We start from the raw sequence: 1,135,190 nt of genomic DNA, 5'->3' as shown, positions 1-1,135,190 counted from the left end.
AAGTAAACAGAAAGTTGCACTTTAAAGGGGGTTATGCCATGATTGATGTAAAAAATGAAAATCAGACATCATATATATGTCATGTTCAAGAAACCAATTTGAAATGATTGGAGCTTTGTGACATGGTGCATTATCCTGCTGGAAGTAGCCATCAGAGGATGGATACATGTTCTCATTCTGTTTAAATTCGGACTCTACCATTTGAATGTCTCAACAGAAATCGAGACTCATCAGACCAGGCAACATTTTTCCAGTCTTCAACAGTCCAATTTTGGTGAGCTCGTGCAAATTATAGCCTCTTTTTCCTATTTGTAGTGGAGATGAGTGGTACCCGGTGGGGTCTTCTGCTGTTGTAGCCCATCCGCCTCAAGGTTGTGCATGTTGTGGCTTCACAAATGCTTTGCTGCATACCTCGGTTGTAACGAGTGGTTATTTCAGTCAACGTTGCTCTTCTATCAGCTTGAATCAGTCGGCCCATTCTCCTCTGACCTCTAGCATCCACAAGGCATTTTTGCCCACAGGACTGCCGCATACTGGATGTTTTTCCCTTTTCACACCATTCTTTGTAAACCCTAGAAATGGTTGTGTGTGAAAATCCCAGTAACTGAGCAGATTGTGAAATACTCAGACCGGCCCGTCTGGCACCAACAACCATGCCACGCTCAAAATTGCTTAAATCACCTTTCTTTCCCATTCTGACATTCAGTTTGGAGTTAAGGAGATTGTCTTGACCAGGACCACACCCCTAAATGCATTGAAGCAACTGCCATGTGATTGGTTGACTAGATAATTGCATTAATGAGAAATAGAACAGGTGTTCCTAATAATTCTTTAGGTGAGTGTATATATAGTACATGACATTACCTTATGAACAAAGCTAGAACCAGCCCAGTACCACACATGGATCCAGAGATCTCCACATTCACTGCTCCAATTGCTCTGCTAGAATATCTTCAGCTTGGCAGCTCAGGGGCGTGTCCTTTCTGCTGCAGCTCTCTCCCTGTAACTGCCCCAGCTTCTAACAGAACATATGGCTGGTGGCAGATGAAGATTTCAACTGAGCGCGTTCAACCAGCTCAGTGAGACGGACAAAAAAATATAGAAAAGAACAGACAGCAGGTGGCGCTATACAGATAGATTTTATTGAACAGCTCAGTGGCTGTGCAAAATTTTTTATTACATGTAATTACAAAAGTATTCCAATTCAGGAGCTGGTTTGAAAAAATGTAGAATATGTTTCATGACACAACCCCTTTAAGGCCCCTTTCACACAGGCGAGTATTCCGCGCGGATGCGATGCGTGAGTTGAACGCATTGCAGCCGCACTGAATACCGACCCATTCATTTCTATGGGGCTGTTCACATGAGCGGTGATTTTCACGCATCGCTTGTGCGTTGCGTGAAAATTGCAGCATGCTCTATATTGTGAGTTTTTCAAGCAACGCAGGCCCCATAGAAGTGAATGGGGTTGCGTGAAAATCGCAAGCATCCGCAAACAAGTGCGGATGCGGTGCGATTTTCACGCACGGTTGCTAGGAGACGATCGGGATGGAGACCCGATCTTTATTATTTTCCCTTATATCATGGTTATAAGGGAAAATAATAGCATTCTGAATACAGAATGCATAGTAAAATAGCGCTGGAGGGGTTAAAAATAAATTAAAAAAATTTAACTCACCTTAGTCCACTTGATCGCGATGCCCGGCATCTCCTTCTGTCTCCTTTACTGAACAGGACCTGTGGTGAGCATTTATTACAGGTCAAGGACCTGTGGTGACGTCACTCCGGTCATCACATGATCTTTTACCATGGTGATGGATCATGTGGTGACCGGAGTGACGTCACCACAGGTCCTGTTCAGTAAAGGAGACAGAAGGAGATGCCGGGCATCGCGATCAAGTGGACTAAGGTGAGTTAAATTATTTTTATTTATTTTTTTAACCCCTCCAGCGCTGTTTTACTATGCATTCTGTATTCAGAATGCTATTATTTTCCCTTATAACTATGTTATAAGGGGTAATAATACAATCTACAGAACACCTAACCCAAGCCCGAACTTCTGTGAAGAAGTTCGGGTTTGGGTACCAAACATGCGCGATTTTTCTCACGCGAGTGCAAAACGCATTACAATGTTTTGCACTCGCGCGGAAAAATCGTGGGTGTTCCCGTAACGCACCCGCACATTTTCCCGCAACGCCCGTGTGAAAGAGGCCTTAAATTGGACCAATTATTGGGAACAAATGTTCCTACGAATGGTCGTTTACTTTAATTGGCCTGTGTAAAGGTGCTGCTGATCACCCAATAAGTAAGCAAAAAACGCTTGTCAGGTGATTTCATCTTTCCTGCATCATCCAAAATCGTCATTTGTCAGCATCACGTCGCTCTGTGTAGACAGGGATATGCTACCAACAATATGCAAATGGAGGATGAATGATGAGAAGGCCGACCTTATGCTGATATACCGATGTAGTAGAGTTAACACTCATGATTTCTGAGATGTGTTATCTAAGGGCTCTTTCACACTTGCGTTCTTTTCTTCCGGCATAGAGTTCCGTCGTCGGGGCTCTATGACGGAAGAATCCTGATCAGGATTATCCTAATGCATTCTGAATGGAGAGAAATCCGTTCAGGATGCATCAGGATGTCTTCAGTTCCGGACCGGAACGTTTTTTGGCCGGAGAAAATACCGCAGCATGCTGCGCTTTTTGCTCGGCCAAAAATCCTGAACACTTGCCGCAAGGCCGGATCCGGAATTAATGCCCATTGAAAGGCATTGATCCGGATCCGGCCTTAAGCTAAACGTCGTTTCGACGCATTGCCAGATCCGACGTTTAGCTTTTTTTGAATGGTTACCATGGCTACCAGGACGCTAAAGTCCTGACAGCCATGGTAAAGTGTAGTGGGGAGCGGGAGAGCAGTGTACTTACCGTCCGTGCGGCTCCCCGGGCGCTCCAGAGTGACGTCAGGGCGCCTCACGCGCATGGATCACGTCATCCATGCGCATGGGGCGCTCTGATGTCATTCTGGAGCGCCCCGGGAGCCGCACGGACGGTAAGTACACTGCTCCCCCACTCCCCACTACTACTATGGCAGCCAGGACTTTAATAGCATCCTGGCTGCCATAGTAACACTGAACGCATTTTGAAGACGGATCCGTCTTCAAATGCTTTCAGTTCACTTGCGTTTTTCCGGATCCGGCGTGTAATTCCTGCAAATGGAGTACACGCCGGATCCGGACAACTCAAGTGTGAAAGAGGCCTAAACTAAGCAAACACCTTCAATTGCTTTTCAATGGCTTTTGTTTCAAGATAACGCGATAATTTAAGAAATTTGAGTTGAGTTTGAGTGCTAACCCTGCTACATCTGTATGGTCAGTCGGCACTTGTTTACTGCAGGCACCAGCCTGTTTAAAAGGACCCTTCGAGTACAGCCAAGCCATCAGTTCTTCTGGTGCAGCTTTGGAAGCTGAAATCAGAAGTGGATTATAAAAGGAGAGAAAGTATAAAGAACAGATACTGCTACTCCTTTTTTTTTATTCACTCCAGGTTTTGGCTTCCAAAATGGAAACCTGACCATGTGACCGTATCATTAGGCAACAAAAACTTCCATTAGATGTCCTCCTCTTCTGCTGTGGATACAAGGCAAGCTAATCCTCACAGTCTACAGCCAAACAAGGCGGTGAGCACAAGGCTGTGTGTCTTAAAGGCTGCAGTCAGCGGGGTTAGGAAAGTTCTACAGCTCCCTAATATACAGGTTTGCAGTCTGTGAATGTAAAGCATTCTCATTAACTAACAGCAAATATATAAAAAATGTAGAGAAACTGAACCTCAAGTGGTTGGGGTTACAGAAACAGTTGTCCTGCACTTTCACTTCTATAGGAATTACGGAAACAGTATATCTGCAACCCCAGCCACCTCTGGCCGCCCCAAACATAGGGTGTTCTGATCTCAGCCATGAATGATGTGAATACTCCTTCAAGGGAATGTCATCAGAAAATGACCTATTGTTTAAATCACGTTTTTATGTCAAGCATATTTCTAAAGAATTTTTTATGATGTCATTTAAAATTTTCCATGTCAATGTCTAATATCGTTTTTTGTGACAAATCAGCAATTCTGTTTTTTTTTTTTTTTTTTAATGCCGTTCACCATACAGGATAAATGACATGATAATTGCATAGTGCTGGTTGTTGCAGACACGGCGATACCAAGTATGTGGAGATTTTATTTTTGCATTGGGAAAAAAAAGTTGTTTTTTTTATTGGAATTTTTTTAATAAGTGTTTTTTTTTTACTTTTTTTTAACCATTTAAGAGTCTCACAAGGGCAGTACAATAGGCAATATTTTGATCACTTCTAAAATATAGTACACTATTGGGGTCATTTATTATCCAGAAATATGCCTATATTAAGCATATTTCTGGCGCAGATTGTGGTGCAACGGTTAGTTGCAACGCAATCTGCAACTTTTCCCCACTCAAGCCAGGTCTTAAGTGGGCGGGGAAGGAGACGGACCAGCTGGCCCATCTGATTCATCATTTTCTACTCCTGTTTTAGGCGTAAAAAATTGTCTAAATGTAGGCCATCTACGAAGCTGTCTTACATTTAGACCGACGCTGGATGCGCCGATGTTATGTGGAGGCCGACGCCTCTTCATAACTTTGGAGGATTCACCTCCAGATATAGGGGTTATTAAAGGGGTTGTCCGATTATGAAAAAATATATATAGCACTGAAAATTTGATGGGCAGCAATATATAACTAAGCTAAGCAAGTTTTATGCAAAAAAAAAATATATATTTCCTCATTTCCCTGGTTCTTTTCTGGCCCTTTGTTTACATGCAATAAAAGCAATCTCTGCCCCTCCCCCTGCTCTACTAAGGGAGCTAATACAAGTACTGCCCTGAGTGACATGTCTGCCTGCTGGGAGACTCAGCAGCATGTTGTATGTGTAGGACTACAAGTCCCAGCTGTATAATGACACTGCTAAGGGAGTGAATACAAGTGCTGCCCTGAGTGACATGTCTGCCTGCTGGGAGACTCTGCAGCATGTTGTATGTGTAGGACTACAAGTCCCAGCTGTATAATGACACTGCTAAGGGAGTGAATACAAGAGCTGCCCTGAGTGACATGTCTGCCTGCTGGGAGACTCTGCAGCATGTTGTATGTGTAGTACTACAAGTCCCAGCTGTACAATGACACTGCTAAGGGAGTGAATACAAGTACTGCCCTGAGTGACATGTCTGCCTGCTGGGAGACTCTGCAGCATGTTGTATGTGTAGAACTACAAGTCCCAGCTGTATAATGACACTGCTAAGGGAGTGAATACAAGAGCTGCCCTGAGTGACATGTCTGCCTGCTGGGAGACTCTGCAGCATGTTGTATGTGTAGGACTACAAGTCCCAGCTGTATAATGACACTGCTAAGGGAGTGAATACAAGAGCTGCCCTGAGTGACATGTCTGCCTGCTGGGAGACTCTGCAGCATGTTGTATGTGTAGGACTACAAGTCAAGTCCCAGCTGTATAATGACACTGCTAAGGGAGTGAATACAAGTGCTGCCCTGAGTGACATGTCTGCCTGCTGGGAGACTCAGCAGCATGTTGTATGTGTAGGACTACAAGTCCCAGCTGTACAATGACACTGCTAAGGGAGTGGATACAAGAGCTGCCCTGAGTGACATGTCTGCCTGCTGGGAGACTCAGCAGCATGTTGTATGTGTAGGACTACAAGTCCCAGCTGTACAATGACACTGCTAAGGGAGTGAATACAAGAGCTGCCCTGAGTGACATGTCTGCCTGCTGGGAGACTCAGCAGCATGTTGTATGTGTAGGACTACAAGTCCCAGCTGTATAATGACACTGCTAAGGGAGTGAATACAAGAGCTGCCCTGAGTGACATGTCTGCCTGCTGGGAGACTCAGCAGGATGTTGTATGTGTAGGACTACAAGTCCCAGCTGTATAATGACACTGCTAAGGGAGTGAATACAAGTACTGCCCTGAGTGACATGTCTGCCTGCTGGGAGACTCAGCAGCATGTTGTATGTGTAGGACTACAAGTCCCAGCTGTATAATGACACTGCTAAAGGAGTGAATACAAGAGCGGCCCTGAGTGCTGGGAGAATCAACAGCAACTTGTAAGTGTAGAACTACAAGTCCCACTTGTATAATGACACTGCTAATACACACAGGATTTCCCCCCTACCTTCTTGTGCAATGCTCTCTCTAGTCTGTCAGATCCTGTGCCCAGAATTGTCACTGCTGCAGCTAGCCAGTATGTGCAGCTGAAGGGGTTAAGAATCTTAGAAGAGAGAGCAGACGACAGTGAAGGGGGGCGTGGCCAGCACAGTGACTTGTTTACAGGCTTGTAAACGAACTTTATTAGAGCAGGGAGAGAAGCTGACATCACAGGTCATGTGACCCTCAGTGAAATCTGAGAAACGAGCCACTGGAGATGAAGTAAGTTAATTGGAAAGCTGTTACATTTGCCTAGTTAGGAACATAGAAAGAACAAAAAAACAACTCGGACAACCCCTTTAAATGACCCCCGATTTCTGTACAGTATTGTATTTTAATGTTAATGCTATACATTCACGAGCAGGCTGTGTCAGAGAGGCACAGCCTGCTGGGAAACACTGGAGGTAGGCCTTGGTCTTTCACTAGGCTCCTGCCTGCCTGCACTGACATCGGCACCCCACGATCCATGCCGATAGGCCAGCCGAAGGCCCCTTAGTGACCACCATAAAAAGGCATATGGATTTACCCATCACTCATCTCAGCCTTTCAAAGATGCAGGGTCCATCACTCATCTCAGCCTTTCAGAGGTGCAGGGCCCATCACTCATCTCAGCCTTTTAGAGGTGCAGGGCCCATCACTCATCTCAGCCTTTCAGAAATGCAGGGCCCATCACTCATCTCCGCCTTTCACAGGTGCAGGGCCCATCACTCATCTCAGCCTTTCAGAGGTGCAGGGCCCATCACTCATCTCAGCCTTTCACAGGTGCAGGGCCCATCACTCATCTCAGCCTTTCACAGGTGCAGGGCTCATCACTCATCTCAGCCTTTCAAAGACGCAGGGCCCATCACTCATCTCAACCTTTTAGAGGTGCAGGGCCCATCACTCATCTCAGCCTTTCAGAAATGCAGGGCCCATCACTCATCTCCGCCTTTCACAGGTGCAGGGCCCATCACTCATCTCAGCCTTTCACAGGTGCAGGGCCCATCACTCATCTCAGCCTTTCAGAGGTGCGCAGGGCCCATCACTCATCTCAGCCTTTCACAGGTGCAGGGCCATCACTCATCTCAGCCTTTCAGAGGTGCAGGGCCCATCACTCATCTCAGCCTTTCACAGGTGCAGGGCCCATCACTCATCTCAGCCTTTCAGAGGTGCAGGGCCCATCACTCATCTCAGCCTTTCACAGGTGCAGGGCCCATCACTCATCTCAGCCTTTCACAGGTGCAGGGACCATCACTCATCTCAGCCTTTCACAGGTGCAGGGCCCATCACTCATCTCAGCCTTTCAGAGGTGCAGGGCCCATCACTCATCTCAGCCTTTCACAGGTGCAGGGCCCATCACTCATCTCAGCCTTTCAGAGGTGCAGGGCCCATCACTCATCTTAGCCTTTCACAGGTGCAGGGCCCATCACTCATCTCCGCCTTTCACAGGTGCAGGGCCCATCACTCATCTCCGCCTTTCACAGGTGCAGGGCCCATCACTCATCTCAGCCTTTCAGAGGTGCAGGGCCCATCACTCATCTCAGCCTTTCAGAGGTGCAGGGCCCATCACTCATCTCAGCCTTTCACAGGTGCAGGGCCCATCACTAATCTCAGCCTTTCACAGGTGCAGGGCCCATCACTCATCTCTGCCTTTCACAGGTGCAGGGCCCATCACTCATCTCAGCCTTTCACAGGTGCAGGGCCCATCACTCATCTCAGCCTTTCACAGGTGCAGGGCCCATCACTCATCTCAGCCTTTCCCAGGTGCAGGGCCCATCACTCATCTCAGCCTTTCCCAGGTGCAGGGCCCATCACTCATCTCAGCCTTTCCCAGGTGCAGGGCCCATCACTCATCTCAGCCTTTCAGAGGTGCAGGGCCCATCACTCATCTCAGCCTTTCACAGGTGCAGGGCCCATCACTCATCTCTGCCTTTCACAGGTGCAGGGCCCATCACTAATCTCAGCCTTTCACAGGTGCAGGGCCCATCACTCATCTCTGCCTTTCACAGGTGCAGGGCCCATCACTCATCTCAGCCTTTCACAGGTGCAGGGCCCATCACTCATCTCAGCCTTTCACAGATGCAGGGCCCATCACTCATCTCAGCCTTTCCCAGGTGCAGGGCCCATCACTCATCTCAGCCTTTCAGAGGTGCAGGGCCCATCACTCATCTCAGCCTTTCAGAGGTGCAGGGCCCATCACTCATCTCAGCCTTTCAGAGGTGCAGGGCCCATCACTCATCTCAGCCTTTCACAGGTGCAGGGCCCATCACTAATCTCAGCCTTTCACAGGTGCAGGGCCCATCACTCATCTCTGCCTTTCACAGGTGCAGGGCCCATCACTCATCTCAGCCTTTCACAGGTGCAGGGCCCATCACTCATCTCAGCCTTTCCCAGGTGCAGGGCCCATCACTCATCTCAGCCTTTCCCAGGTGCAGGGCCCATCACTCATCTCTGCCTTTCACAGGTGCAGGGCCCATCACTCATCTCAGCCTTTCACAGGTGCAGGGCCCATCACTCATCTCAGCCTTTCCCAGGTGCAGGGCCCATCACTCATCTCAGCCTTTCCCAGGTGCAGGGCCCATCACTCATCTCAGCCTTTCCCAGGTGCAGGGCCCATCACTCATCTCAGCCTTTCAGAGGTGCAGGGCCCATCACTCATCTCAGCCTTTCAGAGGTGCAGGGCCCATCACTCAGCCCAGTCTTGCAGAGGTGCAGGGGACACCACTCAGTTCAGTAACTCAGAGGTGTGGGGCACATCATTCAACTCAGCCTTTCAGAGTTGCAGGGCCCATCACTCATCTCAGTCTTTCAGAGTTGCAGGGCCCATCACTCATCTCAGTCTTTCAGAGTTGCAGGGCCCATCACTCATCTCAGTCTTTCAGAGTTGCAGGGCACACCACTTAGATGCATTTCTGTAAATTTGGGAGGCAGGAGTGCTGCAAATTTATTAAGAGGTGCATGGCTCATGTGTAATAGATTTGGCACATTTTCATAGACATGTTAGACATGTGTCTCTTCTTTACGCCACATTTTGTTTGGAAGAAAATTGTGGCGCATGCCATTCATAAATCTGTTTAATTTTAGAACTTATCTTCTTAACCACACGCCTTTTATAGGCATTTTTAAAAACTGGGTGCAAAATTTATCTAAAATGCTTAAAGTAACTATTGTTTGCATGTATATTTCATATATCAATATTATAAGATAAGAAAATGTGTAACATACCTTATTACATAAAAGTTCTTCTTTCTCCTCCTCCTGCCTCCCATACCTATCATTCACTCTCAGTTCACTGGTGAAATCTGTATACTGCTGCCCATAGAAGTCTATTGAGTGGGAAGGGGGAGGAGTAGGAAGAAGCAGAGGCAGTGTGAGAGTCACAGACAAACAGAGACGCTGCAGCTTCCCACCCAGGAGTACTGCTGTATCCCCCATATTGCTACTGCTTCTGTGAGTGAGAGATAGGGGAGCAGAATCTCCTCCACACATTCTGGAGCGGAGCTTAGGGACAACTGACAATTAGAGATGGAGGCTGCAGATTTAAACTGGTAACCCCAGTAGCCCACAAATGGTCATGCTTGCTAGGTATGTTCAGTACAGCTGATGCCCTCTCGCTGCTATTCTCTGACCCATTTCATGAGTATTCATGGATCAGGCAAGTACCTGTCCTACACAGGACAATTATTACCTGAGTCCTTGTATATCCATCAGCAGTAACCTAACATAATGTCCTTATTAAGCTGAGTTCACACGGGCGAGATTTCCGCGTGGGTGCAATGCGTGAGGTGAACGCGTTGGACCCGCACTGAATCCTGACCCATTAATTTCTATGGGGTTGTGCACATGAGCGGTGATTTTCACGCATCACTTATGCGTTGCGTGAAAATCTCAGCATGCTGTATATAGTGCATTTATCACGCAACACAGGCCCCATACAAGTGAATAGGGCTGAGTGAAAATCACAAGCAAGTGCGGATGCGGTGCGATTTTCACGCATGGTTGCTAAGATGACAGTCTATTCACTGTATTATTTTCCCTTATAACATGGTTATAAGGGAAAATAATAGCATTCTTTAATACAGAATGCTTAGTAGAAGGTCGGCGTAGTTGCCGATCTCTTCTTACTTCTTTAATCATGAGCTGCTGGCTAAAGGACCTGTGGTGATGTCACATCACATGGTCCAATCACACGGTCCATCACCGTGGTGATGGACCATGTGATTTGACCATGTGATGATCTCAGTGACGTCACCATAGGTCCTTTGACAGGTCCTGAAGAAAGAACTGGAGACCGGCAGCTACACGATCAATTGGAGGAGGTGAGTTAATTTATTTAAATTTTTTAAACCTCAATTGACCTTCTACTAAGCATTCTGTATTAAAGAATGCTATTATTTTCCCTTAAACCATGTTATAAGGGAAAATAATTACATCTACACACCACCGAACCCAAACTTGAACTTCAGTGAAGAAGTTCGGGTCTGGGTACCACATTCAGGTTTTTATCACGCGCGTGCAAAACGCATTGCACCCGCGCGATAAAAACTGAACAACGGAACGCAATCAAAACTGACTGCAATTGCGTACCTACTCGCGCAGCCTTACTCTCTGTACAAGCAGTAATATAGTGCCACAGAAATTTCCTATGGCAGTCCATAGCCTGTGAAAGGTAAGAGCAGTGAATGTATCGCAATGTGTGGACAGGAATCAAAACCTCTTCTTCTGGCAACTTAAACGCAAGAAAGATCTCGAAGATCTGTATTAATGGGTTTGTCCAACTGATGACATTTTTTCCAAACAGGTTCAGATCGCTTTACCTTGTCTTTACTGATCCCCCGTGAATTTCTACTTCCTGGTTCCGCTCAAAATGTCAAATTTCCTTTGTGGTCAGATAGACCAGGACGCACAGGCTGAGGTGGGGGCTGGGATTGGTAAGGTGAGCAGGGGTGCACCTAGCCTTTCTGCTGCCTTAGGTGAAAATTTAAATGGCACAACAACCGCCCCCCCATGCTCAATTCTCAATCCAATCCTTTCCTCCCTTCTCTACTGTTAGAGAAATATGTGAATGGAGATTACATACAAGACTATGAAACATGCAGGGTAATACACCACATATCTCTTACACCAAGGGATGTGTCCTCTGATGTAGATGTTCTCTTTCCTCATCTTTCCATAAGACCACTTGATGACTTCTTTTAGCTGCATCTGGTCTCTGCAGAGTTTGTCACACAGACATTTGGGTTCTTTACCATCATCTTCATCCTGCTGCTACCTCTAATACTATGCCTGCTGTGCCCCTCAATGCTAACAAACACCACACAGATAGTCCCCCCCCCCCCCATAGTAATCGTGCTCCTAGACTGCCCCTTACAGTACCCTCAATATCAAGAATGCTCCCGAGTGTCCTGATTAATAGTACTAATAACTCCCCCATAAAGCCCCTAGTAGAAGTAAGGCTCTGCTATAGTACCACCAGCAGTAACAAGGAAGGACCCTTTATAAAGCACCCATTTAGAGCCCTCAGTGGTCATTAAGCCAATCTATAAAGGTGGCCATACACAGAAGATTAAAGTTGGCTGGAATGGCAGCCGGTTGCTTGAAAAACTAACGCGAATGAGCATTCGTGATTGACGACGGCAGACTCTTGTCTGCCGAAAATCGAATCCGCCGTTCATCAATCGAAACTGCATGTTGATGGCTTGATCGGTTGAATTCAACCGACCACTTGCCATTGTGCTCAAGCACCAGAGAGAGTGTTTTTTTATTAAAAACTGACTCCCTGGCTGGGCAGTTTAGTTGGTGGGATCATTCCCACAAACTATCTCATGGACGACTGATTGGCCACAATGCGGCCGATCATTATCTCAAATGTATGGACAGCTTAAAGAGGACCTTTCATGTTTTTTTTTTAGTTTAGATAAATACCTTTCCTTGTGGGTTACCCCCCTCTGATGCTGCCACCCTGCCTGTTTTTTTCAAATATCTCTCCTACGCCCCAAACACAGCGGAGAGCGAGAAGGTGATCTTTTTTCTCTCTCCCTGGCTGTGATGCTCTCCTCTGTGATTGGATCCAGGCAGAAGGAGGAGCCCATTGAGAAACCCTGGTGTCTCCTCCTCCCTGTACTGATGCTCAGTATTAACATACTGAGCGGGAAAACTGCAGGGGACATAGGAGAGATATTTGAAAAAAAAAAAAAAAAAAGGCAGGGTGGCAGCATCAGTGGGGGGTACACCACAAGGAAAGGTGTTTATCTAAACTAAAAAAAAAAAAACATGAAAGGTCCTCTGTAAGGCATACCTATAGTGGCCCCAGCGTTTATAAAGCCCCATGTAGTTATAATGACACCTGTCGCACCAGTAGGTATAAGTGCACCCCCCAGCAGTGCCCCCAGTATTATAATGCCCCTTGTAGTGGTAATATATATAATGCTCCCCCACCTCACCCGTAGTGCGCCTTGCAGTATAATGCCCCTCTGTAGTGGTAATATATATAATGCACCCCGCTCCCCCCCCATAGTGCTCTCAATAGTACCAGTATGTTAAAATACTCACCTGTGCCCCGCTATATGCCACTGTTCGCGATGCAGGCCACATACTGCATCAGGACACAGGCATTAGTGACCACGTTATCCCACCACCTGAGACCAGGCGCAGTTCACGCTGATGTCATTGAGACCTTCTGTACCTTTCTACTGCCTCATAGGCTTCAGGACTAGTGGCCTGCGGGGACTGGAGCCATAGGCATACGACAGACGCAGCCCTGAAGGTTAGTATCACTTATTTTATACCAAAACAGCCCTGTGCCTATAGTTTACTATGCGGCTAATGCAAGTGCTAAAGGGAAAAGCGTTGGGTTCCTGCCTAGCTGCTGGAGCGTATGTGCAACACAAACAAACCCCTTCTATGACATTGTTAGGCATGTCTGGGCTTATACTGTGTCAGTGAATGCCATAAATGCATCAAACACATCGGTGACATCTATTGCTATGGTTTTAGTGAGGGATGTAAGGGCTGTTTCAATAGAAGATTCAGAAAAGCATAGGTATTCTCAAATAATCTCACAGCATAATCCATAAAATGGAGTAAGGGTGGGTTCACATCACGTTTTAGGTCTCTGTTTGACGTATATGTTAAATAAAAAAAAGGATAGTCCGGTACGTATATGTTTTTTTTTTTTTTACAATGGAAGTCTATGTTGAATGGATGCCACTGTATAGCATCAGTCTGAGACACCCATTTAATGTATACGTTTTTTGTATACGTTAAACGGATGCGGAAAAATGTGATGTGAACCCACACTATTGTACTATATATGGTCTATAAACCTATCATAGATGGTCTTAAATGATACGGGCACACAGCCACTAAACCAGGCCCCCTTGGCACTTTTCTTGTGTGGGGCACCATTACATCTAGGCTAGGTTATATGGTCACACATTGCAGTCGAGGTGCAGTTAAGGGCTCATGGTGCCCTACTGTATTTTCAGTCCGCATTCAATCCACGTTTTTTTGCGGATTGGATGTGGACCCATTCATCTCAATGGGGCCGCAAAAGATGTGGATAGCACCCCCGTATTTTGTCTGCATCTGGAAGTCCAGCCTGCAGACCTGCAAAAAATAGAACATGTCCTATTCTTGTCCATTTAGCGGACAAGGATAGGACATTTCTGAAGGAGTAAAAAAATAAAAAGAAAAAAAATGGCGGCAGGCTCTTGGCCGGTATCCGTGGATAAAGTGGTGTGCAGGAGGCCTAAACCACATGCATTTGCCATGGCTGTGGTGTGTATGCGTTTATGTAAAATATTTCACCTTTAAAAACCACTGCAAAAACACAGGCATTTTTTCAATGTGGCTTTATCTGAACGTGAACTGCCACGAGTGAATATACAGCAGATTTTATTGTAGACATTTCTGCAAATTAAAATCAGATCCTTTCATCTGTATATGGCTTGCGGAAATCCATGTGCTTGCCTCCAGATGAACTGAGCTGACTTTCAGCTGCTGAAATTTCAGCATAAAATCTGCCACATGTGAAGGCACCCTTAGGCCTCTTTCACACGGGCGTCATGTTTTTGGCCCGGATAAGATGCGGGTGCATTGCGGGAAAATGCACGATTTTTCCGCGCGAGTGCAAAACATTGTAATGCGTTTTGCACGCGCTTGATAAAAAACTGAATGTGGTACCCAGACCCGAACTTCTTCACAGAAGTTCAGGTTTGGGTTCAAGGTTGTGTAGATTGTATTATTTTCCCTTATAACATGGTTATAAGGGAAAATAATAGCAGTCTTAATACAGAATGCTTAGTAAAATAGTGCTGGAGGGGTTCAAAAAAATAAAAATAAAATTTAACTCACCTTAATCCACTTGCTCGCGCAGCCAGCTTCTCTTCTGTCTTCTTCATTGCTGTGTACAGGAAAAGGACCTGTGGTGACGTCACTCCGGTCATCACATGATCTTTTACCATGGTGATGGATCATGTGATGGACCATGTGATGACCGGAGTGACGTCACCACAGGTCCTTTTCCTGTACACAGCAAAGAAGAAGACAGAAGAGAAGCCGGGCTGCGTGAGCAAGTGGATTAAGGTGAGTTAAAATTTATTTTTTAACCCCTCCAGCCCTATTGTACTAAGCATTATGTATTAAGAATGCTATTATTTTCCCTTATAACCATGTTATAAGGGAAAATAATAATGATCGGTTCTCCATCCCGATCGTCTCCTAGCAACCGTGCGTGAAAATCGCATCGCATCCGCACTTGCTTGCGATTTTCACTCAGCCCCATTCACTTCTATGGGGCCTGCGTTGCGTGATAAACGCACAAAGAGGAGCATGCTGCGATTTTCACGCAACGCACAAGTGATGCGTGAAAATCGACGCTCACGTGCACAGCCCCATAGAAATGAATGGGTCAGGATTCAGTGCGGATGCAATGCGTTCAACCCACGCAGAAAACTTGCCCATGTGAAAGGGGCCTTAGGGTCCATTCACACGTCCGTAGTGTATTGCGGATCCGCAATACACCCGGCCGGCACCCCCATAGAACTGCCTATTCTTGTTCACAATTGCAGACAAGAATAGAACATGTTCTATGTTTTTCGGGAGCCGCGGACCAGAAGATCGGGTCGTGCTCCGGAAATGCGGATAGCACACTGTGTGCTGTCCGCATCTCTTCCGGCCCTATAGAGAATGAATGGGTCCGGATTCGTTCCGCAACGTTGTGGAACGGATCTGGACCCATTCTACGGACGTGTGAATGGACCCTTACTGCTTGGGTCAGTATCTATACCTCCCAACTGTCCTGGATCCGGCAGGACTGTCCAGATTTCAGCGGCTGTTCCGCTTTCAACTGTCTCTGTGTTCTGAGGATGCAGATACAGTTGAATGCAATGGTAAAGCAGGGAGCCGTCAGCAACCTGCTTCATTACTCCCGCACGGTGAAGTGACGTCATCGCACCTGCTGGGCTGAGTAACAGAGTGCACAGGCTAGGGAATGATGTTCTACCTTTGTTCTCAGGTGCAGTCCAACACTGGAAACGCTGTTTGAATAGTGTCATTGATAACACCCAGATGGACCTTTATTGCAGACTGCTGCCAATTCATTGTTAAACTTCTAGCAGGAACAATAGAGGAATGGCACAATACAGAGATATATGGAAAAGAAATGTCCCAGAATTGTTATTACATGGGGAATGCAAATAATTGTTAAAACCCACGTCACATGTGACTGGTCTGCTTTAAGGGTATGATCACATGGGACATATTTCAGTGTCTGGGAGGTTCATCTAAATAACGTTTGCAGAAACCCATGCACGTTACATAAACAACCACATTCAAATGTATCTAGAGATCTTCAGCTGTGGAGATTCCTGCCGCCAATGTAAACATACCTCAAAAACTGGAATATACTGGGCTGATGAAAGCACTGGTCCAGTGCTGAAACGCGTAGTCTTCATGTTTTATACTTTATTGTGGCATGCACACCAATACAACAGTTGGCATCACGGCCACATTTTATGATCCGCTATCAGTTATCCTTACTGGAAGATGCATTTGGAAGTGCTCCCAGAAGGTTTTTTTCCCCCCCAAAACAGGAATATTAATGGTCGCTGACAAAAGGTTAGAATTTCCAACATAACGGACCTGTTATTTGTGGAAACCAGTGCAAAGCAACAGAAGTCTGTGAGCGTACACTGTACAGGATACTAGCGGTGAACAGAGAGGGGGCAGCAACCTCCGGCCCTCCAGCTGCTGTTAAACCTCAACAACCAGCATGCCACTTTGACTTCTATGAGTGTGCATGCTGGGAATTGTAGTCCCACAACAGCTGGTGTGTCGGGGTTTCTGAACCCTGTAATGCCTCAGACAGTAGCTCCCTGTACTTTCTGTTGCAGGAATGATCTTTGTGGCTTTGTGGATCATATAGAAATGCTCAGTTTGCTACCTACAAATACACAAAGAATAACCAGCGAGGACTCCTTTAGGGTCCATTCACACGTCCGTAAGTGTTCTGCGGATCCGCAAAACACGGACACTGGTAATGTGCATTCTGCAATTTGCGGACCGCACATCGCCGGCACTATAATAGAAAATGACTAATCTTGTCCGCAATTGCGGACAAGAAGAGGACATGTTCTATTATTTTGCAGAAACGGAAGCACGGATGGGGAATTGCGGATCCGCAAATGCGGATGCAGGCAGCACATTCCGGCCCCATTAAAAAAGAATGGGTCTGCACCCGTTCCGCAAAATTGCTGAACAGATGTGGACCAATTTTGTGGACGTGTGAATGGACCCTTACACTGACACATTTACTGCCTCTGCCTCCCTTGTACATTTTGGTTCCTGTGAAAAATAGGATGAGATTCACCTGTTCACCCAAAATATATAGGGAGCACAGAGCAAAAAATACAGCCAGATATAGAAGCCTTGGAGGATTATTTCTGGCTAAAAAATCTGCATGAGTTAGGGTTCATACACACGGCTGATGTGGGTTCATGGCGGTCTGCAAATTGCGGATGCGCAAAATACAGATGCCGGCCGAGAGACTGATTCTATTTATTTATTTTTGCACTCCTTCACAAATGTCCTATACTTGTCTGCAAAATGGACAAGAAAAGGACATGCTCCTTTTTTTGGGGGGCCGCGGAACGGACATACGGATGTGGACAGCACATGCTGTCTGCATCTTTTGCGGCCCCATTGAAGTGAATGGGTCCGCATTCAATCCGCAGAAAATGCGGATCAGATGTGGATGAAAACCATGGCTTAGTGCATGAGCCCTTGGATGTGGATTTCACCTTGAGCATTGCAAAGGGTGAACAGGATTTGCCGAATGCAAATTAAAACTGTTTTAGTCCAGTTTCGATGTACCCTTGAAGAGGTATTCTGGTTATAGAAAGTTATCCACTTTCAGATTGGTGGGGGTCCTTCCACTGGGACCCCCACTGATCACGGAAAGGGGGGACCCATACCCTGTGTTGCACCCCTGAAATGGAAGGAGCGGCTGGTCAGAAAAGTGCGCCGCTGCTCCATTTATTTCTATGGGAGCACTGCACTCGGCTATCTCCGGCGCTCCCATAAATGGAGCGGTGGTGCGCTTTTCCGACCAGCCGCTCTGTCCATTTCAGGGGGGCTCCACGAGGTATGGGGATCCCATTCTCTTAAGTGGTGGGGGTCCTTGCAGTAGGACCTCCACTGATCTCATAGTTATCACCTATTCCGTGGATAGGGGATAACTTGTTACAACTGGAATACACCTTTAAGTCCCCAAAACACTTTAAGTTAGTCAGCTGAAACTACCGATTTCAGTGGGCCTTCCTGACTTTCCCCACCCCCCAACAGATGAGGTTAGAGAAAAATGGATGGGGCAACTTGAATTTCAGTGCCTGATCCTTTTGATTTGGCATGAGATAAGCTTCTGCCAGCAGCTTTCTCCTCTCTTGCCACTGAATGTGTATGTGGGAGTCGGGAGGAATAGCTGTCGTCTGAACAAGCGCATGGGCACCTGTATACAGTTTGGAACACAATATGCCTATGAAAATACTGAAACAGACCCAAAGTTAATGCAGGGGTCCATTCACTGATGGCACACGGAGATCTTGAAAACAGCGAGGAACTGATATACAAATAATACTATAAAGAACTCTACACAAAGAAGACCCCTTCTCAGATACCAGTAAACAACGATGGCGAGTAGGATGTGCCCTTCACGGCTATCACCTTGCTTACAGTCTTTACAACTTCACCCTGAGCTTAGGAACATAAAATGTAGGTGCGCCTGCTGATGTGTGCCGAGTACAAAGTCCACACCTTAGAGGCGATGGAGAATAACACCTAGAGAAGGTTTATCCTGTGAGACCTGAAAGAACTTCATTAAACAAAACAACAAGACAACATACCTTAACGGAAAATACCCAAGAACAAAATACCTAAAATTCTAGCTAAACACACACACACACAACTGGGAGAGCAGTACTAGTGGGCAGCTGGTCAAACATTGCATTTGTCTGGTCTCACAAGATAATGACCTAAAGCCTGACAAAAGAGATTAGCCAACAGCGGTCATCCTGACTCTACTGTTATCATGTTCCACTGAGCGGAAAATGCATGTTCTTTCAGTGGAAGGGAAGATGAGCCGCTGCCAGGCAGCTCTGCCACCCTCAGGCGGGCATGATTTAGGCTGGGTTTCCACATTTAGGTTTTTGAATGCAGTTTTTAAGCCATAAGCAAATATGAATCATAATGGGAGAGTAAGAAAGAAAAATGGTGGTAGTCCAGCTTCTAAAAAGTTGTGCTTTATTTCATGCGGTAAAAAGTTCCATAAACAAAGCAGGCAAGCGGTCTACGCGTTTCGAACCTATAAATCTTAATCACGGTCCTTACTCGGTCATGACCACTTGCCTGTTTCGTTTATAGAACTTTTTTACCGCATGAAATAAAGCACAACTTTTTAGAAGCTGGACAACCACCATTTTCTTTCTGCAGTTCGAACAGCTGAGTCCAGGTTGTGTCCGTGCCTCCTGAGTTGTTTCAAATAATGGGAGAGTAAGTATAAGAAGTCCACAAAACGGACGAGAATAGGACATGTTCTATGTTTTTTGCAGGGGCCGCAGAATAGACACACGGTGTGCTGTCCACATTTTTTGTGGCCCCAATGAAATAAATGGGTCTGCGAACTGCAAAAAAGGTAGACGGGAGCCGGACCAAAATACGGTCATGTGAATGGGACCTAAAGAAAAGATACTGCCTGATGTTCTTTAATCCACTGGAGATTTTGACTCCAAAAACTGAACCAGAAAACCTGAACATGGAAATCCAGGATCCGTTCCTACGAAACCCCATTTACTGACTACAATCTAATATCTATAACCAAGCTTTACATAACAGGCACTACAATAACAATGAGAACTAAGGCTAGTATTACACTAGCAGATCAGGCAGGCGATTGTTGGGAGAGTAGCGTTCCTTCCTGGCAATCTCTTGCTCGTCATTGGAAGAGAACGCTGCTATTACATGGAGCGATCACTAATGCCATGGCTCATCCCCCATACAGATTTCGCTAGCTAAATAAACGAGCGCTAGCTCATTCATTGGGTAATCAGCGGCAGTATTATACTTGTCAGTGATGATCTGCACGATTATCTGCTAGTATAATACTAGCCCTAATGGCTCATTCACACGACCGCGGCGGGTTTTGCAATCCGAAAAATTGTGGATCCGCAAACCACGGATGCCAGCCCATGATATAAATGCCTATTGTTGTCCCCAAAACAGACAAGAATAGGACATGTTCTTTCTTTTTTTTTGTGGGGCCACGGAATAGAGCAACAGATGTGGACAGCACACAGAGTGCTGTCCGCATCTTTTGCGGCCCCATTGAAGTGAATGGGTCCACATCCCAGCTGCAAAAAATGTTGTGTGCATGAGCCCTAAAGCTGGTCATACACTCAAGATGTTTATCAGCTGAACCCAGTGACCAGCTTTTCTGTACATGGACCTTATGACTCTCCCGTGACAGCAGATCTTGGGGAAGATAAAATCCAGACACTTAGATTTTGACTGTCCGATCCATCAATCTTGGGAAGATAAGCCGCTGCTGAGACATTGTTCAGAGGGTCATAGGCATATGCGATGCTGTAAGATCGGGTTATTAAACCCATGGTCAGTCCCATGAAATGTGGCAGTAACGTGGATTCTAAAATAAGTCCACATTATGACCATCTGAATTAGTGCTTACTCCCCTCTCCCTACAGAGAACACATGCATGCAAATCAGTATTCGACCAACATCTAAAGCGAGTGGCCGGGATGCATCCACTTGGTAAATGGCCACACATGAATACCATTTTGCTTGTTTTCATCTAAATGTAAAAGTTCAAAACTTTGTTCTGCTTATTTTCTTATGGCTGATTCACACGCCCGTGGTCGGCCCGGCAAGCAGGGCCCATGTTTCTGCTGCATCTCCCGGACTGACTGCATTACAGTAATTTATGATACAGCAAGTTTATATGTGATCACGACTTTTTTGTACTGTACTGACATAATGATATGAATACAGTACAAAAGACTACCGATCACATATAAACTACTGTATCAAAAATTACTGTGATGCAGTCAGTTCAGGAGATCCGTCCAACACATGGGCTGTGCCTGCTGGGCCGACCGTGGTTGTGTGAATCAGCCCTTTCTAGATTTTCTACTGCGGTTGGATCTTTGTTTTTCCTGATCCAGAGCTTCAAATTAGGCTACTTTCACACTCGTGTTTGGTGCGGATCTGTACAGACGGATCCGTTCAGATAATACAACCGTCTGCATCCGTTCAGAACGGATCCGTTTGTATTATCTTTAACATTGCCAAAACGGATCCGTCTTGAACACCATTGAAAGTCAATGGAGGACGGATCCGTTTTCTATTGTGCCATAGAAAACGGATCCGTCCCCATTGACTTACATTCTGTGTCAGTTTGTGGCTCAGTTTCGTCAGACGCTGCTTTTGGTGTCCGCCTCCAAAGCGGAATGGAGACGGAACGGAGCCAAACTGATGCATTCTGAGCGGATCCTTTTCCATTCAGAATGCATTAGGGCAAAACTGATCCGTTTTGGACCGCTTGTGAGAGCCCTGAACGGATCTCGCAAACGGAAAGCCAAAATGCCAGTATGAAAGTAGACTAACCTGCACATTTCCATTTTCCGATATTTGCATACAAGCAGGGAAGGCTATAACCTAAAATAAACAACCAAGCGGTGTTCACCCATTATCCACTTGCCGCAACTGTAACGCCGAAAGGCGTCATCGCGGCGGCTCCCACAGGCTACGCTAACGCCGATTGGCGTCATATCGCGTGAGCCGAGATTTCCTGTGAACGCGCGCACACAGGCGCGCGCGCTCACAGGAACGGAAGGTAAGAGAGTGGATCTCCAGCCTGCCAGCGGCGATCGTTCGCTGGCAGGCTGGAGATGTGATTTTTTTTAACCCCTAACAGGTATATTAGACGCTGTTTTGATAACAGCGTCTAATATACCTGCTACCTGGTCCTCTGGTGGTCCCCTTTGTTTGGATCGACCACCAGAGGACACAGGTAGCTCAGTAATATGTTGCACCAAGCACCACTACACTACACTACACTACACCACCCCCCCCTGTCACTTATTAACCCCTTATTCACCCTTGATCACCCCTGATCACCCCATATAGACTCCCTGATCACCCCCCTGTCATTGATCACCCCCCTGTAAAGCTCCATTCAGATGTCCGCATGATTTTTACGGATCCACTGATAGATGGATCGGATCCGCAAAACGCATACGGACGTCTGAATGAAGCCTTACAGGGGCGTGATCAATGACTGTGGTGATCACCCCATATAGACTCCCTGATCACCCCCCTGTCATTGATCACCCCCCTGTAAAGCTCCATTCAGATGTCCGCATGATTTTTACGGATCCACTGATAGATGGATCGGATCCGCAAAACGCATACGGACGTCTGAATGGAGCCTTACAGGGGTGTGATCAATGACTGTGGTGATCACCCCATATAGACTCCCTGATCACCCCCGTCATTGATCACCCCCCTGTAAAGCTCCATTCAGATGTCCGCATGATTTTTACGGATCCACTGATAGATGGATCGGATCCGCAAAACGCATACGGACGTCTGAATGGAGCCTTACAGGGGCGTGATCAATGACTGTGGTGATCACCCCATATAGACTCCCTGATCACCCCCCTGTCATTGATTACCCCCCTGTCATTGATCACCCCCCTGTAAAGCTCCATTCAGACGTCCGCATGATTTTTACGGATCCACTGATAGATGGATCGGATCCGCAAAACACATACAGGCGTCTCCCTGGAGCCTTCCAGGGGGGTGATCACCCCATATAGACTCCCTGATCACCCCCTTGTCATTGATCACGCCCCCCTGTCAGGCTGCATTCAGATGTCCGTATGATTTTTACGGATCCACGGATACATGGATCGGATCCGCAAAACACATACGTCTGAATGAAACCTTATAGGGGGGTGATCAATGACAGGGGGGTGATCACCCCATATAGACTCCCTGATCACCCCCCTGTCATTGATCACCCCTCTGTAAGGCTCCATTCAGACATTTTTTTGGCCCAAGTTAGCGGAAATTATTATTTTTTTCTTACAAAGTCTCAAATTCCACTAACTTGTGTCAAAAAATAAAATCTCACATGAAGTCACCCTACCCCTCACGGAATCCAAATGCGTAAAAATTTTTAGACATTTATATTCCAGACTTCTTCTCACGCTTTAGGGCCCCTAGAATGCCAGGGCAGTATAAATACCCCACATGTGACCCCATTTCGGCATATTGAGTCCATGAAAGATTGAAATTTTTGTCCCAAGTTAGCGGAAAGGGAGACTTTGTGAGAAAAAAATAAATAAAATCAATTTCCGCTAACTTGTGCCAAAAAAAAAAAAATTCTATGAACTCGCCATGCCCCTCATTGAATACCTTGGGGTGTCTTCTTTCCAAAATGGGGTCACATGTGGGGTATTTATACTAGGGGTGCACCGAAATTTCGGCAGCCGAAAATATCGGCCGAAAATGCACCTAATCCACTTCGGCCGATATTGTTACATATCGGCCGAAAATATGGGGTGTGGGATTTGTCACCCACCATCTGCGGGCGGGCGCCGGGCGGGCGGTTTACTTTGTCACTGCATCTTAATTTTACCTTACAATCGTGAGGCTCCAGTAACTAACAACTCTGCAGGCAGAGCGGAGGGCGGCGTAACGTCACTTACTCACGTGACGCGCCTGCTCCGCCTCCTTCATTCATAAAGTGGGCGGAGCAGGTGCGTCACGTGAGTAAGTGACGTTACGCCGCCCTCCGCTCTGCCTGCAGAGTTGTTAGTTACTGGAGCCTCACGATTGTAAGGTAAAATTAAGATGTAGTGAGTGATTAGTCTGCTGTGAGCAGCAGGGCCGGGGCTGTTATGGGTAGGGGGATCGGTCTATGGCACTGCTATGGGGAGGGGGGATCTGTGCACTGCTATGGGGAGGGGGGATCTGTGCACTGTTATGGGGAAAGGGATCTGTGCACTGTTATGGGGAAAGGGATCTGTGCACTGTTATGGGGAAAGGGATCTGTGCACTGTTATGGGGAAAGGGATCTGTGCACTGTTATGGGGAAAGGGATCTGTGCACTGTTATGCCCATAACAGTGCACATATCCCCCCCTCCATAACAGAGCCACCCACAGATCCCCCTCTCCATAACAGCGCCACCCACAGATCCCCCTCTCCATAACAGTGCCACCCACAGATCCCCCTCTCCATAACAGCGCCACCCACAGATCCCCCTCTCCATAACAGCGCCACCCACAGATCCCCCTCTCCATAACAGCGCCACCCACAGATCCCCCTCTCCATAGCGCCACCCACAGATCCCCCTTTCCATAGCGCCACCCACAGATCCCCCTCTCCATAACAGCGCCACCCACAGATCCCCCTCTCCATAACAGCGCCACCCACAGATCCCCCTCTCCATAACAGCGCCACCCACAGATCCCCCTCTCCATAGCGCCACCCACAGATCCCCCTCTCCATAACAGCGCCACCCACAGATCCCCCTCTCCATAACAGCGCCACCCACAGATCCCCCTCTCCATAACAGCGCCACCCACAGATCCCCCTCTCCATAACAGCGCCACCCACAGATGAATTTCATTCATGAAAAAGAATTATTAATAAAATCATTAAAAAAAAAGTATTTTAAAAGTATTTGGGCAAAAAGGCAGTTTCGGTTTCGGTTTCGGTTTTCGGTCAAGGGCATCCTGAATTTTCGGTTTCGGTTTCGGACCAGAATTTTCATTTCGGTGCACCCCTAATTTATACTGCCCTGGCATTTTAGGGGCCCTAAAGCGTGAGAAGAAGTCTGGGATCCAAATGTCTAAAAATGCCCTCATAAAAGGAATGTGGGCCCCTTTGCGCATCTAGGCTGCAAAAAAGTGTCACACATCTGGTATCGCCGTACTCAGGAGAAGTTGGGCAATGTGTTTTAGGGTGTCATTTTACATATACCCATGCTGGGTGAGATAAATATCTTGGTCAAATGCCAACTTTGTATAAAAAAATGGGAAAAGTTGTCTTTTGCCGAGATATTTCTCTCACCCAGCATGAGTATATGTAAAAAGACACCCCAAAACACATTGCCCAACTTCTCCTGAATACGGCGATACCACATGTGTGACACTTTTTTGCAGCCAGGGTGGGCAAAGGGGCCCACATTCCAAAGAGCACCTTTCGGATTTCACAGGTCATTTACCTACTTACCACACATTAGGGCCCCTGGAAAATGCCAGGGCAGTATAACTACCCCACAAGTGACCCCATTTTGGAAAGAAGACACCCCAAGGTATTCCGTGAGGGGCATGGCGAGTTCCTAGAATTTTATATTTTTTGTCACAAGTTAGCGGAAAATGATGATTTTTTATTTATTTTTTTCTCCTTACAAAGTCTCATATTCCACTAACTTGTGACAAAAAAGAAAAACTTCCATGAACTCACTATGCCCATCACGAAATACCTGGGGGTGTCTTCTTTCCAAAATGGGGTCACTTGTGGGGTAGTTATACTGCCCTGGCATTCTAGGGGCCCAAATGTGTGGTAGTAAGTTTGAAATCAAAATGTGTAAAAAATGACCGGTGAAATCCGAAAGGTGCTCTTTGGAATATGGGCCCCTTTGCCCACCTAGGCTGCAAAAAAGTGTCACACATGTGGTATCTCCGTACTCAGGAGAAGTTGGGGAATGTGTTTTGGGGTGTCATTTTACATATACCCATGCTGGGTGAGAGAAATATCTTGGCAAAAGACAACTTTTCCCATTTTTTTATACAAAGTTGGCATTTGACCAAGATATTTATCTCACCCAGCATGGGTATATGTAAAATGACACCCCAAAACACATTCCCCAACTTCTCCTGAGTACGGTGATACCACATGTGTGGCACTTTTTTGCAGCCTAGGTGGGCAAAGGGGCCCACATTCCAAAGAGCACCTTTCGGATTTCACCGGTCATTTTTTACACATTTTGATTTCAAACTACTTACCACACATTTGGGCCCCTAGAATGCCAGGGCAGTATAACTACCCCACAAGTGACCCCATTTTGGAAAGAAGACACCCCAAGGTATTCGGTGATGGGCATAGTGAGTTCATAGAAGTTTTTATTTTTTGTCACAAGTTAGTGGAATATGAGACTTTGTAGGAAAAAAAAAATCATCATTTTCCACTAACTTGTGACAAAAAATAAAAAGTTCTATGAACTCACTATGCCCATCAGCGAATACCTTAGGGTGTCTACTTTCCGAAATGGGGTCATTTGTGGGGTGTTTGTACTGTCTGGCCATTGTAGAACCTCAGGAAACATGACAGGTGCTCAGAAAGTCAGAACTGCTTCAAAAAGCGGAAATTCACATTTTTGTACCATAGTTTGTAAACGCTATAACTTTTACCCAAACCATTTTTTTTTTTTACCCAAACATTTTTTTTTTATCAAAGACATGTAGAACAATAAATTTAGAGCAAAATTTATATATGGATGTCGTTTTTTTTTGCAAAATTTTACTACTGAAAGTGAAAAATGTCATTTTTTTGCAAAAAAAATCGTTAAATTTCGATTAATAACAAAAAAAGTAAAAATGTCAGCAGCAATGAAATACCACCAAATGAAAGCTCTATTAGTGAGAAGAAAAGGAGGTAAAATTCATTTGGGTGGTAAGTTGCATGACCGAGCAATAAACCGCTAAAGTTGTGGAGTGCCGATTTGTAAAAAAGGGCCTGGTCTTTAGGGGGGTATAAACCTGTGGTCCTTAAGTAGTTAAATCCCCTCCTCACTGCAGCATCAACAGTACTGCAGGTCCTACAGCAACGTTGTCACATCGCCGCTTCAGCCGTATATGTGTTATTGAGTGGCTGCTGTAGTCACATTTTTTTTAATACCATTCCCTGTTTGTATCCAAATATCACAAAATCCTGGAAATCCCTTTAAGGGATAATATGCTGGTTAACTGCAGCTGCTACTAGAAGAGCTCAATACATACAGTTTTATCATGTAGGAAAGTATGCAGCAGCAGGCTCATGATCGCCCTCTAGTGATAACTGCAGGCCGACAGAATTTCAACATTTAGCCCTATGTCTTTATAGAGGATTTGGAGGTCTGAATCTTAATAACCAAGCCTTCTACTGTTAGGCTCCATTCACACAACCATGATGCCGGGGGCCACAAACCGTGGGTCTGCCAAACACGGGCAGCGGACGTATGAACTCCGCATTGTGGTGCGGACCCATTGAAGTTAATGATCCAAAAGATGTGGCGAAAGATAGGACATGTTCTATCTTTTGCGGCACAGAGGCATGGACCCGGAAGCACATGGAAGGGCTCCGCAACACAGTCACAGCGGCACCATAGTCGTGGGAAAAAAGGGGGAAATTCACAAATCATGTTTTAACAGATATTTTTATAAGGGGTTGTTGTGTCAACGAGGCTTAATGGAGGAAAATATCTTGCCATATACGCCATACCTTCATCATGCTGTTTTAATAAAATGGAAATAAATTTCTCTGCCTTCTAAGATGTAACTTTCATTGTGTAAAAGTAAATGCAAGGGAACAGTTGCCATGATTTCTGCATGATTATTATTACTGAACATTGCAACCAATCTCAGGAAAGAAGAAGGCAGAAACGAGTTCAAATTCATCACGGACTCATCACTGTGAATCCATCAGCAGATTGCCATTTCCAACCATAGATCATTAACGCAGTATTCACCCAGAGGGGTCCAGGCCAGAAAACTTACTTCAAAATGCACTAATAATGCATATACTAAACAAACCATTTAAAGGAACACTAAAGTTGTAAGACAAGTGGCTGCAGCAGTAGGTCAAAAAGATAGGTAAACCCGACCCCTCAAAAGACCCCCATACACATTCAGGGCTCCAGACTAAAAAAAAATATAAAAAAATGTAGGAGCCAAATTTAAAATATACATATGATTTACATATAATACATACATATAATTACGGTATAATAAAAAATAAAAATAAAAAAAAACACACGTCTTACCTAGGGTTGTCACGATACCAAAATTTTTACTCGATCTCGATACCATAAAAAAGTATTGCGATACTCGATACCACGTGAAAAAAAACACACACCATAAAAAGCCACGTGCATTCCAGATTTTATGGAACGTCTGGACCATAATAGAACAGTCTGATCCTAATTTTTGTCGGGACAAGGTGACAAAAAAAGGGCAAATTGCACGTTTTTTTTTTTTTTTTTCTGTTACGGCATTCACTGCATAAGAGATATTTTTAAATATTTTAATAGTTCACACTTTTTTGGGCGTGGCGATATGTAATTTTTTTTATTGTTTATATATTTTATATGTAAAATTGGGCAAGGGGGTGATTTAAACTTAATTTTTTTTTTTTTTTTTACTTTTTATTTAATAAACTATTTCCCCCCTTAGGGGCTAGAACCTGGGATCATTCATCCCTTGTCCTATTCACCCTAATAGAGATCTATCAGGGTGAATAGGACTTCATACTCTCCCTGCTGCCCTGTGCTTTGTGCACACTGCAGCAGGGAGCCGACTATGGCAGCCAGGGCTTCAGTAGCGTCCTGGCTGCCATGGTAACCGGTCGGAGCCCCGGAACTGCCACTGCCACCAATGATTATAATACTTGGGGGTTTATAATACTGGGGTTGCAGCACCTGAGGGGTTAATAGCGGCGGCGGATCGCAGTGCGCAGTCATAGAGGCTGGGTGCCGGGTATGGGATATGGCCGGCTTCCGCAGGGAAGCCTACGTTTGTAATAAGCCTAAACGATATTCATTGGTGGTGCAGTGGCGACAGCCCCTCACCTCCTCCTCCCTATCAGTCCATTGGTGGCAGCGGCACAGGGGGGAGGGACTGTCTCCTTCTCCCCTGTGCTGTTGAGAAGAACATGGCATGCGCAGCGTGTCCCATGTTAGTTCCTCCTGTGTGAGAGGCAGAGCAGCGGAGGGTCTAGGCGCAAATGGCAACAAGACTACAAAGTCTTGTCACCATTTAGCAATTCTAAGTCGCATTGGCGACCATTTTGGTTGCCATCTGGAGCCCTGACATTATATTATTGTTGGTTCAACCAGCTAACAGTTTAAAGGGGTTTTCCAGGAAAAGATATTTATGACTTATCCTCATGATAGGTCATCAGTATTGATGAGCAAACTTATGTTTTCAAGTTCGGCAGCATAGACTTCTATTATGACGGAATGCCTCTTATAGGCTTCCATGGTGCATGCCGTCATAGAATTCAATATGGGATTCTTAGATAACCCGAACCTGTACTCCGAACTTGAGTGGAGTTGAACAAGTTTGCTCATCCCTAGTTATCAGTATCAGATCTGCAGGGGTGCGACACCCGGGACCTCCGCCAATCAGCTGTTAGAAGAGGCCTTGAGTGCCGTACCCTCTTTCTAGGCCAGTGACATCACTGTACATCAGTCACATGACCACTATATGATGTACGGCGCTGTTCTTGGAAAGCTGCTGGGAGCCTGCATTGATCACCGGAGCTTCCTGATCGGCGGGGATGCCGGGACTTGGACCTCCGGTGATGCGATAATGATGACCTATCCTGAGGATAACCCTTTTTAAAGGATTGTTCTCCCATATATATTGATGACCTATCCTCAGGACAGGTCATCAATACCTGATCAGCGGGGGTCCAACTTCCCTGCCAATCAGCTGTTTGAAGAGGAGGTGGTGCTCCTGTAAAAGAAGCTTACTGGTCATTACACTACATGTCATCTCCTGTGGAGCGGTGGCGTAGTGTAATTACAAGTACTCACTCCAATTGAATGGAGCGAGTACTTATTACACTGCACTTCCGAGACGAAGTGAGTGCCACCTCCTCTTCAAACAGCTGATTGGTGGGGGTGTCTGACCGCTGCCGATCAGATATTGATGACCTATTCTGACGATAGGTCATCCATATATATGGCAGGACAACCCCTTTAACATGTCTGTGGAGCTCTAGGCTCTTCCTTAACAGATGATGTTGGGGGAGAACAGGATCAGGCTCGTGAATTTTAATGGACGATCTCTTTGTTCAACAGAGGTAAATTTCCAGCAGACTTAGTCCTGTTTCATCTCTGAAAACACAGACGAATGGCCGAGCATGTACGGAGGAGTCCGGAGAGATAGCTGTACTCATATGAGCGTTTGGTCCAGAGCTACTGGAGGTGTATGGGCACCTTATGATGGAACAGATGAGAAGATTAACCCCTTTGTTCCCTGCAGTGTCAGGATCACAAAGAAAATGCAGCAGACTGACAGTGAGTGCAGCTATATTTCTTGCCTAGTTTTGGCTTTCACATCTAGGTTTAGTGCAATCACTAGAGGATATTTAGCTCTGTCAAACAAATTCTTCACAAATCCTAGAAATCACCCACAAACAGTCCTAGAGATGAGAAAAATAACATTCACACTTCATAGTCGAGGAACGGTAAATCTTTTCTTGTGGCAAAAAGGGCGGTTTTAGTTTTATTCTTCAAACAGTAGCGTTTCCTAGACCTAAGGTTTATGGATATTTTATTATAAATAATATATTATTATTTTAGCACTACTTCAATTTGACTTTTCTATAAACATCATTTGTATCAAGATTGCATTCTGATGTCAGAAACTGACAATCACACAGAGCTGAGTGGTGCTATAGACGCTACTTTTCTCTTCCTGTGGAAGAAGTTCCTGCTTATGTGTCAACCACTAATTAAATGAGGTGTTGCACTCCTCTCTTTAAAAAAAAAAAAAAAGAGGTTCTTCAGCAGCTGCAGAATAAAAAGAATTAACTCACCTCTAACTTCAGTGACATGTAAATGCACACAGCCTGGGAACTGATGCCTTTACATGTTCATGGAACTTTTTTCCTTTTTTGTTAAGAACCTTTTTTCATCAGCTTTTTTATTTATTTTTTTGGGCGCCAAAGGCACTGCCACTAGATCCTACATTCGTGCACCAGAGAGCGAAAGAGCATGGGTTAGGCTACTTTCACACTAGCGTTCGGGGTTCTGCTTCTGAGCCCGTTTGAAGGCTCTCATAAGCGGCCCCGAACGGATCCGTAGAGCCCCAATGCATTCTGAGTGGATGCGGATCCGCTCAGAATGCATCAGGATGGCTCCGTTTGGCCTCCGTTCCGCTCAGCAGGCGGACATCCGAACGCAGCTTGCAGCGTTCGGGTGTCCGCCTGGCCGTGCGGAGCCAAACGGATCCGTCCAGACTTACAATGTAAGTCAATGGGGACGGATCCGTTTGAAGTTGACACAATATGGTGCAATTTCAAACGGATCCGTCCCCCATTGTCTTTCAATGTAAAGTCTGGACGGATCCGTCTGACTAACTTTCACACTTAGAATTTTTTCTGAACTATAATGCAGACGGATCCGTTCTGAACGGATCCCAACGTTTGCATTATAGGAGCGGATCCGTCTGTGCAGACACCAGACGGATCCGTTCTGAACGCAAGTGTGAAAGTAGCCTAACTGATATAGTTTAAATAAATGTATTTTATTAACTCTATATTAGATAAAAATGCATGCAGAGAATAACCATTCAAATAAATAAATAAACCTCTAGGTCAGGGATCAGCAACCTCCGGCACTCCAGCTGTTGTGAAACTACAACTCCCAGCATGCTTCTTTCACTTCTGTGGGAGATTAGAGAACAGTCAAGCAAGTGTGCATGATGGGAGATGTAGTTTCACAACACCTGGAGTGTCGGAGGTTGCTGATCCCTGCTCTAGGTTAAAAAAAATTGAAAGTTAATGCAGTCTCTTTGTTGACCACTAGATGGCAGTCTTTAGAGCTTTCAGACATACTTTCTATGCAACACATGTAATTGCGTCTATTCTCCACCAGATGGTGATATTCTTCAAGAGGCATGTATTGTTGGTAAGTTTTCTCTAGGTGTCAAAAGTCATTGCATCTGTTCACCACCAGATGGTGTTGTTCCTCGGTAAGCACTGGCGTGGCGATAGCCGACTGTCAAATACTAAACTGATACACAGTATTTAAACATACTGGATTGAGCCATTGCATCTTACCACACTCATTTCCTTATAAATGAGCAAATAATATTTGGACTGAGATCGATGAACTTATATGAAATAGCAGGAGTCAGTTTGCTGTGATAAGATTTACCGACTCGTACTTACAATTGCAAATAATGTGCAACAACTAACAGACACTTAACCAGCAACACGTGCATACCGAGGAACAACACCATCTGGTGGTGAATAGATGCAATGACTTTTGACACCTAGAGAAAACTTACCAACAATACATGCCTCTTGAAGAATATCACCATCTGGTGGAGAATAGACGCGATTACATGTGTTGCATAGAAAGGATGTCTGAAAGCTCTAAAGACTGCCATCTAGTGGTCAACAAAGAGACTGCATTAACTTTCATATATTTTTTATTTTAAATTTTTTAACCTAGAGGTTTATTTATTTATTCGAATGGTTATTTTCTCTGCATTCATTTTTATCTAATATAGAGTTAATAAAATACATTTATTTAAACTATATCAGTTACCCGTGCTCTTTCGCTCTCTGGTGCACGAATAATGCGAGTGCCTGACTAGCATTTTACATTATATATTCTTTTTTCTTCTGATTGGGTGAAACAGATACGTCAAGAGCACCCAGATCTACCTTCACTAGCGGGTGAGCCTCCAAACACAATTATCTTTAGATGCTACATGCTAGCTACCACAAAATTATAAAACACCCAAACACAGCTTTTATTTGTAATGGCATTTGAAGACAGTCTCCTACCTTTTTTTGGTCTCTTGGCATTTTTTTAAATTGCAGCATGCTCTGGGTGTGGTGTTTTTTTCTAGAAATTATTCCATAGACTTCTCTATAGGAAAATAATGTCTGGGAAAAACACTTGTAAGACACTGTTTAGTGTGGAGTGAAGCGAGCTTCAGATGCTTTATCCGAAATCGCTTCGTTCAAAACTTCGGAATAATACTGTATGGAGATCCGTCTAGTACCTCGGAACCGAAGCAGAGTTTGGTGTCAAGTTTAAAAGTGGTTTTCCACTATACAAATCAACTACCGAACTTATTCAACAAAGTCACGCGCGACTTTGTGAGAATAACTTACTTTGGCTCATCAGAGCCCATACATTTAATAATGTACGGAGACGGATCTCCGTACAGTATTATTCCGAAGTTTTGAATAAAACGACTTTGGATGAAGCATCCGAAGCTCGCTTCACTCAATACTAACACTGTTAATAAATAATTCACCCCCCCAAAAAATGCATGAATTTTACATGTTAAAAAAATGGCAAGAAAAAAATTGTGGCAGCACTATACTACTACCGGTAATTTACAATAGGGGGGCAAATTATCCTATTTATCAAAGGTGCTTTCCATACTGATATAGGCTTTCCTAAGGACAGGCCATCAATATTGGATTGGCGAGGGGTCCGACACCTCCCCCCAGAACTAAACAACTTTGTCCATCTATTGTAGCACTGCTCTTTCATTTTAATGTGAACTGCATAGCAGTAAGTAGATGTCCACTACACAGTGGACAGAGCTACAGCTGATCGGCAAGGGTGAGGGGTATCCGGCCCCCACTGATGTAATACTATTGGCCTATCCAATATTACTGATTATTAGGATTGGCAAACTGCAGCTATGTTATGTCATCTAGTTTAATGAGGTGCAGTGTTGCAGTAAGTAAATGGAAAAGGTGAAAAGAAATATTTGTGCAGTATACTGCATGGGGAACACATTCTCCACATCTGTACACCCCTTATCAGCAGTTGTGCTGATCGTAATGCAATGTAGAAGGTACACAGTCGTCAATAGAAGTATCCATTTTATTTAAACAATGGCTACATCTTGGGTTTCATCCTCGGATTTTGTGGGGTGTGTAACTTCTTTACTTGTCACAGCTAATCGTTAAATAAAGATAATCTTACACAGGGTCCGCTGTTTATTCATGTGAGGATCCGGTTGGTCATTTTTTTCCCACACATTCAGAGTCCACCGTTCTGGGAAAGTTCATTTCATGCCAAGTGAGGCTGGCAGAGATTGATCAGTTCATGACTGGGTAAAGAGGTCTGTGGTTTACCCAATTGTATCTTGCCATGGTTTCGTTTTGGGCTTTCTGGGGGATACAGGCGTTTTCTCTCGTTGCTGCAAAGGATTTTGCGCAAAGGTCTGTCGCAGTGGTCCTGTAGAAGTAAAACATCACTTGTCACCAGACAGTTCAATAAGAAGGCAGCATGTTATAGAGCAGGCTAAGTTGAGCAGATTGATATATAGTTTTGTGGGGGGGCCACAAAGTGTAATTAACACATAAAAAATTCTGCTCTTTCTGAATTCAATTGTACATGGGAGCCAGAAAGGGAACCTGTCACCATGAAATGCAGTGCAATCTGCAGGCAGCTGATTTTAGAGCAGGGGAAGCTGAGCCGTTTGATATATACTGTATATAGATTTGTGGTAAAAAAAAAACAAACATTCAGTATAACTTGTATTTTATTCAATAAAATCTCTGTTCTTTCTGAGCTCACTATCCAACTGGCATATCGTATCAGTGACTGACAGCTATCTCTGTATACACACTTATACAGAGAAGGACACCACTAGGATACTGAGCTCAAAAAAAGCAGAGATGTAAATTACAAGTTTTGCTGAATCATTTCCCATAAAAGAATATATCAATCTACTCAGCACCTTCAGTTCTATAACATGCTGCCTACAGATTGCGTTAAATTTCATGGTGACAGGTTTAATGGAACCTGACAGCAGCACTATGCAGGTCAGTGCAGTGACAGACCCTTTGATTTCAGCAGTCTCTCACTGCTATCATGGCATTCAGTACTTTTTTAGTACTGACCTGCTAGAGAGATTATGATGTTGCTCACTGGCCATACCCCCTCCACCTCTAAACAATGACTGACGGGTTTCTTTCTTATGCGTAACAGGAAAGAAATCTGTTTATTATCGTCAGGAGGCAGGGAAAGCGGGCAGCATCGGATCCACATCTCTGACGCACGCTGTGGACTTTGGCAGGTCATTGCTGTATTGAATGCCATGATGGCAGTGACAAACCAATGAAATCAAGGGGTCTGTTACTGACTGAGAGCAGCATTGTGCTGCTGATAGGATTCCCTCACTGGACTAGATCTTAGTTCTGGCATAGACATACCACAATTATTAAGAGATATGTGCCTTTTAGTAATTAGGGACCATCTGATGCCAGTATAACACCAATCTTAATAAATGTCTATATATATATAAATCTGTGCTGCTTAAATCTGACTACGTTCCAGCTGTATGTGTAGTATTCACATTGTGCTTACCTTTCGCTGCAATGTCCAGATGATGTTTAATTTTGTGTTCCCTTTGCTCCAGATCCTGAGCTAGCTGTGCATTCTTCCACCCTGTAGGACACAAGTAATACGTTTATAGTGTCGGCTTTTTCTCAAGGTTAATCGACTTCCCAAGATACTGCTTTGTGTCTGTGTGTCTACAGAGGAAGTAGATTGTGGATCTCACTACAGCACTGCAGAATATGTTGGTGTTACATAGGTGATGGAAAACAAATACTATTTTCTGTACAGCGCCAAACCAAGTAATGGGCAGAAACCCAATAGATTAGCAAATATAGAGAAGGGCGGGATACCATATAAAACTGAATTTCATGACTGTGAAAGAGACCCGAGACATCAAGCAGACTATATACAGTGTCTGAATCTGTTCACTCACGGTTTCCATTACAACAGGAAACCACCACACAGTGCCGCATCCACTGGAGAGGACTTACAATTAAGTAAGAAAAGAGAACTGCATGCTGCACTATTGTTCCCACCAGATACGACAGAATCTGCATCAGAGCCTCTAGATGCAGATGTGAACAGCACCCAGGCAAAGCCAGCTGTGGCGGATTTTAGATTTTCTTACCCAAGTATCTCCAGACTTACAAACAAACCTCCCTCCACAAGGCGGTAGAAAAGCCAAAAGAAAACGGCAAGGTTATGATGTACTAACATTACACTTTCAATAGCCATAACCAGTGCTGTAAAGCAAGCAACACATATAAACGTAAAATCTAATTATATAACAAAATCACCATTTTTCAAGCTCTTTATAAAGCCTTCCTGTTGGGGGAGGACTGATGCATCATGCTTGATGTGTTCTGGTATCCTCAGCTTCTTTCGGACAGCTGGAATTCTTAAGAAAGCCACTTGGGCTATAGAGAAAAAGTTGGAAGTCACCCAATACGTGAAAACAGCCTATAGGACAAAAGCAGAAAAGTGTCTTTCTAAACCAAAATGGACTATAGACGGTAAGGTAATCCTAATCAATGGCCTGTAGTAAGACTACTTACAGTGGGGAAGTTGATGGTAAGAGGCAAAATAACCAGCGGCATAATACGAAACACGGTCTTCATGATTCTGAGGTTAGGGTTATTTACTCCAGACTCTGCTCCGAGCTAGACAACAAACAGGAATCAGATCATAAGAAGAAGTAACCCCAAATAATAACTAAGAAAAACAACATTTGTTACCTCCAGAACTGCCCACATGCTGGAAGTGACTACTAGAGGCAGGATATAATATGGGTCAGCCACAGTTAGGTCAGCAAACCACCAGAGACCACCTGTCTGCATGCTTGGAACAGGAAGATAGGACATCTGCCTTAGTGCCACGAAAAAGGAGATAAACACTGGAGCCTAGAGGAAAGAATAAAGATAATGTAACGACTAACAACAAATATATGCATATGGTTTTAAACAGGAATTTATCTGCATCTATATTTTTATAACAATGTGCATACAGGAAGTTATATACAACGAGAACCTGTCTTTGATACAAGTATCTAGTGACATTTCTAAAGCTGCCCATACACATTCAATAACTGACAGCCTTCTTTCCCAACTCCCTCATACACATACGGCTCAGCCGAACATGTAAGTGTATTCTATAGGGAGAGCAGATAAAGATACTGCCAGACACTTCTGACGGTGGATTATATCTCAGGAGAACAAAAGGATCAGCCGAAAATATTCATTTTGCCCGATTCTTGAGAAGGATCAGGCGAAATTAACATTTTTGGCTGAACCTTTTGTCCTCCTGGGAGATAAGGCGTTGCAAGAAGCTTCTCACAGGCAGTGGCTTACTCTGCTCTCTCCATAGAATACAAATGTATGTGTATGGGGAAGCTGGGAGGGAGTTGGGTGCTACCCACACGCATTAGAGCAGGCATCCTCAAACTGCGGCCCTCCAGCTGTTGCAAAACTACAATTCCCAGCATGCCCGAACAGCCTACAGGTATCAGCCTACAGCAGGGTATCGTGGGAGTTGTAGTTTTACAACAGCTGGAGGGCCGCAGTTTGAGGATGCCTGCATTAGAGTATCAAAAGACTTGTGTATGGCCAGTTTAAATCTCTTCATTGGGAAAATAAAGATTCTTGAAAGAAAAAGCTATAGCATGTTCTGGAGTAAAAAAAATAATAAAATAAAATCTGGCCACACCGTTATTAACTCAAAAATACTGTGGGCGGATTTATCTAAAACCTACCATATTTTTCACCCTATAAGACACACTGAAATGTCAGTGTGTCTTATGGGGCGAATACATTATAGAGACACTCATTAGTACAGGAGGACCGGAAAACGGTGAATGCAGCGCTCCCCTGGCTCTATACTCGCCACTTCCCGGTCCTCAGCCGCTCGCTGTGCTGTGACTGTGCAGAGCGTGAGGATGATGGCCACGCTGTGACCTCACGGTGTGCGTGTCAGGTCACAGCACAGCGCGTGGCAGGAAGAAGAAGAAGAGCACTGGACGGTGGCGGTGGGGTCCGGAGCAGGAGAGGTAAGGTCATTTTTATTTTAAATCTGATCTGAGCATGGGGGTCATTCACATGGAGGTCTGATTGGGGGACTTACTGAGGTCTGAATAGGGTCATTCACAAGGAGGTCTTATTGGGGGACTTATTAACATTGGGGGTCTGAGCTGAGGTCTCCTCCTGATGTTTAACACGCTGCCTGCAGATTAGACTGCAGTTTCATGTGACAGGTTCCCTTTAATCACCCTTGGCTAGTAAATCTGATTGCCAGGATCTTTCATTCCCACTCCTATAAGTCAAGCAAGAATATTACACCAGCCAGAGGGTAAAAAAAACTATTGTCGACAAAACAATGTCATTTGTCCAACACAACATACCTGTACTAGAGGCACCAAAAACCCACGGAGAGGGTTTACATCATGTTTCTTCTGATACAGCGTGAGGTCAGAGTACGTCTTGGAGACTGATGAGACAAAGAACAAAATGTTCATAAGTTACAATGTTAAACATTTATGAACCTATAGTTTCATATCAGGGACTGCTCTAACAAAGGATCTCTGAAAAATAAGAGATGGAATCTCACAGGGATCAGCAACCTTCTGGAATCCAGTCGTTCCGAAACTACAACTCCCTGAATCCTCCTTTCACTTCTATTGGAGTTACAAGTACAGGCAAGCAAATGTGCATGCTAGAAGTTGTAGTTTCACAGCAGCTGGGGTGCCGGAGGTCGCTGACCCCAGCACTAGACAATGAGTCCTTTTTCCTTGCAATAGTTTGTTAAATCCCTCCTTAGGCTCTTACATTCATATTTGTTGCCTGATTGCTTGGCCTCGTTCATTCGTGTCGTCAATGCTGTGATCTGTGGCATGTGGTTATTCAGTTTAGCTGCTTCTCTCTGTCCTTTGACAATTAGAGGAAAAACCATAATCCGTGCAAGAACGGTGCCTGTAAGAGAACAACACATGAAAGCAATTACAAGGAAGGGTACTGCCTGCTACAGTGAACAGAAATCAGATGGATGCTAGGTCATACGTAACCAGACTGTTACCTGTCACAATTGCTCCCCACCAAGGAAGGCCTACATTCACGTGCAATAATTCCAGAAAGTCCTGAACCAATCCAACAGGACTGTATCCTCCAAGCCCCAATTCACTCAAACTTTGCTCCACCTGACCCAGAGTTTCCGTAACTGTGGGTGCAACTTCAGCAACTGGTGGTGGTAGGATGGCTTCTGGGGCAGGGAGGGGAGGAGGGGGTGGTGGTAACTGTGCCTCTGAGACAACTGGGATCTAAACCAAAACATGGAAAATAAGATTACATACAATTGCTAAAGATGGGTATTTCCAGCTTGACTGCCATAAATGTCTGATTGGTGCAGATCCTAGACCTAGTGTTTTTACTGGATCCGGCAGGGCTCAGCAAAAACGCTTCCGTTACTGATAATACAACCATCTGCATCCGTTATGAACGAATCCGGTTGTATTATCTGTAACATTGCCAAGACCGTTTTTTATTGTGGCAGATTGCGTCAAAGAAAACGGATCGATCCCCATTGACTTGCATTGGGGGTAATGCCGTTTTGCTCCGCATCCCAGGACGGAAAGCAAAATACAACATGTTTCGGTTTGCTCTGCGGTCTGGGAACGCAACGGAATGCATTTTGGAGCATTACGTTCTGTTCAGCTTTGTCCCCTTTGACAATGAATAGGGACAAATCGGAAGCGTTTTTTCCCGGTATTGAGCCCCTATGATAGAACTCAATACCGGATAACTAGTGTGAAAGTACCCCAAGTGAAACTGCATCGGGACTACTGCTTTGGACGTGTGGGTGCACACAATTAGGTGTTTACTGCTTAGCATTAGTATATTTTCTATAGTGATATATTTTGTGTTTGCAGAGTTCTGTTGCATTGTGTTATCTGCTTCTATTTTCTGTCTGGACTAGATATTCACCTGACTGGCAGCTGTGGTCACGGTGCTTTGGTGGCGAGCATTTGTGAAGACCAGTAGTTGATGGGTCCCAGTGGCCCGTAACCTGTGCAGACGGGCTGTAGCTGGGCATCTGTGATACTGAGAGAACACAATACAACATCAAATATAATTTGCCATTAATCAGACTGCAAAAACATAAAATCAGCTATAGTAATTTTTTTTTTTACATGTGAGGTAATATGAGCACATTACATAGAAATATGTAGCCACTGTTCTATGAATGGCACCGAATACAAATCTATGGTACACATGCAGCTCACCGGAGGGCTCGAGCACCTGTCACCCTTCAGGTGGAACCTGTTGGAGGAACAGGGATTGGTTTTATTTGACCTCAAGTCACGCTGTAAGTGCAACTCAGGAAACGGAGACAACAATGAACGGTACATGGCCTGACGGTCTACAGCAGCCACCCTCAAACTGCGGCCCTCCAGCTGTTGTAAAACTACAACTCCCACAATGCCCTGCTGTAGGCTGATACCTGTAGGCTGTTCGGGCATGCTGGGAGTTGTAGTTTTGCAACAGCTGGAGGGCCGCAGTTTGAGGATGCCTGGTCTACAGGTTTAAGACGAACCATGCTTAAGGGCACCTGTACAATGAGATGTCGCTTCCGATCTTTTGCTACGGCTCCATGCTTTTCCCTTGTCACCGTTTTTAGAAACCACCTTTCAAATTATGTTGACCTCATTTATTTAACAGGGCTGCAATAACTGCACCCAACATATTTGGGAAGGGGAACTGAAGTCCAAAAGATGGGCAACTGAAATAGTGCAAGATAGAGCAACACCCATCAGCAAATTCCTTCTAGCTCTCCCAATTCTCCAGGTACCCTCCCAGGTTTTTACAATGTCACCTTATAAAATGTTTGAATTTTATTAGGAGCTACAACCCGTGCCTCCTGGTTTCGGCTGTCCGCGATCTGACACCTCCCACACTTGGGCTACAGTTTGAGGTGACCCACCCCTGCAGTACATAGGTTCCAGCTTTTTGCAGCCGCAAACAAATTTAAAGTGACCACCGAACTTAAGATAATTGGTGAATGAACAGAACACTTAAATGGCGACTTAAGGGGTCATTTATGAAGAAAGTTACGTCACTTTTTGGTGTATTTTCCCCACTCATGCCACTTTTCCAAGGTGGGGGAAAAGGGAGCATGGCGTGGGCGGGCAAGCCGGTCTTATTTACAGTTTTCTACTCCACTTTATGGCGTGGAAAATGGTCTTAAACTATGCCAGCAAGGGAGCTGGCATCGTTTAAACCATGTCTCTACATAACTTAGGCTACTTTCACACTTGCGGCAGTGTGATCCGGCGGGCAGTTCCGTCGTCGGATCCGTCTCACAAATGCGTTCCAAGAACGGATCCGTCATTCCGCTTGTCATGCGGACAGACGGATCAGTCTTGTATCATTCCGAATGCCGGATCCGGCACTAATACATTCCTATGGGGAAAAATGCCGGATCCAGCATTCCGGTAAGTCTTCAGTTTTTTTCGCCAGAGATAAAAGCGTAACATGCTACAGTTTTATCTTTTGCCTGATCAGTCAAAACGACTGAACTGAAGACATCCTGAACGGATTACTCTCCATTCAGAATGCATGGGGATAATCCTGATCAGTTATTTTCCGGTATTGAGCCCCTATGACGGAACTCTATGCCGGAAAAGAAAAACGCTAGTGTGAAAGTAGCCTTCTATGTATAAATCATCAGTCTTAATAAATGACCCCCTTACTTTTTACGTTTTCAGCTGCAGATCTGCTGATTCCTGGACTCTTCTTATGTCACTCAAAATGGCTGCACAGCTTTCCAGACTACGTGTTCACATTATGCATCAATTGTTCAAGACACTTCCTGCTTGGCGAGCCCTGCTCTTGGATGTGCACGTGAGCACAGTGTGCATCAGGTAGTCTGAGAAGTGTTGCGGTCATCTTAGATTGCAGAAGAGGAACCTGGGAATTGGCAGATCTGCAGCTAAAAAGGAGGTCTCCATGTAAGGGTACTTTCACACTTGCGTTTTTCTTTTTCGGCATAGAGTTCCATCCTAGGGGCTCAATACCGGAAAAGAACTGATCAGGCATATTCCCATGCATTCTGAATGGAGAGTAATCCGTACAGGATACATCAGGATGTCTTCAGTTCAGTCATTTTGACTGATCAGGATGGAGATAATACCGCAGCATGCTACGGTTTTATCTCCGGCCGAAAAAACTGAACACTTGCCTGATCCAGCATTTTTTCCCAAAGGAATGCATTAGTGCCGGATCCAGCATTCAAAATACCGGAATGCTGGATCCGTCCTTCCAGCCTGCGCATGTGCAGACCGGTAAAAATGTGAAAAAAGATACAAGACGGATCCGTCTGTCCGCATGACAAGCGGAGAGACGGATCCGTTCTTGCAATGCATGGCTTTCAGTCACATCCAGATCGGCGGATCCGGCGGGCCGTTCCGACGACGGAACTGCCCGCCAGATCACACTGCCGCAAGTGTAAAAGTAGCCTAAGTGTTCTGGTCATTCCCCAAATTTCTTGAACCAGAGCGTAGCTTTAACCACTTCCCTATCGCTGTACCACTATATACGTTGGTGGTAGGGTCTTTAACCCCTTCACGACCGCAATCTGTATATATACGTGATAGCTGCACATACCCCGTGCAGCTACCACGTGTATAGACGTCATGGCAGTTCTTTAATCCAAGCGCTGCAAAGCTTCTGCCCTTGCCCTGCTGCTGTCACAGACAGCATACAGTCTAGCAATGCCAGCAAGGGGCCAATCAGAGTGGCCCCTTGCCGGCAATCGATCCGATTGGTTAGTCTGTGCAGACTAACCAATCGGATCGCGGCAGTGTTAAAATGCCGGTTTCAGGCTTTGATCTGCGCTCTGCAGATCAGAGCCTGAAATAAAGTAATGTGTAATGAAGCCCCCCCATCTGTGCCCCCGATCTTTGCCCCCTTCCTGTGTGCCTCCAACCTCCCCACCCCTCCTTTGAGCCCTGCCTCCGATGCGATCCCCGCCCCCCCATCCATTTTTTGTATCCCTGATGCGGTCCGCATGATCAACCCCCAAAATGTGCCCCCTCCTGCTGGCCATGCCCCCTATCTGTGCCTCCTGCCCCCGATGCGGTCCCCCTGCTTTATTTGATGTCGGCGGCTCCATTCCTGAGCCGCCGACATCAGCAGCGAGTGTCAGCTGTATGCTGACACTCTGCTGTAACCCCTTAGATGCCGCGGTAGCGGCATCCATGGGGTTAATAGAGGGAGGGGGCTCCCTCTCTCAACCATCGGGGCTGCTGCGCTGTGATTGCAGCGCCCGATGGTTGCCATGGCAACGGGACGCTTTGCAAAAGCGCCCGGTGTTGCCATCTACAGGACATGATTTAATAGTATTGTACTTTGCAATGCAAAAGCATTGCAAAGTATAGTACAGCCATGAGCCCCACTGGATCTTCAAGATCCAAGTGGGACTTGATAAAAAAAATGTGAAAATAATAAAAGTAAAAATAAATAAATAAATATGTAATTTAAAAAAATAAATTGCCTTTTCCTATAAAAAATGAAAAAGAAAAAAAAAACTAGACATATTAGGTATCACCGCGTCCGTAACGACAGTCTTTATAAATATATCACATGATCGACCCCGTACGATAAACACCATAAAAAATAAAAACTGTCAAAAAAGCCATTTTTGTCACCTTACACCACAAAAAGTGCAACACCGAGCGATCAAAAAGGCGTATGTCCTACAAAATGGTACCAATAAAACCGTCACCTCATCCCGCAAAAAATGAGACCCTACATAAGAAAGTCGCTCAAAAAATAAAAAAACTATAGCTCTCAGAACACAGAGACACTAAAACATCATTTTTTTATTTCAAATATGCCATTATTGTGTTAAAGTGAAATAAATAAAAAAAAGTGTACATATTAGGTATTGGCGCGTCCGTAACAACATGCTTGATAAAAATATCACATGACCTAACCCCTCAGGTGAACACCGTAAAAAAGAAAAAAGAAAAACAGTGCCAAAAAGCAATTTTTTTCACCGTACATCACAAAAAGTGCAACACCAAGCGATCAAAAAGGCATATGCCCCCAAAAATAGTACCAATAAATCTGGCACCTTATCCCCCAGTTTCCAAAATAGGGTCACTTTTTGGGAGTTTCTACTGTAGGGGTGCATCAGGGGGGCTTTAAATGGGACATGGCATCTAAAACCAGTCCAGCAAAATCTGCCTTCCAAAAACCATACGGTGCTCCTTTTCTTTTGCGCCCTGCCGTGTGCCCGTACAGCAGTTTACGATCACATGTGGGGTGTTTCTGTAAACCGCAGAATCAGGGTAATAAATATTGAGTTTTGTTTGGCTATTAACCCTCGATGTGTTAAAGAAAAAAATTTAATAAAATTGAAAATCTGCCAAAAAAGTGAAATTTTGAAATTTATTCTCCATTTTCCTTTAATTCTTGTTGAACACCTAAAGGGTTAACAAAGTTTGTAAAATCAGTTTTGAGTAAATTGAGGGGTGTAGTTTCTACAATGGGGTCGTTTATGGGGGGTATCCACTATGTAGGCCCCACAAAGTGACTTCAGACCTGAACTGGTCCTTAAAAAGTGGGTTTTAGAAATTTTCTTAAAAATTTTAAGAATTGCTTCTAAACTTCTAAGCCTTCTAACGTCCCCAAAAAATAAAATGACATTTCCAAAATGATGCCAACATAAAGTAGACATATGGGAAATGTTAAGTAATAAATATTTTATGAGGTATCACTTTCTGTTTTAAAAGCAGAGAAATTGAAATTTTGAAAATTGCTAATTTTTCAAACTTTTTGGTAAATTTGGGATTTTTTCATAAATAAAGGTGAAATATATTGACTCAAATTTATGACTATCATGAAGTACAATGTGTCACGAGAAAACAATCTCAGAATGGCTTGGATAAATAAAAGTGTTCCAAAGCTATTACCACATAAAGTGACACATGTCAGTTTTATAAAATTTGACCTGGACACTGGGGCATCAATGACCCTTGGTCCTGAAAGGGTTAATAATGGTGTCTGCTCCAGAGTGGAGCGGGTGCCATAGCTGCCGGGTGCCTGCTGTAGCACACAGCAGAAATTCGGGGCTATGTCTGCAACTGGCGAATGCAGCCATTTAACCCCTCAGATGCTGTGGTCAAATGTGACCACGAGATCTGAAACGTAAAAACCTGGGAGCGCACACTTCCCTGGCAGGAATGCCTTTCTCTCGCTGAGACTGGGGAAGGCATTCGTAAGTAGTAATAGACCAGAGTCTGTATAAGGCTTCTAGGCCTATTACTGGTATATTCCAATGCAGGCCTGCAGATGGCAGCACTGCATTAGAATATACTGATTCTTGTTTCCTGCAATGGATAAAATTCCATGACTGAATGCATGTGGGGGGGCTAAAAAAGTAAAAAAAAAAAAAAAAAAATTTTTTAAAAAACATTCAAATCAACACTCCCCATTTCTCCAAAATTAAACTAAACAAGTAAAAAAAAAAAACAACAACTCCTAGTCATCACTGCATCCAAAAATGTTTATCCCATATGGTAAATTGTGTAACGGATAAAAAAAAAAATCTGAATGGCCAATTTGCCTTTTTTTTGTCTCTTTACCTCCCCAAAAAGATGAAATAAAAAGTGATCAAAAAGTTCTACATAGAGCAAAATTTGATTAAGAAAAACTACGGATCATCACAGGCAACTCTGTACACATAGCTATAATAAAAAAGTCATGGGGGTCAGAAGAATATGGCTATGAAAAAAAAATATATATAACTTTCTCCAGTTTTTTTTCCCAGTACTAAAACACAAGAAACACTATATACCGTATTTTTTGCCCATAAGACGCACCTAGGTTTTAGAGGTGGACAATAAGAAAAAAATATTTTTCATTAGACCTCAGATCAGACCAGAATCAGACCCCTAATGTTAATAAGACCTCCGCTCAGAGCCACAATCAGACCCCCAATGTTAATAAGACCTCCGCTCAGAGCCACAATCAGACCCCCAATGTTAATAAGACCTCCGCTCAGAGCCACAATCAGACCCCCAATGTTAATAAGACCTCCGCTCAGAGCCACAATCAGACCCCCAATGTTAATAAGACCTCAGCTCAGAGCCACAATCAGACCCCCAATGTTAATAAGACCTCAGCTCAGAGCCACAATCAGACCCCCAATGTTAATAAGACCTCAGAGCCACAATCAGACCCCTAATGTTAATAAGACCCTCAATCAGACCCCCAATGTTAACAAGAACTCAATAAGACCTCAGAACAGACCCACAATCAGACCTCAGCTCAGACCCCATAGTGAATGACCCCCAATCAGACTTCAGATAAGAGCCCCAATATAAATAAGACCCCCATTCAGACCTCAGATGAGACCCTCATGCCTCAGATCAGATTCCTATGTGTCAGATCAGCCCCCAGCCTCAGATCAAATAAATAAAAAATAAAAAAAAATCGACTAATCTCTCCTGCTCCGGGCGCCGCTTCTCACCTCCAGAGCTCTCTCTCCTCTTCCTGACGCACAGCACAGCCTACGGCCGAGGACCAGGAGGCGGGGAGTATAGAGCCCAGGGAGCGCTGTATTCACCACTTCCCATCCTCCAATACTAATGAGCGCTTCCACAATGGAAGCGCTCATTAGTATTTACCCAATAAAACGCAGGGGCATTCCCCCCCCCCCCACATCTTATGGGGTGAAGAATACGGTAAATGTGGTAACATGGTAATCATACTAACCTGGATAATGAAGGGCATGGGTCAGTTGTACTGCATAGTGAACGCTGTAAAAACAAAACCCATAAAACTGTGGCAGAAATAAGTTTTTCAATCCCACCACATTTGGAATTTTTTCCAGCTTCCCACTACATCATATGCAATAATAAATTGTGCTATTAGAAAGTACAACTTGTCCCGCATAACAAGCCCTCATGCAGCTATGTGAACGGAGCTATGAAAAAGTAATGGCTCCGGGAAGGCAGAGAGTGAAAAACTAGAATGCAAAAATGGAAAATTGCCGGTAATGAAGTGGTTAAATTTGTTTGTCCCTACACACAAATCACAAAGCTGGCTACATAGGATGAACATTGAAAGATATGCAATTCCCTAATATAGCCTCACAATTGGAGCAGGTCTTTTTCCATGTGGGAGAGATCTAACAATCAGGGATAGCCTGCAGTCAGCAGAACCCGATTTCCATCTGCCTATACTGCATCCTGGCCGTGCTGCGGACCGCAAAGCATGGGCACCGACCGTGTGCCCGTCATCTGCAAACCTATTCACTTAAATGGGGTCAGTGATCCGCACTACTTTTTTGTGGTGCAGAGGCACGGGCAGAAAACCCACAGAAGCCCTCCGTACTGCTTCCATGGACTTCCGATCTTCTGCCTCCGCTCCGCACCGTATCTTCCAGATTGCAAACCCATTCAATGTTTGTGGGCTGCAATACGGGCACGGACCTGCTGTGGTCGTGTGCATGAGGCTTTAGGGAATATTTATCTCCTGTGTATCGCTCGCTTCTTCTGCCAGTTGAAGCATTTAAACAACATGAAATTCTTTGAACAATTTGAAAACTGTAGCACTCCACGGAAACCCTAAGGCCAGGCACAGACGAGTGAGATCACTGTGTGTGAGAGTGATTTCCTGTTCTGACCTCTGCTCTTCTGATTGCATGGCATTATAATGAATTATGAAGCTGTGTGTCTATGCCCAATTGTAACTACTGAATTACACTGACGGCATTACGTCAGTGTAATTCAGTAGATTAGAGGTCTGGCAAGGACACGTGGCTTTATAAATCATTATAATGCCATGCAATCAGAAGAGCAGAGGTCAGAACAGGAAATCACTCTCACACACAGTGAGTTTCTCGCATTGATCTCACTCGTGTGTGTCAATGGGGCGGGGCTGAGCTGCAATACCAAGCACTGCCACTATACGATGTACGGCATTGTCCTTGAAAAGCTGCCAGGAGCATGCATCACTCGCCACAGCGGCTCCATTAAACAGCTGATCGGTGGGGATGCAGGGATATGGACAGGATAAGTCATCATTATCTTTTCCAGAATAGGTTCTACGATTTTTAAAATATGTAAATTACCTTGCTACCAGCAAGTAGGGCGGCTACTTGCTGGTAGCAGCCGCATCCTCCGACCCTAATGACGCCCCCTCCGCATTGTGATTGACAGGGCCAGGGAACGGAATCGTTCTCTGCTGGCCCTGCCTGTTAGCATTCAAAATCTGGCGCCTGCGTTGCGGCCGTACGTATCTTCAATCTGCGCAGGCGCACTGAGAGACGGCCACTCGCTCCTCAATGCGCCTGCGCCGGGTGTAGATGTGACGTCATTGGCGCAGGCGCATTGAGGATGGAGCGGCCGAGCGAGTGGCCGTCTCTCAGTGCGCCTGCGCAGATTGAAGATTCGTACGGCCGCAGCGCAGGCGCCAGATATTGAATGAAAACAGGCAGGGCCAGCAGAGAAGGATTCCGTTCCCTGGCCCTGTCAATCACAATGCGGAGGGGGCGTCATTAGGGTCGGAGGATGCGGCTGCTACCAGCAAGTAGCCGCCCTACTTGCTGGTAGCAAGGTAATTTACATATTTTAAAAATCGCTTTTTATGAAATTCTACTGTACAAAAATGATTATTTAAAGGGTTTCTGTCACCCTGCAAAACTGATTTTTTTTTTTTGGATAGTTAGATTGCTCATAGTGCGATATAGCAGAATATAATGCTCTTACTTACTTTCATGCGGCCGATTCTTTATAAAACGAACTTTTATAATATGTAAATGAGGGCTCTACCAGCAAGTAGGGCGTCTACTTGCTGGTAGCTGCTGCAGAAATCCGCCCCCTCGCCGTGTTGATTGACAGGGCCAGCCGTGATCTCCTCCTCCGGCCGGCCCTGTCAGTAATTCAAAAATCGCGCGCCTCGCGTCATTCGGCGCAGGCGCTCTGAGATGAGGAGGCTCGTATCCTCAGCACTCCCTCAGTGCGCCTGCGCCGATGACGTCTTCTCTTTCGGTGATGTCATCGGCGCAGGCGCACTGAGGGAGTGCTGAGGATACGAGCCTCCTCATCTCAGAGCGCCTGCGCCGAATGACGCGAGGCGCGCGATTTTTGAATTACTGACAGGGCCGGCCGGAGGAGGAGATCACGGCTGGCCCTGTCAATCAACACGGCGAGGGGGCGGATTTCTGCAGCAGCTACCAGCAAGTAGACGCCCTACTTGCTGGTAGAGCCCTCATTTACATATTATAAAAGTTCGTTTTATAAAGAATCGGCCGCATGAAAGTAAGTGATAAGATTATATTCTCCTATATCGCCCTATAAGGAATGTAACTATCCAAAAAAAAAAAAAATCAGTTTTGCAGGGTGACAGAAACCCTTTAACTTATGTATGCAGAGCTCGTAGTATAGGGATTATTAATAAACAACAAAAAAAAAAAAACGGTTTAGTGGGCTGACAGAAGCCCTTTAATGATCTGATCAGTGGGTACCCCACCGCTGGGAGGCCACCAGTCAGAAAAGGGTTTCTTATGCCATCATATAGATGGAAAGCAGGTTAAGCACGCACGTTGTGGCTCTGTTTATTTTCTATGGGAATACTGGAGATAGGTGAGCGCTGTACTGAGGAAGTCCCATACAGAATGAACAAAGCAGCAGTGTGCATGCTCACCCTACCTCGCTAATGCCAGAAGGACAAAGGACCTCAGCTGTCATGACTGCTTTGTGGTCCCAGCGGTCAGTTTCCCACTGATCAGATACTTGGGATAGGTGTCTCTTGGCACAACCCCTTTAGGGGATTTCACAGTGAGCAGTAATGTGTGAGTTTATAATTACGGTATACATAATCAGTTAACAGGGCACCAGGAAGCTGTAGGTTCATCTTAGCGGGCGGATGACCTGGTATCCACTGAACCCATTCATGATTGCCGCAACTCGCTAGGACAAGCCTGCAGCTCAGGTACAAGCTCCATGTTCTCACCATTCATTCTGAAACCACTCTCAGAGACATCTGTGGGGTCATTAATGAAACTGGTGTAAAGCAGAACTGGCTTAGTTGCCCATGGCAACCAGATTCCACCTTTCATTTTTTACAGCTCCTTTGTAAAGGAAAGGTGGGATCTGATTGGTTGCTATGGGCAACTAAGCCAGTTCTGCTTTACACCAGTTTGATTAATGAACCCATTGATTTTTAAATGTATATTATAGAGCAGGCATCCTCAACCTGCGGCCCTCCAGCTGTTGTAAAACTACAACTCCCACAATGCCCTGCTGTAGGCTGATACCTGTAGGCTGTTCGGGCATGCTGGGAGTTGTAGTTTTGCAACAGCTGGAGGGCCGGAGTTTGAGGATGCCTGTTATAGAGTGAGCGCACGTGCTGACAGTTTGTTACAAAGGAAAAATCATGGAAAGTTTGGGACCACTGGATGACATTTTATTTCTTCACATTAAAATCCACAGCTTAGGTGTTAAATCTAAAGGTCCCTTTACACGGGACGATATTACAGAAGATAGTCAAGAAGGAAGTGTTCCTTCCCAACAATTTGCTGATCACTAGCAGAGGAGACCGATGCATTTATATGCAGTGATCTCCTCCAGAGATGGGGAGGAGTGATCACTCCTGCCCATACTGACTTGTTTACACAGCACCATCTGCTGTCGGCAAACGATCATTTTTGAGTCTGCACAAACGATACAATTATCAGATGAATGAGCGAAATGCCGCCAGATCATCGCTATTACTATGAATGCTCGTTAGCGATGGTCGCATCGCGGGTGACGCTGGGAGGCTTGTTCCTGTCGCGGCCTGCTATTGGCTGCGGCCGTGCGGGCATCAGAAGCAAAGTGGGTGCCTGGGGAGCAGGTAAGTACAATCTCTGTGCCCTGGGAATTGTATGGAGCAAGCTGCTGTGGTGAGCCAGCGCCATACACGGTGGGTGCCGGTTGTATAATACAGCAGGCACTTGGCCGCAAAGACTGGGAATGACGATCACTCGTCAATTAACTCCTCAGATGCAGTGTTTAACAGCGATCACGGCATCTGTGAGAAATGACAGGGCTCTAATTAGTTACTATGATAGCCTGGAAACTGCTGGAGGTCCCCAGGCCTGCCATGGTAAGCATGAGGCACAGCTAATGCACACGACCAATGAATGTTTTGCGGTAAGTAAATTACAGATTCGGACATGCGGTCTGTAAATTGCGGACCAGCAGTGTGCATTCCGTATTTTGCGGAACAGAACAGCTGGCCCAGAATAGAACATGCTCTACATTATTTCCTGGGGCCACGGAACTACACTCTGTGCGCTGTCCGCATCTTTTACGGCCCTATTGAAATGAATGGGTCTGAATGATCCCTAACGCTGTGAAATCGTGTCAGAGGAGCGGAGGCCAGAACAGGATCTGCTGAGAGTTTATCACATTCAGCTCACTCATGTGTGTCTGGCCTTAAAGGGGTTGTCCAGAATTTTACAAGTGATGGCCTTTTCTCATGATAGGCCATCACTATCTGATCGGGGGTCTGACACCCTGCGCTGATCATAGTGATGGCTTATCCTGGGAGAGAACGTGTCACCTAAGCTGTACTGTCTGCTCCTGAGGGAGAGGACTATGTGTGCAAACAGCAGGGGACCGGCTCCATTACACTGGTCACATCATGGCTCCTATGTGAGACGGTGCATACAGTACACCAATGACATGCTGTACAGAAGGTAATGGCTGACACCCATCCACAGCACTGTACCCGCTCTGACCTTAAGAGACCTTCTGCCTCACACACGTCCTGACCCCGGAGCGGGGTCCCGCTGTATTAACACACCCAAATGAAACAACCCTGCCCCTAACCTGTCGCTCGGAAACCTCTGCAATCCGCCACACACTTTGTAACCTTCGACCCAACACTGCCCGGCATGCTGCTTCCATACTGAAGGCCGCCATGTTAGTCGTGACGTCATTGATTTGCGACGGAGGGCATGAAGGTGACGCGCAGGCGCAGTGCGGGGAAAGCGGAGTGGGGGACGTTCTGTGATGTGATGTGTGGCTGGAGCCACAATGTACGGGACTAGACAGTGATGAGGTTATCTGTATGTTAGAAGAGAAGTGAGAGCAGCAGGCGGGAAACCATTTTAGTGGGCATCAAGCTTCCTATGCTGAACTAAACAGAATGAAGATCAATTCAGTGACAGTGATCCTGATTCAGTGACAAACGGGGTGTAGGGGCCATTTTTGGCTGAATAAGGGCTCACGCACAGCCATTTACTTAAATGGGTCCGCAATCCTCAAGATATGGAGCGGAGGCACGGATTGGAAGCATTACAAAGCGCTTCCATGGGATTCAAGTCAATGGGTCCGCAAATGGCGTGCACACGGATGATACCTGTGCGTTGCGGGCCGCTATTTGTGGTCGGCAGCACGGGGCGCGCACGCTTCTATGCATGAGCTCTAAGTGGTATTTTCGAACAGCTTAATGATCTTTGGCCACTATAGGTTTGGTCCACACAGGAGAATGGTCACTACATGGGAAGCAAGCAGTTCTGAATTCTCATTAGTGTAATCATTCAGCTTTATCTGACTTGTAAAAGGGTTTCCTGGGGCTTGGATATTGATGGCTGCAGTGAGCCCGCTCCATAAGTGGCTGGTGCTGGCTGTATAATACAGCAGGCACCTGGCTGCAAAGACTGGGAATGGCGATCATGCCGTACCCTGTCATTTAACCCCTCAAAAGCCACATTCAGCAGCGATCCCGGCATCTGTGAGGTAAGGCAGAGGGATGCTACTCCCTCTGTCATCCGATTGGAGCCCCCACAGTGAAATCGTGGAACTCCGATTGGTTACCATGACAGCCAGAGGCATGCTGAGGCTTCCTGGTGCTGTCATAGTAACCTCCCAGCTGAGGGAGAGTTCACATCTCCGTTTCATTTTCGGTTCTTTTGATCCATCAGAAGAACTGAAAAAACAAAACAGAATTTTGGAAAAAAAACAAACAAACAAATTCTGTGCATTAGTTATGCACATTTTGCATCAGTTGTAAGGCTCATGCACCCGAGCACATGTGCCCTGTGCCCGTATTTTGCGGTGCACAGTCCTCAGGATACGGAGCTTCCATGGCATTTCGGTCCGTGCCTCCACACCACAAAAAAATAGAACTTCCTATTTTTTTGCTGTGCGGACCGTCTTTTGCGGATCGCAGACCCATTCAAGTCCATGGGTCCGTGTTGGGCAAAATACTCTCTTGCCTAACGTGTCCCTGACACATGATTTCGGTGATCAGCTTGAATTAAGTCTATCCGGTACCGGGAGAATGAATCAGATGAGCACTGAACACATGTCTGGTTCCAATCCATTCTGGTTTATTTCACAGTTGGCAAACAGTTATAATAGAGGGGGTTGAGCTTCCTTGACATCCAATCATATGTTAGCATTTGTTTGACCTATGGTATCGATCACACATGAGCTCTGCATTAACATAATAGATGACTCATAGTAACAGCATTTGACCAATCAGGTATATACACATAGACCAGCAGACACTTGAGCCAGATGACCTTATATGGTTAGAAGGCTGTTCAAACTTACAAACTAAGGAATGTATGTGTATCTCGAAACCGCACAGGAAGTTTCACACATTCCAAAAGGGGGAAGGGAGATTTTTGTAGTGCACTGACCAAATGTAATACATGTGGCTGAAAGGACAAAATGGAGTTACTTATAGCCCATCAATCCCCTCTAAGAACCTTATATATATACCTATTACTATATGGTTCTTTCTCTGCTCTCCCTTTGTTTGCTTGTAAGCCTTTAGGTATTCCATGTACCCTTCAGGAGTATAATCCTCAGGCTTTGTTGGGGTTGTGTTTGCCTCTTCTACCTCTACCGGAGTATAGAGGGATGTTGAGTGTACCCCTCTTTCGGCCACCTTTTGACATATGGCTAGAAGGGAGGGCACACACTGTAGACAACAGCAGAGACATACTATTGCAGCGACCACGGTGAGTACCACTCCTAAAACATATCTTATTTGACCAAAGTCAGGTATTCAGCCAAAAAGCCAGTCCCACCAACCTTGGTCAACATCTTGTTTTATATGTTTTCTCATCTCCTCTAATTGGCCTATTTTATCTTTTATTCCACGGGAGTGATCTAATAAATTGAAACAACACATCCCTGCGAACGCTGAGCATCCTACACCATGTTGGAACAATAAATAGTCAATAGTTGCCCTATTCTGCAAGATAGCCTTTTCATACGATTGTATATCCAGCAGCATAGCTTGCAGAATTGCACTAGTGACATTTATCTGTTTTACCATATAACAGGCAAGTTTTGATATTGTCCTGTGGTTATATATGGCCAAACCTGGTACTCCTATCATAGATACCCCTAAACTTATGTATTCTGCTCTAGAGAGGAGATTCACATTATAATCAGAATTTTCTGGTAACTGTAGAGAAGTGTCTCTCGTGTGTCGTGTCTGCATTGCTGGGAATAGTGGTATCATTGCTAATGTCAACCTGGCTATTGTACAGGGTCCCTCTGTAATATTGGCCAGTATGTATGTGTAACTAGTATTCCCACAGGCCAATACCCATCCTGCTGGTAGAGGTACATGTTTGTCTAGGGATGGTACTGTTTTTGTAATATTACATTGCATATTCTTTCCTGATACTATCTTTTTACAACTACCTAAATCTCTATCACAAATATTTGGTTTAGTCTTATTCTGCATTTTTGCTTGTATGCAGGCGGGCAATAGTGTCTCATCACAGGTGAAGTTATAACATATTTCTGCTGCTGTGACAAGACCTGTAATTATTTCTATCATATTACTTTGCAGAGTCTCATATGTAGGACAGTCATAACAAGCATGATAAGGATTTACATATCCATATTTAACATTATGATCCTCCAAGTCTGTGTCATTCCATTGGGAACGTAGTAGCTCCGTCCATACATCTACTGGGGTGGGGACTGCTACCAGACATGTCTCCAAAATGTTAGATGCCGATAAAGTGGTTCGGAGACAAAAGTCAGTTAAGTTCAGAGTTTTGGCCAGGTACAGCCATAAGTTCTCCTTTGTCTTGCATAGACTGTCTTCCCCTCTGCATTCTGTTTTCAGGTATATCTGTCTGTTCCACAGCCATGGGACAGTGAATAGGAGACACAAAACTGCAATTATCAAAGCACTACATTTCAGCCATCTCGAGGAATTTCCAGACTGCGTCATCTCGTTGGGGGTCAGGGCTGTCTGCCTCCGTTAGTACCCCTTCTGTATCTTCTTCGAGGTCAAGGCTGTCTGCCTCCGTTAGTACCTCTGGGCCTCGTTGGAGGTCAGGGCTATCTGCCCCCGTTAGTAACTCTCTTTTCTTCACCAACTTAATCCTTGTGGCGTGGATCCACGTGGGTGACTGTTCAGTGAGGACTGCTCTTCTGGTGATCGCGACTACCTCGGTGGGTGGTCCGTAGGTGAAGCTTCCTGGTTCCTTTCCCTTCTTTAAGATCTTGATCATCACCTGGTCGCCTATCCGGAATGGACGGGTTGATTCCTGTGAAAGAGAAGGAGACTTACAAGCAACTTATTTTTTCAGTTTTACCGAGGACCTTGATCAGATTATTACTCCTCTCTGATCAGGTCCAAGTCCCCTTCCTGCACTACCAGGGGGCGTCTTGCCCATGGTGTGGGGAAAGGCCTACCCATGAGTATCTCAATGCTGTTTATGTCCTACTCCGTGGAAATGTGCTATTAAGATGGAAGCACTGTATTGGGGAATGCATAACTTCCCCTCTTCGCAGACTAATCCTATCTCAGGATTTTTCTGCAATACTGAATAACACCAGTTTTACTGTTCCTGTTCAGTGACATACCACTGAAGATCAGTAAGCATTTGCAACATCTCAGGGGTTGAAGGTGCCAAACATGGCATCTCTCAATGGTTACACAAACCTGTGAGGTTGCATTTGGCCACTCATTTCGCCACCTTAACTGCCAGTGCATTGCCCTGTGAGACATGATCCTTACCATCTGCTGCCGTGAATCCTTTCCTCTGCCAGATCATACCATGGTCCCACACTACCCCATGTGTGTACCTACTCTCAGTATAAATGGTGACAGGTCTATCAATATGTAGAATACATGTCCTAGTGAGTGCAATGAGCTCAGCTGCCTGCTGTGTTGAGTGTGGATGTCCTTGAGTAGGCCTACAACATCATGAGTGGTGTGCAAAATGGTGTAATGTCACATTGTGAAAGAATTTGTCAACTCTTACCATCATAGCACAGGCTGCAAGAGAACACAGACATGCCGACATCCCTTGAACAGAGGTGGGCATTACCTTTGAGAAAAATACACAAGGACGCAACTTGCCTCCGTTTTCTTGTGTCAGTACACCCGCGATGGTTTTACAATTTTGGCGTGCAAACATGTGGAAGGGCATATTATAGTCAAGGAGGCCCAGCCCTGGACTCGACATGAGTAAACATTTCAGATAATCAAATGCATTGTACATTTCAGAAGACTATTTAATCAAATCTGGATTTTCTTCCAGAGTGGCTTGCCTCAAAACATTGTCATAATAGGAGCAATCAGGAATCCATTGTCTACCGTTTATCATACCAAGGAAAAATAACATTTCTTTCTTGGTGTGCGGGGCGACCAAACCCGCAATAGACTGGACTCTTTCTGCGCTGATTCTCCGTTCACCTTTTGTGAGGACAAAGCCCAAGTATTCAACCTGCATTTTACACCATTGCATTTTCTTAAGTGTCACTTTGTGACCACATCCTGACAACCATTGTAAACCATCCTGAATGCTGGCCTCCGCTGACATGCTACACAGTAACAAATCATCGACATATTGCAGCAGCACAGAACCTTGGGGGGGGGGGTACCATGGCTCTAACATCGCTTGGAGGACTATGCTGTACACTACAGGTGAATCAGCATATCCCTGGGGCATTTCTGCACCAGGTCAGTTGACGTCTGTCAAAGTAAAAAGCAAAAAGTAGTCTGGTTATCTTATCAACTGGGATAGAAAAGAATGAATTTTTCAGATCTATCACACTGAACCAAACAGCGTCTGCTGGAATGGCAGATAATAATTAAGTGACATCAGGTACAACAGGGGCTATAGGCACAATGACGTTGTTGATGGCCCCTAAATCCTGTACAAATCGGGTAGCACCATCTGCCTTTGTCACTGGATTCACGGGCGTGCTGTAGGGTGAAATCACCTCTTCCAGGATTCCCTTTTGTAGGAATTCTTCTATCACTGGCCTAAGTCCATCAAGTTTCTCTTTTGACAGCGGGTATTGTTTCTGGAACACTGAGATGACACCTGGTTTCACAGTAGCTTTGTAATGTGTGCAATCTATGAATCCTGTGTCATTTGAGGACCATAATGCAGGGTTAATGTTATTAAGTTCTGGGTGGTCCTGTATGTTTTCAAGAATCAGTGGCACTGGTGTAGAGATTGGAATGAGATCTGAGTGTACTCTTATGTCCTGATTCTTTGCTGATACCTGCAAGTCAAGCTTAATGAACAAATCTCTCCCTAATAGGCTGACTGGGCAATCTAGTATAATGCTAAATACATGATCCGTGATGTATTCCCTGTCCATGGTCTCGAGTAGTAGTGAGTCCGTTTTGAAAGTTTTTTTTTTATTTTTTCAAAACCCCTTTAATTCACATAGAAGGCTCACACTTCCTTCCTCCCACTCTGAGTCATCTAAGTCCACCCCTTTTAGTCGGACGCTGTGGTCCTTCTGTCTGCCATTAGTATCCCAGCTGTCCATAAGAACAGAGCTCTGATGTTAAGCACAACACTTAACATGTAACATGTAACTGCAAACATTGAAACGAACAGATTTGACAATACAGACATGAACACACAAAGGGCCCATAAAAACTTCTCATTGACTTCAATAAATAAAAATGTACAGCTTGATCAATGCTGTTGGTACCAATAAAAACCAAAAACTTCCAAGAAAAATAAAATAAAATTCTCAATGCGCATATTTAAAAACAAATATCGTACTCCATACGCATTCATGTACATTTTTCATGTACTCATTTTCATTAACAACTCATAACCACGCCCTTACACATAAAATATGAATTGCATTCACAGCTCTGCTACAAACATACAACTCAGAGCCACACCCATTCACATTCCACTGAATCATGTATCTTTCACCCAATCACACAATTTCTTTGTTACATTCCAAAATTTGCAGCACAGACAAACACAGCTTTCCTGGAAACAGATAGTCACACCACACCCAGAATTGCTGATGGTCTGTCGCTGTAAAACAATATACATGTTATAATCATACAGTCATTTTGTTAAAATTCAAATCATCTTATATGCCATGTAGTTTTAGTTTAGTGTTACACACATCGCCACTTATTCTATATAATTACCCTTCCAGCATTTCCTTTGCCTTGCGTCTCTTATTTCAGGAATGTTCAAACAGGGCAAGTAAAGCAATACATCACAGGACGTTCAACTGTCCCACATGTTCCTCAAACTTTTACTCATATCTGAATAAGGACTTAGAATGGGTGCAACCTTAGATTGATAGGATTGGACACTTCCAATTAGCATCATGGAAATAATCACTGCAGGCACATTTTAAACCATCAGAACATACAATTTGGAAAGATCTAATCCAATACTGGAGCCCTGTCTGGAAGATCTTATAGATAACACAGGTTAGTATCTTCACATTCTGCTGATGCATTACCAATTACCAGCCCCCCTCCCCACCGACACCCATATGGAATTCCTGAGCAGATGAGGGGGGGTATGAGATGGGAGGGAGTTCTCTCCGAGAACACATTTCAGACAGAACAGGAAAAGTTCCTGTGGAACTATTTGAATTTACAGCAGATGTAGTGGGGGAAGGGATGCCACATGGCAAACTTCTCTCTATAGGATTAAAAATCCTCCATCTTGAAATAAGAAATGCTACTCATTTCTCCAACTTACATGGACACTGTAAACAATAACTCAGTATGCACCAGCCTATTATTATCCTTCAACAACTTCTCTTTTCAATTATCAATACACTTATGCATTAACTATCCATCTTTTAGTGCTGTAATCTCTAATTCTAGGGCTATAAATCGTCACTATTTAAACACACACATATCATTAGGGCAACAAAACTTAACCAGTTCATTTCTGAACGTTTAACACAAGCCCTTTCTGATTGCAGACACTGGGGCACTTTTTTCCTTGCCATAACTTCCTGTCACTGCTCTGCTTTCTTACTCACCATAGCCCCCCTTCACTATCACAGGAGCTCTGATGTAACCAGTCTGTAAGCTTCTAACTTCACAGATTATTACAGCTTTTCATCCCTGTTGCCAGCCGGGCATAACATTCTGTTTCATATTTTAACTGTCAATTCTCACATCCTGCCAAATTGTCTACCCATGTGTTAACTAGGAAGTAATTTGTGAGACTAGACCGTGCAACATAAAGTTTACATGTTGGCAGTGATGGAAACAGAATGATTTCACAGTGGGATGTGACCGTACACTTACCACCCGGTCAACATCTCACACAGACAGATAATCTTAATACTTCTAAAATACTTATACTATATATACATAAGAGTTAATTCAAGCTTGTAACCTTCTGTTCCCAGAACAGATTTCTATTCATAGTGCACTTTTTATATCTCACGATACGGACTCCCTGAGCCTCTTACAATCAACATTTGCGTGTCCCGGACACCGCAATCCACCGAAATCATAAATAGATGGTTCGACTTACTTGATTGAGATTTTGGTCATTGCTCCAGGTCCAAGAGGAGGACAAGAATTGATGTCTTTCACTGTAGACCTGAAGAGGACCCTCCCAATCCCGGACGAGCCCCCAAAACTGTTGGGCAATATACTCTCTTGCCTAACGTGTCCCTGACACATGATTTCGGTGATCAGCTTGAATTAAGTCTATCCGGTACCGGGAGAATGAATCAGATGAACACTGAACACATGTCTAGTTCCAATCCATTTTGGTTTATTTCACAGTTGGCAAACAGTTATAATAGAGGGGGTTGAGCTTCCTTGACATCCAATCATATGTTAGCATTAGTATTCGACCTATGGTATGATCACACATGAGCTCTGCATTAACATAATAGATGACTCATAGTAACAGCATTTGACCAATCAGGTATATACACATAGGCCAGCAGACACTTGAGCCAGATGACCTTATATGGTTAGAAGGCTGTTCAAACTTACAAACTAAGGAATGTATGTGTATCTCGAAACCGCACAGGAAGTTTCACACATTCCAAAAGGGGGAAGGGAGAAGGGAGATTTTGTAGTGCACTGACCAAATGTAATACATGTGGCTGAAAGGACAAAATGGAGTTACTTATAGCCCATCAGTCCGCATCTGCAAATGGTGTGCACATGGACGGTGCCCCTGCTTTGCGGGCCGATATTGGCGGTCCACAGAATGGGCATGGGGCACACACGTTCGTGTGCATGAGCCCTTAGCCATTTCTGTCTGAGATCAGGTTTTTTTAGGATCTAAAAAAAAAACTGATGCAAAAAGTGCATAACGGATGCCCAGGATCTGTTTTTATTTTTACAGAATCCTGTTTTTATTTTCCTCTTCTTCTGATGGATCAGAAGAATGGAAAATAAAACGTTGATGTGTATCCAGCCTAAGGCTGTATTCACACGTCCGTGGAACACGGTCCGTGTGATACCGGCCTGGATTTCTTCAGAGTGCAGGAGCGCACGGCGTCATTGGTTGCTATGACGCCGTGCGCTTCCTGCTGCCGCCACAGTACAGTAATACACTGGTATGATCTATTAAATATACAGGATCTGCATATCTTTATGGACTTTATTTGATCAAGCACCTCTTTTCTTGGTCACTATTACGACTGCTCCGTAGTATCCATTTTGTTAATCTACTTTAAATGATTCAGTCAAATCTTGAGGGTCCCGCGCTAGCATTATACTGTGTACACACGCTTCATATAAAAGTGGATTGCCAGATATAGTAATAATTGTTGGGTATTGTTTTAATTGTACATTTCATTTGTATTTATTTGTATCATCAGTTTTCTTTTCTATATGTGTTGCTTAATTTGCAATACAATGGAGTATGTAAAAATCAGCAACACCTATAGAAAAGAAATATAAAAAAATATTGGATTACACTTACCAGTAATCGTTTTTTTTTTTTTAACCTATGACAGCAACCCTAGAGAGACCGCCTCCACCTCCTCAGGACAGAGAACAGGAACCAGAATCACCTTTTAAAGGAGGGATCATCCCCTCTATCTCCAGTTCTGTTTACTGTCCTAAGGGGCAGGAGGGAATCGGATCCGCTGGAAGATATAAAGGAAAGAGCTGCGGGGGCCCCGGCTATAAAAATTGTGTGTGGAGGGTAACCCCGTGCGGCGTAAGTCTCTAGGAGCCGCTGCAGAAGTCTGGGCTCCATTCTCTATCCTTACTCCTTCCGTCCTCCTTCCCTGTTCCTGGGAGGGTCTTGGCCTTCCTGGGTTACTGCAAACCTCTGTGGCCGTATTCCTATGTTCGGTTGCTGCCCCGCGCGATGATCTGCATGTACTTCCGGGTTGCGGCGGTGGAAGGAAGCTAACGCTGCGGACCGGAAGAGGAGGGATGCCGGCTAGCACGCGTCGAGGAGAAAAGTCCAGCCGGCACACTGCCATGCTGGGTGAAGAAGCGTGGCAGTTCCTCCATTCAGGCTGTTGGCTGTATGAAACATGGAGCAGGCTCAGCCCGCTGATCCCACTGAGACCACCAAGGATACATCGGTACCACGGTGGGGTAGGAGGGGGGGGTTATACCCCAGCATATATTATTTGTCTTAATGCTTATGGGGTCATTTTCTGTTGCCTAGGTTTCAAAGGAGTCTTCTAGGGGTGTATCAGCAAATTAATGGAAGAGGAAGCTCCATCTTTTATGGGCAGCATAAAACAGATGATACGTGATGAGGTCAGGGAGTCGGTTAGCGGTCTGAGAAAGCACCGTCCCAGTACTTCCACAGCTGCTGCAAAAGACTCCCCCTCTAGTAATAGTGATATACTTTCTGGACTGGAAGAAGAAGGAGAGTGGGGGTCAACAGACAAGTCTTCTGAGGACAAAACTGCAGGGAAACCACTTTTTCATTTGGAAAATACGAATTCCCTAGTAAAGGCGGTTCGGGTGACTATGGGGTTGGACGATCAGAGGCCACAGCATTCAGTCCAGGACTCTATGTCTGAAGGGTTAGCTCCCAAGAAGAGGAAGGTGTTTGATGTGCATAAGAACATTCAAGATGTGATTGCCAGAGAATGGAAAAGGCCGGATAGGAAGTTTTTCGTCCCTTCTTCGGTGAAGCGGAAGTATCTATTTGATGAGGATTTGTCTGCCCCCTGGGATAGGGCCCCAAAGCTTGATGCCCCAGTAGCAAAAATGTCCAAAAAGCCGCTTTGAGGACATGGGTTCAATCAAGGACCTGATTGATAGGAGAGCAGAGGTTTATTTAAAGAAAAATTGGAAAGCCTCTGCAGCGGCTTTCAAACCTGCTGCTGCCGCTACAGATCACTAAAAGTGTGGATGGGGGAGTTAGAGGCTCACATTAAAGGGGGTACCCCTAGGGAGCAATTACTGTCTTCCTTCTCTGTTATAAGTAATGCCTTGGATTTCTTAGCTGACTCTTCTGCGGATACCTTAAGATTTTCCACTAGGGCTTCTGCCTTATCCAACTCTGCCCGGCGGGCTATTTGAATGAAGAGCTGGAATGGGGATGCTAGTTCTTTGAGCATCCCTTATCAAGGAGAGTTTTTGTTTGAGCCTGTCCTTGACGACTTACTAGAAAAGGCCTCGGACAGAAAAAAGGGCTTCTCCTCTGTTAGTCAGGCACTCAGGAAGTCTTTCTGTCCCAGATTTAATAAGGGGAGCTTTAGGGGAAAAGAGAGAGCAAAACAATTTGCAGGTCCAAATAAAAAAAGTAAGGGGTTTCTCTTTTCCTTGTCAGACACCACAAAAGATCAGTCCCAATGACGCCAGAGCACCTGTCGGAGGTCGTCTGTCTCTTTTAGCAGATCAGTGGCAGAAGATCTCCAACAGCCCTTGGATACATTCTGTGATAAGGGAAAGCCTAAAATTAAAATTTCTGAGTTTTCCAGTAGGGAGATTTGTAATTACAGATTACCATTCAGATCCCGTAAAACAATCTGCCATCATCGCAGAAGTTTTTTCCCTGATAGAAAAAAGGGTGCTGGTAAGAGTCCCAGAGCAGGAATTGACAAAGGGGTTTTAGTCAACTCTTTTTCTGGTCAAAAAACCAAATGGCTCATTTCGGACTATAATAAACTAGAAGTGTTTGAACCAACACGAGAGATTTCGTATGGAGTCCATCAAGTAAGCAGTGAATAATTTCTTCCTGTTTTGCTATATGGCCACAGTAGACCTAAGGGATGCGTACTATCATGTCCTCATTCATCCCAGCCACCAGAGGTTCCTGAAGGTAGCAGTTCAGTTAGAAAGGTAGATTCTGCATCTTCAATTTCGAGCATTACCATTCGGCCTCGCTCAAGCTCCGAGGGTTTTCACAAAGATCATTTTGGAAATGATGGTCCACGTCAGGGACAAGGAGATCATCATTATACCTTACCTAGACGATTTTCTGCTAATGGCCGGTCAAGTCAGATTCTTCAGGGTCAGATTGCCTGGTTGAGAGAAGTTCTAGAGAAGCTGGGATGGGAGATAAACCTAGACAAATCCAGCTTATGCCCAGGCCAGAGATGCAGTTTCCTAGGAATGATTTTGGACTCCAGTTCCCAGAAGTGCCTGCTACCTTTGCAAAAAGCTTTACTAATCAGATCAAGAGTCCAGCTTCTTCTTTCGTCTCCGTCAGTCACTATAAGAGAGGCCATGTCGGTATTGGGTCTCATGACAGCCACTATTCCGGGGGTGGAATGGACCCAGTACCATTCAAGGCTTCTTCAGCTTCAGATCCTGCGAGATTGGGACAGGAGTTTCCTTGGGGTGGTGGATGGATTTAAAAAATCCACGGTAATAGTTATAGCTCCTTTTTGGCCGAGAAGGGTGTGGTTTTCCTGGCTCTGAAAGATGTCGATAGCAACACCATGGGTGCTTCCAGAATCTCAGGAGCTTCTGTCCCAGGGTCCATTTTTTCACCCAAAGGTTAAGAATCTGCACCTGACTGCCTGGTTATTGAGATGGCGATTTTAAAGAAAAGAGGTCTCTCCAAGGATGTAGTTAGCACTCTCTTGGCCTGTCGGATGGAGGTCACTTCTAAGATCTACCTTAGAGTTTGGAGAACCTTTTTCAGATTCGCCAAGAAACCTGTGGATGTCCTAGAAGCTCCTGACATCCCGCTAGTATTAGATTTCCTATAGGAGGGATGGAACAAAAACTTAGGCCCAGCACTTTAAAAGTCCAGATTTCAGCATTAAGTGCCTTATTTGAGTTTGTTAGTGGAACATCCTTGGATTAGAAGGTTTATAACAGCAGTGTCTAAATTGTCCCCGGTCTGTAAAAATAGAATCCCCCTTGGGATTTAAATTTGGTCCTCTCCTCTCTCACTTCAGACCCTTTCGAGCCTATTCATGAAATCTCCCCAAAGTTGCTCTCCCTAAAACTTGCTTTCCTTCTGGCCATTACTTCGTCTAGAAGAGTTAGTGAGATTTCTGCTCTTTCTATTGACCCTCCCTATTTGGTGATTCTGGAAGATCGAGTAGTGATTTCTCCTGATCCTTCTTTTTTACCAAAAGTCTCTTTATGGCTTCACCGTTCTCAGGAGATAGTGTTACCTTCCTTCTGTGCTTCCCCTGAAAATAAAAAGGAATCCAAGTACCACTGTCTAGACGTTAAAAGATGTATTTTGCAATATCTGCAGGTCACTCAGCCTTGGAGATCCTCTTCACGTCTGCTGATTTTGTTACAGGGAGCAAAGAAGGGATCTGCAGCCTCTTCTCACACTATTGCTAGGTGGATTAGACAGGCCATTTCCTTAGCCTACTCTTCTAAGGGGATTGATCCACCCTCAGAGTTTGGGGCTCACTCTACGAGATCAGTCTCCACGTCTAGGGCAGAGAGAGCTTCTGCCGCTATAGAGCAGATTTGTAAGGCAGCTACCTGGAGCTCTCCACATACGTTTTTAGGCACTATAGACTACAGTTACCTTCTAATGAAGGTCTTACCTTTGGTCGTAAAGTACTTCAGGCTGTGGTCCCAACCTAGACAAATTCTTGCCTATTCTCCAGGGGTGCTGTCATAGGTGATAAAGAAATATTGGATTACACTTACCGGTAATCAGTTTTCTTTGAACCTATGACAGCACCTGGTTAATTCCCAACCCAACATAAAATTTGTATAGAGATGTATATATACATATCTAGGGGGGATTTGCTCTGGTAGACAGGCTTGCCGACGCAGTATAGAGGTAATGACAACGTCTTTAACTTAAACAGTGACAACAAAAAAAGGCAGTTTCAGGGAAAAACAGTCACCTTGAGTCTGGTGTTTGTTCACACCAGGCTGTAGCACATAAGTCCTTGGGTGAAGCAGAAGTCCACATGCTTTTTCCCTAACGATATAGAAGGCCTTAGTCCCGGCCCAAACTACAGATGTATCATCGCTAGCGCTCCCATCAGAATCGTGTGAGCGCAGAGCGATATCCAATTCCTTTGCAAACCCGAAGCGCGTAAATAGACTATTGAAAAAATCGGGGTGCAATTTTGGTTTATGAACACCAGATTGCGCATGGAACAGCAGTCAGTATTGGTGATGGAGCCACTTCATCCCATTGCTATAGTGATTTTTAGGCCTCTTTCACATGGGCGTTGCGGGAAAATGTGCGGGTGCGTTCCAGGAACACCCGCGATTTTTCCGCCCGAGTGCAAAACATTGTAATGCGTTTTGCACTCGCGTGAGAAAAATCACGCATGTTTGGTACCCAAACCCGAACTTCTTCACAGAAGTTCAGGTTTGGGATCGGTGTTGTGTAGATTGTATTATTTTCCCTTATAACATGGTTAAGTCGACAGTAATTGGATCTCCTTAAGTCGACAGTGATTGGATCGTTGATACGATCAACCGCTGACGCTGGACACCAATCCTTTCCATTATGTGCACGGCAGGGTGATTATATGGCCAGTAATAGGGTTGATAGGACGCTGGGTCCTGGATTCCCACAGTTGCCCTTCTGGGGATTTCCGGGTATACAGTGGTCCAGACCTATATTGTAATCTGTAGATTCTCCATCACAGCTCATGTACCTGATGATATCCGATCATGTGACTTGGATCACGTGACTACTGTTGGGAGGCCGATACTTGTACATGGACATGCGCACACTGACCGGGAGACAGGCCTGGCCATCTTTGTTGTGGTCGCTAGTCAGTCTCTCTGCGCTCGAAGTATCGCGCGACTTTGATTTTTTTCGCGCATGCACAGAGACCGAATAGGGATGCCACTGAGATCGCGATGCTGGCTCTATACGGATCATCAGCTGACTGTGAGTTTTTTAATGTTTTGGGATCATGTGGACACATTTGCACTAATTAGGGGCAATTACAGTACACTGTAAACATTATGTATTTTTATTGGACACTTGTTATATGTACTGTACCCTGTAATTCTTGGGACACTATCTATGTATTTTGTTTATTAAGATGAATTATTGTATTGAGGACTTTTTATCTTTGTATGGATAAATTGCTTTGATTGTATTTTTAATTGATGCACCTTTATATTGTAAGCCTGTAACACATGTGCACATAGCTTGAGAAAGACAGCAACAAGCTGTTGAAACGTCGCTGCTGACACTGGGTGAATAAACTACACATTTTCTGCTGAAATCCGTGGTGTGCTGCTGGCCTTTTTTCATCTTTAAAAAAGAAATATATAAAAAAAAAATATATATTGCAAAATCCATGTGTGAGATTCTGCATTTAATAATTCATACTTCATAGAAATGTAAATATATAGTCCAAGTGTCTAGCAGCCTTAGGCTACTTTCACACTCATGTTTTGGGCGGATCCGTCATGGATCTGAAAAAACGGATCCGTTACAATAATACAACCGTCTGCATCCGTCATGAATGGATCTTTTTGTATTATCTGTAACATAGCCAAAACGAATCCGTCATGAACCCTATTGTAAGTCAAGGGGAGAGGGATCCGTTTTCTATTGTGCCAGATTGTATAAGAGAAAACGGATCCGTCCCCATTGACTTACATTGTGTGCCGTTTGGCTCAGTTTCGTCAAGCGGACAGCAAGACGCTGCAGTGTTTTGGTGTCCGCCTCCAGAGCGGAATGGAGACTGATCGGAGGCAAACTGATGCATTCTGAGCGGATCCCTTTCCATTCAGAATGTATTAGGGCAAAACTGATCCGTTTTGGACCGCTTGTGAGAGCCCTGAACGGATCTCACAAACAGAAAGCCAAAACGCCAGTGTGAAAGTAGCCTTATATAGCTTATTATAATAGACTTGTATGTATAGTTCCAATATCCAAATGATTTGAGCAGGCACCTTGTTCCGATCACCGCCCGCCGCACGACGATGATCGGAAATACACAGGGCATACAGGTACGCCCTGTGTTCTTAAGTATCAGGACATCAGGGTGTACCTGTACGCCCTGTGTCCGTAACGGGTTAAAGAAAAAGTTTTCCTAGAATAAAAACAAAAACCAAAAAATGATAAAATAAAAATTACATGAAAATAAAGCCCCAATAAACCAAAAAGCGCCAGCGGTGCCATGCAGGTAAAGCCACCAAAGGATACAGTATGTCTCTGTACAGAGCCGTGGAGGTCACTTACAAACAGATACAGTAAGTCATTTATTTACTGGGCAGTAGACAAAGGCAGTACTTTTAATGACTTGCACTATTTAATATACATATATATTTCTAATCTACAGTGATCCCAGGAGATTGTTAGCAAACAACACAGTAAACTACACAAGATATATATATATATTTATATATGTATATATTATATATACTGTAAGATGTATTATAACTGTGTTCACCCATAACAGCGCTCCACAGAGCAGCAGAGCAGCACTGAAGTGGTTAACAAGATTTCCACACACAGGACCACTGCATAAATCCTTCTATATTGGCTTGGCCTGAAATCTGACCTGTTCATACATTCTACATGGCTACCATACCAGTTAATGAACCAGGCAGCTCAGGATGATCAATACAGCAGCATCGAAGGATCATAGCAGCGCTGTATACAGTATATTGTTTGTCTATTTTTCCCTGCCTGTCAACTTTTGGGGTATTTTGGTATATTGAATACTGTGTAGTGACTATTCTTTTAAAATTCCAAGTGAGGATTATGGACTAACTGTACATTCATATATTTATGGATCTATTGCAATTCTGATTCATTACATCTAGAGTATTGGACTATATACCTGTATTTGTATACAACGCTCTATAATATATCTGTATGCACCGCCCCATTTTACATCTGTATACACCGCTTTATTATTTACAGTAAATGGCTACATTATTTTATTTAATGTTTGTCTCAAAAAACGTTACCGTGTTACAAGGAGCCATCAAAATGAATGGCTGTTCATGTTCCTCATAGCAGCGCTCAGTTTTCTTCATCTGCATGGAGGAGCGGCTTCCTAGTGGAGCCGAAGGTACTGTATGGCATATTGACGGTATGTCCCTTGCCATGTTGACGGTATGTTCGGCTTATTTATAAGGACCGGGCTGCAGGGTGTGTGGTCTCCTGATATAGCGATACCCGCATTTAGGCAAAAGGGGGCATAGATAGAAATATCACTACTGGGGATGATGAAATTAGATGTCAGGTATATAGCTATATACTGTATATCTAGTGTTCCATATAGGGTCAGTAGTGTATGGTATTTATTTATAGGGCGTCTCAGCCTAGCCTCTTATTAACAAATCACTGTTAGGGGAATAAAAAACGTGCACAAGGACAATCCATAAATTAAAAAGAAGACATGATGAACATGGTTCCTATAATGGTTGTTAGAAAACATGTGTTAAACCTTTTAAAAAACACTAATTTGACCCTGAAAATTTTAACTCATGACAAAAACACTAACAAAAATGGGGGTGTGGGCCCTACTCCTACAAGCTCTGTTACGCCTACTGTGGTCACGCCATTTCCATGCAGAATGTATGGCCAACGCACTATAATGTGAGTACTTTATCAGCATGATGGTGTGGCAAAGACAACACTACCTTTCATCTTTGCAAGTTATTTTAATAATAATTTTTAAAAAAATGAACTACACAATGACACAAAGAAATAAAGGACAAGGCCTGGTAACTTCAGCTGACATTAGCACATGTCTAACATCATCCACTTTAACCACCTCAGCCCCCAGTGCTTAAACACCCTGAAAGACCAGGCCACTTTTTACACTTCTGACCTACACTACTTTCACCGTTTATTGCTCGGTCATGCAACTTACCACCCAAATGAATTTTTCCTCCTTTTCTTCTCACTAATAGAGCTTTCATTTGGTGGTATTTCATTGCTGCTGACATTTTTACTTTTTTTGTTATTAATCGAAATTTAACGATTTTTTTGCAAAAAAATGACATTTTTCACTTTCAGTTGTAAAATTTTGCAAAAAAAACGACATCCATATAGAAATTTTGCTCTAAATTTATAGTTCTACATGTCTTTGATAAAAAAAAAATGTTTGGGTAAAAAAAAATGGTTTGGGTAAAAGTTATAGCGTTTACAAACTATGGTACAAAAATGTGAATTTCCGCTTTTTGAAGCAGCTCTGACTTTCTGATCACCTGTCATGTTTCCTGAGGTTCTACAATGCCCAGACAGTACAAACACCCCACAAATGACCCCATTTCTGAAAGTACACACCCTACGGTATTCGCTGATGGGCATAGTGAGTTCATAGAACTTTTTATTTTTTGTCACAAGTTAGCGGAAAATTATGATTTATTTATTTATTTATTTTTTTCTTACAAAGTCTCATATTCCACTAACTTGTGACAAAAAATAAAAAGTTCTATGAACTCACTATGCCCATCAGCGAATACCTTGGGGTCTCTTCTTTCCAAAATGGGGTCACTTGTGGGGTAGTTATACTGCCCTGGCATTCTAGGGGCCCAAATGTGTGGTAAGGAGTTTGAAATCAAATTCTGTAAAAAATGACCTGTGAAATCCGAAAGGTGCTCTTTGGAATATGGGCCCCTTTGCCCACCTAGGCTGCAAAAAAGTGTCACACATCTGGTATCTCCGTACTCAGGAGAAGGTGGGGAATGTGTTTTGGGGTGTCATTTTATATATACCCATGCTGGGTGAGAGAAATATCTTGGCAAAAGACAACTTTTCCCATTTTTTTATACAAAGTTGTCATTTGACCAAGATATTTATCTCACCCAGCATGGGTATATGTAAAAAGACACCCCAAAACACATTCCTCAACTTCTCCTGAGTACGGAGATACCAGATGTGTGACACTTTTTTGCAGCCTAGGTGGGCAAAGGGGCCCATATTCCAAAGAGCACCTTTCGGATTTCACTCCTCATTTTTTCCTGAATTTGATTTCAAACTCCTTACCACACATTTGGGCCCCTAGAATACCAGGGCAGTATAACTACCCCACAAGTGACCCCATTTTGGAAAGAAGACACCCCAAGGTATTCCGTGAGGGGCATGGCGAGTTCCTAGAATTTTTTATTTTTTGTCACAAGTTAGTGGAAAATGATGATTTTTTTTTAATTTTTTTTTTATTTTTTTTTTCATACAAAGTCTCATATTCCACAAACTTGTGACAAAAAATAAAAACTTCCATGAACTCACTATGCCCATCAGCGAATACCTTGGGGTCTCTTCTTTCCAAAATGGGGTCACTTGTGGGGTAGTTATACTGCCCTGGCATTCTAGGGGCCCAAATGTGTGGTAAGTAGGTAAATGACCTGTGAAATCCGAAAGGTGCTCTTTGGAATGTGGGCCCCTTTGCCCACCTAGGCTGCAAAAAAGTGTCACACATCTGGTATCTCTGTATTCAGGAGAAGTTGAGGAATGTGTTTTGGGGTGTCTTTTTACATATACCCATGCTGGGTGAGATAAATATCTTGGTCAAATGACAACTTTGTATAAAAAAATGGGAAAAGTTGTCTTTTGCCAAGATATTTCTCTCACCCAGCATGGGTATATGTAAAATGACACCCCAAAACACATTCCCCAACTTCTCCCGATTACGGAGATACCAGATGTGTGACACTTTTTTGCAGCCTAGGTGGGCAAAGGGGCCCATATTCAAAAGAGCACCTTTCGGATTTCACAGGTCATTTTTTACAGAATTTGATTTCAAACTCCTTACCACACATTTGGGCCCCTAGAATGCCAGGGCAGTATAACTACCCCACAAGTGACCCCATTTTGGAAAGAAGAGACCCCAAGGTATTCGCTGATGGGCATAGTGAGTTCATGGAACTTTTTATTTTTTGTCACAAGTTAGTGGAATATGAGACTTTGTATGAAAAAAAAATAAAAAAAAAAATAAGCATTTTCCACTAACTTGTGACAAAAAATAAAAAATTCTAGGAACTCGCCATGCCCCTCACGGAATACCTTGGGGTGTCTTCTTTCCAAAATGGGGTCACTTGTGGGGTAGTTATACTGCCCTGGCATTTTCCAGGGGCCCTAATGTGTGGTAAGTAGGTAAATGACCTGTGAAATCCTAAAGGTGCTCTTTGGAATATGGGCCCCTTTGCCCACCTAGGCTGCAAAAAAGTGTCACACATGTGGTATCGCCGTATTCAGGAGAAGTTGGGGAATGTGTTTTGGGGTGTCATTTTACATATACCCATGCTGGGTGAGAGAAATATCTTGGCAAAAGACAACTTTTCCCATTTTTTTATACAAAGTTGGCATTTGACCAAGATATTTCTCTCACCCAGCATGGGTATATGTAAAATGACACCCCAAAACACATTCCCCAACTTCTCCTGAGTACGGCGATACCAGATGTGTGACACTTTTTTGCAGCCTAGATGCGCAAAGGTGCCCAAATTCCTTTTAGGAGGGCATTTTTAGACATTTGGATACCAGACTTCTTCTCACGCTTTGGGGCCCCTAGAATGCCAGGGCAGTATAAATACCCCACATGTGACCCCATTTTGGAAAGAAGACACCCCAAGGTATTCAATGAGGGGCATGGCGAGTTCATAGAAATTTATTTTTTTTGGCACAAGTTAGCGGAAATTGATATTTTTAATTTTTTTCTCACAAAGTCTCCCGTTCCGCTAACTTGGGACAAAAATTTCAATCTTTCATTGACTCAATATGCCCCTCACGGAATACCTGGGGGTGTCTTCTTTCCGAAATGGGGTCACATGTGGGGTATTTATACTGCCCTGGCATTCTAGGGGCCCTAAAGCGTGAGAAGAAGTCTGGAATATAAATGTCTAAAAAATTTTACGCATTTGGATTCCGTGAGGGGTATGGTGAGTTCATGTGAGATTTTATTTTTTGACACAAGTTAGTGGAATATGAGACTTTGTAAGAAAAAAATTATAATAATTCCGCTAACTTGGGCCAAAAAAATGTCTGAATGGAGCCTTACAGAGGGGTGATCAATGACAGGGGGGTGATCAATGACAGGGGGGTGATCAATGACAGGGGGGGTGATCAATGACAGGGGGGTGATCAATGACAGGGGGGTGATCAATGACAGGGGGGGTGATCAATGACAGGGGGGGTGATAAATGACAGGGGGGGTGATAAATGACAGGGGGGGTGATAAATGACAGGGGGGGTGATCAATGACAGGGGGGGTGATCAATGACAGGGGGGTGATCAGGGAGTCTATATGGGGTGATCACCACAGTCATTGATCACGCCCCTGTAAGGCTTCATTCAGACGTCCGGATGCGTTTTGCGGATCCGATCCATCTATCAGTGGATCCGTAAAAATCATGCGGACGTCTGAATGGAGCTTTACAGGGGGGTAATCAATGACAGGGGGGTAATCAATGACAGGGGGGTGATCAGGGAGTCTATATGGGGTGATCACCACAGTCATTGATCACCCCCCTGTAAGGCTCCATTCAGACGTCCGGATGCGTTTTGCGGATCCGATCCATCTATCAGTGCATCCGTAAAAATCATGCGGACATCTGAATGGAGCTTTACAGGGGGTTGATCAATGACAGGGGGGTAATCAATGACAGGGGGGTGATCAGGGAGTCTATATGGGGTGATCACCACAGTCATTGATCATGCCCCTGTAAGGCTCCATTCAGACGTCCGGATGCGTTTTGCGGATCGGATCCATCTATCAGTGCATCCGTAAAAATCATGCGGACATCTGAATGGAGCTTTACAGGGGGGTGATCAGGGAGTCTATATGGGGTGATCACCACAGTCATTGATCATGCCCCTGTAAGGCTTCATTCAGACGTCCGGATGCGTTTTGCGGATCGGATCCATCTATCAGTGCATCCGTAAAAATCATGCGGACATCTGAATGGAGCTTTACAGGGGGGTGATCAGGGAGTCTATATGGGGTGATCACCACAGTCATTGATCATGCCCCTGTAAGGCTTCATTCAGACGTCCGGATGCGTTTTGCGGATCGGATCCATCTATCAGTGCATCCGTAAAAATCATGCGGACATCTGAATGGAGCTTTACAGGGGGGTGATCAGGGAGTCTATATGGGGTGATCACCACAGTCATTGATCACGCCCCTGTAAGGCTTCATTCAGACGTCCGGATGCGTTTTGCGGATCCGATCCATCTATCAGTGGATCCGTAAAAATCATGCGGACGTCTGAATGGAGCTTTACAGGGGGTTGATCAATGACAGGGGTGTAATCAATGACAGGGGGGTGATCAGGGAGTCTATATGGGGTGATAACCACAGTCATTGATCACGCCCCTGTAAGGCTTCATTCAGACGTCCGGATGCGTTTTGCGGATCCGATCCATCTATCAGTGGATCCGTAAAAATCATGCGGACATCTGAATGGAGCTTTACAGGGGGGTAATCAATGACAGGGGGGTGATCAATGACAGGGGGGTGATCAGGGAGTCTATATGGGGTGATCAGGGGTGATCAGGGGCTAATAAGGGGTTAATAAGTGACCGGGGGGGGGGGGTGTAGTGTAGTGTGGTGCTTGGTGCAACATATTACTGAGCTACCTGTGTCCTCTGGTGGTCGATCCAAACAAAGGGGACCACCAGAGGACCAGGTAGCAGGTATATTAGACGCTGTTATCAAAACAGCGTCTAATATACCTGTTAGGGGTTAAAAAAAACACATCTCCAGCCTGCCAGCGAACGATCGCCGCTGGCAGGCTGGAGATCAACTCTCTTACCTTCCGTTCCTGTGAGCGCGCGCGCCTGTGTGCGCGCGTTCACAGGAAATCTCGGCCATCGCGAGATGACGCATATATGCGTGACTCTGCGCAGGGCTGCCACCTCCGGAACGCGATCCTGCGTTAGGCGGTCCGGAGGTGGTTAAGAAACATGTTACTAATGACAGAAGCAGTGGACATTACTGTTAGCAATAAATAACACATTGCTTACCTCAGCGTGACACTTAGTCTTTCCTCAGGAGTACTGCAGCTCCTCATGGTCGTGTCCTGGAAGGTGAGGACAGTACGGAGAGACGACGAGATCAAAGGTTGACACTGACATCCGACAGAACGCAAAGAACTTCTCAGGATGCTGACAAAGATCAGTGTAGAAGGTATGGAAGTGTTTCCTGCACTGTTGGGGAAACAATGGGATGGACCCAAAATCTCCTCCTTCTTCTCGGTTCCTCGTCCAACAGAAGGGACTGCTGTCCCCATCGGCGAGAAATAAGCCAGTACAGTAGGAGCTCATCCTCAGAGTCATCTGCCATGGTTAAACCAAGACTCAAACTGCAAGAATATGATGTGAGCAAAGACAAGGAATCCAACGAAAACAAACAAAACTCAGTACCCTGGAAACACTGCAGAAAATGGCCACCAAACAGTCAGATGACCAGCATATATACCTGTATCCTGGGTGGGGATAGTAAAATCATACAATTATATATTTTTTTTTTGGCGGTCCGCAAAAAAGACGGATGACACAACGGACTTAATTTACGGAAAGACGGAACGGATGTAGAAGCACAAGGGTTCCGCGATTTGCGGACCACAAAACACATGGGATGTGAACCCAATCTTAACTTGTCCTTGTTTTGGAAAAATCCTATTGGCTCTTTGATGCGCACGATCTCATTGGTTTATTTTGCGACTTTTAATTAGTTGTGACTTTTGTTAATTCGTGCGACTTTTCAGTTAAAGTTTAATTTAATGTGCGCTTTTATAAAGTGGAGTTTTCTACACATTACAAAAAATACCCTGAAATGTATGCACATTTCACTATATCAACAGGCAAGCAAGTAAAGAAAGAAAAAAGGTTAGTGAATTTTCCAAATCATTCATACATTATTTGAACACAATAAACAGAGAATAGAGGGTTAAAGGCTAACATTGAATATATATATACCAATCATTACTTTTTGTATATTTTTTATAAATTATGATTTTATTAATTATTTTTAAGAATAAGTTACAGTTCCAAATAAGGAACAAAATAGAAAAATAAAAAAAGTATTTGCAAGCATATTGTAAGAGAGCCTAGAACAGCACTAACGTTTTCCAAACATCCGTATTCGTTCTGGGCATGGCATCCTTGTGCACGACTGTACATAACGTGATTACATCAATCCACTTGCTGGAGCCATGAAAACAGTGCCCAGCTTCACAGACGCCGGCGTACAATATGTTTCTTTCCAAAAAATGTAATGTGAAAAAAAAAAAACATTAGACAAAGTACAGTAGATGTTAGTGGTAACTATATTGGCAGTACCACTATAGCTACAGAGTGTACTATATATGCAGGGGATACTAAGCATAATATCTACAACGGTACTAGAGGGGACATTATGCCTAATGTGAGCAAGATAGGATGCTTTATAAAAACAAAGGGCACTTTAAAGGGTTTCTACCACTTCGTTTTCACCTAATTAGCTTTCAGACACTAGCGATCCGTTGTGTCTGCTCTACCTAACCATCCTAATATAACAGCTTATTGTCCTGCCGTTTCGCTAAAAAAAGAACATATAGATATGCTAATGAGCCTCTAGGTGCTATGGGGGCGTCATTAGCACCTAGAGGCTCGGTCTACCTTCACAAAATGCAGCCGCCCAGCGCGTCCCTCCAGCCCGCCCATCTCCTCCGGAATGCGATCCTCCCTGTGAGCCAGCAGACGAATTTCGCGCATGCGCCGTGCGCGTATGTATTCAGCGCATGCGCAGTGAATGTCTGACCGCTTTCTGCACAGACTTCTCCACTGCGCCTGTTCCTCGGAGCACTATGACGTCATCGGCGCAGGCGCAGTGGAGATGTCTGAGCAGGGAAACGGTCAGACATTCACTGCGCATGCGCCGAATACAGACGCGCACAGGGAGGATCGCATTCCGGAGGAGATGGGCGGGCTGGAGGGATGCGCTGGGCGGCGGCAGTTTGTGAAGGTAGACCGAGCCTCTAGGTGCTAATAACGCCCCCATAGCACCTAGAGGCTCATTAGCATATCTATATAAGTTCGTTTTTTAGCGAAACGGCAGGACAATAAGCTGTTATATTAGGATGGTTAGGTAGAGCAGACACTAGCGGATCGCTAGTATCTGAAAGCTAATTATGTGAAAACGAAGTGGTAGAAACCCTTTAAGGCAGTAATATTAAGACTAGAAGCACAACAGTTGGGGCTTATGGAGAGGCTTTATAACAAATTTTGCCCGAGTGGGCATTATTACTAATGCTTGCTCTATAGTGGGACTAATAACAACTTGAGGCAGTTTGTGGAGCTGGAACGCTACAGGGGGCACTCTGGCTCTTCATTAATATTTGAGATTATGTGGAGGCATTGTCACGGCTGTGTCACAGTCTCGTTGTTGTTTGCTGTGACATATTAGCCGTTCATGCTGGTTGCCTGGGTAAACGTGTTGTTTATGCTGCATGTGTGTTCTTTGCTCCTTTCTCCTGGTTCCTTCTCTGTCTGGTGCATGTGGGGTTAATGACCTGGCTGGGTGTGGTCACTAGGTGCTTATATTGCCTGTGGCTGGCAGCCTAGAGTTCAGTTGTCCTCCAGCTTCTGGTGGTGCTGGAGCTATGCTCCTGTCCTGGGTATTTTGTCTGCCCAGTCCTTGAGGGCCACCTTGTGGGACATACTGTCACGGTGCGGAGTGGGGGGAAACTCCCCACTGAACACCGAAGGTAACCAGGAATAGAAACTAGGCCTGGACACTTGGAAATGGGATCAACTAACCTTCTAAAGCATCCCTAGTCCTTGCCCTGCCTCCTATCCATATGAGCAAACCCAGATGGTAGGAGGGCTCATACACAGGAACCTCTGGCCCTACTAACCCTAAAGATCCCTGGTATAGTGACAGGACTGAGATGACCTGTTCTTCCAAGACACGGGTGAACAGGAGTCTCCCACCAGCCTAGATGCAATGAAAGGGGAAGACAAAACAAACTGTCATGTTCCAGAGCGGGTTCACCTAACGCCTAGAGCATTCCACAACAAAAGGAATCCCCATAACATGCACATATAAAGAGAAGACGGTGATAAGCAAAACTGAATCAGCAGGTAAAAACACAGTGGCAAATAATACCCACTGGAAAAAAGGGCACCGGGATCCAAGGCACTTGCCTGCCGCAACTACAGAAGGAAATCCAGCACAACAGTAACTGCCTGGACCCCATGTGGACAGGGTGCGTGGCGGCCACAGGCAGAGCTGATCACTGACTCGTTCCCCCTCCGGGGAACCCAGGAGCCCTCTCACTGAAGGCAAAGACAAACAGGGGGATGTCTAGCATCCATGCAGAACTATACACACAATAGACAGAACAAACATGGAACAACAACTAGACATACAACACCAACCCTGAACATAACCCACACCACACATAGAGTAGGGGAGAAGACATAGAGGAGACATTGATGTCCCACAAGGTGGCCCTCAAGGATTGGGCAGATGGAATACCCAGGAAAGGAGCATAGCTCCAGCACCACCAGAAGCGTGAGGACAACTCAACTCCAGACTGCCAGCCACAGGCAATATAAGCACCTAGTGACCACACCCAGCCAGGTCATTAACCCCACACCACTAGACAGAGAAGGAACCAGTAGAAAGGAGCAAAGAACACACATGCTGCATAAACAACACGTTGTCCCAGGCAACCAGCATGCAAGGCTAACGTGTCATGGCAAACAACAACAAGACCGTGACAGGCATTAATTTGACTACAATATGGAGTGTACAAATAATAATTTAGACATGCTTGAGGATTATAATAAATTACTATTAAATGAACTCAAGGTGTTAATTCTTTATATTGGTGGCGCTGTTGGGAGCACTTTGAGTTTGATTTGGCGCAGTAATTTCATCATTATATTGTAACTGTGCATTGGGGAGCCCTGCAGAAACAATATTTGGGGGACAGCAGGATGATGCAGTTCCAGTTCCTAAAAGAGGTTTTTGAATCTTAAACGTTTGTGCTTTTATTTTTGTTCCAAGAGAAGATACAACATCAGAAGAGACATTACTATATTAAAGAGGTTTTTTTCTTTTTTAGATGCAATTTAAGGCATGAAAACAAAGGGAAAGCTAAGCTCAAAGTGTTAAAAACGATATAAAAAGCACAAGATCCACCATCATACTGTTCAGTCTATTATGAGCAGCACATACCTGATAATCAGGGCAGTGTTCAGCCCATAATTACCCATCTTTTAAACCAGTGGCGTACACACAATCCATGGGGCCCGGTGCGAAACTGCTCCATGGGGCCCCCTCCCCTTGCCCCCCCCCCAACCTGCCTCCACCCCCCACTACCTCCCCTACCAGTGGTGTAACTATAGTGTTATGGGCCACAGTGCAAACATTTTTACAAAGAAGCGGCAGATTTTCTTACTAAGGGCTCTTTTCATGCGGCTAATCCGCTGCGTGAATGAGGGCCAAGCCCCATTCTGGACAGCAGAGACACGGAGCAGTAACATGATTGACTGTGATCTTTTTACTACAAAATCACGGGGACAACTTTATCTGACTGTGATTTTGTAGTAAAAAGATCACAGAGAGGCACGGAACATTATCAATCATGTTAATGCTCTGTGTCTCTGCTGTCTGGAACGGGGCTTGGCACTCTTTCACGCAGGGGATTACCCGCACGGGATCCGCTCGTGTGAAAGAGCCCTAAGCCCGATGCATGGCTACACTCACCCAGTCCTAATAAAATCTGGTCCTACCTCATCCAGGGTGTCGCTGGCATCGGCGTGATGTCCGCTGGATCCAGAACAAGGTCCCTGTGGTGAGGAAAAAAAGAATAATCACATACGGAAGGGATGGTGACTGCCCCTGTGAAATCACCAGCAGGGCGCACTGTGCTGACGTGTAAGACTGAGCCATGCCAATGTATAGCAGGGTAATCTAGGACATTTCCCCCTAAGTGCAACCACACAGTACTAATGCCCACCTTGTGGCCCCTCACAGTAGTTATGCCCACCTTTGTTCCTGTCACAGTAGTTATGCCCAGATATGTGCCCCCTAATAGTAGTTATGCCAAATATGTGTCCTTTTACAGTAGTTATGCCCCGATATGTGGCTCCCTCACAGCAGTAATGCCAGATTATGTGTCCCCTCACAGTAGTAATGCCCATTTATGTGCCCCCTCACAGTAGTAATGCCAAATATGTGCCCCTCACAGTACTAATGTCCAGAGTATATGTCCCCTCACAGTAGAAATGCCAGATTATGTGTCCCCTCACAGTAGTAATGCCCGATTATGTGCCCCCTCACAGTAGTAATGCCAGATTATGTGCCCCTCACAGTAGTAATGCCAGATTATGTGCCCCTCACAGTATATATGGCAGATTATGTGCCCCTTCACAGTATTTATGCCCAGTTATGTGCCCCCTCAAAGTAGATATGCCCAGATATGTGCCCCCTCAGAGTGGTTATGCCAGATTATGTGTCCCCCCACAGTAGTAATGCCAGATTATGTGCCCCTTCACAGTATTTATGCCCGGTTATGTGCCCCCTCAAAGTAGATATGCCCAGATATGTGCCCCCTCAATTATGTGTCCCCTCACGGTATTAATGCCAGATCATGTGCCCCTCACAGTAGTAATGCCAGAATATGTTGCCCTCACAGTAGTTATGGCAGATTATGTGCCCCTTCACAGTATTTATGCCCAGTTATGTGCCCCCTCAAAGTAGATATGCCCAGATATGTGCCCGCTCAGAGTGCTTATGCCAGATTATGTGCCCCTCACATTAGATATGCCCACATATGTGCCCCTCACAGTGGTTATGCCAGATTACGTGCCCACACAGTAGTTATGCCTTCATATGTGCCCCCTAATAGTTATGCCTTCATATGTGCCCCCTCAAAGTAGTTATGCCAGATTAGGTGCCCCCTCAAATTAGTTATCGAAGATTAGGTTCCCCTCAGTAGAGATGTCCACTTTTGTGCCCCCTCACTCTAGTTGTGCCCATTAAACACCCCCCTGCCCCCAGTCTGCAGCATTAGAAGAAAAAACCCCCCACATACTTACCTTCTTCCCTGATGACAGGAGGCAGATTCCCGAGCTTTCAGCTCTCCTCCCACAGCCAGCAGCGCGAAGTGGGGCCAGCAGGGGGAGCACCTGAGCTCTGAAGATCAGTGAAGCAGGGAGGAGAGAGGTTTCCCTGCTTCACTATGGAAACAGGACTGTCTGGCCGGGTGTGAGTGAGTGTGCGCCCCTCTCCCCCCCATATTATACATGTAATGGAGGCATGGAGTGCTCTGATGGGGCCTGAAATTGCCACTGTACTTCATGCTGGGCCCCATCAGAGCGCTCCATTACATGTGAGTACAGCAGGGCCCCTGCCAGCGGCCTGGGGGGGAGTCCACAGGCGGCCGGGCCCCCTGGAGTGTCGGGCCCGGTCGCAACTGCGACCCCTGTATGTACGCCAGTGTTTTAAACTATTTAAAGATTACAAACTGCCAATAAAGGAGCACTTTGTTATAGGAGTGTTCACAGTTGAGCAGACCTGTGAAAGGAAGCATACCTATCTGCTTTCTGGCGCTGGCTCCTTCTCTTACTGCACCCCCAAGATGTAATTCTCTGTTTTGACACTGCTGCAGCCTGCTCAACTGTGGCCAGCGATTTGTTGCAAAGGCGTTTACACAATTTTCCTGGTTTAATACTCTTGAACATATTGATAGATGCTTATCAAATATTTAGAAAAAGTTTACAAGAAATATTAATTTCAAAAAAAGTGGAAAATAATTTTATATTTGTCATATTTCTGAAAATAATGTTAATCACTTTATACTTTCCCACAGTAAGGCCTCATGCACACGGTCGTATTGCGGGCCGCAACCAGCGGGTCCGCAATATGTGGCCACCGGCCGTGTGCTCCCCGCATCACGGATGTGGACCCATTCACTTGAATGGGTCCGCAATCTAGAGATGCGGTGTGGAACAGAGGCACGGAAGCACTAGAGAGTGCTTCCGCAGGGTTTCTCTCCGTGCCTCCGCACCGCAAAAAAATTGAACTATTTTTTTACGGTGCAGACGGATCACGGACCCATTCAAGTTGAATGGGTCTCGATCCGTCCTGGCTGCCGCACGGATGTTGCCCGTGCATTGGGGTCCGCAAATTGCGGTCCCCAATGCACGGAACAACTGCACAATGGTCGTGTGCATGAGGGCTTATTCTATTAATAGATCTTCTAATTATCATCTAATTGTTAACCTACGATACAATAGAAGGCCAATATTTAATATTCCATGTATTAGACAAATCGAATTTGGACAATTACTGCTAGAAAATTTCCATTAAACATTTTGATTGAATATGGAAGTATTTCAAGAATTATGCTAAAGAATACATCATCTTATAGACCGACAAACAACACATGCTATTTCAGGGTAGAGTTGTTGCGATACCAAATTTTTGATTCGGTTTCGATACCATGAAAAAGTATTGCGATACTCGATACCATTCGATACCACGCGAAAAAAATAAACAAAAAAAGCCACGTGCATTCCTCATTTTTAAAAATGGCGAATCGCGCAGTTTTTATTTTATTTTTTCTGTTCCGGCATTCACCACCTAGATTTTTTTTTTATATTTTAATAGTTTGGACTTTTCTGACGTGGCGATGTAATATGTTTATTTATATATTTTATATGTGAAATTGGGAAAAGGGGGGTGATTTATACTTCATATTTTAGTGTTTTTTTTTTTTTCACTTTTTATTTAATAACTATTTCCCCCCTTAGGGGCTAGAACCTGGGATCTTTCATCCCTTTTCCTATTCACCCTGATAGATCTCTATCAGGGTGAATAGGACTCCACACTGTCCCTGCTGCTCTGTGCTTTGTGCACACAGCATCAGGGATGTTACCATGGCAACCAGGGCTTCTGTAGCGTCCTGGCTGCCATGGTAACCGATCGGAGCCCCAGGCTTACACAGCTGGGGCTCCGATCAGAAGCTGCCACTGCACCACCAATGAGGGGGAGTGGAGAGGTCCCTGTGGCCACTGCCACCAATGATTTTAATACTGGAGGGTTGAGAGGGGCCGGCGCACTGTGCCACCAATGATTTTAATGGGATGGGGGGATTGAGGGGGGGGGCACACTGCACCACCAATGATTTTACCCCTTTATACAGGAGGCGGGTACTAGCAGATCAGCGGCAGTTAACTGCCGCTGATCGCAGCTCCCTGTCAGGGGCAGGGTGCCGGCAATGCGATTCTGCTGCCGGCACCCGCCTCCTGTATGTGTTAAAGACTGACTACTGTATATGAGTCCAGACTTTCACTATTAGGCCACACAGAGCGGCGCCCAGCGATGTCTCAGCACTCACCATTTAGTCCTGGGCGCCGCTCCGTTCGCCCGCAGTGCCCCATTACTGTCTCCTCTCCTGCTCCACATGCTGCTGATTACTATCGGAGCGATGGGAGGAGACATCAGCTTCACTAGTGGGCGTTCCTTCTCCCTGGCTGTAGCGCTGTCCAATCGCAGCGCAGGGAAAAGGAACGCCCACTAGTGAAGCTGATGTCTCCTCCCATCGCTCCGATAGTAATCAGCAGCATTGGTGGCGCAGTGCGCCCGCCCCTCCTCCGCCCCTCTCTTCTCATTGCCGCCCCTCCTCCGCCCCTCTCTTCTCATTGCCGCCCCTCCTCCGCCCCTCTCTTCTCATTGCCGCCCCTCCTCCGCCCCTCTCTTCTCATTGCCGCCCCTCCTCCGCCCCTCTCTTCTCATTGCCGCCCCTCCTCCGCCCCTCTCTTCTCATTGCCGCCCCTCCTCCGCCCCTCTCTTCTCATTGGTGGCAGCGGCAGCAGCACAGGGGGAGGGAGGACAGCTTCCTTCTCCCCGTGCTGCTGAGAGAGAACATGAGCGCGCCGATAGCAGCGCGCTCATGTTCAGAGATACTAGACTGCGCAGAAGCGCAGCCCAGTATCGAAAAAACGGAAATCCCGGTATCGTATCGATACCGGGACAAAAGTATCGATTGGGTATCGAAATTTCGATACCCGCAACAACCCTATTTCAGGGCATTTCTTATTCACAGAAAATGTCTAACACTGTATTGCAGGTCAATTTCGCTTCAGCCAGCCAACTTTCTCAAGAATACTAAAACAAGTTGTTCTGGCTATAATCTTAGTACCACCACAACACAATCGGTTCCCTCGGACAAATGATGAATGCAAAGTAAAAGAACTTTTTTAAGTCAAAGTTTTCAAAATGTACTATCTTAAATAGATTGCACACACGTAGCTCTTGTACCACCAAGTGAAGTAGAAGTCCAAAAGTCCAAAAAGTCCAATAGAAGTCCTAAAATGTTTCAATGTGCAAATTTGTTGCTCATGATGCTTTTATTCTGCAAAATAGTCGTCTGGGACAAAAATTCCAAAACAGAGATTTTGTGAATTCTTTATTACTTGGTAATTATATGTTTTTGATATTTTTTATCGCTGTATAGATAACATGTATTTTTTTATTTTAAAAAATTTACATTTTCAAACCATAGAAGACAATGGCTACAGTCTGAAGTCCTAGATGATGACACCCTATTTAATGAGTCCTGTATTTTAGGCATGCGTTATACTTATTTATGCACATTTGCTATTTTATTTTTTTTAAGGAATTTGTTAGTTTTTTTTCACCATTTTTTTTTTATTGATAATTAATTTTTTGACCTCTAATAAAAACGGAACTTTTTCAGATTCAACCTTTTTCCGCCAAATAAAATCCTATAGAATGTTCCTCGGTGAAAAGATCTGGTGACTTCCCCTGTCATTGTCAGGCATATTGTCGAAATTTGTTTCTCAACAAAGATGAAGTAGATGGTTTAGGCTACAATCACACGACATGGGACTATTTACATGGCTGTTTTTTTTAATAGCCATAGAAATTCACAGTGAAGAAAAGCCCAGCAGGGTCATACCTAGGGGAGATTCTTGATGTGAGAGTGTCATCCAGTCTGGTAATAAACCTCTTCATTCCCTGACTACGGCAGAAAAGGGTTAATTATTTTTTTTAAATAAAAAAATAAAAGTAAAAAATCTATTTAAAAAGTTTTAAAAAAAAATTGTGAAAGAGTAACTAAACGTTTGAATACATTTTTGTTAACATGTCCCTAATGCCCTAATTGTATTTTTAATAGACTTTACCCTCCCCCCTTTCCCTGTGAGCTTAAAAATCTAATTTTCAGTACACCGCTGACTTCTCAGCGGTGTGCGGAGTATGGGCTGTACAGTATCAATTGGTCGGCAGCGCATGGAGTATGAGCAGGAGCACACATTGCTGCTCCTGCCCGTGCCCCCCGGAGGTTTACTAAATCCTAGCATAGCACATAGGTACTCTGTAACCATGTGCTATGTCAGGATTAGCTGAGTGAAGCGGGCTCCTGCTTCTGCCTGCTTTGCAGGACTCTTAGCTTAGCGAACCGGGCACAAAAGTTTAGTTACTTCATTATTATGGCATTAGGGACAAACGAACTAAAAGTTAACAAATTTATTCAAAAGTTTAATCACTCTTGAAATAATTAAAAGGGAAATAAATAAAATAAATAAACTTTATAGCTCTAGTTATTAGTTGTAGCAATAGTATAGCAAACTATGTATGTATATATATATATATATACAGACACACACACATTTTTCTTTCTTAAAAACAATAATATATTTATTTGTTTTATTAATAGCATAGAGGACTTTGTATGTATAAAATATACAAACGTGCATACATTTTTCTTTCCTTTTTCTTTCATAAAAAATATGCAAATGCAGGTATTTGTTTTAGCATAAAATATAGAAACACACACATTTTCATTTATTAAAAAAAAAAGTAAAAAAGGCAAAAATGTCCAAATTTACCCAAGATGAATACCTTAGGGGATCAACATAAAAAAGTCACTTTAAAAGAATTTCTAATGTTTTGGTACTGTACAACATCTGTACTGGCAGTATGGTGCCATAGAAGCAGCAATAGAAAAATAGGCCGCCAAAATCCGAAATGGCTCTAGTCCTTTGAAGTCTTGCGGTGAACCTAGCCAGTCCATAAATTACACAAATAGTGTACGTTTTCAAATTTCATAATTTTCTGTCTAGGGTGTCCTGTGAAAAATAATATCAAATGCATGTAGGGTGGCTTAGAAATTAAACAGTTATTTGCAGTTAGACCCATTTCTTAAACTGAAAAAATGGACTGGTAAGGAAGGAGGATCAACACTCTGGTTATAAAGTGGTTAATTTACTGATGGTGTCTTGTAGACACTCAGAATAACTGCATCTACATGGTATCTAATGAACTGATTGTTTCTGAAAGTGTCATTGATTTTCTTTTCTGAACATGCAAAAAAAGAAAAAAAAAAAGCATACTGAGGACCTCTTGTGGACTCCTTATGTTATTACATCCAGTTTTAACAATGCATTTATTTTTTATTTTTAGACTCAATTAATCTAGTTTTTTTTGGTCCCTATCCAAAATTAATTAGTCCTCCCTGATAAGATCCATACACAAGGAGATATCTCTGTTCCCTGTACATAGGTAATACCCATACATAGGAACACTTAGGGTCCATTCACACATCCGTGTGTGTTTTGCGGATCCGCGAATCCGCAAAACACGGACACCAGCAATGTGCGTTCCGCATTTTGCGGACCGCATATTGCTGGCATTATAATAGAATATGCCTAATCTTGTCCGCAATTTTGGACAAGAATAGGACATGTTATATTTTTTTCGGGAACGGAAATGCGGACCCGGAAGTGCAGGTCCACATTTCCGGAACCGGGCCGCACATCATGCGGCCCCATAGAAATGAATGGGTCCGCAATTCCGTTCTGCAAAATGCGGAACAGAATTGCGGACGTGTGAATGGGGCCTTATGTTCCCTTTTCAGCATTACCAGACCTATACAGACCTACGCCCTATACGATCCCCCGGGACGCCCTATAGTGTCCGGGATAGGATCTATTACCTCCAATTTGTCTAAGTATATAGATACTCAGCTCCAACCATTAGTGAAGGATATCAAATCCTACCTGAGGGATACAACCCAGGTTATACAAATTTTGGAAGGATTGAATATTGAGCCAGGTTGGATCATGGGGACTCTGGACATCCAATCCCTGTATACGGTCATAGACCACCAGCAGGGGTTGGAGGCAATTGAGCAACAATTGATCAAAAATGGTACATTCAAGGACCCCCAAATCCAACTTATATTGGAAGGGATCCAATATATTTTGGAGCACAATTATTTTTATTTTGAGGGGGAATACTTCTTGCAGAAATGTGGCACCGCCATGGGGACCAGGTTCGCCCCAAGTTATGCTAATTTATTTTTGGCAGAATGGGAACATACCACCATTGGGCCCAGACTTGGGGGGGATCTGGTCCTATGGCGGCGCTACATTGACGATATAATTTTTATCTGGAGGAAGGGAGAGACTGAATTATCTGAATTTTTGGAAACAATTAATAAGAATGATCGAAATCTGGTGTTCACACCTAATATTAAGGAAGAAACAGAGTTTCTAGATCTGCTAATTAAGAAAGTGGATGATCGCTATCTTTGTAGTACATATCAGAAACCGACGGCAAAGAATGGCTTCATCCTTTTTAGCAGTTGCCATCTACCACGGTGGTTACTGAATGTCCCCCTAGGTCAATTTCGGAGGTTAAAAAGGAACTGTACAGAAGAAGTTAGATTTGAGGAAGAAGCTGCTAAAATGAGACTTCAATTTTTAGAGAAGAAGTATCCAACCTCTATCTTGGATGAATCTCTAAATAAAGTGAGAACTCTGGAAAGAAAGTTATTTTTTGAAACAAAAGGGCCAATAGAGACATCTGAGGATCCCAAGATGGATATCAAAATGATTCTACCGTTTAGCAGTAATTATAAAAAGATCAAGAGTATTATAACTAAGCATTGGTATCACATATTGAGTGATAGGGTGATTGGCTCACAGTTACCCAATACACCAAAAATAATATATACAAAGGCCACGAATCTGAAACTTAAAATAGCCCCATCAGTGAAAGAGAAAAAATCTACATCCAATATGGGTTCCTTTCTGAATCTAAAGGGGTTTTTCAAATGTGGGAGGTGTATAGGATGTAAAATGAGCCTTCAAGAAAGAAAGACAGATACCGTACACTCAACACATAATTCTTTCACTTGGGAGATAAATGATTGTCTCACATGCAATACATCTGGAGTTATTTATCTACTACAGTGTCCGTGTAAACGCCAGTATATTGGTAGAACCAAAAGAACATTAAAGATTAGAATCAGTGAACACATCGCTAATATTAAAAAGGGTTATGCAAAACATTCTCTTTCGAAACACTATGATGAGGTACATAATAGGGACCCGTCTAAACTATTTTTTACAGCATTAGAGAAAGTCAATAGACATTGGAGAGGTGGGGACTATATAAAGAGGATGTCCAGAGCCGAATCTAAACACATCTATGAATTTGGCTGCCTATTACCGGCAGGCCTGAATTCGGATTTGGAGATTTTCGGCTTCTTATAGGGTGGAGGTCCCGTCTCCGATGGGGGGTCCCAGAGTTTACCATTTTTGGGTTCTGGGGCCTCCCCTCGGAGTGGGGACTCCCACCATAGTACGTCCGTTTTTGATCTTCCCATGCTGCTATCAGCTTCTCTATCAAATATATATATGATCTTGATCTATGGATCTCTCAGCCGATTATATATGGATAAATTTGTATGATTAGGCATTTATTTATATTTTTATAGTTTTAGGAATATTAATGTGTTTTTTATATATAATAAAATGTTATTTTAAATTATGAATGGGGTATATGGTAATCCCAATATGTTTTTAATTTGATTTATGATAAAACGCAATGAGGTTGCAATAAACCGCAGCATTACCGCATGGAAACCGCAATGGAGCATATTTGTCCAAAATCCGGATTTTCCGGAATACCGAATGGACTATAAAAGGTGGAGTGGGAGGTCTTGCGCTTTTACCACTGAGGAAGGGGTGTAGAACGCCCCGAAACGCGTCTGGTGACTGGAAGAAGCGCCCACCTAACCCACTGGATTCTGATGGAATACATTGCATGGCCATGCGATAAGGAATCTTATTAACACATTACCAGGACACAGGAGCTAAATACAGGTTCCAACAACGATCTACCATCCATACCAGCCAAATTTTCTGTTCCCGCGATACTGTGACGTCAGCGACTCGAGATCTGTGACGTGAGACGCCGAAGCGGCCGGCATCACTCGCTGCTCGTGGCAGGACGGCCCAGCGGTGAACAGTTTGGTGAATCTTGGGATAAGGTAGGAATCTGAATTGGGCACGCATTACCTGTAGCCCTGTGCGGGTATACCGGAACAATTGTGGAGAGACTGCTATATTGAGAGACATTTCTATGCACGTGGACACTTTAATCCGGAGCCATACGAATCTGTACCGGGACACTAAAGCTGCTATTTGCGGCCTGCGGTTTCATTTGTCACCATATAATCCTATGTGGTGCCAAGTGTGAATTGTGAATATTTATTACGCAAGGTTCACGCAATCATCACTCGTCAGTGTGATTTTATGTTGGTACCAATTATCATTTTATGTGATTTTATTGTATTTGAGTGTTGATACAAATTACCATTTATTAAATACCATTCATTCCACATGGTCCAGATATCGTGAGTGCTCACTCCTTTCTTCTTTTTATATTGTCTACAAATTTTTGGGTTCGGGCACCCAAGTTGTGAGTTTGCAGCACCTATCCATAATCACCTGAGTGTGAGCCAACCACCAATCTACTCTATACAGAACTGTAGTGGTATCGACCAGCATGAAATATGGTCTCATCTATGCATTGTCGTTTTTAATAGCCCTTTCCCTTTATATATGCCATTTGCTGCTCCATTAGGTTATTTAGAATACCTACCTACTTCACAATATTGAATACATATATTATTGTTTTTCTCTCCCATCCCCTTCTTATAAATATTTATTAGTAACAAGTTTTAGGCCATATATACTTATTTGTTGTACCTTTTAACTCCTATTTAGGTACTTTCAAAATGTTTTGTTAGTTTTGATTCTTTCTGCTCCCTGACCTGAGTTTTGCCAGCTTTTCCCATGTATTTCTGTTTGACACTGGTTTGTTTTATGAAACGGAGCTGAGAAAAAACACTGGGGGAGATTTATCAGGCCTTGCATACCTATACGCCAGTCTTGATCTCCCCGCACTGGCGTGAGATGTGCCTAATCTATTAAAGAGGATGATGCATCCTGATGTCTAGCCCTGTCAATCAAGTGGAGGAGGGAGTGTGCAGAGCGTAGGGGTGTTTCAAAAGCAAGCTCCAAGGACTCAACTCTGCCCCCTGGTGCTCCAATGTACTTATTTTCATATGAATAAAAATGCAGGTATCTTCGCAGGTATCTGTTTAACATACAGACACAAGAAAAGTATCATTTTAATAAGCATGATCAATCCTAGCAGGCAGTATGCCTGGTTTAATAGGATTGAACATGCTGACAGTGGCTGTTTAATTTTAACTTTGCTATGACAGACCAGGAGAGAGGGGGCTTTTCAGTCACTGGGAACAGCCTGCTTCTGGTAATTGACCCCTCAGATGCCATAGTCGTAAATTGACCAATGCATCTGAGGGATTAAATGTCTGTGGTCGGAGTTATCTCCAATCACAGGCACTTCCGTCAGGTGTCTGCTTTATAATATAGCAATCACCGGCTGGATTTGGGGCGTTTTCTGCTCCTGAGTGGGCACCATGTTTCAAACCCCTTCATGTTGCGAATAGGTTAATATTGGGTTGTCCAAGAATCGTGACTTGAATGGGAACCTAAATGATAGATAAATAAGTTACTTAATTATACATCTTTAACCTGCTGGATCAAATCCCATAAACCAAAAGGTGCCTCCATGTGAACCCCCATCGGCTGGTAAGAGAGAGAGGACGTGCTTGCCTTCACTTTCATTGCCTGTATTACCCTGTAATCTTTCCGTTGAACTTTGGCTTCTCAATTTCCATTAAACAGAGGCCTAGATTTACCATTGTGTCTGAGACTCCATATTGGTGCAAAATCCAACTCAATATTAGCCACTGTGATAATTATGTCGCATTGTTTATATGTCTAGTCTGTCTTAGGCCTCATGCACAGAACCGTATCCGTTTGGGTACTATGAACTGCGGATCTGCAAACCACGGATACAGACTGTGTGTATCCCAGTCTTTCCCATTCCTCACTGTTGTAGAAATGCTTATTCTTGTCCGCCATACGGTAGAGAAGCAAAAATATCCTATACTCACTGCCATCTTTCTGTATAGAATATATCACATAGTCTAGGGCCTAGACATTGTATTCCTGATAATATTCATGGTGTTATTAATAGTGCCATTATAGCTAGCAGAGTGCCATCTGTACACAATAGTGCCGGTACAGTGCTCCTGTACATATCAGTACTGGCATGTATTTTAATTTATCTTTATAGAGGATTGGAGCTCTGTTTTTTGAGAGCTTCATGTCCCCACTTTGTTCACAAAGCTGTAGAGCAAAATAATAAAATTCTGGCTGCCTACAGCCACCACTAGAGGGAGCAGACTTCATACAAATATATACAACTCCCATTGAACTCATTACTAGCTGCATACATCTATATCTAACAAGCTCCCTAATGGAAGATGCAGGCCTAACGAATTTTATCTTTAGACTCTGTTGCTGTCTGGCTGCCTTTTCTGAGAGGCAGAAGTGCAATGGTGGCAGGGAGTTTCGAGATTTATGGGGACGGCTCTTCGTGTACCCATGATAATAGTACTTGGAAGGCCACCACCCGGGCTTTTGAGTACAAATTTCAACAAGGAATTAAAGAAAAAAGTGGTGAGGTTCTGTTGTACCACTTTCTTTAGATCACATTCTTCTAGTAAAGTCTGATGCACATGAGTGTATTAACTCTCTGTATGACCTTCGTAATAGGCTTTTATTGGTGCCTTAAAGAAGCGCTATATACCTTTGATTTTATATAAAGTTATGCTCCATCAGATGGTGAATTATAGCACTGTACATAGCCTGTACACTGATGGCGTATATGTTGTTCCATATGTATGCTATAGGCTTAAGTGTGAGCCAAGGAAACCACTGCTGACACAGAATATGTGATCTAGTAGAAAGTAGTACATCTAAATAGTGTCAGACTCCTATGCTGATTAATTTGCTAAATATCTTTACTGTGGTCGAGGGTCTGTTTTTCTTACAGATCTCCATATCTGCACAGGCATAAAGTTAAAACATGACCTGTTGTCTACCGGCCGTCACCACTAGAGGGCATTTAGGAGTGAGACATTTCTAGGATATGTATATAGTACTCTCTCTAGTGGTGCCTGCGGACAGTCAGCATGTATGTATGTCCTGAATTTATGGCTATGAAGGAAATGCTGGAGATTCACTTTGAGGCTTTGTTCCCACATGCCGTAAATGGCAAATCCACAGCAGTGTCTGTACTGGAATCCACACACAAGTTGACATGCGGGGCATTATTTCGACAACAAAATCCATAGCAAAATCCTGTGCGATTGGTGCATATTTTGCCACTGCAGATTTCGGATATATTATCTTGCGGCAATACAGTAGAATCTACGGGTACTTTCACACTTGCGGCAGAGGATTCCGGCAGGCAGTTCCATCGCCGGAACTGCCTGGTGGATCCGGCAATCTGGACACAAACTGATGGCATTTGTCAGACGGATCCGGATGCGGATCCGTCTGACAAATGCATTAAAATACCGGATCCGTCTCTCCGTTGTCATCCGGAAAAACGGATCCGGTATTAATTTTTTTTGCATTTTTAAAGGTCTGCGAATGCGCAGACCGGAAAGCCGGATTCGTTTTGCCGGAACACTTAATGCCGGATCCGGCACCAATACACTTCAATGTAAATTATCCGGCTTTCCGGCAAGTGTTCAGTATTTTTGGCCGGAGAGAAAACTGCAGCATGCTGCTGTATTTTCTCCGTCCAAAAAACGTAAGAGGGACTGAACTGATGCATCCTGAACGGATTTCTCTCCATTCAGAATGCATTAGGATAAAACTAATCAGTCTTTTTCCGGTATTGAGCCCCTGTGATGGAACTCTAAGAAAAGAAAAACGCTAGTGTGAAAGTACCCTACCCCTCTTAGGACCTCTGTCTCTCTAAATAGTATTTGCTGTTTTACCCCGGATACAATATCTAACAGGAGAAAACACATTGGGCTTGAGTTCAGATATATGATATCCTTCTCGTATAGAGATTGGATGGTTACCGTACTGGTGGGCCATGTATTTAGAGTATATCAATATAATGTTATTTTTATATATCCAGGTCCCCATTTGTCACCCAACCTATACTTTCTAGGGCATCCCACTTTCCTCTACCTCTATTATCTGCCAGGCTAAGGCATCTTAGGGTTAGATCTGAAGACAGTGGGATTGCGCTTTTTTTAGGGCACCTATTCTGCTTTAGGTAGGGCTACTATCATTATCTATGCTGTCCATGGGATGCTCTCCCTATTTGTATCCCTTGCCTACGTATAGAAGGACCTATATCCAGGGGTGGGATTAAAGGTTCCCCACTCAACGGCGACACGCAGTGTCAAGACACATGTTTACATATATATATACACCATATATATACAACACACATACACATAAATACACTACATACACATACCACCCAACATTTAAAAAGCCTAAGGCCCCTTATACACAAGCGATTTTTCCGCGCTGGTGCAATGCGTGACGTGAGCACATAGCACCCGCACTGAATTCTGACCCGTTCATTTCAATGGGTCTGTTTTTTTCACGTATCAGTTCTGCGTTGCGTGAAAAATGCAGCATGTTCTATATTCTGCATTTTTTTCACACAGCCCTGGCCCCATAGAAGTAAATGGGGCTTCAGTGAAAAACGGATGCAATGCGTAAGCAATGCGTTTTTCACTGATGGTTGCTAGTAGATGTTGTTTGTAAACCTTCCGTTTTTTAAAAACGCATTGCACCCGCGCGGAAAAAAACTGAACGCAATCGCAGACAAAACTGACTGAACTTGCTTGCAAAATGGTGCGAGTTTCACTGAACGCATCCGGACCTAATCCGTCACGCTCGTGTGAAAGAGGCCTTAGGAGCTAAACTATGGAATGGAAGCGCTCATCTCCAGCTTCTGCCGCCAGAGCATCGGATCAGGATTCAGCCGGTAACACGGTTCTCTGATCCGGCTGTAATTTTAGCAACCGGATCTGGAGAACCTGAGGGAACCGGCTGAATCCCATGCCGCCTATATCTATCTTTAGCTACTGTTCGTGGTGCTACTCATTGTTTTACGGGGATTTTCTGGGATTTTAATATTGATGACCTGTCCTCAGCATAGGTCATCAATATCAAATTGATGGGGCTGCTGGGTGTCGGAGCCCCGCCGATTTGATAATCTGATCTGAGTCGTCATAAAGAAAGCCATACCCTTTATAGCTCAGAGGTGAATATACAATCTTTGCAGAAATAACATACATGGACCTAACGTAGCTGCCAAGACCCTGCAAGTAAAGGGGTATGTCGAAACCATAGGTTGTCTTTCCATGTGGCAAGTTCACTTCAGATCTGGCCGAAATCTGCAGTGAAAAATCACAGAACAAAAAAAAAAAAAACATTCCCTAAAATATAACCTGTATTAATGCATTAAAGGCGTTTTCCAGGATCTTGATATTGATGACCTATCAATATCAGATCGGCGGGGGTCTGACTCCCGGCACTCCCACCGATCAGATGGTTGAAGAGCAGGCTGTGCTCTGTGCGAGCGATGCCTTCCCTTGTTTGCTTACCTGCTCGCTGTCTACGTCCCAGCGGGGAGCAGGTGTAATTTCAGCTTAGCCGTCCTATTCACTTTAATGGGACGGCTCCTTCATATCAAGTGTATACCACAGAGTTGTCCCATAGAAGTGAATGGCTTGTAATTACACCTGCTCAGGGCCTTGTCAGCCACGTTAGGTGCATGTATGTTATATTTCTGGAAAAATGGTATATTCACATCTGAGTTGTAAAGGGTTTGGCTTTCATTTTTATAACAAAAAGACAAAAAAACATGAACGCTCTACTGATATTACTTTAACTGAGGCTAGCATATTAGCCCTGCCTATAGTGTTTCAAAAATGCAGGTTAGATCAGTTCTTTAATTTAGCAGGGTATAGCCTGTGTGTATATAGAGAAAGTTAAAAGTAAATCTACTTGGTTTACAGGTTTAATTTCCCATCCCCCACCAGGTAGTTACAGATATACTAGTCTGTCAGTAGAGGGCAGCAAAGCCTAAGCAATGAGGACTTGCATGATGTAATCAGCTTGTGAGTAAACTGATGCCACCTCATGGATTTATCATGAATTGCAACACCGTCAGAGAAAACTAAATCGTGTCCTGTAAAAACGTTAGTGTTAGGTGCTATCTACTATTATATGCAGAGCTTGTATTCTAGAGGATAGGACCTGGGTCATGTCACATGCTGCAACTCCCCGCATAGCCAGCACTGGAAGTATGGCAAGTACAGTGTCAACAAGCGTAAAACCCGATATATATACAGTAAAGGGGCTGCAAGCCAATTCAAACAACTGATTGGCAGGGCTTCAAAGAGTCAGACCCCCAACAGATCTAATATCGATTACCCCAGGATAGGCCATCAAGTTTAAAAATCCTCGATAACCCATGGTCATGTCAAGAGTGATATCATAGTGGTTGTCAAGGCAGCGGTCAGTTCTCAGGGGTTACCATGACAACAGTGATATGATAAAGGTTAAAGGGATATTCATATCTTCTAAAATAATGGCATATTGCTAGGATATTCCATCATTTTATAATAAGTGTGTGTGCGTAGGGAGAGGGGTCTTACCTCTGGGACCCCCACCATCCTGAGTATGAAGAGACATCAGTGTTTTTCCCTACACAGAAATGCCGTGGTCCTCCGCTGTGTAGGGAACAGCAATACAATACAATTGATTCAAGCAAATAGAGCAAGATGGAGTCCCCCCCCCCCCCCCAGCGGGATTCTCAGGATCAGAGATCAAACCCCCTTGATCGTAAAGTGATGAAATATCCTTCCACTTCCACCAAGATGGAAAGTGGTTACCGTGGTAACTGACTTTTCAGTCATCATCAGGGTGTTGATGACAGATTGGTTACCAAGGTAATTAATTGCTAACATCATAACGTTACCATGACAGCAGCACCATAACAACAATTCATATGACAACCATAGCTATCATGACAAAGAGGTCATTATAAGGGTTACCACGGCAACCCTAATATCAGAATTGGTAATATAACAGCACTAATTTCATAATAGCTTTCATGACAACTGTAACAATGTAATATTTGTCGAGGACACTGACCTCATTATGGTTACCATGTCAACAGTGAAATCTCATGGATGACCTAATATTAGTTGCCCTGACAAGCATAACTTTTTCAATAGTTGTCAAGATAACAATATGGTGGGGGATTTATTAAGGCTACTTTCACACCGACAGCACTGCGATCCGGCAGAGTCCAGCTGATTCTCTGTATATTTGCCTGATTGCGGCCTGATCTGCACTGGACCCCATTATAGTTAATAGGGCCGGTGGGCATTCTGGTTGCATCTGGCAGTGCCGGATCCGGAGAATTCCAGCAGACTGTTCCGGCAGAGAACAACCTGCCAGAATCTATGCCTCAGAGGTGAAACTAGCCTAAGACTGTCTTTTCTATGCTGGTCTTAAAGGGGTTATCTAATTCTAAAAATGACCCCCACAATACTTGGCCCGCTCGGCACCCGCGTCATTCCGGATCCCTGCACGGCCGCCACTGCATCTCCCTGTGGCGCGGATCAAAACACCAGGGTGCAGCCAGTAGCAGGCCGTGACGGTGACCAGCCTCCCTAGCATCATGGATGACGTCACTGGGCATTGTTGGGGGCCTAGAATTGGATAACCCCTTTAATATGTGTGCTGGGGTACAACACACAAAATGAATTAAGAGTTGTGTGTCTCTAAATACATTTAACACATCACTGGCTGTCCATGTGCCAAAAAATGGAATATATACAAGAAACGAGCTGGAGTTAATTAGCTTCATACTTTAGACTAGTGTTGAGCGAAGCGAGCTTCGGATACTAGATCTGAAGTCGCTCCGGCGAGGTGAAATTCATTATCTCCAAAGTCCCGCGAGACTTCGTTGAATAACTTCAGACGTTAATTATTCAACTTGAAAACAATTTTAAAATTGGGAACCGTAGTCGGCTTTGGTACCCTTCTCCTGCCACTTGTTCAAATAGTGAGAGAAGAGTAAAAGGGCAAAATGTACGTAAAATGGCTTGTAGGAAAAACTGCAACTTTGTTATGCCGGAAAAATGGCGCAAAGCTCCCCCATACTGCAGAGGGGATATGATAGAAACTTTTAAATACATAAAGGGAATCAACTCGGTAAAGGAGGAGAGAATATTTAAAAGAAGAAAAACTGCTACAAGAGGACATAGTTTTAAATTAGAGGGGCAAAGGTTTAAAAGTAATATCAGGAAGTATTACTTTACTGAGAGAGCAGTGGATGCATGGAATAGCCTTCCTGCAGAAGTGGTAGCTGCAAATACAGTGAAGGGGTTTAAGCATGCATGGGATAGGCACAAGGCCATCCTTCATATAAGATAGGGCCGGGGGCTATCCATAGTATTCAGTATATTGGGCAGACTAGATGGGCCAAATGGTTCTTATCTGCCGACACATTCTATGTTTCTATGTTCTTATCTGCCGACACATTCTATGTTTCTATGTTCTTATCTGCCGACACATTCTATGTTTCTATGTTCTTATCTGCCGACACATTCTATGTTTCTATATACTGTAAAGCAGATCAAAAACCTTGTAACCAATCTCAATAGCAATGTAATGGAGTACACTGCGAAACAAGTTTAAATGGAGTCTGGCATCTGAGAATTCACCAGGCGCAATGCCGTGCAGGGCTAGCTCAGCGGAATGATATATTTCACTTAGCAGATCCATTGCGTCATTCTGGGGGGGAAAATGTACTTTTAATCGTTTGCAAATGAGCAGTAAAGTGCACAGAGGGAGGCGGACTAAGCCACTCTGTGCACCCTTGTTCCTCCTGCTTTCTCCTCCTTGACAGGCCTGTGCCATGTTAAAAGTGAAAAAAACTTTCCTTGGAGTGTCCTTATTTTTCCACATGACTGAATATACAGTAAATGTGCACCTCTATACAATGTGTATTTAAAACGAAAGAAAAAAGACACGGATGGCACCTTCACATGCCATGCATTCATCTTGTTTCTCAGCATAATTATTACACTGTACACTTTTCTGATCTGAATGTATGAGCCCACTCAGCAGTGGGTCCCTACAATCAACATATATGTGTAAGGTACGCCTTACATGGAGCAGTGCTGTATAGCGGCAGTTATTGTTGTAGGGCCGTGCCTGTGGGCTGGTGGGGCCCAGTGCTAAAGGGGGCTTAGACTGTCAAAAGCAGTGTTGTTGGGTAGCTGGGTTGCGCCTCCTGCAGGTGTGGCGCTGCATCCGCAGTGTTTGGCAAGTGGTATGGCGCCACTCGATAAAGGCCACTGTGACGTGGTGAGTGGGCTTATGCATTTTGATAAAAAAGTATACTAAGAGGGTCATTTATCAAACAGAAATACGCCTTAATTAGGTGTATCTCTGGCGCAGATTGCGGCACAAAGGTCCTTTGCACCGCAATCTGCGACGTCTCCCTGCTCGTTCATCATTTTCTACGCCTGGTTTAGGTGTAGCAAATGGTCTAAATGTAAGACAGCAAGGAAGCGGCCTTACATTTAGAAGCTGCGGTGGATATGCTGAAGTTATGTGGAGGTCAGGCCCTCTTCATAGCGTCGGCGGATCCACCGCCAGGTATAGGGGTTGTTAAGACCGGTGTCTAAAACTCTGCTCTTAATAAATGTGCCCCTAAGTGCCTCGTGTACAGTTTATGAATTGTATTGAGAAGCAAAAGATCAGTGCATGGCATGTGGGTATGCGATCCATACTTTTTCTATATACAATGTGTATAACCCATATTGTAGATTCACATCTAATACAAGGTGGTGTACTTTGCTGGTGATTTCAACTTAGTGATCACATTTTATTTTTTACATAGACAGGTTTAAAATAACCCTTGTTTTTCTCGTATATCTCTAAAGTGGCACAGCTGACTTCACACTATGCAAATACCTGCTACGCAATGAAAAAATGCTGTTCTACATGTGGTTCTGGAGCATGTGTTTGTCAAGAGGACAGCACTTGTTTAATATAAAGGTGTATTTAGTTATAATTGTATATAGTATAACATCTGAAATATTGGTGTCCATAAATGGTCCATAATTTAAAACTCATGATTCCAGCTTTCTTTCACAGTGTAGAGCAATGGCATTATACTCACTTGTACAAAATATGATCCAGAATTCTACATACCCGTAATGCAATTCCTATAGAAGTTCCAAAATGAAGCTTCACTTATTAGGAAAAAAACATTTCCCCTATCCACCTCTCTCTCACGCAGGGACTTACTGAAAAATTAAAACAGACAGATGAATACCTCTCCAATCTTTCCTTAAATCCAAGACCAATATCCAAGACCTATAATACTTCCCCATATGCCCGGGCCCCTTACTTCCCGACACTCGCGTCGCTTCTGATTCTGGCATGGGTTTACTTATCTCAGACATTGGTCACCAATATCTGACCTATCCAGACCCCCGCCGATCAAGCCCAGTGCCGCACATTGTATAGTGGCTGTGTTTGGTATCGGGCTCAGCCCCATTCACTTGACCGTCACTCGGTCTAGGAAAATCTGAGAGAAGGCAACTTCTCTCACATGGAGTGTCGCTGCCTTCTCAAAACGCTTATTGGCGGGGGTCCTGAGTGTCAGACCCCCACTGATCAGATACTGATGACCCATTATAAAAATATATAAAAATCTAGGAAAACCTCTTTAATTTCTGTTGGACTTACGTAATGCTTAGGATATTTGATATTGGTGGCATATCCTAGTAATATGCCAACAATGTCTGAGGTGATACAACCCCTTGAAGGCCTAGTTCACACTTCAGTCAGTGATTTCCATAAGTGATTTTCAGCCAAAACAAGGTGCGGGTCCAAAACACAGAACAAGTGCAGATTGTTCCATTCTACCTTATCATTGGAGGCTCCATTCCTTGTTTTGGTTTAAAGATCACTGATGGAAATCACTGAAGTGTGGACTTGGCCTAACCTGTCTACCTCTCCTCCTATTGCCATCTCCATCATTTCCTCCTCTGAGTGCCACACAATGAATCAAAATGTAAACTGCTTACTCTAACCTATAAGACCCTCTCCAGATCTGCTCTACCCTGCATTTCTCCTCCATTTAGGAGAAACCACCCAACCGCCCTTTTCCCTATTCCTTATAGATTGTAAGGTCATTTGGGCAAGTCTTACCTAACTTATATATTCTGTAAATAATGTATTGTGTTAGTCTAATAAAACTGGTGGCGCTGTATAAATAATAATACTTGTAACATTCAAACTGTGATTTTTTTATTATTCATTTTTGATGATTTTATACTTAGAATAAATCCTACATAAGAATTTACCCAGATAAAGCCTGTAAATAAATGTAGTATTTGCAGTAAGAGCCAAAGCAAGAGTAAATTCCACCTTCAGCTTGCTTCTAGGAAGGAGGTAGCATTCTGAAACTTTTTGTAGGGGATTTCCACCCAGATCTGCAAAAATGGCCGCACATGATGTTGGAGGGATAGCTAAAGTTCATCAATAATGTTTTTTTTAAAATTATTATTACACTTTATATCTTGGCACTTTTTCTAGTCTCTTTTTTATGTTTTTTTTGTTTTTGCAAGATAACTAGATTGTGCCGTTTAGGTTGTCATGCTTTAAATAACTAATGACAGTAGATAAAGTGACGTAGTACGCCATGTTGCTCATCTGAACTCATTTTGATTCTAAATTAAAAAAATTAATGATAGTGGTTGTCGACCTCCCATTTTCACCCTCTTTCCAGCGCTGCAGCTCACCACTTCCTGTTTATTCCGGGGGTGGTACTATAACTTTGATTGACAGGCAAGAGGTTCTCTGGTGACATCATTGCGCCGCATGCTTTTACAAGCTTGTGCTCTCCATTGCCCAGGGGCTGTTCCACTGACTAAGGCCTCATGCACAGGACCGTATGTATTTTACGGACCGCAAAAAATGGATCCGCAAAAAATGCGGATGGCGTCCGTGTGCATTCAGTATTTTACGGAACAGCTGGCCCCTAATAGAACAGTACTATCCTTGTCCGTAATGCGGACAATAATAGGAAAAAAATTTTCAATTTTTTTGCGGAACGGAAATATGGACACACGGAAACTGAATGCACACGGAATAACTTCAGTTTTTTTTGCGGACCCATTGAAATAAATGATTCCGCATACAGTCCGAAAAAAAAACGGAACGGACACGAAAAGAAAATACGTTTGTGTGCATGAGCCCTAATGCAATGCAAAGCGGTGGCTGGGAGCTGCCGCGCGTGCGCGAATATGCACCCTCGTGTGATCCTAGCCATCAGAGCCATGAAAAGGTAGTTGACACTGTGCAAGTGCTGCCACTACTGCAGTATTGCGGCGGGGCTTGTAACCCCTGACATCACGCAGTAACCAATTAAAAAGAGCAAACAAGGAGAACAAGAGACAGAGCCAGTTTTGGTAAATACAAGCATTTGGTGAGTTGTTCATTTCACATGGATGCTCATGTGAAGGCCTTGCCCAAGTGGTGGAATGCAACATGTTATACCCTGCTCATACCTAGGGGTTACGACCACCATGCAATCCATGCTTGTACACTATTGGAAAAGGCCTCTCTGGTGGCCAGGACTACTGGGGGTGCGGTTTTTCCTATAGTGTGCAAGCACAGCCACCACTGCTGGACTGTAGTGCGGTCGTAACCATGGAAATGAGAAGTGTGTAATTTGATTGAAAAATGAGTCCAGCCAGAAAAGGAGGCAATATGTACAATCACAGTACATTAGTAAGTGGACTGAATTAACTTTCTATACAAGATAAATGCCATTTGCTGAAGTGAGACAACCCCTTTAAGGGGCAGGGCCACACACGGCAGCACAAAACCATGACGGCTTGTTGCCAGTGTCGTTTTTAAATCCTTCTCAGCCTTACATTTACCACTCCATAGCTGGTGGGTGACTGCTGTTTTACACAACAGACATTTGCTGGCAGTGTCCATGAAAGGAGACAACCCCCCATTATGGACATTTAACCCCTCAGATACTGTAGTCAATTGCGGCCATGACATCTGGGCATGGTTAGCTATATTAAAGGGGTTTTCTCACTTCAGCAAATGGCATTTATTATGTAGAGAAAGTTAATACAAGACACTTACTAATGTGTTGTAATTGTCCATATTGCTTCTTTGGTGGCTGGATTCATTCCATCACATTATACACTGCTCGTTTCCATGGTTATGACCACCCTGCAATCCAGCAGCGATGGTCGTGCTTGCAGACTTCAGGAGAAAGCAGTAGCCCATGTGCGGTACCACTAGAGGCCGGCCCTTTTTCCTATAGTACGCTAGCACGACCACCACTGATGGATTGCAGGGTGGTCATAACTATAGAAACGAGCAATGTATAATGTGATGGAAAAATGGAAAAATGAATCCAGCCAACAAAGGAAGCAATATGGACAATCACAATACATTAGTAAGTGCCTTGTATTAACTTTATCTACATGATAAATGCCACTTGCTGAAGTGAGACAACCCCTTAAACTAATTTCACTCCAGGTTTATCACTACCACTTTTTCAAAATGTCTAAAAAAAGATGCAAAGCTTCAGTGTTTGATCAGTGATTTCCGAGGAACAGCGGCCGGAGTTCATCGTATACGGTCTAACGGTGTATGGCAGTATCCGGTTATGTATACTGTAAACTCCGGAAGGTTGTTTCTCCGCCGGAACAGCCTGCCGGGTAGCTTTACCGCATGTGTGATAGTAGCCTTGGGTAACCAGTTATACAGTAGGTACAATAGCCCCAACAGAGACATTTGTCTTACATGGTTCTGTGGCCATCGTTATTTCTGTATGAGAAGGAACAGCTAAAGGAATGCATGTGTTTTAATAAACAGCGATTGTCATATATGTACAATTAATAGGAATATTAGTATAGACATCGTTAAGAAGACTACATTTGAGAAACATATACAGTCACCAGGTTTATGTATTTTCTGAATTTGAGAATATAATATATTTGGTGGTAAAATAACATGTTAAATATAACAGATACGTATTTACTAAGCATTTAGGTAAGGGAAGATCATCATTTACTGACTTAACATTTATATTTTTATAATACTTGAAGTATAAAATTATTTTTCGGTTTGGCTGGTGACGACCCATTAGTATAATACATGTGATATGTCTTTAGTTTCATGTCTTGTTCCCTTATTAACAGGTGTTTACTTCTTTCAGTTTCTAAAAGGTACGAAGATATTTTTCCTGAAACTAGATTGCAAATATGAAGTTTCTGCAGATGTTCATGTTTATCATTTCTATCTAATATCTATTATCTATCTATATATGTATTATCTATCATATACACTATATATCTAATATCTATCAATCTATTATCTATCTATCTCTCATCTATCTAATATCTATCTATGTATTATCTATCATATACACTGTCTGTCTATATCTATCTATCTATCTATCTATCTATCTATCTATCTATCTATCTATATCTATCTATCTATCTAATTATCTATCTATCTGTCTGTCTATCTATCTATGTATTATGTATCTATCTGTCTGTCTATCTATCTATCTATCTATCTATCTATCTATCTATCACCCATCTATCTAATATCTATCTATGTATTATCTATCATATACACTATCTGTCTATCTATCTATATCTATCTATCTAATTATCTATCTATTATCTATCTATCTATCATCTATTATCTATCTATCTATCTATCTATCTATCTATCTATCTATCTATCTAATGATCTATCTATCTATCTATCAATCAATCATTCTATCTATCTATCTATCTATCTATCTATCTATCTATCTATCTATCTGTCTGTCTATCTATCTATATATTATCTATCTATCTGTCTATCTATCTATCTCATATCTATATATCATATACTCTATCTATTTATCTATCTATCTATCTATCTATCTATCTATCTATCTATCTATCTATCTATCTATCTATCTATCTAATTATCTATCTATCTATCACCCATCTATCTAATATCTATCTATGTATTATCTATCATATACACTATCTGTCTATCTATCTATATCTATCTATCTATCTATCTATCTATCTATATCTATCTATCTATCTAATTATCTATCTATCTATCTATTATCTATCTATCTAATTATCTATCTATTATCTATCTATCTATTATCTAATTATCTATCTATCTATCTATCACCCATCTATCTAATATCTATCTATCTATCTATCTATCTATCTAATTATCTATCTATCTATCTATCTATCTATCTATCTATTATCTATCTATCTATATCTATTATCTATCTATTATCTATCTATCTATTATCTATCTATTATCTATCTATCTATCTAATTATCTATCTATCTATCTATCTATCTATCACCCATCTATCCAATATCTATCTATCTATCTATCTATCTATCTATCTATCTATCTATCTATCTCATTATCTATCTATCTATCTATCTATCTATCTATCTATCTATCTATCTATCTCCTATCTATCTATCATCTATCTACTATCTATCTATTATCTATCTATCTATCTATCTATCTATCTATCTATCACCCATCTATCTAATATCTATCTATGTATAATCTATCATATACACTATCTGTCTATCTATATCTATCTATCTAATTATCTATCTATCTATCTATCTATCTATCTAATATCTATTATCTATCTATCTAATTATCTATCTATCTGTCTGTCTATCTATCTATTATCTATCTATCTATTGTCTATCTATCTATCTATCTATCTATCTATCTCCTATCTATCTATTATCTATCTGTCTATCTAATTATCTATCTATCTTTCTATCTATCTATCTCATATCTATATATCATATACTCTATCTATCTATCTATCTATCTATCTATCTATCTATCTATCTATCACCCATCTATCTAATATCTATCTATGTATTATCTATCATATACACTATCTATCTATCTATCTATCTATCTATCTATCTATCTATCTATCTATCTATCATCTATCTATCTTACATGCCCGGATGCCCCTAATGTTGATGGATACACCCTTTTAATGGTTTCTTAAAAACTTTAAAATTAGGAAAGTAAATCTCCCAGAATCTCCAACTCAATCTTCTGAAGATTCGATTTAGACCTCTTTTACACATCTGAAACAAGATGGTCAGTGGTTCATCCATGAAGGATCCATGTGTCCGTTTGTTGCCCTCCGTGTGTAATCTGTGTTTCACTTACACTGCTAAGATGAAAATTAGTTTCCAGAGTATCTTCTACCAATGGTCCATGTTGTGGGAGTGGTTTTCATGGACCCATAGACTTCAATGGGCTTGTTTGGTCTACAACACAAACCAAAGTAGTGCATGTCTCCATGGTTTTTAGACGCTCAGTGGAAAATGGCTAATGTGTAAATAAACACATTAAAGTTAATGGGCATGTGTGCTGTCCATGGAGAACTGACATGAGAAAGAGGCCTTAGTTGGATCCATCATGGCAAAATACCTGGTCATATGCAATTAGCTGAATGAATTAAACCCATTCTGTTTGGTTATTTGGTTCATTAAGTAACTTAAAGGGGCAGGTATTTCTTCACATATCAGCAATTTTGTAATCTTACTGTATGTAATTCTGGCACATCTAAAGATGATCCAGGTTTATCACAGTGGCAGCTGATTCTGGACGATACATTTGGTGTATTTTAGACTGTTTAGTCTATTATTATTAGTTTCCTTACTTTGCACCTGAATTTGAGGCCAAAATATTGGCATCATTTTGGTTCACAGTTTGGGCAGTGTGGTTACTACAGGAGTTGGGAGCCCTATGAATTTCTTCCAAGCCTATTTTTGTAAAGTTCTTATTAGGCCCTGTTTAACTCCCCCTGGGGGCCTAAAGATAAAGTATTAAATCCCCGTTTCCCATTTTACAAATAAAAATACAAAAATTAAACATCATTGGTATGACCTCCTTTGGAAATACCCAAACTATTACATTACAAAAGTGTTTAACCCTTTCAGGGAACGCCATCACAGAACAAAATAAAATGTTTCAATCACTGTTTCTTGGTTGATTCACCTTCCAAAAAAAAAAAAAAAGTTAAAATGTGATCAAAAAGGCATGAGGTACATAACCCCGCTCCATAGATTGAAATATAAAAAAGTTCGGGTGTTTTTCCTTCCAAAGTTTTATATTTGTTTTTTTTAAAAACAATATAAATTTGGTGTCGCTGTAAGCATGTTTACCCCCAGAATAAAGGAATAAAGGTAATACAATATATGATTTTTACAGCACAGTGAATGCCATAAAAATGAAGCCTGAAACCAATGACACAATGGCATTTTTTACAATTCCACCCCATTAATGTTTTTTCCCGGTTTCCCACTACATTGTATGGAATATTAAATGGTGCCATTAGAAAGTACAACTTTTCCATAACAAAAGTCCTCATACAGCTCTGTGATTGAAAAAGTAAAAAAGTTATGGTTCTTAATTAAAAATTTTAATTCTTTATAGCAGGAGGTGTTAATGTGAATATCAAAAACATAGGGCTTATCTTTTCATAGCTTCCATTAATGTAAAATCTTAGATTTATTCCAGGGCACACAATTATGATATAAGAATCTATTAACATATGTGTAAAGTGTGTTTATGTGTGCACTTTCCTGTCCACACACATGGAACATCTTGATTTAAACAATGTCATCTATATGGTGCCCTTGAAAGGAATAAGCCATTGGTCCGCCATCTGAATTTTCTGGTTGGTTTTTTATGAGATGATTAAAAATTCTCCTTAGGCGTTGTGTCTATTTCAATACGGCAGTGGTGTATAGCTCACGGTCTGGAGGACTGTACATGGATAGTGCAGTCTAAATGCTCACTAAAACATCATCTTACTTAGTAAACTATTGTATAATAACTAATAAGAAAAAACTATACAAAAAGCTGTAATCTAATTTTAACGAAGAACTTCTTATTAAATCTCATGAAAAATAAGATAAAGATTTGGGGACTGTTTTGCAGTAGGGATTCTTAAGTAAATTGTCAAATAGGATTCTGTGAAGTTTTGGAAATAGAACAATGCAATTTATGTTTACGCACAGATTATACTATACCACCTCCTTTTTATGTAAAATATAGGCAAGAGATCCAACTGAAGGCCCAAAATGTCTGCACTTGGAAGCAGATTAGGTACATTTGACATGGAGATGTCCAAAGCTGTTTCAATATTGTCATATTGAAATTGTGTGTTTAATATAAATTTACTGTTATCAATTGAACTTTGGGTTTGGTGATTCCCCAGTGATTAGGTGTCACAGTTTCTGGAATTTCTAGTAATTCTCAACGCTTTGCAAGTTGATGGTGAGATATTAGTTGTCCCAGCACTAACCTAGAAACATTTGATCAATCAGATCTGTAAACAAGCAAGGACTGAATATACTATGTCCAAGTTAGGCTACTTTCACACTAGCGGCAGGCTGTTCCGGCGAGTAAACAGCGTGCCGGATCCGTGCTGCCGCTAGTGCATACATGCCACCGGAGGTCCGCTCCGGCCCCATTGACTATAATGCGGGCGGGCCGAAGTTCCCGCGACAGCACGGCAAACATGCAGAGAAGCAGCCGGAATAAAACAATGTCATGTGAAATAAGCCTAACAGGGGGAATCTCATACTTGTGGAAATATCTGCCGGTTTACCATGATATCCCCTCTTTCTGTGTTGCCAACAGTTTTTTTTAACTGTAAACTAGAGAGCAGGAAAATGGATGGGAGGGGATTCGGGGGGCCTTTTTTGATGTTGTTTAACTTCTTGGTTCGGGATAATAATAACTTAATAAAAAAACAATTGTATAATAAGAATTTGCAGCTATTTAATTTTGTCTGTATCTGCAGGTATAGTTATCTTAGTCTAACTTAGTGATACAAAATCCTAATTATTAATAGGTCTGTGAAGGTTCTCATTTATCCAGGTCATGGTATATCTGTAAAGAATAAATCAAGGCAACTGGACTTACTGTAGATTTCTTAAAAACGTTTCACTCGTTCTTCCAACGAGCTTTCTTAATTCTGAGTGACTGTACAAGAATTCTCTGGGAATAAATATGTAACTGAATCAACATCTAATTATTAATAGGGCTAATCAATCAGAATTACTATGGCAAATAACCACTAGTGTATTACATGACCCTTTACTGCATATTCCTAGTTTACAATTTACCTTGTACATTGCAGTGACATATATATATATATGCATTTTTCATTTATTAATTTTATTAATTTTATATTAAGAATATTTGCTCAGTTAATACATTTTCCGTCACTGTTCTAAATCATGGAAGTAACCCATCTCATGTGGCAGACACATTTTATTACTGTTTATTATTTTACAGCATTGCTGGATTTTCTGTATTCTGTATAGCTTTTCTCTCTTCTCAGCATTAAGGGTGTGTGCGGATTTCATTATTACTAGCCCTAAACTTCGCAGTATTCTAGTTCCTCTTTTATCTTGTTTTCTACATTCAGTGTTCTATATTGAAGAACTATGATTAGATTGTAGATTTCAATAACAGAATCAAAATGGATTAGAAACATCAATCTAATATTTGCTGTTTGTACCATTTCTTGATTCATGTTGAAATTTTATATAGTTTATATTTGTATGTACTTTCTTCAGCTTTATATAGTTACTCCAGCTAAGGCCAAATTAAATGTTAATACAGAAAAGCATATTTTATAAAATTACTTATATTTTTATTTCTTTACCACACAAGGATTGCACTAAAACAGCTATTTTTTCCTTTAAAGGGGTTTTCTGGGACTTAGTCCTAGTCATTAAGTCATTAATATCAGACCACTAGGGTCCAACACCTGGCAGCCCTACTGATCAGTCAAGGGCATCCATTGGCTCTGGAAACTATACAGTGGATGGCGTCAGAAGCAGAAGGCTCCATCCACTATGTAGTGTCCAGAGTAGGCTTCAGTATGCTGGCACCAGAAAATACATAGGGGATGAATCATTACATCCACCATATAGTTTCCAGTGCTGGTGGCTGCCCGAAACAGATGATTGGTGAGGGTGCTGGTTGTTGGATCCTCAAAATAGGTAATCAATATCTAATTATTGGAAAACCACCTGAACATCCCTGCCTACTGATCAGCCCAAACACAATTTACTTGGGCAGAAAATGACAATACTGCTTTGAAACTCTTTGGGCTGTGTAGTTGCAGAGGGGGCTGCTTCTGAGGGCTCTTTCTTAGGCTATAATTGAGCTAGAGCCATGGTTTTTATTTTGTTTTAAAGCCGACTTTCTAAGCTCCAACCAAAGATACAATCTTTAGAAATAGGTCCCAGTAAGATCTGCATAAAACCCTCTACCTCAATTGTAACCTAAGATATTAAATGGTAAAGGAGTCCTCTCCCCTTAGTACATTATTTATGGGTCGCAGAAAGCACTAAAAAAACAACTAAATGCAATAATTGATCTTTTCTATTCATCTCACCTACCAAAAATAGAACAAATAGTAATCAGAAATGGTACTAATTAGAGCGAATTTCCCATTAGTTCCTGGATCTATTTGGTAGAATCAGCGATCAGATGTGTTTGTCAAAATCAAAAGTGTCCCAATTGCCACGAAAAGCCATGTTAATGAGAAATTGGTACACATTTACTAATTCTGTACAAATTTAAGACAAGCAGTCTAAAGATGGGGCAAATTTATCACAGTGGCTTATGCTAGATGATAAATTTGGTGCATCACTGCATACTTTTCTCTAAGTTTCTACCACCTCTTGGCAGCTTAGGCCTCATTCACACTGCTGTGTCTGTGACAACATCTGTGACAAGATGGTCATTGTTTTATCTGTGACTGTGTCCGTGAAGGGTCCGTGTTTGGTCTATGTATCCATTTTGCCCTCTTTGTATTATCCATTTCCAATGTACACTGCTAAGCCGAAAGCAAGTCATTGAGAGCCGCTGGCAGAATATGAATGCCATCTGTGTTCTGTCAGTGGTTTTCATGGACCCATAGAGTTCAATGGACATCTTTGGTCTGCATCACAGACCAAAGTAGTGCATGTCTCCATTGTTTCCACTGACCCCCAGTGAGTGGAAAAACAAGGATGTGTGAATAATTACATTGAAATCAATGAATATGTGTGCTGTCTGTGGAGAACATGGATTCACTGACTTGTGAATGGGGCTTGTACCAAAACTTTTCGCGCACCTGAGGGGCAATTGTTGCATCTCAGGCCATGCCCCTTTCCCACTTGGCCACACCCAATTTCCACTAAGCCACACCTTTTGGTGAACTAGGTGTAGTGAATAGTATATATGCCAAATTGTGGCAAATTTTGATGCATTTTACAACAAGGTATATCGCAGAAAATATGGCATCGGGAGGAGTGAATGGAGTATTTATTATTGTTAACGTTTTGGCTGCATTTTGGTATTTTATGATGTATTATAAATTCTCTAATGTGGGAGTGAAGGGTTTCTTAGTAATGGAGCGATTTGATAATGAAATGTTTAATATAGTACACCAGTCGCTGTTGTGACTGTAGACACACAAGTTTCATAGGGCACAAGGGTTGAGGAAAGTGTACTCATTCATGCTGTGGAGTCTATTTTCTCTACTAGTAAAATGTAGACTTTCTGATGGAAATATACAGGTAAACTCAATGAAAAAGAGAAATATGTTTATTAGAGAAATAACTGCAGCTAATACTTGCAAAACACCATCATTTACATGAAAACAAATGCATCCTTGTCAGAATTTTTTACATTTGGAGACGTGTCTTGCTTGATCTGCAGCTGTTCCTTAATTTTGTACAGTAGGATACAGGAAAGAACGTTGTATTCACTTTACCTGGAGAGAAAACAAAATGGGAGATTGTTGAATATTATAATATTAAAGAGATTTTTAGCGTTAAGTCAGTGAAGGGGTTAAAATAATAAAATAAGTTTTATTTAACGGCTCAAACTCTTTACGTTTCAGTCCTTCCATCAAGGCTTTGTGTACCTGTAAATAAAATGTAACTGCTGCAGGCAATAACTAGTCTTGTTCTATATACTGCTGAGGCCAGTGATTGGCTGCAGCATTCATCATGTACGGTATAAAAAATGGAGTCATAGCTGCAGCGACAGGGAGGTTCTGCGTGGGAGTGCTGGAGAGGAGGGTGTTTGGACTGACAAGTATCACTTATTTTATTATTCTGACCTCTACTGCCATTTTGCAATTTTTTATTTAACTCAGGGAACCCCTTTAAGGGGTAAGGAGACAAAGAAGGAGACAAAGGGTAGGGTAAGTAGACAAAGAAGAAATACTCTTTAACATTCCACGGCTCTGGCATGTTGGAATCTGTGGAAATTAGGTACACTTAACAGATCATGTATTTAGCATTCTCTTGAAACAGAGAAAAGAATTGTGGGAAATGGCTCAGAGGGGTTAAAAAATAAATGAAGTGATACTCAAACCACTGATGCCCAACCACTCTTGTTCTAATGCTTACTGGGTTGACACTGGTCTCTGCTTCCTGGTCCTATTTTGATACACAGGAAATTCCTAGTCACCTGCTCTGCCAATCACTGGCCGCAGTGGTGGCCCGCCTCAGCCAGTTATTGATTAAGCAGTCATTTTCTGTGTGTCCAGATGGAACCAGTGGGGACTTGTTAAGCATTGAAACAGGAGTGCTCGGGATCAGTAAAGTATGCCTTTTTTTATCCACTCTGAGCCCGTTTCCACAACTTTTTCCATTCTTGACAACGCCTTTAATTCTGCAGAGATGCCTTTATTAGTGTCAATACATCAGTAATTGCATAGGTGTTCTATGGGTTTCCTTGAAACATGACATGTTGAGGATACATAAGGACTGGAATTGAGAAACATTGCAGTACTGGATAGTCTGCAAGGAATAATGAGACCTAAAGAACTTTTGTACAGATTTAGTAAAAGGGTCTGTCTTTTCTTTCTAGAAACAGCACCACTCATGTCCATGGGTTGTGTACCTTATTCCTGTTGCACAGAACAGATAAGCTGTAATATCTGATACAGCCCATAAATAGGAGTGGGGAGTTAGACCTTTTTTTGAATCCTGGATAATCACTATAGGGTACACAAAAATCCTGCCACTAACTACAAAATGAAGTGTGTTTAAAAACTTTTTGACTTGAACAGTCTCAAAAATTTCTCCTGCAATTCTGTAAGAACAAAGAAGAGTTTTTCTACCAATGCTATCTTTAGACATAGGCTAGGTTCACATCATGTTTCTGTCATCCGTTTAGCATATCTTGTGTAACACTTGTGTGAATTTGATATATCAAAGGTTTTATTGGTGGGGTTCTGAGTGCTGAGACCCCCTACCGAATGCCAGAACGAGGACAGAAAAGTACTCACATAGCTGCAGGAGACGGGCTCAATAGAACTCTATGAGCCCATCTCAATTCTGTCTCCTGCATGTGATCACCTCTCTCCTCATTCTAGCAATCGGTGGGGGTCTCAGCCATATAATGTCATAAGAGTGTCTTAAAGGAGTTGTCTGAGTTCAGATCTGAACCCGAACATATCCCATATATTCACCTCTCCGGCCCCTCTAATATGAGCATCGGAGCATTTCATCCCCCGATGCTCTCCCTTTCCCTGCACTGAATCACATAGGGCAAAGGCATTTTTTGGAGATCCGGCGACGTACCAGGCTTTCAATGGGGACTGCTAGGCGGAGACTTCCACCCAGTAGTGAGCCAGGTGACATAACCGGCATTAATGGGCAGGATTTAGCCGGCTACGGCAGCGCTAAAGCCCGCCGATCTGAGCCGGTGACGTCACCGGGAACACTGCTTGGCAGAAGCCTCCGCCTAGCAGTGTGCCATTGTAAACAAAGAAGCTCTGAACCCGGACAGCCCCTTTAAGTAGTAGAGAAGGAGAGCTTCCAGTTGTGGAAAGTATTGAATTTTAACAGATATGTACATAAAAAGGGGACCAGGATCTAATTTTCCTGGCATATGTAGGTTTCCAGCTCCAGTGTGAGTCTTGATATGTTAAGAAAAATATCGTGGACATATTTTCTGGGGAAACCCTTTTAATATTTTATGTAGCTAATGAATGTTTGATCTGGGGCATGCATCTCTTAATTTTCCGCTATACTATTTCATGATAAAGATGAAATGAAGAGTTCCATCTTATGGAAAAAGAAGGAAGTCAGCACTTTCAGAAGTATTTATTTGTCCTGGATAGCACTTTCTTACCTTGAATAAAGTTACAGTGACACCATAGACCAAACTCAGAAGAAACAAGGACATGAATGGTATTGAGATCTCCAATGGATTCTCTATGTCCTCTTCATGTTCCTCTACACTGATTTTGATTCCCATCGAGGCGCAGCCACCTAAATGAAAAACAGGAACCTTAACTAATGGACAACTATTCTTAGGACATGCTGAATGAACCAATATTCACAGTATTCTTTAACCTGCTACATCTGTGACCTGACATGGTATATTATACATTTATCAAGACCAGTGTTTTCATCGCCGGTCTTGAGTACCGCTGCGCAGCCAGAGGATGCGCCAGTTTTATGCAGAGTTGGAGGCCTGTCATAGATTTGGTGCATCTACCCGCTGACCATGTGACAAACTAAAATCTATGGCAGCTAGGATTCCTGTCTGGCGTGAATTCAGATAAATGTGCCACACACGCTTTTCTCGTTACCCCCCTTTTTCTCTGAAAAGTGGTGACAAAGGGGAAGAGTCACAAATTTCTCCACAAATATGGTGTCTACCAAAATTAGCATCTTTTTACACCACAGTAGTGGCATAAATACCATGATAACTGTCCACCCGATATTTATGCATTTATCTTATGCATTTAATATTTATCCAATTTATTTCTGTTATACAGTCTGTAAAACATTAAAAACTTGATATGATCTACGATATGTCCTACAAAGAATAAATATGTTGTTCTGTGTGAATTTCACTTCCCCAAAAAACTGAATAGTTTTAAGATTAAGCGAGAGCCACACCTAAGTCCACAAACATGTGACGTGCACCTGCAGATCAGTATTCGTCATCGTATCTGTGCTGTATGCAAAGATCCTGATTCCGAAATGGAACATCACATGATACTCAGAACGATACTGTACTTAATCTATTGGGATTATTGTAATGAGGTGAATGAGAGATCCTGCTGTGGAATAAAAAATATATCTCATTCAGAATTAATAAAGTGAGCCCTGTCTTGGGCCTTTTTTAAAAATTTGTATTTCCCTGGAAAACACTTTTTATCCTTTAAAGTCTGAGCCCATTTTTGTTTTTTCCTCCCCATATTCCAATAGCGATAACTTTTTAAATTTCCCATTCATATAGCCATAAGGGGCAAATTTTTTGTGGAATAAGTTGTATTTTAATGGCACCATTTAATTTACTTTGAATTGGAAAAACACAAAAAAATATTCTTTATGGGGTGAAATTGAAAAGAAAGCCACAATTCCAACAAGATTTTTTGTATTTTGATATTATGACATTCACTGTTTTCTAAAAGTGACATAACATTTATATTCTGCGGGTCAATACAATTACGGCAATATCAAATTTGTATTGTTTTTATTTTGTTTTACTACTTTTTAAAAATAAAAACCTTTGAAAAAAAATGCCATTTCTGACAGCCATAACTTTTAAAAATTTCTACAGAGCTATGTTAGGGCTTGTTTTTTTGTGTAATGAACTGTAGTTTTTATTGGTACAATTTTTACGTACAACTTTTTAATCACTATTTATATTTTTTACATTTATTAGTAAAATTGCAAAAGGGGGTGATTTAAATTTTGCTTCTTTTTTTTTCTTTTTATACAGTAGCCATTTAGAGGCTAGCCTAGAACCTGCAATCTTCTGATCCCTTGTCCTATACACCATAATAGGGAACTATTATTGTCTATGTTATTGTGATACTCTGCCTGCTAAACCATGCCTCGTGCACGGCTTAACAGGCGGTTAGCTATGACATCCCTGAGAACCTTCACCAGGCCCAGGTCTGTCATGGTAACCAATCGGAGCCATTTCAGTGCAAGGCAGAGGGAACACCCTACCTCGTCCAATCCCACAGATGCCATGATCAAGGGGTTAAATGATCGGGTTTGACATCATCGCCCATCCCAGTCATTGTGGCCGGGGACTGGCTGTATTATACCACCGGCACCTGTCATGTATGGAGCAGGCTCAGTGCAGCCTCATACATTCTGATAGGTACATCATTGTGGCTGACGGGTTAAGTCACAAAAATCCCCAGAGGGATCTATTATAATTAGGGTTGGAACATTTTTTATAACAGTATGTCTATGAATTTAACCTTTATTTTAGTTTATGCAAATACTATATTATTGTGCCTTTTTTTGTCTGATGAACATTAAAATATTTACTTTGGACTTTGAACGGTCACAAGAACAGGTGAAAAACGCAATATATTTTATGCATTTTATCTATATATGCTAAAGTTTAAGAAATTGTATGCTAAAATCAACAGTGGTTATGCAAGTGAACACATCTTCTGCACAAAAGTTTAGGATGGGCAACACCAGGGCAGCATGTCAGTTATCATTGTACTTTACCTGAGCATTTCTTAATTGTGTCCTCAGCAGTTTTCCCCGTTTTGGGGTCTGTCACATGACATTTCACACGAACGCCATTGTTCCACTCAGAACGACTAATGGTCACTTTACTATTCAAAGCAAAAAAGTCAGTCTGGGATTTTCCCAGTTCAAGTGTGTCTTGTGGGAACTTCCATTTTCTGGTCATTGATGTACCATTTCAGTGTGGCTTCCTGGGAGGTTAGATTATACACCTGGCAAGAGAGCTCTATTTCACCATTATTGTTTTCAGGGCAGGTTCCTTGCAAAAGGTGGACACTTGGTGCTTTTAGGAAAGTAGCACAACCTGAGGGATAGAAGAAATTCATGTATTTCTTGCTTTAAGAACAGCGTATTGAGCAACACTTTTACCCACATCTATAGAGTGTTGCTCCATTTCAGTGCACAGAGGCTGGACATCTCCCTAGAATGAAGCAGTAAGTGTCTCATGTACTGAGCTAGTAGCAGTGCTGCTACAGAAGAATATCGCCATGCCTATGGCATCTTATGGAGCACGCCACAATTATTTTCTGCTGGCTTCCTAGGGAATATGGCAGAAAAGGATTAATCAGAATCATATGCAAATGGCAATACAAACACTAAAGAGCCTATGCATTACTTTGTGTGCATCAAATATTTAGAATAGTTTTATCAAGTACCATTTTCTCCTATAATTTAATATGTAACCCTTCTTACCTTGAGGCTCCATTCACACGTCCGTGGTGTGTTGCGGACCCGCAAATTGCGGATCCGCAACACACCCGCCCGACACCCCTATAGAAATGCCTATTCTTGTCCTCAGCTGCGGACAAGAATAGGACATGTTCTATCTTTTTCAGAGCTGCGGAACGGAAGATTGGGGCCGCGCTCCGCAAATGCGGATGCGGACAGCACACTGTGTGCTGTCCGCATCCATTCCATCCCCATAGAAAATGAATGGGTCCGCACCCGTTCCGCAAAATTGCGGAACGGATGCAGACCCATTTGCGGACGTGTGAATGGAGCCTTAGGAATAAGTTTCTGAATGCTGGTGGAGTGATGGCTAACTTGGCACTGGTAGGTATTACTGTTCCAGTCGTCATTATTGATTGTGACTTGACTATGAAGATTATATGCTGGAGGTTGACCAGTTAGAGGGGTAATAAACTTCTTTACGCCATTTAATATCTCTCCATTAGTTGTGCTCCATTTGACAATCAAAGGTTGGGGTAAAAAATGTTTTACCAGACATGCTAACGAAGAGGAAGTGCTATCCATCTGTCCAACTGCAATCAGTGGGAAGACTTCTGGTGTAATTATCTCAGCTGCAAGACAAAAAATTGGTGATGAAATGCATTATGATAATGTTGCCAAAAATTACTACTGGAGTCTTCAGAGGAAAGCCAAGAATATAGTATAAAAAGAGAACATACAAACTCCCTTTTAGATGATGCCATGTTTGGATTTGAACACAGGATCCCAATGCTGAAAGGCACCAGTGCTAACTACTGAAAGATCAAGCTGCTAATACAGAGGATACATTTAATTTAAACATGTATTCTGATGAATGTAATGTACAACATATCTTTAGGACCCTACTGGCAATTGGGGGTAGGGCGCTGTTGTTGTGCTCAATGTAGAGTTCGATCTAAAACCGTGTCTTGTAGAGTAAAGAGGGAGCCATGGGAGGGTGCCCCTACCGTGGTGGATCCATGCAGGATAGTGGAATTCCTTCCTTGTAGTATTATGTTATCAGGTGGTGTGTTGCCGCTGTCCTTGGATGCTCGACTATGAATGAAGCTATTGTTTTGGGCTGTCATTGGCTCAAGGGGAATCATGTGATTCGGGTGTTGACAATCCCGTATTTATGAATGAGAATGGAGGGAGGGAGTTGTTTTGTATTGTATGCTCTGTTCATTTATGTTATTTTGTTATTTTATATCAGTATGTTTCGAGCCGGATAAGACTTTGAAACCTGTTGTCAGTTATTGCATTATGTGAACATCTAAAAGGAGAAAATAACATAGAAATATGTATATTAGTGGGCGGCCCTCAAAAGGGGTTGTGGCTCAATAAATACTGCACCTGTGGGGCATGACATCATCGCCCCTGACGAAGCTGGACTGTCGAAACCCGGGTCGGGTGGATCTGTGATGAAAAAGACTTGTTTTTATGACTGAGATTTTAGACCTTTTTGTAAGTAGAATAAAACCTGCTGATTGCGATAAATACCTGGTGGAACTTCACTATTTGTACTAATACTTCCCTCTAGGGTGCAGGTGTACGTGAGTGCACCTAGCCTCTGGTAACCGTTTGTGTGGCTACAAAGTGAAAACAACCTGAGTATTGGAGAAAAAAGAGGGTCTGGGATTGGAACTTTTGCACTCAGAAGGAAGCGATCAACAAACTTGTGGACATTTTAACTGTGAAGCGACCTTTACTCACGTCGCTTGGTGGATCTGCAGCGCCGATAAGTACACCAAAATTGGAGATCGTTTTTATATTGTTTATTTACCTTAAAACTGGCCACTGTGGCCACAAGAGAGAGGACAAGCAGGATTAACTTAAATATGTTGTCCCTCAATGGACATGTATTGTGATGTAATGAATATGTATTACGCATCTTCAAAACCCCCCCCCCCCCCTGAGCCCACCATTCCTCCTTTGAATAGAGAAGAGGAACATGATCAGTGCCACCTCATTCAAAGTGTATGGGACGGATAGAGTCTTGTTTCCATCAACTATAGATATTGAATGGAGGAGCAGGGTGCTTAGTGAGTGTCGGGGAATGGTAGACTCAGGACCACCATTCTAGTGATCAGGGCTTCCAATTGGCATTTTTCAGCAGCACAATGCTCACATCAAGTGTTTCACAAGAAAGTCTCCACCAGATTGCAACACTTCCTTGGCCTGCTTAGTTGCCAGATTTATCACCTATCAAGCATCTACAGACCCAACTGCAACATCTGTGAGCAAATATGCCGTAGGATACCATACGGGATCTGTATGTCTCCATGCTCATCTTGTATCCAGGCTAGAGGAGATATAACAGGTGCTAGAGCCTCCTTTCAATTGTACAGTTTCCCCAATAAACTTACCCTTTCGATCTAATATTGTAATCACTTACCTATATCATCATTGCACTACATTCCATTCCAACTCTTTCTTGGTGCGTTATTTTTCTTTTCAATTCGTTTTTTGGTGCATCCTCTGGCAGTCCATGCAACATAATATCAAACCTATGCCAGAAGTGAGCTGGTGTAGAGATGAGCTATATTTTACACCAGTATTCCAGCTTTATGTAGAAAGCCCAAGACCTTACCACAATGGAAGTTTTCTATAACAGCTATCAGATGTTCAGCATTAGAATTCCTTTTGTGGATTTTCCCAGTGGATTTCACCTTTTGCAATCCACAGCAGAATCTGCATGCAACATATGCAGCTTTTACAGCAGATTGGCCATGGAATTGCAACAAAATCTGCAACAGATTTTTTTCCATCGATTTTATCAGCTACAGCCAGCAGATTTGAAGTAGTTTTGAAAGATCTAGAATAAAGTGGCTTCTATCATTTAGATAGTGATAGCATATTGCTATTATATACCATCTACTGTATGTGAGATCAGTAGGTCACCCACCGCTGGAATCCCCTTTGATCAAGAGCATGAAGGTGCTTTTTTGCTTAGTAGAGAATTCTTTGGCGCTGATAGAAGTTTATATGACACAGCGTCACTCTAAGTCTGTGGCTAAACGTTGATTTTGACCATGACATCTGTTGCAGGACCAAAGATTGCTGTGTAGCAGTGCAGCCAGTATACTGACTGGGGTAGTAGGTTCACTTGCAAGCTTCTACAACCCCAACTTGTGAGTCATGCTGCCATACTATACAGTTCATTGGCTCCACTGATACACAGAAATCTTCGGTCACGGCAAGATCACCATGTAACCCCAGACTTAGAGTGCTGCTATGTCGGGTATCCCAGTTGCGCCCATTCAAGTGCATGGGGCTGAGCTGCAATACCAGATACAGCACACATAGCATTGGATAGCTATTCACAGTGCAATACATCGCCCAGCTTCAACAAAAATGAGTCCCAAAACATCTTCTAATATTCACCATACCTAATAGGATTAACCAGCTGCAACACCGTTAGTACACCGTCCAATATTCAAGTTAAGCTGAGTTCACGCTTCAGTTATTTGGTCAGTTATCTTCATCAGTTATTGTGAGCTTAAATCAGTAGTGAAGCTTAGAGATCAGGTATAATGGAAAGATTTGCACATGTTCTGTGTTTTAGGACCCAACCTGGTTTTGGCTCAAGTCACAATAACTAATGGAAATAACTGACCAAATAACTGAAGTGTGAACTTGGCCTGGTCTGATTCTAGGTCTCATCTGAGGTCTGATTGAGGGTCTTATTAACATTGGGAGTCTGATTAACATTGGTGGTCTGACCTGAGGTCTAATGAAAAATGTTTTTTCTTATTGTCCTGCTCTAAAACCTAGGTGTGTCTTATGGGCCAGTGCGTCTTATATGGCGAAAAATACTGCATTTCATGCCAGGCAGCTACTATATATTACTACCATAAGTTCGGAGTATACTATGAAGAGGTGGTCTTAATCCCTACCTCTAGGGCTAGAATCACACCTGCGTTTTTTGTTGCAGTTTTTTTTTGTTTACAGATAGATATTAATAATTCCTTTACACTTTTTTGCTCCACTATGGTAGAAATCGTGCCTGTGCTAACCATTTATATTCAGTAGATCAATTATCCAGCTCACCAGCTACCTGCTAGATACTGAATAGCTATTGTAGTTTTACTACCAGAGGTCAACATCATACCATGAAGAGACAGCATGAACCCTTAACACTAAAGTTAAAAGCAAGAGCAGAAATTTAATATTTAGATCAATTGCCTATATTTACTTTATCTACATGCCTGCTAGCTACTATATAATCTGTAGCATACATCCTATGGATTGTAGGGAGAGATGTCCCTAATTCTGACCAATAAAGCTAAACCAATAGCCAAATATCTGACCTGTGCTACTGTGCTACCCAAACTCACTAGCTACTATAGAATTACCATAATAGGTCCAATGGACCCTGGGATGAGCTGGCCATACTGTTATTCTTCATACTGTTATACCACTGCTTGCTTGTGCCATTTGTGTTACCATGAAAATGCATAGGTCTATCATAGGAGCTGTAGAAACAAACTATAGGGATTTTTTTTTATCTATGCCTATTACAAGTGCTTCATTTGTTCATTTTAGATGCACTGAGATAGTTAAAATAATTGGTTGCATCAAATCCTTTAAAATAATAATTTATAAAGATAACTCATTTTGTAATGTATTTCTTTTGCCTTTATTACTCCTATTTTCTGTTCTGGGTTGTGGTCACATGTCCATGCAGCTCTTTCTTATTTCTGATGATGTTATGTCCATGGACATGTCAAAACAGGATCAGTGACACACAGTGGCGAACATAGAGAAGTAAGGGCCCCATAGCTAGGATCAAACCAGGTCCCCCACACAGGACAGAAGGGTTTCTGCCTAAACCAATTTCAATGACCCTTGGGACTTTATTCCACTGCCTTATTTATTAAAAGTTGTTCCTTTAGAGGGTAGAGTCCTGACCAAGTTTTCACCTCCAATCGAAGAGGAGATAATCCCAATTAAGACTGGGCCCCCTCTTGCTTTGGGCTCCATAGCAGTCGCATGGTCTGCCGCTATGGTAGTTACGCCCCTGGTGATACTGAAGTGTCTATGTAACTAGCTGGGTGAGAGTTGCTGGGCATTGTTAGGGACGGTGATGGAACTTTAAAAACCTTGGCCATTATCTGAATCGGTCAGTGCTAATAATATTAGGTTGTAACTGTCTATCAATGATTACACCGATGAGTCAATTCAGTTAACGTATACAGTGATTTTTGCCAAGCAGTAGACAACCAGAAAGCAGTTAGTCATCTCAATTTATTGCATGGTTACAGGTTTACATGGTTGACTCTTACAAAGAAGCATATGACCCCAACTAGGAAAAGCATAGAAAAAAGTAGGTAAAATAGATGAAACAGATGACATCCAAAATAACATGCCTGTTGTACATATCCCAGTGCTATAATATCAATACTCATTCTATACTACATTTCTCAAAGCCCTAGATACTATATTTTAGGCCATACTTTATTAACACAAAGGCATAAGTACTCTTCATTTATTTTCTAAGGAGCATTATAGGGGCTATTCATAGTATTCAGTATATTGGGCAGACTAGATGGGCCAAATGGTTCTTATCTGCCAACACATTCTATGTTTCTATAAGTAATATCAGGAAGTATTACTTTACTGAGAAAGTAGTGGATGCATGGAATAGCCTCCCTGCAGAAGTGGTAGCTGCAAATACAGTGAAGGAGTTTAAGCATGCATGAGATAGGCATAAGGCCATCCTTCATATAAGATAGGGCCAGGGACTATTCATAGGATTCAGATATATTGGGCAGACTAGATGGGCCAATGGTTCTTATCTGCCGACACATTCTATGTTTCTATATATACAGCTATGACATATGTATGAAAAAGACAACTTTATAGCACAGAGAGATTTAGAATTCCTTAACAATTCGTGAAACACAATCATCCATTGGGCTCGACTGACAATTGCCCTATGGAAAGGGCTAAGGTATGTCTCTGTCTGTAGTCTGTCCTGGCAGATGGTCACCTTATACAGTAGATACTCTTGTAAATACTACTTAAGCTGATATTAAAATGTTCATAGTCACATAAAAAGTAATATATATGAATGACTACTTGGCCATTATGTGTTATTCTAGAGTTATATTTTCCTAATATAAGTTAATGGAGGCCAAAAAGAGGGATCTTATGTTCCATTACTTTATATGATAGGGAATTTGTTCATTGGCCAAATACTGGCAAAGCTTCAAAGGTTTTCAAAGGTTTACTCAGCTCTAGTGCAAGTAGATGTTAGAAAATGCAATAAAGTGCTGATAGGACAAGTGGCTCTTTGTGATGACATACAAGTACATAGAACTACACTAGTAAACTTTTTTAATTTTAGTGCATTACAGTCAGTTGTAGTCAGATATAACAAGACTGGGGATATGGGGTGGCAAAAGATGTTACACAGGCTGTGATTTGTGATGTGAAGCACATAAATCAGTTCTTATAGTCCTTGCATTTTTCCTTGTTCACTTCATCTTCACTTCCTTTACTGGATTTGCAAATATAGGTTTTATTGCTTTCCCAGTCTTCCTTACTGATGATCAGAATACTGAATATTACATTAGTTTGAAGTACTTTTGCTGTATATTCTATGCCAGTTATAGAATGTCTACCCTGCGACCATAAAACACTGACATAATCCTTGCTGGAACCTTTGATCATACAAACTAGACTTAATTGACTATTACTTTGAGCTTCGTCAATTTCCCTACGATGAGGACAGAATACATAGATTCCAGAGGGCTTCGCCAAATCAGTTTTATCTTGTGATCTTTCCCTCACTGTAAAATCCACAAAAAAAAAGAAATAATATTAAATTCATGGCCATGTTACATTTATTTGGTTCTACAATAGTTTACACATACAGGTGGATAGTTTTGAAGCACTCTGTTTTCATGATCCTACCTGTTACTTCTTTGCTGGTTTTAAAATTGGATGGTCCATGTTCCACTGTACAGGTAAAAGTTTCTTTCTTCAGGCTGGATTGGGGTATGGTCAGGAAGCTAATTGAGGAAAATCCATCACTGTATTGTATTGTCATCTCCTTCGAAGCAGTTGTTAAGGTTCCTGAATTCCATTGGATTTTTACTGGTCCAGGAACATAACCAGTAGCCAAACATCCAATGCTGATCATGTCAGAAGTCAAGCTTGTACAGGCAATTAAAGAGAACACACTTGGTTGCTTGACTGATTCTGAAATGTAACAAAAACATGACATGTTATAGGGTTTATCGTTTAAAGGTCTTTTGTATGAGCCAATGATTGAGAACGAACGTTAGTACGAGAATTTGTTTGGCCCATCTTCGGCCTGACTGTGGTCTGTCTCTGTTGGCTGATTGGATCTTTTATGTAGCTGTTTGTTGGCAGCATATCTCCCTGTGTGAACATGTGTGCTAACAATATGCAAACTGTATGGGGACAAACAGTCGTATTAATAATCTTTTGTCTCCAAAATGTTTGCATCTGCCCTTGAAAGCCCTTTAACAAGCATTAATGGTCTTGTTAGATCACTGCCCATTGTCCTTTATTGCCCCGCATCGGGCTATGTACAAGGACCTAAGAATAGGTCATCAATATCAGATTGGTGGGGGTCTGACACCTGGCACCCCCATGGATCAGCTCTGTTTAAAGGCCGTGGTGCTCCATTCAGCACTGTGGCCTCTTGCTATGCCAGTGACATGATGTTTATTAGTGACATGGACTGAGCTACAGTACAAACAGCTACTATACAATGTACAGTACTGTGCTTGGTATGCTGTAAGGGACGCCACAGCGTTCATCTGAGCACTGCAACTTTTTCAAATAGTTGCCTGGTAGTGCCAAGATTCTGACCCTCAGCAATCTGATTTTGATGACCTATCCTGAGGACAGGCCATCAAAATTGCACTCCAAAAAAAAACACTTTCACATACTCGCCTCATCCACATGTACACATATGGGCACTCCTTGTTAGAGGCAGCAGGACCTGAGGCACACAGTGTGGTGACGTCACAGGTCCTCGTGCTTCTGGTGAGGAGCGAATGTTTCCACAAATGCAAGTGGATGAGGACAGTATGTTTTTTTTTTGTGTATGTTGGCACTGACGGAAGTGGTCATTATTGGACATTAACCCTTTCAGGTCATCTGCCGTACATGGATGTTGTGTGTTTAAAGATAGTTCCTGCTCCGGAGCGAGTGCCATAGATAGTTGGTGCCTGCTGTTTCGGTCGTAGACATTTAACCTCTCAGATACCGTGGTCAAATGTGACCACGGCAGCTGAGCAGCCAGAAACATAGAAGCACACGCTTCATGGGCTTGAACACCTTTGCCCAGCAGAGATAAGTGAAGGCGTTCATTTAAAGTAAAGAGCCTGAGCCTGTATTAGGCCTCTTTCACACGGGCGTTGCGGGAAAATGTGCGGGTGCGTTACGGAAACACCCGCGATTTTTCCGCGCGAGTGCAAAACATTGTAATGCATTTTGCACTCGCGTGAGAAAAATCGCGCATGTTTGGTACCCAAACCTCTTCACAGAAGTTCGGGCTTGGGATCGGGGTTGTGTAGATTGCATTATTTTCTCTTATAACATGGTTATAAGCGAAAATAATAGCATTCTGAATACAGAATGCATAGTAAAATAGCGCTGGAGGGGTTAAAAAAATAATAATTTAACTCACCTTAGTCCACTTGATCGCGAAGTACGGCATCTCCTTCTGTCTCCTTTGCTGAACAGGACCTGTGGTGAGCATTCATTACAGGTAAAGGATCTTTGGTGACGTCACTCCGGTCATCACATGATCCATCACCATGGCAAAAGATCATGTGATGGATCATGTGATGACCGGAGTGACTTCACCACAGGTCCTTTACCTGTAATGAATGCGCACCACAGTTCCTGTTCAGCAAAGGAGACAGAAGGAGATGCTGTACTGCGCGATCAAGTGGACTAAGGTGAGTTAAATTATTATTATTTTTTTTTTAACCCCTCCAGCGCTATTTTACTATGCATTCTGTATTCAGAAGGCTATTATTTTCCCTTATAACCATGTTATAAGGGAAAATAATAATGATCGGGTCTCCATCCCGATCATCTCCTAGCAACCGTGCGTGAAAATCGCACCGCATCCGCACTTGCTTGCGGATGCTTGCGATTTTCACGCAACCCCATTCACTTCTATGGGGCCTGCGTTGCGTGAAAAACGCAGAATATAGAGCATGCTGCGATTTTCACGCAACGCATAAGTGATGCGTGAAAATCACCGCTCATCTGAACAGCCCCATAGAAATGAATGGGTCGTTATTCAGTGCGGGTGCAATGCGTTCAACTCACGCATCGCATCCGCGCGGAATACTCGCCCGTGTGAAAGGGGCCTTAGGCTTCCAGGCTCATTACTTGTATATTACAGTTCAGGCCAGCGGGTGGCAGTACAGCACCTATTTCTGTATAAGATAGTGGAGAAATTCCATTAGCCTATACAAATTGCAATCTGATGATTGCATGTTGTGGTCCACTTGGGGACCTAATAAAAAGTAAAAAAAAAAAATTGAATACTTAAACAATAAAAAAAATCAACATCATGGGCATCGCTGCGTTTGAAAATGCCTGTACTATTAAAATATAAAAAACTTATCCCATGTGGTGTAATGGGAAAAAAAATGGCTGATTCAAAGATTTTTTTTTTCAGTATTAAAAACGGAAGAAAAACTATACGTATATGGTATTGATGTAATTGTACTGACCTGGAGAATGAAAAGCAAAAGTCAAATTTACTGCATAGTAAACTCTGTAAAAACAAAACGCATAAAACTGTGGCGGAATTGTGCTTTTTCAAATTCCACCCCATTTGCAATTTTCTTCCTGTTTTCTGCTACATTGTATGCCATATTAAATGGTGACATTAGAAAGTACAACTTGTCCTGCAAAAAACAGGCCCTCATACAGCTATGTGAACGGAAAAAAAGTTATGGTTACATGAAGGAAAGGACTGAAAAAAGAAAATGCAAAAATGGAAAATCACTGCCTCAAAAAGGGGTTAATTATGGGAGCATATATACATGGGACACTAAGGGGAAATATCCTGCCTGGCTGGACAAAAAAAAGGTCACCACCTGGATTTAAATAAGCAAATAGGTAAGAGCCCCCCAGTTGGTCAGGTCGAGGTATAGCAACGTTATGTGCCCAAAGAATGAGGTCAGCTGACTACCTGAATATACTGAATGACCAGGTTATTCCATCAATGGATTTTATTCTTCCCTGATGGCATTGGCATATGCCAAGATGACAATGCCAGGATTCATCGGGCTCAAACTGAAAGAGCGGTTCCCAGAAGAAATAGACATAATTTAACACATGGATTGGCCACCACAAAGTCCAGATTTGAACCCCATTGAGAATCGGGATGTGCTGGTGAAGACTTTGTGGACTGGTCCAAATCTAATCCAATACGAGATCTTGGGGAAAAATGTTTGCAACGCTGGACAGAAATAAATGTTGTGACATTGCAGAAGCTTATGGAAATGATGTCACAGCGAATGCGTCTCATAATCAAAGCTAAAGGCGGTCCAATGAAATATTAAAGTGTGTGACCTTTTTTGGCCAGGCAGTGTATATACATGGGGCACTATGAGGAAACGTATACAGGGGGCACTACTAGGACATGTACACAAAGGTCTCTATGAGGACATATATACAGGGAGCATTATGGAGGATATTATATATACTGTGTCACTAAGGGGGCACTACAGAGGAGCATTATATATACTGAGGGCACTGTGGGGGGAGGACATAATATATACTGAGGGCACTGCAGGGGTTGGGTTTTAAAAAAAAGCCTATGAAATTCATCCAACGGCCATTAAAAACTGATGCAAAACAGATGCAAAATGGCTGTTAAAAATGGATACACAGTCAGAAAATAGACGCACATACTGGTCGTATGAATGTAGCCTAAAGGTTAGTGCAGTTGCACTTGGTTTCCTGTAAATTATCTGACTATCTAAGCAATATGACCTATTCCCGGAGCCTCACGCAATTATATTGTACATGACTCCAATATGTATTTGGAAACAACAATATGTTGCTGATTCAAAGTAACAAAGGAGTTAGTTAGCTATAATTGCCAGTGTCACCAGAGCTGCAGTTCATTTTAGTTGGCATACAATTACAGGCAACTGCATATCATACTTATCATATGTACTGGAATGCACAGCACCAGACCTGTCACATATGGTGGTCATGTTAGCACTTGTTGTGAAATTATGTACACCTTTGTCCTTGGGATGTGTCTGGGGTTTTGCTGCTCATCCTCATTCAAAAGAAGACCCTTTTTCAAATTCTGTACAACATGTTTAACTAGTAATGAGATAATTCGGTCTAGTGCACAAGATTATGTCATGATTTTCCATCTCCACAAGGTTTATTTCTAATTCTGTTATGTTATACGGAATAGGAAATATGACCACTCCAGTGCTTAGAGCCTAAATAATGTTCTCCAAAAGTCTGAAATAAGAATAAGTACAACAAATACTGTACTCTGTAATCCAAAAAAGATCCTTCTGGGCTACTAACAGTGGGAATACATATAGCAGTACATGTGCAAGTATCCACTCACCACCAGGTAGATAATTCCAGTGCACAGACTACTCGAATAGTCTTGCATTCTAATCTGGTTTCTGGTTTCCGAAAATCAGATTGGAATAAAAGACTATTAGAGAATTCCATGCACTAGATTTAACCACATGTTGGGTAGGGGTGGTGAGTAACCCACTGTGAATTTACTGTAATATTTATTCCTGGTGTTCCTCTTGTTGTTCCCCTGGGGATCATTTTGTTTCGTAAGTGATTGTAGACAATTTAAGGGATACTCTATTGTGTAGACATTGCTTTATGATCATCAGATTGTGGGTGTTGGACACCCAGCACACCCACTGATCAGTTATTGCAGCTGCTGTTGTAACAGACTATACCAGTGGTGGCGAACCTATGGCACGGGTGCCAGAGGCGGCACTCAGAGCCCTCTCTGTGGGCACCCACACCCTTGAAAATGTCTAAGCCGTATCAATATTCCTTAGACTCTTCCTGCCATTTATCAGCGCACTGCGCGCTATAAACAGCACAAGCAGCGCACTAAATGTAGGCAGGCTATTATAGCTAAATGATAGATATACTATACTGGACTGTAGTATTCTGGTTACATTGCGGTGTTGGCACTTTGCGATAAATATGTGGGTTTTGGGTTACAGTTTGGGCACTTGGTCTATAAAAGGTTCGCCATCACTGGACTATACAGTGGATGGAGCCAGAAGCAGAAGGCTTCGTCCACTGTGTATTGGCTGGGCTGATGTACTCCAGCTCAGCTTCCCATTCAAGGTAATGGGAGCAGAGCTGCAATACGCTGGTACCGGAAACTACACAGTGAACAGGGCCATCCATCCACTGTATCCTTTCCAGCACCAGCAGCTGTTCTCTGGGGGTATCAGATCCCCACAAATCTGAATTTGCTGACCTAATCTGAGGATAGGTCATCAATATCTAAGTCCCAGAAAGCGCCTTTAATATCAATAGCATTGATGGTGTCTATGCTAAATTGACAATGTCATCCAGTACAAATTGCCAATGATATACGATTCCCAGCATAGTACCAGACAGTGCTCAAAATTATTTTTATATAGATATAAATAGACTTTACATAATGTTTCCAAATAATAAAGCCATAAAATATCCTATGAACATTGCTATGCAATAGTTAAAGCTACATTATGCCCATACAGATGTACCAGCAATACCAGTGTCAGTATATTAGTGCCAGCCATAGCATTACCCATATAATAGTACCTACCATATCACAGGCCCTATAGTAGTGCCATTACCTATAGTTATCACCATTACCAATTGCCCTTGTCATACGTAGATGACTGTGCTGCACCTTAGATTAGGAGAGTGCTAGAGTGTATACAAGCTATCAGGGAGTGTATGTCGGTGGGTGCCCCACAAAAGCTAATTGCACTTCTCGAAAAACACACGTGACATTTAGCAGGCACACTGACACATAAACCCATAGGTTGTATGTTAAATACACCGACTGGTGACCTAAAGAAGTATCAAGATCTACTGCTCCTCACTCTGAGGGCATCTAGATCATGGTCCACTGTTAGGCCACCACCTATGTAGATAGTTCTGTACTATTTCTGTCTATAAACTTAGTAGTAGATTTATGAAGCACAATAGGCAATTTCAGTAGAGTTTGTGATAAATACTTTGTCTTGCATAGACTGGTGATGTCCCTTTACAGGTGAAACTCGAAAAATTAGAATATCGTGCAAAGTTAATTTATTTCAGTAATCCAACTTAAAGGGAACCTGTCACCTGCAAAACGCATATTAAACCGACCACAGTACCTTACAGTATCCCCCAGTGTGTTGCTAATCATATTTTTCTTTCCTCTTTGTGTTTCTTCATACTTGTTAAAAACGTTGTTTTAATGTCGGTTGGCGCTGTCTCTGAGTCAGGCTTGAAGTCAAGGGGGCAGCGGCCTCCTTGCTTCAAGTAAAGCTAAGCCTGCCCCTTACCCCCCCTCTCTACAATTAGATGGACATGCTGCCGGGATCGCGCTCTTCTAGAGCATGCGAGGTACGCTGCCTGTTACAGCGCGATCCTCACTCACCCGCCTAAATTTTGCTGACTGCGGATGCCCAGGACAGTTTGATTGCGCGCGCGCCCGGCCGTCACGCTGTAACAGGCAGCGTACCACGCATGCGCTAGAAGGGCGCGATCCCGGCAGCATGTCCATCTAATTGTAGAGAGGAGGGGTTAGGGGCGGGCTTAGCTTTACTTGAAGCAAGGAGGCCACTGCCCCCTTGACTTCAAGCCTGACTCGGAGACAGCGCCAACCGACATTAAAACAACGTTTTTAACAAGTATGAAGAAACACAAAGAGGAAAGAAAAATATGATTAGCAACACACTGGGGGATACTGTAAGGTACTGTGGTCGGTTTAATATGCGTCATTTTAAAAGGTGAAACTAACATATGTGATAGATTCATTACATACAAAGCGAGATATTTCAAGCCTTTATTTGGTATAATTTGGATGATTAGGGCTTATAGCTTATGAAACCCCAAAGTCACAATTTTAAGGTACCCTTTGCTCAGGGGGTATGGATTAATTAGATGACTACAGAGTGACAGTTTGAGCCTAGAATATTGAACCTTTTCACAAAATTCGAATTTTAAGCTGCATTAATGCAATTCCTTTTAATTTGCATTGCTGAAATAAATGGACTTTTGCACGATATTCGAATTTTTCGAGTTTCACCTGTAAATAGCTTTCCAAGCAGGCATCTGGGGAACATCTTACAGGCCGCTCTCCTCCTAGGCTGTATTGTGTAAAACAGAGACAAACTCAGTAGTGGACCAGGTTGCATGCAACCAAAGCTTTCGCCAGATGGTCCGTGACTATTGGAATGTAGCCACTAGTCCAAGAACAATCACTTTTTCCCAGAAATGCTGTTCTTAATAAATTACCCCCATTTTATTGTGAAATACTGTAATAGTGAATTACGCTGCAAACCTTTCATCATGCACAATATAGCACTGCTTACAAACCTTAGGGAGCTTAACATCTAGCATACAGAAGGAACTCTTGAAGGTTTGATGGAACCATTGAAGATATACTGGTAGAGACTATTATTTCTTGACACAAGAATATGAAGAAATACAGCTTCCATATGACGCGTTTTTGGTTATTACTAGGGATGAGCGAAATGACTTTGGATGAAACATCCAAAGTCGATTTGCATTAAACGTTCTAATACTGTACGGAGCAGGAGCCGAAGTTATTGCTTTGCGAAGTCTCACGAGACTTTGCGCAATAATTTCATAAATTAATTTGTACTGTAAAAAAACATTTCCCGAACTCTGGTTCGGTTCCAAATGGTACCTTGGAACCCAACCCGAGTTTGGGAAATGTTTTTTTTACAGTACAAATTAATTTATGAAGTTATTGCGTGAAGTCTCGCTCACCGGAGCCAATACATTCTAATACTGTACGAAGCTTTTGCTCCGTACAGTATTAGAACAAAGTTTTATGTGAATCGACTTCGGACGTTTCATCTGAAGTCAATTCGCTCATCCTTATTTATTACATACAGACCCTTACTCTTGTCATAACTAAGGATTTGTATGTAATGACCCGAAATGCATACAGTGTGTTGTCAGTGTGTATGGCTTTTTATCTTGTTTTATAAATAAACTAAGGATTTCTATGGAAGCTGGTTTTCTTCATATATTTGTGTCAAGATTAGTACATCCGATCCAGGTGTTATCTGTGCTTGTGGGAATTACCCACAAGTAAGCTGGACTTGTGCTTTATATTTAGACTATAATTTCTGGTACAGACAATGATTTCAGTAGTACTCTGTCTGTTCTGCACAAATACACCAATTCCACTGAACACTAGGCATGTTATACCAGGAAGGACAGAAGTGTGCTTGTAGTAGTAACACACTATAAGAAACATAGAAACATAGAATGTGTCGGCAGATAAGAACCATTTGGCCCATCTAGTCTGCCCAATATACTGAATACTATGAATAGCCCCTGGCCCTATCTTATATGAAGGATGGCCTTATGCCTATCCCATGCATGCTTAAACTCCTTCACTGTATTTGCAGCTACCACTTCTGCAGCAAGGCTATTCCATGCATCCACTACTCTCTCAGTAAAGTAATACTTCCTGATATTACTTATAGAAACATACGTACATTCAGTACATGACACTAAGCCCTGTGGTTCCTTGAGTCCTGATCAGGGCTTCCCTAGAACACGGGTACAAGACCTGGCTTTTATCAAAAAGAAGGCAAACCGATTTTATGCTGCACAAAGATGATTTACAAAGCCATAAACATATAGTAGCCAATCTATAGCACTGGACAAAAATTAGGAAATGCTTTACCCATCACTACACCAAGCTTCTTTAAAGGGGTTTACTAGGAGTTTTATACCGCTGACCAGGGCCATCTTTACCAAGGGGCAAAAGGGGCAGCTGCCCCGGGCCCAGTTGCTCCTGGGGGGCCCAAGGCAGCTGCCTCTTGAGCCCTGCTAGCTACTGCCCCGGGTGTCAAGCTGTCAGCTACACAGGGGGTGCTGCCATGCCATGCCTGCCGGCACTGAGTCCAGGCATCATGATCGTACTGTGTTAAAGTTGTGATCAGGACCTTAATGACATTATCACCGTGTGACCAGTAACCTAGCAATTACTGGTCACATGGCTATGAGGTCATCACAGGTCCTACCAGGAGTGTTGCAGAAGTTAACTGTGGAGCTTTTTTGTGTGAAGATTACATCAGAAAAAGGTGACAGGGGCTGTTATGTTAATATACTGTAAACTACTGTATAGTGGTGGGCTGTATACTGTGTGGGGGCCTGTATACTGTGGAGGGCTGTATACTGTGTGGTGGGCTGTATACTGTGTGGGGGCCTGTATACTGTGGGGGGGGGGGTGTATACTGTGTGGTTGGCTGTATACTGTGTGGTGGGCTGTATACTGTGTGGGGGCCTGTATACTGTGGAGGGCTGTATAGTGTGTGGTGGGCTGTATACTGTGGGGGGCCTGTATAGTGTGGGGGGCCTGTATAGTGTGGGGGAGGGCTGTATACTGTGTGGGGGCCTGTATACTGTGTGGGGGCCTGTATACTGTGGGGGGCTGTATACTGTGTGGTGGGCTGTATACTGTGTGGGGGCCTGTATACTGTGGGGGGGCTGTATACTGTGTGGTGGGCTGTATACTGTGTGGTGGGCTGTATACTGTGTGGGGGCCTGTATACTGTGGAGGGCTGTATACTGTGTGGTGGGCTGTATACTGTGTGGTGGGCTGTATACTGTGGGGGGCCTGTATAGTGTGGGGGGCCTGTATAGTGTGGGGGAGGGCTGTATACTGTGTGGGGGCCTGTATACTGTGTGGGGGCCTGTATACTGTGGGGGGCTGTATACTGTGTGGTGGGCTGTATACTGTGTGGTGGGCTGTATACTGTGTGGGGGCCTGTATACTGTGGGGGGGGGGGCTGTATACTGCGTGGTGGGCTGTATACTGTGTGGTGGGCTGTATACTGTGCGGGGGCCTGTATACTGTGTGGTCTGCTGTATACTGTGTGGGGGCCTGTATACTGTGTGGTGGGCTGTATACTGTGTGGGGGCCTGTATACTGTGTGGGGGCCTGCATACTGTGGGGGGGGGGGGCTGTATACTGTGTGGTGGGCTGTATACTGTGTGGTGGGCTGTATACTGTGTGGGGGCCTGTATACTGTGGGGGGGCTGTATACTGTGGGGGGCTGTATAGTGTGGGGGGCCTGTATACTGTGGGGGGGGGGGGCTGTATACTGTGTGGGGGCCTGTATACTGTGGGGGGGCTGTATATTGTGGGGGGCTGTATAGTGTGGCGGCCTGTATACTGTGGGGGGGGGCTGTATACTGTGTGGTGGGCTGTATACTGTGTGGGGGCCTGTATACTGTGGGGGGGCTGTATATTGTGTGGTGGGCTGTATACTGTGTGGTGGGCTGTATACTGTGTGGTGGGCTGTATACTGTGTGGGGGCCTGTATACTGTGGAGGGCTGTATACTGTGTGGTGGGCTTTATACTGTGTGGGGGCCTGTATACTGTGGAGGGCTGTATACTGTGTGGTGGGCTGTATACTGTGGGGGGCCTGTATAGTGTGGGGGGCCTGTATAGTGTGGGGGAGGGCTGTATACTGTTTGGGGGCCTGTATACTGTGTGGGGGCCTGTATACTGTGGGGGGCTGTATACTGTGTGGTGGGCTGTATACTGTGTGGTGGGCTGTATACTGTGTGGGGGCCTGTATACTGTGGGGGGCTGTATACTGTGTGGTGGGCTGTATACTGTGTGGTGGGCTGTATACTGTGTGGGGGCCTGTATACTGTGGAGGGCTGTATACTGTGTGGTGGGCTGTATACTGTGTTGTGGGCTGTATACTGTGGGGGGCCTGTATAGTGTGGGGGGCCTGTATAGTGTGGGGGAGGGCTGTATACTGTGTGGGGGCCTGTATACTGTGTGGGGGCCTGTATACTGTGGGGGGCTGTATACTGTGTGGTGGGCTGTATACTGTGTGGTGGGCTGTATACTGTGTGGGGGCCTGTATACTGTGGGGGGGGGGCTGTATACTGTGTGGTGGGATGTATACTGTGCGGGGGCCTGTATACTGTGTGGTGGGCTGTATACTGTGTGGGGGCCTGTATACTGTGTGGTGGGCTGTATACTGTGTGGGGGCCTGTATACTGTGTGGGGGCCTGTATACTGTGGGGGGGGGGGTTGTATACTGTGTGGTGGGCTGTATACTGTGTGGTGGGCTGTATACTGTGTGGGGGCCTGTATACTGTGGGGGGGCTGTATACTGTGGGGGGCTGTATAGTGTGGGGGGCCTGTATACTGTGGGGGGGGGCTGTATACTGTGTGGGGGCCTGTATACTGTAGGGGGGCTGTATACTGTGGGGGGCTGTATAGTGTGGGGGCCTGTATACTGTGTGGGGGGGCTGTATACTGTGTGGTGGGCTGTATACTGTGTGGGGGCCTGTATACTGTGGGGGGGCTGTATATTGTGTGGTGGGCTGTATACTGTGTGGTGGGCTGTATACTGGGGGGGCCCTGTATACTGTGGGGGGGGGCCTGTATAGTGTGGGGGGCTGTATAGTGTGGGGGGCTGTATAGTGTGGGGGCTGTATACTGTGTGGGGGCCTGTATACTGTGCGGGGGCCTGTATACTGTGTGGGGGCCTGTATAGTGTGGGGGGGGGCTGTATAGTGTGGGGGGCTATACTGCTGTACTGTATACTGTGGGGGTCTGTATACTGTATACTGTGGGTGCGGTATAGTGTGGAGTGCTATACTGCTGTACTGTATAGTGTGGGGGGCTGTATCGTGTATAGTTTGGGGTGCTGTATACAGTGAGGTGTTGTATACTGTGAGGTGCTGTTTACTGTGGGCTGCTATACTGCTCTACTATATACTGTGGGGTACTGTATAGTGTGGGGTGCTATACTGCTCTACTATATACTGTGGGGTACTGTATAGTGTGGGGTGCTAAACTGCATACTGTGTGGTGCTGTATACTATAGGGTGCTATAATGCATACTGTGGGGTGCTGGGGTGCACTGTAACACTAGGGTGAGCCGAGCACTGGTCTCCTTCCTGCAGTGCGGTGCCCACCTCCAGCCTGAGCCCAGCTGCCCAGAGCACTGATCCTGAGCCGCTGGAGTCTTCAGAACTGGAAGTATTTACAGTCATTCACTGTACTCTACCAGATGTGTGGATTTTTTGTGTGTGTGTTGTGGTGGAGGGCGTGATTGCCTGCTAAGGTGTGGGAAGGCGGGATCCAGGGGGCCCAAGTAAATTTTTCCAATCAATATTAAAGACGGCCCTGCCGCTGACTTTTCCTCAGTATCTGATCGGTGGTGGCCCGACACTCGGACCCCTGCTGATCAGCTGTTTGAGAAGACACTGTGAGCATCACAGCCTTCCCCCTGCTCACCAAGCACAGCACTGTACATTGTATAACAGCCGTTCTTGGCATCGCAGCTCAGCTCCGTTCACTTTAATGGGGCTAAGCTGCTCCTAGGCCATGTGACCAATGAACACATGACATGAACAAATGGCATATGGAAAGCTGCGAGAATGCCACGGTGCTACTGCAAGCACTGCTGCTTTCTGAAACAGATGATGATCGGGGTTCCTGGGTCTCGGACCTACACCGATCAGATACTGATGACTCCCAGTAAATCCAGTAAACCCCTATAAGGAAGCTATGGCATTAGTGGTCCTCTAAGAGTGGAAACATTTTTCAGTGATTCCCAAGCAATAATCAGACAAAGGTTTGTTCCACACCAAGTTTGTGGGCTACGAAGAAGTATATGTTTATACATTTTAAATGTATGCTATGACTTGCCAATTCAATGGGTCAAACTAATCCAAAATAAGTCAAGAATACTCAAAAATGCAAACTGCTGTGCTATTCAGTACTACAAAAACAATACCACTGCAGTAATGCAGTATATGCCTTTTTATTGGCTGATGTTGGGACACCTACCCATTACACCTACAAGAGCTTGGTCCCCCTTTTGGAGCTAAAATATTGTAGCTTCCACTCTTCTGGAAGACTTTCTACACGATTTTGGGGTGTGTCTGTAGGATTTTTTGCCCATTCATCTAGAAGACAATTTGTGGGCTCAACCCCAGACTTGACTATCAGACTGTCAGGGTGATTCATGACTCTAAAGGACACATTTCCACTGCTCCAGAGCCCAGTTGGCAGCATGCTTTACACCTCTCCTTCCGACGCTTGCTATTGTGCTTGGTCATCTAGGGCTAGCATGAAGCTGCTCGCTCATGGAGACCAATGCCATGTCTGGTTCACAGTGTTTGTGCTGATGGTAATGCTAGAGCAGGTTTGGACCCTGCAGTTATTGAGCCAGCAGAACATTGGTCACCTTTATGCACTATACAACTCTGTAACTTTACATGGTCTGCCACTTCATGATTGCTGAAGTTCCTAATGCTTCCACTTTGTAATAACACCATTCACATTTGTGGTGGAATAGCTAGGAGGGAAGAAACTTCACAAACTGACTTGTGGTAATGGTGGCATCTTATTGCAGTACCACAGTGAGAACCTTAGAATGACCCATTCATTTACAAATGTTAGTAACAGCAGACTGCATGGCAAGGCGATGGCTTTTATAGACCTGTGGCAATGGGACTGAATGGAATACCTGAATTCAGTGAATAAGAGGTGTGCGCCACAACTTTTTTCAATCTAGTCTATAACTAAGGGTGCCTTCACTTGACAGATTTTGTTCCAGAAAATTTCTGCAACTGAAAATAAGTGAAAATAAATGAAACAGATTTTCAGGTGGAGATATTTTCTGCAGCAAAATCTGGCCCATTTTTCATAGTTTCTTAGCCAAGTACCCACTATTCAAATACATTACATCCAAGTAACCAAAGCTATGATCATACGCTGTATAGCACATTAAAAACACAACATAAGGACAGTGCAAGTACCTGAACAGACATGGTGTCATACCTCCTTGCTGGAGAGCCTACTTTATAGATCAGGAGTAGGCAACCCCCGGCCATCCAGCTGTTGTGAAACTACAACTCCCAGCATACATACTTGCTCTGCTCTACTCTTCGCAAGAACTCTCATAAAAATGAATGGAGCATGCTGGTAATTGTAGTGTCACAACAGCTGGAGTGTCAAAGGTTGCTGACCCCTCTTATGGATGAATGGGATGGGGGAGATTTATCAAAATGGATATAAAGGAAAATTGGCTTAGTTGCCTATAGCAATTAATCAGATTCCACCGATCATTTTTCCAAGAAGCTCTGAAAAACGTAAGGTGGGATCTGATTGCTGCTATGGGCAACTAAGCCAGTTTTCCTTTACACCAGTTTGGATAATAGTTTTCTGCATCCTACACTAAAGCTGTATGGAGCTGAACTCATTGAACTTGGTTTTGTGTAGTAGCTCAAAGTTCCTATCTTTGGACTGCAGACTATGTGATGTAAAATACTTTTTGTGTTAAAAAAATATAGCAGCTATACCTTTACTAGCTAACCAGAAAAATATATGTGTAAGCTCTCAGAGCAGCTTCATCAGGGAGGTTCACAAAAGATAGGCACAGCATATAAGGATATTACAGACATTTGTTCATGAGATGATACATCATAAAAGATAAGTCAATAAAACTGAAGTTTTTGTTATGGATGGACAGGCAATTGGGGTTAAGATGTAGGGCTCATGCACACAACCGTATGTATTTTGCGGTCAGCAAAACACGGATCCACAAAAAATACAGATGACGTCCGTGTGCATTTTGTATTTTGCGGATCGGAACAGCTGCCCCTAATAGAACAGTACTATCCTTGTCTGTAATGCGGACATAAATAGGACATGTTCTATTTTTTTTTGCAGAACGGACATTCGGCCATACGGAAAAGGAATTCCCGTGGAGTACCTTCTGTTTTTTGCTTTTTTTGCGGACCCATTGAAATTCATGGTTCCTCATATAGTCTGCAAATGGAACGGACACAGTAAAAAAATATGTTCGTGTGCATGAGCCCTTAGTAGAAGATCAGGAGTCAGTGTGTCCATGTATAGGTGTTAAACTAAGTCTTGTGTCAATGACTGGAATTCAGTTATCAGTTCTTAAAATTACCTTTCAATATTAAGACTTTGAAGTCTTGTCATACTGTGGTCTGGTCCAGAGAAGTGCTCCACACAGGTCAATCCAGCTTCTTCTTTGTGTGCCTGTGTAAATTCTCCTGGGTTGTAGAGATTCTGCCTTTTTTCACACTAAAGGTATCAATGCTATGATACTTTTGCCGCTTTTAACACAAAAGTATTTAAAATCATAGATTTTTCTGGTTAACATGGAACTGTGCTATTTTTGCTGTACATTTGCACTGAAAAGAAGTAACTAGTAACTATATGAGCCCCATCTTGGTCTTGGATGCATGAAGCCATGTCTATTTTGTACAGGTGCTACCTCATAGGTTTGTTATAGACATAACCCATCAACATATGGTCAGTTTCTTTCATACAATATGCATTATTACAATACAATATACTTTTAAAGGCTATACAAATATAAGGGACGGGTGGAATGTATGTAAATTACTGAGTAAAAGGTCTTAATAGAAGAGCTCATGAGGTTGGTCCTACTTACATTTAAAATGTAATGGAGAAAAAAATGATTTTTAGCTAACATGGAACTGTGCTATCCTTGCTATACATTTTCACTGAAAAGAATTAACAACTATATGAACCCCATCTTGGCCTTGGATGCATGAAGCCATGTCTATTTTGTACAGGTGCTACCCCATAAGTTTGTTATAGACATAACCCATTAAAGTATGTTCAATCTTTCCCATAAAATATTCATTAATACAATTCAATACATACATAGATCAATATAAAACAGAAATATGAGATTTGTGTGTGCAAGATAACGGTGGAATGTATGTAATTCCCTGAGAAATAGGACTTAATAGAAAAGATCATGAGATTGGTTCTACTTACGTTTAAAGTGTAATGGAGACAATGTCAAAACACTCACACTATGAAAGTCAACATGATCTCAGAGTCCAGGGCTGCTTTTTCTTATGTGTCAACCTGTGAGTTGGTCCTACAAGAATGAGTAACTTGATACAAACACACTCAGAAACTGCATTTCCTGTTTTGTTTATTTGTTTGCACGTAAATACCCAGAAGATGTGGTTGTCCAAAGGGTGGCAAAAAGTATTCAACTGCTTGAACATGATAGCACACTAGACTATGCTATCATTCTGCACTAAAAGCATCTGATGTTCTCGTCTGGCTCAGGCTTCCTCTTAGGACTCATGCACACAAACATATTTTTGGTCCGCATCCGATCCGCATTTTTTGCAGGTCAGATGTGGACCCATTCACTTCAATGGGGCCACAAGAAGAGATGCAGACAGCACACCCGTATTTAAGTTCTGCGGCCCTACAAACAAATAGAACATGTTCTGTTCTTGGATAGGACACTTCTATAGAGGGCAGGACATTCCGTTCTGTTCTGCAGCGGATCTGCAATTTGTGGACCTCAAAAACGGCAATGGCTGTCTGCATGAGCCCTTAATCCCATCCATGCCTGTTTTTTTTTTGTAAAATACACATTAGTGATGAGGTAATTTTAGCTTCCAAACCATGATGAAATCCTGATGCAAAATACTGACCATGTGATAGATTCCTTCTGGATGATCAAACTTTTTTTTTCTGTTCTTCTGATGGATCAGAAGAATGGAAAATTAAATGGTGATGTCAACACGGCCAAACAGGGACACTAGTGGCCCCGTAACAGACTGGTGAGGGTAGCAACAGCATGAAGAGTCACAACAGTGGCCCTGTAACAGAGTTGGGAGGGTAGCAACAACATGAAGAAGCACAGTAGTGGCCCCAGAACAGAGTCGGGGGGGAGGGGCAGTAATAGCACAACATGGTGGCAGATCACAGTAGGGGCAGATGGCAGAAGAGGCAGCAGGCATGTGGCGTCAGGCGGGTGACCCCCGGACGTAGGCACACCAAAACGCGCGTGGGGGTACCGCCATCCCTGGCCACACGTACTTTATGGGTGAGTTAGTGATATCTTCATTTGGTGTTATTGGCCACTGGTACATACGTGTTTGAGTTACGATTTATATATAGATGTTGTATTATGGAAATTATGTATTCGGTGCCAGTGTCCCTGCTACTAGTTACAGCTGTATACAGCCCCATGTGTCCTGTGTAGGTCTTGGATGACGTAATTTCTGTCACCTCTCTTTATATCATGTGATTTTAGTGACCTTTAAATTTTTTGTGTAAAGAATATAGAATTATGTTATGTATTGGCTCAGTTTTTTGTTTTTTTTTGTGTGTAGGTTTTCTAGGGTGACAGCATCAGAATAGTGGCAGCAGCACTTGGGCAGAAGTAACATGCCATTCATCATAATGTTCTGGTGTGGCAGTACACTATAGTAAGATCATCACTGCCAGAATGATCAGACACCAACGTCTGGAAATCCTGGTTGATCGAGGCCTGATTAATCTTTATAAAGGTTAGTCCCTCAGCATTTTGTGTTGAAAGGCGAGCTCTCTTTGAGGTAACTATGCCACCCACTGCAGTAAACACCTGAAACGTCGCAATTGTATGCTGCTTAGCTAAATAAATACACCGGATTTTTTTGCAAAATGGAAGAGTGCTGCGGATTCCTTTAATTTGTGCTATACGAAAAAATTCATCTAGCCAGCAAAGGAGGCAATATGGACACTCACAATACATTAGTATGTGTCTTGAATTAACTTTCTCTACATGATAAATACCATTTGCTGATGTGAGACTACCACTTTAAGGCCTCTTTCACACGACCGTATGGCTTTTTCAGTATTTTGCGGTCCATTTTAAACGGATCCGTTGTTCCGTTTTTTGTTTCCGTTGTGTTTCCGTTTCCGTTCCGTTTTTCCGTATGGCATATACAGTATACAGTCATTTCATAGAAAAAATTGGGCTGGGCATAACATTTTCAATAGATGGTTCCGCAAAAAACGGAACGGATAGGGAAGACATACGGATGCATTTCCATATGCATTCCGTTTTTTTTGCGGACCCATAGACTTTAATGGAGCCACGGAACGTGATTTGCGTCCAAATATAGGACATGTTCTATCTTTCAACGGAAAAACGGAAATACGGAAACTAAATGCATACGGAGTACATTCAGTTTTTTTGGCGGAACCATTGAAATGAATGGTTCCGTATACGGACCGTATACGGACCGCAAAAAACGGCCCGCAAAACGGAAAAAAAAAACGGTCGTGTAAAAGAGGCCTAAGGCTGTATCAGACCTGCAGTTTTTACAGGCGATTGTCAAGAAGGAAGCATTCGCTGCAATCGCCTGCTTGTTAATGGAGGAGACTGGTTATATTACTTAACTCCTTTATTAATACATATAAAGACATATACATGAGCGATAAAATACACAGGACAAAAATAGGGACCCAAATACCTAGAGAAACAATGAGATAAAAATGCTATCCTCATACAAACATGCTCAAACAGATGCTTATACCACCATATATACGACAGCGTCACAATAGTAAGGTATAGCAAACATCAGCACCATGGTATATAAAGTGCCAAGTGCATATGAATAGTATGGAGCAAGTTGAAAGCTATACTAACCAGGTAAGGTCCCAGACACCGCGATGCACGTTTCGTATACCTTACAACTTGCTTTCATCCTCTTCCCATTTTTATCTCATTGTTTCTCTAGGTACCGTATATACTCGAGTATAAGACAAGTTTTTTGGCACATATTTTTTTGCTCAAAAAGCCCCCTCGTCTTATACTCGAGTCTAGGTCTGTATTATGGCAACTTACATTGCCATAATACAGACCATGACATGTTGGGGGCCGGAGAAGCTGTTACTTACCTTTACAGCTGCTCCGGTCAGCTCCCAGCACGTCCGCGCGGCACCTCTGTTTAAGCTCCCAGTGTAAATCTCGCGAGACACGCGGGCCGCGGGATTTACACTGGGAGCAGACCGCGAGATTTACACCGGCAGTAAGTACAGGCCCCTGCACAGCCTCCCCTCCCCCTGGACAGCCCCCCCCCCTCCCCCTGGACAGCCCCCCTCCCTGGCCAAGTATGAAGTAGGGAGGGGGGAACAAAAAAAATAAAATAAACAACCTGATAAATATAATTTTTTTTTAAATAAATGCCCAGTTGATGGGAGTCTGACTCCCTGTATTTAATGCAGAGTGTGTGTGTATATAATGCACACACTGTGCATTAAATACAGGGAGTCAGAGTCAGACTCCCATCAATCTGAGTCACCCTCTTGCAGATGTGTGTATATAATGTGTGCATTATATACACATACACTCTGCATTATAGCTGCATTTCCCACCCTAGTCTTATACTCGAGTCAATAATTTTTCCCATTTTTTGGGGGTAAAATTAGGGGCCTCGGCTTATATTCGGGTCGGCTTATACTCGAGTATATACGGTATTTGGGTCCCTATTTTTTTGTCCTGTGTATTTTATCGCTCATGTATATGTCATTATATGTATTAATAAAGGAGTTCATTATTTTCATACAACTTTTCTAGTCGTGCACATTTAATTGGCGAGGTTTACAGTATAGCATTGTGCATGGCACTTTAGCTTTATATAACTATATCTAATAGGTGTAGTGGTTATATTACTTGCAGCGATCTACAAAGTATGGGGAGGAGCGATGGCTAATGCCATCATTCATCCCCATACTGAATTATTGTTTGCCGGCAGCAGATCGTGATTACACAGCACAATCTGCCGCTGGCGAGCAATGATTTTTAAACTTGCTGAAAGATTCCAATTGTCAGATGAAGGAGCGCTTGCTTGTTCATTGAGTAATTTGAAGATCATCGCTAACAAGCATTCCTACGAATACTTGTCAGCAGTGAATAGGCTGGTGCAATGCCACCTTTAAAGGTGATTGTGGGAGACGTAACCAAGAGAGCAGGTGGCAAGGTTAGTTAGACAACTGTACAACAATGCAAGAATTCCTCCTTATGGAAAACTTGAATACATTCATCATTTTTGGTGCCTGTAAAAAAGAAAAAAAAGTTTAAAAAGAAGGTACCTGGATGTATTTCTGTGGAAAACAATATCAGATAGTTCAACCAGACATCGAGAACTTGGTTATCTTTACTTCAGTTGTGTAAATAAGATTCTTCAAATCGAGTTTATGATAATGTAATGTCAAACATCTCCAAAAAATGATCTCAGGGAGCAATCATGAATATATAAATAATAGTGGTAGGTTGTGGTGGCTCACTAGCAAGTAGTTAAGGTATGGTGCTGCAAGCTCATATAGAGGGAATCACCCCACCCTCTCTTAAAAGGCAAATGTAGTAATAGGAAAATGAGCGAGCACTCATACACTTGGCAACCAGATTGACATGTGCAGAAAATATTTATTAAATCCCCATAAAATACAAGTAATAAAATTTATAAGAACAATGTAGCAATAATATACAACATTACAGTCACATATATTGTGGTAGATATGATCGATACTATATTCGATAAAAGTATATTCGATAGAAATATTCGATAAATTGAAAGGTAGAAAATTCAATGTTGAAATATTCGATAAAATATTCGATACCACTCAATAGTGTCGATAAATTTAATAATATATATCACACAAAAAAAAACTTTAAGTATATGCTGTTATTTGGGAAAGAGGGGGTATTATCTTCTAGCGCTCTATCCCAATTTGGGAAACTGAATGTTACTGAAAATGTTGTAGGTATATTCACTAGGAGCGCAATATGTTCATAAAGTGTCCACAGGAATCCTGATAATGTGAAAAGTCTCTTATAGCATATCCTTTTAAGGTCGATATGAGCTTTGAATCGAAGAATAAAATCGATATTTGGCTTACCGTCTAGCGTCTGTTGTCTCCCTATTGCTTCAATGGAGCTTTAAATATTTGCCGGCTTATTCAGTCGCTCCATACAGCAAGCTGGTTTAAATTTCGCGGGAGTTCCAAAGATCGCGGGAGTTGCCACTCTGTTCCGCAATTTCCTTTGGTGCAGCTTTCGACGATAAGAATAGTTAATCCTTTACTGTAGAAATTTTCTTCTGTATGGCCATACAGTATTATCGGAGGCTTTTCAATGCAGGTACATCACTTGTTTCACCATACGCGTTACGGGTAGATTCACTCTCCCTTCCTCAGTGGTCAAGTGTCTGCCTGCTCTGCCTCCATTTTTATCCATTCCTTTAATTGCTTCCCAAATCTCTGACACCTGTTGTTCATACTACTCCCAGTTGGCCAGGGAATCCTCCCACATAGTCAGGGGATAATTCTATACAGCCTTGATTTATTTATTTTTTTCCTCTTGCAGTTTCCATGCTTTTTTTTGGGGACACATGCGTTTTTTGGCCCAGATGTCCCAATTGGTGTGATTGTGTGAAATATAAACTTGATATCTGATTGCTAACACTTATAAAATGACTTTTTATAATAAAATATTATTAAACTAATTTTCAAGATTAAAATATCAATATAAGAATGTAAAACAATAAATAATAGATGTGAGGAATCTTGAAAGTTTCATAGGAATCCTAGAGTTTGATACAATTATTCGGATTTGATAGAGAAAGAAGGGTGGGTATCTCAGAGCCAAGGACACGTCGCAGCGCCGATAAACGGCCTAGCATGCGACGTGCCGTCGGCCACGAGACACCCAACCTACATAAATCCCAAAATTTCCAACTCCGAATTAAGGCTTTTCGGTTGTAGAGATCGAAAGGCCTGTATAGAATTATCCCCTGAATATGTGGGAGGATTCCCTGGCCAACTGGGAGTAGCATGAACAACAGGTGTCCGAGATTTGGGAAGCAATTAAAGGAATGGATAAAAATGGAGGCAGAGCAGGCAGACACTTGACCACTGAGGAAGGGAGAGTGAATCTACCCGTAACGCGTATGGTGAAACAAGTGATGTACCTGCATTGAAAAGCCTCCGATAATACTGTATGGCCATACAGAAGAAAATCTCTACAGTAAAGGATTAACTATTCTTATCGTCGAAAGCTGCACCAAAGGAAATTGCGGAACAGAGTGGCAACTCCCGCAATCTTTGGAACTCCCGCGAAATTTAAACCAGCTTGCTGTATGGAGCGATTGAATAAGCCGGCAAATATTTAAAGCTCCATTGAAGCAATAGGGAGACAACAGACGCTACATGGTAAGCCAAATATCGATTTTATTCTTCGATTCAAAGCTCATATCGACCTTAAAAGGATATGCTATAAGAGACTTTTCACATTATCAGGATTCCTGTGGATACTTTATGAACATATTGCGCTCCTAGTGAATACACCTACAACATTTTCAGTGACATTCAGTTTCCCAAATTGGGATAGAGCGCTAGAAGATAATACCCCCTCTTTCCCAAATAACAGCATATACTTAAAGTTTTTTTTTGTGTGATATATATTATTAAATTTATCGACACTATTGAGTGGTATCGAATATTTTATCGAATATTTCAACATTGGATTTTCTACCTTTCAATTTATCGAATATTTCTATCGAATATACTTTTATCGAATATAGTATCGATCATATCTACCACAATATATGTGACTGTAATGTTGTATATTATTGCTACATTGTTCTTATAAATTTTATTACTTGTATTTTATGGGGATTTAATAAATATTTTCTGCACATGTCAATTTGGTTGCCAAGTGTATGAGTGCTCGCTCATTTTCCTATGAATATATAAATATATCTTGAAGGAGTTATATAGACAGTGGTTGTCAAGTTGCTCCACTATTGGAGCACTTGGCTGCATTAGAGTGCTGCATATCACATCTGAACGTGCCGCCCCCCTGGACCGATTGTTTCCCCGGTCTATAGGAATGCCGAGTGGTGTGGTGTGGCCTTAACAGTCACGGTGCTCCTACCTGGATACTGTCGCTCCCCAGGCCTTGGCTCCGAAGCAATAAATGGGATGAGTAATGGTGGAAATGGAGAATAAATCGAGTCCAGACCTTTATAAAGTTCAACAGCTTTACTTGCATCCACTTGTATCCATATTCAGGCTTTCTCTTGGTTCCAGCAGGCTTTGGCATAAACTGGCAGGCAACCTTGAGAGCTCTGCTTTCTCTCTCTGCTGTGCTAAACTTGGCTCTATTCTGGCAGCTGGACTTTTGGTCTGTTCTCTATCTGTGGAGTGGGGTGCCTTTGGCTGTTGACCCCCTTGCAATATTCTGCCTGTAAATCTGTAAGGAGTCATGGTGCTCTATGAGCTGCTTCCCTCTGGAGAGACTCCTGCTATAGCAGGCGGCCCGTCCCTAGCTGCCACATCATGGTACGTCTTTTCAGCTCCACTGTCTAGACTGGAATCAACTAGAACTGCAACCCCTCCCTTTGGTAGAAAACATGAATGGCCAACTTCTGCCCAAAAGGGAGAGAATGGAATGGTAAGTTCCATTCTATCTAAGGATCTCTTTCTGCCATATACACTGCCACCTGCTGGCAAACCAGGCACACTACATGAACATAACAGTTTCACAGCAATATTATTAATGCACATTGACAAAGGACCTGGAATAAATACACAGATGACATTGTGGTTAGCAGATAAAGACAGTAGCAGGGTGCAAGAATCGTAATACCACTCTGGGGTACTACACATGTGGGGTACTACACATCCAGCAAAGAACCACATGTGGGGTACTACACATCCAGCAAACTACACTCTGGGGTACTACACATGTGGGGTACTACACATCCAGCAAAGAAAAAGTGTAGGCCTGCACATATACATGTGCACACACACACACACTTAAAGGGACTCTGTCACCTCAAAAATCAGTTTCAAAATAAGCATACTGCCATGCGTCCATCCAGTTCTCTAATTCTGAGAAATGTTTTGTTTTTTAACATTTTTATGCAGATAAGGTTTTGCAAATAAGGCCGGGGCTGTAGCATTTGGTCCATGGTAGCGGAATCCATAACGGAATTCTTAGATAATCCGAACCCGAACCTTGTACGCCGAACTTGAAAACAGAAGTTTGCTCATCCCTAACTATTACATCTTGAATCTCAAATTATAATTAAGTAGTGTAATTTAACTGTGGCTTCCACCTTGATTTATAGATAAGTAATTCCATTAGGCCTTGATTTTCAAATTCGTGTGAATAAGCTGTGTAATGTAGCTGTTATTGGGGTTTCCACCTTGTTAAATTGATAAACAATTCCATTAAGCCTTGATTCTTAAATTAGGATGAATAAACTGTCTAATACTACAGGTACTGTTATTGGGGTGCCTACCTTGTTTCATAGATTCATACCTTGTTTCATGAATAATTAGTGTAATTTAACTGTTATTGGGGTTTCCACCTTGTTTTATAGATAAATAATTCCATTAGGCCTTGATTCTCAAATTAAGGCGAATAGGCTGTGTAATGTAGCTGTTATTGGGGTTTCCACCTTGTTAAACTGATAAGAAATAACATTAGGCATTGGTTCTCAAATTAGGGTGGATAAGCTGTCTATTTTTGCTGTTACTGGGGTGCCCACCTTGTTTATTAAATAAGCAATCCCATTATGCCTTGATTCTCAAATTAGCGGGAATAAGCTGTGTAATACTACTGTTATTAAGGTGTCCACATTGACTTTGAACAACTTATTTTACATATACAGTTCCTGTTACTGTACAGTATGTCCAACAGACAGGTGCCAAGGCCCTCTGAGGGAAAGGGCAGTGGCAAAAATGTTGCTGTAGCCAGCAGAAGTAGCAGCAGAAGAAGGAGTTGGGGGGTAGAAGCAGCTGCAGCAACAGGCCAGAGCTGCCACTGTCATCCAGCTGTCATGTTTTGACCAGCAACTCAGCTATCCTTGAATGGTTGACTTGGTCTTCAACATCATCTCAACTGACATCAGATACCCACAGCCAGGAGTCAGTTGATTCCTCTGACACCACACTTAGTTGACATGGCGAAGGAACAATCTTTGTGCCCTCTCCTGTCCTGAACCTGCCTCTTTCTTTTTCTGCTCCTTCCACTTGGGAAGTAATGTATGCTTCTGGCTCTGCTCCGTTTTTCTGCCAGCAGCTACTGCCCAACCCAGATTTGGAGGAGAACTCCGCAGCTTCCTCCTGTAGGTGTGCAAGTAGCAACGCTGAGAGTCTTGTGGGAGCAGATGTGAGGGGTCAGGGAAGCAGCCATGAGACTGGTGAGGATGACATAAGTGAGGAGCAGACAGTAGTGGATGATGATATAACTGATTGCACGTGGGAGCCGGGTGAATAGGGGGCTTCATCATCAGGGGTGATGGTGGCAGCTTGCCTGTGAGACAGCAGCAGCATGCGGCTGAGCCAGCAGGGTGCAAGCATGGCCGTGAGCCAGCAGGGTGGCATCAGTGTGAGACCTGGAGCCAAACGTGCCCGGATAACTCTGTCTGCTACTCAGGAGCCTACTTGTCAGGAAAGAACTAGCAGTGCATGGCAGTGGCAGGCAGTCACCACACAGTGGTGGGGGGAAAATGCCATACTTGCCGGAGTGGAAATTTTTCATCAAGCTGTCGGAGGACGTCAGTGTGGCCTTATGTAGGATCTGTGGCCAGAAGGTGAAGCGTGGCCAGAGTGCCAATGTTGCCAATCAACACATGGAGTGTCACCATAAAGTGGCCTGGGAAAACTGTGCCACTGACTGGCTATACTCTAGAGGGGCGTGACTAAGCAACTACCTGGTCTTCACCTGAGCCATTGGGGTAGTTGCCAGGTGCAACTCTGGAGCAGTCCCCGAATCAGTGGAAGCTAACCAGGGGGTCAAAGATATTGGTGGGAAGTCCAAAGTCAGGGCAGGCAGCGATCAAGAAAAGTCCATAAAAGAAGTCCAAGGTGAGAGGCAGACGGCAACAAGCAAAATCCGATAAATCCAAAAGCAGGGTGCGGTACACAGAAAAGCAGAACTCCAAAAACACCTTCACACTAGGAACTAGACAAGCTAGTGACCATGAATTGCTCAGGCATCTTCCTGGGGCAGGAAGTGCCTTTAAATACTTCCTGCAATCCAGCCAGGCTGGGGAGACAAAGGGCGTGTACGTGCTTCCTCACAAGGGAGGAGAGACACACCCATGCAAGCCCTAACAAACCAGATCAGGACTCAAGCAGGAAGTAAGCTCTTGCATGGAGCACAGATACAAGAGTTAAGCTACCTGCTGCCCACGCTTATCAGCACAGCGCATGGCAGCAGGAGGGAAAGAGGGAGCCTGGTTCCCATGCCCGCGGGGCTAACACCATGGCACTAATGTAGTGGTAGGGCCTGCACAGCAACCGCTGCATCTCCCAGCAGGTTGCCCCTATTCTACAGCAGTCAAGGTTCAACCACCTCAGCAGAAGGGAGCTGTGTTTTCTTCCTATTGTCTACTGGTCCTACTCCTTGTCATGCATTTCGCCAGGAATCAGTCACTGAGGCAATTGCAAAAAGACAACAGTATGCGTGCACTCATCCAGCGGCGCAGAAGCTGAACGTGCTGCTTGGCACGTTGCTGATTCTACAGTCCCTCCCTTTCCATGTGGTTAAATCTACCCATTTCAGAGAACTGATGGCTTGGGCAGAGCCAAAGTGAAGAGTCCCAAGCCGTCATTACTTCTCTAAAAAAATTGTACCATCCCTGCACACATATATTGAGCAGAAGGTGGGCCAGTCCTTGAGCCTGTCGGTGTCTGGTACAGTTCACGGCAATGCCATCGTGTGGAGCTGTAACTATGGTCAAGGACAATATATGTCCTTTACAGCCCACTGGGTAAATGTGGTTCCTGCCCAGGTACACCAGCAACTTAGCCAGGTGATGGAAATACTGCCTCCACAATCTCATGTTGTGATTCCGTTGCCAGTGTCCTTATCTGCCTCCTCGTCCTCCACCTTGTCCTGAGCCTCCACTGTAGGTACAGTTCTGAGTGGTCCTCCAGCATACCACCTATGCAGAGCACGGTGGTGTCACGGTGTTCTGCTCCTGGCCAGCCTGGGTGAACGGAGTCACATCGGAGATGAAATGCTTTGCATCGAATCCTGTCTGTCTCCTTGCCAACTGAAGATCGGAACCATGGTCACCAATGGGAAGAACATTTTATCAGTGCCGTGTCAAGGAGTGCTGACCCATGCGCCCTGCATGGTGCACGTCTTTAAAATGGTTGTAACCCGGTTCCTGAAGTCTTCCACCCAACTGCAAGACGTCTTGAAAATGGCCAGAAAACTGTGCATGCACTTCAACCACTGTTAAAGTGCAAAACCCACTCTCCTTGAGCTGCAAAGGCAAAATAGTGTTCCCCAACATCGCCTCATATGCGATGTTTCTACACGTTGGAACTCCACCCTCCAACTATATGAGCAGAGGAAGGCTGGGAATTATTTCTTGATGATGGTGGTGGTACTCCCTGTGTAACTTCTATGTTACCCAGTGTCACTTCATGTGTGATGCCTGCTGTTTACTCAGGCCCTTTGAGGACGCCACTTTATTTGTCAGTCCCCAAGACTACGGGATAAATGATGTAATTCTGCTCCTTCACATTCTGGAGCAGATGTTGATAAATCTGGCTGAAGAGGAGACCTGGACCCTACAGTCGTGGCCAGAAGTTTTGAGAATTAGATAAATATTGGAAATTGGAAAAGTTGCTGCTTAAGTTTTTATAATAGCAATTTGCATATACTCCAGAATGTTATGAAGAGTGATCAGATGAATTGCATAGTCCTTCTTTGCCATGAAAATTAACTTAATCCCAAAAAAAAACTTTCCACTGCATTTCATTGCTGTCATTAAAGGACCTGCTGAGATCATTTTAGTAATCATCTTGTTAACTCAGGTGAGAATGTTGACGAGCACAAGGCTGGAGATCATTATATCAGGCTGATTGGGTTAAAATGGCAGACTTAACATGTTAAAAGGAGGGTGATGCTTGAAATCATTGTTCTTCCATTGTTAACCATGGTGACCTGCAAAGAAACACGTGCAGCCATCATTGCGTTGCATAAAAATGGCTTCACAGGATATTGTGGCTACTAAGATTGCACCTCAATCAACAATTTATAGGATCATCAAGAACTTCAAGGAAAGAGGTTCAATTCTTGTTAAGAAGGCTTCAGGGCGTCCAAGAAAGTCAATCAAGCGCCAGGATCGTCTCCTAAAGAGGATTCAGCTGCGGGATCGGAGTGCCACCAGTGCAGAGCTTGCTCAGGAATGGCAGCAGGCAGGTGTGAGCGCATCTGCACGCACAGTGAGGCGAAGACTTTTGGAAGATGGCCTGGAGTCAAGAAGGCCAGCAAAGAAGCCACTTCTCTCCAAAAAAAACATCAGGGACAGATTGATCGTCTGCAGAAAGTATGGTGAATGGACTGCTGAGGACTGGGGCAAAGTCATATTCTCTGATGAAGCCTCTTTCCGATTGTTTGGGGCATCTGGAAAAAGGCTTGTCCGGAGAAGAAAAGGTGAGCGCTATCATCAGTCCTGTGTCATGCCAACAGTAAAGCATCCTGAGACCATTCATGTGTGGGGTTGCTTCTCATCCAAGGGAGTGGGCTCACTCACAATTTTGCCCAAAAACACAGCCATGAATAAATAATGGTACCAAAACACCCTCCAACAGCAACTTCTTCCAACAATCCAACAACAGTTTGGTGAAGAACAATGCATTTTCCAGCACGATGGAGCACCGTGCCATAAGGCAAAAGTGATAACTAAGTGGCTCGGGGACCAAAACGTTGACATTTTGGGTCCATGGCCTGGAAACTCCCCAGATCTTAATCCCATTGAGAACTTGTGGTCAATCCTCAAGAGGCGGGTGGACAAACAAAAACCCACTAATTCTGACAAACTCCAAGAAGTGATTATGAAAGAATGGGTTGCTATCAGTCAGGAATTGGCCCAGAAGTTGATTGAGAGCATGCCTGAAAAAGAAGGGCCAACAATGCAAATACTGACTCTTTGCATAAATGTCATGTAATTGTCGATAAAAGCCTTTGAAACGTATGAAGTGCGTGTAATTATATTTCACTACATCACAGAAACAACTGAAACAAAGATCTAAAAGCAGTTTAGCAGCAAACTTTGTGAAAACTAATATTTATGTCATTCTCAAAACTTTTGGCCACGACTGTACATTTCACGGCCTCCTGAGTCCTGTGGGGGCTGAACTGGCGGAGGAGGAGGAGGACATTAACGCACAGGAAATGTTTATCTGCACAAGTGACAGGAGAGGAGCAGGAGGAGCTGGAGGGCAATGAAGAAAATCAGACAGATGACCCCGGCAGACTATGGCAGTATGCAGTGGAGATGGAGGCAGGGAGTCCCTCCAAGTCCCTTGCGCCAATGGCCAGATGCATGCTGAGTTGCTTGTGTAGTGACAATTGCATTATCATCATTTGGCACAGGGATGACTACTGGCTCTCCACGATGTTAGACTCACGCTACCGGTCCAAAATGGGGGCCTTTTTTATACTTGCCAAGGGGATGATAAATTCAACTTCAAAGGACACACTATGTAGTCACTTGATCGCTGCCTATGTGCGCCATTGGCCATTCTCACAAAGGTATGACCGGGGGGCCTCTGCTCTCATCCTCCACTGCCATGACTGCTGGAGGGTGGGGGTGGGGTGGGGGCAGGAGCAGCACCAGCAGTGTCAGCAGTAATTTGAGTCTCCAGTCTCTGAACAGCACATTTCTTCACCCGCCAACTGAAGAAAACAGCCAGCAGCAGTACATGGAGCAGAACCTGAACCAGCAGGTGATGGTATACTTGCACTGCATCTTGTCAACCCAGATCCAAAATCTCCTGGACTACTGCACAGCCAAACTTGAATTGTGGCACAACTGGCTGAGTTTGACCTCAATAAGCTTTTCTGCCCAGCCAGTAGTGTGGCATCAGAGCGTGTATTTAGTGTGATGGATGGCATAGTTACCCCAAAGAGCACTTGCCTTTCAACACATTGTGTTGACTCCTCATGCTGTTGCCACCCTCCCCACTAGTTGACTGGGCCACTGTGTTAACTTCTCATGCTGTTGTCACGCTCACCACTCTGTGACTGGGCCACTGTGTTGACTCCTTATGCTGTTGCCACCCTCACCAGTCTGTTTTGGGGACAATAGTGTCCCTGTTTGGCCTTGTTGACATCACAGTTTATTTCACCGTTTTCCTGATCCATCAGAAGAACCGAAAAATGAAAAACAGAACAGATCCTGTATTTGGAGCATCTATAAGACCTCTATCACATGGTCAGTATTTTGAATCAGGATTTGATCATGATTTGGAAGCCAAAAGCAGGAGTGGGTCCAAAACACAGACGACATGCAATTATTCCCTTTACATGTCACCTGTGTTTTGGACCCACTCCTGTTTTTGCCTTACCAATATTCACCAAATACTGACGCAAAAAATACTGACCAAAAATGAGCATGTGATAGGGGCCATTAAAGTCCTGCATGCAGAACTTCTTTTCCATCTGAGTAAAACCGATGTCAGATGTAAATGGCCAAAACTCATGTAATTTGAGCATTAGGCCTCTATCACACAGTCAGTATTTTGCATCAGGATTTGATCATGAATTGGAAGCCAAAAGCAGGAATGGGTCCAAAACAGAGAAGACATGCAAACCTTTCCTTCACATGTCCTCTCTGTTTTGGTCCCACTACTGTGTTTGCCTTACCAATACTGATCAATTTCTGACCAAATACTGACAATGCGAAGGCGTATATTTAAAACGAGAGGATCCACGTTGAGTGAAAATTCCATTGCAGATTCTGTAATGTACTGGACATTTATATTTTATTAGTTAAACCTCTCCAAAATGTTACTGTTTCACTAGACCACCCCTATACTGTTCACACTACTTAAGAGAACCACTCCTCTTAAAGACAATTTTTCACTTTAACTTTGGTTAGTCAACTCAAAAAAGTTTATGTAGTTGTAACATACATTTCTTTATTTCATCAAATATAAAAAATGCAAAACTGGAATTCATTTTTATTATAAATCCACTGTACAGTATATAAGTTAGAGAATGATTATAAAACTGCCCCTAACTAAGTTTGTCTAAGTTATTCTCACTAACGAATTGTCCTATTACACACAAAATGAAAAAGTCTAAAACGAGCCCCAAACTATGATATACATAACAAGTCTCTTGCCACTCCATTAAAAGCCTTTTACACAGGGCAATTATTGGAAATGAATGTTCAAATGAACACACGTTATTGTAATGGTTTGTACGGTTCTATTCCATTACAAGTGGCAGCACACAAGAGGCGCTGCTGCCAACAAATGATAATTTTTATGTATATATAAAAGATAGTCAATGACAGACACACAAGTTATTGTACCCTGGTCGATTTCTTGCCAGCTCGATACAGGGCAATTATCAGGAAGGATCATTCTTACAAAAGACTGTTCGGGCTCAGTGTAAAAAGGCGGCCTTAAGTTTGTCTTGTTTTGGGAGTTTTGAACATCAGTTAGGTCTTCACTGTCTCACAGCATCCAGGACTGTTACAAAGTGCTCATTATTATGTGTGTCAAACTGGAGAATTCTGGATATGAACCATTTTACCTGTGAAAATAAATTTTTTACCATCAGAGAACAAATTGAGAAAGGGAATGTTTGTTCTACAGGAACACAGAAAATTTAAGAGGTTTTCCAGGATCCCCTTGTTTTTTTCTTAGCACCCCTAGCATTTTTTACCTAATACAACAATCATACTGACCTGGTTTCTGTGTCCTGGCTACATTTAGCTATCTTCCGCTCCCAGGTTTGTTTACATCCAGCCGGGTTGGGGTCACATCTGCCGCTGCCACCAATGACTGGCGCTAGTGGAGACCTGCCCCTTTGTTGCACATGATCCAGCAATGATGTGTCACTTTTGGGCCAGGGTGCAGGTCCAGTGTGGCGGGGACTAGGTGAGTATGATTCTTGTGTTAGGTCAAACATGCTAGAATGACTAGGCAAAAACCGAGAGGATCCTGGAAAACTTCCACCATTGGCCAGTTTTCACCTTCCTGACCAGGCCAATTTTTGCAAATCTGACATTTGTTACTTTATGTAGTAATTATTTTGGAACGCTTTTTACATATCAAACCCATTCTGGGATTGTTTTCTTGTGACACATTGTACTTCATGAAAGTGGTAAATTTGAGTTGATATATTTCACCTTTAAAAATTAAAATTTCTCTGCTTTTAAGACAGATAGTGATACCTCATAAAAAATTCATTACTTTACATTTCCCATATGTCTACTTTACATTGGCATCATTTTGTAAATGTAATTTTTTATTTTTTTTGGGATGTTAGATGGATTACAATTTTAGATGCAATTTTTCAAATTTGTAAGAAAATTTCAAAAACCCGCTTTACTTTGTGGGGGTTACATAATAAAAACCACCAATAAGTGACCCCATTTTAGAAACTACACCTCTCAAGTTATTCAAATATGATTTTACAACTTTGTTAACCCTTTAGGTGTTCCACAAGTATTAAAATAGGAAAATAGAGGAGAAATGTCAAAATTTTACTTCCTTTAAGGCAGCAAGGGTTAACAGCAAAACAAAACTTGATATTATTACCCTGATTCTGCAGTTTACAAAAACACCCCATTTATGGTCATAAAAAGCTGTATGGGCACAAGGCAGGGCACAGAAGGTAAGGAGCCACATATGGATTTTGGAGGGCAGATTTCACTGGGATAATTTTAAGTTGCTATGTTGCATTTCAAGACCCCCCTGACGCACCCCTACAGTAGAAACTTCCAAAAAGTGACCCTATTTTGAAAATACCCTGTTAAGGTCACAGTTTTATTAGTACTATTTTGTGGTACATATGATTTTTGATCGCTCGATATTATGCTTTTTGTGAGGCAAAGTAACAAAAAATGGCTGTTCTGGCACAGTTTTATTTTAATTTTTTTACGGCGTTCACTTGACAGGATAGATCATGTTTTGACTTTTATATTAGTCATATTTTTGGGTAAGTAGGCAATTTTTTTGATCGTTTAATATTACAAGCTGACCAAAAAATGGCTCTTTTGGCACAGTATTTATTTTATAATTTTTTAAAGGCATTTACGACATTAACCTGCTGGGGTAGGTCATGTGATATTTTTATAGAGCCGCTCATTACGGATGGAGCGATATCTAATATGTCTATTTTTATTGAATTTCTATTTTTATTTTTATTAAAAATGGCTTGATGAAGGGAAAGAGGCTTTATTTTTATTTTTATAAAGCACTTTTTTTCACATCTTATTTTTGTCCCAGTACAGGGATGTCAACATTTCAGGGTCTGATCCCTGTTTCAATATAGTACAATACATGCTGTATTGTACGACATTGAAACCGCCAGTTTCACGCTGACAGTGTGCCTGTGAGACCCAGCCAGGGGGCTGAGCCTCACAGGCTACCATACATGGGAAACCCTGAGGCCTTTGCAAGGCCAGGGATTGCCATGGCAGCCATCAGCCCCCTATCACCACAGCGCAGAGGGCCGATGGAGAGGCAGAGGGAGCCTCCTCCCTCTGTGATCCTCTTATAAGCTGCGGTCAGTGTTGATTGCAGAATATAAAGGGTTAATCTGTCGTATTGGCGTTTACAGTGATGCCGACGGATACAGCAGGGTCCTAACTATCGATCACATCCGGGCTCCTGCATTGATCGGGCACACACAGCTTTGGTGCTTGCCTGATAATCATTAAGTACTGGTACATGAATTTGCGGGAAGTCCCTTTCCACTGTGACTTAGTAGTACATCAAATGTCGGGAACTGGTTAAGGTGAACCCAGAATGTGCAATGTGATTTTGGAAATGAATTTTGTCAGTTAAGACTACTTTCACATCTGTGTGTTCGCTGTTTGGTTTTGAGATCTCAAAACCAAAGCAAAATGATTCCGTTATAATAATACAGCCGGCCGCATCCACTCAGAACAGATCTGGTTGTATTATTTCAAAAATGAAGAAACCGGAATCCGGAATGCATTCTGGTGCACTCCGTTTCGGTTTGTTCAGTTTTGTCCACATTGACAATGAATGAGGACAAAACTGAAGCGATGTGCTGCGATTTAGAGACCCTGTGTCGGATCTCAAAACGGGACAGCACAACACAGATGTGAAAGCAGCCTAAATGAATTGTGCTGTTAGCTTGGACAACCTGCGTCTTCAGAAAGTCTTCAGCATGAACATACTGCAGTGATACTGATCATAAGATGTACTGACCAACATGACGCAATAGGAATAATGGAGATACCTATACACAAAGAACATTTGACTGCAACGTTGTGTGAAATAAAGCTGAATTCCATAACCAGTCCGCCATGTTGATTGTTACAGTAGCGAAAGTGGGCACACCTACTAAAGTTACAAAATAACTCCAAAAAGCTAACGCATCAATGAGAACTTTTGTGGTGTTTGAACTCATTTACCCCTGCTCTTTAAGCCTGTATGTTATCTAGTAAGGTTTTAGATTACTACTAGAAGCAAAACTTCACTTACCTTTACAATTGTGATGGTTGCACTATAAAGGAAACTGATTAGAAATAAGGTGATAAATGTGACTGCTGTAGACCAGAGACTGTCATCATCATCCTCACTGCTACACTCCCACAATATGTACTCTGCAGAGAAAGAGATTACACACAATCATTATTAATTAAAGCAGAACCATTCGACTTTTACCGTCTACGTAACCAGGGAGCATTGTATTATGCAAAGAAGGTGTTTTTTTATTTTGTTGCTACATTGGTGTCCATGTAATCTATTGATCAAATGACCAGATTAAAACAACCTCTTCTTAAAAGACAGATGATATCACTGGGGTAAGATGCTGCCCACCGCATGTGTGTTTCTGGCTGCAGTTTTTCTCGTCTAAGGGTCCATTCACACGTCCACAAAATGGGTCCGGATCCGTTCTGCAACATTGCAGAACGGATCCGGACCCATTCCTTTTTTAATGGGGCTGCAAAAAATGTGGATGACACTTCCGTTCCGCAAAAAAATAGAACATGTCCTATTCTTGTCCGCAGACACAGACAAGAAAAGGCATTTCTATTTAAAGTGCCTGCCATGTGCGGTCCGCAAAATGCAGAACGCCCATGTCTCGTGTCCGTGTTTTGCAGACCATAAAACACTTGAGGACGTGTGAATGAGCCCTTAGGCCCCTTTCACGCGGGCGTCGCGGAAGAGGTCCGGATGCTTTGCGGGTGCATTGCAGGAAACCCGCACGAGTGCGCACGCAATTTCAGTCAGTTTTTCGGTTTTGCACGTGTGTCATAAAAAACTGAATGTGGTACCCAGACCCGAACCCGGACTTCTTCACTGAAGTTTAGGTTTGGGTTCGATGTTCTATAGATTTTATTATTTTCCAATATAACATGGTTATAATGGAAAATAATAGCATGCTTTAATATAGAATGCTTAGTAAAATGTCCCTTGAAGTTTAAAAAAAATGAAAAAAATTACTCACCTCATCCACTAGATCGAGCAGCCGTCATCGTCTTCTTTCTTCTTCTTGCAGGACCTGCAAAAGGACCTGCGCTGACGTGGTGAGCATGATGACGTCAGCGCAGGTCCTTTTGCAGGTCCTGCAAGAAGAAGAAAGAAGACGATAATGGCTGCTCGATCAAGTGGATGAGGTGAGTATTTTTTTATTTTTTTTTTAACTTCAGGGGACATTTTACTCAGCATTCTGTATTAAAGAATGCTATTATTTTCCATTATAACCATGTTTTAATGGAAAATAATAAAGTGATTGGACCTCATCCCTATTTAATAACATCATCTCCTTAGCAACCATCTATGAAAATCGCATAGCATCCGCACTTGCTTGCAGATGCTATGCGATTTTCACGGAGCCCCATTCACTTCTATGGGGCCTGCGCGCAGAACATGCTGCGATTTTCACGTAACGCACAAGTGATGCGTGAAAAACATCACTCATGTACATAGCCCCATTGAAATGAATAGGTCAGGAATCAGTGCGGGTTCAATGCATTTACGTCACGCCTTGCACCCGCACGGACAACTCGCCCGTGTGAAAGGGGCCTTAGTGTTGCACAGGAAGAAGATTCAGGATATAACATTTATGGCTTGTCCTGTGATGAGTGGGGACCTTGACCGATCAGCAGAATGTTACGGCCCTTTTTACATTCTACTGGTCAGTGAGGGACCAGATATCACCAATCATTCATACATGGCCTATCATAAAGATCTTGGAAAAGAGTTGAGTTATATGTGAACTTGGCCTGACCATTTAATCCATGCATGAATGTTGCCAACAGTAATAGGGCTGAACAGAATATTCAATAATTTATACAAAAATTAGTTCAAGGGTATGTCCACATGGGGTTTGCTTTGCAACAGAAAGACCACAGTAGATTTTGCTATGAAGCATGTCAAAATCTGCAGCAGATCTAAGTCCAATTAGTTGCTGTGGATTTGTCATAGATTTCACCCTGTGAATTCCCCTAATTTATGTTGATTTTTGATTGCATTCTGCATAGATTGTTTACACATTGCATGGATTTGAATTGCTTAAGGCTGGGGCTACATGGCTGTCTTGGCCACAACAGGCATCGTTCGAGCAGGGATCGCCGTGTAGCATTGCAGCCATGGAACTGAAAGGGGTCTTCGCAACTTGGGTCCTGTTGAGAACCCATTTCATGCCTGCACTGCTAAACGTAGAGGGGTGTCATGGCCAAGGTCGTCTTAGTCTAAATCTCATCCACTCTGCTCTGCCAGCTGAATATCTAAAGTGTATATGCTTTGTGTGGATGTACCCTAAGGCTTCATGCACAAGGCAGAGCCATATAAAATCAGAGACCCATCAGTGGACCCATACATTTCGACGGATGCTGTAGTATGGCTCCATACAACACATAATTTGTAAAGAGCTGTAAAATATGAACATATGCATCAGGTTTAATTCTAATATACCTGTTATGAGATCAGTATGGGCCTCATTTCTTTTATTTTATGAAGGGCAGAGAAGGTTTACCTATAAATTCAATGTAAGCAGCATTTTACATTTTTATAGTATTAGTATGTATAATAGTTTCTATATTGTTAGGTGACTTACAGATGTAGCAGAATTAACACACACACTTGGTGAGTTATCACATCTAGTTCATGTGTTATGACTGTTAACTCTGGTGCATCTGTATGTCATAACTTGTTAATTATAACCCATTCTATTACTTTTTTGAGCTATATGCTTTAGGGACATGTCCCATGGAATTTTTCCTCTTTGACACAGTGGGGGTTATCCATAGAAGAAGTTCCTAGAAATACTAATTGAAGTACTATTCTAAGTACTGCGGTCACAGATGCATGTATTAGTGTATTCAGTGCAGTACACTTGTGGTTGGGAGGTTGGACAAGGATATTCACACACAGTATTTTGTGAGTAGTCGCTAGATATTATACTGTTGTAAATGGGATTTCACAAAATATCATTTACTCAGTGCTGTTTACATTTGAACATGTCTTTGAAACCCAGTTTTCCATATGGTTAATTGTAGGAAAATGTCTTATAACTAATAAAAAAATAAAAATGAATGTACAGTATGTATCTCTTCCTTGCCTTCGAACTACTACTGCTAGATGTGTATGTAGTCTATGGCTAGGATGTAATGACATCACTAGGTCACCCACAATCTGCCCTTTATTTTGGGTAAAGTTAAAAGCGACTTCTCAAAAAATGTAACCTTGTTGGATTTTGTGCTTTCTTGCTCCTGCAATCATAGGGAAACATTGACATCTACACAAGTTGCTTGAGTGCAGTGATTTTGCCATGAATTGGAGGTCAAGCATGTGTCACTATGATGCCCTAGAGTCCATGCAAATTGTTTTATTTATATAGGTGTCATCATACCACCAAGATAAGCTTTATGAAGCTTTAGGTCTCCCCATATACCAAAAGTTGAAAGGGGTTATGATATGCATCACTGTGTGGGAATCCACCCACAGATTTGTCCACTGATTGCCTGGAACCAATCACAGTGATGGCATATTGGATAAGTGTACAGTACTTGTCACGTGTCTAGATATATCCCCAATGTCCAACAGTAGTACTCTGTCTATGGCTACATACACACGACCGATGTGTGTTTTGTGGTCCGCAAATTGCGGATCCGCAAAACACGGATGGCGTCCACGTGCGTTCCGCAGTTTGCGGAACGGCACGGACAGCCATTGATATAACTGCCTATTCTTGTCCGCAAAATGGACAAGAATAGGACAGGTTATATTTTTTTGGCGGGGCCACGGAACGGAGCAACGAATGCGGATAGCACACGGAGTGCTGTCCGCATCTTTTGCTGCCTCATTGAAAAACTGCCGCGCGGATGCGGACCAAAACAACGGCCGTGTGCATGAGGCCTATGTCAGATTTTGCAGATTCTTTTTCAGTTTCTAAACCTTTTCAGGTGTCAAGTCTGAATGAAACTAGGGATGAGAGTAACGAGCTTCGGATCCTAGATCCAAAGTCGTTTCGCTCAAAACTTCAGTTTAATGTTGTATGAAGATCCGTCTCTGTGCAGCATTAAAATGTATGGCCTCCGAAGAGGCGAGGTGAGTTATTCCTGAAGTCTCGCAAGACTTTAGTGAAGAACTTCGGGACTAGATTTTTCAACGGAAAAAAACATTTTAAAACTTGGTTCTGAAGTCGGCTTTGGTACCGAGGTACCAAGTACCGAAGTTATTCACCAAAGTCTTCTCTACATCGGAGTCGATACATTTTAATGCTGTTCAGAGATGGATCTCCGTAGAGCATTACACCAAAGTTTTGACCAAATCAACTTCTGATCTATGATGCGAAGCTCGGTTCTCTCAACACAAGTTGAAATCTTAAGCCAGGACCTCCAATGATAGCCAGAAAGAATGGCATGCGCAGTCTAAGCAACTTTGAAATCAATATCTGTACAATTTACCTATTTGAAGTTATGAGAATAGAACCTCTAAATTGGTCTGACCATTCAGTCAATTTAAGAACTCTGAATGTTGAAAGACAACTGGTATATGCTAAATTATTTTACATAAAGCTGGCCACCCATATTAGATAATTATTACAGATCCTCTTTCTGAGGCTTGCTCTACTAAGTGGCTTCTTATTAAGTGGAGTTAAAAAATAAGGAGTTTTAGAGCTGTGTGTGGTTTTGTGGGAGTGATTGCAGGTGGCTGAGTGTGGATTGCAGCAGAGATCATTGAAAGTTAAGTGTTTGTATTTTTGTACTTGCATTTAAAATCGTTTTTTTTTTTTTTTTTTTCTCTGCTTAATTAAGGCGAGTGCCTGGGGCAACCAGGTGCTATAAATTGAGCCACTTATACTCTTCAGAGCCTGCTCTTTCTGAGGCTTGCTCTACTAAGTGGCTTCTTATTAAGTGGAGTTAAAAAATAAGGAGTTCTAGAGCTGTGTGTGGTTTTGTGGGAGTGATTGCAGGTGGCTGAGTGTGGATTGCAGCAGAGATCATTGAAAGTTAAGTGTTTGTATTTTTGTACTTGCATTTAAAATCGTTTTTTTTTTTTTTTTTTCTCTGCTTAATTAAGGCGAGTGCCTGGGGCAACCAGGTGCTATAAATTGAGCCACTTATACTCTTCAGAGCCTGCTCTTTCTGAGGCTTGCTCTACTAAGTGGCTTCTTATTAAGTGGAGTTAAAAAATAAGGAGTTCTAGAGCTGTGTGTGGTTTTGTGGGAGTGATTGCAGGTGGCTGAGTGTGGATTGCAGCAGAGATCATTGAAAGTTAAGTGTTTGTATTTTTGTACTTGCATTTAAAATAGTTTTTTTTTTTTTTTCTCTGTTTAATTAAGGCGAGTGCCTGTGGCAACCAGGTGCTATAAATTGAGCCACTTATACTCTTCAGAGCCTGCTCTTTCTGAGGCTTGCTCTACTAAGTGGCTTCTTATTAAGTGGAGTTAAAAAATAAGGAGTTCTAGAGCTGTGTGTGGTTTTGTGGGAGTGATTGCAGGTGGCTGAGTGTGGATTGCAGCAGAGATCATTGAAAGTTAAGTGTTTGTATTTTTGTACTTGCATTTAAAATCGTTTTTTTTTTTTTTTTCTCTGCTTAATTAAGGCGAGTGCCTGGGGCAACCAGGTGCTATAAATTGAGCCACTTATACTCTTCAGAGCCTGCTCTTTCTGAGGCTTGCTCTACTAAGTGGCTTCTTATTAAGTGGAGTTAAAAAATAAGGAGTTCTAGAGCTGTGTGTGGTTTTGTGGGAGTGATTGCAGGTGGCTGAGTGTGGATTGCAGCAGAGATCATTGAAAGTTAAGTGTTTGTATTTTTGTACTTGCATTTAAAATCGTTTTTTTTTTTTTTTTTTTCTCTGCTTAATTAAGGCGAGTGCCTGTGGCAACCAGGTGCTATAAATTGAGCCACTTATACTCTTCAGAGCCTGCTCTTTCTGAGGCTTGCTCTACTAAGTGGCTTCTTATTAAGTGGAGTTAAAAAATAAGGAGTTCTAGAGCTGTGTGTGGTTTTGTGGGAGTGATTGCAGGTGGCTGAGTGTGGATTGCAGCAGAGATCATTGAAAGTTAAGTGTTTGTATTTTTGTACTTGCATTTAAAATCGTTTTTTTTTTTTTTCTCTGCTTAATTAAGGCGAGTGCCTGTGGCAACCAGGTGCTATAAATTGAGCCACTTATACTCTTCAGAGCCTGCTCTTTCTGAGGCTTGCTCTACTAAGTGGCTTCTTATTAAGTGGAGTTAAAAAATAAGGAGTTCTAGAGCTGTGTGTGGTTTTGTGGGAGTGATTGCAGGTGGCTGAGTGTGGATTGCAGCAGAGATCATTGAAAGTTAAGTGTTTGTATTTTTGTACTTGCATTTAAAATCGTTTTTTTTTTTTTTTTTCTCTGCTTAATTAAGGCGAGTGCCTGGGGCAACCAGGTGCTATAAATTGAGCCACTTATACTCTTCAGAGCCTGCTCTTTCTGAGGCTTGCTCTACTAAGTGGCTTCTTATTAAGTGGAGTTAAAAAATAAGGAGTTCTAGAGCTGTGTGTGGTTTTGTGGGAGTGATTGCAGGTGGCTGAGTGTGGATTGCAGCAGAGATCATTGAAAGTTAAGTGTTTGTATTTTTGTACTTGCATTTAAAATCGTTTTTTTTTTTTTTTTCTCTGCTTAATTAAGGCGAGTGCCTGGGGCAACCAGGTGCTATAAATTGAGCCACTTATACTCTTCAGAGCCTGCTCTTTCTGAGGCTTGCTCTACTAAGTGGCTTCTTATTAAGTGGAGTTAAAAAATAAGGAGTTCTAGAGCTGTGTGTGGTTTTGTGGGAGTGATTGCAGGTGGCTGAGTGTGGATTGCAGCAGAGATCATTGAAAGTTAAGTGTTTGTATTTTTGTACTTGCATTTAAAATCGTTTTTTTTTTTTTTTTCTCTGCTTAATTAAGGCGAGTGCCTGTGGCAACCAGGTGCTATAAATTGAGCCACTTATACTCTTCAGAGCCTGCTCTTTCTGAGGCTTGCTCTACTAAGTGGCTTCTTATTAAGTGGAGTTAAAAAATAAGGAGTTCTAGAGCTGTGTGTGGTTTTGTGGGAGTGATTGCAGGTGGCTGAGTGTGGATTGCAGCAGAGATCATTGAAAGTTAAGTGTTTGTATTTTTGTACTTGCATTTAAAATCGTTTTTTTTTTTTTTTTCTCTGCTTAATTAAGGCGAGTGCCTGGGGCAACCAGGTGCTATAAATTGAGCCACTTATACTCTTCAGAGCCTGCTCTTTCTGAGGCTTGCTCTACTAAGTGGCTTCTTATTAAGTGGAGTTAAAAAATAAGGAGTTCTAGAGCTGTGTGTGGTTTTGTGGGAGTGATTGCAGGTGGCTGAGTGTGGATTGCAGCAGAGATCATTGAAAGTTAAGTGTTTGTATTTTTGTACTTGCATTTAAAATCGTTTTTTTTTTTTTTTTTTTTTCTGCTTAATTAAGGCGAGTGCCTGTGGCAACCAGGTGCTATAAATTGAGCCACTTATACTCTTCAGAGCCTGCTCTTTCTGAGGCTTGCTCTACTAAGTGGCTTCTTATTAAGTGGAGTTAAAAAATAAGGAGTTCTAGAGCTGTGTGTGGTTTTGTGGGAGTGATTGCAGGTGGCTGAGTGTGGATTGCAGCAGAGATCATTGAAAGTTAAGTGTTTGTATTTTTGTACTTGCATTTAAAATCGTTTTTTTTTTTTTTTCTCTGCTTAATTAAGGCGAGTGCCTGTGGCAACCAGGTGCTATAAATTGAGCCACTTATACTCTTCAGAGCCTGCTCTTTCTGAGGCTTGCTCTACTAAGTGGCTTCTTATTAAGTGGAGTTAAAAAATAAGGAGTTCTAGAGCTGTGTGTGGTTTTGTGGGAGTGATTGCAGGTGGCTGAGTGTGGATTGCAGCAGAGATCATTGAAAGTTAAGTGTTTGTATTTTTGTACTTGCATTTAAAATCGTTTTTTTTTTTTTTTTTTCTCTGCTTAATTAAGGCGAGTGCCTGGGGCAACCAGGTGCTATAAATTGAGCCACTTATACTCTTCAGAGCCTGCTCTTTCTGAGGCTTGCTCTACTAAGTGGCTTCTTATTAAGTGGAGTTAAAAAATAAGGAGTTCTAGAGCTGTGTGTGGTTTTGTGGGAGTGATTGCAGGTGGCTGAGTGTGGATTGCAGCAGAGATCATTGAAAGTTAAGTGTTTGTATTTTTGTACTTGCATTTAAAATCGTTTTTTTTTTTTTTTTTCTCTGCTTAATTAAGGCGAGTGCCTGGGGCAACCAGGTGCTATAAATTGAGCCACTTATACTCTTCAGAGCCTGCTCTTTCTGAGGCTTGCTCTACTAAGTGGCTTCTTATTAAGTGGAGTTAAAAAATAAGGAGTTCTAGAGCTGTGTGTGGTTTTGTGGGAGTGATTGCAGGTGGCTGAGTGTGGATTGCAGCAGAGATCATTGAAAGTTAAGTGTTTGTATTTTTGTACTTGCATTTAAAATCGTTTTTTTTTTTTTTTCTCTGCTTAATTAAGGCGAGTGCCTGTGGCAACCAGGTGCTATAAATTGAGCCACTTATACTCTTCAGAGCCTGCTCTTTCTGAGGCTTGCTCTACTAAGTGGCTTCTTATTAAGTGGAGTTAAAAAATAAGGAGTTTAAGAAAAGGAGTTTGGAAACTAAGGTTGGATATAATTTCCTTGTGTGTTGTTGGCTTAATTTTACGTGGTCCTTCAACTACAGCAGACAGGGTCTAAATCTAAATCATTTATACTGTTTTACTTTTTTACTGTTGTAATCCCCATTTAGTATGTGTTGCACAATTTACAACGCAGTCCAGTGCACATCTTGCATGATGTATGCAGTCCTGGAACAGCCGTTCGAGGGTGTATATCTTTGTTCTAGATGTGAGCAAATTACCCGTTTGGAATTGCAGATCGAGTCTCTAAATGGGCAAGTTGCAACACTGAGAGGCATTGATAATTTGCAAAAGAGTTTGCTTCTCACCGAGCAAGCACTCTTTGGGGTAGATGAGGGGGAGGGTGACAGAGAGGAGGCTGAGGAAAGTGAGGTAGCTAGCTGGGTAAAAGTTAGAAAGCGGGGTAGAGGGAAGAGTGCCAGGGAGGCTAGCCCTGATCTGACACACCCCAACAAGTTTGCACGTTTGGCAGATGAGGGGGATGTCAGTCCGGGGACGGCACTGCTGCAGCCAGACACTTCCTCTGCCAGTCAGGGGAATGTCAGCTCCAGTAAGCAGGGAACCAGGAGAGCAGGGCAGGCCAGACAGGTGCTGGTAGTGGGAGACTCCATTATTAGGGGAACAGATAGGGAAATCTGTCACAAAGACCGTGATCGCCGAACAGTGTGCTGTCTTCCTGGCGCTAGAGTTCGACACATCGCGGATCGGGTTGACAGATTACTGGGAGGGGCTGGAGACGATCCAGCGGTCATGGTCCATATCGGAACCAATGACAAAGTTAGAGGTAGGTGGAGAGTCCTTAAAAATGATTTCAGGGATTTAGGTCAAAAGCTGAGGGCAAGGACCTCTAAGGTAGTATTTTCCGAAATACTGCCTGTACCACGAGCCACACAAGAAAGGCAATGGGAGATTAGGGAGATTAACAAGTGGCTCAAGAACTGGTGTAGGATGGAGGGGTTTGGGTTCCTGGAGAACTGGGCCGATTTTTCTATCGGCAACAGGCTCTATCGTAGGGACGGGCTGCACCTCAATGGGGAAGGGGCAGCTGTGCTGGGGAGAAAGATGGCTAGAAGGTTGGAGGAGTGTTTAAACTAGGGACTGGGGGGGAGGGTAATTACGTTATAGGAGGGGAAGATAGTGCAGATAGAGACCGGGGGCAAGGTAATAAGAATGGGGGAGGAATGGAAGGAGGGACTAGAACAATTCAGAAGGAAAGGTGTAGGGTAAAAAATATACATAAACCTCTCAAATGTATGTATACTAATGCCAGAAGCCTGACTAATAAAACTGGTGAACTGGAATTAGTGATGTGTGAGGAGGACTATGACATAGTGGGAATAACTGAGACATGGCTGGATGATAGCTATGACTGGGCAGTTAATGTACAAGGTTACAGTCTGTTTAGAAAGGATCGTCAAAACCGGAGAGGGGGAGGGGTCTGCCTTTATATAAAGTCCTGTCTAAAGCCCACAGTCCGAGAAGATATAAGTGAGGGACATGAACATGTGGAGTCACTATGGGTAGAGATACATGGAGCTAAAAACAACAATAAATTACTAATAGGAGTTTACTATAAACCACCTAATATACCAGAGTCCACAGAAAATCTACTACTAAACGAGATAGACGAGGCGGCAAATCATAATGAGGTGGTTATTATGGGGGACTTCAACTACCCAGATATAGACTGGGAAACTGAAACTTGTATATCTCATAAGGGAAACAGGTTCGTGGCTATAACCAAAGACAATTACCTCTCCCAACTGGTTCAGGACCCGACTAGAGGGACGGCCATACTGGACTTAGTATTAACCAATAGACCTGACAGAACAACAGACGTGCAGGTCGGGGGACACCTGGGAAATAGTGACCATAAAGTAATAACCTTCCAATTATCATTCAAAAGAGCGTTTCTACAGGGAGGAACAAAAATACCAAACTTCAAAAAAGCTAAATTTAGCCAACTAAGAGAGGCCATAGGCCAAACTAACTGGACAAAGTCCTCACAAATACAGACACAAAATGGGATATCTTTAAAAACATCCTAAAAACTCATTGTCAGAGGTACATACCGTATGGTAATAAAAGGTTAAGGAACAAAAAGAAACCAATGTGGATAAATAGAACTGTAAAGAAAGCAATAAATGACAAAAAGAAAGCATATAAAACACTAAAACAGGAGGGTTGCACGGAAGCACTGAAAAACTATAAGGAAAAAAATAGAACATGTAAAAAACAAATAAAAGCGGCCAAACTAGAGACCGAGAGATTAATTGCCAAAGAGAGTAAAACCAACCCTAAAATGTTCTTCAATTATATAAATGTTAAAAAGTATAAAGCTGAAGGTGTTGGCCCTTTAAAGAGTAATGAGGGGGGAGTCGCAGAGAGCGACGAGGAGAAAGCAAAGCTGTTAAATATTTTTTTCTCCAATGTATTCACTGAGGAAAATAAATTGTCAGATGACATGCAGAATGCAAAAATAAATTCCCCATTAAAAGTGTCCTGTCTGACCCAGGAAGAAGTACATCAGCGGCTTAAAAAGATTAAAATAGACAAATCGCCAGGACCGGATGGCATACACCCCCGTATCCTAAAGGAATTAAGTAATGTCATAGCCAGACCCTTATTTCTGATATTTGCAGACTCTATACTGACAGGGAATGTCCCACAGGATTGGCGCGTGGCATATGTGGTGCCAATATTCAAAAAGGGGCCAAAAACAGAGCCTGGAAACTATAGGCCGGTAAGTTTAACATCTGTTGTGGGTAAACTGTTTGAAGGTTTTCTGAGAGATGCTATATTAGAGCATCTCAACGGAAATAAGCAAATAACGCCATATCAGCATGGCTTCGTGAGGGATCGGTCATGTCAAACTAATTTAATCAGTTTCTATGAGGAGGTAAGTTCTAGACTTGACAGCGGCGAATCAATGGATGTCGTATATCTGGACTTCTCCAAAGCATTTGACACTGTACCGCATAAAAGGTTAGTATATAAAATGAGAATGCTCGGACTGGGAGAAAACGTCTGTATGTGGGTAAGTAACTGGCTGAGTGATAGAAAACAGAGGGTGGTTATTAACGGTACACATTCAGATTGGGTCACTGTCACTAGTGGGGTACCTCAGGGGTCAGTATTGGGCCCTATTCTCTTCAATATATTTATTAATGATCTTGTAGAAGGCTTGAATAGTAAAGTATCAATTTTCGCAGATGACACTAAACTGTGTAAAGTAATTTACACTGAAGAGGACAGTATACTACTACAGAGGGATCTGGATAGATTGGAGGCTTGGGCAGATAAGTGGCAGATGAGGTTTAACACTGATAAATGTAAGGTTATGCACATGGGAAGGAAAAATGCAAGTCACCCGTACATACTAAATGGTAAAACACTCGGTAACACTGACATGGAAAAGGATCTAGGAATTTTAATAAACAGCAAACTAAACAGCAAAAACCAGTGTCAGGCAGCTGCTGCCAAGGCCAACAAGATAATGGGTTGCATCAAAAGGGGCATAGATTCCCGTGATATGAACATAGTCCTACCACTTTACAAATCGCTAGTCAGACCACACATGGAGTACTGTGTACAGTTCTGGGCTCCTGTAAACAAGGCAGACATAGCAGAGCTAGAGAGGGTTCAGAGGAGGGCAACTAAAGTAATAACTGGAATGGGGCAACTACAGTACCCTGAAAGATTATCAAAATTAGGGTTATTCACTTTAGAAAAAAGACGACTGAGGGGAGATCTAATTAATATGTATAAATATATCAGGGGTCAGTACAGAGATCTATCCCATCAGCTATTTATCCCCAGGACTGTGACTGTGACGAGGGGACATCCTCTGCGTCTGGAGGAAAGAAGGTTTGTACACAAACATAGAAGAGGATTCTTTACGGTAAGAGCAGTGAGACTATGGAACTCTCTGCCTGAGGAGGTGGTGATGGTGAGTACAATAAAGGAATTCAAGAGGGGCCTGGATGTGTTTCTAGAGCGTAATAATATTACAGGCTATAGCTACTAGAGAGGGGTCGTTGATCCAGGGAGTTATTCTGATTGGAGTCGGGAAGAAATTTTTTATTCCCCTAAAGTGGAGAAAATTGGCTTCTACCTCACAGGGTTTTTTGCCTTCCTCTGGATCAACTTGCAGGATGACAGGCCGAACTGGATGGACAAATGTCTTTTTTCGGCCTTATGTACTATGTTACTATGTTACTATGTTAGATCTGCTGTGCATGGTGGTAGCTTGACTGCGCCCCAAGGTTTGCTGCCTAGGAGAACAAAGATCCAACATGGCAATCCTTTGTTACCCTCAGGGATAAGCTCTGGCACCCATATATCCCCTTCAGCTTACAGAAATAAACATGTATGCTACTTAACTAATCTGAGTGTGCATGTGGGGTGCGTCAATGTATATATTTTGACTTCTACAAAGCATTTGATCCGGTGCCACATAAAAGGTTAGTATATAAAATGAGAATGCTTGGACTTGGAGAAAATGTGTGTATGTGGGTAAGTAACTGGCTCAGTGATAGAAAACAGAGGGTGAGTATTACTTCTACATAATCAGATTTGGTCACTGTCACCATTGGGGTGAGACAATGGATCTCTCTGCCTGAGGAGGTGGTGATGGTAAACTCACTAAAAGAATTTAAGAGGGGCCTGGATGTATTTCTGTTGTGATCAGCTTTGCAGGATAACTGGCTTAACTGGATGGGCATATGTCTCTTTTGAACCTAACATGCTGTTACTATGTATATGGGATTGTAAGAGGTGATAACTGTCTAAAGAGCAAACATTTGGCTGACAACTATCTTATGTGTATAGCCAACAGTAGTCTATGGCTATAATTATTTTAGAAGAAAACTTTTTTGCCTAACTAGATGTCCGAACTTTTATTTGATCACAGAGATTGGATAACACATGGCTAGGGTATAGTAACAGAGACAAATTTATCATGTCTTGCGCTCCAGAATTCTGGCTCCACAAAGTCACAAAAAGGGTCTTTTGTGACTTTTTTGGGGTCACTTGTACACTGGATGAATTTCTTTAGCATTTTTACACCACTCATTCCAGTTTTGAAAAGTGTGTGGCATTGTTGGCATTGTTAGCTGTTATTTCATTTTATTCCAGATTTTTTTTTTTATTGTGACATCCAATGGGGTGGTGGCATAAAAAACTGGAGTAGTCTTTTTTTAGTCAAAAGTGTTCAATTCAAAGTTGCACCAATGTGCAGCATTTCATAAATTTGGGGAAAAGTACTCTAACACAGATTCCTGCAAAACTGACTTCAATTGTTCCCCTCATGATAAATTCCCCCCATTGTGTTGTATCTTCCTTTGTATTCCTTCTCTTGTGTTTTTGTTTTTCTATGTACAAAATACTAGAGTGCAAACAAAAACAATATTGGACAGAGAAGAAACATGCCATGTACCATTTAGCAGCCACAGGGACGTAGGATAGTGTATCAAGTGTGCAGAAGTGGATATGTAGGGATTGTGCACCAGGTGATGTTTCTCTGTTATGTTCTAATAATTATACTTATGATGAAATATGTATAATTTTATTAAAAAAATGAAAACAGTATATCTGGCTTTAGGAGCAAATTGTACCTGAGAGCAAGCAGGTTCAGCTTTGGTGGGTCTAGTAATATGAAACAATAATTGCAATACATATATGTATATAGATAAGGCAATACCAGTATTTAATTGCGTTAAGACACTATACAGGTGTAGATTGCATATGGTACTATTGTACTTATGTCACTCTTCTGTTCATTTGAGAGCTATGTCAATAATTACATTTGGTATTTTGGCACCCTGTAAAATCCCATATCCATGCATTACAAAAGGTCTCCATGTAGTCCTAGTCTTGATCAGTTTGTCCCAAAGACTACAGTTTTTGTCAGTTTTGCTTTTCATAACCCATTACTCTACTGGTGAATATTTAAATCCTTTGATTTTGCAAAGTACATTGCATTTGGGCATCAGAGTTGGCCATGGGCTTTTCACCTGTATTTCCAGGTATTCCTGATTCCTCCCAAACATATAAATAAGTGTCGTCCTATGAAATTGGCCCTAGTGTGTCTACATAGTTGAAAAGTTAGACTGGAGGAGCCATAGGGAACACACATTCTCTGTGCAGACCAAGCTAGTATTATTCACATAAAGGTTAAGAAATCTTAGGTCTTTCTCACAGAAGATTAGTATTTGCTTGAGAAGTCCAGATGACAAAACAGACATGTTTAGTTTAGTGGTATAATCTTAAACAAGAGTTTATTGAGATACAAGCACGCATGACATAACAGACAAAATCTAGTGTTCCACACACCAGACACACAAGAAGGGATATATGGTAGATATACATGACATACATTGGTTAGAAATCATGATGACTAATATTAGTACAATGCAGTTAGTGGTGATGGATGGATTGCTCTTTTTTGGCAGATGGATGGATTGCTCGCTATTGGCGCTTCATAACTAGGTCTTATGGAAATACAACTAAATGTCACTAACTGCATTGACCTAAGATCTTCATCATTTTTTAGTGCTGAAACATTAATGGTTGATGTTCCACACATCAAACGGATTGAAAACTGTGGTTAACAGATACTGACTAATATATGGGGTGGTCAAGACAATAAGCATTTGTGCCTACTTCAGGGTCTGGACAGGGAATAAAGCTCAAAAATCATTTACCCCTAGATTTCTTTATGTCTTTGGAAGTAATCTTGTTGTGAACAGCACTGCATGTAAACGTTGATCCTCTATTCCAGTCAGATTTCTCAATTGTGAGTGTACTATACATTAAGTAGGTATCTTCATCGTCTTGCAGGATAGGCTCAGTATTTTTGTAGTATTCTTCATCCTGTACTATACCATTCTTCAGCCACTGGGTGTACATCTCTTTAGGCTTGAACCCTTTGATGCAGCAGGTTATATCGACAAAGTCATGGGTAAGAAGTTCTTCTGCATGCGGTGAGAAGACATAAACTGATGGTTCCGTGGCTTCGACTAAGGAGGAACAGAGATAAAAGATATTATATGGCACATTTTAGAAATGTTATGATCTAAAGCCATCCATGCACATAAAGTAAGCACTGGCCAGAATGCTGCTGATATGCTGTTTCTAAAAAATGTTTGAATGATCCAACTATCAAAATGGCAGATCTAGGAGGAACTCTAAAAAATAAAAACCCACAGTGGCACAGGATCTAAAAATTAGTTTAATTTTATTAAGCAATCCCTCTTGATGGTAGTATTATGCTATTTATGCAGAAGTTAAAGATACAGGAAATTCAGGGAACTGGATGACATGAAAGAGGAAGTGAAATGGACAATTTGTCCAGGGCCAGCCTCATATTGCCTTATGTGGTCATTTTGTTGGCACCCTGCCTTATATAATGTACAATACTGTTGTGCCCAAATAGCAGTGCTATGAATTTATGAAGAGCTACTACTGGCATACACTGTAAAAATAATATACTGCAGTGTACCTACATAACATTGCCACTTGCCATCCAAAGTCTAAGGAATTATTAGATTATCATCCGATAACAGTACCATTAATAAAGCAATATAATAAGAGTAATTCATCATAATATTAATGGTAGTTATGAATGATAATATTAAGATTTGCAGTGGCTCCATGCCTTCAGTGTCAGGTGATCTGTGATGTTCCTTTCATCGGGGAAGAGGGGGAGCCTCATGCTCCACGTGCAGCCACACAGATTGCACAGACCTAAGGACAGCTGGTTAAAGCAGATGCTAAAAGTCTTAAGGGCCCTTTATATGGGCCGAGAATATGCCAGATAATCGCTAACAAGCATTCATAGGAATGCTCATTAGCGATTTTTTGGCAGTGTAAAGGTGCCGCTGATTACCCGATGAACAAGCAAAAGGGTTGTTCATCTTGTAATGGATCATTTGTGCAGGCACAAAAATCATCATTTTCCGGCAGCAGGTCGCACTGTGTAAACGTGCTCTGCTGCCGGCAAACAATAAGTCTGTTTGGGGACGAGCAATGACATTAGCAATCACTCCTCTCCATCCTGTGGAGATCGCTGCATGTAAATATAGGGGTCTCTTCCGCTGACCAGCAGGTGATTGTCGAGAAGAAACTGTTCCTTCCCGACAAACACCTGCTGTTCCATCTAAAGGGACCTTTATTGCTAGCCTAGAGTTACACAAACAAATACAATTACCTTCTGTATATTTGATGGTCTTTTCTATTGGAGAAGGAAGGTCACTGTTTTGGACAATGCAGGTGAACAGTTTTCCACTTGACCAATCAGATAAAGTTAGTTTCAGTGTTTTCTTGACAGAATACCGGCCAGAATAATCTCTTTCAGGTTCTGAAGTAAATTCTTGAGGTTTTTTGCCGTCCTCTCTGCTCCATTTGATTGTTAATGAATCTGGAGATTCTACTTGAGACACCTGACAGATAAGTTTTGGTTGCTTGGTGATTAAGATGTCTTTAGGGGAAGGAGGAAGGACAACGACCTTTGGAACAATACTTCCTGGAACTGTAAGTCAAATTTAAGAAGATATAATGGAGGGCTTAATTATTAATAATTATTGATTATATTGCAGCACAATATATCATTGTGTGAGCACCACATATGTTAAGCGTTTGACATTTGTCAAACAACTTTCTAGATGTGATTCACATCATCATCATTTTTATCATCATCATCATTGCAGTGTCATTGGTCATGATTAAGAAAGCTATTCTTACCTGGACACTTCTGTATAGTGTCTGCATTTCTGGTCTCACTTGCAGGATGATTCACTTTACATGTGTAGGAATCTCCAGCATTCCAGTCATCTTTTGGAACACTGACTTTGCTATGAATACCAAAGGTGCCATCATTCTCTTTGTAAGGGGTGCTGTTTGATGGGACAATAGATGTTGGCTCTCCGTTCAACAGCCATTGGATGTTTATATCTTTAGGAGTGTATCCACTTATGAGACATACCAGATCTACAGAACCATTTTCACCACAGGAAGCCTGCATGACTTCTACTTTAGGTGAACTTGTCTTAATGGAACATGCTAAAGAAATAAGACAAACATATACAGTATTATGAGCCATCTATATTTTTTAGTATGTCTTAGTATAAAGATAGAGTTTTCTTTTTAGGGTAGCCCAAAATAAAGAAATCTTTGACATTCTGGATTTCAGTTTGGCAGATCCTATGTTTTCCTGAGACATAAGAGGCAGAGGTGTATTGCAGTACCTTATCTTCCTCTCCATATGAAGTAAACATGGAGCCAATATAAGTATGTCTGCTTAAAGTTGAGTCAGATGTAATAGATGTTGGATGAAATGCATGGCTGGCTTAAAGTGGTCGCTTAGGATTAAAAAGCTTCTATTCTCCAAAAATTGTGCCATACCTGTCCACAAGTTATGCCTAGTAGTGTAATCCCATTCACTTCAGTGGAGCCAAGAAAAACCATGGTCAAGGATTGCTCTGTTTTTGGAAGAAGTGGTTCTATAAACCTTTACAACCCCTTTAAGTGTATAGTAGCTACTGTATGCTAACTCCAAGAGCTACTCTCACCAATAAAATATTTAACCTAGTTTAGTTTTAATTAGGGATGAGTGAATCGAGTTCTGATGAAACATCCAAAATCGATTTGCATAAAACTTCGTTCTAATACTGTACGGAGCAGGAGCTCCGTACAGTATTAGAATGTATTGGCTCAGATGAGCCGAAGTTATTGCTTCGCGAAGTCTCGCGAGACTTCGTGCAATAACTCAATCAATTAATTTGTACTGTAAAAAAACATTTCCCGAACTATGGTTTGGTTCCAAGTGGTACATTGGAACCGAACCCGAGTTCGGGAAATGTTTTTTTTACAGTACAAATTAAATTATAAAGTTATTGCGTGAAGCCTCGCGAGACTTCACAAAGCAATAACTTCGGCTCATCGGAGCCAATACATTCTAATACTGTATGGAGCTGTTCCTCCGTACAGTATTAGAACAAAGTTTTATGCGAAGCGACTTAGGATGTTTCATCCGAAGTCGATTCGCTCATCCCAAGTTTTAATGTAGAACCCCTTTAACTTACAGGAATTGTCCAAGATTATAAATTATGACTGGTTTCTTCTAAAAACATATCCACGGGGTATGTCTTTTATTGCAGCTCATCTTTACTGAAGTAAATTGGAGCTGCAATATCACATACAACCTCTGAACAGGTAGAACACTGTTTTGGAAGAAAACAGCAATGTTTTTCCTATCCTGGCGACCTATTTAATCATTAGAAAAGTGGTGATCTCACCTTCGATCTCTTTGGTGATCTTAACACCTGTTGGTTTGTGGTGAACATTACACTCATATTTCTTATCGCTTGTCCAGTCAGATGTTGGGATAGTCAGTAGATTGGCTGAGAGGTATGTGCCCTTATTTCCAAGGACACCTGGGAAGTTCCTAATTCCACTTGTAATAGAACCTGAATTCCACTGTACATCTACAGGAGTGGGCAAGTAACCAGTAGACAAACACCCAATGGTGACGGTATCAGTGGACAAAGAATTGCAGCAGGGCACCAGAGGGAAGACTGAAGGAGCGCTTTGTGTAGCTGTAAATGAAATATAAACACGTAACTTTTGTGGCAATAAGTACACAGAAAGTAAATGATTAGGATGTACATGACTTTTATCATATAACTTTTACGATTGTAGTAAATTGAAGTGATGCAAATTTATTTTTAGCAAAGTAAATACTTATTGAAAATTGGTGTTATAAACCATCAAAATCACCTGGATTCTTCTATCAAGTAGAATAGTTTTTACACAAAATAATACAGCATTTATTGGAAATTTTTTTGAGCTCCAACGTAAAATCTGTAACAGTGTCCTTATTACCAGGCATCATTAAAAGTATTAGTCTCCTCATATGGGGCTAATAGAACTTTTCGCCCCCCCTTAGGCTCCAAGGACTAGGTGCTACTGAAGTCTCTGCTCTCCCTATAGTTATGCCCCTGCTTTTGAGAGTTATAGTTAAGTTTATTTATAACAACCAACACCTTTGTTCAGTCTCTATAAAAATTCATATTGCTAGTGTGAAAAATATAATGAAGATTATGGGCTTGGCGTATTAGAAAACATCTTTTTATATTGATTTATATGTCAGTTTGAATTAAGAAATAGGGCATATAGTAGCTTTATGTAAAATTTCCTTAGTATGAGATAAGCCCAATCATTGTGGTATATGCAGGGGTGATGTGAGCAGAAGGCAGATACAAGATGGCTACCACTAGTGAGGGGAGGCGGAGAGAGGCGAGTGCTCTCCAGTATATTTGCTGTATTTTGTGTTAGGTTCTGGGTTTTTTCTAAGCATTTAATATTGATAACCTGTCCTCAGGATACGTTATCAGTATGTGATCAGTGCTACACCCGCCAAGCCGCTGTGAATGCTGTGGCCTCCTCACAGCTCCGCAAGCACAGCACCATCCATTGGTTAGTAGCTGTGCTTGATATCGTAGCTCAGCCCTATTCACTTGAATGGGACTAAGCTGTGTCTAGGCCGTGTGACTGATGAACATGACGTTACTGGCCTAGGACAAGCCTGCAGAGCTCCTCAAAGCACTGCAGCCTTTTCAAACAGCTGATCATCAAAAGGGTGCTGGGAGTCAGATCTCCACTAATCAGATGTTGCTGACCTATCCTGAGAATAATCATCAATATAAAACACTCGGACAAACTCTTTAACCTTATATGTAAGGTGGAGTCTTTAAAGATGGCGACCGTTCAGAAGCTAAGCAGGCACCATAGCAGCCAGGTGTCTGCCGTTTAACACAGCAGACACCCGGAGGCAAAGTCCATGATCGGTGATAACAAAGATCACAGATGGCAATTGCGACCACAGCATCTGAGAAGTCTTTTCCTGCGAATGCTGCCCTCCCAGGGCCCTAATAGCTTCCCTGTACCAAGATCAAGCGAGACATTCAGTTGCTATGGCTCCCTCAGACCTTCTGAAGTATGCCTGCCACAGCAATGTTCCTTTCAGGACTCCATAGAAACATAGTGAATCTCCATAGACTGCAATGGTAATTCATTGCAGTCTATGGGAGAAGCGATCAGACAATCACATGTTCAAATTCCTTAGGAGGACTTAAAACTAATGTAAAAGTTAAATTTAAAAAAAAAGTATATAATAATTTTAATCACCCTTTTTCCCACATATTAAAAACAAACAATAAAAAATAAAGATTATTGGCATCACTGCATCCTAAAATGGCCCAAATATTAAAATACGATATAAATGTATTTACTGTAACGTAAAAAAAAACGAAATGGCTGATTAACCGTTTTTTCATCGCTTCACCTCCCCAAATGGAATAAAAGTAATCAAAAAGTCATATGCACCCCGAAATGTGTATGATAAATTTAGGGCAACACAATGGACATGTTAAAGACAGAGCATGTCTTTATTAAAGGGGTTCTCCAGGCTACAGATATTCATGACCTATTGTCATGTGCAAAGTGGCCAGAGATTTGCAGCGGTGTAGCTTCCCTCAGCACAGCACATTGATTATAACTTCTATAAACTAGCTTTAATTATAGCACCAATCTATGCCATCTCCTCGCATGGCCTGCCAGAAGATGTGCCAAATTTATTATAAGGCCCACGGCTCATAATAAATGTGGCACATGTTACTCTAGCACATGTCTTATTAAGACTGACCTAAGAAATGCCATTCTTAATTTCTCTCTATAATGTTTTTATTCATGTTGTTTTTTTTGCTTTTTTTTATTTAGCCAGTGGCATTTTTTGTTTTAAATGCAGCATACTTTAGGTATGGCGTTTTTTTTAAAGAAACTTCTCTGAAGGATATGAAAAACGGCATAAAATACACAAAGTTCAAATATAACTAATTAAACAAAAAAAACAATTGAAACATTGAGTTTTTTTTGTAACCAAAACATGAACACTGAAGACAGCATGTGTGAAAAAGGTCTTAAGGTTTTCACAGGCTGTAACCATATAATGGGTCCCTTGACATTGAGTTAATCACAGGGTCTTGTTCCTGGGACCCCCAAATATATGCTGCTATCACAGGGGGGCAGTTTGCAGCTAACCTTCAAATGCAATTCATTTACACTTGATTTTTGCCATCTCTGTACTTTGGCTAATAGAGGGTCCTAAGTCGTAAACTCATTTATGGGTCAGGGTTAGCTGTTAACTTTACCTTTTGTTTTAAACTTACAAAAACTTTTTATTGGTGGGGGTCTGGATGCTGAGCACCCATCAGACGCTAGAGTGAAGAGAGAGAAACATTCACCCAGGGCAGTGATGGCTAACCTCCGGCATTCCAGCTGTGGTTAAACTACGACTCCCAGCATGCTCCATTCATTATTATGGAGTTCTGGAGTTCTGAGAAAAGCCATGCAAGTGTACATGTTGGGAGTCGTAGTTTTACCACAGCTGGAGTGCCGGAGGTTAGCCATCACATACATAGAGCATGCCCTCTCCTCGTTGCAGGAGATAGGCTCAATAGAAAGTCTATGAGCCCGTCTCAATTCCTTCTTCTGCAGTGACAAGACATAATTCCATATGAACAATCTGAGGTTTTACAAAACTGTGTTCACACACTACAGAATAAAATCACTGCCACAAGCTGCTGCCAAAGTGTCTAGTGGTGGCTTGTGTCCCTCCCCTGCTGAACATTCACATACGGCCATCAAAATAATAGTAGCACTTTAAAATGAAACTATACATTTTCCCTAATGCTCATTGTCTGGGGTTGCATTGCGTGTAGTCTTGCAATAACAGAATATTTTCAACACTACCTCTCTCCAAATTTATCTCGATATCCTTTTGCCTTGAAAAGCTGGATCCATTCCCCAATACCTGTGTCTATAGCAATGGGAATTTACTATTGTTGTATCATATAAAACCTCACATGTTTTTTTTCTTATGCATATTTTTGCTGCTACCAAAATGCAGCACCACCATGCCATGTGGCAGCACCCAAAGGTGGACCTTTCCTCATTTCTATTTCTCTGCCGCTGCACTACATTATCTACACCTGCTAATTTATGCAGCTTTGCAAAGCTAGCCATTTTGTCCAGTGCATCTGTCTGGGCTTACAGTAGATGAAATGCATTAACTCATCCCTGCTCTTTGATATAGCCTTGCAAAGCTAGACTTTTCCCCACAGCATCTCTGCCTAGGCCTGCAATATGTGGAATGTGCCCCAGCTATTTTATGTAGCTAGACCAGGCATCAGCAACCTTCGGCACTCCAGCTGCTGTAAAACTACAACTCCTAGCATGCAAACATGCTTGACTGTTCTTATAACTCCTATAAAAGTGAATGGAGCATTCTGGGAGTTGTAGTTTCAGAACACCTGAACCCTGAGCTATACATTTCCCTATAACATTGCTCAAGGTGTGCGGAGCTTGAAATGTACTCGTGTTTTTTCAGACAACCTTGCAAAGCTTTGGATATTGCTATTGTCCCTACTATCCAATTATCCAATTATCATAGGCAACAGTATAAAAATGTATATATGTTCTTACATGTATCTTACAAAGCTGACCATGTTCCCCATTTCCTCTCTCCAGGCTTGCAGAGCTTGATTTGTTCCCCTGCTTTTCCATGTACAGTAGCGTTTAAGTTATTTCCCCATTGTATTTTGTTTTATGTATACTGAATGGATTTTATGCTAGCTCTTTTTGTAGCCTTAGCTAACCTAAAGCTAAACCATTTCTCCATACATTTGTCTAGGTTTGTAATACATACAATTTGCATTCCTCCCTGCTATTCCAGGTAGCCTTACATAGCTGGATATTTCACCGCTACATTGCTCTATGCTTACAGAGTTAAAAATGAACCCTAGCTAGCTTTGCAATGCTGGCCATTTTCCCTGTTAGGCCTGGGCTACATTGCAAATTTTTGTAGCGCGGCTGATTGCCGCAGTCCACAAGATTGCATGCAACTGAATGCATTCATTTGGACTACAACTGTAGTTAATTAGTCAAAATAACTCAGTCGCTCTACAAATAGTCGCAGTGTAGCCCAGGCCTTACCTCTCTACAGGCTTGCAGTGATGAAATACACCCCGTCAAAACCTAGACATTCCCCCACTATATTCTCCTCGGTTAGCAGAACTTGAAATTACGCCCAGCTATTCAATGGAGCCTTGTGTAGCCTGGAAGTTTTCACAGTACCCCTGGTTATTGCTAATATTGCATGAAATGTACCCCCGGTAATTCAAGTAGCCTTCAAATGCCAGCTCTCTAGGCTTGCAGTGCTTGAAATGTAATACTGATCCTTAAAGAGGACCTTTCACTAGTTTAAAAACATGAGCTGTGCGCTATGATTGGCCAGCGCTGCAGCAAGGGACAACCCTAATACAAAAACTCCGCCCAGTACAACAGAGGGAGCTGCAGACACCGGAGCCTATACCGGGCGAACGGAGCGGCGCCCAGACATACTAGTAAGTGCAGGGGGACCCCTGGGCGCCGCTCTGCCCACTGATATAGTTAGTTTTTAGTTTTTAAACTAGTGAAAGGTCCTCTTTAAGGTAGTCTTTTAGAGCTAGTCATTTTGCCCACTACCTCTCTCCAAACCCGCAGTGCATAAAATGTACATTGCAGTGATAAAATACACCCCTGGTAAACTTGAACATTTTCCCACTATGTTCTCCTGGGTTAGCAGAACTTGAAATTCCACCCAGCTATTCAATTTAGCTTTGTAAAGCCTGGACATTTTCACAGTACTCCTGGTCATTGCTAACATTGCATGAAATATTCCCCACTTATTTCATGTAGCCTTAAAAAGCCAGCTCTGTAGGTTTCCAGTGGTTGAAATTTACCACTGATCTTTAAGGTTGCCTTGTAGAGCTGGGCCCACTACCTTTCTCCAAACCCACATTGTATAAAATGTATACCTACTCTTTCATACATGATTTAGTGCTAGCTCTACTTTCTAGCTCTGCTCTGTTAGCTCTTGACATAAGTACTACCGCTTTTAGAAGAATGAATGAAAATAGCGCTGTATCTCAAGCCTTTACATCTTATGTAGAGATACTCAGGGATACAGTACATATACCTACATATCCACACTAGCTAGGCTAGGTAGAGGTCCATGCTTACTGTCTGGGTTTAAATATTTATTTTTAACTCTGCTTTGCTAGCTCTGCTAGCTCTTGACATAGGTACTACCACTTTTGGAAGCTTTGCCATCCTATGTAGAGATACCTAGTGATACAGTATATATACATACATATCCAGACTGGCAAGGTTGGGTGGAGGTGCATGAGAAAAGGGTCCATGCTTGCTTGCTGGCTTGAAGGATTTAGTGCTAGCTCTGCTTTCTAGCTCTGATCTGCCAGCTCTTAACATAGGTACTACCATATTTGGAAGAATGAATGAAAACACCGCTGTATCTCAAGCATTGCCATCTTATGTAGAGATACTCAGGGATGCAGTACATATACTTACATATCCAGACTAGCAATGATGGGTGGAGGTACATGAGAAAATGATCCATGCTTGCTGGATTTAAGGATTTAGTTCTAGCTCTGCTCTGCTAGCTCTTGAGATACGTACTACCAGTTTTGGAAAACAGTGCTGTATCTCAAGCTTTGCCATCCTATGTAGAGATACTCGGGGATAAAGTACATATACCTACATACACAGACTAGCTAGGCTAGGTGGAGGTGCATGGAAAGAGGTCCATGCTTGCTGGCTGGGTTGAAGTATTTAATTTTGCCTCAGCTTTCCTAGCTTTGCTCTGCTAGCTCTTGACATAGGTACTACCACTTTTGGAAGAATGCATTAAAACAGTGCTGTATCTCATGCTTTGCCATCCTATGTAGAGGTATGCAGGGATACAGTACATATTAGGCATACATATCCAGACTAGCTAGGCTAGGTGGGGTGCATGGAAAGAGGTCCATGCTTGCTGGCTGGGCTGAAGTATTTAATTTTACCTCAGATTTCCTAGCTTTGCTCTGCTAGCTCTTGACATAGGTACTACCACTTTTGGAAGAATGCATTAAAACAGTGCTGTATCTCATGCTTTGCCATCCTATGTAGAGGTATGCAGGGATACAGTACATATTAGGCATACATATCCAGACTAGCTAGGCTAGGTGGGGTGCATGGAAAGAGGTCCATGCTTGCTGGCTGGGCTGAAGTATTTAATTTTACCTCTGCTTTCCTAGCTCTGCTCTGCTAGCTCTTGACATAGTTACTACCACTTTTGGAAGAATGCATAAAAACAATGCTGTATCTAAAGCCTTGCCATCCTGTGCAGAGATACCCTGGAATACAGTACATATACATGCAGTACATATCCAGACTAGCAAGGTGGGGTGGAGGTACATGAGAAAAGTGTCCATTCTTGATTGCTGGGTTGAAGGATTTAGTGCTAGCTCTGCTTTCTATCTCTGCTAGCTCTTGACATAGGTACTATCACTTTTGGAAGAATGCATAAAAACAATGCTGTATCTCAAGCATTGCCATCCTATGTAGAGATACCAAGGAATACAGTACATATACATACAGTACATATCCAGAATAGCAAGGATGGGAGGAGGTGCATGAACAGAGGTCCATGCTTGCTGGGTTGAAGTATTTAATGCTAGCTCTGCTTTCTAGCTTTGCTCTGCTACCTCTTGACATAGGTACTACCACTTTTGGAAGAATGCATGAAAACAGTGCTGTATCTCACGCTTTGCCTCCCTATGTAGAGATACTCAGAGATACAGTACATATACATACAGTACATATCCAGACTAGCAAGGTTGGGTGGAGGTGCAATAGAAAAGGGTCTATGCTTGCTTGCTGGGTTGAAGGATTTAGTGCTAGCTCTGCTCAGCTAGCTCTTACATAAGAGGAATAATGCTATGTGATACAAGGCAATATTTCCAGCTTTGTAATGAATGCTGCAGGTCTACGCTTGCAAGTCTATTAGGAAGTACAGGAATGTATGTAGCTCCTGAAAGCCTGGATACAGAGATGAAAGGATGGACAAGGTATATTTTAGCAACTCAAGTATATATATATAAGTACCACTATTTATGTGGTAGTACTAGGCAGAGGCATGCTTAGCTTTATCAGTGAAAGAGCAGGTGTAAAGTACATTTACCATGAGATGAAAGGTACTAGAAGAAATGCTCAGCTTTGTAAGGCTATATAGAAGAGCAAGTATAAATCAAGTTATTAAAGCCGGGAGAGAAGTTTGGGGAAATAACCGGCTCTGCTAGCAGAGTAGAGCTAGAAAGTAGAGCTAGCACTAAATCCTTCATACCAGTATACGTTGGACCCTTTTATCACGTACCTCCACCCATCCTTGCTAGTCTGGATATGTATGTATATGTACTGCATCCCTGAGTATCTGTACATAAGATGGCAAAGCTTGAGATACAGCACTGCTTTTATGCATTCTTCCAAAAGTGGTAGTACCTATGTCAAGAGCTAGCAAAGCAGAGCTTGTGCTAGACTTGCAAAGCTTTGCTTCTATGCTGTAATGCAGGGATCCCCAACCTGCAGCCCTCCAGCTGTTAAAAAACGACAAATTCCCAATGCCCTGATAGGTGTAGTCTGTCTGGGCATGATGGAAGTTGTAGTTTTGCAAAAACTGGAAGGCAATAGGTTGGGCATCCCTGCTTTAATGTAACAATAAAAAGCTTGATACCCTATCCTGAATATCACCCAGACTTACGAGAATCACTATTTATTCCAGGATCTCAAAGTAGCCTTTGAAAAGTAGAAACACCATTCTATGCTATCCTTTTATATTATCTCTTACCTCACAGCAGCCATTTGGTGTTCATATGACCCCCTTCTGCTAAAAGCCATGCAATTTCTTCTTAGGTAGTGTACTTCATTATTACACATTCAACAGTAAAACAATCTCAGTAATGGCCCTGATACAACTCTCCTTTTGTACAACCACATTGTCTAGACATATTTCCCAAAGTATACTAAGTACTGTAGTCACATTCTATACAAGTCATCAAAAAGTAAACCATAAATCAATGTAAAACTTAAGAGGAAGCAGAACAGTATCTGACCCTTGGAAATTACATTCTTTAATATGGCATTGCTGCATATACATTCATTCATACATACACATTTTAGGGCAACCAGAATTTCGGGATACTTACCTCAATTCATAATTTAGTTTATTTCTAACTGCACTGTTGTCCTTTAGTGGCATCTGGGTAAAAAAAAAAAAAGTAATGGTAGAACAAAGATTTCAGATATAATTGATCCACAGTAATCCAACCTCTAGGAATAATCATGCCTTTTCAAGTATAAAAATGCATAGGCTTGGAGACAATCTAGAATTAAATATGGAGGACTCAAAGAAGACTAAAAAGCTGAATAAACCAAACATATATCATACCTTATACAGAAATATTTATGGATGTTATGTAGTTTAGCTAAAGTTCCCACTTGTTACAGAATTTTCTGTAATTGGATGTGCAATGGGGCTTGCAGAAGTCCACATGCATGCTGTAGACACAACCCTAGTCACACAGTCTGCAAAAATGTCTGCAAGAAATTTGCCTTATGTAATCACATTTGCCTGATCTAATTGCACCGAAGAAGACCATTATATTTAAAATAAAATGCCACCTTCCTCCCACATATTCCCATTAGTAAATCTTGTGTCTTCTTCCCTGTCACATAGTCATGTTATTTGCTAGCACCCACTGTAAGTGAAGTAGGCAGAAAGATATTTTATAACTATTCTATCGTGGATGGCTTTGTGACAAGGAGTGTCACTCTGCTACATGTAAACATTATCATTATACACATCAAATATGTAAGAAAATGTCTACTTCAGTTTCCTATTACATATCTAGTCCTATGATGAAATCTTACCTCTACAGACAACTCACTGACAGCTGACTTGGTGCTTTGAATTTGCCAAGTCAAAGAAACTAAAGATATATTGAGGCCAGTAATGTAATATCCTGTTTAGTTTTGTGAGAAACGCAACTCATTTCTTGTAAGCAGCTCATTAGCCTACGTAGGCTGACTCAGGCTGGTCTAAAAATTTAGTAGCTATGTTTGACCATGGTTTTAAGGTCTGTGACTGGTGAAGTATATGAAACTGATAAAAATAGTCTAACACTTAGCACTTTCACAATTTCAATACTAAAACACACACACAAAAATATAAAATAAATGAAAGATTAAAATCTCCAATTATAAAAAAAGTAATTGTAAAAAGTTGTAAATAAAATCATAATATTATGAAGGATTTAGCTTTCCTGTAATGTTTTCCTTCAATTTGGTGACTCTATTCCTGTACTGTAGGCAATTGCATATAAATAAACCCCTTATAGGTGTTGTCTTAATCCCTTCAAAGGCCACCTTCTGGTCACTGATGACCAATGTGTTTGTAAGATGCTTATATGGCACTTACTAATATCATCCTTGTTGAAATTCTGGGAGGTTAGTGCAGGTGCAGTGTGTGTGTGTGTGAATAGAAAAGGCATCACATAGAGGTCTGGTCACATGATCCTCCATCAGTGGCCATCTTATGGACAGGAGCTCTGTGGGGATAGTACAAATGTCTTTGTAAACAAGGGAGCATACCTAAAAAGATATAGAAAATGTAGCAAATATTCAACAAAGGCTATATTAGTAAGTGCCATATAATCATCTTACACTTTGGTCAACAGTAACCAGAAGGTGGCCAACCCCTTTAAGGTTACATTCACATTTGACCATGAAAAAAGCATCCATGAAAAACTGACAGTGTGTCAGTTTTTCATGGATGCTTTTTTCATGGTCAAATGTGAATGTAACCTTAAAGGGGTTGGCCACCTTCTTCATCATTGTTCATAGCCATTTTCAAGCCATATTTGCATCCATTTTTCTAGACATCAGTCTGTTATTGGCTGTTGTAATGACCATCAAATCAGATGAATTCAATTGGCTTTTTTTTAAATCCCACACCCTGCAGTGCCTTCCATATACATAATGTCCCCTATAGTGCCCCTAGTATGATTAATGCTCCCAGTAGGGCTCCTTAATATTATTAATGCTTCCCTTAGTGGCCCCCAGTATCAATAATGCCTCCATTAGTGGCATCTAGCATTAATAATGCCTTATTAGCGGCCCTTAGAATTAATATTGCCTCCATCATCACGCTGGAAGCGCAGGTCCTTTCATGCTACAACAGTGAGGAGTCTGTACCCGTGTGTTCAAGTGGATGAGGTCAGTATTTTTTTAATTTAATCCATTAAAGGCCAATTGTACCCTTTTTACACCAGTTAGATGGGTGCACTCCTGTTTAAATGTCTGTTAAAAACGGTTCCATTGATTTTAAAGGGATCTGTCTGGCTGTGAAAACAGCCAAAATATTGGCTATTATATAATGTTTTTTTATGGCTGCTATTTGCTGGTCTTTATGAAAATGGACGTTTGAATTGCCCCATTGACTTGTATTTATTATAAATATGGTCATGTGTCAGCCATTATTTAAGCGCCCATCACACGGCCATTTTTCCCATTCACGTAAATGTAGCCTAAAATGGTTCTCTGGACTAAGGCTGAAGAAACCTATGGTTTCTTCAGCCCTGTGGAGGAAAGACAGTGTAGTTAATAATTACCTGTTCCTTGCTTTTGTAACAAGTGGGTTAGGGGAAGGGATACATGGACCAACATATTTATTATTATTATTATTATTATTTATTATTAAAGCGCCATTCATTCCATAGCGCTGTACAAATGAGAAGAGGTACACATACATAATACAGACAATTGCACTAATCATAAACAAGACTAGTTACAAACTGGTACAGAAGGAGAGAGGGCCCTGCCCGTGAGGGCTTACAATCTACATGGTATGGGAGAAGGACACAGTAGGTGTGGGTGAAGTTGGTCGTGGCGGTATAGAGGCAGCAGGGTCACTGGTTGTAGGCTTGTCTGAAGAGGTGGGTTTTCAGGTTTCTTTTGAAGGATTCCACTGTAGGTGAGAGTCTGATATGTTGGGGTAGCGAGTTCCAGAGTATGGGGGATGCACGGGAGAAATCTTGGAGTCGATTGTGTGAAGAGGCGATAAGAGGAGAGGAGAGAAGGAGGTCTTGTGAGGATCAGAGAGTGCGTGTGGGGGTGTATCGGGAAAGTAGCTCAGAGATGTAGGGAGGGGACAGGTTATGGATGGCCTTGTATGTATTTGTTAGTACTTTGAAGTGAATTCGCTGGGCAATGGGGAGCCAGTGAAGGGATTGGCAGAGGGGAGAGGCAGAGGAGTAATAGGGTGAGAGGTGGATTAGTCGGGCAGCAGAGTTGAGGATAGATTGGAGGGGTGCGAGAGTTCTAGATGGAAGACCACAGAGGAGAGTGTTGCAGTAGTCTAGGCGGGAGATGATGAGGGCATGTACAAGCATTTTCGCAGATTCAAAGTTAAGGAAAGCACGGATGCGGGAGATGTTTTTGAGTTGGAGGTGGCAGGTGGTGGAAAGGGTTTGGATGTGCGGTCTGAAGGAGAGGGCCGAATCCAAGGTCACTCCAAGGTAGCGGACTTGGTTGACCAGGAAGAATGTGCAGCTAATGATCTTGATAGATAGGTCTGTTGGGGGGGTTGAGCAAGATGGGGGAAAGATGATGAATTCTGTTTTATCCATGTTAAGTTTTAGAAAGCGAAAGGCGAAGAAGGATGATATGGAAGATAGACATTGTGGGATTCTTGATAGTAAGGGGGTGATGTCTGGACCAGAGAGGTAGATTTGTGTGTCGTCAGCGTAGGAGTGATACTGAAAGCCATGGGACTCTATGAGCTGTCCCAGGCCAAAAGTGTAGATAGAGAAGAGCAGGGGTCCTAGGACAGAGCCTTGCGGGACACCAACAGGGAAGGAATTAGACGAGGAGATGGTGCGGGATTGGGAGACGCTAAACGTCCGGTCTTTGAGGTATGATGTGATCCAGGAGAGGGCCAGGTCAGTGATGCCAAGAGATAAGAGAGTTTGCAACAGAAGGGAGTGGTCAACAGTGTCGAAGGCAGAGGACAGGTCAAGGAGAAGGAGGACAGAGTATTGTTTCTTGGTTTTGGCTGTCAGTAGGTCATTGGTGACTTTAATGAGGGCAGTCTCAGTCGAGTGGTACTTATTTACGTACTTATGTCAATTTTCAGGTCTGAGTAATGTGGAAATACACTGCCTGATTTTTGGGAAGATTATTGAGAACGACTGTTTCTGTGAACGCTTGTTCTTGACAATCTGCACATCTAAATGTGCCGCAGATCACCCAATGAACAAGCAAAGTGCTCAGTCAGCAAATGATAATGTAGTTCGTGCAGGCACATCAATCATCGTTTCTGGGCAGCAGATTGTGTGGTCTAAACAGCGATCTGCAGTCCAGAAACCATGATTCTGCATGGGGATGAGGGCCTTGTCCTCATACTGTGAAGGAGATTGCTGCATGTAAATGCACCGGTCACCATTACTGAACAAGCAGCTGACTGTCGGAAAGAAAGCATTCGGCTGTATCATTGTGCGGTGTAAACCCACCTTAAAAGGGTTCTCCAGGAACTTAGAAAATTTAAATACTTAAATAATACTTTATTCTAAATATATTCCCAAATACCTTTCATTAGTTTCAATGGCTCATTTTGTTTAGGGAGCAATCATTAGCAAAAACAAAATGGCAGCTGTCCTAATCACACAGCAGGACAAGGTACTTCACAACATTGAGATAGAGGAGGCTGAGACAGCTCTTTCCCACTTGTCAGGGATTATGATCAATACTTGTCTTGAGCGAGCATGCTCGGCCGAACTGGTGTTCGACTCAAGCATCGCGATGCTCGGCCGAATACCGTGTGTGCTTGAATCAGTGTATTTAAATCTAATTTAGCCTCTATTTCTGAAAAGTTTTTGCCGGGATTTGAACTCACAACCTTCTACATTAGAGGCAAGGACCTTAACCTCTCAGCTATAAAGCTGTAGGATAAACTGTGTCAGAAAAACCTCATAGTAGTTTGTCATGTACTAAGAATTCCTATACAACAGAAGTATTATTTTATATTTCACTGCAGCTTAACATGTAGCTGTATAGCATGGTGGTTAAGGTTTTTGGCTCTAATGTACAAGGTTGTGAGTTCAAATCCCAGCAGAAACTTTCCAGAAATAGAGGCTACATTTAATTTAAACATACAGTATATACAGGTCCTTTTCAAAAAATTTGCATATTGTGATAAAGTTCATTATTTTCTGTAATGTACTGATAAACATTAGACTTTCATATATTTTAGATTCATTACACACAACTGAAGTAGTTCAAGCCTTTTCTTTTTTTAATATTGATGATTTTGGCATACAGCTCATGAAAACCCAAAATTCCTATCTCAAAATATTAGCATATCATGAAAAGGTTCTCTAAACGAGCTATTAACCTAATCATCTGAATCAACTAATTAACTCTAAACACCTGCAAAAGATTCCTGAGGCTTTTAAAAACTCCCAGCCTGGTTCATTACTCAAAACCGCAATCATGGGTAAGACTGCCGACCTGACTGCTGTCCAGAAGGCCATCATTGACACCCTCAAGCAAGAGGGTAAGACACAGAAAGAAATTTCTGAACAAATAGGCTGTTCCCAGAGTGCTGTATCAAGGCACCTCAGTGGGAAGCCTGTGGGAAGGAAAAAGTGTGGCAGAAAACGCTGCACAACGAGAAGAGGTGACCGGACCCTGAGGAAGATTGTGGAGAAGGACCGATTCCAGACCTTGGGGGACCTGCGGAAGCAGTGGACTGAGTCTGGAGTAGAAACATCCAGAGCCACCGTGTACAGGCGTGTGCAGGAAATGGGCTACAGGTGCCGCATTCCCCAGGTCAAGCCACTTTTGAACCAGAAACAGCGTCAGAAGCGCCTGACCTGGGCTACAGAGAAGCAGCACTGGACTGTTGCTCAGTGGTCCAAAGTACTTTTTTCGGATGAAAGCAAATTTTGCATGTCATTCGGAAATCAAGGTGCCAGAGTCTGGAGGAAGACTGGGGAGAGGGAAATGCCAAAATGCCTGAAGTCCAGTGTCAAGTACCCACAGTCAGTGATGGTCTGCTGCTGGTGTTGGTCCACTGTGTTTTATCAAGGGCAGGGTCAATGCAGCTAGCTATCAGGAGATTTTGGAGCACTTCATGCTTCCATCTGCTGAAAAGCTTTATGGAGATGAAGATTTCATTTTTCAGCACGACCTGGCACCTGCTCACAGTGCCAAAACCACTGATAAATGGTTTACTGACCATGGTATTACTGTGCTCAATTGGCCTGCCAACTCTCCTGACCTGAACCCCATAGAGAATCTGTAGGATATTGGGAAGAGAAAGTTGAGAGACGCAAGACCCAACACTCTGGATGAGCTTAAGGCCGCTATCGAAGCATCCTGGGCCTCCATAACACCTCAGCAGTGCCACAGGCTGATTGCCTCCATGCCACGCCGCATTGAAGCAGTCATTTCTGCAAAAGGATTCCCGACCAAGTATTGAGTTCATAACTGAACTTAATTATTTGAAGGTTGACTTTTTTTGTATTAAAAACACTTTTCTTTTATTGGTCGGATGAAATATGCTAATTTTTTGAGATAGGAATTTTGGGTTTTCATGAGCTGTATGCCAAAATCATCAATATTAAAACAAGAAAAGGCTTGAACTACTTCAGTTGTGTGTAATGAATCTAAAATATATGAAAGTCTAATGTTTATCAGTACATTACAGAAAATAATGAACTTTATCACAATATGCTAATTTTTTGAAAAGGACCTGTATATATAAGTTGTTAACCATAATACACTGCTCAAAAAAATAAAGGGAACACAAAAATAACATCCTAGATCTGAATTAATTAAATATTCTTCTGAAATACTTTGTTCTTTACATAGTTGAAAGTGCTGACAACAAAATCACACAAAAATTTAAAAATGGAAATCAAATTTTCAACCCATGGAGGTCTGGATTTGGAGTCACCCTCAAAATTAAAGTGAAAAAAACACACTACAGGCTGATCCAACTTTGATGTAATGTCCTTAAAACAAGTCAAAATGAGGCTCAGTAGTGTGTGTGGCCTCCGCTTGCCTGTATGACCTCCCTACAACGCCTGTGAATGCACCTGATGAGGTGGCGGACGGTCTCCTGAGGGATCTCCTCCCAGACCTGGACTAAAGCATCTGCCAACTCCTGGACAGTCTGTGGTGCAACGTGACGTTGGTGGATAGAGCGAGACATGATGTCCCAGATGTGCTCAATTGGATTCAGGTCTGGGGAACAGGCGGGCCAGTCCATAGCATCAATGCCTTCATCTTGCAGGAACTGCTGACACAATCCAGCCACATGAGGTCTAGCATTGTCTTGAATTAGGAGGAACCCAGGGCCAACAGCACCAGCATATGGTCTCACAAGGGGTCTGAGGATCTCATCTCGGTACCTAATGGCAGTCAGGCTACCTCTGGCGAGCATATGGAGGGCTGTGCGTCCCTCCAAAGAAATGCCACCCCACACCATTACTGACCCAATGCCAAACCGGTCATGCTGGAGGATGTTGCAGGCAGCAGAACGTTCTCCACGGCGTCTCCAGACTCTGTCACGTCTGTCACATGTGCTCAGTGTGAACCTGCTTTCATCTGTGATGAGCACAGGGCGCCAGTGGCGAATTTGCCAATCTTGGTGTTCTCTGGCAAATGCCAAACGTCCTGCACGGTGTTGGGCTGTAAGCACAACCCCCACCTGTGGACGTCGGGCCCTCATGGAGTCTGTTTCTGACCGTTTGAGCAGACACATGCACATTTGTGGCCTGCTGGAGGTCATTTTGCAGGGCTCTGGCAGTGCTCCTCCTGTTCCTCCTTGCACAAAGGCGGAGGTAGCGGTCCTGCTGCTGAGTTCTTGCCCTCCTACGGCCTCCTCCGCGTCTCCCGATGTACTGGCCTGTCTCCTGGTAGCGCCTCCATGCTCTGGACACTACGCTGACAGACACAGCAAACCTTCTTGCCACAGCTCGCATTGATGTGCTATCCTGGATAAGCTGCACTACCTGAGCCACTTGTGTGGGTTGTAGACTCTGTCTCATGCTACCACTAGAGTGAAAGCACCGCCAGCATTCAAAAGTGACCAAAACATCAGCCAGGAAGCATAGGAACTGAGAAGTGGTCTGTGATCACCACCTGCAGAACCACTCCTTTATTGGGGGTGTCTTGCTAATTGCCTATAATTTCCACCTGTTGTCTATCCCATTTGCACAACAGCATGTGAAATTGATTGTCACTCAGTGTTGCTTCCTAAGTGGACAGTTTGATTTCACAGAATTGTGATTGACTTGGAGTTACATTGTGTTGTTTAAGTGTTCCCTTTATTTTTTTGAGCAGTGTATATTAACATATACTATTATATATTTACAAACCGGATTCCAAAAAAGTTGGGACACTAAACAAATTGTGAATAAAAACTGAATGCAATGATGTGGAGATGGCAAATGTCAATATTTTATTTGTAATAGAACGTAGATGACAGATCAAACGTTTAATCCGAGTAAATGTATCATTTTAAAGGAAAAATACGTTGATTCCAATTTTCACGGTGTCAACAAATCCCCAAAAAGTTGGGACAAGTAGCAATAAGAGGCTGGAAAAAGTAAATTTGAGCATAACGAAGAGCTGGAAGACCAATTAACACTAATTAGGTCAATTGGCAATATGATTGGGTATAAAAAGAGCTTCTCAGAGTGGCAGTGTTTCTCAGAAGCCAAGATGGGTAGAGGATCACCAGGCGTTTTCACTGGGCCAGGGATCATTTAAAATGGAGTGTGGCAAAATGGAAGACTGTTCTGTGGTCAGACGAGTCACAATTCGAAGTTCTTTTTGGAAATCTGGGACGCCATGTCATCTGGACCAAAGAGGACAAGGACAACCCAAGTTGTTATCAACGCTCAGTTCAGAAGCCTGCATCTCTGATGGTATGGGGTTGCATGAGTGCGTGTGGCATGGGCAGCTTGCATGTCTGGAAAGGCACCATCAATGCAGAAAAATGCAGAAGCCTGTATTAGACAACAATGGGAGAGCATTCCTATTTCTAAACTTGAGAAACTGGTCTCCTCGGTCCCCAGACGTCTGTTGAGTGTTGTAAGAAGAAGGGGAGATGCCACACAGTGGTGAAAATGGCCTTGTCCCAACTTTTTGGGGATTTGTTGACACCATGAAATTCTGATTCAACATATTATTCCCTTAAAATGGTACATTTTCTCAGTTTAAACTTTTGTTCCATGATTTATGTTCTATTCTGAAAAAAATATTAGAAGTTGGCACCTCCACATCATTGCATTCAGTTTTTATTCACGATTTGTATAGTGTCCCAACCTTTTTGGAATCCAGTTTGTAGAATATATACACTGCCTGTCCAAAATAAAAGTTGCCGCAAAAAAAAAAGGTCACACACTCTAATATTTTGTTTGGACCGCCTTTAGCTTTGATTATGGCATTGTCACGAGGGTATCAAGAGCCACGTCTGACTCCGTTATACCCGGGGTCAGGAAGTCGCAGCGGGTGGCTGCGCGCTCTATATCTAAAGATCACGGTGTTTCTTAGTTATTGTTTTCTGTGTTTGCCTTGCTGTCCTTTTTGTCTCTCTCAGGGATCCGTAGCTTCTCCTCCTCAGCTGTTTCTTGTCTGCCACTCCCTACCTCCTTATATTCTCCCCTCACACTTCTCTAGTTGCCAGTTATAGAGCTTCCTGCCTGGACATCTATACTGACCCACTGGAGTGGTTAATCCTGGTTGTTGTTCCTGTGTGCTACCCTCCGGATCCCTGTTTGGCTTATTGTTGTCTCCTGTTGTCGCCCACCTGGGAATATATGTGGAGTCTGTGTTGTCTGTCCTCCCCTTGGTGTTTTCCCTTAGAGTTAGTGGTGCGGACTAGTGTTCCCATCGCCCTGTTCACTACCTAGGGCTCAGCTCAGGGAAAGCCAGGGCTTTAGGCACGTGATCGGCGTACGGGTGAGGAACCCGTCTAGGGACGTCAGGGCAGCCAGGTGCCAGCCGCCAGGTGAGTCAGGGGTCACCATCTTCCCTCTCACTTGGGCAGGGCCTTCCTCGTTCCCTCCCTCTGTGTCACGTATGTGATAGCCACGCCGACCGTGATAGGCATGCATTCGCTGTGGCATTGTTTCGATAAGCTTCTGCAATTTCACAAGATTTTTTTCCATCCAGTGTTGCATTCATTTTTCACCAAGATCTTGCATTGATGATGGTAGAGTCTGACTGCTGCGCAAAGCCTTCTCCAGCACATCCCAAAGATTCTCACTGGGGTTAAGGTTTGGACTCTGTGGTGGCCAATCCATGTGTGAAAATGATGTCTTCTTCTCCCTGAACCACTCTTTCACAATTTGAGCCCGATGAATCCTGGCATTGTCATCTTGGAATATGCCCGTGCCATCAGGGAAGAAAAAATCCATTGATGGAATAACCTGGTCATTCAGTATGTTCAGGTAGTCAGCTGACCTCATTCTTGGAGCACATACTGTTGCTGAACCTAGACCTGACCAACTGCAGCAACCCCAGATCTTATCACTGCCCCCACAGGCTTGTACAGTAGGCACTAGGCATTATGGGTGCATCACTTAATCTGCCTCTCCTCTTACCCTGATGCGCTAATCACTCTGGAACAGGGTAAATCTTAACTCATTAGACCACATGACCTTCTTCCATTGCTCTAGAGTCCAATCTTTATGCTCCCTAGCAAATTGAAGCCTTTTTTTCTGGTTTGCCTCACTCATTAGTGATTTTCTTATGGCTACACAGCTGTTCAGTCTCAATCCCTTGAGTTCCCTTCGCATTGTGCATGTGGAATTGCTCTTACTTTCACTGTTAAACATAGCCCTGAGTTCTACTGTTGTTTTTCTTCGATTTGATTTCGCCAAATGTTTGAGTGTTTGCCGATCACGATCATTCAGGATTTTTTCCCCGCCACATTTCTTCCTCAAATACGATGGGTCCAAACTATCCTTCCAGTTTTTAGTAATGCGTTGGACAGTTCTTAACCCAATTTTAGTAGTTTCTGCAATCTCCTTTGATGTTTTCTCTGCTTGATGCATGCCAATGATTTGACCCTTCTCAAACAAACTAACATCTTTTCCACGACCACGAGATGTGTCTTTCGACATGGTTGTTTAAGAAATGAGAATCAACTTATTGCACCAGTTGGGATTAAATAACTTGTTGCCAGCTGAAACATAATCGCCCATGCAGTAATTATCCAATAGGAGGCTCATAACTATTTGTATAGTTAAATCCAGGTGCCGACTTTTTTTTGGGACAGGCAGTGTAATATATTACAATATATGTAAATATATTATGGCTAAAAATATCGTAGTAGTTTCCCACATATTATGCATTCATATACACTCACCTAAAGAATTATTAGGAACACCTGTTCTATTACTCATTAATGCAATTATCTGGTCAACCAATCACATGGCAGTTGCTTCAATGCATTTAGGGGTGTGGTCCTGGTCAAGACAATCTCCTGAACTCCAAACTGAATGTCAGAATGGGAATTTTGAGCGTAGCATGGTTGTTGGTGCCAGACGAGCCGGTCTGAGTATTTCACAATCTGCTCAGTTACTGGGATTTTCACGCACAACAATTTCTAGGGTTTACAAAGAATGGTGGGAAAAGGGAAAAACATTCAGTATGAGGCAGTCCTGTGGGCAAAAATGCCTTGTGGATGCTAGAGGTCAGAGGAGAATGGGCCGACTGATTCAAGCTGATAGAAGAGCAACGTTGACTGAAATAACCACTCGTTACAACCGAGGTATGCAGCAAAGCATTTGTGAAGCCACAACACGCACAACCTTGAGGCGGATGGGCTACAACAGCAGAAGACCCCACCGGGTACCACTCATCTCCACTACAAATAGGAAAAAGAGGCTACAATTTGCACAAGCTCATGCAAAATTGGACTGTTGAAGACTGGAAAAATGTTGCCTGGTCTGATGAGTCTCGATTTCTGTTGAGACATTCAAATGGTAGAGTCCGAATTTGGCGTAAACAGAATGAGAACATGTATCCATCCTCTGATGGCTACTTCCAGCAGGATAATGCACCATGTCACAAATCTCGAATCATTTCAAATTGGTTTCTTGAACATGACAATGAGTTCACTGTACTAAAATGACCCCCACAGTCACCAGATCTCAACCCAATAGAGCATCTTTGGGATGTGGTGGAATGGGAGCTTTGTGCCCTGGATGTGCATCCCTCAAATCTCCATCAACTGCAAGATGCTATCCTATCAATATGGGCCAACATTTCTAAAGAATGCTATCAGCACCTTGTGGAATCAATGCCACGTAAAATTAAGGCAGTTCTGAAGGCAAAAGGGGGTCCAACACCGTATTTGTATGGTGTTCCTAATAATACTTTAGGTGAGTGTATATCAGAAGTATGATTCTATCTATCTATCTATAGTGCCTTGCAAAAGTATTCACCCCCTTGACTTTTTTCATATTTTGGTACATTACAGCCTTAAGTTCAATGTTTTGTTAATCAGAATTTTATGTGATTGCTCAGAACATAATAGTGGTGAAGTGAAATGAGAAAAATATATAAATAAAACTATTGTTTAGAAATAGAAAAAAAAATGGCATGTGCGTATGTATTCACCTCCTTTGTTAGGAAGCCCATAAAAAGCTCTGGTGCCACCAATTACCTTCAGAAGTCACATAATTAGTGAAATGATGTCCACCTGTGTGCAATCTAAGTGTCACATGATCTGTCATTACATATACACACAGAGGCTGCATCACCTAAGGAAGAGGCATCACTAACCAAACAATGCCATGAAGACCAAGGAACTCTCCAAACAAGTAAGAGACAATGTTGTTAAAAAGTACAAGTCAGGGTTAGGTTATAAAAAATATCAAAATCTTTGATGATCCCCAGGAGCACCATCAAATCTATCATAGCCAAATGGAAAAAACATGGCACAACAGCAAACCTGCCAAGAGACGTCCGCCCACCAAAACTCACGGACCGGGCAAGGAGGGCATTAATCTGAGAGGCAGCACAGAGACCTAAGGTAACCCTGGAGGAGCTGCAGAGTTTCACAGCAGAGACTGGAGTAGCTGTACATAGGACGACAATAAGCCGTACGCTCCATAGAGTTGGGCATTATGGCAGAGTGGCCAGAAGAAAGCCATTACTTTCAGCTAAGAACAAAAAGGCACGTTGTGATTTTGCGAAAAGACATGTGGGAGACTCCCAAAATGTATAGAGGAAGGTGCTCCGGTCTGATGAGACTAAAGTTGAACTTTTCGGCCATCAAAGAAAACGCTATGTCTGGCGCAAACCCAACACATCACATGTCGGGCATATTTATATCTGCATATTAAGGTCTGGCAATATTAGAACCAAAATGGATTCACATTACCTTTAAGAGGCCAAACTCTCTGTTGGAATAAGCCAGAAAAGGTCAGGATAGTCACTGGCATGCAATGTATATTGTTTTAAAAGTTATTGCCAACAGATGTGGTATCTTAGAGAATATAATGGGTCTCACATAAACTGTCTTAATTACGGGGGTCATAAGAGGTTATTGCTTAAGACACTGGTATGCAGCGTTATTCCATATAATCACCAGTATAAAGTATATATTCACGTGTGATTGCATATAATTTTATATATTTTAACCAATGATATATATAATGTTTTTATATTCATATCCAGTTATTGATAATGTATCAATAAGAGTATATTCTGTAGAAGCATATAAGCTGGTTTTCTACTAAGAAGATCTTCTTTTAGAGAAGAGCTCAGTTATCTTAGACGGCAATTAATTAGTCATTTGGATGGCTAAGATACACAAACTGGGTAAAACTTTCTAAGGACTATTGTATTCTTATCTGCCCCATAAATTCAAGGATTAGGGAAACTTCTAATACCGCCAGTCGGTCTGAGCAAAGTGTCAGAAAGAGTACCTCCTTGGTTGATTTAATGGGAAAAGGTTAACAAAGTCATGAGAACAGGTTAGATATGTATGCATTTGGCATTCCTGAACATTTAAATTTCATATATGAAACAACAGTGCCATCAAGTGGTAGATGGGCAGAAGTTTCTAAGGAATGCCAATTAAATGACATCATCCCCATGATTAACATACGTCACACCAACCTTATCTAATTGGAAATCCCTAATCCAATAGGGGATGGGCATAGATAAGGATTAGAATATCTGATCCAGTTTTGGAGATCAGGGGATATTCATTCAGAACAATCACTTCACACGTCAGGAACGTACCACAGGACGTCACAGATCATAGAACATCTTCACCACTTCCAGTCCTAAGGAAAAGCTCCTTACACCCTAAGGAAGTCTTCCAGGGACACACCCGAGGCTCGCAGAAAGAAACTGACAGATCTAAATCTTGGAAAGCTGGATCCCTTCTAAAAGCTCTTTATCCCAAAGCCAGGGGTAATGTATAATTTATTTCATTTGCAGTAATTATAAATCGCTCCAATTGGCATATAGTTGAGACCTCATTATTAGTGGGTCAATAGTGTTAAAACAATAATTTTATGGGAAATTTTAATGAACGTGCACATCATTAGAATTCCTGTAATATTTCTATCAGAGTGGGATCTCTAATCGGATTTTATTATCCGTAGTTAGGCCAACAGGCGTATTTATAAGATGTCTCTTACTGCCATATTCTTTGATTGAGCATAAAGGACTTTCCACAGATACATTTTCTTTTTTTGTTGCATTAAAATGTTTTGATAACTAGTACACTAATCGGTAATAATTTGAGTAACATTGTATTGTACTTGGTGTAGTAAATTAAGTGAGCCCGGCGTAAACGGTGGAGCACCATATTGTGGTCAATTTTGATATTATCCTTGTATTAATTTGTATGCCATTTTTACTGTATGTATTTATATTTTATCTAATTAATTGCACCCTGTTTCATTAGCTGCACGAATTAACTTTAGATCTCATCAATAAAAGAACTGGCGTTTATATGTCCGCCAATTAAATTTTTAATTTTTAATTTTTCATATTTCATAAAAATATGAAATCATAATTTTCATGATTTCACATCCTATATGAAATAAATATTCGACATATTTTGGAGGCACTGCTGAGATTGATTGAGATATTTCAATTAGTGAAAATATTCCATAATCCTTATTGGCAAGTCAAATTGTTGTTGTTATTGATTATTGATCAGAATCATGAGTGTAACAGGCAGCGAACCAGGTAATAGCCAGGCTTTAGCAGATAGTCTATCTGACCCAGGAAAGATAATCTCTAAGGTTATCAAATATGTTTATTCCCGTTTGAAGTTAAATAAAAATATAGATGAATGGACTATTGAGCTGCAGGCAAGAGCCTATGAAGTACGTGGGGATATATGGAAGTTAGGTGGCATGGTTGATAGATACCTGACATATATGGATTTGGCAAATGATAATACCAAGAGGGACCAACACCTCATTGCCTCCTGTTTTGTATGCATTGTTGGCGGTCAGTACTCTTTCTAAAGATAGGTATGAGTCTATAATGGGTACAAAAATATATGTATCCAAGATGGAATCAGAACTAAAATCCGCAGAAGCGAAGATCAAAGACTTAGAGTACAACCTTAGTCACAGCCATGATGCATACCAAAAGGCAAAAAGTGATTTAGAGGATTTATATCTTCAGTATTCCAAAATTAAACAGACAGATGGATCAGCCCATAATATAGTCAATGCTGAAAGGGATCCATCTAACACTGTGAAATCTCCTGACCCTCCATTTCTTACTCCCCAATATCCAGACATATCATCACATGCTCTGAAAGCAGACCCCATCCAAGACACTCAGCAACCTGAAAGTGTTGGCATGATTACACAGGAGGCATTAACCCAATTGAGTCGGGCATTCCAAACTGTAACCGCCTTACTAGGTGCCGATAACACGGAAGCCCCTAGAAGTGTCTCTCCTCATATTCCCCTGGATAGACATGTTAGGGTTAGGGTTAAATCACCTGTGCAATATGAGTTTCATGAAAGTTGTGAAAGTGCATGTGAGTCTGACAGTGGTGTGGGGAAGCATGTGACTTATTCCTTGCCATAGGATCACAGGCGACCAACATATGCTGAGGTGGTTTCTAGGAAGAAAAATTCCCAATATTCAGATAAGGATCAGAGCTCCTCCAGCATAATTAAGTTTTTAAATACTACAGTATCCAAATTTTCCAAGAAAGTTCTTCTGAGATAGCCAATCACCTAGAACTGTATGAATCCACTATGGATTCTTTAAAATTGTACTCTGATGCTGACCGGATTAGATTCCTTCCATGGGCATTTGATGATAAATATCGTCATTACTTTACATCCTTTAAGGAGAGAGGAGTACAAGATTGGGCAAGTGTTTTGCATGAGGTTAAATTGGAATTCGGACCATACCGAACCACTACTGCTGCAAAACGGGACATATATAACCTTACGTGTAGATCCAATCAGAGTCCCCGTGAATTTCTCTCTGTCCTCAAAAATGCCTATGGGTTGGCATATAGATCCCCAAATTGGGAATCTGAAGAATGCAAACAGTTATTCTATGACGCTATGCCAACCCAGATCAAACTTAACTTAGCCAGAGATCTGGATATTGATGCCCCCTTGGATAGGTTGGTGACGGCTGCCACCACGCTGTATAATATCAGTGAGTGCCATGCAACAGGTGAGAGAAGGTTTAAAAAAATCCCCAGAGCAAAATATAGCTGAAGCTAAGATAAACCCTAGCTTGGGATTTGAAAGCCAGCCACGAAGGTTCCCTCAGTCTACAGAACCTGCTCAACAAGCCCAGCAACAACAGGTAGAACCGCCCAAACAGACCAAACCCCAAAATACTAATGGATCAGAGGGGAATAATTCAGGTAATGGGAAGTCTAATTACCTTCCCTATTACAATAGGGGTCCCCAGGGATATAGGCCCTATAACAATAGGGGTTACCAGGGTTATAGGCGTTAGAATAATAGGCCCAGACAACAGAGGGAAGATAGGCAGGAATCCTCAAATTCACCCAGGAGTAGGTCACCTACCAATAACCAGGGTGCCCAGCAAAACCAAAATATGCACAAACCAAACAGGTTTGATCAGCTGGCAGAACAAGTGACCCAGTTGAGTGACATTGTGAGAAAGTTGTCCCAGGTATCCCCAGGAAAACAGCCTGAACCTTTTTTAGGGGCAACTCCAGGTCCCAGCTCAACATCCTAAAGCAGATTGGGCCAGGTCAGAATGCAGGCCACTGTAAGGATATTAAGTTGATTGTGGTAGAATCTGATGTAATTCCTAATTCCATATTTCCTTGCAGTACCCCTGACCCTGAAATTAGGGCCAGGGGGGAAATGTCTAATATGTAATTTATCTTGCAGTCTAATGATGTCAATTCATATGACCAGATGTCTGTTCCAGTGTGTAATCCCATCGTTCCAGCATCTAGCCGTGAGCCAGCTGTGACTTGTGGTGTCACCCAGCTTGTCCCCAAGGGGGGGGGGGGCTAACGCTGCTCCTCCAGCTTGTCCTGGGAGACTCAGGAATGCAGAGGTCACGGAGCTGCAGAGAGGTCAACCTCTCAGACAGCAGATGGGTAAACATCCTAACTTTCTCTGTAATTTGTTCCAGGTGGATGGCCGATACTTTGTGGATATCTATCTCCAAAATGAACTTATCGGACCAATCAAAGGCTTAATAGACACTGGATCACAAGCCACCATTTTATCTTGCACTTATTTCCAACAAGTTTTGGATTTAACATCAAAGAAGCCACGATTAGGTCATTTAATGGCTCTTTGATAAGTGTAGGTGGAGATGCCTTACAGGTAAAAGGAACATCCTGGTTGACATTTAAGATTGGCAAGAAGACAATTAGACATCCCACATTGATTGTGGATCTTCCATATGATCGGATGATCATAGGAATCGATTTATTAAAAAGATTGAGTCCCATAGTTGATTTCATTAATGACGCAGTATGGACTCAGGTGAAGGCACCCATTGCCTATGAATACTCTTGCAACACACAAGCACAACGCAGTTGTCATGTGATTGAAGAGAAACCTAGCTCTATTGAAGTGCATATCAGGAACAAGCAAACACCGGAAGTCACAATCCTGAAGAACGGTAAGCCAGAGGAAGATGTCAATGGTGCCGCTTACATCATTACCATCAAGAGGGACAAAATCAAAAAGGTAACTCTGGATGATGATATATTAACCATTTTTCTTGAAAGGGGAAATCATGAAGTCGTGGACCTGACCAGGCACGTTCAATCAATGGTACGGATTGAAAAGATCAATGACAAGTTATTGATTCCCGTACAGGTAAACAATATAGCCCGGTCGAAATTTGCCAAGTTGGATTTGAAATCCGAAGCAAGTTACATAAGCCTAGGACTCTTAAAACAGGTCACCAATCCTAAAATGATTAAAAGTTTCTCTCCACAGGACCAATGGGTTCATGATCTGGATGGAGATTCCCAAAGTCATAATGTGGTTGCAAGATGCGTTTTGTCTATCTCCATAGGAAGTAAAACTACGGAGCACGTTTTCATCGTTATAAATGAACCACGGTATCAAATGTATATAGGTAATGACCTTCTGCACCGATTTGCTGTACAGATTGACCTGGTGAATAACACCTTATGGTCCAGATTGCCGGGAAACCCAGAGGGATTCCAGGATGTAGAACAAGCCTTACGATGGGGACAACAGATGCCCTATGCCGTAAGTATCATGGTTGCTGAGAAAGTTAAAATTCCTGAAGGATGCAAACCATTTCTTCTCCCCATTAATGTAAAGAAGGGACAGAAGCTGAAGGACGCAGACGCGTTGATCTGTTTATTCAACAGAATACAGCAACTCGGCCTAAAGGTAAAGCCTACTCCTCTGATAAATATCCATCAGGACCCGTTACATATGGTAATTCATAACATGGTTCCCCATAGCATATCCCTACAAAAGGACACCGTAATTGGTTTAGCTATGGATTCGGAATACTACACATTTGGATTCCAAAATGATGTTATTGGAATAATTCCTGATGAATACCTGACAGAGGAACAAACAGTGGAACAACATTTTTCCTCAACCCCTGAGGGGTTATTTAACATCCACTCTGTTTATCCTTTCAGCTATGAAAAAGGTACTGTCGGGGGGTAAAAATTCAATTAAGAATTATTAATTATGGTCATAAAAATAATTAACCATAAAAAAATTAAATTTATAAAATTTGTCATAAATTCTTAAAATCATGACCTGGTGAATTGTAGACACCCTACTTGATACAATTCACATCTGAGTCCGACTATTTCCTCAGATAAATAAGTTCTTTTGACGTGAGATGACGTTAATGATAAAATGTAGTTCTGCATTATACAATAATACACAGGTATTATAAAAATATGCAGATTTATTGGTTACAAGATTATAAACATATGTAAGTAAATAAACACAATGATACATGCAAATGAATATACATAGCGTTAATATAAAGCATTACAAGCTTAACAATACATGTGAGTGGAAATAACTTGTCACATTATAACCAAGCTATTATTAGGTTAGGATATCAAAGTAGGAACATAAGTTATATTCATTACTTCTGTTCAGAGAAAACCTCATGATATCAAGATGGGCATGTCTAATCATAGACATCAATATACACTCACCTAAAGAATTATTAGGAACACCATACTAATACGGTGTTGGACCCCCTTTTGCCTTCAGAACTGCCTTAATTCTACGTGGCATTGATTCAACAAGGTGCTGATAGCATTCTTTAGAAATGTTGGCCCATATTGATAGGATAGCATCTTGCAGTTGATGGAGATTTGAGGGATGCACATCCAGGGCACGAAGCTCCCGTTCCACCACATCCCAAAGATGCTCTATTGGGTTGAGATCTGGTGACTGTGGGGGCCATTTTAGTACAGTGAACTTATTGTCATGTTCAAGAAACCAATTTGAAATGATTCGAGCTTTGTCACATGGTGCATTATCCTGCTGGAAGTAGCAATCAGAGGATGGGTACATGGTGGTCATGAAGGGATGGACATGGTCAGAAACAATGCTCAGGTAGCCCGTGGCATTTAAACGATGCCCAATTGGCACTAAGGGGCCTAAAGTGTGCCCAGAAAACATCCCCCACACCATTACACCACCACCACCAGCCTGCACAGTGGTAACAAGGCATGATGGATACATGTTCTCATTCTGATTACGCCAAATTCGGACTCTACCATTTGAATGTCTCAACAGCAATCGAGACTCATCAGACCAGGCAACATTTTTACAGTCTTCAACAGTCCAATTTTGGTGAGCTCGTGCAAATTGTAGCCTCTTTTTCCTATTTGTAGTGGAGATGAGTGGTACCCGGTGGGGTCTTCTGCTGTTGTAGCCCATCCGCCTCAAGGTTGTGCGTGTTGTGGCTTCACAAATGCTTTGCTGCATACCTCGGTTGTAACGAGTGGTTATTTCAGTCAACGTTGCTCTTCTATCAGCTTTAATCAGTCGGCCCATTCTCCTCTGACCTCTAGCATCCACAAGGCATTTTTGCCCACAGGACTGCCGCATACTGGATGTTTTCCCCTTTTCACACCATTCTTTGTAAACCCTAGAAATGGTTGTGCGTGAAAATCCCAGTAACTGAGCAGATTGTGAAATACTCAGACTGGCCCGTCTGGCACCAACAACCATGCCACGCTCAAAATTGCTTAAATCACCTTTCTTTTCCATTCTGACATTCAGTTTGGAGTTCAGGAGATTGTCTTGACCAGGAGCACAACCCCTAAATGCATTGAAGCAACTGCCATGTGATTGGTTGACTAGATAATTGCATTAATGAGAAATAGAACAGGTGTTCCTAATAATTCTTTAGGTGAGTGTAGAATGCTAAATACATTCTGCCCCCCCTAACCAACTACACATCACATGGCTTCAAGATGGGCAAATCCATTCAAGGATATAACTTAGAAGAGACAACTGTATCCTTCCGCCCCATCCTGGACTATTTTCACATATATAACTTTGGTAAGACTATTAAGACAAATAACAGGGATCTAGGATCTTAAATGGAAAGGATTTGACGTCTTTCCTGTGGGAATCCATCACTTAGTTTGGCGAAGAATGTTCTATCAATATCAATATATATATATATATATATATATATATATATATATATAAAAGCAATCATTTAATGCTTTGCTAGATTATGAGTCTAGATTCTTCTGCAGGTAGAATGAAGCCTCACAATATCCTAAGACTACATCTCAATATGGAGATGATCAATTAATTTAATTATTTATTTATTCGCCAATCTAGATGGTATAATTTCACCCACACTATCTAATTAGTCTTAATAAAATGAAATATCATTTTCTGTGTCTCTTACCAAGTCCTAGTAGGAATCTCACTTCTGCTCCTAGGAAAGCTGGGTGGTCCATCATAGCGCATCTCATTATGGCTTTCATCTTGATAAACCCCTCTAGAGAGATCCACTTCTCTCTTTTGCTGTTTTAATCTCCAGCTCTCGCCTTTTTTTCTCTTGCTAGCTCCCCATGCTACTCCGCACACGAGTAATTATTTCCCCCCTTATCTAAGAATCATCCCCTTTAGATTAGGGATTCCCAATCAGGTAAGGTGGGTGTATTCGCATGCTAATAACATCATGACGTTGTATTAACTCCTAATATGGTATAGAACAAATAATGAAATAATATAATATTGTCCATCTGCCTCCAGATGGCACTGCGGTACTGTAGATGAACATAACAACTTTTAAGCATTAAAATTAAATATCTAATAATATGTTTTCATGACTTCGTTGACCTTTCTTACCATAAATCATTGAGGAAGGTCTTTTCCTGACACTTTTAATTACCTATATCCAGGACTTGTTGGAGTTGACTGTCTTTTCCTATCATTTTGAAATATAGGTTGACTTGATGAAAATTTTATATAGCGGCTTTGATGCTTGGCATCGGAACTTGTACATTTTATTTATCTACATCCATGAATAACTATTGTTTTGAAATCCAATTAACTTAAACTTACTTGTTTCTGTACCTTCTAAATGGTAAATACATGGTATAACATATATATAAATCGATACATTGTTACACATAGATAACACATTATATGAATTATTGATTAACATATGTTGTAAACTAAATATACCATGCAAAGATATATATAATATAATTATGAATATATAAATTGAACCTTATACAGCAGGTGTGTGATACGGACATGAGTCCTTATCAAGTAACCTTGTTCCCTCCAGACCAACATGTTTTAGGGAGTTGACTTACTCCTTAACAGATGGTCTCATATCTTTAGCACTAACTTTTAATACAATGTCCGTTTATGTTCACAATTATATTTTTTTTTATATAGACTGAACTTGCCATGAACTCATCTTGGCTTCCTCAGCCATATAATATAACTTTGGTTCAGGCTGATCTTATTCTTAAAGGCAATGAGATGAGCATTCATTTTGATTATAATGTCATTAGATAATATTGTATACGTATGAAAATGCCCAACAGTACATGCCACATCGAAGAGTCATCATTGGTTTTCAACCATGAGATCGATGAAAAAGAGTATGAATCATACCAGCAAGGAAAGGATAAGGTACGCTACACACAGAACGATTTAACTAGTGAGCTTGAAGAAGCTTACGAGTTAAGTCAGCCTGAGATTTTCCCAGAATTTCAGGAGTGGGTGGAAGAACAAGTCTCCATGGCTGACGCATGCTCCGACGAGTCGAAGCGTCAACGGCTAAAGGAGCTCTTCACAGAGTTCCAGGAGATGTTCGCCAAGGATTCTTATGACTGTGGGGAAACAGACCTACACGTTACAAGAATCCAGACAGATCCCAATGCACCCCCTGTTTTTGTCAAACAATACCGACTTCCGCTGGCGGCTTACGAGTCACTATCGGAAATCGTCAAGAACTTGGAGAAGAGGGGTATCATCCGTCCAGTACACAGTTCATTCAATCATCCGATTCTTGGAGTCCTCAAACCTAACGGTCAATTTCGTCTCTGCTCGGACCTAAGACAGTTGAACAAACGTGTTTATATGTCCGGATGGCCCGTGCCATATATTGACCAATGTTTGGCACAAATACAAGGATCCAAAATATTCACTGCCCTTGACTGTGCACAAGGATATTGGATGATTAAGGTGGATGACAAACGACAGTATGCGTGGACCCGACTGCCCTTTGGGTACATAAATGCGGGCCATGAGTTTGCAGTGTTCATGCATAAGGCAATGCCTGATGCCACTGAACGAGGTACCTTATCCTATGTGGATAACATCCTGATCAAAAGTACAACTTTTGAGGAACATATTCAGGAGTTGAGGCATGTACTAACCCAGCTGAGGAAAGCAGGTGTAAAACTTTCTTTGCAGAAGGCTCAATGGTGCCGGACCAAGGTTAATTTCCTAGGTCATGAAGTCACTGCGAATGGAATTAACCCACAGAAAAGGAAGGCGGAAGCAGTGATGAAGACAAAATCTCCTACAAATCTCAAGGAGTTGAGATCATTCCTGGGCATGATGAACTACTCACGTAAGTTCATAGATAATTATGCCGAAATTACAAAACCTCTTTTGCAGTTGCTAAAGAAAGGAGTAAAATGGGAATGGAGTGAGCGTCATGAGCAAGCTGTAACCAAGCTCAAGGCCAAACTTATCCAGGCTCCATGCCTTGCTTATCCAGAACGGGGAAAACCTTTCTTCGTGGAAACAGGTTTCACTGATAAAAGCATAAGTGTAGTTCTTTTCCAAAAACAGGAAAACCGAAACAAGATCATCGCCTATGCCAGCAAGTCCTTGTCACCGGTTGAGGTAAAATTCAGTGATTGTGAGAAATCATTATTGTCAACTGTGTGGGCTTTGCAATATTTTAGGAGTTTTATCCAAGGCGAAAGGATCATTGTGGAGACCGCACACCAGCCACTACAGTATTTGCAATGATCGTATAAGAGATGGAAACTTGTCAAACAGCAGGATAACAGCCTGGACAATGTCCTTAATGGGATGGCCATTGGAAATCAGGTACAAAAAAAATAATAAAAACCCAGTTGCTTAAGGATTAGCAGAACTCCATGACTGTACCAATACGGGACGTAAAAGTGAGTCAACGGAAAATGATTTTCTGGAGGAACAATCAACATCCCCATATAAATCGTATGAAGAGGAATACTGCAAATCGTTACCATGTGTGTACGTAGACGGCTGTTCCTTCAATGCCGATGAAGGATCCGAACGTACACTGGAGTCGTGTGGAATAATACATTCCTAGATGTATCCGTTGGATACAAAATTGGTTCCAAAAGCAGCCAGGTTGCAGAACTTACTGCTGTGTACAAAGCCGTACAAATGGCTATCGAATATGACGTTAAGGAGTTTGTAATCATCACAGATTCTGATTATATTCGTAACAGTTTTGTGGAGTACTTTCCTGGATGGAAAAGATCCGACATGATGAGAAGTAATAACAAGCCAGTAAAGCATGGTAAGATGTTTTGTAAAATGGATGAGATGGTTACCACCCACAGTCTTACCATTTTTTGGAAAAAGGTAAGAGGTCATTCAAAATATCCAGGTATGGATAAAGAGGGGAATGACCTAGCGGATTCCCTTGCCAAGCAAGCAGCCATTGACGGGGAAATCTTTGACGTTGATGATCTCATGGGAACTATCCAAGTGGATGCTATGACAAGGAGTCAGGCCCAAAAAGGAGCTGAAGCCAATGTGGCGCAGTGGAGCCAAGATTCCCCTGGTGAGGATCTCATTGCGAGCCAAAAGGGGGATCCAATTATTGGTCTTTTTCATAAGCACATTGAGGATCCACACAACTGTCCCATAACCACGGAAGACTGTGTGGGTACGGAGGAGTTACGAATTTTGATGAAAGGTAAGTCCCAATTCTCATTACAGGATGGATTGCTGATAAGAACCTCTAAGAACGGTATCACGCAATGGGTAGTACCTGCAGCATACCGAGGTCTGATGTTGCAACATGCACATGATGCCCCAACAGCTGGTCATCGAGGTGAGAAAATAACGTACGAGTTACTACGGGACTAGGCTTACTGGCCACATATGTTACAAGATGTGCGAACATATTGTCAGGGATGTCTAATCTGCCCTCAATTCCAGCCACAAGGACCCACTCATTGGGCACTGCTGATGAAAAGGGGGATGTCCATGCCATGGTCAGACATCCAAATTGACTTCATTGGGCCAGTAACAACCTCATCAAAAGGCAACAAGTATATGTTAACCGTAACTTGTCTGTTCACCAAATGGGTGGAATGTTTGCCTTGCAAAACATGCAGTTCAAGTGTATGTGCATCTCTGCTCATTAACCACGTATTTTCTAAATTTGGTCTTCCCCAGCGCATCGAATCCGATCGTGGAAGTCACTTCACCAGTGAGGTGATGACAAAGATGTGGGAAATCCTGGGGGTAAAGAGGAAGCTACACATAGCTTATCGACCAGCCTCTAGTGGTGGAGTAGAACGTTACAACCAGTCCATTGTGAACATCCTGAAAAAGTTTGTCAATGAATCTGGTAAGGACTGGGATGTCAAGTTGCCTTTTGGTGCTTATGGCCACCAGAGCCACCCCAAGCACAGCAACTAAGCTTTCTCCCTTCGAGATGATCACGGGAAGGAAGATGGTGTTACCCCAGCCTTTACTTTACAGGACAACAGACCATAACTTGATCAATGCTACAACATCGCATCAGTATGTGGAAAATTTACGCAAGCACCTTCAGTATGCTTTTGCGTTCGCCCAGAAGAATATAGAGAAAGCCGCAGTGAGTGCTAAGACATACTACGATCTAAAGACTACGCAGAAGGAGCATCAAATTTCCGATCGGGTGTATCTCTATAACTTCGCTCGGGATCAAGTGAAGGAGAGAAAATTCCTACCTTCCTGGAAAGGTCCCTATGTCATCACTGACAAATTATCTCCAGTGGTCTACAAGATCAAAATCCCTAAAGGGGATGAGTTTATTGAAAAATGGGTGCACATTAATCAGCTACGTGTTTGTCATCCTAGTGCACGACTTCGAGAGATTGAAGAAGCTGGATGAAAAGAGGTGAAGAGACTTTACGGTTCCAGCTAAAGACGGAAATAAGGATTGGTATCGTATGAACGGAAAAGTGTTATCTGTTATTCTACATCTTTAACTCATACTAACCCATCCTGATATACATTTCCTCTGTAACAAAATGTCTCCTAACTAACCTCTGAAACCAGAACTTACTCTGTCCAAGAAAAGAACTTATGCCAATCAGAGGTATATGGTATTAGTAACTCTTTTCTTGCAGGATAAAGTTGGAAAATGTATGTACTCATATGTGTCATACAATATTTTATAGGTGTAAGATGTCATCAAAGATGATTGCTATTATCTACGTCGTCCTGATCTTGGGGAAGGCGTTCCATGCTGAGCCGATTGCTGTGGAGAAGTTCATATTCACATTTTTCTGAGCCTTGTTGGTGCTGTACTTTCCCGTCCCTTGCAGATGCTTGAAAGAAGTCCTTTTCTTCCGGATCGCTTCTTCCCGACCAGCTGGACTTTTATGTACCTCCAACGAAGATGGATCTCTTTCCGTGACGCAGATCCTGGAACAAGCAAGGAAAACCCTAACCAGAGAACAGTTTTCTACAGACCAAAGCGATTCATTTTTTTGCAATCGTAGCCGCCATAATCTTTGTCGTAGTGGGCACTGTTATTACTACTGGTGTGACAGTTGCCGATTCCATCTCTATCAAGACATTGGAACTCGAAGTTGGTTCATTGAAAAGGAACCTATTAAACATTCATGTGGAGATGGAGAATCAAAACAAACCTTTATCGAACTTATATCCTGTTTTGCAGGATCTATGGGATGGTTGAGTTTGTTGACCATCCAAGTCATGCGTTAGATAAGGTTCTCCAGAAGAACTTTAGCCAAGCTCTGGTTGGAACACTATAAGCCAAGTCTACGCATCGAAGAAGACATATGAAAAGCCCTTTTGAACATTCCAAATACATTCACACTTTTTGGAATATTTTGGAATGAAGGGGGATTTGTCGGGCATATTTATATCTGCATATTAAGGTCTGGCAATATTAGAACCAAAATGGAGATTCACATTACCTTTAAGAGGCCAAACTCTCTGTTGGAATAAACCAGAAAAGGTGAGGATAGTCACTGGCATGCAATGTATATTGTTAAAAAGTTATTGCCAAGAGATGTGGTATCTTAGAGAATATAATGGGTCTCACATTAACTGTCTTAATGTAACGGTCGCGTACACACACACACACACACAGGGGGGAGAGAAGTGACCACTGCGCTCCACCCTTACCCCTGGCCCTGCCTACTTGCCTCGCGAGTCCTAATGACAGGGGACAACTGGACGGCAATCCCTAACTTGGAATAAGTGCAGGGATGACAGACAGACAAACAACAGGACGCGAACGGACCGAGTCAATACCAGGAAAGCTACAAAGTACAAATGGAGCAAGCAGAGAATTTTCAGGAGAAGCCGGGGTCATAAATACCAGGAGAGACGTGAAGTACCAAAGGAGTCAGCAGAGGAACGTCAGGAGGAGGTCGGGGTCAGAATACCAGGATAGCAGCAAAGTACACAAGGAGCAGGCAGAGGATCGTCAGGAATTCAGCAGGAGGTAAGTACGCCAGGAAAGACCAAATCACAGGTGGAACCTAAATTAACAGGCAACCTGTGGCCAGCAGGCTGCCTGTATTTATAGTGGGGAGTGAGGGTCATGTGACGTGGCCAGCGTCACATGACCGACAGACCAACCAGTCGAGCACCGAGTGATCAGCTCGGCGCTCAAGGCAGACTAGGAGCAGGGAGCCACCCAGCTAGTAAAGCCGCCGTGGGAATGAGGTCAAACACAGATCCTCATTCCCAAAGCTAAGCAACAGGTCTGCGGGTAATGGGGGACCAAGTGCACCTTCGGAACCCCGTTACACTTAACTACCGGGGTCATGAGAGGTTATTGCTTAAGACACTGGTATGCAGCGTTATTCCATATAATCACCAGTATAAAGTATATATTCACGTGTGATTGCATATAATTTTATTTATTTTAGCCAATGATATATATAATGTTTTTATATTCATATCCAGTTATTGATAATGTATCAATAAGAGTATATTCTGTAGAAGCATATAAGCTGGTTTTCTACTAAGAAGATCTTCTTTTAGAGAAGAGCTCAGTTATCTTAGATGGCAATTAATTAGTCATTTGGATGGCTAAGATACACAAACTGGGTAAAACTTTCTAAGGACTATTGTATTCTTATCTGCCCCATTAATTCAAGGATTAGGGAAACTTCTAATACCGCCAGTCGGTCTGAGCAAAGTGTCAGAAAGATTACCTCCTTGGTTGCTTTAATGGGAAAAGGTTAACAAAGTCATGAGAACAGGTTAGATATGTATGCATTTGGCATTCCTGAACATTTAAATTTCATATATGAAACAACAGTGCCATCAAGTGGTAGATGGGCAGAAGTTTCTAAGGAATGCCAATTAAATGACATCATCCCCATGATTAACATACGTCACACCCACTTTATCTGATTGGAAATCCCTAATCCAATAGGGGATGTGCATAGATAAGGATTAGAATATCTGATCCAGTTTTGGAGATCAGGGGATATTTATTCAGAACAATCACTTCACACGTCAGGAACGTACCACAGGACGTCACAGATCATAGAACATCTTCACCACTTCCAGTCCTAAGGAAAAGCTCCCTACACCCTAAGGAATTCTTCCAGGGACACACCCGAGGCTCGCAGAAAGAAACTGACAGATCTAAATCTTGGAAAGCTGGATCCCTTCTAAAAGCTCTTTATCCCAAAGCCAGGGGTAATGTATAATTTATTTCATTTGCATTAATATAGTTGAGACCTCATTATTAGTGGGTCAATAGTGTTAAAACAATAATTTTATGGAAAATTTTAATGAACGTGCACATCATTAGAATTCCTGTAATATTTCTATCAGAGTGGGATCTCTAATCGGATTTTATTATCCGTAGTTAGGCCAACGGGCGTATTTATAAGATGTCTCTTACTGCCATATTCTTTGATTGAGCATAAGGGATTTTCCACAGATTCATTTCTATAGTTTTTTTTTGCATTATAATGTTTTGATAACCAGTACACTAATCGGTAATAATTTGAGTAACATTGTATTGTACTTGGCGTAGTAAATTAAGTGAGCCCGGCGTAAACGGTGGAGCACCATATTGTGGTCAATTTTGATATTATCCTTGTATTAATTTGTATGCCATTTATACTGGATGTATTTATAATAAATTATATTTTATATAATTAATTTCACCCTGTTTCATTAGCTGCACGAATTAACTTTAGATCTCATCAATAAAAAAACTGTCGTTTATATGTCCGCCAATTACATTTTTCATTTTTCATATTTCATAAAAATATGAAATCATAATTTTTATGATTTCATATCTTATATGAAATAAATATTCGACACATATCACCCACAGAACACAGTGAAACATGGTAGGGGCAGCATCATGATGTTTTTCAGCAGCTGGGACTGGAAAACTGATCAGAGTTGAGGGAAAGATGGATGGTGCTAAATACAGGGATATTCATGAGCAAAACCTGTACCACTGTGCGTGATTTGAGGCTAGGACGGAGGTTCACCTTCCAGCAGGACAATGACCCTAAAAACACTGCTAAAGCAACACTTGAGTGGTTTAAGTGAAAACATGTAAATGTGTTGGAATGGCCTAGTCAAAGCCCATATCTCAATCCAATAGAAAATCTGTGGTCAAAATTAAAGATTGCTGTTCACAAGCACAAACCATCCAACTTGAAGTAGCTGGAGCAGTTCTGCAAGGAGGAATGGGCAAAAATCCCAGTGGTAAGATGTGGCAAGCTCATAGAGACTTCTATCCAAAGCGACTTGAAGCTGTGATTGCCGTAAAAGGTGGCTCTACAAAGTATTGACTTTAGGGGGGTGAATAGTTATGCACATTGACTTTATCAGTTATTTTGTCCTATTTTCTGTTTGCTTCACAATAAATAAATAAAAAACATCTTCAAAGTTGTGGGCATGTTCTGTATATTAAATGATGCAAATCCTCAAACAATACGAAAAATGTCAAGGGGGGTGAATAACTTTGCAAGGCACTGTATATACACTGTGACAGGGTGTCACAATGTTTTGCAGAGAAAGTGCTGGATGGTGTGTACATTGCACCAAGTTTCCGGCACTTCATGTGTTAAAAAGCTCCAGGAAGGTTTGGTTTTCTTTGTATCCAGAAGCTTCCTGGGAAAAAGAAAGCCAGTTTAGGGTCCTGGAGCCAGTCAGGGAAGAGTTGGGTGGGTTCCCTGACCACCCGGAGCCAGTCTGGGTTTTACATGCCTGGGGGACTGCTCACACAGATGTACTAATTAAGTCAGCAGCCCTGACCCAGGAGCTCTCTCTCTCTGGCAGTCTGTTTGAGAAGCTGCAAGACTAGGAGCTCTGAGAGCGGTTGGCTTCTCCACCTAACTACTGAACTGTAAGTTGCTCTGTTTTCCCCTTGAAAATGCTCTTTGTCTTTTGTGTTATGAGTTTAGCTAGGGCTGCCGAGTGAGATAGGCAGGAGCCAGACGGCTATGGTTGTTTTTGTTTGTTATTTTGAGCAACTTGCAAAATAAATTAGCAACAGTGTGACGCACAAGCTACAAAGGTGTCGATTGTTCCTGTTTCTGCCCAAAACAACCCCGCAGGAAGGTGTAACAGTTCACAACACTCACCTAGAGAATTATTAGGAACACCTGTTCTATTTCTCATTAATGCAATTATCTAGTCAACCAATCACATGGCAGTTGCTTCAATGCATTTAGGGGTGTGGTCCTGGTCAAGACAATCTCCTGAACTCCAAACTGAATGTCAGAATGGGAAAGAAAGGTGATTTAAGCAATTTTGAGCGTGGCATGGTTGTTGGTGCCAGACGGGCCGGTCTGAGTATTTCACAATCTGCTCAGTTACTGGGATTTTCACGCACAACCATTTCTAGGGTTTACAAAGAATGGTGTGAAAAGGGAAAAACATCCAGTATGCAGCAGTCCTGTGGGCAAAAATGCCTTGTGGATGCTAGAGGTCAGAGGAGAATGGGCCGACTGATACAAGCTGATAGAAGAGCAACGTTGACTGAAATAACCACTCGTTACAACCGAGGTATGCAGCAAAGCATTTGTGAAGCCACAACACGCACAACCTTGAGGCGGATGGGCTACCACAGCAGAAGACCCCACCGGGTACCACTCATCTCCACTACATATAGGAAAAAGAGGCTACAATTTGCATAAGCTCAACAAAATTGGACTGTTGAAGACTGGAAAAATGTTGCCTGGTCTGATGAGTCTCGATTTCTGTTGAGACATTCAAATGGTAGAGTCCGAATTTGGCGTAAACAGAATGAGAACATGTATCCATCCTGTGATGGCTACTTCCAGCAGGATAATGCACCATGTCACAAAGCTTGAATCATTTCAAATTGGTTTCTTGAACATCACAATGAGTTCACTGTACTAAAATGGCCCCCACAGTCACCAGATCTCAACCCAATAGAGCATCTTTGGGATGTGGTGGAACTGGAGCTTCGTGCCCTGGATGTGCATCCCTCAAATCTCCATCAACTGCAAGATGCTATCCTATCAATATGGGCCAACATTTCTAAAGAATGCTATCAGCACCTTGTTGAATCAATGCCACGTAGAATTAAGGCAGTTCTGAAGGCAAAAGGGGGTCCAACACCGTATTAGTATGGTGTTCCTAATAATTCTTTAGGTGAGTGTGTATATATATATATATATTTAAATTTTTATTTATTTTTTTACAATTATTAAAAAAAATATAAAATACATAAATTAAATTTCTGCTGGAACTTGAACTCACAGCCTTCAACATTAGAGCCAAGAACCTTAACCACTACGCCATACAGCTACATGTTAACCTGCATTGAAATATAAAATTATACTTCTACTGTATAGGAATACTTAGTACATGACAAACTACTATGAGGTTTTTCTGACACAGTTTATCATTCAGCTTTATAGCTGAGTGGTTAAGGTCCTTGCCTCTAATGTAGAAGGTTGTGAGTTAAAATCCCAGCAGAAACTTTTCAGTAATAGAGGCTAACTTAGATTTAAATACACTGGGTGTCCCCAAGCACTGACTCCATAAATGGACATAGCTATATATAGAGTCAGAGCAGGGACTCCTAAGCCGCGGACTCACACTGGGGAATTATTCTGCATAGACCTCAGTGGGACCCGGCACCCTTCCCTCTTCATAGCAGGGGGTGCCTGGTTTAATGCTCGAGTTCTCCCATAGACTTCCATTGAGCATCCCAAAGTTTTCTACTCGAGCACCAGAGCACTTTGGTGCTTGATCAACACTAATCAATAAGAAGATGATAAGAACGTTAGCTGATCTCTGTAGGAATGGAGTTCCTGAGTACAGAAGTACAGAAAGGATGGACTCAGTGTTGTGAAGTAACTTGTCCTGCTGAGTGATTAGGACCGGTTTTGTGTGCACTAATAGGACTGAGGCCATTTTATTTTCCCTGATGATTCCTCCCTAGACAAAATGAGCCATTATAACTAATGAAAGGTATTTGGGAATATATTTATAATAATAAATAATAATAATAATAGTAATATTTAAGTATTTTCATAATTCCCGGAGACCCCCTTTAACACCTGAAATCTAAGCTGCCTTGTAGTCTAGATGTACCAAATGATTAAAAGGCATGCATTGCTTAATAGATTAGATGCATTTCTCACCACCACTGTTAGCCCATCGGTTTGTGCCGGCGCTGCTGCCCCTACCTGCGGGCACGGGCATCGGGCTCCCTCTTTCCCTCCTGCTGCCATGCGCTGTGCTGACAAGCGCAGGCAGCAGGTAGCTTAACTGTTGAATCTGTGCGCTGTGCCAGAGTTTACTTCCTGCTGGAGACCTGAACTGTTTGTTGGGGCTTGCATGGGTGTCTCTCTCCTCACTTGTGAGGCAGCACATACACGCCTACCCCAGGAAGATGTCTGAGCAACTCATGGTCACTAGCTTGTCTAGTTCTATGTGTGAAGGTGTTTTTGTAGTTCTGCTTTGCTGTGTACCGGACCCTGCTTTGGAATTATCAGATTTTGCTTGTTTGCTGCCTGCCCTGACATTGGACTCGTGTGGTGATCTTGTTATGGAATATAATGGACACTTGATTGTCACTTACAAAATGGTGTCTGTCCGAGAGACAACCCTCAGTATGCATTCTATGATTGAAACTATTTTCAGCAAAAACTTGACTGTCAGGAATTCCTCCAAGTCTATCATTCATATGCCTTAAACTAATTTCCTGTTTACATTCCTTCTTGCTAAAAAACCAATCATGTGAGCCCACTCCTCCCACTTATATGGAGGGTATATAATGTGAATCCCCCACCTAATAAATTAGAGTTATGCTTTTACCTTATATAGAGTGTCAGTGTTATTTCTCTCGCCTTGCATGCATGTATCTTACTATCTAATTTAGAGCAGTGTATCAACCTACCTGACCATTGATCAAAACCAGAACATTTTGGCGACCAATGTGGAGCTCAAAGGTTGGACCCACCAGTTCCCATACCCCCGGAGATCAGACGTAGGAGAGGAGCACCAACGGACACACGATACCCGTGATATAGGTATATACGGGATAGAGGTAAGAAAAAACAGAGTAATCTTGCCTATACTGTGTCCCCTGGTATAGCCTCTTGTCATCTGTCTGAGGAAGGGGTGCGGTGGCAGTTGGGGTGCCTTTGAAGGCACGCAAGTAAGAACCCCACAGTAATTGATGCGATTTTGATAGACTGTGTTTTATGTGTTGTTTTGACGTCGTTATGACCTTGAGCACCTGTGTATAAACTACTGAGTTACAAAATAAGGAAGCCTACCTCATTTGCCTACATCGCGGTACATCCAGAGGCGTCTGTCTGGATAGTAGAAGGGGAGAAGGCGGTTAGAACTGGTCCAAAGGTGTACTACATGTCTGACTCAAAGAAGAACTCAGGTAGTTTAGGAACACAGGGTGCAAGCACAGGTTACGGACTAGATGGCTCCAGGAGTTACTACATTATGGGAAATTTTGAAAGTGTCCCGAAGGGATGCTGCTCACCGGAGCAGTACGTGGCGGAAAAGAGAGGGAAACGCTTCGTAAAGTGTTTACCCAGGTTGGAGAAACATTATGAGATGTGTAAAGGTGGCACTCTTTGTGTTGATACATGGAGAGCATTGTTAAATGAGAAGAAAGGTAAACTTACTGATGAAAAGATAGTACGTGCAGTGGAGGTGTGGCTTGACTGCAGCAAAGAATTTGAACGGACGGGGGGAGAACAGACATATAATGAAAAGACCGGAAGATAATACTGTATGCCCAGGCAGCCACCTTATAATAATGGTGTCATCAAGAAGAAGGGGGGGTGGACCTGTGCCGTATGTGGGCAACAGAATTCTCCCTCCCGTGTTACGTGCCTCGCATGTGGTGCTTCACGCCCACATAGCCACATTCCTGTAGCTCTCCGACACCTCCTACCCACAGCTCTGCATGAAACACCGTCATATTCCCAGCCGACGCCCACGGCTGGACTGTTAACCCCGGTAACCCAGATCCCTCCATCCTGCCTGTAAGCCCACAAGTTAAAGCACTCTATACCATGATGAATCCTGATGGCACATTCAGTCTGCCACCACAGGTTATTCAAGTTATGGTCGGGAAGAAGGAGGAGGAGGATGGGGAAGAGGATGATGGTAATGAGAACCCAGCAGAACCCCCCATGCATACAACTTCCCCTCTTCTGCAGATATGTGCACTCCTAAACGGCGGTCAGACTTGACCGAAGAGGAGCGGCGGATACAGTATGAGTTACATGAGATAAAAGAACAAATGAAGGGGCGTGGCCTGCTGCCGTCTGAGATGGCTGCTCAGTGAAAGAGCTCCTCACCACCATCCCTGATAACGCGTCTTAAAGCATCTTAGCTGAAGTGGAACAGAGACAAAGATACCCTCCCGAGCTCCCCTTCACCTCAGGGACATGATGACCAGGAAAAAATCGTCCCGCCCGGGTCTCAGAAGGCTGACTGACTTCTTCTCAACTCAGGAGCCGGAGGACGGCTTCCCGCCATTACGACATGCCGATGCATCGGAGCGCCGAGAAAAAGAAGACACCGCTACTCACTCTAACAGAGGAAGCGCTTCTCGTCCCTCACATGGATATGAGGTCCCAGGGGAAAGGGATGAACACTTACCTTCGCCGCACAGGTACAATCCCAGAAGCAGAGATCACAGGCATGACTCTGGGCAGGAGGAAGGGGCCGCCATGACACCTTCGTTTCCGGTGAGTGAAACTACAGCCGGCTCTGGCAAAGGCGGCACCCCCTCCCCAGATAAGGCCCAAACACCACCCTCAAACAAAACTACAAGCTCAGGGGCCACGTTATTACACCCTCTTCAGAACTTTATCTGTACTGATCAGGCAGTGTCAGAGAGCTCACTGAAAGCGATGATGACAGCGGTCCATCAATCTCTCACATCGCAGCTCCAACAGGTAGCTTCCATCATTACCTCTGCTGTAGACGACTTAGGTTCCAGGGTGAACCACATAGAATGCAAGATGGGGGAATTAACCAACTCCCATAATAACCTTATCGATGCACACTATTCCCTAGAAGATGAAGTGGCAGGGCTGAAAGCTAAGTTGGCGGATCTAGAAGACAGGAATAGACGCAACAACTTAAAATTCAGAGGGATCTCTGATTCGATTAGCTCAGCCAATTTACAACAGCATCTAGGAGAAATGCTTAAAATTGTGTTTCCAGATAAAGATCCTAATCTTCTTCTGATTGACAGAGCTCATCACCTGCCTAAACCGAAACATCTCCCAGTCTCAGTGCCCAAAGATGTTATTGCACGTTTTCACTTTTACTGCATAAAAGAAGAACTAGTTGCTTATATGAAGAAAAACCGCAACCTTCCAGCTCCCTTTCAGGACATTCAAATATTCGCCGATTTGTCGCAAGTGACACTACAAGCGAGAAAACAACTCTCCCCAATTACCAGAATCCTGAGAGATCTGCAGATTCCATATAAATGGGGATTCCCGATGAAGCTCCTGATTCACAAAGATGGGAAGACATATATCATCAAAAACCCAGAAGAGGGTGAAGCACTACTTAAAGCCTGGAATGTTGGTAGACCGACTTCGCCGACAACAGCAAAGAATAAATCTAATGCCCATATTACTCCAGATTGGTCCACAGTGGGAGATTGATTTTAATAGTACGGCCTAGTGCGGTCGTTGTTCCCTTTGACCATGTTGTTTCCTAGTATAGGGATGGAGGAATAGGGCCGGACTGTTTTCCCCCAGATCTCTCTGGTCCAGGTTTTTTCATAACCTCCTCCAGACCAGTCATAACAATTTCTAATTGTTTAACCCCAGTTTATTATTCAAGCTGAATTAACCCTAATATTGTATTCTCTTGTCACTTTTGTCTCCCCTTTTCTTTTCCTATGTCCTTTTAACTTTCTTTTTACAGATGGTCATACGACACTATCCCAATTTCCTACACAGACTAGAGATGTAAGATCTACACTATATATGCTACTTCAAGGTATTTTCATATTTGATGGCAGTTAAGGTATTATCTATTAATGCCAAGGGGCTCAACTCTCCATACAAGAGATCCTCGCTTTGGAAAGATGTTCGCTCCTCTCATACTGATATAGTTTGTGTTCAAGAAACACATTTTGTGAGTGGCAAACATCCAAATTTCTCTAATAAAGAGTTCTCTATGGTATTACTCGCTAATTCTACTAAAAAGAAAGCAGGAGTGGCTATTGCAATAAAAAACTCACTGGGCTTCCAAGCTGAAAAAGTGATTTGTGATGAAGGTGGGCGATATATTATCTTGGTAGGCCTGATTGGCCCAGTAGCAATGACCCTTGTCAATATCTATGCCCCCAACAAATCCCCAGTTAGATTTTTAAACAAAGTCCTGACAAAAACTCGTAATGTTCAAAAAGGATCTTTGATGATATGTGGAGACTTCAATATTGTCCCAAACAGGTCTATTGACTCCTCCAGCTCAAATAGAATATTGGCGCCCTCGTTGGGACGGTGGATACGAGAAAATCAGTTATATGATACGTTTCGATGTTTAAACGCGAACTCAAAGGAATATAGCTTCTACTCTGCTAGACATAGATCATTTTCCCGAATTGATCTATTTCTTTCAGACAGATCTCTTTTACCTAAGATTTCCAGCTCTTCAATAGGGAAAACACCTTGGTCAGATCATGCGCCCATCTCATGTTCTATTTCCCAAATCTTACCGATAAACACACAAAGAATGTGGAGAAACAATACTTTTCCTCTCCGTCATCCCACATATAATGCACGTACAAAGGCAGCTTTAATAGAGTATTTTTCCCTCAATAACACAAGTGATATTAGTAACTTTACTCTCTGGCAAGCTCATAAAGCGACTATTAGAGGGGAACTGATTAAACAGAGCTCTCATTTCAAAAAAACTAGGGAAGCTAAACTGACATCCCTCCTGGAAGATGAAGCCAGACTAGAAAAACAAATTAGATCAGATCCGTCCTTATTATTACATAAAAAATGAATGTCCCTAAGACATGAAATTCACTCTACTCTCCAAATAGATTATGACAGGCAGCTAACCTCTATGCGTCTGGCGTATTACAAGTCATACAATAAACCAAGTAGATTAATGGCGAGGAAGGTAAAACCACTGGCTCAAAAAATTAATATTCCTTTTATACTAGCCCCAGATAAGATATCTAAAATCACACATCCAAATAAAATAGCAGAAGCATTTAACCATTACTATTCGAAGCTATATAATCTTAACAAAGATGCCTCCACACACCAACCATCCGCAGGAAACATTGACGCTTTTCTTCAAAAAGTTAATTTGCCCTCTCTAAGCTCTGAACAACTAGCGGAACTAAACTCCCCAGTTTCCAATTCCGAAATAGAAACTATTATTAAATCTCTTAAAGCCAACAAATCACCCGGTCCGGATGGATTCTCCAACGAATACTATCAGATATTTTCCTCCATTCTGCAACCTCATCTAGTGAAACTTTTTAATGGAGTCTTACTTGGGGATCAATTTCCATCTGAAATGCTACAAGCCACCATTGTCACCATACCTAAACCAGGGAAAACACCAGACTCTCCTGCAAATTTACGCCCTATCTCACTTCTTAATTGTGACATTAAGCTATATGCCAAGCTACTTGCCCATAGACTTATGAAATTCTTGCCTATATTAATTCATAGTGATCAAGTAGGCTTTACAAAGGGCAGAGAGGCCCCAGATGGGACTAGGAGGATGCTGGGTTTATTGCAGAAAGCTGGGTTCATGGCGTCGCCTTCTCTGCTTCTTACTTTGGATGCAGAGAAGGCGTTCGACCGAATTCACTGGGGATTTGCATCAGCAGTTCTAGATAAATTTGGGTTTAATGGCTATATGAAAAATGCAATTTTAGCTCTCTATACTTCCCCCTCAGCTAGGGTATTGGTAAACGGGTCCTTGTCCTCCCCATTTTTAATTACAAATGGCACTCGCCAAGGTTGCCCCCTCTCACCTTTCCTATTCTTAATGGTTATGGAGCCCTTTGCAGAAATGATAAGGATATCAGACAAGATTCGGGGTATCCCAGCAGGTAATCGCCAACATAAAATAGGGCTGTTCGCAGATGACGTCATTCTCTCAATAACTGATCCCATTCCTTCCTTAAGGGCTGCTACTCAGATTATTAAAGAATTTGGAGATGTATTGTACTATAAGGTTAATGAGTCCAAGTCCCAAATATTAGCTATCAGGGTCCCTCCATCCTTGAAAGAGATCTTGGGAAAAGAATTCCCTTTTCAATGGGCAGAACACTCTATTACCTATTTGGGTGTCCAAATATGCTTTCCTCTCTCTAGACTATTTAAGAGTAACTATGATACACTGTACAAATCTCTTCAAACCGACTTGATCAGGTACTCCAAAATAGAATTGTCCTAGCTGGGGCGAGTAATAATATATAAAATGATGATTCTACCAAAGATTCTATATCTGTTTAGGACACTTCCTATTCCCATCCCTGCTTCAGTCATAGCTAAATTTAAGGCTCAAATGCTTTCCTTTATATGGAATAAAGGTCCCCATAGAATTGCAGCCTCTATACTTTATAATCACAGGTCTCATGGAGGCCTAGGTGTCCCTAATCTTCAGGGCTATTACAACTCCTTTATCTTCAAACAGCTAAAACTTTGGTTTAGTACAGAGCAATATCCAAGCTGGAAGCAGATAGAAATAGATCTTAACAAGGGTAAATCTCTCCGTTCACTTCTTTTATTTCATGCAATAGATAAGAAATTTCTGCTACCCACGGCACCGACAATGAAAGCTACTATTCAAACATGGAAACTAATGCTACAGAAGGCTGAGCCTACACTACCATTGAAAACCTTGCAGATCCCTATAGAGATCCTGCAATATTATATGCCAGACTTCTCGGTGAGCGGATGGCGGAAAGCTGGGTTACAGGTACTAAATGATTTCTATGCTGGAGATGCCATTAAGTCTTTTACAAGTCTGAAAAATTCATATAACCTACCGGACTTTTATGGCTACCAGTTCACTAGAATAACCCATTTTCTAGCTAAAGGGCCTAAAAGAGAAGTCAATATCCCAATAATTCTTCTCAATACCGTACCTGGCCCACAAGGAATTTCACAGGTGCCTACAAAGGCTATATATAAAATTGTGATAAAAGATGAGCATTTTACAAAAAAAGCACATTTACTAAATTGGGAAAGGGATCTCAAACTCTCTTTTCCTCTGGCTAAATGGCAGATTGCGATTAGAACTACGCATAAAGCCACAAGGAGCTCTAACCTGGTGGAAGGGTATTTAAAACTTCTAACACGTTGGTACTTCACCCCTGTCAAACTAGCCAGATTTTATCCTAACACTGAAAATACATGTTGGAGGTGCCAAGTGAGGCCTGGTAATTTGATTCATATATTCTGGGATTGTGATAGACTCCGTCCCTTCTGGGTAGAAATTAATAGATTAATAGAAGATGTCCTAGGACTAAATCTGATGTTATCCCCAGCTATGGCACTTCTATCATTGGATATCGACACAATCCCCCCACAATTTAGACCTTTAATGTGTCATATTTTATTAACGGCCAAATTATTGATTGCTAAGCATTGGAAATCGTCTAAGAGCCCTTCCATGAATGAACTAACAGAACGGATCTCCACAAATGTCATATTTGAACATTTATGGGCCCAAAGAACGAACAGGTTAAAATTTTTCTATACTTCTTGGTCCCCTTGGCTGGCTAAGTTCCCTATGCCTCAATAAACAATTTCCTTTACTAGCCTCTTGATTATTTCACTGGTGTAGCCTGATTTGGCTTAACTTATGTAGGAAACAATAGGTCCATAGATGTTTTTGCAACATTACCATCTCTCATTTTCTTTTCTTTTCCCTTTTCCTCCCCTCATGACTTACCTTATTGGTAACTTACTGAACTACTGTTATGGTTCCTTTCTTATTGTTACCCTAAGTTCTATGTTGGCAGCACCCGAGCGGGTGCCATAGGACTTTCTACATTAATAAATTTTTTTTGTCAATCTTCCAAAGTGGTGGCTGCGTCCACCAAATATCAAGCTTATATGTTTTGAGAACGTGTGAGTGGCTGCGTCCACAATATGTTTGCTGTCATATATTATTCATTTTTGATAATAAAAATTTCTTGAGACAAAAAAAAAAGAACAAATGAAGAATGTGGCAAGAGAACAGTCTAAATTTTTGAGATATGCAAATGAGACCATTTTATCTAAAGCAATACCTAGGGGACTACCTAGATATGTGTCATTCTCACCAAATCAGCTGTATTCAATTTTCAGTCAGTTGCCGGACCCCGAGACCCACCCCATGCAGTTTTACCGTAAATTAGATAAAATATACAAGACATATGGGTGTACATGGTCAGATCTACAAAATATAGTAGAGAACAAAACTGGAGAATACTCAGCCCTCATTATGGAGAAACTCAAGAAGCATTGTGTGCTTGTGTGCCCCGCACCATGCGTGTCTCTGTTGATCGGTGAATATAGAGTGAGAGACAGGGGTCCATAGCTGGAAGGGGGGAGTGACGTCATGGCATTGGTATGTGTGATAAGCGAGAACACTGTCTGCAAGGCCAAAGAGATAATTAAAAGAAGATTGTCGCATTCACACATGCAGGCAAGCAATACACTTGGACTGTGATTCCTCAGGGAGCACAGAATAGCTCCTCATGCTTTAGCCATGTCCTCCGTGCTCCAACCATGGCAGGCAGACAACCCGGAGGTCGAACTCCTACAATACGTGGATGACCTCCTCTTTTGTGCTCCAAGCTTTCAGGAATGTCTGGTCAGCTCAATCTCTCTCCTACAGTTCCTGGCCGAATCGGGCTGCAAAGTATCTTAAACCAAACTCCAATTGTGTTTACCCAAGGTAGTCTTTCTTGGCCACTGTATTGCCCAAGGTAGTAAACACTTGACAGATTCCAGGAAAAAGGTGGTTTCAAACATACGGATACCAGACACTCCACACCAATTGCAGACCTTCTTAGGCCTCATTTCCTACTGCCACCTGGATCCCCGATGCCTCAGTGCTGATGCAGCCCCTATATGACTGTATTCCCCCGGAATGCAACCTCTCCATCTCAGTTAACAAGGAAGGCTAATGAGTCCTTTGACAAGTTGAAGACAGCAATTGCAACCACTAAAGCCCTTGGAATTCCTAACTACAGCCTTCCCTTCAGGCTGTATGTCATGGAACGTCAAGGTCACGCTACTGGAGTTCTTACCCAAACTCATGGTGGACACAACAGACCGCTGGGCTACTACTCTAAGCGCCTTGACCCTGTAGCCAGAGCTGCCCCTTTCTGTGTCAGAGCTGTCCATGCTGCCAGCTCTCTTCTGGACGTAACATCTGACGTTGTGCTTGGGCAACCCCTCACTATTTTGGCTCCGCATGACATCTCTGCCATCCTTCAGCAGACACAACCCAAACACCTCACTGCACAACGCCACATCTGGCTGCAGTGTAGTCTGCTTCTGCCAGATAATGTCACCATTCAGAAATGTCACATCCTTAACCCTGCTGCACTCCTTCCTCTTCCAAGGGGGAAGTATACTAGAGATTCAGGAGAAGCTTCTGAAGATGTTATTGATCTTAATGCTGAAGAAGATCTTCAGGAATAAGAACTATGGACCTCAACTGACTCTTTACCAGGAACAGGATCATGATTGCATCACAATGATGGAAGCTGAAGTAGGGAAACCACCATCGGTCCAAGACACTTCTCTGATGAACCCTCATTGGATTCTCTTTGTGGACGGCTCAAGGTACGCCGATGACAAAGGGAAATTCCATACAGGCATGGCAGTCACTAGTGAGCATGACGTGCTAAGTGCAAGAGAATTGCGCCCAGACCAGTCAGCACAGGAGGCTGAACTCATTGCCCTTACTGAAGCCTGCCTCATGGCAAAAGATTCCACCGCTAATATCTACACAGATTCCAGATATACCTTTGGAGTGGTTCATGACTTTGGACTAATATGGAAAGCACGGGATTACATCACAGCCGCAGGAACCCCAATCAAAAATGCCTCAGCAGTAGCGGCCCTAATGGCAGCAGTACTCCTGCCCACTCAAGTAGCAGTGAATAAGGTAAAGGCCCATACACGAACTGACACTCCTGAGGCCAGAGGAAATGCCCTACCTGATCAAACAGCGAAGAGAGTAGCAATGGAAGAAGAAGGAGCCCAGACAGAACAGATCCTGACAGTACAAGAAGATCTGGAGCAAGAGGAAGTCACATGGGACCTACTGAAACAAATGCTGAAACAGGCCACTCCCAGGGAAAAGGAAACCTGGTTGAAAGAGTCAGCCCTCGAAGAACAATCCAGACTCTGGACACAGGGAAAGAGAGTATACCTACCCAGAACTCTCTATCCCCTAATAGCCGCAATAGTTCATGGGCCCACCCACCAATACAAAACCATCATGAAAGAGCTAATTGATAAAATATGGGTGGCCCCAGGGATCACCCCATCCCGGTGAGAAATACTCAAGCGTGTCTCATTTGCGCAGAGTGTAATCAAGGTAGAACTGAGCACACGCCCTGGAAATGTCTCCCAAAGGCCTTATATCCCTTTTCAGAGGATACAAATCAACCACATCCAGATGCCAATGTGCCAAGGGTTTGAATATGTGCTGGTAGTGATAGACTTGTTCTCTGGGTGGACAGAAGTCTACCCCGTCCAAAATCAGACAACTACTACTGCTAAAAAACTGATGCAGGAGCTTTTCTGTAGGTTCGGAGTACCTGAGGTCATTGAGAGTTATCAGGGCCCAGCATTCACTGCCAGATTAACCCAAGAAGTCTGGGAAATGGTAGGGTCGCACCTGGCGCATCACACCCCCTACAGGCCCCAAAGCAGCGGCAAAGTTGAAAAATTGAAGAGGGTGTTGAATTAAATTTTTTTGAAGATTACCAGGGAGACAGGGCTGGGTTTAGTGCTTGCCTATAGCACTCTTTTCAGTTAGGCACACACCAAGGCCTCCACACAAACTGACACCATACAAGATCCTATTTGGGACAGGGTCTAGAATGGGACAGTATTTCCTGTAGCAGTTGAAAATGCATTATGAATCTGTTGCCAAATATGTGATAGCTCTGAGTAAACAATTGTCTAACAAACATGCACAAGTTTTCTCTTCCATTCCAGATCCTAACTCCCTAGAAGGAAGCCACTCTCTGAAACCTGGAGAGTGGGTGGTGGTCAAGAAGCATATCAGAAGCACCCTCGAACCACGATACGAGGGACCTTACCAGGTGCTGCTGACCACCCCAACTTCTGTAAAACTCGAGGGGAGACCTAACTGGATCAACGCATCACACTGCAAAAGAATACGAGTGCCAGCTCCAGATATTGAGGAAACCATCGCTGAATCTGCATGATGCCTTTTGCAACAGTTATCGCTCTGCTACTTTTTGTCTACACCTACACAGTCACATATACACAGAATCTTCCAAAGACAGGAGGACAAGTGGCCATCACCCAACAAAAAGAGAAGGATGGCTACATATTGACCACTTTCTGGTTTAATTCCTCCAGCACTCACGTGGCTAACTTCAAATTCGATTACTGCAGTCTAGTATTGTGCCCAACGCCAGCATGGCAATGTAGCATGTATTAAACGGGCAGCCATAGATCTACATTGTCATGGTCTTACCTTCTTGCTGTTCTCCTTCGTTTGACATGTGCTGGCGGCCATCTTGGTTTCTGGGTTTCTTGTAGCCTCCCACCCTGCGGCTCCTCCTTCCCACTGGGAGGAGCTGGATGCCTAGCTCATATATATAGGAGGTCTGTGGCTTCAGTTCCTTGCTTGGTCCTCCTGTGTTCACATGCTTCTAGACTGCTGCTGCTTCTGGTTCCTGATCCTGGTTTCGTCCGACTACCCTGCTGGTTCCTGATCCTGGTTTCGTCCGACTACCCTGCTGGTTCCTGATCCTGGCTTCGTCTGACTACCCTGCTGGTTCCTGATCCTGGCTTCGTCTGACTACCCTTCTGGTTCCTGACCTCTGGCTTCGCAAAGACTCTGCTTCGGTTTCGCCTTCCGTTTGGACTTTTGCTTTACAGCTTTATTTTCAATAAAGCCTTCTTATTTTCACTTATCTCTTGTTGTACGTCTGGTTCATGGTTCCGTGACATTAGGACCAAGCCATGAATTCTGACGGTACAGGGCCATCCTCGCTACCCACGCTGGTTGCCAGACTTGATTAGCAGGATCACCTGTTGGGTCGGTTCGCTGTGGCGTTGCAAACCCTGCTTGAACGCACGGCTCATTTCGCTCCCGTTGCCGATGGGTCGGTTGTCGCTCCTGGGCCCGCTCCTACTGCCGCTCCGGTTGTTGCGCCAGAGTCTACCCCGACACCTGTTGTTGCACCTGCGGTGTTTCGGGGTATGACCGGTTCTGCCCCTCTTCCACAGCGCTTTGGGGGAGAGCCAACTCAGTGCCGAGGTTTCCTTAACCAGGTGGGCATTTATTTCGAGTTGCTGCCACATGCCTTTCCTACTGAGAGATCAAAGGTGTGCTTCTTGATCTCGCTGCTCTCGGACAAGGCCTTGGCCTGGGCCAGCCCTTTATGGGAGAACAACAATCCGGTGGTTGCCGAGTTTTCCGGTTTTGTTGCTTCTCTTCGGAAGGTATTCGATGTGCCGGCTCGTGCTGCCTCTGCTGCGAAGCTCCTTATGTCCATCAGACAGGGTTCACGATCCGTAGCTGAATACGCCATTGAGTTTCGTACCCTGGCAGCAGAGGTGGGCTGGAATAATGAGGCTCTGGTCGCTGCTTTCTCTCATGGTCTCTCGGATGCCTTGAAGGATGAGGTTGCAGCTAAGGACCTACCAGTGGAGCTCGAGTCTCTTATTTCTTTCCTGATTTTGATTGACACCAGACTCAGGGAGAGACCTTCCTTTAAGGAGAGCCTGCGGAGGTCTTCTAACAGATTGGCGCCTACGTTTGCTGTCCCACCCGTGCCTCCCTCTCCTCCCACGCCTCCTGGGGATGACTTGTCTGGGGGTGAACCCATGCAGCTGGGGTTTGCTCGCCTGTCCGAGGGGGAGAGGGTTCTCCGGAGACGCGAGGGCCGATGCATGTACTGTGGTCTCGGTGGGCATTTTCGGTTGGCATGTCCGAACCGTCCGGGAAAACGCTCGCACCTGAGATCCTGTCGGGGGCAGATCTTGGGTGGAGTCTCCTCGTCCCCGGTTCCGTGTTGACAAACCACTGATCACTGTTGTCCTCTCCTGGGTCGGGGGCTCGGTGACGACCCAGGCGTTGGTGGACTCTGGTGCTGGTGGTTTGTTCATTGATAGTGTGTTCGCTGCCGCCAATTCCATTCCTCTGCAGGCTCGAGGTTCCCCACTGGCTCTTGAGGCGATAGACGGCAGACCCCTTCTGCCGCCACACGTGACTCATGAGACCCTTCCAGTGGGGATAGCCATTGGTGCCGTTCACAGAGAGTCGGTCTGCCTCCAGGTTATTTCGTCTCCACACTACTCGGTGGTCTTGGGGTACCCCTGGCTCCAGAAGCATAATCCGACTTTCGATTGGAGATCGGCCGAGATCCTCTCGTGGTCACCGCAGTGTGGGGCTAGTTGCATCCATGGGTCTGTCAAGTTGCTGTGTACTTCCTCGGACTCTCTGTTGCCTCCTGAATACGAGGAGTACCGGGATGTATTCGATAAGGTGCGCGCGGTTGCCCTACCTCCGCACCGCCCATACGATTGTGCCATAGAGTTACAACCTGGTGCCGTTCCTCCTCGTGGCAAAGTCTATCCACTGTCGGTAGCGGAGAATGAGGCCATGGAGGAGTACGTGAGGGAGGCGCTTTCACGCGGACACATTCGCAAATCCTCGTCCCCGGCAGGGGCTGGATTTTTCTTTGTGAAAAAGAAGGGCGGTGAGTTGAGGCCTTGCATCGATTACAGGGGTCTCAATCGCATCACGATCAAGAACGCTTACCCGATACCCTTGATTTCCGAGCTGTTCGATCGCCTTAAAGGGGCCACGGTCTTTACCAAACTCGACCTGAGGGCGGCATATAACCTGGTAAGGATCAAGGCGGGCGATGAGTGGAAGACCGTGTTTAACACCAGGACCGGTCATTATGAATCCTTGGTTATGCCCTTTGGGTTGTGCAATGCGCCCGCAGTCTTTCAGGAATTCATCAACGATGTTTTCCGTGACCTGTTGCAGCAGTGTGTGGTGGTCTATTTGGATGACATCTTGGTATATTCTGAATCCATGGAGGCCCACATTCTGGATGTCAGACGAGTGTTGCAACGGTTACGAGAGAACAAGCTGTTCGGTAAGCTTGAGAAATGCGAATTTCACCGATCCCAGGTAACCTTCTTAGGTTACATCATTTCCGCTGAGGGGTTCTCCATGGATCCTGAGAAGGTTTCGGCTGTCTTACAGTGGCCCCAGCCCAGTGGTCTTCGTTCCCTGCAGCGCTTTTTGGGCTTCGCCAATTATTATCGGAAGTTCATCAGGGACTTTTCCATGCTAGCCAAGCCTCTCACGGATCTGACCAGGAAGGGCAGTAATTCCCAGGTCTGGCCGCTCGAGGCCATCCGAGCTTTTGAGGCTCTAAAGTCCGCCTTTGTGTCGGCTCCGATTCTGTCGCATCCCAACCCTGGGTTGCCCTTTGTCCTCGAGGTGGACGCGTCTGAGACGGGAGTAGGCGCCCTTCTGTCTCAGCGTAGAACACCAGAGGGTCCTCTGCTTCCTTGTGGGTTTTACTCCCGGAAACTGTCTTCCGCGGAGTGCAACTATCAGATTGGTGACAGGGAGTTATTGGCCATCGTGCAGGCCCTTAAAGAATGGAGGCACTTGCTCGAGGGTTCGGTGGTTCCGGTCCTCATCCTGACGGACCACAAGAATCTGACCTACCTTTCTGAGGCCAAGAGATTGACACCACGTCAGGCCAGATGGGCTCTGTTCTTGTCACGTTTTAATTACGTGGTCTCCTACCTACCCGGTTCCAAGAACATCAGGGCGGATGCCTTATCACGGCAGTACTCCGAGCTGTCCAGGGAGGAGTCGATTCCGACTTCGGTCATACCTCCGAATCAGATCTTGGCCGCCATTCGCACCAGCCTGACCTCTCCCCTGGGTGAGCAGATTTTGGCGGCTCAATCTGGTGCTCCCTCTGGGAGACCCAACGGCAGATGTTTTGTGCCTGAGGAGTTGCGCACTCGGTTGTTGCGAACCTACCATAACTCCAAGACCGCGGGGCATCCTGGAAAGAATCAGCTGTCCTGGGCTGTTTCACGTCTGTTCTGGTGGCCTTCCCTACGTTCCGACATCGCCGCATATGTAGCGGCATGCTCCGTTTGTGCCCAGAGTAAGTCCCCTCGGCACCTTTCGTTGGGCCTTCTGCAACCCATAGCCACCGGGGAGCGCCCATGGTCACACCTGGGGATGAATTTCATTGTGGACCTCCCTGCATCCCGAGGCCATACGGTCATTCTCATGATTGTGGATCGGTTTTCCAAAATGTGCCACTGTGTTCCTCTCAAGAAGTTACCCTCTGCACAAGAGTTGGCCACGATTTTTGCCAGGGAGGTCTTCCGGTTGCACGGTTTGCCCAAGGAGATTGTGTCGGATCGGGGGAGTCAGTTTGTGTCCAGGTTCTGGCGCGCCTTTTGCTCCCAGTTGGGGATTCATCTCTCCTTCTCCTCGGCCTACCACCCTCAGTCCAATGGGGCCGCAGAACGATCCAATCAGGCCTTGGAGCAATTCCTTCGTTGCTATGTCTCCGATCACCAAGACAATTGGGTTGACCTCCTGCCTTGGGCTGAGTTTGCCAGGAACACGGCGGTGAACTCTTCCTCTGGGACGTCTCCCTTCATGGCCAATTATGGGTTCCAACCTGTCGTGTTACCGGAGGTATTCTCTCCCCAGGATATTCCGGCTGTGGAGGATCACCTTTCCGTCCTACGTGCTTCTTGGGTACTGATCCAGAAGTCCCTTGAGGTCTCTGCGCAGCGCCAGAGACTACAGGCTGATCGCAGACGAGCGCCTGCTCCTTCCTACCAGGTCGGAGACCGTGTATGGTTGTCCACCCGCAACCTCAACCTTCGAGTGCCCACTCCCAAGCTGGCGCCTCGCTTTGTTGGTCCCTTCCGAGTGCTTCGCAGGGTAAACCCGGTAGCCTATGCCCTTGCGCTTCCTCCTGGCATGCGGATCTCCAACGTGTTTCATGTCTCCCTGTTGAAGCCACTGGTGTGTAATCGTTTCACTTCCTCGGTTCCTCGGCCTCGTCCGGTCCAAGTGGGTAATCGTGAGGAGTATGAGGTGAGCAATATCCTGGACTCACGCCTGGTCCGCGGTCGGGTGCAGTTTTTGGTCCATTGGCGTGGTTATGGTCCAGAGGAGCGTTCCTGGGTTCCCTCCGCAGATGTCCATGCTCCTGCCTTGCTCCGAGCCTTCCACGCACGCTTCCCTCAGAAACCGTTCTTTACTCCGCGGAGGAGGGGCCCTTGAGGGGGAGGTACTGTCATGGTCTTACCTTCTTGCTGTTCTCCTTCGTTTGACATGTGCTGGCGGCCATCTTGGTTTCTGGGTTTCTTGTAGCCTCCCACCCTGCGGCTCCTCCTTCCCACTGGGAGGAGCTGGATGCCTAGCTCATATATATAGGAGGTCTGTGGCTTCAGTTCCTTGCTTGGTCCTCCTGTGTTCACATGCTTCTAGACTGCTGCTGCTTCTGGTTCCTGATCCTGGTTTCGTCCGACTACCCTGCTGGTTCCTGATCCTGGTTTCGTCCGACTACCCTGCTGGTTCCTGATCCTGGCTTCGTCTGACTACCCTGCTGGTTCCTGATCCTGGCTTCGTCTGACTACCCTTCTGGTTCCTGACCTCTGGCTTCGCAAAGACTCTGCTTCGGTTTCGCCTTCCGTTTGGACTTTTGCTTTACAGCTTTATTTTCAATAAAGCCTTCTTATTTTCACTTATCTCTTGTTGTACGTCTGGTTCATGGTTCCGTGACATACATACATCTGTGTCACTGATAACCAGTATGGGGAACAGTGTAACTCCTGGGGAGCAGTTGGATGGAACATGGGTGACCCATGGGGATACAGATCTCAGAGTGCCCGAGACAAAAAAAAAAAAAAGGGTAAATCCTTGCTTACCCATATGACACTGTTTAAGAGTGGAAGATTCCACCCAAGTGAATAGACAGGCTCAAACATGCCACTTTCGCTCACAATAGAAAACCCCAGCCCCAATGACGCAGGGGCATACCTTATAGGCACCTGGATGGGGGTGGTAACTGCTGGGGACATGGGCATGTTCCACCTGAAAGACCTACATAATCTCACAAAGATAGAGAAGGGTCCGTCCAAACCCTACACTACCTCCCTTAGGCAGATGACAGCCATAGCAGACCCCATCTTTGAAAATACTATGGCCGCCGAGACACCAACCTGTGGTTAGAATGGATGAAATACAATGCTTACACACACAATAAGACGAACTGTTACATATGCGGGGGGGGGGCATGCCCACACCCAGGCACAGTGCCCTTGCATCTGCCTCTTGAGACTGAAAGCTGCTTCCTCAGCCTATACACCAACACTAGCGTGAATGACTCTGCCTGTAAAATGTGGAAGAGAAAATACCCCCTGGTAGTAAAACCCCCCAAACCAGGTGAAGGCATAACCATATACCCTGGTAACTACACCTGTTATTTCAACCCTGGCAGTCAGAGATTCTTGGGCAACTTCACAGAGGGGTACTGCTCATCCTACAGCAACCTGTCCACTGAAACACTGAATCAGAGGGTATCTTTGGGGGACATCTATTGGATCTGTGGAGACGGAAAAATAAGAACTAGGTTAGAAGGCAATTGGTCCGGTGAATGAGCCCTAGCGAAAACCATTATGCCCCTTCACATACTAGAAGATGACCCCACAGTTAGAGGGTATATAAAAAACCTATTTAGGGAGGTCAAAAGGGGAGGCTTCCCCACAGGGAAGCTTTGACCCACATGTGCATATAGACGCAATAGGAGTCCCAAGGGGGTCCCCAACGAGTTTAAGGCCAGAGATCAGGTGGCAGCTGGATTTGAATCCATACTCCCAATAGTGACAATCAACAAGAACATCGACTGGATAAACTACATATATTATAATCAGCAGAGATTTGTAAACTACACCCGTGATGCCCTAAAAGGAATTGCAGAACAGTTAGAGGCTACTTCTGCTGTGTCCTTTCAGAACAGGATCGCCTTAGATATGATCCTAGCTGAGACTGGGGGCGTTTGTAAAATGATTGGGTAAACTTGCTACACCTACTGTACATCCCAGATAACACTGGCCCCAAAGGGAAAGTAACTGAAGCAATAAACAAGCTTACTAACCTCTCAGAGGAATTAAAACGTAACTCAGGGATAACAGACCCATGGGATGAATACTTTGGATGGTTAAAAAATTGGAAATCCTTTCTCACCCAGATAGGTATGGTGATAGTCTTGATGCTAGATTTAATGTCAGTAATGTTATGTTGCATTGTACCCTGTGTCCGAAAAATATGTGACTTCAACTACTGAACAGCCCATCACGCTGCTATATGGTGAAGAAGAAATGGAAACCAAAATAATTCAAGTTCCCCCACCAATTACGATGTCGTACCGAGATAGGGAAAGATGAATCCCAGGGTACTATCATAAGTCCGATTTACCGGGAGTCCACCCAAAAGGGGTAGGTTGTCGTCACTGTGGGTGAAGAGGATTGCGCAGAGACTTAATCCTCTACAAGCTAGATGGTCCCTGTTCTTTGCCAGTTTTTTTCTTTACTTTCGTGCTGCAGATAAGAGCATCAAAGCAGATGCTCTCTCTCGAGATCCTTTGATTCTACTGACCAAGAGGAGGAGCCCCAACATATCATCGATCCTGCTAAAATCTTTGCCTGCTCTGTCAAGCTATCCGAGATTCCTTCTGGAAAGACCTTTGTTGCAGAGTCTTTCAGAAAGCAGGTCTTACTATGGGGCCATTCATCTAAAGTGGCTGGTCATGCCGGTCAGCAAAAGACCTTCAGATTCATTATGCAACGGTACTGATGGCCGTCCATGCAACAAGACATCCAAGAATTTGTCGCTGCTTGTCCATCCTGTGTGCTAAATAAGACTTGCAAACAATGTCCAGCTGGCCATCTGCTTCCTCTTCCTGAGGTTCCCTGGCAACAAATAGCTATTAACTTTATTACCTATCTACCCACTTCCTTTGGTTGTTCTATGATTTAGGTAGTGGTAGACCGCTTCTCTAAAATGGTGCATTTCGTTCCTCTGCCTGCACTCCCTTCTGCTCCCCAAATGGCTAAGAAATTTATCGAACACATTTTTTCCGTCTCCATGGATTTCCACTCCGTATTGTGTCCAATAGAGGCGTACAGTTCACGTCAAAATTCTGGAGAGCTCTCTGCAAGCTACTAAATGTACCAGTGGACTTGCAACGGACAAGTGGAGCATGTCAACCAAATTCTTACAAGTTTTTTGCGCCACTTCACTAATATTCATCACGACAACTATTGTTGTACAGCAATCATGTCAGCGAGTTTTCCAAGAAATCACAATTTTTTGTTGTTTATGGTCAACAACCTAATATCCCACTCCCGGTGTCTTTTACTTCTGGTATCCCTGCTGCAGATGCAACTTTAAGAGAGTTCTTTAAAAAAAACTGAACCATTCTCTTGATTCACCTTTTACTGCCAAGAGATATGAAAACCACCAGCATACATTTTTTTAAGGAAATTTCCTGTTTTTTTTTAGGGAAATGGGTTTTTTGTTTTAAACACGGTATGTGAAATATGTTAAAATACCTCATTACTAGGGATGAGCGAACCCGAACTGTATAGTTCGGGTTCGTACCGAATTTTGGGGCGTCCGTGTACGGACCCGAACCCGAACATTTTCGTAAAAGTCCGGGTTCGGGTTCGGTGTTCGGCGCTTTCTTGGCGCTTTTTGAAAGGCTGCAAAGCAGCCAATCAACAAGCGTCATACTACTTGCCCCAAGAGGCCATCACAGCCTTGCCTACTATTGGCATGGCTGTGATTGGCCAGTGCAGCATGTGACCCAGCCTCTATATAAGCTTGGGTCACGTAGCGCTGCACGTCACTCTGCTGATTCAAGCATAGGGAGAGGTTGCAGCTGCGACGTTAGGGCGAGATTAGGCAGTGATTAACTCCTCCAAAAGACTTAATTCTGTGATCGATCTGCAGCTGTGGATCATTGAAGTGCTAATATCGACTTGCTCACTTTTTTGAGGCTGCCCAGAGCGTTTTTAGATCACTTTTTTCTGGGGTGATCGGCGGCCATTTTGTGACTTGTGGTGCGCCAGCACAAGCTATCACCAAGTGTATTTAACCATCAATAGTGTGGTTATTTTGTGCTATATCCTACATCAGCTGCAGGCTGAGCCTGTGTCACCGAAGTGCATTTAACCATCAACAGTCTGGTTATTTTTTGGCCACATACTACATCAGCTGCAGGCTGAGCCTGTGTCACCGAAGTGCATTTAACCATCAACAGTCTGGTTATTTTTTGGCCATATACTACATCTGGTGCAGGCTGAGCCTGTGTCACCCAAGTGCATTTAACCATCAATAGTGTGGTTATTTTTTGGCCATATACTACATCAGGGGCAAGTTGAGCCTGTCACCTAGCGCCTAAAAAATAGACCTGACATTTCTATTCAACCAAATCTGTACTGTTTTAGCTGGTCAAGTTATTTGTAGTGACCGTAAAAGCACACTTTTTGTTCTGGGTTGAAAAACTATTCCCAAATTTGCCATTCTCAAAAGAACTAGTTTCTGGTATATGAGGCCTACTTGAAATCTATCCCAAAAAGGATATCTTACATTGAAGGTGCTGATAGTGTCATTCAGAAAAACCTAAGACACACGCTACCGTGCAGATAGAAGTCTGATTCTGTGATTAAACCTATACCTGTCACACAGCGCAAAAAAAAACAGGCCTGACATTTCTATTCAACCAAATCTGTACTGTTTTAGCTGGTCAAGTTATTTGTAGTGACCGTAAAGCACACTTTTTGTTCTGGGTGGAAAAACTATTCCCAAATTTGCCATTCTCAAAATAACTAGTTTCTGGTATATGAGGCCTACTTGAAATCTATCCCAAAAAGGATATCTTACATTGAAGGTGCTGATAGTGTCATTCAGAAAAACCTAAGACACACGCTACCGTGCAGATAGAAGTCTAATTCTGTGATTAAACCTATACCTGTCACACAGCGCAAAAAAAACCAGGCCTGACATTTCTATCCAACCAAATCTGTACTGTTTTAGCTGGTCAAGTTATTTGCAGTGACCGTAAAAGCACACTTTTTGTTCTGGGTTGAAAAACTATTCCCAAATTTGCCATTCTCAAAAGAACTAGTTTCTGGTATATGAGGCCTACTTGAAATCTATCCCAAAAAGGATATCTTACATTGAAGGTGCTGATAGTGTCATTCAGAAAAACCTAAGACACACGCTACTGTGCAGATAGAAGTCTGATTCCGTGATTAAACCTATACCTGTCACACAGCGCAAAAAAAAAACAGGCCTGACATTTCTATTCAACCAAATCTGTACTGTTTTAGCTGGTCAAGTTATTTGTAGTCACCGTAAAAGCACACTTTTTGTTCTGGGTTGAAAAACTATTCCCAAATTTGCCATTCTCAAAATTGTGGTGAACGGGAACAATGAGGAAAACATCTAATAAGGGACGCGGACGTGGTGGTGTTAGTGGACCCTCTGGTGCTGGGAGAGGACGTGGCCGTTCTGCCACAGCCACACGTCCTAGTGAACCAACTACCTCAGGTCCCAGTAGCCAGCAGAATTTACAGCGATATTTTGTGGGGCCCAATGCCGTTCTAAGGATGGTAAGGCCTGAGCAGGTACAGGCATTAGTCAATTGGGTGGCCGACAGTGGATCCAGCACGTTCACATTATCTCCCACCCAGTCTTCTGCAGAAAGCGCACAGATGGCGCATGAAAACCAAGCCCATCGGTCTGTCACATCACCCCCATGCATATCAGGGAAACTGTCTGAGCCTCAAGTTATGCAGCAGTTTCTTATGCTGTTTGAAGACTCTGCTGCCAGGGTTTCCCAAGGGCATCCACCTAGCCCTTCCCCAGGGGTGGAAGAGATAGAATGCACTAACGCACAACCACTTATTTTTCCTGATGATGAGGACATGGGAATACCACCTCAGCACGTCTCTGATGATGACGAAACACAGGTGCCAACTGCTGCGTCTTTCTGCAGTGTGCAGACTGAACAGGAGGTCAGGGATCAAGACTGGGTGGAAGACGATGCAGGGGACGATGAGGTCCTAGACCCCACATGGAATGAAGGTCGTGCCACTGACTTTCACAGTTCGGAGGAAGAGGCAGTGGTGAGACCGAGCCAACAGCGTAGCAAAAGAGGGAGCAGTGGGCAAAATCAGAACACCCGCCGCCAAGAGACTCCGCCTGCTACTGACCGCCGCCATCTGGGACCGAGCACCCCAAAGGCAGCTTCAAGGAGTTCCCTGGCATGGCACTTCTTCAAACAATGTGCTGACGACAAGACCCGAGTGGTTTGCACGCTGTGCCATCAGAGCCTGAAGCGAGGCATTAACGTTCTGAACCTTAGCACAACCTGCATGACCAGGCACCTGCATGCAAAGCATGAACTGCAGTGGAGTAAACACCTTAAAAACAAGGAAGTCACTCAGGCTCCCCCTGCTACCTCTTCTGCTGCTGCCGCCGCCTCGGCCTCTTCTGCTGCTGCTGCCGCCGCCTCGGCCTCTTCCTCCGCCTCTGGAGGAACGTTGGCACCTGCCGCCCAGCAAACATGGGATGTACCACCAACACCACCACCTGCGTCACCAAGCATCTCAACCATGTCACACGGCAGCGTTCAGCTCTCCATCTCACAAACATTTGAGAGAAAGCGTAAATTCCCACCTAGCCACCCTCGATCCCTGGCCCTGAATGCCAGCATTTCTAAACTACTGGCCTATGAAATGCTGTCATTTAGGCTGGTGGACACACACAGCTTCAAACAGCTCATGTCACTTGCTGTCCCACAGTATGTTGTTCCCAGCCGCCACTACTTCTCCAAGAGAGCCGTGCCTTCCCTGCACAAACAAGTGTCCGATAAAATCAAGTGTGCACTGCGCAACGCCATCTGTGGCAAGGTCCACCTAACCACAGATACGTGGACCAGTAAGCACGGCCAGGGACGCTATATCTCCCTAACTGCACACTGGGTAAATGTAGTGGCGGCTGGGCCCCAGGCGGAGAGCTGTTTGGCGCATGTCCTTCCGCCGCCAAGGATCGCAGGGCAACATTCTTTGCCTCCTGTCTCCTCCTCCTCCTACTCAGCTTCCTCCTCCTCTTCTTCCACCTGCTCATCCAGTCAGCCACACACCTTCACCACCAACTTCAGAACAGCCCAGGGTAAACGTCAGCAGGCCATTCTGAAACTCATATGTTTGGGGGACAGGCCCCACACCGCACAGGAGTTGTGGTGGGGTATAGAACAACAGACCGACGAGTGGTTGCTGCCGGTGAGCCTCAAGCCCGGCCTGGTGGTGTGCGATAATGGGCGAAATCTCGTTGCAGCTCTGGGACTAGCCGGTTTGACGCACATCCCTTGCCTGGCGCATGTGCTGAATTTGGTGGTGCAGAAGTTCATTCGCAACTACCCCGACATGTCAGAGCTGCTGCATAAAGTGCGGGCCATCTGTTAGCGCTTCCGGCGTTCACACCCTGCCGCTGCTCGCCTGTCTGCGCTACAGCGTAACTTCGGCCTTCCCGCTCACCGCCTCATATGCGACGTACCCACCAGGTGGAACTCCACCTTGCATATGCTGGACAGACTGTGCGAGCAGCAGCAGGCCATAGTGGAGTTTCAGCTGCAGCACGCACGGGTCAGTCGCACTGCGGTTCAGCCCCACTTCACCACCAATGACTGGGCCTCCATGCGAGACCTGTGTGCCCTGTTGCGTTGTTTTGAGTACTCCACCAACATGACCAGTGGCGATGACGCCGTTATCAGCGTTACAATACCACTTCTATGTCTCCTTGAGAAAACACTTAGGGCGATGATGGAAGAGGAGGTGGCCCAGGAGGTAGATGAGGAAGAGGGGTCATTTTTAGCACTTTCAGGCCAGTCTCTTCGAAGTGACTCAGAGGGAGGTTTTTTGCAACACCAGAGGCCAGGTACAAATGTGGCCAGACAGGGCCCACTACTGGAGGACGAGGATGAGGAGGAGGTGGAGGAGGATGAGGATGAAGCATGTTCACAGCGGGGTGGCACCCAAAGCAGCTCGGGCCCATCACTGGTGCGTGGCTGGGGGGAAACACAGGACGATGATACGCCTCCCACAGAGGACTGCTTGTCCTTACCTCTGGGCAGCCTGGCACACATGAGCGACTACATGCTGCAGTGCCTGCGCAACGACAGCAGAGTTGCCCACATTTTAACGTGTGCGGACTACTGGGTTGCCACCCTGCTGGATCCCCGGTACAAAGACAATGTGCCCACCTTACTTCCTACACTAGAGCGTGATAGGAAGATGCGCGAGTACAAGCGCACGTTGGTAGACGCGCTACTGAGAGCATTCCCAAATGTCACAGGGGAACCAGTGGAAGCCCAAGGCGAAAGCAGAGGAGGAGCAAGAGGTCGCCAACGCAGCTGTGTCACGCCCAGCTCCTCTGAGGGCAGGGTTAGCATGGCAGAGATGTGGAAAAGTTTTGTCACCACGCCACAGCTAACTGCACCACCACCTGATACGGAACGTGTTAGCAGGAGGCAACATTTCACTAACATGGTGGAACAGTACCTGTGCACACCCCTCCACGTACTGACTGATGGTTCGGCCCCATTCAACTTCTGGGTCTCCAAATTGTCCACGTGGCCAGAGCTAGCCTTTTATGCCTTGGAGGTGCTGGCCTGCCCGGCGGCCAGCGTTTTGTCTGAATGTGTATTCAGCACGGCAGGGGGCGTCATTAAAGACAAACGCAGCCGTCTGTCTACAGCCAATGTGGACAAGCTGACGTTCAAAAAAATGAACCAGGCATGGATCCCACAGGACCTGTCCATCCCTTGTGCAGATTAGATATTAACTACCTCCCCTTAACAATATATTATTCTACTCCAGGGCACTTCCTCATTCAATACTATTTTTAATTTCATTTTACCATTATATTGCGGGGCAACCCAAAGTTGAATGAACCTCTCCTCTGTCTGGGTGCCGGGGCCTAAATGTGTGACAGTGGCCTGTTCCAGTGGTGGGTGACGTGAAGCCTGATTCTCTGCTATGACATGAAGACTGATTCTGCGCTGACATAAGGCCAGATTCTCTGTTACGGGACCTCTCTCCTCTGCCTGGGTGCCTGGGCCTAAATATGTGACAGTGGCCTGTTCCAGTGGTGGGTGACGTGAAGCCTGATTCTCTGCTATGACATGAAGACTGATTCTGCGCTGACATAAGGCCAGATTCTCTGTTACGGGACCTCTCTCCTCTGCCTGGGTGCCTGGGCCTAAATGTGTGACAGTGGCCTGTTCCAGTGGTGGGTGACGTGAAGCCTGATTCTCTGCTATGACATGAAGACTGATTCTGCGCTGACATAAGGCCAGATTCTCTGTTACGGGACCTCTCTCCTCTGTCTGGGTGCCGGGGCCTAAATGTGTGACAGTGGCCTGTTCCAGTGGTGGGTGACGAGAAGCCTGATTCTCTGCTATGACATGAAGACAGATTCTGTGCTGACATAAGGCCAGATTCTCTGTTACGGGACCTCTCTCCTCTGCCTGAGTGCCTGGGCCTAAATGTGTGACAGTGGCCTGTTCCAGTGGTGGGTGACGTGAAGCCTGATTCTCTGCTATGACATGAAGACAGATTCTGTGCTGACATAAGGCCAGATTCTCTGTTACGGGACCTCTCTCCTCTGCCTGGGTGCCTGGGCCTAAATGTGTGACAGTGGCCTGTTCCAGTGGTGGGTGACGTGAAGCCTGATTCTCTGCTATGACATGAAGACTGATTCTGCGCTGACATAAGGCCAGATTCTCTGTTACAGGACCTCTCTCCTCTGTCTTGGTGCCGGGGCCTAAATGTGTGACAGTGGCCTGTTCCAGTGGTGGGTGACGTGAAGCCTGATTCTCTGCTATGACATGAAGACAGATTCTGTGCTGACATAAGGCCAGATTCTCTGTTACGGGACCTCTCTCCTCTGCCTGGGTGCCTGGGCCTAAATGTGTGACAGTGGCCTGTTCCAGTGGTGGGTGACGTGAAGCCTGATTCTCTGCTATGACATGAAGACTGATTCTGCGCTGACATCAGGCCAGATTCTCTGTTACGGGACCTCTCTCCTCTGCCTGGGTGCCTGGGCCTAAATGTGTGACAGTGGCCTGTTCCAGTGGTGGGTGACGTGAAGCCTGATTCTCTGCTATGACATGAAGACTGATTCTGCACTGACATAAGGCCAGATTCTCTGTTACGGGACCTCTCTCCTCTGTCTGGGTGCCGGGGCCTAAATGTGAGACAGTGGCCTGTTCCAGTGGTGGGTGACGTGAAGCCTGATTCTCTGCTATGACATGAAGACAGATTCTGTGCTGACATAATGCCAGATTCTCTGTTACGGGACCTCTCTCCTCTGTCTGGGTGCCGGGGCCTAAATATGTGACAGTGGCCTGTTCCAGTGGTGGGTGACGTGAAGCCTGATTCTCTGCTATGACATGAAGACTGATTCTGCGCTGACATGAAGCCAGATTCTCTGCTATGGCATGAAGAGACTGATTCTCTGCTGACATGAAGCCAGATTCTTTGCTATGGCATGAAGAGACTGATTCTCTGCTGACGTGAAGCTAGATTCTCTGCTATGGGACCTCTGTCCAATTGATATTGGTTCATTTTAATTTTTTTAATTTTTATTTTAATTCATTTCCCTATCCACATTTGTTTGCAGGGGATTTACCTACATGTTGCTGCCTTTTTCAGCCCTCTAGCTCTTTCCTGGGCTGTTTTACAGCCTTTTTAGTGCCCAAAAGTTCGGGTCCTTATTGACTTCAATGGGGTTCGGGTTCGGGACGAAGTTCGGTTCGGGTTCGGATCCCGAACATTTCCGGGAAGTTCAGCCGAACTTCTCGAACCCGAACATCCAGGTGTTCGCTCAACTCTACTCATTACTATAACACTTAAATGTAAGCACTATTACATGTATGCCAGTATCACCATAATAATTAATAAAGTAGTAGTTGGCCTCATAATAAATTACTAAAACTATCATGACATGTGTCATGTCACTAAACTCCATCTCTATTGTCTATACTATCGTGTGCATATGGACATAAAATTGTGTAAAATTGTTATTGGAAGATATGTATAATAAAATCCAACATGTACAATAAAGTCTTTCAAATGTTTTATATGGATTTAAATAAAGTAATATTTATGTGTGTAAATGATTTATAAATCATTTTGATAAAGTTACGTTTATTTCATTTATATTTATTAATAGGAAACCTGTACAATCATTTTTTTAAAATAAATAATATAAAAAATAATGAAAAGGAACATTTACAAATTTAAGAAACGGCTTGGGAAAAATGGTGGAGGCTGAAACTGGGGCCCCTAGTAGGACGGTTGGGAAGGGTGGAAAGATTGCAGAGAGGGGCCAGCTTGTGAAGAGGAGGGGCCAGGCTGGCCATATGGTTGCCCATATGGGCGAGGTTGTGGCCCATGATGTTCCCTAATTATAGAAAATTGTTGGGGCATCTGTGGAGCCTAGGGAATTTGGCAGGGGCTAGACATGTGGCCATGGGACTTTGTCTGTTGGATCATTTGATGGAGGGGCTGCCTCCAGAACGATACTGAGAGCCGCTTGGGTTCTCAGTACTCGTTCTGGAGGCAGGCTCCTCAAAAACGGCGCCAGACTCCGCGTAAACAAATCAAAATGATCCTCCTGCCGGGTTCGAAACAAATATTCCAAAACTTGGCTATTTATCCCAGCCTCGACAGGAGTCATTTGTCTGCGGCGGAGGCCTGGTAATGGCAAACTGGGGGGGAAGGCCACAGCGGAGGCTGGGGGCTCTGAGGTGGACGAAGTGCTGGGCCCTTCAGCATTGTCTTGTGTAGCTTGAGAGGCAGGAGCCTCCTCATCGCAAGTACTGGACTGCTGCGGACCACTCTGTTCAGCCTCCTCCTCAAGGTTGTCCTCCGTTCTGAAAAATGTAAACAAACATAACATGTACATTAATATATGAACACACCAATATGTCCTAAATAGGGATGAGCGAACCCGAACTGTATAGTTCGGGTTCGTACCGAATTTTGGGGTGTCCGTAACACGGACCCGAACCCGAACATTTTAGTAAAAGTCCGGGTTCGGGTTCGGTGTTCGGCGCTTTCTTGGCGCTTTTTGAAAGGCTGAAAAGCAGCCAATCAACAAGCGTCACACTACTTGCCCCAAGAGGCCATCACAGCCATGCCTACTATTGGCATGGCTGTGATTGGCCAGTGCAGTATGTGACCCAGCCTCTATATAAGCTTGGGTCACGTAGCGCTGCACGTCACTCTGCTGTTACAAGTGTAGGGAGAGGTTGCAGCTGCGACGTTAGGGCGAGATTAGGCAGTGATTAACTCCTCCAAAACACTTAAGACAGTGATCGATCTACAGCTGTGGATCATTGAACTGCTGCTATTCAATTGCTCACTGTTTTTAGGCTTCCCAGAGCGTTTTTCAGTCACTTTTTTCTGGGGTGATCGGCGGCCATTTTGTGGCTTGTGGTGCGCCAGCACAAGCTGCCACCAAGTCCATTTAACCATCAATAGTGTGGTTATTTTTTTGCTATATCCTACATCAGGGGCAAGCTGTCACCAAGTCCATTTAACCATCAATAGTGTGGTTATTTTTTGGCTATATCCTACATCAGGGGCAAGCTGCCACCAAGTCCATTTAACCATCAATAGTGTGGTTATTTTTTGGCTATATCCAATATCAGGGGCAAGCTGCCACCAAGTCCATTTAACCATCAATAGTGTGGTTATTTTTTGGCTATATCCTACATCAGGGGCTTGGCTGTGCTTGCTATTTTATTGAGGGGTGAAATACAATTGCCAAAATAGCAGTACCCTAAATCTGGTGTTTCAGCTGTGGCCAGCCAATTGTAATACTGTCTGCTGTCTGGCAAAGGATATATTTTTGTTCTGGGCTGAATTACAATTCCCAACTTAGCAATTTCCTAAATTAGTGGTTTCTGCTGTATCAGGCCTACTTTAAATCTATCCATAAAAGGGTATATTAGATTCAAGGTGCTGATAGGGTCATTCTCAATAACTTCACACACACGCTACTGTGCATATCCAAGTCTAATTCTGTCCGTAAACGTATACCTGTCACCCAGCGCCTAAATAATAGGCCTCAAATTTATATTCAGCTAAATCTGTGGTTATTGCTGTAGCTGGTCAAGTTATATTGTGTCCGTCAAAGCACAGTTTTTGTTCTGGGTTGAAATACAATTCCCAACCTAGCAATTTCCTAAATTAGTGGTTTCTGCTGTATCAGGCCTACTTTAAATCTATCCATAAAAGGGTATATTAGATTCAAGGTGCTGATAGGGTCATTCTCAATAACTTCACACACACGCTACTGTGCATATCCAAGTCTAATTCTGTCCGTAAACGTATACCTGTCACCCAGCGCCTATAATAATATTCAGCTAAATCTGTCATTACTGCTGTGCCTGTATTAGTGTAATACGGTACCTAAATAGATAGCCAGATAGTGTTAGGTGTCTGTAAAAAAAGGCCTGAATTTGAATTCAATACATTGGGCCAAATAATATTTTTCTTATTGTGGTGAACGGTAACAATGAGGAAAACATCTAGTAAGGGACGCGGACATGGTGGTGGTGGTGTTAGTGGACCCTCTGGTGCTGGGAGAGGACGTGGCCGTTCTGCCACAGCCACACGTCCTAGTGTACCAACTACCTCAGGTCCCAGTAGCTGCCAGAATTTACAGGGATATTTGGTGGGGCCCAATGCCGTTCTAAGGATGGTAAGGCCTGAGCAGGTACAGGCATTAGTCAACTGGGTGGCCGACAGTGGATCCAGCACGTTCACATTATCTCCCACCCAGTCTTCTGCAGAAAGCGCACAGATGGCGCATGAAAACCAAGCCCATCAGTCTGTCACATCACCCCCATGCATACCAGGGAAACTGTCTGAGCCTCAAGTTATGCAGCAGTCTCTTATGCTGTTTGAAGACTTTGCTGGCAGGGTTTCCCAAGGGCATCCACCTAGCCCTTCCCCAGTGGTGGAAGACATAGAATGCACTAACGCACAACCACTTATGTTTCCGGATGATGAGGACATGGGAATACCACCTGAGCACGTCTCTGATGATGATGAAACACAGGTGCCAACTGCTGCGTCTTTCTGCAGTGTGCAAACTGAACAGGAGGTCAGGGATGAAGACGATGCAGGGGACAATGAGGTCCTAGACCCCACATGGAATGAAGGTCGTGCCACTGACTTTCACAGTTCGGAGGAAGAGGCAGTGGTGAGACCGAGCCAACAGCATAGCAAAAGAGGGAGCAGTGGGCAAAAGCAGAACACCCGCCGCCAAGAGACTCCGCCTGCTACTGACCGCCGCCATCTGGGACCGAGCACCCCAAAGGCAGCTTCAAGGAGTTCCCTGGCATGGCACTTCTTCAAACAATGTGCTGACGACAAGACCCAAGTGGTTTGCACGCTGTGCCATCAGAGCCTGAAGCGAGGCATTAACGTTCTGAACCTTAGCACAACCTGCAAGACCAGGCACCTGTATGCAAAGCATGAACTGCAGTGGAGTAAACACTTTAAAAACAAGGAAGTCACTCAGGCTCCCCCTGCTACCTCTTCTGCTGCTGCCACCTCGGCCTCTTCTGCTGCTGCTGCCTCGGCCTCTTCCTCCGCCTCTGGAGGAACGTTGGCACCTGCCGCCCAGCAAACATGGGATGTACCACCAACACCACCACCTGCGTCACCAAGCATCTCAACCATGTCACACAGCAGCGTTCAGCTCTCCATCTCACAAACATTTGAAAGAAAGCGTAAATTCCCACCTAGCCACCCTCGATCCCTGGCCCTGAATGCCAGCATTTCTAAACTACTGGCCTATGAAATGCTGTCATTTAGGCTGGTGGACACAGACAGCTTCAAACAGCTCATGTCGCTTGCTCCCCCACAGTATGTTGTTCCCAGCCGGCACTACTTCTCCAAGAGAGCCGTGCCTTCCCTGCACAACCAAGTATCCGATAAAATCAAGTGTGCACTGCGCAACGCCATCTGTGGCAAGGTCCACCTAACCACAGATACGTGGACCAGTAAGCACGGCCAGGGACGCTATATCTCCCTAACTGCACACTGGGTAAATGTAGTGGCGGCTGGGCCCCAGGCGGAGAGCTGTTTGGTGCACGTCCTTCTGCCGCCAAGGATCGCAGGGCAACATTCTTTGCCTCCTGTCTCCTCCTCCTCCTACTCAGCTTCCTCCTCCTCTTCTTCCACCTGCTCATCTAGTCAGCCACACACCTTCACCACCAACTTCAGCACAGCCCGGGGTAAACGTCAGCAGGCCATTCTGAAACTCATATGTTTGGGGGACAGGCCCCACACCGCACAGGAGTTGTGGCGGGGTATAGAACAACAGACCGACGAGTGGTTGCTGCCGGTGAGCCTCAAGCCCGGCCTGGTGGTGTGCGATAATGGGCGAAATCTCGTTGCAGCTCTGGGACTAGCTGGTTTGACGCATATCCCTTGCCTGGCGCATGTGCTGAATTTGGTGATGCAGAAGTTCATTCGCAACTACCCCGACATGTCAGAGCTGCTGCATAAAGTGCGGGCCGTCTGTTCGCGCTTCCGGTGTTCACATCCTGCCGCTGCTCGCCTGTCTGCGCTACAGCGTAACTTCGGCCTTCCCGCTCACCGCCTCATATGCGACGTGCCCACCAGGTGGAACTCCACCTTGCACATGCTGGACAGACTGTGCGAGCAGCAGCAGGCCATAGTGGAGTTTCAGCTGCAGCACGCACGGGTCAGTCGCACTGCGGAACAGCACCACTTCACCACTAATGACTGGGCCTCCATGCGAGACCTGTGTGCCCTGTTGCGCTGTTTCGAGTACTCCACCAACATGGCCAGTGGCGATGACGCCGTTATCAGCGTTACAATACCACTTCTATGTCTCCTTGAGAAAACACTTAGGGCGATGATGGAAGAGGAGGTGGCCCAGGAGGAGGAGGAGGAGGAAGAGGGGTCATTTTTAGCACTTTCAGGCCAGACTCTTCGAAGTGACTCAGAGGGAGGTTTTTTGCAACAGCAGAGGCCAGGTACAAATGTGTCCAGACAGGGCCCACTACTGGAGGACGAGGAGGACGAGGATGAGAAGGAGGTGGAGGAGGATGAGGATGAAGCATGTTCACAGCGGGGTGGCACCCAACGCAGCTCGGGCCCATCACTGGTGCGTGGCTGGGGGGAAACTCAGGACGATGATGATACGCCTCCCACAGAGGACAGCTTGTCCTTACCTCTGGGCAGCCTGGCACACATGAGCGACTACATGCTGCAGTGCCTGCGCAACAACAGCAGAGTTGCCCACATTTTAATGTGTGCGGACTACTGGGTTGCCACCCTGCTGGATCCACGGTACAAAGACAATGTGCCCACCTTACTTCCTGCACTGGAGCGTGATAGGAAGATGCGCGAGTACAAGCGCACGTTGGTAGACGCGCTACTGGGAGCATTCCCAAATGTCACAGGGGAACAAGTGGAAGCCCAAGGCGAAGGCAGAGGAGGAGCAAGAGGTCGCCAACGCAGCTGTGTCACGGCCAGCTCCTCTGAGGGCAGGGTTAGCATGGCAGAGATGTGGAAAAGTTTTGTCACCACGCCACAGCAAACTGCACCACCACCTGATACGGAACGTGTTAGCAGGGGGCAACAGTTCACTAACATGGTGGAACAGTACGTGTGCACACCCCTCCACGTACTGACTGATGGTTCGGCCCCATTCAACTTCTGGGTCTCCAAATTGTCCACGAGGCCAGAGCTAGCCTTTTATGCCTTGGAGGTGCTGGCCTGCCCGGCGGCCAGCGTTTTGTCTGAATGTGTATTCAGCACGGCAGGGGGCGTCATTACAGACAAACGCAGCCGCCTGTCTACAGCCAATGTATCACGGTCGGCGTGGCTATCACATACGTGACACAGAGGGAGGGAACGAGGAAGGCCCTGCCCAAGTGAGAGGGAAGATGGTGACCCCTGACTCACCTGGCGGCTGGCACCTGGCTGCCCTGACGTCCCTAGACGGGTTCCTCACCCGTACGCCGATCACGTGCCTAAAGCCCTGGCTTTCCCTGAGCTGAGCCCTAGGTAGTGAACAGGGCGATGGGAACACTAGTCCGCACCACTAGCTCTAAGGGAAAACACCAAGGGGAGGACAGACAACACAGACTCAACAAATATTCCCAGGTGGGCAACAACAGGAGACAACAATAAGCCAAACAGGGATCCGGAGGGTAGCACACAGGAACAACAACCAGGATTAACCACTCCAGTGGGTCAGTATAGATGTCCAGGCAGGAAGCTCTATAACTGGCAACTAGAGAAGTGTGAGGGGAGAATATAAGGAGGTAGGGAGTGGCAGACAAGAAACAGCTGAGTAGGAGAAGCTACGGATCCCTGAGAGAGACAAAAAGGACAGCAAGGCAAACACAGAAAACAATAACTAAGAAACACCGTGATCTTTAGATATAGAGCGCGCAGCCACCCGCTGCGACTTCCTGACCCCGGGTATAACGGAGTCAGACGTGGCTCTTGATACCCTCGTGACAGTACCCCCCCTTTCACGAGGGGCCTCCGGACACTCAGGACCAGGTCTCTCCGGATGAGAGGCATGGAAAGTCTGAATTAACCTGTTGGCGTTTACCTCTGACGCTGGAACCCACATTCTTTCCTCGGGACCGTAACCCCTCCAATGCACAAGATACTGAAGAGAGCGGCGGACCCGACGAGAATCAACAATTCTGGCTATTTGAAACTCCAGATTACCATCCACAATAACAGGAGGAGGAGGCAGCGGCGATGGTTCTAGAGGTGGAACATACTTCTTGAGTAACGATTTATGGAAGACGTTATGGATCTTAAAAGTCTGAGGTAGCTCCAAGCGAAAAGCCACAGGGTTAATGACGGCTACTATTTTATAGGGACCAATGAACCTAGGACCCAGTTTCCAAGAAGAAACCTTCAACTTAATATTCCTAGTAGACAACCACACATAGTCATTCACTCCTAGGTCCGGACCTGGCGACCGTTTCTTATCGGCCATGCATTTATATTTACCACTCATCTTTTTCAAGTTAACTTGCACCTTCTGCCATACCGATGAAAGAGATGAAGAAAACCTTTCCTCTTCGGGAACCCCAGAAGACCCCCCCTCTTTGAAAGTACAAAATTGGGGATGAAAACCGTATGCACCAAGGAATGGTGACTTGCCAGTGGACTCCTGATAATGATTATTTATGGCAAACTCAGCTAACGGTAAATATGATGACCACAACTTTTGGTTTTCAGACACAAAACACCTTAAATATGTTTCTAGGTTTTGGTTGGTACGCTCAGTCTGTCCATTCGACTGAGGATGGAAAGCTGAGGAAAAGGACAAGTGAACCCCCAAACGGGAACAAAAAGCTTTCCAAAACTTAGAAATAAACTGGGTTCCCCGATCCGAAACCACATCGGAAGGGACCCCGTGAAGCTTCACGATTTCACAGATAAACACCTGAGCGAGAGTTTTAGCATTAGGAAGTGCGGGTAGCGCAATAAAGTGTACCATTTTGCTAAACCTGTCTACTACTACCAAGATAACTGTTTTACCCGCCGACAACGGTAAGTCAGTGATGAAATCCATTGACAGATGTGTCCATGGCCTATTGGGGATGAAAAGTGGCAATAAAGACCCTGCTGGACGTGTATGAGAGACTTTCGCGCGTGCACAAGTAGAACAAGTAGACACGAAATCCATTACATCCTGACGCAACCTTGGCCACCAAAAACGACGAGATAAAAGCTCCAAGGTTGCTTTACTACCCGGGTGTCCAGCAAGTGCCGAATTATGATGTTCTTTTAATAATTCAAGACGCAGGTTTAACGGTACAAACAATTTCTCTGAGGGGCAAGAGGCCGGGGCGTCCCCCTGAGCCTCTAACACCTTTCCCGCTAGAACAGAGTGTACAGCAGAGACAACCACTCCTCTTTGTAAAATAGGTACCGGATCACAAACATTACCCCCTCCAGGGAAGCTGCGAGATAATGCGTCTGCCTTGGTATTTTTTGCCCCAGGACGATAGGTGATTACAAAGTTAAATCTGGTAAAGAATAGCGACCACCTAGCTTGTCTAGGGGTGAGACGTTTAGCCGATTCTAGGTACAGAAGGTTCTTGTGATCCGTAATCACCGTGACGGGGTGGATTGCTCCCTCTAAGAAGTGACGCCACTCTTCAAGCGCCAGTTTAATCGCCAACAGTTCCCTATTTCCAATATCATAATTCTTCTCCGCAGAAGATAATTTTTTGGAAAAGAAAGCGCAAGGACGCCATTTGCCAGGAGACGGACCCTGAGACAATACAGCTCCCACTCCCACCTCTGACGCATCTACCTCGACAATAAAAGGCTGGGAGACATCAGGTTGAATTAGAACAGGTGCCGAGGTAAACCTCTCCTTTAGAGAGGAAAATGCATCTTTAGCGGCGTCAGACCATTTGGAAAAATCCGTCCCCTTCCTAGTCATGTCGGTAAAGGGTTTAACGATCACTGAATAATTTTTAATGAACTTTCTATAGAAATTAGCGAAACCCAAAAACCGTTGTAGGGCTTTAAGGTTCTCAGGAAGATCCCAATCTAAAATTGCCTGGACCTTCCCAGGATCCATGCGGAAACCTGAAGCAGATAATAGATATCCCAGGAACTGTAATTCCTGAACAGCGAAGACACATCTTTCAATTTTCGCATATAATTTATTCGTCCGTAGGACCTGCAGTACTTGCCTGACATGCACCTCATGTGTTTTCAGATCAGCCGAATAAATTAAGATATCATCTAGGTATATGACTACAAACCTGCCGATGAGATGACTAAAAATATCATTAACGAAATGTTGGAAGACAGCAGGGGCATTGGTCAGACCGAAAGGCATAACTAGATTTTCATAATGCCCCTCAGGGGTGTTAAAAGCTGTCTTCCACTCATCCCCTTCCCTGATATGAATCAGATTGTAGGCCCCCCTAAGATCAAGTTTGGAGAACCACTTAGCACCCGCAATCTGATTAAAAAGGTCAGGAATGAGAGGAAGAGGGTATGGGTCACGGATGGTTATCTGGTTTAACTCACGGAAATCTAAGCAAGGACGCAGGCCCCCATCTTTCTTTTTAACAAAGAAAAACCCTGCAGCCACGGGTGAAGAAGAGGGTCTGATGTGTCCCTTAGCCAGACTCTCGGAGATATAATCTTTCATGGCTTGTCTCTCGGGACCCGAAAGATTATACAACCTGGACTTGGGTAATTTTGCCCCGGGAATAAGGTTAACCGGGCAATCATAAGGACGATGAGGTGGTAGTTTCTGACAACCCTTTTCAGAAAAAACGTCCTCAAAGTCCGAAATAAATGTAGGTAGGGAAGCTATGGAGGCGATTAAGCAATTGTTATTTAAGCAATTCTCTCTGCAATGCTCACTCCACTCCAATATCTCCCTGGCCTGCCAATCCACCACTGGATTGTGCGCTACCAACCAGGGAAGACCCAATACCACCGGAGAGGGAAGACCCTCCAGAACGTAACATGAAAGACACTCATTATGGTGGTCCCCTACCCGAAGGTGTAAATTACGAACAATGTGGGTGAGGTTTCTCTGAGACAGAGGAGCAGAATCTATAGCGAATACGGGAATAGGTCTCTGCAGCGTACAGAGAGACAAACCCATAGTGCGGGCAAAATGGGCATCAATCAAGTTTACCCCTGCTCCACTGTCTAGAAAAACAGAAATAGACTCCGTCTTAACACCAAAAACAATGACCGCTGGTAACACAAATTGAGATGTTCGTATGGAGGAAACGTATACCCCCCGGCTGACATCCTCCGCACAGCCCGGGGTTAGTAGTTTTCCGATGGTCTTTTGTCTTTGAGAAAGGAGGGACAGACATTAATGAAATGACCCCTCCCCCCACAGAAAGAACAAGCCCCCCCCCTACGGCGAACCTCGGGAGGACGGACCTGACAAGAAGTTCCGCCTAGCTGCATAGGCTCATCTAAGTCAGTACAGGCTGACTGTTGCTTGGGAGAGGTAACCAATTGCTCCGGAATTTTCGATCTCTCCCTAAGACGTCTATCTATTCTGATAGAGAGGGACATAACAGCATCAAGGGAAAGGGGGGTCTCATACAGCGCCAGTGCATCCTTAACCCTTTCAGATAACCCAGAGCAGAACTGACTCCTGAGAGCCGGGTCGTTCCACTGAGTATCCGTAGCCCACCTACGGAACTCTGAGCAATATTCCTCTGCTGACCGATCTCCCTGTAGGAGTCTCCGTAACTTCGACTCAGCCAGGGCGACTCGGTCAGGGTCATCATATATGAGACCCAAAGCCCCAAAAAATCCCTCCACTGACCGAAGAGCCTGAGAACCAGGGGGTAACGAGAACGCCCAGGATTGCGGATCCCCCTGAAGCAGGGAAATGACAATCCCTACCCGCTGTTCTTCATGACCTGAGGAGTAAGGGCGCAACTTAAAATATAATTTGCAGGCCTCACGGAACGTCGCAAATTTGTCCCTTCCCCCAGAAAATCTGTCGGGAAGAGCAACCTTGGGTTCAGTGACAACCTGGTTACCCATAGCAACCGCTGGGGGTGTGGTCTGCTGCATTTGCTGCTGTTGTTGGAGAACAGACGCCTTCAATCCTGCCACCTCCAAAGACAGGCCTTGAAGCTGTTCTGCCAAGGCATCAATAGGATCCATATTGGATTCTAAGTAGAGAGAGAAAAAAAAAAAAACAACAAACAAAAAATAAAAAAAATAAATTATTTTTTTTTCTCAAAAAGTAAGGGCCAGTTATAATATCACGGTCGGCGTGGCTATCACATAGGTGACACAGAGGGAGGGAACGAGGAAGGCCCTGCCCAAGTGAGAGGGAAGATGGTGACCCCTGACTCACCTGGCGGCTGGCACCTGGCTGCCCTGACGTCCCTAGACGGGTTCCTCACCCGTACGCCGATCACGTGCCTAAAGCCCTGGCTTTCCCTGAGCTGAGCCCTAGGTAGTGAACAGGGCGATGGGAACACTAGTCCGCACCACTAGCTCTAAGGGAAAACACCAAGGGGAGGACAGACAACACAGACTCAACAAATATTCCCAGGTGGGCAACAACAGGAGACAACAATAAGCCAAACAGGGATCCGGAGGGTAGCACACAGGAACAACAACCAGGATTAACCACTCCAGTGGGTCAGTATAGATGTCCAGGCAGGAAGCTCTATAACTGGCAACTAGAGAAGTGTGAGGGGAGAATATAAGGAGGTAGGGAGTGGCAGACAAGAAACAGCTGAGGAGGAGAAGCTACGGATCCCTGAGAGAGACAAAAAGGACAGCAAGGCAAACACAGAAAACAATAACTAAGAAACACCGTGATCTTTAGATATAGAGCGCGCAGCCACCCGCTGCGACTTCCTGACCCCGGGTATAACGGAGTCAGACATGGCTCTTGATACCCTCGTGACACAATGTGGACAAGCTGACATTCATAAAAATGAACCAGGCTTGGATCCCAAAGGACCTGTCCATCCCTTGTGCAGATTAGACATTAACTACCTCCCCTTAACCATATATTATTGTACTCCAGGGCACTTCCTCATTCAATCCTATTTTTATTTTCATTTTACCATTATATTGCGGGGCAACCCAAAGTTGAATGAACCTCTCCTCTGTCTGGGTGCCGGGGCCTAAAAATATCTGACAGTGGCCTGTTCCAGTGGTGGGTGACATGAAGCCTGATTCTCTGCTATGACATGAAGACTGATTCTCTGCTGAGTCGCTGACATGAAGCCTGAATCTCTGTTATGGGACCTCTCTCCTCTGTCTGGGTGCCGGGGCCTAAATTATATGACAATGGACTGTTCCAATGTTGGGTGACGTGAAGCATGATTCTCTGCTATGACATGAAGACTGATTCTCTGCTGACATGAAGCCTGAATCTCTGTTATGGGACCTCTCTCCTCTGCCTGGGTGCCGGGCCTAAATATCTGACAATGGACTGTTCCAGTGGTGGGTGATGTGAAGCCTGATTCTCTGCTATGACATGAAGACTGATTCTCTGCTGACATGAAGCCAGATTTTCTGCTATGGGACCTCTCTCCTCTGCCTGGGTGCCTGGGCCTAAATATCTGACAATGGACTGTTCCAGTGGTGGGTGACGTGAAGCATGATTCTCTGCTATGACATGAAGACTGATTCTCTGCTGACATGAAGCCAGATTCTATGTTAAGGGACCTCTCTCCTCTGCCTGGGTGCCGGGGCCTAAATATCTGACAATGGACTGTTCCAGTGTTGGGTGACGTGAAGCCTGATTCTCTGCTATGACATGAAGACTGATTCTCTGCTGACATGAAGCCAGATTCTATGTTATGGAACTCTTTTTTATTACAAAAATACAAAACCTTGCAGACAGAACATCAAACAGAACAGCTTCTCAGCTGACCCAGCTTCACTCACACTCACACCCACACCCACACTCTATAAAAACTATATACAAATTATATACAAACGCTAAAAAGAAATTAAACTTACTTAGCCGGTTCAGCTGTAAAACCCAAACCAAAGAAAAACTTGACTACTCGTCAATAAAACGAAAACACAAAAAATACTATTCTTGCCTATAAAACAATAATAATAATAAAAATAAAACAAACACAAAAACAATATTTTTTTTTTTATATATATTTTTTTTATAATAATTTTTTTAATTTTTTTAATTTTTTTTACACAAAACAAGACAACCTTTTAACTTCCCTAATCTAGCCCTAACCCCCACTACCTACTCCATCACCCCTCACCCATCACCCAAGGCTGACCTCCGCCTCACGTCTCTTTCGTGTCCGCATAGTCCAGGCCAGCCCTACCTCCACCACCCACATCTAGCCCCTCGCCCCATGTCCGCATAGTCCAGGGCTAGATGCAGGCCTCCCCACTTCAAAACACACATAAAACACATAAAGGCACAAATTAAAGACCCCTTCCCTCACCCACCCAACCTACCTAGCCCCAACTCATCCTATCTTAATAAACAACATAACTACTTAACACACACTGCAAAATATACAAGGCCCAAGTTCGGTCTCTGTAAGCCTTTCTTCAAGGCTCAACATCCCACAAAACAAAAATCTACGGTGAAAGCATCAGCCCACCACCAGGAAACGTATGACTAGGCTAGGGTACGCTAAAAGCAAAGCCTCTCCAGAGGAGAGAGGCCCTACTGGTACCCAGTCTCTCATACTCCAAAGAACGCACCTTCACCAGGTCACCCAGAATGTTCCTACATACCACATCCACTGGGAGGACTTTCTGCTGCGTTGAAACTAAGCACCGTGCATTCCACGTGTAGAACCTAACCACTATACTAACTAAAAAACATGTGCACAGGTCCCTTCTACCAATGTATCTGAGCACTCCATAGGCCCACTCCGCGTAGGAGAGGCTGGCTAGCCTAGGCCAGCCAAAGGAAGCTCCCACCCGGTGGTATACCTCTGTATTAAAGAGACACTGAAGCAGGAGGTGGTCCATACTTTCCAGTATGGAGCCACACTCCTCCCGGGGACAACCCCTTTCATCAGAGTTCCTGTACTTCAAGTTGTCCCTCACATACAGCCTCCCGTGAAAGCAGCGCCAAGCCAAGTCCCAAAACTTCAAGGGGATCCTTGCAGAATTTAGCAACTGTAACCCCTTGTCTAGATCCCGGCTTGGGCAATCCCTGAGGGCCAGGGGCTTCTGGAAGTGGCACAACAAGACCCTCTCGTCAAGGGACCTCCTTGACAGAGTCCTGATCTCCCTCACCTCCAAACCCCACCGGCGGATCACCTTCAGAATCGGGGTGACGGAAGATATCCGTGAGGCGTACGTAAGTCCTTCACTTGCCCTCCTGTCTCCCATTCCTGGAAGAAAGGCCGAAACCACCCCCGGCAGGAGACTACCCACGGAGAAGCCCTCTCCATCCAGAGGTTCGCCAGATTCGCTTTAACAAAGGTGTTTACAAGAAACACCACGGGGTTGACCATAGTCTCCTCGTGCGGTAAGTCACTTCTCTCTTGATCAGGTTCAGTCTATTCCCCCATAAGAGCTGGAAGAACAGACTATAAACCCGAGTCCAGAGAGGCTCTGGCAAGATACACACGCTACCCAAATAGACAAGCAAAGGGAGTAAGTAAGCCTTGATCAGGTTTACCCTTTCCCTGAGGGTCAAAGACCAACCCTTCCACTGGTCGACCTTCTGAGCGGCGATCTTAAGCCTGTCGTCCCAATTTTGAGTGGGATAATCCCCATGGCCAAAATGGATGCCTAGGACTTTGGCTGACGACTTGGGCCCTTGGAGGGTGTCCGGGAGATCAAAAACTGGATCACCCCCTCCCAGCCAGAGACTCTCACACTTTTCCCGATTGATCATGGACCCGGATGCCTCCGAGTAGCGATCCACTTCAGACATCACGTACTCCGCCTCCCCTCTCGAGGATACGAAAATGGTGACATCGTCAGCGTACGCTACTACCTTCAGAGTGGCTTCCGACTTATCCCGACTCCCGCCAACGGTCCACGATCGATCCGCTTAAGAAAGTGATCAATCGCGAACACGTATAAAAGCGGGCTCAAAGGACAACCCTGGCGGACGCCAGACCCAACCTCAAAGGAGCAGCCAGACCAACCGTTCACAAGCGGGAAACTCTCTGCCCCTGCATACAAGATCTTTAACCCCTAAAGGACCCAGGACGTACCGGTACACCCTATTTCCCGAGTCCTTAAGGACCCAGGACGTACCGGTACGTCCTGACTTAAAATCTGTATTCCGGCGCCCCAGGGGTTAATCGGAACGGGATTTCGGCTGAAATCATTCAGCCGGCATCCCGTAACAATGCAGAGGGGGGTCATTTGACCCCCCCATATCGGCAATCGCAGCAAACCGCAGGTCAATTCAGACCTGCGGTTTGCTGCGCTTTTTGCAGTTTCTGATCCCCGCGGGCCCTGACCGCGGGGATCAGAAACTTTTGAGTGCCTAAAATCATTATTTTTCACCCCCCCCCTGCACGATTTTATGCCGGCGGGTGGTGTCGCAGGCGGTGGGGGCGTTGCGGGAGGCGGGCGGTGCGGCAGGCGGGATCGCGATCCCCCGCCCGCCTCCCCATGAACGATCGTTGGCTTCCGTACGGACCGCTGTATGGAAAAAGTTAACTGTCATCGGTCAGGGAGCTCCCTCCCTCTCCATCGGGGGGCTGCTGTGCCTTTGCAGCCCCCCGATGGAGAGGGAGAGAGCCCCCAGAGAGCCCCCCTCAGCCCTGTGCTCACCCTTCCCCGTCTGCGAAGTTCTGAGCAGACGGGGAAGGTTCCCATGGCAACAGGACGCCTGCTCAGGCGTCCTGCTGTCCATGGTGCTGAACAGATCTATGCTAAAAGCATAGATCTGTTCAGTGTAAGTAAAATACAGTACAGAACAATATATATTGTACTGTACTGTATTATACAGACATCAGACCCACTGGATCTTCAAGAACCAAGTGGGTCTGGGTCACAAAAATGTTAAAAAAAGTGAAAAAAGTTAAGATAAAAAAAAAAAACATTTATCACTGAATAAAAATTAAAAAATAAAATACACTACACATATTAGGTATCGCCGCGTCCGTAACGACCTGATCTATAAAACGGTCATGTTACTTTCCCCGCACGGTGAACGCCATAAAAATAAAAAAATAAAAACTATGAGAAAATTGAAATTTTGCCCACCTTACTTCGCAAAAAAGGTAATAAAAGTGATCAAAAAAGTTGCATGTACGCCAAAATAGTACCAATCAAACCGTCATCTCATCCCTCAAAAAATGAGACCCTACTCAAGATAATCGACCAAAAACTGAAAAAACTATGGCTCTTAGACTATGGAAACACTAAAACATGATTTTTTTTGTTTCAAAAATGAAATCATTGTGTAAAACTTACATAAATAAAAAAAAAGTATACATATTAGGTATCGCCGCATCCGTATCGACCGGCTCTATAAAAATATCACATGACCTAACCCCTCAGGTGACCACCGTAAAAAAATAAAAACAAAAACGCCATTTTTTGCCATCTTATGTCACAAAAAGTGTAAAGGCGAGCGATCAAAAAGTCATATGCACCCCAAAATAGTGCCAATCAAACCGTCATCTCATCCCGCAAAAAATGAGACCCTACTCAAGATAATCGCCCAAAAACTGAAAAAACTATGGCTCTTAGACTATGGAGACACTAAAACATTTTTTTGGTTTTAAAAATGAAGTTATTGTATAAAACTTACATAAATAAAAAAAATAGTATACATATTAGGTATCGCCGTGTCCGTGACAACCTGCTCTATGAAATTACCACATGATAAAACCTGTCAGATGAATGTTGTAAATAACAAAAAAAAAAAAGTGCCAAAAAAGCTATTTCTTGTTACCTTGCTGCACAAAAAGTGTAATATAGAGCAACCAAAAATCATATGTACCCTAAACTAGTACCAGCAAAACTGCCACCCTATCCTGTAGTTTCTAAAATGGAGTCACTTTTTTTGAGTTTCTACTCTAGGGGTGCATCAGGGGGGCTTCAAATGGGACATGGTGTCAAAAAACCAGTCCAGCAAAATCTGCCTTCCAAAAACCGTATGGCATTCCTTTCCTTCTGCGCCCTGCCGTGTGCCCGTACAGCGGTTTACGACCACATATGGGGTGTTTCTGTAAACTACAGAATAAGGGCCATAAATAATGAGTTTTGTTTGGCTGTTAACCCTTGCTTTGTAACTGGAAAAAAAATATTAAAATGGAAAATCTGCCAAAAATGTGAAATTTTGAAATTGTGTCTCTATTTTCCATTAAATCTTGTGCAATACCTAAAGGGTTAACAACGTTTGTAAAATCAGTTTTGAATAGCTTGAGGGGTGTAGTTTCTTAGATGGGGTCACTTTTATGGAATTTCTACTCTAGGGGTGCATCAGGGGGCTTCAAATGGGACATGGTGTCAAAAAACCAGTCCAGCAAAACCTGCCTTCCAAAAACCAAACCGCGCACCTTTCACTCTACGCCCTACTGTGTGGCCGTACAGTAGTTTACGGCCACATATGGGGTGTTTCTGTAAACAGCAGAGTCAGGGCAATAAAGATACAGTCTTGTTTGGCTGTTAACCCTTGCTTCGTTAGTGGAAAAAATGGGTTAAAATGAAAAATTAGACAAAAAAATGAAATTCTCAAATTTCCTCCCCATTTGCCAATAACTCTTGCGCAACACCTAAAGGGTTAACAATGTATGCAAAATCAGTTTTGAATACCTTGAGGGGTGTAGTTTCTTAGATGGGGTCATTTTTGGGTGGTTTCTATTTTGTAAGCCTCGCAAAGTGACTTCAGAGCTGTAGTGGTCCCTAAAAATTGAGTTTTTGTAAATTTCTGAAAAATTTCAAGATTTGCTTCTAAACTTCTAAGCCTTGTAACATCCCCAAAAAATAAAATATCATTCCCAAAACAATTCAAACATGAAGTAGACATATGGGGAATGTAAAGTCATCACAATTTTTTGGGGTGTTACTATGTATTACAGAAGTAGAGAAACTGAAACTTTGAAATTTGCAACTTTTTCCAAATTTTTGGTAAATTAGGTATTTTTTTTGTGCAAAAAAAATAATTTTTTTGACTTCATTTTACCAGTGTCATGAAGTACAATATATGACGAAAAAACAATCTCAGAACGGCCTGGATAAGTCAAAGCGTTTTAAAGTTATGAGCACTAAAGTGACACTGGTCAGATTTGCAAAAAATGGCCTGGTCCTTAAGGTGAAAATGAGCCCGGTCCTTAAGGGGTTAACCAATCGACAAACCCCCCCGGCAGGCCATACTTCAGAAAGACCGACCAGAGGTACTCATGGTTCACCCGATCAAACGCCTTTGCTTGATCTAAGGACAGCATGTACCCCCTCCAGTAGCCTGCTCTCCTCTGTTCCACTGCCTCTCGGACACCGAGTACAGCAATAAAAGTGCTGCGGCCTGGAACCGAGCAATGCTGAGCCACCGAAAGGAGCTGGGGTGCAAATTTCACCAGCCTATTAAAAAGTATCTTGGCCAAAATCTTTCTGTCCGTATTAAGAAGTGCTATGGGACGCCAGTTCTCAATACGGCTCGGATCCTTACCCTTTGATAGAAGGATCAGAGCTGACCTCCTCATTGACAGAGGCAGAGTGCCCGAGGATAAACACTCATTGAATACCTCAGTCAAGAGGGGACATAAAGAGTCCTTAAAGGTCTTATAAAACTCGGATGTTAAGCCATCCGGGCCTGGCGACTTCTTCAGAGCTAACCCTTCCACTGCCAGGATAACTTCCTCCTTCCTGATCTCTTCTACCAAACCGTCAAAAGAGAGGTGAGCTTCTGACACAGGGGTGACCCCAGCCAGGAAAGCCGACATCCTGTCCCGATCCAGATCCCTCTTCCCCAAGAGGCACGAGTAAAAGGATCTAACGACTTCCAGGATCCCTGATCTGGACCTGTTCAGAGACCCCGTACTATCGACCAGTCCTGTTATTAACTTACTCTTCACTGACATCTTACAATTTCTGTAGGGGTCGGGCGAGCGGTACCTCCCGAAGTCCCTCTCAAAAACTAAAGATGTGTGCCTATCATACTGGCACCTCTTGAGCAAAGATTTCACTCTGGAGATATCCTCGCGGCTACCACCAGTCGAGACCAGATGCTCGAGTTTCCTCCTCAGACCCTGATACAGGCGGTACCTGTCCAGGGACCTGAGGCTCGAGAGCCGGCGGAAGAACTTTGCAGCTCGATCTTTGAATATCTCCCACCACTCTGACTTAGTATCACAGAGATCCAGTAAAGGTACCTGACTCTGAAGGAAGTCCTCAAAGGATTGTCTCACCTCTGCTTCCTCCAAGACACCCGAATTCAGCTTCCAATAACCTCTTCCCATTTGGGGGGATTCTGAAATATTCAGAGAAAACATAATCAAACAGTGATCAGAGAATTCCACCTCCACAACCCTTAAGGGCGAAAAGGTAGCCTCCTCCTTCAAATAAAACCTATCTATTCTAGACCTGATCTGACTACCTCTATAGAAAGTGAAACCCCCGTGGCCTGGGGTATGCCTAATGTGGACATCTTCCAGACGAGCCTCACTAGCTACTCTGTTCAGAAAAATACTATTATAAGTCAGCTGGTTTCTGGTGCCACCCCTGTCTTGGGGCCTTGTGACAGTATTAAAGTCCCCACCAAAAACCACCTGCCTGCTTGTAAAAAGGAAAGGCTTAATCCTCATAAAGAGACATTTCCTGTCCCACCTGGACTGGGGCCCGTAGATATTGATCAGGCGCAGTTCCTGTCCCTTCATGAGGATATCCAAGATCAAACACCTCCCCATTTCTAATTCAATTACTCGTCGGCATTCTACCGGTGCGGTAAAAAGGACCGCCACTCCGCTATACGACTCAGCCGCAAGAGACCAGTAGGAGGGCCCACTACCTCTTGGCTTTATAAATCGCTGCCAAATCTGGCAGCCTGGTCTCTTGCAAAAACAAAGAGTCAGCAGAGCGGGTACCGCCATAAAGAGTAATTAAATTAGACGGCCTTCTTCCCATCCTTCTCCCCCCTCCCGGGGCTGCCTTCTAGAGCAGCACGACCTCTCTTGAGGGAGATAGTGGTATCCATCTCTGCCACCACCACCTCCCTCTGCGCACTACTCTTGGCTTTCTCAGTCTCAGGGCCCGGTTTTGCCACCCCTCCTGAGGACCTTGCATCCCCACCAGAGGGGGGCGCGGGGCCCCCTGAAGGCTCTCCCTCCTTTGCCCCCGGCCCCTTACCTTCAACCCCCTCCTCAGCAGAGGAGGCAGAGGTCTCATCCAAGATGAGGTACCGGTTGGAGAGCTCCAGAGGGGAGCCGGTTACACCTTCCCTGGCAATTTTGGTCGGGCTAGATCTTTTTTTAGTACGCCGTTTCCGTCTACTTTGGGACTCTGCCCCACTACCCTCTGCAGAACTTTCGTAGTGCGAGGACAGAGTCTCTTTCGCCCGATCCAGTCTCTCAATCTCCACCTCCAGCTCGCTGCCCCCTAGGGTCTCGGATTCAAGAGGGGCAGTCGGTTGGGAAGGAGCGGGCATCACCCCAGGATGGGGTTCTTTCCCCTCCCTCTCCGCCTGACGCCTCTCTCTCCGCCTCTGCCGGGACGGGTTGTTCTGGTTCCTCACTGACCCCTTAACTCCACTGCCTTTGCCAGCACCGGCCTCAGCCGAAGGGACCTCCCAGCCCGCTCCTGCATGAGCTCGGGCCGCATTGGCCTCAGAGAGAGGACAGCGACTGAAGGGGTGCCCTAGCTCCCCACACAGGTTGCATCTAATCTCCTCACAAGATGCAGCTAGATGACCTGTCCCCCCACACAACGCGCACTTCTGCACTTGGCAGCTGGCGCTGAAGTGTGTGGGGCTGCCACACTTGTGACAGAGCTTAGGCTGCCCCCTGTAGAAAACCAAGATCCTGTCTCGGCCAATAAAGGCAGATGATGGAATGTGGGAAACTGTACTGCCCAGATGCTTAAGCTTGATATTAAACGTCCAGGCACCCGACCAAATGCCAAACTCGTCCAGGTTTTTAGCTGGTATTCCCTGGACCTCTCCGTACCTACCCAGCCAGGTCATGATGTCAATACAAGAGAGCGACTCGTTACGGGTCAGCACGGTCACTCTCTTGACCTCACTCTGGCGGGTTATCGCTTTTGCAACGAAACCACGCCAGTCCGGCATGTTCTTCACCAGCTCATATCCGGACCAGAAGAGCTCAAGCCCCTCCGGCCGGACAAAGCTGATGTCAAACTCCTTGGAGCCAAAAGGATGGATCAAGGCAAAGATGTCGGTTGCCTTGAAACCCATCCCAAGCAGGAGCTCCACTACCCTCTTCCTAGTAGGGCAAGCTTCATCGCCACTCCACTTGAGACAGACCACATTCCGTCTGGCTCCAGGGCCGGTTGTGGGTGAAGACCAGGTGGTCTCGCCCCCGTTCTGTTCTTGGAAGGCCCGAACGCCATGTCTGTTGAACCAGAATGAACATCTCCACCTTCTTCCCCTCTACGGAAAAGGAACTCTCCCCCTTTTTGAGGGCCTCCAGCAGTCACCGCTGCAAGTCACCATTACCAGACCCTGAGAGTGAGGAAGCCAAAGAGGCCAGCCCCTCCCCCCCACGGCCGCAGCCACACTGGCATAACTTCTGCCAGGCGCCACGGACGCAGGAGGGGCAGCAGAACCGGCTCCCACCCCCCCACCTGTTACAACTGTCACGCCGGACCCCCCTGAGGGGGGCACACGGGGGGGCCCCGCCACTTTTACAGTGGATGGCCTCCCCCCCTCCCCCCCCACAGGATCCGGGACAATAGCCCCAACATTAAACATCTCAATACTTTTATCACTTTCACCCAGGGGACCCACCTCTGCGGTGGCCATCACTATTTCATTGTCCCCCCCCACACATACTGCTGGACCAGTGGGGATAATAGGAACCTCTGGTGCGATTGGCAGCACAGCCTAAGCCTCCACAGCTTTTGTGGCTGTATACTCGGCCTCATTGGCTGGCAGGTGTATTTGCGCGTCTGTTACAATCCTCCTCACCCTCCCTGTACCAGGGGAGGATTGAGGGGATGCAGCAGAGTCCACCGCCCTAAAAGCTTTATATGCTGTGGCCAGTTTTTTCCCAGACTTTTTGGCAGGTTTCATTGTTTTCCCTTTTCCTTTATTGTCCTGTCTGTTGTGTCTTGCTGGACTTTTCCTTCCTGATGCCTGCAGCCGGCTTGTGGCACCACTGCACCCAGCCACACACACTCCAGCCACCGGGATCCTGCTCCGCCCACCCTCGCCCACAGACATTCCTATGGGCGTGTCCACAGGTGCCCCCGCTGCCCCCAACATAGGCGCAGCGGAGCCACCAAGGGCAGGTAAAGCAGGGGACCCGATATCAACTGCAACAGGGGGGGCGATGGCATCCCCCCCATACCGCCGCACCTCCACTGTGCACTTACCCAGCGCTACCGTGGACGCGGCGGCAGGCGGGGACACCTGACGCTCGGCCACGCCCCCCAATCTCTGCCGAAACCTTCCTGTCTAGCTCCTCCCTCTCTTCGCCGTCCTCGCTACCGCAAGCGAGGACGGCGTTCGACGCCATCTTAGCTCCTTTCCTCTCCCCACTCCCACGCTCCGGTACCACTACAGAGACCGTGCTAGGAGGGTTAGTGGGTGCTGCGTCCCGAGTCGACTCTGCAGTCGGCCCGGAACACAGCTGGTGAGGCACATACACATATCTCACCTCTAGTGAAGTCTTCTTTGCCTTGTTATGATTTTTGCTTATTGCATCCTCCTCCAACAGATCGTCACCAAAAACAAACCCTTCTTCTCGGATTCTTGGGGATTCCAGGTGACGGATCTCCTCCATCAGCTGACCGCCCGGGTTGCTCTCGCTGTAGTCCTCCTCTGAACTCGCGGGGGGCAGATTCGTTTGCTGGCATCTCTGCCCCGCTGGCAGGCTTGCTTCCAGAGTCTGCTCCCCCAGGTCTTCCTCTGGCTCTTCCTCCCAGGACTGCCTTGCCTGGGCCATCTCAGAGAACCTTTCCTCATTCTTTAGCTTCTCTTGAAAGGGACCACTACCCTTCAGGATAACCATCCTTCTTGCTTCTTGTAGTTGTATCTCTTCTTTTAGGTTTTTAATCCTGGCCGAAATCTCTGGCCTCCTAATCTTGGAGGCTTTATTTGCCTTGACTCTTTCTAGTTTTAACTCATTCCTGAGTCTTTTTAGCAGTTTTCCAGCTTCTTCATACTCCCGGAGGTAGGCCGTGATACGGGAGCTGTATGTGGTGACTGCCTCCTGAGGCCTCATGTTGCTTCCACCGCTCCCAGCCTCCAGGAGCACTCCACTCGCCTCTCCACTCACCTCTTGGAGGGTTACTTGTCCACCCTCCCGGACTGGCTGGTGGTCTTCACAGCATCACCCCTGGGGGCCACAGGGGATGCTTCCACATGACCCCTGCTTGATCTTCTGACCCCCGGAGCGGAAGATGGAGCAGAGGCCGGTAACTCGCCTCCCCTACCTCCCGCCGGCCTACCCCGGGAAGCAGGATCCTGGGCCTTGCCTGAGCGCATAGCCCAGGCCCCTACCAGCTCCCTAGGGAGAGGCAGGGCTTGGGCTGGGGAGAAAGGTGGAAAACCTCCCCACAAGCCTGGTCCCTCCCAGGGGATTAAGGTGATGAAAAATCTCCCTGGGGCCTTAACGAGGTGGAAGTCTCCTGGAACTGTTGCACTCACACCTTCTACCTCAGCTGCAGGAAACAGACACGCCCATGCCTGAATCTCTGTTATGTGACCTCTCTCCTCTGCCTGGGTGCCGGGGCCTAAATATCTGACAATGGACTGTTACAGTGGTGGGTGACGTGAAGCCTGATTCTCTGCTATGACATGAAGACTGATTCTCTGCTGACCTGAAGCCAGATTCTCTGCTATGGGACCTCTCTCCAATTGATATTGGTTAATTTTTATTTATTTTATTTTTATTTTTATTCATTTCCCTATCCACATTTGTTTGCAGGGGATTTAACTACATTTTGCTGCCTTTTGCAGCCCTCTAGCCCTTTCCTGGGCTGTTTTACAGCCTTTTTAGTGCCGAAAAGTTCGGGTCCCCATTGACTTCAATGGGGTTCGGGACGAAGTTCGGGTCGGGTTCGGATCCCGAACCCGAACATTTCCGGGAAGTTTGGCCGAACTTCTCGAACCCGAACATCCAGGTGTTCGCTCAACTCTAGTCCTAAACAATTTTTTTATTATATTACTATCATCAGCAAAATACTTTTTTAACATAATACTAGTTTAACCCCTTCCCGACTGCAATCTGTATATATACGTGATAGCTGCACATGCCCCGTGCAGCTATCACGTCTATAAACGTCAAAACAGTTCTTTAATCCAAGCGCTGCAAAGCGCTTGGATTAAAGCTTCTGCCCCTGCCCTGCTGCTGTCACGGACAGCATACAGTGCAGTAATGCCGGCAAGGGACCAATCAGAGTGGCCCCTTGCCGACAATCGATCCGATTGGTTAGTCGGACTAAACAATCGGATCGCGGCAGTGGAAAAAATGCCGGTTACAGGCTCTGATCTGCGCTCTGCAGATCACAGCCTGAAATCAGGTAGTGTCTCTGTGGCCCCCAATCTGTGCCCCCCGATCTGCCTCCAACACCCTCCTGTCAGCGATTGCCCCTGATGCAGTAGTTCCCCCGCCCGATCCATATTCTTGTAGTCCCTCCCTGATGCGGTCCGCCCCATTCTGTCTCCCCGCCCCTCCTGCCCCAGCCTCCCTCACCCTCAATGTTAGCCGCCGTACCCCAATACCCCCCCTTCCCAGCGCTGCCCCCGATCCTGCGCCCCCGCTGTGTGTGATGGGGGCGGCTCCATTCCTGAGCCGCCGCCATCAGCAGCGAGTGTCAGCTCTATGCTGACACTCTGCTGTAACCCCATAGATGCCGCGGTTGCGGCATCCATGGGGTTAATAGAGGGAGGGAGCTCCCTCTCTCAACCATTGGGGCTGCAGCGCTGTGATAGCAGCGCCCGATAGTTGCCATGGCAACCGGACGCTTTGCAAAGGCGTCCGGTTGCCATGGCAAAGGCGCCCGGTGCACCACCTACAGGGCATCTAATAGTATTATACTTTGCAATGCAAGAGCATTGCAAAGTATAGTACAGCCATCAGCCCCATTGGATCTTAATGATCCAAGAGGGACTTGATAAAAAAAGAAAGAGAAAATAATAAAAATGAAAAATAAATAAATAAAAATGTAAATTAAAAAAAGAAATAGCCTTTTTCTATAAAAAATTAAATAAAATACACATATTAGGTATCACCGCGTCCGTAACGACCGTCTCTATAAATATATCACATGATAAACCCAGTCCGATAAACACCATTAAATAAAAAAAAAAAAACTGTGCCAAAAAGGTATTTTTGTCACCTTACATCACAAATAGTGCAACAGCAAGCGATAAAAAAGGCTTATGACCCCCAAAGTAGTAACAATCAAACGGTCACCTCATCCCGCAAAAAATGATACCCTATTTAAGACAATCGCCCCAAAAATATAAAAGCTATGGCTCTCAGACTATGGAGACACTAAAACATCATTTTTTTGGTTTCAGAAATGCTATTATTGTGTAAAACTTAAATAAATAAGAAAAAGTATACATATTAGGTATTGCCACGTCCGTAACGATCTTCTCTATAAAACTATCACATGACCTAACTCCTCAGATGAACGCTGTAAAAATAAATAAATGAAAGCTGTTCCAAAACAGCCAATTTTTTGGTCACCTTGCCCCATAAAGTGTAATAATGAATGATCAAAAAATCCTATGTACCCAAAAATGGTACCAATTAAAACCTCAACACTTTCTGCAAAAAACGAGCCCCTGCACAAGACGATCGGCAGAAAAATAAAAAACATATGGCGTTCCGAAAACCAATCCAGCAAAATCTGCCTTCCAAAAACCGTATGGCATTCCTTTCCTTCTGCGCCCTGCCGTGTGCCCGTACAGCAGTTTACGACCACATGTGGGGTGTTTCTGTAAACCGCGGAATCAGGGTAATAAATATTGAGTTTTGTTTGGCTGTTAACCCTCAATGTGTTAAAGAAAAAAATGCAATAAAATGGAAAATCTGCCAAAAAAGTGAAATTGTGAAATTTCATCTCCATTTTCCTTTAATTCTTGTGGAACACCTAAAGGGTTAAAAAAGTTTGTAAAATCAGTTTTGAGTAACTTGAGGGGTGTAGTTTCTACAATGGGGTCATTTATGGGGGTATCCACTATGTAGGCCCCACAAAGTGACTTCAGACCTGAACTGGTCCTTATAAAGTGATTTTTGGAAATTTTCTTAAAAATTTTAAGAATTGCTTCTAAACTTCTAAGCCTTCTAACGTCCTAAAAAAATAAAATGACATTTCCAAAATGATGCCAACATAAAGTAGACATATGGAAAATGTTAAGTAATAAATATTTTATTAGGTATGATTTTCTGTTTTAGAAGCAGAGAAATTGAAATTTGGAAAATTGTGAATTTTTCAAAATTTTGGGTGCATTTTGGATTTTTTCATAAATAAAGGTGAAATATATTGACTCAAATATATGACTATCATGAAGTACAATATGTCACGAGAAAACAATCTCAGAATGGCTTGGATAAGTAAAAGTGTTCCAAAGCTATTACCACATAAAGTGACGCATGTCAGATTTGTAAATTTTGACCTGGACCATCAATGACCCTTGGTCATGAAAGGGTTAAACATGACCGATCAACACTCCTGACGTGTACTTTATTTACTTCATGTATTACCCATGTAATAACATTTCTGGCACATCTATTGTTATGGCTATGGCCAGATGCTCTGGCACATCTATTGTTATGCCATTCCTTTATTAATTCTAAAATAGAAGTTATGAATGAATTGCTCTTAGCCTTCTGTTTTAAAGGGTACAGAGGGGTAGTTAACAAGTTGAGTGTGTGTACCTGCACACCTAAACATGGCTGCACTGATTGGATAGAATGAGTGAGTGCAGGTACACCCCGCCAACTTGTTAACACCCCTCTGTACCCTTATTATTGAAGTCTAATAGCAATTCAATTATAATTTCTAGCAGGAATAATAAAGGAACGCCACTACATAAAGAGTCATAAGAATAAATGCTCCTGTATTGTTATTACATAGGGAATACATAAAGCTATTTAAAAAGCCATGTCAGGAGTGGTGACAGGTCATGTTTAAACTAACCAACATATTACATATGTGGTCATGTAGCCACATTATGGAAATTAGAAGTGGCATAGCTGACCTTTGCAAATAACCCTATTCCACTTGTAATATTTTTCAAATACTTATGCAAATACAAGAAGGAATCGGATTGGTTGCTATCGTCAACTATGACATTTCTGATTTACACATTGGTACAAATTACATTACCCACATTGTAAACATACAGTGTGTATTTATCAACATGTAGTCGTCATTGTTTATAATGTACTTACGGACGCAGCTCTATTAATGGGCGCAGGAACATAAGTTGGTCCTTGAAACGATATGGCCTTTTTCGGGATGTCCCGGACCCACTGTGATTTTGAAGCTGGATTTCTTTCCGGAACTGGTCCCGGCAGCTCCTCCAGCGATTCTTTACTTCATCAACTTGTAATAAAAATACAACAAACAAACATTTACCAAACAATACAATCTTACAGAGGATAACGTATGCCATGTGCTATGCTAGGGAGGACAGCTAGGATCAAACATGTATAGATTGTCCATTTTACTTACCCAACATCTGCCGACTCTGGAGTTGACTATTCTCCCAAACGGTCGAAAAAAGATCCTTGGCAATTTTTTGCCATGCGTCCTCCTTCTTGGACCGGTCAAGGTATTCCCCCGACCTGCTGTTCCAAAGACATGGCCTCTGCTCTACCAGGATGATCATTTTCTCCACATCCATGGCTTTTGGGGCCTTTCACATTCTCAATTTAGCTCCTTAAGGGCAAGACAAATACTCCTACTCTTCTTTACCATGCAGTGCCTGCGGCCACACACTGAGAACTGAACTTCCTGGATTAAATCTCTTAACTGTTGCTAAGTTACTTGCATTTAAAACGTAACGCAGTGCATCAGGATGCAATGCTTTTTTTTACCCAGCCCTATTTATTTCTATGGGGCCTGCGTTGCGTGAAAAACGCTGAAAATAGAGCATGCTGCGATTTTCACGCAACACAGAAGTGATGCGTGAAAAACAACGCTCCTGTACACAGCCCTATTAAAATGAATGGGTCAGGATTCAGTGCAGGTGCAATGCGTTCACGTCGCGCATTGCACCCGCGCGGAATACTCGCTCGTGTGAAATGGGCCGCCTTTTGGGAGAGTCTGTCCGGGAAAATTAAGGAGGAACTGGCCGGACGGGATATTCCCTCTACACTGGACGACCTTATTTCCCTGGCCACCGGGATTGATCTGCGCTTCCAGGAGCGTGCTAAGGACTTAGCTGGTGAGAGTAGACCGTATCATCCAGCGTCTTCTTTCCAGCAGTCTTCAGTCCCTCAGCCTTCTACGTCTGCTGCTGCGCCAGAACCCTCGCAGGGTGATAGAGTCAGGCTGACTGAGCAAGAATGTGGTCACCGCCGTACAAGGGGGGGTTTGCTTCTATTGTGGTGGTGCTGGACATCTTCTCTGTTCCTGTCCTCTGAAGCCAGGAAAATTCCCAAGCCTAGGGTCTGTTCGGGAGGCGACCCTAGGTGAAGACAATTCCTCTCCTCCTCTGACTCTGCCGGAAACCTTGTCGTTAGGCGATGTTCGATTTACAGAGATGGCGCTTCTGGATTCCGGAGCAGCAGGGAACTTCCTGCCACAATGCCTAGTGGATCGTCATCAGATACCTGTTCGATACCTGCAGAGTCCTCTGGCAGTATCGTCCGTTGATTGAAAGGCTCTGTCTGAGTCCATACAGTTCATCACGGAACCTGTAAAATTACAGGTGCGAGCGTTTCATTCGGAAGAAATTTAGTTCCCGGTCTTCTCAAGTCTGTTTCATCCTCTCCTCCTGGGACTTCCATGGCTTCGTGTTCATGAACCTGTTCTTGACTGGAGGTCCAGAGAGGTGCTTTGTTGGGGACAGTCTTGCCTTGGAAAATGTCTTTCTACTGTTCAGCCTGCTCGGTTAACCCGGGTACCACCAAATCTTGAAGATCTGCCTGCAACGCCTATGCTGACGTCTTCGATAAGAAGGAGGCTGAGACATTACCTCGACAGAGGCCCTTTGATTGTCCTATTGACCTGGTTCCTGGTTCTTCACCTCCCCGTAGTCGTATTTATCCCCTGTCGCAAGCAGAGACACAAGTCATGTCTGAATATATTTAAAAAAATCTTGAGAGAGGATTTATCCAGAAATCATCTTCTACGGCTGGTGCTGGATTCTTTTTTGTGAAGAAAAAAATGGTTCTCTTCGGCCATGCATCTATTACCCTCTTCCCATTATTCCACAGTTGTTTGAGCGCCTCAGAGGAACTAAGATCTTCTCCAAATTAGATCTGCGTGGGGCCTACAACTTGATCCGAATTCGTCAAGGGGACGAGTGGAAGACCGCCTTTAACACCTGTGACGGTCCCTATGAATATCTGGTAAAGCAGCCGGCTGGCACTTGTTGTGTGCACGCCACACGGGAAAGGTGCGGACTCCAATGTTTAACATATAAGGTATCCCAGCAGCTGTGTCTTTAAAAATATATTCTTATATTCTAATATTTTCTCAGTATGTCCTACAATCAGCCAGGACGCATTTCTGCAAACATGCCTTTATCAACAGGTAATCTGTCAGGTAATGTGTTACCTGTTGATAAAGGCATCTTTGCCGAAACGCATCCTGGCTGATTGTAGGACATACTGAGAAAATATTACAATAAAAGAATATATCTTTAAAGACACAGCTGCTCGGATTCCTTATATGCACTATGAATATCTGGTGATGTCCTTTAGGCTAAGCAATGCCCCGGCGGTATTTCAAGAATTTGTCAATGATATCTTCAGAGACTTACTCTATTCCTGTGTTGTGGTCTATCTTAATGACATTCTAATCTTCAGACTTGGTCTCCCCCCCGGAAACAGGTCCGCCTGTTTCAAAAAAGGCTTAGAGAGAATAATCTGTACGCCAATTTTGAAAAATGTATCTTTGAACAATCCTCGCTTCCATTTCTGGGGTATATAATATCTGATACTGGCCTGCAGATTGACCCTGAGAGCCTGGCCTCATCCTTCTGGTTTAAAGGCAATTCAACATTTCCTGGGGTTCGCCAACTACTACCGCCAGTTTGTGCCGCACTTCTCTTCTTTGACAGCTCCCATCTCAGCCTTGACGCGCAAAGGGGCGAATCCCAAAAGTTGGACTCTGAGGCTGAATCAGCCTTTCAAGCCTTGAAGCAGGCCTTCTCTACGGCTCCAGTACTCCATCGTCCTTATGCCAGTAAGCAATTTTTTCTGGAGGTGGATGCATCCTCTATTGGAGCTGTGGCGGTGCTTTCACAAAAGTCTCCTGTCACGGACGTACTGAGGCATACGGACGTTCCCGCGACAGGTGGCAGGAGATCTGTGAGACTGGCAACATGTGGTTTGATATGACATGTTTTCCTTTTGGATCAAATGACGTCTGTGTTGTTTCTGGTGGTTGCCACACCTTCCTTCCCCAGGTGTGGCTGTTGTGGTCATTGTTCTCTATTTACTGTTGTTTCTCCCACTATGCTTTGCAGTTTTTATAGCTTCTGTTGGACTTGTGGTTAGCCTGTGTTTGGTTCTTGGTGGAGTTCCTGGTGCTACCAAAGATTCATTGAAGATAAGTGTTCCCTTTCCCTTTTGTATTTTGTTTATATATGTGTGTGTTGCTTTTCCCTGTTGTTTGTCATTAGTGTTGATCGTGAATATTCTAATTGCAAATTTTTATCGCAAATATCGGCACTTCAAGAATTCGCAAAGATATAGAATATAGTGCTATATATTCATAGGAAAGTTGCCAACTCCTTTACTATATGAGAAACTCCCCAGCAGCCATTTTCTGCAGTTTTTTTTTGCAGTTCTGAGAGAGAGAGAGAGAGAGCAGTGACATTGCTGTGCTCTGTGCTTTCATCTGGATCATATTCCTTATCTAATTACATTAGATAGATAGTTAGTTAGCTCATATATATAATACAGATAGTGGGAGATAGTCAGTGTAGGTTAGATAGTGATATAGTGTATCTGATAGGTTCCAGTGCAGGGTGTTAGGTAGTGTGATAGGAATTACTGTTTCTCTGCTGTCCATACATACATGCTACATATGGTGATGTCCCGAACTATTCGCCGTCGAACAGTTCTCGGCGAACATAGCTTGTTCGCGTTCGTCGCGGCGGGCGAACATATGCGATGTTCAGTCCGCCCCCTATACATCATCATTGAGTAAACTTTGACCCTGTACCTCACAGTCAGCAGACACATTCCAGCCAATCAACATACCCTCCCTCCCAGACCCTCCCACCTATTAAAAAGCAAGGACAGCATCCATCTTAGATTCATTCTGAAGCTGCAGTGTCACAAATTTGACTAAGTTGTAATCGCAATGCGATTAATACAGGTTATATTAATCGCATTGCGAATTTAAAATACAGCTGGGTTCCTAATGGTTGTATTGCTAGAATATAATGAAGATTGAGAATATAGTGCTACATTCGTTATATTCGTCAATTCTAGCAATACAACCATTAGGAACTCAGATCTAAGTTGTAATCTCAATGCGATTAATACAGGTTATATTAATCGCATTGCGAATTCAACTTACTGTAGAGCTGGGTTCCTAATGGTTGTATTGCTAGGATATAACGAAGATTGAGAATATAGTGCTACATTCGTTATATTCGTCAATTCTAGCAATACAACCATTAGGAACTCAGATCTAAGTTGTAATCGCAATGCGATTAATACAGGTTATATTAATCACATTGCGAATTCAACTTAGAGCTGGGTTCCTAATGGTTGTATTGCTAGGATATAACGAAGATTGAGAATATAGTGCTATATTCGTTATATTCGTCAATTCTAGCAATACAACCATTAGGAACTCAGATCTAAGTTGTAATCGCAATGCATTAATACAGGTTATATTAATCGCATTGCGAATTCAACTTAGAGCTGGGTTCCTAATGGTTGTATTGCTAGGATATAACGAAGATTGAGAATATAGTGCTATATTCGTTATATTTGTCATTTCTAGCAATACAACCATTAGGAACTCAGATCTAAGTTGTAATTGCAATGCGATTGATACAGGTTATATTAATCACATTGCGAATTCAACTTAGAGCTGGGTTCCTAATGGTTGTATTGCTAGAATATAACGAAGATTGAGAATATAGTGTTATATTCGTTATATTCGTCAATTCTAGCAATACAACCATTAGGAACTTAGCTCTAAGTTGAATTCGCAATGCGATTAATGCAGGTTATATTAATCACATTGCGAATTCAACTTACCACACTGTGCGTCAACAACGTAATTTTCCATGGGAGTTTTGCCATGGATCCCCCTCCGGCATGCCACAGTCCAGGTGTTAGTCCCCTTGAAACAACTTTTCCATCACTATTGTGGCCAGAAAGAGTCCCTGTGGGTTTTAAAATTCGCCTGTCTATTGAAGTCTATGGCGGTTCGCCCGTTCGCGAACATTCGCGGACGTTCGCGTTCGCCGTTCGCGAACGGAAAATTTTATGTTCGCGACATCTCTAGCTACATAGTGCTGTGATGTCACAACAATACTTAGTGCACCAATCAGTAATATCTACTCAGACCTGATAAAATGTGAAGTTGCATGTATTGCGCAAAAAATATGTGCATCATTAGTGACGATTTGCGCTATTATTGCGAATATTATGTGAAAATTCACAAAATATCTTGAAAACGAATATTGCCTATGCCGCTCATCACTATTTGTCATTAGGCCTGAGGGAGACTCCTGTTTGTCCTTCCCTTTGAAGGAACAGGTAGACACAGTCCTGACATTAGTTCCGGGGTCCTATAGGGCGAGATAGGATTCTAGGTATCTGGTGTATAAACCTGCCTACCTTTGGGGCCTGTTCATGCTAGTAGTCTGTCAGGACTGAAATAAGTTTTTTTTTTCAAGGAGGTGTCCATTTTCCTAGCCTAGTTTCCAGGCCTTATTCCAGTATCCCATTTTCCCTCCTATGCTCGGTGTGGTGTTTTCCTCCCACACACGAGCGTGACATCTCCCTCAGGTAAGATGACAACCTGTGGCTTCTTCGCTTCTTCTCCAGGGCCTTCTCCGCTCCTGAGCACAACTACTTGATTGGGGACAGAGAGTTTTTGGCCATCAAGATGGCATTGGAGGAATGGCGGTACCTTCTGTAGGGAGCCAGTCATCCTGTGGTGATCTATACTGACCACAGGAACCTCACCTATCTGCAGTCTGCACAGAGACTTAATCCTCGACAAGCTATATGGTCCCTGCAGTGGCGTGCCCGGGGGGTGGGAGCGCTCATTGCTGAAGCGCTGACGCACACATACTGCGGCGGGGCACGGGAGCGCATAGTTTCCTGCCTGCCCCGCCGCATATCACCACTATAAGGCTTCAGGCCTAGTAGGCCTGAGGCCTATGCGGTAGTGAAATCCCGGCGCAGGATGACTTCCTCGCGCGCGCCTGTGACGGGATGCAGCAGCACAGTGAGTATTTAGCTTTTCGTTTTTTATTTTTATTTTTTATGTGCCAACTTTGGGGGACACAGGAGGACATGTAAGGGAAAAATATTATGGTGGGATACTGTGTTTGTGTGGGGCCAATTATTATGGGAGGGATTATTACTATGTGGGGGGCAAATTATTATATGGGGCAATGTGGAGGAAACTACTGTGTGGGGCAAATTACTATATGGGGTAGTGGGGGCAGTGTGGAGGAAATTACTGTGTGTGGGCAGTGTGGGGGACACTACTGTATGGGGGCAGTGTGGGGGAAATTACTGTGTGGGGGCAGTGTGGGGGATACTACTGTATGGGGCAGTGTGGGGGATACTACTGTATGGGGGCAGTGTGGGGGAAATTACTATATGGGGCATTGTGGGCAAATTACTATATGGGGGCATTGTGGGCAAATTACTATATGGGAGCAGTGTGGGGCAAATTACTATATGGGGCAGTGTGGGGGAAATTACTGTGTGGGGGCAGTGTGGGGGAAATTACTATATGGGGGCAGTGTGGGGGAAATTACTGTGTGGAGGCAGTGTGGGGGAAATTGCTATATGGGGCAGTGTGGGGCAAATTACTGTGTGGGAGCAGTGTGGGGCATATTACTATATGGGGCAGTGTGGGGCAAATTACTGTGTGGGGGGCAGTGTGGGGCAAATTACTGTGTGGGGGCAGTGTGGGGCAAATTACTATATAGGGGAGTGTGGGGGAAATTACTGTATGGGGCAGCGTGGGGGAAATTACTGTATGGGGGCAGCGTGGGGGGCATTGCTATTGGGGAGGCACTGTAGGGGCAGTTCTATTATTTCTGGGGACACTATACAGGGATTATTGCCAGGAGCACAATATAGGGTGCTGTTATTATGGGGGCACTCTAGGGGACATTATAGCTGCTGTGGACACTATAGGTACATTTGGGGTGATTTATCAAACTGGTGTAAAGTAAAACTGGCTTAGTTGCCCATATCAGCCAATCAGATGCAACCTTTCATTTTTGACAGCTCTTTTGGAAATCCAGTTCTACTTTACACCAGTTTGATAAATGACCCCAATTATGTCTATTGGGGGTCATTATTTTTTCAGCAGTATAGTACCTGAGGCATTGGGGGGCACAACGGGCACAGTATTGGGGGTGGCAGCAGGATGACACTGTGGGGACACCAGGATGGGGAGGTTGATGGAAAAACTGAGAAATCAAATGTGTCTGTATTACAAACTCTGTAGCGACGAGATGCGGCTGAAAGAATTTGTCATGGCGGTCTAACGGAGGAGAAGAGGAAAGAGAAGGTCTGCATGACAGGAGATGTCTCTGGATGTAAGAGGTATGTGGTCAAGTATTGGGGGGGCGACAGAGAAAGGACCCGCCCCCGGTTCCAAACACCCTAGGCATGCCACTGGGTCCCTGTTCTTTGCCCGTTATGATTTTGTTCTTTACTTTCGTGCTGCAGATAAGAACATTAAAGCAGATGCTCTCTCGAGATCCTTTGATTCTACTGACCAGGAGGAGGAGCCCCAACATATTATCAATCCTGCTAAAATCTCTGCCTGCCCTGCTCTAGTGAAGACCAGTTAGTTGCTTAGTGACGCCCCTCCAGAGTATAGCCAGTCAGTGGTGCAGTGGGTCCATACCCGCTTGCATAACACCTGCAAACTAGACAAAGACTGGCATTGATAAATTGATACATTTTTGCCTATGACTCCAAGGCTGGTAATTACCGCTCCCTACATTGATATTAGTGGACAGATGCACACAACTAGGGCTAAGTTCACACTTCAGTTATTTGATCAGCTACTTGCATCAGTTATTGTGAGCCAAAACCAGGTTCGGGTCAAAAACACAGAACAGGTGCAAAACTTTCCATTATACCTGATCTCTGAGTAGGCTTCACTAATGGTTTTGGCTCACAAAAAGTGATGGAAATAACTGACCAAATAACTGAAGTGTGAACTTGGCCTAAGTTGTACTTGCCAACTCTCCCGGAAAAAGAGGAGATCTCTCAGACTCCCAGAACAGCTGGCAAATATCTTGCACAGCACATGGAGGGCTGCTTTCTCCCAGGGAACCTAAAGCTCAGACACCCTTTTCAGCGAGAAGGTGCCTGAAATACCAAAGGACCCCCAGCCATTGGAAGTAGGCACAGTGGCCTTTTAAGAAGCCAGTGGTGAGCGCTTGCATACCCTAAAGAGACACAGGCTGGAGCGCAAGGCAGAAGCATGGAGGCAGCAGCATGGTGAGTAATGCAGGTATCTTGCCTGCAGGTGAGAGCAGGGCAGAGGCAGACATAGACAGCTGACCTAATAGTACCCCCCATTATGCTCCATATTCTTTAGGCCAGCTCTAAGCAGACACTTCTTTACAAGAAGAGAAGCATCAAAGTTAATTTCGGGTAGAGAGTCTACTCTCTTCTCATCAGGAACTTTTTCACTTCACTCAGGCCTCCTTAGGACTAACTGGAGGCTTCTTTTTCTCGGCAGTGGGATCCAGAAATCTTGAAAGGGCATTGGCTTTAATATTAATCTGTCTCGAGTTGGGGAAGATGATTAGCAAATGGGCCCAGGGAACAAATCGACGAAGAAGTGACAGAGATTTTGCTGCCTTATCAAAAACATCAACACCATGGCAGTAAGCTACTGGTACTTCTTGCGGGTGTAGAGATAATGATGGAAGATGAACAGACTGAACTGAAATTAGACACTTGATGTGACTATCTAGTTCCCAGCGAAGAATGTGACTAGAACTCCAATCCAGAACAGAATTATGCTTACTGAGCCATGTCATCCCCAACAGTAGAGCATTACATGACTTTAGTAGCATGTGTAGATAAACCTTCTAAGAGTGAGATATACCCACTTGCAGATCCAAGGGGGGCACAGTGGCAAATTGTATGGACTTGGACAGTCTTTGCATCTACAGGTGTCACTAACACATGTCTCTCAAGTAATCGAACTGGTATTAGGTACTGATCCACCACAACCTCCACAGGATAGAGGATAGCTTTAGGAGGACTGGGGGCCTGACAATCCTGAGAATGGAGGTCCTGTTCCCATGATCTGGTGGATAGGCCGGTTGAGCATGCATCCTGCCGTTCCAGTCATTCTCTATGTGTCTGCCGGAAATAGCCAAATGCTGTGATCTGCTGTCTCCAGCACTCTGGAGTGTATTTTATATTATATATTATATATTTTTAATAATTTTTAAAATATATTTTGGCATATAATATATCCCCAAAAGGTCATTAACCTCTTCCGGACACATGACGTACCGGTACTGCATGTTGTCCCGGTACTTAAGGACACATGACGTACCAGTACGTCATGTATAGTTCTGATCACCGCCGCTCGGCGGGCGGTGATTGGAACCCGGTGCCTGCTCAAATCATTGAGCAGACGCCTTGGATCAATGTGCCGGGGGGTCCTGTGACCCCCCCGTCTCGGTGATCGCAGCAAACCGCAGGTCAATTCAGACCTGCGGTTTGCTGTGTTTCCGGGTTATTCGGGTCTCGGAGGACCCGATAACCCGGAACAGGATGGTGATCGGTGGTGTGATAATACACCACCAATCACCATCCTGCGATCCTGAGAGGTGATGGTGACATCACCTCTCAGGATCAGCTCTGATTGGTCGGCTGCAAGGGGGGGGCAGTTCAAATTACTGCAGCGCTCCTCTCCTCCTCCTTTTCAGTCCGGGATCCGAGGAGATAGGAGCTGCATCAGATCTCCAGCCAGCAGTCCCATCTGTTCAGGGATCATCAGCAAGCACCCCATCAGTGCCCCAGCACCCCCATCTGTGCACCCAGGTATTTAGGGAAAGGTTAGGGAAAGGTTAGGTTAGGCAGGGATATTCAGGGAATGTTAGTGATAAAAAAAAGCCAGTTTTGATTGCATCACCCTAAAACGGGTGTTTGGGGTCCACTGCATAGCTCCCCCAGGAGTGCTGCAGCTTGCCCCCCTGCCCCCTCCCACAACTTTTTTTGGGGCGCAAGCAGTTTATTATTATTTTTTCTGCGTACGCTGACTGTGGCTGGTACTCTTAGCGTCTGGTCACTGTTAGCGCATCGCACAACCCACCGCTGATCAACTTCGGACAGTTGATCAGCGATTTTGAATTATTATTTTTTTTTTCAAATTTTTTGCCCTTTTTATTTTTATTTTTTTTGTCTGTTAGGTTTAGGGTAAGTTCGCAAACACCCATGCCCCCCCACACACACACCCCTATGGCCCGCCAGATGTTCTCAGCCGAGGAGGCATATGCCCAGCTTGCCTCCGAGTCCTAGAGCCCCAGTGAGGACGAGGATGACCCCACTTTCCTTTTCTCATCTGCGTCCTCCTCATCATCTAGTGATGATAATGAGCCCCGAAGGCGGCGGAGACGCTGCCAGACGGAGCAAGGGGACCGCCATGCTAGGGACCCTGTGGCCCACACTAGTACGAGCAGCTCTGGTGCTTGGACTAGTTTTCTGGCCCACCAGTTAAGTCCACCGGAGCCCCCTGCCGGGGAACTTGTCTGGTATACCCCAGAGCATTTTGAGCCCGTGATTCCTGATTTTGTAGGCCAACCAGGAATCCAGATTTCCACAGTGGGCTTCATTGAATACGACTACTTTAGTCTTTATTTCAGTGACCACTTTGTAAATCTAATGGTGGAGCAAACAAATCTGTACGCCCCAACAGTTTGTTGCTCAACACCCGGGCTCCTTTTAGACTAGACCGGGTGGCTGGACTCCGGTCAGTGCAGCCGAGATGAGGACGTTTTGGGGCCTCGTGCTGCACATGGGCCTAGTCAAGAAAAACTAGTGTCAGGCATTACTGGAGTGGGGACGTCCTCTACCAGACCCCACTTTACAGTACGGCAATGACACGCTCCCGGTTTGTGGCCATCCGGAAAAGCCTGCATTATGCAGATAATGCAGCATGTCCCCCCCAAGGTAATCCTGCCTATGACCGCCTGTATAAAATCAGGCCGGTCATCGATCACTTTGGGGCCAAATTTGTGCAGGCCTATGTACCTGGAAGGGAGGTCGCGGTTGATGAGTCTCTCATTGCTTTCAAGGGGAGACTCATTTTCGGCCAGCATGTTCCCTCAAAGCGGGCGAGGTATGGCGTGAAGCTGTACAAACTTTGTGAGAGTACCACAGGATACACTTACAAGTTTCGTGTGTACGAGGGGCGAGATTCCCGTATTCAACACCCAGAATGTCCCCCCACTCTGGGAAACTTGTGTGGGACCTTATGCACCCACTGCTAGATAAGGGTTACCAACTGTACGTGAATAACTTTTATACTAGTATCCCCTTGTTCCAGTCCCTTGCCGCCAGATCCACGTCCGCTTGTGGGACCGTGCGGAAAAATCAACGCGGCATCTCTACCCACCCCCTCCAGGTACCTATCCCCAGGGGTGCGACCCGTGCCCTTACCAGTGGAAATCTGTTGCTGGTCAGATATAAGGACAATAGGGATGTCCTTGTACTGTCCACAATTCATGGTAACGGCATCACCCCTGTCCCTGTGCGAGGTACCAAGGTATCTTCGACTACAATCGGTATATGGGAGGAGTTGATCTCTCTGATCAAGTCCTCAAGCCATATAATGCCATGCGCAAAACCTGGGCATGGTACAAAAAAGTTGCGGTTTACTTGGTACAGGTTGCCTTGTACAACTCTTTTGTGCTGTCCCGGAGAGCTGGCTACACAGGGACATTCCTTCAGTTCTATGAGGCAGTCCTCAAGTACCTTATCTTTTCTGACTAGAAAAGAGCAGGCCGGAGTACCTCGGGAACTGGAGGCGCCCGGATCGTCCCTGGCCAACACTTTCCAGGTGTGGTCCCCCATACTGGAAAGAAGGGACGGACCCAAAAAAGGTGCAGAGTGTGTCACAGGAGGGGGATACTCAGTGTGACACGTGCCCCGATCATCCGGGCCTCTGCATTATTGGTTGCTTCAGGGAGTACCACACTTCCATGGAGTACTAAATTTATGTTCCCCTTCCCCAATTTAGCCACTGACAATCAGATAAAAATCTGAGGTTCTCAGACTTTAGACATTAAAACGAAAAAAAAAAAAATTCTGAAATATTATTTTGTAAAACTAAAATAAATAAAAAAAGTAGACACATTAGGTATCGCCGCGTCCATAAGAATATGCTCTATAAAAATACCCCATGACCTAACCCCTCAGATGAACACGGTCAAATTTTTTAAATAAAAACGTCACCTTACATCACAAAAATTGTAATAGCAAGGGATCAAAAAGTCCTATGCCCCCCAAAATAGTGCCAATAAAACCGTCATCTCATCCCACAATAAATGAGCCCCTACCTAAGATAATCGGCCTAAAAACTGGAAAAAAATGACTCAGACTATGGAGATACTAAAATGTTTTTTTTTTGTTTATAAAAATATAATATAGTGTAAAACATAAATAATTTTAAAAAAATGAAGACATATTAGGTATTGCCGCGTCCGTATGAATCTGCTCTATAAAAATACCCCATGACCTAACTCCTTTTAGACTAGACCGGGTGGCTGGACTCCGGTCAGTGCAGCCGAGATGAGGACGTTTTGGGGCCTCGTGCTGCACATGGGCCTAGTCAAGAAAAACTAGTGTCAGGCATTACTGGAGTGGGGACGTCCTTTACCAGACCCCACTTTACAGTACGGCAATGACACGCTCCCGGTTTGAGGCCATCCGGAAATGCCTGCATTATGCAGATAATGCAGCATGTCCCCCCCAAGGTAATCCTGCCTATGACCGCCTGTATAAAATCAGGCCGGTCATCGATCACTTTGGGGCCAAATTTGTGCAGGCCTATGTACCTGGAAGGGAGGTCGCGGTTGATGAGTCTCTCATTGCTTTCAAGGGGAGACTCATTTTCGGCCAGCATGTTCCCTCAAAGCGGGCGAGGTATGGCGTGAAGCTGTACAAACTTTGTGAGAGTACCACAGGATACACTTACAAGTTTCGTGTGTACGAGGGGCGAGATTCCCGTATTCAACACCCAGAATGTCCCCCCACTCTGGGAAACTTGTGTGGGACCTTATGCACCCACTGCTAGATAAGGGTTACCAACTGTACGTGAATAACTTTTATACTAGTATCCCCTTGTTCCAGTCCCTTGCCGCCAGATCCACGTCCGCTTGTGGGACCGTGCGGAAAAATCAACGCGGCATCTCTACCCACCCCCTCCAGGTACCTATCCCCAGGGGTGCGACCCGTGCCCTTACCAGTGGAAATCTGTTGCTGGTCAGATATAAGGACAATAGGGATGTCCTTGTACTGTCCACAATTCATGGTAACGGCATCACCCCTGTCCCTGTGCGAGGTACCAAGGTATCTTCGACTACAATCGGTATATGGGAGGAGTTGATCTCTCTGATCAAGTCCTCAAGCCATATAATGCCATGCGCAAAACCTGGGCATGGTACAAAAAAGTTGCGGTCTACTTGGTACAGGTTGCCTTGTACAACTCTTTTGTGCTGTCCCGGAGAGCTGGCAACACAGGGACATTCCTTCAGTTCTATGAGGCAGTCCTCAAGTACCTTATCTTTTCTGACCAGAAAAGAGCAGGCCGGAGTACCTCGGGAACTGGAGGCGCCCGGATCGTCCCTGGCCAACACTTTCCAGGTGTGGTCCCCCATACTGGAAAGAAGGGACGGACCCAAAAAAGGCGCAGAGTGTGTCACAGGAGGGGGATACTCAGTGTGACACGTGCCCCGATCATCCGGGCCTCTGCATTATTGGTTGCTTCAGGGAGTACCACACTTCCTTGGAGTACTAAATTTATGTTCCCCTTCCCCAATTTAGCCACTGACAATCAGATAAAAATCTATGGTTCTCAGACTTTAGACATTAAAACGAAAAAAAAAAAAAATCTGAAATATTATTTTGTAAAACTAAAATAAATAAAAAAAAGTAGACACATTAGGTATCGCCGCGTCCGTAAGAATATGCTCTATAAAAATACCCCATGACCTAACCCCTCAGATGAACACGGTCAAATTTTTTAAATAAAAACGTCACCTTACATCACAAAAATTGTAATAGCAAGGGATCAAAAAGTCCTATGCCCCCCAAAATAGTGCCAATAAAACCGTCATCTCATCCCACAATAAATGAGCCCCTACCTAAGATAATCGGCCTAAAAACTGGAAAAAAATGACTCAGACTATGGAGATACTAAAATGTTTTTTTTTTGTTTATAAAAATATAATATAGTGTAAAACATAAATAATAAAAAAAAAATGTAGACATATTAGGTATTGCCGCGTCCGTATGAATCTGCTCTATAAAAATACCCCATGACCTAACCTCTCAGATGAACACAGTCAAAAAAATAAAATAAAAACTGTGCCAAAACAGCAATTTTTTGGCAGATGTTCCATTTTAATCAGTTTTTTCCAGTAACAAAGCAAAGGTTAACAGCCAAACAAAACTTAATATTTATTACCCTGATTTTGCAGTTTACAGAAACACCCCATATGTGGTCGTAAACTGCTGTATGATCAAACGGCAGGGCGCAGAAGGAAAGGAACGCCGTATGGTTTCTGGAAGGCAGATTTTGATGGCCTTTTTTTTTTTTGGCACCATGTCCCATTTGAAGCCCCCCTGGTGCACCCCTAGAGTGGAAACTCCATAAAAGCGACCCCATCTAAGAAACTACACCCTTCAAGGTATTCAAAACTGATTTTACAAACTTTATTAACCCTTTAGGTGTTCCTCAACAGTTTACGGCAAATGGAGATGAAATTTCAGAATTTCTATTTTTGGTAACCTTGCCTCACAAAAATGTAATATAGAGCAACCAAAAATCATATGTACCCTAAAAATAGTCCCAACAAGACTGCCACCTTATCCCATAGTTTCCAAAATGGGGTCACTTTTATGGAGTTTCTACTCTAGGGGTGCATCAGGGGGGCTTCAAATGGGACGTGGTGTAAATAAACCAGTCCAGCACCTTTCTCTCTACGCCCTACCGTGTGCCTGTACAGTAGTTTACGGCCACATATGGGATGTTTCTGCAAACTACAGAATCGGGGCAATAAATATAGCATTTTGTTTGGCTGTTAACCCTTGCTTTGTTACTGGAAAAAATGGATTAAAATGGAAAATTTGCCCAAAAAATTAAATTCTCAAATTTCATCTCCATTTGCCAATAACTCTTGTGCAACACCTAAAGGGTTAACAAGTTTGTAAAACCAGTTTTGAATACCTTTCAGGGTGTAGTTTCTAGAATGGGGTAATTTTTTGGTGGTTTCTATTGTGTAAGCCTCACAAAGTGACTTCAAACCTGAACTGGTCTCTAAAAATTGGGTTTTTGAAAATTTCTGAAAAATGTCAAGATTTGCTTCTAAACTTCTAAGCCCTGTAACGTCCCCAAAAACTGAAATGTAATTCCCAAAATGATCCAAACATGAAGTAGACATGTGGGGAATGTAAAGTAATAACTATTTTTGGAGGTATTACTATGTATTATAGAAGTAGAGAAATTGAAACTTGAAATTTGAAAATGTTTCAAAAAGTTTGTTAAATTTGGTATTATAAATAAAAATGAATTTTTTTACTTCATTTTACCAGTGTCATGAAGTACAATATGTGACGAAAAAACTATCTCAGAATGGCCTGGATAAGTCAAAGCATTTTAAAGTTATCACCACTTAAAGTGACACTGGTCAGATTTGCAAAAAATGGCCTGGTCCTTAAGGCGAAATATGACTGTGTCCTTAAGGAGTTTAAAGACCACTGGGATATACTGACAATTTTTTTTTTATTTGCACTTTTCCACTGTAACTGGAGCATCCCCAGTTACAGAGGAAAACTGGGGGCAGAGCTAAGATATGCCTAATATACCCGGTGATCATGTGATAGCATTGCCACTTCCTCTATTCACTGCACAGTGCTCTTTGAGCGGTAAGCACCAAGGAAAGAAGAAGGCAGAAGCGGTAATAAACCACTTTCCCTACAAGAAATAAGCCCTCACACAGTTCTGTTGATGGAAAAATAAAAATGTTAAAGGTCGCAGAATATGGAGAAACAAAAACATTTTTAATAAAGTGATTTTGTATTGTGTAAAAGTAGATGTAATGTAGTGGAAGTGGAACCAACGAGCTAAACCTAATGGCGTTATCCTGGCAGTCACCTGGTTTTAAACCTTTAACCCCTATACAGTGATCTGTACTCCATTGCAGGAAATGCACAAGCCTGCTACCTCCAGGGGATCTCACCGTGTGGTTGATTGCTGACCCATGGGGATCAAGAGACACTGATGTTTATATGATGTTCATACATTGCCCTTACATTGATCTAAGATTGGAGGATATTTATTCAACGTGGGGGGGGTTATAGTTACAATTAGATATGTCTTGTGTGGAGCTATTTGCAACACTTAAAGGGGCTGTCCGGGTTCAGAGCTGAACCCAGGCAGACCCCTGACTTGAGCATTAGAGCACTTCATGCTCTGATACTCTCCTTTGCCCTGTGCTGAATCGCGCAGGGCAAAGGCATTTTGTGGAGTTCCGGTGATGTACCGGGCTCTCCCTAGGGCTGCCAGTCAGAGGCTTCCACCCAGCAGTGAGCCTGGTGAAGTCACTGATGAGTGGGGTTTAGCGCTGCCCTAGCCTGTAAAATGGCTAGGGCAGCGCTAAAGCCCTCCCATCAGAGCCAGTGATGTCACCAAACACACTGCTGGGCGGAAACCTCCATCCGGCAGTGTGTTATTGCAAATAAAAGAGCCCTTGCCCTGCGCGATCCTGTGCAGGGCAAGGGAGAGCATTGGAGCATGAACTGCTTCGATGCTCAAGTCAGGGGGACTGCCTTGGTCAAATTATGGGTATGTCCGGGTTCACCTCTGAACCCGGAGAACCCCTTTAAGGCTGTATTACATACAGGGATGTAGCAATTGTCGGGAGGGAATCGTTCCCTCCTGGTAATCACCTGCTGATTAGTGGAGGAGTCTGCTGTATTTACTCAGGTTATATTTGACTGATATTCAAATTTGCTTGATAATCTGAAACATTTAAGTGTGACAAATGTGAAAAAAAGTAAATCTGTAAGGGGAAAAAAACATTTTCTTTCCTAGTCACGTGACGGAACGGCGCTACTCACGTGACATAGCCACGCCTCAATGTGGAGTCGGGGCGCTTTGCGATGACGTGGTCCGCACAATGTGGAATTCGGGCACTATATGGTGACGTGATCCACGTCACCATATCGATGGTCACGTGAGGGCGCGCTGTCATGTTCTCGATCGCATAATATAACAGGTAATAATATGAGGACACTGCGCTTGCCTCTATTCACCAGACCGTATAGTAATATTATATAGGCCCCCATTCCTTTCTGGCATACATTCGCCGATTTTATACACAGTTAATTCAACCCTGAGCCAAGAGGTATATCAGAATCTTAAAATATATCCATTATCTCATTGGAACACACAGCTGGAAACTACCAGTGGTCGGGTCAATAGTTCTACATAAATGTATGACAGGAGTATTCTGGCTATTCATTCTATTTCTGTGCCTGATTGTGGGCAGAAATATTAATATTATTTATATTTATAGTATTACATATCAGGAAAAAGTGAAAAACATATAGTATAGGAGACGGCTACAGACCCTCCCCTTCTCAGATTAACACTATACTTTAGTATACACTAATTCCTTTATAGGTAAGTCATGGTCAGCTATAAAAAGCAAGAGAAATCAATGTTCTCATTTAATCCTACTGGTGACATAGTATTTAACATATGAATCCACTTGGACTCTTTTTGTTTCAGAATAGTATCTATGTCCCCTCCCCTGATAGAGTGTTTGATCGTTTCTATCATGGAGAAGCGTAGTGTATTAGAATCTGCTCCATGTTGGAGTACAACGTGTCTAGACAGTGGTTTATCGCGTCTATGGCGAATATCACCCACATGCTCCAATATTCTCTTTTTAAAGGCCCTACATGTTTTCCCAACATATCTCAAGCCACATCTGCATTGTGCCATATAGACCAAGCCAACAGTGTTGCAGTTCGCAAAACTGCGGGCTGTATACACGTAATCTTGCTTAGCATTTGAGAAAGAATTCCCTACCTCAATAAAAGAGCAGGCCTTACACCTGCCACATTTATGAGTGCCACTCCTCCTGTCCACAAGCCAGGTATTTGGCGCAGGGGACGCCTCAAAATGGCTATGTACTAGCTGATCTCCTATACTTCGGCCACGTCTAAAGGTAATAGATGGACGCTCAGGGAGGAGATCAGTCAGGTCTGAATCAGATTTTAGTAGTGACCAGTAGCGTCCTATTATTTCACGGACCTGATTGGATTCAGTGTCATAGGTGCCAATAATCCTTATGACATCTTGTGATGTTCTATTTTTCCCCTCAGAGTGAATTAATACAGATCTGTCTACAGACCCAGCATGGTTCCAGGTCTCATATAGATAGTCATCAGAGTAGCCTCTCTGTTAGGCTTGTCTACTAAAATCAGTCTGATCTGAGCAGTTTCTGCGTATTCGCAGGAACTGCCCTTTAGGGATGCCCCGTTTCAGTGGCTTGGGATGGAAGATTTCCCATCTAAGCAAGCTGTTTGTTGAGGTTTGCTTTCGAAATAGTGTGGTCGTTAAGGTATTGTTGACACTCCTACTGATTTGTAGAGCCAAGAAACTTATAATCTGATGCTGCAACTCATATGTGAAAAATAAACCAATATGGTTTATATTTAAATCCCGCATAAAACATTTGAAGTCATCCGGCGTTCCGGACCAGAATAACAGAATGTCATCGATGAATCTCGACCAAAATGTTATGTATCTGGTCCATTTGGTCATCTCCTCCATGAAAACAATGGTGTCCTCCCACCAGCCCAGGAGCAAATTTGCGTAAGTCGGGGCACATGGGCTCCCCATCGCTGTGCCCTGAGCTGGTGGTAGAAGCGACCATTGAACACAAAATAGTTGTGGTTCAGTGCAAAATCTAACAGCCTAATCACAAAATAATTGTGGTTCTTTAAATCGATAGATCTAGAGTCTAGAAAGTATTTTATTGCCGCCAGTCCTTTATTGTGTGGCATCGAAGTATATAAGGCCTCCACGTCAATGGATCCAATGTAATACCTTCAATCCGTTTTAACAGGTCGGTTGTATCACGAAGGTACGAAGGTAATGATGTCACAAATGGGCGTAGTATCCTATCAATGTAGGTGCCCACATGTTCCGTCAGACCTCCTATCCCAGATACAATGGGACGACCCTTGAGGGGGACGGTGCCCTTATGAACCTTCGGAAGGCAATAGAAAGTAGCCACCCTGGGGTTTGGTGGTCCAAGATAGTTGCGTTCCTGTCGGTCAATAAGTCTCCCCTCAAGGGCCTCCTGTAGGATCTGAGATAGTTTCCGTGTATACACTTGGGTTAGATCTTGCTTCAATAGCTCATAGCGAGATCTATCGGATAGAAGGGATAAACACATGTCGCAGTATTGTTGACTGGACATTACCACCACGTTACCCCCCTTATCTGATGGTTTAAGGATGAGTTTCTTATTGATACTCAAATTACGTAGCGTTTCCATCTCTATAGGTGTATAGTTCTTTCTTCCGCCACTTGGAGTAGGTGTGATGTTCCCTAGATCTCGGGTTACTGACTAGAAATAGATCTAAATGGGCCTCACCTAGTGTTTTCGGAGGCATCCTAGTACTTTTATTTCTAAGGTTAGTAAATGGACCCTGACCTAGAGGGCGATCATTATCGTCCAATAAGTCTACCAAGGCATCATAGCCCATTAGGTCACTTGGTTCTAACCCTAGTTCCAGACTTCTCTTCTTGTCGGAAGCACAAAATATCTTACGCCATCTCAACTTCCTTACTCTCGGACCACAAAACGTATGGTCAACTTCCTTACTCTCGGACCACAAAACGTAAGAAACTTCCTATGAACCCTATGGAAACATTCAAAAAGAAATTAAGTGTACTGATTAATAAAGGGAAAAGAGATGGGATCTTATCAATTGAAGAGGCCCTATATATCAACAATCAGAACCCCAGGATCCCCTTCTTCTATTATTTGCCAAAGATCCACAAAAATAAAGATAAACCTCCAGGTAGGCCCATCATCTCTGGGATTGAGAGCCTTACGGCAAATTTATCCAAATATGTGGATGTGCTATTACAACCCCAAGTACAAAAACTACAAGCCTACCTAAAAGATACAAAACATATTATACAAATTTTACAAGGAGTCAAATGGCAATCACACTACATATTAGGTACACTCGATGTTACCTCTCTATACACGATCATTGAAAATAGTAAAGGGCGGGAAGCTACAGAATACTTCCTAAATAAAGACAGTAAGGTGCCAAAGGATCAAATACAATTTATCAGGGATTGTATCACTTTTATTTTAGAACACTTATTTTAAATACACCCCGATTTTTATTTACAGACATGGGGGACCCCGATGGGGACCAGATTCGCACCGAGTTTCGCTAACCTATATGTGGGGAGATGGGAGGAGCTTACCATCTTCCCCAATGGAGAGCTCGGTGCGGGTCTGGTCCTCTGGAAGCGTTTTATTGATGATGTTATTTTTATGAATTATCTCTTACTCAATTTTTAACTAACATTAATAAAAATGATTTTTATTTGATTTTTACAGCTAGTTATAATAAAGTATCTATTAATTTTTTAGATCTCACCATATTTATAGAAAACGGCTCACTTAAAACTAAAACTTATCATAAACCTACAGACACAAACAGCTTCATCCCGTTAATTAGTCGCCATCTAGCTACCTGGCTCACGAACATTCCTTACAGCCAGTATATACGAGCACGAAGAAATTGCTCAAATGAGGTGGACTTCGTAAAAGAGATAGACCAGCTGAACAATAAATTCCAGGAAAAAGGCTACAAATTACCGGATTTACAACCTACAATAGATAAGGTAAAACAACTAAACCGTAACCTTCTACTAAAAGAGAACAAACACGGAGCAGATCTGATAACAACAAAAATAAAAATAAAAGGAAGAGGACTTTAATATTCCTCTTCTCACTAGATACAGTACAGGAGCAGGGATTTTTAGGAAAATTATTAGGCGTTATTGGGACATCCTAAAACAGGATAGTCTTATGGGTGATAAAATTCCATCAAAACCTAAATTTATTTTTAGAAAAGCCCCAAATTTAAATATCCCTATCGCTCCATCTATTAAGTCTAATAGTTTAACCAATAGGACTAATCACAATAGAATGGGTTTCTTTCCCTGCAAAACATGCCGGAATTGTAAAATTACCAGAGACCATACAAAAAAAACCATAAAAGCATTAAATACCTTTCAAATAAAAAACTACATTACTTGTAATATGAGAGGAGTGATTTATTTTATTAAATGTCCCTGTGACAAACTGTATATAGGTAGAACAAAACGGTTACTAAGAACCAGGATAAGCGAGCATGTCACAAATATAATTAAAAAATTTGACGGACATCCCTTATCTAGACATTATCAACAACATCATGCGGCAAAATTTCGGGGCTCTACCTTTGGAGGCTTGGAAAAGGTGACGGAAGACAAAAGGGGCGGCAATTTCATAAAAAAAATGTCCAGAGCGGAGAGCAGCTGGATATTCAAATTAAACAGCCTAGCCCCCAATGGACTCAATCACGAAATCGAACTTTTTGCCTTTCAGTAAATTTATATAATTTGTATATTGTGGCTGCCTTGGAACTACTCTCTGGGTTCTTCTCCACTCCCCCCCCCCTTTTTTCTCTCCCTGTGTGTAATAAGAGCAGGTGTTGCTCTGGCAACCAGGACGTCTATATAACTCCCAGACTTGAAGGGTCAGACCATCCCTGATGAAGGAGCCCGACGGCTCAGAAACGCGTCGGATGAACTTTGATCTCCGGGAGCACCAGTAGTACTTCGCGGTGACGTCACACGCACAGAAAATCCTGGACGCCGAATCTGTAGTCTGCTCCCTCGCACCACACAGCTACCGGCCGGAGCAGTGTGAATGCTGGTAGGTGAGCAGTGAAGATTTACTTTTCCTTACACTTCCCTACACACAGGAACGGGAACCCGGAACATTCATCTAGCCACTCCACTCGATTTGTTATATTTCTACCTACCAGCGCCAGTGTAAGTTTGTACCGTAAGGTAATTAACATTTAATCAATTTTGTATCCTGGGCGGCAGCAGCAAAGCCCATCATATACACTGTGCAGCGGACCTCCAATTGGAGGTTGGTGGATTTTTTGTATGGGAGCGCAGGAGTGTTCTTGATTTTCTTTGTAATTACATTGAAAGTCAATGGGAGACGGATCCGTTTTCAATTGCACCATATTGTGTAAGTGAAAAACGGATCCGTCCCCATTGACGGATCCATTTGGCTTCGCATAGTCAGACGGTCACCAAAATGCTGCAAGCTGCGTTTTAGTGACCGTCTAAAAAGCGCAACGGAGCCAAATTTATGCATTCTGAACGGATTCTTATCCATTCAGAATGCATTGGGGCTTAACTGATCCGTTTTGGTCCGCTTGTGAGAGCCTTGAAACGGATCTCACAAGCGGACCCAGAAACGCCAGTGTGAAAGTAGCCTTAGATGTGCAGGACATTTTCGGCAATGGCATCTGCGCCAGGCACATCAATGGTCAGATCACTCAGATAACTAAGTAAAGGAAGACAAAGTAATACTAGCAGTAGTAGTAGGTCGCAGTTGTCCCAGACTTCAGAAAGGTGCACCATTATCATAGAGGAGATCACTAGGTAAAAGAATACAAAGTAATACTAGCAGTAGTACTAGGTCGCAGTTGTCCCAGATTTCAGAAAGGCGCAACAATATCATAGAGGATAGAGAGGATGAGATTGGGGATTGGATGGCTCACTCCTACTCTCTGAGGCTGTGCCTTGGAGCCAGAGTTCAAGGCACTCCACCTGCTCCTCCTTCTTGAATTCCAGAGAAGGCTTTCAGTCGAGTCCTCTCTGTTTTCACTGCCCCTTCCTAGTGGGGCACCATCCTTTTTTTCCACCACCTACGGCAGATAGTCAGGAAAGTCTCCCTGTTGACATCATGTGTGAGAACAGTCAGTGTTTGGATTGCTCTGAAGAAGAGATTCAGGAGAAGGCTGGGGACCTCATGCATAGCTGGGTTGGTGGTGGTAACAGTGGCACCTAAAGTGGTGGGGGCAGTTGGGGCAAATGAAGAAGTGGGTTAAGGTGCCCACCATGATATCTCACAGTCTGATAAAAGTGGTAGGGAGGGTGAGGACTCCAATAATGATTGTTTGTTGGACAGGACATGGGAGCCAGATTGTGGTGCTGAGGAGGAGGCAACATTAGAGGAGGAGGAGGATGGTGGCAGCAGTAGCAATAAAGAACAGAGGCAAGTGCAAGTATCTCCTGTCTGGAAGTTTTTCTTCACACTGCCTAAGACAGAAGCATCGTCTAGTGCAAGTTCTGCAAGAGTACAGGGTGGGCCATTTATATGGATACACCTTAATAAAATGGGAATGGTTGGTGATATTAACTTCCTGTTTGTGGCACATTAGTATATGTGAGTGGGGAAATCTTTCAAGATGGGTGGTGACCATGGCGGCCATTTTGAAGTCGACCATTTTGAATCCAACTTTTGTTTTTTCAATAGGAAGAGGGTCATGTGACACATCAAACCTATTAGGAATTTCACAAGAAAAACAATGGTGTACTTGGTTTTAACGTAACTTTATTCTTTCATGAGTTATTTACAAGTTTCTCTTTGTTTACAGCCATTGACATGTCGCCGAGGTTAACACGTGAGGAGCGGATAGAAATTGTGTTGATGTCTGGTGAACGCAGTAACCGGGTCATTGCAGCAATTTTCAATGCAAGACACCCTACGAGACCACCCATCTCCCATGCTACAGTTAGCAAACTGCTTGCTAAGTTTCGTGAAACTGGTTCAGTGTTGGATTTGCCAAAATGTGGACGCATGAAATCTGTCTCTAATGAAGAAACATCAGTGGCTGTCCTAGCTTCATTCAGCAAGATCCCACAGCGTAGCACTCGCCGCATGTCACTGGAGAGTGGCATTAGTCGAACATCCCTTCGGTGGATATTAGCTACTCACAAATGGCACCCTTACAAACTCCAGCTACTGCAGCATCTCAACGAGGATGACCCAGATCGGCGCACTGAATTTGCAGAATGTGCAAAACAAAAATTGGAACAGGACCCTCAGTTTACGCAGAAGATTTTGTTCAGTGATGAGGCAAACTTTTATGTGAATGGTGAAGTTAACAAACAAAACCATCGCTAGTGGTATGACACTAACCCACATTGGATAGATCCCTCCAAGACTGTTGAAAGAAAAAAATTTATGGTATGGTGTGGTATATGGGGTAAAAAGATAGTGGGGCCATTCTTCATCAATGGAAACCTCAAGGCCACTGGATATGCAAAATTGCTACATGATGATGTGTTTCCCTCTTTATGCACTGAAGCTGGCACGTTCCCTGAGTTTTTCCAGCAAGATGGTGTACCACCACATTATGGGTGTCAGGTCCGAGCATTCCTAGATGAACAGTTTCCTGGAAAGTGGATTGGTCGTCGTGGGCCAGTTGAATGGCCCCCAAGGTCTCCCGATCTGACCCCCTTAAACTTTTATCTTTGGGGTCATCTGAAGGCAATTGTCTATGCTGTGAAGATACGAGATGTGCAGCACCTGAAACTACGGATACTGGAAGCCTGTGCTAGAATTTCTCCTGCAGTGTTGCTATCAGTGTGTGAAGAGTGGGAGAAGAGGGTTGCATTGACAATCCAACACAATGGGCAGCACATTGAACACATTTTATAAGTGGTCAGAAACTTGTAAATAACTCATGAAAGAATAAAGTTATGTTAAAACCAAGCACACCATTGTTTTTCTTGTGAAATTCCCAATAAGTTTGATGTGTCACATGACCCTCTTCCTATTGAAAAAAACAAAAGTTGGATTCAAAATGGCCGACTTCAAAATGGCCGCCATGGTCACCACCCATCTTGAAAAGTTTCCCCCCTCACATATACTAATGTGCCACAAACAGGAAGTTAATATCACCAACCATTCCTATTTTATTAAGGTGTATCCATATAAATGGCGATATTTCGTGAATATTTGGTAGAATATTCATCATATATTCGCAAATTCGAGATTATTTTCTTGATTGCGAAAAACAAGTGGGAGACACATATGCAAATGGTTGTACACCGTTCACCTGATTTGGATGTAAATACCCTCAAATGAAAGCTGACAGTCTGCAGTTAAATCACATCTTGTTCGTTTCATTTCAAATCCATTGTGGTGGTGTATAGAGCAAAAATTTTTAGAATTGTGTTGATGTCCCAATATTTATGGATCTGACTATGCCATTGCCAGGTCCATAAATATTGGGACATCGACACAATTCTAACATTTTTAGCTCTATACACCACCACAATAGATTTAAAATAAAAACGAACAAGATGTGCTTTAACTGCAGACTGTCAGCTTTAATTTGAGGGTATTTACATCCAAATCAGGTGAACGGTGTAGGAATTACAACAGTTTGCATATGTGCCTCCCACTTTTTAAGGGACCAAAAGTAATGGGACAGAATAATAATCATAAATCAAACTTTCACTTTTTAATACTTGGCTGCAAATCCTTTGCAGTCAATTACAGCCTGAAGTCTGGAACGCATAGACATCACCAGACGCTGGATTTCATCCCTGGTGATGCTCTGCCAGGCCTCTACTGCAACTGTCTTCAGTTCTTGCTTGTTCTTGGGGCATTTTCCCTTCAGTTTTGTCTTCAGCAAGTGAAATGCATGCTCAATCGGATTCAGGTCAGAATTTGCGAAGTGCCGCGATTCACGAATAATATTCGCTATTCGAATATTTGCGCCCAACACTAATAGCCACCACATGAAACGGCATCAATGTTTTTTATGGCAGTGGTGAGACAGCACCCCAGCAACAAGGCCAGGTCCTTTTGACCCCCCCCCAATTGTGTCCACCTGGCTCCCACACCAGGCACTTATCCGCTACCTCTTCCTCCATGGACACACTCCCGTCCCCAACAGCAGCAGGGCACAGCATCACTCCTACTCCCTCTACTTCCTATCACGTGTCAAGTCAAGCGTTGCCATGCGGTGTTGGAGCTGATTGGCCTTGGCGAGAGTAATCACACAGGTGAGCAGTTTCTGGGGTACATCAAGCTGCAGTGGCGTTGCGAGGGGGGTGCGGCGGGTGTGGGCCACACCGGGTGACACCAGTCTGATGGGGTGACAGCATAGGCGTGATTCCCCTTTAACGCTGTGAATACTAATCAGTGCCACTGATTAGTACCGGAGGACCAGGAAGCAGTAAAGGATCTGTACTCACCGCTTCCTGGTCCTCGGCTGTCTGCCGGCTGTTTGCTGTCTCTGTGACTTCACGCTGTGCGCGCCAACTGACAGCAGGAGGAAGAAGATCGTGGGAGGTGCTGGTGAGCAGAGGCAGCGTCCAGGAGCAGGAGAGGTAAGTGTTATATTTTTTTTAATCTGAGGCTGCTTCGGGAAATCGGGGCATAATGGCCAGGTTGCTGGGTGCTGAGAGGCATAATATGGAGGGGACTGAGGCATAAATTGGGCTGAGAGGCATAATGGGGGGGGCTGAGGTATAAATTGGGCTGAGAGGCATAATGGGGGGGGGCTGAGGCATAAATTGGGATGAGAGGCATAATGGGGGGGCTGAGGCATAAATTGGGCTGAGAGGCATAATGAAGGGGGGGTTGAGGCATAAATTGGAGGAGCAAGAGGATGGGAATGACGATGGCACTGGCCACGACACTCAATCATCTCAGTGTGGGACAGATCTGGAAATAACTGGCTCCTTGGGAACACTGGTCAGAATGGCAACCTGTATGCTCGCTCGCTTATGCACTATTAAAGCAAAATGGGGGAATATTTCCTCCGAAAGGGAGGACAAACTACATTATTACCAGGAAACACTGTGTACGCAGCTTGCCGCAGCTCTCAGAGAGCAGACGCCTGTCGCCTCAAGGTGATGGAGCAGTTTTTCCACATGCCACACCAGGCTGCAGCAAATCAGCAAGTGGAGACCTCCCAGTTCAATGGTCAGGCTCAGGCCTAACTACACTCTGTCATGTCTCCGAAGCATAGCCTGACCTCCAAAACTGGGACAGTATGCCCTCTGTCTTCTTTCTTGTCCAGCTTCCAGTGTCATCTCAGAAAGGGTTTTCAGTGCCGCAGTGGGTGTGGTGACACCCTAACGAACTAAGTTGTCTTCCGCCAGTGACTAAAACATCACTTTGTCAAAATGAACCAATCTTGGATTCAGGAGGATTTTCACACTTCAGGGTAAGATGCAAATAAAATGTTCAACTTGATTTTGAATCCACAAAGAAATTAGTAACAACAAAAATGTGACTAGATTCTGACATTTCAGTCACTAAAGAGAAAAAGGAATAATGAATAAAAATATGTACATGGAAATCTTGTATAATTCATCGTATGAGATAAACAGAACCATAGCAATGACATATTAAAAAAAATTAGGAAAACAGGTATTGAGGATATGTTGTACAATTATAATGTAACATTATAGGCATATAAGACTGCATAGTAGAAACCTGAGTGTCAGCAGCTGCAATAATGTAAATAGCGTGCTAGTAAATACAGCAGGGGCGTTGCTAGGGTCTAAAAAGATCCGGGGCACAAGCCCCAATAAATATGTTGCCCCCCCCCCGCACTTTGCTGTACTTGCTATACAGCAGCACTTACCTGTCACGTCCAGGGCCTCCAGGTGACGTCTCCTCTCTGTCATCATCTTCTCTGTAGATCTTCTCTCTCATCATCTTCTCCACTCGGTCTGGATAACTTCTCTCAGCCGCCTCGTCTCTGCAGAGTGTGACACACAGACATCTTAGCTTCCTCACATTCTATCATTATCCCCCAACTGGAGTCCCCACAGTGTTATCCTGCTGATTGCTGTGCCCCCCCCCCCAGGGGTGTAGCTATAGGGGGTGCAGAGGTAGCAGTCGCTACCGGGCCCAGGAGCCTGAAGGGGCCCAAAGACACTTGTGCCGCATAAGAAGACACACAAAGCACTGAGGAATGGGGGGGCCCAAGCTGAACTCTTGCACCGGGGCCCATGAGCCTTTAGTTACGCCTCTGCCCCCCCCCCCAATACCCCCAAATACTATCCTGAAGAAACATTACTGCCCCCCATAGTAATAGTGCTCCTCATAGTCCCACCAATAGTAATTCCCTTCTAGAATGCCCTCATTAGTAACACTGCCCCAACTGCGATAATGCTCCTCAACAATGCCCCCATTATTAGAAGAGCCCTCCCATATTAATAATACCCTCATAGAGTCCTCAGTAGAAATAAGGCCCCTTATTGTTCCTCCAGTGGTAATAAAGCTCCCTACAGACCCCTCAGTAGTAATAAGGCCCCCATAGTGCGATTAGTAGAAATAAGGCGGATCTATAAGACCCTCCTATAGAGCCCCCAGTAGTAATAAGACCGCCTATAATGTCCCCTGGATCTGCAGTGCCCCCTGCAGTTATAATTCTCCCTCCACCATACAGTCCAATGTAAATAACATCACCTCCTTCCCAGCCGTCTCCAACGCACAATCCCATGTAAACATCACCCCCTAAGGCTACTTTCACACTTGCGTTCGTGCGGATCTGTCCTGTACTTGTACAGGACGGATCCGCACCGATAATACAAACAAATGCATCCGTTCAGGACCGATTCGTTTGTATTCGATTTGAATTTCTAAGTCCCAATACGGATCCGTCCTGACTTAGATTGAAAGGCAATGGGGGATGGATCCGTTTACAATTGCACCATTTTGTGTCAATGCAAAGGGATCCGTCCCCATTGACTTACATTGTAATTCAGGACGGATCCGTTTGGCTCCGCAAGGCCATGCGGACACAAAAACGCTGCTTGCAGCATTTTGGGGTCTGCCTCCAAAACGGAACAGGGGGCCGTACGGAGCCGAACGAAGGCATTCTGAATGGATCCGCATCCATTTAGAATGCATTGGGGTTAAACTGATGCATTTGGGCCTGCTTGTGAGAGCCTTGAAACGGATCTCACAAGCGGATTCCCAAACGCAAGTGTGAACGTAACCTAAACATTAAGTCCCATGTACATAAACATCATTCCCCCTCACCATCCACTTTCAACATACAGTCCCATGTAAATAACATCACGCCCTCCCCCAGCCACCTCAAGCACACAGTTCCATGTCAATAACATCCCTCCCTTCAGCCCTAACATACATCCCAGTTAAATAACTACAACTCCCAGCATTGCTCTGCCTCTCCCTTCACTTACCTTTTCTCATGTACAGACATCACCATTAGGCTCCTTCTCCTCTTCACTCCGGTCCAATCCTGCACTGGTCACATGATGGTGACATCATCCAGGTCATCCTATCACAGCCTGTTTTGCTGATCACATGACCTGTGATGTCACCACAGGTCCTTCAGCTCTTCCCAGTGTATTAGATTCAATTGTATTGCCGTTCTGTGTACGGCAATACAGTTGTATCTAGCAGGCAGGCAGGACATTCGGGGCATGGGACAAAACATCCGGGGCCCAGGCCCCGAATGTTTTAACCTAGCGACGGCCCTGAAATACAGTATATAGTCATACATGGGTCTATATTTCTATATACATGTAACAAATCCATGTGTTAGAATGTATATCAAACCACATAAAACAATGTATATAGAGCAGGCATGCTCAACCTGCGGCCGTCCAGCTGTTGTAAAACAACTCCCACAATGTCCTGCTGTAGGCTGATACCTGTAGGCTGTTCGGGCATGCTGGGAGTTGTAGTTTTGCCACATCTGGAGGGCCGCAGGTTGAACATGCCTGATATAGAGGATATATATTGATATGTATAAGCTAGTCTGAGCATGGCAAGTAGTAAATAAACCATTTGGCAAAAGAAATAGATCAGTGGCCACCCTTGGGTGGGCTTGTGAGAACAGGAGCATTCTCCGTGACAGTACCTAATATGAAAGAATAAGGCAGCAGCTCCTTTACCCCATGCAGACTATATCTTTATTGATTAAACATTCTGATATCTCTACTGTAGAAATGGATTTTCGCTCCTTTTCATGGAGGGCTGGAAAGTCGAGAATCTCATTGGCTAAATTACAACTTATGAAGGAGGATGGCGGGCTAAATTTCCCTGACATAAGAAGATATGATCTTGCAAGCAATTTACGCCATTGCTTAGATTGGATATTACAGACTAGTTACTACTCTAACTACTCTTTAGAGGCCAGCCTGGTACAACCTTGGTTACTATCGGCTCTATTACACACTAGCAGGGCCGTTTCTAGGGCTGGGCGAGGGGTGCCACCGCACGGGGCGCAAGTCAAAGGGGGGCGCTGGTCACACTGGCGTTGCAGGGGGGAGGCAACAGGTCAATTGCTGCCCCCCACCAAGAATATAATTAGAGTCAGGGTGGAGGGCGGATCGGGGGATGAGCGCTTCCATTGTGGAAGCGCTCATCTCCATAGTCATCTGTATCGCCGTCCTCAGGACAGCGATACAGATGGCTGTGCTGCGTAAGGGGAGGGAGAGGCGTGTCCCTTCTCTGTTCCTCTGATAGGCTGCCAAAACTGGGCCGGCAGCTTATTAGAGGCCGGGGCAGGCGGCGCGATGACATCATCGCGCCACCTGAGCCGTACAGCGCGGGACACAGGCCAGAAGAGGCCTGCATCGCATCACTGACATGGAGGTAAGTATAACTGTTTATTTTTTTTATATGGGACAATACTTGTGGCACATGATCGGGGGGGGGGCATGGAGAGGCAATTCTAACTGGCACATGATTGGGGGGTATCTTTGGGGCACTTACTGGCACATTATTGGGGAGCATCTATGGGGCACTGTCTACTGGCACATTATTGGGGGCATCTATGGGGGCACTTACTGGCACATTATTGGGGGCATCTATGGGGGCACATACTGGCACATTATTGGGGGGCATCTCTTGGGGGCACTTACTGGCACATTATTGGGCGGCATCTATGGGGGCACTTACTGGCACATTATTGGGGGGCATCTATGGGGCACCTACTGAAACATTATTGGGGGGCATCTATGGGGGCACTTTCTACTGGCACATTATTTGGGGGCATCTATGGGGGCACTTCTAACTGGCACATTATTGGGGGGCACTATGGGGGCTTCTACTGAGGCCACAAAGAAGGGGTATTTTATATGGGGGCTCTGCATGGTACTACTATTATCAGGGGGTTTATCTGTTTCTGCAGTATAGTATTGGGGAGCACAGCTGCACAGTATTGGGGGTAGTAGGATGATTTGTCCAGAAGATGGGAGGATGATGGAAAAGTAGTAAACTAAGATTTTTTTTGTCAAACTGCAGAGATAAGAAATGGCTGAAAAATGGTGGTCTGGTCTGAACGTCTGAAAGGAGAAGATGAGAAAGAGGGAAGGAACATCTACATCAAAGGAGACGTCACTGTATGTAAGAGGTATGTGTAAATAAACTGAAAAGAAAAGGAAAGTGACCAAACTGAGATCTTTGGAGACTTTAAAGAGGACCTTTCATGGGTGCAACATTGCAAAATAACTATCTGGCCATGTAGAACGGCGCCCAGGGATCTCACTGCACTTACTATTATTACTATTATCCCTGGGTGCCGCTCCGTTCGCCCGCTGTGGCCCCGTTACCTTCTCCCGTGCTCTATGGTAATTGCTACTATCACCAGGGAGTAGTCTGCCCTGTTTCTCCCTGGGCGTTCCTTCTCCCAGGCTGTAGCGCCGTCCAATCGCAGTGCAGAGCTCACAGCCTGCGAGAAGGAACGCCCAGGAGAGAAGCTGATGTCTCCTTCCTGTTGCGAAGTTAGCAGCAATTACCATACAGCGCGTGGAATATACTGGGGGCCCGAGTGGGCGAACGGAGCGGTGCCCAGGGATAATAGTAAGTGCAGTGAGATCCCTGGGCGCCGCTCTACACAGCCTGATAGTAATCTTGCAATGTTGGGACCCATGAAAGGTCCTCTTTAAACGTGAATGGGGGGGGGGGGGGGCTTTTGTATTGTTCGCCCTGTTGGCAAAATTCCCTAGAAACTGCCCTGCTCACTAGATACTCCTGCTTACCCCTACTACTAAAAAGAGTATTTTAACCAGCTTCCATCCGCACGTTGACTATAAACGTCCGGGAGGTGGTTCTCTATTTCTGAATGGACGTTCCAGAACGTCCGTTCAGAAACTGCAGCTGCACGCTAATCGTGCAGCTGCTGATCGGGTTGCCCGCTGTCAGTGACAGCAGGGCAACCCTTAGAGAAGGCAGGGACAGTGCCTAGGTGTCCTTGCCTTCAGGATCGCTGCATACACAGCGCTCACCGAGAGAGTGCAGGAGCTGTGTGGGGTCTTTCAGAGACCTCGATCAGCCCTGCACTGAGGCTGTACAGCGCTGTATTGCGTTGTACAGCCTCTCTGGGGGGGGGGGGGGGGGGGGGTGTATTTCTCTATTTCTCCTGTAACAGTGAAAAAAAATAAGAAAAAGTGAATGTCCCCCAGAGGTCTTGTATGACCTTGTGGGGGACGAAAAGTGTAAAAAAATAAATAAAATAAAATAGAGTGTTAAAAAAATTAAATAAAATAAAAGGTTTCACATGTGAAAAAAAAATTCCCCAAGTAAGGAATAAAAAAAAATGTTAAAAATTGAAAAAATAAAATAAAATATACATATTTGGTATTGCCGCGTCCGTGACGATTGGCTCTATAAATATATCACATAATCGATCCTGTCCGATAAACACCATAAAAAAAAAATATATATATATATTGTAACTGTCAAAAAAAGCCTTTTTTGTCACCTTAGATCACAAAAAGGGCAACACCAAGTGACCAAAAAGGCCTATGTCCCACAAAATGGTACCAATAAAACCATCACCTCATCCCGCAAGAAATGAGCCCCTACGTAAGAAAATCTTTCTAAAAATAAAAAAACTATAGCTCTCAGAACATGGAGACACTAAAACATCATTTTTTTGGTTTCAAAAATGCTATTATTGTGTTATAGTGAAATAAATAAATAAATGTATACATATTAGGTATCGCCGCGTCCTTAACAACCAGCTCAATAAAAATATCACATGACCTAACCCCTCGGGTGAACACCGTAAAAAAAAAAAAATAACTGTCAAAACAAGCAATTTTGGTCACCTTACATCACAAAAAGTGCAACACCAAGTGATCAAAAAGGCGTATGTCCCACAAAATGGTGCCAATAAAACCATCACCTCATCTCACAAAAAATGAGCCCCTACATAAGAAAATCTCTCTAAAAATAAAAAAAACTATAGCTCTCAGAACATGGACACATAAAAACATAATTTTTTTGTTTACATATACATATAGTATACATATTAGGTATCGCCACGTCCATAACAATCTGCTCTATAAAAATGTCAGTTGACCGAACCCCTCAGGTGAACACTGTAAAAATAAATAAATAAAAACTGTGCTAAAACAACCAATTTTTTGGTCACCTTGCCCCATAAAGTGTTATAATGAATGATCAAAAAATCATATAAACCCAAAAATAGTACAAATAAAACTGGCACCTTATCCCCTAGTTTCCAAAATGGTATCACTTCTTGGGAGTTTCTACTGTAAGAGTGCATCAGGGGGGCTTCAAATGGGACATGGCATCTAAAAACCATGTGGCGCTCCTTTTCTTCTGCGCCCTGCCGTGTGCCCATACAGCAGTTTATGACCACATGTGGGGTGTTTCTGTAAACCGCAGAATCTGGGTAATAAATATTGAGTTTTGTTTGGCTGTTAACCATCGATGTGTTAAAGAAAAAATTGGATTAAAATGGAAAATCTGCCAAAAAAGTGAAATTTAAAAATTTGATCTCCATTTTCCTTTAATTCTTGTGGAACGCCTAAAGGGTTAACAAAGTTTGTAAAATCGGTTTTAAGTAACTTGAGGGGTGTAGTTTCTACAATGGGGTCATTTATGGGGGTATCCACTATGTAAGCCCCACAAAGTGACTTCAGACCTAAACTGGTCCTTAAAAAGTGGGTTTTGGCAATTTTCTTAAACATTTTAAGAATTGCTTCTAAACTTCTAAGCCTTCTAACGTCCTAAAAAAATTAAATGACATTTCCAAAATTATGCGAACATAAAGTAGACATATGGGGAATGTTAAGTAATAAATATTTTATGAGGTATCACTTTCTGTTTTAAAAGCAGACAAAATTGAAATTTAGAAAATTGCGAATTTTTCACAATTTTTGGTAAATTTGGGATTTTTTCATAAATAAAGGTGAAATATATTGACTCAAATTTATGACTATCATGAAGTACAATGTGTCATGAGAAAACAATCTCTGAATGACTTGGATAAGTAAAGGCGTTCCAAAGTTATTACCACATAAAGTGAGATATGTCAGTTTTGCAAAATTAGGCCTGGTAAGGAAGGGGGCAAAGGGCCCAGATGGGAAGTGGTTAATTAAGCATACTTTAGCCACAAGGAAGGCCACCAGAAAACGGTACAATCTACCGTTTCTGCTGTCCAAACACTTAAGTCCTTGAGGTCACCTGGAATTTCTGGAGGGCCTTTACAACAAACAATTCCTGGAGTGGAGAGCTCGGGGTAAAAAAAAAAAAGTAAAGGATTTGTGACATGACTCAGAGAAAGGGTATCTTACCTTCTCAGAATTATGTAGCAAATTTTTGTCGCACCTCCAGATATTAGTTTTTTTTAAAAACCGAGGCTCCTGGATATCTCAAAAGAGTTTTCACGCACACCATATGACTTACTTATTCAGTGAAGTCCACCAAACCCACTTTCTTTGTCCGACCTAACACTCCGATTGAGGAAAGCCTCTCCAAGACCACTGCTGCCAGGCTAATGAATGTAGATATTACAGTATCCCCAGAGCTTTTCTTGTTTCATTGGCAACCTGAGGGAAGGCCAATCCCCCAAATAGTTCATGTGAGTCTCCTGGCAGCAAAGAGATGTTTATTGCAATGGTGGCTAAAACCCACAACTCCAACAACAATTTTGATAGGGAACCTAATGAAAAAACGGAAGCGATTCATATGTGCATTTCTAGCTGATGAAGAACTGAAGCTCATAGTTAAACCTTTCTGCACCACTGAATGGTTCCTCAGGAAATGGTTGAAGGGCACTCTAGGATGCTTAGAGGTGGCAGATAAGTAGGAGGATGGGCAGCTATATGGAATTATATAGTCTTAGTTGGTCATGGTTTCTTTAGGTGGGTGGTCTTAGTGGAGAGGGGGAGGGCAATGTTATCTCAAGGTAATAATAGTATTACCTTTATGTTGGTTTTCTTAGAGAAGATGTTGAATAAAAAATAAGGCAGCAGGTATAAGTACGATGGTAAGTATTGTGGGAGGAGAGGGAAGCGCTGGGGGAGAGGGCGCTTTGTAGCGCTGTAGTAGGAGTGGAATGATCTCAGCATTTAAATAAGGACAAAGCGCCTGCGTGGCTGTGCGGGGGTCATGTGATTGGGGTCAAGCATGGAAGTGTGCACTGCTGTGTTGGAGGAATCGGGCTGGGACATGTGCGCACAGCACTGTGAACAACACAGTGTTTTGAGAAGCATGTGAACTGATGTGTCTGGATAACCCTGTATAGACGGAAATAAGCCTGAGATAAGGAGAGAAAGTGAGAATGAGAGAAATTAAACAGAATATGAATGATATAGGAATGAAGGTGGGGAAGTGAGGGGGCGGTAAGACAAAATAGGGAACAAAAAGGAGGATGGGAAGAAAGAAGAAAGAATGGAAAGATCAAGAGAAGAGAGAGAAAGAAAGAGAAAGAAGTGCAAAAAAGGGAAAATAGGAAAATAAAAAAGGAAGAACAAAGGAGGAGGAGAAAAGAGAATAGAAAAAGGGGGAAGAAGAAAAAGAGGAAAAGGGAGAAGAAGGTGAAAAAGGGAAAGAAGCAGAAGAAAGAAGAAATGGAGAATAATAAGGGCGAGTCATTTTTGGGTTATTTGAGAGTGAGGAGATGAGAGAGGTGAAGTAGTTCTGTCTGGCAATGTTGACAGCCAAACTGTAGGTTTTAAAGGGGTTCTGCAGTTTGTTTAAACTGATGATCTATCCTCTAGATAGATCATCAGCATCTGATCGGCGGGGGTCCGACACCCTGGACTCCTGCAGATCAGCTGTTTGAGAAGGCAGCGGCGCTCCAGGAGTGCCGCGGCCTTCTCACTGTTTACCGCAGGCCCAGTGACATCACGACTAGTGTCAACTGGCCTGGGCGCGGCTGAGCTCCATTCAAGTGAACAGAGCTTAGCCCCGCCCAGGCCAGTTGATACTAGTCGTGACATCACTAGGCCTGTGGTAAACAGTGAGAAGGCCGCGGCGCTCCCGGAGCGCCGCTGCCTTCTCAGACAGCTGATCGGCGGGGGTCCCGGGTGTCGGACCCCAGCCGATCAGATGCTGATGATTTATCCAGAGGATAGATCATCAGTTTAAACAAACTGCAGAACCACTTTAATTATGAATTTATAATGGAGGAAATTTGGGCTATTTTTTCCCCATCATGCATAGTGATGAGCGGCAGGGGCTATATTTGAATTCGCGATATTTGACGAATATTTTGTAGAATATTCGTCATATATTCGCAAATATTCAAAAAAAGCAAATATATAGCAATATATTGAATATATTGCTATATATTTGTTTTTAGAACATTCGTCATTTTTCATCATCCATCTGAAGTGAACAGTACACATGATTCCTCCCTGCTTAGGGGGTCTGGTTCCAAAAAAATAGTCCTTATCTGTCCAGGCTCCCTAGGATTTCAGCCCGCTCCAGTCAGTGCCCGTTGCCGTGCGCATGGAGCGTCCCCATCACCATGGGAACGCCTCAGAGTTAGAATATACCATCGAATCTGAGTTTTCACAATCTCATAACATGAGTGAATAGTCGTGTTCACTTCAGATGGAAAAAAAATGACGAATATTCTAAAAAACAAATATATAGCAATAATGCCCCCACCCTATGAAAGAACCCGATCTGGCAGCCATTTTACATTCTGTGTTTTTTTGCCAGTGTAGGGAGAGGTTGCTTTGTGGAGCAGGGACAGCCTGTTAGGGACACCAAATGCTAGCTAATAGGGCCACAAAAGTCCTTTTAAGGACTGGAATAGGTGTGCTATCGATAGGTGTGATATACTGAGGGGTGTGATATACTTATAATATACTTTCTAACATAGAAAGTATATTTTAGTGTATTTGTATTGTGCAGCAGTTCGGTACGGTACGGTTCTGCTGTGATACCGCAGCTATCTAGAGGGACAAACGCTATTGAAACAACTAATTGCAACGGGTGTGAAATACCTCTTTCTACCTAATTTTGATTGAGGGGTTTGATATACCTGATTCCACAAAATACTGATTGGGGGCAGCGACATACCTGCTTCCACAAAATACTGATTGAGGGATGCAATATACCTGCTTCCACAAAATACTGATTATGGGGTTTGATATACCTGCTTCCACAAAATACTGATTAAGGGGTTTGATATACCTGCTTCCACAAAATACTGATTAGGGGTTTGATATATATGCTTCCACAAAATACTGATTAAGGGTCCATTCACACGTCCATAAGTGTTTTGCGGATCCGCAAATTGCGGATCCGCAAAACACGGACACCTGCAATGTGCGATCCGCAATTTGCGGATCCGCACATCACAGACACTATAATAGAAAATGCCTTTTCTGGTCCGCAATTGCGGACAAGAATAGGACATGTTCTATTTTTTCCAGGAACGAAATTGCGGATCCTGAAAAAACGGATGCGGATCCAGGAAATGTGAATTTGCATCCGTTCCAGCCCCATTGAAAGTGAATGAGTCCGCAAATTGCGGAACGAATGCGGACCCAAATTACGGACGTGTGAATGGACCCTAAGGGGTTTGATATACCTGCTTCCACAAAATACTGATTGAGGGCTGCAATATACCTGTTTCCACAAAACACTGATTGAGGGCTGCGATATACCTGCTTCCACAAAATACTGATTGAGGGCTGCGATATACCTGCTTCCACAAAATACAGATTGAGGGCTGCTATATACCTGCTTCCACAAAATACTGATTAAGGGGATTGATATACCTGCTTCCACAAAATACTGATTGAGGGCCGCGATATACCTGCTTCCACAAATACTGCTCTTCTCTAGGGACTTAGGCGCAGGGTAATTTTGAAAATCACAGGCAGAGGAAGAGGCAGGCCATTCCACAGGGGTGGTAGGGGTCGGGCAGGTGCACCAGGTGTGGGAAGTGGGAAGTTGGAGAAGGCGCGTGCGATTACTTCAAAGGGCGCACCAGAGTTGGTTGAGTGGCTCACTCACCTTTCCCTTTTCTGCACCCTCATCATCCTCTGTATCTGCACCCTCCTCCCTCTCTGCCGTGTGCACCCCCATCACCACCATAGCCCCTCCACTCGAGTCAGAGTAATTATTTTCCCATCCATTCCCAGACCTTACTGATGTGCAGCCATTCTTGACATCGGATGAGGAAGAGGAGGTAGCAATGGCCGCCACCCAGCGGTATGACGACAGTACCCAGATCAGCCCAAGGAGGGAGGTCCCCGCTGTTGCTGCCTACTCCGAGATCTCAAATGTCAGTGGTGGTGAAGGTGACGATGATGACGTGTCGATGGATGTCACATGGGTACCCACAAAAGAGGAAGAGGAGGGAGAGACGAGCCATCCACCATGCACAGTCACATCTGGTGCTCCCAGGACACCGGCACATGGAACCGCAGTGTGGACTTTTTTTAACGTGTCCTCTGCTGACAATAGTGTTGCCATCTGCAGCCTGTGCTGTTAACGCATAAGTCGCGGTAAGCCCAACACTCACCTAGGGACGACCGCCTTAAGAAGGCACCTGGCCTCCTATCACTGAGCCCAGTGGGAGCAACACCATCAGAACCCACAAAGCCACACTCCCGACGCTCCACGTCCTGTCTCTTCTCCTTCTCCGCTCACCTCCAATTTGTCCTCCACTCCACCTTCCACCGTGCCGTCGTCGTGTTCATCTCGCAAAAGGCAGGCTTCCATGGCCCAAATGTTCGAGTGTAAAAAGATAATGACGCAGGATAACCCTCTTGCCCAACGGCTGACTGTCGGCTTGTCGGAACTGCTAGCCCGCCAACTACTGCCATATAAACTGGTGGACTTAGAGGCCTTTAGAAAATTTGTGGCCATTGGCACACCGCAATGGAAGGTCCTCGGAAGGAAATATTTCTCCCAGAAGGGCATACCACAGCTATATGGCTACGTTCAGTGGAAAGTGAATGTATCTCTGGCACACAGTGTCGGTGCCAAGATACATCTGACCACAGATACGTTGTCTAGCAAACACGGGTAGGGAAGGTACATAACTTTTACTGCCCATGGGGTGAACCTTCTGACGGCCGTCAAGCATGCAACCTGTGGCAACCGTGTGGATTTGCCGTTACCGCCACGGATTGCATGCAGGCCTGCCTCTTCTTCTCCTCCTCCTACTCCATCCTCCGTCTCCTCCTCGTCTGACTCTTCCTTTTCCACTGCTACCGCCTCTTCCCCTGCGCTCCCCAAGCTCCCCAGAACCTATTCGACATACCAGGTGAGACGTTGCCATGCTGTGCTGCGGCTGTTGTGCCTGGAAGCCAAGAGCCACACCGATCCTGCACTGCTTTCAGCTCTGCGGTCACAGGCTGATCAGTGGCTAACCCCACTCAATTTGACAGTTGGTAAAGTGGTGTGCGACAACGGTGCCAATCTGCTGCGCGCGCTGAAACAGGGCAAAATGACAAACGTGCCGTGCATGGCACATGTCCTGAACTTAGTCGTGCAGCGATTCGTTGACAAATACCTCGGGGTCCAGGATGTTTTGCGGCAGACCAGGAAAATCTCTGGCCATTTTAGAAGATCTTACACGGCCATGGCTCGCCTTGCTGGCGTTCTGTGGCGACACCACTTGCCCGTCAGACGTCTGATTTGTGACAGCCAGACATGCTGGAACTCCACCTTGTATATGCTTAATAGGCTGCTCCAGCAGCAACGTGCAATTAACGACTACCTGTACGAACTCTGCAGCAGGACAGGTTCTGGGGAGCTTGGTTTCTTTTCACCGCCCCAGTGGCTGCTCATGCGCGACGCATGCAGACTTCTGTGGCCATTTGATGAGATCACCAAACTGGTTAGTCGCAGCAAGGGCGCCATCAGTGACATCGTACCTTACGCCTTCTTTCTGGAGCGTGAATTGCATTGTGTCATTGATTAAGCCGTTGAAGAGCAGGAGCTGGAAGATGAGGAAGTCGCAATGCTGAATGAATTCCCGGGGGGGCTACTCCATCTGAGACAAGTCAGCAGGAGTCTGAAGAGAAGTCAGAGGAGGATGGTGGCTGTGGGGAGGAGGAGCAAGAAGAGCAGGCTTTGAGGGGGACTTCAAACTTTTTGGGGATCCCTGGTGTTGTCTGTGGCTGGGGGGAGGAGACCGAGGACGACATTCTTCTGGGCGATGAGCAGGAGCCAGGGCGCTCCACCGCTTTCACTTTAGTGCACACGGGTGCCTTCATTCTCCAGTGTTTGAATTTGCACGTAATTTCAGTACCTATAACAAACAACCACACAAAGGCTATATACCAAAAGCCAGGTATGTGCCAGCCAACAACCTATCCATGAGACAGATACAGTCAGCATACCTTATAATGGCAGCCTTGCGTGCAATGAGACATTTATATATTTTTTTCTCAGATAGGAATATATACAATCTTTTACTCATAAACATTCCATCCCATCATCAGACTTTATTGCATACTTTCTTACCAAGTTCTATCACTCCTAAACATTCCATCCCTTCTGAAGAATTCCAAATCAGCTGTCATCTGACTGAGAGCCAGTGAGTCTCAGTAGCTTGATTTGAGTTGGATGGCTTGGGGGACCTGCGCCCCTAGATCATTATCATTAGGGTGACAAAAATTGTAAATAATTTTTTTGTGATGCCAGCTAACTCTTCTCTCACTACTCACTACTGTGTTATTATCACAGACATGATATTACAGCCAGACCAACAGTTCAAGAGCTTTATGAGCTGTCAGTATGGCTGAGGTCAGTGATCTCAGCAGCAGTCCCTGGTCTCACCATCTATAATTGTGTGCCCTCTCCTTCCTGCACACTGTATATGGTGATATGTGACCCCCAACCACTGCATATAGAGATCCATGACCCCCTGTACACTGTATACAGTGATCTGTGCTAATAGTAGCCCACGAGTGCCGCTGGAAGTCTGCTCCGGCCCCTTTATTAGAGACAGGTCGGAGATGCGGCCACAGCACGGCAAACATGCTGAGAGGCGGCCAGACAAAAAACACCGCATGCTGGGCATCAGTGAATGTGAATGGGGCCGGAGCGGATTTCCAGCGGCACTCGTGGGGTAGCATTAGCACGGATCCGGCAGGAGAACAGCTGTCATGCCCTGCTCAGGTTATGTGTGGAGGTCTGCCAGGTTAGCAGCATGTGTGTAGTTTTTTGTTTTTGTATTGGAGTTGAGCTGTATCCGCCTCCCTTAAGGTGCACTGGGTGGGGTCGTTTGTATGAGTTTAAATTACGCCCCTTCCCAGTGTCCTGTGCGGATTATAGCTTCTATCTTGCTCAGTGGAAGGAAGGAAGGAAAGAAGGATTTGCTGTATCTGCTCTGTGACAAGATAAGTTTGTTTTGTTTTGTTGTGTGTGTTCTGTCTAGGCTATTAGAGAGACGCCTGCCTCCTCCAGGTCTGAGGAAGCAAGCTGTCTCTTTCCCCCTGTCACCATCTTAGGGATTTTAGGGGATCTTCAGCCTTAGGCCCGGGGGCACGTTTATTCCCACCTCTAGGGTCTGAACGTGGGCACAGTAGTCTAGGAAGAGCTGGTAGGGATTTGTAAGGAGGTGACCTTTATCCCCAGCTTCTGGCCTAGACACTTGTTTGTGGATTTCTGTTGTATCTTGTATCCTGTCCAGCGTGACAACAGCCTGCTGGACCCTGCTAACACTAGTGTTAAAGTAGCTTTAGTCGTGTGATGATAGACAGCATGCTCCTCTCTATGTGAGCAGATCGATTTGTACAAATTTATGCATCAGAGCTCTTGCGCAACAAAGATCTGTCCCCCCGCTCAACAGCCCCCCTCCTATGGCAGTCCATGCACCTAAACAGAAATCTATGACAGCTCAGAGCTTCCGTGGATTTCTGGCTTCATTTGAGTCAGAAAACTGGCGAAAATGAACATAAAGTTGTTGGGGCGACTGGTCACACCCCCTCCCTGCCATTGTGATGCCATTTTTTTTTAAAAGCACAGTTAAAAAGTCACAAACACATAGTTTTCAACTTTTTAACGCCACTTTTCAGAAACAACGGAAATTATAAATCTCCCCCTCTATTCATTCTGTTCATGGCTTAAATCCAATGGTGCAGCTAGAAATGACTGGGCCCTACAGCAAGTTCAGGGCACCCTCGGACCTCCCCCCCAGTAACATTTATGATACATTAGCATCATATTTCTGTTTGCTACTGGGACTTTGGCGTATTCCTATTGCTATATCTGTACAGCAGTTATTCACTGATGTCTGAGTTATAGATTTTTTCTAATTGGCTCTTATCTCTATGGGAACACAGGTGGGCGGGGATGTCATGTGACCGCTCCTCTGAACATGCTTGCTGCAATGCATACTGGGATTTTTACCTTTACTTTGCAGCTGCTCCTCCCACACAGCCGGTCTGAGAGAGCTCCTCCAGGTTAGAAAAATGACATATAGCCAGTACATGTCACATGATATAAATACTTCATGGTTTGGGCTATTGTCTAGGGCAATTTGGATTTTTGATACTTAGGGTGGCCAACCCCTTTAAGGTGAAAAATGGCAGGGTCCTGAAGGGTTAAGGCTCAACAAGGTTTTCTTTTTTTCATCTCAGCATTTCAAAAGCCATAGCTTTTTTATTTTTCTGTTGATAGCTTGTTTTATGCAGGACAATTTATATATTTTAACCACTTCCCATCTGGGCCATTTGCCCCCTTCCTGACCAGGCCTAATTTTGCAAAACTGACATATCTCACTTTATGTGGTAATAACTTTGGAACGCCTTTACTTATCCAAGTCATTCAGAGATTGTTTTCTCGTGACACATTGCACTTCATGATAGTCATAAATTTGAGTCAATATATTTCACCTTTATATATGAAAAAATCCCAAATTTACCAAAAATTTAGAAAGATTTGCAATTTTCTAAATTTCAATTTCTCTGCTTTTAAAACAGAAAGTGACACCTCATAAAATATTTATTACTTAACATTCCCCATATGTCTACTTTATGTTGGCATCATTTTGGAAATGTCATTTTATTTTTTTAGGACGTTAGAAGGCTTAGAAGTTTAGAAGCAATTCTAAAAAATTTTAAGAAAATTGCCAAAACCTACTTTTTAAGGACCAGTTCAGGTCTGAAGTCACTTTGTGGGGCTTACATTGTGGATACCCCCATAAATGACCCCATTGTAGAAACTACACCCCTCAAGTTACTTAAAACCGATTTTACAAACTTTGTTAACCCTTTAGGCGTTCCACAAGAATTAAAGGAAAATGAAGATCAAATTTTTAAATTTTACTTTTTTGGCAGATTTTCCATTTTAATCCAATTTTTTCTTTAACACATCAATGGTTAACAGCCAAACAAAACTCAATATTTATTACCCAGATTCTGCGGTTTACAGAAACACCCCACATGTGGTCATAAACTGCTGTATGGGCACACGGCAGGGCGCAGAAGAAAAGGAACTCCACATGGTTTTTAGATGCCAAGTCCCATTTGAAGCCCCCCTGATGCACCCTTACAGTAGAAACTCCCAAGAAGGGTATCCCATTTTGGAAACTAGGGGATAAGGTGCCAGTTTTATTAGTACTATTTTTGGGTACATATGATTTTTTGATCATTCATTATAACACTTTATGAGGGCAAGGTGACCAAAAAATTGGTTGTTTTAGCACAGTTTTTATTTATTTATTTTTATAGCGTTCACCTGAGGGGTTCGGTCAAGTGTCATTTTTATAGAGCAGATTGTTACGGACGTGGCGATACCTAATATGTATACTTTTTCTTATTTATTTAAGTTTTACACAATAATAGCATTTTTGAAACAAAAAAATTATGTTTTAATGTGTCCATGTACTGAGAGCTATAGTTTTTTTTATTTTTTGACAGATTTTCTTATGTAGGGGCTCATTTTTTTGCGGGATGAGGTGACGGTTTCATTGGTACCATTTTTTAGGACATAGGCCTTTTTGATCACTTGGTGTTGTACTTTTTGTGATGTAAGGTGACAAAAATTGCTCATTTTGCCACCTTTTTTTTTTTTTGTGTGCTCACCCGAGGGGTTAGGTCATGTGATATTTTTATAGAGCTGGTTTTTACGGACGTGGCAATACCTAATATGTATACTTTTTTTTATTTATTTCACTTTATCACAATAATAGCATTTTTGAAACCAAAAAAATGATGTTTTAGTGTCTCCTTGTTCTAAGAGCTATAGTTTTTTTTTTTTTTAGAGATTTTCTTATGTAGGGGCTTATTTTTTGCGGGATGAGGTGACGGTTTTATTGGTACCATTTTGTGGGACATACGCCTCTTTGATCACTTGGTGTTGCACTTTTTGTGATGTAAGGTGACAAAAATTGCTTGTTTTGACAGTTTTTTTTACAGTGTTCATCCGAGGGGTTAGGTCATGTGATATTTTTATAGAGCTGTTTTTTACGGACGCGGCAATACCTAATTTGTATACTTTTTTTTTATTTCACTTTAACACAATAATAGCATTTTTGAAACAAAAAAAATGATGTTTTAGTGTCTCCATGTTCTAAGAGCTATATTTTTTTTTATTTTTTGATAGATTTTCTTATGTAGGGGCTCATTTTTTGCGGGATGAGATGATGGTTTTATTGGTACCATTGTGTGGGACATAGGCCTTTTTGATCACTTGGTGTTGCACTTTTTGTGATCTAAGGTGACAAAAATAGTTTTTTTGGACAGTTATATATTTTTTTTTATGGTGTTTATCGGACTGGATCGATTATGTGATATATTTATAGAGCCGACCTTCACGGACACGGCAATACCAAAAATGTATATTTTATTTTATTTTTTCTATTTTTTTTTTATTCGTTACTTGGGGAATTTTATTTTTTACATGTGAAACCTTTTTTTTTTTTTAACACTTAATTTTTTTTTTTTTTACACTTTTCGGCCCCTATAAGGTTATACAAGACCTCTGGGGGACATTTACTTAACTTGATTTCTCCTGTAACTGGGGCTGACATAGTAGCCCCAGTTACAGGAGAAATACACCCCCCACCCAGAGAGGCTGTACAGCGCAATACAGCACTGTACAGCCTCAGTGCAGGGCTGATCGAGGTCTCTGAAAGACCTCACACAGCTCCTGCACTCTCCGGTCCCGGCGATCACATGACCGCCGGGCCGGAACAGGAAGCGCATATAACCTGGTGGAAAGACGATTGCAGTATACAAAAAAATAGGCAGATAACACTTTTACTCACCATTATTTTACCAAAAAAGGACAAATCCCTCATCCGCCCAAAATTTTACTTATTTTTAACTCTAACCTTCACCTCTTCCCAACTATCCTTTCCTTCTAATTTCTCATCAAATTTCACACCTGAAACCTTCCACCACACTAACTCCCACATCCCTCCCAATTACGCCTCCAAAAGCTTTACATTCACTCTTATTCCAATTCACATGAAAAGCAGATGCTCCACAAAATATAGACACTAACAATTTAATCCGTCCTACTGAACACTCAGAATCACATAACACACACACAAATCATCCATATAACCACTCACCTTCCATTCACTCCCACCATCTCCTAGTATTTGCACTCCATGAATCACCTTATCTTTCCTTAACAAACACAACAATGGTTCAATCGCACATAACAATTTCATCCGTCCTACTGAACACTCAGAATCACATAACACACACACACATCATCCATATAACCACTCACCTTCCATTCACTCCCACCACCTCCTGGTATTTGCACTCCATGAATCACCTTATCTTTCCTTAACAAACACAACAATGGTTCAATCGCACATACACTGTTTGCTTAGATTAGATAACCAAACTCAGAAATCTCTGAAAAAAGGAGTGCTAACCATGCTATATCCGTATGAACACAATAGGTGACAATGTGCACCCTTGCGTCACCCCTGAAAACACATTTGCTCTTCTACCTATACAACCATTTAACAACACTTGACTAAAAATTCCATCATACATACTTCTCACTTTCCACACAAACTCAGCTGGAAATCCCATTCTTAACAACACTCTATACACAAACTTATGAGCAAACCTATCATATGCTTTTTCAAAATCCAAACTTAACAAAAACACCTCTCAATACAGTCCCACAAACAATCTCTCAACATACACATATTTTCATGAGTCCTCCTTCCTGGTATCGCACAACACTGTCCTTCCCCTATCACTCTATAAATCACTTCTTTCATTCTGTTTGCAAACATCTTCACGTAAATCTTATAATCGCAATTAAGTAACGTTATCAGTCGTTTATTCCTTAAATCCTTACAGTCACCTTTTTTCGGAATTAAGGTAATCACCCCCGACCGCATACTATCAGCCATTTTTCCATTCATCCACATAAAATTATTCAATGCTACCACATCAGTTCCTACCACATCCCACATCTTTCTATATAATTCAACCGGAAGACCATCCTCCCCTGGCGTCTTATTTGTTGCCATTCTACTAAACACCCTCCATATCTCATTACTTGTTATATCCCTCATAATCCCCACTCTTTCTTCTTCATTTAGGCTCTTATCTATCACACTTAACACATCCCCTTCCAACCTTTCATCCCTCCATTTCTCAGCATACAATTCTTCATAAAATTGTGCCTTCTTCCTTCATTTGAACTTCTTCCTTCATTTCTTCTCCATTCACCTCATTACCACTCTGATTATAACATATATTTATGCACTGCCTCTTTCCAAACACCTTTTTTTTTTAAAAACATGTGCATTTTTCATTCTTCTCCAAATTTTGCCCTATAAATTATACTTCTTCCTTTTTTGATAAAAAATTCTTTAATCTCACGTTTCACTCCCACAATATCCTCACTTACATCAACACCCCCCTCTCTTAATTTATACAAATACCTTAACCTAGCATTCAATCTTACATACTGCTCTCTTTTTGCCGTCACTATTTTATAACCTAAATTCTTAAAAAAAGACCTGGTTTTCATTTTCACCCAATCCCACCACTTAGACATATCACTAAACTCACTCTTTCTCCTACACCAACTTTCATACAATCTTCTATAATCCATTTTAACATCCTCATTTTCCAACAAACTCACATTTAATTTCCACAACCCACATCCATAGACTCCTCTTGATTCTATATCCAAATCACATATCACACATTCATGATCCGAAAAAACAACTTCTTTCTGTTTACAACTTAAAGGACACACATTTTGTGAAACAAAACAATAGTCTAACCTGCTATAAAATCTGCCACTATCCGCATGATAGGTCTTCAATTTAGGTTCAACGTTACATAAATTTTGCATATCAAATAATTTAAAATCTGAAAAGTAAGTCTATTAACCCTTTCCCAGACTCATCAATATGACTTATCTAAATCACAATTAAAATCTCCCCCAAGAATTGCTGGCATTCTCCCAGGGATAAATAATCTCACCTTCTCAAACAAAAGTTTCAGTTCATTCTTATTTATAGGTGCCTAAATATTAATCACACAAAATTTTATATTTTTATATTAAAAAATTGCTAATATACACCTCCCTTCTTCTATTACCATGTAACTTACTAAAGATACATCTCTCCCTTTAACTAAGAAGCCAATACCATCATTTTTATTTAAAACACTCCCAGACCACACAGACTTTCCATACATCCACTCTTCTTCTCTTACCACTTCATACAGACCACATTCCTGCAAACAAAAAATTGCAGCATCTTCTTGTGCTAGAAATTTGAGAATCGCCGCTCTTCTAATCTTACTTTTAAATACTCTTACATTCTGTAAGCAGATCTTGAAACCCATATATTTTTTTCTTTTCTTAACAGAAAAAACAACTAAAACAAAAACATTTTAAATTCATCCATATTTTCCAGGTAGCTTATACTCAAAGTCATACAGTTTCGCCACCTCCACCAGAATGCTATCCTCTTGCTGGCTTTCGTAGGGGTTGCTGATTTCTGGTCCACTCGTATAACCCCTTCTCTTTTTGACACTCTAACTCTTCCGTACGACTGAAGAGCTCTCTTCTTCTTCTTCTTCTTCTGTGTTGGACTCCCCACCACCCTCCCTTTGACTCTTTCCAGACCGTCCTCTTCCAGACGCCTCTCCAGACATAAATTCTTCAATATATATTGGGTCAGACGCACTTGGAAGATCATCTATAACTTCCTCCAAGCTTCTTACAGGAAGTGCTTTAGGGATGGTGGCACAATAAAGTCTTGTAGCAGGGCGCAACACAGTCCCTTCTCTTCTTTCCCCCCTCACACCCTCACTCGCCACAGCAGCATAGGTTAGCCTTCCCCTTTCTTGCTCCTCTTGAACTATCTGCTGCTGCCTCATGTTGTTGTCTCTTTGGGCTTCAGCACTTGGACAATTCCTAAACATGTGATCTGTTTTCCCACATACAGTACAGACCAAAAGTTTGGACACACCTTCTCATTCAAAGAGTTTTCTTTATTTTCATGACTATGAAGGCATCAAAACTATGAATTAACACATGTGGAATTATATACATAACAAACAAGTGTGAAACAACTGAAAATATGTCATATTCTAGGTTCTTCAAAGTAGCCACCTTTTGCTTTGATTACTGCTTTGCACACTCTTGGCATTCTCTTGATGAGCTTCAAGAGGTAGTCCCTTGAAATGGTCTTCCAACAGTCTTGAAGGAGTTCCCAGAGATGCTTAGCACTTGTTGGCCCTTTTGCCTTCACTCTGCGGTCCAGCTCACCCCAAACCATCTCGATTGGGTTCAGGTCCGGTGACTGTGGAGGCCAGGTCATCTGGCGCAGCACCCCATCACTCTCCTTCATGGTCAAATAGCCCTTACTTTCAAAGTTTTCCCAATTTTTCGGCTGACTGACTGACCTTTGTTTCTTAAAGTAATGATGGCCACTCGTTTTTCTTTACTTAGCTGCTTTTTTCTTGCCATAATACAAATTCTAACAGTCTATTCAGTAGGACTATCAGCTGTGTATCCACCTGACTTCTCTTCAACGCCACTGATGGTCCCAACCCCATTTATAAGTCAAGAAATCCCACTTATTAAACCTGACAGGGCACACCTGTGAAGTGAAAACCATTTCAGGGGACTACCTCTTGAAGCTCATCAAGAGAATGCCAAGAGTGTGCAAAGCAGTAATCAAAGCAAAAGGTGGCTACTTTGAAGAACCTAGAATATGACATATTTTCAGTTGTTTCACACTTGTTTGTTATGTATATAATTCCACATGTGTTAATTCATAGTTTTGATGCCTTCAGTGTGAATCTACAATTTTCATAGTCATGAAAATAAAGAAAACTCTTTGAATGAGAAGGTGTGTCCAAACTTTTGGTCTGTACTGTATATCACATGCTTTAGGAGTTGGGCACTCCCCAGCAGTATGTCCCTCCTGCTTGCAGTTTCTACAACATACACCTTTCTGACAACTCTCCTGAGTGTGTCCAAAAGAATAGCATTTTCTGCTATATGACGGCTGCCCAGGGTACATTAAGTAACCTCTATTCCCCGCCACCGAAAAATTAGTTGTCGGGAGACTAAAACCTCCCACACGCTGTGGGTCCTTTTTCAACTTAGCTTTGAAACTGTATTTACAATTAAAGATACCAAGATGATTCTTCTGAGGCACAGGTTTCTCTACATATTCATAATATTTCAGCAAAAAGTCCATAATCAAATTAACATCAGTAAAAGGATTATAAACATGTACTACAATTGAAATTTCATGAAGACCAAACAACTGAGTTATCTTCACTCCCATTAATTTAGGATCTTCTGAATTGTTTCTGAACCATACATATGCCTCCAAACAAAAGTTCTCATTAAGAAAAGTAACATCGTACACAGCTAATTTAGGGAAGTTTTGGACACTATAAATTAGATGTCTCCCAGTTCCAGCCTTCTTTTCCACGAGCTTGATCACAATAAATTCCAAAGTATTCTTTCTTGTATCCTTTGGGTCCACTTCCAAACGAATGGTGTGCAGGATTCCAGCCATCTTTAGGAACTGTCAGCCAAAGCCACAGAAAAAAAAAAATGTCTCCCTTAAGAAAGGAAATTAAATCAGCTTAAACCTCGCACCCTCCAACCACATCCAGGCATGCCTTGATTGTAATCAGAAGATCGAGATGGAGGAACCTGAGATTCATCTGACTGAGATCCAGTAAGCCTCAAAGTGGCTTGATTTGAGTTGGATGGCTTGGGAGACCTGTGCCCCTAGATCATTATCATTAGGGTGACAAAAATAAAAAAAACATTTTTTGGGGATGCCAGCTAACTCTTCTCTCACTGCTTAGGAGGTCTGCATAAAAGTTTTCAGTTTTCTAATTGTCCTAACATTTATATTCAATAACCTTTCTATACTGTTTTGTCATGTAAGCTCATTTGCATAAACATGGACATATGGGAGACATGCAAATTAGCAGAATCTGGCTTGTTTTTCAGCTTAAACACTATTTGAAAAACATTATCAATCATTTAGATTAGTACTAGGATGTTACTGTCACCAGAGTATCAAAAGAGAAAAGCAACTGAAAAAAGGTGACTTTTAAAAATACCTTTATTATTATATCAAAAAGGGGTATTGGTATATATATACCACTATAGTGCAAGGAGACATGTGAGTACCTGAATTTCCTAAAGGGGAGTATTTACCCTCAGCAGGAAATCCACAATAGCAGGATAGAAAGAAAAGGAAAACGGGGGAGAGGAACAGAGTCTTATGGACCGGGCAAGGGCAGAATGTCTCACCCTAATTTGCCCCCTAGACTGCTCAGCCCAGGGTGACCCCCTGATGGTGGAGGTTCCCTGTCCCCGAACCTATTACTATCCAGTCCCTGTTAATCCCTAATCAAGGGAACCCTAACAAGGGGTTAGGGTTCCCTTGATTAGGGATTAACAGGGACTGGATAGTAATAGGTTTGGGGACAGGGAACCTCCACCATCAGGGGGTCGCCCTGGGCTGAGCAGTCTAGGGGGCAAATTGGGGTAAACACTATTTGCATGTCTTTCCCATATGACCATGTTTATGCAAATTAGTTTACATGACAAAATAGTATGTATTCACCAATATGTATTCACTGAGCACAATAAAAAATACACTGATCACATTATTTTCTGGGGTAGGTATATAGATGATATTTTAATTTTCTGGGATGGCACTGAGACGGATTTTTCAGCATTCACAAAATGCCTCAACCAAAATGATTTAGGTTTGACATTTACAGCGAAAATTCAAAAAGAGAGTTTGAATTTTCTTGATTTGAAGATTATCCTGAAGTCAGATGGAAGTATTACTACTGAAGTACACAGGAAATCTACAGCTACAAATGGCTTCCTACACTGGGAGTACTTCCACCCACCATCACTAAAATCAGGGATTCAGGTAGGACAGTATTTTAAAGCGAAAATAAACTGTACAGATGAACAGGCCTTTGAAAGAGAAGGCAGTATACTGTACAGCAGATTTGTGTCTAGCGGATACCCCAAAAAGGTACTCCAGCATATAATAGAGCTAAAAATACAGATAGAAACGCTTTATTCCAACAAAAGAAAAAAGATGTGGAAAAGAAAGTAATATGGTGCATTGGAACATATGACGTACAGCACCAAAGAGTCTACTGAACCCTCAAACGTCTGCTTTGCATGTCCTGCGAGCAGACAATGATTTAAGAGAAGTTATTTCAGTGACCCCAACAATCACCTATAGAAGGGGAAAAAACCTAAAAGAGATGTTGGTACATAGTCATTTTCACCCCCCAAAAAAGTCACACAAACCTGGTTGGCGACAAAAAGATCGTATCCATGTGGAAATTGCAGTTTTTGCAAATATATGCCCCTAAAAAAGAATTTACCAATCCCATTGATGGCAAGAGCTATACCATTAGGGACTACATTAATTGTAGGACAATGGGAGTGGTCTATGCCATCCAATGTGAATGTCCCTAATTGTAAATTGGGAAAACAACCCAAGAATTAAGAAGATGTATATCCAGACATCTTAGTAACCTACATACTATGGCAGAAATGCCACTTTCTAAACATATCACAAATTGTCATGGTGGAAATACCTCAGACGTGAAAATTTGGGGGATACAAAAAATCAGGAAAGACCCCAGACAAGAGGACATTGACAAGAGGTTACAACAGGAGGAGACCAAGTGGATTTACCATTTAAAATCGTTGTCACCGCTAGGTATAAATGAAGGCTTTACATTTGCCTCATTATTATGAATAAATATTATGTTTAAACAGTACGACAATCAGCCTACAATGTACAGAGTATAAAAACTACTATTGAGGGGTGAATACTACCCCCCAGCAAATATAATGAGAAAAGTATAGCTGTGACTAAATTAGCAATAACAAGACTCTTCAAAAATAAAAGTAAAATATGTAGGTCACTTTAATTTCACCCAAGAGATTTTCATATCCTAATCTGATGTTTCAACACTTTCCGCCAGGTGGAGGCCACAGATTATATGATAATGTAATAACCTAGGTACTCCATATATTATTATTGATTTCTGATTTTGAATAACTACATCGATCCTGTAATAACCTAATAACAGATAAAATCAGTAATAAATACAGTCCTGATCAAAAGTTTAAGACCACTTGAAAAATGGCAAAAAATCATATTTTACATTGTTGGATCTTAACAAGGTTCCAAGTAGAGCTTCAACATGCAACAAGAAAAAATGAGAATGAGACAAAACATTTTTTGAGCATTCAATTAATTGAAAATAATGATTAAACTGAAACAGGCTGTTTTTCAGCTGATCCAAATTTTAGGACCACATGCCTTTAAAAGGCCAAATCTGTGCAAAGATGTGGATTCATTGTCATTTTCTGTCAGGTAGTCACACGTTGTGATGGCAAAGGCAAAAAAAAGCTCCCTTTTTGAACGTGATCGGGTTGTTGAACTGCATAAGCAGGGTCTCTCACATCTCTTAAATGATCCTGAGGGTTATGGAACAAAAAAGTCAAGTGGAAGACCCCAAAAAAATTCATCAGCACTGAGCCAGAGGATCCAATTGGCTGTCAGTCAAGACACTGGACGATCCTCGACCCAAATTAAGGCCCTTACTGGTGCTGACTGCAGCCCCATAACCATCAGACGGCATCTGAGACTGAAGGGCTTCAAAAACAAAAAACTTCTTCAAAGACCTCGTCTCCTTGAACGCCACAGAACTGCTCGTTTGGACTTTGCAAGAGAGCACCAAACATTCAAAGGTGGAAGAAAGTTTTATTCTCTGATGAGAAAAAATGTAACCTTGATGGTCCTGATGGTTTCCAACTTTACTGGCATGACAAGCAGATGTTTTCTACGCGCCACAGTGGAGGGGGCGCCATAATGGTTTGGGGTGCTTTTTCCTTCAGTGGAACAATGGAGCTTCAGGAAGTGCAGGGGCGTCAAACTGATGTTGCATAGAGCATTCCTCATGACTGAGGGACCTCGTATGTGTGGTAACGACTGGGTTTTTCAACAGGACAACGCCACAGTACACAATGCCCGCAGGACAAGGGACTTCTTCCAGGCGAATAATATCACTCTTTTGGCCCATCCTGCGTGTTCCCCTGATCTAAATCCCTGAGAACCTTTGAGGATGGATGGCAAGGAAAGTTTACAAAAATGGACAACAGTTCCAGACAGTAGACTGCCTTCGTGCGGCCGTTTTCACCACTTGGAGAAATGTTCCCACTCACCTCATGGAAACGCTTGCATCAAGCATGCCGAAACAAATTTTTGAAGTGATAAAAAATAACGGCGGAGCTACTCATTACTGAGTTCATGTTTGGAAGTTGGATTTCTGTTTTGGGGGGTTTAGTTCTTTTTTTGGAGGTGTGGTCCTAAACTTTTGATCAGCTCAAAAACAGCCTGTTTCAGTTTATTCGTTGTTTTCATTAAATTGAATGCTCAAAAAATGTTTTGTCTCACTCCCATTTCTTCTTGTTGCATGTTGAAGCTCTACTTGGAACCTTGTTAAGATCCAGCCATGCTAAATATGATTTTTTGCCATTTTTCAAATGGTCTTAAACTTTTGATCAGGACTGTAATATTGATAGTATTAAAAAATAAGACCAATTACATTTCAATAACTAAAAACATATAAAAATATAAAAATGGATCAAAAATAAAGTACAAAATATCTGCAAAATTAAAAGTTGTCAAAACAGTCTATAAAAATAATAAAAATGTATATGTAGCTATAAATGATGGAACAGAGTGCTCCATCAAAAATATATCATATACATATAAAATAATCTCAAAAATTATAATATTAATAATTTTGATAATACTAAGGTTATATAGATCCTAACATCTAAGATCTCTGTGTAATTACTGATATTGAGTAGTATATAGCTTGCATACTAAATATGTGGCAGATAAAGACAGTCCCAAGAGTGTTTAGAACAAAGTCCTATGACATGCGCACTGCGGAATGGCAGACAAGATTTATTTCAAAGGGAACCTGTCACTTCTACTATGCTACCCGTTTCTAAATGTTCATTCCCTTACGTCCTACCAGCAGCACAGATGGGGTTAACTGCCCCCCGTGGACTGGTAGGACCGGCAGAATTTTTAATGAGCCCAAAAGAATAACCAATAAAAGAACTCCAGCTCCCTTAAAGGGAGGGGTTCGCCTCCCAGCCAACCGTGTTTTTTTCTGTCCTTTGGACAGGTGGACTGGCGAGTTTCCTCTCCATTTGTGGAGTTTGGAGACGCTTCTGACTCTATCTGAGTCACCCTTCTTCTCCTTTTTCTTTAAACTTAGGAGTGCTTATATATTGCGCTTTATTATTTTTTTTTCCCCCATTTGATCGCGCTGCGGTACCTGGGGGCATGCTTGCCTCATCTATGGTCCCCTCCTGCGATGTGACTCTGCGGCGCTCCACTGCATGGCGTGGGCGCCGCCATGACCGGAAGTGACGCGAGCCTAGCCGCAGCGTCACTTCCGGTCTCTCGGGTTCTATTCCACAGGGGGGGATGTGATGTGAGGGTTCTCCCCTCACTTAGGCATAAGGTTTTTTAAGAAAAAAACTGTATAATTTAGCAGTATCGTTTAGGAGGAGGGTTGTCATAGGAAACCACTCCCCTAGGTGGAGCTTCTCTATTTAAGCTCCCTGAGTTCCTTCAGTCGGTCTCTGGCTGCGTTGCTTTTACAAGCTAGGCCCAGAGTCTCCTGTTTTCAGTGAGAGATATTGCTATCATACCGGTTTGCTAATTCAGCTTTATAATTGTATTTGACTTCTCCTCTGGTTCGTGCTCCTAAATCAAATGGATGTTTTTTCCTTGCTTTTAGGGATGCCTTTAAATTTTTCTTTTTTATTTCAGCTATGGCCTCTCCCAGAGAGTCCGATCAGCTACGGAAGTCAGCGACCAAGAGGAAACACCTGGCTTGTTACGACTGTAATACGCCTCTTGACGAGAGCTGCCCTTTTTCCAGGTGTGACAGCTGCCGTTCAGCCACTGCTACAGAACCTTCGAAGCAGGACATGTACCAGTGGGCCAAAACTTATGTAGACGACTCCATTAAAGGGGTCGTACGTCTTCTTAATGAGAGGTTACCTATTCCCTCTCAAACTCCTATGGAGGTGGCCGCCCCCACTGATAGACCAATGCCCCTTTTGGTGGGGACGTCTTCCTCTGATGAGGAAGAATCGACTTCTTGTTTCTTTCCACCTGAAAAGACACAGAAGCTTCTAAAGTCCATCAGGTCGGGGGACCATGATGTTGACGTAAGGGAGTCTTCCGATCCCGCCTGCCGGACCCAGCGGGTCTTTAGGGCAGATGAGACCCTTCTCTCTGTGATGCGCACAGAGTGGAAAAAGCCGGAGAAAGGTCCAGTCCTTACCAGGAAATTCAAGCTAATGTTCCAGATGGCTAAACCCTTAGTGGAATCATGGGGTTCCATTCCTAAGGTGGACATGGAGATTGCCAAGTTGTCCAGGCGCACTCTGGTTGCTGCAGACGATGGGTCTAGTCTGCAGGACCCTCTAGATAGGAGGGCAGAGTGCACCCTAAGAAGGGGTTACTCGGCGGCCGCAGCCTCGGCCTCGACATCCATTGCTGCCACAGAGGTTTCTTCCTTCCTTAGAGCTAAGTTGAATCAGATTCAGACGGATGTTGACCAAAGTGTCTCTCGTGACGATATCCTCGCCGCCTTCAAATCCGTCAATTTGGCCATGGATTTTTCTATGTGACACATCCCAACTTCAGCTAAAATTGGCGGCCAAGACAATGGCTTTAGTGTCTGCCGCTAGGAGACCTCTGTGGCTAAAGCCTTGGAATGCAGATAATGCATCCAAATACAACCTCTGTGGGCTCCCCTTTGAACCAAGTCGTCTATTTGGATCCGAACTAGACACCATTATGGAGGGTCTTTCAGATAAAAAATGGAAGAGTCTCCCCCAACAGCCTTTTCGAGGCAGGGGTAGACAAGCCAGCGGGGGCCGACCAGGACAGCAGACTGGACGTAGAGACTGGGGGGGGCCGTCTAGAAAGTTTTCTAGACGCTCCCGCAAACCCACCAGGGAGGCAAAGCCCTCCTGACTATGGGCCTCTCAGAGGCTCTTGGATAAACCCTGCTACCCCTGTCGTTACGCCTCTAGATTTTCCCGTACCCCTCCCCCACCTCCCTGTAGGGGGGCGTCCTTTCTTTTTCAGACACGTATGGGCCCAGGAAGTCCTGGATCCCTGGGTCCAAAATATAGTAGCCACAGGCTATCTAATAGACCTTGTTTCTCTCCCCCCAGGAAGATTCATTGCTACGCGCAGTTTTTCGCCGGCCAGGCAAAGGATCTTGGAGTCCTATATTCAAGACTACCTTTCCAAGGGAGCCCTGGAGGAGGTACCAGCAGGGGAGAAGGGTCTAGGGATTTATTCTCCAGTATTTCTGGTACCCAAAAAGACGGGAGATCTTCGGATGATTATACAGGGTGGGCCATTTATATGGCTACACCTTAATAAAATGGGAATGGTTGGTGATATTAACTACCTGTTTGTGGCACATTAGTATATGTGAGGGGGGAAACTTTTCAAGATGGGTGGTGACCATGGCGGCCATTTTGAAGTCGGCCATTTTGAATCCAACTTTTGTTTTTTCAATAGGAAGAGGGTCATGTGACACATCAGACTTATTGGGAATTTCGCAAGAAAAACAATGGTGTGTTTGGTTTTAACGTAACTTTATTCTTTCATGAGTTATTTACAAGTTTCTGACCACTTATAAAATGTGTTCAATGTTCTGCCCATTGTGTTGGATTGTCAATGCAACCCTTTTCTCCCACTCTTCACACACTGATAGCAACACTGCAGGAGAAATGCTAGCACAGGCTTCCAGTATCCGTAGTTTCAGGTGCTGCACATCTCGTATCATCTGAAGGCAATCGTCTATGCTGTGAAGATACGAGATGTGCAGCACCTGAAACTACGGATACTGGAAGCCTGTGCTATCATTTCTCTAGCCTGTGTTGCTATCAGTGTGTGAAGAGTGGGAGAAGAGGGTTGCATTGACAATCCAACACAATGGGCAGCACATTAAACACATTTTATAAGTGGTCAGAAACTTGTAAATAACTCATGAAACAATAAAGTTACGTTAAAACCAAGCACACCATTGTTTTTCTTGTAAAATTCCCAATAAGTCTGATGTGTCACATGACCCTCTTCCTATTGAAAAAACAAAAGTTAGATTCAAAATGGCTAACTTCAAAATGGCCGCCATGGTCACCACCCATCTTGAAAAGTTTCCCCCCTCACATATACTAATGTGCCACAAAAAGGAAGTTAATATCACTAACCATTCCCATTTTATTAAGGTGTATCCATATAAATGGCCCACCCTGTAGATTTGAGATTCCTCAATCGTTTCATAAGGAGGACCAGGTTCCGCATGGAAACCATAAGGTCAGTCAGCCACCTCCTCAATCCTGGGGATGTGATGGCTACTCTGGACCTCAAGGATGCTTACCTCCACATTCCAATCCATCCTTCCTCCCGTAAATTTCTCAGGATCGCGGTCCAGATATCAGGAGTGTGCAGGCATTTTCAGTTTGCCGCCCTTCCCTTCGGAATCTCATCTGCCCCCCTGATCTTCACCAAGGTGGTAGTATCGGTAGTGGCAGCCTTGAGACTTCAGGGTCTGACCATTGTCCCTTACCTTGACGACTGGCTTCTTCTAGCCCCTTCAGTCCCTCTACTTTCCCATCATCTTCATGTCGCAATTTCCTTTCTGCTCCGCCTAGGCTGGATTATCAACTGGCAGAAGTCAAACGTGAGCCCTTCGACTTCTATCCATTATCTAGGATTCATAATCGACTCTCTGGAGATGTCCCTCCAGTTGACGCCAGAAAGAAGAACGCGGATTCAGGACCTGGCAAGGTTCCTTTATGTACCACGACGAGTCTCCATACGGACCCTCATGAAGATGGTGGGGCTCATGTCAGCGGCTGCGGATGCAGTCCCTTGGGCTTTATGGCACCTCCGACCTCTTCAGTCGGAGGTCTTAAACAAATGGAACGGCAGCCCTATGGGGCTAGATTCCCTGTGCTCCCTGTCCAACCAAACCCGAAATTCCCTCAGATGGTGGTTCCATCTACCAGAAGGGAAGTCTATGACCCAACCAGTTTGGCTCATATTGACCACGGACGCGTCCCTTGTAGGCTGGGGCGCCAGTTTAGACGGATCCTCAGTTCAGGGATCCTGGTCTCCTCAGGAGCGGCATCTTTCTTCGAATCTCCGCGAGATGCGTGCTATCCGGCTAGCCCTCCTTCACTTCGCCCCTCAGATTCGGGGCAAAGCAGTGAAAGTCCAGTCAGACAACATGACTGCTGTGCTATATATAAACAAGCAGGGAGGCACAAGATCCTTACCCCTTCTTTCAGAGATTGGGGTAATTCTGTGGTGGGCAGAGCTGAACCTATCCCATCTATCAGCCACTCACATCCGAGGCTCCCTCAACATCATTGCGGACCGCCTAAGTCGCGGCTTACCGACCATGGAATGGTCACTGCATCCGGAGATCTTCAAACAGTTAGTCCTCAAATGGGGGATGCCAGAGGTAGATCTCATGGCAAGCAAGTTCAATGCCAAGGTACAGAGGTTATGTTCCCTATACAGGGAGGATAACCCCCTGGCGATAGATGATCTGACAATACCGTGGAGTTTCAGGCTGGCGTACATCTTCCCTCCCTTTTCCATGATTCCGAGGGTATTGATGAAAATCCGTCACGATCAGGCCTCGGTAATAGCCATCATACCATTTTGGCCCAGGAGATCCTGGTTTACCCAGCTCATTCAGATGAGTCGGGGACAATATTGGAGACTCCCCCCGGAGCAGACCCTGGTGTCGTGGGACACTCATCTCTGCCCAGATCTGCACAGATTCAACCTGACAGCCTGGAGGTTGATCAGTCCCTTCCCAGAGTGGATGGGCTCTCTGAGTCGGTCTTGAGAACTTTATCGCATTCCAGAGCAGAGTCTACCAAGAAGGCCTACTCCCGGATCATGAGGATCTTCACCTCCTGGTGTAGCTCCAACCAGGTGGCGTCTGCAGATCCGCCCCTCGCAGCGATTTTACAATTCCTTCAGGATGGGAGAGACAGAGGTCTCTCCCCCTCTACCCTGAAGGTCCAAGTTTTTGCCATCTCGGCCTGTCTCAACAGGCCATATTCTCGGGACCCGCTCATCAAACGCTTCCTTAAGGGAGCGGAAATATTGAAGCCTACAATACTGAAACCCGTTCCTCAATGGGATTTGTCAGTTGTTCTCAGGGGGCTAGCATCCCCCCCCCCCTTTGAACCCTTGGAGGAGGCAAGCTTTAAATTCCTAACACTTAAGATGGTCTTTCTTCTGGCCATAACCTCGGCCAAAAGAATTTCGGAGCTGCAAGCCTTCTCCGCGTTATACCCATATACCATGTTCCTACAGGATAGGGTCCTTCTAAAATTTCTACCTTATTTTAGGCCTAAAGTTCCAACCTTTCAAAATATCAATCAGGTAATCTCTCTACCTGTATTATTCTCTGCCTCCTCCTCTGATGTTCCAGTCCGACATCCACTGGATATATCGAGATGCCTTCAGATCTATGTGGATAGATCCAAAGAATTCAGGATGGATGAAAATCTTTTTATCCTGTTTGCCGGTAAGTCTAAAGGCCGTAAGGCGTCTAAAACAACTATTAGTCGCTGGGTCAAGGAAGCCATTAGGGAAGCTTTCACCTCCCAATCCTTAGATCCTCCGGAGTTTGTGAGGGCCCATTCTACAAGGGCCGTAGCTACCTCTGTCGCGGAGAGAAGTCTTCTCCCCCTAGAGTTGATCTGTAAGGCAGCTTCCTGGAGCTCTGAATCAACCTTCATCTCCCATTATAGGATTGATGCTAAGGTATCAGAGTTTTCGGCCTTTGGGCAGACAGTCCTTACTTCTGCCGAGCATGAGGACCCTCCCTAGGGGATTCTTCTTGCTATCTCCCCATCTGTGCTGCTGGTAGGACGTAAGGGAATCTTTAATTTCTAACGATAATTTGTTTTCCCTTAGTCCTAACAGCAGCACACAAATTTCCCACCCTAAGGTATTTCTTCTTGTTATAGACACGGTGGGCTGGGGGGCGAACCCCCCCCCCCCTTTAAGGGAGCTGGAGTTCTTTTATTGGTTATTCTTTTGGGCTCATTAAAAATTCCGCCGGTCCTACCAGTTAACCCCATCTGTGCTGCTGTTAGGACTAAGGGAAAACAAAATATCGTTAGAAATTAACGATTTTGTTACCCTAAACATATAAATGACACTTTTAATTTCATTTGCAGACGAATTCAATAAGTATTATGCATTTTTGTACTTCACATCCTTTTATGCAAATTAACATAAAAGAGTCATATCTTACTTGTGTGACCAGAGAAGAGTCATATTTTCAAGCTCTGACTCATCTCAGGTTAATTTGCATATGTATCAAATCGTTTTTTTTACACAACAAAAGCACACAGAGCTATGGGGACTGGGTATTGCAGATGTGCTAGTGGCCATCTAGCAACCCATGTCCTCAGCTCTATACCCAAAACCCAGGTGACAGGTTCCCTTTAAGTCCACGCGCCTGTGTGAACTCGTCGGAGCAAGGTGAGAGTCGGGGACAAAGTCCTATGACATGCGCACTGCGGACCGGCAGATAAGATTTATTCTTAGTCCGCAAGCATGCTCAAACTCCCCGCACCAAGGTGAGAGTCTTGTTGGGTATAGTTACGTGTTGCTGGTGAGCGGCGCATGTAGATAGGACTGACCAGTGGCGGAGCAGGTTTGTGAGACACCGGAACATGACAGGAGTAACAACCAGCGTGGTAGGCTGGATAATAAATTACATCATATACCTATCTTTTAAAAGCTGGTTCCCGCCCCCAACATACCTGTATTATCCCCTGAAGACGCTGGTCTTCCAGCAAAACATGTTGGGAAGCAGGGTGTCTGTCTGTATGTGGTTTTAGGTTCAGAGGCGAGCAGGATACTTAGGGCTCTTTCACACCTGCGTTCTTTTCTTCCGGCATAGAGTTCCGTCGTCGGGGCTCTAGGCCGGAAGAATCCTGATCAGGATTATCCTAATGCATTCTGAATGGAGAGAAATCCGTTCAGGATGCATCAGGATGTCTTCAGTTCCGGAACGGAACGTTTTTTGGCCGGAGAAAATACTGCAGCATGCTGCTCCGGCCAAAAATCCTGAAGACTTGCCGCAAGGCCGGATCCTGGATTAATGCCCATTGAAAGGCATTGATCCGGATCCGGCCTTAAGCTAATCGTCGTTTCGGCGCATTGCCGGACCCGACATTTAGCTTTTTCAAAGTGGTTACCATGGCTGCCGGGACGCTAAAGTCCTGGCAGCCATGGTAAAGTGTAGTGGGGAGCGGGGGAGCAGCATACTTACCGTCCGTGCGGCTCCCCGGGCGCTCCAGAGTGACGTCAGGGCGCCCCAAGCGCATGGATCATGTGATCGCATGGATCACGTCATCCATGCGCATGGGGCGCTCTGACGTCATTCTGGAGCGCCCCGGGAGCCGCACGGACTGTAAGTATACCGCTGCCCCGCTCCCCGCTCCTACTATGGCAACCAGGACTTTAATAGCGTCCTGGCTGCCATAGTAACACTAAAAGCATTTTGAAGACGGCTCCGTCTTCAAATGCTTTCAGTACACTTGCGTTTTTCCGGATCCGGCGGGCACCTCCGGCAACGGAAGTGCACGCCGGATCCCAACAACGCAAGTGTGAAAGAGCCCTTAGTTAGAAATAGAAAGCAAATAGGAATGATAATGGAATAAAATGTAGCGAGCCCAAGTGCGCAGGGCTGAACAGCTACAGTGTTTCTAATCACTCAGTGCTGCTGTGAAAGATAATAACAGCGGCAACAGATTACAACTAGCTAAGAAAACATTTACAATCCTGCTCTAACACTGGAATTTTAAATAGTGTCACAGTTTATTAGAAACAGTAAAACAATAAGGGCAATTTTAAAGGAGCGCTAATAAAAGTTGGGTTTTTAATTAGCAGCACATGAAAAGGACGAAATATGGTCTAATGACCAGCTGTTTTGAATGACTATGAAAGTACACGTCCTACATAGGCTGAGAGGTCCTATTATTTTTCTATAAAGTGAACTGTACCAGACATTGACAGGGTCAAGCACAGGCCCACCTTCTGCTGTACATATGTATGCAGAGCTGGTACAGCTTTTTTAGTAGTAACAGCATGGGACTCTCCACCTTGGCGCGGCACAAGACATCAGTAAAATGGGCAGAGTCAACCACATGGAAAGGGAGGGACTGTAGTACCAGCAACTTGGCCAGGAGCAGGTTCAGCTCCTGCACTGTTGGATGAGTGCATTTATACTGTATTCTCTTTGTAATCGCCTCAGTGATCGATTGCTGGCAAAAGGCGTGATGAGGAGTATGTGGAGGAGGAACATCAGGACCAGCAGAAGATGGGAAGGCAACACAGCTCCCTTCTGCTCAGGTGTTGGAGCCCTGACTGCTGGAGAAGGATTGGGGCATCTGGAAGATGTGTCAGGCTGTACCACTACATTAGCACCACGGTTTTCCCAGACCAGATAAACTTCTCCTTTACTTGTGTCTCTTGTTAGAGTTAGACGTCTCTGAAGAGACTGGGTGTAATATTTGCTATCTTGATAGAGAATTCTCCCCAACCACTCCAGGCCTTTCCCATCAGGTTGTCGGATCCAGTGTACACCATACATGTTAGTGCTGTCAGTAAGGGAGGCCCCGGTCACTTTACAGCTCATGTCCAGAGTCTCTGAAGGCTTCACAATACCAGGACCAGACTCCACCATAGAGATCTGTGATGTGACACCTGCACATAAACAAATACACCATAGATAAGTAACATTAGAGCTCCTAGATGTAATCTCTGATATTTTATATAAATTCAGACTTACATTTCAAGGACAAAGAAAAGGTGCAGACGTCCAGCTTCCAAATAGTGACAGCCTTTATTCTTCTTGCGCAGTAAAAACCGACAGTACAATCACATCACATTGCAAGGACAGTACAATACTGAGGAACCACAGGAAATTCTTCATGTCTGGTGTGATCAGAAAGTGAAGCTCAGGATCTGTGTGTGGCGATGCTGACCAGTAGAGCTTTCCTGGTGGTGTCTCTTCTCTAGTTATAGTATAAGTGATCTGAATATATTTACATACTCCATGCGCTAACAAATTAACCCAATGCTATGCTAAGGCTACTTTCACACTAGCGTTTTTCTTTTCCGGCATAGAGTTCCGTCACAGGGGCTCTATACCGGAAAATAACTGATCAGGCATATTCCCATGCATTCTGAATGGAGAGTAATCCGTTCAGGATGCATCAGGATGTCTTCAGTTCAGTCATTTTAACTGATCAGGCAAAAGAGAAAACCGTAGCATACTACGGTTTTATCTCTGGCAAAAAAAACTGAAGACTTGCCTGAATGATCCGGCATTTTTTTCCATGGGAATGTATTAGGCCTCTTTCACACTTGCATTGTCCGGATCCGGCGTGTACTCCACTTGCCGGAATTACACTCTGGATCCGGAAAAACGCAAGTGTACTGAAAGCATTTGAAGACGGAACCGTCTTCCAAATGCTTTCAGTGTTACTATGGCACCCAGGACGCTATTAAAGTCCTGGTTGCCATAGTAGGAGCGGGGAGCGGGGGAGCGGTATACTTACAGTCCGTGCGGCTCCCGGGGCGCTCCAGAATGACGTCAGAGCGCCCCATGCGCATGGATGACGTGATCCATGTGATCACATGATCCATGCGCTTGGGGCGCCCTGAAGTCACTCTGGAGCGCCCGGGGAGCCGCACGGACGGTAAGTATGCTGCTCCCCCGCTCCCCGCTACACTTTACTATGGCTGCCAGGACTTTAGCGTCCCGGCAGCCATGGTAACCATTCAGAAAAAGCTAAATGTCGGCTCCGGCAATGCGCCGAAACGACGTTTAGCTTAAGGCCGGATCCGGATCAATGCCTTCCAATGGGCATTAATCCGGATCCGGCCTTGCGGCAAGTGTTCCGGATTTTTGGCCGGAGCAAAAAGCGCAGCATGCTGCGGTATTTTCTCCGGCCAAAAAAGTTCCGTTCCGGAACTGAAGACATCCTGATGCATCCTGAACGGATTTCTCTCCATTCAGAATGCATTAGGATAATCCTGATCAGGATTCTTCCGGCATAGAGCCCCGACGACGGAACTCTATGCCGGAAGACAAGAACGCAGGTGTGAAAGAGCCCTTAATGCATTTTTCTGACAGATCAGGCATTTTTCAGACTGCTCAGGATCCTGATCAGTCTGAAAAATGCCTGATCAGTCAGAAAAAAGGACATGCGTTTGCATACAGTTTGCCTGATCAGGCAGGCAGTTCAGGCAACGGAACTGCCTGCCGGAATCAAAACAACGCAAGTGTGAAAGTACCCTAAGAGTACACATTTCTGAATCATGGGTCACAATTGTCAGATTGTACTTATCAATGGGATAACATTTAATGCTAAAGTGAGTGTCTATATTTTTAGTCTGGTTTCACAAGTTATAATCACATTGTCGCCACAGTGTGGTGTTTGCTGTGGTTTTGTGCAATCATTGCACAACAGCAGCATTTTTTAACCCTTGGAGGTTGTGATTTTCCATTTTTGCGTTTTCATTGTTTATTGCACGCCTTCCCATAGTCCTTAATTGTTTATTTTTCTAATAACATAGCCTTATTATGGCTTACTGTACATTTTCGGGACAAGTTGTACTTTCTAATGGCACCAATTACAGTTCATGGTGACGCTCGATGTGTTGATGCAGTGCTCTGGTGCCACCATTGGCAAGAGTAAACAACACTCTTACTTTCATTTTGTAACTTGTGCACCAGCCTTTTTGGAAGAAAATCTGATTCGTTACCAGTAGAGATGAGAAAATTTTTCAAAAATTTGATTAGCCGGTAAGCCAAATAATAAAAAAAAAAAATTGGGTTCGATCTGAATATATTTGCAGCGAATTTCGTTAAAAAACGGCTATATCTTGGCTGCAGAGAGCCTTTATAGTAGTGTAGAACACTGTGCCTTGCAGTAATACCATAGGGAGTCTGCTTTGGTAGTGAAACAATACTGTAAGTCCGTATGACATGCAGATGACGAGGCGTCGCTCTTAGAATCACTGCACACTTCTCTTATTTCGGCAGTCACGGGGCCAAAACTGACCAAATAACTCAAGTATGAACTCAGCCTTACAGGTCGATGTTAGCACCAAGAAGAAGCACACTCTTTTTACATCGTCGTCAGCTGATTCCACATAGATGTCTACAGAACCTGTTCAATTAAACGCTTATAAAAGTAGAGCCCCCAGACAGAGTGGAGAGGGTGTCAGCAGTAAGTTTGTGTTGACGTCACTGATTATTTTGCCCTTCCTCTTATCCGTCAGAACAATAACCCCCAAAAAACAGATCCTGTCTGTGGAGCATCTGCCTTCACTCGGTCAGCATTTGGTCAGTAATCCATCAGTATTGCTAATGCCAAAAAAAGGTGCCAAAATCCAGTAGTGGATCCAAAACAGAGATGAGACGCGAATGGAATATTTGCATGTCTTCTGTGTTTTGTACCCACTCCTGCTTTTGGCTACCAAATCACAAGCCAATTCTGATAAGACCATACAGGCCTTACAGCTGCTACACAGACAGGATCCATTGTGCGTCTTATTTTTCCTTCCTTCTGACAGATCAGAAGAAGGGTCAAATAAATGATGATGTCAGCCAGGCTGAAAGGCAAAATAGTGCCCCAGTCATGAAGTGGGGAGGGTGGTAACAGCATGAGAAGTCCACAGAGTGGCCCTATGACATTGTGGTGAGCACTCTGGCCGCGCTTTACCTTCTGCTCACAAATTCTGCATATGGCCATGTTCACCTCCTCCTGCAGCTTAACAAAAAACTGCCACACCGCTGTGTAGGGGATTTTACCCCCAACACTACGCACTGACTGCTACCGCTGCTGTTTCCGTGAATCTGGCACCACTACTTTCCGGGCAGGTAGGCTCCTGTGAAGCGGTTAGTCTACCCCGGGCACGTTTGGCTCCCAACCTCCTACTGCTGCCACCCTGATGACTCCCGGCCATGCTTGTGACTTGCTGGCTGTGCCGCTGACTCACGGCCAAGCTGCCACCCTCTTCTCCCGATTATGAAGAAGCCCCTAATTCACCCGGCTCCCAAGTGCAATCAGCTACATCATCATCATCATCGAGAACTGTCTGTACGTCACTGATGTCCTCCTCAACCATCTCTGGGTCAGGAGCCTGACCTCTCGCAACACCAGCTCCCACCCCACTCTCCTTATCACTACTTGCCCGCCTAGCAGGGGAAGTGACGGATGTCTCCTCCACATTTTGGATGGCCAGTAGCTGCAAGTGCAGCAAGGTGTAATAGGATTGTTCCTATTACCCAGGCTGTAACCTTTCCTACTTAACCCTGTTTAACATAAACGCTGTGGAATGATTCCTCCCTATGCTTTCCCTACACCTTGAATAATCTTACCCTGCACTTGTAAATCACTTTTTCAGCACAATTTTTTCTAACACTGTCCCAAGCGCCTGCTGATGTCTCTCCCTGTACTAAGTACACTGGTAAATAGCAGAATCTAAGATGGCTGCCGCTATTTATAGGGCTGTGACATCACAGGGCTGGCTGGCTGCTGATTGGCTGCATGCATGCATGCATGGCATTATGGGTGATCCCACCTTACCAAAGTTCCTTTCTCCATGTCCTCACACATGCAGCAGCCATTTTAAGAAAAAATGTGACTCGTTACCACGAAGCGCAAGGAAATTCGGCTTCGGTGCAAATCAAATCTTTCCTTAAATTCGGATCGAATTCGACTTCGTCAACTTGCATTCACTCATCTCTAGTTACCATGAAGCAGGAGGAAATTTGGATTCGTGGCAAATCAAATTTTTTCTAAAATTTGGATTGAATTCCAATTCGTTAACTTCAATTCACTCACCACTAGTCATATACTTCTCAGAACATTAAACAAACTATATCCAATCTCTCAGGTAAAATACTAATTCAAATAAATGTAAGTCAAAATGTTTTATTAAAAAGCAGAAGCAGCAGTATTGCATAGCTCACAATGAATCACACATCATATTAAACCAAGTCCAAAGCAATAACATTATTTGTCATTGACGATGAGGATGACAACTTATTTGCATAAATGGTATCATTAAACAGTTCAAAACAGTTGCTAAATTGTACTATCACAATTAAGGATGAGCGAATCGACTTCGGATGAAACATCCGAAGTCGATTCGTATAAAACTTTGTTCTAATACTGTACGGAGCAGGAGCTCCATACAGTATTAGAATGTATTGCCTCCAATGAGCCAAAGTTATTGCTTCGCAAAGTCTTCAACTTCATAAATTAATTTGTACTGTAAAAAAAACATTTCCCGAACTCGGGTTCGGTTCCTAGGTACCACTTGGAACCAAACCTGAGTTCAGGAAATGTTTTTTTTACAGTACAAATTAATTTATGAAGCTCCTGCTTTGTACATTATTAGAACGAAGTTTTATGGGAATCAACTTCGGATGTTTCATTTAAAGCCGATTCGCTCATCCCTAATCAGAATCGTCATAAATGGTCATCAAGAGGATTACAGGGGTACATTTGGTAACTAATTCCTGCCATAACATGTTTGAAAGGGCAGTGTTTGAAATAAAGGATCTTTCCTGCCTCTCTCTAGATGTTTGTTAATGCCATTCTGTTGCATTTCAGTTCCTCTAACTATAAATTTGCAGACATATCTACAGTGTCGATAACATTCACAGCTTGGGTGTTTTAACCACAATATAACCAGGATAGAGGCTCATCTCTTCAGGAAAGGGGATTGATGTGAAGACTCTGTTTTTCTTGTTTCTGTCATTTACTTGACCTAAAATAAGAGTATTATTTAGTTAAAAGGTTTCATGAAAAACAGGTAATATTATTTTTTTTTAAATGGATAACCAAGCCTCTTTCCCTGAGAGATACCTGCTTGCATATTTTACAATGGATAAAAGTATATTTTAATTACAAATATATTTAGATTAAAGCTTACAATGAACTACAGAAAATTTGGTGTATTTATTTATTTTTTAAACTCTCTTGTTGCTCCCTGGGAATCATGTTATGAGATTATCATGGCTTCTTGTTTCTGCTAATAAAGACACAGTAGTCAAAGTAGTTTTATCTAATATATTTATCATGACGTTGTAGAGGGTTTAGGCCCTCAACATAGGTTGCAGAATACGTGTGGTTTTTCCGCAAGGATTACCATGTGGGAAAACCACAGAGTAGTACAGTACCAGCAAAGTGTAGGAGATCAGACAGATCTCACATGTACACTTTGCCGAATTTTTCAGTGCGGAAATTGACCTGCCATGTGCAGGAGTGCATCACCAATAAGGCCAGGTGAGGCAATCGCTCAGGCAGCACCAGGTAGGGGCAAGAGGGGGCAGCGGAAGGGCAATGGGCAATGATCGATTTCATTGTGGAAACGCTCATCTCTACATATTCAACTGCATTGCTGTACTCAGGACAGCAATACAGTTGAATGCTGCGAAGGGGCAAGGGAGCGATGTCTCCCTGGCCCACTGTTTCCTCTAATAGGCTTTAGTCCTAGTTCCTGTAGCCTATCAGAGGCCAGTGTCATCATTATCACTTTGCCTGAGTCAAGCTGCATAGAGCTCAGGGCACAGACTTGAAGAGGTCTGCGTCTTGCACTGCACCAGTGACAGCAGAATGGAGGTAAGTATTTGAGTTTAATATTTTTATTTGGCAGCATAGTGTTGGGCCATAATGGGATGGGGGTCATTATTTTGTAACTGGAGAAAGCACTATGGGGATATAGCGGCTGTAAAAAAGGAGCATTTTTGTACTGGCACACATTAGGGGGCCACTATGGGGACATTCGTTGTACTGGGGTTACTAAAAGGGGTAGTTTTTTGTACTGACACGTTATAAGGGAGCATATTTTGTACCGGCACATAAGGGGGCATTTTTTGTACTTAGCGCACATTGTAACGGAGCATTTATTGTTCTGACACATATTATAAGGAAGCATTTTTGTACTGGCACACATTCTAAGGTGGCCACTATGGGGACATTTCTTCTACATGGGGCACTAAAATGTTTTTTTTTTATACTGGCACACGTCATAACGGAGCGTTTTTTGTATTGGCACACATAAGAGGATATTTTTTTACTGCCACACATTATAATGGAGCATTTTTGTACTGGCACATATTGCAAGGGGGGATTATTTTACTGGCAAACATTATAAGGGGTAATTTTTGTACTGGCACACATTATAAGGGGATATTTTTTGTACAGGTACACATTTTAGGGGGAATTGTTACTACTGGGGGCATTATTACTTCTGGGGGCAAAATGAGGGACATTATTACTATTGGGTGCACTGTTACCAAATTGTGCACTCTGGCAGAGAAGTATTACTATTGGTGGGACTTTTTGGAGGACTGTTACATTGGGAGGCACCCTGGCACAGTATCAGGTTAGCACAATTATTTTTGGATAACACTATGTTTTTGGCACTATAAGGGACACTATTTGCTGGGCATAGTTATTTTTTAGAGCACTGTGTGACAATAATTATTAAAGGGACACTGTCTGTGTGGTACTAGTATTTTCAGGCGGATTAGTATTGGGAAGCACAGTGGGCACAGTATTGGAGGTGGCAGGATGGGGTGTTCAGAAGGTGGGGAGGAGGATGGAAAAGTAGTTGTCAAACTTTGCAGAGACAAGAGAAGACTGAAAGAAATAATCATGGCGGTCTGGTCTGAATTGAGAAGATAAAGAAAGAGGAGACGTCACTGCATGACCCTGTATGTTTTGTAGCGCTGTATGTAATGTTTTCCAAGTATGACTTTAACAGTAGGGCTGAAGGGAAAGGGTTAGGTTCAGAAATTGGCATGGGGGGGACGCCGTTTCAGTTTTCGCCTCAGGCAGCAGAAAGGCTAGGTGCACCCCTGGCCGTGTGGATTTCCAAATCTGCAGCATGTCAATTATGTATGCTGTTTTAGCTGTTGATTTCACCTTTTTCCAATGAAGAGTGAGATCTGCAGCAAAACTTTATCTAATCTGCTATTAGAAATTGTGGATTTTGGTGCAGCTATGGTGCAGAAATGCACAGAAACCCTCATGGAAGTTTATATTGATCTTATATTCGTTCGCCCACATTGTGTGCAGGTGGCCTTACAGAGCAGATATACTAAGGCTAGTTTCACACTAGCAGCAGGGGACTCCGTCAGGCTGTTTCGGCGGGTGAACAGCCTGTCGGATCCGTCCTGCCGCTAGTTCACGTGTGCCCCCGGACTGCCGCTCTGTCCCCATTGACTATAAAGGGGGCGGGGGTGGAGTTTCGGCGGCGGCACGGCAGCGCATGGCGAGAGGCAGCCGGACTAAAAGTACGGCATCCCATTTGAAGCCCCCCTGATGCACCCCTAGAGTAGAAACTACATAAAAGTGACCCCACCTAATAAACTACACCCCTCAAGGTATTCAAAACTGATTTTTACAAACTTTGCTAACCCTTTAAGTGTTGCACAAGAGTTATTGGCAAATGGAGATGAAATTTGAGAATTTAAATTTTTTGCCAAATTTTCCATTTTAATCAAATTTTTTCCAGTAACAAAGCAAGGGTTAACAGCCAAACAAAATGCTATATTTATTGCCCCAATTCTGTAGTTTGCAGAAACACCCCATATGTGGCCGTAAACTACTGTACGGGCACATGGTAGGGCGTAGAGGGAAAGGTGTGCCGTGTGGTTTTTGGAAGGCAGATTGTGCTGGACTGGCTTATTTACACCATGTCCCATTTGAAGCCCCCCTGATGCACCCCTAGAGTAGAAACTACATAAAGTGACCCATTTTAAGAAACTACACCCCTCAAGGTATTCAAAACTGATTTTACAAACTTGTTAACCCTTTAGGTGTTGCACAAGAGTTATTGGCAAATGGAGATGAAATTTGAGAATTTAAATTTTTGGGCAAATTTTCCATTTTAATCAATTTTTTCCAGTAACAAAGCAAGCGTTAACAGCCAAACAAAATGCTATATTTATTGCCCCGATTCTGTAGTTTTCAGAAACACCCCATATGTTGCTGTAAACTACTGTACAGGCACACGGTAGGGCGTAGAGGGAAAGGTGCGCCATGTGGTTTTCGGAAGGCAGATTTTGCTGGACTGGTTTATTTGCACCATGTCCCATTTGAAGCCCCCCTGATGCACCCCTAGAGTAGAAACTCCATAAAAGTGACCCCATTTTAGAATCTACGGGATAAGGTGGCAGTTTTGTTAGGACTATTTTTAGGGTATATATGATTTTTAGTTTATCTATATTACATTTTTGTGAGGCAAGGTTACCAAAAATAGAAATTCTGAAATTTCATCTCCATTTGCCAAAAACTGTTGAGGAACACCTAAAGGGTTAATAAAGTTTGTAAAATCAGTCCCCGAGGTACTCCGGCCTGCTCTTTCCCGGTCAGAAAAGACCAGGGCCTTAAGGACTGCCTCATAGAACTGAAGGAATTTCCCTGTGTTGCCAGCGCTCCGGGACAGCACAAAAGAGTTGTACAAGGCAACCTGCACCAAGTAGACCGCAACTTTTTTGTACCATGCCTGGGTTTTGCGCATGGCATTATATGGCTTAAGGACTTGATCAGAGAGATCAACTCCTTCCATAAACCGATTGTAGTTGACGATACAATTGGGCTTGAAGACCGTTGCCGCGGTACCTCGCACAGGGACAGGGGTGATGCCGTTACCGTGAATTGTGGACAGTACAAGGACATCCCTCTTGTCCTTATATCTGACCAGCAACAGGTTTCCACTGATAAGGGCACGGGTCTCACCCCTGGGGATAGGTACCTGGAGGGGGTGGGTAGGGAGGCCGCTCTGATTTTTCTGCACGGTCCCACAAGCGGACGTGGATCTGGCGGCGAGGGACTGGAACAAGGGGATACTAGTATAAAAGTTATCCCTGTACAGGTGGTAACCCTTATCTAGCAGTGGGTGCATAAGGTCCCACACAAGTTTCCCGCTAACACCCAGAGTGGGGGGACATTCTGGGGGTTGAATACGAGAATCTCGCCCCTCGTACACACGAAACTTGTAAGTGTACCCTGAGGTACTCTCACAAAGTTTGTACAGCTTCAGGCCATACCTCGCCCGCTTAGAGGGAACATACATGGCGGAAAAGAAGTCTCCCCTTGAAAGCAATAAGAGACTCATCAACCGCGACCTCCCTTCCAGGTACATAGGCCTGCACAAATTTGGCCCCAAAGTGATCGATGACCGGCCTAATTTTGTACAGGCGGTCATAGGCAGGATCACCTTGGGGGGGACATGCTGCATTATCTGCATAATGCAGGCATTTCTGGATGGCCTCAAACCGGGAGCGTGTCATGGCCGTACTGTAAAGTGAGGTCTGGTAGAGGATGTCCCCACTCCAGTAATGCCTGACACTAGGTTTTTTGACTAGGCCCATGTGCAGCACGAGGCCCTAAAACATCCTCATCTCGGCTGCACTGACCAGAGTCCAGCCACCGGCCCTAGCCAAAAAGGAGCCCGGGTGTTGAGCAACAAACTGTTGGGCGTACAGGTTTGTTTGCTCCACCATCAGATTTACAAAGTGGTCACTGAAAAAAAGACTAAAGTAGTCGTATTCAGTGAAGCCCCCTGTGGAAATCTGGATTCTTGGTTGACCTACAAAATCAGGAATCGCTGGCTCAAAATGCTCTGGGGTACACCAGACAAGTTCACCGGCAGGGGGCTCAGGTGGACTGATCTGGTGGGCCAGAAAACTAGTACGAGCCCCAGAGCTGCTCGTACTAGTGTGAGCCACAGGGTCCCTAGCATGGCAGTCCCCTTGCTCTGCCTGGCAGCGTCTCCGCCGCCTTGGGGGCTCATCATCATCGCTAGATGATGAGGAAGACGCGGATGACAAAAGGAAAGTGGGGTCATCCTCGTCCTCACTGGGGCTCTTGGACTCGGAGGCAAACTGGGCGTATGCCTCCTCGGCCGAGAACATCCGGCGGGCCATAGGGGAGTGTGTGTGTACGTGTGTGTGTGTGTGCGTGCGTGCGTGTTAAACTTTATTTGGTGTGCGTGTGTGTGGGGGCATGGGTGTTCGTGGACTTACCCTAAACCTAACAGACAAAAAAAAAATAATAAAAAAAAGGCCAAAAAATTTAAAAAATAAAAATAAAAGAATTCGAACTCGCTGTTCAACCGTCCGAAGTTGATCAGCGGTGGGGTGTGCGATGCGTTAACAGTGGCCGGATGCTAAGAGTGCCGGCCACAATCAGCGTACGCAGAAAAATAAAAACTGCTTGCACCCCCAAAAAAGTTGTGGTGGGGGGGCAGGGGGGCAATCTGCAGCACCCCTGGGGGGTCTAGGGTCACACAGCCGTGCTGTGGACCCCAGACACTCGATTTAGGGTGATGCAATCAAAAACTGTGTTGTTTTTCCCCCCACTAAATTTCCCTGAATATCACTCCCTAACCTAACCTGTCCCTAACCTTTGCCTAAATTCCTTGGTGAAGGTGGTGCTGGGCACAGATGGGGGTGCTGGGGCACAGGAGAGGAGCGCTGCAGTAATTTGAATGTCCCACTCCAGCCGACCAATCAGAGCCGATCCTGAGAGGTGACGTCACTATCACCTCTCAGGATTGCAGGATGGTGATTGGTGGTGTATTATCACACCACTGATCACCATCCTGTTCCAGGTTATCGGGTCCACAGAGACTCAAATAACCCGGAAACGCAGGAAACCGCAGGTCTGAATTGACCTGCGGTTTGCTGCTATCGCCGACATGGGGGGGGGGGGGGGCGGTCACAGGCCGGCGGTGATCGGAACTACACATGACGTTCCGGTACGTCATGTGTCCTTAAGTACCGGGACAACATGCCGTACCGGCACGTCATTTGTCCGGAACAGGTTAAAGCTCACTGGCTCTCAGTCAGATGAGAGCTGGTTTTGTATGTCTCATAGTGCACACGGCTGCCTTTGTAAGTATGCTGACTGTACCTGTCTCATTGATAGGTTGTTGGCATACAGCCTTTGTGTGATTGTTTGTTATATGTTGTTTATTGTGTGTTATAGGTAGTGATTTATTTTAAAAATAAAATAATTAATAATAGGTTGGAAAATACTTATAATAAAAGTTTATTAATGATATGTAAAATAGTAACTATAAAGAATAAGAAGGTATGGATGTTAGATAGCATAATAAGGATTCAGAGAAGCTATATATAAGTGAGAAAAGATTAGAGATTTATCTAGTGATAAAAAAATCTAGAATATTTGCTATTACGAAGATATAACAGTATATTCTAGATCTTCGCGAATTCTCAAAGTGCTGATATTCACGATAAAAAAATTGGCTCTCAACACTACTTAGGGGAGATCTAATTGAAATGAACAAATCACAATGGACAGTACAGTGATCTTACCAATGATCTTTTTATACCTAGGCTATAACTATGACAATAGAGCACCCTCCACATCTAGGGTTACGAAGGTTCATCATCAAAATAGACTGGGATTATTTACTGTAAGAGCAGTGACACTATGGCTCCCTCAGCCAGAGGAGGCTGTAATGACTGATTCATTGAACAAGTTCAAGAGTGGCCTGGCTTTGTTTCTTGAAAGTAATATATTACATGTTATTGGTACTAGATTCCATGGGATAACCTAATGTGGAAAGACTGGCATCTAGAGTTTTTTTTTTCCTACCTCTGGATCAACACTTTAGGAGGAGATAGGTTGGACTTGATGGACCTGTGCTTTTTCAACCTTATCAACTATGTAAATATGTAACTAATTATACCTCTGGTGTATATGTTTTTATGAGCAGGACTACATGAGCATTATAGAAGAAGCTTTCCTCAAAGACAACTCCTTTGATATGGGAGAATTGCAATGAGCTGGTTTCTGTGTCTGGCTCCTGATACTCCTGGCAAGTAAATGAAGCTGTAGCCAGCCAGACATCTCCCCTACAGCGGCTGCAGATACTGTAAATGGCCTTTCATGTAATACATGGTTGACTCTCGTCCACCAGAGCATCTTTCTATTTTAGAATAAAAATATATATGAACAGGAGACATATTTCTGAGTCAACCATTCCATTCATATCAGTATACCCCTGTGAACTCTAAGGTTAGCTAGTGATATACTGTAGATCAATAATAGTAAGTTTGATGAACAATAGCTATCTTGCTTGCTTGTGGTCTCCAGGTAGCAACAGAAGACTTTTTTGTGTACTAAACAATCAGAAAAATAAGTAACAATGCAATTAAGGTAATCAAGATACTGTATTTTGCATAGAAGGCGGATTTTATATAGGGCTACACAACATGTTGTCCCAATTCTAGTATGCAGGGTCAGTTTATAGTGAAATTATATCCTGTCATTTCCTATACTCTATAAATGAGTATGATATGCTCATATGGGACAGCACTGGTGTACCCACAGTCTGTATATTAACATATTATATAAATATATAGAATTCATGGTGTACACTATATAACAATACAATATACACTTAAAGGGAACCTGTCACCTTGACAATACAGGGTAATCTGCAAGCAGCATGTTGGAGCTGGAGTTAGTTTTATGGGAAAAGATTCAGTATAACTTGTATTTCATACATTAAAATTTCCGCTCCTTCTGGGCTTTGAAGTCCAGGGGGCGGGTCTATCAGTGATTGACAGCTATCAGTGTATGACAGTGATAGAGGGAAGGATGTCAATCACTGATCGCACCTCCTTCTCTTTCAAAGCCCAGTATAAGCATAGATAAATTAAAAAATTACAAATTATTCTGAATATTTTCCCAAAAACTATATATCACTCTTCTCATTTCCTTCTGCTTCATAACATGCTACCTGCAGCTCAGACACCATGTTCAATGTGACTGATTCCCTTTAAAATTACACACAAACAACAATCTATCTTCATTTACCTTGACACATGTGACAAAGCTGCTGTAGATCAATGTCACCAAGAACAGAACAATAAACGTAGATGTGGTTGTCCACACATTGTTGATCTCTTCTGCCTCCTGTAGCTCTTCCCCTCCATTATCTTCATAGGCAGTATGGATATCTGTAGGCAAGTATCCATCTGTAAATAAAGAATACTGATAAGTATTTTTTTTATAGTGTATCACCACGTTTACTAATGTCTACTTCCAATAAAGCTAACAAGGGCATGTCTTCTGCCAGACAATGGAGTTTTGTAGGAGAGCTTTTTGATGTCATGTAGTATCCGCCTGGTTCCCAGGCTATGAATATTACTATTAGTTTTAAAATTTTGGTAGAAGAGGCAGGTACACTGTCATTAACAGGATTAAATAATAGTAGAAAAATGGGAATCACATTAACACTCTAAGTAGGCACATAGACCATAGAGTCATAAGAATAGATGATCCAGAATTGTTATTAAAAGGTGCACGCAAGTAGTTACTACAACAAATATGTCAGGAGAGGTGACCGGTCCTCTTTAAATAAGAAAAATGGCAGAATCGAGAATTATGATTGATGGTATGTAATTTAAAGTACAGTAAGAATAGCATGTTAGTTATACATAGGTTTACATATGATAATGCATCTTTCACACACAATGAAATAAGTATTCTAATAGTGTTTTACCATTTGATTTGCTGATATTCAAACTGATATAATATTTAGATGAGAAGTGAGCCACCAGGCATGCATAGCTCATTCCTCCAAGCCACTGTTCTTTTGAGATGGATAAATGACTGACATATGAGCACAACTGTTTCTGAGGGTCACAGATAACATCCTTCAGTTGAGGGAAGTCCTGCTTGACTGTGGTGTCATTCTTCTTCCAGGTCACAAGAACATCTTCTGGATAAAATCCGTTGACGAGACAAATCAATGTTTGATGTTCCTGTTCGGTGCTTTCTTTGACAGGGGGCAATAGATAAACCTTGGGCTGTTTTATCATATTGGGGTCTGTGAAAATAAGTAGCTTTGATAAATAAAGCAATTAATCCACATATATGAACTAATAAATAAAGTATGCTTCACAATACTGTATTGACTAACGTTCATTGATCCCACATCTAAGCCCAGGGCAAGATTAACCATTGATTGTTGCACTCTATCACATAATTGCATCTAGCAACTTTTAAATCTTTAGTGACATCCACTGTACACGTGGATACCGGGGTTTTAAATATGGTGCCTTCTCAGATTCTGAGTGGGAACAATAACTGGTGGTTGTCTGTTGTTTTACACAGCATTCACCACTCTGATCAAAGACATTTAACCTTTTAGCTGCTGTTGTCAATTGCAATCACAGCATCTGAGCAGTCAGTTGGAGGGAGGTGCTCCAATTCACTTACCCCCCCCCCATGCATGGGTGATGAGATAGCAGTAGCTGTTTTGTTACTATGACTAGTGTTTAGCGAATTGAACTGTCCAAAGTGGACTTCAATCAGAATTTCAGGAAAAATTTTATTCACCGCAAAGTCGAATTTCCTCGTGCTTTGTGGTAACAAATCAATTTTCCCTGAAATGGGGTAAAAAAAAAAAATCATACTCACCTCATTCATTTGAGCACGAAGAGCCCGCCGCTGCCATCTTGATCGAAGATCCAGCTCAAAATCTCGTGCGCCGGCCGACGTGATGTCATCGCACGCTACATGTGCTGGATCTTCAATCAAGATGCCAGGGACAGGCTCTTCGTGATCAAATGGATGAGGTAAGTATTTTTTTTAAATTTTTTTTTTTTTACTATAGACCTTAATATTAATGTCAGACACCGCAATCAGCTATGAATGCCGCATCTGAGGGGTACAATGACGGGGAGCACCCACTACTTTAAAAAAAAAAGCAATTTGTGATGAAATAATTCATCACAAAGCAAATGTTTTTGTAAAGTTCGTTGAGGCAGCAAAATCAAATTTTCAAGCACATCGCTCATCTCTAGCTATGACATCCAGAAACCTTCTGAAGGCACCCAAGCCTGCCCAACTAAAGTTCCTATTAATTGTGATTTTACCATAGACTGTGATACTATTTGACTGCAATCTATGGTAGCAAAGGTGACCACACAGTACATTGTATGGAATGGTGCCATTAGAAAGTACAACTAAGGGTGGGTTCACACTAGCATTATGGAGTCCATTATGGCTTTCCGTTAAAAACATGGTTATAACGGAATCCATAAGACGGAGGGACGGATCCGTTTTGCTGCCTATAGACTTGCATTATGACAGAATGCAAGACGGAAAACAAAGTCCCGTCAACAGGACTTTGTTTTCCGTCTTGCATAACTGGACCCAGACGGTTCCGTAATGTTTTCCCATAGACTTCTATTAGGACGGAGCAAAACGGAATGCCTCTTAACCCCTTAGCGACCACCTATACGTGTTTTTACGGCGGTCACTAAGGGGCCTTGGGCTGGAGCGCCGCCTTTTTACGGCGACACTTCAGCCCAAGTTAGCGATAAAATCAATCGCTGTAGCTTTCTCCCTCCTCTCATGTAAGAGAGGAGGGAAAAAGTCTCCGGTGCAGCAATCAGGTCCCCCAGCGCTTCTGGCCCTAAGTTGGGTCCCGATCCTCACCCCCCACCTCCCCTTACCCTCAAGAAAGATGGCGGCGGCGGCCCGGCGCATGCGCAGACTGAAAGCCGGCCGCCGCTGCTCACTGCCACTCACAGTAAGGTCTCTCTCCTCAGGAGAGGAGAGAGAAGTTCAAATTATGCCCCGATCGGGTCCCCCAGCACCCCGATCAGGGCAATATGGCCCCCAGATATGTTTAAATAAAGTTATTAGGGCGCCCCCCCCCCCACATATAATTAAAAAAAATATATATATGGCACAGACATGCGCACTGGTTACTGTGCTGAAGATATGCCTTCAGCAGAGTAACCATCAGGGACCAATAATAATGTGCTCTGTAGGAAAAATATGTCTTTAAATTAATACTTTTGTGTAAAAAAAATGAAAATTTAAATTTTTTTCACCTTCTTAGCATTAATTTCTTTAAAAAACTAGTGGGTCGAAAAACTCATTACACCCATAGATAAATACATAAAGGGTCCTAGTTTTTAAAATGGGTTCACTTTTGGGGGGTTCTATTATTCTGACACAAACTTGGCTTGTTGCCGGAAAAAATATGTACTTCAAAAATTTTAAAATTTATGTTAAAATGTTAAGTCTCCTAAATAAAAAGTGCAGCCAAAATAAAGTAAAGATGTGGAAATATATTTCTGATAAAAATATTGAATAGTATTTCTGTATGTATGTGAAATATTGCAGTTGAAAATAGGAAAATGTGCCAATTTTTTTTACAAATTTTCATAAATTTTCACTTTTTTAATAAAGATATGCATATTTTATCGGTAGACTTTTACCACCTAAGTAAAGTATCACAAATGTGACGAGAGAACAATGTCATAATTACTTTGATGTGCAAAACCGTTACAAAGTTATTCTAAGCTAAAATGACACAAGTCAGATTTCCAAAATTTGGCTTGGTCATTAAGGCCCAAACAGGCTTGGTCACTATGGAGTTAAAGGCTTCCGTATTGCATTCCATCCTATGGATTCCGTTATTTTCTGTTATAACCATGTTATAACGGAAAGCCATAGCGGAATCCCTAACGCTAGTGTGAACCCACCCTTATCCTGCAAAAAAACAAGCCCCATATGGCTATGTGAATGGAAAATGGAAGTTGTGGCTGTTGGAAGAGAGTAAAAATAAAAATTGTCTCAGTCCCTAGAAAGTCCCTAGTCATAGAAACGTTCTTTTGATTAAAAAAGTTGTCTCACATAGACAACACCTTTTCATGTTAGGGGGTCCTCAGCTCAGGATCTACCTCAATATGCCAGAATGAACAGCTGCTCTGTACAGACGGCTCTAGTACATGTAGTACATGGATGGCCATTCATCTGAGTGGACGTCATCTACTACTACATTTCCACTTTAGCCACTGGTGCCAATGAAATGCCTGGCTGACCAGGGCTAGCCTGCATAATCAGCTGTTTGCCAGGGGTGCCGTAAGCGGGACCAGGATTGTTACTAAGCTGTTTGTTCCAGCACCCAGATTTTGAAAGAGTTTGCCACTGACAACCCCTTTAAAGAAAAGCCACATTTACACTTTTACACTTCTATTAGAGCACAATTATTAGATGAAAAGTACCTTGCTTGTAGTATATGTAAAACATTTGTGAAGCCACTCACCTGTGGTATTATAAAATTCTTGATTGCAGACTTGTGTTGAGCTTCTTTTCCATTCTTCCAATGGGATTTGTACAGTGACGTGTACTGATTCCACATCCCTGTACAACATTCGTTCATCGTTTCTCTGCCTGGATGTAGCTATTTCTGTCTCATTTAACAACCAGCTTATATCATTGATGCCAACATTGGTTCTACAATTGACAGTGGCATTTTTGGAAAGAAGCAACTCATTGAAGGACGGTTTATGTATATCAGGCTCCAGGGTGACAAATGCTTCTTCTGAAAGGCAAATAGATTTAGCTATATATTTGTCATGACATGTCATATGCAGTGATAGAATATCAACGAGCTATAGTTACCAGATTTGTTGGGAACCCCAGTGATATTCTTAATGATATATTCATAAGAAGAGATATGGGCTACAATGCAGGAGTAAGTTGTGCCTTTTAACCACTCGCTCTTCTGTATTAGCAGCTGGCTTATAGTTGAACATTGCTTTATACTATGGTTGCAGTTGACTTGACTGGAGTTTGAATTGTCTTCCTTGTTTAATGAATCATTGATCTTCCAGGTTACAAAGAGATCTTCTGGATAAAAGTCCATTACCAAACAGGTCAACATCAAAACATTGTCCACCATTGTTTCTTGGTCAGGAGACAGCAGATGTATGGTTGGAACCTTAGTCTCATCTGATTTTGGGGAAACAGAACATACGTATATGCATTGAATTTAACAATATCTCAATATAAAATAATCTGAATTTATAATATACTCTGATATATACATACCAATAAGATCTATACTGATTCTAATATTTATAAAGCAATCCATAAATTAAAGGGGTATTTTCATCTCAGACATTTATGGCCTATCCACAGGATAGGCCATAAATATCTGATGGATTCTGGTTCCACCTCTGGGACCCCCACCAAGAATGGACTTGTCACTCCTCACTCCAAACCACTGGCTGCAATATCCTGGCAACAACAGGTGGTCAGTGGGATGGGCTTAAACACACCATGTTACAGATAGACCTGCATCTATCAGACTTTTATGGCATATCATATGGATCTGAGATGAAAATACTCCATTAACTGTTCAATTCAAAGTAGATATTTGATAAATTGATAATGCAAAGACCTGATATAGAAATACTTTGGACAATACACATACAAGCTGGCATTTGTTAAGGTGACTTACGCTTTGTCCTGACAATAGTCATTTTTCTTTGGAGATTCTCCTGGGCTGGATTTAGTTTGCAGAAGAGAGTTGAGATTTCCTTCCATTCTGCCAAGCTAATGGTGATTGTGCTTTGAATCCATGTTGTGTTGTTATGTATAACTTCAGCTTTTTTCGTTTGTGCTTTCCTTGGATTCTTATTCACTATCCACTGAATGTCAGCATAGACCATATTAGTTCTGCATGAAACTGTTGCATTGTTAGAAAGAAAGAGGTCCCTAAAGGATGGTTTTAGTATGTCGCCATCAGGCTCTAGGAAGAAAACATAGTACCACATTAAACATCAATCTCTAGATGGCCATGAGGAACATGAGGAGAACATGAAGAACTGAGGACATGATATACAAATAGACCTCAGTTTTAGTACATATGACTGGAACGGTATTGGGCTATCTTTTAACACATTTTAATGATCTTCAGAATTTGCGGAATTATCAATGAGATTTTGGGGTGCAGATTCAGCAACATAAATCTGCAACAATATACAGTACAATACATGTGGATGTGGTTTTCAAAACTCTATCCACATGTGGCAGAAAAGTTCTTCCGACCTTGTGTGAACTTACCACAAGGGCTCATGAACCATATTATGGCTTCACACAAATTCTTAGCCATAGAGTTATGCATAAACATAAAAAGGCACCCAGAGATATCTATAGCCGTATTGTACATCAGTATGCAGCTGATTTTATACAGAGCCAGACAAAGGCATAGGCTCCATACACATGCCTCTAAAATGCCGGTCTTAATAAATGTGCCCATATATTCACAGATATATATGTTTTGCATCATTTTTTTGACTAATAGATTTGTTAAAGACTAATAGATTTGTTTGACTAATAGATTAGAGACAACCCCTTTTAGAGTATAGCTGTTGGCAATAATTAGTCAGCAGCACTTTTACTGTAGTCTACAAATTTTTAGTACATACATTTTAAAATCGTATTTTCTTTCCGTTCAGTTATTTAAATACTGTGTATCTTTTTTTTGTGATTCATGGATACATGGGATTTTACTTTTTTGTAGTTTTATTGTAGTATTTAAAAAAATTTATTAATACCTGGTAAAAATATAAAAAGTAGACCCAAAAATAGCATATAGTGAAAATATATATTTTTTAAACTTTGTCACCTTTCAATTATGGTACTATATGGGATATATTGTTTATGTACAAAAGGTGAATATATTGTTTATGGTCACAAAATGTGGGACTAGAAGCTGTGATGTGGGCTAATGGTGACATTATTTTTTTCTTACATTTAGGTCATATTAGACCTTGGTGGGCGTTTCAGCATTACATTTTTTTTATAGCTGATTTCTTATGTGACTGTGGCTGATATATTAGCCCCAGCTACAGGGAAGGGGGAGTGGGGATTTTTTGGTAGATTTATAATTCTGCAGTCCGATACAGTTTCTCATGAATTTAACCCAGCTTCTAACAACCATGAAAGGAAATTCTGCCTAGCTATGCCACTATTTAAGAATAGGGACTGGCATTTATTTTAATAGATTTAATATTTTCAGTCTCTTGTTAAGCTCCATATGCTTGTAATCCAACTTTCTTAAGACCCTGAAAGGCAAATTTGCCTACCAATAGCACTGTTTAGGGAGTAAAGAGAAGGATTTATTTAGTCAGATTTAGTAGTTAGTAGTCCCTATTACAGCTCCACATAATGTGATATTCAGCTTTCTTTGGACCCTGAATGACAAATCTGCCTATTATGGTTTGTAGGGAGAGAAGGAAAAAATAAAAATCCATATTTTTTTGGGTATGACTTTTACGTTTAGCAGCAATTTTTCAGATTTTCAAGAAAATTCTCAAAACCTGTTTTTCTAGGGACCAATTCAATTCTAAAGTGGCTTCGAGAGGCCAATATATTAGAAACTCCCCATTAAACACCCAATTTAAAAAAACTTCCCATCTCAAAGTATTTAAAAATGCATTTAGAAAAGCTTGATGAGCCTTTTAACCACCTCAGCCCCCCGAGCTTAAACACCCTTAATGACCAGGCCACTTTTTACACTTCTGCACTACACTACTTTCATCGTTTATTGCTCGGTCATGCAACTTACCACCCAAATTAATTTTACCTCCTTTTCTTCTCACTAATAGAGCTTTCATTTGGTGGTATTTCATTGCTGCTGACATTTTTACTTTTTTTTGTTATTAATCGAAATTTAACGAAATTTTTGCAAAAAAATGAAATTTTTCACTTTCAGTTGTAAATTTTTTTTAAAAAAACGACATCCATATATAAATTTTTCTCAAAATTTATTGTTCTACATGTCTTTGATTTAAAAAAAATGTTTGGGTAAAAAAAAAAAAATTGTTTGGGTAAAAGTTACAGCGTTTACAAACTATGGTACAAAAATGTGAATTTCCGCTTTTTGAAGCAGCTCTGACTTTCTGAGCACCTGTCATGTTTCCTGAGGTTCTACAATGCCCAGACAGTAGAAAAACCCCACAAATGACCCCATTTCGGAAAGTAGACACCCTAAGGTATTCGCTGATGGGCATAGTAAGTTCATAGAACTTTTTATTTTTTGTCACAAGTTAGCGGAAAATGATGAATTTTTTTTTTTTTTTTTTCTTACAAAGTCTCATATTCCACTAACTTGTGACAAAAAATAAAAACTTCCATGAACTCACTATGCACATCACGAAATACCTTGGGGTGTCTTCTTTCCAAAATGGGGTCACTTGTGGGGTAGGTATACTGCCCTGGCATTCTAGGGGCCCTAATGTGTGGTAAGTAGTTTGAAATCAAAATGTGTAAAAAATGACCTGTGAAATCCTAAAGGTGCTCTTTGGAATGTGGGCCCCTTTGCCCACCTAGGCTGCAAAAAAGTGTCACACATCTGGTATCGCCGTACTCAGGAGAAGTTGGACAATGTGTTTTGGGGTGTCATTTTACATATACCCATGCTGGGTGAGATAAATATCTCGGCAAAAGACAACTTTTCCCATTTTTTTATACAAAGTTGGCATTTGACTGATATTTCTCTCACCCAGCATGGGTATATGTAAAATGACACCCCAAAACACATTGCCCAACTCCTCCTGAGTACGGCGATACCAGATGTGTGACACTTTTTTGCAGCCTAGGTGGGCAAAGCGGCCCACATTCCAAAGAGCACCTTTAGGATTTCACAGGTCATTTTTTACACATTTTGATTTCAAACTACTTACCACACATTAGGGCCCCTAGAATGCCAGGGCAGTATAACTACCCCACAAGTGACGCCATTTTGGAAAGAAGACACCCCAAGGTATTTTATGATGGGCATAGTGAGTTCATGGAAGTTTTTATTTTTTGTCACAAGTTAGTGGAATATGAGACTTTGTAAGAAAAAAAAAATAATAAAATCATAATTTTCCGCTAACTTGTGACAAAAAATAAAAAATTCTAGGAACTCGCCATGCCCCTCACGGAATACCTTGGGGTGTCTTCTTTCCAAAATGGGGTCACTTGTGGGGTAGTTATACTGCCCTGGCAATTTAGGGGCCCTAATGCGTGAGAAGTAGTTTGAAATCAAAATCTGTAAAAAATGCCCTGTGAAATCTGAAAGGTGCTCTTTGGAATGTGGGCCCCTTTGCCCACCTAGGCTGCAAAAAAGTGTCACACATCTGGTATCGCCGTACTCAGAAGAAGTAGGGCAATGTGTTTTGGGGTATCTTTTTACATATACCCATGCTGGGTGAGAGAAATATCTCGGCAAAAGACAACTTTTCCCATTTTTTTATACAAAGTTGGCATTTGACCAAGATATTTATCTCACCCAGCATGGGTATATGTAAAATGACACCCCAAAACACATTGCCCAACTTCTCCTGAGTACGGCGATACTAGATGTGTGACACTTTTTTGCAGCCTAGATGCGCAAAGGGGCCCAAATTCCTTTCATGAGGGCATTTTTAGACATTTGGATCCCAGACTTCTTCTCACGCTTTAGGGCCCCTAAAATGCCAGGGCAGTATAAATACCCCACATGTGACCCCATTTTGGAAAGAAGACACCCCAAGGTATTCAATGAGGGGCATGGCGAGTTCATAGAATTTTTTTTTTTTTGGCACAAGTTAGCGGAAATAGATTTATTTATTTTTCTCACAAAGTCTCCCTTTCCGCTAACTTGGGACAAAAATTTCAATCTTTCATGGACTCAATATGCCCCTCACGGAATACCTTGGGGTGTCTTCTTTCCGAAATGGGGTCACATGTGGGGTATTTATACTGCCCTGGCATTTTAGGGGCCCTAAAGCGTGAGAAGAAGTCTGGAATATAAATGTCTAAAAATTTTTACGCATTTGGATTCCGTGAGGGGTATGGGGAGTTCATGTGAGATTTTATTTTTTGACACAAGTTAGTGGAATATGTCTGAATGGAGCCTTACAGGGGGGTGATCAATGACAGGGGGGTGATCAGGGAGTCTATATGGGGTGATCACCCCCCTGTCATTGATCACCCCCCTGTAAGGCTCCATTCAGACGTCCGTATGTGTTTTGCGGATCCGATCCATATATCCGTGGATCTGTAAAAAACATACGGACGTCTGAATGGAGCCTTACATTGGGGTGATCAATGACAGGGGGGTGATCAATGACAGGGGGGTGATCAGGGAGTCTATATGGGGTGATCACCTCCCGTCATTGATCACCCCCCTGTAAGGCTCCATTCAGATGTCCGTATGTGTTTTGCGGATCCGATCCATGTATCCGTGGATCCGTAAAAAACATACGGACGTCTGAATGGAGCCTTACAGGGGGGTGATCAATGACAGGGGGGTGATCAATGACAGGGGGGTGATCAGGGAGTCTATATGGGGTGATCACCCCCGTCATTGATTTTTCCCCTGTAAGGCTCCATTTAGACGTCCGTATGTGTTTGGGGTGTCTATATGGGGTGATCAGGGGTGATCAGGGGTTAATAAGGGGTTAATAAGTGACAGGGGGGTGTAGTGTAGTGGTGTTTGGTGCTAATTATTACTGAGCTGCCTGTGTCCTCTGGTGGTCGATCCAAGCAAAAGGGACCACCAGAGGACCAGGTAGCAGGTATATTAGACGCTGTTATCAAAACAGCGTCTAATATACCTGTTAGGGGTTAAAAAAATCGCATCTCCAGCCTGCCAGTGGCGATCGTTCGTTCCACTCGCTTACCTTCCGATCCTGTGAACGCGCGCGCCTGTGTGCGTGGGTTCACAGGAAATCTCGCGTCTCGCGAGATGACGCGTATATGCGTGACTCTGCCTACAGCTGCCGCCTCCGGAACGCGATCCTGCGTTAGGCGGTCCAGAGGCGGTTAAAGGAATTAAAGCAAAATGTGGGTAATTTTTAAAAAATATCCTTTTTAGTAGATTTTCAATTGTAATTAGAGATAAGTGAAGTTTTGAAAAATTTGATTCGGCAGTTTTGCTGAAATTCGCCAAGAAATTTGAATTGTTATGAATTAGTCCGTCGCTAATGGCTATACACCAGGTATACCCAGGCCAGTGTGCCTAATCATATTCTTCCCACTTGGTGACACAATCTCAGTGTGAAGCCTATAGATTTTTGGGCCTTTATTTTTTTTATTGTTATCCAGGCACCATTTCAGGTTTGCAGAGACCTTAATGTGTGAAAACATAAGAAACACCCCCAACAAGCCGCTACACCCCCAATAAATGAATCTAGGAGTATATAAATTACTTTGACTTCATAGAATTTCTTAGAATTGGCTGCGAAAAGCAAAAAAAACTAACATTTTTCCAATGATATATAGATTCATCTCAACATTTTTCATCTAGAGTTAATAGGGAAAAAAAAAACACAAATTGCTATGCAATTTCTTTCAAGTATGGCAATATCCTATATGTGGTCATTAAACAACTATTTGGGGACACTATGGATTTGGCTGACAAGAGCCATAACTGTTTTAATTTTTTGCGACAAAGCTATGTGAGGGTTGTTTTTGTGAGACAAGTTGTAGATATTATTTTTAGGGGTAATTCTGTCTATTTCGGAAGCAATTCTGTCCTTTATTTTTATGGGGTTCACTGTGTGCTATAGTGATAATATGACATTATTCCTTGGGTTGATACAATTATAGCAATACAAAATATTTATAGTTTTGTATGTCATTACTTTTTCAAGATAAAATTCATTTTTGTGAAAACAAAAAAATATATTTGTTGTGTTGCCATATTCTAAGAGCTGTAACTTTTTTTATTTTTGTGTTAATGGACCTGTGAGAATTCTTGATTCTTTGCAGAATGGGCTGTAGTTTGTATTGTTACCATTTTGGGGTACATATATCTTTTTGATTGCTTTACATTTAATTTATGAGAGGCTAGGTGGGTGAAAAACATTCATTCTGTTTACCATGTGGTATGAATAATATGTTACTTTTATTCTGTTGGGGTATATACAGTATATACAGTACAGACCAAAAGTTTGTTCACACCTTCTCATTCAAAGAGTTTTCTTTATTTTCATGACTATGAAAATTGTAGATTCACACTGAAGGAATCAAAACTATGAATTAAAACATGTGGAATTATATACATAACAAACAAGTGTGAAACAACTGAAAATGTGTCATATTCTAGGTTCTTCAAAGTAGCCACCTTTTGCTTTGATTACTGCTTTGCACTCTCTTGGTATTCTCTTGATGAGCTTCAAGAGGTAGTCCCCTGAAATGGTTTTCACTTCACAGGTGTGCCCTGTCAGGTTTAATAAGTGGGATTTCTTGCCTTATAAATGGGTTTGGGACCATCAGTTGCGTTGAGGAGAAGTCAGGTGGATGCACAGCTGATAGTCCTACTGAATAGACTGTTAGAAATTTGTATTATGGCAAGAAAAAAGTAGCTAAGTAAAGAAAAACGAGTGGCCATCATTACTTTAAGAAATGAAGGTCAGTCAGTCAGCCGAAAAATTGGGAAAACTTTGAAAGTAAGGGCTATTTGACCATGAAGGAGAGTGATGGGGTGCTGCGCCAGATGACCTGGCCTCCACAGTCACCGGACCTGAACCCAATCGAAATGGTTTGGGGTGAGCTGGTCCGCAGAGTGAAGGCAAAAGGGCCAACAAGTGCTAAGCATCTCTGGGAACTCCTTCAAGACTGTTGGAAGACCATTTCAGGGGACTACCTCTTGAAGCTCATCAAGAGAATGCCAAGAGTGTGCAAAGCAGTAATCAAAGCAAAAGGTGGCTACTTTGAAGAACCTAGAATATGACATATTTTCAGTTGTTTCACACTTGTTTGTTATGTATATAATTCCACATGTGGATGTGTAAGCAATATGAAGGGGCACACTCAGAAGGGAAACACAAGATAGTAACGAATAATGGACTTTATTAGTCTAAAACAAACCCCTAAAAATTGTATAAAAACATACATGTAGACACACATATACCCTATGCAAATGATGTGAAACTACAATAGGGAGGAATTCTTATGGGTGTATTGAAGTCCCAAAATTCTATGTATACAACAGCGTGCCAGCAATGTCCTATGAATATACGTGGATACACGTGGATACTTCTCGTATACCGAAACCACAGTGCACAATGTTTATGCTGCGCTGGATTCCGTAGCGCGTAAGAGACACAACTGGTACCAAGTGTCAGCTAAATCCAAAGTGTTCACTCCACAGTGCAATTGATTATATATAACTTATGCTTGTTTCATAGATTCTGTAATGCTCGCAAACGAGCGCGGTCTTACCCCTCTTCACTGCTCTCCGCAGCGTTGTATCCAGGCGGCCGTGCACTCACAGCGTGCTACGTGATGTGCTGGCCGTACGTGGCCTCCCACGTAACCTGGTTGTCCGGGGGACCGAGTAGACGCTTTAATAACGTCACTGTTTGGCGACTGCTCTTCCAGCTTTTGGATTACTCTTCAAGCTTTTGGATTCAAGCAGATTTTCTTACTTTCTTTCTTATTTCTTTTGGTTCCAGGCTTCCTTTTTCTTTATCCACGCTCACTCTGTATGCCAGACGCGTTTCAGGGTCTAACACCCCTTCCTCAGGCCACTGCTTACACCTCCTCTGAGGTCCTGAGGGTGGGACCTGAGGGTGAGCACCTTATCCATACGGTGAGGGGGTGAGCCGCTGTATTCTTGCAAGTCTTTCAATAATTCCACATGTGTTAATTCATAGTTTTGATGCCTTCATAGTCATGAAAATAAAGAAAACTCTTTGAATGAGAAGGTGTGTCCAAACTTTTGGTCTGTACTGTATATATATATATATTGAAAAAAGAGGATTCGGCGGCACCAGTAAACTGGCTCAGGTGCAACGTCCAAGGGAATAAGCTTCTCACCCTTAATATGCGTATGAAAAAGGACAACACTCCAAGACTTGAAAAAAACACAATGTCTTTATTCACCCATGTGAAGCAGTAGCAACGTTTCAGCTCACAACTGAGCCTTTCTCAAGCCCAGAGAAAGGCTCAGTTGTGAGCTGAAACGTTGCTACTGCTTCACATGGGTGAATAAAGACATCGCGTTTTTTTCAAGTCTTGGAGTGTTTTCTTCAGACGTATATAAATATATTTATATATTACTCCTTTAGGCCGAATGCACACGGCCGTGTTCCGCGGCCGAAAGTGGTCCGTGGTATGCCGGGCTGGATTCCTGTTCAGAGCAGGAGCGCATGGCGTCATTGGTTGCTATGACGCCGTGCGCTTTATGCCGCCGCTGCTGTACAGTAATACACTTCTATAGATCATACGAGTGTATTACTGTAGCGGGGCTATTTATTTTGTTCCTGACGTTACTAGGAGCCTTGAACTTTTAATAATATGACTTCTGGTGAAAGTTTGTGAACTCTTCAGGATTTTCTATAGCTCTGCATACATTGGACCAAAAACTACATCAGATTTTCACACAAGTCCTAAAAGTTGATAAACAGATCATGCAAATAAGTGTAATATATTAGACTTAGTCATTTATTTGTTTATTGAGGAAAATGATCCAATATCACATGTCTGTGAGAAAAGTATATGTACCTTTTGCTTTCAATATCTGGTGGGATCCCTTTGTGCAGCAATAACTTCAATTTGATGTTTCCAGTAATTGTTTATTAGTTCTCTGGCTTGGATGAATTTAGCCCATTCCTCTGTACAAAACAACTTCAACTCTATTTAGTTGTTCTTCTTTAACCATTCTTTGTTAGAATGATTTGTGTGCTTTGGGTCATTGCTGCATGGCCCACTCAGCTTACAGACAGATGTCCTCACATTTCCCTTTAGAATTGGCTGATATAATTCAGATTTTATTGTTCCATCAATGATAGAAAGGCGTCCTGACACAGATGCAGTAAAACAGGCACAAACCAATATATTACAACCACCATGTTTCACAGATGAGATAAGGTTTTTATGTTGGAATACAGTGTTTTCCTTTCTACAGTAGCCTTTTGGCTTGTCCAGATGATCTTTAGTAATTGCCGCATGGCAGCAATGTTCTTTTTGGAGATCAGTGGCTTTCTTCTTGTAATTCTGTGATACACATCATTGTTGTTCAGAGTCTTCAACATTAGGCAATGTAAGAATGGTCTTTAGTTGCTTAGAGGTTATCTTGGCTTCTTTCGTGACCTTGTAGACTATTACATGACATCTTATTGGCATGATCTTTGTTGGTCAACCACTATTGGGGAAGGTAATAATGTTTGAATTTCCTCCACTTGTACACAATCTGTCTAACTTGGTGGAGTCAAAACTCTTTAGACATGGTTTTGTAACCTTTTCCAGCCTGATAAGCAACAACTTTTATTATGAGGGCCGCTCCTCCTCACAAGCAGCACGTTTTCCTTCTGAGCGCCGACTATTTATACCTTTACCTCCTTAACATACAACTTTAATACAGTACCATCATACTTATCTTAGGATCTAACTATCAATACTCACCCTGTGATCCGGTGACTTAATGAGATACAGATTTACATCGTGGATCGACGGGGAGGGAACACGACTCCTAGAAAATCATACAATATACCAACAACAGTGTGCATTTTTTTCAATTTTATAATGAGGTCCTCAGAACTCTCTATTGTTCGTGCCATGATGCACTTCCACAAATGTGTTGTGAAGATAAGACTTTGATCCCTGTTCTTAAATAAAGCAGGTTGCCCATTTACACCTGATGCCACAGTCGCTATTGACCCCAACATCTATGGAGTTTAGTGGCTAGGATAGGAGATAGCTTTGACCCATACAATATGCCAGTGCTTCACATTGGAGGATTACAGAAAGTACCGTCTGACCCACTGCACAACCTTTTGAGCGAAAGGTTCAAAAGCATAAAAAAAGTGTTTAATATTTTAGCTATTTTTCTGCCAATAATATATTATTGCTCCCCCGGTTATAAGCACGCTACATTTTTGTTTTTTTTTGAGCATTTCCTCCCATTTAGGCCAGTTTATTTCAGTGATTTTCCAATATAGTATTACCCTAAAATATTTTTTTAATTTGCAGTCACTAATTTCTATAAATCAGGTATATCCAGGCCACTCTGCCTTAGGGTACAGAGCAAACAAAGCGGCCAGGTTATGGCCATGCTGTGATGAAGGACTGTGCAGCCAATTAGCCCGCAGCTGCCTTTCATTTAATAAATGAAGACCACACTGTAATAACTATTTTATGACCATTGTATTTAATTTTTTTTTAATAACTTGGAAAGGAACCCCTTTACTATACGGTAGGTAGTCCTTAACAAGTTAAAAGCTACACTTTTAAGAAATTTAAGTACATTGTTGGAAGAAAAATATCAATTTGAATGTTACGTTTGAATGACAATAAGAGACTACAAGATACATATTTACTGTAATTACTTCTCTGTCACTGAAATATATAATATTATAAAGGAGAGCCTTTTCCTAACATGCCTAATATCATCAAAGAAATTTATCTGATTTAGAAGTACTACACAGTCTAAGGAATTACTTGTAAACTTGGCACTCAAGTATTCTAATACTTGCAATCCTTCAACCTGAAGCACATATGAATTAAAATTTTGCCTCTTTTAAAAAAAAAAACCAGCTTTTTTATCATTAATCATAGCTTGATCTTCAGTCATATGTGTCTATATATCAGATTTCAAATAAGCTGAATTTTTCACAGTAAAATAGGGATTAAACAATTATAGAAAATAAAGGGTTGAAATTATTTATCATTCCCTTTGTGCCAGGATTCTGGTAGAACAAAGTTGCAAATTTTGCTGCAGACTTTTTGTGATTTGTACATCTTTTTTGTATTTGCTGTGACGGGGTGCTACGGACTGGCACCTGACACCGCAGGCACCACCACTGAAGGATCCAACTGTTGTGCTGCTACATCTCCCTTTCTGGTTTGTTTTTTTGTGATTTGTTGCAACTTTTTAAAAGTAGGTGGGGAAATGGTCATTGTTAGCTATGGCAAATAGGTATACACCAGATTGATCAACTCCGACTTTAGAGATTATTAGAGATGAGCGAATTAAAGCCAACGATCCGAATTTCAGGATAAATTCGATTTGCTTTACTTTGTTTAAAGTATATGTACACCTTTAGTGCCATTTTTTTATTGCATTGTACTCATTTTGTGCTAAAATAATTTTTTTAGTTGGTCTTGGTATTAAAAATGATGAGCTGTTTTCCTGGCACAGCTTTGAGTTTATCTACTAGCAGAATCTCTATTTTCTCTCTGGTCCATCAGACAGGAAGCTGAGGGCTTCTTATCTCTGCTCTCTTACCTTATAAATAGAAATGATCGAATTGAAGCTGATGAAGTGGAATTCATTACAAATTTCAGGAAGAATTTGATTTGCAACTAACGCGAATTTCCTCGTACTTTGTGGTAATGAATGTAAATTTTTCCTCAAATGGCGGCTACATGTGTGAGGACATGGGGCAAGGAACTCTGGGAAGGTGGGCTGACCCATAATGCCATGCATGCAGCCAATCAGCAGCCAGCCAGCCCTGTGATGTGACAGCCCTATAAATACGGCAGCCATCTTAGATTCTGCCATTCACCAGTGTACTTACAGCAGGGAGAGACGTGTCTGCAGGTGCTAGGGACGGTGGTAGACCTTGCAGCACTGACTGGGGACCCAAATTGCCATTTTACAGCTCTGTAGTTCCAGCAAACCATTCTTATTAGGGTGCAAGTGCTGTTTGATACAGGCATTAACAGGGGTTATTACAAGGAATTATTTCTACATCTTATTTGCCCTTGTGCGGTGCACTTATCTGTGGTGTAGTTATTTCTTGTCAAGCCTTTTGTGACGTGTATTAGCACAAAAAGCTAAAATACATTTTCCGCTCTGCGGTGCACTTATCTGTAGTAAAGGCTTTGGTGGAGTGTTTTAGCGCAAAAAGAAAAAAAAAATTGTCGCTCAGTGGTGTAGTTATTTCTTGTTAAGCCTTTTGTGACTTGTATTAGCACAAAAAAAAAAAAAAAAGTTGCCGCTCTGCAGTGCAGTTATTTCTTGTTAAGCCGTTTGTGACGTGTATTAGCACAAGAAGAAAAAATACATTTACTGCTCAGCGGTGTAGTTATCTGTAGTAAAGGCTTTTGTGGGGTGTTTTAATTTCTTTTTTATTTATTGATCTAACAGTATGTCAGGCATAGAAGTGGCAGCACAGGGTAGTGGCAGAGGCCTAAATGTTTCTGGCGCAGGCAGAGGTCACAACAGAGTAAAGGGGCGTGGCAGCAGGAGTCGCAGCAAGAGGCCTGAGCTCCCGGTGTCATCTAGCGGTCATGTCTTGACCAACAACCCAGCGGTTCTTGTTTGGTTAACTCGGTCATCCACTTCATCCCAAGTGACATCAGACACCCCCAGCCAGTCGGTGGGTTCGTCAGACACAACCCTTAGTTGGCATGGCCCAGGAGCAGGCCCTGTGCCCTCACCTGTCCTCAACCTGCCTCTGTCCTTTGCTGTTTCCTCACCCACAGAAGTATTGTATGCTGTGGGCTTAGCTCCACTATACAGCGAGGATGAGCTACTAAAGGACAGTCAGGAGCTACTGCCCAGCCAAGATCTGGAGGAGACATCCGCCACTTCCTCCACTAGGCGGGCAAGTAGTGATGAGGAGAGTGGCATGGGAGGTGGTGTTGCGAGTGGTCAGAGACCCAGAGACCATTGAGGAGACACTCGATGATGAAGCTGATCGCACTTGAGAGCCGGGTGCAAAAGGGGGTTCATCATCAGAAGAGGGTGGCAGCTTGCTCGTGAGGCAGCGGCTGAGCCAGTAAAGTTGTAGCATGGCTGGGTGTCAGCAGTGGGAGGTCGGAAGCCAAACGTGCCATGGGTAGACCACCTGCTTCGCAGAAGCCTACCTGCCCAGGAAGTAGTGGTGCAGGGGTTCATGGAGGCAGCGTTGGTAGCAGTCAGTCAGTGCGGACTGTTGGGGGGAAAATCACCTACTCGGCGGTGTGGCAGTTTTTTAAAAATCCGCCGGAGGAGGTGAACATGGCCATATGTAGAATATGTGGGCAGAAGCTGAAGCGTGGCCAGGGTGCCAATGTTGGCACCTCGGCCCTGCGTCAACATATGCAGCGTCACCATAAAGTGACCTGGGAGAACCGTGGCTCCAATGTGGTGGTCCAGCCTGCCGCAGCATCCGCTGCATCACCCAGTGGCACGCACCCAATTTCATGCAATCAAGGCTCCACCACCTCAGCCGAAGGGAGCTGTCTGTCGTTACCATCGTCTGCTGTTCTTGATGCTCCTACTCCTCATCAGTCATTTTGTCAGCAATCGATCACTGAAGCGATTGCCAAGAGACAACAGTATGCGTGCACGCATCCAACGGCGCAGAAGCTGAATGTGCTCCTGTCCAAGTTGCTGGTACTGCAGTCCCTCCCTTTCCAAGTGGTGGACTCTGCACCTTTCAGAGAACTGATGGCTTGAGCCGAGCCGAGGTGGAGAGTCCCATGCCGTCATTTCTTTAACAAAAAGGCAGTGCTAGCCCTGCACAAACATGTAGAACAGAATGTGGGCCAGTCATTGACCCTGTCGGTATCTGCCAAAGTGAACGGCAGCGCCGACGTGTGGAGCTGTAACTACGGTCAAGGACAATACATGTCCTTTATGGCCCACTGGGTAATTGTGGTTCCTGCATAGCCACAACAGCAACTTAGCCAGGTCACGCCGCTTCCGCCTCCATGTTCTCACGCCGTTGGTTCAGAGACAATGTCCGCCTCTGCCTCCTCATCCTCCACCATGTCCTCAGCCTCCACTGCAAGGACAAGTTACAGTACGCCTCCAGCATACCACATATGCAGGGCTCGGCGGTATCATACTGTTCTGCACCTGGTTTGCCTTGGCTAACACACAGGGGAGGAACTCCTCCATGTGATGCATCAAGAAATCAATTCCTGGCTTTCTCTGTGACAACTGAAAATCGGAACCTTGGTGACCTGCTCTCACGTTCCACTGCCATGGCTGCTGGGGAGTGGTGGGGTGGCAGCAGCAGTAAGAGCTCCATCAGCAGCAGCCTGAGTCTACAGTCGCTGATGAGTAGCTTTCTTTACCTGCATAGTAAAGAAACTACTCACCAGCAGCAGCAGGTAGACCTGGAGCAGGACCTGAACCAGCAAGTGGTGGCATACTTGGACAGTACCCTGCCACCCCACATTGAAGATCCGCTGGACTACTGGGCAGCCATAACTGGATTTGTGGCTGCAACTGGCAGATTTTGCCCTGGAAAAGCTGTCCTGCCCGGCCAGTAGTGTGGCATCAGAGCGGGTGTTTAGTGCAGCGGGGGCCATTGTTACCCCCAGGAGAACTCGCCTGTTGGGGATGTCTTGGTGCTTTTCAAAGACATCCCCAACAAGTGACCCCCACTGGAAGTTCGTCTACTAATATCCGGAGATACACAAAGAAATTGGAGCGCTCCAAAGATAAAGACCTGGAATTTCAGCCATTCAAGCTGGTCAGTACAAGTATAAGTTCACCTCTCGCAATATTACACCCTGATCGTATAACCGGATCTGAGATTTGTGGATAACGATCGAGAGAGACCAGAGACGAACGAACCAGGGGATTCCAATCACTGAGAACCACGTGAATAAACACCGTGAGTAAAAATCAAAAGGATTGAATATTGGGACTGCAGGATAATCAACATTAAACTGTGAGTAAAAACTTGGTGTCCAATTGGATACTTTATCGAATATTTATATTGGACAATTCCGAATATTTGAAAAGGTGCCTTGCATGGATTTTGCATGTTATATTGCATATAAGAAAGGAATGCCAATACTATTATAAGGAATAGACTGACACTTTTGGCTTGCGATATTTTTGCACATTCAGGACATATGGTCCCCTTCTTTTTGGACTTTTTTTGTTTTTATTGAAGTTTTAGATTTTAGGTATTTTTAGGGACTGATATTGTCTCCGCTGCAGCGATTGTTATTTTAATATTGTATTGTAATGTTGTATTTTAATATATTTTGCCAATTAAATATTGTGTAACAACACTATTACTATTGCTCTATTTCCATGCGAGGGAGTGCCAGTCTCACACTACATAATATCTAAAACTCAAGTCTTAATAAATGACCCCAATAGTTTTTAGACACTATAATAGATGACCGCTATGTTTGCTATGACGATGCATTGAGGAAGTAGTTACTGCTTTATATACTTGTATGTTTTCCTTTTTTTATTGTTGGGAAATAATTTTGCGTTTTAAACATTTTCACAGTGTTTATTTCAATTATTTAATTTTGGTGGATTTTTTTAAAATTTGGAATCATTTTCCCAGCGTTTTAAAAGTCTAAAGTGAAGCCTTTAGCGAAATAATCCAGATGAACGTGTCATATAGAAAGCAAGCTGTGTTTTGATAGCAATGCCACTGATCCCGAACATGCTGCAAAAACACCACATATCAAAATGCTGTGCATGCAGGCGTTTTATATATTTCACTATAGACTTTGAAGTAACATCTGGCTAGAGTGTGTTTGGCCAGAAAAGACTTACAAAAAACAACATGAAGAGCCACTGAAAATATGTTGAAACACTGTGTGTGAAACTAGCCTTAAACTGGCTATACACATTATGGGTATAAATTATCACTGGCTTTAGACCAGAAAATTGGCCTGCAAAAGCTGCCAATATAAGCCTCTTTGTGCAAGAATTTAAATTTTTGGCCAGGTTCCACAGCTCTTGACATTTTTCTGAAAAGTGGGTGATATGTAAGCCTGGACTTAGTGTGAGGGATTGTAGTCTTGGATGCCTGTCAAATATACTATAATTTCTACCACAAACATAAATTACAGCTCAATCTACACCATGCAAGCTACAACACAGGCATTGCATTCCTTATAGTGGAGAATTCAGGGGTGTACCTAGCCTTTCTGCTGCCTGAAGCAAAATCAGAAATAGCACCAAATAGCATGCCAATTTCTAAGGCTACTTTCCCACTAGCGTTTACGTTTTCTGGCATTTAGTTCCGTCATAGGGGCTCAATATCGGAAAAAAAAAACGCTTCTAGTTTTATCCCCATTCATTGTCAATGGGGACAAAACTGAACTGAACAGAACGGATGCTCCAAAATGCATTCCGTTCCATTTAGTTGTGTTCCCAGACCGGAGAGCAAATCGCAACATGTTGTAGATTGCTTTCCGTCCTGGGATGTGGAGCCGTCATGATCCCCAAAGCAAGTTAATGGGGACGGATCAGTTTTCTCTGACACAATCTGACACAATATAAAACGGATCCGTCCTCCATTGACTTTCAATGAAGTTCATGACTGATTCGTCTTGGCTATGTTAAAGATAATACAACCGGATTCGTTCATAACAGATGCAGATGGTTGTATTATCAGCAACGGAAGCGTTTTTGCTGAACCCTGATCCAGCAAAAACGCTAGTGTGAAAGTAGCCTTAACCTAACCCCTTCCCTCCAGCACTACTGTTAAAGACATACTTGGAAAACATTACATACAGCTCTACAAAACATACAGGGTAATACAGTGCCACATACTGTGCCCACTGTGCTTCCCAATACTATACTGCAAAAAGAGATAATCCCCCTTTCGCTGCCCCTCTCTTGCCCCTACCTCATGCTGCCTGAGGCAATCGCCTCACCTCGCCTCATTGGTTGTGCACCCCTGGGAGAATTAGGTGCCATAAGTATGGACCATTCAGTAGCACACTTTGCACCTTAATACTACTGATAGGATATAGTTTAACACACTAGAAAATATATTAAAGTGTGACTGCCATTTCACTACCAAAAATTAAATTCCTAACATATGTGATGCTGAAGGGAAGATATTCATGAAGCTTTATTTTTCTGTTAATTTTACCTTTCTGATTTCTATTCAGCCCTTAGCAACCCTATTTCTCGGTGCCTCTATTTGAGCTTCTTCCTAAGATGGCCTCTGCTGCACTTCCTGTGGTGATCTTTGCCATGTCTTTGAGGCTGTCCTGTATTTCCCTCACTTCCCATAACCCCTTGCTCTCCTCACATGAACAATCAGAATGCAGATAACCTCCTCCACTACCCCAGAGCAGTGCGTATCCTCTCACATACAGCTAACCAGTACTAATCAGCAAGCATTTGTTTTAACCTCTTAATAGTCACCTGTCAGCTCTGCAGCTGCTCTCTCATTCTCCCCCACACTGCTTTAGCTGCTCAGATCTCTGGTTATATTGTTTGAAAGCTGAGATTTCGTAACTTTCAGACGATACCAGAATGACAGCAATCTGTTCAGTACAGGGGAAGAGATCACTGATAGAAATCGAGATGCTGTGAATGCAGCTGAAAGTGAAAGTTAAAGCAGGTTTTTACCCGTGATTTATTCCCGACTCAATTTCTAACAGTGATTTCTCCTCTGTTGCTTGGACTTTAGCTGTCATTCTGGTCTTATATGAAAGCCTGGAATACCAGTTTTCAAACAAGACCAGTTGCATGTTTCTACTACTGCTAACATTGAGGAGATATCACCATCTAAAGCAGCCTTCCCCCCCACTTTCTGCCCGACCCCAGGCCCTCAGGGCTGTGCTCCTTCTCCCAGTGCTCTCCCCATCTCTTGTTTATATCAGAGAGGAGACGGCTGTACATGACAACTCTGTGAGAAGAGGCCTGCTCAATGTGAAAGTAGCACACAATTCTGGGAGTTATAAGGTAAAACTGAAAATGATTACATTTTAAAGCACAAAAGCACTTATACAGCAGGGTGTACTATGCTATTAGGGTATAAAAAAAAATAAACAGCAGTTACACTTTAACACCATATATAAAGGAATAAAGAAATGAGGCACAGTTCAAAGGTTTGACAGATTCATTTTCAACCGAAAAAAGAGACCTGCTAGTGTGGAAGGTTCCAGGATTTTTCTTGTTCTCCTGTTGAGAATGCGGTATAGAAGACTGCATTATTATTGCAGTCAAAAAGCAATGGAAACCCAACAGAGCCCAGATCATCTATGAACATTAGTGAGTCTCATAATAAAAGCACTATTAAACCATACCTTGAGGCTTTTTTACAGCCTCAGTGAAGTCTTTCTTCTGATGGGTCACACGACATAAATATGTGTCTTTGTTCCAGCTTTCTATAGGCACATTCAGCAGCCGGCTCCCAGAATACATTCCATTTTCCTGCTTCATTGATGTGAACACATTGTCCTTATTATCTAATATTTTCCCATTTTTTAACCACACGAGTTTTGAGGCCTGTGGCCAGTAGTTGTTAATTATACACAACAATGGGATAGAGCCTGTTGACATATTGCTAGCTCCAAAAGATGTCACAATGTCTGGAGATCTTGGCTCAATGATTTTATCTAGGAGTAAAAAAAAAAGTTAAGCATACGATTGTTACAAAATAGAAGGGTGTTTTGTTACGTTTTGAAATAAAACAATTCTCAGCTATAACTTAGGGCACCTGTCACCTTAAAATGATGTCTCATCTGAAGGCACCATGTTAAAAAGCAGGAGAAGCTGAGGAGAATTATATACCATTTTGTTTGAAGAGATTGATTATTATTGTAACTTATTGATTGAAATCCTTACTTATAGGACCGCCCACTGGACTCCTAAACCCAGAATGAGCAGGTATTTGAATTAGTAAGTTAAAAGGTATAATGAATCGTTCTCCACAAAACTATACATTAATCTGCTTTATAATAATTGAGCTGTAATGAGTGTTTAGGAGCTGTTGGGAGCATAGAGAAGTGCTACACATGTGAGTCAGAGCAGCTTCCTGACTGTTCAGTGTAAAACAGAAAGCAAAAGAGTCTGCAAATATTGTGTATATATATATATATATATATATACACTCACCTAAAGAATTATTAGGAACACCATACTAATACGGTGTTGGACCCCCTTTTGACTTCAGAACTGCCTTAATTCTACGTGGCATTGATTTAACAAGGTCCTGCTAGCATTCTTTAGAAATGTTGGCCCATATTGATAGGATAGCATCTTGCAGTTGATGAAGATTTGAGGGATGCACATCCAGGGCACGAAGCTCCCGTTCCACCACATCCCAAAGATGCTCTATTGGGTTGAGATCTGGTGACTGTGGGGACCATTTTAGTACAGTGAACTCATTGTTATGTTCAAGAAACCAATTTGAAATGATTTGAGCTTTGTGACATGGTGCATTATCCTGCTGGAAGTAGCCACCAGAGGATGGATACATGTTCTCATTCTGTTTACGCCAAATTCGGACTCTACCATTTGAATGTCTCAACAGAAATCGAGACTCATCAGACCAGGCAACATTTTTCCAGTCTTCAACAGTCCAATTTTGGTGAGCTCGTGCAAATTGTAGCCTCTTTTTCCTATTTGTAGTGGAGATGAGTGGTACCCGGTGGGGTCTTCTCCTATCCGCCTCAAGGTTGTGCGTGTTGTGGCTTCACAAATGCTTTGCTGCATACCTCAGTTGTAACGAGTGGTTATTTCAGTCAACGTTGCTCTTCTATCAGCTTGAATCAGTTGGCCCATTCTCTTCTGACCTCTAGCATCCATAAGGACTGCCGCATACTGGATGTTTTTCCCTTTTCACACCATTCTTTGTAAACCCTAGAAATGGTTGTGCGTGAAAATCCCAGTAACTGAGCAGATTGTGAAATACTCAGACCGGCCCGTCTGGCACCAACAACCATGCCACGCTCAAAATTGCTTAAATCACCTTTCTTTCCCATTCTGACATTCAGTTTGGAGTTCAGGAGATTGTCTTGACCAGGACCACACCCCTAAATGCATTGAAGCAACTGCCATGTGATTGGTTGACTAGATAATTGCATTAATGAGAAATAGAACAGGTGTTCCTAATAATTCTTTAGGTGAGTGTATATATATACATGGAAAAGGTCTGGCAGCACTCCCTTTAAGACTGTATGCAATGGAGGGTGCCCGCGGTAATCCCTCGATTCAGGACAGAAGACAGCGATGAAAGTCTGCAGCACTCCTTGAAAGATAAAATGTGCTCTTTATTCACATTTGATATGTGTGAATAAAGAGCACATTTTATCTTTCAAGAAGTGCTGCAGACTTTCATTGCTATATATATATATATATATATATATGTTACTACATAAAGAAATGTACTGTACAGGGTACTGGGTGGTCAGAAGTCCTGCTTTCTGGGTTGGCTGCAGGGGCTTGGCCTAACAGGATTGGGCCGTGACTTAGTGGGTAGGAGCGTGGTCACAGTGCGGGACTGAGTAGTCACCCCAGTACAGGGGCTCTGAAAGTTTTTATTACACCTAACTTCTGACAGGAATCAGCTGTTTGTAGAGATGGAACAACCATCAGATTCCTGTCAGAGTTGGAGTGGGGAGCGGGGAGCTGGCCACTGACAGTAGCAGACTACACGTGCGCTGCTCTTACAGAGTAGGAAAAACAGCAGAGGCGCAACTACACTGCTGGCATGGACGAGCTTGCTCTCAAGCTCCTCCATGTCTCGTGCAGCCATGGACAAATTTGGCTGCAAGGTAGAGCGGGGCTCAGGGCTCATGGCTTAAAATTGAAGAAAAGCAGGCAGATGCGTTTAATGAAATATATTAGGAATTTCGGTTTTTCACTGCCTGCCACACAGTAGGGGAAAGTATTTAGAGAGTGGACAACCCCTTTAAGGTTTAGCCACCGAGAAGTGGGGTCGCTCCTTTCGGCGCGGGTGCTACGCTTATAGGCAGGGGTAGCTAAGAGAGAAATCAGGGATAAGTGGCCTGACTCTAGCAATTAATGGTTTAGACGCCACTTTAAACCAGGAATGACTATTGGATCCCTTATGGCAATGGACTATTGAACTTCATTGAGCCTGTTGATATTGATCCATCGCACAGCGCTATTAATCTGAAGATACCAAACCTGGTAGAACTGTGAGTAAAAAAAGGTTAGGTGGAATACATCCATGCCCTATTCAAGTCCCTAAAGTTGATAGAGTTCCTGTTTATAACTTGATACCAGATTGGGATTTTAAGTGTAATACATTGCGGACAATAGTGTGGGATTTTAAGGGATGCCATTAAACATTATATTTTAAGAAGGGTTATTATTTAATTTCTGTGATTGCTCATTTTAGGGGAGCAGCAAAGGGTCTGCAGGGAACGGGCTGTTCTCGTGAACGTGGGGGTCCCAGCATGAGGACCCCCACCAATCTGATAGTTATCTCCTATTTTGTTGATAGGGATACCAGAATACCCCTTTAAAGTTTCTTATCACCACTTGTACCATTTATCTATGGAAGAACTGAAATAACAGATTTGCTTTTCGTCTACAGTACATTGCAATTATAAAAAATCACCATTGTATGTAACACTTTTTACTCAAAATCTTTTCTTTACTCAAAAACTTCCTGGCACTCACTGACACCTGGATGTTAGACTCTGTCCCTGCATCTCCTGTTACTCTGTAACCTGTCCAACTCTCAGTCCTGGTAATAGGAAATATGGGGCATATGTGTATTTGTTTCCCCACAAAGATTTTTAACCCCTTAAGGATCCTACAATATTTCACCTTAAGGACCAGGCCATTTTTTGCAAATCATAGATGTGTCACTTTATGTGGTGATAACTTTAAAAAGCTTTTACTTATCCAGGCCATTCTGAGATTGTTTTCTCATCACATATTGTACTTCATGACACTGCTAAAATTAAATAAAACATTTATAAATAAAATACAAAATTTGCCAAAAATGTGGAAAAATTAGCAAATTTCCAAATTTCAATTTCTCTTTTTTATTTTTTGGGTACGTTAGAAGGCTTAGAAGTTTAGAAGCAGATCTTGAAATTTTGCAGAAAATTTCCAAAACCCACTTTTAAAGGACCAGTTCAGGTCTGAAGTCACTTTGTTAGGCTTGCATAATAGAAACCACCCAAGAATGACCCCATTTTAGAAACAACACCCCTCAAGATATTCAAAACTGATTTTACAAACTTTAGGTGTTCCACAAGAATTAATGGAAAATGGAGATGAAATTTCAGAATTTTACTTTTTTGGCAGATTTTCCATTTTAATCAATGTTTTTCCACTAACAAAGCAAGGGTTAACAGCCAAACAAAGCTCAATATTTATTGCCCTGATTCTGTCGTTTACAGAAACACCCCATATATGGTCGTAAACTGTTATACGGGCACACAGCATTGCGCAGAAAGAAAGGAATGCCATATAGTTTTTGGAAGGCAGATTTTGCTGGACTGTTATTTTGACACATGTCCCATTTGAAGCCCCCCTGACGCACCCCTAGAGTAGAAACTCCAAAAAAGTTACCCCATTACGGGATAAGGTGGCAGTCTTTTTGGTACTATTTTAGGGTACATATGATTTTTGGTTGCTCTATATTATAGTTTTTGTGAGGCAAGGTAACATAAAATAGCTGTTTTGGCACCATTTTTTATTTTTTGTTATTTACAACTTTCATCTGACATGTTAGATCATGGGGTATTTTTATAGAGCAGGTTGTTACAGACGCGACAATACCAAATATGACTACTTTTTCTGGTTGTTTGTTTCAGTTTTTACATAATAAAGCATTTTTGAAAAAAAAACCTTTTTTAGTGGCTCCACATTCTGAAAGCCGTAGTTTTTTTTATTTTTTGGGTGACTGTCTTGTGTAGGGGCTCATTTTTTTCAGGATTAGATGATGGTTTGATTGGTACTATTTTAGGGTGTATATGACTTTTTGATCGCTTGCTATTACACTTTATGTGATGTAAGGTGACAAAAAATGGCTTTTTTGACATCGTTTATATTTTTTTATGGTGTCCACCTGAGGGGTTAGAGCATGTGATATTCTTATAGAACAGCTTCTCACGGACACAGCGATACCTAATATGTCTGCTTTTTTTTTATTTATGTAAGTTTTACACAATGATATCATTTTTGAAACAAATAAAATCATGTTTTAGTGTCTTTATATTCTGAGAGCCATAGTTATTTCAGTTTTGGGCGATTATCTTAGGTAGGGTATAATTTTTGCAGGATGAGATGAAGATTTGATTGGTACTATTTTAGGGTGTATATGACTTTTTGATCGCCTGCTATTACACTTTTTGTGATGTAAGGTGACAAAAAATTGCTTTTTTTGCACCGTTTTTATTTTTATTTTTTTCGGTGTTCACCTGTTCATGTGATATTTTTATAGAGAAGGTTCTTATGGACGCGGTGATACCTAATATGTCTACTTTTTTAATTTGTGCAAGTTTTACACAATAATATCATTTTTGAGGTGGCACTATTTTAGATTGGCACTATTTTGGAGTGTATATAACTTTTTGATCACTTGCTATTACACTTTTTGTGATGTAAGGTGACAGTAAAAGTCTTTTTTTACACCATTTTTTTTTTTTACGGTGTTCACCTGAGGAGTTAGGTCATGTGGTATACTTATAGAGCAGGTTGTTACGGACGTGGCGATACCTAATATGTCAACCTTACTTTTATATACTTAAGTTTTACACAATAACAGCATTTTTTAAACCAAAAAAATCATGTTTTAGTGTCTCCATAGTCTGAGAGCCATAGTTTTTTTTTGGGTGATTTTCTTAGGTAGGGTATCCTTTTTTGCGGGATGAGGTTACGGTTAGATAGGTACTATTTGGGGGGGCATACGCCTTTTTGATAGCTTGGTGTTGCGCTTTCAGTGATGTAAGGTGAAAAAAAAAAGTTTTTTTAGAACAGTTTTTTTTTTTTTGACGGTGATCATTTGAGGGGTTAGGTCATGTGATATTTTTTTAGAGCCCGTCATCACAGACGCGGCGATACCTAATATGTCTACTTTTTTTCCCTATTTTTTACAATTTTGTTTTACTTTATTTTGGGAAAAGGACGCTTTTTTTGTCACCTGAAACTTTTAATTTTTTTTTGTAAAACTTTACGCAATACGGCAACGGGCATCACACATTCGTGTTTTTTTCCATTTCCGTTCCGTTTTTTGCGTTCCGTATACGGATTATATACGGAACCATTCATTTCAATGGATCCGCGAAAAAAATGGAAGGTACTCCGTATGCCTTCCGTTTCCGTATTTCCATATTTCCGTTCAAAGATAGAACTTGCATAACGGACAAGGATAGTACTGTTCTTTTATGGGCCAGATGTTCTGTTCCGCAAAAAATAATAGGACATGTTCTATCTTTGAATGGAACGGAAATACGGAAACGGAATGCATACAGAGTACATTCAGTTTTTTTGGCGGAACCATTAAAAATGAATGGTTCCGTATACGGAACTCAAAAAAACGGAACGGAAATGGAAAAAACATTTGTGTGCAAAGGCCAAAGACATACTGTCGTGTCAAAGAGGCCTTAGGGCTCATCCAGATGTCGTATGAATGGGTCTGCATCCGTTTTGCGGAACGGGTATGGACCCATTCATTTCAATGGGGCCACAAAAGATGCGTAGTTCCATTCCGTGGCCTCGCAAAAAAGATATAGCATGTCCTATTCTTGTCCGCGGACAAGAATAGCTATTCTTATTATAGTGCCGTCCATGTGAGGTCCACAATTTGTGGAACGCACACGGGCCAGTATTCGTGTTTTGCGGATCCGCAATTGGTGGACCGCAAGACAATACGGTCATCTGAATGGGTGATATCAATATTGACATTGAAAAACTGCTGCTCTTTTCTCCCTCATTCTCTCTAAGGCAGTCTCAGCTCACTAAGTTATCACCTGAATACTTAAGAAACTCATCTTCCCTATCCTCTCACCTCCTGAAAACCCTCCACTTGCATGAATAAAAATATACCTGACATCAACTTGGCCCATTTATAAACACCCCAAGAACTCTCTCCCATTTTCTGCCTCTCCTGCTCAAACCAGACCACAGTCCACTATGATCTTACTCCCAATACTTTCAGGTACTGTAGATGGCAACCTTAGTATACAAAGATGACATTCTGCATGTCTTGAGGTTCTGTCATACTCCCCGTAAAATATCCCATAATCCTCCTCATTTTCTCAGAAGAAGCTAAGGTGCAACATACGTTGGAGTTATTTTCCTCCCCTGGTTGGTAATATGCTTATACATGCATGTTATTAGGGTTTTACCTGGGGTTGGCTTGGCAATATTAGTACCTGGAACTTTTTAAGCCAGGTCTACAGGTACATCTCAATAAGTTAGAATATCATTGAAAAGTTAATTTATTTCAGTAATGCAATGCAAAAAGTGAAACTCATATATCATAGATACTAATTACACACACTAATCTATTTCAAGAGTTTATTTCTGTTAATGTTGATAATTATGGCTGACAGCTAATGAAAACCCAAAAGTCAGTATCTCAGAAAATTAGAATATTATATAAGACCCTCCACTTGCATGAATAGAAATATACCTGACATCAATTTGGCCTATTTATAAACACCCCAAGAACTCTCTCCCATTTCCTGCCTCTTCTGCTGAAACCAGACCACAGTCCACGATGATCTTACTCCCAATACTTTCAGGTACTGTAGATGGCAACCTTAGTATACAAAGATGACATTCAGCATGTCTAGAGATTGTCATACTCCCCATAAAATATCCCATAATCCTCCTCATTTTCTCAGAAGAAGCTAAGGCGAAACATTGGAGTTATCTTCCAAAAAGTGAAACTCATATATCATAGATATTAATTACACACACAGTGATCTATTTCAAGTGTTTATTTCTGTTAATGTTGATGATTATGGCTTACAGCTAATGAAAACCCCAAAGTCAGTATCTCAGAAAATTCGAATATTATATAAGACCAAATAAATAAAAAAAATGTTAATACAGAAATGTTGGTCTACTGAAAAGCATGTACATTATATGGAGGCGATCAACCCGGTGCACTTCTGAGGTGTCATGCCCAGGTAGCTTTAATAGCGGCCTTTAGCTTGTCTGCATTGTTGGATTTAGTGTCACTTGTTATCCTCTTGACAATATCCCATAGATACTCCATGGAGTTTAGATCAGGCGATTTTGCTGGTCAATGAGGCACAATAATACTATGGTCATTAAACTAGGGATTGTTACTTTTGGCAGTGTGGACAGGTGCCAAGTCCTGAAGGAAAATTATATCTTCATCTCCATAAAGCTTGTCAGAAGAGGAAAGCATGAAGTACTCTAAAATGTCCTGGTAGATGGCTGCGCTGACTTTGAACTTGATATTACAGAGTGGACCAACACCTGCAGATGACAAGGCTTCCCAAACCACCACTGACTGTGGAAACTTCACACCGAATGTCAAGTGTTTTGATATCTGTTCACATTTTCCATTGTATGCTGTATGGGCTGGTTGCCAGATAGATATGGGTGTGTGTCTAGGTCCATGTGTTGGTATGGCAGGGCACATTCATTTGGGTCTCGTGCGTACTGGCTGCGGATACTTGTCGGTGCCGTGTGTTGTGCGTACTGGCCATATTTGTGTGATCATGACCATTGTGGTTGCATCTCCTCTCTGTTCAGCAAGGCAAGGGTTAATTGCCATTGCTTGCAGTCTACCTTGTAGGGGTTAATGCCTCTTTCTGTTCGTGTGCACCTGTCTTACTAATGTGCCCATTATGCTATATTAATTCCTGAGTTCTGTCCTTGGTCTCTTGAGTGCTATGACCAGCCTAGGTTTTGCATTCATGTCATGTCTTTTCTTCTCATGTCTTTCTCGTCTGCTGTACCATGTTTCGCCTTGTTCCTTTTGGAATCTGTCTGTGTCCTTGTCATAGTCAGTGCCCTAGTTCTGAGATCAGCAGCCTCTGGCACCACAGCTGTGGTGAAACTAGTTCCGGTAGTCTGTTCCTGTATTCCGTGTCTCCAAGTGCATGAAGTCTGGTGTCTGGATACCTAATCTGTTCATCTGCCAGTGCTCCGTGTCTTGTCTGTTTCCTGCATTAGTGTTTGCCTTGGATTTGCCTGTGCTCTGGTTCTGTATTATGTCATGTCTGTGTTCCTAGTGCTTTGCACTGTAGTTTCTGTCTCAAGAAGGTAAGCTGCCAAGTACACCGGGATCATCCCAGAAGGTAGTAGTCTGGTTGCAGGGTGAATACTGAGGTGGTGCTAGAGTATTATTATTTTCCCTTATAACCATGTTATAAGGGAAAATAATAATGATCGGGTCTCCATCCCGATCGTCTCCTAGCAACTGTGCGTGAAAATCGCACCGCATCCACACTTGCTTGCGGATGCTTGCGATTTTCACGCAACCCCATTCACTTCTATGGGGGCCTGCGTTGCGTGAAAAACGCTAAAATATAGAGCATGCTGCGATTTTCACGCAACGCACAAGTGATGCGTGAAAATCACCGCTCATGTGAACAGCCCCATAGAAATTAATGGGTCGGGATTCCGTGCGGGTGCAATGCGTTCAACTCACGCATCGCATCCGCGCGGAATACTCGCCCGTGTGAAAGGGGCCTAAATTACAGCTCGTACCTCACATGTCAGTACACTGCTGTATATACTATGTATCTTATTACACTGCGCTATCGTACCTTATAACTGATATATCAGTACAATATTGTATATATTATACACTGCTCAAAAAAATAAAGGGAACACTTAAACAACACAATGTAATTCCAAGTCAATCACACTTCTGTGAAATCAAACTGTCCACTTAGGAAGCAACACTGAGTGACAATCAATTTCACATGCTGTTGTGCAAATGGGATAGACAACAGGTGGAAATTATAGGCAATTAGCAAGACACCCCCAATAAAGGAGTGGTTCTGCAGGTGGTGACCACAGATCACTTCTCAGTTCCTATGCTTCCTGGCTGATGTTTTGGTCACTTTTGAATGCTGGCGGTGCTTTCTCTCAGGTAGTGCAGCTTATCCAGGATGGCACATCAATGCGAGCTGTGGCAAGAAGGTTTGCTGTGTCTGTCAGCGTAGTGTCCAGAGCATGGAGGCGCTACCAAGAGACAGGCCAGTACATCAGGAGACGTGGAGGAGGCCGTAGGAGGGCAACAACCGAGCAGCAGGACCGCTACCTCCGCCTTTGTGCAAGGAGGAACAGGAGGAGCACTGCCAGAGCCCTGCAAAATGACCTCCAGCAGGCCACAAATGTGCATGTGTCTGCTCAAATGGTCAGAAACAGACTCCATGAGGGTGATATGAGGGCCCGACGTCCACAGGTGGGGGTTGTGCTTACAGCCCAACACCGTGCAGGACGTTTGGCATTTTCCAGAGAACACCAATATTGGCAAATTCGCCACTGGCGCCCTGTGCTCTTCACAGATGAAAGCAGGTTCCCACTTAGCACATGTGACAGACGTGACAGAGTCTTGAGACACCGTGGAGAACGTTCTGCTGCCTGCAACATCCTCCAGCATGACCGGTTGGCATTGGGTCAGTAATGGTGTGGGGTGGCATTTCTTTGGAGGGCCGCACAACCCTCCATGTGCTCGCCAGAGGTAGCCTGACTGCCATTAGGTACCGAGATGAGATCCTCAGACCCCTTGTGAGACCATATGCTGGTGCGGTTGGCCCTGGGTTCCTCCTAATGCAAGACAATGCTAGACCTCATGTGGCTGGAGTGTGTCAGCAGTTCCTGCAAGACGAAGGCATTGATGCTATGGACTGGCCCGCCCGTTCCCCAGACCTGAATCCAATTGAGCACATCTGGGACATCATGTCTCGCTCTATCCATAAACGTCACGTTGCACCACAGACTGTCCAGGAGTTGGCAGATGCTTTAGTCCAGGTCTGGGAAGAGATCCCTCAGGAGACCGTCCGCCACCTCATCAGGAGCATGCACAGGCGTTGTAGGGAGGTCATACAGGCACGTGGAGGCCACACACACTACTGAGCCTCATTTTGACTTGTTTTAAGGACATTACATCAAAGTTGGATCAGCCTGTAGTGTGTTTTTCCACTTTAATTTTGAGGGTGACTCCAAATCCAGACCTCCATGGGTTGAAAAATTTGATTTCCATTTTTTAATTGTTGTGTGATTTTGTTGTCAGCACATTCAACTATGTAAAGAACAAAGTATTTCAGAAGAATATTTAATTAATTCAGATCTAGGATGTGTTATTTTTGTGTTCCCTTTATTTTTTTGAGCAGTATCTGGACACACTGCATCTATTATACCTTGTACCTCACATATCAGTACACTGCTAGGTATACTACATACATGTGTCCACTGCATCTATTATACAGTATAATAGATGCAGTGTGTGTGTAGATATGAGTAAAAATATGGAATGGGGTGCAAATGAAGAGAAAGGAGGACATACTCTTACCACTCCATTCTAGTCTCAGTGGAGAGCTCATCCTCCAGTTCTTCTCCATGCTATTGGAGGTTGAAGGACCTGTGATGATGCTCTGTGAAGTTCCTTTACTAGGTGGACTGGACCTGTGATGCTAAAGATTGTCATCACAGGTCCTGTCAGATGCTCCTATCTAACCTGGAAACTATACCATTCTTTGTGCAGTTTCTTTACTGGATGTACAAGACCTAGGATGACATCATCACAGGTCCTTTAGCTTTCTCCACTGATGATAGGGATACCATACTGCTCAGTAATGAGTGTAATTAGGGGCCGGGGACTTTGGTTCGTTTGGAATTTTCCCCATGGGCCCCATAGCAGCTGCGTGGTCTGCCTCTATTGTAGGTACGCCACTGCTTCCTTCTTGCTGCCAGTTTAAAAGATTGTATTTCCATTTTATTTGTTGTACTTATTCCTTTGCATTACATAACATCCACTGTGTATGTACAGTATTTTGCCACATTTTAAAGGGGTTTTTCAAGATTTTAATATTGATGACCTATCAGTGGGGGTCCGACACCTGGCACCCCGCCTATCTGATATCGATGATCCTGAAGTTAGGTCATCAGTATTAAAATCCCCTGATTTTCTGTAGATGTATATAGCATAAATATATTCATGCGGTAGACTATTACATCATTTCTCTAATTTCCATCAATAGTGATTTTGGTGTTTAACCCATCAATCTTGGACCGTCTCTATATTTGAATCTGTAACAGAGAAAGAAGTATCTGCGCTTCACCCTCTGGACACCGAAAACACCTTTCCTCTTGATCCCCTTCTTTCATTATGTCAACTTCTTTCTCTCATCTGGAATATTCCTTTGTGTAAGGCCTCTTGCACACGACCGTTCTTTGGGTCCGCATCCGAGCCGTCGTTTTGGCTTCAATGGGGCCGCAAAAGATGCGGACAGCACTCCGTGTGCTGTCCGCATCCGTGGCTCCGTTCCGTGGCCCCGCTAAAAAAAATAACATGTCCTATTCTTGTCCGCGCTTTGCGGACAAGAATAGGCATTTATATAGCCGGCGCCCGTTATATAGCCGGCGCAAGACAGGCGGCTTCCGTTTTTTGCAGATCCGCTGTTTGCGGACCGCAAAAAATGGCACACTCGTGTGCATGAGGCCTTAGTGTGCACATACTATAGTTGACATAGTTTTACTCCTAAAAAAGGTGCACACACTATAGTTGACATAGTTTTACTCCTAAAAAAGGTGCACACACTATAGTTGACATAGTTTTACTCCTAAAATAAGTAAAAATTCTGGATCATTTTTTAGTACATAGGGCTCATTTAAAGCACTTACTTTTCTGTGATGCCATGCCCCTTTTTCACAAAGAATGCACGCCACAATTTCAATTGTATATCTACCTCATTCTCCCTGAGGAGGTTGCACATGCTCAGTTCAATCCTTTAATTGCCACCAGCTATATCTACTGGTAGAAGCTGTGACATTTACAAGGAGAAGGACACTTCCTCTGAGCCAGCCTGAAGAGACTCTAGCAGAGCAACTGGAGAAAAAAATTAGTTGAGCTCTGGACTCATATGAGGTACAGGGCTGGTTCAAGCTTTGTCAGAAAGACATTGTCATATCCTATATTAGGAATCAGCAACCTCGGGCACTCCCGCTATTGTGAAACTATAACTCCCAGCACGCTACATTCTTTTTTTGGGGGGAGCTCTGAGAACAGCCAAGCAAGTGTGCATGCTTGGAATTGTAGCTTCACCACAGCTGGAGTGCTGAAGGTTGCTGACCTCTCATCTATGTGATGTCTGTTTTAAATTTTTTACATCTATTATACCATAAATCTCTTAAACAGGGGCGTAGCTATAGGGGTAAAGAGCCGGACCCCTGCTGCATGCGCCAGCATCGTTGAAATCACTGATGCCGACGTATTAACTCTCGATGTGCCGTGGTCCGCGCTGACTGCGGCACGTGCGATGTCCATGCGGGGATTGGAGTTGCCATCGGGTCTCCGCGCTGCTGTGACGGAGACCCGATGGCAAGGAAAGCAGCCCGATGCCTTCCTTAGGTATCGTGGCTGCCTTCCGGGAGAGTCTGTGAGATCCAGCCCCCTGGATCTCACAGGCAAGCAGGCTGTAAGTGTATTACACTGGTTATACACTTACAGCCAATGCTTTACAATACAGAAGTATTGTAAAGCATTGTAAAGGGGATCAGACCCCCAAAAGTTGAAGTCCCAGAGTGGGACAAAAAATAAAGTGAATTATTTTTTTTTTTATTAAGTTTTACAAAAAAATGTAAAGTTTTAAGTAAAAAACAAAAAAAGCATCCTTTTCCCAAAATAAAGTTAATTAATATATTTTTTTTAAATGGGAAAAAAAAGACATATTAGGTATCGCCGCATCCGTATCGACCGGTTCTATGAAAATATCACATGACCTAACCCCTTTCAGAATATGGAGACACAAAAACATTTTTCTGGTTTCAGAAATGCTGTTATTTTGTAAAACTAAATAAAAAAAGTATACATATTAGGTATTGCCTCGTCCTCAACAACCTGCTCTATAAAAATAACACATGACCTAACTCCTCAGGTGAACACCGTAAAAAAATAAAAATGGTGTAAAAAAAGCCTTTTTTTGTCACCTTACATCACAAAAAGTGTAATAGCAAGCGATCAAAATATCATATGCACCCCAAAATAGTGCCAATCAAACCATCATCTCATCCTGCAAAAATGATACCCTACCTAAGACAATCGCCTAAAAACTGAAAAAACTATGACTCTCAGAATATGAAGACACTAAAACATGATTTTTTTGGTTTGAAAAATGATATTATTGTGTAAAACATATATATAAAAAAGTAGACATATTAGGTATTGCCACGTCTGTAACAACCTGCTCTATAAAACTATCACAAAAAGTGTAATACCAAGCGATCAAAAAGTCATATGCACTCTAAAATAGTACCAATAAAACCGTCATCTCATACCAAAAAAAATGAGTCCATACATAAGACAGTCGCCCAAAAATAAAAAACGTACGGCTTTCAGAATGTGGAGACAATAAAAAATCTTTTTTTTTAAGAATGCTTTATTATGTAAAACTGAAACAAACAACCCAAAACAGTAGTCATATTTGGTATTGTCGCCTTTGTAACAACCTGCTCTATAAAAATAGCACATGATCTAATCTGTCAGATGAACGTTGTAAATAACAAAAAATAAAAACTGTGCCAAAACAGCTATTTTTTGTTACCTTGCGTCACAAAAAGTGTAATATAGAGCAACCAAAAATCATATGTACCCTAAAATAGTACCAACAAAACTGCCACCTTATCCCATAGTTTCCAAAATGGAGTCACTTTTTTGGAGTTTCTACTCTATGGGGTGCATCAGGGGGGGCTTCAAATGTGACATGGCAATTTAAAATAATCCCAGTGAAATCTGCTTTCCAAAAACCATATGGCGTTTCTTTCCTTCTGTGCAATGCCATGTGCCCATACAGTAGGTTACGACAAAGACAGGTGCACCGAGCTCCTGGTATTGCCCATATGGACCAGGTAGGTTTAGCGTTAGGTCCCGAGCTACTTGAGAAACCTTGGCGCGGTGCTCGTGCTCAGACATGTCCTCACGTAGGACATGTAGGCTAATCTCTCAATTTTAACACCAGTTTGAGGGCCTAAGACCACAGAGTGCACCTGTCTTTGTTTTTGTTGTATTATATATACTGTTTATCACATCCACACATTTGCTATCCTGTGTAGGATGTCCATTGTGGTACTTGTGGTCCGCTGCAGGCATCCTCCATTGTATGCATTTTTGCTGGGGATTGCCATTAGTAGCGGACCACAAGTGCAGGATCTGCCCCCCCAGTATAGATGCACCACTGCATATGGGGTTGAGCACTTCCTGCTTTTTAATACCACGCCAATTTGTAGTTTGTATTTTGAATTTTTTGGAGGTGTAGAAACTCCTAGTCTAAATGTGCCTTTATTTCCATTCACAGGCAGCATTCTGGTGCACACGTGAGGCCCAGGCTATATCAGCCAGTCTTGGGTGGGGCTCAGAGCTCTCTGCCTCCTCCCATTGTATGCATGGTCACATGCTGGAGGTTACTGGGAGATTGCTCTGAGTCGGACCTTCCGCTCCTGTATTTCGCCCACTGGCTCCTGGTATTGCCCATATGGCCCAGGTAGGTTTAGCGTTTGGTCCCGAGCTACTTGAGAAACCTTGGCGCGGTGCTCGGGCTCAGACATGTCCTCACGTAGGACATGTTGGCTAATCTCTCAATTTTAACACCAGTTTGAGGGCTTAGTAAGACCGCAGAGTGCACCTGTCTTTGTTTTTGTTGTATTATATATACTGTTTATCACATCCACACATTTGCTATCCTGTGTAGGATGTCCATTGTGGTACTTGTGGTCCGCTGCAGGCATCCTCCATTGTATGCATTTTTGCTGGGGATTGCCATTAGCAGCGGACCACAAGTGCAGGATCTGCTCCTCCAGTATAGATGCACCACTGCATATGGGGTTGAGCACTTCCTGCTTTTTAATACCACGCCAATTTGTAGTTTGTGTTTCTGTAAACTACAGAATTAGGGCAATAAATATTGAGTTTTGTTTGGCTGTTAACCCTTGCTTTGTAACTGGAAAAATGGATTAAAATGGAAAATCTGCTAAAAAAGTGAAATTCTAATATTTCATCTCCATTTTCCATGAATTCTTGTGGGACACCTAAAGGGTTAACAAAGTTTTAAATACCTTGAGGGGTGTAGTTTCTAAAATGGGGTAATTTTTGGGTGGTTTATATGTAAGCCTCACAAAGTGACTTCAGAACTGATCTGGTCCTTAATAAGTGGGTTTTGGAAATTTTCTGAAAAATTTCAAGATTTGCTTCTAAACTTCTAAGCCTTCTAACATCCCTAAAAAATAAAATGGCATTCACAAAATGATACAAACATGAAGTAGACGTATGGTATTATTATCTATTATAAAAGTAGAGAATTTGAAATTTGGAAATTTGCTAAATTTTCAAACATTTTTTGTAAATTTGGTATTTTTTATAAATAAAAATGACATTTTTTGACTCAAATTTACCACTGTCATGAAGTACAATATGTGATGAGAAAACAATCTCAGAATGGCCTGAAAAATAAAAGCGTTTTAAAGTTATCACCACATAAAGTGACACATGTCAGATTAGCAAAAAATGGCCTGGTGCTTAAGGTGAAATATGGCAGGGTCCTTAAGGGGTTAAGAAACAGGGGGCCATATTTACAAATGAGCAATTTAGCTCATCTAAGGTTTTAAAACTTTTTTCTCACATGGTCGACAAGGGGACAGGGCAGAAAAGGGACAGAGTTTCCTGTAAAAGGGGGCAGGGCCTTCAATGCACCATTTTGTGCCAAAATTGTGCCACAATTGTGGTGTGAAAATCTGTCTCAAAGTAAGCTAATATAAGTTGGTATAGTTGGTATAGAGTCAGAGAAAAGTGTCATCCAGCCCGGGCCCTTGTGATAAATCAGGTGCCAGTCCAGAGAGCCTGTCTAAGTTTACAGGCTTAGTTAATGTGGGCCATTATAAAATATAGTTTTTTTCACATTAAATGGCTTCCATAACATCATAGAAACATGTCAGATTTCATAATCATTAGGTGTCTATGTGCTGGGACCAACACTGATCGCTAGCATTTGTATATCAAGAAGCCCATGTATTCTTCTTGCCCAAAGGGTTCCTCTATTGTTGGTGTCCACTGTGAAATTTTCAGTCAGGCTAGTTAGCTGTGACATCACAATCATGTTTCTGCCATGTAAACTCCTGTGACATCGGAGGTGATCTCACAAGGCCTCTTGAACACGGGCATCACGGATTTGGTCCGGATGCGTTCCGGGTGCATTGCGGGAAACCCGCGCGAGGGCGCACAGAATTTCAGTCAGTATTGTCTGCGATTGCGTTGCGAGTGCAAAGCGTTTTAATGCGTTTTACACGCGCGTGATAAAAAACTGAATGTGGTACCCAGACCCGAACCTGGACTTCTTCACTGAAGTTCAGGTTTGGGTTTGGTGTTCTGTAGATTTTATTATTTTCCATTATAGCATGGTTATAATGGAAAATAATAGCATTCTTTAATACAGAATGCTTAGTAAAATGTCCCCTGAAGTTAAAAAATAACAAAAAAAGACTCACCTCATTCACTTAATCATGCAGCCGTTATCGTCTTCTTTCTTCTTCTTGCAGGACCTGCAAAAGGACCTGCACTGATGTCATCATGATCACCACGTGGTGAGCGCGGTGACGTCAGCGCAGGTCCTGCTGAATGAAGATAGAAGGTAGTCTGCGGGGTGAGGGAGGGGAGATACATGGCACTGCTATTAATTGTGAGGACACAATACACAAAAGAGGAACCTGTAAATGGTTACAGACTGCTATCCAGTTGTATGCTACGGTATAATGAATGATCACACTGACAATCTGCACACACTGTGGCTGATATTGTGTGCTGTACGATGGCCTACGACTGTGCGCTAGTGTCACGGCTGAGGATGGGGAAAACCCTCAGCCGTGCGATGACTTAAGATGGTGGTCGCTGCTTGGCCAGGACAGGAATCAGGGAGCAGGTCACCTCCTATTACGTCCCTAGTTCTGACCCTGACTCCTAGCTGTATGAGCCGACCCTAATGGTAGGAGGGCTCATACTGCGGAACCTATGGGGTCCCTACTAGCCCTCAGGGTGGCCCTGAACTAGGAGCAGGGTAAGACGACCTGTTCCTCCTAGACACGGATGAACAGGAGTCTCACTGGCCAAGCTGCAAAGAAAGGGGAACATAAACAGCATATGGCAATGGCAGGTAAATGAAACAAGTACAACACCTACCTGCCACAGACACACAGCCTGGAACCCATGTACAAGTGCTGCTGTCCACAACAACACAAACGGACACAGCACACATCACACATCACACAGAAACCCAGGAAACCATAGCTGCAATAAACACAGAGACCAAAGAAACATCTTCATCACATCAGACATAAACTTATGACCACAAGGGTGGCCCTCACTGGCAGATGGTATATAACCAGGAGGATGACTCCAGCTAACCATGGCTGAAGTACCCCTCAGACTTCTGGCTTCCAGCAGGAGCTAAATAGCCCCAAGTGGCCACACCCACACACAGACACACCCAGTGTTCACACACAAGGAAAGGAGTTAACCCTTCCTACACCAGGCAAGGGAAGACTGCCACTTAAAGGGGAAGTGTACAAACAACAATCAAAGTGCAGCTGTTACCGCCGGTAACGACATGCGTGGCAACCATGTCCAGGAAAACAGCCAGAAGGCCGAGACACTGCCACCACATGTACACTACACCACACATTGCCAGGGGAAACCGCAAGTGACCTAAAGTGTCACAATGCACACATACAACCTCGTGCACAACACACCGGGAAAGTGCACACATACAACGAGAGGTTGCCAGGTGTACCCACATGCACCTGACAGCAAGCTGCCTAGCAACAGCTCAGGCTGCTATGCTGCCAAATACAAACATGTTGCCAGCGGCAACCACACGTGAGGCAACAAACAAGCAGCCCTTACCATGTGGTTGACAACAAAACCATAACCGCAGGCAACTGCATGCGGATAAGGAGTCACGACCATAACCATGGTCGTGACAGCTAGATTGTATGAGGTCAATAGCAAATCCTACTGAGCGGAGTAGTGCCTGATATACCTGCACCAGAGAAATATAATTGACTGTTTGCCTGTTGGTGTAACTGCTATGTATAGTGTGTCTGCCAAGAGTTGTAACCGCCAAGGGATTGTAAAGTACTGTTGTGCTGTCACCATTTAAGAGGACCTGTCCCCTCTCCTGACAGGCTTGTTTTAATAGCTTCATGCATTCCCCGTGTAATAACAATTCTGGAGCATGCCTGAATTGCAATTCTGACACCGTTTTATGGGTTTACTTATTTACAGTGTTTTCTATGTGGTAAAACTAAATGTTATCTTCTTTCTTTGAGTCAGTACAATTAAATCATAGTTTTCTTTGATACAAAAAAACGTAAAAACTTTGGAAAATTATTTTGTTTTGCATTGCTATGTTTTGAGCTCCATAACTTTTTATGTCTACTGAGCTGTGTGAGGGCATATTTTTTGCGTGGTGTAGTTATTATTACTGATACCATTTGTATCATCGCAGACAATCGAATAATAATAGTGCTAGGACGTTCCCCCATGGTCTGATAGGTGCGGGTCCTGCACCTATCTCGTAAACGAAGCCTTGAAAGTCACGGAGGGTGCACTGTTCATGTGTGGCTACCCTCCATTTATTTCTATGGGGCCGCCAAAAATAGCCGAGCGCTGGCTCGTCTATTTCCATCATCCCCATAGAAATGAATGGTAGCTGTGGCCGCCCATGAGGAGGTGCAGCCTCCATTACCTTCCCCGCTCTGTTCTCGGTGTAGGTGCGGGTCCCAGAGGAGGGACCTGCACCTATCAGACAATGGGGGCATATCCTAGCGATATTTCTTCATTGTCTAAAATGATACTACCCCTTTAAGCAGTTAATGAAAGAATGAAAGTAAATTTATATTTCAATAAAACTTTGCAATAAGTGAAAGGCGAAGTGCAGTTTCATACATTTGCTTTACTTATTTCAAATATTCATGTATTTTTACAGCTTTTTCTCCTATATCTATTACAAATATTCATACAGTATGGTCATATTTACTTATTACGTACAATATATCTTCTACACTTACCAATTCCCTTTGATTTCTCTACTGGTACAGTAGAGCAAGGCCGGTTAACCACACATGTCACTGTTCTTATTTCTTTTAGTTCTTTCTTGGTTACAGTATATGTTACTTTGTACGTATCCTTTAGTTTGTCAGCTTTTGCAAATACACTTGTCATTTTCATAATCTTGTCATCAAATTTTAAAGTCACTTGACTAGGATTCAGATTGCTAACCTGAATTAAACATATTATTTTAGCATTGGCATTTAGTACATCTTCGCTGGAGGGTAATGTCAGGTCTACAACAGGGTCTTCAAAGCTGTTTGGACAAGCTGAGGAAATTAAGACATTTAATTAGGATTACAGGGAAGTAGATTAGCTACATTTACAACAGCTGTATACTCAGCAGTGATATTGTTATTCACATGTAAGAGTAGGGTCTCATTCACATGGGAAAACTATGCAGGTAATTTATTAAGACCGGCGTTTTCTGTGCTGGTCTTGATATCCCTCAAGAGCAGACCTGGGCAAACTACGGCCCGCGGGCCGTATACGGCCCGGCGGACCTTTTAATCCGGCCCCCGGGCGGAGCCAGAGGCGTGCCAAGCAACGATACCCCTCCTCCGCGAATGAAGAGGACTTCCGACTCGGCGTGCTGCGTGTGGCATGGCGCGGTGGCAGGGAGGCAGCGTCAGCGTCAGTACTGTCTAGGTAAGACACAGCAGGGGGGGGGGGTGCCTCGTGCGAGCCGTACCCGGGACCCGGCCGGCCGCAATTATTCCCTTCTCTGTAACAGCGCAGCGCCCGCGGCTCTCATAGTATCGGCTGTGACTGTCTGACACTGACAGTCACAGAGCCGACAAGCATGAAGCTGCGGCCGCCTCCCCCTGTGCTGTGTGTAGTCAGTGTGACTAACACATGGCTGATCATCTCTGAGCATTACGTTTCTAAAGGCAAGGGGGGGGGGGGGAGGGGTGTGTACTATTGTAAGGGGGGGGGGGTGTTCTGTATATGATGGGGGGGCCGGGGGGGTGTTCTGTACACAAGGGGACAATGGCTGGATTCACAGGGGACAATGGCTGGATTCACAGGGGACAATGGCTGGATTCACATTGGACAATGGCTGGATTCACAGGGGGACAATGGCTGGATTCACAGGGGACAATGGCTGGATTCACAGTGGGACAATTGCTGGATTCACAGTGGGACAATTGCTGGATTCACAGGGGGACAATGGCTGGATTCACAGGGGGACAATGGCTGGATTCACAGGGGGACAATGGCTGGATTCACAGGGGGACAATGGCTGGATTCACAGGGGGACAATGGCTGGATTCACAGGGGGACAATGGCTGGATTCACAGGGGGACAATGGCTGGATTCACAGGGGACAATGGCTGGATTCACAGGGGACAATGGCTGGATTCACAGGGGACAATGGCTGGATTCACAGGGGACAATGGCTGGATTCACATGGGGACAATGGCTGGATTCACAGGGGACAATGGCTGGATTCACAGGGGACAATGGCTGGATTCACAGGGGACAATGGCTGGATTCACATTGGACAATGGCTGGATTCACAGGGGGACAATGGCTGGATTCACAGGGGACAATGGCTGGATTCACATGGGGACAATGGCTGGATTCACAGTGGGACAATTGCTGGATTCACAGGGGGACAATGGCTGGATTCACAGGGGGACAATGGCTGGATTCACAGGGGGACAATGGCTGGATTCACAGGGGGACAATGGCTGGATTCACAGGGGGACAATGGCTGGATTCACAGGGGGACAATGGCTGGATTCACAGGGGGACAATGGCTGGATTCACAGGGGGACAATGGCTGGATTCACAGGGGACAATGGCTGGATTCACAGGGGACAATGGCTGGATTCACAGGGGACAATGGCTGGATTCACATGGGGACAATGGCTGGATTCACATGGGGACAATGGCTGGATTCACAGGGGACAATGGCTGGATTCACAGGGGACAATGGCTGGATTCACAGGGGACAATGGCTGGATTCACAGGGGGACAATGGCTTTCACTAATATGAGTCACAAATAGTGAAAAATGTTCATTGTTTTGGGAAATTTTGTTTAATAAATTTAAATTTTTTTCTTGTAAGGCAACCTCACTTTTTCATTGTTTAACTATAACAAGTACTCGTACCAGTTGTCCAACAATGATATTTACTGCTTTTTATAAAGAAATACAATTGATTTTATGCAGTATTGAGTTTAGCCTTTTGGCCCGGCCCTCCAAAATATTTTCAGTTTCTCATGTGGCCCCATCGAAAAAATAATTGCCCACCCCTGCTCAAGAGGATGCTCTTCATTTATGATGAGGCACACACATCCTCCAGCAGTCTTCATTACACCAGTTTTATGTTTGCATAAATTGTGTTAAAAAGTTGCAAACCCAGGGTTTGAAACTTTATGGCACTTTTCTAGAGTGTGGAGATCATAAATCTCCTCTATGTGTACAGATGCAGAATTGCTGTCCACAGTCCCTATAATTCCATATTACAGAAGCGTGGGCAATATGTGTGCTACTGTATGTCACCATACTCTTTCCTAGCTATATTGAAGTCTGTTGGGCACCACATACACCAGCACACTGCAAAGCCACATGTGAAAACACTTGTAAGATATTCCAAAAAATAGCCAAGAACACATACATGCACTATAGCACATCAATGTGAACAATAAAATATTAAGTTAATTAAATATTCAAAAAACAGGTCAAAATAGAGTCCCACAGAACACAAAATAATTAAATGGCTCAAGGTTCAGACCTGCATGCCTGGGTGGAAAACACAAATGATACGACCAAGATATAAAGTATATTCAGAAAAAAAAAAGAAAACAATAATGAAAAATATATATGCATTGTATAACACCCCTAATATTGTTGTTTTCATTTTACTGTGTATACTTATTATTTTGTATTGTATGGTCATGTCATTGGTGGGCTTTACCCAGGCATGCAGGTTAGAACCTTTCCCTTGAGGCATTTTGTCTTGTGGGCAACCTTATTATGGCTGTGGATCCAGAACATGATTTTTGGATAGCTTTGTGCTTTTTTGTTTTTAATTACCATACTGTATTTGCCCAGTCTCTTTCTGTATAGTCAGTAAAGTTTATATTGTATTTTCCATGTTCATATGCAGTCGTGTACGTTTGTTGTTTTTTTTTATTTTTTTATTTTATACATTTTCCTAGCCGAGCTTCTAGTGGCGAATCCATCAAGAATATGGTATATGAGGGAACATTTTTTTTGAATCCATGATTAAAAAATATCCCTTCATATATGATGTTTCTGTACTAAATAACAGGCACACACAAAGGTGTTATGGATATTATAGATCAGTGTAACACATTTATAAATGACAATGTTTAAAGGGGTTATCCTTAAAAAAAATGATAGGTCATCATTATCACATCAGAAGAGGTCCAAGTCCCGGCATCCCTGCTGACCAGCTGTTTCAGGGAGCCGCTGCTCTCCCAGGAGCTCTGGTGAGTGATGCAGCCTCCTGCCAGTTTTCTAAGGACAGCGCCATACATTGTATAGTAGCAATGCTTGGTGGTGCAGCGAAGTCCCATTGACTTGAATGGGGCTGAGATGCAACTTGTAGGCCGTGTGACCAATGTACAGTGACAGAAGTCACTGACCTAGGAAGAAGCTGCGTTGCTTATGGCCTCTTCAAACTATCCGGAGGATAAGTCTTAAATATCTTTTCCTGGATAACCCCTTTAAGGCCCTTGGACAATACTTTTGAAAAAACACAAATACAAGTTAGTTATTAAAGGTATGTTTGGCCTCTTTCACACGAACGATACGGATTGTATCAGGGTGCGTTCAGGATGTGTTCAGAATTCGTTTAGTGAAACTCGCCCCATTTTGCAAGCAAATTCAGTCAGTTTTGTCTGCAATTGCTTGCGTTCAGTGTTTCAGTTTTTTCTGCGCGGGTGCAATGCTTTTTGATGCGTTTAAACACAACATCTCCTAACGACCATCAGTTAAAAACACATTGCATCCGGACGCAATGCATTTTTCACTGAAGGGCCATTCGCTTCTCTCGGCGAAAAACGCAGAATATATAACATGCTGTGATTCTCACACAACACAGAAATACAATCAACAGAATGCAAGAGCAGATTTATGAAACTAAAATAAAAACTGTCTTTGTTGCCCATAGCAACCAATCAGTGAAGTAGAGATAACCAAATCTATTCTAACCAAATCATATTTGTTAAGAAGTTCACAAAAACTCTTCTAAATGAATCTGAATATTTGGCAATTTGCGTCATACTGATCATTTAAAGAGATAGTACTCTTTTTGTGTGTGCATAAGCCAACCTTTTTTCCACCAAAAACCTGTTACAAAGCTTCTACAATTTACAGTTTATAAATGTTTTATAGGCATATTCCCAGCACTACCAGCAGCATATATTTCATTGCACACTGCTAGTGTTGGGCGAGCATGCTCGGCCCATCGCGGTGTTCAGCCGAATATAGTGTTCATAGCAAGAGACATTTAACTGCACCTGTAATTCTTTCCCAAAAAACTATTGCAAATCTGCTACTGTTTATCAGTGCATAGCTTCTCCAAGTGCCAATTTGTTTTTCAAACAAAAGTAAAGAAAATAGATTTATCAGTCGTATTGCTGACCTAACGTACATTGGTTTAGATTTTCTAATGTGCCTGTGCACTAACAATATACAGTCAGGTCCATAAATATTGGGACATCGACACAATTCTAACATTTTTGGCTCTATACACCACCACAATGGATTTGAAATGAAACAAACAAGATGTGATTTAACTGCAGACTGTCAGCTTTAATTTGAGGGCATTTACATCCAAATCATGTGAACGGTGTAGGAATTACAACAGTTTTTATATGTGCCTCCCACTTGTTAAGGAACCAAAAGTAATGGGACAGAATAATAATAAATCAAACTTTCACTTTTTAATACTTGGTTGCAAATCCTTTGCAGTCAATTACAGCCTGAAGTCTGGAACGCATAGACATCACCAGACGCTGGGTTTCATCCCTGGTGATGTTCTGCCAGGCCTCTACTGCAACTGTCTTCAGTTCCTGCTTTCTTGGGGCATTTTCCCTTCAGTTTTGACTTCAGCAAGTGAAATGCATGCCCAATCGGATTCAGGTGAGGTGATTGACTTGGCCATTACATAACATTCCACTTCTTTCCCTTAAAAAACTTTTTGGTTGCTTTTGCAGTATGCTTTGGGTCATTGTCCATCTGCACTGTGAAGCACCATCCAATGAGTTCTGAAGCATTTGGCTGAATATGAGCATATAATATTGCCTGAAACACTTCAGAATTCGTCCTGCTCCTTTTGTCAGCAGTCACATCATCAATAAATACAATAGAACCAGTTCCATTGGCAGCCATACATGCCCACGTCATGACACTACCACCACCATGCTTCACTGATAAGGTGGTATGCTTAGGATCATGAGCAGTTCCTTTCCTTCTCCATACTCTTCTTTTCCCATCACTCTGGTGCAAGTTGATCTTGGTCTCATCTGTCCATAGGATGTTGTTCCAGAACTGTGAAGGCTTTTTTAGATGTTGCTTGGCAAACATTAATCTGGCCTTCCTGTTTTTGAGGCTCACCAATGGTTTACATTTTGTGGTGAACCCTCTGTATTCACTCTGGTGAAGTCTTCTCTTGATTGTTGACTTTGACACACATACACCTACCTCCTGGAGAGTGTTCTTGATCTGGCCAATTGTTGTGAAGGGTATTTTCTTCACCAGGGAAAGAAGTCTTCGGTCATCCACCACAATTGGTTTCCGTGGTTTTCCGGGTCTTTTGGTGTTGCTGACATCACCGATGCGTTCCTTCTTTTTAAGAATGTTCCAAACACTTGTTTTGGTCACGCCTAAAGTTTTTTGCTATCTCTGATGGGTTTGTTTTGTTTTTTTTCAGCCTAATGATGGCTTGCTTCACTGTTAGTGACAGCTCTTTGGATCTCATCTTGAGAGTTGACAGCAACAGATTCCAAATGCAAATAGCACACTTGAAATGAAATCTGGACCTTTTATCTGCTCATTGTAATTGGGATAATGAGGGAATAACACACACCTGGCCATGGAACAGCTGAGAAGCCAATTGTCCCATTACTTTTGGTCCCTTAACAAGTGGGAGGCACATATGCAAACTGTTGTAATTCCTACACCGTTCACCTGATTTGGTGATTTGGATGTAAATACCCTCAAATTAAAGCTGACAGTCTGCAGGTAAAGCACATCTTGTTCGTTTCATTTCAAATCCATTGTGGTGGTGTATAGACCCAAAAATGTTAGAATTGTAATGATGTCCCAATATTTATGGACATGACTGTATTTAAAAAGTACCTTAGTATATTAGTACCTCTGGCCAGCAGTCAATTTTTTTTTCTAAAAAAGTATTTAAAATTGTCTAGTTCTCAGAAATTTTTTATTCTAAGAAATTGTTTAAAACTGTCTTGTTCTCAAAAAATTGTTGAAAATTGTCTCTAGGTCACCACCAAAATGTATAAAAGTTGTCTCCCTAAAAATTTGTTTTCTCCATTGCGCCTGCATTTACCAAACTATCGCTATCTGCATCTTCCATAACTTCTCAAGAAAAGTCATCCATGCCTTGTACTCTCATTCGGTGGAGAGCGTAAGATGCTCCTGGAAAATGTTGCTGTGCACCAAGGTGCATGTCACCATGGACACATGGAGCAGTTGTTACGGCCAGGGACAGTACTTGTCTTTTAGGGTCCACTGAGTCAATGATTTCTGCAGCAGTACGCAGCACCACAGTAACAGTCCTATTGACACCGCCATGTTTTTGTTGGTGTGGTTTCGACACCAGTCTCTTATTCATATCCTCCATCTGTATCCATTTCAGTGGGCTTTCTACCATCCCCAACAGAAACAGCTCTCCTTTCATATCTGTAACCTGAAGTGTTGCCATGGTGTCTTAGAACTGGGAAGAGAAACCACACAGCAGATTTCCCGCTGGATATCTCCCCACCAACTTTAACCGGACAAAATAATCAGTGACAATGGCAGAAATATTATGGATACTCTGAATGTGGGGGAAATAAGACATGTTGATGCATGATGCCACCATGGCAGGGAACAGGGAGTTTTTTTCAGCTCAGACAGTGTGGCAGCTTATAATTTCTCTGATACTTGTAAAAGAGAAAATATTCAAGTTGATGTAGCAAAAGATGGTGGGAGAAGAACAGCTTGCCCATTTTGCTGGCCACCCTGTAGCTGTTGAGGACCTACACACAAAATTTCATGGACAAGAATGTGGAGGAGGATGAAGTACTGTCACTAGAGGAGGAGCAGTTAGTAGTGCAGGAGGATGAATGATATGATAATGACACTGGCCATGATGATCAATCAATGCAGTGGGGCCGTGGAACGTTGGCTAACCTAGCGAGCATGGAAAGCTGTATGCTCTCTTGCTTACGTACTGATAGGAATATCATTAGCATCAAGCTATCTTAAAATTACTGAATAGACATGCTTTTAAACCCTCGCAATCTAAGCAAAATGGGGGAATGTTTTCTGTTTCTGAAAGTAAGTCAGAACTGGTGTATTACCAAGATACACTGCGTGCACACAGCTTGCTGCAGCTTTCGGCTGAGCCGATCTACGGTGGGCCACCTGAGCCCTCCTTGCAGCCTCCAGCCAAGTACATAACAACTTTATGCTCCTAGCATTAATTAATGCTGGAAATGTCAGGTACATATAGGGAGGTATTTTATGTTGCTGGGACAGTATTTTGTACGACTCTGTGGCATTCGGTTATGCTGGGGTGGTATTATATGCTGCACTATTGTATTCTTGACTCCCCCGCCCCATCCCCCCACTTGAGTTGTCCCTACCTACTTGTGTTGGCCTCATTTGTTAATTTAGACCCAATTACGGCATGGAGCCACATTTAGATTTTTTTCCAGGGCAACTTTATGTTCCAAATCCATCCCTGGCCCCACTACAACCTCTGCTGAGTCACCGACCTCACTCTGTCTCTTCTACCCCAAGTAACAGAAGTCAAAACAGCACCAACAGCAGCCAATTCAGTATCAGAAACATAATGGAGCAGATTTTTCAACTGCACCGCCAGGCTGATGCAAATCAGCAAACAAATACATACCGCTCGCTATTAAGAAGTCAGGAAGACAAGTAACAGCTACTAGGGACAGTTATATCCCTATATAGTGTAGAACATCTGTTACTTGCCTCCCTGCCTTCTCAATAGTGAATGCTTAGTGATCAATTCTCGCTGTAATTCATCTAGCTGTTCTCTTCTTACACATCACTCCAGCCTTACAAAGGAACAATTATAGAGAAAACAGCCAACTACAGATATAATATATAGGCAGTTTTAGGGCTACATAGGATAAAAGAAAGGCAGTGGGGGCAGCAGCAGTCAGCCTGGAGTGCGTCTCCACAGTTCAGTAATTAGAAGCCGAAGAATGCTGCTAATGCAAAAAATGGACCACTTCAGAGCTATTTTTGTAATAGAAACGTACAATTTCAGTAATTAAAGTATATAACAAAAATGGTCCTTATCACTGTCCCTACACATTGCAAAAAAAATAAAAATAACAAAACTTTAACAACCTGCGTTCCACCAGCTGTTTCAAAACTACATCTCCCAGCATGCCTAGACAGACTGCAACTTTTGGGGTATGCTGGGAGTTGTAGTTTTGCAACAGCTGGAGGGCCGCAGGTTGAGCATCCCTGCTTTAAGGCATAATGTTTGGACCGCTTGTTCAGAGCAAGCCACTGTTTTTTTCCAGTAACAATGTGTGTATTTAATCACCTTCTGCCCCAATACGGGATAATGTTTGGAACATTTTTTATTTATTTTAAAAAGCAAATTAGAAAGTGCAGTAAAAAAAATCAAGTCAGATTGTTACTTACCAGAGCATTTAGTGATATTCATCAGATAGTGCTGAGCTTGATGGGTAATTTGACATGTATAAATGTCTTTTTCATTCCATTGTACACTTATTGCACTCTTTCCAAAGTACATGTTATTTTTTCTGTTTAACATGGCAATAAAATCCTTGCCTTTGTCTTGGAGTATTTGCCCATTCTTCAACCAGGCAATGGAAGCATCATGAGGCCAGAAGTCAGAGACTAAGCAAATTAAAGTTGAATTATTCTTGTTCTCACAAGATGCCATAATTTCATTTCTGGGAGATCTGAACTTAATTTGAGTATGATCTGACAGAAGAAAAAAAATACAAGAGAAATACATTAATACAACCCACTGTACAGACATAGTAATCTACTGTATATTAAAGCAGACATCTTTAAATGGGTTGGCCAGTTTATATTACTCACTGCAGATGTGGTGGTAACAGCACGTGCATGTAGATAGTAATAAGCATTATTAAACAATCAGCACTGATGTCTGATATTTTAATATGAATAATTCAAGTTTACATGCCGGCGTTACACTAGGAACATGGCCGTCCATCAGTGGCCTCCATTAGTTTACACTGGAGATGGACAGGGGAACTAGTGCATGCACATTCCGTTCCCAGTGTAAGTGAATGGAGGTCACTGGTGGATGGAACCCTCCATCAGCAGCTACAGTTGCAAGAAAAAGTATGTGAACCCTTTGGAATGATATGGATTTCTGCACAAATTGGTCATAAAATGTGATCTGATCTTCATCTAAGTCCCAACAATAGACAATCACAGTCTGCTTAAACTAATAACACACAAAGAATTAAATGTTACCATGTTTTTATTGAACATACCATGTAAACATTCGCAGTGCAGGTGGAAAAAGTATGTTAACCCCTAGACTAATGACATCTCCAAGAGCTAATTGGAGTGAGGTGTCAGCCAACTGGAGTCCAATCAATGAGATGAGATTGGAGGTGTTGGTTACAGCTGCTCTGCCCTATAAAAAACACACACCGGTTTGCTTTTCACAAGAAGCATTGCCTGATGTAAATGATGCCTCGCACAAAAGAGCTCTCAGAAGACCTACGATTAAGAATTGTTGACTTGCATAAAGCTGGAAAGGGTTATAAAAGTATCTCCAAAAGCCTTGCTGTTCATCAGTCCACAGTAAGACAAATTGTCTATAAATGGAGAAAGTTCAGCACTGCTGCTACTCTCCCTAGGAGTGGCCGTCCTGTAAAGATGACTGCAAGAGCACAGGTCAGACTGCTCAATGAGGTGAAGAAGAATCCTAGAGTGTCAGCTAAAGACTTACAAAAGTCTCTGGCATATGCTAACATCCATGTTAGCGAATCTACGATATGTAAAACACTAAACAAGAATGGATTTCATGGGAGGATACCACAGAGGAAGCCTCAGCTGTCCAAAAAAAACATTGCTGCACGTTTACAGTTTGCACAAGAGCACCTGGATGTTCCACAGCAGTACTGGCAAAATATTCTGTGGACAGATGAAACCAAAGTTGAGTTGTTTGGAAAAAACACACAACACTATGTGTGGAGAAAAAGAGGCACATCACACCAACATCAAAACCTTATCCCAACTGTGAAGTATGGTGATGGGGCATCATGGTTTGGGGCTGCTTTGCTGCGTTAGGGCCTGGACGGATTGCTATCATCTAATGAAAAATGAATTCCCAAGTTTATCAAGACATTTTGCAGGAGAACTTAAGGCCATCTGTCCACCAGCTGAAGCTCAACATAAGATGGGTGTTGCAACAGGACAACGACCCAAAGCATAGAAGTAAATCAACAACAGAATGGCTTAAACAGAAGAAAATACGCCTTCTGGAGTGGCCCTGTCAGAGTCCTGACCTCAACCCGATTGAGATGCTGTGGCATGACCTCAAGAATGCGATTCACACCAGATATCCAAAGAATATTGCTGAACTGAAACAGTTCTGTAAAGAGGAATGGTCAAGAATTATTCCTGACCGTTGTGCACGTCTGATCTGCAACTACAGGAAACGTTTGGTTGAAGTTATTGCTGCCAGAGGAGGTTTAACCAGTTATTAAATCCAAGGGTTGACATACCTTTTCCACCTGCACTGTGAATGTTTACATGGTGTGTTCAAAAAAAACATGGTAACATTTAATTATTTGTGTGTTATTAGTTTAAGCAGACTGTGATTGTCTATTGTTGTGACTTAGATGAAGATCGGATCGCATTTTATGACTAATTTGTGCAGAAATCCATATTATTCCAACGGGTTCACATACTTTTTCTTGCAACTGTATTTCTGGAGTGAAACACCGCAAAGCAGGTGAGCGGACCTGCATGTAAATGTTGCAGTATAATAAGTTGAACTGTATGGACTTACAGTATGTCTTTTTTCATCCTTACAAACTCTATTACTATGTATGCTATTTATGTTTTACACTTACCAACATCTTTCAATTGATCCTCTTTGATCATAGGACAGATGTCTTGTGCAATACACGATACTCTTTTTACAGATTTCTAAGTATCTTGGGTAACGTTGTGAATGTATACAACACTTGCTACTTTCACACTAGCATTATTATTTTCCTGTATTGAGATCTGTCATAGGGTCTCAATACCAGAAAAAAAAGCTTCAGTTTTGTTCCCATTCATTGTCAATTGAGACAAAACGTAACTGAACAGAACAGAATGCTCCAAAATGCATTCCGTTCCATTTATTTTAGTTGCGTTCCCATACTGGAGAGCAAACCGCAACATGTTGTAGTTTGCTTTCCATCCTGGGATCGGAGCAAGATGGATCCAGCAAGACCCCCAATGCAAGTCAATGGGGACGGATACGTATTCTCTGCCACAATCTGCCAAAATAGAAAACAGATCTGTCCTCCATGGAGTTCATGACGGATCCGTCTTGGCTATATTAAAGATAATACAACCGGATCCCTTCATAACGGATGCAGATGGTTGTATATCAGTAACGGAAGCGTTTTTGCTGAACCCTGCCGGATCCAGTAAAAATGCTAGTGTGAACGTAGCCTTAGTCTTTTCTTTGTATCTATACGTGCATTACTGTTTGTATTGTCAAAATTTAGGAAGAATCTAAATTGGTACCAAATACAGAACAACCAACTCTGCCATTGCCGTACATCAAATGTTCAACAGAAAGTAATTCCAGGTTTACAACTGGTTTCACAAAGCTGTCTATAATGGAATATACACTCACCTAAAGAATTATTAGGAACACCATACTAATATGGTGTTGGACCCCCTTTTACCTTCAGAACTGCCTTAATTCTTCCTGGCATTGATTCAACAAGGTGCTGATAGCATTCTTTAGAAATGTTGGCCCATATTGATAGGATAGGATCTTGCAGTTGATGGAGATTTGAGGGATGCACATCCAGGGCACGAAGCTCCCGTTCCACCACATCCCAAAGATGCTCTATTGGGTTGAGATCTGGTGACTGTGGGGGCCATTTTAGTACAGTGAACTCATTCTCATGTTCAAGAAACCAATTTGAAATGATTTGAGCTTTGTGACATGGTGCATTATCCTGCTGGAAGTAGCCATCAGAGGATGGATACATGTTCTCATTCTGTTTACGCCACATTCGGACTCTACCATTTGAATGTCTCAACAGAAATCGAGACTCATTAGACCAGGCAACATTTTTCCAGTCTTCAACAGTCCAATTTTGGTGAGCTTGTGCAAATTGTAGCCTCTTTTTCCTATTTGTAGTGGAGATGAGTGGTACCCGGTAGGGTCTTCTGCTGTTGTAGCCCATCCGCCTCAAGGTTGTGCGTGTTGTGGCTTCACAAATGCTTTGCTGCATACCTCAGTTGTAACGAGTGGTTATTTCAGTCAACGTTGCTCTTCTATCAGCTTGAATCAGTCAGCCCATTCTCCTCTGACCTCTATCATCCACAAGGCATTTTTGCCCACAGGACTACCGCATACTGGATGTTTTTCCCTTTTCACACCATTCTTTGTAAAACCTAGAAATGGTTGTGCGTGAAAATCCCAGTAAGGCCTCATGCACACGACAGTATTTTTTTGCGGGCCGCAAAACGGGGTTCCGTTGGTCCGTGATCCGTGACCGTTTTTGCAACCGTTGTGCTTCCGTGTGTCCGTGTTCCCGTTTTTTTTGCGGCCCGTCATAAAACATGGGATGGTTTAAAGAATGTGATTTTAATAGCTCCACCCTGGATACTGGTATAAATGAAGGGCACCTGAGTTTGGTTTTGTGGCCATTTTCTGTAGTCTTTCCAGAGTACAGAGGTTATTTTGGCTGCTTCTCTTTGCTGTTTCACCATGTCGGATTCAGAGGAAGAGTTCTTACTGCATTGGGTTGTTTGTCGGCAATGGGGACCGCGCACTCCTTTGTTGAATGAGCAACCTGTTAGACGGCGACGATTTTGGGTCCATCCGATTGTTTCCCAACGCTACCGGAAAGGACACTTCCATACCCTCTACAATGATCTGCGGCAGCATCCTGAGAAGTTCTATTCCTTCTGTCGGATGTCAGTGGGTACATTTGATCGCTTGCTGTCGTCTCTACGTACTGTCCTTACCTTTATGGACACCAATATGAGGCGCAGCATTTCTCCTACGGAAAGGCTCATTGTCACGTTGAGGTAAGCAATATTGAACATTTTAACTTTACCCAGTAATGTGCAGTGCTTGTGTCAGGAGTAACATGTGCTTGAAAATGGCTGCTGTGAAACATGTGCTACTGTTTGCTTTGTTAACGTTTCTATTTGTTGTTTAAAACTTTTTAGAGCTGTTTTTTGCTTTACCCCTTTATTCCCTGCCACCTAAGAATCCATTATTGCAGTTTTTAGTTTATTTTGTGCAAGTTTTAAACGTGTGTTCAGCTAACGGCCTCCAGACACTCCATGAATCCTCTGCACTCGCCAGTAGGTTTTGTAAAAGGTTGCTTTAGTCAGTCAGTCAGCCATGTTCCAGCAGGCTGTAACCTTTTTTTTTTTTTTTTTTTTTTTTTTACAATTGCTGTTGGGTGCCTTGGATTTTTGGAGTGTCTATAAGAATTGGGTTCCTCGGTCAGGATATGTAGCTGCGTGCACCACCCTATTTGAAGTCTAGATACCAGTCTGTTCCATATTATTGAGGATTGTGCTGCTGTCAACACCTGCGATTGTCTGCTATTGTACTCTTTATGCCTAATGTTCTCATCTTTTTGGACTTGCGCATGACTATCTCCATTTCCAAGGGGCTAAACACAGTTGTTGGAACTTACTTGTGGTAGTCCTGGCCACACCCCATTTGCTGATTTGGGTTTGCCCTTTGCATTTTAAACCGTAACGGGAGTTTAAGCAATCATGGTCAAGGGGCAGTGATGGCGAGCCGTTTTGCGCCCGGGATGCGAAATATCAATCCCGATCCTTCCAGTTTAATGCAAAATGTACACACGGCCAATTTGCAGGAATACTGTAGTCCAATATAGTTTAGCGATTAAGCCTTTTCGCATTGTGCCCTAAATGCCTAGTGTAATTCCAGGCTGCCTGTCGTTTTCATAGTGTGCCCTGTGCTGATGAATGCTTTTGAAAGTCGATGGAGTTTTTTGGAAAGCCCTAGACTTTTCAATGGTTGGGGGTGCCCACACAGAGGGCCTCTGGAACCTGTCCCATAGGTTTCCGCTTCTCTACACATAGGGTGTTTACAATCATGTAGTGTATTCAAAATTCGACTAGAATCATGAATCTGTGGTTTCCTTGCATTTACTGATGCCTTTTTCCTTTGTCAACAGATTCCTTGCCTCTGGAAACTCTTTTGCATCCCTGCATTTTGAGTTTCTGTTAGGAACCTCGACGATATCTCGGATTGTACGACACACTTGCCATGTCATCTGGCAGCAACTCCGAGAGACGGTGATGCCGCAGCCCAAGGCGGACGATTGGGTTCGGATCGCTGAGGGCTTCCAAATTTCTGCGCAGTTTCCAAACTGCATCGGGGCAATGGATGGCAAGCACATCCGTGTGAAGAAGCCGCCTCACTCAGGGAGCCGTTTCTTCAATTATAAGCAATATTTTTCGGTAGTGCTGATGGCTGTTGCTGACAGTCATTACCGGTTTATAATGGTTGATATCGGGGCCTATGGAAGCACTGCGGATGCTCGCATCTTTAGTGCTTCTAGAATGGGTGAGCGGCTTCGTGACAACCAGCTTGCCCTGCCCGAGTCCAGAAGACTGCCCGGATATGCAGGTCCGCCGGCTCCATTTGTCATCGTGGCGGATGAAGGGTTTGCATTGACTCCCCATGTTATGCGGCCCTTTCCAAAGCGTGGTTTGGATGTCAGGAGGCGTATATTCAACTACCGGTTGACTCGTGCCCGTCGGTATGTGGAGTGCGCTTTTGGTATTCTCTCTAGCAAGTGGAGGGTGTTTTTGTCATCCATACAGATGGATCCGGATAATGTTACCCTGGTGATTCAAGCTTGTATTGTTCTCCACAACTTCACCAGGATTCACGAGGCTTCCTCTTCTGTTGACCTGGCAGATCTTCCTACGTCTTCAGATTTGGGTTTGGAAAGGTCCCTGCATAGACGACCTGGGACTGCTGGCATTGCAGTTCGGGAACTCTATGCAGACTACTTTTTCAGCTCAGAGGGGTCCGTGCCATGGCAGAGGGACGCTATTCGTGGCAGTATTTGAAATCTTCTGGGCTCTTTAGTTTTTTTTTTTTTTTGTAGATAGATTACGTAAAAATATTGTGATAGTTGAGTGTAGGGACTCGCAAGATAAAGAGGACCCTTGACGTGGGCTTGCGGGCTGAGATTTTTTGGACAGATCATATTGAATTCTGCATATAACTATTTGGAAACGATGCTTTGGTCAAATTGATTAAAACATCTTTTTTTGTGTAGTATATTGTCCGAAAAATCTTCTAATACCTCGACTCCAAAGTTGCCTTAAATAAAGTTTTTGTCAATACAAATAAAGTGTTGTTTTGTGAGCTCCTGTGCGTGTAATTTTACAAAATATTACTTTTGTTCATGGAAACTGTTTGGTGTATTGTGCAAAAAAACAAAACAGACCACAATTTTGGGCCACAAACACTGTTTTATCAAAACAAATGGCCTGCACGTTCAAGAACGATATACTAAGTTGCCCAAATTAAGGGCCAAACATTTTACAAACATAAACAAAACTTAAAATCAAACAAATCACATATTCAGCAGGTCCTGCGTGAAGGAACCCACTGGATAGGATGACCGTGGCCTTCCTTGGGCCTGCTGTGGTGGACATGGTGGCAAACTGCCCGGGTAAAGGGGCTGAGCCACACCTTGCCTTTGGCCCTGGGGTAGGCCATACTGGTGGTGTGGGGGGAAAGAAGGTGGCTGGGTGTGTTGTGGAGCAAATTGAAAGGGGTCAGGAGGTGGGGGCTGTGCGGCATCCTCTATTTCCCTCCTCATGTTATTTAATTGCGCTAGAATGTCACCATGATTAGGAAGGGTGAACATTTTGAGGACCACAATCAAAGAAGCCAGGCACTGGTGTTGGTCATTTGGCGAAACAAGCTTCAATAGGGGCCCAAGTCCCCTAAGCATCTTGTCCTCCACACCATCACTCCGCCTCTGAGCAAGAAATTCAATGAGGCGTGCATCAATTGCCGCACGACTCTCTTGCTCAGAGGTGGCAGGAGGGACTTGGCGGCGACGTCTTGGCTGCGGCTGAGGATTCCGCGATGGACTGGCTAGTGGTAGGGGGGCCTGGGCCAGTGTGGAGTCGTCCACGTCCTCCGCCGGCGTAGGTGCTGGACTTGGTTCAGGTGAAAAGACGGCTGGGCTTTCACTCCCACCTGAGTCGGAATCTTCCGTAGGATCCAGACTGTCCACAGTTCTGTATTTGAAATAACCAAAAGTAAAAATTAGAGCATTTGCTTTCAACATTTCTAAAGTACATCATTTATATTAGGTGTAACCAGGCGTGTTCTTAAAATAATGTAGAGAGAGTAGCATCATACATCAGATATTTGACTGAACACAATGACCGTCCTCTTTTGGTGGAATAGTGCAGTTCGTTTAAAAAATACCTTGGAAATGCAACGAATGGCCAAGTCTTGTCGTGGGCTAATGTTAATGTCATGGTAAACCATTGTTTGCCGTTTGAGGCTGGCCTGCGCCAGTAGAGGAACAAACATTCAAGGGATAAAACCAGTGTGGATATTTTGGCCAACTCAATAGTCTGTGGCCTGCTTCAACCATCCAAACATACATGTTGTAAGGTTTAACCCTTGGAGCACCTCAGTTTCTTCTGAATATAAAAAAAAACTAGGCCACACTTGAGCATGGAGAGTAGTAGTTTTAATGCGGCTGGGCAAGCATTGGTGGAACATCTTTTATACCCATTTTCCATGGATTATGGTATTGACATTTTATATGTGCTAAGTAAGGCATCCCTGTCGTGGTTGGTGCTATTACATTAAACCATTATAGTTGACTGTGCAAATCCCGAATGTGTCCCATTTTTCCAAACTTTCAAAAGGGCATAAATCTGTAGATTACATGGGCCAAATATGGACACCCTATGAAACCCTTTACGAATCATATTTTTCAAAACTACCATTAAAAAGTTAGTTGGACACACATTTCTCCAAATTCGAAAACCAAAACAACAAAAATCCCCTAAAAACATAAATTGGTGTGGGAGCAACAGCCGTCAAACACACTGAACATCTGTCTGCAGAGATAATGCATGCAGTGCACACATGTCATCTCGCATCTCTATTCTAGGTCAGATTGCAAACATCAATGTTCCCGAACCAGCAAAGAATTGATTCATCAGGAACAAAACAGAGAGGGTAGGCGCTGTCTGCGCACGGCACGTGTCGTCTCATCAGACAGCTCTTCAGCGGTGGAGCCTGGTGTGACAAACCAGTGTGGCTCAATCTGTTGCAAAACTACAACTCCCAGCATGCCCCGACAGCCTTTGGCTGTGTGGGCATGCAGGGAGTTTGAGATTTGCAACTGCTGGAGGCACACTAGTTGACAAACAGTCATGTAGACAACCAACACCAGGCATGTACAAACTCTTGCCCACCATCTGATGCCCAACTACAACTCCAAGCAGGACTGGTTAGCTTACAGCTATTCTGGCATGCTTGGTGTTTAAATTTTAAACGAGCTAGGAGAAGTCAGTTATGACATGCCAGGCCTACTGTAAGTATCTGTCTTCCATTCTCCTACTTCACTCAACCCATTACTTTTGTGTACACTTTCGGGCACCAAGATTTAAATGCAAGTGTATAATTCAAATTTGTGATGCATATAAACCAAAAAATGAAACTTACGTCCTCATATCCATGACCGGTCTTAAGAACTGCAACTGGGCAGTGTAGATGTAGGGGCGCTTCCCTGACGTCCCCTCTCCACTCCGTCCTTTTTTAGTGACCTCCCGCCGGAATTGGTCCCGGCAACTGGCCCAGCGGGTTTTAGTTAGTTTTACTGTAAAAAATAAAACATAACAAACAATTGTGAGTCCCAAATTTGCCAAACCAATTCTCCATTAACTTTACAAAAATGGTAAAAAAATAGGAACTAAGAACAAAATATATAAAATGGAGAGATTCAACAGCACATGGAACAGTGCAGCTGGTGTGTGTATACTAATGAAGAAGAACAAGGTGGAGGAGACTAGTCGTGCAAGCCATTTGGTCCAAACCAATTTGCAATATATGTGAAGGTGACAACTGTAAGATGCTCAATTACAATGGCACATGGCGCAGGCCAAAAAAAGGTCATAGACATGTGATTAGACATGAGTACTGTATACTGTGCAAAAGGAGCCAAAGCCATTTGTCGATAAAAAAGGGGGGGGGATGCAATTTAATAGTCGTCACTTTGGTAAACCAAGTCCAGGCCTTCCTGGCCAAAAAAGCAGGACCACCCCAATTCCAAAAATGGGACCAGAGGGAGTTAGAAACATTATATTTTTGGGCACACACAGGCCAAGGACAGCACAACTGCATTGCTAGCACTTACGTAAATCGGCCCGGCCTCGCCTATCCGCCTTGGCCCATTCGTTTTTTCTCAGGCTCCGGGCAACTTGCTCCCACGCAGCATCCTTTTTTAGGCGGTCCGAATAGTCATTGGAGCGTGAATCCCAAATCACTGGCCTCTCCTGGACCAGGGTGATGAGCCTCTCCACATTCCAGCGTGGCATGGTGCCAGGAAACTATCCTAAACGTCTGCCTCACCACACAGAAGCTTCCAGGCACAAGTGGCTAGAAATTAGCATAACCTGTGACCTTAAACTTCCTGTACATATTTTTTTTAAATTTTATTGGCACAAAGTTTGGCAAACAGTTTGAACATGGCAAAAGAAATAAATAAAACGGGCGCGGACGCGGACGCGGGCACGGCTGTCAAACGGGTGTGCAAACGCGTTTTTCACGGCCCCATTGACTTGAATGGGGCCGCGAACCGTTAGCCGTGAAAAAAATAGGGCAGGTTATATTTTTTTCACGGCAGGAAACACGGGTCACGGGCGCGGGTGACAAAACGGGTGCAGCAGCCGAGTTTTCAACGGACCCATTGAAAGTCAATGGGACCGCAGAAAATCACGTCAAACGGAACAACGGCCACGGGTGCACACAACGGTCGTGTGCATGAGGCCTAACTGAGCAGATTGTGAAATACTCAGACCGGCCCGTCTGGCACCAACAACCATGCCACGCTCAAAATTGCTTAAATCACCTTTCTTTCCCATTCTGACATTCAGTTTGGAGTTCAGGAGATTGTCTTGACCAGGACCACCCCCCTAAATGCATTGAAGCAACTGCCATGTGATTGGTTGACTAGATAATTGCATTAATGAGAAATAGAACAGGTGTTCCTGATAATTCTTTAGGTCAGTGTATAACCACATTTTTAAGCATTTCTCTTATACAATATGTGTATATGACCTATATATTTTTAATTTGTATCTTTCAGCAGAATCAATCCTATTAAACCAGGCATGCTGCTTGTAGAGTTGATTAACCCCTTGAAGAGGACCTTTCACCGATTATGACATTGTGAACTAAGTATACAGACATGGAGAGCGGCGCCCGGGGATCTCACTGCACTTACTATTATCCCTGGGCGCCGCTCCGTTCTCCCGTTATGTCCTCCGGTATCTTCGGTCACAAAGTTATGGTAGGCGGAGATTTCAGTCACTAAGTTATGGTAGGCGAAGTCTGCCCTTGTTCTGCTGTAGCGCTGGCCAATCGCAGCGCAGAGCTCACAGCCTGGGAGGTTATTTTCTCCCAGGCTGTGAGCTCTGCAATGCGATTGGCCAGCGCTACAGCAGAACAAGGGCAGACTCCGCCTACCATAACTTAGTGACTGAAATCTCCGCCTACCATAACTATGTGACCGAAGATACCGGAGGGCATAGCGGGAGAACGGAACGGCGCCCAGGGATAATAGTAAGTGCAGTGAGATCCCCGGGCGCCGCTCTCCATGTCTGTATACTTAATTCACAATGTCATAATCGGTGAAAGGTCCTCTTTAAGTAAAAATAAATAAACCCCTTAAATAAGCCCATTTTTTAATCTTCAATTCATATAGCAATATGAGGACTTATTTTTCGTATTTTTCGCATCATTTAATTTACCATGTCTGTTGGAAAATAAGGAAAAGTAATTTTTTAAAGTGAAAAAAATAATTTTTTGACAAGTTTTTGGGGTTTTGACATCATGGCGTTCACTTGACGCTAAAAATAACATGACATCCTTATTCTGAGGCTCAATACAAATATGGCGATACCAAACTTCTATAGTTTTTTTTTTTTTACTTTTGAAAAAAATAAAAACCTTTAAAAAAATCTAAATTTTCTTTGCATCGCCATTTTCTGACAGCCATAACTTTTTAATATTTCCATCTACAGAGCTGCATGAGGGCTCGTTTTTTTGTGGGACAAACTGTAGTTTTTATTGGTAACAGTTTTGTGGGAGAAAAGGTCATTTAAAAAAAATGCTGAATCGTGTGTTTATATATTTTTATATGTAAAATTGAGTAAGGAGAGTGATTTAAACTTTCAATGTTTTTTTTAATGTTATTTTTTTTACTTTAAGGCCTCATGCACACGACCATTGTTGTGTTCCGTTCCGCAAAATGGGGTTCCGTTGTTCTGTGATCCGTTTCCGTTTTTGTTTCCGTGTGTCTTCCTTTATTTTTGGAGGATCACCAGACATGAAGGAAAGTAAAAAAAAATCTAAGACAGGTTTGCCATGCAAATGGTAGGAAAAAAACGGACTCGGACGCGCGGACACGGATGACAATCTTGTGTGCCTCCGTGTTTTTTAGCGGTCCTATTGACTTGAATGGGTCCGCGAACCGTTTTCCACGAAAATAATAGGACAGGTTATATTTTTTGGACGGACTGGAACCACGGATCACGGACTCGGATGACAAACGGTGCATTAGCCGAGTTTTCAATGGACCCATTGAAAGTCAATGGGTCCACAGAAAATCACGAAAAACGGCACGACGGACACGGAATAAAATAACGGTCATGTGCATGAGGCCTTATAGTAATAACTTTTTACCTCCTTAGGGAGCTAGAACCTGGGGTCTTTTGATCCCTTGTCGAATTGACCTTAAGGGTCCATTCACACGTCCGCAAAATGGGTCTGCATCTGTTCCGCAATTTTCAATGAGGCCGGAATGTGCTGTCCGCATACGCATTTGCGGATCCGCACTTCCGCATCCGTGCTTCCGTTTACGCAAAAAAATAGAACATGTCCTATACTTGTCTGCAATTGAGGACAAGATTAGGCATTTTCTATTATAGTGCCGGCGATGTGCGGTCCGCAAATTGCGGAATGCACATTGCCAGTGTCCGTGTTTTGCGGATCCGTAATTTGCGGATCCGCAGAACACTTACGGACGTGTGAATGGACCCTAATAGCGTGCACCTCAGCTTTCCCGTGCTGGCCATGCCTCTCAGTGCACTAAAGCCCTTCCTTGCTTAAAGAATAAAAGTCTTTTTTAATTCTCAGGAACACTTCAACCGATGTTCACACAACAGGTATTATTTTAATCAGCAGGATCACCTCTACCAGGCAGTGTACCTCGATTAATAGTCTCAATCCTGCTGATTGATGCCTTTTTATTCAAGATTTTCAAAAACGCACACACCATTTATTTACTCGACAACCAATCTTTATTTCAGTGGATTGTGTCTCAAATATGTAATAAGTAGGGGGTTCCACTTCTGAACACCCCATCAACTGACAGCTGCATTCTGGCAGGTACTGAATAAAGAGATGACCGCATATGTGTAAAATGTTCTCAATTGAAGTTTGCCTTAGTTATGGAATCCGAAAGCATGTTCTCTGGACACGTGCCTAAATATCTAATATGGGAAAATCTCTTATATAATATTTAAGACTGGGTTTTCTAGGCCCTTTATGTCCCTATAAATATTAAAATTGTCAAGTCCGGAAACCTATTTCATATACTAAATTGTGTGCTATACAATACCCATTTCATGATGGCCATTTTTATATACTGCGCATCATCTCTCTTGCAGGGGCGGCACAGTATAATTACTAGTACCGATCCCATTCAAGTGAATTGAATGAGCAGCTGTTACACAGTGCCACTGCTACAAGCGAGTGCCGCCTCCTCTTCAAACAGCTGATCAGCGGAGGTGCCAGGAGCTACACCCCCGCCGATCTGATATTGATGACCTATACTGCGGATAGGTCATCAATATAAACCCCCTGCATGACCCCTTTAAGTGTGTTGTATTGGAAGAACATTCTACTTGGCAAAGCTGGAGATGTAGTAGAAGCAACACTCTGTCCTGTTTCTGTTGGGAATAAAAGGATGTTCATTGAGGAGGTTGCAGAGGAGGTGGATAAATGCCTGGTGTGGAAACCAGACAGACAAAAAAGTGAAGGTGTCAATAGAACTGGCCTCACATACAGTTGTGTTCAAAATAATAGCAGTCAGACATCACTAACCTGATCAATCACTGTTTTTGGTAGAAATTATATTTCTACATGGCAAATAATTTACTAGCAGGTGTAGTAGAGTAATAGAAACCCAACAGACCCAACAGTTATGACATGCATGCTGCTGATTCTCTGCAATTAAATCACTTATTGAAAGGGGCATGTTCAAAATAATAGCAGTCTGGAGTTCAATTAGTGAGGTCATTCATTCTTTGAAAAACAGGTGGCAATTATTGCCCTTATTTAAGGAAGGAAGACAGAAAATGTTGTACATGCTGGTCACAGTGCATTTCTCTCTGAAATTCTGAGGAAACTGGGTCGTTCCAGACATTGTTCAGAAGAACAGTGTACCTTGATTAAAACGTTGATTAGAGAGGGGAAAACATATAAAGAAGTGCAGAAAATGATATGCTGCTCAGCTAAAATGATCGCAAATGCTTTAAAATGGCAACCAAAACCTGAAAGACGTGGAAGAAAGCAAAAAAATACCATTCGAATGAATAGAGGAATAGCCAAAATGGCAAGGACTCAGTCAACAATCAGCTCCAGGAAGATCAAAGAAGGTCTAAAGTTACCTGTGAGTACTGTTACAATTAGAAGACGCCTATGTGAAGCCAAGCTATCTGCAAGAAACCCTCGCTAAGTCCCACTGTTGAAAAAAAGACATGTGCTGAAGAGCTTACAATTTGCCAAAGAGCACATTGACTGGCCTAACGAGAAATGGCACAACATTTTGTGGACTGATGAAAGTAAGATTGTTCTTTTTGGGTCTAGTGGCCGGAGACAGTTTGTCAGACGACCCCCAAACACTGAATTCAAGCCACAGTACACTGTGAAGGCAGTGAAGCATGGTGGCGCAAGTATCATGATATGGGGATGTTTCTCATACTACGGTGTTGGGCCTATTTATCGCATATCATTGATCAGTTTGAATACATCAGAATACTTCAAGAGGTCATGCTGCCTTATGCTGAAGAGGAAATGCCCTTGAAATGGGTGTTCCAACAAGACAACGACCCCAAACACACCAGTATATGTGCAACATCTTGGTTCCAGACCAACAAGATTGACATTATGGAATGGCCAGCCCAATCCGCAGATCTTAATCCAATAGAAAACTTGTGGGGTGACATTAAAAATGCAGTTTCTGAGGCAAAACCAATAAATAGAGAACTGTGGAATGTAGTCCAATCATCCTGGGCTGGAATACCTAACTCCATGCAACACAGATGTACAGCAATTCTCAGAAACAGTGGTTATAAAACTAAATATTAGTTAAGTGATTCAAAGGAAAGCAAAATCTTAAAATGTTTTTCAGTTTATATAGTGAATGTTTGAGTTTGTAAAGAAGAATACAAACACTGCTATTTTTTTTAACAGTCTAATATTTACTTTTCTTAATTATTTTTAGAGGAACAACACAAATTTGATATATTTTTCTTCATGTTTTGATTTGGAATAGAATGTGTAGTGTTCCCAATGCATTTGTGTGTATGGAAATAAAAGCTATTTGTAAGATCCTCACCTGTCTCGCACTCTGGTATGACCAAAAAGGGTCCTCGTGGAGCTGCGGTACAGGTTACGCATGTCTCCATTGATACACCAGCTTCGACCCCTTTGTGAACCGACCCGGGGATGCGTTCGCATGTGCGCCGGAGGGGAAGACCACATGGCTTTTGTGGACAGCTTGGCTAGGCTAATGGCAGTACGCTGCGGCTGAGCTTGTCTCTTGTGCCGGGGTTATTGCGGATTCCATTCCGGTGTCTATGTCGATGCGCTCGCGCACTCTCGCAGTGCCTGTCGTGCATCCGCATTTACGTTTGAAATCGGGTTAGCAAGGGGATACGCGGTCGTGCGTACGCGCTTCTTTTGCGCTTCGCCAACCAGCGAAGGGAATAGCACCTGGCCGCAAGTTCAAAGCAGATTATGGGGCTGGCATTAGTCTAATTGACTAATGACCCACCAAATCCTTGTACACAGGTGTACGGCAGGATCATGACCTATGGGGAGTGGACACTTGGCGCCCTGGGGTTTGTTAGCAGGCACATAAAAGGTGGCCTCCCAGGTCGGTCAGTGCCCACTGTTATCCTTCCTTATCCAGGTGCAGGTCAATACTGCTAGCTACTGACTGTAGTTTGCAGGGACTCCGTCCGTTCCAGTGGGACCCAGGACCCGGTACTTTCCGTGACGCATCCGTTTACCTGGCAAGTTGCACAGAGACTTATGTACAGATCGGGACTACTCCTGGCTTTCCTTCATTTTTGTTTGCCTGATATTTGCCCAGTGAAGTTTACTTGGACTTTGTTTATTTTGGTAATAAACCCCTTTGACTTCATCCTCACTGGTCTGTTTCGTTGGTGCCTTACTTTACACTATTAGAAGGATTTTGAGCTTTATTCACTTTTTTAAACACACTGCTATTATTTTGAACACAACTGTAACACTGACTCAGTGGGCAGCAAGACATACTGCTGTTGCCTGTAACAACTGCTCCACATATCCATGGTGGTGTACACATTGCCACACAGCAACAATTTCAAGGAGCGGCCCAAGTTTATTGCCATGTTACCATGTTACAGTATAGGTAGGGATGGCTTTTTAAAAAAAATAATAGTGAATAGGTATCTTACATTGAGGCTAAGGGCCCCCCCCCCCCCCCCAACCAGTTCCCTAAAGACAGTGGAATGCATTAAGTGGTACATTAGCAACTGCACTGCCAGGTGGGTTTTAGCTTGCACACAAGCCAATTGCTAGGCAAGCATAGTTGTTTTCTGGCCAAACATATCTTCGTAGATTACAGATGATAGGGTGGATGGTAAGGAAGAAGAGTCTGAGTGGAAGAAGCAGTAACTGACAATAATGATGAGAACACTGTACTGCTTGTGGATTCAGCCTGGCTTCTAAAAGGAAAACCAGGAGGAGGAGGACAGTCTTATTCTGATTACTGGCTAGTTCTATTTTACCATTGGATCTGGTGATGCCTAGTGTTGATCACGAATATTCAAATTGCGAATTTTTATCGCGAATATAGGTACTTCGAAAAATTCGCATTACGAAAATTCGCAATAAAAAAATCTCGAATATTCGAAATTCTGAATATATATCACTATATTCTAAATAAGAATATAGTGATATATATTCTGAATTTCGAATATCCGAGATTTTTTTATTGCGAATTTTCGTAATTCAAATTTTTATCGCAAAATTTTTCAATTGCAGAGTAAAAACACGATTCCTCCCTGTTTTTTGCTTGTGGGCCAATGACTCAAGCGAGAAGCAGGGAGAAATCATGACTTTAAATGGGAAAATGATGAATATTCTAAAAAACAAATATATAGCACTATATCGAATATATTCATTTCTTTTGAATATTCGTAATATTCTAAAACAAGAATATATAGCAATATAGCGAATATTCGGAAAAAACGAATATAGAGCAATTTAGCTAATATAGTGCTATAATCTTCTTTGTCTAATAGTTGTGATTTTTTCTCATCTAAAGTTCAGATTGGAAAAAAATTTCAACTATTGAAAAAAAAGATTCCCTTACGTCTTACCAGCAGCACAGATGGGGTTAACTACCCCCCGTGGACTGGTAGGACCGGCAGAATTTTAATGAGCCCAAGAACTAATAACAAAGCTTTACACCCCTACAAAAGGAGGGAACACCCCACATCCCATTGTGTTCTTTTCTGTCCTCCGGACAGGTGGACTGGCGGTTCCCCTCAGTTTTTTGGGGGGAAGTGTTTGTGTTTGGCGGTTTTTTTCCGCCTACTTTGGTATCTTTTTCTCTTAGCCCCCCTTTACTATGGTTTCGGGGCTTCTCCTTTCTTACCTCCCCTCTTCTCCATCCGGCGCCGCGTCTCCGATAGGCGCCGCCATCACCGGAAGTGACATCGGACCCCTCCCGGCGTCACTTCCGGTTCGGGCTGACGTCACTTCCGGTTTTCTGTTTTCGGCTTTAGCCGAGTATATTCCGTCTTTTCGGCCAGATTTTTTGAGCACTGGCTGTATTCTGGCTGCGCTAGGGGAGGGGGAGTAGTTTAGCCTATTTTTCAAATTATAATAAGCTTATTTTCTGTCTCAAAAGGAGTAGGATCTAGTTACATCCTCCTAGGGGCGCAAGCTCCTTTTCTCTCTCAATCGTCCTCTGGCAGCACACGCTTTCTAAGCTAGCTCCCAGAGCCCAGAAGTACCTGGTGCTTCTTCTGATATTTGCATTGCAGTTTTTTTCTGCTGCGCTACTTCGGTGGGCCTCTGCTATGCCCTTTTCTCCTGAAGGTTGTCAAATTGTCAAAATTATTAATTATTTTTTCTTTGCAGCGATGGCTTCACCTAAGGACCCGGAGACCCGTAAATCGGTCTCAAAGAGGAAGCATCTGGCCTGCTTTGACTGCAGTACGCTGCTGGATGACAATTGCCCCTTTTCGAGGTGCGAGGCCTGCCGTAGATCCCAGTCGGCCACGGAACCCACCATGCAGGAAATGTACCAGTGGGTCAAGGGATATATGGATGATTCCATCAAGGGCGTGGTTAACCTGCTGGACGAGAGGCTTCCTGCCGCTACTCAAGCTCCCATGGATACCTCCGCACCTGTGGAAAGACCTGCCGCAATTTCTTTGGTCTCCTCCTCTTCTGACGAAGAGGAGTTAACATCATGCTTTTTTCCACCAGAGAAAACTTAGAAATTGCTAAAGTCCATCAGGTCGGGGGACCATGATGTTGACACCGGGGAGTCCTCCGATCCCGCTGGTCGGGCACAGCGTGTCTTCAAGGCAGATGAGACCCTTCTTTCCGTTATGCGGATGGAATGGAAAAAACCTGAGAAAGGTCCGGTCCTGACTAAGAAATTCAGGACCATGTTTCCCATGGCAAACTCCTTGGTGGAATCGTGTGGTTCCATCCCCAAGGTGGACATGGCCATCGCCAAACTGTCCAGACGCACTCTGGTGCCAGCAGACGATGGGTCTAGTCTGCAAGACCCCCTTGATAGGAGGGCAGAGTGCACGTTAAGAAGAGGCTACTCGGCCGCTGCAGCCTCTGCTTCGACCGCTATTGCGGCTACGGAAGTTTCTTCCTTCCTCCGGTCCCGCCTAAATCAAATCCAGACGGATATGGACCAGAGGGTGTCCCGGGACAACATCCTGGCCGCATTTAAGACCATAAATCTGGCGACGGACTTTCTGTGCGACACGGCACAGTTACAGCTAAAATTGGCAGCTAAGTCCATGGCCCTGGTCTCTGCAGCCCGCAGGCCCTTATGGCTCAAACCATGGGTCGCGGATAACGCATCGAAATATAATTTGTGCGGTCTCCCCTTTGAACCTGACCGCTTGTTCGGCTCACAATTGGACAAGATTATGGAGGATCTTTCCGATAAGAAGGGGAAAACTCTTCCCCAGCAGTCCTTTCAGGGACGGGGCAGACAAGAGCGCGGCGGTAGATCCGGCCAACAAGCGCAAAATAGATTGCGTAGAGACTGGGGGGCGCAATGAAAATTTTCAAAGCGCCCTCGCAGAGGAGCTAAGGAGGCTAAGCCCTCCTGACTATGGGCCTCTCGCAGGCTCTTGGTTAACCCCCGCTACTCCTGCCATCCTTCCGGAAGATTTTCCTATTCCTTATCCCCTTGTGCCCGTCGGGGGGCGTCTCGCCCAGTTCAAGGATGTCTGGGCTCAGGAGATTCCGGACCCTTGGGTCCTAGAGGTCATTTCCGAGGGCTACTTAATAAACCTCAAGTCGCCTCCTCCGGACAGATTTGTCATCAACCAGCGCCTACCGCCCGCCAGGCAGGCAATTCTGGAGGCCTATATCCAGGACTATATCCTCAAGGGCGCTCTGAAGGAGGTTCCGGCAGGAGAGCGGGGCTTAGGGATCTATTCTCTGGTTTTTCTAGTTCCCAAGAAATCCGGAGACCTCCGGATGATTATCGATTTGAGATTTTTCAGACAACATGACTGCAGTCCTGTACATCAACAAGCAGGGAGGCACAAGATCTCTACCCCTCCTTTCAGAGATCGGGGTAATTCTTCGGTGGGCAGAGTTGAACCTTTCCCACCTGTCTGCCAACCACATCCGTGGTTCCTACAATATAATCGCGGATCGTCTGAGTCATTGTCTGCCGACAATGGAATGGTTCCTGCATCCGGAGATATTCAGGCAGATAATCCTCTTGTGGGGTTTGCCAGAGGTAGATCTCATGGCAACGAGGTTCAATGCCTAGGTGGAGAGGTTCTGCTCCCTTTACAGGGAGGACAACCCCCTGGCGATAGATGCTCTGTCGATACCGTGGAGGTTCAGGCTGGCTTACATCTTCCCTCCCTTTTCCATGATACCGAGGGTATTGATGAAAATTCGTCAGGATCAGGCCTCGGTAATAGCCATCATACCATTTTGGCCAAAGAGATCCTGGTTTACCCAGCTCATTCAGATGAGTTGGGGACATTATTGGAGGCTCCCCCCACGGCAGACCCTGGTGTCATGGGACACTCACCTCTGCCCAGATCTGCACAGGTTCAACCTGACAGCCTGGAGGTTGATCAGTCCCTTCCCAGAATAGAAGGGCTTTCAGAGTCGGTCCTGAGAACGTTGTCACATTCAAGAGCAGAATCTACTTAGAAGGCTTACTCCAGAATCATGAGAATCTTCTCATCATGGTGTGCTTCAAACCAGGTGGCGTCTGCAGATCCGCCCCTCTCTACTATACTTCAATTCCTACAGGACAGCCTAGACAGAGGCCTTGCTCCATCTACTCTGAGGGTCCAGATTTCTGCCATCTCGGCCTGTCTCAACAGACCCTATTCTTGGGACCCGGTCATCAAACGCTTCCTTAAAGGAGCCGAAAGATTGAAGCCTACAGTACTGAGGCCCATCCCTCAGTGGGACTTATCAGTCGTGCTCAGGGGTTTAGCATCTCCCCCCTTTGAGCCTCTGGAGGAGGTGGATTTAAGGTTTGCGACTCTAAAGTCGGTCTTCTTACTGGCGGTAACCTCGGCCAAGAGAATCTCAGAGCTTCAAGCCTTTTAGGCCTCAGAACCCTATACCATCTTTCTTCAAGACCGGGTTCTCCTGAGATTCCTTCCATATTTCAGGCCTAAGGTCCCTTCATTTCAGAACATAAATCAGATGATTTCTTTGCCAGTTTTATTTTCTCCTTCTACCTCCTCCAGGGATCCTGTCAAGCATCCATTGGATATCTCGAGATGCCTCCAGATCTATGTGGATAGATACAAGGAGTTCAGGATAGATGAGAATCTCTTCATCCTGTTTGCTGGTAAGTCCAAAGGCCGCAAGGCGTCCAAGGCGTTGATTAGTCGCTGGATTAAGGAGGCCATTAGAGAATCTTTTGTTTCTCAGGCTTTGGATCCTCCAGAGTTTGTGAAGGCCCATTCCACAAGGGCCATCTCTACTTCCTTAGCTGAAAGAAGTCTCCTTCCTCTGGAGATGATTTGCAAAGCTGCCTCCTGGAGCTCTGAATCCACGTTCATCTCCCACTACAGACTAGATGCCAGGGTAGTGGAGTTTTTGGCCTTTGGGCAGACTATTCTTAGCTCTGCCAGGCATGAGGGCCCTCCCTAGGGCTTCTTCTTGCTATCTCCCCATCTGTGCTGCTGGTAGGACGTAAGGGAATCATTAATTTCTAACGATAATTTGTTTTCCCTTAGTCCTAACAGCAGCACACAAATCTCCCACCCTAGTAAGTTATTCTTGCTATAGACACAGTGGGCTGGGGGGTGTTCCCTCCTTTTGTAGGGGTGTAAAGCTTTGTTATTGGTTCTTGGGCTCATTAAAATTCTGCCGGTCCTACCAGTCCACGGGGGGTAGTTAACCCCATCTGTGCTGCTGTTAGGACTAAGGGAAAACAAATTATCGTTAGAAATGAACGATTATAGCACTATATTAGCTAAATTGCTCTATATTATTTTTTTTTCTCGAATATTTGCTATATTGCTATATATTCTTGTTTTAGAATATTACGAATATTCGAAAAAAAGATATTCGTTTTTTGAATATTCGTAATATTCTAAAACAAGAATATATAGCAATATAGCAAATATTCAAAAAAAATGAATATAGAGCAATTTAGCTAATATAGTGCTATAATCTTCTTTGTCTAATAGTTGTAATTTTTTCTCATCTATAGTTCAGATTGGAAAAAAATTACAACTATTAAAAAAAAAGATTATAGCACTATATTAGCTAAATTGCTCTACAATCTTTTTTTTCTCGATTATTCGCTGTATTGCTATATATTCTTGTTATACATAATATTCTAAAACAAGAATATATAGCAATACAGCGAATATTCGAAAAAAAAAAATAATGTAGAGCAATTTAGCTAATATAGTGCTATAATCTTTTTTTTTAATAGTTGTAATTTTTTTCCAATCTGAGATTCAGATGAGAAAAAATGACAACTATTAGACAAAGAAGAATATAGCACTATATTAGCTAAATTGCTTTATATTCGTTTTTTTTTTGAATATTCGCTGTATTGCTGAAACGGTCACGTACACACACACACAGGGGGGAGGATAGTGACCACTGCGCTCCACCCTCACCCCTGGCCCTGCCTACTTGCCTCACGAGTCCTGATGACAGGGGACAACTGGACGGCAGTCCCTAACTTAGGATACATGCGGGAAGGACAGACAAGACAAATAACGGATAGTGAACGGACCGGGTCAAAACCAAGAGGACAACGCATTACAGAGGGATAAGCAAAGAAAGGTCAGAAGAAGCCGGGGTCATAAATACCAGGAGAGTCGAGAAGTACCAAAGGAGTCCGCAAAGAATAGTCAGGTGGAAGCCGAGGTCAATATACCAGGAAGGATGCGCAGTACAGAAGGAGCAGGCAAAGGATCGTCAGGGAACAGGATCAGGTAAGTACACAGGTATCCAACAACTGCCAGGAACTTAAATTAACAGGCAACCTGTGGCCAGCAGGCTGCCTGTATTTATAGTGGGGAGTGAGAGTCATGTGACGTGGTCAGCGTCACATGACCGACAGACCAAGCAGTCGAGCACCGAGTGATCAGCTCGGCGCTCAAGGCAGACCTAGGAGCAGGGAGCCTCCCAGCTAGCAAAGCCGCCCTGGGAACGAGGTCAAACACAGATCCTTGCTCCCGAAGCTAAGCAGCAGGTCTGCGGCTGATGGGAGACCAAGTGCACCTTCGGAACCCTGTTACAGTACCCCCCCTTTTACGAGGGGCCACCGGACCCAAGACTTCAGGCGATGGCCTTTCAGGGTGTTCTAAATGAAGTTTTCGAACAAGTCTAGGAGCATGAACCTCCCTGGCAGGTACCCAAGATCTCTCTTCAGGTCCATACCCCATCCAGTGAATCAGGTACTGCAAGGAATTACGCACCTTCCTGACATCCACTATTTTAGACACCACATACTCTACAGCATCATTAACAAGAACCGGCAGAGGCGAGGCGGATGACCCAGAATGAAAACGGGGATGGAAACCATGGTTACAAAAGAAAGGTGAAACCCCAGCAGAAGAATTGACACGGTTATTCAAAGCAAATTCAGCCAATGGAAGAAATTTCACACATAATTGCTGGTCATCAGCAACATACAACCTCAAGATTTTTCCACAGACTGATTTAGGCGTTCAGTCTGCCCATTACTCTCAGGGTGGTAGGCAGAGGAAAAAGACAATGAAATTAGAAATTTTTGACAGAAGGCCCTCCAGAATTTGGACACAAACTGCACACCCCTGTCAGAAACAATATTTTCCGGGATACCATGCAATCGAACAATTTCTTTCACAGAAATAAACGCCAGGGTTTTGGCATTCGGGAGTTTAGACAGGGGAATGAAATGGACAATCTTGCTAAACCTATCGACCACTACCCAAACTACAGTCTTACCCTCCACCGGCGGTACGTCAGTTATAAAGTCCATCGAGATATGGGACCAGGGTCTACTGGGAATGGGTAGGGGTCGTAGGTTACCAGCAGGGCGAGTCCTAGGTGTCTTGGACCTGGCACAAACCTCACAGGCTGACATGTAGGACTTGACATCCCTAGTTAGAGTGGGCCACCAATAAGATCTAGAAACCAGATCCTTAGTGCCCTCAACACCCGGATGTCCACAAAAGGCAGAATCGTGATACTCACCCAACAGCTGGAGACGAAATTGTACGGGAACAAACAACTTATCTGTTGGGGTGGATACCGGTGCCAGATGTTGTTCAGACCTAATGCGAGCCGAGATATCCTGGGTTAGAGCTGCTATGAAGATTTTTGCTGGTAGGATGGATTCAGGTGGTACCTCAGTAGGTTGAAAAGCATGGAAGCTCCGAGATAATGCATCCGCCTTCACATTTTTACTTCCCGGCCTCAACGTAATGGAAAAATCAAAACGAGTAAAAAACAGAGCCCATCTGGCTTGACGGGGATTCAACCTCTTAGCAGACTCAAGAAACATAAGGTTTTTATGGTCAGTGACAACAGTTACACAATGCCTTGCCCCCTCCAGAAAATGCCTCCACTCCTCAAATGCCCATTTAATGGCCAGCAGCTCCCTATTCCCTATGTCGTAGTTTATCTCCGTGGGAGAGAATTTCCTGGAGAAGAAGGCACATGGTCTCAGGTTAGTGAGGCTAGCAGGACCTTGTGAAAGGACTGCTCCTGCGCCGTCCTCGGTAGCATCCACCTCCACAATAAAAGGTCTCTCCTGATCAGGCTGTATCAGAATGGGAGCGCTACTGAATGCCTTTTTTAATTTTAAAAATGAAGAAATGGCCTCAGTAGACCAATTCTCCAAATCCGCCCCTTTCTTAGTAAGGTCGGTCAACGGTTTAGCAATTACGGAAAAATTCATAATAAATTTACAATAGTAATTGGCGAAACCTAAGAACCGTTGTGAGGCCTTTAAGGATGAAGGTTTTACCCATTCCTTAATTGCTAGTACCTCACCTGTTGAGGGAAGTGTCAAATATATATATATATATATATAGAAAGACAAAAAAGTTCAGTGGCAGCACCGTCGATGTAACAAATGCGGGTGCAGCAGGCCCAATGCGGATATATGCCAATCCAGATAGATAAAAAATAACAAAAAGGGCAGCACTCCAGGAAGTAAAAAATGAAAAAAATACTTTATTTACCCATATGGGACAAGCGACGTTTCGGCTCAGTATACGAGCCTTTCTCAAGCAGTGAGTACAGACAAAATGCTGGATATATATACCAGTGGGGTGAATACAATCAATATGTGATACAGGTGTGATCAATTCATAATAAACACATTAATTAGGTTAAAAATACACTACATGTGTCACATTTACAGTACATCTCATGGTGAGCCTCAGTGCATAATCATATAATAAACAATCAATTATAAAAATGGATATATCATCCTGTGAAATACACAAATGTATACAAAGATTCATAATTATCAATCATCTAGTGAGGAGTGTCAGCTGTGCGTGCTGATAAAGTACTTAATGCTTACTGCGTAGGTCAAGCAGACGGAGGGTGAAGGAGGATGTATAGCGTGGACGGCTGTCATAATCCATGCGGTTCGGCGTTCTTGTAGCGCAACTGCGCATGTCTCCATGACGTATATTGCGTACTTCCGGGTTACGATATGCCTGTAATACCGCAACTGCGTGTTGATCTTCTGATGTATCTTACGCCATCTTGTTTAAGGGCAACTTCCCTTTGTTGCCAGATACTTCTGATATAAACAGCCGGTGTGTAACAAAGTAAGGTAATGGCACATATTAGTGCTCTATGGCCTATACTGGTGACTGGGTGAGTTCGGATCCGGGATGCCGCAATATCAAAGCTGCAGCCCACATCCGTGGCCAAAGATCAGTTGCGCACCAACACGTTAGTGTAGGGTCACACTGTATCCATGGTCAAAGTCCACCCATTGTCATCTAATAGGGAGGGATCTCCTCGTGGATACCTGCCATTGTACACAACGGACTGTAATTACAAAAGTACCAGATTCATACAGAAGCAAACAAAATAAAAAGGTTTGTGCTGTGGATAGAAGACAATCCTTATATGAACATGCCGTCCATAAATGTAGCTCCATATTTCCTCACTTCATACTCCGTGGCCCACCTACTGCAGGAAAGAAAAAACAAAAAAGAAAAAAAAGGGAAAAGAAAAAAAGGTACTATATTATATTAAACATGAAAATTAGTAGAGAACATATTTTTTTGTCCTGTACATAAAATCCACATAGTACACAAGGAAGCAGTCGACAACACAATACGCAACAAAGAGGCAAACCACAGACTTATCCCACCGCAATTTTGTAATCCACATTTAAACCATGTGGTTTAAGTGAATTAAGTGTGTGGATCCATTTCAACTCCCGTTTTTTTAAAAGATTGGCCCTATTGCCACCTCTCCTGGGCATTGGTATGAAATCAATAATGCAACACCTAAGGTCCCTTTCTGTGTGTTTGTGGTCCGTAAAGTGTTTAGACACTGGTAAATCAAGCCGCTTTTTGCGTATACTCAACCTGTGATTATTGAGCCGTGACTTGAAGTCAGTGGTTGTCTCACCCACGTAGATTAAATTACAAGGGCATGTAAGTGCATAGATGATATAGCTAGAGTCGCAGGTTAAGTAATGTGGTATTGGGTATGTCACCCTGGTCTGTGGATGCACAAAATTTCTACCTTTCAAGATGTATTTACAATTCACGCATGATAGGCATGGGAAACACCCTGTACTGTTTGTTGTCAATGTTGTCTGTCTTGATTTTTTTAAAGTACCAACATCTGCCTTGACCAATTGGTCTTTTATGCTTTTAGATCTGCGGTAGGACATTAAGGGTGGAGAGTGAAATTCCTTGACAGCACTATGGCATCCACCCAGTATACTCCAATGGCGTCGGATAATATTCCCTATGGCTATACTCTGTTCTGAGTGCATGGAAATAAAAGGAATCCTGGCTGATTTTGTTTGCTGTACTTTGATTTTAAGCGTATCCTCCCTATTGAGTTTCCTGACCAGTTCTTTTTTGTCCTGAAGTAATTAAGAGGGATATCCTCGTTTTTTGAACTTATTAATCAGTGAATCCAGTGTGTCATCAAACACATCTGGATCTGAGACTATACGTCTTGCCCTTAAAAACTGAGAGTAGGGCAAGGATTTAATCATATTTTTAGGGTGATTACTGCTATACGTCAATAATGTGTTCCTGTCGGTTGGTTTCGTGAAAAGTGCAGTATGCAATTTACCGTCCGTCAGGAGCACACGTGTGTCAAGAAACTGCATTTCACTGTGAGAATGCACTAAGGTGAACTGAAGTGCATCATCAATTCCATTAAGGAATTCGTGGAAGTCACAAAGTTGTTCGACAGTACCAGTCCAGATGAGGAAGATGTCATCTATGTACCGCCACCACGCCCAAGCGTGCTTGAAATGGTGGCTTCCATAGATGACATCTTCCTCAAAACGACGCATGAAAATGTTCGCATAAGTTGGGGCCACATTGGACCCCATTGCCACGCCCTGTTCCTGCATGTAAAAAGAATCTTGAAAAAGAAAGTAGTTGGACCTCAGGACAATTTCAAGGATGGACAATACAAACTGTTGAGCCTGAATGGTCAGAGAAGATCTGTCCAACATGTATGCAACTGCCGATAGCCCCTTGCAGTGATCAATTGAGGTGTACAGCGAGGTGACGTCAAAAGATGCTAACGTCACCCCCTGTACATCCGTCACATCGATGAGCTGCAATTTAAGTAAAAAGTCGGCAGTATCTTGTATATAGGAACCACCTCCACATGCAAAGCTGCGTAGTATCCTGTCCAAAAAGATAGCGACATGACTAAAAATTGAATCAGAACCTGATACAATTGGTCGACCGGGGGGATCGACGAGAGACTTGTGGATCTTAGGCAACACATACAGCACCGGAGTGACTGGATGCGTTACAGTAAGGTAATCCACAAGTCCCTCATCGATAACCCCCGCGTCCAGGGCACCAGCCAAAACATTTTTGATCAATTCAGCAATTTTGAACTTAGGGTCAGCATCAATGGGTCTGTAGATGGTACTATCACTCAATTGCCTCAAGATCTCTGCAATATATTTACAGGTGTCTAATACAACCACCGCACCGCCTTTAACTGCGGCCTTAATAGTAAGTTCGGGGTCGCGTTTTAATTCATTAAGGGCAACAATCTCATCAACAGTCACATTGGGGCGACCAAACGGTTGTGGAGAGGGTGTCTCTCTCAATGTCTGAATGTCAGACTTAACCGCAGCCATATACGCCTCAATGGCAGGATCACAAATGACAGGATTAAAATTACTACCAAGTGAGAGATCGAACATGCCAAGAGATAACTCACTCATCTTGGCATGTTCGATCCGCTCCTTGTTCTGAAACCAGACCTTTAATTTAATATAATATAGTAACTTTTTTTCTTTTTTGTTTTTTCTTTCCTGCAGTAGGTGGGCCACGGAGTATGAAGTGAGGAAATATGGAGCTACATTTATGGACGGCATGTTCATATAAGGATTGTCTTCTATCCACAGCACAAACCTTTTTATTTTGTTTGCTTCTGTATGAATCTGGTACTTTTGTAATTACAGTCCGTTGTGTACAATGGCAGGTATCCACGAGGAGATCCCTCCCTATTAGATGACAATGGGTGGACTTTGACCATGGATACAGTGTGACCCTACACTAACGTGTTGGTGCGCAACTGATCTTTGGCCACGGATGTGGGCTGCAGCTTTGATATTGCGGCATCCCGGATCCGAACTCACCCAGTCACCAGTATAGGCCATAGAGCACTAATATGTGCCATTACCTTACTTTGTTACACACCGGCTGTTTATATCAGAAGTATCTGGCAACAAAGGGAAGTTGCCCTTAAACAAGATGGCGTAAGATACATCAGAAGATCAACACGCAGTTGCGGTATTACAGGCATATCGTAACCCGGAAGTACGCAATATACGTCATGGAGACATGCGCAGTTGCGCTACAGGAACGCCGAACCGCATGGATTATGACAGCCGTCCACGCTATACATCCTCCTTCACCCTCCGTCTGCTTGACCTACGCAGTAAGCATTAAGCACTTTATCAGCACGCACAGCTGACACTCCTCACTAGATGATTGATAATTATGAATCTTTGTATACATTTGTGTATTTCACAGGATGATATATCCATTTTTATAATTGATTGTTTATTATATGATTATGCACTGAGGCTCACCATGAGATGTACTGTAAATGTGACAATGTAGTGTATTTTTAACCTAATTAATGTGTTTATTATGAATTGATCACACCTGTATCACATATTGATTGTATTCACCCCACTGGTATATATATCCAGCATTTTGTCTGTACTCACTGCTTGAGAAAGGCTCGTATACTGAGCCGAAACGTCGCTTGTCCCATATGGGTAAATAAAGTATTTTTTTCATTTTTTACTTCCTGGAGTGCTGCCCTTTTTGTTATTTTTTATATATATATATATATATATATATATGTATGTGTGCCCAGGCATATATGCATATATATAGGCCCTTTCTCTGGGCCCGTCCAGGTGGGTTGTGTATGCATACATAGAGATGTATGTATGCCCCCTTTTGGCAGCATACATCTCTATGTATATAGAATATGCATCCTGGGGGTGGGTTTCATGAGTATCGGCACATATAGCTATGGATGTGTCCCACACATTTATAGATATGTGTGCCCCTATATATGGATATATATATATATATATATATTGTATATTGTAATATAGGTGGGCTTACTTGCCCCCTATATGTATGTGTGTCCATTCATATATGTTTATGGATGTGCCTCAAGCATCCATAAACATATATGGCAGTTGCTCTGGTGCCCCAAATCCCCCGCTCAGATGCGTCTGCTGGGTGGGTGGAGGAGACCGACAGTTGGACAATTATGTCCAGCGTCGGCCTCTACAAAGGACAGAGGATCAATAAGATCCTCTGCCCTTTGTCACCATCTCCGGCCGCGCCGGAAATGGTGCGCCTAACAGAGACATGGGAACAAAGAGTTCCCATGCCCCTGTGAGTGGCTGACCTCCGGCGCTGTAATTACAGCGCCGGAGGTAGGTGTCCGCTTCACAGGCGGGAGGATCAAAGGATCCCCCCCCCCTGGAAGCGCGCTCCGAGATCCTTGGGCCGGCGCGGTGACGTCATATCACCGCACCGGCCTTGGTGTTGAGTCCGGCGGTGCGCATGCGGACGGCGGCAATAGTAGGACTGCGAGCCGGCGCCGCCAAGTTTAAATAGACCGGCGGCGCTCCGCTCAGCAGTCAGGTAAGTCCACCCGGAGAAGAGGCATCCCCTGGACCAACGAGCCCCCCTGGACAACGAGCATATTACCGCTGAGTATATAACCCTCCCTATACCACCAACGATATATATATATATATATATATATATATACCACCAACTATATATATATATATATATATATATTATTCCCTGCCATATCTACCTTCCCCTGCATTAACCCTCCCTATACCACCAACGATATATATATATATATATACCACCAACTATATATATATATATATTATCCCCTGCTCCATGATTCCCCTGCATTCCCTGCATTAACCCTTATACCACCAACGATTCCCTGATTCCCCTGCATTCCCTGCATTAACCCTTATCCCCTAACCCTCACACCACCAACCTCTGTGTTCCCCTATAGCCCCTGTTTCCCTTGGTTTCCCCCTGTAACCCTTGGTAACCCTTACCTTCCCCTGCCCTGACCCTAATCCCCCTGTGTTCCCCCAGGATCCCTCATATTCCCCGCTACCCTGGTATATTGCTACCCCTGATACCCCTTCCCGGCTGCCCTGCTTACCCCAGCAGTAGCAGTGTCTGTATTTACCCCTTGTTATTCCCCGTAGGGAGAGTATATTGACAGGATTGGGTGGGCTTCTGGTAAAGTGTATGTATGTGTATTATAGTTATATACTGGGGAGGACTTGGGACTGTGTTAGTGTAGTTAGTACCGTAATAGTGTGTTATAGTGTGTGTACTTACATTGCTGTGTGTTGCCATAACTATATATACCTATTCCCTTGATATAGATATAGATATATATAGTTATAAACATAAATATTCCTTTGTAGTAGTAAGGCGCCGCAGCAATAGTTGTAGTATATTGTTGGTACTGTATTATTAGTGTATTACGTATGCTATGTTCTGTAAGGATTAATAAATACTGTAATATTTATACCTATTGTGTAACGTGTGGTTACTAGCGGTAGTTAGTAAGGCGCATGCAGCTAGTTTAGTGATTAACGTAAGGCAATCAGTAGCGATTTGTTGATAAGTAAGGCATAAATAGGCGGAGCTATCATAAGACGACTCACGCCTATTTATGAATATTAATTATTGAGATTGGCAAAAATATCAATAATTAATATCCCCTTTAACATCACCAGGGTCCATCTTGAAGGCGTGAGGAGTCAGAACATGCCCTAGAAACAGAATCTCCTGTACACCAAAGACACATTTCTCTTGCTTAGCGGATAGCTGATTCTCCCTCAACACCTCTAATACTTGTTTAACATGAAACACATGAGATTCGAAGTCAGGAGAGAATATCAAAATGTCGTCAAGATAGACAATAAGAAATTTACCTAAGAACTCCCTAAGAATGTCATTCATGAAGTTTTGGAACACAGCTGGGGCATTGCTGAGTCAAAAGGCATCACCTGATATTCAAAGTGTCCTGCCGGAGTATTGAACACCGTCTTCCATTCGTCTCCCTCCTTGATTCGGATTAGATTGTATGCCCCTTTCAGGTCAATCTTGGAAAACCAGGTTGCCCCCAGAACCTGGTTAAATAAATCCATAATCAATGGGAGGGAGTATCTATTCTGGACAGTGATTTTATTTAATCTCTGGTAATCGATACATGGCCTAAGACCACCATCTTTTTTCTTAACGAAGAAAACCCCCGCCCCCATAGGAGACACAGAAGGTCTAATATGCCCTTTACCAAGGCTCTCCTTAATATAATCTTCCATGGCCTTGCGTTTGGGCTTAGAAAGATTATAAATTCGCCCCTTAGGAAACTTGGCCCCCTCTACTAGCTCTATAGTACAATCATAAGGTCTATGGGGGGGTAGAACCTCCGGGGTTGGTGATGAGAATACATCAGAATATTCCCTAACAACAGTGGGTAAAGTATCAGACTTTACTGAGACCCCAGCCTGTACAACGGACAAGCACGAGTCACACTTAGGCCCCCATCTCACCAACTCCCCCTTGGACCAATCTATAGTGGGGTTATGTAGTCGGAGCCAAGGCAACCCTAGTACCACCTCAGCAGGTAGGTTCTCCAGGACTAGAAGCGAACATCTCTCCGAGTGGCACACACCCACGGTTAGAGAAATCTCCGAGGTACATAAGCTCACCGTACCACCAATAAGAGGAGTAGCATCAATAGCCATGACATGGATAGGAGTTGGTAAAGCAAACATTGGAATACCCAATCTTACAGCGTACTCAGAGTCAATAAAGCTGGCTGCTGAGCCAGAATCAATAAAGGCCTTACCCGGCCATTTATCTACCCCCAGAGAAATCGTAATGGGTACCAATAGCTTACATTTAGAAAAATCTGAGTGTACCTGGTCTTTAGGTTGCCTTGCCTTAGGAGACTTGACAGAGAGGACCTTCTTAGGTCACTGGTTGATCCAATGGTCAGGATCTCCACAGTAAAAGCATTTTCCACGTCTGCGGCGAAGATTCCCTCGGGTCATGCCAACCTCCATGGGTTCCTCGGTGGAGACCTCAGCATTGTCTCTGGGATAGGCCTCTGGCTGGACCACCATCTGGGAAAAGAACTGTTGTTCCTGTCGTCTCTCACTAACCCGTCGGACAACAAGGGTCATCATCTCCTCTAAGGTCTCTGGAAGTTGATAACTGACCAGAAGATCCTTTAAATTATCAGACAGACCTGACCTGAACTGACTCTTCAGGGCTGGTTCGTTCCATCCTGAGGGGACACACCACCTTCTGAATTGGGTGCAATAATCCTCCAGGTAGATTGCCCTGAACCAGTGCCTTTAGAGCCGTCTCGGCTACTAGAGCCCTGTCTGGTTTATCATAGAGGGAACCCAGGGCCTGAAAGAACCCCTCCACAGAACTTAAACAACTGGTGCCAGCAGGTAAAGAGAACGCCCAGTCCTGGGGATTACCCTGTAGTCGGGAAATTATAATGCCCACGCGTTGACTCTCAGGGCCAGAGGAGACGGGGCGCAAACGGAAGTAAAGTCTGCAACTCTCCTTAAAAGAGAGAGACTTCTTCCGGTCTCCAGAAAAGGGTTCTGGGAACTTAATCTGGGGCTCAAAATGCAGACTGGAGGCCTGAGGAGTGGAAGAACCTTGCCCTAACTCAAAAGAACAGAGGTTTTTCCCCTAGCTCCTGCACCATTTGCATCAGATTAGAGACATGGTCAGTCAGGGTCACCAGAGGATTCATTATACAGTGGTTATTTGGCCTGTTAATCTGTAACGGTCACGTATACACACACACAGGGGGGAGGATAGTGACCACTGCGCTCCACCCTCACCCCTGCCCCTGCCTACTTGCCTCACAAGTCCTGATGACAGGGGACAACTGGACGGCAGTCCCTAACTTAGGATACGTGCGGGAAGGACAGACAAGACAAATAACGGATAGTGAACGGACGGGTCAAAACCAAGAGGACAACGCATTACAGAGGGATAAGCAAAGAAAGGTCAGGAGAAGCCGTGGTCATAAATACCAGGAGAGTCGAGAAGTACCAAAGGAGTCCGCAAAGAATAGTCAGGTGGAAGCTGAGGTCAATATACCAGGAAGGATGCGCAGTACAGGAGAAGTAGGCAAAGGATCGTCAGGGAACAGGATCAGGTAAGTACACAGGTATCCAACAACTGCCAGGAACCTAAATTAACAGGCAAAATGGGGCCAGCAGGCTGCCTGTATTTATAGTGGGGAGTGAGGGTCATGTGACATGGCCAGCGTCACATGACCGACAGACCAACCAGTCGAGCACCGAGTGATCAGCTCGGCGCTCAAGGCAGACCTAGGAGCAGGGAGCCTCCCAGCTAGCAAAGCCGCCCTGGGAACGAGGTCAAACACAGATCCTCGCTCCCGAAGCTAAGCAGCAGGTCTGCAGCTGATGGGAGACCGAGTGCACCTTCGGAACCCTGTTACAATTGCTATATATTCTTGTTTTAGAATATTACGAATATTCAAAAAAACGAATATATTTGTTTTTTCGAATATTTGTAATATTCTAAAACAAGAATATATAGCAATATAGCGAATATTAAAAAAAAAACTAATATAGAGCAATTTAGCTGATATAGTGCTATAATCTTTTTTTTCAATAGTTGAAATTTTTTTCCAATCTGAACTTCAGATGAGAAAAAAATTACAACTGTTAGACAAAGAAGATTATAGCACTATATTAGCTAAATTGCTCTATATTTGTTTTTTTAGAATATTAGCTATATTGCTATATATTCTTGTTTTAGAATATTACGAATATTTGAAAAAACAAATATATTCAATATAGTGCTATGACTCATTGGCCCACAAGCAAGAAGCAGGGAGGAATCATGTTTTTTCTCAGCAATTGAAAAATCTGCGATAAAAAGTCGCATTACCAAAATTTGCATATTACGCGATCATTACCTTGTCGATTTTTCGAGTAAAAAAATCGTACAATATAACGAATATTCGAATTCGCAAATATTCGGTAAAATATTCTACAAAATATTCACGGAATATCACGAATTCGGATATGACCCCTGCCGCTCATCACTAGTGATGCCTCATGTGCTGCACTGCAACATGGTGCCTATGTTTGTGTTTGAATGCCCATGGCTTATTTTCATCCCACAGATCTTGCACACAGCAGTGGTTTTGTCTGCAGGCAATGTTGAAAAAAATTGTCAAATGTGAGATCCTCACACAGAGCTTCCAGCAGCCAAACGTGGACTAGGTCTGGCATGTTTTGCGCCTATGTCAGCAGTATCAGCGGAATCAGCAGTTTCCGAGCTAACCACAATCAAAGCAGATCTGTGTTACTTTGGCAGCTCATGCCCCCTCACTGTGTCTATTAGGAACATTACTCAGTGAACAAATACTACTCACATTTTTGCCTTTACTACCACTTCTCTCCTCCCATTGCTCTGTGTGCAGCTGCATCGCTGCTTCTAATAGCTAATTAGCATCTGCAGTAACACTGTGCTGCTGACCTTATTGCCTTGCCTAAGCAATTAGGTTCCTAGTGTGATGGTTCCTAGCTAATGTGTTTATTCTCTATTGTCTGCCCATATACCAACCTGTGCCTGTTAACCATTGTGATCCTCAGCTGCCAGCCTTGACTTCTAACCTGTTCATTGGGCTTTACATGAACTCTGCCTGCCCTGATATTGACCTTTTACTGCCTACAAGTTTTGCCTGATCCTTAGGGGCCCCTAATTGTCAACAATACCAGGACTAATTCAAGAGGTAGCAACCTGGTGGCTCCCCTGCAGCAAAGTCCTGATCCTTTTATATCGGTTAAAGGGTGAATACTAGGGGCCTACCAGGATAATGCCGTTAGGTTTAGCTCAAAGTCAAATTGGTTGTTGACACAGTGGTACTGTAGCACCTAACAATTTTTCTTAATGATTTGACTGTACATTGCCTCTGCTCTTTATTACTATTATGGCCACCACCCTCCTCCTCTGATGTCAACTCCTACGCGGCACTCCCATCTTGTTCCCTGGTCCAACACACAATCATGAGCATAATCCTCACACTCCCTACCACTTTTATCAGCTTTTATCAATCATGAGCTTTTTGGCCCCATTATAATTCTCTTCTCTGAATTTGCCCTATGTACCACTGTCATCATGGCTACCAGTGCCCTATCACCATCATCATGGCTATAAGTTCACTACTATTACTACCACCAGCACAACTATGCATTTGAGTAAGGTCCCACACCTCCACCTGAACCTTGACCTCATGGCAGTCCAAACGCTGTCTGTTCTAACACAAATCTGTTATAGAAAGACTATCTTGAGATGATGCAAATTAAAGTCTTCTCTGGAACTGCATGGAGGAGGAGCAGCAGGAATGTGCTGGCTCCTGGCTCAAAAGCAGTGAGACTCAGAGGTGACATCAGCATAATCCTGCTGTGACTGAGAGGATGAGTAAGTTATCCAGTTCACAATGTAATTTTTTTCACCCTCAATAATAATCTGTCGCTTACTAGAAGCGAGGGAGAACTATGGCCTGCTGCTACTACTGTACTACTGGCTGGACCACTGGTACAACTGTGCTGCTACTGCTGTTTGCACTACTATAGCCACCTGCATTCTCATGAACAGATGATGAGGCACATGTCTTTTGTTTTCCACTCTGTTTGCAACAGTTTTTTGGGAAAAAAAATACAGGCCCAAATGGATGTTTCCTGACTGCAAACAAACTATACACTGCATTGATGCATTTAAATATTCTTATTTGCACACTTATAAATGGTAGAAAAATTGAAACAGATTTCTTGGAAAAAATACAGGCATAATTGGACATCCCTTGAGTGTGACTAAACTATACACTGTGATTGATACACTAACATACACTTATTTGTGCATGGTAGAAGAATTGCAACAGGCTTTTGGGAAACAGCAAAAGGCCCAACTGGAAGTCCCCTGTTGCAACACAAATATATGCTTTTATGCTGCTGTTGATGCACCAAAATACGCTTATTGTACACATCCAAACTGTAGAAGTATCGCAACAGGTTTTTGGAAAACAAATGCACAGTTTTGCCAGTATGCAGTGAAATATATGCTACTAGTGATGCTGGGAAGTATGCCTATTGCACACTTATGAACTGCAGAAGCTTTGCAACAGGTTTTAGGACACAAAAGGATGGTTCTTGCAGATAAACAAAACCCCATTACTATCTCTTTAAAAACTCATGTCTTGTGCAGTGCAACACATGAAGTTATGAATGGCTCTAACCCTGGCTACAGACACATAGTACACTATAGCCTCTTTCACACGGGCATTGCAGGAAAATGTGCGGGTGCGATTTTTCCGCGCGAGTGCAAAACATTGTAATGCGTTTTGCACTCGCGTGAGAAAAATCACACATGTTTGGTACCCAAACCCGAACTTCTTCACAGAAGTTCGGGCTTGGGTTAGGTATTGTGTAGATGTTATTATTTTCCCTTATAACATGGTTATAAGGGAAAATAATAGCATTCTGAATACAGAATGCTTAGTAGGAGGTCAATTGAGGGTTAAAAAATAAATAAAAAAAATTAACTCACCTTCTCCTCTTGTTCGCGTAGTTCCCGGTCTCTTCTTTACTTCTTTAATGATGAGCTGTGGGCTAAAGGACCTTTGGTGACGTCAGATCACATGCTCCAATCACATGGTCCATCACCGTGGTGATGGACCATGTGATTGGAGCATGTGATCTGACGTCACCACAGGTCCTAGCCGGTAGTTCATCTTTTAAGAAGTAAAGAAGAGACCGGGAACTACGCGAACAAGAGGAGAAGGCGAGTTAATTTTTTTATTTTTTTTTAACCCTCAATTGATCACCTAAGCATTCTGTATTCAGAATGCTATTATTTTCCCTTATAACCATGTTATAAGGGAAAATAATACAGTGTATAGACTGTCACCTAGCAACCATGCGTGAAAATCGCACCGCATCCGCACTTGCTTGCGGATGCTTGCGATTTTCACGCAACCCCATTCACTTCTATGGGGCCTGCGTTGCGTGAAAAACGCAGAATATAGAGCATGCTGCGATTTTCACGCAACGCACAAGTGATGCGTGAAAATCACCGCTCATGTGAACAGCCCCATAGAAATGAATGGGTCGGTATTCAGTGCGGGTGCAATGCATTCAACTCACGCATCGCATCCGCGCGGAATACTCGCCCGTGTGAAAGGGGCCTAACTGTCCATATGCTGTCCCTAATGATAAAATCTGACTTTATATCTAGTAATTCAATCTACTTAACTAAATTGTTCGCAATCATTACACTATCCCTGCAAGAACCAAAAATGGCTGGCTTGTGTGTCTAATTGGTGTCTGCAAGAGAATGACAGACACGTCCCTGTTACATCACTGGCTGGACTCACAATGGTGTCTATACTTCAGAGCTATCATAGGGCCTAATAGACTATCCAATAAGTTCTGTCCTGATTGGCAGTCAGGTTGCCCTGCCTGGGTTTATTTGATGCCTGTTTTCATCTTCCCTGCTGTGCTTCCCTCACTAGTGTACTGAATTTCAAATATAAAATGATGGACACCAAAACTTTGGATTTGTTTGGATGAAGAATTTTTGTGAAATTTATGACATATCTGATTAGTTTAGAATTGTTTCACTCATCTCTAGTCTCAATACATTTGTCCAGGTCATATAAGATACTGTACATTACAAAGTGATATATTTGATTCTATAGCTATTGGAACCAGCTTCTCTAAAAAGTGGTTGCAATGATTAAACACATTAGGCCTATAACAATGTGACTTTTTAAACTCCACTTTCAGTACCAGTTAATTATATTGATACATAAACAAAACTGCATTTCTATACTTATATTCAATTGTGTCTTCTTACCTGAATATTTGCTAATATTATGCATCAGGATTTGGCCTTTGATGTCCACCTTACAAGTGTATATGTCTCCACTATTCCAACTTTTTCTGCTGACACTCAGTTTAGTTGTTCCAAAATTTAACCCATCTTCATCACGTAGAACTTTAAATTTAGTTTGAGAATCATGCTCCTTACCACTTTGAAGCCAACCAACGTGTATTTCTTTGGGTGTAAAGTCAGACAAAAAACAAAGTAAAGGTATATCTGCTTCTGTGCTATCATCAATCTGAGGCAGTAAAATCTCAATATGGGGATATTTGACAGTGCCCATGCAATCTGGAACTGAATGAAAAATAGTTTATTCCAAGAGAACTATGCAAACAAATGACACAATATAACAAATGTAAATATGATGTGAAATATTCCATATCCTAATGTACCATTTGCATACTGTTACACTGTTACTACCCTAAATATAAATTAGAATTAGAAAATTAACTTTCACTTAGTGATTATCACCAGAACAATCTTGCATCCAGCACTACTACTCTGGTCCTCCCTGATGCTCTCTGATAACTTGGCTGCAGTAATAACGTGCCAATGTACTCATGTGACTGCAACAGCCAATCATTAAACTCTGTAGAAGATGACATTGCTGAGGCCAGGGTTTGGCTTCAGCAGTTATGTCAGTGGCGTACCTTCAATGGAGGCAGACCGGGTGATTGCCACAGGGCCCAAGGGGAGGGGATCCAGCGCTGAAATCCTTTTCCTGTTCCCAATGTAAAAATACTGCAATACTTTTCATGCAGCTGTCACTAGGGGGAGCTAAGAGCAAACAGATGATTACAGCTTCCATAATAGACCATGGTAACTGTATAAACTCCTTTGCACTGAGCTACCCCTAGTAGTAGCTGCAGGTAAACAGCTTTGTAATGTAAAGTGAAGCAGGAGATTTATCAGTGTATTCATGTCAGTTATCTAGTGTAAATACATTGAGAAATATGGTGTTCAGAATGAGCGCCATATTTTTAAAGCACCTTTTCAATGTCTTCCAACATAACAGTCTAAAGTGGGTGAAGCTGAGGGCAACTTTTTATTTTAGTACAATTTTTTCAATTAAAATGTGTTATCTTTATTAAAAAAAAGTATAGTAAATTCATCAGAAATCTGAGATGTTGTGCTTTGCGTTTCATGTTGCCTAGGAGTATTTGACACATACATACTGGAAAATTTGTGGCGCAGGGGGGCCCATAATAATGTTTGCCATGGGGCCTTATGAGATCTATGCACGCCCCTTATTTGAGTGTATGGGCATGTCACCACTGTAGCCAAGGGAACAGACCAGTCATTGCGGTGAAACGGCAAGGTGTGGGGAAATGGGTAATTTATTTAGGTTGTCACATTTCGCTCCACATTTTGGGCAATATTTTGTCCAACCTCTTTTAAAATCATCTGGGTAGACATACCCACAATGATAGCCCTTACAGTGCATTCAGATAGTTGTCATATCCATTCACTTTTTTCACATTTTGTTATGCTGCCTTGTGCTAAATAAAAAAAAATCAACCTACACTAAATACCCTATAATGAGAAAGTGAAAAGAGAATTTTAAACATGTATGCAAATGTATTAAAAAGGACCAAACTAAAATTTGACATGGGCAGAAGTATTCAAGCCCTTTGAAATATAGCTCTGGGTGCCTCCCATTTCATTAATCTATAAAATGTTTCTATACATTGATTTGAATCTGGCCGTGATAAATTTAAGTTGATTGTATATGATTTGGAAAGACACAGCCCTGTGTGTATAAGGTTTTACAGCTGACAATGCATATCAGAGAAAAACCAAGCCATGAAGAGGAAATAACTGCCAGTAGAAATTAAAGAAAAGATTGTGTGAAGGCACAGATCTGGATAAGGGTAAAAAAAAAATTCTGCTACACTGAAAGTTCCCAAGAGCAGATTGGCCTCAATAATTCTTAAATGAAGGTGTTTGGAACAACCAGGAATCTTTCTAGGGCTGGCTACCTCACCAAACTAAGTACTTACAGGAAAAAGACCATGGTAGGAGAGGTGACCAAGAACACAATGGTCAATCTGACTGAGCACCGAAGAGCCTGTGTACAGATGAGAGAAACTTCCAGAAGGTCAACCATCACTGCAGCACTCCACCAATCTGGGCTTTATGGCAGAGTGCCCAGAAAGAAGCATCTCCTCATTAAAAGACACATGAAAGTTTGCAAAAAAAGCACCTATAGGACACTCAGACTGTGAGTTGCAAGATTCTCTGGTCTGATGAAACCTAGATTGAACGTTTTGGCCTCAATTCTAAGAGTCATGTTTGTAGAAAATGAGGCAAAGTACAGAGATATTCTTAAAACCTAATCCAAACTTGGCCAAAAGTTTACCTTCCAAAAAGACAACTCTGTGAAAGTTGTTGATTGGCCCTCTGAGCACCTCTGGAAATACCTGAAAATAGCTATCTACCAATTCAACAGAATTGGAGGGATTTGCAGAGAAGAATGGCAAAAAATCCAGGTGTGTAAACCTTGTGGCATCATACCCAAGAGGACTGGAGTCTGTAATCGCTGCCAAAGGTGCTTCAACAAGTACTGAGTTAAGGGTTTGTAATACTTATGTCATTGCAATATTTTAGTTGTTCCTTCTCAATCAATTAGCAAAGCTTTTGAGGGCAGAATGATAAGGAAAATGTATATATATATTTTTTATTTTATTTTAGCACAAGGCCACAATATAACAAAATGTAAAAAAAAAAATGAAAGGGTCTTTAGACTTTAGGAATGCACTGGATATAGCTACATACTACGGTTAAATTACAGTTTCTATTATAGTGCAGAGCTATATTCACATTTCTGCAGGATGCAGAGGTGAAATCTCCCAGCATTGCATGGTGGCCCAGTATCTGCAGAGAATTTATTCTGGTGACTTGACTTTCCAGGCATTATTTAGATATTCAACTTATCTTAAAGAGACATTACCATCACATTCTTTGAAATCACATGTTAGCAGCCTATACATGAATATTGTATGTGACTTTATTTACAAAAAACAGGCGGATGATTTTCCTTATATGATTTTGTGAAGTTATTCCATGTATTCTACTTTCTGTTCTGGCTCTTTAACTTTCTTCTTTGCTTGGACTTTTAGTATGGCAAACAGCCTCGCTTGACTTTCTCAGACCATTCACTCCGACCAGAGGTGGAAGGGGGATAGGTGAATCCAATGGAGCATCACACATTACACTGATAAGTGCAATGCTCTAGAGCAGGCATGCTCAACCTGTGGCCCTCCAGCTGTTACAAAACTACAACTTCCAGCATGCCCTAATAGCTGTAGGCTGTCCAGACATGCTGGAAGTTGTAGTTTTGCAACAGCTGGAGGGCCACAGATTGAGCATCCCTGCTCTAGAGCTTCATAAATCTGTCATGCTTTTATCCTAATTTTACTAATCTACAGTACTATAATTTATACTAGCAGATAACATATTTACCTCACAGCAGCAGTAAAAGAACAACGGGATCCCTATCTATATAGGAGTTTTATCTATCTGTGCTGACTGCTACAGAAGTGCAATAATTTTCACTTCATTTCCAGTAGTTTAGAACTACTGAAATTGAAAAGTAAAACATCCACAAATTCTTAATAAATTATTTGATTGTTTTATATGAATATTAAGTTTAACAAATACCCTTTTCTGACAGACGTGTCCCTTTAAATTTTTCTATGCAAGATTTATAGCAGTGCATTCATGTTAAAGTCATGCTTGGATGTTGTAACTAATATAGCATACTTCACATATTAAAAAGAGTTCATGATTATGTCCACAAAATTCTTTAATGTTTTGGAGATAAAACAAAAAGGAATATTTCTGTAATTGAGTAATTTTAAAAGATTGATAAAAATTAGATAGAAATTAGATAGATAGATAGTGTATATGATAGATAGATATTAGATAGATAGATAGATAGATAGATGGTTATGACATAGACAGATAGATAGATAGATAGATAGATAGATAGATAGAGTGAATGAACATTAGTAGAAACAGTCTATATTAAATGGCAAGGCAAGTTGACCACACTGACTGGTGGCTGTGGTTGGTGGCTGAGACTGGCGGCTGTGGCTGAGACTGCTGGCACTGAGTGCTGGCTGTGGCTGAGACTGCTGGCTGCAGCTGAGACTGCTGGCACTGAGTGCTGGCTGTGGCTGAGACTGCTGGCACTGACTGGTGGCTGAGACTGGTGGCTGTGACTGGTGGCACTGACTGATGGTAGAAATGGCTGGCACTGACTGGTGGCTGTGGCTGTACGACTGGCACTGACTGCTGGTGCAGAGACTGCTGTTAGCGACTGGTAGGTCAGACTGCTGACAGGGGCTCCTCTCTATATGACTGATGAACAGAAATGGCGGCTGAGACTGATGAACAGAAATGGCTGCTGGGACTGACGAACAGAAATGGTGGCGCTCCGACCTGCTTGCAGGTGTGGGTGGTGCAGGCGGCATGTGGAGCGCCGTGTCCTGATTGGTCAGCTCGCTGGTGTGAGCGGTGCGGGGGGGGGGGGGGGGGGGTGTGTGTGTGTGTGTGTGTGTGTTATTATTAGGGTTATTCCTGCAGTATAGAAATCTTTTGCTAGAGTTAGTTGTGCATTGTGTGTGTGTGTGTGTGTGTGTTTGTGTATATATATATTACTCTTTTTATGAAGCAAGGTAACCAAAAAATGGCTGTTCTGGCACAGTTTTTATTATTTGTTCTTTTACAATGTTCACCTGACAGAGTAGATGTGATATTTTTTATAGAGCAGGTCGTAATGATGCTGCGATACCTAATAAGTCAATTTTTTTTAATTTATTTTGGATTTACACAATAAAAAATGTTTTGAAAAAAAATCATGTTTTTGTGTTTCCATTTTCTGAAGTTTTTTTTATTTTTTGGGCGATTGTCTTAGGTAGGCTCTCATTTTTTGCTTGGAAGATATGATGGTTTGATTGGTACAATTTTGGGGCACATATGAATTTTTGATTGCTTGGTATTACACTTTTTGTGATGTAAGGTGATAAAAAATGGCTTTGTTGGCAAATTTATTTATTTTTTACGACATTCACCAGATGGGTTGGATCACATACTATTTTTGTAGAGCAGGTTGTTACGGACACAGAAATGCCTAATATGTGCATTTTAGAATTTTATTTTACACAATAAAAGCATTTTTGAAAAAAAAAATCATGTTTTTGTGTTTCCATTTTCTGAAAGCCATATTTTTTTTATTTTTTGGGAGATTGTCTTGGGTAGGATCTCATTTTCTGCGGGATGAGATGACGGTTTGATTGGTACCATTATGGGGCACATATGACTTTCTGATTGCTTGTTATTACACTTTTTGTGATGTAAGGTGATAAAAAATAGATTTTTTTGGCACACATTTTTTGTTTTATGGTGTTCACCAGATGGGTTGGATCAGATGCTATTTTTATAGAGCAGGTCATTACGGACATGACAATACCTAGAATGTGCATTTTTTTTTTACTTTATTTTATTCAATAAAAGCATGTTTGAAAAAAAAATCTTATTTTTCTGAAAGCCATATATTTTTTTATTTTTTGGACGATTGGCTTATGTAGGGGCTCATTTTTTGTGGGATGAGGTCACGGTTTGATTGGTGCTAAATTTGGATACATATGACTTTTTTGATCACTTTTATAAAAAATTTGGGAAGTGCGGTGGGCCAAATTGCAATTCCATCATTTTTTTTTTATGGTGTTCCCCATGCAATAAAAGTAACATGATGCTTTTATAGATCAGGTCCTTACAGATGCGGCGATACCAAACATGTTTGGTGTTTTTTACATTTTTAACCAATTATGTCTGTATATAGGAAGGTTTTATTTATTTATTTTTTCACTTTTTTTCACTTTTTTTGGACCCAGATCCACTTGGTTCTTGAAGATCCAGTGGGTCTGATGGCTTACAATACTAACTTAGGGCCAATTTAACTTAGGGCTGGGCGATATGGCCTAAAATCTATATTGCGATATAATTTGAAGCATGTGAGATAACGATATATATCGCGATATATTATTTTCTATATTTTGGGAGGAATTTAAACTTTATTTTTTTACTTTTTATTTACTAACTATTATCCCCCTAAGGGGCTAGAACCCTTGTCCTATTCACTCTCATAAAGCTCTATAAGGGTAAATAGGACTTCACTCTCTCCCTGCTGCCCTGTGCACCAATGATTTAATACTGTGGGGGGGGAGGAGAGGAGTGAATTGTGAGGGGGGCAGGGACCACAATTAATATACTGAGAAGAGGGGGAGTAGAAGGGAGGGACTGTGGCCACTGCGCCACCAATGAATATAGTTAATGCTTGAATACAATTGTAGCCTGCATGTGCTGGCCTTATCCCATACCCGGCATCTATGACTGCGCGCTGCAATCCGCCACAATTAACCCATCAGGACCTGAGGGGTTAATTGCAGTGGATCGCAGTGCGCAGTCATAGAGGTAGGGGGCAGGGTATGGGATATGACTGGCACACGCAGGCTATGTTTGTATTCAAGCATTAACTATATTCATTGGTGGCACAGTGGCCACAGTCCCTCCCTTCTACTCCTCTCTGTTCTCATTGGTGGCCAGTGGCAGCCTCACACAGTGGGGAGGGAGGGAGCGTAAGCCTTCAAGCATCAGGCCGCTGCAAGGGCAGTGCAGCGGCCCGATGGTTAGCCCCTTCCAGACCTCGGTCCCTAAGGACCGCGACATGGGGTTAGGAGTTAAACAGTTATGGAGCCCTGTGTGTGTGTGTGTGTGGAGCGCTGTGTCCTGATTGGACGCCGCGCATGCCCAGTGCAAAACTGGTGACACACACATGGACACAGCGCACGCACACAGGGCTTTTATTATGTAGGATAGTTATGAGATAGATAGATAGATAGATAGATAGATAGATAGTTATGAGATCGATAGATAGATAGATAGATAGATAAATGATAGATAGATAGATAGATAGATAGATAGATAGATAGATAGATAGATAGATAAATAGATATCTTCCATACAAATTAAGGTGATATTTGTGATTATGATACTTACTTGTGAGTTTGTGCTTTTTGTCCCTTATAGAGCAGGTTAATGGCTGTTGCTTCCACTCTGCATTACTGACGGCCCGGAAGCTGGCCATTGCATGATATCCGTTGATGATAAATGAATTTGCTTTTCCAGTATTCATGTCTCCTGTTTCCCATTTCCATATCTCAGATGTAGGAAGTGGTATTGCATCTTTAAGAAGGCAACCGACAGTTGACTTCTGTTCATCCTTGAACACATTACAGCATGGCATCAAGGGCAGGAGTGTACCTTCGTTATTGCTGGCTACAAAATAAAATATTAACAACATCAAAAATGTATCACTAGGTTTGCATTTAGGCTGAGCTCACTAGTTTTTTAGTGCCGTATTTCTGCAGCATTTTTGCTCCTGTTTTTTTGCTGCACTTTTTGTGGTAAAACAAAATCATGTGTGTGTGAAGCCTAAAGCAGAAGGTGTTACACAGAACATAAAATAAATAATCTAGCTATTGCAATAAGTAATTATTGTGATTACTGTACTCCGTTTCTGCCTTAAAGGGAATCTGTCACTGCATACCTTGAAATAAATGTAGCACACATAGGAGATGAGCTCTTGTCAGCATAATCTAATAGTCTTGGTCCCATCTCAATATGTGCCCTGAAATTAGAAGAGACTATGCCTTTTTTTTATTTTATGGTATTTGACCTCTTGGTGCAATGAGGTCCTGAAATCTTGAGACAGTGTGTGTGTCTCTTTGATCGGCGCACACGCTATACAGTGCTGAAGCTAGCCATGCTGATGGATGCATGTGCACTACAGGGTCCATCAGCCCGGCTAGCTTCAGTACTGTACAGCGGGTAGCTCATCAGAGAGGCTTCAAGACTAGGCCTGATTACCTTTACACTGTCTGGCCCTGTCAGTCAGAGTGGTGGGGGTGCAACCAAGAATAATAAAGAGGGGATGTGGATACGACCTGCCTAAAAGTAAAAGGCTAATTTCTTGTAATTGTGGGGACATATCGAGATGGGACCGAGACCATTAAATTAAGCAACTCCCATGTCAGCTACATTCATTTTAAGGTATGTGGTGACAGATTCCCTTTAAAGGGGTTGTTCCCTTCTAGAGTGGAAAGCTGCTAATAAGCAGCAACTCTCAGTCTGACAGTCTTAGGTCATCCATGTTTTTAAGGCCTCATGCACACGACCGTATGTATTTTGCGGTCCGCAAAACACAGATCCGCAGAAAATACGGATGACATCCGTGTGCATTCCATATTTTGCGAAACGGCAGAGCTGGACCCTAATAGAACAGTCCTATCCTTGTCTGTAACGCGGACATTAAAAGGACATAAGGACATACGGAAACGGAATGCACATTGAGTAACTTTATTTTGTTTTTTGCGGATCCATTAAAATGAATGGTTCCGCATACAGTCCGCAAAAAAAAATGGAATGGACATGGAAAGACAATATGTTCGTGTGCATGAGGCCTAATGGTGCAGCATCAGATTCCATTAGGGTGCCACAGGCCTTTACTTTTTAACATGTTTATTACCAACCTCCTAGAGAACTTAACCCCTTAAGGACTCGGCCCAATTTCACCTTACGGACTTGGCCATTTTTTGCAAATCTGACCAGTGTCACTTTAAGTGCTGATAACTTAAAAAACGCTTTGACTTATCCAGGCCATTCTGAGATTGTTTTTTCGTCACATATTTTACTTCATGACACTGGTAAAATGAAGTAAAAAAAAAAAAAACATTTTTATTTATAAAAAAATACCAAATTTACCAAAAATTTGTAAAAAATTGCAAATTTCCAAGTTTCAATTTCTCTACTTCTATAATACATAGTAATACCTCCAAAAGTAGTTATTACTTTACATTCCCCATATGTCTACTTCATGTTTGGATCATTTTGGGAATTATATTTTATTTTTTGGGGATGTTACAAGACTTAGAAGTTTAGAAGCAAATCTAGAAATCTTTCAGAAATTTTCAAAAACCCAATTTTTAGGGACCAGTTCAGGTCTGAAGTCACTTTGCGAGGCTTACATAATAGAAACCACCCAAAAATGACCCCATTCTATAAACTACCCCCCTTAAGGTATTCAAAACTGATTTTACAAACTTTGTTAACCCTTTAGGTGTCCACAAGAATTAATGGAAAATAGAGATACAATTTCAAAATTTCACTTTTTTGGCAAATTTTCCATTTTAATCAATTTTTTTTCCAGTTACAAAGCAAGGGTTAACAGCCACACCAAACTCAATATTTATGGCCCTGATTCTGTAGTTTACAGAAACACCCCATATGTGGTCGTAAACTACTGTACGGGCACACGGCAGGGCGCAGAAGGAAAGTAATGCCAAACGGATTTTGGAAGGCAGATTTTGCTGGACAGTTTTTTTTTACACCATGTCCCATTTGAAGCCCCCCTGATGCACCCCTAGAGTAAAAACTCCATTAAAAAGTGACAATATCTAAAAAACTTCCCCCCTCAAGGTATTCAAAACTGATTTTACAAACGTCGTTAACCCTTTAGGTGCTCCACAAGAATTAATGGAAAATAGAGATACAATTTCAAAATTTCACTTTTTTGGCAGATTTTCCATTTTAATAATTTTTTTCCAGTTACAAAGCAAGGGTTAACAGCCAAACCAAACTCAATATTTATGCCCCTGATTTTGTAGTTTACAGAAAAACCCCATATGTGGTCGTAAACAGCTGTACTGGCACATGGCAGGGCGCAGAAGGAAAGGAATGCCATACGGTTTTTGGAAGGCAGATTTTGCTGGACTGTTTTTTTTTACACCATGTCCCATTTGAAGCCCCCCTGATGCAACCCTAGAGTAGAAACTCCATAAAAGTGACCCCATCTAAGAAACTACACCCCTCAAGGTATTCAAAACAGATTTTACAAACGTCGCTAACCCTTTAGGTGTTCCACAAGAGTTATTGGCAAATGGAGATGAAATTTCAGAATTTCAATTTTTTTTGCAAATTTTCCATTTAAATCCATTTTTCCCAGTTACAAAGCAAGGGTTAACAGCCAAACAAAACTCAATATTTATGGCCCTGATTCTGTAGTTTACAGAAACACCCCATATGTGATCCTAAACACCTGTACGGGCACACGGCATGGCGCAGAAGGAAAGGAATGCCATACGGTTTTTGGAAGGCAGATTTTGATGGACTGTTTTTTTTTACACCATGTCCCATTTGAAGCCCCCCTGATGCACCCCTAGAGTAGAAACTCCAAAAAAGTGGCCCCATTTTAGAAACTACGGGATAGGGTGGCAGTATTGTTGGTACTAGTTTAGGGTACATATGATTTTTGGTTGCTCTATATTACACTTTTTGTGAGGCAAGATAACTAGAAATAGCTGTTTTGGCATCATTTGAATTTTTTGTTATTTACAACATTCATCTGACAGGTTAGATCATGTGATATTTTTATAGACCAGGTTGTCACGGATGTGGCGATACCTAATATGTATACTTTTTTTTTTAATGTAAGTTTTACGCAATGATTTCATTTTTGAAGCAAAATAAATCAAGTTTTAGTGTTTCCATAGTCTGAGAGCCATAATTTTTCAGTTTTTCGGCGATTACCTTGGGTAGGGTATGATTTTTGCGGGATGAGATGACGGTTTTATTGCCACTATTTTGGGGTGCGTGTGACTTTTTGATCGCTTGCTATTACACTTTTTGTGATGCAAGGTGACAAAAAATGGTTTATTTAGCACAGTTTTAATTTAAAAATTTTTACAGTGTTCATCTGCGGGGTTAGGTCATGTGATATTTTTATAGAGCCGGTCGATACGAATGCGGCGATACCAAATATGTATACTTTTTTTTTATTTATGTAAGTTTTACACAATAATATAATTTTTGAAACAAAGAAAAAATCATGTTTTAGTGTCTCCATAGTCTGAGAGCCATATTTTTTTCAGTTTTTGGACGATTATCTTAGGTAGGGTCTCATTTTTTGCGGGATGAGATGTTGGTTTGATTGGCACTATTTTGGGTGCATATGACTTTTTGATCGCTTGCTATTACACTTTTTGTGATGTAAGGTGACAAAAAATGGTTTATTTAGCACAGTTTTTATTTTTATTTTTTACGGTGTTCATCTGAGGGGTTAGGTCACATGATATTTTTATAGAGATGGTCGATGCGAATGCGGCGATACCAAATATGTATACTTTTTTATTTATGTAAGTTTTACACAATAACAGCTTTTTTAAAACAAAAAAATGTGTTTTAGTGTCTCCATATTCTGAGCTATATATATATTTTTTTTTTGGGCGATTGTCTCAGGTAGGGGCTAATTTTTTGCGGGATGAGGTGTGGGTTAGATTGGTACTATTTTGGTGGGAAAACGCCTTTTTGTGATGTTAGGTGACAAAAAAATGGTTTATTTAGCACAGTTTTTATTTTTTATTTTTTACGGTGTTCATCTGAGGGGTTAGGTCATGTGATATGTTTATAGAGCCGGTCGATACGGACGCGGCGATATCTAATATGTATACCAATTTTTTTTTACTTTATTTGGGGAAAATGACTTTTTTGGGTTTTTTTTACTTTTTTTTCACTTTATTTTTTGTCCCACTTTGGGACTTGAACTTTTGGGGGTCTAATCCTTTACAATGCATTCCAATACTTCTGCATTGGCTGTATGAGTAATATTGTATTAGGCCCTTTCACACAGGCGTTGCGGGAAAATGTGCGGGTGCGTTTCGGGAACACCCACGATTTTTCCGCGCGAGTGCAAAACATTGTAATGCGTTTTGCACTCGCGTGAGAAAAATCGCGCATGTTTGGTACCCAAACCTGAACTTCTTCACAGAAGTTCGGGCTTGGTTTAGGTGATGTGTAGATGTTATTATGAATACAGAATGCTTAGTAGGTGATCAATTGAGGGTTAAAAAAAACAAAAAAACTCACCTTCTCCTCTTGTTCGCGTAGTTCCCGGTCTCTTCTTTACTTCTTTAATGATGAGCTGTGGGCTAAAGGACGTCAGATCACATGCTCCAATCACATGGTACATCACCGTGGTGATGGACCATGTGATTGGAGCATGTGATCTGACGTCACCACAGGTCCTAGCCGGTATTTTCATCTTTTAAGAAGTAAAGAAGAGACCGGGAACTACGCAAACAAGAGGAGAAGGTGAGTTAATTTTTTTTATTTTTTTTTAACCCTCAATTGATCACCTACTAAGCATTCTGTATTCAGAATGCTATTATTTTCCCTTATAACCATGTTATTAGGGAAAATAATACAGTGAATAGACTGTCACCTAGCAACCATGCGTGAAAATCGCACCGCATCCGCACTTGCTTGCGGATGCTTGCGATTTTCACGTAACCCCGTTCACTTCTATGGGGCCTGCGTTGCGTGAAAAACGCAGAATATAGAGCATGCTGCGATTTTCACGCAACGCATAAGTGATGCGTGAAAATCACCGCTCATCTGAACAGCCCCATAGAAATGAATAGGTCGGTATTCAGTGCGGGTGCAATGCGTTCCCCTCACGCATCGCATCCGCGCGGAATACTCGCCCGTGTGAAATGGGCCTAACTCATACAGCTTCCGGCCTGTGAGATCCAGGGGGCTGGATCTCACAGGCTCGTCACCGGAAGGCAGCGCGATGCCTTCCTTAGACATCGCGCTGCCTTCCATGCCATCGGGTCCCCCCCACAGCTGCTTGGGGACCCGATGGCACCGCCCACCGTGCCCGCAACCGCAGGTAAAAACCGCAAACCGCAGGTCTGAATTGACCTGCGGTTTGCGGCGATCGCCGATACGGTGGGGTTACATGACCCCCCCCCCCCCCCCGGCGTTGTGACAGGATGCCTGCTGAATGATTTCAGCGGGCATCCTGTCACAATTAACCCCCACCGCGCCACAATGTATTTTTAAACTTAGGACGTACCGGTACATCCTGAGTCCTTAAGGACTCGGCAAACATGGCGTACCAGTATGTCCTAAGTCCTTAAGGGGTTAAAAGGGTTGTCTCATAATAGACAATGGGGGCATATTGTTAGGATATGCCCCCATTGTCTTATAGGTGCGGGTCCCATCACTGGGACCCTCACCTATATCAGGAACAGAGCCCCGCAAGGTGGTGGCTGGAGGACTCCGGTCCAGCCACCACCAAGTCAGCTCCCTTATAGTAGTGAATGGCAGCGTATCGAGCATGACCGGCCCCTGCTCCCATTCACTTCTATGGGCTCGACGGAAAAAGCCGAGCCAACGCTCGCCTATTTTCGGCAGCCCCATAGAAAATGAATTAAGGGTGGCTGCGCATGCGTAGTGTGCCCTCCTTCACTTTCGGGGCTACGTTCTCGATATAGGTGCGGGTCCAAGGAGCATATCCTAGCGATATGTCCCCATTGTCTGTCATGAGACAACCACTTTAATTTTAGAGGCGGATTTAGACGAGTAGATAAGAATTACAATTTAAATGCTAATGATCAGGGGCCGACTGGCCATAGACTTTACAGGGAAATTTTCCTTCTGGGGGCCACCCAAGCCCTCCTCACAGCCTCCGGTTGGGTCTGATGCTCTCAGCATTAATTCATGCTAGGAGCACCTGGTACTTTTGCACCTGGATGGCAGAAGAAAGTGCCCTCCAGAATTCAACTGCATTGCCGTACTCAGAACCATGATAGAGTGTTTGTGCTGCACTGTGTATTTGGTTCTGCTGGGGCAGTATTTTATGTTGCACTACAGTATTGCTGGCATCACCTACTTGTGTTGGCCCTGGTTTATGTCAATTTGTACCCGCCTACAATATGGGGCCACTTTTAGTTTTTTTACAGGGATACTTTAAGTTCCCAGTCTGCCCCTGCTACCGATTCTTGTTGGACGATAATTTTGTAATGTAAATGTATGTATCGACTGAACGACTGTAGTGAAAATGCTTGTTCAAGACTTGTAAAATCACTGGTGCTAATGAATAAATTATCATTTGTTGCTATTGAATTGTGGTACACTGTGTTATCTTTCAGCGATGCATACCAGGCAGGTTTTATGTAAATCTTTGTTGCCTAAATACAGTATACAATCCCTGAATAAGGCCTCATGCACACGACCGTTTTTTTTTACGGTCCGCAAAAACTGGGTCCGTTGGTTCGTGATCCGTGACCGTTTTTTCGTCCGTGGGTCTTCCTTGATTTTTGGAGGATCCACGGACATGAAAAAACAGTCGTTTTCGTGTCCGCCTGGCCGTGCGGAGCCAAACAGATCCGTCCTGAATTACAATGCAAGTCAATGGGGACGGATCCGTTTGACGTTGACACAATATGGTGCAATTTCAAACGGATCCGTCCCCCGTTGACTTTCAATGTAAAGTCAGGAGTTAATATACCATAGGATCAGAGTTTTCTCCAATCCGATGGTATATTTTAACTTGAAGCGTCCCCATCACCATGGGAACGCCTCTATGTTAGACTATACTGTCGGATATGAGGTTACATCGTGAAACTCATATCCGACAGTATATTCTAACACAGAGGCGTTCCCATAGTGATGGGGACGCTTCTAGTTAGAATATACTACAAACTGTGTACATGACTGCCCCCTGCTGCCTGGCAGCACCCGATCTTTTACAGGGGGCTGTGATCAGCACAATTAACCCTTCAGGTGCCTCACCTGAAGGGGTTAATTGTGCGTATCATAGCCCCCTGTAAGAGATCAGGGGCTGCCAGGCAGCAGGGGGCAGACCCCCATCCCTCCCCAGTTTGAATATCATTGGTGGCCAGTGTGCGCCCCCCCCCGGCCCCCCCTCTATTGTAATATCATTGGTGGCCAGTGTGTGGCCTCCCCTCTCCCCCCACCCCGATCATTGGTGGCAGCGCAGATTCCGATCGGAGTCCCAGTTTAATCACTCTGGGGCTCCGATCGGTAACCATGGCAACCAGGACGCTACTGCAGGCCTGGTTGCCATGGTTACTTAGCAATATTACAATATTAGAAGCATCATACTTACCTGCTGGCTTGCTGGCTGGCTGCTCCGGCCGGGAGCTCCTCCTACTGGTAAGTGACAGGTCTGTGCGGCGCATTGATCTGTCACTTACCAGTAGGGGGAGCTCCCGGCCGGAGACAGACATCGCAGCAGCCAGCAAGCCAGCAGGTAAGTATGATGCTTCTAATATTGTAATATTGCTAAGTAACCATGGCAACCAGGCCTGCAGTAGCGTCCTGGTTGCCATGGTTACCGATCGGAGCCCCAGAGCGATTAAACTGGGACTCCGATCGAAATCTCCGCTGCCACCAATGATCGGGGTGGGGGGAGAGGGGAGGCCGCACACTGGCCACCAATGAAATTACAATAGAGGGGGGCCGACGGAGGGGGGGGGGGCGGGGGAGGGGAGGCCGCACACTGGCCACCAATGATATTAATACAATAGAGGGGGGGCCGCACACTGGCCACCAATGATATTACAATAGGGGGGGGGGGGGGGGGGGGCGCACTGGCCACCAATGATATTCAAACTGGGGAGGGAGGGGGGTCTGCCCCCTGCTGCCTGGCAGCCCCTGATCTCTTATAGGGGGCTATGATATGCACAATTAACCCCTTCAGGTGCAGCACCTGAGGGGTTAATTGTGCGGATCACAGCCCCCTGTAAGAGATCGGGTGCTGCCAGGCAGCAGGGGGCAGTCATGTACACAGTTCTCAGTATATTCTAACTAGAAGCGTCCCCATCACTATGGGAACGCCTCTGTGTTAGAATATACTGTCGGATTTGAGTTTTCACGAAGTGAAAACTCATCTCTGAAAAAGCTTTTATGCAGACGGATCTTCGGATCCGTCTGTATAAAAAGTAACCTACGGCCACGGATCACGGACGCGGATGCCAATCTTGTGTGCATCCGTGTTCTTTCACGGACCCATTGACTTGAATGGGTCCGTGAACCGTTGTCCGTCAAAAAAATAGGACAGGTCATATTTTTTGGACAGACAGGAAACACGGATCACGGATGCGGCTGCAAAACTGTGCATTTTCCGATTTTTCCACGGACCCATTGAAAGTCAATGGGTCCGCGAAAAAAAACGGAAAACGGCACAACAGCCACGGATGCACACAACGGTCGTGTGCATGAGGCCTAAGTGTGAAAATGATCGCATGCAAACAAATTCGTACAGTACATGTTAATCTTTGCATGAAAATGTTCATCATCTGCTTTGAATCATTAAATATTATTGTGTCATTAATTGCCTGAATGATTACTCACTTGCCATTACAGAGTAGAGTTTCAATATTTTATGATAATGATAATCTAGACAGAGAAAGATATTAGGACATTACAGGGGTGCTCCAATTGTAACAAGTTACCCTCTATCCATAGGATAGGGGATAAATATTATATTGGGGGTGGCCTGTACACTTGGACCACCGCCAATCACCAGATCAGTGACTCCATACCCTGTGGAGTCCCCAAAGCTAAATGGAGCAGCAGGTTGGGCATGCGCATTGCTGTTCCATTCAACTCTATGGTACAGCACTCAACTTTTTCTTCATTTTGGTGGCAGGGACTCATTGGGTACAGGGCCCCTGTTCTCCTGATTGGTGGAGGTCCAAGCTTTTAGACCACCAGCTATCTATTCTGTGGATAGAAGATACATTGTAACAACCAGAATACACCATAACTATAGTAACCAGTGTCAGGCAGCTGCTGCCATGGCAAATAGAATAATGTGATGCATCAAAAAAAGCACATATACTCGTAAGGAGAACATAGATTTGCCACTATGCAGATTATTAGCATTAAAAATGTTGCATACAATTTTGGGCACCTGTGTACAAAAAGGACAGAACTAAACTAGAATGGGTGTGGAGACGGGTGACCAAGGTAGTTAAGGGAGATGCCCCGGAAGAAGCCAACATTGCAAAACCCAGGGCTGAGCATGTGCGCCCATGCTGCCTTATTATGTAGTGCTTATTTGGGGTGGATTTACTAAGGGCTCCTGCCCATGAACGTAAGGGCTTCATGCCCAAATTGCAGACTGTAAATGGCCAGCCCACAATATACGGGCACTGGCTGCGTGCACTCTGTGGTGCGGATGCGGAACCATTAACTTAAATATGCTGGATGATAAATGTGGTGCAGGGATAGGCACTTTTGTCTACCTTTGTACCAACTAATGGTTGGCTTACTTTGAGACAGAATTTTACACCAGAATTATCAAGCATCGCATCGTAAGCCACAGTCTCTTTCACTCAAAGCGACTCCCCTTTCAGCTAAGCCCGGCCATTTTTCAAGTGAGTAAAATAAAATCCTGGAGAAACCCTAGATGCGCCAGATTGCACCACTATTGTGTCGATTATTATTTTTTTTACAGTTTTTAGGCACAATATGCATTAGTACATCTGGGCCATTTGTCTTTAAGTATGGAAGATAAACTAGGTACCTTTGCTACCTTCATCATCAGCAGTAATACATTGTGGCCTGCTGATGATGGTATTTGAGAAGCACTGCATCTGTTCTTCAGGAGAATTTTTTACCTTCTTCTCTTTACTTAATCAGGGTTGAGAAAACGAGGTATTTTATTGGTATTTAAGGGAGTTGGTGGATTGCAGTACTAAGACAAGTTAAGCAAGTTTGGAAGAACATATGGCTTAGGGGCAAGCTATTATGTACAAAACATAATTGGGAAATGCATAGATTTTATAATAATCCTTTTATACCCAATATGGGTATAAAATGGCTAATATGATATGTAGGTCTGATCTGAGGTCTGACATGGGGGTCTGATCTGACATCTGACATGGGGTTTGATCTGGTATAGGGGTCTGATCTGAGGTCTGTTGTGCGGGTCTGCTCTGAGGTTTATATGGGACCTGAGGTTTGGTATGGGGGTCTGATATGGGGTTCTGAACTGACATCTGACTGTTCTGAGGTCTGATGAAAAATATTTTTTTCTTATTTTCCTCCTTTAAAACCTAGGGGCGTCTTATCATCAGGTTACTCACTGCTCACAGTAATTCATCAACAGTAGATGTCCGCTTCTTACACATCGCTCCTGGCTTATACAGGAACAATTATTGAGATAGCAGACAGGCAGGGAACTATCTATCTATCTATCTATCTATCTATTGCCAGTTGTAGGGCTATATAGGATAGGAGAGAGGCAGTGAGGGCAGCAGCAGAAGTGTCTCCACATTTTACTACATAGAAGATGGGGAGCACTGCTAATGCAAGAAATGGGGCACTTCTGTGCTATTTTTCTAATAGAAACGTACAATATCAGTAATTAAAGTATGGGACAATTCCTTTAATAAAGGGGTCATGTAAATAAGCAGATTTCTTTATTCAAAACAGGTTACACATTCACCTTGATGACCAGAAAAATCAAGAACATATATAAAATATGTTTTAGAAATAATTCAGATATTTATTCAGAACATGTTTCTGATAAAACCCCACATTCACACTTAGAAAACACTTAATCCTGCTGATTAAAATGATTCCTGTCTCATAAAAACCATTTTCAATTTTACTGAGAAAAAAATACTTTTATTCATTATGCAAGTGAGGGCTTCAGTGCATTGAGCAGCAGGGCCTTTGCCCTTCTGTGAACCTCAGCTCCTCAGATTTCGAGTGCTGGACATGCCACTTGGAGCACTGGAGCCCTCATAAATAAATATAGTGATCCCTCGTTCTCATACTGCGGACAAGAATGCTACATGTAAATGCAGAGGTCTCCTTTACTGAACGAGCAGCCAACTGTCGGAAAGGAATGCTTCCTTCCCGACAATTGGCTGTTACATTGCGACATGTAAACCCGCCTTTAGTCTAAGTGAAAAAGTAGTTGGAGGACCAAAACTCTGCAAGTCAAATTTCAGTTTTGGATTAAAGGGTCACTTTAACCCCTTAACACAGTATGACATATCTGTACATCATGGATTGCCATACATTAAGACACTATGATGGTAAATCATGAAGATCACAGGGCCACAGGAGCTGGGCCCTGAGGATAATCAGCAGGAGCCCAGATGAAACTGACAGTACTGACTGACAGTACTTCTGCTGTAATGGCCATAAACAGAGAAACCTCTAATACCGGCAGTTCAAACCCTTATATGTCCATCAATAGCAACCACAGCATCTATGGAGCTTAACAGAGGTAGAGGACTATTTATCTCTGCCCATCAACTGCCTGCGATTGTGTTACCATGGTAACTGGGTTTGTAACAAAGGCCCTTAAGTGTGCCATTTGTATCGGCCTAAGAGGTCATGCTAGAGGCCTGGCCTAATAGATGGCCTGTCAGTATTACACTGACAGATTAAAATATTTTGGAATGCTAACTATGAAATTACGATAGCTAAGGGGAAAAAAATCCAGAAATAATATTTAACTGCTTAAAAATAGTAAAAAACATATAGGGTGCCACCACAAACCTAATGCCCTGTAGAATAGAGTTAATTTAAAAAAATGCCAATTTTGTTTTGTCTTCCTATTCTCTCCCACACAAAAATAATTCTTAAAATATTTCCATAAAATATATGCACCCCAAAATGGTACCAATAAAAACTACGAAGCATCTTGCAAAAATTCCTCACAAAAATATGTAGAAGGAAAAATGTTAAGTTATGGCTTTTGGAATATAGCACTCAAAAATGGCTTTTTGTTCCATAATATATTTTACTGTGTAAAAGTACAAAAAGTAAAAACAAACTACAGTGCATTCAGAAAGTCTTCACACTCTTTCACTTTTTTTTAAAAAAAAGACATAAGTCCATCAAGTTCAAACAAGGGATAGGTGGGGACGTGAATCCCAGAAGGAAATGAGACTCAGATTTCTACACATTTTCATAAGCATTAATGTTGTTTACTTTTAAGAATTAATCTAAACCCTTTTTAAAACCGTCCACTGTTCCTGAGGAAGTCTGTTCCACAGATTCACAGTTCTTACAGTAAAGAAACTTTGACGCTTCTGGAAACTGAACTTTTTCTTCTCCAGTCGGAGGCAGTGCACCCTTGTCTTTTGAGAGCATTTTACATGGAACAGTTTTTCACCATATTTTTTGTATGGCCCATTTATATATTTGTATAGGTTAATCATGTCTCTTCTCAGGACTAAATAAATTCAATTTTTTTAATCTTTCTTCATAACTAAGACCCTTCATGCCCCTTATCAGTTTAGTCGCTCTCCTCTGTACTTTTTCCAGCTGCAGTGCGTCCTTTCTATGAACTGGTGTCCAGAACTGAACTGCATATTCCAGATGAGACCTCACCAAAGCTTTGTAAAGAGGTAATATTAATTGATTTAGTCTTGAGAAGAGACGTCTAAGGGGGGACACGATTAACCTATCCAAATATATAAATGGGCCATACAAAAAATATGGTGAAAAACTGTTCCATGTCAAATGCCCTCAAAAGACAAGGGGGCACTGCCTCCGACTGGAGAAGAAAATGTTCAGTCTCCAGAAGCGTCAAATCAAAACTTTTTTACTGTAAAAACCGCAAATCTGTGAAATAGACTTCCTCAGGACGTGGTCACAGCAGGAACCGTGGAGAGTTTTAAAAAGGGTTTAGATGAATTCTTAAAAGTAAATTACCTTAATGTTTATGAAAATGTGTAGAAATCTGAGTCTCACTTCCTTCTGGGATTCGCGTCCCCACCTATCCCTTGGTTAAACTTGATGGACTTAGGTCTTTTTTCAAATGTATGAACCGTATTAACTATGTAACTGAATTGTCCCTTGGCTGTGTGCTTAGGGTAGAGGGAATAAAAAGGAAGGGGGTTAATCTCTAATCTTCAAGAGAAGAAGTTTGAGAGTACCTAGCAGGGCGCCAGAGGGAGGACCTGTGAAAGTATTAAAGGGGGTAAATGTTTGCGTTTGGTTTCAGTTTAAGTAAGAGGGATATTAGGCTGCCAGGATTAAACAACCATCAAGGGAGTTCCTTAATGGGTAAAGTCAAGGCAGAGAAAACAAAGGAAATTTTTTTTTTGCCCCTTTAAATGGCGCCACAGACCCTCAGATGGAAATATATGTTGTAGGTCCACTGATTGGAATGTGACAATCAGTAGGTTGAGGTCTCTATAAAATTTAGTTTAAATATATATATATACGAATACAGACTCATAGTATACACATTTGGAGCATCAGATATGCTCCTGATGAAGGGGTCTCTCTTATACCCCGAAACGCGTTGAGCAGATACCTTCACCCCTACCCTGTGGTTCAATAAAGACGATTGGCACGAAGTACGAGGTTGGACTGCTGTCATTCCGTGAGATCTTATAGGCTACCCAGGCGCAGGAGGTATTCCGGAGGGTGTCTTGAGTTTATCCCATCCGATACCTCCTGGGTGAAGTGAGTTAAATCAGTATTTTCTTTTTATTTACACTATGATGTTGTCCAATTGATCTTTAAACGATTCTCCAAATGTGTATACTATGAGTCTGTATACGTATATATATATATATATATATATATATATTTTAAATAAATTTTAAATTTTATAGAGACCTCAACCTACTGATTGTCACATTCCAATCAGTGGACCTACAACATATATTTCCATCCGAGGGTCTGTGGTGCCATTTAAAGGGGCAAAAAACATTTTTCCCTTTGTTTTCTGTGTGCTTAGGGCCATTGTTTTTTTGGAAAATAAACATTTGCACACGGGCTCTTTGGAGCTAAGCCAGAAAGACCATCGGGTTATTTGTCACCTCTATTACCAAGGTCCTTTTCCTGCAATTACTTAATTTGGTGGGGTGGCCATCTCTAGGTAGAGTCCTCACTGTGTAAAACTTCTTCCATTTAAAGGGAATCTGTCACCCCAATTTTGGACTATTATTACAGTAATACATGAGTAATACTGCAGATATGGAGTCCAAATCACTATTTTATATTATCTTACCGCCCCCTTTTCCTTCACTGTGAGCATTCAGAACTTTTTTGAAATACAGTAAATTGTCAGGACTGCTGTGCATGCGCATGAGTCCTCTCTATTATGTTAGTATGGCACAGCCAGTCCAGACTGTATTTTAGTGCAGCTTTGAGTGCTGACAGCACGGTAACTGGGGGAAGAAGGAAAACAAAAAATTGTGATCTGGACTCCTTATCTGCAGTGCTACTTATGTATTACTGTAGATAATATCCCAAAATCGTGGTGACAGATTCCCTTTAAGAATTATGAACGCCTCTGTGCTCTTGGAAACTTTCGGTGCAGCAGAATTCTTTTGCACACTTCCTACTCATTGCTTGGTTTTTGCTGTGATATGCATTGTCAGCTGTGAGACCTTATATAGACAGGGGTGTGTCTTTACAGATCATGTCCAATCAACTGAATTTACCACAGGTGGATTCAAGATGTAGAAACATCTCAAAGTTGATCAAAAGAAATTGAAGGCCTCCAAAGGTAAATATCAAGTGTCATAGCAAATGGTCTGAATAAATACAAAATTTTAGCTTTTCCTTTTTAGTAATTTTGCAAAGATTTCTAAAATTCTGTTTTCACTTTTTCATCAAGCGGGATTCAGATTAATAGGGGAAGCTTGATTTTTATTTATTTTTTAGCACAAAGCTACAGCATACCAAAATATGAAAAAAGTAGAAACGTCTAAAGACTTTCCGAACACACTGGAAACATTTTTGGTATGTTCACATTTGTACCAACCCATAAAATAATTTTTATATATGTACCAACCCAAAAAATAAAGTTACAATAATTTAATATTTTATACCGCAAACTAAAGTTTAGGGAAAAATGACAGAATTGTTGATTTTTGCATGATCTCCCCCCCCAAAAAAAAATAAAAAAAATAATCAAATTGGCACCACTGGAAAACGCAATTCACCCCACAAAATAAAAAAATAAAAGCTTTCATACAGCATTATCAATAGAACACTAAAAAATGTATGGCTCTTGGAAATAAACAAGACAAAAACTAAAATATTGCTTGGTCTCTAGAGTCCAAAATAGGCTGGGTGTTAAGGGGTATAATGTGATATAAAAAATGGGGATATTAAAAAATATCTAGAGGATATATATTAAGGCATTTGCCTGGATTTGTGGGAGGGGCTGAGGTCCGCCTCCAGCCTATTTAGGGCACCCCCCTTACCTGGCTCCTGCACCGTCTGAGGTCTGAGCTTTGTGAGAGAAGTCGCTTGTTGGAGTTCTGAGGAATTTACCTGCGAGCCGCTGATTTCTGAGAGCTTTTTCGTCGCCGTCTGGTTCTGGTTTTGGAGCATTGCTGTTCTTTTCCCAGCTTCACTCGGTTCACTGTGGGTCGCGTTTGCCAGTCAAACTGTGAGTTATTTCGTACGGGTCAGCAGGGCCTCACGGTTGCCCCAGTACCGATTCATCTCATTTCATCAAGGCACACCAATGTCACGGTTTCATACAAGTCACCATCATTCATTTCTGTCACACCTGTTCATGCGTTCTCATTTACGATCCGCACCACCATTCTGGTCATACACTCTGGCAGCATGCGGCAATGGTTCCTGGTTTAAACCCCCTTTTTTCTGTTGTTCTTTCACACGCTGCACCCATGTCACGGCTGCCCAGTCACCAGCAGCTCATTTCTCAGGCCCTCTGACGCCTCCCCACAGGACCGTCACGCCGGCCAGCAACCTGCTAATCCCAGCCCATTCCCCGGTTTTGGTTCACCCCAAACAAAACATTCATCATGTACAGCACAGGGGCAGCTGCGGTGCACCCCCCCATTCATTTCACATTTCACTGGGCTGGCGATCGTCCCCTCCCTGTCGCCTCCTGCCTGTTGCCGCTCCTCCTGCCGCTCCTCCGATGGCACCCGACCGCGTCCTGGGGCCTGGTCTGCGCATGCGCGGCCGGGGTTCTGCGCATGCGCAGCGATTTCGTCGGTGCATGCGCAGTGTCCCGACGACTCCGGACGCATGTGTTCTCAATACATGGATTCTTTCCCAGGCTCCACATGTCACTCCTTACAGTCACAAACATCCAATGTGTTCCACATGACCAACTTTCACTTCACCCACTCACGTTCGTGGCCCCCCCCCCCGGTCATTTACGTGCGCAGTCACGCATGCGGCGACTCCGTCGGCGCATGCGCGGTGTCCCGGCGGCCGTGCGCGCAGCATTTGTGTTCGGGGGGCCGCCGTCGGACAGCAGGGGAGGCCTCCCAGCATGCCCCTCTAGTTACACACTCCCCAGGAGCCCCAATAAAAGACAGGGAAACGCATCAACACCCATGTAATAAACAGGAGAATCATGAGCAGGCCCTCTTGTCCGAAATCATGCATGATCTCACCAATGCTCTGCTGGCCGGAGGGGCCTAGACTTCCCATCCGCACTCAGCAACAAGTGACTGTCTCTAAAGGGGTCATCACCTTTTCACAACTATGTTCCACCCTGGGGATAGGTCATAATAAAAAAAAAAAAAAAAAAAAGCCATTATAATTTGTTGCACCGTATTCAATGAACGGGTGGGAATTGCGGGGGCACGGTCCAGAAATGTTCCAAAAATTGCAGGCGCGCACTTTCCGCCTGGCCATGGCCACGGCACGCACTGGTCTCGTTTAAACCAGGCGCAAGCTATCATTTCATGTATAACCGCCATGATCCTCCCGGTCATGCATATGTACCACATGCATTTACACTTTTCATCACACTATGTTATGTTTACCCTCCCCCTTATTTTTTAGGCGGTCAACCTATACTGTTTTACACTACCGTGTATCCGGAGAATTTTTTCTTGGTACCAGGTACGTTCACCTGCTCATTTACCAAAATCTTCCTTACATTTCGGATGGTCCCGTTAGGGTCAGCGTGCTGGCTTTAGGGGCACGATCATCCCACTAGGTACCCCCCCCCCTCTTTGGCTTCGCCGGCAGTTAGTGGTCCCGCGAGGCCGACACCCCGCCTCAAACGTACGGAGGCACCTGCCCAACGCGCCACCTCGTTAGTAAGCCGCCTCGCATGTTGCATAGAGAGGGCCTCACCTGTCACTCCCTTCCCCTAGTCCTGTCTTACAGTCACCGAGAGGCCAACGCTCCTGCCGCTACCACGAGTGGCCTCATTACCCCCTCGCGCCAAATCATAGGTAGAGCCTCTCAAAGCCGCTTGGCAATTAGCAGGGCCTCATCTGTCACCATGCAAGTGTAATTTTTTCGCCATTTGGCCTAGCTAGCCAGCACGATCCTGCGTGGCCTCAAATTAATCAAAATTTTTTATTGTAGTATGTCGCTGGATGGGTTGGAAAACCTCTCCCTACCTGGCACCCCTGCTAGATCTGTCACTGCTACTTCGGGAGACGATCTAGCCAGTCCAGCGTCCATCCGGTCCTGGACAATTCCACGCATCACGGCGGAGTTGAGGAAACGGCATGTTCCCTTCCCCGCCACGGCAAGGAAAGCGGAGCTGTTCCGGCTGCTACGCGCATCAACCAATACTAGCGATGCGGGGGAAGGACCCAGCCAGTCCGGCACCGGGGACATCCATGCCATGCTGGCCTCTCTGATGACATCCATGTCAACGGTCAACGCCAGGCTGGAGAGGCTAGAAACGGTCACCACGACCCTCTCCTTGGCGGGTCCGCCACCGGCGGCATCACCGGCACCGGTCGGTTTGCCGGTGATCACACCGTCCACTAGCGTGGAGGACCGGGAAGTCAACCCGGCGCATATGATTCCTGAGCACTTGAAACGGGATATCCTGGAAGGTAAGGATATAAACCTGGCCTCCCTTCTGATTGCCTCCCAGGACGTGGTTGAAAACACGACGTACGCCTATGACGAGGTGTCAGTTGTGGTCAAGTCCAGGGATGCCCGGCTCAATAGGAAATTGACCATTCCCGAATTCGTGTTGGCCTTCGGAATCTACAGAGAGGTCATCTGTGCGGTCTACCCCAACAGAAGGGAGGAATTCGACCTCTACTTACACAAACTGGTGGATTTGGGCAACAAATACGGAGGGTCAGCGTTTTATGACTACCACAGGTCTTTTTCGGCAAAGGTGGCAGGGGCTTTCTCCCAGTACAGAGTCCGCTCCAACTGGGCGAGGATCGACACGGTCATTTTTTGTCGCCACTTCGCAGGCCTTAGGACCCCAGCCTGTGCGCACTGCTCCTCCACGGCCCACACCACCAATTTCTGCCCGAACACGTCGGTCAGACAGGGCCCCTCCCAGGCAGCTGGTCCCTCCGGGGTCCCGGAGAGACTGGCCCGGGACAAACTGGGTCGGCCGATCAAATTTCTAGGCAAATCCATGATTTGCAATAATTTCAATGAGGGATCCTGTAATTATAACGGATGTAAATTGTTACATATATGCACCAAATGTTTCCGGGCACATGCCAAGTCCATGTGTCCAAATAAAATGTTTACAAAACCGTATCTAACAACCATCAACATGCCAGTTTTTACCGCGCTCATGTCGCAACACCCCTCCAGGCATCTCTCAGATTTCCTCGTTTCAGGGTTGACAGAAGGATTTCACACGGGCATCCTGTATATGCCAACAGGCACCCTGGAATGTCCCAATCTTTTATCCGCTCTACGCAACCCCACCGCCATTGACGCCCTCATAGCCCAAGAGGTAACAGAGGGTTTTGTGCTAGGTCCTTTCAAGACTCCCCCATTCGCCACATGGCGCACCAACCCCATTGGCGTCGTCACTGGGAAATCTTCCCAGAAACAGAGGCTCATCATCGACCTATCGGCACCTCACGGGACGGGCAACCCCAGTCTCAACTCCCTCATTCCCTCGGAGGAATTCTCTCTGCAGTATACCACTATAGATCACGCCATCACGGCCATCAGTCAAGCAGGGGTAGGGGCGTGGCTCAGCAAAACCGACATCGCCAACGCCTTCAAATTACTACCGATTCACCCTACACTGTGGCACCTGCATGGCATCAAGTGGTCTGGGGATTATTATTTTTTCTCCCGATTGACCTTCGGGTCCAAAAGCAGCCCGGCCATCTTCGACGTGTTTGCGGAAGCGTTATGCTGGTTGCTATTGAATATAGCAAGGTGCCCGTTGGTTTTACATTACCTTGATGACTTCCTATTGGTGGAAGAAAACACTTCCCCTCCTTCCAGCCTCAGAGCCACCATCAAGCTGTTCAAGGAACTGGGGGTCCCCCTCTCCACCAAGAAGACAGAGGGGCCGGACACGATCATCACCTTCCTGGGTATCCAGTTGGATTCAGCTTCAATGCAAGCCAGTTTGCCGTCCGGGAAGATCCAGGACATCCTCACCCACATAGACGGCTATCTTCAACTCGGCACCTGCAACCGCAGAGAACTACAGTCCCTGCTGGGCTCCCTGAACTTTGCCATGCGCATCATACCCCAGGGTCGCTCATTCATATCACGGCTTCTGCACCTCTTCCCCTTGTTCCTACACGACTCGCACAGGTTGTCCCTGGATGCCCACGCTGCGGCGGATCTGGGAATGTGGAGGAGATTTCTGTCCACCTGGAATGGCAGGAGCTTGTTTCTCCCTCAGCTGTCGGACTCTTCCCCCTCTATCTGGTCAGATGCGGCATCTACCACAGGCTTTGCGGCCATATTTGGGGACGATTGGCTGTGGGGCGGCTGGCCTCCTGAGGTCCAGGGTCTGGAAGGATTCTCCACTACCTCAGCGCTTTTTGAGATCTATCCCATCGTAGCGGCTGCCGTGGCGTGGGGTCATTTATGGGCAAATCTGGCGGTCCGCTGCTACTCGGACAACCAAGCAACCTGCCAGATCATAAACAAAGGTCGTTCTAAATCCCTCACAATCATGAGGTTCATGCGAAGACTTACCTGGCTGGCCGCCAGCAATAATTTTTTCTTGCATTGTTTCCATGTCCCGGGGGTGTGCAATTCGGCTGCTGACAATTTGTCTCGCTTCAAATTTCAGGCATTTCATCAGGATCTCCCATCAGCATCACCCACTGCCTCCAGCACCCCATCATTTCAGCAACTCATTCTGGACTAGAGGCCATCATGCGGCATAGCCAGTCTTTGTCCCACTTTTCACTATCAGTCAATACACATAGAGCATACGACAGAGCGTTCACACTATTCAACAGATTCCTGATAGAACACAACATCACGCACCCTTTCATCATGACGTCTGTTTTGGGATTTGCTTCTTTCTGCCACCTCAAACTAAAAATGTCATACAACACCATCAAACTATATCTTACTGGCATTCAACATCATATGCTAATCCTGCACCCTAACTACACCAGCTTCATGGCCTCCCACCAAATCAAAACAATACTCAGAGGCATTCAGAAGACGGAACCCGCACGTCCAGCCCAAAGGCTGCCCATCAACAGTCATATTTTCAAGGCATTATCCGACCTGCTGGACGCCACACCTTTTGATACAAATACCAACGTGGTCATCAAAACTGCTATTTACTTAGCCTTCTACGGGTTCCTGAGGCCCGGGGAATTCACTACCACCTCTACGTCCCAAACCTCATCTTGTCTCCTTGTCTCCCACTTATCTAAACACCTGGATCACTACATCCTGACCTTACCTCACTCCAAGAGTAGTCAGCATTCACCCGTCAACGTCTCATATTACCCCACGCACAACAAATGGTGTCCGGTGAAGGTGCTGGACACCTACCGTCAGCTTCACAGGTTCCTACCCTCTCAACCGCTACTTCAACTTCATGGATCGGTGCTCACCACGACCACCTTCATGATCCATGTCAGATCATTTCTCACCCAACTGGGCCTTGACGCGGCCAACTACTCGGGGCACTCCTTTCGCATCGGAGCTGCATCCACGGCCTCCAGTGCCAACATCCCTGCTCATGTTATCAACAAATTGGGACGCTGGAAGTCATCCGCTTACGCACGATACATTCCCAATCCAGCGCAAGAGTTAAGAGTGGCTTTCCAAAGCATGTCGGGTTGAGCTGTTTACATGTTTTATTGGTTACAAATAAACTGGTTTATTTCCATTTTTGCCCTCTTCTTTCTTAGGCCTACCTCGTCCTCGGTTTCGGCACACCACAACCGACTGCATTTCTTTCCCTGCATTCCAGGGCTCTTCTCTGTACTACCGTAAGCACCTAACACAAGTATTAAGGCATTTGCCTGGATTTGTGGGAGGGGCTGAGGTCCGCCTCCAGCCTATTTAGGGCACCCCCCTTACCTGGCTCCTGCACCGTCTGAGGTCTGAGCTTTGTCCCTCCCACCACTCCACTCATTTACAAACTCATTTCTTTTATGTCTTTTCCTTGGGTGGGCCCTCTTCTTTCTTAGGCCTACCTCGTCCTCGGTTTCGGCACACCACAACCGACTGCATTTCTTTCCCTGCATTCCAGGGCTCTTCTCTGTACTACCGTAAGCACCTAACACAAATGAGATTTAAAAAAAATATAGTATAGAGAACACATGTGTTCGGTATAAGAGCTCATGCACAAGATCGTATCAGTCCGATTGCAGATTCACAAAACACAAAGGGGCACGTTTTAGACGCCAGTCTTAATAGCCCCCATACCTGGCGGTAGATCTGCCAGAGTTATGAAGAGGCGTCAGCCTCTACTTAACTTTCCTCCACCACTTCTAAATGTAAGACTGATTCCTTGCTGTCTTACATTTAGACCATTTTCTAAGCCTAAAACAGGTGTAGAAAATGGTAAATGAGATGGGCCTGCCAGTCCGTCCCCTTCCCTGCCCATGGCGTGCCCACTGTTTTAGACCTGCCGTGAGCGGGGAGAAGTCGCAGATTGCTGCGCAAAGGACCTTTGCGTTGCAATCTGCGCCAGAATTACTACTAATTTAGGTGTATTTCCGTTTGATAAATGACCCCAATAATGGACAAGAATAGGACATTGGACACATCTTTTTTGCAGGGCCATGGATCGGACATATGGATGCGTAGATCTGTCCGCATCTTTTGTGACCCTGTTGAAATCAAGCCCATAGGTAGTGCCTGAACCAAGGTCAATATACTTCAGACTTCAGAGATATCCTAATGGTCCTTAGATACCTTGTAGTGTGCAGTTACTACACCCTGAACTAGACAAAAGCAGAGGACTCACCCTATTATGGACAACCCCTAATCTGACACTGCGTCCTAACCCTTAACGTCACTAGTGCACCCTACACACTGAAGGCTTTTTCTCCTATGCATTTTGCCTGTAGATTTAACCTGGCTATAGCCATCTGCGCTTAGATGCATGCCATCACGCTGCAACTAACGTCCCTGATGAGCCAGGATAATTCTATTGGCTATTCTTAGGCTGAAACCATACAGATATACAGATATATACACTCACCTAAAGAATTATTAGGAACACCATACTAATACGGTGTTGGACCCCCTTTTGCCTTCAGAACTGCCTTAATTCTACGTGGCATTGATTCCACAAGGTGCTGATAGCATTCTTTAGAAATGTTGGGCCATATTGATAGGATAGCATATTGCAGTTGATGGAGATTTGAGGGATGCACATCCAGGGCAGGAAGCTCCCGTTCCACCACATCCCAAATGCTCTATTAGGTTGAGATCTGGTGACTGTGGGGGCCATTTTAGTACAGTGAACTCATTGTCATGTTCAAGAAACCAATTTGAAATAATTTGAGCTTTGTGACATGGTGCATTATCCTGCTGGAAGTAGCCATCAGAAGATGGATACATGTTCTCATTCTGTTTACGCCAAATTCGGACTCTACCATTTGAATGTCTCAACAGAAATCGAGACTCATCAGACCAGGCAACATTTTTCCAGTCTTCAACAGTCCAATTTTGGTGAGCTTGTGCAAATTGTAGCCTCTTTTTCCTATTCGTAGTGGAGATGAGTGGTACCCGGTGGGGTCTTCTGCTGTTGTAGCCCATCTGCCTCAAGGTTGTGCGTGTTGTAGCTTCACAAATGCTTTGCTGCATACCTCGGTTGTAACGATTGGTTATTTCAGTCAACGTTGCTCTTCTATCAGCTTGAATCAGTCGGACCATTTTCCTCTGACATCCACAAGGCATTTTTGCCCACAGGACTGCCGCATACTGGATGTTTTTCCCTTTTCACACCATTCTTTGTAAACCCTATAAATGGTTGTGTGTGAAAATCCCAGTAACTGAGCAGATTGTGAAATACTCAGACCGGCCCGTCTGGCACCAACAACCATGCCACGCTCAAAATAGCTTAAATCACCTTTCTTTCCCATTCTGACATTCAGTTTGGAGTTCAGGAGATTGTCTTGACCAGGACCACACCCCTAAATGCATTGAAGCAACTGCCATGTGATTGGTTGACTAGATAATTGCATTAATGAGAAATAGAACAGGTGTTCCTAATAATTCTTTAGGTGAGTGTAGATCTGAATAGAATCTATGTAATGGTAGGCTAGTCATTGTTTCATTGTTTAACATTTTTAGATATTTTGCAACAATAATTTCTGAAAAGGTTCATTACATGTTCAGTAATAACTGTTGCTAAACAAATCAAATATTTTCATATTGAAAAGATCATTGGTTAAAAAAGTGATAAAGGCTATGTACACCTTTGGGCGCCTTTTTTTTATTATTATTATTGCATTGTACTTATTTTGAGCTAAAAATCTTTTTTTCAATGGGTCTTTATTAAAAATAAGTAATCCTCTTTTTTATATAGAGCTGAGATGCTGTAGTAGCTGCCTGTAGATTTTATGTATTTTCTGTCGGTTGGGGAGCTGATGGGGTCCTTATCTCTGCTCTCTGACATTATAAACACTCCTTATAGCTCAGCTCTTATCTTACTGATAAGAATGTGGATTAAATAAGTGTTTTTTACCTCAGTAGTTTAGAGATAATTGTTATTAAATGACGGGCACAAAGTGAAAGCACTAGTTGCACAGTTAGAAAAACAGTTTTCCCTTTGTGACGGAATGGCTCAATATTTTTAATAAAGGCCATATGAAAATATGATGTTTATCCAAAAATGAGTAAAATGCAATCATAAACAAAAATTGCCTCCGAAGGTGTCCATAGCTTTCAAAGCTATATAACAAAATTGGTTAAAAAGTACAGATTTCACACCTTTTTGACACTTTCATATGGCAGTATTTCGGTCAGTATTTTTCTTCAACTGTACCTAAACTTACAAATTCACTGTATTAAAACCTACTATTAATGTGACAAAATAAATTTTTGTAATATGCTTTAATTATTTTTTTCACTTTTCTTAGTGAAATGGGCATCTGAATTTCAGGTGCCTATTGTGGTTTACAATCTGTACTTCTGTACACTGCTGTGTAAGGGAATATGAATTCACAAAGGTTGCACTGAGCACTGTACAGGCCGGAGCTTCATAGCACATCATTGCTCCTGCCTGTACCAGCCCTGCTCTGCTAAAGCCCGACAAAGATAAGAAAATCCTTTAACAGTCCCACCATGGGGAAATTCCCAATTGGGGTTATGTCAGGCTTTAGCAGAGCAAGCATAGGCAGAGGAGCCATATGCTATGGAGTATCTGCCCTGTGCTCGATCTGCTCTGTTAATAGCCTGTATTGATGTTGTATGCAGGCTATTAGATGAGTGAACAGAGGTCAGGAGCTCCATAGCATATCACTCCTCTACCTGTGCCTACTCTGCTAAAGCCTGACATAACCCATCTATGCCAGGCCTTAAGAGAGCAGTGTTGGTACAGGCAGGAGTAGCAATTTGCTATGGAGCCACTGCCTGTACATAGATTAGGGCAGCCTCAGTGAATCCTTACCACAGCAGTGTACAAGAGTATGGATTCCAAGGCCCAATAGGCATCTGGACGGTCCGCCCCTGGCTATAATAGCACATCTAACAGTGCTAAAAATATGTTAACTATGACTAGATTAGCAGAATGTGATGTCAACCATCACTCTGTTAGCAGCATGTAAATATTCCCAGATATAATAACATAGAAGAGTATAATATATAAAATGTTCATGATCAATTTCACTACCGTCCAGAAATGTAAAAGTAACTCCTATTAATAATAGAGGAAATGTCCACAATCTAAGGGGTGAAATTCCACAAGCTGAGCCTGTAACAATACACATCAGGCAGGGAAGCCATCTATAATATAGGCAGACAGGTTTAACACTATTGTAACCTCCAATCACTGCTGACGATGATAGCCATGTACTGTCTGAATATAGTAGGAACTAGACTTCCCATGCCTTAAGTAGCTCACCGTTAGATGAGACGCTGTATGTCCGGTCACCTCAACTCGCGTTTTGCGTAAGCTTCGTCAGGAGGTGACATCAGGAGGGGAAGAGGAGGAAATAAAGGTACCTCTAACGAATCCAATTGGTCCTATCTATCATATGTATCAAAGATGGTGGAGTATCTTTTGGCACAAGCTCAGTGTCTAAATCCGCATATGTTTCCTTCCACCCATTGTCAATGGCTACTCAAGCCCGGAAGGAAACATACAGGGATTTGGACACAGCATACACCAAAAGATATTCCATTATCTTTTATGCATCTGATAGATAGGACCAATTTGATTCTTTATTTCCTCCTCTTCCCTTCCTGATGTCACCTCCTGACGAAGCTTACCCAAAACACGCATTGAGGTGACCGGACATACAGCGTCTCATCAACGGTGAGCTACTTAAGGCATGGGAAGTCTAGTTCCTACTATATTCAGACAGTACACGGCTATCATCGTCAGCAGTGATTGGAGGTTACAATAGTGTTAAACCTGTCTGCCTATATTATAGATGGCTTCCCTGCCTGATGTGTATTGTTACAGGCTCAGCTTGTGGAATTTTACCCCTTAGATTGTGGACATTTCCTCTATTATTAATAGGAGTTACATTTCTGGACGGTAGTGAAATTGATCATGAGCATTTTATATATTATACTCTTCTATGTTATTATATCTGGGAATATTTACATGCTGCTAACAGAGTGATGGTTGACATCACATTCTGCTAATCTAGTCATATTTTACATATTTTTAGCACTGTTAGATGTGTTATTATAGCCAGGGGCAGACTGGGAACTTAAAGTGGCCCTTGAAAAAAACTAAAAGTGGCCCCATTTTATAGGCCACCGGGAAATTTACATGTAAGGTCTATGGCCAATCCGCTCCTGATTATAGCATCCCAGGGTGCTCATAAGTTGTAATATGTGAAGCATGTGTATGTCCGCTCTTAGGATACACTGGTGGATCATTTGTATCAATTCTTTAAAATGGCAGACTTGGTTCAGTGCAGGAATTGTTGTGCATTTATTTCATGTTCCACTCTTTGGAGATTCGGATGCTGTCAGATCTGTAGACAGTTCTCCTTACTGCAGCAGGAAATTGCATTTTTGAAATCTGAGATATTTAAATTATCTGTTAAACAAACTCCAGCTAGGGCTGCTGCAATGCCACTGCCACAGAGGACCCCCAGAAATGGCAGATGGGTTACTGTAGGTTCTGGAAGACTTAGAGTGGTGGATAGAAGACATGTCCCACAGTCGGTGGTTCTCCATAATTCATTTGCAGCACTCTCAGAATGTAAGGACAACATGGATATGGACTCAAGCACAGAGGGTGAGAAACCATCGACTCCTATGTCTAATGTATGCAAGACTGCAGCCAAGGACAAAAAAGATAAAGTGAAGTCTCAAAGGAAGCAGCTGTTGCTGGGTGATTCAATCATAAGAAGTGTGGAGCTTAAAGAAAATGGTTTTGTGAGATGTCTCCCTGGGGCTACTGCTAGAAGAGATAGAAGACGTATTATTAATATTGTTAAGCAAGCAAAGCAGGAAAGGGACGTGGATGTTCTTGTCCATCTAGGGACAAATTACCTGGCTTGCAATGAAGTGTCAGAGGTGAAAAAATCTTTTATCACACTTGGTAATGACGTACAGGAATTTGCATCCACCATTTCATTTTCTGAAGTTCTGCCTGTGTATAATGTTCAGAATGATAGGCAGAGGCGCATAAAGGAGTTCAACATATTGCTTGGTAAATGGTGTCAAGAGCAAGGATTTGGCTTTGTTTCTCATGATAGCTCTACTTGGAATAGAAAGGAACTGTACAAAAAAGATGGTTTGCATCTTTCTCTCAAAGGAACAAATGTACTTAGTGAACAACTCCAAGAATTTGCGAAAGAGTATTTAAACTAGGAAGGGGGGGCAAAAGAGTGAAAATAAAAGAGTCCAATTGCCCCCCGAAACAATGCCAGAACAGGTCAGAAGCACAGAGGTTAAGAAATGATAAGCTCAGAATCCTGTCTAAAAATGCTCGCAGTTTAGGTAAAAAAATCAATGAACTTGGGTCAATAATGGCATCTGAGAATGTAGATTTAGTGGCTGTTACGGAGACATGGTTTAATGAAAGAAATGACTGGGACATAACCATACCAGGGTACTCTTTATACAGAAGAGACAGAGAAGGCAAGAAAGGAGGAGGAGTGGCCCTGTATGTGAAAGATAGCATTAAATCTAACCTAATACAAGTTGGTGAGGCCAACAAAGAGTCAGTTTGGGTTACGTTGCAGTTTGCTAATCATGCAGTAACTCGTGTAGGTGTGATATATAGACCACCTGGTCAAGTTAAAGAACTAGATGATCTACTAGTTGAAGAAATAGCTAAAATGACAATGAAAGGAGAAGTTATCATTATGGGAGATTTCAATCTTCCAGATATAAACTGGAAAACCAAAATAGCAAGTTCTACCAGGAGTACAGATATTCTAAATTCCCTACTGGGGTTATCTCTACAACAAGTGGTTGAGGAGCCGACCCGGAGGGAGGCCATTTTGGATTTGGTATTCACAAATGGGGATTCGGTATATGATGTCATTATAGGCGAAACCTTGGGATCTAGTGATCACCAGTCAGTGTGGTTTAATATAAGAACTGTGAAAGAGTCCCACCACACAAAAACAAAAGTTTTAGATTTTAGAAAAACAGACTTTTCAAAAATGAAATTAGTCATAAATGAGTCCTTATCAGACTGGAACGGATTACATGGAGTCCAGGAGAAATGGGACTACTTAAAAGGTGCATTATTGAAGGCAACAGAAAATTGCATTAGACTTGTCAGTAAAAGCAAAAAAAGGAAGAGACCACTGTGGTACTCAGCAGAAGTGGCCCAAATCATTAAAAATAAAAAGCTAGCATTTTGTAATTATAAAAAAACCCAGAGCAATGAAGATAAGGAAATCTACAAGATTAGGCAGAAAGAGGCCAAGCAAGTTATAAGAACTTCTAAAGCGCAGGCAGAAGAAAAACTAGCTCAGTCTATGAAAAAAGGGGATAAGACATTCTTTAGATATATAAATGAAAAAAGGAAATTAAAACAAGGAATAACTAAATTAAAAACTTCTGTTCAGTTTTTACAAAAGAAAAAGGAGAAGGACCTCCACTAGAAAGGCTGACTAATAAATCGTTTGATGCATGTGTCTTTACAGAGGCAGATGTTCTAAGTTTGCTGTCTAAAGTGAAGACAAATAAGTCACAGGGGCCTGATGAGATACACCCAAAATTATTAAAAGAGCTTAGTGGTGAGCTGGCAAAACCGTTAACAGATTTATTTAACCAATCATTAGTAACAGGAGTCGTCCCGGAAGATTGGAAATTGGCAAATGTCGTGCCCATTCACAAGAAAGGTAGTAGGGAGGAATCGAGCAACTATAGACCAGTGAGTCTGACATCAATAGTAGGCAAATTAATGGAAACCCTATTAAAGGATAGGATTGTGGAACATCTAAAATCCCATGGATTGCAAGATGAAAAACAACATGGGTTTACTTCAGGGAGATCATGTCAAACAAATCTTATAGATTTTTTTGACTGGGTGACTAAAATAATAGACGGTGGAGGTGCAGTAGACATCGCATATCTGGATTTTAGTAAGGCTTTTGATACTGTCCCACATAGAAGACTTATCAATAAACTGCAGTCATTGAGCATGGACTCCCATATTGTTGAGTGGATTAGGCAGTGGCTGAGTGACAGACAACAGAGGGTTGTAGTCAATAGAGAACATTCAAAACAAGGTCATGTTACCAGTGGGGTTCCACAGGGATCTGTACTGGGACCAATTTTGTTTAATATCTTCATAAGTGATAGTGCAAAAGGCCTCGATGGTAAGGTTTGTCTTTTTGCTGATGACACAAAGATATGTAACAGGGTTGATGTTCCTGGAGGGAAACGCCAAATGGAAAAGGATTTAGGAAAACTAGAAGAATGGTCAGAACTCTGGCAACTGAAATTTAATGTGGATAAGTGCAAGATAATGCACCTGGGGCGTAAAAACCCAAGGGCAGAATATAGAATATTTGACACAGTCCTGACCTCAGTATCTGAGGAAAGGGATTTAGGAGTAATTATTTCAGAAGACTTAAAGGTGGGAAGACAATGTAATAGAGCAGCACGAAATGCCAGCAGAATGCTTGGATGTATAGGGAGAGGTATAAGCAGTAGAAAGAGTGAAGTGCTTATGCCGCTGTACAGAACACTGGTGAGACCTCACTTGGAGTATTGTGCGCAGTACTGGAGGCCATATCTCCAGAAGGATATAGATACTCTAGAGAGAGTTCAGAGAAGAGCTACTAAACTAGTACATGGATTGCAGGATAAAACTTACCAGGAAAGGTTAAAGGATCTTAATATGTATAGCTTGGAAGAAAGAAGAGACAGAGGGGATATGATAGAAACTTTTAAATAAATAAAGGGAATCAACTCGGTAAAGGAGGAGAGCATATTTAAAAGAAGAAAAACTACCACAAGAGGACACAGTTTTAAATTAGAGGGGAAAAGGTTTAAAAGTAATATAAGGAAGTATTACTTTACTGAGAGAGTAGTGGATGCATGGAATAGCCTTCCTGCAGAAGTGGTAGCTGCAAATACAGTGAAGGAGTTTAAGCATGCATGGGATAGGCATAAGGCTATCCTTCATATAAGATAGGGCCAGGGACTATTCATAGGATTCAGATATATTGGGCAGACTAGATGGGCCAAATGGTTCTTATCTGCCGACACATTCTATGTTTCTATGTTTCTATAATTGTTGGTTTTAAGGATATTTAATACAAATTGGTATTTTTAAGGGAACATTATGGCTATATATTTTTTTCTATGGATAATGTCATTTTGGAATATCTTGTTCCTGGTTATTATCATGTATAGGAAGAATGGTATGAAGACACTTTCAATATTTGTACATCAAAACCAGGAGTGGAACCTATGGAGAAAGTGGGCGTTTTGGACATACTCATGTTTTTAGCTTATAAATATTGATACAAAATACTGACCAAATACTGACCATGTGAAAGTAGCCTTAAAACAGGTTTTGCCATCAACAGAACTTTGTATTTTAGCTTGCAGATTTATTCTCAGAAGCATGGACCCTAAATGGAAAATACTTATGTTCTGTACGTTTAAATGTTTCGATAGCAAACCGTACAAGAGCCTAAAGGGAAAATGCATGGAAAACATTAATTGCATCCAGATCTACTGTAATTTTTCTTTCCAGAAACTCATAAAACATAAACTTTTATATGGTATTTTCGCAGCCCAATTATTACTAAGACACCCTCTTGTCAGCAAGAAGTTACAAATATACCTTTCTAATATACTATAACCTTCATCCAGTGCAGTGCTTAAGGTTAGTTTAGAGAATAGAAATATAACTTAGGCTCTAAGAAAGAAGAATTTACACATATATATGAAAGGACAGATGGAAGCAATGCCGTTTTTGTGTTAACATAAAATATCTTTATTGCACATATTGTTACATTTATGGAAACAGCAAACGGTACAGTAATAAGTAATATTAACAATACTGGGATGCACACAGGCCTGGAGAGGAAAGTATTTACATAGCTTTAGCAGATAAATGCTTGGTAACATTGTATTGCATCACAGAGCTAAGATCTTCTTCTGGAACAGAGCATAAGCCTGTTCCAGCGGTATTATTTTACCTGCAGATGAAAAGAAGAAAAAATAATACTGTTAATGTTAGGTACTATTATTTTACAGAGTAACACAGAATTGCTCCTTAATCTGCATACAGTAAGTTGTCATCTGTCTATCTGCAGTGAAACTTCTCTAAAAGACTTCCCTAATGCTGGATGCAAAATGGCTATCTTCTTTGAGAATACTACCCCCTAGAACAGTGGTTGGCAACCTCTGGCACTCCAGCTGTTGTGAAACTACGACTCCCAGCATGCAAACTTCCTCTACTCTTCTCTGTACTCTCATATAAATGAATGGAGCATGCTGGAAATTGTAGTTTCACAAGAGCTAGGGTGCCGAAGGTTGCTGACCCCTGCCCTAGAAAATGGCTTTTCACTACAATCAGCACGCTCGTCTTAAAGATATTTTAGGGTGGGTTCACACATAGGGGGTCATTTATCAAACTGGTGTAAGGTAGAACTGGCTTAGTTGCCTATAGCAACCAATCAGATTCCACCTTTTATTTTTGACAGCTCCTTTGGAAAATGAAAGGTGGGATCTGATTGGTTGCTATGGGCAACTAAGCCAGTTCTACTGTACCCCAGTTCGATAAATGACCCCAATAGTTTTTGTGCACTTTTGTGGTTTGAGTTGTTTTTTTTTTTTTTGCTCCAGCTCAACATGTTATCTGAATGTCTATGGGAAATAGGACACCCAGCACGCACAAGCATTTGTTTTAGTTTTTTTTTTTGCTATTGGCGTTTTTAATTACTGTATGTGTTGTTTTTTGAGAGGTCTCTGGTGTTTTTGTTTTTAAACAGCAAGTTGAAGCGTTTTGTTTTTTTTTGGTGTTATTTCTCGGTATTTTGATATCTTTTCTATAGAGGGAAAAATGGCAGAAAAAACATAGTTCACACAGTTTTTCTTAGAAACACAATGTAGTAAAAAAAAAAAAAAATCGCTATAAACACTGCTTGGGTTATGGACAAACCGTGAGCAGTTTCTATCTATTGCAATGAGAATATTGCATATTTTACATAAGGTAGTCAGTAGGTAATTTCATATGTTGTAGGTGAAACTGCAGCTCCCAGCATGCTCCTTTTACTTCTGTGGGGGTTCAGAGAACAGCCAAGCAAGTGTGCATACTGGGAGATGTAGGTTCTCAACTCTTGGAGTGCCGGAGTTTGCTGATCCCTGCTTTAGGTTGTCCTGCCAAACATATTTATTACCAGTCTAGAGGATAGGTGATAAATATTTGATCTCTTACTAAGGCCTCTTTCAGACGGGCGTTGCGGGAAAATGTGCGGGTGCGTTACGGGAACACCCGCGATTTTTCCGCACGAGTGCAAAACATTGTAATGCGTTTTGCACTCGCGTGAGAAAAATCGCGCATGTTTGGTACCCAAACCCGAACTTCTGGCTTGGGATCGGTGTTCTGTAGATTGTATTATTTTCCCTTATAACATCGTTATAAGGGAAAATAATAGCATTCTGAATACAGAATGCATAGTAAAATAGCGCTGGAGGGGTTAAAAAAAAATAATAAAAAATGTAACTCACCTTAGTCCACTTGATCGCGCAGCCCGGCATCTCCTTCTGTCTCCTTTGCTGAACAGGACCTGTGGTGAGCATTAATTACAGGTAAAGGACCAGTGGTGACGTCACTCCGGTCATCACATGATCCATCACCATGGTAAAAGATCATGTGATGACTGGAGTGACGTCACCACATGTCCTTTAACTGTAATTAATGCTGACCACAGGTCCTGTTCAGCAAAGGAGACAGAAGGAGATGCCGGGCTGCGCGAACAAGTGGACTAAGGTGAGTTAAATTTTTATTTTATTTTTTAACCCCTCCAGCGCTATTTTACTATGCATTCTGTATTCAGAATGCTATTATTTTCCCTTATAACTATGTTATAAGGGAAAATAATAATGATCGGGTCTCCATCCCGATCGTCTCCTAGCAACCGTGAGTGAAAATCGCACCGCATCCGCACTTGCTTGCAGATGCTTGCGATTTTCACGCAACCCCATTTACTTCTATGGGGCCTGCGTTGCGTGAAAAATATAGAGCATGCTGCGATTTTCACGCAACGCACAAGTGATGCGTGAAAATCACCGCTCATGTGAACAGCCCCATAGAAATGATATGGGTCTGTATTCAGTGCGGGTGCAATGCGTTCAACTCACGCATCGCATCTGCGCGGAATACTCGCCCGTGTGAAAGGGGCCTAAGGGCTCGTTCACACGACCGTTAGTGTCTCGTACCCGTGCTGTGAACAACAAATTGCGGTCCGCAATGCACGGACACCTTCCGTGAAGCAGGCACATGGGGATCGCAGACCCATTCACTCGAATGGGTCCGCGATCCCTCCGTTCTGCAAAAATATACAGCATGTTCCATCTTTTTACGGTGTGGAGGCACCAGAAAGCACTCCGTAGTGCTTCCGTAGTGTTCTGTTCCGTGCTTCCGTTCCGCATCTTCGGATTTGCGGACCCATTGAAATGAATGGGTCCGCATCCTTGATGCGGAATGACAGCGGAACGGTGCCCGTGTATTGCGGATCCGCAAATGCGGTCGTGTGAACGAGCCCTAAGGCAGGGATCATTTGTTCCTTCTTATCCACATGTCTGTGGTGAAGACTGATGAGGAGATTTAATGAAGCTGTGGTCAAGCATCCATCCTGCTACCCACTTAGGATATGGCCACATGGTGCGATCGCGTAAAAGTTGTGACACGGCCACACCGCAGTCGAGTACCATTAAGGGCTGTTTCACACGAGCGGATGCCATGCGTGACATCCGCTCCGTGAATGACAGCCAAGACCCGATGCAGACTGCAGAAGCACGGAGCATTAACATGATTGATAATGCTCCGTTCCTCTCTGTGATCTCTTTACTACGAAATTACAGTGACAACTTTATCTCCCTGTGATTTCGTAGTAAAGAGATCACAGAGAGGCACGGAGCATTATCAATCATGTTAATGCTCCGTGCTTCTGCAGTCTGCATCGGGTCTTGGCTGTCATTCACGGAGCGGATGTCACGCATGGCATCCGCTCGTGTGAAACAGCCCTAACAAAGCAGACTGACTAAGCAGTGCAGTCCTAATCAGTTTAATTAGAGCCCACTGCGACTTGTACAGCCACCTGGTACTTGACCAAAGCGCAGCTGTGTCGCAACCGTGATACGATCTTGCATGTGGTCTTATCCTTAAAACTCTTTCAAAGTTACTAAAACAGCAGAGTATACTTTCTGTAACTTCCATAGAGTCTGAAGGAATTGGCAGCATGCATGCTTGTCCGCAACTCCTTTCAAACTTCTCAAAGTAGACATGGGGTGAGGAGGAACTTTAAAGTGAGAAAATTTAAAGTGAATCATCACCAGGTCCTGTTCCTAGCTGGAGCTTCATGCTTCCTGAACATGGACCGCATTAAATGGGTTGTCTGAGTTGTTTATTTTACAAGTCATGAAATGTATTAAAATTAGGGATGAGCGAATCGACTTCGGATGAAACATCCGAATTCGATTTGCATAAAACTTCGTTCAATAACAGGGAAGTTAGATACACTTTTTTCACAGAGAAACATGTATCTAAGGTGGCTTACAGGTAATGTGTCATCAGAAATTGACCTACTGTTTAAATCATGTTTTTATATTAAACATTTTTTAGAATCTTTGGTGAGTTTATAAAAAAAAATGTCCATGTCACTATCTGACTATCTGTATTAAAAAAAGTGTATAATCCTGCAGTTTTCACGCCGGCCACTTGGTTTAATAATTGGTCATGATCTCCTGTTCTGTACAGGTAACTTTTCAGTAGCCATTATCATTATCATCACAAGCCGAATTAAAATGACAAGTAACACCTCTATATAGATAAGACAGGATCCACCATTCAGAATAGGTGAAGCCACAGCTTATCAACTCCTTCCTGGCCTCTACAAAGGTCACAGAGAATGCCTAGAAAACTCTTCCATAAAAGTCCCCTCCTGTCTATTGTGAATATGGCCCATGTGGCTACACTCAAACAGAAAGTCTTAACATATTTTAGACCTAGTGATTATAGTGACATGGAAAGATTAAAAAATATGTTTAACATAAAAACATGATTTAATTTCTGATGACATAGTTTATGCAAATAGGAACATCTATATGATCTTATGGCATACCATATACATATCTGAATATATAAAAATAATGGTCCATGAACTTGGATCTCCACCAAGTATAGAGTGCCCAAACCTTCAAGCAGATTTCCATTACCAAACACCTAAGAACCATTTTCAATCAATGGAGCCTGAGGTGTGAAGAATCTATACAGTGTTGTAGCTCACTTCCTCTATAGACTGGTGGAGGTCCAAGTGTAAGATTCCCTTTTATTAACTTCAATGTTTTCTTTTATGTACAGTTTATGCAATGACAAATACTGAGACGTTATTACTATCCAGTTTCTATGATTCGCATTTCGCACCTTAAAAACAGTTACAGTAGCACTGTAGAAGAGACTCAGAAGGAAAAGCACTATGAAAGTGGAAGCTGTGGACCACAGGTTATCAATATCATCATCTTCCTCTATGAAAAGTATATGGGCTGTTGGGATGTGATAAAAATAGTAATATTAACACTAATTAGTGCATCAAAATTTGCCAGACATGAGTATATAAAATGAATAGGGGGACATTCACTGATCTGGACAGTAAACATACATTACATGCATGCACATACATATACACATACACTAGTCAGTCATATACCTAACATCTCAAGACCTTATACTAGGTTTTAGGGTATTACCACACAGCGTGGTCTTGTCGCAGTTGTGACATGGCTGCACTGTGGTCATGTACTGTGCGGCCGTACAGCTACAGTGGGCTCTAATTAGGCTGCACTGTTTAGTCTGTATCGTTAATAGCCACAGAACACCTTCTATACTGCATGGCCATTAACAATGCAGACAAACTAAGCAGTGTAATCTTTATTAGCTTATCTAGACCCCCTAAGGCCATATGGCGGTCTGATACTTGACCGCAACATGGCAGCATTGTAACCACGACATGACCATACCATGTGGTCATACCCTTAGAGTGCTGGGGTCAAAATCAATGGTTGGTGGTATCCTAAAACATGGTTGCTTGCAATAATATATTTTGGAGTTAAATATTCAAGTGTTTTCCTAACAAGGCAATAACACAATTATTACTATTATATATTTTTTTAACTTTATTTCTATGTATTTGTGATGTGAAATGGCCTGCATTATAACCAAGCTACCAGTGTCCAGCAGATAAACTCAGTTTTACCTATCATCTGGTTAATATTTGGTCACATTTAATAGGTGCCATGGATGCATATGCCCATGCCCATATCATTGTTTGAAACCATGTCACCGATTTATTATTTCAATATATTTTTACACATATATTTATATATATATATATATATCATAAAATTATGAACACCTCACACTAGTACTCAATAATTTTTCTCCGATATTTCTTTATGAAGGTTTTTGTTGGTATAAGCATGGGTATAATATTTGGTATATAATCTACTGGTTTATACCCCTATTCAGTTAGCTGGAGCTCAAGTCAAATTCTTAAAATATAAAAAGGAGCAGCAGAGGTTTGCTTCTATTATACAGGCCTAGGGCCAATAAGGTGCACAGCAGCAATGCTTATTCAGTAGATAAATTGATTTCTGTTTATCCTAAATTTTGTCCACATTTTTGGACAATATGGCCTTATCATCATCTGTCAGTCAGTTAAGTATTGAACTCTTAGAATGTGCAATTCAAAGTGAGCATAATAGTCAGCATACTCATCTTTATAAGCGTTTGCACATGGGATTAATTCAGTAGAAGATGTGAAGTTGTGCCAAATGTACTAGGTAGACGCATTTCTGAGATGCATGGCTACTGGCAGCATAAGCATCCAGAATTCTAGTGACACATATGGGTCAGTCTAGATGGCCTATATTTATCAGATGAGGTGCGCAACCAACCACAATACTGGATCAACCCATTTTATTCAGAAAGGAATATTAATAATATTCCATGTCTCTTGTCCACACCTTAGTTAAATCCCACCATAGTTTTATGTATGTGTTCCTTGCTACATTTTATATGATATATTGATTGTGCTGACCCACCTCCAACTGATGATCAAACTATCAGCTATTAAGTAAGAATAAAGACTGCTAGATGGCCACACTCCTGTGCTTTACATGACATCAGATGTATACAGGTGGCTGACAAAATCTTACATGACATTTAGATGCCTTCAAGTTTTATATTTTACCATCATATTCTGATTTAATTTAATTGCTAATTTATTATATTTATATATGTAAGCCATATAAAATGTCTTTTCAAACTCTTTAAAAAAAAGTATGTGTAGGTAATGTTTTAGTCACAGACTAGAAAGTTTACTTAGATCGTGTTTTGCTTGAAATGAACACTTCTGGAGTACTCACCAGAGCACAGTACTCACACTTTGTAGTTTAATTCAAATAGATTTTGGGTTTAGTTATATTTTTATGGTAAACTATATTACACTTCTTAAAAATCTGTTTATAGTTTATAAAAAGTTTATAGGTTTTTTTTTTGAACCTTAACTCTTCCATCCTGGTCTGTTTTATGTGTATACTATATAGATTATCTAGGTGTCTACTTATAAAACTCCTATATGGACGTACAGTATGTGTACAGTATGCTATTATGGTTCCTAGTTCAAAGATATGGTGCTCCAACCGATGATTTAGGCAAAAAACAAACATTAGCCTATAGAAACCTTGCATAAGAATGGAAGTGCTTATGCAAATGGTGTCAGGTGATAGACTACATGGAGCTACACAAGAAATACAGCTACACACACTCCACACATAAAACAAACATTTTATAGATTTTTTTTATTTCTACTTTTCAATATGCAGACAAAGTTCAATGAAGTTAATGTACAAAAACAAGACTAACAGACCCCAAGATAACACTTCTTCCTCCTTCTCATTCCACACATGACATAGGGAATCACAAGAGGAAGAGATAGCAGGTCTTTCTGTAAGGACTGTTAACAGGAATCAGACATAACGAGGGACACATTCACGGAAGTTGCTTTACCAGAAGTTTTGTCAACGCTTCTCTGGGTGGCCTGAAGTGGTAATGCTTCATGACCAAACGTACAGGTAAAAGTGTCTCCATTGTTCCAGTCCTCTATGCTTGATAGAGTCAATGTGCTATATTGGAAGTAGGATTTATTGACAGAAGAATAAGGATCTTCCATAGGTTTAGTGGTCACAACATATCTTTCTATAACCTGATCATTCTTTGACCACCTGATAAATGAGTCTGGTGGAAAGAATGACTTTCCAACACATGTCAGTGTGAGAGATTCTTTATTATTTAGTTCGTCTTGGTGCGGTCCGAAAAGATAAACTGTAGGTTTCTGAGGTGTCTGGCCTGGAAGCAAAATGAAATCATTATTAGTCTATATCATTAATGGCTTTGAATTTTTGATATCTTGAATCTGATCTTGCCAATATTTGTTTCTGACTCGTGAATTAACAATATAGTATGGGGGAGATTTATCATCTCCCTACACCTTGCTTTCATCATAAAACAATCACAAAACTGCGTTTTGCAACTTTTAAAACAACGCAATTTGCTTTTTTTTGCTGCTCTCAGCAGTTTCCAAAAAGGGAGCGGGTGTTGTATGGGCAGGGCTATTGGCCTGGGTACATTCATCATCATTTACTCCAGAAACTGGCATAAATGATGGCTGAAATCTATGCCTGCTGCAAGCGGAAGTAGATTTCAGACTGCTGAAGGAGGCATTTTGTTGGTGGCAAGGCCTGCGCCTCATCATAGATTGAATGCCTTCTCCAGGCCCTATCAAGACCGAAGAAGCACACATATGATGTCTCAGTTATTGGGACAATGAATACCGCTAAATGTATTGGATGCCTCTAGTACAATGCATTGCTTTCTCTCTGTAGTGACCTATACATATTATTGTATACAATTATAGTTATACAGTAATAGTAATAATTATTAATACAGTTAAAATTATTATATAGTTATAAAGACTAGAACACGCCTCAGTGGACAATATAAACCTTCAAGGATATGGAATCTACTAGTGAAATAAAAATAAAAACTTTTTTATGTTTAGGCTTCATGTATAAGGTCTTTTTATGGAATTGAGTTGTATAGATCCATAGGGAAGCACAAAGAGATTTTTATGTCATGCTCTACATTATCACCTTATATAGCATGGTGCCTCACAGCAAAACCATACAGAAGCGCACGGAGCGCCCGGCGTAATACAGAGACTTTATGTGCTGCCATACAGAGTCTATGTGACAATGCCATGTGCAAGGAATCTGTCTCTTAAGATACACATATAAAAATTTATCCAGATATGTCTATTGTACATTTGGAATGCAGGATCATTATGTCATAAAACTTACTTTTATCTTTCGCCAGGATTACATTCTTTGGGGATGTAAGGTCTGGATGTTTCACTCTGCATTCAAATTTCTTACTATACCAGTCATCAGCACACACTGATGCTATGGCCTTGATAGAATATGAACCAAATTGGAAGACAGGGTTATCAAGTACAGTCTCAAGCTTGGCTTCAGACCCCAGATCATACCAGGAGACCTCTAATCCATCTGTATTCTGCATATTGGAGATTATACAGGCGAGTGGTGCCTTTTTATTATAGAATATGGTCTCAAAAGATGGAGGCTCAACAGCAACTTGGATAACCCCGGGCACAGGTGGTGCTTCTGCAGATATAAAGAATATTTCCTACCATAAGACATATTTTAAGATTCCATTAGCAGTGTTAAAATCCTGACATGTCCTCAAATAAGAGGGAGATTTATGAAACCGTCTAAAAGAAAATCAGTCCTTGTTGCCCATAGCAACCAATCATCATGCAACTTTTATTTCTCATGGAGACTTTAAAAAAATTAAAGCTGCTCTGTGATTGGTTGCTATGGGCGTATGATATCTTACGATTGGGGGTATGATATATTTAAAAAAACTGCACTTTAGTTTACTACAGATGTAGTAGAGTTAACAAACATACTTTATGAGATGTGTTATCTAAACTAAATGCGTTAAGCAAACACCTTCGATTGCTTTTCAATGGCTTTTGTTTCAAGATAACGCAATAATTTAAGAAATTTAAGTTAAGAGTTTGTGTGTTAACTCTGCTACATCTGTATACTAACTTAAAGGTGTGTGATCTTTGAGCATAATGAATCGTAATTTAACTTACCACAGGTATGGGATTTGCTCAGATTCCTAGTTTCAGAAATGCCAGAATGTACTACATTACAAGAGTATATGGTGTCTTCATCCCATTCCTTCTTAGATACTGTGATATAGGAGTTTAGCGCAAAATTTCCATTGCTCTTTTGAAAGAGGTTGCCTGTCGTGGTGTTCAGGGTTGTTTCCACGTGGTTTTTGAACCATTTCACTTGGATTTCCTTGGGAAAAAAGTTGTTCATGGCACACACGATTGTGCCTTTGCCATTCACATAAAGGTCATCTTTTACAGGAGCATGCATGGTCACTTCTGGATTTAAAATTCGACCTGGTCCTGGGGCAGAAGTGAAGAGATTCAGTACATTTGCAATACAGTTATTCATGCCATCAGCACCCTTACAAAACAGAAGTATTACTACATTTATTTTCAAGTATTTGGTTAATGACGTAAGTCATATGACCAAATAAAAATTTGTAATGGAAAGGGGCTTACTCTTTTTTATCTGAGGTCTATAAAATCAGCTAGTTACAGGACCAGAATATGATTTTGATCTTAAATATTATACAAACATAATTTTATTTTATTTTATATATATATATATATATATATATATATATATCAGCAATGGTGATAGGTGCTATATGAATGCTACTGTTGCTAGTATAATAAGCCCCTGTTTCTGCCCTTCTCCTCCCAGTTAGGCCTCTTTTACACAGTCAGTGTTTGGTCAGTGATTTCCATCAGTGATTGTGAGCCAAAACCAGGAGTGGAGCCTGCACAGACATAAGGTATAGGCCTCAAGCACACAACCGTAGTGTCTGTCAACATCCGATCCACATTTTCTGTAGATTTGATGTGAAACCATTAATCTCAATGGGGCCGCAAAAGATGCAGGCTGCACCCGTGTGCTGTCTGCATCCGTAAGCCCGTTCCGCGGCCTTACAAAATAAAAATAAAATGTCCTATTCTTGTCTGTTTTGCTGTTTTGCAGACAAGGATAGGACATTTATGAATGAGTGAAAAAAAATGGCGACAGGCTCTCGACCAATATCTGTGTTTTGCGGATCCGCAATTTGCAGACAGCAAAAACGGCTACTGCCATGTGTATGAGGCCTAAGGGAAAGATCTCCACCTGTTTTGTGTTTTGGACCTTCACCTGGTTTTAGCTCACAATCACCACTGGGAATCACTGATCAAACACTGTGTGAAAGCGGGTATAAATTTAGGTATATCAGTCTGAGGCCCCATTCACACGACCGTATTTTTGGTCCGCATCCGGTCTGCGATTTTTGCAGATCATACACGGACCCATTCATTGCTATGGATCTGCCCCCCCAAAAAAGACAGCCTCTACATAACTTCTAAATCTACGCCAGCTCTCTTGTTGGCATAGATTTAGACCATTTTCTATGCCTAAGATAGGCGCCGCAATCTGTGCCAGCAGTACGCGTAATATACACGTATTTCTGTTAGTAAATAACCCCCTATACTTCTTACTAAGGGCTATGCTACAGTATTTCATGGACTGCATGTTAAAATATCTTGAAATGATAAATCAACCCAAATATTCATATATCTGTAAACAGACATAGTTCTATTATATTAATAGTGACAAATCAATAGCAGTGTAAGAGACTATTCAGACACATTTGTGAACATTAAAGATTCTTACCGTCATTATCATTACCTTCTTTCACAAGTTTCACGGCCTTGGTGTTTTGTGAATGTTTTGCCACACAGTAATATGGATCGCGAAGGTTCCAGCTGTCAGCTGTCACTTTTATTTGTGAGCTGGCCAAATAGGTACCAGTAGTGGATTGCAGGACTGGTTTGTATGTCAACATGCCATTGGTAAAGCTGTTATTGGACTTATCGTTCCAGGTGAAGTCAATCGTTTCTGGAAGGAAATCTTTGGCCAAGCAACCAACGGTGACGGAGGAATCCTGAGATGTGCCGCAAGAAATGAGTGGAAAGAGAGATGGTGCCTGCTGTGTAGCTGAGAATACAAGCAAACGGTGGAAGGCATAAGTTCTTGGTTAGGAGGTGAAGCTTGGCAAAAGCTAAGAGGAGAAGGCTTGAAACGCGCTTTGTTCAAGTTAGTTGTAAATCAGGAGTTATAGTTATGTAAGTGGTAAGAAAAGAACTACAAAGGGCAGATTGATCATTTGGTTAGTAGTAAGGACTCATCACATTTATAGACAATATTATATATGGAAATATATATGAGCACTGCACCAGATGAAGGGTTGAATTTACTGAGAAATAATACTAAAATGCAGTTAGGAGACAACACAATGTAACTCCATGTTTTAGCAGATGACATTATGCATCTATACTTGTGCCTGCATTAGACATTTTAAGGCTTCTTGTATATTGTAAGATACTTCTCTAATTATATCCTCTAGCAGTATATCATTATACAGTCCATAGCTCTTCTCTGTTAAGCATATTGTGTACTGACTCTCCCAACACCATATGTTAGACGACAAGCAGGGCTCAAATATCCAGATTATAAAAGTAGATTTATTTCTCTTACTCACAGACCACATTATTAGGCTGCTATCACACAGTCAGTGATTTCCATCAGTAATTGTGAGCCAAAGCCAGGAGTGAAGCCTACACAGAGATCAGGTATAATGGAAAGGTTTGCCCAGGTTCTATGTTTCTGACCTGCACATGGTTTGGGGCTCACAATAACTGATGGAAATCACTGATCAAACACTGACTGTATGAAAGCCGGCTAAGAGTATTCTACTTCAACTTTCTATTGGGCCTGCTAGGCTAGCGTTCTGTTCACATCTGTCTCTGCCCTGGTACAGGAGCAGAACAATGAGAATGAACAGTGCAGATGTGAATAGTGCCCTAATCTGACCAAACGTGTTCAGTTATTAATATTATTTCCCTAGCTAAATATCTAAATTGACATATATATCATAGACTTTTGTGAATACTGAATGTAGTTTCATTGTGGATATTCCCAATGTAGTTCAATGTGAAAAACCCTTTGTCTTCAGAGAGCAGATCATTGGATCTTAGATCTGTATGGTCTTCAGTCCAATACAAGGTAACAGTTTACAAAAATTACATCTCCCCATGCTTTTTATACATATTATTGCATCACAGATTAACACTTTATATGTCCAAATCCTCCTGAGCCTTGCAATGTGCTCATTAACCCACTATGTACTTAGATTTAAGAGCTACATTATGTTCTGTTCTCCGTACAGTACATATGGCAGTAGACAAGGCCATACCTGCCCTGGCTCTTTGTAGTAGCAAATGCATATTTATACATAGTGGAGTTGATATAAGGATAAGAAGAGAACTCTATACCAGTGAAATACATGTATGACATTATCAGCACTAGACACGTTTAACACTACATTTTTACGTTAGCTTTATCACACCACTGTATGGAGCCATGCACTTATATTGACTAGATTATGTAAGATATAGCTATGTATTCTAGTAGGACATTTTGTCCCATCTAAGCATCATACTGGGCTACACAATCTTCCTGTTCAGCTAAACTCTAACCCCCTACTCATTCTGTTCAGACTGCACCCATACATTTCATGCTGTATGCTCATCCACTGTGTATGAATATGATTCTGTACTGTACCACATGCTTTCTACCCAGCTGTTCTCAATCTGCCATTATACTTTACCATTCGTGCATTGAACTCAACTGTACAACCTGGACTGACTGCTTTTTACCGATTTATACTGTACTTGCTATATCTTCTACAGAGCTATACTTCACAAGCAATACTTTCTACTTAGCTATACTATACTAGCTATGCTTTCTACTGAGCTATACTGTATTATCTATGCTTTCTACGGAGCTACACTGTACTAACTATGCTTCTACTGAACTACACTGTACTAGATATGTTTTCTAAGCTATACTATACTAGATATGTTTTCTACTGAGGTGTACTATACTAGCTATGTTTTCTACTGAGCTATACTGTACTAGCTATGTTTTCTACTGAGGTATGCTGTACTAGCTATGTTTTCTACTGAGCTATATTGTACTAGCTATGCTTCCTACTGAGCTATACTGTACTAAGCTATACTGTGCTAGCTATGCTTTCTACTGAGATATACTGTACTAAGCTATACTGTGCTAGCTATGCTTTCTACTGAGATATACTGTACTAAGCTATACTGTACTAGTTATGCTTCTACTGATATATACTGTACTAGCTATGCTTTCTACTGAGCTACACTGTACCAGCTATGCTTCCTACTGAGCTATACTGTACTAAGCTATACTGTGCTAGCTATGCTTTCTACTGAGCTATACTGTACTAGCTATGCTTCCTACTGATCTATACTGTACTAAGCTATACTGTACTAGCTATGCTTCCTACTGAGCTATACTGTACTAAGCTATACTGTGCTAGCTATGCTTTCTACTGAGCTATACTGTACTAAGCTATACTGTACTAGCTATGCTTTCTACTGAGATATACTGTACTAAGCTATACTGTACTAGCTATGCTTTCTACTGAGCTATACTGTACTAGCTATGCTTTCTGCTGAGCTATACTGTACTAGTTATGCTTTTTGAGCTTTACTGTAGTAGCTATGCTTTCTACTGAGCTACACTGTACTAGCTATGCTTTCTACTGAGATATTATGCTTTCTACTGAGCTATATGGTACTAGCTATTTTTTCTACTGAGCTACTATACATTGCACTAGATATAGAATACTTTATACTGAGCTTTACTGTACTAGCTATGCATTCTACTGAGCCATACTGTACTAGCTATGCTTTTACTGAGCTACATGGTACTAGCTATGCTTTCCACTGAGCTATATGGTACTAGCTATACTTTCTACTGAGCTACACAGTCCTAGCTATGTTTTCTACTGAGCTATATTACACTAGCTATAGTATACTTTCTACTGAGCTTTACTGTACTAGCTATGCGCTCTACTGAGCTATACTATACTAGCTACAGTATGCTTCTACTGGGCTACACTATACTAACTATGCGCTCTACTGAGCTATACTATACTAGCTACACTTTCTAGTGAGCTATACTGTTCTTGCCATGATTTATATTTACCTGTACTTCACTTGTTGTGCTTTCTACTGATCTACACTGTACTAGCTATGCTTTCTACTGATCTACAGTGTACTAGCCATGCTTTCCACTGAGCTATACTGTACTAGCTACACTTTCTAGTGAGCTATACAGTTCTTGCTATGATTTCTATTTAGCTATACTGCACTAGTTTCACTAATACTTTCTACTGAGCTTTACTGTACTAGCTATGCTTTCTAATAAGTTACACTGTACTAGCTATGCTTTCAACTGAGCTATATGGTACTAGCAATGCTTTCTACTGAGCTACATGGTCCTAGCTATGTTTTCTACTGAGCTATATAGCACTAGCTATAATATACTTTCTACTGAGCTATACTGTACAAGCTATGCATTCTACTCAGCTATACTGTACTAGCTATGCTTCTAATGAGCTATACTGTACTAGCTATGCTTTCTACTGGGCTATACTGTACTAGCTATGCTTTCTACTGAGATATAATCTACTTGTTATGCTTCTACTGAGCTATATTGTATTAGCTATGCTTTCTACTGAGCTATACTGTACTAGCCATGTGTTCTACTGAGCTATACTATACTAGCTATGCTTTCTACTGAGTTATACTGTACTAGCTATGCTTCTGCTGAGCTACATTGTACTAGCTATGCTTTCTACTGAGCTATACTGTACTTGCTATGCTTTCTGCTGTGCTACATTGTACACGCTATGCGTTTTACAGAAGTATACTGCATCTGGTGTGCTTTCTACTGAGCTATACTGTACTAGCTATGCTTTCTACTGAGCTATAATGTACTAGCTATACTTTCTACTGAGCTATACTGTACTTGCTATGCTTTCTACTGAGCCATACTGTACGTGCTATGCTTTCTACTGAGCTATACTCTATTGGCTATGCTTTCTACTGAGCTATACTGTACTAGCCATGCATTCTACTGAGCTATAATGCACTAGAAATGCTTCTACTGAGCTACACTGTACTAGCTATGTTTCTACTGAGCTATACTGTACTAGCTATGCTTTCTACTGAGCTATGCTGTACTTGCTATGTTTTCTGCTGTGCTACATTGTACAAGCTATGTGTTCTGCTGAAGTATACTGCATCTGGTGTGCTTTCTACTGAGCTATACTGTAGTAGCTATGCTTTCTACTGAGCTATACTGTAGTAGCTATGCTTTCTACTGAGCCATACTGTATTAGCTATGCTTTCTATTGAGCTATAATGTACTTGCTATGCTTTCAAATGAGCTATAACGTACTTGCTATGCTTTCACCTGAGTATACTGCATCTGGTGTGCTTTTTACAGAGCTATACTGTATCAGCTAAGCTTTCTATTGAACTGCACTGTACTAGCTATGCTTTCTTTTGAACTACACTGTACTAGCTATGCTTTTTACTGAGTTACACTGTATTAGCTATGCTTTCTACTGAGCTAAACTGTACTTGCTATGCTTTCTACTGAGCTATACTGTATTAGCTATGCTTTCTACTGAGCTATACTGTACTTGCTATACTTTCTACCGAGCTATACTGTATTAGCTATGCTTTCCACTGAGCTATACTGTACTTTCTATGTTTTCTAATGAGCTATACTGTATTAGCTATGCTTTCTAATGAGCTATAATGTACTTGCTATGCTTTCACCTGAGTATACTGCATCTGGTGTGCTCTTTACAGAGCTATACTGTACTAGCTATGCTTGCTTTTGAGCTATACTGTACCAGCTAAGCTTTCTATTGAGCTACACTGCACTAGCTATGCGTTCTACTGAGCTATACTATACTAGCTATGCGTTCGACTGAGCTATACTATACTAGCTATGCGTTCGACTGAGCTATACTGTACTAGCTATGCTTCTACTGAGGTATGCTGTACTAGCTATGTTTTCTACTGAGCTATACTGTACTAGCTATGCTTTCTACTGAGCTATACTGTACTAGCTATGCTTTCTACTGAGCTTTACTAGCTATGCTTTCTACTAAGCTATAATGTACTAGCTATGCTTTTTACAGAGCTTTACTGTACTAGCTATGCTTTTCACTGAGCTACATGGTACTAGCTACACTTTCTACTGAGCTATACTGTACTAGCTGTTCTTTCTATTGAGATTTACTGTATTAGCTTTGGTTTTTACTGAGCTACATGCTACTAGCTATGTTTTTTACTGAGCTATACTGCACTAGCTACCGTATACTTTTACTGAGCTATACTGTAATAGCTATGCTTTCTACTGAGCTACACGGTATGTTGCTGCTATGTTTTCTGTTGACCTGTACTGGACCTGCTATGCTTTCTGCTAAGCTGTACTATACCGGCTATGCCCTCTATTATACTGTACCTGCTATGCTTTCTGCTGTACTGTACCTACTATGTCTTCTGCAATACTATACCTGCTATGCTTTCTGCTGAGCTATGCTATACCTGCTATGCTGTCTAGCGAGCTATACCGTACCTTCCATGCTTTTTGTTGAGCTGTACTGTATCTGGTATGCTTCCTGCTGATCTATGCTATGCTTTTTGGCAAGCTATACTGTACTTGCTATACTTTTTATTGAGCTTCACTGTACCTGCTATGATTTTTAACTATATTGTTTCTGCTATGCTTTCTGAGCTATGTTAGCCGAGCTATATGGTACAGTACCTGATAAGACTTTGCCTACTGTGCTTTTAGTAGTGTATTTACTGCTAGCAATACTTTCTACTAAGCTATATTGATATATTAAGCATTTATATGCAATATAATTAGTTCACAGAGTAAGCAGGATAACACTTTATATGCAGTATAAAAAAACATTATGGTAATGTAAAACTATGAAAGGGCAATACAGGAACACTCACAGCAAGAGTCTTGCAAAGCAATTGAGATAACTAATTCATATCATTATTGTATATAAAAACTTATTATTCATAGATGGTTATGATAAATATAAATATTCTGGATGAAAGACATGAAATACACTTGTTTCACACTATAAAATAAAACATAAGCTGACTTTAAACGATAAATGCATTGTAAGACATATCCCTTGATTAATGTTATCTAAACCTAGAGGTATTAAAAATAAAACTTAAAGTAAACTCAAAATCAATGCAAAATTCCTTACTATACACATAGTCCTATGAACATATTTGTTACTGTTTAAAAAGTATAAAGGTATTATGATCAGGGAATAGGAAAGTATACAGCACTTCATGTATAAATAAAATAGTGCGTGTGTGTGTATATATATATATATATATATATATATAATGTATATATATATATATATATATATATATATGAAAAAATTATATATATATATATATATATATAAATAAATATACATAAATATATATATATATATAATACACATATATAAAATATATATATATATATATATATATTACTGTTATTAATTATTATTAAGATTAGTAATTTATTTTATAATCAATTAATTGCTTAAACAATGAAGCAATTTAATATGTGACTGAATTATATATGTTGTTTAAGATATATATATATATATATATATATATATATATATATATAATATTTTTCTGCAGATGTTTGATTTACTAATTTATTCAATTAGAATAAATAAAATATTTATTAATAATACTACAATGTTTAATTACTCTTTAAAAATAAACTGCTTATTAGAAGTTTAAGAAAATTAATCATATAGAAATCCGGGTTGGGGATTTTTTTTTATTCCTGCCAGCTGTGAGCAGAGAATCCCTGAAGTGTGACTTTCATATCCAATTTTAGATTCTGAATCTTGATGAGAACACATATGTAGGTTTCAGTTACCACCCTGCTAGTTTCACTTCTCATTTTTAAAGAAACAAAAAATTATAATTCAGCTGAAATATTAGACTAAAAGTATTTTCAATTATATCATGTATTTTATATAACAATAAATCTAGCATATCATTTTAAACTTAAAAACATATATTTTTTTAAACTAGTAATTTAGTTTAGATGAATTTTTGTCTTGAATTCCAATTTATCTTTATGACTTATAAATATTAATAGTTATATCTAATTATATTATAATTGTTTAAAGAAAGGCTACCATTCAAGACATATATTTATATCATATTATTTATATTAAATTCTGTATAGATACAATGTATATATATATATATATATATATTTTTTTTTTTTATTATATATATATATATATATATATAGAGGTACAAAGAAAAATTTGATTTTGTTTTATATGTGAAACATTTAGGTTTCTACGTTAATGAGTAGAAACTTACCTTCAGCGTAGTTTTATCCGCAGTAGATACAAAATAATCACATGATTACATTGATATCTGTTATCCCTTAAAACTAAAATTTTGCCACATTTTAAAATATTAATCTCTGTTGGCATGAAAGCTGAAATAATATATAGTTTTCACAATTTAAGTGACCACTTAACTTATTTTCAGTCCAAACAATCAAAAGGTGAATTTTTTAGCATGGCTACAAAGAAAAATATAATTTTTGCAAAAAGAAAAACTTTACAATTGCGGTCCATTATTATAATTCAAAAGACAAATAGAAGTCATAGATCTGTTTGACTTACCTGATGTTATCAGGACCATGGTCCCTTGTCCCCAGATATCCATAGCATAGTAGCACATTAATAAAATCATAAACTGACACTATACAAAATTCTATCTAATATACAGAAGTTTACTAACTTTTCTATAAATAAGGATTTCCACCATGACTGAGTCTGCCTAAAAAGTACTGACTAATTAGAAAAATCTACAGATTTTAAAACATCTTATATAGAAGATATTAATATATAATTTATGAAGTCTCTTAAAAGAAATCTGTGTTTTAAGACACCATAGAAATGTAAAACTGAAACTCCAAAATTGCAACAGGAAACCATCAGTTATGACTATTTTATGCTTACATTAAAAAAAATATATATATGTTTTAAAACAAAAGGTCATGAAACAAAAAAATTACCTGATGTGATGGTGACCATCTGTCCAGGTCCCCAGATATCAAGAGCCCAGCTCACAGTGTCAACATTAAATGGGCTAACATTACTTTATTTCCCCCGCTGACACCCAAAAAGATTTTATATGATATATTGAAAATCATGAAAGTATGATATATGAGGAATATTATTTCAATCTGACTGTCATATAAAGCAGCATAAACTGAATCTAGGCATGATAAATCATTTAAATCCAATTTCTATGATTTTTTTAAATGTTAAAACAAACAAATAGCGTAAGTCATCGCAATTTCAACAACAAGATAAGAGGAAAAGGCTGAAATGTTCTTACCTGAGGTTATGGTGACCATGGTGCCGGGACCCCATATATCGAAGTAGTCACAGTGACACAAACAAAGGTCACTAGATGGCAAATACTGCTTGAGTTACTCTAATGTGTGTCTGCTCAGTAACTTTTTAGAATATCACTAACTCATATCAAAATATAATAGGGATCATTTTAACTTTAACACTAATTTATAATCAAATCTATAAAATGGTCTCAAGAACTTTTGTATGTAATAAAAAAATATTAATACAATTCTATAACTTATTTGTAATGTTAACATGTTTAACGCCACACAGTGTGAACAAAATCTTAACAAAAACCCAGAATTGTACAAATAAATATAAAGTGAGTAAAATATGTGCTACCTAAAGTAACTTTAAGTTTTCTTGTTTAATAACCAACTTTTTTATGTGCCATAAAAACTATTTAGCAGGTGAAAGACATTAACAATATTAGATTATTTTTATGTCACAAAAATAGAGAAATGAGGCATGAGTTAAATATTTACCTGATGAGATTGTTACAACAGTGCCTTGTCCCCATATGTCAAATCTGTTGTACGCAGTGCCACGGCTAGCATCTTGCTATTATTAGAACTTTTTAAGAATGACATGCTTATGGAGATTTCTTGAAACCCATGAGACATGGCCAGCATCCGCTCTCCCCTCTCTTTCTTTTCTCGCATGGCTTTGAAATGAAAGCTTGGTTCACACACAAGGTTTTATCTGCTCCCTAACTATATTGACTCAGGAGTTTTAGAGAAGAATTGGGAGAGGTAAAGTGCTAAACAAGCAAGGTATTCCTGAGGCAGATTTACTAATCCTGTCTAAAAAAATAAATAGTATAAACTTAGACTAGACAGTCTGCACCAGATTTATCACAGTGATCCGGCCTGGATGATAAATGTGCTGCATGGCTAGACACTTTGGGGGTCATTTATTAAGACCAGCGCTTTAGACACCAGTCTTAATAAAGCCCTATAGCTGGCCATGGATCGCTGGAGTTATGGTGCAGACCTCTTCATAAGTTTGGCGGATCCACCGCTGCTTCTAAATCTAAGACAGCTTTCTAGTTGTCTCACATTCAGACCTTTTTCTATGCCTGAAACAAGCATAGAAAATGGTAAATGAGACGGGCCTGCTGGCCTGTCCCCTTCCCCTCCCACACCACGCCCACTTTTGTAGACCAGACATGAGCAGGGAGAAGTCGCAGATTGTGGCGCAACGGCAATATGTGCCTTAAATATGCCTAATTTAGGCGTATTTCAGCTTGATAAATTACCTCCTTTTATCTAAATTTAAACCACTTTGTGCCACAATGTTAGTAATTTTGGTACACTTGTATTGTCAGCCATGCCTCTTCCTGTTAAGCTACACTACCTTATTAAGCAAGACATGATGGCTTACCCTTTTTGGTGCATTTACTTCATAAATAGTGTCTTAACTTGATTGCCACATTATGAACTATAGCAATGCATCAAATGTGGAGCATTTTATACCCTATTCTAGGCACAATCACTTTACAGTGTGGGCCATTGTGTCTCAATGTCTTTTCCTGCATTTTTTGCACCTGGCTATGAAGCAACTGAGATATTTACATCCCCACAAAAGGTGTATTCCAATTATAGCAAGTTGTCCCCTCTACACAGTATAAGGGATACCTATTAGATCAATGGGGATCCTACCATTGGAAACCCCACATATTATGAAAATGGGGACCATGTACCTTTTTGGGCCCCCCAAAATGAACGGAGCAGCAGGTCTGGCATGTGCACTGCCTCTCTGTTTTCTCTATGGGAGTTTTAGAAATAGCCAATCGCTGTACTAGGCTGCATTCAGAACTTTCGTAGAGATGAATGGAGTGGCAGTGCACATGCCAGACATCCTGCTTTGTTTATTTAGAGGTCCCCAAGGAGTATGGAGCCTTTGTTCTTATGATCTTCACCAATCTAATACTTATCTTCTGGATAGGCCTATGTTTACTGAACTGCTCATAGAATAGGAAATTCTCCATCCCCTTAAGTATTATGCATTAGTTTTGCCTAAAGGACACATCCTATTGTCATTTTTTTCCTCCCCACATTCCAATAGCCATAACTTTCTGTCCATATGGCCTAACTAAGGCTTTTTTTTTTGCAGAAGTATTTTATTTCTGGCACCATTTAATTGACCATATCTTGTATTGTAAAATGTGCAAAAAAATATTTGTGGGGTGAAATTGAATCCCACTGTGGTTTTTTGTTTCACCATGTGCTAAAAATGTGTATTGAACCAATGAATAGTTAGGAGGTCACTCAACTAATTGTTGTTGCATGGAAACAAATCTATATCTATAATAACATTTAATTTATTGAAGCAAAAGTATATACAGTCGTGGCCAAAAGTTTTGAGAATTACATAAATATTGGAAATTGGAAAAGTTGCTGCTTAAATTTTTATAATAGAAATTTGCATATACTCCAGAATGTTATGAAGAGTGATCAGATGAATTGCATAGTCCTTCTTTGCCATGAAAATTAACTTAATCCCAAAAAAACCTTTCCACTGCATTTCATTGCTGTCATTAAAGGACCTGCTGAGATCATTTCAGTAATCGTCTTGTTAACTCAGGTGAGAATGTTGACGAGCACAAGGCTGGAGATCATTATGTCAGGCTGATTGGGTTAAAATGGCAGACTCGACATGTTAAAAGGAGGGTGATGCTTGAAATCATTGTTCTTCCATTGTTAACCACGGTGACCTGCAAAGAAACGCGTGCAGCCATCATTGCGTTGCATAAAAATGGCTTCACAGGCAAGGATATTGTTGCTACTAAGATTGCACCTCAATCAACAATTTATAGGATCATCAAGAACTTCAAGGAAAGAGGTTCAATTCTTGTTAAGAAGGCTTCAGGGTGTCCAAGAAAGTCCAGCAAGCACCAGGATCGTCTCCTAAAGAGGATTCAGCTGCGGGATCGGAGTGCCACCAGTGCAGAGCTTGCTCAGGAATGGCAGCAGGCAGGTGTGAGCGCATCTGCACGCACAGTGAGGCGAAGACTTTTGGAAGATGGCCTGGTGTCAAGAAGGCCAGCAAAGAAGCCACTTCTCTCCAAAAAAAACATTAGGGACAGATTGATCTTCTGCAGAAAGTATGGTGAATGGACAGCTGAGGACTGGGGCAAAGTCATATTCTCCGATGAAGCCTCTTTCCGATTGTTTGGGGCATCTGGAAAAAGGCTTGTCAAGAAAAGGTGAGTGCTAATATCAGTCCTGTGTCATGCCAACAGTAAAACATCCTGAGACCATTCATGTGTGGGGTTGCTTCTCATCCAAGGGAGTGTGCAATTTTGCCCAAAAACACAGCCATGAATAAAGAATGGTACCAAAACACCCTCCAACAGCAACTTCTTCCAACAATCCAACAACAGTTTGGTGAAGAACAATGCATTTTCCAGCACGGTGGAGCACCGTGGCATAAGGCAAAAGTGATAACTAAGTGGCTCGGGGACCAAAACGTTGACATTTTGGGTCCATGGCCTGGAAACTCCCCAGATCTTAATCCCATTGAGAACTTGTGGTCAATCCTCAAGAGGCGGGTGGACAAACAAAAACCCACTAATTCTGACAAACTCCAAGAAGTGATTATGAAAGAATGGGTTGCTATCAGTCAGGAATTGGCCCAGAAGTTGATTGAGAGCATGCCCAGTCGAATTGCAGAGGTCCTGAAAAAGAAGGGCCAACACTGACTCTTTGCATAAATGTCATGTAATTGTCGATAAAAGCCTTTGAAACGTATGAAGTGCGTGTAATTATATTTCACTACATCACAGAAACAACTGAAACAAAGATCTAAAAGCAGTTTAGCAGCAAACTTTGTGAAAACTAATATTTGTGTCATTCTCAAAACTTTTGGCCACGACTGTATAATAACAAAAAATACACTTAAAGAGGAAAATAAATAATAAAATAAATAAAAATCTTAAAACGTTTCTAGATGTACTGGTATAGTAGTAGCAATTGTTAATTAGATCCCGACGGGTATCCATAAATGAATAGTTAAAATAGCATGATTATAACAATGATTATTCATAAATATAAATCACTTCATATATAAATCAGTATGCCATAATTATCTCTTTATTAAATACCATATTGCACAATTCATAATTTGCAAAATTCATAATTGTTGACGATACATTATATATTTGATGGTAGATCATAATTGATATCAATTACAAATCTATGGAATGTGAATGATGGTTATAAATGATTAATAACTTTGTATATATTCCTAATCACCAGTTATGCTAAAATTAATGTTCTTATATCCACACTGGAACCAGTTAAAATCTTAATGGCAATGATCCTTCCATAAAATGATAGGTAGCAGTCTTATGTCCAGTTAAAATAGTACTATAAGATATTGTCCTTGTTTGGGTCAATAAGTATAATTCCCCCCTACTTGACTGGTTCATAAAAATTTTAAAAAGTAGTGTATATTTCATAGTAAAAGGCCTCATTATGTAATAAAAAGCTGACGTCAGTGCATTAATAGTTGTACAGCAGCAGCTAACTTAGTTGTTATATCAGATTGTCCTTATGGGGTCAGTTAATAGTAATTCATATTGTATTCAATACAACTTTATTACATTACCACTTCCACATGCATCAGGGACCGTCTATGCGATGTAGTTACTTTCGATGAGTACTGCTGGTTATGATGCCTCGTGTCCCACGTGTCAGGAGATGGCCGGGGTGATCAGAACATTGCTGACTTAGGAGGACAGACGAGACGGCAAGTTTGGATCTATTCTAATCCACCTCCTTACAGCAAGAGGATAAATTAATACCGCCCATCTCCTGACATGTGGGACACCACATGGGACGCTGAGGCATCGTAACCAGCAGTACTTAGCGAGTGTTACTACAGCCGGGCCGTCCCTGATGCATGTGGAAGTGGTAACAAAGTTGCGCTGAATACAATATGAATTACTATTAACTGACCCCCATAAGGACAATCTGATATAACAACTAAGTTAGCTGTCTTCTAAAAACTTCAGAGAGATTCTCCTTAGCAATGCGGCTAGAGCTTTGTAAAGAGGTCTCTTTAGACCCTGTTTTCTAGTAAAAAGAAACATATTTCCATAAATCATATTACAAAAAAGTATAACATTCGTATCACTATACAATATCAAAAATAAACTGAAACAGTTTCACTTTCAGTACAATTATGACTATAGCAAATTTATATAGTTTCTATTATATTTTACTATTTAAAGGGGTTATCCAAGACCTATAATGCCCCCCCTGCCATATGCCCAGGCCCCTCACACAGATATTACTTACCTCGCTCCCCAGCACACCCGTCACTTTTGATGCCGCACAGCCGTTGCAGCATCTTCCCGTCGTGGGAGTGAGGTAGGCACTATGTGTGTGGGGCGCCCAGACATTTTGGGGGGATTATAGGCCTTGGATAACCCAAAAACAAAAACCTTAATTTATTTGTTTTTGCATCTCCATATTCTGATAGTTTTTATTTTTCTGACATCAATACCGGTTTATTTTTTTTAAAACAGTGAGCACTGCAGTGTATTTAATCGCACACATAAGACACGTCACTTGCTGCTGGCCTGCAGTGCATCAGCTGCTAACCTGTCAGCACAGAGCCACAAAACAAACTGACAACAAGGACTAATGGGAGTTGTCTGGCTGGCTTCTATCTCTGTATGCCAGCACTCCATTATTATACTTGTTATCTTTCAGACAATTGAAATTATTGTAATCTAGTGGACACAGCTACGTAGATGTCACGGTCCCTCCCATGACAGAGGTGAGAAGATCTGAGAGACTGGCGGCACGTGAGGGTATCTGACAGTCTCTCTGTTTTCTCCTTGCAGTGTTGTTGTTTGGTAATGACCACACCTCTTGTCAGGAGCAGCTTGTGGTCATTACTGAGGCTCTATTTAGTTTTGACTCACACTGCTTACCATGTGGTTGATATTTCCTGCTGGAGTTGGTTGAGCTGGTGTGTTGTTCCTTTGGATCTCTTGCTCCTCCATTCTTCTTTAAGCTAAGCGCATCTTGTTTTGCATTTTGTTGTTCGCTTGTGTTTGTTGTTTTCTAGGCCTCAGGGAGACGCTGGTTCCTTCATCTGGGAAGGAACCAGTAGTCTCATTCCCTGCCACCACTCCTAGGGATTTCCAGGGTCTCCAGGGCTAAGGTTCCGGTGTATGAGTATTTCCACCTTCAGGGTCTACTCGTATTGGCAGGAGTCAGGGAGAGGTCTAGGGATTCCTAGGAGGTCACCATCCCTCTCCCTTAGCTTTGAGGCCAAGACTCCAGTCTATTTCCTTCTGTGTGTTATCTGGTTTTTCCCCCTCCCCATTCCCTGTGATATTATCAACCGCCAAAAAAACATTTTGTTTGTGCCAGTTCAGCGATGGATACTGTTTCTGCACTCGTCGATCGTATGCAGGGACTTCCCGCAACCTAAGGTCGCTCTCCCGGATAGGTTTTCCGGGGGAAGTGACAACTTTGTTCGATTCAGCGAGTCATGCAAACTATATTTTAGACTGTATGCTAACTCTTCTAGGGATGAGAGTCAAAGAGTGTGGATTATTATTTTGTTACTGAAAGGTGACGCTCAGTCTTGGTCTTTTTCTTTGCCAACTGGATCACAATCTCTCCGGTCGGTAGATAAATATTTCAGAGCTCTGGGACTTATCTATGATGACCCAGATCGGGTCTCCCTGTCCGAGACTTAGTCGCGTGATTTATGGCAGGGAGAGCGTTCTGCTGAGTCCTATTGCTCTGAATTTAGGAGATGGGCAACTGATACTGAGTAGAATAACCCAGCCCCCCGTAGTCAATTCTGTCAAGGGAAGCACATGGGAAGCACTATCATATGGGGACGCAGTCTCTTCGACATTTTGGGTAGGGAGGCACTTGAGCTCATGTCTGATGATGAGCCAATGCAGTTGGGGGAAATCACTCCTGGACCTGGTAATAAAAACGTTAAGGTTAAGAAAAGACTCTGCTTTTTCTGTGGTAAAGGGGGACATTTTGTTAACGTATGTCCTTATGTTAAACGTCAAGGTGAAAAAGGAAAAAAAAACTAATGTGTTTAGTCCTCTTCTCACTGTTGGTGGTGTGGGTGGGGAATCTGAGAATGTACTTTTGTCATTTACCGGTAGTACCTGATTTCTCCTGCCTGCCAAGGTGGCGATAGACTCCAAAACTGTGAGAATTGAAGTATTTATTGACAGTGGGGCAGGGGTTAACCTAGTGGATGGCCAATTCGTCCGTATGCATTGTTTGACAACAAGCGCATTAGACAAAAATATTTTGGTGTTTGCGATTGATTCCGCTCCACTCTCACAAAAGTATTTGTCACAAATGGTGTAGGACATTTGTCTAAAGGTGGGGGATTCTCATCAAGAATACATTTCATGTTTTGTGCTGGAGGGTCTGCCTGCTCCTCTGGTGCTAGGTTTACCGTGGTTATCCAAACATAACACTACCATCAATTGGCAAGCGAGACAGATTCTTGATTGGAGTGATTTTTGCATAGACAACTTAGCACGTCACTTTCTGTTGAAACCACTAAAATAGTACCTTCTTTTATTTCAGATTTTTCTGATGTATTCCATGAAAGTGGAGACCAGGAATTACCTCCACATCGGGAGTATGATTGCCCCGTGAACCTTATTCCCGGAGATAGATTGCACAAGTCTCAGTTGTATAATCTTTCTGAACCCGAAAGAGTAGCCATGCAAGAGCTTGGCTAAAGGTCATATTAGACCATCCAAATCACCAGTGGCTGCAGGGTTCTTCTTTGTAAAAAAAAAAAAGGACGGAACCCTTAGGCCATGTTTTGACTTCCGTGAGCTTGATTGCATTACTGTCCGTGATCCCTATCCCCTTCCTTTGATCCCAGCTTTGTTCAATCAGATTGTTGGTGCCAAGGTGTTCTCTAAGTTGGATTTGAGGAGGGCATATAATCTAGTAAGGATAAAGGAGGTGGACGAATGGAATACGGCCTTTAATTCTCCTGAAGGTCATTTTGAGAATTTGGTCATGCCTTTTGGGTTGACCAATGCTCCTGCTGTTTTTCAACATTTCATCAATATCATCTTTCAATTCCTGGGTTACCTACTCTTATCTTCGGGTTTTTGTATGGATCCGGAAAAAGTACATGCTGTGTTGGACTGGGATCGACCCGAAAATCTAAAAGCGCTCATGCAATTTTTGGGGTTCACCAACTACTACCGTAAATTTATCTTGAATTACTCGACTGTTGTTAAACCATTAACAGATATGACTAAGAAAGGTGCGGATTTCTCAGTCTGGCCTGATGAGGCATTACATGCCTTTTCAGTGGTGAAGGAGTGTTTTGCTTCTTCTCCTACCATATACTGGTTCAACCTGATGTGTCACAGCCATTCATTGTGGAAGTTGACGCATCCGAGGTAGGGGTTGGAGCAGTCTTGTCGCATGGTCCTTTGGCTAGCAAATGGCGCCCATGTGCTTTTTTCTTAAAAAAACTCTACTGCTGATAGAAATTATGATGTAGGTAATAGAGTTGCTGGCCATTGAGTTGGCTTTTGAGGAATGGCGTCATTGGTTGGAAGGAGCGATTAATCCCATTACGGTAATTACTGATCACAAAAATCAGGCTTATCTGGAGTCAGCTAAACGTCTGAACCTAAGGCAGGCCAGATGGTCGTTGTTTTTTTGCCAGATTTTACTTCGTTGTCACCTATCGCCCTGCGGTTAATAATGTTAAAGCGGATGCTTGTCGCGTAGCTTTCCCGGGGGAAGGGGGGTGATTCGGAGGATCCTGGCCTGATATTAGCTGATGGGGTGGTTGTATCCGCCCTTTATCCTGAACTTGAGGCAGAGGTGCTGGAGGCCCAGGGAGATGCACCTGATTCGTGTCCTCCAGGGAAGTTGTTTGTTTCTTCGGAACTACGACACAAGGTGTTTTAAGAACATCACAGTACTGTTCTTACGGGACACCCTGGGAGCAGATCCATTGTTGATCTAATTTCCTGAGGAGATTCTGGTGGCCAGGATTGCGTAAATATATTGAGGGCTGTGTCAGTTTGTGAGACTTGTGTGCGTGCCAAGGTGACATATACGGCCTTCAGGATCTCTACTTCCCTTGTCTATTCCGTCCCGACCATGGACTCATTTGTCCATGGACTTTATCACAGATTTGCCTAATTCCTCAGGAAAAACTGTGATTCTGCTGGTTGTTGATCGCTTCAGCAAGATGTCGCAATTTATAGCATTATCAGGTCTACCTAATGCTAAAACTCTCGCACAAGTGTTTGTCGATAACATCGTAAAACTACAAGGTATCCCCTCTGATGTAATGTCTGGTAGGGGGACTCAGTTTGTGTCCAGATTCTGGGAGGCGTTCTGTACTCTCCTGGGGGTCCAATTGTCCTTCTCTTCGGCTTTTCATCCTCAGTTGAACGGACAGACTGAGCGCACTAACCAGAATATGGAGACTTATTTGAGATGTTTTGTTTCGGAGAATCAGGAGGAGTGGTCTTCATTTTTGTCATTGGCTGAGTTTGCCATAAATAACCTTAGGCAGGAGTCCACTGATAAGTCACCATTTTTCGGAGCATATGGGTTCCATCCGCAGTTTGGCACATTTTCTGGTACTGAGACTTCTGGTATACCGGAAGAGGAAAGATTTTCCTCTTCGTTGTCATCTATTTGGCAAAAATGGGCAAAAAGTATAAACGTATGGCTGACAAGAGACGTATGAGTGGTCCGGACCTGAGAGTGGGTGATTCTGTGTGGTCGCCCATAAGAAACATTAAGTTGATGATACCTTCTTGGAAGTTGGGGCCAAGGTTTATTGGGCTATATAAGATCTCTGCCATTATTAATTAATTGTTGCTTTTTGTCTTGAACTTCTGCAGGCTTTAAAAATTCATAATGTTTTTCACAAATCTATACTGAAAAGATATGTCGAACCTGCTGAACTATCCTCCTTACCTCCTGCTCCTGTCTTGGTGGACAGTAATCTTGAATAGTGAACTCACGAATTCTCCATCGATCTCTTTAGTATCTTGTGCACTGGAAAGGTTACGGTCCAGAGGAAAGAATGTGGGTTCCTGCAACCGACGTTAATGCCAGTCGCCTTGTGAAGGACTCTCACAGGGTGCATCCTGATAAAGTCGGCCCTGGGTGTCCGGAGGTCACTCGTAGAGGGGGGGGGTACTGTCACGGGTAGGGATGAGCGAACCCGAACTGTATAGTTCAGGTTCGTACCGAATTTTGAGGTGTCCGTGACACGGACCCGAACCCGAACATTTTCGTAAAAGTCTGTGTTCGGGTTCGGTGTTCGGCGCTTTCTTGGCGCTTTTTGAAAGGCTGCAAAGCAGCCAATCAACAAGCGTCATACTACTTGCCCCAAGAGGCCATCACAGCCTTGCCTACTATTGGCATGGCTGTGATTGGCCAGTGCAGCATGTGACCCAGCCTCTATATAAGCTTGGGTCACGTTGCGCTGCACGTCACTCTGCTGATTGAAGCATAGGGAGAGGTTGCAGCTGCGACGTTAGGGCGAGATTAGGCAGTGATTAACTCCTCCAAAAGACTCCATTCTGTGATCGATCTGCAGCTGTGGATCATTGAAGTGCTAATATTGACTTGCTCACTTTTTTGAGGCTGCCCAGAGCGTTTATAGATCACTTTTTTTCTGGGGGGATCGGCGGCCATTTTGTGACTTATGGTGCGCCAGCACAAGCTATCACCAAGTGTATTTAACCATCAATAGTGTGGTTATTTTGTGCTATATCCTACATCAGCTGCAGGCTGAGCCTGTGTCACCGAAGTGCATTTAACCATCAACAGTCTGGTTATTTTTTGGCCATATACTACATCAGCTGCAGGCTGAGCCTGTGTCACCGAAGTGCATTTAACCATCAACAGTCTGATTATTTTTTGGCCATATACTACATCTGGTGCAGGCTGAGCCTGTGTCACCCAAGTGCATTTAACCATCAACAGTGTGGTTATTTTTTGGCCATATACTACATCAGGGGAAAGTTGAGCCTGTCACCCAGCGCCTAAAAAATAGACCTGACATTTCTATTCAAGCAAATCTGTACTGTTTTAGCTGGTCAAGTTACACTGCGTGCAGAATTATTAGGCAAATGAGTATTTTGACCACATCATCCTCTTTATGCATGTTGTCTTACTCCAAGCTGTATAGGCTCGAAAGCCTACTACCAATTAAGCATATTAGGTGATGTGCATCTCTGTAATGAGAAGGGGTGTGGTCTAATGACATCAACACCCTATATTAGGTGTACATAATTATTAGGCAACTTCCTTTCCTTTGGCAAAATGGGTCAAAAGAAGGACTTGACAGGCTCAGAAAAGTCAAAAATAGTGAGATATCTTGCAGAGGGATGCAGCACTCTTAAAATTGCAAATCTTCTAAAACGTGATCATCGAACAATCAAGCGTTTCATTCAAAATAGTCAACAGGGTCGCAAGAAGCGTGTGGAAAAACCAAGGCGCAAAATAACTGCCCATGAACTGAGAAAAGTCAAGCGTGCAGCTGCCAAGATGCCACTTGCCACCAGTTTGGCCATATTTCAGAGCTGCAACATCACTGGAGTGCCCAAAAGCACAAGGTGTGCATTACTCAGAGACATGGCCAAGGTAAGAAAGGCTGAAAGACGACCACCACTGAACAAGACACACAAGCTGAAACGTCAAGACTGGGCCAAGAAATATCTCAAGACTGATTTTTCTAAGGTTTTATGGACTGATGAAATGAGAGTGAGTCTTGATGGGCCAGATGGATGGGCCCGTGGCTGGATTGGTAAAGGGCAGAGAGCTCCAGTCCGACTCAGACGACAGCAAGGTGGAGGTGGAATACTGGTTTGGGCTGGTATCATCAAAGATGAGCTTGTGGGGCCTTTTCGGGTTGAGGATGGAGTCAAGCTCAACTCCCAGTCCTACTGCCAGTTTCTGGAAGACACCTTCTTCAAGCAGTGGTACAGGAAGAAGTCTTCATCCTTCAAGAAAAACATGATTTTCATGCAGGACAATGCTCCATCACATGCGTCCAAGTACTCCACAGCGTGGCTGGCAAGAAAGGGTATAAAAGAAGAAAATCTAATGACATGGCCTCCTTGTTCACCTGATCTGAACCCCATTGAGAACCTGTGGTCCATCATCAAATGTGAGATTTACAAGGAGGGAAAACAGTACACCTCTCTGAACAGTGTCTGGGAGGCTGTGGTTGCTGCTGCACGCAATGTTGATGGTGAACAGATCAAAACACTGACAGAATCCATGGATGGCAGGCTTTTGAGTGTCCTTGCAAAGAAAGGTGGCTATATTGGTCACTGATTTGTTTTTATTTTGTTTTTGAATGTCAGAAATGTATATTTGTGAATGTTGAGATGTTATATTGGTTTCACTGGTAAAAATAAATAATTGAAATGGGTATATATTTGTTTTTTGTTAAGTTGCCTAATAATTATGCACAGTAATAGTCACCTGCACACACAGATATCCCCCTAAAATAGCTAAAACTAAAAACAAACTAAAATCTACTTCCAAAAATATTCAGCTTTGATATTAATGAGTTTTTTGGGTTCATTGAGAACATGGTTGTTGTTCAATAATAAAATGAATCCTCAAAAATACAATAAATACAAAATACAATAATTCTGCACTCCCTGTATTTGTAGTGACCGTAAAAGCACACTTTTTGTTCTGGGTTGAAAAACTATTCCCAAATTTGCCATTCTCAAAATAACTAGTTTCTGGTATATGAGGCCTACTTGAAATCTATCCCAAAAAGGATATCTTACATTGAAGGTACTGATAGTGTCATTCAGAAAAACCTAAGACACACGCTACCGTGCAGATAGAAGTCTGATTCTGAGATTAAACCTTAACCTGTCACACAGTGCAAAAAAAAACAGGTCTCACATTTCTATTCAAGCAAATCTGTACTGTTTTAGCTGGTCAAGTTATTTGTAGTGACCGTAAAAGCACACTTTTTGTTCTGGGTTGAAAAACTATTCCCAAATTTGCCATTCTCAAAATAACTAGTTTCTGGTATATGAGGCCTACTTGAAATCTATCCCAAAAAGGATATCTTACATTAAAGGTACTGATAGTGTCATTCAGAAAAACCTAAGACACACGCTACCGTGCAGATAGAAGTCTGATTCTGAGATTAAACCGTAACCTGTCACACAGTGCAAAAAAAAACAGGTCTCACATTTCTATTCAAGCAAATCTGTACTGTTTTAGCTGGTCAAGTTATTTGTAGTGACCGTAAAAGCACATTTTTTTTTCTGGGTTGAAAAACTATTCCCAAATTTGCCATTCTCAAAATAACTAGTTTCTGGTATTTGAGGCCTACTTGAAATCTATCCCAAAAAGGATATCTTACATTGAAGGTACTCATAGTGTCATTCAGAAAAACCTAAGACACACGCTACCGTGCAGACAGAAGTCTGATTCTGAGATTAAACCTTAACCTGTCACACAGTGCAAAAAAAAACAGGTCTCACATTTCTACTCAAGCAAATCTGTACTGTTTTAGCTGGTCAAGTTATTTGTAGCGACCGTAAAAGCACATTTTTTTTCTGGTTTGAAAAACTATTCACAAATTTGCCATTCTCAAAATAACTAGTTTCTGGTATTTGAGGCCTACTTGAAATCTATCCCAAAAAGGATATCTTACATTGAAGGTACTGATAGTGTCATTCAGAAAAACCTAAGAAACACGCTACCGTGCAGATAGAAGTCTGATTCTGTGATTAAACCTTAACCTGTCACACAGTGCAAAAAAAAACAGGTCTCACATTTCTATTCAAGCAAATCTGTACTGTTTTAGCTGGTCAAGTTATTTGTAGCGACCGAAAAAACACATTTTTTTTTCTGGTTTGAAAAACTATTCCCAAATTTGCCATTCTCAAAATAACTAGTTTCTGGTATTTGAGGCCTACTTGAAATATATCCCAAAAAGGATATCTTACATTGAAGGTACTGATAGTGTCATTCAGAAAAACCTAAGACACACGCTACCGTGCAGATAAAAGTCTGATTCTGAGATTAAACCTTAACCTGACACACAGTGCAAAAAAAAACAGGTCTCACATTTCTATTCAAGCAAATCTGTACTGTTTTAGCTGGTCAAGTTATTTGTAGTGACCTTAAAAGCAAAATTTTTTTTCTGGGTTGAAAAACTATTCCCAAATTTGCCATTCTCAAAATAACTAGTTTCTGGTATTTGAGGCCTACTTGAAATCTATCCCAAAAAGGATATCTTACATTGAAGGTACTGATAGTGTCATTCAGAAAAACCTAAGACACACGCTACCGTGCAGATAGAAGTCTGATTCTGAGATTAAACCTTAACCTGTCACACAGTGCAAAAAAAAACAGGTCTCACATTTCTATTCAAGCAAATCTGTACTGTTTTAGCTGGTCAAGTTATTTGTAGTGACCGTAAAAGCACATATTTTTTTCTGGGTTGAAAAACTTTTCCCAAATTTGCCATTCTCAAAATAACTAGTTTCTGGTATTTGAGGCCTACTTGAAATCTATCCCAAAAAGGATATCTTACATTGAAGGTACTGATAGTGTCATTCAGAAAAACCTAAGACACACGCTACCGTGCAGATAGAAGTCTGATTCTGAGATTAAACCTTAACCTGTCACACAGTGCAAAAAAAAACAGGCCTCACATTTCTATTCAAGCAAATCTGTACTGTTTTAGCTGGTCAAGTTATTTGTAGTGACCGTAAAAGCACATTTTTTTTTCTGGGTTGAAAAACTATTCCCAAATTTGCCATTCTCAAAATAACTAGTTTCTGGTATTTGAGGCCTACTTGAAATCTATCCCAAAAAGGATATCTTACATTGAAGGTACTGATAGTGTCATTCAGAAAAACCTAAGACACACGCTACCGTGCAGATAGAAGTCTGATTCTGTGATTAAACCTTAACCTGTCACACAGTGCAAAAAAAAAAACAGGTCTCACATTTCTATTCAAGCAAATCTGTACTGTTTTAGCTGGTCAAGTTATTTGTTTTGACCGTAAAATCACATTTTTTTTCTGGGTTGAAAAAATATTCCCAAATTTGCCATTCTCAAAATAACTAGTTTCTGGTATTTGAGGCCTACTTGAAATCTATCCCAAAAAGGATATCTTACATTGAAGGTACTGATAGTGTCATTCAGAAAAACCTAAGACACACGCTACCGTGCAGATAGAAGTCTGATTCTGAGATTAAACTTTAACCTGTCACACAGTGCAAAAAAAAACAGGTCTCACATTTCTATTCAAGCAAATCTGTACTGTTTTAGCTGGTCAAGTTATTTTTAGTGACCGTAAAAGCACTTTTTTTTTTCTGGGTTGAAAAACTATTCCCAAATTTGCCATTCTCAAAATAACTAGTTTCTGGTATTTGAGACCTACTTGAAATCTATCCCAAAAAGGATATCTTACATTGAAGGTACTGATAGTGTCATTCAGAAAAACCTAAGACACACGCTACCGTGCAGATAGAAGTCTGATTCTGAGATTAAACCTTAACCTGTCACACAGTGCAAAAGAAAACAGGTCTCACATTTCTATTCAAACAAATCTGTACTGTTTTAGCTGGTCAAGTTATTTGTAGCGACCGTAAAAGCACATTTTTTTTCTGGTTTGAAAAACTATTCCCAAATTTGCCATTCTCAAAATAACTAGTTTCTGGTATTTGAGGCCTACTTGAAATCTATCCCAAAAAGGATATCTTACATTGAAGGTACTGATAGTGTCATTCAGAAAAACCTAAGAAACACGCTACCGTGCAGATAGAAGTCTGATTCTGTGATTAAACCTTAACCTGTCACACAGTGCAAAAAAAAACAGGTCTCACATTTCTATTCAAGCAAATCTGTACTGTTTTAGCTGGTCAAGTTATTTGTAGCGACCGTAAAAGCACTTTTTTTTTCTGGTTTGAAAAACTATTCCCAAATTTGCCATTCTCAAAATAACTAGTTTCTGGTATTTGAGGCCTACTTGAAATCTATCCCAAAAAGGATATCTTACATTGAAGGTACTGATAGTGTCATTCAGAAAAACCTAAGACACACGCTACCGTGCAGATAGAAGTCTGATTCTGAGATTAAACCTTAACCTGTCACACAGTGCAAAAAAAAACAGGTCTCACATTTCTATTCAAGCAAATCTGTACTGTTTTAGCTGGTCAAGTTATTTGTAGTGACCGTAAAAGCACATATTTTTTTCTGGGTTGAAAAACTATTCCCAAATTTGCCATTCTCAAAATAACTAGTTTCTGGTATTTGAGGCCTACTTGAAATCTATCCCAAAAAGGATATCCTAAATTGAAGGTACTGATAGTGTCATTCAGAAAATCCTAAGACACACGCTACCGTGCAGATAGAAGTCTGATTCTGTGATTAAACCTTAACCTGTCACACAGTGCAAAAAAAAAAACAGGTCTCACATTTCTATTCAAGCAAATCTGTACTGTTTTAGCTGGTCAAGTTATTTGTAGCGACCGTAAAAGCACATTTTTTTTTCTGGGTTGAAAAACTATTCCCAAATTTGCCATTCTCAAAATAACTAGTTTCTGGTATTTGAGGCCTACTTGAAATCTATCCCAAAAAGGATATCCTAAATTGAAGGTACTGATAGTGTCATTCAGAAAAACCTAAGACACACGCTACCGTTCAGATAGAAGTCTGATTCTGAGATTAAACCTTAACCTGTCACACAGTGCAAAAAAAAACAGGTCTCACATTTCTATTCAAGCAAATCTGTACTGTTTTAGCTGGTCAAGTTATTTGTAGCGACCGTAAAAGCCCTTTTTTTTTTCTGGGTTGAAAAACTATTCCCAAATTTGCCATTCTCAAAATAACTAGTTTCTGGTATTTGAGGCCTACTTGAAATCTATCCCAAAAAGGATATCTTACATTGAAGGTACTGATAGTGTCATTCAGAAAAACCTAAGACACACGCTACCGTGCAGATAGAAGTCTGATTCTGAGATTAAACCTTAACCTGTCACACAGTGCAAAAAAAAACAGGTCTCACATTTCTATTCAAGCAAATCTGTACTGTTTTAGCTGGTCAAGTTATTTGTAGTGACCGTAAAAGCACATATTTTTTTCTGGGTTGAAAAACTATTCCCAAATTTGCCATTCTCAAAATAACTAGTTTCTGGTATTTGAGGCCTACTTGAAATCTATCCCAAAAAGGATATCTTACATTGAAGGTACTCATAGTGTCATTCAGAAAAACCTAAGACACACGCTACCGTGCAGATAGAAGTCTGATTCTGAGATTAAACCTTAACCTGTCACACAGTGCAAAAAAAAACAGGTCTCACATTTCTATTCAAGCAAATCTGTACTGTTTTAGCTGGTCAAGTTATTTGTAGTGACCGTAAAAGCACATTTTTTTTTCTGGGTTGAAAAACTATTCCCAAATTTGCCATTCTCAAAATAACTAGTTTCTGGTATTTGAGGCCTACTTGAAATCTATCCCAAAAAGGATATCTTACATTGAAGGTACTGATAGTGTCATTCAGAAAAACCTAAGACACACGCTACCGTGCAGATAGAAGTCTGATTCTGTGATTAAACCTTAACCTGTCACACAGTGCAAAAAAAAAACAGGTCTCACATTTCTATTCAAGCAAATCTGTACTGTTTTAGCTGGTCAAGTGTCTGGGAGGCTGTGGTTGCTGCTGCACGCAATGTTGATGGTGAACAGATCAAAACACTGACAGAATCCATGGATGGCAGGCTTTTGAGTGTCCTTGCAAAGAAAGGTGGCTATATTGGTCACTGATTTGTTTTTATTTTGTTTTTGAATGTCAGAAATGTATATTTGTGAATGTTGAGATGTTATATTGGTTTCACTGGTAAAAATAAATAATTGAAATGGGTATATATTTGTTTTTTGTTAAGTTGCCTAATAATTATGCACAGTAATAGTCACCTGCACACACAGATATCCCCCTAAAATAGCTAAAACTAAAAACAAACTAAAATCTACTTCCAAAAATATTCAGCTTTGATATTAATGAGTTTTTTGGGTTCATTGAGAACATGGTTGTTGTTCAATAATAAAATGAATCCTCAAAAATACAATAAATACAAAATACAATAATTCTGCACTCCCTGTATTTGTAGTGACCGTAAAAGCACACTTTTTGTTCTGGGTTGAAAAACTATTCCCAAATTTGCCATTCTCAAAATAACTAGTTTCTGGTATATGAGGCCTACTTGAAATCTATCCCAAAAAGGATATCTTACATTGAAGGTACTGATAGTGTCATTCAGAAAAACCTAAGACACACGCTACCGTGCAGATAGAAGTCTGATTCTGAGATTAAACCTTAACCTGTCACACAGTGCAAAAAAAAACAGGTCTCACATTTCTATTCAAGCAAATCTGTACTGTTTTAGCTGGTCAAGTTATTTGTAGTGACCGTAAAAGCACACTTTTTGTTCTGGGTTGAAAAACTATTCCCAAATTTGCCATTCTCAAAATAACTAGTTTCTGGTATATGAGGCCTACTTGAAATCTATCCCAAAAAGGATATCTTACATTAAAGGTACTGATAGTGTCATTCAGAAAAACCTAAGACACACGCTACCGTGCAGATAGAAGTCTGATTCTGAGATTAAACCTTAACCTGTCACACAGTGCAAAAAAAAACAGGTCTCACATTTCTATTCAAGCAAATCTGTACTGTTTTAGCTGGTCAAGTTATTTGTAGTGACCGTAAAAGCACACTTTTTGTTCTGGGTTGAAAAACTATTCCCAAATTTGCCATTCTCAAAATAACTAGTTTCTGGTATATGAGGCCTACTTGAAATCTATCCCAAAAAGGATATCTTACATTAAAGGTACTGATAGTGTCATTCAGAAAAACCTAAGACACACGCTACCGTGCAGATAGAAGTCTGATTCTGAGATTAAACCTTAACCTGTCACACAGTGCAAAAAAAAACAGGTCTCACATTTCTACTCAAGCAAATCTGTACTGTTTTAGCTGGTCAAGTTATTTGTAGCGACCGTAAAAGCACATTTTTTTTCTGGTTTGAAAAACTATTCACAAATTTGCCATTCTCAAAATAACTAGTTTCTGGTATTTGAGGCCTACTTGAAATCTATCCCAAAAAGGATATCTTACATTGAAGGTACTGATAGTGTCATTCAGAAAAACCTAAGAAACACGCTACCGTGCAGATAGAAGTCTGATTCTGTGATTAAACCTTAACCTGTCACACAGTGCAAAAAAAAACAGGTCTCACATTTCTATTCAAGCAAATCTGTACTGTTTTAGCTGGTCAAGTTATTTGTAGCGACCGAAAAAACACATTTTTTTTTCTGGTTTGAAAAACTATTCCCAAATTTGCCATTCTCAAAATAACTAGTTTCTGGTATTTGAGGCCTACTTGAAATATATCCCAAAAAGGATATCTTACATTGAAGGTACTGATAGTGTCATTCAGAAAAACCTAAGACACACGCTACCGTGCAGATAAAAGTCTGATTCTGAGATTAAACCTTAACCTGACACACAGTGCAAAAAAAAACAGGTCTCACATTTCTATTCAAGCAAATCTGTACTGTTTTAGCTGGTCAAGTTATTTGTAGTGACCGTAAAAGCAAAATTTTTTTTCTGGGTTGAAAAACTATTCCCAAATTTGCCATTCTCAAAATAACTAGTTTCTGGTATTTGAGGCCTACTTGAAATCTATCCCAAAAAGGATATCTTACATTGAAGGTACTGATAGTGTCATTCAGAAAAACCTAAGACACACGCTACCGTGCAGATAGAAGTCTGATTCTGAGATTAAACCTTAACCTGTCACACAGTGCAAAAAAAACCAGGTCTCACATTTCTATTCAAGCAAATCTGTACTGTTTTAGCTGGTCAAGTTATTTGTAGTGACCGTAAAAGCACATATTTTTTTCTGGGTTGAAAAACTTTTCCCAAATTTGCCATTCTCAAAATAACTAGTTTCTGGTATTTGAGGCCTACTTGAAATCTATCCCAAAAAGGATATCTTACATTGAAGGTACTGATAGTGTCATTCAGAAAAACCTAAGACACACGCTACCGTGCAGATAGAAGTCTGATTCTGAGATTAAACCTTAACCTGTCACACAGTGCAAAAAAAAACAGGCCTCACATTTCTATTCAAGCAAATCTGTACTGTTTTAGCTGGTCAAGTTATTTGTAGTGACCGTAAAAGCACATTTTTTTTTCTGGGTTGAAAAACTATTCCCAAATTTGCCATTCTCAAAATAACTAGTTTCTGGTATTTGAGGCCTACTTGAAATCTATCCCAAAAAGGATATCTTACATTGAAGGTACTGATAGTGTCATTCAGAAAAACCTAAGACACACGCTACCGTGCAGATAGAAGTCTGATTCTGTGATTAAACCTTAACCTGTCACACAGTGCAAAAAAAAAAACAGGTCTCACATTTCTATTCAAGCAAATCTGTACTGTTTTAGCTGGTCAAGTTATTTGTTTTGACCGTAAAATCACATTTTTTTTCTGGGTTGAAAAAATATTCCCAAATTTGCCATTCTCAAAATAACTAGTTTCTGGTTTTTGAGGCCTACTTGAAATCTATCCCAAAAAGGATATCTTACATTGAAGGTACTGATAGTGTCATTCAGAAAAACCTAAGACACACGCTACCGTGCAGATAGAAGTCTGATTCTGAGATTAAACCTTAACCTGTCACACAGTGCAAAAGAAAACAGGTCTCACATTTCTATTCAAGCAAATCTGTACTGTTTTAGCTGGTCAAGTTATTTGTTTTGACCGTAAAAGCACTTTTTTTTTTCTGGGTTGAAAAACTATTCCCAAATTTGCCATTCTCAAAATAACTAGTTTCTGGTATTTGAGACCTACTTGAAATCTATCTCAAAAAGGATATCTTACATTGAAGGTACTGATAGTGTCATTCAGAAAAACCTAAGACACACGCTTCCGTGCAGATAGAAGTCTGATTCTGTGATTAAACCTTAACCTGTCACACAGTGCAAAAAAAAAAACAGGTCTCACATTTCTATTCAAGCAAATCTGTACTGTTTTAGCTGGTCAAGTTATTTGTTTTGACCGTAAAATCACATTTTTTTTCTGGGTTGAAAAAATATTCCCAAATTTGCCATTCTCAAAATAACTAGTTTCTGGTTTTTGAGGCCTACTTGAAATCTATCCCAAAAAGGATATCTTACATTGAAGGTACTGATAGTGTCATTCAGAAAAACCTAAGACACACGCTACCGTGCAGATAGAAGTCTGATTCTGAGATTAAACCTTAACCTGTCACACAGTGCAAAAGAAAACAGGTCTCACATTTCTATTCAAGCAAATCTGTACTGTTTTAGCTGGTCAAGTTATTTTTAGTGACCGTAAAAGCACTTTTTTTTTTCTGGGTTGAAAAACTATTCCCAAATTTGCCATTCTCAAAATAACTAGTTTCTGGTATTTGAGACCTACTTGAAATCTATCCCAAAAAGGATATCTTACATTGAAGGTACTGATAGTGTCATTCAGAAAAACCTAAGACACACGCTACCGTGCAGATAGAAGTCTGATTCTGAGATTAAACCTTAACCTGTCACACAGTGCAAAAGAAAACAGGTCTCACATTTCTATTCAAACAAATCTGTACTGTTTTAGCTGGTCAAGTTATTTGTAGCGACCGTAAAAGCACATTTTTTTTCTGGTTTGAAAAACTATTCCCAAATTTGCCATTCTCAAAATAACTAGTTTCTGGTATTTGAGGCCTACTTGAAATCTATCCCAAAAAGGATATCTTACATTGAAGGTACTGATAGTGTCATTCAGAAAAACCTAAGAAACACGCTACCGTGCAGATAGAAGTCTGATTCTGTGATTAAACCTTAACCTGTCACACAGTGCAAAAAAAAACAGGTCTCACATTTCTATTCAAGCAAATCTGTACTGTTTTAGCTGGTCAAGTTATTTGTAGCGACCGTAAAAGCACTTTTTTTTTCTGGTTTGAAAAACTATTCCCAAATTTGCCATTCTCAAAATAACTAGTTTCTGGTATTTGAGGCCTACTTGAAATCTATCCCAAAAAGGATATCTTACATTGAAGGTACTGATAGTGTCATTCAGAAAAACCTAAGACACACGCTACCGTGCAGATAGAAGTCTGATTCTGAGATTAAACCTTAACCTGTCACACAGTGCAAAAAAAAACAGGTCTCACATTTCTATTCAAGCAAATCTGTACTGTTTTAGCTGGTCAAGTTATTTGTAGTGACCGTAAAAGCACATATTTTTTTCTGGGTTGAAAAACTATTCCCAAATTTGCCATTCTCAAAATAACTAGTTTCTGGTATTTGAGGCCTACTTGAAATCTATCCCAAAAAGGATATCCTAAATTGAAGGTACTGATAGTGTCATTCAGAAAATCCTAAGACACACGCTACCGTGCAGATAGAAGTCTGATTCTGTGATTAAACCTTAACCTGTCACACAGTGCAAAAAAAAAAACAGGTCTCACATTTCTATTCAAGCAAATCTGTACTGTTTTAGCTGGTCAAGTTATTTGTAGCGACCGTAAAAGCACATTTTTTTTTCTGGGTTGAAAAACTATTCCCAAATTTGCCATTCTCAAAATAACTAGTTTCTGGTATTTGAGGCCTACTTGAAATCTATCCCAAAAAGGATATCCTAAATTGAAGGTACTGATAGTGTCATTCAGAAAAACCTAAGACACACGCTACCGTTCAGATAGAAGTCTGATTCTGAGATTAAACCTTAACCTGTCACACAGTGCAAAAAAAAACAGGTCTCACATTTCTATTCAAGCAAATCTGTACTGTTTTAGCTGGTCAAGTTATTTGTAGCGACCGTAAAAGCCCTTTTTTTTTTCTGGGTTGAAAAACTATTCCCAAATTTGCCATTCTCAAAATAACTAGTTTCTGGTATTTGAGGCCTACTTGAAATCTATCCCAAAAAGGATATCTTACATTGAAGGTACTGATAGTGTCATTCAGAAAAACCTAAGACACACGCTACCGTGCAGATAGAAGTCTGATTCTGAGATTAAACCTTAACCTGTCACACAGTGCAAAAAAAAACAGGTCTCACATTTCTATTCAAGCAAATCTGTACTGTTTTAGCTGGTCAAGTTATTTGTAGTGACCGTAAAAGCACATTTTTTTTTCTGGGTTGAAAAACTATTCCCAAATTTGCCATTCTCAAAATAACTAGTTTCTGGTATTTGAGGCCTACTTGAAATCTATCCCAAAAAGGATATCTTACATTGAAGGTACTGATAGTGTCATTCAGAAAAACCTAAGACACACGCTACCGTGCAGATAGAAGTCTGATTCTGTGATTAAACTTTAACCTGTCACACAGTGCAAAAAAAAAACAGGTCTCACATTTCTATTCAAGCAAATCTGTACTGTTTTAGCTGGTCAAGTTATTTGTTTTGACCGTAAAATCACATTTTTTTTCTGGGTTGAAAAAATATTCCCAAATTTGCCATTCTCAAAATAACTAGTTTCTGGTATTTGAGGCCTACTTGAAATCTATCCCAAAAAGGATATCTTACATTGAAGGTACTGATAGTGTCATTCAGAAAAACCTAAGACACACGCTACCGTGCAGATAGAAGTCTGATTCTGAGATTAAACCTTAACCTGTCACACAGTGCAAAAAAAAACAGGTCTCACATTTCTATTCAAGCAAATCTGTACTGTTTTAGCTGGTCAAGTTATTTGTTGTGACCGTAAAAGCAAATTTTTTTTTCTGGGTTGAAAAACTATTCCCAAATTTGCCATTCTCAAAATAACTAGTTTCTGGTATTTGAGGCCTACTTGAAATCTATCCCAAAAAGGATATCTTACATTGAAGGTACCGATAGTGTCATTCAGAAAAACCTAAGACACACGCTACCGTGCAGATAGAAGTCTGATTCTGTGATTAAACCTTAACCTGTCACACAGTGCAAAAAAAAAAACAGGTCTCACATTTCTATTCAAGCAAATCTGTACTGTTTTAGCTGGTCAAGTTATTTGTAGCGACCGTAAAAGCACATTTTTTTTTCTGGGTTGAAAAACTATTCCCAAATTTGCCATTCTCAAAATAACTAGTTTCTGGTATTTGAGGCCTACTTGAAATCTATCCCAAAAAGGATATCTTACATTGAAGGTACTGATAGTGTCATTCAGAAAAACCTAAGACACACGCTACCGTTCAGATAGAAGTCTGATTCTGAGATTAAACCTTAACCTGTCACACAGTGCAAAAAAAAACAGGTCTCACATTTCTATTCAAGCAAATCTGTACTGTTTTAGCTGGTCAAGTTATTTGTAGCGACCGTAAAAGCCCTTTTTTTTTTCTGGGTTGAAAAACTATTCCCAAATTTGCCATTCTCAAAATAACTAGTTTCTGGTATTTGAGGCCTACTTGAAATCTATCCCAAAAAGGATATCTTACATTGAAGGTACTGATAGTGTCATTCAGAAAAACCTAAGACACACGCTACCGTGCAGATAGAAGTCTGATTCTGAGATTAAACCTTAACCTGTCACACAGTGCAAAAAAAAACAGGTCTCACATTTCTATTCAAGCAAATCTGTACTGTTTTAGCTGGTCAAGTTATTTGTAGTGACCGTAAAAGCACATATTTTTTTCTGGGTTGAAAAACTATTCCCAAATTTGCCATTCTCAAAATAACTAGTTTCTGGTATTTGAGGCCTACTTGAAATCTATCCCAAAAAGGATATCTTACATTGAAGGTACTCATAGTGTCATTCAGAAAAACCTAAGACACACGCTACCGTGCAGATAGAAGTCTGATTCTGAGATTAAACCTTAACCTGTCACACAGTGCAAAAAAAAACAGGTCTCACATTTCTATTCAAGCAAATCTGTACTGTTTTAGCTGGTCAAGTTATTTGTAGTGACCGTAAAAGCACATTTTTTTTTCTGGGTTGAAAAACTATTCCCAAATTTGCCATTCTCAAAATAACTAGTTTCTGGTATTTGAGGCCTACTTGAAATCTATCCCAAAAAGGATATCTTACATTGAAGGTACTGATAGTGTCATTCAGAAAAACCTAAGACACACGCTACCGTGCAGATAGAAGTCTGATTCTGTGATTAAACCTTAACCTGTCACACAGTGCAAAAAAAAAACAGGTCTCACATTTCTATTCAAGCAAATCTGTACTGTTTTAGCTGGTCAAGTTATTTGTTTTGACCGTAAAATCACATTTTTTTTCTGGGTTGAAAAAATATTCCCAAATTTGCCATTCTCAAAATAACTAGTTTCTGGTATTTGAGGCCTACTTGAAATCTATCCCAAAAAGGATATCTTACATTGAAGGTACTGATAGTGTCATTCAGAAAAACCTAAGACACACGCTACCGTGCAGATAGAAGTCTGATTCTGAGATTAAACCTTAACCTGTCACACAGTGCAAAAAAAAACAGGTCTCACATTTCTATTCAAGCAAATCTGTACTGTTTTAGCTGGTCAAGTTATTTGTTGTGACCGTAAAAGCAAATTTTTTTTTCTGGGTTGAAAAACTATTCCCAAATTTGCCATTCTCAAAATAACTAGTTTCTGGTATTTGAGGCCTACTTGAAATCTATCCCAAAAAGGATATCTTACATTGAAGGTACCGATAGTGTCATTCAGAAAAACCTAAGACACACGCTACCGTGCAGATAGAAGTCTGATTCTGTGATTAAACCTTAACCTGTCACACAGTGCAAAAAAAAAAACAGGTCTCACATTTCTATTCAAGCAAATCTGTACTGTTTTAGCTGGTCAAGTTATTTGTAGCGACCGTAAAAGCACATTTTTTTTTCTGGGTTGAAAAACTATTCCCAAATTTGCCATTCTCAAAATAACTAGTTTCTGGTATTTGAGGCCTACTTGAAATCTATCCCAAAAAGGATATCTTACATTGAAGGTACTGATAGTGTCATTCAGAAAAACCTAAGACACACGCTACCGTTCAGATAGAAGTCTGATTCTGAGATTAAACCTTAACCTGTCACACAGTGCAAAAAAAAACAGGTCTCACATTTCTATTCAAGCAAATCTGTACTGTTTTAGCTGGTCAAGTTATTTGTAGCGACCGTAAAAGCCCTTTTTTTTTTCTGGGTTGAAAAACTATTCCCAAATTTGCCATTCTCAAAATAACTAGTTTCTGGTATTTGAGGCCTACTTGAAATCTATCCCAAAAAGGATATCTTACATTGAAGGTACTGATAGTGTCATTCAGAAAAACCTAAGACACACGCTACCGTGCAGATAGAAGTCTGATTCTGAGATTAAACCTTAACCTGTCACACAGTGCAAAAAAAAACAGGTCTCACATTTCTATTCAAGCAAATCTGTACTGTTTTAGCTGGTCAAGTTATTTGTAGTGACCGTAAAAGCACATATTTTTTTCTGGGTTGAAAAACTATTCCCAAATTTGCCATTCTCAAAATAACTAGTTTCTGGTATTTGAGGCCTACTTGAAATCTATCCCAAAAAGGATATCTTACATTGAAGGTACTCATAGTGTCATTCAGAAAAACCTAAGACACACGCTACCGTGCAGATAGAAGTCTGATTCTGAGATTAAACCTTAACCTGTCACACAGTGCAAAAAAAAACAGGTCTCACATTTCTATTCAAGCAAATCTGTACTGTTTTAGCTGGTCAAGTTATTTGTAGTGACCGTAAAAGCACATTTTTTTTTCTGGGTTGAAAAACTATTCCCAAATTTGCCATTCTCAAAATAACTAGTTTCTGGTATTTGAGGCCTACTTGAAATCTATCCCAAAAAGGATATCTTACATTGAAGGTACTGATAGTGTCATTCAGAAAAACCTAAGACACACGCTACCGTGCAGATAGAAGTCTGATTCTGTGATTAAACCTTAACCTGTCACACAGTGCAAAAAAAAAACAGGTCTCACATTTCTATTCAAGCAAATCTGTACTGTTTTAGCTGGTCAAGTTATTTGATTTGACCGTAAAATCACATTTTTTTTCTGGGTTGAAAAAATATTCCCAAATTTGCCATTCTCAAAATAACTAGTTTCTGGTATTTGAGGCCTACTTGAAATCTATCCCAAAAAGGATATCTTACATTGAAGGTACTGATAGTGTCATTCAGAAAAACCTAAGACACACGCTACCGTGCAGATAGAAGTCTGATTCTGAGATTAAACCTTAACCTGTCACACAGTGCAAAAAAAAACAGGTCTCACATTTCTATTCAAGCAAATCTGTACTGTTTTAGCTGGTCAAGTTATTTGTTGTGACCGTAAAAGCAAATTTTTTTTTCTGGGTTGAAAAACTATTCCCAAATTTGCCATTCTCAAAATAACTAGTTTCTGGTATTTGAGGCCTACTTGAAATCTATCCCAAAAAGGATATCTTACATTGAAGGTACCGATAGTGTCATTCAGAAAAACCTAAGACACACGCTACCGTGCAGATAGAAGTCTGATTCTGTGATTAAACCTTAACCTGTCACACAGTGCAAAAAAAAAAACAGGTCTCACATTTCTATTCAAGCAAATCTGTACTGTTTTAGCTGGTCAAGTTATTTGTAGCGACCGTAAAAGCGCATTTTTTTTTCTGGGTTGAAAAACTATTCCCAAATTTGCCATTCTCAAAATAACTAGTTTCTGGTATTTGAGGCCTACTTGAAATCTATCCCAAAAAGGATATCTTACATTGAAGGTACTGATAGTGTCATTCAGAAAAACCTAAGACACACGCTACCGTTCAGATAGAAGTCTGATTCTGAGATTAAACCTTAACCTGTCACACAGTGCAAAAAAAAACAGGTCTCACATTTCTATTCAAGCAAATCTGTACTGTTTTAGCTGGTCAAGTTATTTGTAGCGACCGTAAAAGCCCTTTTTTTTTTCTGGGTTGAAAAACTATTCCCAAATTTGCCATTCTCAAAATAACTAGTTTCTGGTATTTGAGGCCTACTTGAAATCTATCCCAAAAAGGATATCTTACATTGAAGGTACTGATAGTGTCATTCAGAAAAACCTAAGACACACGCTACCGTGCAGATAGAAGTCTGATTCTGAGATTAAACCTTAACCTGTCACACAGTGCAAAAAAAAACAGGTCTCACATTTCTATTCAAGCAAATCTGTACTGTTTTAGCTGGTCAAGTTATTTGTAGTGACCGTAAAAGCACATATTTTTTTCTGGGTTGAAAAACTATTCCCAAATTTGCCATTCTCAAAATAACTAGTTTCTGGTATTTGAGGCCTACTTGAAATCTATCCCAAAAAGGATATCTTACATTGAAGGTACTCATAGTGTCATTCAGAAAAACCTAAGACACACGCTACCGTGCAGATAGAAGTCTGATTCTGAGATTAAACCTTAACCTGTCACACAGTGCAAAAAAAAACAGGTCTCACATTTCTATTCAAGCAAATCTGTACTGTTTTAGCTGGTCAAGTTATTTGTAGTGACCGTAAAAGCACATTTTTTTTTCTGGGTTGAAAAACTATTCCCAAATTTGCCATTCTCAAAATAACTAGTTTCTGGTATTTGAGGCCTACTTGAAATCTATCCCAAAAAGGATATCTTACATTGAAGGTACTGATAGTGTCATTCAGAAAAACCTAAGACACACGCTACCGTGCAGATAGAAGTCTGATTCTGTGATTAAACCTTAACCTGTCACACAGTGCAAAAAAAAAACAGGTCTCACATTTCTATTCAAGCAAATCTGTACTGTTTTAGCTGGTCAAGTTATTTGTTTTGACCGTAAAATCACATTTTTTTTCTGGGTTGAAAAAATATTCCCAAATTTGCCATTCTCAAAATAACTAGTTTCTGGTATTTGAGGCCTACTTGAAATCTATCCCAAAAAGGATATCTTACATTGAAGGTACTGATAGTGTCATTCAGAAAAACCTAAGACACACGCTACCGTGCAGATAGAAGTCTGATTCTGAGATTAAACCTTAACCTGTCACACAGTGCAAAAAAAAACAGGTCTCACATTTCTATTCAAGCAAATCTGTACTGTTTTAGCTGGTCAAGTTATTTGTTGTGACCGTAAAAGCAAATTTTTTTTTCTGGGTTGAAAAACTATTCCCAAATTTGCCATTCTCAAAATAACTAGTTTCTGGTATTTGAGGCCTACTTGAAATCTATCCCAAAAAGGATATCTTACATTGAAGGTACCGATAGTGTCATTCAGAAAAACCTAAGACACACGCTACCGTGCAGATAGAAGTCTGATTCTGTGATTAAACCTTAACCTGTCACACAGTGCAAAAAAAAAACAGGTCTCACATTTCTATTCAAGCAAATCTGTACTGTTTTAGCTGGTCAAGTTATTTGTAGCGACCGTAAAAGCACATTTTTTTTTCTGGGTTGAAAAACTATTCCCAAATTTGCCATTCTCAAAATAACTAGTTTCTGGTATTTGAGGCCTACTTGAAATCTATCCCAAAAAGGATATCTTACATTGAAGGTACTGATAGTGTCATTCAGAAAAACCTAAGACACACGCTACCGTTCAGATAGAAGTCTGATTCTGAGATTAAACCTTAACCTGTCACACAGTGCAAAAAAAAACAGGTCTCACATTTCTATTCAAGCAAATCTGTACTGTTTTAGCTGGTCAAGTTATTTGTAGCGACCGTAAAAGCCCTTTTTTTTTTCTGGGTTGAAAAACTATTCCCAAATTTGCCATTCTCAAAATAACTAGTTTCTGGTATTTGAGGCCTACTTGAAATCTATCCCAAAAAGGATATCTTACATTGAAGGTACTGATAGTGTCATTCAGAAAAACCTAAGACACACGCTACCGTGCAGATAGAAGTCTGATTCTGAGATTAAACCTTAACCTGTCACACAGTGCAAAAAAAAAACAGGTCTCACATTTCTATTCAAGCAAATCTGTACTGTTTTAGCTGGTCAAGTTATTTGTAGTGACCGTAAAAGCACATATTTTTTTCTGGGTTGAAAAACTATTCCCAAATTTGCCATTCTCAAAATAACTAGTTTCTGGTATTTGAGGCCTACTTGAAATCTATCCCAAAAAGGATATCTTACATTGAAGGTACTCATAGTGTCATTCAGAAAAACCTAAGACACACGCTACCGTGCAGATAGAAGTCTGATTCTGAGATTAAACCTTAACCTGTCACACAGTGCAAAAAAAAACAGGTCTCACATTTCTATTCAAGCAAATCTGTACTGTTTTAGCTGGTCAAGTTATTTGTAGTGACCGTAAAAGCACATTTTTTTTTCTGGGTTGAAAAACTATTCCCAAATTTGCCATTCTCAAAATAACTAGTTTCTGGTATTTGAGGCCTACTTGAAATCTATCCCAAAAAGGATATCTTACATTGAAGGTACTGATAGTGTCATTCAGAAAAACCTAAGACACACGCTACCGTGCAGATAGAAGTCTGATTCTGTGATTAAACCTTAACCTGTCACACAGTGCAAAAAAAAAACAGGTCTCACATTTCTATTCAAGCAAATCTGTACTGTTTTAGCTGGTCAAGTTATTTGTTTTGACCGTAAAATCACATTTTTTTTCTGGGTTGAAAAAATATTCCCAAATTTGCCATTCTCAAAATAACTAGTTTCTGGTATTTGAGGCCTACTTGAAATCTATCCCAAAAAGGATATCTTACATTGAAGGTACTGATAGTGTCATTCAGAAAAACCTAAGACACACGCTACCGTGCAGATAGAAGTCTGATTCTGAGATTAAACCTTAACCTGTCACACAGTGCAAAAAAAAACAGGTCTCACATTTCTATTCAAGCAAATCTGTACTGTTTTAGCTGGTCAAGTTATTTGTTGTGACCGTAAAAGCAAATTTTTTTTTCTGGGTTGAAAAACTATTCCCAAATTTGCCATTCTCAAAATAACTAGTTTCTGGTATTTGAGGCCTACTTGAAATCTATCCCAAAAAGGATATCTTACATTGAAGGTACTGATAGTGTCATTCAGAAAAACCTAAGACACACGCTACCGTGCAGATAGAAGTCTGATTCTGTGATTAAACCTTAACCTGTCACACAGTGCAAAAAAAAAACAGGTCTCACATTTCTATTCAAGCAAATCTGTACTGTTTTAGCTGGTCAAGTTATTTGTTTTGACCGTAAAATCACATTTTTTTTCTGGGTTGAAAAAATATTCCCAAATTTGCCATTCTCAAAATAACTAGTTTCTGGTATTTGAGGCCTACTTGAAATCTATCCCAAAAAGGATATCTTACATTGAAGGTACTGATAGTGTCATTCAGAAAAACCTAAGACACACGCTACCGTGCAGATAGAAGTCTGATTCTGAGATTAAACCTTAACCTGTCACACAGTGCAAAAAAAAACAGGTCTCACATTTCTATTCAAGCAAATCTGTACTGTTTTAGCTGGTCAAGTTATTTGTTGTGACCGTAAAAGCAAATTTTTTTTTCTGGGTTGAAAAACTATTCCCAAATTTGCCATTCTCAAAATAACTAGTTTCTGGTATTTGAGGCCTACTTGAAATCTATCCCAAAAAGGATATCTTACATTGAAGGTACCGATAGTGTCATTCAGAAAAACCTAAGACACACGCTACCGTGCAGATAGAAGTCTGATTCTGTGATTAAACCTTAACCTGTCACACAGTGCAAAAAAAAAAACAGGTCTCACATTTCTATTCAAGCAAATCTGTACTGTTTTAGCTGGTCAAGTTATTTGTAGCGACCGTAAAAGCACATTTTTTTTTCTGGGTTGAAAAACTATTCCCAAATTTGCCATTCTCAAAATAACTAGTTTCTGGTATTTGAGGCCTACTTGAAATCTATCCCAAAAAGGATATCTTACATTGAAGGTACTGATAGTGTCATTCAGAAAAACCTAAGACACACGCTACCGTTCAGATAGAAGTCTGATTCTGAGATTAAACCTTAACCTGTCACACAGTGCAAAAAAAAACAGGTCTCACATTTCTATTCAAGCAAATCTGTACTGTTTTAGCTGGTCAAGTTATTTGTAGCGACCGTAAAAGCCCTTTTTTTTTTCTGGGTTGAAAAACTATTCCCAAATTTGCCATTCTCAAAATAACTAGTTTCTGGTATTTGAGGCCTACTTGAAATCTATCCCAAAAAGGATATCTTACATTGAAGGTACTGATAGTGTCATTCAGAAAAACCTAAGACACACGCTACCGTGCAGATAGAAGTCTGATTCTGAGATTAAACCTTAACCTGTCACACAGTGCAAAAAAAAACAGGTCTCACATTTCTATTCAAGCAAATCTGTACTGTTTTAGCTGGTCAAGTTATTTGTAGTGACCGTAAAAGCACATATTTTTTTCTGGGTTGAAAAACTATTCCCAAATTTGCCATTCTCAAAATAACTAGTTTCTGGTATTTGAGGCCTACTTGAAATCTATCCCAAAAAGGATATCTTACATTGAAGGTACTCATAGTGTCATTCAGAAAAACCTAAGACACACGCTACCGTGCAGATAGAAGTCTGATTCTGAGATTAAACCTTAACCTGTCACACAGTGCAAAAAAAAACAGGTCTCACATTTCTATTCAAGCAAATCTGTACTGTTTTAGCTGGTCAAGTTATTTGTAGTGACCGTAAAAGCACATTTTTTTTTCTGGGTTGAAAAACTATTCCCAAATTTGCCATTCTCAAAATAACTAGTTTCTGGTATTTGAGGCCTACTTGAAATCTATCCCAAAAAGGATATCTTACATTGAAGGTACTGATAGTGTCATTCAGAAAAACCTAAGACACACGCTACCGGGCAGATAGAAGTCTGATTCTGTGATTAAACCTTAACCTGTCACACAGTGCAAAAAAAAAACAGGTCTCACATTTCTATTCAAGCAAATCTGTACTGTTTTAGCTGGTCAAGTTATTTGTTTTGACCGTAAAATCACATTTTTTTTCTGGGTTGAAAAAATATTCCCAAATTTGCCATTCTCAAAATAACTAGTTTCTGGTATTTGAGGCCTACTTGAAATCTATCCCAAAAAGGATATCTTACATTGAAGGTACTGATAGTGTCATTCAGAAAAACCTAAGACACACGCTACCGTGCAGATAGAAGTCTGATTCTGAGATTAAACCTTAACCTGTCACACAGTGCAAAAAAAAACAGGTCTCACATTTCTATTCAAGCAAATCTGTACTGTTTTAGCTGGTCAAGTTATTTGTTGTGACCGTAAAAGCAAATTTTTTTTTCTGGGTTGAAAAACTATTCCCAAATTTGCCATTCTCAAAATAACTAGTTTCTGGTATTTGAGGCCTACTTGAAATCTATCCCAAAAAGGATATCTTACATTGAAGGTACTGATAGTGTCATTCAGAAAAACCTAAGACACACGCTACCGTGCAGATAGAAGTCTGATTCTGTGATTAAACCTTAACCTGTCACACAGTGCAAAAAAAAAACAGGTCTCACATTTCTATTCAAGCAAATCTGTACTGTTTTAGCTGGTCAAGTTATTTGTTTTGACCGTAAAATCACATTTTTTTTCTGGGTTGAAAAAATATTCCCAAATTTGCCATTCTCAAAATAACTAGTTTCTGGTATTTGAGGCCTACTTGAAATCTATCCCAAAAAGGATATCTTACATTGAAGGTACTGATAGTGTCATTCAGAAAAACCTAAGACACACGCTACCGTGCAGATAGAAGTCTGATTCTGAGATTAAACCTTAACCTGTCACACAGTGCAAAAAAAAACAGGTCTCACATTTCTATTCAAGCAAATCTGTACTGTTTTAGCTGGTCAAGTTATTTGTTGTGACCGTAAAAGCAAATTTTTTTTTCTGGGTTGAAAAACTATTCCCAAATTTGCCATTCTCAAAATAACTAGTTTCTGGTATTTGAGGCCTACTTGAAATCTATCCCAAAAAGGATATCTTACATTGAAGGTACTGATAGTGTCATTCAGAAAAACCTAAGACACACGCTACCGTGCAGATAGAAGTCTGATTCTGTGATTAAACCTTAACCTGTCACACAGTGCAAAAAAAAAAACAGGTCTCACATTTCTATTCAAGCAAATCTGTACTGTTTTAGCTGGTCAAGTTATTTGTAGCGACCGTAAAAGCACATTTTTTTTTCTGGGTTGAAAAACTATTCCCAAATTTGCCATTCTCAAAATAACTAGTTTCTGGTATTTGAGGCCTACTTGAAATCTATCCCAAAAAGGATATCTTACATTGAAGGTACTGATAGTGTCATTCAGAAAAACCTAAGACACACGCTACCGTTCAGATAGAAGTCTGATTCTGAGATTAAACCTTAACCTGTCACACAGTGCAAAAAAAAACAGGTCTCACATTTCTATTCAAGCAAATCTGTACTGTTTTAGCTGGTCAAGTTATTTGTAGCGACCGTAAAAGCCCTTTTTTTTTTCTGGGTTGAAAAACTATTCCCAAATTTGCCATTCTCAAAATAACTAGTTTCTGGTATTTGAGGCCTACTTGAAATCTATCCCAAAAAGGATATCTTACATTGAAGGTACTGATAGTGTCATTCAGAAAAACCTAAGACACACGCTACCGTGCAGATAGAAGTCTGATTCTGAGATTAAACCTTAACCTGTCACACAGTGCAAAAAAAAACAGGTCTCACATTTCTATTCAAGCAAATCTGTACTGTTTTAGCTGGTCAAGTTATTTGTAGTGACCGTAAAAGCACATATTTTTTTCTGGGTTGAAAAACTATTCCCAAATTTGCCATTCTCAAAATAACTAGTTTCTGGTATTTGAGGCCTACTTGAAATCTATCCCAAAAAGGATATCTTACATTGAAGGTACTCATAGTGTCATTCAGAAAAACCTAAGACACACGCTACCGTGCAGATAGAAGTCTGATTCTGAGATTAAACCTTAACCTGTCACACAGTGCAAAAAAAAACAGGTCTCACATTTCTATTCAAGCAAATCTGTACTGTTTTAGCTGGTCAAGTTATTTGTAGTGACCGTAAAAGCACATTTTTTTTTCTGGGTTGAAAAACTATTCCCAAATTTGCCATTCTCAAAATAACTAGTTTCTGGTATTTGAGGCCTACTTGAAATCTATCCCAAAAAGGATATCTTACATTGAAGGTACTGATAGTGTCATTCAGAAAAACCTAAGACACACGCTACCGTGCAGATAGAAGTCTGATTCTGTGATTAAACCTTAACCTGTCACACAGTGCAAAAAAAAAACAGGTCTCACATTTCTATTCAAGCAAATCTGTACTGTTTTAGCTGGTCAAGTTATTTGTTTTGACCGTAAAATCACATTTTTTTTCTGGGTTGAAAAAATATTCCCAAATTTGCCATTCTCAAAATAACTAGTTTCTGGTATTTGAGGCCTACTTGAAATCTATCCCAAAAAGGATATCTTACATTGAAGGTACTGATAGTGTCATTCAGAAAAACCTAAGACACACGCTACCGTGCAGATAGAAGTCTGATTCTGAGATTAAACCTTAACCTGTCACACAGTGCAAAAAAAAACAGGTCTCACATTTCTATTCAAGCAAATCTGTACTGTTTTAGCTGGTCAAGTTATTTGTTGTGACCGTAAAAGCAAATTTTTTTTTCTGGGTTGAAAAACTATTCCCAAATTTGCCATTCTCAAAATAACTAGTTTCTGGTATTTGAGGCCTACTTGAAATCTATCCCAAAAAGGATATCTTACATTGAAGGTACCGATAGTGTCATTCAGAAAAACCTAAGACACACGCTACCGTGCAGATAGAAGTCTGATTCTGTGATTAAACCTTAACCTGTCACACAGTGCAAAAAAAAACAGGTCTCACATTTCTATTCAAGCAAATCTGTACTGTTTTAGCTGGTCAAGTTATTTGTAGCGACCGTAAAAGCACATTTTTTTTTCTGGGTTGAAAAACTATTCCCAAATTTGCCATTCTCAAAATTACTAGTTTCTGGTATTTGAGGCCTACTTGAAATCTATCCCAAAAAGGATATCTTACATTGAAGGTACTTATAGTGTCATTCAGAAAAACCTAAGACACACGCTACCGTGCAGATAGAAGTCTGATTCTGTGATTAAACCTTAACCTGTCACACAGTGCAAAAGAAAAAACAGGTCTCACATTTCTATTCAAGCAAATCTGTACTGTTTTAGCTGGTCAAGTTATTTGTAGCGACCGTAAAAGCACATTTTTTTTTTCTGGGTTGAAAAACTATTCCCAAATTTGCCATTCTCAAAATAACTAGTTTCTGGTATTTGAGGCCTACTTGAAATCTATCCCAAAAAGGATATCTTACATTGAAGGTACTGATAGTGTCATTCAGAAAAACCCAAGACACACGCTACCGTGCAGATAGAAGTCTGATTCTGTGATTAAACCTTAACCTGTCACTCAGTGCAAAAAAAAAAACAGGTCTCACATTTCTATTCAAGCAAATCTGTACTGTTTTAGCTGGTCAAGTTATTTGTAGTGATCGTAAAAGCACATTTTTTTTTCTGGGTTGAAAAACTATTCCCAAATTTGCCATTCTCAAATTGTGGTGAACGGGAACAATGAGGAAAACATCTAATAAGGGACGCGGACGTGGACATGGTCGTGGTGGTGTTAGTGGACCCTCTGGTGCTGGGAGAGGACGTGGCCGTTCTGCCACAGCCACACGTCCTAGTGTACCAACTACCTCAGGTCCCAGTAGCCGCAAGAATTTACAGGGATATTTGGTGGGGCCCAATGTCGTTCTAAGGATGGTAAGGCCTGAGCAGGTACAGGCATCAGTCAATTGGGTGGCCGACAGTGCATCAAGCACGTTCACATTATCTCCCACCCAGTCTTCTGCAGAAAGCGCACAGATGGCGCATGAAAACCAAGCCCATCAGTCTGTCACATCACCCCCATGCATATCAGGGAAACTTTCTGAGCCTCAAGTTATGCAGCAGTCTCTTATGCTGTTTGAAGACTCTGCTGCCAGGGTTTCCCAAGGGCATCCACCTAGCTCTTCACCAGGGGTGGAAGAGATAGAATGCACTAACGCACAACCACTTATGTTTCCTGATGATGAGGACATGGGAATACCACCTTAGCACGTCTCTGATGATGACGAAACACAGGTGCCAACTGCTGCGTCTTTCTGCAGTGTGCAGACTGAACAGGAGGTCAGGGATCAAGACTGGGTGGAAGACGATGCAGGGGACGATGTGGTCCTAGACCCCACATGGAATGAAGGTCGTGCCACTGACTTTCACAGTTCGGAGGAAGAGGCAGTGGTGAGACCGAGCCAACAGCGTAGAAAAAGAGGGAGCAGTGGGCAAAATCAGAACACCCGCCGCCAAGAGACTCCGCCTGCTACTGACCGCCGCCATCTGGGACCGAGCACCCCAAAGGCAGCTTCAAGGAGTTCCCTGGCATGGCACTTCTTCAAACAATGTGCTGACGACAAGACCCGAGTGGTTTGCACGCTGTGCCATCAGAGCCTGAAGCGAGGCATTAACGTTCTGAACCTTAGCACAACCTGCATGACCAGGCACCTGCATGCAAAGCATGAACTGCAGTGGAGTAAACACCTTAAAAACAAGGAAGTCACTCAGGCTGCCCCTGCTGCCTCTTCTGCTGCTGCCGCCTCGGCCTCTTCTGCTGCTGCCGCCGCCTCGGCCTCTTCTGCTGCTGCTGCCGCCGCCTCGGCCTCTTCCTCGGCCTCTGGAGGAACGTTGGCACCTGCCGCCCAGCAAACATGGGATGTACCACCAACACCACCACCTGCGTCACCAAGCATCTCAACCATGTCACACGGCAGCGTTCAGCTCTCCATCTCACAAACATTTGAGAGAAAGCGTAAATTCCCACCTAGCCACCCTCGATCCCTGGCCCTGAATGCCAGCATTTCTAAACTACTGGCCTATGAAATGCTGTCATTTAGGCTGGTGGACACACACAGCTTCAAACAGCTCATGTCGCTTGCTGTCCCACAGTATGTTGTTCCCAGCCGCCACTACTTCTCCAAGAGAGCCGTGCCTTTCCTGCACAAACAAGTGTCCGATAAAATCAAGTGTGCACTGCGCAACGCCATCTGTGGCAAGGTCCACCTAACCACAGATACGTGGACCAGTAAGCACGGCCAGGGACGCTATATCTCCCTAACTGCACACTGGGTAAATGTAGTGGCGGCTGGGCCCCAGGCGGAGAGCTGTTTGGCGCACGTCCTTCCGCCGCCAAGGATCGCAGGGCAACATTCTTTGCCTCCTGTCTCCTCCTCCTCCTACTCAGCTTCCTCCTCATCTTCTTCCACCTGCTCATCCAGTCAGCCACACACCTTCACCACCAACTTCAGCACAGCCCGAGGTAAACGTCAGCAGGCCATTCTGAAACTCATATGTTTGGGGGACAGGCCCCACACCGCACAAGAGTTGTGGCGGGGTATAGAACAACAGACCGACGAGTGGTTGCTGCCGGTGAGCCTCAAGCCCGGCCTGGTGGTGTGCGATAATGGGCGAAATCTCGTTGCAGCTCTGGGACTAGCCGGTTTGACGCACATCCCTTGCCTGGCGCATGTGCTGAATTTGGTGGTGCAGAAGTTCATTCGCAACTACCCCGACATGTCAGAGCTGCTGCATAAAGTGCGGGCCGTCTGTTCTCGCTTCCGGCGTTCACACCCTGCCGCTGCTCGCCTGTCTGCGCTACAGCGTAACTTCGGCCTTCCCGCTCACCGCCTCATATGCGACGTACCCACCAGGTGGAACTCCACCTTGCATATGCTGGACAGACTGTGCGAGCAGCAGCAGGCCATAGTGGAGTTTCAGCTGCAGCACGCACGGGTCTGTCGCACTGTGGATCAGACACACTTCACCACCAATGACTGGGCCTCCATGCGAGACCTGTGTGCCCTGTTGCGCTGTTTCGAGTACTCCACCAACATGGCCAGTGGCGATGACGCCGTTATCAGCGTTACAATACCACTTCTATGTCTCCTTGAGAAAACACTTAGGGCGATGATGGAAGAGGAGGTGGCCCAGGAGGAAGAGGAGGAAGAGGGGTCATTTTTAGCACTTTCAGGCCAGTCTCTTCGAAGTGACTCAGAGGGAGGTTTTTTGCAACACCAGAGGCCAGGTACAAATGTGGCCAAAAAGGGCCCACTACTGGAGGACGAGGATGACGAGGATGAGGAGGAGGTGGAGGAGGATGAGGATGAAGCATGTTCACAGCGGGGTGGCACCCAAAGCAGCTCGGGCCCATCACTGGTGCGTGGCTGGGGGGAAACACAGGACGATGACAATACGCCTCCCACAGAGGACAGCTTGTCCTTACCTCTGGGCAGCCTGGCACACATGAGCGACTACATGCTGCAGTGCCTGCACAACGACAGCAGAGTTGCCCACATTTTAACGTGTGCAGACTACTGGGTTGTCACCCTGCTGGATCCCCGGTACAAAGACAATGTGCCCACCTTACTTCCTACACTGGAGCGTGATAGGAAGATGCGCGAGTACAAGCGCACGTTGGTAGACGCGCTACTGAGAGCATTCCCAAATGTCACAGGGGAACCAGTGGAAGCCCAAGGCGAAGGCAGAGGAGGAGCAAGAGGTCGCCAACACAGCTGTGTCACGGCCAGCTCCTCTGAGGGCAGGGTTAGCATGGCAGAGATGTGGAAAAGTTTTGTCACCACGCCACAGCTAACTGCACCACCACCTGATACGGAACGTGTTAGCAGGAGGCAACATTTCACTAACATGGTGGAACAGTACCTGTGCACACCCCTCCACGTACTGACTGATGGTTCGGCCCCATTCAACTTCTGGGTCTTCAAATTGTCCACGTGGCCAGAGCTAGCCTTTTATGCCTTGGAGGTGCTGGCCTGCCCGGCGGCCAGCGTTTTGTCTGAACGTGTATTCAGCACGGCAGGGGGCGTCATTACAGACAAACGCAGCCGCCTGTCTACAGCCAATGTGGACAAGCTGACGTTCATAAAAATGAACCAGGCATGGATCCCACGGGACCTGTCCATCCCTTGTGCAGATTAGATATTAACTACCTCCCCTTAACAATATATTAATCTACTCCAGGGCACTTCCTCATTCAATACTATTTTTAATTTCATTTTACCATTATATTGCGGGGCAACCCAAAGTTGAATGAACCTCTTCTCTGTCTGGGTGCCGGGGCCTAAATGTGTGACAGTGGCCTGTTCCAGTGGTGGGTGACGTGAAGCCTGATTCTCTGCTATGACATGAAGACTTATTCTGTGCTGACATGAAGCCAGATTCTCTGTTACGCGACCTCTCTCCTCTGTCTGGGTGCCGGGGCCTAAATATGTGACAGTGGCCTGTTCCAGTGGTGGGTGACGTGAAGCCTGATTCTCTGCTATGACATGAAGACAGATTCTGTGCTGACATCAGGCCAGATTCTCTGTTACGGGACCTCTCTCCTCTGCCTGGGTGCCTGGGCCTAAATGTGTGACAGTGGCCTGTTCCAGTGGTGGGTGACGTGAAGCCTGATTCTCTGCTATGACATGAAGACTGATTCTGCGATGACATAAGGCCAGATTCTCTGTTACGGGACCGCTCTCCTCTGTCTGGGTGGCGGGGCCTAAATGTGTGACATTGGCCTGTTCCAGTGGTGGGTGACGTGAAGCCTGATTCTCTGCTATGACATGAAGACAGATTCTGTGCTGACATCAGGCCAGATTCTCTGTTACGCGACCTCTCTCCTCTGTCTGGGTGCCTGGGCCTAAATGTGTGACAGTGGCCTGTTCCAGTGGTGGGTGACGTTAAGCCTGATTCTCTGCTATGACATGAAGACTTATTCTGTGCTGACATGAAGCCAGATTCTCTGTTACGCGACCTCTCTCCTCTGTCTGGGTGCCGGGGCCTAAATATGTGACAGTGGCCTGTTCCAGTGGTGGGTGACGTGAAGCCTGATTCTCTGCTATGACATGAAGACAGATTCTGTGCTGACATCAGGCCAGATTCTCTGTTACGGGACCTCTCTCCTCTGCCTGGGTGCCTGGGCCTAAATGTGTGACAGTGGCCTGTTCCAGTGGTGGGTGACGTGAAGCCTGATTCTCTGCTATGACATGAAGACTGATTCTGCGCTGACATAAGGCCAGATTCTCTGTTACGGGACCGCGCTCCTCTGTCTGGGTGCCGGGGCCTAAATGTGTGACAGTGGCCTGTTCCAGTGGTGGGTGACGTGAAGCCTGATTCTCTGCTATGACATGAAGACAGATTCTGTGCTGACATAAGGCCAGATTCTCTGTTACGCGACCTCTCTCCTCTGCCTGGGTGCCTGGGCCTAAATGTGTGACAGTGGCCTGTTCTAGTGGTGGGTGACGTGAAGCCTGATTCTCTGCTATGACATGAAGACAGATTCTGTGCTGACATAAGGCAAGATTCTCTGTTACGCGACCTCTCTCCTCTGCCTGGGTGCCTGTTCCTAAATGTGTGACAGTGGCCTGTTCCAGTGGTGGGTGACGTGAATCCTGATTCTCTGCTATGACATGAAGACTGATTCTGCGCTGACATAAGGCCAGATTCTCTGTTACGGGACCGCTCTCCTCTGTCTGGGTGCCGGGGCCTAAATGTGTGACAGTGGCCTGTTCCAGTGGTGGGTGACGTGAAGCCTGATTCTCTGCTATGACATGAAGACAGATTCTGTGCTGACATAAGGCCAGATTCTCTGTTACGCGACCTCTTTCCTCTGCCTGGGTGCCTGGGCCTAAATGTGTGACAGTGGCCTGTTCCAGTGGTGGGTGACGTGAAGCCTGATTCTCTGCTATGACATGAAGACAGATTCTGTGCTGACATAAGGCCAGATTCTCTGTTACGCGACCTCTCTCCTCTGCCTGGGTGCCTGGGCCTAAATGTGTGACAGTGGCCTGTTCCAGTGGTGGGTGACGTGAAGCCTGATTCTCTGCTATGACATGAAGACTTATTCTGTGCTGACATGAAGCCAGATTCTCTGTTACGCGACCTCTCTCCTCTGCCTGGGTGCCTGGGCCTAAATGTGTGACAGTGGCCTGTTCCAGTGGTGGGTGACGTGAAGCCTGATTCTCTGCTATGACATGAAGACAGATTCTGTGCTGACATAAGGCCAGATTCTCTGTTACGCGACCTCTCTCCTCTGCCTGGGTGGCTGGGCCTAAATGTGTGACAGTGGCCTGTTCCAGTGGTGGGTGACGTGAAGCCTGATTCTCTGCTATGACATGAAGACAGATTCTGTGCTGACATAAGGCAAGATTCTCTGTTACGCGATCTCTCTCCTCTGCCTGGGTGCCTGGGCCTAAATGTGTGACAGTGGCCTGTTCCAGTGGTGGGTGACGTGAAGCCTGATTCTCTGCTATGACATGAAGACAGATTCTGTGCTGACATCAGGCCAGATTCTCTGTTACGGGACCTCTCTCCTCTGCCTGGGTGCCTGGGCCTAAATGTGTGACAGTGGCCTGTTCCAGTGGTGGGTGACGTGAAGCCTGATTCTCTGCTATGACATGAAGACAGATTCTGTGCTGACATCAGGCCAGATTCTCTGTTACGCGACCTCTCTCCTCTGCCTGGGTGCCTGGGCCTAAATGTGTGACAGTGGCCTGTTCCAGTGGTGGGTGACGTGAAGCTTGATTCTCTGCTATGACATGAAGACAGATTCTGCGCTGACATAAGGCCAGATTCTCTGTTACGGGACCGCTCTCCTCTGTCTGGGTGCCGGGGCCTAAATGTGTGACAGTGGCCTGTTCCAGTGGTGGGTGACGTGAAGCCTGATTCTCTGCTATGACATGAAGACAGATTCTGTACTGACATGAAGCCAGATTCTCTGCTATGGCATGAAGAGACTGATTCTGTGCTGACATGAAGCCAGATTCTTTGTTATGGCATGAAGAGACTGATTCTCTGCTGACGTGAAGCCAGATTCTCTGCTATGGGACCTCTGTCCAATTGATATTGGGTCATTTTTATTTTTTTTATTTTTATTTTAATTCATATCCCTATCCACATTTGTTTGCAGGGGATTTACCTACATGTTGCTGCCTTTTGCAGCCCTCTAGCTCTTTCCTGGGCTGTTTTACAGCCTTTTTAGTGCCCAAAAGTTCGGGTCCCCATTGACTTCAATGGAGTTCGGGTTCGGGACGAAGTTCGGTTCGGGTTCGGATCCCGAACACGAACATTTCCGGGAAGTTCGGCCGAACTTCTTGAACCCGAACATCCAGGTGTTCGCTCAACTCTACTCATCACCTTCCCAATAACATCCCTAAAGTGAAGCATTATGGTGACAGCATGGTGGTGTGATGTGGGGCTATTTTGCAGCGACTTGGACAGAGAGACTGTCAGACTTGAGAGAAAGCTGAATGGAGCAAAGTACATAAATATTCTTATTGTAAAACTGATCCAGAGTTCTCTGGATCTGTGCTGAGCGCTCACCATCTAACAAGACAATGACCATAAGCACAGGGCCGTCTTTGCCGCAGGGCAAAAGGGGCAGCTGCCCCGGGCCCAGTTGCTCATGGGGGCCCTGGCCCTACTCGCGACTCTGACTCTATGTATCTAATATGCAGCAGCGCAGCGCAGCACAGTCTACTCTTCACAGACTAGACAACTTGAACTTACAGCGAAGGCGAACCACTTCGGCCCCCCGCCCCCGTCACTCACGTGCTAAAAGGGGGTGTGTCTTGTGTGAGTCACCGCAGCCTGGTGAAGCGCCACGACGGAGAAGGCATCAGCAGGGACTAAGTCCCCGCCTCCGGTCCGGAGGCTAAAGGGATTGGGTGGCAGTGGTGAGCGAGTCACAGCCTCACGTGACGTGACCACTTACCAGACAAGAACCAGACCAGTCTCAAGTCACTGACCTGCTGACCTGACCTACCTAATAATAGTACAGTCAGGCAGCCAGCCAGAGTCGACCTGCCACTGCCGCGCCAGGAGGGGAGGACAGGACTGAGGAGGAGGTAAGCAAAAAGCTGTGGCACGCTGCGCATAGGCATATATATATTGACTTTATTTTATATTAGAAGAAACCGGTCAGGTCACCAGATCCGACCATTCATAAATTTGTGGGGGATTATTATAGAGAGCCCCAGGCGACAAGGGCAGGGGTTGGGTTCTTCTCTCTGTCTGACTCTGCTGCTGAACTGTGGCCTGGGGCCATCACTTGCCACATTTACTAATCTTTGCTCAGGGGGGCCCTCATGGTGTGGACTGGACTGGTCATTTTCACTAAGGAATAGTTTAACCATTTATGTGCAAAAGAGAAAATAAGAAGTCAGCTCCAATCAGATATCTGCACATAGACCAAGACTCTGGGTCTATGTGCAGATATCTGATTGGAGCTGACTTAGTGACTTCTTTTTTTCTCTTTTGCACATAAACGGTTAAACTATATTCCTTAGAAAAAATGACCAGTCCACACCATGTGGGTCTATATTTATGAGGGCCCCCCTGAGCAAAGATTAGTAAATGTGGCCGGCCGGCCCCAGGCCACAGTTCAGCAGACAGAGAGAACCCAACTCCTTTGTCTCCCGTCTCTCTAATAATCCACCAGTAATTTAAATAACCCCATTAGTGGGGGATTACTATAGAGACGGGAGACAAAGGGGTTGGGTTCTCTCTGTCTGCTGGATTTTATTAAATAACTCACTGGCTATGCTAAATGTTCAATCATGGCCTCATGCACACGACCGTTGTTTTATTCCATGTCCGTTGCCCCGTTTTTCGTGATTTTCTGCGGACCCATTGATTTTCAATGGGTCCGTTGAAAACTCGGCTAATGCACCGTTTGCCATCCGCGTCCGTGATCCATGGTTCCAGTCCGTCAAAAAAATATAACCTGTCCTATTATTTCTGCGGAAAACGGTTTGCGGACCCATTCAAGTCAATGGGACCGTTAAAAAACACGGAGGCACAAGATTGTCATCCGCGTCCGCGTCCGTTTTATTCCTATCATTTGCATGGCAAACCTGTCTTAGACTTTTTTTACATTCCTTTATGTCTGGTGGTCCTCCAAAAATAAAGAAAGACACACGGAAACAAAAACGGAAACGGATCACAGAACAACGGAACCCCATTTTGCGGAACGGAACACAACAACGGTCGTGTGCATGAGGCCTATATGAAATTACAAAAGTATTCAGATCCAGGTGCTGGTTTGAAAACTGTTGAATATTTTTCGTGGAACAACCCCTTTAAACAAATTTAACTCCCCCAAGAAAATTTTCAAATATCTACCATGTAGAGAGTGAGTATAGTCCATGGAAAGTGACGATTGAGGCATTAGTGGCATGATACAGTCGCTGAGATCATTTTCCTGGCAGACACTGTAACACCAAATCACCCTCTTTCACAGCCCAGCACAGGCGGCGTTTTGCTCGTTCTGCTAGGGCACATCCCTGCCTGCTGCATCATCCAGGCTGTCTGTTGGCCTGTGAGCCAATCAGGGCAAGCCCTTCCCCAACTTCCTCTTAGGGTCATGTGAGAACCCTCCTTCTTGCTCCCCAGGGCTTTTTTCCCACCGACATGTTCACTAAAATGGTGCCATGTGCCGTTTTTTTGGATTCATCCAAAACAAACCCAGAAAGATTCGATTTCATACCTGTCTGAAAAATAGCAAAGTACTGGGTCGCTCATCCTTACACTTCAATATACAGTGACTATGACATAAATAAAGAAGTCAGGTCAGTTACACTAGCCTGCACTTAATTTAAGAAACTTAGCAAGATTTTTTATATATTTTTTTTTTAATGCGTAACTGGAAAGAGTATACTACAATGCATGGTGACTCTGATGCAAAAAAATTTAATGTGAGGTAGTCCACACTGTCGTGAGCTAGGCGAATGCGCTTATCGGTCACCATCCCTGTTGCGCTGAACGTCCTTTCGGACAGGATGCTGGACGAGGGGCAAGCTAACAGTTCCATGGCAAACTGTGCCAGCTCTGGCCACAGGTCAAGCCTGCACAAACAGTAGTCCAGGGGTTCATCGCTTCTCAGAGCGTCCACATCGGCCGTTAACCCGATGTAGTCGGACACCTGTTGGTCTAGGCGTTCCCTGAGGCTGGATCCGGAGGACGGCTGTCGATGGGTTTGCTGCAAGAATCATCTCATATCCAAAGTCACCAACACATCTTCAAACCGCCCTCTTCTTGCATGCGCTGTTGGATTGGTACCCGCAACAGTTTTTCTGTGAGTGAAAATTCCTCTGCCAGCGCCCGCAAAAGCAGAATGCAGCATTTATCAAAGCAAGGCATGGAAGTGCTGCATTCTGACAGCCCTCTCTGATGGTGGCAACATTTCCGCCATTTCGTGTTTGTACCGGGGGTCTAAGTACGTTGCCACCCAGTACTGGTCCTTGCCCTTTATGCTTTTTACACAGGGGTCCCTCTTCAAACACTGGAGCATGAAGGCCCCCACTTTCACTAAACTGGAAGCGGTGGAGTGGCCTGTCTCCTGCTCATCATCCAGGATAATGTCGTCCTCGTTCTCCTTCTCCCAGCCACGGACAACACCAGGGATCCCAGAAAAGTTTAAAGCATGCCCTTCTTGCTCCTCCTCTGTCCCGGTACCATTCTCCTCTGACTTCTCTTCAGACTCCTGTTGTTGACTTGTCTCAGATGGAGTAGCCCCCCCTGGGAATTCATCCAGCATTGCGACTTCCTCATCTTCTTGCTCCTGCTCCTCGATGGCTTGATCAATGACACGACGCAATGCACGCTCCAGAAAGAACGCGTAAGGTACGATGTCATTGATGGCGCCCTGACTGCAACTGACCAGTTTGGTGATATCATCAAATGGCCGCAGAAGTCTGCATGCGTCGTGCATGAGAAGCCACTTGCGCGGTGAAAAAAAAAACAAGCTCCCCAGAACCTGTCCTGCCACAGAGTTTGTACAGGTAGTCGTTAACTGCACATTTCTGCTGGAGCAGCCTATCAAGCATACAGTATACAAGGTGGAGTTCCATCGCTTCTGGCAGTCACAAATCAGACGTCTGACGGGCAGGTGTCAGCAAAGCGAGCCATGGCTGTGTAAGATCTTCTAAAATGGCCAGAGATTTTCCTGGCCTGCCGCAAGATGTCCTGGACCCCAGGGTATTTGGCAACAAATCGCTGCACGATTAAGTTCAGGATGTGTGCCATGCATGCAACGTGTGTCATTTTGCCCTGTTTCAGCGCGCTCAGCAGATTGGCACCGTTGTCGCACACCACTTTACCAACTGCCAAATTGAGCGGGGTTAGCCACTGATCGGCCTGTGACCGCAGAGCTCAAAGCAGTGCAGGATCGGTGTGGCTCTTGGCTTCCAGGAGCAACAACCGCAGCACTTCATGGCAACGTCTCACCTGGCACGTCGAATAGGTTCTGGGGACCTTGGGGGGGCGCAGCGGAAGAGACAGTAGCAGCAGAAAAGGAGGAGTCAGCCGAGGAGGAGAGGGAGGATGGAGTAGGAGAAGGAGAAGAAGAGGCAGGCCTGCATGCAATCCGTGGCTGTAACACCAAATTTACACGGGTGCCACAGGTTGCATGCTTGACGGCCGTCAGAAGGTTCAGCCAGTGGGCAGTAAAAGTTATGTACCTTCCCTGCCAGTGTTTGCTAGACCACGTGTCTGTGGTCAGATGTATCTTGGCACTGACACTGTGTGCCAGAGATACATTTACTTGCCGCTGAACGTGGCCATATAGCTCTGGGATGCCCTTCTGGGAGAAATATTTCTTTCTGGGGACCTTCCATTGCAGTGTTCCAATGGCCACAAATTTTCTAAAGGCCTCCGAGTCCACCAGTTTATATGGCAGTAGTTGGCGGGCTAGCAGTTCTGACAAGCCAGCGGTCAGCCGTTGGGCAAGATGGTTATACAGGTTATCCGGCGTCATCATTAGTGCAAGAGTATTGCCAATCCTCCCTCGCCGAGATCGTGTGTAGAGGCATAGTTCTCACGTGGTCCCTCCAATAGATGACCCGGTACGCATTGAGCTTTTATGGAATAAAGTTCCTTGTTTATACATTGGAGTCCACCGGTAATCTATTGGAGGGACCACATGAGCGAGGGAGGATTGGCAACAAGTGTCTTGACTCTTGAGCTTTATCTTTTGCCATCCTCCGTGGTGACGTGAGTAAAGACTTTTCCATTGACCAATGACCCTGTGGTGTTTAGAGTGACTAGAACACTCTTGCACTAATATGTAATTTATGTTTTTTTATCCTTTTATGATCAGTCCACATCCCTCCAACTAGCACTATCTCCCTTACCACAAAGGGTGAATCTCAAGGGATTACTGATCCCGGATTAATCCCTTTGGGCCAACTGGCCACTTTTGCTTCTATAATTTTCAATACTGTGTCCAACACTGGGGCTATTTCCATCAGCTGCTTTCCATCCCATCACCTCTATTTCTGGCGCTCCACTGGTTCTTCCTTTTTTATTTTATTTTTTCTCTCCATTTCATCTTCCTTTGCCTGTCATTTTCAAAATGACCCTGTGACAAAAGTCCCTATAAAAGAGCAGTATTTGTGGAAGAAGGTATATCACACTCCTGCCTCAATCAGTTTTTTTGGGGGGGCAACTGGTTAATCCCACCAGTAGAAATTATTTCTTCAAATAGTGTTTGTCACTCTGTGTAGATGCGGTAATGCAGCAAAATCGCAGACAAATGCTGCACTACCTAAATGCACTATATAGAAAGTATATTATTGGTATATAACACCCCTACTTCAATCAGTTTTTTTGGGGGGCAACTGGTAAATCACACCAGTAGAAATTATTGGTTCCAATAGTATTTGTCACTCTGTGTAGATGCGGTAACGCAGCACAACTGCAAACCAATGCTGCACTACATAAATGCACTTTATAGAAAGTATATTATTGGTATATAACACCCCTGCTTCAATCATTTTTTTGGGGGGGGGGGGCAACTGGTATATCACACCAGTAGAAATGATTGGTTCCAATAGCGTTTGTCACTCTGTGTAGATGCGGTAACGCAGCAAAAACGCAACCAAATGCTGCACTACCTAAATGCACTATATAGAAAGTATTTTATTGGTATATCACACTCCTGCCTCAATCAGTTTTTTTGGGGGACAACTAGTAAATCGCACCAGTAGAAATTATTTGTTCCAATAGCGTTTGGCACTCTGTGTAGCTGTGGTATCGCAGCAGAACTGCACACAACTGCTGCACAATACAATTGCACTATAATATACTTTCTATGTTAGAAAGTATAAGTATATTACACCGCTCAGTAAGTCACACATATTGATAGCACACCTATACCAGACTTTTGTGGCCCTATTAGCTAGCATTTTGTGTCCCTAACAGCCTGTCCCTGCTCCACACAGCAACCTCTCCCTATACTGACAAAGACTGAATGTAAAATGGCGCCCAGATCAGGTTTATTTATAAGGTAGGGGGTATGTCCATGTGCTGAAACGTCTAAATTGGCTGTCCTGTACCACCTGATGGTTGTCATGGGTCAAAGTTCTTCACAATATAAAAGAATATGGCGGACGCGAATATCGCTTTATGTTCGCCCGTTCGGCAAACCCCGAACAAGCAAAGTTCGCCGCGAAATGACCGCCGGGCGAACCGCAAGGCCATCTCTAAATACCACATTACTCAGTTTAGTAATTGCACACACAATTTATATGAAGCAGTACAGTGCTGTTACTAAGGGTATAAATACTACCTACACGAGAAAGAGGAAAAGCTCTAAATAAGATGTCTTTTAAACTTGCGACCTTATCTCTTTGTTAACCAACATCTTGGGTGCTGGCATGCAATGGGAGCTTTCAAGTATCTAACCTGAGCTAAATGACTGATTCTGATTCTTTATATGCTTTTACATGATATAATTGCTGCTTTATCTGTATATGTATTTTATCACTGCTATTATTCAGTAAATCACTTACTCACTTAGCCATTATTTGAGCCCATTTATTCCCATATCCCAGAATTCACAGTGAAACAGGAAGGGAAACTATTAAAACTGGGAAATAACATATATTCTTTGGTTCAAACCGCTTTCACAGCCGCTCCAATCGTACCAGCCAGGCATTTTTTTCCTGACTGCAGCAGTGCTGTGCCTGGGTACTCCTCATGACCACTGCAGCCAGTCACTGGCATCAGCAGTTTATGGCCATATACTGCTGAGGCCATTGATTGGCTGCATTGGTCATTTGTGTTATACAGGCACATTGCTGTTGCTGCCAAGAACTTCATTTATGCTAACCTGATGAAGGGGACCAAAGCTTCTCTGAAACGCGTTGTTTCTTTTTGTGTGCACATTTTAATTAAATAAAGAAGACCTTTCTTCATTCAAGACTGTCTATACCGTGTTTTTGAGCGCCAGATCAGGAACTTTGTCTTTCTCTCAAAGTACCTTTTGGAGGGACTGGACATCCTCTCCAAAGGAATACGACCTGCGGCAGCACACCCGACGACAAGATATTTTATAACAAGCTTTCAATAGGGTTGTGCCTATATATTAGCACAACCCTACAAGGTGAGCCTCCATTGCATGTTTTTTATATTATAAACACCATTTAGAGCGTACTACCCTATTGTACGCTTTTTTACTGTGCGCCAAAAATCTAGACACGTCCGTAATTCCAAACAACTGCCAAGAACATGACATCATGACTGCTGCAGCAAGGAGGATTACAGCAGCAGCATTAGTGCAAAAGGCCTTGAACCAGTGAGTATATGTTATTATAATGTCTGTTTGCATTATTTTGAACTCAGACAACCCCTTCAAGTGCCAAACAGGACTGGTCCTAAAGGGATTAAGCCATTCATGTTAAAAAAAAAAAAAAGGTCACTGTAATGTGACATAATTGTGTAACAGGTTTGCAATGCAAGAGATTACCATAAATTGAAAAATAATAATTGGTATATGACTGAATGGAGATGTATGTAATGGATAAGTGGCATGGGAATGTCAACTAGGTTTTTGTACAGGGCTACAACACTGTGCTGCCACCCCACACACTAAAACAGAGCTGAACTAAAACCTAGTATATCTAGATGAAGAAGGAGGAAACTGAATGCTTTCACCATAATAATCTTAAAGGAGTTGTCTCCCCACAGACAACCCCTTTCATATGGGAACTGATTTTGTAATGAACCAAAAGGAATATATAAATGTCACTGACATATGCGCGCAACTAGGTTCCTCTCAAATTATTTTTACTGTATATTAATAAATTCCAAAATCAACTAAAGTTTAGAGATATTAGAAGTCCAATTCAGTGACTTCAAGTCCTGTGAACATATTTAGTCCATATAGCTGATGGAGATCAGCGGTAGATTGAAGAATGACCACACACAACTACTGTTTTGTGGTGTCTCCCTTCCTCGGGCATGTGTGCCCTGTGCCCTGTGTGAATAAACAGTGTATAAAATGCAATCAGATATTTATAACAGGAATATTAGAGGACATCAACAGCTATACACTTATATTGTTTCTCATTGTTTTGTGACTGCAACAGGCCGTAACATCAAGACATACTACAGGCTTCGCAGCATCCTTTATAAACCCCAAATATTTTTAACAGGAAGGAACAAAAAACACAGTTAAATTACAATTCTCGTTTTAACCCCTACAGTGTCCAGTATATAAAAAAAATTCAATACACCTCCGCTTGGAGCACCTTCATCTCAATTCACTCAACATCATGTCCCTCTGTTTCTTCTAAGATAAGCCATTTTATGTTAAACACTTTATGACCAAATTCAGAAAAGTGTCATGATACTCCTGTCTCAAGCGATTTTTTTTCCTCACAGTTGCGCCACCCATTTATTCACCACCAGTTTATTCCGCAATCCAGGGGCAGATTGGCCATAGACCTTACAGGGAAAATTCCCGATGGGCCGATGCCCAAGTGGCCGCCTGGGTCCTCCTTACGGTCGGACAGTGGAAGTTTTTGGGGATATATTTTGTCCTGCTGGCAGTATTTTATGATGGACTGTGGTATTTGGCTGTGTTGGGTTGCATAATGTACCACAATATGGTATTGCTGGCCCTGCCTTCCATCAATTTGGACCCGACTACAAAACGGGGCCACTTTTAGTATTTTTCCAGGGTCACTTTAAGTTCCCAGTCCGCCCCGCCACAATCTGTCAGTTCTTTGTAAAAAATAAAAAAAATGTTCTAATGTTCTACAGGCAGTGCAAAGGCATAATGAAATGATCACTCTGCCTTAGGACAGGTCTAGCAAGTGATCTAGATACTCTTTTTGGGGCACTTAAAGGGCTGCCTTCGTGGGACAACCTATTTGTCTCTCGCGCTCTACCCCACCTCTCTCTATCTCTCTTTCCTTAGATTCAAAATTCACCAGCATTTTTTCTCAAGAATTTGAATAAAAAAAGAAAAAGTAAAAAAGAATAGAAAAAAAAAGAATAGAATCAATTTGCTAATTTCTAAAAGTGACAAAATTCCATCTGGAAAGAAAGAGCAATACTTTACAGTGAATATAGTTAAATCCAAGCCCAATATCTGTATACTAACCAGTAGAAATGAGTAAAGTTTAGAAAAATTTGATTTGGCAGCTTTGCTGAACTTTGTTATTGGTTACGAATTACTTTGTCACAAAACGCCGCCCCCTCGTCATTTAACCCTCAGATGCCGCGTTCAACGCTGACTGCGGCATCTGAGACTCACATTTATCTCCTCAGGGGTTTATCTGGTGTTAAAAAATATAAAAAAATACCTCATGATCACATCACCTCATTATACTCACTGATGATGTCACCGTGTGCGGCCAGCGTGATCATGTGGTGACATCGTCAAGCTCACTGCAGATCCCTTGGCAAGTTTTCTTGAATCAAGACAGGAGTGGATGGCCTTTCAGCCACCATTTTTTGAATCATTACCACAAAACACAAGGAAATTCATTTTGTGGACAAGAATAAGCATTTCTATAGTGGGTGGCCCGTTCCATGACCAGCATCTGTGTTTTGCGGATCTGCTATTTGCGCAATACACAGCACGGTCGTGTGCATGTAGCCTTAATGGGATTATCCACTTTTTTTATTTTTTAATCTCTCCCCTCACCCAGCGGGACCTATGAAGAGAACTATACTTAGGAGCTCCTTGCTGCTTGGTTACTGCTCTGTGGTCCTTGGCTGTCTTCATTGCTCTTCCAATTCCAGCCTATAAACTTCCTGCCTAGATGGGGTCACCAACGCTGCTGCTGCTGCAGTCAATAACTGGGTTCAGTGCTGACATGTCCCCAAGCAGCACAACACTGCAAGGACAGGGGCTGCTTGGGGACATGTCAGCACTGAGCGCAGTCATTGGTTGCAGTGGCACATGTGGCTCAATCCGTGCAGGAAGCTTTCATGCATAGACTGTAAGTGCAGTGAAGGCAGCCCAGTACCCATGGAGCTGGAACAGAGCTATGGGGAGCAGGTAAGTATACTTCCCTTCACAGTTCCCACTGGATGGGCGGAATTTAAAAAAATCAGCCCCTTTAAGTGAGCGTTGAATAAAAATTGACCTTATAGCATTTTAAAGAAAGTATCATGGAATTGTAGAATGAGCAACTTCCATACATACTGTTAGGCATATCAAATTATTTAGAGAGTTCAGTCCTAATGTTGGACTGGGGTTCCTTGGGTTGTCCAGAGGAAATTTTTCTCGGGACCTAACCCCTATATCATCAATAATGTATAACAGGTTTAGAATCAAAGAAATATACCTCAGAGGCAAGTCAGTGGCTTCGAAGGCAGCTCCAAATGGGATTTCTCTTGGACCTTTGAGAGCCACTATGGTTTCAGAAACTGGGCCCACCGGAAGATCCTGTGAAACTCTGGTGGGTCAGTCCGACCACGTTCTGTCCTACTGTTAAATGATAATTCAATTTATTCAAGGTACTTCCTATCATAGCTGCTGTCCTGCCTCTTTCAAGTGAAACAAATTTAGATTGCCTGAAAAGTGTTAATTCTAAAAAGTGGGTATCAAAAAATGGATATAATGACCTACATACATTTTGCTACTGGAATAAGCTCTTAGTACAGGGCCATATACACTACCTTTCACTTTATTTAGCAGTTCAATTTCACTGGCAGTGACATAGAAACATAGAATTTGTCGGCAGATAAGAACCATTTGGCCCATCTAGTCTGCCCAATATACTGAGTACTATGGATAGCCCCCAGCCCTATCTTATATGAAGGATGGCCTTATGCCTATCCCATGCATGCTTAAACCCCTTCACTGTATTTGCAGCTACCTCTTCTGCAGGAAGGCTATTCCATGCATCCACTACTCTCTCAGTAAAGTAATACTTCCTGATATTACTTTCAAACCTTTGCCCCTCTAATTTAAAACTATGTCCTCTTATAGCAGTTTTTCTTCTTTTAAATATTCTCTCCTCTTTTACTGTGTTGATTCCCTTTATGTATTTAAAAGTTTCTATCATATCCCCTCTGTCTCATCTTTCTTCCAAGCTATACATGTTAAGGTCCTTTAATCTTCCCTGGTAAGTTTTATCCTGCAATCCATGTACTAGTTTAGTAGCTCTTCTCTGAACTCTCTCCAAAGTATCAATATCCTTCTGGAGATATGGTCTCCAGTACTGCGCACAATACTCCAAATGAGGTCTCCAAATGAGGACAGCATCAAGGAGGAACAAGTTAGGACAAGAGGAATGGTTTTTGTATCACTCTTTGACATAGTGAGCCCCAGTTATACACACTGACAAACACCAATACTAATAATCCTAACCCCAATCTAGCAGTTCTTTTAATTAACAGCAAATTCATTTTTGTTTAATTTATTTCCTAATAATTTTATCAATTAATTTTTAACTATCCTATAACTAAACACATTTCTATCAAGTATAAGATAAAGGAAGAACATGTAATAAATATTGTCAGTAGTACTGTATCTTAAATTTAGCAATTACACCTTCCTACACAGAGTCTAACACCCAAAACGTATACAGTAACTTGCTAATTTTTTTTTTTCTGTAAACATATTTAAAGTGCGAAAAATATACTTACTTCAATGGTGGCTTTCTTCCTTTTCCTGAGAACATTGTTTTGTCCATATTAAAGACACCTTTACATAAATTTCCCAGTACAAAATTCTGCCTAGTAAACATATAAATGTATAGCAGCAGCTAGAAAAGAATATGTGATACAGTCTTCAACGTTTGTTATAGTCCATGTGAGGATTTCCAGCACTCATTATTTTGTTCCTGTATGTCCCAAGGGCATAAAAAGAATCAAAAGCTCATATATCATTTCCTTACAAAATGAAACACACCAGCTAAGAAATATGTTGACTGCAACCACTAAGGTTCACATAATTTTGGGGCTTTACATCATCAATGCAGATCAATACAAGCAAGGGTATGGTGACAAAATATAATGCCAGAACAACAGTATTTTGGCATACATTTAGCCAATGATCTTGACATCCACTGGGAAAAGTGGCAATGCATTGTGTGAACCTAGAATACCCTCAAATTCTAATTACACAGGTAGAAGCAACGGTGGATCCGCCAAAGTTATGTAGAAACCGGCACCTCTTCATAACTCCGGCGGATCCACCGCCAGGCATAAAGGTTTATTAAGACGGGCATCTAAAACGCCCTAAAGTTATTGTGTCAGTTTTTCATGCAGTTATTTGAGCCAAAACCAGGATGAAAAAGGAATGGGAAATATAAAGGATTGACTTATAATGCTCCTTCCTGCTGGATCCACATGTAAAAATGTAATCAAAAACTGTACTGGAATTTTTCTGAAAACCAATGTGTGTGAAACTACCCTTATAAAGTTAGGGGTTGTCAAATCCCCAGTCCAACCCCCAGGCTAAAATTAATTAATTGCTGGACTATGTTTAAAATAGAGAAAAACAATCACTAACCTCTTGGAAGCAGCTCAGTACTAAGGGTACCATCCCCGCTGCTTCTGGTCTCCTATAGACCAAATTGTGATGTCCAATTCATGGTCACATGAACTGATGCAGACTGGCCTTAGCAATGATGTGTCCCTGAGATGCAAGTGACCAGTGAGCCTCCGAGTGTTTTAAGAGGTCAAAAGAAGATCAAACAATATTTGAAGGCATTCTACATCTTGTTAAAATATTCTGGGGTACTTAAGTAACCTTCACCTTTGGAAGGATGCCTGAGAATAGGTTCTAGTCTGCAAGTGTCCTACAGAGGTATATCATTCTATACTTGGTCTGTCTGTGTACTAATATCTGCCTGTTTCCTGGATTTGCAGTTACAATAAAGATCATCCCTCGGCGCAAAAACGGACTGGCCAATTGAAATTAATAGCAATCTTCCAGGTTCATTGGTTATAAAAACAGGGTGATCACCCCTAAACAACTGTGATCACCCCTAAAGCCAGGGACCACCCCCTTTTCCTTTCCCTTTGACCCCTGTTTTAGGCTTTTTTTCTAATTGAAATGTATGTATATATCTGCTCTTATGATGCTATTTCAAGCAACCTTTTTTTTACCTAAAGAAGGGGAGTTGTTTTCCCCGAAACGCGTTGTGAAGTGTTTTTATAACCAATAAACCTGGAAGATTGCTATTGATTCCAATTGGCCAGTCCGTTTTTGCGCCGAGGGATGATCTTTTTTTTATCTGTATAACAATCCTCCGTGAGACTTCAGGCAACCCCACTTGAGGATATTCACATCCGTGGCTGCATACCGACCACATCCGGGGAACGTAAAGCTATTCCCAACATGCCTACAATAGAGTTGTGCCTATGTTTTGCACAACATCCTAAGGTGAGCCTCCAACTGGGGTAATATTTGGAACTGTGTATGTAAGTTCTTCACCCTATGGTGCGCCTCTCTCTTGTTTATCTATATAGTAAACAAAGCCTGTCTACGTGTTTCCTGGATTTGACCTTTTGCTTCCTGACCTCTTCCTGATCTCCGTTCTGACCCTGAGCTGCCCTGGACTTCATGAACTTTGCCTGCCTTGATCTCGGCCTGTCCTGACAGTTTTGCCTGATCCCTTGGTGTTCCTCAACCGTGTCTTTTGACCCCGTGGGTGAACAAAGACTATTCCAAGAGGCATCAGCCTGGTACCTCCCCTGCAGCAGAGTCCACATCCCTGTATAAGGTTTAAAGTGTGAAAACCAGTGGGTCACTTAGATAACACCCTTAGGAGTAGCTCCAAATTAAGTCTGTTAAAGTTATACACTGTGTTCACATCTGCTATGTTACACATGCAATACTGAACTGACCCTATCTGAATTCAAGTCAGGAAATTAGACAGTACAACAGCACAGCAACAAACACATCCCAAACACTGCAAAAAAGACTGGACTACAGTTCCCAGAATACAGAACAAAGTACAAACTGAAAGAAAATGCACCTTACAAATGATATCCTCAACAACCAGAATGGAGTGAGGCCTGAATATATAAAGGCTCAACAATCAACAACTCTACCCTAATCAACAAGGCAAGGCTTGTTGTGCATTTTCATAAGTGTACAATGTATCTGATGATACTATATTTAATATGGATGATCATTGCCTTTAACAACATGTGATCAGCATGAACCTAAAAAAAAACAAGATGGGTTCATAGCAAGTTCAATGTGTTAAAAGTGAATATATAGGGAAGACTATACTTTTATTATTGTTTAGAGACATGGATTTATCTACACTGGTTTCTCTAAACTTGTCTGTCTGAGGAACAATGGGTGTTTCATGGCTAAACCATGATCTGATAAGAGACGTCCATAAAACACATCTGGTGTGGAACAGATATCTATTCATATATTCACATATAGATATATATATATATATTCCTGTGTGCATTTATTTAGCGTTTGAACTTGTTAATGATTCATATATACTATGTGATATTGATGTATTATAACCAAATATTATTAATGTATCTTTATATATCTGTATCTCACTGAGAGGATATATTCTAGTGGATATAAGGAATGTTAAGTTGAATTTTCTTAAATAGGGTTTATTTTAGAGGAGCTGATGTTATTTCAAACATCATCACTCAATCGCCGAGACAGTTAAGATACACAAACCAGAAGAACCCTTATCTGCCCCATAAATTCAGGGATTAGGGAAACTTCTGATACCGCCAGTCAGTCTGAGCAAAGTGTCAGAAAGAGTCCCTCCTAATTGATTTAAGGTGTGAAAGGGCAGAGTTTAAGTGGTAATAAAACAATCTATATATGTGTTAATTCTTAAAATATTCAAAATTGTTATATGATACAACAGTGCCATCAAGTGGTAGATGGGCAGAAGTTTTTGAGGAATGTCAATTAAATGACATCATCCCCATGTTTAACATACGTCACACCCACCTTATCTAATTGGTAATCCCTAATCCAAGAGGGGATGGGTATAGATAAGGATTGGGATATCTGATCTAGTTTTGGGAGATCAGGACACTTCACACTACTTCACTACTTCACAAACTGCACAAAAGGAAAACTTCACAAGGACTTCACAAAGGAACACTTTACAAAGATTCATTCATCAGCATCACTTCATACGTCAGGAACGTACTACAGGACGGGACATATCTAAATCTTGGAAAGCTGGGTCCATTCTAAAAGCTCTTTATCCCAAACCCAGGGGTAATGTATAATCTATTTCATTTGCAGTAATTATAAATCGCTCCAATTGGCATATAGTTGAGACCCCATTATTAGTGGGTCAATAGTGTTAAAACAATAATTTTATGGGAAATTTTAATAAACGTGCACATCATTAGAATTCCTGTAATATTGCTATCAGAGTGGAATCTCTGATCGGATTTTATTATCCGTAGTTAGGCTAACGGGCGTATTTATAAGATGTCTCTTACTGCCATATTCTTTGATTGAGCATAAGGGATTTTCCACAGATTAATTTCTATTGTTGTTGTTGTTACATTATAATATTTTTATAATCAGTATACTAATCGGTAATAATTTGATAATAATTTGAATAACATTATATTGTACTTGGTGTACTAAACTAAGTGAGCCCGGCGTAAACGGCGGAGCATCATCTTGTGGTCAATTTTGATATTATCCTTGTATGCATTTGTATACCATTTTTACTGCATGTAACATAGTAACATAGTAACATAGTAACATAGTACATAAGGCCGAAAAAAGACATTTGTCCATCCAGTTCGGCCTGTTATCCTGCAAGTTGATCCAGAGGAAGGCAAAAAACCCTGTGAGGTAGAAGCCAATTTTCTCCACTTTAGGGGAATAAAAAATTTCTTCCCGACTCCAATCAGAATAACTCCCTGGATCAACGACCCCTCTCTAGTAGCTATAGCCTGTAATATTATTACGCTCTAGAAACACATCCAGGCCCCTCTTGAATTCCTTTATTGTACTCACCATCACCACCTCCTCAGGCAGAGAGTTCCATAGTCTCACTGCTCTTACCGTAAAGAATCCTCTTCTATGTTTGTGTACAAACCTTCTTTCCTCCAGACGCAGAGGATGTCCCCTCGTCACAGTCACAGTCCTGGGGATAAATAGCTGATGGGATAGATCTCTGTACTGACCCCTGATATATTTATACATATTAATTAGATCTCCCCTCAGTCGTCTTTTTTCTAAAGTGAATAACCCTAATTTTGATAATCTTTCAGGGTACTGTAGTTGCCCCATTCCAGTTATTACTTTAGTTGCCCTCCTCTGAACCCTCTCTAGCTCTGCTATGTCTGCCTTGTTTACAGGAGCCCAGAACTGTACACAGTACTCCATGTGTGGTCTGACTAGCGATTTGTAAAGTGGTAGGACTATGTTCATATCACGGGAATCTATGCCCCTTTTGATGCAACCCATTATCTTGTTGGCCTTGGCAGCAGCTGCCTGACACTGGTTTTTGCTGTTTAGTTTGCTGTTTATTAAAATTCCTAGATCCTTTTCCATGTCAGTGTTACCCAGTGTTTTACCATTTAGTATGTACGGGTGACTTGCATTTTTCCTTCCCATGTGCATAACCTTACATTTATCAGTGTTAAACCTCATCTGCCACTTATCTGCCCAAGCCTCCAATCTATCCAGATCCCTCTGTAGTAGTATACTGTCCTCTTCAGTGTAAATTACTTTACACAGTTTAGTGTCATCTGCGAAAATTGATACTTTACTATGCAAGCCTTCTACAAGATCATTAATATATTGAAGAGAATAGGGCCCAATACTGACCCCTGAGGTACCCCACTAGTGACAGTGACCCAATCTGAATGTGTACCGTTAATAACCACCCTCTGTTTTCTATCACTCAGCCAGTTACTTACCCACATACAGATGTTTTCTCCCAGTCCGAGCATTCTCATTTTATATACTAACCTTTTATGCGGTACAGTGTCAAATGCTTTGGAGAAGTCCAGATATACGACATCCATTGATTCGCCGCTGTCAAGTCTAGAACTTACCTCCTCATAGAAACTGATTAAATTAGTTTGACATGACCGATCCCTCACGAAGCCATGCTGATATGGCGTTATTTGCTTATTTCCGTTGAGATGCTCTAATATAGCATCTCTCAGAAAACCTTCAAACAGTTTACCCACAACAGATGTTAAACTTACCGGCCTATAGTTTCCAGGCTCTGTTTTTGGCCCCTTTTTGAATATTGGCACCACATATGCCACGCGCCAATCCTGTGGGACATTCCCTGTCAGTATAGAGTCTGCAAATATCAGAAATAAGGGTCTGGCTATGACATTACTTAATTCCTTTAGGATACGGGGGTGTATGCCATCCGGTCCTGGCGATTTGTCTATTTTAATCTTTTTAAGCCGCTGATGTACTTCTTCCTGGGTCAGACAGGACACTTTTAATGGGGAATTTATTTTTGCATTCTGCATGTCATCTGACAATTTATTTTCCTCAGTGAATACATTGGAGAAAAAAATATTTAACAGCTTTGCTTTCTCCTCGTCGCTCTCTGCGACTCCCCCCGCATTACTCTTTAAAGGGCCAACACCTTCAGCTTTATACTTTTTAACATTTATATAATTGAAGAACATTTTAGGGTTGGTTTTACTCTCTTTGGCAATTAATCTCTCGGTCTCTAGTTTGGCCGCTTTTATTTGTTTTTTACATGTTCTATTTTTTTCCTTATAGTTTTTCAGTGCTTCCATGCAACCCTAATGTATTTATTTGTAATAAATTATATTTTATATAATTAATTGCACCCTGTTTCATTATCTGCACAAATTAACTTTAGATCTCGTCAATAAAAGAACTGGCGTTTATTTCCGCCAATTAAATTTTTAATTTTTAATTTTTCATATTTTTCATTAAAAAAATATGAAATCATAATTTTTATGATTTCATATCTTATATGAAATAAATACCCGACAGGCTATGCGATAACCATACCTAGATTCAAATGCAAGGCCTTCGCATAGTAACTACCCAAACAAAATTAGTAACTAGGTGAACATAAAACAACAGAGAAACTACTGTTGCTTGTAACAATCATCAAATCATGGGCATCTTTCATTCATTTTCAAAGATTCATAATCTGGGGTTCCCTCCTGCTTTTCATCCTCTTGTTGCAACCTCTTGTTCCCCTGTATAGTACTGACAGTATATTTCTCTTGAACTGCATAAGTACTACATGTGAATTTTAGGAGAAATCAATAGATCCCCTATTAAAGTCCCCTTGTTAGACTGTTAAATGGTAAGTAAAAAAAAAAATGTTTATGTGCCATATGGCACTTTATGGTGGCTCAGGGGCCACGGATGGCGGCGGATCGCGTGGGAGGCAGAGGGACCGACACGGGGCTCCTCTCTCCTCACTCACACGGAAGTCTGTGGGTGGGGAGAGTGGCGCTCCGTCCACCCGTCCGTCCAGCCAATCACAGGCGATCCTGAGAGGTGGCGTCACTGCTACCTCACAGGATCGACAGAGGGTGATTGGTGGTGTATATTACACCATTGATCACCCTCCTATTCCGGGTCATCGGGTCACCGGAGATCTGAATGAACCGGAAACGCTGCAAACCGCAGGTCTGAATTAACCTGCGGTTTGCAGCGATCGCCGATACGGGGTAGTCACAGGACCACCCTCGTCATTTTCACAGGGTGCCTGCTGAATGATATCAGCAAGCACCCCAGGGCCTGCGGCGCGGCGGTAATCGGAAATACACAGGGCGTACATGTACGCCCTGTGTCCTTTAAGGACGCCTACTTCACCTACAAATGCAGAGCATTATATATTGTATACTACCACTATAGGAGCAAGGTGAGAGTATAATATATATGGTGCTGCCACTACAAGGGAAATTATACTACAAGGAAATTAGACCATTACAGTATATATACTACAACTACAGGGGGCATTATAATACAGGGGGCACTACAGGGGTACATTAGACATACGGGCACTTTAGGGGGAATTATAATACAGGGGGCACTTTAAATACTGTGGACGGATCGGGGGCCATATAAAGGTGCGTCTTTACTGCTGGAGGCATTATAAGGGGGCCTTATTTCTTCTTGGAGCACTATAGGGCCATTATTAATAACTCATCCAGCAAAAGTAGTAGTCAACAGTAAAATAAATCCTAAGCCCTTTTAGCCCTTGCTAATGTAGCAGACTCCATCTTGTCTTTGTACAAACTTTTCCAAACTTCTTCTCAACATAGTGTGTGGGAAGGCGGTGGTGGGCTACAAGACTTGTTTAGGTATCCAGGGGCTAAGGCGAGGAAGACCTTGTCCACACATTCCACCATAACCTGCACTGTCCTGACACGAGGCTATCATGCATTGCTTCTTCAGTCTCATTGGATCAGTGAACTACTGTATGCCATGAACATCTGATTGGCTTTCTGTTTGTGTCTTTATGTATAAACGCTAAGAAAAGAGAAACCCAGACTCTATATGCTATCCAATTCTGTGTGTACATTAGAGGAAGCCACTCTAACACTGTATACAGTTATATTTTCATTCACTGCATCAGTCAGTTATACTAACTGATATATCTTGCTGGGTTTTTGTAGATGTATGTGCCATTGTGGAAGTAGTAATCCCCACAGTGATAAAACCTTTAATAACAAGAGGAATTCAGGTTGATAACTGATTGGATTTCATGTAATGTTTGATAGAGACAGATGTCAGGGGCTTAGAAGTTTAGAATTTGTCGGCACATGACATCGCCTTTATTTTCAGCATGCAAAATATGAAATGTAGGGAAGCCACATCCTATTCTTGTTTCCTGCAATCACATGAATACAACTGAGTGATCATCTCAACTCAGAACTAAAAATAGATTTGAAGTAAAGTTTTATATTCATAATAATTTGTTAAGAATATACAAGTTGAATTCTAGACCTTGAATGATTCTTGAGCAGGAGTGTAATGCCCAGTGGTGTAGGGATCGCCATAGCAGCCATAGCAATGGTTATGGGGCCCTACGCCACTGAGGGCCTGGGCTGTCGGCTGAGGATTTAAAAAATAAAAATTCAAGTGGCAGTGCGAGTGGGCCCCTCATTGGTGGCAGCGGCAGTTCAAATTGGAGTCCCAGCAGTGTAATGCTGGGGCTCCGATCTGTTACCATGGCAGCCAGGATGCTACTGAAGTCCTGTCTGCCATGGCCAGTTACTCTGCAGCATACTTACATGCGCTGTGGCCGCCGGGCGCTCCTCCTTCTTGTAACTCGTCACAGGTCTGTGCGGCGCATTGCTATAAGCATAAGCAATGCGTCACACAGACCTGTGATGAGTTACAAGAAGAAGGAGCGCAAGGCAGCTACAGCGCATGTAAGTATTCTGCAGAGTAACTGGCCATGGCAGACAGGACTTCAGTAGCATCCTGGCTGCCATGGTAACCGATCGGAGCCCCAGCATTACACTGCTGGGACTCCGATCGGAACTGCCGCTGCCACCAATGATGGGGGGGTTGGTCCGCACTGCCCACCAATGATTTTAATACAGGGGAGGGAACACTGCCGACCAATGATTTTAATACCGGGGGGTGCACACTGCCCACCAATGATTTTAATACCGGGGGGGGGGGGGGGTGCACTGCCCACCAATGATTTTTATACTGAGGGGGGGAGGGTGTACTGCCCACCAATGATTTTAATACCATTGGGGGCTGGTGAGAGGCACTGGGGGCTGATGGACAGGGTACTGGGGGCTGGTGAGAGGCACTGGGGGGTGATGGAGAGGCACTGGGGGCTGATGGAGAGGCTACTAGGGGCTGCTATGAGGCTACTTAGGGCTGCTATGAGGCATGGGGCTCTTATCTGAAGTCTGATTGGGGGTCATTCATATTTGGGTCTGAGCTGAGGTGTGATCTGAGGTCTTATTAACATTGGGGATCTTATTGGAGCTGTCAGCTGAGGTCTGATTAACATTGGGGGTCTGATTGGTGGTCTGACCTGAAGTGTAATAAAAAAATAAAAATTCCGGAACAGCTTGGAGATAAAAGGCCTCACAGTCTCCCACACTCCTTCTGCCCAGCCAAGCCCGTCAGCACCCCTTAGGTGAAGCCAGCCAGCACTCCTGAGGCCAAGCCTGTCAGCACCCCTGAGGCCAAGCCTGCCAGCACCCCTGAGGCCAAGCCTGCCAGCACCCCTGAGGCCAAGCCTGCCAGCACCCCTGAGGTCAAGCCTGCCAGCACCCCTGAGGTCAAGCCTGCCAGCACCCCTGAGTCTTCAGAACTGTAAGTAAATTATATATAAGGGGAGCTTATAATATGAAAGAGACAAATTATGTCAGAGCTGCTCTTCACCTACACGTGTATCAGCACTAGATATATACCCCTTACTCTCCCTAATACCCAAACTACACAAGATACATATCCCTACCTTCTGTCTAATATACATACACACCCCACGATATGTACTTTCCCCTTGTTGTGATACAGACCCCTGTACAATTTAACAATCTTCTTTAATACACAGATATTTAGATTCATACATTTCCTACACTGGCACAAATGCGTTGCAAGTGACCAACTGTCTATGCTCAGTCCTACGGGTAACCGTCGCAAGTGCATGAGGAGCTGCGGATGTGGCGGCGAGGTCCAAGAGGTATGTGGGGGTGGGATATCCGGGAGGGGTGGGATATCCGGGAGGGGGGGGCCCATAAATTTTTTTTGCTATGGGGCCCAGTCATTTCTAGCTACACCCCTGGTAATGCCTCATTCAAACAGTCAGCATTCGGTCAGTGATTTCCATCAGTGATTTTGAGCCAAAACCAGGTGTGGATCTAAACACAGAACAGGTGCAGATCTTTCCATTATACCTTATGTCTGTGGAGGCTTCACTCCTGGTTTTGGCTCACAATCACTGATGGAAAACACTGACCAAAACACTGACGTGTGAATGAGGCTTAAAGCCTCTTTCACATTAGCAATACAGAATGTGTCAGGGTCTATTCAGTGAAAAACAGATTTTTTTTTCATGCCAGTTGAAGCAGTTTTGTCTGCGAACTGAAGAAAACTGAAAAATAAAGCATCTGCCACTAGCAACCATTCCTGAAAACCAGACTACATCCGGATGCCATGCGTGTTTTTTTTTCACTGACCCATTGACGTGAAAGGACCAGTCCTGTGAAAAACTGATAAAGACAGAACATGGTCCTTTTCCTGAATGGACAGATTGTCAGTGAAAAACATTGCTCATGTACATATAGCCTTTGAAATTAATTGGTCAGGGTTTAGTCCGGTTTCTGTCCATTAAAATAAACAGAATGCATCTGGATAGAAAACTCCCTTGTGTGAAATTAGCCTTAAAGTGTAACTGTTGTTTCTTCTATCAAAGCTGTACCTGCGTGTTACTAAGGAGAGTCTGTCTTCAGTGTTTTACTGATCACTAAAGATGCCTGTGTGTAAGAAGTGAGGTAGGCAGGGTGATGAGTAGTGATAGTAAGGCCACATGTCCGTGGTCAGAGACTGGGGTAGTGACAAGACGTGGCTGGAAGCCTCAGCATGTTACACACAGATGTCTTCTGCTAACTGACGACAGATTCTTCTTAGCAATGCTGTTAGAGCTTTGCTAAGAAGCCCCTTTACACCCTGTTTTGTAGAAAAAAACATTCCTAATAAAGTACACTGCAAACATTGTTGACATCTGTGTACCTGTATTTACCATCTGTCTCCCTACACAAGAAGGAGCTGAGCAGATTGATATTCAGATTTGTGTTAAAAGATTTGGTATGCATTTTATTAATTTACATCTCTGCTCTTCTTTGCTTAGGAGTCAAATGCAGTGACTGATAGTGATGAGCGGGAGGTGCCATATTCGATTTTGCGATACTTTGCGAATATTCAATTGATCGAATATTCATCGAAATCGAATATTCGTCATTATGCTATTTATCGCGAATAATATGCGATTTAATTAATCGTGTATTGCGATTTTGTATATTTTATGAATATTCGCCATATATTCTTGTTTTAAAATATGACGAATATTCTAAAAAACAAAGTTATAGCAATATAGCGAATATTCGTAAAATACACATATAGACTGCAATTTCACTAATGTAGTGCTATAATCTTTTTTTTTTTGTCTAATTTCTTTTGTCTCTTTCTGAATCAAAAAGAGACAAAAAAATTTGACTAAAAATAAAAAGATTATAGCACTACAATAGTGAAATTGAGGTCTATATGTGTATTTTACGAATATTCGCTATGTTGCTAAATATTCGTCTTACAATATGACGAATATTCTAAAAAACTAAAATATCTAGCACTATATCACATATATTCGTTTTTTAGAATATTCATTTTTTTCCCCCAATTAGTACAGTTATTGCCCTTCGGCATACTCCTCCCTGACAAGTGTCCCCGTCACCATGGGAACGCCTGGTGGTTAGAATATACCATCGGATCTGAGTTTTCATGATCTAACTCAGATCTGATGGTATATTCTAACCACCAGGCGTTCCCATGGTGATGGGGACGCTTGAAGTTAGAATATACTGCCAGAGCTCTGTGATCCGCGCAATTAACCCCTCAGGTGCGGGTTAATTGCGCGGATCACAGCGCCCTGTGCGCCCTTCCCCCCAGTATTAAAATAATTGGTGGCCAGTGCGCCCTAACCCCCCCTCCCCAGTATTAAAATAATTGGTGGCCAGTGCACCCTAACCCCCCCTTCAGTATTAAAATTATTGGTGGCAGTGGCCACAGGGTCCCCCTCCCCCCCTGGCAGGGGCCACAGGGTCCCCCTCCCCCCCTGGCAGCGGCCACAGGGTCCCCCTTCCCCCCCGTCATTGGTGGCAGCAGGCAGTTCCGATCGAGTCCCAGCGTAATGGCCGGGCTTCCATCGGTTACCATGGCAGCCAGGACGCTACTGAAGTCCTGGCTGCCATGGTTAGTTAATCACTCAGCAGCATTTACTTACCTGCGGGGCTCTCCTCCTTCTGAGAACTCACAGGTCTATGTGGCGCATTGCTGAAGGCTGCTGAGTGAAACTGCCTGCTGCCACCAATGACAGGGGGGGGGGAAGGGGGACCGTGTGGCCACTGCCAGGGGGGGAGGGGGACCCTGTGGCCACTGCCACCAATGATTTTAATACTGGGGGAGGGGGGTTTAGGGCACACTGGCCACTAATTATTTTAATACTGGGGGGGGCGCACTGGCCACCAATTATTTTAATACTGGGGAGGTGGGGGGGAGGGCGCACAGGGCTCTGTAATGAGCGCAATTAACCCGCACCTGAGGGGTTAATTGCGCGGATCACAGCGCCCTGGTGGTATATTCTAACTTCAAGCGTCCCCGTTACCATGGGAACGCCTGGTGGTTAGAATATACCATCGAAACTGAGTTAGATCGTGAAAACTCAGATCCGATGGTATATTCTGACCACCAGGCGTTCCCATGGTGACAGGGACGCTTGTCGGGGAGGAGTATGCCGAAGGGCAATAACTGTACTAATTGGGGGGGGAAAAAAGAATATTCTATAAAACAAATATATGTGATATAGTGCTATATATTATTTTTTTTGAATATTCGTCAATGACGAATATTCTAAAAAATGAATATATTCGATATAGTGCTATATATTAGTTTTTTTCGAATATTCGTCATTTTTTACCATCTAAACTCTTGATTCCTCCCTGCTTCTTGCTTGTGGGCCAATGAGTCATTGGCCCACAAGCATTTTAAGCAGGAAGGAATCATGTGTTCAGATGGAGAAAATGACGAATATTCGATATAACGAATATATAGCACTATATTCGCGAATTATCGAAGTTGCGATATTCGCAATTAATATTCGCTATGCGAATATTCGCGCTCAACACTAGTGACTGACAGCCTTCCCTCTATGCCCATGCATTCAGAGATAGCTGTCAGTCACTGAGTTCTACTGCCCACTCATCTCTGTCACCAGCCTACCCATGCTCCATATTCTCAAACAATCTAAGACTATCAACATCCATAATTCAAACCTCTCACTTCCATCTCCAAGGCATTTCTTGAGCTTCACCAGTTCTCACATTATAGGGCTTTTCTGGTAGAAAAGAATTAGGAAAGATTTGAATTATGAATTTTGGAGACCTTGCCTTGAAAAGAACAACCCTGCTGAGTGATCAGATCCAAGTGGTGCTTCATCTTTAAGCACCATTACAGGATAAAAGTCTTTTTGCACTTGACCATGCACATTCACTGATGGATTCTGTCCAAACTTTTTTTGCCCACTGATGAAGCGGGTTAAGATGCTAGCAGAAAGGCATATGAGCTATTCAGTTTGCGTTCTGGCACCTGCATTAGGTGCAGGGCTGTATTAGGGCTTAATACGAACACTCAGAGTAATCACTCATTTTAGGGGTCTCTGCAAAGGGAAATTTAAAGGAAGAACAGTATAACACACAGCAACCACCAGAAGAATATTGAAGCATAAAGGGATCTGCCTGACCTTCTGCTGCTCCATCTGATTCACCTCATCTTTCACCTTCTATAAAGTAGATGTCCTTCTCTAATTGAGCTTCTGACCAGGGATGATGAGTCCATGACTATTGTATAGTGCAATACTCGTGTGGTTTCTGTCGATGCTGTAATCTCCACAAACAAATACAGTGGATATGTCTATAATGTGACCTCTGGTGTGTTAACCTATTGGTCCTGCATGGTTTTTCCCAGATTTTTTCTTTTGGGAGGATTCTGACACTGACTTTTCAATGTATATTTATTACAGGTTAGGTGTGAATTTCTCTATTTTTCTGATACTCTGGATTCCTGCCATTTAGATTATCTTGGAGCTGCTGTGTATCGATTAGAAAAGAATTATGAGGGTGCTCTTCAAGCATTAAAAAAAAAGTGATACCTCATGGATCCCCAGCTGCCTCCATATCGACGATGCCCGGACCCCAAAGCTCTCTGCTTCCTAATCCAGTGATGATGTTCCATTACAGTGGCATGTGACTGCTGCGGCCAAATCACCGTTTGTAGCATGTCCCGATTGATTGGCTGCAGCAGTCACATGCCCCTGTGTCAGAACAGGGGACTGGGCATTGTTGGTACGAAAGTGACAGGGAATCTGTGAAGAGGGCATGGCTTTTTTATGGTTAAACCATTATCTCAAAAGTTTAGACCATGATTTTTTTCTATGGCAAAACCACTTTGATTCCCAATATCCACAGCTTTAGGCCTCATGCACACGGCCATGTTCCGCGGCCGAGAGCGGTCCGTGGTAACCCGGCTGGGATTCCTGCTGACAGCAGGAGCGCTCGGCGTCATTGGTTGCTATGACGCCGTGTGCTTCATGCCGCCGCTGCTGTACAGTGATACACTCGTATAGATCATACCAGTGTATTACCATAGTGTATTACTATAGTGCAGCGGCGGCATGAAGCGCACGGCGTCATAGCAACCAATGACGCCGTGCGCTCCTGCTGTCAGCAGGAATCCCGGCCGGGTTACCACGGACCGCTCTCGGCCGCGGAACACGTCCGTGTGCATGAGGCCTAAAGCTGTGGATATTGGGAATCAAAGTGGTTTTGCCATAGAAAATTATTTTTGTGCGACTTAAAATCACATGTTTTAGGGTGGTGTCTAACATACCTCAACCTAACTCTTCTCTGTTCACCCCCATTACATTATTTCTAAGAACATGATTTGTTCAGTGTCCTCCACACTCCTTTGTACATCCACAGATACTGCCTGGTGATTGGCTCATGCAATGTTATATGTACTACTCTCTTTCATTAAAGATGGCTGGATCATTGTACTAAACACTTACTTCTACTTCTTGTGACATCCCTATTTGCTCATAGATTGTAAGCTCTTGTGGGCACAGCCTTCACACCTGTTGCTATAATTGTTGATTATGGTAGTTTGTTACTCTGTATTGTCTGTACATCTATAATCTCTTTGTAAAGTGCTGTGGAATATGTTGGTGCTGTATAAAGATTATTATTATTAGTGCTGTTAATAATCTGCTCTGATCATCCTACTTGTCAAAATGCTGTTTGCAAATTGGACTGCATGGACAACATTTCCCTTTAACCCTTTTAGACATTTTTTCGTTTTGTATTTTTATTGTTTTGGGGAAAGGGAGGGGTGGTTTTATTTTTTTTAATTTTTTTAAAACATTTATTAATTTATCTTTTAATTTTTTTTATAGTTCCCATAGGGAACTAAAACAAGCAATCATGAGACTGCTTCTCTCATAGACTCAAAACACAATGGGGGAGATTTATCAAACTGGTGGACCCCCAGACGATGGTATGCCAAAATGTGTGTTGGGGTCGCGCCCACCATTGACCACAATTGCAAATAGGTGAGTTTGAATTTTGGTATTTAGTAGTAGTTTTTTATACTCTGGTCTGGACACGGGTATTACTATTTATTCCTGGCACTATTTGTAGCTATGCTGTTTACAGGGTACTATCCCAGTGGGTGTAGTCCCGACCATACATTATAATATACACATCTTTCCATATTCACCCCATTTGTAAATGATGTGGTCTCTGGAGGATGCTTTTTCTGCCACCTGTCCGTGCATCATGTGACTTTTAATAAAAACTTTTATTTATGATATTTGTATACACAATAAAGCTTTATTATATTTTATGGGTACTGTTTTAGGCTTGTTTCTTCTTTGTAGGTTGTTTGGTGTAAAGTAGAACTGGCTTAGTTGCCCATAGCAACTAATCACATTGCACCTTTCATTTTCCAAAGGAGCTGTGAAAAATGAAAGGTGGAATCTGCTTGGTTGTTATGGGCAACTAAGCCAGTTCTAATTTACACCAGTTTGATAAACCTTCCCCTATGGTCCTGTGGAGCCCTGCCATAAGCATTGGCTCCATAGGAACTAATTTGCAGCAGCCTTGTATCATTGAGGAATACAGAGACTGCTGCACACACACTGCAGCTCACTGACTTTGCGGCTCTAGATGCTGTGGTCACGTTTGACCATGCATTGATTTCATACTTTTAACCCCAGCGCTGTACATATATGACGTTGGCCGGGAAGGGGTTGATTCAAAATTCAAAAGACAACAAAAATATTATCAGCCTCCATGAAATGCCATATTAATTCAATGCCTCTAGGGGAGAATACCATGCGTCTGAGATGTGCAGAATACTACTACACATATTACAATAAGGGTGTGTACTCAGGGCCGTCTTTAATATTGATTGGACCCTGGGCAAGAATTTACTTAGGCCCCCTGGATCCCGCCCCCCCCCCACCCCCCCGCACTTTGCTGTACTTGCTATACAGCAGCACTTACCTGTCACGTCCAGGGCCTCCAGGTGACGTCTCCTCTCTGTCATCATCTTCTCTGTAGATCTTCTCTCTCATCATCTTCTCCACTCGGTCTGGACAACTTCTCTCAGCCGCCTCGTCTCTGCAGAGTGTGACACACAGACATCTTAGCTTCCTCACATTCTATCATTATGCCCAAACTGGTGTCCCCACAGTGTTATCCTGCTGCTTGCTGTACCCCCCCCCCCAGGGGTGTAGCTATAGGGGGTGCAGAGGTAGCAGTCGCTACCGGGCCCAGGAGCCTGAAGGGGCCCAAAGACACTTGTGCCGCATAAGAAGACACACAAAGCACTGAGGGTAGGGGGCCCCAAGCTGAACTCTTGCACCGGAGCCCATGAGCCTTTGGTTACGCCCCTGCCCCCCCCCCAATACCCACAAATACTATCCTGAAAAAACATTACTGCCCCCCATAGTAATAGTGCTCCTCATAGTCCCACCAATAGTAATTCCCTTCTAGAATGCCCTCATTAGTAACACTACCCCAACCGTGATAATGCTCCTCAACAATGCCCCCATTATTAGAAGAGCCCTCCCATATTAATAATACCCTCACAGAGTCCCCAGTAGAAATAAGGCCCCCTTTTGTTCCCCCAGTGGTAATAAAGCTCCCTACAGACCCCTAAGTAGTAATAAGGCCCCCATAGTGCGCTTAGTAGAAAAAAGGCAGATCTATAAGACCCTCCTATAGAGCCCCCAGTAGTAATAAGACCGCCTATAATGTCCCCTGGATCTGCAGTGCCCCCTGCAGTTATAATCCTCCTTCCACCATACAGTCCCATGTAAATAACATCACCTCCTCCCCAGCCGCCTCCAACGCACAATCCCATGTAAACATCACCCCCTAAGGCTACTTTCACACTTGCGTTCGTGCGGATCTGTCCTGTACTTGCACAGGACGGATCCGCACCGATAATACAAACGAATGCATCCGTTCATGACCGATTCGTTTGTATTAGATTTGAATTTCTTAGTCCCAACACGGATCCGTCCTGACTTACATTGAAAGCAAATGGGGGACGGATCTGTTTACAATTGCACCATTTTGTGTCAATGCAAAGGGATCCGTCCCCATTTACTTACATTGTAAGTCAGGACGGATCCGTTTGGCTCCGCAAGGCCATGCGGACACAAAAACGCTGCTTGCAGCATTTTAGGGTCCGCCTACAAAACGGAACGGGGGGCTGTATGGAGCCAAACGAATGTATTCTGAATGGATCCGCATCCATTCAGAATGCATTGGGGTTAAACTGATGCATTTGGGGCTGCTTGTGAGAGCCTTGAAACGGATCTCACAAGCGGATCCCCAAACCCAAGTGTGAACGTAGCCTAAACATTAAGTCCCATGTACATAAACATCATTCCCCCCCACCATCCACTTTCAACATACAGTCCCATGTAAATAACATCACTCCCTCCCCCAGCCACCTCAAGGTTCACTGATAGCAGAGCAGAGAGATAAGAGAAGTGACAGGACAGAGTTTAGATTACAGGTTGAATTAGGGTCAAATTGGCTTCTCAAGGAGATATATGTTAAAGGCAACCCTTCTTCTGAAACTTCTGTCTCATTCAGTAGCTATATAACTATTGAGAGAGATGTATTTTTTTAAAAATAAATTTACACATTTAACCCTCCATTTTAATTATATTATTTACCCCAGTGTTAAATCCCCCCCCCCCCCCCGGATGCTTGTTTTTTTTTCCTACAGTGGGGTAGATAATTACACACAGGGTTCACTTTCTTCTTGTCAGCTCAGCGAATGAACCGAAGATTCGATTCATGAATTGGTTCATTTGAATGAACTGATTCAAATGAACCGATTCATGTGAAAGATCCGAACTTCCCATCTCTAGTTTACTCGCAGTAAACCTTTCCGACAACCTGTAGCAGTGTCCCCTTCTTGGCGCGTGCGCACAGTGCAAGAAGAAGCTGATGCCAGCAGTCCGCAACGGCGCATCAGGCTGAGCCTGTGCGCACGCGCGGGATCTCAAAGCGGGAGGAGGGGGAGGGAGGGAGAGGCGTCCTCCACACCATAGAGCAAAATGTGCAGATACTGCATATGTCTGGAAAATGTAATAAAAAGTTTGTGAAAGAAAAAAAAAAGAAAACCTCCCTGAAATGAGAAGTGCACCTCCCTGAAATGAGTTTTTGCAGGTTGGAATGTCTGCACACAGTTCCATTTCAATAACATCCCTCCCTTCAGCCCTAACATACATCCCAGTTAAATAACTACAACTCTTGCTCTGCCTCTCCCTTCACTTACCTCTCCAGTCCTCATATACAGACATCAGCATTAGGCTCCTTTTCCTCTTCACTCCGGTCCAATCCTGCACTGGTCACATGATGGTGATATCATCCAGGTCATCCTATCACAGCCTGTTTTGCTGATCACATGACCTGTGATCTCACCACAGGTCCTTCAGCTCTTCCCAGTGTATTAGATTAAATTGTATTGCCGTTCTGTGTACGGCAATACAGTTATATCTAGCAGGCAGGCAGGACATTCGGGGCCTGGGACAAAACATCCGGGGCCCAGGCCCCGAATGTTTCAACCTAGCGACGCAGTCACTAGTGAATGGGAGTCGGGAAACGGAGCTCCCTTGGGCCCCCAGGAGCAACTGGGCCCGGGGCAGCTGCCCCTTTTGCCCTGCGGCAAAGACGGCCCTGTGTGTACTACAGAAGTCTTTGCAGTCGGTGTATCACAAAGGTTTATGTCCATATTTAATTCCATTATTCATATCTTTTTTGTTTAACCCTTTGCCTCTGCAGACAGTTTTGGCCTTAATGACCAAGCCCTATTTTTCAAATCTGACATGAAATGGAATGCTTATATTTACTTACCTAAGCCATTCTGAAATTGTTTTCTCGTGACACATTGTACTTCATATTAGTGGTAAATTTGAGTTGATATGTTTTATCTTTATTCCAAGATTTACAGAAAATTTGATAAAAATGGGCAATTTTTTAAATTTGAATTTCTCTGCTTTCAAGACGGAGAGTTATACCTCATAAAATAGTTATTACTTTACATTCACCATATGTCTACTTTATGTTGGCATCATTTTGTAAATGTTATTTACATTTTTAGGACATTAGAAAGCTTAGAATTTAAGAATAAATTTTTTTTAATTTTTAAGAAAGTTTTCAAAAACAACTTTTTAAAGGACCAATTCAGTTATACATTGATAAATGACCCTTTTTACAAACTACACCCCTCAAATTATTAAAAACTGATTTTTGAAACTTTGTTAACCCCTTTAGGTGTTCCACAGGAATTAAAGGAAAATGGAAATGAATTTTTAAATGTACAGATTTTCCATTATAATCCATTTTTCCTGTAGCACAGCAAAGGTTAACAACAAAACAAACCTCAATATTGAGTTTACAGAAGCACCTCTTATATGGTCGTAAACTGCTGTAGAGGAACAAGGCAGGGCACAGAAAGGAAGGCGCACAATACTGTTTTTGAGGCCAGGTTGTGCTGGAACGGTTTTCAGGCATTATATTGCATTTGAAGAGATCCTGAGATACCCCAACAGTGGAAACTCCCAAAAAGTGACCCCATTTTGGAAGCCACACCCTTCAAGGAATTTATTAAGGGAAGCAATGAGCAATATGACTCAGGAAGCATTTAAAAGAATTGAGAAACACTTGGCTGTGAAAATGCAAATTTTTATTTTTTACAATAAAATGTTGCGTTAGCACCAAATGTTTCATTTTCACAAGGAATAACAAGAGAAAATGCACCCCGCTTGTTTATTGCAAGACCGTCTGTATTTTTTTGTACCAATTTTTGATACATAAGACTTTTTGATCAGTTTTTATTTAAAAAATTTAGGAGGTGAGGTGACAAAAACAGCAATTCTGTCATTATTTTTTATTTTTAAGGCATTCACCACGCGGGATTAGTAACATGACCAGGTTGTTACAGACATGGCAATACCAATTATGTGTAGTTTATTTAATTTTTTCAGTTTTTAAAATCAATTATACATTTTTATTAAATTATTTTTTTTTTTTTAACTTTTTTTTATATCTACACTTTTTATCTATTGAAGATCCAGTGGGCCTGATGGCTGTACAATAGTCTGCAATACTCTTCTATGGCAGAGTATAGTACTGTTAGTTTTACACTGATACTAAGGCTTCTTGCACACAAACATTGTGCATCCATTCCGTGCATTGGGGACCACAATTTGCGGCTGGGACGGATCGAGACCCATTAAACTTGAATGGGTCCATGATCCGTCTGCACTGCAAAAAAATAGAACAAGTTCTATTTTTTTGCTGTGCGGAGGCACGGACAGGAACACCACGGAAGCACTCCATAGTGCTTCCATGGAGTTCCGATCAGTGCTTCCATTCCGCATCTCTGTGATTGCGGACCCATTCAAGTAAATACGGCCACGGGCACACAACGTTCCTAACCTTTGTAAGGTGTCCAGTTGCCATGGCAACCATCTAGCTGCTGCCATCGCAGCGCGGCCTAATATGGGGGAGAGAGGGAGCTCCCTCCCTCTGTTAAGCCCATGGATCGTGTGGGTGGGTACTGAACACGGCATCTAAGGGTTTACACGCCTGGGATCAGTGCCAGTATCAATCTCGGTCATTGCAAAAGAGTGTCAGCTGTATGTTACAGCTGACACTTGCTGCTGATAGCAGTTGCTACATTCATGAGCCCCTGCCATCACAGACGCACAGGGATGGACTGCGAGGAAGGCAGCAGGGGGCATCTTGGACACAGGGTGCCTTTTAGGGCATGCCTGATTTCAGACCCGAATCAGTTCAGGCCAAACCAAAATTGCTCCAATTGCCCTGAAAGTTGGTATATAACACCCTCTAGTCTCCTAGGACTCATAATTTTTAGTTAGGCTTGTTATCTTTTTTCGCTTATTTTTTATTAATTTTTATTTGCTGTGAACGAGCCTAAACAATTCTCCATTTTTATTGGGAGCAGCAGCAGTACAGTGAGGATGTGGAAAAAGTACAGTTCTGACCTAGCCTCAGGAGGGGTCATCAATATCAGATCAACAGGGATATGACACCCGGCACCCCTGACGATCAGCTGGTTCAAGTGAAGGGACGCGCCATGCCAGCGCATACTTCTCTTAATTGTTTACCTTCTCACTGTCGCAACAGCAGCGGGGAGCAGGTGTAATTACACCTAAGGCATCCCATTCACTTCAATGGGACAGCTCTGTTGTATACAACTGTATAGGAACGAACTGTTCCATTCACTTCAATGGGACGGCTCTGTAGTATACAACTGTATAGGAACGAGCCGTTCCATTGAAGTGAATGGGGTGGCTTATGTGTAATTACACCTGCTCACCGCTGCTGTTGCGACGGCGAGCAGGTAAACAATGATGAGAAGGCTGTGCTAGCACGGTGTGCGCCATCTCTTCAACTAGCTGATCGGAAGATTGCTGGGTGTTGGACTCCTGCACATCTGATATTGATGACCTATCCTGAGGATAGGTCATCAATAAAAATAACTTGGACAACCCCTTTAATTAAATTGAACCCCCTCCAAAAAATTTTTTTATTGCAACAGTGGGGAAATAAACAGAAATAGACGATTAAAGATTGACACAAAATTTCTCATTAATACACACAGATAGATAGCTGCTACACCTTGAGTATTGATGCAGACAGACAGCAATATTGGCAAGATGGGACACTACAGCAAGGAAAGGTCTATTCATTGGAATCAGCAGGAGGATTGTGAAAATGTCGGTATTGATGCAGTAATCACGTGTATTTGCTGCTTAATTAAATGGAACCCCACAAAAAAGTATTTATGTTTTAAATTTACTTGCAGCTAGCTGTCTTTGAGGTCTGCAGTGCAGCAACTACAAGTTAGCTAGCTCTGCTCCAGGCTACTCTTTTGCTGCGAGAGGATAGGTCATCAGTATAAGGCCTAGTTCACATGAACGTATGGCTTTTATAGTTTTTTGCGGTCCGTTTTTCACGGATCCGTTGTCCCGTTTTTGAGTTCCGTTGTGTTTCCGTTTCCTTTCCGTTTTTCCGTATGGCATATACAGTATACAGTAATTACATAGAAAAAATTGGGCTGGGCATAACATTTTCAATAGATGGTTCAGCTAAAATGGAACAGATACGAAAGACATACGGATGCATTTCCGTATGTGTTCCGTTTTTTGGCGGACCCATTGACTTTAATGGAGCCACGGAACGTGATTTGCGGCCAAATATAGGACATGTTCTATCTTTCAACGGAACGGAAAAACGGAAATACAGAAACGGAATGCATACGGAACACAAAAAAACGGCCTGTACACTCGCAAAAAAAACTTTGTGTGAACTAGGCCTAAGGCTACATGCACACGACCGTATGTGTTTTGCGGTCCGCAATTTGCGAACCCGCAAAAAAAAATGGATGACATCCGTATGCCATCCTTTTTTATTTTTGCAGATCCATTGTAACAATGCCTAAAACGGATAAGAATAGGACATGTTCAATTTTTTTTGCAGGGCTACGGAACGGACATACTGCTGCAGACAGCACACAAAGTGCTGTCCGCATTTTTTGCGGACCCTTTGAAATGAATGGGTCCGCATCCTATCCGCAAAAAAAACGGAACGGACACGGAAACAAAATACGTTCGTGTGCATGTAGCCTTAAAGTCTTGGAAAACCCCTTTAAGAGATTATGTCCAGCCACCTTTGCTAATGCTGTAAGACATGGTTGTCAGAATTCAGCCATGATTCCTGGAATTTGCTGAAATTATCATTCAAATTAGTATTTTTCCTAGCAAGGATGTCAGAATGTCACAAGCCCTGTTGTAAATAATGAAACAACAAACCTTTGTGCCATTAATTATTACATCCCTACTTCTTTCCATATACCAGTATATATTTCCAGTTTGGTCCTGGTGGTATTGGTTGTGAATGTTCCTGGAAAAAAAAGCGACTTCTGGAACTATTTCTACAAAATAGGTTTTTGTAATAGTGTATATCACTGTGCTGTACCCGCTATATAGCACCTTAACACAGACTCATACAAAAACTTGTTTAACACAGACTTGTCAAAGGAAATGTGGCTTCTCAGAAATTCTTTAAATCACACCTCGTACATGCCCGCTTCCTAAAAACAGAGGACAAATAGTGTAGAATATTAATATATGCCCAGTCTTACTCGTAATGATGCAAAGTAAAATACAAAAATCATAATAAAGATTCCAAAAAATATACAGGTGAAACTCGAAAAATTAGAATATCGTGCAAAAGTCCATTCATTTCAGTAATGCAACTTAAAAGGAATTGCATTAATGCAGCTTAAAATTGGAATTTTGTGAAAAGGTTCAATATTCTAGGCTCAAAGTGTCACACTGTAGTCAGCTAATTAATCTATACCCCCTGAGCAAAGGGTGCCTGAGATTGTGACTTTGGGGTTTCATAAGCTATAAGCCCTAATCATCCAAATTATAACAAATAAAGGCTTGAAATATCTCGCTTTGCATGTAATGAGTCTCTCATATGTTAGTTTCACCTTTTATGTTGCATTACTGAAATAAATGAACTTTGCACAATATTCTAATTTTTTCGAGTTTCACCTGTACATAAAATGTATTTTTCATGTTTTGCTTTCCCAAATATATATTTTTTCCTTTAAAAGATCATATAATGAAACAAATTTACCTTATTATCTATGGCATCTACGATACTGACAGATGGAAAAATATGGATATATGAACTTCAATATTTGACAATGATTAGTAGTAATTAGACTTACAGGGGGTCATTTATCAAAGATTTTCTATTGCTATGTCAGTCTTGATATCCGCTGTGCCGTCAATCCATGCACCTATAATGAGATACACAAGCTCATAGCTGGCCTAAATTTCATTCATATTTCATTCATCCTCCTTTTTCAGAAAGTGGTGAGGGCAGTGTAGAAATGCCAACTGCAACTACATTTATTTGGAATGGTTATTAATATGTCACAAACCAGAGGTTTGCATCTTTTTTACATCAGTTTCTGGCATAGGGACATTGTAAATGACCCCCACAGTGTTTAAGGCTTGTACAAAATCTGCTGCCACATCAAGATAGTCTGATTATTATAAATAGCTATCTCTTGTAGCGTTCAGACTTGTGGTTAGCTTCTAACCACAAAGCAAGTTAGCTGTCACTTCCATATAGTAGTTTGTTCTGCCCTTTGTCATGTGTACCTTCATAGGAAATATTGGCTTTAACCCCTTCCTGATGAAGCCATTTTCCATTTTCTTTTTTAACTCCCTGCCTTTCGCTTGCATAACTGTATGAGGTTTTTTTAGGGGGAAGAGTTGTACTTTCTAATGACACCATTAACCCCTTCAAGACCAAGCCATTTTTCACCTTCGTGACCAGGATTAATTTTGCAAATCTGACATGTGTCACTTTATGTGGTGATAACTTTGGAATGCTTTTATTTATCCAAGCCATTCTGAGACTATTTTCTCGTGACATCTCGTACTTTATGTTAGGGGTAAATTTGGGTCGATAACTTTTACCTTTATATTATAAAAATTCCAAAATTTACAAAACATTTGGGAAAAAATTAAATTTTCTAAATTTGAATTTCTACACATTAAAGGCAGATAGTGATACCTCATTAGATAGTTTTTTATTTAAGAATCCCTATACATCTACTTTATGTTGGCATAATGTTAAAGATTACATTTTGGTTTTTTTAGGACGTTAGAATGCTTAGAATTTCAAATTTTCTATAAAATTTTCAAAACAGACTTTTTTAAGGACCAGTTCAGTTCTGAAGTCACTTTGAGGTCCTTACATAATAAAAACCACCCATAAATAACTAAATTCTAGATACAACACCCCTCAAATTACTCAAAACTGTGTGGAAAATGGAAAGAAAAAAAGGAAAATTTTTGTGCAGATTTTAATTTTAATCCAATTTTACCTATAACACAGCAAGGGTTAACAGCAAAACGAAACTGCTGTATGGGCACACGGCAGGGCACAGAAGGAAAGGAGCAACATATAGTTTTTGGAGAGCAGATTTTGCTGGAATGGCTTTTGGGTGTTGTGTCATGTTTAAAGGCACATTAAGGCATCCCTACAGAAAAAAGAAAAAAACTAAATTGAATCCAATTTGGAAACTACACCCCTCAAATAATTTATTGAGAGGTTTACTAATCACTGTGGCGTCACAGGCGTTTTATAATATTTGGAAACACATGGCTATGAAAATGAAAAATGAAATTTTTTACAAGAAAAAGTCACTAAATCCAAAAATTTTCACTTTCACAAGGGATAACAGGAGAAAATGCACCCTATAATGTGTTACCCATTTTCTCCTGAATACACCAACACCCCATACGTGGTCGGAAACTGCTGTATGAGCAGAACTGCAGAATTCAAAAGGAAAGGAGTGGCATCTGCATTTTCCAACATGGAATTTGCTGAAATGGATTTTAAGGGCCATAGCTTTTTTATTTTTTTGTTGATTGAGCTGTGTGAAGACTCATTTTTGGCAGGATGGGCTGTCATTTTTAATGGTAATATTTTTGGGTACATATGACTTTTTGATCACTTTTTATTTCATATTTTGTGAGGTGAAGTGGGCTAATATTGCAATTCTGCCAGTGTTTTTTTATTTTTAATTTTTTATGAGGTTCCCTATGTGGTATATTTGATAAGATAATTTTATTCTGTGGGTTGATACGGTTATGGCGATACCAAATTTATATTGTTTTATTTATGTTCTACCACTTTTATATCATAAAATCCCTTTTTATTAAATTTTATTTTTTTGCATCACCAAATTGAAGACCCATAACTTTTAGATTTTTCCATCAATATAGCTGTGTGGGAGCTTGTTTTTTTTTGCAGGACAGGCTGTAATTTTTACTCGTACAATTTTGGGGTCTATATGACTTTGAGCGCTTTTTATTCCATTTTGTAGGAGGTGAAAGCAGGCAAAAATTGCGTTTCTGTCAGTGTTTTTTATTTTAATTTTTTATGGGGTTCTCCATGGGGTGTATAGATAATTTTATTCTGTGGGTTGCTACAGTTATGGCAACACCAAATTTGCATAGTTTTTTTCATGTTCTACCACTTTTATATCATAAAATTACTTTTTTTTTGCATCACCAAAATCTAAGACCCATCTTTTTTTTTCTGTCAACATAGTTATATGAGGGCTTATTTTTTATTGGATGGCCTGTCGTTTTTATTGATATCATTTTTTGTATGCATATGATTTTTTGATCACTTTTTAATTTTTTTGGGAGGCGAGGCAAAACAACAGCCATACTTTTTTTTTTTTTTTACAGCGTTTACCATGCAGGATTAGTACCATAATCATTTTATAGATCAGGTCATTACGGACACAAAGATACCAATTATGAGTAGTTTATTTAATTTTATCCATTTTTTAATCTCTTATAAATAAGTGGATATGTGAAAAGGCTGAAATTAGGTCAGAAAGTGATCTCTAATTCACTACATGTGAATAAAACATAACTTTTAATCATAAGTAATAAAACCCTCGAGTTACACAACAATTGAAAGCAAAAGCAAGCACAGAAAGCTTCTATCAAAACAAAGCAACACAATAATTGGAAACCGGATGGTTTGTAAAAATAATAGTGCTCGGCGGCACTAAATAGTACAACCAGTTGTCCTACCACTCTGTTGAACGTTTTTAGGACTTCCAGCTTCTCCCAGTAGACAAAATGATGAGATCCAGAGGGAGATACAAGAGAAGGGTTGTGGACAGGAAATACACTGGGGACTATGAGACCCTAGTATAGCTCTATAGTTGGGGTGCTACTCTGGCCCTGATAACCTAACCACAGAGCACCCGCTATTTATTTTCTTTTTCTTCTTCATTTACATTTATTTATTTTTTTATTAGGTCCCACTTGGATCTAGAAGATCCAGTGGGGCTGATGGAAGTACTGTACTTTGCAATGCTCTTGCATTGCAAAGTATAGTACTATCATGTTTCTTGGCAGATGGCAACACTGGACACATTTGCAAGGTGTCTGGTTGCCATGACAACCATCGGCCGCTGTCATCGCAGTGCAGCAGCCCGATGGTTGAGAGAGGGAGCCCCCTCCTTCTATTAACCCAATGGATGCTGCTGCCGCGGCATCTAAGGGGTTATAGCGGAGTGTCAGCATACAGCTGACACTCGCTGATGGCGGCGGCTCAGGAACTGAGGGGCACAGATAAGCTAATGCCTGATTTCAGGCTCTGATCTAAAGAGTGCAGATCAGAGCCTGAAATCGGCATTTTTACACTGCCGCGCACTGCCACTCTATTTGGTCCCTTGCCAGCATTACTGGACTGTATGGACAGCGGCAGTACAGCGGCAGAAGCTTTGCAGCGCTTGGATTAAAGAGCTGCCATAACGTTTATATACGTGCTATCTGCATCGGGTATGTGCAGATAGCACGTATATAGCCATATGGCAGTTGTGAAGGGGTTAATATTCTATATAATGTAGTGGGAAGCTAGAAAAAAAATCTTATGCGTTCATATTTTTAAAACAACAAAAAAAAAACTTTGAAGAAAAATTCTCTTTGCATTGCCATATTTAATTGATCTTGGCTGGTGAAGAAACAAAGAAAGGGCAGTTTGTAATTTTCATTTCTTTTTTCAGTTATGCCATTCACCATACCGGATAAATATTTCTTTTAATCTTTTGGATTTTTTCAGACATGGCGATACCAATCGTGTTTCATTTGTTATTTGTAAAATAGGAACGAGGTGATTTTCATTTTTAATTCAGTTTTTTAAATATTTTTTAAACTTTACGTTGCCCAGGCCCAGGCAGTCAATGTTAAAATCGCTATGTTCCTATTAAGCCCTGCCTGAGCCAAGGAATAATAGGAACATAAAGTAAAAGTAAGTAAAACTGTTGTGTCAGCTTATTTTTAATATAGTGTAGGGCAGTGATGCTCAACCTGCGGCCCTCCAGCTGTTGCAAAACTACAACTCCCAGCATGCCTGGACAGCCTATAGCGTTAGGGCATGCTGGGAGTTGTAGTTTTGAAATACCTGGAGGGCCACAGGTTGAGCATCCCTGGCGTAGGGAATGGGCTGTTAAACATTTTTGTGTAATATACTTTTGGGAAAGATGTTTCTTTCTACTACAAAACAGGGTGTAAAGAGTCTTCTCAGCAAAGCTCTAACAGCATTGCTAAGGAGAATCAGTCTTCAGTCAGCATAAGACGTCTGTGTGTAACATGCTGAGACTTCCAGCCTGCCTCTTGTCATTACTCTGGTCCCTGACAATGGACATGTGCCCTAACTATTGCTGCCCTTCACCCCTCCTATCTGACTTGTTACACACAGGCATCTTCAGCGATCATTGGAAAACTGAGGACAGACTCTCTTTAAAGGGATTGTAGGAGTGCTTAAAGGGAACCTGTCACCAGTTTTATGGTACGATATAGCAGGCTTGATTAAAACTGTAAAAAAACTGATGTGCGCACCATAGGGTAATTCTGTGCAGACAATTAAATAAACGGAAAATAAATTACAAGGCTCACCTTGTGTGGTTGTGCAAATGTAGGGACAACACTATTAGCAGCTTAACAGGAGGATCTGGACGCCTGGGAATGGCGGTATGCAGCCACGGGATCACAAGAGATCTTCTTGAAGGAGACGCCTGAAGTCCCCAGGAAGACAATTAGCATAAGGAAAGCAGAGAAGTCCCTTGGCGCAAAAATCCGTCAAACAGGTGCCAAGATCAGATGTAAAATCTTTTATTGCAGCGATCACTTCCCTTTATCAGGTACAAAGAAGCTGCACACGTTTTAGTAACAAAAAGACACACATATTTATACCTGCAAGTACCACCTACAAGGGGGGGGGGGCACAGGTCAAGGGAGGTGTTCCCTACATAGATTCGTAACAAGTGTATTATGTATTTTAACACAGTCCTCATAGACAACTGATAGTGTCTATAAACTTGTTTTTCTCTCACCGTAGAAAATCAAATTTGACAATGCTCACTGTTTGTTTAAAGCAAATTTCATAATCACGTGACAAAAGGGGGCCGGCACTTAAATTAGGAGCAATTAACAGCGCATCAGAAAGCGCAACTGGAGCGCCCGATGTAGCGCATATTAATGATGTGATTCTACTACGAGTTCCGGACCCGCATCACATGAGCGGGGCCAGATCACGTGAAGTCCGTTGCCAAGTGACAGAGACGCTCTGGTGGTACGAGAGCACTCTGCTGTCTAAGATCATGTCTCGTGTTCCGGGCTAGCATCAGATGATCGGGGCCGGGTCACGTGAGGGCCGCTGCTAGGTAACAGGGACGCTTCTGTTGAATAGAAGCAGTCCACTGTTACGGAGGCAAGAGCAGGATATAAGGGCCATACAGCCAAAGCTGGGAAAACCAAATTAGGTAATGAATATGGTGAGGCTCCTAAATATATATATACATAGAAACGAGCAGCATCTATAAATGATCTGATTAAAAAATCACAAAGGATAAACTAATACAATTAAATACATACGATTAAATAAAATAAAATAAAATAATGATAAGACAATAAAATGCATATATATCCCGCTAGTTAATACAAATATAAATATAAAATACCACGTAAAAATCGCTGTTAATTGCTCTTTATTTAAGTGCCGGCCCTCTTTTGTCATGTGATTATGAAATTTGCTTTAAAGGGAACCTGTCACCTGGATTTTGTGTATAGAGCTGAGGACATGGGTTGCTAGATGGCCGCTAGTACATCCGCAATACCCAGTCCCCATAGCTCTGTGTGCTTTTATTGTGTAAAAAGTCGACGACAAATGAGTATCTGCTCATCTCAATGTGGACATGTTAACGTGAAGCCATGATGGGGAATGAATGTTTGCATATTCTTACATTGCATACATACACTCACCTAAAGAATTATTAGGAACACCTGTTCTATTTCTCATTAATGCAATTATCTAGTCAACCAATCACATGGCAGTTGGTTCAATGCATGTAGGGTTGTGGTCCTGGTCAAGACAATCTCCTGAACTCCAAACTGAATGTCAGAATGGGAAAGAAAGGTGATTTAAGCAATTTTGAGCGTGGCATGGTTGTTGGTGCCAGACGGGCCGGTCTGAGTATTTCACAATCTGCTCAGTTACTGGGATTTTCACGCACAACCATTTCTAGGGTTTACAAAGAATGGTGTGAAAAGGGAAAAACATCCAGTATGTGGCAGTCCTGTGGGCAAAAATGCCTTGTGGATGCTAGAGGTCAGAGGAGAATGGGCCGACTGATTCAAGCTGATAGAAGAGCAACGTTGACTGAAATAACCACTCGTTACAACCGAGGTATGCAGCAAAGCATTTGTGAAGCCACAACACGCACAACCTTGAGGCGGATGGGCTACAACAGCAAAAGACCCCACCGGGTACCACTCATCTCCACTACAAATAGGAAAAAGAGGCTACAATTTGCACGAGCTCACCAAAATTGGACTGTTGAAGACTGGAAAAATGGTTTCTTGAACATGACAATGAGTTCACTGTACTAAAATGGCCCCCACAGTCACTAGATCTCAACCCAATAGAGCATCTTTGGGATGTGGTGGAACGGGAGCTTCGTGCCCTGGATGTGCATCCCTCAAATCTCCATCAACTGCAAGATGCTATCCTATCAATATGGGCCAACATTTCTAAAGAATGCTATCAGCACCTTGTTGAATCAATGCCACGTAGAATTAAAGGGAATCTGTCACTAGCAATTTACCAATTTTTTTTTTTCATGAATCCATGTTTAACAGAGTACCTTTTTTCCATCTGTCTGATTCTTTTGATTGTCAGTCTTGTCATTTCTTCAAAAACTCGATTCTTATGATATGTAAATGACGCTGTAAGGAGCCCAGAGGGGCGTTCTTCTTTCTCCACGGTGCCCAGGAACGCCCCTCTGAAGTGCCGTGCCCGGCAAAATTTGAAAACTAATAACGCCTCCAAGTTCATCTAAATCCCCTCCCAGAGGCGCGGCTAAGTTCTCAACACCCCCCCTCCTCAGCGCCGCGCTCTGCGGCAAACACCCCGATCCTCCTCTCGCCGGCATCCCAAATCCCGCGCAGGCGCAGTGCCGTCACTCATCTCATCATAGCGCAGGCAATCGCCGGCACTGCGCCTGCGCGGAATTTGGGATGCCGGCGAGAGGAGGATCGGGGTGTTTGCCGCTCCTGATGAAGCATTAAAGCGAAACGTGCGTCGAGGAGCACGCCAAACGGAGCCAGCCCACACTTATACTGCACTTGGATATAGGGTAAGAGAATGAGACTTTGATCGGCCGGATTACATACATGGTAGCATCTCCGATGCACTCTTATAGGATGTCGGCTTCAATATAAGTATGCTATTTATACCCTGTCCATGCCCCAGCTCTATGTATCTTTGGAGCTAGATAGCTGTTAGCACAGCCAGAGCCAGCTTGGATATTCTATGCTGACCTGGCCGTTGATATACAGCCTTTCCATAGTTAGGTAGCTGGATGCATAGCGACTACCCACTGCTGCAATAGTGATTTATATGTGGACTGTCTTTGATGGCACTCTGAATGGTCTCTAATTTATGTATTAGTTTGTGTTTTTTATGTCATTTAATAATAATAATAAAGAAACTAATTTAATGGATACTATATAGTACCGATTCTCATTTTGTTGATATATATTTAGGTGGTACATCCCTGTTATGTAACAGGCTGTGTCGATCCAGTTGAACTAATCAAAAGAATCAGACAGATGGAAAAAAGGTACTCTGTTAAACATGGATTCATGAAAAAAATAAATTGGTAAATTGCTAGTGACAGATTCCCTTTAAGGCAGTTCTGAAGGCAAAAGGGGGTCCAACACCGTATTAGTATGGTGTTCCTAATAATTCTTTAGGTGAGTGTACATTCACACATGCAGTACTGCAGCACACACAGAATAAAAAGCCAGCACCTGCTCTTCTCATGTGTTTTTTTGAGTGGTTTTGCTACAAGGTAGGTGAATGCTGTGGGAACGAGAAGTAAAAGTACAACAGGATCCAGAACTGCAACAGTACCATAAAAAACTGCCTTTTATTTCTAGGTTTCAAGTGAATGGGAGCACTGCTAGGGAAACCATCACAAGACATTAAAGTGGTTATTGATATCCTATACCCAAGATAGGTCATCAATGTCAGATCTGCGTGGGCCTAACAACTGGGACTCCCACCGATCCGCTGTTAGAAGAGGCTTCTGGCATCTCACAGAATAGCATATCTGTGTCTGCAAAGATCCAGCAGCTCCTGCAGTTACCCGGCTATCACATAATATTCAGGAAGTGTCTACATACCATGTATACAGCAATTGTGAAAGCAAAAAAAAGAGTAATGGCTCATGCACACGGCCATTGCCCCACCGTGCCCATATTGCTGCCTGCAAACAGCGGGTCCACAATATGCGGGAACAGGCCGTGTGCACCCCGCATCACAGATGCAGACCCATTCACTTGAATAGGTCCGCAATCCGGGAGGTCCAGTGTGGAACGGACGAACGGAACCCCACGGAAGCATTACGGAGTGGTTCCGTAGGGTTTCTCTCCGTGCCTCCGCACTGCAAAAAAACAGAACATGTTACATTTTTTTGCAGTGCGGATGGATCACGGACGCATTCAAGTTAAATGGGTCTGGATCTGTCTGCAAATTGCAGTCCCGAATGCACGGAACGGACGACCAACAGCCACCTGCATGAGCCCTAAAAAAATATCTCTGCCTTATCTAAGGGAAGCCCAGAAGTCAATGACAATCGGCTCCCCACTTCTAAAGCTGCATGATCTGCATGCAGCTGCAAATTCAGCAAGTACATTCAGAAACATCCTTGCAGAAATATATGCACACTAGAAATGCACACTAGAAATTTTTCAAAATCTTTTATTTATCCCCACGTTGTGTTTCTCTGAATGAGACATGCAGTTCTTCCACAAAGAAAAGAAAACTGAGTGTCTCAAGAGAAAATTGCTCTGGTTAGCTGAGTGGCCTTTGTGTGGTTCTCAGGGGCAAAAATTGCTGATCATTCAAATGTATTTTATATGTTAATTTTTAATCAAGATATAATAAATATCTATTTGTATTGAATGTGTGGTTTTATATATTTTTGGTGTCAGATAGATTTATTATCACCATAATCTTGCTGACTCATAAAACAAAGGTAACATAAATTATACTGCACAAAATAATGGGAGACTTGCATTATTTCCATTCCTAACTCCCCAAAATAATAAACATGAAAGTATTTACTTATTTCAATAGTGATAATATAATTGCAAGTTTATAGACATATGTATATGACTATGCATATAGTTTAAAAAAAAGCATTGCATTTATTTCTTAAAAAATCTGCATTGCTGTATTTTGCACCAGATTTATGAAACATTTGGAAATGCGAATCCATATTTTTTTTTACTTCACCACCTCTATTGGAGTGAGCTTGCAAATTTTTTGTGACTTTAAAAAAAAAAAGTTGCAGTGATAAATATAGAGTGATACTAATTACAACAGATAACCACAGCCACTTTGCCAACTACTTTTGAAAACAGGAGTTAGTGGTGTAAAAATGCTAAAACGACACAAAATGTATTTGCAAGTAAGTCCAAAAAGTTAATTCTTCCACCTTATTACGTTTCTCATTAGAATTAACGTGTTACTTACAAAATTTGTAACAGCATGTTAAAATTTGAAATGGCGGTAACACATTCAGTTTAATTTTTTCCCACTTACTCCATCTAAAGGAAATGACCTATGTATGGTAGCATAAATAACAACTATCAACAACTGGTTGACAGGTTTTTTCTTCTAAAATTACCAGGAGGTCTATTAATAATACCACTTATGTTACGGAAGCTATATTTCTGTAGCATTATACCAGTATTTGAATAGCTTAAACCTTTCATGAACCATGTTTTTGTTATAGCATCTATCACTGTGGTAGCTCCAGCTACTGTATAGTCACAGTAAGAAGTACTCATACAAAAACTAAACACATACCCTCCAGGAAATGCCTGTTGGTTCCTAGAAATTTTGGTTTATACTGTACTATTTACTCATGACAGACTGCTTCACAGGTGGTTCACTTACTCTGGATATATAAACTAGAGATACCAGATACCAATTATGAGTAGTTTATTTTATTTAAAAAAAATTGTAATCTCTTATAAATGAGCGAAAATGTCAAAAGGCTATTTATTTTCTTTTTCATTTACATTTTTATTTATTTTATTTTTGAACTTTTTTTATTTTCACACTTTTTTTTTATTAAGTCCCACTTGGATCTTGAAGATCCAGTGGGGCTGATGGCTGTACTATACTTTGCACTGCTCTTGCATTGCAAAGTATAGTACTATCAGGTTTCTTGGTAGATGACAACACTGGACACAGTTGCCATGACAACCATCGGGCCGCTGCCATCGCAGTGCGGCAGCCCAAAGGTTGAGAGAGGGAGCCCCCTCCATCTATTAACCCCACAGATGCCGCTCCCACGGCATCTAAGGGGGTTATAGCAGAGTGTCAGCATACAGCTGACACTCGCTGCTGATGGTGACGGCTCAGGAACTGAGCCGCTGCCTTCACATTCAGGAGGACCGCAATAGGGGGGACAGATGGGGCAGGGGGCTCAGATGGGGGCAGGGGACACAGGAGGGCACAGTTGGAGACATGGGCTGGCGCGTCCAGAGCACGGCCGGCAAAGTTAAAGCTACTGGACACAGATTACGCACAGGGCACAGGGGGGGAGGCAGGAGATATTCGGGCACACAGATGGGGGCACAGATTGGGGAAGAGGACACATCAGGGGGCACAAATCAGCTAATGCCTGTTTTCAGGCTCTGATCTGCAGAGTGCAGATCAGAGCCTGAAATCGGCATTTTAACACTGCCATGCTCCGATTCGCTAGTCTGCACAGACTAACCAATCGGAGTGATCGCCGGCAAGGGACCACTCTAATTGGTCCCTTGCCGACATTACTGGACTGTACACTGTCCCTGACAGTGGCAGAAGCTTTAATCCAAACGCTTTGCAGCGTTTGGATTAAAGAGCTGCCATAACGTTTATATACGTGCTATGTGCAGATAGCACATATATAGCCATATGGCAGATGTGAAGGGGTTAATATTCCATATAATGTAGTGGGAAGCTGAAAAAAAAATCTTATGCTTTGATATTTTTAAAACAATAAAAAAACTTTGAAGAAAAATTCTCTTTGCATTGCCATATTTAATTGATCTTGACTGGGGAAGAAACAAAAAAATGTCAGTTTGTCATTTTCATTTCTTTTTTCAGTTATGCCATTCACCATACAGGATAAATATTTATTTTAATCTTTTGGATTTTTTTTCAGACATGGCTATACCAATGTTGTTTCATTTGTTATTTGTAAAATAGGAAAGGGGCTGATTGTAATTTTTTATTCAGTTTTTTAAATATATTTTTTAAACTTTTTTTTATTTTGGCATTTGCAGTAAATGTTAAAATCTCTATGTTCCAATTAAGCCCTGCCTGAGCCAAGGACTAATAGGAACATATAGTAAAAGTAAGTAAAACTGTTGTGTCAGCTTATTTTTTAAATAGTGTAGGTGTAGGGCAGTGATGCTCAACCTGCGGCCCTCCAGTTGTTGCAAAACTACAACTCCCAGCATGTCTGGACAGTCTACAGCTTTAGGGCATGCTTGGAGTTGTAGTTTTGAAATAGCTGGAGGGCCACAGGTTGAGCATCTCTGGTGTAGGGAATGGGCTGTTAAACATTTTTGTGTAATATACTTTTGGGAAAGATGTTTCTTTCTGCTACAAAACATGGTGTAAAGTGTCTTCTTAGCAAAGGTCTAACCGCATTGCAAAGGAGAATCAGTCTTCAGTCAGCATAAGACGTCTGTGTGTAAAATACAGAGACTTCCAGCCTGCCTCTTGTCATTACTCCGGTCCCTGACAATGGATATGTGCCCTAACTATTGCTGCCCTTCACCCCTCCTATCTGACTTGTTACACACAGGCATCTTCAGTGATCATTGGAAAACTGAGGACAGACTCTCTTTAAAGGGGTTGTAGGAGTGCTTAATACTGATGATCTATACTTAGGCTAGGTCATCAGTATCTGCCTGGTATCTTTACAGATGACAAATGGATGAAATCCCTACCGAAAAAAAAAACGCACTCACAGACAAAACTGATTCATCTTACATGCATATAAATTCACAGTGGTGTTTTAGTAAGAGGATATTTCACAGTGCTATACCAGCCCACCCCTCTATACACAGTGGTAATTGCTTATACAAAAAGTAATGTCGAGAAATGTTTTGTTCCACTCTATAACAGTGACTTTTTTTTAGAAACCACATCCTTTTAATTCGGAGACTTCAGACATCCTTCTTTTTTTTTTTTAATTAACAAGTTTATTAATATACCGAGGAGTAACATAGAATCAGACATTAACATTTATTATAATTTAGGCTTACTCCCTTTTATCCCCCAATCCCGTATTTTCCATATTTTCCCCTACCGCCCCCCCCCCCTGCGATGTGTCCACTGTCCCCCCCCCCACACCAAGATAGGGGAGGAGGAGAGAGAGGAATATGAGAAAAGAGAGAAAGAAGAGACAGAAAGAGAGAAAGAGAAAAAAAAAATAAAGAGAAAAAAGAAGAAAAAGAAGAGGCCTATCAGAGCTTCCAAGCCTCCCATATCTTATTCCACTTCTCTAATCCACCTCTATGCTTATACAAGATCCGTTCGTAGTTTTTTATCTTGATAACCAGATTTATCCAGCTGTTTAATTTCGGGGGATGGCGTGCAAACCAATTTCGACTGATCACTAGTCTGGCCAGTAATAGTACTCTACCTAATAGAATCTTTTGATATTTATGGATAGTTACTGAAGACAAATCGTTAAGTAGAAACAATTGTGGGTCAAGAGATATACATATTTTTAACTTATGGGTAAGAAGATTTTTAATGCCCTTCCAGTATGCTAACAGACCTGGACAAAACCAGATCATATGGAGATAGTCCGCTTCTATATTATCACAGCGAGGGCACTTAGAGGTATCTCTTAATCCACATCTGCTTAACCAAACGGGGGTAACATAAAGTCTATGATAGATGTTAAACTGTGTTAAAACGTGATTGAAATTATGAGAGAGTACGTCAGGGTTAGTAAAAATACTTCCCCATCCCACCGACTTTACACCCTGTACAGAATTATTAGGCAAATGAGTATTTTGACCACATCTTCCTCTTTATGCATGTTGTCTTACTCCAAGCTGTATAGGCTCGAAAGCCTACTACCAATTAAGCATATTAGGTGATGTGCATCTCTGTAATGAGAAGGGGTGTGGTCTAATGACATCAACACCCTATATCAGGTGTGCATAATTATTAGGCAACTTCCTTTCCTTTGGCAAAATGGGTCAAAAGAAGGACTTGACAGGCTCAGAAAAGTCAAAAATAGTGAGATATCTTGCAGAGGGATGCAGCACTCTTAAAATTGCAAAGCTTCTGAAGCGTGATCATCGAACAATCAAGCGTTTCATTCAAAATAGTCAACAGGGTCGCAAGAAGCGTGTGGAAAAACCAAGGCGCAAAATAACTGCCTATGAACTGAGAAAAGTCAAGCGTGCAGCTGCCAAGATGCCACTTGCCACCAGTTTGGCCATATTTCAGAGCTGCAACATCACTGGAGTGCCCAAAAGCACAAGGTGTGCAATACTCAGAGACATGGCCAAGGTAAGAAAGGCTGAAAGACGACCACCACTGAACAAGACACACAAGCTGAAACGTCAAGACTGGGCCAAGAAATATCTCAAGACTGATTTTTCTAAGGTTTTATGGACTGATGAAACGAGAGTGAGTCTTGATGGGCCAGATGGATGGGCCCGTGGCTGGATTGGTAAAGGGCAGAGAGCCCCAGTCCGACTCAGACGCCAGCAAGGTGGAGGTGGAGTACTGGTTTGGGCTGGTATCATCAAAGATGAGCTTGTGGGGCCTTTTCGGGTTGAGGATGGAGTCAAGCTCAACTCCCAGTCCTACTGCCAGTTTCTGGAAGACACCTTCTTCAAGCAGTGGTACAGGAAGAAGTCTGCATCCTTCAAGATAAACATGATTTTCATGCAGGACAATGCTCCATCACACGCGTCCAAGTACTCCACAGCGTGGCTGGCAAGAAAGGGTATAAAAGAAGAAAATCTAATGACATGGCCTCCTTGTTCACCTGATCTGAACCCCATTGAGAACCTGTGGTCCATCATCAAATGTGAGATTTACAAGGAGGGAAAACAGTACACCTCTCTGAACAGTGTCTGGGAGGCTGTGGTTGCTGCTGCACGCAATGTTGATGGTGAACAGATCAAAACACTGACAGAATCCATGGATGGCAGGCTTTTGAGTGTCCTTGCAAAGAAAGGTGGCTATATTGGTCACTGATTTGTTTTTGTTTTGTTTTTGAATATCAGAAATGTATATTTGTGAATGTTGAGATGTTATATTGGTTTCACTGGTAAAAATAAATAATTGAAATGAGTATATATTTGTTTTTTGTTAAGTTGCCTAATAATTATGCACAGTAATAGTCACCTGCACACACAGATATCCCCCTAAAATAGCTAAAACTAAAAACAAACTAAAAACTACTTCCAAAAATATTCAGCTTTGATATTAATGAGTTTTTTGGGTTCATTGAGAACATGGTTGTTGTTCAATAATAAAATTAATCCTCAAAAATACAACTTGCCTAATAATTCTGCACTCCCTGTATATTTGGGCAATCCACCTCCCAGGCCCTTTGACCTGGTGATTGTGTCTCAGAAAAACGTGACTTGATCAATAATTTATATATATTTGAAATCTTCATTACTAGTGGTGTCTTCCCTAACCATTGATTTAGTGGTGACGAAGTATCTATTTCCAATCGTGCTTTATCTTCCAAACTAGAGAGTGCCGAGGGAAGCTGAAGATACCTAAACTATGAGAGATTCTGTACACTAAGTGATAATTCCGCAAACGTCTTGATTTCTTTATTCTTAACAACCTGTGCCACATATAGAATGCCCTTCTTTTGCCAAAATTTATCAATTGCTATACTATCTAAAGACTGTAAGTGCTTATTATGCCAAAGAGGCGTGAAATTAAGTGATCCCTTTAGCCCCAACCAACCTCTAGTGGTAGACCACATTTTAAAAAGTTTCTTTATAACCCCAGTCCCCACCAACCATGAACCCAGATTCTAGGAGCGTAAATATGTTATCATACGTAGAGGTACTTATCAAGCCAGACAAGGATGCACTATTTACCCACTCGTTGCACGTCCATAATTGAGCTGCCACAAAGTAGCCTTTGAAGTATGGGAGATTTAGGCCCCCACACTCCAGAGGCTTATATAGATATTCTAGTTTGAGTCTCACTCTTTTCCTTCCCCAGACTAACTCATTAATTATTCTTTCCAGAAGTTTGAAACATTTTTCCTCTATCCAAATGGGTATATTTCTAAGAACATAAAGAGCTTGAGGGAGAATTATCATCTTCACCAGCGACACTCGATCTGCTCTAGATAACGAAAGTCTCAACCAGATCCCCACCTTTGCCCTGATTTTCGTTATCAATGGGATAAGGTTAAGTTCTACAAGATTTTCAACCTTGGGGGATATCGTCATACCCAGATATTGGAAGGTATCGACGAATTCTAGCTGAGTTGAAAGGGGCTCTTTTTGCACTGAAAGATCTAATGGCATCAGGGTTGTCTTTGACCAATTTATATCTAAACCTGAAACCTCACCGAATAGTTTAACTGAATGAATAATCCTTGGAACATTTATTTCTGAATCCTCTATAAAAAAAAGGACATCGTCCGCATATAGGGAAATACGATCTTCCTCTCTTAGTGTTCCGAACCCTTTAATTTGGGCATCTTGCCTAATGGCCAACGCCAAAAGTTCGATATATATATCGAATAAGAGAGGAGATAAGGGGCAACCCTGCCGGGTGCCTTGCTCTGAATCGAAACTAGCAGTGAGGCTGCCATTGAGACTCAGTTTAGCTGTAGGGTGTCTATACAGAGATTTAATAATATTTATGAATCTCTCCCCAATGCCCATCCTGACCATCACCTTCCAGAGGAATTGCCACTCCACCCTGTCGAAGGCCTTGGAGGCATCTAAGGACAGGATGGAGCGAGCAGAACCCCCAGGAGCCTGTATATTTGCAAAAAGACGATGAAGATTATGGTGCGTACCCTTATTTGGAATAAAACCGTTCTGATCTGGATGGACGATGGAGGAGATGACCCCAGAAAGTCTTGATGCCAAAATCCTTGCAAGGAGTTTTACATTGGTGTTCAGTAGTGAGATTGGTCTATATGATCCCATATCTGTGGGGTCCTTACCTTTTTTCGGAACTAGAATTATTACCCCTTCCATCATTGAGCCAGGCAGGTTCCCTTCTGCCACTGATTCAGCAAAGACCTCCAGGAGTTTAGGTAAAATTACCTCTCTATATGTACTATAAAATTCGTATGGAAGTCCGTCTGAACCGGGGGTAGAATTGGCCGAGCATGCTTTAATTGCCCCTTCTAGCTCCTGAATCGACAAATCGGCCTCAAGTGCCTTCTTTTGGGCTGCAGTGATAGTAGGAAAGGCAATATTATCCAGATAGGAGTCCATCCTTTCCTCTGTGATCCTACCATCGGCTCTATAAATGTCCGAAAAGTAGTCCCGGACAGCCTCCTCTATGGAATCTTGATCAGTCACGGTCCTTCCGTTGGCCAATCGTATATTGTCTATATTCTTTTTGGGGTCCTGGCTCGTAATCACTCTGGAGAGGAGTTTCCCTGGTCGCCCTGACTCGGTGAAATATTTTTGGCCCTTAAAGAATAGTCTCTGTTGGGCCTTTTCCAGCAGGAAGTTAGAATATGCTTGTGTGGTCTCCTGCATTATTTCCCTATTTTCCACTGAGCGATTTATATAGAAGGTTTGGGTTGCTAAAGAGGCTTGTTTTTTTTAATTTTCCTCACTTTCCCCATATTCCTTTCTTAGGTTTGCGATGCTACTAACCATTATTCCCCTCATATATGCCTTGAAAGTATCCCATACTATCTGAATCCTGGTTGACCCATAATTGGCATCCCAAAATTGATTGATTTCCCCTTGTATTACGTCGTGGTTCTTCATTATTGACAACCAATAGGGATTCAATCTAAAGGGAGGCCTCACCATTTGTTTATCCTGGGTCAAGCAAAACTCAAGGAGCAGTGGTAAATGGTCCGAAAATGACCTAGTTTCATACTTCAGTCGTTTTACATAACATAGATATTTCTTATTGATCAGGGCGGGATCTATTCTGGACATGGATTTCCCTTCTTTACTAATACATGAGAAGACCCTCTTGCCACGACCCACGGTTCTCCAGATATCTTTAAACCCAGCCTCCAAGCAAAACCGTGCCAGGGGAGACCCCTGGACGGTGGTCTCTCCTTCGACCCCCATAGACACCCTATCTGTTGCGGGATTCATTACACTATTGAAATCCCCCATGATCAGTGTAGGACATTCTGACCATTTGTCCATAAATTCTAACAGGGAAATAAGTACTGAGAAGGAAAAAGGGGGTTGAATATAGACAAATGCCAGAATACACATCTTCCCCGCCAGCCTACAATATAAGAATACAAATCTCCCCTGTTGGTTAATAGATGATGCCTCGCACAAAAATTCAATCGCTCTGTGAACAAAGACTGTCACTCCCCTGGAGTGGCTGGAAAAAGTGGAATGATACGTGTGCACAGCCCATCCCCTGGTGGCCAACCTGGAGGTCTCCCCGGTAAGATGTGTTTCAGTCAAGCATACAATTGCTGGGAGATGTTTACACATCCAGTCAAAAACCGCTTGTCTCTTTCTTTTATGTCCCAGACCCCTAACATTCCAAGTAGTAATTCTAATAGACATTACACATAAAAATTAGAAAAAGAAAGAGAAAAAAAATTAAAAAAAATAAATTACCCTTCCCCCCACTAGACGCATCGCAGCCCATCCCACCCCAATCCCTCCCGCATCCCCCCCTAAACCAAATAATTCACCGCAAAGCATCAGATCTCTTACCTATGACATCCCTCCCCGCTATATGACCGAAAGAAGACAAAAAAAATAAAGAACAACAAAAAATCATCTGCAGGCTCTTTTTCTCCTGAAGGCCCTAAACAATTAGATTCCCATATTATTTCGTTCAAGCCAGTCCACGGCTCTATCCGGTGTATCAAAAAAGAGAGTTGAATCCTTGAAGATAATCCTTCATTTGGCTGGAAAAATGAGTGAATATTTGATCCCCCTTTCTCTTAGGGTCTTTTTCACAGTAGTAAACAAGCGTCTCTTTTCTTGAACTTCTTTTGAAAAGTCAGCGAAAAAAGCCAGTCTGTTTCCATCGTATAACACGGGGGAACTTTCCCTCACCCTTCTTAGTACCATATCTCTATCTGTTGAAATAAGCATTTTAGCAAGAAATGTCCGTGGTTGTCTCCCCGGGATGATTTTACCACCTGGAACCCGATGTGCTCTTTCTACTAAGAATTGGGACGAGAAGTGTTCCCTCCCAAAGTTTCCAATAATCAACGTTTGTATAAACTGAACCGGGTTATTATCTTCCGCACCCTCTGGAATCCCAGACCCCTAACATTCCAAGTAGTAATTCTTATAGACATTACACATAAAAATTAGAAAAAGAAAGAGAAAAAAAAATAAAAAATAAAAATTACCCTTCCCCCCACTAGACGCATCGCAGCCCATCCCACCCCAATCCCTCCCGCATCCCCCCCTAAACCAAATAATCCACCGCAAAGCATCAGATCTCTTACCTATGACATCCCTCCCCGCTATATGACCGAAAGAAGACAAAAAAAATAAAGAACAACAAAAAATCATCTGCAGGCTCTTTTTCTCCTGAAGGCCCTAAACAATTAGATTCCCATATTATTTCGTTAAAGCCAGTCCACGGCTCTATCCGGTGTATCAAAAAAGAAAGTTGAATCCTTGAAGATAATCCTTCATTTGGCTGGAAAAATGAGTGAATATTTGATCCCCCTTTCTCTTAGGGTCTTTTTCACAGTAGTAAACAAGCGTCTCTTTTCTTGAACTTCTTTTGAAAAGTCAGCGAAAAAAGCCAGTCTGTTTCCATCGTATAACACAGGGGAACATTCCCTCGCCCTTCTTAGTACCATATCTCTATCTGTTGAAATAAGCATTTTAGCAAGAAATGTCCGTGGTTGTCTCCCCGGGATGATTTTACCACCTGGAACCCGATGTGCTCTTTCTACTAAGAATTGGGACGAGAAGTGTTCCCTCCCAAAGTTTCCAATAATCAACGTTTGTATAAACTGAACCGGGTTATTATCTTCCGCACCCTCTGGAATCCCAGACCCCTAACATTCCAAGTAGTAATTCTGATAGACATTACACATAAAAATTAGAAAAAGAAAGAGAAAAAAAATAAAAATAAAAAATTACCCTTCCCCCCACTAGACGCATCGCAGCCCATCCCACCCCAATCCCTCCTGCATCCCCCCCTAAACCAAATAATTCACCGCAAAGCATCAGATCTCTTACCTATGACATCCCTCCCCCCCCCCACCCCGCCCGCTCGTCACCTCCCCGCTATATGACCGAAAGAAGACAAAAAAAAATAAAGAACAACAAAAAATCATCTGCAGGCTCTTTTTCTCCTGAAGGCCCTAAACAATTAGATTCCCATATTATTTCTTTCAAGCTAGTCCACGGCTCTATCCGGTGTATCAAAAAAGAGAGTTGAATCCTTGAAGATAATCCTTCATTTGGCTGGAAAAATGAGTGAATATTTGATCCCCCTTTCTCTTAGGGTCTTTTTCACAGTAGTAAACAAGCATCTCTTTTCTTGAACTTCTTTTGAAAAGTCAGCGACAAAAGCCAGTCTGTTTCCATCGTATAACACGGGGGAACATTCCCTCGCCCTTCTTAGTATCATATCTCTATCTGTTGAAATAAGCATTTTAGCAAGAAATGTCCGTGGTTGTCTGTCCGGGATGATTTTACCACCTGGAACCCGATGTGCTCTTTCTACTAAGAATAGGGACGAGAAGTGTTCCCTCCCAAAGTTTCCAATAATCAACGTTTGTATAAATTGAACCGGGTTATTATCTTCCGCACCCTCTGGAATCCCCAGAATTCTTACATTATATCTCCGTGATCTATCCTCCAAATCTGGCATCTTTCTTTTCAAAAGATTAAAATCTAACTTCATAGTGGACATCTCTTTGTTAATTTTTTGGGAATCATTCTGTATAGTAACCATCGAGTTTTCCACCTTATCAACTCTTTCTCGGATTTTAGACAGATCATCTTTGATCAGACTCACATCCACTTGAATTACCCCAAGTTGAACTGTGATGGCCTGTATTAGGTCCCCATTTTGTTTGACTGCCATTAATATCTTTTTTAGTAGGGAGGGGTTAGTGTCAAGCACATCCTCTTTTTCTACTCCCTCATCCCCTTGATGGCACCGAGAGACTTTTTGTAGGTCTTCGGGGTTATCTTCAGGATTATCAAGCTTTTTGGAGGCGGTACTTAGGTCCTTTTGTGTGCCTCTCGTGTTAACTCTCGGGGACCTCAAAAATTGGTCTATTTGGTGGCAGCTTTCTGGCCAGATATATCCGTGGCCTTTGGAGCCTTTTTTTTTTCTTTTTTTCCTTTTCTCCTCCTTTTCTTTTTCTTTTTTTTATATTGTCTCCTCTCTTTCCTTTCTTTCCCTTTCTCCTCCTTTCTTTTCCCTTTCCCCTTCTTTTATTGCATCTTTATTTTTAAGTGTGCATAAATGTCCTTTAGGTGGTTAGGTAAGACGTTAGCTGGTTATATCATTAACGAGCAAACAAAATACTATAAGAATCAGTATCACCACCTCTTTTTTCTTTTGTCTGTATTTTTTTTCTTTTGCTCCTTTTTTTTCCTTTTTTCTTTCCCCTTTCCTTCCCCCCCCCCCCCCAAATTTAAGGAATACATGAATGTCTTTTTAATACACGGATAGGATGTTAGCTGGTTAGTTCATTAGTGAAGAGGAAAAATAGAATGAGGAACAGTCTCACCACTTCACTTTCAGGCCCTCCGTTAGCCCAGCTGGAAACCACAGGAGACACGATCCCAAGGAGCAGCGGATCCCGCAGAGCCGACAGGACCATCCAGAGGGGCACCATAGATCGCCAGGAAAGAAGGCTGACCCGGCTCCAACATCCACACAGGCACCAGCGACCACTGATAGACCCGTAAGGGACCAAAAGGCAAGGCAGGCAGGAGGACAAGACGCCCACGGGACCCCGGTCCGTCTCCGGTCTTCACCACAAGGGCAAGCGCAGAAGGTGCTCCAGATCCCCACCAGGCAGCGAACGGGCCGCTCCGGTCCAAGAAAAGGGAAGCAGAAGAATAGGCAGATCCTGCAGCCAAACTCTAGCAGCCCCGAGACCACCGTGAATGCAGGAGAGGAGAGGGGAAGCAGGAGAGGTCACAAGCAGCACACACAGGTCCAGTAGAGGGAGCGGGAAGGAGAAGGGAAGAGGGCCAGGTCAGAAGGGTAAACCCAACTCGCATGAGCAAGGCCGCCGAAGAGGAGAGCAAAAGCACCGCAGTCAGGAATCAGCGGTCAGCGGGGCGGGAGGGGAGGAGAGCGTGACGTCTCACGTCATCACGTCATGCCCTACCTCCCGTCATGCCCTACCTTCTTAACAGTCATGTCGCATGCTTTCATTTCTTTTTGTTATATTATAATAATAACTAAACCATCTTAAAGCATTTCAGCACTGCAAGCATGATCATGGAAAAGGGTTCTCCAACTTACACATTTTTGTAATGAATAAGAGAGGTGGGGGGTGGCCGTCTGGGCATTTTCCCAGGGACCAATAAGCAAGGAATGCAGGGAAGCACCAGCCGGCATACATACAGTGAGGAGAAGAATGACTATTTAGCCAATCAACCTGACTCAATGTTCAGACTGGCTCCAAGTACTAATACAATTTATCTCTTGAGAAAAGGGTTCTATATGAACAGAAATCAATGATACCTGGATAGAAGAAGCTGACCTGGTATAAGCGGAGGGAGTTCCGATACTGTAATATCCTGCCAACGATTCCATTATCCACTTAGATCCGCCAGTCTGATGTAGACTCCAAGGCCCAGGATCCATCGGCAAGCAGTTCACAGTCTTTTTGGAGTGTGTCCTGGCTAGCAGCACTTCTCTGAGTCCTGAAGCTTACGCTCTGAGTGCTTCATGACCTCACTAGTGCTATGGATTCTGGTGTGGAACACAAAGCAGTCCTATGTGTTTTGGAAAAATTTGTCCATTTTTCTTTATCCCTGTATGTGCATGTGTAATGGAAAGGGGAAGGATGAAGAACTGTTGGCAGAACAAGTCGGTTTAAGTGGAGGAGTAGGGAGTACCAAACTGAATCTTTGCCTAGGGTGAAAACGAACCCTCACTGTGTAGATAAAATGCATCTTTCTTGTACCGATTTCGGCACTCTGTATCCTTTGGTGAATAAAATGTTAAACAGATATGGTCATGAATAAGGAAGCTGTATATACTGTATATAGGGAAAGCTGGGTATATTGAAGTGCAGACATAAATGAATATATCATTCTGAAAAGTCCTGCTGATAATATACAGTATTCTTGACTCTTCAATTATATGCATTACAACAAGGCCTAACCATAACTTTGTGACAGTATGTGAATTACTTGGGATTATAATGTAGCTAAGTTTTCGTTATGGCATTCATTACTGTGGTAGTACCCGCTAGCATATCACTGTGAAAATCATTCATACAAAATCTTAGTCTCAGCCTAGAAACTGTCTAACCAGAGAATATTTAGTCTGAATTGTGTGCACCCATTCATGACACACCACATCCCCTTATCCTTCTTAGTCATTAGTGACTGAACGTTTGTTAATGTGATCGTTCACATACAGTTCCATTATTGTCGGCAGCACATCCCATTTTACATGGGTCCGTGTCTTGCTGATAAACGATTTTCATGTCCAAATAAAAGAGGCAGTCGACGACAAATGAGTATCTGCCCATCTCAATGTGGACATGTTAACGTGAAGCCATGATGGGGAATGAATGTTTGCATATTCTTAACCAAAACTCTTTTTATTGAGAGTGCAGAAGGTCTGGTCAAAAAATACGTAACAGTATATAGCCATGTGCAAATGGCAACAGTTGAATGGGTACATATATTCTTACAGACCATATCATATTTACTAACATAGTGAGTATGAACAAATTTAGTTAACAAATAACAAAAGAAAAAGACACGGACAGGAGTGGGGAATAGGGAGGGGGGGGGGTTAGAATGGGGTAGGGAGATGAGAAGAGGGAGTTCTTCCAATTAATTCGGGGTTGCGGTACTTCTCCCAAGGTCGCCACAATTTGAGAAATTTGGAGCGTGTGCGCGTTTCCCAGTGGACTAACTCCTCAAATCTAAACAGTTGGTCTGTTTTCTCGGTCCACATTAACATTGAGGGTGGCGAATCATTCTTCCAGAGGAGGGGTATCAATAGACGGGCTGCAGTAAGAAGCATGGTCGGTAGATCATTCTTGGCAGGGGTAAGGGAGTCATTGGGACACCAGAGGAGTACCAGTTTTGCATCCAGGCGCACCTCAGAGGCACATATCTGGTTAATTTTGTTCCTATGGTGGCGCTATATAGATGACATTCTGATAGTCTGGAAGGGATCCCACTCAACATTGTCACAATTTATAAATGATATTAACACCAACGAGCTAAATTTGAAATTCACAGCCAATATTGATCGACATACAGTAGAGTTCCTAGATTTGCGCATTGAAAAGAAACAGGAAACCTTTGCCTGTAGTAGCCAAAAACAGCTTCATTCTGAACACAAGCTGCCACCTTCCAAGGTGGCTCTTGAATGTCCCTTTTATTCAATTCAGGCGCCTAAGAAGAAACTGCACAGCAAATAAGCAATTTGAGGTGGAGGCACAACACATGAAAGCACAATTTTTGCTAAAAGAGTATCCCAATAGGTTACTAGAGAACTCAATCCAAAGGGTGAGGCAATTGGATAGCGCCTCGTTCTTTAAACCTAAGGAAGTACCCATTATCACCCAAGAACAAGATATTACAGCCAAAATAATTTTACCATACAATAAAGATTACAAGATGGTGAATAGTATCGTTCATAAACATTGGCATCTATTGAAGGATGATAAAGTGTTGGGTTCTATACTTCCGACGCATCCTCCAATAGTCTATACCCGGGCCCCCAATTTGGGACTCCAAGTGGCTCCTACGATAAGGAAGAACCAAACAAAATCAATGATGACCCCATGGTCCAACCTAAAAGGTTTCTTCAGGTGTGGTTGTTGTCAAAATTGTAGACAAACACACTTTGATAGAAACATAAAGCAGATAACATCAACTTCCAACAATTTTAAATGGGAAATCTAAGAAATTTTGTCATGTAATAGCAAAGCTGTCATCTATATTATTCAATGCCCATGCCCAAAGCAGTACATTGGACGCACAAAAAGGGTATTCAAGACCAGAATAGCAGAACATATCAATAATATTAAGAAACAATCTGAAACGCATCCCTTATCCAAACATTTTAAATTACATCATGCAGGTGACCCCAGTAAAATGAGATTTGTGGCCATACAATCGGTCAAACAAGACTGGAGAGGAGGCAATTTTGTGGCTAAAATGTCCAGACAGGAGTCCAAGAAAATATTCGAGTTTGGGTCCTTGATGCCTCTAGGTCACAACTCGGAGATTGAAATCTTTGGGTTCCTATAGGGGAGATGGGTCGGTTTTTTGATGCATCGATTGAAGCCATGTGAGTGAGATAAGATAAAGGCCTTCTCCGGCTCAGTCAGTTGGATTGTGAGCTCCTTTTCCCAGGCGGACACAAAGTGCAGTGCCGGAGGTGCAGAAGAGAGCAGCTCCCTGTAAAGTGTCGAGAGGGGCTTTTTTGGTAACTCGGGAACACAAAGCTTCTTCTCTAGCCAAGTAGGAGTATCAGCTAAATACCCCAATAGAGAGGAAAGAGAGGGCTCTGACCCTCGGCAGAGTGTGGATCTTGTCCCATGCCAAGTCCCCGGTTGTAGAAGCGATGTCTTGTAAGGTGAGGTCAGACAGTGTGCTCCAGACTCCGTAAGGTCTGAGAATATCGGGGTGAATATAATTCTGTAGTAGATGCAGAGGGAGGTGAATGTTAGGGAACCTGAGATCTCTGGATTTATATAGTTTGGCCCATTCTACCAACATGCCTTTCCAAATGGGGGAGGTATATGAGTTATTCGGGGTGCATGTGCGGATTCCCCATTAGATAAGTCCCTCTTTATAGGTGATAAGAGCATGTTCCAGTTGTACGCAAAGATTCGGGGGTTGGCGTGAGAGGAGAGAAAAGCACCTGTTTAGGAGCGACGCTGTATAATAGGCTTGGATGTCGGGCATACCAAAGCCCCAAATCTCTTTTCTCTCATCAATATTGAGTAAGCTATCCTAGAGGATTTGCCCGCCCACATGAACAAAGAGAACATACAGCGTATCTCCATAAAAAAGGAGCGAGGGAGCCAAATTGGTAGTGTTTGTATTAAATATAGAAGTTTGGGTACAATGAAGGCTTTAAGGAAGTTCTTCCTGCCTATCCAAGAGATAAAGGGGAGTTTAAGGGACTGTAAATGTGTTCTAATATTTTTGAGTAGGGGGGCGTAGTTGAGATTAAATAGGTCGTCTTGGTTAGCTGATATTCGTATCCCTAGGAACGTAATATATCACAGGGGGCCCAAGCAAAGGAGGTGGTGCGTTTGAGGATCTTGACTATATAGGATTTGCACGAAACATTCAGGGCCATGGATTTGCTATAATTAATCTTGAAATTAGAGATCCATCCAAACTCTTCAAACAGAGAGTGGAGCCGTGGGAAGGAGATCATAGGCTTGGTGGTCATAATTAGCAGATCATCGGCAAATGCTGCGGTGGTATGGGTACAAGAGCCTATCTTGATACCTTCAATGTCTGGGTCTTGTCTGATCTTGCACAGTAGGGTTTCCATTACTATGACAAAAAGGGCCAGGGAAAGGGGGCATCCCTGTCTAGTGCCATTGGATATGGCAAAGGCAGGTGATAGAGTACCGTTGACTTTGACCCTGGCAGAGGGGGACGAGTACAAGGAGAAGATAGCCGCAATAAACTGATCAGGGAAGCCAAATTTTGACAGGGCCGCAGACATACAGTCTTGTGAAAAAATTAGGACACCCTTTGAAAGCATGTGGTTTTTTGTAACATTTTTAATAAATGGTTATTTCATCTCCGTTTCAACAATACAGAGAGATTAAAGTAATCCGACTAAACAAAGACAACTGAAGAAAAGTCTTTTCAAGATCTTCTGTAAATGTCATTCTACAAAAATGCCTATTCTAACTGAGGAAAAAGATAGGACACCCTTGCCCCTAATAGCGAGTGTTACCTCCTTTGGCTGAAATAACTGCAGTGAGACGGTTCTTGTAGCCATCTACCAGTCTTCGACATCGGTCTGAGGAAATTTTACCCCACTCCTCAATGCAGAACTTTTTCAGCTGTGAGATGTTTGAGGGGTTTCTTGCACGTACAGCCCTTTTCAAGTCACCCCACAGCATCTCAATGGGATTCAAATCTGGACTTTGACTTGGCCATTCCAGGACTCTCCATTTCTTCTTTTTCAGCCAATCTTTGGTTGATTTACTAGTATGTTTTGGGTCATTGTCATGTTGCATGGTCCAGTTCCGCTTCAGCTTTAATTTTCTAACTGATGGTCTCACATGTTCTTCAAGCACCTTCTGATACACAGTAGAATTCATCGTGGATTCTATGATGGTGAGCTGACCAGGTCCTGCTGCAGCAAAGCAGCCCCAAACCATGACACTTCCACCTCCATGCTTCACAGTTGGTATGAGGTTCTTTTCTTGGAATGCTGTGTTTGGTTTACGCCAAACATGTCCTCTGCTGTTGTGTCCAAATAATTCAATTTTGGACTCATCTGTCCAAAGAACATTATTCCAGAAGTCCTGGTCTTTGTCAACTTTATCGCTGGCAAATGTCAGTCTGGCCTCGATGTTTCTCTTGGAAAGCAAAGGTTTCCTCCTTGCACACCTCCCATGCAAGTTAAACTTGTACAGTCTCTTTCTGATTGTAGAGGCATGTACTTCTACATCAACAGTAGCCAGAGCCTGCTGTAGTTCTCGAGATGACACTTTAGGGTTTTTGGATACCTCTTTTAGCATCTTGCGGTCTGCTCTTGGGGTGAACTTGCTGGGGCGACCAGTCCTGGGCATGTTGGCAGTTGTTTTGAAAGCCCTCCACTTGTAGACTATCTTCCGGACAGTGGAATGGCTGATTTCAAAATCTTTTGAGATCTTTTTAAATCCCTTCCCAGACTCATAGGCTGCTACAATCTTTTTTCTGAAGTCCTCTGACAGCTCTTTTGCTCTCACCATGGTGCTCACTCTCACTTCAACAGTCAGGAGCACACCAAACTAAATGTCTGAGGTTTAAATAGGGCAAGCCTCATTCAACATGCAGAGTAACGATCTACTAATTATGTGCACCTGGTGTGATATACCTGTGTGAGATCTGAGCCAATTTAAGAGGGAATACATGTGAGGGTGTCCTATCTTTTTCCTCAGTTAGAATAGGCATTTTTGTAGAATGACATTTACAGAAGATCTTGAAAAGACTTTTCTTCAGTTTTCTTTGTTTAGTTGGATTACTTTAATCTCTCTGTATTGTTGAAACAGAGATGAAATAACCATTTATTAAAAATGTTACAAAAAACCACATGCTTTCAAAGGGTGTCCTAATTTTTTCACATGACTGTATACTGCCAACTGACCCTGTCGAAGGCCTTTTCCGCGTCTGTGCTGAGCAAGGCTAGCGGAGTTGAAGTGCTCCGCGCCCAATTCATGAGGTGGAGGAGGCGGATGTTATTTTCGTTCCCCTGTCTGCCTGAGACAAACCCAACTTGCTCCCTATGGATGATGTCGGGGAGGATCTGCTGGATCCGCTGAGCCAAGATCTTAGCCCACCATTTTACGTCCGTATTAAGGAGGGAGATTGGGCGATAACTACCACAGTTTAGGGGGTCTTTGTTCTCTTTATGAATAATCGTAATGTGGGCCAAAAGCGATTGGGGGGGGAGTTGGCCTCCGTTCAGAAGGTGATTACACATGGAGCGGAAGTGGGGGACTAGGATATCTTAAAAACTTTTATAGTACGTAATGGAGAAGCCGTCAGGTCCAGGGCTCTTCCCTGAGGGAATAGAGGCCAGTACTTTCCGCGCTTCAGAGTCTGTAATTGGGGCTACTAGATGAGTAGCCTGGGCCTGGGTGATATTAGGGAGATGTAGGGAGGAGAGGAATTTTTCCGTGGCGTCCGTGAGAGTGTTAAGTGACTGATTCGGGGGGGGAGGAAGAATGTAGAGCTCCGTATAAAAGGTGCTAAAGGCCTTCGCAATGTCAGGGGTGGACTTCAGGTGGGTTCCTTTAGCATCTTTGATAGCGCAGCCATAAGTTTGTTCCCTTTATCGCCATGAGCGTATGATTTAAACCTGGAGTGTAGGAGCAGTTTTGCCGATGTTACATTTAGTAAGTTCTTAAGCTTAGTTCTTGTATCATTGAGTTCAGTGGCACAACTAAGTGCCTGTGATTGTTTGTGTGTAAGCTCGAGCGACTCAATTTGGGACAAAAGGGTGGCAATGGCTTGGGAGCGCTGTCTTTTAACGTGGGAGCCGAGGGCGATAAGTTCACCACGAATCACTGCTTCATGAGTTTCCCAGACAATAGGTGGAGAAGGAGGCGGGTGGCCTGCATTGTTCCGCTGGAAGAACTCGGACAGTGAGGAGGCTAGTTTCTGTGAGTTAGTTTGGTCTAAGATGAGGGTGTCATTGAGGCGCCAATTCCATTCCCTTTTCGGGAGAGTAGTCAAGGAGAAATGTATAAAAATTGGGGAGTGATCCGACAAAGTAATATTACCTATTTTGGCGTGTAGAAGCAATTGGGCATGTTTTGAGGATATGAAGAAGTGGTCTAGTCTATGGTAAGAGGACTTGGCATGGGAAAAGAAGGTATAATCCCTACCTGAGGGGTTTAGAGTTTGCCATGTGTCAAACCCACCTAATTTTTTCAAGGCTAGTTTCAAACGCCTTAGGCATATGTGTGCAATAGCCGATTTCCCAGATGAGGAGTCTAAGCTAGGGTCTAGAGAAACATTAAAGTCTCCACCTAAAATGACAATGCCTTCTTTGAAGGAGGATAGGAGCGTGAGGGTCTGAATCAGCCATTGGACCTGTCCCCTATTTGGTGCGTACACGTTAGCTAATGTGATCTGGGTGTCAGCAATTGTGCCCTTCACAAACAAGAACCGACCATCAGGATCTGAGGAAGAAGCCGAGACTACAAAGGGGAGTTGCTTGCGAATGGCTATGCTAACGCCTCTGCTTGCCGAGCTATGCGTACTGTGGTACCATTGCGAGAATTTTTTGGGTGGGAGCTTAGGTATCTTACCCGATCGGAAGTGGGTCTCTTGGAAGAATGCGATGGAGACCTTATCTTTCTGCAGTAGAGATAGGATTTGCGATCTCTTACATGGCTCATTCAGACCTCTAACGTTGAAAGAAGAAACTATGACTTCAGCCATCTCATGGCGGTAGTTGGGTACATTGCATATCAATAGTTGGAGACCAGTCGAGCGTCGAAGAGGGATGGAAGAACACAGTAGGAGAAGGGAGGACACAGACAAAATGGAAAAAACATCTGCAAATAAAGAAAAAGAGAGTTAAATGCAATAATCAGCATAAAACACAGAGAAATGAAGGCTCCACAGGGCACCCGATGTTAAAGTGATCCTTTTTCATGACGGCGGACAGCCGGGATCCATCGGGCGGGGGGTCTCGTAGAGCACTTGAGGGCCAAAAGGAGGCCATCAGGGGGAAGGGTCGTGAACCAGGTTAGATGCTGGCTAAACCCCAGCTTCTGACTAGGGGGGGGGGGGAGGTAGTGTGAACTATAAAACTAAGCTGTAACAAGGTCCCAAATAGAACGTAGAGGGAAAGTCTCTTTCGTGCTGTAACGAGGGACCTCATCAGGGTGTCATCAGGGGTCACAGGCTGGGTGACCGCCGGAGGAAGTGCCCTTGTAGTGGGCTGTAGAATCGGTTAGTGTCCCATAAGCAGCATATCATCTGAGCGGTGCGGAGGAAGTTCGGAAGTGGCGGGAAGGTGGCGTTCCCAGCTGGGTCTGGGAGCTTTACCTGAGGTAACAGTGTTCCACTGGGCCGAACTTGGAGGCGAGGGTATAGGCTCTCCCTGGTCGGCGGGCATCCAGGACAGTATCTCCAATGGTGAAATACCCAAGTGATCCCATGCAACATTTAGATCCTGAGGGGAGCGTATGGTAATCTGTCTCCCGTTCTTCATAACGGCCAGGCCAAATGGGTAAAGCCATCTAAACTGGATGGCAGAGGCCTTGAGAGCTTCTAAGAGTGGCCGGAGAATTCGGCGTTTCGCCAGCGTAGTAGGAGCCAGGTCTTGAAAAAACAAGATCGGAATGCCTTCAAATTCCAGGCTGTCTGCTTCTCTACTTGCCTTCAGCAGAGCCGCAGTGTCCACATAACTTAGAAGGCCACAAACAACATCTCTCGGCGGATCAGAGCCTTTAGGTTTAGGTCTCAAAGCTCTGTGGATCCTTTCAATTGTTATTTTCGTAGCTCTGTCTGTCCCCAGAAGATTCGCAAAAATTTAGCATGCGATTTTTTTCCAGAGCTTCCGATGCGAATGATTCAGGCAGGCCCCGGATCCGAATGTTTCGTCTGCGGCTGCAATTTTCTTGATCTTCGATGCGAAGCAAAGCATCATTGAGCAAGTCATTATGCGATTTTAGTGCCACGCATATTTCTCCCTCATGGCGAATAATCGCATCATGCGAATTTTCTAAGTCCGCCACCCGCTGCTGCGCAGATCTACCTTGATTTCTGCTAGGTCTTGTAGCAGGGGAGCCAGAGCGGAGTCCAGGACCTCCCGAAGTGCCTTCTTTGAAAGTGTTCCACTCCGTTTTCGGGCTCTGTAGTCTGAGATATCAGAAGCGCTTCCTGCTTCAGACTATTCTTCTCCCTCAGATTGCTGTGATGCAGCTGGCGCCATCTTGGGAGTCTCAGCCACCCGGGTCTTGGGCTGATTTTTCAGGTATTGCTCCATGTCTGGCTGTTTGGAGCGGACCTGGGTGGGTTCTGCAGGGTCCTTGGTGCGATCTCTCCCCACTTTGCCCATTTGCGCTGGTAAAAGGGTGCTTTTGATGGGGTTAATCACCAGCTAGTTGGAGGAGCTCAGCAACAGGCAGCCATTCAGCAAGGCGGCCAAGCTCCGCCGTAGTTGAATGTTTGCATATTCTTACATTGCATACATACAATTGTAATGTAGAACTTTGTGGCACTCTGCCAATGTACGCTTGGAGCCGGGTTCCCACCCCTCATATAATAATGAAGAAAACTCCAGCAGTTATGTTGCAAACAGATGAATCGTTTATTTGAAGTGCGGCCTTTACATACAGTAATGTTTCTGCCGGATATGGCCTTTATCAAACTGTGATAAAAAGTAGCGAGAAAACTGTGTGTTAATTTACAAGCAAGCCATGGTACAAATAATCTATTAGAAAGTATAATACAAGCAAATACAGTACACTCAGGTCTCATATGGTTTATGGAATCTACAAGGAACAACAAGACAGGGTATCTACAGGGAGTGCAGAATTATTAGGCAAGTTGTATTTTTGAGGATTAATTTTATTATTGAACAACAACCATGTTCTCAATGAACCCAAAAAACTCATTAATATCAAAGCTGAATATTTTTGGAAGTAGTTTTTAGTTTGTTTTTAGTTTTAGCTATTTTAGGGGGATATCTGTGTGTGCAGGTGACTATTACTGTGCATAATTATTAGGCAACTTAACAAAAAACAAATATATACCCATTTCAATTATTTATTTTTACCAGTGAAACCAATATAACATCTCAACATTCACAAATATACATTTCTGACATTCAAAAACAAAACAAAAACAAATCAGTGACCAATATAGCCACCTTTCTTTGCAAGGACACTCAAAAGCCTGCCATCCATGGATTCTGTCAGTGTTTTGATCTGTTCACCATCAACATTGCGTGCAGCAGCAACCAAAGCCTCCCAGACACTGTTCAGAGAGGTGTACTGTTTTCCCTCCTTGTAAATCTCACATTTGATGATGGACCACACGTTCTCAATGGGGTTCAGATCAGGTGAACAAGGAGGCCATGTCATTAGATTTTCTTTTTTATACCCTTTCTTGCCAGCCACGCTGTGGAGTACTTGGACGTGTGTGATGGAGCATTGTCCTGCATGAAAATCATGTTTTTCTTGAAGGATGCAGACTTCTTCCTGTACCACTGCTTGAAGAAGGTGTCTTCCAGAAACTGGCAGTAGGACTGGGGGTTGAGCTTGACTCCATCCTCAACCCGAAAAGGCCCCACAAGCTCATCTTTGATGATACCAGCCCAAACCAGTACTCCACCTCCACCTTGCTGGCGTCTGAGTCGGACTGGAGCTCTCTGCCCTTTACCAATCCAGCCACGGGCCCATCCATCTGGCCCATCAAGACTCACTCTCATTTCATCAGTCCATAAAACCTTAGAAAAATCAGTCTTGAGATATTTCTTGGCCCAGTCTTGACGTTTCAGCTTGTGTGTCTTGTTCAGTGGTGGTCGTCTTTCAGCCTTTCTTACCTTGGCCATGTCTCTGAGTATTGCACACCTTGTGCTTTTGGGCACTCCAGTGATGTTGCAGCTCTGAAATATGGCCAAACTGGTGGCAAGTGGCATCTTGGCAGCTGCACGCTTGACTTTTCTCAGTTCATGGGCAGTTATTTTGCGCCTTGGTTTTTCCACACGCTTCTTGCGACCCTGTTGACTATTTTGAATGAAACGCTTGATTGTTCGATGATCACGCTTCAGAAGCTTTGCAATTTTAAGAGTGCTGCATCCCTCTGCAAGATATCTCACTATTTTAGACTTTTCTGAGCCTGTCAAGTCCTTCTTTTGACCCATTTTGCCAAAGGAAAGGAAGTTGCCTAATAATTATGCACACCTAATATAGGGTGTTGATGTCATTAGACCACACCCCTTCTCATTACAGAGATGCACATCACCTAATATGCTTAATTGGTAGTAGGCTTTCGAGCCTATACAGCTTGGAGTAAGACAACATGCATAAAGAGGATGATGTGGTCAAAATACTCATTTGCCTAATAATTCTGCAAGCAGTGTAGTGTGGTCATATAAGGAAAAAGGTCCAAAATCAATAATCATAGAAGTTGTGTACAATATGTCAAATATATACAATATATACATTCTGGTACTTATGCTCAAAGATGTGTTAACATTGGAGTCAGATACTCTGCATCAGAAGTTAGACCAAGGGGTAGCCATATCTGAGAAGGGGGCAGTGGTCTTATTTGTAACAGGGAGACTGAGAATTAATCAAACAACATCAAATAACCAAAAAGCAGGATGGTGATAAGATACTGTAAAGTAGGTCAACATGGTGGAAGTTCTAGTAATTACCTGTTGCTGCTCTTAGGAAGATGGGGAAGTATGATGGAAAGCTGCGCTCAATAAACAATGATGGCGTGCAATTGTTCAGGTAGGTGAATGCACCATGTGTAGTGAAAAACAGCCGTGGATCCAAAATGCCTCTCTTCTTTTCAACTGAAAAGAAGAGAGGCATTTTGGATCCAGATGCTCGACAGCCTGGAACCCAAGAGATTAAACAGAGAATATGAAATACAAGGTCTCACTTAAGATGTCATTGTCTACCTTTGAGCATAAGTACCGGAATGTATATATTGTATATATTTGACATATTGTACACAACTTCTATGATTATTGATTTTGGACCTTTTTCTTTTGATACCCCGTCTTGCTGTTCCTTGTGGATTCCAAAAACCATATGAGACCTGAGTGTACTGTATTTGCTTGTATTATACTTTCTAATAGATGATTTGTACCATGAGTTGCTTGTATATTAAACAATACTGTATGTAAAGGCCGCACTTCAAATAAACGATTCATCTGTTTGCAAAATAACTGCTGGAGTTTTCCTTATTATTATTGCATACATACAGTCGTGGCCAAAATTTATGAGAATTACATAAATATTGGAAATTGGAAAAGTTGCTGCTTAAGTTTTTATAATAGCAATTTGCATATACTCCAGAATGTTATGAAGAGTGATCAGATGAATTGCATAGTCCTTCTTTGCCATGAAAATTAACTTAATCCCAAAAAAACCTTTCCACTGCATTTCATTGCTGTCATTAAAGGACCTGCTGAGATCATTTAAGTAATCGTCTTGTTAACTCAGGTGAGAATGTTGACGAGCACAAGGCTGGAGATCATTATGTCAGACTGATTAGGTTCAAATGGCAGACTTGACATGTTAAAAGGAGGGTGATGCTTGAAATCATTGTTTTTCCATTGTTAACCATGGTGACCTGCAAAGAAACGCATGGCAGCAGGCAGGTGTGAGCGCATCTGCACGCACAGTGAGGCGAAGACTTTTGGAAGATGGCCTGGTGTCAAGAAGGGCAGCAAAGAAGCCACTTCTCTCCAAAAAAAACATCAGGGACAGATTGATCTTCTGCAGAAAGTTTGGTGAATGGACTGCTGAGGACTGGGGCAAAGTCATATTCTCCGATGAAGCCTCTTTCCGATTGTTTGGGGCATCTGGAAAAAGGCTTGTCTGGAGAATAAAAGGTGAGCGCTACCATCAGTCCTGTGTCATTCCAACAGTAAAGCATCCAGAGACCATTAATGTGTGGGGTAGCTTCTCATCCAAGGGAGTGGGCTCACTCACAATTTTGCCCAAAAACACAGCCATGAATAAAGAATGGTACCAAAACACCCTCCAACAGCAACTTCTTCCAACAATCCAACAACAGTTTGGTGAAGAACAATGCATTTTCCAGCACGATGGAGCACCGTGCCATAAGGCAAAAGTGATAACTAAGTGGCTTGGGGACCAAAACGTTGACATTTTGGGTCCATGGCCTGGAAACTCCCCAGATCTTAATCCCATTGAGAACTTGTGGTCAATCCTCAAGAGGCGGGTGGACAAACAAAAACCCACTAATTCTGACAAACTCCAAGAAGTGATTATGAAAGAATGGGTTGCTATCAGTCAGGAATTGGCCCAGAAGTTGATTGAGAGCATGCCCAGTCGAATTGCAGAGGTCGGGAAAAGGAGGGCCAACACTGCAAATACTGACTCTTTGCATAAATGTCATGTAATTGTCGATAAAAGCCTTTGAAACGTATGAAGTGCGTGTAATTATATTTCACTACATCACAGAAACAACTGAAACAAAGATCTAAAAGCAGTTTAGCAGCAAACTTTGTGAAAACTAATATTTGTGTCATTCTCAAAACTTTTGGCCACGACTGTACATTCACACATGCAGTACTGCAGCACACACAGAATAGAAAGCCAGCACCTGCTCTACTCACGTGTTTTTTTTTTGTGGTTTCGCTCAAAGGTAAGGGAATGCTGTGGGAACATATTGCTGCCCGCAAACAGCGGGTCCACAATATGTGGGCACAGGCCGTGTGCACCCGGCATCACGGATGCAGACCCATTCACTTGAATGGGTCCGCAATCCAGATGGTCCGGTGTGGAATGGAGGCACGGATCCCCACGGAAGCATTACGGAGTGCTTCCGTGGGGTTTCTGTCTGTGCCTCCGCACCGTAAAAAACAGATAGAACATTTTAAATTTTTTTGCAGTGCGGATGGATCACGGATCAATTCAAGTTGAATGGGTCTGGACTTGTCTGCAAATTGCAGTCCCCAATGCACGAAAAGAACGACCAACAGCCTTGTGCACGAGGCCTAAAAAAATATCTCTGGCTTCTCTAAGGCTAGTTTCACACGGCGAGATTTCCGCGCGGGTGCGATGTGTGAGGTGAACGCATTGCACCCGCACTGAATCTGGACCCATTCATTTCTATGGGGCTGTGCAGATGAGCGGTGATTTTCAGGCATCACTTGTGCGTTGCGTAAAAATCGCAGCATGCTCCTCTTTGTGCGTTTTCCACGCAACGCAGGCCCCATAGAAGTGAATAGGGTGCGAGAAAATCGCAAGCATCCGCAAGCAAGTGCGGATGCAGTGCGATTTTCACGCACGGTTGCTAGGAGATGATCGGGATGGGGACCTAATCATTATTATTTTCCTTTATAACATGGTTATAAGGGAAAATAATAGCATTCTTAATACAGAAAGTTTAGTACAATAGGGCTGGAGGGGTTACAAAAAAATAAAAAATAATTTAACTCACCTTAATCCCATTGTTCTCGCAGCCCGGCTTCTCTTCTGTCTTCATCTTTTCTGTGCACAGGAAAAGGACCTGTGGTGACGTCACTATGCTCATCACATGGTCCGTCACATGAACCATCACCATGGTAAAAAAAAATGTCATGTGATGGACCATGTGATGAGCGCAGTGACGTTATCAAAGGTCCTATTCCTCAAAGAAGAAGACAGAAGAGAAGCCGGGCTGCGCGATCAAGTGGATTTAAGGTGAGTTAAATTATTATTTTATTTTTTTTAACACCTCCAGCCCTAATTTACTAAGCATTCTGTATTAAGAATGCTATTATTTTCCCTTATAACCATGTAATAAGGGAAAATAATACAATCTACACAACACCGATCCCAAACCCGAACTTCTTGGAAGTTCTGGTTTGGGTACCAAACATGCCTATTTTTCTCACGCATCTCAAAACGCATTACAATGTTTTGCACTCGCGTGGAAAAATTGCGCATTTTCCCGCGACGCACCCGCATCTTATCCGGGCCAAAATCATGATGCCCGTGTGTAAGAGGCCTAAGGGAAACCCAGATTAGAGATGTCGCGAACATAAAATTTTCTGTTCGCGAACGGCAAACGCGAATTTCCGCAAATGTTCGCGAACGGGCGAAATGGGCAAACCGCCATAGACTTCAATAGGCAGGCGAATTTTAAAACCCACAGGGACTCTTTCTGGCCACAATAGTGATGGAAAAGTTGTTTCAAGGGGACTAACACCTGGACTGTGGCATGCCGAAGGGGGATCCATGGCAAAACTCCCATGGAAAATTACGTAGTTGACGCAGAGTCGGTTTTTAATCCATAAAGGGCATAAATCACCTAACATTCCTAAATTGTTTGGAATAACGTGCTTTAAAACATCCAGTGTGTGTATACGATCAGGTATGATGTTGTATCGATCAGGTAGTGTAAGGGTTACGCCCGCTTCACAGTGACAGACCAAACTCTGACAGACCAAACTCCCCGTTTAACGTACCGCAAGCAGTCCATTTGCACAACCGCAAACTCCCCATTTGCACAAGGTTGGAAACCAAGCTAGCCATGTCCCGTTCCTTGTCCTCACTGACGTCATTGAAGGTCTCTTCCTCCACCCAGCCATGTACAACACCAAGGGTCCCCGAAAGGTGACAACAAGCCCCCTGGGACGCCTGCTGTGGTTGGTCTTCCACCCTTTCTCAAAGCCACCTTCCTCCTCTGACTCCTCGTCTTCAGACTGGTGGTGATGGTGACCACAATTCTTCCTCTTCATGCTCATCTACGGCCTGATCCAGCACTCTTCGCAGAGCACGCTCCAAAAAAAACGCATATGGGATGAGGTTGTTGATGTTGCCTTGGGTTTGACTGACCAGGTTTGTCACCTCCGCAAAAGGACGCATGAGCCTACAGCCATTGTGCATGAGCGTTCAGTAACGCGGCCAAAAAATACCCAGCTCCGCAGAGGCTGTCCTCTTTTTTTTAAATAAAAAAAATCTGTTCTCACCAGTTTAATCTCTGTTTTGTCCCCTATCAGGGGCCGGTGTATGGAATAGATTTTAGGAACCCGGAGATGGAAAAAGATGGTTGGTCGGTCCTCTTACTTCCAATTTGGGGCACAGCGCGTGCGCCGTGCAATGTACTGTGCCACCCTATATGAGTGGTCCTCTTCAGGACACAGGGCGTACAGGTACGCCCTTATGTCCTGGTACTTAAGGACACAGGGTGTACCTGTATGCCCTGTGTATTTCTGATCATTGAGCAGGCACCTCGGCTAAATGCCCGGGGGGGTCCAGTGACCCCCCCATGTTGGCGATCGCCGCAAACCGCAGGTCAATTCATACCTGCGGTTTGCGGCTTTTACCTATTGCGGCGGGCGGTGCCATCGGGTCCCCATGCGGCTGTAGGGGGGACCCGATGGCATGGAAGGCAGCGCAATGTCTAAGGAAGGCATCGCGCTGCCTTCCGGTGAAGAGCCTGTGAGATCCAGCCCCCTGGATCTCACAGGCCCCGGAAGCTGTATGAGTAATACACACAGTATTACTCATACAGCCAATTGAATGCATTGTAAAGGAATATACCCCCCAAAGTTCAAGTCCCAAAGTGGGACAAAAAATTTAGTGAAAAAAAAGTTGAAAAAATAAAGTTTTCCCCCCAAAAAAATTTAAGTTTCAAGCAAAAATAAACAAAAATTTCATTTTCCCCAAATAAAGTAAAAAAAAAATGGTAACAAATAGGGGAAAAAAAAAAAAGTATACATATTAGGTATCGCCCCGTCCGTATCGACCGGCTCTATAAAATATCACATGACATAACCCCTCAGATGAACACCGTAAAAAATAAAAAATAAAAACTGTGCTAAATAAACCTTTTTTTGTCACCTTACATCACAAAAAGTACAACAGCAAGCGATCAAAAAGGTGTACGCCCACCAAAATAGTACCAATCTAACCATCACCTCATCCCGCAAAAAATTAGCCCCTACCTGAGACAATCGCCCAAAAAAAAAAAAAACTATGGCTCAGAATATGGAGACACTAAAACATCATTTTATTTGTTTGAAAAAACAGTTTTTGTGTAAAACTTACATAAATAAAAAAAAAGTATACATATTTGGTATCGCAGCGTTCGTATCGACCGGCTCTTTAAAAATATCACATGACCTAACCTCTCAGATGAACACCGTAAAAAATAAAAACTGTGCTAAATACTGTGCTAAATAAACCATTTTTTGTCACCTTACATCACAAAAAGTGTAATAGCAAGCGATCAAAAAGTCAAAATAGTGCCAATCAAACCTTCATCTCATCCCGCAAAAAATGAGACCCTACCAAAGATAATCGCCCAAAAACTGAAAAAACTATGGCTCTCAGAATATGGAGACACTAAAACATGATTTTTTTTTTGTTTCAAAAATGATATTATTGTGTAAAACTTACATAAATAAAAAAAAGTATTCATATTAGGTATCGCCACGTCGGTGACAACCTGGTCTATATAAATACCACATGATCTAAACTGTTAGGTGAATGTTGTAAATAACAAAAAATAAAAACCGTGCCAAAACAGCTATTTCTTGTTATCTTGCCTCACAAAAAGTGTAATATAGAGCAACCAAAAGTCATATGTACCCTAAACTAGTACCAACAAAACTTCCACCATATCCCGTAGTTTCTAAAATGGGGTCACTTTTTTGGAGTTTCTACTCTAGGGGTGCATCAGGGAGGCTTCAAATGGGACATGGTGTAAAAAAAAACAGCCCAGCAAAATCTGCCTTCCAAAAACCGTATGGCATTCCTTTCATTCTGCGCCCTGCCGTGTGCCCGTACAGCAGTTTACGACCACATATGGGGTGTTTCTGTAAACTACAGAATCAGGGTGATAAATATTGAGTTTTGTTTGGCTGTTAATCCTTGCTTTGTTACTGGAAAAAATTTATTAAAATGGAAAATTTGCCCAAAAATTGAAATTCTGAAATTTCATCTCCATTTGCCAATAACTCTTGTAGAACACCTAAAGGGTTAAAGACGTTTGTAAAATCAGTTTTGAATACCTTGTGGGGTGTAGTTTCTTAGATGGGGTCACTTTTATGGAGTTTCTACTCTAGGGGTCCATCAGGGGGGCTTCAAATAGGACATGGTGTCAAAAAAAACAGTCCAGCAAAATCTGCCTTCCAAAAACCGTATGGCATTCCTTTCCTTCTGCGCCCTGCCGTGTGCCTGTACAGCGGTTTACAACCACATATGGGGTGTTTCTGTAAACTACAGAATCAGAGCTATAAAAATTGAGTTTGGTTTAGCTGTTAACCCTTGCTTTGTTACTTAAAAAAAATTATTAAAATGGAAAATCTGCCAAAAATGTGAAATTTTGAAATTGTATCTCTATTTTCCATTAATTCTTGTGGAACACCTAAAGGGTTAACGACGTTTCTAAAATCAGTTTTGAATACCTTGAGGGGTGCAGTTTCTTAGATGCGGTCACTTTTATGGAGTTTTTACTCTAGGGTTGCATCAGGGGGGCTTCAAATGGGACATGGTGTCAAAAATACCAGTCCAGCAAAATCTGCCTTCCAAAAACCGTATGGCATTCCTTTCCTTCTGCGCCCTGCCGTGTGCCCGTAAAGTAGTTTACGACCACATATGGGTAGTGATGTCGCGAACATAAAATTTTCAGTTCGCGAACGCCGAACGCGAATTTCTGCAAATGTTCGCGAACGGGCGAACCGCCATAGACTTCAATAGGCAGGGGAATTTTAAAACCCACAGGGACTCTTTCTAGCCACAGTAGTGATGGAAAAGTTGTTTCAAGGGGACTAACACCTGGACTGTGGCATGCCGGAGGGGGATCCATGGCAAAACTCCCATGGAAAATTATGTAGTTGACGCAGAGTTGGATTTTAATCCATAAAGGGCTAAAATCACCTAACAATCCAAAATTTTTTGAACAACATGGTTTAAAACATCCAGTGTGTGTATTTACGATCAGGTATGATGCAATTTACTGCCCCACCCGATATGAGTGGTATTTTCTGTAGTTCTCTCTTCTCATCAGTTTAATCCCTGTTACGTCCCCAATCTGGGGTCCATTTATTAAATAGATTTTTCGAATGGGGAGATGGTTAAAAAAATGCTGGCTCCCTCCCCTTTGTTTGAATCCACGCCACGGTCACTGCCTCTGCCCCGTGCAATTTACTGCCCCAACCGATATGAGTGGTATTTTCTGTAGTTCTCTCTTCTCATCAGTGGCCACAATACAGTCTGTGTGGGCCTGACACACACGGGCTTGCAACTGTGATTATATCACAGAAAAATATTAAATAGAATTTTTATTTATCTGCGAGGTATTTGTGAGTGAGTGACACCCTGTAACGGTATAAGTGGAGGTCTAGCCACTAGCCAGTGGCCACAACACAGTCTGTGTGGGCCTGACACACACGGACTTGCAAATGGGATTAGATCACAGAAAAATATTAAATATAATTTTTTTTTATCTGCGAGGTATTTGTGAGTGAGTGACACCCTGTAACGGTATAAGTGGAGGTCTAGCCACTAGCCAGTGGCCACAACACAGTCTGTGTGGGTCTGACACACAAGGGCTTGCAAATGGGATTAGGTCACAGAAAAATATTAAATAGATTTTTTTTTTATCTGCGAGGTATTTTCTGTCACACCCTGTATGAATGGTGTGCACACAGTACTGTCTGTGACTGAGCCTGCAGCCTCTCACACACGGGCAGGCAACTGCAATATATTTATATATAAAATAAAATAAAAAAAAGCAGACTGATGTACCAGCCCTGAAAAGGGCTTTTTGGGGTGCTGTCAGGACGCTGTCCTTACAGCAGATGAGTCTGTGGACACAGAACACTGCCCTAGCTAACGCTTTCCCTATTGAATCAGCAGCAGCAGCAGCACTGTCCCTCCTCTCACACACGGGCAGGTAACTGCAATATACTGTATGTATATATAATTTTTTTTAAAAAGCAGACTGATGTACCAGCCCTGAAAAGGGCTTTTTGGGATGCTGTCAGGACGCTGTCCTTACAGCAGATGAGTCTGTGGACACAGAACAATGCCCTAGCTAACGCCTTCCCTATTGAATCAGGAGCAGCAGCACTGTCCCTCCTCTCACTGAGAATGCAGATTCCGAATGAATCGAAAATGGATGCTGTCCAGGAGGTGGGAGGGTCTGGGAGGGAGGGTCTGCTGCTGATTGGCTGGAATGTGTCTGCTGACTGTGAGGTACAGGGTCAAAGTTTACTGCAGCCTAGGAGGGGGAGACGCCCACAGGACAAGGGCAGACACCGCCTACTATAACTTAGTGAGTGAAGATACCGGAGGGGATAACGGGAGAACGGAGCGGCGCCCAGGGATAATAGTAAGTGCAGTGAGATCCCCGGGCGCCGCTCTCCATGGCAGCATACTTAGTTTACAATGTTTTTCAAGGTGAAAGGTCCTCTTTAAGTAGTACTATTCCTATCAGTTTAATCCCTGTTACGTCCCCTATCAGGGGCCGGTGTATGGAATAGATTTTAGGAACCGGGAGATGGAAAAAGATGGTTGGTCGGTCCTCTTACTTCCAATTTGGGGCACGGCGCGTGCGCCGTGCAATGTACTGTGCCACCCTATATGAGTGGTGTGTTAAGTAGTACTATTCTTATCAGTTTAATCCCTGTTACGTCCCCTATCAGGGGACGTGTATCGAATAGATTTTAGACAACCGCAAAGAGTATGACATAAATTGTATTCCTCTATGCGTCAATCTTGGTGTAGTGATGACTGTGCTCGTGCGCACGTTTGGGAGATTGCAGGCGATGGCAGTTTTTCAAAGCCTATTGTCGTGCTGAGGTAGTTCAGTGACAGTTAAAGAGGACCTTTCAATAGTTTAAAAACTGAAAACTAACTATATCAGTGGGCAGAGCGGCGCCCAGGGGTCCCCCTGCACTTACTAGTATGTCTGGGCGCCGCTCCGTTCGCCCGGTATAGGCTCTGGTGTGTGCAGCTCCCTCTGTTGTACGGGGCGGAGTTTTTGTATTAGGGTTGTCCCTTGCTGCAGCGCTGGCCAATCGTAGCGCACAGCTCATAGCCTGGGAGTCCCAGGCTATGAGCTGTGCGCTACGATTGGCCAGCGCTGCAGTCTGTTACCTGACGGTCAAGTCGTTCTCTGAGGGTGGACCCCGAAGGGCTGTGTTGATGCGTAGGACTTAAAAAGCTCTGCATGTCCTCCATCAACAACACGTCTGTAAAGCGTCCTGTCCTTGCCGGCGTGGTCGTGGTAGGAGGAGGATTACTTTCACCTCTTCCCGTTAGATTCCCGTTGTGCTGGGACATCACCCTTATACGCTGTGTAAATTTGGTAACATTTCAGGCACTTTCTGCTTATACCGGGGGTCTAGTAGCGTGGCCACCCAGTACAGGTCGTTCTCCTTCAGACTTTTTATCCCTCAACAGGCATCAAGGTTGGATGCCGAGCTACTCATGTCCCGTTCCTCATCCTCACTGATCTCATTGAAGGTCTGTTCTTCCCCTCAGCCACGTACAACACCACGGGTACCAGATAGGTGACAATGAGCACCCTGGGATGCCTGCTGTGGTTGGTCTTCCTCCTCCTAAAGCCACATTCCTCCTCTGACTCCTCTTCCTCAGACTCCTCTTCCAGCGTTGCCGCAGGTCCAGCAAGCGATGCTGATAAGACTGTTTCTGGTGGTGATGGTGACCACAACTCTTCCTCTTCCTCTTCACGCTCATCTACGGCCTGATCCAGCACTCTTCGCAGGGCACGCTCCAGGAAGAAAACAAATGGGATGATGTCGCTGATGGTGCCTTCGGTGCGACTGACTAGGTTTGTCACCTCCTCAAAGGGACGCATGAGCCTAAAGGCATTGCGCATGAGCGTAGAGGTAACGTGGCAAAAAAATACCCAGCTCCGCAGAGGCTGTCCTAGCACCCCGGTCATACAAATACCCGTGGACGGCTTTTTCTTGTTGGAGCAGGCGGTCGAACATTAGGAGTGTTGAATTCCAACATGTCGGGCTGTCGCAAATCAAGCTCCTCACTGGCATGTTGTTTCGCCGCTGAATATCTGAAAAGTGCGCCATGGCCGTGTAGTAACGCCTGAAATGGCCACACACCTTCCTGGCCTGCTTGAGGACGTCCTGTAAGCCTGGGTACTTATGCACAAAGCGTTGTACGATCAGATTCAACACATGTGCCATGCACGGCACATGTGTCAACTTGCCCAAATTCAATGCCGCCAACAAATTGCTTCCGTTGTCACACACCACTTTGCCGATCTCCAGTTAGTGCGGGGTCAGCCACTGATCCACCTGTGCGTTCAGGGCGGACAGGAGTGCTGGTCCGGTGTGACTCTCTGCTTTCAGGCAAGTCAACCCCAAGACGGCGTGACACTGTCGTATCCGGGATGTGGAGTAGCCCCTGGGGAGCTGGGGGGGTGCAGTTGATGTGGAGCAAGACGCAGCAGCAGAAGAGGACTCAGCCGAGGAGGTTAGCGAAGAGGATGGAGTAGGAGGAGTAAAGGAGGTGGCAGCAGGCCTGCCTGCAAGTCGTGGTGGTGTCACTAACTCCTCTGCAGAGCCACACATTCCAAGCTTGGCAGCCGTCAGCAGGTTTACCCAATGCGCAGTCTACTTGATATACCTGCCCTGACGGTGCTTTGCAGACCAGGTATCAGTGGTCAGATGGACCCTTGCCAGAACACTGTGTGCCAGACATGCCATGACTTCCTTTTTACACAATAGAGTACAGGTTAGGGATTGCCTTTTGTAAAAAAGAAATTCAGCCGGGTACCTTCCACTGCAGTGTCCTAATAGTTACAAATTTTTTGAAGGCCTCAGACTCCACCAGCTTGTATGGTAAAAGCTGGCGGGCTAAGAGTTCAGACAAGCCAGCTGTCAGACGCCGGGCAAGGGGGTGACTCTGTGACATTGGCTTCTTACGCTCAAACATTTCCTTGACAGACACCTGACTGTGGGCAGATGACCAGAAACTGCTGAAGGTGAGGGGCGGAGTGGCGGGTGGTTGAGAGGGGGCAAGGAGGACAGCAGTAGTTGACGTGGCTGAAGATGCTGGACCAGGAGGAGGATGGTGTCTTCGAGTTTGTGTGCTGCTTGTACTCACCATGTGTTGATCCCATAGGCGTTTGTGAAGTGAGATCATGTGCCTTCGCAAAGCAGTTGTACCTAGGTGAGTGTTGGACTTCCCACGACACAGTTTCTCTTGGCACAGGTTGCAAATGGCATCGCTGTTATCAGGGGCAGACTCACAAAAAAAATGCCACACTGCTGAGCTTTGCAATGACGGCATTCCGGTGGTGGCAACAGCATGCGTTGATTGGCGTGCTGTCTGGCTGACCCTGGGTGCCGATACATGCTGTCTGACTGTGCCACTAGCTCCTTGCGACGACCTCCCCCTGCTACCAACTCGTCTCCTCCTCCTCTCTGTCTCCCCATCTGAATTTTCCCCCTGTTCTTCTTCTCTTCGAGCGGGCACCCACGTGACATCCACGGACACATCGTCATCATCAACCGCTTCACTTGTATCTGACAACTCAGCAAAGGAAGCAGCAGCGGGTAAAACATCATCATCATCACACCGTACGTCCATGTGTGTAATGCTGCCTGACTGAGACATATCCCTGTTATCTACATCCAATGGCAATAATTGTTGCGCATCACTCATTTCTTCCAACTGATATGTAAATAACTCCTCTGACAGATCAAGTGAAGCGGCTGTGGTGCTAGTGTTGGTGGTGGCGGCGGGCGGGCGAGTGATAACTTGAGAGGTGCCCGAAGCTGAGCTGGAGGAGGATGGTGCATCAAGGTTCCGAGCGAAAGCTGTAGAAGATTGGGTGTCTTGTGTAAGCCAGTCAACTATGTCCTTAGAATTTTTCGAGTTCAGGGTACGTGGCCTCTGAACACTGGGCATCATTCTAGGGCCAAAGGAAATCACAGCACCACGACCACGACGGCCCCTGCAGGGTGGCCTGCCTCTGCCTGTCATTTTTTTTTAGATTAGTGGTACTATGCGTGCAAGGTACTGTGTGAGTGGTGGGCACTGGCAGTGGGCACAGTACAGTCTGTGGGCCTTACATTTACTGGCAGGCAACTGCAATTATATTACAGAGAAAAAATTTAATGACTTTTTTATCTGCAAGGTACTGTGCCACCCGATCTGAGTGGTGGGCTGTGGCAGTGGGCACAGTACAGTCGGTGGGCCTGACACACACTGGCAGGCAACTGCAATTATATTAAAGGGAAAAAATTTAATGATTTTTTTATTTGCAAGGTACTGTGCCACCCAATATGAGTGGTGGGCACTGGCAGTGGGCACAGTACAGTCAGTGGGCCTGACACACACTGGCAGGCAACTGCTAATATATTACAGAGAATTTTTTTAATTATTTTTTATCTGTAAGGTACTGTGCCGCCCGATATGAGTGGTGGGCAGTGGGCACAGTACAGTCTGTGGGCCTGACATTTACTCGCAGGCCACTGCAATTATATTAAAGGGAAAAAATGAAATGACTTTTTTATCTGCAAGGTACTGTGCCACCCGATATGAGTGGTGGGCACTGGCAGTAGGCACAGTACAATCAGTGGGCCTGACACACACTGGCAGGCAACTGCAATTATATAAAAGGGTAAAAATTGAATGACTTTTTTATCTGCAAGGTACTGTGCCACCCGATATGAGTGGTGGGCAGTGGGCACAGTACAGTCTGTGGGTCTGACACTCACTGGCAGGCAACTGCAATTATATTACAGAGAAAAAATTAAATGACTTTTTTATCTGCAAGGTACTGTGCCACCCGATATGAGTAGTGGGCACAGTACAGTCTGTGGGCCTGACACTCACTGGCAGGCAACTGCAATTATAATACAGAGAAAAATATAAATGACTTTTTTATCTGCAAGGTACTGTGCCACCCGATACGAGTGGTGGGCACTGGCAGTGGGCACAGTACTGTCAGTGGGCCTGACACTCACTGGCAGGCAACTGCAATTATAATACAGAGAAAAAATTTAATGACTTTTTTATCTGCAAGGTACTGTGCCACCCGATATGAGTGGTGGGCACTGGCAGTGGGCACAGTACAGTCAGTGGGCCTGACACACACTGGCAGGCAACTGCAATTATATTACAGAGAAAAATGTAATGACTTTTTTATCTGCAAGGTACTGTGCCACCCGATATGAGTAGTGGGCACAGTACAGTCTGTGGGCATGACACTCACTGGCAGGCAACTGCAATTATATTACAGAGAAAAAAAATTATGACTTTTTTATCTGCAAGGTACTGTGCCATCCGATATGAGTGGTGGGCACTGGCACTGGGCACAGTACAGTCAGTGGGCCTAAAACACACACGCAGGCAACTGCTAATATATTACAGAGAAAAAATTAAATGACTTTTTTATCTGCAAGGTACTGTGACACCCGATATGAGTAGTGGGCACAGTACAGTCTGTGGGCCTGACACTCACTGGCAGGCAACTGCAATTATAATACAGAGAAAAATATAAATTACTTTTTTATCTGCAAGGTACTGTGCCACCCGATATGAGTGGTGGGCACTGGCAGTGGGCCCAGTACAGTCAGTGGGCCTGACACACACTGGCAGGCAACTGCAATTATATTACAGAGAAAAAATTAAATGACTTTTTTATCTGCAAGGTACTGTGCCACCCGATATGAGTAGTAAGCACAGTACAGTCTGTGGGCCTGACACTCACTGGCAGGCAACTGCAATTATAATACAGAGAAAAATATAAATTACTTTTTTATCTGCAAGGTACTGTGCCACCCGATATGAGTGGTGGGCACTGGCAGTGGGCCCAGTACAGTCAGTGGGCCTGACACACACTGGCAGGCAACTGCAATTATAATACAGAGAAAAAATTAAATGACTTTTTTATCTGCAAAGTACTGTGCCACCCGATATGAGTGGTGGGCACTGGCAGTGGGCACAGTACCGTCAGTGGGCCTAACACACACTGGCAGGCAACTGCAATTATATTACAGAAAAAAAATTAAATGACTTTTTTATCTGCAAGGTACTATGCCACCCGATATAAGTGGTGGGCAGTGGGCACAGTACAGTCTGTGGGCCTGACACTCACTGGCAGGCAACTGCAATTATAATACAGAGAAAAATATAAATTACTTTTTTATCTGCAAGGTATTGTGCCACCCGATATGAGTGGTGGGCACTGGCAGTGGGCACAGTACAGTCAGTGGGCCTGACACACACTGGCAGGCAACTGCAATTATATTACAGAGAAAAAATTAAATGACTTTTTTATCTGCAAGGTACTGTGCCACCCGATATGAGTAGTGGGCACAGTACAGTCTGTGGGCCTGACACTCACTGGCAGGCAACTGCAATTATAATACAGAGAAAAAATGTAATTACTTTTTTATCTGCAAAGTACTGTGCCACCCGATATGAGTGGTGGGCACTGGCAGTGGGCACAGTACCGTCAGTGGGCCTAACACACACTGGCAGGCAACTGCAATTATATTACAGAGAAAAAATTAAATGACTTTTTTATCTGCAAGGTACTATGCCACCCGATATAAGTGGTGGGCAGTGGGCACAGTACAGTCTGTGGGCCTTACATTCACTGGCAGGCAACTGAAATTATATTACAGAGAAAAAATGTAATGACTTTTTTATCTGCAAGGTACTGTGCCACCCGATATAAGTGGTGGGCACTGGCAGTGGGCACAGTACAGTCAGTGGGCCTGACACACACTGGCAGGCAACTGCAATTATATTAAAGGGTAAAAATGTTATGACTTTTTTATCTGCAAGGTACTGTGCCACCCGATATGAGTGGTGGGCACTGGCAGTGGGAACAGTACAGTCAGTGGGCCTGACACACACTGGCAGGCAACTGCTAATATATTACAGAGAAAAAAATTTATGACTTTTTAATCTGCAAGGTACTGTGCCGCCCGATATGAGTGGTGGGCACTGGCAGTGGGCACAGTACAGTCTGTGGGCCTGACACTCACTGGCAGGCCACTGCAATTATATTAAAGGGAAAAAATTAAATGACTTTTTTATCTGCAAGGTACTGTGCCACCCGATATGAGTAGTAAGCACAGTACAGTCTGTGTGCCTGACACTCACTGGCAGGCAACTGCAATTATAATACAGAGAAAAATATAAATTACTTTTTTATCTGCAAGGTACTGTGCCACCCGATATGAGTGGTGGGCACTGGCAGTGGGCCCAGTACAGTCAGTGGGCCTGACACACACTGGCAGGCAACTGCAATTATAATACAGAGAAAAAATTAAATGACTTTTTTATCTGCAAAGTACTGTGCCACCCGATATGAGTGGTGGGCACTGGCAGTGGGCACAGTACCGTCAGTGGGCCTAACACACACTGGCAGGCAACTGCAATTATATTACAGAAAAAAAATTAAATGACTTTTTTATCTGCAAGGTACTATGCCACCCGATATAAGTGGTGGGCAGTGGGCACAGTACAGTCTGTGGGCCTGACACTCACTGGCAGGCAACTGCAATTATAATACAGAGAAAAATATAAATTACTTTTTTATCTGCAAGGTATTGTGCCACCCGATATGAGTGGTGGGCACTGGCAGTGGGCACAGTACAGTCAGTGGGCCTGACACACACTGGCAGGCAACTGCAATTATATTACAGAGAAAAAATTAAATGACTTTTTTATCTGCAAGGTACTGTGCCACCCGATATGAGTAGTGGGCACAGTACAGTCTGTGGGCCTGACACTCACTGGCAGGCAACTGCAATTATAATACAGAGAAAAAATGTAATTACTTTTTTATCTGCAAAGTACTGTGCCACCCGATATGAGTGGTGGGCACTGGCAGTGGGCACAGTACCGTCAGTGGGCCTAACACACACTGGCAGGCAACTGCAATTATATTACAGAGAAAAAATTAAATGACTTTTTTATCTGCAAGGTACTATGCCACCCGATATAAGTGGTGGGCAGTGGGCACAGTACAGTCTGTGGGCCTTACATTCACTGGCAGGCAACTGAAATTATATTACAGAGAAAAAATGTAATGACTTTTTTATCTGCAAGGTACTGTGCCACCCGATATAAGTGGTGGGCACTGGCAGTGGGCACAGTACAGTCAGTGGGCCTGACACACACTGGCAGGCAACTGCAATTATATTAAAGGGTAAAAATGTTATGACTTTTTTATCTGCAAGGTACTGTGCCACCCGATATGAGTGGTGGGCACTGGCAGTGGGAACAGTACAGTCAGTGGGCCTGACACTCACTGGCAGGCAACTGCTAATATATTACAGAGAAAAAAATGTATGACTTTTTAATCTGCAAGGTACTGTGCCGCCCGATATGAGTGGTGGGCACTGGCAGTGGGCACAGTACAGTCTGTGGGCCTGACACTCACTGGCAGGCCACTGCAATTATATTAAAGGGAAAAAATTAAATGACTTTTTTATCTGCAAGGTACTGTGCCACCCGATATGAGTGGTGGGCACTGGCGGTAGGCACAGTACAGTCAGTGGACCTGACACACACTGGCAGGCAACTGCAATTATATTAAAGGGTAAAAATTAAATGATTTTATTTATCTGCAAGGTACTGTGCCACCCGATATGAGTGGTGGGCAGTGGGCACAGTACAGTATGTGGGTCTGACAATCACTGGCAGGCAACTGCAATTATATTACAGAGAAAAAATTAAATGACTTTTTTATCTGCAAGGTACTGTGCCACCCGATATGAGTGGTGGGCACTGGCAGGGGGCACAGTACAGTCAGTGGGCCCGACACTCACTGGCAGGCAACTGCAATTATAATATAGAGAAAAAATTAAATGACTTTTTTATCTGCAAGGTACTGTGCCACCCGATATGAGTAGTGGGCACAGTAAAGTCTGTGGGCCTGACACTCACTGGCAGGCAACTGCAATTATATCACAGAGAAAAAAAATTATGACTTTTTCATCTGCAGGGTACTGTGCCACCCGATATGAGTGGTGGGCACTGGCAGTGGGCACAGCACAGTCAGTGGGCCTGACACACACTGGCAGGCAACTGCTAATATATTACAGTGAAAAAATTTAATGACTTTTTTATCTGCAAGGTACTGTGCCACCCGATATGAGTGGTGGGCAGTGGGCACAGTACAGTCTGTGGGCCTGACACTCACTGGCAGGCAACTGCAATATAATACAGAGAAAAAATTAAATGACTTTTTTATCTGCAAGGTACTGTGCCACCCGATATGAGTGGTGGGCACTGGCAGTGGGCACAGTACAATCAGTGGGCCTGACACACACTGGCAGGCAACTGCAATTATATTAAAGGGTAAAAATTGAATGACTTTTTTTATCTGCAAAGTACTGTGCCACCCGATATGAGTGGTGGGCACTGGCAGTGGGCACAGTACCGTCAGTGGGCCTGACACACACTGGCAGGCAACTGCAATTATATTACAGAGAAAAAATTAAATGACTTTTTTATCTGCAAGGTACTATGCCACCCGATATAAGTGGTGGGCAGTGGGCACAGTACAGTCTGTGGGCCTTACATTCACTGGCAGGCAACTGCAATTATATTACAGAGAAAAAATTTAATAACATTTTTATCTGCAAGGTACTGTGCCACCCGATATGAGTAGTGGGCACAGTACAGTCTGTGGGCCTGACACTCACTGGCAGGCAACTGCAATTATAATACAGAGAAAATATTTAATGACTTTTTTATCTGCAAGGTACTGTGCCACCCGATATGAGTAGTGGGCACTGGCAGTGGGCCCAGTACAGTCAGTGGGCCTGACACACACTGGCAGGCAACTGCAATTATATTAAAGGTTAAAAATGTTATGACTTTTTTATCTGCAAGGTACTGTGCCACCCGATATGAGTGGTGGGCACTGGCAGTGGGAACAGTACAGTCAGTGGGCCTGACACACACTGGCAGGCAACTGCAATTATATTAAAGGGTAAAAATTGAATGACTTTTTTATCTGCAAAGTACTGTGCCACCCGATATGAGTGGTGGGCACTGGCAGTAGGCACAGTACAGTCAGTGGGCTTGACACACACTGGCAGGCAACTGCAATTATATTAAAGGGTAAAAATGAAATGACTTTTTTATCTGCAAGGTACTGTGCCACCCGATATGAGTAGTGGGCACAGTACAGTCTGTGGGCCTGACACTCACTGGCAGGCAACTGCAATTATAATACAGAGAAAAATATAAATGACTTTTTTATCTGCAAGGTACTGTGCCACCCGATATGAGTGGTGGGCACTGGCAGTGGGCCCAGTACAGTCAGTGGGCCTGACACTCACTGGCAGGCAACTGCAATTATAATACAGAGAAAAAATTTAATGACTTTTTTATCTGCAAGGTACTGTGCCACCAGATATGAGTGGTGGGCACTGGCAGTGGGCACAGTACAGTCAGTGGGCCTGACACACACTGTAGGCGGCGTTCAATTATTTACATCTCTACATGCGATCCTGGCCGGGGGGGAAAATAGTCCCAGGTGTCTTGAGCTTATCCTGGTGACTGCCCCCCCTGTGAAGTGAGTGCATGTGATTTTATTATTATTATTATTTTATGATCTCCAACATCACCACTATAGAGCTGAGGTGTTTTTCCTAAACTCCAAGCTCTTCAAATAGACCTAGGTGAAGGTCTTCTTTATATCTTATACACAAATAAGAATCAATCTGTATCTTCATCACGACTAATGACCGAGTGATCTGGCGCCTGGTACGTGTTTCAAACTTTTTTCTCCACGGGTGTGAAGGGCTTCTCTTCCTTTGTCCTCTCCACACCGCCTATATCCCTGACACACACTGGCAGGCAACTGCAATTATATTACAGAGAAAAAATGTAATGACTTTTTTATCTGCAAGGTACTGTGCCACCCGATATGAGTAGAGGGCACAGTACAGTCTGTGGGCCTGACACACACTGGCAGGCAACCTGCAATTATATTACAGAGAAAAAATTCAAACACTTTTTTATCTGCAAGGTACTATGCCACCCGATATAAGTGGTGGGCAGTGGGCACAGTACAGTCTGTGGGCCTTACATTCACTGGCAGGCAACTGCAATTATATTACAGAGAAAAAATTGAATAACTTTTTTATCTGCAAGGTACTGTGCCACCCGATATGAGTAGTGGGCACAGTACAGTCTTTGGGCCTGACACTCACTGGCAGGCAACTGCAATTATAATACAGAGAAAAAATTTAATGACTTTTTTATCTGAAAGGTACTGTGCCACCCGATATAAGTGGTGGGCACTGGCAGTGGGCACAGTACAGTCAGTGGGCCTGACACACACTGGCAGGCAACTGCAATTATATTAAAGGGTAAAAATGTTATGACTTTTTTATCTGCAAGGTACTGTGCCACCCGATATGAGTGGTGGGCACTGGCAGTGGGCACAGTACTGTCTGTGGGCCTGACACACACTGGCAGGCAACTGCTAATATATTACAGAGAAAAAAATGTATGACTTTTTTATCTGCAAGGTACTGTGCCACCCGATATGAGTGGTGGGCACTGGCAGTGGGCACAGTACAGTCAGTGGGCCTGACACACACTGGCAGGCAACTGCAATTATATTAAAGGGTAAAAATTGAATGACTTTTTTATCTGCAAGGTATTGTGCCACCCGATATGAATAGTAGGCACAGTACAGTCTGTGGGCCTGACACACACTGGCAGGCAACTGCAATTATAATACAGAGAAAAATATAAATGACTTTTTTATCTGCAAGGTACTGTGCCACCCGATATGAGTAGTAGGCACAGTACAGTCTTTGGGCCTGACACACACTAGCAGGCAACTGCAATTATAATACAGAGAAAAATATAAATGACTTTTTTATCTGCAAGGTACTGTGCCACCCGATATAAATGGTGGGCACTGGCAGTGGGCACAGTACAGTCAGTGGGCCTGACACACACTGGCAGGCAACTGCAATTATATTAAAGGTTAAAAATGTTATGACTTTTTTATCTGCAAGGTACTGTGCCACCCGATATGAGTGGTGGGCACTGGCAGTGGGAACAGTACAGTCAGTGGGCCTGACACACACTGGCAGGCAACTGCAATTATATTAAAGGGTAAAAATTGAATGACTTTTTTATCTGCAAAGTACTGTGCCACCCGATATGAGTGGTGGGCACTGGCAGTAGGCACAGTACAGTCAGTGGGCTTGACACACACTGGCAGGCAACTGCAATTATATTAAAGGGTAAAAATGAAATGACTTTTTTATCTGCAAGGTACTGTGCCACCCGATATGAGTAGTGGGCACAGTACAGTCTGTGGGCCTGACACTCACTGGCAGGCAACTGCAATTATAATACAGAGAAAAATATAAATGACTTTTTTATCTGCAAGGTACTGTGCCACCCGATATGAGTGGTGGGCACTGGCAGTGGGCCCAGTACAGTCAGTGGGCCTGACACTCACTGGCAGGCAACTGCAATTATAATACAGAGAAAAAATTTAATGACTTTTTTATCTGCAAGGTACTGTGCCACCAGATATGAGTGGTGGGCACTGGCAGTGGGCACAGTACAGTCAGTGGGCCTGACACACACTGTAGGCGGCGTTCAATTATTTACATCTCTACATGCGATCCTGGCCGGGGGGGAAAATAGTCCCAGGTGTCTTGAGCTTATCCTGGTGACTGCCCCCCCTGTGAAGTGAGTGCATGTGATTTTATTATTATTATTATTTTATGATCTCCAACATCACCACTATAGAGCTGAGGTGTTTTTCCTAAACTCCAAGCTCTTCAAATAGACCTAGGTGAAGGTCTTCTTTATATCTTATACACAAATAAGAATCAATCTGTATCTTCATCACGACTAATGACCGAGTGATCTGGCGCCTGGTACGTGTTTCAAACTTTTTTCTCCACGGGTGTGAAGGGCTTCTCTTCCTTTGTCCTCTCCACACCGCCTATATCCCTGACACACACTGGCAGGCAACTGCAATTATATTACAGAGAAAAAATTTAATGACTTTTTTATCTGCAAGGTACTGTGCCACCCGATATGAGTAGAGGGCACAGTACAGTCTGTGGGCCTGACACACACTGGCAGGCAACCTGCAATTATATTACAGAGAAAAAATTCAAACACTTTTTTATCTGCAAGGTACTATGCCACCCGATATAAGTGGTGGGCAGTGGGCACAGTACAGTCTGTGGGCCTTACATTCACTGGCAGGCAACTGCAATTATATTACAGAGAAAAAATTGAATAACTTTTTTATCTGCAAGGTACTGTGCCACCCGATATGAGTAGTGGGCACAGTACAGTCTTTGGGCCTGACACTCACTGGCAGGCAACTGCAATTATAATACAGAGAAAAAATTTAATGACTTTTTTATCTGAAAGGTATTGTGCCACCCGATATAAGTGGTGGGCACTGGCAGTGGGCACAGTACAGTCAGTGGGCCTGACACACACTGGCAGGCAACTGCAATTATATTAAAGGGTAAAAATGTTATGACTTTTTTATCTGCAAGGTACTGTGCCACCCGATATGAGTGGTGGGCACTGGCAGTGGGCACAGTACTGTCTGTGGGCCTGACACACACTGGCAGGCAACTGCTAATATATTACAGAGAAAAAAATGTATGACTTTTTTATCTGCAAGGTACTGTGCCACCCGATATGAGTGGTGGGCACTGGCAGTGGGCACAGTACAGTCAGTGGGCCTGACACACACTGGCAGGCAACTGCAATTATATTAAAGGGTAAAAATTGAATGACTTTTTTATCTGCAAGGTATTGTGCCACCCGATATGAATAGTAGGCACAGTACAGTCTGTGGGCCTGACACACACTGGCAGGCAACTGCAATTATAATACAGAGAAAAATATAAATGACTTTTTTATCTGCAAGGTACTGTGCCACCCGATATGAGTAGTAGGCACAGTACAGTCTTTGGGCCTGACACACACTAGCAGGCAACTGCAATTATAATACAGAGAAAAATATAAATGACTTTTTTATCTGCAAGGTACTGTGCCACCCGATATAAATGGTGGGCACTGGCAGTGGGCACAGTACAGTCAGTGGGCCTGACATTCACTGGCAGGCAACTGCAATATAATACAGAGAAAAAATTTAATGACTTTTTTATCTGCAAGGTACTGTGCCACCCGATATGAGTGGTGGGCACAGGCAGTGGGCACAGTACAGTCAGTGGGCCTGACACACACTGGCAGGCCACTGCAATTATATTAAAGGGAAAAAATGTAATGACTTTTTTATCTGCAAGGTACTGTGCCACCCGATATGAGTAGTGGGCACAGTACAGTCTGTGGGCCTGACACTCACTGGCAGGCAACTGCAATTATAATACAGAGAAAAATATAAATGACTTTTTTATCTGCAAGGTACTGTGCCACCCGATATGAGTGGTGGGCACTGGCAGTGGGCCCAGTACAGTCAGTGGGCCTGACACTCACTGGCAGGCAACTGCAATTATAATACAGAGAAAAAATTTTATGACTTTTTTATCTGCAAGGTACTGTGCCACCCGATATGAGTGGTGGGCACTGGCAGTGAGCACAGTACAGTCAGTGGGCCTGACACACACTGTAGGCGGCGGTCAATTATTTACATCTCTACATGCGATCCTGGCCGGGGGGGAAAATAGTCCCAGGTGTCTTGAGCTTATCCTGGTGACTGCCCCCCCTGTGAAGTGAGTGCATGTGATTTTATTATTATTATTATTTTATGATCTCCAACATCACCACTATAGAGCTGAGGTGTTTTTCCTAAACTCCAAGCTCTTCAAATAGACCTAGGTGAAGGTCTTCTTTATATCTTATACACAAATAAGAATCAATCTGTATCTTCATCACGACTAATGACCGAGTGATCTGGCGCCTGGTACGTGTTTCAAACTTTTTTCTCCACGGGTGTGAAGGGCTTCTCTTCCTTTGTCCTCTCCACACCGCCTATATCCCTGACACACACTGGCAGGCAACTGCAATTATATTACAGAGAAAAAATTTAATGACTTTTTTATCTGCAAGGTACTGTGCCACCCGATATGAGTAGAGGGCACAGTACAGTCTGTGGGCCTGACACTCACTGGCAGGCAACCTGCAATTATATTACAGAGAAAAAATTCAAACACTTTTTTATCTGCAAGGTACTGTGCCACCCGATATGAGTGGTGGGCACTGGCAGTGGGCACAGTACAGTCAGTGGGCCTGACACACACTGGAAGGCAACTGCAATTATATTACAGAGAAAAAATTCAAACACTTTTTTATCTGCAAGGTACTGTGCCACCCGATATGAGTGGTGGGCACTGGCAGTGGGCACAGTACAGTCAGTGGGCCTGACACACACTGGCAGGCAACTGCAATTATATTACAGAGAAAAAAAAATATGACTTTTTTATCTGCAAGGTACTGTGCCACCCGATATGAGTGGTGGGCACTGGCAGTGGGCACAGCACAGTCAGTGGGCCTGACACACACTAGCAGGCAACTGCAATTATATTACAGAGAAAAAATTAAATGACTTTTTTATCTGCAAGGTACTGTGCCGCCCGATATGAGTGGTGGGCACTAGCAGTGGGCACAGTACAATCAGTGGGCTTGACACACACTGGCAGGCAACTGCAATTATATTAAAGGGTAAAAATTGAATGACTTTTTTATCTGCAAAGTACTGTGCCACCCGATATGAGTGGTGGGCACTGGCAGTGGGCACAGTACCGTCAGTGGGCCTGACACACACTGGCAGGCAACTGCAATTATATTACAGAGAAAAAATTAAATGACTTTTTTATCTGCAAGGTACTGTGCCACCAGATATGAGTAGAGGGCACAGTACAGTCTGTGGGCCTGACACTCACTGGCAGGCAACCTGCAATTATATTACAGAGAAAAAATTCAAACACTTTTTTATCTGCAAGGTACTGTGCCACCCGATATGAGTGGTGGGCACTGGCAGTGGGCACAGTACAGTCAGTGGGCCTGACACACACTGGAAGGCAACTGCAATTATATTACAGAGAAAAAATTCAAACACTTTTTTATCTGCAAGGTACTGTGCCACCCGATATGAGTGGTGGGCACTGGCAGTGGGCACAGTACAGTCAGTGGGCCTGACACACACTGGCAGGCAACTGCAATTATATTACAGAGAAAAAAAAATATGACTTTTTTATCTGCAAGGTACTGTGCCACCCGATATGAGTGGTGGGCACTGGCAGTGGGCACAGCACAGTCAGTGGGCCTGACACACACTAGCAGGCAACTGCAATTATATTACAGAGAAAAAATTAAATGACTTTTTTATCTGCAAGGTACTGTGCCGCCCGATATGAGTGGTGGGCACTAGCAGTGGGCACAGTACAATCAGTGGGCTTGACACACACTGGCAGGCAACTGCAATTATATTAAAGGGTAAAAATTGAATGACTTTTTTATCTGCAAAGTACTGTGCCACCCGATATGAGTGGTGGGCACTGGCAGTGGGCACAGTACCGTCAGTGGGCCTGACACACACTGGCAGGCAACTGCAATTATATTACAGAGAAAAAATTAAATGACTTTTTTATCTGCAAGGTACTGTGCCACCAGATATGAATAGTGGGCACAGTACAGTCTGTGGGCCTGACACTCACTGGCAGGCAACTGCAATTATAATACAGAGAAAAATATAAATGACTTTTTTATCTGCAAGGTACTATGCCACCCGATATAAGTGGTGGGCAGTGGGCACAGTACAGTCAGTGGGCCTGACACACACTGGCAGGCAACTGCAATTATATTACAGAGAAAAAATTTAATAACTTTTTTATCTGCAAGGTACTGTGCCACCCGATATGAGTAGTGGGCAAAGTACAGTCTGTGGGCCTGACACTCACTGGCAGGCAACTGCAATTATAATACAGAGAAAAAATTAAATGACTTTTTTATCTGCAAGGTACTGTGCCACCCGATATGAGTAGTGGGCACAGTAAAGTCTGTGGGCCTGACACTCACTGGCAGGCAACTGCAATTATATTACCGAGAAAAAAAATTATGACTTTTTCATCTGCAGGGTACTGTGCCACCCGATATGAGTGGTGGGCACTGGCAGTGGGCACAGCACAGTCAGTGGGCCTGACACACACTGGCAGGCAACTGCTAATATATTACAGAGAAAAAATTTAATGACTTTTTTATCTGCAAGGTACTGTGCCACCCGATATGAGTGGTGGGCAGTGGGCACAGTACAGTCTGTGGGCCTGACACTCACTGGCAGGCAACTGCAATATAATACAGAGAAAAAATTAAATGACTTTTTTATCTGCAAGGTACTGTGCCACCCGATATGAGTGGTGGGCACTGGCAGTGGGCACAGTACAATCAGTGGGCCTGACACACACTGGCAGGCAACTGCAATTATATTAAAAGGTAAAAATTGAATGACTTTTTTTATCTGCAAAGTACTGTGCCACCCGATATGAGTGGTGGGCACTGGCAGTGGGCACAGTACCGTCAGTGGGCCTGACACACACTGGCAGGCAACTGCAATTATATTACAGAGAAAAAATTAAATGACTTTTTTATCTGCAAGGTACTATGCCACCCGATATAAGTGGTGGGCAGTGGGCACAGTACAGTCTGTGGGCCTTACATTCACTGGCAGGCAACTGCAATTATATTACAGAGAAAAAATTGAATAACTTTTTTATCTGCAAGGTACTGTGCCACCCGATATGAGTAGTGGGCACAGTACAGTCTTTGGGCCTGACACTCACTGGCAGGCAACTGCAATTATAATAAAGAGAAAAAATTAAATGACTTTTTTATCTGCAAGGTACTGTGCCACCCGATATAAGTGGTGGGCACTGGCAGTGGGCACAGTACAGTCAGTGGGCCTGACACACACTGGCAGGCAACTGCAATTATATTAAAGGGTAAAAATTTTATGACTTTTTTATCTGCAAGGTATTGTGCCACCCGATATGAGTAGTGGGCACAGTACAGTCTGTGGGCCTGACACTCACTGGCAGGCAACTGCAATTATAATACAGAGATAAATATAAATGACTTTTTTATCTGCAAGGTACTGTGCCACCCGATATAAATGGTTGGCACTGGCAGTGGGCACAGTACAGTCAGTGGGCCTGACACTCACTGGCAGGCAACTGCAATATAATACAGAGAAAACATTTAATGACTTTTTTATCTGCAAGGTACTGTGCCATCCGATATGAGTGGTGGGCACAGGCAGTGGGCACAGTACAGTCAGTGGGCCTGACACACACTGGCAGGCCACTGCAATTATATTAAAGGGAAAAAATGTAATGACTTTTTTATCTGCAAGGTACTGTGCCACCCGATATGAGTGGTGGGCACTGGCAGTAGGCACAGTACAGTCAGTGGGCCTGACACACACTGGCAGGCAACTGCAATTATATTAAAGGGTAAAAATGAAATGACTTTTTTATCTGCAAGGTACTGTGCCACCCGATATGAGTAGTGGGCACAGTACAGTCAGTGGGCCTGACACTCACTGGCAAGCAACTGCAATTATAATACAGAGAAAAATATAAATGACTTTTTTATCTGCAAGGTACTGTGCCACCCGATATGAGTAGTGGGCACAGTACAGTCTGTGGGCCTGACACTCACTGGCAGGCAACCTGCAATTATATTACAGAGAAAAAATTCAAACCCTTTTTTATCTGCAAGGTACTGTGCCACCCGATATGAGTGGTGGGCACTGGCAGTGGGCACAGCACAGTCAGTGGGCCTGACACACACTAGCAGGCAACTGCAATTATATTACAGAGAAAAAATTAAATTACTTTTTTATCTGCAAGGTACTGTGCCACCCGATATGAGTGGTGGGCAGTGGGCACAGTACAGTCTGTGGGCCTGACACTCACTGGCAGGCAACTGCAATTTCATTACAGAGAAAAAATTCTATGACTTTTTTATCTGCAAGGTACTGTGCCACCCTATATGAGTGGTGGGCAGTGGGCACAGTACAGTCTGTGGGCCTGACACTCACTGACAGGCAACTGCAATTTTATTACAGAGAAAAAATTCAATGACTTTTTATCTGCAAGGTACTGTGCCACCCTATATGAGTGGTGGGCAGTGGGCACAGTACAGTCTGTTGGCCTGACACTCACTGGCAGGCAACTGCAATGAAATTACAGAGAAAAAAATTAATGACTTTTTTATCTGCAAGGTACTGTGCCACCCGATATGAGTGGTGGGAACTGGCAGTGGGCACAGCACAGTCAGTGGGCCTGACACACACTAGCAGGCAACTGCAATTATATTACAGAGAAAAAATTTAATGACTTTTTTATCTGCAAGGTACTGTGCCACCCTATATGAGTGGTGGGCAGTGGGCACAGTACAGTCTGTGGGCCTGACACTCACTGACAGGCAACTGCAATTTTATTACAGAGAAAAAATTAAATGACTTTTTATCTGCAAGGTACTGTGCCACCCTATATGAGTGGTGGGCAGTGGGCACAGTACAGTCTGTGGGCCTGACACTCACTGTTAGGCAACTGCAATTAAATTACAGAGAAAAAATTAAATTACTTTTTTTTCTGCAAGGTACTGTGACACCCTTTATGAGTGGTGGGCACTGGCAGTGGGCACAGTACAGTCAGTGGGCCTGACACACACTGGCAGGCAACTGCAATTATATTACAGAGAAAAAATTAAATGACTTTTTTATCTGCAAGGTACTGTGCCACCCGATATGAGTGGTGTGCACACAGTACAGTCTGTGGACTTGTGGCCTCTCACACACGGGCAGGCAACTGCAATATATTTATACACTGCTCAAAAAAATAAAGGGAACACTTAAACAACACAATGTAACTCCAAGTCAATCACACTTCTGTGAAATCAAACTGTCCACTTAGGAAGCAACACTGAGTGACAATCAATTTCACATGCTGTTGTGCAAATGGGATAGACAACAGGTGGAAATTATAGGCAATTAGCAAGACACCCCCAATAAAGGAGTGGTTATGCAGGTGGTGACCACAGACCACTTCTCAGTTCCTATGCTTCCTGGCTGATGTTTTGGTCACTTTTAAATGCTGGCGGTGCTTTCACTCTAGTGGTAGCATGAGATGGAGTCTACAACCCACACAAGTGGCTCAGGTAGTGCAGCTTATCCAGGATGGCACATCAATGCGAGCTGTGGCAAGAAGGTTTGCTGTGTCTGTCAGCGTAGTGTCCAGAGCATGGAGGCGCTACCAGGAGACAGGCCAGTACATCAGGAGACGTGGAGGAGGCCGTAGGAGGGCAACAATCCAGCAGCAGGACCGCTACCTCTGCCTTTGTGCAAGGAGGAACAGGAGAAGCACTGCCAGAGCCCTGCAAAATGACCTCCAGCAGGCCACAAATGTGCATGTGTCTGCTCAAATGGTCAGAAACAGACTCCATGAGGGTGATATGAGGGCCCAACATCCACAGGTGGGGGTTGTGCTTACAGCCCAACACCGTGCAGGACGCTTGGCATTTGCCAGAGAATACCAAGATTGGCAAATTCGCCACTGGCGCCCTGTGCTCTTCACAGATGAAAGCAGGTTCACACTGAGCACATGTGACAGACGTGACAGAGTCTTGTGACGCCGTTGAGAACGTTCTGATGCCTGCAACATCCTCCAGAATGACCGCTTTGGCATTGGGTCAGTAATGGTGTGGGGTGGCATTTCTTTGGAGGGCCGCACAGCCCTCCATGTGCTCGCCAGAGGTAGCCTGACTGCCATTAGGTACCGAGATGAGATCCTCAGACCCCTTGTGAGACCATATGCTGGTGCGGTTGGCCCTGGGTTCCTCCTAATGCAAGACAATGCTAGACCTCATGTGGCTGGAGTGTGTCAGCAGTTACTGCAAGACGAAGGCATTGATGCTATGGACTGGCCCGCCTGTTCCCCAGACCTGAATCCAATTGAGCACATCTGGGACATCATGTCTCGCTCTATCGACCAACGTCACGTTGCACCACAGACTGTCCAGGAGTTGGCAGATGCTTTAGTCCAGATCTGGGAGGAGATCCCTCAGGAGACCGTCCACCACCTCACCAGGAGCATGCACAGGCGTTGTAGGGAGGTCATACAGGCACGTGGAGGCCATACACACTACTGAGCCTCATTTTGACTTGTTTTAAGGACATTACATCAAAGTTCGATCAGCCTGTAGTGTGTTTTTCCACTTTAATTTTGAGTGTGACTCCAAATCCAGACCTCCATGGGTTGAAAAATTTGATTTCCATTTTTTTATTTTTGTGTGATTTTGTTGTCAGCACATTCAACTATGTAAAGTATTTCAGAAGAATATTTAATTAATTCAGATCTAGGATGTGTTATTTTTGTGTTCCCTTTATTTTTTTGAGCAGTGTATATATAAAAAAATTAAAAAAAGCAGACTGATGTACCAGCCCTAAAAAGGGATTTTTGGGGTGCTGTCAAGACGCTGTCCTTACAGCAGATGAGTCTTTGAGGACTGGAGTGGACACAGAACACTGGCCTAGCTAACGTTTTCCCTATTAATTCAGCAGCAGCAGTGGCGTCTCTAGCTTTCAAATTTTTTGGGGGGGGGGGGCACACTGGGGGCTAGGACAAAAGTAGGGGGGGGGCAGCTATAACAATGATACATTTACACAAGTACGCTTAGAAATGCTGCAATACTTTACCCAATACCTAAAACCGCAACAGGGAAGAAAAGTCCAGCTGTCTGTGGATGACACTTTTATAGAGAGGGGGATCTGTGGATGACACTGCTATGGGGGGGATCTGTGGATGCCACATACCGTATATAGCATCTTATGCTATATGTGTCATCCACAGATCCACCCCATGACAGTGTCATCCCCATTTCCCCCTCCATAACAGCGTCATCCACAGATCTCCCTCCCTATAACAGTGTCATCCACAGATCTCCCTCCCCGCCTCTCACAGGAGTGTACATATATAAAATAAACATATTTCACATGAACACTTACAGTTACTTGGCTTGGCCCTTGGGGATCTCGGACGCCACTTCCACACTTTGGCCGGGGGCTCGGCGGAGCTGATGTTGTGTTTTATCCTAATGAGAAAGATTTCATAATAAGGATTTGGAGAAGGGGCAGAGGGATAGCAGAGCAGGGAGAGGCTGGTGCTGCTACTAGGGGGTAATACCATGGGGGAGTAATAAAACCCACCATAATGCCCCCCAGTAGAAATAATTCTCCTTATAATGTGCAAAACATACCCCCTTATGCCCCCAGTTGAGCTAATGTCCCCCATAATGTGCCAGTATAAAAAAAAACTATATAGTGCCCCAGTAAATGCCTCCATAGTGCTCCTCTCCCCCCTTCCTGCTAGTGCCCCCCATAATGTACCAGTATAAAATGCCCCATATATCGTGCCCCAGTAGATGCCCTCAGTGTCCCCCATGATTTGCAAGTATAAAATACCCTTTCTTACTGCCCCCCGTAGATGACTCCAGAGTACTCCTGTCTCCCCTTCTCCATAGTACCCACCATAATGTGTCCCAGTATAAAATGCTACTGTACAGAGCCCCCCATATAAAACACCCCTTCTTTGTGGCCTCAATAGATGCCGCTATAGTGCCCACCAATAATGTGCCAGTAATAAGTGCCCTCAATAACGTGCCACAGCCAGTAACAAGAGCCCCCCAATGTGCCAATAATAAGCCCCCATCACGTGCCAGTAACAAGAGCCCCCATCACGTGCTAGTAATAAGCCCCCCATCACGTGCCAGTAATAAGCCCCCATCACGTGCCAGTAATAAGCCCCCATCACGTGCCAGTAATAAGCCCCCATCACGTGCCAGTAATAAGCCCCCCAATATGCCAGTAATAAGCCCCCCATTACGTGCTAGTAATAAGCCCCCCCCCCATTACGTGCCAGTATTAAGCCCCCCATCATGTGCCAGTATTAAGCCCCCCCCATGTTCCAGTATTAAGCCCCCCATCATGTGCCAGTATTAAGCCCCCCATCGTGCCAGTATTAAGCCCCCCATCATGTGCCAGTATTAAGCCCCCCAATCATGTGCCAGTATTAAGTCCCCCCCATCATGTGCCAGTATTAAGTCCCCCCCATCATCATGTGCCAGTATTAAGTCCCCCCCATCATCATGGGCCAGTATTAAGTTCCCCCCCCCATCATGTGCCAGTATTAAGTCCCCCCCCATCATGTGCCAGTATTAAGTCCCCCCCATCATCATGTGCCAGTATTAAGTCCCCCCCATCATCATGTGCCAGTATTAAGTCCCCCCCATCATGTGCCAGTATTAAGTCCCCATCATCATGTGCCAGTATTAAGTCCCCATCATCATGTGCCAGTATTAAGTCCCCATCATCATGTGCCAGTATTAAGCCCCCATCATCATGTGCCAGTATTAAGTCCCCATCATCATGTGCCAGTATTAAGTCCCCCCCATCATCATGTGCCAGTATTAAGTCCCCCCCATCATCATGTGCCAGTATTAAGTCCCCCCCCCATCATCATGTGCCAGTATTAAGTCCCCCCCATCATCATGTGCCAGTATTAAGTCCCCCCCATCATCATGTGCCAGTATTAAGTCCCCCCCCATCATGTGCCAGTATTAAGTCCCCCCCATCATGTGCCAGTATTAAGTCCCCCCCATCATCATGTGCCAGTATTAAGTCCCCCCCCATCATCATGTGCCAGTATTAAGTCCCCCCCATCATGTGCCAGTATTAAGTCCCCCCCATCATGTGCCAGTATTAAGTCCCCATCATCATGTGCCAGTATTAAGTCCCCATCATCATGTGCCAGTATTAAGTCCCCATCATCATGTGCCAGTATTAAGTCCCCCCATCATCATGTGCCAGTATTAAGTCCCCCCCATCATCATGTGCCAGTATTAAGTCCCCCCCATCATGTGCCAGTATTAAGTCCCCCCCCCCCATTGTAATAAGCCCCCATAATGTGCCAGTACCACTATTGTAAAAAAGCAAACAAAAAAAAAACACTTATACTTACCTCAGTGTCAGCGATGCGATGCAGACTCTTTCTGTGTCCCGCGCTGTAAGGCTCAGGCGGCGCGATGACGTCATCGCGCCGCCTGCGTCGGCCTCTGATAGGCTGCAGGCACTAGGCCGGCAGCCTATCAGAGGAAGGGGAAGGGACACGCCTCTCCCTCCCCCAGTGGCGTAGCGTTGGTTGCCAGCACCCGGGGCAAGCCAAAAATTGCGCCCCCCCCTACCCCAGGCACGCCCCTTTTAACAGATACTGTAGTAGATCACCTGCAGTCCTATGTAACACCACAGATAACACAGTGATAACTCTGAGTACAGATAATGTAGTAGATGGGTGTAAGCCCCCAGAATTCAGAACACACACAGTGTGACCTGAAGTCTGGGGCCGAATGCGGCAGGGTGGGCCATATTCTCAATCTCCTCCCCCAACCCTACTGTGAAACAGATATGTGCATGGACATTATTATTACAGTATAATACCGCCCCATACCTGTTACATCCAGTGACGTCTCCTGTGATGTAGACTCTCCTCGACGTCTTCATTCAGAGATAAGACCGCCATGATACTTTCTTTCAGCTGCTTCTCGTCTCTGCAGAGTTTCACAGAATTTTTTTTAGGTTCCTCACTTTACTCTCATCCTCTCCTTCCTGGTGTCTCAACACTGTCATCCTGCTGCCCCCCAATACTGTGCTAGAGCCAGACAGATAGTCCCCCATTCCTCATAATATTATTTTCCCTGTATATTATAATGGCCCCCTCTTTGTTAATAACACAATAGCCCCCTCTTTGTTATTAATATAATGTCCCCCTCTTTGTTATTAATATAATAGCCCCCTCTTTATTATTAATATAATGGCCCCCTCTTTATTATTAATATAATGGCCCTCTCTTTGTTATTAAAGAGGGGGCCATTACATTAATAATAAAGAGGGGGCCATTATATTAATAATAAAGAGGGGGCCATTATATTAATAATAAAGAGGGGGCCATTATATTAATAATAAAGAGGGGGCTATTATATTAATAACAAAGAGGGGGCCATTATATTAATAATAAAGAGGGGGGCATTACATTAATAATAAAGAGGGGGCCATTATATTAATAATAAAGAGGGGGCCATTATATTAATAACAAAGAGGGGGCCATTATATTAATAACAAAGAGGGGGCCATTATATTAATAATAAAGAGGGGGGCATTACATTAATAATAAAGAGGGGGCCATTATATTAATAATAGTTTATACAGTTACTTGGCTTGGCCCTTGGGGATCTCGGACGCCACTTCCACACTTTGGCCGGGGGCTCGGCGGAGCTGATGTTGTGTTTTATCCTAATGAGAAAGATTTCATAATAAGGATTTGGAGAAGGGGCAGAGGGATAGCAGAGCAGGGAGAGGCTGGTGCTGCTACTAGGGGGTAATACCATGGGGGAGTAATAAAACCCACCATAATGCCCCCCAGTAGAAATAATTCTCCTTATAATGTGCAAAACATACCCCCTTATGCCCCCAGTTGAGCTAATGTCCCCCATAATGTGCCAGTATAAAAAAAAACTATATAGTGCCCCAGTAAATGCCTCCATAGTGCTCCTCTCCCCCCTTCCTGCTAGTGCCCCCCATAATGTACCAGTATAAAATGCCCCATATATCGTGCCCCAGTAGATGCCCTCAGTGTCCCCCATGATTTGCAAGTATAAAATACCCTTTCTTACTGCCCCCCGTAGATGACTCCAGAGTACTCCTGTCTCCCCTTCTCCATAGTACCCACCATAATGTGTCCCAGTATAAAATGCTACTGTACAGAGCCCCCCATATAAAACACCCTTTCTTTGTGGCCTCAATAGATGCCGCTATAGTGCCCACCAATAATGTGCCAGTAATAAGTGCCCTCAATAACGTGCCACTGCCAGTAACAAGAGCCCCCCAATGTGCCAATAATAAGCCCCCATCACGTGCCAGTAACAAGAGCCCCCATCACGTGCCAGTAATAAGCCCCCCATCACGTGCCAGTAATAAGCCCCCATCACGTGCCAGTAATAGGCCCCCATCACGTGCCAGTAATAAGCCCCCCATCACGTGCCAGTAATAAGCCCCCCAATGTGCCAGTAATAAGCAGGAGACGTCACTGGATGTAACAGGTATGGGGCGGTATTATACTGTAATAATAATGTCCATGCACATATCTGTTTCAGAATCTCTAACCCAGAAGTCAATGACAATCGGCTCCCTACTTATAAAGCTTCATGATCTGCATGCAGCTGCAAATTCAGCAAGTACATACAGAAACATTGTATTAAAGAAAGTCGATCGGCACTCAATACCTGTTCCAAACTGCTAGCATTTCATTCAACAAAACAATAAAAAATTTCACAATAAAAAATTTCACAATAAAATGACAATTTGCAATAAAAAGCAGTTGGTATCACAGAGAAATCGTTTTCACACTAAAAACAATTGTGCACACTAAAATACACGTAGTTCACACAATTCACACAATTCAAACCATGCGTATAGATAGCCTATAAACACCAAGGTCCTGAATAAAGTAGATGTACTGTAAGATGATCGATCGAAAAAATTATTATATAGTAACCAGTCCAAAAAATCGCATCCGGAGAATATTGTAGTTCATCCGATTTTATTACGATTGTTTGGTTCAGTTATAATCGATATTTGCGAATGTTTGGTTCAGTTATAATCGATATTTGCGATTTTTTTCTCCATCAATGCACTTATTTCTGTATTGCAGATAGACTTAAGTCCTATAGTGGAGTTATGCGATGAATGCTATATACAGTCACAATTTTGCGGATTTCGATTATACCACTTTCGTGTGTATATGGTACTCACTGATAGATGGGTCTCTTCGGGTATTTCTCTGTGCTGTGTGGCGTCCCACGTGTAAAACAGCCGATATGAGCTTACCTCTGAGGTCCCAATATATATCGCGATTTTACCGCCGGTGTGTGGCTTGATTGGACTTTCGCAATCACAGCGTCATCAGATCTCCTCTGTTTGCTCCACCATTGTAAAGTGGCAAGCACTTATTCCTTTAAAATCACTTCAAAGTTTGATAGAAAAAAAACCATCTATGCCGGCATATGGTAGTTGATCTTCTTATAGTTGATAAGGTATTTTTCAATGCTAACCAGACACGTTTCGGAGCTTTGTCACACTTGCTCTTTCATCAGTGGTATGATATTCCTTATCAAAAAATACTTCTTTTATATCCCAGAGGCTTCACCTCTCCGGTTTGTGTTAATCTCTGGTTTGGAGTTGGTTCATGAATCCAGGATTCTTTCATTTAAATCAACGTCATTAAATGTCTTATACGTTGCACATATGATATATAAGTTGTTTATAAGGTGTTTATAAGATATAGCATCAAAATCTGACATCTCCTAAGTAAAAAACGCATATGCGTTTTACTTGCGGTATCCATTCGTTTTTTCCGCACTCATGCGTTTTTTCATTTATAAGTGAAGGAAGGTGTGCTTCACTATACCCATAGAATTCTAGGGCTGTATGTCACTGCTTTCCACAAATAAAGCGATTTGTTCTTATCGCAGTAGTGGAGGGGATAGAGCAAACCTCCTTCACTCAAAATTAATATGTGACAGTGCCAAAATGTAACACATATAATCATAAAAACTACTAATTAAAATATACAATAAAATTTATGATTAAGAATATAACAGCATATACCGTATTTTTTGCCCTATAAGACGCACTTTTTTCCCGCCAAAAGTGGGTGAAAAATAGCAGTGCATCTTATGGGGCGAATGCTGCTGATTTTGCCGTATTTTCGATTATACACCCGCCGCGATGCCGCGCGGCGGGTGTATCAGCTGTGAGGGAGGAGGGGCTGGGAGCCGGCACCTGCTTTTATAATGACAGCGGGGCCCGTGCAGTGACTGTATCCTACTACACGGGCCCCGCTCACTGTATAATCGTATCTGTTATAGTTCATTATGTATATACCGGTAATCGCATAATCATCGCTACTTACAACTACAAGTGCTCGATAGGTAGCAGAGAGGAGGGAGGAGGCAGGCCGGGAGGACGGGATGGCGGCACATCACTCACTACGTCACGCGCCTGCACTTTATGAATGAATCAGGCGGCGTGGGCGCATGATGTAGTGACTCACGCTGCCAGCGCCCGTCCTCCCGGCCTGCCTCCTCCCTCCTCTCTGCTACCTACCGAGCGCTTGTAGTTGTAAGTAGCGCTGATTATGCGATTACCGGTATATACATAATTAACTATTACAGATACGATTATACAGTGAGCGGGGCCCGCGTAGTAGAATACAGTCACTGCACGGGCCCCGCTGTCATTATAAAAGAAGATGCGACCCCCACCCCCTGTATTGAGGGTCATTCACTACAGGGACACTCTTATGGAGGGGATCTGTGGATGACACATAGCATAAGATGCTATATATGTGTCATCCACAGATCCCCCCATAACTGTCATACATCAGATCCCCATAACAGTGCCATCCAGAGACCCCAATTAGAGCCATCCACAGATCCCCCCATAAGTGTCACCCACATATCCCCCATAAGTGTCACCCACAGATCCACCATAAGTGTCACCCACAGATCCCCCATAAGTGTCACCCACAGATCCCCCATAACAGTGCGTCACCCACAGATCCCCCATAACAGTTCGCCATCCACAGATCCCCCATAACAGTGCGCCACAATTAGTTCAAAACCCACCAAAAGCACACCTATTGGTCCGGTGCGTCTTATAGGGCGAAAAATACGGTACTTGTAAAAAATATTTGTAAAAGATATTCTATGAATAACATAGAGACCCCCTCATTTTGATAGTAGTATGGAGGTAGTTGGGGTTGGAGATTGATGATATGGGGCGGGTTCCCTTCACTAAGGGTGGAACCCCGATTTTAGAATTATCGGGGTTCCCCATCGGTGAAGGGACTCCGCCCTAAACTCACAAAAAACCCAAAAGCTCCATATCTGCATTAAGACCTCCCGGCGTTATTGTGTTAAACTCAAAGATTCTCCTCGACTCCATTCTTGACATTTGTTTGATATAATCTCCTCCCCGCCAATGTTCTTCCACCTTATCTATTGCTGCGAATGTAAGCCCACTCGGATCTTGATTATGATGATCCTTAAAGTGGTTAGATAATGGATGTTTCATATAACCACTTCTAATGTTGGACATGTGTTCCGCAATTCGCTTTTTAAGAGTGCTTTTTGTTCTGCCCACGTACTGTTTAGCCCATGGGCATGTAATGACATATATAACACCTGTGGAGGTACATTTCAAGAACTCTTTGATTGTATGTTAATAATGATTGCTTGTGGCAATGATCTCAGTGTTTTTTTTGGGGAAGGAGGTACCTGAACAATTTTTACATAACCCACATCTAAAAAACCCTTTCAATTGTATCCAATTTTGTATAGTTCCCACCTTTTTTTTAAATTGTTTTTTATAGTGGGTGCTCCTTGCAACCCCAAATTTGGGGCCTTCGTAAATGTTACCTGGGGTATGGTTGGGATCAATGCTCCTATTACCTTGTCTTTCTGTAAATAGTGCCAGTGTTTCTGCACAATATATCTGATTTTCTTATACTGGTTATTAAACGGTATTATAATTCGCATATTTTCAACTCCGTCTGTATTTAGGGATTTCTCTTTTTGTTGTTTAGTGAAGAAATTGGTTCTTTCTAACTCTTTTACTTTCTTCAAAGAGATCTCCACCAATTTTGGAGGATACTGTTTTTCAATAAATTGGTTTTTCATGGTTAATGCTTCTTCTTCGAACTTTAAATCTGGAGTGCAATTTCTTTTTAACCTGCGGAATTGGCCGTAAGGTACATTTAATAACCATCTAGGTAAATGGCAGCTAGTAAATAAAATAAAACTATTTCTGGCAGTAGGCTTATGATAGGTATTGCATATCAATCTTTTGTCCTGTATGTTTATTTGTATATCCAGGTACTCTATTGAAGTTTCACAAATATTGGAAGTGAAATGTAGATTAACACTATTAATATTTATATCAAACAGAAATTGATCGAGAGCCTCTCTATCTCTTCTCCAAATAAATATGACATCGTCAATATACCGTTGCCAGAGCACCAGGCTTGTCCCCAGTATGGGAGTGATATGACAGTCCTCCCGTTGCGCCATAAACAAATTGGCATAACTGGGGGCATACCTGGTGCCCATGGCGGTACCCTGTATTTGTTGGTAATATAAGAAGTATAATGGAGAATGTAAAATACAATTAGAAGACTCAAAAACATACATGAAATTAAGATCAGATCCTACACAGGAGTTTCAAGACAAATTGGTAGCAATATGTGAAGAAGGCCGGAAAAGTAATATTCTGTTGGAACAAGAATATAAATTTATTACTACAAACCAACAAAGAATTCCGGTCTTCTATTGTCTACCAAAACTCCATAAAGACCCAATAAACCCCCCGGGACACCCCATTGTATCGGGGATTGGATCCCTTACGTCCAATTTATCCCAGTATATAGACACGTTGTTACAACCAACAGTGAAAAAAATAAGATCATACTTAAAGGATACCACCCAAATCATTGAAATCTTTGAATCGCTAGAAGTGGATCCCGAATGGATAATAGGGACATTAGATGTCCAATCGTTATATACAAGCATTGACTATCAACAAGATACAAAAGCAATGGAAGAACAATTGATCAAGGAGGGGAGACTTACAAACAAACAGATAGGATTTATGGTAAATGGAGTCCACTTTATACTAAATCATATTTATTTCTGGTTTGAATCCCAATATTACCAACAAATACAGGGTACCGCCATGGGCACCAGGTTTGCCCCCGGTTATGCCAATTTGTTTATGGCGCAACGGGAGGACTGTCATATAACTCCCATACTGGGTACAAGCCTGGTGCTCTGGCAACGGTATATTGACAATGTCATATTTATTTGGAAAAGAGATAGAGAGGCTCTCGATCAATTTCTGTCTGATATAAATATTAATAGTGTTAATCTACATTTCACTTCCAATATTTGTGAAACTTCAATAGAGTACCTGGATATACAAATAAACATACAGGACAAAAGATTGATATGCAATACCTATCATAAGCCTACTGCCAGAAATAGTTTTATTTTATTTACTAGCTGCCATTTACCTAGATTGTTATTAAATGTACCTTACGGCCAATTCCGCAGGTTAAAAAGAAATTGCACTTCAGATTTAAAGTTCGAAGAAGAAGCATTAACCATGAAAAAACAATTTATTGAAAAACAGTAGCCTCCAAAATTGGTGGAGATCTCTTTGAAGAAAGTAAAAGAATTAGAAAGAACCAATTTCTTCACCTCACAACAAAAAGAGAAATCCCTAAATACAGACGGAGTTGAAAATATGCGAATTATAATACCGTTTAATAACCAGTATAAGAAAATCTGATATATTGTGCAGAAACACTGGCACTATTTACAGAAAGACAAGGTAATAGGAGCATTGATCCCAACCATACCCTAGGTAACATTTACGAAGGCCCCAAATTTAGGGTTGCAAGTAGCACCCACTATAAAAAACAATAAAGTAAAGGTGGGAACTATACAAAATTGAATACAATTGAAAGGTTTTTTTAGATGTGGGTTATGTAAAAATTGTTCAGGCACCTCCTTCCCCAAAAAAAACACTGAGATCATTGCCACAAGCAATCATTATAAACATACAATCAAAGAGTTCTTGACATGTACCTCCACAGGTGCTATATATGTCATTACATGCCCATGGGCTAAACAGTACTTGGGCAGAACAAAAAGAACTCTTAAAAAGCGAATTGCGGAACACATGTCCAACATTAGAAGTGGTTATATGAAACATCCATTATCTAACCACTTTAAGGATCATCATAATCAAGATCCGAGTGGGCTTACATTCGCAGCAATAGATAAGGTGGAACAACATTGGCGGGGAGGAGATTATATCAAACAAATGTCAAGAATGGAGTCGAGGAGAATCTTCGAGTTTAACACAATAACGCCGGGAGATCTTAATGCAGATATGGAGCTTTTTGGGTTTTTGTGAGTTTAGGGCGGAGTCCCTTCACCGATGGGGAACCCCGATAATTCTAAAATCGGGGTTCCACCCTTAGTGAAGGGAACCCGCTCCATATCATCAATCTCCAACCCCAACTACCTCCATACTACTATCAAAATGAGGGGGTCTCTATGTTATTCGTAGAATATCTTTTACGAATATTTTTTACAAGTATATGCTGTTATATTCTTAATCATAAATTTTATTGTACAAACCGGATTCCAAAAAAGTTGGGACACTAAACAAATTGTGAATAAAAACTGAATGCAATGATGTGGAGATGGCAAATGTCAATATTTTATTTGTAATAGAACGTAGATGACAGATCAAACGTTTAATCCGAGTAAATGTATCATTTTAAAGGAAAAATACGTTGATTCCAATTTTCACGGTGTCAACAAATCCCAAAAAAGTTGGGACAAGTAGCAATAAGAGGCTGGAAAAAGAAAATTTGAGCATAACGAAGAGCTGGAAGACCAATTAACACTAATTAGGTCAATTGGCAACATGATTGGGTATAAAAAGAGCTTCACAGAGTGGCAGTGTCTCTCAGAAGCCAAGATGGGTAGAGGATCACCAATTCCCACAATGTTGCGCAGAAAGATAGTGGAGCATTATCAGAAAGGTGTTACCCAGCGAAAAATTGCAAAGACTTTGCATCTATCATCATCAACTGTGCATAACATCATCCAAAGATTCAGAGAATCTGGAACAATCTCTGTGCGTAAGGGTCATGGCCGTAAAACCATACTGGATGCCCGTGATCTCCGGGCCCTTAAACGACACTGCACCACAGACAGGAATGCTACTGTAAAGGAAATCACAGAATGGGCTCAGGAATACTTCCAGAAACCATTGTCAGTGAACACAATCCACCGTGCCATCCACCGTTGCCAGCTGAAACTCTACAGTGCAAAGAAGAAGCCATTTCTAAGCAAGATCCACAAGCTCAGGCGTTTTCACTGGGCCAGGGATCATTTAAAATGGAGTGTGGCAAAATGGAAGACTGTTCTGTGGTCAGAGGAGTCACGATTTAAAGTTCTTTTTGGAAATCTGGGACGCCATGTCATCCGGACCAAAGAGGACAAGGACAACCCAAGTTGTTATCAACGCTCAGTTCAGAAGCCTGCATCTCTGATGGTATGGGGTTGCATGAGTGCATGTGGCATGGGCAGCTTGCATGTCTGGAAAGGCACCATCAATGCAGAAAAATATATTCAGGTTCTAGAACAACATATGCTCCCATCCAGACGTCATCTCTTTCAGGGAAGACCCTGCATTTTTCAACAAGATAATGCCAGACCACATTCTGCATCAATCACAACATCATGGCTGCGTAGGAGAAGGATCCGGGTACTGAAATGGCCAGTCTGCAGTCCAGATCTTTCACCTATAGAGAACATTTGGCGCATCATAAAGAGCAAGGTGCAACAAAGAAGGCCCAAGACGATTGAACAGTTAGAGGCCTGTATTAGACAAGAATGGGAGAGCATTCCTATTTCTAAACTTGAGAAACTGGTCTCCTCGGTCCCCAGACGTCTGTTGAGTGTTGTAAGAAGAAGGGGAGATGCTGCACAGTGGTGAAAATGGCCTTGTCCCAACTTTTTTGGGATTTGTTGACACCATGAAATTCTGATTCAACATATTTTTCCCTTAAAATGGTAGATTTTCTCAGTTTAAACTTTTGTTCCGTGATTTATGTTCTATTCTGAATAAAATATTAGAAGTTGGCACCTCCACATCATTGCATTCAGTTTTTATTCACGATTTGTATAGTGTCCCAACTTTTTTGGAATCCGGTTTGTATATTTTAATTAGTCGTTTTTATCATTATATGTGTTACATTTCGGCACTGTCACATATTAATTTTGAGTGAAAGGAGGTCTGCTCTATCCCCTCCACTACTGCGATAAGAACAAATCGCTTTATTTGTGGAAAGCAGTGACATACAGCCCTAGAATTCTATGGGTATAGTGAAGCACACCTTCCTTCACTTATAAATGAAAAAACGCATGAGTGCGGAAAAAACGCATGGATACCGCAAGTAAAACGCATATGCGTTTTTTACTTAGGAGATGTCAGATTTTGATGCTATATCTTATAAACACCTTATAAACAACTTATATATCATATGTGCAACGTATAAGACATTTAATGACGTTGATTTAAATAAAAGAATCCTGGATTCATGAACCAACTCCAAACCAGAGATTAACACAAACCGGAGAGGTGAAGCCTCTGGGATATAAAAGAGGTATTTTTTGATAAGGAATATCATACCACTGATGAAGGAGCAAGTGGGACAAAGCTCCGAAACGCGTCTGGTCAGCATTGAAAAATACCTTATCAACTATAAGAAGATCAACTACCATATGCCGTCATAGATGGGTTTTTTTCTATCAAACTTTGAAGTGATTTTAAAGGAATAAGTACTTGCCACTTTACAATGGTGGAGCAAACAGAGGAGATCTGATGACGCTGTGATTGCGAAAGTCCAATCAAGCCACACACCGGCGGTAAAATCGCGAGATATATTGGGACCTCAGAGGTAAGCTCATATCGGCTGTTTTACACGTGGGACGCCACACAGCACAGAGAAATACCCGAAGAGACTCATCTATCAGTGAGTACCATATACACACGAAAGTTTAAAAGTGGTATAATCGAAATCCGCAAAATTGTGACTGTATATAGCATTCATCGCATAACTCCACTATAGGACTTAAGTCTATCTGCAATACAGAAATAAGTGCATTGATGGAGAAAAAATTTGCAAATATCGATTATAACTGAACCAAACATTCGCAAATATCGATTATAACTGAACCAAACAATCGTAATAAAATTTGATGAACTACAATATTCTCCGGATGCGATTTTTTGGACTGGTTACTATATAATAATTTTTTCGATCGATCATCTTACAGTACATCTACTTTATTCAGGACCTTGGTGTTTATAGGCTATCTATACGCATGGTTTGAATTGTGTGAATTGTGTGAACTACGTGTATTTTAGTGTGCACAATTGTTTTTAGTGTGAAAACGATTTCTCAGTGATACCAACTGCTTTTTATTGCAAATTGTCATTTTATAGTGAAATTTTTTATTGTGAAATTTTATATTGTTTTGTTGAATTAAATGCTAGCAGTTTGGAACAGGTATTGAGTGCCGATCGACTTTCTTTAATACAATTTTTTCTACGTGATTGGAGGTATCATATCGATCAGAGCACCTACCATTACTTCTGATTAGTTGTGCAACTCCCAAACTTATCCATTATTATAGTACATACAGAAACATCCTTGCAGAGATATATCCACACTAGAAATGCACGCTAGAAATTTTTCAAACAAATTTATCCCCACGTTGTTTTTTTTTATGAATGAGACATGCAGTTTTTCCACAAAGAAAAGAAAACTGAGTGTCTCAAGAGAAAATTGCTCGTAGCTGAGTGGCCTTTGTGGGGTTCTCAGGGGCAAAAATACAACTCTTCCAGCTAAAAACAAGCCACCATCAACAGAAAAATAAAAAAGTCTTAGAGTCTCAGATTGTGATGCCCCTGTTATTCAGCAAAAGTACAAAAGTACTAAAACATAACAACTACATAGATTAAATATATAATGTAGTCTCAATTGCTGATCATTCAAATTCAACGTTCGTGTGCAAGAGGCCTAAGGCTCGTGTGCACTCCGCATCACGGATGTGGACCCATTTACTTGAATGGGTCCGCAATCCCAGAGATGTGGAACGAAATCACGGATCGGAACCCTACAGAAGCATTTCTTCTATTTTTTTTGTGGTGCGGATGGATCACAGACCCATTCAAGTTGAATGGGTCTCGATCCGTCTCGGCCGCCACATGGACGTTTCCCGTGCATTGGGGACTGCAAATTGTGGTCTCCAATGCACGGAACGGATGCACAACGTTCGTGTGCAAGAGGCCTAAAGGAAATTACCTATGTATGGTAGCATAAATAATCAACAACTGGTTGACTGGTTGACAAGTTTTTCCTTCTAAAATTACCATGAATTCCGTGGAGGTCCTGGGGATGTATATTGTCCTTACATAGTTGCAGGCTATTAATAATACCACTTATTATGTTACGGAAGCTATATTTCTGTAGCATTATACCAGTATTTGAATAGTTTAAACCTTTCATGACCATGTTTTTGTTATAGCATCTATCACTGTGGTAGCTCCAGCTACTGTATAGTCACAGTAAGAAGTACTCATACAAAAACTAAACACATACCCTCCAGGAAATGCCTGTTGGTTCCTAGAAATTTTGGTTTATACTGTACTATTTACTCATGACAGACTGCTTCACAAGTGGTTCACTTACTTTGTCCTAAATTAGTGAGGTATATCATTACAGCAATAATAAAAGCTGGATATATAAACTATACAGCATTCAGGCTGGTTTCAGTCAGCTTTTCTGGTATTTTTTGTCTTTCCTATATTGCTAAGTACATGCCTAGGAGTCCCTTTATTAGCAAGAGCAAAGAACCATCATAACTATCATCAGTTCCCTCTATCGTGGACCAGATAAATCTATGTATTAGGCCTCTTGCATGACTCATGAACAGCGCCATCTATTGGTTTCATAGTCCTATAAGACTATGAAACCAATAGATGGCACTGTGCGAATTTTCCATGCAAATGGTTTTTCAGCTGAAAAAGATGGCAGATTGTGCTCATTTGCATGTCTTTCCCATATGCCCATGTTTATGCAAATTCGTTTTTACATGACAAAATTGTATAGAAAGGTTATTGAATATTATGTTAGGACAATCAGAAAACTTTTTTGTCACCCTAATGCTATTGATCTAGGTGCGCAGGTCCACCCAAGCCATCCAACAGATGTGAAGCAACTTTGAGGCTTACTGGCTCTCAGTCAGATGAGAGCTGGTTTGGAATGTCTCATAGTGCACAAGGCTGCCATTGTACGTTATGCTGACTCAGCCTGTCATCTGTCTTATGGATAGATTGATGGCTTGCATATACCTGGCTTTTAGCATATAGCCCTTGTGTGGTTGTCTATTCTATGTTGTAGATAATAGGAGTCCAAGATGCATCCAGCCATCCTCTTAATGCTGGTTCCAAACCATTTTGATGGGGTTTCCATCAATTTCTAACCTTTTTTGTGAACCAGACACTCTCTCTCCTTGAGAGCAGGGGGTGCCTGGTTTGATGCTCGGGTCTCCCATTGACTTTCATTGAATTAAATTGTACTCGAGCACCCGTAATATTCTTCCGAGCACTCCGATGTGCCGAGCATAGCGATGCTCTAGCCGAACAGCAGTTCGGCCGAGCATGCTTGCTCAACACTAGTAACTTACACTATACACTGCTTACTTTAGTTTGGGGGTGTTTCAGAGCTGACAGTTTCTTTTTAAAGTTCCAATCACACAACCCTATTTTTGGTCCGTATTCCATCCGCATTTTTTGTGGATTGCACATGGACCGCATCCATATGTTTGTTCCGCAGTCCCACAAAAAAGATAGAACTTGTCTGTTTCGCTGATAAAAATAGGCATTGTTACATTGGTTCAGCGCAAAAAATGGATGCAACATAGACGTCATCCGTATTTTTTGCGGATTAGTGTTTTGTGGACCTGAAAGTATTAATGGTCGTGTAAATGCACCCTAACCCCTTAGGGTTTATTACATCACAGAGTACTGGTACTTAACACTCTGTACTGTAATACTAGGTTTTGGCAATGGCGCAGGCTCAGAAGTTGAACTTGCGTCATTGTTTGTGAATTCTTGTGACACCTGGCTCCCACTGTGAGGACTGGAGATAATACCGATCCCTGCAGTTGAACCCTTTAGATGCCATGGTCAACAGTGACAGCAGCATCTGGGCGGTTAGACAGGGAGTTCCCTCTGTCCTTTGATGAGCACCGCCCACTTGCAATCCCTAGGGGTACAGCCACAGCTTATGTGGGTTTCCTATCATGAACAATTTGCTTATTTGTCAGCCATTCCCAAACTTAAAGGGGTTTTCCGAGGTCATCAGTATCTGATCAGTGGGGGTCTAAAACTCGTGACCCCCGCTAATCAGCTGTTTGTGAAGGCAAAAGCCCTTGCAGTAGTGCCATTGCCATCTCTAGCTTTTTCAAGGCCTTGTGATGATTCGTTCATCAGTCACATGGCCTAGGTGTACCTCAGCCCCATACAAGTGAATAGGCCTGAGCTGCCATACCAAGCCCAGCTGCTGTACTTCGTGAGCATGGAGAAGGCCCTGGCGCTCACAGGATCTCCAGTGTCTTCTCAAACAGCTGATTGTCAGGGGTCCAGGATGTCGGACCCCCACCTATCAGGTACTGATGACCTATCCTTTAAAGTCTCTGAAAAACCCTTTTAATTCTTCTTTAACAAGCTTTGCTAGAACGAATTGTGTGCTTAGGGTTGTTGTCTTAATGCATGACCCATGTTCTCTTGATATTCAGGTCATTAACTGATATTTTCTTTTAGAATTTGGTGCTATAGGTCAGATTTAATTGTTCCATGAATGATGGCAAGCCGGCCCAGATGCAGGAAAACAGGGCCAAACCATGATGGGGTAAAGTTTTTATGCTGGAATGCAGTGTTTTCCTTTCTGCAAAAATAACGCCTCTTATTTAAAGGGGCTGTACCATCTCACACATTAAGGGCATATTGCTAGGATATGTCTGATAGGTGCGGGTCTGGGACCTAAGCACAATGACCGCTATGCAGTTTGGACCTGGTAATCACATGATCCTTTGGATTCCTCATTTACAGTGGAAATAGTGGGGAAAAAAAGGCTCATTTTATTCCAAAGGTCTTCCAGTGACCTCTTAAGGACTAATTGTGCAGAAAAAAAATATATGAAAAAAAATAGGTGAAAAAATTATAAAAAATAAATAAAATTGGAAGACAATAAAATAAAAAAATAAAATAAAATACAAATAAAAAGAAAAAAAGAAAAAAAAAGAAAAAAGTCTTCTTGTGAGACATATTATATGGCAAAAATATATATAAAAAAATAACATAAAATACAAATAAAATAAAAAAGGAAAAAGTGCAAATAAAAGAGTGTTCACTGTCCTACAGCTGTCTTTTTATGACTTCTTGGGGGACATATTTTGTGACAAAAATATATATAAAAAAATAAAATAAAAATAATGGCCGAACTGGATGGACAAATGTCTTTTTTCGGCCTTATGTACCATGTTATGTACTATGTATTGTAACCAAATAATAAAATACAAATAAAATAAAAAAAATAAAAAGGAAAAAGTGCAAACTAAAAGAGTGTTCACTGTCCCCCCCTAATTTACAATTACAATAACTATAAAATATAAAAAAAATACAAATAATAAACAAAACAAAAAGGAAAAAGTGCAAAATAAAAAAAGTGTCAGTGTCCCCAATGCTCTTTTTATGACCTCTTGGAGGACATATTATGTAGCGCAAATTTATTAAAAATGAAGTTAAAAAAAGGATTTAAAATATAATAAAATACATAAAAGAAAAACACCTACACTAACCAAAACCATTATCACCCCGGATGAGGACCGCGGACCCATTCAAGTGAATGGGTCCGCGACCGTAGACAGTGGCACGCGGTCGCAAATTGCAGTCGGCAGCACAGGCACGCCCGGCACACGGTTATGTGCATGATGCAGTGAAAAATGGGCAGTCACAAGGCCATTTTTCTGTCAAATTTAAGTCAATGGCTATTCACATGGCTGTCATATTTTTGGTCATGAAATCAATGGGACTGTTTGGAGTGCACCCGGTTAACAGCCGTTAAAATGGGTACACAAGTCCAAAATCTCCTTTTAGGGGTTAAAAAAGAGCTCACCTCATCCACTTGCACGCACAGAGGCAGCTACTCCTCTCTTGATGCCGAAGGACATGCTGAAGGATGCTGATCCATGATTTTCACAGACCCATGGACTTCACTGGGCATGTTTGGTCCGCATCACGGACCAAATTAGTGCATGTCTCCGTGATTTCTTTACTGACCCGCAGTCAATACAAAAATACTGATATATGCACAGACACATATGTGCTGTCCGTGTGGTGTCTGTGGAAACTGCATTAGCGAAAAATATAAATGTGAACAAGGCCTTAGAATGTTTCATTTCAAATGGTGACATTTTTCTGTGGACATTCAGACATCTGAAGGCCTTGATTTTGAAAGGGTGAAATATGTGAAGTCTATAGTATCAGTACTAATTTTGAAGGTACATGTTTTATAAAGAAAAAGAACAGTTATTCTCAAAATTAACGCTAGATGGTGTGCTTTACTGCTGAAAAATATTGTTATAGCTATGAATTATACCGAAAGAGGAACACAATATAGGAGCACACAGAAAAACTATTGTGACAGATCACATTGACATAGTGTATAATCTCCTTTTAATCACACTTACTGTAGGTTACTTTTACACTAGCGTTAATATTTTCCGGTATTGAGATCCGTCATAGGGTCTCAATACCGGAAAAAAACGCTTCCGTTTTTCCCCATTCATTGTCAATGGGGACAAAACGTAACTGAACAGAACGGAATGTTCCAAAATGCATTCCTTTCCGTTCTCATACCGGAGAGCAGCATTCTGCGGTTTGATTTCCATCCTGGAATGCGGAGCAAGACGGATCCGTCATGACCCACAATGCAAGTCAATGGGGACAGATACGTTTTCTCTGACACAATAGAAAACGGATCCGTCTCTCATTGACTTTCAATGGAGTTCATGATGGATCCGTCTTGGGTATGTTAAAGATAATACAACCGGATCTGTTCATAACGGATGCAGATGGTTGTATTATCAGTAACAGAAGTGTTTTTGCTGAACCTTGCCAGATCCAGTAAACATGCTAGTGTGAAAGTAGCCTAATTATAATAAAGTATTTTAAGATTGTATTCAGTTTGCTCTTTTTGGCATGTTAAAGGGAATGTATCAAATATATTTTATTTCCTTATTTCCTTATTAAAACCAGATGATAGATACTCCTTTTTTCTCATTTGTATTTATTTTGAGGGTTTACAAACAGAATTTTGTAATTTCCGTTCAGATTTCTCTGCATTTCTGAACCATATCTCAACCAAAAACTGCATGTGTTAGGCCCCTTTCACACGGGTGAGTTTTCCGCGTGGGCGCAATGCGTGAGGTGAACGCATTGCACCCGTACTGAATCCGGACCCATTCATTTCTATGGTAATTCGGAATTTCGAATATTCAAGATTTTTTTTTAAGCAGTACACATGATCCCTCCCTGCTTCTTGCTTGTGAGCCAATGAGAAGGCTGCAATATCTTTGACTTTATGAGTAGTGTTGATTGCGAATTTTCGTACTACGAATTTTCTTACTGCGAATTTTTCAATTGCCGATTTACGTAATCCAGAAAATAATGACTGAGATAACGAATTCTCGAATTTGCAAATATATGGCGAATATTCGCCCAAATTTTCACGAAATATGACGAATTCAAATATTGCCCTTGCCGCTCATCACTAGTCTCCAATGCACGGGCAACGTCAGTGCGGCGGCCGGGACGGATCCAGACTAGAGTTGTTGCGATACCAAATTTTTTATTAGATTTCGATACCATAAAAAAGTATTGCGATACTCGATACCATTCGATACTACGCAAAAAAATAAACAAAAAAGCCACGTGCATTCCGCATTTTAAAAAAATGGCGAATCGCGCAGTTTTATTTATTTTAATATATTATAACAGTTTGGACTTTTCTGACGTGGCGATATGTTTATTTATTTATTGTTTATATATTTTATATGTGAAATTGGGAAGGGGTGATTTATACTTAATATTTTGGTGGGTTTTCTGAACTTTTTTCTACACTTTCTATTTAATAACTATTTCCCCCCTTAGGGGCCAGAACCTGGGATCTTTTCATCCCTTGTCCTATTCACCGTAATAGAGCTCTATCAGGGTGAATAGGACCTCACACTCTCCCAGCTGCTCTGTGCACACAGCAGCAGGGAGCTGACTATGGCAGCCAGGGCTTCAGTAGCATCCTGGCTGCCATGGTAACCGATCGGAGCCCCAGGATTACACTGCTGGGGCTCTGATCAGAAGCTGCCACTGCCACCAATGAAGAGTAGGGGACCCTGTGGCCACTGCCACCAATGAGAAGGGGAGGGGACCCTGTGGCCACTGCCACCAATGATTTTAATACTGGGGGGTTGAGAGGGGCGGGTGCACTGTGCCACCAATGATTTTAATGGGGGGGGGGGGGGGGGCGCACTGCGCCACCAATGATAATTAACCCTTAATACAGGAGGCGGGTACTGGCAGCAGATCAGCGGCAGTTAACCCCTCAGGTGCCGCACCTGAGGGGTTAACTGCCGCTGATCGCAGCTCCCTGTCAGAGGCAGGGTGCCGACTATGCGATTCTGCTGCCGGCACCTGCCTCCGGTATTATGTGTTAAAGACTACCTTATATGGGTCTGGACTTAGTTAAGTAGCAGGCTACACAGAGCGGCGCCGAGAGATGTCCCAGCACTTACTATTATTCCTGGGCGCCGCTCCGTTCGCTTGCTGTGCCCCATTACTGTCTCCTGCTCCATATGCTAATTACTATCGGTGCAATGGGGAGGAGAAATCAGCTTCTCTAGTGGGCGTTCCTTCTCCCTGCGCTGCGATTGGACATCGCTACGGCCAGGGAGAAGGAACGCCCACTAGAGAAACTGATGTCTCCTCGCCATTGCTCCGATAGTAATTAGAATATGGAGCAGGAGACAGTAATGGGGCACAGCGGGTGAACAGAGTGGCGCCCAGGAATAATAGTAAGTTCTGGGAAATCTCTCGGCGCCGCTCTGTGTAGCCTGCTACTTAACTAAGTCCAGACCCAGGAAAAGTCCTATCATTGGTGGCGCAGTGCGCCCGCCCCTCCTCTGCCCCTCTCCTCTCATTAGTGGCAGCAGCAGCGCAGGGGTGAGAGACTGCTTCCTTCTCCCCTGTGCTGCTGAGAGAACATGAGCACAGCGACATCAGCGCGCTCATGTTCAGAGATACTAGACTGCGCAGCAGCGCACCCCAGTATCTAAAAAGTGGAAATCCCGTTATCGTATCGATACCGGGACAAAAGTATCGATTGGGTATCAAAATTTCGATACCCGTAACAACCCTAATACAGACCCATTCAACTTGAACATGTTCTATTTTTTTGCAGTGCGGAGGCACGGCCAGAAACACCACGGAAGCACTCCATAGTGCTTCGGTGGGGTTCCGATCCGTACTTCCGTTCCGCATCTCCTTGATTGCTGACTCATTCAAGTGAATGGGTTCGCATTCGTGATGATGAGTGCACATGGGCCAGTGCCAGTGTATTTTGGACCTACCGTATGCGGGCCGCAATATGGCCAAGGGCACACAACGGCCGTGTGAACAAGCCCTAATTCTTGTGTTCACTTCTGAGTGGATTCTTTGGAAAGCATTCATGGTTAGGTGACTGGCCACGGAGGCCAATCATCTGAAATGGATCAGAAAGTAGAACAAAAAAAAAAGCAAGCCTCATATTGTTATCATTTTGCTGGAGTTTCGAGGTAAGAAAACCAAAACAATAAGGGCTAAGGCTACTTTGACACTAGCGTTTTTGCTGGATCCAACAGGACTCAGCAAAAATGCTTCTGTTACTGATAACTTTCCGTCTGCTACTGGGCAAAAAACATTTGTCCTATACTAAATCGAGTGTGTGGATTACAAATCCGAAGTCGGAATTGTTGTAACACGTCACGAAATTATGCCTAAATGAATTAAGCATTGAATAATTTTGAACCGAACGAGTTTTACTCCATCAATTACCTGATCTACATCAAAGTTTGCGTAGTAAACAGTGTATGAAAATGTAATGGATTAACACAATTTCAAAAAGTCTTGTTTTTTCAGTTTAAAAGTCTTACTTGAGCAAGGCCCAGTACTGTTAAAAGTGCTTCAGGCATCTGCTTTTGCGTTTGTGAACGGCCATATTTTCCTGTTGCAAAAATTATCAGTAGTCCCCCATCATGTTAAGATTCCAGCGCCCTTGATACTTGTTCTCCATTGTAGAAATATCTTTATGGAACTGCTCTCCATGTTCGTCACTTACGTGTCCCAAACAGGGTGGGAAAAAGTCAAGATGGGGAATGTAAGAAATGCACTTTCAATGACAATTGGCAGCCAAGTTGTTCATATGCTGTAAGCATGTTGTCTCCTAATTCAGAATAGTTTGCAGCTCGTCGGTTCCCAAGGAAGTTCTGCACTACTAGCACAAATGCATCCCAAGCTGTAAGACGCACTCGCTTTGTCAGATTCTTGCGCTGATCATAAGTAGTGTATTTGCCACATATGTAGCAGAAATTGTCTGGATCGTTAACACATTTGCGTTTATCCATCTTAAGTTTTAAAACTGATAGCACTATAACAGATCACTTTATCATAATCTGTCCAGCTTGCCTTATATACTTACTGCTGACATCAGCCTGTGTGCGTCTGGACATGTCTGGACATTGCCATCTCCAATATAATGCATTAATATAACTGAATAGGCTTTGCATGTACTTAACCCTTTAACCCATGCAGCAGGCGCCATAGCCACGGGTTTCTGCTATTTTAAATAGCAGAGACCCGCGGCACATGTATGCGATCAGCCATAAGGCTGATCGCATACATTTTCTCTTTCAGATGCCGTAGTCAAATGTGACTACGGCATCTGCACAGTCCGGAAGCAGAAGTCGCGGACTTCCGCTCCGGTAACAGCATTCGCCGGGTGAGATTGAGGAACCTGTTACATTGATCTAAAAGGCTGAAGCCTCAAGCAGGCTTTGGTGCCTAATAAATGACTATACCAATACAGACCACTAGGTGGCAGCATTGTATTGGTATAGAGCAAATGAAGGGTTCAATGGTGTCTATATAGACATCAATGAACACAATAGGCAATCTAATGATTGCCAGTTTTTGTCACCCAAGGGGACTTAAAAAAAGTTTCAAAAAAAGTTTTTACAAATGTAAAAAAAAAAAGGTTAAACTCACCCCCTGTTCCTTATAATAAAAAAAAATACTTAAACAATAAAAAAAATAAACATTATGGGCATTGCCGTGTGCAAAAAATGCCCATACTATTAAAAAATAACAATAATAATGGCATACAGGAAATGGCGTAACGGGAAAAATAATACATTTGCATTTATCCAACTTAAGTTTCAAAACTGATAGCACTATAACTTCCCAATAATTTTTATATAAAAAGTGATCAAAAAGTCACACACACTTCAAATTGGTATCACTGAAAAGAACAGATCATCCCGCAAAAAATGAGCTACAAAAAAGTTATTGGGGTCAGAATATGGTTATAAAAAAATTTTTTTTTTTTCCTTAAAGGTTTTAATTATTTTTTTCAGTATTAAAACGCAAGAAAAATTATACAAGTGTGGTATCGTTGTAACCGTACTGACCTGGAGAATGAAGATAACAGGTCAATTTTACCACATAATGTACAGTGTAAAAAAATAAAAATAAAAACCGTTATCAGAATTGCGTTTTTTCCCAATTCTACCCCATTTAGATTTTTTTCCCCGCTTCCTACTACATGGTATGCAACCGTAAATGGTGTCATTAGAAAGTACAACTTGTCCCGCAAAAAATAAGCCCTCATAAGGATATATGAATGGAAAAATATAAAAGTTAGGACTATGGGAAGGCAGGGAGTGAAAAACAAAAACGCAAAAATGGAAAATCCCAGGGTCCTTAAGGGGTTAAAATCTAGATGTGTCAGGCAAATTCCGAGTTCATATTTGGAATCAACGCGCTCATTTTAGTATAAATCACATGTTTTTCTCTCAGTAGCAAAATCATTGTTGCGCGGTGGTAATACAACCATCTGCATCCGGTATGAACGGATCCGGTTGTATTATCTTTAACATTGCCAAGACGGATCCGTCATGAACTCCATTGTAAGTCAATGAGGGACAGATCCGTTTTCTATTGTGTCAGAGAAAACGTCCCCATTGACATGCATTTTGGATCATGATGGATTCGTTTTGCTCCGCATCCCAGGACAGAAAGCAAACCGCAGCATGCTGCAGTTTGCTCTCTGGTATTAGAATGGAACAGAATGCATTTTTGGAGCAATCTGTTCTGTTCAGCTATGTTTTGTCCCCATTGACAGGGCAGGCATCAGCACCTGGCAAACCCGGGCACACTGCTCCTAGGGGGCCCACTCAAGTCTATGCTGAAGATCTCTGTACGGGGAATCCCCCAGTGTTACTGAACAGTCAGGACTCTAGTTCCTGGCTTAGGAGTCCCTGCTCTGACTCCATATATGGAGTCAGTGCTATGAACATGAAGAGGGTATCCCCAAGCATTATCAAGTAGTATAGACAAACCGCTCACTCCCCTTACAATTCTGGATTGGGTGCTCTAGTCTCAAATTGATTCACTCAAATCAACAAAGGCGTAATAAAAAGTATATATTATGTAGTATGAGACTGGCACTCCCTCGCATGGAAATAGAGCAATAGTAATAGTGTTGTTACACAATATTTATTTGGCAAAATATATTAAAATACAACATCACAATACAATATTAAAATAACAATCGCTGCAGCGGAGACAATATCAGTCCCTAAAAATACCTAAAATCTAAAACTTCAATAAAAACTAAAAAAAAGTCCAAAAAGAAGGAGACCATATGTCCTGAATGTGCAAAAATATCGCAAGCCAAAAGTGTCAGTCTATTCCTTATAATTCCTTTCTTGTATGCAATATAACATGCAAAATCCATGCAAGGCACCTTTTCAAATATTCAGAATTGTCCGATATAAATATTCAATAAAGTATCCAATCGGACACCAAGTTGTTACTCACAGGTGAATGTCGATTATCCTGCAGTCCCAATATTCAATCCTTTTAATTTTTACTCACGGTACTTATTCACGTGGTTCTCAGTGTTTGGCGTCCCACCTGGTTCGTTCGTCTCTGGTCTCTCTCGATCGTTATCCACAAATCTCAGATCCGGTTATACGATCAGGGTGTAATATCACGAGAGGTGAACTTAAACTTGTACTGACCAGTTTGAATGGCTAAAAATCCGGGTCTTTATCTTTGGAGCGCTCCAATTTCTTTGTGTATCTCCGGATATTAGTAGCCGAACTTCCAGTGGGGGTCATTTGTTGGGGATGTCTTTGAAAAGCACCAAACGCGTTTCTGGGATCTCCTTTCCCCTTCCTCAGTGGTGACACCCCAACTTACTGTGATTCCTTTTATATCCCTTTTAAGATGGATGTAAGATCAGATCTGGAGTAAGGGATCTGCTCTGGAACACACAAATGTGGTCTGGAAACAAAAAACGCATATGCGGTTTCCATGCGTTTTTTGGGGGACGATGCGTTTTTTGCAGTATATTGTGCCCCATGGTCTAATTAGTCTAGTCTATAAAGGAAATAGTCCAGAAAGGTTGCTAAATGGTCAATTCATAACAAAATATAGCAATATGCAGATATCCTATAATGACAATCAATTCTAAGTGCTATACTGTGGATATTAATTTCTTAAATAACATTACATAAGTGTAAAACATACAAGTGAAATAAATATAATATTACATATAGTATACTAATAAATAAGGTGACCGTGCATCTGTTCAAGTGTTGAATGGTGGATGTGTTGAATGGTGGATAAGATGCATGTAATATCAAATCTGGAGTGAAGGATCTGCTCTAGAACACCAAAATCTGGTCTGGAACCAAAAAACGCAAATGCGGTTTCCATGCGTTATTTTGGGGGACAATGCGTTTTTTATGGTATAATGTGTCCCATGGTCTAATTAATCTAGTCTATGACAGAAATAGTCCAGAAAGGTTGCTAAATGGTCGATCCATAACAAAATATATCAATGTGCAGATATCCTGTAACAAAAATCAATTCTAAGTGCTATATTGTGAATATTAACTTCATAAATAACATTACATAAATATGAAACATACAAGTGAAATAAATATAATATTACATATATTATCCTGATAGATAAAGTAACGGTGCATCTGTTCACCTTGAACAGATGCACCGTCACTTTATCTATCAGGACAATATATGTAATATTATATTTATTTCACTTGTATGTTTCATATTTATGTAATGTTATTTATGAAGTTAATATTCACAATATAGCACTTAGAATTGATTTTTGTTACAGGATATCTGCACATTGATAACAAGTCCCACAAGTAGTAGAAACTAGTAGCATTATGAACCTGAGTGAAATTACACTTACTCAGGCGCAAATGTCACTCCTAAATAAAGGTTTAAAATTCGCACCCACGGCAAAGCTAGACAAATTTAACACGTATATTGGCATACAAAAATTCATAAAAAATATGTCTCAAAAAATATTTTTTGAAAAATCCTATTACCACTGAAATTCATAAAGATGAGAACTTCCTACATACAAACCATAGGAACAAATCCAAGAATTTTCCCAGGAACGAAATAGGACCAGAAATAGCTAGTTTTCAGAAAAATGTTGAAGCAGATCTGAGAAGAGTCAAAGAGAAAAAAAGAGGTTATCACAATTTAACAAATAAAGAGATAATGGCAATCAAAGAACTTCAGAAAAAAGAACAAATCACCATTCGCCCCGCCGATAAAGGCGGAGCCATTGTGATTTTAAATACAAATAAATACAACGACAAATGTTTTAAACAATTATTAGATACAACCACCTATAAAAAATTAGAAGTGGACCCCACTGTGGAATATAATAAGGAATTAGGAGAATATTGTAATAGAGGCCTGGAAGTGGGGATTTTATCTAAGCAAGAATTTGATTTTATAATGGAAACACCAGGGAGACTCCCTGTATTCTATTGTTTGCCCAAGGTTCATAAGAACCCAGTGGACCCTCCAGGCCGTCCCATAGTTTCAGGGATTGGGTCCCTGACTTCCAACTTGTCCAAATATTTGGATATGTGGTTACAATCACTAGTCAAAAATATGAGATCATATTTAAAGGATACGACACAAGTGATCCAGATGTTGGAGAAGTTGGAAGTAAAATCCGATTGGATAATGGCAACTTTGGATATACAATCATTGTATACCATAATAGATCATGGGCAAGGGATCTCTGCTTTAAAAACTATACTGGGATCTCAGGATAATTTTAAACAGCAACAAATTGATTTTATTGTAGAAGGGGTGAAACATATTCTTGAACATAATTATTTTTATTTTGAAGGCCATCATTACTTACAAATAAAAGGTACCGCCATGGGCACCAGGTTTGCCCCAGCTATGCAAATCTGTTCCTTGCACATTGGGAGCAGCAGTGCATTGATTCACAGCGTGGGGGCAACCTGGTGCTCTGGCAAAGGTACATAGATGACGTGCTACTGATATGGAAAGGAAAAGAGGAAGAACTCGTAGCATTTATAGCTGGTCTAAATCAAAATGATTATAATTTAGTGTTCACATCGAATGAGAATAAAAAGGAAATAGAATATTTAGATCTTTTGATCACCCAGAAAGATAAAAAATACATCTGTAGCACGTATCAAAAGCCGATAGCGAGGAATGGTTTTATTCGATATTCGAGCTGTCATCTACCGAATTGGCTTCTAAATGTCCCCTTTGGCCAATTTCGGCGTCTAAAACAAAACTGTACGGAGAACTCACAATTTGAAATGGAGGCGTCAATTATGAAAGAAATTTTTTTAGAGAGAGAATACCCATCCGAAACCATAGAGGAAGCACTTGAGAAAATAAGAAACATACCGAGAGGAACGTTTCTTTTACCAAAAACACAACAAACTACACCTAATAATGCGAATTTTAGATTGATCTTACCTTACTCCATCCAACACAGACAAATAGGGTCAATTATTAAACGGCATTGGCATCATATCTTACAAGATAAACTCTTGGGCCCATTGGTACCCGTGGTACCCCAAATAACTTATACTAGGGCACCCAATCTAGGGATTAAGATAGCCCCATCAATTAAACATAAAGATAAAAAACCAATTATAATGCACTATTGGATTGGACTCAAGGGTTTCTATAGGTGTGGTAAATGTCGTGGGTGTAAAAACACGACATTTCCAAAAAGAACAACTCAGGTCACCTCAACTCAGAACTCGTTTTCGGTAGAAATCAAGCATTTTCTTACATGCGATTCTACCAGTGTAATTTATTTGATACAATGTCCATGCCGAAAATAGTATATAGGCCGGACCAAAAGAGCTCTGAAAACAAGGATTTCAGAACATTTGACAAATATAAAAAATGGATATATGAAACATTCTCTCTCTAGACATTTTAAGGAGGCCCATAATAAAGACTATAGGGGGCTAACATTCACTGCTCTGAAAAGGATCGATAAGAATTGGCGAGGAGGGAAACATGTAGAGACCATGTCCAGAGCAGAATCTAGGAAAATTTATGAATTTGGAAGCCTTATTCCGAAAGGTCTCAACGCAGACCTGGAGATTTTTGGATTCCTGTAAGAATCTAACGGTGGGTGTGCCCCTCGTCAGACGAGGGGTCGCATGTCTAGCTGTCTTTCAGCACTGCGACCCCTCCTCTGTGATGGGCCTACCCACCATTTAACACTTGAACAGATGCACCGTCACTTTATCTATCAGGATAATATATGTAATATTATATTTATTTCACTTGTATGTTTCATATTTATGTAATGTTATTTATGAAGTTAATATTCACAATATAGCACTTAGAATTGATTTTTGTTACAGGATATCTGCACATTGATATATTTTGTTATGGATCGACCATTTAGCAACCTTTCTGGACTATTTCTGTCATAGACTAGATTAATTAGACCATGGGACACATTATACCATAAAAAAACGCATTGTCCCCCAAAAAAACGCATGGAAACCGCATATGCGTTTTTTGGTTCCAGACCAGATTTTGGTGTTCTAGAGCAGATCCTTCACTCCAGATTTGATATTACATGCATCTTATCCACCATTCAACACATCCACCATTCAACACTTGAACAGATGCACGGTCACCTCATTTATTAGTATACTATATGTAATATTATATTTATTTCACTTGTATGTTTTACACTTATGTAATGTTATTTAAGAAATTAATATCCACAGTATAGCACTTAGAATTGATTGTCATTATAGGATATCTGCATATTGATATATTTTGTTATGAATTGACCATTAAGCAACCTTTCTGGACTATTTCCTTTATAGACTAGACTAATTAGACCATGGGGCACAATATACTGCAAAAAACGCATCGTCCCCCAAAAAAACGCATGGAAACCGCATATGCGTTTTTTGGTTCCAGACCAGATTTTGGTGTTCCAGAGCAGATCCCTTACTTCAGATCTGATCTTACATCCACCTTAAAAGGGATATAAAAAGAATCACAGTAAGTTGGGATGTCACCACTGAGGAAGGGGAAAGGAGATCCCCGAAACGCGTTTGGTGCTTTTCAAAGACATCCCCAACAAGTGACCCCCACTGGAAGTTCAGCTACTAATATCCGGAGATACACAAAGAAATTGGAGCGCTCCAAAGATAAAGACCCGGATTTTTAGCCATTCAAACTGGTCAGTACAAGTTTAAGTTCACCTCTCGCGATATTACACCCTGATCGTATAACCGGATCTGAGATTAGTGGATAACGATCGAGAGAGACCAGAGACGAACGAACCAGTTGGGACGCCAAACACTGAGAACCACGTGAATAAATACCGTAAGTCAAAATTAAAAGGATTGAATATTGGGACTGCAGGATAATCGACATTCACCTGTGAGTAACAACTTGGTGTCCGATTGGATACTTTATTGAATATTTATATCGGACAATTCCGAATATTTGAACACCTAGTGTATTTAAGTGTAATTTTTCTGAAATGTTTCTGCCGGGATTTGAACGCACAACCTTCTACATTAGAGGTAAGAACCTTAACCACTGAGCTATGAAGGCCAATCAGGACTTGGAGGGAGGTGACAAAGGTGTGAGAATGGAGCCTCTAGGAGCAGGAACAATGCCCCCCATGCTCCTAGAGGCTAATTAGCATATTTATAAAAGTTAGATTTCTGGCTTAACGGGGGCATAGATAAAAGTAGGAATAGGCTAGTTAGGTTTAGCACATCGCTAATGATAGCTAGCTTAATAGGGTTAAATCTGGTGACAGAAACCCTTTAAATAGACACACCAACCTTTTAATTTGTGTAACTATTATTTTTTGTTTTTAAAGGTGGCAACCCTAACAGAACCCCTGCTCCCCAGTGACCCCCATAACTTTTTTATAGTTATGTCTACAGAGATGTGTAGGGGCTCATTTGAGGGAAATCTGTCTTTTTTTTACAATACCATTTTGGGGTGTGTATGACTTGATCACTTTTCTTGGGAGATAAAGTGATCAAAAAACGTCAAATCACCCCTTTTTTTTTCTGTTACATCCTTCACCATATGGGCTAACTTTTTTTTATATTTTAATAGTATGGGTGGTGGGACTTTGGGGAGCACTGTTACTTTGGTGGGCACCCTAAGTGCAGCTTAGCACAATTATTTTTGGGGAACATTATGTTTACACTATTAGTGTCAGGGCAGGGACACTGTTTCCTGGGAAACCATGTGGCAGATGTGAACAGAGCCTTAAAGTGAATTTAGACACACCCGTTCCAGATCATCTGGCCATCTAATTGTGCTGCTGATCAACTGATAAATGAGCGAAACGCTCGTTTCATCGGGTGATCCTGTCGTTCATGCAGGCACCACCAATCATGGCTTCTGAGCAGCATCTATGATAGATAGATAGATACTAGATAGATACTGTATATGATAGATAGATAGATAGATACTGTATATCATAGATAGATAGATAGATAGATAGATAGATAGATGCTGCTCAGAAGCCATGATTGGTGGTGCCTGCATGAACAACAGGATCACCTGATGAACGAGCGAAACCGGCGGCACAATTAGATGGCCAGATCTGGAACGGGTGTGTCTAAATCCACTTTAAGGCTCTGTTCACATCCGCCTCATGGTTTCCCAGGAAACAGTGTCCCTGCCCTGACACTAATAGTGTAAACATAATGTTCCCCAAAAATAATTGTGCTAAGCTGATACTCTGCCAGGGTGCCCACCAAAGTAATAGTGCTCCCCAAAGTCCCACCAATTGAAATAATTATCTACCAGACAACAAGTAGTAGTAATAGTGCCCCTACAGTAATAATTTCCCACTGTGTCCCAGAAGTAATAATGCTCCCATAGTGCTCATACTAGTAATCAAGTTCCTCATAGTCCCTCAACTGTAATGAAGCCCACCATAATGCCCCCGGTAGTAATAATTATCTTTATAATGTGTAACAGTAGAAAAATGCCTCCCTATAATGTGCGCCAGTACATAAAAATGCCCTGTTGTGTGGCAATATAAAGAAATGCCTCCTCTTAGTGCCCCCTGTAGACCCAATGTCCCCATAGTACCTTCATAATGTGTGCCAATGCCCTTTACTGTGTGCCCAAAAAAACGTCTTAGTGCCCCCAGTTGAGACAAGGTCCCCATAGTGCCCTATAATTTGCACCAGTATAAAATACTCCTATATCGTGCGCCTCCCCTTGTCCCCATGGTGCCTGACAATGTGCTAGTATAAAATGCCCCAATAATGTGTGCCAGTATATAAGATAGGGTCACCAGTAGATGCCTCCATAGTGCTCCCTTCTCCATAGTGCCCCCCATGTGCGCCAGTATATAAGATAGGGTCCCCATAGTGCTCCTCCCCCTCCATAGTGCCCCCCATGTGTGCCAGTATATAAGATAGGGCCCCCTATAGTGCCCCCCATGTGTGGCAGTAACTAAGATAGGGCCCCCCATAGTGCCCTTCCCTCTCCATAGTGCCCCCCATGTGTGCCAGTATTTAAAATAGACTTCAAAGTCGGGCGTATCTAGATTCCGCTCGGAGACGAGGGGAATGAAGACAAAAGGGGGGGGGGGGGGGGGGGCACAATAGGGTAGTACGTTCAACACAAATGCGAGAAAATTAAAAGACAAAAGTGTTCAGTGCTCACCTTTTAGGGTTGTGCTACTGATAGGCACAACCCTATTGTAGGCTTGTATAGTTTAGACCCTTTAACCAGGACTGCAGCCACAGAAGAAATTTCTTTGGGATCGGATGTCCAATCCCCCAAAGGATACTTGTAGAAGAGAGAATTCTGGCCAGGCGCAAAATCACTGGTAGAGACGGTCTTAATGATCAGATACAGTTCTTCTTTATTTGAAGGAGGCGCATGTACATAAAAACAACATGTTTCGGGGATTCATCAGGTTATTTTGAGACCAGGGAGATGCGTGACCCTTTGTTTTCATATGGCCAGATGACCACTTTTTTTTTCACACTTCTAAAAATCGTTTTAAGACCAATTGGTGGGCATGCCCTCCACCCTATTATGAGTTCTAATTGCCATTTTAATAAAGATTTCATAATATGTGTTTGTAATCATACCTGGGGATAGCCCCTCCCATTGGCGGCGGCCCACAGGTACTCTGTTTTGGCATTTTTTTATGGATATATATATCTGTTTGTTCTTTGTTCACATTATGACTCAAATTAACCTGATGAAGGGGACTTCTGGATCCCCGAAACGCGTTGTTTTTATGTACATGCGCTACCTTCAAATAAAGAAGAACTGTATCTGATCATTAAGACCGTCTCTACCAGTGATTTTGCGCCTGACCAGAATTCTCTCTTCTACAAGTATATAAAATAGTGCCCCCCATATGTGCCAGTACATAAGATAGGGCCCCCAGTAGATGCCCCTAGCAAAGTGTATATAAAAAATAAATAAACTCACAAACTTACCTCCTTGCCGCTTTCAGTGATGCGATGCAGGCCTCTTCCGGCCTGTGACCTGCGCTGTACGGCTCAGGCGTGATGATGACGTCATTGCGCCACCTGCGCCGGCCTCTGATAGTCTACAGGCACTAGGCCTGCAGCCTATGAGAGGACTGGGGAAGGGAGACGCAGCATCCATCCTAAGGACGGCGATACAGATGAATATAGAGAGAAGAGCGCTTCCACAATGGAAGCGCTCATCTTCCCCTGCCGCCGGTAAGAAGGGGCCCCCTCCAGCACTGGGCCCCTGTGCAGCCGAACCGGCTGCACAGGTGGTATGTCCGCCCCTCAGGGGCGTAGCTATAGGGGAAGCAGGGGAAGTAGTTGCTTTGGGGCCCTGACCCAGAAGGGGCCCATCCAGGAGGAGGAGCACTAAAAGATTTAGTCAGGGCCCCATTCAACAGTATTACACAATGATATTATATACAGTGACAGTATAGACCAGGGGTACTCAACTGGCGGACCGCGGTCCAAATACGGACCGCGGCCGCCAGTTGTCCGGACCCCGGCCATCCTTCAGAGCGCTGCTCCTCTCCTGCACACTGTGCCGTGCAGGAGGAGGAGCTTACCGGCGCACTTCCACCTGTCCCACAGCGCAGTGAGACAGGGCTTCCTCCACATGTAGCGCTCCTCCTCCTGCACACTCTGGCAGCTCTGCTCAATACAGCGGCGGCACAGGAGCTGATGTTCTCAGCAGCGCAGGAGGAGTCTCTCCCTCCCCCCTGTGCTGCTGCTGCCCCCGCCGCTGCCAATAAGAAGAGGCAGGAGGAGGGGAGGGGCTGTGGCCACTGCGCCACCAATGAAGAAAACTGACCTGTATTACAAATACAGGAGGCGGGTGCTGGAATCAAATAGCCGGCACCCGACCTCTGTGACAGGGAGCTGCGATCAGCTGCAGTTGAGTTAACCCTTCAGGTGCAGTACCTGAGGGGTTAATTGTAGCTGATCGCAGCCCCCTGTCACAAAGGTCGGGTGCCGGCTATTTGATTCCGGCACCCGCCTCCTGTATTTGTATAAGAAACGTTGGTGGCACAGTGCGGCCCCCCCCCCTTCCCCATTATAATAAACATTGGTGGCTCAGTGGGAAGTGCCAATGAGGGTTAAAAATAATAAAAGAAAATTAACTCACCTCCTCCAGTTCATCGCGTAACTGCCGGTCTCTAGTTCTTACTTCTTTCTTCAAGACCTGTGGTGACGTCACTGAGCTCATCACATGGCCCATTACCATGGTGATGGATCATGTGATGAGCTCAGTGATGTCACCACAGGTCCTGAAGAAAGAAGTAAGAACTGGAGACCGGCAGTTACGCGATGAACTGGAGGAGGTGAGTAAATTATTTTTTAACCCTCATTGGCACTGCCAACTGCACCACCAATGTTTATTATATTGGGGGGGGCGCACTGCGCCACCAATGTTTATTATACTGGGGTGATGGGGGGGCACACTGCGCCACCAATGTTTATTATTTTGAGGGGGGGGGGGGCACTGCGCCACCAATGTTTATTGTGATGGGGGGGCACACTGCGCCACCAATGTTTATTATTTTGAGGGGGGGCGCACTGCGCCACCAATGTTTATTAAATTGGGGGGCACACTGCGCCACCAATGTTTATTATATTGGGGGGCACACTGCGCCACCAATGTTTATTATATTGAAGGGGGGGCGCACTGCGCCATTAATGTTTATTATACTGGGGTGATGGGGGGGCACACTGCGCCACCAATGTTTATTATACTGGGGTGATGGGGGGGCACACTGCGCCACCAATGTTTATTATTTTGAGGGGGGCGCACTGCGCCACCAATGTTTATTGTGATGGGGGGGCACACTGCGCCACCAATGTTTATTATTTTGAGGGGGGGGCGCACTGCGCCACCAATGATTATTATATTGGGGGGCACACTGCGCCACCAATGTTTATTATTTTGAGGGGGGGCGCACTGCGCCACCAATGTTTATTATATTGGGGGGCACACTGCACCACCAATGTTTATTATATTGAGGGGGGGCGCACTGCGCCACCAATGTTTATTATACTGGGGTGATGGGGGGGCACACTGCGCCACCAATGTTTATTATACTGGGGTGATGGGGGGGCGCACTGCGCCACCAATGTTTATTATATTGAGGGGGGGCGCACTGCGCCACCAATGTTTATTGTGATGGGGGGGGTGCACTGCGCCACCAATGTTTATTATTTTGAGGGGGGGCGCACTGCACCACCAATGTTTATTATATTGAGGGGGCCGCCAGACGAAAAAGTCGGACATGTAGTACTTTTAGTCTGGCGGCCTCTCACCGTGCTGCGCCGTAACTCTGCCCCCATCCCCATTATAGTCGATGGGCACAGAGCAGCGGCACGGCGAAGTAGTGGCAAGATGGATCTGACTGGGTGAGCAGCCTGTCGGATCCGTCCTGCTGCAAGTGTGAAAGTACCCTTACTAATGAGCGCTTCCATCATGGAACGCCCATTAGTACAGCCTTTACCTCCACCGCTACTTGTGCTAGTAAAAAAAAATATATATTACGGCAGTGTTTCCCAACCAGTGTGCCTCCAGCTGTTGCAAAACTACAACTCCCAGAATGCCTGGACAGCCTTTGGCTGTGCGGGCATGCTGGGAGTTGTAGTTTTGCAACAGCTGGAGGCACACTGGTTGGGAAACACTGTATTACGGTACCTCCACCTCCATTTGCTCACGCTGTGGAGAACACTCCCTGCTGACTAGAAGCTCAGGACAGGACCTACAAGACGTCATCACGTTAGAGCACCGGTCCTGAGCGTGCAGTCAGCAGCGAATGTTCACCGCAGCCAGGTGAATGCAAATTATTATTTTTTTTTTGCAAAAGCAGAGAAGGGGGGCAATACTCTTACTGGGGGCACTAATGGGGACATTATTCTTACTGGGGCACTAATGTGGCCATTACTAATTCTGGGACTTACCCGGGGCGCTCCACTATAACGTCAGAGCGCCCCACGCGCATGTATCACATGATCGCATGGCATCTTTACTGTTGGCGTTCAGCTCGGACCTTCACCTGACTGCAGACCCTGGTATGTGGACCTTTAATAAAACTAGTTGAGTACCCCTGGTATAGACAGTGTATAAAACGGATGGAACAGCTGCCGGGCCTGGTGTGAGAGAGCGATCTTTACTAGCCACAGGAATGGGGGCGGCATGAAAGGAAGGGGTTGTGAAAAGATTACTGAGGGAGGGGGGCCTCATTCAAAAATTTGCTGTGGGGCCCAGTCATTACTAGCTACGCCACTGCCGCCCCTGATTAGATAGATAGATAGATAGATAGATAGATAGATAGATAGATAGATAGATAGATAGATACTGTATATGATAGATATATGATAGATAGATAGATAGATAGATGAGCAGCATCTAACCGTGAGGCAGATGTGAACAGAGCCTTAACGTGGATTTAGACACACCCGTTCCCGATCATCTGGCCATCTAATTGTGCCGCCGATCACCTGATGAAAGAGCGAAACGCTCGTTCATCAGTGATCCTGTTGTTCATGCAGGCACCACCAATCATGGCTTCTGAGCAGCAGACTGTGCTGTCTAAACAGTGATCTCCTGCACAGAAGCCATGATTCTGTATGAGGACGAAGGATCACTATAGTGATCCCCTGTCCTCATACTGTGGAGGTGATTGCTGCATGTAAATGTCTCCTTCACTGAACAAGCAGCCGACTGTAGGGAAGGAGCGCTTTCTTCCTGACAATCAGCTGCTCAGTCGGCCAGTCTAAAGCCACCATTACTGTAACTTAGCCATGCTGTCTGCTTTGCACAGTACAAGGCTGTGTGTATGCAATTTAGGGGCTGCGCACATCATGCACAAACATACACTATATATTTTTGTTTTTATAATGAAACAGTATGGTGACGGAAGCCACTGTATGGATCAATAGGAGGCGTACAACCACATGGTGCCGGCCTATGACATAGTGAGTACCCGCACCAGCGACTATGTCTTTAAGTAAAGAAACTGCAAAAGACTCAGGTGAGTGCCGCAATTTTTGATCTTCTTCTTACATCACAACCAAATTAATTTGTCACTAATCGCTATAAATCAGGTATACCCAGACCACTCTGCCTTAGGGTACGGCCACACGGAGCGGCTGTGCTGCGGGCAGGTTGCGGCCATGCTGTGGTGAAGAACCACGTGGCCAATTAGCCCAAAGCTGCCTTTCATTTAATAATGAGGACTGCACTGTATAGCCCTTCTTTATTCTTAATGGCACCTTTAAACAGGGGCTGTTGCTGGTATGGGGTTTGGCTGGTTAGTTTTTCTTGTACTTGTAATATTTAAAAAAAATAGTTTTTTTCTTTTCATTGTCATATTCTGACCCCAAAGAGTTATGTCTTAGAGTTAGGCCTCTTTGACATGAGCGATACAGATTATGCCAGGATCTGTTAGGCCTCTTTTACACGGGCGTCACGTTTTGGCTCAGGGTGCGTCCCGGGTGCATTGCGGCAAACCCGCGTGAGTAGGTACACAATTTCAGTCAGTTTTGAATGCGATTGCGTTCCGTTGTTCAGTTTTTATCACGCTGGTGCAATGCGTTTTGCACGAGCGTGATAAAAAACTGACTGTGGTACCCAGACCCGAACTTCTTCACTGAAGTTCAGGTTTGGGTTAGGTGTTGTGTAGATTGTATTATTTTCCCTTATAACATGGTTATAAGGGAAAATAATAGCATTCTTTATACAGAATGCATAGTACAAATAATTTAACTCACCTTAATCCACTTGTTCGCGCAGCCCGGCTTCTCTTCTGCCTTCATCTGTGACAAAAAGGACCTGCGCTCATCACATGGTCCATCACCATGGTGATGTACCATGGTGATGGACCATGTGATGGACCATGTGATGAGCGCAGTGACGTCACCACAGGTCCTTTTCCTCACAGATGAAGGCAGAAGAGAAGATGGACTGCGTGAACAAGTGGATTAAGGTGAGTTAAATTATTTATTTATTTTTTTAACCCCTCCAGCCCTATTGTACTATGCATTCTGTATTAAGAATGCTATTATTTTCCCTTATAACCATGTTATAAGGGAAAATAATAATGATCGGGTCCCCATTCTGATCGTCTCCTAGCAACCATGGGTGAAAATCGCACCGCATCCGCACTTGCTTGCGGATGCTTGCGATTTTCATGCAGCCCCATTCACTTCTATGGGGCCTGCGTTGCGTGAAAAACGCACAAATCAGAGCATGCTGCGATTTTCACGCAATGCACAAGTGATGCGTGAAAATCACCGCTCATCTGCACATCCCCATAGAAATGAATGGGTCCGGATTCAGTGCGGGTGCAATGCGTTCACCTTACGCATCGCACCCGCGCGGAAATCTCTCCCTTGTGAAAGAGGCCTTAAGGTAAAAACTGATGTTTTTTCAAGCAAGTTGAATAATTTCTCTCTGCGATTGCAAAACTGAATAAGAATCTACAATCTACATCTACTAGCAACTATCAGTGAAAAACGTATTGCATACGCCATTCGCTTCCATGTAGCCAGAACTGCGTGAAAAATGCACAAGATAGAACATGCTGTGATTTTCTCTCAATCGGCGCTCACATACACAAACCCATTGAAATGAATGGGCCAGGATTCAGTCCAGAGGCTATGTGCTAAACGCATCTGGACGGACAGCTTGCTCATGTGAAAAAAGCCCTTATGGAGCTGTGGGGTGGCTTTTTTTTGTAGGACGATCTACAGTTTTTATTGATAGCATTTTGCCATGTGTATGAGTTTTTGATCACTTTTTATTCAATTGTTTTTGGCAGTTGGAGCAATGAAAAAATTTCAAATCGGCCATTATGATGTTTTTTTTTCCATTAAGTCACTCAATGTATGGGATAAACATTTTTAGATTTTAACACCTTAAAGACCGGGCCTAGTTTCATATTTACATTTTAGATTTTTCCTCCCCACGTTCCAATAGCTATAACTTTTTTAATTTTTCCATTCATATAAGCCATGAGGACTTATTTTTTAATGCTGCAACTTATTTTACCATGTCTTGTACTGGAAAACGGGGGAAAAAATTATACCATTTTTGTGGTATGTACAACTGTTTGATAATTGTTCAATTTTTTAGGGCGGACAAGATGACAAAAAAATTGTGAATTGTGTGTTTTATTTTTTATTTTTTGTTACGGCATTCACCGCACAGGAAAAAAATATACCGTACAGACCAAAAGTTTGGACACTACTTCTCATTCAAAGAGTTTTCTTTATTTTCATGACTATGAAAAGTGTAGATTCACACTGAAGGAATCAAAACTATGAATTAACACATGTGGAATTATATACATAACAAACAAGTGTGAAACAACTGAAAATATGTAATACTCTAGGTTCTTCAAAGTAGCCACCTTTTGCTTTGATTACTGCTTTGATTACTGCTTTGCACACTCTTGGCATTCTCTTGATGAGCTTCAAGAGGTAGTCCCCTGAAATGGTTTTCACTTCACAGGTGTGCCCTGTCAGGTTTAATAAGTGGGATTTCTTGCCTTATAAATGGGGTTGGGACCATCAGTTGCGTTGAGGAGAAGTCAGGTGGATACACAGCTGATAGTCCTACTGAATAGACTGTTAGAATTTGTATTATGGCAAGAAAAAAGCAGCTAAGTAAAGAAAAACGAGTGGCCATCATTACTTTAAGATATGAAGGTCAGTCAGTCAGCCGAAAAATTGGGAAAACTTTGAAAGTAAGGGCTATTTGACCATGAAGGAGAGTGATGGGGTGCTGCGCCAGATGACCTGGCCTCCACAGTCACCGGACCTGAACCCAATCGAGATGGTTTGGGGTGAGCTGGACCACAGAGTGAAGGCAAAAGGGCCAACAAGTGCTAAGCATCTCTGGGAACTCCTCAAAGACTGTTGGAAGACCATTTCAGGGGACTACCTCTTGAAGCTCATCAAGAGAATGCCAAGAGTGTGCAAAGCAGTAATCAAAGCAAAAGGTGGCTACTTTGAAGAACCTAGAATATGACATATTTTCAGTTGTTTCACACTTGTTTGTTATGTATATAATTCCACATGTGTTAATTCATAGTTTTGATGCCTTCAGTCATGAAAATAAAGAAAACTCTTTGAATGAGAAGGTGTGTCCAAACTTTTGGTCTGTACTGTATATTTTAATGGTTTAGGGATACCGAATATGTTATTTTTTTTATTGTTTATATATTTTTATATAGAACAAACAAACTTCCAGCATCCAAGCTGTAGTAAAATCCTTAAATGTTTATTTCTTGCTTTAAAATCCATATGGTTAACGTGTTTCGACGTGTTGTCTTAACCATGACCAAGTTACATGTCCACACATCACTTCCTTAAAAACATATCACCACCCCGAACACGCCTTTTACCATGTGTTTCCATAATCATTAATTAAATCAAAACAGGTGCACAGAGTACCATGTTAAAATGAAAACAAATAAATCAGAACATGTTAACACTGCCATATATACAGGAACCCTATTAATATTCAAAAATCAGATCATACCTATTATTCATTCCTTTGGGCATTCTACTATCAAGTGAAAAAGTCCAGTATGACTCCTTATTGAATAGCCTTCTAATATCTCCCCACCCCGCTGACAAGAATTGAAAACCTTTTCTATTCCCATAATACCTATTCAATAGGGAGTCGTACTGGATTTTTTCACATAAATTTCGGCAGGCCAATAGAAAGGCTTGGTGCTTTGCTGGCCCCGTGTTAGGCTTAGTTTTAGAGATAGTTGTGGGTCCCAGAGCTCGGACCCACACCAATCAGACAATGGGGGCCTATCCTACCGATACGCCCCCATTGTCTGAGATAGAAATACCCTTTTAAGAAGTTAATAGTACAGACATTTTTTGATTGTTGATGTTTTGATATTTTTGATTGTTTATTATTTTAAACCCTTCTACCCCGAGCCAGATTTCACCTTTCTGCCCAGGCCATTTTTTGCAAATCTGTCATGTGTCACTTTATGTAGTAATAACTTTGGAACACTTTTACTTAACCAAGCCATTCTGAGACTGTTTTCTCGTAACACATCGTACTTCATGACAGTGGTAAATTTGAGTCAATATACTTCACCATTATTTATAAAAAAATCCCAAATTTACCCAAAAAAATTCAAAATTTGAATTTCTCTACTTTTAAAACAGATAGTAATACCTCAAAAAATAGTTATCAATCAACATTCACCATATGTCTACTTTATGTTGGCATCATTTTGTAAATGTCATTTTATTTTTTTAAGACGTTAGAAGGCTTAGAATTTTAGAAGCAATTTTTCAAATTTTTTTGAAAATTTTCAAAACCATTTTTTAAGCCCCAAATCAGTTATAAAATGATTTTGAGAGGCTTATGTAATGGAAACTATCCATAAATTATCCAATTTTAGAAACTACACTCCTCAAATTATTCAAAACTGATGTTACAAACTTTTTTAACCCTTGAGGTGTTCCACAAGAATTAAAGGAAAATGGAGGTGAACTTTCAAATTTCCATTTTTTACAGATTTTTTATGTTAATAATTTTTTTCTTGCAACACAGCAAGGGTTAACAGCAAAAAAAACATCAATATACATTACTCTGAATTTTCAGTGTATAGACATACCCCATATGTGGTGTTAAACTGCTGTAGGAGCACATGGCAGTGGTCAGAGGGAAAGGAGCGCCATATGATTGTTAGAGGCAGATATTTGGGCACCATTTTGTATTTGAAGAGACCTTGACATACCCCTACAGTGAAAATCCTCATAAAGTGACCCCATTTTGGAAACTATACCCCTCAAAGAATTTATTAAGGGGTGTACTGAGTACTTTGACCCCATAAGCGTTTAACGGGGTTTAGAAACACTTGACTGTGAAAATGAAAAGTTTTATTCCTTTCAATAAAATGTTGCTTTAGTCCCACATTTTTCAAAAGGGGTAACAGGAGAAATATCACCCCATAATTTGTTACCCATTTTCTCCTGAATACAACAACACCTCATATGTGGTGGTAAACTGCTGTGGGGGCACATGGCAGGACTCAGAAAAGAAGGAGCACCATTTGGCTTTTTCAGTGCATATTTTGATGGATTGGTTTACAAGTGCCATTGGTTTTTATTTTTTGAGTGATTGTCTTATGTGGGGGTTCATTTTTTTGATTTTTGTAAGGTGAGGTGACAAAAAATTACTGTTCTGGCCCAGTTTTTTAAAATATTAATTTTTACAGCTTTCACTGGACAGGGTATATCATGTGATATTTTTTATAGAGCAGGTTGGTATGGATGCAGCGATACCTAAATTTTTTTTTTTTTTTTTGTTAAGTTTTACACAGTAAAAGCATTTTTGAAAAGAATAAAATCTTGTTTTTGTGTTGCCATTTTCTGAGAGCTATATTTGTTTTATTTTTCTGGTGATTGTCTTATGTAGGGGCACATGTTTTGTGGGATGAGATGACGGTTTGATTGGTACCATTTTGGGGTACATAAGACTTTTTAATCACTTGGTATTACACTTTTTGTGAAGCAAGGTGACAAAAAATGGAACAGTTTTTATTATTATTATTATTATTTTATTTTTACAGCATTTGGCACAGTTTTTATTTTTTTACAGCATTCACCTGAGGGGGCATATCATGTTATATTTTAATAGAGCAGGTTGTTACGGACGCAACGATACCTAATGTGTCTATTATTTTTATTTTTGTTAAGTTTACACAGTAAAAGCTTTTTTGAAAAGAAAAATATCGTTTTTGTGTTGCCATATTCTGAGACATATTTTTTTTATTTTTCAAGCGATTGTTTTATGTAGGGTCTCATTTTTCGCAGGATGAGATGATGGTTTGATTAGTACCATTTTGGGGTACATTGGACTTTTTAATTAATTGGTATTACATTTTTTGTGAGGCAAGGTGACCAAAAATGGCTGTTTTGGAACTGTTTTTATTATTATTATTATTTTATTTTTACAGCATTCACCTAATATGTTTACTTTTCTTTTTTTTTCCAATTTTATATAACTTAATTATGGGAAAAAGGGCACCTTTTTTTTTCCCTTGGAACTTTTATTTTTTATTATGTAAAAACTCTTTTTTTAACTTTTGTTTTTGTCCCAATGTGGGATTTCAACTTTTGGGGGTCTGATCCCCTCTGCAATGCATTACAATACATGTCTATTATAATGCATTGGCTGTAAGTGTATTACACACTGTAACACACTTCAGCTTGCTTTCCTGTAAGACTCAGGGGGCTGGGTCTTACAAGCTTCCATGGAAGGCAGGACAATGCCTACGAAAGGCATGGGGCTGCCTTCCCTGCCATTGGCTCCCAGATGGGGACAAGTAGGGAGCCCCCTCCATCCACTAACCCTATACATGCTGCGGTCAGCGCTGACCGTGGCATAGCAAGGGTTAAATCGACGGCATCGGTGTCTTCACTGATGCCGGAGAATACAACAGTGGCTCGGCGGTCAGGAACAGCAGACCCCTGCTGCTGATCAGTGCTTATATTATGTCCTGCATCAGGAAGGGGTTTAATTTGGGGACAGGGGGTGATTTGAATGTTTATATACTTTTAAAAACTTTTTGGAAGTCATCCTAGGTCAGTGATGGTGAACCTATGGCACGGGTGCCAGAGGCGGCACTCAGAGCCCTCTCTGTGGGCACCCGCACTCTGGAAAAAGTCTACAGTGTACCAATCTGCCTTAGACTTTTCCTGCCATTCATCAGCGCAGGGCGCACTATGAACAGCACAGGCAGCGCACTGAATGCAGGCAGGCTATTATAGCTAAATGATAAAGTACATGGAGGATATACTATACTGGACTGTAGTATTCAGGTTACGTTGCCGTGTTGACACTTTGCGATAAATAATGGGTTTTGGGTTGCAGTTTGGGCACTCGGCCTCTAAAAGGTTCACCATCACTGTCCTAGGTTATCACTGTTGCAGACATAAACCCCAGGTGTCTGCTATATGAAACAGTGATGGTGGTATTGCAGGGGCCACATGGCCATTAACAATGCAGGCCGGCTAAACAGTGTGGTCTTATTCCTTTATATAGGGCCCTATGCAACCCATTGGGCCGCGAGGTTCTTGACTGCAGTACAGCCGCGTTGTGAATGCCACATGACCATGCTATGTGGTCATACCCTGACGTATACATTGTTATATTTGTTAAATGTGGAACAAAAATGTGACTCGAACCCTGACTAATAACTGTACGTGTGTAAGTAAAGCATGCGATGCAGCAGAGCTATGCGTGTATTAGGCTGCGATCATAGCTGGCTCCGCCAGGAGTTGTAGTCACAGATTCCATCACATTTCACTAAAATAATACACATGAGTATTTAGGTAAAGCATACGGTATACAGCTGTGTGTAAAGCATACAGTGATAAGCTTTGGGCTGCACGGTGGCTCAGTGGTTAGCACTGGTGCCTTGCAGCGCTGGGGTCCTAGGTTTGAATCCGACCAAGGACAACATCTGCGTGGAGTTTGTATGTTCTCCCTGTGTTTGCGTTGGGTTTCCTCCGGGTTCTCCGGTTTCCTCCCACACTCCAAAGACATACTGATAGGGACCTTAGATTGTGAGCCCCATTGGGGACAGTGTGATGCTAATGTCTGTAAAAGCACTGCAGAATATAGTAGTTCTATATAAGTGCATAAAATAAAAAAAATAGGTAATGCATACAGGGATAAGCTGTGGGTGCTTAGGTAATGCATACAGGGATAAGCTGTGGGTGCTTAGGTAATGCATACAGGAAAAGCTGTGGGTGCTTAGGTAATGCATACAGGGATAAGCTGTGGGTGCTTAGGTAATGCATACAGGGATAAGCTGTGGGTGCTTAGGTAATGCATAGTGATAAGCAGTGGGTGCTTAGGTAATGCATACAGGGATAAGCAGTGGGTGCTTAGGTAATGCATACAGGGATAAGCTGTGGGTGCTTAGGTAATGCATACAGGGATAAGCAGTGGGTGCTTAGGTAATGCATAGTGATAAGCAGTGGGTGCTTAGGTAATGCATAGTGATAAGCAGTGGGTGCTTAGGTAATGCATACAGGGATAAGCAGTGGGTGCTTAGGTAATGCATACAGTGGGTGCTTAGGTAATGCATACAGGGATAAGCTGTGGGTGCTTAGGTAATGCATACAGGGATAAGCTGTGGGTGCTTAGGTAATGCATACAGTGATAAGCAGTGGGTGCTTAGGTAATGCATACAGGGATAAGCTGTGGGTGCTTAGGTAATGCATACAGTGATAAGCTGTGGGTGCTTAGGTAATGCATACAGGAAAAGCTGTGGGTGCTTAGGTAATGCATACAGGGATAAGCTGTGGGTGCTTAGGTAATGCATACAGGGATAAGCTGTGGGTGCTTAGGTAATGCATACAGGGATAAGCTGTGGGTGCTTAGGTAATGCATAGTGATAAGCAGTGGGTGCTTAGGTAATGCATACAGGGATAAGCAGTGGGTGCTTAGGTAATGCATAGTGATAAGCAGTGGGTGCTTAGGTAATGCATAGTGATAAGCAGTGGGTGCTTAGGTAATGCATACAGTGGGTGCTTAGGTAATGCATACAGGGATAAGCAGTGGGTGCTTAGGTAATGCATACAGGGATAAGCTGTGGGTGCTTAGGTAATGCATAGTGATAAGCAGTGGGTGCTTAGGTAATGCATACAGGGATAAGCAGTGGGTGCTTAGGTAATGCATACAGTGGGTGCTTAGGTAATGCATACAGTGGGTGCTTAGGTAATGCATACAGTGGGTGCTTAGGTAATGCATACAGTGATAAGCAGTGGGTGCTTAGGTAATGCATAGTGATAAGCAGTGGGTGCTTAGGTAATGCATACAGTGGGTGCTTAGGTAATGCATACAGTGGGTGCTTAGGTAATGCATACAGTGATAAGCAGTGGGTGCTTAGGTAATGCATACAGTGATAAGCAGTGGGTGCTTAGGTAATGCATACAGTGATAAGCTGTGGGTGCTTAGGTAATGCATACAGTGGGTGCTTAGGTAATGCATACAGTGATAAGCAGTGGGTGCTTAGGTAATGCATACAGTGATAAGCTGTGGGTGCTTAGGTAATGCATACAGTGGGTGCTTAGGTAATGCATACAGGGATAAGCTGTGGGTGCTTAGGTAATGCATACAGTGGGTGCTTAGGTAATGCATACAGGGATAAGCTGTGGGTGCTTAGGTAATGCATAGTGATAAGCAGTGGGTGCTTAGGTAATGCATACAGGGATAAGCAGTGGGTGCTTAGGTAATGCATACAGTGGGTGCTTAGGTAATGCATACAGGGATAAGCTGTGGGTGCTTAGGTAATGCATACAGGGATAAGCTGTGGGTGCTTAGGTAATGCATAGTGATAAGCAGTGGGTGCTTAGGTAATGCATACAGTGGGTGCTTAGGTAATGCATACAGGGATAAGCAGTGGGTGCTTAGGTAATGCATACAGTGGGTGCTTAGGTAATGCATACAGGGATAAGCTGTGGGTGCTTAGGTAATGCATAGTGATAAGCAGTGGGTGCTTAGGTAATGCATACAGGGATAAGCTGTGGGTGCTTAGGTAATGCATACAGTGATAAGCTGTGGGTGCTTAGGTAATGCATACAGGGATAAGCAGTGGGTGCTTAGGTAATGCATAGTGATAAGCAGTGGGTGCTTAGGTAATGCATACAGTGGGTGCTTAGGTAATGCATACAGTGGGTGCTTAGGTAATGCATACAGTGGGTGCTTAGGTAATGCATACAGTGGGTGCTTAGGTAATGCACACAGTGGGTGCTTAGGTAATGCATACAGGGATAAGCTGTGGGTGCTTAGGTAATGCATAGTGATAAGCAGTGGGTGCTTAGGTAATGCATACAGGGATAAGCTGTGGGTGCTTAGGTAATGCATACAGGGATAAGCTGTGGGTGCTTAGGTAATGCATACAGGGATAAGCTGTGGGTGCTTAGGTAATGCATACAGTGGGTGCTTAGGTAATGCATACAGGGATAAGCAGTGGGTGCTTAGGTAATGCATACAGTTGGTGCTTAGGTAATGCATACAGTGATAAGCAGTGGGTGCTTAGGTAATGCATACAGTGGGTGCTTAGGTAATACATACAGGGATAAGCAGTGGGTGCTTAGGTAATGCATACAGTTGGTGCTTAGGTAATGCATACAGGGATAAGCTGTGGGTGCTTAGGTAATGCATACAGGGATAAGCTGTGGGTGCTTAGGTAATGCATAGTGATAAGCAGTGGGTGCTTAGGTAATGCATACAGGGATAAGCAGTGGGTGCTTAGGTAATGCATAGTGATAAGCAGTGGGTGCTTAGGTAATGCATAGTGATAAGCAGTGGGTGCTTAGGTAATGCATACAGTGGGTGCTTAGGTAATGCATACAGTGATAAGCTGTGGGTGCTTAGGTAATACATACAGGGATAAGCTGTGGGTGCTTAGGTAATGCATACAGTGATAAGCAGTGGGTGCTTAGGTAATGCATACAGTGATAAGCAGTGGGTGCTTAGGTAATGCATACAGGGATAAGCTGTGGGTGCTTAGGTAATGCATACAGGGATAAGCTGTGGGTGCTTAGGTAATGCATACAGGAAAAGCTGTGGGTGCTTAGGTAATGCATACAGGGATAAGCTGTGGGTGCTTAGGTAATGCATACAGGGATAAGCTGTGGGTGCTTAGGTAATGCATAGTGATAAGCAGTGGGTGCTTAGGTAATGCATACAGGGATAAGCAGTGGGTGCTTAGGTAATGCATACAGGGATAAGCTGTGGGTGCTTAGGTAATGCATACAGGGATAAGCAGTGGGTGCTTAGGTAATGCATAGTGATAAGCAGTGGGTGCTTAGGTAATGCATAGTGATAAGCAGTGGGTGCTTAGGTAATGCATACAGGGATAAGCAGTGGGTGCTTAGGTAATGCATACAGTGGGTGCTTAGGTAATGCATACAGGGATAAGCTGTGGGTGCTTAGGTAATGCATACAGTGATAAGCTGTGGGTGCTTAGGTAATGCATACAGGAAAAGCTGTGGGTGCTTAGGTAATGCATACAGGGATAAGCTGTGGGTGCTTAGGTAATGCATACAGGGATAAGCTGTGGGTGCTTAGGTAATGCATACAGGGATAAGCTGTGGGTGCTTAGGTAATGCATACAGGGATAAGCAGTGGGTGCTTAGGTAATGCATAGTGATAAGCAGTGGGTGCTTAGGTAATGCATAGTGATAAGCAGTGGGTGCTTAGGTAATGCATACAGGGATAAGCAGTGGGTGCTTAGGTAATGCATACAGTGGGTGCTTAGGTAATGCATACAGTGATAAGCAGTGGGTGCTTAGGTAATGCATACAGGGATAAGCAGTGGGTGCTTAGGTAATGCATACAGGGATAAGCTGTGGGTGCTTAGGTAATGCATAGTGATAAGCAGTGGGTGCTTAGGTAATGCATACAGGGATAAGCAGTGGGTGCTTAGGTAATGCATACAGTGGGTGCTTAGGTAATGCATACAGTGGGTGCTTAGGTAATGCATACAGTGGGTGCTTAGGTAATGCATACAGTGATAAGCAGTGGGTGCTTAGGTAATGCATAGTGATAAGCAGTGGGTGCTTAGGTAATGCATACAGTGGGTGCTTAGGTAATGCATACAGTGGGTGCTTAGGTAATGCATACAGTGATAAGCAGTGGGTGCTTAGGTAATGCATACAGTGATAAGCAGTGGGTGCTTAGGTAATGCATACAGTGATAAGCTGTGGGTGCTTAGGTAATGCATACAGTGGGTGCTTAGGTAATGCATACAGTGATAAGCAGTGGGTGCTTAGGTAATGCATACAGTGATAAGCAGTGGGTGCTTAGGTAATGCATACAGTGATAAGCTGTGGGTGCTTAGGTAATGCATACAGTGGGTGCTTAGGTAATGCATACAGGGATAAGCTGTGGGTGCTTAGGTAATGCATACAGTGGGTGCTTAGGTAATGCATACAGGGATAAGCTGTGGGTGCTTAGGTAATGCATAGTGATAAGCAGTGGGTGCTTAGGTAATGCATACAGGGATAAGCAGTGGGTGCTTAGGTAATGCATACAGTGGGTGCTTAGGTAATGCATACAGGGATAAGCTGTGGGTGCTTAGGTAATGCATACAGTGATAAGCAGTGGGTGCTTAGGTAATGCATACAGGGATAAGCTGTGGTTGCTTAGGTAATGCATAGTGATAAGCAGTGGGTGCTTAGGTAATGCATACAGGGATAAGCAGTGGGTGCTTAGGTAATGCATACAGTGGGTGCTTAGGTAATGCATACAGGGATAAGCTGTGGGTGCTTAGGTAATGCATACAGGGATAAGCAGTGGGTGCTTAGGTAATGCATACAGTGGGTGCTTAGGTAATGCATACAGGGATAAGCTGTGGGTGCTTAGGTAATGCATAGTGATAAGCAGTGGGTGCTTAGGTAATGCATACAGGGATAAGCAGTGGGTGCTTAGGTAATGCATAGTGATAAGCAGTGGGTGCTTAGGTAATGCATACAGTGGGTGCTTAGGTAATGCATACAGTGGGTGCTTAGGTAATGCATACAGTGGGTGCTTAGGTAATGCATACAGTGGGTGCTTAGGTAATGCATACAGTGGGTGCTTAGGTAATGCATACAGTGGGTGCTTAGGTAATACATACAGGGATAAGCAGTGGGTGCTTAGGTAATGCATACAGGGATAAGCTGTGGGTGCTTAGGTAATGCATACAGTGATAAGCAGTGGGTGCTTAGGTAATGCATAGTGATAAGCAATGGGTGCTTAGGTAATGCATACAGGGATAAGCAGTGGGTGCTTAGGTAATGCATACAGTGGGTGCTTAGGTAATGCATACAGTGATAAGCAGTGGGTGCTTAGGTAATGCATACAGTGGGTGCTTAGGTAATGCATACAGTGGGTGCTTAGGTAATGCATACAGGGATAAGCTGTGGGTGCTTAGGTAATGCATAGTGATAAGCAGTGGGTGCTTAGGTAATGCATAGTGATAAGCAGTGGGTGCTTAGGTAATGCATAGTGATAAGCAGTGGGTGCTTAGGTAATGCATACAGGGATAAGCAGTGGGTGCTTAGGTAATGCATACAGTGGGTGCTTAGGTAATGCATACAGTGATAAGCAGTGGGTGCTTAGGTAATGCATACAGTGATAAGCAGTGGGTGCTTAGGTAATGCATACAGGGATAAGCTGTGGGTGCTTAGGTAATGCATACAGTGATAAGCTGTGGGTGCTTAGGTAATGCATACAGGGATAAGCTGTGGGTGCTTAGGTAATGCATACAGGGATAAGCTGTGGGTGCTTAGGTAATGCATACAGGGATAAGCTGTGGGTGCTTAGGTAATGCATACAGTGATAAGCAGTGGGTGCTTAGGTAATGCATACAGTGGGTGCTTAGGTAATGCATACAGTGATAAGCTGTGGGTGCTTAGGTAATGCATACAGGGATAAGCTGTGGGTGCTTAGGTAATGCATAGTGATAAGCAGTGGGTGCTTAGGTAATGCATACAGTGATAAGCAGTGGGTGCTTAGGTAATGCATACAGGGATAAGCAGTGGGTGCTTAGGTAATGCATACAGTGGGTGCTTAGGTAATGCATACAGTGATAAGCAGTGGGTGCTTAGGTAATGCATACAGTGGGTGCTTAGGTAATGCATACAGTGATAAGCAGTGGGTGCTTAGGTAATGCATACAGTGGGTGCTTAGGTAATGCATACAGTGGGTGCTTAGGTAATGCATACAGTGGGTGCTTAGGTAATGCATACAGGGATAAGCTGTGGGTGCTTAGGTAATGCATAGTGATAAGCAGTGGGTGCTTAGGTAATGCATACAGGGATAAGCTGTGGGTGCTTAGGTAATGCATAGTGATAAGCAGTGGGTGCTTAGGTAATGAATACAGTGGGTGCTTAGGTAATACATACAGGGATAAGCAGTGGGTGCTTAGGTAATGCACACAGTGGGTGCTTAGGTAATGCATACAGGGATAAGCTGTGGGTGCTTAGGTAATGCATAGTGATAAGCAGTGGGTGCTTAGGTAATGCATACAGGGATAAGCTGTGGGTGCTTAGGTAATGCATACAGGGATAAGCTGTGGGTGCTTAGGTAATGCATACAGGGATAAGCTGTGGGTGCTTAGGTAATGCATACAGTGGGTGCTTAGGTAATGCATACAGGGATAAGCAGTGGGTGCTTAGGTAATGCATACAGTTGGTGCTTAGGTAATGCATACAGGGATAAGCTGTGGGTGCTTAGGTAATGCATACAGTGGGTGCTTAGGTAATACATACAGGGATAAGCAGTGGGTGCTTAGGTAATGCATACAGTTGGTGCTTAGGTAATGCATACAGGGATAAGCTGTGGGTGCTTAGGTAATGCATACAGGGATAAGCTGTGGGTGCTTAGGTAATGCATAGTGATAAGCAGTGGGTGCTTAGGTAATGCATACAGGGATAAGCAGTGGGTGCTTAGGTAATGCATAGTGATAAGCAGTGGGTGCTTAGGTAATGCATAGTGATAAGCAGTGGGTGCTTAGGTAATGCATACAGTGGGTGCTTAGGTAATGCATACAGTGATAAGCTGTGGGTGCTTAGGTAATACATACAGGGATAAGCTGTGGGTGCTTAGGTAATGCATACAGGGATAAGCTGTGGGTGCTTAGGTAATACATACAGGGATAAGCAGTGGGTGCTTAGGTAATGCATACAGTGGGTGCTTAGGTAATACATACAGGGATAAGCAGTGGGTGCTTAGGTAATACATACAGGGATAAGCAGTGGGTGCTTAGGTAATGCATACAGGGATAAGCTGTGGGTGCTTAGGTAATGCATACAGTGATAAGCAGTGGGTGCTTAGGTAATGCATACAGGCAGACATATTATTGGTAAGCCTCATATAAAGGACGACATAAAACTTCACTGGCAGTGCAGCCTGGAACCTAACTACTCCAATGCAGCATCATGACATCATCAAAGGTCCTTTAGCTCTAGGAATTAGTAACCATCCACCCACAGTGTGACAGATCATGTGATCATGACATCATCAAAAGTCCTTGAGCCCACTTTTAGCATCAATGTCTAAACTCCATGCGCAGTAAGGACCTTCTGACGTCACATGGTCATGAGACATTGTAAAACTCACTTCTAAAGTCACCATGCGTCTCATCGTTGACACCATTTTTATTATTTTTAGATGATATCACTAATCTTTACTACCACAGTGCATAATGAAGAACAGGAAACACCCAGCAGCTCAGTTTCGAATCTGACTCCTCCCAAGCATGTGACTAATCACATGGTTATGACATCATCAAAGGTCCTTTAGCACAATAGTGCTGGTGTTTGGACTGTATATGTGACCGGAGATCTATTTGGCTATGGAGGCGGGGTCCTCGGTAAGTAATAGTTTGTGTCGTCGTGTACATACATGTCCATGGCATGTAACCTCTCTAGTGTGGCTGGTTATTACATATTGGAGCATGTATACAGTTTCTTGTACCAGCTACTTATAGATTTGCCCTAATGTTCTCAGTACATATATATCTATTTTGAAAAGAAGAAAGAGTGACAATATTTTTGGCATGCGAAGCGGCTGCAACAAGTTTTCATACTAGGCCGTGCCTCTAACTCTGCCCAACACAATACTATACACCTAATCCTACCCAGTCCCCTAAACACCACCAGATACTAATTATTCCCTCTTCATGCCACCACATAGTAGTTATGCCCCCTTCACAAGTCATGCCAACATGTGCCTCCTCACAGTAGTTATGGGCAGATATGTGCCCCCTCACAGCAGTTATGCCCAGATACGAGCCCCTTCACAGCAGTTATGCCCAGATACGAGCCCCTTCACAGCAGTTATGCCCAGATACGAGCCCCTTCACAGCAGTTATGCCCAGATACGAGCCCCTTCACAGCAGTTATGCCCAGATACGAGCCCCTTCACAGCAGTTATGCCCAGATACGAGCCCCTTCACAGCAGTTATGCCCAGATACGAGCCCCTTCACAGCAGTTATGCCCAGATACGAGCCCCTTCACAGCAGTTATGCCCAGATACGAGCCCCTTCACAGCAGTTATGCCCAGATACGAGCCCCTTCACAGCAGTTATGCCCAGATACGAGCCCCTTCACAGCAGTTATGCCCAGATACGAGCCCCTTCACAGCAGTTATGCCCAGATACGAGCCCCTTCACAACAGTTATGCCCAGATACGAGCCCCTTCACAGCAGTTATGCCCAGATACGAGCCCCTTCACAGCAGTTATTCCCAGATACGTGCCCCTTCACAGCAGTTATGCCCAGATATGTGCCCCTTCACAGCAGTTATGCCCAGATACGTGCCCCTTCACAGCAGTTATGCCCAGATACGTGCCCCTTCACAGCAGTTATGCCCAGATACGTGCCCCTTCACAGCAGTTATGCCCAGATACGTGCCCCTTCACAGCAGTTATGCCCAGATACGTGCCCCTTCACAGCAGTTATGCCCAGATACGTGCCCCTTCACAGCAGTTATGCCCAGATACGTGCCCCTTCACAGCAGTTATGCCCAGATACGTGCCCCTTCACAGCAGTTATGCCCAGATACGTGCCCCTTCACAGCAGTTATGCCCAGATACGTGCCCCTTCACAGCAGTTATGCCCAGATACGTGCCCCTTCACAGCAGTTATGCCCAGATACGTGCCCCTTCACAGCAGTTATGCCCAGATACGTGCCCCTTCACAGTAGTTATGCCCAGATACATACCCCCTTCACAGCTAGTAAAAAAAATAAAAACAACACTAAATACTCACCTAGTTCCTTTGATAGTCTGTACTATGCAGCAGGTAGGATAAACATTGCGCTGCTGGTCTGTGTAGAAGGAGGATGAGCAGAGGCTGACTCCCGGCCTACCCCGCCCTTCCTGCACAGACCAACAGTGAGAAGCACCGGCAGCTGAGAGGAATGGTGAAATGGGGAGCGGATGACTCTCTGCTCCACTGTTACAGTCAGCTGTCTCTGCGTAATATGGAGGCAGAGACAGCTGGGAGCGGGACATACCTCAGCCGTTCCGGGACTGCGGGACAGTCACCGAAATCTGCTGGATGTGGGACGGTTGAGAGAGTGTGTGTGTGTGTGTGTGTATGTATGTATGTATATGTGTGTGTGTGTACATATACACACACAGTTGTCAAAATGTAAAAGTAGAGTCTGGTGTGCAAAACACACTGGCAGAAATTTTCAGGATGGGAACAAGCCCTATTTGTATGGAGTCGTGTTGCTCCAGCCATTTGTACTTCATTCCACCCATTTTGTGTGTTCTCTTCAGTCCCCTTCCCGGGACCCTTTGGGTGTTGGGTTGCAACTAATGATCCAAAATCCTAGCACCGCATGCATTTAAGCTGCATGCATATGACTATGTGCAGTCTGGGATACGGATCTCTCGGATTGACAGTGGTCATCATGTGTGATGCAGTGAGTTCCTGTCTGACTGTGGTCTATTGTACTCAAATGCTGACGTGAGTACAGTCCAATAGACCCGCAGTCAGACAGGAACCCCCGGCATCGCACATCACAGTGATACAGTAATTTCAGTCCAGGAGATGTGGCCAGCAGACGGGCTGTGTTTCCTGGACTGCATACTGTTGTGTGCATGCGACCTTACAGTACATGAAGGTCTGCTTTCCAGGAGAAAGCAGCCCTCCATGCTGAACCTGGGGGATTTGCCAATTCTTTCAAGAGTCCAGGGTGTCTTTCCTTTCTCTGGGAGTTTGCTGGATATTCCAGGAGAGTTGGCCAGTAAGATATGAGGCCCATTAAATCGTAAAATAAAAGTTTTTAACTAATAATTTGAAAATCTTTATCAGACATTATGCTAAAAATTGTCATATACTTAACGTCAGAATACACAGTGGGGGAGATTTATCAAAACTGGTGTAAAGTAGAACTGGCTTAGTTGCCCATAGCAACCAGGTTCCACCTTTCATTTTTCACAGCTCTTTTGGAAAATGAAAGGTGGAATCTGATTTGTTGCCGTGACACCAGTTTTGATAAATCTCCTCCAGTGTTCTCTGCTGCCACTTTCTGCTTCCACACTAGTCCAACTGCTAATTTATCACAGATAAATGGTGCACCACATTGCATCGCCCTCTGCAACTTTTTCCCCTTTTCCGACGCTCGCGCTAGATCTAAAAAAGGAGGTGTGGTGTGGGCGGGGAAAGGCGGGCCAGCAGCCGCGTCTCATTTATCATTATCTATGCCTGTTTTAGGCATGGAAAATGGTCTAAATCTACGCCAGCAAGGAAAATGGTGTAGATTTAGATCCGCTGGCGCCTCTACATAACTTAGGAGGGTGAACTGCCAGTGCAGGAGGTACGAAGACCAGCGTCTAAATCGCTGGTCTTCATAAGTGTCCCCCATTGTTCATTGAATGCAGTTTGATGAGGTCATCTCCCCAATCTGCTTCTAAGGGAGGATATCCTCATAATGCAGAACCATAGGGTCTATAAACAAACATCTGCTTTATTCATGAAATGTGTCCACTTAACAGGGTTGTCCAACGCCAACTGAAGTTGTACTTGCGGTCCTAAATCTGCACTTGCCTATTTACCGGTAGCGGTGCTCTGGTCCAGTGCTGAGGGTCCCATTGCCATTGCTTCCTGTCCTTTGTGTACCAGAAGTATGATGTCCCATCTGCTGTCACGTGCACTGCGCTGCAGACATTCACTGGCTTCAACGGTCACATGCCACTTGGGGACACATCACTGCTGAGATTAGTGAATGACTGCAGAAGTGGATAGGACAGGGGACCAGAAGCAGCGGAGATGGGACCCACAGTGTATTGTCATTTTACGGTAACATATTACAACCTAGCCTCAGTAGGCCCGGGGCCTTCTACACGGCACTTTGTTAAAATGAACCCTCTGCCTCTTGTCATGCAATTACAATCGGGCAGAAGATAGGAAATTGTGCATAAATATGCAGATCAACGTTCTAGTTTTTACTAGCTTACTAATTTTTGCAAAATCAAAGTGTGTAAAGTTATGAAAAGTAGATTAACTCCAAAGAAAATGTCTGACATTTGACATATTTCTCATGTTTGTTTTTCAGGATTCTGTTTATCCACCCTTTAAACGCCCACACGATGAGGATTTAATAGCCATGGAAGAGAAAAGATTTTGCCCTGTTAACATGGACATAGTTAAAAAAGAAATCAAAGATGAGGATGACGCTGACTGCTGTGAAGAGGCTTGGTTAAAAGGCTTTGGTCTGTACAGTGATGATGCTACACAGTCAAGCAGCCACTCCCATGAAGCTGATATCAGTTTGAACGCCTTTGCGGAAGAAGTGTTCGATTCCAATACAAATTATCATTGTCCAATAGATGAAAACACAACCAAATTCTTTGATGTTGATAAGCCATTTCAGCCATCAGCAGAACTTGTCCCCCCACAGTGTTTTGGAACCAGGAAACTAAGGTTCCAGAGCGCTTGGTATACAGATTTCCCATGGCTTCATTATAGCCCCCAGCTGAAAGGCGTTCTTTGTTTTACTTGTGGAAAAGCTGAGAGCATGGGTCTTCTGGGTTCTACTAGAAGAAGAGATTCTGTATTTACAGCTGTAGGCTTTTCTAATTGGAAAAAGGCTAGGGAGAAGTTTGGTTCTCACCAAAAGTCAAAAAGCCATGAGTTTGCCACTTGGAAATTAATGCATGCCTTACAGAATCAGAAAAGAGAAGCTGCTCTGGAACAGCAACGAAAAGTTAGACAAGCCATTCCACCTCTTTGCTTGAACAAACTGATTTCTTCAGTTCGGTTTTTGATTCATAGAGGTCACACATTTCAAACTCACGAATCAATCGAAGAGAGTTTGTTTGAACTTCTAAAGTTTGTAGGTCAGGACAATGATGCATTCAAATACTGGCTCATGACTAATCAAAATTTCACTAGCTCAGAAATCCAACATGAAATAATTGGCTTAATGAGCAATGAGATTGTATCTTTAATCACAAGAGAAGTGAGTCAAGGCTCAATGTACTACTCTGTAATAATAGACAGCATTCAGAATTCCGAGTTGCATCAGCTGAGCCTCTTCTTGCGATACTTGGATTTAGATATGCATCCTCAAGAAGAATTCATTGGGTTTCTTGATCCAATGGAGGATGCTGGCACTTCTGCTGCAAATCTTATCTTAGATATTCTTGGTCGACATTCTTTGCCTATTGATCTTCTGAGAGGCATTGCATTTGAGGGCTCATCGGTCACGTCACCCTGCTATATGGAGTCGCAAGCTTTACTGAAACAGAAACAACCTTTAGCTAGGTTCGTCCATTGTGGAGCTCCTTGTGGCACTTCTTTGGCGAGAAATGGCAGCCATGCAAGTCCAATTTTGCAGCAGGCTTTATATTCCGTAAATGATCTGTGCAAGTTATTCAGCAAAACTGCAAAGTTTAAATTTTTATTTGCCGAGGTGACCTCAAATGTGACCTGTCATACCAGGCTTTTATCTTCTTCTAAGTGGTATGTTAACTTGGCACTGCTAAATACTGTTGTCCAACACTATGGTTTGATCATCGAAGGTCTAAGAGAAGCGCAAACTCTTGCAGGAGTTTCTGGTGTAAGAGCTCATGTTCTGTTCCAAGAGTTCATGGAAGGGAATACAATAGCGAGTCTACTCATTATAAGGGCCGTGCTGGAGTCATTAAATATTCTCAATATTAGTTTTGACGATCAGAACAAGCTAATGTTGAACACTTTGAAAAAGGTAAAGATGGTGAAAGAAATATTGACGAGGGTACGTCAAGAGGCCCCTGTGTTGGATTTCCTAAGACAAGCTGAAGATTTTGTGGTCAAACTGAATCTGTCACCTTTAGCCGTTCCTCAGCAGAGACTGTTGTGCCCTCAGAGTGCAGAGGCGGTACAACCACAGGTTTCGGTTTCTAAGGAGGATTATTTTAAAACTGAGTATTTCAAAATGATTGATGCGATCATTTCTCAGTTGGATAACCAGTTCTTCCAACAAGGCTTCATGGAATATTGCATTCTGGAAGATGTTTTGCTTGGTGCAGGCAAAGGAGAATCTGACAGCGTTATTGAGCAGAAACTTGGAGTCCTTTCTAAATACCCAGAGTTCAATGTTCGTATGCTAAAGGTCCAGTTAGAAATGTTTGCTCACAAAAACAGCTACAGTTCTCTGTCAGAAGCGGTAAGCCTTTACAACTCAGTCAGTCCCGAAGTTAAGGAATTTTTCAATGAGCTGGGCAAATTTTTAAAACTTTTACTTATCATTCCCGTGAGCACGATGGAAAGTGACCAGATCTGTGGCCCCTTTCAAAGACTGAAAACTTTGTTACAGTTTACAACCACAGAGACCCGCTCAAATGATGTGGCTATATGCTATGTGAACGAGACACGTCTAGATAGTCTGTGTTTAGAAACTATGGCACACAACTTTGTTCATGGCAGTTGATCAAATGCTTTTTTTTTTTTTTTTTTTGGTGTCTTGAGATGACAGTTAGTGGCATGTCTGTGACAGATCCTGTATGCTGCTTTTTACAAGACCATTACTGGTAAGTTAAACGGAGGGGACCTGTCAGCAAAATAATCTACAAGAGCAGAAGGAGCTGAGCAGATTGATATATAGTTTTATGGGAAAATATTGTGTAATTTGTGTTTCATTCATTTAAAGGGAGTGTCCAGGTTCAGAGCTGAACCCGGACATAACCTCTTCTTCACTCATTGCTCTGATGCTTCCTCCTTCATCGGGATCACTGCTAGGTGGAAGTCTCCGCCTAGCAATGTAATAATGTAAACAAAACAGCCCTTGCTCTGTTCTGGACAGGGCAAAGGGGAGCTGCTCCGATGTTCCACGCATTCATGCTGAATGAGTGAAGAAGGGGTTATGTCCGGGTCCAGCTTTGAACCCGGACAACCTCTTTAAATTCCTGCCCATTCTGGGCTTTGAAGTCCAGGAGGCGGTCCTATCAGTGACTGACAGCTATCTGTGTATACACAGTCATAGAGAGAAGGCCGTCAATCACTGATAGGACCGTCTCCTTGATGTTAAAGCTCAGAATGAGCTCATATGTAAATAAATTAGAAGTTATGCTACTATGTAACAATCTGCTTAGCATCTCCTGCTTTATAACATGCTACCTTAAGCTCAGACACCATTACACCATCCACCTTAAAAGGGAATTTCCTCTGTTAGAATATTCTGTCATATTGCTAGAGTATTTCATGATATTATAACGGGTGTTGTTGGAGCTCTGGAACCCTGAAGATCCCTAAAATAAAGTGAGAGGAAGTTCTCCAGCACCAGCTGTGTTGGTTAACGCAACACTCCTCCATTCTAGTAAATGGGTGGCACCTTTGATCTAAGGTTTGTGGAGGTCCTGGAAGATGAGTTCCGAATGATGATAAAGTGATGGCATATGGCAGCGATATAGCCCATCACTTTCTATAGTGGAAAACCTTTGTAAAGGCAACTACTTTTCCTTTATAGTACATCCATGATATGAGATTCATCTTGATTTAAGAAGCAACATAATTGTTCACAATGGTTAAAATAATTGGATTTTATTAACCAGAAATGCATGAAAAAGGACGCTTTTTAATTCTTGTGTAAAGCAGTGGTGAACCAGACTGCAGCTATTTGGGCCTCAAGAATGTCAATCATAAATAATCTGACGTTTCATTGCCTACATGAACCATTTTATTGGGCATTATAGCTCTCATAGTTACCTTTTCTCGCCCTACAAGTTTTATGTAATATGGCTTTTCCATTGGAAATAATTGAATTATTCACTGTTCGGTTATTAGCACGACTTTTTAAGACATGAATGCTTTTATTTGAAATGACTTAAAGTGAATTTTGAATGTAAACTATGATAATTCATGTCCTGAATAGATGAAACCTGTTAGGAAGAACATACCATCTTGTTAACAGGCAGCGTGGTATACAGCACTAGGAGCGGAGCAGATTGTCAAGTTTTCTGGGAAGGACTCAAGAAAATTTAGACTAGTTTCAGACTAGCGCTAGAGATCCAGCAGTCTGCTCTCGGCATATTTGCCAGGTTGCAGCTGGATCTCCGCCCATCCCCATTATAGTTAATGGGATCGGAGGGAGACTTACAAACTTCCAGCATCAGTGGAATGCAAAGAGATCCGGCTGGCCGTTCCTTGAAGGAACAGCCTACTGGATCGCTAGCGCTAGTGTGAAACGAGCCCTAGAATATATTGATTTCTTTTCACGTTGAACTTTGTCCAGAGGTGGTCATACTGTGTAATTTGCAGCTATCTCTGTATTCAAACTCACATTGGGAAGACCGTCAGACATCACACATCAGCATGTTAAGTGTGGCAAGTGTGCATCAAAAGGAACCTGTCGCCGGTGATTTCAATGAGCTAATATTAAAGGGCTTCTGTCACCCCACTAAACTTTTTTTTTTTGGGGTACTTATAATCCCTATACTGCGATTTATCCATACATAATGTAATTAATCATTTTGGTTCAGTAGATACTGCAAAAAACGTACTTTTATAATATGCAAATTACCTGTCTACCAGCAAGTAGGGCGGCTACTTGCTGGTAGCAGCCGCATCCTCCTCTCATAATGACGCCCCCCTCCTCATGTTGATTGACAGGGCCAGCGGACGCGCTCGTTCTCTGCTGGCCCTGTCTGCATTCAAAATCTGGCGCAGGTGCCGTACCTGTCTTGAGTCGGCACAGGCGCACTGAGGTGAGGACGCTCGCTCGGCCGCTCCTTCCTCAGTGCGCTGGTGACGTCACATCTACACCCCGCGCAGGGGCACTGAGGAAGGAGCGGCCGAGCGAGCGTCCTCCCCTCAGTGCGCCTGCGCCGACTCAAGACAGGTACGGCGCCGGCACCAGATTTTTAATGCAGACAGGGCCAGCAGAGAACGAGCGCGTCCGCTGGCCCTGTCAATCAACATGAGGAGGGGGCGTCTTTATGAGAGGAGGATGCGGCTGCTACCAGCAAGTAGCCGCTCTACTTGCTGGTAGAGAGCTCATTTACATACTGCAAAAAACTTACTTTTATAATATCTACTGAACCAAAATGATTAATTACATTATGTATGGATAAATCGCAGTATAGGGATTATAAGTACCCAAAAAAAAAAAGAGTTTAGTGGGGTGACAGAATCCCTTTAAGTATTTCAGGAACTTGCTGTATAATCATCACAGCTTGAATCTGAAAAAGAGTCACGACTGCCTGAGAAGTGTCCTGGTCATACATGACTGCTAGGAAGAAAACTAAGGAGAACGTAGTCATCATCAGGTGAGCAGGTCTCGTTAATAACTGCAACATTTTTCAGGTCTGGACTGCAGTGATTATAATGGCGGTTCAGCAACCACTTCATTTCAGCCCCTGAGTGACAGAGCTCTGAGGACAGAATATGGTTGATAACAATTCCTTGACAGGGTATTTTTAAAGAATCCTAAGATATTCTGAATATAGGGCACACCGCCATAGCCTTGGGCAAAACATTGGAACATCTTAAATGGAATGTATCATCATAAAATGACCTGTTGTTTAAATCATGTTTTTTTAGAATTTTTAGAATTTTTGGTGCGTTTGTTAAAATTTTGTTTAAATGTCACTATTTACTTAAAAAAAAAAAAATCACACTAATTACTAGGTCTAATGGTTAGTCATGATTTCCTGTTCTGTGTGGTTAACTTCACAGGCAGAATTCCAATGACAAGTAACACCACCATATAGTCCCTGGACACCCTTTTATTTCAGAAACGAAAGTGAAGAGGAAATATCTGGACACCCCAGCAAGTAATGGGTGAGGGGGGCCTATCTTTTAAGCTATGTCCGAAACATGGCCGCCATTTTGAAAACCAACTTATTGGATGAAGGGCAAATTTTTCCTATGGAAAAAGGGTCATGTAGCATATAAAATAGCTTTGTAGCTGTGTATCACAGGAAACGTTCCCAGTTGTCGTTGCAAATTTCTGTGTTGTTAAATTTGGAACCACAAGAGATATTGCAAATCCATTTGCTGCAATTGATTTATAAGAGAATTCTGTTCTTATTTTATATGCTACATGACCCCCTTCCCATTGGAATAATTTGTCCCTGATCCAAAATGGCGGCCATGTTCCGGACATAGCCTAAAAGATAGGTCCCCTCACCCATTACTTGCTGGGGTATTCAGATATTTAATTTTCCCTTTTAGTTTCTGAAATAAAAGGGTTTCCTTGGACTTTTGACTCATCCTGTAGATAACACAGAATCTACCATTCACTATAGGTGAAGTCACAGCTTAACAGCTCCTTCCTGACCTCTGCATGGGTCACAGACCATGTCTAGAAAACACTCCCATAGGAGTCAGTGAGGTCCCCTCGTGTCCATTGTGTCTATGGCCCATGTAGCTGCTCTCAAAAGGCAATAAGTCTTAAAATATTTTAGGCCTAGTGACCAGTGTGAAAATTGCAGGATTGTATACTATTTTTTAATACAGGTTGTGACATAAAGCAAAAAAAAAATTCAAAAAAACATATAAAACATAAAAATTTTATTTCAACGCTCAGACAGTGGTGAAGAGATGACTCTAAGATGTGTGTGGGCCCCAGAAGAGCATTAGAAGTCTTCTCTGGCAGGAAACTCCTGTGTTACTATTCTGTTTTTATAAACATCTGTGTATACATATTTTTCCTGTCTTTTTGTATTTTTTGTAAAATTGAATAGAATTTTGCCATGCTTTTATATTATGTTAGCAACCTTTACTCTCTCTTTTTATAGTAGCAGTTTTTAATATGTATGTCTAATTTAAAGCATACCCTTAGCCATGTCAGCAAGAGGCCTCAGAGCTGTAGAGAGGAAGAGTTGAGTGAAGAATGATTGGAGGTGGTAGGAGAAGCAGAGAGCAGATTGTTACACAAGTTAACGGAAAGTGCTGACAATTATGCCATACAAACTTCTGGGCACAGCATCAGGAGAAAAAAAGCTGTCTCCTACATGAAAGACTACACACACAGTAACTGGTTCTTGGGATTCAGAAGCCTTGATAAGTTTTAATTTTCTGCTAGCAGTAAACTTTATCTAGCGAGATTAAGGGCTTGTCTGGTGGGATAGAACTTTTTTAAAAAGTGGCAATGGTGTAAAATTACTCACTGTTGCCCCGCTGCTGATGCCTACCAGAATCCTGTTTTGTTTCCTAGTCCTGTCTCTAATACATAGGAATTGGCATGAAATGCCCGCTCGGCCAAATACTGGCTGCAGTGGTGATCCAACTAGGCTAGTGATTGGCTGAGAAGTAATTTATTGCCATTACCTGTGTGTCGGGACTGGACCAGAAAGTGGGGACCCGCTAAGCATTGGAACGGCAGTGGTAAGTGATCGTTCAGTAATGTTTTTTATATTTTATTTAACCTATTCTCACCCTTTTCTAAAAATTCTATCCCACTGGACAACCCGTGTTTGTTCCCATAAAGAAGTGGCTTCCATCTTTTCTACTAAGAAATTAAAATATGTTTTGTTGGGCAAAATGTTAATGGATTTTCTGTTTACTTTTATGGCGAATCGGTTAGACATGCCACAAAACTGTTATGGCTGGTGGTCTGAAGCTGTAACCCTTGCAGATGCTAATAACTGCTTCAAGGTCTCTGTTTTTTTGGGGGGTGGGGTGGTAAGTTTATGCATGCTCAGTCATTCTCCATAAAACTGAATGGATAAAGCCACATGCACACTGCCGTTGTGCGGCCGTTCTGTGCATTGGGGACCGCAATTTGCGGTCCCCCAATGCACGGGCAACGTCCGTGTGACAGCTGGGACGGATCGAGACCCATTTAACTTGAATGGGTCCGTGATCCATCTGCACCGCAAAAAAATAGAACATGTTCTATTTTTTTGCAGTGCGGAGGCACGGCCAGACACACCACGGAAGCACTCCGTAGTGCTTCTGTGGGGTTGCAATCCGTGTTTCCGTTCCGCACCGCATCTCCGGGTTTGCGGACCCATTTAAGTGAATGGGTCTGCATCAGTGATGCGGGATGTACACGGCTGGTGCCCCATGTATTGCGGAACCACCGTATGTGGGCTGCAATAAGGCCACAGCCGTGTCCCTGAGGCCTAATACTGAAACATTTTAGGCATTCGCATGATTATGTCCATATTTCTAGTTAATTTTTAACCATGGTGATTGATTAGGTGATGGATAACTTTTATGTCTGCTGGCAACTTTTTATACTAAAAAATGCTTTATTGATGTAAATATACAGTGCACATTCAATACAGTTCAGTAACGTTTCTGCTCTTTTTCAAGTGCATGCTAATGCTGTGCTGGTATTTAGATTATTATATACTATGTGTAACATTAAAGTTACATTTTGTGACATTTACTGTATTTTCTCCAACTTTGTACGATATAGTGGTAAGCCTAATTTATCATACTCTCCTGTATAAAATATTTTCTTTTATTTGCTTCTCTTCTTATTAAAAGCGTATTCCAGTTTTGAAAGGCCCATGTTTAATGCCCACGGGGCTGTCATGACATTCATCTGTTAACAGGATTAGTGATAATTGTATGATCACTGAGAACCCACTGCTGGGACCACCACCAATCACTAGAACAAGCGTCATGAGCCCTTTTGTACCTTGGAACTGAACCAGAGTTCGGGAAATGTTTTTTTACAGTATAAATCAATTTCTGACGTTATTATGCAAAGTCTTATGAGACTTCGCAAAATAATAACTTTGGCTCATCGGAGCCAATACATTCTAATAGTGTATTAAAGATACCTGATTATCGGCAGCACATCTCCCTGTGTAATCAGGGATGTGCTGCCAATCATCTATAGAAGTGAATGAGAGAGGAAAGACTATGGTAGCAATTGTTCCTCCCTCATTCAGTTTGTATTGGCATGTCTAACCAGACCGGTGAAAATGAGTTTTGATGGATGATATTCAATAATATCGGCTCTCTCACTGCCCGAAGATAATGTAATACAACCCTTAGGTGGGCTGATACTCTGCTGCCTGCTCTGACCTTAGCCTGTCTACCCTGGCCTCAGATTAGTTACAAGAATTGCATAAACTTTGCCTACCCTGATCTCTGCCACTTTACCGACTGGGAGTATTGCCTGACTCCTGTGATTTACACCCCAAACGCAGGAGTGGGTGAAATCTCTACAGCATTAAAATGATCTGGTATTGTGACCTCGCTGCCAGGAAATACTCATCGCTTAACGGAGGCTGAATGCTCCCTTCATCAGGTCCAGTCATATTGAAAAACACCCCCATAACACGGAATCTGAATAAAGACAATCTTTGGTGCCAACTCCCTGCTTATGAGTATTTTCTATCAGAGAGGTCACCATACCGGATCATCCTATTGCTGTACCGATTCTTAAGACCTGACATCTTTTACATCCTGTTCATGTTTCACCTGTCCCATAAAATCTGCAATGTATGCCTCCTGCCTAAACCAGCTACATCAATATTTTTGATAAGAAGGAGGACTTTACCTCTACGTCGGCCATATGACTGTTTGATAGACTTGTTGCCAGAAACAACTTCCACTACAGGCTGAGCCTTCCCATTGTCATTGACTGAGTCTCAGACCATTTCCAAGGAGCTCAGTTCTTCTTTGTGACAGCTCTTTTGGGCCCTATTTTAACTACCGTGGCCAAAACAAACTAACCATCAAAGGTAAATATCCCCTACTTTTGATTTACGAGTCATTTGATAGAATCCATGGTTCCAAGATTTTTACTAAACTGGATGTCAGAGGAATGTACAATTTGGTCCAGGTCTGTGAAGGAGATGAGTGGAAAACTTTGGCTAACACCCAGAACAGACACTATGAATGCCTTGTGATGCCCTCTGGGCTCTGTATTGCCCCAGTGGATTTTGAGGAACTGATTAATGACATCTTCTTTACGTTTGTGTCAGTCTACCTATATGATTTCCTGGTCTTCTCTCCCAATCTTGCCATGCATTGCAGGCATGTCCGCACTGTCTTCCAAGAGAACTAATGAAAAATGAACATTTGTGGCTTTTTTTTCCAAGGTCTTCTCCTTTGCTGAACCAAACTACATTCGGGATCATGAGCAGCTGGCTATTAAGTTGACCATAGAGGAGTAGCGTCATCTGTTGGCGGAAGCCAATCACCCAATTGTAAATTTTCCTACCCATAAAATTGTAACCAACTTTAAATTTGCCCAGCGACTCAACATATTGTGGATCCAGCATGTATTCTTCCAGTAGCTCCAGTCCAACTGTAGGACATTCCACTGACCTTCAGCTGAGAGAAGACATTTACTGGTATGGTGTCATCGCTCTAAAGTTGTGGGTTATCCTGACCTTTGTAAAACTTCCAAGCTCATCTCCTAACACAATTGGTGGCCTATGTCCCAAGACATCTGAGATTTTATTTCAGCAATGCCCAAAACAAGAGTGCAAAGACCTTCAGGGTTGCCCCTTTGTCTACTGGTGCCTGAAGATCCATGGCAAAATATTCCCATGGACTTCATTACGGACTCATCTTCTTCCACTCGCCGTACAGTCATCTGGGTGGTAGCTGATCATATTTATATGATGGCTCACTATGTGCCTTTGCCTGCACGCCAGCTACCTAAGTTGTTTATCCAGCACATCCTTTGTCTCCATGGGTTCCCTTTACATATAGAGTTTGACCAGGGAGTCAAATTTATGTCCAGATTTTTTAAAGCTGTGTGCAGCGATCTGCATGGCAAATTGGACTTCTTATCTGCATACCATCCACTAACTAGTGGTCAAGTAGAATGCATTAACTGGATCTTGACCTACTGCTTGAACCACTGATTGGGGTGAATTGCTTATGTAGGCAAAATTTTCTTGTAATAACCATTCTAGTGAGGCTACCGGCAACTCTCCTTTCCTCATTATGTTCTATGGGTGCCTTTTCCTGTCACTGTTACGTTGTCACTCTTCTGCAGACCTCTGTCTGAATGAACAGATTTGCTGAACACAGACGCAGGCCTTCACCTCACTGACTCCTCAGTTCTTACCTTGAGACAAAGTTTAGCTGTCCTCCAAGAACTTCAGACTCAAGGTACCTTACAACAAGTTAGCACCTTGTTTCCTTGCTCCCTTTGAGGTAATCAAGCAATTGAACCCAGTCTGCTACAAATTGCATATCCCTGCCTCTCTGCAGGTACCTAATTCTTTCCATGTGTCTCTACTCAAGCCAATGATTTTCAATATTTTTGTTTCCAGGAGATCTATCCCTCCTACTACAATGGTCAGCTCAGATTAAATGTATGTGATGAAAAATATTTTGGCCATGAAGAGAATTAGAGGTAAAGATTACTTTCTGATTGACTGTGGGAACCTGCTTAAAATATTAATGCTCCTATTCTGTTGAAGAAATTCTTAAAGTCTTCCAAATCAAAGAGGAGAGGGCATAAGGGGGTACTGTTAAATAGACAGCCCTTGTCCATCGCTGCCTGGCTACTCCTATTAGGAACATTATTCATTGAACTACTACTACTCCCACTCCCCCCATTACTTTGTGTGCATGTAAAAGGCTGCTTCTATTTGTTAATCTTCACTTCATCCAGCTGATTAAGTCCCCCTGAATTATTCATGCAAAATAATTCAGGGGAATATAATCTGCAAAATATAAACTAAACAATAAACTATGTACATCAATCATTAATTATCACTAAAAATAGTGGCAGGTATTAAGATATTTAGTGACATAAAATTATTAATCCAGTGGTCATCTTCACTTGATCCAGCCTGTCCATTGTACTAACCCTTTGCTGCCTGCCCTAACCTTAATTAGTTTCATGGAAATGATGCCTGTCCTGACCTCTGTCAGATTGCGAGGGCATCTCCTGTGCACAGCCCTCTTCAGATCACCTCACAGATTTTCAATCTGATTCAGGTCTGGGCTCTGGCTGGGCCATGCCAAAACTTTAATCATCTTCTGGTGAAGCCATTCCCTTAGTTGATTTAGATGTATGCTTTGGGTCGTTGTCATGCTGAAAGATGAAGTTCCTCTTTGTAGCAGAAGCCTGAAGGATTTGTGCCAATATTGACTGGTATTTGGAACTGTTCATAATTCCCTCTAGCTTAACTAAGGCCCCAGTTCCAGCTGAAGAAAAACAGCCCCAAAGCATGATGCTGCCACCACCATGCTTCAATGTGGGTATGGTGCTCTTTTGGTGATGTGCAGTGTTGTTTTTGCGCCAAACATATCTTTTGGAATTATGTCCATAAAATTCAACATTGGTTTCATCAGACCATAACACCTTTTCCCACATGCTTTTGGGAGACTGGCTTGGATGTTTTTCTTCGTAAGAAAAGGCTTTCGTCTTGCCACTCTACCTCATTGCCCAGACATATGAAGAATGCGGGTGATTGTTGTCACATGTACCACACAGCCAGTACTTGCCAGATATTCCTGCAGCTACTTTAATGTTGCTGTAGGCCTCTTGGTAGCCTCCCAGACCAGTTTTCTTCTCGTCTTTTCATCAATTTTGGAGGGACGTTCAGTTCTTGGTAATGTCACTGTTGTGCCATATTTTCTCCACTTGATGATGACTGTCTTCATGTGTTCCATGGTATATCTAATGCCTTGAAAATTCTTTTGTACCCTTCTCCTGACTGATACCTTTTAACAATGAGATCCCTCTGATGCTTTGGAAGCTCTCTGTGGACCATGGCTTCTGCTGTGGGATGCGACTAAGAAAATTTCAGGAAAGACCAAGTAGAGCAGCTGAACTTTATTTGGGATTAATCAGAGGCACAGGTACAGTTTATAGGTCACATTAAAAGTTCTAAAAATGATTTTTTTAACATCACAGAAACATGACATTTTAACAGGGGTGTGTAGACTTTTTATATACATGCAAATAACTTACCCATGATTTAGTTAATGAGATGAGAACTATAAAGTCTGACAGTAGAGGTCAGTAGTTTCACGTCTTATATGTATAACAAAGATTTGAGACTAGAATTAATATAGTAAACCTGTCACATTGAAAATGTGTGTCCTCCCTGCAGCCTTCACTGTATGAGTGTGTGTGTAAGGATTGCCCACTGTAAATGTACAAAATAATGCTCCTAATTAGTGGGAATTGGTCACGTATCCATGTGAAGTTATTATTTCGATGATATTTATGGATGGTAATTTTTAAATGTTTTTCTCTGGCAAGTCCCACAGTACATGTGCAGTAAACTATAGGATTTAAGTTATGTGTAATATACATGCTTGATTTAATTTTACTTTTCCAAATGTGCTGAAAACCACACAATAAGGGTCCATTCACACGTCCGTTGTTTCTTTCCTGATCTGTTCCGTTTTTTGCGGAACAGATCTGGACCAGATCTGTACCCATTCATTTTCAATGGGTCCTGAAAAAAAATCAGACATTGAGCTGTCCGATTTTTTTTCAGGGCCCATTGAAAATGAATGGGTACAGATCTGGTCCAGATCTGTTCCGCAAAAAACGGAACAGATTAGGAAAGAAACAACGGACGTGTGAATGGACCCTAAGCCGCTTACTACTGTAATTATATAGTTAGTCTCCTTGCTGAGCAGCACTACTCCCTAGTTTAATTTGTTACTTTGCCCTGTGCTCCACTAATGGGGAATGAACCCATTTTTCTGTGACCCCTATTGAATAGCACTGCACATCTGTTAGTCTCTTAGGCTGTGAACAGTTATTCAATGGAGGCCACTGTTAGAGGAGTCTAGTCACATGCCCCTCTATCAACAGCCATGTTGAGCATCATAGCGCAGTCCAAACAAAGGAGCAGACTGTACTAAACAAGTGGTGGGAGTACTGCTCAGTGAAGGACATCGGCGTGAACCTGTATTAATTATACAATATATTAGTAAGTGCCTTTATTGTGCTGCTTTTGGAAAGGTAATGTTAAATTGGCCAAGCCATTTGTAACAGAAGGAATAGTAAACCTGTAAATGAATGAATAAAACTTGCTGACATTATCCTGAGAAAAAAGAAAGAACATGGATATCAAAGTGCACCTTTAGGGTAATTTCTGACGAGCGTGTCCAGTACTGAAAACACACAACCTTGTGGGAGTGTGATTTCCCTCTTAAAGGCACTGCTCCTTTCACAGGATGCAAAGCATTTTAATGATTTATAAAGCTGTGTGTCTCTGCCTGACCTTGCATCTACTGAATTATACTACCAGCACTAGATAGAACATGGATGACTTTAATGGGTCTACAAAATAATGCGGATGGCACATGGACTGCATCCTTAATTTTTTATTTTTTTTGCAGATACGTGCATGAGGCTTAATACAGTGCTCACAGAGAAAGCCAAGACCTTAGTGCAGTGATGGTGAACATTTTAAAGACCGAGTGCCCAAACTGCAACCCAAAACCCACTTATTTATTGGAAAGTGCCAACACGCCAATTTAACCTGAATACCAATACAGTATATCTTCCATTTACTTTATCATTTAGCTGTAATAGCCTGTCTACATTCAATGCTCTACCTGTGCCGTTCATAGTTCGCCCTGCGCTGATGAATCGCAGGAAAAGTCGAAGGCATATTGGTACACCATAGACTATTTCCAGGGTGCGGGTGCCCACAGAGAGGGCTCTGAGTGCCGCCTCTGGCTCTAGTGCCATAGGTTCACCACCGCAACCTTTAGTGTATATCAATATAGTTACTATGTAACTGATGACTCTATATTCATTTGTGCTGTAATAGAACCTATTTCACTGCCTGAATGGTAAATACTAAAAGCTATTTCTTTTAGTGTATGTGCCCTACCAACGGAACAAACAGGCATGAGGCAGAAAACACCACAGGTGTAACAGGATAGCCCTGATAGATAATCAAGGTACCTGAATCCAACTCTACTACCACTTCTACTCAGTTAACCCCTTCCGACACATGACGTACTATTACGTCATGGAAGCCACTGCGTTCCCGCAATTTGACGTAATAGTACGTCCTGGTGATCGGGCGGGCACTGGAGCGGTGCGTGCGCGATCACTGCAGGAGCCTGGCAGTCCCTGGTAGCCGGGCCCCTGCTGTATCCGCCGGCATCGCTGTAAAAGCTGATGGCGGATTAACCCCTTCTATGCCGCTGGCCGGTGAGGGAGCGCATTGAGTCCTGAGGCTGCTGTGCCGGGGAATTGATGTGTCTGAAGGCAGCCCGATGCCGTGCAGAGGCTGCCCAATGCCTTGCACGCCATCGGGACCTGCCTTCTACGGGTGCCGAGGAGATCCAGCCTCAGGCTGGATCTCTTAGGCAACCTGTTTGTGTACTACTCACTGTAGTACACAAACAGGCAATGCATTACAATACAGATGTATTGTAATGCATTGCAGAGGGGTCAGACCCCCAGAAGTGAACATCAGAAATAAAGTAAAGAAAAAAAAAAGTGTTTTTTTTTAAAAATTAAGAAAGTAATAAAATTAAAGTAAAAAAAAACTTTCCCCTTATTTTATAATAAAAACAGAACCCCACCCTCCCACACACATATTAGGTATCGCCGCGTCTATAAATATATCACATGATCCACCCTGTCCGATAAACACCATAAAAATAAAAATGGTGTAAAAAAAAAACAACTTTTGTCACCTTACATCGCAAAAAGTGCAACACCAAGCGATGAAAAAGGCGTCTGTCCCACAAAATAGTATTCATAAAATCGTCACCTCATACCACAAAAAATGAGCCCCTACCTAAGACAATCACCCAAAAAAAAAACTATAGCTCTCAGAACATGGAGAAAACTAAAACAGTTTTTTCTTTCAAAACTGCTATTGTGCTAAAGTGAAATACATGAAAAAAAAAAAAAAAAAAAATATATATATATATATATACATATTAGGTATCGCCACATCCATAACAAACAGCTCTATAAAAATATCACATGACCTACGCCCTCAGGTGAACACCGTAAAAAAATAAAAACTGTAAAAAAAAAAGCTATTTTTTTCACATTACATCACAAAAATTGCAACAGCAAGTGATAAAAAACGCGTATGCCCCCCAAAATAGTACCAATCAAACCGTTACCTCATCCCGCAAAAAATGAGGTCTTACCTAAGACAATTGGTCAAAAAATAAAAAAGCTATGGCTCTCAGACTATGGAGACACTAAAATATCATTATTTCGATTTCAAAAATGCTATTATTGTGTAAAACTTAAATAAATAAGTAGACATATTAGGTATTGCCATGTCTGTAACGATCTGCTCTATAAAAGTCACATGAACTAATCCCTCAGGTAAACACTGTAAAAATAAATAAAAACTGCGCCAAAACAACCAATTTTTTGGTCACCTTGCCCCATAAAGTGTAATAATGAATGATCAAAAAATCGAGCCCCTGCACAAGACGATCGGCAGAAAAATTAAAAAAATAGGGCGTTCAAAAAAATGGAGATACAAAACCTAATTTTTGTTTTCAAAAACGCTTTATGGAAAAGTGAAACAAACATCATAGAAAGTAGACATATTTGATATCATTGCGTCTATAACAACCTGTTCTATAATTATAGCACATGATCTAACCTGTCAGATGAATGTTGTTAAAAATAAAAACGGTGCCAGAACATCAATTTTTTGGTTACCTTGCCTCAGAAAAAACTTAATATAGAGCAATTGAAAATCATATGTATCCCAAAATAGTACCAATAAAACTGGCACCTTATCCCATAGTTTCCAAAATGTGGTCACTTTTTTGAGTTTCTACTGTAAGGGTGCATCAGGGGGGCTTCAAATGGGACATGGCATCTAAAAACCAATTCAGCTAAATCTGCCTTCCAAAAATCATATGGCGTTCCTTTCCTACTGTGCCCTGCCGTGTGGCCATACAGAAGTTTATGACCACATGTGGAGTGGTTCTGTAAACTGCAGAATCAGGGTAATAAATATTGAGTTTTGTTTGGCTGTTAACCCTTGCTTTGCTACTGGAAAAAATGGATTAAAATGTAAAATCTGCCAAAAAAGTGAAATTCTGAAATGTCATCTCCATTTTCCATTAATTCTTGTGGAAGACGTAAAGTAACATAGTATATAACATAGTATATAAGGCCAAAAAAAGACATCTGTCCATCCAGTTCGGCCTGTTATCCTGCAAGTTGATCCAGAGGTTCTCACCATCACCACCTCCTCAGGCAGAGAGTTCCATAGTCTTACTGCTCTTACCGTAAAGAATCCTCTTCTATGTTTGTGTACAAACCTTTTTTCCTCCAGACGCAGAGGATGTTGCCTCATCACTGTCCTGGGGATAAATAGATGATGGGATAGATCTCTGTACTGCCCCCTGATATATTTATACATGGTAATTAGATCTCCCCTTGGTCGTCTTTTTTCTAAAGTGAATAACCCTAATGTTGATAATCTTTCAGGGTACTGTAGTTGCCCCATTCCAGTTATTACTTTAGTTGCCATCCTCTGAACCCTCTCCAGCTCTGCTATGTCTGCCTTGTTCACAGGAGCCCAGAACTGTAAACGGTACTCCGTGTGGTCTCACTAGTGATTTGTAAAGTGGTAGGACTATGTTCTCATAACAGACATCTATGCCCCTTTTGATGCAACCCATTATCTTATTGGCCTTGGCAGCAGCTGCCTGACACTTGTTTTTACTGCTTAGTTTGCTGTTTATTAAAATTCCTAGTTCCTTTTCCATGTCAGTGTTACCGAGTGTTTTACCATTTAGTATGTACGGGTGATTTGCATTATTCCTTCCCATGTGCATAACCTTACATTTGTCAGTGTTTAAACCTCATTTGCCACTTATCTGCCCAAGCCTCTAATCTATCCAGATCCCTCTGTAGTAGTATACTGTCCTCTTCCATGTTAATTACTTTACACAGTTTAGTGTCATCTGCAAAAATTGATATTTTACTGTGCAAGCCTTCTACAAGATCATTAATAAATATATTGAAGAGAATAGGGCCCAATACTGACCCCTGAGGTACCCCACTAGTGACAGTGACCCAATCTGAGTGTGTACCGTTAATAACCACCCTCTGTTTTCTATCATTGAGCCAGGTACTTACCCACATACAGACATTTTCTCCCAGTCCGAGCATTCTCATTTTATATACTAACTTTTTTATGCGGTACAGTGTCAAATGCTTTGGAGAAGTCCAGATATACGACATCCACTGATTCGTCGCTGTCAAGTCTAGAACTTACCTCCTCATAGAAACTGATTTATATTAGTTTGACATGACCGATCCCTCATGAAGCCATGCTGATGTGATGTTAGTTGCTTGTTTTCATTGAGATTCTCCAAGATAGCATCTCTTAGAAAACCTTCAAACAGTTTACCCACGACAGATGTTAAACTTACCGGCCTATAGTTTCCAGGGTCTGTTTTTGGACCCTTTTTGAATATTCGCACCACATTTGCTATGTGCCAATCCTGTGGAACACTCCCTGTCAGTATAGAGTCTGTAAATATCAGAAATAAGGGTCTAGCTATGACATTACTTAATTCTCTTAGAAAACGGGGGTGTATGCCATCTGACCCTGGCGATTTGTCTATTTTAATCTTTTTAAGTCGCTGTTGTACTTCTTCCTGGATCAGACAGGGTTAACATAGATTAATAAAGTTTGTAAAAATGAGTTTTGAATACTTTGAGGGGTGAAGTTTCTAAAATGGGGTCATTTTTTTGGTGGTTTCTATTATGTAAGTGACTTCAGACCTTGCTTCCAAACCTCTAAGCCTTCTAACGTCCCCAAAAAATAAAATGTAATTTTCAAAATGATCCAAACATGGCGTAGACATATGGGAAATGTAAAGTAATAATAATTATATGTGGTATCACTATATATTATAAAAGTAGAGAAATTGAAATATGAAAATTTGGGAATTTTTGAAAATTTGGGGTAAATTTGGGATTTTTTCACAAATAAAGGTGAAATATAATGGGCCAGATTTATCATTAGCTCAAGTCAGAATAATGGAGTGAAAAAGTTGCAAATTTTTGCCCAATCGCTTAAACTGGCGACTTTTATTGTCTCTGCACTATGCGCGCCAGTTTTCTGAAAGTGGGCGTGTTTTCTTATGTAAATGATTCTCTAGACAGATTTACTATTGCGACTATTTAAAAAGTCGCAAAAAAAGTGCAATTTCACTCCAGTGAGGGCCATGCTTATCTTAAGCGACTTTTTAATAGAACATGACTTTTGTAAAGCTGCTTACTGACTGATAAACTGCTACTGTCAAACCACATTTATTACAGTCTTAAAGGGCCGATCATAAATCTGACTTGGCTAAAACTGACTTTAGCCATATGTGAAAGTGGAGTGAGATGTCAGAGGAATGATAAATCTGGCCCATTGACTCAAATTTATGACTATCATGAAGTACAACGTGTCACGAGAAAACAATCTCAGAATGGAGCGAACCACTAGTGTATAACTTGTGGGGAGCCATGATGTCATGGCAACCTACAAGTTATGGCATTAATTATATTAAACTTACCTGTGTTTAAGAGTTTGGACTAATCCCTGGGACTGTTGATCTCGGGGCCTTCTGGACAGCTGATTGGAGAGTTTCTCTAACCGTCTTTTAGTGCCTATAAAAGAAGAAATCATCGTCACTGGCGCATTCACGTAAGTATTTTCACCAGATAACCACTTGCGCTAATTCTACTCATGGAGGATTTACTTAAACAGCTCATTCTGAAGGCCGAAGGCAACGGAGGTGAAGAGTGGTTAAGGAAATGTCTGTGCTTACCGTCCGGACAAGAAGAAATCATTCCTTTCACTCCGGCTACAGATTTTGTCTGCCCAGTCCGCAGCGCGAGCCCTGATCTAATTGATTTAACCTCCATCACTGGCGCGCGCATGCGCAGTGAACCGGTGGTTTCTTCGCCAGTCAAGAAAAGGAATCGCAAAGAAAAGAGGGCATATTCACCTTCTCAATATGCGCCTCCTTCTTCAAAAAAGAGATCGATCCAGCAGCCATCTACCAGTAAAGGTGCCTCCCACCATAGACGCAATTCTTCTGCAATTGCCACTTTACAGCCAGCAACCGCCATTCAGCCCAACCGCCATCCTGAGCAACATCCAAGTGGTGAGATAAATACCGATAATTTTTTAAGTGACTGCAAATTGCAGGGCACTTCCACTCAAGATAATTCTATTACACTACTTAACTCTTCTGTTAAGTTACAATTATTTAATGAATTTATGCAATTTCTCAACAATCAATCTGTTACATCAGGTAATGTTTGGTCTGAGTCTATTATTCATAACCAATCCAATATTGCCTCTGATGTAACGGATTGTAATCAAAACTTTTCTATATCTAATATCATCAAAAAATCTTCTGACCTCTTTATTCCGGAATTAGAAAATAGTTCTGGGATTAAAGAGACAGTAGTAAAAAAAAGTCATGGCTTGTCAAATTTCTCCTTTAGGTTTTCATCTTTCCCAAGCCATTAAGGAAAAAATATGGAGGAAGGATTATATTGATTTATTTTCTTTATTACCTTCTTCAAATGAATTATTAAAAAATGAAACAGCTAAGGATAAAAAATCAGATTCTGATGAGAAAAAGAAACCGGTACAAAAAACTTTTCTTAATTGGATCCAAGCTTTTTGTATCTATTCTGCAGTTTTAGGGGAAAAACACCCTTCTGTATGTACTGGTCTCTTTTATCATATAGATTCCATATTGGAGGCATATAGGAACTTTGGCGGTATGGGCTGGTGCTCTTATGATGAATCTTTTCGTCAAAAGATTGCAGTCTATCCTAATTTAAATTGGGGTAACAAAGATGTGGGACTTTGGTTGAGTCTTATGCTCCCTAATAAAAATTATCTTTTTCGTCAGCAATCAAATCCCAGTAATCCCAAAAAAGGTATTTGTTTCTCCTATAACGAGTCTTTCTGCAGATGGCAATCCAACTGCAGATATCGCCATGAATGTTCCTTCTGTTCAGGTCCTCATCCAGTTTCCAAATGCTTTAAGAAGCAAGGAATTCATTTCCCAAATTCCATCAGAGACTTTCATACAAATAAGCAAGGTGACACCTCTGAATTTGCAAAGAATACTGCAGTGGGTAAAACTTTATCCAAACATTCAGATGGCTAATTTACTGTTTAAAAGTTTTTCTGAAGGTTTTTATGTACCTCATTTTGAAGGTCCGGGTTGTGTTATTGTAGAAAATGCATATTCTGTTAAGAAAAATTTAGATATTGTTAAAGATAAAATATTGTCTGAAATGTCCGCAGGTAGAATAGCTGGTCCATTTGAATCCCCTCCCTTTTTTAATTTCCGTGTTTCTCCTAGTGTTAAATATTCTTCTTTTGATCAAGCTTTGGAGTTTCTTCAGAAATCTGGTAGACACTCTCTCTTAGCTAAAGCAGATATAAAATCTGCGTTCAGATTATTACCAATAAATCCTACAGGTTATAATTCTCTGGGGTTTAAATTTTTGGATAAGTTCTTTTATGATATGGCCTTACCCATGGGTTTTACTCTACAGTCATGTGAAAAAATTAGGACACCCTTTGAAAGCATGTGGTTTTTTGTAACATTTTTAATAAATGGTTATTTCATCTCCGTTTCAACAATACAGAGAGATTAAAGTAATCCGACTAAACAAAGAAAACTGAAGAAAAGTCTTTTCAAGATCTTCTGTAAATGTCATTCTACAAAAATGCCTATTCTAACTGAGGAAAAAGATAGGACACCCTTGCCCCTAATAGCGAGTGTTACCTCCTTTGGCTGAAATAACTGCAGTGAGACGGTTCTTGTAGCCATCTACCAGTCTTCGACATCGGTCTGAGGAAATTTTACCCCACTCCTCAATGCAGAACTTTTTCAGCTGTGAGATGTTTGAGGGGTTTCTTGCACGTACAGCCCTTTTCAAGTCACCCCACAGCATCTCAATGGGATTCAAATCTGGACTTTGACTTGGCCATTCCAGGACTCTCCATTTCTTCTTTTTCAGCCAATCTTTGGTTGATTTACTAGTATGTTTTGGGTCATTGTCATGTTGCATGGTCCAGTTCCGCTTCAGCTTTAATTTTCTAACTGATGGTCTCACATGTTCTTCAAGCACCTTCTGATACACAGTAGAATTCATCGTGGATTCTATGATGGTGAGCTGACCAGGTCCTGCTGCAGCAAAGCAGCCCCAAACCATGACACTTCCACCTCCATGCTTCACAGTTGGTATGAGGTTCTTTTCTTGGAATGCTGTGTTTGGTTTACGCCAAACATGTCCTCTGCTGTTGTGTCCAAATAATTCAATTTTGGACTCATCTGTCCAAAGAACATTATTCCAGAAGTCCTGGTCTTTGTCAACTTTATCGCTGGCAAATGTCAGTCTGGCCTCGATGTTTCTCTTGGAAAGCAAAGGTTTCCTCCTTGCACACCTCCCATGCAAGTTAAACTTGTACAGTCTCTTTCTGATTGTAGAGGCATGTACTTCTACATCAACAGTAGCCAGAGCCTGCTGTAGTTCTCGAGATGACACTTTAGGGTTTTTGGATACCTCTTTTAGCATCTTGCGGTCTGCTCTTGGGGTGAACTTGCTGGGGCGACCAGTCCTGGGCATGTTGGCAGTTGTTTTGAAAGCCCTCCACTTGTAGACTATCTTCCGGACAGTGGAATGGCTGATTTCAAAATCTTTTGAGATCTTTTTAAATCCCTTCCCAGACTCATAGGCTGCTACAATCTTTTTTCTGAAGTCCTCTGACAGCTCTTTTGCTCTCACCATGGTGCTCACTCTCACTTCAACAGTCAGGAGCACACCAAACTAAATGTCTGAGGTTTAAATAGGGCAAGCCTCATTCAACATGCAGAGTAACGATCTACTAATTATGTGCACCTGGTGTGATATACCTGTGTGAGATCTGAGCCAATTTAAGAGGGAATACATGTGAGGGTGTCCTATCTTTTTCCTCAGTTAGAATAGGCATTTTTGTAGAATGACATTTACAGAAGATCTTGAAAAGACTTTTCTTCAGTTTTCTTTGTTTAGTCGGATTACTTTAATCTCTCTGTATTGTTGAAACGGAGATGAAATAACCATTTATTAAAAATGTTACAAAAAACCACATGCTTTCAAAGGGTGTCCTAATTTTTTCACATGACTGTATCTTGCTTCTATTTTGAAGCGTTTTCCACGTTTTTACATTGGATAGTAGAAGTTCATTCTTATTCCGGATTTATTTTACACTATTTAGATGATTTTTTTATTTATAGGTCATAAGGATACTCCAGAATGTTTGAATCTTCTTAATAGATTCATAGCAGTATCTGATTATTTTAATGTACCTTTGGCTGTGGAAAAGACAGTTCTTCCCACTACTACGTTGAAATTTTTAGGTATTTGCATTAACACGGATACTATGGAATTTAGTATCCCTATGGTTAAAATTTCCGAAACTATTCATATTTTATCTTCAATGGAAAGCAAGGAAAAAACTACTTTGAAACGATTGCAGTCATTACTTGGATCCCTAAATTTTATCACTAGAGTAATTCCCATGGGAAGGGTATTTTCAAAAAGACTTTACGCAGCAACTGCAGGTAAGTCTTCTCATCATTCTCACATTAGATTAACAAGGGAATTAAAAAGTGATATTAACATATGGTTACAATTTATGAAAGACTTCAATGGACATACAATTTGGCAGGAAGAATTTATAGACTCTGACTCACTTTCCTTTTTTACTGATGCTTCGGGTGCCATTGGTTATGGAGCATTCTTCAACAATAATTGGTCTGCTGAAAAATGGCCTCAATCTTGGTTAGACAACAAATATTATTCAAAAAATTTAGTTTTTCTTGAACTCTTCCCTGTTTTGGTTTCTTTATTAATTTGGCATGAGGAATTTCAAAACAGACGCATTTTATTATGTTCAGACAACATGGGTGTTGTATTTGCCATAAATTGTTTGTCGTCCAAGTCTCCTCTAGTATCTTCTTTATTACGGAAATTGGTTTTGCACTGTCTCAAATTTAATATTTGGTTAAAAGCAAAATTTATTCCAGGTAGAAATAACATTATTGCTGATGCTTTATCTCGTCAGCAGCTCCTTGAAATTTTTCGCAATGGCACCTCAAGCATCTTTGAAAGGAATACCTTGACCAGATCATTTATGGAGTATTACAGAAGAATAAATAACGAATTATTAACTTATTCGTTAGCCAAAAATACATGGGCAGCCTATTCTGCTGCATGGTTCAATTGGACGGAGTTCTGCAGAATGGGTCGATTAACAGCCACGGAATTTAATTTGGAGAATTTCAACACTTTTATAATTTATCTTTGGAATAAGGGAATAGCAGCTGAATCTATCTCAAAAAGATTATCTGCTATTTCTTTCTTTTTTAAATTGAATGGTCACAATTCAATATTAAATAATTTCAAAATTAAACAAATAATTAAAGGTATCAAAAGATTTTCGATTCCAAGGGATAAAACCAATCCATTATCTGTTCACCAATTAGCTGGAATTATAAATCAATTACCTAAAGTTTGTTCTTCATCTTACGAAAAATGTTTGTTTTCGGCAGCTTTTTCTTTAACTTTTTTTGCCGCTCTACGAATTGGAGAGATTGCAGCAGAAAACAAGCATTCTGGTCCTCCTTTAATCATTTCCGACATATTAATGGTTAATGAACAAGTCAAATTATTCATTAAAAAATCCAAAACAGATCAAATGGGAAAAGGTATTTGGCTTACTCTTAATAAATTCTCTTATAAATGTATCTGCCCATTTTGAACATATGTCAAAGTGGTTAAGTATGAGAGAGAAAGCATTTCCTGCATTATTTTCTCATGTGGATGGCTCATATTTAACAAAATACCAATTTAACTTTGTTTTACGTAAGGGTTTACAAAGTATAGGTCATACAAATCAAAAAATTTCAGCACATTCGTTTCGCATTGGTGCAGCAACATTTGCGGCAAAATAGGTTTAAATTCTTGCATTATAAAACGCATTGGAAGACGACTTAATTAGATGTGTAATGGAACGATCCAATATCAGAGAATCCACAAAAAATTTAGGTTTTTCTGAGGAAGTTTGTATCAAGTGGAGTGCTTTTCCCAACCTCCGGATTCTAATTTTTTTTGAAGTTGACTATTTGTTCTCAAAATGTTACATTCCTGATTTTGTAATTTTACATGTTGGGTCTTTTGATAAAGGTAAAATAAAAACTCATTTGTTGATTTACGAACTACAGGAATTGATGTGCAAGATAAGACAAATTTTACAGAATTCTGTTCTTATATTTTCAGATATTATTTCTAAATTTACTTGGTCAAGTCCTGAATTGTCCTTTTTGGACAAAATAAGGAAAAGAGTCAATAAAAAAATGGAGAAGTTTATGCAAAGTATGGGTCAATTTTCTTACAGACATGTAGAACTTGAAGGTTTTTTAAAAGGACTTTATTGTTCTGGTCTGGATCAGCTTTCAGAAATAGGTTGTGATATCTTTATTTCTGACCTTCAAAATATGATTGAGAAATATGCTACTTAATTGATTGCGATGCTTTGGTGGCCACTTCGTTTCCGATTTGGCGCTTTGGGGGTTAAGTCACTCTCTGAGTGGACTGACGGTTATTATTTTGATTAATTTGGTTGTTTGATGGTTAATTGGTATTCTGTTTATTATACTTCAATAATTATTAAAACGTAATAAGCATCGCGGCCATTTAAGTACCATAAATTTAAATAAAGTTCAATTTGGTTTACTTTGATTACGTGTAATTGTCTTTTTTCTGGTGTAATGGTTGCTTATGACATCATGGAGCGAACCACTAGTGTATAACTTGTGGGGAGCCATGATGTCATGGCAACCTACAAGTTATGGCATTAATTATATTAAACTTACCTGTGTTTAAGAGTTTGGACTAATCCCTGGGACTGTTGATCTCGGGGCCTTCTGGACAGCTGATTGGAGAGTTTCTCTAACCGTCTTTTAGTGCCTATAAAAGAAGAAATCATCGTCACTGGCGCATTCACGTAAGTATTTTCACCAGATCCCTCCCTCCCTCTTTTTCTATTGATTAGTCGCTTGCTTATTGACGGGGGTTAAGTCACTCTCTGAGTGGACTGACGGTTATTATTTTGATTTAATTTGGTTGTTTGATGGTTTATTGGTATTCTGTTTATTATACTTCAATAATTATTAAAACGTAATAAGCATCGCGGCCATTTAAGTACCATAAATTTAAATAAAGTTCAATTTGGTTTACTTTGATTACGTGTAATTGTCTTTTTTCTGGTGTAATAGTTGCTTATGACATCATGGCTTGGATACGTAAAAATGTTCCAAAGCTATTACCGCATAAAGTGACACATGTCAGATTTGCAAAAAATGGCCTGGGCAGAAGAGCGAAAACTGGCCCGGGGTAGAAGGGGTTAAGCATGTATTCACACTGGGGAGGTAAGGAGTAGACAGGCTAGTTAAATAAAGTAGACCTTTCCACCGAAGGTAGAGGGGCCATATTGCCATATGGTGTATATCGCAATAAATCTGGAGGCCCTACTGTATAGTTAAAGGGGTATTCCGGTAAAGTAACATAATTTTTGAAAAACTGAATTAAGGCTGCAAGCTGTGACCCAACCAGAACCCATACCTATACATATAACCAGAGCTTCAATTTACCTTTCAATCCACTTGTCTAGCTCCTGTGTGAGCCTTCAACACCCTGAGAGTATCATGGCGCCCGATCTTCCCTCACAAAACTGCAAAGACTACAATCCCCACAATCCCTAGCTTTCCTGCTGTGAGTGTTGATGTCTGATTGGCTGCCTGATATTAGTCCAGTCACGCCCCCTCTACTCTACTCACTGAGCATGCTCGACCTAACAAAGGCTTAGAACTACAGGTCGATGCCATGGTAATTTATGAGGAAACACAGGGGGTGGCAGTGGAAGAAAACTACTGTACTTTTATAACTACTGAATGGTAAATATGTCGGACATGACGTTCCCAGCATTGGAAGGAGGTGTGCCGCGCCCGAGAACCACTACCACACGTCTCACCTCCATCCTGCCGCTGCTCCAGCCTTTTATAAACTGGCATAACCTCCATTCCCAGCCTGAACGCGCCTCTACATTCTGATTGGGACAAACACCCGTCCATCACACTAAAATCCCTTTCTCATCCAATAACAGGACACAGGGGCGTGTTCAAACAGCTGTAGAACTACAACTCCCATAATCCTCCACGGCAGATCTATCCAGAATAGCTTATTCTATACCCGACGTAGAACAGCTGAATGTCTGTATACACATCCTAGCAAAATAAAAATGTTAAATGTATCCAATTATTAGAAAACCATGAATCATTTTCTATGCATGCGGCAATTCAGCTCTTCGCCTGCGCATGCGTAAAGCTCTGGCTCGCAGGTCCTGGCAGATACATACTGACATTGTTTCTGTTCTAAACCAGAGTTTGAGTGAAGTGGCTGTGAACAGATTATTGATATGTTTTTTGATCTTGACATGTGCAGAAGAATTGTCTAATCTATCTTCATAGCTCCTAGGTTATACTTACCTCCCGTTCGTATACCGTCCTGCCAGGATATTATTGATCTGGAGACAGCCGGAAGTTTACCCTTGGAACCGGAAAGAGTTAAGGGGACCGTACAGGAGAGCGGTGGTAAGTGCTGGAGAGTAATATTATATTATAATAAATGTGCTGCTTATAATAGACGCGTGGGGGAGGGACGGGGTGTAGAAGAGGGCACAAGAGGGGAACTGGGGGCAAATCCACAGCTACTGGGTGGAAACTGATAATAGGAACGATGAACATGCATGTGTGGACATAAACAATTACTTGATAACTGCAGCTGCTGCAGAACCTCTTCCTCTTTTTTTTTTTTTTTTTTTTTAAAGTTGTAGTAGAACAGGGATAAGTAACCTCCGGCACAGCAGCTGTTCTGAAACTACAACTCCCTGAATCCTCCTTTCACTTGTATGGGAGTAGGGATGAGCGAACCCGAACTGTATAGTTCGGGTTAGTACCGAATTTTGGGGTGTCCGTGACACTGACCCGAACCCGAACATTTTCGTAAAAGTCCGGGTTCGGTGTTCGGCTCTTTCTTGGCGCTTTTTGAAAGGCTGCAAAGCAGCCAATCAACAAGCGTCATACTACTTGCCCCAAGAGGCCATCACAGCCTTGCCTACTATTGGCATGGCTGTGATTGGCCAGTGCAGCATGTGACCCAGCCTCTATATAGGCTTGGGTCACGTAGCGCTGCACGTCACTCTGCTGATTCAAGCATAGGGAGAGGTTGCAGCTGCGACGTTAGGGCGAGATTAGGCAGATTAACTCCTCCAAAAGACTTCATTCTGTGATCGATCTCCAGCTGTGGACCATTGAAGTGCTAATATCGACTTGCTCACTTTTTTTAGGCTGCCCAGAGCGTTTATATATCACTTTTTTCTGGGGTGATCGGCGGCCATTTTGTGGCTTGTGGTGCGCCAGCACAAGCTATCACCAAGTGTATTTAACCATCAATAGTGTGGTTATTTTGTGCTATATCCTACATCAGCTGCAGGCTGAGCCTGTGTCACCGAAGTGCATTTAACCATCAACAGTCTGGTTATTTTTTGGCCATATACTACATCAGCTGCAGGCTGAGCCTGTGTCACCCAAGTGCATTTAACCATCAATAGTGTGGTTATTTTTTGGCCATATACTACATCAGGGGCAAGTTGAGCCTGTCACCCAGCGCCTAAAAAATAGACCTGACATTTCTATTCAACCAAATCTGTACTGTTTTAGCTGGTCAAATTATTAGTAGTGACCGTAAAAGCACAGTTTTTGTTCTGGGTTGAAAAACTATTCCAAAATTTGCAATTCTCAAAATAAGTAGTTTATGCTATATATATCAGGCCTACTTGAAATCTATCCCAAAAAGGATATCTTAGATTCAAGGTGCTGATAGTGTCATTCAGAAAAACTTAACACACAAATTTGCCATTCTCAAAATTGTGGTGAACGAGAACAATGAGGAAAACATCTAATAAGGGACGCGGACGTGGACATCGTCGTGGTGGTGTTAGTGGACCCTCTGGTGCTGGGAGAGGACGTGGCCGTTCTGCCACAGCCACACATCCTAGTGAACCAACTACCTCAGGTCCCAGTAGCCAGCAGAATTTACAGCGATATTTAGTGGGGCCCAATGCCGTTCTAAGGATGGTAAGGCCTGAGCAGGTACAGGCATTAGTCAATTGGGTGGCCGACAGTGGATCCAGCACGTTCACATTATCTCCCACCCAGTCTTCTGCAGAAAGCGCACAGATGGCGCATGAAAACCAAGCCCATCGGTCTGTCACATCACCCCCATGCTGTTTGAAGACTCTGCTGCCAGGGTTTCCCAAGGGCATCCACCTAGCCCTTCCCCAGGGGTGGAAGAGATAGAATGCACTAACGCACAACCACTTATGTTTCCTGATGATGAGGACATGGGAATACCACCTCAGCATGTCTCTGATGATGACGAAACACAGGTGCCAACTGCTGCGTCTTTCTGCAGTGTGCAGACTGAACAGGAGGTCAGGGATCAAGACTGGGTGGAAGACGATGCAGGGGACGATGAGGTCCTAGACCCCACATGGAATGAAGGTCGTGCCACTGACTTTCACAGTTCGGAGGAAGAGGCAGTGGTGAGACCGAGCCAACAGCGTAGCAAAAGATGGAGCAGTGGGCAAAATCAGAACACCCGCCGCCAAGAGACTCCGCCTGCTACTGACCGCCGCCATCTGGGACCGAGCACCCCAAAGGCAGCTTCAAGGAGTTCCCTGGCATGGCACTTTTTCAAACAATGTGCTGACGACAAGACCCGAGTGGTTTGCACGCTGTGCCATCAGAGCCTGAAGCGAGGCATTAACGTTCTGAACCTTAGCACAACCTGCATGACCAGGCATCTGCATGCAAAGCATGAACTGCTGTGGAGTAAACACCTTAAAAACAAGGAAGTCACTCAGGCTCCCCCTGCTACCTCTTCTGGTGCTGCCGCCTCGGCCTCTTCTGCTGCTGCCGCCGCCTCGGCCTCTTCCTCCGCCTCTGGAGGAACGTTGGCACCTGCCGCCCAGCAAACATGGGATGTACCACCAACACCACCACCTGCGTCACCAAGCATCTCAACCATGTCACACGGCAGCGTTCAGCTCTCCATCTCACAAACATTTGAGAGAAAGCGTAAATTCTCACCTAGCCACCCTCGATCCCTGGCCCTGAATGCCAGCATTTCTAAACTACTGGCCTATGAAATGCTGTCATTTAGGCTGGTGGACACACACAGCTTCAAACAGCTCATGTCGCTTGCTGTCCCATAGTATGTTGTTCCCAGCCGGCACTACTTCTCCAAGAGAGCCGTGCCTTCCCTGCACAAACAAGTGTCCGATAAAATCAAGTGTGCACTGCGCAACGCCATCTGTGGCAAGGTCCACCTAACCACAGATCCGTGGACCAGTAAGCACGGCCAGGGACGCTATATCTCCCTAACTGCACACTGGGTAAATGTAGTGGCGGCTGGGCCCCAGGCGGAGAGCTGTTTGGCGCACGTCCTTCCGCCGCCAAGTATCGCAGGGCAACATTCTTTGCCTCCTGTCTCCTCCTCCTCCTCCTCCTCCTCCTCCTCCTCCTCCTCCTCCTCAGCTTCCTCCTCCTCTTCTTCCACCTGCTCATCTAGTCAGCCACACACCTTCACCACCAACTTCAGCACAGCCCGGGGTAAACGTCAGCAGGCCGTTCTGAAACTCATATGTTTGGGGGACAGGCCCCACACCGCACAGGAGTTGTGGGGGGGGTATAGAACAACAGACCGACGAGTGGTTGCTGCCGGTGAGCCTCAAGCCCGGCCTGGTGGTGTGCGATAATGGGCGAAATCTCGTTGCAGCTCTGGGAATTTGGTGGTGCAGAAGTTCATTCGCAACTACCCCGACATGTCAGAGCTGCTGCATAAAGTGCGGGCCGTCTGTTCGCGCTTCCGGCGTTCACACCCTGCCGCTGCTCGCCTGTCTGCGCTACAGCGTAACTTCGGCCTTCCCGCTCACCGCCTCATATGCGACGTGCCCACCAGGTGGAACTCCACCTTGCATATGCTGGACAGACTGTGCGAGCAGCAGCAGGCCATAGTGGAGTTTCAGCTGCAGCACGCACGGGTCAGTCGCACTGCGGATCAGACCCACTTCACCACCAATGACTGGGCCTCCATGCGAGACCTGTGTGCCCTGTTGCGCTGTTTCGAGTACTCCACCAACATGGCCAGTGGCGATGACGCCGTTATCAGCGTTACAATACCACTTTTATGTCTCCTTGAGAAAACACTTAGGGTGATGATGGAAGAGGAGGTGGCAGAGGAGGAAGAGGGGTCATTTTTAGCACTTTCAGGCCAGTCTCTTCGAAGTGACTCAGAGGGAGGTTTTTTGCAACACCAGAGGCCAGGTACAAATGTGGCCAGACAGGGCCCACTACTGGAGGACGAGGAGGACGAGGAGGACGAGGATGAGGAGGAGGTGGAGGAGGATGAGGATGAAGCATGTTCACAGCGGGGTGGCACCCAAAGCAGCTCGGGCCCATCACTGGTGCGTGGCTGGGGGGAAACACAGGACGATGACGATACGCCTCCCACAGAGGACAGCTTGTCCTTACCTCTGGGCAGCCTGGCACACATGAGCGACTACATGCTGCAGTGCCTGCGCAACGACAGCAGAGTTGCCCACATTTTAACGTGTGCGGACTACTGGGTTGCCACCCTGCTTTATCCCCGGTACAAAGACAATGTGCCCACCTTACTTCCTACACTGGTGCGTGATAGGAAGATGCGCGAGTACAAGCGCACGTTGGTAGACGCGCTACTGAGAGCATTCCCAAATGTCACAGGGGAACCAGTGGAAGCCCAAGGCGAAGGCAGAGGAGGAGCAAGAGGTCGCCAACGCAACTGTGTCACGGCCAGCTCCTCTGAGGGCAGGGTTAGCATGGCAGAGATGTGGAAAAGTTTTGTCACCACGCCCCAGCTAACTGCACCACCACCTGCTACGGAACGTGTTAGCAGGAGGCAACATTTCACTAACATGGTGGAACAGTACCTGTGCACACCCCTCCACGTACTGACTGATGGTTCGGCCCCATTCAACTTCTGGGTCTCCAAATTGTCCACGTGGCCAGAGCTAGCCTTTTATGCCTTGGAGCTGCTGGCCTGCCTGGCGGCCAGCGTTTTGTCTGAACGTGTATTCAGCACGGCAGGGGGCGTCATTACAGACAAACGCAGCCGCCTGTCTACAGCCAATGTGGACAAGCTGACGTTCATAAAAATTAACCAGGCATGGATCCCACAGGACCTGTCCATCCCTTGTGCAGATTAGATATTAACTACCTCCCCTTAACAATATATTATTCTACTCCAGGGCACTTCCTCATTCAATACTATTTTTATTTTCATTTTACCATTATATTGCGGGGCAACCCAAAGTTGAATGAACCTCTCCTCTGTCTGGGTGCCGGGGCCTAAATGTGTGACAGTGGCCTGTTCCAGTGGTGGTTGACGTGAAGCCTGATTCTCTGCTATGACATGAAGACAGATTCTGTGCTGACATAAGGCCAGATTCTCTTTTACGGGACCTCTCTCCTCTGCCTGGGTGCCGGGGCCTAAATATGTGACAGTGGCCTGTTCCAGTGGTGGGTGACGTGAAGCCTGATTCTCTGCTATGACATGAAGACAGATTCTGTGCTGACATAAGGCCAGATTCTCTGTTTCGGGACCTCTCTCCTCTACCTGGGTGCCTGGGCCTAAATGTGTGACAGTGGCCTGTTCCAGTGGTGGGTGATGTGAAGCCTGATTCTCTGCTATGACATGAAGACAGATTCTGTGCTGACATAAGGCCAGATTCTCTGTTACGGGACCTCTCTCCTCTGCCTGGGTGCCGGGGCCTAAATGTGTGACAGTGGCCTGTTCCAGTGGTGGGTGACGTGAAGCCTGATTCTCTGCTATGACATGAAGACTGATTCTGCGCTGACATGAAGCCAGATTCTCTGCTATGGCATGAAGAGACTGATTCTCTGCTGACATGAAGCCAGATTCTTTGCTATGGCATGAAGAGACTGATTCTCTGCTGACGTGAAGCCAGATTCTCTGCTATGGGACCTCTGTCCAATTGATATTGGTTAATTTTTATTTTTTTAATTTTAATTTTAATTCATTTCCCTATCCACATTTGTTTGCAGGGGATTTACCTACATGTTGCTGCCTTTTGCAGCCCTCTAGCTCTTTCCTGGGCTGTTTTACAGCCTTTTTAGTGCCCAAAAGTTCGGGTCCCCATTGACTTCAATGGGGTTCGGGTTCGGGTCGGGTTCGGATCCCGAACCCGAACATTTCCGGGAAGTTCGGCCGAACTTCTCGAACCCGAACATCCAGGTGTTCGCTCAACTCTATATGGGAGTAACAAGAAGAGCCAAACAGGTGTGCATGCTGGGAGTTGTAGTTTCACAGCAGCTGGACTGGCGAAGGTTGCTGATCCCTGAAACGACGGGGTAGGGAAATTTCACACCAGAGTTGGGGAGAAGGGGCCACCTAATTTGCTTGCGCCTTACCTCTCAGCTGGACACAGGCCGACACTGCGCATGCATCGGGAGCCTCAGCAGCGGTTAAGGGTAGGCAAAAATTACGGGCCAGTGTGCAAGCGCGGCTAACTACTCCCATCAGGATACACCGTGTGTGCGCACCAGCCGACAGGGAGATCTTATACCGAACATCCATCCGACCACCGCGCCTGCGCAGTGTGGGGGTAGGGAGATCTGATGGCCATTTTTTCTGTTAAATCTCCCTACCACTCACTGCGCACGCACGGTGTCTGATCATCAGGAGCCAGCTGAGAGGTAAGGCGTAAGCGCATTAGGAGGCCCCTTCTCCCCAACTCTGGTGTGAAATTTCCCTACCCTGCCGTTGTGCGCGGCGCAGCACACCTCGTTCTAAAGCTGGGAACGTCATGTCTGGTGCAGCTGCGTCACAACAGTAAGTGACGAGGGTAGGGAAATTTCATGGAACACCGGCCGTGCTGATCAGAGAGCAGGTCGGGGCAGCACAGGACCGCACAGTGTGCTGTATGACGTGACGTCACACGTCATCAGCGCTGCTGCGTGAGTGGCACATCCGACGGCGCGTACCTTTATTTCAGGCGTGAGCGGCTGCAGAGCACTGTTGCCATTCTGTTCAATGCTCACTGGCACTGCCTGCCATCCACGATTCCACGCTGCTGGTTCAGGCCGTCCAGTGCTTGAAGAGCCAGCAGAATCAGCACTCAGCCCACTAGGCACAAGGTTAGCACAGATCCCACTGCCCCAGGTACTTACAGGAGGACTATATATCTGAGTATAAATTAAATATGTACTAAGTTGGAATAACCTAGGCATTATCTGGATATCATTATACATGTACAGCTAACAGCTGGTATAAATTATAAATCTTTAATGAACCATGCTGGTATAACCTGGGTACCTCCTGTATATAATGATATATGTACAGTTGGTATAACCTGGGTATCTCCTGTGTGTATATGTGTGTATGTGTGTATATATATATATACACTCACCTAAAGAATTATTAGGAACACCTGTTCTATTTCTCATTAATGCAATTATCTAGTCAACCAATCACATGGCAGTTTCTTCAATGCATTTAGGGGGGTGGTCCTGGTCAAGACAATCTCCTTAACTCCAAACTGAATGTCAGAATGGGAAAGAAAGGTGATTTAAGCAATTTTGAGTGTGGCATGGTTGTTGGTGCCAGACGGGCCGGTCTGAGTATTTCACAATCTGCTCAGTTACTGGGATTTTCACGCACAACCATTTCTAGGGTTTACAAAGAATTGTGTGAAAAGGGAAAAACATCCAGTATGCGGCAGTCCTGTGGGCAAAAATGCCTTGTGGATGCTAGAGGTCAGAGGAGAATGGGCCGACTGATTCAAGCTGATAGAAGAGCAACGTTGACTGAAATAACCACTCGTTACAACCGAGGTATGCAGCAAAGCATTTGTGAAGCCACAACACGCACAACCTTGAGACGGATGGGCTACAACAGCAGAAGACCCCACCGGGTACCACTCATCTCCACTACAAATAGGAAAAAGAGGCTACAATTTGCACGAGCTCACCAAAATTGGACTGTTGAAGACTGGAAAATTGTTGCCTGGTCTGATGAGTCTCAATTTCTGTTGAGACATTCAAATGGTAGAGTCCGAATTTGGCGTAAACAGAATGAGAACATGTATCCATCCTCTGATGGCTACTTCCAGCAGGATAATGCACCATGTCACAAAGCTCGAATCATTTCAAATTGGTTTCTTGAACATGACAATGAGTTCACTGTACTAAAATGGCCCCCACAGTCACCAGATCTCAACCCAATAGAGCATCTTTGGGATGTGGTGGAACGGGAGCTTCGTGCCCTGGATGTGCATCCCTCAAATCTCCATCAACTGCAAGATGCTATCCTATCAATATGGCCAACATTTCTAAAGAATGTTATCAGCACCTTGTTGAATCAATGCCACGTAGAATTAAGGCAGTTCTGAAGGCAAAAGGTGGTCCAACACCATATTAGTATGGTGTTCCTAATAATTCTTTAGGTGAGTGTGTGTGTGTGTGTGTGTGTGTGTGTATATATATGTGTGTATATATATATATATATATATATATATATATATATATATATATATACACACCTGGTATAAGTTATACATCTTCTTGTATACAGTGATATGGACCATGCTGGTATAACCTGGGCATCTTCTGTATATAATTATATATGTACAGCTGGAATAAGTTATACATCTTCTTGTATATAGCGATATGGACAATGCTGGTATAACCTGGGTATCTCCTGTATATAATTATATATGTAGAGCTGGTATAAGTTATACATCTTCTTGTATACAGTGTATAACTTATACCGGCTCTACATATAGTTAAGGCTGCATGCAGCCTGTAATTGTGGGAGGGGCCAGGTCCCCCTTCTTAAACCCCCTCATACAGCTCACCGCACCGCGCCCGCCGACTCGCACTTCCTGTGACTCACGTCACTTCCGGTAAGCACGCTCCCCAGGTAAGTATCGCCGCACGCCGCCCGCCTGGAGTCTCCGGTCCGTCCATCAGGGCCGTGGCCGGCCGCTGGCCCGCTCCCCCTCACCTTTTCCGGCCACCGCGGGCTCCCTTCACCGCCGCCCTGTCGCGTCCGTCCTCTCGCGAGAGGTCGGGCGCATGCGCAGCCGGCCTGGTCCAGCTCCCGGCTGCCGCATCGTGCGCTGCCGCTGGCCGCCTAAGGGGGGGGGGACACCGAGGGGGAGCTCCGCTCACTGCCTCCGTCCCTCTGCCTCTGTCCGGCCGCACACCACGGCCGCTCCTGTCAGGGCCGTTCGGAATGGAGAGTGTTGTGGTGGGGAGCTGGACATTGGGGCGGTGGATGTGTGCTTGTGGTCCTCAAGATATATATATATATTTATGAATGTATCTTGCTCTGCTTTCAGCTGCCCGCACTTCCATGCCCCCAGGGGGCGGGCCGAGGCCAGCATGTCCTGAGTGCACCACACTCCGGTGGGGCTGCTGGCAGCCTTCTGCCTTTGGGTGTGCTCAGGTCAGCTGCCACCCGCACCGTCCAGCCAGCCCATGGACATCGTGGTGGCCAGCCTGCAGTGGTGCAGGAAGGCCAGGTCACGATCATCAGAGGCACAGAGTTGGGCTGGCAGAGATGGCGCTTAGGTCATGACCGCCACATCCGGGCGGTCATGATTCCTGACATGCGTTAATTGCCCATCACGTGTGGCCCACTGATGGGCAATTAACGGGCCGCACCCCCCTACGTCCCATCTTGCTCCATCCAGGTCGCCCGTTCCTGGCTCCAGGGCTTCCACCTCCAGCCCACCCGCTCCTGCCAGGCTGGCAGGTGCCACGGGCTCCGCCACGCACACTCAGGTCGGACCCGTGCCCCTCCAGGCCCGTTCACGCCCCGGCCTACCCACGGCCTTCCAGCCGGGCCCTCGGGGGCTCCGGCCCTTGTTGCTCCCAATTTTCACATATGTGTTCCTTTCCCAGGTGCCAGTAGCGTTCGTGGTCCCCGACGTGTCTTGTCGCGACTTCCTGACGTCAGGTTTAGGTCCTGCAGAAGGTCGCTGCCGGCCACTCGCAGGATTTCTCAAACTTGAGGGTTCAGGTAGGTAATCCTGGGCTGCTCCCAGCAGTTCCTCTTACCCACATCCCGGGTTGCCTCCCCGGAGGCACGCAAGGATGTTTTCTCTCTCACTCAACCTGAGACGTTCATGTGTCTTTTCTGTCCTTCTTAGCCTGAGGCGTTCTGGTGTCTTCTCTGCCCAGGTACCCTGAAGCGTTCAGGTGGTTTCTCTGTGCATCTCGGCCTGAGACAGTCAGGTGTCTTCTCTGTCCAGGTAGCCTGAAGCGTTCAGGTGTCTTCTCTGTCCATCTTGGCCTGAGGCGTTCAGGTGTCTTCTCTGTCCAGGTGCCCTGAAGCGTTCAGGTGTCTTCTCTGTCCAGCTGCCCTGAGGCGTTCAGGGGTCTTCTCTGTCCAGGTACCCTGAAGCGTTCAGGTGTCTTCTCTGTCCATCTTAGCCTGAGGCGTTCAGGTGTCTTCTCTGTCCATCTTAGCCTGAGGCGTTCAGGTGTCTTCTCTGTCCTAGCACCCTGAAGCGTTCAGGTGTCTCCTCTGTCCATCTCAGCCTGAGATGTTCAGGTGTCTTCCCTGCCAGGTACCCTGAAGCGCTCAGGTGTCTCCTCCGTCCACGGCGGCCTGTAGCGTCAGGGTCGGTCCGGGTCTCTTCAGCCACGGGTGCAGCCACCCTTACGGTAGTCGCCGGTGCGTCAGGTGTCTCCCAGTTCCACGTATCTTGCAGCACTCAAGCACCCGGCTCACGTCCCCAACCTGAGACGTTCAGGTCCCCCCTCGCCGCCCGTCCTGGAACTTCCAGGCCTCCTTCTTTTCGCAGTCCTTAGACTCCGCCTCCTGGCTCCCCAGATACCCCTTCTTTTTGGTTCATGTTTCATCCACGTCTCCCTGTTTCCGCTATTAGACGTCCCTGCGGTGTGTCCGCACGCATCCGCGAGGGTTTTCAGGTCCCGCGCTGCAATTTTCTCACGTCGCTCCTAACTTTTCCAGTCCTCAGGGCCAGCCGGGTCGTTCCCGTCGTTCCTCAGACGGTAAGGCAAGGGTGTTGATTCCACGCCTTCAGGTCTCGCAAGGTCTCTGCTATTTGCGAAGCCATGTCGCAGGTCTCAGACGCCGACGACGCTTTGTCCCTCCCGGGTACTTCAGTCTCCGGCCAAGGCGGTCCAGCAGCCCTCCGAAGATGGACTGTGCCAAGGCTCATTGCGGAGTTGGGCAGAAGAGGTATCAGGCACCCAGCTTCAGCCAGGAAGGCCGAGCTATACCGGCTATTAATGACCGAGCCCAGCCCTCCTGAAAGAGAAGATCCACCCCCAGCCATCCAGCAGTCCCTGGTACAGTTACAGGCCTCCTTGGATTCGCTCATCTCTTCCGTTGCCGACATCAGGACCAGGGTGGTGGACTTGGAGTCCAGAACACCGGCGTCATCCCAGGCGGTGGTCCCCTTCACTGATCCCCCTCTATCTCAACTTCCGGCTCCAGGTACGTCCCCGGCTGCTCCGGTGGTGGCTCCTGCGCACTTGGTGCCGGACCACATCAGGAGGGACATCTTGGCGGGCAAGGACGTGAATCTCGCGTCCATCCTGATTGCGTCCCACGATGCCGCAGACAACAAGACCTTTGACTGCGGGGAGGTCTCGGTGGTCCTTCGGGCCAAGGATGGCCGTCTCAACCGCAAGCTCTCGGTACCGGAGTTTGTTTTGGCCTTTGGCCTGTTTAGAGACGTGTTCTGCTCCGCCTTTCCGGCTCGCCGGGAGGAGCTGGACACGTATCTACACAAGGTTACTGGACTTGGGCACAAGTACGGCGGCACGGCTTTTTATGATTATCACCGCTCCTTTTCAGCCAAGGCCGCCGCCGCGCTTACCCAGTTTCAGTTTTCCATCAACTGGGCTACGCTGGACATGGAGTTGTTCTGCCAGCATTTCGCCGGTCTCCGGGCCCCCGCTTGTTCGACTTGTCAGTCGATTTTTCACTCCACTGAGTGGTGTCCTCAAACTGCCACGGCCCAACCAGACAAGGTCATTCCAGGCCCCTCCGGGGTCCCCCGCAGTCCCTCCGCCACTGATAAGTTGGGCAGACCCATTGTTTACCTTGGCAACAGCCAAGTTTGCAACAACTTTAACTTTGGTTCCTGTCTCTTCAGCGGTTGCAGGGCCCTGCACATCTGCTCCATCTTCTTCAGGGCTCACCCCAGGTCCACATGTCCCAAGAAGGCGTACAAGCGCCTATGACTGGCCGATTGCGACATTGACCTCCTAGCCCTCCTGTTACGGGAACATCCGGTGCCGGGATTCGTGGACTTCCTGATCTCTGGCCTCTGCTCCGGCTTTGACACAGGGTTGGTGGCACTACCCCATTCCAACTGGGAGTGCGACAATCTGCAGTCAGCCAGGTCAGATTCCGCCACTGTGCAGGAACTCCTGAATTCGGAGGTGGAGAAAGGGTTCCTCCTGGGCCCTTTCAACCAGGTTCCTTTCTCTCGCTGGCGGATCAGCCCCATAGGCATAGTGTCCAAGAAAGAGTCAAATAAAAAACGTTTGATTTACGATCTCTCCGCCCCCCATGATTCCGTCATCCCCAGCATTAATTCTCTCATTCCCTCCGAAGAATTTGCCATGAAGTATGCATCCATTGACGAAGCCATTGCCCTCATCCTGAGCGCCGGGAAAGGTGCCTGGTTGTCTAAAACTGACATAGCGGACGCCTTCAAACTGCTGCCTATCGCCCCTCACCTATGGCAGTTCTATGGTATTCGGTGGGAGGGCAGGTTCTATTTTGCCAACAGGTTGACTTTCGGCTCCAAAAGCAGCCCGTGGTTATTTGACCAACTGGCGCAGGCGCTACACTGGATCCTGATCCACCACGGCAGCGCCCCAGCGGTCATCCACTACCTGGACGACTTTCTCCTCATAGAACCTCCGCTATGTCGGCCATCCGGGCTGCACTCCCTCCTGGAGATCTTTGCCGCCCTTTCCATCCCAATATCGCAGGGGAAGACCTCGGGGCCGGTCACTTCCATCACCTTCCTGGGTATTGTCCTGGACTCAGACAGGATGGAAGCCAGGCTTCCAGAGGCAAAGCTGTCCCAAATCCTGGAAGTCGTGGCCAGGGCCATCACCTCTTCCCAGGTGACCAAGGTCGAGCTACAGTCCATCCTGGGTCGCCTGAACTTTGCCTTAAGGGTGATGCCCCAGGGCAGGGCCTTCATCTCCCGTCTGCTCTCGCTCCTCCCCACAGCCTCCGAACCCAGCAGCATTGTCCACTTGGACAGGGCTACCATGGCAGACTTGCGCATGTGGGACAGCTTTCTTTCATCCTGGAACGGGGTCAGCCTGTTTGTCTCCTCCTGGTCCCAGTCATCTACCAGGGTGTTTTCCGATGCCGCGGCATCCCGGGGTTTCGCTGCCATCTTCGGGTCCCAGTGGTTGGCTGGTCCTTGGCCTCCTCAGGTCAGCTCCAACCCTCAGTCCCTCAGCTCGTCACCGTTTCTGGAATGTTATCCCATCGTGGCGGCCGCATCCGTCTGGGGTCACCTCTGGGCCAATTCCAGCGTCATGTTTATCTCTGACAGTCAGGACCTGGTGGACATCATCTCCAAAGGCCGAGCTAAGTCTGCCAGGGTCATGTCCCTTTTGCGCAAACTGGTCTGGCTGGCCATGATCAATAACTTTCATTTCTCATGTTCCCATATTCCAGGTGCCAGCAACACGGCGGCCGATGCCTTATCTAGGTTAAATTTTCAAACCTTCTTTCAGGTATGTCCAGAGGCAGACCGGACCGGGGCCCGGATACCCGGCTTCAGCGACCTGATGTTGGATTGAGGTCTCTGCTGGCAACCGCCAAGGACCTCATGCACCGATCCCTCTCGGTCAACACGGCTCGCAATTACAGCACAGGTTGGAACCTCTTTCAAAAATTTTCATGGCTTTCATGGCCCATTGCCATGTCAACCTCAAGCTGGCACCCAGCACCATCCGTTTGTACCTAGCCGGGGCACAACATTTCTTGGTCCTACAGAATCCAGAAGTTCGCGCGGCGTTCACATCCCAAGCCGTCAAGGCCACACTCAGGGGCATTGAGAAAAACAGTAAAGACTCCAACCCGTCCCGTCGGCCGGTCTCCGGCGAGCTATTCAGGCAGCTGCATCCCTAGATGGCAATCCTTTTGGCCCTTCCATTAGTCTGGTCATCAAGGCCGCTATGTATCTAAGCTTCTACGGCTTCCTTCGTCCAGGAGAATTCTCAGTTTCTTCCCAGAAGACGATCTTCCTGAAGAAGAAGCAGCTATCCTGGAGCCAGGATCATCTGGTGTTAAGCCTCCCTTCCACCAAGACGTCCCAAACCGGTCCTCCCATACAGATCCGCTTCTTCAAGTCCGAAAACGCCTGGTGTCCAGTGGTGGTACTCCAACGTCTCCTTGTTTCCACACCATCTCCAGATCCAGAGTCTCCTTTGCTTCCATTCCAAGGAAAACCTCTGTCCACGCCACAGTTCGTCTCTCACATCAGATCCCTGGTCGCAGGGTTGGGGGTGGACCCCAAAACTATATCAGGACATTCATTCCGCATCGGAGCTGCCTCAGCAGCTTTCAAGCACGGGACGCCTCCGCACGTCATCCGTCACATGGGTAGGTGGAGGTCTGCCTGTTTTTCCCGGTACATCCCGGATCCGCTGACTGAAACCCGGCAGGTATTCCTTTCCTTGGTTTTGTAATACTGTTCCAACATGCATTAAACAGCAGCACTTATCCTACTCGGTGTCTTTTTGGCCCTCTTTTAGGCAGGCCCACGTCCCGTGGCTCCAGGCACACACCAGCCACTGTTCAAGCCCCCTCCTGTCACATTACTGACCGTGGCCGCGGCCACAAATAGTTAAGGCTGCATGCAGCCTGTAATTGTGGGAGGGGCCAGGTCCCCCTTCTTAAACCCCCTCATACAGCTCACCGCACCGCGCCCGCCGACTCGCACTCCCCCCCCCCCCCCTTTTCCCACCCCTTTCTTCTACTCTCCCTAGGGTTGGCCCTTTTAGGCAGGCCCACGTCCCGTGGCTCCAGGCACACACCAGCCACTGTTCAAGCCCCCTCCTGTCACATTACTGACCGTGGCCGCGGCCACAAATATAATTATATACAGGAGATGCACAGGTTATACCAGCATGCTCCATATCAGTATCACTGTATACAAGAAGATGTATAACTTATACCAGCTGTATATATATAATTATATACAGGAGATGCCCAGGTTATACCAGCATGGTCCATATCACTACTATATACAAGAAGACGTATCACTTATACTAGGTGTACATTTATAATTATATACAGGAGATACCCAGGTTATACTAGCATTGTCCATATCGCTATATACAAGAAGATGTATAACTTATTCCAGCTGTACATATATAATTATATACAGAAGATGCCCAGGTTATACCAGCATGGTCCATATCACTGTATACAAGAAGATGTATAACTTATTCCAGCTGTACATATATAATTATATACAGGAGATGCCCAGGTTATACCAGCATGGTCCATATCACTGTATACAAGAAGATGTATCACTTATTCCAGCTGTACATATATAATTATATACAGGAGATGCCCAGGTTATACCAGCATGGTCCATATCACTACTATATACAAGAAGACGTATCACTTATTCCAGCTGTACATATATAATTATATACAGGAGATGCCTAGGTTAGTATAACATTTTGCACTTTTTATCTCAAAAGGTTTATTTGCACTTTTTTTCCCTACTGGTTTTGTGTGTGTTGAGTAACTAATATAAAGTTAGAGTTTGAAACTGTGTCTTCCATTCTTTAAAGTTCTTTGATTATTCTTAGTTCTGACCCAATTGGATGGAATAATGGTCTACTGTAGTGTTTCCCTACCAGGATGCCTCCAGCTGTTGCAAAACTACATCTCCCAGCATGCCCTGACAGCCAAATGCTATCTGGGCATGCTGAGAGTTGTAGTTTTGCAAGAGCTGGCATCCTCGTTGTGAAAAGCTGGTCTACTGTCATAATATGAACAATGGTGGTTCTACAAAATGGCTATTGTGGGGCAAAGTTCATATTCGTGTTTACACATGTGTTTTAAAATGAATGCTTTCCCCTTTTATAAACCAGTAAATAATGACGCAACGCTGTGGGGCTGGTATGCAACTTTTTCCAGGGCTGGTTTTTATCCCCAGTCCGGCCCTGTCTACAGTGCCAGGAGACAAATCATTGCTGTGTGCAAGATCTGCAGACACAAAAATAGACACCATAGCTCTACTGAACTACAAGAAGCTGCATCACCAGTTACTGTGAGAAAAGTACAAGCTACTGTAGCACAAAATGAATGTCCTCCTTCCATTCCTTGAAATTCTTGCTGTGCAGCAAGGTGCACGCCACTGTGGACACTAGGAGCAGCTGTCATGGACTGGGACAGTACATGTCTTTAATGGCCCACTGGGTCAATGTGTTTCATTGCAAGGCAGCACCACAGCAAGAAGCCCTGGTCCTATTGACACCTCCACATTTGTGTCACTCTGGTTCCCATGACAAGCACTTCTTTGCCTCCTCCATATCTACTTGCATAAACATTATCCCATATCCAACAGAAGCAGGGCAGTGTTGCTCCCACTCCCCTCCCCTCCTTGCCATGCCATTCTAGAGCTGATTGTACTGAGTGTGAGTAGCCACGTAGCCCAGGGATGGGCAAACTGCGACTCTCCAGCTGTTGTAAAACTACAAATCCCATCATGCCCTGCTGTAGGCAGACTGGGAGTTGTAGTTTTACAACAGCTGGAGAGCCGCAGTTTGCCCATACCTGACATAGCCGATCGCTTGTTAAAGTGCATCAAGCAGCAAACATCTTGCAGTTGTGTCCCTGCCAACCGCTCCGGTGCCCGCCTGATCATCCCGCCGTGCATGTACGGCGGAATACATTCTGGCAATGCATCCCCCGCCGTACATGTACGGCATTCTGCGTTAAGGGGTTAATATGGTCAAACCAGGTGACAGATTCCCTTTAAGCATTTTGCTTGCTGCCCTGTGGCTGCTGGAGACCAACACAGAGAAGGTTCCAAGGAGGAGGAGGAGGATGCTGCTGCTGATAACGGCCATGATGGCCAATCATCTCAGCGGCAGGCCCAGCTGTCAGCCGTGTACTTACCATCGAGCAGTCTGATGATTACTGGATAGCCATGCTTTTAGACTCTTGCTATCAAAACAAAATGGGAGAATGTTTTCCTCTTTCTGAAAGGGAGACCAAATTATTTATTACCAGGAAACTCTTTGTATGCAGCTTGCTACATCTTTCAGCAAGCCCCTCTCCGGCCTCTGCAGAGTCACACACCTCCCACTATCTCCACTACCACAAGCAGCAGAAACCAGCTCAATATCAACAACATGATGGAGCAATTTTTTCATGTGCCACTTCAGGCTGACGCAAATCAGCAGGCAGAGATGTACTGCCTCAACAACCAGGTTCAGTTTTACCTGGACTCTGGCCGTTCTGCAATCCATACTGTGTTCCCTGACCCAATGGACCTCTGTGTAGGCAGATTGGAGCAGTGGTCCCAACTGGCCCAGCCTGCTCTCTCTTTTCTGCCTTGTCCAGCCTCCAGTGTCACCTGAAAGAGGGTTTTCACCATAGCAGCGGGCATCTTGACACCCAAAAGGACAAAATTGCCCTCTTCCAGTGTACAAAACTTCACTTTTGTCAAAATGAACGAGGTATGGATCTGTGAAGATGGTCACACTCCTGTAGCTGAGGCCGATGAATAGATCTGCTGCTGCTGATCATGCCACTGCATGTTCTGTACCATACAGTTGCTGCCCCGAATTTCAGGACGTTTGCTCATCTCTAATGTAGATCTATATACCTCCAATTTAATATGGAGTTTTTTTTGTTTTAGATTTTCTTAGAATCTAATAGAAATGACAGATTTTTGGTGCTAGAATCATGGATTGTAGGGATAATATCCCTAAAATACAATCCATATGCAGCGTCATATGATGGTACACAGAGTGTCTACTGCTCCATAGTACTGGACCTGAGTCTACCATGTGTGTAACAGAAGAAGCATCATATTTGCTGCTGCTCCCCTTCACACTTCCTGGTCTTGGCGTGAGAGACCTGAGATATACTTTCTGAGATCTACTAATGTCTATACTAAAGTTGGCAGTGAGACTATGGACGAGTTCAAGAGGAGCCTGGATGCATTTCTGGGGTGTAGCAATATTATAATATCCTGATTAGTGGAGAAGGATAATTGATCCAAGGAGTTATTTTGATTACCAGATTTATCATCAGGAAGGATTCTTTTCCCTAAGATAAGGAAAATGATCTTCTCATGAGAGTTTTTTCTCTATAATGTGCTGAAATAGATTAATGTGTTTTTTTTTTTCAGTCTTAGAAACAATGTTACAATAGTATCTTACATGATGGATGTGTAGGCACTTCATTGAAGCATTTTAATGCCCATAAAGGTTTATTCTTAAATTCGAGCAGTCTGACGTGCCTAAAAAGGGCAATTGTTGCTTACCTCGCAGTTATAATGCAATCATAGAGAAAAAACAACTAACCATGCATGTTGTTAATGCAGTAAACAGTTTCTGTACATGTTCCCAGTTACCATCTTACGATGTGTATCGTATACAATAATATTTCCCAGATTCTTCAGGTTTCACTCCAGTGAGTTTAAAATAAACTTCTCCTTTATTTGTGTCTCTTGTTACAGTTAGACGTCCCTGTAGAGACTGGGCATAATTTATGTTGCCATTATACCAAATTACCCCAAGCCATGTTAGACCTTTCCCTGGGGTTGATCGGATCCAGGGTACAGCATATATTTTAGTGTGGTCAGTGAGGGAGGCTCCAGTCACTTTACAGGTCAGTTCCAGGGTCTCTGATTGTTTCACAGTCCCAGGACCAGTTTCCAGTAATGAGATCTGTGCAGCGACATCTGTAAATAAATAGGAAATATATTTAATGTCTGTTGCCATTGAAAATGCCTTCTGCCACATGATTTAAGATTACATTGATTACAAGATTAGATTAGGAAAATTAAGATTACATTGTAGTATGTGTACAACACCAAGGAACCACAGGAAATTCTTCATGTCTGGTCTGAGTAGTTAGTAAGAAGACTCTGGTGTATTGATCCCACACAATGGTGATTCCTTTCATTATGATTGATCTATATATAACTAAAAAAGTATTTGAATGTATTTACATATCTTATGTGTTAAAAAGGTCACCATCCCTGAAATTTGCTGCTGAACATTTAGGCCCTTATTTATCATGCCTTTACTCCACAATTATGGCTTTAAAAAGTCACAAGATTTTAGACTAGCACAAAGGTTTTGTGACTTTTTGCATTTTTACACAGCTTACTTCACTTTGGAAATGATGTTGGAAGTGGGTGTTGTTAATGAGCTTCACTCCAGATTTATGACTGAGACTTTTTTTTAAAGTTGCAATCTCTCTCCAGCAGGGAGGGTGGAGTAAGAAAACTGGAGAAGCTTTGCTAGACAAAATAGTTCGGTTTAAAAATAAGACAAAATTTTCAATCAACATGTGAAATTTGAAATGTTGCATAAAGTACACTGACTCAAGCAAAACAGAATTTAAATATTCCCCTCATGATAAATTCTTCCCTTAGAATACAACCACACATTCAGGTTTCCTTCCGGTTTTGTCTTCCAAAACTGCATGAGTGAATTCAATAAAACGATTGTATCTGCCTTTTATACGTTCTCTCCTTTTATGAGCCACTCCGGAATTCCTTGCCGCTAGTGTGAAAGTAGCCTTAATGAGCTTCACTCCAGATTTATGACTGAGACTTTTTTTAAAAAAAGTTGCAATCTCTCTCCAGCAGGAGGGTGGAGTAAGAAAACTGGAGAACCTTTGCTAGACAAAAGTGTTAGATTTAAAGAGGTTGTCCAGTCCCAAATTTTTTTTTGTACTCCTAACACCCCTCACCATGCCTACATATGCCCCCAATACCTGTTTTACATGTCTGAGCTTTCCTTCCCCCCCCCCTGGAAGACATCACATTATCCTGGCAGATCTGTTAACTTTCTCCCCTTCTTGTTTTGTTGACAGGCTGAAGACGCCCCACTCTGCTCTGTCTCCAGCAGCAACACTCACTACAACTCCTGTGTCCATCTTTCTACACCCAGACAGGAATCTACTTCTCATCCAGTGTCTAAATCCCATTACTGACTGTCCACAGGCTCTGCCCTCACATGTTTATGTAATCCTATCCTGTGTGATACAGCCTGCTGAGCTGTGTATCTAATCCCATCACTGACAGTCCACAGGCTCTTCCCTCACTATCTCTAGTGTGCACACGACTGTATCCATTTTGCGATCCACATTTTTTGCAGTCCCACTGAGTTCCATGGATTTGAGGTCCTCATTTTGAGGACCAGAATAGGACATGTTCTGTCTTTACTGGAACTGACATACCGATGTAAAAAACACACTGATGACGCCCATGTGCTTTCCACATCCGTATGTCAGTTCTGCAAAAGATAGAACATGTCCTATTCTGGTCCTCATAATGCAGATCCAAAACCCATAGAACTCAATAGGACTGCAAAAAAATGTGAATCGCACACGGAAAGTAACCTTATTTAGTGGATCCGCGACTTGCAGACTGCAAAACTGATACGGTTCTGTGCACAAGCCCTATTACTTATACTCAGCACCCATAACAGTGACATCCACATAGTGACATCCTCAGTGCCCCCATAACAGTGACATCCACATTGCTCCCATACTAGTGACATCCACTGTGCCCCATAACAGTGCCCCAGTGCCATCCAATGCCCCCTATTTGCCAGCCAGTGCCCGCTAGTACCATCCAGTACCCCCACTATGCCATGCAGTGCCCCCTTTTTGCCATCCATTGCCCCCCCTTGGGCCACCCATTTCCCCCTTTGTGCTATCCATTACCCCCTTGTACCATCCATTGCCATCCGTTGCCTCCGTGTGACATCCACTGTGCCCCAGTGAAATCCAGTGCCCCCATGTGCCATACTAATTGCCCCAGAGTGAAATCCACAATTCCACAGTGCCGCCCCCCCCCCCCATGTGCCAGTCAATACCCCCAGTGAGATCCACAGCATAGCGATCCGCCTCTGTGGCTGATCGCTATGCTGTCACTCCTGCACAGTGCTTACATCTCGCTGTGCAGGAGTCAGTACAAGCTTCACATAGACGCCTGTACGATACAGAGAGTGTCCGGCGGTCCTGCACACGTGCACTAGCGTTCAGCCTAGTGCGCTGTGAAGACTGCTAGCCGCCGCTTTCTCCAGCAGGAGGCGGTGACGTTACTAGTGACTATCTGTCTCCTGCTGGAGAAAGGAAGAGAAGACAAGAAGATAAAAAGATGGATTTCGGCCGGAAGCAAAGAAAAGCCATCTGGAGGGACCACGTGACCAGGAGCAGATCTCAGGAACGGCTGCACTGTGGAAGGTATGTGAAAGTATGTGATCATTAATCTTTCCTCCACAGGTTAGATTTTTTAAAGGAAAAAAAGGTTAAGCCCGGAAAACCCCTTTAAAGATAAGACAACATTTTCAATCAACATGTGACATTTGATAAATGTGGCATAAAGTACACAGACTCAAGCAAAACTGACTTTAAATATTCCCCTTATGATAAATTCCCCCATTAGAGTACAGCCACACATTCAGGTTTCCTTCTGGTTTTGGCTTCCAAAACTGCATGAGTGAATTCAATAAAACGATTGTATCCGCCCTTTTATATTTTCTCTCCTTTTATGAGCCACTCCTGATTTTGGCTTCCAAAACTGGATCAGGAAATCTGATTGTGTGAGATTGCTTAAAACCTATAGGCGCCTTCTTGAATTGGCTGCAACAAGAGATAAATTAGAGCTTCCCTATTTAAATACTTTTCAATATGAATATCTATGTTAAGCTATCAGAGAGAGGGTCTCTCAGAGGTCCCCATCAATAGTGATGTCGCGAACATAAAATTTTCAGTTCGCGAACAGCGAACGCGAACTTCCGCAAATGTTCGCGAACTGGCGAACCGGGCAAACCGCCATAGACTTCAATAGACAGGCGAATTTTAAAACCCACAGGGACTCTTTCTGGCCACAATAGTGATGAGAAAGTTGTTTCAAGGGGTCTAACACCTGGACTGTGGCATGCCGGAGGGGGATCTATGGCAAAACTCCCATGGAAAATTACGTAGTGGACGCAGAGTCGGGTTTTAATCCATAAAGGGCATAAATCAACTAACATTCCTAAATTGTTTGGAATAACGTGCTTTAAAACATCCAGTGTGTGTATACGATCAGGTATGATGTTGTATCGATCAGGTAGTGTAAGGGTTACGCCCGCATCACAGACATTGACAGACCAAACTCCCCTTTTAATGCACCGCAAACAGTTCATTTGCACAACCGCAAACTCCCCATTTGCACAAGGTTGGATACCAAGCTAGCCACGTCCCGGTGATGTCATTGAAGGTTTCTTCCTCCACCCAGCCACGTACAACACCAAGGGTCCCCGAAAGGTCAATTGAATTGATTTTTCGAACGGGGAGATGGTTAAAAAAACGCTGGCTCCCTCCCCTTTGTTTTTATCCACGGTGACTGCGTCTGCGCCGTGCAATTTACTGTCACACCCGATATGAGTGGTATTTTCTGTAGTACTATTCTCATCAGTTTAATCCCTCTAACGTCCCCGACTCCCCAATCTGGGGGCCATTTATTAAACAGATTTTTCGGACGGGGAGATGGTTAAAAAAACGCTGGCTCCCTCCACCGATATGAGTGGTATTTTCTGTAGTATTATTCTCATCAGTTTAATCCCTGTTACGTCCCATATCAGGAATTGCCTTTTATGAAAAAAAATTTAGGCCGGGTACCTTCGACTGCCTTCACAGTGACAGACCAAACTCTCATACACTAAACTGAATTGATTTCAGGAACCGGGAGATGGAAAAAGCAGCTTGGTCGGTCCTCTTACTCCCAAATTGGGGCACTGCGCGTATCAGTGGTTGGCACTGGCAGTGGGCACACTACAGTCAGTGGAAGAGGGCCTGACACACACTGGCAGCAGGCAAGCAACTGAAATTACACTAAAGTGTAAAAATTAAATGCCTTATTTATCGGCAAGCTACTGTGCCACCCGGTATGAGTGGTTGGCACTGGCAGTGGGCACACTACAGTCAGTGGAAGAGGGCCTGACACACTGACTGGCAGCAGGCAAGCAACTGAATTTAGACTACTGTCTAAAAATTAAATGCCTTATTTATCGGCAAGCTACTGTGCCACCCGGTATCAGTGGTTGGCACTGGCAGTGGGCACACTACAGTCAGTGGAAGCGGGCCTGACACACACTGGCAGCAGGCAAGCAACTGAATTTAGACTACTGTCTAAAAATTAAATGCCTTATTTATCGGCAAGCTACTGTGCCACCCGGTATCAGTGGTTGGCACTGGCAGTGGGCACACTACAGTCAGTTGAAGTCGGCCTGACACACACTAGCAGCAGGCAAGCAGCTGAAATTACACTAAAGTGTAAAAATTAAATGCCTTTTTTATGCAAAGTCCTGTGCCAGCCGGTATGAGTGGTGGGCACTGGCAGTGGGCACACTACAGTCAGTGGAAGTCAGCCTGACACACACTGGCAGGCAACTAACCTCAGATTAAAGTGTAAAAATTAAGTGCCTATTTTTTAAGCAAAGTCCTGTGCCACTCGGTATGACAGGGGTGGGCACTGGCAGTGGGCACACTACAGTCAGTTGAAGTCGGCCTGACACACACTAGCAGCAGGCAAGCAGCTGAAATTACATTAAAGTGTAAAAATTAAATGCCTTTTTTTAAGCAAAGTCCTGTGCCAGCCGGTATGAGTGGTGGGCACTGGCAGTGGGCACACTACAGTCAGTGGAAGTCAGCCTGACACACACTGGCAGGCAACTAACCTTAGATTAAAGTGTAAAAATTAAGTGCCTATTTTTTAAGCAAAGTCCTGTGCCACTCGGTATGACAGGGGTGGGCACTGGCAGTGGGCACACTACAGTCAGTTGAAGTCGGCCTGACACACACTAGCAGCAGGCAAGCAGCTGAAATTACACTAAAGTGTAAAAATTAAATGCCTTTTTTATGCAAAGTCCTGTGCCAGCCGGTATGAGTGGTGGGCACTGGCAGTGGGCACACTACAGTCAGTGGAAGTCAGCCTGACACACACTGGCAGGCAACTAACCTTAGATTAAAGTGTAAAAATTAAGTGCCTATTTTTTAAGCAAAGTCCTGTGCCACTCGGTATGACAGGGGTGGGCACTGGCAGTGGGCACACTACAGTCAGTTGAAGTCGGCCTGACACACACTAGCAGCAGGCAAGCAGCTGAAATTACATTAAAGTGTAAAAATTAAATGCCTTTTTTTAAGCAAAGTCCTGTGCCAGCCGGTATGAGTGGTGGGCACTGGCAGTGGGCACACTACAGTCAGTGGAAGTCAGCCTGACACACACTGGCAGGCAACTAACCTTAGATTAAAGTGTAAAAATTAAGTGCCTATTTTTTAAGCAAAGTCCTGTGCCACTCGGTATGACAGGGGTGGGCACTGGCAGTGGGCACACTACAGTCAGTTGAAGTCGGCCTGACACACACTAGCAGCAGGCAAGCAGCTGAAATTACACTAAAGTGTAAAAATTAAATGCCTTTTTTATGCAAAGTCCTGTGCCAGCCGGTATGAGTGGTGGGCACTGGCAGTGGGCACACTACAGTCAGTGGAAGTCAGCCTGACACACACTGGCAGGCAACTAACCTTAGATTAAAGTGTAAAAATTAAGTGCCTATTTTTTAAGCAAAGTCCTGTGCCACTCGGTATGACAGGGGTGGGCACTGGCAGTGGGCACACTACAGTCAGTTGAAGTCGGCCTGACACACACTAGCAGCAGGCAAGCAGCTGAAATTACATTAAAGTGTAAAAATTAAATGCCTTTTTTAAGCAAAGTCCTGTGCCAGCCGGTATGAGTGGTGGGCACTGGCAGTGGGCACACTACAGTCAGTGGAAGTCAGCCTGACACACACTGGCAGGCAACTAACCTTAGATTAAAGTGTAAAAATTAAGTGCCTATTTTTTAAGCAAAGTCCTGTGCCACTCGGTATGACAGGGGTGGGCACTGGCAGTGGGCACACTACAGTCAGTTGAAGTCGGCCTGACACACACTAGCAGCAGGCAAGCAGCTGAAATTACACTAAAGTGTAAAAATTAAATGCCTTTTTTATGCAAAGTCCTGTGCCAGCCGGTATGAGTGGTGGGCACTGGCAGTGGGCACACTACAGTCAGTGGAAGTCAGCCTGACACACACTGGCAGGCAACTAACCTTAGATTAAAGTGTAAAAATTAAGTGCCTATTTTTTAAGCAAAGTCCTGTGCCACTCGGTATGACAGGGGTGGGCACTGGCAGTGGGCACACTACAGTCAGTTGAAGTCGGCCTGACACACACTAGCAGCAGGCAAGCAGCTGAAATTACATTAAAGTGTAAAAATTAAATGCCTTTTTTAAGCAAAGTCCTGTGCCAGCCGGTATGAGTGGTGGGCACTGGCAGTGGGCACACTACAGTCAGTGGAAGTCAGCCTGACACACACTGGCAGGCAACTAACCTTAGATTAAAGTGTAAAAATTAAGTGCCTATTTTTTAAGCAAAGTCCTGTGCCACTCGGTATGACAGGGGTGGGCACTGGCAGTGGGCACACTACAGTCAGTTGAAGTCGGCCTGACACACACTAGCAGCAGGCAAGCAGCTGAAATTACACTAAAGTGTAAAAATTAAATGCCTTTTTTATGCAAAGTCCTGTGCCAGCCGGTATGAGTGGTGGGCACTGGCAGTGGGCACACTACAGTCAGTGGAAGTCAGCCTGACACACACTGGCAGGCAACTAACCTTAGATTAAAGTGTAAAAATTAAGTGCCTATTTTTTAAGCAAAGTCCTGTGCCACTCGGTATGACAGGGGTGGGCACTGGCAGTGGGCACACTACAGTCAGTTGAAGTCGGCCTGACACACACTAGCAGCAGGCAAGCAGCTGAAATTACATTAAAGTGTAAAAATTAAATGCCTTTTTTAAGCAAAGTCCTGTGCCAGCCGGTATGAGTGGTGGGCACTGGCAGTGGGCACACTACAGTCAGTGGAAGTCAGCCTGACACACACTGGCAGGCAACTAACCTTAGATTAAAGTGTAAAAATTAAGTGCCTATTTTTTAAGCAAAGTCCTGTGCCACTCGGGATGACAGGGGTGGGCACTGGCAGTGGGCACACTACAGTCAGTTGAAGTCGGCCTGACACACACTGGCAGGCAACTAACCTTAGATTAAAGTGTAAAAATGAAGTGCCTTTTTTTTAAGCAAAGTCCTGTGCCACACGGGATGACAGGGGTGGGCACTGGCAGTGGGCACACTACAGTCAGTTGAAGTCGGCCTGACACACACTAGCAGCAGGCAAGCAGCTGAAATTACACTAAAGTGTAAAAATTAAATGCCTTTTTTATGCAAAGTCCTGTGCCAGCCGGTATGAGTGGTGGGCACTGGCAGTGGGCACACTACAGTCAGTGGAAGTCAGCCTGACACACACTGGCAGGCAACTAACCTTAGATTAAAGTGTAAAAATTAAGTGCCTTTTTTTAAGCAAAGTCCTGTGCCACACGGAATGACAGGGGTGAGCACTGGCAGTGGGCACACTACAGTCTGTGGGCCTGCAGCTCCTCACACACAGGCAGGCCAGGCAACTGCAATATGTATATAAAGGAAAAAAAAAAAGCAGACTAATGTTGCAGCCCTAAAAAGGGCTTTTTGGGGTGCTGTCAGGACGCTGTCCTTACAGCAGAGATCAGATGAGTCTTTCAGGACTGGAGTGGACACTGAATTCACTAGCCTAGCTATCGATTTCCCAATTAAATCAGCAGCAGTTACAGTCTCCCTCCTCTCACTAAGACTGCAGCTTCAGAATGAATCTAAAATGGATGCTGTGCAGGAGGTGGGAGGGTCTGGGAGGGAGGGTATGCTGCTGATTGGCTGGAATGTGTCTGCTGACTGTGAGGTACAGGGTCAAAGTTTGCTCAATGATGATGTATAGGGGGCGGACCGAACATCGCATGTGTTCGCCCGGCAGAGGCGAACGCGAACAAGCTATGTTCGCCGGGAACTGTTCGCCGTCGGATAGTTCGGGCCATCTCTACCCATCAACACTTACTTGGTTCAAGAATCTTAAGGCTATGTCCAACCATCCCATTCTATTGCTTATCAATTGCAAACTTCTGAACCTAGAAATTCCAGCTTCCATATACTTAATCAGGGAATGGGAAAGGGATGTGGGTTTAAAATGTTCCCCTACTGATATCTGAATGGTTCTATCAGCACCTAAAATGTTTTCTAGGTGTATTACGATCCAAGAAAACGCATACAAAATTTTTCAGAGATGGCATTTGACTCCTTCCAGGCTTAAAAGGATGTATGGGACTACATCAGATGCCTGTTGAAAATGCCAGGATCATTTATACATATATTGTGATCATTTTGAAAAATGTCCAAATTCTGGAGCAATGTGGTCACTAGTATACACAACATTAGCGGCTGACGTCTACCTGAGAACCCTGAGATTGCATTGCTATCCCTTTTTCCAGATAGTTGTCCCAAGAAAGCATTGCGCCTAATCAGAATCTTATTAGCGGCCACCTGTTTACTCATCGCCACTCATTGGAAATCCATGGAGGTCTCCTCTGTCTTTCTCTGGCAGGGCAAGGTAGACTACAGTCGTGGCCAAAAGTTTTGAGAATGACACAAATATTAGTTTTCACAAAGTTTGCTGATAAACTGCTTTTAGATCTTTGTTTCAGTTGTTTCTGTGATGTAGTGAAATATAATTACACGCACTTCATACGTTTCAAAGGCTTTTATTGACAATTACATGACATTTATGCAAAGGGTCAGTATTTGCAGTGTTGGCCCTTCTTTTTCAGGACCTCTGCAATTCGACTGGGCATGCTCTCAATCAACTTCTGGGCCAATTCCTGACTGATAGCAACCCATTCTTTCATAATCACTTCTTGGAGTTTGTCAGAATTAGTGGGTTTTTGTTTGTCCACCCGCCTCTTGAGGATTGACCACAAGTTCTCAATGGGATTAAGAACTGGGGAGTTTCCAGGCCATGGACCCAAAATGTCAACGTTTTGGTCCCCGAGCCACTTAGTTATCACTTTTGCCTTATGGCACAGTGCTCCATCATGCTGGAAAATGCATTGTTCTTCACCAAACTGTTGTTGGATTGTTGGAAGAAGTTGCTGTTGGAGGGTGTTTTGGTACCATTCTTTATTCATGGCTGTGTTTTCGGGCAAAATTGTGAGTGAGCCCACTCCCTTGGATGAGAAGCAACCCCACACATGAATGGTCTCAGGATGCTTTACTGTTGGCATGACACAGGACTGATGGTAGCGCTCACCTTTTCTTCTCCGGACAAGCCTTTTTCCAGATGCCCCAAACAATCGGAAAGAGGCTTCATCGGAGAATATGACTTTGCCCCAGTCCTCAGCAGTCCATTCACCATACTTTCTGCAGAAGATCAATCTGTCCCTGATGTTTTTTTTGGAGAGAAGTGGCTTTTTTTGCTGGCCTTCTTGACACCAGTCCATCTTCCAAAAGTCTTCGCCTCACTGTGCGTGCAGATGCGCTCACACCTGCCTGCTGCCATTCCTGAGCAAGCTCTGCACTGGTGGCACTCCGATCCTGCAGCTGAATCCTCTTTTTAGGAGACGATCCTGGCGCTTGCTGGACTTTCTTGGACGCCCTGAAGCCTTCTTAACAACAATTGAACCTCTTTCCTTGAAGTTCTTGATGATCCTATAAATTGTTGATTGAGGTGCAATCTTAGTAGCCACAATATCCTTGCCTGTGAAGCCATTTTTATGCAACGCAATGATGGATGCACGCGTTTCTTTGCAGGTCACCATGGTTAACAATGGAAGAACAATGATTTCAAGCATCACCCTCCTTTTAACATGTCAAGTCTGCCATTTTAACCCAATCAGCCTGACATAATGATCTCCAACCTTGTGCTCGTCAACATTCTCACCCGAGTTAACAAGACGTTTACTGAAATGATCTCAGCAGGTCCTTTAATGACAGCAATGAAATGCAGTGGAAAGTTTTTTTGGGGATTAAGTTAATTTTCATGGCAAAGAAGGACTATGCAATTCATCTGATCACTCTTCATATGCAAATTGATATTATAAAAACTTAAGCAGCAACTTTTCCAATTTCCAATATTTATGTAATTCTCAAAACTTTTGGCCACGACTGTACATAGCAAGACTTTCACACTGGGAACTCCGAACACATCACAAATACACCCAGATTTGGTCCCCATTGCTATCCAAGATACTCCTCATGTTACCGCCCTAACTTCTCCTCCTTCTCCAAAAATGATCTAGATATTATATTATACCATCTTGGCTTTATAATACGGATTTGTGAAGTTCAGACCTCTGAGATATTACATTAGTACATTTGAATACATTACTATCATCCAATTTAAATGCCACTTTTCTTATTCACACCTACCTTCCCAACCCACACCCCCTCCCTGCTCAACATTCCCTCCTTGTTTTGACTTCACTTATGTAGTTTGAGTTAGTAGGAATGTGCTTATAAACTGAAATGTGATGGCAATCTTATACAGGTGTACTTCCTAGGGTGTACCAGATTCTGTCTTTCAGTAAATATATGTTCTCTAGGCTTCAAATTTGTGCATTTTCATCTGCATCGCATATATGATGTATTACTTTTAATATCTCACTGTATGGGATCCTGTTGCCTATGATATGTTAAAATCATAAAAAGATCATTAAAAGAAAAAAGATGAAACCTGATTGTGTGACTGTACTGTACTGTACTGTACTGATTGTGTGACCCATGCCGGGTCTCCAAACTGGACAGCAAAATCGCAGATGTGAAAGTCGCCTAAAAAGTTGCGGGGACTTCATGTGCATTATTAAAAGTCTTGTTATTAAAATGGTAACATAACTAATGCTTTAAAACTATGCAATGTACACAAAAACATTTTCTGAAAATTGATATATCATATATATATACTAAGCCAGAGGTATTTCCTGCATTTGATGTACATGTATTTCAAAGGGGCAACTTTTGTTATGCCCCCATCTACTCTAGCATTACAATTACTGGTCAAGGCCTCCAGGATAGAACACCGATCAAGGTATATGTAAAAAAAAGTCCAATCTATTAAATCAATAATCATGATGCAATAATTCATTTAATTTATTATAGACTGTTTCACAAGTTGACAAGACAGTATTAAAAATAGAAATACATCTCTTGTGGTAGGGGTGGTCTGGGAACAGGATTAGTCAAACTTAGAGCTAGTGCAATAATTATATGTAGCTCTATAAATTGTATTATAGTAATAGTAAAAATAAGTAAGAATGGATAAGAGCGTTCAGATGAATACCAATAAAAATATCTATAACATGATTCTTAAAGTGAGAACAATATGTAGCATGATTGGAAAATTCTGAAACAAAGATAATATCATAGTGCAAAATACTGATACAGACCACGGCCACTCCCCTACAAGCATTTCAAGGTCAACCTCCTCAGGGGTTTGTGATCAACTAGCATGAATGGTGGGTATATACAGGCTCGGACTGGCCCACAGGGGTACAGGGGAATCCCCCGGTGGGCCCATGAGCAAGGTGGGCCCCCTAGTCTCCGACCCCCTGCACAAGTGGCACATAACACAGTAGATTTACTGCACTACATACCTATATTCAATGTACAGGACCTCAATCAGCCGATATTCATATAAAACACTTGTTAGATTATTTATTATATTTAAATGTATCCGTATGTGGCCCACCAAAATAAATTTTACTGGTGGGCCCTAGGTACCCCAGTCTGACACTGGGTATATATACTAACTTAGGGTAGTATGTTAAGGATGCTAGCGGGCAATTTAGTTAGACAAGACCAATCAGAATGAGTGTACGGCAATACACACAGGTTTCATAAATCGATTAGATCGCAGCCAATAGTAATCTTAGGCACATACCTGGGGCAAGTTGTTATATAAATTGGTGCCCTTCTCTACATGGCACACCTGGCTCTGCAGACAATGCAGTCACGCGTCACGGGCTGGCGCATGCGCAGAACCAAGTACGCACCGCCGTAGCCATATTTGTGAAGCTTTAAGGTAAAGAGCAGAATTGATTGATATTGCTTGAAGGATATCATTATATACATAATAAAAAGTTGTTATGGCAAGAAAACTCAACATAGAACAATACAAGTGCCTTGCAAAAGTATTCACCCCCCTTGACTTTTTTTTGTATTTTGTTACATTACAGCCTTAAGTTCAATGTTTTGTTAATCTGAATTGTATGTGATGAATCAGAAAAAAAATTGTCTAAGTTGGTGAAGTGAAATGAGAAAAATATATGAATAAAACTATTGTTTAGAAATAGAAAACAGAAAATTGGCATGTATTCACCCCCTTTGTTAGGAAACCCATAAAAAGCTCTGGTGCAACCAATTTCCTTCAGAAGTCACATAATTAGTGAAATGATGTCCACCTGTGTGCAATCTAAGTGTCACATGATGTGTCATTACATACACACACCTTTTTTGAAAGACCCCAGAGGCTGCAACACCTAAGAAAGATGCATCGCTAACCAAACACTGCCATGAAGACCAAGGAACTCTCAAAACAAGTAAGGGACAATGTTGTTGAGAAGTACAAGTCCGGTTATAAAAACATATCCAAATCTGTGATGATCCCCAGGAGCACCATCAAATCTATCATAACCAAGTGGAAAGACCATGGCACAACAGCAAACCTGCCAAGAGACGGCAGCCCACCAAAACTCATGGACCGGGCAAGGAGGGCATTAATCCGAGAGACAGCATAGAGACCTAAGATAAACCTGGAGGAGCTGCAGAGTTCCACAGCCTAACCTGAAGTATCTGTACATAGGATGAGAATAAGCTGTACGCTCCATAGAGTTCGGTTTTATGGCAGAAGAAAGCCATTACTTTCAGCTAAAAACAAAAAGGCACGTTGTGAGTTTGCAAAAAGGCATGTGGGAGACTCCAAAAAAGTATGGAGGAAGGTGCTCTGGTCTGATGAGACTAAAATTGAACTTTTTGACCATTAAAGAAAACGCTATGTCTGGAGCAAACTCAACACATCACATCACCCAAAGAACACCATCCCCCGAGTGAAACATAGTGGTGGCAGCATCATGCTGTGGGGATGTTTTTCAGCGCTGGGACTGGGAAACTGGTCAGAGTTGAAGGAAAGATGATGGTGCTAAATACAGGGATATTCTTGAACAAAACCTGTACCACTCTGTGCGTGATTTGTGGCTAGGACGGAGGTTCACCTTCCAGCAGGACAATGACCCCAAACACACGGCTAAAGCAACAATTGAGTGGTTTAAGGGGAGACATGTAAATGTATTGGAATGGCCTTGTCAAAGCCCACATCTCAATCCAATAGAAAATATGTGGTCAGACTAAGGGTACTTTCATACTAGTGTTTTTCTTTTCCGGTGTTGAGTTCCGTCACAGGAGCTCAATACCGGAAAAAAACTGATCAGTTTTATCCTAATACATTCTGAATGGAGATCATTCCATTCAGGATGCATCAGTTCAGTCCCTCTTATGTTTTTTGGCCGGAGAAAATACTGCAGCATGCTGCAGTTTTCTCTCCGGCAAAAAATCCTGAACACTTGCCGGATCCGGCATTAATTTCCATTGAAATGTATTAGTGCCGGATCCGGCATTAAGTGTTCCGGCAAAACAGATCCCGTTTTCCGGTCTGCACATGCGCAGACCTTTAAAAATACAAAAAATAAATAAATACCGGATCCGTTTTTCCGGATGACACCGGAGAGACGGATCCGGTATTGCAATGCATTTGTCAGACGGATCCACATCCGGATCCGTCTGACAAATGCCAGCCGTTTTCGTCCGGATTGCCGGATCCGACAGGCAGTTCCGGCAGTTTCTGCCTCAAGTGTGAAAGTACCCTTAAAGATTGCTGTTCACAAGTGCAAACCATCCAACTTGAAGGAGCTGGAGTAGTTTTGCAAGGAGGAATGGGCAAAAATCCCAGTGGTAGGATGTGGCAAGCTCATAGAGACTTATCCAAAGTGACTTGGAGCTGTGATTGCCACAAAAGGTGGCTCTACAAAGCATTGACTTTAGGGGGGTGAATAGTTATGCACATTGACTTTTTCTGTTATTTTGTTCTATTTGTTTGCTTCACAATTAAAGAAAAACAAGCATCTTCAAAGTTGTAGGCATGTTCTGTAAATTAAATGATGCAAATCCTCAAACAATCCAGGGACTTAGTTACAGTTTAGTGTTTCTGAACTGGAATAGTACATTCCAGTTCAGCTCCCCCTTCTATGAGCAGAAGTGGGCTATGCCCACATCCTGCCTCATGGGGAGAGAAGGAAGTTAGCTAGAGTGTAACCCACCCCCTGCTAGGGGTAGGGTGTGTGTGTAGGACCTACCAGTTATAGGGATCCAAAGCCAGGATCTTGTCTCAGCTGAAACAATTGATCATAATCCCCAGCCTGAGCCTTGCAGCCTAAGCTGGAAGAAGCAGGCAGACAATGCCAGAATTCCAGGAAGAACCATACCCTGTGAAGATAGCTGTGAGTACCGTCCAGAGACCCAAGAGAAGCCATGTTCCTCCTCAGCTAGTCAGGCCCCAGACAGCAGAAGATAGAAAGCGCAGAAGCCAAATTCCTGCCACAGTTTAGAGATCCAAAGCAGACGTCCTTTCCTCCAAAAGCTCCAGGCACATGATAGAGCAGAAGATACACTTCTCAAAAAAATAAAGGGAACACAAAAATAACACATCCTAGATCTGAATTACTTAAATATTCTTCTGAAATACTTTGTTCTTTACATAGTTGAATGTGCTGACAACAAAATCACACAAAAATTTAAAAATGGAAATTAAATTTTTCAACCCATGGAGGTCTGGATTTGGAGTCATACTCAAAATTAAAGTGGAAAAACACACTACAGGCTGATCCAACTTTGATGTAATGTCCTTAAAACAAGTCAAAATGAGGCTCAGTAGTGTGTGTGGCCTCCACATGCCTGTATGACCTCCCTACAACGCCTGTTCATGCTCCTGATGAGGTGGCGGACGGTCTCCTGAGGGATCTCCTCCCAGACCTGGACTAAAGCATCTGCCAACTCCTGGACAGTCTGTGGTGCAATGTGACGTTGGTGTATAGAGCGAGACATGATGTCCCAGTTGTGCTCAATTGGATTCAGGTCTGGGGAACGGGCGGGCCAGTCCATAGCATCAATGCCTTCGTCTTGCAGGAACTGCTGACACACTCCAGCCACATGAGGTCTAGCATTGTCTTGCTTTACGAGGAACCCAGGGCCAACTGCACCAGCATATGGTCTCACAAGGGGTCTGAGGATCTCATCTCGGTACCTAATGACAGTCAGGCTACCTCTGGCGAGCACATGGAGGGCTGAGCGGCCCTCCAAAGAAATGCCACCCCACACCATTACTGACCCAATGCCAAACCGGTCATGCTGGAGGATGTTGCAGGCAGCAGAACGTTCTCCACGGCATCTCAAGACTCTGTCACGTCTGTCTCATGTGCTCAGTGTGAACCTGCTTTCATCTGTGAAGAGCACAGGGCGCCAGTGGCGAATTTGCCAATCTTGGTGTTCTCTGGCAAATGCCAAACGTCCTGCACGGTGTTGGGTTGTAAGCACAACCCCCACCTGTGGACATCGGGCCCTCATATCACCCTCATGGAGTCTGTTTCTGACCGTTTGAGCAGACACATGCACATTTGTGGCCTGCTGGAGGTCATTTTGCAGGGCTCTGGCAGTGCTCCTCCTGTTCCTCCTTGCACAAAGGCGGAGGTAGCGGTCCTGCTGTTGGGTTGTTGCCCTCCTACGACCTCCTCCACGTCTCCTGATGTACTGGCCTGTCTCCCGGTAGCGCCTCCATGCTCTGGACACTACGCTGACAGACACAGCAAACCTTCTTGCCACAGCTCGCATTGATGTGCCATCCTGGATAAGCTGCACTACCTGAGCCACTTGTGTGGGTTGTAGACTCCGTCTCATGCTACCACTAGAGTGAAAGAACCGCCAGCATTCAAAAGTAACCAAAACATCAGCCAGGAAGCATAGGAACTGAGAAATGGTCTGTGGTCACCACCTGCAGAACCACTCCTTTATTGGGGGTGTCTTGCTAATCGCCTATAATTTCCACCTGTTGTCTATCCCATTTGCACAACAGCATGTGAAATTGATTGTCACTCAGTGTTGCTTCCTAAGTGGACAGTTTGATTTCACAGAAGTGTGATTGACTTGGAGTTACATTGTGTTGTTTAAGTGTTCCCTTTATTTTTTTTGAGCAGTGTATATTCCTGCCACACATTGCCAATACCTGCTGGGACCAAAGACTAATGCTGTATCTTGCATGGATGAAAGTTACTACCAGTAAAGACAAGTTTGAACTTTACCCAAGGTCTGGGTCTCAATTTCTGCTGCAAATCCCTCTATTACTCCTACTAGCACCACACTCAATTTATTGCAAATGAGCCAGGATCCAGGAGTCCAGCCGTACCCAGGTAGGAGACACCGTTGACACCATTACCACTACCATACAGAGACATTACACCACTCTGGCATTCCTAACCTGCTACGTGAGTTACAACACCTTAAAGGGCCCTGTGTTAGTACCCTGCGCACGCTGCAATTGGCGTCACAAACAAAATTATAGACTATCATACCCATATCATGACCCACTGCATAATTTGGCGTCCGTGTAACTTTAACCCCGGTCCGGCTCATTGCAAATACTCACAGCAAGAAATAAACCAGAGTCTAGGCCTCAAAGCTAAGGAAGAGAGAAGGTGACCTCCTAGGAATCCCTAGACCTCTCTTTGACTTCTGCCAGTATGAGTAGACCCTAAAGTTGGAAAAACTCATACACCCGAACCTATGCCCCGGAGACCCTGGAAATCCCTAGGAATGGTGGCAGGGAATGATACTACTGGTTCCTTCCCAGTTGAAGGACCCAGCGTCTAGTAACACCACACACAAGTGGCACAACAAAATGCACAACAAAAGCACTTAGCTTTAAAGAGGGAATGGAGAAGCCGGTGATCCACAGGAACAACACACAAGCTCAACAAGCACCAAGCAGGAAATATCAACCACATGGTAAGCAGTGCGAGATTGAACTAAATAGAGCCTCAGTAATGACCACAGGCAACACCTGACAAGTGGTGTGGTCATCACTAAACAACAAACTGCAAGGTGAGAACAGAGACTATCAGCCTCACGTGCTGCCAATCTCCCTGATCTTCTCACTTTTGTCATGGGAGGGGCCGTGACAATAACTTCTAGTGCAAATAATAAAGGAATGGTACAACATAGAGACTTAAGAATAGATGCTTCAGAATTGTTAGTACGTGGGGAATGCATGAAGCTACTAAAATAGGCATGTCAGGAGCGGTAAAAGGTCCTCTTAAAATAAATAATCATAATTAATAATGATAAAAAAGATATATGTGAGAGTGTGTGAATAATAAAAAGTGAATGTGATATAGGATGCATAAAACATGTAATAGCTAACATGATTATAACCATAGTAGGTAGGTAATGATACGATTAGTGAGACAGAGTGTGAAATAAGAGTATTGCGATAACAAAAAAGATATGATCAGAAATGGCGGGTTCCATAGGAGTAATTGCAATGAGTAGGTGAGGGATGTGTATGAATGAATATTGTGAACAAAGAATGAATGGAATATGAAGAGTATGTTGGTTATTTAACAAATATTAATCGCGAATATTGGCATTTACAGAATTTGCTAATATTTAGAATATAGAGATATATATTAGTATTTTTGAATATTCTAGATTTTTTTTCATCTGCACCCATGATCCCTCCCTGGTTCTTTTTTGTGGGCCAATAAGAAGGCTGCAATGTATTTTTCTGAGCTTAACAACATCCCTAGCAACCAATAGGAAAGCTGCCTACCCCTTACTATATAAGAACCTCCCCAGCAGCAATTTTTTACAGTTTTTTTAAAGCTCTGAGAGAGACAGCAGTGTCACTTGTGCTCTGTGCTTTCCACGCTACTTTAGATAGATAGTTAGATAGCTTATATATATAGTAATACAGATAGTTAGTAGGAGATAGTCAGTGTAGGTTATATCCTGATATAGTGTAGCTGTTGCAGTGCAAGGTGTTAGGTTCTGCTGTCCATATATACATGCTACAGACATAGTGCTGTGCTGTCACAAGTTCACAACAATCAGACCTGCTAAAATGTGAAGTTGCATGTATTGCGCCAAAATATGCGCATCATTAGTGCCGATTAGCGCATTCGCAAATATATTGGAGCACTCTATCTGCATATAAAGCCATTTTAAATGTTCTGCCATTCCAACCATTTAGCAGCTTGGAAAATGTAGCAAAAGTCACCCATGCCTGTATTGCGCACGCATTACACAAATATAACATTGCCGATTTTTTAATCAAGAAAATAATAGCAACGAATATTCTACAAAATATTGCCCCGCTGCTCATCACTAATGTCCGCATAATGGGTCCGCATTCATTCCGCAATTTTGCGGAACCGGTGCTGACCCATTCATTTTCAATAGGGCTGCAAAAGGTGCTGTCAGCACTTCTGTTCCGCGGCCCCGCAAAAAATAGAACATGTCCTATTCTTGTCTGCAGCCACGGACAAGAAAAGGCATTTCTATTATAGTTGCGGCCATGTGCGGACGTGTGAATGGACCCTAATAATGATGAATGAATGAGATTGAGTGTGACAAGTGCATGCTGAAAACAAGGGTGTGAAATGAAAATATACTAAACTAAAATAAAAAGGTGTGGGCAATTTTTTTTTGCAAAACATATGTGTAGGCATGACTGTGAAAAACACAAATTGTAATAAGTGTAAAACATTCGATTCGCTTCTTCGCCGAATTTCACAAAGAAATTAACTTTACGACAAATTACTTAGTCACAAAGCACATTTTTTTGTAACTAGTGGGAACAATGACTGGGAACGGCGATTACACTGCCCACGTCATTGAACCTCTCAGATGCCATGTTCAATGCTGATCGCGGCATCTGAGAATAATAGTGAGGGCTTTCAGGGGTTAATCCGTTAAAATAATAATAATGTTCACCTTATCCATTCGAGCTCGAAGAGGCCGCTGCGGCCATTTTGACTGAAGTTCCCACACAAAATCTCGTGTGGTCCATGATGACGCCTTGACGCTGGGCAATGTAGTGATTAGTATTGTGCGCAAATTCATATCGTGAATATTAATCGCGAATATCGCAACTTCAAGAATTCACAAAGATTTAGAATACACTGCGTGCAGAGTTATTAGGCAAATGAGTATTTTGACCACATCATCCTCTTTATGCATGTTGTCTTACTCCAAGCTGTATAGGCTCGAAAGCCTACTACCAATTAAGCATATTAGGTGATGTGCATCTCTGTAATGAGAAGGGGTGTGGTCTAATGACATCAACACCCTATATTAGGTGTGCATAATTATTAGGCAACTTCCTTTCCTTTGGCAAAATGGGTCAAAAGAAGGACTTGACAGGCTCAGAAAAGTCAAAAATAGTGAGATATCTTGCAGAGGGATGCAGCACTCTTAAAATTGCAAAGCTTCTGAAGCGTGATCATCGAACAATCAAGCGTTTCATTCAAAATAGTCAACAGGGTCGCAAGAAGCGTGTGGAAAAACCAAGGCGCAAAATAACTGCCCATGAACTGAGAAAAGTCAAGCGTGCAGCTGCCAAGATGCCACTTGCCACCAGTTTGGCCATATTTCAGAGCTGCAACATCACTGGAGTGCCCAAAAGCACAAGGTGTGCAATACTCAGAGACATGGCCAAGGTAAGAAAGGCTGAAAGACGACCACCACTGAACAAGACACACAAGCTGAAACGTCAAGACTGGGCCAAGAAATATCTCAAGACTGATTTTTCGAAGGTTTTATGGACTGATGAAATGAGAGTGAGTCTTGATGGGCCAGATGGATGGGCCCGTGGCTGGATTGGTAAAGGGCAGAGAGCTCCAGTCCGACTCAGACGCCAGCAAGGTGGAGGTGGAGTACTGGTTTGGGCTGGTATCATCAAAGATGAGCTTGTGGGGCCTTTTCGGGTTGAGGATGGAGTCAAGCTCAACTCCCAGTCCTACTGCCAGTTTCTGGAAGACACCTTCTTCAAGCAGTGGTACAGGAAGAAGTCTGCACCCTTCAAGAAAAACATGATTTTCATGCAGGACAATGCTCCATCACACGCGTCCAAGTACTCCACAGCGTGGCTGGCAAGAAAGGGTATAAAAGAAGAAAATCTAATGACATGGCCTCCTTGTTCACCTGATCTGAACCCCATTGAGAACCTGTGGTCCATCATCAAATGTGAGATTTACAAGGAGGGAAAACAGTACACCTCTCTGAACAGTGTCTGGGAGGCTGTGGTTGCTGCTGCACGCAATGTTGATGGTGAACAGATCAAAACACTGACAGAATCCATGGATGGCAGGCTTTAGAGTGTCCTTGCAAAGAAAGGTGGCTATATTGGTCACTAATTTGTTTTTGTTTTGTTTTTGAATGTCAGAAATGTATATTTGTGAATGTTGAGATGTTATATTGGTTTCACTGGTAAAAATAAATAATTGAAATGGGTATATATTTGTTTTTTGTTAAGTTGCCTAATAATTATGCACAGTAATAGTCACCTGCACACACAGATATCCCCCTAAAATAGCTAAAACTAAAAACAAACTAAAAACTACTTCCAAAAATATTCAGCTTTGATATTAATGAGTTTTTTGGGTTCATTGAGAACATGGTTGTTGTTCAATAATTAAATTAATCCTCAAAAATACAACTTGCCTAATAATTCTGCACTCCCTGTATAGTACTATATATTCGTATTCGCGAATATTCTAAAAAAAAATTCTTCTAAACCCATGATCCCTCCCTCTCTGCTTCTTGCTTGTGGGCCAATGAGAAGGCTGCAATGTCTTTGTCTGAGCTTAGCAACATCCCTAGCAGCCAGCCAATAGAAAAGTTGCCTACCCCTTACTATATAAAAACCTCCCAGCAGCCATTTTCTAAAGTTTATTGCAGTTATGAAAGAGACAGCAGTATCATTGCTGTGCTCTGTGCGTTGTTGTATTACATTAGACAGTTAAAGGGATTCTGTCACCTCGTATAACACAAATTCTGATTTTAAACCAATCATGCTCCACAGCTTACCTTGAATCGGCTTTGCTGTTTTTTATTGTAATCCGTCCAGCAGTTTTGGAGAAAAACGACTTTTATAAAACCCTGAAGGTGCCCAGAGGGGCGTTATGTTCCCCTTTGTGTGCCCAGTAACGCCCCTCTTACAGTGCCCAAAACGCCTTCCTCCAGAATCCCTAACCGCCCACAGCGTCTCATCCCTCTCCTCCCCCTCCCTGACGGCCGAGCGAAGTCTCGCGCGAGCATCGGACGTCACTGGGCTCGGCGCATGCCCAGTGACGACGATGAAGCTCTTGCCCTCAGTCTCCAGCAAATCGCACTGGCGCAGCCCTCAGTGGGTACTGCGTCTGCGCGAGACTTCACTCGGTCGTCAGGGAGGGGGAGGAGAGGGATGAGACGCTGTGGGCGGTTAGGGATTCTGGAGGAAGGCGTTTTGGGCACTGTAAGAGGGGCGTTACTGGGCACGCAAAGGGGAACATAACGCCCCTCTGGGCACCTTCAGGGTTTTATAAAAGTCGTTTTTCTCCAAAACTGCTGGACGGATTACAATAAAAAACAGCACAGCCGATTCAAGGTAAGCTGTGGAGCATGACTGCTTTAAAATCTGAATTTGTGTTATACGAGGTGACAGAATCCCTTTAACTTATATACACTGCTCAAAAAAATAAAGGGAATACTTAAACAACACAATGTAACTCCAAGTCAATCACACTTCTGTGAAATCAAACTGTCCACTTAGGAAGCAACACTGAGTGACAATCAATTTCACATGCTGTTGTGCAAATGGGATAGACAACAGGTGGAAATTATAGGCAATTAGCAAGACACCCCCAATAAAGGAGTGGTTCTGAAGGTGGTGACCACAGACCACTTCTCAGTTCCTATGCTTCCTGGCTGATGTTTTGGTCACTTTTGAATGCTGGCGGTGCTTTCACTCTAGTGGTAGCATGAGACGGCGTCTACAACCCACACAAGTGGCTCAGGTAGTGCAGCTTATCCAGGATGGCACATCAATGCGAGCTGTGGCAAGAAGGTTTGCTGTGTCTGTCAGCGTAGTGTCCAGTGCATGGAGGCGCTACCGGGAGACAGGCCAGTACATCAGGAGACGTGGAGGAGGCTGTAGGAGGGCAACAACCCAGCAGCAGGACCGCTACCTCCGCCTTTGTGCAGGGAGGAACAAGAGGAGCACTGCCAGAGCCTTGCAAAATGACCTCCAGCAGGCCACAAATGTGCATGTGTCTGCTCAAACGGTCAGAAACAGACTCCATGAGGGTGATATGAGGGCCCGACGTCCACAGGTGGGGGTTGTGCTTACAGCCCAACACCGTGCAGGACGTTTGGCATTTGCCAGAGAACACCAAGATTGGCAAATTCGCCACTGGCGCCCTGTGCTCTTCACAGATGAAAGCAGGTTCACACTGAGCACATGTGACAGACGTGACAGAGTCTGGAGACGCCGTGGAGAACGTTCTGCTGCCTGCAACATCCTCCAGCATGACCGGTTTGGCATTGGGTCAGTAATGGTGTGGGGTGGCATTTCTTTGGAGGGCCGCACAGCCCTCCATGTGATCGCCAGAGGTAGCCTGACTGCCATTAGGTACCGAGATGAGATCCTCAGACCCCTTGTGAGACCATATGCTGGTGTGGTTGGCCCTGGGATCCTCCTAATGCAAGACAATGCTAGACCTCATATGGCTGGAGTGTGTCAGCAATTCCTGCAAGACGAAGGTATTGATGCTATGGACTGGCCCACCCGTTCCCCAGACCTGAATCCAATTGAGCACATCTGGGACATCATGTCTCGCTCTATCCACCAACGTCACGTTGCACCACAGACTGTCCAGGAGTTGGCAGATGCTTTAGTCCAGGTCTGGGAGGAGATCCCTCAGGAGACCGTCCGCCACCTTATCAGGAGCATGCACAGGCGTTGTAGGGAGGTCATACAGGCACATGGAGGCCACACACACTACTGAGCCTCATTTTGACTTGTTTTAAGGACATTACATCAAAGTTGGATCAGACTGTAGTGTGTTTTTCCACTTTCATTTTGAGTGTGACTCCAAATACAGACCTCCATGGGTTGAAAAATTTTATTTCCATTTTTTAATTTTTGTGTGATTTTGTTGTCAGCACATTCAACTATGTAAAGAACAAAGTATTTCAGAAGAATATTTAATTAACTCAGATCTAGGATGTGTTATTTTTGTGTTCCCTTTATTTTTTTGAGCAGTGTATATATAATTCAGATAGGGGGAGATAGTCAGTGTAGGTTAGATTGAACTATAGTGCAGCTGATAAGTTCCAGTGCAGGGTGTTAGGTAGTGTGATAGGTTCTGCTGTCCATACATACATGCTACAGACATAGTGCTGTGATGTCACAAGTTGCACGTATTGCACAAATATATGCGCATCATTAATTGCCGATTTGCGCAATCGTTAATATATTGGAGCACTCTATCTGCATATAAAGCTATTGTAATGTGCCAACCATTTTCTGCAGTCTCAGGAAACTTATACCAGCTTGAGAAATGTTACATAAGTGACCCACACCTGTATTGCGCGCGCAATACGTGCAAATTACATTGCCGATTTTCGCAATCAAGAATATAATCACAAATATATGACGAATAGTCTACAAAATATTCGCAAAATATCACAAATTCGAATATTGTCACTGCCGCTCATCACTAGTAGTGATGTCATAAGTCACTGCGCGCAAGATTTTGTGCAGGATCTTCAATCAAGATAGCCACGGTGGCCTCTTTGCGCTCAAATGGATGAGGTGTGTTGTTTTTTTAAATGCCATTTCAGGGAAAAGTGATTCGTTACCACAAAGCACTTGGAATTTCGGCTTCGTGGTAAATGAAATTTTCCCTGAAATTTGGATTGACTTCACTTCGGATACTTCGATTCGCTCAACCTTAAAATATATATAGCGTCTATTGTAGCTGGCCAGCTAAGACCTGTCCTTGGTTGCTAGTATAGCTTATTGGTGTATACAGCTAATCCTGATAACCTTAATACAGTTCCTATATTTATGTGTTAAAGACAAAAGCAGAGTTATTTACTGTGACATCATGTTTTGGATGTCATATAACTGTTATATATTTTGTGTTCACAGAAGCAGAAAATGATAATATGCCTTTAAGATTCATTTTGTAATGTAAGGTAAGCTCAGTGACACAGCAGAAACAACAGAAAGTATAGTGTTAATCTGATGTTGCTGGGCAGAAGTCTAGACCAATCACAGCCAGCTTCACACACAGCCTGTTTGGGAATTCCCCCAGCTCCTGCTGCTAGAATCATTATTCACCAGAGACAGGAGCTGAAGAGACATTTACTCCACTGAGAGCTGAGTTTTATGGGAACAAGAGGCCAAAATAGGTAGTTTAAACAGTTATATAATGTTCATTAGAGATGTCCCGAACTATTCGCCGGCGAACAGTTCCCGGCGAACATCGCTTGTTTGCGTTCGCTACTGCGGGCGAACATGCGATGTTCGGTCCGCTCTCTATTCGCCATCATTGAGTAAACTTTGACCCTGTACCTCACAGTCAGCAGACACATTCCAGCCAATCAGCATCATACCCTCCCTCCCAGACCCTCCCACCTCCTGGACAGCATCCATTTTAGATTCATTCGGAAGCTGTATTCTTAGTGAGAGGAGGGACAGTGTAGCTGCTGCTGATATAATAGGGAAATCCATAGCTAGGTTAGTGTATTCAGTGTCCACTACAGTCCTGAAGGACTCATCTGATCTCTGCTGTAAGAACAGCACACAAAAAAGCCTTTTTTAGGGCTAGAACATCAGTCTGCTTTTATTTATTTTTTCCTGTGTAATCTAATTGCAGTTGCCTTCCTGCCAGCGTGTGTGTCAGGCTCACAGCATATACTGTGCCCACTTGCCCAGTGCCACCACTCATATCTGGTGTCACAGCTTGCATTTAAAAAAATAAAGAATATTTTTTGACTGTAATATAATAGCAGTCAGTTGCCTGCACGCGCGTGTGTGTTTCAGGCCCTGCAAGTGCATAGTGTCACCAGAGCAACTCATATCTGGTGTCACAGTAGATTACATTAAAAAAAACAAAAAACAATTTTGACTGTAATAGATTGAATAGCAGTTAGTTCTCTGCAAGCGTGTGTGTCAGGCCTACAATGTCTACTCTGCCAACCTCTGCCACTGCACAGTGCCACTCATATCTGGTGTCACAGTAGCTTGCACGCATAGTAGAACTAAGCTAATCTAAAAAAAAGGACAGGCAGAGGCAGGCCACCCCGCAGGGGCCGTCGTGGTTGTGGTGCTGTGATTCCTTTTGGCCCTAGAATAATGCCCAGTGTTCAGAGGACACGTACCCTGAACTCAAAAAGTTCTGAGGACATAGTTGACTGGCTAACACAGGACACCCAATCTTCTACAGCTTCAGCTCGGAACCTTGAGGCACCATCCTCCTCCAGCTCAGCTTCGGGCACCTCTCAAGTTACCACTCGCCCGCCTGCCGCCACCACCAACACTAGCACCACAGCTGCTTCACTTGATCTGTCAGAGGAGTTATTTACACATCAGTTGGAAGAAATGAGTGATGCGCAACCATTATTGCCAGAGGATGTCGATAACAGGGATATGTCTCAGTCAGGCAGCATTACACACATGGACGTACGGTGATGATGATGATGATGTTGTACCCGCTGCTGCTTCCTTTGCTGAGGTGTCAGATACAAGTGAAGCGGTTGATGATGACGATGTGTCCGTGGATGTCACGTGGGTGCCCGTTCGAAGAGAAGAACAGGGAGAAAGTTCAGATGGGGAGACAGAGAGGAGGAGGAGACGAGTTGGAAGCAGGGGGAGGTCGTCGCAAGTAACTAGTGGCACAGTCAGACAGCATGCATCGGCAACCGGGGTCAGACAGACAGCACGCCAATCAACGCATGCTGTTGCCACCACAAGAATGACGTCATTGCAGAGATCAGCAGTGTGGCATTTTTTTTGTGTGTCTGCCTCTGACACCAGCGATGCCATTTGCAACCTGTGCCAAAAGAAACTGAGTCGTGGGAAGTCCAACACCCACCTAGGTACAACTGCTTTGCGAAGGCACATGATATCAAATCACAAACGCATATGGGATCAACACATGAGTACAAGCAGCACACAAACTCAAAGCCGCCATCCTCCTCCTGGTCCAGCATCTTCAGCCACGTCAACCACTGCTGTCCTCCTTGCCCCCTCTCAACCATCCGCCACTCCGTCTCTCGCCTTGAGCAGTTCCTGCTCATCTGCCTACAGTCAGGTGTCTGTCAAGGACATGTTTGAGCGTAAGAAGCCAATGTCACAAAGTCACCCCCTTGCCCGGCGTCTGACAGCTGGCTTGTCGGAACTCTTAGCTCGCCAGTTTTTACCATACAAGCTGGTGGAGTCTGAGGCCTTCCAAAAATGTGTACCTATTGGGACACCGCAGTGGAAGGTACCTGGCCGAAATTTCTTTGCACAAAAGGCAATGCCCAACCTGTACTCGATTGTGCAAAAGGAAGTCATGGCATGTCTGGCACACAGTGTTGGGGCAAGGGTCCATCTCACCTGCGCATTGGGTAAACCTGCTGACGGCTGCCAAGCATGGAATGCGTGGCTCTGCAGAGGAGTTGGTGACAGCGCCACGACTTGCAGGCAGGCCTGCTGCCACCTTCTCTACTCCTCCTACTCCATCCTCTTCCATAACCTCCTCAGCTGAGTCCTCTTCTACTGCTGCTGCGTCTTGCTCCACATCAACGGCACCCCCCCAGCTCCCCAGGGGCTATTCCACATCCCGGATACGACAGTGTCACGCCGTCTTGGGGTTGACTTGCCTGAAAGCAGAGAGTCACACCGGACCAGCACTCCTGTCCATCCTGAACGCATAGGTGGATCAGTGGCTGACTCCTCACCAACTGGAGATCGGCAAAGTGGTGTGTGACAACGGAAGCAACGGATTTGTTGGCGGCATTGAATTTGGGCAAGTTGACACATGTGCCGTGCATGGCACATGTGTTGAATCTGATTGTACAACGCTTTGTGCATAAGTACCCAGGCTTACAGGACATCCTCAAGCAGGCCAGGAAGGTGTGTGGCCATTTCAAGCGTTCCTACACGGCCATGGCGCACTTTTCAGATATCCAGCGGCGAAACAACATGCCAGTGAGGCGCTTGATTTGCGACAGCCCGACACGTTGGAATTCAACACTCTTATGTTCGACTGCCTGCTCCAACAAGAAAAAGCCGTCAACGAGTATTTGTATGACCGGGGTGCCAGGACAGCCTCTGCGGAGCTGGGAATTTTTTTTCCTCATTACTGGACGCTCATGCGCAATGCCTGTAGGCTCATGCGTCCCTTTGAGGAGGTGACAAACCTAGTCAGTCGCACCGAAGGCACCATCAGCGACATCATCCCATTTGTTTTCTTCCTGGAGCCTGCCCTGCGAAGAGTGCTGGATCAGGCCGTAGATGAGCGTGAAGAGGAATAGTTGTGGTCACCATAACCACCAAAAACAGCCTTATCAGCATCGCTTGCTGGACCTGCGGCAACGCTGGAAGAGAAGTGTGAGGAAGAGGAGTCAGAGGAGGAATGTGGCTTTGAGGAGGAGAAGGAAGACCAATTTACAGAAGGCATCCCAGGGTGCTCGTTGTCACCTATCTGGTACCCGTGGTGTTGTACGTGGCTGGGGGGAAGAACAGACTTTCAGTGAGATCACTGAGGACGAGGAACGGGACATGAGTAGCTCGGCATCCAACCTTGTGCAAATGGGGTCTTTCATGCTGTCGTGCCTGTTGAGGGACCCTCGTATAAAAAGGCTGAAGGAGAACGACCTGTACTGGGTGGCCACACTACTAGACCCCCGGTATAAGCAGAAAGTGCCTGAAATGTTACAGAATTACCGCAAGTCGGAAAGGATGCAGCAGTTCCTAAATAAATTTAAAAAGTATGCTTTACACAGCGTATAAGGGTGATATCACAGCACAACGGGAATCTAACAGGGGAAGAAGTGAAAGTAATCCTCCTACCACGACCATGCCGGCAAGGACAGGACGCTTTACAGACGTGTTGTTGATGGAGGACATGCAGAGCTTTTTAAGTCCTACGCATCGCCACAGCCCTTCGGGGTCCACCCTCAGAGAACGACTCGACCGACAGGTAGCAGACTACCTCGCCTTAACTGCAGATATCGACACTCTGAGGAGCGATGAACCCCTTGACTACTGGGTGTGCAGACTTGACCTGTGGCCTGAGCTATCCCAATTTGCGATAAAACTTCTGGCCTGTCCCGCTTCAAGTGTCCTGTCAGAAAGGACCTTCAGTGCAGAAGGAGGTATTGTCACTGAGAAGAGAAGTCGCCTAGGTCAAAAAAATCTAGATTACCTCACCTTTATTAAGATGAATGAGGCATGGATCCTGAAGGGACTGACAGTGGGCGATACATTTGACTAATAAAGGCCTGGTGATGATGAGATGAACTGCCTTGGGCTAAAAATGGTCCACACGCTGCTGTACTTTATCTCTGCATGCCGGATGACTTGCGTGACTTATCCGCCACCAACTAGGGTTCAAGCCGCAGTGTTTTAGTGCACTTTCTGCCTGGAAAACATAAATTTTTCTGGCCGCTGCTACAGCGGCTGCATCAATACCTGATTTTTCAGGCATGTGTACATGCCTAATTTTTCTGGCCTCTGGTGCTGCACTGTGGCTGCAAAAACAAATAAAAAAAAAAGGCACATACATGTGTCAATTCCCCTTCGTGATCGTTACCTTGTTGTGGTGAAGGGGCTTGCATATCACAATGAAGCGACCACCTCTATGAGTGTGTTGGCAATGACAATGTTGGCACACCCCAGATGATAAGGTCGTTGCTTCATTGTGAACAGACCAAAAGCGATCGGCTGGATAATTTTGCATAGAAAAAACATAAATTTTCTTTGTGATCATCTAAGGTGATCATTAAAGCCTACTAGGCCAACAATGGGCCCACACTGCAGAATCATTGTTTTCTGGGTCACTTAACTGTCACTTAACTACCTCAGCACGACCATAGGCTTTTAAAAAACCCCATCGCCTGCAATCTCCCAAACGTGCGCACGAGCACAGTCATCACTACACCAAGATTGACGCATAGAGGAATAAAATTTATGTCATGAGAGTGTCAACTATTGACAACTCTTTGCGGTTGTCTAAAATCTATTCCCTACACGTCCTCTGATAGGCGACGTAACAGGGATTAAACTGATAGGAATAGTACTACTTAACACAACTAATAATAAATAATTATAATAATAATAATAATAATAATAAGGGATGTAACAGGGATTAAACTGATAGGAATAGTACTACTTAACACACCACTTATATCTGGTGGCACAGTACATTGCACGGCGCACGCGCAGTGCCCCAAATTGGAAGTAGGAGGACCGACCAAGCATCTTTTTCCATCTCCCGATTCCTAAAATCTATTCCATACACGTCTTCTGATAGGGGACGTAACAGGGATTAAACTGATAGGAATAGTACTACTTAACATACCACTCATATTGGGATTGCACAGTACATTACACGGCGCATGCGCAGTGCCCCAAATTGGAAGTAAGAGGACCGACCAAGCATCTTTTTCCATCTCCCGGTTCCTAAAATCTATTCCATACACGTCCCCTGATAGGGGACGTAACAGGGATTAAACTGATAGGAATAGTACTACTTAAACACACCACTCATATCTGGTGGCACAGTACATTGCAAGCCGTACGCGCAGTGCCCAAAATTGGAAGTAAGAGGACCGACCAAGCATCTTTTTCCATCTCCCGGTTCCTAAAATCTATTCCATACACGTCCCCTGTGTGCTGTGGGGCAGGGGAGGGAGAGGCGTGTCCCTCCCCTGTTCTTCTGATAGGCCGCAGGCACTAATGCCTGCAGCCTATCAGAGGCCGGCTCAGGCAGAGCGATGACGTCATTATCATTGCGACGCCTGAGCCGGGCAGCACACAGCAGGGACACAGGCCAGAAGAGGCCTGCAATCGCTGCTGATGGAGGTAAGTATTAGTGTTGTTTTTTTTTTCTTCTTTGCGGGGGGCGGGGGAAGGGGGGGCTGGCACTATGGGGGGGATCTGGCACTATAGAGGGGGCTTGCACTATAGGGGGATTTGGCACTATGGGGGGGGATCTGGCACTTTGGGGGAGCTAGCACTATGGGGGGGGCTGGAACTATGGGGGAGCTGGCACTATGGGGGGGGGGCTGGAACTATGGGGGAGCTGGCACTATGGGGGGCTGGCACTATAGGGGGAGCTGGTACTATGGGGGGGCTGACACTATGGGGGAGGAGCTGGCACTATGGGGGGGCTTGCACTATGGGGGGGGGGGCTGGCACTATGGGGGGGGGATCTGGCACTATGGGGGGGAATCTGGCACTTTGGGGGAGCTAGCACTATGGGGGGGGGCACTATAGGGGGAGCTGGCACTATGCGGGGGGCTGACACTATGGGGGGGCTGGCACTATGGGGGAGGAGCTGACACTATGGGGGGAGCTGGCACTATAGGGGGAGCTAGCACTATGGGGGGGCTGGCACTATGGGGGGAGCTGGCACTATTGGAGGAGCTGGCACTATGGGGGCATTTCTTGCTGGCACATTATGGGGGGGCACCATGGGGGAGAGGAGCACTATGGGGGTATCTGGGGGCTCTAAAGGGGCTTTTTTTTAATTATTGGCACATTCTGGGGGGCACTATAGGGGAGAGCAGCACTATGGGGCATTTGGTGTTACTATAGGGGCATTATTTGGGGGCACTATGGGGAAGTGGGGGCTCTAAAGGGGCCTTTTGTATTGGAACATTATGGGGGGCACTATGGCATTTGGTAGCACTAAGGGGGCATTTTTTACTGGCACATTATGGCAGGCACTATAGGGGAGAGCGGCACTATGGGGCATTATTTGGGGGCACTATGGGGGAGTGGAGCACTATTGGGGCATATGGTGGCACTAAGAAGGGGAATTTTTTTACTGGCACATTGTGGGGGAGAGGAGCACTATAGGGGCATCTGCTGGGGGTACTAAGGGGCATTTTTTTTACTGGCATATTATGGGGGACACTATGGGGAAGGGGGGGAGGAGCAGTATGAGTGCATTTACTGGGGCACTATATAGGGGTATTTTATACTGGCATACATTATGGGGACATTAGCTCAACTGCGGGCACTAAGCGGGGGTATTTCATGTTCTGTCATATTATAGGGAAAATTAGTACTACTAGGGGGTATTATGGGGAGCTTTACTACTACTGGGGGGCTATGAGGAACATGATTACTAGGGCACTATAGGGGCATTATTACTACTAAGTGTGCTCTGGCAGAGAAATATTTCTATTGGTGGGATTTTGGGGAGCACTGTTACTTTGGGGGCACCCTAGCACAGTATCAGCTTAGCACTATTATTTTTGGGGGACATTATCTTTATACTATTAGTGTCTGGGCGCAGTTATTTTTTAGAGCACTGTGTGCCAATAATTGTTTAAGGGGGCACTATCTGTGTGGTAGTAGTATTCCCAGGGGTACTGTTTCTGCAGTATAGTATTGGGGGTGGCAGGAAACTAATGTCTGTTTCTCAATCTCTGCAGAGACGGGAGATGGCAGAAGAATCATCATGGCGGTCTGGTCTGAATGGAGAAGATGAGGAAAGAGAACGTCTACAACAAAGGTGACATCACTGGATGTAAGAGGTAGGGGGCGCTATGTAGGAGAGGAGATGCTCCGGCTCCTCCCCCTGCCATTTGCAGAAGGAGGATTTAGAGCTGGGTGAGGACGGTCAAGGGGGGTAGCAGGCGACGGGCGGGTGGCAGATGGTGGGGGGAACCACAGGCCTTGAGCAGGATCAGGGGAGTGAGGAGAGCGGAGGAGCTTCCTGGCTGTAGCTTGTTGTATAAGCAGGCAGTGCAGCCAGGACAGGTCCCCCCTCTCCGTATGATGTGTAGACAGGCCTCCACTATAAAATGTCAGCTGTACAGTGTGTGTTGGGAGTGGCCTATTAAATGTAGGAGGGGCTTTTAAAAATGGGCCACTTGACTGGATTTGCCCCCCAGGACTAAGGCTGCCAGCCCTCCCCTGGGAGGCGGCAGTGTTATATGAAGAAAAGTTGAAGTTAATAAAGAAGTTATTTCAAGCATTTGGTGTACTCCTTAAACCTACTGTTTCCATAGAACGACGCTAGAGGAATTACAGAGTATTAGACAGTCTGGTTAGACTAAAAGTCAGAGATACCAAAATTCTTCTAATGCCACAGCGGAAAAGGCACTTCATAGTGCTGTGCCTGCCACAGTGGAACTAATGCCCTCAGAGGGCGAAGTAAAAGCGCTCCTCAACTTGCACAGTAAAGAGCACATTAGAGCAGCGGAGCAACTGTTCCCTGAGTGAGCAAGCAAAGACATCTCAGCGGAGCTACCGTAAAGGCCATAGAACGTGTGCATTAGTCAAACTGCAGCCGACTCTTAAAGTGGCAGAACGGCAAAGGCAAAATAGTCAGAGAAAGAGCGCCAACCCTCCTGCGATCCCTAGAGAGAGAAATAGACGCATGGTGGGAGGACAAAGTCCAGAGCTAGAGTGCCTGCACCGCTATCCACGGAGAGACCACGAACTGCAGCCAGCTAGTTTCCTGCCACTAGGCCCAAAGCCTGCAGCAGCGTATCCAAGCCAGCACTTCGCAAGTCAGCACAAAGCATCGCAAGTCTGCACAGAGCATCGCAAGTCATCACAGAGCATCGCAAGTCAGCGCAAGCATCGCATCATATCAAGAAAAGACGCGTCTCCTTTAAGATTGACATTTGTTCCTGCTCTTCAGAATAAGCTTTCCTTTTATTACATTGCATATAGGCTTTGGCATAAAGAGAAATTTTTTGTGTTTAGAAATAAGAGACTTTAAATAAAAACAAAGGACCGGTTGTAATACACGGACTCTAAAGTATTTAAAGTGGCAGTCATTTATTTCTGCATTTATTAGTATTGCATTTAAAGTGAAAGGACTCTAAATATTCATATTGATTGTCAGTATTGCATTTAAAGTAAAATGTCTGAACCTAGTATTGCCATGCCACTGTTAGAGGATACAAAGATAGATAGAGTAGAAGTTGAAGAGCAAGGGAACCTGTCTGAGGTAGAAGATTCTTTTGCAGCATTAGTCTTGCCTCAAACAAATATAGCCCAAGCAGATGAACTAAGACGTTCATCACATGTCAGAAAACTGACCCCCAAAGATGCTGGAATATTTGGAGCAAGAAGCAGCACTGAAAGGAAAAAAAAAAAAAGCTAAAGCAAGAAAGTATAAAAGGGAACTTGAGTGATATGGTAGAGACAGTATAAGAATCAGAATCAGAGCTTATGGCAGCATATGTCAACCTGCGGTCATTTACGACACCTTCCCAGGATATTGTAAGGAACATGGACACATGTACTGCAGTCACTAAAGGTTTGGTAAAGCTCATGAGAGAACTATAATCTGCAGAAAACTATGATGAAGTTAAAGCAAGACGTAGAATGAATGAGCTTTTTATGAGAGGCTATGTTAGGTCCTTAGGTGGTACCACAATCTCAAGTGTGACTTCCTTCACTAGCATGAGGGCCACCCATATATCAGAGTCCTCAAATACTTCAGCCAAAAGAAAGGAATTAGCTGAACAACTTGCTGTCAAGAAAGCACAAATTGAAATGGAAGCTGCCATCGACGCACAGCGCCAACTGATGGCTGAAAGGGAAGCTGAAAAGGATGCACAACACCAACAGATGAAAAGTCTGAAAAGGCCCAGAGTGAGGGCCTCCTAGTGGGACATCGAGGTCTCCAGCGATGTCTTCCCTCCCTTACATGTGTTGTATGTTTGGTGTGGGGTTATGATTTGGTGTGTTGTAATGTCTAGCTTGGTGTTCCATGTCTGGTATGTTTGGTAATATCTTCCAGCATGATTTCTTGACATTTCCCCTGTTTGTTGTCTTCCTCCTGAAGGGGGCTGGTTTCCCGGAGTGGTGAACCAATAGTCTGTATGCTGCGCTGCCCCGGGCCACCGTGCATCTTGCTGCATGGGGGTCCAGGCAGTTACTGGTGAGCTGGTTTCCTGTATGTGTTGTTTGTACGGTGCCCGGTTTGGAGTGTGGGCTCCTGTACATATGTACACAGTGACACAGCAGAAACAACAGAAAGAGTAGTGTTAATCACAAGAGTTAGTCTAGACCAATCACAGCTAGCTTCTCACACAGCAAGAGTTTTCACCAATCACAGCCAGCCTCACACACAGCCTGTATGGGAATCCCCCCATCTCCTGCTGCTAGAATCATTATTCACCAGAGACAGGAGCTGAAGAGACATTCACTCCACTGAGAGTTGAGTTTTATGGGAACAAGAGGCCAAAATAGATAGTTAAAGGGATTCTGTCACCAGGTTTCACCCCTGTCAGCTAAACATATACTGATGTTCAGGGCCTCATCACGATTCCTAATGTGGGCTTATAAATGTGATCTGTAGCCTTATTTTGCTAAAAAACAGCTTTTACTAACCTGTCAGTCAAAGAAATAAGGTGCCCAAGGGGATGTGAAGTGATGCAAGGTGCCGGCCGCACCCGCCACCGTTCGTGCCCAGCGCCGCCTTTCCAGACTTCTGCGCCGCCTCCTAACCCTCTGTGCCGTCTCTCGCTCTCCCTCCCTCCCCCCTCCTGCTGTAAGATCTCGCGCGTGCGCACAGGGCTCTGCCTGATGCGCCCGTGCAGACTTCTCCATTTGGCTTCTTACAGCGAAGTGTAACTTCGCTCAACCCCCTGTATGACCTGCACTCTGGCGCCAGCCTCTCAGAGCCCTGTGCGCACGCGCGAGATCTTACAGCAGGAGGGGGGAGGGAGGGAGAGCGAGAGGTGGCACAGAGGATTAGGAGGCGGCGCAGAAGTCTGAAAAGGCGGCGCTGGGCACGAACGGCGGCGGGTGCGGCCGGCACCTTGCATCACTTCACATCCCCTTGGGCACCTTATTTCTTTGACTGACAGGTTAGTAAAAGCAGTTTTTTAGCAAAATAAGGCTACAGATCACATTTAGAAGCCCACATTAGGAATCAGTATGAGGCCCTGAACATCAGCATATGTTTAGCTGACAGGGGTGAAACCTGGGGACAGAATCCCTTTAAAACAGTTATATAATGTTCATATTGTTAGTATTGTGTTTAGAACTGTATACTGAACTAGATATATATGTGTTTACTTACAGCTCCACCAATTTTAACCATACAATTGCAAATACAAATTGCAAGCTACAAATTCCAAGCATTCAGATTCCATATTGCAATCCAAATTGCACATAACCATACCAGATCATACTCAACCAATCTGCAAATAGTTACTGCTAACTGCATACTGCAAGCAGAACTATTAGTTAGACCTCAGATATACCTTTCAGAGAGATCATAAAGTGCTTAAATAACTTAGTGAGAGTACAGATTCTCAAGAGAGAAATATATCGACCATTTTATGTTGAATGACAAGATTGAACAGTTGAACCACCATCTTAATCATACTGCCATTTTGTGATATCTTTTTAACGCGTGTTATGTACATGGACCATCTGCTGCGGAAGTTAATAAAGAAGTTATTTCAAGCATTTGTTGTGCTCTTTAAACCTACTGTTTCCATAGAACGGCACTAGAGGAATTACAGAGTAACATACAGTCTGGTTAGACAAAAAGTCAGAGATACCAAAATTCTTCTAATGCCTCAGCGCAAAAGGCACTTCATAGTGCTGCGCCTGCCACATCTATAGCTTTGGCGTTATTTTAAAGTTCAGACTCTCAGCTTTAAAATGACGCTTAGCTACAATTTATAAAAAATGTTATAGGGGAAAGAGGTTATCCCGCAATAACAACTTATTAACTATTTATAGGATGGGTGATGCCTATCATAGCCCGTTGGAATTAAGTTAGAGCTGGTGTCGATTTGAGTTTCGGGAGCACGGAGTGGCAGAGATGTGCCTAATTCTTTAAGAGGCATCTGTCTCTTAAAGGGGTTGTCTCACTTCAGCAAATGGCATTTATCACGTAGAGAAAGTTAATACAAGGCACTTATTAATGTATTGTTATTATCCATATTGCTTCCTTTGCTGGGCTAAATCATTTTTCCATCACATTATACACTGCTGATTTCCAGGGGTTATGGCCACCGCTGCAGCGCAGATACAAGGCGACCGGGACAGGAGCTCCTGTGAATTCCTGCTTATGTGCACTCCAACGGTCCTGGTCACCAGAGAGGCTGGCACTTTTTTATATAGTGTGCAAGCACGGCCACCACTGCTGGATTTCAGGATGGTCGTAACCATGGAAACGAGCAGTGTATGATGTGATGGAAAAATGAATGAAGCCAGCAAAGGAAACAATATGGCCAATCACAGTACATTAGTAAGTGGCTTGTATTAACATTCTCTATATCATAAATACCATTGTGAGACACTTCCTTTTATGAATTGGGTGCATCTCACTTTGGCACACAGGGGATCACGTCTGGCTTATGGGAATAGCAGTCTTGATAAATCTCCCCCTTGTCTTTCTAAAAATAATTATTTTCTTGATTTTCTAAAATCAGGGTTATCAACCAGAATTTTACAACTTCTCTAAAAATCATGGGCAGCCAACATTTTTTATGGACAAACTGGAAATCAATAATAAATGATAAAGGTTATAGGGGTAATAAGTAATACATGTCTATAGCTCAATATACTGATAAGAGCTCATTACCAGCATTTTCTGTGAGCTGTACAATGATGATAATTACCAGCAAAATTATTTAGTCAAGAGCCACCAGCCTCAAAAAAATCACGGACTCATCTATTTATTTTCACGGACACCTGTTTTTACAGACTGTCCAGAAATTTCAGTTAGCAACCCTGCGTAAAATTCATGCTGATTAAAAAAGTACTCAGTACTCAATGCACGGATTACTTCAATGCAGTGCTCTACTTTTATCTATATTACTAGCAGAAGGACCCGGCTTCGCACGGGTATATTTAATCTATTTCATTTAATGTTTCTGTGTGTCGTTAAAAGATATCAACAGTATCCCCCATAACTGTGACCTCTACAGCACACCACCTCCTTAACAGTGAACTCTACTGCCCCTTACTCCTTAATACTGCCCCCCCCACAGTGCCACTCCTCCTTACGATGGGATGTCTACAGCAGCCTGTCCCCTTAACTTTGAGCTTCACAGCAGCCCACCGCCTTTAAAAGTGAGTTTCGACTTCCGGTTCCGGCACGCACATGTGAGGACGCGAGGTGGAAGAGCTCCGCATACCCTGCCACATATCGGGGGTGTACCGGGACCAGATGCCGGATCGTTGTCTCCAATTGTGAGTCGGGAGACACATGGACAAATACTTAGTCCGTACCGGCCCCCCGCAGACGAACTCTCCACTACCACCGCGGCATCCAGCACAGCCGCGACTAGACAAGATGGCGGAGGGTAAGCGGAGAAATACCCGCTCCTCCTCACAGCCCCCCTTGCTATCCGAGGCAGATAATTCTGGGGGAGAAACACCTCCACACTCGCAGCAGCTGCTGCAGCTTCAGGAGTTAGAGCTCCCCAGCAAGGAAATTGCGATGGCGGTCGCACAAATACTGGCTCCTGACATTAAGGCTATGTAAAGGGGGAATATTAATCATTAATATTTATGCAAATATCAATAATTTATATGCATAAATGGGAGGAGCCATCTAGTGATAACTCCGCCCATTTATGCCTTTATATAATAACAATACCTTCGCTATGCTTTACACTAGTCGCTATTCTAACTGCATGCGCCTTACTAACTAACTATCGCCAATAACTACACGTTACACAGATAGTTACAAGTAACAGTATTTATTACTAACAATACACTACGCACGCAATACTAACAATACAGCACTAAATATACATAACTCAACTACCCTACACATTCCCATATTCCACCCACAAATTAACTATACAGTTCACACATACAAGTATATGAACCCACCCCACCTGACTATTCACTGTCCCTACGGGATACGACGAAGGGTTAATTAATTGTTTGCAGAGCAGAGGCATGCTCCAAAGAGGATTGTTTGCAGAGCAGAAGCATGCTCTACAGAACCAGGGTAGGGGACCAGGGTAACCACCAGGGGTTAATCAGGGTTTACCAGCAGGGCCACCAGGGTTCAGGGGTCTATGGGGGGTGATAACAGGGTTAACCAGGGGAGAGCAGGCACACAGGGAACCAGGGGTATCAGTAGGGTTCAGGGTGGCCAGGGGTTAACCAGGGGAATAGGGGTATGGCAGGGGTTAACCAGAGGGGGTAACAGGGTAACAGGGGTGTTACCAGGGGAATAGGGGTATGGCAGGGGTTAACCAGCTCCATAGGGGTATGGCAGGGGTTAACCAGAGGGGGAACAGGGTATCAGGGGTGCTCAGGGGTACAAGGGTTAAGGCGTTGGTGGGATAGTGGGGGTGAGGGTTACCAGGGGATAGTAGGAGGGTATATAGTGAGTGAGCAAGGGGGTATATAGTAGTGGGGTATATAGTAGGGGGGTATATAGTGGGGTGGTATATAGTGGGGTATATAGTAGGGGGGTATATAGTGGGGTATATAGTAGGGGGGTATCAGAGGGGTACTTAGGAATAATGCGCGTTGTCCAGGGGTTGCTCGTTCGTCTAGGGGTGCTCGTTAGTCCAGGGGGTCTCCTTTCTTCAGAGTGGGCGGCCGGCTCTCTTCAGCGCAAGACGCGCTCCTCTATAAGGTGGGGGTCCCGATGTCCTGAGCGCCGATGCGTTCTCCAGTGGGGGCCCCGATCCTAACTACTAGTGCAGGGGCCTGCCGGACTTATATGTCCGGCCGCCCGCACTGCCGTACCGCCCACACCGCGGCGCGCGAGCGCGCACCACAGTGAAGGACACGTGGGCCGGCGCGGTGAGATGACGTCACCGCGCCTGCCCGCGCGTCCCTGCACGCGCGCCGCAGGGCCGCGTGCACTTGCTGACAGGCGGGAGATCCTTTGATCTCCCGCCTGTAGCTCTCAGCATTCCGGACATCGCAATGGTAATTGCGATGCCAGAATGCACATAATAGAGTGAGCGGAGGTATCTCCTCTCTCTCTATTATGTTTAATTATCTCCAGCAAGGCTGCAGATAATTAGAGCAAAAGGATTCAAATTCTATTGAATTTGAATCCTTTTGAGTTCACCAGAATGACCGGACCTTGTCTGGTCATCCTGGCGCCTTCACCCAGATTACATCAATGTAAATGCTTATGGCACATTTACATTGATGCATCTGTGTCCATGTAGGGAGGGGGGGGGGGTTTATATCGTATGGGGATATGATAAGGGGGCATAATATGATACAGGGGGCATTATATACCTACACTGCGTGCAGAATTATTAGGCAAATGAGTATTTTGACCACATCATCCTCTTTATGCATGTTGTCTTACTCCAAGCTGTATAGGCTCAAAAGCCTACTACCAATTAAGCATATTAGGTGATGTGCATCTCTGTAATGAGAAGGGGTGTGGTCTAATGACATCAACACCCTATATTAGGTGTGCATAATTATTAGGCAACTTTCCTTTGGCAAAATGGGTCAAAAGAAGGACTTGACAGGCTCAGAAAAGTCAAAAATAGTGAGATATCTTGCAGAGGGATGCAGCACTCTTAAAATTGCAAAGCTTCTGAAGCGTGATCATCGAACAATCAAGCGTTTCATTCAAAATAGTCAACAGGGTCACAAGAAGCGTGTGGAAAAACCAAGGCGCAAAATAACTGCCCATGAACTGAGAAAAGTCAATAGCCACCAAGGCGCAAAATAACCACTTGCCACCAATTTGGCCATATTTCAGAGCTGCAACATCACTGGAGTGCCCAAAAGCACAAGGTGTGCAATACTCAGAGACATGGCCAAGGTAAGAAAGGCTGAAAGACGACCACCACTGAACAAGACACACAAGCTGAAACGTCAAGACTGGGCCAAGAAATGTCTCAAGACTGATTTTTCTAAGGTTTTAGGGACTGATGAAATGAGAGTGAGTCTTGATGGGCCAGATGGATGGGCCCGTGGCTGGATTGGTAAAGGGCAGAGAGCTCCAGTCCGACTCAGACGCCAGCAAGGTGGAGGTGGAGTACTGGTTTGGGCTGGTATCATCAAAGATGAGCTTGTGGGGCCTTTTCGGGTTGAGGATGGACTCAAGCTCAACTCCCAGTCCTACTGCCAGTTTCTGGAAGACACCTTCTTCAAGCAGTGGTACAGGAAGAAGTCTGCATCCTTCAAGAAAAACATGATTTTCATGCAGGACAATGCTCCATCACACGCGTCCAAGTACTCCACAGCGTGGCTGGCAAGAAAGGGTATAAAAGAAGAAAATCTAATGACATGGCCTCCTTGTTCACCTGATCTGAACCCCATTGAGAACCTGTGGTCCATCATCAAATGTGAGATTTACAAGGAGGGAAAACAGTACACCTCTCTGAACAGTGTCTGGGAGGCTGTGGTTGCTGCTGCACACAATGTTGATGGTGAACAGATCAAAACACTGACAGAATCCATGGATGGCAGGCTTTTGAGTGTCCTTGCAAAGAAAGGTGGCTATATTGGTCACTGATTTGTTTTTGTTTTGTTTTTGAATGTCAGAAATGTATATTTGTGAATGTTGAGATGTTATATTGGTTTCACTGGTAAAAAGAAATAATTGAAATGGGTATATATTTGTTTTTTGTTAAGTTGCCTAATAATTATGCACAGTAATAGTCACCTGCATACACAGATATCCCCCTAAAATAGCTAAAACTAAAAACAAACTAAACACTACTACTTCCAAAAATATTCAGCTTTGATATTAATGAGTTTTTTGGGTTCATTGAGAACATGGTTGTTGTTCAATAATAAAATTAATCCTCAAAAATACAACTTGCCTAATAATTCTGCACTCCCTGTATATATCTATTAAGGGGGCACATACATATATATCAGGGGGCACAAGCCCCTACAATATAAGAGGGCACAAGCACCTACAATATAAGGGGGCACATATTTCCCACAGGGGCCACCATGAGCCCCTGGGGATCACCATGGGCAGACGTGCGCAGATGCTGGGCACATCTGCGCACATCGTCCCATGATGCTGTGGTTGATGTATGCTCATATATACCATACATGCCCGCACGTGTTTGCAGGCATGCATGGATATATATGCATACGTCTCAACCGTTCCTCAACAATCCCCCTGTTGTCGGATAATACGACAATATAATGGGGGAACGGGTTGAGATATATTTGCCCCCCTTCAACCCCATCTTTGGTGGAAGTTCAGGAAGAACTGTAGTGCACACTGATCTTTAGGCACTTAGACATCCCTAATCCAGCTTCCTCCGAGCTGCCCTTCACCGTAACCTACTCCTCCGTCCACAGGATACCCCGTCTTCTTCTTGACATCTTTAGGATACCACACACCCACAGTCTCTCGGTTACTTTCTTTAACAGTCTGTCACGGCCATGGCTATGACCGTGACTCCTGAACCGCATGCGGTTGTCAGCGGTTTACTTTGGTTGTCAATCACAGGTGAGGGCTGTGGTATTTGCCTCACCTGTGGTTGCCACTGGCAACAGTATGTATGTGGCAGCATAGCAGTCTGAGCTGTGCTATTGCAGCTTGCTATGTTGTGCATGCGGTTTCGTGTGATGTTTGTATGTGTGCACTTGGTTTTATGTTATTGTGTGCACGTCCCCTTTAAGTGGTGTTTTCCCTTCCCTGGTGTTGGAAGGGTTAACCTCCTTCCTAGTGTGTGTGTGCACTGGGTGTGTCTGACTGTGGGTGTGGCTACTTGGCCCTATAAAGCCTCAGTGGAAGGCAGTAGTCAGAGGGTGCTTCAGCCATGCTGCTGGAGACATCCTCCTGCTGGTTACCATCCTTCCAGTAAGGGCCACCCTTCCGGTCATAAAATCCTTATCCCTGATGTTTAGTTTATGTCCAATGCTTTTGGTTGTTTGCAGCTATGAATGTCCTGGTTCCTCTGTGTTCTTATGTGTGTGCTGTTTGTCTATGTTTGTGTGGACAGCGTTCCTGAGCACAGGTTCCAGTCAGCAAAGCTGTGGCAGGTTAGTGTGGAACAGTTAGGTTCACCTGTCATATTCATAGGCTGTTCTTGTTCCCCTTCTCCCTGCTGCTTGGCCAGTGAGACCCCTGTTCCTCCGTGCCTAGGAGGAATAGGTAGTCTTACCCTCCTCCTAGTTCAGGGCCGTCCTGAGGGCTTCCAGGGACTATTAGGTTCCAGTGTATGAGTCCTCCCACCATCAGGGTCGGCCCATGCGGACAGGAGACGGGGTCAGTGCTAGGGACGCAATAGGAGGTGACCTGCTCCCTAATGCTGTTGCCCTGGCCGAGTAGCGACCGGACATTTCTGAGCATCGCACGGCTGAGGGTTTTCCCCATCCTCAGCCGTGACACAGTCTTAGTGTCGGCCACCCCCACTTTGGAGTGACCACACCCCCACAGTCTCTCGGTAATTCTGCCGATCTTCAGGTATCTTCGTCCCCCCCCAATTCTGGAGTGGGTTCACCCTTACAGTCTTTACCTTTCTATAACAGTCTCTTGCTTTTGGCCACCCCCACTTTGGAGTGACCACACCCCCACAGTCTCTCGGTAATACTGCCGATCTTCAGGTATCTTCGTCCCCCCCAATTCTGGAGCGGGTTCACCCTTACAGTCTTTAACTGGCCTTTCTTTAACAGTCTCTTGGTGTCGGCCACCCCTACTTTGGAGTGACCACACCCCCACAGTCTCTCGGTAATTCTGCCGATCTTCAGGTATCTTCGTCCCCCCCAATTCTGGAGCGGGTTCACCCTAACAGTCTCAGTCCCAACTTTCTCCTATCCAATGTCTGTTTCCATCTTGATGGGTGCGATTCTCCCGTGGACAGATTAATAGGTCTTTACAAGGCAGGTCAGACTCTTAAGCGGTGATGTCATAGTACCTAAATTCTACTGCGGAGAACACCTCTGCCACACTACACATCCAGCCCTTCCCTTAAGAACCTCACCGTTCCAGGGTTCAAGGTGGCAAATGAATGATGCCTGTCCCTATTGTGACCTAACCTTATCCCCATTCACACAAAACACATGTCACATCCCTCCCAACACCACCAAAACAATATATGTATGTGTACCCATAGAGACTCATGCAACCTGGCATATCTCTACACCTCCAAAGACACAGGTAGGTACCCCTGTGTCAATGGGAAACGACTATAGGATGCAAATGTGTACAGCCAAATAATAACTCACCACAGTGTGTTGGGCGAGTTTCCTTGGGTGTGGGCTGTCACACATTTGTACCTAGAGTGTCTATGGGTACACCATCGAACAACAAACACAATCAATAAATACAATGTGCTATGGGGTTTCGGGGTAGTACAAGTTATACGTCCCGAACCCTCATAGGAAACAAAGTGTGTCCATACAATATTTGGCTACAGGAACAATGTTTGAGTTATGTCCTGAGCCTCCTCCTCCGGATAGTTCTGTAAAGTTCTGTCTGGTTCTGGTGTATTTGGTCAGTAAGTCCCTTGACCCTCCGATTACGATGACCAGAACCAGAAGAAGTTTCACTGGGTGAAACAAGTGAATAAGTTCTTCCACCCGAACGTCTCCCAAGTCTTCCTCCAGAGCCTTAAATAATGCTCCCGCTGGATTGTGGCACATTCTTCCATCTCTAAAACACCTCTAGGCAGAGGTCGCTTAGTTGCCAAAATCCAGTGGGATCCTCTGGAGCTTCACAACAGTGTCAGGGGGAATAGCTGGCCTCTTCTGTGGCATCTCCTGGGTTTTTCTTCCGCTCCATATAAAATCACACCTATGGCAGAAGAAAACACCAGGCGCTCCCGGGGGAATTTCTCCCCTAACAGTGCAATTAAATGTGAAAATTTCCAGCACCAATACCTTTGACCCATGGGTAGAGAAAGGTATTGGGCTGCCCTTTGTCTCACAGGGCTCCTCATTATCCCAACACTGGTGTCTGAACACCCTACCTTCAGAGGATAGCGTCCTCTGCTGCACATCCCTCTGCACCAACAGATAAGGATGCCACCCTACTAGGTTAGGATAACTGGAGTTCTGTGGACAAAGCACCATCTTGTTATTGATGGCACCGCATCCCTGTCCACCCATGTGTACCCAGGCCGATTTCCCCCTGTGATCCCATCTTGTGGAGGCCCGCAGAACCAATGGCATAGTCATGCCCTGGCTCCCCAGGACCCCACAACACAAGAACCCAGTCCACACTCTGCTGCCAAACACTCTGCGTCCAATCCCTATCAGAGCTGTGCTGCCTGCTCGGACTAAAATCAAGTGCGCAGCACAACATTACACCAATGTTGTCTGTCCGCCCCAGTCCCCAGCGCAACACAGCCCTACCGAAAACCTTGAGCAAAACAGTGTTACCCGTATCGATCTGAGACCCTGGTTGCCCAGAACAATATCACATCATCCTTTGTTGCTGCATGGAGAAGGTCCTTATGCCTTCTCCCGTCCAGCAGGATTTCCTGTGTGATATTATCTGCGAACCTATACGTTCTCGATCCACAGTATAACACTGTTCCACTCCAAGGGGACACAGAATGAAACAAAGACAGCAGATGGGACTTACACACTACATAAATCAGCATGGTAGAACACATCCGTAGACAAGGACTACCACCATCAACATCAAGAAAAACTTACAAACAGATAACAAAAACACACAACATGGACATACACAGGGAACAAACGGTGTAACAAATAGTACAGGGGTGTCAAATGTTGCCTAGCCTAGCTTGGCCACTGTGACCCCTCAGCAGCTGGTGATGCTGCCGAGAGGTAACCCTGTTATGGCCAGGCTGACTAGACCCCACTGCACAATTTGTTACCTGGCTGATACTATTGGACACATTGCAATTACTTGCACAAGGGCAATTCCTTGCAATATGTCCTTTGTTCCCACACCTGAAACACGTGACTTGGTTTCCTGTCCTGTGTGTTATGTTCCTATATGTTTTGCAGTGTCTCGCTATGTGACCTAGGCCACCACATGCAAAACATCTGTAGTTTGCTCTGCATGGCCCAGGTCCATCTACACTGCAGCCGTGCTCCCTTCTCCTGAATTGTACCATCCTCAGGGACGCACTCTTCACCACAGTTCTTTTTCCCAAAGTCAGGGAAAAATCTCTGTTAGTCTGGACCGGCTTGGTCTGATGATTAGACCGGTCACAGACTACTCTTCACCCTTGTGGCCCTGCACAGGGCAACATTTTGGGAGATTCCGACCCTGGCTTTACGGAAAAAAAAGGGCCGGCACCAACTTGGTGATAAATTGTTGCATGCCAGACATTAGCTGGGACCTTACAGCAACCTCAGCCTTCAATTTGGCTACCGTCACATTAGTAGAGGCAGTCCGCTCCTTGAAGGCCTTGACCTCAGTATAAGACTGAGTCAACTTAGCCTCAATTTCCTCCTTCTGCCTCTGCAGCTCTACTAACTGTGACTCTATCCTAGCCACCTGCACATCTCGGTCAACAGTAGACTGCACATTCTCTGCCAGCTGTGCCTGCAATGCAGAAACCTGGTCCGAATTACTGGCACAGCACTGGCAGTGAATGGCCGGAGGAATTGTCTCCGTTGACTGAGACACCAGCGCCACTTCCTTTGGCTTACAGATGCTAGCCTCAAACGTATGAACGAGTTTGGCTAGCATTCAAAGCCGTTTGGTGACCTTGTTCAACACCGTCCGTTTGTTAACACAAAGCTTGTCATAACTACAAGCCTGTGCCAACAAATCGGACCACAGCATTTCTGCTGACTTGTATGTAGTGGGGAGGATGGGGTTAAATGTGCTGTGTTTGGCTAAGTGTTGCAGTGTGGGGAAGTCCATACTCACCGTTTGATGAGCGTCCATTTTCTCCTTGGGGCCGTACCTCTTCGTCCTTGCAGCTGCTTGGAAGAAGTCCATTTTCCCGGATCGCTTCTTCCCCAGCCGGACTTGTACGCCGCTCCCACGAAGATGGATCTCCTTCAGTGACGTGTGCTCTTCTCTCTTGCAATCACTTGAGCGATGCTTGTTGGTGCTGTACTTTTCCGTGTCTTCTTCTCTTACCCCAGCGACGGTGACCGTGTAAAGCAAATACAAAAATATTAATTCACAGAACAATTATAGATTCTCTGCTAAAGATTTTGATCTGCGCCTGGTGCTGTGAGGAAGAGTCGCGCTACCTGTCCGAATTATCAGGTCCTAGACGCTCAGACCACTGACCACTGACTGGGGGAATATTAATCACCAATATTTATGCAAATATCGATAATTAATATTCATAAATAGGAGGAGCCGTCTATTGATAACTCCGCCTATCTATGCCTTTAAATAACAATAACACCTTCGCTATGCTTTACACTAGTCGCTATTCTAACTGCATGCGCCTTACTAACTAACTATCGCCAATAACTACACGTTACACAGATAGTTACAAGTAACAGTATTTATTACTAACAATACACTACGCACGCAATACTAACAATACAGCACTAAATATACATAACTCAACTACCCTACACATTCCCATATTCCACCCACAAACTAACTATACAGTTCACACATACAAGTATATGAACCCACCCCACCTGACTATTCACTGTCCCTACGGGATACGACGAAGGGTTAATTAATTGTTTGCAGAGCAGAGGCATGCTCCACAGAGGATTGTTTGCAGAGCAGAAGCATGCTCTACAGAACCAGGGTAGGGGACCAGGGTAACCACCAGGGGTTAATCAGGGTTTACCAGCAGGGCCACCAGGGTTCAGGGGTCTATGGGGGGTGATAACAGGGTTAACCAGGGGAGAGCAGGCACACAGGGAACCAGGGGTATCAGTAGGGTTCAGGGTGGCCAGGGGTTAACCAGGGGAATAGGGGTATGGCAGGGGTTAACCAGAGGGGGTAACAGGGTAACAGGGGTGTTACCAGGGGAATAGGGGTATGGCAGGGGTTAACCAGCTCCATAGGGGTATGGCAGGGGTTAACCAGAGGGGGAACAGGGTATCAGGGGTGCTCAGGGGTACAAGGGTTAAGGCGTTGGTGGGATAGTGGGGGTGAGGGTTACCAGGGGATAGCAGGAGGGTATATAGTGAGTGAGCAAGGGGGTATATAGTAGTGGGGTATATAGTAGGGGGGTATATAGTGGGGTGGTATATAGTGGGGTATATAGTAGGGGGGTATATAGTGGGGTATATAGTAGGGGGGTATCAGAGGGGTACTTAGGTATAATGCGCGTTGTCCAGGGGTTGCTCGTTCATCTAGGGGTGCTCGTTAGTCCAGGGGGTCTCCTTTCTTCAGAGTGGGCGGCCGGCTCTCTTCAGCGCAAGACGCGCTCCTCTATAAGGTGGGGGTCCCGATGTCCTGAGCGCCGATGCGCTCTCCAGTGGGGGCCCCGATCCTAACTACTAGTGCAGGGGCCTGCCGGACTTATATGTCCGGCTGCCCGCACTGCCGTACCGCCCACACCGCGGCGCGCGAGCGCGCACCAGCGTGAAGGACACGTGGGCCGGCGCGCTCTCAGCATTCCGGACATCGCAATGGTAATTGCGATGCCAGAATGCACATAATAGAGTGAGCGGAGGTATCTCCTCTCTCTCTATTATGTTTAATTATCTCCAGCAAGGCTGCAGATAATTAGAACAAAAGGATTCAAATTCTATTGAATTTGAATCCTTTTGAGTTCACCAGAATGACCGGACCTTGTCCGGTCATCCTGGCGCCTTCACCCAGATTACATCAATGTAAATGCTTGGGGCACATTTACATTGATGCATCTGTGTCCATGTAGGGAGGGGGGGTTTATATCGTATGGGGATATGATAAGGGGGCATAATATGATACAGGGGGCATTATATACCTATATATCTATTAAGGGGGCACATACATATATATCAGGGGGCACAAGCCCCTACAATATAAGAGGGCACAAGCACCTACAATATAAGGGGGCACATATTTCCCACAGGGGCCACCATGAGCCCCTGGGGATCACCATGGGCAGACGTGCGCAGATGCTGGGCACATCTGCGCACATCGTCCCATGATGCTGTGGTTGATGTATGCTCATATATACCATACATGCCCGCACGTGTTTGCAGGCATGCATGGATATATATGCATACGTCTCAACCGTTCCTCAACAGGCTACGCTAGAGTCTACTATTGCGGGGACAATGAAGCAGCTGCAGCAAGACATTGTGCAGAATTCCTCCCATATTAGGGAACTGGAGCAAAGAACAGGAGCCCTGGAAGATGAATTGGGTAAAACCCAAACTCAAGTAAGAGAAATAATACGCATTAACCAGGCCCTGCAAGACAAAGTAGAGGACCTGGAGAACCGCTCTAGGAGGAGCAATATTCGTATTATAGGGCTCCCTGAGGACATTCCAGCACATCAATTGGCGCGATTCTGCTCCTCAGAACTTCCTAGAGCGATGGGATTTGAAATGCCACTTACTGTTGAAAGGCCTCATAGAATAGGCCCCCCTAGGGAACCGCGCCTTGAGGGCCAAGCTTCCAGACCGAGACCAGTTATAGCCAAGTTTCTTAACTATGCAGATAAGGAAGCTATTTTGCTGAAGTACCGACGCCTAAATCAACCCCTCAGGGTAAGGGAAAGCAAGCTTTTATTGTTTGGCGATTATTCGGTGGAAGTTGCTAAAAGAAGGAGAGCCTTTTCTCAGATTTGTACACAGCTAGTGCAAAAGAAAATCCGTTTTGCACTTGTTTATCCGGCTGTCCTGTGTGTATTCAAGCAGAATGGAGAGACAGACACGTATCTATCACCTAGGGAAGCGACAGAGGCCTTAGAATATGGCGACTCTTCTGAAAGTCTGAGGTCAAGCTCAGCGTCCAGAGGACGTTCTTCAGCCAGAGGAGGCCGTCCCGGCGGTAATTTGAATCCCAGGCCTTGTGATACTTACCCACGTGGGTCCGGAGAAGTTGCTAGCCAAGTTTCTAATCAGGACTGGGACTGATCTCTGCAGTGCAAAACGGCTAAAATTGGAAGCTACGTTCTTGGAACTTATCTGATGCCAGTCTTGCTGATGGTAGTAAGATGTTTATCCCTATAGTGACACTGTGGGGAAGCTCATTAATGATAGTTCTTTAGCAGGATGGGGAAGAGTAGATAAGCAGGAGTGGAGAGAAACCTGTGCTAAGTATTCATGGGTAATGGAGATGTTAACAAGATGCGTATATGTTGGAGGGAATCTGGCGAGACAGAGTCCGTATGTACTCGCCAGTTCAGTGCGAAAAAAGAGAAGTCTAAAGTGTCCTTTGACGGATTGTTGAAGTTTTTATGTGTAAAACAATATGTTAATGTTATTGTTATCAGGTTGGGGGAAATGTTTTTAGCCATTTATACGGTCATGCTCCATGGATGTTTTACACAAGCTGCATCTGATGTTCGTGTCTGGGGGAAGCCTCCTCCAGGTGCCGCTCCCTATATATCCATGTTATTACTCATTTTATGAAAATAGTATCCTGTAATGTAAAGGGCCTTAGAGCCCCACAGAAAAGATTAATGGTTCTTAAACACCTTAGGAAATTGAATGCGGATATTGCACTGCTTCAGGAGACGCACCTGCAGGAGGCTGACTTATGGCGTATGAAACGTCTCTGGGTGGGGCGTGTCCTGGGTTCACCATCAAGAAATAGAAAAGCAGGGGTGATTGTTCTAATTCACAAACGATTAAGCCACGATGTGATATCAACTGAATGTGATGCAGAGGGTAGGATTATATATCTTAAAATGTCCACTGCTGTAGATCCTATGGACATATTCAATGTCTATGGTCCTAATGCTGGTCAGGCCTCTTTTTTTAGGAACCTGGAGAGCAAGATTTCTCAAGAGGCAGGAAACCAGATATTAGTCATGGGAGATCTTAATGCGGTGCATAATCTGGTGGAAGACTGAAAGCAAACTCAGCCCACTCACAAGCCCACACAGCCTATTAGAGGGGGAGGATATTACCTGGAATCTTTTATTAAATCCACAGGCATGGTAGACATATGGAGGTTTCAGAATCCAGTGGAAAGGGAGTTCACACATTTTTCTCATGCACACCGGTCGTGGTCTAGGATTGATTATGCCCTGACCTCAAAAAAGGTTCTAATAGCGGAGATCACGGACATGGTGGTATCTGATCACGCCCCGGTGTGCATCACTATTGCTGAAGCCACTCCCAGAGGCACTGATAGGGTGTGGCGTCTACCTAGCTACCTCATGACAGATGAAGATTTTCTAGATAAATTGAAAGGCTGGTGGTGGGAGTTCTTAGATAATAATTCTAGTCATAGGGACAATCATTGTCTCCTTTGGGATACATCAAAAGCAGTAATTCGTGGGAATATCATCTCATATACAACAGCTAGGAAGAAGAAGGTATGGCTTAAACTCCAACAAGCCACAGAGGAAGTCCGCGCTGCATACACCTCTTATCTAATGAGCCCTACGGATATTAATAGGGTTAGATGGGTAACAGCGAAGCACAACTACGACCATAAACTAGAACAACAGATTAAATTACATATGGATTATCACTCAGCTAAGTTGTTTAAATATGGCAATAAGGCGGGTAAAATGTTGGCCAATTTGATTAACACACAACGTTATAGTCCTACCATTAGATCAATATTAGATGACGCGGGAAAGAAGCACACAAATCCGAAGGATATTGTGGAATGCTTCCGGAAATATTTTGAGATGCTTTATTCCAAGGATGAATATAATCAAGCAAAAGCAGAAGAACTTTTAGCTAAAGTCTCTCTCCCCAAACTCACGGAAGATGATTTGAATAGCCTCAATAGACCAATTTCAATTGAGGAGGTCCAATATACCATTAAATCACTTAGTAACGGAAAAGCGCCGGGTCCAGATGGGTTCCCAGCGGAGTTTTTCAAAGCTCTTATGGTGGAAGTCTCCCCGGTCCTTCAGGAATTGTTTAACTCCTGTTTACAAGGAGGAGACATTATGTCAACAGGAAAACTAGCGCACATTAAACTTATCCCCAAGCCGGCCAAAGATATTGCTCAGATGGGCTCGTACCGCCCAATCTCACTGATAAATCAGGACTTGAAAATTATGACAAAACTAATGACAAATAGGTTAGCCGAACTCATGCCAACTTTGATAGGCCCTCATCAGGTAGGGTTTGTTAAGGGAAGGGCAGCGGTCACAAACATTAGAACAGTTCTAACAATACAGGATTATTTGTTCCATAATCAGGACCCAGTTGGTTGCCCTGCTCTGCTGTCTGTGGATGCGGAAAAGGCTTTTGACAATGTGAACTGGAATTGGTTGGGAAAATCTTTGGAGGCTTTTGGTTTTGTAGGACCTTTCCGGACGTTTCTTAATACCTTATACGCTAGTCCGATGGCACAAATTCATTTGCCCGGTTTTTTGTCGACGCCTTTCCGCCTCCACAGAGGCACGAGACAGGGATGCCCTTTATCTCCGCCCCTTTTTAATTTGGCCCTTGAACCCCTGGTTAGATTCCTGATACAATCAGATTTGTTTCGGGGGATTAAGGTAGGGACTAAAGAAGTTAAACTCACCTGTTTTGCAGATGACATACTAATCTTTCTTAAATCCCCGGAGACAGAATTAAGAATCGTTCTAAACTCCTTACAGTACTTCGGAGATATGACAGGTTATCGTGTTAACGTAAATAAGAGCCAATTGTTATTTTTAAAAGGTTATACCAGGGACCGTAATGCGCCAATCGAGCTATAGGATGTGGAGGTGATTCCTCAATATCTGACATACCTGGGTATTAAAGTAGGTAGGAGTCCATTATCTCTATACAAATTAAACTATGAACCATTGATTAAAAAAATAGAGGAAGAACTAGAAAAGTGGCTGAATTTGCCGTTGTCACTATTTGGGAGAGCTCATCTATTGAAGATGGTTAGCTTTGCCAGGGTACTTTATCCCATGCAAACCATTCCCCTACTCTTAAAACATGTACAGTAGGTGAACCCGATTTTGTGTCAATCTCGCTGTATTTCTCGGCGAGATTGAGCACATACGAGCCCCATCGCGGGAGCCAGCGCCGAGCTGGCTTGCCGCTATGGAGAGCAAGCGCGTCATAGAAGCGACGGGAGATCCGACTTGGATTCCCGCCAATTCTACACGTGTGCGGCGTTTGTTATGAATCCTGAGGGGGAAGTCCCCGCCGGATTTAAATAAAAATCCGACCTGGGTCCCGCCCTCAGGAGCATACCGGGCCCTTAGGTCTGTTATGGGTTGTAAGGAGAGCCCCCCCTACGCCGAAAAAAACGGCGTAGGGGGTCCCCCTACAATCCATACCAGACCCGTATCCAAAGCACGCTACCCGGCCAGCCAGGAAGGGAGTGGGGACGAGCGAGCGCCCACCCCCCTCCTGAGCCGTACCAGGCTGCATGCCCTCAACATGGGGGGTTTGGTGCTCTGGGGCAGGGGGCGCACTGCGGCCCCCCCACCTCAGAGCACCCTGTCCCCATGTTGATGAGGACAGGGCCCCTTCCCGACAACCCTGGCCGTTGGTTGTCGGGGTATGCGGGCAGGAGGCTTATCGGAATCTGGGAGCCCCCTTTAATAAGGGGGCCCCCAGATACCGGCCCCCCACCCTAAGTGAATGAGTATGGGGTACATCGTACCCCTACCCATTCACCTGCAAGAAAAGTGGTAAAAACACAAATAAACCACACAGTGTATTAAAATATTTTATTTTTCTGCTCCGGAGGCCGCCCCCTGTCTTCTTTATTAGCTCTTTTACCAGGGGGGGCTCTTCTTCTTCCGATATCCCGACGGGTCTTCTCCGCTATCCGGGGGGGTCTTCTCGACTCTCCGGGGTTCTCCTTCTGTCTTCTCCTTCTGTCTTGTTGTCTCCTTCTGTCTTCTGTCTCCGGGGGGGGCTCTTCTTCTTCCGATATCCCGACGGGTCTTCTCCGCTATCCGGGGGGGTCTTCTCGACTCTCCGGGGTTCTCCTTCTGTCTTCTCCTTTTGTCTTGTTGTCTCCTATTGTCTTCTGTCTCCGGGGGGGGCTCTTCTTCTTCCGATATCCCGACGGGTCTTCTCCGCTATCCGGGGGGGTCTTCTCAACTCTCCGGGGTTCTCCTTCTGTCTTCTCCTTCTGTCTTCTCCTTCTGTCTTGTTGTCTCGGCGCACCCCGATTCTTCGTCTTCTCTTCTTGTTTTCGCCTCTCTCTGTTGTTGACTCGGCGCACCCCGGTTCTTCGTCTCGCGAGACTCGGCGCACCCCGATTCTTCGTCTCGCGAGACGAAGAACCGGGGTGCGCCGAGTCAACAACAGAGAGAGGCGAAAACAAGAAGAGAAGACGAAGAATCGGGGTGCGCCGAGACAACAAGACAGAAGGAGAAGACAGAAGGAGAACCCCGGAGAGTTGAGAAGACCCCCCCGGATAGCGGAGAAGACCCGTCGGGATATCGGAAGAAGAAGAGCCCCCCCCGGAGAGAGAAGACAGAAGGAGACAACAAGACAGAAGGAGAAGACAGAAGGAGAACCCCGGAGAGTCGAGAAGACCCCCCCGGATAGCGGAGAAGACCCGTCGGGATATCGGAAGAAGAAGAGCCCCCCCTGGTAAAAGAGCTAATAAAGAAGACAGGGGGTGGCCTCCGGAGCAGAAAAATAAAATATTTTAATACACTGTGTGGTTTATTTGTGTTTTTACCACTTTTCTTGCAGGTGAATGGGTAGGGGTACGATGTACCCCATACTCATTCACTTAGGGTGGGGGGCCGGTATCTGGGGGCCCCCTTATTAAAGGGGGCTCCCAGATTCCGATAAGCCTCCTGCCCGCATACCCCGACAACCAACGGCCAGGGTTGTCGGGAAGGGGCCCTGTCCTCATCAACATGGGGACAGGGTGCTCTGAGGTGGGGGGGGCCGCAGTGCGCCCCCTGCCCCAGAGCACCCAACCCCCCATGTTGAGGGCATGCAGCCTGGTACGGCTCAGGAGGGGGGTGGGCGCTCGCTCGTCCCCACTCCCTTCCTGGCTGGCCGGGTAGCGTGCTTTGGATACGGGTCTGGTATGGATTGTAGGGGGACCCCCTACGCCGTTTTTTTCGGCGTAGGGGGGGCTCTCCTTACAACCCATAACAGACCTAAGGGCCCGGTATGCTCCTGAGGGCGGGACCCAGGCCGGATTTTTATTTAAATCCGGCGGGGACTTCCCCCTCAGGATTCATAACAAACGCCGCACACGTGTAGAATTGGCGGGAATCCAAGTCGGATCTCCCGTCGCTTCTATGACGCGCTTGCTGGGATGTGCTGTCGCTATCCCAGTGAGTGCGAGATCTCGGCACCACGTCGCCGAGTATCAGCGGGACGCTGTCGTGCTGAAAACACAATGTCAGAAACACCTACTGTAGACATTGCTAGGATTCAAAAAGCTTTCTCACGCTTTTTATGGCGAGGTAGGAGACCAAGGATTGCTTATGTGAAATTATGCTTGCTGAAGTGGGAGGGCGGCTTACAAATGCCCAATATCAGGAACTATAATCTGGCATCCCTCTGGAGACATATTAAAGATTGGCTGAAGGGAACCTCAAATTTCTCCAATACCCCTTTGGAGAAGGAATTATCCGCTCCATGGGATTTGGGGGCTATATTGCACACTAGAATTCGAGATATTCCTCTCACGCTGAAAAAATATACACTACTAAAAGATACTCTAGCAGCGTGGAAAGGGGTGCGTAAATTATTTAGATTACCTATATATCTCTCGCCATATATGCCATTATGGACCCTCCCGGCTTTTCCAGCAGGGAGACAGTCAGTAATGTTTACATTGTGGAGGGAGAGAGGTATTGCTTTCTTGAAGCAAATACTTAGTCCCACAGGAAGTGAATTACTGCCATGGTCAACGGTTCAGTCTAAGTTTCGGTTGCCTCCCTCGCACTTTCTCCCCTATAATCAATTAAGATCATTCTGTCGATCTCAATCATTAAATATGGGAGATCAGGAAAGAAGAGCCTGGTTCGATTCCCTGATGGGAAGTCAAAACTACTCTTTATCAGACTTGTATCGTAAAATACAGAATACTCACTCGATTCCTATAGAAGCAAAAGTATTCCAGAAATGGGAAAGTGAACTTGATGATGTGACAATAGCTCCAAAGCTAAAAGAGGGAATGGAGTGTGTGAGGCAGGCGACCGGTAACGAGATATGGAGGGAGATGCACTTTAGGATTTTGCACAAAGCAACATATGCATTTGACTTATCCTACAGAGATGCCCCAGCACATTATCTTAGATGGTGCCCAAAGTGCAAATTACAAAAAGCTAATCTATTACATGGGCTGCTGGAATGCCCCTCTCTAATTCCCCTATGGAAGGGAGCATTAGAACTCATAAAGCAGGTCTGGGAAGTGGAGGTACAATTAAATCCACTACACTGTGTATTTCATTACATTCCTTGGGATTCCAGAGGGGAAATAACTCACTCCACGTTTGTCAAAGGTATCCACTTATTTTTATTGGCAGTAAAAAAAAACAATATTGAGACACTGGATATTTCCTTCTATCCCCACACTTGACGAAACTATAGGACTTATGAGTCGTATTCTTTATATGGAGAAGTTGGAAGCAGAAAACAATAAAGAGAAGTCCACAAAACTTTTCTTTGGCAAGTGGAGGAAATTCATTAGCCATGTTCTGACTCCTATTGAAATTCAAGAAATAATGAAACCTTTCCGCTATACTAAATGGTACCTGGAAGAGCAGATAAAGGGGACATTAGGTAAGCTGGGGGAGTAAAACGCATGCAGGTAATTTAGACCAAGCTAAAGTTAGATACTTTCTGATTAGAAGCGGTGAAATTGAACATCGTGATGTTTTTGATGTAGAAATCCTTAATGGAGACTTCTTTTCTTGACCGACGGTTTGGCACAAAGTTGGGGTAATAAATGGTTTGTGGGAGGGGGGAGGGAGAAAATTTGAAAAAGGGAAATTCGCTTATATTGTGCCCAATATGACACCTTACTGTAAACATGTTTGAAATGACATCTCTGTATATTAAGTGTTAATATTGCATTTGTATAATGCTTATTGATGTTTCCCGAAATAAAAGTATATTTAAAAAAAAAGAAAACTGTGAGTTTCACAGCACCTCACTCCCATGACATTGACCTTCTCAGGGACATGCCCCCTTAACAGTGACCTATACAGCACCCTGCCCCTTTAATAGTGACCTCCCCAGTGCCTATCCCTTTAACAGTGACCTCCACAATGTCTGTCCCTTTAACAGTGACCTCCACAGTGCCTGCCCCTTTAAGTGACCTCCACAGTGCCCGCCCCCTTAACAGTGACCTCCATAGCGGCCGCCCCTTTAGCAGTGACCTCCACAGTGCCTGCCTCTTTAACAGTGACCTCCACAGTGCCCGCCCCTTAACAGTGACCTCCACAGTGCCCGCCCCTTTAACAGTGACCTACACAATGCCCACCCCTTTAACAGTTACCTCCACAAGGCCCGCCCCTTTAACAATGACCTACACAATGCCCGCCCCTTTAACAGTGACCTCCACAGTGCCTGCCCCTTTAACAGTGACCTTCAGAGGGCCATGCCCCTTTAAGGCTAGGGCTACACGATAACATGTGTTGCGCGACATTTTGTCTCAACAATTTTTATAATGATGGGCTATAGTGTTGCACTGCGACACGACAGTCGCAAAAAAATCCATCCAAGATGGATACATGTAGCAGTGTAGTTATGCCCTATGTGTCGTGCAACTTGGGTTGGCTGGGTTGTTATGGAAACCTGGAGTAAAGCTGTGTGTGTGGAGAGTAAGGGCCTGCGAGCTTCTATTGGCTGATAAGGGACATGTGACAGTGTGTATGGCAGTTCGACACATCGCTGATCGGGTTGACAGATTAGTGGGAGTGGCTGGAGAAGATCCAACGGTCATGGCCCATATCGGAACCAATGACAAAGTTAGGGGTAGGTGGAGAGTCCTTAAAAATGATTTCAGGGATTTAGGTCAAAAGCTTAGGGCAAGGACCTCAAAGGTAGTATTTTCCGAAATACTACCTGTACAACGGGCCACACAAGAAAGGCAGCGGGAGATTAGGGAGATTAACAAGTGGCTCAAGAAATGGTGTAGGAAGGAGGGGTTTGGGTTCCTGGAGAACTGGGTCGACTTCTCTATCGGCTACAGGCTCTATCGTAGGGACGGGCTGCACCTCAATGGGGAAAGGGCAGCTGTGTTGGGGAAGAAGATGGCTAGAAGGTTGGAGGAGTGTTTAAACTAGGGACTGGGGGGGGGAGGGAAATTACATTATAGGAGGGGAAGATAGTGCAGATAGAGACCGGGGTCTAGGTAATGGGACTGGGGGAGGAATGGAAGGAGGGACTAGAACAGTTCAGAAGGAAAGGTGTAGGGTAAAAAATATACATAAACCTCTCAAATGTATGTATACTAATGCCAGAAGCCTGACTAATAAAACTGGGGAGCTGGAATTAGTGATGTGTGAGGAGAACTATGACATAGTGGGAATAACTGAGACATGGCTGGATGATAGCTATGACTGGGCAGTTAATGTACAAGGTTACAGTCTGTTTAGAAAGGATCGTCTGTCACGAGGGTGTCAAGAGCCACGTCTGACTCCGTTATACCCGGGGTCAGGAAGTCGCAGCGGGTGGCTGCGTGTTCGATGTACAAAGACAGTGCTGTTTCGTAATGGTAGCTTTCTGGGTTTGCCTTGCAATCCTTTTTGGCTCACTCAGGGATCCGTAGCTTCTCCTCCTTAGCTGTTTCTTGTCCAGCAATCCCAACCTCCTTATATTCCCATCTCCCACTTCTCTGGTTGCCAGATATAGAGCTTCCTGCCTGGACTTCTATACTGACCCACTGGAGCTGAGTAGCTGTTGGGCATTGGTGGTCTGCTGTTGTCGCCCACCTGGGATTATATGTTTGTCTGTATTGTCTGTCCTCTCTTTGGTGTTTTCCTCTTAGTGTCAGTGGTGCGGACTAGTGATCCCACCGCCCTGTTCACTACACAGGGCTCATCTTAGGGAAAGCCAGGGTTTAGGCACGTGATCGGCGTACGGGTGAGGAACCCGTCTAGGGACGTCAGGGCAGTCAGGTGCCAGCCGCAAGGTGAGTCAGGGGTCACCACCTTTCCCTCTCCCTTGGACAGGGCCTTCCCATTTCCCTCCCTTTGCGTGACGCCACTCATTACATTATATCTGGCCCTTATTTTGTGTAGGTTAAAAAAAAAATAAAAAAAAATTAAAAAATAAAATGTTTTCTTTCTACCTACTTAGAATCCAGTATGGATCCAATTGCTGCTTTGTAAAAGCAACTTCAAGGCCTGTCTTTGGAGGTGGCAGGATTGAAGGCGTCGGTCCTCCAGCAACAGCAGCAATTGCAACAGACAGCAAGCCCAGCGGTTGCTACAGGTAACCAGGTTGTTGCGGAACCCAAGGTTGTTCTTCCTGACAGATTTTCTGGGGGAAGGGACAAATTTGTGACGTTCCGTGAGGCCTGTAAATTATATTTTAAACTGCGCCCTTACTCCTCTGGTACTGAAGAACAGCGGGTGGGGGTTGTTATTTCCCTGCTGCAGGGGGACCCGCAATCCTGGGCGTTCTCTTTACCCACTGATTCCCAGGCTCTCCGGTCAGTGGATGAATTTTTTGGGGCCTTGGGTCTCATATATGACGACCCTGACCGAGTCGCACTGGCTGAATCAAAATTACGGAGACTCCTACAGGGAGAGCGGCCAGTAAAGGAGTATTGCTCAGAGTTCCGTAGGTGGGCTACGGATACCCAGTGGAACGACCCGGCTCTCATGAGTCAGTTCTGCTCTGGGTTATCCGAAAGGATTAAGGATGCGCTTGCGCTGTATGAGACTCCCTTTTCCCTTGATGCGGTGATGTCCCTTTCTATCAGAATAGATAGACGTCTTAGGGACAGATTGAAAAATCCGGAGCAATTGGTAACCCCTCTCAAGCAGCAGTTAGTCTGTACGGACTTAGAAGAGCCTATGCAGCTAGGAGGAACTATTCGTCAGGTCCGTCCTCCTGAGGCTCGCCGTAGGCGTGGGGTTTGTTTTTTCTGTGGGGAGAGGGGTCATTTTATTAATGTCTGTCCTTCCTTCCTCAAAAACAAAAGACCGTCGGAAAACTACTAACCCCAGGCTGTGTGGAGGATGTCAGCCGGGAGGTATACGTTTCCTCCATACGAACATCGCAATTTGTGTTGCCAGCGGTTGTTGTTTTTGGCGTTAAGACGGAGACTATTTCTTTTTTTCTAGACAGTGGAGCAGGAGTAAACTTGATAGATGCCCATTTTGCCCACACTATCGGTTTGTCTCTCTGTACGCTACAGAGACCTATTCCCATATTCGCTATTGATTCTGCTCCTCTGTCTCAGAGAAACCTCACTCACATTGTCCATAACTTACACCTTCGGGTAGGGGACCACCATAACGAGTTGCTTTCATGTTACGTTCTGGAGGGGCTTCCCACTCCGGTGGTGTTGGGTCTTCCCTGGTTGGTAGCGCACAATCCAGTGGTGGATTGGCAGGCCAGGGAGATATTGGAGTGGAGTGAGCAGTGCAGAGAAAATTGCTTAAATAGCAATTGCTTAGTCGCCTCCATAGCTACCCTACCCACATTTGTTTCGGACTTTGAGGACGTTTTTTCTGAAAAGGGTTGTCAGAAGTTACCACCTCACCGTCCTTATGATTGCCCTGTTAACCTGATTCCCGGTGCAAAATTACCCAAGACCAGGTTATATAATCTTTCGGGTCCAGAGAGACAAGCCATGAAAGATTATATCTCCGAGAGCTTGGCTAAGGGACACATCAGAACCTCTTCTTCACCCGTGGCTGCAGGGGTTTTCTTCGTTAAAAAGAAAGATGGGGGCCTGCGTCCTTGCCTAGATTTTCGCGAATTAAACCAGATAACCATCCGAGACCTATACCCTCTTCCTCTCATTCCTGACCTGTTTAATCAGATTGCGGGTGCTAGGTGGTTCTCAAAACTTGATCTTAGGGGGGGCCTACAATCTGATTCGTATCAAGGAAGGGGATGAGTGGAAGACAGCCTTTAACACCCCTGAGGGGCATTATGAAAATCTAGTCATGCCTTTCGGTCTGACCAATGCTCCTGCTGTCTTCCAACATTTCGTTAATGACATTTTTAGTCATCTTATCGGCAGGTTTGTGGTGATATACCTAGATGATATTTTAATTTATTCGTCGGATCTGAAAACACATGAGGTGCATGCCAGACAGGTACTGCAGGTCCTACGAACGAATAAATGATATGCTAAAATTGAAAAGTGTGTTTTCGCCGTTCAGGAAATACAGTTCCTAGGGTATTTATTATCTGCTTCAGGTTTCCGTATGGATCCTAGGAAGATCCAGGCAATTTTAGATTGGGATCTTCCTGAGAACCTCAAAGCACTGCAACGGTTCTTGGGCTTCGCAAATTTCTATAGAAAATTCATTAAAAATTATTTGGTGATTGTAAAACCCCTTACTGACATGACTAGGAAGGGGACTGATTTTTCTAAATGGTCTGACGCCGCTAAAATTGCTTTTTCCTCTCTAAAAGAGAGGTTTACCTCGGCACCTGTACTAATCCAACCTGATGTCTCCCAGCCTTTTATTGTTGAAGTAGATGCGTCAGAGGTGGGAGTGGGGGCTGTGCTGTCTAAGGGTCCGTCTCCTGGCAAATGGCGTCCTTGTGCTTTCTTTTCTAAAAAAACTATCTGCAGCAGAGAAGAACTATGATATTGGCAATAGGGAACTATTAGCTATTAAACTAGCGTTTGAAGAATGGCGTCACTTTTTAGAGGGGGCAATCCACCCCATCACTGTGATTACGGACCACAAAAACCTTCTGTACCTCGAATCAGCTAAGCGTCTCACCCCTAGACAAGCTAGGTGGTCGCTATTTTTTACCAGGTTTAACTTTGTTATTACCTATGGTCCTGGGGCAAAAAATGCCAAGGCAGATGCATTATCGCGTTGTTTCCCTGGAGGGGGTAATGTGAGTGATCCGGTACCCATTCTACAAAGAGGAGTGGTTGTCTCTGCGGTACACTCTGTTCTGGAGGGGAAGGTGTTAGAGGCCCAGGGGGACGCCCCGGTCTCTTGCCCCTCAGAGAAATTGTTTGTACCGTTGAACCTGCGTCTCGAATTATTAAAGGAACATCATAATTTGGCACTTGCTGGGCACCCGGGTAGTAAAGCAACCTTGGAGCTATTGTCTCGTCGTTTTTGGTGGCCAAGGTTGCGTCAGGATGTAATGGATTTTGTGTCTTCTTGTTCTACTTGTACGCGCGCGAAAGTCTCTCATACACGTCCAGCAGGGTCTTTATTGCCACTTGTCATTCCCAATAGGCCATGGACACATCTGTCAATGGATTTTATCACTGACTTACCTTTGTCTGCGGGTAAAACAGTTATCTTGGTAGTAGTGGACAGGTTTAGCAAAATGGTACACTTCATTGCGTTACCCGCACTACCTAATGCTAAGACTCTTGCTCAGGTATTCATCAGTGAAATCGTGAAGCTTCACGGGGTCCCTTCCGATGTTGTTTTTGGATCGGGGAACCCAGTTTATTTCTAAGTTTTGGAAAGCTTTTTGTTTCTGTTTGGGGGTACACTTGTCCTTTTCCTCAGCTTTCCATCCTCAGTCGAATGGACAGACTGAGCGTACCAACCAAAACCTTGAGACATATCTAAGATGTTTTGTGTCTGAAAACCAAGAGGTGTGGTCATCATATTTACCGTTAGCCGAGTTTGCCATAAATAATCGCCGTCAGGAATCTACTCGCAAGTCACCATTTCTTGGTGCATATGGTTTTTATCCCCAATTCTGTACTTTCAAAGAGGGGGGGTCTTCTGGGGTTCCCGAAGAGGAACGGTTTTCGTCGTCTCTTTCATCTGTATGGCAGAAAGTGCAAGCTAATTTGAAAAATATGGGAGGTAAATATAAATGCATGGCTGATAAGAAACGGTCGCCAGGTCCGGACCTAGGAGTGAATGACTATGTGTGGTTATCTACTAGGAATATTAAATTAAAGGTTCCCTCTTGGAAACTGGGTCCTAGGTTTATTGGTCCTTACAAAATAGTAGCCATCATTAACCCCGTGGCTTTTCGCCTGGAGCTACCTCAGACTTTTAAAATTCATAACGTCTTCCATAAGTCGTTACTCAAAAAGTATGTTCCACCTCTAGAACCATCACCGCTGCCACCCCCTCCTGTTATTGTGGATGGTAATCTAGAGTTTCAAATATCCAAAATTTGTTGATTCTCGTCGGGTCCGCCGTTCTCTTCAATATCTGGTGCATTGGAGGGGTTACGGTCCCGAGGAAAGAATGTGGGTTCCTGCGTCTGAGGTAAACGCCGACAGGTTAGTTCGGGTTTTTCATGCCTCTCATCCTGAGAGACCTAGTCCTGAGTGTCCGGAGGCCCCTCTTGGAAGGGAGGGTACTGTTACGAGGGTGTCAAGAGCCACGTCTGACTCCGTTATACCCGGGGTCAGGAAGTCACAGCAGGTGGCTGCACGATCGATGTACAAAGACAGTGCTGTTTCGTAATGGTAGCTTTCTGGGTTTGCCTTGCAATCCTTTTTGGCTCACTCAGGGATCCGTAGCTTCTCCTCCTCAGCTGTTTCTTGTCCAGCAATCCCAACCTCCTTATATTCCCATCTCCCACTTCTCTGGTTGCCAGATATAGAGCTTCCTGCCTGGACTTCTATACTGACCCACTGGAGCTGAGTAGCTGAGATCCCTGGTTGTTGTTCCAGAGTGTTACCCTCCGGATCCATCGGATCCCTGTTGGGCCTTGGTGGTCTGCTGTTGTCGCCCACCTGGGATTATATGTTTGTCTGTATTGTCTGTCCTCTCCTTGGTGTTTTCCTCTTAGTGTCAGTGGTGCGGACTAGTGATCCCACCGCCCTGTTCACTACACAGGTCTCATCTTAGCGAAAGCCAGGGTTTAGGCACGTGATCAGCGTACGGGTGAGGAACCCATCTAGGGACGTCAGGGCAGTCAGGTGCCAGCCGCAAGGTGAGTCAGGGGTCACCACCTTTCCCTCTCCCTTGGACAGGGCCTTCCCATTTCCCTCCCTTTGCGTGACGCCAGTCATTACATCGTCAAAACCGGAGAGGGGGAGGGGTCTGCCTTTATGTAAAGTACTGTCTAAAGCCCACACTCCATGAAGATACATGTGAGGGACATGAACATGTGGAGTCACTGTGGGTAGAGATACATGGAGCTAAAAAGAACAATAATAAATTGCTAATAGGAGTTTATTATAAACCACCTAATATACCAGAGCCCACAGAAAATCTGCTACTAAATGAGATAGACAAGCCGGCAAATCATAATGAGGTGATTATTATGGGGGACTTCAACTACCCAGATATAGACTGGGAAACTCCAACTTGTATATCTCAAAAAGGAAACAGGTTCTTGGCAATAACCAAAGACAATTACCTCTCCCAACTGGTTCAGGACCCGACTAGAGGGACGGCCATACTGGACTTAGTATTAACCAATAGGTCTGACAGAACAACAGACGTGCAGGTTGGGGGAAACCTGGGAAATAGTGACCATAAAGTAATAACCTTCCAATTATCATTCAAAAGAGCGTTTCTACAGGGAGGAACAAGCAAATGTGGTGCCAATATTCAAAACGGTCCAAAAACAGAGCCTGGAAACTATAGGCCGGTAAGTTTAACATCTGTTGTGGGTAAACTGTTTGAAGGTTTTCTGAGAGATGCTATGTTAGAATTATATACAAAGTCCCTTTTAGAGACTCTCGGGATATTATTTGAAATACTGAAGTGGTCTGTAGGACCAAAAATCCCTTTAGGGGTCTCTAACTAATATTTAAAATCTTATCTTTATTAAGTTCATTTTGAGACAAACACACACAGAAGAAAAAAAATAAACTATTTAAAAATATCAGTATGCAGTGAGGTATAAAGTGATTAATTGTATCACTACTGGTTGCTGACTCCAACCCACTCCTTACTACTCAATGCCTTTGGGGTGCATGGACAGTGGTGTATTCCAATTGGAACTATCGTGATATGGGATCTAATTAGTTCTATAGGAACCCCTAGTTGGTTAATATCATCCAACTTTTATTCATGGGGATGGTTGTCACTATATTTGCTATATTGTTGATAAATCTTCCTGGAATCCCCTTGTTAGAGGCTCCACCATCTATATAGCATTTGTGTCAATACGGGAGGCCAACTCCTATTTAATCCCTATGCAAGGGGTTGCAATTATAGCAACAATGTTACTGTCTTTTTGAGGTTGCTGCTGGCTGCTCCGTAACCCCAGATCGACACTTAACACAGAATCTGCGTGTATTTTTAAGGTTGATGCCGGTTACTACGTGACTTCAGGTCAACACTTAACACAGAGATCTGCGTGATAACTCTGCTGATGGCTATACTGGAGATCTCTATTACATTTGATAGAGATCAATATAGCAGTAATATGTGGCTGAGTCCCTCACTACGTTCTACTTTAGCTGACCATGCCGCTATTTTCGTCCCCTATGCTCCTCACTCCAAGCTGCCTAAAATGAGAGTACACTAAAACACCCCTCCCGACATGTTTCGCCACATGTGTGGCTTCGTCAGGGGATGTGGGGTATAAGTGTACGCACGCTCAACAAGACTTCCCTTTATGCACTGCGAGGTGCCGCCCATCTCTCTGACGTGGCCACTCCTAGACCGCTTCCTCCATTTGACATGTCCAATCACAGCAAGACGCGTCCTCTGACGCATATCCTGTGCGCTCCCCTGCTCCGTGCTCCGTCGCAGGTTATGACATATGATCGGGCGCTCCTCTCACATATGCCATCCACACTATGTCAATAGTGAGTGTGAATCTGGGTAGTGTCCGTGCCCCTCTGAATGACGTATAGCCTCTTACACCCCCGACCATTAACCCGTTCATGCCGGTCAGCCAGGATGCCCTGTAGTTCCCACAGAGGGATGCACTATAGATGTAATGCCCATATTCTGCCGTGTTAGAGCATCTCAACGGAAATAAGCAAATAACGCCATATCAGCATGGCTTCATGAGGGATCGGTCATGCCAAACTAATTTAATCAGTTTCTATGAGGAGGTAAGTTCTAGACTTGACAGCGGTGAATCAATGGATGTCGTATATCTGGACTTTTCCAAAGCATTGGACACTGTACCACATAAAAGGTTAGTATATAAAATGAGAATGCTCGGACTGGGAGAAAACGTCTGTAAGTGGGTAAGTAACTGGCTGAGGAATAGAAAACAGAGGGTGGTTATTAGTGGTACACACTCAGATTGGGTCACTGTCACTAGTGGAGTACCTCAGGGGTCAGTATTGGGCTCTATTCTCTTCAATATATTTATTAATGATCTTGTAGAAGGCTTGCATAGTAAAATATCAATTTTCGCAGATGACACTAAACTGTGTAAAGTAATTAACACTGAAGAGGACAGTATACTACTACAGAGCGATCTGGATAGACTGGAAGATTGGGCAGATAAGTGGCAGATGAGGTTTAACACTGACAAATGTAAAGTTATGCACATGGGAAGGAATAATGCAAGTCACCCGTACATACTAAATGGTAAAACACTCAGTAACACTGACATGGAAAAGGATCTAGGAGTTTTAATAAACAGCAAACTAAGCTACAAAAATCAGTGTCAGGCAGCTGCTGCCAAGGCCAATAAGATAATGGGTTGCATCAGAAGGGGCATAGATTACCGTGATGAGAACATAGTCCTACCAGTTTACAAATCATTAGTCAGACCACAGTTGGAGTACTGTGTACAGTTCTGGGCCCCTGTGAACAAGGCAGATATAGCAGAGCTGGAGAGGGTCCAGAGGAGGGCAACTAAAGTAATAACTGGAATGGGGCAACTACAGTACCCTGAAAGATTATCAAAATTAGGGTTATTCACTTTAGAAAAAAGACGACTGAGGGGAGATCTAATTACTATGTATAAATATATCAGGGGTCAGTACAGAGATCTATCCCATCATCTATTTATCCCCAGGACTGTGACTGTGACGAGGGGACATCCTCTGCGTCTGGAGGAAAGAAGGTTTGTACACAAAAATAGAAGAGGATTCTTTACGGTAAGAGCAGTGAGACTATGGAACTCTCTGCCTGAGGAGGTGGTGATGGTGAGTATAATAAAGGAATTCAAGAGGGGCCTGGATGTATTTCTGGAGTGTAATAATATTACAGGCTATAGCTACTAGAGAGGGGTCGTTGATCCAGGGAGTTATTCTGATTGCCTGATTGGAGTCGGGAAGGAATTTTTTATTCCCCTAAAGTGAGGAAAATTGGCTTCTACCTCACAGGGTTTTTTTTTTGCCTTCCTCTGGATCAACTTGCAGGATGACAGGCCGAACTGGATGGACAAATGTCTTTTTTCGGCCTTATGTACTATGTTACTATGTATGTACTATGTAATCGAAATACTTGCAGGCTTGTATTAGCTAATGCAGGTCATGTTTTGGGAATATCTCAGGAACGGTACATCCTAGAGAACTGAAACCCCCACAAGATTTCTTTCCAGGTAGCAAGGGATGTGTATACCAAGTTTCGCAGAAATCGATGGTTGCGTTTTTGAGTGATCGCGGAACATACACACATACATACATACGTCCTTTTTTATATACAGTCAGGTCCATAAATATTGGGACATCGACACAATTCTAACATTTTTGGCTCTATAAACCACAATGGATTTGAAATGAAACGAACAAGATGTGCTTTAACTGCAGACTGTCAGCTTTAATTTGAGGGTATTTACATCCAAATCAGGTGAACGGCAACAGTTTGCATATGTTCCTCCCACTTGTTAAGGAACCAAAAGTAATGGGACAGAATAGTAATCATAAATCAAACTTTCACTTTTTAATACTTGGTTGCAAATCCTTTGCAGTCAATTACAGTCTAAAGTCTGGAATGCATAGACATCACAAGACGCTGGGTTTCATCCCTGGTGATGCTCTGCCAGGCCTCTACTGCAACTGTCTTCAGTTCCTGCTTGTTCTTGGGGCATTTTCCCTTCAGTTTTGTTTTCAGCAAGTGAAATGCATGCTCAATCGGATTCAGGTCAGGTGATTGACTTGGCCATTGCATAACATTCCAATTCTTTCCCTTAAAAAAAACTCTTTGGTTGCTTTTGCAGTATGCTTTGGGTCATTGTCCATTTGCACTGTGAAGCACTGTCCAATGAGTTCTGAAGCATTTGGCTTAATATGAGCAGATAATATTGCCCGAAACACTTCAGAATTCATCCTGCTGCTTTTGTCAGCAGTCACATCATCATTAAATACAAGAGAACCAGTTCCATTGGCAACCATACATGCCCACGCCATGACACTACCACCAACATGCTTCACTGATGATGTGGTATGCTTAGGATCATGAGCAGTTCCTTTCCTTCTACATACTCTTCTCTTCCCATCACTCTGGTACAAGTTGATCTTGGTCTTATCTGTCCTTAGGATGTTGTTCCAGAACTGTGAAGTCTTTTTTAGATGTTGCTTGGCAAACTCTAATCTGGCCTTCCTGTTTTTAAGGCTCACCAATGGTTTACATCTTGTGTTGAACCCTCTGTATTCACTCTAGTAAAGTCTTCTCTTGATTGTTGACTTTGACACACATACACCTACCTCCTGGAGAGTGTTCTTGTTCTGGCCAACTGTTGTGAAGGGTGTTTTCTTCACCAGGGAAAGAATTATTCGGTCATCCACCAGAGTTGTTTTCCGTGGTCTTCCGGGTCTTTTGGTGTTGCTGAGCTCACCGGTGTGTTCCTTCTTTTTAAGAATGTTCCAAACAGTTGTTTTTGCTATCTCTCTGATGGGTTTGTTTTGTTTTTTCAGCCTAATGATGGCTTGCTTCACTGATAGTGACATCTCTTTGGATCTCATTTTCAGAGTTGACAGCAACAGATTCCAAATGCAAATAGCACACTTGAAATGAACTCTGGACCTTTTATATGCTCATTGTAATTGGGATAATGAGGGAAAAACACACCTGGCCATGGAACAGCCGAGAAGCCAATTGTCCCATTACTTTTGGTTCCTTAACAAGTGGGAGGCACATATGCAAACTACTGTAATTCCTACACTGTTCACCTGATTTGGATGTAAATACCCTCAAATTAAAGCTGACAGTCTGCAGTTAAAGCACATCTTGTTCGTTTCATTTCAAATCCATTGTGGTGGTGTATAGAGCCAAAAAATTTTGAATTGTGTCGATGTCCCAATATTTATGGACCTGACTGTATATAGATACAAATTAATGTCTGTTTGTCTGTCAGTTCTTTATAGGCAGCCAAACGCCTGAACCGTTGGACATTAAATTTGGCACATTGGTACATGGGGTGTCTGCGGAGGTTTTTGTAAAGCTCTCAGCTCTCTAGGACATACAGTTCTTGAGATATTCTCAAAAATATATTAGCCAATAGAAGTTGGCAGGTCCTTCCGTCATATCCTGACATTCATACAGTCACATGACCTTTATTAGCCAATAGAAGCTGGCAGGTCCTTAAGTCTTAACATACACACAGATTAACTGTTGAATGGATAACAATTTGACATACTAGGTGTATGACACTATTAACTGCCTGAATAAAGTACGTTTAAAAGCATTTTATTAAATATCAAATAAAAATTGGTTCTCCACCACATTCAAAAATCAGGCTGGTGGTGCGAGTTAGAGTCTGGAATCTCGTAAGAATATGTACCAGCTCTGCAAAACTCACACCCCCACAAATATCTCAGTGAAGAGTATAGGGGCTGAAAAAAAGCCCACACATAAAGTGGCGTGATGGGAGTCCAGGTCACTATACTGGGTCTGTACTGCTATACTATGTGACTCCAATGTAGATTGGAGTAAAAGGTACAACCACTGGTGGTATTATTATGAGTGGGCTTTTTTTCAACCCCTATACTCTTCACTGAGATATTGGTGGGGGGTGTGAGTTTTGCAGAGCTGGTACATATTCATACAAGATTCCAGACTCTAACTTGCACCACCAGCCTGATTTTTGAATGCGGTGGAGAACCTATTTTTATTCGATATTTAACATACACACAGTTTTACGCCATGTTTCCATGAAAACTCACTGTTATAGGTCACTGTTAAGGAGGTGGAATGCTGTGGAGGTCACTTTTAAGGGGGCAGGGAGCTGTGGAGGTCATTGTTACAGGGGGTGGGATGCTGTGGTGCTAACTGTTAAGAGATAGTGATGCTGTGAAGGTCACAGTTAAGGGGGCAGGGCGCTGTGGAGCTCACAGTTCAGGGACCAAGGCCTCGTGAAGGTCATTGTTAAAGGGGGTGGGGTGCTGTGGAGGTTATGTTATGGAGGACTGTTTGGAACAAATCCAATAAACACACCAACAATTCATACTCGGGCACTTTTTCTAGTGCTTTCTATAAATCCGTTCCTGTACACGTCCTCAGTCCATCTGTTACACTGTGTACCCATATCTAACACAGTAATATTTCCCAGATTCTTCAGGTTTCACTCCAGTGAGTTTAAGATAAACTTCTCCTTTATTTGTGTCTCTTGTTAGAGTTAAACGTCCCTGAAGAGACTGGGTGTAATATTTGCTATCTTGATAGAGAATTCTCCCCAACCACTCCAGGCCTTTCCTTTCAGGTTGTCGGATCCAGTGTACACCATACATGTTAGTGCTGACAGTAAGGGAGGCCCCGGTCACTTTACAGGTCATGTCCAGAGTCTCTGAAGGCTTCACAATCCCAGGACCAGACTCCACTAGTGAGATCTGTGAAGTGACACCTGTACATAAAAACAAGAAAATATGATACTTCTCACTTGGACTTCATGTCATTAGTGGCTTTTCTATGGTATTATTAGTAAATCACACTTACCCTGCATTGTGTGTAGAACATAGAGCAACCACAGGAGGGTCTGCACGTGTGACATGATAAATTATAGTGAAACTCAGATCAGGAACTGCAGAATGGAGTTTCCTGGAGTTTTTTTCCTCTATTTGTACAACAATTTAATCTGAATATCTTTACATATATTTACATAGCCCATTCAACAAAAATAGGGGAGGGGATTTATGATGAGGTTAATATTTGAAGTCGGTTTTGCTTCACTCTGTGTGAACTTTAAAGGGGTTATCCAATCCTGTAAAAAGCCCCCCAATATGCTGGCCCCCCACACTGAATATACTTACCTGGGTCCCCTCTCTCTACGCCGCTCCTGGTCCTCGTACCGCCGCTACTGCTTCTCCCTGGGCGCGGATGAAAACATCCAGTGTCGGGAGGGAGCAGCCAATGGCAGGCGGGGACGGGGGGGAACCTCCCTAGCATCACGGGGAGAAGTGGCAGTGCGGGGACCAGGAGCGGCGCAGGGAGCAGGGACCCAGGTAACTATATTCATTGTGGGGGGCCTGGCATATGGGGGAACATTTTAGAGGATGGATAACCCCTTTAAGCCACATTTATAAAATGTCCCATTTTGTTAGATAAATTTGTCTTATCCAATTTGTCTTTTCAAATTTGTCTGCTCCAATTTTCCTACTGCGACTTTTTTTTGCAACTTTGTTAAGTTCTCAAAAATAAATCTGGAGTGAAACTCATTAACATAGCTAACCACTCCCACTTTTCCACCCACATTTCAAATCTGGACTGGTGTAAGAATGCACAAAGTCACCAAATTATTTCGCAAGTGGCGCCAGAAAGTCACAAAAGCCCTATTTTGCAATTTTTTTAAACCATAATTCTGGAGTCAAGGCATGATAAAGCAGGGCCATAATGCTTGCAATGTTTAATTTGGAGCTACTAATTATTTTTATCTTTTTCTTTTTTCTTTTTTACAATGATATTTTTTCCAAGTAGTCTTTTCAAACCCAATCTCAAATCAGAGTATAAAGCATACAGTCATCAGAGACAGTATATGGTAAAGTATAATATGACTGATTAACATGAAAAATCAATAGTGCTAGCTAGTCCCTACAACATCTACTTTAGAAGCAGTAATATTATTTGTCATGTAGGCTCTGGTGGTCTCTAAATGCCAGGTCATATTTACTGTAATCCATTGGTTAAAACAAGGATTTTATTCCAAGGTATTCTACAGTAAATTGGGATTTTCAGGAAATGTTCGATTCCATAGTGCTACTAAGTGTCAAGGCCTTTAGCCATTGCAAACAGGGCCTTCCTATCAATTTCAGCTATAATACATCTTGAACCATGTACACTGCAGCTAGAGCTCCATTACAGATTTGCCGACACCATTTAAATATCATCCACAATGTGGAATTTGAATTGTTTGTCTAATATACATTTTTCCCAATCTTTACTTTAAGGCATGTGCAGCGAGTCCCTGAGGAGCTGGTGCATAGTAGTGTTGTGCACGAATATTCGTATTACGAATTTTTATCGCGAATATTTAGAATATAGTGCTATATATTGGTAATGATGAATATTAGTTTTTTTTGTTTTTTTTTAACACAGTACACGTCAGGTAATCATCCCTCCCTTCTTCTAGCTTGTGGGCCAATGAGAAGGCTTTGTCACAGCTTAGCAACATCCCTTGCAACCAATAGGAAAGTTGCCTACCCCTTACCATATAAGAACCTCCCCAGCAGCTATTGTCTAAAGTTTATTGCAGTTATGAAAGAGACAGCAGTGTCATTGCTGTGCTCTGTGCTTTGTTGTATTACATTAGACAGTTAACTTATATATATATATATATATATATATATATATATAATTCAGATAGTTAGGGGGAGATAGTCAGTGTAGGTTAGATTGATCTACAGTGTAGCTGATAGGTTCTGCTGTCCATACATACATGCTACAGACATAGTGCTGTGATGTCACAAGTTGCACATATTGTGAAAAAATATGCGCATCATTAACCCCTTCACGACTGCAATCCGTCTATATATGTGATAACTGCACATACCCCGTGCAGCTACCACGTGTATAGACGTCATGGCAGTTCATTAATCCAAGCGCTGCAAAGCGCTTGGATTAAAGCTTCTGCCCTTGCCCTGCTGCTGTCACGGACAGCATACAGTCTAGTAATGCCGGCAAGGGACCAATCAGAGTGGTCCCTTGCCGGCAATCGATCCGATTGGTTAGTCTGTGCAGACCAACCAATCGGATCGCGGCAGTGTTAAAATGCCGGTTTCAGGCTCTGATCTGCGCTCTGCAGATCAGAGCCTGAAATCAGGTAATGTGTAATGAAGCCCCCCAATCTGTGCCCCCGATCTTTGCCCCCTTCCTGTGCGCCTCCAACCCCCCCCACCCCTCCTGTGAGCCGGGCCTCCGATGCGATCCCCGCCCCCCATCCATTTTTTGTACCCCTGATGCGGTCCGCCACCTCCCCCCCATGCTTGCATCAGACCCCCAAATGTGCCCCCTCCTGCTGGCCATGCCCCCCTTTACAGCGCTGCCCCCTATCTGTGCCTCCTGCCCCCAATGCGGTCCCCCTGCTTTATTTGATGTCGGCGGCTCCATTCCTGAGCCGCCGACATCAGCAGCGAGTGTCAGCTGTATGCTGACACTCTGCTGTAACCCCTTAGATGCCGCGGTGCGGCATCCATGGGGTTAATAGAGGGAGGGGGCTCCCTCTCTCAACCATCGGGGCTGCCGCGCTGTGATTGCAGCGCCAGATGGTTGCCATGGCAACCGGACGCTTTGCAAAAGTGCCTGGGGTTGCCATCTACAGGACATTTGATAGTATTGTACTTTGCAATGCAAAAGCATTGCAAAGTATAGTACAGCCATCAGCCCCACTGGATCTTCAAGATCCAAGTGGGACTTGATAAAAAAAAATGTGAAAATAATAAAAGTAAAAATAAATAAATAAATAAAAATGTAATTTAAATAAATAAATTGCCTTTTCCTATAAAAAATGAAAAAGAAAAAAAAAACTAGACATATTAGGTAACAACTTCTTTATAAATATATTACATGATCGACCCCATACGATAAACACCATAAAAAATAAAAACTGTGTCAAAAAAGCCATTTTTGTCACCTTATACCACAAAAAGTGCAACACCGAGCGATCAAAAAGGTGTATGTCCTACAAAATGGTACCAATAAAACCGTCACCTCATCCCGCAAAAAATTAGACCCTACATAAGAAAATCGCTCAAAAACTAAATAAACTATAGCTCTCAGAACATGGAGACACTAAAACATAATTTTTTTATTTCAAATATGCCATTATTGTGTTAAAGTGAAATAAAAAAAAAAGTGTACATATTAGGTATTGGTGCGTCCGTAACAACATGCTCGATACAAATATCACATGACCTAACCCCTCAGGTGAACACCGTAAAAAATAAAAAATAAAAACAGTGCCAAAAAGCAATTTTTTGCACCTTACACCACAAAAAGTGCAACACCGAGCGATCAAAAAGGCGTATGTCCCACAAAATGATACCAATAAAACCGTCACCTCATCCCACAAAAAATGAGACCCTACATAAGAAAATCGCTAAAAAAATTTAAAAAACTATAGTGCCAAAAAGCAATTTTTTCACCTTACATCACAAAAAAGTGTACATATTAGGTATTGGCGCGTCCGTAACAACATGCTCGATACAAATATCACATGACCTAACCCCTCAGGTGAACACCGTAAAAAATAAAAAATAAAAACAGTGCCAAAAAGCAAATTTTTGCACCTTACACCACAAAAAGTGCAACACCGAGCGATCAAAAAGGCGTATGTCCCACAAAATGATACCAATAAAACCGTCACCTCATCCCACAAAAAATGAGACCCTACATAAGAAAATCGCTAAAAAAATTTAAAAAACTATAGTGCCAAAAAGCAATTTTTTCACCTTACATCACAAAAAAGTGTACATATTAGGTATTGGCGCGTCCGTAACAACATGCTCGATACAAATATCACATGACCTAACCCCTCAGGTGAACACCGTAAAAAAATAAAAATAAAAACAGTGCCAAAAAGCAATTTGTTGCACCTTACACCACAAAAAGTGCAACACCGAGCGATCAAAAAGGCGTATGTCCCACAAAATGATACCAATAAAACCGTCACCTCATCCCACAAAAAATGAGACCCTACATAAGAAAATTGCTAAAAAAATTAAAAAAAACTATAGTGCCAAAAAGCAATTTTTTCACCTTACATCACAAAAAGTTCAACACCAAGCGATCAAAAAGGCATATGCCCCCAAAAATAGTACCAATAAATCTGGCACCTTATCCCCCAGTTTCCAAAATAGGGTCACTTTTTGGGAGTTTCTACTGTAGGGGTGCATCAGGGGGGCTTTAAATGGGACATGGCATCTAAATACCAGTCCACCAAAAACCATACAGCGTTCCTTTTCTTCTGCGCCCTGCCGTGCGCCCTTATATCAGTTTACGACCACATGTGGGGTGTTTCTGTAAACCGCAGAATCAGGGTAATAAATATTGAGTTTTGTTTGGCTATTAACCCTTAATGTGTTAAAGAATTTTTTTTTATAAAATAGAAAATCTGCCAAAAAAGTGAAATTTTTAAATTTATTCTCCATTTTCCTTTAATTCTTGTGGAACACCTAAAGGGTTAACAAAGTTTGTAACATCAGTTTTGAGTAACTTGAGGGGTGTAGTTTCTACAATGGGGTCATTTATGGTGTGTTTCCACTATGGAAGCTCCACAAAGTGACTTCAGATCTGAACTGGTCCTTAAAAAGTGGGTTTTGGAAATTTTCTTAAAAAGTTTAAGAATTGCTTCTAAACTTCTAAGCCTTCCAATGTCCTAAAAAAATAAAATGACATTTATAAAATGATGCCAACGTAAAGTAGACATACTGTATGGGGAATGTTAAGTAATAAATGTTTTATGAGGAATCACTCTCTGTTTTAAAAGCAGAGAAATTAAAATTTTGAAAATTGCAAATTTTTCTAACTTTTTGGTAAATTTGGGATTTTTTCATAATAAAGGTGAAATATATTGACTCAAATTTATAATTATCATGAAGTACAATGTGTCACAAGAAAATAATCTCAGAATGGCTTGGATAAATAAAAGTGTTCCAAAGCTTTTACCACATAAAGTGACGTATGTCAGATTTGCAAAAAAATGGCCTGGGCAGAAGGGCGAAAACTGGCCCGGGGTAGAAGGGGTTAATTTGGACACATTTCAGCATTTGAACAGTACCTTTATTCCTCAATCCTTGTTTGCGAGTTTATGGAAATAAAGACACATTGGGGGACAGTTATCAAAATGAGTGCAAATGTAACAGGGTGCCGGCCGTGCGCTTCCTCCTTGCAGCACCGCCAGCACCCCACTGACAGAGAGGGAGGAGGAGCTGGCGTCGGATGTGGCCAGCGTCCTCGTCTCTCTGGCAACAAGGGAGGGGGGGACCCGGCAGTGCGCGCTTCCTCAGCGTGGCCGCGTTCTCCGTCCCTAGGCAACAAGCAGGGGCAGGAATGAGCGCCGACGGTGATGAGTCAGCACTCAGAGTAGTGGCTGGGGCTGAAGCCGGGTCATGTGACACTGGCCACATCACGTGACCATTCAGTCTGGCCTATTTAACAGGCAACTTGCTGGCCACAAGTTGCCTGTGATTGGTCTTATATTCACCAGCGTATTTCCTGCATGTCTGTTTGTAGAACTTGACCTCGGCTTGAGTTTGACTACTGATCTTGTGTTTTCCCTATCTACTGACGTTACCTCCTGGTACTTGACCTCGGCTTCCATTTTGACCTGTTTTTGTCTATGGTGTGTTATTGCTTGTTTGGTTTCTACCCAGCCTGGTAGTTTACGATTCTGTCTTTGTCTCTTGTTTTCTCCACTTTGTTCCCTCCTTGTAAGTCCCTGCACTTACGTAAGCTATGGACTTAGTACGGATTGTGCAAGTAAGTAGGGATAGCGAGGTGGGCGGAGCTCAGGGCTGCACTTATCCATACCATTTGTGACAGAATCACAGGCCCTAACTATAACTATGGACGCCATGAGAGTCCTTACGGATCAGATGCAGAGCCTCGCACAAATAGTGCAGGACCTGGCAGAGATGCAGCAGCAGCAGGAGTTGCTTCAGAACCCGCCTATAGCGGCCTCCCCTCTTCAGAATCTTGAGCCTCATGTTAAGTTACCCTATCGATTTTCAGGAGACCGTAAGCATTTTTTGACATTTAAGGAGAGCGGCAAGCTCTATTTTCGTTTACGCCCACTCTTCGGGTTCTGAACAGCAAAGAATAGATATTATTATCTCTTTGCTGCAGGGAGACCTGCAAAAATGTGCTTATTCTCTCCCCACGGAATCCCCTTGTCTGACTACTGTTGAGGCGTTTTTTCAGGCGCTAGTGGTACTTTGCGATGAACCCGATAGGTCAAAAGTAGCAGAATGTCAATTAAAGTCTCTTAGGCAAGGTAACAGGCCGGTGGAAGAATATTGAACCACATTCTGAAAGTGGTGTGTTTCTTCTGGTTGGAACGATCCAGCTCTTAAGTGTCAGTTCAGGTTATGGCTCTCTGAAGACCTGAAAGATATGCTGGTCAGTTACCCCTCGCCGGATACCTTAGAACAGACAATGACTTTAGTCAGTTACCCCTCGCCAGGAAGTAGCTAAACCCAGTTCTTTGCCCTTGAGAACCGAATTGGAGGCTCGCCTGGAAGAGCCCATGCATCTCAGAGTTACCATGAGAAATCAAAGACGTCAGAGGGGTGCCTGCTTCTATTGTGGTGAAACTGATCATTGGTTGCGGCAATGTCCTAAACTTCTTCCTTCCAGGAGATTCCCACGTCCTGATGCCCAGAAGGATAACATACTCCCAGAGGTGGTAAGAAAGAAAGTATTGCTACCTGTGGTTATTTCTTTTGACACTTGTAAAGGATCTGGGCAGGAATTCATTGATTCTGGGGGGTCCGCTTCTAATTTTATTGACCACCAATTCGCCGTTTCCCTAGGTGTGCCCATTTTGCCTCTTACCAACCCTATTCACATTATTGTTATTGACTCCACTCATTTGGTGGAATATTGTACCCCTGAGATGACCTTGATAGTGGGGGCTATTCATACTGAGAAGTGCTCTTTTTTGATTTAGAAAAATCTTCCCGTGGAGATAGTTCTTGGTATGCCTTGGGTTGAGGTTCATAATTTAGCTATCAACTGGTCCACAGGTGAATTAGTGAAATGGGGGGTAAATTGTGGTTCCTGCTGTCTACCTGTTGTGCAAGCTAGTGTCTCTACGGAGTCGAAAATTCTTCCTAAGAATATTAGCGATTTTTCTGATGTTTTTTCCATGACCAAGGCTGACTTTCTTCCCCCTCATAGACCCTATGATTGTGCTATCGACCTCATCAAGGAGTCTAAGTACCCTAAGGGTCGTATTTATAATTTGTCTGGTCCAGAACAACAGTCTATGCGGGATTACTTGAAGGAATGTTTACAAAAAGTCATATTAGAGCCTCAGTTTCCCCCATGGGGGCGGGATTTTTCTTTGTGGGGAAAAAGGATGGCAGATTGATACCATGTATTGATTACAGGGAGTTAAATAAAATTACTATTAAGAACCGGTACTCTTTGCCGTTGATCCCTGACCTGTTTAATCAAACACTTGGAGCTCATTGGTTCACCAAACTTGACCTTAGGGGGCTTATAATCTTATCCGAATTAAGGAGGGGGATGAGTGGAAAACGGCCATTACAAATATCTAGTGATGCCCTTTGGCTTAAGCAATACACCGGCGGTTTTTCAAAATTTTGTCAATGACATCTTCAGACAATTTATTGGGAAATCCGTCATCATCTATTTAGATGATATTCTAATGTATTCACCTGACTGGGACTCGCATATTATACACACTAGGCAGGTACTGGAGGTTCTTCGGGAGAACCGCTTATTTGTTATGGGTGAGAAATCTATATTTGGAACTCAGGAAATATCATTTTTGGGATATATTCTCACACCTGAATCCTTTAAGAGGGATCCTGGGACGGTGCAGGCTGTTTTGATTGGGTACGACCCTCCTCTCTTAAGGCATTACAACGCTTTTTAGGTTTTTCGAACTATTATCGAAAGTTCATCAAAAAAATGTTCTGTTATCGCTAAGCCCCTCACAGATTTGTCGCTAGAGGCTATAGAGGCTTTTGAAACACTTTTGTTGACGCTCCTGTTTTGGCTCAACCAGACCAAGAGAAACCTTTTGTGGTTGAGGTGGATGCCTCTAAAGATGGGGTGGGGGCTGTACTCTCCCAAGGGTCACCAACCCTCACTAATTTAAGACCGTGTGCTTTCTTTTCTCGTAAGTTCTCTCTTACAGAGAGAAATTACGACATCGGAAATCGGGAATTACTCGCGATTAAATAGGATTAAATAGGCCTTTGAGGAATGGCGTCACTTTTTGGAGGGGGCTCAGTATCGGGTCACTGTACTTACTGATCATAAGAATTTAACGTTTTTGGAGTCGGCAAAGCGTTTGAATCCCAGACAGGCTAGGTGGGCATTGTTCTTTACTCATTTTAATTTCTACATTACTTTCAGGCCAGGAAGTAAAAATGTCAAAGGAGATGCCTTATCCCGAAGATTTAGTGCCTTTCAACCTCCTGACGTCCCACCAGAATCTACTATTGCAGGTATCATTTTGGCCTCTGTCTTGTCCGATTTGACTACTGAGATTACTGCGGGATAACACTTGGCTCCGGTACTTTCTCCTAAAGATAAGTTATTTGTCCCTGGTCATTTGCGACTCTGACTATTAGGTGAGTGTCATAATGCTGTCTTTAGTGGTCATCCGGGCATTAACGCCATCAAGGAACTAGTTGCCAGGTTTTATTGGTGGCCTACTTTGTCCAGAAATGTCTATTCATATGTATCCTCTTGTGAGGTTTGTGCCAGGTCCAAGACCCCTAGGTCTCGTCTGGTGGGTGAGTTGTGACCTCTACCCATCCCTAGTAGGCCTTAGTCTCATGTATCCATGGACTTTATTACCGATCTTCCGATTCATTTTATTCCTCTACCAAAGTTGCAGAATGCTAAAACCCTAGCCTCTCTTTTTGTTGACCACATAGTTTGTTTACATGATATCCCCGAGAATATTGTTTCTGATAGTTGTTCAGATTGTTTCAAAATTTTGGAGGGCTTTTTGCCATAAATTTAATGTTTCTCTGTCGTTTTCTTCGGCCTTCCATCTTGAGAACAACGGTCAAACTCAGTGGCGTACCTACCATATAGGCAGACCACGCAGCTGCTATGGGGCCCGTGAGGAAGAGGGGCCCGCAGTGGAGGAGAGGCCCCGCCCCCTAATTGCTCCGGTCTATCTTTCTAAAGCTAAAGGACCTTTGATGATGTCATCACAGGTCCTGTAAGGGAACTGCACAGTGTAAAGTGTAGTTCCCAGGTTAGAACAGTACATCTGCCAGGACCTGTGATGACATCATCTTCAGCATCACAGGTCCTGCAGGATCTAGCAAAGGAACTGCACCAAAAATGGTGTAGTTCCTAGGTTTGAAAGGTACATCTGCCAGGACCTGTGATGACATCATCACAGGTCCTTCAACCCCTAACAGTAAGTATTAGAAGTTCACAATCAGCTCTGCATTGATCCATACAGAGGTCCTCCACTTCTTGTCATTTACCCCCCCCCCCCATGCCCTGTTTTTACTGATTGCACACTCATGTATAATACTTCAGACAGGTACAGTGACCACTACATCATGTACCTCCCACACAGTGACCATAATGCATAACTGACCACATATTTCTATAAACAATGCATCTACAGTATTATACCTTGTATGCCTCACATCTATATATATATATACACACACTGCATATATTAAACAGTATTATAGATGCAATATATACAGATATATAATATATATTGCAGTGTACTGATATGTGAGGTACGAGGTATAATATATGCAGTGTGTACAGGTATATTGTATATACAGCAGTGTACTGATATGTTAGGTACGAGGTATAATAGAAGAAGTGTGTACAGGTATATTGTATATACAGTATTGGATTGATATGTGAGGTACGAGCTGTAATTTATACCTCACATATCAGTACACTGCTATATTTACTATATACCTGTACATACTGCATCTATTATACCTAGTACCTCACATATCAGTACACTGCTATATATACTATATATCTGTACAGACTGCATCTAATATACCCTGTACTGCACATATCAATACACTGCTGTATATACTATATACCTGTACACACTGCATATATTATACCATGTTCCTCACATATCAGTACACTGCTGTATACACTATACATCTGTACACACTGCATCTATTATACCTCTTTTGTCTGCCACGCCTGTTTTGTAATCCCAATCCGGCCCTGATGCATAAATTATAATACGCAGCAGCAAACATAGTTCATGGAACAAAGAGAGAGGCCTGGAATAGGTAGTGGGAGGGGCTATAAAAGGGGAATGGGGGCCCAATTTAGATTCTTGCTATGGGGCCCATTGATTTCTATGTACGCCCCTGCATGGCATAAGTACCTGAGTGGTGAACCGGATACCCCAACGCACGTTTCGCGTAAAGCTTCTTCAGGGGGAGAAGGTGTGTGTGTGTGTAGGGGAAGCTAATAGGGAAGCTTTTATAGCCATATAATCAATTAAAACCATAAACAGCTGGGAAGAGATGTGTGGCCACGCGTATGGAAAGGAGACGAGTGCGCTCCAGCGTGGAACGCATCGCGTCACTTCCGGTCATCGGATGGAACGCACCAGCGTCGTGGAACGCAGGGCCTCACTTCCGGTGCATGGGGATGAGGAAGGAAGGTATCGAAGCTGGAAACATACAGGTATATAGAAATGTATAAAGAATAAGTAAAGTATGACGTGGGGGATCCTACATTATAGTGACAACTAGATATACATATGTGAAGAATAATATATAAAGATCGGACGAACCGGAAGTGCGCTCCAAAGGCATGGAACGCAAGAAGCGATCACATGACCCGTGGAACGCACATAGCCGGACATCAGCAAAAGTGTAGTGCATAGACACTATAGGAGGCCAAATGGAATATAGCCATAAATATAGCCAACTAAATGTATGTAGATCGCTGAGTTAGATTCGCATTCTGATCACAGATTCTGTCCTATACTTTCCCTGAAATCACCAGCAGCATCCTCTCCCTACACTAGTAACAGCAGAGTGACGTGCAGCGCTACGTGACTCCAGCTTATATAGAGGCTGGGTAACATGCTACACTGCCCAATCACAGCCATGCCATTTGTAGGCATGGCTGTGATGGCTTCTAAGGTCAGACTGTTAAACGCTTGTTGATTGGCTGCTCTGCAGCCTTTCAAAAAGCACTAAGAAATCGCCGAACACCGAACCTGAACCCGAACTTTTACTGAAAACTTTGGGTTCGGGTCCGGGGTCCAAAAATCCTAAAGTTCGGTACGAACCCGAACTTTACAGTTCGTGTTCGCTCAACCCTATTTTTGAATCCATGTTTTTCTACCCACAGTGACTCCACATGTTCGTGTCCCTCACTTATACAGTATCTTCTCGGACTGTGGGCTTTAGACAGGACTTTACATAAAGGCAGACCCCTCCCCCTCTCCGTTTTTTGCAATCCATTTTGTACAGGTAAGTATTTGTAAAAAAAAATCTCCAGATCCTGGAATAAAAGTCCTGATATCTGTTCATTGTTCATAAAAATGATTATTCTCTCCACTTTGTGAAGTCGACACAGAATAAACCAGAGAGATAGAGAGTTCAGTGCTCAATGCAGTGATATTTCCAGTGTATTTATCCAGTTCTATAAATCAGTTTCTGTACACGTCCTCAGTCCACCTGTTACACTGTGTATCTAGCACAATAATATTTCCCAGATTCTTCAGGTTTCACTCCAGTGAGTTGAAGATAAACTTCTCCTTTATTTGTGTCTCTTGTTAGAGTTAGACGTCCCTGAAGAGACTGGGCATAATATTTGCTATTCTCATAACATATTAAACCCAACCACTCCAGTCCTTTCCCTTCAGGTTGTCGGACCCACGCTACACAATTCATGTTAGTGCTGTCAGTGAGGGAGGCCCCGGTCACTTTACAGGTCATGTCCAGAGTCTCTGAAGGCTTCACAATACCAGGACCAGACTCCACCATAGAGATTTGTGAAGTGACACCTGCAAATAAATAGGGACTTGTATAATAAGTGCAAATATTACTAGAATTTGTGTGATTTTGGCAGGAAATGAGACTCACATTGTAGAGTTAATATAACACAGAGTGACCAAAGTAGACTCTTCATGTTCAGGCTGAGGAGATAGAACTAGTCACTTCCAGGTCTGGTGCACAGTTCCTGATCATGGATGCTTCTACTCCTCTATTTATACAGAATGTATTTACATACATTTACATACACCCTGCTTGAGAGAACACAACCTTTATTACCTGGAGACCTTCATTCCCATATAACAGCTGGCGCTGAGCTACACTGAGCGCTGATTTACATATCACAGATTTTCAGTCTTTGAGTACAGCCACACATTCAGGTTTCTTGGTGTAGTTTTGAATCATACACCAGAAGTGGATTAAACAGAAAGAGAAGTAGCATCTGTCCTTAATCATTTTGTCTCCTTTTAACCCTCCTCTTATGTTAGCTTTCTGTTACTATCCATGATGTTAACGGGTCGGTTTTGACCCGTGTCTTAAATCAGCCATAAAATACCCTCTGAACAATTATTTATCATCCAATTTGTTTCTTACCTCTTGGATACCTTGTTAGGCTTCTTTATCCTTGAAAAGATTGGTTTTAATATTTTTGGTGTGACCCCTTAGACCTTTCTTTTGATAGCATACCTCTCATTTTCAAATTTAAAAAATGGTAAAATAAACCTCAATAGAATATTATAAGTAAATAAAAGGTTGTTATGTCACCAGAATGTTTCTGAGGAGTATTTGAACACATCTCTTAAATTTTTTTTTTATATTTTTATTTTTATTTTAATAACATTAACTATAATAACATTGATGGTGTTAGGGTCAATTTTGACCCATATATATTTACTTCAAGATAATAGCCAAAAGTCTTTTTTTTTTTTTTTAACATAAAACGTTCAGAAACAATGAAAAGCAAGTAATAATACAAAATGTAGACTTCCAAGGTCAAACAAACAACATACAATCAAGCAAGGCAAACCAATAGAAATCAAGTACTAGTTTCAAAGCATCTTTGTGCAAGAACTTGCATGTGTTTGTGTGGGTGTTTTTAGATGCATGTATTGCAAAAGCTGACACTTTTAGCATGTTCTTTGCAGATATATTTTTTACAGTGGAGGCATAATGTGTGTGTCTTTCTGTCCTCATTGCTGGGGCAGACCTGACACCTCTTTCTTTTAGAATCAGATGGCATCACTGGAGTTGTGGCTGTGGCTGTGCTGGTTGATGTTGAGGCAAGGCTAGATGATGATGAGGATGCTGGCACTGATTCTCTTTGTGTTGTTGATGGTGTGGATGGAGTGCTTGATGAACTCTGCATCTGTCACGGCTGCAGCAATTGGATCTCGAGACACCCGTTTCCTTTGCTCAATGTGTGCCTTGACAAGGGTACTTCCTAGCTCCTCGAGAAATATTCTCCGCTTGTTATTTTTTTTTGTGTTCCAACCTGGGTGGATGTGGGTCCATAACACAAATGCATTGTATGCAGACACATCTAGGATGTTAGAAAACACAGCCATCGGTCATCTTGACATATCTGCCTCTTGACTTGTCCCAGAGACTATCAGTGGCCTCATTATAGGATCTGTACACTCCAGCAAAAAGAAGAACACCAATATAAGCATCTAGGCATTCCTCATTTATTTCATTCCACATGTTGCCATGGACTTTTTTTCCTTCAAGGTTTGTCATTGCAATGATCACTTTTTTTTAGTGACAATGGCATGAACAGTTCAAAACATGTTTTGATGTCACTTACTCTCGTCACAGCAAACCTTGTGATCCCAGGGGTCATTTTGATTACATCTGCAGCAGCTGCCCTGCCATGTAAGTCAGGAGGTTCTGAACTCCAACAGATCTTACCACTTTTGGATTTGAATGTTTCAGCAGGAACAGCAGCAGGTTCAGCACTGGTGGCCTCCTCATCAGACTCATCAGATGTGTCTGTGTATTCTGGTTGATACTCTACTTCATCTTCTGCCTCAGAAACCTGCTCATCCATATCGCTATGCTGCTCTGTGTCCTCTGCCTCATTTTCATCCAAGATATAATCCAGTATTTGACTTCCTGCAAATCTTCTCACTCTTGCATGCTGCATATTGGAGATGATTACTCTGCAAGTCAGCAACTCTGAAATGTATTGGTTCTCTGTTTCTTTACTTTATTTAGAGAAGCAGACAAGCAGGCAAAGAGATCGGCCCCTCCCTAACTACAGCTCACAGGGCTGAGAGGTGATTGGCTGTCAGTGTTACTAAGCAGAGAGAGTGTTTAGGATTTCAGTTTTGGCACTTATTAGTGTCCTATAATCCTATATTATAACTGGGTCAGAATTGACCCTAACACCATAAACGTCTTAATTTTCACCACAGTATTTTATAATTTAGTGAAAAGGATTCTTTTTCTATTACATTGTTTAAATAGAGGTTCCTGACAAAGTAAAAAAATCTTGATGCAATAAACAAATTTATGTGATACTTATAGACATTCAAAACCTGAAAACGGGTCGGTTCTGACCCTAACATAAGAGGAGGGTTAAGATCCTCACCTGATTTATATCTTCAAAAACCACATTAAAAGAACTGCATGTGTGACCATACCCTTAACCTTACCCATGATTTACTATTGGGGCTTTTTCTGTACCATTTATCTTTAAGACTTCATGATTTATTTGGTGCCAAATTCAGCATCCACGGTCTTTTCAGTGAATGTGGTTTATTGTTTGTGTTGACTCACTATTCTGCCATTATGTGCACAGGTGTAGGAAAAGGTCATGATAAAGGACAACTGTTGACAACTTAAAGGGGTTGTCCCATGAAAAATATTCCACATTTTTCAAATCATCACCCGGAACTGAATACTTTTGTAATTGCGAGTAATTAAAAAATTAAAGCTACTGAGTTATTTAATGAAATCTAACTGTATAACGCCACCTGCTGTTTGCCCTTTTTCTAATTTCTCTGTCCTGCTCCCTGAGATGAAAGCAGATGCTCAGTCCCATCCTTTAACTGCTACCAGCTGCAGCAGAAAGGACATTTCCCTGCTAAATATAGCAGAACAATTGGAGCATTGAACGGGGAGATCTCTGGATCCAGGTGAGGTACAAGGTTTGTTCTAGCTTTGTTAGAAAGAGGTTGTCATGTCACTAGATTATGTATGATTTTTACATTATTTATGGAATAATCCCTTTAAAGATGTGTTCACACTTCAGTTATTTGATCAGGTATTAACATCAGTTATTGTGAGCCAAAACCAGTAGTGAAGCCTACTCATAAATAATGTATAATGGAAAGATCTGCACCTGTTCTGTGTTTTTGACCCACACCTGGTTTTGGCTCGAAATAACTGATAACTGAAGTGTGAACTTGGCCTAAGTCTTAATCCTTTGTGAATTGTGTTTTTTCACCCTTTATTTTGCGTCATTTCACACAAATATGGACAATCTTCTCCCATTTGCTCCATAAAGCAACCCTTGACACAAATAAGGACAAAAAGTAAACTGTAATTTCAACACTGTGGTAACCCACAGAACTCTACAGCCAATAAGAATGTATATCTAGTGAGTTAATAGAATACCGTCATGGCCATTCACTTCTTACCACATGGTGGACAGTGTCTCAAAGGCGTCATGGCTGTCCCATGTGGCCATGTACTACTTCTCCATTAAAGATGTAACCAGTCAACCAATATGTCAGGATCAGGGACTTAGATTCAGGAGAAGTGCCTGCAGGGTCACACTGGACCTCCCTCTGTCAGCACTCCTTCCTGAAACTGATAAATTTTAGCTGCCACCACCACTCGTCATAGGAGGCTGACGAGACACCTTTGCATTAAATAACACCTAAGTACTCTCTAGAGCTGCTAGCAATCACAGGGTTAATAAATCAATCTAGGTAACACTTCTTCTAAGGTCATGGAATCGTTAGAACACAAGAAAGCTCTTATTAAAGTGAAGTTTTAATATAAAAAAAAGAACAGTGCGTACAAACAATAGGGTTATCATAGAAAACATAACATAAAATATACAGACAAATATAACAGTTTGTAAAATAAAAGGGATAAAAACAGAATTTAATAACTTACGCATTGGTTAAGTCCGGTTGTCTGAGGAAGCAGAAATATTGGTCATTCCACCAAGCTATCGATCCCCAAAGAAATGATATTTTGCTTTTCTCCATGTATGTGTTAAAAAGGGTCAGTATTTCCCCCCCATCACCCCCCCCCCCCCCCCCCACCTGTGATGTCAGAGGAGGCCTGGGAGAATGGTAATGATCTTTTATGACACTTTTTACGACCACTTGCTGGAAATGAAGTCTGCCTCAAAATCTCTGTATTGAAATATCTTTTCGGGTATTCACCTTAGTAATTTCATATTACCTCCATCCATTCCGTCCGAATGTCCCGCATACGTGCGTACCAAACATGACGAAGGTAATGGCAGGATAGATGGAGTTATCTAATTGCTCCCTGTTTCTGAGATGGGATCTATTTGACTTTGATCGTAGAATCATATCCATGGCCTGAGTTTTCAGGACTAAGCATGTGGCTCAAATATGTATTTGTCCACTTATTTCTTTGATGTATTATTGCAAGATAGAGTTTCCATGTGTGACCTCGGCTGGAAAGAACACTAGCCTTTTCCTGACCCCTCTAACGGTTCTGGTCTGTATAACGCTGATATCTGACATCTTCACACTTTATGATAAGGCTCTAGTTTCTATAAATTTGTTCCATCTTACTGTTTTTTATTGCTACAATCTCCGGCCTGGAAGGACATTGAAGAAGTGATGACCCCCTACAGAAATGTAAAGGGAAGGGTTGCCTACTCCTAACAATTTTAATATCTGGATCCCTCTATCACCACACAATAAATGTTAGCTGCCTGAAATACTGTACAATTACATGGCCCAGTTATTGGGATGAGAGTCTAATACTGCCCGGTTTAATAAAGATCCTCAGGTAAATATTCACCTTAGTCCCCATTTACACTACTGTATATTTCTGTCCGCATCCATTCCGCAATTTTGAGAATTGGATATGGACCCATTAATTTCAAAGGGGCTGCAAAAGATGCGATCAGAACCACAGTGTGCTGTCTGCATCCGTATGTCCGTCCCATGTCCCCGTAAAAAATTTAGAATGCGGACAAGAATAGGCATTTCTACACAGGAGAAAGACAATCCGATCCACAAAATGCAGAACACACATGGACAGAATCCGTGTTTTGCGAATCCGCAATTTGCGGACCGGAAAAATGGATACGGTGAATGAGCCCTATGGTGTCACACTGCGACATGTGACATGCTGCAACTGCAGTTGTTATGAAAACCTGGAGTAAAACTGTGTGTATGTGGAGACTAAGGTCCTGCGAGCTTCTATTGGCTTATAAGGGACATGTGACCGTGTGTATGGCAGTTGGGATATGAAGAGAAAGACTTGCAGGCTTGTATTGGCTAATGCAGGTAATTTTTTGGGAATATCTCAGGAACGGTACGTCCTAGAGAGCTGTGACCCCCACAAGATTTCTTTCCAGGTAGCAAGGGATGTGTATACCAAGTTTTGTTGAAATCGATGGTTGCGTTTTTGAGTGATCACGGAACATACATAAATACACACATATACAGTACAGACCAAAAGTTTGGACACACCTTCTCATTCAAAGAGTTTTCTTTATTTTCATGACTATGAAGGAATCAAAACTATGAATTAACACATGTGGAATTATATACATAACAAACAAGTGTGAAACAACTGAAAATATGTCATATTCTAGGTTCTTCAAAGTAGCCACCTTTTGCTTTGATCACTGCTTTGCACACTCTTGGTATTCTCTTGATGAGCTTCAAGAGGTAGTCCCCTGAAATGGTCTTCCAACAGTCTTGAAGGAGTTCCCAGAGATGCTTAGCACTTGTTGGCCCTTTTGCCTTCACTCTGCGGTCCAGCTCACCCCAAACCATCTCGATTGGGTTCAGGTCCGGTGACTGTGGAGGACAGGTCATCTGGCGCAGCAACCCATCACTCTCCTTCATGGTCAAATAGCCCTTACTTTCAAAGTTTTCCCAATTTTTCGGCTGACTGACTGACCTTCATTTCTTAAAGTAATGATGGCCACTCGTTTTTATTTACTTAGCTGCTTTTTTTCTTGCCATAATACCAATTCTAACAGTTTATTCAGTAGGACTATCAGCTGTGTATCCACCTGACTTCTCCTCAACGCAACTGATGGTCCCAACCCCATTCATAAGGCAAGAAATCCCACTTATTAAACCTGACAGGGAACACCTGTGAAGTGAAAACTATTTCAGGGGACTACCTCTTGAAGCTCATCAAGAGAATGCCAAGAGTGTGCAAAGCAGTAATCAAAGCAAAAGGTGGCTACTTTGAAGAACCTAGAATATGACATATTTTCAGTTGTTTCACACTTGTTTGCTATGTATATAATTCCACATGTGTTAATTCATAGTTTTGATGCCTTCAGTGTGAATCTACAATTTTCATAGTCATGAAAATAAAGAAAACTCTTTGAATGAGAAGGTGTGTCCAAACTTTTGGTCTGTACTGTATACGTCCTTCTTTATACACTGCTCAAAAAAATAAAGGGAACACAAAAATAACACATCCTAGATCTGAATTAATTAAATATTCTTCTGAAATACTTTGTTCTTTACATAGTTGAATGTGCTGACAACAAAATCACACAAAAAAAAAAATGGAAATCAAATTTTTTAACCCGTGGAGGTCTGGATTTGGAGTCACCCTCAAAATTAAAGTGGAAAAACACACTACAGGCTTATCCAACTTTGATGTAATGTCCTTAAAACAAGTCAAAATGAGGCTCAGTAGTGTGTGTGGCCTCCACGTGCCTGTATGACCTACCTACAATGCCTGTGCATGCTCCTGATGAGGTGGCGGATGGTCTCCTGAGGGATCTCCTCCCAGACCTGGACTAAAGCATCTGCCAACTCCTGGACAGTCTGTGGTGCAACGTGACGTTGGTGGATAGAGCGAGACATGATGTCCCAGATGTGCTCAATTGGATTCAAGTCTGGGGAACGGGCGGGCCAGTCCAAAGCATCAATGCCTTCGTCTTGCAGGAACTGCTGACACACTCCAGCCACATGAGATCTAGCATTGTCTTGCATTAGGAGGAACCCAGGGCCAACCGCAGCAGCATATGGTCTGACAAGGGGTCTGAGGATCTCATCTCGGTACCTAATGGCAGTCAGGCTACCTCTGGCGAGCACATGGAAGGCTGTGCGGCCCTCCAAAGAAATGCCACCCCACACCATTACTGACCCAATGCCAAACCGGTCATGCTGGAGGATGTTGCAGGCAGCAGAACGTTCTCCGCGGCGTCTCCAGACTCTGTCACGTCTGTCACATGTGCTCAGTGTGAACCTGCTTTCATCTGTGAAGAGCACAGGGCGCCAGTGCGAATTTGCCAATCTTGGTGTTCTCTGGCAAATGCCAAACGTCCTGCACGGTGTTAGGTTGTAAGCACAACCCCCACCTGTAGACGTCGGGCCCTCATATCACCCTCATGGAGTCTGTTTCTGACCGTTTGAGCAGACACATGCACATTTGTGGCCTGCTGGAAGTCATTTTGCAGGGCTCTGGCAGTGCTCCTCCTGTTCCTCCTTGCACAAAGGCGGAGGTAGCGGTCCTGCTGCTGGGTTATTGCCCTCCTACGGCCTCCTCCACGTCTCCTGATGTACTGGCCTGTCTTTTGGTAGCGCCTCCATGCTCTGGACACTACGTTGACAGACACAGCAAACCTTCTTGCCACAGCTCGCATTGATGTGCCATCCTGAATAAGCTGTACTACCTGAGCCACTTGTGTGGGTTGTAGACTCCGTCTAATGCTACCACTACAGTGAAAGCACCGCCAGCAAAAGTAACCAAAACATCAGCCAGGAAGCATAGGAACTGAGAAGTGATCTGTGGTCACCACCTGCAGAACCACTCCTTTATTGGGGGTGTCTTGCTAATTGCCTATAATTTCCACCTGTTGTCTATCCCATTTGCACACAGCATGTGAAATTGATTGTCACTCAGTGTTGCTTCCTAAGTGGACAGTTTGATTTCACAGAAGTGTGATTGACTTGGAGTTACATTGTGTTGTTTAAGTGTTCCCTTTATTTTTTTGAGCAGTGTATATATAGATGCAGGTTTTAGTTTCCCAGTCTATATCTGGGTAGTTGAAGTCCCCCATAATAACAACCTCATTATGATCTGCCGCCTTGTCTGTCTCGTTTAATAGCAGATTTTCTGTGGGCTCTGGTATGATAGGTGGTTTATAATAAACTCCTATTAGTAATTTATTATTGTTTTTGACTCCATGTATTTCTACCCACAGTGACTCCACATGTTCATGTCCCTCACTTATATCTTCACGGACTGTGGGCTTTAGACAGGACTTTACATAAAGGCAGACCCCTCCCCCTCTCCGGTTTTTGCAATTCTTTTGCAATCAGTTTCTGTACATGTCCTCAGTCCATCTGTTACACTGTGTACCCATGTCTAGCACAGTAATATTTTCCAGATTCTTCAGGTTTCACTCCAGTGAGTTTAAGATAAACTTCTCCTTTATTTGTGTCTCTTGTTAGAGTTAGACGTCCCTGAAGAGACTGGGCATAAGCTTTGCCATCATTATAACATATTCTTCCTAACCAGTCCAGTCCTTTCCCTTCAGGTTGTCGGACCCATTCTACACAATGCATGTTAGTGCTGTCAGTGAGGGATGCCCCGGTCACTTTACAGATCATGTCCAGAGTCTCTGAAGGCTTCACCATCCCAGGACCAGACTCCACCATAGAGATTTGTGAAGTGACACCTGCAAATAAATAGGGACTTATATAATAATTGCAATTATTACTAGAATTTGTGTGATTTGGGCAGGAAATGAGACTCACATTGTAGAGTTAATATAACACAGAGTGACCAAAGGAGACTCTTCATGTTCGGGCTGAGGAGATAGAACTAGTCACTTCCAGGTCTGGTGCACAGTTCCTGCTCATGGATGCTTCTACTCCTCTATTTATACAGAACATATTTACATACATTTACATACACCCTGCTTGAGAGACCACAACCTTTATTACCTGGAGACCTTCATTCCCATATAACAGCTGGCGCTGAGCTACACTGAGCGCTGATTTACATATCACAGATTTTCAGTCTTTGAGTACAGCCACACATTCAGGTTTCTTGGTGTAGTTTTGAATCATACACCAGGAGTGGATTAAACAGAAAAGAGAAGTAGCATCTGTCCTTAATAATTTTGTCTCCTTTTAAGATCCTCACATGATTTTTATCTTCAAAAACCACATTAAAAGAACTGCATGTGTGACCATACCCTTAACCTTACCCATGATTTACTATTGGGGCTTTTTCTGTACCATTTATCTTTAAGACTTCATGATTTATTTGGTGCCAAATTCAGCATCCACGGTCTTATCAGTGAATAAGGTTTATTGTTTGTGTTGACTCATTATTCTGCCATTATGTGCACAGGTGTAGGAAAAGGTCATGATAAAGGACAATGGTTGATATCTTAACCACCTCAGCCCCCAGTGCTTAAACACCCTGAAAGACCAGGCCACTTTTTACACTTCTGACCTACACTACTTTCACCATTTATTGCTCGGTCATGCAACTTACCACCCAAATGAATTTTACCTCCTTTTCTTCTCACTAATAGAGCTTTCATTTGGTGGTATTTCATTGCTGCTGACATTTTTACTTTTTTTGTTATTAATCGAAATTTAACGATTTTTTTGCAAAAAAATGACATTTTTCACTTTCAGTTGTAAAATTTTGCAAAAAAAACGACATCCATATAGAAATTTTGCTCTAAATTTATAGTTCTACATGTCTTTGATAAAAAAAAAATGTTTGGGTAAAAAAAAATGGTTTGGGTAAAAGTTATAGCGTTTACAAACTATGGTACAAAAATGTGAATTTCCGCTTTTTGAAGCAGCTCTGACTTTCTGAGCACCTGTCATGTTTCCTGAGGTTCTATAATGCCCAGACAGTACAAACACCCCACAAATGACCCCATTTCTGAAAGTACACACCCTAAGGTATTCACTGATGGGCATAGTGAGTTCATAGAACTTTTTATTTTTTGTCACAAGTTAGCGGAAAATTATGATTTTTTTTTTTTTTTTTTTTTCTTACAAAGTCTCATATTCCACTAACTTGTGACAAAAAATAAAAAGTTCTATGAACTCACTATGCCCATCAGCGAATACCTTGGGGTCTCTTCTTTCCAAAATGGGGTCACTTGTGGGGAAGTTATACTGCCCTGGCATTCTAGGGGCCCAAATGTGTGGTAAGGAGTTTGAAATCAAATTCTGTAAAAAATGACCAGTGAAATCCGAAAGGTGCTCTTTGGAATATGGGCCCCTTTGCCCACCTAGGCTGCAAAAAAGTGTCACACATCTGGTATCTCCGTACTCAGGAGAAGGTGGGGAATGTGTTTTGGGGTGTCATTTTATATATACCCATGCTGGGTGAGAGAAATATCTTGGCAAAAGACAACTTTTCCCATTTTTTTATACAAAGTTGTCATTTGACCAAGATATTTATCTCACCCAGCATGGGTATATGTAAAAAGACACCCCAAAACACATTCCTCAACTTCTCCTGAGTACGGGGATACCAGATGTGTGACACTTTTTTGCAGCCTAGGTGGGCAAAGGGGCCCATATTCCAAAGAGCACCTTTCGGATTTCACTCCTCATTTTTTCCTGAATTTGATTTCAAACTCCTTACCACACATTTGGGCCCCTAGAATACCAGGGCAGTATAACTACCCCACAAGTGACCCCATTTTGGAAAGAAGACACCCCAAGGTATTCCGTGAGGGGCATGGCGAGTTCCTAGAATTTTTTATTTTTTGTCACAAGTTAGTGGAAAATGATGATTTTTTTTTTTATTTTTTTTTTTCATACAAAGTCTCATATTCCACAAACTTGTGACAAAAAATAAAAACTTCCATGAACTCACTATGCCCATCAGCGAATACCTTGGGGTCTCTTCTTTCCAAAATGGGGTCACTTGTGGGGTAGTTATACTGCCCTGGCATTCTAGGGGCCCAAATGTGTGGTAAGTAGGTAAATGACCTGTGAAATCCGAAAGGTGCTCTTTGGAATGTGGGCCCCTTTGCCCACCTAGGCTGCAAAAAAGTGTCACACATCTGGTATCTCTGTATTCAGGAGAAGTTGAGGAATGTGTTTTGGGGTGTCTTTTTACATATACCCATGCTGGGTGAGATAAATATCTTGGTCAAATGCCAACTTTGTATAAAAAAATGGGAAAAGTTGTCTTTTGCCAAGATATTTCTCTCACCCAGCATGGGTATATGTAAAATGACACCCCAAAACACATTCCCCAACTTCTCCCGATTACGGAGATACCAGATGTGTGACACTTTTTTGCAGCCTAGGTGGGCAAAGGGGCCCATATTCAAAAGAGCACCTTTCGGATTTCACAGGTCATTTTTTACAGAATTTGATTTCAAACTCCTTACCACACATTTGGGCCCCTAGAATGCCAGGGCAGTATAACTACCCCACAAGTGACCCCATTTTGGAAAGAAGAGACCCCAAGGTATTCGCTGATGGGCATAGTGAGTTCATGGAACTTTTTATTTTTTGTCACAAGTTAGTGGAATATGAGACTTTGTATGAAAAAAAAAAAATAAAAAAATCATCATTTTCCACTAACTTGTGACAAAAAATAAAAAATTCTAGGAACTCGCCATGCCCCTCACGGAATACCTTGGGGTGTCTTCTTTCAAAAATGGGGTCACTTGTGGGGTAGTTATACTGCCCTGGCATTTTCCAGGGGCCCTAATGTGTGGTAAGTAGGTAAATGACCTGTGAAATCCTAAAGGTGCTCTTTGGAATATGGGCCCCTTTGCCCACCTAGGCTGCAAAAAAGTGTCACACATGTGGTATCGCCGTATTCAGGAGAAGTTGGGGAATGTGTTTTGGGGTGTCATTTTACATATACCCATGCTGGGTGAGAGAAATATCTTGGCAAAAGACAACTTTTCCCATTTTTTTATACAAAGTTGGCATTTGACCAAGATATTTCTCTCACCCAGCATGGGTATATGTAAAATGACACCCCAAAACACATTCCCCAACTTCTCCTGAGTACGGCGATACCAGATGTGTGACACTTTTTTGCAGCCTAGATGCGCAAAGGTGCCCAAATTCCTTTTAGGAGGGCATTTTTAGACATTTGGATACCAGACTTCTTCTCACGCTTTGGGGCCCCTAGAATGCCAGAGCAGTATAAATACCCCACATGTGACCCCATTTTGGAAAGAAGACACCCCAAGGTATTCAATGAGGGGCATGGCGAGTTCATAGAAATTTTTTTTTTTTGGCACAAGTTAGCGGAAATTGATATTTTTAATTTTTTTCTCACAAAGTCTCCCGTTCCGCTAACTTGGGACAAAAATTTCAATCTTTCATGGACTCAATATGCCCCTCACGGAATACCTGGGGGTGTCTTCTTTCCGAAATGGGGTCACATGTGGGGTATTTATACTGCCCTGGCATTCTAGGGGCCCTAAAGCGTGAGAAGAAGTCTGGAATATAAATGTCTAAAAAATTTTACGCATTTGGATTCCGTGAGGGGTATGGTGAGTTCATGTGAGATTTTATTTTTTGACACAAGTTAGTGGAATATGAGACTTTGTAAGAAAAAAAAAAAAATTCTGCTAACTTGGGCCAAAAAAATATCTGAATGGAGCCTTACAGAGGGGTGATCAATGACAGGGGGGTGATCAATGACAGGGGGGTGATCAATGACAGGGGGGTTGATCAATGACAGGGGGGTTGATCAATGACAGGGGGGTGATCAGGGAGTCTATATGGGGTGATCACCACAGTCATTGATCACGCCCCTGTAAGGCTTCATTCAGACGTCCGGATGCGTTTTGCGGATCCGATCCATCTATCAGTGCATCCGTAAAAATCATGCGGACATCTGAATGGAGCTTTACAGGGGGGTAATCAATGACAGGGGGGTGATCAGGGAGTCTATATGGGGTGATCACCACAGTCATTGATCACTCCCCTGTAAGGCTTCATTCAGACGTCCGGATGCGTTTTGCGGATCCGATCCATCTATCAGTGGATCCGTAAAAATCATGCGGACATCTGAATGGAGCTTTACAGGGGGGTGATCAATGACAGGGGGGTGATCAGGGAGTCTATATGGGGTGATCACCACAGTCATTGATCATGCCCCTGTAAGGCTTCATTCAGACGTCCGGATGCGTTTTGCGGATCGGATCCATCTATCAGTGCATCCGTAAAAATCATGCGGACATCTGAATGGAGCTTTACAGGGGGGTGATCAATGACAGGGGGGTGATCAGGGAGTCTATATGGGGTGATCACCACAGTCATTGATCACGCCCCTGTAAGGCTTCATTCAGACGTCCGGATGCGTTTTGCGGATCGGATCCATCTATCAGTGCATCCGTAAAAATCATGCGGACATCTGAATGGAGCTTTACAGGGGGGTGATCAGGGAGTCTATATGGGGTGATCACCACAGTCATTGATCATGCCCCTGTAAGGCTTCATTCAGACGTCCGGATGCGTTTTGCGGATCGGATCCATCTATCAGTGCATCCGTAAAAATCATGCGGACATCTGAATGGAGCTTTACAGGGGGTTGATCAATGACAGGGGTGTAATCAATGACAGGGGGGGTGATCAGGGAGTCTATATGGGGTGATAACCACAGTCATTGATCACGCCCCTGTAAGGCTTCATTCAGACGTCCGGATGCGTTTTGCGGATCCGATCCATCTATCAGTGGATCCGTAAAAATCATGCGGACATCTGAATGGAGCTTTACAGGGGGGTAATCAATGACAGGGGGGTGATCAATGACAGGGGGGTGATCAGGGAGTCTATATGGGGTGATCAGGGGTGATCAGGGGCTAATAAGGGGTTAATAAGTGACGGGGGGGGGGGTGTAGTGTAGTGTAGTGGTGCTTGGTGGGACTTTACTGAGCTACCTGTGTCCTCTGGTGGTCGATCCAAACAAAGGGGACCACCAGAGGACCAGGTAGCAGGTATATTAGACGCTGTTATCAAAACAGCGTCTAATATACCTGTTAGGGGTTAAAAAAAACACATCTCCAGCCTGCCAGCGAACGATCGCCGCTGGCAGGCTGGAGATCAACTCTCTTACCTTCCGTTCCTGTGAGCGCGCGCGCCTGTGTGCGCGCGTTCACAGGAAATCTCGCCCATCGCGAGATGACGCATATATGCGTGACTCTGCGCAGGGCTGCCACCTCCGGAACGCGATCCTGCGTTAGGCGGTCCGGAGGTGGTTAAAGGGGTTGTCCCACAAAAAATATTCCACATTTTTAAAATCAGCACCTGGATCGAAATACTTTTGTAATTGCATTTAATTAAAAAAAATTAAAGCTACTGAGTTATTTAATGAAATCTAACTGTATAACGCCACCTGCTGTTTGCCCTTTTTCTAATTTCTCTGTCCTGCTCCCTGAGATGAAAGCAGATGCTCAGTCCCATCCTTTAACTGCTACCAGCTGCAGCAGAAAGGACATTTCCCTGCTAAATATAGCAGAACAATTGGAGCATTGAACGGGGAGATCTCTGGATCCAGGTGAGGTACAAGGTTTGTTCTAGCTTTGTTAGAAAGAGGTTGTCATGTCACTAGATTATGTATGATTTTTACATTATTTATGGGATAATCCCTTTAAGGATGTGTTCACACTTCAGTTATTTGATCAGTTATTTCCATCAGTTATTGTGAGCCAAAACCAGTAGTGAAGCCTACTCATAGATAAGGTATAATGGAAAGATCTGCACCTGGTCTGTGTTTTTGACCCACACCTGGTTTTGGTTCGAAATAACAGATCAAATAACTGAATTGTGAACTTGGCCTAAGTCTTAATCTTTGTGAATTTTTTCCCCTTTATTTTGCGTCATTTCACACAAATATGGACAATGTTCTCCCATGTGCTCCATAAAGCAACACTTGACACAAATTAGGACAAAAAGTCCACTGTAGTTTCAACACTGTGGTAACCCACAAAACTCTACAGCCAATAAGAATGTATGCGGAATAAAAAATCTATCCAGTGAGTTAATAGAAAACCGTCATGGCCATTCACTTCTTACCACATGGTGGACAGTGTCTCAAAGGCATCATGGCTGTCCGATGTGGCCATGTACTACTACTCAATTAAAGATGTAACTAGTCAACCAATTATTATTATTTATTATTAAAGCGCCATTCATTCCATAGCGCTGCACATATGAAAAGGGGTGAAAAGGGGTATACATACATAATACAGACAATTGCATTAATCATAAACAAGACGAGTAACAAACTGGAACAGAAGGAGAGAGGGCCCTGCCTGTGAGGGCTTGCAATTTCCATGGTATGGGAGAAGGACACAGTAGGTGCTTGTGAAGTTGGTCATGGCGGTATAGAGGCAGCAGGGTTGCTGGTTGTAGGCTTGTCTGAAGAGGTAAGTTTTCAGGTTTCTTTTGAAGAATTCCACTATAGGTGAGAGTCTGATATGTTGGGGTAGCGAGCTCCAGAGTGTGGGGGATGCACAGGAGAAATCTTGGAGGCGAATGTGGGAAGAGGTGATAAGAGGAGAGGAGAGAAGGAGGTCTTGTGAGCATCAGAGATTGCGTGTGGGAATGTATCGGGAAAGTAGCTCAGAGATGTAGGGATGGGACAGATTGTGGACGGCCTTGTATGTATTTGTTAGTATTTTGAACTGAATTCGCTGGGCAATGGGGAGCCAGTGAAGGGTTTGGGAGAGGGGAGAGGCAGATGAATAATAGGGTGAGAGGTGGATTAGTCGGGCAGCAGAGTTGAGGATAGATTGGAGGGGTGCAAGAGTGCTAGATGGAAGGCCACAGACGAGAATGTTGCAGTAGTCTTAATATAAAAAAAGGACAGTGCATACAAACAATAGGGTTATCATACAAAACATAACAGACAAATATACAGACAAATATACAGACAGCGCAAAATAACAGTTTGTTAAAACAAAAGGGATAAAAACAGAATTTAATAACTTACGCAACGGTTAAGTCCGGTTGCCTGGGGAAACAGAGATATTGGTCAGTACACCAAGCTAGTGATCCCCAAAGAAAGGACATTTTGCTGTTCTCCATGCATGTGTTAAAAAGGGTCAGTATTTCCCCCCCATCACCCCCACCTGTGATGTCAGAGGAGGCCTGGGAGAATGGTAATGACCTTTTATGACAGTTTTTACAACCACTTGCTGAAAACAAAGTCTGCCTCAAAATCTTTGTATTGAAATATCTTTTCGGGTATTCACCTTAGTTATTTCATATTACCTCCATCCATTCCGTCCGAATGTCCCGCACACGTGCGTACCAAACATGGCGGAGGTAATGGCAGGATACATGGAGTTATCTAATTGCTCGCTGTTTCTGAGCTGGGATCTACAGTATTTGACTTTGATCGTAGAATCATATCCATGGCCTGAGTTTTCAGGACTAAGCATGTGGCTCAAATATGGATTTGTCCACTTATTTCTTTGATGTACAGTACAGACCAAAAGTTTGGACACACCTTCTCATTCAAAGAGTTTTCTTTATTTTCATATGACTATGAAAATTGTAGATTCACACTGAAGGCATCAAAACTATGAATTAACACATATGGAATTATATACATAACAAACAAGTGTGAAACAACTGAAAATATGTCATATTCTAGGTTCTTCAAAGTAGCCACCTTTTGCTTTGATTACTGCTTTGCACACTCTTGGCATTCTCTAGATGAGCTTCAAGAGGTAGTCCCCTGAAATGGTTTTCACTTCACAGGTGTGCCCTGTCAGGTTTAATAAGTGGGATTTCTTGCCTTATAAATGGGGTTGGGACCATCAGTTGCGTTGAGGAGAAGTCAGGTGGATACACAGCTGATAGTCCTACTGAATAGACTGTTAGAATTTGTATTATGGCAAGAAAAAAGCAGCTAAGTAAAGAAAAACGAGTGGCCATCATTACTTTAAGAAATGAAGGTCAGTCAGTCAGCCGAAAAATTGGGAAAACTTTGAAAGTAAGGGCTATTTGACCATGAAGGAGAGTGATGGGGTGCTGCGCCAGATGACCTGTCCTCCACAGTCACCGGACCTGAACCCAATCGAGATGGTTTGGGGTGAGCTGGACCGCAGAGTGAAGGCAAAAGGGCCAACAAGTGCTAAGCATCTCTGGGAACTCCTTCAAGACTGTTGGAAGACCATTTCAGGGGACTACCTCTTGAAGCTCATCAAGAGAATGCCAAGAGTGTGCAAAGCAGTAATCAAAGCAAAAGGTGGCTACTTTGAAGAACCTAGAATATGACATATTTTCAGTTGTTTCACACTTGTTTGTTATGTATATAATTCCACATGTGTTAATTCATAGTTTTGATGCCTTCATAGTCATGAAAATAAAGAAAACTCTTTGAATGAGAAGGTGTGTCCAAACTTTTGGTCTGTACTGTATATTGCAAGATAGAGTTTCCATGTGTGACCACGACTGGAAAAAACACTAGCCTTTTCCTAACCCCTCTAACGTTTCCGGTCTGTATAACGCTGATATCTGACATCTTCACACTTTATGATAGGGCTCTAGTTTCTGTGAATTTGTTCCATCTTACTGGTTTTTATTGCTACAATCTCCAGCCTGCAAGGACATAGAAGAGGTGATGACCCCCTACAGGAATGTAAAGGGAAGGGTTGCCTACTCCTAACAATTTTAATATCTGGATCCCTCTATCATCACACAATAAATATTAGCTGCCTGAAATACCGTACAATTACATGGCCCAGTTATTGGGATGAGAGTTTAAAGGATAACTGTCACATTTAGACCCTAATTTCAATTTTCATATATGTAGTTACTAATAACATGATATTCCAGAATCAGTTACTATTAGACTGACTTACCCCATATTTAATAAGATTCAGCCCTTAGCAACCAGTCTGCATAAAACTGCAATTTCACTATTCAGTTAAGATGGCCGCCTGCCCTCACTAGCCAGTAACAATAGCCCTCCAAAAGTGTCAGTAACCTGAGCCCTCCCCCTAAAGGGTTAATCTCCTGCAGCACAAAGGGGTCCGCTTACCACATGTTGCTTTCATTTATACACTGAGCAGATGGCAGATCTCCCTTCCCTGGTCTGCGCTGCACCAACTCTGCTTTCTCCAGCTCTGCTGAGTGAGGGAGCATCTGCCAAGCGCAGGGACAGGGAGAAGTGCACACAGCCCAGGCACTGTTATCAGCTGCTGGGGAGGACCTGGCTTTAATCATTTACTTACAGTCCCTGACTGTCAGTAATGTGATCATGCACGCTGCGTGCTCCGTCCTTCAACAGATAGACGGACCATGCCTAGCAACCCCATTTTAAGCACAGGTAACAGTAGGCAGTACAGGTGCAGTAAGCCGGATTGGACTAATGCACACTGGCGCAATAATATGCACTGACTGGGTCAGGTGTAGGTAATAGTTAAAAGTTTTTGTTCGTGACGCCAATTGCAGCGTGCACAGGGTACAGTCTCAGGGCTCTTTAAGGTGTTGCAACTCACGTACCAGGTGAGGAATGCCAGAGTGGTGTAATGTCTCTGTGTAGCAGTAGGTATAGTGTCAACGGTGTCTCCTACCTTTGTACCGCTGGACTCCTGGATCCTGGCTCACTTGCAATAAATTAGTGTGTTGCTAGTAGTAATAGTAATTGAGGGTTTTAGTAGCAGTAAATGAGATCCAGACTTGAAATATAATTCAACTTGTCTTTACTGGAGGCAGCATTAATCCACATGAGATACAGCAATAGTCTTGGGTCCCAGCAGGTATTGGCAATATATGGCAAGGATTACTATCTCTTCTGCTCCATCATATGCCTGGAGAATATGGCAGGAATCTGTCTACTGCTCTGTCTATCTTCTGCTGTGTATGGGACTGACTAGCTGAGGAGGCTTCTCCTGGTCTCTGGATGGTACTTACAGTTATGCTCACAGGGAATGGTTCGTCCTGGAGATCTGGAGGTGCTGCTTGCTTGTCAACCAGCTGAGGCTGTAAGGCTCAGACTGGGAATGGTGATCTTTGGTCTCAGCCGAGACTCGATCCTAGGTTGGGATCCCTAGAACTGGGAGCTCCTACCAGCACAGCCTTCCCCAAGCAGGGGCAGCTGGCACACTAGCTCTAACTTCCTTTCCTCCCCATGAGGCAGGATGTAGGAACATTCCACACCTCCTCAAAGAGGGGGTAGCTAAGCTGGAATAAACTATTCCAGTTTAGAAACACTCAACTGACACTAAGGTCCTGCTGACATTGCTGCCACCTGCTGATGTACATGAAACAGGCCTAGAAAATGCACATTATTGAGGATGTGATATTAAATTACACAAGATGACAGTACAAATACACTTAATAGACTGTAGCGAGGTAAAAGAGTTTAGTAACATAACTCTGGGATGTTACACAGGGAACAAAAAAGTGGAATTAAAGGGTAATTGAATACACAGTGAAAAGTTGGAATAGGGCCACCAAGGTGATATTAATCACCACGATCCAATACTCCAAAAAAAAAATACTACAGTTATACTTTAATACTGCCCAGTTTAAAAAAGATCCTCAGGTAAATATTCACCTTAGTGCCCATTAACACTACTGTATATTTCTGTCCGCATCCATTCCGCAATTTTGAGGATTGGATATGGACCCATTTATTTCAAAGGGGCTGCAAAAGATGCGGTCAGCACCACAGTGTATGTCCGTATGTCTGTTCCATGGCCCCGTAAAAAGATAGAATGCGGACAAGAATAGGCAGTTCTACACAGGAGAAAGACAATCCGATCCACAAAATGCAGAACACACATGGACAGAATCCATGTTTTGCGGATCCGCAATTTGCGGACCGGAAAAATGGATACGGTGAATGAGCCATATGGTGTCACACTGCGACATGTGACATGCTGCAACTGCAACACGACAGTTGCAAAAATCCATCCAAGATGGATTTTTCTGCGACTGTCGCGTCGCAGTCGCAGCATGTCACATGTCGCAGTGCAACACCATAGACTATCATTATAAAATTTGTCGCACGACACATGTAGCAGTGTAGTTGTGCCCTATTTGTTGTGCGACTTATTGTCGTCGTGTAGACCTAGCCTAAAGCTGACCTACAGCAGTGAAGAAAAATGGCTGGGTTGTTATGGAAACCTGGAGTAAAACTGTGTGTATGTGGAGACTAAGGGCCTGCGAGCTTCTATTGGCTGATAAGGGACATGTGACCGTGTGTATGACAGTTGGGATATGAAGAGAAAGGCTTGTATTAGCTAATGCAGGTCATTTTTTGGGAATATCTCAGGAACGGTACATCCTAGAGAGCTGTGACCCCCACAAGATTTCTTTCTAGGTAGCAAGGGATGTGTATACTAAGTTTCGTTGAAATCGATGGTTGCGTTTTTGAGTGATCACGGAACATACATAAATACACACATATATACGTCCTTCTTTATATATATAGATACAGGTTTCAGTTTCCCAGTCTATATCTGGGTAGTTGAAGTCCCCCATAATAACCACCTCATTATGATCTGCCGCCTTGTCTATCTCGTTTAGTAGAAGATTTTCTGTGGGCTCTGGTATATTAGGTGGTTTATAATAAACTCCTATTAGTAATTTATTATTGTTTTTGACTCCATGTATTTCTACCCACAGTGACTTCACATGTTCATGTCCCTCACTTATATCTTCTCGGACTGTGGGCTTTAGACAGGACTTTACATAAAGGCAGACACCTCCCCCTCTCCGGTTTTTGCAATCCTTTTTGTACAGGTATTTGTCCATTTATTTCTCTTTATATCCAGATCCTGGAATAAAAGTCCTAATATCTGTTCATTGTTCATAAAAATAATTATTCTCTCCACTTTGTGAAGTCGACACAGAATAAACCAGAGAGAGAGTTCAGTGCTCAATGCAGTGATATTTCCAGTGTATTTATCCAGTTCTATAAATCAGTTTCTGTACATGTCCTCAGTCCATCTGTTACACTGTGTGTCTCTAGCACAATAATATTTCCCAGATTCTTCAGGTTTCACTCCAGTGAGTTTAAGATAAACTTCTCCTTTATTTGTGTCTCTTGTTAGAGTTAGACGTCCCTGGACAGACTGGGCATAAGCTTTGCCATCATGATACCATATTACCCCTAACCAGTCCAGGCCTTTCCCTTCAGGTTGTCGGATCCAGTGTACACCATACATGTTAGTGCTGTCAGTGAGGGAGGCCCCGGTCACTTTACAGGTCATGTCCAGAGTCTCTGAAGGCTTCACCATCCCAGGACCAGACTCCACCATAGAGATTTGTGAAGTGACACCTGCAAATAAATAGGGACTTATATAATAAGTGCAAATATTACTAGAATTTGTGTGATTTTGGCAGGAAATGAGACTCACATTGTAGAGTTAATATAACACAGAGTGACCAAAGGAGACTTTTCATGTTCGGGCTGAGGAGATAGAACTAGTCACTTCCAGGTCTGGTGCACAGTTCCTGATCATGGATGCTTCTACTCCTCTATTTATACAGAATGTATTTACATACATTTACATACACCCTGCTGGAGAGACCGCAACCTTTATTACCTGGAGACCTTCATTCCCATATAACAGCTGGCGCTGAGCTACACTGAGCGCTGATTTACATATCACAGATTTTCAGTCTTTGAGTACAGCCACACATTCAGGTTTCTTGGTGTAGTTTTGAATCATACACCAGGAGTGGATTAAACAGAAAAGAGAAGTAGCATCTGTCCTTAATAATTTTGTCTCCTTTTAAGATCCTCACCTGATTTTTATCTTCAAAAACCACATTAAAAGAACTGCATGTGTGACCATACCCTTAACCTTACCCATGATTTACTATTGGGGCTTTTTCTGTACCATTTATCTTTAAGACTTCATGATTTATTTGGTGCCAAATTCAGCATCCACGGTCTTATCAGTGAATGTGGTTTATTGTTTGTGTTGACTCACTATTCTGCCATTTTGTGCACAGGTGTAGGAAAAGGTCATGATAAAGGACAACTGTTGACAACTTAAATGGGTTGTTCCACGAAAAATATTCCACATTTTTAAAATCAGCACCTGGATCTGAATACTTTTGTAATTGCATTTAATAAAAAAATTAAAGCTACTGAGTTATTTAATGAAATCTAACTGTATAACGCCACCTGCTGTTTGCCCTTTTTCTAATTTCTCTGTCCTGATCCCTGAGATGAAATCAGATGCTCAGTTAATATAGCAGAACAATTGGAGCATTGAACGGGGAGATCTCTGGATCCAGGTGAGGTACAAGGTTTTTTCTAGCTTTGTTAGAAAGAGGTTGTCATGTCATTAGATTATGTATGATTTTTACATTATTTATGGGATAATCCCTTTAAGGCCTCATGCACACGACCGTTGTGTGCATCCATGTCCGTTGTTCCGTTTTCCGTGATTTTCTGCGGACCCATTGACTTTCAATAGGTTTGTTGAAAACTCGGAAAATGCACCGTTGTTCATCCGCGTCCGTGATCCGTGTTTCCTTTCTGTCAAAAAAATATGACCTGTCCAATTTTTTTGACGGACAACGGTTCGCAGACCCATTTAAGTCAATAGGTACATGAAAAAACACGGATGCACACAAGATTGTCATCCGCGTCCGTGATCCGTGTCCGTAGGCTGCTTTCGCACAGACGGATCCGCAGATCCGTCTGCAGAGAGCTTTTTCAGATATGAGTTTTCACATCGTGAAAACTCAGATCCGACAGTATATTCTAACACAGAGGCGTTCCCATGGTGATGGGGACGCTTCAAGTTAGAATATACTAAGAACTGTGTACATGACTGCCCCCTCCTGCCTGGCAGCACCCGATCTCTTACAGGGGGCTGTGATCCGCACAATTAACCCCTCAGGTGCCGCACTATCACTATGGGAACGCCTCTGTGTTAGAATATACTGTCGGATCTGAGTTTTCACGATGTGAAAACTCATATCTGAAAAAGCTCTCTGCAGACGGATCTGCGGATCCGTCTGTGCGAAAGTAGCCTACGGAACAACAGAATCCCGTTTTGCGGACCGTGAAAAAATACTGTCGTGTGCATGACGCCTTAGGATGTGTTCACATTTCAGTTATTTGATCAGCTATTTCCATCAGTTATTGTGAGCCAAAACCAGTAGTGAAGCCTACTCATAGATAAGGTATAATGGAAAGATCTGCATCTGTTCTGTGTTTTTGACCCACACCTGGTTTTGGTTCGAAATAACTGATCAAATAACTGAAGTGTGATCTTGGCCTAAGGCCCCTTTCACAAGGCGAGTTTTCCGCACGGGTGCAATGCGTGAGGTGAACGTATTGCACCCGCACTGAATCCGGACCCATTAATTTCTATGGGGCTGTGCACATGAGCGGTGATTTTCACGCATCACTTGTGCGTTGCGTGAAAATCGCAGAATGCTCTATATTGTGCGTTTTGCACGAAACGCAGGCCCCATAGAAGTGAATAGGGCTGCATGAAAATCGCAAGCATCCGCAAGCATTTGCGGATGCAGTGCTATTTTCACACATGGTTGCTAGGATGAAAGTCAACATCATGTATTAAAGAATGCTATTATTTATCCTTATAACAATGTTATAAGGAAAAATAATAAAATTTACAGAATACTGAACCCAAACCCGAACTTGTGTGAAGTCCGGGTTTGGGTCTGGGTACCAAACATGCCGATTTTCTTCACACACGTGCAAAACGCATTAAAACGCTTTGCACTTGCGGGGAAAAATCGTGCATGTTCCTGCAACGCACCCGCATCTGTTCCCGTACGTCACCCGCAACGCCCATGTGAACCCAGCCTAAGTCTTAATCCTTTGTGAATTGTGTTTTTCCCCCCTTTATTTTGCGTCATTTCACACAAATATGAACAACGTTCTCCCATGTGCTCCATAAAGCAACCCTTGACACAAATTGAGACAAAAAATTAACACTGTGGTAACCCACAAAACTCTACAGCCAATAAGAATGTATATCTAGTGAGTTAATAGAATACCGTCATGGCCATTCACTTCTTACCACATGGTGGACAGTGTCTCAAAGGCATCATGGCTGTCCCATGTGGCCATGTACTACTTCTCCATTAAAGATGTAACCAGTCAACCAATATGTCAGGATCAGGGACTTAGATTCAGGAGCGGAGCCTGCAGGGTCACACTGGACCTCCCTCTGTCAGCACTCCTTCCTGAAACTAATACATTTTAGCTGCCACCACCACTCGTCATATGAGGCTGACGAGACACCTTTGCATTAAATAACACCTAAGTACTCTCTACAGCTGCTAGCAGTCACAGGGTTAATAAATCAATCTAGGTAACGCTTCTTCTAAGGTCATGGAATCGTTAGAACACAAGAAAGCTCTTATTAAAGTGAAGTGTTAATATAAAAAAGGACAGTGCGTACAAACAATAGGGTTATCATAGAAAACATAACATAAAATATACAGACAAATATACAAACAGCGCAAAATAACAGTTTGTAAAATAAAAGGGATAAAAACAGAACTTAATACGTTACGCAACGCGGCAACGGTTAAGTCCGTTTGCCTGGGGAAGCAGAAATATTGTTCAGTCCACCAAGCTAGTGATCCCCAAAGAAATGACATTTTGCTGTTTTCCATGCATGTGTTAAAAAGGGTCAGTATTATCCCCCCATCACCCCCCCCCCCCTGTGATGTCAGAGGAGGCCTGGGAGAATGGTAATGACCTTTTATGACAGTTTTAACAACCACTTGCTGAAAACAATTCTGCGTCAAAATCTTTGTATTGAAATATCTTTTCGGGTATTCACCTTAGTAATTTCATATTACCTCCATCCATTCCGTCCGAATGTCCCGCACACGTGCATACCAAACATGGCGGAGGTAATGGCAGGATACATGGAGTTATCTAATTGCTCCCTGTTTCTGAGATGGGATCTATTTGACTTTGATCGTAGAATCATATCCATGGCCTGAGTTTTCAGGACTAAGTATGTGGCTCAAATATGGATTTGTCCACTTATTTCTTTGATGTATATTGCAAGATAGAGTTTCCATGTGTGACCTCTGCTGGAAAGAACACTAGCCTTTTCCTGACCCCTCTAACGGTTCTGGTCTGTATAACGCTGATATCTGATATCTTCACACTTTATGATAGGGCTCTAGTTTCTATGAATTTGTTCCATCTTACTGGTTTTTATTGCTACAATCTCCGGCCTGGAAGGACATGGAAGAGGTGATGACTCCCTACAGGAATGTAAAGGGAAGGGTTGCCTACTCCTAACAACTTTAATTCCTCTATCATCACACAATAAATGTTAGCTGCCTGAAATACTGTACAATTACATGGCCCAGTTATTGTAATGAGAGTCTAATACTGCCCGGTTTAATAAAGATCCTCAGGAAAATATTCACCTTAGTGCCCATTTACACTACTGTGTATTTCTGTCCGCATCCATTCCGCAATTTTGAGGATTGGATATGGACCCATTTATTTCAAAGGGGCTGCAAAAGATGCGGTCAGAACCACAGTGTGCTGTCTGCATCCGTATGTCCGTTCCATGGCTCCGTAAAAAAGTTAGAATGCGGACAAGAATAGGCATTTCTACACAGGAGAAAGACAATCCAATCCACAAAATGCAGAACGCACATGGACAGAATCCGTGTTTTCGGATCCGCAATTTGCGGACCGGAAAAATGCATACGGTGAATGAGCCCTTAACTGTATTATTCACAAATGCCATCAAAAGATACAAGAACCGGCCATAAAAAAAATTTGGAAAACAAAAATGTAAAAAGATGGAGCCCAGATTACATATCGGTACCTATTACTATATTTTCAACTATGGCACTTAGTCTACTAAACATTTTTTTTAAAACAAAGCTCATTAATCATGTCAAAATTATTTCTTATGGTCACGTCGGGACACTAAGGCCCATAATTTCAAAATAAATCTGAGTATGTTTGGAAATTAAAGGATTTGTCCATCAAGGGAGGCTGCTGGAGGGTCATGTGACAAGGCAAATCATGTGCTTGTAATGTCTCTTCCATTCTGCACTTGCACTAGTGGGAATTTAGTGCAGGAGCAATGTGTGTGATTAGAGGTGATTTGTCTGGTCACATGACCTTCCATCATTGGCCATCTTATTGACAGGACCTCTATGCGGACAGCACAGATGATTTGCCTAACTACCATAACGGAAGACCATGGGACTGCTATGGGGCCCAGAACAAGAGCAGACCCAGTCTTAGTTGGGATTATCTCCCCTTCTACTAGAGGTGAAACCAAGATCAGGACTCTACCCTCTAAAGCAGCGGTTCTCAACCTAGGGGTCGCAACCCCTTTGGGGGTCGATCGGCCCTTTCCGGGGGGTCGCCTGAGGCTTCCTATTGTGGGTCGCCCGCACAACGGCAGCGGCCCCTTATCCTCGCGCACAGGAAGTGATGTCCTATCACTGCCTGTGCTTGAAGGAGCCTGACGTCTGGACGGTTAAGTCGGGCCGCCTGTCTGCTGAGGTCCGAGTTTTTTTGTTAATGACACCGCCGCTGAGCACCACTGCCACCAATGATTTAATTGAGCCTGGCTGAGCCTGGCTAATTTTATTTTAATTATTTGGCTGAGCAAGGCTTAATTTATTTGGGGGAACATGAAGCACCGCTGATTTATTTATTTGGGGGACCCTGAGCACTTCTGATTTATTTATTTGGGGGACCCTGAGCACCATTGATTTATTTATTTGGGGGGGGGGGGGGACCTGAAGCACCGCTGATTTATTTATTTGGGGGACCCTGAGCACTTCTGATTTATTTATTTGGGGACCCTGAGCACCACTGATTTATTTATTTGGGGGTACCCTGAGCATCGCTGATTTATTTATTTGGGGGAGACCTGAAGCCCCGCTGATTTATTTATTTGGGGGACCCTGAGCACTTCTGATTTATTTATTTGGGGGACCCTAAGCACCATTGATTTATTTATTTGGGGGAAACCTGATGCACCACTGATTTATTTATTTGGGGGTACCCTGAGCACCGCTGATTTATTTATTTGGGGGAGACCTGAAGCCCCGCTGATTTATTTATTTGGGGGACCCTGAGCACTTCTGATTTATTTATTTGGGGGGGACTTGAAGCACCACTGATTTATTTATTTGAGGGGTACCCTGAGCACCACTGATTTATTTATTTGAGGGGTACCCTGAGCACCACTGTTTTTTTTTTTTTTTGGGGGGGGGGGGGTACTGTGAGCACCACTGAGTTATTTATTTGAGGGGTACTGTGCGCACCACTGATTTATTTTTTTGTGGGTATTTGTTGTTTATTATTTATTTTAAAGTTATTTATTTGGTTTACAAATATTTTGTATTTATGCTATAGTTCTGTGGTTATGAATGAATACCTGTGTATTTGAATTAACATTTGGTGTATTGGTGTCTGTGCGTGTTTTTGGTGGGTCATCATAACAGTAGCAAAATTAGTTATGACGTAGCAAGGAAAAAAAATTAATGGTTGGGGGTCTCCACAACATGAGGAACTGTATTAAGGGGTCATGGCTTTAGAAAGTTTGAGAACCACTGCTCTAAAGTAACAACATTAAGCAAATAAGGCAGTGGAAAAATGGTCATTGAAAAGGGTTTAGGCAGAAACCCTTCTGTCCTGTGTGGGGGGCCTGGTTTGATCCTTGCTATGGTGCCCTTACTTCTCTATGTACGCCGCTGGTCAAACTCAACGTCTAAATCAGTCCCTGGAACAATATTTAACCCCTTAAGGACTCAGCCCTATTTCACCTTAAGGACCAGGCCATTTTTTGCAAATCTGATCAGTGTCACTTTAAGTGCTGATAACTTTAACTTTAAAACGCTTTGACTTATCCAGGCCATTCTGAGATAGTTTTTTTGGCACATATTTTACTTCATGACACTGGTAAAATGAAGTAAAAAAAAAACATTTTTATTTATAAAAAAATACCAAATTTACCAAAAATTTGTAAAAAATTGCAAATTTCCAAGTTTCAATTTCTCTACTTCTATAATACATAGTGATACCTCCAAAAATAGTTATTACTTTACATTCCCCATATGTCTACTTCATGTTTGGATCATTTTGGGAATGATATTTTATTTTTTGGGGATGTTACAAGGCTTAGAAGTTTAGAAGCAAATCTTGAAATTTTTCAGAAATTTTCAAAAACCCAATTTTTAGGGACCAGTTCAGGTCTGAAGTCACTTTGTGAGGCTTACATAATAGAAACCACCCAAAAATGACCCCATTCTATAAACTACTCCCCTCAAGGTATTCAAAACTGATTTTACAAACTTTGTTAACCCTTTAGGTGTTCCACAAGAATTAATGGAAAATAGAGATACAATTTCAAAATTTCACTTTTTCGGCAGATTTTCCATTTTAATAATTTTTTTCCAGTTACAAAGCAAGGGTTAACAGCCAAACCAAACTCAATATTTATGGCCCTGATTCTGTAGTTTACAGATTAACCCCATATGTTGTCGTAAACCGCTGTACGGGCACACGGCAGGGCGCAGAAGGAGAGGAATGCCATACAGTTTTTGGAAGGCAGGTTTTGCTGGATTGTTTTTTTTAACACCATGTCCCATTTGAAGCCCCCTGATGCACCCCTAGAGTAGAAACTCCATAAAAGTGACCCCATCTAAGAAACTACACCCCTCAAGGTATTCAAAACAGATTTTACAAATGTCGTTAACCCTTTAGGTGTTCCACAAGAGTTATTGGCAAATGGAGATGAAATTTCATAATTTCAATTTTTGGGCAAATTTTAGATTTTAATCCATTTTTCCCAGTAACAAAGCAAGGGTTAACAGCCAAACCAAACTCAATATTTATGACCCTGATTCTGTAGTTTACAGAAACACCCCATATGTGGTTATAAACCGCTGTACGGACACACTGCAGGGCGCAGAAGGAAAGGAATGCCATACGGTTTTTGGAAGGCAGGTTTTGCTGGACTGGTTTTTTTGAGACCATGTCCCATTTGAAGCCCCCCTGATGCACCCCTAGAGTAGAAACTCCAAAAAAGTGGCCCCATTTTAAAAACTATGGGATAGGGTGGCAGTATTGTTGGTACTAGTTTAGGGTACATATGATTTTTGTTGCTCTATATTACACTTTTTGTGAGGCAAGATAACAAGAAATAGCTGTTTTGGCACCGTTTTTATTTTTTGCTATTTACAACATTCATCAGACAGTTTAGATCATGTGATATTTTTATAGACCAGGTTGTCAAGGATGCGGCGATACCTAATATGTATACTTTTTTTAAATATTTTTAAGTTTTACACAATGATTTCATTTTTGAAGCAAAAAAAAATCATGTTTTAGTGTTTCCATAGTCTGAGAGCAATAATGTTTTCAGTTTTTGGGTGATTACCTTGGGTAGGGTATGATTTTTGCGGGACGAGATGATGGTTTTATTGGCACTATTTTGGGGTGCGTGTGATTTTTTGATCGCTTGCTATTACACTTTTTGTGATGTAAGGTGACAAAAAATGGTTTATTTAGCACAGTTTTTATTTTACATTTTTTACGGTGTTCATCTGAGGAGTTAGGTCATGTGATATTTTTATAGAGCCGGTCGATACGGACGCGGCGATACCTAATATGTATACTTTTTTTTTATTTATGTAAGTTTTACACAATAACAGCTTTTTTCAAACAAAAAAAATGATGTTTTAGTGTCTCCATATTCTAAACCATAGTTTTTTTATTTTTTGGGCGATTGTCTCAGGTAGGGGCTCATTTTTTGCGGGATGAGGTGACGGTTAGATTGGTACTATTTTGGTGGGCAAACGCCTTTTTGATCGCTTGCTGTTGTACTTTTTGTGATGTAAGGTGTTCATCTGAGGGCTTAGGTCATGTGATATGTTTATAGAGCAGGTTGATACAGACGCGGCGATACCTAATATGTATACTTTTTTCTTTTCTCCCTATTTTTTACAATTTTTTTTTTAACTTTATTTGGGGAAAATGACGTTTTTGTTTATTTTTACTTGAAACTTAATTTTTTGGGGGGAAAACTTTATTTTTTCAACTTTTTTTTTCACTTTATTTTTTGTCCCACTTTGGGAATTGAACTTTGGGGGGTATATTCCTTTACAATGCATTCCAATACTTCTGTATTGGAATGCATTGGCTGTATGAGTTATACTGTGTGTAATACTCATACAGCTTCCGGGGCCTGTGAGATCCAGGGGGCTGGATCTCACAGGCTCTTCACCGGAAGGCAGCGCGATGCCTTTCTTAGACATCGCGCTGCCTTCCATGCCATCGGGTCCCCCCCACAGCCGCATGGGGACCCGATGGCACCGCTGCACAGCCACCGCAACCGCAGGTAAAGCCGCAAACCGCAGGTCTGAATTGACCTGCGGTTTGCGGCGATCGCCGATCCGGGGGGGGGGGGGTCACATTACCCCCCCCCCCCCGCGTTATGACAGGATGCCTGCTGAATGATTTCAGTGGGCATCCTGTTCCGATTAACCCCCGCTGCGCCGCAATCGCGGTTTAAATCCATGACGTACCGGTACGTCATGGGTCCTTAAGGACTCGGGAAACATGCAGTACTGGTACGTCATGCGTCCACAAGTCTAAATGGCAACATTTCATTGGCCAGTAATTTGGAAAGTTGCGCATTTAGTGGCCTGTGGGTGGGTGGCTGGGTATTTGCGCTTGCGTTTAAATGACTGTTATGGACATTTGGACTCTGCGCTGGGACAGGGAAGTAGATGTTGTTGCTGATGGTTTATGCGAAGGTACAGGTGCAGGGCGAGGGGAATCCGGGCCTGCGCCTTCGACAGGGGATTGGTCAGCAGTGAATAACACAGGGGAAGAGGAGGCAGTGGTGTGACCCGCAGACCCAGATTGTGGACCCAGGCGTTCGGCTCACTTATTAAGGTACTTTGATGCCATGTGGCAGATCATGCTGGTGGTGGTGAGGTTGCTAGTGTTCACGCCCCGGGTCATTTTGGTATGGCACAGGTTGCAAACTACCACTCTTTTGTTGTCTGCACTTTCTTCAAAAAAGCGCCATACTGTGGAACACCTACCCCTTTGCAAGGTAGATTTACGCATAGGGCTGTTCTGTGTAACGGTGGTGGGCCTGTTTGGTGTGGGCTGACTTCTCCCTTTTGCAACCCCACTTATTCTTCCAGCCTGTTGCAGTACTGCTGTCCTCGTCCGGTTTTTCACCTTCCCATGTTGGGTCAGTGACCTCATCGTCAACCACCTCCTCTTCCACTTCCTCACTCTGCTCATCCTCCTGACTTGACCTAACCACAACCTCAGTGATTGACAACTGTGTCTCATCATCATCCACCTCGTGAATGAATGATTGACGTTCACCACCGTCATCTTCTTGAGACTGTGAAGGCTCAAGAGGTCGTGATTCAGGGCACAATATCTCAGGTCTCTTCAAGCGTGCTGGTCGTGAGGGCCAAATGTAATAGTGGCGCTGGAAAGAGCTCCTCGGAATATCCGAGTGTGGGATCACTCGTTTGGCAAGCCTCTCCATGGTGGGAGGAAGGATGATCAGGGTGAGGATTCAGTTGATCAGACTCTTGGCTACCGAGACTGGACTTGGTGGAAGAGAGGGTGGTGCTTAAATGACTGAAAGCATTATCTTCAGCAATCCAACCGACCAACTGTTCGCACTGGTCCCACTTGGACAGTGTTGTCCTGCGCTGGCCAGTTAAAGGGCTTCTGTCACCCCACTAAACATTTTTTTTTTTTTCTGGTGCACTGGCAGCATGCACAGTTTCAATGCGCCCAGGGCCCCGGCCTTTGCGTGCTCCATCAGCATCACGCCCACTTCCCCGTCCCTTAGTGCTTGCCTTCTTCATATTAATGGTTTTGTCACTGGATGTGGCGCAGATTGTTTTACAGTCCGCTAAAGACACCGTTTTCAGATGCAGGACAGTATATGTCACAGAAACCCACAGAATATGGACACTATATTAGGCCCAGATTATTGGAATTTGCAATACAGACACAGTTTTCAGATGCAGGACAGTATTTGTCACTGAACACCACAGATTATGGACACTATATTAGGCCCGGATTAGTTAAATTTGCCCTAAAGAAACAGTTTTCGGATGGCGTACTGTATATGTCACAGAAAACAACACACTATGGACACTAGATTAGGCCCAGATTATTTAAATTTACGCTAAATTAAACAGTTTTCGGATGGAGTACTGGATATGTCACGGATTTGTATTAAATGCACCCTATAGACAATAAATGTGGCGCTGATTATTTGAATTTACGCAAAAAGACACAGTCTGCGGATGATGTACAATATATGTCACTATTAGGTATTAAAGAAAAATATCTTGCTGCTGTCAAACACACACACAGTAGTCCTTAAAAGGACTTTGGGGTCTTTGAAAAGCTTTTGGTAGTAAAAACAGCACATTTCTCTCCCTGCACTATCTGTCCCTTCCTCAGCACGAATGTCCCTGAGACTGATCAATTTAGCACGGTTAAACATACAGTTGCAAGAAAAAGTATGTGAACCCTTTGGAATGATATGGATTTCTGCACAAATTGGTCATAAAATGTGATCTGATCTTCATCTAAGTCACAACAATAGACAATCACAGTCTGCTTAAACTAATAACACACAAAGAATTAAATGTTACCATGTTTTTATTGAACACACCATGTAAACATTCACAGTGCAGGTGGAAAAAGTATGTGAACCCCTAGACTAATGACATCTCCAAGAGCTAATTGGAGTGAGGTGTAGGCCAACTGGAGTCCAATCAATGAGATGAGATTGGAGGTGTTGGTTACAGCTGCCCTGCCCTATAAAAAACACACACCAGTTCTGGGTTTGCTTTTCATTGCCTGATGTGAATGATGCCTCGCACAAATGAGCTCTCAGAAGACCTACAATTAAGAATTGTTGACTTGCATAAAGCTGGAAAAGGTTATAAAAGTATCTCCAAAAGCCTTGCTGTTCATCAGTCCACGGTAAGACAAATTGTCTATAAATGGAGAAAGTTCAGCACTGCTGCTACTCTCCCTAGGAGTGGCCGTCCTGTAAAGATGACTGCAAGAGCACAGCGCAGACTGCTCAATGAGGTGAAGAAGAATCCTAGAGTGTCAGCTAAAGACTTACAAAAGTCTCTGGCATATGCTAACATCCCTGTTAGCGAATCTACGATACGTAAAACATTAAACAAGAATGGGTTTCATGGGAGGATACCACAGAGGAAGCCACTGCTGTTCAAAAGAAACATTGCTGCACGTTTACAGTTTGCACAAGAGCACCTGGATGTTCCACAGCAGTACTGGCAAAATATTCTGTGGACAGATGAAACCAAAGTTGAGTTATTTGGAAGAAACACACAACACTATGTGTGGAGAAAAAGAGGCACAGCAAACCAACATCAAAACCTCATCCCAATTGTGAAGTATGGTGGTGGGGGCATCATGGTTTGGGGCTGCTTTGCTGCGTCAGGGCCTGGACGGATTGCTATCATCGAAGGAAAAATGAATTCCCAAGTTTATCAAGACATTTTGCAGGAAAACTTAAGGCCATCTGTCCACCAGCTGAAGCTGGGTGTTGCAACAGGACAATGACGCAAAGCATAGAGGTAAATCAACCACAGAATGGCTTAAACAGAAGAAAATATGCCTTCTGGAGTGGCCCAGTCAGAGTCCTGACCTCAACCAGATTGAGATGCTGTGGCATGACCTCAAGAAAGCGATTCACACCAGACATCCTAAGAATATTGCTGAACTGAAACAGTTCTGTAAAGAGGAATGGTCAAGAATTACTCCTGACCGTTGTGCACGTCTGATCTGCAACTACAGGAAACGTTTGGTGGAAGTTATTGCTGCCAAAGGAGGTTCAACCAGTTATTAAATCTAAGGGTTCACATACTTTTTCCACCTGCACTTTAAATGTTTACATGGTGTGTTCAATAAAAACATGGTAACATTTAATTCTTTGTGTGTTATTAGTTTAAGCATACTGTGATTGTCTATTGTTGTGACTTAGATGAAGATCAGATCACATTTTATGACCAATTTGTGCAGAAATCCATATCATTCCAAAGAGTTCACATACTTTTTCTTGCAACTGTATATTGCTGCTCTAAAGCACACACACACACACACACACACAGTAGTCCTTAAAAGGACTTTTGGGTCTTTGAAAAGCTTTCTTAGAATAAGTGATGGCAATACTTACCTGCACGTTTATTGGCTGCTTAGCACCCGCGAAACGTGTGGGGAGGAGACTCGAGCATGGCCCTCGAGCACATGCGGTACTCGGCCGAGTACCGCCATGTGCCGAGCATAGCGATGCTCGAGCCGAACAGATATTCGGCCGAGCATGCTCGCTCATCACTAGTCCTATATATACCAGCGTATTTCCTGCATGTGTGTTTGTGGAACTTGACCTCGGCTTGAGTTTGACTACTGATCTTGTGTTTTCCCTTTGTACTGACGTTACCTCCTGGTACTTGACCCCGGCTTCCATTTTGACCTGTTTTTGTCTACGGTGTGTTATTGCTTGTTTGGTTTCTACCCAGCCTGGTAGTTTACGATTCTGTCTTTGTCTATTGTCTTCTCCACTTTGTTCCCTCCCTGTAAGTTCCTGCACTTACTTAAGCTAGGGTCTGCCGTCCAGTTGTGCACTGTCGGTTATAGGACGGATCATGCAAGTAGATTGGAGCGAACCAAATTGTGCATTCAATGTGGGGAGCCATGATGTCATGGCACCTAACATTGATGATTGACAGTTTTATAAATATATATTACTTACCTACTTTAGGAATGGGTTAACCCAGATGCTGTGGGTGCTCGTGTAGATTTGGAGGAATTTGATTGGAGATCTCATCAACAGTCTTTCAGAACCTATAAAAGATCAGAAAATAACGTTATTGGCGCATTCACATAAGTATCACCGCAAGATCCCTCCCTCCCTTCCCTATTTTTTTTATTTAGTCGCTTTGCTTATTGACGGGGGGTTAAGTCACTCTCCTGAGTGGACTTTGTGGTTTATGGATATTGGTAGAAAAGATTTCTATAATTATATTTGTTATTAAAAGTTTGATGAATTAATCAGTAGATAATTCAATTACTAGTTAAGTAATAAGCATTGCGGCCTTTAAATACCCAACCAATAAATAAAGATATTTGGTTAATTCTACAATGTGTAATGATTTTATTTATCTATTGGATTGATTGATGGGGCATATGACATTAAGTGATAGTGGAGTAGGCGGAGCTCAGGGCTGCACTTATCCCTACCATTTGTGATAGCAAAGGAAATCTGTCCTTATTTCATTTTTCACTACTCCTCTGGAAAATAAAAATATCAATCTGATTTGGTTTCTTTGCACAGGTTTTATTGTTGTTAAATCTCCCTCATTATGTCAGACTCTTAGACACTGTCCACATTTAAAGTAGTTTTCCCATTACATTAAATTGTGTCATGATGGTGAAAGAAAAAACAGATGTGTAATGTACTCCTGTTTTTAATATTTTTTTTTTTTGTTGGTGAGACACTTTCTGATCCTCTATATGTAGAGGGGCTTGTAGCCCCTTTAAAAAAGCTTGGCGAAACGTACGTCGGGGAATTCCAGTTCCCCTTTAGGTATCGTGGTTAATTGATTGCCTCTACCTTTGAACAGCACTTTGGTTGGGATTTTGAGCTGGCTTTCCGGACTATACATAGACATCGATTGTATTTATAAACAATCTGGGTATGGTGCAACTAAGTTGGGACTATTATATAATTTGGTAATTTGATACATTCTGTAGTACACCTTTCCTGATTTTTTTAATGTATCAACATTAAGGTGATAGGTGTGTAATAAATGTAATACATGCTACCCTTGTCCTTGGGGGACTATGGCTCATTGTTGTTTGGTATATTTTCTTAATTGATGGTAATAAAGTAGATTTTTTTTCATATGTAATTTATTTGGTTGGTTAGGTGACTATGGTTCCACACATGATCCATTTGTTTATGTTTGTGTTTGTGGTGTTTTGGTTTTCTTTTTAGAAACTTCACTTTTCAAATTATTCTGATTTTACAGACTTCGTTAACCCTTTAGATGTTCCACAGTGTGAGGTCTAGGGCTTCCTTAGTAGCCATTGGCAGACCACAATCACATAGTGTGGAGCTGATGGACAGACAAAGGGAATCTCCTCCCTCTGCAAACCCTTTAGATGCAGGAGTCAGCATTGAATGTGGCATCTAAGTGGTTAATCCACCAACACTGGAGTTTTCAGCCACTGATTGAGCGAGTGCAGCTTCTGTGCCTACTAATTCACTGCCCGCAGCACCGTACATGTCTGGTGCTAGGCATCTAGAGGTTAAGAGTATACTTTGAATCTATATTTCATTTGATTCTCAATGTTAGAAAAATAATCAATAAATCTCCACAATGTGCATTGCTTTTATGGACATGCAAAAATTACACCACAATCAAGATCTTGGTTATTTAAAATCCTTGTAATGGCCAAAACAGTCTGGACTTGTTAACTCGGCCTATGCTTCAGCATGACGCCACTACCCACTTGATAGACAAACATTCCTACTCAATAACTGTGTGATTTTTCTCTGCAGGAGTCATCTTTATTCGGTATCTCACCAGACGCTCCTTACCATTCACCACTTGTGATAACACTGCTCCTAGCTCCGCATCAGACCCATCTGTCTGCACCCAAAAAACTTTCCTAAAATTTGGGGTAATAAACACTGGCTGGTTATACAGTAAATAATGATACAGAGAAACGTCCTGAATTGTTTCTTTGTTAATAGTTTAAGCCAGTTCTGTATTGCCTCAGTCTTAACTAATCCTTTGCCAATGTTTTAGCCCAGTTATTTTGCTTCCTCTACGTCCACGTACACTTCTCTGGACCTACAGAAAGGCCTGCATCACTAATGGAATCTAACAGGGTCTGTACTTTGCAGAGGTGACTTTTCAGTCTGAACTATATCATTTTTAGAATGTATAGTGTAAGTGCTATATCTTTGTATATAGAAATACATGTTTCCTAAGTTTAAAACCCATTTAACCCCTTCACGACTGGGACATGACTTAAGCCCTAGCGCCGTACAGGTATGGCGCACTGATCGGGCGGGTGCAGGAGCTCCTGTTGGGGCCCAGCAGTCACTGTCAGCTGAGCCCCTGTTGTATAAACTGGCATCGGTGAAAACACAGATGCCGGCACTTAAACTCTCTGTATGCGCTGAAAACACTGATGACCGCAGAATCTAGTGGGTTTGTGGAAGGAGGGGGTGACGGGGACCCGTTGGCTGGAAAGGAAGCTTGACGCCTTCAATAGGTATCGGGGTTGCCTTCTATGGAGGCCTGTGGCACCCAGCCCCCTGGGTCTCACAGGAAAGAAGGCTGTCAGTGTATTACACTGGTAATACACTGACAGCCAGTGCATTACAATTAGAGATGAGTAAATTTCATATTTTGAAATTCGTTCACGCTTTGTTTGGTGGTAAAAGCAGAATTGCGTTATGGATTCCGTTACCACGGACCATGACGCAAGTCTATGGGCTGCAAAATGGAATCGTTTCCCGTTTCCGTTATGCAGGGGAGTCCTCTCCTGCATAACGAAAATGGGACAGATCCGTTATGCAGGCCTTAGACTTCTATTATGACGGAATGAATAACGGAATGCCTCTAAAGGCTTTCCTTTATGCATTCCATCATAGAATTGCGTTATGGTCCGTGGTAACGGAATCCATAATGCTATTCACCTTTTACCACGAAACAAAGCGTGAACAAATTTCATAACATGAAATCCACTTATCTCTAATTACAATACACATGGGTCAGACCCCCAATTCACATTGGGACAAAAAAAAGTAAAATAAGGGGGAAAAAGTACCACATGATCCAACCCATCAGGTAAATGCCGTAAAAAAGAGTAAATAAAAACAGTACCAAAACAGACATTTTTGGTCACTAAATTAGACCTTACATAAGACAATCGCTCAAAAAAATAAAAAAAATATGGCTCTCAGAAAATGGCAACACAAAACCAAGATATTTTTCTTTTAAAAAATGCTTTTACTATGTAAAAGTTAACAAAAATTTTAAAAAGTAGACATATTAGATATCGCCTCGTCCGTAACAACCTGCTCTATAAAAATAGCACATGATCTACCCCCCTCAGGTGAATGCTGCAAAAAATAAAAAGTGTTCCAAAACAGCCATTTGTTGTCACCTTGCCTCACAAAAAGTGTAATATCAAGTGATCAAAAAGCCATATGTACCGCAAAATGTAAACCAATCAAACTGTCATATCATTAAAAAAAGAAAAAAATTAGCCCCTACCTAAGACAATCGCCTGAAAAATAAAAAAAATATGGCTTTCAGAAAATGGCAACAAGATTTTATTCTTTAAAAAATGCTTTTACTGTGTAAAACGTAACAATAATAATAATAATAATAATAAAAAAATAAAATAAATAGACGTATTAGACATTGCCGCATCTGTAACAACCCGCTCTATTAAAAGATCACATGATCTTCCCTGTCAGGTGAATGCTGTAAAAATAGAAATAGAATCGAACAGGCATATTTTGTCACCTTGCCTTACAAACTGCATGATATTGAGTGATGAAAAAGTCATATGTACCCCAAAAGTGTACCAATGAAAACGTCACCTCATCCCTCATCCCCACATCAGACAATTACCCAAAAAATTAAAACCAATTTCACCCATAAAACAATCCATCAAAATCTGTGCTGCAAAAGCCATATGGTGCTCCCGAGTCCTGCTATGTGCCCCTACAGCAGTTTATCACCACAAATGGGGTGTTTCCATATTCAGGAGAAAATGGGTACCAAATTATGAGGTGCTTTTTCTCCTGTTACCCCTTGTGAAAATGAAAAAAATTGGGGCTAAAGCAACATTTTATTAAAAGAAATAAAACTTAATTATCACAGCCAAAATGTTTCTGAATTACGTAAAATGCATATGGGGTCAAAGTGCTCAGTATACCCCTTAATAAATTATTTAAGAGGTGTGGTTTCTAAAATGGGGTCACTTTTGTAGGGGTACGTCACTAATACAAAATGATTCCCAAAAAACATTCTAGCAAAATCTGCCCTCCAAAAACCATGGCGCTCCTTTCCTTCTGACCAAAGCCATGTGCCCCTACAGCAGTTTACCAGCACATGTGTGGTATTAATATAAGCTGCAGACTCAGAGTAATGCATAGTGATGTTTATTTTGCTGTTAACCCTTGCTGTGTTGCAAAAAAATTATTACCATAAAAAATGTGCAAAAAATAATAATTAACCACTTAAGGACCACAGGTTTATACCCCCCTAGTGACCAGGCCCTTTTTTACAAATCGGCACTCCACAACTTTAGCGGTCATGCAACTTACCACCCAAATTAATTTTACCTCCTTTTCTCCTCACTAATAGAGCTTTCATTTGGTGGTATTTCATTGCTGCTGACATTTTAACTTTTTTTTGTTATTAATCGAAATTTACTGATTTTTTAAAATTTTGCAAAAAAAACGACATCCATATATACATTTTTCTCTAAATTTATTGTTCTACATGTCGTTGATAAAAAAAAAATGTTTGGGTAAAAAAAAAATGGTTTGGGTAAAAGTTATAGCGTTTACAAACTATGGTACAAAAATGTGAATTTCCGCTTTTTGAAGCAGCTCTGACTTTCTGAGCACCTGTCATGTTTCCTGAGGTTCTACAATGTCCAGACAGTATGAACGCCCCACAAATGACCCCATTTCAGAAAGTAGACACCCTAAGGTATTCGCTGATGGGCATAGTGAGTTCATAGAACTTTTTATTTTTTGTCACAAGTTAGCGGAAAATGATGATTTTTTTTTTGATTTTTTTTTTCTTACAAAGTCTCATATTCCACTAACTTGTGACAAAAAATAAAAACATCCATGAACTCACTATGCCCATCACGAAATACCTTGGGGTGTCTTCTTTCCAAAATGGGGTCACTTGTGGGGTAGTTATACTGCCCTGGCATTCTAGGGGCCCTAATGTGTGGTAAGTAGTTTGAAATCAAAATCTGTAAAAAATGGCCGGTGAAATCCGAAAGGTGCTCTTTGGAATGTGGGCCCATTTGCCCACCTAGGCTGCAAAAAAGTGTCACACATGTGGTAATGCCATACTCAGGAGAAGTTGGGCAATGTTTTTTGGGGTGTCATTTTACATATACCCATGCTGGGTGAGAGAAATATCTTGGCAAAAGACAACTTTTCCCATTTTTTTTTATACAAACTTGGCATTTGACCAAGATATTTCTCTCACCCAGCATGGGTATATGTAAAATGACACCCCAAAACACATTGCCCAACTTCTCCTGAGTACGGCAATACCACATGTGTGACACTTTTTTGCAGCCTAGGTGGGCAAAGGGGCCCACATTCCAAAGAGCACCTTTAGGATTTCACAGGTCATTTTTTACACATTTTGATTTCAAACTACTTACCACACATTAGGGCCCCTAGAATGCCAGGGCAGTATAACTACCCCACAAGTGACCCCATTTTGGAAAGAAGACACCCCAAGGTATTCCGTGAGGGGCATGGCGAGTTCCTAGTATATTTTATTTTTTGTCACAAGCTAGCGGAAAATGATGATTTATTTTTTTTTTTTTTCTTACAAAGTCTCATATTCCACTAACTTGTGACAAAAAATAAAAACTTCCATGAACTCAGTATGCCCATCACGAAATACTTGGGGGTGTCTTCTTTCCAAAATGGGGTCACTTGTGGGGTAGTTATACTGCCCTGGCATTTTAGGGGCCCGAATGCGTGAGAAGTAGTTTGAAATCAAAATCTGTAAAAAATGGCCGGTGAAATCCGAAAGGTGCTCTTTGGAATGTGGGCCCCTTTGCCCACCTAGGCTGCAAAAAAGTGTCACACATGTGGTATTGCCGTACTCAGGAGAAGTTGGGCAATGTGTTTTGGGGTGTCATTTTACATATACCCATGCTGGGTGAGATAAATATCTCGGCAAAAGACAACTTTTCCCATTTTTTTATACAAAGTTGGCATTTGACCGAGATATTTCTCTCACCCAGCATGGGTATATGTAAAATGACACCCCAAAACACATTGCCCAACTTCTCCTGAGTTCGGCAATACCAGATGTGTGACACTTTTTTGCAGCCTAGATGCGCAAAGGGGCCCACATTCCTTTTAGGAGGGCATTTTTAGACATTTGGATCCCAGACTTCTTCTCACGCTTTAGGGCCCCTAAAATGCCAGGGCAGTATAAATACCCCACATGTGACCCCATTTTGGAAAGAAGACACCCCAAGGTATTCAATGAGGGGCATGGCGAGTTCATAGAAATGCCACAAGTTAAGTTAGCGGAAATTGATTTTAATTTTTTTTTTCTCACAAAGTCTCCCTTTCCGCTAACTTGGGACAAAAATTTCAATCTTTCATGGACTCAATATGCCCCTCAGCGAATACCTTGGGGTGTCTACTTTCCGAAATGGGGTCACATGTGGGGTATTTATACTGCCCTGGCATTTTAGGGGCCCTAAAGCGTGAGAAGAAGTCTGGAATATAAATGTCTAAAAATTTTTACGCATTTGGATTCCGTGAGGGGTATGGTGAGTTCATGTGAGATTTTATTTTTTGTCACAAGTTAGTGGAATATGAGACTTTGTAAGAAAAAAAATTTAAAAATACAAAATTTCCGCTAACTTGGGCCAAAAAAATGTCTGAATGGAGCCTTACAGGGGGTGAGCAATGACAGGGGGGTGATCAATGACAGGGGGGTGATCAGGGAGTCTATATGGGGTGATCACCCCCCTGTCATTGATCACCCCCCTGTAAGGCTCCATTCAGACGTCCGTATGTTTTTTACGGATCCACGGATACATGGATCGGATCCGCAAAACACATACGGACATCTGAATGGAGCCTTACAGGGGGGTGATCAATGACAGGGGGGTGTTCTATGACAGGGGGGTGATCAATGACAGGGGGGTGATCAGGGAGTCTATATGGGGTGATCACCCCCCTGTCATTGATCACCCCCCTGTAAGGCTCCATTCAGATGTCCATATGTGTTTTGCGGATCCAATCCATGTATCAGTAGATCCTTAAAAATCATACGGACGTCTGAATGGAGCCTTACAGGGGGGTGATCAATGTCAGGGGGGTGATAAATGATAGGGGGGTGATCAGGGAGTCTATATGGGGTGATCACCCCCGTCATTGATCACCCCCCGGTAAGGCTCCATTCAGACGTCCGTATGTGTTTTGCATACGGACGTCTGAATGGAGCCTTACAGGGGGGTGATCAATGACAGGGGGGTGATCAGGGAGTCTATATGGGGTGATCACCCCCCTGTAAGGCTCCATTCAGACGTCCGTATGTGTTTTGCGGATCCGATCCATGTATCAATGGATCCGTAAAAATCATACGGACGTCTTAATGGAGCCTTACAGGGGGGTGATCAATGACAGGGGGGGGATCAATAACAGGGGGTTGATCAGGGAGTCTATATGGGGTAATCAGGGAGTCTATATGGGGTGATCACGGGTGATCAGGGGTTAATAAGTGACGGGGGGGTGTAGTGTAGTGGTATTTGGTGCTACTTATTACTGAGCTACCTGTGTCCTCTGGTGGTCGATCCAAGCAAAAGGGACCACCAGAGGACCAGGTAGCAGGTATATTAGACGCTGTTATCAAAACAGCGTCTAATATACCTGTTAGGGGTTAAAAAAATCGCATCTCCAGCCTGCAAGCGAACGATCGCCGCTGGCAGGCTGGAGATCCACTCGCTTACCTTCCGATCCTGTAAACGCGCGCGCCTGTGTGCGCGCGTTCACAGGAAATCTCGGCTCACGCGAGATGAGGCGTTAGTGTGACCTGGGAGAGCCGCCGCAATGACGCCTTTCGGCGTTAGCGTGGCGGGAAGTGGTTAAGGGGTAATTTATCAAAATAGGGGAATGTTGACTGATATTTATGTTAAATTTTTGATATTTTTTTTATAACTGTCAAATATATTGACTCAAATTTAAGTGCAATGTGTAAAGAGAAAGCAATCTCAGAATGGCTTGGAAAGTGACACAGAGTCAGATTTGCAAAACATTGCCTGGGCAGGAAGATGAAAACAGGCATGGGGAAGAGGCGTTTAAAACTATAGGGGTCATTTATCAAACTGGTGTAAAGTAGAACTGGCTTATAAACCAATCAGATTCCTCTTTTCATTTTCCAAAGGAGCTGTCTAAAATGAAAGGTGGAATCTGATTGGTTGCTATGGGCAACTAAGCCAGTTCTACTTTACACCAGTTTAATAAATGACCCCCTATGTGTTAACCAAAACATACAGTACCTTGCAAAAGTATTCACCCCCCTGACTTTTTTTGTATTTTGGTGCCTCACAACCTGGAATTAACATGGATTGTTTGAGGATTTGCATCATTTAACATTTACAGAACATGACTACAACTTTGAAGATTTTTACATTTTTTTTATTGTGAAGCAAACAACAAATATGACAAAATAACAAAAAACGTCAATGTGCATAACTATTCACCCCCCTAAAGTCAATACTTTGTAGAGCTACCTTTTGCGGCAATCACAGCTTCAAGTCACTTTGGATAAGTCTCTATGAGCTTGCCACATCTTACCACTGGGATTTTTGCCCATTCTTCCTTGCAGAACTGCTCCAGCTCCTTCAAGTTGGATGGTTTGCGCTTGTGAACAGCAATCTTTAAGTCTGAATACAGATTTTCTATTTTGAGATCTGGGCTTTGACTAGGCCATTCCAACACATTTACATGTTTCCCCTTAAACCACTCAATTGTTGCTTTAGCAGTGTGTTTGGGGTCATTGTCCTGCTGGAAGGTGAACCTTCGTCCTAGCCTCAGATCACGCACAGAGTGGTACAGGTTTTGCTCAAGAATATCCCTGTATTTAGCACCATCCATCTTTCCCTCAACTCTGACCAGTTTCCCAGTCCCAGCTGCTGAAAAACATCCCCACAGCATGATGCTGCCACCACCATGTTTCACTGTGGGGATGGTGTTCTTTGGGTGATGTAATGTGTTGGGTTTTCGCCAGACATAGTGTTTTCTTAATGGTCAAAAAGTTCAATTTTAGTCTCATCAGACCAGAGCACCTTCCTCCATACATTTTAGGAGTCTCCCACATGTCTTTTCGCAAACTCACAACTTGCCTTTTTGTTCTTTGCTAAAAGTAATGGCTTTCTTCTGGCCACTCTGCCATAAAGCCCAACTCTATGGAGCGTACGGCTTTTTGTCGTCCTATGTACAGATACTCCAGTTTCTGCTGTGGAACTCTGCAGCTCCTCCAGGGTTACCTTAGGTCTCTGTGCTGCCTTTATGTTTAATGCCCTCCTTGCCCGGTCCATGAGTTTTGGTGGGTGGCTGTCTCTTGGCAGGTTTGCTGTTGTGCCATGTTCTTTCCATTTGGTTATGATAGATTTGATGGTGCTTCTGGGGATCACCAAAGATTTGGATATTTTTTTATAACCTAACCCTGACTTGTACTTCTGAACAACATTGTCCCTTACTTGTTTGGAGAGTTCCTTGGTCTTCATGGCAGTGTTTTGTTAGTGATGCCTCTTGCTTAGGTGTTGCAGCCTCTGGGGCCTTTCAAAAAAGGTGTGTATATGTAATAACAGATCATATGACACTTAAATTGCACACAGGTGACATAATTTCACTAATTATTTGACTTTAGAAGGTAATTGGTTGCACCAGAGCTTTTTATGGGCTTCCTAACAAAGGGGGTAAATACATACGCACATGCCAATTTTCTGTTTTCTATTTCTAAACAATAGTTTTATTTATGTATTTTTCTCATTTCACTTCACCAACTTAGACTATGGTGTTCTGATCCATCACATAAAATTCAGATTAACAAAACTTAAGGCTGTAACAAATACTTTTGCAAGGTGAATACTTTTGCAAGGCACTGTATCTAAAATATATATATTGTTCACAGTTCAACTGGTGATTCTTGGCCAAAGAAGAAACCTTTTGCTGATCACTAGTGATACAATCCACCAACTTTGTTCTGAAAATCAGTTTCTGTACATGTCCTCAGTCCATCTGTTACACTGTGACTCTCTAGCACAATAATATTTCCCAGATTCTTCAGGTTTCAGTCCAGTGAGTTTAAGATAAACTTCTCCTTTACTTGTATCTCTTGAAATAATTAAACGTCCCTGAAGAGACTGGGCATAGTGGGTAACAGCATTATGCCATATTCCTCCCAGCCACTTTAGACCTTTTCCTTCAGACTGTTGTACCCACTGTACTGACCAAATCTTAGCGGTGTCAGTGAGGGAGGCCCCAGTCACTTTACAGGTCATGTCCAGAGTCTCTGCTGGTTTCACAGTCTCAGGACCAGACTCCACCATAGAGATTTGTGAAGTGACACCTGTACATAAACCAAAGAAATGACATAACTTCTCTATTGGACCTCATGTCATTAGTGGCATTTCTATGGTATTATTAGTAAATCACACTTACCCTGCATTGTGTGTAGAACATAGAGCAAACACAGGAGGGTCTGCACGTGTGACATTATAAGCTATAATGAAACTCAGGTGCTATGTGAGTGCTACTTTTGCTCAGTAGATATTTTTGGTAGTTCTCCCCAATTTGTATAAAAAGTAAAATGAATAAATTTTCATATATTTTCATAGTGTGTCATTTGAATCTACACATTTGTTTATTCATTTCTAAAAACTAAAAATGTATCCATTTGGCTTGGCAAATCAATATTTTTTTTGGGCTATATTTGCCTGTCTGCTAATAACTTAATTACACTTACATAAGCATCGCTCTAAATTTGAAAGGCAGAAAATTAAGCTCATAGATGTTAAATAGCAAAGCTTGGTGAATGCCACATATTTAGAACACATTTTGCTTTGTTAGCTGGGATAATTTACAAGTTTTTGACATGTAGGAGTAAAACTTGAATTATAAAAAAGCATACTTTAATTCCATACATGGGCAGCAGATAACTTGATCCCTGATAGTCCATCCTATCTCTCAACACCCTCATTGAAGTGAAGAACCCTTAATGAAGTGTTGTTATTACGTTCTTTAAGGTGTAGAGGTTGTTTACTCCTACATTGAGGTGTAAGCCAACAGCCTCATTCAAGTGAAAAATGTAACCCTTAGGCCTATTGCACACGACCGTATGGCTTTTTCAGTGCTTTGCGGTCCGTTTTTCACGGATCCGTTGTTCTGTTTTTTGTTTCTGTTCCGTTTTTCCGTATGGCATATACAGTATACAGTATTTACATAGATAAAATTGGGCTGGGCATAACATTTTCAATAGATGGTTCAGCAAAAAACGGAACGCAAACGGAAGACATACGGATGCATTTCCGTATGTGTTCCCTTTTTTTGCGGACCCATTGACTTGAATGGAGCCACGGAACGTGATTTGCGGGCAATAATAGGACATGTTCTATCTTTAACCACCTCCGGACCGCCGTACGCAGCGACGCGTCCTGGAGGTGGTTGATTGATTCCGCCTGGACGCGCCGGCGCGTCCTCTCGCGAGACGCGAGATTTCCTGTGAAAGCGCGCACACAGGCGCGCTCACAGGAACGGAAGGTAAGAGAGTGGATCTCCAGCCTGCCAGTGGCGATCGTTCGCTGGCAGGCTGGAGATGTGATTTTTTTTAACCCCTAACAGGTATATTAGACGCTGTTTTGATAACAGCGTCTAATATACCTGCTACCTGGTCCTCTGGTGGTCCGTTTTGTTTGGATCGACCACCAGAGGACACAGGTAGCTCATCAATATGTAGCACCAAGCACCACACTACACTACATCCCCCCTGTCACTTATTATCCCCTTATTAGCCCCTGATCACCCCTGATCACCCCATATAGACTCCCTGATCACCCCCCTGTCATTGATTACCCCCCTGTCATTGATCACCCCCTTGTAAAGCTCCATTCAGACGTCCGCATGATTTTTACGGATAGATGGATCGGATCCGCAAAACGCATACGGACGTCTGAATGGAGCCTTACAGGGGCGTGATCAATGACGGTGGTGATCACCCCATATAGACTCCCTGATCACCCCCCTGTCATTGATTACCCCCTGTCATTGATCACCCCCCTGTAAAGCTCCATTCAGACGTCCGCATGATTTTTACGGATCCACTGATAGATGGATCGGATCCGCAAAACGCATACGGACGTCTGAATGGAGCCTTACAGGGGCGTGATCAATGACTGTGGTGATCACCCCATATAGACTCCCTGATCACCCCCCTGTCATTGATTACCCCCCTGTCATTGATCACACCCCTGTAAAGCTCCATTCAGACGTCCGCATGATTTTTACGGATCCACTGATAGATGGATCGGATCCGCAAAACGCATACGGACGTCTGAATGGAGCCTTACAGGGGCGTGATCAATGACTGTGGTGATCACCCCATATAGACTCCCTGATCACCCCCCTGTCATTGATTACCCCCCTGTCATTGATCACCCCCCTGTAAAGCTCCATTTAGACGTCCGCATGATTTTTACGGATCCACTGATAGATGGATCGGATCCGCAAAACGCATAGGGACGTCTGAATGGAGCCTTACAGGGGCGTGATCAATTACTGTGGTGATCACCCCATATAGACTCCCTGATCACCCCCCTGTCATTGATTACCCCCCTGTCATTGATCACACCCCTGTAAAGCTCCATTCAGACGTCCGCATGATTTTTACGGATCCACTGATAGATGGATCGGATCCGCAAAACGCATACGGACGTCTGAATGGAGCCTTATAGGGGGGTGATCAATGACAGGGGGGTGATCACCCCATATAGACTCTCTGATCACCCCCCTGTCATTGATCACCCCCCTGTCATTGATCACCCCCCTGAAAGGCTCCATTGTCATGGTCTTACCTTCTTGCTGTTCTCCTTCGTTTGACATGTGCTGGCGGCCATCTTGGTTTCTGGGTTTCTTGTAGCCTTCCACCCTGCGGCTCCTCCTTCCCACTGGGAGGAGCTGGATGCCTAGCTCATATATATAGGAGGTCTGTGGCTTCAGTTCCTTGCTTGGTCCTCTTGTGTTCACATGCTTCTAAGACTGCTGCTGCTTCTGGTTCCTGATCCTGGCTTCGTCTGACTACCCTGCTGGTTCCTGATCCTGGCTTCGTCTGACTACCCTGCTGGTTCCTGATCCTGGCTTCGTCTGACTACCCTTCTGGTTCCTGACCTCTGGCTTCGCAAAGACTCTGCTCGGTTTCACCATCCGTTTGGACTTTTGCTTTACAGCTTTATATTCAATAAAGCCTTCTTATTTTCTCTTATCTCTTGTTGTACGTCTGGTTCATGGTTCCGTGACATTAGGACCAAGCCATGAATTCTGACGGTACAGGGCCATCCTCGCTACCCACGCTGGTTGCCAGACTTGATCAGCAGGATCACCTGTTGGGTCGGTTCGCTGTGGCGTTGCAAACCCTGCTTGAACGCACGGCTCATTTCGCTCCCGTTGCCGATGGGTCGGTTGTCGCTCCTGGGCTCGCTCCTACTGCCGCTCCGGTTGTTGCGCCAGAGTTTTCCCCCGACACCTGTTGTTGCGCCTGCGGTGTTTCGGGGTATGACCGGTTCTGCCCCTCTTCCACAGCGCTTTGGGGGAGAGCCAACTCAGTGCCGAGGTTTCCTTAACCAGGTGGGCATTTATTTCGAGTTGCTGCCACATGCCTTTCCTACTGAGAGATCAAAGGTGGGCTTCTTGATCTCGCTGCTCTCGGACAAGGCCTTGGCCTGGGCCAGCCCTTTATGGGAGAACAACAATCCGGTGGTTGCCGAGTTTTCCGGTTTTGTTGCTTCTCTTCGGAAGGTATTCGATGTGCCGGCTCGTGCTGCCTCTGCTGCGAAGCTCCTTATGTCCATCAGACAGGGTTCACGATCCGTAGCTGAATACGCCATTGAGTTTCGTACCCTGGCAGCAGAGGTGGGCTGGAATAATGAGGCTCTGGTCGCTGCTTTCTCTCATGGTCTCTCGGATGCCTTGAAGGATGAGGTTGCAGCTAAGGACCTACCAGTTGAGCTCGAGTCTCTTATTTCTTTCCTGATTTTGATTGACACCAGACTCAGGGAGAGACCTTCCTTTAAGGAGAACCTGCGGAGGTCTTCTAACAGATTGGTGCCTACGTTTGCTGTCCCACCCGTGCCTCCCTCTCCTCCCACGCCTCCTGGGGATGACTTGTCTGGGGGTGAACCCATGCAGCTGGGGTTTGCTCGCCTGTCCGAGGGGGAGAGGGCACTCCGGAGACGCGAGGGCCGATGCATGTACTGTGGTCTCGGTGGGCATTTTCGGTTGGCATGTCCGAACCGTCCAGGGAAACGCTCGTACCTGAGATCCTGTCGGGGGCAGATCTTGGGTGGAGTCTCCTCGTCCCCGGTTTCCCGTGTTGACAAACCACTGATCACTGTTGTCCTCTCCTGGGTCGGGGGCTCGGTGATGACCCAGGCGTTGGTGGACTCTGGTGCTGGTGGTTTGTTCATTGATAGTGTGTTCGCTGCCGCCAATTCCATTCCTCTGCAGGCTCGAGGTTCCCCACTGGCTCTTGAGGCGATAGACGGCAGACCCCTTCTGCCGCCACACGTGACTCATGAGACCCTTCCAGTGGGGATAGCCATTGGTGCCGTTCACAGAGAGTCGGTCTGCCTCCAGGTTATTTCGTCTCCACACTACTCGGTGGTCTTGGGGTACCCCTGGCTCCAGAAGCATAATCCGACTTTCGATTGGAGATCGGTCGAGATCCTCTCGTGGTCACCGCAGTGTGGGGCTAGTTGCATCCATGGGTCTGTCAAGTTGCTGTGTACTTCCTCGGACTCTCTGTTGCCTCCTGAATACGAGGAGTACCGGGATGTATTCGATAAGGTGCGCGCGGTTGCCCTACCTCCGCACCGCCCATACGATTGTGCCATAGAGTTACAATCTGGTGCCGTTCCTCCTCGTGGCAAAGTCTATCCACTGTCGGTAGCGGAGAATGAGGCCATGGAGGAGTACGTGAGGGAGGCGCTTTCACGCGGACACATTCGCAAATCTTCGTCCCCGGCAGGGGCTGGATTTTTCTTTGTGAAAAAGAAGGGCGGTGAGTTGAGGCCTTGCATCGATTACAGGGGTCTCAATCGCATCACGATCAAGAACGCTTACCCGATACCATTGATTTCCGAGCTGTTCGATCGCCTTAAAGGGGCCACGGTCTTTACCAAACTCGACCTGAGGGCGGCATATAACCTGGTAAGGATCAAGGCGGGCGATGAGTGGAAGACCGCGTTTAACACCAGGACCGGTCATTATGAATCCTTGGTTATGCCCTTTGGGTTGTGCAATGCGCCCGCAGTCTTTCAGGAATTCATCAACGATGTTTTCCGTGACCTGTTGCAGCAGTGTGTGGTGGTCTATTTGGATGACATCTTGGTATATTCTGAATCCATGGAGGCCCACATTCTGGATGTCAGACGAGTGTTGCAACGGTTACGAGAGAACAAGCTGTTCGGTAAGCTTGAGAAATGCGAATTTCACCGATCCCAGGTAACCTTCTTAGGTTACATCATTTCCGCTGAGGGGTTCTCCATGGATCCTGAGAAGGTTTCGGCTGTCTTACAGTGGCCCCAGCCCAGTGGTCTTCGTTCCCTGCAGCGCTTTTTGGGCTTCGCCAATTATTATCGGAAGTTCATCAGGGACTTTTCCATGTTGGCCAAGCCTCTCACGGATCTGACCAGGAAGGGCAGTAATTCCCAGGTCTGGCCGCTCGAGGCCATCCGAGCTTTTGAGGCCCTAAAGTCCGCCTTTGTGTCGGCTCCGATTCTGTCGCATCCCAACCCTGGGTTGCCCTTTGTCCTCGAGGTGGACGCGTCTGAGACGGGAGTAGGTGCCCTTCTGTCTCAGCGTAGAACACCAGAGGGTCCTCTGCTTCCTTGTGGGTTTTACTCCCGGAAACTGTCTTCCGCGGAGTGCAACTATCAGATTGGTGACAGGGAGTTATTGGCCATCGTGCAGGCCCTTAAAGAATGGAGGCACTTGCTCGAGGGTTCGGTGGTTCCGGTTCTCATCCTGACGGACCACAAGAATCTGACCTACCTTTCTGAGGCCAAGAGATTGACACCACGTCAGGCCAGATGGGCTCTGTTCTTGTCACGTTTTAATTACGTGGTCTCCTACCTACCCGGTTCCAAGAACATCAGGGCGGATGCCTTATCACGGCAGTACTCCGAGCTGTCCAGGGAGGAGTCGATTCCGACTTCGGTCATACCTCCGAATCAGATCTTGGCCTCCATTCGCACCAGCCTGACCTCTCCCCTGGGTGAGCAGATTTTGGCGGCTCAATCTGGTGCTCCCTCTGGGAGACCCAACGGCAGATGTTTTGTGCCTGAGGAGTTGCGCACTCGGTTGTTGCGAACCTACCATAACTCCAAGACCGCGGGGCATCCTGGAAAGAATCAGCTGTCCTGGGCTGTTTCACGTCTGTTCTGGTGGCCTTCCCTACGTTCCGACATCGCCGCATATGTAGCGGCATGCTCCGTTTGTGCCCAGAGTAAGTCCCCTCGGCACCTTCCGTTGGGCCTTCTGCAACCCATAGCCACCGGGGAGCGCCCATGGTCACACCTGGGGATGGATTTCATTGTGGACCTCCCTGCATCCCGAGGCCATACGGTCATTCTCATGATTGTGGATCGGTTTTCCAAAATGTGCCACTGTGTTCCTCTCAAGAAGTTACCCTCTGCACAAGAGTTGGCCACGATTTTTGCCAGGGAGGTCTTCCGGTTGCACGGTTTGCCCAAGGAGATTGTGTCGGATCGGGGGAGTCAGTTTGTGTCCAGGTTCTGGCGCGCCTTTTGCTCCCAGTTGGGGATTCATCTCTCCTTCTCCTCGGCCTACCACCCTCAGTCCAATGGGGCCGCTGAACGATCCAATCAGGCCTTGGAGCAATTCCTTCTTTGCTATGTCTCCGATCACCAAGACAATTGGGTTGACCTCCTGCCTTGGGCTGAGTTTGCCAGGAACACGGCGGTGAACTCTTCCTCTGGAAGTCTCCCTTCATGGCCAATTATGGGTTCCAACCTGCCGTGTTACCGGAGGTATTCTCTCCCCAGGATATTCCGGCTGTGGAGGATCACCTTTCCGTCCTACGTGCTTCTTGGGTACAGATCCAGAAGTCCCTTGAGGTCTCTGCGCAGCGCCAGAGACGCCAGGCTGATCGCAGACGAGCGCCTGCTCCTTCCTACCAGGTCGGAGACCGTGTATGGTTGTCCACCCGCAACCTCAACCTTCGAGTGCCCACTCCCAAGCTGGCGCCTCGCTTTGTTGGTCCCTTCCGAGTGCTTCGCAGGGTAAACCCGGTAGCCTATGCCCTTGCGCTTCCTCCTGGCATGCGGATCTCCAACGTGTTTCATGTCTCCCTGTTGAAGCCACTGGTGTGTAATCGTTTCACTTCCTCGGTTCCTCGGCCTCGTCCGGTCCAAGTGGGCAATCGTGAGGAATATGAGGTGAGCAATATCCTGGACTCACGCCTGGTCCGCGGTCGGTTGCAGTTTTTGGTCCATTGGCGTGGTTATGGTCCAGAGGAGCGTTCCTGGGTTCCCTCCGCAGATGTCCATGCTCCTGCCTTGCTCCGAGCCTTCCACGCACGCTTCCCTCAGAAACCGTTTTGTGCTCCGCGGAGGAGGGGCCCTTGAGGGGGAGGTACTGTCATGGTCTTACCTTCTTGCTGTTCTCCTTCGTTTGACATGTGCTGGCGGCCATCTTGGTTTCTGGGTTTCTTGTAGCCTTCCACCCTGCGGCTCCTCCTTCCCACTGGGAGGAGCTGGATGCCTAGCTCATATATATATAGGAGGTCTGTGGCTTCAGTTCCTTGCTTGGTCCTCTTGTGTTCACATGCTTCTAAGACTGCTGCTGCTTCTGGTTCCTGATCCTGGCTTCGTCTGACTACCCTGCTGGTTCCTGATCCTGGCTTCGTCTGACTACCCTGCTGGTTCCTGATCCTGGCTTCGTCTGACTACCCTTCTGGTTCCTGACCTCTGGCTTCGCAAAGACTCTGCTCGGTTTCACCATCCGTTTGGACTTTTGCTTTACAGCTTTATATTCAATAAAGCCTTCTTATTTTCTCTTATCTCTTGTTATACGTCTGGTTCATGGTTCCGTGACATCCATTCAGAAAAATTTTTGGCCCAAGTTAGCGGAAATTATATATTTTTTTTATTACAAAGTCTCATATTCCACTAACTTGTGTCAAAAAATAAAATCTCACATGAACTCACCATACCCCTCACGGAATCCAAATGCGTAAAATTTTTTAGACATTTATATTCCAGACTTCTTCTCACGCTTTAGGGCCCCTAGAATGCCAGGGCAGTATAAATACCCCACATGTGACCCCATTTCGGAAAGAAGACACCCCAAGGTATTCCGTGAGGGGCATATTGAGTCCATGAAAGATTGAAATTTTTGTCCCAAGTTAGCGAAAAGGGAGACTTTGTGAGAAAAAATAAATAAATATCAATTTCTGCTAACTTGTGCCAAAAAAAATAAATTTCTATGAACTCGCCATGCCCCTCATTGAATACCTTGGGGTGTCTTCTTTCCAAAATGGGGTCACATGTGGGGTATTTATACTGCCCTGGCATTCTAGGGGCCCTAAAGCGTGAGACGAAGTCTGGGATCCAAATGTCTAAAAATGCCCTCATAAAATGAATGTGGGCCCCTTTGCGCATCTAGGCTGCAAAAAAGTGTCACACATGTGGTATCGCCGTACTCAGGAGAAGTTGGGCAATGTGTTTTGGGGTGTCATTTTACATATACCCATGCTTGGTGAGATAAATATCTTGGTCAAATGCCAACTTTGTATAAAAAAATGGGAAAAGTTGTCTTTTGCCGAGATATTTCTCTCATCCAGCATGAGTATATGTAAAAAGACACCCCAAAACACATTCCCCAACTTCTCCTGAATACGGCAATACCACATGTGTGACACTTTTTTGCAGCCTAGGTGGGCAAAGGGGCCCACATTCCAAAGAGCACCTTTAGGATTTCACAGGTCATTTACCTACTTACCACACATTAGGGCCCCTGGAAAATGCCAGGGCAGTATAACTACCCCACAAGTGACCCCATTTTGGAAAGAAGACACCCCAAGGTATTCCGTGAGGGGCATGGCGAGTTCCTAGAATTTTATATTTTTTGTCAAAAGTTAGCGGAAAATGATGATTTTTTTTTTTTTCCCTTACAAAGTCTCATATTCCACTAACTTGTGACAAAAAATAAAAACTTCCATGAACTCACTATGCCCATCACGAAATACCTTGGGGTGTCTTCTTTCCAAAATGGGATCACATGTGGGGTAGTTATACTGCCCTGGCATTCTAGGGGCCCAAATGTGTGGTAAGAAGTTTGAAATCAAAATGTGTAAAAAATGACCGGTGAAATCCGAAAGGTGCTCTTTGGAATATGGGCCCCTTTGCCCACCTAGGCTGCAAAAAAGTGTCACACATCTGGTATCTCCGTATTCAGGAGAAGTTGGGAAATGTGTTTTGGGGTGTCATTTTACATATACCCATGCTGGGTGAGAGAAATATCTTGGCAAAAGACAACATTTCCCATTTTTTTATACAAAGTTGTCTTTTGCCAAGATATTTCTCTCACCCAGCATGGGTATATGTAAAATGACACCCCAAAACACATTCCCGAACTTCTCCTGAATAGGGAGATACCACATGTGTGACACTTTTTTGCAGCCTAGGTGGGCAAAGGGGCCCACATTCCAAAGAGCACCTTTCGGATTTCACCGGCCATTTTTTACAGAATTTGATTTCAAACTCCTTACCACACATTTGGGCCCCTAAAATGCCAGGGCAGTATAACTACCCCACAAGTGACCACATTTTGGAAAGAAGACACCCCAAGGTATTCGCTGATGAGCATAGTGAGTTCATGGAAGTTTTTATTTTTTGTCACAAGTTAGTGGAATATGAGACTTTGTAAGAAAAAAAAATAAAAAAAAATAAATCATCATTTTCCGCTAACTTGTGACAAAAAATAAAAAGTTCTATGAACTCACTATGCCCATCAGCAAATACCTTAGGGTGTCTACTTTCCGAAATGGGATCATTTGTGGGGGCTTTCTACTGTCTGCGCATTGTAGAACCTCAGGAAACATGACAGGTGCTCAGAAAGTCAGAGCTGCTTCAAAAAGCGGAAATTCACATTTTTGTACCATAGTTCGTAAACGCTATAACTTTTACCCAAACCATTTTTTTTTTTACCCAAACATTTTTTTTTTATCAAAGACATGTAGAACAATAAATTTAGAGCAAAATTTATATATGGATGTCGTTTTTTTTGCAAAATTTTACAACTGAAAGTGAAAAATGTCATTTTTTTGCAAAAAAAATCGTTAAATTTCGATTAATAACAAAAAAAGTAAAAATGTCAGTAGCAATGAAATACCACCAAATGAAAGCTCTATTAGTGAGAAGAAAAGGAGGTAAAATTCATTTGGGTGGTAAGTTGCATGACCGAGCAATAAACGGTGAAAGTAGTGTAGGTCAGAAGTGTAAAAAGTGGCCTGGTCTTTCAGGGTGTTTAAGCTATAGGGGCTGAGGTGGTTAAACGGAACGGAAAAACGGAAATACGGAAACGGAATGCATACGGAGTACATTCCGTTTTTTTGGCGGAACCATTGAAATGAATAGTTCCGTATACGGACCGTATACGGAACGCAAAAAACGGCCAGTAAACGGGGAAAAAAAACGGTCGTGTGCAGGAGGCCTTAGGCCTCTTTCACATGGGCGTCGCGTGTGAGGGCTGGATAGGATGCGGGTGCGTCGCGGGAAAATCATGCGAGTAGGTACGCAATTGCAGTCAGTTTTGACTGCGTTTGCGTTCCGATGTTCAGTTTTTATTGTGCGGGTGCAATGCGTTTTGCACGCGCGTGATAAAAAACTGACTGTGGTACCCAGACCCGAACCCGGACTTCTTCACTGAAGTTCGGGTTTGGGATCGGTGTTCTGTATATTTTATTATTTTCCATTATTCCATGGTTATAATAGAAAATAATAGCATTCTTTAATTCAGAATGCTAAGTAAGAGGTCCATTGTGGGGTTAAAAAAAAAAAAAAAAAAAATGTAACTCACCTTATCCACTTGATCGCGCAGCCGGGCTCGTCTTCTTTCTTCTTCTCCTTGCAGGACCTGGATGGAAAAGGACCTTCAGTGACGTCATTAAGCTCACCATGTGGTGAGCGCGATGACGTCACCAAAGGTCCTTTCGCAGGTCCTGAAAGAAGAAGCAAGAAGAGGATGCCGGCTGCGCGTTCAATTGGAACAGGTAAGTTAATTATTTTAATTTTTTAACACCTCAATCTACAATTTACTAAGCATTCTGTATTAAGAATGCTATTATTTTCCCTTATAACCATGTTATAACGGAAAATAATACAGGGAATACACTTTAATGGGATCCGGGGTTGCTTTCATTCCTTTCATCTCCTAGCAATTATGTGTGAAAATCGCACCGCATCCGCACTTGCTTGCGGATGCTTGTGATTTTGACGCATACTCATTCATTTCTAAGGGACCTGCGTTGCGTGAAAAACGCAGAATATAGAACCTGCTGCGATTTTCAAGCAATGCACAAATGATGCGTGAAACTCACCGCTCATGTGCACAGCCCCATTGAAGTGAATGGGTCTGGATTCAGTGCGGGTGCAATGCATTCATCTCACGCATTAATTCATCTCACGCATTAAGGTCTGTGCGGCGCATTGCTTATAGCACAGACCTTTCACTTACCAGTAGGAGGAGCGCCCGGCCGGTCACAGACATCGCAGGTAAGTATAATGCTTCTAAAATTGCTAAGTGCTAAGTAACCATGGCAACCAGGACTGCAGGTTACCGATCGGAGTCCCAGCGATTAAACTGGGACTCCGATCGGAACTCTCCGCTGCCACCAATGATGGGGGGTCAGTAATTTTAGTTAGGGGGGGGAGGGGGGGCCGGCCGCACTGGCCACCAATGAATTAAAAACAGGGGGGAAAGGAAGGGGGGGCCGGCCGCACTGGCCAACAATGAATTAAAAACAGGGGGGAGGGGGGGGGGCGGGCCGCACTGGCCACCATTGAGTTAAATATAGGGGAGGGAGGGAGGGGGGGCCGGCCGCACTGGCCACCAATGAGTTAAAAACAGGGGGGGGGTCTGCCCCTTGCTGCCTGGCAGCGCCTGCCAGGCAGCAGGGGGCAGTCATGTACACAGTTCTTTTAGTATATTCTAACTTGAAGCGTCCCCATCACCATGGGAACGCCTCTATGTTAGAATATACTGTCGGATCTGAGTTTTCACGAAGTGAAAAACCAGATCTGAAAAAAACTGTTATGCAAACGGATCAGTTCTGAACGGATGCAAGCGTTTGCATTATAGGAGCGGATCCGTCTGTACAGACACCAGACGGATCCGCTCCGAACGCTAGTGTGAAAGTAGCCTAAATGCTGTTAACAAAACAGCTCAGACAGGATGGATGTTCCCAGAATGATATCTAGGAAATCAAATAAAAAAAATGTACAGTCATAAAATAAAAAAGGATTAGAAATAAAAGGATGTGCATCACTATCTGGTTTCAACAGGCAGAAAAAATATAGGTGATACATTCCCTTCGACATCACCATCTAGCCATCGGTTTCTGTACCTTTCTTCAGTCCTTCTGTTACACTGTGTATCTAGCACAATAATATTTCCCAGATTCTTCAGGTTTCACTCCAGTGAGTTGAAGATAAACTTCTCCTTTATTTGTGTCTCTTGTTAGAGTTAGACGTCCCTGAAGAGACTGGGCATAGTATTTGCTATTCTCATAACATATTACACCCAGCCACTCCAGGCCTTTCCCTTCAGGTTGTCTGACCCATTCAACACAATCCATGTTAGTGCTGTCAGTGAGGGAGGCTCCGGTCACTTTACAGGTCATGTCCAGAGTCTCTGAAGGCTTCACAATTCCAGGACCAGACTCCACTAGTGAAATCTGTGCAGAGACACCTATAAATACATATGTTGTCAAGCATATATATCGAAGATGCACATAATATTTATAAATCCAGTTTATTGCTAGTATTAAGACAAGTTCATTAAATATAACTCACATTGTAGAGACAATACAACACTGAACAACCACAGAAGAATCTTCATGTCTGGTCTGAAGAACTAGAGATGCTCAATTCTGGACTTAAGTGACCTGATTCTTCTCTATGTTCAGTTTCAGGTCTCTCTTCTCTTTTTAAATAGGCAGTAATCTAAATATATTTACATACCCATATGAAGCACTTATAAAGTGAAGGAACCCAATGGGGATGGTTTCAACATTTTATCAATATGTTTAAGGGACTGTGCAGGTTTTGGAAAAAAAAAAAAACGAAAAACTCATTTTCATATACCATAGCATCCTGAGGAGGATCCTCTATTCTAGATCCTTATCTCTTGACCAGAGTGAAGAGCAGTTATAAAGACTCTTACACAGATGCATTACCCAGACAATCCATTGATTGGAATGGACACTGTGTAATGCTTAATTCCGCTGTGGTGGCACTGTAGGGATTGAACATTTATTACCAGGTTTCCTCACAGAATACAGTCGATTACTGTGGGTCACATCAGATGGACACTTTGGAGGAAATATATTAAAGATCAGCGGTTTACGCCGCCTTTGATATACACTGCACTGCCAGAGTATGTGCCTAATTTGGAGGCACATCTGGCAGCCCTTTGGGGGCTCCATGGGGACATTCTACTGTGTGGGGCACTAAAGGGGCATAACTATTTTGAAGGGAACACTAAGGGGGCATAACTACTGTTTGCGGGCAAAAAGGAGACTGGGCAGGATTTGGCGTGTATAGGTAGGCATTGGGTATACTTAGAGATGTGGGTAAGTGTAAAATTTACAACGACGTGCAAAGCTGTTTTCCCTGCTTGGGTTTTTTGGAAAGTTGGAAGGTATGCCATATGGACAAATGTATTGGGATGTTGACCCTCATCTATAACAAAGATACATGAACAGGGGTAGAGATAAGAAAAGCAGCCATGGTTTTTACTGTGGAACACAGTGCTCGATCACGCAGCTCTGGCAGGCGGTACTCCCGGATATGAAGAACAATGTACAAAGTGCTCTGTGTTCCATACTGGAACACTGTGCTCTTCCGGTGCTCAGTCGCACACTTCCGGTGAGTGGTACTCCCATGTATTATAGGTAATTGGATGACGCTCTCCACGTTCCATCCTGGAACGCAGTGCATGAGATCACACTTCTGGTGGGTGGGACTGAATCGAACGGCCAATATAGAGACCAAGATGCACTTTTCCATAATGCGTTCCACTCTGGAACACATAATTTCCTATTGGCTATGGAGGCTCAATATCAAACTGCTGTGTTGTGTGGGAAAGTCCCGCCTCCACTGAATCGATCCTGCCCTAATTTACTGGGCCCCTGATATAGAGTGAGTGAAAAGATGAAATGGACTTTATTGCAGGAGGGAGAAGGGTTGGGGGAAATGCAGGGAGATTATTATTGTCAGTGCCATTATAACAGGGGTATCGAGGACTGTATCCTAAAAGAAGGTAATAAAGATATAGCCCTTCAAAGAGATACCATTCCTTTTGTGAAACAAATTATTTTATAGAATTTTAAAGTTCATACAAACAGAAAAGTAATACACTAATACAAAGTGTAAACACAATCATGGATAGTAGCTACAATACCAGTAGTCAGATAAATAGAAAATTCAGCAAATCCCTTAGTATCCGTGAGGATGACCAATTCAGGACAGGAAAGGGATGACCTTTATTCATTTTGGGTCAATGACATATAGGCTGGTATTGAGGAGCCATATGAATGGTCTTGATTTCTTTCTGGTGATTCGTCGTACCCCCAACAAACAATGTATCTGGCTTAACATAGAGTGGGACTGTGTGGGCTGTAAAAGGACAGGGAGGATAGTAGCTATACTAAAGGGATAGGGAAACATCAGGAAGGGGAAGGGTAAACCAGAGGTAAGGAAGTATCAACAAGAGGTTGTGTATGACAAACATAGAAAATTCTCTAAGTGGTATTTATTGTTGTGCAAGTATCTAGCCAACAGGTATCATTCAAGAAAATACTTGCTTTTCGTCCAAATATCCCAGGATCTCTGGTATGCAATCTGTTTGTTCTGGAGGATTTCTGAAGGATTTTTTCATAGTAGCAACTTCATTAATATGCGGAAGAGTGATGGGCTTCCATTAGCGAGTAATTACCAACTTGGTTGCCATGTGAAGGTGGGCTACCACTGTTCTATGGTGAACAGGGTAAGTCTCCAGACCTATCAATAACAAGGCTATTTCAGTGGTACGTGTAGTTGTATATTGTGTGAGAATATGAATGATCCTTTGTGCAGTCTACCAAAGGGGAGCAAAGGTGGTGCAATCCCAGGAGGATATGTTTCAGAGTACCTATTTGGCTACAATTCCTCCAGCAATATTGTGAGCAGGATGGGAACATGAGGTGTAGGCGATCAAGGGTGAGATATCATCTGTGATGAGTTTTCAGTAAGGCTTCTCTGTGTGCTACACCTCCAAAGAGTTTGTGGATGAAAGTGTAGGACTTTTGCCACTATGTTAGTGAAGAAGAGGTACCCAGGTCTTGTTGCCATTTTAGCATAGGAGTGGTAAGGATCATAGTGGATTTATTCCCAATGTGGTCATAAAACCTGGAGAGGCCTTTGGGTCCCAAGAAAAGTCGAGATGGTATCTGAAGTGGGAGCATGTTGGTGAAATGTGTTTTTTTTTAATGAATTCTCTTAACTGAAGAAATTTGTAAAACTCTTGGTTTTGGATATGGTATAGGGTTTTGATATGTTCGAAATGGAGATGTCCCTGTTTATCAGAGTGCATCAAGAGTTAATATGTTGTGTTGTTTCCATAGACTCAAGTCCAAACCAGGAATATGCTTCTCAAGAAAGCCTAGTGAAATGTCTCGGGACTGACATATGAGGAGGTCTTTTTTAGTTTTGAAGAATAATATCAAAATAAAGTCAGAGAGATTGATGGTAGTGTAATTTGAGGAGGTGGGGTCCAGAGCGGAGCTATCAATCTATTTGTAAGGAAACATGTGCCTACTAGATGGTATTCCATTTGTACCCAGGATCTGGAATAGTCCTGTGACCACCAGTAATATAGTTGGTGTAGTATAGTTGCCCACTAGTAATATTTTATCCTCCTACCTCTGTTCTCCTTGTCTGTATAAAAAAGGCAGTCCTAGACAGGGCCGGCTCCAGGTTCATGTGGGCCCTTGGGCGATAAATCTCAGTGGGCCTTCTCACAGTATAATGACCCCACAGTGGCCCTCCATTCAGAATAATGACCCCCCAGTCGCCCCCCATTCAGAATTATACTGTATGTAGGGGGCACTGGGGGTCATTATACTGTGTAAGGGGCCCTTTCTAGCTAGAACTGACTGGTCACCACAGCAAATTTTTGTACGAACCCCCCTCCACCCCCCAGCGGGTTCACATCATGTTTTTCTATCCGTTTGATATATATACAAAAGGTACTGTATAAAAATGTGCAGCACACCAGGTTTTTGTATACTGCAGAGTCCAGTAAACAAATACATATGTTAACATATACAGTACAGACCAAAAGTTTGGACACACCTTCTCATTCAAAGAGTTTTCTTTATTTTCATGACTATGAAGGCATCAAAACTATGAATTAACACATGTGGAATTATATACATAACAAACAATTGTGAAACAACTGAAAATATGTCATATTCTAGGTTCTTCAAAGTAGCCACCTTTTGCTTTGATTACTGCTTTGCACACTCTTGGCATTCTCTTGATGAGCTTCAAGAGGTAGTGCCCTGAAATGGTTTTCACTTCACAGGTGTGCCCTGTCAGGTTTAATAAGTGGGATTTCTTGCCTTATAAATGTGGTTGGGACCATCAGTGGCGTTGAAGAGAAGTCAGGTGGATACACAGCTGATAGTCCTACTGAATAGACTGTTAGAATTTGTATTATGGCAAGAAAAAAGCAGCTAAGTAAAGAAAAACGAGTGGCCATCATTACTTTAAGAAATGAAGGTCAGTCAGTCAGCCGAAAAATTGGGAAAACTTTGAAAGTAAGGGCTATTTGACCATGAAGGAGAGTGATGGGGTGCTGCGCCAGATGACCTAGCCTCCACAGTCACCGGACCTGAACCCAATCGAGATGGTTTGGGGTGAGCTGGACCGCAGAGTGAAGGCAAAAGGGCCAACAAGTGCTAAGCATCTCTGGGAACTCCTTCAAGACTGTTGGAAGACCATTTCAGGTGACTACCTCTTGAAGCTCATCAAGAGAATGCCAAGAGTGACATATTTTCAGTTGTTTCACACTTGTTTGTTATGTATATAATTCCACATGTGTTAATTCATAGTTTTGATGCCTTCATAGTCATGAAAATAAAGAAAACTCTTTGAATGAGATGGTGTGTCCAAACTTTTGGTCTGTACTGTATGTTTTGTTGCAATGGAACTGCATGGTGAATGGCCGCCACTGTATAGCATCAGTCTGAGGCATCTGTTAATGTATATGTTTTTGGTATACATTAAATGGATGGCAAAAATGTGATGTGAACCCAGCCTTAGTGCCAGAATAAGCAATAGTACAAAGCGGAGCAGAGAGGGGAGGCCGCCATGTACTTACAGAGCACAGCCTTGTCCTTGTGGTCAGCAATCTGCAACTTTTCCTCGCTCATGCCTGGTCTAAAAAAGGTGGCGTGGGCAGGGAAGGGGATACAGTTATGGCCATACTGTTATTGGATAACACGTCCATACAGTGACCAGATAAAACTGCCATACAGTAACTGGATAAGACCGCCATACAGTGACTGCATAGCACCACCATACAGTGACCAGATAAAAGGGTATAAGAGGGCACAGTACAAGGAATGACTAGGGGCACTGTACAGGGTATGGTAAGGGGGCACAATGCAAGGTATAATGGGGCATAGTACAAAGTGGGGGGCACAGTCACATGACCCTGTGACGTTAGAAGGTCCTTATGGTGCATGCGGTTTAAACACTACCATAATGAGAGGCAGAGGACTGAGACAGGTGACCAGGGCCCTGGATGGACAGGAGGGGTGGACACAGCAAGTAGGTGGAAGGGGCTCTGAGGGGGATTCATACAAGAAGTAGGGGGCAGGAGGTCTGTGCAGGGATGCAATAGGAGATAGGAGGGTGGAATAGGAGCTCTGGATATATGAGGGAGGAAAGGAAGCAGAAGGGGCTCCATGAGGATAAGAGAAGGACAGGATATGGGGGCAGGTGTCATGAAGGCAAACTGCTTAATGAGGCAGTAAAACAACTAAATAGCATGAAGCTGCTGGTCTACTACAGCATCCAGCAGCAGTTGAAGAGTTCCCTGACCTCCCCCTTCCTGTCCCACAGAGAAGAGATAGTCACAGTGCAGACTCACTCAGACTGTCTGCAACTCTTCACACTTCTGCTCCACTGGGGTCTCTCTCCTCCTCAGGCAGCACGTCCTGTGTAGAGGGGGCATGTCTGCTCTGCTGGAGTGAAGAGGGGGCATGTCTGCTCTGCTGGAGTGAAGAGGGGGCGTGTCTGAAGCTCCACAGCACAGAAGCTTGTAAGGGGGACAGTGGCAGCTGAATTCTGCATGCTGCTGAAAAAGACTTTCATGTGACTATGCTCCCTGCACTCCAGCAATGAGCGCTTCCATCTGTATTTATAGAAGCGCTCATAGCAGCACAGTGGGCCCCCCCAGGAGCAGTGGGCACCGGCACTTGCCTAGGTATGCCAGGTGCTGACGCTGGCCCTGGTCCTAGATCTCCTCTCCCTCTATACATAGTTTTGTAGTTTTTGTGAGCTTCTGTAAAGAGGGACATTGGAAGGCTAATTGGGATGCATCTAAGTAAGTAAAGCAGTGTAGGCAAGATCAGCATTTTGTAAGCTGTGATTCTGCCTAGCCAGGATACCATTACTTTTGTAAGTCGTGAACGGGGAGGGCTCCCAAGTATACAGCAAGGCCACGCGGGTTGATAAGAAAACTTTGTACTTTTATTCCTAACAAATCAAACCTAGGAAACAGCACAGAAACAACAGTATGGAAATATATGTATTTACAGTTCTGGGAGCACTCACCCTGGTGCTGCGCCACTCACTGGAATATGTAGTGAAAGGTGTTTCCCAATTTAACTATAGGCAAGACCATGTGTACGACTGCCAGAACTATATTATCTATATTATAGATCCGCTATAGTGTCTGCAGAACCATCCGCCGATGGCACAGCATAGGGTTCTCAAACTTATCACCCGGTAGAGTATCAGACCCAGACCTGCCGGAACCTCTATAGACCAAAACACCACACAGTAATACAGAGATACACAGAGTACCTTATACTCCAGACACGAAGCACTGTTCATGTCCGACCGGACGAACCTAACGCGGTGGTGTGCATAGCAGAGCCTACAAGTCGATACTGTGCCACTAAGAAAGAACAAACCTAACTGGTGGCGTGCACAGCAGAGCCTACAAGTCGATACTGTGCCGCTGAGTCACCGGTGTAGAGCTACACAGAGACAAGTTGATCTTCTACTTTTAGCATGCACGCTGTTCACGACTCAAAAGATCGATATCTGCTATGGCTAACGGTGCCGGCTGAACCCTTCCTTCCTGAAGTCATCACAGGGAAGCTACTGCTACTGGTATCAGTTGCTGTATGAATCCAGAACTCCAGCACAGCTCCTCAGAAAAACAATCCTTTTCACTGAATAATCTCTCTCAGACTCCTGCAGCACAGACAGAGTCTCTCACTTCCTGCAGACTTTAAACCCAGTTCCAGCCAGCTCACAAGGGACACAGCGGCATCTGGTGGTTGGAGTTAGTATTACTGGCAATAACAGTCTATAATTTCCTAGCACTGAACTGATGCAGCCTGTGTTTCATAGGAGCACCCTGCAAATAATCCCAGTTCACATGAAGGTCCAACTAAGGGTATATCTTCACCCTATCACACTTTAGCCATATTTTATAATTGTTTTGCAAGTTTAGTAAGGAGAGGGAGAAAGTTATGTTGATAAAGAAGATGTGAGGGAGAGGTGACCTGGATGCCCAGATATGTAATGGCAATAGTTTGCCAGTCTAGAGTAAACTTACTCTTAAATTAGAATCACTCCCCCTGACCCCCTGACCCTAAACAGGCGGTTCCTTTGTGTATAAATGTTTGTAGCCTATGTCTTTTGCATGTGTGCAGCCTTGTGTACCTGATGAAGGGGAGTGATTCCCCAAAACGCGTTGTATTGCTGCAATAAAATACTTTGATTTCTGATCCTGGTGACCTGTGGTTGGTCCTTGCGCCGTGGGACGCTTATCTCTGCTAATATGCACCTTCTTGGGGATTCCAGGCATCTCTGATAAGAAGACTGTTCACCTGTGGCTGCAGACTACCACCCTCCGGGCTCTCAGGACCCATTTTGATGAGAGTTCAATAGAGTTGTGCCTATCTTTAGCACAACCTAACAAGGTGAGCCTTGAATTTTATTCTACACTACTCTGTATATGCAGAATTACCCTATGGTGCGCACATCTGTTTAATTACAGAACGAATCAAGCCTGTCCACTGAATTGTGCACTATGAGACATTCAAAACCAGCTCTCATCTTACTAAGAGCTAGGGAGCCGGATCAGGGTGCTGAGGGGAAGGCAACATCAGAGGAGGAGGGTGATGGCGGCAGCAATTAAGAGCAGAGGCCACATACCTCCCAAAGAACAGCCAGTGCCACGTCTGCTTCGGGATCTGGTGATGCTGCTGACACTGTGGGTGGGTTAGGCCCAAAACATGCCAGAGCTAAGCCAAGCTCAGCTGCCTCTACCTCTGCTGCGCAAGTATCTTCCATCTGGAATTTTTTCTCCACGCTGCCGGAAGACAAAAGCATTGCCTTGTGCACAAAAGTTGGCGCCGCAGCTCTATGGAACCACATGAAGTCCCATCCTGTGGGCAAAGAAAAGTGGCAGCCAGCCTCCACAACAGGAGTTTCCTCCTTCTCCCAGTCCTCCTTTTGCAGCATCCACGAGCAGTACAGTGTCTTTCACATCATTATTATCCCTTTCTGCTTCTCCCGCTCAGACTCCTCCTCCGCTCCATTGTCATCAATTGATAAAGGAATGTTTGGCCAGGAAACAACTCTACACGCCAGCAATCTGATGCAAAAGCTTAATTCCCACCTGACCAAGTTGCTGGTGGTGCAGTTGTTGCCGTACCATTAAGTCAAGTCTGCTGCCTTTAGGGAGCTAATGGTGTGCACTCAGCCTCATTGGAAGATTCCTAACCAGCATTATTTCTCCCAAAAAGAAGCCATCCCTGCCTTGTACTCTCATGTGGCGGACAACATGGGTCACTCCTTGTGATTCTCCCTGTGTAGCAAAGTTCACGCCATGGTGGACAACTGTCCCAGCTCTTACAGGCAGGGACAGTACATGTCTTTCATGGCCCATTGGGTCAATGTTTTCTCCAGCAACGGTGAGGCAGCACCCCATCATTAAGGCCAGATCCTTTTGCCCCTCCTAAGATTGTGTCGGCCTGACTTCCACACCAGGCAGTTATCTGCCTCCTCCTCCTCAATGGACATATTCCCGTCTCCAACAGAAGCTAAGCACAGGGTCGCTCGCACTACCCTTCCTTCCTATCACATGTGTCAGGTCAAGCGTTGCCATGCTGTGTTGGAGCTGATTGGCCTGGGAGAAAGTTGCCACACCTACAAGCAGTTGCTCAAGTACATCAAGATGCAAACATCCAGCTGGCTGTCGCCCCACCGACTCCAACTGGGCAAGGTGGTCAGCGACAATGGGCGCAACATCATGGCAACCCTGAACCTAGGCGAAATAACACATGCTCCCTAAATGGCGCACGTCATCAACCTAGTGCTGCAGCGCTTTCTAAATAAGTACACTGGCTTGAACAAGGTGATGGCAAAGTCCAGGAGACTGTCCAAGCACTTCAGCCACTCTTATGTGGCAAGGACCACTCTCCTGGACCTGCAGTGACAGAACGGAATTCGACATAGCACATGCTCAAGCATCTGTACGAGCAGCGGAAAGCCAGGAACAATTTTGTCATGCACAAGATGGCCTTAGCGGCAGGCAGCATGTGTTGCTTCGAGGTCAGGCAGTGGCTGAAGCCCTTTGAAGAGGCCACAAAGTTTGTCAGCAGCAACAACTGCGACATGAAGGACATCATCCCTTTCATGTTCCTCTAAGAACAGATGCTGACACTTATATAGCAGGGGACCATGACAGAAGAAGAGCAACTAACGCATCTTGCTGTCCGCCCTATAGCTGTTTAGGACACGCAAAGGGAATCTGTCATCAAGGAGGAGGATAGCGAGGATGAGGATCTGCCGCTGTAAGAGGTGGAGTCAGAGGTGAAGGATCAAGAGGGCACCCATTCGACCTGTATGCTTGCTTGCTTACACAGTGACAGGCGTATTGTTGGCATTAAGCAGTCTGATGATTACTGGATAGCCATGCTTTCAGATCCTTGCTACCAAGGCAAAATTGGGCAATGTTTTTAAATTACCAGGAAACACTGTGTACGCAGCTTGCCACAGCTTATGGTGAGCAGACACCTGCCGCTAGCGTGTCTAAAGGGAGCCCCCTCTCCACCCCCGGAAGATTCACCCCCTCCTGCCAGCAAGAGCAACAGAAGCCGCAGCAGCAACAACAGCCATTTCAGTCTCCTCAACATGATGGAGCAATTTTTCCATGTGCCACGCCAGGCTGAGGATAGATCATCAGTAAGAAAGAACTGCAGAACCCTTTTAAGCATTCATTGGTTTTCTATTCTTCAAGGCAGTATTTTCTGTGTTTATTGGAGACCAAGTAAAACTGTGCGTATGTAAGCATGTGGGGTAAGGGACCTTAAATGTATTACTCTGCTATGTTGTCAATTGTATAATTACTGCAACATCTCACTTTGGTCAGTAGATGGCATCAAAGGATAAGATGAAAAAGTCTACATTGAAGCTGCCAGAGAAATACTAATAACCTATTAAGTTTGCAAAGTTGAAAAATAGCTAATTTATGGGCTGTTTTGGACTCTTAAAAGTGTGATAGCAAACTGAATATGCAGGTTTGACACTGCACTTAGGAAATGACTTATTGCATCACACTCTCTCTGTGTAAAGGGAAGGAGATTCCACTAGAAGCAGGAAGTGAGCAGACGGATGCTGTGCTTGGTGCTGCTAGAAACCAGAAGAGATCATCTCTGCTGAATCTGGAAGGGAATGGACCAGCTCACGGTGGAGACTGGCGACAGCCCGATGGGGAGGTTTTCAGCGACGACCCCAGGAATGTCGTGTCTGTAGGATCCAGTTCTGGAGTGGACCAGGAAATAAGAAAAAGCACCAAGAACCTGCTTAAGGAACTGTAAGTGCAGCTTTGCCGCGTCACATTGCACCACACTGTTGAAGTGGCATTTGGACATACAATAACGCTCCAAGTACAGTTACATTGCGGTGTACGGGCTGAAAGCTAATGCATAGCCCTAAGGGACTCATACGCCGACACCTTCCTATCTCTCTGTCTGCTCATAGGGTGTTATAAGCTGGGAGCTGGAGTAAGGATTACAAGTAACTTTAATCCTTACTCCAGCTCCCAGCTTATAACACCCTATGAGCAGACAGAGAGATAGGAAGGTGTTGGCGTATGAGTCCCTTAGGGCTATGCATTAGCTTTCAGCCCGTACACCGTAATGTAACTGTGTCAAAAGTAAAATAGAATATCTTAAGTCATGTTGCCTGTCAGTGGCGCCGCAGGTCCCAAAGTGAGGTGGGTCTTCTTCACACAATGCGTTTATGAGTTTAAATACAGGACTGCGCTGCTCCCAAATAAACAGAGGATATCCTTCACTGGGTTAATTCAGTAACTTCGCCAAAGTATAGGCAAACATTGATGGTCCACAGCGAACTTCCTGTTGTCAAATCTGTTTTTCTGTGGATGCCAAGAATTGCGCAAAATAGTGAAGTACCACCAATATAGTAAAATCAATTGGCATTTATTATACTCACACAAATAGCAGAAAGTAAGGCATATCAAATGGTGTATCACCCTCGTAGTATAAGGATTAAAGTTACAAGAGACAGACATCATTTCCCTGTGGATTACAAATAGTATTGTGCAATACTTAGGGTGCACCATAACGAGGAACTCGCCCAGGAACATACAAGTGCAGCTAGGCTGCTTAATGGACTTTGGGGAAAACATCACATTTACTGGTTCATTGTTAGACAGTGTTGCATTTAATTTTGGTTTATTCTCTGTTACCAATCTGTTCTATATATTCTCAGCTTCTTGTTCGCTACATTGTTCAGTAAACTCAACTGCTGGGAAATAACCGTTGTCTGTGTCTGTGTGGCATCATGTACCCTCTGTACCTGTGGGCCCAGCCCTCGGTCTTCTTTTATTTGGCGCTGCGAGCAGGGTACATTGATCGCCATGCAGAACCCTACAGGTTCCGAGGCGGTTCCGGTTGTGGCCCCCATTACCCCTTCTGCCGTGAGAGTAGCTTCGATCATGTGTTTGTCCGCAGGGGCAATATTGAATCAACTAGTGCTTTTTGATGACCAAAATATGCTGCTAGAAGACTGGGCCGCACACCTTAAGAGCACCCTCAGGTTGTACAACTTGGCTCCAGTTTTACAATCAGATGTGGCGCTGAACGCCTTGGAAAGAGATGCTAGACGCACTGTCATGCTACGTCCAGAAGAGGAAAGGAATACACTGAATGCTATATTCTTTATTCTCGAGTCTATCTACGGAGAAACGACCAGTACCGGCAGCCTTAGGTCCCGTTTTTTCACTTGCCTCCAGTGTGAAGATGAAACTTTTCTCCAGTTTTCCATCGTCCTCCAGGAGATCTGGTCACATGTATGGAAGAGAGAGGCCAACGGTGCTAACATTTTTGGAAATGGAGATCAAATCCTCTGGGACCAGTTCGTCCTTGGATTGAGTAGCCCTCCTCTTCGCCAGGCTCTCAGGGAACGTATCCTGGTGGATGCTACGTTGCAGTTTCAGAAGATACAAGCTGAGGCTGTGGTCCTAGACAAGGAAGAGGCGTATGGGGCTTACATCGTGAGGAAGCAGGATGCAGGAAGTTGAAAAATTCCCTCTGATGAGATGGATCTGCGTGAGACAGTGAAGGCACTTAGTGCATACCTGGGAGAGATTCAGAGGCAATTGGCACAGTTACAGGCTCCATAAATGGCCCCAGTTCAGGCCGATTACTGGAAAAGGGGTGATGCCCCCATGCGCTCCCACTATATCGAGCAACTCCAGAGGCTAGATTAAGAGACTCTCCCATGCACTGGGCTGGTCTGTCACCAGCTACAGATGTCGTGTGGTCCTCCAAATGAGTGGAAAGCAAGGCGGCCGCAGTGTTGGATTTGCCAAGAGGACATATCTCACGTAAGTGCCCACAAAAGGCCCTGAATCCAGAACAGCCACCGTTAAATGGGAATCCCTCGCGGTTGTGGGGCACACCTACCCCTTACGACCCCTTAGGTTACCCCTAACAACCTCTGGGACCTGGTGACCAAAAGCTCCTACTTACAGGTGCAGATTGAAGAACAGATGGTGGAATGTCTTGTAGACACAGGGTCGGGAGTAACCACGTTGCCAGTGAAGTTCTTTGAGAGATACTTCGGCCACCTGATGAAGCCTGAGAAGGGCACCGTGATCAAGCTGACGGCAGTAAATCAGTCTGCTATACCTGTGTTCGGAGTGGCTTAGATGAGAGTAAAGCTATTCAGACAAGATGTCAGCAAGAAGGGAGTGGTGCTTGTAGAGAAACCGGCTCGGTATGGAGCTCCCGTCGTATTGGGAATAAATGTTCTGTGGGATTTGGATCAGCTCATGTTTACAAAGGAGGGCCTGAGTTATTGGAGGAAAACAACTTTCCACAAGCCTACCCAGAGAGCATTCCAGAGGTTGATCCGGACATGCGGTATCTGCAAAAGCACTCCTGAGGGTAAGCCGGTTGGAGCAGTGTATGCCCCATATGGACAAGACCGGACACCGTACTTCCGCAACAGGAGAAGATGATACAAATCGGAAGCTGGCGGAAACTGAATGAGATACATATGCTGATAGAACCCCTGGGCATGTCGGAAGACAGCCGGAGCCCAGTGGTCATCTGGAACATTGTGACAGTCACAGAGGGGCATGTGTTAGTCCGGTGTATCAACATACACAATACCTTCCATGCTGGAGAGAAAGTGGCTGAGTTGTACGTGCTGCAAGGAGAACCACTCACAGGTAGCCAGGTCGTCCTACAGGCTGTTGAAAATGATGCCTGGACTTTGGCAGTGGACCAGAACTCTGTGGAGGAACCCACGTCTGAGTGGAATGGCCGGCGGATCTTGGAACAAATGGAGAATGATGTGAACCAGTTCACCGCCAATCAGATGGAGAAGATTGACGCAGTGCTATGGGAGTTTTAATCTGGTAAAAAAGAAAGATATCTAATCACCAGTCCGCAAAAATGTTGCGCTGCAGGTCCGAGGAGTGTTGTGGTGTCAATCACACTTTCATGGAGTATATATATAGGGTTCGGACCGCCCGTGTCATAAACAGACGGTATACAAACAGTTTTTTTTATTTTCTCCTTCTCCTTTTAGAAAAAAACCGAGGGCTGCAAATATCCTAGTTGCAGGATATCCACAAATAGGATATTTGCAGCCCTCGGGTTTTTTCTAAAAAGAGAAGGAGAAAAGAGAAAAACTGTTTGTATACCGTCTGTTTATGACACGCGCGGTCCGAACCCTATATATATGCTCCAGGAGGGAGTTTTAATCTGCCTTTTCCCGATGTGAGTAGGACATCAGGTGCACAACAGCTATTGAACACGAAATACTGACTGAGGATACTCCTCCGATTCGAGAAAGGTACCGGCAGATTCCACCCACCCTCTACCAAGAAGTAAAAATTATGCTGTCACAGATGTTAGATAGTGGAGTGGCAAAAGAGAGCCAAAGCCCGTGGGCTGAACCAGTGGTCTTGGTGCGGAAGAAGGATGGGTCTTTGAGGTTCTTTGTGGACTACCGGAAGTTAAACGCTGCAACAGTAAAGGATGGTTTTCCGCTGCCTAGGATTGAAGAGTCATTGAAGGCACTACAGCATGCCAAGTATTTCTCAACTCTGGACTTGGCGACCGGCTACTGGTAAGTACCTGTGGCAGAGAAGAATAGACAGAAGACAGCCTTTATCCTATCCATTATGCTGTATGAGTTCAACAGAATGCCCTTCGGGCTGACGAATGCTCCGGGTACATTCCAGTGCCTAATGGAACACTGCCTGGGTGAACTGAACTTTGAGTCGATTCTGATCTACATGGATGACGTGATAGTCCATGCACCTATGTTTGAAGAACATTTGAGGAGACTGTGGCAAGAGTTAGGTAGGCCCCGCGCTCATGGCCTTAAGATCAAACCGAGGAAGTGTCATCTCTTCCAAACAAGCTTAGAATATCTGGGACACATCGTATCAGCTGAGGAAGTTTGCCCTGCGGAGAGTAAGGTAGAGGCAGTGAATAAGTGGTCGCAACCTAAGACCCTTCGAGAAGTGAAAGCATTCCTAGGATTGCCTGGTTACTATCGAAGATTTATAAAGCACTTTGCGAAGATCGCCGGTCCATTACACGAACTCTTGAGAGGGACTGCCCAGGGTCCGAAGACATGGCCCATATCATGGGGGCTGCCACAGCAGCAAGCGTTTGATGAGTTAAAGAAAGCCATGATTAGTGCCCCTATCCTAGCATATGTTCAGTATGACAGACCATTCACACTCTAAACTGATGGAGGTTTGCATGGACTGGGAGCAGTACTAGCCCCAGAACAAGACGGACAGGAGTCATTGCGTATGCTAGTCGGTCCCTACTGGACTCTGAGCGCAATCCGGAAAATTATAGCTCCTTCAAACTTGAGTTGTTGGCGTTAGTCTGGACAATGACTGAAAAATTCTCAGGGTATCTTACTGGGAAATTAAAAAGTGGGTCTGTCAGCACATCCCAATGCGCAGGTGCACGCTGCCATGGCTAGAAACACAAAGAAAAAAATACAATGCAACAGCACTCTGCAAACCAAATAAAGTACAATAATGCCTTAGTAATAGAAAATATTCTGGTGCTAATGCTACGCTTATTTTGTAAATTTGAGATTCTTGTCAAATACATTTTGTACAAAATTATTTGGGCCCGTCTGCCAAACGTCAAGGCGATCTTTGTAAGACGGGAACCTAACACTTAAAGCGAACCTTTCACCTGCATTTCACTTAATAAACTATCAAAAGTACCTTATAGATCATCCTCATTGTGTTATCATACAGTCTTGTCCTGCTTTTCTGCCATGTATATGCATGAAAAAATCGCCTTATAAAGTACTCTTCTCCAGCTCCACAAGTCACGATAGAAGTCAAGGGGTAGCCCTTCCCTCACTCCAGGCTGTAACTCCCCTGCCCTAACCCCGCCTCTATGCAGTCTAATTGACACCCGGCTCAGTCGCTGGGACCGCGCTTGTACAGGCGGCGCATGCGTCGTCGGACTCAAGCGCGATCCTGTAACTGAATCGCGCATGCGCCGTCCCCGATGCCTGCCTGTCTTCTCTTCCTCACGCGCGCGCCCCGATCTTCACTCTCCATGTGTCCACGTGATCACTGTTGACTTGCCGCAGATCGCAAGCCAGTGATCATCTGAAGCATTGTTATCATATTCAGCAGGTATTATATGTCAAAAACTCCGCATATTTCATGGGGCTATCTATCTATACATAGATATACACATGTGAAAAACCCAGATTTAATTAGATGGCTATCTTGAAGACAGGCAGGCATCGGGGACGGCGCATGCGCGATTCAGTTACAGGATCGCGCTTGAGTCCGACGGCGCATGCGCCGCCTGTACAAACGCGGTCCCGGCGACTGAGCCGGGTGTCAATTAGACTGCATAGAGGCGGGGTTAGGGTAGGGGAGTTACAGCCTGGAGTAAGGGAAGGGCTACCCCCTTGACTTCTATCGTGACTTGTGGAGCTGGAGAAGAGTACTTTATAAGGCGATTTTTTTCATGCATACACATGGCAGAAAAGCGGGACAAGACTGTATGATAACACAATGAGGATGATCTATAAGGTACTTTTGATAGTTTATTAAGTGAAATGCAGGTGAAAGGTTCGCTTTAATACTACCTGTTATGTCTCACCGGGGCACAGATCCTAGTAAGAACAGACAATAACTCATTGGCCCACCTGCAGAATGTGAAGCTGGGCGCCTTGGAGCAGAGATGGATGGCTAGACTGGCAAAGTTTGACTATACCATCAAATACCGTGCCAGTAACTGCTTCTTGCTTGTGGGGGCCAATGAGTCATTGGCCCACAAGCAACTTAAGCAGGAAGGAATCATGTTTTCATATGGAAAAAAAATTGACAAATATTCTAAAAAAACGAATATATAGCAATATAGCGAATATTCGAGAAAATGCAAACAGAGCAATTTAGCTAAGCTAATATAGTGCTATAATATTTTTTTTTATAGTGTACATTTTTTTTCCAAATCTGAAGTTCAGAAGAGAAAAAAAAATAAGACTATAAAAAAAAGATTATAGCACTATATTAGCTAAATTGCTCTATATTTGTATTTAGCGAATATTCGCAATATTGCTATTGTGGCGAAACCAACCTCGCCACTGGGTTTTGGAGAGGCCTGTTTACCAGCCTCTTGTCTCAGGATTATGGCACATACTAACTTTAAAGGAGAAGACAGACCGGCCGCACAGCTTAAATCTGTCTTTGGAATTGTATTTTGTTATGTGAGGGTACCCAGATAGCTAATTTTATTGTATTCGTGTATTCTGAGTGCCATTCACCTAATGATATGCACTCAGACTTCAGCTATCTGGGGATATGTTAAATGTCTGTGTTTGCTGTGGGGGTGTGACATTGTGTGTTTGGGTGGTGATTTCTGTCCTGTTGTCTCCACATGTGTATTGGCCATTTCCCTTTGTCCTGAGAGATAATTGAATTGCTCCTCTCCAGGGCAGAAAGGAGGAAACCATGATGCATTGTGGGGATGTATTGTGTCTGTGTATCCTGAGTTGCTACGTATCTGTCCTGTGTCACAGTCTTCCTTCTGGTCCCTTAGGGGCGTGTCCACCAGATGGGGACCTGCATAAATACGGGCGGGTAGCCCTCAATAAAGTGTGCCTGTTTTATCCTTCATCATGTTGAGGCTGGTGTTTGGGTAACTGATCGACACTAGGGGATTGCTATACGCTGGGAGATTTGCTATACTCCCCTGGCTATAACTACTAGCTCTTTTAAGAGCTGTTCCTGCTCTCTGGTTTTAGGAGAGGTTCACCCACTGGAGTCTGGAGCCTTGTCGTAGGTCCAGGGTGGGTAGGAGACGGCGAGACCTCAACCAAGCTTCGGCGGTTCGTGGGGTCTGCAGTGCGTACGGTGTCAAGTGGAGTGCTTGGAGTCCTCGGAAAACACTAGGAGCATCTATCAACAGAGGTACCCGGTCGGGGTGCCAGGAGATCCATTACAGCTATATATTCTTGTTTTAGAATATGCCGAATATTTAAAAAAATGAATATATAGCAATATAGCGAATATATTCGTCATTTAGAATATTTTTTAATTTTTTTTCAATCTGCACAGTTGTTCGGCATACTCCTCACCGACAAGCGTCCCCGTCACCATGGGAACGCCTGTGGATTAGAATATACCATCGGATCTGAGTTTTCACGATCGCAGGGAAAACTCAGATGCAATAGTATATTCTAACCCACACGCTATATATATTTTTTTTATCAACTTCGCATTATGCGATTTTTACATTTTAGATTAATCGCAATCGCGAAAATAATCTCAAATACGAGTATACGCGAATATGAAACTAATATTCTAGCGAATATCCGCGAAATATCACAAATTCGAAAATGGGACCTGCCGCTCATCACTAGTGAAGACTGGGATATGGCCCAAGATTGAAGGGCGAAGTCGCTTGTCCTCAGACGGATGGAAGCTGTTGCAGCAGTGGAATCAGCTGCGAATCCGAAATGGAATGATGTACCGGAAGGTGTTTCTGCCTACCGCTCTTGAAAAAAGGTGGCAAATAGTGATACCTAGTAGCCTGGCCCAAAGAGTGGCCCTCAAGGGACATGAGAAGGGTGCCCACTTTGGAGCGGAAAAGACATAAGTGGGTACAGAGATTCGTATACTGCCCGCAGTTGGAGCAGATTGTCCGTGAAGTGTGCCAGAAGTGTAGAGCATGCGAGCTGGTGAAGCCTCCTGAGCAGAGAGCCCCAATTCAAGTTATCCAAATGTCCGCGTCGCTGGAGATCCTAATTATAGATTACATCTTGATTAGTGTTGACCGAGCATGCTGTTCAGCTCGAGCATCGCTATGTTCGGCACATGGCGGTACTCGGCCGAGTACCGCATGTGCTGGAGCGCCATGCTCGAGTCTCCTCCCCGCACGTTTCTTAGCCTTGTTGGTTAATGGCATTACAGTAATTGGCTGGCCAGAACACGTGATCGTCTCATTATTAGTCAGGGAGAGCTGCGCTTAGGAAGGGACAGATAGTGTAAGGAGTGTGATCGCAATCTATTTAGTTGAAAAAAACGTTTCAAAGACTAAAAAGTCATTTTAAGGACTAATGTGTGTGGTGGCAGCAATATAACATAGCCATCAATTTTCTTTCCATACTTTTCCATACTTTTTCTATAGAGGGTGTCTGCAGTGACTTGTGACATCTGTGCAATACCTTCTGTGTGTCAGGGCCAGAGATAGAAAAAATAGAAGTGAAAACTAGTATATTTTTTCCATACTTTTCCATACTTTTTCTATAGAGTGTGTCTGCAGTGACTTGTGACATCTGTGCAATACCTTCTGTGTGTCAGGGCCAAAGATAGAAATATATGTGAAAACTAGTATATTTTTTCCATACTTTTCCATACTTTTTCTATAGAGGGTGTCTGCAGTGACTTGTGACATCTTTGCAATACCTTTCGTGTGTCAGGGCCATAGATAGAAAAAATATAAGTGAAAACTAGTATATTTTTTCCATACTTTTTCCATAGAGGGTGTCTGCAGCGACTTGTGACATCTGTGCAATACCTTCTGTGTGTTAGGGCCAGAGATAGAAGAAATAGAAGTGAAAACTAGTATATTTTTTCCATACTTTTTCTATAGAGGGTGTCTGCAGTAACTTGTGACATCTGTGCAATACCTTCTGTGTGTAAGGGCCATAGATAGAAAAAATATAAGTGAAAACTAGTATATTTTTTCCATACTTTTCCATACTTTTTCTATAGAGTGTGTCTGCAGTGACTTGTGACATCTGTGCAATACCTTCTGTGTGTCAGGGCCAGAGATAGAAAAAATATAAGTGAAAACTAGTATATTTTTCCCCTATTCTTTTTCCTATCATTTGCATGGCAAACTTGACTTAGACTTTTTTTTACTTTCCTTCATGTCTAGTGATCCTCCAAAAATAAAGGAAGACACACGTGTCACGGATCTGAGTGGGGGTAACTCTAATCCGTGGGATGTCAATATGAAAAATAGCTGCTAGGCCAGGACAGGAATCAGGGAGCAGGTCACCTCCTATCACATCCCTAATTCTGACCCTGTCTCCTAGCCGTATGAGCTGACCCTGATGGTAGGAGGGCTCATACTCAGGAACCTAAGATCCCTACTAGCCCTCAGGATGGCCTTCGACTAGGAGCAGAGTAAGACGACCGGTTCCTCCACATCACGGACAAACAGGAGTCTCAGTGGCCAGGCTGCAAGGAAAGGGGCACATGTACAGCATATGGCAATGGCAGGTAAGTAAACTAGTATTACACGTACCTGCCACAGACACACAGCCTGGAACCCATGCACGAGAGCTGCTGTCCACAAGAACACAAACGGACACAGCCAACACCACATATCACACAGGAAGCCAGGACCATAAGCTGCAATAAAGATAAAGACACCACTAGACATATAAACAATACCAGAACAATAATGTCTAACATAACTTATGACCACAAGGGTGGCCCCCACTGGCAGATGGTATATAACCAGGAGGATGACTCCAGCTAACCATGGCTGAAGTACCCCTCAGATACAGGCATCCAGCAGAAGCTAAATGGCCCAAGTAGCCACACCCACACACAGACACACCCAGTGTTCACACACTAAGTTAACCCTTCTTACACCAGGCAAGTGGCGAAAAAAGGGGGAAAGGCGCTCATAGGATAGTATGAAATAAAAGGGTGAAACAAACACGGAGGATGCCAAAGAATGTGCTCACCTTTGTGTTGTGCATCAAAGGCACCACACTCCTGAGATCAGTGGGTCGGTGCTGCCGGTATCTCTCAGTCCTCGTAGGTGGAGAGGCCAAATTCTCCAGAGGAGTGATGTGAGGTTCAATGGGGGGATATGTACCAAGACAGTACACAACTGTGATACCTCTTGGCGCAAACACGACTCCAGTAGATATTATTACAACATTTTTGATTTTGATTTTCAAAAAAATCTAAATAAAAAAATGTTGTAATAATATCTACTGGAGTCGTGTTTGCGCCAAGAGGTATCACAGTTGTGTACTGTCTTGGTACATATCCCCCCATTACACCAGGCAAGGGAAGAAAGCCACTTAAAGGGGAAGTGTACAATCAACTATCACACTGCAGCTGTTACCGCAGGCAACGACATGCGTGGCAACCATGTCCTGGGAAATAGCCAGAAGGCCGAGACACTGCCACCACATGTACACAACACCACACGTTGCCACGGGCAGCCACAAGTGGAGGGAAGTGTCACAGTGCACACATACATAAACCTCGTGCACACCAGACAGAGAAAGTGCATACATACACACACACATAGCCAGAGGCAACTGCACCCATTAATAGTGAGACGCCTAGCAACCAGCTCAGGCTGCTACACTGCCAATAAACTCCTGTTGTCCGCGGCAACCGCACTTGAGGCAAACTACTAACAGCCACCAGCTGCAGTTGACAAAACACCCAGACCGCGGGCAACTGCATGCGGCTCCCAAGGAGTCACGACCATGCACATGGGCGTGACAACACAGAAACAAAAACGGAAACGGATCACGGAACAACGGAACCCCATTTTGCGGAACGGAACACAACAATGGTCGTGTGCATGAGGCCTTAGAATCACTTCACACTTCACTCATTTGGTCAATTACGGGGCCAAAACTGACCAACTAACTTAAGTGTGAACTCAGCCTTACAGGTCAATGTTAGTGCCAGGTATAAAGAACTGTGCAGAGGCCCAAGATCCTACTATATCGTGAAAGAGTGCACTCCTTTTACACCGTTGTCAGCTGATTCCACAACACTTGAGCTACAGTGGGCCAATGGGGGTACTAGTAGTTTTACTTACGGTTAGCAGAACTCCCTGTGCCAGCATGCAGTGATTGAAAGGACAGCACCAGTTCCTTGGTGGCACACTCTGTTGTTCAGGGACTCCCGCCAGATGGTGGTTGAAGTGCCCTTGGTGGAATGGTTTAAGGTCTCTGGTGTTCGTGACGCCAGCACCGTAGGGTGCAAATAGGTGATAAGTTCGCACAATAAGGAGACCAGTTCTCTTTACAAATTCCCAGTACTTTACTGAAGCTGATCCAAAGGTCATCAATGTGCACAAAAGTCATTTACAGCAAGGCAGCTTCTACAATGGCTCAAGTTAGTTCCCAGAAGCTGCATAAGGGTTAGTTTTACTCTATAGCAATCAATCTTTCTCCCTTGTTTCTCCAGGCTGGATGGATGTAATATATCTGCTGTACTGTATAGTCATATACTTCTGTATCTATAAATACTATCTCCTAAAAGGTGGCCTTTTTGGCTTTGGTTATGGTGGGCAGCTGGTAGCTTAGAATCTCTCCACCAAATTCAAAGGAGAGCAGAGTCTGATAAACAACAATTACCTTCCTTTGTCAATATTCTCACTCCTTCTCTGGGTTGCCTGGATCTTTTATAATCTTTCCCATCTATGGGCTGGTACATGGAACTAACTCTGGAGTTTAGATAACTCTCCAAAATGACTGCTGAGGTGCAGATTTTCCTTAGACATCACACTCTCCTCCTTCTTCTCCTCTCAGAGAGCAGGGCGGAGTCAGCACTGGGAGGTTTGTTAGAACCTCCCCCTCCCTATGCAACCTTATGGGAACTCAGGCACAAGCACATTTTCATGAAACACAATACAATATTAACCACCTCCGGACCGCTGTACGCAGATTCGCGTTCCGGAGGTGGCAGCGCTGCGCACAATCACGCATATACGCGTCATCTCGCGAGACGCGAGATTTCGCTCCAAGCCGGCCCGCGCATGCGCATCGCGGGCCGGCAAAATTCAAAGAACAAGTTCGTCACCAGCCTGCCAGCAACGATCATTGGCTGGCAGGCTGGCGATTTTCCAAAAATCCAATCAAAAGTCATATAACAGATCATATTAGTAAATATGATCTGTTATATGGCTTGTCTGCTCCTGTGCTGGTCCTTTTCGTCGGTTGGATCCAGCACAGGAGCAGACTGAACTGTGAGTACACCAAACACTACACCTTAGCCCCAGATCACCCCCCTGCACCCCAATTAACCCTTTGATCACCCCTTTGATCGCCCCTGTCAATCACTAGTGAAAGGAAAAAAAGTGATCAGTGTAAACTGTCACTTTTTTTTTTTCACTGGTATTGGATGTTAGGTTTTAGGGATAGTTTAGGCCCCTTGGTTAGGTAGTTAGCGTCAGTTAGCGCCCACCCCACCGCACCGCAGTCACTTTTATTCGCTGAATAGCGTATCGCTAATCAGCATTTGTACTTTTATAGTATCTGTAAGTGATCAAAACTGATCACGGTCAGATCTATAATAGTATTAGTGTCACTTTAGTTCGCCCTCCACCCAAAACGCAGTGTTTGCCCGATCAGGCCTGATCGGTCGCCCACACGTGCGTTCACCCACGCCCGCCCCACCGCAGTGACAAAAAATATATATTTTTTGATCACTGCACATTCATTTTACACGCACTGCGGCGATAAAAAAAAATCAGTTTTGATATTTTTTATCAACCGCAGCGGCCTCCGGTACTTCGCTAGCCTCCCCTTTGTAAGACAGGCTTGCTTTTTTTCTTGGGTAGTCTCAGGGAATACCCCTAAATTTAGTAGTCCAAATGTCAAACAGGGGGTATTCTTCTGAAGAGGCCTACAGGATTCTGACCCAGTCGGATGAGGAGTGGGAACCCTCATCTGACGAATCTAGCGGGTCAGAATATGAACCTGTAGAAAGCAGTGGCTCTCTGACCCAAAGTTCGGACGAGGAGGTTGAGGTCCCTGGCAGCACCAGGCGTACCCGGCCCCGTGTCGCTAGACCACAGGTTATGCAGGATCTGCTTCAAGAGCAGCAGAGTGGGGCTGTCGCTGCCGGATCACGTGGTGAGGCATACACCAGCGGCGCAGCCCTCCCTGGACCTAGTACCAGCACTGCCGTACAACATGGTGACGTGGCGAGCACCAGAAGGGCAGTTGAAGCTGGTACGGTGGCACGTGCACTAGTTACCCCGTCGCAGCCACCGCACAGACAGGCCCGTAGAGCCCCTAGAATCCCTGAGGTGCTGGCAAACCCTGATTGGCAGTCACCAACTTCAGCCGCACCTGTAGTTCCCCCTTTCACCGCCCAGTCTGGAGTTCGGGTTGAGACAGCTCAAATCGGTTCGGCCCTGGGATTTTTTGAGCTGTTCTTGACTGCGGAGCTCTTGGACTTAGTCGTGGCAGAGACAAACCGGTATGCCACACAATTTATATCCGCCAACCCGGGAAGCTTTTATGCCCAGCCTTTCCGGTGGAAACCAGTCCAAGTTTCCGAACTTAAAGTTTTTTTGGGCCTTCTCCTCAACATGGGCCTGACAAAAAAGCATGAATTGCGGTCATATTGGTCCACGCACCCGATTCATCACATGCCCATGTTCTCTGCTGCTATGTCCAGGGCACGATTTGAGGCCATCCTCCGTTTCCTGCATTTTAGCGACAACACCACCTCCCGTCCCAGAGGCCACCCAGCTTTTGACCGGCTCCACAAAATTCGGCCCCTCATAGACCATTTCAACCAGAAATTTGCAGATTTGTATACCCCCGAGCAAAACATCTGTGTAGACGAGTCCCTAATACATTTTACCGGGCGCCTTGGCTTCAAACAGTACATCCCAAGCAAGCGTGCCCGGTATGGGGTCAAATTGTATAAGCTCTGTGAAAGGGCCACAGGCTATACCCACAAATTTCGGATCTATGAGGGAAAAGATCAGACCCTGGAGCCGGTCGGTTGCCCTGACTACCTGGGGAGCAGTGGGAAGACAGTCTGGGACTTGGTGTCACCCTTATTCTGCAAGGGGTACCATCTTTATGTGGACAATTTTTACACAAGTGTGGCCCTCTTTAGGCATTTGTTTCTAGAACGGATTTGCGCCTGTGGCACCGCGCGAACTAGTCGCGTGGGCTTCCCCCAACGGCTTGTAACCACCCGTCTTGCAAGGGGGGAGAGGGCTGCCTTGTGTAACGAAGAACTGCTCGCGGTGAAATGGAGAGACAAGCGTGACGTTTACATGCTCTCCTCCATTCACGCAGACACGACAATCCAAATTGAGCGAGCAACCCGTGTCATTGAAAAGCCCCTCTGTGTCCACGACTATAATGCGCTCATGGGAGGGGTGGACTTCAATGACCAGATGTTGTCTCCGTATTTAGTTTCCAGCAGAACCAGACGCTGGTATAAGAAGGTGTCTGTATATTTAATTCAATTGGCGCTGTACAATAGTTTTGTTCTCTACAGTAAGGCTGGGAGAACACGATCTTTCCTCAAATTCCAGGAAGAGATCATCGAGAATAAGGAGTGGAATATGGCGTGACACCCGCTATTTCTGTCCTGACTGTCCTGACCACCCTGCCCTATGCTTTGGTGAGTGTTTCCGGAAGTACCACACACAGGTACACCTAGCATAGGGATTGCATCTCACAGGACAGGCACACAGGGCTATTAGGGCCCTTTTACTCTCAGCTGCTGCAAACCTCTCCTTTCACCTGGGATAAAGTGCATAACGTACTTCGCCACATCTTTGGGCGATTTGCGCTTTGCACATTGTCCCATGGGGAAGGAGAGGTTTGTTCTATAAAGGTAAAAAAAATAAACAAAAAAAAAATTACCGGTAAGTAAAAAAGTTACAAAAGTTTAAAAAAAGTTAATATGTTCTGTTCTAAAGTTAATAAAGTTATTGCTTTGCGGCCTGGTTTTTTCTTTTTTGTTTTGTTTTTTTTACCTTCCAGGTGGACCAACCGATCGACCAGCTGCAGCACTGATGTGCATTCGGACAGAAGCATTGCGCTGCTGTCAGATTACACGCAAGTCGGTGTATGCGGCGCTGCAAGACGAGATTTCTCCTCTGCGGTAAAAGATATGTTTGCCGAGGCATATGAGCTGAGGAGGTGGCGGTGTTCATATACTTTGGCAAACACTTTGTATATATAAAAAAAAAAAAACCCGGCAATGATTTATTCATCCACATCGATTGATGTGAATGGAGAAATCTGGTTTGCCAGGGCATACGAGCTGAAGTGGGTATGGATGTTGGGCGGAGCTCCTATGTCCTGGCAGACGCCTTTCCCCTCCTTTTTCTTTTTTTGGCAGAGATTTTTTCATCCACATTGATCGATGCGAATGAAGAAATCTGTGCCGTTCATTTTTTTCTTTCAGCCCAGAGGCTGAACGGAAAAAAAAAATCTCATTACCTGTATGCTCAATATAAGGAGAATAGCAGAAACTCCTAATGCTGGGCATACATGTAATGATTGCGGAGACCCTCAAATGCCAGGGCAGTACAAACACCCCACAAATAACACCATTTTGGAAAGAAGACACCCCAAGGTATTCGCTGAGGGGCATATTGAGTCCATGAAAGATTGAAATTTTTGTCCTAAGTTAGCGGAAAGGGAGACTTTGTGAGAACAAAATCCAAAAAATCAATTTCCGCTAACTTGTGCCAAAAATTTTTTTTTTCAATGAACTCGCCATGCCCCTCATTGAATACCTTGGGGTGTCTTCTTTCCAAAATGGGGTCACATGTGGGGTATTTATACTGCCCTGGCATTTTAGGGGCCCCAAAGCGTGAGAAGAAGTCTGGTATCCAAATGTCTAAAAATGCCCTCCTAAAAGGAATTTGGGCCCCTTTGCCCACCTAGGCTGCAAAAAAGTGTCACACATCTGGTATCTCTGTATTCAGGAGAAGTTGAGGAATGTGTTTTGGGGTGTCTTTTTACATATACCCATGCTGGGTGAGAGAAATATCTTGGCAAAAGACAACTTTTCCCATTTTTTTATACAAAGTTGGCATTTGACCAAGATATTTATCTGACCCAGCATGGGTATATGTAAAAAAACACCCCAAAACACATTCCTCAACTTCTCCTGAATACAGAGATACCAGATGTGTGACACTTTTTTGCAGCCTAGGTGGGCAAAGGGGCCCACATTCCAAAGAGCACCTTTCGGATTTCACAGGTCATTTTTTACTGAATTTGATTTCAAACTCCTTACCACACATTTGGGCCCCTAGAATGCCAGGGCAGTATAACTACCCCACAAGTGACCCCATTTTGGAAAGAAGAGACCCCAAGGTATTCGCTGATGGGCATAGTGCATTCATGGAAGTTTTTATTTTTTGTCACAAGTTAGTGGAATATGAGACTTTGTATGAAAAAAAAAAAAAAAAAAATCATCATTTTCCACTAACTTGTGACAAAAAATAAAAAATTCTAGGAACTCGCCATGCCCCTCACGGAATACCTTGGGGTGTCTTCTTTCCAAAATGGGGTCACTTGTGGGGTAGTTATACTGCCCTGGCATTCTAGCTGCCCAAATGTGTGGTAAGGAGTTTGAAATCAAATTCTGTAAAAAATGACCTGTGAAATCCGAAAGGTGCTCTTTGGAATATGGGCCCCTTTGCCCACCTAGGCTGCAAAAAAGTGTCACACATCTGGTATCTCTGTATTCAGGAGAAGTTGAGGAATGTGTTTTGGGGTGTCTTTTTACATATACCCATGCTGGGTGAGATAAATATCTTGGTCAAATGCCAACTTTGTATAAAAAAATGGGAAAAGTTGTCTTTTGCCAAGATATTTCTCTCACCCAGCATGGGTATATATAAAATGACACCACAAAACACATTCCCCACCTTCTCCTGAGTAGTGGAATATGAGACTTTGTAAGAAAAAAAAGAAAAAAAACATCATTTTCCGCTAACTTGTGACAAAAAATAAAAAGTTCTATGAACTCACTATGCCCATCAGCGAATACCTTAGGGTGTGTACTTTCTGAAATGGGGTCATTTGTGGGGTGTTTGTACTGTCTGGCCATTGTAGAACCTCAGGAAACATGACAGGTGATCAGAAAGTCAGAGCTGCTTCAAAAAGCGGAAATTCACATTTTTGTACCATAGTTTGTAAACGCTATAACTTTTACCCAAACCATTTTTTTTTTACCCAAACATTTTTTTTTTATCAAAGACATGTAGAACAATAAATTTAGAGCAAAATTTATATATGGATGTCGTTTTTTTTGCAAAATTTTACAACTGAAAGTGAAAAATGTCATTTTTTTGCAAAAAAATCGTTAAATTTCGATTAATAACAAAAAAAGTAAAAATGTCAGCAGCAATGAAATACCACCAAATGAAAGCTCTATTAGTGAGAAGAAAAGGAGGTAAAATTCATTTGGGTGGTAAGTTGCATGACCGAGCAATAAACAGTGAAAGTAGTGTAGGTCAGAAGTGTAAAAAGTGGCCTGGTCTTTCAGGGTGTTTAAGCACTGGGGGCTGAGGTGGTTAAACAGTGTGTTTCAAGACACTGCACTAATTTTAACATTAAAAGCTCTGGTGCCGTCCTCTCAGTCACTCTCCTCAGCTGCTCTCTCATACTGAAAACGAAACTAACTCCTCAGTCACATGTAGCCCCTCCCTCAATCTCAATCACCAATCAGGTGTTAGACCCAGCACCTGTGTCTTCTTTTCTCCTCTGCTGGCTTCTGTACAGTGCCACAGCCAGATATAAGGACTCTCAAGAATGGATAGATCTCAGAGAAAGATCCTCCATCTTCATCTATAAGACACCCACCAGTGCCAGGTACATAACAGAGTCTACTCTGGACAGTAGTCTCTCCCTATTCTTTAGCCTGCTATGCCTAAGACTGACATCTCTCCCTTTCCTCGGGCACTGGCTATAAAGAAATTATCAGCATGTCATTATTGTAACATTTACTCTCCTATAGGACTACTACTACAACTACTACATAACACTCCACCCTTCCTCCAAATAAAAGACCATAATGTTCAACAGTATTCTACATAAATCAACAAATACCTCAATATTCAGTAAGTACAATAATTGCAGAGTGTTCTTTTGGTAGATAAACCTTTTACACGTATATCTCACCCAGATTCCTCAGCTGCGTGAGATGGATCAAATCCAGGAATCTGCACTTGCTTCAGCAAACATAGTTGCTGGATCTGTTTTAGTTTAAATTCCATGGGCTGGATTTTATTTGGACTGAGAGGTAGGATTGTCAGTGGGACCTCTCAGTCCACACCCTTCCACTGTAGATATTCGCTATAGCCTGAGGTATCCCAGGTGTAGTGTGCTGGGATCATTACTGGGGAATAAAGTAGATCCCAGACTGTCAGTCTAGGGGAGATATACCTGGAGAAGCTAACCTCCATAGTTAACACTTGGTAACTGGCAGACTGTGAGGCTGTGTGAAGCCTGAACTATCCTGGTGTGAATAGGACTTATAGATGAGAGAGGACTTGCCTCTGTATTAATAAGAGCCCAGATGGACAGGTGTTTATTTTGTTTTATGTTTGGTTGTACTGGTGATGGAACCTCACCTCACCCAGTGACGCTATAACTGTGAAGATCACCTGTATTTCTGAAGTGACCTAACAGAGCACTGTTTGCACTTTGAAACCCGCTGTTTAATGAGAAGTTTGTAATTAGAGATAAGTGAATTTCATGTTATGAAATTCGTTCACGCTTTGTTTGGTGGTAAAAGCAGAATTGCGTTATGGATTCCATTACCACGGACCATAACACAATTCTATGACGGAATGCATAACGAGAGAGGACTTCCCTGAATAATGAAAATGGAAGAGATCCGTTTTGCACCTCATAGACTTCTATTATGACGGATGAATAACGGAATGCCTCTAAAGGCATTCCGGTATGCATTCTGTCATAGAATTGAGTTATGGTCCGTGGTAACGGAATCTATAACGCAATTCTGCTTTAACCACCAAACGAAACGTGAATGAATTACAAAATATGAAATTCGCTCATCTCTATTTGTGTTCGAGGCCACGGTCCGTAGGATAGACGAAGGGGACCCTAACAGTGGCTGATGTGTGCCTGGAGCCACGTTACGCGGGTAGGCCTAAAAGAGGGCCCACCCTAGGTAGAGTGAGAAAGGGGACAGAAAAGAAAAAAGAAAGGGGGGGACAAGGGTGGGACGTACGAATGCGGCATGCGTGGCGGAGAGGACCCAGGAGTGGGGGGTTTAAGAGGAGTGACCTGGCCCCGCCCACAAATACAGGCTGCATGCAGCCTTAACTACTTGTGTTCGAGGCCACGGTCCGTAGGATAGACGAAGGGGACCCTAACAGTGGCTGATGTGTGCCTGGAGCCACGTTACGCGGGTAGGCCTAAAAGAGGGCAAAAAACACAGAGTAGGGAAAAGTAATGACATTTAATATACATTACAAAACCAATGCACGGAAGACTTCCCGGGTCTCTGATTGCGGATCTGGAATATACCGGGAAAAGCAGGCAGATCTCCACCTACCCATGTGACGTATGACGTGCGGAGGTGTCCTGTGTTTGGAGGCTGCAGATGCCGCTCCGATGCGGAATGAATGCCCGGTTATCGTTTTGGGGTCCACCCCCAACCTTGCGACCAGGGATCTGATGTGGGATACAAATTGCCGTGTGGAAAGAGGCTTCCCTTGGAATGGAAGTAACGGTGATTCAGGGTCCGGAGGCACTATGGTATTTAGGAAGTGTCGTAGCACGAGAACCGGACACCATTCGTTCTTTGATTCAAAGAAGCGAATCTGTATAGGAGGACCGGTCTGAGACGTCTTCGTGGAAGGAAGGCTTAAGACAAAGTGATCCCGGTTCCAGGATAGTTGTTCCCTCTTTAGGAAGGTCGCCCTTGGGGAAGTGACAGAGAACTCTCCAGGGCGTAGGAAGCCGTAAAAGCTCAAATACATTGCCGCCTTGATAACCAGACTAATGGAAGGGCCAAAAGGATTACCATCTAGGATTGCAGACAGCTGCCTAAAAAGTTCACCGTCGGGAAGGGGCCGTATCCCTACTACTCTTTTCCATGCCCCTGAGCGTGGCTTTGACGGCCTGAGACACGAACACAGAGCGATACTCTGGATCTTGTAACACCAAGAAATGCTGCACCCCGGCAAGGTATAAACGGATGGTGCTGGGTGCCAATTTAAGGACGACATGACAATAGGCCATAAAGGCCATGATGTAGGGAGTGAAAGCTGTATCCCGTTGGGGATGATCCGTGGTGAACTTTGAAAACAGCTTCCAACCGGTGTGGTAATTGCGGGCCGTGTTGATAGAAAGGGAACGGTGCATGAAGTCCTTGGCCGTAGCCAGCAGGGACCTTAATCCAACATTAGGCTGCTGAAACTGGGAATCCGTGCCCCGGTCTGGTCGGCTTCTGGACATTCCTGAAAAAACGTGAGAAAATTGAACCGAGATAAAGCATCGGCCGCAGTGTTGCTAGCACCTGAGATATGGGAGCATGAAAAATGGAAGTTGTTAATCATAGATAGCCAGACCAGTTTACGCAGGAGGGACATGATTTTTGCCGACTTAGCCCGACCCTTGGTGATGATGTCCACTAAGTCTTGACTGTCAGAAATAAACATAACACTGGAATTGGCCCAAAGGTGACCCCAGACTGTGGCAGCTGCCACAACGGGATAAAATTCCAGAAATGGAGAAGAACTAAGTGCCTGAGGATCAGTACTGATCTGAGGAGGCCAAGGACCCGCCAACCAGTGGGACCCGAATATTGCTGCGAACCCCCGGGAAGCTGCGGCATCAGAGAACACCCTAGCTGAAGATTGAGTCCAGGAAGGGACGAACAGACTGACCCCGTTCCATACTGAAAGGAAATCGTTCCACATACGCAAGTCTGCCATGGCTGCCCTGTCTAAGCGGACAATGCTGTCAGGCTCGGGGGCTGCTGGGAGGAGTGAGAGCAGACGTGAAATGAAGGCCCTACCCTGGGGCATCACCCTTAAGGCGAAATTTAATCTACCCAGAATGGACTGTAATTCTACCTTGGACAACTGGGAAGATGCTAGAGCCCCGGAAACAGCTTCACGGATTTGTGCCAACTTGTCCTCTGGTAACCTGGCTTCCATCCTATCAGAATCCAGGATAATGCCCAGGAAGGTGATGGAGGTGTGAGGACCAGAGGTCTTGCCCTGTGAAATGGGAATGTTTAAGGAGGAGAAAAGCTCCAGGAGGGAGCGAAGACCTGATGGTTGACACTGTGGCTGTTCAATGAGGAGAAAGTCGTCCAAGTAGTGGATGACCGCTGGAGTACTGCCGTGTTGGGTCAGAATCCAGTGTAAAGCCTGAGCCAACTGGTCGAACAACCAGGGGCTGCTCTTAGAGCCGAAGGTCAACCGATTAGCAAAATAAAACCTGTTCTCCCATTGAATGCCATAGAACTGCCATAAATGTGGAGCGATTGGAAGTAATTTGAATGCGTCTGCGATGTCAGTTTTAGACAACCAGGCGCCCTTCCCAGCCCCGAGGATGAGAGCAATGGCCTCGTCAATGGACGCATATCTCATGGCAAACTCTTCAGATGGAATTAATGAATTAATGCTGGGAATGACGGAATCATGAGGGGCTGAGAGGTCGTAAATTAAGCGTTTTTTATTAGAATCCTTCTTTGACACAACTCCTATAGGGCTGATCCGCCACCGAGAAAAAGGAATCAGGTTGAATGGGCCCAAGAGGAACCCCTTCTCAACCTCCGAGTTCAGGAGCTCCTGAACAGCGGCAGGATCCGACCTGGCCGACTGAAGATTGTCGCACACCCAGTTAGCATGGGGGAGCGCCACCATCCCCGTGTCAAAGCCGAAACAGAGGCCGGAAATCAAGGAGTCCACAAATCCCGGGGCCGGATGATCCCGCAACAGAACAGCCAAAAGGTCGATATTGCAGTCGGCTAGTCATAGCTGTTTGGAGAACCGCTTTGGACAAGTGCATCTGGGGTGAGCCCTGAAGCAAATGGTGCAGATGTGCAGGGCCCTGCAGCCACTGAAAAGACAAGTGCCAAAGTTAAAATTATTGCAAACTTGGCTGTTGCCAAGATAGACGATGGGCCTTCCTAACTTGTCCATGGAGGAGGGGCTGCGAGAAACACCGGAGGGGCCGGGGATGGCCCTATCTGGTTGAGCCGTGGCTGCTTGCGGACACCACTCCGATGAATGAAAGATCGACTGGCAAGTCGAACATGAAGGGGCACGGAGACCGGCAAAATGCCGGCAAAATAACTCCATGTCGAGAGTGGCCCAGTTGACAGAAAACTGAAATTGAGTTAGTGCGGCGGCGGCTTTAGCTGAGAAGGAGCGGTGGTAGTCATAAAAAGCCGTGCCGCCGTACTTGTGCCCAAGATCAGTGACTCTGTACAAATACGTATCCAACTCCTCCCTCCGGGATGGGAAGGCGGAGCAGACCACGTCTCTGTACAGGCTAAAGGCCAAAACAAACTCTGACACGGAGAGCTTACGGTTGAGCCAGGCATCCTTGGCCTTAAGGACAACCGAGATTTCCCCACAATCAAAGGTCTTATTGTCCGTGGTATCATGGGATGCTATCAGAATTGAAGCCAGGTTCACATCCTTTCCTGCCAAGATGTCTTTCCTGATGTTATCCGGCACAAAGTGGGCAGGTGCTACCACTGGAACTGCTGGGGCCGTACCTGGAGCCGGAAGCTGAAAAGAAGGGTCGGAGAGAGGGACCACCGCCTGGGGTGACGGCAAGGTTCTGGATTCCAAGTCCACCACCCTGGTCCTGATGTCAGCCACGGAAGACGCGAGGGAATCCATGGTAGCCTGTAGCTGCACCAGAGATTGTCGAATGGATGGGGACGAATCTTCCCCTTCTAACGGACCAGTCTCTGACATCAACAGCCTGTATAGTTCGGCTTTTCGTGCCGAAGCTGGATGCCTGATGCCCCTTCTGTGCAATTCAGCGACAAGCTTTGGCACGGTCCATCTCCTGAGGGACTCTGGGCCGCCTTGACCAGAGACCGAGGTACCCGGAAGGGACAAAGTGTCGTCCACGTCTGACACCTGAGACATGGTTCGGAAGACCTTGAAGACCTAACGTAGGACCTGAAATTTAAAAACAAAACATGGCAGCTGGAGAGGACACGAGAACTGTGTTCCGTATTAACTAAGCTCACGAGAAAAACGAAACTGGGAACGTACCTGTCTGTAGACTCGATACCCTTGCCTTACCGCCTGCGACTTGACGGACGAGACCCGACTTGCCCTGTGGACTGGAAAAGTCAGGAGCCGGCGTGAGAGAGTTATGCGGGACCGAAAATAACACCCAGATGTGGCAACGATGGACGAAAGGACGGACGCACCGACATGCAAGTTAGACACGAAAAACAGAGTGACGATGGATGGGTGAGGCAGGAACCCAGCAGAGGCTCCCGAAGCCAGCGAGCACACCGCTAAGGAGGAACGTAAAACGCCGAAGGGTGTCCAAGGTACCAGGAGGGGGAGAGACGATTACTGCAGCGAGACATAGAGGCCTGGATTCTTCCAGGCTGAGCGGAAAGGTTACACCTGAATACTACCAGTTGGAGAGGTGAGTCGCGCACCAGAAAGCTTCAGGCTGCGAAGACAGGGACGAGACCTGAATGCCACAGGCAAGATGGACAGGGAAGACACCTGAACGCTTCAGGCACAGATGGACAGGGAAGATACCTGAACGCTTCAGGCACAGATGGACAGGGAAGACACCTGAACGCTTTCAGGCACAGATGGACAGGGAAGATCCTGAACGCTTTCAGGCACAGATGGACGGGGAAGATACCTGAACGCTTCAGGCACAGATGGACAGGGAAGATACCTGAACGCTTCAGGCACAGATGGACAGGGAAGATACCTGAACGCTTCAGGCACAGATGGACAGGGAAGATCCCTGAACGCTTCAGGCACAGATGGACAGGGAAAAACCTGAACGCTTTAGGTACAGATGGACAGGGAAGATACCTGAACGCTTCAGGCACGGATGGACAGAGAAGATACCTGAACGCTTCAGGCACAGATGGACAGAGAAGATACCTGAACGCTTCAGGCACAGATGGACAGGGAAGATACCTGAACGCTTCAGGCACAGATGGATAAGGAAGATACCTGAACGCTTCAGGCACAGATGGACAGGGAAAATACCTGAACGCTTCAGGCAGGATGGACAGCAAACAGAAAATGACACCTGAACGCCTCAGGTGAGGAAAACCACAGTACCAGCGAGTGAACTGCATAACAAGCGACGTGCCGCACCATACCTACCTGAAAGACCCTCAGGCCCAAGAATTTCCACTTGACTGACTGGCAGGGACCCTCAGAGTGCCTGGAGGAAAAAGATTTTTTTTTTTTTAAATAATTAGAAATATGTATAAGAACCCGACCTAATACCTAATCCTGAGACGTCAGATGGACAAAAACACGAAGCGGAGAAACCACGACTCTAAAGGAACCAAAAAAAGGACACAGATGTAGCGCATAACCTCACAAGCCACCAGGGTTTTCCGGACACGGCAAAACCAAGGAGTTTTTTATTTAGTATTATTTTTTATTATATTTTTTTTTTTTTTTTTATACTATTAAATAAAAACCACAGACCTGACAAACATTGCAGATGACCTATATACAGTAAGGTGAGCTGGTGCCTACCCTATGCCCAGACTGCCAGGAATGTTTAGCCTAGTCTGAGCATAGTTTGCGCTTGTTTACGCAATGTCACAAATGACATTCAGGAGCAGGACAGCCCTTCCTCCCCCACCAGAGCGGAACAAGAAGAAGTCGCGCTGGGGAGGAAAAAACATTGTGGCCCGAGCATACTGAGCGGTGTAATGTGTGACGTAAGGCCCCCCTCCCCCCGAGTGGAGGAGGGCGCGTGATGTCAGCCGCCGGGCTCCAGAGCGGGACCTACAGGCAAGCGCATGTCCTCTCGCGAGATGAGGGGCGCACTGTGGAGCAGCAGCGGACTGACCAGGAGAGGAGGGTTCACAGCACAAACAGGCACCGGAGCGGTTCGGGTGAGACGTACGAGGGGGAAACTTGGGTAGGAGCAATGGTACACATGGAGTGGCGTCCGCCACCACTTACCTGACCAGCGAGCGAACCGGAAGTGACGAGAAGTGCCGGGAACGTACGAATGCGGCATGCGTGGCGGAGAGGACCCAGGAGTGGGGGGTTTAAGAGGAGTGACCTGGCCCCGCCCACAAATACAGGCTGCATGCAGCCTTAACTACTTGTCATCACTGCCCTGTAGGGGCTCCGTACAGTATTAGAATGCAGTTTGATGCGAACCGACTTCGGATTAAACATCCAAAGTCGATTCGCTTATCCCTACCTCCCTGCTTACGAGAGCGATCCCTTACAATATATATAGTAAATTCCACATACATCAAAGAATATAAAGATTCAGTAATCGATTCAGTAATCGATACCCTGATGTCTCCAATCTACTTCTCTTCTATCATCTAATTTATAAAGCTGAGTGTGTGTATGTATGTATGTATGTATGTATGTGTGTCCGCTAAAGGAATCCGCACCGTTGCATTTACAATCACGAAATTTGGCAAACAGGTACATCAGGTGTCCGGGAAGGTTTTAGACCGGGTCTCAGCTCTCTAGCACGTACCGTTCATGAGATATTCCCCAAAAAATGCATTAGCCAATAGAAGCCTGGTCACATAATCCTTTTCAGCCAATAGAAGCTCGCAGGCCCTTAATCTTCGCATACACACAGTTTTACACCAGGTTTTCATAACCCAGCCATTTTTCTTCACTGCTGTAGGTGAGCTTTAAAGGAGCAGGGCGCTGTGGATGACACTGTTAAGGGAGCGGAGTGCTGTGGAGGTCACAGTTTAGGGGACAGGTGGGGTGTCCTTTTAGGCCACCCTCAAAAGACAGACCTAAAAACCCCACTCCAGGTCCTACTAAGCCATGCCCACGACTCAGTTAGGCCATGCCCCCTCCCACTCCAGCAGCCGACAGGGATTTAAAAAAATTAAGGTAAAAATCAACTTCTGTCAGCTGCAGGGGTGGAAGGGAGGGTGACTCTCTTCCTGCAGCTCACGCTCAGACAGCACAGTGCTGCTGTCTGAGAGTGAGCTATGCAAAAGGACATCCCTGTGTCCGTCCATGCCCTGCACCCGACAGAGGACAGGGAGTCTGAAGCTGGACTGTCTGTCCTAAAACCAAAACTCTGGCCATCCTAGGGGCAGGCTGCTGTGGAGGTAAAAGCTAAGAGGAAAATGTTGTGGAAATCACTGTTAAGGAGATGGGGTACTGTGGTGGTCACTAATAAAAGTGCGCCCGCTGTGGAGGTCACCGTTAAAGGGGTGAGATACTGTACAGGCCACTGTTAAAGGGATGGGGTGTTGTGGAAATAACTGTTAAGGAGATGGGGTACGGTGGAGGTCACTAATAGAGAAGCGGCCGCTATGGAGGTGACTGTTAAAGGGACGAGCCGCTGTGGAGGCTGCTATTCTGCTCAATGGAGATCCTTACATCCTGAGGAAGTTGGCGCACGTGAGTGGTCCACATGGACCTCACTTTATTGTATCGCCTTGTTATTGGTTTTCCACGGTGCTTACTGTAAATAGCCTACATTGGTAATTTTTTGAGCCCACATGTATCTTTTTGCCTCAGGCCGTTGATCCATATTTTTTATGCTCAGGTATTGCTCTGTAAGGTCTCCAATAACAGATGATCATCTTATTAATTGTTTATGTTGTATTGCCCTCTTTGTCCCCTGATGAACCTTTATCAATCTACTTGGGGAAACACGTTGAAATTTAGGGTATTAGCTATTTTACAATTTTGTTAGGGCTTTTAGGGGAATAATAGGCTTAGGTACGAAGACAGAGGTCATCAACCATCAGGGTGTGCCTCTGGGCTGAGCCATTATCTAGGGTTCTGACAGGATCAGATTTCCCGCTATGTAGCCCTTATTTGCCCCTGATGTCAAGTTTATCACTGATTATCGGTATAGCAGCGCTACAATGGGATATACATTGACAGCTCGAATTGGGCTCTTTTTATATGTATTAAAAGTTATGTTCTAATTGGTTTTATGCTCTCTGTGATAACATTTTGATTTTTGCATGACCGACATATGTGATTATCTACACTTACGTTTTTTGCGCTGTGGAGGTCACTGGTAAGGGGGCATGGAACGGTGGAGGCCACAGTTAGGGTCCATTCACACGTCCGCAAGTGTTTTGCAGTCCACAAATTGCGAATCCACAAAACACGGACACCGGCCATGTGCGTTCCGCATTTTGCAGACCGCACATGGCCCGCATTTTAAATAGAAATGCCTTTTCTTGCCCGTGTCTGCGGACAAGAATAGGACATGTTAAATTTTTTTGTGGAACGGAAGTGCGGATGCGGAACGGAAGTGCGGATGCGGACAGCACACTGTGTGCCCCATTGAAAATGAATGGATCCGGATCCGTCCTGCAATGTTGTGGAACGGATCCGGACCCATTTTGCGGACATGTGAATGGACCCTTAAGGGGACGGTCCACTATGGAGGTCAGTGTTAAGGGGCAGGGTGCTTTAGAGGTCACTATTAGGGGGTGAGGTGTTGTGGAGGTCACATTTTAAGGGAACGGAGCTCTGTGGAGTACACTGTTAAAGGGGCGGCTTATTGTGGAAATCACTGTTAATGAGACGGGGGACTGTGGAGGTCACTAAAAAATGTGTGGTTGCTGTGGAGGTCACTGTTAAAGAGGAGGGCTCTGTGGATGTTACTGTTAAGGGGACAGGCTACTTTGGAGGTCACTGTTAAAGGGGCAGGCACTGTTAAGGGAGGAACGGATTGTGGAGTCCACTATTAAAGGGGCAGCGGGGTACTGTGAGGTCACTGTTAAGGGAGAGAAGTACAGTGGAGGTCACTGTTAAGGGAGAGAGGTACTGTGGCAGTTACTGTTAAAGGGGCAGTCGCTGTGGAGGTCTCTGTTAAGGGGGCCGGGAATGGTGGAGGTCAGTTAAGAGGACTGTAACCTATGCTCAGTGTTAAAGGATGGGTGCTGTAGAGGTCACTGTTAAGGGGGTGGGGTTCTGTGGAACTTACTGTTACAAGGGCAGTCTGCTGTGAAGGTCAAAGTTAAGGGGGTGGACTGCTGTGGAGGTCCCATAAGGGATGGAGGGCTGTGGAGGTCACTGTTAAGGAGCGGAGTACTGTAGATGTCACTGTTATAGTGGATACTGTTGATATCTTTTAACGACACACACAAACATTAAATAAAATAGATGAAACATACCCATGCAAAGCCGGGTCCTTCTGCTACAGTAGTTCTTTATATAAATCTGTTTCTGTACATGTCCTCAGTCCATCTGTTACACTGTGTATCTAGCACAATAATATTTCCCAGATTCTTCAGGTTTCACTCCAGTGAGTTTAAGATAAACTTCTCCTTTATTTGTATCTCTTGTTAGAGTTAGACGTCCCTGAAGAGACTGGGCATAAACTTTGCCATCATTATGCCATATTACCCCCAACCAGTCCAGTCCTTTCCCTTCAGGTTGTCGGATCCAGTGTACACCATGCATGTTAGTGCTGTCAGTGAGGGAGGCCCCGGTCACTTTACAGGTCATGTCCAGAGTCTCTGAAGGCTTCACAATACCAGGACCAGACTCCACCATAGAGATTTGTGCAGTGACACCTGTACATAAACAAAAATCTATAATAATTACAATTATTACTAGAAGTTGAGTGGAATTGACTTTGGCAGGAAATCAGACTCACATTTTAGGATTAATATAACACAGAATAACCAAAGGAGACCTTTCATGTTTGGTCAGAAGAGATAGAACAAGTCACTTCCAGGTCTGTTGTACAGTTCCTGATTAGTGGTTGCTTTAACCTCTCTATTTAAACAGGAACTTATTCAAATATATTTACATACACCCTGCTGGAGAGACCCCGACCCTTATTACCGGGAGACCTACACTGACATATAACAGATGGTGCTGAGGTACTGTACACCAAGCTCTCATTTAAATGTTACAGTACACACAGGATTTTCAGTCTTTGTCCTGAACTGCCAAACCAGGATGACAGAATAAGGCCCCATTCGCATGAACGTATGGCCTCCGTGCCCATGTTGTCCTATCTTTTGCAGAGCAGAGCCATAAATCGGAAAGCCATGTAAACACTTGGAATCCCTTCCGTGGGCTTCTGCATCCAAGACCCAGAAGTTGCAGGGGCTGACCCCTGTCAGTCAGTTCATGTAGGCGTGTGCACACTTACTGCCCCACCATGTCGCACGTCCCCGTGATGTTCACGATCCAATTTGATATCTGCTCTATCAATTTTCGATGTTCTTTTATGCGCCTACCATGGTGATCACGGGTGGCGGGGAATCAGGGTTCCAGGCCAGAGAGGGAGCGTGAGAAAGAGAGACCACATCCATGGGAGGATTCATTTTTTCAAATTTAAAATTATAGAGTTGAAATACAGGAGAAATTATTAAAGCGTAAAAGTGTGAAAACTTTTCAAAGTTTAAGCATTGAATGAATGGATGTGGCGCGCATTAATTACTGAATAATATATTAAATTTTATTCCCTGTCACCTATGCATAGCAGGTTGTTTATTCACGTCTAAAAATATAAGAATATAACAGAAAAATTATTGAAATTTATTAAGCTGTCTACTAGGTATAACATTGGTATATCACACCCAAAAATTGGTGAATTTCACCAGAAAATGTAACTGACCATTTATTTTTTTAACCTGTCTACTAGGTATAGCAGTGGTACAACACACCCAAAAATTGATGAATTTCACCAGAAAATGTAACAGACAAATTATATATTTTTTCGGTCTAATAGGTATAGGAGTGGTACATCACACCAAAAAATTTGTGAATTTCACCAGAATACAGTGGGATGCGAAAGTTTGGGCAACCTTGTTAATCGTCATGATTTTCCTGTATAAATCGTTGGTTGTTACGATAAAAAATGTCAGTTAAATATATTATATAGGAGACACACACAGTGATATTTGAGAAGTGAAATGAAGTTTATTGGATTTACAGAAAGTGTGCTATAATTGTTTAAACAAAATTAGGCAGGTGCATAAATTTGGGCACAGCAAAAAAGAAAGAAAAGAAATCAATATTTAGTAGATCCTCCTTTTGCAGAAATTACAGCCTCTAAACGCTTCCTGTAGGTTCCAATGAGAGTCTGGATTCTGGTTGAAGGTATTTTGGACCATTCCTCTTTACAAAACATCTTTAGTTCATTCAGGTTTGATGGTTTCCGAGCATGGACAGCTCTCTTGAAGTCACACCACAGATTTTCAATTATATTCAGGTCTGGGGACTGAGATGGCCATTCCAGAACGTTGTACTTGTTCCTCTGCATAAATGCCCTAGTGGATTTTGAGCAGTGTTTAGGGTTGTTGTCTTGTTGAAAGATCCAGCCCCGGCGCAGCTTCAGCTTTGTCACTGATTCCTGGACATTGGTCTCCAGAATCTGCTGATACTGAGTGGAATCCATGCGTCCCTCAACTTTGACAAGATTCCTAGTCCCTGCACTGGCCACACAGCCCCACAGCATGATGGAACCACCACCATATTTTACTGTAGGTAGCAGGTGTTTTTCTTGGAATGCTGTGTTCTTTTTCCTCCATGCATAACACCCCTTGTTATGGCCAAATAACAAAATTTTAGTTTCATCAGTCCACAGCACCTTATTCCAAAATGAAGCTGGCTTGTCCAAATGTGCTTTAGCCCACCTCAAGTGGCACTTTTTGTGCTGTGGGCAGAGAAAAGGCTTCCTCTGCATCACTCTCGCATACAGCATCTCCTTGTGTAAAGTGCGCCGAATGGTTGAACGATGCACAGTGACTCCATCTGCAGCAAGATGATGTTGTAGGTCTTTGGTGCTGGTCTGTGGGTTGACTCTGACTGTTCTCACCATTCGTCGCTTCTGTCTATCATAGATTTTTCTTGGTCTGCCACTTCGAGCCTTAACTTGAACTGAGCCTGTGGTCTTCCATTTCCTCAATATGTTCCTAACTGTGGAAACAGACAGCTGAAATCTCTGAGACAGCTTTCTGTATCCTTCCCCTAAACCATGATGGTGAACAATCTTTGTCTTCAGGTCATTTGAGAGTTGTTTTGAGACCCCCATGTTGCTACTCTTCAGAGAAAATTAAAAGAGGAGGGAAACTTACAATTGACCCCCTTAACCACCTCCGGACCGCCTAACGCACGAATGCGTCCGGAAGGTGGTTAATTCATTCCTCCTGGACGCATCCGTGCGTCATCTCGCGAGACGCGAGATTTCGGTCAGAGCCGGCCCGCGCATGCGCATCGCGGGCCGGCAAAAGTTAAAGGAGTATTTCATCAGCAACCTGACAGCCAATGATCGTGGCTGGCAGGTTGCTGATTTTTTAAAAATCGAATCACAAGCCATATAACAGATCATATTAGTAAATATGATCTGTTATATGGCTTGTCTGCTCCTCTGCTGGTCCTTTTCGTCGGTTGGATCCAGCAGAGGAGCAGAGATCACAGTGAGTAGCACCAACAGTACACTTTAGCCCCAGATCACCCCCTGCACCCCAATTAACCCTTTGATCACCCCTTTGATCGCCCCTTTCAATCACTAGTGAAAGGAAAAAAGTGATCAGTGTAAACTGTCACTTTTTTTCCCCACTGGTATTGACTGTTAGGTTTTAGGGATAGTTTAGGCCCTTTGGTTAGGTAGTTTAGGGATCAGTTAGCGCCCAGCCCACCGCACCGCAGTCACTTATTCGCTGTTTCAGCGTATCGCTAATCAGCATTTGTACTTTTATAGTATCTGTAAGTGATCAAAACTGATCACGGTCAGATCTATAATAGTATTAGTGTCACTTTAGTTCGCCCTCCACCCAAAACGCAGTGTTTGCCCGATCAGGCCTGATCGGTCGCCCACACGTGCGTTCACCCACGCCCGCCCCACCGCAGTGACAAAAAAATATATTTTTTTTGATCACTGCACATTCACTTTACACGCGCTGCGGCGATAAAAAAAATCAGTTTTGATATTTTTTATCAACCGCAGCGGCCTCCGGTACTTCGCTAGCCTCCCATTTGTAAGACAGGCTTGCTTTTTTTCTTGGGTAGTCTCAGGGAATACCCCTAAATTTAGTTGCCCAAATGTCAAACAGGGGGTATTCTTCTGAAGAGGCCTACAGGATTCTGACCCAGTCGGATGAGGAATGGGAACCCTCATCTGACGAATCTAGCGGGTCAGATTATGAACCTGTAGAAAGCAGTGGCTCTCTGACCCAAAGTTCGGACGAGGAGGCTGAGGTTCCTGATAGCACCAGGCGTACCCGGCCCCGTGTCGCTAGACCACAGGTTGCGCAGGATCCACTTTAAGAGCAGCAGAGTGGGGCTGGCGCTGTCGGATCACGTGGTGAGGCATACACCAGCAGCGCAGCCCTTTCTGGACCTAGTACCAGCACTGCCGTACAACATGGTGAAGTAGCGAGCACCAGAAGGGCAGTTGAAGCTGGTACGGTGGCACGTGCAGTAGTTACCCCGTCGCAGCCACCGCACAGACAAACCCTGATTGGCAGTCACCAACTTCAGCCGCACCATTGGTTCCCCCTTTCACCGCCCAGTCTGGAGTTCGGGTTGAGACGGCTCAGATCGGTTCGGCCCTGGGATTTTTTGAGCTGTTCTTGACTGCGGAGCTCTTAGACTTAGTTGGTAATTGGTATGCCACACAATTTATAACCGCCAACCCGGGAAGCTTTTATGCCCAGCCTTTCCGGTGGAAACCAGTCCAAGTTTCCGAAATTAAAACTTTTCTGGGCCTTCTCCTCAACATGGGTCTAACTAAAAAGCATGAATTGCGGTCATATTGGTCCACAAACCCAATTCATCACATGCCCATGTTCTCTGCACGGAATACCTTGGGGTGTCTTCTTTCCAAAATGGGGTCACTTGTGGGGTAGTTATACTGCCCTGGCATTTTAGGGGCCCAAATGTGTGGTAAGAAGTTTGAAATCAAAATGTGTAAAAAATGACCGGTGAAATCCGAAAGGTGCTCTTTGGAATGTGGGCCCCTTTGCCCAACTAGGCTGCAAAAAAGTGTCACACATCTGGTATCTCCGTACTCAGGAGAAGTTGGGCAATGTGTTTTGGGGTGTCATTTTACATATACCCATGCTGGGTGAGTGAAATATCTTGGCAAAAGACAACTTTTCCCATTTTTTTTATACAAGTTGGCATTTGACCAAGATATTTATCTCACCCAGCATGGGTATATGTAAAATGACACCCCAAAACACATTTCCCAACTTCTCCTGAGTACGGAGATACCACATGTGTGGCACTTTTTTGCAGCCTAGGTGGGCAAAGAGGCCCACATTCCAAAGAGCACCTTTCGGATTTCACCGGCCATTTTTTTTTACAGATTTTGATTTCAAACTACTTACCACACATTTGGGCCCCTAGAATGCCAGGGCAGTATAACTACCCCACAAGTGACCCCATTTTGGAAAGAAGACACCCCAAGGTATTCGCTGATGGGCATAGTGAGTTCATAGAAGTTTTTATTTTTTGTCACAAGTTAGTGGAATATGAGACTTTGTAAGAAAAAAAAAAAGAAATCATCATTTTCCACTAACTTGTGACAAAAAATAAAAAGTTCTATGAACTCCCTATGCCCATCAGCGAATACCTTAGGGTGTCTACTTTCCGAAATGGGGTCATTTGTGTGGTGTTTGTACTGTCTGGCCATTGTAGAACCTCAGGAAACATGACAGGTGCTCAGAAAGTCAGAGCTGCTTCAAAAAGCGGAAATTCACATTTTTGTACCATAGTTCCTAAATGCTATAACTTTTACCCAAACCATTTTTTTTTTTACCCAAACATTTTTTTTTTTATCACAGACATGTAGAACAATAAATTTAGAGAAAAATTTATATATGGATGTAGTTTTTTTTGCAAAATTTTACAACTGAAAGTGAAAAATGTCATTTTTTTGCAAAAAAATTGTTACATTTCTATTAATAACAAAAAAAGTTAAAATGTCAGCAGCAATGAAATACCACCAAATTAAAGCTCTATTAGTGAGAAGAAAAGGAAGTAAAATTAATTTGGGTGGTAAGTTGCATGACCGAGCAATAAACGGTGAAAGTAGGGTAGGTCAGAAGTGTAAAAAGTGGCCTGGTCATTAAGGTTGTTTAAGCTATAGGGGCTGAGGTAGTTAAATACTCTTTCTCATAATTGGATTCACCTGTGTATGTAGGTCAAGGGTCACTGAGCTTACCAAGCCAATTTGAGTTCCAATAATTAGTTCTAAAGGTTTTGGAATCAATAAAATGATAACAGTGCCCAAATTTTTTCACTTTGCCTAATTTTGTTTAATGTATAATGTGGGAGATAACATTCAGGAGCCTATTAGCAAGTACCTTGGTCAACACTTTTATATCTACTGTCAAGAGTGAAATTGGTCTATATGAATCTACCATATTGGGATCCTTATCTGGTTTAGGGATCACCACCACCAATGCTTCTCTCATAGGTAAAATACCTGTCCTATAAGATTCATTAAACACCTGTAGGAGATACAGGAGCACAACTTCTTGATGTTTTTTGTAAAATTCCCCAGGCAAACCATCCCCCCCAGGTGCTTTTCCGTTAGTGAGCGACTGCACTGCCAATACCCTCTCTTCCAATTGAATGTCCCCATCAAGTAATAACCTGATTATCAGACAGGCTGGGCATCTGGATCCCCAGTCTGGACTTATAGACTTCTGCATAGTGCTCATGGAATATGTTCAGTATGTTATCATCTCCCGATACCTGTAGGCCATTTTATTAGTGATTCCCAATACACAAGAGGGGCCTGATTGGGTTTTAATAATAGTAGCTAGAACGTGGCCCGTACATTCCCCTTCCATAAAATAATGTTGAGTCTTAAAAAATTGTTTGTCCCCAGCCCTACTAATCAAATGTTCCTTCAGTACATTTTGCGCCTCCGTCCAGTGCGAGGAATTTTCTAGGGAGGGGTCAGAGATGTATTTAGCGTCCGTAGTCTGAACTCTATCCAGTAGTTCTGTCATAAGTGCCCTGCTTTTAGTTTTATGGGAACTAATCCGTTTAATGTATATCCCTCTAATATAAGCTTTCATTGTATCCAAGATAATGGAGTGACTAGCTGAACCTTCATTATTCGTAAAAGTCAGTCAGAGTAGCAGATATCACAGTACCAGTATCAACTAACTGGATCCAAAATGAGTTTAGTCGCCATGGCTGTCTCGGCCCCAATAGCTCTCTCCCTAAATTCAGCACTACCAATAACGGGAAGTGGTCAGAAATACTACGGGGTAAGTACCTAACATCCTGGACCTTATCTAACACTCCCTTAGATCCCACAGCGAGATCTATCCTAGAAAGAGAACTATGTGATGACGAATAGCATGAGTATTGCTTCACACCAGGATTTCTGGACCTCCAAAATCATACAAGTCTATTTCAGCAAGCGTCTTGGCTAATGAGGATAGAAGGGGCCAGAGGCCCCACTATCAGATAGGAATTTAACTAGGGATAAGAACATGTTAAAATCACCAATTATGAGAACTGGCAGGTCTGGAAATTTGGAAGTGAAGGATAGTACTTTTTTGAGAACTTCACAGGAATATGGGGGAGGTATATAAACGGCCACTAGTAACACCTGGTAATGAAACACAGAACAGTTAATACATATAAAGCGACCCTCCTCATCCACATGTACCTCCCTCGATATAAAGAGAACATTTCTATGCACCAACACACTCACCCCTCTCGATTGCGTGGAATAGGAGGAATGAAACTTCTGTGCCACCCAAGACTTATGAATAGGATGTGTCCTCTCAGAAGTGAGATGAGTTTCCGAGAGGCATAGAATTGCCGGTTGATACGTTTGCAAGGCATAAAATACGGCATTGCGTTTAGTAGGTTGGTTCAGCCCCCTCACATTCCAGGCAATTATTCTAAGGGTACCCATTTATGTTTTTAAACCATATCAGTACAGGTCCGTAAGCAGCCTCGCCCCGGTCATACACATAGAACCACTGGTGTCTAGTCAATAAGGTCTCACAGCCCCTCCCACCCCCCCATCCCCTTCCCAACCCATACAGCACAAATAAAGACATTTCACATACACGTGAAACCCTGGGGAAAAGAATTTCCTGAACTTGGGGAATACAAACAAGTATGCAATAGCAAACAAGGGGAATGTTAAATAAAAACTAGCAAGTGGCATACATCCCCGGCTATGCTAGCATATATCAGATCTCCCCCTTATAGTATAACACTCGTAGCTGATGAAAAGGACAAATATCATCAAAGGCCGTCTCCAGTACTGGGCAAATCATTGACTCAAGCACTCGGTCTGCCCCCCACACCATTATGTGCAGGCATCTAACCAACAACATGACCCCGCATTTATCAACTGTCCATATAGACAAAAGGTAGAAGGTGATAGCATAATAACTTGTGGCAATCAGCAGATTATGGGGTCCTCCCTTAAATCCTTTTCAGTAGAGTCCAACCACTGACATGCCGCACCCGGATCCTCAAACAAGTGCATTTTATCTTTCGCCACGACTAGCAGTTTCGCAGGATATAGCATAAAATATGGAAGCTGTAATAGTCGCAGTCTGCGTTTAACATCAGTAAAACATGCACGCTTCTTTTGGACGTCAGGTGAGAAGTCAGGAAACAAAGAGATCCGGTTCCCATCAATAGTCAGATCAGTGCAGTCTCTTGCTCCTCTTAAAATGGCATCCCGGTCACGAAAAAGGGGGACTCTAAGCAATAAAGGGCGCGGTGGTGCCCCTGGTGGTGGGGGGGCGAAACGGCACCCTGTGTGCCCGTTCCACAGCAAACAGGGGAGACAGCTTTTCTTTTCCTATTTTTTCTGTTAGCCACTTTTCCACAAATGTAACAGCATCTCTTCCTTCGGTACGTTCTGGCACTCCAATCATGCGCACATTGTTCCGCCGCAGCCTGTTTTCCAGGTCGTCAGTTTTGGAGATAAGCATGGTGACATTGTAAATCACCCGCTGCATGTCCCTTTTAACTGGCGGCATTTGGTCTTCCAAATCACTTAAGCGGCCCTCCATTTCACTCGTACGCTCTTTGACTTGCCTCATATCTTGCCTTAGTAGCCCTACATCCTCTTTCAGGCCACCCACATTGGTAGTAAGCGCAGTGATTGCATTATTGCATTGTAACACCGCTGAAAAGACATCCTTGATAGTAGGCTCAAGCGTTGAGGCGGCCATCCTGCCATTAAGATCACTGGCCTCAGAGTCCTCTGGAATGTTGTCATCTTGCGATGGAGGCATTGAAGGATTCCTCTTAACAGCGGCAGCGTATGCGTTCAGGGCCAGCGCAGGATGAACAGATTCAGTGGTGTGAGCAAACTTTTCTAGTCGCGCTGCCACATCCAGGAGCTTCATTGACTGTCCGGCGCCATCTTGCCTTGCTGGGGTGGCGCTTTCACAGTCCTTCCCCTCCTTCTCTTTGGCCTTTTGACGGCGCATGGCGGAGCGGTACGGTAGCAGGACCCCTGGGGAAGCACTCCGATGTATCGGTGAGCCGTTACAGCCCCAGATGGACGGGGAGAAGAATGGATTACAGGATGTTCAGCCGGGAGCTCAGCTCTGCACGTCCTCTCCCATCCCCAGTCAGGCCATGCCCCCGTAGGTATACGATTAATTACGCTGAGAAGCGATGTTTATTATGCTGAGAAGCAGTTAGATAAAAGCATAGTATTGAGAATGTGCGATCCAGTTCTGTTTCTTGTATTTATGCATATTCTGTAGAGTCTATGCTCTTTTCCCTTCTGGTATCAGCACTCCTCCCTATTCGGCCCCAGTGCTTTTAATTAGCAGGAAACTGCATAAGGGTATATATGCCTACCTCTCAGTTGGAGTTCCTGAGAGCATGTGATAGGGTGAGTTCCATACCTGTTCACATGGTGAGAGTATGTGATGGGGTCGGTTCCACACCTGTTAACATGGTGCAGTACTGCACGGCGGCCATTGTTGCTTTGGTGCCGTCCTGGTGGGTTAGTGGGGCCCAGTGCCATGGTGGCTTTGTCATACAGCGGGGGCGCTGTTTGACTGCTGGGTCTCGCTGCCTGCTGGGGTGGTGCTGCGGCGTCGGCGGTCACCATGCAGTGCTGCGCCAAATTTAGAATAGGGTCCCATTCAAAGAGGCAGCCTTGTCGTGGTGAGTGGGCCTATGCTTTTTGATCAAATTGTATACTAATGCCTCATGTTAGCATGCAGCATAGGGGTAGGTATACGATTAATTACGCTGAGAAGCGATGTTTATTATGCTGAGAAGAAGTTATATAAAAGCATAGTATTGAGGATGTGCGATCCAGTTCTGTTTCTTGTATTTATAGATGATTAAAGGAAGATTGTCGCATTCACACATGCAGGCAAGCAATACACTTGGACTGTGATGCCTCAGAGAGCTCAGAATAGCCCCTCATGGTTTAGCAAAAGCCATGTCCTCCGTTCTCCAACCATGGCAGGCAGACAACCCGGAGGTTGAACTCCTACAATACTGGAGTTCTTACCCAAACTCATGGTGGACGCAACAGACCGTTGGGCTACTACTCTAAGCGTCTTGACCCTGTAGCCATAGCTGCCCCTTCCTGTGTCAGAGCTGTCCATGCTGCCAGCTCTCTTCTGGACGTCACATCTGACGTTGTGCTTGGGCACCCCCTCACTATTTTGGCTCCGCATGACATCTCTGCCATCCTCCAGCAGAGACAACTCAAACACCTCACTGCACAACGCCACCTCCGGCTGCAGTGTAGTCTGCTCCTGCCAGATAATGTCACCATTCAGAAATGTCACATCCTTAACCCTGCTGCACTCCTTCCTCTTCCAAGGGGGGAGTATACTAGAGATTCAGGAGATGCTTCTGAAGATTTTATTGATCTGCAGGCTGAAGAAGATCTTCAGGAAGAAGAACTATGGACCTCAACTGACTCTCTTTACCAGGAACAGGATCATGATTGCATCACAATGATGGAAGCTGAAGTAGGGAAACCACCATCGGTCCAAGACACTTCTCTGATGAACCCTCATTGGATTCTCTTTGTGGACGGCTCAAGGTACGCCGATGACAAAGGGAAATTCCATACAGGCATGGCAGTCACTAGTGAGCATGAAGTGCTGTGTGCAAAACAATTGCGCCCAGACCAGTCAGCACAGGAGGCTGAACTCATTGCCCTCACTGAAGCCTGCCTCATGGCAAAAAATTCCACCGCTAATATCTACACGGATTCCAGATATACCTTTGGAGTGGTTCAGGACTTTGGACTAATATGGAAGGCACGGGATTACATGACAGCCGCAGGAACCCCAATCAAAAATGCCTCAGCAGTAGCAGCCCTAATGGCAGCAATTGTCACGGCTGAGGATGGGGGAAACCCTCAGCCGTGCGATATCTCTCTGAAGCATAGCTGTTAGGCCAGGACAGGAATCAGGGAGCAGGTCACGTCCTATCACATCCCTAATTCTGACCCTGTCTCCTAGCCGTATAAGCCGACCCTGATGGTGGGAGGGCTCATACACTGGAACCTGTAATTCCTACTAGCCCTCAGGGTGGCCCTGGACTAGGAGCAGGGTAAGACGACCTGTTCCTCCTAGACACGGAGCAACAGGAGTCTCACTGGCCAAGCTATAAGGGAGAAGGGAAACATATACAGACATATGGCAATGGCAGGTAGTTGAAACTAGTATCACACCTACTTGCCACAGACACACAGCCTGGAACCCGTGCACAAGTGCTGCAGTCCACAACCACATGGACGGACACAGCACACACCAAACATCACACAGGAACCCAGGACCATACGCTGCAATAAACATAAAGACACCACTAGACATATAATATAAAAGAACAATAATGTCTAACATAAAAGTTTATGACCACAAGGGTGGCCCACACTGGCTGATGGTATAAACCAGGAGAGTGCCTCCAGCTTACAAACAAGGCTGGAGTACCCCTCAGCTTCAGGTCTCCACTGAGGCTTTATAGCCCAAGTAGCCACACCCACACAGACACACCCAGTGTTCACACACACAGAAGGGAATTAACCCTTCTCACACCAGGGAAGGGAAGACAGCCACTTAAAGGAGAAAGTGCACACATAACTAAAACCCTGTGCACACCAGACATACAAAAGACACACCTAACAAAGATAGGTTGCCAGGTGCAACCGCATGCACATTGCAGCAAGCTGCCCAGCACCAGCTCAGGCTGCTAAACTGCGAATAAACTACATGTTGCCAGCGGCAACCACAAGTGAGGCAACATACTAGCGGCCCTCACCTGTGGTTGAACAACCAAACCAGACCGCAGGCAACAGCATGCGGATACAGGAGTCACGACCATGACCATGGTCGTGACAGCAATACTCCTGCTCACTCAAGTGTCAATGTTCAAGGTAAAGGCCCATACATGAACTGACACTCCTGAGGCCAGAGGGAATGCCCTAGCTGATCAAACAGCAAAGAGAGCAGCAATGGAAGAGGAAAGTGCCCAGACAGAACAGATCCTGACAGCACAAGAAGATCTGGAGCAAGAGGAAGTCACATGGGACCTACTGAAACAAATGCAGAAACAGGCCACTCCCAGGGAAAAGGAAACCTTTTGAAAGAGTCAGCCCTTGAAGAAGAATCCGGACTCTGGACACAGGGAAAGAGAGTATGCCTACCCAGAACTCTCTATCCCCTAATAGCCGCAATAGCTCATGGGCCCACCCACCAATCCAAAACCATCATGAAAAAGCTAATTGATAAAATATGGGTGGCCCCAGGGATCACCCCCGTCCTGGTGAGACATACTCAAGCGTGCATCATCTGCGCAGAGTGTAATCCAGGTAGAACCGAGCCCATGCCCCGGAATTGTCTCCCAAAGGCCTTATATCCCTTTCAGAGGATACAAATCGACCACATCCAGATGCCAATTTGCCAAAGGTTTCAATATGTGCTGGTAGTGATAGACTTGTTCTCTGGGTGGCCAGAAGCCTACCCTGTCCAAAATCAGACAGCAACTACTACTGCTAAAAAACTGATGCAGGAGATTGTCTGTAGGTTCGGTGTACCTGAGGTCATTGAGAGTGATCAGGGCCCAGCATTCACTGCCAGATTAACCCAAGAAGTCTGGGAAATGGTAGGGTCGCACCTGGCATATCACACCTCCTACAGGCCCCAAAGCAGCGGCAAAGTTGAAAGATTGAACGGGGTGTTGAAGTAAAAAATGTTAAAGATGACCAGGGAGACAGGGCTCAATTGGGTTCTTGCCTATAGCACTCTTTTCAGTTAGGCACACACCAAGGCCTCCACACAAACTGACACCATACGAGATCCTATTTGGGACAGGGCCAAGGATGGGACAGCATTTCCTGCAACAGTTGCAAATGCATTATGAATCTGTTGCCAAATATGTGATAGCTCTAAGTAAACAATTGTCTAACATACATGCACAAGTTTTCTCTTCCATTCCAGATCCTAACTCGCTAGAAGTAAGCCACACTCTGAAACCTGGAGAGTGGGTGGTGGTCAAAAAGCATATCAGAAGCACCCTCGAACCACGATACGAGGGACCTTACCAGGTGCTGCTGACCACCAGTCAGCAAATACCAAACCGCAGGAGCACATTGCTATGGCAGGGAAAAACATTAAAAGACAAAAACATGCAATGCGACAACTCACTGCACTATAGAGTACAACATAGCATAATAATTACAAGTGCTACACTATAAGTGAGAGATACTTGGCAAATAGTTTTGTACAAAATTATTTGAGCCCGTCTGCCGCACGTCAAGGCGATCTCTGTTAGACGGGTTCCTACGCTAAATTCTACCTGTTAGGTGCCATGACGGCAACCATACACTTCAGGGAGCGTAGGTTCCACAGCAGGCCCACTCCACAACACCACCGGCGCCAAAAGGCAACCAAGGACTGCAGTGAGAGTCCACAAACTATCTCACTCCTGGCGCCATGGCTTCAGTGAGTGAAGGGGAGCAGGCCTGACTATGTACTAACACTAATTAAAATCAGCCTATAGGGCAGACAGGGTGGTCAGGAGTGCATGACTGAGGAGGCAGCCACACCTCGTCTGCCGCACGTCAAGGCGATCTCTGTTAGACGGGTTCCTACGCTAAATTCTACCTGTTAGGTGCTCAAATAAGACGGGCTCAAATAATTTTGTACAAAACGATTTGCCAAGTATCTCTTACTTATAGTGTAGCACTTGTAATTATTATGCAATTTTGTACTCTATAGTGCAGTGAGTTGTCGCATTGCATGTTTTTGTCTTTTAATGTTCCACCCCAACTTCTGTAAAACTCGAGGGGAGACCTAACTGGATCCACGCATCACATTGCAAAAGAATACGAGTGCCAGCTCCTGATATCAAGGGAACCACCGCTGAATCTGCATGATGCCTGTTGCAACAGTTATCGCTCTGCTACTTTTTGTCTACACCTACACGGTCACATACACACAGAATCTTCCAAAGACAGGAGGACAAGTGGCCGTCACCCAACAAAATGAGAAGGATGGCTATACAGTATATTGACCACTTTCTGGTTTAAATCCTCCAGCACTCACGTGGCTACCTTCAAATTTGATTACTGCAGTCTAGTATTGTGCCCAATGCCAGCATGGCAATGTAGCATGTACCAAACGGGCAGCCATAGATCCACATACATCTGTGTCACTGATAGCCAGTATGGGGAACAGTGTAACTCGTGGGGAGCAGTTGGGTGGTACACGGGTGACCCATGAGGATACAGACCTCAGAGTGCCCGAGGCAAAAAAGACAAAATGGGTAAATCCTTGCTTACCCGCATGACACTGTTTAACCACCTCCGGACCGCTGTACGCACAGACGCGTCCTGGAGGTGGTTGATTCATTCCTCCTGGACGCGCCGGCGCGTCCTCTCGCGAGACGCGAGATTTCCTGTGAACGGAAGGTAAGAGAGTTGATCTCCAGCCTGCCAGCGGCGATCGTTCGCTGGCAGGCTGGAGATGTGTTTTTTTTAACCCCTAACAGGTATATTAGACGCTGTTTTGATAACAGCGTCTAATATACCTGCTACCTGGTCCTCTGGTGGTCCCCTTTGTTTGGATCGACCACCAGAGGACACAGGTAGCTCAGTAAAGTAGCACCAAGCACCACTACACTACACTACACCCCCCCCCCGTCACTTATTAACCCCTTATTAGCCCCTGATCACCCCATATAGACTCCCTGATCACCCCCCTGTCATTGATTACCCCCCTGTCATTGATCAACCCCCTGTAAAGCTCCATTCAGACGTCCGCATGATTTTTACGGATCCACTGATAGATGGATCGGATCCGCAAAACGCATCCGGACGTCTGAATGAAGCCTTACAGGGGCGTGATCAATGACTGTGGTGATCACCCTATATAGACTCCCTGATCACCCCCCTGTCATTGATCACCCCCCTGTCATTGATCACCCCCCTGTAAAGCTCCATTCAGATGTCCGCATGATTTTTACGGATGCACTGATAGATGGATCGGATCCGCAAAACGCATCCGGACGTCTGAATGAAGCCCTACAGGGGCATGATCAATGACTGTGGTGATCACCCCATATAGACTCCCTGATCACCCCCCTGTAAAGCTCCATTCAGATGTCCGCATGATTTTTACGGATGCACTGATAGATGGATCGGATCCGCAAAACGCATCCGGACGTCTGAATAAAGCCTTACAGGGGCGTGATCAATGACTGTGGTGATCACCCCATATAGACTCCCTGATCACCCCCCTGTCATTGATTACCCCCCTGTCATTGATTACCCCCCTGTAAAGCTCCATTCAGACGTCCGCATGATTTTTACGGATGCACTGATAGATGGATCGGATCCGCAAAACGCATCCGGACGTCTGAATGAAGCCTTACAGGGGCGTGATCAATGACTGTGGTGATCACCCCATATAGACTCCCTGATCACCCCCCTGTCATTGATTACCCCCCTGTCATTGATTACCCCCCTGTAAATCTCCATTCAGACGTCCGCATGATTTTTACGGATCCACTGATTGATGGATCGGATCCGCAAAACGCATCCGGACGTCTGAATGAAGCCTTACAGGGGCGTGATCAATGACTGTGGTGATCACCCCATATAGACTCCCTGATCACCCCCCTGTCATTGATTACCCCCCTGTCATTGATTACCCCCCTGTAAAGCTCCATTCAGACGTCCGCATGATTTTTACGGATCCACTGATTAATGGATCGGATCCGCAAAACGCATCCGGACGTCTGAATGAAGCCTTACAGGGGCGTGATCAATGACTGTGGTGATCACCCCATATAGACTCCCTGATCACCCCCCTGTCATTGATTACCCCCCTGTAAAGCTCCATTCAGATGTCCGCATGATTTTTACGGATGCACTGATAGATGGATCGGATCCGCAAAACGCATCCGGACGTCTGAATGAAGCCTTACAGGGGCATGATCAATGACTGTGGTTATCACCCCATATAAACTCCCTGATCACCCCCCTGTCATTGATTACCCCCCTGTAAAGCTCCATTCAGATGTCCGCATGATTTTTACGGATGCACTGATAGATGGATCGGATCCGCAAAACGCATCCGGACGTCTGAATGAAGCCCTACAGGGGCATGATCAATGACTGTGGTGATCACCCCATATAGACTCCCTGATCACCCCCCTGTAAAGCTCCATTCAGATGTCCGCATGATTTTTACGGATGCACTGATAGATGGATCGGATCCGCAAAACGCATCCGGACGTCTGAATAAAGCCTTACAGGGGCGTGATCAATGACTGTGGTGATCACCCCATATAGACTCCCTGATCACCCCCCTGTCATTGATTACCCCCCTGTCATTGATTACCCCCCTGTAAAGCTCCATTCAGACGTCCGCATGATTTTTACGGATGCACTGATAGATGGATCGGATCCGCAAAACGCATCCGGACGTCTGAATGAAGCCTTACAGGGGCGTGATCAATGACTGTGGTGATCACCCCATATAGACTCCCTGATCACCCCCCTGTCATTGATTACCCCCCTGTCATTGATTACCCCCCTGTAAATCTCCATTCAGACGTCCGCATGATTTTTACGGATCCACTGATTGATGGATCGGATCCGCAAAACGCATCCGGACGTCTGAATGAAGCCTTACAGGGGCGTGATCAATGACTGTGGTGATCACCCCATATAGACTCCCTGATCACCCCCCTGTCATTGATTACCCCCCTGTCATTGATTACCCCCCTGTAAAGCTCCATTCAGACGTCCGCATGATTTTTACGGATCCACTGATTAATGGATCGGATCCGCAAAACGCATCCGGACGTCTGAATGAAGCCTTACAGGGGCGTGATCAATGACTGTGGTGATCACCCCATATAGACTCCCTGATCACCCCCCTGTCATTGATTACCCCCCTGTAAAGCTCCATTCAGATGTCCGCATGATTTTTACGGATGCACTGATAGATGGATCGGATCCGCAAAACGCATCCGGACGTCTGAATGAAGCCTTACAGGGGCATGATCAATGACTGTGGTTATCACCCCATATAAACTCCCTGATCACCCCCCTGTCATTGATTACCCCCCTGTAAAGCTCCATTCAGATGTCCGCATGATTTTTACGGATGCACTGATAGATGGATCGGATCCGCAAAACGCATACGGACGTCTGAATGAAGCCTTACACGGGCGTGATCAATGACTGTGGTTATCACCCCATATAGACTCCCTGATCACCCCCCTGTCATTGATTACCCCCCTGTCATTGATCACCCCCCTGTCATTGATCACCCCCCTGTCATTGATCACCCCCCTGTCATTGATCACCCCTCTGTAAGGCTCCATTCAGACATTTTTTTGGCCCAAGTTAGCGGAATTATTATTATTTTTTCTTACAAAGTCTCATATTCCACTAACTTGTGTCAAAAAATAAAATCTCACATGAACTCACCATACCCCTCACGGAATCCAAATGCGTAAAAATTTTTAGACATTTATATTCCAGACTTCTTATCACGCTTTAGGGCCCCTAGAATGCCAGGGCAGTATAAATACCCCACATGTGACCCCATTTCGGAAAGAAGACACCCCCAGGTATTCCGTGAGGGGCATATTGAGTCCATGAAAGATTGAAATTTTTGTCCCAAGTTAGCGGAACGGGAGACTTTGTGAGAAAAAAATTAAAAATATCAAATTCCGCTAACTTGTGCCAAAAAAAAAAAATTTCTATGAACTCGCCATGCCCCTCATTGAATACCTTGGGGTGTCTTCTTTCCAAAATGGGGTCACATGTGGGGTATTTATACTGCCCTGGCATTCTAGGGGCCCCAAAGCGTGAGAAGAAGTCTAGTATCCAAATGTCTAAAAATGCCCTCCTAAAAGGAATTTGGGCACCTTTGCGCATCTAGGCTGCAAAAAAGTGTCACACATCTGGTATCGCCGTACTCAGGAGAAGTTGGGGAATGTGTTTTGGGGTGTCTTTTTACATATACCCATGCTGGGTGAGAGAAATATCTTGGTCAAATGCCAACTTTGTATAAAAAAATGGGAAAAGTTGTCTTTTGCCAAGATATTTCTCTCACCCAGCAAGGGTATATGTAAAATGACACCCCAAAACACATTCCCCAACTTCTCCTGAATACGGCGATACCACATGTGTGACACTTTTTTGCAGCCTAGGTGGGCAAAGGGGCCCATATTCCAAAGAGCACCTTTAGGATTTCACAGGTCATTTACCTACTTACCACACATTAGGGCCCCTGGAAAATGCCAGGGCAGTATAACTACCCCACAAGTGACCCCATTTTGGAAAGAAGACACCCCAAGGTATTCCGTGAGGGGCATGGCGAGTTCCTAGAATTTTTTATTTTTTGTCACAAGTTAGTGGAAAATGCTGATTTTTTTTTTTTTTCATACAAAGTCTCATATTCCACTAACTTGTGACAAAAAATAAAAACTTCCATGAACTCACTATGCCCATCAGCGAAAACCTAGGGGTCTCTTCTTTCCAAAATGGGGTCACTTGTGGGGTAGTTATACTGCCCTGGCATTCTAGGGGCCCAAATGTGTGGTAAGGAGTTTGAAATCAAATTCTGTAAAAAATGACCTGTGAAATCCGAAAGGTGCTCTTTGGAATATGGGCCCCTTTGCCCACCTAGGCTGCAAAAAAGTGTCACACATCTGGTATCTCCGTACTCAGGAGAAGTTGGGGAATGTGTTTTGGGGTGTCATTTTACATATACCCATGCTGGGTGAGAGAAATATCTTGGCAAAAGACAACTTTTCCCATTTTTTTATACAAAGTTGGCATTTGACCAAGATATTTATCTCACCCAGCATGGGTATATGTAAAAAGACACCCCAAAACACATTCCTCAACTTCTCCTGAATACAGGGATACCAGATGTGTGACACTTTTTTGCAGCCTAGGTGGGCAAAGGGGCCCATATTCCAAAGAGCACCTTTCGGATTTCACAGGTCATTTTTTACAGAATTTGATTTCAAACTTCTTACCACACATTTGGGCCCCTAGAATGCCAGGGCAGTATAACTACCCCACAAGTGACCCCATTTTGGAAAGAAGAGACCCCAAGGTATTCGCTGATGGGCATAGTGAGTTCATGGAAGTTTTTATTTTTTGTCACAAGTTAGTGGAATATGAGACTTTGTATGGAAAAAAAAAAAATAAATTATCATTTTCCACTAACTTGTGACACAAAATATAAAATTCTAGGAACTTGCCATGCCCCTCACGGAATACCTTGGGGTGTCTTCTTTCCAAAATGGGGTCACTTGTGGGGTAGTTATACTGCCCTGGCATTCTAGGGGCCCAAATGTGTGGTAAGGAGTTTGAAATCAAATTCTGTAAAAAATGACTTGTGAAATCCGAAAGGTGCTCTTTGGAATATGGGCCCCTTTGCCCACCTAGGCTGCAAAAAAGTGTCACACATCTGGTATCTCCGTACTCAGGAGAAGTTTGCGAATGTGTTTTGGGGTGTCATTTTACATATACCCATGCTGGGTGAGAGAAATATTTTGGCAAAAGACAACTTTTCCCATTTTTTTTATACAAAGTTGGCATTTGACCAAGATATTTATCTCACCCAGCATGGGTATATGTAAAAAGACACCCCAAAACACATTCCTCAACTTCTCCTGAATACAGAGATACCAGATGTGTGACACTTTTTTGCAGCCTAGGTGGGCAAAGGGGCCCATATTCCAAAGAGCACCTTTCGGATTTCACAGGTCATTTTTTACAGAATTTGATTTCAAACTCCTTACCACACATTTGGGCCCCTAGAATGCCAGGGCAGTATAACCACCCCACAAGTGACCCCATTTTGGAAAGAAGAGATCCCAAGGTATTTCGTGATGGGCATAGTGAGTTCATAGAAGTTTTTATTTTTTGTCACAAGTTAGTGGAATATGAGACTTTGTAAGAAAAAAAAAAAAAAATCATCATTTTCCGCTAACTTGTGACAAAAAATAAAAAGTTTTATGAACTCACTATGCCCATCAGCGAATACCTTAGGGTGTGTACTTTCCGAAATGGGGTCATTTGTGGGGTGTTTGTACTGTCTGGGCATTGTAGAACCTCAGGAAACATGACAGGTGCTCAGAAAGTCAGAGCTGCTTCAAAAAGCGGAAATTCACATTTTTGTACCATAGTTTGTAAACGCTATAACTTTTACCCAAACTATTTTTTTTTTACCCAAACATTTTTTTTTTATCAAAGACATGTAGAACAATAAATTTGGAGCAAAATTTATATATGGATGTCGTTTTTTTTGCTAAATTTTACAACTGAAAGTGAAAAATGACATTTTTTTGCAAAAAAATCGTTGAATTTCGATTAATAACAAAAAAAGTAAAAATGTCAGCAGCAATGAAATACCACCAAATGAAAGCTCTATTAGTGAGAAGAAAAGGAGGTAAAATTCATTTGGGTGGTAAGTTGCATGACCGAGCAATAAACGGTGAAATTAGTGTAGGTCAGAAGTGTAAAAAGTGGCCTGGTCTTTCAGGGTGTTTAAGCACTGGGGGCTGAGGTGGTTAAGAGTGGAAGATGCCACCCAAGTGGACAGACAGGCTCCAACATGCCACTTACCCTCACAATAGAAAACCCCAGCCCCAATGACACAGGGACATACCTTATAGGCACCTGGATGGGGGTAACTGCTGGGGACATGGGCATGTTCCACCTGAAAGACCTGCATAATCTCACAAAGATAGAGAAGGGTCTGTCCAAACCCTACACTACCTCCCTTAGGCAGATGACAGCCATAGCAGACCCCACCTTTGAAGATACTATGGCCGCCGAGACAGGATTTTCTGACACCAACCTGTGGTTAGAATGGATAAAATACAATGCTGACACACACAATAAGAGGAACTGTTACTTATGCAGGGGGGGGGGGGGGGGTCATGCCCACACCTAGGCACAGTGTCCTTGCATCTGCCTCCTGAGACTGAAAGCTGCTTCCTCAGCCTATACACCAACACTAGCGTGAATGACTCTGCCTGTGAAAAGTGGAAGAGAAAATACCCCCTGGAAGTTAAAACCCCCAAACCAGGTGAAGGCATAACCATATACCCCAGTAACTACACCTGTTACTTCAACCCTGGCAGTCAGAGATTCTTGGGCAACTTCACAGAGGGGTACTGCTCATCCTACAGCAACCTGTCCACTGAAACACAGAATCAGAGGGTATCTTTGGGGGACATCTATTGTATAAGAACTAGGTTAGAAGGCAATTGGTCCGGTGAATGTGCCCTAGCAAAGCCATAATGCCCCTTCACATACTAGAAGATGACCCCACAGTTAGAGGGTATATAAAAAACCTATTTAGGGAGGTCAAAAGGGGAGGCTTCCCCACAGGGAAGCTTTGACCCACATGTGCATATAGACGCAATAGGAGTCCCAAGGGGGTCCCCAACGAGTTTAAGGCCAGAGATCAGGTGGCAGCTGGATTTGAATCCCTACTCCCAATGGTGACAATCACCAAGAACGCCAACTGGATAAACTACATATATTATAATCAGCAAAGATTTGTGAACTACACCCGTGATGCCCTAAAAGGAATTGCAGAACAGTTAGAGGCTACTTCTGCTGTGGCCTTTCAGAACAGGATGGCTCTATATATGATCCTAGCTGAGACTGAGGGAGTTTGTAAAATGATTGGGGAAACTTGCTGCACCTACATCCCAGATAACACTGGCCCCAAAAGGAAAGTAACTGAAGCAATAAACAAGCTTACTAACCTCTCAGAGGAATTAAAACGTAACTCAGGGATAACAGACCAATGGGATGAGTACTTTGGATGGTTCAAAAATTGGAAATCCTTCCTCACCCAGATAGGTATGGTGATAGTCTTAATGCTAGTACTGTATTAATGTCAGTAGTGTTATGTTGCATTGTACCCTGTGTCCGGAAAATATGTGAAAAAATTGTGATTTCAACTACTGAACAGCCCATCATGCTGCTATAAGGTAAAGAAGAAATGGAAACCAAAGAATTCAACACAAGTTCCCCCACCAATTACATTGTTGTACCGATATAGGGAAAGATGAATCCCAGGGTACTATCATAAGTCCGATTAAACGGGAGTCTACCCAAAAGGGATAGGTTGTCGCCACTGTGGGTAAAGAGGATTGCGAATGGTATTCCCAGGGGTTCACGAGGCAGGGAAAGTTCTACAATCAAGAATCCAAGGGGGGATTGTTATGGAATATAATGGACACTTGCTTGTCACTTACAAAATGGTGTCTGTCCGAGAGACAACCCCCAGTATGCATTCTATGATTGACACTATTTGCAGCAAAGACTTGAAACTGTCAGGAATTCCTCTGAGTCTATCATACATATGCCTTAAACTTATTTCCTTTTTACATTCCTTCTTGCTAAAAGACCAATCATGTGAGCCCACTCCTCCCACTTATATGGAGGGTATATAATGTGAAGCCCCCACCTAATAAATTAGAGTTATGCTTTGACCTTATCTAGAGAATCAGTGTTATTTCTCTCGCCGTGCATGCACGTATCTTACTATCTAATTTGGAGCAGTGTATCAACCTACCTGATCAGAACCGGAACACTCTTATTAAAGTAACGTTTTAATATAAAAAAAAGGACAGTGCGTACAAACAATAGGGTTATCATAGAAAACATAACATAACATTTACAGACAAATATACAGACATAAAAACTGTTTGTAAAATAAAAGGGATAAAAAATGAATTTAATAACTTACGCAACGGTTAAGTCCGGTTGCCTGGGGAGGCAGAAATATTGGTCAGTCGACTAAGCTAGTGATCCCCAAAGAAATTATATTTTGCTTTTCTCCATGCATGTGTTAAAAAGGGTCAGTATTTTCCCCCCATCACCCCCCCCCCCCCCCCCACCTCACCTGTGATGTCAGAGGAGGCCTGGGAGAATGGTAATGACCTTTTATGACAGTTTTTACAACCACTTGCTGAAAACAAAGTCTGCGTCAAAATCTTTGTATTGAAATATCTTTTCGGGTATTCACCTTAGTAATTTCATATTACCTCCATCCATTCCGTCCGAATGTCCCGCACACGTGCATACCAAACATGGCGGAGGTAATGGCAGGATACATGGAGTTATCTAATTGCTCCCTGTTTCTGAGATGGGATCTATTGGACTTTGATCGTAGAATCATATCCATGGTCTGAGTTTTCAGGGCTAAGTATGTGGCTCAAATATGGATTTGTCTGGTCTGTATAACGCTGGTCTGTATAACGCTGATATCTGACATCTTCACACTTTATGATAGGGCTCTAGTTTCTATGAATTTGTTCCATCTTACTGGTTTTTATTGCTACAATCTCTGGCCTGGAAGGACATGGAAGAGGTGATGACCCCCTACAGGAATGTAAAGGGAAGGGTTGCCTACTCCTAAAAATTTTAATATCTGGATCCCTCTATGACCAACCAAAAAATGTTAGCTGCCTGAAATACCGTACAATTACATGGCCCAGTTATTGGGATGAGAGTTTAATACTGCCCAGTTTAATAAAGATCCTCAGGTAAATATTCACCTTTTTTTTTTTAATCACATCTTTTTTTATTAGAAGGATTAATCAACCGTACAGTATCAAACAATAACCAAACATTGTGCATTTCAAATAATGAGTACAGAAAACTTCCATAACACACCATACTGTATATGATACAGTCAGGAATCACAATTATATGATAGCATAACTATCTTAAACCCCTCCCCTCCTCCCTTCCCCCCTTACCCAACTACTCCCCTCCCTCCCCTATTCCAGTGTCGGCTGTCTAGAAATTACTCCCAATAGAAGCCGCATGTTCCCTCCAGGAATCCCATAATTTACCATATTTGGCGGGGCAGCCTCTTTTCTGAAATATAATTTTTTCATACGAGAGCATGGTATTGACCTTCGACAAGTATTCCTGAAACCCTGGCGGTTCAGCTTGGATCCAGTGCTGTGCCACTAATTTCCTTGCCACGTATAGCATTCGCCCAATCGCCACTTTACTAACATCATTCGTATTTAGTTCTGCGGTGTACCCCAATATACAGACTTTAAGATCTTTCGGTAGTTGCACCCTGTACGCTTTCCGAACATTCTCCAGTACTGTATCCCAGAACTGTTGTAATCTGGCACAATTCCATAACATATGTATTAGATCAGCAGAGTCCACCAAACACCTGGGGCATCTGTCATCCGACCTGTACCCTATACGATGTAAAAAAAAATCTGTTTTGTACACTCTGTGAACAATAAATAGTTGTGACAACTTACCCCCCTCGCTTAAGGAGGTTAACGGGATTGCCTCCAAGATATCAGCCCATTGATCCGTAGAGATCTCCCTCACGTCCTGTTCCCATTTATGCATTCTGTTTAAGGGATGGAGTTCAAGCTGTTTATCTAACAGAAGTTTATATAGCATGGATATTAACCCTTTCTTTTCACCCCCAACCAGGGCGATTCGAAGCGCTGTATCTCGTTGAGAGAACTTCAAGCCATTTTTAAGCGTGGCATCACACGCATGTCGTATTTGCAAGTATTTATAGAAGTGAGTTTTAGGAATACCAAAAAGACCTTGAATAGATGTGAAAGTCCTAAAAACTCCCCCCTCCACTAAATGCTCTAGTCGTAGCACTCCCTTCTTCCTCCACTCCTCAAATCCCTGCAATGAGCTGAATTCCGCCAGCGCTGAATTTTCCCATAACGGGGTATATAGCGTAAAGCCGCTAATCCCTCTCAGTTTTTTCACTTTATTCCAAGCAGTGTACATTGTACGGTACAATGAGCCAGTCAGCCTTGCAGCCCTGGGATCCACGCCCTCCAGCAATATCATGACATCCTTCCCCGAAATCTGCGAACTCAAGATCTGCCTGGTCACGTCTTTTGTCTCATGGTCAAGCCACCCTTTAAAATGCTGGCATTGGGCAGCTAAGTAATATATCCAGGGGTTTGGTAACGCCAGGCCCCCTTCCGTTTTAGAATATTTTAAAGTTTCCAATTTTATTCTGGGTTGGCCTTTACGCCACACTAATTCCCTAAAGATGGTATTAATTTGATCAAATTTATCTCTAGATATCCACACCGGTGAGTTATGTAAAACATATAGCAGCTGTGGCATCATTATCATTTTTATCAAGTTTACTCTACCCACTACAGACAGATACAATTTGCACCAGGCCTTAGATTTGTCCCTAAATTGCCAGAGCAGAGGCATAAGATTCATTTCAATAAAATCCCTAACATTAGGCGATATGTGGATACCTAGATACTTGATCTTAGTTTCACAAGGAATCCTTTGGTCAACTATCACTCGCGATTTGGGTTGATTATCTATGGGCATCAGCACTGACTTATGCCAGTTAATTGTTAAACCCGAAAATTGGCCAAATTTATCTATAATCGACATTGCCGCAGCTAGTGAATGTGCAGTATCACCCAAAAACAGTGTATCATCGGCATATAAGGCCACCTTGTTTTGTAGATCACTGTATCTAAAACCTTGGATGTCCTGAGCACCCCGTATAGTGGCCGCCAGTGGCTCTATCTCCAATGCAAATAATAGCGGAGACAGGGGGCATCCCTGCCGACTGCCTTCCTGTAGTTGGAATTTCGCGGACACACCACCATTCGCCCTGATGCATGCTTTGGGGCCCGAATACAAGACCTTCACCCAGGCAATAAACCTCTGTCCAAAACCCATATGTTTCAGCGTACTCCACAAAAATTTCCACTCTATGCTATCAAAGGCCTTGGCCGCGTCCAAAGAAAAAATTGCTCTGTCACCCACATTATCCGCTGGCACCTGCAAACTAGCAAACACCCTCCATATATTTATTGCTGTTAACTTTTGGGGCATGAAACCCGTCTGATCTGGGTGTATGACAGTTAATATCACCTTAGATAAACGCCGGGCCAAGACCTTTGCGAGTATTTTAACATCTACTGATAATAATGATATAGGTCTATAAGAATCTGGCAATTTCGGGTCCTTGCGCGGTTTGGGCAGAACAACAATTAGAGCTTCTTGCAGGTAATACACCCGTCTCTAGGGAGTAATTAAACACTTTAAATAGTTCCGGTAGCATAGTGTCCGCGAAATTCTTATATATCTCCACAGGGAGACCATCTAATCCCGGCGCCTTATCATTAGCCATAGAACTCACTGCGTCCTGTAATTCCTCAAGCTCTATGGGGGCCTCCAGAGACTTACAGTCTTCTCTCGTCAATTTAGGCAGAGCATCTTCCGTTAAAAAGCCCTCTATATCTGAATCTGAACATGTCAGTTTAGACTTATACAATGATGCATAAAATCGATCCAGTATCTGGAGGATTAAGCTAGTATCCTGCCTCAAAATACCCTCATCATCCATCAGCCCAGCAATACAGGAGGAGCCCCTTTGTGCCTTTGATATCATGGACAACATGTGTCCTGACCTTTCCCCTTCTGCGAAAAACTGTTGTCTGTAAAGCATCCTTTTTCTTTCTGACAGCTGAAGCATATAACATCTAAATTCTTCTTGAGTATCTTTCAATTTGGTACTATTCTCTACCGATGGGTTAGACGCAAAGGTTTCCTCCACCATTCTCATATTATTATGCATTTGCCTATCTTGTTCCTGAGATTTAGATTTGATCCTACTAATTGACTTTATCAATACTCCCCTAAGATAGGCTTTCATGGCCTCCCACACAGTGTGTACAGATGCCGTCCTGGCATTATGTTTAAAGTATTCCTGCAACTGGGCATTTATCTCCAAGTTGTCTCCCATTAAGGTGAGCCAAAAAGGATTAAGCCGCCAGCAGTTTACTCGCGATCTGACCCCTCCATCCTCCGGCAACGTCATCTGTAGTAGAGAATGGTCAGAGATCGACCGGGGCAAATAGTCCGCGGTACTTATATAAGGAAGCATCTTAGCATTTGCTATTCCCATATCTATCCTAGACAGAGACATATAAGTGGAGGAGCAGCAGGAATAACCCCTAACATCCGGATGTTTCACCCTCCACACATCATATAAGCCCACCTCACCCAATAGCCTACCAAACAAGGTTACAGCGCCATCTCCCGCCCCCGATACCACTCTGCACCTGTCAAGTGCTTCATTTATCACCGTATTAAAATCACCCATAATAAGCACCGGTAGGTCAGGAAACGACGCTACAAACTCCAGGACAGATCTCAGGGGAACCACCGAATAAGGCGGTGGAATATAAATAGTCACCAACACAAGTTGAACACCATTCAGAGTGCAATGTAGACATATAAATCTACCTTCCCCATCAATATATTCTCGGAAGCATTTAAATCTTATATTTTTGTGGATTAATATACTAACTCCCCTAGAATAAGCGGAGAAGGCCGAATGCACCGAGTATCCGACCCATGATTTCTGCAGCATGTGCAATTTCTGTTTAGTCATATGTGTCTCCTGGAGACAGCAGACCGCTGGTTGATATCTGGATATATATTGAAAGATACTATGTCTCTTAATCGCCTCTGACATTCCCCGGCTCCCCGCACATTCCAGCTGAGTACATTAACCGGTGACATCATCTATATTAATTAGATCACATAAAGGATCGCTGAGTACATATAATCTCCCCATCTCATGGTACCTGTAAAGCAGAAAGACATACCGACACTGGAATATGACCCCCCCCCCCACCCGTCCCCTTGAAAACCAAAAATCAACATATAGAGCAATCTTCAAATATGTCAATTAACCATTTGAGGGCCATGGAAACAAACAGCCCAACCGTGCCTGCACTGTGTTCCAGTCCAGCTCAACCACAGGCAAAACTTGAACAAAACTGTGAACAACTGTTCCTGTTACTCACGCCCTTCTTTTGCGCGACGCTCTACTCCACCTGCCCAAAGCGCATGTCCATAGTCCAGGGCTGCAGGAATATAAGACAGATGCACCTAAACTGCTATGCTGTCTTCATACATGACAGGAAAACTTTTCAGGTATTCTGATCTTGATCCCGGATCCGTCTTTCATTCAATTCCAGCCATTGTACTGCCTCGTCAGGATCATCAAAAAAATGCGTTGCTCCTAAAGCTACTATTCGTAGCTTCGCCGGGAACATCATTGCATATTGAATTTGTAAGCCACAGAGTTTCTTCTTGACATCCAGGAAGCGGGCTCTGCGTCTTTGTACCTCCGCTGAATAATCCGGGAAAAGGGAAATTTTGGATCCATTGACCAGGAGGTCCGGATGGTCTCTAGCTTGCTTAAGTATAGTATCTCTGTCCTTATAATGGAGGACCTTAGCAATTATCGGGCGGGGAGGCCTCCCTGGAGGCAGGGGCCTAGTGGGAACTCTGTGTGCGCGTTCGATGGCATATAGCGAGGAGAGACCTTTATCTTTAAATTTTTCAGCCAGACACTTTTCAATGAAGTCGGTGGGATTCATCCCTTCCATTTTTTTCTGGCGTGCCCACCAAACGGATGTTATTCCGGCGTGACCAGTTTTCTAAGTCGTCTGTTTTAGCAAAAAGCGCATCAATATTTTTAGCAGCATTTCTAGCAGCTTTCTTTAAGGGCCTCGCCCCATCCTCTAATTCTGACACTCTGCGCTCAACTTCTGTAGTGCGTTCCGCAACCTTACGCAGGTCATGCCTTATGACGGATAAATCCTCTTTTAGGCCGCCAAATTGCAAATTTAAACTTTTCAGAGTGGCATTGTAGCCTGCTATTGCTGCCATGACATCTTTCAGTGTGGGCTCGGATTTTTATGCCCCTGTTGCATCGCATTCACTGCCGCCATGATTATGCTGTCCCACACCAACCTGCCCCTCCTCCTCATGTATGTCCTCCTCAGAAGACTGTTCAAATTTATCAGTCTCTGATTCTTCTGCCCCCTTGTCTCCCCACCTCTCTTGTGAGCATGAGCGCTCCTTTCGGGCAAACCTCTGAAGCTTCTCCACTGCAGCGTGGCACGCTGCTGCTGGCCGACTTCCGTCTTCTTCCTCACCTGCGCCATGTTTCTGCCGCACCTCCCGGCTCGATTTCGCAGGAGTTTTCCCCCTCTTCGGCATGCTGGACGTCAGACTCGGTACGTGCAGCTACTGTTGATGATGGCACATCCGTCTGTGCTGTGAAAGTTGCACTCTGGGCAGCCTGGCAGGAGAAAAGTTAGGAGTTTGGCAGGAGCTATGGAGGCGCACGTCTCACTCCATCCCCGGCTAGGCTCCGCCCCCCCGTAAATATTTACCTTAGTGCTCATTTACACTACTGTATATTTCTGTCCGCATCCATTCTGCAATTTTGAGGATTGGATATTGACCAATTCATTTCAAAGGGGCTGCAAAAGATGCGGTCAGCACCACAGTGTGCTGTCTGCATCCGTATGTCCATTCCATGGCCCCGTAAAAAAGATAAAATGCGGACAAGAATAGGCATTTCTACACAGGAGAAAGACAATCTGATCCACAAAATGCAGAACGCACACGGCCAGAATCCGTGTTTTGCGCATCCGCAATTTGTGAACCGTAAAAATGGATACGGTGAATGAGCCCTATGGTGTTGCACTGCAACATGTGAGATGGACTGTCGCATCACAGTCGCAGCATATGACATGTCGCAGTGCAACACCATAGACTATCATTATAACATTTGTCGCGCGACACATGTAGCAGTGTAGTTGTGCCCTATGTGTTGTGCGACTTATTGTCGTTGTGTAGCCCTAGCCTAAAGCTGACCTACAGCAGTGAAGAAAAATGGCTGGGTTGTTATGGAAACCTGGAGTAAAACTGTGTGTATGTGGCGGCTAAGGGCCTGCAAGCTTCTTTTGGCTGATAAGAGACATGTGACCGTGTGTATGGCAGTTGGGATATGAAGAGAAAGACTTGCAGGCTTGTATTGGCTAATGCAGGTCATTTTTGGGGAATATCTCAGAAATGGTACATCCTAGAGAGCTGTGACCCCCACAAGATTTCTTTCCAGGTAGCAAGGGATGTGTATACCAAGTTTCGTTGAAATCGATGGTTGCGTTTTTGGGTGATCACGGAACATACATAAATACACACATATATATGTCCTTCTTTATATATATATAAATACAGGTTTCAGTTTCCCAGTCTATATCTGGGTAGTTGAAGTCCCCCATAATAACAACCTCATTATGATCTGCCGCCTTGTCTATCTCGTTTAGTAGCAGATTTTCTGTGGGCTCTGGTATATTAGGTGGTTAATAATAATCTCCAATTAGTATTTTTTTATTGTTTTTGACTCCATGTTTTTCTACCAACAGTGACACAACATGTTCATGTCCCTCACTTATTGTCACGACAGGTAGGTAAGCAGGGAAGCAACCAAACACGGGAAAACAAACTGAACAAACGACTAGGCCCAAAAGCTAGGGAGAAAAGGGTCACCACCTAGCGATCCCTAAAAGCTTTCCCTGGACTGCTGTGCCCATGTGCATACCTTTAGGGTGGATATAAACATGCCCTCGTGCCTAAATATGAACACCCTGGGCAAACCCTAAGCAGCAGGGAAAAGGGAAGAGGCAACCTTGTTCTTCAAACCAGGAAGAAGCAAGCGTTTCCCTAGAGGCCTATAAAACATGCACAAAGGGAAAGGAAGGAGAGGACTTATCTTGAGCAGAGCTGGAGCAGATGATCCGCCACAAATCAAGAGCTCCTAGGAAAGAACTATAACCCGCACAGGCCACAGGGGGAAGGAGGGATAAATAGCCTCACTAACAATGAAACCCAGTACACCTGAGGGAAGGTGGATCCAGCTCAAATCCAAAACAAAACAAACCATAAAGTCAGACATGTGCAGCCAGTCTGACAGATCTCTGCACATTCACAGGGCAAGGCGTGACACTTATACAGTATCTTCTCCGACTGTGGGCTTTAGACAGGACATTACATAAAGGCAGACCCCTCCCCCTCTCCGGTTTTTGCAATCCTTTTTGTTCAGGTAAGTATTTGTAAAAAAATTTCTCTTTATATCCAGATCCTGGAATAAAAGTCCTGATATCTGTTCATTGTTCATAAAAGTAATTATTCTCTCCACTTTGTGAAGTCGACACAGAATAAACCAGAGAGAGAGTTCAGTGCTCAATGCAGTGATATTTCCAGTGTATTTATCCAGTTCTATAAATCAGTTTCTGTACATGTCCTCAGTCCATCTGTTACACTGTGTATCTAGCACAATAATATTTCCCAGATTCTTCAGGTTTCACTCCAGTGAGTTGAAGATAAACTTCTCCTTTATTTGTGTCTCTTGTTAGAGTTAGACGTCCCTGAAGAGACTGGGCATAAGCTTTGGCATCATTATAACATATTCTTCCCAACCACTCCAGTCCTTTCCCTTCAGGTTGTCGGACCCACTCTACACAATACATGTTAGTGCTGTCAGTTAGGGAGGCCCCGGTCACTTTACAGATCATGTCCAGAGTCTCTGAAGGCTTCACAATACCAGGACCAGACTCCACCATAGAGATTTGTGAAGTGACACCTGCAAATAAATAGGGACTTATATAATAAGTGCAAATATTACTAGAATTTGTGTGATTTTGGCAGGAAATGAGACTCACATTGTAGAGTTAATATAACACAAGAGTGAGAAAAGGAGACTCTTCATGTTCGGGCTGAGGAGATAGAACTAGTCACTTCCAGGTCTGGTGCACAGTTCCTGATCATGGATGCTTCTACTCCTCTATTTATACAGAACATATTTACATACATTTACATACACCCTGCTGGAGAGACCACAACCTTTATTACCTGGAGACCTTCATTCCCATATAACAGCTGGCGCTGAGCTACACTGAGCGCTGATTTACATATGACATATTTTCAGTCTTTCAGCACAGCCACACATTCAGGTTTCATAGTTTTTGAATCATACACCAGGAGTGGATTAACCCCTTAGGGACCGGGCTCATTTTCACCTTAAGGACCAGGCAATTTTTTGCAAATGTGACAGGTGTCACTTTATGTGGTGATAACTTTAAAACGCTTTGACTTATCCAGGCCATTCTAAGATTGTTTTTTCGTCACATATTTTACTTCATGACACTGGTAAAAAATGGAGTAAAAAAAATCGTTTTTATTTATAAAAAAAATACCAAATTTACCAAAAATTTAGAGAAATGTGCAAATATTTACGTTTCAATTTCTCTACTTCTATAATACATAGTAATACCTCCAAAAATAGTTATTAATTTACATTCCCCATATGTCTACTTCATGTTTGGATCATTTTTGGGAATGATATTTTATTTTTAGGGGATGTTACAAGGCTTAGAAGTTTAGAAGCAAATCTTGAAATTTTTCTGAAATTTTCAAAAACCCACTTTTTCAGGACCAGTTCAGGTCTGAAGTCACTTTGTGAGGCTTACATAATAGAAACCACCCAAAGATGACCCAATTCTAGAAACTACACCCCTCAAGGTATTCAAAACTGATTTTACAAACTTTGTTAACCCTGTAGGTGTTCCACAAGAATTAATGGAAAATAGAGATAGATACTTTTTTGGCAGATTTTCCATTTTAATAATTTTTTTCCAGTTACAAAGCAAGAGTTAACAGCCAAACAAAACTCAATATTTATGGCCCTGATTCTGTAGTTTACAGAAACACCCCATATGTGGTCGTAAACTGCTGTACAGGCACACGGCAGGGCACAGAAGGAAAGGAATGCCATATGGTTTTTGGAAGGCAGATTTTGCTTGATGTTTTTTTTAACCATATCCCATTTGAAGCCCCCCTGATGCACCCCTAGAGTAGAAACTCCAAAAAAGTGACCCATTTTAGAAACTACACCCCTCAAGGTATTCAAAACTGATTTTACAAACTTTGTTAACCCTTTAGGTGTTCCACCAGAATTAATGGAAAATAGAGATACAATTTCAAAATGTCACTTTTTTGACAGATTTTCCATTTTAATAATTTTTTTCCAGTTACAAAGCAAGGGTTTACAGCCAAACAAAACTCAATATTTATGGCCCTGATTCTGTAGTTTACAGAAACACCACATATGTGGTCGTAAACTGCTGTACGGGCACACGGCAGGGCACAGAAGGAAAGGAATGCCATATGGTTTTTTGAAGGCAGATTTTGCTGGACTGGTTTTTTGACACCATGTCCCATTTGAAGCCCCCCTGATGCACCCCTAGAATAGAAACTCCAAAAAATTGACCCCATTTTATAAACTACGGGATAGGGTGGCAGTTTTGTTGGTACTAGTTTAGGGTACATATGATTTTTGGTTGGTCTATATTACATTTTTTGTGAGGCAAGGTAACAAGAAATAGCTGTTTTGGCACAGTTTTTTTTTGTTATTTACAACATTCATCTGACAGGTTAGATTATGTGGTGTTTTTATAGAGCAGGTTGTCACGGACGCGGCGATACCTAATATGTATACAATTTTTTTATTTATTTAAGTTTTACACTATGATTTCATTTTTGAAACAAAAAAAATCATGTTTTAGTGTCTCCATAGTCTGAGAGCCATCGTTTTTTCAGTTTTTGGGCGATTAACTTAGGAAGAGTATGATTTTTGCAGGATGAGATGACAGTTTGATTGGCACTATTTTGGGGTGCGTAAGACTTTTTGATCGCTTGCTATTACACTTTTTTACACAATTTTTTTTTACGGTATTCACCTGAGGGGTTAGGTCATGTGATATTTTTATAGAACATGTTATTATGGACGCGGCGATACCTAATATGTATACTTTTTTTTATTTATGTAAGTTTTACACAATGATTTCATTTGTGAAACAAATAAAATCATGTTTTAGTGTCTCCATAGTCTGAGAGCCATAGTTTTTTCAGATTTGGGCGATTATCTTAGGTAGGGTACCATTTTTGAGGGATGAGATGTCGGTTTGATTGGCACTATTTTGGGGTGCGTATGACTTTTTGATCGCTTGCTATTACACTTTTTGTAATGTAAGGTGACAAAAAATTGCTTTTTTTAATATCTTTTTTTCTTTTTCTTTTTTTACGGTTTTCACCTGAAGGGTTAGGTCATGTGATATTTTTATAGAGCATGTTATTACGGATGCGGCGATACCTTATATGTATACTCTTTTTTATTTATGTAAGTTTTACACAATGATTTTAAACAAAAAAAAATCATGTTTTACTGTTTCCATAGTCTGAGAGCCATAGTTTTTGGGTGATTATCTTGGATAGGGTATGATTTTTTGCGGAATGAGATGACGGTTTGATTGGCACTATTTTGGGGTTCTTGTGACTTTTTGATTGCTTGCTATTACACTTTCTGTGATGTAAGGTAACAAAAAATGGCTTTTTTTACACAGATTTTTTATTTTTTTTTACGGTCTTCATCTGAGGGGTTAGGTCATATGATAATTTTATAGAGTCGGTTATTACGGATGCAGCGATACCTAATATTAATCCTTTTTTTTTTATTTATGTAAGATTTACACAATGATTTCATTTTTGGAAAAAAAAAAATCATGTTTTAGTGTTTCCATAGTCTGAGAGCCATAGTTTTTTCAGTTTTTGGGCAATTATCTTAGGTAAGATCTCATTTTTTGTGGGATAAGAATACGGTTTGATTGGCACTATTTTGGGGTGTATATGACTTTTTGATCGCTTGCTATTACACTTTTTGTGGTGTAATGTGACAAGAATTGGCTTTTTTTACACCGTTTTTATTTTTTACGGTGTTCACCTGAGGGGTTAGGTCATGTGATATTTTTATAGAGCAGATTATTACGGACACGGCAATACCTAATATATATACTTTTTAAAATTTACTTAAGTTTTACAAAATAACAGCTTTTTTAAAACAAAAAAAAAATTATGTTTTAGTCTCTTCATGTAATGCAGGGAGCGGGGGCACATCAGAAATAGAGCAAGAGTGCCGGCACACGGTATGAATACACAATATATTGAACAAAGGAGAAAAGAATACCGAGATAGTAGCCGCACATCTAAAAAATATCAAATTTATTTAAAGCAACAGACACAACAGAGAATGGGTTAAAAACATTGTATACAATGAATCTGGGTCATGTGAACTGGATGTAGACACATGTCCCCCTGACTCACCACAAAGGCATGAACATTCCCCCACATGTGCAAATAAGCAGCAGCTAAAAATACATGTAATCCATCAACAATGAAAAAATGAGAAGCTATAATACTTATCATTTAGGATAGCATGGTGGGGGTATGCGTGGTGGTCAGAAAACAAGCCCAACGCGTATCGCCAGGCTCTGCTGGCTTCCTCAGGGGTGCCTGTTCCTGAATGACACATAGGCTCATATATACACATAGTAATCATTAATGACAATCAATTAAACCTGTGTCGAGGCGGCAAAGTGGGGCGTGGGGGCGGCAACCTTCCATTCAGCTGGTCAGTGGGAGGGATGAGGAGAGGAAGCGGGGCTAAGTATATTGAATATGCGCTTTAGATATGCGCTTGTTGCTGCTCATGTGAATTCCGACATTAGCAGCGGCCAGAAATGACGTGCACCAGTGTGCGTTGCCGAGCAGGCGCATCCTGCGTTCCAAATACCGGAAATGGCAGGGCGCGCATGCACACAATACACACACTGCGTGCCAAACACCGGAAGTCCTGCAATATGAAGCGCCGTGGACGCACCCGGAAAAGAGGGTCCCGCGGACTAAGAGACAAGGCGGAGCATAGCCACAAGGAAAGGAGGGGGAGGAAAGAAAACAATATCAAAAAAGCACATTCAAAAGAATCTAACTGGCCTAAATTAAACACACCAGGCACAGTCAGCCATAATCCAAGTGAGCATAAGTCGGCATAATCCACAAAACAAAGAAACAAACAAAGGGACACAGAATAAAATATATGTAAGAATATGTATCCATAAACAGCTACATAATTAGTGAAAAAGTCTAATCCAATGGATACTATGCAGCAATGCACTGTCCCAAATTTGGCAACCATAATAAATCAATATATGTCGAGCAACATGCTCATTGAAATGGCCATATATTATAATAGCACCATCAAGTAACGTGTACAGTTCAATGCTGCATAGATACCCATAATAGCACCATCAAGTAACGTGTACAGTTCAATGCTGCATAGATACCCATACATGATATTCAGACTATATGTCTTCATATTCTGAGACAAAGTTTTTTTATTTTTTGGGCAATTGTCTTAGATAGGGGCAATATTTTTGCGGGATGAGGTGACGGTTAGAATTGTACTATTTTGGTGGGCATACGCCTTTTTGATCGCTTGCTGTTGTACTTTTTGTGATGTAAGGTGACAAAAAAATGGTTTATTTAGCACAGTTTTCGTTTTTTACGGTGTTCATCTGAGGGGTTAGGTCATGTGATATGTTTATAGAGCCGGTCGATACGGACGCCGCAATACCTAATATGTCTACTTTTTTTTTTTCCTATTTTTTACCAATTTGTTTTTTACTTTATTTGGGGGGAAAAACATTTTTTACTTTATTTTTTGTCCCACTTTGGGACTTCAACTCTTGGGGGTCTAATCCCCTTTACAATGCATTCCAATAATTTTGTATTGGTATGCATTGCTGTATGATTAATACAGTCCTAAAATGCCAGGGCAGTATAAATACTCCACATGTGACCCCATTTTGGAAAGAAGACACCCTAAGGTATTCCATGAGGGGCATGGCGAGTTCCTAGAATTTTTAGCGGAAAAAGTTAGCGGAAAATGATTTTTTTTTTTTTTTCTTACAAAGTCTCATATTCCACTAACTTGTGACAAAACATAAAATTTTACATGAACTCGCTATGCCCCTCACGAAATACCTTGGGGTGTCTTCTTTCCAAAATGGGGTCACTTGTTGGGTATTTATACTGCCCTGGCATTTTAGGGGACCTAAAGCGTGAGAAGTAGTTTGGAATCCAAATGCGTAGTTTGGAGAAGTAGGGCAATGCGTTTTGGGGTGTATCTTTACATATACCCATGCTGGGTGAGAGAAATATCTCTGTAAAAGACAACTTTTCCCATTTTTTTATACAAAGTTGTCATTTTACAGAGATATTTCTCTCACCCAGCATGGGTATATGTAAAAATACACCCCAAAACGCATTGCCCTACTTCTCCTGAGTACGGCGATACCACATGCGTGACACTTTTTTGCAGCCTAGGTGCGCAAAGGGTCCCAAATTCCAATGAGTATCTTTCCGATTTCACAGGGCATTTTTTACGCATTTGGAATCAAAACTACTTCTCACGCTTTAGGGCCCCTAAAATGCCAGGGCAGTATAAATACCCCACAAGTGACCCCATTTTGGAAAGAAGACACCCCAAGGTATTCCGTGAGGGGCATGGCGAGTTCCTAGAATATTTTTTTTTTTGGCACAAGTTAGCAGAATATGATATATATATATATATTTTTTTTTTTTCTTACAAAGTCTCATATTCCACTAACGTGACAAAAAATAAAATTTTACATGAACTCGCCATGCCCCTCACGAATTACCTTGGGGTGTCTTCTTTCCAAAATGGGGTCACTTGTGGGGTATTTATACTGCCCTGGCATTTTAGGGGACCTAAAGCGTAAGAAGTAGTTTGGAATCCAAATGCGTAAAAAATGCCCTGTGAAATCGGAAAGATACTCATTGGAATTTGGACCCCTTTGTGCACCTAGGCTGCAAAAAAGTGTCACACATGTGGTATCGCCGTACTCAGGAGAAGTAGGGCAATGCGATTTGGGGTGTATTTTTAAATATACCCATGCTGGGTGAGAGAAATATCTCTGTAAAAGACAACTTTTCCCATTTTCTTTATGCAAAGTTGTGCAAAGGGGCCCAAATTCCAATGAGTACCTTTTAGGAGGGCATTTTTAGACATTTGGATTCCAGACTACTTCTCACGCTTTAGGGCCCCTAAAATGCCAGGGCAGTATAAATATTCCCATGTGACCCCATATTGGAAAGAAGACACCCCAAGGTATTCCGTGAGGGGCATGGCGAGTTCATAGAAGATTATTTTTTTTGGCACAAGTTAGCGGAAATAGATTTTTTTTTCTTTTTTCTCACAAAGTCTCCCTTTCCGCTAACTTGGGACAAAAAGTTCAATCTTTCATGGACTCAATAATCCCCTCAGCGAATACCTTGGGGTGTCTTCTTTCCAAAATGGGGTCATTTGTGGGGTGTTTGTACTGCCCTGGCATTTGAGGGTCTCCACAATCATTACATGTATGGCCAGCATTAGGAGTTTCTGCTATTCTCCTTATATTGAGCATACGGGTAATGAGATTAATTTTTTTCGTTCAGTCTCTGGGCTGAAAGAAAAAATGAACGGCACAGATTTCTTCATTCGCATCGATCAGTGTGGATGAAAAAATCCCCGCCAAAAAATGTGCAAAAAAAAAAGGAGGGGAAAGGCGTCTGCCAGGACATAGGAGCTCCGCCCAACATCCAAACCCACTCAGCTCGTATGCCCTGGCAAACCCGATTTCTCCATTCACATCAATCGATGTGGATGAATAAATCATTGCCGGAATTTTTTAAATTTTTATAAAAAATGTTTGCCAAAGCATATGAACACCGCCCCTCAGCTTATAAGCCTCAGCAAACGTATCTTTTTTTACTGCAGAGGAGAAATCTCGTCTTGCAGCGCCGCATACACCGACTTTGTGTAATCTGACAGCAGCGCAATGCTTCTGTCAGAATGCACATCAGTGCTGCAGCTGGTTCATCGGTTGGTCCACCTAGATCCTAGAAGGTAAAAAAAAAACAAAAAAAACAGGCCGCAACGCAATAAATTTATTAACTAACTTTATATAACATTTGAAACAGAACATTAACTTTTATAAACTTTATTGAACTTTTGGAACATTAACTTTTTTGCTTACCTGTGATTTTTTTTTTGTTTTTTGTTTTTTACGTTTTATAGGACAAACCTCTCCTTTCCCATGGGACAATGTGCAAAGCGCAAATCGCCCAGAGATGTGGCGACGTACATTATGCACTTTGTCCCAGGTGAAAGGAGAGGTTTGCAGCAGCTCTGTGTGAAAGGGCCCTAAGACCCCTGTGTGCCTGTCCTGTGTCACGCAATCCCTATACTAATAGTGTACCTGTGTGTGGTACTTCCGGAAACACTCCCCTAAGCATAGGGCAGGGTGGTCAGGGCAGTCAGGACAAAAATAGCGGGTGTCACGCCTTATTCCACTCCTGCTACAGAAACTACATTTTTTTCGGGGTGGCGCTTGGGTTGAGGTACCAGCAACGACATTAGGGAAATGTTGCTCGTGTAGACGGCTCACTACACTGGTGGTTGGGGCCACGGAACCTCCTGGATACAGGAGGTTCTCGATGATCTCTTCCTGAAATTTGAGGAAGGATCTTGTTCTCCCAGCCTTACTGTAGAGAACAAAACTATTGTACATAGCCAATTGAATTAGGTATACAGACACCTTCTTATACCAGCATCTAGTCCTGCGGAAGAGTAAATAAGGAGCCAACATCTGGTCATTGAAGTCCACCCCTCCCATGAGCAAATTATAGTCGTGGACCGAGAGGGGCTTTTCAATGACACTGGTTGCCCGTTCAATTTAGATTGTCGTGTCTACGTGAATGGAGGAGAGCATGTAAACGTCAAGCTTGTCTCTCCATTTCACCGCGAGCAGTTCTTCGTTACACAAGGCAGCCCTCTCCCCCCTTGCAAGACGGGTGGTAACGAGCCATTGGGGGAAGCTCCGGCGACTAGGTCGCACGGTGCCACAGCAGCCAATCTGTTCTAGAAACAAATGCCTGAAGAGGGGCACACTTGTGTAGAAATTGTCCACATAAAGGTGGTACCCCTTGCCAAATAAGGGTGACACCAAGTCCCAGACTGTCTTCCCACTGCTCCCCAGGTAGTCAGGGCAACCGACCGGCTCCAGGGTCTGATCTTTACCCTCATAGACACAAAATTTGTGCGTATAGCCTGTGGCCCTTTCACAGAGCTTATACAATTTGACCCCGCCCGGTAAAATGTATCAGGGACTCGTCTATGCAGATGTTTTGCTCAGGGGTATACAAATCTGCAAATTTGGTGTTAAAGTGGTCTATGAGGGGCCGAATTTTGTGGAGCTGGTCAAAAGCTGGGTGGCCTCTGGGATGAGAGGTGCTATTATTACTAAAGTGCAGGAAACGCAGGATGGTCTCAAATCGTGTCCTGGACATGGCAGCAGAGAACATGGGCATGTAATGAATTGGGTTCGTGGACCAATATGACCGCAATTCATGCTTTTTTGTCAGGTCCATGTGTAGTGTACGGGAGCTGTAATGCCCGTCACTACAAAAGGGTCACTTGTGTGCTGTCGTTCTCCCCTTATTTATGGGGAGGTTGGTATAAGTCGTCTTTATAAAATGTAATTTAATGTAATGCTATGTATTTCCCTGTTACTGTAAAATGTGCATGTACAGGCCTGTTAGGGGTGTCATTCCAGCTCTTAGTCATTAGAGAGAGCTAGGGAGCCCTAGACTATATAAGGCCCAGTCAGGGAAAGGAGAGGGAGTTAGTAGTTGGAAGTTGAAGCTGGAGATTAGACTATGTCAGAGTCAAGTCCGGGCCTGAAGCTTGCAGACCAGGAGAGGGTATTGCAGTCCCTGTAACCGGGTTCCAGATCCAAGGAGAAGGTTCCCCTCCTGAGTTTATATATGCAGAAGCAGGAACACCACAGTTAACCAGACTGGAGGAAACAGAGAGAGACAGAGGCAAGTCAAGAAAAGCAAGAGGTACTAAAGACAACAGAGGAGGTACTTGATAATTATAAACCCAAGGATATACGCCAGAGCTAGGGCATCGGGCCTTGGAGAAGAGTTTCTATGTTCCAGGATCAGTCAGGAATAGAGTGCAAGCCGCCTGTACTGCAAGTCCTGTGTTTAACACTCTGAAGTCACCTTGCTATATATATTGCCTGCATCAAATGTACTGCAACCAACTGTCTGCAAAGGAACTGCGCTTCCATCTATGTCCATGTATGATGACTACTAAAGTTTGAGTTCTGTTTTAACATCACGTGGTTCCTCAGTTATTCCTGCTATCAGCAAACGGCGTGCCACCGTTTAATTGGCACTGGCATCACGAACATTACTTATCATCACCTGCCCTTGCAGAGAGTCAGCTGTCTCAGGTTAGTGGTCACAATTGCACTACAACACCCAGGAACCTTTCTAAACCCAACTTGAGTACGCTGCACATGTTGAGGAGAAGGCCCAGAAAAGTTTTAAATTCGGAAACTTGGATGGGTTTCCACCGGAAAGACTGGGCATAAAAGCTTCCCGGGTTGGCGGCTATAAATTGAGTGGCATACCGGTTTGTTTCTGCCACGACTAAGTCAAAGAGCTCCGCAGTGAAGAACAGCTCAAAAAACCCCAGTGCCGATCCGATCTGAGCTGTCTCAACCGGAACTCCAGACTGGGCGGTGAAAGGGGGAACTACTGGTGCGGCTGAAGATGGGGGCTGCCAATCAGGGTTTGCCAGCACCTCAGGGACTCTAGGGGCTCTACGGGCCTGTATGTGCGGTGGCTGCGACGGGGGAACTACTGCATGTGCCACCGTACCAGCTTCAACTGCCCTTCTGGTGCTCGCCACTTCACCATGTTCTACGGCAGTGCTGGTACTAGGTCCAGAATGGGCTGCGCTGCTGGTGTATGCCTCGCCACGTAATCCGACAGCTCCAGCCCCACTCTGCTGCCCTTGAAGCGGATCCTGCGCAACCTGTGGTCTAGCAACACGGGGCCGGGTACGCCTGGTGGTATCAGGGACCTCAACCTCATCGTCCGAACTTTGGGTCAGACTGCCACTGCTTTCTACAGGTTCGTATTCTGACCCGCTGGATTTGTCAGATGAGGGTTCCCATTCCTCATCCGACTGGGTCAGAAGCCTGTAGGCCTCTTCAGAAGAATACCCCTTACTTGCCATTTGGTCAACTAAATTTAGGGGGTATTCCCTGAGACTACCCAAGAAAAAAAGCAAGCCTGTCTTACAAATGGGAGGCTAGCGAAGTACAGGAAGCCGCTGCGATTGATAAAAATATCAAAACAGATTTTTTTTTATTGCCGCAGCGCTTGTGTAGTGATTGTGCAGTGATAAAAAAATATATATATTTTTGTCACTGCGGCGGGGCGGGCATGGGTGAACGCACGTGTGGGCGACCGATCAGGCCTGATCGGGCAAACACTGCGTTTTGGGTGGAGGGCGAGCTAAGGTGACACTAATACTATTATAGATCTGACTGTGATCAGTTCTAATCACTTACAGATACTATAAAAGTACCAATGCTGATTAGCGATACGCTAATCAGCGAATCGGTGACTGCAGTGCGGTGCGGTGGGCTGGGTGCTAACTGAAGCTAACTACCAAAGGGGCCTAAACTAACCTAAACCTAACAGTCAATACTGGTGGGGGAAAAAATTACAGTTTACACTGATCACTTTTTTCCCTTTCACTAGTGATTGACAGGGGTGATCAAGGGGTTAATGGGGGTGGGTGATCTGGGGCTAAATGTGTTGTGCTTGGTGTACTCACAGTGATGTGTGCTCTCTGCTGGAACCAACCGACGAAAAGGACCCAGCAGAGAGCACAGAAGCCATTTATCACATTATATTTATAAATATAATGTGTTAAATGGCTTGTGATTCGATTTTTTAAAAGTCAGCAACCTACCAGCGATGATCATTGACTGGCAGGCTGGTGACGAACTTCTCCTCTAACTTTTCCCGGCCCGCACTGCGCATGCGCGGGCCGGCTATGCTTGTAATATCGCGTCTCGCGAGAGGACGCGCCGATGCGTCCAGGAGGAATAACTCGGCCGCCCGCAGGACGCATTCCTGCGTTAGGCGGTTGGGAGGTGGTTAAGGATGTGTTATTTTCATCAGTTATTGTGAGCCAAAACCAGTAGTGAAGCCTACTTATAGATAAGGTATAATGGAAAGATCTGTACCTGTTCTGTGTTTTTGACCCGCACCTGGTTTTGGCTCGAAATAACTGATCAAATAACTGAAGTGTGAACTTGGCCTAACTCTTAATCCTTTGTGAATTGTGTTTTCCCCCCCTTTATTTTGCGTCATTTCACACAAATATGGACAATGTTCTCCCATATGCTCCATAAAGCAACCCTTGACACAAATTTGGACAAAAAGTCCACTGTAATTTCAACACTGTGGTAACCCATAAAACTCTACAGCTAATAAGAATGTATGCTGAATGTATGGCAAACTGGCCGCACAGTTAATAGAATACCGTCATGGCCATTCACTTCTTACCACATGGTGGACAGTGTCTCAAAGGCGTCATGGCTGTCCCATGTGGCCATGTACTACTTCTCCATTAAAGATGTAACCAGTCAACCAATATGTCAGGATCAGAGACTTAGATTCAGGAGCGGAGCCTGCAGGGTCACACTGGACCTCCCTCTGTCCACTCCTTCCTGAAACTAATCAATTTTAGCTGCCACCACCACTCGTCATATGAGGCTGACGAGACACCTTTGCATTACATAACACCTAAGTACTCTCTACAGCTGCTAGCAGTCACAGGGTTAATCAATCAATCTAGGTAATGCTTCTTCTAAGGCTACTTTCACACTTGCGGCAGTGTGATCCGGCGGGCAGTTCCGTCGTCGGAACTGCCCGCCGGATCCGCAGATCTGCCGCTGACTGAAAGCATTTGTGAGACGGATCCGGGTGCGGATCCGTCTCACAAATGCATTGCAAGGACGGATCCGTCTCTCCGCTTGTCATGCGGACCGACGGATCCGTCTTGTACATTTTTTACATTTTTACCGATCTGCGCATGCGCATGCCGGAGTGACGGATCCGGCATTCCGGTATTCTGAATGCCGAATCCGGCGCTAATTCATTCCTATGGGAAAAAATGCCGGATCCGGCGTTCAGGCAAGTCTTCAGTTTTTTTCGCTGGAGAGAAAACCGTAGCATGCTGCGGTTTTCTCTTTTGCCTGATCAGTCAAAACGACTGAACTGAAGACATCCTGATGCAAACTGAACGGATTACTCTCCTTTCAGAATGCATGGGGATAAAACTGATCAGTTCTTTTCCGGTATAGAGCCCCTGTGACGGAACTCTATGCCGGAAAAGAACAACACAAGTATGAAAGTAGCCTTAGGTCATGGAATCGTTAGAACACAAGAAAGCTCTTATTAAAGTGAAGTTTTAATATAAAAAAGGACAGTGCGTACAAACAATAGGGTTATCATAGAAAACATAACATAAAATTTACAGACAAATATACAGACAGCGCAAAATAACAGTTTGTAAAACAAAAAGGATAAAAACTGAATTTAATAACTTACGCAACGGTTAAGTCTGGTTGCCTGGGGAAGCAGAAATATTGATCAGTCCATCAAGCTAGTGATCCCCAAAGAAATTACATTTTGCTTTTCTCCATGCATGTGTTAAAAAGGGTCAGTATTTCCCCCCATCACCCCCCCCCCCCCCCCCCCCCCACCTGTGATGTCAGAGGAGGCCTGGGAGAATGGTAATGACCTTTTATGACAGTTTTTTTTTTTTTTTTAAACAATTTTTATTGTTTTAAAATATCCGTACATGTGCATATTGTAAAAATAATACCTCATAGTGCAAGAACAATGTAAAGTTTAAGTTACAAACATTACATTTGTATAAGAACATAATATTAATATCAATTGCAGATATTATTTTAAGAATAGAACAAAAACCTGAGACTTGAAAGTCGGAACACCTGGATAAAGAATGTGAGAAGTTTCTATACGATTTCCATAAAGACCAAATACTTAGGAATGTATTTCTGGATTTTAATTCCCAATGTGAGAGCTCTACAAGGCGATAAAATTGGTCAAGTTTAGCTATCCAATGGTCAATAGTAGGGATGTCAGGGCTACGCCAATTTATGGGGATAAGTAGTCGTGCCGCTGAAATCAGGAAGGAAAAGAGGGTTTTCTTGTGAGTGTCTACTCCACGTATGCCGAAAGATAATAGGGCAATCTCAGGGCAGCTAGGAAAGTTGGTATTGCATATATTATTGCTTAAACTGAATATTTTCCTCCACCAGGGAATTAGCAGAGGACAATCCCACCAGATATGGAAATAAGAGCCTTCGTTCTCTTCACATCTCCAACATTTGTTTGGGACATTAGGATAGTACAAGGAAATCTTGTCTGGGGTTCTATACCACCTAGATAAAACCTTGTAACCGTTCTCTTGCACTCGGACACATCTTGAGAGTTTGTGTGGAATAATGAAGAGTTTGGTCATTTCCGATTGAGAGAATTGTCTTCCCAGGTCCTTTTCCCATTGTGCTATTACTGCCGGTTTGACACTCATAGGGGAAAGGGCAAGTTTCTTATACAGAACGGAAATTAACTTAGAGGGGTAGTTAGTGGATTTCGCCAGATTTTCAAACCAATCTAAGGGTTTCTGCATATTTAGGGATTTGGCCCTAAGGGTGATTTCTTTTCTAATATAGTTGAGAAATAGGGAATGTGAGGATGTAACATCCAGACAGTTTAAAAGAGACTCCTCAGAGAGGACACAACCGTCTTTGTCTAGTAGGTCTGTTACCAACTTAATAGATGATCTGATCCCTAGGGGGCATGAATCCTTTAGCTCTTTTGGAGCTAATGAAATAATATCTCCTACCTGAAGGAGAGGGGAGGGCAGGGGTAAGGCGCAGTAATTGGAGGAGAACCACTCCCATACCTTCAAAGAAGTGCGAATTATAGGATTCGAAATAGAGGAGAAGGCAGGGAGTGGACTATCCGACAACAACAGGGCCCTAATAGTGGAGGGAAAAAAGATATTCTCTAACGGTAGCCATTGTTTGTGGTTTGAGGGTCTGAGCCAATCAATCACTCTAGTTAAATGTATAGCCTTCATATATAGTTCAGGGTCAGGTAGACCTATCCCACCGAGGTGTTTAGATTTTGTTAAGGTAGAAAAGGATATTTTAGATTTTTTACCCTGCCAGATAAATTTCCGGATCTGGAAGTTCAAAGATCTGATAAAAGACCTTGGGATAGCAATTGGGAGAACTTGCAGCAGGTAAGTGAGTCTTGGAATTACCAGGGACATTACTAGGTTCTTTCTGCCAAACCAAGACAGATAAGGGTTGTCCAGAGAATCCAGCTGAGCAACAATGGCCTTCAGGAGGGGGGTATAGTTGAGCTGGAACAGTTCTGGGAGATGAGAAGTTAATTTAATGCCCAGGTAGGTTAGATGTCTATTAGACCAGTTGAAAGGAGAGTTTATTTGGAGGGCAGAGATTTGGGTTGGGGATAGACCTGTGTGAAGGATCTGGGATTTTGAAATTTGAGAGGAGACCGAATCTATTTAAGAGGGAAATTATTAGGTGCATGGATTTGGAGGGGTTTGTTGTAAGAATAAGCAGATCGTCTACGAAAGCCGCCAATTTAAATTCTCGTGGGCCTAATTTTAGTCCAATGATGCCCTCTTCTTGTCTCAAGGCCTGCAAAAGGGTTTCTATCACTAGGACAAATATAAGGGGAGAGAGGGGACATCCCTGACGTGTACCATTTTTGATTGAGAAACGGTTGGAGATGAGGTTGTTGACCAGGACTGAAGCAGAGGAATTTGTGTACATTGCAAAAACAGCATTGATGTATGGGGTAGGAATATGGAATTTGTGCAGGGTGTGTCTTATGTATGACCAGGATATTCGGTCGAATGCTTTTTCAGCATCAGTGCCAAGTAAGACCAAGTGCCTTTTCTTGTGAGAAGCATAGAAGAGGGCATCAATAACTTTGGTAGTGTTGTCCTTTCCCTCCCGCCCTTTCACAAATCCCACCTGGTCAGAGTGGATTAAGTTAGGGAGAAAAGATTGGAGTCTAGTGGCCAACATTTTTGCCAGGATTTTCAAATCTGTGTTCAGTAAGGATATAGGGCGATAGTTAGCGCAGGAGGAAGGGTCTTTACCTTCTTTGGGTATTATAGTAAATAATACATTAGTCATATCAACTGATAAAGGTAGGTTGCGAAGGGAAGAGTTGCAGACGGAGAGTAAGTAAGGGATTAGAGAATCTTGGAAAGAAGTATAGTAAGCGGTTGGGAAGCCATCTGGGCCCGGGCATTTATCTTTTGGGGAGGCTTTAAGGGCTGCAGCTAATTCAGCCGGCGTGAAAGTTTTTTCTAGGGTATCTTGCTGGTCTGGGGATAATTTAGGAAGGTTTAGTGTGTCCAGAAAGGCCTTAACTGACGCTTCTCTATTTTGAATAGTTGGGTCCTCTGTGGGGGAGGTAAATTGTACAAGGTTTCATAAAAAAGCTTAAACAGTTCAGCAATAGCCTCTGAGCAGTAGAGGTGTTGGCCCTGAGGAGTTTTAATAGAAGATACATGTCTAGCTAACTTTCTGCGTTTAATGCGTTGCATCATGAACTTAGAGGCCTTATTGCCATGAGCAAAGAACTTATGTTGGGAGGATAAATAGTATTTAGCGGCTTTAGCATTTAGAAGATTTTTAAGCTCTGTTCTAAGAGCGGTGAGGTCTGATAAGTGATGAACTGCGAGGGATCTTTTATGGAGAGATTCCAATACGTGAATCTGATCCAGAAGAGAGGAAAGATGTTTGTCTGCTTGCTTTTTCAAATAGGAACATTTGCTGATAAAGTGGCCTCTTATAAAAACTTTGTGGGCATCCCATAGGATCTGGGGGGAAATATCTGGGTTCTTATTGAGGGAAAAGTATTCCTCTATAAGGGATTTAAAGTGTTTTTTAAGGCCATCGTTGCTCAGCACGGATTCATTAAGTCTCCAAATAGGAGTCCTACCTGGTTCAGAAGACGGGCTTATTGTACAGAAGATAGGGGAGTGGTCCGATATGGTGATGTTACCAATTTTTGCATCCAAGAAGAGAGGAATCTGGTCTTTCGGAACGAATATATAGTCTATCCTGCTATAGGAGTGACCTGGAGCGGAATAAAAGGAATAGTCAGTGCAATTTGGGTTAAAGCAACGCCATATATCTATGAGTCCTAGATCATATAGTCTGGAGTTCAGCTTTCTAGAGATTTAGCAGAGAAAGGAGATTTTTTAGAAGATGTATCAACGAGGGGCTGTAAAGCGACGTTGAAGTCACCTGCCAAGACAAGGGTTCCCTCCTGCAAATCCTCCACCAGGGTCAAAAGGGACAGTAGCCAGTCAATCTGGTCAGTGTTGGGGGCGTAAATATTAACAAATGTGTACATCCTACGACCTATAGTACCCTTAAGGATGATGTATCTGCCATCCGGATCTTGTGTGTGTGCAGAGTAAGTGAAGGGAACATTTCCCCTAAATCCTATACTCACTCCTCTAGAGGCCGCCCCCCCTGCTCCACAATGGTACCAATTTGGGTATTTGGAGAATGAAAGATCAGGGTAGCTACCATGTTTATAATGGGTTTCCTGTAAGAACAAGATAGAGCATCTTTCCTTCCAAAGGAGGGAAAAAATTTGGGATCTTTTAGATGGTGATCTAAGGCCCTTTACATTAAAGGACGCTAATTTAAGGTCATTCATGGCTATATGATTGGGCTGTAATGGCGGCCCCTAGAGAAGCGAGTATACTCCCATCACTTAACGTATAATGATGCGACTGATATCCAGGCGTTCCATAAGAGTAAAAACATAAAAGAAAAACGTAAACATTAATAAAACAATAATGCGGCAGTCAAGAGTCAAATTGCCGCTTTAAGAACAACATGAAGCTTGATGGCTTCTTCAGAGAGGGGGGGGGAAAGTGGGGTAAACCCAAATATAGGATCCTGCTAGTATTGGGAATGAATAAGGCTTTTGAATATGTACTTCAGATAGGGGGGAGGGATAGGAAGAGTGGAGGGGGGGGGGAGTGAAGGGAGGGGTATGAAAGGAAAAAGGTATGGTGAAGGAAGAAAATGAGAGAGAAGAAGGAAGGGGGACTTAAAGGAAAATGGAGACAGAGACAGTACTTATAATATGTCAGCAGTATTAGAGAGAGAGAGCTATGTCGCAGCTCCAGTTATCCTCCTCGGGGTCAGGTTACCACTGCGATGTTTCATGCGTTGTCGCTTAGGTGTAGAAGTCTTCTCCCAGGGGGTCAGCTTCGGAAGATCTGGTAATACAGAGATCTCAGACACTGCATCCCAACTTGCTATGTCCATTGGAGGAATGTCCATAGAAGAAAAAGCGTCCTGTAGATCCATATAGGAAGATATCTTGATCTGTCTTCCTGCGTATTTGAAGGACAGACCGAATGGAAAGGTCCATCTCTATAAGATATTCTTGCTGCGCAGGTGGTCTGTGAGAGGTTTCAGGATTTTCCTCTTATTTAAAGTGACAGGGGAAAGGTCTTGAAATATCTTGATAGAAGAATCACCAAAAGAGATGGCATTTGAAGCTCTAGCTGCATTGAAGATTTTTTCTTTGTCTGCATAATTTTAAAAAACGGCAGATAATGTCCCTGGGAGGTTCTGTATCTTTTGGCTTTTGTCTGAGGGCTCTGTGAGCTCTTTCTATGATCATGTCAGACAGGTCGCCATTTCCCAGGAGGGTTGCAGCTATTTGTTTAATGGTGGGTATGAGGTCATCATTAGGCACAGACTCTGGTATGCCTCTGTACCAGAGGTTGTTCCTCCTGCCCCTATTTTCTTGATCCTCCAAGGCTGCATGCAGGTGATTAATATGCTGCTGGCAGGAGAGGTGCAGCGTACTCAAGTTGTGTGTAATAGAGTTTCTGAGTGTAGTAGTGCAATGACACTAACCTGAGACGGCTGACTCTCTGCATAGGCAGGTGATGGTAGAAATTGTTCGTGACGCCAGTGCCAATTAAACGGTGGCACGCCGTTTGCGGATAGCAGGAATAAATGAGGAACACCGTGAGGTTACAGCAGAACTCCAACTTTAGTAGGTTTCATAGAGACAATAATGGAATCGCAGTTCCTTGGCATACAGTCGATTTGGCAATACGGTTGATGCAGGCAATACAGATTGAGCAAGGTGATTACAGAGTGTTAAACACAGGACTTGCAGTACAGGAGCTTGCACTCTATCTCTGACTGATCCTGGAATATAGCAAATCTTCTCCAAGGCCCAGTAACCTAGCTCTGGCTTTATATCCTTGGTTTTAGCTTTATAGAGTACCTCCTCTGTTCTCTTGAGTACCTCTTGCTTCCTTTGATCTTTGCCTCTGTCTCGCTCTCAGCTTCCTCAGGCTCTTTAACTTCAGTATTCCTGTTTCTGCATAAGGGAATTCAGGAGGGGGACCTTCTCCTGAAGGCAGGCTTCAGGCCTGGACTGGTTTCTGACATTGTCTAATCTCCAACTGTAGACTACAGACACTAGACTCCGTCTCCCCTTCACTTCCCTGACTGGGCCTTATATAAACTAGGGCTCTCTAGCTCCCTCTAGTGACTAGAAGCTGAAATGACACCCCTAGCAGGCCTGTACATGCAAGTTTCACAGCAATAGGGAAATACATAGCATTACATTACATGACATTTTATAAAACTGACATATACCAACTTCCCATGACCAAGGAGGGACGACAGCACACCAAGTAACACTTTTGTAGTGACGGGCATTACAGTCCCCGTACACTACATACCCCACTGCTTTAAGCTGAGTACGACCTCGTACTCCATCAGGGCTCGCCCAACTGGAATCTCTACCTGAAACAGAAAAAAGAGACATGCAGGCATACATATATGTAATCCATCTGCATTTACATTCATATCAGGTCCAATTGGCAAAGGTGAAGAGTAGTGACAAGGGGCGTCGTTCTCTTCTCTCAGGATAGTGAATGGAACTGGGGCGCTGACCTGGCACAGCGTAACATTATAACCAGGATAGTCCATGACAATGAATAAGTCCATAATAGAACAGCAAAATAGATAAAACAGTATAAAAGTTCTTGGAGGCTCAAAGAACAAACATGAGTCCGTACCCAGGTTACTTTCCTATATGTCACAGAGGCTCTCGTGCGGTGGAGTCCATCTCTGGGCACATTTTCTTTAAAAGAGCAAAAATCTCAGAGGCTCAGGTTCTTTTGAGTCTGTCTCCGGGCACGGTTCCTTAGTATGAAGTTGCACAATAAAAGGACAGCAAAGGCAAGTGCTGTAATACCCCTGATCAACCTGAAAAGGGGGTGAAGGGTAAAAGGTGCAACTAAGGAACAGGCACAACTTGGCGTGGGGTAGCAAAAGCAGGCAGGAGGTCCGGGAAACAAACGTGGCCTTGTTGACTTTGTGATTTCAGTGGTCAACACCTACCACTGAGCCGTGGAGGAACTGGCAGCCGCAACAAAGGACCAGGAAACGTAGGACTCCTGTCCTGGAAGGGTTAACACCATATTTCTTCAGTGAAATAAATCAAAAGCCTAGCAGGCTGATTCACAGTGGCATATCATAACCACTTGGTTCCGCTGGCAAATACGGCCTGTAGTAGTCCTCTACAGGAGGATGGGCCCACATAACTGCATTATGGGGCAGCTGCAAGGTGAAGGGGCCCCTAATAGGTATTGGCCCCATGGGCCTAGGGGTAAACCCTTGGGTGGACCGTACCGGTCCCGGCATGATAATGGTGGGATGGAATGGAGCGGTTACCGCCGTCTCAAGCGGTCCGGTGGGCTCTGCGCAGCTATTCACAACAACCGGGGGTCTCCTTTGGGGCACTGACGGAGCGGTGGCAGCAGAAGGTAGTCTACGGGTGGTGACAGGCACCCTTACCTCGTCCTTCTTTGGCGGCGTCTGGATCCTGGCGGTCGCGATCTTGCGCAGCTCCCGCAACTTCTCCTCCAGCCGGATAATCTGCTCACTGATGCTCTCTGTGTCGGAGTCGCTGGCATCTGCTGGCACCGCCGGCGCAGGTACAGTCACCGATGGTGCGGACTCGGCCTCTGCAGGTTCTGGCGATGCGTCTGGTCTCCGACCCCTCCGGATGTTCTTAAAGGTATTTTGAAGTCCTTTTAAATTCTCCATCTCCTGCATGGTCTTCTCCCGACGAGGCAGCTCGGGGGAAGGATAGGGGCTCACCCATTTCTCCAACACGGTTGGCTGCCGGAAGACGTTGGGCCCAATGAAGGAGCTCCGCTCCTGAAAGGCATGATGGGCCGGCTCTGGAGAGCGTTCAGGTTCCCGCTCGCAGCCAGAGTAGTCTTCTCCTTCTTCTGCCTCCCAGTCCTCAGGTTCTCGCTTGGGACGGGTCACGGCAGTTGCATAAGGGCCTCTCAGGCTCTCGGCAGGGGTGAACTCCACTTCCTCTCCCTCGCGGAGGCTGTGTTGATAGGAAGGGAGGTAGTCTCTCTTGACAGACCTTCTATTCACATATAGGTCTCTGCCAGTCAGATAGTCTTGGATGAACCCGTAGCCACGGGTTTTGTCAAAGGACACCACCACTCCCTTTCTCCTTTCCAGGCGGGGTTGGGTGTTGGTGTGTCTTTCATGGATAGTCTTAGTCAACTCTTCGTAGTAGATCTTGGTCTTGGTATTCCGCTTTATAGCGGCCTCCCGGATCTCCGCCATTAGTGAGGACCATTTGAAAGAGGGCTGAAAAAAGTCTCTCCACGAGCCATAGCAGGGCTCTGGTTCTTTCTCCCTTGGGCGGCAGGCGGGTTTCTCCGGTCCCGGAGAGTAGGCCGGTGGAGCCTCCTCTGGCTCTACACCAATATCAGACATCTTTACAATCTCAGGTGCGGACGTTGCAGCAGCGCTCTGTTCACTTTCCAACATGCTCGATCCTTCTCTGGAGAGCGATAGGGTCGCGTCAATTAAATCAGCCAGCTCCTCCCCTTGCACTGGGAGGCCGCCCCCCAGGTATTCCAGTATATGGAAGGCGGTGTCCATGCTGGCAGACATGCAAATGTCCAGATAAGCAGTGGCGCCTGACCTTGAACTCCTTCCCGCTATTTCCTCAGAAAGGCGCCAATTTTTCCCGCCTTTTCGGGGTGAAGATGACGCAGCAGTTATTTCAGCAAGCTCAGCGGCCATCTTTAGCAAGAAACGCTGTCTATTCACTGACAGCAAGCAGGATGATGAAAAGTCCACAAAACCACACTCCAATGTGGCGATTTTCTTCCTCTTGGTAGCGCAACACTGCACAGCGCTTTTTAGAAGTTTTAGGAACACTTTTGGTATGATTTTCAGTTCACAAAGTCCACTTTAATAAAACAGGCAATTTGTCACTTTGGTCACAGGGCAACTGTATAAGGCACAAAGTTCACGCTTCTTGCACTAGAAAGCGTGCGTATCCTGTTCGTGACGCCAAAAGAGAGGTGCAGCGTACTCAAGTTGTGTGTAATAGAGTTTCTGAGTGTAGTAGTGCAATGACACTAACCTGAGACGGCTGACTCTCTGCATAGGCAGGTGATGGTAGAAATTGTTCGTGACGCCAGTGCCAATTAAACGGTGGCACGCCGTTTGCGGATAGCAGGAATAAATGAGGAACACCGTGAGGTTACAGCAGAACTCCAACTTTAGTAGGTTTCATAGAGACAATAATGGAATCGCAGTTCCTTGGCATACAGTCGATTTGGCAATACGGTTGATGCAGGCAATACAGATTGAGCAAGGTGATTACAGAGTGTTAAACACAGGACTTGCAGTACAGGAGCTTGCACTCTATCTCTGACTGATCCTGGAATATAGCAAATCTTCTCCAAGGCCCAATAACCTAGCTCTGGCTTTATATCCTTGGTTTTAGCTTTATAGAGTACCTCCTCTGTTCTCTTGAGTACCTCTTGCTTCCTTTGATCTTTGCCTCTGTCTCGCTCTCAGCTTCCTCAGGCTCTTTAACTTCAGTATTCCTGTTTCTGCATAAGGGAATTCAGGAGGGGGACCTTCTCCTGAAGGCAGGCTTCAGGCCTGGACTGGTTTCTGACATTGTCTAATCTCCAACTGTAGACTACAGACACTAGACTCCGTCTCCCCTTCACTTCCCTGACTGGGCCTTATATAAACTAGGGCTCTCTAGCTCCCTCTAGTGACTAGAAGCTGAAATGACACCCCTAGCAGGCCTGTACATGCAAGTTTCACAGCAATAGGGAAATACATAGCATTACATTACATGACATTTTATAAAACTGACATATACCAACTTCCCATGACCAAGGAGGGACGACAGCACACCAAGTAACACTTTTGTAGTGACGGGCATTACAGTCCCCGTACACTACAGGAGAGGTATCGAGAAACAGCGGCGCTATGCTCCAGGGTGGCCTGACTGATATTTTCCAGAGACTCGACCCTGTGACCTATATGGTGAATCTCCTGTGTGAGTATGGAGATTTCTTGTTTAAGAGGTGAGAGGGCTTCAGCTAGGGCTTGTTTGATGAAATGCCTAGAAACAGGCAGTGAGCGGGAGTTTACAGACTCACCACCATCGCTTTCTCCCTCAGACATGCCTCCATCAGCGTTTGCTTCAGAGCGCTCGTCTGCCGGCGCCATCTTAGATTCTCTAGCTGCAGGCAAAGCGGTCTGTTTCTTCAGATATTTCGCCATTCCCGTTCCTGGATTGGGGCATTTCGGGATTACAGCATGTTCTGTGGTCTTTTGTCCTCTGATTTTCACCATTTTGGAGTACAACAGCTAGCGTAGGCAAGTCCCTTTAGCAGGAGATTAAGCGGAGCTCAGCAGAGCATGTCTTCACAGCTCAGACGTTGGCTCCGCCCCTGACCTTTTATGACAGTTTTAACGACCACTTGCTGCTCTAAGTCTGCCTCAAAATCTCTGTATTGAAATATCTTTTCGGGTATTCACCTTAGTAATTTCATATTACCTCCATCCATTCCGCCCGAATGTCCCGCATACGTGCGTACCAAACATGACGAAGGTAATGGCAGGATAGATGGAGTTATCTAATTGCTCCCTGTTTCTGAGATGGGATCTATTTGACTTTGATCGTAGAATCATATCCATGGCCTGAGTTTTCAGGACTAAGCATGTGGCTCAAAAATGTATTTGTCCACTTATTTCTTTGATGTATATTACAAGATAGAGTTTCCATGTGTGACCTCGGCTGGAAAGAACACTAGCCTTTTCCTGACCCCTCTAATGTTTCTGGTCTGTATAAGGCCTCATGCACATGACAGTATTTTTTCAGGGTCTGCAAAACGGGGTTCCGTTGGTCCGTGATCCGTGACCGTTTTTTCGTCCGTGTGTCTTCCTTGATTTTTGGAGGATCCAAGGACATGAAAAAAAAGTCGTTCTGGTGTCCGTCTGGCCGTGCGGAGCCAAACGGATCCGTCCTGACTTACAATGCAAGTCAATGTGGACAATCCGTTTGACGTTGACACAATATGGTGCAATTGCAAACGGATCCGTCCCCCATTGACTTTCAATGTAAAGTCAGGACTAAAGTTAATATACCATAGGATCAGAGTTTTCTCCAATCCGATGGTATATTTTAACTTGAAGTGTCCCCATCACCATGGGAACGCCTCTATGTTAGAATATACTGTCGGATATGAGTTAGATCGTGAAACTCAGATCCGACAGTATATTCTAACACAGAGGCGTTCCCATGGTGATGGGGACGCTTCAAGTTAGAATATACTAAGAACTGTGTACATGACTGCCCCCTGCTGCCTGGCAGCACCCGATCTCTTACAGGGGGCTGTGATCCGCACAATTAACCCCTATAAGAGATCAGGGGCTGCCAGGCAGCAGGGGGCAGACCCCCCTCGGCCCCCCTCCCTCCCTCTATTGTATTAATTTCGTTGGTGGCACAGTGTACGGCCCCCCCCCCCCCGGCCCCCCTCCCTCCCTCTATTGTATAATTTTCATTGGTGGCACAGTGTGCGGCCCCCCCGGCCCCCCCTCCCTCCCTCTATTGTATTATTTTCATTGGTGGCACAGTATGCAGCCCCCCCGGGCCCCCCTCCCTCCCTCTATTGTATTATTTTCATTGGTGGCACAGTGTGCGGCCTCCCCTCTCCCCCCCCCCCCCCAATCATTGGTGGCAGCGGAGAGTTCCGATCGGAGTCCCAGTTTAATCGCTGGGGCTCCGATCGGTAACCATGGCAACCAGGACGCTACTGCAGTCCTGGTTGCCATGGTTACTTAGCAATATTAGAAGCATCATACTTACCTGCTGCGCTGTCCGTGACCGGCCGGGAGCTCCTCCTACTGGTAAGTGACAGGTCTGTGTGGCGCATTGCTTAATGATCTGTCACTTACCAGTAGGAGGAGCTCCCGGCCTGTCACAGACAGCGCAGCCGGTAAGTATGATGCTTCTAATATTGCTAAGTAGGGGGAGGCCGCACACTGTGCCACCAATGAAAATAATACAATAGAGGGAGGGAGGGGCCGCACACTGTGCCACCAATGAAAATAATACAATAGAGGGAGGGGGGCCAGGGGGGCCCGCACTGGCCACCAATGAAATTAAAACTGGGGAGGGAGGGGGGTATGCCCCCTGCTGCCTGGCAGCCCTTGATCTCTTATAGGGGGCTATGATATGCACAATTAACCCCTAAGGTGCAGCACCTGAGGGGTTAATTGTGCGGATCACAGCCCCCTGTAAGAGATCGGGTGCTGCCAGGCAGCAGGGGGCAGTCATGTACACAGTTCGTAGTATATTCTAACTAGAAGCGTCCCCATCACTATGCGAACGTCTCTGTGTTAGAATATACTGTCGGATATGAGTCTTCACGAAGTGAAAACTCAGCTCTGAAAAAGCTTTTATGCAGACGGATCTTCGGATCCGTCTGTATGAAAGTAGCCTACGGACACGGATCACGGACACGGATGCCAATCTTGTGTGCATCCGTGTTCTTTCACGGACCCATTGACTTGAATGGGTCCGTGAACCGCTGTCCGTCAAATAAATAGGACAGGTCCTATTTTTTTGATGGACAGGAAACACGGATCACGGATGCGGCTGCAAAGCGGTGCATTTTCCGATTTTTCCACTGACCCATTGAAAGTCAATGGGTCAGCGAAAAAAAACGGAAAACGGCACAACGGCCACGGATGCACACAACGGTCGTGTGCATGAGGCCTAACGCTGATATCTGATATCTTCACACTTTATGATAAGGCTCTAGTTTCCATGAATTTGTTCCATCTTACTGGTTTTATTGCTACAATCTCCGGCCTGGAAGGACATGGAAGAGGTGATGACCCCCTACAGGAATGTAAAGGGAAGGTTTGCCTACTCCTACCAATTTTAATATCTGGATCCCTCTATCACCACACAATAAATGTTAGCTGCCTGAAATACTGTACAATTACATGGCCCAGTTATTGGGATGAGAGTCTAGTACTGCCCGGTTTAAAAAGATCCTCAGGTAAATATTCACCTTAGTGCCCATTTAGACTACTGTATATTTCTGTCCGCATCCATTCCGCAATTTTGAGGATTGCATATGCATTCATTTCAAAGGGGCTGCAAAAGATGCGGTCAGCACCACAGTGTGCTGTCTGCATCCGTATGTCCGTTCCATGGCCCCGTAAAAAAGATAGAATGCGGACAAGAATAGGCATTTCTACACAGTAGAAAGACAATCAGATCCACAAAATGCAGAACGCAGACTGACAGAATCCGTGTTTTGCGGATCTGCAATTTGCGGACCAGAAAAATGGATGCGGTGAATGAGCCCTATGGTGTCGCACTGCAACATGTGACATGGACTGTCGCGTCGCATGTCACATGTCGCAGTGCAACACCATAGACTATCATTATAAAATTTGTCGCACGACACATGTAGCAGTGTAGTTGTGCCCTATGTGTTGTGTGACTTATTGTCGTTGTGTAGCCCTAGCCTAAAGCTGACCTACAGCGGTGAAGAAAAATGGCTGGGTTGTTATGGAAACCTGGAGTAAAACTGTGTGTATGTGGCGGCTAAGGGCCTGCAAGCTTCTATTGGCTGATAAGGGACATGTGACTGTGTGTATGGCAGACATAAATACACACATATATACGTCCTTCTTTATATATATAGATGCAGGTTTCAGTTTCCCAGTCTATATCTGGGTAGTTAAAGTCCCCCATAATAACAACTTCATTATGATCTGCCGCCTTGTCTATCTCGTTTAGTAGCAGATTTTCTGTGGGCTCTGGTATATTAGGTGGTTTATAATAAACTCCTATTAGTATTTTATTTTAGTTTTTGACTCCATGTATCTCTACCCACAGTGACTCCACATGTTCGTGTCCCTCACTTATACAGTATCTTCTCGGACTGTGGGCTTTAGACAGGACTTTACATAAAGGCAGAGTCAGACCCCTCCCTCTATTCCGTTTTTTGCTATCCTTTTTGTACAGGTAAGTATTTGTAAATTTCCTGATATCTGTTCATTGTTCATAAAAATAATTATTCTCTCCACTTTGTGAAGTCGACACAGATGAAACCAGAGAGAGAGTTCAGTGCTCAATGCAGTGATATTTCCAGTGTATTTATCCAGTTCTATAAATCAGTTTCTGTACATGTCCTCAGTCCATCTGTTACACTGTGACTCTCTAGCACAATAATATTTCCCAGATTCTTCAGGTTTCACTCCAGTGAGTTTAAGATAAACTTCTCCTTTATTTGTGTCTCTTGTTAGAGTTAGACGTCCCTGAAGAGACTGGGTGTAATATTTGCTATCTTGATAGAGAATTCTCCCCAACCACTCCAGGCCTTTCCCTTCAGGTTGTCTGACCCAGTTTACACCATACATGTTAGTGCTGTCAGTTAGGGAGGCCCCGGTCACTTTACAGATCATGTCCAGAGTCTCTGAAGGCTTCACCATCCCAGGACCAGACTCCACCATAGAGATTTGTGAAGTGACACCTGCAAATAAATAGGGACTTATATAGTAATTGCAAATATTACTAGAATTTGTGTGATTTTGGCAGGAAATGAGACTCACATTGTAGAGTTAATATAACACAGAGTGACCAAAGGAGACCTTTCATGTTCGGGCTGAGGAGATAGAACTAGTCACTTCCAGGTCTGGTGCACAGTTCCTGATCATGGATGCTTCTACTCCTCTATTTATACAGAATGTATTTACATACATTTACATACACCCTGCTGGAGAGACCACAACCTTTATTACCTGGAGACCTTCATTCCCATATAACAGCTGGCGCTGAGCTACACTGAGCGCTGATTTACATATCACAGATTTTCAGTCTTTGAGTACAGCCACACATTAAGGTTTCTTGGTGTAGTTTTTGAATCATACACCAGGAGTGGATTAAACAGAAAAGAGAAGTAGCATCTGTCCTTAATAATTTTGTCTCCTTTTAAGATCCTCACCTGATTTTTATCTTCAAAAACCACATTAAAAGAACTGCATGTGTGACCATACCCTGAACCTTACCCATGATTTACTATTGGGGCTTTTTTCTGTACCATTTATCTTTAAGACTTCATGATTTATTTGGTGCCAAATTCAGCATCCACGGTCTTATCAGTGAATGTGGTTTATTGTGTTGACTCACTATTCTGCCATTATGTGCACAGGTGTAGGAAAAGGTCATGATAAAGGACAACTGTTGACAACTTAAAGGGGTTGTTCCACGAAAAATATTCCACATTTTTCAAATCATCACCTGGATCTGAATACTTTTGCAATTGCATTTAACTAAAAAATTAAAGCTACTGAGTTATTTAATGAAATCTAACTGTATAATGCCACCTGCTGTTTGCCCTTTTTCTAATTTCTCTGTCCTGCTCCCTGAGATGAAATCAGATGCTCAGTCCCATCCTTTAACTGCTACCAGCTGCAGCAGAAAGGACATTTCCCTGCTAAATATAGCAGAACAATTGGAGCATTGAACGGGGAGATCTCTGGATCCAGGTGAGGTACAAGGTTTGTTCTAGCTTTGTTAGAAAGAGGTTGTCATGTCACTAGATTATGTATGATTTTTACATTATTTATGGGATAATCCCTTTAAGGATGTGTTCACACTTCAGTTATTTGATCAGTTATTAACATCAGTTATTGTGAGCCAAAACCAGTAGTGAAGCCTACTCATAGATAAGGTATAATGGAAAGATCTGCATCTGTTCTGTGTTTTTGACCCACACCTGGTTTTGGCTCAAAATAACTGATAACTGAAGTGTGAACTTGGTCTTAATCATTTGTGAATTGTGTTTTTTCCCCTTTATTTTGCGTCATTTCACACAAATATGGACAATGATCTCCCATGTGCTCCATAAAGCAACCCTTGACACAAATAAGGACAAAAAGTCCACTGTAATTTCAACACTGTGGTAACCCACAAAACTCTACAGCCAATAAGAATGTATGCGGAATAAAAAAAACTATCTAATGAGTTAATAGAATACCGTCATGGCCATTCACTTTTTACCACATGGTGGACAGTGTCTTAATGGCGTCATGGCTGTCCCATGTGGCCATGTACTACTTCTAAATTAAAGATGTAACCAGTCAACCAATTATTATTATTATTATTTATTATTATTATTAAAGCACCATTCATTCCATAGCGCTGCACAAATGAAAAGGGGTATACATACATAATACAGACAATTGCATTAATCATAAACAAGACGGGTTACAAACTGGTACAGAAGGAGAGAGGGCCCTGCCCGTGAGGGCTTACAATCTACATGGTATGGGAGAAGGACACAGTAGGTGCGGATGAAGTTGGTCATGGCGGTATAGAGGCAGCAGGGTCACTGGTTGTAGGCTTCAAGGAAAAATCCCAGCAGTCGTGTCTAGAATATTCGTGATGTTTTATTGCATCAAATCAAAGATGTCCTCAATCCAGGAAGCGTTTAGGCAAGCATGCCTTTATCAACAGATACAGGTATACTGAAATAACCAAGTATATATAATAAGATAACTCCTCCCCTTATGACATCATGACCACCTCCCGTCCACTCAACAGGTGGTGGAAGGGGTAAGCAAATTAACAAAGTATCAATCCATGTATCAGAAGCTGACAGACAAAGTACATGTCTCAAACTATGTTTCAAAATACATCAAAGATATATATATATAGCAGACCATATTTTCAGGTGTATGTGATCCCTCAATGGATAATTGATGTCTGAAAAATAATAAAAATATGAATAAATCACATGTCAAATATGCATAATCTCATAATCCCTGTTAAGGCCCCTCGGATGCAAAGTATCCAACATATGAATCCAATCGGCCTCTCTACGTAATAACAGTTTCTTCATGTCCCCTCCTCTCCTAGGTCTTTTAACCTGTTCCAATACCTCAAACCTCAGTTGGGCTATCCCATGTTTGCACTGATCAAAATGGAATGGAATAGGTAACATCAAATTCTTTGTTCTGATAGTAGATTTATGTTTCCCAAAAGGAATCCCAGTTATAGGGACAAACTTGTGCACTCTGATATTGGAAGTACAAAAAAGACATTAAAACAAATGGTGTTAGCTACTCAACGTAAGGGCACGTTCCCATGTTTGCACTGTTCTCAATGTTCCTATATAATTAGAGGTTCTACATTTTATCATCCACATAGTGGGCGACCTTTTTCAATTGAAGGCTTTTTTACGTGCGAATCCACTAATGTGATCTATTTGATAAAATGTCCCTGTGGTCTATTATATATTGGAGAGACCACACAAACGATTAGGGATCGTATTGGGAAACATAAATCTACTATCAGAACAAAGAATTTGATGTTACCTATTCCATTCCATTTTGATCAGTGCAAACATGGGATAGCCCAACTGAGGTTCCAGGTATTGGAACAGGTTAAAAGACCTAGGAGAGGAGGGGACATGAAGAAACTGTTATTACGTAGAGAGGCCGATTGGGTTCATATGTTGGATACTTTGCATCTGAGGGGCCTTAACAGGAATTATGAGATTATGCATATTTGACATGTGATTTATTCATATTTTTATTAATTTTCAGACATCAATTATCCATTGAGGGATCACATACACCTGAAAATATGGTCTGCTATATATATATATATATTTGATGTATTTTGAAACATAGTTTGAGACATGTATGTCACGTACCGGCAGGACAGGTAGTGAATCCTCTGCACCAGAGAGGCGATGGCGCGGGTTGTACTAGAGGACCGGTTCTAAGCAGTTACTGGTCTTCACCAGAGCCCGCCGCAAAGCGGGATGGATTTGCAGCGGCGGTAACTACCAGGTCGTGTCCCCTAGTAACAACTCGACCTCTCTGGCAACTGATAAGGCGTGGTACACAGGGAGAAGGCAAGAGCGTAGTCGGACGAAGCAGCGGTCAGGGCAGGCGGCAAAGGTTCAAAGGCGAGTGGACGGTAGCAACGGGTACGGCAACAGGTAAGGCAAACTAACATCATAGGGAACGCTTTCTCTGAGGCACAAGGCACAAAGATCCGTCAGAAGGCTGTGGGAGGAGAAGGTATAAATGGGCAGTGCACAGGTGCAGCCTAATTAAGTCAGCACTGCCTCTCACAACCTTAACCCTTAATAACCCCTTTGGACCAGGCACCAATCACTGGTGCACTGGTCCTTTGAATCTAAGAGTCCCGGCGTGCGCGCGCCCTAGAGGGTGAGGACGCACACGCCGAGACGCTGGAGTGCTGCCTGGGGACATACGCTGTGAGCGCTCCGAGACCAGCAGGGGACCCGGACCGCTCAGAGTAACAGTACCCCCCCCCCTTTGGTCTCCCTCCCTTTTTGGTACCGAAGAACTTGCGGATGAGACTGCGGTCCAGGATGTTCTCCTCCGGCTCCCATGACCTCTCCTCAGGACCGCAGCCCTCCCAGTCGACCAAACAAAAAAATCTTTTCCCCCGGGAGATCTTGGTCGCCAAGATCTCCTTGACAGAGAATATATCGGAGGTACCGGCGACAGGGGTGGGAGAAACAAGCTTGGGAGAAAAACGGTTAAAGATAGCAGGTTTAAGAAGGGAGACATGGAAGGAGTTATGGATTCGGAGGGAGGGAGGAAGATGGAGCTGATAAGAAACTTGATTGATACGACTCTTGATTTTATAGGGTCCCAAGAAACGAGGGCCCAACTTGTAACTTGGGACCCTAAATCGGATGTACCTAGAGGAGAGCCACACCTTGTTACCCGGGCGAAATTCCGGTGGAGATCTGCGTCTCTTGTCAGCTTGAACCTTCATACGGGCGGAAGCCCTGAGGAGAGCAGCGTGGGTTTCTTGCCAGATGGAGGAAAAATCCTGTACAAGACTTTCAATGGCAGGTACAGAAGAAGGAGTGGGAGACTGCGGCAGCGGTGGAAGAGGATGACGGCCAAAAACTACAAAGAAAGGAGACTTGTTAGAGGCAGAGGATTGTTTGTAGTTGTAGGAGAACTCCGCCCAGGGAAGTAGATCAGCCCAGTCGTCATGGCGAGAGGATACAAAGTGACGCAGATAGTCACCCAAAATCTGGTTTACCCGTTCTACTTGGCCGTTAGATTGAGGGTGGTACGAAGAAGAAAAGTCCAATTTGATCCCGAGCTGGGCACATAGAGCCCTCCAGAATTTGGAGACGAATTGTACCCCACGATCCGAGACAATATGTTTGGGAAGGCCATGGAGACAGAAGATGTGTTGGAAAAATTGTTTGGCCAACAAGGGTGCAGAGGGTAGACCGGGCAGGGGTACAAAGTGAGCCATCTTGGAGAAGCGATCCACCACGACCCAAATAACGGACTTGCCATGGGAGGAGGGAAGATCAGTAATAAAGTCCATGGCGATGTGAGACCAGGGAACTTCAGGAACAGGTAGAGGCAAGAGGAGACCCGCTGGTCTCTGGCGAGGCGATTTATCCCGGGCGCAAATCATACAGGCCTGGACGAAGTCCGAGACATCTTTCTCCAGAGAAGGCCACCAGTACCTTTGGGAGATTAGTTGGAGAGACTTTAGCACCCCTGGATGACCGGCAAAAGGGGAGGTGTGGCCCCACTTGAGAATTCGCAGCCGCTGACGTGGAGGTACGTAGGATTTGCCAGGAGGAAGAAGGCGCAGGTCCACGGGAGCGACTGTAATAAGGCGTTCTGGAGGGATAATATATTGAGGTGTTAACTCGTCGCCCACCACATCAGAGGAGCGAGACAGAGCATCTGCCCTAATGTTCTTGCAAGCCGAACGGAAATGGATCTCAAACTTAAAGCGGGCGAAGAACAGAGACCAACGAGCCTGACGGGGATTTAATCTCTGAGCAGACTGGAGATAAGCCAGGTTCTTGTGGTCCGTGAAGATGTACACAGGATGTGTGGCGCCCTCGAGTAAATGTCTCCATTCCTCCAGTGCCAATTTAATAGCCAGCAGTTCCCTGTCCCCAATGGAGTAATTTCTCTCTGCGGAAGAGAATGTTTTTGAAAAGAAGCCACAAGTTGAAGTCTTGCCCCGGGAAGACTTCTGGGTGAGGACGGCTCCGGCTCCCACCGAGGAGGCATCCACTTCAAGAGAGAAGGGCTTGGTGGAATCTGGTCTAGACAGAACGAGTGCAGAGGCAAAGGCGGATTTCAGGGACTGGAAGGCTTCCTCGGCTTGGGAAGGCCAGGATTTGGGGTTAGCTCCTTTTCTAGTGAGGGCCACGATAGGAGCTACCACAGTGGAATAGTGAGGGATGAATTGCCTGTAGTAATTCGCAAAGCCCAGAAATCTTTGTATGGCTCGGAGACCAGAGGGACGTGGCCAATCCAGAACCGCCGGGAGTTTGGCTGGGTCCATTTGAAGTCCTTGGGCTGAGATAATGTATCCCAGGAAAGGCAGGGAGGTCTGTTCAAATAGACATTTTTCAAGTTTAGCGTATAGGCGATTTCTCCTGAGACGAGTAAGAACTTGTTGCACATGGACCCGGTGTTGATCCAAATTGGAGGAAAAGATGAGGATATCATCCAGGTATACGACCACGCAGGTGTAAAGTAAGTCCCTGAAAATGTCATTGACGAATTCCTGGAAGACAGCAGGTGTGTTGCAGAGGCCGAAGGGCATCACCAAATACTCAAAATGGCCGTCCCTTGTGTTAAAGGCGGTCTTCCATTCGTCTCCCTCACGGATACGGATCAGATTATAGGCCCCTCGGAAGTCCAATTTAGTGAAGATCTTAGCCCCTCGGAGACGATCAAATAGCTCAGAGATTAGAGGCAGAGGGTAACGGTTCTTGATGGTAATTTTATTAAGACCTCTGTAGTCAATGCAGGGGCGGAGGGAGCCGTCTTTTTTTGTCACGAAGAAAAAACCGGCCCCAGCAGGAGAAGAAGATTTTCTTATGAATCCTCTCTGTAGGTTCTCACGTATATAGTCGGACATGGCAAGAGTCTCAGGAGGTGAGAGAGGATAAATTCTGCCCCGAGGTGGAGTAGAACCGAGTATCAGGTCGATCGGGCAATCATAGGATCGGTGAGAAGGAAGAACCTCAGCTTTTTCTTGAAGAAGACATCCGTGAAGGAATGGTATGGCTTGGGCAGCCCAGAAGGCGGAGAAACTGTCGGGTTCTGTTTGACCAGAGCAGGCTTGAGACAGCGGTCCGAACAGGAGGAGCCCCAACGCAGGATCTCACCGGTGGACCAATTCAGGACAGGACTATGACGTTGAAGCCACGGCAGACCCAGGAGGAGTTCGGAGGAACAGAAGGGAAGGACAAAAAACTCTAAAGTCTCGGTATGAAATATTCCGATGTCCATCTGTAGAGGCTGGGTACGGAACTGCACGGTGGCTGAGAGTCTCTCACCGTTAACAGTAGAGATGAAAAATGGCTTGGGTAGATGGATTACTGGAATACGGTACTTGTCAACCAAGGAGGCGTGAAAGTTGCCAGCTGAACCGGAATCCAAGAAGGCGGCTGCGGAGAAAGAGGACTTGGAAGAGATGATCAACTGCACGGGTATGATGAGACGTGGAGAGGAAGAATTCACACCTAGCAACGCCTCTCCCACGCTTACTAGGTGCGAGCATTTCCCGAACGCGGTGGACGGAGAGGACAATCTCTAAGGAATTGCTCGGTACTGGCACAGTACAGACACAGGTTCTCGTTTCTGCGGCGGCTTCGTTCTTGCGGAGTCAAGCGTGACCGATCCACCTGCATGGCTTCCACGGTGGAAAACCCAGTAGCGGGTTGAGGTGGATGCGGAAAAACGGGAGCCAGACAAGGAAAGCGTCTAGGACGAGCTTTTTCCTTTTCAAGGAGGAGTTCCTCCTGTCTTTCGGCGAAACGTTTGTCTATCCTAGTGGCCAGCAAGATGAGGTCACAAAGAGTGGAAGAAAGCTCATGTGCAGCCAGAACGTCCTTTACTTCACTGTTAAGTCCTTTCTTGAAGGTGGCACAAAGGGCTTCATTGTTCCAGTTCAGCTCAGAGGCCAGAGTGCGGAACTGAATGGCATAGTCACCCACGGAAGAACCTCCTTGGGTCAAATTTAGTAAGGCAGTCTCTGCGGAGGTAACCCGGGCAGGCTCCTCAAAAACATTCCGGAACTCTAGGCAGAAGCTCTGGACGGATGCGGTGGCAGGATCTGCGCGGTCCCATAGTGGTGTAGCCCAGGCCAGGGCCTTCCCGGACAGTAAACTGAGAATAAAGGCTACCTTGGCTCGCTCAGAAGGAAACTGGTCGGACAGAAGCTCGAGGTGGAGAGAGCACTGCGACAAGAACCCACGGCACTGCTTAGGATCTCCGTCATATTTGTCTGGTAGGGACAAACGGATTCTGGAACCGGTGGTAACTGCAGGCGGAGGTGATGCAGCAGGAGCAGACGGAGGAGCTGGCTGTTGCAGAGAAGGCAGGAGCTGCTGCAACATAGCGGTCAACTGGGCCAGCTGTTGACCCTGCTGGGCCACAATGGTGGTGAGGTCCTCCAGGCTTGGCAGGGGAACATCAGTGGGATTCATGGCCGGATCTTACTGTCACGAATCGGCAGGACAGGTAGTGAATCCTCTGCACCAGAGAGGCGATGGCGCGGGTTGTACTAGAGGACCGGTTCTAAGCAGTTACTGGTCTTCACCAGAGCCCGCCGCAAAGCGGGATGGATTTGCAGCGGCGGTAACTACTAGGTCGTGTCCCCTAGTAACAACTCGACCTCTCTGGCAACTGATAAGGCGTGGTACACAGGGAGAAGGCAAGAGCGTAGTCAGACTAAGCAGCGGTCAGGGCAGGCGGCAAAGGTTCAAAGGCGAGTGGACAGTAGCAACGGGTACGGCAAGAGGTAAGGCAAACTAACATCATAGGGAACGCTTTCTCTGAGGCACAAGGCACAAAGATCCGTCAGAAGGCTGTGGGAGGAGAAGGTATAAATGGGCAGTGCACAGGTGCAGCCTAATTAAGTCAGCACTGCCTCTCACAACCTTAACCCTTAATAACCCCTTTGGACCAGGCACCAATCACTGGTGCACTGGTCCTTTGAATCTAAGAGTCCCTAGAGAGTGAGGACGCACACGCCGAGACGCTGGAGTGCTGCCTGGGGACATGCGCTGTGAGCACTCCGAGACAAGCAGGGGACCCGGACCGCTCAGCGTAACAATGTACTTTGTCTGTCAGCTTCTGATGCATGGATTGATACTTTGTTCATTTGCTTACCCCTCCCACCACCTGTTGAGTGGATGGGAGGTGGTCATGACTAGAGTTGAGCGAACACCTGGATGTTCGGGTTCGACAAGTTCGGCCGAACTTTCGAAAAATGTTCGGGTTCGGAATCCGAACTCGACCCGAACTTCATCCCGAACCCGAACCCCATAGAAGTCAATGGGGACCCGAACTTTTGGGCACTAAAAAGGCTGTAAAACACACCCGGAAAGGGCTAGAGGGCTGCAAAAGGCAGCAAAATGTAGTTAAATCCCCTGCAAACAAATGTAGATAGGGAAATGATGAGTTAACATAAAATAAATAAAAATTAAACAATATTAATTGGAGTGAGGTCCCATAGCACAGAATCAGGCTTCAAGTCACCCACCAATGGAGAAGGTCACTTACTATTATTTTGACCACAGCACCCAGACAAAGGAGAGAGGTCCCACAGCAGAGAACCAGGCATCATATCACCCACCACAGGAGTAGGCCACCATTTAGTTACTTTGACCCCTACACCCAGACGGAGGAGAGAGGTTACACAGCAGAGAATCAGGCATTTAGATCACCCACCACAGGAGTAGGCCCCCATTGAATCAGACCCTGGCAACCATGTCAGATGGCACAACCATCAGCTTTATATCAATCAGCACAGGAGAAGGCGACTTTGAAAGACTTTGACCCCTACACCCAGATGGAGGAGAGAGGTTTCACAGCAGAGAATCAGGCATCATATCAACCACCACAGGAGAAGCCACCATTTAGTTACTTTGACCCCTGCACCCAGGAAGAGGAGAGAGGCCCCACAGCACATATTCTGGCATCATATCAGCCACCACAGGAGAAGCCACCATTGAGTTACTTTGACCCCCGCACCCAGGAAGAGGAGAGAGGCACCACAGCACATATTCTGGCATCATATCAGCCACCACAGGAGAAGCCACCATTGAGTTACTTTGACCCCCGCACCCAGGAAGAGGAGAGAGGCACCACAGCACATATTCTGGCATCATATCAGCCACCACAGGAGAAGCCACCATTGAGTTACTTTGACCCCTGCACCCAGGAAGAGGAGAGAGGCACCACAGCACATATTCTGGCATCATATCAGCCACCACAGGAGAAGCCACCATTTAGTTACTTTGACCCCTTCACCCAAACAGAGGAGAGAGGTTCCACATCAGAGAATCAGGCATCATATCAACCACCACAGGAGTAGGCCACAATTTAATGGGACCCCGGCAACCATGTCAGATGGCACAACCATCAGCTTCATATCAATCAGCACAGGAGAAGCCACCATTGAGTTACTTTGACCCCTGCACCCAGGAAGAGGAGAGAGACCCCACAGCACATATTCTGGCATCATATCAGCCACCACAGGAGAAGCCACCATTGAGTTACTTTGACCCCCGCACCCAGGAAGAGGAGAGAGGCACCACAGCACATATTCTGGCATCATATCAGCCACCACAGGAGAAGCCACCATTGAGTTACTTTGACCCCTGCACCCAGGAAGAGGAGAGAGGCCCCACAGCACATATTCTGGCATCATACTAACCACCACAGGAGAAGCCACCATTGAGTTACTTTGACCCCTGCACCCAGGAAGAGGAGAGAGGCCCCACAGCACATATTCTGGCATCATATCAGCCACCACAGGAGAAGCCACCATTGAGTTACTTTGACCCCCGCACCCAGGAAGAGGAGAGAGGCACCACAGCACATATTCTGGCATCATATCAGCCACCACAGGAGAAGCCACCATTGAGTTACTTTGACCCCCGCACCCAGGAAGAGGAGAGAGGCACCACAGCACATATTCAGGCATCATATCACACACCACAGGAGAAGGCCTCTTTCAGTGATTTAGGCCTTTGGACCCAGACAGAGGAGAGAGGCACCACAGCACATATTCTGGCATCATATCAGCCACCATTGAGTTACTTTGACCCCTGCACCCAGGAAGAGGAGAGAGGCCCCACAGCACATATTCTGGCATCATATCAGCCACCACAGGAGAAGCCACCATTTAGTTACTTTGACCCCTGCACCCAAGAAGAGGAGAGAGGCACCACAGCACATATTCTGGCATCATATCAGCCACCACAGGAGAAGCCACCATTTAGTTACTTTGACCCCTTCACCCAAACAGAGGAGAGAGGTTCCACATCAGAGAATCAGGCATCATATCAACCACCACAGGAGTAGGCCACAATTTAGTTTATTTGACCCCTGCACCCAGGAAGAGGAGAGAGGCCCCACAGCACATATTCTGGCATCATATCACACACCACAGGAGAAGGCCTCTTTCAGTGATTTAGGCCTTTGGACCCAGACAGAGGAGAGAGGTCAGAGATTAGCTTCATATCCCCCAGCACAGCAGAAGACCGCTTTATTTGACTTAGGCCTCAGCACCCAGACAGAAGACAGAGGTAGCATGGCAGAGGTTATGGCTTCATGTCACCCGTTAGTTTAACCGGCCACTTTCATCTGGTTAGGCCCCGGCGCCCAGACAGAGAAGAGTTTCATTCAACTGTGGGTTTCATAAAATTTGTATCAAATAAAGAAGTGGCCCGTAGCACAACAAGACATGTTTTAGGCAGTTAATAAGGACTACTCTGCACAAGGGAGGGACAGGTCCTGTGGGATCCATGCCTGGTTCATCTTTATGAAGGTCAGCTTGTCCACGTTGGCTGTGGACAGACGGCTGCGCTTGTCAGTAATGACGCCCCCTGCTGTGCTGAATACGCGTTCAGATAAAACGCTGGCCGCCGGGCAGGAAAGCACCTCCAAGGCATAACATGCTAACTCTGGCCACGTGGACAATTTCGAAACCCAGTAGTTGAATGGGGCCGAACCATCCGTCAGGATGTGGAGGGGTGTGCAGACATACTGTTCAACCATGTTAGTGAAATGCTGCCTCCTGCTAACACGTTCCGTATCAGGTGTCGGTGCAGATAGCTGTGGCGTGGAGACAAAACTTTTCCACATTTCTGCCATGCTAACCCTGCCCTCAGATGAGCTGGCCGTGACACAGCTGCGTTGGCGACCTCTTGCCACTCCTCTGCCTTCACCTTCCACCTGTTCCCCTGTGACATGTGGGAATGCTCTCAAGAGCGCCTCTATCAGCGTGCGCTTGTACTCGCGCATCTTACGGTCGCGCTCCAGTTCAGGAATTAAAGTGGGCACATTGTCTTTATACCGGGGATCCAGCAGGGTGGCCACCCAGTAGTCTGCACACGTTAAAACGTGGGCAACTCTGCTGTCGTTGCGCAGGCATTGGAGCATATATTCGCTCATGTGGGCCAGGCTACCCATGGGTAAGGACAAGCTGTCCTCTGTGGGAGGCGTATCGTCATCGTCCACCGTATCCCCCCAGCCACGCACCAGTGATGGGCCTGGGCTGCCACCCCGCTGTGAACTTGCGTCATCCTCGTCCCCCTCCACCTCCTCCTCCTCATCCTCCTCGTCCTCCAGTACAGTGCCTTGGCTGGCGACTTGTGAACCTGTCCTCTGCTGCTTAAACAAACCTCCCTCTGAGCCACTTCGAACAGACTGGCCCGAAAGTGTTAGAAACGAGCCCTCATCCTCCTCCACCTGGGCCACCTCCTCTAACATCATTGCCCTAAGTGTTTTCTCAAGGAGACATAGAAGTGGTATTGTAACGCTGATAACAGTGTCATCGCCACTGGCCATGTTGGTGGAGTACTCGAAACAGCGCAGCAGGGCACACAGGTCTCGCATGGAGGCCCAATCATTGGTGGTGAAGTGGTGCTGTTCGGCAGTACGACTGACGCGAGCGTGCTGCAGCTGAAACTCCACTATGGCCTGCTGCTGCTCGCACAGTCTCTCCAGCATGTGCAAGGTGGAGTTCCACCGGGTGGGCACGTCGCATATGAGGCGGTGAGCGGGAAGGCCGAAGTTCCGCTGTAGCGCAGACAGGCGAGCAGCGGCAGGATGTGAACGGCGGAAGCGCGCACAGACGGCCCGCACTTTATGCAGCAGCTCTGACATGTTGGGGTAGTGGTGAATGAACCTCTGCACCACCAAGTTCAGCACATGCGCCAGGCAAGGGATGTGCGTCAAACCGGCTAGTCCCAGAGCTGCCACGAGATTTCGCCCATTATCGCATACCACCAGGCCTGGCTTGAGGCCCACCGGCAGAAACCATTCGTCGGTCTGTTGTTCAATACCCCGCCACAACTCCTGTGCGGTGTGGGGCCTGTCCCCCAAACATATGAGTTTCAGAATGGCCTGCTGACGTTTACCCCGGGCTGTGCTGAAGTTGGTGGTGAAGGTGTGTGGCTGACCGGATGAGCTGGTGGAAGCAGTGGAGGAGGAAGCCGAGTAGGAGGAGGAGGCTACAGGAGGCAGAGAATGATGCCCTGCGATCCTAGGGGGCGGAAGGACGTGCGCCAAGGAACTGTCCGCCGGGGGCCCAGCCGCCACTACATTCATCCAGTGTGCAGTTAGTGAGATATAGCGTCCCTGGCCGTGCTTACTGGTCCACGTATCTGTGGTTAGGTGGACCTTGCCACAAATGGCGTTGCGCAGTGCACACTTGATTTTATCGGACACTTGCATGTGCAGGGAAGGCACGGCTGTCTTGGAGAAGTAGTGGCGGCTGGGAACCACATACTGCGGGACAGCCATGGCCATCAGCTTTTTGAAGCTGTCTGTGTCCACCAGCCGGAATGACAGCATTTCAAAGGCCAGCAGTTTAGAAATGCTGGCGTTCAGGCCAAGGGCTCGAGGGTGACTCGGGGGGAATTTGCGCTTCCTCTCTAAGGTTTGAGATATTGAGAGCTGAACGCTGCTGTGTGATATAGTGGAGACGCTAGTTGACGGTGGCGGTGGTGGTGGTGTCGGTGGCACATCCTCTGTTTGCTGCTCGGCAGGTGGCAACATTCCTCTCGAGGCGGAAGCCGAGGCAGCAGCGGTAGAGGGAGCAGGGGGAGCCTCAGCGAGTGCCTGGTTTTTAAGGTGTGTACCCCACTGCAGTTCATGCTTTGCATGTAGATGCCTGGTCATGCAGGTTGTGCTGAGGTTCAGAACGTTAATGCCTCGCCTCAGGCTCTGATGGCAGAGCGTGCAAGTCACTCGGGTCTTGTCGGTAGGACATTGTTTAAAGAAGTGCCATGCCAAGGAACTCTTTGAAGCTGCCTTTGTGGGGCTGGGTCCCTGTTGGCGATGTCCAGTAGCAGGCGAACTCTGGGGGCGGCGGCTCGTCTGCTTTGGCCCCCTGCTCCCTCTTTGGCTTCGCTGTTGTCTCAGTCTCACCACTACCTCTTCCTCTGAACTGTGAAAGTCATCGCCACGACCTTCAGTCCATGTGGGGTCTAAGACCTCATCGTCCTCTGCATCGTCTTCCACCCAGTCTCCCTCCCTGACCTCCTCCTGTTCAGTCTGCACACTGCAAAAAGACGCGGCAGTGGGCACCTGTGTTTCGTCATCATCAGAGAGTCGGTGACTCTGCTGTGGTGGTATTCCCATGTCCTCTTCATCTGGAGACATAAGTGGTTGTGCGTCAGTGCATGGTATGTCTTCCTCCACTGGGGAAGGGCTAGGTGGACGCCCCTGGGAAACCCTGGAAGCAGAGTCTTCAAACAGAAGAAGAGACTGCTGCATAACTTGTGGCTCAGACCGTTTCCCTGATATGCTTGGGGGTGATGTGACAGACTGATGGGCTTGGTTTTCAGGTGCCACCTGTGCGCTTTCCACAGAAGACTGGGTGGAAGACCATGTGGTGAACGTGCTGGAAGCACTGTCGGCCACCCAATCGATTAATGCCTGTACCTGCTCAGGCCTTACCATCCTAAGAGCGGCATTGTGCCCCACGAGATATTGCGGTACATTCTGCCGGCTAGTTGAGAGGTTCGTTCCCTACTGTGTGCGCCTGGGGCCGAACGGCCACGTCCTCTACCAGCAACAGAGGCTCCACGGACACCACCACGACCGCGTCCTCGTCCCTTAATAGTATTTTTCTTCATTGTTGCGATTCAACTCGCACCACAATGAAATATATTATTTTTTATAAGCAAAATCCCCTCACTGGAATACTTTCAGTCTTTTGACTGTATGGATTACAGATGGAATGACTGTTATATGTGAGTACCGCTTTCTTTGACAGATTCTAGTATGGGTACATATATGTTTTCCCAACCCCAGCACATTAGTTTGCTAATTCCAGATGTATGAAACGCAGGCCTAACTGTATCTAGTATATTGAACGCCAGATAAACTAACTTGGCCTTTTTTAAATAAATAAAAAATTCCCTCACTGGAATACTTTCAGTCTTTTGACTGTATGGATTACAGATGGAATGACTGTTATATGTGAGTACCGCTTTCTTTGACAGATTCTAGTATGGGTACATATATGTTTTCCCAACCCCAGCACATTAGTTTGCTAATTCCAGATGTATGAAACGCAGGCCTAACTGTATCTAGTATATTGAACGCCAGATAAACTAACTTGGCCTTTTTTAAATAAAAAAAATTCCCTCACTGGAATACTTTCAGTCTTTTGACTGTATGGATTACAGATGGAATGACTGTTATATGTGAGTACCGCTTTCTTTGACAGATTCTAGTATGGGTACATATATGTTTTCCCAACCCCAGCAAATTAGTTTGCTAATTCCAGATGTATGAAACGCAGGCCTAACTGTATCTAGTATATTGAACGCCAGATAAACTAACTTGGCCTTTTTTAAATAAAAAAAATTCCCTCACTGGAATACTTTCAGTCTTTTGACTGTATGGATTACAGATGGAATGACTGTTATATGTGAGTACCGCTTTCTTTGACAGATTCTAGTATGGGTACATATATGTTTTCCCAACCCCAGCAAATTAGTTTGCTAATTCCAGATGTATGAAACACAGGCCTAACTGTATCTAGTATATTGAACGCCAGATAAACTAACTTGGCCTTTTTTAAATAAAGAAAATTCCCTCACTGGAATACTTTCAGTCTTTTGACTGTATGGATTACAGATGGAATGACTGTTATATGTGAGTACCGCTTTCTTTGACAGATTCTAGTATGGGTACATATATGTTTTCCCAACCCCAGCACATTAGTTTGCTAATTCCAGATGTATGAAACGAAGGCCTAACTGTATCTAGTATATTGAACGCCAGATAAACTAACTTGGCCTTTTTTAAATAAAAAAAAATTCCCTCACTGGAATACTTTCAGTCTTTTGACTGTATGGATTACAGATGGAATGACTGTTATATGTGAGTACCGCTTTCTTTGACAGATTCTAGTATGGGTACATATATGTTTTCCCAACCCCAGCAAATTAGTTTGCTAATTCCAGATGTATGAAACGCAGGCCTAACTGTATCTAGTATATTGAACGCCAGATAAACTAACTTGGCCTTTTTTAAATAAAAAAAATTCCCTCACTGGAATACTTTCAGTCTTTTGACTGTATGGATTACAGATGGAATGACTGTTATATGTGAGTACCGCTTTCTTTGACAGATTCTAGTATGGGTACATATATGTTTTCCCAACCCCAGCAAATTAGTTTGCTAATTCCAGATGTATGAAACGCAGGCCTAACTGTATCTAGTATATTGAACGCCAGATAAACTAACTTGGCCTTTTTTAAATAAAAAAAATTCCCTCACTGGAATACTTTCAGTCTTTTGACTGTATGGATTACAGATGGAATGACTGTTATATGTGAGTACCGCTTTCTTTGACAGATTCTAGTATGGGTACATATATGTTTTCCCAACCCCAGCAAATTAGTTTGCTAATTCCAGATGTATGAAACGCAGGCCTAACTGTATCTAGTATATTGAACGCCAGATAAACTAACTTGGCCTTTTTTAAATAAAAAAAATTCCCTCACTGGAATACTTTCAGTCTTTTGACTGTATGGATTACAGATGGAATGACTGTTATATGTGAGTACCGCTTTCTTTGACAGATTCTAGTATGGGTACATATATGTTTTCCCAACCCCAGCAAATTAGTTTGCTAATTCCAGATGTATGAAACGCAGGCCTAACTGTATCTAGTATATTGAACGCCAGATAAACTAACTTGGCCTTTTTTAAATAAAAAAAATTCCCTCACTGGAATACTTTTAGTCTTTTGACTGTATGGATTACAGATGGAATGACTGTTATATGTGAGTACCGCTTTCTTTGACAGATTCTAGTATGGGTACATATATGTTTTCCCAACCCCAGCAAATTAGTTTGCTAATTCCAGATGTATGAAACGCAGGCCTAACTGTATCTAGTATATTGAACGCCAGATAAACTAACTTGGCCTTTTTTAAATAAAAAAAATTCCCTCACTGGAATACTTTCAGTCTTTTGACTGTATGGATTACAGATGGAATGACTGTTATATGTGAGTACCGCTTTCTTTGACAGATTCTAATATGGGTACATATATGTTTTCCCAACCCCAGCACATTAGTTTGCTAATTCCAGATGTATGAAACGCAGGCCTAACTGTATCTAGTATATTGAACGCCAGATAAACTAACTTGGCCTTTTTTAAATAAAAAAAAAATTCCCTCACTGGAATACTTTCAGTCTTTTGACTGTATGGATTACAGATGGAATGACTGTTATATGTGAGTACCGCTTTCTTTGACAGATTCTAGTATGGGTACATATATGTTTTCCCAACCCCAGCAAATTAGTTTGCTAATTCCAGATGTATGAAACGCAGGCCTAACTGTATCTAGTATATTGAACGCCAGATAAACTAACTTGGCCTTTTTTAAATAAAAAAAATTCCCTCACTGGAATACTTTCAGTCTTTTGACTGTATGGATTACAGATGGAATGACTGTTATATGTGAGTACCGCTTTCTTTGACAGATTCTAGTATGGGTACATATATGTTTTCCCAACCCCAGCAAATTAGTTTGCTAATTCCAGATGTATGAAACGCAGGCCTAACTGTATCTAGTATATTGAACGCCAGATAAACTAACTTGGCCTTTTTTAAATAAAAAAAATTCCCTCACTGGAATACTTTCAGTCTTTTGACTGTATGGATTACAGATGGAATGACTGTTATATGTGAGTACCGCTTTCTTTGACAGATTCTAGTATGGGTACATATATGTTTTCCCAACCCCAGCAAATTAGTTTGCTAATTCCAGATGTATGAAACGCAGGCCTAACTGTATCTAGTATATTGAACGCCAGATAAACTAACTTGGCCTTTTTTAAATAAAAAAAATTCCCTCACTGGAATACTTTCAGTCTTTTGACTGTATGGATTACAGATGGAATGACTGTTATATGTGAGTACCGCTTTCTTTGACAGATTCTAGTATGGGTACATATATGTTTTCCCAACCCCAGCAAATTAGTTTGCTAATTCCAGAAGTATGAAACGCAGGCCTAACTGTATCTAGTATATTGAACGCCAGATAAACTAACTTGGCCTTTTTTAAATAAAAAAAATTCCCTCACTGGAATACTTTCAGTCTTTTGACTGTATGGATTACAGATGGAATGACTGTTATATGTGAGTACCGCTTTCTTTGACAGATTCTAGTATGGGTACATATATGTTTTCCCAACCCCAGCAAATTAGTTTGCTAATTCCAGATGTATGAAACGCAGGCCTAACTGTATCTAGTATATTGAACGCCAGATAAACTAACTTGGCCTTTTTTAAATAAAAAAAATTCCCTCACTGGAATACTTTCAGTCTTTTGACTGTATGGATTACAGATGGAATGACTGTTATATGTGAGTACCGCTTTCTTTGACAGATTCTAGTATGGGTACATATATGTTTTCCCAACCCCAGCACATTAGTTTGCTAATTCCAGATGTATGAAACGCAGGCCTAACTGTATCTAGTATATTGAACGCCAGATAAACTAACTTGGCCTTTTTTAAATAAAAAAAATTCCCTCACTGGAATACTTTCAGTCTTTTGACTGTATGGATTACAGATGGAATGACTGTTATATGTGAGTACCGCTTTCTTTGACAGATTCTAGTATGGGTACATATATGTTTTCCCAACCCCAGCAAATTAGTTTGCTAATTCCAGATGTATGAAACGCAGGCCTAACTGTATCTAGTATATTGAACGCCAGATAAACTAACTTGGCCTTTTTTAAATAAAAAAAATTCCCTCACTGGAATACTTTCAGTCTTTTGACTGTATGGATTACAGATGGAATGACTGTTATATGTGAGTACCGCTTTCTTTGACAGATTCTAGTATGGGTACATATATGTTTTCCCAACCCCAGCACATTAGTTTGCTAATTCCAGATGTATGAAACGCAGGCCTAACTGTATCTAGTATATTGAACGCCAGATAAACTAACTTGACCTTTTTTAAATAAAAAAAAATTCCCTCACTGGAATACTTTCAGTCTTTTGACTGTATGGATTACAGATGGAATGACTGTTATATGTGAGTACCGCTTTCTTTGACAGATTCTAGTATGGGTACATATATGTTTTCCCAACCCCAGCAAATTAGTTTGCTAATTCCAGATGTATGAAACGCAGGCCTAACTGTATCTAGTATATTGAACGCCAGATAAACTAACTTGGCCTTTTTTAAATAAAAAAAATTCCCTCACTGGAATACTTTCAGTCTTTTGACTGTATGGATTACAGATGGAATGACTGTTATATGTGAGTACCGCTTTCTTTGACAGATTCTAGTATGGGTACATATATGTTTTCCCAACCCCAGCAAATTAGTTTGCTAATTCCAGATGTATGAAACGCAGGCCTAACTGTATCTAGTATATTGAACGCCAGATAAACTAACTTGGCCTTTTTTAAATAAAAAAAATTCCCTCACTGGAATACTTTCAGTCTTTTGACTGTATGGATTACAGATGGAATGACTGTTATATGTGAGTACCGCTTTCTTTGACAGATTCTAGTATGGGTACATATATGTTTTCCCAACCCCAGCACATTAGTTTGCTAATTCCAGATGTATGAAACGCAGGCCTAACTGTATCTAGTATATTGAACGCCAGATAAACTAACTTGACCTTTTTTAAATAAAAAAAAATTCCCTCACTGGAATACTTTCAGTCTTTTGACTGTATGGATTACAGATGGAATGACTGTTATATGTGAGTACCGCTTTCTTTGACAGATTCTAGTATGGGTACATATATGTTTTCCCAACCCCAGCACATTAGTTTGCTAATTCCAGATGTATGAAACGCAGGCCTAACTGTATCTAGTATATTGAACGCCAGATAAACTAACTTGGCCTTTTTTAAATAAAAAAAATTCCCTCACTGGAATACTTTCAGTCTTTTGACTGTATGGATTACAGATGGAATGACTGTTATATGTGAGTACCACTTTCTTTGACAGATTCTAGTATGGGTACATATATGTTTTCCCAACCCCAGCAAATTAGTTTGCTAATTCCAGATGTATGAAACGCAGGCCTAACTGTATCTAGTATATTGAACGCCAGATAAACTAACTTGGCCTTTTTTAAATAAAAAAAATTCCCTCACTGGAATACTTTCAGTCTTTTGACTGTATGGATTACAGATGGAATGACTGTTATATGTGAGTACCGCTTTCTTTGACAGATTCTAGTATGGGTACATATATGTTTTCCCAACCCCAGCAAATTAGTTTGCTAATTCCAGATGTATGAAACGCAGGCCTAACTGTATCTAGTATATTGAACGCCAGATAAACTAACTTGGCCTTTTTTAAATAAAAAAAATTCCCTCACTGGAATACTTTCAGTCTTTTGACTGTATGGATTACAGATGGAATGACTGTTATATGTGAGTACCGCTTTCTTTGACAGATTCTAGTATGGGTACATATATGTTTTCCCAACCCCAGCAAATTAGTTTGCTAATTCCAGATGTATGAAACGCAGGCCTAACTGTATCTAGTATATTGAACGCCAGATAAACTAACTTGGCCTTTTTTAAATAAAAAAAATTCCCTCACTGGAATACTTTCAGTCTTTTGACTGTATGGATTACAGATGGAATGACTGTTATATGTGAGTACCGCTTTCTTTGACATATTCTAGTATGGGTACATATATGTTTTCCCAACCCCAGCAAATTAGTTTGCTAATTCCAGATGTATGAAACGCAGGCCTAACTGTATCTAGTATATTGAACGCCAGATAAACTAACTTGGCCTTTTTTAAATAAAAAAAATTCCCTCACTGGAATACTTTCAGTCTTTTGACTGTATGGATTACAGATGGAATGACTGTTATATGTGAGTACCGCTTTCTTTGACAGATTCTAGTATGGGTACATATATTTTTTCCCAACCCCAGCACATTAGTTTGCTAATTCCAGATGTATGAAACGCAGGCCTAACTGTATCTAGTATATTGAACGCCAGATAAACTAACTTGGCCTTTTTTAAATAAAAAAAATTCCCTCACTGGAATACTTTCAGTCTTTTGACTGTATGGATTACAGATGGAATGACTGTTATATGTGAGTACCGCTTTCTTTGACAGATTCTAGTATGGGTACATATATGTTTTCCCAACCCCAGCAAATTAGTTTGCTAATTCCAGATGTATGAAACGCAGGCCTAACTGTATCTAGTATATTGAACGCCAGATAAACTAACTTGGCCTTTTTTAAATAAAAAAAATTCCCTCACTGGAATACTTTCAGTCTTTTGACTGTATGGATTACAGATGGAATGACTGTTATATGTGAGTACCGCTTTCTTTGACAGATTCTAGTATGGGTACATATATGTTTTCCCAACCCCAGCACATTAGTTTGCTAATTCCAGATGTATGAAACGCAGGCCTAACTGTATCTAGTATATTGAACGCCAGATAAACTAACTTGGCCTTTTTTAAATAAAAAAAATTCCCTCACTGGAATACTTTCAGTCTTTTGACTGTATGGATTACAGATGGAATGACTGTTATATGTGAGTACCGCTTTCTTTGACAGATTCTAGTATGGGTACATATATGTTTTCCCAACCCCAGCAAATTAGTTTGCTAATTCCAGATGTATGAAACACAGGCCTAACTGTATCTAGTATATTGAACGCCAGATAAACTAACTTGGCCTTTTTTAAATAAAGAAAATTCCCTCACTGGAATACTTTCAGTCTTTTGACTGTATGGATTACAGATGGAATGACTGTTATATGTGAGTACCGCTTTCTTTGACAGATTCTAGTATGGGTACATATATGTTTTCCCAACCCCAGCAAATTAGTTTGCTAATTCCAGATGTATGAAACGCAGGCCTAACTGTATCTAGTATATTGAACGCCAGATAAACTAACTTGGCCTTTTTTAAATAAAAAAAATTCCCTCACTGGAATACTTTCAGTCTTTTGACTGTATGGATTACAGATGGAATGACTGTTATATGTGAGTACCGCTTTCTTTGACAGATTCTAGTATGGGTACATATATGTTTTCCCAACCCCAGCAAATTAGTTTGCTAATTCCAGATGTATGAAACGCAGGCCTAACTGTATCTAGTATATTGAACGCCAGATAAACTAACTTGGCCTTTTTTAAATAAAAAAAATTCCCTCACTGGAATACTTTCAGTCTTTTGACTGTATGGATTACAGATGGAATGACTGTTATATGTGAGTACCGCTTTCTTTGACAGATTCTAGTATGGGTACATATATGTTTTCCCAACCCCAGCAAATTAGTTTGCTAATTCCAGATGTATGAAACGCAGGCCTAACTGTATCTAGTATATTGAACGCCAGATAAACTAACTTGGCCTTTTTTAAATAAAAAAAATTCCCTCACTGGAATACTTTCAGTCTTTTGACTGTATGGATTACAGATGGAATGACTGTTATATGTGAGTACCGCTTTCTTTGACAGATTCTAGTATGGGTACATATATGTTTTCCCAACCCCAGCAAATTAGTTTGCTAATTCCAGATGTATGAAACGCAGGCCTAACTGTATCTAGTATATTGAACGCCAGATAAACTAACTTGGCCTTTTTTAAATAAAAAAAATTCCCTCACTGGAATACTTTCAGTCTTTTGACTGTATGGATTACAGATGGAATGACTGTTATATGTGAGTACCGCTTTCTTTGACAGATTCTAGTATGGGTACATATATGTTTTCCCAACCCCAGCAAATTAGTTTGCTAATTCCAGATGTATGAAACGCAGGCCTAACTGTATCTAGTATATTGAACGCCAGATAAACTAACTTGGCCTTTTTTAAATAAAAAAAATTCCCTCACTGGAATACTTTCAGTCTTTTGACTGTATGGATTACAGATGGAATGACTGTTATATGTGAGTACCGCTTTCTTTGACAGATTCTAATATGGGTACATATATGTTTTCCCAACCCCAGCACATTAGTTTGCTAATTCCAGATGTATGAAACGCAGGCCTAACTGTATCTAGTATATTGAACGCCAGATAAACTAACTTGGCCTTTTTTAAATAAAAAAAAAATTCCCTCACTGGAATACTTTCAGTATTTTGACTGTATGGATTACAGATGGAATGACTGTTATATGTGAGTACCGCTTTCTTTGACAGATTCTAGTATGGGTACATATATGTTTTCCCAACCCCAGCAAATTAGTTTGCTAATTCCAGATGTATGAAACGCAGGCCTAACTGTATCTAGTATATTGAACGCCAGATAAACTAACTTGGCCTTTTTTAAATAAAAAAAATTCCCTCACTGGAATACTTTCAGTCTTTTGACTGTATGGATTACAGATGGAATGACTGTTATATGTGAGTACCGCTTTCTTTGACAGATTCTAGTATGGGTACATATATGTTTTCCCAACCCCAGCAAATTAGTTTGCTAATTCCAGATGTATGAAACGCAGGCCTAACTGTATCTAGTATATTGAACGCCAGATAAACTAACTTGGCCTTTTTTAAATAAAGAAAATTCCCTCACTGGAATACTTTCAGTCTTTTGACTGTATGGATTACAGATGGAATGACTGTTATATGTGAGTACCGCTTTCTTTGACAGATTCTAGTATGGGTACATATATGTTTTCCCAACCCCAGCAAATTAGTTTGCTAATTCCAGATGTATGAAACGCAGGCCTAACTGTATCTAGTATATTGAACGCCAGATAAACTAACTTGGCCTTTTTTAAATAAAAAAAATTCCCTCACTGGAATACTTTCAGTCTTTTGACTGTATGGATTACAGATGGAATGACTGTTATATGTGAGTACCGCTTTCTTTGACAGATTCTAGTATGGGTACATATATGTTTTCCCAACCCCAGCAAATTAGTTTGCTAATTCCAGATGTATGAAACGCAGGCCTAACTGTATCTAGTATATTGAACGCCAGATAAACTAACTTGGCCTTTTTTAAATAAAAAAAATTCCCTCACTGGAATACTTTCAGTCTTTTGACTGTATGGATTACAGATGGAATGACTGTTATATGTGAGTACCGCTTTCTTTGACAGATTCTAGTATGGGTACATATATGTTTTCCCAACCCCAGCAAATTAGTTTGCTAATTCCAGATGTATGAAACGCAGGCCTAACTGTATCTAGTATATTGAACGCCAGATAAACTAACTTGGCCTTTTTTAAATAAAAAAAATTCCCTCACTGGAATACTTTCAGTCTTTTGACTGTATGGATTACAGATGGAATGACTGTTATATGTGAGTACCGCTTTCTTTGACAGATTCTAGTATGGGTACATATATGTTTTCCCAACCCCAGCAAATTAGTTTGCTAATTCCAGATGTATGAAACGCAGGCCTAACTGTATCTAGTATATTGAACGCCAGATAAACTAACTTGGCCTTTTTTAAATAAAAAAAATTCCCTCACTGGAATACTTTCAGTCTTTTGACTGTATGGATTACAGATGGAATGACTGTTATATGTGAGTACCGCTTTCTTTGACAGATTCTAGTATGGGTACATATATGTTTTCCCAACCCCAGCACATTAGTTTGCTAATTCCAGATGTATGAAACGCAGGCCTAACTGTATCTAGTATATTGAACGCCAGATAAACTAACTTGGCCTTTTTTAAATAAAAAAAATTCCCTCACTGGAATACTTTCAGTCTTTTGACTGTATGGATTACAGATGGAATGACTGTTATATGTGAGTACCGCTTTCTTTGACAGATTCTAGTATGGGTACATATATGTTTTCCCAACCCCAGCAAATTAGTTTGCTAATTCCAGATGTATGAAACGCAGGCCTAACTGTATCTAGTATATTGAACGCCAGATAAACTAACTTGGCCTTTTTTAAATAAAAAAAATTCCCTCACTGGAATACTTTCAGTCTTTTGACTGTATGGATTACAGATGGAATGACTGTTATATGTGAGTACCGCTTTCTTTGACAGATTCTAGTATGGGTACATATATGTTTTCCCAACCCCAGCACATTAGTTTGCTAATTCCAGATGTATGAAACGCAGGCCTAACTGTATCTAGTATATTGAACGCCAGATAAACTAACTTGACCTTTTTTAAATAAAAAAAAAATTCCCTCACTGGAATACTTTCAGTCTTTTGACTGTATGGATTACAGATGGAATGACTGTTATATGTGAGTACCGCTTTCTTTGACAGATTCTAGTATGGGTACATATATGTTTTCCCAACCCCAGCACATTAGTTTGCTAATTCCAGATGTATGAAACGCAGGCCTAACTGTATCTAGTATATTGAACGCCAGATAAACTAACTTGGCCTTTTTTAAATAAAAAAAATTCCCTCACTGGAATACTTTCAGTCTTTTGACTGTATGGATTACAGATGGAATGACTGTTATATGTGAGTACCGCTTTCTTTGACAGATTCTAGTATGGGTACATATATGTTTTCCCAACCCCAGCAAATTAGTTTGCTAATTCCAGATGTATGAAACGCAGGCCTAACTGTATCTAGTATATTGAACGCCAGATAAACTAACTTGGCCTTTTTTAAATAAAAAAAATTCCCTCACTGGAATACTTTCAGTCTTTTGACTGTATGGATTACAGATGGAATGACTGTTATATGTGAGTACCGCTTTCTTTGACAGATTCTAGTATGGGTACATATATGTTTTCCCAACCCCAGCAAATTAGTTTGCTAATTCCAGATGTATGAAACGCAGGCCTAACTGTATCTAGTATATTGAACGCCAGATAAACTAACTTGGCCTTTTTTAAATAAAAAAAATTCCCTCACTGGAATACTTTCAGTCTTTTGACTGTATGGATTACAGATGGAATGACTGTTATATGTGAGTACCGCTTTCTTTGACAGATTCTAGTATGGGTACATATATGTTTTCCCAACCCCAGCAAATTAGTTTGCTAATTCCAGATGTATGAAACGCAGGCCTAACTGTATCTAGTATATTGAACGCCAGATAAACTAACTTGGCCTTTTTTAAATAAAAAAAATTCCCTCACTGGAATACTTTCAGTCTTTTGACTGTATGGATTACAGATGGAATGACTGTTATATGTGAGTACCGCTTTCTTTGACAGATTCTAGTATGGGTACATATATGTTTTCCCAACCCCAGCAAATTAGTTTGCTAATTCCAGATGTATGAAACGCAGGCCTAACTGTATCTAGTATATTGAACGCCAGATAAACTAACTTGGCCTTTTTTAAATAAAAAAAATTCCCTCACTGGAATACTTTCAGTCTTTTGACTGTATGGATTACAGATGGAATGACTGTTATATGTGAGTACCGCTTTCTTTGACAGATTCTAGTATGGGTACATATATGTTTTCCCAACCCCAGCAAATTAGTTTGCTAATTCCAGATGTATGAAACGCAGGCCTAACTGTATCTAGTATATTGAACGCCAGATAAACTAACTTGGCCTTTTTTAAATAAAAAAAATTCCCTCACTGGAATACTTTCAGTCTTTTGACTGTATGGATTACAGATGGAATGACTGTTATATGTGAGTACCGCTTTCTTTGACAGATTCTAGTATGGGTACATATATGTTTTCCCAACCCCAGCAAATTAGTTTGCTAATTCCAGATGTATGAAACGCAGGCCTAACTGTATCTAGTATATTTTACGCCAGATAAACTAACTTGGCCTTTTTTAAATAAAAAAAATTCCCTCACTGGAATACTTTCAGTCTTTTGACTGTATGGATTACAGATGGAATGACTGTTATATGTGAGTACCGCTTTCTTTGACAGATTCTAGTATGGGTACATATATGTTTTCCCAACCCCAGCAAATTAGTTTGCTAATTCCAGATGTATGAAACGCAGGCCTAACTGTATCTAGTATATTGAACGCCAGATAAACTAACTTGGCCTTTTTTAAATAAAAAAAATTCCCTCACTGGAATACTTTCAGTCTTTTGACTGTATGGATTATAGATGGAATGACTGTTATATGTGAGTACCGCTTTCTTTGACAGATTCTAGTATGGGTACATATATGTTTTCCCAACCCCAGCAAATTAGTTTGCTAATTCCAGATGTATGAAACGCAGGCCTAACTGTATCTAGTATATTGAACGCCAGATAAACTAACTTGGCCTTTTTTAAATAAAAAAAATTCCCTCACTGGAATACTTTCAGTCTTTTGACTGTATGGATTACAGATGGAATGACTGTTATATGTGAGTACCGCTTTCTTTGACAGATTCTAGTATGGGTACATATATGTTTTCCCAACCCCAGCAAATTAGTTTGCTAATTCCAGATGTATGAAACGCAGGCCTAACTGTATCTAGTATATTGAACGCCAGATAAACTAACTTGGCCTTTTTTAAATAAAAAAAATTCCCTCACTGGAATACTTTCAGTCTTTTGACTGTATGGATTACAGATGGAATGACTGTTATATGTGAGTACCGCTTTCTTTGACAGATTCTAGTATGGGTACATATATGTTTTCCCAACCCCAGCACATTAGTTTGCTAATTCCAGATGTATGAAACGCAGGCCTAACTGTATCTAGTATATTGAACGCCAGATAAACTAACTTGGCCTTTTTTAAATAAAAAAAATTCCCTCACTGGAATACTTTCAGTCTTTTGACTGTATGGATTACAGATGGAATGACTGTTATATGTGAGTACCGCTTTCTTTGACAGATTCTAGTATGGGTACATATATGTTTTCCCAACCCCAGCAAATTAGTTTGCTAATTCCAGATGTATGAAACGCAGGCCTAACTGTATCTAGTATATTGAACGCCAGATAAACTAACTTGGCCTTTTTTAAATAAAAAAAATTCCCTCACTGGAATACTTTCAGTCTTTTGACTGTATGGATTACAGATGGAATGACTGTTATATGTGAGTACCGCTTTCTTTGACAGATTCTAGTATGGGTACATATATGTTTTCCCAACCCCAGCACATTAGTTTGCTAATTCCAGATGTATGAAACGCAGGCCTAACTGTATCTAGTATATTGAACGCCAGATAAACTAACTTGACCTTTTTTAAATAAAAAAAAATTCCCTCACTGGAATACTTTCAGTCTTTTGACTGTATGGATTACAGATGGAATGACTGTTATATGTGAGTACCGCTTTCTTTGACAGATTCTAGTATGGGTACATATATGTTTTCCCAACCCCAGCACATTAGTTTGCTAATTCCAGATGTATGAAACGCAGGCCTAACTGTATCTAGTATATTGAACGCCAGATAAACTAACTTGGCCTTTTTTAAATAAAAAAAATTCCCTCACTGGAATACTTTCAGTCTTTTGACTGTATGGATTACAGATGGAATGACTGTTATATGTGAGTACCGCTTTCTTTGACAGATTCTAGTATGGGTACATATATGTTTTCCCAACCCCAGCAAATTAGTTTGCTAATTCCAGATGTATGAAACGCAGGCCTAACTGTATCTAGTATATTGAACGCCAGATAAACTAACTTGGCCTTTTTTAAATAAAAAAAATTCCCTCACTGGAATACTTTCAGTCTTTTGACTGTATGGATTACAGATGGAATGACTGTTATATGTGAGTACCGCTTTCTTTGACAGATTCTAGTATGGGTACATATATGTTTTCCCAACCCCAGCAAATTAGTTTGCTAATTCCAGATGTATGAAACGCAGGCCTAACTGTATCTAGTATATTGAACGCCAGATAAACTAACTTGGCCTTTTTTAAATAAAAAAAATTCCCTCACTGGAATACTTTCAGTCTTTTGACTGTATGGATTACAGATGGAATGACTGTTATATGTGAGTACCGCTTTCTTTGACAGATTCTAGTATGGGTACATATATGTTTTCCCAACCCCAGCAAATTAGTTTGCTAATTCCAGATGTATGAAACGCAGGCCTAACTGTATCTAGTATATTGAACGCCAGATAAACTAACTTGGCCTTTTTTAAATAAAAAAAATTCCCTCACTGGAATACTTTCAGTCTTTTGACTGTATGGATTACAGATGGAATGACTGTTATATGTGAGTACCGCTTTCTTTGACAGATTCTAGTATGGGTACATATATGTTTTCCCAACCCCAGCAAATTAGTTTGCTAATTCCAGATGTATGAAACGCAGGCCTAACTGTATCTAGTATATTGAACGCCAGATAAACTAACTTGGCCTTTTTTAAATAAAAAAAATTCCCTCACTGGAATACTTTCAGTCTTTTGACTGTATGGATTACAGATGGAATGACTGTTATATGTGAGTACCGCTTTCTTTGACAGATTCTAGTATGGGTACATATATGTTTTCCCAACCCCAGCAAATTAGTTTGCTAATTCCAGATGTATGAAACGCAGGCCTAACTGTATCTAGTATATTGAACGCCAGATAAACTAACTTGGCCTTTTTTAAATAAAAAAAATTCCCTCACTGGAATACTTTCAGTCTTTTGACTGTATGGATTACAGATGGAATGACTGTTATATGTGAGTACCGCTTTCTTTGACAGATTCTAGTATGGGTACATATATGTTTTCCCAACCCCAGCAAATTAGTTTGCTAATTCCAGATGTATGAAACGCAGGCCTAACTGTATCTAGTATATTGAACGCCAGATAAACTAACTTGGCCTTTTTTAAATAAAAAAAATTCCCTCACTGGAATACTTTCAGTCTTTTGACTGTATGGATTACAGATGGAATGACTGTTATATGTGAGTACCGCTTTCTTTGACAGATTCTAGTATGGGTACATATATGTTTTCCCAACCCCAGCAAATTAGTTTGCTAATTCCAGATGTATGAAACGCAGGCCTAACTGTATCTAGTATATTGAACGCCAGATAAACTAACTTGGCCTTTTTTAAATAAAAAAAATTCCCTCACTGGAATACTTTCAGTCTTTTGACTGTATGGATTACAGATGGAATGACTGTTATATGTGAGTACCGCTTTCTTTGACAGATTCTAATATGGGTACATATATGTTTTCCCAACCCCAGCACATTAGTTTGCTAATTCCAGATGTATGAAACGCAGGCCTAACTGTATCTAGTATATTGAACGCCAGATAAACTAACTTGGCCTTTTTTAAATAAAAAAAAATTCCCTCACTGGAATACTTTCAGTCTTTTGACTGTATGGATTACAGATGGAATGACTGTTATATGTGAGTACCGCTTTCTTTGACAGATTCTAGTATGGGTACATATATGTTTTCCCAACCCCAGCAAATTAGTTTGCTAATTCCAGATGTATGAAACGCAGGCCTAACTGTATCTAGTATATTGAACGCCAGATAAACTAACTTGGCCTTTTTTAAATAAAAAAAATTCCCTCACTGGAATACTTTCAGTCTTTTGACTGTATGGATTACAGATGGAATGACTGTTATATGTGAGTACCGCTTTCTTTGACAGATTCTAGTATGGGTACATATATGTTTTCCCAACCCCAGCAAATTAGTTTGCTAATTCCAGATGTATGAAACGCAGGCCTAACTGTATCTAGTATATTGAACGCCAGATAAACTAACTTGGCCTTTTTTAAATAAAAAAAATTCCCTCACTGGAATACTTTCAGTCTTTTGACTGTATGGATTACAGATGGAATGACTGTTATATGTGAGTACCGCTTTCTTTGACAGATTCTAGTATGGGTACATATATGTTTTCCCAACCCCAGCACATTAGTTTGCTAATTCCAGATGTATGAAACGCAGGCCTAACTGTATCTAGTATATTGAACGCCAGATAAACTAACTTGGCCTTTTTTAAATAAAAAAAATTCCCTCACTGGAATACTTTCAGTCTTTTGACTGTATGGATTACAGATGGAATGACTGTTATATGTGAGTACCGCTTTCTTTGACAGATTCTAGTATGGGTACATATATGTTTTCCCAACCCCAGCAAATTAGTTTGCTAATTCCAGATGTATGAAATGCAGGCCTAACTGTATCTAGTATATTGAACGCCAGATAAACTAACTTGGCCTTTTTTAAATAAAAAAAATTCCCTCACTGGAATACTTTCAGTCTTTTGACTGTATGGATTACAGATGGAATGACTGTTATATGTGAGTACCGCTTTCTTTGACAGATTCTAGTATGGGTACATATATGTTTTCCCAACCCCAGCACATTAGTTTGCTAATTCCAGATGTATGAAACGCAGGCCTAACTGTATCTAGTATATTGAACGCCAGATAAACTAACTTGACCTTTTTTAAATAAAAAAAAAATTCCCTCACTGGAATACTTTCAGTCTTTTGACTGTATGGATTACAGATGGAATGACTGTTATATGTGAGTACCGCTTTCTTTGACAGATTCTAGTATGGGTACATATATGTTTTCCCAACCCCAGCACATTAGTTTGCTAATTCCAGATGTATGAAACGCAGGCCTAACTGTATCTAGTATATTGAACGCCAGATAAACTAACTTGGCCTTTTTTAAATAAAAAAAATTCCCTCACTGGAATACTTTCAGTCTTTTGACTGTATGGATTACAGATGGAATGACTGTTATATGTGAGTACCGCTTTCTTTGACAGATTCTAGTATGGGTACATATATGTTTTCCCAACCCCAGCAAATTAGTTTGCTAATTCCAGATGTATGAAACGCAGGCCTAACTGTATCTAGTATATTGAACGCCAGATAAACTAACTTGGCCTTTTTTAAATAAAAAAAATTCCCTCACTGGAATACTTTCAGTCTTTTGACTGTATGGATTACAGATGGAATGACTGTTATATGTGAGTACCGCTTTCTTTGACAGATTCTAGTATGGGTACATATATGTTTTCCCAACCCCAGCAAATTAGTTTGCTAATTCCAGATGTATGAAACGCAGGCCTAACTGTATCTAGTATATTGAACGCCAGATAAACTAACTTGGCCTTTTTTAAATAAAAAAAATTCCCTCACTGGAATACTTTCAGTCTTTTGACTGTATGGATTACAGATGGAATGACTGTTATATGTGAGTACCGCTTTCTTTGACAGATTCTAGTATGGGTACATATATGTTTTCCCAACCCCAGCAAATTAGTTTGCTAATTCCAGATGTATGAAACGCAGGCCTAACTGTATCTAGTATATTGAACGCCAGATAAACTAACTTGGCCTTTTTTAAATAAAAAAAATTCCCTCACTGGAATACTTTCAGTCTTTTGACTGTATGGATTACAGATGGAATGACTGTTATATGTGAGTACCGCTTTCTTTGACAGATTCTAGTATGGGTACATATATGTTTTCCCAACCCCAGCAAATTAGTTTGCTAATTCCAGATGTATGAAACGCAGGCCTAACTGTATCTAGTATATTGAACGCCAGATAAACTAACTTGGCCTTTTTTAAATAAAAAAAATTCCCTCACTGGAATACTTTCAGTCTTTTGACTGTATGGATTACAGATGGAATGACTGTTATATGTGAGTACCGCTTTCTTTGACAGATTCTAGTATGGGTACATATATGTTTTCCCAACCCCAGCAAATTAGTTTGCTAATTCCAGATGTATGAAACGCAGGCCTAACTGTATCTAGTATATTGAACGCCAGATAAACTAACTTGGCCTTTTTTAAATAAAAAAAATTCCCTCACTGGAATACTTTCAGTCTTTTGACTGTATGGATTACAGATGGAATGACTGTTATATGTGAGTACCGCTTTCTTTGACAGATTCTAGTATGGGTACATATATGTTTTCCCAACCCCAGCAAATTAGTTTGCTAATTCCAGATGTATGAAACGCAGGCCTAACTGTATCTAGTATATTGAACGCCAGATAAACTAACTTGGCCTTTTTTAAATAAAAAAAATTCCCTCACTGGAATACTTTCAGTCTTTTGACTGTATGGATTACAGATGGAATGACTGTTATATGTGAGTACCGCTTTCTTTGACAGATTCTAATATGGGTACATATATGTTTTCCCAACCCCAGCACATTAGTTTGCTAATTCCAGATGTATGAAACGCAGGCCTAACTGTATCTAGTATATTGAACGCCAGATAAACTAACTTGGCCTTTTTTAAATAAAAAAAAAATTCCCTCACTGGAATACTTTCAGTCTTTTGACTGTATGGATTACAGATGGAATGACTGTTATATGTGAGTACCGCTTTCTTTGACAGATTCTAGTATGGGTACATATATGTTTTCCCAACCCCAGCAAATTAGTTTGCTAATTCCAGATGTATGAAACGCAGGCCTAACTGTATCTAGTATATTTTACGCCAGATAAACTAACTTGGCCTTTTTTAAATAAAAAAAATTCCCTCACTGGAATACTTTCAGTCTTTTGACTGTATGGATTACAGATGGAATGACTGTTATATGTGAGTACCGCTTTCTTTGACAGATTCTAGTATGGGTACATATATGTTTTCCCAACCCCAGCAAATTAGTTTGCTAATTCCAGATGTATGAAACGCAGGCCTAACTGTATCTAGTATATTGAACGCCAGATAAACTAACTTGGCCTTTTTTAAATAAAAAAAATTCCCTCACTGGAATACTTTCAGTCTTTTGACTGTATGGATTATAGATGGAATGACTGTTATATGTGAGTACCGCTTTCTTTGACAGATTCTAGTATGGGTACATATATGTTTTCCCAACCCCAGCAAATTAGTTTGCTAATTCCAGATGTATGAAACGCAGGCCTAACTGTATCTAGTATATTGAACGCCAGATAAACTAACTTGGCCTTTTTTAAATAAAAAAAATTCCCTCACTGGAATACTTTCAGTCTTTTGACTGTATGGATTACAGATGGAATGACTGTTATATGTGAGTACCGCTTTCTTTGACAGATTCTAGTATGGGTACATATATGTTTTCCCAACCCCAGCAAATTAGTTTGCTAATTCCAGATGTATGAAACGCAGGCCTAACTGTATCTAGTATATTGAACGCCAGATAAACTAACTTGGCCTTTTTTAAATAAAAAAAATTCCCTCACTGGAATACTTTCAGTCTTTTGACTGTATGGATTACAGATGGAATGACTGTTATATGTGAGTACCGCTTTCTTTGACAGATTCTAGTATGGGTACATATATGTTTTCCCAACCCCAGCACATTAGTTTGCTAATTCCAGATGTATGAAACGCAGGCCTAACTGTATCTAGTATATTGAACGCCAGATAAACTAACTTGGCCTTTTTTAAATAAAAAAAATTCCCTCACTGGAATACTTTCAGTCTTTTGACTGTATGGATTACAGATGGAATGACTGTTATATGTGAGTACCGCTTTCTTTGACAGATTCTAGTATGGGTACATATATGTTTTCCCAACCCCAGCAAATTAGTTTGCTAATTCCAGATGTATGAAACGCAGGCCTAACTGTATCTAGTATATTGAACGCCAGATAAACTAACTTGGCCTTTTTTAAATAAAAAAAATTCCCTCACTGGAATACTTTCAGTCTTTTGACTGTATGGATTACAGATGGAATGACTGTTATATGTGAGTACCGCTTTCTTTGACAGATTCTAGTATGGGTACATATATGTTTTCCCAACCCCAGCACATTAGTTTGCTAATTCCAGATGTATGAAACGCAGGCCTAACTGTATCTAGTATATTGAACGCCAGATAAACTAACTTGACCTTTTTTAAATAAAAAAAAAATTCCCTCACTGGAATACTTTCAGTCTTTTGACTGTATGGATTACAGATGGAATGACTGTTATATGTGAGTACCGCTTTCTTTGACAGATTCTAGTATGGGTACATATATGTTTTCCCAACCCCAGCACATTAGTTTGCTAATTCCAGATGTATGAAACGCAGGCCTAACTGTATCTAGTATATTGAACGCCAGATAAACTAACTTGGCCTTTTTTAAATAAAAAAAATTCCCTCACTGGAATACTTTCAGTCTTTTGACTGTATGGATTACAGATGGAATGACTGTTATATGTGAGTACCGCTTTCTTTGACAGATTCTAGTATGGGTACATATATGTTTTCCCAACCCCAGCAAATTAGTTTGCTAATTCCAGATGTATGAAACGCAGGCCTAACTGTATCTAGTATATTGAACGCCAGATAAACTAACTTGGCCTTTTTTAAATAAAAAAAATTCCCTCACTGGAATACTTTCAGTCTTTTGACTGTATGGATTACAGATGGAATGACTGTTATATGTGAGTACCGCTTTCTTTGACAGATTCTAGTATGGGTACATATATGTTTTCCCAACCCCAGCAAATTAGTTTGCTAATTCCAGATGTATGAAACGCAGGCCTAACTGTATCTAGTATATTGAACGCCAGATAAACTAACTTGGCCTTTTTTAAATAAAAAAAATTCCCTCACTGGAATACTTTCAGTCTTTTGACTGTATGGATTACAGATGGAATGACTGTTATATGTGAGTACCGCTTTCTTTGACAGATTCTAGTATGGGTACATATATGTTTTCCCAACCCCAGCAAATTAGTTTGCTAATTCCAGATGTATGAAACGCAGGCCTAACTGTATCTAGTATATTGAACGCCAGATAAACTAACTTGGCCTTTTTTAAATAAAAAAAATTCCCTCACTGGAATACTTTCAGTCTTTTGACTGTATGGATTACAGATGGAATGACTGTTATATGTGAGTACCGCTTTCTTTGACAGATTCTAGTATGGGTACATATATGTTTTCCCAACCCCAGCAAATTAGTTTGCTAATTCCAGATGTATGAAACGCAGGCCTAACTGTATCTAGTATATTGAACGCCAGATAAACTAACTTGGCCTTTTTTAAATAAAAAAAATTCCCTCACTGGAATACTTTCAGTCTTTTGACTGTATGGATTACAGATGGAATGACTGTTATATGTGAGTACCGCTTTCTTTGACAGATTCTAGTATGGGTACATATATGTTTTCCCAACCCCAGCAAATTAGTTTGCTAATTCCAGATGTATGAAACGCAGGCCTAACTGTATCTAGTATATTGAACGCCAGATAAACTAACTTGGCCTTTTTTAAATAAAAAAAATTCCCTCACTGGAATACTTTCAGTCTTTTGACTGTATGGATTACAGATGGAATGACTGTTATATGTGAGTACCGCTTTCTTTGACAGATTCTAGTATGGGTACATATATGTTTTCCCAACCCCAGCAAATTAGTTTGCTAATTCCAGATGTATGAAACGCAGGCCTAACTGTATCTAGTATATTGAACGCCAGATAAACTAACTTGGCCTTTTTTAAATAAAAAAAATTCCCACACTGGAATACTTTCAGTCTTTTGACTGTATGGATTACAGATGGAATGACTGTTATATGTGAGTACCGCTTTCTTTGACAGATTCTAGTATGGGTACATATATGTTTTCCCAACCCCAGCAAATTAGTTTGCTAATTCCAGATGTATGAAACGCAGGCCTAACTGTATCTAGTATATTGAACGCCAGATAAACTAACTTGGCCTTTTTTAAATAAAAAAAATTCCCTCACTGGAATACTTTCAGTCTTTTGACTGTATGGATTACAGATGGAATGACTGTTATATGTGAGTACCGCTTTCTTTGACAGATTCTAATATGGGTACATATATGTTTTCCCAACCCCAGCACATTAGTTTGCTAATTCCAGATGTATGAAACGCAGGCCTAACTGTATCTAGTATATTGAACGCCAGATAAACTAACTTGGCCTTTTTTAAATAAAAAAAAAATTCCCTCACTGGAATACTTTCAGTCTTTTGACTGTATGGATTACAGATGGAATGACTGTTATATGTGAGTACCGCTTTCTTTGACAGATTCTAGTATGGGTACATATATGTTTTCCCAACCCCAGCAAATTAGTTTGCTAATTCCAGATGTATGAAACGCAGGCCTAACTGTATCTAGTATATTTTACGCCAGATAAACTAACTTGGCCTTTTTTAAATAAAAAAAATTCCCTCACTGGAATACTTTCAGTCTTTTGACTGTATGGATTACAGATGGAATGACTGTTATATGTGAGTACCGCTTTCTTTGACAGATTCTAGTATGGGTACATATATGTTTTCCCAACCCCAGCAAATTAGTTTGCTAATTCCAGATGTATGAAACGCAGGCCTAACTGTATCTAGTATATTGAACGCCAGATAAACTAACTTGGCCTTTTTTAAATAAAAAAAATTCCCTCACTGGAATACTTTCAGTCTTTTGACTGTATGGATTACAGATGGAATGACTGTTATATGTGAGTACCGCTTTCTTTGACAGATTCTAGTATGGGTACATATATGTTTTCCCAACCCCAGCAAATTAGTTTGCTAATTCCAGATGTATGAAACGCAGGCCTAACTGTATCTAGTATATTGAACGCCAGATAAACTAACTTGGCCTTTTTTAAATAAAAAAAATTCCCTCACTGGAATACTTTCAGTCTTTTGACTGTATGGATTACAGATGGAATGACTGTTATATGTGAGTACCGCTTTCTTTGACAGATTCTAGTATGGGTACATATATGTTTTCCCAACCCCAGCACATTAGTTTGCTAATTCCAGATGTATGAAACGCAGGCCTAACTGTATCTAGTATATTGAACGCCAGATAAACTAACTTGGCCTTTTTTAAATAAAAAAAATTCCCTCACTGGAATACTTTCAGTCTTTTGACTGTATGGATTACAGATGGAATGACTGTTATATGTGAGTACCGCTTTCTTTGACAGATTCTAGTATGGGTACATATATGTTTTCCCAACCCCAGCAAATTAGTTTGCTAATTCCAGATGTATGAAATGCAGGCCTAACTGTATCTAGTATATTGAACGCCAGATAAACTAACTTGGCCTTTTTTAAATAAAAAAAATTCCCTCACTGGAATACTTTCAGTCTTTTGACTGTATGGATTACAGATGGAATGACTGTTATATGTGAGTACCGCTTTCTTTGACAGATTCTAGTATGGGTACATATATGTTTTCCCAACCCCAGCACATTAGTTTGCTAATTCCAGATGTATGAAACGCAGGCCTAACTGTATCTAGTATATTGAACGCCAGATAAACTAACTTGACCTTTTTTAAATAAAAAAAAAATTCCCTCACTGGAATACTTTCAGTCTTTTGACTGTATGGATTACAGATGGAATGACTGTTATATGTGAGTACCGCTTTCTTTGACAGATTCTAGTATGGGTACATATATGTTTTCCCAACCCCAGCACATTAGTTTGCTAATTCCAGATGTATGAAACGCAGGCCTAACTGTATCTAGTATATTGAACGCCAGATAAACTAACTTGGCCTTTTTTAAATAAAAAAAATTCCCTCACTGGAATACTTTCAGTCTTTTGACTGTATGGATTACAGATGGAATGACTGTTATATGTGAGTACCGCTTTCTTTGACAGATTCTAGTATTGGTACATATATGTTTTCCCAACCCCAGCACATTAGTTTGCTAATTCCAGATGTATGAAACGCAGGCCTAACTGTATCTAGTATATTGAACGCCAGATAAACTAACTTGGCCTTTTTTAAATAAATAAAAAATTCCCTCACTGGAATACTTTATGGCTTTTCACTGTATGATTTACAGGTGGACTGGTATTAGTAGGGGTGACACAAGCACACCCAAGTCCCTGATGTAGGATTTCTATGGCACAGACCACTATTACAAGTGATTAATGGACGTTGGGAGAGATTGTGCTGCAGCACTAGTCCCAAGATGGCCGCCGCCTATCAGCCCAGTAACATGTGCCACAAAATGGTCTGCACAACCTTTAAAAAAAATAGCCTTGGACTGTGCTGCTAAATCGCTATTGGTCTGAATCCCAGGTGTAGATGTCTGACTTGTTTGGAGCTTTGGAATGCACACTGTGGCAGCTTCTGCTGCAGCACTACAAGTCGCAAAATGGCGGCCGGCGGTCAGCCCGGGTACATGTGGATGGAAAAATCACTCTGGCCACTCTAAAAATAGCCAATCCCTATCAAAAAAGCAGCTCAGCTGCAGTTGTTCAGATGAATCACAGGTGGAGGAGAGAAATTTGCTTCCAGTTATTCAATTATCCCTGCCTATTCTCGCCCTAGCATCAGCTGCGTCTAACCCTGTTCTATTCACATCGGGAGTGAGCACGTCCCGACTTGCGCACAAGCTTATAAGAGGCTGAGTCACATGCTGCACTTGGCCAATCACAGCCTTGCCAATAGTAGGCATGGCTGCGATGGCATCTTAGGGCAAGTAGTATGATGCATGTTGATTGGCTGCTTTGCAGCCTTTCAAAATGCGCCAAAATACATGCCGAACGACGAACCCGAACCCAAACTTTTACGAAAAAGTTCGGGTTCGGGTCCGTGTCACGAACACCCCAAAATTCGGTACGGACCCGAACTATGCTCGAACTGTTTGCTCAACACTAGTCATGACGTCATAAGGGGAAGAATTATCCTATTTTATATACTTGGTTATTTCAGTATACCTGTATCTGTTGATAAAGGCATGCTTGCCGAAACACGTCCTGGATTGAGGACATCTTTGATTTGATGCAATTAAACATCACGAATATTCAAGACACGACTGCTGGGATTTTTCCTTGATTACACGTGTGGCGTGCAAAGAGAGTGAGTGCCGGCTGATTTCTTTTGTGAATTACTTCTGGGGGTACGAGCACCACTCCAGATGACTACTTCTATGACCTTAAGCTTTGATAATGCTGGCGCTGAAAGGATTCTTTCACAAGTGACGTCGACCTCAGATTTTTTGAATATCCCTACCAGTGAATTTAAGAAGCGACACTGGGAACGTGAACTTAGACGACTTACATCATATGAGTTACATGCCATAACATTGGCGGAATACCATAAGGTGAAGAGGATCCCGAGGGGCCTCAGAGTGCATTTGTGTCCAACATTATTTCCTGAGGATATCGAATACTGCAAAGATTTCGAACGGATCATTAACAAATGTTCCTATGATCTTATGTTGCTGACTATTAATCGCATACAGATCGCAGTGGGAGAAATACAAGCGCAAATTTCTGCCACTGAACAACAACTTAGAGATTCTATAACACCCGAAGAATTTCGGCAACTGAATGATTCAGTGGATTCATATATTGCAACATATAAGAAGGAGACGGACGACAGGAAAAGATCAAAGTTCCTACGCAATAGGGAGGACTACCATTTAAATAAAGTATATAAATGGCAAGACACGTCATCCCGCCAGAAGTCGGGCTACAGGAGACCAACAAAACCAGGGTCGTATACCTCCAGTTCGGGAAACGAAGCCGCAGGACCACAGGAGACTCGCTCTTTTTCTCGGAGGGGCGGTCGGCGTCCGCGTGGAGGAGGAGGCGCGCGAGGTGCGCAGGCCGCAAGCATCGCAGACACTGGCGAAGGGATGGGACTGAGTCAAGCGATCCAGACGCGCTCTCAGGTAAGAGCACGTCTCTTGTGATTAACTTGTCTTCCAGGAGTCTTAATGTTGATCAAATGAAAGCTTTACAAAAAAGGACTTTCCTTTAGTCCATCTACTCCATTTGATTCCTTTAAGTTTGATATTGACCTTAATCATTTCTTCCGTAAATTGAGACTCAAGGCACATTTTGTGGAATCTGATGAAAAACCGCACCGTGTGCATGGGGATGAGGGGGGACATTCTGGCCTGCGCCTGGTTGATCTAGGTTTGAAGAATAAGAGTCACTTTATGCCCCCAAAGGTTTACCATCCTATAGTTCATTTAGACAGCAAGGATATACAGAGTCAGATGGATTCTATAAAGAGGGGTGAATTACGATATTCACATAACGTGACATTACAAGAGAAAATGGCCATTCGATCATTAATGGAGGATAAAGATCTTATCCTAAAGCCTGCGGATAAAGGCGGCGCGATTGTCTTGATGGATAGAGGAAAATATGTTGCAGAAGTAATGCGTCAACTTTCTGATGGAAATACCTATGAAAAATTATCAAGTGATCCATTTTTTCGAATCAAAGAGAAAATTGTGCAAACAGTAAACTATTTCTTATCCTTGGGGGTTATTGATGGGAAATTACATACCTTTTTGGTTAATCATACACCTATTACCCCGGTCTTCTATATTCTTCCCAAGGTGCACAAGATCTCAGTGGACCCTCCAGGGCGACCCATTGTGGCCTCTGTAGGGTCAATACTATCACCCCTGGCAATTGTATTGGAAAAGGCATTGACTCCTTTAATTAAGGACACTAAATCCTTTTTGTTCGACACACAACATTTTCTCAATACAATTGCCAGTCTAGTTGCTAATGGCAATCCCCAGCAAAATGCATACAATGGAGGATGCCCGCAGCGAACCACAAGTACCACAATAGACATCCTACACAAGGTAACAAGTGCGGATGTAATAATTAATATAACAATATAACAAAACAATAACGAACACAGGTGCACTCTGCAGTAATACTAAATCCTCAAACTGATTTTAAAATTGAGAGATTAGTCAACATGTCCCACGGTGTAGAACATGTCTTAAGCCCGGACACCGCGACAAGGTTTCTCAAGTAGCCCGGGACCCTACACTCTCCAACCTGAGCCATATGGGCAATACCAGGAGCCAGTGGGCAAATTACAGGAGCATTGGGCCGACTCACAAACAACTCACCAGTTACCTCCAGCATGTGGCCATGCCTGCAATGGGAGGAGGGAGGAGTCTGTGAGTCCCACTCAAGACTTGCTGATATGTCCCAGGCCTCACAGGTGCACCTTAATGTGACCTGTAGATGGAAAACAGGCACATTTAAATAGGAGTTTATACACCTCCAGGAATCTATATATACAAACTAAGAAGACAGGTTGGCATTAGCAGGAGGTGCTTCAAACCCACATGCAGTTGTGCATATATATAGGGGAGCAGATCCTGCATTTGTGGCCCGTTGCTAATGGCAATCCCCAGCAAAATGCATACAATGGAGGATGCCCGCAGCGAACCACAAGTACCACAATAGACATCCTACACAAGGTAACAAGTGCGGATGTGATAATTAATATAACAATATAACAAAACAATAACGAACACAGGTGCACTCTGCAGTAATACTAAATCCTCAAACTGATTTTAAAATTGAGAGATTAGTCAACATGTCCCACGGTGTAGAACATGTCTTAAGCCCGGACACCGCGACAAGGTTTCTCAAGTAGCCCGGGACCCTACACTCTCCAACCTGAGCCATATGGGCAATACCAGGAGCCAGTGGGCAAATTACAGGAGCATTGGGCCGACTCACAAACAACTCACCAGTTACCTCCAGCATGTGGCCATGCCTGCAATGGGAGGAGGGAGGAGTCTGTGAGTCCCACTCAAGACTTGCTGATATGTCCCAGGCCTCACAGGTGCACCTTAATGTGACCTGTAGATGGAAAACAGGCACATTTAAATAGGAGTTTATACACCTCCAGGAATCTATATATACAAACTAAGAAGACAGGTTGGCATTAGCAGGAGGTGCTTCAAACCCACATGCAGTTGTGCATATATATAGGGGAGCAGATCCTGCATTTGTGGCCCGTTGCTAATGGCAATCCCCAGCAAAATGCATACAATGGAGGATGCCCGCAGCGAACCACAAGTACCACAATAGACATCCTACACAAGGTAACAAGTGCGGATGTAATAATTAATATAACAATATAACAAAACAATAACGAACACAGGTGCACTCTGCAGTAATACTAAATCCTCAAACTGATTTTAAAATTGAGAGATTAGTCAACATGTCCCACGGTGTAGAACATGTCTTAAGCCCGGACACCGCGACAAGGTTTCTCAAGTAGCCCGGGACCCTACACTCTCCAACCTGAGCCATATGGGCAATACCAGGAGCCAGTGGGCAAATTACAGGAGCATTGGGCCGACTCACAAACAACTCACCAGTTACCTCCAGCATGTGGCCATGCCTGCAATGGGAGGAGGGAGGAGTCTGTGAGTCCCACTCAAGACTTGCTGATATGTCCCAGGCCTCACAGGTGCACCTTAATGTGACCTGTAGATGGAAAACAGGCACATTTAAATAGGAGTTTATACACCTCCAGGAATCTATATATACAAACTAAGAAGACAGGTTGGCATTAGCAGGAGGTGCTTCAAACCCACATGCAGTTGTGCATATATATAGGGGAGCAGATCCTGCATTTGTGGCCCGTTGCTAATGGCAATCCCCAGCAAAATGCATACAATGGAGGATGCCCGCAGCGAACCACAAGTACCACAATAGACATCCTACACAAGGTAACAAGTGCGGATGTAATAATTAATATAACAATATAACAAAACAATAACGAACACAGGTGCACTCTGCAGTAATACTAAATCCTCAAACTGATTTTAAAATTGAGAGATTAGTCAACATGTCCCACGGTGTAGAACATGTCTTAAGCCCGGACACCGCGACAAGGTTTCTCAAGTAGCCCGGGACCCTACACTCTCCAACCTGAGCCATATGGGCAATACCAGGAGCCAGTGGGCAAATTACAGGAGCATTGGGCCGACTCACAAACAACTCACCAGTTACCTCCAGCATGTGGCCATGCCTGCAATGGGAGGAGGGAGGAGTCTGTGAGTCCCACTCAAGACTTGCTGATATGTCCCAGGCCTCACAGGGGCACCTTAATGTGACCTGTAGATGGAAAACAGGCACATTTAAATAGGAGTTTATACACCTCCAGGAATCTATATATACAAACTAAGAAGACAGGTTGGCATTAGCAGGAGGTGCTTCAAACCCACATGCAGTTGTGCATATATATAGGGGAGCAGATCCTGCATTTGTGGCCCGTTGCTAATGGCAATCCCCAGCAAAATGCATACAATGGAGGATGCCCGCAGCGAACCACAAGTACCACAATAGACATCCTACACAAGGTAACAAGTGCGGATGTAATAATTAATATAACAATATAACAAAACAATAACGAACACAGGTGCACTCTGCAGTAATACTAAATCCTCAAACTGATTTTAAAATTGAGAGATTAGTCAACATGTCCCACGGTGTAGAACATGTCTTAAGCCCGGACACCGCGACAAGGTTTCTCAAGTAGCCCGGGACCCTACACTCTCCAACCTGAGCCATATGGGCAATACCAGGAGCCAGTGGGCAAATTACAGGAGCATTGGGCCGACTCACAAACAACTCACCAGTTACCTCCAGCATGTGGCCATGCCTGCAATGGGAGGAGGGAGGAGTCTGTGAGTCCCACTCAAGACTTGCTGATATGTCCCAGGCCTCACAGGTGCACCTTAATGTGACCTGTAGATGGAAAACAGGCACATTTAAATAGGAGTTTATACACCTCCAGGAATCTATATATACAAACTAAGAAGACAGGTTGGCATTAGCAGGAGGTGCTTCAAACCCACATGCAGTTGTGCATATATATAGGGGAGCAGATCCTGCATTTGTGGCCCGTTGCTAATGGCAATCCCCAGCAAAATGCATACAATGGAGGATGCCCGCAGCGAACCACAAGTACCACAATAGACATCCTACACAAGGTAACAAGTGCGGATGTAATAATTAATATAACAATATAACAAAACAATAACGAACACAGGTGCACTCTGCAGTAATACTAAATCCTCAAACTGATTTTAAAATTGAGAGATTAGTCAACATGTCCCACGGTGTAGAACATGTCTTAAGCCCGGACACCGCGACAAGGTTTCTCAAGTAGCCCGGGACCCTACACTCTCCAACCTGAGCCATATGGGCAATACCAGGAGCCAGTGGGCAAATTACAGGAGCATTGGGCCGACTCACAAACAACTCACCAGTTACCTCCAGCATGTGGCCATGCCTGCAATGGGAGGAGGGAGGAGTCTGTGAGTCCCACTCAAGACTTGCTGATATGTCCCAGGCCTCACAGGTGCACCTTAATGTGACCTGTAGATGGAAAACAGGCACATTTAAATAGGAGTTTATACACCTCCAGGAATCTATATATACAAACTAAGAAGACAGGTTGGCATTAGCAGGAGGTGCTTCAAACCCACATGCAGTTGTGCATATATATAGGGGAGCAGATCCTGCATTTGTGGCCCGTTGCTAATGGCAATCCCCAGCAAAATGCATACAATGGAGGATGCCCGCAGCGAACCACAACGGGCCACAAATGCAGGATCTGCTCCCCTATATATATGCACAACTGCATGTGGGTTTGAAGCACCTCCTGCTAATGCCAACCTGTCTTCTTAGTTTGTATATATAGATTCCTGGAGGTGTATAAACTCCTATTTAAATGTGCCTGTTTTCCATCTACAGGTCACATTAAGGTGCACCTGTGAGGCCTGGGACATATCAGCAAGTCTTGAGTGGGACTCACAGACTCCTCCCTCCTCCCATTGCAGGCATGGCCACATGCTGGAGGTAACTGGTGAGTTGTTTGTGAGTCGGCCCAATGCTCCTGTAATTTGCCCACTGGCTCCTGGTATTGCCCATATGGCTCAGGTTGGAGAGTGTAGGGTCCCGGGCTACTTGAGAAACCTTGTCGCGGTGTCCGGGCTTAAGACATGTTCTACACCGTGGGACATGTTGACTAATCTCTCAATTTTAAAATCAGTTTGAGGATTTAGTATTACTGCAGAGTGCACCTGTGTTCGTTATTGTTTTGTTATATTGTTATATTAATTATTACATCCGCACTTGTTACCTTGTGTAGGATGTCTATTGTGGTACTTGTGGTTCGCTGCGGGCATCCTCCATTGTATGCATTTTGCTGGGGATTGCCATTAGCAACGGGCCACAAATGCAGGATCTGCTCCCCTATATATATGCACAACTGCATGTGGGTTTGAAGCACCTCCTGCTAATGCCAACCTGTCTTCTTAGTTTGTATATATAGATTCCTGGAGGTGTATAAACTCCTATTTAAATGTGCCTGTTTTCCATCTACAGGTCACATTAAGGTGCACCTGTGAGGCCTGGGACATATCAGCAAGTCTTGAGTGGGACTCACAGACTCCTCCCTCCTCCCATTGCAGGCATGGCCACATGCTGGAGGTAACTGGTGAGTTGTTTGTGAGTCGGCCCAATGCTCCTGTAATTTGCCCACTGGCTCCTGGTATTGCCCATATGGCTCAGGTTGGAGAGTGTAGGGTCCCGGGCTACTTGAGAAACCTTGTCGCGGTGTCCGGGCTTAAGACATGTTCTACACCGTGGGACATGTTGACTAATCTCTCAATTTTAAAATCAGTTTGAGGATTTAGTATTACTGCAGAGTGCACCTGTGTTCGTTATTGTTTTGTTCAATTGCCAGTCTAAAATCTGTTTTTTTCTGATAGTCTCTTGGTAACCATTGATGTGGTTAGTTTATATACCTCTATTGACCATGTAACAGGTATTGAAGCGGTTAGATCACTGCTAGGTAGAAGTAAGTACATTAAGGAAGAACAGGAATTTTTTTTACACCTTTTAAAACTTGTGTTATATGAAAATTACTTCATGTTTGAGGATGACTTCTACCTGCAGCGGCGTGGGACCGCGATGGGGTCGAATGTGGCCCCGCCCTATGCAAATGCATATATGTCAGATTTTGAGGACTTGCATGTATATAATACCAGTTGGTATCAGAATAATGTCCTTGTTTGGAAAAGATTTATTGATGACATTTTTTGCATATGGGCGGGGCCACATGAGACCCTATTGTCCTTCCTTGATCACTTGAACCATGCACATGTAGGGTTACAATTTACATTAGTCTGTGACAATCATAAAGTGAGTTTTCTTGATACCATGGTGAATAAGGACCAATGTGGTATTCTATCTATTGATCTTTTTAGAAAGGATACTGATAGGAACAGCATTCTTCATTTTTTAAGCGCTCATCCACCAGCACTTAAGAGGGCTATTCCCAAATCCCATTATAAGCATGTGCAGAGAATTGTGTCCGATCCAGATATGCAACTTACCAGGATAAACGAGATGACTAATAGATTTGAACAAAGGGGTTACCCTCTTTCGATTTTGAGTAAAACAAGAAAGGAACTTGATAATCCTAATAAACTAGGGACAATTAAATCGCCTAGACAAGTTTATTAGGATTATCAAGTTCCTTTCTTGTTTTAACAAGTTTCATCCCTATAACCAGAAACTGGATAATATCATACGTAGACATTGGCATCTGTTGGAGAAGGCATATCCCACGATTGAAGAGTTCAAGAATCCTCCTTTGATATGTAACAAAAGGAATTCCAGTTATAGGGACAAACTTGTGCACTCTGATATTGGAAGTACAAAAAAGACATTAAAATGTAACGGGGTTCCGAAGGTGCACTCGGTCCCCCATTACCCGCAGACCTGTTGCTTTGCTTTGGGAATGTGGATCTGTGTTTGACCTCATTCCCAGGGCGGCTTTACTGCTGGGTGGCTCCCTGCTCCTAAGTCTGCTTTGAGCGCCGAACTGATCACTCGGTGCTCAACTGGTTGGTCTGTCGGTCATGTGATGCTGGCCACGTCACATGACCCTCAATCCCCACTATAAATACAGGCACCCTGCTAGTCACAGGTTGCCTGTTAATTTCTAGGTTCCTGGCTATTTGTTGGACTACTGATTACTCACCTGATTCCGTTCCCTGACGATCCTTTGCCTGCTCCTCCTGTACTGCGCATCCGTCCTGGTATTGTGACCTCGGCTCCCACCTGACTACTCTCTTAGGACTCCTCTGCTCTCCTGGTATTTGACCCCGGCTTCTCCTGACCATTCTTTGCTTAACCCTTTTGTACTGCGTAGCTGTCTTGGTTCTGACCCGTTCCGTTCATGTTCCGTATTTTGTCTTGTCTGTCTTCCCTGCACGTATCCTAAGTTAGGGACTGTCGTCCAGTTGTCCCCTGTCATCAGGACTCGTGAGGCAACCTTTTTCAATTGAAGGCTTTTTTACGTGCGAATCCATTAATGTGATCTATTTGATAAAATGTCCCTGTGGTCTATTATATATTGGAGAGACCACACAAACGATTAGAGATCAAATTGGGAAACATAAATCTACTATCAGAACAAAGAATTTGATGTTAACTATTCCATTCCATTTTGATCAGTGCAAACATGGGATAGCCCAAATGAGGTTTGAGGTATTGGAACAGGTTAAAAGACCTAGGAGAGGAGGGGACATGAAGAAACTGTTATTACGTAGAGAGGCGTATTGGATTCATATGTTGGATACTTTGCATCTGAGGGGCCTTAACAGGGATTATGAGATTATGCATATTTGACATGTGATTTATTCATATTTTTATTATTTTTCAGACATCAATTATCCATTAAAGGATCACATACACCTGAAAATATGGTCTGCTTTATACACTGCGTGCAGAATTATTAGGCAAATGAGTATTTTGACCACATCATCCTCTTTATGCATGTTGTCTTACTCCAAGCTGTATAGGCTCGAAAGCCTACTACCAATTAAGCATATTAGGTGATGTGCATCTCTGTAATGAGAAGGGGTGTGGTCTAATGACATCCGCACCCTATATTAGGTGTGCATAATTATTAGGCAACTTCCTTTCCTTTGGCAAAATGGGTCAAAAGAAGGACTTGACAGGCTCAGAAAAGTCAAAAATAGTGAGATATCTTGCAGAGGGATGCAGCACTCTTAAAATTGCAAAGCTTCTGAAGCGTGATCATCGAACAATCAAGCGTTTCATTCAAAATAGTCAACAGGGTCGCAAGAAGCGTGTGGAAAAACCAAGGTGCAAAATAACTGCCCATGAACTGAGAAAAGTCAAGCGTGCAGCTGCCAAGATGCCACTTGCCACCAGTTTGGCCATATTTCAGAGCTGCAACATCACTGGAGTGCCCAAAAGCACAAGGTGTGCAATACTCAGAGACATGGCCAAGGTAAGAAAGGCTGAAAGACGACCACCACTGAACAAGACACACAAGCTGAAACGTCAAGACTGGGCCAAGAAATATCTCAAGACTGATTTTTCTAAGGTTTTATGGACTGATGAAATGAGAGTGAGTCTTGATGGGCCAGATGGATGCGCCCGTGGCTGGATTGGTAAAGGGCAGAGAGCTCCAGTCCGACTCAGACGCCAGCAAGGTGGAGGTGGAGTACTGGTTTGGGCTGGTATCATCAAAGATGAGCTTGTGGGGCCTTTTCGGGTTGAGGATGGAGTCAAGCTCAACTCCCAGTCCTACTGCCAGTTTCTGGAAGACACCTTCTTCAAGCAGTGGTACAGGAAGAAGTCTGCATCCTTCAAGAAAAACATGATTTTCATGCAGGACAATGCTCCATCACACGCGTCCAAGTACTCCACAGCGTGGCTGGCAAGAAAGGGTATAAAAGAAGAAAATCTAATGACATGGCCTCCTTGTTCACCTGATCTGAACCCCATTGAGAACCTGTGGTCCATCATCAAATGTGAGATTTACAAGGAGGGAAAACAGTACACCTCTCTGAACAGTGTCTGGGAGGCTGTGGTTGCTGCTGCACGCAATGTTGATGGTGAACAGATCAAAACACTGACAGAATCCATGGATGGCAGGCTTTTGAGTGTCCTTGCAAAGAAAGGTGGCTATATTGGTCACTGATTTGTTTTTGTTTTGTTTTTGAATGTCAGAAATGTATATTTGTGAATGTTGAGATGTTATATTGGTTTCACTGGTAAAAATAAATAATTGAAATGGGTATATATTTGTTTTTTGTTAAGTTGCCTAATAATTATGCACAGTAATAGTCACCTGCAAACACAGATATCCCCCTAAAATAGCTAAAACTAAAAACTACTTCCAAAAATATTCAGCTTTGATATTAATGAGTTTTTTGGGTTCATTGAGAACATGGTTGTTGTTCAATAATAAAATTAATCCTCAAAAATACAACTTGCCTAATAATTCTGCACTCCCTGTACACTGCTTAAAAAAATAAAGGGAACACAAAAATAACACATCCTAGATCTGAATTAATTAAATATGCTTCTGAAATACTTTGTTCTTTACATAGTTGAATGTGCTGACAACAAAATCACACAAAAATTAAAAAATGGAAATCAAATTTTTCAACCCATGGAGGTCTGGATTTGGAGTCACACTCAAAATGAAAGTGGAAAAACACACTACAGGCTGATCCAACTTTGATGTAATGTCCTTAAAACAAGTCAAAATGAGGCTCAGTAGTGTGTGTGACCTCCACGTGCCTGTATGACCTCCCTAAAACGCCTGTGCATGCTCCTGATGAGGTGGCTGACGCTCTCCTGAGGGATCTCCTCCCAGACCTGGTCTAAAGCATCTGCCAACTCCTGGACAGTCTGTGGTGCAACGTGACGTTGGTTGATAGAGCGAGACATGATGTCCCAGATGGGCTCAATTGGATTCAGGTCTGGGGAACGGGCGGGCCAGTCCATAGCATCAATGCCTTCGTCTTGCAGGAACTGCTGACACACTCCAGCCACATGAGTTCTAGCATTGTCTTGCATTAGGAGGAACCCAGGGCCAACCGCACCAGCATATGGTCTCACAAGGGTTCTGAGGATCTCATCTCGGTACCTAATGGCAGTCAGGCTTTCTCTGGCGAGCACATGGAGGGCTGTGCGGCCCTCCAAAAAAATGCCACCCCACACCATTACTGACGCAATGCCAAACCGGTCATGCTGGAGGATGTTGCAGGCAGCAGAACGTTCTCCACGGCGTCTCCAGACTCTGTCTAGTCTGTCACATGTGCTCAGTGTGAACCTGCTTTCATCTGTGAAGAGCACAGGGCGCCAGTGGCAAATTTGCCAATCTTGGTGTTCTCTGGCAAATGCCAAACGTCCTGCACGGTGTTGGGCTGTAAGCATAACCCCCACCTGTGGACGTCGGGCCCTCATATCACCCTCATGGAGTCTGTTTCTGACCGTTTGAGCAGACACATGCACATTTGTGGCCTGCTGGAGGTCATTTTGCAGGGCTCTGGCAGTCCTCCTCCTGTTCCTCCTTGCACAAAGGCGGAGGGAGCGGTTCTGCTGCTGGGTTGTTGCCCTCCTACGGCCTCCTCCACGTCTCCTGATGTACTGGCCTGTCTCCTGGTAGCGCCTCCATGCTCTGGACACTACGCTGACAGACACAGCAAACCTTCTTGCCACAGCTCGCATTGATGTGCCATCCTGGATAAGCTGCACTACCTGAGCCACTTCTGTGGGTTGTAGACTCCGTCTCATGCTACCACTAGAGTTAAAGCACCGCCAGCATTCAAAAGTGACCAAAACATCAGCCAGGAAGCATAGGAACTGAGAAGTGGTCTGTGGTGACCACCTGCAGAACCACTCCTTTATTGGGGGTGTCTTGCTAATTGCCTATAATTTCCACCTGTTGTCTATCCCATTTGCACAACAGCATGTGAAATTGATTGTCACTCAGTGTTGCTTCCTAAGTGGACAGTTTGATTTCACAGAAGTGTGATTGACTTGGAGTTACATTGTGTTGTTTAAGTTTTCCCTTTATTTTTTTGAGCAGTGTATATATATATATATATCTTTGATGTATTTTGAAACATAGTTTGAGACATGTACTTTGTCTGTCAGCTTCTGATACATGGATTAATACTTTGTTCATTTGCTTACCCCTCCCACCACCTGTTGAGTGGATGGGAGGTGGTCATGACGTCATAAGGGGAGGGGTTATCCTATTATATATACTTGGTTATTTCAGTATACCTGTATCTGTTGATAAAGGCATGCTTGCCAAAATGCGTCCTGGATTGAGGACATCTTTGATTTGATGCAATAAAACATCACGAATATTCTACAGGGTGGGCCATTTATATGGATACACCTTAATAAAATGGGAATGGTTGATGATATTAACTTCCTGTTTGTGGCACATTAGTATATGTGAGGGGGGAAACTTTTCAAGATGGGTGGTGACCATGGCAGCCATTTTGAAGTCGGCCATTTTGAATCCAACTTTTGTTTTTTCAATAGGAAGAGGGTCATTTGACACATCAAACTTATTGGGAATTTCACAAGAAAAACAATGGTGTGCTTGGTTTTAACGTAACCTTATTCTTTCATGAGTTATTTACAAGTTTCTGACCACTTACAAAATGTGTTTAATGTGCTGCCCATTGTGTTGGATTGTCAATGCAACCCTTTTCTCCCACTCTTCACACACTGATAGCAACACTGCAGGAGAAATGCTAGCACAGGCTTCCAGTATCCGTAGTTTCAGGTGCTGCACATCTCGTATCATCTGAAGGCAATCATCTATGCTGTGAAGATACGAGATGTGCAGCACCTGAAACTACGGATACTGGAAGCCTGTGCTAGCATTTCTCCTGCGGTGTTGCTATCAGTGTGTGAAGAGTGGGAGAAGAGGGTTGCATTGACAATCCAACACAATGGGCAGCACATTGAACACATTTTATAAGTGGTCAGAAACTTGTAAATAACTCATGAAAGAATAAAGTTACGTTAAATGGCCGACTTCAAAATGGCCGCCATGGTCATCACCCATCTTGAAAAGTTTCCCCCCTCACATATACTAATGTGCCACAAACAGGAAGTTAATATCACCAACCATTCCCATTTTATTAAGGTGTATCCATATAAATGGCCCACCCTGTAGACACGACTGCTGGGATTTTTCCTTGATTATACGTGGAGATCGCTTCCTATCCCGTGCGGCGTGCAAAGAGAGTGAGTGCCGGCTGATTTCTTTTGTGAATTACTGTTTGTAGGCTTGTCTGAAGAGGTGGGTTTTCAGGTTTCTTTTGAAGGATACCACTGTAGGTGAGAGTCTGATATGTTGGGGTAGCGAGCTCCAGAGTGTGGGGGATGCGCGGGAGAAATCTGGAGGCGATTGTGGGAAGAGGTGATAAGAGGAGAGAAGGAGGTCTTGTGAGGATCAGAGATTGCGTGTGGGGATGTATCGGGAAAGTAGCTCAGAAATGTAGGGAGGGGACAGGTTGTGGACGGCCTTGTATGTATTTGTTAGTATTTTGAACTGAATTCGCTGGGCAATGGGGAGCCAGTGAAGGGATTGGGAGAGGGGAGAGGCAGAGAAGTAACTGGGTGGGAGGTGAATTAGTCGGGCAGCAGAGTTGAGGATAGATTGGAAGGTTGCAAGAGTGCTAGATGGAAGGCCAAAGAGGAGAATGTTGCAGAAGTCTAGGTGGAAGATGATGAGGGCATGTACAAGCATTTTCTCACCTTCAACCAAAATGTCAGGATCAGGGACTAAGATTCAGGAGGGGAGCCTGCCGGGTCATACTGGACCTCCCTCTGTCAGCACTCCTTCCTGAAACTGATAAATTTTAGCTGCCACCACCACTCGTCATATGAGGCTGACGAGACACCTTTGCATTAAATAACACCTAAGTACTCTCTACAGCTGCTAGCAGTCACAGTTTTTTTTTTTTTTATTATAAATATCTTTATTGATTTTCTTAAGCCAAAACAATATAAAAAAGAATCTGGTCACAGAGAGTGTGGACATACAACAGGTACATCTATACAGTATATCCCTTGTGACCGGGCTGCGTGCATACACACATAGACATCAATGTCAAAAAAACACTTCAGTTTAGTGCCAACTCTCTGTCACTCATGTCAAAGTCTGTTACTCTTGCCATTAAGTTTTGCCATTCATATTTTGTTGGTGGTCTATGTTTCACCCAGTGTCTCAGAATTATTACCTTGGCCAATAGAAGTCCCTTCAGCCAGTAGACCTGCTCACTTTTAGTTGTTTTGTTTTTATATTCGAGGGGGAGGAGTCCAAGCAACGCTACTTGGATGGTTAAAGGGGGGTTGTTCCCAGTTAATGCAACCAGCTCCTGAAATATACTATCCCAAAAGTTCTTAATGACTGGGCACTCCCACAACATATGAACATACCCTGCAGCTACAAGGGAGCATTTCAGACAACTGAATTCTTGTCCCTTATTACTATATATCTTGGATAGGAGACTCGGGGTGACATATAGTCGGTGTATTATTTTGAATTGGGTCAAACGGTGATGTCGTGAAAAGGAAGCCTTCTTGATATTTTGATATATTTCCCGCCATTGTGAGGGGTTACATTCCCCTATATCCGCATTCCATTTATCTACATAGAAACATAGAAACATAAACATAGAATGTGTCGGCAGATAAGAACCATTTGGCCCATCTAGTCTGCCAAAAATGCTGAATACACTTTTAAATTTAGTGACCGTGCTTAATTCCTCAGTAAGTCTCCTATAAAGTAGTGAAACCCTAACTTTTTTTCCCACTGTATTATAACAAAGTGATACGAATCTCTGAGTGCTTATTTCCAAGGACGTTTTTTTAAGCGTACATGTTAGTGCATGTTGTAGTTGAAAATATCTATAGTGTTCTAATGCAGTGATTGGTGTCTGCAAAAACAATTCCCCTATCGGTTTAATTCCCCCTTTCGTGCATATGTGTGAGAATAGCGTAATGCCTCTCCGTGTCCAATAATCGTTTTCATTAAGGGCCAAGAACTCTGTTAACGCAGGGTTGTCCCATAACGGGGTGAATTCCAGAACTTGAGGAGCCTGGGTAAATTCCTTAATTTTTTTCCAGGCCTTCTGCAGCGCTGAACCAATAGGACAAGAATAGTCCACACGCTCGAGGAGTCTGGATTCCAGTATGTTGAATATATTATGTGTAGACTGTTGGCATTGTCCTATAATATGGGATATTAATGCACCATCCCCCATATTAATACACCACTGTAATTGTGAGCACAGATAATAGCTTTGAAAATGAGGCAGGCCAAGGCCGCCATTACTTGCAGCCATTCGTAAATATTGTAACTTAATGCGGACCCTTTTCCTGCCCCATATTAGGTCATTAATCAATCGATCAATCAAATTAAAAACACTATCTTCGATCCAGGCAGGGCAAGAACTGACCGTGTACAGTATCCAGGGCAACAAGACCATTTTGATCAGCGCAATTCTGTTGACCTGGGAGAGCGGGAGTTTCTGCCAAACCCTAATCTTCTCCCTTATTTTCCCAATTAGGGGAGTGATGTTTAATGTGTTATACTCCCTAATAGTGCTACCAATTTTTATCCCTAGATATTCTATGTGGTCCGTTGGCGCGATGATTCTGACCTTGAGGTCATTTAGGGGAGGCATCCGGTTAAGGGGGAAGAGGACAGACTTTGCCCAGTTTATCTCGTATCCGGCAACGCTACCAAACTCCTCTATTATTCGCATAATACCAGGGACGCTTCTCCATCCATCATTCAGATAGAGCAAAACGTCATCCGCATACAGGCAGATCTTGTCCTCCGTCCCCCTACCACCGAATCCCACAATGCTCGGCTCGGCACGTATCCTACAAGCGAGAGGTTCCATAAAGACTGAAAAGAGGAGTGGAGAGAGCGGGCACCCCTGTCGTGTCCCCCGTTTTAGGGAAAAGGCAGGGGTAAGCACCCCATTAATGTTAATTCTGGCCATTGGTCCACTATATAGCAATTTAACCCATTCGATAAATTTTTGACCCAGATTCATCCTATGCATGACCCGCCAGAGGAAGGACCACTCCACCCGGTCAAACGCCTTAGCGGCGTCTAAGGACAGGATGGAGCTGTCCTCTCCCCCCCCAATCTGGATATTAATAATGGTGCGGCGTATATTGGTCTGGATCTGTCGCCCAGGGACTAACCCTGTCTGGTCTATATGGACTATGTCGGCTATTACTTTTTTTAACCTATTGGCTAGGACTTTTGCGATTATTTTGTAATCTGCATTGAGCAGTGATATAGGACGGTAGGCTTCAACTTTATTTCCATTTTTCCCCTTCTTAAGGATCAGCGTAATAGTTGCCTCGGACAAGGACGGGGGCAACTTTCCACATTTACTGGATTCATTCAGGACCTGCAGCAACCCGGGCAGGAGGACCCCCGCATGGCTCTTGTATATGCCATACGGGAGCCCATCCGGTCCGGACACCGAAGAGCCCCGGGCCTCCTGCGTAACCGCCTGTAATTCTCCCAAGGAGATGGGGGCACACAAGAGGGCCGAGTCCGGGTCCGACAGCACGGGGATCTTAACCTGTTTTAGAAATTCGTCTATCTTTGTCCCTGTGTCAACGAGCCCGGAACGATAAAGATTATTGAAATATTTTAAGAATTCTCCCTCCATCTCCACCCCTCTTTCCAGTCTACGGCCATCACCTGCCAGAATTTGTCTAATCTTTTGGGGGGCCTTTTGATTCGTTATTATGGAGACCAATAGTTTACCTGGGGTGCCTCCCTCACAGAAATGTTTGTAGCCCCTAAAAAATAGTTGGTTCTGGGCTTTTTTCTCCATAAAAGTTATATAGTGGTCCTTGGCGGATTTTACCTTGGCACGTGTGTTCGCGTCGTTATTAATTCGAATCCTACCTTCCAAGTATGCAATATTTGCTTCCAGATTTTTTTGCTCTTTAAAAAATTCATTTTTTTCCTTTTTAATTCTGCTAAAGTATAACCCGCGAATAAAAGCCTTCATTGCGTCCCATACAAAGTGGATATGTGTTGTGCCAATATTTTCTTGCCAGAATTGTGTAAGTTCCTTATCAATGCCTACGGAATCATTTAATATGGTTAACCAGTGCTCGTTCAACCTGAACGAGCGGGTAATACCGGATTGTTGCCCAGTCTTCATCACCAGTAATATCGGTGAGTGATCCGAGATACCATGGATCTCATACGTCATTTTCACAATGGCGTCGAGCATCTCGCCACTGGCCAAGGCCATATCAATTCTGGACATAGCACTATATGTTTTACTAAAACAAGAGAAGACCTGTTTGTTACCATAAAGCCATCGCCAGACATCTGTTAATCCTATCTCCTCGCAGAACCCTCGTAGTAGGGCGTGCTTTCCCTGCCCAGTTATCCCCACAGTTGAGATTCTATCCAGCGCGGGGTCCAGTACACAGTTAAAATCTCCGCACAATAATACCGGGGACCGGTCTCTACTATGCAGAAAAATTATCAACTGGTTTAGGACTGTCATTGCAAATGGTGGGGGGATATGCAGAAAAGCTAAGACACACTTTCTACCATTCCATCGAGCATGGAGGAAGATATATCTCCCGTCTCTATCAATTGACTGGTCCAATAGGATAAAGTCAATACTTTGATGTACATATACACTAATCCCTCGAGAATATGTCGAGAAACCGGAGTGGAACTGATGGCCCGCCCATCTCTTTATTAGATATGGTGGAATCTCTGGTGTAGCATGCGTTTCCAGTAGAGCAACTATTGCAGGGAGGTACCGAATAATCCGGTCAAAGACCACGACCCGTTTTGTTCATCTCCCAGTCCACGCACGTTCGATATTACTACTGTATTATTAGTCATGTTATGGAGCTATAAAGGAGTCGTCCGCCGCCCCCCAAAGGCAGCCGTTCCCAGGCCAGATCCCACCCCCTCCACCCCATGCCGCTCCCCGTCACAACCACCCCCCACCCCTCTCCCCCACCCCCACGTAACCCCCTACTTGGTTCACTGATGCAGCGCATCTTGTCAACCTCTTACATTACGCCCATCCGTCCATGGGCCGCCCCCCGCATCCCCCCTCCCCCTACATCGGACCATCCTCCCACCGGATCAATCAGCCTCATAATATCTAATCCCTGACCGTATCTAACCATTCTAGGGCTTCTCTGGGTGAGTGGAAGAACATTACAGTGTCCCTATAGACCACTCTTAACTTAGCGGGGTATAGCATAGAGTATTTAATGTTACCATCTCGTAGCCTTTTCTTGATGTCGACATATTCCCTACGCTTATTTTGAGTGTCCCTAGAGAAATCAGGATATACAGGGAGTGCAGAATTATTAGGCAAGTTGTATTTTTGAGGATTAATTTTATTATTGAACAACAACCATGTTCTCAATGAACCCAAAAAACTCATTAATATCAAAGCTGAATATTTTTGGAAGTAGTTTTTAGTTTGTTTTTAGTTTTAGCTATTTTAGGGGGATATCTGTGTGTGCAGGTGACTATTACTGTGCATAATTATTAGGCAACTTAACAAAAAACAAATATATACCCATTTCAATTATTTATTTTTACCAGTGAAACCAATATAACATCTCAACATTCACAAATATACATTTCTGACATTCAAAAACAAAACAAAAACAAATCAGTGACCAATATAGCCACCTTTCTTTGCAAGGACACTCAAAAGCCTGCCATCCATGGATTCTGTCAGTGTTTTGATCTGTTCACCATCAACATTGCGTGCAGCAGCAACCACAGCCTCCCAGACACTGTTCAGAGAGGTGTACTGTTTTCCCTCCTTGTAAATCTCACATTTGATGATGGACCACAGGTTCTCAATGGGGTTCAGATCAGGTGAACAAGGAGGCCATGTCATTAGATTTTCTTCTTTTATACCCTTTCTTGCCAGCCACGCTGTGGAGTACTTGGACGCGTGTGATGGAGCATTGTCCTGCATGAAAATCATGTTTTTCTTGAAGGATGCAGACTTCTTCCTGTACCACTGCTTGAAGAAGGTGTCTTCCAGAAACTGGCAGTAGGACTGGGAGTTGAGCTTGACTCCATCCTCAACCCGAAAATGCCCCACAAGCTCATCTTTAATGATACCAGCCCAAACCAGTACTCCACCTCCACCTTGCTGGCGTCTGAGTCGGACTGGAGCTCTCTGCCCTTTACCAATCCAGCCACGGGCCCATCCATCTGGCCCATCAAGACTCACTCTCATTTCATCAGTCCATAAAACCTTAGAAAAATCAGTCTTGAGATATTTCTTGGCCCAGTCTTGACGTTTCAGCTTGTGTGTCTTGTTCAGTGGTGGTCGTCTTTCAGCCTTTCTTACCTTGGCCATGTCTCTGAGTATTGCACACCTTGTGCTTTTGGGCACTCCAGTGATGTTGCAGCTCTGAAATATGGCCAAACTGGTGGCAAGTGGCATCTTGGCAGCTGCACGCTTGACTTTTCTCAGTTCATGGGCAGTTATTTTGCGCCTTGGTTTTTCCACACGCTTCTTGCGACCCTGTTGACTATTTTGAATGAAACGCTTGATTGTTCGATGATCACGCTTCAGAAGCTTTGCAATTTTAAGAGTGCTGCATCCCTCTGCAAGATATCTCACTATTTTTGACTTTTCTGAGCCTGTCAAGTCCTTCTTTTGACCCATTTTGCCAAAGGAAAGGAAGTTGCCTAATAATTATGCACACCTAATATAGGGTGTTGATGTCATTAGACCACACCCCTTCTCATTACAGAGATGCACATCACCTAATATGCTTAATTGGTAGTAGGCTTTCGAGCCTATACAGCTTGGAGTAAGACAACATGCATAAAGAGGATGATGTGGTCAAAATACTCATTTGCCTAATAATTCTGCACGCAGTGTATTTGTATCCCATGCCCGTTAAGGGCAATCTCTTTTAGTTCCCTCTTACGCCGTAACACCCAGTCTCTATCACTCGAGGAAATTATTCTAATCAGGAGGGATCGAGGGGGGCCGCCCGGTGGGTTTTTTTTAGCGGGAATTCTGTGCGCTCTTTCCACACAAAGCGCGGGGGTATCCCCGCTAATTCCCAACGTGTCAATCAACCACTTTTGCATAAACTCCACGGGGTTCCCCCCCTCCACACCCTCAGGGAAGCCCACCATTCTCAAGTTGTTACAACGTGTTCTATCCTCCATATCTGTTAGTCTCGCGTTAATCCGTTTGTTTTCTTTATCCAAATCATCTATTTTTTTGGTCATCTTTCGCTGTTCTATTTGAACCTCCGATAGACCAGTTTCTACATCCTTAATGTTAGCCCTAATTTTGTTCATGTCATCTCTAATGCGGGTTAACTCCAGCTGTAGTGTCTTTACCGTGTTGGCGATATCTGAGACTGATTGGTTGGTGGTCTGAACAAGCGTCAGTATGTCCGCCAGTTTGTTGTCTATAATATCAAGTCTACCCCTGTCAGATCCCATGTGCTGTTCTATCTGCGCCGGCGGGTCCACCTGCGTTTCCGCCGGCTCTGGCATTCTCTTTCTCCCTCTATGTTTAGGTGGGGGCGATTTCAAATATTTATCTATTCTCGCCTGTGGGCTATTTCCGTCGCCTGCCTTAGGGGACCCCACTCCCACAGATCTCCTATTGTATTTGGGAGGCATATTATCTCAGATCTGGCCTGCAGAGGCAGGCCGTGTATAAACAGCAGGAAAAGACCAAAGGGAGAGAGGGTATCCCAAAGAGCGGCCGAGGTCTCAGTATCACCCCCCAACACAAACAACCCAGCACCAGGGTCGACCACTGGCTATCCAACTAACTTTATAGACAATTGGGAGATAGGATAATATGTATACTCGGCGTGGGTTTTCCCAGATCGGTCTAAAGGGGGTATACCTGCACCAGCCTATACTAAGGACCCCCTTTCCCTCCTGATCGGACCAGATTTCAACGACCGAAAACACATACAAACATTCAAAGTAACACCAAATATAAATGACACATGGAGTCAGTAAATATCCAGGCTCTGCCCAGTAAATGCAAGACGGAGCAAGTTATTAGCGGAGGTTGGGTATTTGCTCAGGGCAATGATGCGGTGGGGTCGGCAATCAAGTCGCAGCCCTCTTCGCCGCTCCCCCCATACCCCTCTACTGTGCCAATTTCCACCCCCAGTTTGGGATTTTAGCAATTTATACCCCCAATTGAGTCAGCGAGTTATGACCCCGATTTGAGATGTCAATATGGTTCACAATGTAGTCCACAACACGGATTGTCGCACGGACAGTTCCGCCAGTTTTCTGCCCTTCTACCTAAAAGGGTAGGGCGTAAAAGTTAATCCAAATGTTGGACCCTCCGTTAGGTTAATGTAGGGGTTATAACGGGCAATGATACCCTGAAGCATCAAAGACCGAGCTCCAAACTCCAAGGCCCTGGGGGGAACAGTTAGTTCTCCATCAGAATGACGACTATATATGGACTTAGCCGTGCGGGGGCAGTGGGGTTGGAAGAAATGAGAAGGCCCCGTAGTACCCAGCACGCTCGTACCCCTATGCTGGGGAGGCCGGGCCTCACTTTTCAGCCGTCAACTTCACTAGGGATGATATAGGGCAGTCCCATATGGCTTTTCCCACAAGGCACACCAGAGACGCAGTCCCAGCAGGTATGGTAACCTGCACCCACACCCGGTCAACAACCCTCTTTCACTCAAGGTTAGTATAACGACGTTAGTTAGCAAGGAGAGGTGACAGTGGGTAGGCTAAGACAGGAGCGGTCTCACCAAATTTTCAGCCAGCCGGCCGGGGAGAGATGTGTCGCCGCCAATATATGTTCGCAGTATTCAGCGGCCAACATCATGCACGATCACAGCCTTCCGCGGTCTCATATATTACAGGATGTAGCCGAACATCAGGCTCTTTCCGGGGGAGGAGGGCCAGTTGGATGTGTGGTACGATTGCAGGATCAGGCAGATTGCAGATTCAGGCAAGTAGTGGTCCGAGTCAGCGCGGCATGGTGTTCTCACGTCCATCCATAGCAGGATCCATAGCAGGACATAGCCGGTGTGTGTGCCTTGATCTTTACTCGGTCCCCTCACCCTGCGCGCAGCCCAGTATCATGACAGCTGCTAGCAACTCCAATCCGGCGCCAATGTGAGCTGCGCTGGAGGGAGCGAGGTGATGAGGGGCCGAGACGCCGAGACGCCGAGGTGAGGCGGGTTGGGGGCGGTTCCCATACGGACGCGCGGTACACCCACGTAGCTGCTCCGCTACGTCATACCGCTACGCTACCCAAGGTTCAGCAGCAGTCACAGGGTTAATAAATCAATCTAGGTAACGCTTCTTCTAAGGTCAAGGAATTGTTAGAACTCAAAAAGACTCTTATTAAAGTGAAGTTTTATAATAAAAAAAAGGACAGTGCGTACAAACAATAGGGTTATCATAGAAAAGATAACATAAAATATACAGACAAAAATACAAACAGCTCAAAATAACAGTTTGTAAAATAAAAGGGATAAAAACTGAATTTAATAACTTATGCAACGGTTAAGTCCGGTTGCCTGGGGAAGCAGAAATATTGGTCATTCCACCAAGCTAGTGATCCCCAAAGAAATTACATTTTGCTGTTCTCCATGCATGTGTTAAAAAGGGTCAGTATTTTCCCCCCATCACCCCCCCCCCCCACCTGTGATGTCAGAGGAGGCCTGGGAGAATGGTAATGACCTTTTATGACAGTTTTTACGACCACTTGCTGAAAACGAAGTCTGCCTCAAAATCTTTGTATTGAAATATCTTTTTGGGTATTCACCTTAGTAATTTCATATTACCTCCATCCATTCCGTCCGAATGTCCCGCACACGTGCGTACCAAACATGGCAGAGGTAATGGCAGGATAAAGTTATCTAATTGCTCCCTGTTTCTGAGCTGGGATCTATTTGACTTTGATCGTAGAATCATATCCATGGCCTGAGCTTTCAGGGCTAAGCATGTTGCTCAAATATGGATTTGTTCACTTATTTCTTTGATGTATATTGCAAGATAGAGTTTCCATGTGTGACCTCGGCTGGAAAGAACACTAGCCTTTTCCTGACCCCTCTAATGTTTCCGGTCTGTATAACGCTGATATCTGACATCTTCACACTTTATGATAGGGCTCTAGTTTCTATGAATTTGTTCCATCTTACTGGTTTTTATTGCTACAATCTCCGGCCTGGAAGGACATGGAAGAGGTGATGACCCCCTACAGGAATGTAAAGGGAAGGGTTGTTTACTCCTAACAATTTTAATATCTGGATCCCTCTATCACCACACAATAAATGTTAGCTGCCTGAAATACCGTCCAATTACATGGCCCAGTTATTGGGATGAGAGTTTAATACTGCCCGGTTTTATAAAGATCCTCAGGTAAATATTCACCTTAGTGCCCATTAATAGTGTTGAGCGGCATGTCCCATATTCGAATTTGCGATATTTTGCGAATATTCAAACGAATATTGGTAAAATATTCGCGAATATTCTAATTCGCTATTATTTCGCTTATGCGATAAATCAAATTTTTTTATCGCATAATACAACTTTCTTCGATTATAATATATTCTTGTTCTAGAATATTATGAATATTCCAAAAAAACTAAATATCGCCCTAATGCGAATATATTTTTTATTTAGAGTATTCAAATTATTAGTTATCCATCTTTACAGTTTTTAACATACTCCTCCCCGACAAGCGTCGCTTTACTGTGTGGTTAGAATATACTATCGGATCTGAGGTTTCCATGCGTTCGTGAAAACTCATATCCGACGGTATATTCTAACTACTGCGGCAGGGTTAATAGCATTTTTCAAATATTCGCCTAATCGCTGTTCGATAATTTGCCTATTTGATATATTCGATAATTTGATTATTCGCATATTCTTTTATTCGCTACACCACCTAAGTTAATAATAGTGTGATGCGTACATGCACGCGCACGTGCGCGCAAATTATAGGCGTGGTTAATCGTGAGCACGTTAGTTTCATTTTTAAATAGTCCCAATAGTAAATCTATCTAGAGATTCATTTACATAAGAAAACACACCCACTTTCAGAAAGCTGGCAAGCATAGTGCAGAGCATGAAAAAGTCGCAAATTTGTGCAAACTTTTAGCGTTTGCGCATTTTTGGCGACTTTTTCACTCCATTATTCTGACTTGAGCTAATGATAAATCTGGCCCCATGTCTTATTGGTCTAGAGAAAAATGAAAAAAAAAATTCCTGTCATTATTTGCTGGTTCATTTAGCTTTACCCAGGGTGCACCACGGGGAGGCGAACCAGATGTACACCCCCATACCGTACCGTCACTACACCAGACAGGTACATCTCAGCTCTGCTGGCCAATATCCAATTGCTCAGAACCCACACACATACAATAGGAAAACAATTTGATCTTATAACGTGAACATTAAATATAATATTTCCACCTTCTAACAAATACTTTTTGCTGTGTTTTGGATGATATTTATTAATAATCCTTGCATTTGCGAAATTTTGGATTACATGTTTGCATCTTTATCCTGCAGCGCATGTTAACCACTTAAGGACCACAGGTTTATACCCCCCTAAAGACCAGGCCCTTTTTTACAAATCGGCACTACACTACTTTCACCGTTTATTGCTCGGTCATGCAACTTACCACCCAAATGAATTTTACCTCCTTTTCTTCTCACTAATAGAGCTTTCATTTGGTGGTATTTCATTGCTGCTGACATTTTTACTTTTTTTGTTATTAATCGAAATTTAACGATTTTTTGCAAAAAAATGACATTTTTCACTTTCAGTTGTAAAATTTTGCAAAAAAAACGAGATCCATATAGAAATTTTGCTCTAAATTTATAGTTCTACATGTCTTTGATAAAAAAAAATGTTTGGGTAAAAAAAAAATGGTTTGGGTAAAAGTTATAGCGTTTACAAACTATGGTACAAAAATGTGAATTTCCGCTTTTTGAAGCAGCTCTGACTTTCTGAGCATCTGTCATGTTTCCTGAGGTTCTACAATGGCCAGACAGTACAAACACCCCACAAATGACCCCATTTCGGAAAGTACACACCCTAAGGTATTCGCTGATGGGCATAGTGAGTTCATAGAACTTTTTATTTTTTGTCACAAGTTAGCGGAAAATGATGATTTTTATTTTTTTTTCTTACAAAGTCTCATATTCCACTAACTTGTGACAAAAAATAAAAACTTCTATGAACTCACTATGCCCATCACGAAATACCTTGGGGTCTCTTCTTTCCAAAATGGGGTCACTTGTGGGGTAGTTATACTGCCCTGGCATTCTAGGGGCCCAAATGTGTGGTAAGGAGTTTGAAATCAAATTCTGTAAAAAATGACCTGTGAAATCCGAAAGGTGCTCTTTGGAATATGGGCCCCTTTGCCCACCTAGGCTGCAAAAAAGTGTCACACATCTGGTATCTCTGGTTGAGGAATGTGTTTTGGGGTGTCATTTTACATATACCCATGCTGGGTGAGATAAATATCTTGGTCAAATGCCAACTTTGTATAAAAAAATGGGAAAAGTTGTCTTTTGCCAAGATATTTCTCTTACCCAGCATGGGTATATGTAAAATGACACCCCAAAACACATTCCCCACCTTCTCCTGAGTAAGGCAATACCAGATGTGTGACACTTTTTTGCAGCCTAGGTGGGCAAAGGGGCCCATATTCCAAAGAGCACCTTTCGGATTTCACAGGTCATTTTTTACAGAATTTGATTTCAAACTCCTTACCACACATTCGGGCCCCTAGAATGCCAGGGCAGTATAACTACCCCACAAGTGACCCCATTTTGGAAAGAAGACACCCCAAGGTATTCCGTGAGGGGCATGGCAAGTTCCTAGAATTTTTTATTTTTTGTCACAAGTTAGTGGAAAATGATGATTTTTTTATTTATTTTTTTTTTCATACAAAGTCTCATATTCCACTAACTTGTGACAAAAAATAAAAACTTCCATGAACTCACTATGCCCATCAGCGAATACCTTGGGGTCTCTTCTTTCCAAAATGGGGTCACTTGTGGGGTAGTTATACTGCCCTGGCATTCTAGGGGCCCGAATGTGTGGTAAGGAGTTTGAAATCAAATTCTGTAAAAAATGACCTGTTAAATCCGAAAGGTGCTCTTTGGAATATGGGCCCCTTTGCCCACCTAGGCTGCAAAAAAGTGTCACACATCTGGTATCTCTGTATTCAGGAGAAGTTGAGGAATGTGTTTTGGGGTGTCATTTTACATATACCCATGCTGGGTGAGATAAATATCTTGGTCAAATGCCAACTTTGTATAAAAAAAATGGGAAAAGTTGTCTTTTGCCAAGATATTTCTCTCACCCAGCAGGGGTATATGTAAAATGACACCCCAAAACACATTCCCCACCTTCTCCTGAGTACGGGGATACCAGATGTGTGACACTTTTTTGCAGCCTAGGTGGGCAAAGGGGCCCATATTCCAAAGAGCACCTTTCGGATTTCACAGGTCATTTTTTACAGAATTTGATTTCAAACTCCTTACCACACATTTGGGCCCCTAGAATGCCAGGGCAGTATAACTACCCCACAAGTGACCCCATTTTGGAAAGAAGAGACCCCAAGGTATTCGCTGATGGGCATAGTGAGTTCATGGAAGTTTTTATTTTTTGTCACAAGTTAGTGGAATATGAGACTTTGAATGAAAAAAAAAAAAAAAAAAAAAATCAGCATTTTCCACTAACTTGTGACAAAAAATTAAAAATTCTAGGAACTCGCCATGCCCCTCACGGAATACCTTGGGGTGTCTTCTTTCCAAAATGGGGTCACTTGTGGGGTAGTTATACTGCCCTGGCATTTTCCAGGGGCCCTAATGTGTGGTAAGTAGGTAAATGACCTGTGAAATCCTAAAGGTGCTCTTTGGAATATGGGCCCCTTTGCCCACCTAGGCTGCAAAAAAGTGTCACACATGTGGTATCGCCGTATTCTGGAGAAGTTGGGGAATGTGTTTTGGGGTGTCATTTTACATATACCCTTGCTGGGTGAGAGAAATATCTTGGCAAAAGACAACTTTTCCCATTTTTTTATACAAAGTTGGCATTTGACCAAGATATTTCTCTCACCCAGCATGGGTATATGTAAAATGACACCCCAAAACACATTCCCCAACTTCTCCTGAGTACGGCGATACCAGATGTGTGACACTTTTTTGCAGCCTAGATGCGCAAAGGTGCCCAAATTCCTTTTAGGAGGGCATTTTTAGACATTTGGATACCAGACTTCTTCTCACGCTTTGGGGCCCCTAGAATGCCAGGGCAGTATAAATACCCCACATGTGACCCCATTTTGGAAAGAAGACACCCCAAGGTATTCAATGAGGGGCATGGCGAGTTCATAGAAATTTTTTTTTTTTGGCACAAGTTAGCGGAAATTGATATTTTTAATTTTTTTCTCACAAAGTCTCCCGTTCCGCTAACTTGGGACAAAAATTTCAATCTTTCATGGACTCAATATGCCCCTCACGGAATACCTGGGGGTGTCTTCTTTCCGAAATGGGGTCACATGTGGGGTATTTATACTGCCCTGGCATTCTAGGGGCCCTAAAGCGTGAGAAGAAGTCTGGAATATAAATGTCTAAAAAATTTTACGCATTTGGATTCCGTGAGGGGTATGGTGAGTTCATGTGAGATTTTATTTTTTGACACAAGTTAGTGGAATATGAGACTTTGTAAGAAAAAAATAATAATAATTCCGCTAACTTGGGCCAAAAAAATGTCTGAATGGAGCCTTACAGAGGGGTGATCAATGACAGGGGGGTGATCAATGACAGGGGGGTGATCAATGACAGGGGGGTGATCAGGGAGTCTATATGGGGTGATCACCACAGTCATTGATCATGCCCCTGTAAGGCTTCATTCAGACGTCCGGATGCGTTTTGCGGATCCGATCCATCTATCAGTGGATCCGTAAAAATCATGCGGACGTCTGAATGGAGCTTTACAGGGGGGTAATCAATGACAGGGGGGTAATCAATGACAGGGGGGTGATCAGGGAGTCTATATGGGGTGATCACCACAGTCATTGATCACGCCCCTGTAAGGCTTCATTCAGACGTCCGGATGCGTTTTGCGGATCCGATCCATCTATTAGTGGATCCGTAAAAATCATGCGGACGTCTGAATGGAGCTTTACAGGGGGGTAATCAATGACAGGGGGGTAATCAATGACAGGGGGGTGATCAGGGAGTCTATATGGGGTGATCACCACAGTCATTGATCACGCCCCTGTAAGGCTTCATTCAGACGTCCGGATGCGTTTTGCGGATCCGATCCATCTATCAGTGCATCCGTAAAAATCATGCGGACATCTGAATGGAGCTTTACAGGGGGGTGATCAGGGAGTCTATATGGGGTGATCACCACAGTCATTGATCATGCCCCTGTAAGGCTTCATTCAGACGTCCGGATGCGTTTTGCGGATCCGATCCATCTATCAGTGCATCCGTAAAAATCATGCGGACGTCTGAATGGAGCTTTACAGGGGGGTAATCAATGACAGGGGGGTAATCAATGACAGGGGGGTGATCAGGGAGTCTATATGGGGTGATCACCACAGTCATTGATCACGCCCCTGTAAGGCTTCATTCAGACGTCCGGATGCGTTTTGCGGATCCGATCCATCTATCAGTGCATCCGTAAAAATCATGCGGACATCTGAATGGAGCTTTACAGGGGGGTGATCAGGGAGTCTATATGGGGTGATCACCACAGTCATTGATCATGCCCCTGTAAGGCTTCATTCAGACGTCTGGATGTGTTTTGCGGATCCGATCCATCTATCAGTGCATCCGTAAAAATCATGCGGACTTCTGAATGGAGCTTTACAGGGGGGTAATCAATGACAGGGGGGTAATCAATGACAGGGGGGTGATCAGGGAGTCTATATGGGGTGATCACCACAGTCATTGATCACTCCCCTGTAAGGCTTCATTCAGACGTCCGGATGCGTTTTGCGGATCCGATCCATCTATCAGTGGATCCGTAAAAATCATGCGGACTTCTGAATGGAGCTTTACAGGGGGGTAATCAATGACAGGGGGGTGATCAGGGAGTCTATATGGGGTGATCACCACAGTCATTGATCACTCCCCTGTAAGGCTTCATTCAGACGTCCGGATGCGTTTTGCGGATCCGATCCATCTATCAGTGGATCCGTAAAAATCATGCGGACGTCTGAATGGAGCTTTACAGGGGGGTAATCAATGACAGGGGGGTAATCAATGACAGGGGGGTGATCAGGGAGTCTATATGGGGTGATCACCACAGTCATTGATCATGCCCCTGTAAGGCTTCATTCAGACGTCCGGATGCGTTTTGCGGATCCGATCCATCTATCAGTGGATCCGTAAAAATCATGCGGACGTCTGAATGGAGCTTTACAGGGGGGTGATCAATGACAGGGGGGTAATCAATGACAGGGGGGCGATCAGGGAGTCTATATGGGGTGATCAGGGGTGATCAGGGGCTAATAAGGGGTTAATAAGTGACGGGGGGGGGGTGTAGTGTAGTGTAGTGGTGCTTGGTGCTACTTTACTGAGCTACCTGTGTCCTCTGGTGGTCGATCCAAACAAAGGGGACCACCAGAGGACCAGGTAGCAGGTATATTAGACGCTGTTATCAAAACAGCGTCTAATATACCTGTTAGGGGTTAAAAAAAAAACATCTCCAGCCTGCCAGCGAACGATCGCCGCTGGCAGGCTGGAGATCAACTCTCTTACCTTCCGTTCCTGTGAGCGCGCGCTCCTGTGTGCGCGCGTTCACAGGAAATCTCGGCTCACGCGAGATGACGCCTATTGGCGTTAGCGTAGCCTGGGGGAGCCGCCGCAATGACGCCTTTCGGCGTTACAGTTGCGGGAAGTGGTTAAAGAAGGGATACGATAGGGGACGGAAGCAGGCCGAGAAGAGGGAGATCGTCTTGTGGGTCAAGAGGGTCCTAGAAAAAAATTCAGACGCAGCCACGACGAATTGGCAATTGTGAAGAAGTGGTCTGATCTCAAGCGGAGGCACCCAGACTGGGTCAAAGAGCTCAGTGAGAGAGTCTGCCCAGGTACTTTTTTTTTATCACCCGTTACAAATTATTACTTATTTTTACCTGTTGTGAAACATAGAAAATCATCCGTTTACCTCATACATCTCTCCCTCGCTGTGAGTGTATATATATATATTTATCCACACATCGTGGTAGTGATATATGATGTAACCGGCTGATTTCGTACTTTGCACACACACATAATAATAAATATATGTGTGTGTGTGTGTATCTAGATAAACAGCAATCATCAATCTGTATTAGGCCCCTTTCACACGGATGGATTAGGTCCGGATACGTACAGGGTGCGTTCAGTGAAACTCGCACTATTTTGCAAGCAAGTTCACTCAGTTTTATCTGCGATTGCGTTCAGTTGTTCAGTTTTTTTCCGTGCTGGTGCAATGCGTTTTGATGCGTTTTTCACTCGTGTGATAAACAACTGAAAATTTACAAACCACATCTCTTAGCAACCATCAGTGAAAAACGCATTGCACTCGCACTTGCTTGCGGATGCAATGTGTTTTTTATGCAGCCCCATTCACTTCTATGGGGCCAGGGCTGCTTGAAAAACGCAGAATATAGAACATGCTGCGATATCATGCAACGCAGAACTGATACGTGAAAAACAACGTTCATGTACAGTCGTGGCCAAAAGTTTTGAGAATTACATAAATATTGGAAATTGGAAAAGTTGCTACTTAAGTTTTTATAATAGCAATTTGCATATACTCCAGAATGTTATGAAGAGTGATCAGATGAATTGCATAGTCCTTCTTTGCCATGAAAATTAACTTAATCCCAAAAAAAAACTTTCCACTGCATTTCATTGCTGTCATTAAAGGACCTGCTGAGATCATTTCAGTAATCGTCTTGTTAACTCAGGTGAGAATGTTGACGAGCACAAGGCTGGAGATCATTATGTCAGGCTGATTCGGTTAAAATGGCAGACTTGACATGTTAAAAGGAGGGTGATGCTTGAAATCATTGTTCTTCCATTGTTAACCATGGTGACCTGCAAAGAAACGCGTGCAACCATCATTGCATTGCATAAAAATGGCTTCACAGGCAAGGATATTGTGGCTACTAAGATTGCACCTCAATCAACAATATATAGGATCATCAAGAACTTTAAGGAAAGAGGTTCAATTCTTGTTAAGAAGGCTTCAGGGCGTCCAAGAAAGTCCAGCAAGCTCCAGGATCGTCTCCTAAAGAGGATTCAGCTGCGGGATCGGAGTGCCACCAGTGCAGAGCTTGCTCAGGAATAGAAGCAGCAGGCAGGTGTGAGCGCATCTGCACGCACAGTGAGGCGAAGACTTTTGGAAGATGGCCTGGTGTCAAGAAGGGCAGCAAAGAAGCCACTTCTCTCCAAAAAAAACATCAGGGACAGATAGATCTTCTGCAGAAAGTATGGTGAATGGACTGCTGAGGACTGGGGCAAAGTCATATTCTCCGATGAAGCCTCTTTCCGATTGTTTGGGGCATCTGGAAAAAGGCTTGTCCGGAGAAGAAAAGGTGAGCGCTACAATCAGTCCTGTGTCATGCCAACAGTAAAGCATCCTAAAACCATTCATGTGTGGGGTTGCTTCTCATCCAAGGGAGTGGGCTCACTCACAATTTTGCCTAAAAACACAGCCATGAATAAAGAATGGTCCAACAGCAACTTCTTCCAACAATCCAACAACAGTTTGGTGAAGAACAATGCATTTTCCAGCACAATGGAGCACCGTGCCATAAGGCAAAAGTGATAACTAAGTGGCTCGGGGACCAAAACGTTGACATTTTGGGTCCATGGCCTGGAAACTCCCCAGATCTTAATCCCATTGAGAACTTGTGGTCAATCCTCAAGAGGCGGGTGGACAAACAAAAACCCACTAATTCTGACAAACTCCAAGAAGTGATTATGAAAGAATGGGTTGCTATCAGTCAGGAATTGGCCCAGAAGTTGATTGAGAGCATGCCCAGTCAAATTGCAGAGGTCCTGAAAAAGAAGGGCCAACACTGCAAATACTGACTCTTTGCATAAATGTCATGTAATTGTCGATAAAAGCCTTTGAAACGTATGAAGTGCGTGTAATTATATTTCACTACATCACAGAAACAACTGAAACAAAGATCTAAAAGCAGTTTAGCAGCAAACTTTGTGAAAACGAATATTTGTGTCATTCTCAAAACTTTTGGCCACGACTGTACACAGACCCATTGAAATGAATGGGTCAGGATTCAGTGCGGGTGCTATGCGTTCACGTCACGCATTGCACCCGCGCAGAAAACTCGCTGATGTGAAAGGAGCCTTACAATAAAAGGGCCGGTCCATCATTACATTACATACATCCCCCACTTAGGTTAGTTTCACAATAGCGGCATGGACGTCGCCAGGCTGTTCCGTCAGGTGAACAGCTTGTCGGATCCGTCCTGCCGCTAGTGTACATGTGGCCCCATACTACAGCTCCATCACCATTGACTATCAAGGGATCGTGGCGTTATTCCTGGGCATAAACATCTGCAAACCATGCCGACATGTTGTAGTTTTATTCTGTGCACCTCTCGGCATGGTTTATCGTTGCAGCCCCGGTATGACACCCCGTTCCCACTACAGTCAATGGGTCCGGAACGGTATTCCTGAGCCACACGTACACTAGCGGCAGGACGGATCCGAGGTTCCAGAGCTCTCTGCTGCTATTATGAAAATAGCCTTACTTAGCATTTCTTATTAGTTATGAGTTGTTTCTCTAAGGGCCCATTCACACGTGCTCAATTTCATAATTTATTTTTCTGAACTGAATTGAGGACCCATTAATCTCTAAGGGGGCCGCACGATGTGCGTCCCGTCTCCAGAAAAGCGGACCCGCACTTCTGGGTCCACATTTCAGTTCTTAAAAAAAATAGAACGAATATATTTTTGCACTAAATATAACTTCATCTTTATGATGTCTGATTAGATATTCATCATTGTTGTAATAAGTATTGTTTTGACATCACAGCACTTTTTTTGTAGCAAATATGTACAGTACAGACCAAAAGTTTGGACACACCTTCTCATTCAAAGAGTTTTCTTTATTTTCATGACTATGAAAATTGTAGATTCACACTGAAGGCATCAAAACTATGAATTAACACATGTGGAATTATATACATAACAAACAAGTGTGAAACAACTGAAAATATGTCATATTCTAGGTTCTTCAAAGTAGCCACCTTTTGCTTTGATTACTGCTTTGCACACTCTTGGCATTCTCTTGATGAGCTTCAAGAGGTAGTCCCCTGAAATGGTTTTCACTTCATAGGTGTGCCCTGTCAGGTTTAATAAGTGGGATTTCTTGCCTTATAAATGGGGTTGGGACCATCAGTGGCGTTGAGGAGAAGTCAGGTGGATACACAGCTGATAGTCCTACTGAATAGACTGTTAGAATTTGTATTATGGCAAGAAAAAAGCAGCTAAGTAAAGAAAAACGAGTGGCCATCAATACTTTAAGAAATTAAGGTCAGTCAGTCAGCCAAAAAATTGGGAAAACTTTGAAAGTAAGGGCTATTTGACCATGAAGGAGAGTGATGGGGTGCTGCGCCAGATGACCTGGCCTCCACAGTCACCGGACCTGAACCCAATCGAGATGGTTTGGGGTGAGCTGGACCGCAGAGTGAAGGCAAAAGGGCCAACAAGTGCTAAGCATCTCTGGGAACTCCTTCAAGACTGTTGGAAGACCATTTCAGGGGACTACCTCTTGAAGCTCATCAAGAGAATGCCAAGAGTGTGCAAATCAGTTATCAAAGCAAAAGGTGGCTACTTTAAAGAACCTAGAATATGACATATTTTCAGTTGTTTCACACTTGTTTGTTATGTATATAATTCCACATGTGTTAATTCATAGTTTTGATGCCTTCATAGTCATGACAATTAAAAAAACTCTTTAAATGAGAAAGTGTGTCCAAACTTTTGGTCTGTACTGTATGTATGGACAGCAAAGAAATATCAAGCACATTCACATTGCATATACATTTTCCTGCCACACACTGTATACCACACACTGTATACCACACACTGTATACCACACACTGTATAGCACACGCAAACACAAACACATAGTCTATATATTAGAGTTTATGTCTTGTTGGTCTGGAGAAAAAATTAAAATTTCTTCCTGCCATTATTTGCTGGTTCATTTAGCGTTACCCAGGGTGCACCACGGGGAGGCAAACCAGATGTACACCCCATACCGTACCGTCACTTCACTAGACAGGTACATCTCTGCTCAGCTGGCCAATATCCGATTGCTCAGACCCCACACACATACAACAGGAAAACTATTTGATCTTATAACGTGAACATTAAATATAATATTTCCACCCTCTAACAAATACTTTTTGCTGTGTTTTGGATGATATTTATTAATAATCCTTGTATTATTGTCCTCAATTAAGGCCAAGAATAGTCATATTATATTATTGCCGTTGACGTGCGGTCTTCAAAATGCGTCACGCACATTTCCGGTGTCCTTTTTTTTTGGGTGGATCTTAAAAACACATTACGGACGTTTAAATAGAGCCTAAATCCGAACGTTGTGTGATTACAGGGCTTCCAGTTCCAACGGTAAATTTAGATTTGGTGGAGGTCTTCGCAGAGGAGGAGGAGGATGATCAAGCGGGCCCCTCCCACAGTCGTGTAGGTGCCACCAACCCACCTAATGTGGGGAATGATGTGGAGGTGGCAGCTGATGAGCCCGGACCCTCTGAAGGGCCGAAAACATCTGGCCCAGCTCCTGCTGAGGAGGATATCCCCACCCCAGCTCCTGATAAAGAGGATGAGGAGTTAATTACCACCCCACACCAGGAGGGTAAATATGTGCACACATCATTCTAATTATGTATACATCACATATTTAGAAACATTAACCCTCTGTACCCCATGCCCATTTTTACTTTAACGCTAATTTAAATTTTTTCTTAAATATGAAAAGGTATCTATTTTTGTGCTAATAATTTTAAAACGAGTTTACTTTTCACGGGCATAGTTCTATCTTATCGTTACACATTGTACTTCATGACAGTGGTAAAATTTAGTCCAATTTTTAATGGCTTCTTTGTACAAAAATTAACTAATCTAAAAAAATATTAGAAATAAAATTATATAATCAAAATTAAAATTTCACTTTGTGCTACAATATAGATTAATAGAGATTAAATAAATTTATAATTTTACAATCGCCATATGCATATATCATGTTTAGATAATTTATTAACTGAAATATAAATTTTTTTTTTTTACTTTAGAAGGATTAGAAATTGCAAATAAAACAATGTTATCATTAAACACTTAAAAAATAGTTTAGTTATGCAGTAACTTTTTGTGCATTACATAGTGTCAGCGACAAATAAATAACCCCATTTCAAAAACCACACACCCTCTATTTAATCCAAATTGATTCTAAAGTCTGTTAACGATTTAATTGTCCAACGGTAATCTATTAAAATGTTAAAAAATCTAAATAATTTGAGCAAATTATAAATTTCAATATATTTTATTTGAAAACATTGTAGTGTTTAAATCATAAAAAAATCTTAAACGTATTACACAGAATATTTATATTTACAAACAGATCAAAGTTGTGCGCAAAAACTGATCTTTGGTCGCACAGCAGTTATCAGACTGAAAGGAGCACATTATGGCTTTAGGCTAGAGGATTTAGATTAATGGTAATTAGGAGCTATGTCGCATGTAAATAGAAGACACCCTTATGTGACCCTAGAGTTGAAAACAAAACAAAGTGACTCAATTACACAAACTACACCCCTCAATGAATATACTAAGCAATTAGATCAATCTGCAATTTAACATAATTAGGCAACGATTGTCTTTTAAAAAAACTGTTCTAATTGAGTAAAAAAAAAAAATGGAATTTACACACATTTTTTTATTAAACAAGTGGTTACAGAACTAAATGCACCCCACATTTAGTTCCACTTTTCGCCTATAATTCACCTGAACACCACCACATATGTGAATTTATGTCATTGGCTGTAGAGTTGTAACAGCCAATATCAGTGCTTGCAGGGGAACAAAACACTGGTTTCCCCTGCCTCACCTCTGAGGAGACAGGTGCTGTCGTACAGTCTTGTTTAGCATTCGTCACCTCCACATGACACCTCCCCCCCCTTCAGCTCCGTAGCAGCAATGCTTATGTCTTAGTAATACGTCCAATAGGAGAGATCTAGTAAGCAGGTGTTTGCCAAAAACTTGAAAAGGCCTTATTTTATATAATTGGCTAGCTGCTCTGGACTAGTAGATCAGCTATTAGACCATGGTTAATGAGCCATTTTGTCCCCAGGGCAATTTTTTTTATTTGGCACAAAAATAGTACGGAGCAGTTTTGAAAGTCAGGAAACGCTGCACCCTACAATTATATAGCAGGTGATGAAGATTGTAAAATTAACAATAATAATGGGACAACAAAAACCACAGTAATATCAAACAACAGCCATGCACAAGAACTCTTTAATCTACATAAACTAATATTATATAACACAACAAATTTAATTTAAAACGACTAAACCGTCACTAAATAATCTAATATATAACTACATTTATTATGGTATACTTTTAAAATGACACTTAAATTCTCTGCACTTAACTACATACTACACAAAATTCTATAATTGACTCTATTTTTTGTGTTTTCATAACAGTAATAAATAAAATTGCCACTAAAATTGCGAACATGAAAGAGAGGCATCGGAAAACAATCATGGAATTCCGAGCCCACATCAGAAAATCTCAGAAGATGCTGCAGGAATTCCATGATCAATATGGAGAGGACCTGAAAGTACTGACAGGCTTGCAGGAACAACTGCAAAACTTGTCGTAAAGTTATTCAAATTTTTTTTTTATTAAAAAAGTTTTCTTCAGTTATATTGGTTCCATATTTATTTTTCAAAAAGGTTATGTTTTTGTCTAATTTTAACTGCAGACTTATTATTACACTGCGTGCAGAATTATTAGGCAAATGAGTATTTTGACCACATCATCCTCTTTATGCATGTTGTCTTACTCCAAGCTGTATAGGCTCGAAAGCCTACTACCAATTAAGCATATTAGGTGATGTGCATCTCTGTAATGAGAAGGGGTGTGGTCTAATGATATCAACACCCTATATTAGGTGTGCATAATTATTAGGCAACTTCCTTTCCTTTGGCAAAATGGGTCAAAAGAAGGACTTGACAGGCTCAGAAAAGTCAAAAATAGTGAGATATCTTGCAGAGGGATGCAGCACTCTTAAAATTGCAAAGCTTCTGAAGCGTGATCATCGAACAATCAAGCGTTTCATTCAAAATAGTCAACAGGGTCGCAAGAAGCGTGTGGAAAAGCCAAGGCGCAAAATAACTGCCCATGAACTGAGAAAAGTCAAGCGTGCAGCTGCCAAGATGCCACTTGCCACCAGTTTGGCCATATTTCAGAGCTGCAACATCACTGGAGTGCCCAAAAGCACAAGGTGTGCAATACTCAGAGACATGGCCAAGGTAAGAAAGGCTGAAAGACGACCACCACTGAACAAGACACACAAGCTAAAACGTCAAGACTGGGCCAAGAAATATCTCAAGACTGATTTTTCTAAGGTTTTATGGACTGATGAAATGAGAGTGAGTCTTGATGGGCCAGATGGATGCGCCCGTGGCTGGATTGGTAAAGGGCAGAGAGCTCCAGTCCGACTCAGACGCCAGCAAGGTGGAGGTGGAGTACTGGTTTGGGCTGGTATCATCAAAGATGAGCTTGTGGGGCCTTTTCGGGTTGAGGATGGAGTCAAGCTCAACTCCCAGTCCTACTGCCAGTTTCTGGAAGACACCTTCTTCAAGCAGTGGTACAGGAAGAAGTCTGCATCCTTCAAGAAAAACATGATTTTCATGCAGGACAATGCTCCATCACACGCGTCCAAGTACTCCACAGCGTGGCTGGCAAGAAAGGGTATAAAAGAAGAAAATCTAATGACATGGCTTCCTTGTTCACCTGATCTGAACCCCATTGAGAACCTGTGGTCCATCATCAAATGTGAGATTTACAAGGAGGGAAAACAGTACACCTCTCTGAACAGTGTCTGGGAGGCTGTGGTTGCTGCTGCACGCAATGTTGATGGTGAACAGATCAAAACACTGACAGAATCCATGGATGGCAGGCTTTTGAGTGTCCTTGCAAAGAAAGGTGGCTATATTGGTCACTGATTTGTTTTTGTTTTGTTTTTGAATGTCAGAAATGTATATTTGTGAATGTTGAGATGTTATATTGGTTTCACTGGTAAAAATAAATAATTAAAATGGGTATATATTTGTTTTTTGTTAAGTTGCCTAATAATTATGCACAGTAATAGTCACCTGCACACACAGATATCCCCCTAAAATAGCTAAAACTAAAAACAAACTAAAAACTACTTCCAAAAATATTCAGCTTTGATATTAATGAGTTTTTTGGGTTCATTGAGAACATGGTTGTTGTTCAATAATAAAATGAATCCTCAAAAATACAACTTGCCTAATAATTCTGCACTCCCTATAAAGGAGCCTTTAGTCCACGTTCAAAGTCAGCAGGGTTCGGACAGACAACAGCAGTAGGTACATCTTAACAGTGTAGTATAAGGCCTACACATAAATAAATTTTTTGATAGCAGCAGCAGGTAGTGTTGTATTATGAGGCATATACATTTCAAATCAACTTGATCAAGACAGCAGCTAGAGCCAACGTATTCTGAGGCCTACAAGTCAGCTTTAAATGTAAGGAGCAGCAGGTATTTATAGTGTTGTATTATGAGGTATATACATAACAAATCAACTTGATCAGGACAGCAGCAACAGGTAGAGCTAACGTTATATTCTGAGGCATATAAGTCAGCTTCATCTGGACAGCAGCAGTAGGTAAAGTTAACATTTTAGGTTGATTACTAAATTGAAAAGTCAACTTTATGAGGACAGCTGAGGATGTTGTATAAGGATTTCACATAGCTACAAAGGACAAACAACTAGCTTGACATAACTCTGTATGATCAAGACAGACAGCATCTGCAGCTGGTAGATATTAACGGTTGAGTATAAGACCTAAACATATCTCATCCTAACTCAGCAGGACAGGCAGCAGCAGGTAATGTGGATTGTCAAAAGGCTGAATGCTCACTCGCCGTGATCAGGACAGACAGCAGCTGAATCCGCAGCAGGTAGATATTAACAGTGGATTATACGGCCTACACATAACTCTCAATGATCAGGACAATAGAAGCAGTCATTGCTAACGGTGGAGTATAATGACTACACAGAACTCTGAAGTATCAGGCCAAGATCAGCATGCAGTTGGTAAGTTAAAGTAGTATTTTAATTACTACACAAAGTTTGGCATAACTAAGCAGTAATAGAGAGTGTCAAGTTATTATATTGCAGCAGACAAAATTTTGTAACTGATGGGGCTGTGGAAGACCGATTAAAAAAATAGAATTTTTTTTTTACCCCCCCAACTACAGCATGTGTATTCATCGCTTACATATACACTGTTGTACAACTAAAATAAACTATTTCGATTTAAAAAAAATTATAACAGTTTATTATTATTATATTTTATTGAAAAGGCCAATATAACATTGTACAATAAATCATTTATCTATAAAAAAAAGCCGTAATTTATATTAGAAAATGATTGTTTAACGCACATTAATTAACCTTTGTGTGAACACACTATTACCTTTCTAATGTATTATTGAACAAAGCTTTAGATTACATAATACAAATCTACAGTCAAAATGTGTAATAAATAATAAATATATATAGAGTATCAACCAATTTGTAACATAAAATAAAATAAAATGATACTTTAAAAAAAGTAGCTTATAATAAAAAAAATTGATCCAACTATCCATACTGTGATCCAAATCTCAACCTCAATAAGACACTATTGCATAGTAAAATTGGCTTAAATTAGTTCCATTTTTAAAAAAAAATTTAAACATCAAATGTGTCTGAAAAATAAAAAAAATAAAAAAAAAGTAAACAATTGATGAGACTGGACATGTCAGAGCATAGCTTCCTCAATAAAGACATCAACATGTGATTCAATGAGTAGAATCATTCACAAAATTGTGACATGGCTTCAAGATTATTATACTGTCAGCAGTTAATTCGGAAAGATTAAAATCTGGTATTATATTACACTAGCATGTGAAAATAATCATTATATAATTGTCAAGTTGTAAGATTACATATAAACGTATATATCTATGTATACTTGTGGCAATAACGCTCCATTACCAAAACCGGATTACCACATGGATGAGTATAACGCCAGTAACACCCAACCATGTAGAGAGGTCAACACGGAAGCCAGGCATCCTTTCCAGGACAACAGACAACACCATGTTAGAACCTAAGTCCGTATTAAAATAATAAATAAAAAAAATAAAAAAACTTTTATTAGGTTTATCAATCAGTCTTGTACAATGTTAAGTGCACAAAACCTTTTGAAAATGAAAGCCCAGATGCGGTCCCCACCTTGCTAAAGTAAGAACCACAACATGGACGCCAAAAACCCAATTAAAGCTAAATTAAAACATTAAAAATAAAATAAAACAAAATAAATTATTTTGGTGAATGAAGCGTAAAACCGCATGAATGTATTAAACGAAAAAGTTGTTATTCAATATATATTCAAATCGAATTCTTGACAATATACGATGAATAGTGCGCATTCGCAAATATTAAACATGAACACCATTTTATGAGAAATACAGTACAGACCAAAAGTTTGGACACACCTTCTCATTCAAAGAGTTTTCTTTATTTTCATGACTATGAAAATTGTAGATTCACACTGACGGCATCAAAACTATGAATTAACTACCTCTTGAAGCTCATCAAGAGAATGCCAAGAGTGTGCAAAGCAGTAATCAAAGCAAAAGGTGGCTACTTTGAAGAACCTAGAATATGACATATTTTCAGTTGTTTCACACTTGTTTGTTATGTATATAATTCCACATGTGTTAATTCATAGTTTTGATGCCTTCATAGTCATGAAAACTCTTTAAATGAGAAGGTGTGTCCAAACTTTTGGTCTGTACTGTATAATACTCAATACTTGTCATATTACAAGGACTAATAAGTGGTCCATGCTGGTTGTCCTTTGCATGATCTGGACAAAAAAATTCAACAGTTAGATTTTAATACTTTACTATATTTCAGACACATTACTTGGCAGCATTAGGCCAGACAGTAGCTGTAAAATAGTAACGCAACAGTAGAAGACATACAAATCAAAGGCCCAAACAATGAAGGATAACTACTGAAACTACCATTAAAATTGAAAAATCTGTTGTCTAATGGCCACACATAGCTAAACTAAACTCTGCAGGAACAGGGCAGACAAAAGCAGGTAAATGTAAACACCATAGTAAAAGGTCTACATCAAGTTCGCCTAACCCTGCAGGACAGGCTGCATCATAATTTTATGTTAAAATTGGAGAATAAAGAGTAATTATAACTCTGCATGTTCAGGACAGACAGCTTCAGCATCAACAAGATGGAAGTTTTAAATTTTTGAGCATAAGGTCTACACATAACCTAGTAGAACTCAGTAGGAAATGCATATTCAACATTTAAATCTAATGATGTAGTGTAAGGACTAAACAAAAATCTGCATGATCAGCAAATACTATTGCAACATCAACAGGATGGAAGATTGAAAATGTCTAGTATAAGGCCTAAACATAGCTCTGAATAACGCATCAGGACAGACAGCAGCACATTCAAAGTTGGCAGCAGGAATGAGTACCCCTGAATGGGAAACCAACAGGCCATGGTAAGCCCATAAATAAAATATGACATGTCAGACAGCAGCACGTTCAAAGTTGGCAGCAGGAATGTGGACCCCTGAATGGGAAACCAACAGGCCATGGTAAGCCCATAAATAAAATATGACATGTCAGACAGCAGCATGTTCAAAGTTAGCAGCAGCAATGTATACCCCTGAATTGGAAACCAACAGGCCATGGTAAGCCCATAAATAAAATATGACATGTCAGACAGCAGCACGTTCAAAGTTGGCAGCAGGAATGTGGACCCCTGAATGGGAAACCAATAGGCCATGGTAAGCCCATAAATAAAATATGACATGTCAGACAGCAGCACGTTCAAAGTTAGCAGCAGGAATGAGTACCCCTGAATGGGAAACCAACAGGCCATGGTAAGCCCATAACTTAAAAAAAATGCAACTCTGACAGCAGCAGGTATTCAGTGTGCTGGGGAAATGTGATGACATGCATAATAATTTACAAATTTTGCATTCTAGAATGATTATTTTGATTATATTAAGACTTTGCTTCCACACCATAAATTATTGATAAATTAAGTAGACACGACGCATGCATCGTTAGTCAACAATTTATTCTTTAAAGCATATTAGAACATAGAAACATAGAATGTGTCGGCAGATAAGAACCATTTGGCCCATCTAGTCTGCCCAATATACTGAATACTATGGATAGCCCCCGGCCCTATCTTATATGAAGGATGGCCTTGTGCCTATCCCATGCATGCTTAAACCCCTTCACTGTATTTGCAGCTACCACTTCTGCAGGAAGGCTATTCCATGCATCCACTACTCTCTCAGTAAAGTAATACTTCCTGATATTACTTTTAAACCTTTGCCCCTCTAATTTAAAACTGTGTCCTCTTGTGGTAGTTTTTCTTCTTTTAAATATGCCCTCTTCCTTTACCGAGTTGTTTCCCTTTATGTATTTAAAAGTTTCTATCATATCCCCTCTGTCTCTTCTTTCTTCCAAGCTATACATATTAAGGTCCTTTAACCTTTCCTGGTAAGTTTTATCCTGCAATCCATGTACTAGTTTAGTAGCTCTTCTCTGAACTCTCTCTAGAGTATCTATATCCTTTTGGAGATATGGCCTCCAGTACTGCGCACAATACTCCAAGTGAGGTCTCACCAGTGTTCTGTACAGCGGCATAAGCACTTCACTCTTTCTACTGCTTATACCTCTCCCTATACATCCAAGCATTCTGCTGGCATTTCGTGCTGCTCTATTACATTGTCTTCCCACCTTTAAGTCTTCTGAAATAATTACTCCTAAATCCCTTTCCTCAGATACTGAGGTCAGGACTGTGTCAAATATTCTATATTCTGCCCTTGGGTTTTTACGCCCCAGGTGCATTATCTTGCACTTATCCACATTAAATTTCAGTTTCCAGAGTTCTGACCATTCTTCTAGTTTTCCTAAATCCTTTTCCATTTGGCGTTTCCCTCCAGGAACATCAACCCTGTTACCTATCTTTGTGTCATCAGCAAAAAGACAAACCTTACCAGCGAGGCTTTTTGCAATATCACTTATGAAGATATTAAACAAAATCGGTCCCAGTACAGATCCCTGTGGAACCCCACTGGTAACATGACCTTGTTTTGAATGTTCTCCATTGACTACCACCCTCTGTTGTCTGTCACTCAGCCACTGCCTAATCCACTCAACAATATGGGAGTCCATGCTCAATGACTGCAGTTTATTGATAAGTCTTCTATGTTGGACAGTGTCAAAAGCCTTACTAAAATCTAGATATGCGATGTCTACTGCACCTCCACCGTCTATTATTTTATTCACCCAGTCAAAAAAATCTATAAGATTTGTTTGACATGATCTCCCTGAAGTAAACCCATGTTGTTTTTCATCTTGCAATCCATGGGATTTTAGATGTTCCACAATCCTATCCTTTAATAGGGTTTCCATTAATTTGCCTACTATTGATGTCAGACTCACTGGTCTATAGTTGCTCGATTCCTCCCTACTACCTTTCTTGTGAATGGGCACGACATTAGCCAATTTCCAATCTTCCGGGACGACTCCTGTTACTAATGATTGGTTAAATAAATCTGTTAACGGTTTTGCCAGCTCACCACTAAGCTCTTTTAATAATTTTGGGTGTATCTCATCAGGCCCCTGTGACTTATTTGTCTTCACCTTAGACAGCAAACTTAGAACATCTTCCTCTGTAAAGATACATGCATCAAACGATTTATTAGTCATTCTTTCTAGTGGAGGTCCTTCTCCTTTTTCTTTTGTAAAAACTGAACAGAAGTATTCATTAAGGCAGTCGGCTAGCCCTTTATTCTCTTCGACATACCTTCCGTCCTTTGTTTTTAATTTAGTTATTCCTTGTTTTAATTTCCTTTTTTCATTTATATATCTGAAGAATGTCTTATCCCCTTTTTTCATAGACTGAGCTAGTTTTTCTTCTGCCTGCGCTTTAGAAGTTCTTATAACTTGCTTGGCCTCTCTCTGCCTAATCTTGTAGATTTCCTTATCTTCATTGCTCTGGTTTTTTTTATAATTACAAAATGCTAGCTTTTTATTTTTAATGATTTGGGCCACTTCTGCTGAGTACCAAAGTGGTCTCCTCCTTTTTTTGCTTTTACTGACAAGTCTAATGCAATTTTCTGTTGCCTTCAGTATCAGAACACTGTGGCTACACAGACAGCCTAACCATGTGAAGATTCCTACAAGCCAGAGGGCTTTAGTAGTGGTGGTGTTTATCAGCGGCTATCTCATCCTCCTTTTGTCTGTGAGGAGTAATGGGTACGGCCGCTCTACACACCCATACATGATCTTCACCGCACACACACTGGGCTCCAGGCCCACGACAGGACCTATCCATCCTGTGCCCGTCTGAGCACAGAAGGCACTGATGAGGCAGCTATCTTCGTCCAGGGTCTTGAAGTGTCCCCTGCTCATGCGCCTGGATTAGTTCACCTTCCCATCATCGAAGACTCTTCTGCGTTCCCCTAGCTGCTGTGGGTGTCACAGGCGTTTGGGTCCAATGTGCATCCTGGATCAACTATTGCACGTCATGGTGCAGAATAAGACTTTAAATGCGAGGCTTGTATACAACCCGGGGCTGGGGGGGGGGGATGAGTTCTAAAGAGCCAGTGTCAGACTTCACAGTTAAGGGGATGAGAGGCAAAGTGGAGCACCTTCTCTGTCATTCAGCAGAGTGCATTTCGGAGTCTCTTGCAAAGGCACTATGTTTAATGGAGTAAAATAGAACTACAATGAAACTTTCATTGCATTACAAATACAGCTGTGCTTAATTTTTTTTTTTTACTTTTATTGTAAATTATTATTCCTTTCATTTCAAGAAAAACATACATTAATTTTGTCCTCTATAATGCTGATATCTCAAGGGGGAGAAATTTTGATGGCTTCCATTTAGAGATGGGTTAGAGAAATATATTATAGCAGTACAGACCACCGTCATATCTCTATCTACCCCATCTCTACCGGGAAGCTCGGCGTCATTCTACTTCTCCATACATCAAAATTTTATAGGACATGATTCATGTATGTTTATCTTGAACTGAAAGGAATAATAATTGATATTAAAATTAAAAAAAAATTATAAACTAATTCATTCGTAATGCGCGGTAAGTTTTTCGGCAGTTTTATGTTACTCTATTAAACATTGTTCCTTCTAATGACAATCAAAAATGCACTCTGCAGAATGACAGAGAAGGTGCTCCACTTTCCCTGTCATCACCTTAAATGCCTCTTTCCCACGGGCGTGTGCGCCCCCTTGTCGTGCTGCGGCCCGCAAAATGCAGTCCGCAGTACACGAGCCCAGTACGTGGAGCAGTCCCAGTGGATCGCAGTCCGATTCACTTAAATCGGTACGCGGTCCGGCCGTTACGCCAAAAGATAGCACATGATCTATATTTTAGCAGAATGGAATTCCTGGACGATAACACACGGAAAAAGACCATAGTGCTTCCGTAGGGTTCCGTTCCGCATCTGCAAATTTGAAGACCCATTGAAGTTAATGTGTCCGCATCCGTGATACGGAACGGCAGCAGTGTATTGCTGTTCCGCAAATGCGTTCGGCAACACGGCAAATGGGGCACACACGACAGTGGTAAACAGGCCTAACTGTGAAGTCTGCCACTGGCTGTTTGAGAAACCCCCCGGGTTGTAGACAAGCCTCGCATTTTAAGTATTATTTTGCACCATGACTTGCAATAGTTCATCCAGGATGCGCATTGGACCCAAACGCCTGGGACACCCACAGCAGCCAGGGGAACGCAGCTGAGTCTTCGATCATGAGAAGGTGAACTAATCCAGACGCATCAGCAGGGGACATTTCAAGACCCTGGACGAGGATAGCTGCCTCCTCAGTGCCTTCTGTGCTCAGACGGGCACAGGATGGATAGGTCCTGTCGTGGGCCTGGAGCACAGCGTGTGTGCGGTGAAGATCGTGTATGGATGTGGAGAGCGGCCGTACCCATTATTCCTCACAGACAAAAGGAGGATGAGATAGCTGCTGATAAACACCACCACTACTAGTGCCCTCTGGTATGTAGGAATCATCACACGGTTAGGCTGTCTGTGTAGCCGCAGTGTTCTGATACTGACTCAATATGCTTTAAAGAATAAATTGTTGACTACCGATGCATGCGTCGTGTCTACTTAATTTATCAATAATTTTTGGATTGATAACAATCAATTTAAGTCTAATTACATTAAGTAAATTAATTAATCTAATAATATATCAAATCATTAAAATAAATAATATTAAAATAAAAGCTTTTATTAAAAACGAATATATACATCAATAATAAGATTTAATAATTCATCAATAATTAAAAAATTCATAATTCATACACAATAATAAATAAAATTAGACAAATTTCATAATTAAAAATTTCTAATATATAAATAAGTAAATAGATAAATAAATATATATATTTTTTTTTAAAAACAACGTAGTTTAGGAGGGAGAGACAAGGAGAGGGATGGACAAGGGACCCTTCAACGGCCTGAACCGACAGCTGGGGCCAAGAAGTCACTGCCGATCCAGGACTTGTTCATTTTAATGAATGTAAGTCTGTCCACTGAGTCTGTGGACAGACGGGTCCGCTTGTCCGTGACCACCCCACCTGCCGCGCTAAATGTCTGCTCAGACAGTACGCTGGAGGGGGGGCAAGATAGTAACTCCAGCGCATACTGAGCGAGCTCGCGGCAGGTGTCCAGCCTGGCAACCCAGTACTCCATGGGGTCGCCGGTGCTCATGCTGTCGGAAGCACCAACAGACCCCATGTAGTCTGCCACCATGCGGGCCAGCCGCTGGTGGTGACTGCCGCTGCTGCTGGGGCTGCTGCTGCTACTGGGTCGCGCAGACTGGTAGAATGACCGCATCTCACCCATAAGGTCACCTGCTCGGCTGGTGCTGCTGGTGCCAGCCACTTGCTGGGTGAGATGGGCGGGGAGAACTGGAGTGTGAGGCCGAGGGTTGGCCTGCTCCAGCCGCTTGATCAGACAGGCCCGCAGTTGATCCATCTGGGCCTGTCTACGGCTGTCTGGGATGAACTGCTCCAGTTTCCCCTTGCAGCAAGGGTCTAAAAGGGTGGCCAACCAATAATCTTCCCTCTCCTTGATTCTCTTGATCCGGGGGTCCCTCCAGAGGCATCGCAGCATGAGGGCAGCCATAGGGAAGGGACAGCCCGCTGTGACTGTTCATGGCTGCCCAGGACCATGACTTCTTGGGCCTGGTCTTGTTGGAGCATTGCTGCCTCCTCTTGCTCCAACAAGGCACTCTCCCCAGCCTCGAGCAGGCGATCTAGTGTCCTGTCCAGCAGGAACACTATGAGGAGCACGTCATTGAGGCCGACATGCTCCCCGCTGACCATCTTGGTCGCCTGCTCAAATGGGGCCAACACGTGGCAGACCTTCTGTATCTGCCCCCACTCCGCATTAGTGATGTATGGAAGTGGGTGTGCTGGCCCTGGAGTGCCTTGGTCCAGCAGGTATTCCCTTTACCGCCCTTCGCTGCTCCCACAACCTCTCCAGCATGCGTCACACTGTCCACAATCAGCCTGTGAGGTGGCAGGCTGTTGTCCTGCTGCAGTTTGGACAGGGACGCGGCAGCAGTTGGGGAGCGTCTGAAGTGGCTGGCAATTCTCCGTACCCTTGGCACAATGTCACTCAACCCTTCGTATGTTCTGAGGAATTTCTGCACAACAAGGTTGAGGACATGTGCCATGCAGGGCACATGTGTTAGACTGCCAGCATGGAGGGCTGTGAGTAGGTTGCCGCCGTTGTCACAGACAACCATACCTGCCTGGAGCCTTCGGGGTGTCAGCCACTTCTGGACCTGAGCCTGTAGTGCGGCCAGAACATCAGGTCCAGTGTGTCTTCGTTCCCCTAAGCTCACAAGCTGGAGCATGGCCTGGCAGCGGACATGCCCCACACTTGTGTAGCTACGGGGATGCTTGCTGGGGGGCTCAGCAGCGGTGGAGACAGTGGCTTGTGGGGGGAGAGCAGCAGTTCTACCCTGGACACCCCGGGGCGGCACCACAAAGTCAGATGCTGCTGATCCCTCCCCGTCACCTCGGAGGGATACCCAATGGGCAGTAAAGCTGATATAGCGTCCCTGCCCATGCTTGCTGGTCCAAGCATCCATTGTGAGATGCACCCTGTCGCTGACAGCATGATCCAGCGACAGGGATACATTCTGCACAATGTGCTGGTGTAGGGCAGGGACGCCAGTCCTGGCAAAGAAATGGTGGCTGGGGACACGCCATCTGGGTTGGGCCTGCTCCAACATCTGCCGGAATGGATTGCTGTCCACAAGATTGAAGGGCAGCAGATGTTGGGCGATAACCCTTGCCAGGAGCCCATTGAGTGAACGCACGCGTCGGTCCCCGGGGGCATAGGGCGCGGTGCGTTTAAAAAGGTCAGCAACCGTGGGCTGGCGCCGGACGGCAGTGGAGGACATAGAGTAGGGTGCAGTAGAGGCAGAGGTCTGGCTGCCGGTACCAGTACCTCTAGGAAAGGGAGCGGGGGAGTGGGAACGCCTTGTTGGAAGTGGTTGGGGTGGCTGCAGAACAGTGGCAGGAGCTGCTGTCCCCTGCGCACTGCTGGTGGCACCACTGCTGTGACCACCCCGCATCTGTTCCCACTCCCGCCAGTGGTTGACTCGTATGTGCTGGGGGAGGGCAATGGTACCCAGCCGAGCCGCAGACCTCCCTCTCCTCACCCTGGCATGGCACAGATTACAAATGCCAATTGTGGCATCATCTGGTGCCAGGGTGAAGTAAGCCCAAACAGGCGATTTACGCACCACCCTCCTGTCAGATAGGGTGGTGGTGACTTGCGCCTGTTCAGGCTCGGTGCGCACAGGTGGAGCTGCCTGCTGCTGCCTCCTCCTACTTCCATTACCAGTCGAGCCCCTGACTCTGGGCTCACTGGCAACCTGTCGCACCATTTGCCTCTGGTGCCTACCTTCCTCCTCATCAGTGCTGCTGATGCCTGACAAGGGAGGTGGCACCCATTCTCTGTTACCCTCCTCTTCATCCCCCGATATGTCAGACACAGGGCCAACCAGTGGTCGACTGAGGGGAACAGCAGACGTGGGGCCCCTGACCTGGCTCCTCTGTCCCCTCGCTGATGCCTGGGTCTGACTAGGTGTGGGGTTTCGCTGGCTGAAACCGCCCGCACCTGTTGGAAAGGATGTCACTGGGGTACATACAGGTGGTACCAGGGGCGTACCTAGAGCATTTGGCACCCGGGGCGAACCCTTTGTTTGGCACCCCCCACCCCCCCACCCCCCCAAGAAAGTTAAGAAAACATGCACAAACTTTTTTCAATGTTTTCAATAATATTTATAAATATAAATAAAACCCCTTAATAAAATAAACCTCTGCACACCCCCTTAACGAAATAAACCCATTAACCCCCCTTAATAAAACCCATTAACCACCCCTTAATAGACCCCTTAACCCTTCCTTAATAAAATAAAAACCTGCACCCCCTTAAACCCCAGTATAATAAACATTGGTGGCGCAGTGCGCCCCCCCCAACATAATAAATATTGGTGGCGCAGTGCGCCCCCCCTCCCTAGTATAATAAACATATAAACATTGGTGGTGCAGTGCACCCCCCCCCAACACCCTAGTATAATAAACATTGGTGGCGCAGTGTGCCCCCCCAAAATAATAAACATTGGTGGGCAGTGCGCCCCCCCTCCCTAGCATAATAAACATATAAACATTGGTGGTGCAGTGTGCCCCCCCCAACACCCTAGTATAATAAACATTGGTGGCGCAGTGTGCCCCCCCCCAACATAATAAACATTGGTGGGCAGTGCGCCCCCCCTCCCTAGCATAATAAACATATAAACATTGGTGGTGCAGTGCGCCCCCCCCCCCCAACACCCCAGTATAATAAACATTGGTGGCACAGTGCGCCCCCCCCCCAACATAATAAACATTGGTGGGCAGTGCCAATGAGGGTTAAAAAAATAAATAAAAATTAACTCACCACCTCCAATTGATCGCGTAGCAGCAGGTCTCATGTACTTTCTTCAGGACCTGTGGTGATGTCACTGAGCTCATCACATGATACATCATATGATCCATCACCATGGTAATGGACCATGTGATAGAGGCTGGAGCTCAGTGACGTCACCACAGGTCCTGAAGAAATTACAAGTAGACCGGCAGCAGCTACGCGATCAATTGGAGGAGGTGAGTTAATTTTTTATTTTTTAACCCTCATTGGCACTGCCCACTGCCCACCAATGTTTATTATACTGGGGGGGGGGGGGGGGGCGCACTCAATGTTTATTATACTGGGGGGGGCGCACTCAATGTTTATTATACTGGGGGGGCCGCACTCAATGTTTATTATACTAGGGGGGCGCACTCAATGTTTATTATACTGGGGGGGGGCCGCACTCAATGTTTATTATACTGGGGGGGCCGCACTCAATGTTTATTATACTGGGGGGGGGGCCGCACTCAATGTTAATGAAGATAACTGACCTGTTAATACAAATGCAGGAGGCGGGTGCCGGAATCAAATAGCGGCACCCGACCTCTATGACAGGGAGCGGCACCTAAGGGGTTAACTGCCGCTGATGAGGCTGATCGCAGCTCCCTGTCATAGAGGTCGGGTGCCGGCTATTTGATTCCGGCACCCGCCTCCTGCATTTGTATTAACAGGTCAGTTATCTTCATTGGTGGCGCAGTGGCCACAGCCCCTCCCCCGGCCCTGTCCCTCTTCTTATTGGCCGCGGCGGCAGCAGCACAGGGGGAGGGAGAGACCATCTGGAGCCCTGCCCCTATCACAGCGCCACGCCTGGCCCACTCGCCACATTTTTTTATTTATTTATTTTTTTTAATCCTCAGTCGCGGCTGGCACCCTCCTTGTGAGTGGCACCCGGGGCGGGCCGCCCCCCCGCCCCCCCCTTGGTACGCCACTGGGTGGTACCCCCTCCATCTCCTCCTCCATCCCTTCCATAAGGTCCTGAGCCTCAGGACTGAAGTGCAAGTCAGCCTCCTGCATTACCTCCCCAAGGTGTCCCTCTCACTGTCGCTGTCAAACAGGAGCAGGGACGATTCTTGGGGGCTGGGGGTTGGTCCTAAAGGAGACGAACTGCTGCTGCTGCTGCTCGGAGCCGGGGCAGAGGACTCTGTGGCACTGGCTTGTGCCACGAGAGACGCAACTTCCTCGGCATCCTGAGAGGTAATTCTCCTGCTGCTAGTTGCAAAAAAATCGCGAATAAGGCGGATGCCCCTGACACCTGCATCCGCACCTCGGTGGGTAGAGGAGCGCCCCCGTGCTGGCAGCTGTCCAGCACTGGGACCAACTACTCTCCTACCCCTGCTGCTCGATCGTGAAGACCTAATTTTCTTTTTGATTTTAGACAAAACTTAAATGATAAAACGTGAATTAGGGAAAAAGTTTATTGGGATGGGGACTGTGGTATAAATAAATAAAACCTAAATTATATATAATAAATCAAAGAAAATATTTTTATTTTATTTTATTATTTGACAGACAAAAGACGCAGACACTAACGCAGACACTACAACGACTAGACATTAAAAAAAAACCTTAAAAATAACCTTCTTTTATAACTAACAAAAAACGCAGAGAATATATAAATTGAAATAAAAAAAACTAACAATAATTTTTTTTCTTTTTTTACTCTTTAGATTTAATTACCAAAAGACAGAGACACTACAGCAACTGAACACTAAAAAGATAACACTAAAATAAACTTTTTTTATTTTTTTTTAACTAACAAAGGACGTAGACACTGACGCTGACAATACACCTAATAACCAGTAAAAGAAAAAACACAAAAACTAATAAACTTTTTTTTTCTTTTTTTTTTTTTAACTAACAAAGGTAACAAAGGACGTAGACACTGACGCTGACAATACACCTAATAACCAGTAAAAGAAAAACACTAAAACTAATAAACTTTTTTTTCTTTTTTCTTTTTTAATTAACAAAGGACGTAGACGCTGACAATAAACCTTATAACCAGTAAAAGAAAAAACACTAAAACTAATAAACTTTTTTTTATCTTTTTTTTTTTTTTAACTAACAAAGGACGTAGACACTGACGCTGACAATAAACCTAATAACCAGTAAAAGAAAAAACACTAAAACTAATAAACTTTTTTTTTTTTTAACTAACAAAGGACGTAGACAGAAACGCAGACATGACACAAACTAAACAGTAATAAACGAAAACTACTAAACTTTTTTTAATTACAGACACTAAACTAGAAAACTAAAAAAATAAATAAATAAAGCCTACACTATAACTAACCTACACCCTGCACTAGAATCTATCTGCTAACTATTCACTAACCTAAATAAATGATTATATTTCTCCTAACTATACCCTACACTACACCCTGCACTAGAAATTATCAGCTAACTATTCACTAACCTAAATGATTATATTTCACCTAACTAAGGCCTCATGCACACAACCGTTTTTTTTTTGCGTTCCGCAAAAACGGGTTCCGTAGTTCCGTGATCCGTGTCCGTTTTTTCATCCGTGGGTCTTCCTTGATTTTTGGAGGATCCACGGACATGAAAAGTGAAAAAAAAACCTAAGTCAAGTTTGCATTGAAAATGATAGGAAAAACGGACACGGATCACGGACACGGATCACGGACGCAGATGACTATCTTGTGTGCATCCGTGATTTTTCACGGACCCATTGACTTGAATGGGTCCGTGAACCGTTGTCCGTGAAAAAAATAGGACAGGTCATATTTTTTTCACGGACTGAAAAAACGGATCACGGACGCGGAAGCCAAACGGTGCATTTTCCGATTTTTCCACGGACCCATTGAAAGTCAATGGGTCCGCGAAAAAAAACGGGAAACGGCACAACGGCCACGGATGCACACAACGGTCGTGTGCATGAGGCCTAACACTGTACCCAAAACTTTAACTTATCAGCTACACTAACCTACCCTATCTAACACTATCAGATTCACTTCAATAATAAATTCGATTTAGAATTTGCTTTAAAAAAAGCAAAGCACTGCACAGTTTCCAGCTCCTCTCTCAATCACCACCACATGAAACTGCACAAAATGGCTGCCGTGACAAAATCTTATATAGTAATGGGGTGGGAAACTTTCTGATTGGTTGCTAGGGATGTTTCTAACCTGTTTGACTCCTTCTCATTGGCCCACAATCTAAAATAAGGGAGGGATTAGTGTCCTCACGAAGAGCCGATATTCGCATGTGCGCTAATATAATCGCATTACGAAGATTCGCGCCTCAATCACTTACTCAGCAATGTGAGTAAGATCTGAGATTTTGGACTTTTGGGACACAATCGAGATACAGTGGGGGGTGATGACAGTAGTTTACAGAGTACAGATCAATGTAATCTGTACGGTGGAAACTAAAATAAAAAATATGAATATTCGTAAATCGAATTTTTCAAATTTCTACATAGTCGCGAATATGGTGCTATACTAATATATGAATGCAAAGCCCTTTGCCTCTCCCTTCTGGGACAAATGCAGATATTCGCATGTGCGCTAATATAATCGCATTACGAAGATTCGCGCCTCAATCACTTACTCGGCAATGTGAATAAGATCTAAGCTTTTGGACTTTTGGGAAACAATCAATTATATGTGTACTGTAATTTTGTGAAAGAAAAAAAAAACTAATATTCGTTTTTATGAATATATAGCACTATATTCGAAATATTCGCGAAGTCGCAAAGTGACAATATTCGCGATAAAAATTCGCTTTTTGAATATTCGCGCCCAACACTACCCATTAACACTACTGTATATTTCTGTCCGCATCCATTCCGCAATTTTGAGGATTGGATATGGACCCATTAATTTCAAAGGGGCTACAAAACATGCGGTCAGCACCACAGTGTGCTGTCTGCATCCATATGTCCGTTCCATGGCCCCATAAAAAAGATAGAATGCGGACAAGAATAGGCATTTCTACACAGGAGAAAGACAATCCGAACCACAAAATGCAGATCGCACACGGACAGATTCTGTGTTTTGCTGATCAGCAATTTGCAGACCGGAAAAATGGATACGGTGAATGAGCCCTATGGTGTCGCACTGCAACATGTGACATGCTGCAACTGCAACACGACAGTTGCAAAAATCCATCCAAGAAGAATTTTTCTGCGACTGTCGCTTCGCAGTCGCAGCATTTCACATGTCGCAGTGCGACACCATAGACTATCATTATAAAATTTGTTGCGCAACACATGTAGCAGTGTAGTTGTGCCCTATTTGTTGTGCGACTTATTGTCGTTGTGTAGCCCTAGCCTAAAGCTGACCTACAGCAGTGAAGAAAAATGGCTGGGTTGTTATGGAAACCTGGAGTAAAACTGTGTGTATGTGGCGGCTAAGGGCCTACGAGCTTCTATTGGCTGATAAGGGACATGTGGCCGTGTGTATGGCAGTTGGGATATTAAAGGGGTTCTGCAGTTTGTTTTAATTGATGATCTATCCTCTGGATAGATCATCAGCATCTGATCGGCGTGGATCCGACACCCGGGACCCCTGCCGATCAGCTGTTTGAGAAGGCAGAAGCGCTCCAGCAGCGCCGCGGCCTTCTCACTGTTTACTGTTGGCCGAGTGACGTCACGACTAGTATCAACTAGCATGGGCGCGGCTAAGCTCCGTTCAAGGGAATGGAGCTTAGCCGCGCCCACGATAGTTGATACTAGTCGTGACGTCACTCGGCCAGCAGTAAACAGTGAGAAGGCCGTGGCGCTGCTGGAGCACTTCTGCCTTCTCAAACAGCTGATCGGCAGGGGTCCCGGGTGTCGGACCCCCGCCGATCAGAAGCTGATTATCTATCCAGAGAATAGATCATCAGTTAAAACAAACTGCAGAACCCCTTTAAGAGAAAGACTTGCAGGCTTGTATTGGCTAATGCAGGTCATTGTTTGGCAATATCTCAGGATTGGTACGTCCTAGAGAGCTGTGACCCCCACAAGATTTATTTCCAGGTAGCAAGGGATGTGTATACCAAGTTTCGTTGAAATCGATGGTTGCTTTTTTGAGTGATCACGGAACATACATAAATACACACATATATACGTCCTTCTTTATATATATAGATGCAGGTTTCAGTTTCCCAGTCTATATCTGGGTAGTTGAAGTCCCCCATAATAACAACCTCATTATGATCTGCCGCCTTGTCTATTTCATTTAGTAGAAGATTTTCTGTGGGCTCTGGTATATTAGGTGGTTTATAATAAACTCCTATTAGTAATTTATTATTGTTTTTAGCTCCATGTATCTCTACCCACAGTGACTCCACATGTTCATGTCCCTCACTTATATCTTCACGGAGTGTGGGCTTTAGACAGGACTTTACATAAAGGCAGACTCCTCCCCCTCTCCGGTTTTTGAATTTTTTTTTCTTACAGGTAAGTATTTGTACATTTTTTTTCTCTTTATATCCAGATCCTGGAATAAAAGTTCTAATATCTGTTCATTGTTCATAAAAATAATTATTCTCTCCACTTTGTGAAGTCGACACAGAATAAACCAGAGAGAGAGTTCAGTGCTCAATGCAGTGATATTTCCAGTGTATTTATCCAGTTCTATAAATCAGTTTCTGTACATGTCCTCAGTCCATCTGTTACACTGTGTACCCATACCTAGCACAATAATATTTTCCAGATTCTTCAGATTTTACTCCAGTGAGTTTAAGATAAACTTCTCCTTTATTTGTGTCTCTTGTTAGAGTTAGACGTCCCTGAAGAGACTGGGCATAAACTTTGCCATCATTATAACATATTCTTCCTAACCAGTCCAGTCCTTTCCCTTCAGGTTGTCGGACCCATTCTACACAATGCATGTTAGTGCTGTCAGTGAGGGAGGCCCCGGTCACTTTACAGGTCATGTCCAGAGTCTCTGAAGGCTTCACAATACCAGGACCAGACTCCACCATAGAGATTTGTGAAGTGACACCTGCAAATAAATAGTCACTTGTGGTCAGGGCGACGGCCCCTGGACGTAGGAACTAGAGCTAACCTCAGGCTGGGAAATGCCAGGAGCCCGTAGCGAGGATAGGCCTAAAAGGGGGCCTATCCTTAAGGAAGAGCTAAGAAAAGGGAAGGGAGGGAGGGGTACCTGGCCGCACGTCCCGTCCCTTGAACTTCGTGGGGTTGATATAGCCAAGGGGCGTGGTCTCTGCCCCTCCCACAAATACAGGCTGCACGGCAGCCTTAACTACTTGTGGTCAGGGCGACGGCCCCTGGACGTAGGAACTAGAGCTAACCTCAGGCTGGGAAATGCCAGGAGCCCGTAGCGAGGATAGGCCTAAAAGGGGCCAAAAAGGAGACCCAACCATACCATCAAACACTCATTGCACCGTCCAGGGCAAGTGAACAGAAAGCATCACGGATCTCCGATCGGAGGATTTGGACCATATCTGGAGAACACGACTACCTCCAACGTCCCATGCACCTGATAACCTGAGGAGGCATCTGGTGCTTAGACACCGCCTTAAAAAACGAAAGGAGTGGAGCAGACCCTGTTCAGAGTAAATATACACCTACCGTTACGACACCCGTTTTGAACGAAAAGACCCTTCACGATGGAGGTGCGGGATATACCGTCTTATATCCCAGTGACTTCCATCTACCTTACCTCCTTGTCATGTGTACCGCCACACCGTTCTTGGAGCTGGTTAAATGCTGATGCAATTGAAAGAGTGTCTGGAACCAGGAACGATTTACTCCTATGTTGACTAACAGATGACCATATACGAGAAGGTCTGAATTCTGAGAGCTGCAGACTGAAACAAACAATGGTGAAACGGTTGGAAGTGCCTAGATCAGGCATCCCAAACCGCGGCCCCTCAGCTGCCGCAACCACAACCCCCACAACGCCCTGCTGCCGGCAGATACCTGCAGGCTGTCCGGGCACCGCGGGAGCCACAACCCCGCAACAGCCGGAGGGCCGCAGCCCACGACCCCGGCCCAGATGAACCCCAACCATCCACCAAGGGCCCCGATCGGGCACCAACTGTTCCTGGTGGCAAAATACTTACCTCTACTTATTCCCCCGGCCACACATCCTAATAAGGCCAAAAAAGTCAGAACATGGTGCCTGTTGTCCTACCGAAGTAGCAACTCAGTGAAGTGTAAACCCACCAGGCCTGGGGAACCATCCACAGAAATATATGGCTATTATGATTAATGAGCTAATGTGCCTGTACTAAGGACAGGACGTACCCCAATACCTGCAGTTGTGACAGAACATGCTTAAGGTCGTGATAAACTATGTATGCTGCGCCTGTAGTCGTGATAGGACTTGTCGTGTCAGGTGACGACAGACTTCGTAAACTTGCGCCTTATACTGTACCTCCAACTGGAAGATGGACCGATACCCAGGACTTAGGCCGGACACCAACATCCTCAGCCCGAGTTTGTAGATGAAGTAATCATGCCTGGGAGAAGATGATGTCCGCAAAAGGCCGGCTTGAAATGACTGCTTATAAATAAAACAATGAAACCCAACAACCTAGAAAATAAAAGAGTCAGAGAAAACAATAACGTGAGTGGGACTCTAATGGCACAAGCCACACGTGCGAGCCACCCCAAGAAATTGTATTGCGAGCCACAGATGACCGAGCCATGCGAGCGGGTCTGAGGACAGAAAAGACATGGAACTTACTTGTTGTGGGACCACGCAGCCGGCCTCGACCGGCGTTGTTGTGTGTGTATTTATTTTTATTTATTTATTTATTTATTTTTTATTTTTTATTTTTGAGAAGCCATACGCGAGACTCAAGTGGCGGAGCCATGCGTGAGAGACTCATGGCAAAACACATGTGTAACCCTAAAAAGGGGAAGCCAAGCGTGAGAGACTAATGGTGGAGTCATATGTGTAACCTAAAACGGAGAAGCCATGCGTGAGAGACTAATGGTGGAGACATATGTGTAACACTAAAACGAAGAAGCCATGCGTGGGAGACTAATGGCGGAGTCATACGTGTAAGACTAAATGGAGAAGCCATGCGTGAGAGACCCTAATGGCAGACATGTGTAACCCTAAAAGGGAGAAGCCCTGCGTGAGAGACTAATGGTGGATTCATATGTGTAACACTAGAATGGAGAAGCCATGCATGAGACTAATGGCAGAGTCATACGTGAAGACTAAACGGAGAAGGCATGCGTGAGACTCCAGTGGCGGAGTCCTATGTGACACTGAAGGGGGTAACCATACGTGAGAGACTCAAATGGCAAAGCCACACGTGAGAGACTCTAATGGCGGAGGCATATGTAACACTAAAAGGGAGAAGCCATACGTGAGAGCCTCTAATGGCGGAGTCATATGTGACACTAAAAAGGGAGAAGCCATACGTGAGAGACTCTAATGGCGGAGTCATATGTGACACTAAAAAGGGAGAAGCCATACGTGAGAGACTCTAATGGCGGAGTCATATGTGACACTAAAAAGGGAGAAGCCATACGTGAGAGACTCTAATGGCACAGCCATGCGTGAGAGACTCTAATGGCGGAGTTATATGTAACACAAAAAGGGGGGGGGGACGGGACCATACGTGAGAGACTCTAATGGCACAGCCATGCGTGAGAGACTCTAATGGCGGAGTTATATGTAACACTAAAAGGGGGGGGGGACGGGACCATACGTGAGAGACTCTAATGGCACAGCCATGCGTGAGAGACTCTAATGGCGGAGTCATATGTAACACTAAAAGGGAGAAGCCATACGTGAGACTCAAATGGCGGAGTCATAAGTAACACTAAAAAGGAGGGGGAAAGCCATGCGTGAGAGACTCAAATGGCTAAGCCATGCGTGAGAGACTCTAATGGCGGAGTCATACGTAACACTAAAAGGGAGAAGCCATGCGTGAGAGACTCTAATGGCGGAGTCATATGGCGGCTTAATGTCCCTCTTGATTAATTAACAACCACTATGCAGCACCAGTATGACTTGGGGACTCGCATAACCATGATCCTCTCCGACAATGACCTAGGACGCTGACCAGCCTACAACCATATTGCCCCCTAACGAACAACATAAAAACGGTCACCGGGCCCCCGAAGCCCTGAGGCCCCCCGAAGCCAAGGGATCGACCTGGAAGACCTTACCGTGATGATACGCAATTAAACGTGAGCCCGACCTAAAGGCAAATGCATAGACATTAGTGATCCGAACCACTTGCATGAATGAAAAATTAACCAACCGTGAAATTGAAACAGATGGGAGAAAAACAAGAGCCAGAGGCATTGCAGTTAGCTAAGAAAAGACCCTTGTCGTGACAAACAAATGAACAACTGTAAAACATAGTAGGAACTTACTCCTCTCGGCCCACTGTCCGCTATGGAGCTATTCGGTTAACTGGGGCGGGCGATCAATCTGCGTGAATGCGGACCAGAAGTAAAGGAGAACAGTCTGTGAAACAAACCACCGAGGAAAGAACTTAACCTGAAAAGAAGCAGCTATGTTTATCAGAAGAGCAGAATCAGAGCGGTGTGCTGATAGTCCTAGCAAGAATACTGGAAGCCGAGTAGAACACATGATGTAAGAACAAGTGGGTAAATGCAGCTCTGGATGTGAGTGGTGCCTAACATGGTATGGGCCCAGCTCTGAGTATGAGCATGAGGATCATGGTATAACGCAGCCGTATGAATGCAATCTGAAAGGGGGCAGAGTATTAACGTAATGCAACCGCGCCCGCTGCTCTAGTAGTGAATGGCGTATAGGACAAAATGTAAATGCAGACACACGGATGTACCTTGAAGGTAACAATTCCAACCACGATCGTTGACCATGGAGCCCCCACTCCCTTTGCCCCAGAGCGCTACAAGTCATGGACCGTGGAACCAAGCACTCGCCTGGCACCTTCTAATTTATTTATTAATTATTTATTTATTTAACTTTTTTTTTTTTTTTTTTTTGAGAAGATATCTAGAAGCTTGAGGTATTCATATATGACAATCACAGACAGGTACCGCAACGGCCGCAGGTTAAATGTACAGTAGAAGCCCATATAAACAGAATGAGAACTGTGCCACCATGAATTCATGTCTAGGTTCCCCGACGTGTGTCGTATCTATCCGACACGCCAATTCAACTAAATGTGGTGCTTACGAAGTATACTGTATTATTAACTGTGTCTTGACTGCACAACATTACCCTATGGGAACTAATAGCAGATCTATGTAGTATGTAGGTAGACAGTGGAATACGTTTGGGCGAATGTTCACGTGAACAAGCTCAAATCCCAGACACGATACCCATGATAATAATACACACCTGTGAACACTGGGAACAGAGTAAAAGGGTGACAGCTCCCATGAAACCAGCCCTGTGCCTAGTAATGTGCCCGTGCTGGTGTACCTGCGCCTCTGTACATGCAACCGCAGACTCCCGGTCGGCGGCGCGGTACCAATACAGTGCGAGCACCAGGACCACCAAGTAGGCCTGCAGATGCCACACATTTGGCCACAATTGAAGTGAGACTGGGACAGTGAGTGGGGAACAACAGAATGTTCCCCAATGATGATCAGCAACGTGCCTGATGGAAACAGTGGGTACATAAAAACAAGGTATTAATTGATACAACTTATATATCTATATATATATATAAAATACCATTTAGACGAAATAAAAATAAAAATAAAATAAAAACACCTCTACTGTTAGTATACGTGTGAGACTCCAGCTATGGTGGAAAGCTGGTGCTTGAGAACTATCATACGTAGCAAGACCACCAGATGGAAAAATTCTAGTAAAGTAACAAAATCACATCTACTGACGGTACATGTGATACTCCAGCCACCCTGGAAAGCTGGTACTTGAAGTTTTTTTTTTTTTTTTTTAAGAAAATTAAAACAGCCTTTTTTGTCCATGCAGAATATACATTTTTCTTAAATGATGCTTTACGCCAACATATATAAACCTGCATTTTACACTTTAATACATTGCTTACACTTGTCTTTTCTGGACTGCAGATACCCTTTATGTCTTACTTGAGAACATTTCCTGGTAGCTCTTGGGACCAGGAATTGAGGTGTCCAGGACTGTGTGGGCGTTATCAGCGGCATGCAGAAAGACAAGCTTTAGTCTTAAAGCACGTACGGCCAAATGTAGTGTTTACTTCTGAACTTGCTAGAAGACGTTACCAAAGACGCGTAATATTAGCTGTGATTTGTTAATGTCATCGGTGAGTAAGGCAAAAACAAACAGAGCAGGGATTGCCATGGTGCGAAGGATACATAATTCATACCGAAGCCTGAATGTGCGGCTTGCTGTGTAACCCTGCTGGCAAACGTCTGCGTCATGTTTACTGCGGTTCTGTGACTGTTTAACCAGTACAAGGATCTTAGTAAGTTCTTAAACATAACAATGATCCTCCTTGTACCATTACATTACCTGAATGTATGTATCTATATGGACCTGAACATATGGAGGCTCCTGTAGGCGATAGCTGAGAAACAATATAGGACGCCTCTGGCTGCAGGAGGGATCCCTCTAGTAGGAGCGAGCGTGGCAGGGGCGTGGAGCCGCCGAGCACGCCTAGCAACCGGCACCCGCCGCCGCACCCCGAACATGTGCCCGACGAGGACGGCCCTGCGCCGTCCGGCCTGCCCCGTGAACGCGAGCTGAGGATCCGACATCCATCCCTCTGCCCTGGGGTAAGTACCTGTGATTGCTACGTGCGAGCAGCCGCCGCCGATGCCCGGCACCGGACTCCACCGCTTACCTGTGGCAGCATGAACTGGTGAACCGCCCTGCCACGATACTCACCTAAACCTGGACGCGATGGTGCGGGACGTGCAGGGAACCAGGCATGTAGACGTAACCGGAAGTACCTGGCCGCACGTCCCATCCCTTGAACTTCGTGGGGTTGATATAGCCAAGGGGCGTGGCCTCTGCCCCTCCCACAAATACAGGCTGCACTGCAGCCTTAACTACTTATATAGTAATTGCAAATATTACTAGAATTTGTGTGATTTTGGCAGGAAATGAGACTCACATTGTAGAGTTACTATAACACAGAGTGACCAAAGGAGACCTTTCATGTTCGGGCTGAGGAGATAGAACTAGTCACTTCCAGGTCTGGTGCACAGTTCCTGATCATGGATGCTTCTACTCCTCTATTTATACAGAATGTATTTACATACATTTACATACACCCTGCTGGAGAGACCACAACCTTTATTACCTGGAGACCTTCATTCCCATATAACAGCTGGCGCTGAGCTACACTGAGCGCTGATTTACATTCACAGATTTTCAGTCTTTGAGTACAGCCACACATTAAGGTTTCTTGGTGTAGTTTTTGAATCATACACCAGGAGTGGATTAAACAGAAAAGAGAAGTAGCATCTGTCCTTAATAATTTTGTCTCCTTTTAAGATCCTCACCTGATTTTTATCTTCAAAAACCACATTAAAAGAACTGCATGTGTGACCATACCCTGAACCTTACCCATGATTTACTATTGGGGCTTTTTTCTGTACCATCAATCTTTAAGACTTCATGATTTATTTGGTGCCAAATTCAGCATCCACGGTCTTATCAGTGAATAAGGTTTATTGTTTGTGTTGACTCATTATTCTGCCATTTTGTGCACAGGTGTAGGAAAAGGTCATGATAAAGGACAACTGTTGACAACTTAAGGCCTCATGCACACGACCGTATTTTTTTGCGGTCCGCAAAAACAGGTTCCGTTTTGCCGTGATCCGTGACCGTTTTTTCGTCCGTGGGTCTTCCTTGATTTTTGGAGGATCCACGCACATGAAAAAAAAGGTGTCCGCCTGGCCGTGCGGAGCCAAACGGATCCGTCCTGAATTACAATACAAGTCAATGGGGACGGATCCGTTTGACGTTGACACAATATGGTGCAATTTCAAACGGATCCGTCCCCATTGACTTTCAATGTAAAATCAGGAGTTACTATACCATAGGATCGGAGTTTTTTCCAATCCGATGGTATATTTTAACTTGAAGCGTCCCCATCACCATGGGAACGCCTCTATGTTAGAATATACCGTCGGATTTGAGTTACATCGTGAAACTCAAATCCGACAGTATATTCTAACACAGAGGCGTTCCCATAGTGATGGGGACGCTTCAGGTTAGAATATGCTAAAAGAACTGTGTACATGACTGCCCCCTGCTGCCTGGCAGGTGCTGCCAGGCAGCAGGGGGCAGCCCCCCCCCCCTGTAGTTAACACATTGGTGGCCAGTGCGGCCGGCCCCTCCCTCCCTCCCCTGTAGTTAACTCATTGGTGGCCAGTGGGCCCCCCTCCCTCCCCTGTAGTTAACTCATTGGTGGCCAGTGCGGCCGGCCCCCCTCCCTCCCCTGTAGTTAACTCGTCGGTGGCCAGTGGCCCCTCCTCCCTCCCCTGTAGTTAACTAACTCGTTGGTGGCCAGTGGGCCTTCTCCCCTCCCTCCCCCTCCTAATTAAAATCCCCCTATCATTGGTGGCAGCGGAGTGTACCAATCGGAGTCCCAGTTTAATCGCTGGGGCTCCGATCGGTAACCATGGCAACCAGGACGCTACTGCAGTCCCGGTTGCCATGGTTACTTAGCAATTTGTAGAACCATTATACTTACCTGTGAGCTGCGATGTCTGCGTCCGGCCGGGAGCTCCTCCTACTGGTAAGTGACAGGTTATGTCACTTACCAGTAGGAGGAGCTCCCGGCCGGACGTCACTTACCAGTAGGAGGAGCTCCCGGCCAGACGCAGACATCGCAGCTCACAGGTAAGTATAATGGTTCTACAAATTGCTAAGTAACCATGGCAACCGGGACTGCAGTAGCGTCCTGGTTGCCATGGTCACCGATCGGAGCCCCAGCGATTAAACTGGGACTCCGATCGGTACACTCCGCTGCCACCAATGATAGGGGGGAGATTTTAATTAGGAGGGGGAGGGAGGGGAGAAGGCCCACTGGCCACCAACGAGTTAACTACAGGGGAGGGAGGGGGGGCCCACTGGCCACCAACGAGTTAACTACAGGGGAGGGAGGGGGGGGGCGGCCGCACTGGCCACCAATGAGTTAACTACAGGGGAGGGAGGGGGGCCCACTGGCCACCAATGTGTTAACTACAGGGGGGGGGGGGGGGGCTGCCCCATGCTGCCTGGCAGCACCTGCCAGGCAGCAGGGGGCAGTCATGTACACAGTTCTTTTAGTATATTCTAACCTGAAGCGTCCCCATCACTATGGGAATGCCTCTGTGTTAGAATATACTGTCGGTTCTGAGTTTTCACGAAGTGAAAACTCAGCTATGAAAAAGCTTTTATGCAGACGGATCTTCGGATCCGTCTGTATAAAAACTAACCTACGGACACGGATCACGGACACGGATGCCAATCTTGTGTGCATCCGTGTTCTTTCACGGACCCATTGACTTGAATGGGTCCGCGAACCGTTGTCCGTCAAAAAAATAGGACAGGTCATATTTTTTGGACGGACAGGATACACGGATCACGGTCTTGGCTGCAAAACGGTGCATTTTCCGATTTTTCCATGGACCCATTGAAAGTCAATGGGTCCGCGAAAAAAAACAGAAAACGGCACAACGGCCACGGATGCACACAACGGTCGTGTGCATGAGGCCTAAAGGGGTTGTCCCACAAAAAATATTCCACATTTTTCAAATCATCACCTGGATCAGAATACTTTTGTAATTGCGAGTAATTAAAAAATTAAAGCTACTGAGTTATTTAATGAAATCTAACTGTATAACGCCACCTGCTGTTTGCCCTTTTTCTAATTTCTCTGTCCTGCTCCCTGAGATGAAATCAGATGCTCAGTCCCATCCTTTAACTGCCACCAGCTGCAGCAGAAAGGACATTTAACAGCTAAATATAGCAGAACAATTGGAGCATTGAACGGGGAGATCTCTGGATCCAGGTGAGGTACAAGGTTTGTTCTAGCTTTGTTAGAAAGAGGTTGTCATGTCACTAGATTATGTATGATTTTTACATTATTTATGGAATAATCCCTTTAAGGATGTGTTCACACTTCAGTTATTTGATCAGATATTTCCATCAGTTATTGTGAGCCAAAACCAGTAGTGAAGCCTACTCATAGATAAGGTATAATGGAAAGATCTGCATCTGTTCTGTGTTTTTGACCCGCACCTGGTTTTGGTTCGAAATAACTGATAACTGAAGTGTGAACTTGGCCTAAGTCTTAATCCTTTGTGAATTGTGTTTTTTCACCCTTTATTTTGCGTCATTTCACACAAATATGGACAATGTTCTCCCATGTGCTCCATTAAGCAACCCTTGACACAAATAAGGACAAAAAGTCCACTGTAATTTCACTTCTTACCACATGGTGGACAGTGTCTCAAAGGCGTCATGGCTGTCCCATGTGGCCATGTACTACTTCTCCATTAAAGATGTAACCAGTCAACCAATATGTCAGGATCAGGGACTTAGATTCAGGAGAGGTGCCTGCAGGGTCACACTGGACCTCCCTCTGTCCACTCCTTCCTGAAACTAATCAATTTTAGCCGCCACCACCACTCGTCATAGGAGGCTGACGAGACACCTTTGCATTACATAACACCTAAGTACTCTCTACAGCTGCTAGCAGTCACAGGGTTAATCAATCAATCTAGGTAACGCTTCTTCTAAGGTCATGGAATCGTTAGAACACAAGAAGGCTCTTATTAAAGTGAAGTTTTAATATAAAAAAAGGACAGTGCATACAAACAATAGGGTTATCATAGAAAACATAACAGACAAATATACAGACAAATATACAAACAGCGCAAAATAACAGTTTGTAAAATAAAAGGGATAAAAACAGAATTTAATAACTTACGCATTGCTTAAGTCCGGTTGTCTGAGGAAGCAGAAATATTGGTCATTCCACCAAGCTAGTGATCCCCAAAGAAATGATATTTTGCTTTTCTCCATGTATGTGTTAAAAAGAGGCATTTCCCCCCCCCCCCCCCCCCCCCACAAACACACCTGTGATGTCAGAGGAGGCCTGGGAGAATGGTAATGATCTTTTATGACAGTTTTTACGACCACTTGCTGGAAATGAAGTCTGCCTCAAAATCTTTGTGTTGAAATATCTTTTCGGGTATTCACCTTAGTAATTTCATATTACCTCCATCCATTCCGTCCGAATGTCCCGCATACGTGCGTACCAAACATGACGAAGGTAATGGCAGGATAGATGGAGTTATCTAATTGCTCCCTGTTTCTGAGATGGGATCTATTTGACTTTGATCGTAGAATCATATCCATGGCCTGAGTTTTCAGGACTAAGCATGTGGCTCAAATATGTATTTGTCCACTTATTTCTTTGATGTATTATTGCAAGATAGAGTTTCCATGTGTGACCTCGGCTGGAAAGAACACTAGCCTTTTCCTGACCCCTCTAACGGTTCTGGTCTGTATAACGCTGATATCTGACATCTTCACACTTTATGATAAGGCTCTAGTTTCTATAAATTTGTTCCATCTTACTGTTTTTTATTGCTACAATCTCCGGCCTGGAAGGACATTGAAGAAGTGATGACCCCCTACAGAAATGTAAAGGGAAGGGTTGCCTACTCCTAACAATTTTAATATCTGGATCCCTCTATCACCACACAATAAATGTTAGCTGCCTGAAATACTGTACAATTACATGGCCCAGTTATTGGGATGAGAGTCTAATACTGCCCGGTTTAATAAAGATCCTCAGGTAAATATTCACCTTAGTCCCCATTTACACTACTGTATATTTCTGTCCGCATCCATTCCGCAATTTTGAGAATTGGATATGGACCCATTAATTTCAAAGGGGCTGCAAAAGATGCGATCAGAACCACAGTGTGCTGTCTGCATCCGTATGTCCGTCCCATGTCCCCGTAAAAAATTTAGAATGCGGACAAGAATAGGCATTTCTACACAGGAGAAAGACAATCCGATCCACAAAATGCAGAACACACATGGACAGAATCCGTGTTTTGCGAATCCGCAATTTGCGGACCGGAAAAATGGATACGGTGAATGAGCCCTATGGTGTCACACTGCGACATGTGACATGCTGCAACTGCAGTTGTTATGAAAACCTGGAGTAAAACTGTGTGTATGTGGAGACTAAGGTCCTGCGAGCTTCTATTGGCTTATAAGGGACATGTGACCGTGTGTATGGCAGTTGGGATATGAAGAGAAAGACTTGCAGGCTTGTATTGGCTAATGCAGGTAATTTTTTGGGAATATCTCAGGAACGGTACGTCCTAGAGAGCTGTGACCCCCACAAGATTTCTTTCCAGGTAGCAAGGGATGTGTATACCAAGTTTTGTTGAAATCGATGGTTGCGTTTTTGAGTGATCACGGAACATACATAAATACACACATATACAGTACAGACCAAAAGTTTGGACACACCTTCTCATTCAAAGAGTTTTCTTTATTTTCATGACTATGAAGGAATCAAAACTATGAATTAACACATGTGGAATTATATACATAACAAACAAGTGTGAAACAACTGAAAATATGTCATATTCTAGGTTCTTCAAAGTAGCCACCTTTTGCTTTGATCACTGCTTTGCACACTCTTGGTATTCTCTTGATGAGCTTCAAGAGGTAGTCCCCTGAAATGGTCTTCCAACAGTCTTGAAGGAGTTCCCAGAGATGCTTAGCACTTGTTGGCCCTTTTGCCTTCACTCTGCGGTCCAGCTCACCCCAAACCATCTCGATTGGGTTCAGGTCCGGTGACTGTGGAGGACAGGTCATCTGGCGCAGCAACCCATCACTCTCCTTCATGGTCAAATAGCCCTTACTTTCAAAGTTTTCCCAATTTTTCGGCTGACTGACTGACCTTCATTTCTTAAAGTAATGATGGCCACTCGTTTTTATTTACTTAGCTGCTTTTTTTCTTGCCATAATACCAATTCTAACAGTTTATTCAGTAGGACTATCAGCTGTGTATCCACCTGACTTCTCCTCAACGCAACTGATGGTCCCAACCCCATTCATAAGGCAAGAAATCCCACTTATTAAACCTGACAGGGAACACCTGTGAAGTGAAAACTATTTCAGGGGACTACCTCTTGAAGCTCATCAAGAGAATGCCAAGAGTGTGCAAAGCAGTAATCAAAGCAAAAGGTGGCTACTTTGAAGAACCTAGAATATGACATATTTTCAGTTGTTTCACACTTGTTTGCTATGTATATAATTCCACATGTGTTAATTCATAGTTTTGATGCCTTCAGTGTGAATCTACAATTTTCATAGTCATGAAAATAAAGAAAACTCTTTGAATGAGAAGGTGTGTCCAAACTTTTGGTCTGTACTGTATACGTCCTTCTTTATACACTGCTCAAAAAAATAAAGGGAACACAAAAATAACACATCCTAGATCTGTCCAGTCAACCAGTCAACCAATATGTCAGGATCAGGGACTTAGATTCAGGAGAGGAGCCTGCAGGGTCACACTGGACCTCCCTCTGTCAGCACTCCTTCGTGAAACTGATCAATTTTAGCCGCCACCACCACTCGTCATAGGAGGCTGACGAGACACCTTTGCATAAAATAACACCTAAGTACTCTCTACAGCTGCTAGCAGTCACAGGGTTAATAAATCAATCTGGGTAACGCTTCTTCTAAGGTCATGGAATCGTTAGAACACAAGAAGGCTCTTATTAAAGTGAAGTTTTAATTTAAAAAAGGACAGTGCGTACAAACAATAGGGTTATCATAGAAAACATAACATAAAATATACAGACAAATATACAGACAGCGCAAAATAACAGTTTGTAAAATAAAAGGGATAAAAACAGAATTTAATAACTTATGCAACGGTTAAGTCCGCTTGCCTGGGGAAGCAGAAATATTGTTCAGTCCACCAAGCTAGTGATCCCCAAAGAAATGACATTTTGCTTTACTCCATGCATGTGTTAAAAAGGGTCAGTATTTTCCCCCCATCACCCCCCCCCCCCCCCCCTGTGATGTCAGAGGAGGCCTGGGAGAATGGTAATGACCTTTTATGACAGTTTTTACGACCACTTGCTGAAAACGAAGTCAGCCTCAAAATCTTTGTATTGAAATATCTTTTCGGGTATTCACCTTAGTAATTTCATATTACCTCCATCCATTCCGTCCGAATGTCCCGCACACGTGCGTACCAAACATGGCGGAGGTAATGGCAGGATACATGGAGTTATCTAATTGCTCCCTGTTTCTGAGCTGGGATCTATTTGACTTTGATCGTAGAATCATATCCATAGCCTGAGTTTTCAGGACTAAGCATGTGGCTCAAATATGGATTTGTCCACTTATATCTTTGATGTATACTGCAAGATAGAGTTTCCATGTGTGACCTCGGCTGGAAAGAACACTAGACTTTTCCTGACCCCTCTAATGGTTTTGGTCTGTATAACGCTGATATCTGACATCTTCACACTTTATGATAGGGCTCTAGTTTCCATCTTATTGGTTTTTATTGCTACAATCTCCGGCCTGGAAAGACATGGAAGAGGTGATGACCAGTGAGGGCCAGTTCGCAGTGTTTGCCAATGAACACATGCGAGCTGCCATCTTAAATCACAAGTCCGGCGATGCACAGGGTTACCGCATTGAAACAAATGCGGTAACCGGGAGCAGGCAGTTCCAAGAACAGCCCGATGAAGGCCGCCGGTGGCTGTTCTCGGAAACGCCTGCTCCCGGTGACCGCATTTGTTTTAGACCGGCTCGCGGCGCAGGCACAGGTAAGGGCTTACCTGTGCATCGCCGGACTTGTGATTTAAGATGGGAGCTCGCATGTGTTCGTTGGTGAGTAAAACTGTGTGTATGTGGAGACTAAGGGCCTGCGATCTTCTATAGACTGATAAGGGACATGTGACCGTGTGTATGGCAGTTGGGATATGAAGAGAAAGACTTGCAGGCTTGTGTTGGCTAATAAAAAACCCGAGATATTGGGTGAGCACTCCTCACTTGGTCTTATAATAAAAGTTTAATAAAACTCTGATAAAATACTTATATACAGTACAGACCAAAAGTTTGGACACACCTTCTCATTCAAAGAGTTTTCTTTATTTTCATGACTATGAAAATTGTAGATTCACACTGAAGGCATCAAAACTATGAATTAACACATGTGAAATTATATACATAACAAACAAGTGTGAAACAACTGAAAATATGTCATATTCTAGGTTCTTCAAAGTAGCCACCTTTTGCTTTGATTACTGCTTTGCACACTCTTGGCATTCTCTTGATGAGCTTCAAGAGGTAGTCCCCTGAAATGGTTTTCACTTCACAGGTGTGCCCTGTCAGGTTTAATAAGTGGGATTTCTTGCCTTATAAATGGGGTTGGGACCATCAGTTGTGTTGAGGAGAAGTCAGGTGGATACACAGCTGATAGTCCTACTGAATAGACTGTTAGAATTAGTATTATGGCAAGGCAGCTAAGTAAAGAAAAACGAGTGGCCATCATTACTTTAAGAAATGAAGGTCAGTCAGTCAGCCGAAAAATTGGGAAAACTTTGAAAGTAAGGGCTATTTAACCAGGAAGGAGAGTGATGGGGTGCTGCGCCAGATGACCTGGCCTCCACAGTCACCGAACCTGAACCCAATCGAGATGGTTTGGGGTGATCTAGACCGCAGAGTGTAGGCAAAAGAGCCAACAAGTGCTAAGCATCGCTGGGAACTCCTTCAAGACTGTTGGAAGACCATTTCAGGGGACTACCTCTTGAAGCTCATCAAGAGAATGCCAAGAGTGTGCAAAGCAGTAATCAAAGCAAAAGGTGGCTACTTTGAAGAACCTAGAATATGACATATTTTCAGTTGTTTCACACTTGTTTGTTATGTATATAATTCCACATGTGTTAATTCATAGTTTTGATGCCTTCATAGTCATGAAAATAAAGAAAACTCTTTGAATGAGAAGGTGTGTCCAAACTTTTGGTCTGTAATGTATATATACTGTATATTTTTCTCATTTCACTTCACCAACTTAGACTATTTTATTCTGATCCATCACATAAAATTCAGATTAACAAAACACTGAATTTAAGGCTGTAATGTAACAAAATGCAAAAAAAGTCAAGGGGGTGAATACTTTTGCAAGGCACTGTATGTGAGGGCCTGCAGTTTCGCTAACCCTGTAAAAAATTATATGAGAGGGTATATATGCGAGGGCATTATATGCGACGAATGTATGGATCCCGGAATTATAAAGAGGGATCCGCATGGGATTATAATCATCCCATTAGCTTGGGTATAGTTGTGGCGGGAAATTTTCCCGCCTAAAAGTGTGTATAGGTGAGCTAAATATAGTAGTTGCTGAGGGGTTTGGGGCAGAGGTAAATTATTGGGTCATTAAATGACCTATGGGGTAGTGTTGCTGGGCAGGGTAGCCTGGGATGCCCAGCAACAGTTAGTTCATTGGTGGGACAGTTTCAGGGCCCCCCTTGGTTAGGGCTATATAGTAGCGGTAGCAGGCAGTGTTAGGCTGTCATCTCATCAGCGTCTGGAGGAGGTGCTGCCTGTCTGCGTACCTGGTGATGGAGGATTTCGTTGCTGAGCTGCGGAGGCGTGCGGGAGATGGAGAGACGGCGTCCTGGCTGGAATCCTGCTTAGCTGACTGGTCTTCATCTGCGGCTGTTCCGGCGGTGGTGTGCGATCCTGGCGATGTTCCGGTCCCGGCGGTGTCTGCAGCTGACCTATCTGGAGATCTCCCTGTGGTGCCTGCGCTGCGCTCTTCAAGAAGAGAGAAGAGGCAGCGCACCCGTTTCTCTCCTTCACCCTGTAGGTCTGTTCCGGAGCAGAGAAGATCAGTGAGGAGAAGTGCTGCTGTAGAAGAAACCGGAAGTGGCCGCTTGGGGATGACATCACAGGCTGAGGTCCGTCCTGAATCTGCGTCCCCAGGAAACTTGGAGCAGCGTTTTGGTTCCGCTTCTGCCCTGCAGCATTTTGGTTCCCAGGAAGGTCCTGCTGTGAGAAGATTACCGCTTGAGCCCCCTGGAAATACTTCGCGGCAACATGGACGCAGACGACGCAGAATTGAGCCACAGCCTGTGCAGCACCAGTCTCTGCCGCTCCGCTCCGGCGTTGAGCAGCGGGACGGTGTGTGCTTAGAAAGCGTGACGCAGCAGAGACAAGAGGCATCCGCATCTTCTTCTGGTGTCCGGAGTGCTGCTCCAGCGGGTGGTGAGTTCCCCAGGGAACTGGGCACCGTTATTGCGTCCTTGTCTTCTGTACTTTCTTCTTTACAGGGTTTTGCTCCTCTTCCCCCCCCTGCTCCTGAACCGGCTGGTACGGCAGGCGATTTTTCTGATGCTTGGCGTTTTAGCGGTCGGGGGACGGGAGGGGATTATGATAGTGATGACTCTCTCCCTCTTCCAGCGGTGGCTAAACGTGGAGGAGTGTCAGAGTCATGTTATAAAGAAATGTTGCCATGTGATATTTCACCTTTGGGCTTTCATCTCTCCATGTCGGTCAAAGAGAAGATATGGAGAAATGAATTTGTGGATATTTTGTCGTTGTTACCTGCTTCAAAAGATTTTGTCGCTAAATTAGATAGAAGGGAGGATAAGTCTGAAGAGGATAGGAGAAGCCCGATCCCTCGTACCTTTAATAATTGGTTGCAGGCATACTGTATCTTTTGCAGCGTGATGGGTGAGAAATTTCCTGCAAAATGTTCAGGCCTTTTTCAACATTTAGATAATGTTTTGGAGGCGTATAAGAATTTTGGAGGGATAGGCTGGTTTGTGTATGACGAAAATTTCAGACAGAGGCTGTCCGTATATCCTAGCATGCGGTGGGGCACAAAGGATGTTGGGCTGTGGCTTAATTTATTGTTGCCGCAACGTTCATCTTATTCTGCCCCAAAACAGCAGTCAGCCTCTGCAGTACCGCAGTCTCAATTGTTAAAAAAGGGCACCTGCTTTGCTTTCAATGAAGCGCAGTGTAGGTGGCCGGCATCATGTAAATATCGCCATGAATGTGCCTTTTGTGGGGGCAGCCACCCGATGGTTCGCTGTTATAAAAGAGCTAACATGCCTACCATGCCATCCACAAAAGAGTTTATTGCAAAGAGCATGGACGCCAGTAAATCTGGTGACCATGCGTCCTTGGTTAGAACGTTACCCAAATTGCAAGATGGCGGAGCTGCTACTTGACGGTTTTGCTTTGGGTTTTCAGTTGCCATCGTTTTCTGGTGTAGGTTGTGAATGGGTGAATAATTTGTCTTCAGTTGACCAATTTCCTGTGGTTGTGGGGGATAAATTGGCAAAGGAGCTGGAGTTAGGCAGGATCGCTGGTCCTTTTTCCTCTCCGCCTTTTGCCAATTTTCGTCTTTCCCCATTAGGAGTTGTCCCAAAGAAAGAACCCAATGCTTTTCGATTGATTCATCATTTGTCATTTCCTTATGGTACATCCTTAAATGATGAGATTGATAAAGCATTGTGTTCGGTCAAGTATGCCACATTTGATTCAGCAATAGACCTGATACGTAGTTTTGGTAAAGGTGCTTTAATGGGAAAGGCGGACGTTCTGTCCGCCTTTCGCCTGTTACCTGTACATCCTTCTTGTTTTAACTCACTTGGTTTTCATTTTCAGGGTTTATTTTATTTTGATAAATGTATTCCAATGGGTTGTTCTTTGTCTTGTTTCTATTTTGAAGTTTTTTCCTCGTTTATTGAATGGGTAGTAGCAGTTAGGTGTATGCGGGGTGCGGTGACGCACTATTTGGATGATTTCCTGTTCATTGGTCCAGCGGAGTCTTCAGCATGCTTAGAAAGTTTGGAATCCTTTTTTGCAGTTTGTTCTGAGTTTGGTGTTCCGTTAGCCGAGGATAAGACAGTGTACCCTACTAATTGTTTGGAATATTTGGGGATTGTCATAGATTCTGTGAAAGGCGAATTTTGTCTTCCGTCACAAAAAGTGTCAAAAATCTGTTTGGCATTATCTTCATTGCTTAGTAAGCGTACAGCTAAGGTGAAGGAGATTCAGTCGGTTTTGGGTATGTTAGCTTTTGCCAGTAGGATTATGCCGATGGGCCGGGTGTTTTGTCGGCAATTGTCTGCAAAGATTTCTGGGGTGAGGAACCCGGGTTTTCATGTTAGTTTATCTAGGGAGGTTAAAGAAGATTTTATGATTTGGTTGGAATTCTTTCAGCTATATAATGGCAGGTCGTATTGGCAGGAAGATTTTGTTTTAGCTTCTTCTATGGATTTGTTTACGGATGCTGCTGGTTCTTGCGGTTTTGGTGCATATTGGAACGGACATTGGTGTGCAGAAAAATGGCATCCTGCTTGGATTTTGAATGGGGTGACTAAGAATATTGTTTTGTTAGAGCTGTTTCCTGTTGTGGTTTCGCTAGTTTTATGGGGGAGTTGTTTTTCCAATAAAAGAATTATTTTGCATACTGACAATAAGGGTGTTTTATTTGCAGTTAATTGTTTATCATCAAAATGTCCGTTAGTAGTTAAATTGTTACGTCATCTGGTTCTTCTGTGTTTAAGATTAAATATTTGGTTGAAAGCTCGCCATATCCCTGGAATAGATAATTCAATTGCTGATTCGCTTTCCCGTTTTCAGTTTCAGACATTCCGACAGTTGGCAGGAGGGGCCGATCTGAAAGGGGAATCGTGCCCTGTGTACCTGTGGAATCTGATTTGGTCCTAGGTATGTCTTACTTACAGTCTTCTGTGGCTCCGGCGACCTGGTCGGATTATAGCCGTTCGTGGTTTAGGTGGTGCAGTTTTACAGCTGATAGAGGTTGGTCTTCTCATGGTAGTGGCGAGGTTGCTGCTTTAGCATTTTGTGTGGCATTGTTTAGGCAGGGTCTGGCTTACTCTACCGTTTTAAGGGTTTTGTCAGGTGTTTCTTTTTTTCTTCGGATTTTAGGTTCTCCTTCTTTGTTAGATTATTTCTTGATTAAGCAGATGTTAAAAGGTTACAAGCGTGGTAATTGTTCTCCTGACAATAGATGTCCTATTTCTCCCACGCTGTTAGGATCGTTATGTCATGCTACTTCTTTAGTTTGTTTTGATAGTTTTGAGGAGTTGCTATTTTCCACCGCGTTTTGTTGTATGTTTTTTGGTGCTTTTAGAATTAGTGAGTTGTTTCCAAGAAATAGTGAGGCAGGTTTGGGTTTGGCCTTGAAACATGTCCATGTTCATGTTAATTATGTTTTGTTCTTTCTTCCGACGTCAAAGATGGATCAGTCAGGTAAGGGTACATGGATCCGGGTGAACAGAGTTGGGTCTGGTGGTATTTGTCCGGTGAGTATGATTTCTCAGTATTGGCTTCGTAGACCAAGGGGTGGTAATGCTTTCTTTGTGCATGCAAACGCTTCTCCTTTAACGCAATATCAATTTAGGTCCGTGCTAAAAAAATGTTTAAAGGAATTGGGTTTAGATGGTGTCCGGATTACGTCGCATTCTTTCCGGATTGGAGCCGCCACTGCGGCGGCTCGGTCGGGTTTGAGTGCGTCAGTGATTAAACGGATTGGAAGATGGTCGTCTAATTGTTTTAAAATGTATGTTCGTCCTGATATTTCTGTGATCTGATGATCTTTATATTATAGTTTTCGCAGGTCTCACCGTATGGATTGTTGGCCATTCTTTCGTATATTGGGCCCATCGCAGAGCTGAAAAAGATCGTACGGTGATAACCTGTCTTGGTCCACAGATACGGTTCGAATATACTGGAATGGAGTCAGGGGTCTTCGTTGGGAAGGTTTGATGGATGTACTGTTGGAAATGTGTGATTTATACCCTGATCCTGATGTAATAATTTTTCATGCGGGGGCCAATGATGTGGGCAAATTTGGTACCATTGAGTTGGCCTTTTGTATGAAACGTACTATGGTAAGGGCTAGGCGATTGTTCCCTGATGCCCGTTTAGTTTTTTCGGAGATGATTCCACGTTTACTTTGGTTATCCTGTTCCAATTTTAAATATTTGGATAAGATTAGGATACGTTTGAATAGAATTATGGCTCGTTTTATGCCATTAATCTGGGGGTTTTCTTTTCGACACGTGGACCTTGAAGGTGGTTTGCCCGGCCTTTATTTTTCAGACAAGATTCATTTGTCAGAGATCGGTTTGGACATTTTCAATTTGGACATGCAAGCTATAATTGAGATAGTTATGGGTGGGGTGGGGCCCATGCCGCCTGGTTAGCCGGCATGGTCCGGTGGGTGTAAAGTCGCTCACTGAATTGGTGAGCGGACGAGTTAAGTCTGAAGTTTAGGCCGAGCTTATGGCTGGTCTAATTATTTGTTTATGAAGTTATTGGTTTATATTGATACAGTTGAATTTTGGATTAAGTTAATCTTTAATAAAGCCGGCCGTGGCCTAATTTATTCCACCAAAAATATTTGTGTCCACGTGTTTTATTATTATTTATAAGAGTTGGAGATGTGTAAGTAATATTATGTACATACATATGATTTATAATCCCATGTATGGATCCCGGAATTATAAAGAGGGATCCGCATGGGATTATAATCATCCCATTAGCTTGGGTATAGTTGTGGCGGGAAATTTTCCCGCCTAAAAGTGTGTATAGGTGAGCTAAATATAGTAGTTGCTGAGGGGTTTGGGGCAGAGGTAAATTATTGGGTCATTAAATGACCTATGGGGTAGTGTTGCTGGGCAGGGTAGCCTGGGATGCCCAGCAACAGTTAGTTCATTGGTGGGACAGTTTCAGGGCCCCCCTTGGTTAGGGCTATATAGTAGCGGTAGCAGGCAGTGTTAGGCTGTCATCTCATCAGCGTCTGGAGGAGGTGCTGCCCCCGCCCGCCCTTCCCTGTTGAAGGTTTGTTTTGTTTGTCACGGCTGCTTTATTAGAAGGAGGGTGTAAAGTCGCTCACTGAATTGGTGAGCGGACGAGTTAAGTCTGAAGTTTAGGCCGAGCTTATGGCTGGTCTAATTATTTGTTTATGAAGTTATTGGTTTATATTGATACAGTTGAATTTTGGATTAAGTTAATCTTTAATAAAGCCGGCCGTGGCCTAATTTATTCCACCAAAAATATTTGTGTCCACGTGTTTTATTATTATTTATAAGAGTTGGAGATGTGTAAGTAATATTATGTACATACATATGATTTATAATCCCATAAGGATGTTGATATGATGGAAGAGGAGGAGGAGGATGAGAAAAGGAAGATTTAACCATATACCCTTTTTTTGTGGTGGAAGGGGTGCATGGGAATACAGTGTATTCAGTACATTAAACAACACATTTAAAGTGCCTTTGTTCATCCGCTTTCCTCTGGTGGATTCGAGAAGTCTGGGGCAATCCAGGCCTTGTTAATTTTTATAAGAGTCAACCTGTCAGCATTTTCAGTTGACAGGCGGATACACTTATCTGTTATAATGCCACCTGCAGCACTAAATACACGCTCAGACAAAACGCTGGCGGCAGGGCAGGCCAGCCCCTCCAAAGCATAGAGCACCAGTTTGTGCTATGTGTCCAGCTTGGACACGCAGTAGTAAGGCACTGAGGGATCATTGAGGACGCTGACACGATCTGCTATGTACTCCTACACCATCTTCCAAAAATTTTCTATCCTAGCGGCAGTAAGCTGCACATCAGGGTGAGGGTGCTGGTGGGGTGTCATTAAACTGTCCCAGGCTTTGGAGAGTGTTGCCCTGTTATAATGTCACCAGCAGCACTAAATACCCGCTCAGACAAAACGCTGGTGGCAGGGCAGGGCAGGCCAGCACCTCCAAGGGGTAGAGCACCAGTTCGTGCCATGTGTCCAGCTTGCACACCCAGTAGTTGTAAGGCACTGAAGGATCACTGAGGATGCTGACACGGTCTGCTAGGTACTCCTTCACCATCTTACAAAACCTTTCCTTCCTTGTGACACTAGGCCTCGTATCAGGGTGAGGGTGCTGGCGGGGTGTTATGAAACTGTCCCAGGCCTTGGAGAGTGTTGCCCTGCCTCTGTTGGAACTGCTGTGTGTTCCCCTTGTCTCCCCTCCTTGGTTGGCCAAGGAACTAAAGACTCTGCCGCCAACGTTGTCAGATGGAAATTTTTGGAGCAATTTTTCAACAAGGACTTTCTAATATTGCACTGTTTTGCTCGTCCTCTCCACCTAAGGAATGAGAGATGAGAGGTTCTCTTTGTATAGCGGGGGTCGAGAAGGGTGAACCCCCAGTAATCTGTGTTGTCTAAAATGCATATAACGCGTGGGTCGCGGGAAAGGCAGCCTAACATGAAGTCAGCCATGTGTGCCAGAGTACCAACAGGCAAGACTTCGCTGTCGTCATCAGGAGGATCACTCTCAATCTCCTGATCCTCTTCCTCCTCTTCTGCCCACCCACGCTGAACAGATGGAATTGTAGCGGAGGCAACCGTCTCCTGCTGTTCCTCCTTCTCCTCTTCATCACCCAATTCGCGCTGAGAAAACGGAGGGAGGGTGGTCTGGCTATCATCCCTGTGTAATTTCTTATTTCTCCATTTCCACCTCTTCCATATGCAAAACGTCGTCCTTAATTGTGAGCAGCGAGCATTTGAGTAGACACAGAAGTGGGATGGTTACGCAGATAAAAGCGTTATCGCCGCTCACTATCTGTGTTGATTCCTCAAAGTTTCTTAAAATCTCACAGAGGTCAAACATCCATGCCCCCTCTTTGCTTCTGATTAGTGGAAGCTGACTGGAAAGGCGACGACTATGTTGCAGCTGATATTCCATTACTGCCCTCTGCTGCTCACAAAGCCTGGCCAACATGTGGAACGTGGAGTTCCAGAGCGTGCTCACATCGCACAACAGCCGGTGAGCTGGCAATTTCAAGCGCTGCTGCAGCGTTGACAGACCGGCTGAAGTTGTCGATGACTTGCGGAAATAGCTCTGGCAAATTGGGGTAGGTTTTGAGAAACCGCTTAACCACTAAGTTTAAGACGTGGGCTAGGCATGGGATGTGTGTGAGCTTGCCGAGCTCCAAAGCTGCCACCAAGTTATGGCCATTATCACACACAACCATGCCTGGTTATAGGTTGAATGGCGAGAGCCACAGCTCAGACTGGTCTCTTATCCCCTGCAACAGCTCTGCGGCGCTGTGCTGTTTGTCCCCTAAGCATATCAGCATCAGTACAGCATGTTGACGCTTCCCCACTCCAGTGCTACACTGCTTCCAGCTACCGGCTGATGGCTGACTGGTGCTGCACGCGGATAATTGGAGTAGGAGGCGGAGGAGGAGAAGTGGGGGGTTGGAGCCACTAACGTAGGTGCTGGCAAAAACCCTGATGGAACCCAACATGGCTACTGGCATTACAGTGAGGGCAGCACTTACCTGCACATTTATTGGCTGCATAGCAGCCGCGAAACTTGCGGGAAGGAGAATCGAGCATGGTGCTCGAGCACATGCGGTACTCAGCCGAGTACCGCCATGTGCCGAGCATAACAATGCTCGAGCTGAACAGCAGTTTGGCTGAGCATGCTCGCTCAACACTAACCTTCACCAGCAGCTCAGGCAAATTGGGGTAGGTTTCGAGAAACCGCTGAACCACTAGGTTGAACACGTGGGCTAGGCATGGTATGTGTGTGAGCTTGTCGAGCTCCAAAGCCGCCACCAAGTTACGGCCCTATCAGACACAACCATGCCTGGTTCTAGGTTGAGTGGCGAGAGCCACAGCTCAGTCTGGTCCCTTATCCCATGCCACAGCTCTGCGGTGGTGTGCTGTTTGTCACCTAAGCAGATCAGTTTAAGCACGGCCTGTTGACGCTTCCCCACTGCAGTGCTACACTGCTTCCAGCTTCTGACTGATGTCTGACTGGTGCTGCAAGATGATAATTCAGAGGTGGAAGTAGAGGAGGAGGCGGAGGAGGAGAAGGGGGGTTGCAGCCACTAATGTCAGTGGCAGCGGAAACCTTGATAGAAGTAGGGCCCGCAATCCTTGGCGTCCGTAACACCTGTGCCATCTCAGGGTTCGACCCACTCCGGCCTCCACAATGTTCACCCAGTGTGCCGTCAGGGAAATGTGGCGTCCCTGGCCAAAAGCACTTGTCCTTGTGTCAGTCTTTAAATGGACCTTCCCAATTACTGCGTTGGTCAGGGTATGAGTGATGTTATGGGACACATGCTGGTGTAAGACTGGGACTGTACAACGTGAAAAATATTGGCGGCTGGGGACAGAGTACCGCGTGACAGCCGCCGCCATCAGGCTGCGCAAAGCCTCAGTATCCACAAGCCTAAATGGCAACATTTCCACGGCCAGCAATTTGGAAAGCTGCGCATTTAGTGCTATGGTCTGTGGGTGGGTGGCTGAGTATTTGCGCTTTCGTTAAAAGTCCTGGGGTATAGACATCTGTACGCTGCGCTGGGACACAGATTTGGATGTGCTAGCTGATGGTGCTTGCGAAGGTCCAGGTACATGGCGGGAAGCATCTGGGCCTGCGTCTTGGACAGGGGATTGGCCAGCACGTAACACAGGGGAAGAGGGGGCAGTGCTGTGACCCGCAGACACTGTTTGTGGACCCAGGCGTTTGGCCCACCTATTAGGGTGCTTTGATGCCATGTGGCGGATCATTCTGGTGGTGGTGAGGTTGCTAGTTTTCACGCTCCTGCTCATTTTGGTACGGAACAGGTTGCAAATGACAATTCTTTTATCGTCCAAACTTTCCTCAAAAAAGCGCCAGACTTTGGAACACCTACCCCTTTGCAAGGGAGATTGCCGCAAGGGGGTGCTCCGGGGAACAGTTGCGGGCCTGTTTGGTGTGGCCTGCCTTCTCCCTTTTGGCACCCCACTGCCTCTTCCAGCCTGTTACGGTGCTTCGGATCCCTCCCCCTCTGTACTGCTGTCCTCGCTTGGCTTGCCACCTTCCCAGGTTGGTTCAGTGACTTCATCGTCCAGCACCTCCTCTTCCACTTCCTCACTCTGGTCATCCTCCTGACTTGTTGACCTAACAACAACCTCAGTTATTTACAACTGTGTCTCATCCTCATCATAGACCTCTTGAGACACTAATTGCGGTTGACTTATTGGCAACTGTGTCTCATCATCATCATCCACCTTGTGAAACACTAATTGCCGTTCCCCACCGTCATCTTCTTCTGACTGTGGATGCTTCAGAGTTTGGGAATCAGGGCACAAGATCTCCTCATGTCCCTCTTCAAGCGGGCTTGGCGAGAGCCCCAAATTAAGGAATGGCGATGAAAACAGCTCCTCTGAATATCCGAGTGTGGGATCACTTGTTTGCCAAGACTCTCCATGGTGGGTGTAGGGAGTATTAGGGTGAGGATTCTGTTGACCAGACTCTCAGCTACTGAGACTGGACTTTGTGGAAGACAGGGTGGTGCTTAACTGACTGGAAGCATTATCTGCTGCAATCCAACCGACCACCTGGTCGCACTGGTCTGACTTCGAGAGTGGTGTCCTGCGCCACCCTGCAAACTGGAACATGAAGCTAGGTATCGTGGATGAGTGTTTTTCTTGTGCTCTGGCAGCAGGCACAGTTTCACCGCGGCCAGGGCAACGGCCCCTGCGTGCACCATCAGCAGCACGGCCACTTCCCCGTCCCTTACTGCTCGCCTTGTGCATATTAAATGGTATATATGCTTGCAAGTATGTCACACGTACAGTAGCACAGGTTTTGTAAGTGTATGCGCAAATAAAGTACACAGAATGTCAAAGATATTTTTAGGATGCGCACACGTTAAACAGGAGGCATAGCGCAAGTAATGTCGCTGACGTCACCGCCTAATAAAAAAATGACACTGAATGAATGTCACTAATATTTAGGATGTGCACACATTAAACAGGAGGTACAGTGCAAGTATTGTCGCAGTCACCACCGCCTAATTAAAAATTACACTGAATGAATGTCACTGATATTTAGGATGCGCACACGTTAAACAGGAGGTATAGCGCAAGTAATGTTGCTGTCACCACTGCCTAATAAAAAATTACACTGAATGAATGTCACTGATATTTAGGATGCGCACATATTAAACAGGAGGTATAACACAAGTAATGTCGCTGTCACCAGCGGCTAATAAAAAATTACATTGAATTAATGTCACTGATATTTCGGATGGGCTAACGTTATACAGGAGATGTAGTGCAGGTAATCTCGCTGCCACCAGCAGCAAAAGAATGTGACTGAATGTCACTGATATTTTGGATACGCAAACGTTATACAGGAGATGTAGCACAGGTAATGTAACTGTCTGCAGCGGACACCGTCTACGGAAAAAGTACACTGGATGTCACGGATATTTTTAGGCTGCGCACACGTTAGACAGGAGATGTAGCGCAGATAATGTCGCTGTCTGCAGTGGCCAAACAATTGCAAGCTATTTAGCGCAGGTTGCGCTAAAAATATATATTTCTGCAACACACAGGTATTTCTGCAACACAAAGGACTTTTGGGTCTATTACAAGTATAAAAAGTAAAATATTGCTATTTCAATCCCTACACCATCTCTCCCTTCTGCTCTCCATCTTTCCATGACTAATACTGAGCCGAACACCAGTCACTTCGAATATGAGATCATTCTTGCAGCCAACCCATTGCAGCCGCCCTCCGGATCCAGCCTTCAGGGAATGCCTAGACCGACAGATGTCCAACTGATTTGGACGCTCTCAGAAGCGAGCAACCCCTGGATTACTGGGTGTGCAGGCTTGAACTGTGGCCAGAGTTGGCACAATTTGCCATGGAACTCTTGGCTTGCACCTCGTCGAGTTCAGCGCAGCAGGGGGAGGGGGGAGAATTCATGACCGATAGGTGCACTCGCCTAGCTCACAACAGTGTGGACTTCCTCACATTTCTAAAAATAAATGAGGCATGGATAACGGAGGAATTTAACACCTGTGACGACTACGTGTAATTGAATTTCCTCATGCCAGCCCACACATATCTGCCACCACCCAGAACAAAGAATGGTCCTTGTCTTATGTATATACAGTGGCATAAAAGGCCTTTTCTGTCAGGTGAATGCCTAATTTTTGGGGCCTGTACTGGCCCACAGTAACATTTATAGCCAGTGACCGCCTAATGTACCTCCAGCCACATAATCACAAGTTCTTTTCTGTCAGATGAATGCCTAATTTTTGGGGCCTGTACTGGCCTACAGTAAAATTTTTAGCCAGTGACCGCCTAATGTACCTCCAGCCACATCATCACAAGTTCTTTTCTGTCAGGTGAATGCCTAATTTTTGGGGCCTCTAATGGCCGACAGTAACATTTTTAGCCAATGACCGCCTAATGTACCTTCAGCCACATCATCACAAGTTCTTTTCTGTCAGATGAATGCTTAATTTTTGGGGCCTGTACGGGCCGACAGTAACATTTTTAGCCAGTGACCGCCTAATGTACCTCCAGCCACATAATCACAAGTTCTTTTCTGTCAGGTGAATGCCTAATTTTTGGGGCCTGTACTTCTGTGGCCTAAAATAAAAATTATGTGGCCTAAAATAAAACAATTTTAAAACAAAAATTTTTGTGGGAATTCTTGCCAATGATCCCCCTTTGGTATGTCACTGTCCATGTTGTGGGAGTATTTGTGCACTTCTAGTAAGTAATTTGTGGCTGCAAATAGGACCTGAAGGTTTTTCAGGTTTGCCTTCTATTAAAGTCAAAGGGGCCCGCCGCGAACGCGCAGTTCACTAACATTTGATCGCGAATGCGCATTCGCAAACCGTCCTGGCTGATGTTCGTCCATCACTAGTGTTTATCAGCTCTCAAATATGCAATGTCCCTTTTAGTAATGTAGTCCTTGTATTACCAGTAGCAACTCTTTAGACTTGACACAAATCAAAGACCCTAACTAGCTAACTACAGGCCTGGTCTAAGTCTCTAGGCACCAAACTGCAGTGAGATGTGTGCATGATCCTACCGACCCGGGTCTGCTCTTTATCCACTGATGTCTCTGAACAGAACAACCAGTCTCTCCAGCAAACATGAGGTCCCACAGAGTATGCAGCTTTGTTCCTTAGCTCTTGTCAGCCTTTCCTGGAAACAATCCTTCTTTTCACTGGACAGGATCTGTGTCTTGGACAGCGATCAACTTCACTCAGCTACAGCTGTGGTCATTGAGGGGGTCCTCTCTCTCCTGGATACATTATCTTGTCTGCTCACACACACTTCATCATCATCTCTCAGCTCAATTCTAATATATCTGCCCCATCTACATGCTCTGAAAAACACACCTCCCATGAATATGGAAATATATATATGCAGGAAACAGCAGCATCTTGTGGCCAAACAGTAGAATGTCAGTCAGAACATTTAATTTAATCCACACACGAACTGTTGAAACAATGTGGGCTGTTTCTCAATGTCACACAGGACTGGTATAGCTTTTCTAGAAAAGTAATGCCGGCTTGGGTCTCTCCACCTTGGGTGGGAACAAGTCATCTGTTTTTTTAAATGTGCAGAGTTAACTACATGGAAAGAAAAGGACTGTAGTACCAGCAACTTGGCCAGGTACACGTTCAGCTTCTGCGCTGTTGGATGAGTGCACGTATACTGTTTCTTTTTGCAATTGCCTCAGTGATCCATTGCTGGTGAAACAAGTGACAAGGAGCAGCATCAGGTGCAATAGTTGACATTGAAGTCAATGGGAAGGAACAACAGCTTCCTTCTGCTGATGTTGAAGAGCCCTGACTGCTTGAGAGGAGGTGCGGGCCGGTGTGAGATGCATCAGTTGCTAAATCAGGCTGTAACACTAAATGAGTGTCACGGTTTTCACATGCCATGGTGACGTTCCATGTGTTGACGCAGGCCCATCGTGCCAACATTAGCACCCTGGCTGCACCTCACCTTATAATAATGTAATAATAATCTTTATTTATATAGCACCAGCATATTCCACAGTGCTTTACAATTCAGGAGTTCATGTACAGTCACAAATTGCATAGCAACAGACAAGTCAATAATTAGAACAAGAGGAATTAGGGCCCTGTGCAATCTACAAAGGAGATAGGGGTGATACAAAAGGTAAAAGTGTTTGTTTTGTACAATGGTCCAAACATCTTGGGAAAATAGGGGAGCTGCATCAGCCAGTCACCAGCCGATATCTGTAGTGCTTCTTGGTGCATGGGTGTGGCGGAAGTTTGGTGGAGGATCAGGTTCAGAAAATGATGATAAATGGGCTATATATGGAGAGGAGTTAGATCATAGGATGTGATAGGCCACGTTAGTGTGCACCTAAAACTATGTATATTGTAATTTAACCTAATTTCTTGGGGTAGGGCATTCCAGAGAATTAGAGTAGCTCGGAAGAAGTCTTCAAGCAAATGTGATGACTGAGATGTAACTACACTGCTCACTATTGCAGTTACAATGAAGAGAAGGCAGTGCTCATACAAGCGCTGCTTTCTCTTTAAACAGCTGATTGTTTTGTTGTTATTTGTGAAAGATCTCATTCTTCTATTCCATCTCTTTCTGTTATGTTAAATAGCTTTTACATTGTACATATAAGTTTTTGAATATCGTTGTTTGTTGTGTACATTATGTAATCATTTGTTTTAAACCACATTTTACAATGATATTATATAATCACATAAATAAGAATAACAATAATTATAATTATACAGATCAACAGCACACTTTTTGGTGTCCACAAACCGCTCATCCTCAAAAAATGAACCCTGGCTGTGTGCACCCCGCATCACGGTGGAGACCCATTGACTTCAATGCTCCCGCGATCCGCATGTTTCAGCCAAAGACAAGACATGTCCTATCTTTTGCCTCACTGACCCATGGACGTGAAAGCCCTTCCTTGTGCAAACGGGTCCTCGCAGCTGCGCTTCAAAAGATAGGACACATCCTATATTTGGCCACAACATATGGATTGCAGACCCAATTAAGTAAATGGGTCGCACCGTGATGTAGGACATACATGGCTAGTGTCGGTGTTTTGTGTATTTGCTGTTTTAGTCCGCAAAACAGTCACAGTTATGTGAATGCACTCTAAAAATAAAACAACTACCTTTATGTATTATTCAGCCATTTGTGCTAACTTGTTTCCTAAAAGGGTTGTCTGAGAGGTGGCTGGGAATGGTCTCAGAATAAATAAAAAAAAAGGCTCATCTACTCAGTGTCCCAGTTCCAAGACTTTGGCTCCCCCCCTCTGCCTTTGCTTACTGCCATACCCGAAGTGTGACATGCTATCTAGATAGTTGATAAAAAAATGGCTGCACAACATTTCACATACAATCAATAGAGCTGAGAAATGGGGATCATTCTAAATTAAAGTGGTATTATACCTACTATAAATGGAAAAATAGAAGCTATTTGCACACATTTTTGATCAAACGTGTGTCGGGCCCATCTACCAGGCGTTAAGGTGGCTTCCGCAGATGGGTGCCTAACACTAATATACTGTCTCTCTAAGCCTACAAATTCAAATTTTTTTTATCAACCATGTTTACTTGATGGATATGCACCTGTAACTATAAATATGAATGTGCTATTCTAAATTTTCTTGTAGCATGCTATCTAGATGCACAGAATTGCTGCAGACCAATAAATGGCTTCAGCAATGACGTATTAAAAATGGCAGGCAATTGCTGTCACATGCCGTTCATTGCCCGATTGGTGTACTTTATATTGAAACCATGCCAGATCACCTCTAAATAATTTTAAGTCTCAGACAACCCCTTTAAATATAAATGGATCTAATTCATGAGGCTATAAACAAACATAACACAATATTAAACAATTTACTACCTTCTGCAAATCAGTTTCTGTACATGTCCTCAGTCCATCTGTTACACTGTGTATCTAGCACAATAATATTTCCCAGATTCTTCAGGTTTCACTCCAGTGAGTTTAAGATAAACTTCTCCTTTATTTGTGTCTCTTGTTAAAGTTGAACGTCCCTGGACAGATTGGCCATAATTTATGTGATTATTGTAACATATTCTTCCTAACTAGTCCAGTCCTTTCCCTTCGGGTTGTCTGACCCAGTTTACACAATGCATGTTAGTGCTGTCAGTGAGGGAGGCCCCGGTCACTTTACAGGTCATGTCCAGAGTCTCTGAAGGCTTCACAATCCCAGGACCAGACTCCACCATAGAGATTTGTGATGTGACACCTGTAAATATACAGAAACATAAATCTCAAAATCTTCTTAAAGGTATTGTCCTACTGATACTTGAATGAGACTCACATTGAAATGGCAATAAAGAGCTGAATAACCACAGGAGAGTCTTCATGTCTGGTCTGAGGAGTTACAGAGGATCTCTTCCCAGGATCTGCGTGTGCTGAGTCTGCTCAGTGGACTCCCTACTGCTTATTTAAACCCAAAGTCAATGAAATTAATTTACATATTTATCATTATGACAAATAAAACCATCCCCTTGTGATGAGTGAATTCTCAGAGATTGCTCACAGGAACTTAAGGAGGTCTGGCAACCAATACCAGCTTTTCTCATGGCCCAAAATACATTGGTTATTTTATACTTTGGTATGGAAAATTACACCCTTGACTGACCACTGGTGCATAGACATCATGAATATAAAGTGTCAAATGGAAAATATAGGTTGTTTTTCAAAACAACATCCTAGATTACTAATTATAGAGTTTATGATTAATCCAGTTAATTTAAGCATTCATTGCTTTCCTATTCTCAAAGGCAGTGTTTTCTGTTGTTGGAGAAGAAGTCAACTTGTGCCTCCCCATTTATACTAAAACACTTATTTTAAAGTAAGCTAATTAGTATGAAATAAACATAATGTCCAGATCTATTTCCATTAAATTATTTTATAAAATAAGAATATAAAGTATACAAATACATAAAAACTCACCAAATGCATGCAAAAATCCGGAACTTCGAAGTGGATAAAATCTTCAATTCTTTGTTTACAACATCAACATGGATTCAAACCCCTAATTATCTTAATCATAGCATTAACATAATTTTTGATCGAAACACATAAGCACCTGTATAGAAGTTTGAAACCATGTTGATGTTTCTGTGCACCCCTCAGGATCAACTAATGCAGATTGGGTGAGCATATGTCCAGTGTATATAAAAACTCACTAAACAAATTTCTCTTTTAATGTAATATAACTCTTCCTTGTAAACACTGAAAAATGTAGAGGCAAAGCTTGACCGTGCGACTATGGCTCTGCAGACAGAGAACGGGGGGCCTACCTGGATTCCTGGGCAAACACTATTTTCAACTGGATCTGCATCTTCTGGTGCCACAGAAAATAAAGGGGAAATTTCTATTGTATGGGATCACATAAAGGGGCATTACTACTGTAGTGGAGCCAATAGGGGCATTGATATTATATTTTCCAAGCTGCGATTGCGCTAATTGGCACTAATGATGCAAATATTTTGGCGCAATACGTGACACCACATTTTAGCAGGTCTGCATGAATGTATGGATTGGACAGCAGAACCTATCACACTACCTAACACACTGCACTGCAACAGCTACACTATATCAGGATATAACCTACACTGACTATCTCCCACTAACGATCTGTAATATATATATATTGTAAGCATCCAAAGGGTGAGGTTATTGATGGTAAGCAGTGGCGTAGCATGGGTTGCCAGCACCCGGGGCAAGCCATGTATTGCGCCCCCCCCCCCCCCCCAAACCTGTGGACTCGCCCCTTTTTACAGATAATGTAGTAAATTTCACCTGCAGTCCTATGTAACACCACAGATAACTCAGTGATAACTCTCTGAGTACAGATAATGTAGTAGATGGGTGTGAAGCCCCAGAATTCAGAACACGCACAGTGTGACCTGAAGTCTAGTGCCAGGATGCAGCAGGGTGGGCCAAATTCTATATCCACCCCCCCCCCCTTAACTCTACCGTGAAACAGATATGTGGATGGACATAACATACATTGCTACGAAATATACAGTATAATACAGCACCACATACCTCATCCATCCAGTGACATTTCCTGTGATGTAGACTTTCCTCAACGTCTTCATTCGGAGATAAGACCGCCATGACACCTTCTTTCAGCTGCGTTTCTACTGAATTTCACAGAAAGCATTTTTAGATTCCTCACTTTACTATCATCCTCCCCTCCTTGTACCTCAACACTGTTATCCTGCTGCCCCCCAATACTGTGGTAGAGCCAGACAGATAGGAGGACCAGAGTTGAGGCACACTCATATATACTAATATTACAGAGGGGCCATTATATATTATAATAATAAACAGGGGGCTATTATATATTATAATAATACACAGGGGGCTATTATATATTATAATACTACAGAGGGGGCTATTATATAGTATAATAATACAGAGGGGCCATTATATATTATAATAATACATAAGGGGCTATTATAAACTATAATAATACACAGGGGGCTATTATATATTATAATAATACACAGGGGGCTATTATATATTATAATAATACACAGGGGGATATTATATATTATAATAATACATAGGGGGCTATTATATAGTATAATAATACAGAGGGGCCATTATATAGTATAATAATACAGAGGGGCTATTATATATACTAATAATACAGAGGCGGCCATTATATATTCTAATCCGTGTGAAGGGGGCACAGAGGAGGCAAAACCACTGTGTAGGGATGAGCGAATTTCATGTTATAAAATTTGTTTGTGCTTCGTTTGGTGGTAGAAGCAGAATTGCATTATGGATTCCGTTACCACGGACCATAATGCAATTCTATGACGTAGAATGCATAACGGAATGCCTTTAGAGGCATTCCGTTATTCCTTCCGTCATAATAGAAGTCTATGGGCTGCATAACGGATCCGTCCCATTTCCGTTATGCAGGGGAGTCCTCTCCACAGTGTTCCTGAGAAGGGAAAAGACAAGATTCTGCACAAAGGTGACTCCTGAATTTTTGCCTGTTTAAAAATTTAACTGTTATATGACACATGAGGGCTGACGATAAGGTCTTTATGTGACTGAACTTTGATGGGCTGAAGCCAAGCCATCCTGTTGGAACAAATTTGAGTTGTGTTTTTTCCAATAAAACCCTTATGTTGCATCCAATCCTGCCGACTGCCTACCATTTGTACAGCTAATCTCCACAATATACACTCACCTAAAGAATTATTAGGAACACCTGTTCTATTTCTCATTAATGCAATTATCTAGTCAACCAATCACATGGCAGTTTCTTCAATGCATTTAGGGGGTTGGTCCTGGTCAAGACAATCTCCTGAACTCCAAACTGAATGTCAGAATGGGAAAGAAAGGTGATTTAAGCAATTTTGAGCGTGGCATGGTTGTTGGTGCCAGACGGGCCGGTCTGAGTATTTCACAATCTGCTCAGTTACTGGGATCTTCACGCACAACCATTTCTAGGGTTTACAAAGAATGGTGTGAAAAGGGAAAAACATCCAGTATGCGGCAGTCCTGTGGGCAAAAATGCCTTGTGGATGCTAGAGGTCAGAGGAGAATGGGCCGACTGATTCAAGCTGATAGAAGAGCAACGTTGACTGAAATAACCACTCGTTACAACCGAGGTATGCAGCAAAGCATTTGTGAAGCCACAACACGCACAACCTTGAGGCGGATGGGCTACAACAGCAGAATCCACTACAAATAGTTAAAAGAGGCTACAATTTGCACGAGCTCACCAAAATTGGACTGTTGAAGACTGGAAAAATGTTGCCTGGTCTGATGAGTCTCGATTTCTGTTGAGACATTCAAATGATAGAGTCCGAATTTGGCGTAAACAAAATGAGAACATGTATCCATCCTCTGATGGCTACTTCCAGCAGGATAATGCACCATGTCACAAAGCTCGAATCATTTCAAATTGGTTTCTTGAACATGACAATGAGTTCACTGTACTAAAATGGCCCCCACAGTCACCAGATCTCAACCCAATAGAGCATCTTTGGGATGTGGTGGAACGGGAGCTTCGTGCCCTGGATGTGCATCCCTCAAATCTCCATCAACTGCAAGATGCTATCCTATCAATATGGGCCAACATTTCTAAAGAATGCTATCAGCACCTTGTGGAATCAATGCCACGTAGAATTAAGGCAGTTCTGAAGGCAAAAGGGGGTCCAACACCGTATTAGTATGGTGTTCCTAATAATTCTTTAGGTGAGTGTATATATAAAAGCTATCTAACTATCTATCTAATGTAATGAGTGGAAAGCACAGAGCACAGCAATGACACTGCTGTCTCTCTCAGAACTTAAAAAAAACTGTAGAAAATGGCTACTGGGGAGGTTCTTATATAGTGACGGGTAGGCAGCTTTCCTATTGGTTGCTAGGGATGTTGCTAAGCTCGGACAAAGACATTGCAGCCTTCTCATTGGCCCACAAGCAAGAAGGGAGTTTACTGCTGAAAAAAAAATCTAGAATATTCGAAACTACGAATATATATCACTATATTCTATATATTCGTGAATTCTCGAAGTGCCGATATTTGTGATTCGAATATTCGCGCCCAACACTAAAGGGCATACTGGGGAGATATCACTAGTGTACAGTAGCATTAGAAGGAGGCATTACTACTGCATAGAAGTACAATGAAAGAATTATTATAGTATTGTATAGTGAAATAACATAAAAAAAACATATACAGTAAGCCAAAAATATAAACCAACATCACATTTGAAATAACCTGCATTATTTATACCACATGGGGTATGCCATTAAAAAAAGATGGCAGCATTTTCTTTTTTCCCCCTTTTTTCCTACCAAAAATTCAAAAATTATTCAGTAAATTAAATGTTTCCTAAAAGGTTATCAATAAAAATTACAACTTAACCCACAATAAAAAATACAAAAAAGAAAACAAGCCCTTATAAAGCTACATCAAAGGAAGCTACATCAAATAAATAAAAAATACAGTTCTAGGAATGTAGCAGCATAAAAATGTTTTGTATTTTTTTTTTCATAAAACCTGCTTTTATTGTTCAAAAGTACTAAAACATATACATTTTCAATTGTATAAATATTTAAAGAGGTTTTCTGCTTTTTACTATTAATGACTTATCCTCATGATAGGCCATCAATATCAGATTGGCAGGGGTCCGACTCCCGTCACCCCTGTTGATCAGCTGTTTGAAGAGAATGCAGTGCTCATACGAGGGCTGCCTTCTCTGCTCTGTTTACCTGCTCGCCACGACAACTGCAGCACTAAACAGTGGAATTACAAGTATGATGTCCCTAATCACTTCTATGGGACGGCTTTGAAGTATTCACTTGAAAAGACAGAGCCATCCCATAGAAGTGAATCCTAAAAATATTCAAAAAAGTCCATAGAAGTCACCCTAAAATATGAAAAAAATACATATTTTAACCCCATAATGACCACCAACACATGTTTTTACAGAGGTCATTAATGGACTTTATTGTAGGCCACCCTAAAAAGGTGGTACATGAGTCTCCCATGCAGTGGAGAGCAGAAGCCCAACTCTCATGTAAAAGCCTGGCTCCTTCATCGAGGTGCCAAATGGCCAGGCATGAAACTGCACTCTGGATAAAACGAGCACATGGAGATTACTCCTTACCTCCCCCTCTCCACATCTAGACTGACTAGAATCCTAAGGAACTAGGAGGCGGAGTGAGCCCACACCCTAAGCTCTAGAGAGGGCTGGGCAAGGATGGCTAACTCTGATCATGTCTGTCTCATGCTGGAACATACTGAGTATACAGTGCATTACATTCACAGTTACATTACATAACATTGCATTACAAACCAAACATTGTACATACACCCAGAGATGGGGTACTGCATGGGTCATTGATTTCTTACAAAGATTGAGATTTGTTGCAGTCTTCATGAAGGTTGAAGCAGTCCCAAGAAAATACTAAATAGTTGTTTCAGTCAGCTGACAGTGTATATGTGAATCTGTCTGTATTTGTTACATTAGAGGTCAAAGACCCTTTCCCAGTCCTTTTTGTCAGGTATATATGTGATAGACACACTAATGTCTATATATATATATATATTAAAATCTAGACTTATCATACCCATGCAGTATTTTTACCATCTTTCGTGTAGTAGAATATATGGTATATGTCTGGTCAAATATGAATGACAGCAAAGTGTTTAATTAATCCTTATAGTTATTATATTTTACATTAATGTTGTAAGGCCTCAAATTTAACACAGATCTTCATGATCTATTGGAGTTAGCTTATTAAAAATGTTTCTTAAAAAAAGAGAGTTGTGAATTGAAACACTGCAAAGGAATATAAACTCAATTCAAGATTCAAACAAAATATGGAGTGTGGCAAAAAAACCTGGCGGCTGTTCCCAGTCAGCAGTGTATAAAATTTGGGGCAAATAAACAAGAAAATAGGAAGGTTATAAAGGGAAAGCATACAGGTAGACCAAGGAAATACTCAAATTTTTGGGATAGAAAATTGAACGCAATATGCCTTGAAAATATAACATGCAAACTACACAAATGAAAATCAAGTGGGAGGACCAGGAGTCAATGTTTGTGACAGAACTGTAAGAAAGGAACTGAAATGGTATATATATATGGAAAAAATTGGCAGCACCGAAAAATAGAAAAACTGGACGGGTGCTATGTCCTAGGGCAGTGATGGTGAACCTTTTAGAGACCGAGTGCCCAAAACTGCAACCAAATACCCACTTATTTATCGCAAAGTTTTTACATGGCAATTTAACCTAAATACCAATATAATATATCTTTCATGTCCTTTATCATTTATCTATAATAGATTAATAGCCTGCATTTAATGCGCTGCCTGTGCTGTTTATAGTGTGTCCTGGGGATGATGAATGGCAGGAAAAGTCTAAAGCATATTGCTATACCATAGACTTTTTCCAGGGCGTGGGTGCCCACATAGAGGGCTCTGAGTGCCGCCTCTGGCCCGTGCCATAGGTTCGCCATCACTGTCCTAGGGCATAGGCTGATGGCCCAATATATACATGGAAAAATGGACAGCACTCCAAAGTAATAAAATATACAAAAATGTATTCACCCATGTGGAACAAAATAGCAGCAGCGACGTTTCGGCTCATCCATAGAGCCTTTCTCAAGCAAATAACACATGTGTCTAGTGACATATACAGTATATAGGCAAATCAATAAAAAAAACACAAGTGCATAAGTGATGATAATGACAAGCAATATACAAACCGGATTCCAAAAAAGTTGGGACACTAAACAAATTGTGAATAAAAACTGAATGCAATGATGTGGAGATGGCAAATGTCAATATTTTATTTGTAATAGAACGTAGATGACAGATCAAACGTTTAATCCGAGTAAATGTATCATTTTAAAGGAAAAATACGTTGATTCCAATTTTCACGGTGTCAACAAATCCCCAAAAAGTTGGGACAAGTAGCAATAAGAGGCTGGAAAAAGTAAATTTGAGCATAACGAAAAGCTGGAAGACCAATTAACACTAATTAGGTCAATTGGCAACATGATTGGGTATAAAAAGAGCTTCTCAGAGTGGCAGTGTCTCTCAGAAGCCAAGATAGGTAGAGGATCACCAATTCCCACAATGTTGCGCAGAAAGATAGTGGAGCAATATCAGAAAGGTGTTACCCAGCGAAAAATTGCAAAGACTTTGCATCTATCATCATCAACTGTGCATAACATCATCCGAAGATTCAGAGAATCTGGAACAATCTCTGTGCGTAAGGGTCAAGGCTGTAAAACCATACTGGATGCCCGTGATCTCCGGGCCCTTAAACGACACTGCACCACAAACAGGAATGTTACTGTAAAGGAAATCACAGAATGGGCTCAGGAATACTTCCAGAAACCATTGTCAGTGAACACAATCCACCGTGCCATCCACTGTTGCCAGCTGAAACTCTACAGTGCAAAGAAGAAGCCATTTCTAAGCAAGATCCACAAGCTCAGGCGTTTTCACTGGGCCAGGGATCATTTAAAATGGAGTGTGGCAAAATGGAAGACTGTTCTGTGGTCAGACGAGTCACGATTCGAAGTTCTTTTTGGAAATCTGGGACGCCATGTCATCCGGACCAAAGAGGACAAGGACAACCCAAGTTGTTATCAATGCTCAGTTCAGAAGCCTGCATCTCTGATGGTATGGGGTTGCATGAGTGCGTGTGGCATGGGCAGCTTGCATGTCTGGAAAGGCACCATCAATGCAGAAAAATATATTCAGGTTCTAGAACAACATATGCTCCCATCCAGACGTCATCTCTTTCAGGGAAGACCCTGCATTTTTCAACAAGAAAATGCCAGACCACATTCTGCATCAATCACAACATCATGGCTGCGTAGGAGAAGGATCCGGGTACTGAAATGGCCAGTCTGCAGTCCAGATCTTTCACCTATAGAGAACATTTGGCGCATCATAAAGAAGAAGGTGCAACAAAGAAGGCCCAAGACGATTGAACAGTTAGAGGCCTGTATTAGACAAGAATGGGAGAGCATTTCTATTTCTAAACTTGAGAAACTGGTCTCCTCGGTCCCCAGACGTCTGTTGAGCGTTGTAAGAAGGAGGGGAGATGCCACACAGTGGTAAAAATGGCCTTGTCCCAACTTTTTGGGGATTTGTTGACACCATGAAATTCTGATTCAACATATTTTTCCCTTAAAATGGTACATTTTCTCAGTTTAAACTTTTGTTCTGTGATTTATGTTCTATTCTGAATAAAATATTAGAAGTTGGCACCTCCACATCATTGCATTCAGTTTTTATTCACGATTTGTATAGTGTCCCAACTTTTTTGGAATCCGGTTTGTAGCAAAATTACATCAAAAACATGATTAGAAACATTTATTTAAACAGTGATCACATGATTCCATCATAGAGAATACCTTAATACATAAAAATATATCCATATTAAAAATATAATGCATCATAGTGTTTATTTAATGTGTATCATAATAAGTGCTCAATTAGTACCAGGTGATGTGAATCCATATCATGGTGTGACACATCGGAGCGTGGGAGTGGACTAACCACTGTACATACCATTCAGGTGTGGAGGCGACCCCATGCATACATGATGCCGAAATCTCGGCGTGCTGTATGTAACCCGTATTGCGCCTGAACCAAACTCTGCTAAAGTGCAAACAGGAAACGGTTGAGCTGGCTCCTCCCTGAGCCTGCGCACTTAAGTCATGAGCCAGCAGGTGCCATGTTGGTAGTGGTATTCAAGTGCCTATAAGCCAGCGCATGCGTATATACATACTGATCCACACAGCGCCATCTTGGTAAAGGTACCTGTCACTAGACTCCTTCTGAGACAGGGATATATGTACATCTTATGGTGTGAAAAGGAGCAGGAGGGAGGTGACATCCTATCGGAGACATCAACTCTTTCCCCTATTGGACCATATCTGCATGGGAGCACAACACATCAGAATCGAGCGCGCATAACGTTTGGTCCCATAATCAGCCCCATCACCAAATCTTTGAGGGTTCTCCTCATATTACAGACCACTAACAACATCCATTAATATACTATTGGCACACTTGCAGTACAATGTAAATCATAATAAACTGTATACATGAAGCTCGCAATCCAACCAGAATGAATCCATACATGACGACCCCCCCCCCGTATCGGCGATCGCAGAAAACCGCAGGTCAATTCAGACCTGCGGTTTGCTGCGTTTCCGGTCCATTCGGGTCTCCGGTGACCTGATGAACCAGAAAAAGACTGCGATCGGTGGCGTGATTATACACCACCAATCACAGTCCGAAGATTTGGAGAGGCGGTGCTGGCCCTGGTGCTGAATGCCGCTGTCCAGGGTGCTGATTGGTGCAGGGGAGAGAGGCGCGAGATTCAAACTTCCTGCGCTCCTCTCTCCCCTCCTCTTCCTGTTCTGCACGAGCACCCTGCAGCACCGTCCAGCACCAGCTCCTGAGTCCCCCTAATCGCCATCCATCACCCTCCTGCACCCATCGCCATCCAGGTAGGTTAGGGTCAGTGAGGGAGAGGCACCGTTATGCAGGGACAGAAGGGAAAAGTTAGTTAGGAAAAAAAAAAAACACTTTTATCTAAACTTTCTTTGTTCCAGCTTTCAGACCCCAGACCCCCCCTGCCACTTGCCCCCCACCAGCAGCCCCCCTGCTGATCAGCAAGTTTGAACATTATATATTTTTTTCTAACACTTGCCCATTTTTTTGCTTAAACTTTTTAGTACGCGAACACCCGTGCCCCCACACACACGCACATAGAATAAAGGTTTACACACACGCCCATACACACGCACACACATACCCATGGCCCGCCGGATGTTCTCGGCCGAGGAGGCATACGCCCAGATTGCCTCCGACTCCGAGAGCCCTAGTGAGGATGAGGATGACCCCACGTTCCTTTTGTCATCCGCATCCTCCTCCTCATCATCATCTGATGACGATGAGCCCCCAAGGCGACGGAGGCGCCGCCAGGCGGAGCCAGGGGCCCCACATGCTAGGGATCCTGTGGCCCACCTGGTTTCCCGGCCCACCAAATAAGCCCACCGGAGCCCCTGCCGATGAACTTAGCTGGTGTCCCCCAGTGGACTTTGAGCCCGAGATTCCGGATTTTGCTGGCAATCCAGGAATCCAGATTCCCACAGTGGGGTTTACTGAAATTGACTTTTTTAGTTTTTTTTTCAGTGGCCCATTTGTGAATCTGATGGTGGAGCAGACGAATTTGTACGCCCAACAGTTCGTTGCTCAGCACCCGGGCTCATTTTTGGCTAGACCCGGTGGCTGGACGCCGGTCAGTGCAGCCGAGATGAGGACATTTTGGGGCCTCGTGCTGCATATGGGTCTAGTGCAAAAACCCAGTGTCAGGCAATACTGGAGTGGGGACGTCCTCTACCAGACCCCACTCTACAGTATGGTCATGACACGTCCCCGGTTTGAGGCCATCCGGAAATGTCTGCATTATTCCGATAATGCAGCATGTCCCCCCCGAGGTGATCCTGCCCATGACCGTCTGTATAAGATACGGTCGGTCATCGATCACTTCGGGGCCAAATTTGAGCAGGCCTACGTACCTGGAAGGGAGGTCGCGGTTGATGAGTCTCTCGTTGCATTCAAGGGGAGACTCAGTTTCCGCCAATACATTCCCACAAAGCGGGCGAGGTATGGCGTGAATCTATACAAAATTTGTGAGAGTACTTCAGGGTATACTTACAAATTTCGTGTGTACGAGGAGCGAGATTCCTGTATTCAACCCCCAGAATGTCCCCCCACTCTGGGTGTTAGCGGGAAACTCGTGTGGGACCTTATGTACCCACTGCTGGATAAGGGTTACTACTTGTACGTGAACAACTTTTATACCAGCATTCCCTTGTTCAGGTCCCTTGCCGCCAGATCCACATTCGCTTGTGGGACCGTGCAGAAAAATCAACGCGGCCTCCCTGCCCACCCCCTCCAGGTACCTATCCCCAGGGGTGAGACCCGTGCCCTTACCACTGGAAACCTGTTGCTGGTCATGTATAAGGACAATAGGGATGTCCTTGTACTGTCCACAATCCACGGTAACAGCACCACCCCTGTCCCTGTGCGAGGTACCGCGGCAACGGTCCTCAAGCCCGATTGTATCGTCGACTACAATCAGTATATGGGAGGAGTTGATCTCTCTGATCAAGTCCTCAAGCCATATAATGCCATGCGGAAAACCCGGGCATGGTACAAAAAAGTTGCGGTCTACTTGGTACAGGTTGCCTTGTACAACTTTTTTGTACTATCCTGAAGCGCTGGTAGCACAGGGACATTCCTCCAATTCTATGAGGCAGTCCTCAAAGACCTGATCTTTTCGGACCGGGAAAGAGCAGGTCGGAGTACCTCGGGAATTGGAGGCACCCGGATCGTCCCTGGCCAACATTTTTCAGGTGTGGTCCCCCATACTGGAAAGAAGGGATGAACCCAAAAAAGATGCAGAGTGTGTCACAAGAGGGGGATACGGAAGGACACCACCACTCAATGTGACACTTGCCCCGATCATCCGGGCCTCTGCGTTATCGATTGCTTCAGGGAGTATCACACTTCCATGGAGTACTAAATTTTTATAATCCCCAACAGTCCCCTAGAGAACATAAAAAACTATGGCTCTCAGACTTTGGAGACACGGAAACAATTTTTTTTCCCCAAAAAAATATTAGTTTTAGTGCAGGCATCCTCAAACTGTGGCCCTCCAGATGTTGTAAAACTATAACTCCCAGCATGCCCAGACAACCTACAGCCATCAGCAGGTGGGAATTGTAGTTTTACAACATCTGGAGGGCCGCAGTTTTAGGATGCCTGCTTAGTGTCTCCAAAGTCTGAGATCCATACATATTGGGCATCGTCGCGTCCGTAAAAATCGTCTCTATAAAAATAACATTTAATCCAACCCCCCCGGATAAACAGCGTTAAAAAAAAAAAAAAAAAAACGTATAAAAAAAGCCATTTTTTTTGTCACCTAACATCAGAAAAAGTGTAATAGCGAGCGAACAAAATGTCATATGCACCCCCAATTAGTGCCAATAAAACTGCCATCTCATCCCGCAAAAAATGAGCCCCTACATGAGATAGTCGCCCAACAAAAAAAATAAAAATTTAGCTCCCAGGCTATGGAGATACTAAAATAATTTGGGGTTCCTAAAATGATAATGTAGTGTAAAATCTAAATAAATTCTAAAATGTAGACATATTAGGTATCGCCGCGTTCGTAAGAATCTGCCCTATAAAAATAACATTTGACCAAACCCCTCGGATGAACAGCGTTAAAAATATAAAATAAAAACGGTGCCAAAACACCAATTTTTGGGCAAAATTTCCATTTGAATCCTTTTTTTCCGGTAATAAAGCAAGGGTTAACAGCCAAACAAAACTCAATATTTATGGCCCTGATTCTGTAGTTTGCAGAAACACCCCATATGTGGTTGTAAATGGCTATATAGCCACACGGCAGGGCATAGAACGAAGGGAACTCCATATGGTTTCTGGAAGGCAGATTTTGATGGACAGTTTTTTTGACACCATGTCCCATTAGAAGCCCCCCTGATGTAGCCTAGACTAGAAAATCCAAAAAAGTGACCCCATATAAGAAACTACACCCCTCAAGGTATTCAAAAGTTACTTTACAAACTTTGTTAACCCTTTAGGTGTTCCACAAAACTAAATAGCGAATGTAGAAACAATTTTAGAATTTTTTTTTGTTACCTTGCCTCAAAAAAGTGTAATATAGAGCAACCAAAAATCATATTTACCCCTAAAATAGTCCCAAAACAACAACCACCTTATCCCGTAGTTTCCTAGATGGGGTCACTTTTATGGAGTTTCTACTCTAGGGGTGCATCAGGGGGGCTTGAAAGGGTACATGGTGTAAATAAACCAGTCCGGCAAAATCTGCCTTCCAAAACCCATATGGCGTTCCCCTCTTTCTATGTGCTCCAGTTTGGCCAAACAGTAGTTTACGACCACATATGGGGTGTTTTTGCAAACTACAGAATCAGGGCAACCCATATTGAGTTTTGTTTGGCTGTTAACCCTTACTTTATTGCTGGAAAAAATGGGTTAAAATGGAAAATTTTCCAAAAAATATAAATTTCTAAATTGTTTCTCCATCTGCCATTAACTCTTGTGGAACACCTAAAGGGTTAACAAAGTTTGTAAACCCAGTTTTGAATACCTTGAGGGGTGTACTTTCTTATATGGAGTCACTTTTTTGAAATTTCTATTCTAGGGGTGCAAGGGGGGCTTGAAATGGGACATGATATAAACAAAACCAGTCCTGCAAAATCTGCCTTGCAAAACCCATATGGTGTTCCCCTCCTTCTATGTGCTCCTGTTTGGCCAAACAGTAATTTACGACCACATATGGGGTGTTTTTGCAAACTACAGAATCAGGGCAACCCATATTGAGTTTTGTTTGGCTGTTAACCCTTACTTTATTGCTGGAAAAAATGGGTTAAAATGGAAACTTTTCCAAAAAATTTAAATTTCTAAATTGTTTCTCCATCTGCCATTAACTCTTGTGGAACACCTAAAGGGTTAACAAAGTTTGTAAACCCAGTTTTGAATACCTTGAGGGGTCTACTTTCTTAGATGGAGTCATTTTTTTGAAATTTCTATTCTAGGAGTGCAAGGGGGGGCTTGAAATGGGACATGGTATAAACAAAACCAGTCCTGCAAAATCTGCCTTGCAAAACCCATATGGTGTTCCACTCCTTCTATGGCCTCCCGTTTGGCCAAACAGTAGTTTACGAAACACATGTTTGGCAGTTAACCCTTGTTTTTTTCCAGGAAAAAATTGATTATATTGGAAAAATTTAAAAAAAATCAAAATTCTTAAAATTTATGTCCATTTGCCATGAAGTCTTGTGGAAGACCTAAAGGGTTAACAAAGTTTGTAAAAACAGTTTTGAAAACCTTGAGGGGTGTCGTTTCTAGAATGGGGTCATTTTTGGGTGGTTTCTATTATGTAAGCCTCACAAAGTGACTTCAAACCTGAACTGGTCCATAAAAAGTGGGATTTTGAAGATTTCTGAAAAATTTAAAAATTTGCTTCTGAACTTCTAAGCCTTGTAACATCCCCAAAAAATAAAATATCATTCCCAAAATGCTACAAACATGAAGTAGACATATGGGGAATGTAAAGTCATCACAATTTTTGGGGGTATTACTATGTATTACAGAAGTAGAGAAACTGAAACTTTGAAATTTGCTAATTATTTGGTAAATATGGTATTTTTTTATGCAAAAAAAAATTTCTTTTTTGACCCAATTTTAGCAGTGTCATGAAGTACAATATGTGATGAAAAAACAATCTCAGAACGGCCTGGGTAAGTCAAAGCGTTTTAAAGTTATCAGCACTTAAAGTGACACTGGTCAGATTTGCGAAAAATGGCCAAGTCCTTAAGGTGAAATAGGGCTGAGTCCTTAAGGGGTTAATTACTGGTTGAACCTCCTTTGGCAGCAATAACTTCAACCAAACGTTTCCTGTAGTTGCAGATCAGACGTGCACAACAGTCAGGAGTAATTCTTGACCATTCCTCTTTACAGAACTGTTTCAGTTCAGCAATATTCTTGGGATGTCTGGTGTGAATCGCTTTCTTGAGGTCATGCCACAGCATCTCAATCGGGTTGAGGACAGGACTCTGACTATTCACTCTGGCATCATTCACATCAGGCAATGCTTCTTGTGAAAAGCAAACCCAGAACTGGTGTGTGTTTTTTATAGGGCAGGGCAGCTGTAACCAACACCTTAAATCTCATCTCATTGATTGCACTCCAGTTGGCTGACACCTCACTCCAATTAGCTCTAGGAAATGTCATTAGTCTAGGGGTTCAAATATTTTTTCCACCTGCACTGTGAATGTTTACATGGTGTGTTCAATAAAAACATGGTAACTTTTAATTCTTTGTGTGTTATTAGTTTAAGCAGACTGTGATTGTCTATTGTGGTGACTTAGATGAAGATCAGATCACATTTTATGACCAATTTGTGCAGAAATCCATATGCACAACATCCACTTGTGGCCTGACACAGAGACCCTAATTAACTAACTACAGGCCTGGTCTCAGTCTCTAGGCGCCAACACTGTAATGAGGTGCATGCACGATCTTAGCGACCGGGTTTGCTCTGCATCCGCTGGTGACTTTGAACAGAACAATTGCCTCTCCAACAAGCATGTGGTACCGCAGTGTATGTAGCTTTGCTCCTCAGCTCTCATCAGTGTTTCTGAAAGCAATCCTCCTTCCTCTGGACAGGGTTAGGGTCTTGGACACAATCAGATTCACTTAGCTGCAGCTCTGGTCACTGATGTATGCTCCCACACCTGGATGCCGTCGGATCCTCTGCTCATGTAAGGGTCAGCCCCTAGAAACACCAATTTACATTGCGCCATATTGCTAATGATAAGGTTTCACACAGACTCTGATGTCTTCCTCCGGCCACAAGAGGCCACTGTGTCGCTGAGTAAGAGAGAAATGAAAGTTGTTGCTTCCAGAGAATGTAGGAGGAGTTGAAGTTCCCGGGCAGGAGAGCTGGAGTGCTGCGTCCTTGCTGAGGTGTACAGAGAGAGTCTGCTGTTGTGGGACAGAGCTACAGGGACTATAAAGTGATTTTTCCTGGCTGCTGTTGGACAAATCAACAGAGACTGCAAAGTGTGTTCCAGAGGAACAAAGTGTTCAATTCAGAAACCTGTGACAGGACAGGTTTCTCCTGTCAGAGCTGAACTATGTGGATACTTGCACCTGCAATCTAGAGAGAGAGAGGAAAAGACCGTGCTGGGACAAGCAAGCGACTGGATCAGGAGCCAGACTGCACCTGCCTTCACGTGTCAGACCAAGACAAGCAGCTCCCTGCAGAACTGTGAGTGTGCACCGGTGCTAATCTGTGGCATGACATAGAGCAGGAGATTTAGCCAGTGTGTTTTAGAAATGTGCCCTAGTTAGCAGGGGCAGACAGGAGAATATTAGAGGAGAGTAGCTTGCATTTTTTATGTGTTTGATTTTTAGAACACATATTGTTTAGATGCAAATTTTAGTTATCCTTCCTGTAAATGTATGTAAACCTGTTTATACTGTTTCTGTCATTTGTTGATTACGCCTCGGGTGCATCCGCATAATACTGTTAATCCGATTTTCTGGCCGTTATATTTTGCCCTTTAATAAAGCCGGTATCTTCTTCAGCCTCCTTGTCTGCTCTACTGTATTTGAATCCTGCCCTGCTGTGTTTTCCTCCCCTGACCGCTACACTGACACAGTTCCTCAGTCTCAGCTCCCTCTAAAAAGCTGCTCCCTTTCTCTTTCTCTCCATGCTCTGTGTGTAACTCCACCTCTCATGAATATGGAAATATGAAGTCTGTAGCTGTGTTTAGGAAACAGCGGCATCTTGTGGCCAAACAGCAGAATGTCAGTCCAGATCATTTAATTTAATCTACACAAACAGTGTTCAGACAAGGAGAGCTGTTTCCCCATCTCACAGCTGCCTCCATGAACGCGTGCACCTCTACTTCTGTCTGGACAGGTGGGCTTCTGCATAGCAGTGGTCTACCCCGGGCACGTTTGACTACAGATCTCACACTGCTGCCACCCTGCTGAATCATGGGCACTCTACCACCCTGCTGGTTTAGCCGCTGCCTCACGCGCAAGCTGCCACCCTCTTCTCCTAATGATCATGATGAAGCCACCTGTTCACCCAGATCCCACGTGCGATCGTCCATATCATCATCCGCCATGTCTGCACGTCACTGATGTCACCCTTACCAGTCTCAGGGCCACGTGCCTGACCGCTTGCAACACAAGTTCCAATGTGACTATTATCATCGCTACTTGCCGCCTACCAGAGGAAGCTGTCGCAGGCGCAGCACTAAGAAGTGCCTTTTGCGCTGTGGCATTAAAAAAAAATTGATATCTCTGACTTTTTAGTCCAACTAGACTGTTTGTTACTCTGTAATACTCTGTAATTTTAGGTTTAAAGAGCACACCAAATGCTTGAAATAACTTCTTTTTTAACTTCAACTTTTCTTCATATATAACACTGCGCCTCCTTTTCAACACTGAACTTAACACATTTCTTACAGTTCTGATTTGTCTTTCCCAAACTCCTCCTGTATTGCTTGCATATGGAGCGTTCATATGAAAATCATACTGTTTCTCTAACAAATACTCAGTTACTTTTTCTTTGCTCCGACAAAATTATATCCTTGGTCAGATCTGAGCTCTCTGACGGTACCTCTAATGGCTATGAAACATCTTAAGGTGTTAATGAATGCGTCAGTTGACATATCCTCTAACATTTCCAGGTGAATTGCTCTAGAGCTCAGACGTGTAAATATTAGTAGTATCTCTTGTACTCCTTGCGGTTCTGTTTGGTGATGAATGGGCCAAAACAATCCATTCTGCTATAAAGAAATGGTGGTAATGGGTTTACACGATCTGCCGGTAAATCTGCCATTCTTTGTTCTTTGGAAGGTCTACGTGCCTTTCTGCAGACTACACATTTACTTATATACTTTGCTATAACTTTGCTTCCTTTCACAATCCAGTAACTACCTTCTCTCAAACAGCTTTGGGTAAAGCTTCTTCCTTGATCCAAGGATATGTTGTGGTAGTGATCAATAATCAATCTTGTGAAGGTAGAGTTTTTGGGTAGAATTGCTGGATGCTTCACTCTGCTTGGTAACGATGCATTTTCCAGTCTCCCTCCCACCTTCAGTATACCATCCTGCACCAGGAGAGAGATAATTTGTGGAATCTCATTGCAGTCTTTGGTGGCCATTTGGCACCAGGAGTGGTGTGGAGTGGGCCCGGCATGCATGTTGGTACCTGCATTCCTTGGATATAATGGAGGCCATTTTGGCACCAAAATTGACAGAAATTAAAGCAGGCCCAGCATGCATGTGGAACCTACACTCGCTGAATTATATGGTAGCCGTCATGGCACATAACAGGTAGAATTTAGTGTTAGGAACCCGTCTTACAGAGATTGCCTTGACGTGCGGCAGACGGGCTCAAATAATTTTGTACAAAATGATTTGCAAAGCATCTCTAACTTATTAGTATAGCACTAGCAATTATTGTGCAATTTTGTACTTTATTTGGTTTGCAGCGAGCTGTTGCATTGCATGTTTTGTTTTACAGTGTTGTTCTCAGCCATAGCAACGTGCCCCTGCGCTTTGGGATGTGCTGACTGACCCCCTTTTTCTTTGCAGTTTGTACTGGAGGTGTGGCTGACGCCTTAGTCGTGCACTCCTGACCAGCTCGTCTGCCCCATAGGCTGATTTTAATTAGTGTGAGTATATAGCTTGACCTGCTCCCCCTCACTCACTGGAAGCCATTTGGCACCAGGAGAGAGATAGTTTGTGGACTCTCATTGCAGTCTTTGGTGGCCATTTGGCACCAGGAGTGGTGTGGAGTGGGCCCGGCATGCATGTTGGTACCTGCATTCTTTGGATATAATGGAGGCCATTTTGGCACCAAAAATGACAGAAATTAAAGCAGGCCCAGCATGCATGTGGAACCTACACTCGCTGAATTATATAGTAGCCGTCATGGCACATAACAGGTAGAATTTAGTGTTAGGAACCCGTCTTACAGAGATCACCTTGACGTGCGGCAGACGGGCTCAAATAATTTTGTACAAAATGATTTGCCAAGCATCTCTAACTTATTAGTATAGCACTTGCAATTATTATGCAATTTTGTACTTTATTTGGTTTGCAGCGAGCTGTTGCATTGCATGTTTTGTTTTACAGTGTTGTTCTCAGCCATAGCAACGTGCCCCTGCGCTTTGGGATGTGCTGACTGACCCCCTTTTTCTTTGCAGTTTATCCTGCAGAACAAGATGAAGCTTGTACAATGGGTGGTTGTTTGGAAGCCTTTTAGGTTCTTGACTAAGTCTCTTCAACTCTTCACTGTAGAATCTTCCTGTGATTACCTTTCGTGGAACCAAGTCTTCGGGACAATTGTAGCCTATCAATAGTCCAACATCAAACTCCTTCAGTGGGGACATTTCATGAAATATGACAGATAGGTGCTCCCATTCATTGGCTGTTTCATAGGTAGGTATGCGATCTCGATCTAGAGATTGTAAGGGATTGTCTCTTTTCAGGGGGGTCACACTCACAGATATCTCACTAGACAACGGATTTTCATGTCCAAACTGTGCATTTATTGTGGCACACGGCATAAAGAAAACCATAAAAATAAACTCCTGCCTGTCTAGGCGCTACCTAAACAAAATACGTTCCTACCTCACTTGTAGAGCACAGTTCACACATGGACATCATATGCGGCTTTCCTCAATCAGCCTCAATATAGCAGCCTCCAGGCTGTGGCAATTCCAGTACCTTTTGGGGGAGTGTGGCCCTGTAGTCCTCCAGATGCTGGCCGTGCAACCCTCGTTCTCTAGGCGTCGCAAGGTCCCCCAAACTTCAGGCTATTGCATAGCCTCATGGCCCCTCAGCCTTGCCAAGCTGAGACCACGCTGACAGAACCTCACCAGGCCTCTGTCTGCACACTCCCCAGAGTGAGACACACCCAATTGCAGAAACCAGATTAAATAGAATCCCTGGACGTGAGCATGCCCTAAGTCCTGGACTGGAGCATGGCTAACAGGCACCCACCCAACACATTGCCTGTTCCCAGTAAAAGCCCACCCTGAACCAGCTACACTATCTTTATGGTGTCCCCCAACTACTTTAGTGGACATCTGGACTAGGGATTTTACTCCACCAAGGATGGGCCCCTTGGTGACACGCTCCTGGTGCAAACAACACCCCTTTTATCATGCTTCCCCAGACCTTTACTACACACCTCAATGTTCACATTGCCACATATCCCCCCTCCTTTGTTCAAACCTGTGGGGGTGAACACATGTACTAACCGGATGCTTGTGATAGGGCATCCACATTATACTGCCATCTTCCGGCAACATTCCCCCTGGAAGAGATGGCCAGCGTCGCAGGCTTCCTTTTATTTTGCCAGACCCAGGCCATCAGAGCTTTGTTTGTCGTAAACACTGCCTTCCTACCTAGACTACAGTGTCTAAGGGCCGCCTCCGACTCCTCTGCACTGGAGAACTTAGCTTTCTGGCTTGCTTCTTTTCCAGGTTTCTTCTTAGGCCCCCAACCTTTAACTTCCGTGACTTTTACAGCCACGTTTTACATGGGGAGTTCCCGCCTCCTCCTTTTGTTGGCGATCGGGCTGGTTAGTTTTCAACCACCCTTCAGCCTCTTTAATGTCACCTGGTGTTCACACTCACTTTGTTTCTTTATTCTATCACCAGATAGTACTTCTCTTTTTTTCTTTAGTCCCCACAGGGGTTACCTCAGGTTTGGCTTCAGTTTCAGGGTCTTCTACTTCTTCAGTGGCTCTCCCCACTTCGAAAGACCCCTCTTCAGCCTTATCCTTGGTCTCTGGAACATCTGAGGATTTCTCCCACTCCAACTCATCGGCTAAAAATAGATTTCAAACCAAAAAGCAGTTTAGGCTACCTCCTCCTCCACCGCCGCTTCCACCTACACCGCCACATCCACTGCCTCCTCAACCTCCTACTCCATGTGGACCTCGTCCTCCTAGATCAAGATTATTAGTTTTTATTATTATGTATTTTTTGTTATTTAAAGTCATTTCCCTATACACATTTGTTTGCAGAGCACTTGCCATGCTCTTAACCACATTTTGATGCCATTTGCAGCCCTCTAGCCCTTTCCGTGACATTTTTACAGCCATTTTAGTGCTCAAAAGTTCGGGTCCCTATTGACTTCAATGGGGTTCGGGTTCGGGGTCAAGTTCGGGTCAAGTTCAGGTCCCGAACTCGAACTTTTTTGTCAATTTTGGCCGAACCCGTCGAACCCGAACATCCAGGTGTCCGCTCAACTCTACAAAAAAATGTAACAGACGGTTTTTGAAATTTATGTTCCTGTCACCTATGCAGAGGTGCCCCCGTGATGTCCACCATCCATTTGGATATCTTCTCTATCAACTTTCGATGTTCTTTTCAGAGCCTACCATGTTGATCAGTTATCAGCAAATCAGGGTTCCACGCCGGAGAGGGAGCATGAGAAAGAGAGACCACATCTAAGGGAGGTTAATTGTTTTAAATTAAATATGATAGAGTGGGAATATTAGACAAATTATTGAAGCGCAAATGTGGGACAAATTATTGAACCGCAAATGTGGGACAACTTGTTAAAGTTTAAGCATTGAATGAAAGGAGGTGGCGCGCATAAATTAAAGAAGAATTTCAGAAATTTTATTCCCTGTCACCTATGCAGAGCATGGGTTTCTATCCGGCAAAATTTGTAAAATGTCACCTGACAATGTAACAGACAATTTTTTTGAATTTAGGTTCCTGTCACCTTAGCAGAGGTGCCCTCGTGACGTCCACCATCCATTTGGATATCTTCTCTATCAACTTTTGATGTTATTGTCACGACTGTGACTGATCCAGACAGGTCTGGGAGGAGAAGGTCGCAGCGACTTGCTACTCGCAATAGCTTGTGAGTTTGCTCCGTGGTTCAGGGTATGTCATCTGGGTTTTGCCTTGTGAACCTTTTTGTCCTGACTGGGAGTTTGTAGGCATCCTCCTCAGGTGAGTCCTGTCTGCCACTCCCAGCTACTATATTAGTTTCACTTTCACTTGCAGTCATTGCCAGATATAGTCCTTACTTCCAGTGCTACTCTGACCTTGGAAGGAGATCGTTTGATGGTGTTGCTGTGGAGCTCTTGTCCGGCGTGGACTGTCGTGTTTGGGATCGCCTTCTCTGCTCGTGACTGGATAAGTCTATCTTTGCTATAGTTTGTTTGTTGCTGGCTTCCCCTGTTGTTTTCCTAGACGTGAGTGATGGTGACTAGCGCTCCCATCGGCCTTTCCCCAGTCCAGTCGTTAGGGCGACTGAGGGTTTAGGCATCCTGCTCGCCGCACGGGTTCACACCCCGTCTAGGGTATCAGGGCAGACAGGTGCCAGCTTAGGGTTAGTCAGGGGTGGCCATTCTATTTCCCATCCGTAGATAAGGGTCCCCCTTCCCCTCCGTATGGTGCGACACGACTGCTGCTGGGATAGCGGTCGTGACAGTTATTTTCTGAGCCTACCATGTTGATCACGGTTATCGGCGAATCAGGGTTCCACGCCGGACAGGGAACGTGAGAAATGGAGACCTCATCCAAGGGAGGTCAATGGCTGAAATAGGATGAAGCGGAAATGTGGGACAAATTATTAAAGCAGAAGTATCGAATGAAAGGGCCAATTAAAGCCGAATTTTAGAAATGTAAGTCCCTGTCACCTATGCAGAATAGGGGTTTTTCATCGCCAGAAATGGGTTAATGTCACCACCAATGGAACAGATTATTTTTAAAAATTTCTGTCCTTGTCACCTATGCAGAGCAGGTGTTTATTCACGTCAGAAATTGTAAAATGTCAACCCAAGAATGTAACAGAAAAATTTGTGAAATTTATTAACCTGTCTACTAGGTAGAGCAATGGTCTATGACAGAAATAAATTGTTTAATGTCACCCGAAAACATAAAAGAAAAATTTGTGAAATTCATTAAGCTGTCAAGTAGGTAGAGGAGGGGTATATTACACCCAATAATTGGTGAATTTCACCCAAAAATGTGACAGACAAATTAGTGAAATGAGGTGGAGGTCCATATGGAGTAGGAGTTTGAGGAGGCGGTGGACGTAGCGGTGTAGGTGGAAGCAGCGGTTGAGGAGGACGAGGTAGCCAACACAGGTTTTTGGTTTTAATTTTTATTTTTTTTAATTAGGGTACACTCCAAAAGAGTGTGAAATATCCAAAATACAAGAATGAGCAATTACGCTGTAGTATAACAATGGCTGGTTAAGGCCGGTATACATGTCTATTCTGCACAAGGTACGGACAAGTCCTGTGGGATCCATGCCTGGTTCATTTTAATGAACGTGAGCTTGTCCACATTGGCTGTGGACAGGCGGCTGCGCTTGTATGTGATAACGCCCCCTGCCGTGCTAAACACACGTTCAGATAATACACTGGCTGCAGGGCAGGCCAGCACCTCCAAGGTGTAAATGGCAAGCTCAGGCCATGTGCCCAATTTGGAGACCCAGAAGTTGAAGGGGGCAAACCCGTCATTCAGTACATGTAGGCGTGTGCACACATACTGCTCCACCATGTTGGTGAAATGCTGCCTCCTGCTAACACGTTCCATATCAGCTGGTGGTGCTGGTTGTTGTGGCGTGCTGACAAAGCTTTTCCACATTTCGGACATGCTAACCCTGCCTTTTGAGGTGTTGGTGGTGCCTCAGCTGCATTGGTGACCTCTTCCTCCTCCTCTGCCTTCGCGTTGTGCTTCCAGTGTGCCCCCGCGGTCAGGTGGGAATGCCACCAGCAGCGCGTCTACCAGCGTGCGCTTGTACTCGCGCATCTTACGATCACGCTCCAGTGAGGGAATTAAAGACGGTACGTTGTCCTTGTAACGGGGATCCAGCAGCGTGGCCACCCAGTAATCAGCACAAGTTAGAATGTGGGCAACTCGGCGGTCGTTGCTGAGACACTGCAGCATGTAATCGCTACGTGTGTGCTAGGCTGCCCAGAGGCAACAAAAAGCTGTCCTCTATGGGAGGTGTATCATCTGTGTCCTCTGTATCCCCCCAGCCACGCACCAGTGATGACCATGAGCTGGTCTGGGTGCCACCCTGCTGTGAACAAGGTTCCTCCTCCTCCATCTTCTCCTCCTCATCCTCCACCTCGTCATCCTTCAGAACTGTGCCCTGGCTGGACAATAGTGTACCTGGCGTTTGTGGGTGCAGGAACCCACCCTCCGAGCCACTTGTGAATGACTGGCCGGAAACCCTACAAAATGATCCCTCTTCCTCCTCCTCCTCCTGTGCCACATCCTCTTCCATCATCGCCAGCAGCGTTTTTTCAAGGAGGCATAGAAGTGGCATAGTTGATAACGGCGTTATCGGCACTGGCCATGTTGGTGGAGTACTCGAAACATTGCAACACGGAACACAAGTCTCGCATGGAGGCCCAGTCCTTGGTAGTGAAGTGGAGCTGTTCTGCAGAGCGACTCACCCATGCGTGCTGCAGCTGAAACTCCACTATCGCCTGCTGCTGCTCGCTCAGTCTGGCCAGCATGTGCAAGGTGGAGTTCCACCTTGTGGGCACGTCGCATATGAGGCGGTGAGCGGGAAGGGCGAAGTTACGCTGCAGCGCTGACAGGCGAGCAGCAGCAGGGTGAGAACGCCTAAAGCGCGCACAGACAGCCTGCACTTTATGCAGCAGCTCTGACATATCGGGGTAATTTTTATGGAATCTCTGCACCACCAAATTCAGCACATGTGCCAGGCAAGGGATGTGCGTCAAACCGGCTAGACCCAGAGCTTCTACGAGATTTCGCCCATTATCGCACACCACCAGGCCGGGCTTGAGGCTGACTGGCACAAACCACTCATCAGTCTGTTGTTCAAGGCCCGTCCACAGCTCCTGCGTGGTGTGGGGTTTGTCCCCCAAACAGATAAGTTTTAAAACTGCCTGCTGTTGTTTACACCTGGCTGTGCTGAAGTTGGTGGTGAAGGTGTTACGCTGACCGGATGAGGAGCTGGTAGAGGATGAGGAAGCGGAGTAGGAGGAGGAAGCAACAGGAGGCAAACTGAAGCGCCCTGCAATCC

At 43.4% G+C, this 1,135,190-nt stretch overlaps 2 protein-coding genes and 3 gene segments (V, D, J or C); all 5 read right to left on the bottom strand.

The window, feature by feature from the left end:
* Positions 1-33,617: 33,617 nt before the first annotated feature.
* OXA1L (OXA1L mitochondrial inner membrane protein) lies at positions 33,618-51,599 on the bottom strand. The gene is made up of 10 exons (XM_040416853.1): positions 51,469-51,599; positions 39,569-39,685; positions 38,664-38,904; positions 38,417-38,560; positions 37,993-38,078; positions 36,335-36,499; positions 36,155-36,259; positions 35,897-36,059; positions 35,127-35,207; positions 33,618-33,992 (listed from the first exon to the last, which is right to left on the bottom strand). Exons 1-10 carry the CDS (start codon positions 51,559-51,561, stop codon positions 33,886-33,888), a joined length of 1,302 nt encoding a protein of 433 aa, XP_040272787.1. The 5' UTR covers positions 51,562-51,599; the 3' UTR covers positions 33,618-33,885.
* A 69,975-nt stretch (positions 51,600-121,574) lies between these two features.
* On the bottom strand, positions 121,575-139,010 carry LOC120989017. The segment is given in 4 exon segments: positions 121,575-122,628; positions 122,753-123,040; positions 138,050-138,218; positions 138,913-139,010. Coding segments are annotated over 2 exon segments (576 nt in total).
* Positions 139,011-172,317: 33,307 nt separating this feature from the next.
* LOC120989011 lies at positions 172,318-498,556 on the bottom strand. The segment is given in 5 exon segments: positions 172,318-173,085; positions 174,276-174,596; positions 174,809-175,126; positions 176,362-176,661; positions 498,502-498,556. Coding segments are annotated over 5 exon segments (1,305 nt in total).
* Positions 340,819-1,110,412, bottom strand: LOC120989007. 8 transcript variants are annotated; one of them, XM_040416849.1, is made up of 16 exons: positions 1,110,317-1,110,412; positions 872,694-873,009; positions 789,530-789,539; positions 584,510-584,514; positions 499,728-499,771; positions 447,792-448,070; positions 440,703-441,023; positions 402,123-402,428; positions 393,191-393,499; positions 373,246-373,557; positions 354,770-355,060; positions 353,929-354,258; positions 353,570-353,848; positions 350,006-350,332; positions 349,318-349,478; positions 340,819-341,224 (listed from the first exon to the last, which is right to left on the bottom strand). In XM_040416849.1, the coding sequence occupies exons 1-16, from the start codon at positions 1,110,360-1,110,362 to the stop codon at positions 341,216-341,218; spliced, it is 3,345 nt and encodes a 1,114-aa protein (XP_040272783.1). In that variant the 5' UTR covers positions 1,110,363-1,110,412; the 3' UTR covers positions 340,819-341,215. The 8 variants fall into 8 exon arrangements, with proteins under 8 accessions (XP_040272783.1, XP_040272781.1, XP_040272780.1 ...); XM_040416847.1 differs by lacking the exon at positions 1,110,317-1,110,412 and adding an exon at positions 873,102-873,208; XM_040416846.1 differs by lacking the exons at positions 584,510-584,514; positions 789,530-789,539; positions 872,694-873,009; positions 1,110,317-1,110,412 and adding exons at positions 577,866-577,881; positions 736,417-736,426; positions 827,126-827,439; positions 836,383-836,499 and having other exon boundaries at positions 499,728-499,777.
* LOC120989010 lies at positions 479,394-849,021 on the bottom strand. The segment is given in 10 exon segments: positions 479,394-479,608; positions 484,060-484,178; positions 486,703-487,041; positions 488,052-488,375; positions 488,873-489,196; positions 490,536-490,859; positions 499,223-499,268; positions 770,502-770,512; positions 848,567-848,881; positions 848,961-849,021. Coding segments are annotated over 10 exon segments (1,857 nt in total).
* Positions 1,110,413-1,135,190: the final 24,778 nt, after the last annotated feature.

This window comes from Bufo bufo, chromosome 2 (genome assembly GCF_905171765.1).
Source record: "Bufo bufo chromosome 2, aBufBuf1.1, whole genome shotgun sequence".
In the NCBI taxonomy this organism is placed as follows: Eukaryota; Metazoa; Chordata; class Amphibia; order Anura; family Bufonidae; genus Bufo; species Bufo bufo.
Note: the sequence above shows the minus strand (reverse complement) of the source record. Positions and strands in the feature narration are given on the sequence as shown.

Coding starts and splice junctions, on each gene's coding strand:
- LOC120989007 (XM_040416844.1), bottom strand. CDS start 836,428: ATGAAGAGTCTCCTTTGGTCACTCTGTGTTATATTAACTCTACAAT. Junction 577,887..827,117: donor TATTGTGCTAGATACACAGT/GTAACAGGTGGA, acceptor GTCTGTGTTAAG/GTGCTATATAGCGGGTACAG. Junction 499,778..577,865: donor TGCTATATAGCGGGTACAGC/ACAGTGATATAC, acceptor TGGCACTGCGTA/CAACAGATTTGACATATGGG.
- OXA1L (XM_040416853.1), bottom strand. CDS start 51,561: ATGGCGGCCTTCAGTATGGAAGCAGCATGCCGGGCAGTGTTGGGTCGA. Junction 38,079..38,416: donor ATCAGGCAACAAATATGAAT/GTAAGAGCCTAA, acceptor TTGTCTCATCAG/TCTCCAAGACGTACTCTGAC. Junction 36,500..37,992: donor TTTTGGTGCCTCTAGTACAG/GTATGTTGTGTT, acceptor TCTTTCCTCTAG/GCTCCAGTGTTTATCTCCTT.